Raw genomic sequence first — 1,153,433 nt, 5'->3', positions numbered from 1 at the left:
CTGTCACCTAGATGGTACAGATCTTTGGACCATTGGAGAGATTCTGGGGCTGCAAAACGTATGCAGGACTATGCCAGCTCACAGCACAGGTCTCCTCTTCAGGATCTGGTAGAGGAGATGGACAAGCATAGCCCTCCCAGGTGCAAATCTCTGGTGAGAACACCAACCAGATCTCCCAGAAGGCCCCGATCTCCCAGAAAAGAACCAGAGGATCGAGTCAGGTCTCGCTCTCCTAGATGGGAAGAGCGTTCGAAGAGATCAAAAGAGAGGAGGCACAGTGTTCACCGTAGACGTCGACGAACTCCGTCTACTTCATCTACCTCTTCTACCAAGTCCTCCAAGAGGGACTACTCCCCTACGTTGACGGACAGTCCTACGTCCAGATCCTCCCCAGTGGATGACATTGGCACGTATCTGGATGTCTTGCAAAGAGGAGCTCAGAAGCTGAACATTGAAATGTCTGTCCCTCAGGTTACAACAACAGTCATTTTTGAGACTTTACACAAAAAAGCGATCTCCCGTCCTCTACTGCCATTAGTCCCGGGGATTATGGATCCTGTCAAGGAGGTATTCCTAACTCCGGCGGCTATCAGAGCGGTGCCAGCCCGCATTCAGAAGAAATACAAACCGGCCTCTTCTGACCCGGTTTTTGTAAGATCTGACCCTCCAGCAGACTCTGTAATTGTGGCAGCAGCGAGGAAGACACACGCAGTTGCCGGTTCTTCTTCAGTCCCACCAGACAAGGACAGCAAGACTCAAGACTCCTGGGGTCGCAAAGTTTGCAACTCAGCTGCTTCGACCCTTAAGGTTTCTAGTGCGGATGCGCTTCTGGGTCGATACTACAGAGCCTTATGGGACTCTATGGAAAGGTTCAAAGCCAAGCTGCCAAAAGAAGACCAGCAGGATTTTGAAGAGACTGTGACTGAAGGATGTCTGGTGGCGAATCAGATGATCAGCACGGCTGCGGATGGTGCTGTCCTTGCGGCGCATTCCTATTCACATGGGGTTTGTGCCAGGAGGTTGGCATGGTTGCGCCTTACAGGCCTGAAGCCGGATGCTCAGCATCGCATCCTTAATCTCCCCTTTTCGGGTTCCGCTCTCTTCGGGGAGCATGCTGACGAGGAAATGACCCGAATGAAGACGGAGCTGGACACAGTGAAAGCGGTGGGCTTGGAGAAGAAGAAAGAATTCAAGCGCCGCTTCAAGACCAACAGGGGGAGAGGGGCTCAACAGAGGGTTCAAACCCCTCAGTGGTCCCAAAATAAGAACCAAGGGAAACCCCAGTTTCGAGGTAAACCTGGCAGAGGTAGAGGAGGTCATCAACAATCCTCTAACACCACAAGAGGAGGGAAAGCCTGAGCAGTGGCTTCCTCTGGCGCCGTTACCCACTCCAGTGGGAGGAAGTGCTTCACAACACCTGGCAGAGTGGGTCAGCATCACAAAGGATCAGTGGGTGCTGAATATACTGCGCAATGGATACAAACTAAGTTTCCGTGCGCCTCCAAAGAACATCCCTCCAAAGAGCGCTTACCCTCACCAACTAAGCTTGCTCCGAAGAGAGGTAAAAGTCTTACTACAAAAAAGAGCGATAGAGGAGGTTCCTCTCGCTCAAAGAGGAAAGGGAGTTTACTCCAGGTACTTTCTTGTCCCCAAAAAAGATCAGGAGGACAAGTTCAGACCAATACTCGATCTACGACTTCTAAACAAGGTCATCATCAGAGAAAAGTTCCGCATGTTGTCGCTTCACCAAATATGCCCACATCTTCAAGTCGGGGATTGGATGTGTTCGGTGGACCTGCAAGATGCGTACTTTCACATCCCTATTGCTCTACAACATCGCAAGTACTTGAGGTTTGTCGTAGGGAACAAACACTATCAGCACACAGTGCTACCCTTCGGTCTCAAGTCCGCACCACGAGTCTTCACCAAATGCATGGCAGTGGTGGCGGCTTTTCTTCACAAGAAGGGGCTCTTCATCTACCCATACCTGGACGACTGGCTCCTAAAAGGTCAATCTCCAGTGCAGGTAAAACACGATCTACAGCTGTGTCTACTCCAGTTGCACAGGCTCGGCCTCCATGTGAATCTGGAGAAATCAGTCCAGCGGCCTACACAGTCAATTCACTACCTAGGCTCCGTTCTGGACACAAAAGTGGGAAAAGCGTTTCCTTCGGAGGAGAGACTTTTTTCCATGGACCAGAAATGTGGAATCCTGCTAGAATCTCGGCTTCCAACAGCCCGACAAGTAGCATCCCTGCTGGGTTCCATGGCATCCTGCATCTTTCTCATCCCAAACGCCTGGCTGAGAATGCGTCCTCTACAGCAGGCTCTGGAGGATCAATGGGACCAGGCGACAGGTCTTTGGGAGGATCGCATCAAGCTCTCCCAAGCGACGAAAGATGCCATCAAATGGTGGACACGGAGAAAGCATTTGATGGTGGGGGTTCGGTTTCACCAGCCTCTTCCAACCCAGTCGATAGTGACGGATGCCTCTCTGCAAGGTTGGGGAGCGCACATGGGTCCGCTTCAAATTCAAGGCCAGTGGTCTGTGCAGGAGCAGACATACCACATCAATATGCTGGAACTCAGAGCGGTATTCCTGGCTCTCGAAGCTTTTTTCCCAGCGATGGAGTCCAACTCAGTCCTAGTTCAGACGGACAATACGACCATCATGTTCTATCTGAACAAACAAGGAGGCACAAGGTCTCGCCCTCTGTCTCGAGAGGCTCAGGCAATCTGGTTTTGGCTCCTCTCTCGAGGCCTTACGGTAGTGGCAGTACACCTTCCAGGCGAGTTGAACGTAAAAGCAGACACACTCAGCAGGCACTTCGAAGATCAGCCAGACTGGGTGCTAAACGACGAAGTAGTAGAAGAGCTTTTTCGTTGCTGGGGTCGTCCAACCATAGATTTGTTTGCAGACGACGAAAACTCCAAATGCCACGCCTTCGCGTCCAGGTTCCACCGGCCAGGGACTCAGGGGAATGCTCTACTGATGGATTGGTCAGGGACATTCGCTTACGCGTTTCCTCCCCTGGCTCTGATTCCGAGAGTAGTTTCCAAGCTCTGCAGGTCAAACATGGAAATGATCCTGATAGCTCCGGATTGGCTGCGGCAGTGGTGGTACCCGGATCTTCTACATCTGTCTGTGTGTCCACACAGACGACTCCCTTGCAGGCCGGACCTGTTGAGCAAGATGAACGGGAGGATAATGCACCCCAACCTCCCTTCACTGAACCTAACAGCATGGCTCCTGAGGTCCTGCAATACGGACATTTGAACTTGCCTCCTGAGTGCATGAACATTTTAAAAGAGGCTAAGAGACCTTCCACGAGAACGTCCTATGCGTTCAAGTGGAAGAGGTTTTTCTTATGGTGTAGGGATCATCACCTTGATCCGACTAAAGGACAGGAGGACGTCATCTTGCCATACCTCCTTTCCCTAGCGACTGCTGGTTTAAAATACGCTTCTATTAGGGTGCATTTGTCAGCCGTAGTAGCATACAGAAAATCACCTGATCAGGTTTCTTTCTTTCAGGTTCCAGTGGTTAAGGACTTCCTCCAGGGGTTGAAAAAAGTGTATCCCCCTGTGCGAAGTCCTTCTCCTCCATGGGAATTGAACCTGGTTCAATCCAGGTTAATGTCACCGCCTTTTGAGCCCATCCACAAGGCCTCTTTGCAACATCTCTCTTGGAAGGCGGCCTTTTTGGTGGCTATTACCTCTGCTCGCAGAGTCAGCGAGATTCAAGCTCTCTGTGCGAAAGAACCTTATACTTTCTTTCATCACAATAGGGTAGTCCTAAGGGCTCATCCAGCTTTCTTGCCTAAAGTCATTTCTGATTTTCATATAAATCAGTCCATTTCCCTCCCTTCGTTTTTTCCAAATCCTACGACCCCAGCCGAGCGGTCACTTCACTCCTTAGATCTTAAGAGAGTGCTCAAGTTCTATTTGGAAATGACCAAAGGGATTAGGAAAACGGATCAACTGTTTGTAAACTATGGTTCAATGCGAACAGGTTTTCTAGCGGCCAAGAGGTCCATCGCGAGATGGATTGTCTCTTGCATTAAATTGGCTTATCAGCTTGCAGGCAAGCCTTTGTTGCAGTCACCCAAAGCGCATTCCACTAGAGGGAAGGCCGCTACAGTAGCCTTCTTGCACGACATTCCAATGTCTGAGATTTGCCAGGCTGCGACTTGGAAATCAGTTCATACCTTTACGAGACATTACTGTCTCGAGTCTGATTCCAGGGCCGATACTCAAGTAGGACAAGCCTCTCTGAGGAATCTATTTGGGTAGCCTACGGCCTGTACAAGCTTAGTAGTTACTAGGCTTCATATGGTTATTACTGTATTGTTACTCCTTTGCCCGCAGGGAGATGAGGTGAGGCTCGCTATTCTATTCTAATGCTTATGACTATTGATGAGGATCCCCTGGAAGAGAAGGATTAGTTACTTACCTGTAATCCTAGTTCTCTTCCAGGGGTATCCTCATCAAAGTCATAAGCAACCCTCCCGCTTTCCCGGGCAAAGGACATTCTTTAATAAGGAGATATTGTTAACCTATTTGTTACTGGGTTTATTTTCAGTCTCCGAAAAGAACAACTGACCTAACTGTCACCCCTGAGGCATGATGGGATACTGGGGGTCATGGGTGCCTTAAAGGCACGGTGTCAGTTTATTGGTATGCAGCTACAGGTTAGCTTTTCAGTCTTTTTAGACTGTGTTTGCAATGCAGCCTGGGAGCTTTCTATGCTTCCAGTGAGTTATGAGAATTTCTACTGCAGTCTGAGCATTAAAACACTTTCTGAAACAAACCTTGTGTTGTTTTCTCATGTTTCTAATGCTTATTACTCATGTATGGTGGAAATTCTTTGCAGCATATTTCAGCTCTGTTCTTTATTTGGCTGCTATTGCATGTTTTTATATATATATATATATATATATATATATATATATATGTATGTATATATATATATTATATATGAGTGTGTATATATAAATATATATGTGGGGCACATATAATATAGTGTTTCCGGGGTCCCGCACATGGGCGGGAATATTCTAATGCTTATGGCTTTGATGAGGATACCCCTGGAAGAGAACTAGGATTACAGATAAGTAACTAATCCATAAAAGTAATTTCCTACGGAAAATAGAAGAGATCGAATGGAAATCAGACTTTCTTTTAGTGACATTGGATGTGAGTTCCTTGTATACCTGCATCAAGCATAGGGATGGCCTGCGAGCATGCGAATATTATCTAAGCAGATGACCTATGGAACTGACTCCCCACATGAAAATGCTTCTGGAAATGCTATCATTCTGTCTAGAGAACAATTATTTTATGTTTAATGGCCAATTTTTTCAACAGGTCCAGGGTGTAGCCATGGGGGCCAGTTTCTCCCCAAGTTATGCTTGCCTCTTTATGGGGTGGTGGGAGGAACTGGTCCTCAGGCGTAAATACATGCACTACTGTACATCCAACATAGTCTCTTGGCTTCGTTTTATTGATGACCTTTTTATAGTGTGGCATGGATCTGAAGACAGTGTTTATACAGGAAATCAATGTGAATGATCTTAACTTGAATTTTACTTCTAGTATTAGCAAGGAATCGGTGATATTCTTAGATGTGCAGGTGTTTTTTATCCAACAATGTTCTTAGTACTACCCTTTTTAGAAAACCGACGGCGGGAAACACTCTATTACATGCAACGAGTGCCCATCCACAACACTTGATCAAATCAATACCATGCGGTGAGATGTTCCGCATTCGCCGTATTTGTAGTAATGATGAGGATATGATCATGAAGCAACAAGAAAGTTTACTTAGATTTGTGGAAAGAGGTTATAGCACTAGAACAGTAGAAACCGCCATCAGAAAATCACGACAAAAAGCCAGAAGTGATCTCCTGAAATACAATCCGAAATATAGTCCAATTCAGAGTGTAGATACTAATGCAGTCCGGTTAGTACTAACATACTCCAAACAAGAAAAGGAGTTAAGGAGTATAGTCAGACGAAACTGGCATTTTATACAAGATGACCCCATTATTGGAGATTTGTTGCCCAATCCATCGATAACCTATCGTAAAGGTATGAGTCTGGGCACAATTCTAACAAAGAAAAGCCAGGAATGTCTTGGAAAAGAACCCTGGCGGCCTACCAGTAGGGGGTTCTATAAATGCTTTAGATGTAAAGCATGTCAACATGGTGTGAACACTAAAAAATACACCAGTCATCCCAAAGGCGACTAGGGAGATTGAGCAACATCTTACATGTAAAACGGAATATTGTGTATACATCCTGGAATGCGAGTTATCTGAAATATGTAGGCAGCACGAAGCTGCAGGTTCATAAAAGAATCCTGCAGCATTTGCGTGCTATAACCAATAAAGACCAAAGCTATCCGGTTGCGAGGCATTTTGAGGCATTTCACAACAGCAAACCTCAAGGCCTAAAATACTACGCAATCAAGTCCATCCCAGTAACAAAAAGAGGAGGGGATAGGGAGGCCTGCATGCGAAGAACTGAAACAAACTACATTCTGAAATTCGATTCCAAATGGCCCGGAGGTCTGAACACTACAGAAGACCTTCACACATATTTATAATTGAAAGAGCCAATAATCTTCCACATGTGAGGTCTCTAAAAGGAATATAGGATAGGAAAAGAAGGCATATATCGTCCAACATTGTAGCTAAGACAAACAGGAAAATTGGGATATCAAATTGCTAGATTTGCACCATTTTGTATTGAAACATATTTATTTCCTTTAAACTATTAGAGTTTTTAGATATATTACAGGTGCAAAATATTTATATTTGATGACCCATGATTGATTTCAGCCGTCTTCTAAATATTAGGGTAGATTTTATCCATATGTTTTTTAGATAGTTGGTTTTAATCATGTCACCGATTTCCGTTTTATAAATAGGTTTGTTTTTACAATGTGGTTTTAATTCATATATCTTTTACCTCACCATCAATTATGGTTTTGTGTAAATGAATTGAATTTGATATATGGTCAGTCACATTAAGTACTGTATGAATTTATTTGAAACTATCCCCCTAAAACTGCCATCATATGTATGAATTTCCCCCTCAATATATCCACTATAACATTGGACAATGAACTGAACCAGTATAACTATATTTTGACAACTGATATTTATTCGTGGATTTATTATCTTTTATAAGCATGATTCACTTTAATTACATTGCACTAGGCCACTTTAGTACTATCATTGAAGGGGATCCTTCCTTGAACGTTAAATAACATACAATTATTTGTTAGACATAATATGTACTTAGGTGTCTATTTAGAAATATTAATACTATTGGGTAAGATCGGTCTATAGTGTTAAGTGACTTATATTATGCTTATATATGCGTTTCTTGTGCAGTCTCATAACATATAAGAATTATTTGTAGAAACATTAGAAAAAATAATTTTAGTTTCTTTTTAAAAAGATTTATAGTTTATGCACGTTATGGTGAGCACGTGGTTAATTTTTAAATTTAATACACATGTCAAAATGGATATAGTTCATAAGGATTATGTTTTGGAATATGGAACAAGCATTTAAGCTGGCAGCAGAAGTGTGATTGAAACAAAATATTGCTGTTGACCAAAGCATAACAATTCACAATGGAAGTGATTTATCAACTGTCTTTTGTGCAATTAAGTTTTCGTATTCATACGTATAGAAATGAGACCGTGAACTTGATCTCTGTAACGGTATTTAAACAAAGTATTTTCTCTATGTCCATGTAGACATGTGATGCACTTGCACTTTAAAATGGGCTGAGCATATTGCATTGTCATGTGACCAAGGCCGCAGGGACGGTCGAAACGCGTCATGACTGTTTATTGGGTGAATAAACTGTATGCTGCAACAAGTTGGTCCATGCCTTGTATTTCACCTGAGTGGTGGAGCGCTGTGAGGTATTGCAGATATATATATGTGTTTGTATATATATATATGTGTGTGTGTGTGTATATATATATATATATATATATATATATGTGTGTGTGTGTGTATATATGTGTGTGTGTGTGTGTGTGTGTGTATATATGTGTGTGTGTGTGTGTGTGTATATATATATATATATATATATATATATATATATATATATTCACTGAAAAAAACATAGGTTTCAGGAGTTATATAGTTAGGAATTCGTTTTTAAAACACCTTTGAAATTCACTCAAAAAACTATAAGTTTTAGTGGTGTTATAGTTAGCTGGACATTTTACTCATACAAAACCAATGAAATTGCTCCTATATAGTTAGTTGTACTAACTATATTTCCCGCACCCGCAATCCACTGCTGATGATGTCACATATTAGATCATTCATGACATGGTCAGTGACATCACTGATGACATCTCAAATGACATCACTGATGACATCACTGATGACATCATCCAGTGAATGTGGTTTGCTTCGTTATTTAAATATGCATTATATATATATAGCAATTTACATTGAAGAATGAGTGGATATATATAAATAAATATTTGGATGGAGGATTTAGTAGCAGTGTAATTGACTGTTTACTTGACCAATTTATAATGTCTCACTAAATATAGTGGATAGTGACTAAACTGTGTGAATATCTGTATCACTTTGTCAGTTGTTGTGTAAACTGATTCTACAGTTGGTTACTAGCTATGTGAAAGTCTATATTAGTTATTGATTAGTTAACTGAGTATTTGTATGGGAGTGTGAAAGTGTGTGTGGTTCGGTGGGGGGGGTGTGACTGTTCAAAGATGTGTGAATAGTTGATTCAGTAGATATATGAAGTTAAAACTACATGTTCTAACAGTTTGGGGGAGGGAATCTCTTTATGGGTGTGGTGATGAGCAAATATATTTCTCAAAGGTACAGGTCCAACAAACTAGAAAAATAAAAGGCATTGTATGTGTAAGTTGTTGTATATAAATAAGTATACATAAGACACAATGATTGTGTGAGTGACTGTATGGATAACTGTATACTCGTAATAATGATTTTATAATTCACTAAGTATGACTTACTATCTAAATGAATAGAAGAAGTGGTGTTTGTATAAGTGTTTTGCTAAGTAAATATGTAAGTATGATCCATTGTTTGCATAAGTGAGTAGGATGACTTCATATGTGAATAGAATGCGTGCTGTTGTTTAATGTCGATATAGATGTATAAGTATTTCTGATAGTGTTCTATTGTTCATTGACAGCATGTATGAATGAATCCATAGGTAAGTGATTAGATGTGTGTATACATCTATGAATCAGTGAGTGGATTTTTAGGTACTTGTATTGCTGTGACAATGGATTTAAATATGATACTCTGTATTTTACAAACAGTGATGAAAAATTGTAATAGTGTATGAAAAGGTGTATGTGATTGTCACGTGGATGATGTCATCAGTGATGTCATTTGAGATGTTATCAGTGATGTCACTGACCATGTCATGAATGATCTAATGTGACATAATCAGCAGTGGATTGCGGGTGCGCGAAATATAGTTAGTACAACTAACTATATAGGAGCAGTTTCATTGATTTTGTATGAGTAAAATGTCCAGCTAACTATAACACCACTAAAACTTATAGTTTTTTGAGTGAATTTCAAAGGTTTTTTAAAAAATAATTCCTAACTATATAAGGCCTGAAACCTATGGTTTTTTTCAGTGAATTTCAAAGGTTTTTTAAATGCTGATTCCTGACTATATAAGGCCTGAAACCTATGGTTTTTTCAGTGAATTTCAAAGGTTTTTTAAATGCTAATTCCTAACTATATAAGGCCTGAAACCTATGATTTTTTCCTAACTATAGCTGGTGTGTAACCTATGGTTTTTTCAGTGAATATATATATATATATATATATATATATATATATATATATATATATATATATATATATATAACATTTCTATGTCAAAATGAAACCCCTCATTTTGTTCCTTTGCAAATTAAATGTTTTAAGTTTAACACTTTATTCCAATCAAGATGACTTCAGGTGTGCCATACTTTTGTCATAAGTAAGACTGTTAGCGCTCTAGTTGTTCTTTAGAACACTCTGGGACAATCTGTCATTGGGCTATAGTTGGGCTACATCTGGCTGATATTTGGGCTACATTTGTTTTTTTTTGTCTCTGGTGGCCATCTTTGGGCTACATTGGGCTACATGGGCTACATTGGGCTACATTTGGGCTCTAACATATATGTAGCCCAATGTAGCCCAATATATATTTTTTCAAAGTTAATTTTCGTAAAAACCACTGGAGCACATATCTTGAGACATAGCAAAGGCACATCGGGCTACCGGTCCCTACAATTTTGCCAAGTTTGGTGGAAAACCATTCAGCCGTTCGGTCTAAAAGTGAGTCCAACCGCCCTATGGAAATTAACATGGGGAAAACACGTTTTGGGACCCCCTTTTATCTCGGCCCCCGCTTGACGAACCCCCCCCAAACTTTCAGGGAAGGAGCGGAGCGCCGTGAGGCAAAGTTAAGGAAAAATTCAGGAAGATTCCTCAACCGGCGCCAAAGTTATTCTCAATAGAATGTTGCGATTTCCCTATGGAAAACAATCCTAACTATATATACCTACTGGCTATCGCCAGTAGGTAATATATGGGTGTGTGTGTGTGTGTGTGTGTGTGTGTGTGTGTGTGTGTGTGTGTGTATATATATATATATATATATATATATATATATATATATATATGGGTGTGTGTGTATATATATATATATGTGTGTGTGTGTATACATACATATATATATATATATATATATATATATATATACATATATATAAATCTGGTTTTTTTAGGTGCACCTCCTGTCGTGCCAGCACTTTTGCGGTCAATGGCACACACTATGTATCTGCTTTCAATGACAGGTCGATTCCAATAAGAGAACATCTAACATGTCGCAGTGATTTTGTAGTTTACCAGCTAACCTGCACATGTTCATTATCTTATATTGGAAGCACTAAATTACCAGCAAACCAGCGTATACTGCAGCACATCCGGGCCATAGTTAACTCCGACATGAACTACCCAGTGGCTCGCCACTTTAAAGCGGTACACGACAGGAAATTAAAGGATCTCACATATACCCTCTTATGTTCTGTAGCTAATCCGGGCAGAGGTGGTGATCGTGAAAAACTATTACGCCAAAGGGAAGCATATTTCATACTTTTGCTGGATACCCGATCCCCTAATGGATTAAATGCTTTTGATGAATTACATCATTTTTTGTAAATTGTGTGCATTTTTCCTTAACCTAACTGAACTGAGTTGTCTCTTGTTTTGATTTGTATTCCTTGGGAATTTCTGTTTCTGATTAATTCATTGAGATATGAGATATTCGACTGTTAAACTTTGCCTTTTTTGTTCTCATTTGCAGGTTTTCTAATTGAGTACTCTGTAGCCTAAACAATTTTTTCATCTGAATATGTAATTGTTTTTAAACACTTGCACTTGAGCACCTTACTTGACACTTGGACATATACTTTGTCAATGATAGGTTATGAAGATAACTTTTGTAGGGAGTATGGTTTGCTTGATCAATCGTATTTAAGATTGTTTTGATGCACTTGTATTGGATTTTTCGAGCTCACGTTATATTTTCATTACAATTTGTGAAAATTTATGAGGTATTAAACATCATGGTTCATCTATACTCTTCAATGTTTATTATGAACATGACAAAATCAATTTATTGTAGTTGATTTACTCCCTTACAATGTCTCTCAGATATATCATTTGATGTTATTCTTATATGTCATCTGAGCACTATGCTCTAATTGTGTCTTTATGTCCATTTATTAGTAATATAATTTATTTGCACTATTGCTTTAACTTTGGAAATGGTGGCCCATTTGCTTTGTTGCAACCCTTGCGGCCTGTTTCTTTAGGCGCTTGGGCTTTTAACTTCAATTTATTGCACTGCCTACTCCTGACGCGTCATGTGATCAAGCTCCGCTTGCGGAGCGAAACGCGTCAGGGAGGGCACTTGCTCTTGCACTTTGCTGTAAATAAATATGGATTGCTGACACTGGAACTAGTGATGTGGCTTCTTTGGTGTTTGTTAATCGACTAAACATCCAATATTGGAACCGCTACCTCTGGCGGTCAGGACTCTTCGTTCAATATATATATGTATATATATGTGTGTATATATGTGTATATATTTGTGTGTGTGTATGGTAATGTAAGTATATATTGCCGGGAATTGGTGTTCTTGCTTGTAAGGCTTTACCTTACCGTAGGAATGCCTCCCCGATTATGGAGCTGGGCACTGCAGAAGGCATTGGCCTAGTGGTGAGGTCAAGGGACTACAATGCTGATTGTCAGACTTATCCACAGCGGACAAAGGACTTGATGTTAAATAGTCACTGCCACCTGCATGTGCATACTTTAACCTGTGAGAGCAGAGTCTCATTTAGAATACGAAGGCTGGATGTCCCTCGATCAGAAATGCAGGTTTTACATTTTGGAAAGTGTATAGAGTGACTGTTAGAGCGTGTGGTTTTGTGTATTCAAAGACACTTGATTGCTTTCTTTGCAGCTGAAGACTTTTAATCACATTCCAGTCCAGTTGTTGACATGTACTTCCAGATGCATGATGGGACTTTGAAACACTGTGTATGGATTATTGTCACCACGTGTATTACTGCCATGAGGATTGATTGTGAATTCTATAGACCTATTTGTAAATATACTCACTTTGAGTATTAATTTTTTTTATACTGGGAGTCATAATGGTGTCTTAATGTTTTAAAGTGACATTGTCTCCTGTAGTGATCGAACATGCTTGATAATGTGCTGCTAGAATCAAGTACATTGTTTGTGTTTACTGATTATGATCTTTAAATTGAGCACCAATATGGAGCATTTCAGATTGAAAAAGGCAGAGTCTCTGACGAAACTTGTCTCTGGTGGTCCAGTGCCCGTTGTGGTATGACTGAATAAACCAGATGTAATCCCTTCACTTAGAGTGCTGGTTGCCTCTCTAATGAGTTTGGGGAGGTTTCTGGGTGATAAATATATGTATATATTATATACGTGTATATATATGTATGTGTATAAATGTATGTGTGTGTGTCTGTGTTTCCGTGTATACAGACCTCCTGCAGGTAGGCTTCCCATAGGATATGCTTATCTGCTCTTGTAGCTATGCTTTTCTTGCTGTTCTAGTTCAACCTTGGCTTGGTCATTGTGTCTACTTTTTTTCCTTGCTCCTCTAGGCTTCTTCGTTTCTTAGCCCCAGAGGGTTACCTTCTCGCTCGGAGGATTTCTGTCCAAGACTGTTCTTCCTTTCCTTGCTGTTGTGCTTCTCGCAATGTTTTGGGGGTAGAGTCGATTCGTTTTCGCTCCCTATTTTCCATCTTGATGTATTCTCAGATCCTTCCTCCCTCTTTTTCCTGCATTTCTCAGGGTGGGTTTAGTTCACATGTTTGTCTCTACGACAAGGTGCTCTGGCACAGTGGCATCTTTTGTTTTCCTTGTTCCTTCATCTTGTCCAGTTATGGTTTGGTTACTATTTGGAGAGGTACATAGTTGTTTTTGTGGAAGTGTTTTCTCCAGCACTTTCTTCTCTCCTCTTGATTTGTTTTCGCATACTACGACTGTCTTGCAGACTTATGCTCCCTACCGGCTTCCACCATCCTCCTAATGGAGCTGCTACTTTTCCTTTCCATATTCCCACAAGAGCCTGGTCGCTATTTGGGGATCTTTTGTGGATACTGTTTGCAGACCCTCCTCTGGGAGTGATATTGCTTGGGTATCTATTCTGCGTCTAGATGTCTATCAGATAAAGAAGTTACTTACGTTCGGTAATGCCTTATCTGGTAGAGACAGGATGTAGCAGTAGAATCCTTACTGACCCACCCATCCTCCCCGCTTTGTAAACTGCTGTTACTATTATCTACAAGATCTCATTCTTGGGATTCTGATGCCTTTCTTTAGGACTTTGTATTTGTTCGACACTAAGCTGTCTCTTTCTGGCAAACTGTTTCTATAGACTGTTTCTATGCGTGGCAAGTAGTCACAGAAGAAATTGACGTCAGTGTGTTAGAGTGGGGCTTATATGGACTGCGTCCACGTCACATCCTGTGGTCGATGTCGCTACAGAGTCACTCAATGCCCTCTAGCAATGTGCTGTGAAACATTTCTGGCACCTGGGCACAATTCTGAGGTAAGGAATTTGTTGCTAGGTACTGTCTGTATTAGATAAGGTGTTCCCAAAGGTAAGTACATTGTTCATTAGTGACCTGCAGGTGCTGTCAGTGCCTCCACTGCCCCCCCCCCCCCCCCCCATCTCCCTTTATCTAATGTCATCTTTCCTGACGAATTGGTGTTGAGGACTTGGGCCTTTCAGAAGAAAGTTGTTAAGCCCTTCCATATGGGTCAGGCCATCGCCCTCACTGCTTTTTTTCTATCTGCCACATCCCTATAAGGAGGAGGAAAGGCTTCTCCAGTTGGACCAGATGAGAGTTCTGCTTACAAAGTATTATTGTGTCAACAATGGGCTTTGTCAATGCTAAGACATGGAAGGCAATAATTGAAGTGAACTCTTTTCAGGTTGATCATCCTTTGTATAAACACATGATATGCCCTAACCAAGAAGGAGCACTCCCAGCACTTTTAGGCCCATTTCTTTCCTGGCCACAGCTGCTTTGACTGAGGTGGCACCTGGTGTTCCTGTTTTAAACATCTGTTGGGCTGCTAAAATGTCATTTGTGCATTTGTTCTCCAAGCAGTACTACCAGGACAGTCAAGTACGCAGAGAGGGTGATTCTGTCACCTCAATCCAGCAGGATTTCATGATGTGAATAAACTTTTGAGACCCTCCATTCTTTTGGAGGTACTGTGTTGGTATCTATTCAGGAGTGCAATCTATGGTTAAAAGGCACAAACATGGCTGTTTTGGTAAAGGGCAGATGAATTATAAAAGTAGCCATCTCACTTAAACTTGAAGTCAAGAAAAATATAGCATTTGACATTAATATAATTTCATTGGCCTCTGGGTGCAGGATTACATTATCTAAATTCTTCAGAAGTGGTTGGAAAATAAAAAGCAGCCAGAATCAATCTGGAAGCATTGGTAAATGGTGGTAAGTACTGCTATAGCAATGGTCACAATAAATTCACAAGCTCGCTGACCCTCTGAAAAATAAAGTAAAGCGATAACTGGTGAGCTGTAAATGCTACACAAATCAGAAAACAACTTGGTGAGGAGGGGTAGAATCGTGTATGAAACTTGTAAACAAAGGTTATGGACTGGAATCCCCCTCTTGATCTTAATGCAACAGCTTCAGTTTTCCTTCCACTGTTCCCAGTGGATAGTCTGGTTTGTTCAGTTGATTCTGGAGGCTTGGTGCTCCCCTCTCGGCCAGTTCAGGTTTTCTTCTTTGGGTGATGTTTCTGCAACTAGTGCCACCCTCTGCAGTGCCTTGAGCAAAAAGACACATTTATGCGAAATAAGGCAGACCTTGTAAAATCACTGCCTTGCCTAACCATGTTCCATTTTTTGCACAATTGTCCCTGTTTTTAGTGTTTTATGCCCTACTGTTGCTTTCACTTACCTGAACCTGTGTCTCCAGCTCCGATTCAGCAGGGTTGTTGTTTCACAAGGTTACATCCTGTTAATTTGTGTAATCGCAATGCAAAATGGCTATGTAACCAGGCTAGTAATAGTGATTACGAAAATAGTAGTTGTTGAACAGTAGTTATGTGAAGCTTTAGTATATGCAGCTCAAAGGTAGCCAATGGAGTCAATAGTGCATAAAAGAGAAAGTACCTATGGAAGATTTCTATGCATCCCTGTGTCTGAAACATTCTAAACCTGCCCTCCTGGGGACACCCAGACTCTCTCTACCTACCAGGTATATGGCTTGTCATCAAGAACCACATCTTGCATCTTCCTCTTCACAGTTTAAGGTGCATTAAAGCGATTGGATACATGAGAGGCCCCAACTTCCTGTGTGAGGCAGACACTGGCGTGTAGCCAGTTTTCAGTCATGGGCTGCTGTTGTGGCTCCAAAAGTCCTAAGGACTCAGCATATTTTGATGTATATAGACAGCTCGGTCACAGCAGTTTTTTACGCACAGACCAGAATTGCATTGTTGGCTTCTTCCGTGCACGCTGCTCCCATACAACCTGCCCTCTGGTTATTTATTTGACCATCGTTCCCTGTACAATTTACAGACTTGGCACCACATCAAAAAAAAATGTTTATCCAGAAGCAATGGAAGAGTTGTTCCTACCTATACTAAAATATCTGCCATCCATCAGCCTCAGAGCAATTAATGTGCATGTGCAGTCATGCCTAGCTCACAATATTGTCTAGAAATTATTACCTAGGTCATAGTCTTGCCCTTTCAAGAAGAAACCCGTTCCAAAAATAACTGAATTAATTATGGAAATGTGCACTGTAGGTATGGAGTTTTCAGATTATTTGGTGTCTAAATGAAGTCAATCTGCTTTCAATGCTTCCTTGAGAAGGTGCAGATTGTGTTCCAAATACTAGCTTGGTATTACTTAGTCATCCACTTCCTCATACACAATTAAAACATTTGCAAGACTGTCAAGGTGCAGCTCCATTTGATACCAGTAATCAAGGAGCAGTAGTCTGGCAACATTTCTCATTTGGCAAGGAATGGTCTCATCACCCCTGAGTTTTCAAATTAATTTTGTGTGTTCAGAACTTGAAACTTCTCCAGTATTGGGGTGTCTTTCATAGATTCACATGCTTGAATATTCCCGGTTCTCGAAGTGGGAGTCCCACGGTACATAACATAGCAATGTAGCTGTAACACAAGCAAATATACATAGAGAAAGCAAAATACCATAGAGTTTTCTTTCGATAGACAATATATCACTTCTATGATCTATCCTAGACATTATGATTTGGTCCAAATTCCGGCCAATCAGGAGTCCGCACCCTCTTAGAATGTTCTCCTCAGAGGCTCAGGCCCTCAGATTTTCTACCGCACGTCGTGTGAAGGGAGTCTCCCTGAGCTCTGCTGTTTCTTCCCATTTCTCTCAAGAATTTAGTTTTTGGGAATGTTTACCACCAAGAAGTCCCCTGTGGTTCCTGTGGAAAGCAGAGACTTCATTCTGAAGACCCTCATAAAAAATGTATGTATTGCCTGTATCCTGAACATCAAGTTAAGGATTGCAAAATGTGTAGAACCTTCTCTCAGAAGACCTTGAGAACCCTGTCTCTGATGTGGGGAGTGTGTCTTCCATCAAAACTTCATCTTTGAAGAGAACCAGTGAACACCAGAAGATATCTACTACACCTAAGGTAATGAAGAAACAGCACAAGGATCAACCTTTCACTTCAAAGGGGGTGAGTTCTCCCCGTCAGAGTCTGACTACACCTGTGCTACATGCAGAGGGCTAACGGTGGACTCCAGATGCCGCACTGACCTCTTACTGTTCCCCAAAAGCTGCTTTATATATCTGTAATTTAGTGGTGTGCACATACAACTCCTGTGCCCACCCTTGAGGGGTACAACCCGTGGCCGGGAAACGAAATTGTAAAGAAGATGGAGTGGTGCACTACCAACAATGTTCAAGGGTTAATAATGAAGCTTGATCGGTTGTATAGCCTTTTAGGACCCTAGTGTAATTTTCCCAATTCATGCCCTTATATAGGTTTAAAATAATGTATCCTTATTTAGGCATAGAAATCATAACCATTTTAAGACATAGCTCAAGTAGTCGTAATACGGCTTGGCTTCTTCCACTAGTTCCGAAAATCTACAACGATTTCTTGGAAAAACCCGCCTTCAGCAGTCAGGGACTTCCCCCTGCATGAATATTAAGTTATCCAAGAAATCATGGAGTTTTCAGAGAATTAAGTCTCTGATGACGTTATTATTAAACTCGGCACCTTCACGGTATAATTTGCCCACACTTGTCCAAACAAACACACGGTGGTTTGGAGCAGTTCGACTATCTACTTGCCAGACGCGCCCTGCCTCAGCAAGTGCCAAAGAAAGCCGACCCTCCAGCTGACGCACTGAGAGACGCTGTACTTTCTCCTGTCGAGAAATCCAGCTCCAGTGTTTCCAGGCTACCCTTGCGGGTTGCTGGGAAATCGAGTCCTGAGAGAGAGATACAAGACCACCTACATTCTAAAACCAAGGTATGGAGCCGATAAGACCCTAAGAGAATTCATGGAATAGATTCTTGGCAAATAATACTAAAACTAGGCTACACCCTACTTCTTCCCTTGTACTAGACCTAGGTTAGGTACACCGGGGTAGGCTTATTTTAGAAGCACCAGTTGAGTACTTTTAGTAATTATTTATCACTGTATGTATTTTATGCATTTTAGGTATTTTATGGCTTAGAAACCATATCATGCTGTTACAATATTATTTTATAATACTCTTCGTACTGTACGCTTTGTACTTTACCACCAGTATTACGATTGCAGCAGTTCATTTCTTATGCTTGAGAAAGAAGACTGTTCAATAAATACCCTTTTGTTGAAAACGCCCGTCTCTTTTTCTCTGCACCTCTGGTGAAACGAAGCATGCACGATTGACTGAGTGAAATAACTATCTATTGTTTCCGTGACTCTAGAGATATATTTCTTATTCTTGGGGAACAAAGTTGTCATGTTTTAAGTGGTTGTCAGAAACTAATCCCTTCTTGTTTATTCGAGAACGTTTCTAGTGACCTCTGAGCTAGCTGGCACACACACAATTAAGTTTAGTATATTTGGTAGAGACCTAGTTGACTTCAGTCCTACGTCTAAACTACAAGATACACTATTCCAATGCGCAGAACCTATTGGGAATATAGGAACTACACTACAGATCAGTTTCTTTGTAGAAAGAGTCTTTATTCATATAAGTCCAAATGCATGAACACTAAACAGCCAACGCGTTTCGTTCTTGAAAGAACTTCGTCAAGGCTGGAAAATTAAACATAAATAAATACATGAGAACCCAAACTGGTACATTCACAAAAACACCCCAGTCCAACAATCACAGTTGCGAAATTTTTTAGATATACAACAAAGGTTTGTGACATATGTGTATATACATACTCTACATGAAGGGAAGGGAAATATTCATAGCAAACAAAGAGACATATATATTAAAACACAATATAAACCAGAAACCCTAGGGGGAGTAACGACCCCGGGTGTCAGTGCTAATATACAGAAGATAAAAAACAATCGTGGCAGTTAGTGAGGAGTAAACTGATGTGTAGAGGCCTTAAGTATATGTGTAATGGGTGGGAAGCTATTATGATACTTGATTACATCAAGTTTTGATATTATAAAAAAATATAGTATAGTGTTGGTATAATAATATTAATGGGATTGTAAGTGCTACCTTCCATTTTTGCAAGTAAACTTGCTGCATAGTGAGGCATGAGTCTTTCATGGCACGGTATTATAAAAATAGTATATAATTAACCATCTTAATTTCCATAGCTGCTTTCAGTTAAAGGGAGTCCTCTTGTTTTTGGTAAAATGTTTTGGCCCCCGGCTCGAGATGGATGAGGGCCAACTTGGATGACGACGAAAGTCCCTTTTCCACTACTAGTAACATAAAGTACTTGGTGCAAGGAGAAAAAGGAAGAGAAGTAGAAAAGCAAGGAAAATGCCAACTGATGGGACTGCATCAATTTAAGTGTTAGAAATGAAATCTCTGTATTGTTGAGTATAGTCATACTAGTTGGTCCCTTCGAATCAATACGAAGTAGATCACAGCAATGTGTACATACCGTTTATATAGTTGTTCGAAAATCTCACTGGAAGATTAGTTCCAAGTGTTTGGGGTTGCGTCGCTTAGTAGCGTTACCGAGGTGAACAATGGGCCACCATGGTAAGGGCCAGAGTTGAAGCACTGCAAGATAGAAACATAGGATACTTAAGCACTAGACGAGAGAACTATGGGACTAAAAGTACTATCATAATCGGTAAAGCATTAGGTGGGACCCTAAGTGTCCTCAGTCTTAAACCTAAATCCCAAATAAATGAATGAAGGACAAGTTATGGTGCACAGGGGCCCATGACAAGTGCCGGAGGTTTGCGAAGCGTATCCTACCGCATGAAAAAAAAGGGAAAGAAGCCTAGTGTGCGCAAGGACAAGTATGGCAGGAAGCGTAGCCTACCACATGCAAAAATGGCAAAAACCTAGTGTGGGCAAGGACAAGAAGGGGAGGAATGTAGTGGTTAAATGAGTAAAAAATGGGACAGGCGCACCGGGTGATCGGTGGCTTTGTGATGAGGAAAGAAGTTGCGCTAGAAGAAAGGGAGCCGCATTCCAGATTGTGCGTCTTGGTAAAAGGGTCTGGCAGTTTCTTGAGGAATATAACTGGTGATAAAAAAGGATGAATCCCATACGTGGCAGGCGAGCCAAGAAGGGAAAACATAATAAGGCATTTACATGGTTGCTAAAAAAGCAGCAACGAAAAAATCAAGTCCTGGTGTAAGAAGGCAACATCAGACAAAGGTAGCACAGATGAGTGCATGTAGAGTTATATAAATGCCACAGAATGGTGTCACGGTGCATACGGAAAAGGACGAGCATTGTAACGGTGAGGCAGGGGAAAGGGAGGGACAATGCCGGGAATGATAGAGTAAGCTACTTCTGTTCAGCCTGGATACTGGCGGTCATAATAAACACGTGAAAAATGCTTCTTGAGCTTACCTGAATAGAAGTGATCGCGTAGCGGCAAAACGGAAAGTGGGACCGAAGGGTAGAGAAAGGTCCTATATATGTCAAAAAGAAGCGCGTGAAAGCGAAGAGGTAAGCTGCAATCGTAGAAAGACTCTATTGGTAGGAGGCCAAGAAAGATAGTAAAGTAACTGGAGAGCTCGGCTGTGCGTTCCATTGACGTCAGGCCCAGCTGTCCTCCCCGTCATGGTAGGACGAGCAGCGTTGCCTAGCAACCCGTTGTTTGACAGATAACAGCAAGTAAGAACAGACTGTAGGCCCCGTGCTGGTTGCAAGTTAACCCGTGCACTAAATTCTGAGCGCTCAGTATGATGTGGTCTCAATATGCGAACTCGCCAAAATGTGTAATGGAGTACCGGCTCGGTACCCCCGCTGTAAAATAAGAGTCTAAAACAATGAAAAGAAAACGAAAGAATTCAGTGATCCTACACGGAGCAGTAATCTCCGTTGGGCATGGTGTTGGAACCAATAACCGCTCCAATGGGCGGGTGCCGATCAATACTAACGTCACGTGAAAGATACATTTAAAAAGCAGGTATAAACCGGCTAGGTATAGAACTGATAATAACGAGCCAAGTATGCCTGGTTGGAGAGTGGATCTAAAGAGCAGGTATAACGGTGGCTCACTTGAGGGCTAATATCAATGAACTAACGGTGCTTAATAGGCATCCAAAGCTCGGAAAAGGTAAGGGCGTGACCAGCAGCCTGCAATGCTGTTCTGGTGGATAAGGCATATGATGTAGTAAGTGTATGGTGAATGATCACTCTTGATGTACCGCGGTGTCCGAATAAGGAAAAGAAAAAGATTAAGAAAAAAAACTAATATGGGGTGGTTGGATAAAGGTAAAGGGAGGTATTAACAAGAAAAGGGATCAGCGATTTGAAGCATATATCTTATTGTCCAGGTGGTTGTAGCCAAAGAGGACTTTAGGAAAAAACATGCAAAAGCACATAGGTTCTACGGTATCAATAAAAATACTTCATCAAAAGTGCGGAGTGGGATATATAAAGACAAGTCGGTTACTGACATGGTTATGGTATCAGTAATGAAAGAAAAAAGTAATAAAAAAGAAAACGTGAGAAACAAATGGAATAAAAGGAGGTCAAAACATGAGGCCCATTATGAAGGTGGCCGTACCGCAAATGTAATATAGAGATACATGGGCCTATAATGCATCGACAGTCCTGGTGGCCAGGATTAATCAGTGTATCCAATTCAATCAGGGCTCTGCCATATGTAGATCAGGGTCACCACTTTGTCTAAGTAGATAGGGTTTACAACAGCGAACCTGTCACTATAATTCGATCGGGCCAATTATTTCAAAAAGTAATGGAACTCATGGTCAATATTATGGCCCTTCGTGACAGTCTGGAGTCTACAAATCCATTTTGACTCCAGCTGGCGCAGTGTCAGTTCCCTATTCCCTCCCGTGTGTTAGATGGTACGTGGTTGATGCCACAAAACCTGAATGTGTTATCTCTGTGTGTACTCCTGTAGTGTTCTGTCATAGGGTATCTGGTATCGCCATTTAGGAGAGCTCTGCGGTGTACTTGTATCCTTTTCTTAAGATTACGTGCAGTGCTGCCCACATATATCAACCCGCATGGGCATTCTAATGTGTACACTACATACTGGGTGTTCCAGTTGATGAAGTGTTTGATCTTGTGTGTCCTGGTGGTATTGTGGCAAAATTCCTTACATTTAGTCTTGCCAAACATGCACATATTGCAGTTAGTACAGGTAAAGAACCCCTTAGGAGCATTGGGTAACCAGCTAGTCGGGGGCTTTGTTGTGATGTAACTTGGACATAGTGTTCTCCTTAGTGTTTGACCTCTTCTATAGACAAGAGATGGTTTCTTATCAATAAAGGGACGCAGTTTGGGGATATCCCAAAGCAGATGCCAATGGCTTCTGAAGGCCTGAAAATTGTTGTTGCTCTGTGTCGTAAAGTTGGTAAAGAATTAGACCTTGTCTCTGGTTCTCCCTATTTTGGTGGCACCCCTTCTGGTGTTGGCCGTAGAGACTTGGAGGGTATCAGATCTGGGCAGCTGAAGTATTCTCTGTTCTGCTTTATTCAGAGTGTGAAGGTCATAGTCCCTATGTGTGAAACGTTGTTTGATGTCTCTGATGTTATCTTTGAATTCTGTATCTCTGCTGCAGATTCTGCGGGTTCTAACCATCTCCCCATAGGGATATTAGCGATTACTGAGCTGGCATGTTCACTGTAGCATGTAATGTGCTGTTACATGAGGTACTTTTTCTAAAAACCGTGCTGTGTACCAGCCCCTCCTTAACAAAGAAGTGAATATTCAAGAAGTCAATGCATTCATTGTGATGTGACATGGATAGCTTAACATTGTAGGGGTTGTCATTCAGGTAGGTTAGATAAGTTTGCAGTTCAGTGACCGAACCTGTAAGATCAATTAATTCAGAGCCGCTCCGTTGGCGAGCCTATACCCGAAATAATGGGTATTCCCGGGGGAAATCTGCCTCCTTTGTGCACTTTTGGTAATATGTGGGGGGTTTTTTGTGTTTTTTTTTTTGGGATTTCAAAGACTTTTATTTTGCACACTAGTAATAACACAGCAATGAGCCTACAACCCTGGGGCCGGCTGCGTTGAACATCGAGTCAGCTTATCACTTCAGGAATAACACAGCTCTTCAGCCGACAACCCTGGGGTCCGGCGGCGTGGGGGCAACCCCAATGGGGGTGCCCGTAGGTCGGTCTGCACATCTATAGGATAATCAGTTATCATATTGTAGCAATTATGTGGTAAACCTACATACAATCCCCAATACCCTCCGTCTCGCCCTGGGGAGACAACATAACTGTAGGCTAGAGACTTCTAGGATTTTCGAAACCAGTTGATTTTATAAACAAGAACCCCCCCTCCCCGTTACTCACACATTTAATTCTCAAGTTTCACCAGTTTTTCATCTCCTGCACAGTATATCCAACAAGGTACAACCACACATTGCAATTGCTCTAGTCGTGAAAAAAAATTATCTCCACAATATTATCAAGAGTCAGTTGCATAACAGTCATGAGGATCATGAGGACCCCAACCACCCCTTGTATGGACACTGTGACGTTGCTTATCGCGTGTCGCAAAAACTTTCTTGAACGCAATTAAACTCCCATGACACCCCACCCTTCCCCCCTCTCCAATCCACAACTTTCCCGTTCCCTACCGACCCCCCCACCCCCCACCCCCTGCCGAGATTAGAACCCTTCCCAATGTGGTCTGTGTGCCTTACAATTTGATTCACCAGAAACAAGCAAAAACAGTTATATCTGGTCTGTGCAATCAGCTCCTCATATCGGGTCACCAGGTGTTGTGATTTCTGGAGGACTAATGCCTTCTTGTCCCGTTTCTACCAGTTCCGGGCTATTTTGCGTCAGAGGGGCATCCAATCCCACCAACTCTTGGACCATAACTCTCCAGGCCTGGAGAACCTCGTGCAACTTCCCATCCCTTCTAGTACGCCTTATATGGTCTTCTTCTGCCAGTGCCCGTTCTCTCAGGTCAGACTTCCATCTCTGCAGCGCAGGACCCTGTGGGGATAACCAGTGTATTGCAATGCGGCGTCGAGCCGTCACCAGGCCCAATACCAAAAACCGCCTGCTCACCTTTCGTTTGGGGTCTCGAGGGATCAGGCCCAAGAGGCATGGGCGGGGGTCCAAATCTACCACCCATCCCGACACCTTTTCCAAAACCTCCATGACTGACTCCCAGTATGTTTGGAGGACCGGACACACCCATACCATATGCACAAAGTCTGCCTTTGGGTTGCGGCATAGTGGGCAGTGCGCATCCCTAGTGTCATATGTACAATGTTGTACTGAATTAATTTGAATCTGTTGCTAACTGACACTTTCCTCACACTTTCATGAATTTTTTCCCAGTCACGGGAGGTGATCTCCTGCGGACACGCCCGCTGCCATCTGTTCTCAATCGTCAGGGGTCCCAACTTCTTGTCGTCCCTCTAGGCCCTATAAAGGTGAGTCACAAACTTCCGACCCCCAGCCATCGCCAACATTGTGACCAGTGTACGGGTGAGCCCTGGAGCCTCTGGGAATGTTGGCCACAACTGCCGCCCTGTTGCCGCTATTTTCGCTTATTGGAGGAATTGTCCCGGGCCAAGCTCAAAGGAGGCTACCGCCTCCTGATAAGTTACAAAGTGGTCATTCGGATACAAGTCCGCTACCATCAGGCACCCACCCTTCGTCCATTTATCTATAGCCATGACCCGTGCAATCCGGACAAATGGCGGTAAGAGCCACAGATCCAAGTCCGGGGCGAAGGGTTTGCTGTGGAGGAGGCATCGTGTCACCCGATCCCAGATCGACGCCATCAACCGTGCCGGTGGTAGGGTATGTTCCGGTTGACCCCCCCAACGCCAAAGCAATGCCCCCAGTTGCCTGTTTCCAAACGTCCTCTCCATTAAGGATCTTTCCCACGAGGGGTCCGTATCCAGCCATGCGACCGCGTGTTGTAGTTGTGAGGCAAAATAGTACATCTCCAGGTCGGGAACTTCTAAACCACCTGCGCCCCAACTGGGCTTTAAGACCTCCAAACTCACCCTGCATCGCTTCCCATTCCATAACAGGAGGATGAGGAGCGAGTCCAACTCTCGAAAAACCCGATGTGGTATCTCGTAAAAGGACCCCTGCACAGTGTATAAACAACGCGGGAGGATCACCATCTTAATTAAGGCTATATTTCCCATCAGGGAAAGCGGGAGGGTATTCCAAAAGGCGATGCTTCCCTTTAGACCTCGGATTATCCGTCCCATATTATGCTGGAAAAAGGTGTCGGAGTGCCGGCTTATCCACACCCCCAGGTAGCGCAGTGTGTCATCCACCCATGGGAGTCCCAACTCAGGGCGTGGAACCCCTTCCCACTCTTCCTGCGTCCCAATCGCATACAACTGGGATTTTGTTTTATTGACTGCCAGACCGGAAGCGGCTGTGAACTGCGTTAATGCGGCCATCAGGATCGGCAGGGAGTGCGTTGGCTGACGCAGGTAGATCAAGGCGTCGTCCGCATATAAGGACACCACGTGTTCCATCGCCCCTATTTGAATGCCCTGGTCTCTAAGCACCGAACGAAGATGACATGCCAACGGCTCCATGGCCAGGGCAAAAAGCAGGGGGGAGAGAGGGCACCCCTGGCGAGTACCCCTCAAAATAGGTATCTCCTCCGAGACGCACCTGCCCGTGCGAACTCTGGCTACCGGTCTGGTATAGAGCAGTCGAACCCATCGTACGAATCCCTCCCCCAGTCCTAGTCTTAAAAGTACCTTCCATAAATAGGGCCATCGGACCGAATCAAATGCTTGTTCTATGTCTAGGAAAACCAGCGTGTTCTGTCCAGCCCGACCCTCTATGGTCTGCATAACAGGCGGCGTATATTCCGCAAGGTGTTTCGGCCCGGGATAAATCCCGATTGGTCATCATGGACCAGGCGTCGGAGATATGGAAGGAGTCTGGAGGCGAGGACCTGACTGATTATTTTTAAATCCACATTTAACATGGATATGGGTCTATAGGATCCTGGGAGAAGAGGATCCTTCCCCGGTTTGGGGAGCATGACTACTGTCGCCGCTCGCATGGAGTCCGGGAGCAAGCCCCGATCATATGCCTCCGAAGCCACCTCCAGGAGTTTCGGGACCAAAACATCTTTGAAATCTTTGTAAAGTTCAGCTGCGAGGCCATCCAACCCCGGGGATTTAGCCGTCTGTAGATGGGCTATCGCCGCTCTTATTTCCTCCTCTCGGAGTGGCCCACCCAAGTCTTCCTGACTCTCAGCCTCGATACTTGGCAATTGTACCCCCTCCAGATATTGTTCCATGTCCTCCATGCCCGCTAGGGACTGTGAGTCCGAATATGTTTTAGACAGATGGGAGCGGAACACCTCAGTGATCGCCTGCTGGGTATATACTAACTGGCCCAAGTCATCCCTCGGTGCCGAAATCGGGTGAGGTCGAGTTTCGGCTCGAATCAGACGTGCCAGTAACCTCCCCGCCTTGTCACCCTCCGCGTACCACTTTTTCCTACTGGTCGTTCTGTTAAACTTGCCGAGGGAGGCCCAAGTGTCCCCCAGGTGTTGCCGCGTGGCCGTCCATTCCGGTTTTTGCTCCTTGTCAGTGGGGAAGTTCCTTTCTAGTTCTGCCAGCGTGTCCTCATGCTGTCTAAGCTCCTCTTCTAATACCCGCTTGACCCCTACTCCTGTGGAGAGGCAGACACCCACCATAACCACCTTCATGGCATCCCACTCAATTGCCCTGGTACTGGCCGACCCCCATTTCACATCCAAATACGCCTCGAGGCCTTGCGAGATAGTCTCCCTATATACGGGATCAGCCAACGCCTCAACATTAAGCCTCCAGAGCGGGACCCCGGGCAGGAGACCACCCACCAGGTACATAAGCAAGAGCGAAGAGTGGTCTGACAAGTAACGCGCCAAATAATGAATGTCCTCCTCCCGATCAGTGACCCCGCCCTGGAGGAAGAAGTAGTCCAACCTACTGTGGGTGTCGGCAGCAGGTGTATAGCACGAGTACACCCGCCTAACCGGGTGACGATGCCTACAAACATCTACCAGGTCATAACTACGAAGCATCTGAGTTAGTGCTTCCCTCATTTTAGGCTTCGCATCTAATTTGGGGGGGCACCTATCTAAATCGCCGTCCAATGCACAATTAAAATCTCCAGCCATTAGGAGCTCCATGTCAGGGTCAATATCCACCTGTCCCAACACTTGACCCAAAAACTCACCATCATCCACATTCGGGGCATACATCATGACCATCCAAAGTGCCCACCACTATAACAAATCTGCCCTCTGGGTCTATCTTGGAGTGCACAGCCTTAAAAGGAACCCCCGGAGCTACCCAAATAAGGGCCCCTCTGGCGAACCCTGAGTAGGAGGTGGCAAAGAACTGACCCCTCCATCTTCGCTGGACATGTTTAAGGCAGTCCCCCCCAGAGGTGTGTTTCCTGAAGGAAGGCAATTTTGACATTATAACGACGAAGATAGGTGGCCACCCTGATCCTCTTGATCGTATTACTAAGCCCTCTGACATTCCATGTGATGAGCTTATATTTACATGCGTCATCCGCCATGGTAGCTGAGTGTTTGACATGACGACACCCAGCAGGAGGTCCCCTGAGCCCTCACCATTACGTGACATGACCCCGCAGCATTCAGACCTTGTAAGCAATTCATTGCACTCGACCCTCTGTTAGGTGCACTTCCCCCACAATTTAAAGCAGGAGCAGAAACCATCCCGGCAGCATCCCACCCTAACCCGCAACATGGAACTCCAGCAACACCCACCCTCGGGCGGTAGCATCGCATCTCCCAATCTGGAACCGGTCAGGAGACCTCGAACCCCGCCCCAAAGAAATACCCCCCCTCAAATCCCCCCCTTCAACTTCATGAACAAAGTAGTTACTAAAATTGAGTATTTAGTAGTCCAGAGATGTCCCTTTCCCTTGAAGTTGAATCGTCGGCCGACTGCATGGTACCACGCAGCCCTGCCCAGCCGGGGCCTAGCAGGTCCTTGTGGCACACTACAACCGGCCTCAAGAGTGGAAGTTGGCACTTTAGTAAGATTCACTATGTCGGAACAGGTGCATCGCTCCCCGCCCCCCCATCTCTGCCCTCCTATTAGTACATAAAATATCCTCAGCCCTACTCCGTCCAACTGCAGCGCCCCCTTCAGAGCAAGATAGGAAAGTACTCACAGCGTCCAGGACCCCATGCCTTACATATGGACCACCTGATGCACCCGTCACTCATTCTGCGCTTGTTCATCTACTGGGCTCGTTCCTGCCCCTGCGTCCGACTGGGTTTCTTGAACCAGGCACAGTGGGGAAAATTGGTTCTGTGTTGGGATTCCGGAAGTTCCGTCTGCAAGGTACCATCCGGTCCCACTGTGATGCGTCCACTTTCCACGGGGGCTCGTTACCTCAGGGGTTGACTGTTCTCTCTGTGTCGCCGGCTCCGCCTGTGTGCACTTCAACGTCGCTGTTCCTGCCACCCCTGCGCGTGGTCGTGGCTCGCCAGTCCCAGTGCGTCCATCCACCCCTCCGCATCAGAAGGGAGGTCGAAGAAGTGTGTCCTATCGTTGTGTTGCACTCTGAGCCGGGCCGGGAAAAGCAGACGGTACTTAACATCGTGGGCCCGCAAACGCCGCTTGACCTGCAAGAAGTCATTTCTGAGGTCCTGTACCTTCCTAGTGTAGTCTGGGAAGATGTGTATGTCATGGTTTTCGAACCTGGGCGGGCCAGTCTTGCGGATATGTTGAAGAATCACGTCGCGGTCCCTGAAGTTAAAGAACCGGGCTATTATGGCCCTAGGTGGAGTGCCCGGTTTCGGGGGCGGTCCCAGGGTCCTGTGGGCTCTCTCGATGGCGAATATCTTAGAGAAGCGCAAGTTTGGGAAGACTTTGCCTATCCAGTCCTCACGGAACAGGTCCGTCGCCGGGTGCTCTACACGCTCCGGGAAGCCCAAGAAGCAGAGGTTGTTCCTCCGGGACCGCCCTTCTGCATCCTCTGCCCGTTCTTCCAACCGGGCCGCTTGGTCCTGGAGGGCCACAATCGAGTCTTTCATCTGTTGGACCTCTGATTGTAGTACCGATAAGCCTCCTTCCGTGGTGGTGACCCTGTCCGCCACCTTTCTGAGGTCCAAACGCAGGTGATTAATGTCCATAGCCATTCCATCCATCTTATTCTCTAGTGCTGCCCTGGAGTCACGGATCCCCGCCAGGATATCTGCTTTATCTTTCGCTGCCGCCTCCGTATGGGCCTCCATCCTCCGATCCCGTCCGGGGCGGTCCGCCGCTGTGGGCCCCGGGACCGTATACTGGTCAATCTTGTTGGCCTGCGCTCCCCTAGTCGTCGGTCGGTCCTTTCTCATACTACTGCGTTTTCCTATGGCAGTCAGTCAGGCTTCCCCCTGGGCGGCCCGGTTCTCTCCACCGCCGAGGCCTCAGCAGCGCTCTTGGGCCCCAAACAGGACCGGGGCGAGGGTGGGAAAGTCAGGGTGGCCCCTCGCTAGCCCGGTCACAGAGATCACCCCCTCCGCCGGCCCTCCACACAGCAGGTCCGGGCTACGGGGTGTCTCACCTTCGCGGCCACCTCTTCTTCGCTCCCGCGCCCGAGTAGTGTCTTCGCTCCACCCGGCGTCCTTTACGCTATTGTTCCAGCCGAGCCGGTGGGCCCCAATCAATAAGTGGGGGGTGACAACACCCCCAGACCCCCCAAGCGACACTCCGCTGGGCCCGTTGGGGAGCGCGGGGGTTGCCCGCCGCCACCGCCGCTCCTATGTTATAGGTCCCTCGCCGCCAGCCCTGCTTCGTCCCCCGGGATCCAGAGAATCGTGTCAGGCCCCTCCGTGCCCCCACGAGGCCTAGGGCCGGTGCACCCCTCTCGCTCTCACTGCCCGCCCGGCGGGGGGGTGAGGGGGACTCCCCCGAATGTCCTCCGATCTCCTCCTCGGCCCCCCCGATGCTGCCTGGGGGCCAAGGAACTTTTCACCAGTGGGGGATATGCTCCGCTAGGTCCGCGGCGCCTTTGCTCCACTCCGTAGCGCGGGCCGTCAGGAGTGCACTGGCTGCTGCGCTGTCCGCCTGGGCCGCGCGCCTCACCTCCGGCCCCAACGGGGGACGCTCGGCCGCACCGGCAGGTCCTCAGGATCCCCTTACACCAGGATGGGGCGGCCGGCCGGCAGATCCCCGCCTCACCAGCGAAGCAATCTGTTGTCGGCTGCGGCACCTCTGGCGTGCCGCGTCCCCTCCGGTAACTCCGCCGCTGTTCAGGCGACCCCACCGGTGACCCCACTGCTACGGTAGCCTCCGCGGGGAGTGCCCCGTCTCGCCTGCAGAACTCTCGCTCCGGTGGCCTCAGGGTGCGGCAGCCGCCATTTTCCGCCCGCTCCAGCCAGTCCGCGCCAGGTTGCTGGGGACGTCCTCTACCCCCGACAGAGCGCCGAGTCCCAATTTATGGCGTCTCAGGGCCAGGGTGGGGGGAGGGCTCCTCACCTCGGGAGCACCAAGTTTGTCGCTAAAAGTGCCAGGATTATGCAGGATTTATTTCAGTGGGACAGGAGCTGGGCTAAAAGATGTCTAGCCGGCCATTTTGGTTAAGCCACGCCCCTTGGTAACATGTATATGCACGGAAATCGGATCTGTTGGACATGGAGGTACCTATATTCATCATCTGTTAGTAGACATTCATCCCTCCACTTGGTAAGCCTTCCATTAATTGTTGTTTGTAATGTGGGCATGGAGTTGTGCCTGATCTCTGTATAGCAAATCCGGTCATCAAGCTGACGTTAGATTTCACCCATGTAATCATGGGTGTCCATGACCACAACGTTACCCCCCTTGTCCGCAATCGCAAGGCACAGATGCCTTTAACACTTATCTCTAATCTACAGTATATGCTGGAAGATTTTAATCGCCGTTTACCGCGGTGAGTTTAGACATCACCAGCACCTCATCCACCTAGTCAAGCCACTAAAGACCCTTTGGTGACACCTTCTAAATCGACGACTAGGACACAACAGCAACAGATCCCTAATGTTTTAGAGGAGGATAATGAGGATGACAATGATGATGGCGAGAGAGAAGAGGGTGAGTTGAATGATAGATCCATACTTTCAGACTGGGACATCTACCAGATTCAAACGCCATCTCCTACTCCAATTCCTCTGGACTCATCACCAGTAGACATTGGTAGTTTTCATGCGCTCATGGAAAGAGCTGCGAAAAGATTTCAACTTCCCATGACGATAACCGAAGAAGATTGCTTCTTATGATTTTAACCCCTTCTCTGCGGGGGCAATTCCCCCGCTGTGCTGAGGGCGCGCAAAGCGCCCCGGTGCTGATGACGAGCTGAGCTCGTCATCAGCCACAGTGCTCGTGTGCTGATGACGAGCTGAGCTCGTCACGGCCACGCTCGTTCCTTAGAATGCTCAGCACAGCAGGGGAATTATCCCCGCATGTGAGCGTTCTAACGGCCATGACGAGCTTAGCTCGTCATCAGTACACGAGCACCGTGGCTGATGACGAGCTGAGCTAGTCATCAGCATGGGAGGGGTTAAAGAGCAGCCTCAAAAACAAGTGCGCTCTATTCCCATCATTGATTTCATTTGGCAGGAAGGACTTAAAATCATGCAAAGTCCTAATTCTATTCCAGCCATTCTATTGAGGCTAGTTAAAAAGTACAAGGCACCCACGAATACACCTGCTTGTTTAATTTCTCAGACAAAACCTGATTCCATCATTACTCAGGCGGCACAGCCCCGATGAAGAAATCCTTCATCTCCAATTTCCTCACCACCTGACCATGAAGGTAGGTGCCTTGATGCTATAGGCAAGAAATTTTCAACAATGGCAGCAACAACAGTCCGGGCTGCCAATTCTGTGGCCATTCTTGTTAGGTACGGCAGGCAAATGTGGTTGGACATTTCCGCCCTTGTTCAATTAATACCAGAATCTTCAAAGGCTGAGGCGTTAAAAATTCTCCATGAGGGATAAAAGATTTCTTCAGAGATGATTGACTGTTGCATCGACGTCTCCTCCACTGGTTTCCACCTTCTGGCTGGGGCTGCGATTCTCAGGAGACAGTTCTGGCTTAAGGCCACTTCTTTTTGTCAGGAAGTACAAACTAAAATATTAGACATGCCTTATGATGGAGAATCTTTGTTTGGCCAACATATAGATGATGCCCTTCAGACAATAAAGAAAGACACCGTCACGGCTCGTGCTCTTGGAATTCTCATATTTAAAAGGCAACTTTTTCGAGGCGCAAGAGGTCGTGGATACTCCTCCTCCTTTCGAGGTACCTCCAGCCAATGTAAGCAACAACGATACTCCTCCCAGAGTCAACAATCGTACAGGCAACAACCCTCTTCGTCCTACAAACAGTACAGAGGTAAATCCTCTTACAGAGGAAAGGACTCTCCTAAAAACAATGACTTTCATCACTAACTATTTCTAACCCCACCCGATTGTTCTCGGGTTGGAGGGCGTATCTCACACTTTTACTCAAAATGGTCACTAATTACTACGGATCAATGGGTCCTGGATATTGTACGCACGGGACATGCATTAGAATTCCTCAAAATTCCTCCCAATTCTCCACCATTGGTCCACCTCCTGCCCATCTGAAGGGACTTTTAAAACCACTATCAATTCTAATAAGGAAAGGAGCGATTGAAGTGGTGCCAAAGCTCCAAAGGGGCAGAGGATTTTATTTGAGGTTCTTCCTCATACAGAAAAAGTCAGGAGAATGGCGTCCTATCCTGGATCTACGTGCCTTAAACAAATACATCAAAAACAAACTTTTGGCATGTTGTCCCTTCAGGAGGTACTTCCTTTACTTTCTCAAGGAGAATATATGACAACCTTGGATCTCCAGGATGCTTATTTTTATCTACCAATTCTGCGAAGGCACAGAAGATTCCTCAGATTCAGGGTAGCTGGAAAGGACTTCCAATTCAAAGTTCTTTCTTTCGGGCTTCGTTCTGCTCCCTGAGTGTTCACCAAAGTCCTCACACCGGTGGCAGCTCACCTTCGCCTGCAAGGAGTACAAATCTTTCCATACCTAGACGACTGCCTGCTAAAGGCACGGTCATTCGAGCAGGCTTCCAAACACACTCAAATCTGCAAGTCCCTCTTTCAGTCCCTGGGCCTCACATTCAACATGGAAAAGTCTCAATTTCTCCCTGCTCAAAACAGATTGTTCTTGGGAGCCATTGTAGACACCAAGCGAGCAAAAGCTTTTGTGTCGCACGAAAGACATCTGCGTCTTCACAACTTAGCAGCCTCCCTCCTATCAAAAGAGTCCGCTTCTGTCCGGCAGTTGAAATCTTTCCTAGGGATGTTGTCCTCTTGCATCCCACTTGTTCCTCACTGCCGACTAAAAATAAGACATATTCAGGAGGGGTTGGACAAACAATGGGCTCAAGTTTCAGAAACCTTCAACGATGTAGTCACAATCACATCTCGAATGAAAAAAGGTCTCATGTGATGGACTCTCGAAAAGAACGTCTCTTCAGGTCGTCCATTCCTGATTGACGCTCCAAGCTACACTCTCACAACCGATGCATCTCTAGAAGGCTGGGGTGCATATCTTCAGGGATTAACAGTAAAAGTAAAGTGGAACATTCAGCAAAAGACCTGGCACATCAATCTACTAGAGTTGTTGGCCATTTATCTAGCACTAAAAGCGTCCGTTCCATCATACAAGGAGCATCAGTGTTGGTTCGAATAGACAACACAACGTGCATGCACTACATAAACAAACAAGGAGGCACTAGATCCATCCTATTGTCCCATCAGGCTCAGCAAATTTGGGATTGGACGATTCAGAATCAGGTCGTCCTTTCAGCAGTGCATGTTCCGGGAGCGTCAAACAATCTTGCGGATTCTCTGAGCAGGTCTTCTACAATCAAACACGAGTGGGAGTTAAATGAACCCTCACTGGATCACATCTTTCGGGTATGGGCTCGCCCAAATCTGGATCTGTTCGCAACACATCTGAACCGCAAATGCCTGTGCTTTGCAAGTTGGCTTCCCCAACCAGAGTCATACGGAAATGCCTTTTTGATGAATTGGTCGCTAATATATGCCTATGCTTTTCCACCAATACCTCTAGTTCCCAGAGTTCTTCGAAAGATGAGGAAAGAACCCTGTCACATTATTCTAATAGCTCCCAGATGGCCAAGACAAGTGTGGTTCAGGGAACTCCTACTTCTGTCACAGTGTGACCTGATCATTCTTCGCCCTCTTCCGAATCTTCTAACCATGGATCAGGGCCAAGTTTGTTATCCCGACCCAGCATCTCTACGCATCTGAGCACTATGAGTTTCTGAATTTGGACATTCCTGCGGATTGTAGAGAGGTCCTGGCAAAGGCAAGAGCACCTTCAACTGTGAAGACATACAAACTCAAATGGAAAAGATTCTGTCAATGGTGTAATGGTGCCAGGTGCATCCTATCCATTCCACGCCGGAGCTACTCTTGCCTTTCTTTTTACACTTGGCAAAGTCGGGCCTCTCGTTTGCTACCTTAAAAGTTTTTCTAGCAGCAATCTCAAGATTCCGTCAAGATGGCTCTAACTCTCTTTACTCTTCCAGAGTCATTCAACAATTTCTTAAGTGTCTTTTTCGGATGTTCCCACCAATTCGTCGGCCACCTCCTCCTTGGCATTTAAACATTGTCTTGGCACAACTAATGAGACACACGTTTGAGCCAATCCATAGGGCTGATATTAAATACGTTACCTGGAAAACTTCTCTACTTCTGGCTCTCACTTTGTCACGTCGAGTCAGTGCCATTCAGGCGTTTACTACTGAACCGCCTTTTCTTCAGTTTACTAAGGACTCAGTCTTGCTCCGCACTAATCCAGCCTTTATTCCTAAGGTGCCGTCGGACTTCCACCTCAATGAACCAGTTGTATTGAAGAAATTTTTTCCCAATCCTCCGACACCAGCAGAGAGATCACTGCATTCTTTGGATATTAAGAGGTGTCTAAAATTCTACCTTCAAAAGACTGCTACTATACGTAAATCCAACCAGCTGTTTGTGGCCTATGGGCGGATGTGGAAAGGACATCCAGTCACCAAACTTACAATTGCGCGCTGGATATCTACTGCAATTACCTTTTGCCATCAGCAAGAGGGAAAACCACTTACTGCATCTGTTAGAGCGCATTCTACAAGAAAAGTTTCTTCGTCTACAGCGCTGTTTGCTGGTGTGCCTCTACATCACATATGCAGAGCTGCAACATGGTCCAGCAGGCACACCTTTACGAGGCATTACTGTCTAGATGCTGCGGGCAACACTGACTCAGCGGTGGGACAAGCAGTCCTTCGAAATCTCTTTAAATAAGGTGAGCCTCGGTTGCTTCCCTCCTCCTGTATACAAATTACTTTCTTTGTTTTCATATATACTTCAGTCTTTTCGTACTGTGTATTTTTATGGTTATTATTATCATTATATTGAATAATAAGTACCTTGTACTATTATGACTCTACTGCTCACTACTCTTATTCAAGCATGTGAATCTATGAAAGACACCTCAATACTGGAAAAGAGCAGAAGTTACTTACCTGTAAACTGTGGTTCTCCAGTATTGGTGTCTTTCATAGATTCATATGCAAGCCACCCTTCTCCCCTCAGAGGCTCTCTCTTTATCTCTTGGCTCTATATTACTCTGTGCTATGAAAATCTGAGGGTCTGAGCCTCTGAGGAGAACATTCTAAGAGGGTGCTGGACAGAATTTGGACTAAAACATAATGACTAGGATATATCATAGAAGTGATATATTGTCTATCTAGAGAAAACTATGGTTTTTGCTTTCTCTATGTATATATGCTTGTGTTATAGCGAAATTGCTATGTTATGTACCGTGGGACTCCCACTTCGACGACAGGGAATATTCAAGCATGTGAATTTATGAAAGACACCAATACTGGAGAACCACAGTTTACAGGTAAGTAATTAATGTTTTTATTTTTTATTTTTAAAGTTTTATATAGCGCTAGCTCAACCCGTAGGTATCAGAGCGATTTACATACACACAGAACAGCAGGAGTACATTACAATTGCATAGTAGGCTTACAGTAAGGAAGTAAACCATAGATCCAAAAACAACAAGGGGATGAATGAATATGCAGTACAGCGGTGGGAGGGGAGAGCAAAAAGAAAGGGTGAGAACGACATCGTCCGGTCACCCACTATCCATGAAAGTCCAGGGAGAGGGTAGACAACTTGGATAAGGAAGACTGGGTTAGTTGACGTTGGTCATGAAAGTATTTGTTTAGGAGATGGAGTTTCAGGTCCTTTTTTAAACAGGAGAAGGAGTGGTTGCATCTGAGGACTCCAGGGAGAGCGTTCCATATCCTGGGAGCGTTGCCAGAGAACCATCGTTATTGGGTACTTTTCTTTTTCACTTTTGGAGGAATAAGGAGGAGTGAGTCGGTGCTTCTTAGTGTTCTGGATTGACCTGCTCTACTCAGTTTGTTGTTTAAGTAGTTGGGGGTAGGAGAGTGAAGGGTTTTGTGTGTGATGAAGGCCAATTTGTAGATACATCTCCCTTCCGTGGGAAGCCAATTGAGACAGTTGAGAGCTGAAGTGATGTGTTCAAATCTTTTAACTCCAGATACTAGTCGAGCTGACCTGTTCAGCACTGCTTTTAGAGGGGCTAGGTGTGCTTTCGGAGTCCCTGTAAGGATGGCGTTTCTGTAGTCGATTTTGGAGAGAACTAGGGATTGGACCTCTGTCTTGAGGTCATCATGAGGTAGAAAAGGTTTTAGTTTCTTGAGGTGTTTTAGGGCGAAAAGAGCACTTTTTGCAGAGTTTTTTATGTGGGCCTCCATTGATAAGTTCTTGTCAAGGGTGATGACTAGAGACTTGTCTGAGTCGGATAGGGTAAGGGGGTAGTTTAGGGCAACTTCTGTTCTTCCTCCAGTTCCCCCACAATTTACTTCCTTCTTTACCTCCTACGTTTCCAAATCAGTCTCCATTGCTTCCAGAGATGCAGATGCTTTTACTGTGGAGATGTATGGAATTTGTTCCCGATCAAGGGAAGGGCCTGGTATTTTGCTAGAGTTACTTAATAGACCTGAACAACCTTGATCTCATGGTTTTCTTTGTGTGAACATTTTTCACATGGTCATGTTGCCACATGTTCTGTAGTGGTTGCCTTAATAAAAAGAAAATTACTCCAGTTTTAGAGCTTTCATAGATTCACATGCTTGACTCATAGACTAGAAAAGGCCTAGGCATCGCAGTTTATTAACCTATCATAGTCCTAGTTGAAAAAGAGACCTACGTTTTACCTTAGGCAATCTGCATCGACCACCCTCTAGAACACCCCTAAGAGAAGCTCAACCTCAGATTTTCTACCACACGTTGTGCTAGGGAGTCTCCTCTGAACTCTGCTCAGCTTTTCTCAGGAAGATTTTCTGGACTTCATTTTTCAGGGCAGTGTCTTTATTTGATATATTCTCTCATTCAGATATATATTCACTTGTTACATCTGTTGTTTGCCACAAATCTGACTGAGTTATGTCAGAAAAGGTAAAAAAAAAAAAAGGCTCTCTTTAGAGAGTGTGCCACTTGTCTGAAGAAGAGACTGTATGTAGACGACCCTCAGAAAGAGTGCATTTATTGTTTATATCCATCGCATAAGGCGTCTGACTGCAAGATATGTCGCAACTTCTCGAATAAGACTCTGAGATCATGAGGGAAGGCTTCTTACTTGGCTCCCAAAAATGAAGACCAGGCCGGATCCTTGTCAGACTCAGAGAGTGAGCAGTCTACCTCATCAAAGGTTTCCCTCAAAAGTTGGAGGGATTCATCGTACTCTGTCAAGGAACCCCATTCAAAATGTCCTAAAATGTCCTCTCAGGAAGTCTCCTCAGGGCACAACAGAGTGTCTCGCAAGAAAAGAACAGCCTTATAAGTCTGTATCTGAGCCTAAAACTCCACCTCTAGGTCTGAAAGTGACATTTAAAAAAACCTTCTTTAGAGCCATCTATAAGTTCTCTGGCACTCAAGAGGGATTTGCTATAGACATCAAAGGGATGCACTTCAGGAACGTGGACATCGTTCTCCACAGCCCTGTCGGCGTCTACGACATCTCGGTCATCTATTCGGGGTCCGATTTGGTCAACCATCCCTCTGGCTTTATCAACCAAGATTTCCTCACTGTCACTAAAAGTAAAGCTACCCACGGACACATTGCCATCAACAAAGATCATTGTTGTCCTCGTCGACAAAGACAGCACCGTCAACGCAGACACCGTTGTGGACGAAGACGCGGCGCCGTTGATGAAATCACCGTCGACAAAGAAGACGTCACCGGAGGAGGGCACACCGTGTCGAGCCTATCGCTGTCAGCAGCGACTCAGCTGTCGACTGAGACTATCTAGTCGACAAAGGCTCCTGGTTCGTCAAGATCAAGGCCAGGAGCTAAAGCACCATTGCCAAAGACTACTGTCTCACCGAGGGAGATAGATATTACCCCAGAACATAAGTCACCAAGTAAGATGATGCCTCATTTTTGGAAGAAGAGGATTCGGAAGACAAAGGACTTTTGGACATACAGTCCATCAGATTTACATGTCAAGTATCAGCCAGATGACAATGAGAAACAGGAACAAGACTGTTATAGTCAGATTTACTATACACAATCTGAGCTAGCCAGTCAGTACTATCAGCAGGCGACAGTGACAGTGCCTTCTGCCTTAATTTCAGATCTTCAGCGACCTCTGGCCCACCTTCAGGCAGGTCGCTCCCTCCGCCGCGCAGCTCCACCAGACTGCACCCGTGTCCTTGTGCTCCCCACTGCTGGGGTCGAGGCCCGCTTCCACCCGCAGGCTACCACCTGTGCCTCATCCCTGGTGGCCAGTGGGCCTAGGTTTGTTGTCGCCTGTGTTTTTTTTCTCTGTTTTTTTGTGCCCCCGGTTCCCCCTTTTCGTGACCACCTGTATCTGTGCCCATTGCTCTGTGACCGCCTGCTTTGTGATCATATTGCCTCCGCTTCTGCGGTTTTCTGCTGCCTTGACTTAGGCTTGTTTCCCTTCCCGCTCGTTCGCGCCGCAGCGTCCCAGCGGCCCCGCCCCTACTGTCGCCGCCACTTGTGTTGCCCAGTATCCTTCGTGACCACCTGTATTTGTGCCCCATTGTACTGTATCTACCTGTTTTGGTGATTGTATTGCCTCTGTTTTTCAGCTGTTTTCCGCTGCCTTGCCTTAGGCTTGTCTTCCTTTCCACCCGCTCCCGCCGCTGCGTCCCTGTGGCCCCCCCGCCCCCATTGGCTCACTCCCCCCAACCAGCTGCTCCTCCCTCCCACCGCCCCTTCTTATGGCAGCCGCTGCACGGCCCCGCAGCGTACACTCGCAGCTGGTGCGCCGCACCCAGCACCAAAACCCCTGGACCCCGAAGCCGCCACAACACCAGACTGCACTACAACTCCAGCACCCTCCACGCACTCAACCCCGGACGAGATCACTACTGCTACCACGCCACCCTGAAGCGCACCCAAGAACCCTTCCCCTGCCGGAACTGCAGTTAGCCCGCCAAACCACCATCAACCAGAGAACCCAACCACCTCCGATGCATCCTCCTCAACACCCGCTCCGCACGCAGGCACGCCGTCGAAGTCTGGGACCTCCTGGACTCAACCACACCCGACGTCGCCTTCCTGACGGAGACCTGGCTGGACACCACCTCAGCACCAGACATCGCCATTGCCATCCCAGAGGGCTACAAGATCTCCCGCAGAAACCGCATCAACGGAGTAGGAGGGGGTATAGCCATCATCCACAAGAACACCCTCAGAGTCTCGACCAACACCGACGACACCCTCACCACCGCCGAGCACACGCACTTCCAGATCCACACCGACCCCAACACCACCCTCAGAGGAAGACTCGTCTACAGACCACCCCGACCACAGTTCAGCGACACCATCGCCGACCTCATCAGCACCCACGCCATCGCCTCCACGGACTACATCCTCCTTGGGGACCTGAACTTCCACGTCGAGAACAACGATGACGCCAACTCCGCCGCCCTGATCTACAACCTCACCAACCTTGGACTCAAACAGCTCGTTACAACACCCACCCACGCTGCCGGACACACACTAGACCCCATCTTATCTGCAAGCCCCCATGTCTCCTTCAACCACACCACCGAAACCCACTAGACAGACCACAGATGCGTCCACTTCACATTCAGGAAACCCACCGCACCCAACAGATGCCACGCCGCCGCTGGGGCAAGGTCACCGATGACCAACTGACCACCACCTCTGCCCTGGGACCACCCGCCGACACCGCCATCAACCTCAAGCAGTGGATCAACGACTGCGCCGACGCCCTCGCCCCACTGAAGACCTCCACCACCAACCACACCAACAAGAAAGCCGCATGGTTCACCGAAGACCTCCGGACCTCCAAGCACATCTGCCGGAAGCTGGAGAAGAGCTGGCTCCGCGAACACCAGACAGCCACACAGCCCACCAGAACGCCACCCGCAGACAACACTAACTACTCGGGACCGCCTAGACAGCAACGCACACAACAGCAAAGAACTCTTCAACATCGTGAATGAACTCTCCAGCCCCAGCTCCAACACCAACGACATACCATCATATCACAAGACCTGTGCGATTCACTGGCCACCTTCTTTCACCGCCATCCTCGACAGCTTCAACACCGCCACCCCCGCATCCACCACCGAGACCACCACCGCTGCGACCACCAGCCGACTGGCCGCCTGGTCCAACGTCAGTGACGATGACACCATCAAAGCCATGAACTCCATCCACTCCGGATCCCCATCTGACCCATGCCCTCACCACGTCTTCAACAAAGCCTGCACAGCCATCGCACCCCACCTCCGGAAAACAATCAACATCTCCTTCGAGACAGCAACCTTCCCGGAAAGCTGGAAGCACGCCGAGATCAACGCGCTACTGAAGAAACCCAAGGCGGAGCCCAAGGACCTCAAGAAATTCCGGCCCATCTCCCTGCTCCCCTTCCCGGCCAAGGTTACTGAGAAGATCGTCAACAGACAGCTGACCCGCTACCTCGAAGACAGCGACATCCTGGACCCATCCCAGTCAGGCTTCCGCAGCAACCATAGCACCGAGACCGCCCTCATCGCTACCACCGACGACATCATGATCCTTATGGACAAAGGAGAAACAGCCGCCCTCATCCTCCTGGACCTATCAGCAGCCTTAGACACGGTCTGCCACCGCACCCTAACAGCACGCCTCCACGATGCCGGAGTCCAAAAGAAGGCCCTGGCCTGGACCACATCCTTCCTCTCCGGCTGAACTCAGAGCGTCCGCCTCCCACCCTTCCGCTCCAAGACCACAGAGATCATCTGCGGCGTTCAACAAGAATCATCCCTCAGCCCAACGCTGTTCAATATCTACATGGCACCACTCGCCCACGTCACACGACAACACAGCCTCAACATAATCTCCTACGCTGGCGACACCCAGCTGATCATATCCCTCACCGAAGACCACCAAAACCAACCTCCACAGAGGAATGAAGGCCGTGGCCGAATGGATGAAGCACAGCAGGCTGAAGCTGAATTCTGACAAGACAGAGGTCCTCATCCTTGGCCGCACCCCCTCAGCATGGGACGACTCCTGGTGGCCAATATCGCTGGGAACAGCCCCAGAACCCAGCGACCACGCACGTAACCTGGGAGTCATCCTCGACTCCGGCCTCTCCATGACCAAGCAGATCAACACCGTCTCCGCCTCCTGCTTCAACACCCTCTGAATGCTCCGCTGGATCTTCAAATGGATCCCTTCCAACACAAGAAAAACCGTCACCCAGGCCCTCGTCACCAGCAGACTAGACTACGGGAACACCCTCTATGCAGGAACAATAACCAAGCTCCTGAGACGGCTGCAACGCATCCAGAACGCCTCGGCACGACTGATCCTCGACGTCCCCCGACGCAGCCACATCACACCCCACCTGAGAGGCCTGCACTGGCTCCCCGTCAACAAGAGGATCACCTTCAAACTCCTCATCCATGCACACAAAGCCCTACACAGCACCAGACCAGCATACCTCAACGACCGTCTCAGCCTCTACACCCGCAGCCTACGCTCCGCCAACCTCGCCCTCGCCGCAGTTCCACGCATCCGGAAAACCATCGCCGGTGGCAGATCCTTCTACCTCGCCGCCAAGACCTGGAACACTCTCCCCACCGGCCTACGACAGACTCAGGACCTGCTGCCCTTCAGAAGACTCCTCAAGACCTGGCTCTAAGAGCAGTAGCAGCCCCCCTCCCCAGGCGCCTTGATACCCTCACGGGTGTGTAGCGCGCTTTACAAATGTTATGATTGATTGATTGATTTATGCTTGAGGACTACCGCCTCAGTTTCCTTCCTTCAGTACCGGTTGCTGTCTCTCTGTCTCCTATGGGGTCACCAGTGAAAAAATCCACTCCCGCCAGACTGTCACTCCCAAATACTCCGCAGTCTGTTCCTCTACAGGAGACAGTTTCTTCGGACGAAGAATGTGAGGAGGTAGAACTTTGCAATTATTCAATCTCTCTGCCTGCTTCCTAACATCTCCTCTATTAGACTCTCTACCAGAGGATATAGAAGATTTATTTTCATAAACTTCTAGAACGTGCAGCAAAAAGATTTGCTTTACCACTCCCTTCAAGCAATCCGACCGTTTCCTTTACGATTTTAAGGAACAGTACCGATAATTTTTGGGGCCAAACAGATTATTGTTTACATCTGGGAAGAAGGTATGCAGTTTATGAAGACCCCAGCTTCTATACCTGCGGTGATTCCATGCCTTGACAAGAAATACAAAGCTACACTGGGCATCCAAAGCTGGATCTAGTGATTATGCAGGCAGCTCAACATCACTCAAAACATCCGGCAGCACCCCTTTCGGCTCCTCCTGAGAAAGATGGCCTGTGTCTGGATTAAATTGGAAATTATTTTTCAGCAATGTCCGCATTGACAGAGCGGCAAATTCTCTGGTGATCTTAGGGCGTTATGATCACCAGATGTAATCCGACATTGCTTCCTTTATAACCCAACTCCCAGAGGACGCTAAAGAAGGAAAAAAATCTTACATGGGGGAGAAAGAACATCCAATAAAATAGATTCTGCCATGGATGGTGCCATCACAGGTTTCAGGCAGTTAGCAGGAGCAGCGGTTATCAGAAGATACGGTTGGTTCAAAGCCACCTCATTCCGCTCTGAGGTTCAAAATAAAATCTTGGACCGCCCATACGATGGAGAAGATGTCTTTGAGAGTCAAGTGAGAGAAGCCCTCAAAACGATCAAGGCGGAAAAGGAAACTGCCAAATCTTTGTGGACACTTCAATTTCTGAAACCTCCTTTTCGTGGTTCTCGAGGGAAAGGGTAACCATCCTATAGTGGACGTGAGCAGCAATACCGATATCCTTCATGCTCATCCAGTCATCTGCCTTATCGTCCCCACTTTCAACAATAACAACCTCCGCAGAGATCCTATGTTAGAGCAAATGGGAAAGTCAGCACGAGCAGGCAAGGATGTGGGCCGTGGACAACGATATCTTACAGGCTCCGGCTCCTTCACCTCACACTCTTCACTCTCCCATCAAAAACCTCCAACCTTGCAGGCACAATTTCCAACCACCTCTTCCAATGGCAAACCATTACCACAGACAAGTGGATTCTACGCCTGATTCAATTTGGTCACACACTGGAATTTATCCAAAAAACGCCTACAACCCCACCACAACCTTTTCACCAAAAACATCTCACAGCTCTTGAACAAGAGGTCAAAATAATGCTCGCCAAAGGGGCGATAGAGAAGATCCCAGTCTCCCAGAGGGGCAATGGTTTCTACTCCTGTTTCCTATTCAGAAAGAAGTTACGGCAGTGGTGACCAATTCTTGACCTCAGGAGCCTCAATATTTACCGAGAAAGCAATCCTTTCAGATGATTACTCTGCAGGAGGTTCTGAGACTTTTAAACAAATCCAATTACAAGACCTCATTAGACCTTCAAGACTCATATTTCCACATACCCATTCATCCAAAGCATAGGAAATTTCTTAGGTTTTTGGTTGCCGGACGGCATTTTGAGTTCAAAGTGCTCCCGTTTGGTTTCAAATCAGCACTCAGGATATTCACAAAGTGCCTTGAGCCAGTTGCAGCATTCCTCGGGCAAAACTAGCATCAGGTCTTCCCGTATTTGGACAACTGGCTGATAAAGGCACCTTCAGAGTCAGCAACACGAGCATCAACACAAGCCTGCACAGATCTTATCGGCTGATTGGGTCTCACTCTCAGTCTGGAAAAGTCCAAAGAGAACTCATCGCAAAAGATTGTCTTTCTAGGAGCCAAGCTAGACACAGTGTGCTTAAAGGCGTATCCTGCGGAAGAAAGGGAACGACCACTTTGCATGCGAGCTGCATCCATAGGAAGAAGAAAGTCTCTTTCAGTCAGATTATACAAGTCACTCTTGGGAATGATGTAGTCATGCATACCTCTAATCCCATTCTGTTGCCTCAAAATGTGACCTGTCCAAGAGGAACTACACAAGCTGTGGAAACAATCCAAAGGCTTGTTCAACGACATTGACAAGGTAGCCCCACGAATGCTAAAAGCTTTGCAGTGGTGGGTAGACAAGAACTGTCAGTAGGGATGTCTCTCAAGCACACGCTGTCACCGTTTGTAATCACCACGGATGTGTCCTTGGAGGGCTTGGGAGCTTACCTCCAATAGCTACAAGTAAGCAGCATTTGGCATCGGACTGAAAGTCAAATCCCACACAAATATGCTGGAATTAAAGCAGTCCATCTAGCACTACTAGCCTTAATTCCCAGAATACAAGGTTCGTTGGTGCTTGTCCGAACAGACAATACCACAACAATGCATTATATAAACAAGCAGGGTGGCACCCGATGTCGCCAGCTTTCCAGGATTGCACAGAGGTTATGGGAATGGGCTATAATTCACAAAATCTGCCTCTGAGCAGAACATGTTCCGGGAACACAAAACACGATTGCAGACACACTGAGCAGGCTCACAGCATTGTGCCTCAAGTAGGAACTACACCAACAGACCCTGCAGGACATCTTCCGCTGCTGGGGCACCCCAGAGTTAAATCTATTTGCAACTCCCCAGAACCGCAAATGCCGGTACTATGCAAGCTGGCATCCCCAACAGGGGTCATGGGGGAATGCCTTTTCAATTGCATGATCCGGCATCTTTGCCTGCGCTTTTCCTCGCAGTCCTCTTCTCCCAAGAGTCATCAGGAAGATGAAGAACACAACCCTGCAAGCTGATTCTCATTGCTCAAGCACAGCCACGTCAACACTGGTACACAGATACACAGAACTGCTTCTCTCTCAGGTTCCGCACTTCCGACTACCAGTATTCTCCAACCTCCTCACGATGAACCAGGGAGAGATCTTACATCCAGATCCCAGACACCTCCACTTATCTGCATGGCTCCTGAGTTCAATGAGTTCCAGCATTTAAAAATTTCCAATGACTGTAGAGCCATCTTATCCAGAGCGGGTAGTACCAGCAAAATGTATTGCTTCAAGTGGTGCGTTTCTGGATCAGGTGCTGCCAAGTAGAAATGCATCCGTTTTTCTCCTCTTCAGAATAACTCTTGCCATACTTCCTAGAACTGGTGCAATCAGGTTTGGCACATAGTTCCATAAAGGTCCTTCTAGCGGTCATTTCCCACTACAGAAGGACAGTTTCCTCTCCACCATTGTGGTGATCCAGGATAATCGAGAAATTCCTCAAAGGTTTCTTTTGTGCCTTTCCTCCACTAAGGCCTCCACCTCCTGCATGGCAGTTAAATACGGTTCTTTCTCCATTGATGAAGCCTCCCTTTGAGTCGATTCACAGGGCAGAGATCAAGTTCCTGTCGTTGAAGTTAGCTTTACTACTTATGTAAGCCCTGCTGGCGCCACGCTACGCTTAGCTTGTCTCACGCATTTTTTACTGATCATTCACTGTTATGTTTTAGAAAAACATTTTAATATTGCTGTGTCCAAATCGTTGCTGCTAATTTTTAAAAGACCTTATTCTTACTGTTTGTGCTGTATACCTGCTGCCTAGATCTTAGTCCTAGTGAGTGCTGCCTGACCCTGGGCAAATCACTACGCTACGCTCGTGTAGTTTGCGAAGTTTGCGCTACTTCGCACTACCCGAACTACACGTAGTGCAAAAAAGGGATGGTGCACCAAAGGTAAAGAGTCCAAGGCGGCGTGAAATAGTAGAAAATCAATCCTTTATTAATTCAAGCTTTAAAAGGCTTCCGCCAACGCGTTTCGTTCCCGTTGGAACTTCGTCAAGGCTGAAAACATATACAAATACATAGGAACAATACTAAGTACACATACATACATACATACATAAAACACAAATATATACAATGACTCCACTAAGAGCAATGACAAGGCTACATCATAGGGCAACATCTGCATTTGAAAGTTAAGTAAACAGGGCCCAGAAAGGCACGTAGCATAGTGCAAACACGCGTAGCGTAGTACAGCGGTGATTTTTTGCTTGCTCACGGTCCTTAACGTCAAGTTGGCGACCGCGAGCAAGCAAAATGACATCCCGGTGAGACTTTTTCCTCGTTCGCGATCAGCAAGATCAAGTTGCCAATCGCAGCGTGGAAAATAAACCTCCCGGTGAGATTCTCAACCCGGGGAGGTCAGGTTTCTCATTGCGAGTGGTTGTGTATGCTCGCCACCGCTCGCGATGAGAAACTACCAGTCCGCGTTGAGAAAGCTGCCGCTCGAGTAAAAATTTACTCGAGCGGCAGAAAACTACAGTTTGCACTGTGCAAGATGCCGTTTACAATGATTGCACAGTGCCGGATTCTTGTCCGCACTGTGCAATCATTGAAAACGGCATCTTGCACAGTGCGAACAGGGTGCTACGCAGTTTGCGTCGTGCTATGCGTAGCTCACGTAGTGCGAAATGCACTTTGCGTAGCTACACGTAGCGCTACTTCACGAACTATGCCCTGCCCTAGTGCTGACCCTGGTCCGTCACGACTGCTGTGCCGTTTGCACGGAGGGCCGACACATCACCACAAATATCTGCCTCACTTCCGCCCGCAATTGACATCCGGTTGGGACGCGGTCTAATCGTCCAACGGAATTGTTTAAATCGCCCGATGGTGCGGACGCGCAACAGACTTAAGACCTTATTCGTACTGTTTCTGCTGTATACCTGCTGCCTAGATCTTAGTCCTAGTAAGTGACGACCCCGGTCCGTCACGGCTGTTGTGCCGATTGCACAGAGGGCGGGCACATCACCATAAATCTCTGCCTCACTTCTGCCCGCAATTGACATCCGGTCGGGACACGGTCTAGTCGTCCCATGGAATTAAGTTCAATTCGCCCGAAGGTGCAGGCGCCCCTAAGGCAAACCTGTCTGCCCCCGAACGGGACCAGGGTCCAGCCACCGTGCCCGAATTCTCTTACTCCTCACAAGAATTAAAGCTTCTGCACTCCTGTAACTACTTTTTCAATCCTCTTACTAACACTAAACTAACTGAACAAGCAATCATGTAAGCAAGGGCCTCCTTCCCAGAAATTACCATTTCCACCCATGCCACAATCATCCCCCAAAGACAGACTAGAGACACTGAACTCAAACCAACCGTTTTTTACCTTAACACCCGCTCCTTGGTGAAACATCAGCTTGACATATTCAACCTCTTGGACTCAAGCCACCCTGACATCCTGTTACTAACAGAAACTTGGCTGTCACAGAACTCAGCCCCAGACATTCTAGCAGCCCTCCCTAATGACTACTATATCCTACAGGCAAATCAGATGTCAGGGAATGTAGGTGGGGGAGTAGCGACTATTGTTCGCCAAGATTTAAAAATTACAAACTTAACCCCACTTGATCTACCATCGGTAGACAATTTAGTCGTTAAGCTGGAGTCGGACTATCTTGATCCTAACCAAGCAGGGTTCCGCCAAGCCCATTCTATCGAGGCAGTAATACTCACTGTACAGGACACGCTTCGAAAGCCAATAGGAGCTCTCTCCAGGTCTTGGTGTTGCTGGATTTGTCAGCGGCATTTGACACAGTGGATCATGGTATCCTGATCAACCGTGTCAGGACGGCCGGTCTTAAGGGGATGGCGTCCAGCTGGGTTGAGTCATTTCTTGAGGAACGTACTCAGTGCGTCTCTCCCAGTTCTCTGCACTGAAAATGGAAATGACATGTGGAGTACCGTAGGGCTCCTCATTGTACCCTCACTTATTCAATCTTTACCTTCTTCAACCTCTGAAAAATAGGAAGGTATGCATGTATAACTATGCAGATGAACTGCAACTGGTGTTTTCAATCAATAATTCACCTGCCTCGATCTGCTTTCCAGGCGACGATGTTAAACATCCGTTACTGGATGAATAACAACCAGTTCAAATTAAACCCAGACAAAACAGAAGTGATTTTGATAGGTGGTCCCTTAAACCCCTAGAACGTACAGTTCTGGCCAAGTGATCTAGGATTCCCGCCTAACCCTTCTTCCTCAGCTAAAAGTCTGGGAGTGATCATCAATAGTAATCTTACTATGAAATTTCAGATAGGAGCAGTGACTTCTACCTGTTTCTTTCAGCTGAGCTCACTCAGGAAGCCCTAATCCAGGTGGTCCTAGCCATGGTGATATCACACCTGGATTATGCAAATTCCCTATACTTTGGCATTCCGCTCTACCTCATCAAAAGACTGCAGATGGTTCAGAACCAGGCGGCAAGGTTGATATCCCAACAACCTAGATGGGAACACATCTCTCCCACTATGAAAGAGCTACATTGGCTTCCCATCCCACAAAGGTGTGCGGTTAAAGTTGGTTGCCTTATTTTCAAAACCCTGAATTGTGACAGCCCAAAATTTATATGCAGACTTGTCCAGAAATATTCCCCTGCACGGAGCTTACGCTCTGTCCACAAGAACCTTCTAACCATTCCTTCCTACAAACGGAAACAAATAGTTGGCTGCGGGTTTGCAGAATTGGCCCCCAGCTTCTGGAACACTCTCCCATTAGATATAAGAAGCTGTACAGAATTAGTTAGATTTCGTAGTCTTCCTAAGACTTGGCTATTCACCCAAGCTTATAACCAGATTATGTTGACAACTAAATACGTGAGGTTCCAGCAAAACCTTAAGTTCAGCGCCAAGAAACCAATCGGTGTACGAGCGCTTAACAAGAATTTCTAACAACATAACTTGCCTTGACATCTTCCCGACGAGTCAGTGAAGTGCAGGCATTTGTTATAGAAGAACCATTTTTACAATTCAACTCAGACGGTCTCCTCCTCCACACAAATCCAAAATTGATACCAAAGGTTCCATCTGATTTACATTTGAATGAGCGGTGGTACTAAAGACTTTCTTCCCAAATCCAACAACTACTGCGGAGAGGGCCTTTCATTCGTTAGCCGTCAGGCGTCCATCTGCAAAAAACTAAACCTTTTCACAAGACTTCTCAACTATTTTTCACATACCGTGCTCCAAGGAAGGGTTTCCCCGCTCTCGAAGTAGAGTATTGCTAGATGGGTATCCAGTGCCATGCTTTTTTGCCATCGCGAAGCTGGCAGACCAATGTCCTCAAGAGTTCTAGCTCACTCAACGAGAGCTGTCTGTCTACAGCATTATTTACGGGGATGTCACTTCCTGAAATTTGCCATGCAGCAACGTGGAAGAATAGACACACATTTACAAGGCACTACTACTTGGATTCAACAGTCCTAAATGACACATCAGTGGGACAAGCAGTACTTCGCAATTTATTTTGCTAAGGTGAGCCATCCCTGTCTTCGCTCCTGCCTTTTATTGCTGTATTCTGTTTCTCTATCGTAGATTATTTGGATTGTTTAATGGTTAAAGCAGTTTATTTCTTAAAACTGTTATTCCTATAATTATGATTAACATGCTGTTAGGCGTATACTTAAAGGTCTGTTGTCGCATTGCCCTGTTCAGTTGTGCAAGGTCATTATAAATGTGCTACGAAACTGCTCGCTACTCTGATTCAAGCATGTGAATCTATGAAAACTCCAAAACTGTACTAAACATAAGTTAGTTACTTGTAATTGTAGTTCTCCAGTATTGGAAGTTTTCGTAGATTCACATGCAAACCGCCCTCCTCCCCTTGGGGAAAGCTCACCTCCCTCTATTTCTCTATGAACACTAGCATTAGTGCTCGAACATCTGAGTTTCTCAGCTTCTCTCAGGGGTGTTCTAGAGGGTGGTCGATGCTGATTGGCGAAGGCAAAATTTTGGTCTCTTTTTTAATAATGACTATGATGGGTTAATAAACTATGAGGCCCAGACCTTTTCTAGTCTATACCGATCAGTCTACTATTACTATTTGAAGTACCACGGACTCTCATCATGATGACGGGGAATGATTTTAGCATGTGAATCTATGAAAGCTTCCAATACCGTAGAACTACAGTTACAGGTAAGTAACGTATTTCTTCTCTAGTCTCCTCTAAAAAAGCTTCCAGAACATATTATCCAGCATCTCTAGACCATAGAGCACAATGAGACTCCTCTATGAAACAAAAGTACTGATTGCTATTATGACCCCAAAATATCAAAGACCAATCCTTGAAAAGTAGGGTGTAGTGCAAGATACCTAGTTTTATATTTCTAATAGATTTGGCATTCTCTTTCATTTGCCGTTAACTCCCACTCTTGACTCCCATTGGCTCAAACGTTCTCTTTGTAGTGTCTTTCCATTTAAGCTTGCAGAGTGCCTACCAGTTAACGTACCTTTACAAGATGGTATAGACAGTCAACCAGAGAAAACCACACACCTACAATTAGTATGGAACAACCTTCTCAACTTGGGGTTCTCTATATTGATAAATAAGTGTCAGTTAGTTCACCGCCAAAGACTTCAGTTGGTAGAAGCTGTACTGGAACGGTCTCTTCACCAGAGAGGATAGACACTAAGAGAGAAACAATTACCCACAGTGTATTGAGACCTCTTGGCTTGGCTGTGGGTTTTGAAAGCTTCTAGGCCTCGTGGCTGCCTTCATCTACAAGTTTACCCTGATACATCTGAATGAAGCCATTCAACACTATTTGGCTCTTCATTGAGACCCACTGGAGCTGGAGAGCTCACGTTATTTAATTGAACACCTACCAATTGGGTCAACCAAAATATTACTACAGGTGGATAATCTGAAATTAAAAGCCATGTTTCTTCTGCCTGAAGTAATTCTTTCCCCTTCAGTGAAAAATGGTAATCACACTTACACATAGTAGGGCTGATATGTTTTATTTGAAAAAGCACTGCTAGACATTGTATTATTTATGGTCAGTTTCCAATCTGGCTATAGACCTGAGAGGTTCACCACTTCTTTGTGTAGGCTGTTGACCTATATCGCAGAAGGAATAGCCAGGCAGGCATCTTGACAAGTGCTGTCATACTCCTTATGACTTAACTAATGAATTGATCAGAGGTGGAAGACTTGCTGTGTTTGAAGAGTACCTAGGGTATAGCTGGCTGAGTTAATCATTGAGTCTGCTTTCTGAACATGGAAATTCCCTCAGACTAGTTTGTGCTCATGGATAACCATCAATTAAATAATTTAGATTTTTGTTTAGTAGTATGTGAAGATTCCCTGAAAGTACGCTCTCATTTTGAAATTTAGCTATACTTATTTAAAAGAATACTGTGATTCACAGTTTCCTTGAAAGTCAAGATTTTCAGCAACCTGGAGGTGTTACCTTTTCTGGCAAAATAATTTGGTTTTTATACCCAATTCTTCTTCCTGACAGATTCTTTTTGGGGTTGGCGGATCACATTCCTAGCCAACATGCCTGAGAATCTAATGTATTGTCACATGCAGTTGTCAGAAACAAGCATTGTCGTCTGGCACCAGCAAGGACTCTATTAGGAGTCCATGCAAGTCACTTTTTTGCACCGAGTCTTGAAAGTCTTGCACACTATTGATGCATCTCTAAATCATGTTGCTCCCATTTGTCGCCACTCAGGCTAATCTTCTGTATATGTTCCTTCTGGTATCACTGACCGCATTCCTGGTTTAAAAAAAAGAGGCAGTTAGAAAGTACTTCTGTGTTTGAAATATTTATCCTCCTATTTTCATCCTCCTCCACAGGAAGGGTCTCAGTTTAGTCCTTAGCTCATAAATGCACCAAATGTTTGAAGAGTTGTCTCTTGTTACATTGATCTCCAGTTTGGTGGTCATCTTTGAGTCGATGTCACCTCGGCAAGGATTGGTGAACCTCAGGCCCCTCTCTTTGGTCTTTCAAACAAAACCCAGCATGAGGGAAGTACAAAGCCTGAATCTAACTCGCTTAAATGTTTTTTGCAAATAACTCTTTCAGGGGTCTGTCTCTCGTCTATGGTTAAGGCTGCTATTCTCAGGTGACTAGTTTTGCACTTCATATAGTGTGAACTCTGCCCAAGGGGATTAATATACCAGTTACATTCCACAAGGTCAGAGTCAATTTTTGAGATACTGGAAGATTTTGATTTTCCCAGAAACACAGGATGTTCAGTCTCCACTGAGACTATAACTTGGTTCACCAATTCCAAAGTCAGCAGCTCTGGCCTGAATGCCACATAATTCCTAATTTCTAACCACTTGAGTATGTCAGAGCCCAAACACTGAGTACCAGAACCTACAAGGAGGTAAGTTATCCTTTATTTGGGATTTATGTAGCAGATTTGCACTTGTGCCCTGTAGTCTCGGGTAAAAGAAAATATTAACAGTTTAATAGGTAGCTGCACTACAATATTTGTCATTGATGTTTTCATTGGTCACTTCTGTAAAAGTACTTAATTTATTAATGTTGTCAAATTGGTTCTGCTCAAAGGTACTCTTACTCTCGCGTATTAAGGAAGATTTAGTTTGTGTGCTAATGTTTTTCTTTTAGTTTTATAGATATTCTTGAGAAAGAATCTTTTTATTTCTAGCTAATTATTTTATGTTTTACATTTGATAATAAAAATATTTTTAAATAAAATTAATTTCTTACGTTTTATTTATAGGTGGTGGCCTGCAGAGATTTGTGATCCTAAAAATGTTCCACCAAATATTCAGAAAATGAAGCACGTGCCTGGAGAGTTTCCTGTATTTTTTTTTGGTTCCAAGGATTATTTTTGGACACACCAAGCTCGTGTATTTCCTTACATCGAAGGTGATAGAGGAACCAAATACCAAGGAGTTAAAATCCTCGGAAAGGTCTTCAAAAATGGTAGCTGCAATAAGACTTGCATTTTAATAACTTGTTCGCTGTGTAGCCCATATATTATTCTATAAAATTTATGAAATGAATATCAGTTTATAATCCCACAAATGACTTTCACGCCTGGTTCTTCCATATATTGCTAATTTACACTGTGAATACATAGTATACTTGTTTTTTTGGAGTATATTTGAAAAATCTTAACTTGACATACAACAGCAAAGCCAATATCCAGAGAAATGTTAACGATCCCGCAATCATATAGTGAGTAGTTATATATCGTATTCCTTTTTTTCATCATTTGAATTTATGATTCATGAAAATATGTATTCATGACTTATTGTAGTAATTGCTTCCTAAGATGGTTCGTTTTGAAACCAAGTGGGCTACGTTAATGCATTACTGCCGGGTAGATGATTTAGCAGATCTCTAAGATGACTTGGGTATGCTTTAAAACCTGGTAAAGATTTTTGAAAATGGGATTGATGTTATCCGTTTCGCCAATCCTTGGAGGGGTGCAGCTCTACGGAAGCAGCCGTAAGTGGAGTTGTGGATTCAAGTATGTACTTTTGCCACTTTTGAGGTGGTTGGAGCCCAAGACTAGCACGCTACTGCGGAAGTCTGATTATGGTATGTTTGTACCCTTTGTTGGAGTGCAATCTGTCACAGGTTTGTGTCTGGTTTTACATAAAAATGTGTTAGTTGAAGAGTTTACTGGGTTTTTTTTTTTGTTCGGGCTTTTATTTACTGCCATTTGTATATTTCTTTTCACATCTCAATTCTGAAACAATGCACTATATACATTACACTCTCTCTCTATCTCTCTCACTCTCTCCCTCTCAATTGCCCCCAAGTGTTGATGTAGTTCCATCTTCGAAAATGTGATGCATATGCAATAGTCCTCATTTCCTTTTGTTGATCATGTCTTGCTTCATTTAAGATAAAATATCCCCACACTCACCTCTCCATCTCCCTGTCCTTTTTTAACCCAGAGAGCTTTTTTGTTGTTCATGTTTTGTTAGTGAAGCTTACTGGTTGTTGGATGTGGTGCCTTTTGGATGTGACTTTTCTTCCCTTCCTAGTGATTTTACTATTGCGGACAGTCCTTTCCCGCTGCCCAGGAGGCATTGCGAGAATTGCTTATTCCTGTGAAACTGTTTCCCTTGGCTGGTAGCCTGTTTCCGTCCTCTGTTTGACATGCTTGTCTTCAGGTCTCCTGGGAGCGTTTCCTATCCATGCGTATGGCAAGTATATTTTGTGCTGAATCCTGCAATTAGTTTTTTTACCTTGCCCTCTTCTTTCCACCCTGCAGTATCCCGCTTTCTACTTCCACCCAATATGGCAACTTTGGCTTTCAAACCTCCAGCGTATGAGGCATCTCATTGTAATGGCCTTCTTGGCTAATAGCAGTGCAAGATCTGCAAACTCTGTGGTTACATTTTATTGCTTGGTTCTTAATTGTATTTGTAATAGGCTGCCGTCTGTTTCCAGTGTCCTTTTTACTCATTGTGCAGTCTGTGGTATCTAGTACTGTTTACCAGTAGGTTTATAACTCTGGGCAGCTCCATTACATATGTTAAAAATGTGCGGTGTCATTTCTGCACAGGGTCCAACTGAAGGGTGTCTCTGGATATATTTGACCAATCTTGTGTGGGTTGAAATGCATCCTGTGCAATATGTTAAACTGGATATACAAAAGCGCACACTGCAGGATACTTTCTGTGGGTACTGTGGCACCCTTTTCTGTTGCTTGTCGTTTAACATGCAGCATGCCTAGCTTTCCCATTTGTCCCTTAGTGTCTGTAGAGAGACACCCATATGCTCTAGCAAGGATTTGTAGAGCCAGGATATCCGTCCTCATCCCATTGCATATAGCTTCTGCACCATTGCATGCAATGGAGGTTTAACTGCTTCTTTGTTTTTCTACTGCCCGAGTGTACTATCCTATTATACAGGAGGAAATGAACTTGGTTTTTCGCACTTATCCACTAGCATCTTGTAGTCTGTGAGGGTGTGGAATTACATGGCTGATGGTGACAAGCCTTACCATGTTCCATTGGTGGAGGTCTTTGGTGGGTTAGATGCCCCATTGAGACTTGGAGAGTACTCCCTCGCATTTTTGTCTGCTTGGATATCCTGTTTTGCTTAGGTGAATTTCTATGAGCCATAGTGCTACCCACTGGAACTGGGCTTGCAAGTATTGTCCTCTCAAGTCTCGGTCACCCCACCAGGAGCACAAATTATATTTTGGCCAAATTACAGTAATTATGTTCTTGAAGGAGTGTGTCCAATGCTGGGGAGCATCAGTGATAATGTTAGTAAGATGCGTTAAGCATTGGAGTTATGCCATGTTGGAGATGTTTGCATGTGGTGTGTTTGCATGTGGTGCCTAGATTCAGATTGTGAACAACAAAAAAATCACCACAGCAGACCAAGCAATGAGCACCTCAAACTTCAGTAGTCCCACACAGTGTTAAAAGTTCTGTGCTGTACAACCTCCAAGACCTGCTGTGTTTCGGTCCCACTGGATTTCCAGATAACAACTTGAAGAAACGTGGAGGCAGCACCAGTTATAAAGTGATTTGAAGAGGCATATAGTTGTATCAAAATTTCTTTTATTGTTCAGAGTAAAAGTAAGAGTCTGGATTGAGTATTCCAGAGACTGCAGGGCAGTGTGACGTTGGGTTGAAATTCAGGTGTATCGAAATATCAGCAGAAGAATTCGATTTGTAGTCGATGGGATGTGTCCCCAGATATTGATTTATGCCGATATGAGGATCAAGGCACCAATCGAAGTGATATATATATGACGGCAAAAAATAGTCAATTTTCGTTTTGCCTATTTTTTGCCATCATATATATATCCCGTCATATATATATCACTTCGGTTGGTGCCTTGATCCTCATTATATCGGCATAAATCAATACCTGGGGACACATCCCATCGACTACAAATCGAATTCTTCTGCTGATATTTCGATACACCTGAATTTCAACCCAACGTCACACTGCCCTGCAGTCTCTGGAATACTCAATCCAGACTCTTACTTTTACTCTGAACAATAAAATAAATTTTGATACAACTATATGCCTCTTCAAATCACTTTATAACTGGTGCTGCCTCCCATTTCTTCTAGATTCAGATTGTGGACTCTTTTCACTATGTATTGTTACTATGCTATCTTCATGTGATGTGTTCAGTACTGTGGTATGTGGTAACCGTTTGACAGAAACGCTGACGTTCAGCAGTACATTTCACCATGACTCAGGCCCATCCAGGCGTTCTTTAAGATCTCAGTTCCAAAAATATATTCCTATCTTCATTTATAACGTTTTGGTTTAGTTCACAGTTAGACCAGTGATGTACTGCCTATAGTACTTTATAAATGGGAAACCTGCTGAAGTCCTCTATTTCATACAATGTCTCAACAGGTATTATTTTAGTTGACAATTATAAAGGATTATGCACATAAAATGTTACAGGGCAGGGAGAAACCAGGGGAGACAAGAAACCAGAAGGCAATGAATGGGAAAAAATCTTTTTCAGATATTTGATCCAAACATTAGTATTTTGTTACATTAAATATCATGTAACCTTTACAAAACTGTGCACTAGGGCTCGCGAAGCATATGAACGGCGACAGTGACAAGTGAAGGGATATATATAGAGTGGGAGACGGCGACAAATTGTGGCAGCAATCTCATTATATAAGAGCTCTGATATAGCCTCTCTGACTATGCCAGGGCTCATACCATAGTAGTGTTTGAATACTTGCAATCCCCTTATGTTTCCACTTTTCCGCAGGTCTACATACTGGGGCTGAAGGTAGTGGTAAGCAATAGTTCCAGTGTTAGAATTCCCTTTTGAGTCTGTGCAAACCTCCTAGCATGTCTTAAAGGTTTTTCAACAACTCTTCTCTAATCTTTTGCCATACTGGGAAATGTTGGCACTTCATTTTTGACAATGGCAGACGTAAACCTTCTTCCAGAGTTGGGAAAAAAGTGGTTGGAGGGAAAGTGAACTTGCTAACACTCAGATTTTTGCATGAGCAAATCTACACATGCATATTTGCTCATGCTAAAATGCAATTCAAACAAATATTTTCTAGGAATACTATTTCTTGTCCTTCTTCTGTAAATTCTTGGAAATTCATGAAAGCCAAACAGCTGCACTTAATGCAAGGACATATACCATGGGTGCACTTTTGAGACTTTCTTTAAGGGCCCCTAATTTGGTCTGGCGTTGACCATGACTTTTTGCGTTTATTAAGATTCTGTCACTTTCTGTATCCACTGGATCCGGTTCCGGGTGCCGCTGGTCGACCTTACGACCCCGCCGGCGGCAACCCCTGGTCCTCCCCTCAGTCCGGATCCGGCATCGGAACGGTGTCGCTCGACGCCGCATTCGGCGCCGGCCGAAGAACAATTCTTTGAGGATCTGGGTCCATCCTTTACCCCTGAATACCAGGAGATTGACGGCGAGGGAGACTGGGAGGGGTCTGAGGACTCTCTGGCACGTGAGTGCCAGTCATTTTAGGACTGGACACAGGAACTAGGGGAAGCCAGTGGCCTGGATACCTCCCCAGACACTGGTTTTGTCCCCCCTCCTACCGTGGCTACGGAGGAGGAGGCTACTTGTAGTGTGGTGCTGACGAGGGCAGCCTTGGCTCTTGAGCTCCCCGTCGCAGCGGTGAAGTCTAACATCCTCACAGAGGTTCTAAAACCGCAGGTAAGCTCCCCAGATCCTCTACTGCCGTTTAATGAGGCTCTCTCGGACGTCCTGTTGGCACTTGGTCCAGGCCAGCTACAGGTCCCCCTGTAGATAGGAACGTCGCTAGGCGCAACCGCCCTGCTCCGGGCGACCCTAGTTTCTTGTCCACCCACCCCACCCCCGAGAGCCTGGTTATCCAGGCCTCTACTTCCCAATACGCATTCCCGTCTGCACCTCCAGATCGGGAATCCAAGAGGTATGAGCAATTCGGCAAGAAGATGTTCTCCTCCCTTAGTTTGGGGTTGCGGCCCGGAGGGAGCCTGGGTGAAGCTCACTCAAGCCCTTGCGGAGGGACGAGACGCAGCGTGGTATTCCATACGATGTGGGCTGGATACCACGGACTTGATTGGGAGAGCGATTTCCATGTCTTTGACGGTTCGCCACCACGCCTGGCTGAAGTCCGCCAAACTTCTCGGCCGATGTCCAGAACACCCTTATGGACATGCCGTTCGATGGCAGCCACAGCTTCAGTGGCAAGGCAGATAGTGCGCTGGAACGCTTTGAGGACTCTAGGGCTACGGCCAAGTCCTTGGGCCTGTCAGCCCCGCGCCAGCAATCTTCTGCCCAGCGCTCCTTTCATGGCCTCGGAAGGGGCGCCCCCACACGTCCTGCCAGCCATGGGCCGCAGACTACCATTCAGCGCGGCGGCGGGGTGGTTACCGTCGTGGCGGTAACAGGGGACAACGGCGCGGCCAGTCCAGCATCCGCATCCGCCTCAAAGCCTTCCTAGTCCGAGCTTTCAGGCCCATTTGACGCCAGCGGGGGGCAGGGTTCGCCATCACCTCCTCCACTGGCACTGCATCACATCGGACAGTTGGGTGCTGCAAATCGTCCGAAGGGGCTACTCCCTCCCCTTCGAGACGACCCCTCCAGCCATGCCACCGCAGTACCACCGCGTGTCGGGGGATCACTTGCAACTTCTGCAAGAGGAAGTTACGGCTCTCTTAGCCAAGGGGGCCATCAAGCGCGTTCCTGGGCCAGAAGTAGGGTGTGGTCGTTACTCCCACTACTTTCTGTTTCCCAAGAAGGGCAAAGGGGGCCTGCGCCCTATCTTGGACCTGCGGAACGTCAACGGCTTCCTCCGGAAGGAGTAGTTCAAGATGCTGACTAGGCTCAGGTCTTAGCTGCCCTAGACCCGGAAGACTGGATGGTAGCGTTGGACTTGCAGGACGCCTATTTCCACATTCCCGTCCTGCCGGCCCACCGGTGCTACCTGCGGTTCACGGTAGGCCAGGAGCACTTTCAGTTTACCGTGGTCCCCTTCGGCCTTACCAGCGCCCCACGGGTGTTCATGAAATTGATGGCGGTGGTCGCAGCACATCTGCGCAGGTTAGGGGTTTCAGTCTTCCCCTACCTCGACGACTGGTTGTTGAAGGCGGGCTCGCCCTAGACAGTCGTCAGCCACCTCCAGACTACAGCTGACCTCCTGCACCTGCTGGGGTTCTCCATCAATGTGCCGAAGTCGCACCTGTGTCCCTCTCAGAAGCTCCTCTTCATTGGAGCGGTTCAAGGCTCTGCGCAGTTTCGGGTTTATCCTCCCGAACAGCGGGTTTGGGATATTCAGGCTCTGATTTAGATATTTCAGCCGTTATCCCGAATCTCGGTCAGGTTGATGCTGCGGCTTCTGGGGCTGATGGCCTCCTGCATCCTTCTGGTGCATCACGCCAGGTGGCGGACGCAGGCTCTGCAGTGGGACCTGAAGTTTCAGTGGGCCCAGCATCAGGGCAACTTGTCCAACCATGTCTTGATCTCGGAGGGCACTGCAAGACAGTGGCAGTGGTGGCTCACAGATCGTGATTGGGTCAGCGGCAGATCCCTCTCCCTACCCCAACCGGAGGACGTAGTTGTGACGGATGCGTCCCTCCGGGGCTGGGGGAGCCACATGGGAGAGGCGGAGATCAGAGGCCTCTGGTCTCCGTCGGAGACTCGACTCCACATCAACATGTTGGAGCTTCGGGCGATTCGTCTCGCACTGAAGGCATTCCTCCCCTCTGTCCGGGGGAGTGTAGTGCAGGTGTTCACGGACAACACCACCGCCATGTGGTCCTGCAACAAACAGGGCGGGGTGGGGTCGTGGACCCTTTGCCAGGAGGCTCTGCGCCTTTGGCAATGGCTGGAACATCAGGGCGTGACTCTGGTGGTTCAACACCTGGCAGGTTCTCTGAACGCCAGGGCGGACGAACTCAGCTGCCAGTGCATGATGGATCACGAATGGCGTCTGAACTCGGACGTGGTGCAAGGCCTCTTTCAGGGATGGGGAGAGCCTTGGTTAGATCTATTCGCCACCGAAGAGAACGCGCAATGTCATCAGTTCTGCGCGTTGGAATTTCCAAGGCGGCACTCGCTCGGAGACGCTTTTCGTCGCGAGTGGAGTTGCGGTCTGTTGTACGCCTTTCCGCCTATACCACTTCTGCCCAGAGTGCTGAAGAAGATCAGGCGCGACCGGGCCCAAGTCATCCTTGTGGCTCCGGACTGGGCTCGAAGGTACTGGTATCCCGAGCTACTCAGTATGTCAGTCGATCCCCCGGTTCGTCTGCCTCTTCAGGAGGACCTTCTGTCGCAGCAGCAGGGGACGGTCCTCCACCCGAACCTGTCCAGTCTCCACCTCCATGCTTGGAGATTGAGCGGCGACAGTGGAGGCCATTTGACTTGCCTCCTGAAGTCTGTAACGTCATTCTGGCAGCCAGGCGTCCCTCCACAAAGTCGGTATAAGCCTGCAGGTGGAACAGATTTGTGGCATGGTGCACAGCAAAGGCTGTGGATCCTCTTGCTGCCCCTCTTTCAGAGGTTCTTCTCTTCCTTCTTTCTCTTGCCCAGCAGGGCTCTGCTCTGGGCACTATCAAGGGCTACCTTTCTGCCCTTTCAGCCTTTCTCAGGCTACCTGATCAGCCTTCTTTGTTCAAGTCCCCTATTGTGAGCAGATTTCTTAAGGGCATCACTCACACTTTTCCTCCTGTTCCGTTTGTGATGCCTCAGTGGGACTTGAACCTGGTTCTGACTTTTCAGATGTGAGCTCCCTTTGAGCCACTTCACAATTGCCCTCTTCGCCTTCTGACTCTGAAGACTGCTTTCCTGGTTGCCATCACCTCTGCCAGGAGAGTGAGTGAGCTCCAGGCTCTTTCTTGTACTCCACCTTTCCTTTCTGTCCATCCGGACAAAGTGGTGCTTCGTACCAAACCATCTTTCCTGCCCAAGGTTGTCACGGCCTTCCACATTGGGCAGTCTATCACTTTGCCTACCTTCTTTCCGCCTCCGCATCCCTCTAAAGAGGAAGAGCGGCTCCATCGTCTGGACCCAAGACATGCGCTCTCGTTTTATCTGGATCGCACACGCCAGTTCCGGGTGGATGACCAACTCTTTGTTGGTTACGTGGGCGCTAAGAAGGGGAAAGCGGTGCACAAGAGGACCATCTCCCGGTGGATCATCTTGTGTATCCAGGCTTGCTACTCCTTGGCTAGGAAGGAGCCCCCTGCTGGATTGCAGGCTCATTCTACCTGAGCCACGGCGACTACCACTGCCCTGGGCAGGGGTGTGCCCTTACAAGACATCTGTCGGGCAGCTACGTGGGCATCGCTGCACACGTTTGCAAGACACTACTGCCTGGACAGCCAAGTCCGGAGGGATGGCTTCTTTGGCCGTTCCGTCCTCCAGGACTTTCTGGTGTGAGTATTGGTTCGCAGACCCACCACCGGGGTTGGTATTGCTGGGGTATCTATTCTAAGGTAAGGAATCTAATACTAACGTGTCTCTTTCAGATGCACAAGTTACTACTTGTGTAACGATATATCTGTAAGAGACATTAGTTAGTATTCGATTCCTTGCCGACCCACCCATCCTCCCCGTTCTGCGAACCAATATCTATGGTTAGGGTTGTCCCCTTCAGGGCCCTAGTTTCAATGGCACCAGTGTTGGTTTTTAACATGGCTCTGCGTTTCTGGCGCGGAAAAGCTGTGTCTAAGAACTGACGTCAGCACGCGGAGGCGGCGTCTAAGTACTCAGACGACATCATCACGGCGCCCAAGACGCCCACGACGGACGCGGAGCCGCAGACGCCGCCTACCGACGCGCAAGGGTACTGCTACGCAAAAGTTTCCGGATCCAGTCTGACGCCTGGGGATATTCTAAGGTAAGGAATCTAATACTAACTAATGTCTCTTACAGATATATCGTTACACAAGTAGTAACTTGTGCGATACACAATGATGAATAAGCCCAGGGGAAGCAAGGACCACCAAAGGTGAGTAGCTAGGGACCCCAAGGCGCCAGAGTGCAGAGTGGTTACAGTGGGTCAAACATCTATAGGATAACACAAAGTAAGTCACAGTTGGTGTTTTCTAGTATCAGGACCCTTCCCAAAGGACCCTGAAGACACCAATTGGATAAAGAGAGGTTAGAGAGCTACTCCACCCATGGATACCCTAGGAACCAGGATACCTACACCAGGAAGCCCGGGTGCATAGGTGTGAAGTGGTGTTGGAACCGCTCGTAGGAGCCAATGGAGGATTGTGGAAGTCCAGCGACTCGTAGACCTGGTCGGTGGATCCCAAATGTGGATTCTGGACTAGAGGTGCCTGAAAGCAGAGGGGACAGTCCAATACACCCGGAGGTGCCCAGGAGGAGCAGGAGCACAAAGCCAACCCTTGTTAGAGGTACAACCTGTAGTACAACAGTCTTGATGAAGCCACTGTGGAGTCCAGGTGACGATGCAGGAGCACAGCAGCCGTCCACAAGCTTTACCTTGACGGATCAAGAGTGCAGTAAGGTAAGTAGCGGGCAGGACCACCAACAAGCCTTGACAACCGCAACAGTCAGGGAAGAAGAAAAGATGCTTGGAAACAGACCAGCAAGGTCTGTGGGACTAACCCAGCAAGAGTAAGTAGGGCCAGCTCTCAGCACGGAGGAGAGCCAGCAGGAATCGTTTGAGCCCCCTCGAGGACCCTTAAGCAGAAGGCACAGGGAATCGCAGGGAAGCCTCAACAGCCCACAGAAGATGGCGGATCACGATGCAGAGGATGCAGACTGGGCGATGCTGGAGGCAGGGGCTACTTGGATCTTAAGATCTTTTGTGGGAGAGCCAACAAGCCTTGGAAACGGCAGACAGACAGATGAACAGGGAAGCAATTCAAATTGGCTGGAGAGAGGTTACAGGCGCCTAAGCTGCAGAGAAGACTGGTCAGGCCTCTGGAATCCAACAAACCAACACCTGTGTAGCAGAGCTAGTAGATGTCTGTGGGACAACAGGATTAGCAAACAGGACATTGAAGGGCCTGCTGATGCAGGAAAGTGACTCCTTCACTCCAAGGGAGATGCCTTCTTGCATGGATGCATGCAGCATCCTGACTCAGAGAATGCATGGTAACAGAGTTGCAAAAACTTGGAGAGCGTGGAAACAAAGTTGCAGCAGGAGTCTTCCTGCCAAGAGCAGTCTTGTCTTGTGTCCTGGCTCGAAGAAGCAGCAGAGTTCCAGTGTCCACCAGCAAGAGTGTTTAAACTATCTTAAGAAGACAAACAGACAGTCAGTTCTTGAAGATGTTGTCCAGACGAATCTAAGGGTCCACCGTCAGGAAAGCACTTAAGTAACCCTAAAAAGGGTAAGGACCTCTTCTGCGGTGACCCACCTATCAGGGTGGGGGGAGGGGGTCAGCAAGGACACCACTAGCCAGTCAGATGCTCCCAGCGGCAAAGATTCAACATGGCAGAATCAAGTGGCCACCTGGAGGAGCTCTGCGCACCTACTTAGAGAGGAGCTGGACTGGGGAGGGTGGAGGGGGGACGACACTCCCCTGTCTTTTGTGTACTTTTGCGTCAGCAGGAGCCGAGAGCTCCTGAACTGGGCCAAACTGGTTGATGAAAGAGGGGCACCAAATGTGCCCTCCAATGCAGTTCGGTGGTGCTCTGAAGCACCCCCACCCTACCTAATTTTAAACGAGAGGCGGTCACACCTCTCCTTCGCTGTAAATCCATTGTTCAGCTTCCCCTGCCTGAGTTAGGCTAATCAGCAGGGGGCGGCAGAACAGTGTCTGTGGCCGGCAGCAGCGGGGGCTGGCTGGCAGACCCTGTAAAGCTACATAGGTAGGTATAGGGAAAGGTCCTCTAAGGAGCCCCCTAAGTACATGGTAACATGCAGCTAACACTGGAATTGGTGTAGTTGCATGATTCCAACATGTTTGATACCAAGCATGACCAGGTTTGCGGCAGGCATTATGTAGTTGGACATCTTGAACTGCCGGTGTCCACTACATACCCTAAAATGGCTGTCCCACACGTACAAAGACCAGAGAATGGAGTCCGGGATTTGTAGGGATACCTCTGTTCGTGCAGGGGTACCCACACATTTGGAACCATTCAGCCCTTGGACTGAATGGCCTACCCATAGATTAAAAGTGTAGTCACCTGGATATAAGGAAAACCTTATATCTAAAGTGAAAGGTGCTTGCTCTGTTTCACGCAGATTGGGATAGCTCTGCAGACAGTTTGCATGAACTCCCATGGGTGGCACAATGCATACTGCAGCCCATGGGAGACCCCTGGTTTCCAAAGCCCTGGGTACCTCCGTACCATAGACTATGGACTTACAGTGGTACTCCAGTATGCCAATTGTGGCGTGTACAAAGTGCTTACCATCAAATTTAGAGGAGAGAGCACTGCCACTGGGGTCCTGTTGAAAACACACTGACACCAGGCAAAAAGTGGGGGTATCTGTGCCAGAAAGATCCTACTTTCCTAGTCAGACTGCTCATGGTAGATTTGAAACTCAGATGATTTTCAAGTAAACCTTTGAGAAAATTAATCATGGGCATCACTTTATCACCCTCAACTGTGGGGCTTCCTTATTTAAACTGCCAGTGACCGCTTGAACATTTTGTTGTTGTTATCTGACCTATGAGAAAGCACATGTGTGATGCATTGAGCGCTTGAGTACTGCTTCTTTATTAAACGTTGACATAATTTTCATGTTGAATTGCAAATTTAAATATTCACCAAAATTGCATGGAATTTTCAAATTAATAGATTGCACCAAGAGACCGGCAGCTCCATACAATAGTAACAGCTAGATTCATGAAAGGAATTCCGGCTCGCAAAGGGCCAGATTCTGAGAATCTGACCCTTTGCGAGCGCAATTTTTGCATTTGGGATTCATCATCCTAAATGCAAAAATCGCTAATTGCGAAGTCGCATATTTGCGAGGAATTGCAATTAAGGAATCTCTATTTGAGACTCCTTAAATGCAATTCATTAACCATTTTTCATTTGCGAAATCGCTATTTCTGGTCGCTATTTACCACAAAGTCTGACTTCCTGGTAAATAGCGAAAACTTAGAAAAATGCACTTTAGTGCATTTTTCTAAGTAGTATGTTACACACACACATGTGCTTTGGACACGTGTGTGCGCAACATCAGGCTACATGTACATTTCAGGGGTGCCTCAGGGTGTCCTTTGGACACCCCTGGCACCCTTGAAATCGCATCCTTATTTGCGATTAGCAAATTGCTAATCGCAAATAAGGAAGCTGTGGGATTCGCAAAATTAATTGCAATTTATACATGATTCCCGTTTTGCGAGTCTGTAATAGCGATTCCTTATAAATCGCTATTACAGACTCGCAAAACGGGACTTTGATGACTCTAGCTGTAAGTGTTTAGATCAGTCATAATTTTAGAAGACAAAAATGCAGGTGAGCCACTGTTATTCCCCCGACTGTTGTAGTATATTGGTTAGACTTTTTTGTGCACTTTCAACTTGCATGGTAGGAAAGCAATCTTAACTCTAGCTACTTATCTAACTTTGCCCATGACACTGGAATGAGAGCCCGAGGGGAAGACCACGAATTACAAAGATTTTCTACTTTGGTGCTAGCAGTTTGTGACTACTTCATCTGAAACTGAGGAGTTAAAAAGATCCAATTACCCAAGCTGGCAGCTGGATGATTTAGTCCTAAATGGATGCATTCCCTCATCATACTGAAGTTACTTTGATTTCAGAAGAGGAACTGAATGAGTAATGGGATCAGGCAGCATAATATTAGGGCTTAATACCATCTTAGATTGGGCCTATTGCCGTCCATCTCTGTGTTTGTGTGTTTGGTGTGCTCCGGTTTGGATACATACCAGTAACAGTATTTCTTTTGGTTTACATAGCTTTACAAGAAGCAGAATGTCGTTACCAAGAGCTCAAACGGCAGCGTGAAGCTAAACAAATACAGGAAAATGATCGGAGACCTCCACCATACAGACACATAAAGGTATTTCAGGAATTTAATTAAATGAAACTGATAATTCGTATTTCCAGTTTTAAAGCAAACCACAATGCGTCCTAGGTGACCAGTTTTGTATGTCTGTGGTATTTCTATAGCCTGAACCTAGCAAAAAAAGGCATCAAACACGGTCAAAGACCAGCATAAGTCAATGAGTAATATGAAAGTTAACTGGTTTGCGGACTGTTAATGCATTGTGATGTATCGTTCTTTACAGCAGTGAGTCTTCAGCTCTTTCTAATAATGGTGCAGAGTTGAAGCTGTCCTAATAGGTTGTTCCAGATACTTATTTTATAGATAGAGAAGCATTCGAGCGCTAAGGACAGCAGATCTACAGCCAGGTCAGATCTACAGCCAGGTCCTTCACTCAATCAGGATTAATAAAGCGTGGCTTATCACCCTGTATCCAGGCGCTTGAAGATCCCGGAGGCTTATTCGAGCAGCCAGGTCTTGATGGCCATTCGGTATTCTGGAAGTAAGGTGATGGTCCGAAGGTGCGTTGAGGGACTGTTTCAGGTCTTTGCTGCGATCTGGGAGGAGCGTCCTCCACTTCTGCTTTGGTAGTTGCAGGAAGTATGGGCAAGTGAAAGGGAGACTGATCGTAGTCTTCTCGACGGTTGATGGAACTTCAGGCAGTGGCTAATGTATGCGGGTCGTTGGTTGTGTAGAGCCTTGTGTGCATGTGTCAGCAGCTTGAATTGGCATCTCTTCTGTCCGGGGAGCCAGTGGAATTCACTGAGGGGGGTGTGATGTGGGTTCGTCGGGGAAAGCTGAGGATGAGTCAGGCTGCGGCGTTCTGTAAGGTCTGAAGGCTCTGTAGAAGGTGTGCAGTGATTTCTACATAGAGGGCGTTGCTGTAGTCCAGTGGCTAGTGATGAGGGCTTATATCTGAAAGAAACAGGTTAGTATTAGATTCCTTACCTTAGAATACCCCCAGGCGTCAGACTGGATACGGAAACTTTTGCATAGCAGTACCCCTGCGCGTCGGTAGGCGTCTGTGGCTCCGCGTCCGGCGTCGTTGGCGCCGGGATGACTTCGCCAAAGTACTTGGACGCCGCCCTCGCGCGCTGACGTCAGTTCTTATTTTTTCCGCGCCAGCAAGCGCCGATCCGGGAACAGTGGTACCCTTTAGTCATTTTTTGACTAAACTTTTTGATCTTCTTTTTTGAAGTCGAACGACTCCGACGGTGCCGGTAGGGATGCCCGGGTTTAAACCCTGCGTCGACAGCAAACGACTTATGTCGGTTACCGACCCCCATCGCGGGTGTCTTCATTGCCTGGGGCCCGACCACGATGACAAGTCGTGCCCCGACTGCCGGGCCTTGACGTCGAAGGCTAAGCGGGAGCGGTCCCACAAGCGCCTCGAGCTCCGGCAGCCGGCCCGCGCCGTTCGAAGTCCCGGTCCGAGGGACCGGTCGCGGGGCCAGAGTCATCATGGCTAGGAGGATCTACACAACTCCTCGAGCTCCAAGTCCTCAGGTAAGAGCCCCCCCCCCCCCTCCCCCCTTCCGACGCTCGCGCGACGCGGCCGGTGGTTCGGGTGACACCGCCCACGCAGCCACTGTCGGAGTCGCAGGCGTCGCGGCCTGCTACATACCCACCGGTCCCTGGGCAAAACGCGACGCCGGAGGAGATTGACGCCTTCCTCTCAACCATGAGGTCCCTCACTCCTCCGTCGGGTACCGTGGCGCCTTTGGGCCCCGCGGCCCCGACTGGGAGCCCAAGCGGGCCGAGTGCTTCGGCCCCGGCGCCGTCTGGTGCTTCGGCCCCGCCGCCGTTGGCGACTTTGGTCCCGACGCCGCAGGACTCCACCCGATCCGGGTCGTCGCCGGTCGACCTTTAGACCTCGCCGACACAGGCTGCTAGGGTGTCGCCCCCGGCAACGACCATCGTCTATGCAGTCCCTCTCTCAGTCCGGATCCGGCGCCGGAGCGGCGTCGACCGCCGCTTTCGACGCCAATGGGAGATTTTTACTTCTTTGATCCGGCCCCATCTTTTGACCCTGAATACCAGGAGATGGGTGGCGAGGCGGATTGGGAGGGGTCTGAGGCCCCTCTGGCACGTGAGTGTCAGTATTATCAGGACTGGACAGGCGAGCTAGGGGACGCCAGTGGTCTGGACACCTCGCCAGACACTGGTTTTGTCTCCCCTCCTACCGTGGCTACGGAGAAGGGGGCAGCCTATAGTGTGGTGTTGACGCGGGCGCCCAAGGCCTTGGCCCTTGAGCTCCCCGTCGCAACCGTGAGAACTAACCTCCTCACTGAGGTCCTTAAACCGCAGGCAAGCTTTTCAGAGCCTCTGTTGCCGTTTAATGAGGCCTTGTCTGACGTTCTTCTGGGCACCTGGTCCAGGCCCGCTACAGGTCCCCCTGTAGATAAAAACGTGGCCAGACGCCACCGCCCCGCTCCGGGCAACCCTTGCTTTCCTGTCCACCCACCCCACACCCGAGAGCCTGGTTATCCAGGCCTCTAACTCCCAGACCGCATACCCGACGGCTCCCCCGATCAGGAATTAAAGAGGTACGAGTAATACAGTAAAAAGATGTTCTCCTCCCTGAGTTTGGGATTGCGGTCAGTTAGCACCGCGTGCCTCTTGGGCCGTTATACCCACTCTCTGTGGGACACGTGCTGCCACAATGTCCGGAGGAGGCCTGGACTAAACTCGCCCAAGCCCCGGCGGAGGGTCGAGATGCGGCACGGTACTCTATCAGATGTGGACTGGATACCACGGACTCGCTAGGTAGAGCGATGGCAACAACGGTGGCGATTCGTCGCCACGCCTGGCTGAGGTCCGCCAACTTTTCGGCTGATGTCCAAAACACCATTATGGACATGCCGTTTGATGGCCGTCGCCTCTTTGGCGACAAGGCAGACAGTGCGCTTTAGCGCTTTAAGGACTCTTAGCTGCCCTGGACCCAGGGGACTAGATGGTAGCGTTGGACTTGCAGGACACTTATTTCCACGTCCTGCCGGCAACCGGCACTACCTGCGGTTCACGGTAAGCCACGAGCACTTTCAGTTTACCGTGTTCCCCTTTGGCCTTACCGGCGCCCCACGGATGTTCACGAAAGCGACGGCGGTGGTCGCAGCTCATCTGCGCAGGTTAGGGGTTTCAGTCTTCTCCTACCTCGACAGCTGGTTGTTGAAGGCGGGCTCGCCCCAGACAGCCATCAGCCACCTCCAGACTACGGCCGACCTCCTGCACCTGCTGGGGTTCTCCATCAATGTCTCGAAGTCACACCTGTGCCCCTCTCAGAAGCTCCTCTTCATCGGAGTGGTTCTAGACTCGGGCGCAGTTTTGGGTTTATCCTCCTGAACAGCGGGTTCGGGATATTCAGGCTCTGATTACGATCTTTCAGCCTTTATCCAGAGTCTTGGTCAAGTTGACGCTGCAGCTTCTGGGGCTGATGGCCTCCTGCATCCTTCTGGTGCATCACGCCAGGTGGCGGATGCAGGCTCTGCAGTGGGACCTGAAATTTCAGTGGGCCCAGAATCAGGGCAACTTGTCAGACCATGTCTTGATCTCGGAGGGCACTGCAAGACAGTTGCAGTGATGGCTCATGGACCGCTATTAGGTCAGCGGCAGATCCCTCTCCCTTCCCCAACCGGAGCACATAGTTGTGACGGACGCGTCCCTCCTGGGCTGGGGGGCCACATGGGAGAGGCGGAGATCAGAGGCCTCTGGTCTCTGGCAGAGTCCCGGCTCCACATCAACCTTCTGGAGCTGCGGGCGATCCGACTTGCACTGAAAGCATTCCTCCCCTCTTTCCGGGGGAGTGTAGTGCAGGTGTTCACGGACAACACCACCGCCATGTGGTACTGCAACAAACAAGGCGGGGTGGGGTCGTGGATCCTTTGTCAAGAGGCTCTTCGCCTTTGGCAATGGCTGGAACGCCAGGGCGTGACCCTGGTGGCTCAACACCTGGCAGGTTCTCTGAACGCCAGGGCGGACGAGCTCAGCCGTCGGTGCATGATGGATCACGAATGGCGTCTGAACTCGGACGTGGCGCAAGGCCTCTTTCAGTGATGGGGAGAGCCTTGGTTAGATCTATTCAACACCGAAGAGAACGCGCAATGTCATCAGTTCTGCGCGTTGGAATTTCCAAGGCGGCACTCGCTCGGAGACGCTTTTCGTCGCGAGTGGAGTTGCTGTCTGTTGTACGCCTTTCCGCCTATACCACTTCTGCCCAGAGTGCTGAAGAAGATCAGGCGCGACCGGGCCCAAGTCATCCTTGTGGCTCCGGACTGGGCTCGAAGGTACTGGTATCCAGAGCTACTCGGTCTGTCAGTCGATCCCCCGGTTCGTCTGCCTCTTCAGGAGGACCTTCTGTCGCAGCAGCAGGGGACGGTCCTCCACCCGAACCTGTCCAGTCTCCACCTCCATGCTTGGAGATTGAGCGGCGACAGTTGAGGCCATTTGACTTGCCTCCTGAAGTCTGTGACATCATTCTGGCAGCCAGGCGTCCCTCCACAAAGTCGGTATACGCCTGCAGGTGGAAGAGATTTGTGGCATGGTGCACAGCAAAGGCTGTGGATCCTCTTTCTGCCCCTCTTTCTGAGGTTCTTCTCTTCCTTCTTTCTCTTGCCCAGCAGGGCTCTGCTCTGGGCACTATCAAGGGCTACCTTTCTGCCCTTTCAGCCTTTCTCAGGCTACCTGATCAGCCTTCTTTGTTCAAGTCCCCTATTGTAAACAGATTTCTTAAGGGCATCACTCACACGTTTCCTCCTGTTCCTTTTGTGATGCCTCAGTGGGACTTGAACCTGGTTTTAACATTCCTGATGTGCGCTCCCTTTGAGCCACTTCACAACTGTCCTCTTCGCCTTCTGACTTTGAAGACTGTTTTCCTGGTTGCCATCACCTCTGCTTGGAGAGTGAGTGAGCTCCAGGCTCTTTCTTGTACTCCACCTTTCCTTTCTGTCCATCCGGACAAAGTGGTGCTTCGTACCAAACCTTCTTTCCTGCCCAAGGTTGTCACGGCCTTTCACATTGGGCAGTCCATCACCTTGCCAACCTTCTTCCTGCCACCGCATCCCTCTAAAGAGGAAGAGCGGCTCCACCATCTGGACCCAAAACGTGCGCTCTCATTCTACTTGGATCGCACACGCCAGTTCCGGGTGGATGACCAACTCTTTGTTGGTTACGTGGGTGCTAAGAAGGTGAAAGCGGTGCACAAGAGGACCATCTACCGGTGGATCATCCTGTGTATCCAGGCATGCTACTCCTTGGCTAGGAAGGAGCCCCCGGTTGGACTGCGGGCTCATTCTACCCGAGCGACGGCGACTACCACTGCCTGGGCAGGGGTGTGCCCTTACAAGACATCTGTCAGGCAGCTACGTGGGCATCGCTGCACACGTTTGCGAGACACTACTGCCTGGACAGCCAAGTCCGGAGGGATGGCTTCTTTGGCCGTTCCGTCCTCCAGGACTTTCTGGTGTGATTATTGGTTCGCAGACCCACCACCGGGGTTGGTATTGCTGGGGTATCTATTCTAAGGTAAGGAATCTAATACTAACGTGTCTCTTTCAGATGCACAAGTTACTACTTGTGTAACGATATATCTGTAAGAGACATTAGTTAGTATTAGATTCCTTACCGACTCACCCATCCTCCCCGTTCTGCGAACCAATATCTAGGGTTAGGGTTGTCCCCTTTCAGGGCCCTAGTTTCAATGGCACCAGTGTTGGTTTTTAACATGGCTCTGCGTTTCTGGCGCGGAAAAGCTGTGTCTAAGAACTGACGTCAGCACGCGGAGGCGGCGTCTAAGTACTCCGACGACGTCATCACGACGCCGACGACGGACGCGGAGCCGCAGACGACGCCTACCGACGCGCAAGGGTACTGCTACGCAAAAATTTCCGGATCCAGTCTGACGCCTGGGGATATTCTAAGGTAAGGAATCTAATACTAACTAATGTCTCTTACAGATATATCGTTACACAAGTAGTAACTTGTGCTTCTGGCGATTAAAAGCTGATGACGTCAGCGCGCGAGGGCGTCGTCTAAGTACTCCGGCGACGTCATCCCGGCGCCGACGACGGACACAGACGACGCCTACCGACGCGCAGGGATACCGCTACGCAAAAGTTTCCGGATCCAGACTGACGCCCGGGGATATTCTAAGGTAAGGAATCTAATACGAACTACTGTTTCTTACAGATATATCGTTACCGAAGGTAAGTAACTTGTGCTTTAGGCGTCTGAAATTGTGTTTTCTCTTATATAGGTGTTTGTATTTTTATGTTTATGGAATGATTAAATCTATGTTGAATTGATTTTATGGAGCATATGTAATGTAATGTGATTTTAATTAAACATTTTGTACTGCTTTAGTTGATGTGTTAGAGTTTTTTATTTGATTGAGTTGAGATAATTATTCTATGAATGTGATGTTTGCTTTGATTGCAGTTATAGTGTATGTCATTTAGGTCTATTCCAAAGGGGATTTGTTTGTAACTTATCAAATCTGTAGTCTACATCTGTTGCAGTGAGGGAGTTTGCCCATTGTATGCGTCTTGTGATAAAGCTTTAGGTTTCAGAACGCTTGCTTTGGTAACCGCCTCTAAGGTTGGTACCAGGGTCACAATAATAATGTGTTGTGCTTGAGCAAGGGCACGCACTCTCACTACGGTACTGCTGTTAGTATTTTTTCAGCGGGTGCATAACGCATTATCGCATTGGCATAGAGATGCGATTTATATGCAATCTGTACTGTCACATTCATTGAATGTGCGATAAGTGTACCCTGATGTATCCGTCATTACACGGATCACCAGGTTCGTAGTGTTTACATGTGTGCAAGTGTTTGGAAGCAAGATCATCTGCTTGAATGTAAAGTAACATTTCAATGTGTTCTTCCAATGTGTGCTTGAATAGTCTGAATGAATAGGTGCATAGAATTCTTTTACTCGTTCTGCGTAATCTGGAATGTATTATCTGACAAATTTTAATAATCCTAATATGGATTGTAAGAGTCATCGTTGGGTAGAGCAATGCACATTTATCAGGACACTGAAGTGGGCAATTTTAGATTTGTTGAAATTGAATCTATAGCCCATATGAGCAAGCCCCAATAATATGAGATTCTCTGTGGTCAAGTGTTTCCTGTCATCGTGCGTTAAGTATGGCATCGACATATTGTGAGAAGTTAGCCTGGCATATGATGTCCACTATTCTAGTGGGCACCTTGCACCAGTCTAAACCACCCTTATTGATGGTGGTTGTAAAGTCAACCTTAATGACAAGCTATCCTAGTGGTAGCATGGACCAGCGGTCATAGGCTAAGACTTCAGAGAGCATGTAAAGCAAGCTGTTTTACCAATTATAATCCCTTGAACACCAAATGAAAGGACACCACACAAGGTGTATATCAAATATATATGTATTTATTTCTAACACAACCCTTCTGATAGATACATCTGCCGTGTGGATTCCTCACCTTGTGAATATCCCCTTGCGTCAGCAACATTCGGAAATTCTTTTTGTAGCTTCGCGCCGACGTGGATCCGGACGTCACAGAGGCACGGCATCGCACGCGACCTCGCTGACGTCACCGGCGCCTATAACAGGCCCACGCCGGCGTGATGACATCAGTTCCCTTTTTTCCGCGTCGTCGACGCTAACGGTTTTCAGGGATCGTGTAGTAGCTTACAGTAACTTTGTTACTATTTCTTCGTAATTGTGTCTTTCTTACATTCTCTTCGAGATGTCGTCGAAGAAGACGGGATTTAAAGCCTGCGGTGAATGTGGCAAGACCATGTCAATCACCGACCCCCACGAATGCTGTGTATGGTGTTTGAGCTCGGACCACTATGTCGAGGACTGTTCCTGCTGTAAGAAGATGACTCCAAAAGCCTTAAGAGAGAGGGAGACAAAGCTCCTTATGGCGAAACTCAAGAGCAAAAAAGCTAAGAAGTCGTCAAAATCTCGATCTCGTCGGTCGAGGTCGAGGTCTCGTTCGAGGTCACACTCGGAGTCATCGTCAGCACACGCTTCGAAGTCATCGAAGAAGAAACACAGAAGGAAGTCCCATGAGTCACGTCATCACTCTGGGAAGGACTCTAGCTCGAAACCGAAGTCCCAGATCAAACTCGTGTGTAAAGAAGTGGAGGTTTCGGAGTCGGAACATGAAGAGGCTGTGCATCCAGTTTCACCCGAGCCTCAGGAACAGGTCCAATCTCCGATTCCATCAAATCCTTCTGGTCAGGAGGATGAAGGTGAGGAGCAGGGGGCTGGTGGAGCCGAAGTTCCGGCACCCGATGGTTCATCGACTCCGGCTCCGGCGCCCGAAGAAGAGGTCGACGTCGTATCGACTCCGCCTCCCCGGGAACATATGAGAGGTCCGTATCCTGAGTTTCCGACTCCAGGTCAGGATCCTTCCCAGTTCCTAAACGCCATGTATGGTGTATATTCAAGGGCAATGTTCCCGTCTGGTGCACCTGTTGGTCCCACGGGTCCTATGGCCTTTAACCTAGGGGTTCCGCAGGCTTATGCCCCTGCACCCTTCATGCCCTTTATGCCAGCTCTACCGCCGCATTGGCATTTTCCGACACCACCGGTGTCGTCGACGCCGAAGCGCACGACGCCGGCTCCATCGACGCCGATCCCATCGACGCCGATACCCGTGACTCCGAGGCAGGATTCTGTCCGACCTCGTGTCGAGAAGCCTCGTCCGACGTCGGGTTCGACGCCGGCAGCGACCCCGTCGGAGTCGATTCCGAATCCTTTAACTTCGATTGTGAAAGAAAGGTCTCGGAGAAAGGCCCAGAGACTTTTAGAAGAGGAAAAATATGGGTATTCTGACACTGAGGAAGGAGAATTACAGGATTCTGAGGATCCATTTGATGAGTTAGGTGAAGCCAGTGGTCTTGAACTGTCACCTGAATGGGAGTTGGCTTCTGTATCGAATGCTCCATCTAAGGATGTGGTGCCTTACCACACTGTGATTAAGAAGGCAGCGAGTTTACTAAATATAACTCTGCCTACAGCTGATTATAAACCCAATATTTTAACTGAGGTACTTCATTCACCCTCATCTGTGATCGAGCCTATGTTACCATTCAACGAGGCGTTGTCTGAACCTGTCTATGAGGTCTGGAAGAAACCCTTGTCTGCTCCAGCGGTTTCTAGAACGGTGGCGAGAAGATATAGAGCTGCACCGGATGACCCTGCATTTTTAACAACGCATCCTCTTCCTGAGAGTTTGGTAGTGCAGGCTGCCTGTTCTAAAAAATCTGCTGGGGCATTTCCACAGGTTCCTGGAGACAAGGAATCCAGGAAACAGGACCAAAATGCTAAAAAGGTTTTTTCATCAGCCAGCATGGCATTGAAATCAACCAATGCTACGTGTTTGATGGGGAGATATATCCATGCTTTGATGGACTCTGTCAAACAACTCATTCCAAAGGTTCCTGAGGATGACAGGAAGGATTTTCAAGAAGTAATCTCGGACACCCAAGCAGCTGCGAGACAGGTCATCCAGAGTGGTTTGGACACTGCAGACTCGGTGGCAAGAGTCATGGGTTCCTCTGTGGCTACTAGGAGAGCTGCTTGGCTCAAATCTTCAGAGTTTTCTGCTGATGTCCAGTCTGCTTTAATGGACTTACCCTTTGATGGTTCAGGTCTGTTTGGAAAGAAAGCTGATACTGCCTTGGAACGTTTTAAGGACAGTAGGGCCACTGCAAAATCTTTAGGCCTTCAATCCAGAGGTACTACCGGAAGACGCTTTAGAGGATTTGGCCGATCTTCCTTTCGATCTTACAGATCATTCCAGCAGCAGCAGCCTCAGCAGCAGCAGCAGAACACGCTGTACAAGTCGTACAGAGGCAGACAAAGACCCCGTCCTAGAGGTCGTCAAGCTTCCTCCTCCTCCTCTCCTTCCCAACCCCCGGCCAACGCAGCAAAGCAGCCCTAGATCCGCCATTCCGGATCATGTGGGCCCAGTAGGGGGTCGGCTTACTCATTTTCTACAAGATTGGGAATTGATAACATCGGATCTTTGGGTTCTCAATCTTGTAGAGAATGGGTATGCTCTTCCTTTCCAGGAATTCCCTCCCAATTACCCTCCTTGTCAGGGTTATTGTTCAGAAGACCACCTGCTTCTCTTGCAGGAAGAAGTCCTGGCATTATTTCGAAAGGGTGCAATAGAGGTGGTTCCAGAGCAGGAAAGGGGTCAGGGGTGCTATCCCGGTATTTCCTGATCCCCAAGAAAGATGGCAGACTTCGGCCAATCCTGGACCTCAGGATTTTGAACCTTTACCTGAAGCAGGAAAAGTTCAAAATGCTCACTCTTGCACAGGTTCTTCAGGCGCTGTTGGAAGAGGACTGGATGGTGTCGATCGACTTACAAGATGCGTATTTTCATATTCCCATCTTGAAGTCTCACAGAAAGTATCTCCGTTTCACGGTTGGGTCACAGCATTACCAGTTTGTGGTCCTTCCGTTTGGCCTTACTACTGCACCTCGAGTCTTCACCAGGGTGATGGCAGTGGTGGCAGCTCATCTCAGGAGAACGGGGATTCATGTATTTCCGTATCTAGACGACTGGCTGATCAAAGCGGAGTCGCCAGAGAAGGTGCTCCATCATCTGCAAGAGACAACTCAGTTGTTGCACAGGTTGGGTTTTTCGATAAATGTACCCAAGTCTCACCTGGTGCCCTCACAGCGCAACCTGTTCATAGGTGCGGTACTGGACACAACCGTATGTCGTGCATTCCCTCCCCCTCAAAGAATTCGCGACATACGGGAGATGATTCCTTTATTTTACAATGGAGCGGTCGTTCCAGTCCTGAAGGTCCTTCGCCTACTCGGTCTGATGGCTTCATGCATTCTGTTGGTCAACCATGCACGCTGGCACATGAGGGCACTCCAGTGGTGCCTCCGCAGGCAGTGGTATCAGCACAACGGAGATCTCGGGGAGTCAGTGAGGATCTCCAGGGAAGCTGCAGCGGATCTGTCTTGGTGGAGCGTGGAAGGCAATCTGTCACAAGGAAAGCCTTTTCAACTTCCTCCAGCGGTGGCCACAGTGATAACGGATGCATCCACTCTCGGGTGGGGTGCTCATCTGGGAGACCTGGAGGTCAAGGGTCTTTGGTCTCCAGAGGAAAGGTTGCTTCACATCAACCTTCTAGAATTGCGGGCGATACGTTTGGCGCTCAAGGCCTTCCTCCCTTCCCTTCGCGGTCAGTCAGTCCAGGTCCTGACGGACAACACGACCGCGATGTGGTACATCAACAAGCAGGGAGGAGTGGGGTCGCAGTGTCTCTGCAGAGAGGCTCTGCGTCTCTGGTCCTGGGTTCAGGACCATCAGATTTGTCTGATGGCAAATCATCTGGCCGGGGTTCTGAACGTTCGTGCAGACAGTCTCAGTCGGCAGTTCTCTGCCGATCACGAGTGGAGACTTCACCCGGAGGTGGTTCACGACATCTTTCAGATGTGGGGGACACCTCGGGTGGACCTGTTCGCCACTCACGAGAATGCTCACTGCCTGTCATTCTGCAGTCTCCAGTATCCGATGCAGGGGGCCTTGGGGGACGCGTTTCAGTTGAGTTGGGACTCACAGCTCCTTTACGCGTTTCCTCCCATACCCTTGATTCCTCGGGTTCTGAGGAAGATTCGCCAAGACCGGGCCCAAGTCATATTGATCGCCCCGGATTGGCCAAGAAGGGTGTGGTACTCAGACCTTCTCCACCTCTCCTCTCACCCGCCGCTCCGTCTCCCTTACAGGGCAGATCTCCTCTCTCAGATGGAGGGGCAGGTTCTACACCCCCACCTCCAGACCTTACACCTTCATGCCTGGAGATTGAGCGGGGCAACCTGATTTCTTTTTCTCTCCCTCACGATGTGGTGGATGTCATTTTGTCGGCCAGGCGTGACTCCACTAAGTCCATCTATTCTTATAGGTGGTCTAAATTTGTTGTTTGGTGCAGGGAGAAGTCTATAGACCCTTTGAGGTCCCATTTATCTGATGTGCTCCAGTTTGCCCTTTCCCTGGCCCAGCAGGGGCTTGCTGTTGCCACGGTGAAGGGATATCTGTCTGCGCTGTCGGCATTTATCTGTATGCCTGACCAGCCTTCTCTTTTTAAGTCTCCCATTGTTTTAAGGTTTCTGAAGGGCCTTACTAATAGGTTCCCTCCTACACCCTTTGTTGTGCCTCAGTGGGATTTGAACCTAGTTTTGACATTTTTGATGGGTGCTCCCTTTGAGCCTCTTCACAAGTGTCCCATGAGGCTTCTGACTTTGAAAACGGTTTTTCTCGTTGCAATAACCTCAGCAAGGAGGGTAAGTGAGCTTCAAGCTCTTAGTTCCAAGCCCCCATTCCTGACCATTCATGCTGAACGAATGGTTCTTAGGACCAGGGCTGCTTTTCTGCCTAAGGTGGTGACTCCTTTCCACCTTGGTCAATCCATTACCCTTCCTACCTTTTATCCTCCCCCTCACCCTTCCAAGGAGGAGGAGAGATTACACCGTCTTGACCCCAAGAGGGCGGTGTCTTTTTACTTGGACAGGACAAAAGACGAGTGGACGACCAGCTCTTCGTTGGCTTTGCTGGCTGCAAGAAAGGAAGAGCGGTCCATAAGAGGACTCTGTCGAGGTGGATCGTGCTCTGCATTAAGATCTGCTACTCTTTGGCTGGTAAGGACCCTCCAGAGGGTATTAGAGCACATTCGACTAGAGCAAAGTCTGCATCATCTGCTTTGTCTAGAGGTGTACCTGTTGAGGACATTTGCAGAGCCGCGACTTGGGCCTCCCTCCACACTTTCGCGAAGCACTACTGCTTGGATACCGAGGTGAGGAGGGACGGCCATTTCGCTCGCTCTGTCCTCCAAGATTTCCTGGTATAGCAGAGTGGACACCCTCCTCCGGGAGTGGGGACTGCTGTGGGACTCTATTCACAAGGTGAGGAATCCACACGGCAGATGTATCTATCAGAAGAACAAGTTACTTACCTTCGGTAACGCTTTTTCTGGTAGATACTATATCTGCCTGTGGATTCCTCACTGACCCACCCGCCTCCCCGTTGTCCACTCTTCTATGCCAGAGTTTCTATGATGTGTTATTTTATTGTCATGGAAATGTTTATTTCAAATGTTGTTATTGCATTTGCTTCACACTGTGTGTGTTACCTTGTTTCTATACTACGTATACTGTGTATATTTCTACTGTCATCGGTCCGTCCGTGTGCCTCGATGGCACGGAAAAAAGGGCGGAACTGATGTCATCACGCCGGCGTGGGCCTGTTATAGGCGCCGGTGACGTCAGCGAGGTCGCGTGCGATGCCGTGCCTCTGTGACGTCCGGATCCACGTCGGCGCGAAGCTACAAAAAGAATTTCCGAATGTTGCTGACGCAAGGGGATATTCACAAGGTGAGGAATCCACAGGCAGATATAGTATCTACCAGAAAAAGCGTTACCGAAGGTAAGTAACTTGTTCCTCTACACTCTGAGGTCAGAGATCGCAGTACATCACAAGTTACTCAATTAGCATACGATAAGTTGCACAAATACAGTTTTGCCCTAGGGGCCTCACAAACCATATACTAAGTAAGTGGTATAAGAACCACTTCAGAAATAGTGAATGGGCCTAGGGAATCGCTGGGGCTACACTAGACAACCAAAGGTTAGGAAGTAGGAGACCCACGGGAGATGCGTGCAGTGTCTAAACACAGTCGTGAGTTATCATTGACTTATAATGGAGAACGAAGAAGTTACAAAGTTACTGTTTTAGGGCACTTCCGGATGGACTATGACAAAACCCCTTTAAACTAGAACACTTGGATAGTCAATACCCACGGGAGCACAGGAGTACTCGAGTTACCTCACCCAGGGAAGCCGGGTGCATAGGTGTCTTTTCGTGTCGGGTTTTGTCGATGCTTTCAATGGAGATCTGCAAAAGAAGTGCCGTATGCGGCCAAAGGAAAAGTGTCCGGGTGAATCCAAGGGTGGATCGAAGAACTGAAGAACCTGAAAGCAGAGGTCACCGAGTCTGGGTCACTAGCCAGTGACCAGGAAGGAACCAGGCGATGTCGAGTTGATTTCAGGTGAAGAGGTGAAGCTTGTCTCTGCAGCCACGAGGACCAGGAGGTGTCGACGACGACCAGGAGCTGGATTTGAGCTGTCCCACGAAGGATCTAGTTGATTGCGTTGTCGGCATCCGGATTGGACCCAACAAGCCTTGGCAAACGCAATCCATGCAGGAAGTGACGATTGGCTTCAAGTCAGACCAGCAAGGTCTGGGGAGCTTCTCCTTTGTAGGGAAGCTGGAGCAACCAAGAAAGCAGTTTTGATACAAAGGTTCGTCTTCAGAGGGCTCACTAGCCAACGGGCTAGCAACCGGGAAGACGCGGTGAGCTGAAATGCAAAAGCGGGCGGCACTCGTGGAGGGCTGAGCTTGGGTGCAAATGGCGCTCGGGTCTGGGGCTTCTCGTACCCCAATGCACAACTGTGAGGGTGCCTCGTAGTTGCACAGTTAGCAAAATGCAGGATATCCAGGGTGTCCGGTCCCACGTCTCTCGTGTCCGCCACGTGTCTCAGCTTTGCTGTGGATGTGGGTCGAAGTCTGAGAGTCCAGTTCCTGAGTCGCTGAGTCTTCGGGAGCGTCGACAAAGCAGACCGGCAAGTTACAAGGGAGTTGTCTTCAGTCTTCTAATCGGAATCGAAGGTCCAAGATTTTCATTTCAGTTTCGTTCTAGGATAATCTAATGTCTCTAGACACAGCTCCTATCTTTATACTGATTTTAGGGGCTGGATTACCTGCTAGGTCCCTCCTATGGGTGGAACTGTGAAGGGGATGTTACACCCCTTTTCCTTTGTCCAGTTTCGCGCCAGAGCGGGGCTGGAGTGCCCCAGCAACCGGTTTGAACCGGCCTATGCATGGAGCACCTTGTTTGCCCCAGGCAGTATCTGGAAACGCATCTTTCCATTCAACCCACCCTGCCCCAATACACTACAGGCTGTCTGGGGAGGTGCTAGCACCTCCCTCGACAGGAAACCTAATGTCCAGGCCTCCCTTGCTGGAGTTTCCCCCAGCTGCAGGAGGTCAGACTCGTGTCTGTGGCAGCAGCATCCATTTTGTGATGTAGAGGCTCTGTTTAACTTTAACCGGGTAAAGCAGTAACATACATGTCTTTTCCCGCTAGAAGGGTGGAATGCTACCCCCGCCGCCAATTGGCGGGGGGCGGGCGGTAATATTCCAAAGTGTTTGACACCTTACACGACATGTTTTGATAAAGCCAATCCAAAGTTAGCACTAACTACGAGGATTATAATGCACTTTAGAGTATATGGTATGGCTAGATCATAGAGCAGCTATAAGGACATGGTTCCGAAAGCTGCAGAGGGGCCCAGCTCATACTAGGGCACCCTCTCACATAAAACCAAGCACTCTGCGTCCAGGATTGTTAAGGCCTGCCATAGAAGTGATTAATAGGTTACTATGTGTCTATATATAAGGTAGATATAGATATACTATATCTAAGTAAGGGGTGTTTACACTACCTTACCCAAGCGGAGTGATCAGACTGTGGTGTTAGTTTAGATTGCCAGCCAGGGGTGGCATAATACATGCTGCAGCCCATGGTAGGCCTTGGATGCACCTATGCCCTCAGTACCTATGGTACACTGTACAGGGGCTCACAGAGGTGACCCAATACCCAATCAGGTATGTACCTAAAGTACATGGTATCAATTTAGAGAGAGAACAGCTGGGCTGTGGGTCTGATTAGCTGGCCCACAGCCACACTAAAGTCGATAAACCAGAGAATCACAGCAAAAAGTGGGGGTGACCATAGGAAGCAGACCCTACTCTCCTACACATATGACAATCCCTGGTCATTAAAGTTTTCATGTAGTTCTGACACTCTGGCTGAAAACAGCCCGGGCCTATTCTTATACCCATGTAGTAAAAGGCAAAATTGTTTTTGAGAACCTAGCACTGTGAAGGCAAGCCATTATCTGCTTTCAGGTGCTATTTTTTGACAGAAAAATCAATTCAAGATGTCTAGTGTTTTGTAGTTTTTCAGCACAATGTTATTTATCAGTGCGACACTGTGTCCATTTTGTACTGCAAATGTGCGCGTAGCAGTGTGCAAATGACTTTAATCTAATTCTATGCGAGGATCCAATTTTATTCCTGGAAACAGAGGATTATTCATTAAAGATGTGCAACGTTCAGTCACACCTTGATATTCAAGTTGTTTTAGGATTTCCCTGGCTTGTTTTGCTTAATTTCCTATTGGATATTGTCTTTGAGGTTGTGGGGTTATCCTCAATGGTATATCATAAGGTGAACCATCATCCCACCCCACATAGTTGTGGTATAATGCAGAAGCTAACTCTAAAGCCCACTCCCTGGTGTAAGAGTTTAATTGATTCTGGAATGAGGTCGGAGAATGCTTAAGTGAGAAGGGTATGCCCAGGCATGGGTCCCGTGCACACTGTTCCACTAGATTCAAGCTAGCCTGGCTGATATGGGGTGATGCCCCAAAACCAGTCCCAGGATGCCTGTTTCTGGTCCAGGGAGGATCCGAGGTGGCAGGGTTGGAATGTTCCCATGAGGAATATGGTCAAGACTGATTTGCATGTGGCTGGGTCCAAACTGGGGTGGCGTGTTGAGCAAAAGAAAGATGGATTAAACCCAGATCTACGTGACTGGGGGTGAACTCCATCGCATATCGGAGGATCATTTGACCCTTCTCCCCCAGGAAGTTACGGCTCTCTTGGCCAAGGGAGCTATAGACCGCGTTCCTGTGCCAAGAGTAGGTCGTGGTTGCTACTCCCACTACTTCCTGGTGCCCAAGAAGGACAAAGGCCTGCGTCTTATCTTAGACCTCCGGGACGTCAACTGCTTCCTCTGGAAGTAGAAGTTCAAGATATTAACTTTGGCTCAGGTCTTGTCTGCCCTGGACCACGGAGACTGGATGGTAGAATTGGACTTGCAGGACGCTTACTTTCACATCGACGTCTTGCCTGCCAATCGGCGTTACCTACGGTTCACAGTAGGCCATGAACATTTTCAGTTCACAGTGCCACCTTTTGGCCTTACCAGTGCCTTTCGGGGTGTTCACGAAATTGATGGCGGTGGTCGCAGCTCATCTGCGCAGATCAGGTGTTCCAGTCTACCCCTATTTCGACGACTGGCCGTTGAAGGTCACCTCGCCCCAGGTTGTTGCTTCCCACCTCCAGACTACGCGGACCTCTTGCATTTGCTGGGGTTCACTATCAATGTGCCGAAGTCGCACCGGATTCCCTCTCAGAAGCTTCTTTTCATTGGAGCGGTTCTGGACACAGCACAGTTTAGGGTCTATCCTCCTGAGCAGCGAGTGTGGGATATTCTTGCTATGATACCGATGTTTCAGCCTTTTTCCTGGATTTCAGTGAGAATGACCCTGAGGCTGCTGGGCCTCAAGACCTCCAGCATCCAGCTGGTAGATCATGCCAGACTGCATATGCTGGCTCTGCAGTGGAACCTGAAGTTCCAGTGGGCGCAGCTATAGGGTATCATTCCTATGCAGTACAGATCTTGCAGGGGATAGCAAGTCAGCTGTAGTGGTGGCTCATGAACCAGGATTGGGTCAGCAACAGATCCCTCTCCCTTACCCAACCAGAGTTCACAGTAGTGACTGATGCGTCACTTCTAGGGTGGGGCGGCCACGTGGTGCTGCAACAAACAGGGCGGAGTAGTGGTACAACACCTGGCAGGTTCCCTGAACGCCAGGGCGGACAAACTCAGCCGCCGGTGCATGATGGATCACGAATGGCGTCTTCACTCTGAGGTGGTGCAAGGTCTCTTTCAGCAGTGGGGAGAGTCTTGATAAGATCTGTTCGCCACCGAAGAGAACATGCAATGTTAGCAGTTCTGTGCACTGGAGTTTCCAAGGCGACACTTGCTCGGCTACGCCTTCCGTCACGAGTGGCATTGCGGCCTCTTGTATGCCTTTCCGCCTGAACAACTTCTACCAAGAATGCTGAAGAAGATCAAGCGCGACCGGGCCCAAGTCCCTCTTGTGGCTCCGGACTGGGCACGAAGGGTTTGGCACCCCGAGCTCTTGAGCATGGCCATCGATCCTCCTATCAGACTGCCTCCTCTGGAGCATCTTCTGTCGCAGCAGGGGATGGTCCTCCACCAGAACCTGTCCAGCCTCCACCTCCTTGCGGCGACAGTTGACCGCTTTCGACCTTCCTCCCGAAGTCTGTAACGTCATTTTGGCAGCCAGGCGTCCCTCCACCAAAACAGTATACGCCTGTAAATTATACAAATTTGTGGCATGGAGCACAGCAAAGGCTGTGGATTCCCTCTCTGTCCCTCTTTTAGAGGTTCTCCTCTTCATTCTTTCCTTGACAAAGCAAGGCTCTGCTCTGGGCATTCTAAAGGGCTATAGTTCGACCTTTCTTCGCCTTCCTGATCAGCCTTCTCTTTTCAAGTCCCTGATTGTTAACAGATTCCTGAAGGGCATTACTCATCTCTTTCCTCCTCCTTTCGTAATGGCCCAGTGGGACTTGGGCCTTGTGCTCACTTATCTTGTGTGTGCTCCCTTTGAGCCTCTGCGTAATTGTCCTCTTCGTCTCCTCACTTTGAAGACTGCTTTCTTGCTTGCGATCACCTCTGCTCGCAGGGTGAGTGAGCTTCAAGCTTTATCTTCTAAACCTCCCTTTCTTGCTGTCCATCCGGACAAAGTAGTCCTCCGTACTAGGCCCTCTTTTCTGCCCAAAGTGGTCACTTCCTTCCAAATAGGTCAGACCATCACATTGCCCACCTTCTACCCACCTCCGCACCCTTCCAAAGAGAAGAGACTCCAGCTTCTGGACCCAAAGCACGCACTGTCTTTCTACCTTGACCGCACAAAAGACTTCTGGGTGGACAATCAACTCTTCGTGGGTTATATGGGCACTACGAAAGGTCGGGCAGTGCACAAACGTACCATCTTTCGATGGGTTGTCCTATGTATCAAGATCTGTTATTCTTTGGCTAAAAATTAACCTCCAGTTGGACTGCGCGCCCACTCTACCAGGGCGATGGCAGCCACTAATGCTTTGGGACGTGGAGTTCCCTTACTTGACATCTGTCAGGCAGCGACGTGGGCATTCTTGCACATTGCTGTCCAGGCACTAATGCTTGGTTAACAAGTCCGGATAGACCGCTTTTTCGGCCGTTCTGTTCTCCAGAATTTCCTGGTGTGAACTTAGTTTGCAGACCCTCCTCCGGGGTTGGCATTGCTGGTGTATCGATTCTAAGGTAAGGAATCTATAACTAAGGTCTCTTTCAGATGAACAAGTTACTTGCCTTTGGTAACGATGTATCTGTTAGAGACATTAGTAGTTATAGATTCCTTACCGCCCAATCCATCCTCCCCATTCTGCGGACTGACTTGTATGTATAGGGACTCCCTTACAGGGCCCTTATGTGCACTGGTGGTCAGTGTCTCGCACGGCTCTGCTCTTCTGGCGTGGAAAGGTGTGTCAGAACTGACGTCAGCACGCAGGTGCGGCGTCTAAGTAGACATCGCGATGTCATCCTGGCGACCACGATGCCAACGACGAATGCGGAGTCGACCGATGGCACCTAACGAAGTGCATGGGTACTGCCAAGAAAACATTTCTCCAGATCCAGTGATGCCTGGGGGTAATTCAAAGGTAAGGAATCTATAACTACTAATGTCTCTCATAGATAAATCGTTACCAAAGGTAAGTAACTTGTTAGTCTAGGTTGTACTTGTTCGTCTAGGTTTTAAATGTGTGGTCTGCCAATAAACCCTCTTCTGTATGATCTTACCCCTTTACCTGGTGGTTAAGAATGTAGGACCCTATCTTGGTCACAAACTGGACACCCCTCATGGAGATGTCAGTCAGCTGCTAGGCGAAAGCTTGAGCATGCAGGGACCCCTCGAAGTTAGCTGAAGCGTATCCTATGATTTTATTTGGAAACAAAAGGATATTTATAGAAAAGGGCATCCTTGCCTTGGTCCGTGATTGTGATCAGGCTGCCTATTGTTTGGATTCCACAGATAGCGGCGTCGCCATATGGACGTAATAAACACATTTGTATCATGCATGTGAAGGCTTTGCACATAATACGATGCAGTAGGAAGTTCATTTATTTATTGAAGTTTTGTATAGCGCTAGCTGGACCCGAGGGTATCAGAGCACTTCACAACAAGTACAAATAGGCATCAGAAAGACAGTGAGGACGGAAAACAGGGCAGGGAGCACTGGGGAGAAGTAAAAGTCTGTACAATAACAACATGGGCGCACAACAGGGCGGAGATCGATAGCGAGTCATCCGGCTCTGGGATCATAGAGATCATGGTCTTTCAAAGTGAAACGTGGAGTTCTTGTTACGATCCAGAACGCTCAAGGAAGAGGGCTTTGAGTAGCATCTTGAATTTCGGGAAGGAGGCGGTCATTCTGATATGGGGGGGATGGAGTTCCATATCTTGGGAGCATTACCCGCAAAGGATTTACTAGATGTTTTGTGTTTCTGTGATTTCAGAGGAATGAGTAGGAGCGTGTTGGAGCTTCTGAGGTTCCTAGACTGACCGGCCCTTTTGAACTTGTTGGCAAGATATTCTGGTTTGCCTGTATGCAGGGCTTTGTGTGTGAGGCACGCTGTACGGAAGCTGGCTCGTTGGTCAATAGGGAGCCACTTCAGATCCTTGAGAGCCGGGGAGATGTGCTCGTATTTCTTAGTTCCTGTGACCATTCTTGCTGCGGCGTTGAGGGTAGAGGTCAGAGGTCCCAGGTGCGATTTGGCTGTTCCAGTCAGAGTAGCAATGCCATAGTCAATTCTGGAGAGTAACAGAGCCTGAGTGGCCTGTTTCAGGTCTTTCATGGGGAGGAAGGGTTTCAGTTTGTAGAGAAGGTTCAGGGTGAGGAAAGCACCTTTGGCAGTTTTTGAGATGTGTTCTTTCATGTCCAGTTTGGGGTCAAGGGTGATCCCTAGGGATTTTACGGAGTTTGTAGGAACAAGAGGAACATTAAGGGAGTTTAAGGCTTTGAGCCATTCTAGTATTTGGGGGGTTTTCATCTTTATTCGAGATGAGGAGCACTTCTGTTTTTTCTTCATTGAGTTTGAGGTGGTTGGATGAGAGCTAATGTTGAACCTCAGTGAGTGTGCTCTTCAGTCTGTGGATGTCTGCGATCGAAGTGGTTTCCAGATAGAGTTGTGTGTCATCCGCGTGGAGGTGGAAGGGGATGTTGGACTTCCTTAGAATTGATGTGAGGGGCTCCATGTAGATGTTGAAAAGTTGTGGCGAGAGTACTGACCCCTGTGGGACTCCTCTACTAATGGTGAGGGGGTCCGATTCGAAGCTTTTAATTTTGATTCTTTGTGCGCGGTTGCTGAGAAAGGAGGAGAACCATTTTAGAACAGTCTTTTCCAGACCCACTCTCTCCTGGAGGACATTGAGTAGCAGGGTATGATCAACTGTGTTAAACGCAGCCGAGAGGTCTAAGAGGATGAGAAGGCTACATTGGTTGGAGTCGAGCGACATGTGTAGATAATCCAGGACATTTAGGATTGCGGTTTCTGTGCTGCAACCTTTTCTGAACCCTGATTGGTGTAGGTCGAGAAGATTCGTGTTCTCTAGGTGATGGGTTAGCTGAGACAGCACACATCTTTCCTGAATTTTCGATAAGAGCGGAAGGTTGGAAACTGGTCTGAAGTTATTCAGGCCGGGTTCTTTTAGGAGTGGCATGACTTGACCTAGTTTAAGGCAGTCGGGGATGGAGCCCTCACTCAAAGAGCTGTTGATGCTCTTGGCCCAAATTGGGGCTAGAGTGATCTTCAGGTCTTTGGTCAGTCTCGGGGGTAGCTGATCAAGGGAGTGTGACGAGGGTTTGGCGGTGGCTATGAGATTGCTTATCACTTCAACCTGGATAGGCCGGAAGGAAGGCCAGCGAATAGCTGCGGTTGCTGGCCTGATATGGGTAGTTGCAGTGGGATGGGACTCTGTGTGGGAGGAGGGCATAGCGTTGAATGATCGATACATTTTGGCAATTTTTTCGTTGAAAAAGCTGGCAAAGTCGTCACATTGGGATTTGGACGCCGCCATGCTGTCTACCACTGGAATGGAGGTCTGGTTCCTGATGATGTTGAAGAGTTCTTTGGTGCGGTTTTTAGCATTGTCTAGAGCAGAACAGAAGGATGACTTTTTGCTCTTGATATGATTATAGTAGGTTTTGAGAGCTGCCTTGAGTTGGTCCCGGTTGAGGGAGGTGGGGTTGTTCCTCCAGGTTCTTTCCATGGATCTTAGGTGTCTTCTTTCTTCGTTAATGTCAGTGTAGAACCAAGACCTGGAGGGGATGCTTCTGGGTTTTTTTTGTTTCCGAGGTGCCAGCTGATCTAGGACGAGCTCCAGGTTGGAATAGTAAAGCGAGGTGAGTTCCGTGGTTGAGAGGAGCTCCGTCGAGTTGGGGAGGAGTTAGCTAAGTCCATCTTCTAGCTTGTCAGGGGGGACTCTCGATATGTTTCTGACCCACTTGGGGGAGGTTTGAGTAGGTGGGAGGGATAGAACGGAATGATTGATATGAAAGAGAATGGCGTGATGGTCTGACAAGTCCACCAGGATGATGTGGTCAATCGAAATTGCTTTTTTATCCGCGATGATTGCATCAAGGATCGCTCCTCTATGGTGGGTTTCCTCTGAGCAGTGCTGGATCATATCGTAGTCTTGTAGAAGGGTGGTGAGAGATTGGATGAGCGGGTTTTTGGTTTCATTCCATCTTAGGTTGAGGTCACCCAGAATTATTCTGAAGTCGCTGTTGAGAGCGGCTTGAGTGATCAGATCCGTCAGCTGAGCGCCAAATTCGGTGGAGTTGCCCGGAGGATGGTAGAGGAGAAGGCATTGAAGTGGACAGTGGTGGGGCGAATTGAGGTTGACCGAAAGGCATTCAAAGGAGTTACACAGGACGGAGGATGATTCAGTGATGGAGAGGTCACTTTTGTGGATAATTGCTATTCCGCCACCTTTGTGTACGGGCCTGTCTTTGTGGATGATTGAGAAACCGTGCGGCACCAGCGTGTCCATGATGGGAAGGGATAGAGTGTTTAGCCATGTTTCCGTGATGAAGGCTACATCCAGGTCATGGGATAGAATGGTTTCGGCTATTTCCGTTGCATGTTTGACGGCGGATCGGCAATTGATGAGCATACAGTTAATGGGGGGGGGTCTACAATCGAGTTCGGGTTGTCAGAATTAGCTCTGGGTAAGGAGGAGAGATAGATTGGGGGTCTGGCGGCTTTTCGGAGGGGCGGGTCCCTCCCCACTCCAGTGATGACTTGAATCGAGGAGAAGGGTGAAGGGTATAGGGGTTGTGCTTGGGCTGGCTGATTAGGAGGGGATTAGCTCACTTCCTGGGGAGAAAGGGAGGAAAAGTTCTGTGTTTCTTAGAAACTAACCCAAGTGTCACAAATGTGTGAAAAAAATTTGATGTGACAAAGGGACAGTAACTTTAGGAAAGAACATGTAAATTGGCACGGTTTCCTACCAAGCCTAACTCAGGCACATGGCACTCTTGCGTCCTTCTAGTGCCACATGTTTGTTGGCATATGAGGGGTCTGCAGTGTTCCAGTCTCTCTGACACAGTTCTAATATTGGAGGGAACACCAAAAGATCTACAGTGCTGGCTGATAAACCGTAGTTGGGTCAGAGGCAGACCCCCTCTCGCTTCCCCAACCAGAGCTCACTGTATTGCCAGATGCATCGCTCATGGGCTGGAGCAGCCATCTGGGAGAGGTGGAGATCAGAGGAATCTGGACTCAGGCAGAGCCGGGGCTCCATATTAACCTGTTGGAGCTCTGGGCAATCCGCATGGCATTGACAGCCTTTCTTCCTTTGATCAAGCGTAGGCTGGTGCATGTGTTCACAGTCAACACCACCTCCATGTGGTACTACCTTTAGTGCAACTATCATGATCTGAAGTCCTGCTTTGATTGCTGCGACATAAATACGAAGGCTTTGAGGGAGCAATCCTGGTGGCTCAATGTGCGATGCCTCAATAATCTTAATTTTGGTCAAGAGGGAAGTCCCAGGAGAGGTTGTGTAGCCCAAAATCTTCCTTGCGCTGAGAAGAATAAGAAGTTCTTCGACTTCACCTCGTCCGTCAGCCAATTAGGGAGTTTCTTCATTCTAGGCTTCGCTCTCCAATTGAGCCGGGGCCTGGGTCGGCTCTACGCTTCCCCTACTTACCTGGAGCTGGTGTAGGAAGCAGGCTATTTATATGGTGTACCAAATGTAAGGGTACACCATGCAAATAAGGGCTTCCTTTAATAATCAAAGTGCTCTTCTAGTGGTAGTGTGGGTGAGCAGCTTCGGCTTATCAGAGGGGAGTATTGAACATTTGTTGTAGACAGTCAATAAATGAGACTCACACTCAAAAAGAAATCAGGGTTCAATTTAGAAAAATAAGTTTTATATGATTTATGCACCAAGATCATTGGGATCACGTAAGTTCTTTCGGAGATAGGAATTAAATATAAAATACAGTCAAATAACGGTTTTGAGGTATGAGCCTCGAACACTGTAATGTTATCCTATGGGAGAAACAATCACTGAAAAGAGATACTTGCAAAAGGTTTACAAGATTCTTTTTCTGAATGTTAGGGGCCAAGGTCTAAGAAACTACCATCAGTTCGGTTTTACCTGCCCTGGTGTGTCTGGATGCAGAGGTGGTCATCGCGTTAGTAGCCTCAAGCTTTACCCGGTAAAGCCAATGGAGAAGTAACTGCAAAAACAAAGGCTGCAAGTGGAGACTTTGAGACAAGTCCGGCAGAACCCAAAGAAGGGCTTTGCTCTTTTGAAATTCTGTGGAACACGAAAACAGTCTGTTTACATGTACCCGGGCTGTGGTGCTGAGTTTTGTCTGGTGGGTTGCTCAAATCAGTCTCCCTTCGTTTTGGTGACCTGAAGAGGGGGAGAAAACAAGACTGCAGGACCATTCTTTGATAACCATGGAGATCCTGACCTCCCTCGTTGGCAGGTCAGTGTAGTGTTGGTGGTGTCCGGACTGGACACACAACAAGCCTTGGTGCGTGCAAGGGCTCGGGTTCCCCTGGTATTGGTGCCGAGAGGCTCCGGAAAGACTCCGCATCTCAAGACTCTGTGAAGCAACGGGTCTAACCTCCTGGACTCTCTCTGACCTCCTCCTGGGGAGTTGCTCTAGCAGTTGACCATATGATCAGCAAAACAGTCAAATGGGCAGATGCGGTTGGTGCCTGCAGATGCAGGGAGATGGCTCCTCCATTTCAAGGGAGATGATGCTTGGTTGGCAAAGTACTGGGCAGTCCACTAAGGGTTTGGGGAGGCTGTTCAGTGGCAGGACGAGTCCTTTCTAGTAATTGTAAAGAGAGCAGTAGCCAGGCTGGGTTTTGCGCCAATTTCGGTGCCGGTCCACAGTTCTGGTTGGTTTCAGGGGGTACCTCTAAGGTGCCCTCTGGGTGTATGTCATAATATATCTAGTACTAGCATCAGTTCAGATTTATTAAGACAAGGTGTTTGATGTCAAACAACATTATTTTCAGTTAAGCCATTATGTAGCTGGGTACCTCGTAATGACAAGTGCCCAGTACATATTCCAAAGATGGCTTTCTGATCCCTTGCAATGACGTGGCAATGGAGCCAGACATCACGCACATATCTGCTCATGCAGATATGTCCAATGATATAATATGGTGCACCCTGCATTAGAGTTCTATGGCCAGCTGTAGGGGTGACTTACATATAGGGTATGCAGTGTACATGGCACACATGGAGTGTTCCATGCCGTGTTTTCAAAATTGGTTTGCACCATGGCAGGCTGTACGCAGTTTTTGTGTGGGTCCTTTTGTGTGGCACAATACATGCTGCAGCCCATAGGGACCCTCTTTAGTACACATGCCCTACATATACCATAGGTACTATTTACTAGGGACATACAGGGATTCTACCTTGCTAGTTGGGTTACAACTAGACATTTACTTTTTTAAGGGAACGAGCACTGGCACTTGGGGCCTGGTTAGCAGAGACCCAGTGCACTTTCAGTCAAAAAGCATCAGTACTAGGGCAAAAAGTGAGGGTGACCATGCCAAAAAGGGCAGTATAACCCCTACTCAACTACACGAGTTCATATTTGAATATCCGCTCTAGCCAACATGCATTCAGGCCCCATGGGGTTCAGGAGGGACCCCTACTTGATCCACACGGTCGTCCCTAGCGCCATTCGGGCCCCTTGGATCCACAGATGGAGCTGGACCAGTGCTGGTCATGTCACCTCAACTCCAATCCTGATGCCGATGCTCCCGGCACCGCTGTTCCCATTCGGGTCCCATACTCCGACCCAGAGCTGGATGGGCGTCACCTGACTCTGGCGCCGATTGGAGCCATGTATTCCAAGCTAGAGCATGAGACCTATTCTTAAGAATTAGGACTCAGGGAGGATTGGGAAGGGTCGCTGGACCCTGATGAATACCAGCCCATTGACCCTAATATAGAGTGGTGTGAGGATTTAGCGGAAGCCAGCAGACTGGACACAGATACTGGCATGCTTTCTTCCCCTACCGTAGCTACGGAGGAGGGAGCATCCTACACAATGGTGGTGAGGAAGGCGGCTGAGGTCCTGGACCTTAACCTGCCCTCTATGGCTAGAAGTCTAGACTAACGTCTAGCTTGATAGTGCGACACGCCTATGGACTATCTAAATTTACCACCAACTCTGGTGCCAAATGGACCCCAAGGCAGGGGGAGGCATTCTTCAGATCTGGTGGAAGCCGGGGTCGCATAACAAAGGTGGCAGAGGCTTTGAAGCCTCTGGCCTTGGTATGCTAATTCACTAGCCATCCTTCTGGAGGAGGTGTGATCACCTTGGTCTGGAGCAGGCATTGTTCCTGACCTCTGAGAGCGTTGGCTCTCCCAAGCAGGGGGGTCGAAAATGCATGTGTGGTTGCAGGCTGAAAGAGTTCAGCTGTCCAGCACACTCTAAGACTGGTAGGTTTCAGGGGGTACCTCTAAGGTGCCCTCTGGGTGTATGTCATAATATATCTAGTACTAGCATCAGTTCAGATGTATTAAGACAAGGTGTTTGATGTCAAACAACATTATTTTCAGTTAAGCCATTATGTAGCTGGGTACCTCGTAATGACAAGTGCCCAGTACATATCCCAAAGATGGCTTTCTGATCCCTTGCAATGACGTGGCAATGGAGCCAGACATCACGCACATATCTGCTCATGCAGATATGTCCAATGATATAATATGGTGCACCCTGCCTTAGAGTTCTATGGCCAGCTGTTGGGGTGACTTACATATAGTGTATGCAGTGTACATGGCATACATGGAGTGTTCCATGCCGTGTTTTCAAAATTGGTTTGCACCATGGCAGGCTGTACGCAGTTTTTGTGTAGGTCCTTTTGTGTGGCACAATACATGCTGCAGCCCATAGGGACCCTCTTTAGTACACATGCCCTACATATACCATAGGTATATGTAGGGCATTCTTCAGCCAGAATGCCCCCCTCAGAATCACTTCTCCCCTTTAATGAAGCCTTTAGAGGCGTCCTGCTTGGGACGTTGTACAAGCTCAGCACAGAAGCTCCTGTAAACAGAACTATTGCCCTACGCCCCACTCCAAGGAATCCCCAGTTTCTCACACAACACCCTACAACGGAGAGCTTGGTATTTCAAGCCTCCACCTCCCATGGCACTTTTGCTTCTGCTTCCCCGAATAGGGAACACAAGAGGCTAGACACCTTAGGGAAGATGATGTTTTCTTCCACCAGCCTGGCACTGCGGTCAGTGAACACTGAGTGCCTTTTGGGACACTATTCCCATGCTCTGGGGGACATGGTTAAGCATGTCCTGCCAACGGTCCCGAAGGAGGCCTGGGCAGTCCTCACAGGCTGTTGCTTACTGAAGAGATGCAGCCAAGTTCACCATCCGTTGTGGACTGGATAACACCAACTTACTGGGCAGAGCAGTTTCATTGACAGTGGCCTTACGGCGCCACGCAGGTCAGAGGACAACTGTCTTTTCTGGGAATGTCCAAGCATTGCTTAAGGATATGCCCTTTGTTGGCTCCTGTCTCTTCGGAGAGGAGGCAGTTTTTTAGGACAATAGGGCTAGGACCAGGTCCTTGGGCCTTTTCATGACCCCTTACCACCCCAAATCCGCTGTTCGTGTCCATGGAAGGGGTTTCCAGCTGCGTCTGTACACGTCCAGTCACTGCGGTGCGCAAGCATCCCAGCCTCTGCGTGGCCTAGGACGCTGTACCCACAGGCCTCTTGAGTCAGGCAGCCAGAGGTCGGGCCAGTCCACTACAACCCTAGCAGCTGCAGGCCTCCAAACACTTAAAGTCTGCCTTTACCATCATGGGCATCCAGTGGGTGGCAGTATCGGTCATCACCTGCCCCACTGGCGGTCCACAACATTGGACCAATGGGTTCTGCAGATTGTCCGGAGGGGCTACACCCTCCGCCTCAAGACTATTCTACCAATGGCACCTGCTTGCAACAGGCTGACTGAGGACCATCTTTCTTTGCTCCATCAGGAAGTGGCGACTCTCTTGGTCAAGGGAGCCATAGAGAGGGTGCTGATGCCAAAAGTAGGTTGTGATTGCTATTCCCCCAACTTTCTGGTGCCCATGAAGGGAAGAGACCTTTATCTTATCCTAGACCTGCGACCTCAGAATTTCTTCCTGAAGGAGAAGTTCAAAATGCTCAAGCTCGCTCAGGTCTTGTGTGCCCTCGACCCAAAAGAACGGATTGTAGTGTTGGACTTGCAGAACGCATACTTCTACATTCTTGTCCTGCATGCCCACAGACGTCACCTGTGGTTCTCAGTGGAACATGAGCACTTCCAGTTTGCTTTGCTCCCTTTTTGGCCTCATCAGTGCCGTTCAGTGTTCACCAGTGTGATGGCGGTGGTTGCATCTCATCAGCCGAGATCAGGGGGTGCCAGTTTTCTCCTATCTCGACGACTGTCTGCTGAAGGCAGGCTCTCCCACCTCCAGACTACAGCAGACCTCCTGCCTTAGCTGGGATTCACTATCAATGTACCGAAATCTCACCTGACTCCCTCGTAGATGCTCCCTTTCATCAGAGTTGTTCTGAACACAGTGAAATTTCACACCTATCATCCCAAACGACGAGTTTAGGAAATTCGGGCTATAACAATGTTTCAGCCTCTATCCTGGATTTTGGTGACTGCCTCGGAGGCTGCTGAGTCTCATGGCCTCCTGCAGCCTGCTGGTGACACATGCCTACTGGCATATGAGGATCTGCAGTGGGGCTTGGAAGTTCCAGTGAGTACCGTATCAGAGAAATCTCTCAGACATGGTTCGTATCTAAGCGGGAACTGTAAACGATCTGCAGTGGTGGTTAACACACTGCGATTGGGTCAGCGTCCGACCCCTCTCCCTTCCCCAACGAGATCTGACAGTGGTGACAGATGCGTCACTCCTGGGAAGGGACGGCCATCTGGGAGAGATGGAGATCAGAGGCCTCCCGGACTCCACATCAACGTGCCAGGCCTCCAGGCTGTCCAGCTGGCATTGAAAGCCGTTGTACCCTCCATTAAGGGAAGGCTAGTGCACCTGTTCACGGACAACACCACTGCCATGTGGTACTGCAAAAAATAGGGCAGGGTGGTCCTTAGTCTCTGGACATGGCTGGAACGTCGGGGCATTTCTCTGGTGGTTGAGCATCTGGCAGGCTCTCTGAACAAAAGGGCAGACAAACTCAGCCTGTGTTGACTAGCATATCACAAGAGGCATGTCCATCCGGAGGTGGTGCAAGGTCTTTCAGCAGTGAGGAGAGTCTTGGTTAGATCTGTTTGCCACCGCAGAGAAAGTGGTATGTCAGCAGGTCAGCGCAATGGAGTTTCCAAGGAGGTTCTCACCTGGAGATGCTGTTCGTCTCGAGTTGAGTTAAGCCTCCTGAACGCCTTCCTGTCCATACCCCTCCTGCCCAGAGTTCTCAAGAAGATCAGGAATGGCCAGGTCATCCTTGTGGCTCCGGGCTGCGTTTGGAGAGTTTGGTATATTCTGAGCTGTTGAGCTTGGCCGATCAAGTTGTCCCTTCAAGAGGATCTTTTCCCACAACAGCAGTTGAGCGTTCTCCACCCAAACCTGTCAACACTCTGTCTTCTTGCATAGAGATTGAGCGGTGACAGTTAATCGCCTTTGACCTTCTACCCGAAGTGAGCAATGTTATTCTGGCGGCCAGGTGTCCCTCCTCCAAAACAGTATACTCCTGCCGTTGGAGCAAGTTTGTGGCATGGTGTGCCTCCCTTGAGGTTGACTGCCTTACTTCTCCACTTTCTTAACTTCTTCTCTTTATCCTTTCCCTTTCCCAGCAGGGCTCTGCTCTGGGCACCTAAAAGGGTTATCTTTCTGCTATCTAAGCCTTTCCGCAGTTGCCTGATCAGCCATTCCTCTTCCAATCCCCTATTGTACATAGGTTCTTGAAAAGTTTGCAACACCTTTTCTCCTTTGCCCTTTATCATGCCTCTGTGGGACCTTAATCTTGTCCTGACATTCCTGATGTGTCTTCCTTTTGAACCTTTTGCACAACTGTTCTCTCAGTCTCCTTAACATCGAAATGGCCTTCATGGTGGCGAGAACATCTGCTCAGAGGGTCAGTGAGCTTCAGGCTTTTGTACCTAAACATCTACCCACGCAACTGGTTCTCCGAACTAGAGCTTATTTCTGCCAAAAGTTCTTGAACTTCCTTTCATGTAGACCAGTCCATCATGGTATCTACTTTTTACCCCCTGCCGCATCCCTCTAAGGAAGAGAAACAACTTCACTGACTGGACCCAAACAGGGGCGTTGTTTTTCTACCTGGACCCCAGGGAAGAGATCCTGGTGGGCAACTAACTCTTCGTGGGGAATGTTGGAGCGAAGAAGGGAAAGGCTGTGCAGAAACAGACCATCTCCTGGTGGATCGTGCTCTAAATTAAAATCTGCTACTAATTGGCCCAAAAGAAACTCCATGAGGGTTTCTGTGCCCGTTTCAAAAGAGCCAAGGCTGTATCCAGTGCGTTAGCATGCTGAGTCCCGGTTCTGGACATCTGCCAGGCTGCAATGTGGGCTTCCTTACACACTTTCATGAAACACTACTGCCTGCACATTCAATTCCATCGGAATGGGCACTTTGCCCGTTGTGTCCTGCAGGACTTTCTGGTATGAAATTGTTTCGCAAACCCACCTCCAGGGAGGTCTTGCTTAGGGACATATTCTAAGGTAAGGAATCTGCAGCTAGAAGTCTCCATCTGATGGGCAAGTTACTTACCTTTGGTAACACCTTATCTGGTAGAGACTATCTAGCCGCAGATTCCTTACCGATCCTCCCCGCTTTGCGAACTGATTTCTAGGGACAGAACTTGCCCCTTTCAGGGCCTTATTTTTCACATCTGTGGTAGTGTTCTTTGTGGTTCCGTGCTCCTGGCGTGAACATTTGTGAAAATTAACCGACGTCAGTGTGCTGGGTGGCACCTTTATAGACACTGCACACGTCACTTCTGGCGTGGACAACGCCACGCTGAGCTGATCAATGCCACCTACTGGCTTGTAGGCAGTGCTGCCCCTGAAAATTTTCCGGATCCAGTTTAACCTTTGGGGATCATTTTCAGGTAAGGTATCTGCAGCTAAATACAGTCTCTACCAAATAAAATGTTATGGGAGGTAAATAACGTGTCCTTTAAGCACCCATTGTGACACATTTTCTATGGGGCTTGCAACATTTCTTCCTTCCTACCCTTTTCATCATGCCCCTGATGGGACCTTAATTTGGTCCTGATGTTCCTCATGAGCACACCATTCGAGCCCCTTCATGCTTGTCCTTGCTCTGCCTCATCCCCTCGAAAGAGGAGAGACTCCATTGGCTGAACCCAAAAACTGCTTTCAGCTTTTACATCGATCGAAACCAAGGACTATTTAATGAACAATCAGCACCTTGTGTTGGGTCTCTGAGGCATTTCTTTGCAGAAAATAACTTTTTCATGGTGGATAGTCCTCAACAGTAAGGTCTGCTAGGCACTGGCCAAGACGCAGCCTCCAGAGATTTTGAGAGCCCATTCCCCTAGGTCCAAGGCTGCTGATACGAGGAGTGCCTGTCCTTAACATCTGTAATGCACCGACTTGTGCATCAGTGCACACGTTCACAGAAAACTACTGCATTGACGGCCTGGTCAGACAGGGAGGGCATTCTGCTTGTTCAGTCCTGCAGGACTTTTTAGTCTGATCCCTCCCACAAACCCACAACCTTAGAAGGTACTGCTTAGTATCTGTTCTATAGGTGAGGAATCTGCTGTTAGAAGTATCCACCAATTAACTTGCCTTCATTAACTCACTGGTAGATACTCTATCTAACCACAGATTCCTCATGAACCTTCCTCCACTTGCTCTGGAATGAAATTTCTACCAAAAAACGTCCCAAATTAGAGCTCCACACCTTGGTACTTCTGAACATTGTTGGACTTCGCGTGCATGTGCATGTACAGAGTAAAGAAAGAAACTGACTTTGACAAGCAGGGGGTGATGCTTATATGCAACTTTGTCACTTCTCGGAATGTAGAATCCAGTAGCATAGCGAGTTCTGGACCCACATCTGGGCCTATCCTTCCCACTTAGGGCAAAATGGACATGTTCTCCATCCCATTTTCTAAACGCTGCAGTTGCACTCTTGAAGGTTAAGCGATGCTTCCTAAATTCCTTTTGCTTACCATTTGAAGTTGCAAATATAGTTTTCGATTCCAGGAAACATTCAATAAAATCCTTTTATGCAGTCCCCTGTAACAGGTGGTTCAGTGGTACAAGTTGGAAGATCTGAAACCATGTCAGTCATGTCTTTCTGGTTCTGCTCTTTCTAGCAGGGGCTGGCGTAAAAGGTTGTGTGGCTACCCAATCCCTGTTTGTGTCTCCCAGGCCTGCCTTCTGTTTGTCATCACTAGTGGCACCTTTTCTAAAAGATGTACTTGTTTTCTCCTACTGTTTATTATTTGTCAGTGGGGTTTGCCTCTTGTGACTTTACTCATTGCTAACCCTGGGCGGAGTTCGCGGAGATGCACTACGCGGAGCTACGCAAAGTGCAAAAAAAAAAAAGTTGCACTACACAGAGATCCGCAAGTGGCGGAGTTCCATAGGAAAATGCTGTTCGCGGTGATTGCACAGTGTGGATGCTTGTTTGCACTGTGCAATCATTGCAAACGGCACCTTGCACAACGCAAGCTGTCCGTTCGTTCTCTTTTCTGCCGCTCAAGTAGATTTTTACTCGAGCAACAGCTTTCTAAACGCGAACAAGCAGTTCCTCATCGCGAGCGGTCGCAAGCATATGCAGCCACTCGCAATGGGAAACCTGACCACCCAGCGTTGAGAAATCTCACCGGGATGTTTATTTTCCACGCCCGCCAACTTGGCGTTGGTGAACACGAGCAAGAAAAAAAACACTGCTGCGCAAAGTGGAGTTTTTCATAACTCCGCGTAACGCAGAGTTCACCGCTCTGGCTTACTCCAAGCATCCTATGAGCGTAATGCACTGTTGCCCAGTTTGACTTTTCAATCTAAAGACTGCTTTCTTGTTGGCAATCACTTCAGCATTTATTGGTCGGAGAACTTCAAGCTATATTCTACCTACACTCTATGATTATTTTCCCCTTGCCTCTTTGTTCTACCAAAGTGGTAACTGTTTTTCACATGGACCTGTCCATTATGCGTCCCTCTAGGATAAGCAGCTGCACAGACTGGATCCCAGGCTTGCAGTATCTGTCTACATCCACCACACTTGACAGGTCTGAGAGTTATTTGTGGATTTAGCCTGTGATATGAAGGGCACAGCAGTGACCAAACGCAGTACTTTTTGTTGGTTCCACTCCTCCCCCTCCTTATCTATTTTACAGTAGTTGACATCTGTCCAGTGGCCAAGCGGGCATCCTTGCATTAATCTCTTGATTTCCTTGGTTACCCGGCACGAATCAGTCCCACCTCCATTGGAGGGTATTTCCTCCACCAGAAGAAAAAGTTACTTAACTTCAGTTAACAATATTTCTGGTGGATAATGCATCTTCCCGCAGATTCCTCAGTGTCTTTCCTCATCCCCTGTAAGTTAGTGGCATCAGTAAGATCCCACAATATGCAAGCATATATTGTATGCTGTGTTTGTCATTGTTGTAAATGCTCTTTCTCTCTGCGCCTCTCCTTAGAGGGCGGGGGGAGGGGTGCAGAAATTACCATGAAGTAACAGTTTGCCTATTTGCGGCCTACATAGGTCAAAGTCCGCATATCTGGGACAAGCACAGTTATAGCCGAGGCTGCGTTTCATAATTTGGCGATGCCGGAGAGTTTTCTGGATCCAGTCTGGTGAGTATTTCTAAGGTGAGTCTGTAAGAAGATTATATAAACTTCAGTGTTAACATTACCAAGAGTAAGTAACTTTTTTCTGTAGATGCTGCTGGCTTTTGCTTATCCACTGTTTCAGCAAGAAATGGGAAGTTACATAATCATTTAATTTTCACTTGATGATATTTTAGCTTGTAGGAGTGCCGGGAATGTTAAGCATTTTATACTGAAATGGGCCATCCTCCTTTTGCAGGATTATTACCTGATTTACACAATTTCCTTTTCTGTGAAATGCTTTAAATTGCCTTTATGGCACTTCAAAATATCTCTGTTGGTGGATCACAAGAAGTAAATCCCTTTAGTTTAGTTTTCACCTTGGTTAGATGTAAGGGGAGGATGATCCTAAATTAGTTTCAAGAGTTTTGTTCCTTGATATAAAACATACATAAAGTCAAATCCCTGTTCCATTTTACCTTAACCTTGTCTTAATCTGTTGTGTTTTCAAGTAACTATTGAAATTTTTTTTATCCGCAGGTCAATAAGCCTTACGGTAAAGTTCAGCTTCATACAGCAGATATTTCTGAGACTCCCAAGTGCACTTGCAAACCCACAGCGGAAAATCCTTGTGCTTTGGACTCTGAGTGCCTTAACCGTATGTTGATGTGTGAATGCCACCCACACGTTTGTCCAGCCGGTGAGAGGTGCCAGAACCAGGACTTTTCCAAACGTCAGTATCCTGAAACCAAGATTATCAAAACAGAGGGCAAAGGCTGGGGTTTGGTTTCCAAAAGAAATATAAAAAAGGTAAGAATTTTACATAAACACCACATAGTCTTTCGACTTTCCATTGAACTTCGAAATAGATCAAAAATACAGCAGCTGCCTCTAAACGCCATGCCTGTAATGAAGTATCAGATTTCAAGTGTGTGCTAGTCTAGATATGAGAGCGGCAGGTAGGGTTGACTAGGAATTGTATCTGAGTGAATGGAATTGTGGCATAGGTGGATTTTCATACATTAGTGTGTGATTTAACATAATGTCTAACCAGCATTACACACACTAGAGGTCTTGGGTAATATGTGGGTCCTTATGTGGCCGCCAGAAGCAAGGACCTCTCAACTCTGTATGACAGATAAACAAAATATTTATTTGCTGCTTTGCTAAGAAACACTTATCTATATTGCAGATAGATCTGGCTCTGGTTTAATCTGGAGTTTAGTGTATGTAGTATGAAACTTGCTTCTTGTTTATAGGGCCTGTGTAATAATAAACATAGGTATAGGGGCATAGTTTGGGCTATAGCTTCAGGGGTTATAAAATGTTGGGTGTATTCCAGAATACAAGTTCAGGCTGCTAACATACTGCTGGCAGCTAGACTAAAGAAGCTCACTCCTGGCAACATGAGTGTACAGAGTTCTTTGCTAATATTAATTGTATTAATGTCACTTTTCTGTTTGTTATTCAAACAGTTGTAGTTTCTGTACCTGTTATACAGAAGTCATAACACTTTCAGTCATCTGTGATCCATGACACTTTAAGATTCTGAAATAATATATGCTATTTTGCCTTGCAAACTATTTTTTAACTAAATCTAAAAGAGACACGTTAGTAATAGATTCCTTACGTTCGAATATTCCCTAGGCGTCAGACTGGATCCGGAAAGTTTTCTGCTTAGCAGTACCCCTGCGCGCCGATAGGTGGCGTTAATGCGGCTCCAGATTGAGCATGTACCTCAGTCATTTTTTTACCACTTTTTTGAGACTTTGTGTCTTTCTCTTGTCTCCTGGTGCATGTAGGGATGCCCAGCTTTAAGTCTTGTGGGTCGTGCCGCCGTAATATGTCGGTGGCGGATCCCCATGTCTGCCTCTGCTGCCTGGAGACCGACCATGACTCCCAGGATTGTCGGGACTGCAGTGCCATGGCCCCGAAGGCCTTGCTGGAGCAGCGCCAGAAGTTGCTGGAGGTCCGCCACTCCGGGTCTAGGGGCCATTCGCAGGTCCGGAGCCGTCGCTCCTCGGACTCTAAGTCTTCACCTTTAGATTCTGGTAAGCGACGCCATAAGAAGTCGAAGAAGCGTGTTCGCTCTCTGACGTCGCTCCCCGGAGGGAGACAGGGGCTCCTCGGAGCCTGGAAGTCCCGCGACCTACCTGCTACACCCGGGTCTGTCGGCGACTCCCGAACAGGTGCAAAACTTTCTTGCTGCTATGGACCGCCTGTTTAGGCCTCAGGCTCCCGACTGCGGGCCCCGCGGTCCCGTGTCCAGATCATGTTGGCCCGGCGGCGCCGGCCTTCGAGCCACTGGATCCAGTGCCCTCGGCTCCGGGCGCCACAAGGTGCAGCACGGCTGGCTCCGGCCCCAGCGCTGCCCTTGGCTCCGGCCCCAGCGCCACCCCTAGCTACTCCACAGACACCGCACTGGGTGCCGTTTATCCCGCCCCTTCCCCGGTTCCTGGACCATTTTGTTCCGACCTGGGATCCACATTGGGATGCGGCTCCGGTTTGGCCCAGACCGGCACCGCTCCCGGTATCACTGGCCCCCTCTCTGGCTCCGGCCCTGCTACTGCGGCCGGCTCCTTTTATCCCGGAGCCAGATGAGGACTGGGAAGGCTCCGCGGACCCCCTTGCGCGGCAGTGTGTCTCCGAGCAGGATCGGGTGGATGACCTTCAAGATGCGGGTGAACTTGATGTGTCTTCTGAACGGGGGTTTGCCTCACCTCCGCCTACTATGGAGGAGGGCGCTTCCTACACTATGGTGCTGCGTTGAGCTGCGGAGACTCTCATCTCGACCTCCCTACGGTGGCCCTTAAGAGCAACCTACTTACAGAGGTGCTCCAGATGGCGACTGCGTCGTCAGAACTGCTGCTCCCTTTCAATGAGGCCCTTACCGAAGTTCTCTTGGGCACTTGGTTGCGGCCTCCTCGGGAGCACCGGTGGATAAGAACATCGCTAGGCGTCATCGCCCTGCGCCTGGTGACCCTGCCTTCTGATCACTCATCCCACGCCTAAGAGCCTGGTCATTCAGGCCTCGACATCACAGAGTGCCTTTCCCACGGCTCCGCTGGATAAGGACTTTAAAAAGCTGGACCAATATGGCAAGAGGTTGTTCTCCTCTGCCAGCTTGGGGTTGCGGTCGGTTAATACCGCCTGCTTATTGGGCCGTTACTCCCAGGCAGTGTGGGATACGGTAGCAGAGGTCCTGCCTCAGTGTTCTGAAGAAGTCCAGGCCGTCCTTTCCCAAGCAATTGCGAGGGCAAGGATGCTGCGAAGTTTGCCCTCAGGTGTGGTCTGGACACGGCTGATTCCTTGGGCAGGGCGGTTTCCACGACTGTGGCGTTGTGGTGTCCTGCCTGGTTGTGGTCTACTGGTTTCAGGCTAGATGTCCAGAGCTCGCTCTGGCGGCAAGGCGGACTGTGCCCTGGAGCGCTTTAAAGACTCACAGGCCACGGCTAAGTCTTTCCACAAAGAGCCCTGCCACGCCTGGGTATCGTTCCTTTCGTGGCCTGGGTAGAGGCGCCCAGACGCACTCCCCCGCAAAGCCTGCGCAGAATCTACCTCACCGTGGCCGTGGACGCGGCTTCCGCAGGGGCGGGTCTGGTAACCAGCGGGTAGGTCAGTCCACCTCCACACCCGCTGCTTCCACCTCCGAGCCTTCTTAATCCGAGCTTCAGGGGGCACCCCACGCTGGTAGGAGGCAGGGTTCGTCATCACCTCAACCACTGACGCGAAATCACATCGGACAAGTGGGTGCTGCAGATAATCTGCCATGGTTACTCGCCCCTCTTTCTGTCCTCCTCTCCAGCCATGCCTCCTCGGTGCCACCGCATGTCGGGGGTTCATTTGGCTCTTCTCCGTCAGGAAGTCACGGCCCTCCTGGCCAATGGGGCCATCGAGTACGTTCCTGATCAGGAAGTAGGGAGTGGTTGTTATTCCCACTACTTTCTGGTCCCCAAGAAGGGCAAGGGGGGCCTGCGCTTCATCTTGGACCTCCGGGACGTCAATCGCTTCCTTCGGAAGGAGAAGTTCAAGTTGCTGACTCTGGCTCAGGTCCTGTCTGCCCTGGACCCTGGAGACTGGATGGTAGCATTGGACTTGCGGGACGCCTAATTTCACATCCCCGTCCTGCCGGCCCACAGGCGTTACCTGCAGTTCATTGTAGGCCAGGAGCATTTTCAGTTTGCTGTGCTCCCCTTCAGCCTTACCAGCGCCCCTCGGGTGTTCACGAAAGTGATGGCGGTGGTCGCAGCTCATCTGCGCAGGTCAGGGGTGTCCGTATTCCCCTACCTAGACGACTGGCTGTTGAAGGCGGGCTCACCCCAGGCAGTCTTCTCCCACCGCCAGACTACGGGCCACCTGCATTTGCTCTAGGGTTCTCCATCTGTGTGCCGAAGTCGCACCTGAGTCTCAGATGCTCCCTTTCATCGGAGCGGTCCTGAATTCGACACTGTTTCGGGTTTATCCTCCCGAGCAGCGAGTCCGGGATATTCAGGCTATGATTCCGCTTTTTCAGCCTGTATCCCGTGTTTCAGTCCGAATGACCCTCCGGCTTCTGGGCCTGATGGCCTCCTGCATCCGGCTTGTGACGCATGCCAGATGGCATATGCGGGGTCTGCAGTGGGACCTGAAGTTCCAGTGTGCACGGCATCAGGGCAACCTGTCCGAACTCCTCCAGATCTCGGCGGGCGCTGCACAATAATTGCAGTGGTGGCACACGAATCGTGATTGGGTCAATGGCAGATCCCTCTCCCTTCCCCAACCGGAGCACACAGTAGTGACGGATGCTTCCCTCCGGAGATGGGGTGCGGGGGCACATGGGAGAGACGGAGATCAGAGGCCTCTGGTCTCCGGCGGAGTCCCGGCTCCATATCGACCTTCTAGAGCTGTGGGCGATCCGGCTTGCACTGAATGCATTCCTTCCCTCAGTCCGGGGGAGTGTAGTGCAGGTGTTCACGGACAACACCATCGCCATGTGGTATTGCAACAAACAGGGCGGGGTGGGGTCGTGGACCATTTGTCAGGAGGCTCTGAGCCTCTGGACATGGCTGGAACATCAAGGCATTACCTTGGTGGTTCAACGCCTGGCATGTTCTCTGAATGCCAGGGCGGACAAACTCAGCCGCCGGTGCATGGCGGATCACGAGTGGAGTCTGAACTCTGACGTGGCGCGAGGTCTCTTTAAGCAGTGGGGAGAGCCTTGGTTATATCTATTCGCCACCGAAGAGAACGCGCAATGTCATCAGTTCAGCACGTTGGAATTTCCAAGGCGGTACTCGCTCAGCGACGCTTTTCATCGCGAGTGGAGCTGCGGTCTGTTATACGCCTTTCCGCCTATACCACTTCTGCCCAGAGTGCTGAAGAAGATCAGGCGCGACTGGGCCCAAGTCATCCTTGTGGTTCCAGACTGGGCACGAAGATACTGGTATCCCAAGCTACTCAGTATGTCAGTCGATCCCCCGATTCGTCTGCCTCTTCAAGAGGACCTTCTGTCGCAGCAACAGGGGACAGTCCTCCATTCAAACCTGTTCAGTCTCCACCTACATGCATGGAGATTGAGCGGTGAAAGTTGAGGCCATTTGACTTGCCTCCTGAATTCTGCGATGGGATTCTGGCAGCCAGACGTGCCTCCCAAAAAAACGGTATACGCCTGCAGGTGGAACAAATTTGTAGCATGGTGCACAGCAAAGGCTGTGGATCCACTCTCTGCCCCCCCTTTCAGAGGTTCTCGTCTTCCTTCTTTCTCTTGCCCAGCAGAGCTCTGCTCTGGGCACTATCAAAGGCTATCTCTCGGCCATTTCAGCCTTCTTAAGGCTTCCTGATCAGCCTTCTCTTTTCAAGTCCCCTGTTGTAAATAGATTCTTAAAGGGCATCACACACGTTCCCTTCGTGATGCCTCAGTGAGACTTGAACCTTGTACTGACTTATCTGATGAGCGCTCCCTTTGAGCCACTCCATAACTGTCCTCTTCTTCTTCTGACTCTTAAAACTGCATTCCTGGTTGCCATCACCTCTGCCAGGAGAGTGAGTGAGCTCCAGGCTCTGTCTTCTAAGCCTCCTTTCCTCTCTGTCCATCCCGACAAAGTTGTTCTGAGGACTCGTCCTTCTTTCCTGCCCAAGGTGGTTACAGCCTTTCATATCGGGCAGTCCATCACCTTGCCCACCTTCTTTCCGCCTCCTCATCCCTCGAAAGAGGAAGAGAGGCTCCACCGTCTGGACCCAAAACGTGCGCTCTCCTTTTATCTAGACCACATACGCCAGTTACCAGTGGACGACGAGCTCTTTGTTGGTTACGTGGGTGCTAAGAAGGGACGGGCGGTGCACAAGCGGACCATCTCTCTGTGGGTTTTGTGCATCAAGGTCTGTTATGCCTTGGCGCCCATTCCACTCGGGCCGCGACAGCTACTACTGCCCTGGGTCAGGGAGTCCCCTTACAGGACATCTGTCAGGCAGCTACGTGGGCCTTCCGGCACACGTTTGCTAAGCACTACTGCCTGGACAGCCAAGTCCGGAGAGATGGCTTTTTCGGCCGCTCCAGGACTTTGTGGTGTGATCTTGGTTCGCAGACCCACCACCAGGGTTAGTATTGCTGGGTATCTATTCTAAGGTAAGGAATCTAACACTAACCTGTTTCTTTTAGATGCACAAGTTACTTACCTTCGTTAAAGATATATCTGTAAGAAACAGTAGTTAGTGTTAGATTACTTAACGCCCCACCCATCCTCCCCGTTCTGCGAACCGATATCTAGGGTTAAGGACATCCCTTTCCGGGCCCTAGTTTGGTGGCACCAGTGTCGGTTTCTATCATGGCTCTGCGTTCCTGGCGCAGAAAGCTGTGTACAGAACTGACGTCATCGCGCGAGGGCGGCGTCTAAGTACTCTGACGTCATCCCGGAGATCACGACACACGACGATGGACGCGGAGCCGCAGACGACACCTACCGACACGCAAGGGTACTGCTGACGAAAACTTTCCGGATCCAGTCTGACGCCTGGGGATATTCTAAGGTAAGGAATCTAACACTAGCTACTGTTTCTTACAGATATATCGTTACCGAAGGTAAGTAACTTATGCATTAAGAGAGTCACATAAGGCTTGTAACGGAGTGGGCTTTGCAGTAACTCGATCGGGTTTAGCGAGTTAATCCACTATCGTGAAAATATCCTTGGCCTTATTAGTGGATTCCAGGATTTTAGAGGAAAAATATTCCGATTTACTACTAAGAATGGCGCTTTTGTAAGCTTTAAAAGCTGCCAAGAACAGTCTTTTTTATTAGGACAATAATCCGGTCTCCACTTCTCTTCTAAATGATGCAAGGTTAATGTCATTGCCATCAATTCATCAGTGAACCAACCCTGGGCGTCGTGGGGCCTCTTATTTTTAGTTGTCTTTAAAGGAGCAGACTGTCTCTGGCTGAACCCAACCAGGCATTGACGTTTTCGGCCTGGGTGTGAGGGGATACAAACAGACCAGAAGGTATAGATACGGCTAGTAGGGTGCTGAGTTCTTTAGTATCAACCCAACTCCAATTCCTGGCCATGGTAGTAGCTGAAGACAGAGCTTTGGGTATAGAACTACTCGGGATGGTGACGGTAATGAGATAATGGTCCGACCAAGAACATGGAGAAATTCGTAGGTCGGCTATCTCTAAATTGATGGACCAAACCTGGTCAAGGGTATGTCCCTTGAGGTGAGTGGCTACTTTAATATGCTGGATGTAGTTCATGCCTGTCAATAGGTCAGTAAATTCGGCCGAGTGAGGGCTTTTACGTGCGTTGTTAGGCCAATAGTTGAAATTACCAACAATCAAGACTTTGGCGTGATTTATGGCCAACTCAGCAATGGCCTCGCTCAGCAGCTGTGCAAAGGTAGACCTAGGGACAGGGGGCCTGTAAAAGACAGCACAGGCAAAGGAAAAGTGGTTGGATTCAAATTTAAGCAAAAGGTAGTCAACTAATGGGATAGGTATTGTAGTAAGAGAGGTAAATTTGTACTTTTGAGATAGAACCGCTGCCACCCCGTCCAACTCTGTTATCAGGCTCATTAGCTTGGAGGATATAATAATTATCGGGGATTGCTGCTAGGATGTCCGGGCTTGACTCATCCGTCAACCAAGTTTCGGACAAAAGAAGTATATCAGTTTTGCTGGTATCAAGGAGGTGGAAAATCTCAAGTTGGTGTTTCACCATAGATTTAGTATTTGAATAACAGATTGATAATGTCTCTTGTCCTAGACGGACAGGGCAGTCAGGAGACTTTAGGTGTTCACTATGCTTTCTCTGCGGCTCCTGAAAGAGGGTTTTAATGGAATATTGACAGTTAGCCCCCTGCAAGGTTAGGATCCCCAAGTTTTCCAACCTGTTCTGGGTGCAGGGGTCGAGGTCCCAGTCTCTCTGCAAGGAATATAGGTCGGCAGATGAATAGCAAAGAAATTGGGCATGATTCCGGGCCCCTGGCCCCGAACGGGCGCAGACGGGCTTGCCTTTAGCACGCTCGCATATCCCCGTGGCCCTTATCCCCTCCCCCCCACCCGGATGTGAGATAATTGCCTCGGCTGGACCGCCTACCACCACCAAGATTGTGGCCGTCCCTGCGACTGCCCCCAGCAGTCTAGAATCCTAAACACCCTCTCCGCACAAATGGAAAACCGTGGCGGACCGGAGGGTGCAACTAAACAGATAATAGAATTTTAGCTCATAAACATAGATTAAAAATTGTAAAGTGCTAGGCAAATTCACATAAGCAGGGCAAAGTGGCGATTGGCTTTAATCAGGCAGAGATTTAAAACATAAAATCTGTCAGCAGCGATCACCTGTACAAGCGTCCGCTGCGCGCTCGCATATCCCCGTGGCCTTTATGCTCCCCCACCCAGAAGTGAGATAATTGCCTCAGCTGGACCGCCTACCACCACCAAGATGGCGGCCGTCCCAGTGAGTGCCCTAAACACCCTCTCCGCACAAACTGAAAACCGTGGCGGACTGGAGGGTGCTGCTAAACAGAGAAAAGAATTTTAGCTCGTAAGCACAGATTAAAAATCGTAAAGTGCTAGGCAAATTCGCATAAGCAGGACAAAAGCGGCGATTGGCTTTGATCAGGCAGAGATTTAAAAACAAAATCCGTCAGCAGCGATCACCTGTACGAGCATCCTTTATGTCTTCTTACTCTGAAGACGGCTTTCCTTGTAGCTATCACCTCTGCCAGGAGAGTGAGTGAGCTCCAGGCTCTTTCTTCCAATCCTCCTTTTCTTTCTGTTCATCCGGACAAGGTGGTTTTAAGGACCCGTCCTTCTTTCTTGCCAAAGTTTGTCACGCCCTTCCACATTGGGCAGACCATCACTTTACACACCTTCTTTCCGCCTCAGCATCCTTCCAGGGAAGAGGAGAGGCTCCACCGTCTGCACCCGAAACGTGTGATCGCTTTCTATTTGCAGCGTACAACACATTTCCGGGTAGATGATCAACTCTTTGTTGGTTACGTGGGCGCCAAAAAAGGTTGGGCTGTGCACAAACAAACCATCTCCCGGTGGGTTGTTTTGTGCATCAAAGCATGTTACTCCTTGACCAAGAAGGAGCATCCTGTGGGACTGCGTGCCCATTTGACCAGGGCAACTGCAGCCACTACTGCTTTGGGACGCGGCGTTCCCTTGCAGGACATTTGTCAGGCAGCTACGTGGGCCTCGCTGCACACATTTACAAGCAATACTGCCTTGACAGTTAGGTCCTTATGCACCAATGGTCAGTTTCTTGCATGGCTCTGCGTTTCGGTGCAGAAAGTCGTGTACAGAACTGACATCAGTGCGCATGGGTGGCGCCTAAGTAGTCTCAGTGACATCATCCCGGCGCGTACGACGCCAGTGATGGACGCGGAGCCGCATGACGCCACCTACCGGCACACAGGGGTACTGCTAAGCAGAAAACTTTCCGGATCCAGTCTGATGCCTGGGGAATATTCTAAGGTAAGGAATCTCCTACAGATGTATCGTTACACACGTAGTAACTTGTGCTTCCGTGCTACAACGCTTGTATTTTGGTCTTTGTTTCTGTGCACTTGAAGAGCTGGGGAGTAATTGAAAAATATATTCCAAAACAAATATTCCAGGTTTGAAAAAGAAAATGCCCTCATGTCTTATTCATTCATCACCATGATTGTTGTTTTTACCACACTGTTTTGCTCTCTTCAAATGCAAAGATGATTGTCTTTCTACCCTTTTACTTGTGTATTTATACACACAAAATTATGTGTAATGTAAAGACACCTAAAAATGATGAATCCCTTGTATGGACATCAAGTAAGTACAGTAATGTCTCTGCATACAATCTGTGAACAGGAGATATTGTCTTGATGCATAAGGATTTATCTTTATAAGCGTACTCCATAATGTTTTTGCTAATGTTCAAATTCGTAGAACAAAGTTAAAACATAATCTTGAATTGCCATGCAATCAATACATCATAAACCTTCATATTAAATACTTTACAGTTTAATACAACCCTTTTGATACCAAAGTCACTGGTGGAGTACTGAAGTGTTATCGTGGACATAAAAAAAACATAATATAGTATCCCCTTTGCCATAACGTAATTCATTACATTGGGAGCTTTCAATTTACCAAATACAGTGGTATAAAAACCTATATTGCATAGGGCCAGGCATGTATAGAAATTGTTACCTGTAAAAGCATACACATGCTTCACTAGTGCTTCTGAAGTACAAATTTGAGCGTGTTAACTGCCTCAAACTACTCTATATAGCTTTACTGTTGTCAATTAGTTAATCAACATGCTGTTTATGAAAGGTAGTTTAGTGTATTTCCCAGGTTCTGAGGGACACTGGGTTACCCCATAATAGTTTAGTTTATGAAAGGTAAACAAAACATGAACATTCTAATTGGAATTGCTTGCTTTGCCTTGCAGAGCAATGTTTTGACCATCTCTCCCTTTTTTAGACTAATACATGACGTTTTTTTCTCGTCTTTTCTCCAGAGACAATCAAACCGTTTAGTCCCGTATTTAAATTTTTCTAATGGCTGCTACTGACTGCCGAATCTGTTAGAGGTACCCTGCGTGCCGGACGGTGGCATAGTTCAGCTCTGTGTGTCATAGTCTGAGCCGAAAATGAAGTGCACGGTGCTTCCCAGCGCACTGACGTCAGTTCTTTTCTTTCCGCGCCAGTCAGCGCAGATGCAGACAGAGCTACTCCGCGGCAATATTTGATTTTCTTTTACTTTTGTCAACTTGTGTTTTTTTTTAGAGCTCTTCTCCTGGTGAGACAGGGATATCAACTAGGAAGGCCAGCTTTAAGCCCTGCAGCACCTGTCATAGATAGATGTCCGTGACAGACCCACACCTGTTTGCCTCTGGTGCCTGGAGCAAGACATGCGCTGATTGCCGCGCCATGCTCCTTGCTGCTCGACGCCACGGCTGTCTTAATCCCAGTTGACTTCTTGTGTAAATTCTGGTGCATTCACTACGGCCTCACCGGTTAGGGAATCCAAACGCATGGACAACGTAAGCAAGAAAATGTTTTCTTTCACCAGCCTGGCACTTCGATCTGTTAACACTGCGGGCCTTTTGGGCAGGTACTTCCATGCACTATGAGATTCAGTTGCGCAGGTGCACAATCTGATGTGGATTGGATACCACCGACTGGCTAGGGAGAGCGGTTTCATGCCTGACTGAGAACTGGCTTTTGTAGATGTCCAAGCATCGCTTATGGACATGCCCTTTGATGGCTTCCATCTCTTTGGTGACAAGGTGAACTCAGCTCTGGGGCGCTTCGAGCACAGCAGAGCTGCGGCAAGGTCCTTGGGCCTTTCAATGGCCTCTCGCCAATGTGAGAAGTTGACCTGGTATATGATGTTCACTATTCTAGTGAGCACCTTGCACCAGTCCAAATAACGCTTATGGTGATGGTTGTAAGTCAACCTTATAGACCAGCTATCTTAGTGGTAGCATGGACAGAACAGTCTTAGGCTAAAAGACTCTTGAGGGCGTGTAAAGCCAGCTGTTTTACCATATTTAACCCCTTGAATATCAAATGAAAGAACATCACACAGGATATATATATAAAATATATATGTATTTATTCACTAACACACTCCTCTGAACTTTCTATGAGCTCAGAGGCAAAATCACATAACAAGTTACACTTTAAATAGCACAATTTACAGTTAGGCCCTAGGGGCGCGTAAAACCATATACTAAGTAAGTGGTATAAGAACCACGACTTGGGAAAGGCAAGGCCTAGGGCCTCGAGGATCGCTGGGGCTACACTATCTGACCCTTCGGTTAGGAGTAGGAGGCCCACAGGCGGCGCGTGCAGAGTCCGTACTCTCACGCGAGAGTCAATAGAAAGTCAATAGGACCGTAAAAAGGTAAGTAATGAAGTTTTAGGACACTTCCGGTCTAACTAGGATTACACAACTAGCAAAACTGGACACTAGGATAGTCAATCCCTGCAGGAGCACCGAAGTACTCGCATTACCTCACCCACGGGCTGCGGGTGCATAGGTGTCAAAGTGTGTCGGGTTTTCTCGTTGTTTCCTATGGAGCCTCAGAAGAAGATGCTGCAGGCGACCAGGAGGAAGATGTCCGGGTGGATCCAAGGGTGGATCTAGGATGAAGAGGACCTGAAAGCAGAGGGGACAGAGTCTAGGTCACTAGCCAGTGACCGGGTGGAACCAGGAAGGAACCAGATGTCGTCGAGGAGCAATCTGGTGCAGATGGGAAGCTCGTCGTTGCAGCCACGCGGACCAGGAGGCGTCTAGGACGTCCAGGTGCTGGAGAGGAGCTGTCCCACGAAGGTTCTCGCAGACGGAGGGGTCGACTTCAAGATTGGAGCCAACAAGCCTAAGCAAAGGCAACCCACGCAGGATACAGAAAAGGCTTCTGGTGCAGACCAGGAGGGTCTGAGGTACTTCACCTTTTCAGGGAAGCGAGGGCCAGTCTTGAGCAACCAGACCAGCGATGGATTTTCAAAGGAATCATGGTCAGAGGGCTACTAGCCAACGGGCCAGCAACCGTACAACGCATCGAGCAGAACACAAGCAGAAGGGCCCCACGCAGATCTCGTGGAGAGCTGGTCTTCGGTGCAGGTGGAGTTCGGGGTCGGGGTGTCTCAGTCCCCAGGGCACAGCTTCGAGGATGCCTCAGGAGCTGCGCTGTTAGCAAGTCGAAGACTTTCCAAGTTGCCTGCTTCCACGAATTCCGACGCCTTCCACGGAGCTCAGCTGTGATGGAGTCGTGCAGAGGAGTCGAGGTCTTGTCAGGCTCTGTGCTCGAGTTCCGGCGGGAACAAGGACAAAGCAAGCCGTTGAGTTGCTGGATGGTGCCTGGTTGCCCAGGGTGGTCACTCCTTGGCCACAAGGGAGATTCTTCAGTCTTCAGCTTCAGTTGAATGTCGAAGGGTCCAGAATTTCGTCTTCAGTTCGATTCCAGGATTAATCTAAAGTCTCCTGGGTCAGCTCCCTACCTTTATACAACTAAAGGGGGCTGGTTTACTCACTAGGTCCCTCCTATGGGTGGGACCAGGAAGGGGGGTGGTTACACCCCCTTTCCTTTGTCCAGTTTCGCGCCAGAGCTGGGGCTGGAGTGCCCCAGCACCGGTTTGAATAGACTATGCATGGAGCACCTAGTGTTCCCCAGGCTGTGTCTGTTTCTTTTCAGCCCTCCCTGTCCCAATACACAAAATCCTGTCTGGGGTGGTGCTCGCACCTCTCCAGGCAGGAAACCTATTGTCCAGGCCTCACTCGCTGGAATGCCTCCCAGCAGCAGGAGGTCAGACTTGTGTCTGTGGCAGCAGCATCCATTTTGTGATGCTGAGGCTCTGGTTAACTTTAACCGGGATAGTCAGAACTAACATGTCTTCTCCCTCTAGAAGGGTGGAATGCTACCCCCGTCGCCAGAATTGGCGAGGGGGTAGTATTCCAAAGCGTATGACACCTTACACGACATGTTTAGATAAAGCCAAACCAAAGTTAGCATTTAACCGCGAGGTTCATAATGGACAATATGGTATGGCAATATCATAGAACAGCTAGAAGGACATGGTTCCGAAAGCTGCAGACAGGCTCAGCTCATGCTAGAGCACCATCTCACACATAACCAAGCACTCTGCCTCCAGGATTGTTAAGGCCTGCCATAGGAGTGACTTATAGGTTACTGTTTGTCTATATATAATGGTAGATATAGGAATACTATACCTAAGCAAGGGGTGATTACACGACCTTGCCCCAGCTGAGTGATCAGCCAGTTGTGTCAGTTTGAGTGGCCAGCCAGGGGTGGCAAAATACATGCTGCAGCCCCTGGTAGGCCTTGGTTACACCTATGCCCTGAGTACCTAAGGTACACTTCTACATGGGCTGATAAGGTGGACCAATTCCCAATTGTGTATGTACCTAGAGTACATAGTTAGAATTTAGAGAGAGTGCATCTGGGCTGTGGGTCTGATTAGCAGCCCCACAGCCACATCTAAGTCGAAAACCAGTAAAGCAAAAGCAAAAAGTGGGGGTGACCATAGGAAGCGGACCCTACTCTCCTACACTTTCACTACTTTCGGGGCACTGGAAGGGGCTTCCAACCACATCTTTAGACACCCACCTACCAAGGTACGCAAGCTTCTCTGCCTTTGTGTGGCCGAGGACTCGGTACCCAGCAGACCTCGTGAGTCAGCCAGAGGTCGGGCCTGTCAACCACCCCTGTGGCAGCAGCCACACTCCTTTAGTTTACCCTCCTACTACCATGGGCATCTAGAGGAGTTAGGCTACGCCATCACCTGCCGCACTGGAGTTCTATACCAGACTGACCACCCCTCTACCCATGCCACCAGCTTTTGGCCAGCTGATGGAGGGCCACCTCTCCTTGCCACATCAGGAAGTGCGGGCTCTCTTGGCCAAGGGAGGCATCAAGAGGAGCGAAGAAAACCGAAATCCCGAGGAGAGGACAGGAGAGGGAAAATGACTACCTCACCGGCCGCAACAAAACCGAAATCGATCAAGTAATAGAAGGCGGCATCGGGGTGAGAGGCAAAGGGACCAACCCTGGCTCCTCTTAAAAGCAGGTACGGGTGACAGCAAACGGATTCCCTGGCAAGCGCAAAAAAAGATAGAGGGCATGTAGCGAGAGTGCACAATGGGAAGGAGATTAAGCACAGCAACAGAGACCTCGAAAAACGCTCGCTTAAATACCCGGAACTGCAGAGGTTCGAGCTAAGAACCGGAAGGTCAGTGGCGGGAACGGGCTCTCATGACCCCTCGGAGAGATATTGTGGCATTAAGGGGGCAAAGTTATTGAAGCTAACGTTATGTGAGCAAAACTGAAACCGAAACTGAGTCAGGCTCAGAAAACAACACATCAGCAATGGCGGCCGCCACGATAGCACTGCATCAAGACGGCGCTGCTCCACAAGAAGAGTAAGCAGGCTAAACAGGGGTTAAGCGGCAGCGAGACAAAAGATTTTAAGGGGCCAAGAACATCAGCACTGGTGAAAAAGCTTGCCGCTACAGCAGTAGGCTCAGAGACCTGTGCCTGCCAGTATGTTTGGTACGCCAGTGTAAGCCCACTAGCCCAGAGGTATCTGGGGAGCAACGAATTACCGCAAAACAAAGCAAGCTGAGAAGTAAACGGTATTAAGCACTGCAGACAATAAATCACTAAAAGCACAGAACACAGGAAAGGTCTACGTGGTCCATAACAAGCAGAGTGAAAACCGAAACAAATCTCATCCCAGCACACACACACCAAAGTGGCGACGCCCAGAAAAAAGGATTAATCAGGAGACAAAGGCACTGCGCAACCTAATACCGCTGGATCACGATCACGGGCGCTAGGAAGTGGGTACTAATCAATACAACACAGCATGACCTGGTAGAGTGGAGCGCATTGGACACCAAAGAGGAGGAGCCCAGGCCCACCCTGGTCCACCCAGCGGGGGTGATACTAAACACCCGATAGTAGCACCCTTGAAATGATTCTAAAAAAGCAAGCCGAGGTAGACGACTTGGCGAAAACGACAAAGCTCACAACGGACACAATCCAACTAGAGATTGCAGTAGTCAGAGCAGACCTGAACTCAGTGAACATCAGACTCACAGCAGCTGAACAAAGGATCAGCGATGTAGAGGACTCTTACCACAGCTCAAACAAGGAGGTAAAAATATAAAAAATGACTGCGTCACTCCAAAAATAGACAGCGGAGTTGGAAGACCGAAATCGCAGGGGGGACATCTGCATACTAGGGATCCCGGAAGGCTCAGAGGACGCAGCCGGGTCCTGCATTGCCTTCCTCGAAGTCCTGATCCCCAAACTCACCAAAATTCGATCGCCAATTTGAGCTGGATAAGGCCCACAGAATCCCCACCTACAAATCCTTGACGACACAAACAGAACCCCCTATCATCTGTAAACCTTTGAGATCTCCGCATTCGGAGGACAATTCTAACTATGCCTGGAAAAATCACCTATTCAGCTGGAAAGGTCACAAGATTATTCTAAACCCACTGTAGACACCAGGAAAGGTTTCCTTGCCCTATGGAGCAAAAAACATCCAATTCTCATTTGTGGCCCCTGCAAAGTTCAAGATAACAGACAAAGGCAAAAACCATTTCTTCACAGAGCCCAAAGACCTGGCGAACTTCTTGGACGGCCCAGCGGCTCAAGACATGGAAACGTCACAACCCGGCTCCGCCAAAAGAAGACCGGAGCCGAATACCGGGTGAACAACAGCTCCGAAAAAAAAAACAGCTTCAAGTAAGAAACTGAGACCATATCTACCTCAGAGCTATCAAGGGTTACCGACCGATAGCTACCTCAATATCGATGCAACATCTACCTCGTTCGGCCAGCAGCAATAGCCATCAACATACTAAGTTATAGCTTGCAACAACTGCGCAAAAAGGGAAGACCAGCCTTAATAACCCAACCTAAAGGAACCCAACCTAAAAGAGCCACTAGAAGCACAGTATCATATCCTTTTTGAACATTCAGAGTGCATAGGGCCCATGCCCACAACGCCTGCATTTACTTATCGTAGTTAACAAGACTTATTATATATTGATAATGCCTGTATGGGAGTAATGCTCACCAACTACCCGACAACAATTCTCCGTGAGGTGGAACGACGTTCCTGCCGTCGCACCTCTGACATACAAGTAATTCCGGGGAGGGGAGTAGAAAACCGCACTAGGATCTCTCAGTTTTCTGTCTTCTGTATTTTCCATTCTTATCTTTGTTTCACACCTTCATTTCCACTTCATATGGTATCTGACAAATCATGAAGACCTACACACGGGGGGGGGGGGCAACCCAGCCTAATACATCTGAGGAGGTTCACCTCTGGATAGAGAAGTATGAGTGGCAAGATGCACCCGAGTGTTGGGCATACAGAATCACCACACCACACTATAACTGATGACTCTTAACAACACACTCACCTTGACAACGGACCTCAACATATTATCCCTCAATGTCAAAGGTCTGAATTACCCTGTTAAACGCCGGAAGATAATAGACTACCTGGTGAAAACTAAAGGCGATATAGTACTCATACAGGAAACCAAACTTTCCATGGAGGATGCCAAACTAGTTTGAGGCAACAGGATTGCGCAGATGGCCTGCTCACCAGCCGACAAAAAGAAGCGGGGGGAGGTGTCACGCACACTAGATAGCTTACCCCAAAACAAACTCATGGTTGTTGCAGGGAATTTTAACATCCCACTAGATCACATAACGGACAGGCAATCCTCCTGTCAATACCACCCCACTAACGCGCACGCCACACTCCAAAACATCTGCTCCAAGTTCAATCTCAAGAACGCTTGGTGCTTACAACACCCCGATACTAGGGACTACACTTTCTATTCTAACCCACACAACTCCTACACCAGGATAGACTACATATTCATCTCGGGAACGCACACACACCTAATTAAACACTCCAAAATAGCGTCAAGATTAGTTTTGGACCACTCATGTATCAGTCTAAAACTGAGCGGGTGCCACAACGAAGCCGTCCCCCGGAGGTGGCGTTTTAACAGTGAAGTTTTATCAGAACCCGAGAACATAAAAAATATTGAGGAAGGCCATAAGTGACTACCTAAGGCATAATGATTCCCCGTAGAATAGCGTCAACACACTACGGGATGCCCTAAAAGGGACAGTCAGAGGCACAATAATTGGAATTAAGTAAAAAATAAACAAGAATACAAACCTGAGATTAAACCAACTCGAGCACGAGATCAAGCAGTTGGAATTAGACCATGTAAACGCCACACAGGACAATAAGCTCCTAGCAAGACTAACACAGAACAAATATGAATATAAACAAAATCCTGAGGGAGATAGAGGGGTTGTGGTTAAACAAGTGCAAAGCCCTTAGCCTATGCGAAGCCAACAGAGCTGGGAAGCTTCTTGCTTCCTACCTAAAACACAAACGCAACCTATTTGCGGTTTCATCTATCACAGGCTCAAGCAATAAAACCCACACAAGACACAAAGACATTCCAAGAGTCCTACTCGGAGCTCTACAGGAATTACACGACCCTCAACCAAGACAACTGTACAAAATACCTCAACAGAATCGGGCTGCTTAAGCTAAGCACTGAAGACACAATCGGGCTAGGTCAGGAAATTAACTGCTCTGAAATTGAAATGGCAGTCAAATCACAGAAAAACAAAGCCCCAGGGCCAGACGGGTACACAGCCGATTTCTATAGACCTTCGTAAACCAGCTTAAACCAACCATGAAAAAGGTATATAACCAGGCTGCAACTAAGGGGAAAGTGCCTCAATCCATGACAGAAGCTAATATAATAGTCATCCCAAAGGAGGGTAAAGACCACCTATTACCAAAAAAATTACAGACCCATATCCCTCACCTATGTGGACTGCAAAACCTACGCCAAAATCCTGGCTGTCAGACTAAATACGGTCCTCCCCAAATTAATAAGTAACTCCCAGGTCTGATTCCTGCACCGACGGTAGCTATGTTACGTTATGTTATGTTATGTTACATATTTATAGATAGCGCACAGCTGCCCCAGCTAAGGGGCGTCCCGGCACTTTAAAACTAAGAAACAGGGCTGCCTCTGGCACAGTGTGGTGGCTCTAACATAACAGAAAAGTCTAAAGGAAAAGATGGGTCTTAATGGCCTTTCTGAACATCAAAAGATCATTTAAGCTGCGTAACTGGAACGGTAAGGCGTTCCATAATTTCGCCGCCAGATAGCGGAAGGAGCGGCCGCCCATCCGCGAGCGCTTTATCCGAAGGACCACTACCAAGTGCTGGCCTTCCAATCGCAAAGTTCGCCGAGGGACATATGGGGTCAGGAGAGGACAGAGCATAGGTGGAGATGCGAATTTCAGGATTTTAAATGAAAGGCAGAGGGCCTTGAATTGAATCCTCTTGCTATAGCTATAGCATTAGATGTCTAAAAGGCCTTTGATAAAGTCTCCTGGGCCTTCCAAGAGCGGTGCATGCAAGCCTTCAACCTGGGTGAGGCATACATACGGATGGCCCTATATCGGGGCCCTTCAGCCCGTATTGCAATTAATGGCACAGTCTCCGACCCCTTTACACTGCAATAGGGAACCAGACAGGGTTGCCCACTATCGCCGGCGCTTTTCTTTCTGGCTCTGGAACCGCTCATCCAGGACATAAAGCTGAACACTAGCATAAAAGGGGTTGATATCAATGGAGTCTAAGTAAAACTAGCTGCCTACGCAGACGATATACTGATTGTAACGGAACAACGAAGCCCTCAATTGGGGCACTGATGACCACGATAGCAGAATACTCAAGACTCTCAGGGTACAAACTAAACAAAGACAAATCCGAATGTAAACCGCTAAACATTCACAGCACGAAAGACATTCTAGGGAATTCGGGACGGACCTGGCAGACGGGGCATATTAAATACCTAGGCATATATTTCGGTAGCGACCTAACGAAGACTCTACACTACAATGAGAAGACACTACTAGAAAAAATTAAGAAACTTTTGGACTCCTGGTCCCCAAAATTCATAACGCTATGGGGTAGAATCGAAACTATTACCACGATGATCACACCAATGATTAACTACCTGATAAGCATGCTCCCACTCCTACTCACAGACGATTTCCACCGGAAAATAGATATCATGCTCACTTAATTCCTATGGCGTGGAAACAAGGCAAGGATCAGCATTAGGAAGCTGAGATTGGAGACATCCCAAGGAGGGGTAAACCTAGCAGATTTTAGGTTGTTCCAACTAGCCTTTTTAGCAAAACAGGGATTATTCTGGGTTTCCCCGAAAACAGACTACATACCAGTGTGGCTTCAGGTAGAGAAGGCCATCCTGAACAATCTGAGTCCACTGGCCCTCCTAACAGCTAACACATATCCACATTCATCCAAACCTATCTTTAAAAACACAATAATCGCGCTTTTAAAAGTAGACAAGAAGATGGAGGTTACTATCAAAGGGTCTAAGATAGAATCACTTTGGGCTAATAGCAAGTTTAAATACAAAGGTAAAAGCCTTACCGTCGATACATGGATAGAGAAAGGCATTTACTACCCACACCAACTCAAATGGGGAATACCCCATTACCTTCTCAGACCTCCAAGCAAGACACCACCTTAAGACATCGAACTTTAAAAGTTCCTGAAAATAAGAGGTGCCATATCAAAGACCAAACTAAATACCCCCCAACCCTCAATCTTCTGATATGTCTCAAACATTAACAAACTTGGACACCAAGTCTCACAGCTATACAAACTCTTACGCCCCAAAACAAACAAACTTAATGGAAAAACAATCGCCTACTGGGATAAGCAATCTAGCACACCTCTCAACGAACAGGAATGGGCAACTCTGTGGTCCTCGACCTCGCGTAATAAGATTACCCCCGTACTGGCACAAACTACATTTTGGCTGCTTCACAGGGCATTCTGGACCCCAGCAAGATTACACTCATTAGGTCTCAGGGAGGACTCACTCTGCTGCAACTGTAACAAAGAAAAAGGGGACCTAGCACACCTTATCTTCCAATGCCCAACATTCAAGGCCTTCTGGGGGAAAATTATTGATTTAATTAAGGTTGTATTTGAGTGCAAACTAGCAATGGAATTCCCCACCCTCACTTTGGCGTTTATGCGCACAAGCTTGAGAAATGAACGAGATAAGGACCTAATGGACCTTCGACTGACAGCAGCTGTGAAAATGGTCCTAACCAACTGGAAAGACTCAAGCAAAACTAGCTACAAAGGATGGATCAACTGGGTCACGCTTCTCGGAGGAGCAGACAATATTGCGCTACAGTGCTTACCCTGGAAAGCGTCCTCGAAAGAGATGTGGGAAGCTCCGGACATTTACCTAGACTCGTATGAACCCCCATAAACAGTGGGTATGCTCAAACAACGTGTCGGCCCTCGTCCCAAAATGTGCTCCCTAATAGAGCATGGGTGGGCCTGCATGCGGGCTCAAGCATCCTGAAAGGGTGCCAAATGTAATGCGGTATGTATAGCTGATGCCGATGTTATGTACAGAGACTGTATCTCTCTCCTCGTCTGTCCTATTCCTCTTCTGTTTCACCACTAATTTTTCTGTCCTTTCCCCTTTTCGCTCTCAAAAAACAATAGGGGCTAACTATATACACCAATGTATAAGAGACTATTATCCATTCTTGGCTAACCCTGTAACAGTGGATGTGATTGTATTCTTTATAAAATAATTTTAAAAGAAGCTGATATTTGAGTGAAAAATCATGTGGCGTAGCGCAGACTTATTACTGATGTTACCTTGGTGCCAGGGGAATTGCAGCTATTGATGCTATGTAATACCTATGGTGAGGCATTCGAAATTGATAATCGCCTTTTTAGGTCTCGCCTGGGAAGCCCGCATGCTCTGCTCTAGGAGAGGGCCTTTAGGAATTGGTCTTCACTTTTCAAGCACTCTTGCTTGTGGCGGCATCCAGGCGATCTTCGCCTTTGATCGCCGGCCTTTCATTGGCCCCCAGGATCAACAGCCTTAAATCGGAGCTAGGCTGTTCTATACAGGGAAGAGTTCTAAAGAAATAAAAGGGAAATTATTTTAGCAAAGCTTTTTTTTTCTTTTTACCATAAAGCGGTCACCCCCACCCATCTCCCCCAAGTGAGGGGGTGCCAGCATCACTCAGACATGTTTTAGGACTTTAGATGGGTTTATGCTTTTTGTTGTTGTCAATTCAACCTCAACTCCTTGCTGAAATTGGGAAAACTTTTGGTAACTTTTGGGCTTTTGCAGACTTTACACTGATTTATTTTGCATTTTCTTGTTCTGACATCACTTGAGGGTGGAGGTGGAGGGGCAGGATGGGAGTGTGGATTAAACAATGGAGTACCACTGTGTGAACTTCTGTTTCACAATAAAGATAAGGGCCTGTCTAAGAGTAGGGTGGTTATAGAGAAAGCTTGCCCAGTTTACAGGTTATTTGGAGTTAATTCCGCCTGCGGATTCCACTGCATATTTACCACTTCCTCCACCTATTGTAATAATCTGGAGATTGTTCACTACCACCCTCCACATCCGCCCATGTCGTGTACCGTACCTACAGGTGTTCAAAGATCCAGACACTTCGGCCACTCTGGCGCTGACGATGTCAACTGGGTATGTTTTCTTGGATCAATTACCCCTGGATACAAAAACCTTGGGGTAATTAGCCCGATAAAATAAAAACCTTGAAAACAAATACAAAAGGAAGTTGAAAGGGGGCTAGGGATCAGAGTAAAACGTAAAGAAACAAGCATTGGCATAGCCATTAGGTCTTGCCTTTGGGACATTATGTTTAGCCATGCAACAGTTGATATTGCGCCAAAGATATTGTGCTGCATAATTAAATACTTATAAGGTCCCAAAGGCGAGACCTATTGGCTATGCCATTGCTTGTTTAACATTACTGCTGGAAATCCTGCCCGAGGGACTGAGGTGGTCACTGATAGTAATCTTAAAAAATGGTGACGACTAAAGCAATCTTGTCTGGAGTGGTCACTATTACAACAATAATATTATTAGCTCTCTTGTTCAGAAAATGTTGGAGCCCACTGTTACACTCCTTGCCCTAGGAGGGCTCTGTATCACAGGACTCGTTTAAGTTTTTTCCTGTGCTTTGTTTTTAGGGGATTTTAAACTTTTTGCTTCTTGCATTGACTTCGGGACAGGAAGAGCAGAAGAGGGAAAATCAAGAGGATTGTATGGAGAACAGAAATGAAACACTGGAAGGTGTCCACACCAAAAATATAGGAGCACCAAGAGAGTCCCTTGTTTGGAAATTCTTTACAATTCCACCTAGTGAGCAAAAAATATCCTTGAAATATGTGACGTGCACTTTTGCACAACAAGAAGCTGAGCAGAGGTATCTGAAGAAAGTACATCTTTGGGACCTCTATCCACAAGCAACTTAGTGCTTGGCATGAACAGAAGAAGCAACTAAATCTACTTCAACATTGCAACATGTGATCTTTCTTGTAGAGAAATTGTGCGAGAGCTCCTGCAGCAGGAACAAGACAAGACTGATCCTTTCTTTGCAAACTTTGGGTCATCTCTTTTGGAGAGCAAGGTGAGAGAATGCGCCACCAGAAAATGTGCAAGACGTTTTATTTCTCACGTTTCAGTTACATGTTTTATTTTTACCAAAAAGTAGAAAAATAAAGAAATTAAAGTTTTTTACAAACAGATTTAATTCAGACCCAATTTTAATGGTTGAATAAAATATTTTAAAAAATAGATTTCTTTTGCATAACCAGCTACAGACTGCCTACCTCATTGAAGGCATGGGAGTATTGTCCGTGCGTAGCTGAGATTGCCCTGAGGGTCCCAAACCACTGTGGGCATCCTAACACTATTGAAGTGGGGCTGCACGCAAAACCTGTCCTCTGGATTCCACTACTTGGCATTTGGCCTGCAAGTATTTTAAAATATTTAATTTGCTGTTTTTTATTGGGAACTGTGAATTCAGTTTACACCCAGTAACAGCAAACCCAGAGGAAGCCTCAATGACTCGTATTGCTGAAGCTTGCTTCAAGGCATGAATCTTCACCTGGACCCGCGGTACCATTGAAGGAAATGCAAGACCCCCAACGCTGCTTTTGTCAGCCATGACACAATAAACAGCAGACCCAGTTCTCCTTGACGAATCTTCAAAAAAGTACTGCAGCTCACAAAATTTCTTGCCATGTGAATAGGATATGTAAAGCACTGTGTTACCTAAAAGAATCCTGGTGCTGATTCAACATTGTTTTAACTATGGCTTTAAAGGGTGTCACTCGGCGTGCTCTTCCGTTTGTCTTGTGGTCTAAGTGTGCCAAACCTAACCTCTTATATGGCCATTTTTTTTTAGAAGAGAATACCTTGCCCCATGTCCACAAATGGCTGCTTCAAAAGATTGGGGGATCTGTAGATTCCAAAAGGCACTCAACTTTTTTTTAAATGAAATGAAAAAGAAATGTATGGAGCACGAAACATTCACCCGAAGGTGTCAAGGCGCTAGCTCATCAATTATGACTAACTGGACAGTAGTCCAGTTGATAGCTTATATCTAAAAAAAAAAACAACTGAATAGATTTTCACCAAGCCAACAAAAGCATGCTTTGAGCAAAGGTATACTTTCATGCCAATTGAGTTATAAATTCATTTAGCTGTTTGGGCTGTAGGCGAAAACAAAATTCCTATGGGTGCTAAAAATGGAAAAACAACCTTTTTTCACTCTCTTACAACTTTGTTCCCTAGGCACCGATCTGTGCAAAAATAGGCATGCAGGACCTTAAGCTGATTAACCCAACCGATTATTTCCAAATGTCATGCAGACCTGCCCTCGGAGTCTAAGGTTATAGGCAAACTTAAAATGTATTTTCAGTGGATAGTGCGATTGAACCAGGTACGAAGCTTGTATAGCGAAACGCGTCTGTCTGGGGTGAGGGGGGTTTGCAATAAAGATTCCACAAAATCGGATACCAGCGTGCTTGCCATACTTTCAACTGGAATTAGTTGATACGTGTTGTAATATATACACACACACACACACACACACACACACAGACAGACAGACAGACACACACACACATATAAATATTCACTGGAAAAAAAACAAAAGTTAAAGTAGCTTTATGATGAGGGCCATACGTCAGTGAAGGCATTAACGTTTTAAACTCCAACCATCACAGAAATTCACCAGTTATAGTTAGCAGACCTAATTATAACTTGCATCCCCGCCATTCACTGCTTTTGACCACACATATTACATCACTCATGACATCATGCTTCACCACGCCGCGCGTATCCGCAGTTTTGTCACCTGCAGGGCTATGGTAGGTGTTTCCAATACCACCAACAGATACAGACAGTCTGGCAAACTCCCTAGCATTTTCATGGCTGAGGCAGCGGCACTGAAACACCAAATGTACCCCAACGCAGCACAGTCCAACCCATTCCCCAGCTACCACAAAACCTGTGTCCTTACCAGCACACAGCCACTGTGTCAGAGGGAGGATCCAGCATTCTCTGCCAGGGCGGCAAACAGTCACTGCAGACAAGTGGGTCCTGTAAATTGGGCAGCAGCGGTATGCCTTATGTTTTATTGCCACCCAGCCACAACTTCTACCATCCTCAGAAAGACTCATTGAGGTCAGTCTGTCTCTCTTGCAGCATAAGTGCAGGCCATTCTAGCCAAAAACAACAGAGATTGTGTTGTCATCCGTAATAGGCTGTGGTTGCTTCTCCTGCTTCTTTCTGGTGTTGAAAAAGGATGGACGCCTTTGTCCTATATTAAACCTTCTCTGTCTGAATGCCTTCCTGCGTAGGACAAATTCAAGATGCTCACCTTGGCTGCCCTTGACAGGGTGGTAGCGTTGTACGTGCAGAGCCCTAATTTCCACATTCCAGTCCTGCAGACCCACAGATGTTACCTGCAGTTCACAGTGGGCGAGGAGCGTTTCCATTTTGCTGAGCTCCCCTTTGGTCTTACCAGTGACCTTGGGGTATTTTCAAAAGCAATGGCTATGGCTATGGTTGTAGTGCATCTTTAGAGATTAGAGGTCCCAGTCTTCCCCTACCTCGACTATAGGCTGCTGAAGGCAAGCTCGCCCCATGCATAGGTCACCCACTTCTAGACTACGATGAACCTCCTAACATCTTTTGGGTTTACTGTCAACATGCAGAAGTCACACCGGACTCCCCCTCTTCGGTGTCATTGGACACCATGCTGTTTTTCTTTCCCCCAAGAGAAGACTGTCTAGGGCAATCTAATAGAGACATCTATCCGCAGATTCCTTACCTTTGAAATTCCCATGTATCACACTGGGTCAGGAAGATTTTTCTTCAAGCAATACTCTTGCGCGCAAGTAGGTGGCATCAGTCGGCTCCACGTGACATCGGCGCCGTCTCTACCATTGTGAATTCTGCGTCACCTATAGAAGCGCCAACCCGGGCGTGCGGACGTCAGTTCTTTTCTTTCCACTGCAGTTAGAGGAAATCTGTGAAGGGAGCTACCTCGATGTTTTGTTGACTATTTTTTGGTGTGTATGATGTCCAAGAAGGCTTCTGTATTCAAGCCGTGTAGCGCTCGTCACTGTGCCATGTCGATAACGGATCCACACCTGGTACCCTTTGGTGCCTGGAGCGCAACCACGATACATAGTCGTACTCCGACATCTTATTTAGGCGACCTGACCCTCCTGGCGTGCCTTTGGGCCCAGAGACTCTGAGGAGGATCCATCGGATTCCACACCGGCTGCTCCAGCCCCGAAGACACTCCATGGATCTGGACCGACGCCTGTCGTGCCACTGTGACCTGCCCTGGTGCTGGGCCCCATGCCGAGACTCCCGATGGCACCAGCCCCATTCTCATTCCCGATGACCCATAGCCGCATCGGCGCCTACCATTTCCGGAGCCAACAGAACCCTTTGGTCCTAGGTTAGTTCTCCTGCCTTATTCTGAAGGGCTAGGAATGGAGGAAGATTGGGACGGGTTGCTGGACGATTTACAAGACCAGCCAGAGCACGAAATGCGGTAATGGGTGATGCCAGTGGTCTGGATACCTCTCCAGATTCTGATTTGCTTTCTCTCCCTAAAGTGGCAAAGGAGGTGGGAGCATCATAAGCTATGGTGGTGGGAAGGGCAGCTGAAACTTTGCATCTTCAGCTTCCTTCTGTGGCCGTCAAGTCAAACATCTTGATGGAGGTCCTGAGGCCTCTACCTCCCATGGCATGTTCCCTTCTGCACCTCCACACAGGGAATACAAGTGACTAGATAGTTGGGGTAAGAAAATGTTTTCTTACTCCTGCCTTGTACTGCCGTCAGTGAACGCTGCATGCTTATTGGGCCGTTACTCCCACTCCATGTGGGAAACTATTGCGCATGTGCTGCCACAGGTCCCTGAGGAGTCCTGGGCCATCTTCTCCCTAGCAGTATCAGATGGGAGAGATTCAGCAAAGTTTGCCATTTGTTGTGGGCTTGACATGACCGACTCACTGGGACGAGTGATGTCATGGGCGGGGGCTGTTCAATGCCGCGCCTGGCTGAGAACTTCTGGCTTTTCTGGGAATGTCCAGGATTCCCTCTTGGACATGCCCTTTGATGCCACCGGTCTCTTTGGAGACATAGTAGACATGGCCCCAGAGGTCTTTAACGACTCGAGGGCTGTGGCAAAATCCTTGGGCCTCTCATTGGCCATACGTTCCCTTTCTGCTGTTAGCCCCTTTTGTGGCTACGGAAGGGACTTTAATCTGTGACAGCTATACCTCAGCCACTATGAAGTTCAGCAACTTCTGCACTGCTGTGGACAAGGTTTGTTCCGACCCAGTGAGTTAGGCGGCCAGAGGTCGGGTCAGTACACCCCTTGCCCCCTCAGCCTCTAAACGCTTGTAGTCTGGCACTTCAAGATCTCCGCGGCCAGTTGGTGGCAGGATCAGCCGTTCCCTCCACCACTGGCAAAACATCACGTTGGACAGGTGGGTTCTTCAGATAGTCCGAAGGGTCTACTCCCTCCCCTTCGAGGCTACCCCTCCCTCCATGCCTCCAGCTCATGGCTGGCTGACGGAGGATCACCTGGCTTTGCTTCAGGAGGAAATCATGCCTCTTGGCCAAGGTAGCCATGGAGAGGGTCCGGCGCCAGAAGTAGGCTGTGGTTGCTGTTTTCTGGTCCAGAAGAAGGAAAAGAGCCCTGTGCCCTGTCATAGATCTGCGAGCCCTCAACTACTTCCTCAAAAAAGGAAAAGTTCCAGACACTCGCTCTGGTCTTCCCTGCCCTGGTACCAGGAGACTGGATGGTAGCGTTGGACTTGCAGGACATCTATTTTCACATTTCCGCCCTGCCTATCCATCGGCACTACCTGCGGTTTACGGTAGGCCACGAGCACTTTCAATTCACCTTACTCCTCTTTGGCCTTACCAGCACTCCCTGGGTGTTCACCAAGGGGATCGCAGCTCATCTGCACAGATCAGGGGTGTTAGTCTTCCCCTAACTCGACTGGCTATTGAAGGCGAGTTCGCCCCAGACTGTAGTCTCCCACCTTCAGACAACGGTGAAGCTTCGGCACTTGCAGGGGTTTTCTATCAATGTGCCGAAGTCACACCTGACTCCCTCTCAGGCGCTCCATTTCATCTGAGTTGTTATGGATATTGTGCAGTTTCGGGCCTATCCTCCCGAGCAGCGAGTCCAGGATTGTCAGGCTATGATACCGATGTTTCAGCCTCTATCCTGGATTTCATCGGCAATTACTCTGAGGCTGCTAGGTCTCCAGGCCTCCTACTTTGGGCTAATGACACATGCTAGAGGACATATGCAGGCTCTGCTGTTGGACTTGAAGTTCCAGTGGGCGCAGTTTCAGGGGTATCTCTCAGACTTGATCCAGATCTCTGAGAGAACTGCACAGGACCTGCAGTTGTACCTAATCGAATGCGATTGGGTCAGAGGCAGACCCCTCTCCCTTACCCAACCAGACCACACAGTAGTGACAGATGTGTGACTCCTGGGATGAGGCTGCTATCTGGGAGAGGTGGAGGACAGAGGACTTGTGTATTCTGGATTCTACCCAAGACCAATCAACTTGTGGAAGCTTTGAACAATTCACTTGGCATTGAAAGCCTTTCTTCCTGCAATCAAGGGACAGCTGGTTCAACTGTCCACGGAGAACACCACCACCATGTGGTACCTCACCAAACCGGGTGGGGTGGGGTCGTAGTCCCTTTGTCAAGAAGCCCTCTGTCTCTGGACATGGCTGGAATAGCAGGGCATTTCCCTGGTGCTTCAACACCTGCAGGTTCTATAGACTTAATGGCGGAATAACTCAGCTGTCGATGCCTAGCGGATCACGAATGGGGTCTCCACCTAGAGGTGGCGCAAGGTCTCTTTCAGCAGTGGGGAGAGCCTTGGTTAGATTTGTTTGCCTCTGCTGAGAGCGCGTAATGTCAGCAGTTTAGCGGACTGTGGTTTCCAAGGCAGCACTGACTTTTTGTTTCAGGTGGAGCTCAGGCCTCCTGTACGCCTTTCCGCCGATATCAAGAATATCAGGAGTGACCGGGCCCAAGTCATTTTTGTGGCTCCCGGAACATTCACAGAGAGTCTACAGATGAGCATCAATCCTCCAATCAGGCAGCCCCTTCGAGAGGATCTTTTGTCACAGCAGCAGGGGAGGGTCCTTCACCCAAACCTGTCAACTCTACGCCTTTTTGCGTGGAGATTGAGCTTCTGCAGTTGACAGAATTCAACCTTCTTCCCGAAGTCTATAATGTTTTTTTGGCAGCCAGGCGGCTCTCTACCAAGACCATGAATGTCTGCCGATGGCATGAATTTGGTAAAATATTTTACAGAAAGATCTATTGATCCTCTTTCTTCTTCCCTCTCTCAAATCTTTCTTTTAATTTTCATCCTTGCCCAGCAGGAGCTTTCTCTGGGCACTCTCACACGGTACCTTTTGGCCCGGTTTGCTTCTTTAAGGCTGCCAGACCAAACCTCTTCATTTAAATCTCCTATTGTAAATAGATTTCTTAAGGGGCTTGTAAAAATGTTTCCACCTGCCCCTTCATCATGCCTCAGTGGGACCTTAATTTGGTTCTCACTTTCCTAATGTGTGCTCTGTTGGAATCTCTGCACAACTGCCCCCTCCTGCTGCTTACCATCAAAACAGCCTTACCAGAGGCAATAACCTCTGCCAGGAGGATCAGCTAATTTCAGGCTGTATCATCCAAGCTTCCTTACCTGACCTTCCTTGATTAGTTGGTGCTTTGCACTAGGGCCTCTTTCTTACAGAAAGCGGTAACACCTTTCCACCTTGCCCACTTTCTATGCTCCTCCTAACCTCTCTAAAGAAGTGCAGAGACTCCATCTTCTAGACCTAAAAAGAACTTTGCGTTCTACCTCACTAAAGATTTCCAGGTGGAAGATCAACTCTTTGTGGGGTACATTGGATCAAAGAAAAGTTGTGTGGTGCAAAAGAGGACTATTTCACGATGGGCCGTCCTCTGCATCACAATTTGCTATTCTCTTGCCAAGAAGCAACCTCCTGAAGGTTCAAGGGCTCATTCCACCAAAGATCAGGCTGCTACTATGGCGTTGCAATGTGGTGATCCAGTCCTTGGCATTTGTCTGGCAGCAACATGGGTATCCCTGCACATGTTCACCAAACACTACTGCCTGGACAGTCAAGTCAGAAGGGGCAGGCTTTTTAACAGCTCTGTCCTGCAGGACTTCCTGGTCTTAACTTGTCCGCAGTCCCTCTTCCGTGGATGGTATTTCTTAGGTATCTATTCAAAGGTAAGCAATCTGTGGTTAGAAGTCTCTATCAGATAGATAAGTTACTTACCTTCAGTAACACCTTATCTGGTAGAGACATGATCTAGCCTCAGATTCCTCATCCATCCTCCCTGCGCTGCAGATAGGTTTTTAAAGTCAGAGATGTTCCCTATCTGAAAGAAACAGGTTAGTGTTAGATTCCTTACCTTAGAATATCCCCAGGCGTCAGACTGGAACTGGAAAGATCCGGGAAGAGCAGTACTCTGTCATTTTTTTACTAACTTTTTGATCTATTTTTGATCCTCGACTCGCGGTGCCAGTAGGGATGCCCGGGTTTAAACCTTGTGACGATTTCACCGCTTGATGTCGGTGACCGACCTCCACCGTCGGTGCCTCTACTGTCTCGGGGTCTACCACGATGACAAGTCGTGCCCCGACTTCCGGGCCTTGACCTCGAAAGCTAGGCGGGAGCGGTCCCGTAAGCGACTCGAGCTCCGGCAGTCGGCCACTCGAGGTCCAGGAGGAGGTCGAGGGACCGGTCGCAGGGCTTCAGTCTTCGCCGCTTGACGAGTCAACACCACTCGTCGGGCTCCAAGTCCTCAGGCAAGTCGAGGCACTCAAAAAAGAAGTCGAAGAAGCGTCATTGCTCTTCCGACTCCCCCTGACGCGAGACGCGGCTGGGGTCTCGGGCGACACTGCCCACGTGGCTCCGCTGGAGCCGCAATCGCTGCGACCAGCTCCATACCCGCCAGTCCCTGGGCTGCACGCGGTGCCGGAGGAGATTAGTGCTTTCCTCACGGCCATGAGGTTGTACTTCCCTCCTTCAGTACCCGCCGAGGCGCCTGCGGGGCCGAAGGCTCCAGCGCCGTCTGGTGCTCCGGCGCCGTCGACGACTCCGGTCACGCCGCTGCAGGGCTCCTCCGGATCTGGGCCTGGATCTGTGACATTGACCTTACGACCCCTCCGCTGGCGCCGTAACCAAGGGTGTCGCCCCCGACGCCGGTCCGGATCCGGTGTCGGACCGGCGCCACCTGGCACCTTCTTCGACGCCGATCGGTGAGCCCTTCACCGACAACCCGGTTCCATCATTTTTCCTTGACTATCAGGAGATGGATGACGAGGAGAACTGGGAGGGGTCTGAGGACCCTCTGGCACTGCAGTGCCAGTTTATCCAGGACTCGGCAGACGGGCTGGGGGAAGCCAGTGGTCTGGACACTTTGCCCGACACTGGATTTGTCTCCCCTCCTACCATGGCTACGGAGGAGGGGGCTGCTTACAGCGTGGTATTGACTAGGGCAGCCAAGGCCTTGGCTCTTGAGCTCCCTGTCGCGGCCATGAGGATTAACCTCCTCACTGAGGTGCTCAAACCGCAGGTAAACTCCTCTGAGCCTCTCCTGCCCTTTAATGAAGCCCTCACTGACGCTCTGGTGGGCACCTGGTCCAAGCCCTCTACGGGCCTTCCCGTAGATCGGTACGTGGCACGACACCACCGCCCGGCTCCAGGCGACCTCAGCTTCCTGTCCGTTCACCCCACCCCCTAAAGCCTGGTGATCCAGGCCTCTACATTCCAGACCGCATTCCCGACCACTCCTCCGGATCGGGAATCCAAAAGGTACGATCAGTTTGGGAAGAAACTGTTCTCCTCCCTGAGTTTGGGGTTGCGGTCTGTCAACACTGCCTGCCTTTTGGGCCGTTACACCCACTCTCTATGGGATACGGTTGCAGAAGTACTGCCGCAGTGCCCGGTGGCGGTCCAGGCAAAGCTTACCCAAGCCCTAGCGGAGAGACGGGATGCAGCATGCTGGGTAGGGCGATTGCAACAACAGTGGCGGTTGCCGCCACGCCTGGCTGAAGTCCGCCAACTTTTCGGGGGATGTCCAAGCCACCCTTATGGACATGCCCTTTGATGGCCGTCGCCTCTTTGGCGACAAGGGGGACAGTGCGCTGGAGCGTTTCAAGGACTCCAGGGCTACAGCCAAGTCCTTGGGCCTCGGCCAACGCCAGCAAACTTCCGCCTTTCGCCCTTTTGTGGCCAAGGAAGGGGCGCCCCCACACGTCCAGCTAGCCGCAGAACCAACCACAACGCGGATGTGGCATCGCCGTGGCGGTGCCGGGGGACAAGAGCAAGGTCATTCCACATCCACCCCTGCAGCATCTACCTCTAAATCCTTCTAGTCTGAGATTTCAGGCCCATTCGACGCCAGTGGGGGACAGGGTTCGCCATCACCTCCTCCTGTGGCGTACCATCACATCAGACAGGTGGGTGCTGCAAATCGTCCGAGGGACTACTCCCCTTCGAGGCGACCCCTCCAGCCATGCCACCGCAGTACCACTGCATGTCGGGGGATCACTTGCAACTTCTGCAGGAGGAAGTTACGGCCCTCTTGGCCAAGGGGGCCGTTGAGCGCATTCCTGGGCCAGAAGTAGGACGAGGTTGTTACTCCCACTACTTTCTGGTACCCAAGAAGGACAAAGGAGGCCTACGCCCTATCTTGGACTTCCGGAGAGTCACCGGCTTCCTCCGGAAGGAGAAGTTCAAGATGCTGACTTTAGCTCAGGTCCTAGCTGCCCTGGACCCAGACTGGATGGTAGCGTTTTACTTGCAGGACCTGTATTTCCAGATCCCCGTCCTGCCGGCCCACCGGCGTTACCTGCGGTTCACGGTAGGCCACGAGCACTTTCAGTTTACCATGCTCCCCTTCGGCCTTACCAGCGCCCCACGGGTGTTCACGAAAGTGATGGCGGTGGTCGCAGCTCATCTGCGCAGATCAGGATTCTCAGTCTTCCCCTATCTCGACGACTGGTTGTTGAAGGCGGGCTCGCCCCAGACAGTCATCAGCCACCTCCAGATTACGGCCGACCTCCTGCACCTGCTGGGGTTCTCCATCAATGTGCTGAAGTCACACCTGTGTCCCTCTCAGAAGCTCCTCTTCATCGGAGCGGTTCTGGACTCTGCGCAGTTTTGGGTTTATCCTCCCGAACAGCCGGTTTGGCATATTCAGGCTTTGATTCCGATCTTTCAGCCTTTATCCCGAGTCTGTCAGGTTGACGCTGCGGCTCCTGGGGCTGATGGCCTCCTGCATCCTTCTGGTGCATCACGCCAGGTGGCGGATGCGGGCTCTGCAGTGGGACCTGAAGTTTCAGTGGGCCCAGCATCAGGGCAACCTGTCTGACCACGTCTGGATCTCGGAGGGCACTGCGAGACAGTTGCAGTGGTGGCTCACGAACCGCGATTGGGTCAGCGGCACATCCCTCTCCCTTCCCCAACCGGGGCACGTAGTTGTGACGGATGCGTCCCTCCTGGGCTGTGGGGGGGCCACATGGGAGAGGCAGAGACGAAAAGCGTCTCCAAATGAGTCCCGAGCTACTCCACATGTCAGTCGATCCGCTGATTCGTGTGCCTCTATAGGAGGACCTTCTGTCGCAGCAGCAGGGGACGGTCCTCCACCCGAACCTGTTCAGTCTCCACCTCCATGCTTGGAGATTGAGTAGCGATAGTTGAGGCCGTTTGACTTGCCTCCTGAAGTCTGTGATGTAATTTTGGCAGCCAGGCGTCCCTCCACAAAACTGTTATACCCCTGCAGGTGGAACAAATTTGTGGCATGGTACACAGCAAAGGCTTTGGAGCCACTTTCTGCCCCCTTTAAAAGGTTCTCCTCTTTCTTCTTTCTCTTGCCCAGCAGGGCTCTGTTCTAGGCACTATCAAAGGCTACCTCTCTGCCATTTCAGCCCTCTCGAGGCTTCCTGATCAGCCTTCTCTTTTCAAGTTCCCTGTTGTAAATCGGTTATTGAAGGGCATCACACACATGTTTCCTCCTTTTCCTTTCGTGATGCATCAGTGGGACTTGAACCTTGTTCTAACCTATTTGATGTGCACTCCTTTCTGTGAGAAGTTGGCCTGGTATATGATGATCACTATTCTAGTGAACACCTTGCACCAGTCCAAACAACCCTTATGGTGATGGTTGTAAGTCAATCTTATAGACTAGCTATCCTAGTGGTAGCGTGTACAGAACAGTCTTAGGCTAAAAGACTCTTGAGGGAGTGTAAAGCCAGCTGTTATACCTTATGTAACCCCTTGAATATCAAATGAAAGGACACCGCACAGGATATATATAAAATATATATGTATTTATTTACTAACAGACTCCTCTGAACTCTTCATGAGATCAGAGGCCAAAGCACATAACAAGTTACTTAATCAGGATACGTTAAGTTGCACAATTTACAGTTAGGCCCTAGGGGCGAAGCAAACCATATATTAAGAAAGTGGTATAAGTGCCACGTCACGAGAAGAGGAAAGGCCTAGGGCATAGAGAATCGCTGGGGCTACACTATCAACCTTAGTTTAGAAGTAGGAGGCCCACAGGCGGCGCGTGCAGTGTCTTTACACACACACGTGAGTCAATGCAAAGTCAATGGGAACTTAAGAGTTAGATAAAGAAGGATGTAGGACACTTCCGGTCTAGCTAGGAGGAAACAACTAAAAACCTAGACACTTGAATAGTCAATACCCTTGGGAGCGCCGAAGTACTCGTGTTACCTCACCCACGGACGGCGGGTGCATAGGTGTGAATATGTGTTGGGTTTCGTCATTGAAGCCTATGGAGACCTGGAGAAAGATGCTGCAGGCGACCAGGAGGAAGATGTCCGGGTGGATCCAAGGGTGGATCGAGGATAAAGAAGACCTGAAAGCAGAGGGGACAGAGTCTGGGTCACTAGCCAGTGACCGGGTGGAACCAGGAAGGAACCAGACGACGTCAAGGAGCAATCAGGTGCTGTCGTGAAGCTTGTCTCTTCAGCCACGCGGACCAGGAGGCGTCGAGGACGACCAGGTGCTGGAGGCGAGCTGTCCCACGAAGGTTCTCGCAGACGGAGGGGTCGACTGCCGGATTGGAGTCAACAAGCCTTGGAAAAGGCAACCCACGCAGGATTTAAAGAAGGCTTCTGGTGCAGACCAGCAAGGTCTGAGGGGCCTCACCTTTGCAGGGAGGCTGGGGCCAGTCTGGAGCAACCAGACCAGCAAGGTGATTCAAAAGGATTGTCGTCACAGAGGCTACTAGCCAACGGGCCAGCAACCGGACAACGCGTCGAGCAGAACACAAGCAGAAGGGCCCCACACAGAACTCGTGGAGTGTGGAGGGCTGATCTTCGGTGCAGATGGATCTCGGATTCGGGGCTTCTCAATCCCCAGTGCACAGCTTCGAGGATGCCTCAGGAGTTGCACAGGTAGCAGGTTGCAGGCTTTCCAAGATGTCCGGTCCCATGTGTCTCGTCGCCTCCACGGATCTCAGCTATGCTGCAGTCGTCAAGAGAGGGTCAGAGAGGTCTGGAAGTCTGGGTCTTGTCAGGCTCTGTGCTCGTGTTCCGGCGGACACGAAGACAAAGCAAGCCGTTGATTTGCTGGATGGTGCCTGGTTGCCCAGGGTGGTCACTCCTTGGCCACAAGGGAGATTCTTCAGTCTTCAGCTTCAGCAGAACGTCAAAGGTCCAGAATTTCGTGTCAAGTTTCAATTCAGGATCTAATCTAAACTCTCAGGACTCAGCTCCTACCTTTATACAACTAAAAGGGGCTGGATTACTTTCTAGGTCCCTCCTATGGGTGGGACCAGGAAGGGGGGTGGTTACACCCCCTTTCCTTTGTCCAGTTTCGCGCCAGAGCTGGGGCCGGAGTGCCCCAGCAACCGGTTTGAACTGGGGTATGCATGGAGCACTATTGTGCCCCAGGCAGTGTCTCAATCTATTCAGCCCTCCCTGTCCCAATACACAAAGTCCTGTCTGGGGTGGTGCTCGCACCTCTCCAGGCAGGAAACCTATTGTCCAAACTTCCGTGACTGGAAGGACTCCCAGCAGCAGGATGTCAGACTTGTGTCGGTGGCAGCAGCGTCCATTTTGTGACGCTGGGGCTCTGGTTAACTTTAACCGGGATAGTCAGCAACAACATGTCTTCTCCCTCTAGAAGGGTGGAATGCTACCCCCCGTCGCCAGAATTGGCGAGGGGGTAGTATTCCAAAGTGTAGGACACCTTACATGACATGTTTGGATTAAGTCAAACAAAAGTTAGCATTTAACCGCGAGGTTCATAATGCACTTGAGTATGTGGTATGGCAATATCATAGAACAGATATAAGGACATGGTTCCGAAAGCTGCAGACAGGCTCAGCTTATGCTAGAGCACTATCTCACACATAACCAAGCACTCTGCCTCCAGGATTGTTAAGGCCTGTCATAGGAGTGACTTATAGGTTACTGTGTGTCTATATATAAGACTAGATATAGGAATACTATACCTAAGCAAGGGACGATTACACGACCTTGCCCCAGCTGAGTGATCAGCCAGTTGTGTCTATTTGAGTGGCCAGCCAGGGGTGGAATAATACATGCTGCAGCCCCTGGTAGGCCTTGGTTACACCTATGCCCTGGGTACCTAGGGTACACTTGTACAGGGGCTGATAAGGTGAACCAATTCCCAATTGTGGATGTACCTAGAGTACATGGTTTAAATTTTGAGAGAGTGCATCTGGGCTGTGGGTCTGATTAGCAGGCCCACCGCCACATCTAAGTCGAAAACCAGAGAAGCAAAAGCAAAAAGTGAGGGTGACCATAGGAAGCGGACCCTACTCTCCTACACTTTCGAGCCACTTCACAATTGCCCTCTTCATCTTCTGACTCTTAAGACTGCGTTCCTGGTTGCCATCACCTCTGCCAGGAGAGTGAGTGAGCTCCAGGCTCTATCTTCTTAACCTCCTTTCCTCTCTGTCCATCCAGACAAAGTTGTCTTGAGAACTCGTCCTTCTTTCCTGCCCATGGTGGTTACAGCCTTTCATATCGGGCAGTCCATCACCTTGCCCACCTTCTTTCCGCCTCCGCATCCCTCGAAAGAGGAAGAGAGGCTCCACCGTCTGGACCCAAAACTTGCGCGCTCCTTTTATCTAGACCGAAAACGCCAGTTCAAGGAGGACGACCAACTCTTTGTGGGTTACGTGGGCGCTAAGAACGGACGGGCGGTGCACAAGCGGACCATCTCTCGGTTGATCGTGTTGTGCGTCAAGGTCTGTTACCCCTTGGTGAAAAAGGAGCCTCCTGTTGAGCTGAGGGCCCATTCCTCTAGGGCCAAGGCGGCTACTACTGCCCTGGATTGGGGAGTCCCCTTGCAGGACATCTGTCAGGCAGCTACATTCTGCGAACCGATATCTAGGGTTAAGGAATCTCCCTTTGAGGGCCCTAGTTTTATGGCACCAGTGTCAGTCTCTGGCATGGCTCTGCGTTCCTGGCGCGGAAAGCTATGTACAAGAACTGACGTCAGCGTTCGAGGGCGGCGTCTAAGTACTCCGGCGTCATGCCGACGACAGACGCGGAGCTGCAGACGACGCCTACCGACGCTCATGGGTACTGCTGCGCAAAACTTTCCGGATCCAGTCTGATGCCTGGGGATATCCAAAGTAAGGAATCGAACACAAACTACTGTTTCTTACAGATATATTGTTACCAAAGGTAAGTAACTTTTGCTTCAGACCCAACGCCTGAAAAAACTTCAACGCCTGCAGAACGCAGCAGCCAGAATAATATTGGACATTCCCAAATATGAATCGGTTTCACAACAATTAGGAGCGCTGCACTGGCTGCCAGTGAGCAAGAGAATAGTCTTTAAGTCACTGTGTGTTGCGTTCAAGGCGCTCCAAGGCAGAGGCCCTTTGTTCCTGACATCACGTTTGAAATATTATGTGCCTTCCGGGAACTTGAGATCTCCTCACCTATAACTGCTGCAAATCCCCAGGTACAGACAGGCACGTTGGAGAGGTAGGAGTTTTTTGCTAGGAACTGCAAAAATATGGAACCGCCTGCCACTGACTATCAAAAACAGCATGACACTCAGACTTTTCTGGAAATCACTAAAAACATGGTTATTTCTAACCGATCTATAAGACATGCTTCAGCGCATTCCTCTTACATGTGTTCAGCCAAGTCCTTTAGCACCAAGACGCCCCCGGGCATTCATTGCGCTTTATAAATTTAAAAATCAAATTCTTATAAGTGAAATTATTCAAATTAATATATTAACTAGAAACATACTCTCAAAACACTGGATAAATGCATATGAAAATAAATGCAGCCGCTATTGCAATCAATCACGAAACCCAACAACCATTATAACGACCCACTACCATCGAAATGCCTGAAAGAAATCAGCCATACTATGATTCCAATATGGACAGATATCATAAACGCCTCACTCACACAGCGGTGCCTGCCAGAAAGCCTGAAGACTGGACAAGTAGTCCCGATCATCAAAAAACCCACAGTGGACCCATCAGATCCAAACAACTATTGCCCAGTGACCAACATCCCTTTTCTTGCCAAACTGATAGAGAAATGTGTACAGAATCAGTTGAGTAAACATATCGACAACTTCTCTTTGCTAGATGACTGCCAATCGGGATTCAGAGCAAATCATAGCACAGAAACAGCAATCCTACACATTGTCGATGATGCACTTCAAGCTCTAGATCGCAATCAATCTTGTCTACTCATCCTCCTAGACTTGTCAGCAGCATTTGACACAGTTAACCATGAAAAATTACTGAACAGACTTCATTTTTAAAGAACAGAACTCGGAGATTCCTAGTAAACCAAGCACTATTGCTATCATGCCCAAACACACTCGGAGTACCGCAAGGATCCACCTTATCTCCTTCCCTGTTAAACTTATACATCGAACCTCTTACAGAAATTCTGCGGAAATCAAAAATATCCTACCACATGTATGCAGACGACATGCAACTTTACATCAAGATTGCTAGCCTGGAAGACATAACCACAATGAATGATGCCCTCAAAATATTGCTAAAATGTTAACTAACAATCATCTCAAGCTTAACGCTAACAAAACAGAATTCCTACTCTTCACTCCACAAAAAAATCCATCCTTAGTGAAAGATAGGTCCAAAATGATCATAGCATTAAATTGCATCCCTACTCTAGTTGACTCAGCGAAATGGCTCGGAATCACACTGGATGAGAACCTTGATATGAAAACCCACATTAAATCTATAGCAAAAAATGCCCGTTTCCACTTGAACTATCTGAGAAAGATGAAATCTTTTTTAACGGAGACAGACTTGAAACTAGCTGTGCAATCACTGGTTGTCTCTAGGATCGAATATGGTTGTACCACACTTGCTGGTCTACCAAAAATTTCAATAGCACCCCTAAAAGCCTGCCTCATTGCAGCAGCACGGCTGATTTCAGAGTCAAGGAAATTTGACCATATCTCGCCTCACTTGAAGGCCTTAAACTGGTTACCGTACGAAGCCAGAGTACAGATGAAAATGGCTTGCATCACCCATAAAGCGATTCATCACAACACACCTAAATATCTCGCCCACAAAATAGAAATCTCAGGAAGAAACAGACTTGTCAGGAGTGCCAATTATCTGCTCCTGAAACCACCTATTTTTAAGAAGAAAAAAACATATGAGAGGACATTCTCAGGCGTAGCACCCAGGATTTGGAACTCCCTTCCTGCAAACATCAGAAAAATTACAAACCCTACAACATTCAAGAAAGAAATCAAGAACTTTCTTATGAGCAAGTTCCTCCCATAAACAAGATAAGCGCTACCGAAGACTTGTCATGGATTTTATGACCAGATACCCAATATGGGATTAGAATTGATTGATCCTTAAAGAAATACTACCTCAGAACATTGTTAACTCATGTCTTAATCAATACCGATCCGTTCATTGTTTTCCCCTATATTAGCCTTTTAGTTGCTAGGTCTAAAACGACATTATTTAAGTCTGTACGATCTTACTGCTCTATGTACATTGTGTTTGTAACCCATACCATATGATGAGCGTTTTGATACCCATGGGTCATGTCCGAGCTATAGAAAACTGTTAACAAATAAATAAATAAATAAAATCAATCATAGCATTTGTAAAGCGCTCTACTCACCCGTGAGGGTCTCAAGGCGCTGGGGGGGAGAGGGAGGTGCTGCTACTGCTCGAACAGCCGGGTCTTGAGGTATCTCCTGAAGTTGAGGTGGTCCTGGGTCAGTCGAAGTTGGACGGGGAGGGAGTTCCAGGACTTGGCGGCCAGGTAGGAGAAAGATCTTCCTCCTGTGCTGGTTCCGCGAATCCGTGGGGTGGTGGCGAGGGCGAGGCTGGTGGGACGGAGTGTAGAACGTGAGGCGTCTGTTGAGGTAGTCGGGGCCTATGTCGTGGAGAGCCTTGTGTGCATGGGTGAGGAGCCTGAACGTGATTCTCTTGCTGACTGGAAGCCAGTGCAGGTCTCTCAGGTGGGCAGATATGTGGCTGTGGCGAGGGATGTCGAGGATGAGGCGAGCGGAGGCGTTCTGTATGCGCTGGAGGCTTCTCAGTTTTGCTGTGGTTCCTGCGTAGAGGGCGTTCTCGTAGTCCAACCGGGGTGTTGAAGCATGAGGATGAGATGGCGTTGACTTGTTTGGACAGTGTGAGCGTGGAGTCCAAGATGAATCCCAGGTTGCGTGCATGGTCCGTGGGTGTCGGTGCGGTGCCCTGCGCGGTGGACCACCAGGAGTCGTTCCAGGCGGATGGGGATTGTCCCAGGATGAGGACTTCCGTCTTGTCCGAGTTCAGTTTCAGGCGGCTGAGCTTCATCCAGTTTCCGTCGTACCTCATTCCTTCCTGGAGGTTGGTCTTGGCGGTGGCTGGGTCTTTGGTGAGAGAGAGGATTAGCTGGGTGTTGTCGGCGTAGGAGATGATGTTGAGATTGTGTTTCGCGGACGATGGCAGCGAGGGGGCTCATGTAGACATTGAAGAGAGTCGGGCTGAGCGAGGAGCCTTGGGGTACGCCGCAGATTATCTTGGTGGACGCAGAGTGGAAGGGAGGGAGGTGGATTCTCTGGGTTCTGCCGGAGAGGAATGATGTAATCCATTCCAGGGCTCTTCCTTGGATCCCTGTTTTGTGGAGGCGAGATCTTAGGGTGCGGTGGCAGACGGTGTCGAAGGTGGCTGAGAGGTCAAGGAGGATGAGAGCGGCTGTTTCCCCGTTGTCGAGCAGGGTCCTGATGTCGTCTGTGGCTGTGATGAGGGCGGTCTCGGTGCTGTGGTTGGCGCGGAATCCGGACTGGGATGGGTCGAGGGAGCCATTTGCCTCGAGGAAAGCGGTCAGCTGTTTGTTGGCGGTCTTCTCAATGACTTTCGCCGTGAAGGGAAGGAGGGAGATGGGCCGGAAGTTCTTGAGGTCCTTAGGGTCTGCTGTGAGTTTCTTCAGTAGAGCGTTGATCTCTGCGTGTTTCCAGCTCTCTGGGAAGGTGACGGTCGAGAAGGAGTTGTTGTTGATGTTCCGGAGGTGGGGTGCGATGACGGCGTCTGTTTTGTTGAATGTGGTGGGGCATGGATCGGATGGTGAGCCGGAGTGGATGGTGTTCATGACGTGGGTGGTGTCTTCAATGCTGATGGGGTTCTAGGTGTTGAGGGTGGCGGTGGGGGGTGATGGTTCTGTGGCTGATGGCAGAGTCTGGGCGCCAAAGCTGTCGTGTATGTCAGCGATCTTGTGGTGAAAGAAGGTAGCGAGGGCGTCGCAGAGGTCTTGCGATGGTGGGATTTCATTGGAATTGGCGCTGGGGTTGGAGAGTTCTTTCACGATGCTGAAGAGCTCCTTGCTGTTGTGTACGTTGTTGTCTAGGCGCTCCTTGAAAGAAGTCCTCTTGTTGGTGCGGATCAGTTGGTGGTGTATGCGGGTGGCGTTGTTGAGAGCTGCATGGCTTTCAGCCGTCTGTTCGCGGCACCAGGACTTCTTGAGGGTTCGGCAGGATTTCTTAGTCCTTGAGTTCGTCGTGAACCAGGTGGCTATTCTGTTGCCAGGCTTGCCAGGAGGGTTCTTCAGTGGTGCGAGGGTGTTAGGGCAGTTGCTGATCCACTGTGCGAGGTTACGTGCGGCAGCGTTGGGGCTCAGTGGTGTCGGGTGGCGGGTTCTGGCTTAGTGACGTTGTGAGCTGGTCGGTGGTGATTTTTCTCCAGCTTCTGCGGGGGATCTGCTGCAGGTGGTGGTGGGATGTAGTCTTCTTGAAGGTTAAGTGGATGCAGCTGTGGTCGGTCCAGTGGAGGCAGGTGGTGTGGCTGTAGGTGACGTGGTTGCTGGCGGAGAAGATGGGGTCGAGCGGGTGTCCGGCGTAGTGGGTGGGGGTGGTAACCAGTTGTTTGAGTCCGAGGTTGGCTAGGTTGTCGAGCAGGGTGGTGGTGTGGTTATCGTTGAAGTTCTCCAGGTGGAAGTTCAGGTCCCATAGGAGGATGTAGTCTGCGGAGGCGAGGGCGTGCGGGCTGATGAAGTCGGCGATGGCTTCGCTGAATTGTGTGCGTGGGCCCTGGGGTCTGTAGATTTGCATTGCCTAAGCAAATGCACGGTATAATTGGATCCTTAAATGTCATGGAAGGCAAAATAACACTTAATTATGTTTCTTTGTGACTTCTCTGGTAGCCTATAAGGAAATGCCTCATTTTGTATGGTCACCCTCAAGTTTTTGGACTAATGCTGCTGGTTTTAGACTCCGAGTGTTTTGAGGCTTCTGTGCCTATGCCCTACTCTTAAACTGATATGTTGAATTGGATTTTTACCAATTGGCTGTCCTAACTTACCTGTAAGTACCTATTAAATGGTACCCAGGGCATGTAAGTCAGAGGATCCCCCTCCAAGGTGTTGCAACACTGGTTGTGCTACCCTGGGTGGGACATGACTAAAACAAGACTCAAAGCGCACCATTTGCAGTCTGGAAGAGCAGTTTTAACTGCTGGCCCAACTTTGCCATTAAAGCAATGGCAAAGCCAGACTTCCCCCTGGTATGTGTGTAAGTCACCCATATGAAAGGGCTTTCAAAATCCTAAGGCAGGGTGCAAAATATTCCACAGACAGAACATGTAGCTTTACATGTTCGGTTAGTAAAAACCCGAAACTATTTTGACTGTGGACAAGCTTGGTCACTCAATTGGCAAGTGCAGAGTTACAAGTTGCTGTGTGCAAGTTTAGCAAAGTTGCCACTTTGCCCATACTGTTAGCACATGGGATTCTGTCAGCGAGACAGCTTTCTGCCCTCCTGGAGAGACCTGCTAATGACAACTAGGCTAGCATACAATAGGGGCCTGCTCTAGAAGGAGGTGTCACCTCCCTCCTGCAGGAAGCCACACAGGTGTTGTTCCAAAAGGCGAGCTTCCATGGACAAGTCGCCTTTTAAGGGCAAATGGCTAACACTTGGTAGAGGGGCTGCTCCATTGTCAGACAGTCTCTTGCGTCTACTGGGCTCAGTAGTCTACTTCTCCATGAGCAGGGCACATCAGGCGCAGTGTGTAGGATCCTGGCCTTTTATATAACATACCAGTGTAGGGGTGTGCCATGCAAAAAGTCCAGATTACCCTTATTGGTTTACAGGGGCTTACTTTAAGAATCCCAAGTGCTCTATTAGTGGTAGTGTGTTCTAGTAGCTTAGGCTGATCGTAGTGGAGAGTTGAGCATTTGTTGCACACACACAGTCAATAAATGAGACGCACTCAAAAAGAAATCCAAGACCAATTTAGAAAAATAACATATATATTTACATACTTTAGAAGCCAAGATCTTCGGGATCATGCAAGTACTTTAGGTGTTACCATTTTTACAGAGAAATCAGTAAAAATAATAGAGCTGTCGGATTTGAGGCACGAGCCTCAGACACGGTAATGTTATCCTGTGGAAGAAAAAGTAATGTACTGCAAATAAATACTTGCAAGCGGTTGTAGAGGTCACCCTTTAGTACTTAAGGTGCTTGGGGCTCAAGGTCCAAAGTACCACCAGCAGTTATGGTTTACTTGCCGTGATGTGTCTGTGTGCAGATGTGCTGGTTGTTATTGGTGCCTCAAGCGTGGTGAAAAAGTTAAGGGACCTGTCAAAAACAACAGAGGCTGCAAAGGGGGGTTTGAGGGCAAGTTCGGCTGAACCCAAAGTCGAACCCAGTTCGTGAGAGTCTCTGGAGCAAGAAGATGCAGTTGGTTTCTGTTAGACCTGGCACCATTGGCGTGGGTCTCCCTTCCATTATTTTTGCTGGTGTTAGATGCTTTGGGCACTGTGCCACTGCTGTCCAGTGCCACAGTGCAAGTGCTCCCTATTGTAAATTGATGTTTTAATCAGTATTTCCATGTTTGGCTATTTGGTTTACTTGTCAGACCCTAGTACAGTGCACTGAGTGTGCCCATGGCGTGTAAATTCAAATGCTGCTGGTGGGCTTGCAGCCCTGGTTGTGCCACCCACAGAAGCAGCCTTGTAAAATGTGTCTAAGGTCTGCCATTACAGAGCCTGTGTGCAGTCTGGTACTGTCATGCTGACTGGGCAAGTGCACCCACTTGCCAATCCCTAAACCTTCCGTTTTCTTCATATCAGTCACCCCTATAGTAGGCCCAAGGGCAGGGTGCACTGTAACTATAAGGTAGGACATGCCCAGGTAGGACATGCCCTGGTGTGTGTGGCATGTCCTAATAGTGAATTACAGCCATTTTCGTTTTTCACTATTGCAAGGCTACCTGTTCTCCATAGCCCAGAATGGGCTGTTAGAATTATTACATTTTATAATCCTAACTGACTCAGAGAACATGGTAGAAATTTGAGTTTAGTATGCCTGGACTCAGAATGATAAAATGCATCTTTTAGTGAAGTTGGTTTTAACATTCTGTGTCTGAAAATACCACTTTTAGAAAGGTGTTTTCATGCCTAACCTTTCAAGCCTGCCTCTGCGAGGTTGTGTATTCCTTGTCTGGAATTTGTGAGTGACAGGGCTGGGGGATTCCAAGAGACAGGATGAGTCAGCCCAGTGGTGAATAGAGAGATCTGCATCTAGATGGGAGGGAGGAGTTGCACCTCAACCTTGAATAGGGCTGTGCCTGCCTTCCTCAATGCTGGCTCCACCTCCTGGGGTGTGGCTGATATGTCTGCCCTGCACACTGAAAGAAGAGAAGGAGTCCTGTCAACAAAGTGCTCCAGGGTGGTACTTGCCTTCCACAATACTGGCTCCACCTCCTGTGGGGCGTCTGATATTTCTGTCCTGCACTGTGAAAGGAAAGGAGAAGTCTGGTAAACAGAGTTCTTCAGAACTGGTTTGGACTGGGCAAAGGCCCCTCTTCCCTCCGAGAACAAACGATTTTTGGGTATAAATATTGGGAACCCGATCCCAAGAAATTAGATCACTTTGGACTACAAGAAGAAACCTTTACTGAGGAGAGGAACCTGAAGAAACTGAGGAGAGACTGTTCCCAAGCTGAAGTGCTGCTTGGGGGATTGGCCTGCAGTGGTTGCCTTACTACCAAAGTAAGGAGAAAAGGAACTTTGTGTACTTGGCTTTCAACTTGTGAAGGATCTCCAAGGGTTTGGAAAAGAGCTTGCCTCCTGTTGAAGTCTCAGGAACAACAGGCTTCAACCCCCAGCTCCCCAGAGTTCTTTTGGAAGTGCCTGCTGCTGTTTTGGGCCTTCTGAGGAACTGCATGTGGCAAGGAGCTGGAAGCGCGACGCAACGAGATCGAAGCGTGTCGCTGCTGCTGCCGTCGCACTTCTGAACAAGGGTGTCGCCGCTGGAGTTGTCTCACTGCACCACATCGAGAGAAGCGTGCCGCAACGAGGTAGAAGCGTGTCGCCGTCCCACTTCTGAACAAGGGTGTCGCCACTGGAACTGTAATCGCACCGCATCGAGGAAAGCGCCACGCATCCCCGAGAACCGCGCCGCCGTCTGAGCTGCTGCTGTCTCATTTCTGAACAAGGTCGCCGCTGTAGTTGTCGCATTGTGCGGAAGCTTCACGCATCGTGGGAGAAGAGTGTCGCAGTGGGAGCTGTTGCCGTCGCAATTCTGAACAAGGGTGTCGCCGCTGCAGTCAACACATTGAACCCTGAACTTCTCGCATCCCCCGAGAAGCGTGCCGCATCTGGAAGATCTTCACGTCTTTATTTCTTTGCACCTGAACTTTGCTGCATTTCCCTCGCTGCGACATTGCTTGTCGTGGAAGCGCAACGCATCGTAAGGTACATTGGCGCAAAGTGTCGCATCTTAAGAACTGAACTTAACTAAGCTAAAACTACCATCTACAAGTATTGTGTAATTTTCCGTTTATGGTCTTGTGGTAAACCTATATAAAGTATACTTATTTTTGATATAAAACATTGTGTGGTGTCCATCTGTAGTGTTGTCACTCGGTTACTGTATGTGGTCACAAATGCTTTACACACTGCCTCTGAGATAAGCCTGTCTGCTCGTGCCAAGCTACCAAGGGGGTGAGCAGGGGTTATTTTAGGAGTGCAACCCCCTTATCCTGACTAGAGGCAAGGGTCCCTATTTGTCACAAGTACCTACCTGTGTCAACTAGAGACCCCCCCAAAATTTATAATTTCCATGATCCTCGGCTGTGTGGCTCTGGTGCAGAGGTGTTAGGCCGACTAGCAACTTGTGTTGGAGGCTTCCACGGATTTTGGGTGGACCTGGAGTGGGGAAGAAAGCAAGACAGCAGGGCCATTCTGTGTAGGCCTAGTCAGTCCTTAAGTCCCTCAACAGCAGGTCCGCTTTGGTGCAGTGGTGGTGATGTCTGGGCTGGACACCCAACAAGCCTTGGTTGCTGCAAATACTCCTGTATCCAGGGTATTGGTGCAGGGAGGATCCTGGAGCGCCTAGCGTCTTGAAACTCGCTGGAGAGACTGGGCTGACCTCTTGGAACCACGGTGACCATTTCCTGGTGAGATTCTTCCTTGGTGGGCCCGATGACCAGCAAAACCAAGAACCAGGCAAGTGCAGTTGGTTCCTACAGATGCAGGGGGATGTCTCGTCCATCCCACGAAAGATACTCTGGGTTGAGAAAGTGCCCAACAGTCCTCCCAAAACTTAGGAGGATGCACAGCTTTTTGACGAGACGGGTCGTTGCACTAGCAAGGCAGGGTTTGGTGCCAAGATCAGGATAAGTTCTCAGTTCTCGCTCTTCTCTGTCCTTGTTCTGTTCCTAGGTAGACAAATTTGATTCCCTGGTGTCACGGCAACTCCCAAAAACTGAATTTGGGGGTGTTTGGGGAAGTGTAGGGTAGTAACCAATAGGCTACTTACCCTTGGGATGGCTACACCCCCTATATGACCACTTCTGGGGAGAGTGGGTATAATCCTGACCCAGAGGTTCTAGTTTCACCAAATCCAAAATGATGGAACCTTTACCTGGCTGTTCACTTCAGGTGGCTCACATTAGCCTGAAAGTGTTACACGCCTACTGAGTATCTATTTTCCTGCCTGCTCTGGTGCCAAATGGGCCCCAGGACGGGGGTGGCATTCCCCAGGTCAAGGGGGGAAGCTGTTGCCTCATATCAAAGGCGGTAGAGTCTTTTAAGCCTCTGGCCTTGATATGCTCAATCACTAGGCATCCTCCTGGAGGAGGTGTTACCAAATTCCTTTGGAGCAGGCATTGTTTCTGGGCCCAGAATGCAGGCTCTCACCTCCGGGGGGTCATAAACCGGTCTGTCTTCTAAAGTTGCACTTTGCCCACCAATGAGATCAAATTTGATGTGGCCATTAAATCGGGCTTAATGCACTGAATCTTTTGATATATTACTGTACCAACTTTAGTAGTCTCATTCAGAAGCTGGTGAACTATAGAAGCTAGCCTGTAACTTTACTTGCCAATGGAGCTATGAGCCTTTCCACAGTAAAAACAAAAATGTATGGTATACATATTCAGCCTTAATATACAGCACCCTGCCTTAAAGCACTACAGGCCTAAATTAGGGGTGATATTAAATATATAAAGAAGGGAGGACTGGGCATGGCCGTTACCTCAAGTGGCAAAGTCGAGTTATCAGTTAAAAACTATACTAGAAGTCTGCAGTGGTAGCCCGGAAAGCATGATTCACTCCTGGTACCGTATACTAGGGACTTACAAGTAAGCTGAACTATGCAAATTGTGAACAAGCCAATTAAACATACACCATTTTAGGACATTTCAAAAACTTTACACCTGGACCTAGTAGTCAAAAGGAGGGAAAAGTGGGGGTAAAATCTGCAATAAGTCTGTTTCCTCACACTTATTTAGAGACGTTCTTGGAAATATCGTTATGTATGGTTTTTTGTGGTGCATTTTTCTAATAAGTTGGTGAAGTCTCACTCGAATATTATATATTGCTGGGGAAGGTTTCACAAGAAGAGTATTCTGCAAAGAAAATAGCATCTATAAGACAAATGTTGCCGCCTTTAATGACATTTGTTCAGATGCATACTTGTTTCATTCTGCAGGTTCCTTGCTTAGCCGTGTCAGTTTTCGCAAATTGTTCGGTCTCTTTTTGTGCAGTGATGTCTTTAAAGAAGTAGGGAAATAGCTGTACCATAGGCACATATCTAATTTTATCTGTTATGCATCATTGGCACAGTGTTTTTCCATTCTTTCTGCTGCAAGTTTGTGTAAAGAATTTGATGTTCTAGCCGAACAAATATAACTCTTTCAAAGGATGAACAAAATGTGTAAAGTATCGATGAAAGTGGAAAGGGTTAAAAAAAAAAAATGAAAGTAGCATTACAAAAGGAAGTAGCTTTTTGCTGTCAAGTATTTTCTAGTTACAGATTGCTCTTATTGTGTGCTGCTTTTTCGTACAGGGAGAGTTTGTCAATGAATATGTTGGTGAACTAATAGATGAAGAGGAGTGCATGTCAAGAATTAAGCGTGCACAAGAGAATGACATTAGTCACTTCTACATGCTCACTGTTGATAAGGTATGTTTGTTGTTTTTCTGTTAATTTCTAGTAGTTTTAACTATCTCAAATATACTTCAGTTTTTTCATAAAAGATGTGCCATCATTTACAAACTGGAGGTAGCCAACAATTTATCTATGAACCCTTAACAATAAGTTAAAATGTCATTACTTTTCATGTGTTGTATATAATGTAATGGATTAAGTTCTTATAATGTGCATACATTACTTTTTCCCTTTTTAATATTACGTATTTTCTATACATATGCCACAAAATAGTTATTATAATTGCGAACTCTGGTATTTGTTTTTTACAGTAGATGAATGGTTTAGGTACATAGTGATGTCATTCCAAATATTTGGTTCACATTGTGAAAAAAGTTTACTGAAAGTGATAACAGCCTTGGCAGTTGTGTCCATTGGTTTTGCTTCATTTTTCTATTGCGTTCATGATAAAATTCACAACCCCTCCCGTAAAGCATATACATAATTTGGCTAATTGTATATTTTATGTTGTGGATCTACCTATTTTTTTTTTCAGGTACGCCATTAGGTAGAACATGATTACATCATTATCTCCTTCCACATCCTATTCTTTTCTCTGTGAGGTTCATCCTCCATTACCCCCAATGAGTTACTACCTCCCAAAGCTGTTTTCTATGTCTTTGACCATAGCAACCCTCTACTGTAGACTGTAACACTCTTAACCCCACCCCCTCCACCAATGGCATGAGCAGGTCGTTGAAATGTGACTGAAGTTCCCTTTAAATTTTGGATCTTCCCGTAAAATACCAGCAACGTTCTTGACTTGTAATCCCTGTGGAATTATACCTGCCTTAAGATACTCATCATACGAGCATGAAGCTCTGTTCTGACCATCCTTATTTTCCACACAACCATGCGCATCTGTGAGTCCAAAACAAACGGCTGTTGGAAAAATTAGAAAAGACAAAACATGTCAGAACAGAGCTTCATGCTCGAATGCTTGGATGGTGTTGGGTGTTGAAACTGCTGTAGAGCACGCTAAAGCTGAATTAAAGTAAATAGAAGAACTAGAAAAAGAACTTCTAGGAGGGGATGGAATAGCAGAAGCTAAGGCACTCCTAGACAAACTAAATAAAACAATTGAGTTTAACCCCTTGGCTGCTGCAGTCGGCCAACGGTCGTCACGTGCGAACGTCCGTTGGCTGACGGTGCCCCACCCGTTTTTCGAACGTTCAGCACTGGAGCTGAACGTTCGACGCAGGCAAGGTGTTAACATGTTTAAACTGAAGAAAAAGGCAGATAAGGTTACCAAGGATATAAAGAATTTCACCAAAGAAAAGGCCTACCCCTATCTCAGGGAAGCCTACTACAGCACAATAGGTACAGAAAACAGACAGAAAACGTGGAGTAGATTCCGGAGGAATCAACCCATCACCTTCTCAGAATCATCGGGAGGTTCTGAAGACTCGGATGTGCAACCCGGCCCGAGTCGCTCAGACAACCACCCAGGTCAGCCTTTTTTTTTTTAGAAAGGTGGCAAGGGCAAGACATGGTATCAGTACTCTGGGAAACGTCAGACACGGAGGAAACATTACCAATGGGGTCCACAACCATAGTAGATCAGACAATGGAGAGTAATGTTATACGCATCTGTAATCTTTCTAAACATGTAGAATCCTCGGCTGAGGTGTCCTTATTAAGTAAAGACCTGTCCTATGTAATCACTGAACGTGCCAACGTTTTAAATATGAAAACTGAGCGCTTCCAATTTGTTCGCAAAATACGATTACATATTTTCTTCAAAGACAGAGATTTCATACAGCAAGACTCAGTGACTGGTTTAAAACCTCCATCCACTTTTTACCCTTTCAACTCCATGATGCCACCGGAGCTATTAGTCTTTGGACAACTTGTGTTAGATGGTCTTGACAATCTAAAAACTACTAAATGTTTGATACCTTACAATATCACCTTACAAGAAAGACCAGCCTTACTGCCCAAAACAATTATACGGCAATAATACTCAAATCTGCGGACAAGGGAGGCGGCATTGTGATTCAGGACCGCAAAGATTATGACGTTGAAATTCATAAACAGAATAAAGAAGAAAAACATTATAAGAAACTAGGTTTGAACCCTTTGACAGACATTAGAAAATAAATCCTTACGGTCACCACAGAAGGGAAAGAACGACGGTACATCAGCAAGAACATGAAACCTTAAACTCCCAATATTATAGATTTATACGAGAAACAATTCAAATTGTTGTTTAAAATCTAGCATGATATGCATGAAATAAATCTTTACGATACACTGGCATCCACATCAAAATTGAATCGAGTACCTGGCAAAAAGTAGAGGTGGTCATGTCAGAAAGGAGCATTTTCCTACAAATATACACATCTGACAATAAAAACAAATGGTTAAGCATTTCCATACCACTTAGACCATCCACCTCATATGACACAAAATCTAACCAATCAGGTGTAGGGGCTCAGGGTTCCTACCCTCCTCATAGGCTTCAACTGCAAGATCTTTGTAGCTGGTGATTGTTGGAAAACGAGGCAGCATCTGTGAGGCCTGCACAAATAACATGACTACATTTATCCTTCACTGGGAATCAAACACCCAGTTGTAGCACCAGACTCTCAGAGGATAGCGTTGCAGAGCAGTCTGAGGCTTACTCAAGGCAGTTGGTGTGGGCTAGTAATCGCCATTTGAATGTGCGCAAAAATAACACTCAATAATTGATTGTCCAGTCTGTACTTTGCTTTATAAAAGTAAGAGTACATTTATTAAACACACGCACTACTCGATACTGTGCACCAATTTACAAATATACATAAGCTATTGGAATTGCTTTGTGACATTGCAGAACATCTCCACCCCTCCCGTGGGGGGTGGGGTCTAGTACCACCACTCCCATGTATGGACCTCATCTTGCCCCCAATGCAGTGAATTGGACTTAACCTGGAGCGAAGGCCCTGCGCACTGGCACCATCCCAGTGGCGACCCCCACCCATTACCTCAACGAGCATGACCCTGACTGAACATCTCCTTCTGACCATACAGTATGCACCCCTACATCTTAAGTGCTATCAGTCTGGGGTCTTCACCTAAGCACAGCAGAAAGAATACATGTTTACGCACACTTTAGAAGGACAAAAGGGGGTGGTGATGGACGGAGCATCTGAACCAATCAAACACTCACACCCAGTCAAAAGATCTGGGTTTGATCCATCACCGTTCTTTAGCCCACTCTGCCACCCCAGTTCAGACATGGCTATATGCAAATCAGTCTGACCCTGTGCCTCATGGGAACAGTAGGAGTGTTCTGATTAACTCAGATACTCTGTCCATCACCACCCCCTTTTTGTAATTATTTTGGCCACCATGAGTGTGGAAGGGTATGCTCAGACGTGAGTCCCTTGCTCATTGCACCATCAGGATTCAAGCAAGCCGGGCCGAAGACGGCTGTAATGCCAGAAACCGGTCCCCGGAAGCTTGTTTCCTTTCCAGTGAAGAATTGGCTTGGTAGTTTGGTCTGCCCTGTTCCCATGATGCACTGGGCCAGGGACAGACTATTTTGCATATAGCCAGGTTCTGAACTGGGATGGTGCAGTGAGCTAAAAAACGGTGATGGATCAAGCCCTGATCTGTTGACTGGGTAGGAGTGTTCTGATTAACTCAGATACTCTGTCCATCACCACCCCCTTTTTGTAATTATTTTGGCCACCATGAGTGTGGAAGGGTATGCTCAGACGTGAGTCCCTTGCTCATTGCACCATCAGGATTCAAGCAAGCGGGCCGAAGACGGCTGTAAAGCCAGAAACCGGTCCCCGGAAGCTTGTTTCCTTTCCAGTGAAGAATTGGCTTGGTAGTTTGGTCTGCCCTGTTCCCATGATGCACTGGGCCAGGGACAGACTATTTTGCATATAGCCAGGTTCTGAACTGGGATGGTGCAGTGAGCTAAAAAACGGTGATGGATCAAGCCCTGATCTGTTGACTGGGTAGGAGTGTTCTGATTAACTCAGATACTCTGTCCATCACCACCCCCTTTTTGTAATCACTTTAGAAGGACAGCACTCAGCACATTTGGATATCATGAGAATGTATTGCAATCACAGCCCCTAAAGGCATAACAGATTAAGTTGTAAATGCAGTCCGACACTCTAGCAGGAGTGTCTAGCCACTTAAATCCACTTTGCTTATGACATCACCTTACACCAGTACTTCACATTGAAGTCAGTCCCTCTAAAAGAAATAACTATTAATGAATGCATTTCAGTGCAATTACCCCTCTTCACCTCCAGGGGATACCTTCTTCCAGACATCCACCACCTCAGCCCTTCACTCCATGAAGCAGTTTTCAAATCACCCTCAGCTGAAGAACCAAAGTTCCGGCCCAGAAGGTTTAAAATGGTTGCTGAGCCCTTGAGGGGTTGATTCCTTTAAATCTCCAAGGCACTTAGGGTGAGACTTTCCTCTTTGAGCTGGGGGAGCCTGCGCTTCTCCAGCAGCTCCCCCAGCACCTTTGCACATGTAGGGTGGTGCCCCGTTCTCCTGGGGCCACCACAAGCCATGAAAATGAAGGCATTATGGGTGTTCTCTTCCAGGGGATACTCATCAATAGTCATAAGCAGTGAATTATCCCCGCCCATGTGCGGGACCCCGGAGCGCTTGTATATATATATATATATATATGTATGTGTATATATATGTATGCATGTATGTATATATATATATATATATATATATGTATATATATATATGTATATATATATATATATATATATATATATGTATATATATATATGTATATATATATATATATATATATATATATATATATATATATATATATATATATATATATATATATATATATATATATATATATATATATATATATATATATAACCTACTGGCGGTCGCCAGTAGGTAGTTATAGTTAGGACCTAGTTTCCATAGGAAATCCGCAACATTCTATTGGGAATAACTTTGGTGTTGATGGACGGAATTGGCTGGATTTCTACAAGAAAATGGCCAGCTCCGCTCCTTCCCTGAAAGTTTGGGGGGGATTCGTCAAGCGGGGGCTGAGATAAAAGGGGGGTCCAAAACGTGTTTTCCCCATGTTAATTTCCATAGGGCGGTTGGAATCACTTTTAGCCCAAATGGCTGAATGGATTTCCACCAAACTTGGCAAAATTGTAGGGACTGGTAGCCCGATGTGCCTTTGCTATGTCTCAAGATATGTGCTCCAGTGGATTTTGAGTAATTTATGTTCAAAAAAATATATATATCTATAAGCGCGCACCGGGGCGCGTACCAGCGCGCAACGCGAGTTCACGAGCGGAAAGCTGATTGGCTCTCGGGTGTCTGTCAACATTCCAAACAGTCCGGAGCTGCCGCCATCTTGTCTCGGTAGGATCGAGACACAAGAGGTGGCAAAAACATGGGGGAAATGACCAAAAGGGGGCAGGGTAGACCCCCCCTGAATCTCTAGGTTTGATGTGGGGGCCATAAAAGGGCCCCGCGGGGCAAAAAAAACCAACTATTTTCGCGGGGGAGCGCCCGGTACGCGCACCGGGGAGCGTACCGGTACGCGTACCCTGGAGAAAAAAGAATGACAGTTTTTAAAAAATGAAGCATTTTTTTTATAAATTGGAGGTAGTTATAGAAAGAACTGTTTTTTTTAATTCTTTTTGTTGTTTTATATTTTTTTAATTGTTTTTTGGAACATTTTTTACTTTTTTGGCTTTTATGAACAATTTTATATTTTTTTTGTATTTTTTATGGGGACAAACAAAAAACAGGGAATTGTAAACGGCTCAACTGGAGCAAAATAAATCAGGAAAAAATTAAGGTTTCTTTCTGCAGTTGTGGTTGTCTCCAGCACGGTTGATAAGTTAGATGCTCTGCTCCCCCCCATAAGAAATTGTAGTCCCGCAAAATATACAAATAATTTTGTAATCTCCAAACTGGCGTTGGATGTTTGGGACCATCTCCCTTGTCTCTGGACCCGATGGAGTGGGTTGTTTGGAGGTGCTCGGAGAAGATTGGGGAGGGTTTCTGGTCAGTTCTCTGACCTCTGCCGCAGCATAGTTGTTGGGGTGCCTGCGTTTCATGTGGCGAAGCATTGTATGGTTCCCAAATGAATATTTTTTGGCAGGGTTCCCCCTGGAAAGTACAGTATCACAGATGAGACATGTCACCTTTGGCGCATTGACTTTCTTTTGGTCCTTTGGGATTTTAAAAAACTCCCACACAAAGTGCTCCTTAGGTTAATAGGAGGTATTATCTTCAGGCAGGAACTGCCTCTCCTCCTCCTCCTCCTCCTCCTCCTCCTCCTCCTCCTCCTCCTCCTCCTCCTCCTCCTCCTCCTCCTCTTCTTCTTCACCACCAATGTGGTGTTGTGGTGGTCCTTGTGGTCGTGGTGCAGATGCTCCTGCTGCTACTGTAGCCATTTCTCAATGAATAGAAGCAGGTCTTCCTCACTCAAAGAACAAAGTGAGAATGAGGAAAAAAGGTGGGGGCTTTCATCATTTGGAAAACAAAACTGTTCTGAACCAATGAAAAGTGTTATTTTCAGGTCACATGACCCGACGCGCTTACCCTACATGCCCAGGGGCGCGCACCGGGGCGCGTAGCATAAGCGCGTCTGGGCGAGCCCGGGGGCGCTTACGCCATGCGTCATAAGACGCATCACACGGCTACGCGATACGTCACGATGTTGTTTTCGTTCGCGGAAATAGCGCTAACGGGACGCCCACCGGTACGCGCACCGGGGCGCGCCGCAAGACTGCGCTTACCGGTGCGTTAACCGGTACGCGCACCGGGAGCGCTCTAGGTCAAAAAATAAAAAATAAACATGAACAATATACATAAAAAAAATAGTATTACATAAATATACAATATAGGATTCATTATATTTCATAGCTTTAGAAATTAGCTATTAACCTATGAAATTCACTGAAAAAACCATAGGTTTCACACCAGTTATAGTTAGGAATTAGCATTTAAAAACCTATTAAATTCACTGAAAAAACCATAGGTTTGACACCAGTCATAGTTAGCTGGAAATTTTACTGACATAAAACCATTGAAATTCCCACGTTATAGTTAGTTGGACTCACTATAACTCGCGCGCCCGCAATGCACTGCTGATGTCACATATTACATCATTCATGGCACGGTTAGTGACATCACTGATGACATCTCAAATGACATCACTGATGACATCACTGATATCTCAAACTATAACTGGTGTCAAACCTATGGTTTTTTCAATGAATATATATATATATATATATATATATGTATTTTTTTTATTTATTTTTTTACCACCAAAGTAAACCCGTTACTGAGGGCACGCTTTTCACAGCTGGTGCGAGTGCCAGGGACGGGTATTCCCTGTCATTAATTATCCACCAAAAACAATTATACTCGCACTCCACCAGGATGTTCTTTAAAGCAGGTTTAATGTTAACCAACGCGTTTCAATCTTTCGATCTTGCTCACGTGAGCAATATATATATATATTTGTGACTGCTTTATACACTAGCATTAACCATACGGACGGTTTGAAAGCAGTTACACATTTCTTGATTAAGAGACCGGTATGCATGCTGGAACACAATGATATGATCAAAGAAATGATGGAAATTTGTCTGAATAATAACTATTTCCTATTTCAAAACCAAGTGTTCCAACAATTGAGAGGAGTTGCGATGGGGGCCTGCTTCTCCCCCAGCTACGCGTGCTTGCACATGGGGCTGTGGGAGGAGCAGGTCCTGGGAGTCGCGCATGCAGAGGTGATGACTAATAAGGTTGTGTCATGGTATAGATTCATTGATGACCTTTTTATAATCTGGAGGGGGTCAACTATAGAAGCTGAACAGTTTATCTCGGAGATTAATGTCAACGATTTGAATCTAAAATTTACCAGCATGATCAGTGATAATAAAGTCAATTTTCTAGATGTTGAAGTCTATGTTGAAGGAGGCAAGCTTCAAACCAAGTTGCACCGCAAGGAGACCGCGGGCAATACGGTCCTCCATGCGTCCAGCCAGCATCCAGGCCACCTGATCCGCAGTATCCCCTACGGGGAGATGCTGAGGATCAGAAGAATATGTAGCACAGATGAATCCGGCTTGGCAACACTATTAAGCAGCAAGGAAAGGTTCTTGGAAAGGGGCTATTCGGAGGTATTGGTTGCAAAAGCCATGACAAGAGCCAATAGAATGAATACTCTGCTCAACACTGAGGGGAAATCCAATGAAATATCAAAGGTGAAAGATAGCGCAGGCGGCCAACCGAGGCTAATTACAGCGTATAGCCGCCAACACAAGCAATTACAAAAAATCTTTCGTAAGAATTAGCCAATAGTCAGGGGCGATCCCGTGATTGGCAAAACACTGGCTGACTATCCAGCCATAACTTACAGCCGTGCCAGGTCAATGAGCGATATGCTTGTGAAAAGTAGCCCGGAGGTGGTAAGCAGAGACAATTGGGTCATGCAAAGTAAGGGCTTTATTAAGTGCGCTGTGTGCAAGGCATGTACCATAGGGAAAAACAAAACGACCTATATGTCCCCATTCTGTGAGGTTCCAAATCTGATTACTAAGAAAATGACATGCAAATCAGATTTCGTCACATATGTGCTGGAGTGTGCGTGTGGGCTACGGTACGTGGGTAGCACCAAGCTACAGGTCCACAAACGCATACTCCAGCACATGCGGGCGGTTAACAACAAGGATGAAGCATACCCTGTGGCGAGACATGTCAACTCTTGCCACAAGGGTGATCTGGGTTGCCTCAGTTATTATGCCATAGATATGGTACCGCCACTCCGCAGAGGAGGCAACTGGGAAGCACGCCTGAGATTACTTGAGACTAGATACATTCTTGAACTCAATACCAAGACACCGAATGGCCTCAATGCGACAGAGGACTTGTACACATGCTTGTAAACTGGAATATAAATGTGGAATATACATGCATGAGTACAAACAAAAGGAAGATTTTAGAGAAACTCTGTGGGATGTGCCATCTAAACTTAATGAAACTGCTTTTAAGACTTAATTTAATTTATCTATTCTTCACTAGGGACAATCGTATTACTCTCACTTATATTTGCATTGGGTAAATCATGACCATGTGGGCAGTGTAGAAGCAGTTATCCACAAACTAATATAGCCCATTTGGGCTGTCATTGTAAATCCTCCGCTTTCTTTCTAAACACAATAAAAAGAAAAAAACTGCATACTTTTGCACAGTTAAAGCAGATTTTGCACATATTTTTTATCAACTTGTATTAATGAATTCAATGAAATTGTTATTTGTTGTCGTTTTGGTAAATTTGCATATATAATGAAATATTAGCCATGATTTTACATTTCGATGTAGTATTAAAATGAAATGGGCTATATTTAATATTTATTATATTTATCTGTATTTATCTATTTATTGCGAAATTTGCACAACATTTAATCTGGGTTGTTAATGGGGAGAATCTCAAATGAAATTGATCCAATGTATATATTTTAGCAATATTGCTGAGTATATTCTTTGACGTTTTGAGCATCATCTTGTTATGGTTGAAATTTGTGGATTAGGCAGCAGTCTGTTGTTTATATCTATAGGCCCAGGGTCAGGTGACCCTTGTATGCACTTTAAAATCACGAGTTTTAAATGACCATGTCATGTGATCAAGGGCTTTAGGGCCCGAAACGCGTCATGGCGGAAGCAAAGTTGCACTAAATAAAAACCTGCAAATTCACCTGATTGGGTCCGGTTCGTTCTTTATATCCAGCAAAAATGGTATGCAGACGAAGTTCCTGGCATATATATATATATATATATATACACATGTGTACATATATATCAATCAATCAGGAGTTTGTTAAAGCGCGACTACTCACCCGTAAGGGTCTCAAGGCACTAGGGGTGGGGGGGGTGCAGGTTCCATTCCATCAAGGAGGGGGTCTGTCGAAGAGCCAGGTTTTGAGGTTTCTTGCGAAGATGGGGAGCGATGTTGTCTGTCTGAGGTGGAGCGGAAGGGCGTTATATATATCTCTCTCTATATATAGATATATATATCACAACAAAGTGATGCAGAGGCCAATTCACGGAACATTAGCAGCGTTTATTTAAATGCAAAATGAGGCTGCAGGTACAAAATCCTGACGCGTTTCGGCGGGATGCCTTAATCATAGGTGAAGAGGTAACCTGGCACAGTTGCTTTTATGTCCATGCCCCCACGTGACGTAGCTTAGTGCATGCAAGTCCCACAATGCATTTTTACTGCCTCGAGAAACTTGCTGTATTGTGACATCGATTCTAATGTTGCAAATAGCGTTTTTAGACCCACAAAGTCCTTCAATTTAGTTTGCTTCAAATGCAAAAATGAAATGTGTCATGCACTTTTAAATTCATTCTCGACAGTGTTTTCACCGACCTCTTTAACTGTCCGGCTGCCACATCAGAACTATTTCCATGCAAACGTGCAAAAGTCCGGAATTGCCAGGAAGAGGTGGAAAACCTCTCCCTTCTCCTTTTCTTGCCTCGAACTTTGCGTACTTCCAGGGCAATCCTCTGTGGACAAGTAGAAGCAAGCGGGTCATGCCCCCCCATAAAACATTTGCAAACAGTTTTCTGTCGACAGGGGCCCCCGACCCTGCAAGGCGGCCTCAGCGGACGGGGACAGAAAGAAATGCGTTACTTACCTGTAACTGCAGTTATCCAGTATTAGTGTCTTTCATAGATTCACATGCCTGAATCATTCCCCGTCGTCGAGACGGGAGCCTCCGGTATATATAAAAGCACTTCCAGCTGCACAGGTACCTACTCCTTTGTCTCGACACAAGCAACCTCCACTGGTGCTTACTAAAGACCAGGAGCCAACACTAGACGTTCACTCGTCTGACGACGAGGAGAGAGACCAGGAAGAAGGCGAGGTCCATGACGACGAGTCAGACCCAGATGCAGACCAGGACTATGTTACACATATGTATATGTGTGTATATATGTATATATATGTGTGTGTGTATATATGTATATATATGTGTGTGTGTGTATATGTATATTACCTACTGGCGGTCGCCAGTAGGTATATATAGTTAGGATTTTTTCTCTATGGGATTTTTGAAAATTCTATGTCTAATAACTTTGGCGTTTGTGGACGGAATTGGCAGAAATTTTCAGGAAAATGGAACATTTTGTTTCTGAGCAGCCCCTGGAAATTTGGGGGGGGTTCGTCAAGGGGGGGGCCGAGAAAAAAGGGGGGTCCCAAAACGCGTTTTTCCAATGTTAATTTCCATAGGGCGGTTGGCCTCACTTTTAGCCCGAACGGCTGAATGGATTTGCATGAAACTTGGCAAAATTGTAGGGACTGGTAGCCCGATGTGCCTTTGCTAGGTCTCAATATATGTGCTCCAGTGGATTTTGAGAAATTAACGTTCAAAAAAAGATATATATCTGTAAAAGCGGACCGGGCAGCGCTCCGGTTCGCGTACTTTTCGCGTTACGGAGCTTTGTGAAGCGAAGCTGATTGGTTCTCCGGCGTCTGTAAACATTCCAAACATTCCAAACAGTCCGTAGCGGCCGCCATCTTGTCTTTCGGTAGGATCGAGAGACAAGAGGAGGCCAAAGCGAAGGGGCAAATGACCATAAGGGGGCATAGTAGATCCTCCCTGACCCCCTAGGTTTGATGTGGAGGTTTTAAAAGGGCCCCGCGGGGCAAAAAAAAAATAATAATAATAATAATCGAACGGCTGAATGGATTTGCACGAAACTTGGCAAAATTGTAGGTACTGGTAGCCCGATGTGCCTTTGCTATGTCTCAATATATGTGCTCCAGTGGATTTTGAGAAATTAACGTTCAAAAAAAGATATATATCTGTGACAGCGGACCGGGCAGCGCTCCGCTTCGCGTACTTTTCGCGTTACGGAGCTTTGTGAAGCGAAGCTGATTGGTTCTCCGGCGTCTGTAAACATTCCAAACAGTCCGTAGCGGCCGCCATCTTGTCTCTCGGTAGGATCGAAGGGGCAAATGACCATAAGGGGGCATAGTAGATCCTCCCTGACCCCCTAGGTTTGATGTGGAGGTTTTAAAAGGGCCCCGCGGGCCTGGGGAGCGTACTACAAGGAAACAAGAATGATTGACTTTTAACTTATTGTATGTTTATAGACTTTTTTTTTTCTTTTTTTTCTGCTGAGTGACGTCTCGGCCTATCTCCACGGGATGCAGTCCCTACCATCTCGGCGTTTAAGCCCAGGGGGACCGGTAGTGTGGTAGAGATAACGTCTGTTAACGTTCGTTCGAAGGAAATCAGGAAGTGTTGATAAACATTGTCTGCGCCATCTTGCCTTTTTTCAAATGCCACACTTTTGTCGTGCACGGCAGCCATTTTAGATGCCTTGACCAGACCCACTCTCTGCACGCTGTCGATCCTTAGCATGGCTCCCCACCCTCGCAAGCATCTCCCCCAGGCACTGGTCACCCCCGCTCTCTGTCTTACGCATGGGCAATAAACCTCCCCCCATCTGCGCTGCTCTTCCCTGAGAATCACAATCTGTGCCTGTCCGACACCTCCCTTTCGCCCTATTCACTACCGCACCCTCTGACACTCCTCTTCCTCTGTGTCCGATGGTCCAGGCCGGTCCCAGGCTATCAGCTAGCCCTGCAGATGTAGTTTATGGCCCCAGCTGTAAAGAATCACCCCTCTTCAAAGGAGTTATAGTAGATCAAGGCCCACACCCGATGAGATCCGTCACACCACACGCGTTCCTACTATCTGAAAACCATTCTGTATTGTGATTGGGGAGGGGACCGAGCCTGAAGCGGAAGATTCCAGGGATGCCTCTTTGTACATCAAAGTTTTTACAATTATGTGTCACGTTAAAAATATATAGCACTCCAACAAAGTAGTAGGATTATAAAACTTTAATAACTTATAAATATATACAACAAAACAAAAACAGTAAAAACATTTAAACATTTTTAGGGAAAAAGAAGGAAGTAGCGGTCGGTTGTGCGAATAGTCCCAACGCAGCACAACGTCCAGATTTCTGGACGGCACCCAGGTGATGTTGCCTGGGTGCCGCACTGATTTCGGTATCCGGCGTGGGGCGTCGCGGGGGGTGGGTCATCAGTAGCGGTCTGTTGTGCGACTAGTTCCAAGGCAGCAGAACGATGGCACCAAGGTGATGTCCAGTAAGTTGCCGCCCTCCGAATAACGGCGTGGGGCGCCCCGGGGGGGGGGGGGGTGTGAGGCGGCGTGAACGGGCCTCCCCAGGTGGAGGCTCGTCTGCTGTAGTGGGGCGCCCCTTTACCGTTTCAGTTGCCATTCCGTCCGCTTTTGGTCCACTGTGTCAAAATCTGCCATTCAGCTGAGTTGCGCCCACTCTTGCGGTGCAGCGATAGGCTGGACTCTCAAAATGGCGGCCGGCTCTTCAGATTTGGGCGTGGTCCACTGAAATGGCCCTGGGACACCTTGGAAATCGGACGCTAGTCTGCTAGGTCTTGGACCCCATTCTCGAAAGCGTTCCCTCAGCCTTGAGGATTGTACAAAAGTCTTGGGGGCCCCCGGCTCCTGCAGGCTTCCGGTGGGGAGCGGCTGCCATGATTGCTCGCGGAATGACCACGACGGAGCCACGAGGTGGTGCTTTCATGCTGACGCCAGCTTCAGTCTGAAACATCCAGAAACAAGGTGGGGCTTTCATCGTTTGGGGAAAAAAAAAAGTTTTCATCCAATGAAAAGTGTTCTTTTTAGGTCATATGATCAAGCCTTCCATCATTAGGAAACCAAAAGTAAAATGAACCAATGAAAAGTTTTATAAACAAGTCACATGACCTGTTATGCGGCATAGGGTATAAAAAGCGTAGAAAATCCGTTGGCACGTGAGGCAGCGTCAGTAGCGGACCGATGTGCGAATAGGCCGAAGGCAGCACAACGCGCCAAGATCCGGATGGCACCGAGGTTGTGTTTAGCAAGTTGCCGCACTGGTGTGGCCATCGTACAATGCTGAAAGTGGGCGTGGGGCGCCCCGTTGGCCTGTGAGGTGGCGTCAGTAGCGGACCGATGTGCGAATGGGGCCAAAGGCAGCGCAACGCGCCAAGATCCGGATGGCACCGAGGTGGTGTCATAGTTGAGAGTTCTGAGCAGCGGTTGTAACACTGTCTGAAGCTTATTTGCAGCTGCTGCAGCTTCACTACGCGCCAAGATCCGGATGGCACCGAAGTTGTGTTTAGCAAGTTGCCGCACTGGTGTGGCCATCCTATAATGCTGAAAGTCGGCGTGGGGCGCCTCGTTGGCCTGTGAGTTCGTGTCAGTAGCGGACTGATGTGCGAATAGGCCGAAGGCAGCACAACGCGCCAAGATCCGGATGGCACCGAGGTGGTGTCTAGCAAGTTGCCGCACTGGTGTGGCCATCCTACAATGCTGAAAGTCGGCGTGGGGCGCCCCGTTGGCCTGTGAGGTGGCGTCAGTAGCGGACCGATGTGCGAATGGGGCCAAAGGCAGCGCAACGCGCCAAGATCCGGATGGCACCGAGGTGGTGTCTAGCAAGCTATGCAGCTGAGTTGCGTGCGCACTTGCGGCGAATAGGTCGAAGGCAGCACAACAATGTTTTCTGAATAGAAGATACCACAAGGCGCTGAGATTCGGTTGGCACCGAGGTGGTGTCTAGTAAGTTGCCGCATTGGTGTGGCCATCCTACAATCCTGCTCCGAATAACGGCGTGGGGTGTCCGAAGGGGGGGGGGGGGAGGCGGCGTGAACGGGCCTTGCCAGGTGGAGGCTCGTCTGCTGTAGTGGGGCGCCCCTTTACCGTTTCAGTTGCCATTCAGCTGAGTTTCGGCCGCTCTTGATGCTACAGCGACAGGCGGCTGCAACAGGACTCTCAAAATGGCGGCCTGTCCTTTGGATTTGGGCCTGGTCCACTAAAATGGCCCTGGGACACCTTAGAACTCGGACGCTCGAATTTTTTTTCCTTTCCTCTACATGCAAAAAAGGTAAATTCCCGGTACGTTACACGCTTCATCTGCCACGATGTACTCTCCAGAGGAACCGAAAAAAAATATAGTTATGGTAACTATACCATGCATCGTCATATGGAGAGGTGGCACCGATTAATTATAGTGCTGCATAAAAGAGAGATTTGGAGGAGAACCCCCGACCTGCCAGTACATTCATCAAAGAACTGGCACTGACAGCATCAGAGGCAAGGGAAACGGTCCCAAATATTTAGAAGAACTTTGGAAAGATTAAAATGACATGTTTAGATTGTGGCAAATTAATTTCATGTGGACAGATGAGTGTTACTCTAATAAATACAGCATATGAACATCATCATAGTCGATGGTTGGTAGAGACATTTTGACTATATCCTGGACCTGCCCGTCCTCGCCCAAAATGGCGCCGGAATAAATGGGACTCGTAACTCGTTGTTGTGTACTGGTTGCAGAACCTTGAAATCACGAGATACGTATGCAGTTTTGAAGCACATGGCGGGCGGGGACGAGAATTGATTGAATATTTTGACATCCCTATTGATATTAAGTTCTGATGTGTTATTGATTACTGTACTATTGAAAGTTCGAATTAACGTCACCCATGGTACTTGCCCGCAAATGTATATCTAGATAATTTTATTGTAACTGGCCCTGTCGTATTTTAATTATAAAATGTACGTCCACCGATTCCGCAACTGTTAGACACCTTAGTTCTTGCAACCTAATGGCCCGCCCGTTACGTTCCTCTACAGTGTAAATGTCTACTCATCATATACGATTACAGTTTGCTCCGTGGCCGGCCCACGTGGTTATAGGCCCGTATTTGTATACTGACATTTTCACAATAAAGGTTTTTAAAAGAAAACATGGTAGTAGTATTTACATTGGTAAAGTTTTTAATAATAGTCACTGTTTTAGAATCAGTAAAAGGCAAGTGAAATAAAGCATTCGAATTACATGAAGGGTAAAAGGTATAATACGCAGGAACGCAGTAAAGATAAATGGTCAAGGGTTGTTGTGTTTTCTACTCCTGCAACATAAAGTGATCGATAAGAATCTGATATTCTGGCGTATCGGCGACTAAGACAGCAGGCCGACCCTCTTTTGCTCAACGGCTCCGTCATGGGACGAAGAAACGCCCTTTTTCTCGAAAAAGGAATATATTTTACTTGCAGGACAGTTGTAAATTTTACGGGAAACTACATTAGCCTGGAACATTATAACATATGTTTAAGAAAAAATAATGTTCGAAAGTAATAAAAAGCGTAATTTTTAGGTCATATGACCAAGCCTTTCATCATTAGAATAAGAAAAGTAAAATGAACCAATGAAAAGTTTCATTAACAAGTTACATGATCTGTTATGCTTACGTTACGCGCTGCGCGCCGGATCACTTCCGGATGCGCTAACGCGGCGCGTCATATGACGCATTACGCGACAACGCAGGTCCAGAATATAGTCAAAATGTCTCCACCAACCAGCGGTCGGAACACAACCCCTTTCAGCAGGCTAAATAGTTCTGTTAAATGACAACAGAAGGGACAGGCAACAAGAACCATCAGTCAAAGAGCGGAGGGCAAGTTCTTCTCTACCGGGTCACGTTGGGGCGCTACCGGAACTGATCGAATTGGTAGTCTACAGAGTTTCTGGATGTTTCAGACTGAAGCTGGCGTTAGCATGAGAGCACCACCATTTCGTAGCTCCGTCGTGGCCATTCCACGAGCAATCATGCTAGCCGCTCCCCACCAGAATCCTGCGGGAGTCGGGGGGCCCCCAAGACTTTTGTAGAATCTTCAAGGCTGAGGGGACGCTTTCGAGAATGGAGCCCAAGCTCTAGCAGACAAGCGTCCGAGTTCCAAGGTGTCGCAGGGCCATTTTAGTGGACCACGCCCAAATCTGAAGAGCCGGCCGCCATTTTGAGAGTCCTGTGGCAGCCGCCTATCGCTGCACCGCAAGAGCGGGAGCAACTCAACTACATGGTGAGCGAGACGTTGTAGTCGAAAGAGCGGGCGGTAAACAGCTGAATAGCGGAAGAGGCACAGTGTAGCAAAAGCGGGCGGAATGGCAACTGAAATGGTAAAGGGGCGCCCCACTACAGCGTGTCTTTAGGTGAAACGGATTGTGGGACAAGGTCAAGAATGGAAGAGTTACCAAAAGGCAAAAAGTTCCGCTTGATCCCGGGAGCCGGCCACCTATGTCGGGGGCGATCTCAGGCCACACTAGGAGAACACGACTTGGGAGGGGGCCGGAGCCAGGCGCCCCCTCCGAGTCCGCGCCATCACACCGTCCCTCAGGGGCCTCCGTTAAGCGGTTCAGGGTGGCACCGCATCACATTGTTTACAAATGCAGTAACGTACTCAAACAGCCCCCACTTACTTTTAGAATAGTGAAGATGAAGCAAGTGCAAATAGGCTTCAGACAGTGTTACAAGCACTCTTCAAAACTTTGAATCATCAGAGTGCATGAGTTTCATGCTCGATCGATTGAGCTAGCCGGATCGGGCAACAAAAAGTTTAAAATAGTTATGTAAATAGTTGTTTAATAAAATGTTTTACCCTGTTACTTTGCTGGTGTGTTGTATATATTTGCATAGAGTTTATCGTTATTTTGGGCGGGGTGGGTGGCGGAGCCGAGCTGTCTTGCAGCCATCATGGTGTGGAGTTCAGTACATCTCACTAGTTTCGTATTTGTCATGAGGGGTTGTTCCTAATGTTTCTATTTTAGCGAGGTCAAAAAGAGATCCCATTAGTGGCCTACTGATTTTGCTCGATTCCTTTTGTTTTTTTACGCGATTTTTCGCTATCTGCAAAGACTAAACAGAGTATTGCGACTCTGTGCTTGTTTGTAAATAGAGAATGAACCAAAGAGAACCAATTCTAAAACAGTAAATGCTTGGATAACAATCAATCAAATGGAGAGAGAAGCAGGCACGACGGATTACAACGGGGGCAAAGGCCTGCGTTAACTACCCTTCACTATCTGCAAAGAGAGAGTACTCCTAATAGAAATGAGGGGGGGGCAGCATTCAAAGCAGATCAGTGTGCATAAACACGAAAATGTTTTTTCTTACCACGTACTTGACATTCGACAGCTTATGATATTTGCTATTAAAAAACCATTGAAATTCACTGAAAAAACCATAGGTTATAGACCATATATAGTTAGGAATTAGCATTTACAAAACCTTGAAAATTCACTGAAAAAAACCATAGGTTATAGACCATATATAGTTAGGAATTAGCATTTACAAAACCTTGAAAATTCACTGAAAAAACCATAGGTTATAGACCATATATAGTTAGGAATTAGCATTTAAAAAACCTTTTTTTACTCACACAAAACCATTGAAATTCCATATATAGTTAGTAGTACTAACTATATATCGCGCACCCGCAATCCACTGCTGATCATGTCACATATTACATCATTCATGACATGGTCAGTGACATCACTGATATCTCAAATGACATCACTGATGACATCTCAAATGACATCACTGATGACATCACTGATGACATCTCAAATGACATCACTGATGACATCTCATTTGACATTACTGATCACATCACTGATGACATCATTCATGTGATAATACGATGAACCTCTTCAGACTCTAATATAACCTTAGATACACTCAGTGTAAACAGACACTCACAGACTGTCACTGATCCATGGAGTTACTTACACACCTAGTCAGTCATGCAAAGAATCAATCACACTTCCATTTCCTCAACTATACAGTTATACACACCTTACTTATTCAAACATATACTAACACATATTTACTCTCTTTTACAATCCCTGATACAAGTTCACAATCATCCATACAGCCACTCACACATTCACTGGCTCTTATGCACAGTTATTTATATATGCCAACTCTCACATGTACTGTGTTTTACATATGTACTTACTTTGACATGTAGCACTGAGATATCCATTCACTCACCAATGCACAGAGTCATACACCTCCCAGCCACCCACACACACACTCAGTCTCCCATACAAATACTTGAGCAACCAATCAATAACCCATATACTTACTCATAATGCTACTGATGAACACATGGAGCAGTTTACAGAACAACAAACATAATGATGCACAAATTAACACAGTTCAGTCACTAACCCATGCACTCAGTGAGACACATTTAACCACTCACTCATACAGTCAGTCATGCACCTACTAAATCCTTCATCCAGACACTTCTACATCCACTCATTCTTCAATATGTAAGACATATTTTAACTTTACAGAAATACACCGTCACTGGATGTTGTCATCAGTGATGTCATCAGTGATGTCATTTGATGTCATCAGTGATGTCATTTTAGATGTCATCAGTGATGTCATTTGAGATGTCATCAGTGATGTCATCAGTGATGTCACTGACCATGTCATGAATGATGTAATATGTGACATGATCAGCAATGGATTGCGGGTGCGCGATATATAGTTAGTACTACTAACTATATATGGAATTTCAATGGTTTTGTGTGAGTAAAAAAAGGTTTTTTAAATGCTAATTCCTAACTATATATGGTCTATAACCTATGGTTTTTTCAGTGAATTTTCAAGGTTTTGTAAATGCTAATTCCTAACTATATATGGTCTATAACCTATGGTTTTTTCAGTGAATATATATATATATGTGTGTATGTATATATATATGTATCAAGGCTCCACGAGAGCCGAAACGCGTCGTGGCAAACTGGTGTTGGGCAAAATAAATCTCTGAGGAAACACCAACCATTGGGTCTCGTCTCGTCTTTTACAGATATTGGCTGTTGGCGCTACATACCGCATATATATATATATATGTATGTATATGTATATATATATGTATGTATATGTATATATATATGTATGTATATGTATATATATATGTATGTATATGTATATATATATGTATGTATATATATATATGTATGTATATATGTGTATATATATATATGTATATATATATGTATATATATAATAAACACACACATATACAGGTGTATGTCAAGACACTAAAGTTTATACATACACTCAAATATGTATGTAGACCAATGTAACTATGCAGCCCCATAAAATCCCAAGCTAAAAAAGGGACAAACAGCCAGAAAACAACTCCGCAATACTTGTTTAGTAATAAATTACTTAAGACAACTTGTAATAGAAGCTTGCCGACGTCGAAGAGACCTGAAGACTGGTCGAAATCGAGAGCAGATCACCATTCGGCGTCGAGATCACCGCGACGTCGAGGTTGTTCGAAGTCGTCATGACAGGTCGAGGTCCCCTTTGAAGACGTCGAAATCTGCACAGCCCTTGACTCCTACAGGGCATCACCAATGATTCGACGTCAAGGGAGAGGCATTTGTCAACGTCGAGGGACAAGGAACATTCTCGGGCCTCGGAGGAGGTTGCCGGTGCATCTTACTCCCCCTCAAGATCTTAGTCACCTGAACTTCATATTGTACAGGTTTCACCGGAAGAAAGCTAGGTCTATAAGCAGTCCTGGTGTGGACTACTCCCATACCTACTCTCCTTCCCGCCTGTCAAAATCTCCAATTCAAACACCTCTGAGATCTCCACGGAGATCAAGATCAAGGACACCCACTGTGGTATCTTCAAGAAGAAGAACTCCGACTAGATCACGCTAGAACTCCGCGATCCCGTCATAGTCATTCAAGGGATAGATCTAGATATTTTCATTCTTCACCAAGGAGGAGACCACGAAGACCTCGCATCTGGTCTTCCTCGTCTACTAAGACCTCTATGAGAGATTACTCTCCTACTTGTACCTCTACACCTCCATCACGAGTTTCACCTGTGGACGATCTCACTACCTTCAATGAGGTGTTATGTTGAGGAGCGAGCAAGTTAAATATAACGATGTCGGTTCCTACTGTGTCTACCTCAGTAATCTTTGAGACCCTGCATCACCGTTCCTCAGCCAGACCGTTGCTCCCACTTGTTCCTGGCATTATTGACCTTGCCACTCAGACTTTTCTAACTTCTGCAAAAGTGAGTTCTGTGCCTTCACGAATAGCTAAGAAATATAAGGCCCCTGATCTGGATCCCTTATTTCTTCGCTCTGATCCGCCTCCAGATTCTATCATTGTGGCAGTGGCTAGGAAGACTTAGTCATCTATGTCTTCCTCCTCAGCTCCTCCAGATAGAGACAGCAAAGTAATGGATTCCATGGGCAGGAAAATGTGCAATACATTGGCCTCTTTCATGAAGGTTTCCATTGCCTCTGCTCTATTGGGAAGTTACGACAGGTCCTTATGGGATTCCCTGGGTCGTTTTGTAGATAAGCTTCCTAAAGAAGATCAGCAAGATTTTCGAGAAATCTTACACGAAGGTCTTGTCGCTAACCAAGTTATTAGCGCCTCAGCGGGTGCGGCTGATTTAGCTGTTCAAGGCATTCTGCATGGCTGCGATTAACTGGCCTTAAACCTGAAGTGCAGCGAAAAATTACTAACTTACCGTTTAATGGATCTTCTCTCTTCGGTCCTCATGCAGACGAAGAGATGACAAAAATAAAAGCGGAACTGGTCACAGTTAAAGCGGTAGGTCTGGAGAAAAAGAAAGACTTTCGTAAGCGTTTTCGCTCCAATGAGAAACGCCAGTTCCAACAAAAAGGTCAATCGAACCAGTGGTCGTCGCAGGGTCAACAACAGCAAAGGTCTCATTTCCAACAAAGACGACCAGGGAGGGTAAGAGGCAACAATAAACAGGCCTCTACCTCAAAACAGCCAGCGAGACAATGAGGAGATACTTCCTCTAAACGTGTTGTCCACTCCGGTAGGAGGAAGTATCGCTGGTTTTCTGGAGGAGTGGCACAATACAACAAGCGTCAAATGGGTGTTCAATATTGTCGAAAATGGATATCTATTACGTTTCAAGACCCCACCTCCTTCAATTCCTCCGATGGAACTCAGTTTGTGTCATCCCATCCTACAAAAGGAGGGTAAACAGTCTTCTGTTAAAAGAAGCCATAGAACGTGTCCCAGTTCATCAGAGACGCCAGGGGATATACTCTCGCTATTTCCTGGTTGAAAAAAAGGTCCTTCTGTGAAGTACAGGCCTATTCTGGATCTTCGCATCTTAAACAGATACATACGAAAAGAAAAGTTCTGGATGCTGGTTCTGCGCCAGATCTTCCCCCATTTACATCAAGGAGACTGGATGTGCTCCATAGATTTGCAGGATGCTTATTTCCACATTCCAGTGTCCAGGAAGCGTCGAAAGTTTCTCCGTTTCCAAGTGGCTCGGCATCATTATCAGTTTTGAGTTCTGCCATTCGGACTCCAGTCAGTCCCAAGAACCTTTTCAAAGTGCATGGCAGTGGTGGTGGCTTTTCTGCGCAAACAAGGAATTTTCATTTACCCATACCTCGACGACTGGCTTCTGAAGAGTTCCACTCCATCTCTGCTTCAGTCGCATCTGTCTTATAGTCTCCACATTCTGAACAAACTGGGTCTATGAGTCAATTAAAAAAAATCTATTCTCAACCCCACTCACTACCTAGGATCGCCGCTGGACACCGTGGAAGGAAGCGTGTGTCCTTCGGAGGAGAGATTCGCATCTATCAGGAAAAAGTCTCGGGAGCTTCTACAGACTCTCCGCCCTTCGATCAGACAAGTGTCCTCTCTCCTGGGGTCCATGTCCCCGTGCATCTTCATTGTCCCCAATGCTCGATTGCACATGCGTCCTCTTTAGCAGGCTCTGGAAGACCAGTGGGCAAGGCTTCAGGGAAGTGGGAGGATCGGATTGCCCTTCCCCAGTTGGCCAAGGACTCCATCAGGTGGTGGGCAAAGAGATCGAATCTACTGCAGGGTGTTCCCTTTCACCAAGAGCCGCCAACGCAAACTATCCTGACAGACGCCTCCCTGCAGGGCTGGGTTGCCCATATGGATCACCTCCAGGTGCAAGTTTGGTGGTCGGACACAGAGAATGGTTACCATATCAACTTCCTGGAACTGAGGGCAGTCCAGCTAGATCTCAAATCCTTCTTCCCGTCTCTGAGATCCAACTCCCTATTAGTTCAGACAGACAACACTACAACAATGTTTTACCTGAACAAGCATAGAGGCACCAGGTCCAGAATTCTGTCTCGGGAGGCGCAAGCAATTTGGAAGTGGTTACTGGCAAGACGTCTATATGTCCAGGTGGACTTCCTTAGCAGAGTTTGTAGAGGCGCACAATTGGGTGCTCAACAACGACGTTGCTCAAGGCATTTTTTAACGCTGGGGCTTTCCAGACATAGACTTGTTAGCAGACGCAACAAATGCCCCGTCTACGCATCCAGGTTTCCCAACCAAGTTCAAGCGGGAATGCGCTGCTGATAAGCTGGTCCCAGAACTTGCTCTATGCCTTTCCCCCACTACCTCTCATTCCAGTGGTGATAACCAAATTTTACAAGACAAACTCCAGGATGATACTGATAGCTCCGGAGTGACCTTCTCCAACTCTCTGAAGTTCCACCCCAGAGGTTGCCTTGCCGTTCGGACCTGCTGTCCAAGAGCCAAGGGAGAGTATTCCATCCCAGCCTTCCTTCGATATGGCTGACAGCATGGCTCCTGAAGTCTTGCAGTATGGGCACTTAGACTTACCAGATGACTGTATGAGCATCCTCAAGGAAGCTAAAAGGCCTTCTACTAGAGCTTCCTATGTTTTCAAATGGAAGCGTTTCTACATCTGGTGTTTGAATAACAGACATGACCCAGTTACAGGACAGGAACAGGTCATTCTACCATATCTGTTATATCTGGCTAAGTCGAGGCTGCAATTTTCCTCCATTAAGGTACACTTAGCAGCCATCACAGGGTACAGAAAATCACCTACACAGGGTTCTTTCTTTAAGATGCCAGTGGTGAAGGATTTTTTAGAAGGATTAAAAAAGGTGTATCCACCAGTTCGAGCTCCTTCTCCTCCGTGGGAGCTCAATGTGGTCCTAACCAAGCTGATGGGAGCAGTTTTTTGAACCAATACACAAGTCTTCTTTGCAGCACTTATCTTGGAAAGTGACCTTCTTGGTCGCAATTACCTCTGCTCGTAAAGTAAGCGAAGCGCGACGGCGCTCCCCCTCCTCCGCCACCTCGGGGCCCGGAGATTGGATCCCGGGCCCCCTCCATGACTTCAGGGGATGGGGTCCCGGGCCCCTCGACCTCTTCGGGGGGGGGGGGGGTTGCGCCGGTGCTCCCCGCAACCCGAAGCGGCGGGTGGGCTCTTGGTGCACCTCTGGGGGCTATTTTCAAGGGGGCGGAGCATTGGCTCTCCCCCGCCCCCCTCCTTCTCATCACCAGGGGCCAGTGTGGGCTCCAGGCCCCCTTCAGGCATCTTCACGGGGGAGGGGGGGCGCGACGGCGCTCCTCGGCTTTGCTTCCTCCTGGGGAAGCCCCCGGGACCTGACTCACCCTGGGGGCTTCTCTGAGAACGGCAGCGGAGCCCCACGCGCTTCGTCGTCGGTCTTCTTAGGGGTCAACGGTTGCCTACCTTCCGGGGGCCATATCTCAGCCCCTGGGGGTCCGATCTGCCCCATCTTCGCGTCTTCGTGCTCCTGGTGGCGTTCCCAAGCCACTGGGAGCACTCTCCTTCGTCCTCCGGGTCTCCAAAAGGGTGCATTCTGCAGGGAGCGGTCTTCACTGGCTCCCTGCCCCTCTTCTCCCTGCGCAGAGGCCTCTCCTTCTGCGCACCGGTCCTGGGCTCTCTTTCTGGTGCTGTTAGGGGCCTGGGGGGCAGTCAGGGGTGTCCTCCTTCCAACTGCCCATTGCACCAGGCTCCAGCACCTTTCGCCTCAGCAGACCACACGCCAGAGAGAGCTTCTCTTCCTGTGCAAGTACTTTTTAAAAGTTGAGTAGGGGGCTGGCAGAAAGTCTCTGTGTGTCCTATCAAACAGCGACACATCACTTCCCTGCTCCCTCCTTGTCCAGCAAAAATGGAGTCAATGAATGGTTAAAACACTAAAGTAATTTGTGCAGCGATAGAAGCGCCCAGTTGCAATTACTCCGCCCCAGAGCGCCTCGTAGATGAACTTGGCGCCAGGTTCAGGACCCTGGCACTTGTTAACACCTGAATTCAGGGATTAGTCGGATGCGACAATCACCTGAACACAACGAGATTAAGGGCACGCTCCTCGGGCTATTTTCCGAGGCATCATTTCCTGGGCTCGACCATTTAAGGGCCAGGCACTGGTGAAAGGAATAGCCAGTGTGTGAAAGCAGCTACTGCCTCGGAGGCTCGGGGAGTGATTCGCAGTTTCGTGGAGTAGTTCAAAAGTGTAAGAATGCTGACAGCCTCGCCTCTGACCCGGAAGGGCCTGCTGTCTGTGGAGTGGATGGCACAGATCAGCCGCATTGCCCCACACAAGCCTGACCTGGGCCCCCTCCCCTGGGAGCGCGCCACGTCCAACGGTGCTGAGGGGGAGCGAGTCCCACAGGGAACCCCACGCTCCTGGGGCAGTGACAACAGAGGGCGTCTGGTCCATACAAGGCTGCTCTTGACTGGACATGGTGTAGCCGAGCAGAAACAAGACAACGGGTGAGTGACCAGGGCCGCTGCCCCATATGTATTTCACTGATACGGGTTTAATGCTTCTAGCACTGAAAGCGATAAGTACTTCTCAATAAGTCATTTATGGCCAAAAATATGTTGCCACATAAAAACAGATGTGCACAATGAAAGTTAATAATAACAAAAGTCTTAAAACCGCGCTTTTTCCAGTATAAAACAACACTTCACATTGTCTATATCGCGATATGAAAAATACTGAGATAACTGGAGAAGGAGAGATGTGATCCTAGAGTTTGTGAAATACCAAATTTGTTTTAGATTGTAGTGAAGTTCTATCTGTACAATAGGATTGCTTACAATGATATAGTCATGCAATAGGTCATTGCATACATATATTACTTGTTACTAAATGTGTTACATATATAAACAAGCGCGCACGCCGAGGATTGAAGGGAGTGCGGCCGACAGCAAACAAAGCGTTTCCCTTGCTGGAGCGAGCCAGGGACTCCGTGTGTTTGCAAGTTAATTACAAACATATGGTGTCAAAGCTCGCTCCCGCAAGGGAATCGCCAAACGGGCACGTGTTGCCATTGAAAGCAATGCAACGCGTGCACGTTTTCAGGGCAAAAAGCGAATCCAGTCCAAAAGGTATTTTTCCTATGCTGCGTAGGCGAGACCTAAAAAAGCATACAGTGGATGATATCAAATGGCAGGTCATTGACAAAGCAGTTATCCCTGAAAGAGGCGGTGATATGACTCAAATCTTACAAAGACTAGAGTGCCGCTGGATTGAGAGGCCTACCTCCATTGTGCAAGGTTTGATTTCAGCTGATGAGTGGCAAAGTTTTGTGGCTACATTACTGAATTGATAAGTCAACACACCAGTTTTGTTTGTTTTTTCAACTACTTGTGTGACTTTACTTCAAAATGACTCTTGTAATTTTTAACATTGTGTAAACCCCCTTAATGTGGTTTGTATAATCAACTGTAACTCCACATTACTCTTTTAAATATGGTAATTACCTTGTCACTCGTAATTATCTTCTCGTAATGATACGCCTGTAAAATATTAATTAATTGTGGTCACAACTAATCATTATTGACCTGACAGCACCACTGTACTCATAATTGGTTACTTGCCTCATTCCCCTGTTAGCCTTTTGCTTCAAATGACTTTTGTAATCTGTAATATTACCCCTTTAATGTGGTTTGCATATACATCTACAATTCCACATTACTACGCTAAATATAGTCATTATCTTGTCACTCGTAAGTATCTTGTCATTTGTAATGATACGCTTGTAATATATTATTTCGTTGTAGTTACAACTAATCCTTATTGTCCTGGAATTACCACTGTATTCATAAGTGGTTACTTGCCTCCTTCCTTTATTAGCTTTTTGCATATGCATATTCTAAGTGACGCTTCCTTTACATTTCCTTCTCTATCCTTAAACACATGCCATCCAAGAGTACATTCCTCTCTCTTCACATACACTTAGGATTTCCCTTTTTTTCTTTTAAAAGAACCGGCCTGGTATCTTCTGGCTGTGTTCTATTTCCATTCTGCAACATAACAATGGAAAACAGATAAATAAATCCAACTGTCAGGCAGCTATCCTAAGTGATGTCTGCAGTGACGTCCAGTTTTGGCAGGTAAACGCATCCTTTATATTGTCAACCAAGTTCCGGCTCCCTGTCACAGTACAAGTTAGACTGACATGTGCAGTTCTACCTCGACACGTAGCGGTTGCACGCGTGTTCCAAGTGCGCTGAAGGCAGCTTGTTTCCTCTTTACCGGTAAGAATCCTTCACCGCCTAGTTTTTATTAATACAACAAAGTATCCTTGCCGGTACTCTCCCCTCCTTAACAGAGGATCATTACACTGGATAATTCCCTCATTGGCATTCTCCGTTTATCTGTAGGTCTACACGGACTCTCGTGTACAGGCATCTATGAAAATAAACAAACAAGCACACCCGCTGGTCGGAGTGGCTTATATAAAGTGCACTAAGCATTAAATGCTTTTAATTGGGTAAGGAATCCTTCTACCTAATTCCCTTCCGTTTGCCACGCCTCCCTATCCCAATTGTCATTTTTCTTATGCAAGTTTCACTTATTTTCAGATTTCTTTATATACACACACACACACACACCGCTGTGATCTATCAGTAGTGTTTTTCGCCTCACTTTACCTGGAGGACCAATGCAACGGATCCCTCTCTGTCAGCTCCCCTCACTGGGGTAAGTTCCTTTTCTTCGCAAAAATCGTCTTTACAGTACAGTCCTCTAATTGACAGTTGTTACATTATCCCTTCTCTCACATATACAGTGCCCGGCTGGGTCCCATATGAGTAACCCCTCCTTTTAACCCCTTCCCTGTGGTGCATCCTTGTCACGCGACCATTTTATCTTTCAGGTACAGGCCTCCCTAAGTGTACTCCATACCTCCTACCAGTTGTTCTTGCGCTCATACTTATGCCATCCCTCTTTTCCTTTATTCATAGATGTCCCTACATCAATAGGTCCTGAAGAGACCCCGTATTGTTACAGGGGTTGAAACGCTGTCGACAATCTTTCAAAGCGAACCATCTAACAGCCTCTATGATTGCATAAGGAGGCTGCCTCTATCATTTATCGTTTCATGGTCGTCTTTACTTCATTTTGGAAACCCCTTCTGTTTATGTCACAATATGTCACTATTACTGTAGTTTCCATTTTTCACTTGGTACACTTCTCACTGTATATGAATTAGTATTTTTTTAATTGTTGTTATATACATAAATTCTGATTGTGAATACTACATTTTGAGTTGTGTATGGTTTCTTCTCCTTTGGATATCGATGTAACCCTTGTTTATTGCGATTGTGCATATAACTACCAATATTACTGCATTAGTTCACAGAACTTCTGTGTGAGGGCAGTCCAACATGCTCCCTACACACTTCTTTCTGACCCATCCCTCCAAGTTGAAGAGAACACTCCATTTGGGTCCATGCCGGGCCCTTAGCTTCTACATAGTGTACTAAAGAGTAACAAGTGGATGATCAGCTCTTCATTGGATTCGCCAGTGCAAAGAAAGGAAAGGTGGTTTAAAAAACAGATCTTATAGAGATGGATTGTTCTTTGCATCAAACGGCTATGCCTTTGTAAAAGAACCCTCTGTTGGCCTTGAAGGTCAGTCCACCAGGGCAAAGACTTTAACATCCCTGTTTCGAAGGGGTCACTGTTTTCTACACCAAGTGAGCATTAGTGCATTCTTTAACCAGGTACTACTGTATATATTCTTAGGCCTGCAAGGAGGATCATCTTGTCCTCTCAGTCCTTCAGGACATTGCGGTGTAAAGTCCCCGGGCCCGATTCACAGAACTAACTTAAGACAAAATACTAAATTTACTACCATTTTGGTATTCACAGAAGGCACTTTCTCATTTTGATAGTCACAGAAGTTAGGACTCCTAAATGCCTTCTGTGAATACTGAAAGTCTTAAAGTTAGGATTTTTCTCAATTTAGTAGTAGTAAAGTTGGGACTCCTAACTTTAGGACTCCTAAATGCCTTCTGTGAATATCGAAAGTCTTAAAATTAGGATTTTTCTCAACTTTACTACTCCTAAATTGAGAAAAATCCTAACTTTAGGACTTTTGGTATTCACAGAAGGCATTTTGGAGTCCTAAAGTTAGGACTCCTAACTTCTGTGAATACCGAAATGAGTAAGTGTCTTCTGTGAATACCAAAATGAGTAAGTGCCTTCAGTGAATACGAAAATGGTAGTAAGTTTAGGATTTTGTCTTTAAGTTAGTTCTGTGAATCAGGCCCCCCCTCTTAAGACCCACTTGCTTGGATGGAACATTGATACACTTTATTGTTCGATTAATTAAATCATTCGTTGATCGTTGATTGAAGCTTTTATTCGATATGCAAGATATCTTGAAAGCGTACACAAAATACAGCATTTACAAAACTAGAAAAAACATTTTTAAGAAGCAATATTGAATGTACATTTAAGAAAGATAAAAAGACATGTGATGCCAGAATAAGTTAGTTAAAAAAGAATTAAACGCTATTGACAATCTCTTGCAACGAATCAACCAGAAATGCTTTAAAAATTTGGCTATACCACAAACAATGGGAGAGGAAGTGTCCGTCATTAGGATGCGAAGGGCTACCAGATAACTACGCGTACCCATATTGCAACAAAGGGGTTTGAGCCAAAAACTCCTGGGTTTAGCATAGTCCGGACATTCAAACAGGATATGCGGTATAGACTCTGTCCTAGTGGTACAACGGGCACAAAAGGGGGACTTGTGGGCACCTGATTTCCACTTTGACACCAGGGCCCCTACTGGAAGGGAGCCCACTCTGAATTTGAAGTATAGTGCTCGATCAGCTGGAAGGGTAAATAGGTACAGGTAAGGTTCGTAAACTGCTACATCTTTTATTGTTAGAAAGGCAGCTGTAGATTTACAATGACTAGAATTTATAACTAACTGATCCGCAACCCAATTCCAGTATAATCTTTTCAGAACATCTTTTGGTGGAGCCGTTCTTGATGACCAACAGTCCCCCAGCCCAAGTTCCTCCAAAGGTTTTTTGGTGTCTCTCAGCCACTTAATCTTCGCCCAACCGCCCAGGCTCATTATCTCAGCCAACCCTTCAGCGTATGATTTTAGCTCTTCACCCCTCCAAATACGTGCCCATAGAAGGAGTGGACGAAGCCGGGCTTGGTCTTTGATATTCTTACAACCTGTGTCCAACAGCACAGGCACTGTTGGAGTGCTCGGAGGAAGGGCGATTAAAGATTTCAAAAGCTTGCTTTCTGCTGTCGCCAGGGAATCCAGGCAGCAATGCCCCCACAGCTCTGCCCCATACAAGGCTGATGTTACTCCCTTAGCCTTGTAAATGTCAATTGCTGGGGCAAGCGACCTCCTCGGTGATGCCCGGAATTCCCTCAGAAGGGCACCTCCTACTCTCTTGTGGTTCAAGACCATCTTGGCAATGTGAGGTGACCAGTTCATGCTATCCGTAATCCGTATTCCAAGATAATCAAATTCGGATACTTTCTCCAAGGGAACAGAGTTGAGAATAGGTGGGCGGCCCAGTTTCCTTGGAGGGTTTAGAATTAAAAACGTGGTTTTATCCACGTTGATTACCAAGCCCCTTGAAACGCAAAAGTTCTGGAAACGGGTTAGCAACTTCTGGAGGCCTTGCGGAGTCTTAGAAATCAAAAGCGTATCGTCCGCAAAAAGTAGGGTTGGAATCCGCACTCCCCCGAGACAAGGAGCGTCGGCTGGTTCTTGCTGGAGATATTCCACCACGTAATTTAACATATAGTGAAAAGAGGGTGGGCACTAGGACGCATCCCTGTCTCACACCCCTAGACACTGGGATTTTCTCAGTTAGCTCTCCATTTCTCCCCCAGCGAACCTGAGCAAAGGTATGGGCGTGAAGGCTAATAAGGAGGGACAAAATGTAGGGAGGCAATCCCAACCCATAAAGCACCCTCCATAACTCCTCCCGAGGAACTAGGTCAAAGGCAGTCCTCAGATCTATAAAGGCCAAGTATAGACTGCCCTTGCCTAGCTCCAGCACCTTCCAGCCAAGGAGTGCTAGCCTAAACACCTGCTCTATCGTCCCTGTTCCTACCCGGAACCCTGCCTGGAAGTCTGATAGTATTTTATTTTCCTCCACCCAATGAAGAATCCTACCAAGTATAGCTTTACCTGCTATCTTTTGGGTGGAGTCAATGAGGCTTATGGGCCGGTAGTTCCCCGGGATTTCTCTAGATCCTTTTTTGTAAATAGGGACCACCACCGCCCCTTTCCAGGAATCGGGCACTGGCCCCCCCCCTTCATAATATCATTGAGGAGTGCTGCAATAACCCTACCCCAGGCCACTGGATATGCCCGCATGAGATCCCCCAGTAAGCCATCTGGGCCTGCTGCCTTCCGGGGGGCTACCCACCCAATTACCTTTTCAATCTCTAGAGCTGAAAAGAGATTGTAGCCGTGAGGTTCATATACTCGTGGGGGGAGCACCCTGACATTTAGTGCCCCATCCGCCGGGAGGTATAAAGCCCCAAAATGTTTTACCCAGCTTTGTGGGGGGATATTACAGGGTCTCATAACTTCGTCGGGCCTGTTCCGGGAGCCTACAAGGTTCCAAAAACCCCTAGAGTCTTTACTTTTGCTGGCAACAAGTAGGTCCTCCCAAAATTTCTCTTCCCACTCCTTCTTAGCAGATTTAAGGGATCTATTATAAGCCTTCCTTGCTTCCAATATATCAGGGTGGGATTTGAGTTTCACTGCCTCTACAAGTCTTGATTTGTGTACCCTACATATTTGTGTGTACCAACCGTTACCTTGCTTTACACCTCCTTTCTTCCCTACCTTGCTCGAGGGGATGGTAAACACATTTGTCAGAGCCTCTGTTAGGGAGACAAAGACCCCGCAAGCCCTACCCACCCCTTCCGGGAGGGACCCCAGGTTTAACAGTGCGTGATCTAAAAGGGTTGATATTTCTCCAACCCTTTCCTCTGAGAGGACCAATTTAGCCCATTTTAGACGCCTTCCACAGAGTGAGACTACCGACTCATCAAGGGGAGCTAATGTTGGGTTAATGGGACCCTTCTTAGAAAAACACCACCACTGGACCATAGTCAAGGAAAGTGGATTGTGATCGCTTTCGACCCTCGGGACCACAACCATGTCCCTCACCTGGCTCCACAGACATATATCTAATAAGATATAGTCGATTCTAGAAGTGTGTCCTGGTCTATTATAGGTATGAGCCCCCCCCCCCCCTATCTGAGTTTGTCCTCCCATTCACTGCCCTTAGATTTAATTCGATACTCAGGGTGTATAACTGTAACGCCACCTCTGACCATCTCCTAATGGGTGGAATCTCCAGGGCTGGGATCCCTATCTTAGCGTCCTCCTCATCCTGGTCTAAGGCAACATCCGAGCCCAAAGGCTCGAACGTACAATTCATGTCTCCCGCGACCAGGGTACACAACTTATGTAAAGTTGTACTAAGAAGACTCTCCAGAAGAGATAATACAGTGGACTTCCTCCCGCCCTTAGTCCCTCTAGCGTACACGTTATAAATATTCAATATTGTACGACCCCTGGAATCTCTTAGAATAATATTTTGAATATCTGGACAGCCTGTCTGAGACTCCTCTACTCTGCAGTCCAGGGAAGCTGCCACCCATATGAGCAGGCCACCCAAAGGGCCTCCTCTCCCTGATTCCGAGATTAGTGCAGGCACAAAGTAGGAGGAGAATCCCACCCTATGTATCGGCTCCAAACTCCAGGTCTCCTGGAAGATGCATATGGCATGCTCATCAACCAAAGTATTCCAGTCTGGGAGGGCCAACTTTCTCGCGATCCCTGCGACATTCCAGCTGAAAACCTTGAAAACACGGTCCGTCACAGCTGATGTGTCGCTGACCTCTAGAACACTCCTGTCCACAGGCCTCACAGGGGGAACAGGCAAATTACAGTCCAAAGAAATGGGCAGAGGGTCTACCAACCCACTGTCGCCTGTACTTATAGGTAAAACTATTCGGGGTGGTGGTGCTGTCATTAAACCTGTTCTATTGCCAGTTACCATGTCAGAAACTACAATTTCCCTCGTATCACCCCCCTCCAGTCAACATCTCCCTGGCCCCCACAGGGGGTTCAACCCGTTGTACCCAAGACCCCCAACCCAACATGGGTCCCGGTTTTGGCCTAAGCCAGATGTGCTAGGGCCCGCCCAGGGCGACATAACTGGGCCTGGGGTAAAAAAAGGTTAGATCCACTAATTTAACCCCTACCACATCCATACTTTTTATAGGGCCACAGATGGAGCTCACCACTCTGGGATCTTGAAAGTTTATTATTACACAATCCCCCTCCTGTGTTTTTTTTCCTTGTCCTACCCACCCTACTCTGCGAACACTTAGAATTAGTCCATCCACACCACTCGGGATTGGCTTGTTTAACTTTAGCCAGTGGATACACTTATTCTTGAGAGCCTGGTGATTCTCCAACTGGTATTCCTTCAGTGGGGGAACGTTTACTAGTACAGCAACAAAAGGATGACAATCTGGTGGGAGATTTATCGGGGGGGTCCTCCGTGGGAATTTGCGGGGGGCCACTGTGGTAGCAACTGGGGCTGTAGGTTGAGGGGCATTTTTGGCGACCATCTCTGTCGCTGCTCTCTTGCCTTTGTCTTGTGTACCAGAGGCGTGGCTAACCTTTACCGTCCCTCTACTTGTCGGGGGCTGCAATTGGGGTGTTAGTTTTGGTGTACTTTTGGCAACCTCAGAAGATGTTTCCATTCCCTTGTGTTGGGGCCCTACTTTTGTTGGGGGAGGAATTACAGGTACTGGAACTTGCACTTTGCTAGTATCTACCTTATTTGCCCTAGTTGGAGGATTAGAATCCGCCTGTAGTGGCAAGGAAGCTACTGGGGGCACACTCCCCTTTAGTCCCATGGCCTGGTTCTCACTCACTCTTTTATGCTGTTTAATTGTAGATTTAAGTGAGAAAAAGCCGTCGAGGGTAGATTGCTCTAGTTTATCTATTCTAGCCCCCAAACCCTTAACCTGGGTCAACAGGGGCATCAAGAGACTGTTTACCCTCTCCATAATGCTGTCAATAATCTTGGGGTCAATAAATGTGGAGACATTAACAGCACTACTACTAGGGGACGAACAATTATTATTACCCGTGGGTGTGTCCACAGAGCCCCCCTCCACCACTGCCTTATCCTCTGGGACCGACCCCTTTACGTCCTTCCCGCCCTGCCCAAGAGGCTTCCTCGGTCGCTTGTAGAGCGCGGCCTGTCTCACCAGCCCACCCTTACTAGAGCTGGCTGCCCTTTTATTTTTGGCCCTTTTACTCTGCCCACTCGAGTCATACACAGATGGCACCCCAGCTAGGTTTACTTTTTTGGGAACAGGTGGAGTTGGCAATAATATTTGAGTTGTGCCTAAGTTTGGGGGTGCAGGTGAATGTGATATACTTGCGCCACCCTCTTCCACACGCCACTAGGTAGAAGCGCAACCAGATGTTCCAACCTTTCTATGTTTTTCCCTTTTACTACCATCTGGGGGGAATCTACAGAGCCATCCGGGACAACAGGGGGAACAGATTGGACCCGCTCACAGGCCGGTGACAAGGCCTGGGCTACAGCCCCCAGTGAGGAGCGTCTAGAAGGGAGATAGACCTCAGAGAGACGGCGTTCAGACATGGCGATCTCCTTATCAATGACCGCCGCCACTCTGGTTATAAAACGGTCCATGGTTCCAATCACTGGGCTCCCAACAGCGCCTCCCCTTTCGCCCTCACTCCTAAGTAATTTACCAGAACGGGTTGACATGGTAAGAGGTACGCCTTTAGGGAATGACACGCAACCCACCAGGGCCCAGGGCTGGATGAAAAAGACGTGGCCCAGCCTCTGTCAGCCCCTGACTGCCACAGACTGCCCGCCCTTTGCTCGGGCTTCGCTCGGCGTCCCGCTCGCGTCCCGCTTAGCGCCCTGCACGTTGGTAAAAAGGGGCGTTGCAGGCGGATGGGCGTGTCTGTCAGGGGGCGTGGCCGTGCACACCTGTGCAGAGCAGGGACTCCTGGTCTTACGAGTCCCTGCTGGCGCGCTCCCTCTGACTGCTCTCAGTGGATCTTCCTCCTCCGGGCGTCCGACTTGCAAACAGCTGAGACCTGCCCCTCACAGGAGCAGCAGCGCGGTGGATCCGGGACCGGGCAAGGGCAGCTCCTCCAGCAACCAGGTGAAGTTCGTGGCAGCGTGTGTGGACCGGCAGGCAGCACCTCCCTCAACAAGGTTTAGCGGCGGTTCAGGGTGTCAATCATTATAATCCACATAAGAGACAAGACTTAAAAAACATTATTCAAATAATTTTCACTGGGCTCCTTCCATTATTCTCAATAAAAATAAGACAGTAAAATTATTAATATAAAAGTTTTCTTCTAAGACAGGGTAACCTTCACTTAAATACAACAACTTGGCGGCATGGTATCAATAAATACAGTTAATAAAAATAGAGGTCACTTCTAAAAAACAACGATAAGCCACCAAACTGGAGAGCGTGAAACGCAGCGCAACAGGCAAGAAACATAATCAAGGGCCAATGAGGAGTCGGGGAGTGTTAAGAAGCTGGCGGTCTTAGAGATGTATGATCCAATAATTCAGTCATAACTTGCTGAATGTGTTCTCTAAGTAGAGTTTAACTTAATCCGTGTTATGGCCTCCCAAATTTAATGTAAGATTCAGAGTTACAACAATCAAGAGTCAGTAACAAATTGTTGATGCCCCGTCCCTTCCTCAGCCGCACAACTTAAAAATTCCATGGGCCCTTTAACAAGATTCTGCTGTTATCAGGGTGTCACGGCGTCTATAAAAGATGGATTCAGGTTCCTTGTTGTGAGGCTGGGTCAGGGTACACCGGTCTTACTGGAAAGCAGATGTACCATTGTTATGACCACCTGTGTTTGTTTCCTAGTTTTGACACAGGACCTGGGATTTCTGATTAAGCTTGCGATTTGCAAGAAGGATAAAGAGTTTGGTAAGTGAAAGTAATAGATAGCCTAGTGCATCTTGATCAGTCGGGCTTTATGCCATATCGCAACACTGCCTTGAACTTGCGTAGAATGCACGGGGTATTGAGAAGAGCAGCTACTATCCAACATCCTGCAATACTGGTCTCCCTGGACGCCACCATGGCGTTCGACATGGTAGAATGGCCATACCTCTTTGCAGTACTCGAAAACATGGGATTTGGGCCCAATTTTATAGGCCGGGTCCGACTTTTATATTCGAAACCAATGGCGCTGGTGAACAATAGGAAATCGGGTATTTCAACTGGGCCGTGGGACACGCCAGGGATGTCCCTTGTCCCTGCTCCTGTTTGCTCTGGCTCTCGAGCCCCTAGCTGCGTGGATCCGCAAGGACCTGGTCATTCGCGGTCTACGCTGGTCTCCTGACTGGGAGGATAGGATATCTCTTTATGCGAACGACATTCTGTTACATGTGGCGTCTCCGAAAACTTCCTTGGTGTGCACATTGGATATACTGGCAGTGTTTGGCAGGTATTCAGGATTTACAATAAACTGGACCAAATCCATTATTTATGTCCTTAAGGGAGAGCCGCCTGTCCCGCCGAGCAATTGCCCAATTCAAACAACATTTGAGGGCTTTAGATACCTCTGTATTTTCATCTCGCTGAATCCCACACTCCGTTATACCCGGAACCTCCTGCCACCAATACAAATATTGAAGTGCGACCTAGGGAGCTGGAAGTTTTTGCCACTCTCATTGCTGGCCAAAGCTGCTCTCTTTAAAATGATGGAGCTGTCCCGGTACTATACCCCTTCCAGAACTCATTAGATCCAGTCCCCAAATCATACTTTCTGGAAATCGAGAGCCTCCAGAGAGACCTATTGTGGGATGGAAAACCCATGATTGCTCTGACTAAACTCACCTTAATTGGTACGATGGAGGCATTAGCCTCCCGGGTATCAAAAAATACTATTGTGCGACAAAGCTAGCAGCCATAAACCGGGGGACCTATGGTCGTCTAGACAACCTGGGATACGCCGTGGATAGATGGCTTTTGCCGGGAGGGAACTACAGTAGAGCGCTCTACTCTAGACCTCGTAAATACCCCTTAACAGGACCAACCTACCACTCGGTCCAGATATGGCAGGTCTTAAACAAACATCTGGGCTGGGACCGCAGGCTCACTCTGGCAACCCCCTTATGGAATTTGGAAAAACTGGGGAACCTATAGAGAACCCAGGGATTTGATACGTGGGATCTTATCTGATCTCCCAGATCAAGGATCTCTGGGTCAAAGGTGAGATCATACAGTTTGCCTCCCTCCAACAACATTATAGTCTAGCAGACACTGAACGCTTAAGATATCTCTAAAGCGTCATCCCCTCCAGACCCATCTCACTAGGGGGTCTTCCCTCCCTGATGCCACTCCCTTAGCGGATAGAATATTGGACAGCCACCTGCCTGGAAAGACCATCTCCCTGATTTATAAAAAAACAAATTAATAATATAGAAGACCCACTCCATCCCTTAAAGAGAAATGGATAAGAAATGGACTAGAGCTTGCCGAGGAGGATTGGCAGGAGGCGGTTTCCTCCCTGAGGTCTGTGCAATTCAGGCAAGACTGCGCTTAGTACAGTTCAAAATTCTCTACAGAATCTATGTAACGGTACCATGTCTGGTCTGTATGGGTAGAGCAGAAAGTGGGGAGTGTAGACGTAAATGTGGGAAAGACGGCACCTTTATACATATCATATGGGAGTGTGACCAAATACAAACTTATTGGCGCACTACACACCGCATCCTTAGTGAGATGCTCATGAAATGTACTATGTCTCCTCAGCATGTTAAGTATGGTATGTTATGTCAATGATACTTTAATAAAAAAAATATTTTTTTAAAAAGGATGAAGAGTGTAAACCTAATGTTTAAAGCAATGTTCCCAGGGTTCAATGCCACAATGATAAGCTGCTTACAAGATCGGACTCCCAATTTGTTCCATTCAGGCCTCAGTTTTGATCTACACAACAACAACAATGCTGGGCAGAGACATACAACATGCTCCCCCTGCACAGAAGCTTTTCTGATGGGTGTCTCCAAAGGGGTAGATGTTTCAAAAAGTGCCCCTCCCACAGTCTGTGCCATGAACCTCTGTTTTAAATACAAGGGGTATTTACAAGCTAGGTATGATGGAAGAGAGGCCAACTGATAAGAGTTGATTACTGCCCATGCATGCTTGCGTTTGGCAAGGGGCACTTTGTCAGAAGAGTAGGAACACAATTGGGTGCACTTCTTGGTGCTTTTTTTAAAAGCTGTGTTACTTGTGTTGAGTTTCCAGAGGTCACTTGCTGATAATTGCTACACGCATTCGTGAAAGAATCGACTGTGTGACCCGCAAGGATTGCTGGAGCTGATATCTAACCGTAACAAAGACTCGAGGGAACCCGCTTTGGCCTGCCTTAACTTATGGCACATTTTTAAATAAGCTTCTGCGCTTAGCATTTCATAGTTTAGGGGGCCTAGCTGTAATCGAATCTGGGCTGCAGATAGTTTGACAGCTGAAGGATCCCTTATAGATCTTGGTCACATGTTGGTTTAGTGTAGTACTGAGCTTACCTATCAATTTCTAAGCTGTACGACAATGTGGGGCCTATTTTAGCTCTCATGACTTCCAACATTGGAGCTAGGCTCGGACATGTCTGCTTTTTAGAAAGTTTTGAAAGGTTAACTTTAAGAGCCATCCCTTTCACAGCGATGTCGCTGCTATACTTGACAAAAGTGCCCCTAGAGTCGATGTTAATCCCCAAGTATTTATGATTTTCCTACTGAGAGTACAGAGTTATGTGACCAGCCACCACCTCTGGTGCTTCCTGCCAAATATGACCTTTTGAGTTTTCTTTAAATTTACGTCCAAGTTGTTCATGGCTGTGACTGTATAATTTATTTAGCAGTCGTTGCAGCCCAACTCGCGTAAGGCTGAGGAGGACAAGGTCGTCTGCATACAAAAGATTGCTAAACTGAACACTACCAATCTTGGAGGGATGACTTTATGGCATTTAGCTCAGCTGAGAGGTCGGCTATAAACAGATTAATGGAGCATTGCTTTTGTATCTATTCATCTGCTTTTAAAACTATCCATCCGAAGAATGTTAGTTCTTTTGTAACTCTGTTTCCGATTAAAACTCTAAAAGCGGATTACTCACCTACTACCCAGTCCAGTGGACTTTTAGTTAATAAAGTTCCAGGTTACATTTTGCACACTCTAAATGATCTCGATATGTGAGTTACACTCTGCATCCGGTGACATAAAAAAATACCTGTGAATAAACTGACTGTGCAGGGTTGGTGCCTATATGTGGCTCCATGTCATGTCTGGAGGTGGGACAGTCGCAAAGACAGATTGATGCCACCTGCTGGCTCACAGGATCTATTGCATGAGTTTCTTGCTCCAGTCTGTCATCCGGAAATTCATACGTTGACCAAACTGCGTTAGATAGTATCCACCTGGAATTGTGTTACAAAAAGTAAATACATTTGGCTTTTGAAGGCAAACTGTTTTGTTGGTTATGGTCAGGGAACTGCTGTTCTGTTCCATCGTGTCTTGGAAAACACTGCAACACCTCCCTACAAAATACTAGAAAAGTGGGGAGGAGAGGTTCTAATTTTTGTTTTCAAAGCAGATTTTATTGTGTCAGGCGTCAAATACAGTGCAGGGCTCGGTAACCCAGAAGGCTTCTGCCTCAGTGAAAGATACAAAAGAATTGCATTGACATTTAGAATCGACATTTTCAAAAATAAACAATAAAACATGAGCTGTAGAACAACCCCTGTTGCACTATTGTAGCACCACAGTTGAAATACCACATTTAGTCCCACCTCCTCTCATATAAAGCAGCACTGAGTCATCGGTCTATCGCTCCACAATTCTGAATGATCATCACAGGATTAAGGCATCCCCGGAGGGAACTGTTCCGAGGTAGTGACCCCGATAGTCAGCCACTCGCCTCCAGATCTCGGGATGTTTTGGCGGACAGTCCCTAGCCTTAAATATTGGAATCTTCAATCCCATACAGACATCTAAACCATTTTTCCATGCTGATAAAGAGGGCAGGGCCTCCGCTTTCCATTTCTGTGCAATATCTCTTAGCCAATGTAAGCCCCAATAACAACAAATGCAGTTTATAAATATTTCTCCCGACACCCTCCATTATATGTAGCAGTTACCAATTTAGGTGAAGCGGGGAGTTCTCACCCCAGTCCCCCTGCAAGGCGGGCCAAGACCACTTGCCGAAATTTTGTAAGAGTTGTACAATGCCAAATCGTATGGATGAGCGTGCCCTCCTTCGGGCCACATCGTATCCATTTTGGGGATGACACCAGACCCGCCTTCCACAGCCTTGCCCTGGTATAGTATACCCGATGTAGGTATTTAAATTGAATTTGGGGAAGTCGCATCGCTGCCTCCCGCGGTGAGGCCAGTGCCTCTGTCCAATCATCCTCATCCAGTGGGCCGAGGTCCTCCTCCCATGCCACTCTAAGTTTGTCTAATGTGGTGGGACTATTCGTCACCAAGGACTGATACATTTTGGAGATTTTATGATCTTTTAAGTCTCCCATGAAAAATTTGGCTACAATGGGTCAAATTCGGGAAGGGCCTCCAGGCCCGCAATACTGGGGGATATGGCATGCCTAAATTGGAGGTACCTGTAGAATTGGGTCATCGGCATCTGATATTTTTGTTGGAGGTCCTGGAAAGACTTCAGAACTGTACCGCGCATCACATACACTAGGACGGAGCTCTCTATATTATCCCAGCCTCGAAATCCCTACAGGGCTGCTAATTGCGTCAGTTGCCCATCAAACCATAGTGTGGTTTCCCCCGTTAATCTGCCCCACCACCCCATCCCACGCAAGGCCTGTTTCTAAACCTGGAATACTACAATTGTGGCCGACAGTAAGGAGTTACGCAGGGGAGCAGAGTATAGGATAGTATGTAGGGTAGAGTCCCTGATGCATCGTCGTTCCACCGCATATGCGCCATCCGACCTGTCCCCGTACCACCATTCATTCAGTACTTACAGGTGTGAGGCTATATAGTATGATTGGACATCTGATGTGGCCATTCCCCCACAATATGTCGATTGAAAGCAGGTCTGCAATGCCACTGTGGATCAGCGACTTCCTCACGGCCATGAGGTCGCGCTTCACTCCGCCGGATCCCGCTGAGGCCCCTTTGGGCCCTGCGGATCCATTTAAGAGCGCAAGCGGGCCGGCGGTCCGGCCCCGTCGGGTGCATCTACTTCGACGCCGTAGACTACTCCTGTCCTGACGCGGCAGGGCCCCTCAGGATCCAGGCCTGGATCCGTGACGACGCCGGTCGACCTCACGACCCCTCCGCCGGCGCCGTCTCCGGACGACATCGACTCTGGTCCGGATCCGGCATTGGACCTGCGCCGGCTTCGAAGCCGATGAATGAGCAATTCATCTATGATCCGGCACCATCATTTTACGCTGACTATCAGGAGATGGATGTCGGGGAGGACTGGGAGGGATCTGAGGTCCCTCTGCCCAGTCGGATCAGGACTGGGCAGTTGAGCTAGGGGAAGACAGTGGACTGGACACTTCGCCCGACACTGGATTTGTCTCCCCACCTACCGTGGCTACGGAGGAGGGGGCTGCTTACAGCGTGGTGTTAACGAGGGCGGCCAAGGCCTTGGCTCTTGAGCTCCCCGCCGCGGCCGTGAGGACTAACCTCCTCAATTAGGTGCTCAAACTGCAGGCAAGCTCCTCGGAGCCTCTCCTGTTGTTTAATGAAGACCTCTCGGACGTTCTGCTGGGCACCTGGTCCAAGCCCGCTACAAGCCTTCCTGTAGATCGGAACGTGGCCTGGCGACGGCTCCGGGCGACCCTTGCTTTCTGTCCACCCACCCCACCCCTGAGAGTCTGGTTATCCAGGCCTCTAATTCCCAGGCCGCATTCCCGACCGCCCCGCCAGGTATAAGAAGCTGTTCTCCTCGCTCAGTTTGGGGCTGCGGTCTGTCAACACCGCTTGCCTTTTGGGCTGTTACACCCACTCTCTGTTGGATATGGTTGCGAACGTGCTGCCACAGTGCCCGTCGGAGGCCCGGGCAAAGCTCGCTCAATCCCTTGCGGAAGGGCGGGATGCAGCGCGTTACTCCATACAATGTGGATTGGATACCACAGACTCGCTAGGTAGAGCAATTTCCCTGACGGTGGCGGTTCGTCGCCACGCCTGACTCAGGTCCGCCAACATTTCGGGTGATGTCCAGGCCACGCTCATGGACATGCCGTTCGATGGCCGTCGCCTTTTTGGCGACAAGGCAGACAGTGCGCTGAGCGTTTCAAGGACTCCAGGGCTAAGGCCATGTCCTTGGGCTTGTCGGGCCAGCGCCATCAAACTTCTGCCTTTCGGGACCAAGGAAGGGGCGCTCCTTCACGTCCTGCCAGCCACAGGCCGCAAAACCAACCTCAGCGCAGCAGCGGACGTGGGAACCGCCGTGGCGGTGCCAGGGGACAACGGCAAGGCCAGTCCACATCCACCCCCGCAGCATCCGCCTCAAAGCCCTCCTAGTCCGAGCTTTCAAGCCCACTCGACGCCATTGGGGGGCAGGGTTCGCCATCACCTGCTCCACTGGCGCACCATCACTTCGGACAGATGGGAGCTGCAAATCGTCCGAAGGGGCTACTCCCTCCCCTTCGAGGCGACCCCTCCAGCCATGCCACCGCAGTACCACCGCATGTCGGGGGATCACTTGCAACTTCTACAGGAGGAAGTTACGGCCCTCTTGTCCAAGGGGGCCATCGAGCGCGTTCCTGGGCCAGAAGTAGAACGTGGTTGCTACTCCCACTACTTTCTGGTACCCAAGAAGGGCAAAGGAGGCCTACGCCCTATCTTGGACCTCCGGAGTGTCAACGACTTTCTCCGGAAGGAGAAGTTCAAGATGCTGACCTTAGCTCAGGTCCTAGACACTGGAGACTGGATGGTAGCGTTGGACTTGCAGGACGCATATTTCCATATACCCATCCTGCCGGCCCACCGGTGTTACCTGCAGTTCACGGTAGGTCACGAGCACTTTCAGTTTACCGTGCTCCACTTTGGCCTTACCAGCGCCCCTCGGGTGTTCACGAAAGTGATGGCGGTGGTCGCAGCTCATCTGCGCAGATCGGAGGTGTCAGTCTTCCCCTATGTCGATGACTGGCTGTTGAAGGCGGGCTCGCCCCAGACAGTCGTCAGCCACCTCCAGACTATGGCCGATCTCCTGCACCTGCTGGGGTCCTCCATCAATGTGCCGAAGTCACACCTGTGCCCCTCTCAGAAGCTCCTCTTCATCGGAGCGGTTCTGGACTCGGTGCAGTTTCGGGTTTATCCTCCGAACAGCGGGTTTGGGATATTCAGGCTCTGATTCCGATCTTTCAGCCTTTATCCCGTGTCTCGGTCAGGTTGACGCTGCGGCTTCTAGGGCTGATGGCTTCCTGCATCCTTCTGGTGCATCACGCCAGGTGGCGGATGCAGGCTCTGCAGTGGGACCTGAAGTTTCAGTGGGCCCAGCATCAGGGCAACTTGTCCAACCATGTCTTGATCTCGGAGGGCACTGCAAGACAGTTGCAATGGTGGCTCACGAACCGCGATTGGGTCAGCGGCAGATCCCTCTCCCTACCGGAGCACGTAGTTGTGACTGATGCATCCCTCCTGGGCTGGGGGGGGCCACATGGGAGAGGCGGAGATCAGAGGCCTCTGGTCTCCGGCGGAGTCCCGGTTCCATATCATTCTTCTGGAGCTGCGGGCGATCCAACTTGCACTGAAGGCATTCCTCCCCTCTGTCCGGGGGATTGTATTGCAGGTGTTCACGGACAACACCACCGCCATGTGATATTCCAACAAACAGGGCGGGGTGGTGTTGTGGACTCTGTCAGGAGGCTCTGCGTCTCTTGCAATGGCTGGAACGCCAGGGCGTCACCCTGGTGGTTCAACACCTGGCATGTTCTCTGAATGCCAGGGCGGACAAACTCAGCCGCCGGTGCATGATGGATCACAAATGGCGTCTGAACACGGACGTGGCGCAAGGTCTCTTTCAGCAGTGGGGAGAGCCTTGCTTAGATCTATTCGCCACAGAAGAGAACGCGCAATGTCATCAGTTGTGCGTGTTGGAATTTCCAAGGCGGCACTCGCTCTGAGACGCTTTTCGTCGCGAGTGGAGCTGCGGTCTGTTGTACGCCGTTCTGCCTATACCACTTCTGCCCAGAGAGCTGAAGAAGATCAGGCGTGACCGGGCCCAAGTCATCCTTGTGGTTCCGGACTGGGCACAAATGTACTGGTATCCCAAGCTACTCAGCATGTTAGTCGATCCCCCGATTCGTCTGCCTCTTTAAGAGGACCTTCTGTCGCAGCAGCAGGGGACGGTCCTCCACCCGAACCTGTCCAGCCTCCACCTCTGTGCGTGGAGTTTGAGCGACGGCAGTTGAGGCCATTTGACTTGCCTCCTGAAGTCTGTGATGTGATTCTGGCAGCCAGGCGTCCCTCCACAAAATCGGTATACGCCTGCAGGTGGATCAAATTAGTGGCATGGTGCATAGCAAAGGCTGTGGATCCTCTCTCTGCCCCCCTTTCAGAGGTTCTCCTCTTCCTTCTTTCTCTTGCCAAGCAGGGCTCTGCTCTGGGCACTCTTAAGGGCTACCTCTCTGCCATTTCTGCCTTCTTGATCAGCCTTCTCTTTTCAAGTCCCCTGTTGTAAATAGATTCTTGAAGGGCATCACGCACATGTTTCCTCCTGTTCCTTTCGTGATGCCTCAGTGGGACTTGAACCTTGTTCTAACCTATCTGATGTGCACTCCTTTCGAGCCACTTCACAATTGCCCTCTTCGTCTTCTAACTCTTAAGACTGCATTCCTGGTTGCCATCACCTCTGCCAGAAGGGTGAGTGAGCTCCAGGCTCTATCTTCTAAGCCTCCTTTCCTTTCTGTCCATCCGGACAAATTTGTTTGTCTTTCCTGCCCAAGGTGGTTACGGCCTTTCACATCGGGCAGTCCTTCACCTTGCCCACCTTCTTTCAGCCTCCCTCGAAAGAGGAAGAGAGGCTCCACCGTCTGGACCCAAAACGTGCGCTGTCCTTCTACCTTCATCGCACACGCCAGTTCCTGGGTGGACAACCAGCTCTTTGTTGGTTACGTGGGCGCGAAGAAGGGACCTGCGGTGCACAAACGGACCATCTCTAGGTGGGTCGTGTTGTGCATCAAGGTCTGTTACTCCTTGGCTAAAAAGGAGCCCCCTGTTGGGCTGAGGGCCCATTCCACCCGGGCCACGGCGGCTACTACTGCCCTGGGTCGGGGAGTCCCCTTGCAGGACATCTGTCAGGCAGCTACGTGGGCCTCGCTGCACATGTTTGCTAGACACTACTGCCTGGACAGCCAAGTCCGGAGAGATGGCTTTTTCGGCCGTTCCATTCTTCAGGACTTTCTGGTGCGATCTTGGATAGCAGACCCACCTCCGGGGTTGGTATTGCTGGGGTATCTGTTCTAAGGTAAGGAATCTAACACTAACCTGTTTCTTTCAGATGCACAAGTTACTTACCTTCGGTAACAATATATCTGTAAGAAACAGTAGTTGGTGTTAGATTCCTTACCACCCCACCCATCCTCCCAGTTCTGCGAATCGACATCTAGGGTTAAGGTATTCCCTTTGAGGGCCCTAGTTTTATAGCACCATGTCGGTCTCTGCCATGGCTCTGCGTTCCTGGCGCGGAAAGCTATGTACAAGAACTGACGTCAGCGTGCGAGGGCGGCGTCTAAGTATTCCGGCATCATCCCGACGACGGACGCGGAGCCGCAGATGCCGCCTACCGACGCACAGGGGTACTGCTACGCAAAACTTTCCGGATCCAGTCTGACGCCTGGGGAGATTCTAAGGTAAGGAATCGAACACCAACTACTGTTTCTTACAGATATATTGTTACTGAAGGTAAGTAACTTGTGCTTTAGCTTTTTTCGCCAGCCTCCTATAATAAAAATAAATCACAAATAAACAATACTTGCATATTAAAGCACTTTGGATCAGCCCTCATTATCCACTGGTCTAGTCAAGTGCGATCACATTTGCTTTTGCCCACCGCAGCATGAAGCAGTGGTTGTCTTGCACCGTAAGTGTTGTAATTTTGCTTTACCATATGTAAACATCCAATTGAAGAGTGTGTGTCAATGGAAGGACAATATTTTGCCAATGCCTTTTTCTTTCCATTGCTCATTTTCTCTTTTTTTTTTCTTTTTTTTAAAACTATTTTTAGCCATCCGTGAGTTTGGAGCTGTTTCCAGTTAAAGTAATTCCAAGCTAATAGTATCTTTTTTATGGGCCAAATAGAATCTTATTTTCCTGCATAAAACTACATTATTGCAATAGCGGTTATAAATACACTTTACTGCAATGTGGCGTCTATACTGTTGCATTAAAATCTTAAAGAATCATTCATTTGTTTTTAATTTCAATGTTATTGTATGCATATGACCGCTACCTTTTAGCGTCTCCATGCTTTTAAAAGTTTTATAGCATAATCTTGCAATAAAATTTTTAAAATATAAATAACCAAAGTATGTGCTGGACCTATCCCCTCTTGACTAATTCTTCCATCTGAGCTGGTGACATTGTACTGTCATAGTACATGGTTAGTTTCATTGCAGCTGGCTCTCAATTTCCAGTTCATCTGTCATGAGTGCCTTTACTTCACTGACTCAATGTTTGCTGTTTCAGGATCGTATAATTGATGCTGGTCCCAAAGGGAATTATTCTCGTTTCATGAATCACAGCTGCCAGCCTAACTGCGAAACCCAGAAATGGACAGTTAATGGAAACACTCGCGTGGGACTGTTCGCGCTGTGTGATATTCCAGCCGGTAAGGCAGGGTGCTGGACCTTGTATTTGTATGTGCAGACATTTCACTTAGTTATATCTCACTTTATTACTACAGCTGTTGTTTTTTCTGAGCTGAAATTAAAATAAACTGCTTTTTTTAAATTCACATGAAGAAACGTTTCTGATGTAATTAATATAAAAAAGTTTCATAATGTAGGTTGTGAATTATTTCAGCTGCTTTGGAATAGAGATGTCCTTGTGCACAGTTGCAATTCAAATGCCTTGCCCTTGCTGGATAACTTTGCCTGAATTTGATAGCTAAACTGCATGTTCATTATAAAATGCGACTTTGCATACGCCATATTACTCCAGTTCCTTACACCTAACATTTAGGCGATGTATTTTGTGTGAGCATGATTTACTTTTTACTATGTCTGGCTAAAGACACTTCCTCCACCTTTCGATGTTTAGTATGTCATTGTCTTAATCAACAGCCACTGCGTGAATGTCATTGTTATTCCTGACAGTTTGAGTTTAAGAATACTGCAAGAAAACCACGAGGCTTCTTGGCATGTCAAAATTGTTCGATTTACAAATTGGAACTAAAGAAAACCACATCATTGTTTATTTTGAATTTTGCAACCACCTACAAGTTACCTGAGTGCAATTCTTTTGCACAACCAGCGATGCATGACAGCAGACTGTAACCATTCCATACTATCATTTAACCAGGCATCAAGCCATTCTTGAGCAAATCCAGAAATTAGTACAATGGAAGGCAAACAGAGTGCCCAAAAAAGTATAGAACTGAGGGAGGAACAGCTAAGAAGCGCGCAGAGAGCCAGGAAGTGGAGGAGGGTGAGGTGCAGTATCAAAGAGAGAGAGACTGTCCAGGCATTGGGAGGGGGTACATCTATTCAAGATATAACATCAAGTACGTTTTCATTTGTACCTGAAACTACAATAATGATTCTGCAGCACTCCAGTTTACTGAAAATGAATTCCAGTGTGCTGCTGCTGCACCACTTGTTTGAGTTATATATTTGCGCTTTATCAAAGCTAGGATTTGCCCTTTTGTAAGATGTATTCTTCCCCGGATAGTTTGAGCGAGTTAAGAAGGTATCCAGGTCACTGCAGCTGTAGGTCTTCTGATATATCGCACAATACCTTCTGTCGATCCCAGCTTCAAGAAGTAGTCCATGCAGTTCTCTTGTTACAGGAATAATAGTCTTTTTTTTTTCGGAACAGAAATTCCCTTAGCAGTGGAGTAGAGCACAGTTTTGGTGGGGGTGAGGGAAGAAGCTGAACCAACCATAACAATGGCATTTCCCTAGTCAAGTAGCGAGAACCTGAGCAACAGGGAAGATGTAGCAGAAATCATTAGGAAGAAAAAAGGATTGAATTTCTTTGTTATTTGGATTTGTAGAGTGCAACTTATTACCCAAAGGGTATTCAGGTGCTGGAGCTAGTGTGTTGTCCACCTGCTGGGGCTTACTTTAAGAGCCTGGTCTTCAGCCTTCAGAGGAATTCAAGAAGCGAGGAGGTGGACCTGATGTGTGGCGGGAGGTCATCCCATGATGGCGGTGCGATGTAGGATAAGGCTAGGCTGCCTGGGTGGGGGAGTGCACCCTTGCGAGTGAGACTGAGTGTAGGAGTCTGGTGGGTTGGTGGAATTGAAGGGTCTAGTTGAGGTATACTGGTCTTATGCTGTGCAATGCACTCATTTGACTGCTACTTGTTCGATCTGTTTTGACATGAATAATTACAAATCTAACCGTAGGTTCAGATTTGAGGAAATTAATTCAGGCTTTCCCCTCAATTATGCTTTTGGAGCTTAGGCAACATTAAGTTCTGGTGCACTGATAAACACGTTTGCAGAGTAACCATGTCCTGAACATAACAAGCTCATCAGACATCTGTACATGCTATCAAGACTCTGAGCAGCTCCATATTAAGGTTGAACAATAAAGGAGTACGTATCAAGCCGTGGGGCACAACACATGTAATGGATAGTTGTCAAGGTGAAACTGGCCAACCATTCCAACAGTTTACAGTTGGGAAGAAAAGAGAAGAACTAGCCAGCATCCCACTGCTTATACTTGACTCCAGGACTTCAAGTAGCCTCCAATGTTCAACATATTGAAAGCCACACACTGATTTAGAAAAAAAGTAATAATTAATGTATATGGTCCTGAGAATGGCTGCTACAGTGTTACGGCCACTGTGAAACACTGATCTATGGGGTTAGCAGATTGTTTCGTTTAATAAGACCTGGAAATTGAATGGCTACAAACTTTTTAGGGCCTTGCCCAACCATAGGAAATGTGCTGGAGGAGACTAGTTGGCCATATAATTGAAGTCATCAAGGGGCATCTTCAGTAGAGCAGTATAGGAACGTGCCTCTTTTGACATGGTTACTCCCACTTTTTGACTGGTATCTGGTGCCACTTTGACTGAAAGTGTATTGGGTTCCTGCTAACTAGGTGTGCCATGCCTACCCAGCACTGCATGCGGTAGAAGTACAACAGGCCTAACAGCCATAAGGTAGGGTGCACTATACCCATGTGTGGGCATATCTGTATAAGTGGATGTGTCCCAGGGATATCTAAGTTCACCCTTGGATACCACCAGTGCACAGGGAAACCATAACAAGTACATGGGCTGGTTTCTCGTCATTACAGGTTTTCCAGCTACATGGTGGCTGCACTGTACGCCAATGTGTTTGGTACCAAACACCTCGTCATGATAAAACTGCCCTGATGCCAGTGCTGGATTTACTAATAAACGGACTGAGAGAGCACCTTAGAGGTGCCCCCTTACTGACTAGTAGTGTGTTGACTGACCAGTCACGACCAGCCAGCCACCATAGACCGGTTTCTGACCTCCTGAGGTGGGAGCCTGTAATCCCGGAGGCCCAGTACAAAGCATGCTCTGGGCGAAGGTGTTCACACCTCCTCACGCAGGATGTGCATTTCAGGGAGGGAAGCTTAAGAGGCCCTGCCACCCTTGTTATGCGACCCAGGCCTCTCCAGATAGTGGAGAGGCCCACCTCCTGTCCTGACCCAACTTTTTGGTGGCAAAACAGGCAGGAAAATTAGATTAGGTGTGCCCACATTCAGCCAGCACCACTCCAAGGCGGGCCAGCTTATGTGGACCCCACTTTTCAGATTCCTCCATCTTCTTTTGGACGGGGATTGGCATTCTAGGGTCAGGGTTATGCTCACCTCCTTCAGAAAGTGGTCACATAAAGGGTGAAGACACCCTAAAGGTATGTAAACTATTGGCTACTATCTGTCACTCCTCATAACGCCCGTAAATTCAGTGTTAAGGTGGCACACCTGAATCCAAGAACTCCGATTGGACAGATCAAGAGAAGAAGGAGGAAGAAGTCACATCCTTGCGAGAACTGCCGCAGGTCTGTGGACTTTGACATGATACCCTGCCTGTCCTCGGCTCCTCTCTTGACAATCGCAACAGAGTGGCTCGTCCTGCAAGCTGGAGAACAGCCAAAGCCTTGGGTAGCCTGTCCGCTGTTTGTGTATAATGTTTGGAAGACTATTCTCAAGAAATTTGGGTGACGCTGGACTAGCTATTTGCGTGTCCCAAGACTACTTGGGTTTTAAGCCTACATATTCTTCATAAAATGTATCTTGGTGGGAAAATGCCCACAAATTCATCACATTTGGGTTGCAATCGGTGAAGGAGAGCTTTGTAGAAACAGCATTATTAGAGTCATACCTGTTTGGAATGGCTTTTTGGCAGATGCAGTAGTTTGTTGAATTTGGAATAGTCTTCTTGTAGCTGATTAAAGATATATTGACTGTAGGAGAGTGGGGTCTGCAATCCTATGGTCACCCCAGATTTTTGCTTCATTGGTTTACAACATTCCCTGGCTGTGGGCCTGCTAATCAGACCCACAGCCTAGCTGTTCTCTCTCTAAATTGACATCCATGTACTTTAGGTGCATTTACCAATTGGTACTGGGCCACCTTATCAGTCCCTGTACAGTGTACCTTAGGTACCCAAGGCATAGGTGTACCCAGGGCCTACCAGGGGCTGAAGCATGTATTATGCCACCCCTGGCTGGCCATCTAAACAGACACAACTGGCTGGTAAGACAGCTGGGGCAAGGTGGTGTAATCACCCTTTGCTGTAGATATAGTATACCTATATCTAACCCCAAAATGGACACATATATTCCTAGCAGTCACTCCTATGGCAGGCCTTATCAATCCTGAAGCCAGAGTGCTTGGAATTATGTGAGATGGTGCTCTAGCATGAGCTGAGCCTGTCTGCAGCTTGCGGAACCAAGTCCTTATAGCTGTTCCATGATAACGCTATACCATATACTCTTAAGTGCATTATAATCCTCGCGGTTGAATGCTAACTCTGGTATAACATTATCAAAACATGTTGAGTAAGGTGTCATACGAATTGGAATACTACCCCCTCGCCAATTCTGGCGACGGGTGTAGCATTCCACCCTTCTAGAGGGACACGACATGTATGTAACTGTGAACCCCGGTTAAAGTTAACTCGAGCCTCAGCATCACAAAATGGATGCTGCCACCACAGACACAAGTCTGACCTCCTGCTGCTGGGAGTCCTTCCAGCGAGGGAGGCCTGGACAAAGGGTTTCCTGCCTTGGGAGGTGCTAGCACCACCCCAGACAGGAATTTGTGTATTGGGGTAGGGAGGCCTGAAAGGAATGAGACATGCCTGGGGCACACAAGGTGCCCTGTGCATACAACGGTTCAAACCAGTTGCTGAGGCACTCCAGCCCCAGTTCTGGCACAAAACCGGACACAGGATAGGGAGTGTAACCACCCCCCTTCCTGGTCCCACCCATGGGAGGGACCTAGTCACTAGTACAGCCCCCTATAGGAGAATAAAGGTAGGAGCTGGTCCCATTCCAAATTAGATTTATCCTGACAACTTTACAAGAAGAAACTCTGGACTTCGACGTTCTGCTCCACAGAAGACTGAAGAATCTCCCTTGTGGGCAAGGAGTGTCCACCCTGCAACTGCAGGCACCATCAAGCGTCCTAGCAGTCCACTTTGTCGTCCTTCCTGCCGGATCCAGACTTCAGACCACGACAAGACCCAGACTCCCAGACCTCTCCGACCTCTACCTACATCTGCAGCACAGATGAGACCCGTGGGTGCGACGAGACACGTGGGACCGGCCATCTTGAAGAGACTGCACTTCGCTTCCAGCACGACTTCTGAGGCATCCTCGAGTAAGTGCTTTGGGGATTGAGAAGACCCAGCCCCGAGCAGCTCCTGCACCAAAGACCAGCCCTCCAGCATCCACGAGATCTGCGTGGGGCCTTGCTTGATTGCTGCTAGACGCGTTGTCTGGTCACTTGCCGGCTGACTAGTGACCTCCTAGATGACGAACCTTGAAATCTACATGCTGGTCTGGTTGCTCCAGACTGGCCCTAGCTCCCTTCCAAAAGAGGAGCATCCTGGACTCTCCTGGTCCACTCAAGACGCCGTTTCCACTCACCGCGTGGGTTTCCTTTGCCAAGGCCTGTTGACTCCAAATCCGGATCCGACACCGCCGACAGCGAGAGCCTGCGTGGGACAGCTCATGCCTCCATCCTGGTCGTCGAAGACACCTCCTGGTCCACGTGGCTGCAGAGACACGCGTCCACTCTTCACCTGATCGCGACAACAGCATCTGGTTCCCTCCTGGTTCCACACCGGTCACTGGCTAGTGACTTTGAACACTGCCCCCTCTGCTTTCAGGTCCTCTTCTTCCTCGATCCACCCGTGGATCGCACCGGACATCTTCCTCCTGGTCGCCTGCAGCATCTTTCTTCAAGGCTCCATAGACTTCGACGCGGAAACCCAACACACTTTGACACCTATGCACCCGCAGCCTGTGGGTGAGGTAACAAGAGCATTTCGGTGCCCAAGGGTAGATTAACTCTCCTAGTGTCCAGATTTCCAGTCGTTTTAGTCCGAACTAGTCAGGATTGGCCGTACTCTCCTTTTTCGTAAACTGTACTGTCCATAGACGTTGTTCCGCATCTCGCGTGTGAGTTCACACTCTGCACACGCGTCCCGTGGGCCTCCTATTACTTACCTCAAGTTAGGATAGTGTAGTCCCAGCGAACCTACAGCCTCTGGACAGCTCCATTCCTTCTATCGATTTCCTTATACCATTTACTTAGTATATGGTTTGTCATGCCCCTAGGCCACCATTGTAATTTTGTGCAACTTATCGTATTTTTCCTAAGAGATTGTCATGTGCTTAGCCCTCAGATCTCATAAAGAGTTCAGAGGTGTTTGTTATTAATAAATATATCGTTTATTTTCATAACAACCTGTGTGGTGTCCTTTCATCTGGTATTCAAGGGGTTATATGTGGTAAAACAGCTGGCTTCACATGCCAAAAGAGTTTAGCCTAAGACTGCTTTGTCCATGCTACCATTAGGATAGCTGGTCTATAAGGTTGTCTTACAACCAATCACCATAAGGGTTGTGTGGACTGATACAAGGTGATCACTAGAACTAGTGAGCATCATATATCAGGCCAACTTCTCACATTGACTTCTTTGATTAAAGTATTTGATATGATGTTATTTAGTGCCAATGACTACTCAAATCACATGTTCCATATCTTAAATGTAATTACAGAAGGGAAGTGTACTCTGGATGGAGGTATATTAAGGTGCAGGAGTTGTGTAACTAATGATGATTGGGTCAACCCACTAAGTAAGACCTACACATTCTACTTTATGCAATTTGTAAATCAAGAGGTAAAGAATCTCCCCTTAGGAGAAAGTGGAGATTTTGAAGACTTGTGGAACTTTATAAAGAAAGAGGCTTGTAGGGCCCAAATATGTCTACCGGATGCTCCAATTAATGAAGTAATTGTCATTTTCGAGGCATGTGAGCTGTAGATCACATGCTTTGCATAGCCTGCCATCTAGTTTTGGGTTCGGATGTTTGCACTTTGTTTTCTTCAAAGAAGCACAAGCATGTGAATCTACAGCTCTACATGCCAAGAACAGATGCATATTGGGTAAGTAGCATTTTCCTTTTGCCTTCTAGTAATTTTCGTTCAGGACAAAGTTGGTAAAGTCTGAGACAAACCGAATTAGCCCTGTTTGTGTGTGTGTTTGTGTGTGTAATTGTATAGAGCAGCATATGCATGAATTGAGATTGTATTTGGATGGGAATGTCTAGAATGGATGTGAAAGAGAGCTTAAATGTTTCAATGTGGAAGAGAAAATCTAATCGTACCTCAAATTGTGTGTGCAATAAATGTGATTTCATTAGCATAGCAACTTTTGTGGGGAGTACTTGGACTGATAGGTTGATATCCTAAGTTCCTGTTCATTGGTCTGATGTTGGCTTGGATTGTGCTTTTGATATGATATTGTGTAATGGATCTGATTTTTAACTCTGCCTGTGAGAATCAGGGGGCTGAATGGCCACATCTTGGAAGAATGAGGCTCTCTTGAAAGACAGCGGAGCATTTGGTCAAAATTATGGGTAGATGGATGGGCCTTGAGAATTCTAGGAAGTGAATATAGTGGACGTCTCTCTTAAGTGATAGTCATGTTAAATGAAAGCTTTGTGCATTACTTTCTTAGAGTCATTAAGAGAGGTTTACTGAGCAGGTGTTATAAATTATTGGGTAATTGGTATTGCTGATGAGGGTTGCATAAGATAGTTTCAAAAGTGTGTGCTTAAGTAAGCACCTTCTTGGTATTATTATGGGTCTAGAAGAAGTTAAAATCTGTTAGGGAGGATCTTAAAAGTATCAGAGTTAAGCAATTAGCTGTGGAAACACTTGTTATACCTCCTTTTCTGCCACTTTTTGCTATCGGATGTCAGAGGTTCTGTCAAACAATTTAAGACGGAAGGCAAGAACATTATTGAAAATCTATCAAGCAAGCCAACAATCACCCAAAGGCTAACCTGACAGCTACAATAGGATGGGCCTGTAGGAAATTCTTCTTTTCTGCATGGTCATCCCAGATGTGTTCCCTTTTTGCTGGACTCTATATTTGAGCTGGCTTTTTGACTCTGTGCACTTTACCATGCTAACCAATGATAGTGTCTGTGCTCTCCCTTTAAACATGGTAGAATTGACAACTTCCCATTTGGTGTATTTAATTTGCCTATTGGTCTCTAGTATTCAGTACAATATCTACTCTTGACCAGGAGGTTAAATGTCACTAGTGGACTCCATCACCTAATGTGCCATCACCTACAGTCTTAGTGCAAACATGGCTTCAGGCCTATTTTGTGTCGCCGAACAGTAGTAGTGTAAAAACTGCAATTCGAACTGTCAAAAGAAACCCTTTTAAAAAGTCAAAACCACCATTTTTAATAACTCACCCCCATATAGGCCTGGTAGCCCACATGGCAAGGTGCATGGTATTTAAAAGCAAGATATGTAGAAATCTATTGATAATGTCCTTACAGCGACTAGCACCCAAAAGCTATTTTTTACTGTCGCTGCCCTATGTATAAACCAGAATAAAATCGCACCACTGTATCTCGCGTATGGGACTAACTAGAAAAATTAACAATTCTTTTTAATAGTTCAAAACAAAAAACAATTCTATGTTGAAGTTGGATTTTTAATAAATATTAAGGGAATGTAACTTTTTACCTTTCCTTGCCTGAAGTTCCTGAAGGCTAATTTGCATTTGCTCGCCAACTCCCAGACAGTGATTAGCATTTGAATAACTGTGGGAAAAGGTAGAAAATGTCTACCAAGAGCAAACAGGCTGACCTAAGTGGCCAGCGGTGACTCCTCTGACTCTAACTGAATATAGAGGTGGGGGCTGTGGGCATCTTTTTTGACTCTACGGTGTCAAATCCTGCTGAAGTTTTGAATCCTACTTGACAGGTTGTATGTAACAGATAGAGTGCACTTGAAAGGTAGAGCACAGGATGCAAAGACAGTTCTTGTGCACCTACTGTCTAGTTGCTGGAAAACCCTTATTTTGTCCTAACAGACTTCTGTCTCTGGATTTATTGGGAATACAATGGCTGCTTAAACTTGGATTTTAGTATTAGATGTAGGATTACTGTAGTACCCTCCACACTCAAACCGTCAGCCTTCATGGCCCAGGTTTAGTGTGGCCGAAGACTTTTGCACGCATTAAAATGGACAAAGTCGGTGGTGTTGAACATGGGAATTTTATAGCATTGGTTGGGGTGTGCCATGGGGTCATTCCCACCAGCTGGCTTATGTAGGCTTAAATGTGGCACCTCTAGGCTCTCTCTTCAGAACACTTTTTGGACCTGGGGAAAAACTAAAGGATTGGATCTTCTGTCATTGACCTGAGAGGAGCCCTGAAGGGACTGGACCTGCTCCCTCCAGGACAAAGAAGTAGAGTCTAAGGGGCATAAAAATGTTCTCCTGTTCAAGTAACAGGAATACTAGAAGCTACAAAAGGCCCTGGTAGTACTCCGCTGACAAGTGGCAACCAGGCTTGGACTAGACCCTTCCGTTGGCCTCAGCTTAACATCTTGGGAGCCTCTAAGTGCCTCACGGGAGGCCCTAGGTTGCTTCAGAAGTGTCAGTGTCCTCCTGTGGTGGATTGGGACTTAAAGGACTAATTCAGAAGGTAAAATCTTTGACCAGGACAAACCTGGTTGGAATATCAGACCAGTGCTCCATCATCGTTAGCGTCCAGTTGTGCCTGTATGCCTGGGCTACTGTGACCATTAACTGTCACAGTGCTTCTTGGCATTTTTCCTACTTAAAATTTTAAAAATTCATATCCCCCAGTTCCCCTCTTTTGATTTTTTGTTCTTTTGATGTCATTTTGTTTGTTAAATCTTACTCACTATTTCGTACTTAACTTGTGATTCATATTGTTTTTCAAGTGGACGTTATTCCCATTTTAGTAATGCAGAAATACTTTTATACATTGTCTTCAGTTAAGCCTGTCAGCCATGTGCCATGGCTATCAGGGGGATAGAGCTAATGTTGACTTAGTGACTTTGAGCATTCACCCTGACAGGATTGTGAATATTCCTTGAGGTGGGTAGTCACTCACCCCAAATAATCCTATTTCTTACCGGGACCATGACGGAAGACTATACCAGATGGAAAGTTATTGGATACTAAAACACAACACTGTGGCATGCACCCGAGATAAAGATGCAGTGATGTTCTACTGACTTCCATTAACCATCAATTTTAGACTTAATCTATGTCCGAGAAACAGATAATAAAAATTCTACAAATATCTTACATAGCTGAACATTAATTCCCAAAAAGTTCAAATACGCAGAAAAGACATTAATATTGTGTATTCACTAGTTTGCCAGTGTATCCCTTTTAGTGTTTACGTTCTTTAGTGCATTGACAAAATTCAATAAGGCTACATAAAAATTCAATTGGGACAATGGACATTAATTGCCATCGATATGCTGCATAGGCCTGGTGGAGTTCCTCTAGGCAGAAGTCTGCAGAGTGACAAAAAACTCTGCTGCGCTATGTGATGTTCCGCATGCGGCAGTGTGTGTTTGGTCATGCCATTCATTTTAATTTTCTGCACCGGGTGTTTGTCCCACGCTGTTAAATCAGTGCGAACAGTATCATTCGCAGTGCAAGAGGGTGCTGCTACTTTTATTGCTTCTCAGTTCGTTTTTCTACCGGAGAGGCAGCTTTCTCAACTGGAGCGGAAGGTATCTCAGCGCAAGCTATCGCAACCGTCCACGACTGCCCGCGTAGAGAAACCTGACCGCGTTGAGAAATCTCGCCGGAAAGTGGATTTTCCTAATTTGCCAATTTGTCATTAGCGAGTGAGGAAAAAACTCACTACACGGAGCAGAGTTTTTTTAACTCTGCTTACTCCGCGAAGTGCGTAAACCTCAGCAAACGGAGCGGAGTTCACCGCCCAGGCCTAATGCTGCAGTGAACAAGTTGGTGTCGAGAAATTCGCCCTCATTACATGTTTTCAAGCAAAACATTTTTGTATTGACATTAATCAAAAGCATTCTTTGGAATTCAGCATTTGAACTTTGACAGTACATAAGCTAGAATTGCCCAGTTCAACTGGGATCCCAGTGGCATGCCCCCTTCTGACTTTTAAAGACCAACTACTTAGACTGTATATTTGGGAATACAATACCCAACGTGGTGGTGAATTGGTACCTGCATCTAACCTGCCCAATCCCTGCACGTGCGTCTGTGGGCGAGTTTGCTCTTTAGACCACCAGTTACACCTAGATTGTATTCCCTCTTCCCCTAATCCAGGCAAAAATGTACTAGCAAACATTACATAACAGTAACACCCTTTAAGTAGATGAAAGGGAATTTGAAACTAATCCCACTTGAATTCTGGTGCACAATTCTGCCCTATTTAGAGGTATACAATTCTTCCACTATGGTAACTATTTCAGAGACCAAATTGCTCTTTCATCCAATTTCTGTGCCTAATCTGGCAGGACGTTGATACGACAAACTGATGCAAATAACCTGGCCACTTACATGGACATTCTGGGTGTGCACAGAGACCATAAGATGATTATTACACTGACCACAACAGAAAGACCTCTAATAGTTAGATCCATGGTAAATTACAATCAAAATGCAGATGTTACTTACCTCATTACAACCAAAACTTACTCACCTCATTACAACCAAAAAGCAGATGTTACTCTCCTCCCAACATCTGGTCCCCCATCCATCCTTGCCTTAACATTCATGATCAGTGTTTGTCTTCCATTGTTTTAACGGCCAATAGCTGACTTGGAACCTGGGAAGCTTCTACCTGTAGAGACCGGTCTCCTGTGAGATCGAAGAAGAAGAGACCAAGATCATCTTCCAGAAGCAAAATCCTGGTCTGTTCTTCATCAGCGTCGAAAATGCCTTCACCGGCGAAGAAGACGTCGACGACAATCCCATCGACAGTGGGCTCGACGTCGAGAGAATATCGGTCGTCGTCGCAGGCTTTCAAACACAGAGGTACATCATCAGCATCGAGTCCTCCATCAACCCGTTGATGGTCGGCTTTGAGGAGTTGCTCCCCGTTGGTGCGGGTTCGCCCAACGTTGAGACATAGCTCTCCGTGGGTACGGCGGTCAACGTCGAGGCCTAGGTCATCAACGATGTCAAAAAAGGGTTTGACATCGAAGCAGATTCCTCCGTTGCAGCCCTCAAGACTGCACTCAACGTCGAGGCCCAGATCTTCTGCGACGTCGAGAAGGGATTAGACTCTGAGGCAGACTCCTCCTTTGCAGCCCACAAGACGATCAACGTCAAGACCGAGATCGACTATGTCGAGAGGTTCGACGTAAAAAGGATTTCACCTTCTCCTCATTCCACATCGAGGCTTGATACTCCTCTTACGACCAAACACAAGTCATTGTCTTTGGGACATCGGTCAATGTCAAGGCAGAAGGAATCTACACAGCCGTGGCTGAGGTTTCCTTCAATGGACTCGCAGGTCCTAGTGGCGCATAGCTGCGCGACGTCGGGACACTCACAATTACCGAGGTCATCACATCATTCGACCTCAGGGAGACACCATTCCACGTCAAAAAATCTCCCCGAACCTTCACTGTCAACTGCAGGATCTCCACAAGTCATCTCGACGTCGAGAATCTAGCCTTCTCTGTCTCCAGAACGGCTGGTGCAGAAATCCACCCCGCAGATCACAGCTCTTCCTACGCAACAAGGAAAAGACCACAGATCTCCCTCTGTTCATCTCTTTCCCAGGTGGCTTCTCCCAGTCCATCACTGGCAGAAAGACTTCTGCACAGGTGCAGCAGCCTTTGCTTTGGACTATTCAAGTCCTCTGCATAGATCTCCTCTGGCTTGGCTGGTGAAGGCAGTTGACCGATCACCCACCACACCATCCAGAGGTTGCCACAGGGACAAGTCTCCATCACGTAAATCCGCTTCTCATGGCCGTCATAGGAGACTTAGATCACCTTCTTGGTCGTCGTCCTCGACACACCTCGATGAGGGATTATTCTCCCACTCTTATAGACCACTCTCCTATCGACGACATCAACACCTTCCATGATGCACTGTCAAGAGGAGCACAAAAGTTAAACATAGAGATGTCCGCACCGCAGACATCTACATCTGTTATATTTGAGACTCTGCATCAGAGGTCCGCGTTGAGGCCTTTTCTGCCATTGGTTCCTGGTCTTTTACAACCAGTCATGGACATTTTTCTTACCCCAGCAATGATAAAAACTGTCCTGGTAAGGATCTTAAAGAAATATAGACCAGCAGAACAAGATCCCCTGTTCCTCAGGTCAGATCCGCCACCAGATTTGGTGATTATTGTGACTACAAAGAAGACTAATTCAGGGGCTTCTTCTTCGACGGTTCCTTCGGACAAAGAGAGCAGAACCCAAGATTCTTGGGGGAGAAAAGCTTGTGGCTCTGCAGCTGCATCTTTGAAAGTTTTTAGTGCTTCAGCCCTGTTGGGCATTTATGATAGTGTTGTTGGACTTCCTAGAACATTTCAAAGAAAAACTACCCAAAGAGGACAGCCAAGATTTTGGGGAGATTCTCCTTGAGGGAGCTCTTGCTGCTAATCAAATCATCAGTGCTGCAGCTGATGGGCAGCTAGAGTGCTCACTCATACTTGCATGGCATATGTGCGTTCTTCCAGAGTCAGAGGGGCGCCACGACAGGGCTCGTCAACAGCGAAGAACACTGGCAAACAATGAAGATTCACTTCCTCTGATGCCGTTGCCCACTCCAGTGGGAGGATGTATCGCCGGACATGTAAAAGAGTGACGCAACATAACAAACGATCAGTGGGTGCTGATTATACTACAGAATGGATATGCACTACGTTTTTGTGCTCCTCCAAAGTGCGTTCCCCCAGTAAAGTCAAGAGTTCACCAACTGCCGTTGTTGCGTCAGGAGGTATCCACTCTCCTACAGAAATTGGCCATAGAAGAGGTTCCTCCATTACAACGAGGAAAAGGGGTTTACTCCAGATACTTCCTAGTTCAAAAGAATGATCAAAAAGAGAGTTTCAGGCCTTTTTTGGATCTTCGTTCCCTCAACAAAGTCCTCGAAAAAGAAAAGTTTTTTATGCTGGTGCTACAACAAATATTTCAGCATCTTCAGAAAGGGTACTGGATGTTCTCGATAGATCTCCAGGATGCTTACTTCCATGTTCCGATTGCACTACTGCACTGGAAGTTCCTGCGCTTCATGGTAGGCTCCAAGCATTATCAGTACAGACTCCTACAGTTCGGCCTGAAATCTGCACCTCGAGTATTCACAGAATGCATGGCAGTGGCAGCTTTACGTCGTAAAGGTCTGTCCGTCTATCCATATCTTGACGACTGGCTTCTATAGGGCTCATCTCCTCAAACGGTGAAAAACCACTATCGAATCTACCTAGGGGCTACTCTAAACTCCAGAGCAGGAAAAGTGTTTCCTTTGGAGGAGAGACTATTATCAATCAAGCTGAAGTGCAATCTCCTTCAAACTCACCAGTCCTCAGTACGGCCAGTTGCATCACTCCTGGGGTCGATGTCATCTTGCATTTTTTTGGTCCCCAACTCCAGACTGAGAATGAGCCCTCTGCTCTACTTGGAAGACAAATGGGATCAGATGTTGACATGACGAGAAGACCGGATTCATCCTTCCCCGTCTGCAAGAGCATCCATTCCCTGGTGGGCTCATCGAAAAAATCTCCTGGTGGTTGTCCTTTTCCACCAACCTCCTCCGACTTAATTCTTGATCACAGACCCCTCACTTCAGGGTTGGGGAGCACACATAGGTCTTCTGCAGACTCAGGGCAGGTGGTCGAGTAAAGTACAAACACATCATATAAACATGCTGGAACTACGGGCAGTACATCTAGCTCTCAAGGAATACAGTCGCTACAGTCCAAGTGAATATTAGTACAAACGGACAACACGACCACCATGTACTACCTAAAAAAGCAGGGGGGAACTCACTCTCGCCCACTGTCCCTGGAGGCTCAGGCGAACTGGCATTGGCTCCTGGCCAGGCAGCGGTCCATCTGCCAGGAGAACAGAATTCACAGGCTGGCTCTCTAAGTAGTCACTTCAAAGATCAACAAGACTGGGTATTAAACAACTAAGTGGTGGCAGACAAAACACGTCACGCCATTGCGTCAAGGTTTTGCTGACCAGGATCGATAGAGAATGCCCTTGTGATCAACTGGTCAGGAACCTTTGTTTACGCTTTTCCGCCTCTTCCTCTCATCCCGGAAGTAATAGCCAAACTCACACACTCCAGGATGAGAATGATTCTGATAGCAACAGACTGGCCACAGCAGTGGTGGTACCCGAACCTGCTACATCTCTCGGAGTATCCACACAAGAGGCTTCCATACAGACCGAACCTTCTATCCAAAATGAACAGGAGGATCCATCATCCCAACCTTTCCTCGCTGAATTTAGCAGCATGGCTCCTGAGGACCTCCTGTACGATCACTTAAATCTCCCTCAGGACTGTATGAACATTTTGACAGAGCCCAAAAGACCTTCCACAAGACATTCCTATTCTTTTAAATGGAAAAGGTTTTATTTATGGTGTATACATAATTGTTTCCAGCCTACCAGGGGGCAAGAGAAGGTAATTTTACCTTATCGCCTACATTTGGCCAAATCGGATCTAAAGTTTACTTCCATTAAGGGACATTTGGCTGACATTACGGCTTACAGAAAGTCTCCAATTAAATCTTCTTTCTTCCAACTCCAGGTGGTTAAGGATTTCCTTCATGGTTTAAAGAAAGTTTTCTCCCCTGTTCGGCCTTCTTCTCCTCTTTGGAAGTTAAACCTGGTTCTTTGCAAACTGATGGGTCACCCTTTTGAACCTATTCACAAAGCGACCCTTCAGCACCTTACATGGAAAGACGCTTTTTAGGTGGCGATTACTTAGTAGAGTAAGCAAGATTCAGGCGCTCTGTTCCAAAGAACTGTACACGTTTTTTTTTTTATCACAACAGTGTGTTTTTAAGGACCCACCACTCCTTCGTTCCAAAGGTGCTGTCAGATTTCCATGTCAACCAAACAATCTTCTTTTTTCCCCAACCCATCTACGCCAGCAGAAATGTCTCTCCATTCACTAGACCATAAGAGAGTTCTGAAATTCTACTTGGATAAGTCCAAGACCATTAGAAAATCTGATCAGTTATTTCTAAACTATGGTGCCGTGAGAAGTTTTCCCAGCTTCCAAGTGTTCCATTTCCAGATGGATAGTATCTTGCATCAAGCTGGCTTATCAATTGGCAAATAAACCCCTTCCAGCTTCTCCCAAAGAACATTCCACTAAGGGAAAAGCAGCTACAGTGGCTTTCCTATACAATGTACAGATGGCTGAGATCTGCAAGGCAGCCACTTTAAAATCTGTAAATACTTTCACGAGACACTATTTTCTCGATTCTGGTTCCAGAGCAGATACTCAAGTAGGCCAAGCCTCCTTGAGGAATTTATTCTAATGCTAAATTTTTTTATTGAATTGGATTCTTAGATGTTACTGTCTTTTATGGTACTCATTTGCCTGCAGGAAGAGGGGATGGGCTTGCTACTCTATACAAGTGCTTATGACTATTGATGAGGATCCCCTGAAAGAGAAGGGTAAGTTACTTACCTGTAATCCTAGTTCTCTTCCAGGGGTATCCTCATCAAAGTCATAAGCAACCCACCCACATCCCCGGGCAAATGATCCAAAATTGTCATATCTTGGTGCCCTGACCTCCGGGTCTCAGCAACGAACTGACCTAACTGTCACCCCTGAGGCATGATGGGAAGCTAGGGGTTATGGCTGTCTTAAAGGCACTGTGCCAGTTTTTTGACTCCCTACATTTGCTTTCAGTTTCTATGCGATTGAATTTACAAGGCAGCCTATAGGCTAACAATGCCTGCCTTTCTCTTTGCAGGACTACTTTGTTGCTGTTCATTAAAAGCAGTTCAAGTGTCTTTTGCTCTTCCTAGTTTGTTTATGTATAATCAAAGACCAGTATTGCTTAGCCTGCTGTGTCTAAAAGGCTGTATTGATGGCTTAAAAATATTTATTTATATATATATATAGATATATATATATATATAGATATATATATATCTATATATATATATATAGATAGATATATATATATATATATATATATATATATATATATATATATATATATATATATATATATATATATATATCCGTTCGGGAGGGAGCGGTTGAGGAAGAGGTCTTTTAGGTGTTTTTTTTATTTTGTGAAGAACAGGATAGTCCTGACATCTGCTGGGATGGAGTTCCAGATTTTGGGAGCGTTTCCGGCGAAGGACCGTGCGGCGTTTTTTTGTTTGCATGTTTTCATAGGGATGAGTAGTAGGGTATTGGCGCTCATGAGGTTCCTTGTCTGACCGGCCCTCTTGAGTTTGGCTGCCAGGTAGTCACGTTTTCCTGTGTGCAAGGCTTTGTGCGTGAGGCAGGCAGTTCTGAAGCTGCCACACAATTCGACTGGGAGCCATTTTAGATCTCTGAGTCCTAGGGAGATGTGATCCTATTTCCTAACTCCAGTGACTATTCTGTCTGCAGCGTTGAGAGTTGTTTTGAAGGGAGCTAGGTGAGATTTTGTTGTACCAGTGAGTGTTGCATTCCTATAGTCCAGTCTGGATAGCACCAGTGATTGGGTGGTTTGTTTGAGGTCTTTGGTTGGGATGAATGGTTTTATTTTGTTGAGTAGCTTCAGATTGAGGAAGGCACTCTTTGCGGGGTTCTCAATGTGTTTGGCCATGTCCAGTTTTGGGTCTAGGGTGATTCCTAATGAATTTACGGAGTTGGCCAGATTGAGATTGCCATTGAGAGCATCCACTGCTTTTAGCCATTCGGAGATTTGAGGGTTCTCTTCTTTGTTGGAGAGGAGGAGGATCTCTGTTTTGTCTTGGTTGAGTTTTAAGTGGTTTAGAGACAGCCAGTGTTGGATTTCTTTTAGTCTGTGAATGTCGTCTATGAAGGAGGTTTCTATATAGATCTGGGTGTCATCCGCATATAGGTGGAAAGGGATATTGTCATTTTTAAGAATGGTGGTAAGGGGTTCCATATATATGTTGAACATTTGAGTTGAGAGCACTGAACCTTGGGGGACGCCCCTGCTGTTGGGTGTAAGTCGGAAGTAAAGTTTTTGATTTTGTATCCTTTGTGAGCGGCTGTGTAAGGAGGAGGAGAACCAATGTAGGACCACCTCATCAGCACCTACCCTTTCTTGTAAAGCCTTAATGAGTAGTTGGTGATCAACCGTGTCAAAGGCTGCTGATAGGTCCAGGAGAATGAGGAGGTAACATTGGTCGGTATTGAGGGATTTGTGGATATAGTCTATGATGTTAAGGATCGCGGTCTCGGTGCTATAGCCTTTTCTGAAACCCGATTGGTGGGGGATCAAGAAGTTTGAGGCTGTCCATGTGCTGAGTCAGTTTTAGGAGGACTCATTTTGCGAGGAATTTGGATAGGATGGGGAGATTGGAGACGGGTCTAAAGTTATTCAGGTCCTTGGAGTCAAGGCAGGATTTTTTTAGTAGTGGCGTGACTTGGCCAACTTTGAGGCAGTCCGGAATGACGCTGGTTCTCAGGGAGCTGTTAATAATCTTGCACCTGAACGGGGTTATGGAGAGTTTGTTTTTTGGTCAATTGGGTGGTTATAGGGTCAAGGACTTGAGAAGCGGGTTTGGAGGTGGAAATCAGTTTGAGTATCTCGGCTTCCAGGATGGGGTTGAAGGACTTCCATGTTTTCGTGGAGTGCTTGCGACTATTGTTTTCTGTCACTGGGGGCAAGCTTATGCAAGCGGGGAAGACGTTGATATCCAGTGAGTACTCAATCTTGGTGATTTTTTCGTCAAAGAAGTTGAGGTTTTCGCACAGGTCCTTGGAAGCCTGCATTGAGGATTCAGGGGGCTTGGAGGTTTGTTTCCTGATGATTTTGAACAGTTCTTTGGGCCTGTTTTTTGCATTGTCTAGGGCGGTGCTGAAGGAAGTGGTTTTTTTCGTAGCTGATGTGTTTTTTGTATTTCCTTCGGGCTGCTTTGAGTTGTTGGAGTTGTCTTGTGGAGGGGTTGCTACTCCATAGTCGTTCTTAGTTGTCTCCTTTCGTTGTTAATGTCTGTGTTGAAGCAGGATCTGGATGGGATGTTCCTTTTTTTTTTTTTTAGCTTCAGGGGGCTGCTTGGTCTAGAATGGATGTCATGGTTGTGTTGTAGTGGGCTGTTGTGGATAGATCATCTGTGGAGGCAGTGAGGAGGGAGTTATCCCTTTCCTCCAGGTCAGGTTGATTGAGTAAGCGTTCTCGTCCATTTGGGGGAGTCTTGTTTGGGGGTTGGAGTGTGATCGTTTGAGTGAAGTAGAATAAGATGAAGTGGTGGTCGGGCCAATCCACGGGCAGGGAGTGGTCTATTGTGACTATGTTGCGTTGGGCGATAATGGCATCTAGGATTTCTCCTTTGTTCTGAGTTTCCTCTGGGCAGTGTTGGGTAAGGTTGTTGTTGTGTAGCAGCTCATTCAGGTTCTGGATTAGCGGGTTATCTTCTTCATTCCGGTGTAGGTTGAGGTCACCCAGAATTAGGTTGTTCGCATCTTGGAGAGAGCAGTGGGAAATCAGGTCGGACAGGTGCTCAGTGAATGTGGTGGTGTTGCCTGGGGGTGGTAAATAAGATGGGAGATTAGTGTTTTGTTATTGCTAGTGTTAATATTGGCGGCTAGGCATTCAAAGGGGTTGTAGTTGAAGGAGTTTATTTCCGTCAAATGTTGTTTTTGTAGATGATAGCTATGCATCCACTTCTTTGGTCTTTTCTATCTTTCTTTGTTCGTGATTTCAAAGCCTGGGGGGACAAGAGTATCCATGAGTGGTAAGGAAGAATAATTTAGCCATGTCTCGGTGATGAATGCTATGTCTGTCGTGGGTGAGGATGGATTCTGCTAGCTCTGTGGCATGGTTGGTGGCTGATCTGAATTCATGATCATGCAGTTGGTGAGGGTCGTCTCTGTTTGGGTTTCTTCGTTCGGGGGGCTGTGGGGATGATAGTGCGGGTAGCCGGGGGTCTAGGGGATTTTGGAAAGGCCCAGTCCGGTGATCACCTGAATTTTGGATTGGAGGGTGACAGTAATTGAAGTGTCGTACGAGGAAGCGAGATCTGCCGCTTCACTCGCAGACATAGCATTTCTAGTTCTTTTGGGTCTCTGTGTCTGATTAGAGAAAGGTGTTGAGATCCATCTCAGGTGGGGAGCTTCGGAAGGCTTTTGTTGTGTGGGGTTGAGGAAGGAGGGTATTCGGTTGGGCTTCGGGGTGGGGGCAAGGTTGGTTAGGATTCCGCTAAAGCCCTCGATTATGATTGATATCTGGCTTTCAAGCAGGGTGAGCCACTGCCCAGTCTGTCGGTGAGGAATTTCTGGGCGGGTATGTTAAACCTAGAGGGGGAGAGCCTGACGTTAAGTTGCCTTTTTGTGAGTGTGCTGTCCGTGTGGGTTCTGGGCAGGCCATGGGTGCAGGGTGGCTTGAGGCATGTTGAGGCGTCCGCGTTTGATTGCATGTGGGTCTGGGGAGGTGGTTGGGAGTCACAGATTGTGTGTTGAGGTTGTTCGATGTGGGTTGCGGGAGATGGAGGGCAAGGGATGGGTAGGGGTGATTGCCAGAGGGGGGTAGTGGGGCCTTGTTCTGTCTGGTAATGTTGGGGTTGGAGTCTCGCGGTGCGAGGCAGGTGTTGTTACTAGGGTGCACCGGAATGGTAGGTGAGTTTTGTTAGAAACAAAACTCACCGCCGGATTTGAATCTTACTGGGATACCATCACTAAACCGAGAGATAGGAAACTGTATTTCCAACTTAGGGCAGGTTCATTACCACTAAGATCTTTTACCTCCAGGTGGACCCCCATAAGTGATAACATCTGCCTGGCTGTGAGTCGCAACAAAACAGTTGCCCACATGCTCTTTGCCTGCCCTGCCTATGCCATCCCTAGGAGAGTTTGGCTGACCCCTATGTCCAAACTACTTGGCACAAATAGGAGTGCTGAAGCTGAAAGGCTTATGTGCACCAGTACTTTGCCATTTATTACAATAGCGGAAGCCAAATACCTAGGATGGGTTTGGGTAATAAGGCTGAACCTAATATCTGGGTAATTTTGCGTTGAGCAATACCTTTCACCTCCCCAGTTTGGTCATAGAATGTGATTGATTAAATATTAAATTGTTCTTATTTGCAGTCATAATGAACTTTTTTAATGTAGGGAAATCGTTGATATGAAATTTTTACATCTTCCATTTATTCAGATTTCAGTTTTTAAATGGTCTTTTAATCGTTTGGTCTATGTAATATCCAGCCAAGACATTTTTGAAGTGTGTATAATTAAATCTTGTTTGCTTTGTGCTTTTATGAGTATATCTCGAATAAAGCTACTTTGGACTGGTCGGTGAGTTTTGCTGGCGGGTCTTGCTCTTCTGGGAGAGGAGGAGGGGCGGGCAAGGGAGGAGTGCGTGACAGGGGACTGTCCGGCGAGATGGGAAAAGGGCATCAAATGACTCTAGATTGTCATTGTTGGCTTGTATCTGGACTGTGCCATTGAAGTAGATGGTCACGGAGGTGTTCCCATTTCGCCTAGTGCAGTTGGGGTCTGAGAAAGTCAGTTTGCAGCTATGAGAAGTGTTAGTCGTTTGGGAAATGTGGAGCTGCAAACTGAAGATGGAGTTCCATTTTTCGGGTCTTTCAGTGCGGGGAAATGAGGTCCATTTTAATCCGTCCTTTGGAGGAGCAGTGGTAGATGTCGTCGAATAGAGATTCAGGGTGTTTGATCGGTTGGTGTAGGCTGACGTGACGGATGGCATTGTGACTAGGTAGTATGGGGGGCAGCCTCACTTTGGGAAAGGTGGGATAGAGTTTCCAGAGCCGTCCTATGAGGGTGATGTGCGAGTAGTAGAGAGATTTGTGCTGTTTCTTATTGAGCAGGTCGGTGACTCGCTGGTGCATTTGGCTTGGAGTTACTCCTAGGAGGTCATTTTGCGGTCAGGTATCAAGGGTCAGGCACTGGGCCGATGCGAATTGGAATGGCAGTCCTGAAGGTGAGGGTCAAGATGACTTACTTTCTGGGCCCAGCGGGACAGGGCGAGTTGAAGCTGAGACCCTACCACAAGAGTGGAGTTGGTCAGTGATTCACCGGTGCAAATTACCTGTGCCCTAGAGAGTTGGACCTGGGTGGCCATCAAATGTTCATGCACATAGGGTGATGGACTCTAGTATTCCAGTCCATAAAGTGAAGAGGCAGGCTCTGCAGTGCCGGTGGGTCAGGGTAGGGTGATAGAGATTGGTGAGAACACCTCTTTGTGTATAGTTAGTCTCTCGCCTGTGTGGATAGTTTGATGGTGCTAGTTATGTGCCCCGGGTGGCCATCATAAGGTCAGGCACAGTAGAGTGGGGAGCTGACAGCCTCGAGGGTGCACATGTTTTCGTCGCAGTGATGTTGTGGCTGGAGGGTTGAGGCGAGGCAGATTCAGGAGGTGAGAACACTACTATTTTTTTTTAGTATAGAATTAGTGACTCACCGGAGTAGATTTGAGGAAGTTATGAGTCCCAGGAATAAAGTCAGGTCTTAAGGTCAGGCTTATCGAATGGAGTGCTGGCAGTCTCAAGGGTGTGCAGGCTCACTTCGCTTTAAATTTGAGCAGATTTTTGAGGCAAGGTTGAATCCAGAGTTGAGATCACTACTATTAGAAGAGTCAGTGACTCACCAGTGAGACTTTGGTTATCGGGGAGGTTTCGGTGCCCCGGTCGGCCATCTTGCTGTCAGGCATTGATGGTGTGCAGAACCTAATATCTGAAAGAGACACGTTAGTGATATTCCCAGGCGTCAGACTGGATCCGGAAAGTTTTTGCTTAACAGTACCCCTGCGCGTCAGTAAGTGGTGTCCTGTGGCTCCGCGTCCATCACTGGCGTCGTCAGCGCCGAGCTGACGGCCCGGAGAGTACTTAGGCCCCAACCATGCGCAGATCCGGATTGAGCACGTAGTTTAGTCACTTTTTGACTGCTATTTTCAGACTTTTGTCTCCCCACTTTTTCTCCTGGTGCACGTAGGGATGCCCACCTATAAGTCTTGTGGGGCCTGTCGCCACAATATGTCAGTGGCGGACCCCACGATTTTTGCCTCTACTGCTTGGAGACCGATCACGACTCCCGGGACTGCCGTGACTGTCGTGCCATGGCTCCCACGGCCATGCAGGAGCGGCGCCGGAAGTTGCTGGAGGCTCAGCATTCGTCACGTCGCCGCTCCGGGTCTAGGGGCCGTTCCTGGGACTGCTCGCGGGACCGGAGCTGTCGCTCCTCGGACTCCAAGTCTTCACCTTTGGACTACGGTAAGCGTTGCCAAAAAAAGAAGTCGAAGAAGCGTGTTCGCTCTCCGACGTCTCCCTGTCGCTCCTCGGAGGCGGACGAGGGGGACCGGGGCCTCGCCCCTGCGGCTCCTCTGGAGCCTGGGAGTCCCGCGGCCTACCCGCCATAGCCGGGTCTGTAGGCGACTCCAGAATAAATGCAAGAGTTCCTTGCTGCCTTGGACCACCTTTACAGGCCTCGGGCTCCCGCCGGCGCGCCTTCGGGTCCCGCAATCCCGTGTCCAGATCCTGTTGGCCCGGTGCCACAGGATCCTGCGCCGCTGGCTCCAGCGCTACGAGGTGGGGCGTTTCCGGCCCCAGCGCCACCCTTTGCTCCAGCCCTGGCGCCGGCGCTGCACTCGGTGCTGTTTATCCCACCTTTGCCCTGGTTCCCGGACCATTTTGTTCCAGCCTGGTATCCACGTTGGGAGCCGGACTGGCTCCGGCCGGCGCCGCTTCTGAATCCGTTTGTCCCCGCGACCGGCCTCCTCTACGCCAGAGGCGGACGAATTCTGGGAAGGGTCCGAGGACCCGCTTGCTCGGCAATGTTACTCTGATCAAGATTGGGTGGACGACTTGGAGGATGCCGGCGACCTCGATGTCTCCTCTGACCCGGGGTTTGCCTCTCCCCCGCCTACGATGAAGGACAGTGCCTCCTACATGATGGTGCTCCGTCAGGCTCCTGAGGGCCTCAACCTTGACCTTCCCACAGTGGCCCTCAAGACCAACCTCCTCACCGAGGTGCTCCAGCTGGCGTCTACTTCGTCGGAGCCGCTGCTTCCCTTTATTGACGCCCTTACAGAGGTCCTCTTGGGCACTTGGTCGAGACCGGCCACGGGGGCCCCGGTGACCCCGCTTTCTTGACCACTCACCCTACACCTGAGAGCCTGGTTGTTAGAACTGGAGTCACCAATTCCGACACGGTAGCTTGGTGCAAGGCAGGAAGACACCCAGAGGCAATGTGTAAAGCAGTGGTGCAGCACACACTTGCACTAAGACAGTAACTCGCACACAATAGAATGACACCACACCAGGTTGTTTTATAAACCAAGACTCTATCTAATTTTTAGTTCAGGGCGGTAGCACTTCTTGGATACTAGGCTAATGGAGTCAACATCCCTCGGACATCAATTCAATAAGAATAACACTTTTGTTGTGCAGGGACTTCATAGGCAACATCTCTTATGCAACACTAATACAGGTAACATCCCCACTGTACTTCCGCAATTGGGCAACACTTTGGGGGGATGAATACAGCATCAACATGTATACAGCATCAGTAACGTGAATGCAACCTCAGTAACATTAATACAGGTTCAGTTTAGTGTTTAATAAAGGCCCCGCCCCTAGCAGTTCCAGAAATGGGGTTAAATGGGGCCTTCGCGGCCCAGTTCCAGTCTCCTGGGGTGAAGGGCGGTCACGGGGATGCCACTCTGATCTGGTGAGGCTCCTCGGCAGCCCCGCTATTCCCACTGATAACTCTGCCCTCCCCCATGGGGATTACCTTTGGACTCTGGTCTCGGTGAGGCCCTCGCTGCTTCTGCGCTTCCACTCCAGGCCTCCACACACTCTGAACTGGGCCGTGAGAGGTTGGGGGGCTCTCGCTCTTTTCGAAGCCCCGCACTGAGGCCTGGACCGGCTTCGGGCCTCCACACGCCGTCCCCAGCCCGGGAACCAATCACGTTGTTGCCTTCCTCCACCAACAGCTGCGCGGCTCACCGGGGGTGCGGCCTATGACGCTGCCGGCGCCCCGCAACGCTCTTCGGCTGCTCCGAAAGCCTGGCGCAGCCTACCCAGCACCCACGGCGGCCGTCCCTTCGCTGCGGGGGCCGCAGCGGGCCAAGGACTGCTCTCTTCTCTGGTAGCGGCCTTGGCGGCGGTGGTGATTACAGCCACACTGCTTCCCTGATGCAAAGCGCTCGCATGTAGTTACCGGGCCAGCAGCGATGATTTTCAGCAATTAGCGCTTAGAGGGCCCAGCGCTTAAAAGGCACACAACGTTTCACTTATGCAGCGCTGGAAAGCTCTGACAGGTTGCGAGGCCGCACAGCGCTGGGGGACAGTTGCAGGAGCCTTGTAGCTTATCACTCAGCAGGCACAGCACTCATTACCTCGTGATCCCCATCAGCAGTGCTCACAGCAGCCAGTCAACTCCTTCAACATCTTTTTTTTTTTTTTTTTGGTCCTCATTTCCACCATGGTTTCAAGTGCTAGGCTAACAGAGAACGACATACTGTCACAGTAATGCACTGGTAGGGACCGCCTGATCTAGTTCAGCGTCAACCATCAGTAGTGTTGTTGACTCCGAAACCTTTAAAGTGAGAAGTTGCTGCCAGCATATCAGTCACTAGAATCGGACCGCAATACCTAGGTGCACCCGACAATGCAGAGGAATAAAAGCCACAGCAGCATAATCATTGAACCATTGGGGGAGGGGGTGGACCCACAGCCATATTCCTTATTGATCCCACTTCAGCAAGAACCAAAAGACTCTTTTCTCTCGGTTTCCAGGTCTGACTAAGTCCAGCTTTGACACCTGCAAAACAGAGGCTCGCCAGTCTAGAAGGGAAGGTGGTGTAGAGTCCTTCCATTTTTTACAAATTTCCCTCCTTGCCAGTAATATGGAATAAAAAAGATTTTTAGCTGGACTTTGGGCCCCATCCATAAGCCCAAAGATTACAAGAGGGAGGTTAATCACAACTTGGAAGCCCAAAGAAGCCGTAAGTGAGACACCTATAGAGTCTCAAAACGAAGACCGAGGCGGACACTCAAAAAGCATATGGACATCGGAGGCAGCTACCAAACCACATCTAGCACATGCCACCGGGGAGTCTTTGGAGAATTTTGACAGTCTCTGTGGAGAATAATAAGCTCTATGAAGAGTGAAAAGGTGGTTTCTCCGAAGCCAGACGGGCTTGACAATGTCCCACAACACTTTAAACGATATAAACCACAAATTTTCCACGTTTTGACCAAGTAGAGAGGGACCCCACAACTTCTCCGGCAGTTGGAATTCGCCGTCAACCTCTTCTAGAATTAAGTTGTACCATAGATAAACTTCCTTTTTTTTTTAAACAGATTTTATTGTGTGAACTCACATATTATGCACATCTGTCACCCAAAGACAAATGCCAGCATCACTGTATCAGCTATATCTGTAGTCACATTTATAACAATGAATATCCATTAATACCCCCCCCCCCTAAAGTATAACAATGAATATCCATTAATACCCCCCCCCCCTAAAGAGATAGTACCACAGGATGTAATTAAACATGCAACTCATCCACCCTTTCCCCCCTCCCGCACCCTCCCTGCGTGCCAACTCGCCCACCTGTCGCATAAAATAGGAAAACATTATCATGCCATGTATGATCCATATCAGCTGCCACTGTTCATAGTCCGTGTCCTCATGTCGTCAGGAGGGTGTCCTCCTCGGGAGGCAGGTCTAGGTCCAGACCCCGGTAGTCCGCCCACCGTTTCCAGATTTTGAAATGCTTCCGGGGACAGCCCCTAGCTAGGAATACTGGTTGTTCCATGCCCATGCAGTAATCCATCCCATTCTTCCAAGCTGTGAGTGACGGGGCCTGGGGGGCCTTCCACGCTCTCGCAATATCCCGTTTGGCCAATGTAAGTCCTAACAACATTAAGTGGCATTTATACCTGTTTCCCCCGACCCCAGCCATGACATGTAGCAGTGCAAGTTTGGGGTCCCTCTGTATCTTCCAGGCTAAGACCTCGTCTAGGCAACGATGGACCCCATCCGAGAACCTTCGCAACGATGTGCAGTCCCAAACCGTGTGTAGTAGTGTGCCAACTTCTAGCCCACAGCGAAGACAGTCGGGGGACGCTACCAGTCCGGCCTTCCACAGCCCCTGTCTGGTGTAATGTGTGGTGCAGGTATCTGAACTGGACTAGTCGCAGGCGCGTGGATATGGCCGCTCCTCTGGGGCTTTCGAGGGCCTCAACCCAATCTTCCTCGTCCAGGTCCCCGACGTCCCGCTCCCAGTGGGCCCTAAGACCACCCAAATCTGAGGAGCAGTGCCGCACCAAAGTCTGATAGATTTGCCAAAGTGTTTTGTCTGGCAGTTCGCCCATGAAGACTTTCGCTTCGATGGGACTGAATTCAGGGATCCGCTCCAGGCCAACCAGGGAGGGCGCCAGGGCATGGCGGAGTTGGAGATATCTATAGAACTGGGTGCGGGGCATCCTGAAATCCTCTTGTAGGTTCGCAAAGGATTTAAGAGTATCTCGGTTGCCATACCACCAGTCATTTAAAACCAGAAGATGCGCCGCCTGATAATACGAAAGCACGTCCGACGTGACCAGGCCACCGGTGTAGGTTGACAGAAAATACGTCCGTAGAGCCACCCGAGCCACGCCCCCTTCCCACAAAAATCTGCTCAGAGCTGAGTTAAGCTGCTGGAACCAGCGGGGGGGGAGCACATGGGGATGATTCTGTAGTTGGTACACCAGGCATGGCAGCGCCACCATTTTAAATATTGCAGACCGACCGAGAATAGATAACTACATCCGCGCCCAGACCTTAAGGTCCTCGCGTACCCGATCCCACACTGGAGTGATGTTGCGTTCCCGGGATATGGCCGCATGTTCGGATAAATAACTCCCAGGTACTTCGCCCCAACCGGAGGCCCGATGCCCAGTCCCCAACGCTCTGCCGGTCACCCAGCAGCTAAAGCGTGGATTTGCCCGGGTTCATGTACAGGCCGGAGGTTTCACCAAAGATCTGCAAAATGCGCAGCAGTCGCGGCCCGGAACGGTCCAGGGCAGTGAGAAAAAACAGGACATCATCAGCGTACAACGCTATTTTATTGGTAGGACCTGGCACCCATCGGAATCCTTTGATTTGAGCATCGATTTGCACCCATGCCGCGAGAGGTTCCATGGCGAGAGCAAACCGGTATGGGCAGAGGGGGCAGCCCTGTCGCGTCCCCCTCTGGACTGGGAACGAGCGAGATACCGCGCCTCCAACACGCACCGACGCCGTAAGACCAGTATACAGCAAGTGGACATACGCCAAGAAGCGTGGGCCGAGATTTAGGCGGCTCAGCAGGGCAAAGAGATATGTCCAGCTGAGGGAATCAAATGCCCTGTCCATATCTGCCAGGAACAGCGCGGCCGGCTCGCCCAATCCTCTCCAAGCTGACACCGCCACCTGAGCCCGTCTGATGTTGTGGCGAGTGGCCCGCTGCGGCATAAACCCATCCTGATCCGGATGTATCAAGTCTGTAATATGCGGCTTTAGCCTGGTGGCAAGGTCCTTCGCCAAGATTTTGTAAGACGTATGGCTCTCCGGGGGTCTCCCAGGCTTCAGAAACACCACCACCTCCGCATGGCGCCAATCCCGTGGGAGTGACCCCCTCTCGCGTGATTCTTCAACGACCGGCCGAAGAAGCTGGCCCAGATGAACCAGTGACCCCCTCTCGCGTGATTCTTCAACGACCGGCCGAAGAAGCTGGCCCAGATGAACTGAAAACCTCCGGAAGAATTCACTGGGGAATCCATTGGGACCCGGCGCCTTGCCCGGGTTTAGTTCGCCCAGAGCGGCACCCAACTCCTCGTCGGTCAGTGGCCGATCCAGCAGGTCCCTAACCTCATCCGAGACGGCTTTCGGCAAGAGATCATCGATAAAGCGCTGGCCGGATCCGCCTTCAAGCACTCACAGGGGTCATATAGAGACTCGTAATACCCGGCGAAACTCTCTGCAATCTCCACTGGATCTAACAAGGGCTCCCCCTCTGGGGTTACTATCCACGGTAACGGCTGGGCATGCATGATTCCCTGGCAAAGACGGTTCAGCATTTTGCAGGACTTGTCCGCCCCACTGGTAAACCCGACTGCGGGTCGCCAACTAAGCCTGCCTCGCCTCGTCCATCAAAACCGATGCGTGTTGTTGTTGCGCTAGCACCAGCTGTCGCCGTGCCGGCCCGCCATCCACCTCTCGGGCTCTGCGCTCCAGTGCCTCCAGCTCTGCCTCCCGTCTCACTAAGTCCCTCCGTCTCTCCCTTTGGGCCGCCGGGCACCAGGATATGTCCACCCCACGCAAAGTAGGCTTCAAGGCCTCCCAGAGAGTAGTCGGGGAGTCAACTTACCCACATTCGCAGATAAGTAGTGGTCAATTTCCACCACAAGGTGCGCTTTATAATCCTGGTTCAAGTGCCAGGCCGACATCCGCCACCGAAACGGCTGCTTAGCTGGGCCCACCCGAAGCGCCGCAAGCACCGGCGAGTGATCTGACAGGGCCCGCGGCAAGATTTCCACCGAGGCTATGCAGGAGGCACACCCCCTAGGGATAAGAATGTAGTCCAAGCTGGAGAATGAGTCTCGCGCCGCCGAAAAGTATGTATAATCCCGTCGTGCGCCATGTTTGTATCGCCAAGCATCTAGCCAGTCCAGTCTTGTGATTAACGCTGACAGTCTGGTGGTGGGTCCCTCACTACCCTGATCCTGACCCGCTGCCACCTTCCGCCACCTATCACAGCTTCTGTCTACAAAATCGTTCCAGTATACACCCCCCCCCCCCCCCCCCCCCCCCCCCCGAGAACAGACAGGGAGTCAGGCACCTCAACCCACAGGGATATGAACTTTTCAACCAGTGGCCACTGAAGTGGCAGAGGGGCATAGATGCTACCAAAAGTCACCCTGTCTCCGCCTGTACCACCACGTATCTACCTTGTGTGTCTGTCCAGGCGCGCTTATGACTGTATGGCACCCTGCGATGTATAAGGATCGCCACTCTCCTTGAGCCCCTCGTAAATCCGGAGTGAAACGTCTGTGTGTAACCTGAACGCTGCAGGCATAGTGCTTTGGTGCCTAGCAAATGGGTTTCCTGCAACAGAAGAACATCCACGCCCACCCTTTTGGCATACTGAAACACAGCACCCCGCTTAACTTGGTCTAGCATCCCTCTCACATTCCAACTCATGACTCGTAGCGATCCGGGGCCTATCCGCCCACCCTCCCTAACAGTGGACATTTGAGCAATACAACGAGTACAGTACTAGAAGTTCCAGCATCCAGCCAACATGGTACATGGCAAACAGCAGGCAACAGAGCGCACGCAAGCAAGGACCCCCCCCAACATCCCACGAACACCCCTCCCATCCTTCCCCCCCACCCCGCACCTCCCAAACATGGAAGCACCTATCGCGGACGGATGTCGGCCAAGCTCCCAACAGGGGAGCAAGCGCCTCATCCTCCAATGAATCCCCCAGTAACAACCCATAAGAACCAGGCTGTCACTCCCACCCTCCCATACTAAACAGGACGGGCTCCCAGCCTAAATCATCATTGCACCTGGGCTTCCATTAACATCACATAGATTAGTCAACGTTCACTTCTCTCTGTCATCAAGGCACTTCTCCCTGCTGATCCCGTGTCGGGTCGGCCTGACTTGTGGCCGAGCCTGAGCGCGAACCCCCGCCGGATCGCGATCCCCTGCCTCGCCGACGCTGACTCCGTAGACCCTCCCTGGCAAAGCCACTCGAGGAAGAGTCCGATTCTCCTTCCCTGGCGGTGTTAAGCCGAATTTTGACCGTCTCCTCAGTCCACTGACCCACTTCTTCTGGAGTGTCAAAGAATAGCGTGTGGGATTTGTAGACAACCCGCAGCCGCGCTGGGTAAAGTAGCGCATATTGGAGCTTTAGATCACGGAGACGGGCTTTGGCGGCGAGGAAGGATTGGCGCTGCTGCTGCACTAGCCTCGTGTAGTCCGGGAAGATCATAATGGTGGCGTTGTCGTGTGTGAGCGTACCTTTGATCCTCGCCTGCCGCAGAATAGCATCCCGATCTGCATAGTTCAGGAATTTGGCTGTGATCGGTCTCGGGCGCGCACCGACCGGGGGCTTCTGCACTAGTGCCCGATGGGCCCTCTCCACCACGAAGCATCAAGATAGGGCATCCGCCTGGATCCAGCTCGCCAGCCATTGCGCTATGAAGTCCTTCGCGCCGCCTCCCTCGCACCCTTCCGGAAAGCCAACAAAGCTCAGGTTGTTGCGTATGGCCCGTCCTTCCGCATCCTCCACCCTCCGGACCAGGCCCTTCTGCACTTTCTCCATGTCTGCAACCTTCCGTTTAAGGGTGGACACGTCGTCTTCTACTGCGGATATTCGAGTCTCCGCGCCTGTAATGCGCTCTACTGCATTCCTCAAGTCCTGCCGGAGAAGGGTAACATCAGCCCTGACCGCCCCTATCTTCGCGCCGAGCATATCCCTCGATTGCGTGATCGCGGCTAGAAACGTCGCATTGTCCGGAGTGGGCGCCGGGGGCCCGCCCGGTCCCACCGCCGCTGTGTATTTGTCAGTGGGCCCCTGTTTACCCTGTCCCCCTCCGGCTCCTCCTCGTGTCATGGCTCACTGACAGCGTACTCAATTGTCTCAGGGACCCTCGCCCAGGCGCCCCCTGCCCGGATTGACCCTCCGCAGCGTCCCCCTGGCCGTACACCGCCTCGGGCTCTCTCCCACCGGGGCCCGATCTGACCCCCGAGTTCCCAAATGGGGCGTGCGTCACTCACCACTGGTCTCCGCCGTCCAGCGTCTCCAGGCAGGGCTGCACCTAGCACCTTCCTCTCCACCGCCGCCGCGATGGGTGCGTGGTTCAAGATGGAGGCTCAAGTCGTCAGCCCCACCAGGGCTCAGCCTGCTCCACAATGAGGGTCTCTCCTGTCCTGCGCCGGCTGGAGCTGCCCGTTCTGGGCCTGTTATGGTGGGTCGGCAGCTCTCACCGCCGCAGCCGACTGTCCCCAGCCTTCCGCCTTGAGTCCCAGGCCATGCGCCACATCCGTCAGGGCATGGGGATATATGGTGGCGGCCCTCCGCCGACGCAGCTGTCCCTGGCGCGCCCTCGCTGATTGTCCAGTCGTGCGCCCCCGCAGCAGTCAGGGCAAGGGAGGCAATGAGGCGCAGGAGGGTCTCGGGCCACTCGGGCCCCCGGGAGAGAACGGGCGCCAGGTCTCTCCTACCTCGGAGTTAGTGAGCCCATCCAGGCCGGGCAGCGCCAAAATTGAGGTCCCGGCTGTGCAGGCCCCACCGAGCTCCTCCGTACCAGCTGCACCTCCCAGGGGGGTCGTCTGCGCAGGGGCCGCCACAGGAGCACCCTCGGCGGAGATCCGCGCCCAGCTCCAGGCACTGGCGCCGCACCCCTCTCCACTACAGCGGCAGCGGACACGCCCGGACCCAGCAGCCCCAAAATCGAGGCCCCGGCTGCCTGGGCCTCAACGGACCCTGCGGGATCTCGCCACGTCGCAGCTCCGTCTCCCGGGCAGCTGCAGGGCCGGAAGCGCCGCCGAGTGCTGCCCAATGCGTCCGCCACCGAATGCCAGGGCAGGAAACCCTCTGTGAAGGCCAGGGCCAGGATAAATTGTGAGTATTGTCAGGCTGGTCGGAGCTCAGGCTCTAGACGACCGCCATGTTCGCCGGCTTGGCCACGCCCCCGATAAACTTCCTTTTTAATTGGTGGTTTATCACGCAGGGACTCGAGATGACAGCCCCCTCCTAGAGGGAATCTACTCCTGTGTGAGGTATATGAGTGAGCCCAACGGACAATCTGGAGGTATTTGAATCTAGAGAGATTTAAACAAGATTTAGCTTGCAGAGATTCCCATGATAACAGACAACCTTCCACAAACAGGTCACCCCAAACCTCCAACCCTGCAGCTCTCAAAGGCACAGCTAGACTGTCTTGCAACCACCCAGGGCTCCCAGGAGAATCCCATAGTGGTGACCTACTAGAAAAATACCCCAACTTTTTGGAGCACCTGACTTTAGCCCAGGTTTTCGCCATCCCCTGCAGTATCTTCATTTTAATCTTCTTAAAAAATTTGGGATCTCCAAATTTAAACAGGAAACTGGTCTGAACTACTCCTTCCCCCCCTAAGCAAAGCTGCCAACATGCACCCGATACCAAAATCTGTGGGCATCTTTAGTAACATGCGAGCATGAGAAAGCTGGAATGCCCACGCATATATCTGGAGGTCTGAAGCTGCTAGACCACCTTTTTCCTTGCGGCGCCTGAGTATTTTTCCAGGCAATCCTTGGGATATGTTTATCCCAAATAAACAAACTAATTTCATTCTGTAGTTTTGAAAAAAATAAACGTTCAAAATAAAGAGGAATAGTATTGAACAAAAAAGAAACCTTTGGTAGAATAGTCATCTTTATCAGATTTACTCTTCCCAAGATAGACAATGGAAGTTGTGACGAAGATCGCATAAGTCTGCGACAGTCTTTAGCTACAACAGAAAAATTAATTGAGGCAATTTTATTTATATCTTTGATAATATTAAGACCAAGATAGAGCAAAGTTGGACTAGGCTGAACCCCAGTCCCGAGGTCAGTATCATTACAAACCATCATCTCTGTTTTTGAGGCATTGACCTCATATCCAGAGATTTCTCCGAAATCCAAAGCGATCTTAATAACAGAAGGAAGGGCTGTACGTATTTCTGAAGAAAAAATCAAAATGTCATCAGTGTACAGGGCCACCTTCTTCTCCCAACCCCAATACTTAAAGGACTTGATGTTGGTATTGTCTCTCAAGCGTTGTGCGAAAGGTTCGATATATAAATCAAATAGGAGAGGGGAAAGAGGGCAGCCCTGACGTGTTCCCCTTGTGATGGTAAACGGGTCTGGCAATTCTCCATTCACCAACAGACAAGCTGTGGGATTCTGATATAATCATCTGATTGCACGACGGAAACCGTCACCGATGTTAAACTTAGCCAAGACCCCCGACAGGTATGACAAATTCACCCTGTCGAAACCTTGGTTGCGTCGAGCGTCAGCCCGGCCAGCCAGAGGGAGGGAATCAGTTGTTGCCATGTCGATAGCCCCTATCAGATCATTTGTCAATTCATAGAGCTGACAGCCCTTGACAAATCCTCTCTGATCCTGATGTAAGATGTCGGCAGCCACTGCCCCTAATCTCTTCGCCAGGACAGTAGCAAAGATTTTGTAATCGACGTTTAAGATAGAAATTGGTCTATATGACCCACAACACGATGCTGGTTTCCCCAGCTTTAAAATCAAAGTTATAGATGCACTATCCCAAGAGACAGGGGGCGGCAGTCCTTCCTAAAGGATCTGATTGAATAGTATAGTAAGAAAGGGAACAATTGCCTGTTCCAATGCCCTGTAAATTTCGGCCGGAAGGCCATCAGGTCCTGCTGCCTTCCCCTTCTTACTACTTAAGATAGCTGCTCTGACCTCCTCCTCCGTGATGATGCTATCAAGAGAAGTGCGATGTTCTAAAGTCAATGAGGGGAGAGAAATCCCACTCAGCCAATCCTCGATATGATCTGATTCAATTTGCTTATTTTCATGATAGATGTTTTGAAACAATTGTCGGAAAATTCTTCTAATGTCATCATCCGAAGAGTGGAATGGAATCTATGTTATAACGGACCTGATCTGTTTTTGCCTTCCAGGCCAATAGTTTCCCCGCCCCTTCTCCATATTGGAAATGGGCTATTTTACTTGCTTCCCACTTTTCAAGAATACGTCCATTCAGGACTGAACCCAGCTGTCCCTTTAGGGTAAGTAACTTGCTGTTCAATAGCTGTAGGGATTGTCAGATGATGTAGCATTCAAATCGATTTCAGCCTGCGTCTTTACCATCTCAGCTTCAATAGATGCTACCTCTTCTCTATGGCGTTTCCTCCAATATGAAACCTTGTTAGTAATTAGGCCCCTTAAAAGGCCTTAAAAGAGTCCCATACTCTACTCCCTGATGGAGCGGAGCCAATATTGTTATTCATAAAGCACTGAGCTGCAACTATAAGAAAGGCAATATCTTCTGATGCGGAGTGTAATGAGCGGTCATATGACCAAATTCTAGGGGAAACTTTTGGGAAACCAACAAGTTCCATAAACACGGCTGAATGATCCGATAAATGGGAGGGAAGGTAGCAGATATTCTTAACCAAGTCAGCCAATTTCTGGCTAATTAAAATAAAATCGATTCTTGACTGATGATGATATTTGTTATTACGGAAAGAAATGCTCTGAAGTTGACCCGACCTACCTCTCCAAATGGCCATACTGCTTCACATTATTAAGCAAGAAGACCCTGGTTTTAGAAAGAGTTAAAGGCCGGCTATTAGGGGTTTTTTCGAGAAGGGGGTCCAAAACTGTTAAAATCCCCAGCCAAGATAAACATTCCGGGAAGGATAACCGGTGAGAAAAAATAGACTTCAGGACCGATGGATCGTCCTGATTGGGTCCATAGTAACCTACAATAGTGATTTGAGCCCCAGCAATGATTACCGTCGCAATGACCCATCTGTCACCTGGGTCTACTAGTTTGGAAACTAGTCATGCTTTTAACGGTTTCTTAAAGATAATCGTCACAACCCTGGTGTTCATAGATTGTGTTGTTGAAACACAAAAGTCAATCCACCTATTCTTTTCCGCCAAAGAGAGCATTTCGATCTCGATAAGATGCGTCTCCTGGAGAACAATGACCTGCGCATCAGAATCCCTCCGGTACTGCATAATCTTGTCCCCTCTAGGTCTGGTGCGAAGGCCATTGATATTCCAGGAGTGAATTCTCAAACTACTCATAAGATTCAGAACAATCCGCCTTCAACCCTCCCATTAACAAAAGAAAACCGGCAATAACCAACAAAAACGGTGACACTACTCCACCATGAAAAAACCTATCATCACTAAGAAAAATCAATACCAAGCAGAAAATGAGGATTTTTTTTTAACTTTCTCCCTTGCCAGACCCACCCCCTAACCCAGTGCCCTAAACACCCTTTGGAAACCCTTGCTCTATCTATCCGGAACAAGTCCAGAAAGATAGTGCCCCAACCCGAATGTCCCGCCAGGCATCTAATTATTACAGACTAGAGACAGCGGAATAAGTAATATACTAATAACTTAATATTTCCCCTGACCAAATAGTTCAATTTATAAGTGACAGTGTTTAAATGATTTACCTAGATAGTAATTCTCCCATCCCCACTTCCAATAGTGTTTATTTTTTTATTTTTTTTTCTTATTTTTACCCGGGACAGAAGGTTAGACAGATAAAGTAGGTTATTTATGTGCGCTCCGTTTATACTAAGCTATGATTATGGCTAACCAGAAGACCCTTTTTCATTCCCCAAAGTTATTAACAACTCATCTGCCGCCTGAATGGATCTAATATTATACATCTTATTATTATGCACAATCTTCAGCGCGGCAGGAAACATGAGTTGTGCAACAGCTCCTAACTTTCTAAATGCATCGAGCCGTCACCCAAACTCCCACTGCTTGTCCAAGGTAACCCTGGATAGATCTGACCTGATCTGGAAGTTGAACCCCTTCCCACTCAACGATTTCTGCCTCAAAGCTAAGTTGAAGATTACTTCCTTAAGAGTGTAAGTGTGAAAGTTGACCAGAATCTTTCTAGGTTCAGACGTCTGGGGGTTCTTTCTAAAGGGGTCCCTATGGATACGTTGGATATCCATGCCTAGCTCTTCAACTGATTGCTCAAGACTTAATGAGTCTTTTAGTAGTGAGATGATGTATTGTTTGATATCTGTACCCTCACTCCCCTAAGGCACATTAAGAATACGAATATTACTACGTCTGGCATTATCTTCCAACTACTCCATTCTTTCAGATAACATAAGGTCTTCTTTTTTGAGCTTAGCGATGTCATCTTTAGCCTGATCTAAATGCAGTGATAGGCCAACCACAGTTTCTTCAAGTACCGCAGTTCTAGAAGTAAGGCCATCGATCTTGTTCTCAAGAGATTCACAAAAATTCCTGATCGCCAACTGGTTTGCAGTTGACACATCAAAACCATTTTTAATTTCCATAGACAGGGAGGAGAACATATGTTGCAGAGACGCGGCCATTGAGCCACTACCATCGCCCTCAATGATATTATTAGAGAGCATGACCGTATCACCCTGTGGGATTGTTCCTTGTGCTACTGCCTCTGAAGCTGCCTCTGTAACTGCCTCACTTAATGCCTCTGTGTCCACCTCGTTTGGTGCATCTAACAGGGGTAACTGTGAGGGTGATTTTGAGGTTTACTGTGTAGGTACAGAGGCTAATAACACTGCACCCCCTTCGGTGTCCACGGTATCTGCGGTAGTTGCAGCTTGCCTCAAAGGATCTACTTTATTCATATCTACAACCACAGGTGTCTCAGATACTAGAGAAAGCTGCTCTAAATCCATAGGAGAACTGGAAGAGATTGAGCGTCCTGAATACCCTGAACCAGATGTAGTACGGTCCTCTAACAGATCTAATACTTGCGGGACTACCTTAAAATAAGACCGAAGAGAAGGTGTGATCTTGGAGCCGAGGTTTACCGAGGTCTTAAGACCCTGAACTGCCCTGCAGATTTTTGTGCGTTTACCTTTGCCTTTGACTTCCGCGCATAAAAACGTGGAGGTTTTCTTTTTTACCACAGTTAAGTCAGGGCTTAGTCTGGCTTAAACTCAAACTTGGTCTTGAGGCTACCCCTTTAATGTTCAACCCTAGAATGGCCACAGAATCAGTATTTTTATCCCCTCTAGCCTCCTTTCTTTTGGGCCCTCGCTTACCTCTTCTGATAGGTGCAGGCAAAAGTGGCGCTAAAGCATGAGAAACAATAGCCTCACCAGAATGTCCAGACTGTCCGACTTCTATATCTTCAGACACCTCTTCTGGGCACCGAAGAGGTGAATCCTTTGCCTCCTCCATTGTCTTCGGAACTCCTCCACTCCCCAGGGACCCTGCAGGAATACTGCGGGTGCCTAGGAGGAGACTGCGGAGCCTTCTTCCCCTCCTGAGCTCCAGGGCGGCCCGGGACCAAAGCCGCAGGCCTGACTGAGCCGATGGCAGGCTCGGTGGGCTCAGCAAACTCTGAGAACAAGGCTGCAGCCGCTCGAGTGAGGAAAGACACGCCTCCTCCAAACACATGGAGAGAGAAGAACCAACGCCGCCTCGCCCGGTCAAAAGAAGAAAGGTAGCAACCTGATGAAAACACAGTAAGTTTTTACTAAGTTCTCAAATTTCAAATCTCAGAAACATATCCATGTGTAGCTGGGGAAATAATCCTGCCGCTGAACCGCTTTATTTTCCCAAATTTAGCAAGAACCGCCCATGGCGGAGGCCCGAGCTCTGAGCACCGCGGCAGCTCAGCTCGCTGCCACCATGTTTCCCCACATCGCTTATCTTGGGGGAGATGGACGGCAGGTCTTAGTTGCAGGTTCTTGGGGGAAGAAAGGGGGTTGAGTTGGCAGGTATAGGAGGCAGGATGGTTCCCTGCAGCACCCTGGAGTTGGTCTCCTGGTTATACAGGCCTCAACGTAGTCTTTTCCCACGGCCGCCCTGGATAAGGACTCTAAAAGGCTGGACCTGTTTGGGAAGCGGTTGTTCTCTTCTGCCAGCCTCGGGCTGCGGTCAGTGAACACTGCCTGCTTGTTGGGCCACTACTCTCACGCAGTGTGGGGTGCCGTTGCTCAGGTGTTGCCTCAGTGTCCTGAGGAGGTGCAGGCTGCCCTTTCTCAGGAGATTGATGAGGGTAAGGATGCGGCTAAATTCGCCATTCGGTGTGGGTTGGACACCACCGACTCATTGGGAAGGGCGATTTCTATGACTATGGCGTTGCGGCGCCACACCTGGTTGCGTGCGACTGGGTTCTCGCCCAATGTCCAGAGCTCACTCATGGACATGCTTTTTGATGGCATCCGCTTGTTTGGCGACAAAGGCTTTCAGTCCTCCCCTCCAGCCATGCCACCTCGTGCCAACGCATCTCGGGAGATCATATGGTTCTTCTCCGACAGGAAGTCACGGCCCTCCTGGCCAAGAGGGCCATCGAGTACGTTCCTGGGCCAGAAGTAGGGAGTGGTTGTTATTCCCACTACTTTCTGGTCCCCAAGACGGAAAAAGGGGGTCTGCGCCCCATCTTGGACCTCCGGGACGTCAATCGCTTCCTCTGGAAGGAGAAGTTCAAGATGCTCTCCCTGGTTCCAGTCTCCTCGACCCTGGAGACTGGAAGGTAGGTTTGGACTTGCAGGACACATATCTGAAAGAAACACGTTAGTTAGATTCCTCACCTTAGAATAATCCCCAGGCGTCAGACTGGATTCTTAAAGTTTTCGTCAGCAGTACCCCTGCGTGTCGCACGGCGTCGTCTGCGGCTCCGCGTCAGTCGTCTGCATCGTGATCGCCGGGATGATGTCGTCGTAGTACTTAGACGCTGCCCTCGCACGCTGACGTCAGTTCTTTTTTCCGCGCCAGCAAGCACAGATCCGGGAAGAGCAGTACTCTTAGTCATTTTTTGACTAACTTTTTTGTTCTATTTTGGATCACATCTCGAGTCGACCTTTGACTCGCGGTGCCGGTAGGGATGCCTGGGTTTAAACCTTGCAAGGACTGTCACTGCTTGATGTCGGTGCCTTTACTGTCTCGGGCCGACCATGATGACTAGTCGTGCCCCGACTGCCGGGCCTTGTCCCTGAGGTGTTCAAACCACAGGCAAGCTCCTCGGAGCCTCTCCTACCGTTTAACGAAGCCCTCACCGGCGTTCTGTTGGGCACTTGGTCCAAGCCCTCTACAGGCCTCCCTGTAGATCGGAACGTGGCCCAACGCCGGCTCCGGGCGACCCCAGCTTCCTATCCGTTCACCCCACCCCGAGAGCCTGGGATCCAGGCCTCTACATCCCAGACTGCATTCCCGACCACTCCTCCGGATCGGGAATCCAAAAGGTTTGCGAAGAAACTGTTCCCCTCCCTGAGTTTGGGGCTGTGGTCGGTCAACACCGCCTGCCTTTTGGGCCGTAACACCCACTCTCTGTGGGATACGGTTGCGGAGGTGCTGCCACAGTGCCCGGTGGAGGCCCGGGCCAAGTCCCCGGGCCTCGGCCAACGCCAGCAAAGTTCCGCCTTTCGCGGCCAGGGAAGGGGCGCCTCCAGCCGCAGACCCAGGCCCAACGCGGTTGCGGACGTAGTAACCACCGTGGCGGTAGCGGGGGACGCCGGCAGGGACAGTCCACACCCGCCCTTGCAGCATCTGCCTCTAAGCCTTCCTAGTCTGGCATTTCAGGCCCATTAGTCGCCAGTGAGGAGCAGGGTCCGCCATCACCTCCCCCACTGGTGTACCATCACGTCATACAGGTGGGTGCTGCAAATCGTCTGAAGGGGCTACTCCCTCCCCTTTTGAGGTGACCATTCCAGCCATGCCACCGCAGTACCACCACATGTCGGGGATCACTTGCGACTTCTTCAGGAGGAAGTTATGGCCCTCTTGGCCAAGGGGGCCATCGAGCGCGTTCCTGGGCCAGAAGTAGGATGTGGTTGCTATTCCCACTACTTTCTGGTACCCAAGAAGGGCAGAGGAGGCCTACGCCCTATCTTGGACCTACGGAGCTTCAACGGCTTCCTCCGGAAGGAGAAGTACTGACTTTGGCTCAGGTCCTAGCTGCCCTAAACCCTGGAGACTGGATGGTAGCGTTGGACTTGCAAGACACATATTTCCACATCCCCGTCCTGCCGGCCCACCGACGTTACCTGCGGATCACGGTAGGCCACTAGTACTTTCAGTTTACCGTGCTCCCCTTTGTCAGGAAGCTCTGCGCCTCTGGACATGGCTGGAACACCTCTTCAGGAAGACCTTCAGTCGCAGCAGCAGGGGACGTCCTCCACTTGAACCTGTCCAGTCTCCACCTCCTTGCGTGGAGATTGAGCGGCGACAGTTGAGGCCATTTGACTTGCCTCCTGAAGTTGGGATGTGATTCTGGCAGCCAGGCGTCCCTCCACAAAAACGGTATACGCCTGCAGGTGGAACAAATTTGTGGCATGGTGCACAGCAAAGGCTGTGGATCCACTCTATGCCCCCTTTCAGAGGTTCTCCTTTTCCTTCTTTCTCTTGCCCAGCAGGTCTCTGCTCTGGGCACTATCAAGGGCTACCTCTCTGCCATTTCAGCCTTCTTAAGCCTTCCTGATCAGCCTTCTCTTTTCTAGTCCCTTGTTGTAATAGATTCTTGAAAGACATCACTCACATGTTCCCTCCTGTTCCCTTCGTGATGCCTCAGTGGGACTTGAATCTTCTTCTGACATATCTGATGTGCGCTCCCTTTGAGCCACTTCATAACTGTCCTCTTCGTCTTCTGACTCTTAAAACTGCATTCCTGGTTGCCATAACCTCTGCCAGGAGAGTGAGTGAGCTCCAGGCTCTTTCTTCTAAAGCTCCTTTCCTCTCTGTCCATCTGGACAGAGTTGTTCTGAGGACTCGTCCTTCTTTCCTGCCCAAGGTAGTCATGGCCTTTCACATCGGGCAGTCGATCACCTTGCCCACCTTTGTTCCGCATCCTTCGAAGGAGGAAGAGAGGCTCCACTGTCTGGACCCAAAACGTGCGCTCTCCTTCTATCTAGTTCGCACACGCCAGTTCCGGGTGGACGACCAGCTCTTTGTTGGTTACGTGGGCGCTAAGAAGGGACGGGTGGTGCAAAAGCGGACCATCTCTCGATGGGTCGTCTTGTGCATCAAGGTTTGCTACTCCTTGGCGAAAAAGGAGCCTCCTGTTGGGCTGCGCGCCCATTCCACTCGGGCCACGACGGCTACTACTGCCCTGGGTCGGGGAGTTCCTCTGCAGGACATTTGTCAAGCAGCTTCGTGTACCTCGCTGCACTAGTTTACTAGGCACTACTGCCTGGACAGCCAAGTCCGGAGAGATGGCTTTTTCGGCCGTTCTGTTCTCCAGGACATTCAGGTGTGATCTTGGTCCGCAGACCCACCACCGGGGTTGGTATTGCTGGAGTATCTATTCTAAGGTGAGGAATCTAACTACCTTGTTTCTTTCAGATGCATAAGTTACTTAACTTTGGTAACCATATATCTGTAAGAAACATTAGTTAGATTCCTCACAGCCCCACCTATCCTCCCCGTTCTGCGAACCGATATCTAGGGTTAAGGAAATCCCTTTCAGGGCCCTAGTTTCATGGCATCAGTGTCTGTTTCTATCATGGCTCTGCGATGCTGGCGCGGAAAGCTATGTACACAACTGACGTCAGCGCGCGAGGGCGGCGTCTAAGTACTCCGACGTCATCCCGGCGATCACGACGGACACGGAGCCGCAGAAGACGCCGAGCGACGCGCAGGGATACTGCTGACAAAAACTTTCTGGATCCAGTCTGACGCCTGGGGATTATTCTAAGATGAGGAATCTAACTAACTAATGTTTCTTACAGATATATCGTTACCGAAGGTAAGTAACTTAAACATTTTCACATCCCCGTCCTGCCGGCCCACCGGTGTTACCTGCGATTCATGGTGGGCCAGAAGCATTTTCAGTTTACCGTGCTCCCCTTCGGCCTTACCAGCGCCCTTCGGGTGTTCACAAAAGTGATCGCGGTGGTTGCAGCTCATCTGCGCAGGTCAGGGGTATCAGTCTTTCCCTACCTAGACGACTGGTTGTTGAAGGCGGGCTCGCCCCAGGCAGTCGTCACCCACCTTCAGACTACGGCCGACCTCCTGCACTTGCTGGGGTTATCCGTCAACGTGCCGAAGTCGCACCCGAGTCCCTCTCAGAAGCTCCCCTTCATCGGAGTGGTTCTGGATTAGACTCATTTTAGGGTCTATCCTCCCGAGCAGCGAGTCCAGGATATTCAGGCTATGATTCCGATCTTTTAGCCTCTATCCCGAGTTTCAGTCAGGATGACCCTTCAGCGCTTGGGCCTCATGCATCTTGTTAGTGAAACATGCCCTCTCGCTTCCCCAACCGGAGCACACAGTAGTGATGGATGCGTCCCTCCTGGGATGGGGAGGCTACTTGAGAGAGGCGGAGATCAGAGGCCTCAGGTCTCTGGCGGAGTCCCGGCTCCATATCAACCTTATGAAGCTACGGGCGATCCGACTTGCACTGAAGGCATCCTTCCCTCTGTCTGGGGGAGTGTAGTGCAGGTGTTCACGGACAACACCACCATCATGTGGTATTACAACAAACAGGGCGGGGTCCTGGAACCTATGTCAGGAGGCACTGAGCCTCTGGACATGGCTGGAACTTGGTGGTTCAACACCTGGCAGGTTCTCTGAATGCCACGGTGGACGAACTCAGCCGCCGGTGCTTGATGGATCACGAATGGCGTCTGAACTCGGATGTGGCGCAAGGTCTCTTTCAGCAGTGGGGAGAGACTTGGTTATATCTATTCGCCACCAAAGAGAACGCGCAATGTCATCAGTTCTGCACGTTGGAATTTCCAAGGCTTCACTCGCTCGGCGCCGCTTTTCGTCTCAAGTGGAGCTGCAGTCTGTTGTACGCCTTTCCGCCAATACCACTTCTGCCCGGAGTGCTGAAGAACAGGCGCGACCGGGCCCAAGTTATTCTTGTGGCTCCGGACTGGCCCGAAGAGTATGGTATCTCGAGCTACTCAGTATGAGCATCGATCCCCCGATCCGACTGCCTCTTTGGGAGGATCTTCTGTCGCAGCAGCAAGGGACGGTCCTTCACCCAAACTTGTTTAGCCTCCTCCTTCATGCGTGGAGATTGAGCGGCGACAGTTGACGGCTTTCGTCCTTCCTCCCAAAGTCTGTAATTTCATTCTGGCAGCCAGGCGTCCCTCCATTAAAACGGTATTCGCCTGCCGATTGAACAAATTTGTGACATGGTGCACAGCAAAAGCTGTGGATCCCCTTTCTCCCCCTCTTTCTGAGGTTCTTCTGTTTCTGCTGTCTTTGGCCCAGCAGGGCTCTGCTCTGAGCACTATCAAAGGTTATCTTTCTGCCATCTCCACCTTTCTGAGGCTTCCTGATCAGCCTTCTCTTTTTAAGTCCCCGGTTGTTAACCGTTTTCTCAAAGGCATTACACACTTTTCCTCCTGTGCCTTTCATAATGCCTCAGTGGGACTTAAATCTTGTCTTGACTTACCTGATGTGCGCTCCCTTTGAGCCCCTTCATAACTGTCCCTTAAATCTTCTCACCTTAAAGACGGCTTTCCTGGTAGCTATCACCTCTGCAAGAAGAGCAGAGTGAGCTCCAGGCTTTTTCTTCTAAACCTCCTTTCCTTTCTGTTCACCTGGACAAGGTGGTTTTAAGGACCCGTCCTTCTTTCTTGCCAAAGGTTGTCACGCCCTTCCCCATCAGGCAGACCATCACTTTGCCCACCTTCTTTCCGCCCCCGCATCCTTCCAGGTAAGAGGAGAGGCTCCACCGTCTGGCCCCAAAACGTGCTCTTGCTTTCTATCTGCAGCGTACACAACTGTTCCGGGTGGATGATCAACTCTTTGTTGGCTATGTGGGTACCAAAAAAGGTTGGGCTGTGCACAAACAGACTATTTCACGGTGGGTCGTTCTGTGCATTAAAGCATGCTACTCCTTGGGCCAAAAAGGAGCCTCCTGTGGGGTTGCGTGCATTTCGACCAGGGCAACTGCAGTCGCTACTGCCTTGGGACGCAGCGTTTCTTTGCAGGACATTTGTCAGGCAGCTACGTGGGCCTCGCTGCACACGTTTACAAAGCACTACTGCCTTGACAGTCAGGTCCGTTCTGTTCTCCGTGACTTCCTGGTGTCATTTCGTTTGCACACACCCCACAGGGGTTGGTATTGCTGGGGTATCTATTCATTTTTTTATATATGTATCTTTATTTTTCAGTTTTATACATACATGGAAGAAAATAATGATTACAGCGGTACATAGTTAAGGTGTTTTCTCACATAGTTATAACGTAGCAGATATTACATGTCAGATCCTATGGCAACAGTAAAACATGAGCGGGGCCATAAGCCGATCCAGATCATCCAATAGCATGCAAATAAATCACCCCCACTGTCAGTCAGTTTTCACATTGCAGGTGTTCCTTGTTGAGCTGGGGTATCTATTCTAAGGTAAGGAATCTATCACAAATGTGTCTCTTTCAGATGCACAAGTTACTACTTGTGTAATGATATATCTGTAAGAGACATTAGTTAGTAATAGATTCCTTACTGCCCCACCCATCCTCCCTGTTCTGTGAACTGATTACTAGGGTTAAGTTCATCCCCTTTTAAGGCCCTAGTTTTATACACCAATGGTCAGTATCTTGCATGGCTCTCTGTTCCTGGTGCGAAAATACGTGTACAGAACTGACGTCAGCGCGCATGGATGGCACCTAAGTACTCTCCGAGCCGCAGGACACCACCTACTGACGCGCAGGGGTCCGGCTAAGCAAAAACTTTCCAGATCCAGTCTGACGCCTGGGGATATTCTGAGGTAAGGAATCTATCACTAACTAATGTCTCTTACAGATAGATCGTTACACAAGTAGTAACTTGTGCGTCAGTCTTGATGGTGCAGGTGGTCTCGTTGCAGCAGGGTCAGATCGAGGATGGTTAAGGTGGTGAGAGAGCTTCATGGAGTGAGGTCAGGGGCTCACCGATCTAGGTCGAGTTTTTCAGTTTGTGATTCTGTGCCCCGGGCGACCATCTTGAGGTCAGGCACTGGAGAATGCGGATCGGCAATCATCGGTGTCTGTAGTTTGTTACAGTCCTGGGTCCTAAGATGTCAGGACTCTCGCCGATTCTCTTGTTTGACAGAAATGTCATTCAAGCAACAGCAAAGCAGGACAAGCACAGGAAAGCCAGTAGTTGTAGGGGGCTGATTTAAAGCTCAATCAATTTGTATTGTTTCTTTTTGTAATTGATGTATTGGAAATATTGATAATATTATATCTTCTAGACAGCTAAAACTACCTGTAACTCTTTACCTCTACATTGCATAGAATACAGTATGTTTTGTGAGTGGTGGGAACACCAGGGTCTTGCCAAAGTCTGTAGCCAATCCATAAAAAGACATTGAGCAATGTGATTAGTTTACTGTATTTTTGAATTGTATTTATTAATTACAGTGTAGTGGTTGTTAGTTAATACTGTAGATGGGAGAGAAAACAGTTCTGTGTACATGTGTTACTCCTAAAGCAAATTTAACTAATAGACCTGAATGTCTTTACCCCTGTTAGGAGTGGAACTTACGTTTAATTACAATTTGGACTGTCTGGGCAATGAAAAAACTGTCTGCAGGTGTGGTGCCCCAAACTGCAGTGGATTTCTTGGGGACCGACCAAAGGTATGTATATAAACATGTTTTGAAGATACTCTACATTTTGGACTGGATGTCTGTCTTCTGGAATATCAATACAAGTTTGGTTTAAGTTCCATGTTTGCTCTTTCACTTGGGAATTTGTGGGTCGAACATGGCTTTCCAATCATTATTACTTATTGTTTTATAGTACTGCATTTGTCCCTGTCACTGACCAGACAGAAAGAAAAGGTACAAAAAAGGATTTCAGTTTTCAGCAAAATAGTTTTAAAAGGTGCAGTGTCTTCTAGACTTTATTTATTTATTTATTTAATTTCTTATATCGTGCCAGAATCGACCCTGTCGGGATATCTCTGCGCTTTGCACGCCAGGTTGGTAAAGAATGTAGCTCTGTGGATGGGCTAGGGTCTCAAATAGATGAGCTAAGACCGTTATTCTTCCAGGAATAAGTTTGTTTTGAGCATCTTCCTGAAGGATAGGTGGTTAGTGTTCTGTCTGAGACCGAAGGGCAAATTATTCCACAAGGTCGGCCCCACAAGGGAGAGGGCGCACCACCTTGTCTGGTTTTCTTAATGAGTGGGGGTTTTAATAACAGTTGGTTACTTGATCGAAGAGAGCGATCTGGTTTATAGAGTTGGAATTTTTGGGCTAGGTATTTGGGTCCATCTCCAAAAAGGCATTTATGAATGGTGCAACAGATTTTGAACTTGATACGTTGCCGTATCGGTAGCCAGTGAAGTTCCCTCAATAGGGGCTTGGAGGGAGTTCTTGAAGGGGCGTCCAGTATCAGTCTTGCCGCCGTATTCTGGACCACCTGTAGCCGGTTTAAGGCATCCTCGTTAGCTAGTATCAGGAGCCCATTACAATAGTCTAACCGGCTTATCACCAGGGCCTGTACAAGAGTCTTTCTATACGTATCAGGCAGGAGAGGGAAAACTCGCCTTAACAGGCCAATGGTGCGGAAGCATGCTCCGGAGATTACATTCGCGTGCTCCTTTAAGGTTAAGTTTTGGTCTAACTTCACACCCAGGTTTTTAACGGTCAGCTTTGGGGAGGGCACTGGTCCCAGATCCATAGGCCACCAATCGGGGGACCAGAGTATAGTAGCTTTCCCAAAGAGCATTACCTCCGTCTTCCTGACATTACACTGGAGGCAGTTGGAAGCCATCCAATTTGATACTGCCCTCATACCCTCAGCAAAATTTTCCCTGACATTAGAGTTCAGAGAATGGAAAGGGTAGAGAAGTTGGGTGTCATCGGCGTAGGACACTGGAGTGAATCCATACTTCCTCACAATCTCAGCAAGGGGGGCCACATACACATTAAACAATGTGGGGCTTAGGCATGAGCCCTGTGGCACCCCCTTCGTGAGCACCCTTGAGGTGGAACGATAGGGGCCCAAGCTGACAGATTGTGAACGCCCGGAAAGGAAACTCTCCAACCAGGACAAGGCTTGTCCTCCAATGCCCACTCCCTGCAAACGGCCCATAAGTATTTGGTGAGACACAGTATCAAAAGCGGCCGACAGGTCTAACAGCACCAGAATCATTGAGCCTCCTCTATCCTGTGACATCTTGATGTTGTCGGTCACGGAGAGGAGTGCTGATTCGGTGCTGTAGTTGGGCCTGAACCCAGATTGTGAATGGTCCAGGCCCCCTGTCGCCTCTATAAAACTGGAAACATGGGTGTTGACATGTTTCTCAGCCAGTTTGCTCAGGAGGGGCAGAAGAGAGATGGGACGGAGGTTAGAGAGTTCCGTCCAAGGTGAAGCTGAGTTTTTCCGTATAGGATTCACTACTGCCTCTTTCCATTGCTGAGGGAGTTGCCCTTCTTTGAAGGAGAGGTTCAAGATTTTACAAATGATTGGGCATAATGTTCTGCTCAAAGTGGTCACCAGTCTAGCAGGGAGCAGATCAAGAGGGGAGCCTGTTTTCATTTTATTTAATAGTGCTATAATGTCGCTCTCAGTAGCTTCAGGAATGTCAAGAAAGGTGTCTCTTTGAGTCTCCATGCGAGGGGTACTAAGGACGTCGATGTCCATGGGGTATTTGGCCGAGGTGATTTTATTGTAAATAGTTTCAATTTTATCCTCAAAGAATTGAGAGATATTATTACACAACTCTTGGGAGAATGTGTCGGGGCTTTCGCATACCAAAGGATTAGTAAAGGTCTGCAGAATTTTGTATAATTCCCTGGTCGAATTGCCAGCTTCAGCTAGCTGTGATGTTAAGCAAGTTTTTCTAGCTTTTTAAATATTTTTATAATAGGTGGACATTGCCTGCAGGTAGTGTTCCTTACTAGCGATGGTGTGGGTTTTCCTCCAGAGTTTTTCCAACCTTCTGCATCCTTGTTTTTCTAATTTTAATGTTTCAGTATACCATATCTCTTTTTTGGCAGTGGAGGATTGTTTAATTAATTTTTGAGGGGCCAAAAAATTGATAGCATCCAGAAGTGCATTGTTAAGTTTGGATAGAGCCGACTCGATATTATCAGAGTCTGATATTATTGGCTCTCTCCAGACTTGCTCAAATGTGTCCGGGGTGACTTTATGCCAAGATCTCAGCTTAATACTCAGATTGGTAGGGGGGTCAGTAGATTTGGCTAACTGCAAGAAGGAGAATTCCAGCATACTATGATCTGACCAGTTTATGAATTTGGGGGGGTGGCAGTGTATGGAAGAGTGATTGGTAAAGATTAAATCCAGGGTGTGACCTCCCCTATGAGTGGGGCCACAGTTACGCAGATGAAGACCTAGAAGAGCGAGGTCAGCTAAGAGGGACTTTGTGTCAGAGTGTTGTGATACATCAGCGTGGAAATTAAAATCTCCAAGTAAAATAAAATTTTCTTTGGCCTTCATGTGTGGGGCTAATATTTCGGTTAGGGCTAACGTGAAGCCAGCATTGGGTCCAGGGGGCCGGTACACTAAAGCACCTTTCCAGTGGTCCCTGGGTCCTGTTTTTATTTTAAAAATCATTATTTCCATGGAAGGTTGTATAATTTGTTCTATCACTGTAATGTGAAGCCTTTCTTTATATATATAATGGCGATCCCGCCACCAATTTTCTCCGGACGGTCCTGTCGCAGGATTTTATATTCTAGGGGAATCCCCAAAGTGATAGTTGGGACGGTATGTGGTTTTAACCATGTTTCCGTAAGGAAGCATACTTCCGGTTTGAGACTCTGGATAGTGTCCCATATCTCGACATGGTGTCGCGGGAGTGATCGAACATTTAATAGGAAGCTTTTCCAGCCTTTCATTTCTGGAGTAAATACCTTAGGAGGTTGACTAACAACCGTTTTGGATGTGGCTTGAAACCGGCATAGCAGACAGGAAAAGGGACCTTCTGGACATGGCCAATTATCACGGGCGCACCTCTGCAGCCCCAGAGGTCGAAGAGCTATTAAGGATTGAGAAGTGTACCTGAGACGTGTGTCTTCTGACAGGGCCATGGTAATGAGTAGAAAAATGAGCAGAGTGAGTGGCCCCTGGTCCCGTCCTGTCGCGGACGGGCGCAGACGGGCTACTCTTTGGCTACTCTTCGGCTCCACTGCGCGCGATCGCTGCGCGCTCAACAGGGGGCGAGGGCTAAATAGCCCCGAGAGACCCAGGCGCTAGAGCGCTAACCGCCAAGCAGATCCTGGACAGGAAGTGGTGTCCTCCCCCTTGCTATTCAGAGGGAAACCGAATAAACAAACAGAAATGCGGCTACTGCCCACTAATAGGATGAGTGTGGCGATTTTCAGCTATGTGTGCAAGAAATGCGAAGTGCAATTTTAAAAATGTAAAATTTTCCGTTTTCAGTCACAGATAAAACAATTTAGCAAATCACAAAGCACATTAAGGCTGGAGCACAGGCTCAATGCAGTGGCCTCTGGCGAGCTAGCGGGTCAGGAGGAACTGCCACTACCCCTTACCGCAGCGCGCAGATGTCAGGCTCAGCCTAAATAGCCCCGAGAGACCCAGGCGCTAGAGCGCTAACCGCCAAGCAGATCCTGGACAGGAAGTGGTGTCCTCCCCCTTGCTATTCAGAGGGAAACCGAATAAACAAACAGAAATGAGGCTACTGCCCACTAATAGGATGAGTGTGGCGATTTTCAGCAATGTGTGCAAGAAATGCGAAGTGCAATTTTAAAAATGTAAAATTTTCCGTTTTCAGTCACAGATAAAACAATTTAGCAAATCACAAAGCACATTAAGGCTGGAGCACAGGCTCAATACAGTGGCCTCTGGCGAGCTAGCGGGTCAGGAGGAACTGCCACTACCCCTTACCTTTGATAACCAAGAAGAAGCCCATGATTGTGGGAGTCAAAGCTCACAAATCAAGAAATAGATCTGAGTCAGAATAATAATGCAAGCTTAAGCCAAAGGATGAAATGGAAATAGTTAACAAAATAGAGGATATATGGATTATTATGTCAAAAGTAACAATAATCAGGAAAGATGAAAATTGAAGAATGTTTGTCGAACATCAAGTACAGTGTTGGAGGTCATGCAATGAGGTCTCTGCATAATGGTCGGATGGAAGCCTTATTGAACTGAGGAAAGATGACAAATCAATAGGTTCATGCATCTTGGAGAGAAATGGGAACCAAGAAGTAGCCCTGAAATTCGAGAAATCTTTGTAACTAGACCGAGAATAACTGCGCATTTAAAGGAAGGACACTGAAAGAAGAAATGTCAAGTCTGAAAAGATGGGTCAAAAAAAGGGTAGACTGATGTTACTAGCCACGCAGTCATTTTTTTGATGTGGTTAGTGGGAATGTGCCTACCATCATTGTGAGCATTGAGCTTCTTATTAATATTGTACTTTTTACAAAATCTTTCATTTTTAAACATTATTAATCATATTCCATACTAATATTGTTCCAACCCAATCTTGGGTCAAAGTCCAACTTTATTTTATCACATGATCATTACACTAATAAGCATTCATTACATCTAATGGGAGTTCCACTGAAATCATTTGCTTTCAACAGGGCTCATGTCACCTGGGTTGTCTGATGTAGGCCCACTTAGCATTCTAGAAAGAGGGCATATATGTATTTTGCGATCTTCTCCAAGTTTAATTATTATTTTTGCTGTCTATAGAGCTCTCTACAGGTTAAGGGGTCTTGTATTCTTCCTAAAGTATTGGCAATCAACTCACCGTTTAAATTGAGATTGAGTCACTAGAGGAAGGGCGAGCACAGATGATGTCTGGTCAATTACAGGCAGACATAAATTGAGACCTACTTCTGACTAAATATGAATTGCACATTTAGTCTAAAAATTCTTGCTTGCTGGCAAAGTTATGATTCAGACGGTAAATGCCTACTTCGATTGCAAAGACAAGTAGAGAGAGTTGGTAGTAACCACACTGGAGACCATACACCGCGAACAGAAGCATACACTTATTGTACGTGGAAACACCATATTGCTCCACCAGCTGGAGGCAGATAGGACAGCACTGAAGCAGATGGCACGCAATGCATCAAAATTGATTTGTTTGAAGTTCTATCGTTGAGTTTACAAAACGGGCAACAAGGCTATTAATGTATCCTAGCTGTCCAATAGGTAGATGGCTTCTCTTCCAGGGGAATCCTCATCAAAGTCATAAGCACAGAATATTCCTACCCATGTGCGTGGATCCCGGAAATAACATAAAAATTATATATGGAAATCACATATATACAGCTCTACATATATGTATGTACATATATAATTTTTTCTCATACCAATGCAGCTCCCAATAGGAGGCTAAACCATGGAAATTACCCTTATAAAGATTATTTGCAAACATATAAAAACACCTGAGGGCAAGTAGAACTTGAACTCTGTTTTTTAATGAGCAGAAAAACACTTGTATATCATAAAAAGTGCAAATAAAGTAGACGTTAGCCTACAGGCTGCATTGTAAACCAAAACCATAGAAAATGAAAGCATTTTCAACAAACTGGCACCGTGCTTTTAAGGCAGCCATGACCCCCAGCTTCCCATCATGCCTCAGGGTTCAGTTAGGTCAGTTGTTCTTTCCAGCTCCTTCAGTCAGGACCCTGGATTTTCAACTCCTACCTTTTTTTACTTTTCTGTCAAAAATATCTTTTAAATCTTGAAGTTTTTCACTTTCACTCAACGTCTTTTGACCTCAGAGTGCTAGTGCTGCCTTTTTTGTGTTCAGAAAAGGTTTATTTTTAGTCAAAAATGCCTTCCCTTTTCGACCCATGCCCCTCCTATGGCAAGAAGGAGGCCAGGACTAACACACACCTGTGTGTATCCTCTGTCTCCCTGAGACACATTCTGCAGACAGCTGTCATCACTGCAAGAGCTTGTCAAGGAGAACTCTTAAAGACAGATAGAGCATTTGTATCTATGGCCTCTCTGATAGAGGTAGGTCTCCTAAAAGGCAGCAGAAGAGGAGAACCCGGTCGACGTCGAGAGAAGTCCCGACCTGTTCTCCATCGGGATCGGCGTCGAAGCTGCCTACGGGGACAAAAACAACATCGAAGACTTTGATGACATCGAAACATCACTTGACGGCGAAGACTTCGTCGTCGAAGGTACCGGTTCCTCCATTGACGTCAAACAGGCGGCGTTCATCATCGAGAAGCAGGTCTCCGTCGTCGCCAGCAGGGCATACGACGTCGAGACAGATCACTCAGTCGTCGCCACGGTGATCGACGTCGAGGCACAGCGCTCCGTCGTCGCACCGGTGATCGGCGTCGAAGCACAGCGCTCTGTAGTCGCAGCGGCGTTCGACTTTGAGGCACAGAGCTCCGCCAAGGGCAGTTCACCGGTCTTCAGTATCGAGACACCAGACACCCCCTTCAGCGTCAAGACAGAAGACGCCTATGACAGCGACGTCGAGATTGACAACTCCATCTCCGGACGACGTCGAGACAGAAGTCTGATGAAACGACGTCAAGAAAGGAGGCGACATCGCCGTCAGATAGGCATTCTAAGTCTAGGGGACGTTCTACCACTCGTTCAAGCCCCCCTTCTAAGAAGAGGAGGTCTTCCTCAAGACATATGTCTCCGACCAGGTCTCAGGCAGCACATAGACACTCCAGATCTCAGTCTAAGTGCCCTTCAGGAGAGGCCTCTCCTCCAGTGAGCCTATCGTCATCACCTTCAGGCTCTCAGGGTTTACACCGAGGGTCAACATCCAGGTCCCCGGAAGTTGTGATCTTGGCTTCGGACAGCACAGTGTCCAGGCATTCACCAGCAAGGCCGTTGCTTGAAGAGGTGAACCCATCTCCTCCAGCACGTTCTCCCGAGAGGAGAGAAGGTCAGAAGTCGCATTCCATCAGGTTGTCTCCTAGATGGTACAGACCTTTACATCACTGGGCTCCTGATAAGGACACGGCGCTGGAGTACTCGTTTGTTCCAGCAAGTGGATCGGGATCGAGGCCCAGTGAGCGGACACGCACCCTGTGAGTTCAAGCAGACGGAGGTCCAGATCAAGGAGCAGGACCAGGGAGCGCAGATCTCCTACTCTTTCCTCTCCTTATTCTCATAGGGACTATTCTCCTACACTGACTGACAGTCCACCGTCGAATTTCTCCAGTGGATGACATCTACACATTCCAGGACATCCTAGGCAGAGGGGCACTTAAGCTGGGTATCCCCATGCCAGATCGCCAAAACAAGTCTACCGTGATCTTTGAAACCCTGCATCACAAGACAGCGGCTAAACCTCTGCTTCCCTTGGTTCCAGGCATCATATAACCAGTCATGGAAGTCTTCCTCACACCAGCGACGATTATATCCGCTCCAGCGAGGATTCTGAAAAAATATCGTTCACCAGAGGATGATCCACACTTCCTCAGAGCCAACCCTCCCCCGGATTCTATAATAATCGCGGCAGCGAGAAAGAACCATGCCGTTGCATCTTCCTCCACTGTACCACCGAACAAAGAGAGCAAGACGCAAGATTCCTGGGGATGGAGGGTGTGTGGCACTTCGGCTTCCTTGCTGAAAGTATCCTGGGACGCTACGATAGATCCCTGTGGGATTCTCTGCAACGTTTCTCTGAGAAGCTTCCTCAAGAGGATCGCAGGGATTTTGAAGAAATCCTTAAGGAGGACAGCCAGGTTTCCAATCAGAGCAGCTGATGGAGCTACCCTATCGGCGCATGGATATGCTCATGGGGTATGTGCAAGGAGATCATCTTGGTTGCGCCTCACCGCACTAAAACCAGAAGCGCAAATCATGTATCCTCAACCTGCCTTTCTCTGGGTCATCCTTGTTTGGTTCACACACTGACGAGGAAATGCAGCGTATGAAAACGGATCTGGACACACTTAAGGCCGTTGGTCTAGAAAAGAAGAAAGAGTTGCATAAAAGATCCCGCCCCTACAACCTGCGATTTTCTCAGCAGAGGGTTCAAACCCCTCAGTGGCAGAAGACTCAAGATCAACAGGGGCATCAAAAGTCTCAATACAGAGGCAGGCGTTCCTCAAGAGGTTGAGGAAATCAGCGTCAGGGAAACAACTCCAACAAGACGCAATCCAAATGAATACTCTCTTCCCCCAGCGCTGTCTACCACTCCAGTGGGGGGAAGCATCACACAGCATATCGTAGAGTGGGGAGCTATCACAAGAGATCAGTGGGTGTTAGCTAAGCTTCAGAATGGATACTCTCTTCGTTTTCAACATCGTCCTCCTTCAATCCCTCCAATGCCAACATCAAGTCACCAGTTGAAACTCCTGCAAAAAGAGGTGGCCACCCTTCTCAAAAAATCAGCCATCGAGAGGGTACCAATATCTCAGAGAGGGAAGGGAGTTTACTGTAGATACTTTCTGGTCAAGAAAAAGGGCCAAAAAGCAGAGTACAGACACATTTTGGACTTGCGGACACTCAACCTACACATAAGGAAGGAAAAGTTTCGCATGTTGGCGCTTCATCAAATATATCTCAGGCAGGGGGATTGGATGTGTTCGTTGGATCTGCAAGATGCATGCTTCCACGTTCCGATTGCTCAGTCACAGGCAATTCCTGCGTTTCCGTGTAGGATCCGCTTATCAGTTCAAAGTCCTACCATTTGGGTTGAAGTCCGCCCCCAGAGTGTTCACAAAGTGCATAGCGGTGGTGGCAGCCGCTCTGCTCCGCAGGAGTATCTTTGTGTACCCGTAGTTGGACGACTGGCTGTTAAAGGGTCCTTCTCCGGACAGCATAAGAACCCATTTCCTGAGCTGCATCGAACTATGTCGCCGTCTAGGTCTACAAGTGAACTTCAGCAAATCAGTCCCACAACCGACACGGAAAATACATTTCTTAGGAGCTCTGTTAGACTCCGGGCTAGGACAAGTGTTTCCTTCGGAGGAGAGACAGTGTTCCATCATTCAGAAATGCCAACTGGTTCTGCACAGCAAGAAGTTGCCGGTGCGTCCAATTGCCTCCCTGTTAGGGTCGATGGCATCCAGCATCTTTCTGGTCCCAAATGCCAGACTACGAATGCATCCTCTGCAGCAGGATCTGGAGGACAAGTGGCTTGCTGGGACGACAAAATAACTGTCAAGCGCGGCTCGAAAGTCCATACCGTGGTGGATGAAGAGTCCAAATCTACAAGTCGGAATTCCGTTCCATCAGCCTCCTCCTGTCCAGACACTGGGTTGGGGGGCCCACATGGAACATCTTCAGACTCAAGGTCAGTGGTCTGTCAAAGAGCGCTCCTACCACATCAACATTTTGGAGTTGAGGGCAGTCATCTAGCCCTCAAAGCTTTCCTACCCTCGATTCAGGCAACATCAGTGTTAGTACAAACGGACAATACCACCACAATGTACTACTTGAACAAGCAGGGGGGAACACGCTCACGTACCCTTTCCCTGGAGGCTCAGAATCTATGGCATTGGCTCCTGGCTCGGAAACTGTTGGTCACAGCAGTCCACCTGCCAGGAGAGCAGAACGTGAGAGCAGACGCTCTCAGCCGTCATTTCGAAGACAAAGAGGACTGGGTTCTCAACGACGAGGTCGTAGAAGACATTTTCCAGTCATGGGGTCGTCCCACCATAGACCTCTTGCAGAAGACTAAAACACCAAATGCTAAGACTTCACCTTGCGGTTGTACTATCTAGGATCCAAAGGGAATGCCCTTTTGATAGACTGGTCAGGGGCATTTGTGTACACCTTTCCAGCCCTTCCAATGATCCCGAAGGTGGTGAACAACCTAGCTCATTCGTACACGAGGATGATTCTCATTGCCCCGTGGTGGTACCCGGGCCTTCTACATCTGTCGGAGTGTCCTCACAGGAAGCTGCCGTGCAGGCCGGACCTGCTATCCAAGATGAATGGGAGGATTCATCATCCCAACCTTCCTTCACTGAACTTGGCAGCATGGCTCCTGAGGTCATACAATACGGCCACCTAGGACTGCCGCAGGACTGCATGTCCATTTTGTAAGAAGCACGACGTCCTTCCACGAGGCATTGCTATGCACGCAAGTGGAAGCGTTTTGACATGTGGTGTATGCAGAACAATTGTCATCCTATCAAGGGTCAGGAAGAGGTCATTCTCCCTTACCTACTATATCTGGCGAAAGCAGGGTTGAAATTTACTTCCATTAAGGTGCATTTAGCAGCTATAACGGCCTATAGGCGCTCACCTTCTCACCCTTCTTTCTTCCAATTACAAGCTGTTACAGATTTTCTGCAGGGCTTGAAGGTCTACCCTCCGGTACGACCTCCGTCATCTCCCTGGGAGCTAAACCTGGTGCTATCGAAATTGATGGGTCCGCCTTTCGAACCCATTCACAAAGCAACCTTGCATCATATTTCTTGGAAGGCTGCTTCTTGGTAGCGATCATGTCAGCTCGCAGAGTGAGCGAAATTCAAGCACTCTGTTCTAAAGAGCCCTAAACAGTTTTCCATCTAAATAGGGTGGTGTTGGGGACACATCCCTCTTTTCTTCCTAAGGTGATGTCAGATTTCCATGTGAACCAGACCATCTCTCTACCCACCTTTTTTCCCCAATCCCTTCACTCCAGCTGAGAGGGCCTTGCATTCTCTGGACCTGAAAAGGGTTTTAAAATTCTATCTAGATCGGTCCAAATCTATAAGAAAATGTGATCAACTGTTTTGTCAACTATGGGTCGATCAGATCTGGTTATGCAGCTTCGAAACGTTCCATTTCCAGATGAATAGTTTCATGTATCAAACTTGCTTACCAATTGGCGCAGAAGACCCTGGGGTAAAGCGGCTACTACAGCTTTTCTTCATAATGTGCCAATGTCTGAGATTTGTAGGGCGGCGACCTGGAGGTCCATCCATACGTTTACCAGACACTACTGTCTAGAATCAGACACCCAAGTAGGCCAGGCCTCCTTGCAGAATATGTTCAACAGCTGATTTCGGCTGTTGCAGTTTGGTTGGGTCATGTTTTTTCTTATTTACCTGCAGGTGGTTGATGGGCTTGCTATTCTATTCAGTGCGTATGACTATTGATGAGGATCCCCTGGAAGAGAAGGATAAATTACTTACCTGTAATCCTAGTTCTCTTCCAGGGGTATCCTCATCAAAGTCATAAGCAACCCACCCGCCTCCCCAGGTAAATGAGACACGATCAGAGTGTTAATGGATATTGTTGAGCCCTGACTTTCAGGTTTATGCAAAGAACAACTGACCTAACTGTCACCCCTGAGGCATGATGGGAAGCTGGGGGTCATGGCTGCCTTAAAGGCACATTGCCAGTTTGTTGAAAATGCTTTCATTTTCTATGGTTTTGGTTTACAATGCAGCCTTAAGGCTAACAATGTCTACTTTATTTTCCCCTTTTTATAATATATTAGTGTTTTTCTGCTCATTAAAAAACAGAGTTCAAGTTCTACTTGCCCTCAGGTGTTTTATATGTTTGCAAATAATCTTTATATGGGTAATTTCCATTGTTTAGCCTCCTATTGGGAGCTGCATTGGTATGAGAAAAAATGATATATGTACATACGTATATGTAGAGCTGTATATATGTGATTTCCATATATAATTCTTATATTCTTTTCGGGGTTCCCGCCATGGGCGGGAATATTCAGTGCTTATGACTTTGATGAGGATACCCCTGGAAGAGAACTAGGATTACAGGTAAGTAACTTATCCTTCTAGGGTAATGCTGGGAATTTGGACTTTCCCTGACTGCTTAGTGTTGGAAGCTTCAAGTGTCTTTACTGCAAGACCGTAGGAGCCAGAAAGTCAAGTTCATGAATATAAAATTTTGCCCAATTTCCTGGAAATCTTCTAGGAAAATGGGTACGACCTGACCAGCTGCCGTTTCACTGCCTTTGGGAGACGGTTGTGCAAGTGCTGCCACAAGTCCCAGAGGCGGCTCAGGCTGTGTTGTCTCAGGTGGTTAAGAACAGGAGAGATGCATCAAAATTCACCATAATGTATGGCCTTGCCACGATTGATTCACTGTGCAGATCGATTTATTCGACAGTGGCCTTGAGGCTCCATGCCTGGCTTAGGACATCTGACTTCTCGGGCGAAGTGCTGGCAAATTTGATGGACATGCCCTTTGATGGATCTCGTCTTTTTTGGGGACAAGGCAGACTCGGCCCTAGTGAGGTTCAGGGACTCTCGAGCTACGGTCAGATCCTTGGGCCTCTCTACTACACCTTGTGGCCAGTCTAGCTTTCGCCCCTTTAGAGGCAACGGAATGGGTTTCCAGCCACCGTCCTGCACATACTTCCCAGGTTGTGTGTGGACGTGGATGCATTTCATTCCAACCAAGGCATCCAAACCAGAAGTCGTCGGCCACCCTGCCCTTGGTAGCATCAGCCTCCAAGCACTCCTAGTCTGACTCTGCAAGACCACACCACTCCAGTTGGTTGGAGAATCCATCATCATCTCCCCGATGGAGGTCCATAACATCGGACAAGTAGGTCTTACACATCGTTCAGGAGGGCTATTCTCTGGCTTTCCTTTCTTTACCACCTCCCATTCTGCCAGATCTAGACCGGCTGGCAGAGGATCATTTAAAGTTGCTCCCAGAGGAAGTTGCAGCTCTCTTGGCCAAGGGAGCTACGGAAAGGGTTCAGAAGAAGGCATTGGCTGTTATTCCAGCTAATTTCTGATTCCGAAGAACAAAGGGTTGCGTTCCATTTCATACCTTCGGACCGTCAATCTCTGACTCAAGAAAGGGAAATTCAAGATGCTCACTCTAGCTCAGGTCTTGTCTCCCTAGACCAAGAAGACTGGATGGTGGCGTTGGACCTGCAGATGCGTACTTTCACATCCCCATCCTGCCGGGCCAGAGGTATTCCCTGTGGTTCAAGGTAGGCTAGGAGCACTTTGTTACCGTGCTCCCCTTCGACCTTCCCAGTGCCCCTCGGGTGTTCACCAAGGTGATGGTGGTGGTCTCAGCTCATCTGCACAGGTTAGCGGTTTCAGTCTTCCCCCTACCTCAATGATTGGCTGTTGAAGGTGTCCTCGCCCCAGGCTGTTGTCTCCCACCTTCAGACTACGGCGGACCTCCTGCATTTGCTGGGGGTCCTCTATAAAAGTCCAGAATTCACACCTGACTTTTCAGATGCTCCCTTTCATCTGAGCTGTTTTGGACACTGCAGTTTCTGGCCTTTCCTCCCAAGCAGCGATTCCAGGATATTCAGGTTATGATTGCGATGTTTCAGCCTCTATCCTGGATTTCGGTGAGACTTTTGGGCCTCATTGTCTCCTGCATCCTGTTGGTAAAGCATGAAAAGTGGCGTATGTGGGCTCTGCAGTGGGACCTGAAGTTCCAATGGGCACACCATCAGGGAAATCTCACCGACTTGGTCCAGATCTCAGAAGGAACTGTGAGAGATCTACAGTGGTGGTTGACTCAGGGGCTGACCCCTCTGACTTCCCCAACCGGATCTCACAGTTGTGTCAGATGTGTCTCTTCTGGAATGGGGCGGCCATCTGAGAAAGGTGGGGAACAGGGGACACTGGTCTCTGGCTTAGTTGGGGCTCCATATAGCTTCGGGCGATTCGATTGGCATTAAAGGCATTTCTTCCTTCTGTCAAGGGGAAGTTAGTACAAGTGTTCACATACAACACCACTACCATATAGTACCTCAACAATCAGGGCGGAGTGGGATCTTGGACCCCTTGTCGTGAGGTCCTGCGTCTCTGGGCAGCGCTGAAACAGCAGGGTATAACCATGGTTGTTCAACACCTGGCAGGTTCTCTGAACGCCAGGCCAACAAACTCTGGCGTCAACGCATAGCAGATCACGAATGGCCACAAGGTCTCTTTCAGTAGTAGGGAGAGCCTTGGTTAGATCTGTTCGCCTCCGAAGAGAACGCGCAGTGGCAGCATTAATGTGTGCTGGAGTTTCCAAAACTGTTATCGCTGGGCAATGCCTTTCAATGCAAGTGGAGCACAGGCCTGCTGGATGCCTTTCCGCCCATTTCACTTCTGCCCAGGGTTCTGAAGAAGATCAGGAGCAACCGGGCCCAAGTCATTCTTGTGGATCCGGACTGGGCGAGGAGAGTCTGGTATCCAGAGCTTTTGAAAGTGAGCATTGATCTTCCAATCAGGCTGCCCCTTTGCAAGGATCTTCTGTTGCAGCAGGAGAGGGTCCTCCACCCAAAGCGGTCAACTCTGCGCCTCTATGCATCGAAATTGAGCGGCGGCAGTTGATGGCTTTTGACCTTCTCTTGAGGTATGCAACGTTATTTTGCGGCCAGGCGGCCCTCCACTAAGATTATATACGCCTGCCATTGGAAGTTTGTACAGAAATGTCTATTGACCCTCTTTCTGCTTCTCTTTCCACTGTTCTCCTGTTCTTTCTAACCCTTGTCCAACAGGCTTCTGCTTTGGGAACTCTTAAGGGTTATCTTTCTGCTTTTTTGCGGCTGTCTGACCAACCCTCTCTTCAGGTCTCCAATTGTAAATCTGTTTTTGAAGGGGTGGCTCACTTGTTTCCGCCCATGCCCTTAGTTATGCCACAGTGGGACCTTAATTTGGTCCTCACTTATCTAATGTGTGCTCCTCTCAAGCCTTAACACATGTCCTCTCCGGCTGCTTACCATCAAAATAGCATTTCTAGTGGCGATAACATCTGCCTATGAGTGAGTTGCAGGAGCTATCTTGCATGCCTTCCTACATGATCTTCTTTCCAGCTAAAGTGGTGCTTCATTCTAGCCAAAGGTAGTGACCCCATTTCATCTGGGTCAGTCTATCACGCTGCCCACCTTCTTTGCTCTACCACATCCCTCTAAGGAAGAGGAGCGTCTCCGCCGTCTGACCGCAAAAAGAGCGTTGTTGTTCTACCTTGACTGCACAAGGGAGTTCCAGGTGAGCTAGCAACTCTTTGTGGGGTATGTGGAAATTACGAGGAGGCACTGCAGGAAAGGACCATCTCTCACTGGGTCGTTCTCTGCATTAAGATCTTCTAAGAAGCACCCCCTGAGTTTTAAGGGCCCATTCTTTTGTACGGTGTTGGTCTGCAACCCACCGCAAGGATAGTAATGCTTGAGTATAGCTAATTCAAAGGTAAAGAATCTACAGCTAGAAGTCTCTATCAGAAGAACAAGTTGCTTACCTTCGGTAACGCATTATCTGGTATAGACTATCTAGCTGCAGATTCCTTACAGGCCCACCCATGCCTCCACGTTTTGCGGACTGGTTTTGTTAGGACTAGGGTTACATCCTTTTTTCAGAGCCCTAGTTTTGCACACGTTCTCATCAGTTACTTCTTGGCTCTACCCTTCAGGCGTGAAAAAAATGAAAAATACTGACGTCAATGCGCCTGTGTGGTGCCTATATAGGTGACCACCACGTCACACTGGGCCAAATGGAGACACCGCGCCCAAGGGGTATTGCTCAACGCACAAGATGATGGACGGGATGTTGCACATTGGCAAACAATTCACCCCCCGTCACAGATCTGGGCTTAATCCACCGTTATTTTGCTCACCACGCCACCCCAGTTCAGACATGGCCATATGCAAATCAGCCTTGACCCTGTGCCTCATGGGAACAGTCCAGCCCGAACTGCCAAGCCATGTTTTCCCTGGACCGGAATCAAGCATCCTAGGACCGGTTTCTAGCTATCAGCCGTCTTCAGCCAGGATAGCTTGACTCCAGTGGTGTGGAGAGCATGGGACTCACGTCTGAGCATACCCATCCCACTCAGGGTGACAAATGCAAATCAACAGTTGATGGACAGAATGCAGAACAATGTCATACATTCACCCCAGTACAGAGATCTGGGCCTAAATCCATCGTTTTTTTTGCACTCCACACCACCCCAGTTCAGACGTGGCCATATGCAAATCAGCCTTGACCCTGTGCCTCATGGGAACAGTCCAGCCCGAACTGCCAAGCCATGTCTTTCCTGGACCGGAATCAAGCATCCTAGGACCGGTTTCTGGCTATCAGCCGTCTTCAGCCAGGATAGCTTGATTCCAGTGGTGTGGAGAGCATGGGACTCACGTCTGAGCATACCCATCCCACTCGGGGTGACAAATGCAAATCAACAGTTGATGGACAGAATGCAGAACAATGTCATACATTCACCCCAGTACAGAGATCTGGGCCTAAATCCATCGTTTTTTTTGCACTCCACACCACCCCAGTTCAGACATGGCCATATGCAAATCAGCCTTGACCCTGTGCCTCATGGGAACAGTGCAGCCCGAACTGCCAAGCCATGTCTTTCCTGGACCGGAATCAAGCATACTAGAAGCGGTTTCTGGCTATCACCCGTCTTCAGCCAGGATAGCTTGACTCCAGTGGTGTGGAGAGCATGGGACTCACATCTGAGCATACCCATCCCACTCGGGGTGACAAATGCAAATCAACGGTTGATTGAAAGAATGCAGAAAAATGTCATACATTCACCCCAGTACAGAGATCTGGGCCTAAATCCATCGGTTTTTTTGCACTCCACACCACCCCAGTTCAGACATGGCCATATGCAAATCAGCTTTGACCCTGTGCCTCATGGGAACAGTCCAGCCCGAACTGCCAAGCCATGTCTTTCCTGGACCGGAATCGAGCATCCTAGGACCGGTTTCTGGCTATCAGCCGTCTTCAGCCAGGATAGCTTGATTCCAGTGGTGTGGAGAGCATGGGACTCACGTCTGAGCATACCCATCCCACTCGGGGTGACAAATGCAAATCAACAGTTGATGGACAGAATGCAGAACAATGTCATACATTCACCCCAGTACAGAGATCTGGGCCTAAATCCATCGGTTTTTTTGCACTCCACACCACCCCAGTTCAGACATGGCCATATGCAAATCAGCTTTGACCCTGTGCCTCATGGGAACAGTCCAGCCCGAACTGCCAAGCCATGTCTTTCCTGGACCGGAATCAAGCATACTAGAACCGGTTTCTGGCTATCACCCGTCTTCAGCCAGGATAGCTTGACTCCAGTGGTGTGGAGAGCATGGGACTCACATCTGAGCATACCCATCCCACTCGGGGTGACAAATGCAAATCAACGGTTGATTGAAAGAATGCAGAACAATGTCATACATTCACCCCAGTACAGAGATCTGGGCCTACATCCATCGTTTTTTTGCACTCCACACCACCCCAGTTCAGACATGGCCATATGCAAATCAGCCTTGACCGCGTGCCTCATGGGAAAAGTCCAGCCTGAACTGCCAAGCCATGTTTTCCCTGGACCGGAATCAAGCATCCTTGGACCGGTTTCTAGCTATCAGCCGTCATCAGCCAGGATAGCTTGACTCCAGTGACGTAGTGAGCACGGGACCCACGTCTGGGCATACCCTTCACACATAGGGCGAACAGCAAAACACACAAGATGATGGACGGAATGTTGCACATTGGCAAAACATTCTCCCACAGTTCCCATGAGGCACAGGGTCAGACTGATTTGCGTATGTCCATGTCTGAACTGGGGTGGTGGACTGAGCTAAAGAATGGTGATGGATTAAACCCAGATCAGTTGACTAGGGGTGAGTGTTTGATTTGCTGAAACGCTCCGTCCATCATCCCCTTTGGTATCGCTTTGCTAGCCCTAATTTGCAGGGTATACCCAGACGTGGGTCGCTTGCTCACTTTGCCACTGGATTCAAGATAGCCTGGCTGATGAGGGTTGTGAACCCGAAAGCGGTCCCAGGATGCTTGTTTCCGGTCCAGGGAAGACATGGCTTTGCAGTTTGAGCTGGACTGTTCCCATGAGGCACATGGTCAGACTCTTTTGCATATGGCCATGTCTGAACTGGGGTGTTAGAGTGAGCTAAAGAATGGTGATGGATTAAACCCAGATCAGTTGACTGGGGGTGAGTTTTAATTTGCTCAAACGCTCCGTCCATCATCCCCTTTGGTATCGCAAGGGGTATTGCTCAGCAAAGGTTTCCTAATGCAGCCTGGAAAATTCAAAGGTAAGGAATCTGCAGTTAGATAGACTCTTCCAGATAATGTGTTACCAAAGGTAAATACCTTGTTTGTTACTTCCTGTAAGTAACGTTTTCTTCTGCACAAGCCCAGCAATAAAAAACATCTTCCAGCACTTCATTTAAAGTCTATTCATGTTGTTTTAACGGACGACTGCTCAGCCATTTACCTTTGTGTTTTGCAGTCTTGGAAGGTAAATCGCAGTAAGCTGAATGCCTCTCAACAGCATCCAGTGCCAAATTACTAAAGATTTTAGGAAAAGTACTGTTAACCTCCTTTAAGGTAGTTCATGGTGGACATGTCTATCTGTATGAGAAAAGTACAGACCATGATCCCTGGCTGAAAACATTTTATTAATAAATCCATATTTGTAAAGCGCAAACTACTCACCCTGACGGGTCTCAAGGCGCTGGGGGCCGTCGTGGAAATTAAGTGAGCTATTGCCCACAGTCACATGGTGCTAGGCCGAGCTGCCGACAGAGCCGGGGATCGAACCGTGAACCCTGTGCTCCGAAGTCAGCGGCCCAGGCTGCTGCACCACACCTCCATGTTGGAGCCTGGCGGATCACTAACAGTTCTACCGTACGTAGAAAACTAGGATCTTTCTTATATGGATATCCCCCACGTTTTCCCTCATGTCAGCAGGTTTTGACTGTCGTTTGCTGGGATCCTTCCTAACGAGGACCCCAGCATCTGTGCTCTCTCTCCCAAAGTGTCTTTGGTACTTCACAACTGGCTACTAGTGTACCCTTATAAGTACCTAGCATATTGTACTGAGGTACCAAGGGCATAGATACACTAGGGTTCTCCGATGGGCTGTAGCATGGATTGTGCCACCCATGGAAGTCCACATAAATTCTGACTACAGGTCTGCCATTGCAGCCTGTGTGAGATGGTGCTTGCACCTCTCGCGACAGATATACATTTTCTGATATCACTGCACCTAAAACCTATGTCACTCATATGGTAGGCTCTTTAGTCCTGAGGGCAGAGTGCTTAGTTATACATGTGAGGGTGCCCCTGCATGAGCAGGACGCCCCTAGAAACCCCGGATTCGATTCTCCAGGCTTTGTAAGTGCAATCAGCCATTTTAAGACCTATAGTGGAAATTCGTCATTACGAGATGTCTAACTATATAAAGGCTGCTCATGTTTGGTATCAAACATGTTGGAATCATACCCCAACACCGATACCGGTGTTGGAGGTATGATCCACATATGGTACAGGGGGCCCTTTAACCCTGTGCTCCTGGTTACAACCTTTCAGGTTCTGAAAGCTAGCTAGTGCAAACTAGAGACTGTTCTGCCCTCTGCTAATGAGCCCTCCTGCTGCTGAGCTGAGCTCAAGCAGGGAAAGGTATTACAGTAGGTTTCCTGTTGCAGGGATGTGTGACCACCTCCCAGACAAGACTTAGTGCATTGGGATGGTGCTTTCCAGTGCCCCAAGACTGCAGTGAAGGGCGCAATTGGTACCTTCCTTGCATTCACCAGTTAGAGCCAGTTCAGGAACCTGGGTTTCTGCTCTGGCGCAAAACTAGACAAAGGACAGGGGAGTATCCTCCCCTCTGTCTAGCCCCTCCTCTGGGAGTGATCCCCAAGTTGTTCTGATCTTTCCTTGGGTATTTAAGGGCTCCCCTGTGGGTGGGTCCACAGATTTGTTGTGGAACAAGACTCACCTCTGAAACCAAGATACTCTTCGACTGCTTGGACACTTAGACTTTACTGGCCTTCGCTTGGAAACGAGACTCAATGTAAGAACCTGTCTCTATCGGAGACTACAATCCTTGTGTTGTGAGATCATTCATATGAGTCCACCAGAGAGGAGTTTGTCAGTATTGTTTGAATAGGAGCTAGAGGTTGAACCAAAGCTTCTGTCATAAGATTTATTTGTCTGTACTGCCAGCACCAACACTGAAGTAGGCGTGAAGTCGACTGAATTTAATCATCCCAGTCTACAATTGATTTGCTAAATATTCCTTAAGAAGCCTAATATGCTGTCTTTTCTGACTGGTATTTTAATGTCCTGGCTGGTACAAAAAAGTAGGAAAATAACCTAAAGCAGTATTTCTACCTCAAACACATTCCCCCCCCCCAACCCTTTAGAAAGCCCTTTAAAATGTGTTCTACATCTGTATTGATGACCTCTGAATGAGAAAGTAAACAAAGACAGGCTATGTTAAAATGAATACAGACAATTTCAGTTAAAGGTTAACTTAGAAATTATGTCTGGTACTTTGCAGAATGTTAAAACATGAAGACATGGCAGATATTTTTCTGTGGGAAAGGTGACAATCCTACTTAAATCCCAGACTAATTAAACACACAAGGCATTTGATCAAGAGTACGCTCCACTTGTGAGCGTAAAAAGACTATTTCATCTGTAGTCTAATGCATTTCTGGCAGATAGATAGAAATCTCTGCTGAGAAAGATACTTGTCCACACCCAAGTGTTGAATGCCTGCTTTGGAGCTAGGGCCTTTAAAAAAATTATTATTTATAGATGCAGGTCCAATTTCAAGAACAAATCTATTCTTATCTTGACATCTTGTAGTATTCTTTGAAGAGCACAAGCTTTCATTAGTCAGTTGTCTAAATATGGGTAGATGAACACCCACGTCTCGTGAAAAAGCTTTTGGAGCAAACTTCAAGCAGAAATGGTAGAACTTTGTTGTGGTAATTTTGTTTCACGATCTTGAAGATGAGAAAAAATATGCCTGTCAAAAATGGGTAAACGAAAAAGGACACCTTGAAGATCTAGTGCTCACATCCATTTGTCTTTCTGCAGGTAAGTAAAGATTTGATGGCGAGCTAACCATAAACATTTCTCTCTTATGACCCATCTTGAGGTCAAAATTAGGATGGACTTCTAGCTTGTGACCCTTCTTCTTGTTTAGGAATTAGCAAGAATAAAATCCATGGCATTCTTCTCCAGCAGTGAATGAGTTTGCTGAGCCAGCCCACCCAGAAAGGCAAGATTTATCCCCTGCAGTGAAATGTGTGGGAGTGAACTAGTAGACCTCATTTGGGGCACATTGTGCGTAATATCTAGCACCCACTGGCCTTTGTAATTGCATGCCACACATGAAGCTTGTTTGAAATACTCCCACTGCGGTACTAAACGGCAGGGGCAGGAGATGCCATTGCTTTGCCAATGTCTTTTCTGCTGCTGTAAGAAGGCTGATGGACAGATCTTCCACAATTGGATCATTCTCACTGAAAGGACAGTTTTTTGTTCTTGAAGCTTTCGCTGCCTGAAAGTAACATGATTTTGTTGTTTACAGTTGGAATAGCCTTTAAGGACTTGAGGGAATTAATTTCTCCTTTGCAGGCCTTCAGACTTGAAGGTCTGAATTTCTGTGTTAATTTTCCAGATCTCCTCATCTTCATGTGAACAAAACAAACAGGATCCTTGTGAGAAGTTGGCCTGATATGCAGTGCTCACTATTCTAGTGATCACTATGTATCAGTCCAAACAACCCTTATTGATGATTGGTTGTAAGTCAACCTTATAGACCAGCTATCCTAGTAGCATGGATACGAGCAGGCTAAGACTCTAGAGGGCGTGTTAAGCCAGCTGTTTTACCATCACATTACCCCTTGAACACCAAGTGACACCACACAAGTTGTTATGAAAATAAACGTATATTTATTTATAACAAGTCTACCCTGAACTCTTTATGAGTCAGGGAGCTAAGCACACAACAAAACTCTTACGGAAAATACTTTAAGTCGCACAATTTACACAAATGCCCTAGGGGCACGAAAAACCATATACACAGTAAGTGGAATGCGAACTTGCTAGCAGGTAAGTAATACTTTTCTAGACTCAGGAATCGCTAGGCCTACAATTCTAAACACTGGGATTAGATGCAGGAGGCCTGTGGACGTCGTGTGCAGAGTGGGAACTCTCACGCGTAAGGCGGGAAAAAGTCTATGGAGGCTAGCAGTTGCAAAGTTACTGTTCTCGGGCGAACCCGACTAGTTGGGACGAAAACGGGAGTGGATCCGAACACTTGGAGTGTTGGACTATGCTGGGGCACCGGAGTGCTGGATTTACCTAGCCCAGGGGCTGCGGCTGCATAGGGTTCAAGTTGCGTCGGAAACCCACGTTGACGGACCAGGAGCCTGAAGAAGAAGTTGCTGGCAGGCGGCCAGTGAAGAAAAGTTTGAAGAGATCCAAGCCTGGATCAGGGAAGAAGAAAACCTGAAAGCAGAGGGGACCAAGTTCTGAATCACTAGCCAGTGATTAAGTGGGCACCAGGATGGCACCGGGCGAAGTCACCGCAGTCTCTCGGACCAGGAGGCGTTGTCGGCGACCAGGATGGAGGTGCGAGCTGTCCCGCGAAGGTTCTTGCTGTCGACGTCGCTGGACCCAGGATTGGGCAACAAGTCTTGGCAAATGCAAGGCCCACGCGGTGGACCTAAAATGGCGTCTTGAGTGGACCAGGAGGGTCCAGGGTGCTCCTCTGATGGAGGGAAGCAAGGGCCAGTCTGGAGCAACCAGACCAGCAGTGTTTGTCGTCGGGGAGCGTCGTGAAGGGGCCACTAGCCAACGGGCAAGCGACCTGGACAACGCGGTGAGCAGCAAAGAGCAGAAGGGCCCCACGCAGATCTCGTGGATGCAGGGGGGCTGAACTTCGGTGCTGGAGCTGCTCAGGGTCGGGGCTTCTCTTACCCCAAGGCACTCAGTCGAGGGTCACTCAGGCGTCGTGCTGGACAAGCGTCGTGCAGTTCTGAAGATGGCCGGTCCCTCGAGGTCTCGTCACACCCACGGATCACAGCTGGGCTGATGATGTAGGTTGAGGTCAGAGGTGCCAGGGAAGCCGGTTCTCGTCGTGCTGGAGCAGTCTTGATCCGAAGGAGAGACTGGCAAAAAAAACGCGATGCTTGGTTGGTGCCTGCTGCTGCAGGGTGACTACTCCTTAGTCACAAGGGAGAAATCTTGAGAAGAGTCTTGAGTTCCTTCTTGTAGAAAGTTGGTTCAGGATTCAAAGATGATCTGATTTGGAAGGGGGCCAGTTCCTACCTTTATCCTGCAAAAAGGGGCTGGCACGCGACTAAGTCCTGCCCTATGGGTGGGACTAGGAGGGGGTGGTTACACCCCTCTCCTTTGGCGGGCTTTCCCCAGGCCAGGGGCTGGAGTGCCCCTGGAACTGGTTTCAGCCGGCCTATGCACAGTGAGCACCGGGGTGCCACTTGCAGTCACCTTCCTCTGAAGCCCTGCCTACCTAGGATACACAAAATCCTGTCTGGGACGGTGCTGGCACCGCCCCTGGCAGGAAACCCTTTGTCCTTGCCTCCTGCTCTGGGAGGACTCCCAGCAGCAGGAGGGCAGACTTGTGTCTCGGTGGCAGCATCCATTTTGTGGAGCTAAGGCTCTGTTTGACTTTAACCGGGGTTACAGGTTACATACATGTCGTGTCCCTCTAGAAGGGTGGAATGCTAACCCCGTCGCCAGAATTGGCGAGGGGTTAGTATTCCAATTCGTATGACACCTTACTCGACATGTTTTGATAAAGCGATACCGGAGTTGGCATATAACCGCGAGGATTATAATGCACTTAAGAGTATATGGTATGCGATATCATGGAGACGGCTAAGGGATGGATCCCGAAAGCCGTAGACAGGCTCAGCTCATGCCAGAGCACCATCTCACACGATTCCAAGCACTCTGCCTTCAGGATTGTTAAGGCCTGCCATAGGAGTGACTGATAGGATATCTGTGTGTCCATTTAGGTTTAGATATAGGAATACTATATCTACAGCAGAGGGTGAGTACACCACTCTGCCCCAGCTGTCAAGCAGCCAGTTGTGTCTGATTTAGTTAGTCAGCCCAGGGGTGGCATAATACATGCTGCAGCCCCTGGGAGACTCCTGGGTGCACCTCAGCCCTGGTTACAGGGACTTGAGAGGGCCCAGTGCCAATTCAGTACCTGGGTACAATTTGGATTAGAGAGAACAGCTAGGCTGTGGGTCTGATTAGCAGGCCCACAGCCAGGGAAAGTCGTAAACCAGTGAAGCAAAAAGCAAAAATCTGGGTGATCATAGGATTGCAGACCCTACTCTCCTACAATCCCTTAAATGAATTCTTCTTGTGGAGATTAAGGTATTCGTCCAAGCCAACATGAACTCAGTAGGCAGATCAGTTGTTTGGAGAATCGCCCCAGATAAGGATATCTGAGATGACATTCCTTTCTTGCCAGTTTTTAGCGCATCTTTCTTGCCTCTGTGGTTAAACTCCAGAATCTGAATCATGGAATCCCTGAGGGATCTATATTACAGGCTTGACAGAACAGATGCACTTGCAGCTCTGATAGTGCCAGACAAAGTCTGACAAACTTTCTTGCCCATCTACTTTTTAAATGCTGCTTTCCTTCTCCACTACATTTAAAGAAGTGCAGCCAAAGGCATGGCAACACAGACATGAAGTAGGTCGCTGGGTGCCCCTACTCCCCTGACCCAGCGCACTCTGTGATAATTAGCTCTCAACTTCGCCACATCAGACTGCTTGGTAACATCTCCCTGATAATGCAAAGTGCTGTAGCGGCAAGCAATGGAGATCGGAGGAACTGGACTCCTGGCAATATTTGAATTCGACTCAGTGTGTCTGTTGTGCGTTCTCAGATTATGGTAGATATCTTTGAATCAGGTGGCTTCAGAAAATGGGCACAGGACCCATGTGAAAGTTGATCCAGGCAGCCCCACAAGCACTGCACATAAGGTTGCACTCGGTGAAACCCTACTTACTACAACCTGGGGGAGAGCCTCCTGTGAGTCGCAGTGGTGAGGCACAAGTCAGTAGACTTCTCAGCATATTAAAAGCCAATTTATACCCTCCCCCCAAATGAGTCAGATTAAAGATTGGGCCACAAGAGAAGTGATCATAAGTTGCAATAAGAAGTAATACTTATAGGGAGGGACACAACTAATTTGCTGCCTCGTAAACTAGGGGGCTACAGAGAATCTGACGAGAACACTATCCAACTGGGCCATGAGTAAATTAAAGGTAAACGTCTGTTTTGGGCTAAAAGGGATATCACTGCCCAGCACTGGGCTGCAAACCCCATTTACCTCCTCGCTACAGGAAAGTCACTAGGAAACACCCTACAGCCAAAGATACTGAACCGGTTCAGGAGTGTAGGGCGCTAATGGATTCAGCATGCCTTGTTCACACCCTTATTTAAAGACTGCAAACAAACTAAGTTGTGATTGCCAGTGGTGTGGTAATTCAGAGTATCCCCTCCAAAACCTGGAAGGGGCCACACATCACTTACAGAACCAAGATAATTGTCTTAGGGTGTCAAGGAACTGTAAGGCAACATCAGACAGCCCATAGTTGACCAGAAAGCTGCAATGTGGGGTTCTCCTTTTGAGGGATCCATTTTAATTGGCACTGAGATTGCTTAGTGTCCTGAAGCTGATGCTCATCACAGGATAGTCTGTGCACGTTCCCAGAAAAATAAAATTCTGTGGTGTGACATATGGTCAAAAGAATATAATCTAGTGTAAGCCATTCCGCTACTAGATGCACTCCAAATTTATCTCCATTAAGACCGACCTCAAAGCATTCATCCAAGATTTGGGTGGGGAAAGCTCAAATCTAGAAGTCAGAATAGACAACCTGGCAGATGAATTGACTGAAAATCAAAAACATTTCTGGGACAGAGTTCTAGTGCTGGAAGAACAAAGTGTTGATTTACAAATAAAGCAAGAGTACAATGAATATTGAAGTTCCTGCAGCAGCTCACAAATAGGGGATGTCCCAAAGGTAATGGAGGACGGCAATATTGATTGGGTCGTCTGCAGCCTTCTAAAGAACATCAGAGACAAACTGGAAGTGTCCCCTATTAGACTGAATTGCATGCACTGCCTGTTCTACATTGGATCAAAAGAAGGGTTCGGCAGACCTACCTAGAGTACACGTTTTAAACGAGAAGGCAGACCTTATGGAAAAAGCAAGAGAGAACGGGGCCATCACCTTCGGGAAGTGAAAAATCCACATCCAGGCATATATATTGACCCTAAAAAATTGCAACAATTTCCACCCTAAAATAGATGTCCGCAGGGAACACACAATCCCAATCAGTGGGGCCTCTTACCCCTATTGTCATTGGACCGGTAAATATCGTACTGCAGTCTCCTCTCAGAGGCTTAAACACTCCTGGGCGTAAATTCCAACGCTGCAGGCTTGGCTTTCAGTTCCGGACTCTGCGAAGAGAGGTGGGGTTGGGGATTTCAATAGTTTCTTCATAATTGTGATGCAGAATGACTAATCGTGGTACAGCAGGCCTCTCCCCACCCTGTCACTATATGTCCTTATATACATTAGAAACCTTGTTTTCTCAAGCTCTAGGGTTTCTGTGATCTGTTTCTCACCTTAGAGTATCCTCAGATGCAAGACTAGATCCAGAAAACATTCTCCATAGTAGTGTTTTGGCATGCCTCTAGGTGGCTCTGTGTTGACAACACACTGGCCCTGATGTGATGGAGCAATGCACCGTCCCTGCTCGCTGATGTCAGTTTCGTTCTTTCCATGCCCTCTGCCATGGATCTTGAGCTCTGCTCCCAACTATTTCACGAGTATGCAATGGAACACTGTTCCCACCCAAAACAGGTTTCAAACCATGCCAGTACTTGCAGAAAGGAGATGTCTGTCACGGACCCGCAAAAGGTGAGTGTGGGCTCAGGCCCATGACTCTTAAGTCGTTTAATAACTATGACCTCATGCACCTTGAAGGTTATCTGAGACCGGGAAGCAAAGTTATATGTCTCTGAGCACAAAAGTTTTATCCTTCGCGTAAGTCCTGCTCCCACCTGAGGTCTTCTGGTAAGTAGAAGCCCATGCTCAAATATAAGACAGCGAAGTGAGACTTGACCCCACCCACCCAGCCTGTCTGACTGCAAAGAGAAGAGCAAGGGAGTCACAATGCCAGTGACACCCCTTCAGGTCTCTGGTCGCTCAACAGATTTCTCAGCTGTTCATAAAGCGCTTTGAATTTCCCAGGCCATTGTCAACACCACAGCAGATCAAGGCCTTCAAAGGTAGTACTTTAAATGTTCAGTGCGCATCCTGCTCCTTCTGGCCCCATGGACCAGCAGGAGCCTCCAGTCGGGTTACTGCAGATGGGTCCATCCGCAGCACTGTGAACTTGCGACCTATTGCCAGGCTCATACAAACTCCTGTACAGATTTCCACAACGGCCCAGACATCATTGCCAGTCCTTGCTACATCAACTCCGGTATCAAAGCTACTGGCGCTGGAAAAGCAGCTGTCAGGCCCCAGACTTACCTAGTCTGGTGCCCAATATGTTGCACTATGAAATCACAAACGCGTAACCTGTAGTCCTGCAACCTTAATCTAACCCAGTGCCTTTGCCATTTTGCACTTACAAGCAGAGGCTCCGTAATCTTTTTGATTCTGACTGATCCTATTCCAGAGCAGGGGAAGGTTTGCTCCTCCTCACAGTAGTGAGAATTCCTTCTACATGGATTTACCAAATGCCAGTAGACTTCACACCTTGCCTGAGACGGAGCTTGACTCCCCTCTTGAGCCACCAACGAAAGAGTGCCTCCTTTGCGGTGGTAATTTGGAGGGCAGCTGATGCACTGAAATGTATACCTGCCAGACTTTAAAGCCAAAACAAATGTTCTGCCAGAGATTTTACATCCTGGGCTAGTTAACCCTTAGCCCTTGCTTCACTTTAACAATGCTCCCATTAATACTTTGATGGCTTCTTGGTGGAAGCCTTGTTCTTGTCTGCCTGTCGATAGGTAGGTGGGCAGACGTAGACCCACACATTATGACCCGGATTTTCGTACCAAGCACTCCACCCCAAAGAGACTGTGCTGGCCTTGACCAATAAGATGAGTCCAAATTAATTTCCAACCACTCTGCCAAACAGACAATCCAAGATGATTGAGGCTTTGACAAGCTTGTGTTTTCTTCCACCAGTTTGGCATTTCAGTCCGTAAATGCTCTTTGCTGGCTCACTACATATATATCCTGTGAGGCAGGGGCAGCGAGTTCTTGCTGGCAGTATCAAATCACCTTAGAGCCTCTTTGGTCCAATCCATTGATGGCAAACAGGGCGCGGCCAAATAGTTTACCCATGCAGGTTTGGATACTACAGATTGCGTGGAAAGCACAGTCGGGGCTGGTATTGTACTTCATCAATATGTGGATGAGTTGCACAGATTTCTCCAACCAGCAGGTACATAGGTTTTCCAATTCCTTTCCCCTTGCTACAGCAGCCACCAAACCACACTTTGTTCTTAGTGCTGCATGCCCAGGTGGGGGTGGAGATGATGCTGACCCAAATCCAACTGCTTGCTACCTGGGTAACTAGATGGTGACCTTGCATGTTCTGTTCAGTGTGAGTGAGGAGCAATGTGTGCTCTCTTTGTGCCTTAGCAGGGCCCCTCAGGTTTTTTTCCTTCTTCGGACTACACAGTTATACAATCCAGATCTGTATATCTGTGTTTAGGTGTAGTAAACTGACGCCCACCATGTTAGACATACCTAAAAAAAAAAAAGGGGGGGGTGCCTCTTCAGACCCTGTGGCACCTGCAAGAAGAAGGGATTGCACATGGACGACCCTCACAAAGACTGTCTTTATCCGGACTGCACACCGAAGCATTGTAAGTTATCCAGTATTAGGGGTGTCTTTCATAGATTCACATGCCTGAATCATTCCCCGTCGTCGGAGTGGGAGTCCCACGGTACATAAAAAAGCAATAAAATGCCATAATAACATAGGAAAAAAACAGTAATTCCCAACCAGGAAGTAAAGTTGCCAAAGCTACAGGAGAAAAAACTTCCACACTCATGACTATCCTAGTCATTTTGTATAGTCCAAACTACAGCCAATCAGGCGACAGCACCCACCAGAAGGTTCTCCCCAGAGGCTCAGGATCTCAGATTTTCTACTGCACGTCGTGTGAAGGGAGTCTCCCTGAGCTCTGCTCAATTTCTTCTCTTATTCCAGTTGGATTCTACTTTTCAAGAATGTCTTCTAAGAAATCTTTACTTAGAGCATGTGACTCATGTGGTAAGCTCCGGCTTTTTAAAGAGGATCCCCACAAAAAGTGCATATATTGCCTTTATCCTGATCACCAGGTCAAGGACTGTAAAATTTGTAGAACCTTCCCTCAAAAGACCCTCAGGGACAGAGAAGGTCGCCTGCTTTTGTGGCTACAAAAGCTCAAGGATTCTGATAATCCTGTGTCTGAGGTAGGCAGTATTGCCTCTGGTTCTACTTCAACCTCTAAGAAGAGGCCTGCGACTGAGGTGTTAACATCTCCTGAGGCTAAGGTGGCTAGGAAACGTCTGCCATCTAAGGGGTCTGACAAGCCTTCTACTCTCAAGGCTACTCCCCCAGTCAAGGAGAAGGAGGGACCATCTACACCCCCTAAAAAATCTTCCAATTAATTGCCTCTGACTTCTGAGAAGAATTTGCCTCGGATTCCACCACTGTCGTCGACGGCGCCATCTTCAACTTCTTCGTCGACGAGGATCTCCATCGAAGCTACATCTACGTCGACTGTAACATTTTTATCTCCTAACCCTCATATGATCATGTTGACGACGGCTTCTTCGCCTACTATGGTCTATGTTTCTGTCAGACCTCTCTCGTCGACGGCGCAGCTTTCATCTGCCGTCGTTGGCGCATCGTCGTTGACTCCTCTGAAGAAAATCCCGTCGACGAGAGTGTCGACGACATCTTCGTCGACGCCTTCTCTTCCGTCGACGAAAAAGCTACCGTCAGCGTGCTCGTCGACGAGTTCCACTCCATCGTTGACGATTCCATCGTCGACGAAAATAATTCCGTCGACGAAGTCCGTCCCGTCGGCGAAGTCCGTCCCGTCGACGAAGACCGTCCCGGCGGCAAAGCCTGGCCCGTCGACGAAGTCTATATCGCCGATGACACCAACACCGTCGACGGACCCTTCATTGTCCACGTCGACGACGACCTAGTCTAAAGCTAAATCCACTGCAATGAATCCTTCAGTGGAACCAACGTCGACGCCGCAACTATCCTCTCGTACCGCTTTACAGGTCTGGTCACCTTCTACGGTTTTCCTGACGCCCAAACAATCTTTGCTTCAGAGACGTGGGTCGACCGTGGAGCTCTCACCCCTGCATATTTCTCCACAAAGGATACTCCTGCAGGTGCCTGATAAATTTCTGGATTTTGAACACAGTGAAGAAGACTCAGACATTGGGGAAACCTTTGGCACAGCTACTAGTCCGTCCGAGTTAAATATCAAGTATCAAGAGGACGAACAGGATGATCAGCAGTCACCTGAACATATGCTGTCCCCTGTAACAGATGTCCCGGCCACGCAGGTGCCGATCGCATTGCTCACCAACCTTCAATACATGTTGGATGACTACTACAAAAGGTTCCCACCATCAGAATCTACACGTTCGGTGCCTCCTACACCTGCTACGGAGGCACCTATACCAGACTTTCAACCACTAAAGTCTCCTTCACCTCGGCCGTCCACTCAGCCTGAGGATCAACAGCTTTCAGATGAAGAAGACCAAAGAGAGGAAGGTGAAGTGGATGATATGTCGGAGTGGGATGAATATCCGGTGCAAACTCCCTCTCCATCACCTCAGGCTACCTCGGATTCACCACCAGTAGATGTGGGTGGTTTCCACCTCTTGATGGAACGGGCTACTAAGCGTTTCCATATTGATATGGAGCAAACGGAGCAAGAATGTTTTCTTTACGACTTTAAAGACCAGCCTAGAAAACAAGTCAAATCCATACCGATCATTGACTTTATCTGGAAGGAGGGTATAAAAGTAATGTCTACTCCAGCATCCATTCCTCCGGTCTTGCCACGCATTGAGAAGAAGTACAAGGCACCTGGAAAGTCGCCTGCGTGCCTTATAGGACAGCCGAAACTAGACTCTGTTATCATCCAGGCGGCACAAAAGAGAGCTAGAAACCCTTCATCTTCAGTTGCAGCCCCACCGGACAGAGATGGCAGGCGCCTGGATGCCATTGGAAAACGCCTTTCAACGATGGCAGCTACCACAGTCCGGGCTGCTAATTCTTTGGCCATCCTGGGCAGGTATGACCGGCAGATGTGGTCGGACATAGCTCCGTACATAGACCTCCTTCCTGAGTCATCTAAATCTGAAGCGATGAAGATCTTGCAGGAAAGACAAAGAATCTCAGAGGAGATTATTGATTCGGCGGTTGACGTCGCCTCAACTGGTTTCCGGCAGCTAGCTGGTGCTGCTGTCTTGCGTAGCGTAGGCAGGGGTGGCTACGATCTACTTCTTTCCGTCAGGAGGTACAATCTAAGGTATTAGATATGCCTTATGATGGTGAATTTCTGTTTGGCCCGCAAGTTGAAGAAGCTCTACAAACAAAGAAAGATACAGAAACCGCGAAATCCTTGGGTACACTTCAATTTCACAAGCCGCCCTTTCAAGGAGCGAGAGGACGTGGATCGTTCTCAAACAGAGGTGGATACACACAACAATCTTCCTACAGACAAGGGAATCAGCGCTACCAGACCCAGCGCTATCAAACCTACGGCCAGAGGAGAACTAATTATTCCCAGAACAGGGGAAAAACTACCTACTGCGGAAAGGATAAGCGCCAATGAGACCCGTCACCTGCCACCACTACTACCCCAAAACAGCTAGAACTACAGAGGGGGCCACTACTCACCCACAGTGGAGTTTACTGAGGAGGAGGTCCACAAAGCAATAATGGAGTCTTCTAAAAACAAGGCGCCTGGCCCCGACGGTGTGCCGGCGGACTTTTTCAAATACACCCCGACACTTTGGTCTAAAGTATTAATTAGAGTCTTTAGGGCAATAAATGAAGGAATCTTCCCTGATACATGGGCAACATCTATCATAGTACCCATTTTTAAAAAGGGAAATCGGGAGGACCCAGGGTGTTATCGCCCTATTTCCCTCATCGATTCTGCCTTTAAGATCTTGGGCAGAGTCTTATTGGCCAAATTGAGGGAAAACTTAGAGCAGTGTGGGGGTCTCTGGAATATCCAATATGGGTTTCGAGAAAAGCGGGGCACTCTGGAACAATGTTCCAATCTGCATCTTTTGGTCTCTAAATATACAGTGGCCGGGGAGGGGTCAGTATATTTGGCCTTTATGGACATCTCTTCGGCCTTCGACCTGGTGAATAGGGCTAAGCTATGGTCTCTTCTACTTGAGATCGGGATAGAGGCACAATTAGTAGCCCTCATTGCTAGTTTGCATCAGGACCTTTCAGCTAAAATAAGGGTCTCCAGAAATGGCAGGTGCACGGACAGTTTTAGGTCTGAGAAAGGGGTGCGCCAGGGCTGTATCCTGGCCCCCCTTCTCTTTACCATCTATATAGATGGGCTGGGGAAATACCTGGAAGCAGGAATGGCTGACGTGCCGCGTATAGGACGAGAGCAGGTCCCGGCACTCCTATACGCGGACGATGCTGTGTTAATTGCCCGTACTGGCATTGGCCTACAGGCCCTTTTGGACCGATTTGGCTCCTTCATGAAGAATCTTGACTTAAAAATTATTGTAATGAAGTCACACACTATGATTATAGGCAGTAAAGGAAATAAGTTGCATGCAAAATCTTTTACTTGTAAGGGTGAGGTTCTTTCCAGGGTCCCTGTTTTTCCGTATCTGGGGGTTCTTTTTGATCAAAGAGGCTCCTGGGTCCCCCAGATTAAGGCAAAGAGCATAAGTTTAGCCCGATCAACATCAGCCTTGTTGGCTTTTACAAAAAGACTAGGGGCCAAACCAATGGAGGCAGTGATAAAGGTATACAATAGTAAGTGCATCCCAATTGCCATGTATGGGTCCGCCTTGTGGGGATATGTAAATCTGGATAAAATCCAGAGGGTGGAAAATGGGCTCATTAGACAATTTTTATCTGTCCCCAATTCCACTCCTACCTTCAAGATTCATGAGGAAATGGGTTTGACCTATATTACTGATAAACTGCAATTAGCCCCACTTCTGTTTTGGGCTAAAACATGGCTGAACCCCGAGTTAACACTTAATCACGCTATTCTTAAAGATGTAACCTCAAGGGATCAGGCCATGAGAATACCCTGGTTGAAATACATTAGATTTGCATTTGCTACGCTTGGGAGACCGGAGCTTTTTACCGTACCAACTAACATTAGGAGGGAAGACATCGGGTGGATTAAGCAAGAATTTCTGGAGAGGGTTTTCCTGGAGAGAGAGGAGTTGGAATTGAGGAAACCCTCTGTAAGAGCTTATATGGTTTTAACCACTACCCCCTCTCTGGAACCATATTTGAAAATCATTACCAACCCACTCCACAGATTCTTGTTAACAAAATTTAGGATGAACTTGATTCACTATTCACTTGGTAGTTTCCCCGTGTGGACAAAACCAGAAGACGGTCCACCCTGTAATTACAAAAAAGTTGTCGGCTACATAACATTTCATAGTACAATTTCATCAATGAATGCTTAAAGTGGTACACAAAACTGAGGAAATTTATAAGACTGAATTTAATTCAGCTGTATTCAATGATATCAATTACATTCACATATGTTATATTTCTCATTTCATTAAATACATAGTAATTTTCAACATAGTTCATATCATGATCACTTAATACAGTGCTCCGTAGGTGTCAAAGAGAGTGGTTTGAATAAGTAGGGTAGGGTGTGGTTGGAATAGGTAAGGGGACAAAGAAAAGGAATTGTGTCCTGTGAACAATTCTACATCAATCTAAGAACATTTCCAGTCTTAAATAGATCACAAGGTTCCCTAAATAAACATTACACGGGAGCCATGTATGGCTGATTGTGTTTTGGCGTGTATGTTGAAGAAGATACTGTCGACGTTTCGACCCCTATGGTAAGGGCAAGTTGTTCCTCAGTCTAGGGTCTTCATCAGGACTAAAGGGGTTAAGAGCACCTAAGGAAATAAATACGGATATCACTCAGTTGTATTGATAAAAAGGGGCATTCATAAATGGCCCGCACACAAGTGTACCTACATACATTATGGCGTTTAGGGTGTCCCACTTCGGTTGGAGACTCGCGCCGCTATGTGGATTCTGTAGGAAAACAATTTATCCATTCGGAAAGATGTAGGAGGGCAACCAAAGATGGATGAAAGTTTAAAGGGACCAACAACACTTACTTATGTTCTTCTGTAAAAGAGAACTGTAGGTGTGTGTGGAGGCCCAGACGCGTTGAAAACTAACGACGTTGTGGTGATTCTGTGGGTAAAAATACACCACGTCGTTCTGTTGATTCTGTGGGTGAAAATACCCCATTAGGAAGGATAATAACGATGTAAAAGACTCTGTGGGACTGAGAGTCTAATGTGGCAAATGGCACTTACTTGGTGTTATCCTCCGAAGGGTAATTGCTGCTCGTGTCTCGTAACGATGTAGATTAATGGAGGAAGAAGGGTGTAGATCAGTCACACCATCTGGAAAATCAATTAAAAGAAATGGTCGGGACCTTGCTAGTGTAAACCATGTACGCTACCCTAGTACCGAGTAGTTCTAATGGTCCACGGAGATTAATTAGGTTAACTGGAGCTCTGGGTCCACCCCATTTGTTGAAAAAATATTTTTAATGGTAGGGGCCGTGTCGTGTTACTGATACACGAAGAATACTTGGGCTCTGTGTGCCCGTCCATTAGTTGAAAAAAGGGGGGAACCTAATGCTTTCTCGAATGGTATATGTTTAAAGGGGAACGTAATGATCAAGGCGCGTAAAGGCTGTAAGGCACTGTAAGAGACCCCTTTGCAGCTCGCCTGATCCCATGTATGACCCCATGTTAACTAATCCCAAGTATGTAGACAACGGTCCACCCTGTGCCTGTGATCAGTTTTCCAACCAGGATACCCTCCATTTTCCATTCTTTTGTGGTCTGTATACCACAGAGAGGGCAAAATATCTATTACCTGTCCTGAAGGCTGCGGGCTTTAGTCAAGTAAGGCCAGCGTTAATTTTCCTCCAATCACTAGCGGATACTCATACCATTTTTAGTCTTGCATGCTTCCTAACAGCTGCCTTCAGATTAAGGAACAAAAGAATCCCCCGGAACGTTGTATTTTAGTTTTATTTTAAATGTGGTTTTATCTGAAACTAATCTTAATCATTTGTAAATAATATGAAATAATGAGATTAATAACTTATTGTCATAACTGGTAATCAAATTCACTGATATTTTAAATTTGTTCTGTATTGTATCTTGCCTTTTATGATTTTAACAATAATCGAATAAAGTGTATTTTGACTGACTACTACCCCATTCTCGAGAAAAAGTTGGAGGACAGATATCAAAGTTTTACTAAAATTGGCTATCGATAACATCAGACAGGTGGGTCCTGGATATTGTAGCCAAGGGCCATGCCTTAGAATTCGACCATGTTCCTCCGAATGTCCCCCCAAAAGGCCCACCTCCAGCTCACCTGGAGGAGCTATTTGCCCAGATCAATTTGATGCTAAACAAAGGAGCAATCGAGAGAGTAGCTCAAAATATGAGGGGAATGGGATTTTATTCCAGATTTTTCCTAATAAAGAAGAAGTCCGGAGAATGGCGTCCGATTCTGGATCTCCGTGCCCTAAACAAATATTTGAAAAAGTTAACATTCAGGATGTTGTCACTTCAGGAAATACTGCATCTTCTAGCATCGGGAGACTACATGACCACCTTGGATCTCCAAGATGCATATTTCCATATCCCTATCTTACCTCGCCACAGAAAATTCCTGCGATTAAGAGTGGCTGGCAGGGATTACCAGTTCAAAGTACTTCCCTTCGGTCTACGCTCGGCGCCAAGGGTGTTTACAAAGGTCTTAGCCCCAGTGGCTGCTCACCTCCGGCTGGAGGGGATTCAAATATTTCCATATTTGGACGACTGCCTTATCAAGGCCAGTTCTTACGAGGAAGCAGACAATCCTCTACAACGGTGTCTGAACCTTTTTCAGTCCCTGGGTCTCCATCAATTTCAGCAAATCCCAGTTGATACCATCACAAAGACGGGCTTTCCTGGGAGCGACCTTGGACACCCAGTTTCTCCAAGCCTTCGTCTCGGACGAGAGACAAATCAAGATACGAAATATGGCTGAAAGTCTACTTTAAAAAAAGTCAGTTTCAGTTGGACAGTACGAGTCCTTTCTGGGGATGGTATCGTCTTGCATTATTCCATTGATACTAAATTTCCGACTCAGGATGAGGCCTCTGCAGGAAGAACTGAGCTTACAATGGCTACAGGTCTCCGGCTCTTTCGAGGATCTCATCCGGATCACACCTCGCATGCGGAGTTCCCTCCTCTGGTGGACGCAAAGAAAACATCTGCGGCAAGGTTGCGCTTTCCTCCAGGATGCGCCAAGCTTTACGAACACCACGGATGCATCCCTCGAGGGCTGGGGAGCTCATCTTCAGGGCCTAACTATCAACGGCAAGTGGAACCCTCAATAAAGATGTTGGCACATCAACCGGCTAGAACTGAGAGCCATTTTCCTTGCACTCAAAGCATTTTGTGCAATCATCCAGAATGCCAATGTGTTGGTACGCACAGACAACACAACGAGCATGCATTACGTAAACAAGCAGGGAGGAACAAGATCACTTCTCCTTTCTCAGGAAGCCCAAAGGCTATGGACATGGTCAATACAACAAAACATCAATCTTCAAGTAGTGCATGTTCCTGGAACGGAGAACGTCTTGGCAGACGCACTTAGCAGGAAAACCGTGTCCACTCACGAGTGGGAACTACATCAGCAGACCGTGGATCGGATTTCAGCAGACCGTGGATCGGATTTTTCATCTATGGGGTCATCCAGACCTAGACCTCTTTGCAACCAAGACCAACAGCAAATGCCGATTCTTCGCAAGCTGGCATCCCCATAAGGATTCTCAGGGGAATGCGTTTTCGATCGACTGGTCTCTGACATATGCGTACGCTTTTCCACCAATTCCGCTAATTCGCAGAGTCCTGCGGAAGATGAAGAAGGAGCCATGTCGGCTGATTCTAATTGCTCCCGGATGGCCTCGCCAGTACTGGTTCACAGAGCTCCTTCTCCTATCGGAGTGCAAACCGATTCAGTTGAGTCCAATTCCGGATTTACTCTCCATTCAGAACGGCCAGATTTACCATCCGGATCCAACATCGCTGAAATTAGCGGCCTGGCGCCTGAATACCGTGAGTTTGCCCATCTAAACATCCCTGCGGATTGCAAGGAAGTTCTGGCCAAGGCAAGGGCACCTGCTACCAGAAAGACGTTCAGTCTTAAATGGCAAAATTTTTGTGTCTGGTGACGATCAGCTGGAATTCACCCCTTTTCAGCTAAACCAGAGGAGATCCTGCCTTTTTTCCTTTATCTGGCTTGTTCAGGATTATCTCATGCTACCCTAAAAGTTTTCCTGGCAGCGATTTCACGGTATCGACAAGATGGGACTAATTCTCTTTACCCTGCGAGAATTATACAGCAATTCTTTAAAGGCCTTTTTAGAATGTTCCCTCCGGTACGTCGTCCACCTCCATCGTGGCATCTCAATGTAGTGTTGGGCACAACTCATGCGACACCCATTCGAACCTATCCACAGAGCAGATCTGAAATTTCTTACGTGGAAGGTGTCACTTCTACTGGCCCTAACCTCCTCTAGGAGAGTCAGCGATATCCAGGCTTTTACTGTTCTTCGTCCTTTATTACAGTTCACAAATGACTGTGGTGCTCTGCACCAATCCGAAATTCATTCCAAAAGTACCTTCGGATTTCCATCTGAATGAACCGGTGGTTTTAAAGACATTTTTTCCTAACCCTCAGACACCTGCGGAAAAGGCATTGCATACTCTGTACATTAAAAGATGTCTAAAATTTTATTTGCAAAGAACATCTACATTGCGCAGGTCTGATCAACTATTTGTCACTTATGGGTCAATTCGTAAGGGACAGGCAGTTTCTAAACAAACTATTGCAAGATGGACATCTGCAGCTATTGCATTTTGTCATGCTCAAGCAGGAAGACCTCTGCAAGCAGCTCCTAGAGCGCATTCTACAAGAGCAGTGTCTTCCTCTACGGCATTATTTGCTAGAGTTCCTCTTCAGCACATCTGCAGAGCGGCAACCTGAGCCAGTCGCCATACTTTCACCAAACACTATTGTTTGGATGCAGCCAGCGAGACTGATGCTTCAGTGGGTCGAGCAGTTCTACGAAATCTTTTCATCTAAGGTGAGCCTCTGTATCCCACCTCCGATTCCTGCTGTCAGACGCTTGTTATGTTTCTGGAATGCACATGATCAAGTGATTGCGTTCTACTATGCTTTTACTGATGTTCTTTTACATATTGCATTGGGTCAATTCGTAAGGGACAGGCAGTTTCTAAACAAACTATTGCAAGATGGACATCTGCAGCTATTGCATTTTGTCATGCTCAAGCAGGAAGACCTCTGCAAGCAGCTCCTAGAGCGCATTCTACAAGAGCAGTGTCTTCCTCTACGGCATTATTTGCTAGAGTTCCTCTTCAGCACATCTGCAGAGCGGCAACCTGAGCCAGTCGCCATACTTTCACCAAACACTATTGTTTGGATGCAGCCAGCGAGACTGATGCTTCAGTGGGTCGAGCAGTTCTACGAAATCTTTTCATCTAAGGTGAGCCTCTGTATCCCACCTCCGATTCCTGCTGTCAGACGCTTGTTATGTTTCTGGAATGCACATGATCAAGTGATTGCGTTCTACTATGCTTTTACTGATGTTCTTTTACATATTGCATTGTTATGTGCCTCTAATATTGACAAGCTTATGCTACCATTAGCATCTGCTAAGCACGGATATGTACTGCTTTCTACTCTGATTCAGGCATGTGAATCTATGAAAGATACCCCTAATACTGGAGAAGAACAAGTTACTTACCTGTAATCTGTGGCTCTCCAGTCTTTCATAGATTCACATGCAACCCGCTCTCCTCCCCTCAGAGGCTCTTGGGCTACATTGGTTTACCATCACTCCTTGCGAGAAAATCTGAGAGCCTGAGCCTCTGGGGAGAACCTTCTGGTGGGTGCTGTCGCCTGATTGGCTGTAGTTTTGACTATACAAAATGACTAGGATAGTCATGAGTGTGGAAGTTTTTTCTCCTATCGCTTTGGCTACTTTACTTCCTGGTTGGGAATTGCTGTTTTTTTCCTATGTTATTATGGCATTTTATTGCTTTTTTATGTACCGTGGGACTCCCACTCCGACGACGGGGAATGATTCAGGCATGTGAATCTATGAAAGACACCCCTAATACTGGAGAACCACAGATTACAGGTAAGTAACTATTGTTCGTATGCCACATGTTTTCAACTAAAACTTTGAAAGATCGTGAAGGGGGGCTTCTCTTGAGACTGCAGAGGCTTAAAAACAGAGATACTCTTGTCTCTTATGGGGAGAGTGATACCTCTTCAGGATCCTCCCCTACAACGCCTCAAAAAAAGACCTTTGGATGACCCTGCAGGTCTGTCTTCTCAGCAACCCCCAAAAAAGGCATCTAAAAAATCGTCGGAGAGCTCCCACACACCAGGTGCTTCTTCTAAGCTGCCTTCCCAACTGCAGCAGGACAAAAAGCCAGTATCTGCCAAAAAATTCCTTCAAACACTAGCTTCAGAACCTCCTACTCCTCCTAAGCTTAAACACTCATTGAAGAAGCCTACCTCAGCTCCACCGACAGAGTGCTCATTGACAGCATCCCTGATGACGCGGAGATCCTCTTCAGGTACTGCTTCAGTGGCGTCAAAGGCGTTCACAGTCACCACCGTCACTCGGCAGCAATCTCCTCATCGACAACATCATTTTTGACAGGTCAGACTCCATTATCGCCAACAGTGCAGATTATTCGGTCTTTTTAAGTAGTCTTCGTCGAAAAACCATCTCTCGATGATGAACCTCTCATTGACTGCAATCCTCTCGATGACGACCTAGTCTACCACCTCATCAACGCAAAATCAAAGGGGATGATGTACGGAGTGTTGAACATTGCAAGCACGCACCCCCAGTCAACTGAACTGGGTTTAATCCATCATCATTCTTTAGCTCACTCGGCCACCCTAGTTCAGACATTGCCATATGCAAGTCAGTCTGACTCTGTGCCTCATAGGAACACTCCAGCCCGAACGGCCAAGCCATGTCTTCCCTGGACCAGAAACAAGCATCCTGGGACCGGTTTCTGGCTTATCAGCCGTTATCAACCAGGCTAACTTAAATACAGTGTCAAAGTGAGCAAGGGACCCACGTCTGGGCATACTGCCAACTTAAGGCGAACAAAGCAAAACCAAAGGGGATGATTGTGAGAAGTTGGCCTGATATATGATGCTCACTGGTTCAAGTGATCACCTTGTATCAGTCCAAACAACCCTTATGGTGATTGGTTGTAAGTCAACCTTATAGACCAGCTATCCTAATGGTAGCATGGACAAAGCAGTCTTAGGCTAAACTCTTTTGGCATGTGAAGCCAGCTGTTTTACCACAATATAACCCCTTGAATACCAGATGAAATGACACCACAGAGGTTGTTATGAAAATAAACAGTATATTTATTAATAACAACACCTCTGAACTCTTTATGAGGTCAGAGGGCTAAGCACATGACAATCTCTTACGAAAAATACGACAAGTTACACAAAATTATAATGGTGCCCTAGGGGCACGACAAACCATATTCTAAGTAAGTGGAATGTGAAAGTCGATAAAAGGAATGGAGCTGTCCAGAGGTTGTAGGATCGATGGGACCACGCTACACTAACTTCAGGTAAGTAATAGGAGGCCCACGGAACGCGTGTGCAGAGTGTGAACTCACACGCGAGATGCGTAACAACGTCTATGGACAGTACAGTTCCAGTTAAAGGTGAGTACGGACAATCCTGACTAGGTAGGACAACAACGACTGTGGAATTGGACACTAGGACAGTTAGACTACCCTTGAGCACCGAAATGCTCTCGTTACCTCACCCACGGGCTGCGGGTGCATAGGTGCCAAAGTGTGTCGGGTTCTCGCGTTGAAGTCAATGGAGCCTGAAAGAAAAGATGCTGCAGGCGACCAGGAGGAAGATGTCCGGTGCGATCCAAGGGTGGATCGGTGAAGAAGAGGACCTAAAAGCAGAGGGGACAGTGTTCAAAGTCACTAGCCAGTGACCGGTGTGGAACCAGGAAGGAACCAGGTGCTGTCGTCGCGATCAGGTGAAGAGTGGACGCCTGACGCTGCAGCCATGTGGACCAGGAGGTGTCTGCGACTACCAGGATGGAGGCACGGGCTGTCCCACGCAGGCTCTCGCTGTCGGCGGTGTCGGATCCGGGTTTGGAGTCAACAGGCCTTGGCAAAGGCAACCCACGCGGTGAGTGGAAAAGACGTCTGGTGAGGACTAGGAGAGTCCGGGGTGCCCCTCTTTTGGAAGGGAGCAAGGGCCAGTCTGGAGCAACCAGTCCAGCAGCAAAGATGCAAAGGTTCGTCGTCTAGGAGGTCACTAGCCAGCCGGCAAGTGACCAAACAACGCGTCGAGCAGCAAACAAGCAGAAGGGCCCCACGCAGATCTCGTGGATGCTGGAGGGCTGATCTTCGGTGCAGGGGCTGCTCGTGGCTGGGGCTTCTCAGTCCCCAAAGCACTTGGTCGAGTTTACCTCGGGAGTCGTGCTGGAAGCGAAGTGCAGGTTCGTTCAAGATGGCCGGTCCCACGTGTCTCGTCGCACCCACGGGTCTCAGCTTTGCTGTAGATGTGAGTTGAGGTCGGAGAGGTCTGGGAATCTGGGTCTTGTCGGGCTCTGAAGTCTGGATCCTCGAGGGAAGACGTCAAAGTGAAGCCGCTGGATGCTTGATGGTGCCTGCAGTTGCAGGGTGGACACTCCTTGCCCACAAGGGAGATTTCTTCAGTCTTCTGTGGAGCAGAACGTCGAAGTCCAGAGTTTCTTCTTGTAGAGTAGTTCAGGATTAATCTAATTTGGAATGGGACCAGCTCCTACCTTTATCCTGCTAAAGGGGGCTGCACTACTTACTGACTAGGTCCCTCCCCTGGGTAGGACCAGGAAGGGGGGTGGTTACACCCCCTATCCTTTGTCCGGTTTCCCGCTGGGGCTGGAGTGTCCCAGCAACTGGTTTGAACCGGTGTATGCACAGGGCACCTTGTGTGCCCCAGGCATGTCTCATTCCTTTCAGGCCTATCCTCCCCAATACACAAAATCCTGCCTGGGGTGGTGCTAGCACCTCCCAAGGCAGGAAACCCTTTGTCCATGCTGCCCTCGCTGGAAGGACTCCCAGCAGCAGGAGGTCAGACTTGTCTGTGGTGGCAGCATCCATTTTGTGATGCCATGGCTCGAGTTAACTTTAACCGGGGTTCACAGTTACATACATGTTGTGTCCCTCTAGAAGGGTGGAATGCTACCCCCGTCGCCAGAATTGGCGAGGGGGTAGTATTCCAAATCGTATGACACCTTACTCGACATGTTTTGATAACGTTATACCAGAGTTGGCATTTAACCGCGAGGTTGATAATGCACTTAAGAGTATATGGTATAGCGTTATCATGGAACAGCTATTAGGACTTGGTTCCGCAAGCTGCAAACGGGCTCAGCTCATGCCAGAGCATCATCTCACATAATTCCAAGCACTCTGCCTTCAGGATTGATAAGGCCTTCCATAGGAGTGACTGATAGGAATATATGTGTCCATTTTAGGGTTAGATATAGGTATACTATATCTACAGCAAAGGGTGATTACACCACCTTGCCCCAGCTGTCATGCAGCCAGTTGTGTCCGTTTTAGATGGCCAGCCAGGGGTGGCATAATACATGCTTCAGCCCCTGGTAGGCCCTGGGTACACCTATGCCCTGGGGACAGGGACTGATAAGGTGGCCCAGTACCAATTGGTAAATGCACCTAAAGTACATGGTATCCATTTTAACAGAGAGCGCAGGAAGCCTGGGGTCCTGAATAGCAGGATCCCAGGCCAACTAAGTCGAAAACCAGCAAAACACTAGGCAAAAAGTTGGGGGGCAACCATAGTCAGATATCCACCTTCCTACAATGATGGACAGTGTTGAACATTGCAAGCACTCACTCCCAGTCAAATGATCTGGGTTTAATCCATCATCATTCTTTAGCTCACTCCGCGCCCCCCCCAGTTCAGACATGGCCATATGCAAATCAGCCTGACCCTGTGCTTCATGGGAACCACCTCATCAACGGCACAGTGTCCACAACTTTATCATCAACAGCAGCCGCCTTGTCGTCGTCAAAGCTCCTCTTCACTGATGGCTCATTGTCGACAAAGGCTATCCCGTCGATGGAACATGCAGATCTGATAATAAAGAAGCCCTCTACACCTACAGCAAAGAGAGAAAATCATTTTCCACCAAAAGATATAGCATAAGACCTTAACTTAAGCTTTAACTTCACCCAGTCGAGTACAATCACTATCTGAAAGAGACACGTTAGTGATAGATTCCTTACTTTAGAGTATTCCCAGGCGTCAGACTGGATCCGGATAGTTTTTGCTTAGCAGTACCCCTGCGTGTCAGTAGGTGGCGTCCTGTGGCTCCGTGTCCATCATTGGCGTCGTCAGCTCCGAGATGACATCACGGAGAGTACTTAGGCGCATCCCATGCACGCTGTCAGTTCTTTCTCTTTTTTTCGCTCCAGTAAGCGCAAATCAGGATTGAGCACGTACCTTGGTCACTTTTTGACTGCTATTTTGAAACTTTTGTCTCCCCACTTTCTTCTCCTGGTGCACGTAGGGATGCCCAGCTTTAAGTCTTGTGGGGCCTGTTGCCGAAATATGTCGGTGGCGGACCGTCAGGTTCTATGAACCCCAGGGCGGACAAACTCAGCCCGCCGGTGCTTGATGGATCACGAATGGCGTCTGAACTCGGATGTGGCGCAAGGTCTCTTTCAGCAGTGGGGAGAGCCTTGGTTAGATCTGTTCGCCACCGAAGAGAACGCGCAATGTCATCAGTACTGCGCGCTGGAATTTCCAAGGTGGCACTCGCTCGGAGTTGCAGTCTGTTGTACGCCTTTCTGCCTATACCACATCTGCCCACAGTGCTGAAGATCAGGTGCGACTGGGCCCAAGTTATTCTTGTGGCTCCGGACTGGGCTCGAAGAGTATGGTATCCCGAGCTACTCAGTATGAGCATCGACCCCCCAATCTGACTGCCTCTTCGGGAGGATCTTCAGTCGCAGCAGCAGGGGGGCGGTCCTTCACCCGAACCAGTCCAGCCTCCACCTCGATGCATGGAGATTGAGCGGCGACAGTTGACAGCTTTCGACCTTCCTCCCGAAGTCTGTAATGTCATTCTGGCAGCCAAGCGTCCCTCCACTAAAACGGTGTACGCCTGCCGATGGAACAAATTTGTGGCATGGTGCACAGCAAAAGCTGTGGATCTCCTTTCTGCCCCTCATTCTGAGGTTCTTCTGTTTCTGCTGTCTTTGGCCCAGCAGGGCTCTGGGCACTATCATAGGTTATCTTTCTGCCATCTCCGCCTTTCTGAGGCTTCCTGATCAGCCTTCTCTTTTTAAGTCCCCGGTTGTTAAACTTTTTCTCAAATGCATTACACACACGTTTCCCTCCCGTTCCTTTCATAATGCCTCGGTGGGACTTAAATCTTGTCTTGACTTACCTGATGTGTGCTCCCTTTCAGCCCCTTCATAACTGTCCCTTACGTCTTCTCACCTTAAAGGCAGCTTTCCTGGTAGCTATCACTTCCGCCAGAAGAGCGAGTGAGCTCCAGGCTCTTTCTTCTAAACCTCCTTTCCTTTCTGTTCATCCGGACAGGGTGGTTTTAAGGACCCGTCCTTGTGTCTTGCCAAAGGTTGTTACGCCCTTCCACATCAGGCAGACCATCACTTTGCCCACCTTCTTTCCGCCTCCGCATCCTTCAAGGGAGGAGGAAAGGCTCCACCGCCTGCACCCAAAACGTGCCCTTGCTTTCTATCTGCAGCGTACACAACAGTTCGGGTGGATGATCAACTCTTTTTTGGCTACGTGGGCGCCAAAAAAGGTCGGGCTGTGCTCAAACGGACCATTTCACGGAGGGTCGTTCTGTGCATTAAAGCATGCTACTCCTTGGCCAAAAAGGAGCCTCCTGTGGGGCTGCGTGCCCATTCGACCAGGGCAACTGCAGCCTCTACTGCCTTGGTACGTGGCGTTCCCTTGCAGGACATTTGTCAGGCAGCTACGTGGGCCTCACTGCACACGTTTATAATGCACTACTGCCTTGACAGTTTAGTCAGGATAGACTGCTTCTTTGGCCGTTCTGTTCTCCGTGACTTCCTGGTGTAATTTTGTTCGCAGACCCACCACCGGGGTTGGTATTGCTGGGGTATCTATTCTAAGGTTGGGAATCTATCACTAACGTGTCTCTTTCAGATGCACAAGTTACTACTTGTGTAACGATATATCTGTAAGAGACATTAGTTTGTGATAGATTCCTTACCGCCCCACCCATCCTCCCTGTTCTGCGAACTGATTACTAGGGTTAAGGTCATCTCCTTTTAGGGCCCTAGTTTTATGCACCAATGGTTAGTATCTTGCATGGCTCTGCGTTCCTGGCGCGGAAAGTCGTATACAGAACTGACGTCCGCCCGCATGGGTGGCGCCTAAGTACTCTCCGTGACGTAATCTCGGCGATGACTACGCCAGTGACTGACGCGGAGCCGCAGGACGCCACCTACTGACGCGCAGGGGTACTGGTAAGCAAAAACATTCCTGATCCAGTCTGACGGCTGGGGATATTCTTGGGTAAGGAATCTATCACTAACTAATGTCTCTTACAGATATATCGTTACACAAGTAGTAACTTGTGTGTTACCTTCATACCTTTTGGATGATGATGGCGATGACTCTGAGGATGATGACCTCTTTGGGGCAGCTCAAAGCCCATCAGAGCTTAACGTTAAATATCATGAGGACTCAAATGATTAAGACTATTATGACCAACAATATTATTATTCCCACAGCTCCACCAGCAACAGTATCAGAAGGATATGGTGTGTCTTCCTACTACTCTCGTAACGGACCTGCAGTCTATGCTAGCGGATTACAAAAAGAGGTTTCCGCCAGCATCGCCTTCTCTTCAACAAGCACCTTCAACCCTCCCTGCGACTAACTTTCCTAGCTGCCATACTGGATACCACTCTAAGCAATGTGTACCCCACGCTAGAAAGACAATTAGTAACCTTGGCAAAACACCTACAGAAAAGGTGGTTTCTTTCCATACGCCTTTACGAATCTCTCCTGAGTATAATATCCTCCAGTATCCACCTTACCCCTCACTGTCGCCTACACATGCGTCCTCTCCAGGAAGCTTTAGACATGCAATGGGTGCAGGTCGAGGGTGCATTCGACAACATAATTCAGGTCACTCCACCCATGATTGCATCACTAACCTGGTGGACTCAACCTCATCAGATGTCGCAAGGCTTACCGTCCCGGTCCCAAGCCGCTCCTCTGGTTATAACAACGGATGCCTCTTGGACGACTGGGGAGCTTTCCTGCAAGAGCTCCAGGTCAGCGGAAAATTGCCATCATCTCATTGAGATCTTCACATCAATCTCTTTGAGCTAAGAGCAGTACTCCTGGCACTACAAGCTTTCTTGCCCAAAATACGAAATGCTTCTGTGCGTGACCGAACAGACAATACTACGACAATGCACTATCTAACAAAAAGCAATGGAGAACACGATCTCTCCTTCTATCTTAGGAAGCTCAACTTATCTGACTCTGGAGGATTCAGCACAAGGTGTCACTAACAGCTAAGTATGTACCAGGAAGACAGAACATCATAGCAGACATGTAAAGCAGACTTAAAATAACCTGCCACGAGTGGGAGTTAAATCAGCACACTCTCAGTAATATCTTTTCCCAGTGGGACAAACCAAGCATAGACTTCTTTGCAACACCGACAACGCCAAATGCCGGTACTTCGCAAGTTAGCATTCCCATCAGGGATCATGGGGAATGCCTTTTCAGTGGATGGTCCACATATTTGCTTACGCCTTTCCTTCCATTCCTCTCCTACCAAGGATACTAAAGAAGATAAAGGCAGAGCCCTGCAAGATTATACTAATAGCTCCAGCGTGGCCTCTCAAATTGAAATACATAACCTCTCCTCCTCTCAGTGCAACTTCCGATACACCTCAAGCCGATTAAATCTCGGTTGACAATGAGCCTGGGGCAAGTACATCTTCCATATCCCAGTTCTCTGAGATTAGCAGCCTGGCTCCTGAGTCCCAAGAGTTTCAACACTTGAAGTTTCCACAGGAATCCAGAAAGGTGCTTCCTAGGGCACAAGCAGATTATACCAACAAGACGTTCTCTTTAAAGTGGAAAAGGTTCTTCATTTGGTGCAAATTGACTAATGTACACCCCCTCCATTCATCTCCAGGAAAAATGTTGCCTTCTCTCCTGCATTTGGCGCATTCCAGCTTTACTTGCGCTTTAAAAAAGGTTCACTTAGGAATTTCCTGCTACTGGAGATCATGCAGTGTTCCATCTTTATGGTCCAGTAGACTGGTAAGTTTTAGAAAATTGAGCACAAGGCACCGGGTTTCGTGCATGGATATATAAAACAATGCATACGTTGAACACTTAAAGGTACTCAATAGGTAGAGCTAAGTTGTAGAAAAATATTCTTTATTTAATATATTCTCTTTTTTATATATATAAATATGACTTTTTTATCCTTTCTTATATCAAATATATATTTCTAGTGCATCTCTTGGTACATATAAATCATATCTGACACTCTCTAAGATTTGATAACCAATTTCATTATATCTAATACATGCTCTTTTTCAATTTATATTGTAATCCCTTAATTCTGCAACGGACAATGGGTCACAATTACATATGTATTGATTTATCACGCAGATTGATGACAATATTTCATTAGGATGGTTACAATCTAGTTGATCCCTGGTAATATACAGAACCAATCATCAACGCGTTTTGGCCAATGCTTTCCTCAGGAATTCTGTATTACCAGAAAGAGCTTTATACATTAGTCTTGGTTGATCAAGGACTGAACTGTCATGGAGTCTAGAGATTTGCTGATGGTGAAACCTCACTTGTATGGTGAAGGTTCTTATTTTAGGCGTCCAGATATGAATGAAACATTCTCTCTCTGATCTAGGGCACAAGTGGTATGGAGGTGTCCTGCAATACTGGGCTAACATACTTTATTTAATGCATTAGCATATCGCTCCTCATAGTGTGGTACGTGCTGAGCCCAGTCCCACTTCTCGGGGTTAGGTAGTTTGGGGCGCGTAAATTGGCGTCTAGTTTATTCTGAATTGATTACACGTTCGAATTTCATATGGTGACTGAAGATTGATGGCTCATATTCACTGGTGTTGCGTTCCTTATAGCGATCGATTTTGACTTTGATCTCCGGTTAGGTTGTGTGTGCCCCGCTGTGTCCTCACTCATCAGGAGAGAGGTAAAACAGTTCCTCAAAGGATTATTCAGAATTTTCCTGCCAGTGCGAGCTCCTCTTACAATGGCAGCTCAACTAAGCGCTTTCACAATTAATGAAGCATCCATTCGAACCTATCCATAGAGCAGATACAAAGTTCCTATCCTGGAAGTTTGCTCTCCTACTAGCTCTCACTTCAGCAAGGAGAGTTCGTGAACTCCAGGATTTTACTACCTAGGAGTCATTCCTAGAATTTTATCACATTAGTTATTCTACACACAAAATCTAGGTTTATCCCTAAGGTTCCTTCAGACTGTCACCTAAACAAATCGATTGTTCTAAAAGCATTTTTCCCAAATCCTTAAAAATCCGCTGAATGTGCTTTGCACTCCTTGGATGTCAAACGGTGCCTAAAATTCTATTTGTACAGAATCAAATCCTTTCGTAAATCTAACCTCCTGTTTGTAGCCCACAGTGCACCTAGAAAGGGTTTCCCTCTCACAAAGCAAAGCATCTAAAGGTGGATATCAAGTGCAATTATTTCTGTCATCAACAAGCAGGCCAACCTTTGGCATCGTAAGTCCATGCTCACTCCACCTGAGCCATGTCCAGGTCTATGGCGCTGTTTGCAGGTGTTTCCTACCAGATATTCTCAGAGCAGCAACCTAGAAAACGCCTCACACATTCACTAAGCTCTACTGCCTGGACTCGGAGGTGTCATGCAAGATGCGGCAGTAGGACAAGCAGTTCTCAGAAGTCTTTTTCAATAAAGTGAGCCATTTCTTTCTTCCCAGCATCCATTTTACTGCGCACATTTACTATGATAATTCTTTATGGATTTTGTGTGTGTATGTATGTATGTGTGTGTATATATATATATATATATATATATATATATATATATTTTTTTTTTTTCATGTATATTTTTATATATGTATTTACATATATATTTTGCTATTTTATATGTATTCAAGCATGTGAATCTATGAAAGATTCCAATACTGGAGAATTACAGTTACAGGTAAGTAACTTATGTTCTTGTCTGACACCTTAATTTTATCTGTTCTTTGCCCAGCACAGCCTTGCTGTGGCAACACTTAAGGATTATCTTGCAACCGTTTTGTGTTTTGCCAAATCAGTCATCACTTTTCAAATCACCTGTTGTGCTGCGTTTCTTGAAAAAGCTTATCCACATGTTCCTACTAACACATTTTTTTATGCTGCAATTGGGACCTTAATTTAGTTCTCACCTCATGTGAACTCCCTTCAAATCAATGCACAGCTGTCCTCTACACCTGTTGACCATTAACACTGTATCTGTATCTCCGGCTGCGCCGACAATCTCGCTCCACTCCAACAAACAATGCCCTCTGAAGCCTGCCTGGTTTACCATACAACTACAGAAGCCAGACGCACCTGCAGATGCTTAGAGAAAACCTGGCGAAACCAGAAAACCATGGAAGCACAGAAAAACCACAGGAGTGCCCTGAAGGAATACCACCAGCGCATTAGAGACACCAAACAAACCTTCATAAGAGACAAAGTCCAGACCAACGTATAGGAACTTTTCAACGTCATACACCAGTTTGCAAAGCCCGCTAGCGAAGCCACGGACATCGCACCTTCCCAGGAACTCTGCTCCAAACTCGACTCCTACTACCATTTGAAGATCAAGGCCCATCTGAAAGAGACACGTTAGTGATAGATTCCTTACCTTAGAATATCCCCAGGCGTCACACTGGATCCGGAAATTTTTGCGTAGCAGTACCCTTGCGCGTCGGTAGACGTCGTCTGCGGCTCCGCGTCCGTCGTGGGCGCCGTGATGACGTCGTCGGAGTACTTAGACGCCGCCTCCACGTGCTGACGTCAGTTCTTCTTTTTTCTGCGCCAGCAGCGCAGATCCGGAAAAAGTGGTACCTTAGTCTTTTTTGACTAAACTTTTTGATCTCTTTTGATCATTCTTTTTCGAGTCTTCAACTCCGAACGGTGCCGGTAGGGATGCCAGGTTTTAAGCCCTGTGAGGATTGCGACCGACCCTCACTGTCGGTGTCTCCACTGTCTCGGCGTCGACCACGACGACAAGACCTGTTCCGACTGCCGGGCCCTGACTTCGAAAGCTAGGCGGGAGCAGTCCCACAAGCGACTCGAACTCCGGCAGTTGGCCCCGCGCCGAGAGAGGTCCCGGTCCGGACGGAGGTCAAGGGACAGGTCGCGGGAGCGGAGCCATCATAGCTCCGGGAGTCGACATCCCTCCTCTGGGTCGAAGTCGTCAGGTAAACACAAGAAGTCGAAGAGACGTCTTCGCTCTTCCGACTCCCCCCGACGCTCGCACGACGCGGCCGGGGGTTCAGGTGACACCGCCCACGCGGCTCCGTCGGGGTCGCAGGCGTTGCGTCCGGCCCCATATCCTTCGGTCCCTGGGCCGCGTGTGACGCCGGAGGAGATCGAGCGGTTCTTCATGGCCATGAGGTCTCTCTCTTCTCCGACGGGCTCCCCGGCGCCTTCGGGCCCTGCGGACCCGTCTGGGGACCCTAGCGGGTCGGGGGCTCCGGCCTCGACGCCGTCGAGTGCTTCGGCCTCGGCGAGGGCCCCACTGGATCTGGGTCGTCGCCGGTGGACCTAACGACCTCCCCGGCGCCGGTCCCTCAGGTGTCACCCCCGGCGCCGTTTTCGGGCGGCGCAGTCCCCTAGGCCTCCCTCGATCCAGCTTCAGACGCCGTTCGGAGAGTTCACCTTTCATGAGCCGGCCCCATCATTTGACACCCCTGGGTACCAGGAGATGGGTGATGAGGAGGATTGGGAGGGGTCTGAGGACCCTCTGACACGGGAGTGTCAGTCCCAGGAGGACTGGACAGGTGGACTTGGGGATGCCATTGGTCTGGACACATCACCAGACACTGGCTTTGTCTCCCCTCCTACCGTGGCTACGGAGGAGGGGGCTACCTATAGTGTGGTGCTGACGCGGGCGGCCAAGGCCTTGGGCCTTGAACTCCCCGTTGCGGCCGTGAGGACTAACCTCCTCACTGAGGTCCTTAAACCGCAGTCAAGCTCGGCTGAGCCTCTGCTGCCGTTTAATGAGGCCTTGACCGACTTTCTTTTGGGCACTTGGTCCAGGCCTTCTACAGGTTCGCCTGTAGATAGGAACGTGGCCAGACCCCACCGCCCGGCCCTGGGCGACCCTTGTTTCCTCTCCACCCACCCCACCCCTGAGAGCCTGGTGATCCAGGCCTCCAATTCCCAGACCGCATTCCCGTCTGCTCCGCCTGACAGGGAATCCAAGAGGTATGAGCAATGCGGCAAGAAGGTATTCTCCTCCCTAAGTTTGGGACTGCGGTCTACCAACACCGCATGCCTCTTGGGCCGCTACACCCACTCCCTGTGGGATACGGTCGCGGACGTGCTGCCAGAATGCTTGTTGGAGGTACGGGCTAAACTCGGCCAAGCCCTTGTGGAAGGCAGAGTGCGGCACGTTATTCTATTCGGTGTGGTCTGGATACCACCGACTCACTGGGCAGAGCGATGGCAACGACGGTGGCGATTCGTCGCCACGCCTGGTTGAGATCCGCCAACTTCTTGGCTGATGTCCAGAATACACTCATGGACATGCCGTTTGATGGCCGTCGGCTTTTTGGCGACAAGGCAGACAATGCGCTTGAGCGCTTTAAGGACTCCAGGGCTACGGCCAAGTCCTTGGGCCTCTCAGCCCCGTGCCAGCAATCGGCTGCCTTTCACTCCTTTCATGGCCACGGAAAGGGTGTACCTTCACGTGCTGCCAGCCACGCACCGCAGGGTAATACCCAACGCAGTGGCAGCCGTGGAACCCGCCGTGTCGGCGGTCGGGGACAACGGCGAGGTCAGTCCACACCTTCCCCCACGGCATCCACCTCAAAGCCCTCCTAGTCCGTGCTTTCAGGCCCATGTGTCGCCAGTAGAGGGCAGGGTTCGCCAACACCTCCTCCACTGGCACACTGTCACTTCGGACAGGTGGGTGCTGCAAATCGTCCGAAGGGGCTACTCCCTCCCCTTCGAGACGACCCCTCCAGCCATGCCACCGCAATACCTGCGGCTTCTGCAGGAGGAAGTTACGGCCTCTTGGCCAAGGGGGCCATCAAGCACGTTCCTGGGCCAGAAGTAGGGTGTGGTTGTTACTCCCACTACTTTCTGGTACCCAAGAAGGGGGGAAAGGGGGCCTCCGCCCTATCTTGGACCTACGGAACGTCAATGGCTTCCTCCGGAAGGAGAAGTTCAAAATGCTGACACTGGCTCAGGTCCTAGCTGCCCTGGACCCAGAAGACTGGATGGTAGCGTTGGACTTGAAGGACGCTTATTTCCACATCCCCGTCCTGCCGGCCCACCGGCGCTACCTGCGGTACACGGTTGACCACGAGCACTTTCAGTTTACCGTGCTCCCCTTCGGCCTTCTCAGCGCCCCACGGGTGTTCACAAAGGTGATGGCGGTGGTCGCTGCTCATCTGCGCAGGTTAGGGGTTTCAGTCTTCCCCTACCTCGACGACTGGTTGTTGAAGGCGGGCTCGCCCCAGACAGTCGTCCGCCACCTCCAGACGACGGCAGACCTCCTGCACCAGCTGGGTTCTCCATCAATGTGCCGAAGTCACACCTTTGCCCCTCTCAGAAGCTCCTCTTCATCGGAGCGGTTCTCGACTCGGCGCAGTTTCGGGTTTATCCTCCCGAGCAGCGGGTTCGGGATATTCAGGCTCTGATTCCACTCTTTCAGCCTTTAACCCGGGTCTCGGTCAGGTTGACGCTGCGTCTTCTGGGGTTGATGGCCTCCTGCATCCTTCTGGTGCATCACGCCCGGTGGCTGGAGCGGGCTCTGCAGTGGGACCTGAAGTTTCAGTGGGCCCAGCATCAAGGCAACCTTTCCGACCATTTTTTTTTTTTTTTTTTTTTTTTTAACAACAAGAGGAACTGAGATCGGACGATATTTAATGGGGTCCAGTGTACATGTCCAAGACTAGAGCACACAGAAGGATACAACCATGTCCTGATCTCGGAGGGCACTGCGAGACAGCTGCAGTGGTGGCTCACGGACCACGATTGGGTCAGCGGCAGATCCCTCTCCCTTCCCCAACCGGAGCACGTAGTTGTGACGCACGCGTCCCTCCAGGACTGGGGAGGCCACATGGGAGAGGTGGAGATCAGAGGCCTCTGGTCTCCGGAGGAGTCCCCGGCTCCATATCAACCTTTTGGAGCTGCGGGCGATTCGTCTAGCACTGAAGGCATTCCTCCCCTCTGTCCGGAGGAGTGTAGCGCAGGTGTTCACGGAAAACACCACCGCCATGTGGTACTGCAACAAACAGGGCGGGGTGGGGTCGTGGACCCTTTGCCAGGAGGCTCTGCGCCTCTGGCAGTGGCTGGAACATCAGGGCGTGACCCTGGTGGTTCAACACCTGGCAGGTTCTCTGAACGCCAGGGCGGACGAACTCAGCCGTCGGTGCATGAGGGATCACGAATGGCGTCTGAACTCGGACGTGGCGCAAGGCCTCTTTCAGCAGTGGGGAGAGCCTTGGTTAGATCTATTCCCCACCGAAGAGAACGCGCAATGTCACCAGTTCTGCGCGTTGGAATTTCCAAGGCGGCACTCGCTCGGCGACGCTTTTCGTCACGAGTGGAGTTGCGGTCTGTTGTACGCCTTTCCGCCTATACCACTTCTGCCCAGAGTGCTGAAGAAGATCAAGCGCGACCAGGCCCAAGTCATCCTTGTGGCTCCGGAATAGGAACGAAGGTACTGGTATCCCGAGCTACTCAGTATGTCAGCCGATCCCCCGGTTCGTCTGCCTCTTCAGGAGGACCTTCTGTCGCAGCAGCAGGGGGCGGTTCTCCACCCGAACCTGTCCAGTCTCCACCTCCATGCTTGGGAGATTGAGCGGCGACAGTTGAGGCCATTTGACTTGCCTCCTGAAGTCTGTAATGTCAATCTGGCAGACAGGCGTCCCTCCACAAAATCGGTATACGCCTGCAGGTGGAATAAGTTTGTGGCATGGTGCACATCAAAGCCTGTGGATCCACTTTCTGCCCCTCTTTCTGAGGTTCTTCTCTTCCTTCTTTCTCTTGCCCAGCGGGGCTCTGCTCTGGGCACTATCAAGGGCTACCTTTCTGCCCTTTCAGCCTTTCTGAGGCTGCCTGATCAACCTTCTTTGTTCAAGTCCCCAATTGTGAATAGGTTTTTAAAGGGCATCACACACACGTTCCCTCCTGTTCCGTTTGTGATGCCTCAGTGGGACTTGAACCTTGTTCTTACATTTCTGATGTGCGCTCCCTTTGAGCCACTTCACAACTGTCCTCTCCGCGTGCTTACTCTGAAGACTGCTTTCCTGGTTGCCATCACCTCTGCCAGGAGAGTGAGTGAGCTCCAGGCTCTTTCATCTAAACCCCCTTTCCTTTCTGTCCATCCAGACAAGGTTGTGTTGCGGACTAGGCCATCTTTCCTGACCAAGGTTGTCACGGCCTTCCACATTGGGCAGTCTATCACCTTGCCTACCTTCTTTCCGCCACCGCACCCCTCTAAAGAGGAAGAGCGGCTCCACCGTCTGGACCCAAAATGTGCGCTCTCTTTCTATCTGGATCGCACACGCCAGTTCCAGGTGGATGACCAACTCTTTGTTGGTTACGTGGGCGCTAAGAAGGGGAAAGCGGTGCACAAGCGGACCATCTCTCGGTGGATCATCTTGTGTATCCAGGCATGTTACTCCTTGGCCAAAAAGGAGCCCCCTGTTGGATTACGTGCTCATTCCACTCGGGCCACGGCGACTACAACTGCCCTGGGCCTGGGAGTTCCCTTGCAGGACATTTGCCAGGCAGCTACGTGGGCCTCTCTGCACACGTTTGCAAGACGCTATTGCCTGGACAGCCAAGTCCGGAGGGATGGCTTCTTTGGCGGTTCTGTCCTCCAGGACTTTCTGGTGTGATTATTGGTTTGCAGACCTACCTCCGGGGTTGGTATTGTTGGGGTATCTATTCTAAGGTAAGGAATCTATCACTAACGTGTCTCTTTCAGATGCACAAGTTACTACTTGTGTAACAATATATCTGTAAGAGACATTAGTTTGTGATAGATTCCTTACCGACCCACCCATCCTCCCCGTTCTGCGAACCGATATCTATGGTTATGGTCATCCCCTTTCAGGGCCCTAGTTTCAATGGCACCAGTGTTAGTTTTTAACCTGGCTCAGCGCTTCTGGGGCGGAACAGCTGTGTCTAAGAACTGACGTCAGCACGCGGAGGCGGCGTCTAAATACTCCGACGTCATCACGGCGCCGACGACGGACGCGGAGCCTCAGACGATGCCTACCGGCGCGCAAGGGTACTGCTACGCAAACATTTCCGGATCCAGTCTGATGCCTGGGGATATTCTAAGGTAAGGAATCTATCACTAACTAATGTCTCTTACAGATATATCGTTACACAAGTAGTAACTTGTGCTTCTGATAGATACATCTGCCATGTGGATTCCTCACCTTTTGAATATCCCCTTGGGTCAGCAACATTCGGAAATTTTTTTCATAGCCTCGCGCCGACGTGGATTCGGACGTCATAGAGACACGACATCGCTCGCGACTCTGCTGACGTCACCGACGCCTATAATAGGCCCACGCCGGCGTGATGACATCAGTTCCCTTTTTTCCGCGTCGTCGACGCTAACGGTTATCGGGAATCTCAGTAGCCAACTGATACTTTGTTGCCTTTTTGTTTCTATTTTCTGCTGCTTTGTATCCTGTCTCTTCGACGATGTCAACGAAGAAGACCGGCTTCAAGCCCTGCAGAGAATGCGGGAAAATGATGTCTATTACCGACCCGCACGATGACTGCATCTGGTGCTTAAGCTCTGACCACGACGTCGATAGTTGTTCCTCTTGTCGAAAGATGAACCCGAAAGCCCTGAGGGAAAGAGAGGCCAAACTCCTGGTGGCAAAATTGAAAGCTGGTAAAGGAAAATCGAGGTCTCGTTCTCGAAAGGCAAGATCGAAGTCGAGGTCTAGATCTCGAGAGGAGTCATCTTCGAGGTCCGCTTCAGATCATACTTCGAAGTCGAAGAAGAAACATAAGAAGAGGAGACATGAATCCCGACGTCGTTCCGGTAAGGAGTCGGACTCGAGGTCACCTAAGAAGGTACGTTCTAAGGTGGTTACTCTGGATGTCTCTGAACCGAAAGGTGAAGCCTCACCTTCGGAGTCACGTGTTCAGTCACCGACGCCGGTTTCGAATCCGTCTCCGGCACCGTCCTCGGCCCGAGATGAGGAAGAGGTTCAAGTGGATGTGGATTCCCCGCCTGCCGAAGAGCCGAATCCGATTCCTCCACAAGACCAGCCTGAAAGTTTCCAACCACCATTTCCAACCCCAGGCCAAGATCCATCAGCGTTTCTTAATGCTATGTATGGTGTCTTTTCAAGGGCATGGTACCCCTCTGGCACACCTTCGGGTCCCATGTGTCCACTGGCTTTCAATCTAGGAGTCCCTCACTCCTATCCTCCTGCTCCATTTATGCCTTATATTCCAGCCCCGACGCCGCCTTGGCAATTTCCGGCTCCACCGAGGACGCCGGTTCCGGCGTCACCCACTCCAGAGCGACCTTCGGATTTGATACCGATGTCGATCCCGACTCCATCGGAGCCGTTGGTGGATCTGGCTGCGAGGCGTGTGAAGGAGAGGTCCAGAAGGGAGGCCCAACGCCTTTTGGAAGAAAGAAGGTATATAGAATCTCATCCTGATATGGAAGAAGGTGAATTGGATGAAGATAGTTTTGATGAACTGGCTGATGCTAGTAGCCTGGATTTCTCCCCGGAATGGGAATTACCTTCAAGCTCTGATACACCTTCTAAAGATGTCCAACCTTACCATATGGTTATGAGGAAGGTGGCAGATCTTCTTCAGTTAACTTTACCTACAGTGGAATTTAAATCCAATCTTCTGACTGAGGTTTTACAGTCTCCTAGTTCTGTAGTAGAACCATTGCTTCCATTTAATGACTCCTTGACAGAACCCATTTTGGAAGTGTGGAAGAAACCACTGTCAGCTCCTGCAGTTTCCAAGAGTGTGGCAAGAAGGTACAGGGTTGCACCTGAAGACCCTGCATTTTTGACTTCTCATCCTTCACCAGAGAGTCTAGTCATTCAAGCAGCTTGCTCTAAGAAGAATGTAAGTGCCTTTCCCCAGGTTCCTTGTGAAAAGAAAGCAAAGAAACAAGATCAGGTTGCTAAAAAGACCTTCTCCTCTGCAAGCATGGCATTGAAGTCGACTAATGCCACTTGTCTGATGGGGAGATATGTGCATGCCCTTATGGATTCTTTGCGTGTTCTAACTCCTAAGGTTCCTGATGCCAACAGGAAGGATTTTGACGAGGTGATCTCAGATGCACAGGCAGCGGCTCGCCAAGTTATACAAAGTGGTCTGGACACTGCAGACTCTGTGGCGCGTTTCATGGGCACTGCTGTTTCCACTAGAAAATCAGCTTGGCTGAAATCCTCAGACTTTTCAGCGGATGTCCAGGCGGTTTTATTGGCTCTTCCTTTTGATGGGTCTGGCCTCTTTGGGAAGAAGGCTGATGCAGCCCTTGAGAGATTTAAAGACAGTAGAGCAACTGCTAAATCTTTAGGTCTTCAAATAAGGAGCTCTTGGACCAACAAGAGATTCAGGGGTTTTGGTCGCTCTTCCTTTCGGAATTACCGACAAGGTCAGCAGCAGCAGCAACAGCAGCAGCAGCAGCAACAAAATTCCATGTACAGGTCATACAGGGGAAAGCAAAGAGCACGTCCTCGTGGACGTCAGGCCTCTTCCTCCTCCACTTCCTCCAACCCCCCTGCCTCAGAAAAACAGTCCTAGATCCGCCATTCAGGATCATGTGGGTCCGGTGGGGGTCGGCTTACCCATTTTCTACAAGATTGGGAATCTGTTACATCAGATCTTTGGGTTCTCAATCTTGTAGAGAATGGGTATGCCCTTCCCTTTCAGGAATTCCCTCCCAATTACCCGCCTTGCCAAGGTTTTTGCACCGAGGAACATCTGTTACTTCTGCAGGAGGAAGTGCAGACTCTTTTAAGAAAGGGTGCGATAGAGGTGGTTCCAGAGCAGGAAAGGGGTCAGGGATGCTACTCCCGGTATTTCCTGATACCCAAGAAGGATGGCAGACTTCGTCCAATCCTGGATCTCAGGATCTTGAATCTCTATCTGAAACAGGAGAAATTCAAGATGCTCACCCTTGCTCAGGTTCTTCAAGCGCTGCTAGAAGACTGGATGGTGTCACACGACTTGCAGGATGCGTACTTTCACATCCCAATCCTGAAGTCGCACAGGAAGTATCTCCGTTTTACGGTGGGGTCGCAGCACTATCAGTTTGCGGTCCTTCCGTTTGGGCTTACTACTGCGCCTCGAGTCTTCACCAAGGTGATGGCAGTGGTGGCGGCGCATCTCAGAAGGTTAGGGATTCCAGTATTCCCTTATTTGGACGACTGGCTGATCAAAGCAGAGTCGTCAGAGAGAGTGCTCCATCATCTGCGAGAGACAACCCAGTTGTTGTACAGGTTGGGTTTTTCGATAAATGTACCCAAGTCTCACCTGGTGCCCTCCCAGCGAACCTGTTCATAGGTGCTGTACTGGACACAACTGTGTGTCGCGCATTCCCTCCTCCTCAAAGGATTCGCGACATACAGGAAATGATTCGTTTATTTTACAATGGAGCGGTCGTTCCAGTCCTGAAGGTCCTTCGCCTGCTCGGTCTGATGGCTTCATGCATTCTGTTGGTCAACCATGCACGCTGGCACATGAGGGCGCTCCAGTGGTGCCTCCGCAGGCAGTGGTATCAACACAACGGAGATCTTAGGGAGTCAGTGAGGATCTCCAGAGAAGCTGCGACGGATCTGTCTTGGTGGGGCGTGGAAGGCAACCTGTCTCAGGGGAAGTGTAGGAGAGTAGGGTCTGCAATCCTATGATCACCCAGATTTTTGCTTTTTGCTGCACTGGTTTACGACTTTCCCTGGCTGTGGGCCTGCTAATCAGACCCACAGCCTAGCTGTTCTCTCTATCCAAATTGTACTCAGGTACTGAATTGGCACTGGGCCCTCTCCAAGTCCCTGTACCCAGGGCTGAGGTGTACCCAGAAGTCTCCCAGGGGCTGAAGCATGTATTATGCCACCCCTGGGCTGACTAACTAAACTGACACAACTGGCTGCACGACAGCTGGGGCAAGGTGGTGTACTCACCCTTTGCTTTAGATATAGTATACCTATATCTAACCCTAAAATGGACACACAGATCTCCTATCAGTCACTCCTATGGCAGGCCTTAACAATCCTGAAGGCAGAGTGCTTGGAATCGTGTGAGATGGTGCTCTGGCATGAGCTGAGCCTGTCTGCGGCTTTCGGGATCCATCCCTTAGCCGTTTCCATGATATCGCATACCATATACTCTTAAGTGCATTATAATCCTCGCGGTTATATGCCAACTCTGGTATCGCTTTATCAAAACATGTCGAGTAAGGTGTCATACAAATTGGAATACTAACCCCTCGCCAATTCTGCCGATGGGGTTAGCATTCCACCCTTCTAGAGGGACACGACATGTATGTAACCCCTAACCCCGGTTAAAGTCAAACAGAGCCTCAGCTCCACAAAATGGATGCTGCCACCGAGACACAAGTCTGCCCTCCTGCTGCTGGGAGTCCTCCCAGAGCAGGAGATAAGGACAAAGGGTTTCCTGCCAGGGGCGGTGCCAGCACCGTCCCAGACAGTGTTTTGTGTATTGTAGGTAGGCAGGGCTTTAGAGGAAGGTGACTGCACGTGGCACCCCGGTGCTCACTGTGCATAGGCTGGCTGGAACCAGTTCCAGGGTCACTCCAGACCCTGTGCTGGGGAAAAGCCCGCCAAGGAAGTGGGTGTAACCACCCCCCTCCTAGTCCCACCCCTAGGGCAGGACTTAGTCGCGTGCCAGCCCCTTTTTACAGGATAAAGGTAGGAACTGGCCCCCTTCCAAATCAGATCATCTTTGAATCCTGAAACTACTTTCCACGAAAGGAACTCAAGACTTCTTCCTAAGATTTCTCCCTTGTGACTAAGGAGTAGTCACCCTGCATCCGCAGGCACCATCTTAAGAACACTGCGGTCTGCTGCACGTCTCTCCTCCGGATCAAGACTGCCCAGCTCGACGAGAACCGGCTTCCCTGGCACCTCTGACCTCTACCTACATCATCAGTCACGCTGAGATTCGTGGGTGTGACGAGACCTCGAGGGACCGGCCATCTTCAAGACTGCACGACTTCTGCACAGCAAGCCCGCCGAGTAATTTCCTGGTGAGTGCTTTGGGGTCCGAGAAGCCCCGACCCTGAGCAGCTCCAGCACCGAAGTGCAGCCTCCCAGCATCTCCACGATCTGCGTGGGGCCCTTCTGCTTTTTGCTGCTCACCGCGTTGTTTGGCTACTAGCCCGCTGGCTTGTGGCCTTCTGAACGACGCCCGACGACATCACTGCTGCTGGTCTGGTTGCTCCAGACTGGCCCTTGCTCCCTTCCAGAAGAGGAGCACTCTGGACCCTCCTGGTCCACTCAAGACGCCATTTTGAGTCCACCGCGTGGGCTTGAATTAGCCAAGGCTTGTTGCCCGATCCTGGGTAACTTCGACGCCGACAGCTTCATCCATCGTGGGACAGCTCGCCTCTCCATCCTGGTCGCCGACAACGCCTCCTGGTCCGTGAGATCTGCAGAGCCAGCGTCGCCCACTCACCTAGTCGAGGTGACTTCGCCCGGTGCCATCCTGGTGCCCACTTAATCACTGGCTAGTGATTCAAGAACTTGGTCCCCTCTGCTTTCAGGTTTTCTTCTTCCTTGATCCAGGCTTGGATCCATCGAACTTTCCTTCACTGGTCGCCTGCCAGCAACTTCCTTCTTCCAGGCTCCTGGTCCGGCAACGAGATTCCCGACGTCTTTTCAGACCTATGCAGCTGCAGCCCCTGGGCTAGGTAACTTCGGCACTTCGGTGTCCCAGCATAGCCTCACTATCCTAGGGTCAGGATCCACGGTCGTTTTCTCCCTACCAGGTCGGGTTCGCCCGTGAACACTAACTTTGCCTTTACTAGCTCCCATAGACTTTGTCCCGCATCCCGCGTGAGAGTGCACACTCTGCACCCGAGTCCCCTAGGTCTCCTAGAAGTAATCTAACGATTCTATAGTCAAGTCCTAGCGATTCCAAAGCCTATTAGTACTGTACTTACCTGCTAGTAATTTCGCATTCCACTTTTAAAGTATATGGTTTTTCGTGCCCCTCGGGCATTTGTGTATAACGTGCTAACTTAAGTATTTTCATAAGAGTTTTGTTGTGTGCTTAGCACCCTGTCCTCATAAAGAGTACAGGGTTGTTGTGATTCTAATAAATACATTGGTTATTTTCATAACACTTGTGTGGTGTCCTTTCACTGGGTGTTCAAGGGGTAATGTGATGGTAAAACAGCTGGCTTAACACGCCCTCTAGAGTCTTAGCCTTAGACTGCTCGTATCCATGCTACTAGGATAGCTGGTCTATAAGGTTGACTTACAACCAATCATCAATAAGGGTTGTTTGGACTGATATATAGTGATCACTAGAATAGTGAGCACTGCACATCAGGCCAACTTCTCACATTGGTGAGCAGCGGTTGGGATTTGAGCTTGCTGTTGTTTTACCACACATGCCCTAAGAATATCTTTTGAAAGATCACATAAGTACTAAAGGTACATATAACTTAGCTTAGAATACTCTGAGTTCTACTGAACCAGCTGTTGTAGCTCCTAGGGCCTAGCACACCCTAAACTACAACTCTAGCAAGGGATCAGTAGGCAAACATATAGTGTAGGTAAGTGCACCACTTACACCTCACTAGAAAAGCATGTCTACCCAGGGAGATTCTACTGAGACTCCCCTGGTCAGTGTTGACCCTCCACAGGTCACTTCAAGATATGCAGCTCTCAGTTTCCAGGAGATGAGACAGATCTGTGTCTCCAGAAAACTGAAGCAGGGGTCTAACCCCACCATTCCCTTTCTGATAGGTCTCTTAGAGACATATGATGCCAGAAAGCTTTCTCAGTTACATGAGAACATGCCAGCCTTAGAGGGAACCTCTGGGGATCCAGATCTCCCCAACATTGCTACGGCAGTTGAGGAGGAGGAGGATCAGGAGGAACTCTCTGGGGATGAGGTAGACAAAGGTCTTGAGGTAGTCAGAAGGCTAACCAGGGCCAACTTAGACTTACCTGGGCTAGGATCTGGGGGACCCCCAGTACTAACCCGGAGTGGGCCTAACCTTGGAGTTAGGAGAGATAGATCTCTTTCTAGGGACTCCAATAGATCTCTGCACTCTAATGCCTCTTCTCAGGGGAGAAGGAATCCTCCACAGAGGAGATTTACTTCCCCTCAGAGAAAGGAGCATGAAGCTAGGATGAGACAAGCTGAACTGAGGATTGAAAGGGAAGAAATTGCCCTGGCCAAAGAGAAGCTTGCCCTGGCAAGAGAGCAGCAGATGAGTGGGTTAGCTCCCACTGGTGGCAGCAATCTCCCAAGAGATAGAGAGAAGGGTTTAGATACTAAACACCTGACTAAAATAGTGCCCCCCTTTAAGCAAGGGGATGATATCCAGAAATGGATGGCTGCTCTGGAGAGGGCCTGCACCGTGCAGTGCATTCCCCAGAGTCAGTGGGCAGCTATACTGTGGCTCTCCTTTGATGGTAAAGGTAGAGATAAGCTCCTCACTACCAGAGTAGAGGATGCTAACAATTACCAGGTCCTGAAGAATACACTGGTTGATGGGTTTGGTTTAACCACTGAGCAGTACAGGTTGCTGTTCAGAGACACCCAGAAAACTCAGTCTCAGGACTGGTCTGACTTTGTGGATTGTGCCACTAAGGCTTTGGAGGGCTGGTTGCTGGGTAGCAAGGTTACAGATTACACAGGATTGTATAATCTAATGATGAGAGAACAAATTTTAAACAATTGTCAGAACCAGTTGTTGCACCAGCACCTTGTTGATTCAGATCTGACCTCTCCCCAAGAATTGGGAAAGAAGGCAGACAAATGGGTCAGGACAAGGATCAAGCAGAACCAGAACCAGGGTGGTCAGAAGAAAGCAGACCAGAAGGGTAATGCAAAGAGTAAACAAAATGACCAGAAGTCTTCACCAGGTCCCCAACAAACCAAAGAGGGTGGGGGTCAGGCTTCCCAGAAGAAGAAGACTCAAGAAGGCCAGTCAAAAAGGTGGTGCCAGTACTGCAAAAGTAAATCTCACTGGTTTAGTGAGTGCACCAAAAGAGGAGGACAAACTCCTGCCACTACAGCCCCTAAGGCAACTGCACCCCCTAGTACAGTCAGTAGTGGTAGTGTACCTCCCAAGGCATTAGTTGGGTTAACCTTGGGAACTGAGGGGTCTGACAACTTAGTTGGCACACTCACTCAGGCTGTCCTTGTCTGTACAGGGGATATGGATATAACCCCTGAGATAAGTCCCAATACTTTGGGCAAATACAGGCAGACGCCTTTGATTAATGGCAAAATGGCTCAGGCCTATAGGGACACTTGTGCCAGTGTCACCATGGTGACACCTAACTTTGTGGACCCTGGACAGATCATGCCAGGTACTGATTTCCTGGTGACCAATACCAGCAATGTCACTACTAGTCATAGTGTGGCAATTGTGGCTTTCTCCTGGGGTGGAGTGAAGGGACAAAAGAAAGTTGTAGTCAGTTCAGACCTCCCAGTTGATTGTTTGTTGGGCAATGATTTGGAGTCATCACAATGGTCAGAAGTGGAGCAGAGGACTCACATGGAAATGTTAGGCTTGCCAGCACATGTGCTTGCTGTGACTAGGTCACAGGCCAGAAGATGCCCCACTGAACAGGTGCTGGATCCTGAAATTATGGACCAGACACCTTCCAAGAAGAAGAGCAGTAAGGGTAAGGCTTTGCCTTCCCCCTTGCCCCAGGTTGAGGATCAAGTCTCTGAGGAGGCTGATCTGGAAGAGCTGAGGGAAACTGAGCCTAAAGAGCTTGAACTTGATCAAGTTGAGTTTCTGGGCTCAGGGGGACCCTCCAGAGCAGACCTGGGGAAGGAACAGTTGAGCTGCCCTTCCCTTGAACCCCTCAGACAGCAGGCTGCTGCTGAGGCTGCAGGGAATGCCACAGGTGCCCACAGGGTATACTGGGAAGATGGACTCCTGTACTCTGAGTCAAGAGACCCCAAGCCTGGTGCAACCAGGAGGCTGGTCATCCCCTTGTCTCTGAGAGGTTTCCTTCTCACCTTGGCCCATGAGATTCCCCTTGCAGGTCACTTAGGTCAGACAAAGACTTGGGACAGGCTTGTCTCACACTTTCACTGGCCCCATATGAATGAGAATACCAAGGAGTTTTGTCGCTCCTGTGTCACTTGCCAAGCCAGTGGTAAGTCAGGTGGCACAACAAAGGCCCCCCTCATACCACTACCTGTGGTGGGGGTTCCCTTTGAAAGAGTGGGGATTGACATTGTTGGTCCAATGGAACCCCAGACAGCATCAGGGCACAAGTTTATACTGGTGGTAGTGGATCATGCGACCAGGTATCCTGAAGCTATTCCCCTTAGGACCACTACAGCACCTGTAGTGGCAAGAGCCCTAGTTGGAGTGTTCTCCAGAGTGGGTTTCCCTAAGTAGGTCGTTTCTGACAGAGGTACCAACTTCATGTCAGGATATCTGACTGCAATGTGGAAGGAGTGTGGTGTGAACTACAAGTTCACCACACCCTACCACCCACAATGCAATGGGCTTGTTGAGAGATTCAACAGGACCCTCAAAGGGATGATTCATGGGCTACCTGAAACTCTTAGGAGAAGATGGGATGTCCTGATCCCCTGCCTCTTGTTTGCTTACAGAGAGGTCCCACAGAAGGGGGTTGGCTACAGCCCTTTTGAGCTTCTGTATGGGCATCCTGTAAGAGGACCCCTGTGTTTGGTGAAGGAAGGATGGGAGAGACCTCTCAAAAAGCCTGCAACCAACATAGTGGACTATGTACTTGGTCTCCGCTCCAGGATGGCTGAGTATATGGAAAAGGCATCTAAAAACCTTGAGGCCAGCCAAGAACTTCAAAAAGCTTGGCATGACCAAAAGGCTGTTCTGACTGTGTACCAGACAGGACAGAAGGTGTGGGTGCTGGAGCCAGTGGCCCCAGCAGCTCTGAAAGACAAATGGTCTGGGCCCCACACCATCATTGAGCAAAAGGGAGAGGTTACCTACTTGGTGGACCTTGGAACTCCCAGGAGCCCTCTCAGAGTGCTCCATGTTAACAGGCTCAAGGCATATGTTGACAGGAAGGACATGAGCTTGCTCATGGCCACAGATGAGGGACAGGAGGAAGAGAGTGACCCTCTCCCAGACCTGCTCACTCAGAATCCTGATGATGGATCAGTTGATGGTGTTGTCTTTTGTGGCAGCCTCACTGAACATCAGCAACAGGATTGCAGGCAAGTTCTTCAATCCTTCAGACATATGTTCTCTCTGACACCCAGCCAAACTGATTGGTGTACCCATGATGTTGACACTGGGGACAGTCTGCCTGTCAAGAGTAAAATCTACAGGCAGCCTGATCATGTTAGAGACTGCATCAAAACTGAAGTGCAGAAAATGTTGGAGCTGGGAGTCATTGAGCCCTCAGATAGCCCTTGGGCTTGCCCAGTAGTTCTAGTGCCAAAGCCTCACACCCAGGGTGGTAAGAAAGAGATGAGGTTTTGCGTAGACTACAGAGGCCTCAATGCAGTCACTAAGACTGATGCCCACCCAATACCAAGAGCAGATGAACTTATAGATAAATTGGCTTCTGCCAACTTCTTAAGTACATTTGATTTGACAGCTGGGTATTGGCAAATCAGGTTAGCTGAGGAGGCCAAACCCAAGACAGCATTTTCTACCCCTGGAGGGCATTATCAATTTGTGGTAATGCCCTTTGGACTGAAAAATGCACCTGCCACCTTCCAAAGGTTGGTGAATCAAGTCCTCACTGGGCTGGATGACTTCTGTGCAGCATATCTAGACGATATTGCTGTCTTTAGCTCCACCTGGGAGGATCACCTGGTCCACCTGAGGAAAGTGTTAGAGGCCCTGCAAAAGGCAGGCCTCACTATCAAGGCCACAAAGTGCCAGATAGGGCAGACACAGGTTGTGTACCTGGGCCACCTTGTGGGTGGAGGCCAGGTTCAGCCACTGGAGAGTAAGATACAGGCCATCAAGGACTGGACTCCTCCAATCACCCAGACTCAGGTTCGAGCTTTGTTGGGCCTGACTGGGTACTATAGGAAGTTTGTCAGAAATTATGGGTCCATAGTGACCCCTCTTAATGACCTGACAAGCAAAAAGATGCCAAAGAAAGTTCAGTGGACAGCAAGCTGTCAGAAAGCATTCAATGACCTAAAGCAGGCCATGTGCACAGCACCGATCCTAAAGAGTCCAGATTACTCCAAGCCATTCATTGTCCAAACAGATGCTTCTGAGTTGGGTGTGGGGGCTGTTCTGTCTCAACTGAATTTTGATGGTAATGATCAGCCTATTGCTTTCATTAGTAGAAGGTTGACACCCAGAGAGAAAAATTGGTCAGCTATTGAGAGGGAGGCCTTTGCTGTGGTCTGGGCCCTGAAGAAGCTGAGGGCCTACTTGTTTGGCACTCACTTCACCATTCAGACAGACCATAAGCCCCTCTTGTGGCTAAATCAGATGAAGGGTGAAAACCCCAAACTGCTTAGGTGGTCCATTTCCCTACAGGGGATGGATTTTACAGTGGAGCATAGACCTGGTACTGATCACAGCAATGCTGATGGGCTCTCCAGGTATTTCCACTTAGAGCAAGAAGACTCACCTGGTCAAGGTTAGTTTATTGTCCCAAAGTTTGGGGGGGGGTCATGTAGGAGAGTAGGGTCTGCAATCCTATGATCACCCAGATTTTTGCTTTTTGCTGCACTGGTTTACAACTTTCCCTGGCTGTGGGCCTGCTAATCAGACCCACAGCCTAGCTGTTCTCTCTATCCAAATTGTACTCAGGTACTGAATTGGCACTGGGCCCTCTCCAAGTCCCTGTACCCAGGGCTGAGGTGTACCCAGAAGTCTCCCAGGGGCTGAAGCATGTATTATGCCACCCCTGGGCTGACTAACTAAACTGACACAACTGGCTGCACGACAGCTGGGGCAAGGTGGTGTACTCACCCTTTGCTTTAGATATAGTATACCTATATCTAACCCTAAAATGGACACACAGATCTCCTATCAGTCACTCCTATGGCAGGCCTTAACAATCCTGAAGGCAGAGTGCTTGGAATCGTGTGAGATGGTGCTCTGGCATGAGCTGAGCCTGTCTGCGGCTTTCGGGATCCATCCCTTAGCCGTTTCCATGATATCGCATACCATATACTCTTAAGTGCATTATAATCCTCGCGGTTATATGCCAACTCTGGTATCGCTTTATCAAAACATGTCGAGTAAGGTGTCATACAAATTGGAATACTAACCCCTCGCCAATTCTGGCGACGGGGTTAGCATTCCACCCTTCTAGAGGGACACGACATGTATGTAACCCCTAACCCCGGTTAAAGTCAAACAGAGCCTCAGCTCCACAAAATGGATGCTGCCACCGAGACACAAGTCTGCCCTCCTGCTGCTGGGAGTCCTCCCAGAGCAAGAGATAAGGACAAAGGGTTTCCTGCCAGGGGCGGTGCCAGCACCGTCCCAGACAGGGTTTTGTGTATTGTAGGTAGGCAGGGCTTTAGAGGAAGGTGACTGCACGTGGCACCCCGGTGCTCACTGTGCATAGGCTGGCTGAAACCAGTTCCAGGGTCACTCCAGACCCTGTGCTGGGGAAAAGCCCGCCAAGGAAGTGGGTGTAACCACCCCCCTCCTAGTCCCACCCCTAGGGCAGGACTTAGTCGCGTGCCAGCCCCTTTTTACAGGATAAAGGTAGGAACTGGCCCCCTTCCAAATCAGATCATCTTTGAATCCTGAAACTACTTTCCACGAAAGGAACTCAAGACTTCTTCCTAAGATTTCTCCCTTGTGACTAAGGAGTAGTCACCCTGCATCCGCAGGCACCATCTTAAGAACACTGCGGTCTGCTGCACGTCTCTCCTCCGGATCAAGACTGCCCAGCTCGACGAGAACCGGCTTCCCTGGCACCTCTGACCTCTACCTACATCATCAGTCACGCTGAGATTCGTGGGTGTGACGAGACCTCGAGGGACCGGCCATCTTCAAGACTGCACGACTTCTGCACAGCAAGCCCGCCGAGTAATTTCCTGGTGAGTGCTTTGGGGTCCGAGAAGCCCCGACCCTGAGCAGCTCCAGCACCGAAGTGCAGCCTCCCAGCATCTCCACGATCTGCGTGGGGCCCTTCTGCTTTTTGCTGCTCACCGCGTTGTTTGGCTACTAGCCCGCTGGCTTGTGGCCTTCTGAACGACGCCCGACGACATCACTGCTGCTGGTCTGGTTGCTCCAGACTGGCCCTTGCTCCCTTCCAGAAGAGGAGCACTCTGGACCCTCCTGGTCCACTCAAGACGCCATTTTGAGTCCACCGCGTGGGCTTGAATTAGCCAAGGCTTGTTGCCTGATCCTGGGTAACTTCGACGCCGACAGCTTCATCCATCGTGGGACAGCTCGCCTCTCCATCCTGGTCGCCGACAACGCCTCCTGGTCCGTGAGATCTGCAGAGCCAGCGTCGCCCACTCACCTAGTCGAGGTGACTTCGCCCGGTGCCATCCTGGTGCCCACTTAATCACTGGCTAGTGATTCAAGAACTTGGTCCCCTCTGCTTTCAGGTTTTCTTCTTCCTTGATCCAGGCTTGGATCCATCGAACTTTCCTTCACTGGTCGCCTGCCAGCAACTTCCTTCTTCCAGGCTCCTGGTCCGGCAACGAGATTCCCGACGTCTTTTCAGACCTATGCAGCTGCAGCCCCTGGGCTAGGTAACTTCGGCACTTCGGTGTCCCAGCATAGCCTCACTATCCTAGGGTCAGGATCCACGGTCGTTTTCTCCCTACCAGGTCGGGTTCGCCCGTGAACACTAACTTTGCCTTTACTAGCTCCCATAGACTTTGTCCCGCATCCCGCGTGAGAGTGCACACTCTGCACCCGAGTCCCCTAGGTCTCCTAGAAGTAATCTAACGATTCTATAGTCAAGTCCTAGCGATTCCAAAGCCTATTAGTACTGTACTTACCTGCTAGTAATTTCGCATTCCACTTTTAAAGTATATGGTTTTTCGTGCCCCTCGGGCATTTGTGTATAACGTGCTAACTTAAGTATTTTCATAAGAGTTTTGTTGTGTGCTTAGCACCCTGTCCTCATAAAGAGTACAGGGTTGTTGTGATTCTAATAAATACATTGGTTATTTTCATAACACTTGTGTGGTGTCCTTTCACTGGGTGTTCAAGGGGTAATGTGATGGTAAAACAGCTGGCTTAACACGCCCTCTAGAGTCTTAGCCTTAGACTGCTCGTATCCATGCTACTAGGATAGCTGGTCTATAAGGTTGACTTACAACCAATCATCAATAAGGGTTGTTTGGACTGATATATAGTGATCACTAGAATAGTGAGCACTGCACATCAGGCCAACTTCTCACAGGAAGCCTTTTCAGTTGCCTCTTCCGGTGGCCACAGTATTAACGGATGCATCCACTCTAGGGTGGGGTGCTCATCTGGGGGATCTGGAGGTCAAGGGTCTTTGGTCTCCAGAGGAAAGGTTGCTTCACATCAACCTTCTAGAATTGCGGGCGATACGTTTGGCGCTCAAGGCCTTCCTCCCTTCCTTTTGCGGTCTTTCGGTCCAGGTCCTGACGGACAACACGACTGCGATGTGGTACATCAACAAACAGGGAGGCGTGGGGTCGCAGTGTCTCTGCAGAGAGGCTCTGCGTCTCTGGTCCTGGGTTCAGGACCATCAGATTTGTCTGATGGCAAATCATCTGGCCGGAGTTCTGAACGTGCGTGCAGACAATCTCAGTCGGCAGTTTTCGGCCGACCACGAGTGGAGGCTTCACCCGGAGGTGGTTCGCACGTCTTTTTCGAACGTGGGGGACTCCTCGGGTGGACCTGTTCGCCACTCGCGAGAATGCTCACTGCCTGTCATTCTGCAGTCTCCAGTATCCGATGCAAGGAGCCTTGGGGGACGCATTTCAGTTGAGTTGGGGAAATCAACTCCTTTACGCGTTTCCTCCCATACCTGTGATTCCTCGGGTTCTGAGGAAGATTCGTCACGACCGGGCCCAAGTCATATTGGTCGCCCCGGACTGGCCAAGAAGGGTGTGGTATACAGATCTTCTCCACCTCTCCTCTCACCCGCCGCTCCGTCTCCCTCTCAGGGCAGATCTCCTCTCTCAGATGGAGGGGCAAGTTCTACACCCCCACCCCCAGTCATTACACCTTCATGCCTGGAGATTGAACGGGGCAACCTGAATTCCTTTTCTCTCCCGCCTGACGTGGTGGATGTCATCTTGTCAGCCAGGCGTGACTCCACTAAGTCCATCTATTCTTATAGATGGTCGAAATTTGTCGCTTCGTGTGGAGAAAAGTCTATTGACCCTTTGAGAGCCCATTTGTCTGATGATCTCCAGTTTGCCCTTTCTCTGGCGCAGCAAGGGCTTACTGTTGCCACAGTTAAGGGCTATCTCTCTGCGCTGTCGGATTTTCTCTGTTTGCCTGATCAGCGATCTCTTTTCAAATCTCCTGTAGTTTTAAGGTTTTTAAAGGGTCTCACGAATAAGTTCCTTTTATTGTGCCTCAGTGGGACTTAAATCTTGTTTTGACCTTTTTGATGGGTGCTCCTTTTGAGCCTCTTCATAAATGTCCTTTGAGGCTTTTGACTCTTAAGACAGTCTTCCTCGTTGCAATAACCTCTGCAAGTGAGCTTCAAGCTCTTAGTTCCAAGCCCCCATTCTTGACCATTCATGCTGATCGAATGGTTCTTAGGACCAGGGCTGCTTTTCTTCCAAAGGTGGTTACTCCTTTCCACCTTGGTCAATCCATTATCCTCCCCCACACCCTTCCAAGGAGGAGGAGAGTTTACACCGTCTGGACCCCAAGAGGGCGGTGTCTTTTTACTTGGACAGAATTAAAGACTGTCGTGTGGATGACCAGCTCTTCATTGGGTTTGCTGGCTGCAAAAGAGGAAGAGCGGTCCATAAAAGAACTTTATCAAGATGGATCGTTCTCTGTATAAAGATCTGATACTCTTTAGCCGGTAAGGAACCTTCAGAGGGTATAAGGGCTCATTCTACAAGGGCTAAGTCTTCAACCTCAGCTTTGGCTAGAGGTGTTCCAGTAGAGGACATTTGTAGGGCGGCAACTTGGTCTTCCCTCCACACTTTCGCGAAGCATTACTGCTTGGATTCCGAGGTGAGCAAGGACGGCCACTTTGCGCACTCTGTCCTCCAGGATTTCCTGGTTTAGGGGAGTGGGGACTGCTGTGGGACTCTATTCACAAGGTGAGGAATCCACACGGCAGATGTATCTATCAGAAGAACAAGTTACTTACCTTCGGTAACGCTTTTTCTGGTAGATACAATATCTGCCTGTGGATTCCTCACTGACCCACCCGCCTCCCCGTTGTCCACTCTTCTATACCAGAGTTTCTGTAATGTATTTATTTTATTGTCAAGGAGTTGTTTATTTCAAATGTGTTATTGCATTTGCATCACACTGTGTGTGTTACCTTAATATTGTACTGCGTATACTGTGTATATGTCTACTGTCATTGGTCCGTCCGTGTGCCTCGAAGGCACGGAAAAAAGGGCGGAACTGATGTCATCACGCCGGTGTGGGCCTATTATAGGCGTCGGTGACGTCAGTGGAGTCGCGAGCGATGTCGTGTCTCTATGACGTCCGAATCCACGTCAGCGCGAGGCTGCGAAAAGAATTTACGAATGTTGCTGACGCAAGGGGATATTCACAAAGTGAGGAATCCACAGGCAGATATTGTATCTACCAGAAAAAGCGTTACCGAAGGTAAGTAACTTGTTCTTTACCACAACTTCAGCGAACCAGAGCCGGACACCACCACCCCCAATCAACGCTGCCGATAAACCTACCATCATGACCTGGGACCCCGCCACTGTCTAACACACCACCGTCCCAACGGACCCCTGCCCACAGCACATATTCCACAGAGCCTATTCCACCGCACATATTCCACTAAGCCTCCGCCGTCATCGCACCCGAACTAGGACGGACCATCAACGCCTCCTTCAGATCCAGAATCTGCCCTGACAACTGGAAGCAGGCAGAGGTAAAACCCCTACTCAAGAAACCGACAGCTGACCCTACAGACCTGAAGAACTACCGGCCCATCCCCCTTCTCCCCTTTGCCATGAAAGTTACAGCCTTCATCGAAGAGAACTCCATCCTAGACGCTTCCCAGTCTGGATTCCGCAGTAACCACAGCACCTAGACCACCCTCCTCGCCGCCACTGACAACATCCGCCTTCTACTCGACCAGGGACACACCGTGGCCCTCATCCTTCTAGACCTCTCCACAGCCTTCGACACCGTCTCACATCGCACTCTCGCAGCCAGACTTCGCAACGCAGGGATTCAAGGGACCGCCCTTGACTAAATCCAATCCTTCCTCACCGGGGGAACCCAGCGCATCACACTCCCTCCCTTCTTCTCCAAACCCACCAAGATCAACTGCAGAGTAACCCAGAGATTCTCACTCAGCCCACTCTCCAACATCTACATGGCCCCCCTCGCCGCCATTGTCAGAAAGCACGGGCTCAGCATTGTATCCTATGTCGACGACAACCAGCTCATCCTCTCACTCACGAAAAACCCAGAAGACACTAGACTCTGGTTCCAGGAATGAATGAAGAACGTGGCGCATGGATGAAAGACAACTGCTTGAAGCTCAACTCAGAGAAGACTGAGGTCCTCATCCTCGGATCCTGCACCTCCGCCTGGGACAACACCTGGGAACCCACCCACCCCAACGGACCACGCACAAAACCTCTGCATCATCCTCGACTCCTCCCTCTCCATGAAACCGACAGATCAACGCCATGGCCTCCACCAGCTTCAACTGCCTGCGCATCCTCCACAAGACCTTCAACTGGATTCCCCTTCAACTTGGATTGTGGTGAGTGCACAGCAGCCTGACTGTCATAAGGGGGGTTCTCCCCCCAAGAAAATGTTGAAAAAATATCGGGCAAATTGTGCATTTTCAAGCATATTTGAGAAATCAAGTAAGTTAATAAAGCAATAATTAAAGTGTGTTATGACATCGATAAAGAGATGTTATACATAGGTAGCTGCCTATTCAATATAACCACAGAACTTCATATCAAACCTTGAGATAACAATGCTGGGTACCTCAGGTTTCTTTATTGATATAAAATGAAGGCTACAGAGGAAATGCAAGTTATTGTGATTTGCCAGACAAGACACAAAGTTCATCCCCTGACAAATTCCATAAATGTTTTGTGTGCATTTGGGAGGAGCTAAAAAGGGTGCTTCCCCCCAAGCCAACAGACACGTGTCAGGCCATAAACACTGGGCTCAGGGCATTGTTAACATATCGTGATATATGACAGTGAAAAATGCAACTAGAGAGTGAGAGTCAAATGCATTGTTCTGTTCAACCCCCAACGCACATAACTGAAGTGAGGCAGCAGAAACTCAGTTAGTGACATGCCAGCTCATGGTATATATTAGGTTGGCTTAACCTCGAGTGTATCAGGTGCAGTAGACTGGTTTCTAGACATTCTTTCAGTTTCTTTTCTAGCCATGGGTGGTATTGTGTTTGTTAGACCTGGCACCATTGGCGTGGGTCTCCCTTCGATTTTTGCTGTTGCCTCATGTGTTTTTGCTGGTGTTAGATGCTTTGGGCACTGTGCCACTGCTGTCCAGTGCCACAGTCAAGTGCTTCCTATTGTAAATAAATATCCCCTTCGCTGCCCCCGTGATTGTGCCTTTTTTCCTCTTCTGTCCCCTTCTCTGCCCCTGTGACACTGTGCCTTTTTCTCCTTCTGTCCCCTTCGCTTCCCCGTGATTCTGTGCCTGTTTTTCTCCTTCTGTCCCCTTCGCTGCCCCCATGACTCTGTGCCTTTTTCTCTTTGCTGTTGCCTCATGTGTTTTTGCTGGTGTTAGATGCTTTGGGCACTGTGCCACTGCTCCAGTGCCACAGTCAAGTGCTCCCTATTGTAAATAAATATCCCCTTCGCTGCCCCCGTGATTGTGCCTTTTTTCCTCTTCTGTCCCCTTCTCTGCCCCTGTGACACTGTGCCTTTTTCTCCTTCTGTCCCCTTCGCTGCCTCCGTGATTCTCTGCCTTTTTTCTCCTTCTGTCCCCTTCGCTGCCCCCATGACTCTGTGACTTTTTCTCCTTCTGTCCCCACCGTTGCCCCCGGGATTCTGAGCCCTTGCTTCTGTCCCGCCGCTGCTTCCCCCTGACTGCCCATTCGCTTCCCCTGCCTCCCAGCTCCTCCTCCCTCCCACCTACCCATATATGGCGGCTGCTGCACGTCTGAGCCGCTGGCACCCGAAGGCGTGCCTAAGGCAAGCCCATCCGCGCCTGAACCGCGTCCAGCGCCGGGGTTCCGCGCCCTCCGCGACGACCGCTGCCGCTACTATGCCAGCACACTGCACGCGCTCAAACCACGCCTGCATCAATGCTACACCGAAACGCACACATTTTCCCTTCACCTGCCGGAACTGCAGCTACACAAGCCTCAGAGCCGCCGAACCACCCGCCCAAAAAAACCTCAACCACTTCCGATGCATCCTACTGAACACCCGCTCCGCACGCAAGCACGCCGTTGAGCTCTGGGATCTGCTCGATACATCATCCCCATACATCGCCTTCCTGACAGAGACCTGGATGAACGACTCCTCCGCACCAGACATCGCCATAGCCATCCCAGATGGCTACAAGATCACCTGCAGAGACCGCACCAATGGAGTCTGAGTCGGAGTCGCCATCGTTCACAAGAACAGCGTCAGGGTCTCGACCAACACCGACGCTCTGAGCACCGCCGAACACATGCACTTCCAGAAACACACAGACCCCAACACCACCCTCAGAGGTACGCTCATCTTCAGACCCCCAGGACCCCGACCCCAATTCAGCGACTCCATCGCCGACTTCATCAGCATGCACGCCCTGACCTCCACCGACTACATCCTCCTCGAAGACCTGAATCACCTTGAGAACAACAACGACAGCAACTCCACCACCCAGAGCGACAACCTCGGACTGAGGCAGCTTGTCACGCCTACCCATTCTGCCGACCACACTCTCGACCCCGTCTTCTCCTCATGCTCCCAAGTCTCCTTCAGCCACACCACCGAACACCGCTGCATCCACTTCACCTTCCAGTAACCCACCACACACCACCGCACCCAACAGATCCCCCGCCGCTGCTGGAGCAGAATCACGGAAGACCAACTATACGCAAACCTCGCTCTCAGCCCACCCACCGACATCTCCAACATCGACGCCTGCAACCTCAGACGCTGGATTAACAACTGTGCCAACCGCCTCGCCCCGCTGAAGAAACCCACCCACAGAGACACCAGCAAGAGAGCTAGCTGGTTCACCCCAGAACTCCTAGCCTCCAAGCGAACCTGCCGGAAACTAGAGAAGAAACGGCACAATGAAAAAACACCGCCTCGCAGCCCACAACGACGCCATCCGCAAACACCATCATCTCATCTGTTCTGCCAAGAGGACCTCCTTCAAAGACCGCCTCGACAACAACGCACACAACAGCAAGGAGCTCTTCAACATCATAAAGGAACTCTCCAACCCCAGCTCCAACACCAACGACATCCCGCCGTCGCAAGCCCTGTGAGACTCCCTCGCCACCTTCCTCCACCACAAGATGGCTGACATCCACGACCGCTTCAACGCCCAGACACCCCCAACAGACATAGATACTCCAGACACCCTGCATACCATCGACCACAACCCCCTGTCAACCTGGGCCAACGTGAACAAAGATGACACCATCAAGACCATGAGCACAATCCACTCCGGCTCCCCATCAGACCCACTCCCGCACCACATCTTCAACAAAGCCAGCAGCTCCATCGCACCCCACCTGCGCAACGTCATCAATCTCTCCTTCAAGACCGCGACCTTCCCAGAGAACTGGAAATACGCAGAGATCAACGCCTTACTCAAAAAACCCAAGGCGGACCCGAGAGACCTCAAGAACTTCCGGACCATCTCCTTGCTTCCGTTCCCAGCCAAGGTCATCGAGAAGATTGTCAACAGCTAACCCGATACCTCGAAGAAAACCGCATCCTGGACCCATCCCAGTCAGGGTTCCACGGCAACAACAGCACCGAGACCGCCCTCATTGCCGCCACCGACGACATTAGGACCCTGCCGGAAAACAGTGAGACCGCGGCCCTCATCCTCCTGGACGTCTCAGCCACCTTCAACACCGTCTGCCACTGCACACTACGCACACACCTCCACGACGCAGGTATCCGAGACAAGGCCCTGGAATGGACCACCTCCTTCCTATCCGGCAGAACCCAGAGCGTCCGCTTCCCCATTCCGATCTGAAGCCTCCAAGATCATCTGCGGCGTACCCTGGGTTCATGCAGCAGGGCCGTTCAGCAGGAACACTGCCGTCCAGCTGTTCCTACACGCCTCGCTGGTCCTTTCACCCAGACTGACTCTGCAATCAGTGCAATGCTGTGGCAGTGGCAATTGGCCTAATGCGCTGGTAGAGTCCTTCGACAGACAAGCAAACCAAGAACAGAAGTAAACTAACCACATCCTTTTTTATGATGCGCAGACTCAATCCAAAGTAACGACACACACTTTACAAGAGCCCCAGCTGCGTTTCATTACAAACACATTAATTTCAAATCACTTCAATCTCTCAGTACTGATTTGCCCAGAATCACAGGTTGTTATTGAGCCTCTCGCGAGACTCGAACCCTGGTTCCCCATTCGTCGGGGTCGATTGTTCTTGCCCTCAAGCCACATCCTCTCCGCATGACTGCATCCTGAACAGTTCCAGCTCGCAATACGCGCGGGGGTGGGGGCCCGGGGAGATTAAAATTAAAAAATAAATAAAACTTATCTAACCGGGTCCACGCCACCTCTGTTGCTCCTGTGCCGGGTGTAGAAAGGTGGAATCCGACTGCATGGTTACCCCCACTTTTTTCCTGGTGTTTTGATGGTTTTTGACTGCTATCCAGGGTCCCAGCCTATCTGTTTGCCTCTAAACTAATTGCATGTGCACTCCAAATTGGTTACTGGGTTACCCTTGTGAGTCCCTAGTATATGGTAACTTAGGTACCAAGGGCATAGGTACCCCAGAGGCCTACCAGGGGCTGAAGCATGTATTATGCCACCCCTTCCGAAATGACACCACAGGTCTGCTACTGCAGCCTGGGTAAGCTGGTGCTTGCACCTTTTACTTAGATATAGTATACCTATATCTACCTTTTAAAGCAGACACATATAAACCTATAAGTCACTCCTATGGCAGGCCTTGACAATCCTGGAGGCAGAGTGCTTGGTTTTGTGTGAGAGGGTGCCCCTAGCATGAGCTGAGCCCCTCTGCAGCTTTCGGAATCCCTTCCTTTGGAATACTCCTCCCCCCCCCCCCCCCCCCCCCCCACCCCCTACCGCCAGCTCTGGCGGCGGGGTAGCATTCCACCCTTCTAGAGAGAGAAGACATGTACACACTGGTCTCTGGTCTGCCCGGTAAAAGTTAAACAGAGCCCCAGCATCACAAAATGGATGCTGCTGCCACAAACACGAGTCTGACAACCTTCTGCTGGACGAAACTGCAGCAGGGGAGGCCTGGACAATAGGTTTCCTGTCACAGGGAGGTGTAACCACCTCGCCAGACAGGCTTCAGTGTATTGGGGCAGGGTGGGTGCATTCAGTGAATGCTTTTCAGACAGTGCCTGGGGCACACAAGGTGTCCCCGTGCATTTCCCAGTTAAAACCGTTTGCTGGGGGCACTCAGCCCCAGCTCTGGCACGAAACTGGACAAAGGGGAAAACCACCCCCTCCCCAGGTCCTCCCATAGGTGGGACCTTGAAGTTAGTCCATCCCCTGAACTTTGTATAAGTATAGGAACCCAGTCCCTAGGACATTAGATTATCCTGGACGAAACTCTGATACAGAAATCTTGGACCTTCGACATTCCATTTCGACTGGAAGACGGAAGAAATCTCCCTTGGGGTCAAGGAGTGACTCCCCTGTTCAAACAGGCACCAAAGAAGCATCTTGCCGGTCTGCATTTTCGAGGCTCCCACCGGATCCTGAAGAATCTGCGACACAGGACACAGACTTCCAGACATCTCTGAGGCCAACACGAGATCCCAGCAAAGCTGAGACCTGTAGCCGATACGAGAGACGTGGGACCGGAACTCCTGGACATCCAGCATATTTACTAGTGCATCGACTTCCCGAGCTTTCCCGAAGTTGTGCATTGGGCTACTTGTAGTCCAAGCCCTGAGCACCTTTTGCACCGAAACTTGCCGGCCTACACTCCTCGAGTGTTCCGTGGGCCCGCTTCCAGCTTTTCTGCTCGAGGCCACTTCGTGATCCCTGGTCCGTCGACTAGTGGGTCCCCACGAAGGAATCCCTTTTTGTTTGTTGGGCTTTCCTGGTTGCTCCAGACGTGCCCTGACTCCCCTCCAAAGGGTGAGACCCTCAGACCTTGCTGGTCTGCACCAAAGTCAATCTTTGCATTCTGCGTGGGTTGCTGTTGCCAAGGCTTGTTGGGTCCAATCTTGATACCGACGCATCACTCGACATCCAATGTGGGACAGCTCGAATCCAGCTCCTGGTTGTCGTCGATGCCTCCTGGTCCTCTTGGCTGAAGTCAAGCCTCACCTGCATCACCTGAAAACACCCAACATCGGCTGGCATCTTCTTGTTTCCTCCCTGGTCACTGGCTAGTGACCCAGATTCTGTCCCCTCTGCTTTCTGGTTCTTCAGATCTCCGATCCACCCTTGGATCCATCCGGACACTCTTCATCTGGTCACCTGCAGCACTCCTTTGCATCTCTACATAGGAAATTACGACGAAACCCTACACGAAAAGACACCTATGCACCCGGCTTCCCTGGGTGAGGTAACAAGAGTACTTCGATGCTCCCGTGGGTCTTGACTCTCGAAGTGTCCAGTACTGAAGGGGTTTGTTCCTAGTCCACTCCTAAGTGTCCCTAATCTTTAAAAATCTAGTTGCGACTATCTACATAGAAGTCTATGGTGATTTGCGGCTGTGTTTCGACCCTGCACGCGTCCCCCGTGGGTCACCTGCGTCCCTACCTTGGATGGTTCCTGGTTGCCCCAGCGGTTCTACAGGCCCTAGGCCTGGCTTCTATCCCTCTTGTGGTTCTTATACCACTTTCTTAGTATATGGTTTGTGAGGCCCTTAGGGCAAAACGTATATTGTGCTAATTTACTGTGTGCTGTTTAAGTAATTGTATTGTTCTTTTGCCTCTAGCCTCATAAAGAGGGTTGTGTTTAGAATAAACACATATATTTTATATATATCCCTGGTGTGGTTCTCCTTTCATTTGATCACTCACGAGATTATAGACTGGTAAAACAAGCTGCTTTACATTCCTTCAAGACTTAGCCTGATGTCTGCTGGCTGTCCACAGCTACCACTAGGATAGCTTTCTACAAGGTTGTCTTTAACCTACCATCAATAAGGGGTCGTTTGGACTGGTGCAAGGTGCCCACTAGAATAGTGGACAGCATATGCCAGGCCAACTTCTCACACCTGGGTCCCGCGTTGGCGCCTTTAACGTTCTCTTCTACAGGAACTGCTGCGTCACTGGAGCTCCAGCAACGCCAGGATTGGCCTAGCAGGGATACTCGCCTGCCCATTAGGAGGCCGAGGGTTGCGGCGTTGATCAACCCTCGCTCTCCTGATGTGCAGCCGCCAGCCAAAATCAACACTAGTGCGCATGACTGAGCTGGTCGGAAAAATTCTCCAACCTAAACCCAGCATGCGCACTTGTGCTGCTGCCTGCTGTGTGCTCCGTACCACCTCCTGGCCTGACAATGCATATCAGTCAGGTGAGTCAGCATGACGCCAGACCACCCACCCCCTTCAGAGTTCAGACTCTGAAGGGGGTGGGCGGTCCGGTGTCATGCTGGCTGACATGCATTGCCAGTTTACTTTAGTCAGAGCCGCCGAGGGAGCTGCGGGCTGCTTGTGGGTCAACGCCCCAGCACCCTAATGGACGCACCGCCACTGCCAACACCTTCGAAACCTCCACTGGCTCCCCGTCGAGAAGAGGGTCACTTTCAAGCTCCTCACCCACGCCTACAAATCACTCTACAACAGTGGACCCAAATACCTCACAAGAGGGTATCTTTCCACATACCCATGAGGAACCTCCACTCCGCTGACCTCGCCCTGGCGGAGGTCCCCCGCATCTGCAGAAGCCGAATGGGCAGGAGAGCCTTCTCCTATATCGCAGCCAAGACCTGGAACGAGCTCCCTGTGATCATCAGACGCTCCCCACCCTTCACGCATTACGAAAGGACCTCTAGAACTGCCTTTTCGATCGAAAAAAGTGTTATTGTTTTTAGGACAGCCTGGTAGCCTTTATTTGCTGCTATATTACTCTATTTTGATAATGTGCTTTTGCGAATGTTAAATTCTTATATAAACAAATATATATATTTTTTTTTTTTCTGACTTGCTGCTCAAATCGTGTCCATGAACATAGAATAGTAAATAAAAGAAACAAAAATGCGGTCCACAGCAATTAATTTCTGATAGATACATCTGCCAGTGGATTCCTCACCTTGTGAATATCCCCCTTGTGTCAGCAACATTCGAAAATTCTTTTCGTACCTTCGCGCCGACGTGGACTTGGACGTCATAGAGGCACGGCATCGCTCGCGAATCCGCTGACGTCACCGACGCCCATAATAGGCCCACGCCGGCGTGATGACATCACTTTCCTTTTTTCCGCGTCGTTGACACTAACGGTTTCGGGAATCTCACTAGCTATACTGGTGACTTTGTTTTGTTTTTCTGTGTTTCCTGCTTCTTTGTTTCGGGACGATGTCGAAGAAGACCGGTTTCAAGCCCTGCAGGGACTGCGGGAAAATGATGTCCATCACGGATCCGCACGAGGACTGTATTTGGTGCGCAAGCTCCGATGACGACGTGGATGGATGTACATTTTGTTGTAAGATGAATCCGAAGGCCCTGCGGGAGAGGGAAACCAAACTGCTTGTGGCAAGGCTTAAGGCCGACAAGGGTAAGAAGACTTCAAGATCCCGCTCTAGGAGGACGAAGTCGAAATCGAGGTCGAAGTCAAGGTCCTGATCTCGAGAGGGTTTGGCCTCGAAGTCCTCTTCGGACCATGCTTCAAGATCGAGGAAGAATCCCAGGAAGAGGAGGCATGAGTCTCGACGTCACTCGGGTGAGAAGTCGAGGTCGCCCAGGAGGGTTCGTTCGAAGGTGGTCCCGCCGCAGGAGACTCCGGATCAGGAAGGTGAGGCTTCGCCTTCGAGGTTGCAGGTACCCTCTCCGGCTCCGGAGACCAATCCATCTCCGGCGCCGTCTCCGGCTCGAGAGGAGGAAGTAGTAGTCCCTGTGGAAGATGATGAATCTGCGCATATGGTTGAGCCGGATTCGATCCCACCTCGAGGTCAGCCTGAGGGTGTTTAACCACCTTTTCCAGCGCCGGGCCAAGACCCTTCAGCGTTCTTGAACGCTATGCATGGCGTGTTTTCAAGGGCGTGGTACCACTCGGGTGCACCTTCGGGTCCCATGGGTCCTCTGGCATTCAATTTGGGTGTTCCACATTCTTATGCCCCGGCTCCGTTCATGCCGTTTATGCCAGCCCCAACGACGCCGTGGCAGTTCCCGGCTCCGCCGAGGTCGTCACCAGCTCGTCCGAAGTCGACGACTCCGATGCCGGCGTCGCCCGCTCCAAGTAGACATCAGGAGCATACAACTGGGCCATCGAAGTCGGTACCGACGTCGGTTCCGGCTCAGTCGGAGTCGTTTGTGGATCCGGTGCCTGAGGCGTGTAAAGGAGAGGTCCAGGAGAGAAGCACAACACCTCTTGGAGGAACAAAGTTATGCCAACTCTCGCCCTGACTTAGAGGAAGGTGAGCTGGGTGAAGATTGTTTTGAAGAGCTGGCTGATGCCAGTGGCCTGGATTTTTCCCCGGAGTGGGAATTGCCCTCAGGGCATGATGCGCCTTCGAAGGAAGTCCAGCCATATCATGTGGTGATGAGAAAGGCTGCGGGACTTTTAAATTTAACATTACCAACGGTTGAATTTAAGTCAAACCTTCTAACAGAAGTACTTCACTCACCGAGTTCGGCTGTGGTGCCTTTACTTCCATTAAATGAGGCATTAACTGAGCCCATTATGGAGGTGTGGAAAAAGCCACTTTCTGCTCCTGCTGTATCCAAGAGTGTGGCTAGAAGGTATAGAGTAGCTCCAGAAGACCCTGCATTCTTGACATCTCACCCTTCTCCAGAGAGCCTGGTGATTCAGGCTGCGTGCTCTAAGAAGTCAAAAAGTGCATTTCCCCAAGTTCCTGGGGACAAGGAGGCCAAAAAGCAAGATCAGGTGGCCAAGAAAACTTTCTCATCTGCAAGTATGGCTTTGAAGTCTACAAATGCCACTTGTCTCATGGGGAGGTATGTACACGCACTTATGGACTCAATGCGTGCTTTGGCTCCTAAGATCCCTGAGGAAAACAGGAATGATTTAGAGGAGGTGTTGTCTGACACCCAAGCAGCGGCACGCCAAGTAATTCAGAGCGGTCTTGACACGGCTGATTCTGTGGCTCGGATTATGGGTACTGCAGTTGCTACGCGAAGATCGGCTTGGCTAAAGTCCTCGGACTTTTCTACTGATGTTTGTAGGAGAGTGGGGTCTGCAATCCTATGGTCACCCCAGATTTTTGCTTTTTGCTTCACTGGTTTAAGACTTTCACTGGCTGTGGGCCTGCTAATCAGACCCACAGCCTAGCTGTTCTCTCTCTAAATTGACAACATTGTACTTTAGGTGCATTTACCAATTGGTACTGGGCCACCTTATCAGTCCCTGTACAGTGTACCTTAGGTACCCAGGGCATAGGTGTACCCAGGGCCTACCAGGGGCTGAAGCATGTATTATGCCACCCCTGGCTGGCCATCTAAACAGACACAACTGGCTGCACGACAGCTGGGGCAAGGTGGTGTAATCACCCTTTGCTGTAGATATAGTTACCTATATCTAACCCCAAAATGGACACATGTATTCCTATCAGTCACTCATATGGCAGGCCTTATCAATCCTGAAGGCAGAGTGCTTGGAATTATGTGAGATGGTGCTCTGGCATGAGCTGATCCCTAATAGCTGTTCCATGATAACGCTATACCATATACTCTTAAGTGCATTATAATCCTCGCGGTTGAATGCTAACTCTGGTATAACATTATCAAAACATGTCGAGTAAGGTGTCATACGAATTGGAATACTACCCCCTCGCCAATTCTGGCGACGGGGGTAGCATTCCACCCTTCTAGAGGGACACGACATGTATGTAACTGTGAACCCCGATTAAAGATAACTCGAGCCTTGGGATCACAAAATGGATGCTGCCACCACAGACACAAGTCTGACCTCCTGCTGCTGGGAGTCCTTCCAGCGAGGGAGGCTTGGACAAAGGGTTTCCTGCCTTGGGAGGTGCTAGCACCACCCCAGGCAGGATTTTGTGTATTGGGTAGGATAGGCTTGAAAGGAATGAGACATGCCTGGGGCACACAAGGTGTCCTGTGCATACACCGGTTCAAACCAGTTGCTGGGGCATCCCTGCCCCAGCTCTGGCGCGAAACCGGACAAAGGATAGGGGGTGTAACCACCCCCCCTTCCTGGTCCCACCCAGGGGAGGGACCTAGTCACCAGTACAGCCCCCTTTACCAGGATAAAGGTAGGAGCTGGTCCCATTCCAAATTAGATTAATCCTGAACTACTCTACAAGAAGAAACTCTGGACTTTCGACGTTCTGCTCCACAGAAGACTGAAGAAATCTCCCTTGTGGGCAAGGAGTGGCCACCCTGCAACTGCAGGCACCATCAAGCGTCCAGCGGCTTCACTTTGTCGTCTTCCCTCGAGGATCCAGACTTCAGAGCCCGACAAGACCCGGATTCCCAGACCTCTCCGACCTCAACTCACATCTGCAGCACAGCTGAGACCCGTGGGTGCGACGAGACACGTGGGACCGGCCATCTTGAAAGAAACTGCACTTCGCTTCCAGCACGACTCACGAGGTAAACTCGACCAAGTGCTTTGGGGACTGAGAAGCCCCAGCCCCGTGCAGCTCCTGCACCGAAGATCAGCCCTCCAGCCTCTACGAGATCTGCGTGGGGCCCTTCTGCTTGTTTGCTGCTCGACGCGTTGTCTGGTCAATTGCCGGCTGGCTAGTGACCTCCTAGGCGACGAACCTTGAAATCTTCACTGCTGGTCTGGTTGCTCCAGACTGGCCCTTGCTCCCTTCCAAAAGAGGAGCACCCCGGACTCTCCTAGTCCGCACCAGACGCCTTTTCCACTCACCGCATGGGTTGCCTTTGCCAAGGCCTGTTGACGCCGAATCCGGAGCCAACACCGCCGACAGCGAGAGCCTGCGTGGGATAGCTCGTGCCTCCATCCTGGTCGTCCAAGACACCTCCTGGTCCACGTGGCTGCAGAGTCAAGCGTCCACTCTTCACCTGATCGCGACGACGACATCTGGTTCATTCCTGGTTCCACTCCAGTCACTGGCTAGTGACTTTGAACATTGTCCCCTCTGCTTTCAGGTCTTCAGCATCTCTGATCCACCCTTGGATCACACCGGACATCTTCCTCCTGGTCGCCTGCAGCATCTTTTCTTCCAGGCTCCATAGACTTCAACGCAGAAACCCGACACGACTTCGCACCTATGCACCCGCAGCCCGTGGGTGAGGTAATGAGAGCATTTCGGTGCTCAAGGGTAGATTGACTCTTCTAGTGTCCAGATTCACAGTCGTTTTAGTCCTTACTAGTCGGGATTGTCCGTACTCCCCTTTTTCTTGAACTGTACTGTCCATAGACGTTGTTACGCATCTCGCGTATGAGTTCACACTCTGCACACGCGTCCCGTGGGCCTCCTATTACTTACCTAAAGTTAGGATAGCGTAGTCCCAGCGATTCTACAGCCTCTGGACAGCTCCATTCCTTCTATCGACTTCCTTATACCATTTACTTAGTATATGGTTTGCCGTGCCCCTAGGGCACCATTGTAATTTTGTGCAACTTATCGTATTTTTCCTAAGGGATTGTCATGTGCTTAGCCCTCTGACCTCATAAAGAGTTCAGAGGTGTTTGTTATTAATAAATATAGTGTTTATTTTCATAACAACCTGTGTGGTGTCCTTTCATCTGGTATTCAAGGGGTTAGTTATATTGTGGTAAAAAAGCTGGCTTCACATGCCAAAAGAGTTTAGCCTAAGACTGCTTTGTCCATGCTACCATTAGGATAGCTGGTCTATAAGGTTGACTTACAACAAATCACCATAAGGGTTGTTTGGACTGATACAAGGTGATCACTAGAACTAGTGAGCATCATATATCAGGCCAACTTCTCACATTGGTGTGCAGCGGTTGGGATTTGAGCTAGCGGTTGTTTTTACCAAATATAATCTTGAAATATCATTTGAAAGATCACATAAGGTACCATAGGTACATATAACAAGCTTAGAAATACTCTGAGTTCTACTGAACCAGCTGTTGTAGTAGAAAGGGCCTAGCACACCCTGACTACAACTCTTAGCAAGGGATCAGTAGGAAAACCCATAGTGTAGGTAGGTGCATCACTTACACCTCACTAGAAAGCATGTCTACCCATGGAGAGTCTTCAGAGACTCCCCTAGTGCTTAGTGACCCTCCCCAGGTCCTTTCCAGATATGCAGCTCTCAGTTTCCAGGAGATGAGACAATTGTGTACCTCCAGGAAATTGAAACCGGGTTCTAACCCTACCACTCCTGAGACATATGATGCTAGAAGGGCTTGTAACACAGGGCCCTCTAATCCTGATGGGAGCATGCCCCCCTTAGAAGGTACACCTGGTGATCCAGACTCTAACCTCCCTGAGACAGAGAATGTAGCTGAGGAGGAAGAGGAAGAGTCCTCTGGGGATGAGGCAGACAAAGGTCCAGTAGTAGTCAGCAGACTCACAAGGGCCAACTTAAGCCTACATGAAGGTGGTACTGGGGGAGCCACAAGACCATCCTCAAGCAGGCCTAACCTTGGGAATAGACTAGTTAGATCTCACTCCAGAGGATCTAACAGATCTATTCACACCCATGTCTCTCAGGCACCTTCTCAGAGAGGGATGACATCCACTCAAAGAAGAGAGCATGAAGCAAAGATGAGGGAAGTGAATCTGAGGATTGAAAGGGAAGAACTTGCCATTGCCAAAGAGAACCTTGCCTTTGCCAGAGAGCAACAGTTGAGTGGGGTAGTTCCCACTGGTGGCAGCAATAGCCCTAGGGATAAAGAAAGGGGTTTTGATACTAGAAACCTGAGTAAAATAGTGCCCTCCTATAAGACAGGAGATGATATCCACAAGTGGATAACTGCTCTGGAGAGGGCCTACAAAGTACAGCAGGTACCCCAGAGTGAGTGGGCAGCTATATTGTGGCTCTCCTTTGAAGGTAAAGGTAGAGATAAGCTCCTCACTGTTAGAGATGAGGATGCTAATGATTACCAAGTCTTGAAAACTGCACTGATTGATGGGTTTGGCTTAACAACTGAACAGTACAGGTTAATGTTCAGACACCCAGAAAACTCAGGCTCAAGATTGGACTGACTTTGTTGATTGTGCCACTAAGGCTTTGGAAGGCTGGTTACTGGGAAGTAAAGTTACTGATTACACAGGATTGTATAATCTAATTATGAGAGAGCAAATCTTAAATAATTGTCAGAACCAGTTGTTGCATCAGCACTTGATTGACTCAGATCTGACCTCTCCCCAAGAATTGGGAAAGAAGGCAGACAAATGGGTCAGGACAAGGGTCAAGCAGCAGAACCAGGGTGGTGGCCAGAAGAAAGCAGACCAAAAGGGTAATAATGCGAATAAGCAAAATGACCAGAAGTCTTAAACAGAGCCCCAGCAATCTAAGGAGGGTGGGTCCCAGAATTCCCAAAAGAAGAAGAATGATGGTCCTAAGAAACCATGGTGCCAATACTGTAAAAGTAAAACTCACTGGTTTAGTGAGTGCACCAAGAAAGGCCAAACTCCTACCACTACTGTCCCTAAGACACCTGCACCCCCTAGTACAGTTAGTAGTGGTAGTGTACCTCCCAAGGCTATAGTTGGGTTAACCCTGGGAACTGAGGTTGGTTCTGACTTAGTCAGAATACCTACTCAGGCAGTTCTTGTTTGTACTGGGGACATGGATATGACCCCTACTGTAAGTCCTAGTACTCTGGGCAAATACAGACAAACGCCTTTAATCAATGGAAAAATGGCTCAGGCCTACAGGGACACATGTGCCAGTGTCACTATGGTGACACCAACATTTGTGGACCCTGACCAGATCATGCTAGGTTCAGATTACCTAGTGACCAATGCTAGCAATGTCACTACCAATCACAGTATGGCAGTTGTTAATTTTTCCTGGGGAGGGGTAACTGGCCTCAAAAGGTTTGTGGTTAGTTCAGACCTCCCAGTAGATTGTCTTGTGAGCAATGATTTAGAATCCTCACTGTGGTCAGATGTGGAGTACAGGGCTCATGTAGAAATGCTAGGTCTCTCCTCACATGTCCTTCCTGTGACCAGGTCACAGGCCAAGAAATGCCCAGCTGAACAAGTGCTGGATCCTGGAAGAATGGACCAGACACTACCCAAGAGGAAGAGCAGTAGGGGTAACGCTGAGCCTTCCCCTCTGCCTCAGGTTGAGGATCAGCCCTCACAGGAGGCTGACCCAAGGACCCCAGAAGGAAATGTCCTAGAGGAGCTTGAACCTGAACAGGTTGAGTTTCTTGGGACAGGGGGACCTTCCAGGGCAGACTTGAGACAGGCACAGTTAGACTGTTCCTCCCTTGAACCCCCTCAGACAGCAGGCTGCTGCTGAGGCTGCAGGGAATGCTACAGGTGCCCATAAGGTATATTGGGACGATGGACTCCTATACTCTGAGGCAAGAGACCCCAAGCCTGGTGCTACCAGGAGGCTGGTCATCCCCTTGTCTCTTAGAGGTTTCCTTCTCACCTTAGCCCATGAGATTCCCCTTGCAGGTCACTTAGGCCAGAACAAGACTTGGGACAGGCTTGCCCCACACTTTCACTGGCCTTATATGTCTGAAGACGCCAAAGAGTTTTGTCGCTCATGTGTCACCTGTCAAGCCAGTGGCAAATCAGGTGGCACAACAAAGGCCCCCCCCCTTATACCACTACCTGTGGTGGGGGTGCCCTTTGAGAGAGTGGGGATAGACATTGTTGGACCAATGGACCCCCCAACAGCATCTGGGCACAGATTTATACTGGTGGTAGTGGATCATGCCACCAGGTATCCAGAAGCTATTCCCCTTAGGACCACTACAGCTCCTGTTGTGACCAGGGCCCTACTTGGAGTTTTCTCCAGAGTGGGGTTTCCTAAGGAGGTTGTCTCTGACAGAGGTGCAAACTTCATGTCAGGATACTTGACTGCAATGTGGAAGGAGTGTGGTGTAAATTATAAATTTACCACACCCTATCACCCACAGTGCAATGGGCTTGTTGAAAGATTCAACAAGACCCTCAAAGGGATGATAAAAGGGTTACCTGAAAAGCTTAGGCGGAGATGGGACATCCTTTTTCCCTGCCTCCTGTTTGCTTACAGAGAGGTCCCACAGAAGGGGGTTGGCTACAGCCCTTTTGAGCTTCTGTTTGGGCATCCTGTAAGAGGACCCCTATGTCCTTGAGGCCAGCCAAGAACTTCAAAAAGCTTGGCATGACCAAAAGGCTGTCCTAACTGTTTATCATGCAGGACAGAAGGTGTCGGTGTTGGAGCCAGTGGCCCAAGTAGCTCTCCAAGACTAATGGTCTGGACCAGATACCATCACTGAGCAAAAGGGAGAAGAGAGGTCACCTACCTGGTGGTCCTTGGAACTCCCAGGATCCCCCACAGGGTGCTTCATGTGAACAGGCTCAAGGCATTTGTCAACAGGGAGGACATGGGCTTGCTCTTGGCCACAAATGAGGGGCAGGAGGAAGAGAGTGACCCTCTCCCAGACCTGCTTACTCAGAACCCTGATGATGGGTCAGTAGATGGTGTAGTCTTTTCTGACAGCCTCTCTGAACATCAACAAGAGGATTGCAAACAAGTTCTTCAATCCTTTAGACAAATGTTCTCACTGTCACCCAGTCAGAAAAACTGGTGGACACTGGTGACAGTCTTCCTGTCAAGAGTAAAATCTACAGGCAACCTGACCACGTCAGGGACTGCATAAAGATAGAAGTCCAAAAGATGTTGGAATTGGGAGTCATTGAATCCTCAGAGAGCCCTTGGGCTAGTCCTGTAGTTCTAGTGCCAAAACCTCACACCCAGGATGGTAAGAGAGAAATGAGGTTTTGTGTAGACTACAGGGGTCTAAATGCTGTCACTAAGACAGATGCCCATCCAATACCTAGGGCAGATGAACTTATAGACAAGTTGGCTTCTGCAACTTTCTTGAGTACATTTGACCTAACAGCTGGTTATTGGCAGATCAGGTTAGCTGAGGATGCCAAGGCCAAAACAGCATTTTCTACCCCAGGAGGTCATTACCAATTTGTGGTGATGCCCTTTGGTTTGAAAAATGCACCTGCCACTTTTTAAAGGTTGGTGAACCAAGTCCTCACTGGGTTGGATGACTTTTGTGCAGCACATCTAGATGATATTGCGGTCTTCAGCTCCACCTGGGAGGATCACCTGATCCACCTGAGGAAAGTTTTGGAGGCCCTGCAAAAGGCAGGCCTCACTATCAAGGCCACCAAGTGCCAGGTAGGGCAGAGTCAGGTTGTGTACCTGGGCCACCTTGTGGGTGGAGGCCAGGTTCAACCCTTGGAGAGCAAGATACAGGCCATAAAGGACTGTGCTCGTCCAACCGCCCAGACGCAGGTCAGAGCTTTCTTGGGCCTGTCTGGTTACTATAGGAAGTTTCTCAAAAATTATGGGTCCATTGTGACACCACTTAATGACTTGACAAGCAAGAAAATGCCAAAGAAAGTTCAGTGGACAGTTAGCTGTCAGAAGGCATTCGATGACCTGAAGCAGGCCATGTGTACTGCACCTATTCCCAAGAGTCCTGACTACTCCAAAACCTTCATTGTCCAAACAGATGCATCTGAGTTGGGTGTTCTATCTCAACTGAATATTGATGGTCATGACCAGCCCATTGCTTTTATAAGTAGAAGGCTGACCCCTAGAGAGAAACGTTGGTCAGCTATTGAGAGGGAGGCCTTTGCTGTGGTTTGGGCCCTGAAGAAGTTGAGGCCATACTTGTTTGGAACTCACTTCAAGATTCAGACCGACCATAAGCTCCTCTTATGGCTAAATCAGATGAAGGGTGAAAACCCCAAACTTCTTAGGTGGTCCATTTCCCTACAAGGGATGGACTTTACAGTGGAGCACAGACCAGGGACTGACCATGGTGGCAATGCAGATGGTCTCTCCAGGTATTTCCACTTAGAACAGGAAGACTCACCTGGTCACGGTTAGTTTAATGTCCCTAAGTTTGGGGGGGGGGGCATGTAGGAGAGTGGGGTCTGCAATTCTATGGTCACCCCAAATTTTTGCTTCACTGGTTTACGACTTTCCCTGGCTGTGGGCCTGCTAATCAGACCCACAGCCTAGCTGTACTCTCTCTAAATTGACATCCATGTACTTTAGGTGCATTTACCAATTGGTACTGGGACACCTTATCAGTCCCTGTACAGTGTACCTTAGGTGCCCAGGACATAGGTGTACCCAGGGCCTACCAGGGGCTGAAGCATGTATTATGCCACCCCTGGCTGGCCATCTAAACAGACACAACTGGCTGGTAAGACAGCTGGGGCAAATTGGTGTAATCGCTCTTTGCTGTAGATATAGTTACCTATATCTAACCCCAAAATGGACACATATATTCCTATCAGTCACTCCTATGGCAGGCCTTATCAATCCTGAAGGCAGAGTGCTTGGAATTATGTGAGATGGTGCTCTGGCATGAGCTGAGCCTGTCTGCAGCTTGCGGAACCAAGTCCTTATAGCTGTTCCATGATAACGCTATACCATATACTCTTAAGTGCATTATAATCCTCGCGGTTAAATGCTAACTTTGGTATAGCATTATCAAAACATGTCGAGTAAGGTGTCATACGAATTGGAATACTACCCCCTCGCCAATTCTGGCGACGGGGGTAGCATTCCACCCTTCTAGAGGGACACGACATGTATGTAACAGTAAACCCCGGTTAAAGCTAATTCGAGCCTTGGCATCACAAAATGGATGCTGCCACCACAGACACAAGTCTGACCTCCTGCTGCTGGGAGTCCTTCCAGCGAGGGAGGCTTGGACAAAGGGTTTCCTGTCTTGGGAGGTGCTAGCACCACCCCAGACAGGATTTTGTGTATTGGGTAGGATAGGCCTGAAAGGAATGAGACATGGCGGGGGCACACAAGGTGTCCTGTGCATACACCGGTTCAAACCAGTTGCTGGGGCATCCCTGCCCCAGCTCTGGCGCGAAACCGGACAAAGTATAGGGGGTGTAACCCCCCCCCCCCCCTTCCTGGTCCCACCCAGGGGAAGGACCTAGTCACCAGTACAGCCCCCTTTAGCAGGATAAAGGTAGGAGCTAGTCCCATTCCAAATTAGATTAATCCTGAACTACTCTACAAGAAGAAACTCTGGACTTCGACGTTCTGCTCCACAGAAGATTGAAGAAATCTCCCTTGTGGGCAAGTAGTGTCCACCCTGCAACTGCAGGCACCATCAAGCGTCCAGCGGCTTCCCTTTGTCGTCTTCCCTTGAGGATCCAGACTTCAGAGCCCGACAAGACCCGGATCCCCAGACCTCTCCGACCTCAACTCACATCTACAGCAAAGCTGAGACCCATGGGTGCAACGAGACACGTGGGATCGGCCATCTTGAAAGAAACTGCACTTCGCTTCCAGCACGACTCCCGAGGTAAACTCGACCAAGTGCTTTGGGGATTGAGAAGCCCCAGCCCCGAGCAGCTCCTGCACCGAAGATCAGCCCTCCAGCTTCCACGAGATCTGCGTGGGACCCTTCTGCTTCTTTGCTGCTCGATGCGTTGTCTGGTCACTTGCCGGCTGGCTAGTGCCCTCCTAGAAGACGATACTTGAAACCTTCACTGCTGGTCTGGTTGCTCCAGACTGGCCCTTGCTCCCTTCCAAAAGAGGAGCACCCCGGACTCTCCTGGTCCACTCCAGACGCCGTTTCCACTCACCGCGTGGGTTGCCTTTGCCAAGGCCTGTTGACTCCAAATCCGGATCCGACACCGCCGACAGCGAGAGCCTGCGTGGGACAGCTTGTGCCTCCATCCTGGTCCACGTGGCTGCAGAGACAAGCGTCCACTGTTCACCTGATCGCGACAACAGCATCTGGTTCCCTCCTGGTTCCACACCGGTCACTGGCTAGTGACTTTGAGCACTGTCCCCTCTGCTTTCAGGTCCTCTTCTTCCTCGATCCACCCGTGGATCGCACCGGACATCTTCCTCCTGGTTGCCTGCAGCATCTTTTCTTCCAGGCTCCATAGACTTCAACGCAGAAACCCGACACGACTTCGCACCTATGCACTCGCAGCCCGTGGGTGAGGTAACAAGAGCATTTCGGTGCTCAAGGGTAGCTTGACTCTCCTAGTGTCCAGATTCACAGTTGTTTTAGTCCTAACTAGTCAGGATTGTCTGTACTCACCTTTTTCTTGAACTGTACTGTCCATAGACGTTGTTACGCATCTCGCGTGTGAGTTCACACTCTGCACACGCGTCCCGTGGGCCTCCTATTACTTACCTAAAGTTAGGATAGTGTAGTCCCAGCGATCCTACAGCCTCTGGACAGCTCCATTCCTTCTATCGATTTCCTTATACCATTTACTTAGTATATGGTTTGCCGTGCCCCTAGGGCACCATCGTAATTTTGTGCAACTTATCGTATTTTTCCTAAGGGATTGTCATGTGCTTAGCCCTCTGACCTCATAAAGAGTTCAGAGGTGTTTGTTATTAATAAATATAGTGTTTATTTTCATAACAACCTGTGTGGTGTCCTTTCATCTGGTATTCAAGGGGTTAGTTATATTGTGGTAAAAAAGCTGGCTTCACATGCCAAAAGAGTTTAGCCTAAGACTGCTTTGTCCATGCTACCATTAGGATAGCTGGTCTATAAGGTTGACTTACAACCAATCACCATAAGGGTTGTTTGGACTGATACAAGGTGATCACTAGAACTAGTGAGCATCATATATCAAGCCAACTTTTCACAATGTTTAAGCAGTTCTTTTGGATCTGCCTTTTGATGGAGAAGGACTCTTTGGCAAGAAGGCAGATACAGCCCTCAAGAGGTTTAAAGACAGCAGAGCTACTGCCAGGTCTTTGGGTCTCCAAATTAGAGGTGCATCGGCCAGAAAGTTCAGAGGATTTGGGCGCTCTTCCTTTCGGAACTTTAGACAAGGTCAGCAGCAGCAATAACAGCAGCAGCAGAACACCTTGTACAGGTCATACAGGGGGAAGCAAAGGGGTCGTCTTCGAGGGCGTCAAACCTCTTCCTCCTCCACCTCCTCCAACCCCCCAGTCTCAGAAAAGCAGCCCTAGATCCGCCATTCAGGATCATGTGGGTCCGGTGGGGGGGTCGGCTTACCTACTTTCTACGGGATTGGGAATCGGTTACATCAGATCTTTGGGTTCTCAATCTCGTAGAAAATGGGTATGCCCTTCACTTTCGGGAATTTCCTCCCAATTACCCTCCTTGCCAAGGTTATTGCACGGAGGAACATCTGTTGCTTCTACAGGAGGAAGTACAGACTTTATTAAGAAAGGGTGCGATAGAGGTGGTCCCAGAGCAGGAAAGGGGTCAGGGATGCTACTCCCGGTATTTCCTGATCCCCAAGAAGGATGGCGGACTTCGTTCAATCCTGGATCTCAGGATCTTGAATCTCTATCTGAAACAAGAGAAATTCAAGATGCTCACCCTTGCACAGGTTCTTCAAGCGCTGCTGGAAGAAGACTGGATGGTGTCGCTCGACTTGCAGGATGCATATTTTCACATCCCAATCCTGAAGTCTCACAGGAAGTATCTCCGTTTTACGGTGGGATCGCAGCACTATCAGTTTGCGGTCCTTCCTTTTGGAATTACTACTGCGCCTCGTGTCTTCACCAAGGTGATGGCGGTGGTGGCGGCACATCTCAGAAAGTCGGGGATTCCGGTATTCCCCTATTTGGACGACTGGCTAATCAAAGCAGAGTCGTCAGAGAAGGTGCTCCAGCATCTGCAAGAGACAACTCAGTTGTTGTACCGTTTAGGTTTTTCAATAAATGTACCCAAGTCTCACCTGGTGCCCTCCCAGCGCATCCTGTTCATAGGTGCCGTGCTGGACACGATTGTATGTCGGGCATTCCCCCCTCCTCAAAGGATTCGCGACATACAGGAAATGGTTCATTTGTTTCACAGTGGAGCGGTTGTTCCAGTCCTGAAGGTCCTTCGTCTTCTCGGTCTGATGGCTTCATGCCTTCTGTTGGTCAACCATGCACGCTGGCATATGAGGGAGCTCCAGTGGTGTCAACGCTGGCAGTGGTTTCAACACCTAGGGGATCTCAGGGAGTCAGTGAGGATCTCCAGAGAGGCTGCAGCGGATGTATCTTGGTGGGGCGTGGAAGGCAATCTGTCACAAGGGAAGCCTTTCCATCTGTCTCCATCGGTGGCCACGGTGAATACGGATGCATCCACTCTAGGGTGGGGTGCTCATCTGGGGGATCTGGAGGTCAAGGGTTTTTGGTCTCCAGAGGAAAGGTGGTTTCACATCAACCTTCTAGAATTGCGGGCGATACGTTTGGCGCTCAAGGCCTTCCTCCCTTCCCTTCGCGGTCGGTCAGTGCAAGTCCTGACGGACAACACGACCGCGATGTGGTACATCAACAAGCAGGGAGGAGTAGGGTCGCAGTGTCTCTGCAGAGAGGCTCTGCGACTCTGGTCTTGGGTTCAGGACCATCAGATTTGTCTGATGGCAAATCATCTGGCCGGGGTTCTGAACGTGCGAGCAGATAGTCTGAGTCGTCAGTTCTCGGCCGACCACGAGTGGAGGCTCCATCCAGAGGTTGTTCTCGACATCTTTCGGATGTGGGGAACTCCTCGGGTGGACCTGTTTGCCACTCGCGAGAATGCTCACTGCCCCTCGTTCTGCAGTCTCCAGTATCCGATGCAAGGAGCCTTGGGGGATGCGTTTCAGTTGAGTTGGGGAAATCAACTCCTTTACGCGTTTCCTCCCATACCCTTGATGACTCGGGTTCCGAGGAAGATTCGCCAAGACCGGGCCCAAGTCATATTGGTCGCCCCGGGTTGGCCAAGAAGGGTGTGGTACACAGATCTTCTCCACCTCTCCTCTCACCCGCCGCTCCGTCTCCCTCGCATGGCAGACCTCCTCTCTCAGATGGAGGGGCAGGTTCTACACCCCCACCTCCAGATATTACACCTTCATGCCTGGAGATTGAACGGGGCAACCTGAATACCTTTTCTCTCCCGCCTGACATGGTGGATGTCATCTTGTCACCCAGGCGTGACTCCACTAAGTCCATCTATTCATATAGATGGTCAAAATTTGTCACTTGGTGTGGGGAGAAATCTATTGACCCTTTGAGAGCCCATTTGTCTGATGTTCTCCAGTTTGCCCTCTCTCTGGCGCAGCAAGGGTTTGCTGTTGCCACAGATAAGGGCTATCTTTCAGCGCTGTTGGCATTTCTCTGCTTGCCTGACCAGCCGTCTCTTTTTAAATCTCCTGTAGTTTTAAGGTATTTGAATGACCTCACAAATAAGTTCCCTCCTACTCCTTTTATTGTGCCTCAGTGGGACTTAAATCTTGTCTTGACCTTTTTAATGGGTGCTCCCTTTGAGCCTCTTCACAAATGTCCTATGAGGCTTTTGACTCTTAAGACAGTCTTCCTCGTTGCAATAACCTCAGCAATGAGGGTAAGTGAGCTTCAAGCTCTTAGTTCCAAGCCCCCTTTCTTGACCATTCATTCTGATCGAATGGTTCTTAGGACCAGGGCTGCTTTTCTCCCAAAGGTGGTGACTCCTTTCCACCTTGGTCAATCCATTACCCTCCCTACTTTTTATCCTCCCCCACACCCTTCCAAGGAGGAGGAGGAGAGATTACACCGTCTGGAACCCAAAAGGGTGGTGTCCTTTTACCTGGACAGATCTAAAGACTGTCGATTGGATGACCAGCTCTTCATTGGGTTTGCTGGCTGCAAAAGAGGAAGAGTGGTCCATAAAAGAACTTTGTCAAGATGCATCGTCCTCTGTATAAAGATCTGCTACTCTTTGGCCGGTAAGGAACCACCAGAGGGCATAAGGGCTCATTCTACAAGAGCTAAATCTTCAACCTCAGCATTGGCTAGAGGTATTCCAGTAGAGGACATTTGTAGGGCGGCAACTTGGTCTTTCCTCCACAATTTCGCGAAGCATTACTGCTTGGATTCCGAAGTGAGGAGGGACGGCCACTTTGCGCGCTCTGTCCTCCAGGATTTCCTGGTTTAGAAGAGTGGACACCCTCCTCCGGGAGTGGGGACTGCTGTGGGACTCTATTCACAAGGTGAGGAATCCACTGGCAGATGTATCTATCAGAAGAACAAGTTACTTACCTTCGGTAACGCTTTTTCTGATAGATACAGTATCTGCCTGTGGATTCCTCACTGACCCACCCGCCTCCCCGTTGTCCGCTCTTCTATACCAGAGAATCTGTGTTGTAAATATTTTATGGTCAAGGATATGTTATTTCAAATGTTTTCTTATATTTACTTTACACTGTGTGTTTTACCTTGACTATTGTGTACTGTGTATACTATGTATATATCTACTGTCATTGGTCCGTCCGTGTGCCTCGAAGGCACGGAAAAAAGGGCGGAACTGATGTCATCACGCCGGCGTGGGCCTATTATGGGCGTCGGTGACGTCAGCGGAGTCGTGAGCGATGCCGTGCCTCTATGACGTCTAAGTCCACGTCGGTGCGAAGCTACGAAAAGAATTTCCGAATGTTGCTGACGCAAGGGGGATATTCACAAGGTGAGGAATCCACAGGCAGATACTGTATCTACCAGAAAAAGCGTTACCGAAGGTAAGTAACTTGTTCATTTACACGCAAGTGTGGTGCTGCATGAACACACAGGCGTTGAGATGCTAAGCTGCTTTTGTGTCACAACTCATGTGTGCATACACGTCATGAAGCTTTTTTTTTTGCCCACAGCCTTAGCTTTTGGACCTATTGACACTCCTAAGATCTGTTGCATTTGTATATGCTTTTTTGATTTCAGAATATGGTCTCCTTTTCATAAAGCCTGTCTTCAATATTGCTTACACCTGTTAATTTAGCCATCTTCCCTTAGCTACATAGTTAACAGATTCGGTAGTTCTAATTTTTTCTTTCATGTTAGATGCGCTATTCGGAGTACAACCAAATGAGGATGTGAGTAAATAACCTTCATTTAATCAGAAAGTCCATACTGCTTTAAAACAATTACATCTATCTCATTGTACGCATTTTTATGCAGAATTATTTATTCACAATCTATAAACAAATTGTGATGTTTAAAATGATTTGATCGCCCTTTACCTACATCATTACATATTGCCTAAATTCTGCGACATTATACCTGTTATAACTTTTTTTAAACTAATTCTAGAACTCATCAACTAATGCATCAGATGAAAAAGTAAAAAAGGCCAAGAAGAAAACTAAAAAACGCAAAACAAAGAGTGAGGTGAAGAAAAAATCTGAAGATTATTGTTTCCGTTGCAATGATGGAGGTCAGCTTGTGATTTGCGACAGGAAACTTTGCACTAAAGCTTACCACGTCTCTTGTTTGGATCTAGTGAAACGACCATTTGGTAAGAGAATATACAGACGTCATTGTTGAGTTTGGTTTTGACCTGTTTTTTCCCTGAGAGTTTGAATTTCATTTGTACAGATTTTGTATTCATGTTTTAGAGATATCAATGGATATGAACAGTTAAGAACAAGGTAATTCACAGACTATCCTCATGCGATAATTATAGTTGGGCAAATAGCATTTTTAAATATCCACTATATAAATGCATTTACATACAATGTCTCGTAGGGGCTCTTTGCTTAGTTATTCGTTTTTACTGACAACCTCACTTGGAATAGCCCTCGTGTTATATGATTTACAGCAACTATCCATTGTTGCAATCTTTGTGTATGTATGTGTGCATATATTTTACTCGGAAGGTGGTTGTCTCAAACTAGTCCTGGTTCAGCCACACTTTTATATGAAATGGAATTTTTTTGATTTGCCTTTAACTTTTGGCCCGGTTGACAGACTTGGGAATTGCTTTACATAGTCAGCTGAGGTCTGGCATTGCAGTTATTGTGCATATCCGTACAGGGGGATGATATTGGGGTGGTGAAAAAGATGTTTATCTATTTTATTGCCCATAGGAAATTTTCCTTGCTCTTACAACTGAAACTACTGAACTAATTTGCACCAAACTTAGCATAAAAGTAGAACTTTACTCAGAAAGTGTGCTTTTTTTGTGGGGGCTTGGTGTAAATCCGTTCACTAGTTTTTGAATCTGAAAGAAACCGGTTAGTATTAGATTCCTTACCTTAGAATATCCTCAGGCGTCAGACTGGATCCAGAAAGTTTTGCGTAGCAGTACCCCTGCGCGTCGGTAGGCGCCGTCTGCGGCTCCGCGTCCGTCGTTGGCGCCGGGATGACGTTGTCGTAGTACTTAGACGCCGCCCTCGTGCGCTGATGTCAGTTATTCTTTTTTCCGCGCCAGCAAGCGCAGATCCGGGAAGAGCAGTACTCCTTAGTCACTTTTTGCCTAACTTTTTTCGATCTATTTTGGATCTTATTGAGTCGTTTATCTACTCCGGTGCCGTTAGGGATGCCCGGGTTCAAGCCCTGTGACGACTGTAGCCGACTGATGTCGGTTACCGACCCCCACCGTCGGTGCCTTTATTGCCTCGGGGCCGACCATGATGATAAGTCGTGCCCCGACTCCAAGGCCTTGGCGTCAAAAACTAGGCGGGAGTGGTCCCATAAGTGACTCGAGATCCGGCAGTCGGCCCCGCGCCGCTCGAGGTCCAGGAGGAGGTCGAGGGACGGGTCGCAGAGCCGCAGTCATCGCAGCTCGACGAGTCGACACCACTCGTCTGGTTCAAAGTCCTCAGGTACGTCGAGGCACAAGAAGTCGAAGAAGCGACATCGCTCTTCTGACCCCGACGCTCACGCGACGCGGCCGGGGGTTCTTGCGACACCGCCCACGCGGCTCCACCGGAGCTGCAAGCGCTGCGTCCAGCTCCATACCCGCCAGTCCCTGGGCTGCACGCGACACCGGAGGAGATCAGTGCCTTTCTCAGGGCCATGAGGTCGCGCTTCCCTCCGCCGGATCCCGCTCAGGCACCTTAGGGCACCGCGGATCCGTCTGGGAGCCCAAGCGTGCCGGCAGCTCCGGCCCGACGCAGTCGGGTGCTTCTGCCCCAACGCCGTCGGCGACTCCGGTCCCGACGACGCAGGGCACCTCAGGATCCAGGCCTGGATCCGTGACGACGCCGGTCGACCTCCCGACCCCTCCGCCGGCGCCCGTCACCAAGGGTGTCGCCCCCGACGCCGTCGTCCACGGTCCGGATCTGGCGCCGGTTTCTACGCCAAGGGATGAGCAATTCATCTACTATGCGGCTCCATCATTTTACCCTGACTATCAGGAGATAGATGTCGGGGAGGACTGGGAGGGGTCTGAAGACCCTCTGGCACAGGAGTGCCAGTCGGATCAGGACTGGGCAGTTGAGCTAGGGGAGGCCAATGGACTGGACACTTCGCCCGACACTTGATTTGTAAATGTAGTGTACTTGTATAGCTCACAAATCGACCCCAGCTGGGGTATCTCGGCGCTTGTACGAATACCGCTGTGGAACCCTTCCTGGCTTATCCCTGTGAAGTGCCCACTCCTGGGCACCCCCAAGGTGAAGCCAGGCATCCTAGAGTTGTGGGGGCCGTTGTGGAGATTAAGCAAGCTATTGCCCAGAGTTGTAGAGTGGGACCCATGATTAGAATAGGCACCGAGGCGAGAATTATCAGGTCCGAGGAAATTGATCCCAAGGCCCGCCGAGTCGGGAATTGAACCCTGGTCTCGGGCTAGACCTCTGCATCAGGGTCTGCCGCTCTAACCATTGAGCCTCACTTCTCCACTCATTTGTCTCCCCTCCTACCGTGGCTACAAAGGAGTGGGCTGCTTACAGCGTGGTGTTGACGAGGGCGGCCAAGGCCTTAGCTCTTGAGCTCCCCGTCGCGGCCGTGAGGACTAACCTCCTCACTGAGGTGCTCAAACCGCAGGCAAGCTCCTCGGAGCCTCTCCTGCCGTTTAATGAAGCCCTCTCGGCGTTCTGCTGGGCACCTGGTCCAAGCCCGCTACAGGCCTTCCTGTAGATCGGAACGTGGCCCGGCGACGGGCGACACTTGCTTTCTGTCCACCCACCCCACCCCTGAGAGTCTGGTTATCCAGGCCTCTAATTCCCAGACCGCATTCCCGACTGCCCCGCCAGATCGGGAATCCAAAAGGTATGACCAGTTTGGTAAGAAGCTGTTCTCACTCAGTTTGGGGCTGCGGTCTGTCAACACCGCTTGCTTTTTGGGCTGTTACACCCACTCTCTGTGTGATACGGTTGCGGACGTGCTGCCTCAGTGCCCGGCTGAGGCCCGGGCAAAGCTCTCTCAAGCCCTTGCGGAATGGTGGGATGCAGCGCGTTACTCCATACGATGTGGATTGGATAGCATGGACTCGCTAGGTAGAGCGATTTCCACGACTGTGGCAGTTCGTCGCCACACCTGGCTCAGGTCCACCAACTTTTCAGCTGATGTCCAGGTCACGCTCATGGACATGCCGTTCGATGGCCGTCGCCTTTTTGGCGACAAGGCAGACAGTGCGCTTGAGCGTTTCAAGGACTCCAGGGCTACGGCCAAGTCCTTGGGCTTGTCGGGCCAGCGCCAGCAAACTTCTGCCTTTTGCCCCTTTCGTGACCAAGGAAGAGGCGCTCCTTCGCGTCCTGCCAGCCACAGGCCGCAAAACCAACCTCAGCGCGACGGCGGACGTGGGAACGGCCGTGGCGGTGCCAGGGGACAACGGCAAGGCCAGTTCACATCCACCCCCGCAGCATCCGCCTCAAAGCCCTCCTAGTCTGTGCTTTCAGGCCCACTCGATGCCAGTTGGGGGCAGGGTTCGCCATCACCTGCTCCACTGGCGCACCATCACATCGGACAGGTGGGTGCTGCAAATGTCCGAAGGTACTACTCCCTCCTTCGAGGCGACCCCTCCAGCCATGCCACCGCATGTCGGGGGATCACTTGCAACTTCTGCATGAGGAAGTTGCGGCCCTCTTGGCAAAGGGGGCCATCGAGCGCGTTCCTGAGCCAGAAGTAGGACGTGGTTGCTACTCCCACTACTTTCTGGTACCCAAGAAGGGCAAAGGAGGCCTACGCCCTATCTTGGACCTTCGGAGCGTCAACGACTTCCTCCAGAAGGAGAAGTTCACGATGCTGACCTTAGCTCAGGTCCTAGCTGCCCGAGACTGGATGGTAGCGTTGGACTTGCAGGACGCATATTTCCATATCCCCATCCTGCCATCCCACCGGCGTTACCTGTGGTTCACGGTAGGCCACGAGCTCAGTTTACCGTGCTCCCCTTTGGCCTTACCAGCGCCCCTCAGGTGTTCACGAAAGTGATGGCGGTGCTCGCAGCTCACCTGCGCAGATCGGGGGTATCTGAAAGAAACAGGTTAGTATTAGATTCCTTACCTTAGAATATCCCCAGGCGTCAGTCTGGATCCGGAAACTTTTGCGTAGCAGTACCCCTGCGCGTCGTAGGCGTCGTCTGCAGGCGTCCCCTGCGGCTCCGCGTCGTCGGCGTCGTGCGCCGTGATGACGTCGCTGGAGTATATAGACGCCGCCTCCGCGCGCTGACGTCAGTTATTCTTTTTTCCGCGCCAGTTAGCGCAGATCCGAAGAGCAGTACTCCGGTCTTTTGACCAAGTGTTTGTAAAAAATTTGATCTTTCTACGGTGCCGGTAGGATGCCTGGGTTTAAGAGCTGCGACGAGTGCGACCGCATGATGTCGGTCACCGACCACCATCGACTCTGCCTCCGGTGTCTGGGCGCGGACCACGACGTGGAGTCCTGCGTCGACTGTCGGGCCTTGACTGGGAAAGCTAGGCGGGAGCGGTCCCGCAAGCTTCTCGAGCTCCGGGTGTCGGCCCCGCGTCGAGAGCGGTCCCGGTCCGGTCGGAGGTCGAGGGAGCGGTCGAGGGAACGATCGCGGAGCCGCCATGGGCGCTCCGGGAGTCGCCACCATTCCTCCGGCTCGTCAGGTAAGCACAAGAAGTCGGGGCGTCGCCATCGCACCCCCGACTCCCCCCGACGCCCGCGTAATGCGGCCGGGGGCTCGGGTGACCCCACCCCCGCGGCCCCGCGTGGGTCGCCGACGCCGTCTACCCCATACCCGTCGGTCCCTGGGGAAGGCGCGTCGCGTGAGGAGATCGAGGCCTTCCTCATTGCTATGAGGGCGAGGCCTTCTCCGGCGGGGCCTTCGGCGCCTGCGGGCCCGTCGGTCCCGTCTGGGGGCCCAAGCGGTTCGGGTGCTCCTGCCCCGGCGCCGCCGGCGGCTCCGGCCCCGGCGCCGCTGGTTCCCTCTGGTTCGTCGCCGGCTGGTCTCCCGGCCTCTCCGGCGTCGGTTCCTGTGGGCCAACCCGTGGTACCGCCCCCGCGTGGTGCAGCGACTCCGCCGTCGGCTCCGGCCGGCGTCGGGTCCCCGGCACCGACGCCGCGCGGCGCCACCCCCCTTTCCTCCCCGACTCCGGACGCGGAGTCGGACCGGCGTCGGCCGACGCCGGATCCGACGCCGATGGGGCCCGTTGACCCCGACGTCTATATCGTCGACCCAGAATATGGGTATGATGACGATGAGTATGGAGAGGGTTGGGAGGGGTCTGAGGACCCTCTATCCCGTGCCTGCCAGTATGATGTGGACTGGGTAGGTGATCTGGGTGATGCCAGTGGCCTGGACGAGTCGCCCAACCCTGGGTTTGTCTCTCCGTCCCCTGTGGCGTCTGAGGCAGGTGCTGCCTATTCGGTGGTCCTGATGCGGGCTGCCAAGGCCTTGCACCTTGAGCTCCCCGTCGCGAAGGTCAAGCCGAACATTCTGACCGAAGTGTTTAAACCGCAGTCATGCCCCCAGGAGCCTCTGCTGCCGTTTAATGAGGCCCTGTCGGATGTCCTTTTGGGCACCTGGTCCAGGCCCGCTTCTGGTGCGCCGGTTGACCGGAATGTCGCGAGGCGTCACCGTCCATGCTCGGACGACCCTGCCTTTTTATCCACCCATCCCTCCCCGGAGAGTCTGGTGATCCAGGCCTCCACTTCGCAGTCCGCATTTCCGTCGGCTCCGCCCGATAGGGAATCAAAGCGGTATGACCAATTTGGTAAAAAGGTCTTTTCCTCTTTGAGCGCTGGACTGCGGTCTTGTAATACCGCGTGCCTCTTGGGCCGCTACACCCACTCCCTGTGGGATACGGTCGAGGAGTGTCTGCCGCAATGTCCCCAGGAGGTGCGGGACAAGCTCACACGGGCCTTAGTTGAAGGCCGGGATGCGGCGCGGTACTCGATCCGTTGTGGTCTCGACACGACCGACTCGTTGGGACGGGCGATGTCCACAACGGTGGCGATTCGTCGCCATGCTTGGCTGAGATCTGCCAACTTCTCGCCAGACATCCAAAATTCACTCATGGACATGCCATTTGATGGCAGTCGCCTGTTTGGTGACAAAGCGGACCACGCGCTGGAGCGCTTCAAGGACTCCAGGGTCACGGCCAAGTCCTTGGGTCTTTCGACCCAGCGCCAGCAGACGGGTTCGTTTCGGCCCTTTCGTGGCCAAGGGAGGGGAGGTCCCACACGTGCTGCCAGCCACGCGACGCAGAACGCTCCCCAGCGCGGTGGCGGCCGTGGTTTCCGCCGTGGTGGCGGTAGAGGCCAGCGGCGTGGTCAGTCCACGCCTCCCTCCGCTGCTGCATCCAAGCCTTCCTAGTCCGAGCTTTCGGGCTCACGTGACGCCAGTGGGTGGCAGGGTTCGCCATCACCACTCCCGCTGGCGCGCGATAACATCGGACAGGTGGGTGCTGCAGCTTGTCCGAAGGGGCTATGCCCTCCCCTTCGAGTCCACTCCTCCAGCCATGCCACCGCAGAACCACCGTGTGTCGGGGGACCACTTGACACTTCTGCAGGAGGAAGTTACGGCCCTCTTGGCCAAGGGGGCCATCGAGCGCGTTCCTGGGCCAGAAGTAGGGTGTGGTTGCTACTCCCACTACTTTCTGGTACCCAAGAAGGACAAGGGAGGCCTGCGTCCTATCTTGGATCTACGGAACGTCAACGGCTTCCTCCGGAAGGAGAAGTTCAAGATGTTGACTTTGGCTCAGGTCTTGGCTGCTCTAGACCCACAAGACTGGATGGTAGCGTTGGACTTGCAGGATGCGTATTTTCACATCCCCGTCCTGCCGGCCCACCGGCGTTACCTGCGGTTCACGGTAGGCCACGAGCACTTTCAGTTTATCGTGCTCCCATTCGGCCTTACCAGCGCCCCACGGGTGTTCACGAAAGTGATGGCGGTGGTCGCAGCTCATCTGCGCCGGTTAGGGGTTTCAGTCTTCCCCTACCTCGACGACTGGCTGTTGAAGGCGGGCTCGCCCCAGACAGTCGTCCACCACCTTCAGATGACGGCAGACCTCCTGCACGAGCTGGGGTTTACCATCAATGTGCCGAAATCACACCTGTGTCCCTCTCAAAAGCTCCTTTTCATCGGAGCGGTTCTCGACTCGGCGCAGTTTCGGGTTTATCCTCCGGAACGGCGAGTCCGGGATATTCAGGCTCTGATTCCCATCTTTCAGCCGTTATCCCGGGTTTCGGTCAGGTTGACGCTGCGGCTTCTGGGGCTGATGGCCTCCTGCATCCTTCTGGTGCATCACGCCAGGTGGCGGATGCGGGCTCTGCAGTGGGACCTGAAGTTTCAGTGGGCCCAGCATCAGGGCAACCTATCCGACCATGTCCTGATCTCGGAGGGCACTGCGAGACAGTTGCAGTGGTGGCTTACGGACCGCGATTGGGTCAGGGGCAGATCCCTCTCCCTTCCCCAACCGGAGCACGTGGTTGTGACGGACGCGTCCCTCCAAGGCTGGGGTGGCCACTTGGGAGAGGCGGAGATCAGAGGCCTCTGGTCTCCGGCGGAATCCCGGCTCCATATCAACATGTTGGAGCTGCGGGCGATTCGCCTAGCACTGAAGGCATTCCTCCCCTTTGTCAACGGGAGTGTGGTGCAGGTGTTCACGGACAACACCACCGCCATGTGGTACTGCAACAAACAGGGCGGTGTGGGGTCGTGGACCCTTTGCCAGGAGGCTCTGCGCCTCTGGCAATGGCTGGAACGTCAGGGCGTGACTCTGACGGTTCAACACCTGGCAGGTTCTCTGAACGCCAGGGCGGACGAACTCAGCCGTCGGTGCTCGGTGGATCACGAATGGCGTCTGAACTCGGATGTGGCGAGAGGCCTCTTTCAGCAATGGGGAGAGCCTTGGTTAGATCTATTCGCCACAGAAGAGAACGCGCAATGTCATCAGTTCTGCGCGTTGGAGTTTCCAAGACGGCACTCGCTCGGCGACGCCTTTCGGCGCGAGTGGAGTTGCGGTCTGTTGTACGCCTTTCCGCCTATACCACTTCTGCCCAGAGTGCTGAAGAAGATCAGGCGCGACCGGGCCCAAGTTATCCTTGTGGCTCCGGACTGGGCTCGAAGGTACTGGTATCCCGAGCTACTCAGCATGACAGTCGGTCCCTCGATCCGCCTGCCCCTTCAGGAGGACCTTCTGTCGCAGCAGCAGGGGACGGTCCTCCACCCGAACCTGTCCAGTCTCCACCTCCATGCGTGGAGATTGAGCGGCGACAGTTGAGGCCATTTGACTTGCCTCCTGAAGTCTGTGATGTCATTCTGGCAGCCAGGCGTCCCTCCACAAAGTCGGTATACGCCTGCCGGTGGAACAGATTTGTGGCATGGTGCACAGCAAAGGCTGTGGATCCCCTTTCTGCCCCTCTGTCTGAGGTTCTCCTCTTCCTCCTTTCCCTTGCCCAGCAGGGCTCTGCTCTGGGCACTATCAAGGGCTATCTTTCTGCCCTTTCCGCCTTCTTGAGGCTACCTGATCAGCCATCTTTGTTCAAGTCCCCTATTGTGTTAAGATTCTTGAAGGGCACCACGCACATGTATCCTCCAACTCCGTTCGTGATGCCTCAGTGGGACTTGAACTTGGTTTTGACTTTCCTGATGTGCGCTCCCTTTGAGCCCCTTCATTCCTGTCCTCTCCGTCTTCTCACCTTAAAGACGGCCTTCCTGGTAGCCATCACCTCTGCCAGGAGAGTGAGTGAGCTCCAGGCTCTTTCTATTCAACCTCCTTTCTTGTCTGTTCATCCTGATAAGGTGGTTCTTCGGACTAGACCTTCTTTCCTGCCCAAGGTAGTCTCTGCTTTTCACATTGGGCAGTCCATCACCTTGCCCTCCTTCTTCCCGCCTCCGCATCCTTCAAAGGATGAAGAGCGGCTCCATCGTCTGGACCCAAAACGTGCGCTTTCATTCTATATGGATCGCACACGCCAGTTCCGGGTGGATGACCAACTGTTTGTTGGCTACGTGGGTGAGAAGAAGGGAAGGGCGGTACAGAAACGGACCATCTCTCGGTGGGTCGTCCTGTGCATCAAAGCATGCTACTCTTTGGCTCGGAAGGAGCCTCCTGTTGGGCTGAGGGCCCATTCCACTCGGGCCACGGCGGCTACTACTGCCCTGGGCCGGGGAGTCCCTTTGCAGGACATTTGCCAGGCGGCCACGTGGGCCTCGCTGCACACCTTTGCGAGGCACTACTGCCTGGACAGTCAAGTCCGGAGGGATGGCTTCTTTGGCCGTTCGGTCCTCCAGGACTTTCTGGTGTAGGTTGTATTGGTTCGCAGACCCACCACCGGGGTTGGTATTGCTGGGGTATCTATTCTAAGGTAAGGAATCTAATACTAACCTGTTTCTTTCAGATGAACAAGTTACTTACCTTCGGTAACGATATATCTGTAAGAAACAGTAGTTAGTATTAGATTCCTTACCGCCCCTCCCATCCTCCCCGTTCTGCGAACTGATACCTAGGGTTAAGGACATCCCTTTCAGGGCCCTAGTTTTCATTGGCACCAGTGTTGGTTCTCACATGGCTCTGCGTGTTCTGGCGCGGAAAAGCTGTGTGCAAAGAACTGACGTCAGCGCGCGGAGGCGGCGTCTATATACTCCAGCGACGTCATCACGGCGCACGACGCCGACGACGCGGAGCCGCAGGGGACGCCTGCAGACGACGCCTACCGACGCGCAGGGGTACTGCTACGCAAAAGTTTCCGGATCCAGACTGACGCCTGGGGATATTCTAAGGTAAGGAATCTAATACTAACTACTGTTTCTTACAGATATATCGTTACCGAAGGTAAGTAACTTGTTCGTCAGTCTTCCCCTATTTCGACGACTGGCTGTTGAAGACGGGCTTGCCCCAGACAGTCGACATCCACCTCCAGACTACGTCTGACCTCCTGTACCTGCTGGGGTTCTCCATTAATGTTCCGAAGTCACACCTGTGCCCCTCTCAGAAGCTCCTCTTCATCGGAACGGTTCTGAACTCGGCGCAGTTTCGGGTTTATCCCCCTGAACAGTGGGTTTGGGATATTCAGGCTCTGATTCCGATCTTTCAGCCTTTATCCCGTATCTCGGTCAGGTTGACGCTGCGGCTTCTGGGGCTGATGGCCTTCTGCATCCTTCTGGTGCATCACGCCAGGTGCCTATACCACTTCTGCCCAGAGTTCTGAACAAAATCAGGCGCGACCGGGCCCCAGTCATCCTTGTGGCTCCGGACTGGGCGCGAAGGTACTGGTATCCCGAGCTACTAGTCAGTCGATCCCCCGATGCGTCTGCCTCTTCAGGAGGACCCTCTGTCGCAACAGCAGGGGACGGTCCTCCACCCGAAGCTGTCCAGTCTCCACCTCCATGCGTGGAGATTGAGTGGCGGCAGTTGAGGCCATTTGACTTGCCTCCTGAAGTCTGTGATGTGATTCTGGCAGTCAGGCGTCCCTCCACAAAATCGGTATACGCCTGCAGGTGGAATACATTTGTGGCATGGGGCACAGCAAACGCTGTGGATCCTCTCTCTGCCCCCCTTTCAGAGGTTCTCCTCTTCCTTCTTTCTCTTGCCTAGTAGGGTTCTGCTCTGGGCACTCTTAAGGGCTACCTTTCTGCCATTTCTGCCTTCTTGAGACTTCCTGATCAGCCTTCTCTTTTCAAGTCCCCTGCTGTAAATAGATTCTTGAAGGGCATCACGCACGTTTCCTCCTGTTCCTTTCGTGATGCCTCAGTGAGACTTGAACCTTGTTCTCACCTATCTGATGTGCGCTCCTTTCTAGCCACTTCACAATTGCCCTCTTCGTCTTCTAACTCTTAAGACTGCATTCCTGGTTGCCATCACCTCTGCCAGGAGGGTGAGTGAGCTCCAGGCTCTATCTTCTAAGCCTCCTTTCCTTTCTGTCCATCCGGACAAAGTTGTTTTAAGAACGCGTCCTTCTTTCCTGCCCAAGGTGGTTACAGCCTTTCACATCGGGCAGTCCATCACCTTGCCCACCTTCTTTCTGCCTCCGCATCCCTCGAAAGAGGACGAGAGGCTCCACCGTCTGGACCCAAAACGTGCGCTCTCTTTCTACCTTGATCGCACACACCAGTTCCGGGTGGACGACCAGCTTTTTGATGGTTACGTGGGCGCGAAGAAGGGACGGGCGGTGCACAAACGAACCATCTCTCGGTGGGTCGTGTTGTGCATCAAGGTCTGTTACTCCTTGGCTAAAAAGGAGCCCCATGTTGGGCTGAGTGCCCATTCCACTTGGGCCACAGCGGCTACTACTGCCCTGGGTCAGGGAGTCCCCTTGCAGGACATCTGTCAGGCAGCTACGTGGGCCTTGCTGCACACGTTTGCTAGTGCACACGTTTGCTAGACACTACTGCCTGGACAGCCAAGTCCGGAGGGATGGCTTCTTCGGCCGTTCTGTTCTCCAGGACTTTTGGGTGTGGTCTTGGATCGCAGACCCACCACCGGGGTTGGTATGGCTGGGGTATCTATTCTAAGGTAAGGAATCTAACACTAACCTGTTTCTTTCAGATGCACAAGTTACTTACCTTCGTTAACGATATATCTGTAAGAAACAGTAGTTAGTGTTAGATTCCTTACTGCCCCACCCATCCTCCCCGTTCTGCGAACCGACATCTAGGGTTAAGGTATTCCCTTTGAGGGCCCTAGTTTTATGGCACCAGTGTCGGTCTCTGGCATGACTCTGCGTTCCTGGCGCGGAAAGCTATGTACAAGAACTGATGTCAGCCCGCGAGGGCGGCATCTAAGTACTCAAACGACATCATCTGGACGCCGACGACTGACGCGGAGCCACAGACAACACCTACCGACGCGAGGGGTACTGCTACGCAAAACTTTCCAGATCCAGTCTGACGCCTAGGGATATTCTAAGGTAAGGAATCCAACACTAACTACTGTTTCTTACAAATATATCGTTACCGAAAGTAAGTAACTTGTGCGTTAAGCTTATTTAAATATACTTATTCTTTTATAGCTACATGTGTGGTGTTTTCACTGTGTTATTGTGTATGGTCATAAATGCTTCACACACTGCCTCTGAGATGGGCCTGTCTGCTTGTGCTACGTTACCACAGGGTTGAGCAGAGGCAACCAAAGGGTGTAGCCCCCTTACTCTGACTTAGGAAGAAGGATCCCTATTTGGACCTCGGTGCCAGCCGCGGCCAACTAGAGATTTCCATTTCTAACCACAACTAACCCTAGATAACTTCATAACATTTATGCTAATGATTTATAGGATCTAAAAAGCCAAAACTCTGGTCTCTTTTGATGTTTCTTTCTTTTGATTACCTCGGTTTACTTGGATGACTGGTCAGGTGTATGGACAATGGGGGAACTATATCAATGTATACAACATAACAAGACTATTCATAATACAATCGTTGCATGTTGGTTTTTCTCTTATGAGCAACTTGCAAATAAAAACTGCCTTTGATATCTTGAATCTGGTTTTTATTTGTCATTTCAATGCTTGATACACATTTGAATTACTGGGTGCATTACATGTTTTTTCTTATAACTAATCTATTTTGATTTACAGGTAAATGGGAATGTCCTTGGCATCACTGTGATGTTTGTGGCAAGCCTTCAGTTATGTTCTGCCAACTGTGCCCAAATTCATTATGTAAAGAACACCAAGACGAAACCAAGTTCATTTCAACGGAAGATGGACATATATGTTGCTGTGAACATGATTCAGACTCTGTGGAATATCAGGCAGCTCTTAAACCTCCAGAAGAAAGCATAAAGGTGACACCCAAAAAAAACCGAAAACGAAAATGGACGCAAACGGGACCACCAGAATAACTTGACTGCATTCTCTTCCACCAACACTATCTTGTAGATACATATTGACTTGTGAATAGGTCAGATTAAAAAAATACAAGTTTACATTATATTCTGTACAGGTTATATTTTCAGGAAAAAAAATATTTTTACCTGTTGAGCCATCTGCAGCACCTGCTGCATCTGCACTGATGAAGAATGCACACAATTATTCAGGACATCATTTCTCAACTTTGCAGTTAACTGAACATTTTTTAATGTAAAGATTCACTTATTTTTCCAGATTGGAGAGATTTACATTTTTGACGCAGAAATGTGGTTTTATATACTGTACAATGTAATTAAAATATCAGAAGGAAGACACTATTAGCTCTCAAGTTGTTCTAATCAATATTTTATATGACTAGTTTTCTATTAATAGAGCAAATATCTTGTGTAGTCCTTTTTTATGAAGGTTTTTTTTTTTAAACAAATGTTGGATCCCATGAATATAGTAGTTTATGGGGACCAAATGTTTTTAAACATTTTTAATAAGCCTAAAATGTAAAAATATTTTTCTCTGTTTCAGTTTTTCCAGTTTTCATCTGAATGAATGCTTTGGATTGTGGGCAATACAGTATAAAATGCCATGTTCTTGTTTCTACTCCTTGCAGTTTTAAAAGTAGCACATGTATATTTGCAGGGCTCCATTCCTACCTCATGTAGCTAAATTGAGGCAGAAAATATAGTCGCCTAAAGTGATTGTTTTAAATTCTGCAAGCAAAGTTTCATATTTATCTCTGAAAGGCATACTTATCCTTTGTATTAGAACAAATCAAAAAGTTGTGCACCACAAAACAAAGGGGGAAATTAATTTGGGTACTTGTGAAATGAAATGAAAATAGGATTTCTAAAGTGCACTAATACTCGCGGGTGTCTAGGCGCATCTTGTGAAGTATTAGCGAATCAGCAAGAAGTATTCTTGAAGCCAAATTTGGATGTAACATTGGGGTGGACAGACAAGAGTCTAATGTAAGCATCTACCAGCTTTTAATACAATCCTACATTATGTCTAAAAATTACTTGTGTTTTTTTATTTTTTTAAATCTTCCTGGTAGCAGTGACTCATTCGCAATCTACGAAGAAAATATAATTTTGCTCTACGTTTTTTATATTAGAAGTATATTGTACCTTTCACAGACCCTCTGTTTTAAACATTTTCCTTGGGATAAACTGCAAAGTGAATGTGAAGCAAATTGCAAGAAATCAGCTCAGATTCTTATATTTAGTGTTACCCGTGTCTAAAATAGTTAAAACTGTATCAGACTGCTAGAAGTAGTATTAGCTGTAAAACAAGTTCATGTTTTTTGTCAAGCAAATAACCTGTTAGCAAGATCGTTCAGTGCTCTAGTTTGTTTTAGAAATGAATATCTAACAGTTCTTGTATGTTCATATTTCCCTTCTTGCTGGCAATACATTTAATGCTAGTTTTAAACCTTTCCGTTATATTTATTTGCACCTGGTCTGTTTAAAATATCATTTGGATACAGTCCCAAGAACACTGATGCATTTCTGATAAAACATGTTTATATTCAGTGTTTTTAAAATACTACACAAAATAGCTGTTCGTTAGGGCTAGCTGTCAACTACTAAACAAAATGTTTTGCAAATGTATATTTGAAAAGCCTGTATAGACTAATTCATTGGTTCATTTCATTGTTTAGTTTGCGTGAAAACCTCTTGCGCTTTCTCTCTATGTATACATATATGTGTGTGTATGTGTATATATATCTATATGTATATATATATATATATATATATACATATATGGATATGTTTGTGTGTATATATGTATATATCTATATATACACACACACGCCTAGATCACTAGTTGAGTTGCACTTAGTGGATGACTCTTTTAAACATTTGTTCCGATATATAGCAAATCCAGGAAATTGTCAACCCTACAAAGAAAAGCACCATTTGTTGTGCGTGTGTGTAATCTTTGTAGTTCAATTAAGAGGCACATCTTGAAAGGTATTTTCTATTTTAATCAGTTTATATGGGTGGTTAGTTGCAAACAAATCAACATAGTGCTGCTTTTTTGATGTTGCACAGCTAACATTACTATGTCTATGGAATGTTTTATTTATTGAGAAGACAATAACTTACTACAAACATGACGTTAACTTTGAAAGGTGCCACAGTTTAAGTGACTCACAAATAAATATTAGAAACTGATATGGAAGTCTAGAATAATTTGGTCAAGACTATTATTTGTAAAACTAAATGTTAACTGTCATTCTAGGAAGTACTTGTATACCTCTTTATTGATCTAGGATACTTCCTCACTCATGGTAATTACTTGATTTGAATGGGCACATTTGCAGCCTTACTCTTGTTAATTTTTTCACTCATTATTGAAATTGATGTGAGGCTTGTAATTGTTAAAATGCTGAAAGTGTATTTCATGTTAAACTGTTTAAAGTTTACAAGTAGGCACTGCCTTGATTGAGAGAGTGGATTGTGCCGAAGCTAAAGACAAGAGATTCATGTACGAAGGCTAGATGCAGAGTATGCAGGAGTGCCTGGACTGCACCCTGAAGTTGTTGATGTACTTCTGTCTTCAACATTATCTTCTATGGTAATATTAGAAACGGATTTTGAAAGGGGAGTTTGATGAACAGTCTGCTTAATACGTAGTTTCTAAATCACCTAGCAAAGATGATGGAGTACTTGCCTGCCAAAAAGGATGCACATTACCAGCTGGCCAAGAAGGAGGCATTAACAGTGGGGGAAAAAAGACTAATATTTAACGGAACATCGTTTGTGTGCGACTGCAGCCAGCATGAAAGGTACTTTAGCCAAATGGAGAAGTGCTCATTATTCTCCTGTGCCTTCAAGTATGTTTTGCAAATAATTCACCCAGCGAACATATGAGTATTTCGAGCCATGTATCCACAAGAGCTACTCCTCCCAAAAGAACAGTGGATGTTAAGTTGTGACCATGCTAGTTATATCGGCTCTTCCCCCAGCCTCCTCCACCCCTGTATACCACGATCGCTTGTATCTGAAGCTTACTCTATTTTTTTTCCTCACCTTAAAATGTGTGCCTTTTTCCCTAATGGCCCCCTAAATGTTTCACGTTCAGTACTTGCCCTGAATGAAGGGAGAAGATATCTACACAGAGGGAGGATAACTTATTATTGACCCTTCATAGCAGGGGAAAGGATCAAATTTGGTCTTATTTGCTCCTGGGCAGTTTTCCCCTAGAGGAAACTTGTTGTATCATTCAAAGAAGACAAAATCAGCATAAGAAATGGCGCACGGTTCAAAATTGCCACCCAGCAGGCATGTATATTGGTGTAGCCAGCAACTGCAACTTCGCATTGTTTGTTTTTTATTTAAATTATGGATTAGCTGATTCTGGTTGATACTTCTAACCCCAGGTGAGGACCTTGTGAATATTCGTCAGACGGGATCCGAAAGTTATAAAAGGAGTTCTCAAGTTCCTTCAGGTGGCGTTGTGTAGCTCCTCACCGACAGTGTTCCGTTCTTGAAGTGATGAGCAGAGCCCCACGTAAGTGCCACCCATGCGCGCTGTCAGTGCCTTTCTGCGCTTTCAGGCATGGCTCCAGGGCTTCTCACCGGTCTTTTAACTGTTTCTTCTTAAAATTATGCTAGGGTGCATGAGAATGTCAAACATCCCCTCCCCATAGACGACAGGATTAAATGTGCAAGGACTGTTATAAACCTGTTTGTGATGAACCCTTACGAAGTCGGTCTATGGTGCCTTGGGTCAAAGCATGACTGCGTGCGAAGACAGAGCTCAGATAACCATGAAGGCCATATGGGGCTCTGAGGTTAAACTTTAGGTTACCAAACACAATAAGACTATATGCCGTGATTGGTTGAAATTGAAAGGACGGTGCCACTCCTACTCCCGATGTCATTCCAACTGCAAATCATTATCGCAGGGAAAGTGTTCGAGTAAGTCTAAGAAAAAGCATAAGAAGTCAAAGCAGACATCTGCCCCTTACAGGGCTCGAAAAATCATAAAAACTTTACTAGACCTGCAGGTCTAGTAACTTTATTAATCTACTTGACCTAACTGTAATGTACTTGCCCCATGAACTGGTGTCAAATTGTGTGATCCTAGGCAAATATTTTGTCTTATGGAGCCGCCTTTTCCTTTATTATCTCATGAGAGCACCTTCAAATATGCAAGTTTCCTAATTCTGCTGTACCAAAAACTTTTTATTTACTAGACTAAATGTTTGCTCCATGAATAACAAGAATCGAGCTCATATATAGGGTACACATGATTCCTGGCTTGCCTTTTAGTTCACTACAGCAGGAGCAGTAATAATTCCCAGTTCATGTGTAAAAACTCATGTTTCATAAATATATTACCAAAGCATGACGTGGTAGTGCATTGTCATTTACAGGTAGCATATTTTTCATTGAAATGACCACAAAACGTTCCCAATAACGTAGTTTTAATGATAATATTGCATAAACAATTTTTGGAAATTGGGTTTCAGCAATAATATTAAAAATTTGCTCATCACCAAGTAAAGTGTTCTAATTTGTTTTGATCCTACATAAATATTGTTTGAGTCATGAGTGCTGTAGATGCACATGCTTTACATGCTCCTGCCATCTAGTGTTAGGTCCAGATGTTTGCACGTTGTTATTGTCTTTGAAGAAGTCTTTCCTGTCACGCGGTACTGTGACTCCTCCTTTCGGTGATAGTGCACATGGTCATCAACTCCATTGTTAGATTGTGTTTTTGCCACCATCGGGTTCGCACTTGTATTGCTGGGCTCCTGTTCAGAATCGCTGCTCAGGTTCCCCTCGGTGCACAAACTCCTCTACCCTCGATGGGATTTTTTCGAACGCACTTCGCGTTTCAATTCGGTCAACAAAATCTCCATTTCCGAAAGGAAACTTTGAGGGCGGCCTTTGGGCCTAACTGTGTCAGTCGGGCTCTTTGTCGATTTAAATTCTGCCCTTGGTGCCACGCTAAGTACCCGCATACCGACTTGCACCAAGTGTGTTATTTGTGCTTGTCTCCAGAGCACAAAGAAGATTGCGACGCATGCAATTCTTTTCGATCCAAGAAAACTCTCCGAGATAGTCAGGCTCGATGTCAGGAGATGCAGCACCAGCATATCAACAACACGTCTGATATCTTCGGTGAAGACTCCGAGCAAGATTACCCCGAGCCCACAGCGGCCGAGGAAGAACAGGCATTCAGAGTTGGAGATAGACGTCGACGATGTGCTGCAGGGACAGAGGACCTCTTACCCCATCTACCCATCCCTCACAAATCTAAGGCTTTGGCACCACCTCTGCCTTCTGTCCAAGGTCGGCACCGAGATGATGTTTCTGACGCTCCGCCTCACGGCTCTACACCAAAACATACTGTTCAGCCTTCCGGCTCGGGACAGTCGGCCCAAAGCCGAAACCTTCCGGTTCAAAGCACACAGTTGTTTCAGAGTCGAAACCTTCGACATCGAAAAGCAGTAAACAACCTTCGGAGCCTAAATTGTCCGCGCCGAAAGGTCACTCCATCTCAGCTCCAAAACCCTTGGTACCGAAAACCACTGAAACACCTTTCGGCACCTTCGGATTAAAAAATAGACATTGTACAATCCAAACAGGATCCCAAGCAAACAAAACTCTATATTAAATCCTGACACAGGACATATTCATGCCAAGACACCATCCAAGCACAAGCTTGCCCCAGTATTGGAACTTTCATAGATTCCCATGCTTTGTATCATTCCCCGTCGTCGGAATGGGAGCCTCGGTAGTATAAAAAACCATAGAAACAAAAGAGAAACTTAGGCCTAGGCCTCATCTCCTTTTGTATCCTATCACCCTCTTTTTGTAAACAGAGACCAAACTTTTGCCAGGACCAATCAGAGCAGCCTCACCCTCTGGAACCTTCCTGAGAGAGCTCAGAGCCTCAGATTTTTCTACCGCACGTTGTGCTAGGGAGTCTCCACTGAGCTCTGCTCAGCTTTTCATTCTACTTCTGGATTTCTTCAAGTTTCTACTGGATCAACATGTCTGACAAGGAGAAGGCGGCCTTGTTCAGGGCCTGTGCCTCTTGTGGGAAAAAACGTCTTTTTGTGGAGGATAAGCATGACAATTGTATTTACTGCTTATATCCTGACCACAAGGCCACAGAGTGCAAGATCTGCAGAACCTTCTCCAACAAGACTCTTCGGGACAGGGAAGGTCGTCTGTTAACCTGGCTTCAAAAAATGAAGACTCGCAAGGAGGTGCTCTCTTCGGAGGAGGAAGATTCCACGTCTTGTGCTTCCTCTCCCAGATCGAAAAAGAGGGGTAGGTCTCCTCCAGGATCTTCTACATCTCAGCCCTCCCTTCAGGCCCCTCACAAGATCTCTGATAGGTCTGAGAGGGCTGGTCCCCTTCAATCTCCTCACGGAAGTGTAAAGGAGAGGCAGGGACAGGCTGCTGGAGTGAGTGCAGCTTTAAAGGACATGAAGGAGGTTCCTCTGTCTCCGCCTCCGTCCAAAAAGGCCAAATCTAGTGACAAACACTCTTCAGTCACTTCAGGACCTGGGCCGGAAAAGAAACAGCGCCCGTCGACGACGAAAACACCAGGTACGTCGTCGACCGTTTCTTCAGTTAAAATTCCCGCCGTTTCTGTGGCTCCGTCGACGGGCTCGTCGACGGTAGCGCCCTCCACGATGACTTCGTCGTCATTCAAGGTCCCCAGTTCGTCGGCGCTAACATCTTCCACGTCGACGACGGCAAGCAAGGTACTGTCGACGGCAGCGGTGACGGCGAGAACTACGTCGACGACGACGACCACCTCGACGTCGACGACGATGTTGATGACGACGAGTTCGTCTACGAAGCCGTCGACGGTGGTTCCGTCGACGACGAGACCGGCGTCGACGAAAGCGATGGTACCGTCGAGCATTTCGTTGACATCTTCGTCGACGACTGCTACACCGTCGACGACGGCATCGTCGACGGGACCGTCAACGGGGCAAAAGATGCCTTTTTCGACGCAGAAGATGAAGATTACACCGGAGATGACTTCTCCGCGACGGGTCTCTTCACATCCACCTACTATGCTTCTAGACGATGAATCTGAGGAGGATGAAGTTGAAGTTGAGGACGATGATTATGGTCCTGCCTATAGTCCCTCTGACTTGAACGTCAAGATGCAGGAGACAGACACGGAGGAGTGTTACGAACATGCGGGTGGCCAGCAGTCGTATCCATATGTTCGGGAAGAGAGACATGCTCCGAGTTTGGGCCAGGGCATGGTAGCCATGCCCTCTTCGCTCATATCTGACCTGCAGATGATGCTGCAGGATTATCGGAAAAGGTTTCCGTCGGAACCTTCTGGACAGTCTGCAGTTCCTACACAGTCACAAGTGCAGCAGGCTATTAGTCTTCCAGTGGCACACCCCTCGCCACTACCGGTTGCACCTGCGGTCCGAGTCCCCACTCCGGATCCCGCACCCTTTCATGATGTCCAACAGGATACCTCTTCGGATGAGGAGGTGCTACAGGTGGATCCCTTGGTTGATCCGTTGCAAGACCCAGATTTGGATCAAGGAGACAGTGGGCCACAAGATCTGAACGCTGCTGGTCGTGACACGTCCATCTCCCCTCCTGTGGATATAGGGGGATTTCATCACCTGATGGAAAGGGCAGCTAAAAGATTTGGATTGCCGATTTCGAGAGAAGAATCGGAATGTTTCCTTTATGACTTTAAGGAACAAAACCGGAGATCGGTCAAGTCTATTCCAATCATTGAACATGTATGGGAGGAAGGGATGAAAATTATGCAAAATCCGGCCACGCTGATTCCAGTCCTCCCGCGGCGGGAAAAGAAGTATAAGGCTCCGGACGGCAGTCCTGCTTGCCTTCTTGGTCAGCCGAAGCCTGATTCAGTCATCTCTCAGGCGGCTCAAAGCAAGTCCAAGAACCCGTCCACACCTTTGACCACACCACCGGATAAGGACGGTCGACGCCTAGATAACGTGGGGAAGCGGTTTTCCTCAATGGCCAGCTTGCTTGTTAGAGCGTCAAATGCTCTTGCCATCCTCGGCCGATACGACCGACAGATGTAGTGCGACATGGAACCCTTCGTGGAGCAGTTACCAGAACCCACAAAGGAGGAAGCCAAGAAGGTGCTTATAGAGGGGGAAAAGTCTTCTGCTGAGGTTATAGACTGTGCAATGGACATTGCTTCCACGGCATTTCGAGCCTTAGCTGGCTCGGCAGTACTACGACGCCAGGGCTGGTTGAGAGCCACCTGGTTTCGCCAGGAGGTCCAGAATAGGATTCTGGATCTACCATTCGATGGGTAGATGCTGTTTGGCAAGCACGTGGACGATGCTCTGCAGAATATCAAAAAGGACACGGACACTGCAAAGGCCTTAGGGTCCCTCACCTACCGGAAAGTCCCCTTTAGGGGCGCACGAGGCAGAGGATTTACATCATACAGAGGGAACCAACAGAGATATTCCTCTCAGCTTTCTCAGTCCTATAAGCCCCAGTACTCCAATCAGCGCCAGGGACAATCGGCGTCTTTCTCTCGCCATCAGCCGCGGGGCCGTCAGACCCGGCAGGGACGTGACAACACCAAGCGTCAATAGCGGCTTTCCGGCTCTACCTACTGTTCCTTCCCTCCCAGTCACATCAGTGGGGGGCAGGATTTCTCTGTGTCTGGAGAACTGGAGGTCAATAACATCGGACCAATGGGTCCTCAAAATTGTAGAGAGTGGCCACGTGTTGGAGTTTCAAGACCTTCCTCCGACAAGAGCTCCGGGCACCATCCGCACGGGACATTTGGGACAACTCCACCTCGAAGCCCATCAACTGTTCCTCAAGGGAGCGATAGAACCGGTACCTCTGTCCCAGAGGGGCCGGGGTTTCTATTCAAGGTTCTTCCTCGTGCGGAAGACGATAGACACTTGGCGCCCCATCCTAGACCTGCGGGAGCTCAACACCTATCTCGTCAAGCTCTCCTTCAGGATGGTCACTCTCCAGGAAATTCTTCCTCACTTGAATCCAGGCGACTACTTGGCGTCGCTGGATTTAGAAGACGCGTATTTCCATATTCCGATACATCCAGCTCACAGACAATACCTACGCTTCACAGTGGGAAAGAGCCATTTTCAATTCAAGGTGCTTCCGTTCGGCCTTCGGTCGGCACCAAGAGTGTTCACCAAAGTGTTGGCGCCGGTTGCAGCCTTTCTTCGGAAACAATCTTTAGAAATTTTTCCTTACTTAGACGACTGGCTCGTCAAGGCACCATCTTTCGAGGAAACTTCTCATGCAGTGGCAACTTGCATCCATTTGTTCCGTTGCCTGGGCCTTCAGCTGAACGAACGCAAGTCAGTCCTGCTGCCCTCCAGAACGGCCAGATTCCTGGGATCCATGTTGGACACCACGCAATGTACAGCTCGTCTCTCGGAGGAACGACAACAAAAGTTGATGATTTCGGCTCGACTACTCTGCCGCAAACAATTCCTGTCTGTCCGCCAATACAAATCCCTTCTCGGGTCGATGTCATCCTGCATACCATTGGTACCACATTGCAGGCTGCGAATGCGTCCTCTGCAGGAGGAGCTAGACAAGCAATGGCGCCAGGCAGAGGGGTCATTCAACGACAAGGTGGTGGTGACAGCAGCGATGAGACAGGCGAGCAAATGGTGGCTTCTAAAAAGCAATATCGCCCAGGGTCTAACATTCAGGAGTTCACCTTCACCCATGGTACTGACCACAGACGCTTCACTGGAGGGCTGGGGTGCAGTTCTCCGAGAGCTTCAAGTCAGTGGCCACTGGAGTCCAGGACAGCGCCAGTGCCATATCAATTTCCTGGAACTGACGGCCATTCGGTTGGCCTTGCAAGCTTTTCTGCCCAGAGTTCGCAACCATTCAGTGCTGGTCCGGACGGACAATACGACGGCCATGCACTACGTCAACAAACAAGGAGGCACCAAATCGCTGACTCTGTCCGCAGAAGCTCAGCGGATTTGGGATTTTGCGATTCTGAACAACATCACTCTGAAAGCTGAACACCTGGCGGGAACTCTCAATGTCAAGGCGTATGCCTTGAGTCGACAGACGGAGGTAACTCACGAGTGGGAGTTGAATCAAACCATTCTGGACAGGGTGTTCTCAGTCTGGGGGACACCAACCATCGACCTCTTTGCTTCACCGGAGAACGCCAAATGCCGGTTCTACGCAAGCAAAGTTCACCATCAGGGGTCCCTGGGGAAAGCTCTTTCGATGGCTTGGTACAGCGCATTCTTTTACGCTTTTCCTCCAATTCCCCTCATTCCTCGAGTCCTCAGGAAATTGAAGGCGGAGCCCTGCAAGCCCCCCAGGCGTCAGACTGGATCCAGAGAATTTTTTCATCAGCAGTACCCCCGTGCTTCGACGGGTGGTGTTGGCGTTCGTCGTTGGCATCGTGGTCGCTGGAAAGACGTTGCAGTATCTACTTAGATGCCGCCCTCGCGCGCTGCCGTCAGTTCTTTCTATTTCCACACAAGCCAGCGCAGATCCAGACAGAGCGGTACCTCAAGTCACTTTTTGCGACTTTTGTCAAACGTCTTTTTGAGTCCTTCGACTCCTGGTGCAGGCTGGATGTCCCGTCCTCGAACTGGCTTCAAGACTTGTGACTCCTGTCACAGAGTGATGTCCGGTACGAGCCCACACCTTGTGTGCCTTTGGTGCTTGGACCACGACCCAAAGTCATGCTCCGACTGCCGGGCCATGAACCCGAAGTCTTGGCGGGAGGGGTCCTGAAAGCTTCTCAAGGCCCAGAAGTCAGTTCCGCGCTGTTCGAGGTCCCGGTCGAGAGGGAGGTCGCGGAGTCGTCACCACCATTCTTCATCCAAGTCTGTCTCTTCGGGTAAGTTGAAGCACAAAAAGAAGGCAAAGAAGCAGTGTCGCTCTTCGCGTTCTCCCCATCCATAGGCCAATGCGGGAAGCGGAAGGTGGTCTTCCGGCTCCACCCACAGAGCCTGTTGGGTCGACTCCGGCCTTGCCCCCATTTCCGGGAGCCAGAGTAACCGCTGCCCAGCTTCGCAACTTTTACGAAGCCTTGCATTCCATCTTCGAGCAGCCCGACTCTGCTGGCGTGCCTTCGATGCCTTCAGCTCCGGTGCCACAGAGCCCCCAAGGATCCAGGCCTGGATCCGGATAGTTGCCGGTTGACCACGTGACCCCTCCTCTGGCGCCGAATCCAGTGACGACACCTCCACCACCTCCGGTTGTGTCCCCAGCCGACGTCTACCCTGGCCTCCTCGATGTAGACGGGGAGCCGTACCATACGTCTACCGATATATGAAAGAAACAGGTTAGTGTTGGATTCCTTTCCTTAGAATATCCCCAGGCGTCAGACTGGATCCAGAAAGTTTTGCGTAGCAGTACCCCAGCGCGTCGGTAGGCGGCATCTGCTTCTCCGCGTCAGTCGTCCGCGTCCGGATGACGTCGTTGGAGTAATGACGTCAGTTCTTTTTTCCGCACCAGCAAGCGCAGATCCGGGAAGAGCAGTACTCCTAGTCATTTTTTGACTAAGTTTTTGTTCTGTTTTGGATCACTTCTCGAGTCGACCTTCGACTCACTGTACCGATAGAGATGCCTGGCTTTAAGCCCTGTGACGACTGTCACCGCTTGATGTCGGTGACCGACCCCCACCATCGGTGCCTATACTGTCTCAGGGCCGACCATGATGACCAGTCGTGCCCAGACTGCCGGGCCTTGACCTCGAAGGCTAGGCGGGAGCGGTCCCGTAAGCGGCTCGAGCTCCGGCAGTCGGCCCCGCGTCGCTCGAGGTCCCAGTCTAGGAGGCGGTCGAGGGAACAGTCGCGGGGCCTCAGTCATTGCCATTCGACAAGTCACCACCACTCGTCGGGCTCGAGGTCCTCAGGTAAGTCAAGGCATTCAAAAAAGAAGTCGAAGAGACGTCATCGCTCTTCCGACTCCTCCCGACTCTTGCTCAATGCGGACAGGGGTTCGGGCGACACCGCCCACGCTTCCGGAGCCGTAAGCGCCGCGTCCAGCTCCACACCCGCCGATCCCTGGGCTGCACACTACGCCGGAGGAGATCAGCGCGTTCCGTCTAGGAGCCCTAGCGAGCCCGCGGCTCCGGCCCCGGCGCCGTCGACAACTCCAATCCCAACGCCGCAGGGCTCCGCAGGATCCAGGCCTGGATCTGTGGCGTCGCCAGTCGACCTTACGACCCTCTGCTGGCGCCGTCACCAAGGACGTCGCCCCCGGTCCCAGTCCGGGTCTGGCGCCGTCTTCGACGCCGATGGGTGAGCCATTCACCGACGACCCGGCCCCATCATTTTACCCTGGCTATCAGGAGATGGAGGACAAGGAGGACTGGGAGGGATCTGAGGACTCTCTGGCACTGCAGTGCCAGTTGAGCCAGGACTGGGCAGACGAGCTGGGGGAGGCCAGTGGTCTGGACATTTCGCCAGACACTGGATTTGTCTCCCCTCCTACCGTGGCTACGGAGGAGGGGGCTGCTTACAGCGTGGTGTTGACTAGGGCAGCCAAGGCCTTGGCTCTTTAGCTCCCTGTCGCGGGCATGAGGGCGAACCTCCTCACTGAGGTGCTCAAACCGCAGGCATGCCCCTCGGACCCTCTCCTGCCGTTTAACAAAGCCCTCACCAACGTTCTGCTGGACACCTGGTCCAAGCCCTTTACAGGCCTCCCTGTAGATCGGAACCTGGCCCGGTGCCACCGCCCGGCTGTGGGCGACCCCAGCTTCCTGACCGTTCACCCCACCCCCGAGAGCCTGGTGATTCAGGCCTCTACCTCCCAGACCGCATTCCCGACCGCTCCCTCGGATCGGGAATCCAAAAGGTACGATCAGTTTGGCAAGAAACTGTTCTCCTCTCTAAGTTTGGGGCTGCGGTCTGTCAACACCGCCTGCCTTTTGGGACGATACACCCACTCTCTGTGTCAGGACTCCACAGGTGCAGGTGGTGGCGACTGGGCAAGGAGGACCAAGCCATGGCCAGAGATGCAGCATTAAATTGAATTGGTCCGATCTGACTCGAAGATGGCGCTTGAACAGGCTGCCAGAGTCAGATCGAGGTTAGCATTCTAGTCCAATTGCCGCTTGCTGTACTCTAGGTGAGGCGCGCGCAGCTGTCAAGCCGCGCACTTCACCAAGATTCCAACCGAGACAGCAGCGCTCACCGCGTTCCAGAGTTTCAGTCAGGGACTACAGCTCATGTAATTATAGTTTAGGGAAAAGAAACAAGTAAGGAGATTAGCGTGTTAGATATCAGGCGCAACCCCCGTAAGAGTGAAAACGAAGCGGGATTCCAGAGCAGTTTGAAGCGTGAGGGAAGACAAGTCGGCTGACGGTCTTCTGAGGAGGAGTTTAAGCGGAACGACAAGCTAAGTGACAAACACAGAAAAAACTGAAGTCAATGAAAAGTTCAATGCATGATTGAAGAGTCGTTATACATGGTATCTGAAAAAACGGAAAGTAATGATTTCTTAATCCAAGTCAGTCAGAAATAAAACTCAGCGTCTGAGGAGATAATAGAGTAACAGGCTTTCCAGAACGTGAATTAAAGGTTGTAATTATTTCCAGTTAGAGTTAGCACATGAAAAGCACTACAACGTCTAAGAAAAGATAACGTTTGCTAGAACTACCTAGTAAGGGCAAGTTTCAGTTTTAGCATAAAGACAATGAGCAAGGAAACATAACTTACCGTGTTGAGGGTTTTCTTCAGCTAGACACCCTAAGCAAATCCTCTAGTCAACCTACAGGAAAAAAGATAAATATATATATATTAAAAACAGAACACGAGGAAGGAAACAAAAGGCATCAAGCATCCAAACAAAGACACAGCAATAAACAGGGAATACCAATTAAAGAAATGTTCGCAAGAACATGAGAACGTAAGTGAAACAAATAGGAGGGGTTTCAGGGGGAGAACCAAATAAATAGTCTGTGTAACTAAACAATATTTTAATCTTACAGACCGACATCTCGATCTAGAACCCATACCATATCAGATGTCACAAAAGAAAAATCGTTAAGAAAAAGAATAGAAGAGAGGCAGAGTTCTGAAGGCTTAGGGTAAGCAAAGGTACAGATAAACTCTAGAAATAGGTAGTGTAGTGTAGTGAGGAACTCATGATTTTCTAACTCATTTCCCCACAGGTTATCTCGAGTAAATAGAAGTCTGCTGGACGGACTGACGAGGAACCCATCAGGACGGCCTCTTCTCTCTTTTTCTCTTTATTGTTTTATCCAATATCCCCCTTCCCTTAGAATAGCCTCACTAGAGACTTGTGACCTCAAGCTCTAGGTTGCTGTTTTGAGTGGAGTTGGGAATTAGCATCTCTGTTCCTGTGTAACCAAAAGATACAGGATCTGACAGAGTGAAGTGCCCAAGTTGCAATTTACACCCGAACAGAGATGGCAGGAGAAATAGATTTGCAGGGATTAGGAACAATCCTGGATACTATACAAAAGGAGTTGAGCGCAGTTAGAGAGGAGAATCAGAATCTTAGGCTAGAAATAGTGAATTCAAGGAAAGAAACCGCGGAATTGGCACAAAGGGTTAGACAACCTTTTGGGTCAAGTCCAGGTGCTCAAAACCCAATGGTAGAAGGGACAAGTAGAACAACAACTCAAGTGATCCACTCATTATCACCCGTCATTCCTTTAGCAGCTCCCGAACGCTTTAGTGGGGATCCACAAAAGGCCCAGATATTCATCACACAATGCTCATTACATTTTTTGTGTCGTCCATCTATTTTCCCTGACGCGCAGTCACGAGTAGCCTTTGTTTTGTCGTATTTGAGTGGAGATGCAGCTTCTTGGTCTTTGCCTTTGATAACAAAGAACGATCCAATACTGAGAGATTATGAGAACTTCAAGGAAGAGTTCCTTCGTATATTTGACAGACGGCGAATATCTCAAGCAGTCGACAACGAACTATTAGATTTGCGACAAGGGAATCGTGATGTGGTTTCCTATCTAGCCCAATTCAACAAGCTTGTGGTGGAGACAAACTGGCCAGAGAGCAAGAGAGCAGCGGTCTTTTATCGTGGTTTGAAGGACGAACTAAAGGACGTTCTGGCAGGAATACCAAACCGACCCACAGAGATCTCTGCGCTAGTAGACTTAGTTCTAGAAATCGACTTCCGTCAAGGGGAAAGAAAAGGAGAGAGGAAGAAAGACTACCGAGTAGTGGCGCCAAGGTTTGATCGAGTAAGATCGGAAGGAGGTCGGAGTTATGACGCACCACAGGGTGTTGAACCAATGCAGATTGGAACGATCCGTGGTCCTCTCACCAAAGAGGAAAAAGAAAAACGAAGAACCGGCAATCTTTGTATGTATTGCGGATCCGGAGGCCATTTTGTACGAAACTGTCCGAAGAAACCCAAGGTTAACTTCAAGCCGAAGGAAAACTAGCAGCACCATCTGTTGGAGGAGTTGGACAGGTGGATGCGGTTTTAGATCAAACTCCAGGAGAACACCGAGTGGCAAATACTCTACAATCAGCGGCTCCCCATTTAATTCTATCCATGGAAATCAGGTTCCGACAAGTAACATTGATGGAGGTCTCAGTAATGATTGACTCAGGAGCCACCGGAAACTTTTGCGATTTGAAATTTGCGAGCAGAGTGGGAATCAAGGCCATCCAGAAATCGAGAAGTGAACCGGTCAGAGCAGTAGACGGCACCAATTTATCTTCAGGCCCGATAGTCAGTCACACAGAGTTAATACAGCTGATCTCGAATGAAGGGCATAAGGAAAGAATTCAGTTTAATTTAATTGATGCCCCTCAATTTCAATTAATTTTAGGACTCCCATGGCTCACCGAACATAACCCGAGCATTAACTGGAGTACAAGAACAGTGGAGATGGAGTCGAGTTATTGCTTAGAGAATTGTTTTGGAAAATCCAGGACAGAACCAGAGGAAAATCCTGCACATTTATTATGTCAAATCGAAAGATCAATCTGTGCTATCCAAACACAAGAAATACCAGAAGAATACCAAGAGTTTGAAGATGTTTTCAATGAAGTAGAAGCGGAACAGCTACCACCGCACCGCCCTTATGATTGTAAGATCGAGCTGGAACCAGGTTCAAATCTGCCCTGTAGTCGTGTGTATGCGCTTACAGAGAAGGAACATCGCCATCTCAGAGAGTACTTGGATAAGTATTTAGCGAATGGTTTCATCCGTCCTTCGCAGTCCCCCGTCTCCTCCCCTCTGTTTTTCGTGCCTAAGAAGGAGGGAGACCTGAGGACTTGCATTGACTACAGAGCGATTAATAAGATCACGAAGAAAAACCGCTATCCTCTACCGTTGATATCGGTGCTGCTCGATCAAGTAAAGGGAGCAAAAATCTACACGAAATTGGATTTGAGAGGGGCCTATCATCTGGTGAGAATGAAAGAAGGAGACGAATGGAAAACGGCCTTTCGGACAAGGTTCGGCCTGTTTGAATATCAGGTTATGCCCTATGGCTTATGCAACGCTCCAGCTGCCTTTCAGCACTTCATAAACGATGTGCTGAAGGAGTTCATCGATCAGTGTGCCATTGTGTACATCGACGATATCCTTATTTACTCCGGGGACGAAGGAAGTCATCAGGATCAGGTCAGAGGGGTCTTGCAAAAACTACGAGAAAACAGACTGTTTGTCAAGCTAGAAAAATGTGCGTTCAGTGTATCCCAAGTCGAATTCCTAGGTTTCGTAATTTCTCCTACAGGGATACTCATGGACCAGAAGAAGATCGAAGCAGTAATCAACTGGAAATCCCCAGAGAGCGTGAAAGAGGTGCAAAGTTTTATAGGATTTGCAAACTTCTATCGGAGATTTATTAGTGAGTTCTCACATAAGATCTTGCCACTCACTAAGCTGTTAAAGAAAGGCATCAAATTTGAATGGACCACAGTGGCAGAAGAGGCCTTTCAATCCTTAAAGGAGAGTTTCACGTCTGCTCCAATCCTACAACATGCAGACCCAGCTGAGCCTTTTTACGTGGAGACAGATGCATCCGACCAAGCTGTTGGAGGGGTCCTATCACAGAGAAGCAAAATCACAGGGCAATTACATCCAGTGGCTTATAGGTCCAGAAAATTGAACTCGGCCGAAGTCAACTATACAATCACAGAAAAAGAGTTGTTGGCGATAAAAGACGCTTTTAAGGATTGGAGACATCACCTGATGGGGGCACAACACCAAGTCACAGTGTATACAGATCATAGAAATTTGAAATTCCTGAAGACAGCTAGAACCCTAACCCCGAGACAACTACGATGGTCACTGTATTTTGCTGAATACGACTTCATCATCACCTATCGACCAGGAGCCCAGAATGGAAAAGCTGATGCACTCTCCAGAATTGACACAGAAAATCATAAAACCCCAATAAGAGACCAGTCAATAATTCCAAAAGAAAGAATCATCGGAGCTACTACTTCAATAAATTTGGAGAGCGGTATTTCGAAGGCAATGGATGACAGGGCCATGAAGGATTGGGCGAACAAGGAAGGAGGAGAAATTCATCATCGATTGCCGTATTACCAAGGGGCTCTGTATATTCCAACCAAAGAACTACAAGAACAGATAATGAAGGAATGTCATGATGCAAAATTGGCGGGACATAAAGGCGAGGCAAAGACCAAGGACTTGATCCAGCGTCATTATTGGTGGCCAGAAATGTCAAAAGACATAGAACAATACGTCAAAACTTGTGAGATATGCGCTCAGGGAAAATCAGAAAGACAGGCTCCAAAAGGGCTACTTATGCCTTTGCCAACACCACCATATCCCTGGCACACAGTTACCCTAGATCTCATCACAGATTTACCTCTTAGTCAGGGTTTTAACACTATACTAGTAGTGGTGGATTCCTTTTCAAAGATGGTTCATTTTACCGCCCTGAAGGGAGTGCCGACAGCGAAGCAGTTGGCGGCTCATTTCAGCGCCCAGATTGTTAAGATCCATGGAATTCCAAAGGTGGTAATAACTGACAGGGGCCCACAGTTCATTTCCCACTTTTGGAAGTCATTCATGGAAGGGTTGGGCACAGAAGTCCGTTTTTCCACCAGTTATCACCCAGAGACGGATGGTCAGACAGAGAGGGTGAACCAAGAACTAGAACAGTATTTGAGATTGTTTCTTTTAAAACAAGAAGGAAATTGGTCAGATTATTTGTGGGCAGCAGAGTTTGCTCACAATAATGCAAAAAATGTATCAACTGGGTTTTCCCCGTTTTTTATGAATTACGGAAGACATCCAAATTCAACTCTAGGCCAAGTTGATATCTCAGTCCCAGCAGTTGAGGAGATAGTTACACAACTAGAACAGGTGCATCAGAGTGCAACAGAAAATCTCCAAAAGGCCAAAGAAAAATATAAGGTCTATGCAGACAGAAAGAGACGCGTTGGGCCTCAGTTAGAAAAAGGGGACAAGGTGTGGTTAAGTACTAAGAATTTAAGGCTCAAAGGCAATCGGAAATTTCAACCAAGGTTTATAGGGCCATACAGAATAGAAGGAAGAGTGAACCCAGTGACTTATCGACTCCAGCTGCCATCAAGGCTGAAAATCCATCCAGTTTTTCACATATCCCTACTAAAGAAGGCCCCAGAGGGTTTGCGAAAAGAGTTGCCACCTAAGCCTTTGCAATTCGAGACAGGTGCTGAGTTCGAAGTAAAGGGAATCCTCGATTCAAAAAGACTAAAAGGGAAACTATATTATCTTGTGGACTGGAAGGGTTATGGACCAGAGGAGAGGTCTTGGGAACGAGAAGAAGATGTGCATGCACCAAGACTAACCAAAATATTCCATCAACAATACCCGACGAAACCTCGGAAGGGAGAGTCTACCTTGTTGGAGGGTACTGTCAGGACTCCACAGGTGCAGGTGGTGGCGACTGGGCAAGGAGGACCAAGCCATGGCCAGAGATGCAGCATTAAATTGAATTGGTCCGATCTGACTCGAAGATGGCGCTTGAACAGGCTGCCAGAGTCAGATCGAGGTTAGCATTCTAGTCCAATTGCCGCTTGCTGTACTCTAGGTGAGGCGCGCGCAGCTGTCAAGCCGCGCACTTCACCAAGACCCCAGCTTCCTGACCGTTCACCCCACCCCCGAGAGCCTGGTGATTCAGGCCTCTACCTCCCAGACCGCATTCCCGACCGCTCCCTCGGATCGGGAATCCAAAAGGTACGATCAGTTTGGCAAGAAACTGTTCTCCTCTCTAAGTTTGGGGCTGCGGTCTGTCAACACCGCCTGCCTTTTGGGACGATACACCCACTCTCTGGGATACGGTTGCGGAAGTGCTGCCGCAGTGCCCGGAGGAGGCCCGGGCTAAGCTTGCCCTAGCAGAAGGGTGGAACGCAGCACGCTACTTCATATGGTGTGGACTCGATACCACAGACTTGATGGGTAGGACGATTGCAACGACGATGGCGGTTTGCCGCCACACCTGGCTGAGGTCCGCCAACTTTTCAGGGGATGTCCAGGCGACACACATGAACATGCCCTTTGATGGCCGTCGCCTCTTTGGCGTCAAGGCGGACAGTGCGCTGGGAGCGTTTCAAGGACTCCAGGGCTACGGCCAAGTCCTTGGGCCTAGGCCAACGCCAGCAGACTTCCGCCTCTCGCTCCTTTTATGGCCTAGGAAGGGGTGCCCCCACACGTCTAGCCAGGCCGCAGACTCAGGCTCAACGCTGTCGCGGACGTGGATACCGCCGTGGCGGTACAGGGGGACACCGGCAGGGTCAGTCCACACCCGCCCCTGCAGCATCTGCCTCTAAGCCTTCCTAGTCGGGCATTTCAGTCCCATTCCTTGCCAGTGGGAGGCAGAGTCCACCATCACCTCCCACACTGGCGTACCATCACGTCGGACAGGTGGGTGCTGCAAATCGTCCGAAGGGGCTACTCCCTCCCCTTCAAGGCGACTCCTCCAGCCATGCCACTGCAGTACCACCGCATGTCGGGGGATCATTTGCAACTTCTGCAGGAGGAAGTTACGGCACTCTTGGCCAAGGGGGCCGTCAAGCGCGTTCCTGGGCCAGAAGTAGGACGTGGTTGCCTACGCCCTATCTTGGACCTTTGGAGCGTCAACGGCTTCCTCCGGAAGGAGAAGTTCAAGATGCTGAATTTGGCTCAGGTCCTAGCTGCCTTGGACCCAGAAGCCTGGATGGTAGTGTTGGACTTGCAGGACGCACATTTTCACATCCCCGCCCTGTCGGCCCACCAGCGTTACCTGCGATTCACTGTATGCCACGAGCACTTTAAGTTTACCGTGCTCCCCTTCAGCCTTACCAGCGCCCCACGGATGTTCACGAAAGTGATGGCGGTGGTTGCAGCTCATCTGCGCAGATAAGGGGTTTCAGTCTTCCCCTATCTCGACAATAGGTTGTTGAAGGCGAGCTCGCCCCAAACAGTCCTCTCCCACCTCCAGACTACAGCCAACCTCCTGCACCAGCTGGGGATCTCCATCAACGTGCCGAAGTCGCACCTGTGCCCCTCTCAGAAGCTCCTCTTCACCGGAGCGGTTCTGGACTCGGCGCAGTTTCGGGTTTATCCTCCCGAGCAGCGGGTTTGGGATATTCAGGCTCTGATCCCGATCTTTCAGCCTCTATCCCGGGTCTCGGTCATGTTGACGCTGCAGCTCCTGGGGCTGATGGCCTCCTGCATCCTACTGGTGCATCACTCCAGGTGGCGAATGCGGGCTCTACAGTGGGACCTGAAGTTTCAGTGGGCCCAGCATCAGGGCAACCTGCCCGACCACGTTCTGATCTCGGAGGGCACTGCGAGACAGTTGCAGTGGTGGCTCACGAACCGCGATTGGGTTGACAGCAGGTCTCTCTCCCTTCCCCAACCGGAGCACGTAGTGGTGACAGATGCGTCCCTCCTGGGATGGGGGGGGCCACATGGGAGAGAGGGAGATCAGAGGCCTCTAGTCTCCAGCGGAGACCCGGCTCCATATCAACCTTCTGGAGCTGCATGCAATCCGTCTTGCACTGAAGGCATTCCTTCCCTCTGTCCGGGGAAGTGTAGTGCAGGTGTTCACGGATAACACTGCCGCCATGTGGTACTGCAACAAACAGGGCGGGGTGGGGTTGTGGACCCTATGCCAGGAGGCTCTGCGCCTCTGGCAGTGGCTGGAACAGCAGGGCGTGACCCTGGTGGTTCAACACCTGGCAAGTTCTCTGAATGCCAGGGCGGACGAACTCAGCCGTCGGTGCATGATGGATCACGAATGGCGTCTGAACTCGGACGTGGCGCAAGGTCTCTTTCAGCAGTGGGGAGAGCCTTGGTTAGATCTATTCGCCACAGAAGAGAACGCGCAATGTCATCAGTTCTGCGCGTTGGAATTTCGAAGGCGGCACTCGCTCGGAGCCGCTTTTCGTCGCGAGTGGAGTTGCGGTCTATTGTACGCCTTTCCGCCTATACCACTTCTGCCCAGAGTGCTGAAGATCAGGCGCGACCGGGCCCAGGTTTTCTTGTGGCTCCGGACTGGGCACGAAGATACTGGTATCCCGAGCTACTCAGCATGTCAGTCGATCCCCGAATTCGTCTGCCTCTTCGGGAGGTCCTTCTGTCGCAACAGCAGGGGGACGGTCCTCCACCCGAACCTGTCCAGTCTCCACCTTCAAGCTTGGAGATTGAGCGGCGGCAGTTGAGGCCATTTGACTTGCCTCCTGAAGTCTGTAATGTCATTCTGGCAGCCAGGCGTCCCTCCACAAAGTCGGTATACGCCTGCAGGTGGAACAGATTTGTGGCATGGTGCACAGCAAAGGCTGTGGATCCACTCTCTGCACCCCTTTCTGAGGTTCTCCTCTTCCTTCTTTCTCTTGCCCAGCAGGGCTCTGCTCTGGGCACTATCAAGGGGTACCTTTCTGCCCTTTCCGCCTTCTTAAGGCTACCTGATCAGCCTTCCTTGTTCAAGTCCCCAATTGTAAATAGGTTTTTGAAGGGCATCACACACATGTTCCCTCCTGTTCCTTTCTTGATTCCCCAGTGGGACTTGAACCTTGTACTTACTTACCTAATGTGTGCTCCCTTTGAGCCGCTCCATAACTGTCCTCTCCGTCTTCTTACTCTGAAGACTGCTTTCCTGGTTGCCATCACCTCTGCCAGGAGAGTGAGTGAGCTCCTTGCTCTTTCTTCCACACCTCCCTTCCTCTCTGTCAATCCGGACAAGGTTGTGTAGCGGACAAGACCCTCTTTCCTGCCCAAGGTTGTCACTGCCTTCCACATCGGGCAGTCCATTACCTTGCCCACCTTCTTTCCGCCTCCGCATCCCTCGAAAAAGGAAGAGAGGCTCCACCGTCTGGACCCAAAACGTGCGCTCTTACTATCTGGATCGCACACGCCAGTTCCGGGTGGATGGCCAGCTCTTTGTTGGTTACGTGGGCGCTAAGAAGGGAAAGGCGGTGCACAAGCGGACCATCTCTCGGTGGATCATCTTGTGTATCCAGGCGTGTTACTCCTTGGCTAAGAAGGAGCCCCCTGTTGGATTGATGGCTCATTCCACTCGGGCCACGGCGACTACCACTGCCCTGGGGAGTGCCCTTGCAGGACATTTGCCAGGCAGCTACGTGGGCCTCGCTGCACACGTTTGCACGACACTACTGCCTGGACAGCCAAGTCCGGAGGGATGGCTTCTTTGGCCGTTCCGTCCTCCAGGACTTTCTGGTGTGATTATTGGTTCGCAGACCCACCACCGGGGGTTCTAAGGTAAGGAATCTATCACTAACGTGTCTCTTTCAGATGCACAAGTTACTACTTGTGTAACGATATATCTGTAAGAGACATTAGTTAGTGATAGATTCTTTACCGATCCACACATCCTCCCCGTTCTGCGAACCGATATCTAGGGTTAAGGTCATCCCCTTTTAGAGCCCTAGTTTCATGGCACCAGTGTTGGTTCTATCATGGCTCTGCGTATCTGGCGCGGAAAAGCTGTGTATCAGAACTGACGTCCGCGCGCATGGGCGGCGTCTAAGTACTCCGACGTCATTCCGGCGCTAACGACGACGGCCGCGGACGACGCCTGCCGGCGCGCTGGGGTATTGCTACGGAAAATTTTCCGGATCCAGTCTGACGCCTGGGGATATTCTAAGGTAAGGAATCTATCACTAACTAATGTCTCTTACAGATATATCGTAATACAAGTAGTAACTTGTGCGTTAGTGATAGATTCCTTACCTTAGAATATCCCCAGGCGCCAGACTGGATCCGGAAAGTTTTGCTTAGCAGTACCCCTGCGCGTCGGTAGGTGGTGTTGTGCGGCTCTGCGTCCGTCGCTGGCGTCTTAAGCGCCGAGATGACGTCACAGAGACTACTTAGGCACCACCCATACGCGCTGATGTCAGTTATTTCTTTTTTTGTGCCGAAAGCGCATATCCGGATTGAGCACATACCTCAGTCATTTCTTGACTACTTTTTTGAGGATTTTGTCTCCTTTTCTTGTCTCCTGGTGCACGTAGGGATGCCTGGATTTATGTCTTGTGGATCGTGCCGCCGTAACATGTCAGTGGCGGACCCCTACGACGAGTGCCTCTACTGCCTGGAGACCGATCTTGACTCGCGAGACTGTCGAGCCATGACCCGAAGGCCTTGTAGGAGCGACGCCGGAAGTTGCTGGAGGTTCGGCATTCCTCTCACTGCCGCTCCGGGTCTCAGGCCCGCTCACAGGAACGCTCGCGGGCCCGGATCCGTTGCTCCTCGGGCTCTAAGTCTTCACCTTTAGATTCTGGTAAGGGAAGCCATAAAAAGAAGTCGAAGAAGCATGTTCGCTCTTCGACGTCCCCGCGTCACTCCCCGGAGGCGGAAGAGGGGGACAGGGGCTCTGCCCCTACGGTTCCTGCTGAGCTGGGGAGTCCTGCAGCCTACCCGCTCTACCCGGGTCCGTCGGCGACTCCCAAACCGATGCAAGAGTTTCTTGCTGCCATGGACCGCCTTTTCATGCCCGGGCTCCCGCTGGCGGTCCCGTGTCCAGATCCTGGAGGCCCCGGCGACTGCGCGCCAGCTCCAGCCTGGCACCACGAGGTGCAGCGACGCTGGCCCAGGCGCCGCCCTTGGCTCCGCTACAGGAGCCGCACTGGGTGCAGTTTCTCCCACCCCTGCCCCGGTTCCCGGACCATTTGGTTCCAGCCTGGGATCCGAATTGGGATACGGCTCCGGCTCAGCCCCGGCGGGTGCCATTTTCGGCGCCGCTTGTCCCTTATCCTGCTCCGGCCCGGCCACCGCAACCGGCTCCATCTACGCTGAACGAGGACTGGGACGGCTCCAAGGACTCCCTAGCCCGGAAGTGTGACTCCAAGCAGGATTGGGTGGACGACCTTGACGATGCGGGCGTACATGATGTGTCTTCTGACTCGGGGTTTGCCTCTCCTCCACCTACTATGGAGGAGGGCACTTCCTACACCGTGGGGCTGTGGAGGCTCTCAATCTCGACCTCCCTACAGTAGCCCTCAAAACCAATCTCCTTACAGAGGTGCTCCAGACGGCATCTACAGCATTGGAGCCACTGCTTCCTTTCAATGAGGCCCTTACCGAAGTCCTCTTGGGCACTGGGTTGATGCCGGCCACTGGGGCACCGGTGGATAAAAACATTGCCAGGTGTCACTGCCTGGCGCCCGGTTATCCCGCCTTCCTGACTACTCACCCTACACCTGAGAGCCTGATCATTCAGGCCTTGACGTCGCAGAGTGCCTTTCCCACGGCTCTGCCGGACAATGACTCTAAAAGGCTTGAACAATTTGGCAAGAGTTTGTTCTCGGCCAGCTTAGGGCTGCGGTCGTTTAACACCGCCTGCTTTTTGGGCTGTTACTCCCACGCAGTGTGGGATTCCGTGGCTCAGGTCTTGCCTCGGTGTTCTGAGGAGGTCCAGGCTGTCCTTTCCCAAGTGGTCGCTGAAGGTAAGGATGTGGCTAAGTTTGCTATCAGATGTGGTTTGGACACCGCTGATTCCTTGGGACGGGCAATTTCCACGACACTGGCGTTGCGGCGCTACGCATGGTTGCGTTCGACTGGTTTCTCGCCCGATGTCCAGGGCTCGCTCATGGACATGCCAATTGATGGCTCCCGCCTCTTTGGCGATGAGGCAGACCGTGCTCTGGAGCGCTTTAAGGACTCGCGGGCCATGGGCAAGTCCTTGGGCCTTTCCACGAAGAACCCTGCCACTCCTGGGTTTCGTTCCTTTCGTGGCCAGGGCAGAGGCACACAGGCACTCTCCTCTGTCTTCCTAATCCGAGCTTCAGGGAGCACCTCACGCCCGTTGGTGGCAGGGTCCACCTCCACCACTGACGCAAAATTACATTGGACTAGTGGGTGCTGCAGATAATCTGCCAAGGCTACTCGCTTCCCTTTCAGTCCCCCCCCCCCTTTCCAGCCATGCCACCTCGGTACCACCGCATGTTGGGGGATCATTTGGCTCTTCTCCACCATGAAGTCTTGGGCCCATAGAGTGCGTTCCGGTTCAGGAAGTAGGGAGTGGTTGTTATTCCCACTACTTTCTGGTCCCCAATGGGGGGGCCTGCGCCCCATCTTGGACCTCCGGGATGTCAATCTCTTCCTCCGGAAGGAGAAGTTTAAGATGCTGACTCTGGCTGCCCTGGAGACTGGATGGTAGCGTTGGACTTGCAGGACGCTTATTGTCATATTCCTGTCCTTCTGGCGCAACCTGCGGTTCACGGTAGGCCAGGAGCATTTTCAGTTTGCCGTGCTCCCCTTCGGGCTTACCAGCGCCCCACGGGTGTTCACGAAAGTGATGGCGGTGGTCCCAGCTCATCTGCGCAGGTCATGGGTGTCAGTCTTCCCCTACCTCGACAACTGGTTCTTGAAGGTGGGCTCGCCTCAAACAATCATCACCCACCTTCAGACTTCGGCCGACCTCCTGCATTTGCTGGGGTTTTGCATCAACGTACCAAAGTCGCACCTGAGTCCATCTCAGAGGCTCCCCTTCATCGGAGCGGTTCTGGATTCAACGCTGTTTCGGGTTTATTCTCCCGAGCAGCGAGTCCGGTATATTCAGGCTATGATTCCGATCTTTCAGCCTCAATCCTGGATTTCAGTCAGGATGACCCTCTGGCTCCTGGGCCTGATGCCTCCTGCATCCTGTTGGTGCAACATGCCAGATGGCATATGCGGGCTCTGCAGAGGGACCTGATATTCCAGTGGGCGCAGCATCAGGGCGACCTGTCCGATTATGTCCAGATCTGGAAGGGCTTTGCACGGCACATGCAGTGGTGGATCACGAATCGCGATTGGGTCAATGGCAGATCCCTCTCTCTTCCCCAACTGGAGCACACAACGTCCCTCCTGGGATGGGGAGGCCACTTGGGAGAGGCGGAGATCAGAGGCCTCTAGTCTCCGTCGGAGTCCCGGCTCCATATCATCCTTCTGGAGCTGCGGGCGATCCGACTTGCACTGAAGGCATTCCCTCCCTCTGTCCGGGAAAGTATAGTGCAGGTGTTTACGGACACCACCACCGCCATGTGGTATTGCAACAAACTGGGCGGGGTAGGGTCGTGGACCCTATGTCAGGAGGCTCTGCGCCTTTGGACATGGCTGGAACAGAAAGGCATTACCTTGGTGGGTTCCACACCTGCCAGGCTCTCAGGGCGCCTGGGGATATTCCAAGGTAAGGAATCTATCACTAACTAATGTCTCTTACAGATATATCGTTACACAAGTAGTAACTTGTGCTTTAGGCCCATCCATCGCCAGTGGGAGGCAGGATTCGCCATCACCTCTCCCACTGGCTCAACATCATGTCGGACAGGTGGGTTTTGCATACTCTAACCCCTTCGAGACTACCCCTCCATCCATACCACCTCAATTCCATTGCATGTCGGAGGATCACCTGGCCCTTCTACAACAGGAAATTACGGCTCTTAGCCAAGGGAGCCTTCAAACGCGTTCCCGCCCCAGAAGTAGGTTGTGGTTGTTGTTCCCACTACTTTCTGGTTCCCAAAAAAGACAAGGTCCTGCGTCCTGTCTTGGATCTCCGGAATGTCAACCGCTTCCTCCGTAAGAAGAAGTTCAAGATGTTGACACTGGCTCAGGTCCTGTCTGCTCTCGACCCTGGAGACTGGATGATAGCTTTGGACTTGCAGGATGCTTATTTTCACATCCCCGTCTGCCGACCCACTGGTGTTACCTGCGGTTCACGGTAGGCCGCGAGCACTTTCAGTTTACCATGCTCCCCTTTGGCCTTACCAGTGCCCCTCTGGTGTTCATGAAAGTAATGGCGTGATCGCAGCTAATCTGCGCAGATCAGGGGGGTTCCAGTCTTTCCCTATCTCGACTACTGGCTGGTGAAGGCAGGTTCTCCCCAGGCTGTCGTCTCTCACCACCAGACTACGGCTGACCACCTGCATTCGCTGGGGTTCACCATCAATGTGCCGAAATCACACCCGATTCCCTCTCAGAAGCTCCTCTTCATCGGAGCAGCTCTGGACGTAGCCCAGTTTCGGGCTTATCCCCCAAGCAGGATATTCGGGCTATGATTCTGATCTTTCAGCCTCTATCCTGGGTTTTCGTCGGAATGACCCTAAGGATACTGGCCCTCATGGCCTTCTGCATCCTGCTGGTGGACTATGCCAGGTGGCAAGTGCGGGCTCTGCAGTGGGTCCTGAAGTTCCAGTGGGCACAGCATATGGGGAATCTTTCCGATTGCGTCCAGATCTCGGAGGGCACTGCGTGGTGACAGGTGCATCACTGCTGGGGTGGGGCAGCCACATGCGAGAGGCGGAGATCAGAGGCCTCTGGTTGCCGGCGGAGTCCAGACTCCACAGCAAACTTCTGGAGCTCCGGGCAATTCGTATTGCACAAAAGGAATTCCTTCCCTCTGTCTAGGGAAGAGTAGTACAGGTGTTTACTGACAACACCACCGCCATATGGTACTGCAACAAACAGGGCGGGGTGGGGTCATGGGTCCTATATCAAGAGGCTCCTCGTCTTTGGACATTGCTGGAACATCAGGGCATATCCCTGGTGGTTCAACACCTGGCACGTTCACTGAACGCCAGGGCGGATGAAATCAGGTGCATGATCGATCACGAATGGCATCTTCACTCTGAGGTGGTGAAGGTCTTTCAGCAGTGGGGAGAGCCTTGGTTAGATCTATTTGCCACCAAAGAGATCGTGCAATGTCAGCATTTCTGCATGTTGGAATTTCCAATGCAGCACTTGCTAGGCAACCCTTTTCGTCGCAAGTGGAGGAGCGGTCTTCTATACGCCTTTCCACCTATACCACTTCTGCCAGGAGTGCTGAAGAAGAACTAGCACGACCAGGCCCAAGTCATTCTTGTGGCTCCGGATTGGGCACGAAGAGTCTGGTATCCTGAGCTATTACACTTGGCCATCTATCCTCCGATCAAACTGCCTCTTCGGGAGGTTATTCTGTCGCAGCTGCAGCGGAGGGTCCTCCACCGGAACCTGTCCAGCCTCCACCTCCTTGCGCAGAGTTTGAGTGGCGACAGTTGACAGCTTTTGACCTTGGCAGCCAGGAGTCCCTCCACAAAAACAGTATACGCCTGTAGATGGAACAAATTTGTGGCATGGTGCCCAGCCAAGGCTGTGGATCCCCTATTTGCACCTTTCAGCGGTTTGCCTCTTCATTTTTTCTTTGGCCTAGCAGGACTTTGCTCTGGGCACTCTAAAAGGCTATCTCTCTGCCATTTCGGCCTTCATAGCTTTCTCTTTTCAAGCTTCTTTAAGGGCACCACTCACTTGTTTCCTCCAACTCCTTTTGTGATGCCCCAGTGGGACTTGAACCTGGTTCTTACCTATTTTATGTACACTCCCTTTGACCTGTTACATAACTGTCCTCTCAGGCTTCTGAATCTTAAGACTGCCTTTCTGGTTGCCTCTGCTCGCAGGGCGAGTGAGCTATAAGCCCTTTCTTCTAAGCCTCCTTTACTGGCTGTTCATCCAGACAAAGTTGTCCTTCGCACTAGGCCTTCTTTCCTTCCCAAAGTGGTTACCTCTTTCCACTTAGGACAGACCATCCTTTTGCCCACCTTTTTCCCGCCACGCATCCTTCTAAAGAGGAGGAGAGGCTCCACCGTCTGGATCTAAAACGTTGCATAACTGTCCTCTCAGGCTTCTGAATCATAAGACTGCCTTTCTGGTTGCCATCACCTCTTCTCGCAGGGTGAGTGAGCTTCAAGCCCTTTCTTCTAAGCCTCCTTTCCTGGCTGTTCATCCAGACAAAGCTGTCCTTCGCTCTAGGCCTTCTTTCCTTCCCAAAGTGGTTACCTCTTTCCAAATAGGATAGACCACTTTACCCACCTTTTTCCCGCCCGCATCCTTTTAAAGAGAGATGCTCCACCGTCTGAATCTAAAACGTGCGCTTTCATTCTATCTGGATCACACAGAATGATTCCGGGTGGATGATCAGCTCTATGTTGGCTGTGTGGGTGCCAAGAAAGGTCAGGCCATGCAAAAACAGACCAGCTCCCGATGGGTGGTTGTTTGTGTCGGAGAGTGGGGTCTGCAATCCTATGGTCACCCCAGATTTTTGCTTTTTGCTTCACTGGTTTACGACTTTCCCTGGCTGTGGGCCTGCTAATCAGACCCACAGCCTAGCTGTTCTCTCTCTAAATTGACACCCATGTACTTTAGGTGCATTTACCAATTGGTACTGGGCCACCTGATCAGTCCCTGTACAGTGTACCCTAGGTACCCAGGGCATAGGTGTACCCAGGGCCTACCAGGGGCTGAAGCATGTATTATGCCACCCCTGGCTGGCCATCTAAACAGACACAACTGGCTGGTAAGACAGTTGGGGCAAGGTGGTGTAATCGCCCTTTGCTGTAGATATAGTTACCTATATCTAACCCCAAAATGGACACATATATTCCTATCAGTCACTCCTATGGCAGGCCTTATCAATCCTGAAGGCAGAGTGCTTGGAATTATGTGAGATGGTGCTCTGGCATGAGCTGAGCCTGTCTGCAGCTTGAGGAACCAAGTACTTATAGCTGTTCCATGATAACGCTATACCATATTCTCTTAAGTGCATTATAATCCTCGCGGTTAAATGCTAACTTTGGTATAGCATTATCAAAACATGTCGAGTAAGGTGTCAAACGAATTGGAATACTACCCCCTCGCCAATTCTGGCGACGGGGGTAGCATTCCACCCTTCTAGAGGGACACGACATGTATGTAACTGTGAACCCCGGTTAAAGTTAACTCGAGCCTTGGCATCACAAAATGGATGCTGCCACCACAGACACAAGTCTGACCTCCTGCTGCTGGGAGTCCTTCGAGCGAGGGAGGCTTGGACAAAGGGTTTCCTGCCTTGGGAGGTGCTAGCACCACCCCAGACAGGATTTTGTGTATTGGGTAGGATAGGCCTGAAAGGAATGAGACGTGCCTGGGGCACACAAGGTGTCCTGTGCATACACCGGTTCAAACCAGTTGCTGGGGCATCCCTGCCCCAGCTCTGGCGCGAAACCGGACAAAGGATAGGGGGTGTAACCACCCCCCCTTCCTGGTCCCACCCAGGGGAGGGACCTAGTCACCAGTACAGCCCCCTTTAGCAGGATAAAGGTAGGAACTGGTCCCATTCCAAATTAGATTAATCCTGAACTACTCTACAAGAAGAAACTCTGGGCTTCGACAGTCTGCTCCACAGAAGACTGAAGAAATCTCCCTTGTGGGCAAGGAGTGTCCACCCTGCAACTGCAGGCACCATCAAGCGTCCAGCGGCTTCCCTTTGTCGTCTTCCCTTGAGGATCCAGACTTCAGAGACCCGGATTCCCAGACCTCTCCGACCTCAACTCACATCTGCAGCAAAGCTGAGACCCGTGGGTGCGACGAGACACGTGGGACCGGCCATCTTGAAAGAAACTGCACTTGCTTCCAGCACGACTCCAGAGGTAAACTCGACCAAGTGCTTTGGGGATTGAGAAGCCCCAGCCCCGAGCAGCTCCTGCACCGAAGATCAGCCCTCCAGCTTCCACGAGATCTGTTTGGGGCCCTTCTGCTTGTTTGCTGCTCGACGCGTTGTCTGGTCACTTGCCGGCAGGCTAGTGCCCTCCTAGACGACGAACCTTGAAACCTTCACTGCTGGTCTGGTTGCTCCAGACTGGCCCTTGCTCCCTTCCAAAAGAGGAGCACCCCGGACTCTCCTGGTCCACTCCAGACGCCGTTTCCACTCACCGCGTGGGTTGCCTTTGCCAAGACCTGTTGACTCCAAATCCGGATCCGACACCGCCGACAGCGAGAGCCTGCGTGGGACAGCTCGTGCCTCCATCCTGGTCGTCGAAGACACCACCTGGTCCACGTGGCTGCAGAGACAAGCGTCCACTCTTGACCTGATCGCGACGACCGCATCTGGTTCCACACCGGTCACTGGCTAGTGACTTTGAACACTGTCCCCTCTGCTTTCAGGTCCTCTTCTTCCTCGATCCACCTGTGGATCGCACCGGACATCTTCCTCCTGGTCGCCTGCAGCATCTTTTCTTCCAGGCTCCATAGACTTCAACGCAGAAACCCGACACGACTTCGCACCTATGATCCCGCAGCCCGTGGGTGAGGTAACAAGAGCATTTCGGTGCTCAAGGGTAGCTTGACTCTCCTAGTGTCCAGAGTCGTTTTAGTCCTAACTAGTCCGGATTGTCCGTACTCACCTTTTTCTTGAACTATACTGTCCATAGACGTTGTTACGCATCTCGCGTGTGAGTTCACACTCTGCACACGCATTCCGTGGGCCTCCTATTACTTACCTAAAGTTAGGATAGTGTAGTCTCAGCGATCCTACAGCCTCTGGACAGCTCCATTCCTTCTATCGATTTCCTTATAACATTTACTTAGTATATGGTTTGCCGTGCCCCTAGGGCACCATTGTAATTTTGTGCAACTTATCGTATTTTTCCTAAGAGATTGTCATGTGCTTAGCCCTCTGACCTCATACAGAGTTCAGAAGTGTTTGTTATTAATAAATATATTGTTTATTTTCATAACAACCTGTGTGGTGTCCTTTCATCTGGTATTCAAGGGGTTATATTGTGGTAAAACAGCTGGCTTTACATGCCAAAAGAGTTTAGCCTAAGGCTGCTTTGTCCATGCTACCATTAGGATAGCTGGTCTATAAGGTTGACTTACAACCAATCACCATAAGGGTTGTTTGAACTGATACAAGGTGATCACTAGAACTAGTGAGCATCATATATCAGGCCAACTTCCCACATTGGTGTGCATCGGTTGGGATTTGAGCTTGCTGTTGTTTTTACCAAGTATAATCTTGAAATATCATTTGAAAGATCACATAAGGTACCATAGGTACATATAACAAGCTTAGAAATACTCTGAGTTCTACTGAACCAGCTGTTGTAGTGGGAAGGGCCTAGCACACCCTGACTACAACTCTTAGCAAGGGATCAGTAGGAAAACCCATTGTGTAGGTAGGTGCATCACTTACACCTCACTAGAAAGCATGTCTACCCATGGAGAGACTTCAGAGACTCCCCTAGTGGTTAGTGACCCTCCACAGGTCCTTTCCAGATATGCAGTTCTCAGTTTCCAGGAGATGAGACAATTGTGTACCTCCAGGAAATTGAAACAGAGTTCTAACCCTACCACTCCTTTTCTGTTAGGTCTCTTAGAGACATATGATGCTAGAAGGGCTTCTAACACAGGCCCCTCTAATCCAGATGGGAGCATGCCCCCCTTAGAAGGTACACCTGGTGATCCAGACTCTAACCTCCCTGAAAGAGAGAATGTAGCTGAAGAGGAAGAGTCCTCTGGGGATGAGGCAGACAAAGGTCCAGTAGTAGTCAGCAGACTCACCAGGGCCAACTTAAGCCTACATGAAGGTGGTACTGGGGGAGCCCCAAAACCATCCTCAAGCAGGCTTCACCTTGGGAATAGACGAGTTAGATCTCACTCCAGAGGATCTAACAGATCTATTCACACCCATGTCTCTCAGGCATCTTCTCAGAGAGGGATGACATCCCCTCAAAGAAGAGACTATGAAGCAAAGATGAGGGAAGTGAACCTTAGGATTGAAAGGGAAGAACTTGCCCTTGCCAAAGAGAAACTTGCCTTTGCCAGAGAGCAACAGTTGAGTGGGGTAGTCCCCACTGGTGGCAGCAATATCCCTAGGGATAAAGAAAGGGGTTTTGATCATAGAAACCTGTGCAAGATAGTGTCCTCCGATAAGACAGGAGATGATATCCACAAGTGGATAACTGCTCTGGAGAGGGCCTGCAAAGTACAGCAGGTACCCCAGAGTCAGTGGGCAGCTATATTGTGGCTCTCCTTTGAAGGCAAAGGTAGAGATAAGCTCCTCACTGTTAGAGATGAGGATGCTAATGATTACCAAGTCCTGAAAACTGCACTGATTGATGGGTTTGGCTTAACAACTGAACAGTACAGGTTAATGTTCAGAGACACCCAGAAAACTCAGGCTCAGGATTGAACTGACTTTGTTGATTGTGCCACTAAGGCTTTGGAAGGCTGGTTACTGGGAAGTAAAGTTACTGATTACACAGGATTGTATAATCTAATTATGAGAGAGCAAATCTTAAATAATTGTCAGAACCAGTTGTTGCATCAGCACCTGATTGACTCAGATCTGACCTCTCCCCAAGAATTGAGAAAGAAGGCAGACAGATGGGTCAGAACAAGGGTCAAGCAGCAGAACCAGGGTGGTGGCCAGAAGAAAGCAGACCAGAAGGGTAATAATGAGAATAAGCAAAATGACCAGAAGTCTTCAACAGGGCCCCAACAATCTAAAGAGGGTGGGTCCCAGAATTCCCAAAAGAAGAAGAATGATGGTCCTATAAAACCATGGTGCCAATACTGTAAAAGTAAAGCTCACTGGTTTAGTGAGTGCACCAAGAAAGGCCAAACTCCTACCACTACTGTCCCTAAGACACCTGCACCCCCAGTACAGTTAGTAGTGGTAGTGTACCTCCCAAGGCTATAATTGGGTTAACCCTGGGAACTGAGGTGGGTTCTGACTTAGTCAGAACACCTACTCAGGCAGTTCTTGTTTGTACTGGGGACATGGATATGGCCCCTACTGTAAGTACTAGTACTCTGGGCAAATACAGGTAAACACCTTTAATTAATGGAAAAATGGCTCAGGCCTACAGGGACACATGTGCCAGTGTCACTATGGTGACACCAACATTTGTGGACCCTGACCAGATCATGCTAGGTTCAGACTACCTAGTGACTAATGCTAGCAATGTCACTACCAATCACAGTATGGCAGTTGTTAATTTCTCCTGGGGAGGGGTAACTGGCCTCAAAAGGGTTGTAGTTAGTTTAGACCTCCCAGTAGATTGTCTCTTGGGCAATGATTTGGAATCCTCACTGTGGTCAGATGTGGAGTACAGGACTCATGTAGAAATGCTAGGTCTCTCCTCACATGTCCTTGCTGTGACCAGGTCACAGGCCAAGAAATGCCCAGCTGAACAAGTGCTGGATCCTGGAAGAATGGACCAGATACTACCCAAGAGGAAGAACAGTAGGGGTAAGGCTGAGCCTTCCCCCCTGCCTCAGGTTGAGGATCAGCCCTCTCAGGAGGCTGACCCAAATACCCCAGAAGGAACTGTCCTAGAAGAGCTTGAACCTGAACAGGTTGAGTTTCTTGGGACAGGGGGACCTTCCAGGGCAGACCTGAGACAGGCACAGTTAGACTATTCCTCCCTTGAACCCCTCAGACAGCAGGCTGCTGCTGAGGCTGCAGGGAATGCTACAGGTGCCCATAAGGTATACTGGGATGAAGGACTCCTATACTCTGAGGCAAGAGACCCCAAGCCTGGTGCTACCAGGAGGCTGGTCATCCCCTTGTCTCTTAAAAGTTTCCTTCTCACCTTAGCCCATGAGATTCCCCTTGCAGGTCACTTAGGCCAGAACAAGACTTGGGACAGGCTTGCCCCACACTTTCACTGGCCTCATATGTCTGAAGACACCAAAGAGTGTTGTCGCTAATGTGTCACCTGTCAAGCCAGTGGCAAATCAGGTGGCACAACAAAGGCCCCCCTTATACCACTACCTGTGGTGGGGGTGCCCTTTGAGAGAGTGGGGATAGACATTGTTGGACCAATGGACCCCCCAACAGCATCTGGGCACAGATTTATACTGGTGGTAGTGGATCATGCCACCAGGTATCCAAAAGCTATTCCCCTTAGGACCACTACAGCTCCTGTTGTGGCCAGGGCCCTGCTTGCAGTTTTCTCCAGGGTGGGGTTTCCTAAGGAGGTTGTCTCTGACAGAGGTGCAAACTTCATTTCAGGATACTTGACTGCAATATGGAAGGAGTGTGGTGTAAATTACAAATTTACCACACCCTATCACCCACAGTGCAATGGGCTTGTTGAAAGATTCAACAAGACCCTAAAAGGGATGATAAAAGGGTTACCTGAAAAGCTTAGGCGAAGATGGGACATCCTTTTACCCTGCCTCCAGTTTGCTTACAGAGAGGTCCCACAGAAGGGGGTTGGCTACAGTCCTTTTGAGCTTCTGTTTGGGCATCCTGTAAGAGGACCCCTATGTCTTGTAAAGGAAGGATGGGAGTTACCTCTCAAAAAGCCTAAACTTGACATAGTGGACTATGTACTTGGTCTCCGCTCCAGGATGGCAGAGTATTGTATTGTATTGTTTTGTTAAAGCGCAAACAGCTGCCCCAGCGAAGAGGCGTCCCGGGAGAAGGCATCCAAAAACCTTGAGGCCAGGCAAGAACTTCAAAAAGCTTGGCATGACCAAAAGGCTGTCCTAACTGTTTATCATGCAGGACAGAAGGTGTGGGTGTTGGAGCCAGTGGCCCCAGCAGCTCTCCAAGACAGATGGTTTGGACCCCATACCATTATTGAGCAAAAGGGAGAGGTCACCTACCTGGTGGACTTTGGAACTCCCAGGAGCCCCCACAGGGTGCCTTATGTAAACAGGCTCAAGGCATTTGTCGACAGGGAGAACATGGGCTTGCTCATGGCAAAAGGTGAGGGACAGGAGGAAGAGAGTGACCCTCTCCCAGACCTGCTCACTCAGAACCCTGATGATGGGTCAGTTGATGGTGTGGTCTTTTCTGACAGCCTCTCTGAACATCAACAAGAGGATTGCAAACAGGTTCTTCAATCCTTTAGACAAATGTTCTCACTGACACCCAGTCAGACAAACTGGTGCACCGATGAGGTGGACACTGGTGACAGTCTGCCTGTCAAGAGTAAAATCTACAGGAAACCTGACCACGTCAGGGACTGCATAAAGAAAAAAGTCCAAAAGATGTTGGAATGGGGAGTCATTGAACCCTCAGAGAGCCCTTGGGCTAGTCCTGTAGTTCTAGTGCCAAAACCTTACACCCAGGATGGTAAGAGAGAGATGAGGTTTTGTGTAGACTACAGGGGTCTCAATGCTGTCACTAAGACAGATGCCCATCCAATACCTAGGGCAGATGAACTTATAGACAAGTTGGCTTCTGCAACTTTCTTGAGTACATTTGACCTAACAGCTGGTTATTGGCAGATCAGGTTAGCTGAGGATGCCAAGCCAAAACAGCATTTTCTACCCCAGGAGGTCATTACCAATTTGTGGTGATGCCCTTTGGTTTGAAAAATGCACCTGCCACTTTTCAAAGGTTGGTGAACCAAGTCCTCACTGGGTTGCTTGACTCTTGTGCAGCATATCTAGATGATATTGCTGTCTTCAGCTCCACCTGGGAGGATCACCTGATCCACCTGAGGAAAGTTTTGGAGGCCCTGCAAAAAGCAGGCCTCACTATCAAGGCCACCAAGTGCCAGATAGGGAAGAGTCCGGTTGTGTACCTGGGCCACCTTGTGGGTGGAGGCCAGGTTCAACCCTTGGAGAGCAAGATACAGGCCATAAAGGACTGTGCTCCTCCAACCACCCAGACACAGGTCAGAGCTTTCTTGGGCCTGTCTGGTTACTATAGGAAGTTTGTCAAAATTTATGGGTCCATTGTGACACCACTTAATGACTTGATAAGCAAGAAAATGCCAAAGAAAGTTCAGTGGACAGTTAGCTGTCAGAAGGCATTCGATGACCTGAAGCAGGCCATGTGTACTGCACCTATTCTCAAGAGTCCTGACTACTCCAAAACCTTCATTGTCCAAACAGATGCATCTGAGTTGGGTGTTCTATCTCAACTGAATATTGATGGTCATGACCAGCCCATTGCTTTTATAAGTAGAAGGCTGACCCCTAGAGAGAAACGTTGGTCAGCTATTGAGAGGGAGGCCTTTGCTGTGGTTTGGGCCCTGAAGAAGTTGAGGCCATACTTGTTTGGAAATCACTTCAAGATTCAGACCGACCATAAGCTCCTCTTATGGCTAAATCAGATGAAGGGTGAAAACCCCAAACTTCTTAGGTGGTCCATTTCCCTACAGGGGATGGACTTTACAGTGGAGCACAGACCAGGGAACTGACCATGGCAATGCAGATGGTCTCTCCAGGTATTTCCACTTAGAACAGGAAGACTCACCTGGTCACGGTTAGTTTAATGTCCCTAAGTTTGGGGGGGGGGGTATGTAGGAGAGTGGGGTCTGCAATTCTATGGTCACCCCAAATTTTTGCTTCACTGGTTTACGACTTTCCCTGGCTGTGGGCCTGCTAATCAGACCCACAGCCTAGCTGTACTCTCTCTAAATTGACATCCATGTACTTTAGGTGCATTTACCAATTGGTACTGGGACACCTTATCAGTCCCTGTACAGTGTACCTTAGGTGCCCAGGACATAGGTGTACCCAGGGCCTACCAGGGGCTGAAGCATGTATTATGCCACCCCTGGCTGGCCATCTAAACAGACACAACTGGCTGGTAAGACAGCTGGGGCAAATTGGTGTAATCGCTCTTTGCTGTAGATATAGTTACCTATATCTAACCCCAAAATGGACACATATATTCCTATCAGTCACTCCTATGGCAGGCCTTATCAATCCTGAAGGCAGAGTGCTTGGAATTATGTGAGATGGTGCTCTGGCATGAGCTGAGCCTGTCTGCAGCTTGCGGAACCAAGTCCTTATAGCTGTTCCATGATAACGCTATACCATATACTCTTAAGTGCATTATAATCCTCGCGGTTAAATGCTAACTTTGGTATAGCATTATCAAAACATGTCGAGTAAGGTATCATACGAATTGGAATACTACCCCCTCGCCAATTCTGGCGACGGGGGTAGCATTCCACCCTTCTACAGGGACACGACATGTATGTAACAGTAAACCCCGGTTAAAGTTAATTCGTGCCTTGGCATCACAAAATGGATGCTGCCACCACAGACACAAGTCTGACCTCCTGCTGCTGGGAGTGCGTCCAGCGAGGGAGGCTTGGACAAAGGGTTTCCTGTCTTGGGAGGTGCTAGCACCACCCCAGACAGGATTTTGTGTATTGGGTAAGATAGGCCTGAAAGGAATGAGAAATGCCTGGGGCACACAAGGTGTCCTGTGCATACACCGGTTCAAACCAGTTGCTGGGGCATCCCTGCCCCTGCCCCAGCGCGAAACCGGACAAAGGATAGGGGGTGTAACCACCCCCCCTTCCTGGTCCCACCCAGGGGAGGGACCTAGTCACCAGTACAGCCCCCTTTAGCAGGATAAAGGTAGGAGCTGGTCCCATTCCAAATTAGATTAATCCTGAACTACTCTACAAGAAGAAACTCTGGACTTCAACGTTCTGCTCCACAGAAGACTGAAGAAATTTCCCTTGTGGGCAAGTAGTGTCCACCCTGCAACTGCAGGCACCATCAAGCGTCCAGCGTCTTCCCTTTGTCGTCTTCCCTTGAGGATCCAGACTTCAGAGCCCGACGAGACCCGGATTCCCAGACCTCTCCGACCTCAACTCACATCTGCAGCAAAGCTGAGACCCGTGGGTGCAACGAGACACGTGGGACCGGCCATCTTGAAAGAAACTGCACTTCGCTTCCAGCACGACTCCCGAGGTAAACTCGACCAAGTGCTTTGGGGATTGAGAAGCCCCAGCCCCGAGCAGCTCCTGCACCGAAGATCAGCCCTCCAGCTTCCACGAGATCTGTGTGGGACCCTTCTGCTTGTTTGCTGCTCGATGCGTTGTCTGGTCACTTGCCGGCTGGCTAGTGCCCTCCTAGACGACGAACCTTGAAACCTTCACTGCTGGTCTGGTTGCTCCAGACTGGCCCTTGCTCCCTTCCAAAAGAGGAGCACCCCGGACTCTCCTGGTCCACTCCAGACGCCGTTTCCACTCACCGCGTGGGTTGCCTTTGCCAAGGCCTGTTGACTCCGGATCCGACACCGCCGACAGCGAGAGCCTGCGTGGGACAGCTCGTGCCTCCATCCTGGTCCACGTGGCTGCAGAGACAAGCATCCACTCTTCACCTGATCGCGACAACAGCATCTGGTTCCCTCCTGGTTCCACACCGGTCACTGGCTAGTGACTTTGAGCACTGTCCCCTCTGCTTTCAGGTCCTCTTCTTCCTCGATCCACCCGTGGATCGCACCGGACATCTTCCTCCTGGTTGCCTGCAGCATCTTTTCTTCCAGGCTCCATAGACTTCAACGCAGAAACCCGACACGACTTCGCACCTATGCACCCGCAGCCCGTGGGTGAGGTAACAAGAGCATTTCGGTGCTCAAGGGTAGCTTGACTCTCCTAGTGTCCAGATTCACACTCGTTTTAGTCCTAACTAGCCAGGATTGTCCGTACTCACCTTTTTCTTGAACTGTACTGTCCATAGACGTTGTTACGCAGCTCGCGTGTGAGTTCACACTCAGCACACGCGTTCCGTGGGCCTCCTATTACTTACCTAAAGTTAGGATAGTGTAGTCCCAGCGATCCTACAACCTCTGGACAGCTCCATTCCTTCTATCGATTTCCTTATACCATTTACTTAGTATATGGTTTGCCGTGCCCCTAGGGCACCATTGTAATTTTGTGCAACTTATCGTATTTTTCCTAAGAGATTGTCATGTGCTTAGCCCTCTGACCTCATAAAGAGTTCAGAGGTGTTTGTTATTAATAAATATACTGTTTATTTTCATAACAACCTGTGTGGTGTCCTTTCATCTGGTATTCAAGGGGTTATATTGTGGTAAAACAGCTGGCTTCACATGCCAAAAGAGTTTAGCCTAAGACTGCTTTGTCCATGCTACCATTAGGATAGCTGGTCTATAAGGTTGACTTACAACCAATCACCATAAGGGTTGTTTGGACTGATACAAGGTGATCACTAGAACTAGTGAGCATCATATATCAGGCCAACTTCCCACAGTTTGCATCAAAATCCGCTACTCCTTAGCGAAAAAGGAACCTCTAGTGGGACTGCGTGCCCATTCCACCAGGACGAGTCACTACTGCTTTGGTACGTGAAGTCCCCCTTCATGAAATGTGCCAGGCAGCTACATGGGCTTCACTGCACACGTTTACCAAACACTACTGTCCAGAGATACAGCTTATTTGGTCGTACTGTTCTCCAAGACTTTCTGGTGTGAACTTAGTTCGCAGACCTACCTCCGGGGTTGGTATTGCTGGGGCATCTATTCTAAGGTGAGGGATCCATAACTAATTGTCTCTTTCAGATGAACAAGTTACTTACCTGAGGTAACAATATGTCTGTAAGATTAGTTATGGATTCCTCAACGCTCCTCCCAGCCTTCCTGTTCTGCGAACTGACTTCTAGGGTTAAGGATTCCCTTTCAGGACTCTAGTTTTGTTCACCAGTGGTCAGTCTTGCATGGCTCTATGCTTCTGACGTGGAAGGTTGTGTAAAGAACTGACGTCAGCGCGCTGGGCGGTGTGTAAGTAGATACCACAACGTCATCCCGGCGACCACGATGTCAACGATGAACGCGGAGTCGACCAGCGCCACCTATCGACGCGCAGGAGTACTGCTGGCGAAAAAGTTCTTTGGATCCAGTCTGACGCCTGGGGGTAATTCTAAGGTGAGGAATCCATAACTAATCTATGTCTCTTACAGATATATCGATGCCGAAGGTAAATAACTTGTTCATTTAGTCCAGGAAAGAAAATGAATTTCCAACTCTTCCATTAGGTGTGCTCTAGCTGCTGCTGACCCCGCAGCTAGGGAGGTAAATACTAGTGTTTTACTCAGGAGGCATGCTTGGTTACAGATATCTGGGTTTAAACCTGAAGTCCAACAATTCATTCTAAATTCAACTTTTGATAAACAACATCTTTTTGGCCCTGAAGTTGATCAAGCGTCAGACAAAATGAAAAAGGACACTGAGGTTGCCTAGTCTATGGGAGCACTTCAGTCTTCTTCAAACAGAGGTTCCTTTTACCGAGGAGGGTCCAAGTCAGCATCCTCAGATCAAAACACTTCCTCCTAGGGTAACAACCAATCCTCTTCTCTAAGAGGATTTTTCAGGGGAGAGAGATTATAGGGGAAACAGTTCCAAAGGTAGGGGTAAAAACACCACACCCCATAACTCCCCTTCCCCTAAAAAGCAGTGACTTCCTTCTGATTATTCCACACCTGTCGGAGGAAGACTTCAACGCTTTCTCCCAATTTAGGAAGCTATAACCGACAAATGGGTGCTTGGAATTATCCAACATGGTTATTGCCTAGTGCTTACCACCAGTCCTCCAAATATTCCACCTCGTTTTCACAAATTGTCATGAAGACCATCTGCTATTACTCGAAGAAGAGGTGCAATCTCTCTTACTGAAAGGAGCTATAGAACCAGTTCCACTTCAGTGCCAAGGGTCAGGAGTCTATTCTTTCTGATCCCCAAAAGGACTGCTCACTAAGACCTATTTTAGATCTGAGAGAGTTGAACCAATACATATTATCAGAGCACTTTCACATGGTGCTTTAACAGTTACTTCCTCTACTACAGCAAGGCAATGTTATGTCTACTCTAGACTTTAAACGCACATTTTTTCACATTCCAATTCATCCAGCTCATCGTAAATAGCTCTGATTTCTGATAGCAAGCAGGCAGTACCAGATCAAAGTAATTCCATTTGGAGTCAACACTGCTCCCAGAGTATTCACCAAATGTATAGCAGTAGTAGCCGCTCATCTCAGAAGAGAATGTATCCAATTCTTCCCCTATCTAGACGACTAGCTCATCAAAGCCAGCACTTACCAAACCTGTCTGCAACACACTCCGACAACAATACACTTACTTTATCAATAGGGCTTCAGCATCAATGCACAAAAGTCTTACCTGTGTCCCGTACAGATGCAGTCTTATCCAGGAGCTGCTATCAACACTCTAAAAGCTCTAGCCTCTCCCAATGGAGCCAGAATTCACAAGGTTCAGTCTTTGGCACTACAGTTTCAGCCCAATCAAAACATTACCAGCCAGAGTTTTCATGCTACTGCTGGGAATGATGGCATCTTGCATCGCAATCGTGCCTCATGCAAGGCTTCACATGCGCCCTCTTAAAGAATGTCTAGTAAGTCAGTGGAATAAATCACTGTCAATTAACCGAACTAGTGTTGGTAAACAGTCACACCCATTGCTCTCTGCAGTGGTGGAACCCACAAAACTTATCAAAAGGGCGGCCCTTCATAGATCCTATTCCACAGACTGTGCTAACAACAGATGCACCGCTCACCGGTTGGGGTGCCCATCTCCAATGTTACACAATCCATAGTCTATGGAGCAACAATCACAAAAGTCTACACATCAACTACCTAGAACTTCTGGCAGTGTTCCTAGTGCTCCATGCTTTTCAGACTCACCTTCAAGGCAAAACTTTCTTAGTACGCATAGACAACATGACAGCAATGTACTATGTACATAAACAAGGAGGGGCACTCTGTCACGCCTCTCACAGAACATTTGGAACTGGGCAATTCATCACAACATCTATCTCCTAGCAGAACGCCTTGCAGGAGTAAACAATCAGATTGCCGACCTCCTCAGCAGACACAGCCTGCAAGTTCACGAGTGGGAACTTCATCCCTAAGTTCTTCTTCCTTCCAACACTGGGGATTTCCACAAATAGATCTGTTTCCCACAGTAGACAACACAAAATGCCCAAACTTTGCATACAGGTTCCCACACTCTCTATCCAAGCGCAATGCCCTATGGATGAATTGGTCAGGGATATTTGCCTACGCTTTTCCGCCTCTCCCACTATTTCCATTGCTAGTTCGGAAGCTCAGACAAGCATCCCTTACACTGATCCTAGTAGCTCACACTTGGGCTCGTCAACCTTGGTACACCACCCTGTTAGAATTGTCAGTGGTTCCACATCAAAAACTACATGTCACGTCCAGTCTCCTCACTTGGAGCTGTGGAGAAATCAGACATCCAAATCCCATGGAGTGCAACCTATCGATTTGGCTCCTGAAGTCTTACAGTTTGGCTATTTAAATGTACCTCCATGATGTATGACTTTTAAAAGAAGCAAGAAATCATACTACCAGAGCTTGCTATGCGGCATAATGGAAAAGATTTCTTATCTATTGTAATAACAAAATCAATTCTCTAGACGCTTCTATGCAAAATATTATGTTACCTGTTACATTTACAGTAAACCGAGTTAGCTTACACATCTATCTGTTTACACATTGCAGCAGTGGCTGCCTATTTGCAAAACAGACATTTATCTCTTTTCAGAATGCCAGTAATCAAAGCTTTCATGGAAGGTTTGAAAAGAGTAATACCACGAAGAGTTCCACCTGCACCAATGCGGAATCCTAATATTGTCCTTTCAAGACTTTGAACCCTTACATAAATGTCCTCTGCAGTTCCTCTCATGGAAAGTTGCTTTCCTCATTGCTGTCACTCCATCGAGAAGAGTTGGTGAGCTCCAGTCTTTAATTCTGGAATAACCTTTCTTTCAACTCCATATAGATAGAATTGTTATTGGCACCAATACAAAATTCCTTCCCAAAGTAGTTTCTGCTTTTCATATTAACCTATCAGTTGTTACCTGTGTTTTTTCCTCAACTTGGTTCAGTGGCAAAAAGAGCTCTCCACACTCGTTAGAAGGGCTTTACTATATTACATGGAAAGGACCAAAGACTTTTGCAAAACCAAACAACTATTTGTTGCATTTGCGCCCCCTCACAAAGGCAACCCATCTCTAAATCAGGCAATTCAAGATGGATTTTTAGATGCATTCAAATATGCAATGCTAAAGCCAAAAGATCTTCATCCATACCCCCTAGAGCGCACTCTACACACAAGATAGGGGCTACTATGGCCTTTTTAGGCAACATTCCTCTAGCTGACCTATGTAAAGCAGCTACACTGTCTACACCACACACATTTCCTAAAGACTACTGTGTAGATGCTTTAGCGAGGCAACAAGCTAATGTAGGCCAGGCAGTGCTTAAGATACTATTTCTAACAACTGCAACACCTAGAGATTTGCCACACCTTGGAGCGCACACTGCTTTACAGTCTATGCAAAGCATGTGTATCCACAGCACACATGCCTCGAACGGATAATGTTACTTAGCCAGTAAGCATATATCTGATAGAGACTACTAGCCGCAGATTCCTTAAAGTAGAATTTTCCCCAGGCGTGAAACTAGATCCGGAAAACTTTTTGCCACAGCATCCCCGCACGCCCTAGGGGGGGTACGGCATCACGCGACTGCCCAAGCGTCGTCCGCGTATGTGACGTCAGCGAGGTCACATAAGTCCCACCCCAGCGCGCCTACGTCAGTTTTTTTCCTTTTCCGCATGCAACGCGGATCCGGTCTCTGTTTGGGCCCCTTTTTGTAATGTAATGTAAAAATTACTTATAAAGCGCAGCTAACACCTAACGGTTTCTTGGCGCTTGAGCAGCGGAGGAAAGACAGTTCACAACATATAGGCATTAGCAAAAAGCATTACGGAACAGGTGAGTTTTGAATTCCAAAAAGAAGGGGCAAGGAATGAGAATCTTGAACCTCCATGTTTCTTGCGCTTAAAGATAGGGACCTTGAGTAACGCGTGGTTGGAAGAGCGGAGGTCACGAACAGGAACATAAGGGTGCAGTAGCGAGGAAATAAAAAAGGGACTCAGACCTGCAAGGGATCTAAAAATAATACAGCCTAACTTGAATTTGCACCGCTCAGACACAGGGAGCCAATGGAGGGACTTTAACAAAGGGCTGACGTGGAAATACCTGGGTTGATGGTGGATGAGGCGTGCAGCCTGGTTCTGGATAAGCTGCAGCCTCTTCAGCAGATAGTGAGTGAGTGAGTAAAACTTATATTGCGCAGACAATACCCCAAGGTATCAAGGCGCCTAACAACTAATATCATAAGCAGGAGCTTATCACCATTACATATAGGCCTGCACAAAAAGGTGGGTCTTCAAGGCTCTTCTGAAAGCCTGGAGAGTGGGAAGGGATCTTAGTTCCAAAGGGAGGGAGTTCCACCATTTGCGCGCCAAGGTGGAAAAAGCCCTACCCCCCTATTTAGTTCTCCTAAAACGGGGGGCTGACAGAAGAAGTCTACTCGAAGAGCGTAGATTCCTAACCGGAATTTAACGAAACAAAATGGATCCTAAACCCGTAAGACTGTTTTTAGCTAGTGCCCTACAGGTCATGCAAAGGGTCTTAAAGCGGATACGATCCTCCACAGGAAGCCAATGTAATAGCTTTCTAGCCGCTGTGGCTGAAGCCCGTTTGGGAAGGTCCAGGACAAACCTGGCAGCAGCATTCTGGACTACCTGCAAGCGCTGCAGTAGACTTTTGTTCAGTCCCACATACAGCGCATTGCAGTAGTCCAGCCTGGAGCCAATCAAAGCAACTGTAAGCTGTTTCCTTGCCTGCAATGATAGGTAATATCTAATCCTTCTGAGGATGTAGATGATGCCCAAACAGGTAGAGATGGTTCTGTTAACCTGTTTGTCCAGGTTGAGGGCGGGGTCGATCATGACCCCTAGATTTTTAGCAGAGGAGGTAGGGGTGGGGCAGGCTCCTAATGAGTCTGGCCACCAACTAGATGACCAAACATCCTCTTTCCCTCCAAACACCATCACCTCCGTCTTCTCTCCATTCAGTTTTAATGAATTGTAAATCATCCATTTCCCGACTGCCTCCATACAAGATCTAAAATTGGAGGCAGTCGGGACAGCTGACTGGGAGAGAGAGACGAGGATCTGGGTGTCATCCGCATAGGATACTATCTCCATCCCATAAGATCTAATAAGCCTGGCAAGTGGGGTCACATAGATGTTGAATAGGGTCGGACTCAAAACCGATCCCTGAGGGACCCCACATTGCACAGGCAGGGATGGAGATAGGAACTCCCCCAACTTCACTCTTTGCACTCGATGGTTGAGGAAAGAGGTAAGTAGATCCAGGGCTGCCCCCTGAACCCCAACCTCCCTCAGCCTAGATGTTAATACTGAGGGAGAAAGGGTGTCGAAGGCCGCCGTCAGATCTAAAAGGATCAGGAGGGTGGTCTGGCCTCCATCAACACGCGTGCGGATATTATCCAGCACGATGGTGAGGGCAGACTCCGTGCTATGTTCCCTCCTGAATCCATGTTGGGAGGAGTCAAGACAACCCGAGTTCTCTATATATGCAGCAAGATGCTTGTTAAGATGTGCTTCAAGCATTTTTGCAGGGGCCGGGAGGAGAGAAATGGGCCGAAAATTTTTCAGGACCGCCGGGTCCAAAGAGGCTTTTTTTAGTAGGGGTTTTACCACCGCATTTTTCCATTGGGTGGGAAAAAGTCCATCTCTCATTGCTTTATTCATAATATCAGCCAGTGGGGGCAGAAAGATATCTCTGCACTGTTTAAGAATCCTAAGGGGACATACATCCAAGGGGGAACCGGATTTGGTTTTATTGAGGAGGTTGTCCAGATCCTCTAAAGAAAGAGGAGGAAAAGAGTCTAGGGTTCCAACAGGAGATGTTTCTGCAGGGGCTAGGTCCAAAGCTCCCAGGGCCGGGGGCTCAGTAATAAGGGATCTCTGCAGCTCCAATGCCGAGTAAATATCTAAAATTTTTGCCTGGAAAAAAGAGGCAATATTGTTGCAGAGCTCTTGGGATGCCACTACTGGATCTGGGGTTTGGAGAGTTATGAGGGAGTCCACTACCCTGAAGAGCTCTCTAGGAGAGGACATTGAGGTTGTCAGGGCCATAAAATGATCTTGTTTGGCCTTTATGATTTCTCTTTTATAGTTCCTCAGCAAAATCTTATGGGCTTCACTATCCTTTAAGTCCCAACCGGAATGCCACAGTCGCTCCTGCCTCCTTACTTCTTGTCTAAGAAGTCTGAGATGTTCGGAGAACAAAGGGGCTGAAGGCCTTTTCCTGGCTCGATGGCGTAGTTGGATAGGGGCAAGTTCGTCCAGTGCCTCCGTCACAGTCCTTTCAAACTGTGTAACTGCCATAGAGACACTTTCCCCTTGGGATATGGACAAGTTGGATACCCATGGGGTGAGAGAGCTACTAGTAATATAAGATAAGATAAGATGGAATACCTACGTAGAGTGAATTGGCATAGTCAATTCTCGAAATGACTAGAGCCAGCAGGACTAAGGTGAGGGCTTCAGTGGTCAAGAAGCGGGCTATCTTCCGGATTTTCCGGAGCTGAAAGAAACAAGCGGAGACTACAGCATTAACCTGGGGCTTCATCGTGAGGTCAGCGCTGATGATGACTCCCAGGCTTTTTGCTGAGTCGACAGGACAGGGGGGAGAGCCCAGGCTCGCCGGCCAGAAGGTGGATTTCCATGGGTTGGTGGCACCCTCGACAAGGACCAGTTCGGTCTTGTCGGGGTTGAGCTTCAGATGGTTAAACCCCATCCAGTCGCTAATGTGACAAAGGGTAGACTGAAAAGTGAGGATAGACTCCGCCGAGCCGTCGATATTAAAAATCAATTGAATGTCATCCGCGTAATTAAACGTGGTGACATGATTGCCACGTAGAGACCGGATAAGAGGGGTCATGTATAAATTAAAAAGGAGTGGGGATAAGGAGGAGCCCTGCGGGACGCCACAGGTTAGGCCTACTCTATCAGCAGTGAACTGGGAGAGCCGGACCGCCTGATGGTGGTTGGACAAAAAGGAGCAGACCCAGTCCAGAGCGGTGCCCCGGATGCCAGCCTCCCTGACACGGCCGATCAAAATATTATGGTCGACCGTGTCAAAGGCGGCCGACAAATCCAGGAGCACTAGAACTTGGCTGATGTTAGAGTCCGCTCCTCTCCGCAGTTCCTCCATAACTGAAAGAATAACTGATTCAGTGGAGTGGGCGGGTCTAAAACCAGCCTGTTGGGGGTCAAGGTATTGAGAGTGCTCAATGAAGGAGCTCAATATGTTGGTGGCATGAGACTCGAGCACTTTACTGAGGTAGGGCAGAAGGGATATGGGGCGAAAATTGCTCATGATCGTCGGGTCTGCCGTGGGTTTCTTCAGGATGGGCACTACCTCGGCCATCTTGAAGGAGCTAGGCACCAGACCGGAGGACAGGGACGAATTCAAGAGTCTCAGAGGGGGAAGCGGGCAGGCGGTAAATGCCTCGCGGAGAATCAAGGGGGGGCAGCAGTCAGTCGGAGACCCTGAAGAAACCTTCCTCAAAAAGGTTAGGAAGTCCTCCTCCGAAAGGAGGGGGATCTGAGTAAGTTGGTGCAAGTTCGGAGAGGGCAAAGGGAAAGCGGGACCAGAAAGGGAAGGGGGGCCGGCAAGAGAAATGCTCTTTTTAATGTTGACAATCTTGTCCACAAAAAACTGGTTGAGGGAATCGCAAAGCGCTTGGGAAGGGAGGGGTTTGATGGTGACCCTGTCAGGGAGTGATAACTCCTCCACTATGGAGAAGATCTCTTTCGTTTTGGTGGCTGAATTGACAATTTTTTGTGGCTAAGATCGCTATTTTGTACTCTTTATGTAGAGACCTATACCGCAACTTTGTGTCCGCGGCATAGCCTCGCCGCCTTTGACGCTCAGCCTGCCTGAGCTCGAACTTTAAGGTTTTAAGGTCTTCGGTAAACCACTTTTGTGCGTCATGTGGGTGCCTAAGCCTGATTCGTTTGAGCGGGGCCACATCGTCGCTAGCTGTTACAAGCCAATTCGTGAGAGCTGAGGCTTGGATGTCTATAGAGTCAGTAAGATTGGCTGCGGGGGGAGGGGAAGTTTTAAGTAAATCGGCGAATTTGCCAAGGTCAGCCCTCTTCCAATTCCGGGCTTGGAAATTACTCTGTAGGATTCTGCTAGGACAGGAGGTGACTGTGAGGGAAAAAGAAATTATAAAGTGATCTGACCATAGACAAGGGGAAATGCGGGGAGCCGAAATCTTCACATTGGACGTCCAAACCTGGTCCAGTACATGACCTTTAATGTGGGTAGGGACATTTAAATGCTGGCAGCAGTTCATGCCGGATAAGAGATCAGAGAACATGTTGGAGCAAGCACTCTCCTTTTTGTCAAAAGGCCAGTAATTAAAATCCCCTAAAATTAGGATATTAGAGTTATTGATGATTAGTTCAGAAAGCATATCGCCAAACAGCGTCGGAAAATTGGGCATGGGTTGAGGGGGGCGGTACGCTAGCACACAGATTAGAGGTGTGACTGAGGATTCCAGTCTTAGCACCAGATGATCAACCGAAAGAATACAAACTGTGGTTAGGGAAGAAAATCTGATAGAGGTTGTAATAATTGCTGCTACTCCTCCACCTGGCCTGTCAGAAGCTCGGTCTGCTTGCAAAATATAATAATTTCAAAAAGGGGGTGGTGATGGACAGAGTATCTGAGTTAATCAGAACACTCCTACCCAGTCAACAGATCAGGGCTTGATCCATCACCGTTTTTTAGCTCACTGCACCATCCCAGTTCAGAACATGGCTATATGCAAATTAGTCTGTCCCTGGCCCAGTGCATCATGGGAACAGGGCAGACCAAACTACCAAGCCAATTCTTCACTGGAAAGGAAACAAGCTTCCGGGGACCGGTTTCTGGCATTACAGTCGTCTTCGGCCCGGCTTGCTCGAATCCTAATGGTGCAATGAGCAACGGACTCATGTCTGAGCATACCCTTCCACACTTATGGTGGCCAAAATAATTGCAAAATATAATAGCCAGGGGGGATAGCGGCAAGAATGTCTGGGGTAGAATCAGCGTTGAGCCAGGTCTCAGTCAGCAGCAGTAGAGCAGGTTTCACAGAGTCTAGGTAATTACATTTTTCTTTCCTCATTGTGATATATTTTAATGGAATAGTGTGCGAATGCCTTCGGGCTTCAAGGCTTGCACGTCATGTGGGCGTCTTATGTCGGCGACGGACCCTCACCTCATTTGAATGTGGTGTTTAGGGGAAGATCACGGCACCTCGGATTGTGAGGCATGCCAACAGCTGAAGCCGTAGTCGCGGTGGGAGCGCCGGATGAAACTGCTCTCTGCCCGACTTTCAAAGTCGGCTTTATCCCCTCGATCAGCCTCGGCAGACGGTTTCAGAAGCGGCCGGCATCCTCATCCCTCTCCGATGTCGCAAGAGCGTCGTTCCCGGTGGGTAAGTGTCACAGCTTGTCCCGGCAGCTGGTGTTTGGGCTGCCAGGGGCTCTGCGGGTGATGCAGCCCCACGTGTCGTCGTCCTATCCACCGTTTCCCAGTGAAAGGGCGTAGAGTCCAGATGGATACATGCAGTGGCTTTGCAGGCCTCGCAGGCGTCTCCTCCTCCTCCTTCCCCTCTGTGGGCGCACCAGATCCCTTGCATTGCGCGGAGCTCTCCGTGGCGCCGCCAGCGGCTCCGGCCCTGGCACCAGGCTTGGAGGATATGGAGCTGGTGGGGTGCGGCCCTTCGGGGGTCCCTCCTTCGGACCACGGCACCTCTGCCTTGCCGAAACTCCCGCGGGAGTCCCTGTGGTGTCGCGTGAGGTCGCCGGGGCTCTGGTCGCATCCCCGAGCCCCCCTCGGCCCTCTGGACAGGCGGCGGCCTTGTCCACGGCTGAGCCGATGGTGCCAGCACCTGCTGGACCGGGCTGCACCACAGGGGCGGGGGACCCTCATCATCCTGCTCTGGGTCAAGGCTGGGCGGGGACCCCTCGTCCTCCTCTGGACCCCTCTCGTCCCTCCACACAGAAGGCTGCCGTGTTGGAGGGCGAGTCACAGGTTGAATTGGCCCTAGCTGCGCCGCATGGGTCGGCAGGCCACCTCTGTCGCATTCTGGGCCGAGGCTAGCGGAGGGCTTCGTCACTCCCCTGGTCCCTCTCATTCCTTCACACAGGCGGCTGCCTCGTCGGAGGTCGAGTCCGCATTGTTCTGGCGCCACCACTTCGACTCCAGCTCCGGTCCCCGGTGCGGTGTGACTTGGAGGAACCCTATCTGGCGTCTCCTTCGGCGCCGGATGGTGATGACGTCCTGCCTCGGGCGGCGGACTCCACAGCACCAGACAGGCGCCGAGTCGCGGATTCGTCTTCGGACGCTCCCTCTACTCCAGAGGTTGGGTGCCTACTGGTGTCATCCTCCCCGGAGACAGGCCGCCACGTGGTGGCTTTTTCACCGGCATCATCGAAGGGCGGCTCCACGCCATTCCCGAGGCCAAGGTGTTCGCCGGAGGAGCAACATGTCCCCCACTCTTCGGTTCCTTCTAACTCTCAAGTCCTTAGGCAGATTCTTTCCCTTGCTCCCCCAGCCGGCCAAGGAGATGGTCGCTCGGGCTCTCATCCTATCCTGCCTTGACTATGCCAATGCGCTCTTTCTTGGCATCCCGGCATACCTGGTTAATAAGCTTCAACTTATCCAGAATGCTGCGGCCAGACTCCTTCTTGGCATTTCTAAGAGAACCAGTATAAGATCACAGATGTGCACTCTCCACTGGCTGCCGGTGACCCAGAGGGTACCGTTTAAGGCTCTTGTCCTAGCACATAAAGCCTTACACGACTCTGGCCCCTCCTATATTAGTAAAAGAGTGGCCTTCTACATTCCTCCACGATCCCTAAGGTCGGCCGCCCATCGACTGATTGTAACCCCTCATTTCCGTCGAGCCAGGATGGGCAGCCAGTCCCTTTCGGTTAAAGTAGCCATTGTGAGAAGTTGGCCTGATATATGATGCTCACTAGTTCTAGTGATCACCTTGTATCAGTCCAAACAACCCTTATGGTGATTGGTTGTAAGTCAACCTTATAGACCAGCTATCCTAATGGTAGCATGGACAGAGCAGTCTTAGGCTAAACTCTTTTGGCATGTGAAGCCAGCTGTTTTACCACATATAACCCCTTGAATACCAGATGGAAGGACACCACACAGGTTGTTATGAAAATAAACAATATATTTATTACTAACAAACACCTCTGAACTCTTTATGAGATCAGAGGGCTAAGCACATAACAATACTCTTCAAAAAAATACAATAGGTCGCACAAATTACAATGGTGCCCTAGGAGCACGACAAACCATATACTAAGTAAAGGGGTTAAGTAGAACGATAGGAGAAATGAGGATGCCCAGAGGCTGTAGAATCGCTGGGGCTACACTACCCTAACCTTAGGTAAGGAGCAGGAGGCCCACGGGACACGTGTGCAGTGTTAGAACACACACGCGGGTTTCAATGCAAAGTCAATGGGCATGAACAAATTACGAAATAGGTAAGTAAGGACAGTTCCGACTGGTTGAGACCGAAACTACAGGATACCTGAACACTAGGAGAGTAAATCTACCTATGATCACCGAAATGCTCTTGTTACCTCACCCACGGGCTGCGGGTGCATAGGTGTGAAAGTGCGTCGGGTATCTGAAAGAAACAGGTTAGTATTAGATTCCTTACCTTAGAATATCCCCAGGCGTCAGTCTGGATCCGGAAACTTTTGCGTAGCAGTACCCCTGCGCGTCGGTAGGCGTCGTCTGCAGGCGTCCCTGCGGCTCCGCGTCGTCGGCGTCGTGCGCCGTGATGACGTCGCTGAGTATATAGACGCCCGCCTCCGCGCGCTGACGTCAGTTCTTCTTTTTTCCGCGCCAGTTAGCGCAGATCCGAAGAGCAGTACTCCGGTCTTTTGACCTAGTTTTGTTAACTTTAACTCTTCTTCAAGGTGCCGGTAGGATGCCGGGTTTAAGAGTTGCGACGGGTGCGACTGAATGATGTCGGTCACCGACCACCATCGACTCTGCCTCCGGTGTCTGGGCGCGGACCACGACGTCGAGTCTTGCGTCGACTGCCGGGCCTTGACAGGTAAAGCTAGACGGGAGCGGTCCCGCAAGCTGCTCGAACTCCGAGTGTCGGCCCCGCGTCGAGAGCGGTCCCGGTCCGGTCGGAGGTCGAGGGAGCGGTCGAGGGAGCGATCGCGGAGCCGCCATGAGCGCTCCGGGAGTCGCCACCATTCCTCCGGTTCATCAGGTAAGCATCACAAGAGGTCGGGGCGTCATCATCGTACCCCTGACTCCCCCCGACGCCCGCGTGATGCGGCCGGGCGTTCGGGTGGCCCCACCCCTGCGGCCCCGCGTGGGTCGCCGACGCCGTCTGCCCCATACCCGTCGGTCCCTGGGGAAGGCGCGTCGCGCGAGGAGATTGAGGCGTTCCCTCATGGCTATGAGGGCGATGTCTCCTCCGGCGGGGCCTACGGCGCCTGCGGGCCCGTCGGTCCCGTCTGGGAGCCCGAGCGGTTCGGGTGCACCTGCCCCGACGCCGCCGAGTGCTCCGGCCCCGGCGCCGCCGGCGGCTCCGGCCCCGGCGCCGCTGGGCCCTTCAGGGTCGTCGCCGGCTGGTCCTCCGGCCTCCCCGGCGCCGATTCCATTGGGGCAACCCGTGGTGCCGCCTCCGCGCGGCGCCGTGACTCCGCCGTCGGTTCCGGCCGGCGTCGGGTCCCCGGCGCCGCGCGGCGCCACCCCGATCCCTCACTGACTCCTGACGCGGAGTCGGACCGGCGTCGTCCGACGCCGAGTCCGGCGCCGTTGGGGCCCATTGGCTCCGAGGAGCCGGTTTACATCGTCGACTCGTCCTATGGCGATGAGGACGAATATGGAGAGGGTTGGGAGGGGTCTGAGGACCCTTTGTCACGAGCCTGCCAGTATGACGTGGACTGGGTAGGTGACTTAGGTGAGGCCAGTGGTCTGGACGAGTCGTCCAACCCTGGGTTTGTCTCGCCTTCCCCTGTGGCGTCGGAGGCGGGGGCTGCCTATTCGGTGGTCCTGATGAGGGCTGCCAAGGCTTTGCGCCTTGAGCTCCCCGTCGCTAAGGTGAAACCTAACATCCTCACCGAAGTATTTAAACCGCAGTCGTGCCCACAGGAGCCTCTGCTGCCATTTAATGAGGCCCTGACGGATGTCCTTTTGGGCACCTGGTCCAGGCCCGCTTCCGGTGCACCGGTTGACCGGAACGTTGCCAGGCGTCACCGTCCGTGTTCGGACGACCCTGCCTTCCTTTCCACCCATCCCTCCCCGGAGAGTCTGGTGATCCAGGCCTCTACTTCCCAGTCCGCATTCCCGTCGGCTCCGCCCGATCGGGAATCGAAGCGATATGACCAATTTGGCAAGAAGGTCTTTTCGTCTTTGAGTGCTGGACTGCGGTCTTGTAATACCGCATGCCTCTTGGGCCGCTACACCCACTCTCTGTGGGACACGGTCGCGGAGTGTCTGCCGCAGTGCCCGCAGGAGGTGCGGGACAAGCTCAACCAGGCCTTGGTTGAAGGCCGGGACGCGGCGAGGTATTCGATTAGGTGTGGTCTTGACACGACCGACTCGCTGGGACGGGCTATGTCCACGACGGTGGCGATTCGTCGCCATGCTTGGCTGAGATCCGCCAACTTCTCGCCGGATGTCCAGACTGCCCTCATGGACATGCCTTTCGATGGCAGTCGCCTGTTCGGTGACAAGGCGGACAACGCGCTTGAGCGCTTCAAGGACTCCAGGGTCACGGCCAAGTCCTTGGGTCTTTCGACCCAGCGCCAGCAGCAGGGTTCGTTTCGCCCCTTTCGTGGCCAAGGAAGGGGCGGTCCCACGCGTGCTGCCAGCCACGCGCCGCAGAACGCTCCCCAGCGCGGTGGCGGCCGTGGTTTCCGCCGTGGTGGGGGTAGAGGGCAGCGGCGAGGTCAGTCCACACCCCCCCCGCTGCAGCCTCCAATTCTTCCTAGTGCGAGCTTTCGGGCCCATGTGACGCCAGTGAGTGGCAGGGTTCGTCATCACCACTCCCACTGGCGCACAATTACATCGGACAGGTGGGTGCTGCAGCTCGTCCGAAGGGGCTACTCCCTCCCCTTCGAGTCCACTCCTCCAGCCATGCCACCGCAGACCCACCGTGTGTCGGGGGACCACTTGACACTTCTACAGGAGGAAGTTAAGGCCCTCTTGGCCAAGGGGGCCATCGAGCGCGTTCCTGGGCCAGAAGTAGGGTGTGGTTGCTACTCCCACTACTTTCTGGTGCCCAAGAAGGACAAAGGGGGCCTTCGTCCTATCTTGGACCTACGGGACGTCAACGGCTTCCTCCGGAAGGAGAAGTTCAAGATGTTGACTTTGGCTCAGGTCTTGGCTGCTCTAGACCCACAAGACTGGATGGTAGCGTTGGACTTGCAGGATGCGTATTTTCACATCCCCGTCCTGCCGGCCCACCGGCGTTACGTGCGGTTCACGGTAGGCCACGAGCACTTTCAGTTTATCGTGCTCCCATTCGGCCTTACAAGCGCCCCACGGGTGTTCACGAAAGTGATGGCGGTGGTCGCAGCTCATCTGCGCCGGTTAGGGGTTTCAGTCTTCCCCTACCTCTACGACTGGTTGTTGAAGGCGGGCTCGCCCCAAACAGTCGTCCACCACCTTCAGATGACGGCAGACCTCCTGCACGAGCTGGGGTTTTCCATCAATGTGCCGAAATCACACCTGTGTCCCTCTCAAAAGCTCCTTTTCATCGGAGCGGTTCTCGACTCGGCGCAGTTTCGGGTTTATCCTCCGGAACGGCGGGTCCGGGATATTCAGGCTCTGATTCCCATCTCTCAGCCGTTGTCCCGGATTTCGGTCAGGTTGACGCTGCGGCTTCTGGGGCTGATGGCCTCCTGCATCCTTCTGGTGCATCACGCCAGGTGGCGGATGCGGGCTCTGCAGTGGGACCTGAAGTTTCAGTGGGCCCAGCATCAGGGCAACCTGTCCGACCATGTCCTGATCTCGGAGGGCACTGCGAGACAGTTGCAGTGGTGGCTTACGGACCGCGATTGGGTCAGAGGCAGATCCCTCTCCCTTCCCCAACCGGAGCACGTGGTTGTGACGGACGCGTCCCTCCAGGGCTGGGGTGGCCACTTGGGAGAGGCGGAGATCAGAGGCATCTGGTCTCCGGCGGAGTCCCGGCTCCATATCAACATGTTGGAGCTGCGGGCGATTCGCCTAGCACTGAAGGCATTCCTCCCCTTTGTCAACGGGAGTGTAGTGCAGGTGTTCACGGACAACACCACCGCCATGTGGTACTGCAACAAACAGGGCGGTGTGGGGTCGTGGACTCTTTGCCAGGAGGCTCTGCGCCTCTGGCAATGGCTGGAACGTCAGGGCGTGACTCTGACGGTTCAACACCTGGCAGGTTCTCTGAACGCCAGGGCGGACGAACTCAGCCGTCGGTGCTCGGTGGATCACGAATGGCGTCTGAACTCGGACGTGGCAAACGGCCTCTTTCAGCAATGGGGAGAGCCTTGGTTAGATCTATTCGCCACAGAAGAGAACGCGCAATGTCATCAGTTCTGCGCGTTGGAGTTTCCAAGACGGCACTCGCTCGGCGACGCCTTTCGGCGCGAGTGGAGCTGCGGTCTGTTGTACGCCTTTCCGCCTATACCACTTCTGCCCAGAGTGCTGAAGAAGATCAGGCGCGACCGGGCCCAAGTTATCCTTGTGGCTCCGGACTGGGCTCGAAGATACTGGTATCCCGAGCTACTCAGCATGTCAGTCGGTCCCTCGATCCGCCTGCCCCTTCAGGAGGACCTTCTGTCGCAGCAGCAGGGGACGGTCCTCCACCCGAACCTGTCCAGCCTCCACCTCCATGCGTGGAGATTGAGCGGCGACAGTTGAGGCCATTCGACTTGCCTCCTGAAGTCTGTGATGTGATTCTGGCAGCCAGGCGTCCCTCCACAAAGTCGGTATACGCCTGCCGGTGGAAAAGATTTGTGGCATGGTGCACAGCTAAGGCTGTGGATCCCCTTTCTGCCCCTCTTTCCGAGGTTCTCCTCTTTCTTCTTTCTCTTGCCCAGCAGGGCTCTGCTCTGGGCACTATCAAGGGCTACCTTTCTGCCCTTTCCGCCTTCTTAAGGCTACCTGATCAGCCATCCTTATTCAAGTCCCCTATTGTACTGAGATTCTTGAAAGGCATCACGCACATGTATCCTCCTGTTCCGTTCGTGATGCCTCAGTGGGACTTGAACCTCGTTCTGACATTCTTGATGTGCGCTCCCTTTGAGCCGCTTCATTCCTGTCCTCTCCGTCTTCTCACTTTAAAGACGGCCTTCCTGGTTGCCATCACCTCTGCCAGGAGAGTGAGTGAGCTCCAGGCTCTTTCTGTTAAACCTCCTTTCTTGTCCGTCCATCCTGACAAGGTGGTTCTTAGGACTAGGCCTTCTTTCCTGCCCAAAGTAGTTTCTGCTTTTCACATCGGGCAGTCCATCACCTTACCCTCCTTCTTCCCGCCTCCGCATCCTTCAAAGGATGAAGAGCGGCTCCATCGTCTGGACCCAAAACGTGCGCTTTCATTTTACATGGATCGCACACGCCAGTTCCGGGTGGATGACCAACTGTTTGTTGGCTACGTGGGTGAGAAGAAGGGAAGGGCGGTACAGAAACGAACCATCTCTCGGTGGGTCGTCCTGTGCATCAAAGCATGCTACTCTTTGGCTCGGAAGGAGCCTCCTGTTGGGCTGAGGGCCCATTCCACTCGGGCCACGGCGGCTACTACTGCCCTGGGCCGGGGAGTCCCTTTGCAGGACATTTGCCAGGCGGCTACGTGGGCCTCGCTGCACACCTTTGCGAGGCACTACTGCCTGGACAGTCAAGTCCGGAGGGATGGCTTCTTTGGCCGTTCGGTCCTCCAGGACTTTCTGGTGTAGGTTTGTATTGGTTCGCAGACCCACCACCGGGGTTGGTATTGCTGGGGTATCTATTCTAAGGTAAGGAATCTAATACTAACCTGTTTCTTTCAGATGAACAAGTTACTTACCTTCGGTAACGATATATCTGTAAGAAACAGTAGTTAGTATTAGATTCCTTACCGCCCCACCCGTCCTCCCCGTTCTGCGAACTGATACCTAGGGTTAAGGTCATCCCTTTCAGGGCCCTAGTTTCAAATGGCACCAGTGTTAGTTCTCACATGGCTCTGCGTGTTCTGGCGCGGAAAAGCTGTGTGCAAAGAACTGACGTCAGCGCGCGGAGGCGGCGTCTATATACTCCAGCGACGTCATCACGGCGCACGACGCCGACGACGCGGAGCCGCAGGGGACGCCTGCAGACGACGCCTACCGACGCGCAGGGGTACTGCTACGCAAAAGTTTCCGGATCCAGACTGACGCCTGGGGATATTCTAAGGTAAGGAATCTAATACTAACTACTGTTTCTTACAGATATATCGTTACCGAAGGTAAGTAACTTGTTCTTCTGCGTTGAAGTCAATGGAGCCTGGAAGAAAAGATGCTGCAGGCGACCAGGAGGGAGATGTCCGGAGGGATCCAAGGGTGGATCGATGGAGATGGAGACCTGAAAGCAGAGGGGACAGTGTTCAAAGTCACTAGCCAGTGACCGGTGTGGAACCAGGAAGGAACCAGATGCTGTCGTCGCGATCAGGGGAAGAGGTGACGCTTGTCTCGGCAGCCACGCGGACCAGGAGGTGTCTTCGACGACCAGGATGGAGGCACGAGCTGTCCCACGCAGGCTCTCGCTGTCGGCGGTGTCTGTTCCGGGATTGGAGTCAACAGGCCTTGGCAAAGGCAACCCACGCGGTGAGTGAAGATGGCGTCTGGTGCGGACCAGGAGGGTCCGGGGTTCTTCTCTTTTGGAAGGAAGCAAGGGCCAGTCTGGAGCAACCAGAACAGCAGTGTAGATTTCAAGGTTTGTTGTCTAGGAGGCCACAAGCCAGCCGGCAAGTGACCAGACAATGCGTCGAGCAGCAACCAGGCAGAAGAGCCCCATGCAGATCTCGTGGAGGCTGGAGGGCTGGTCTTCAGTGCAGGAGCTGCTCCGGGATGGGGCTTCTCAATCCCCAAAGCACTCACTCGAGGGTACCTCAGAGGTCGTGCTGGAAGCGAAGTGCAGTTCTTCAAAGATGGACGGTCCCCGTGTCTCGTCGCACCCACGGGTCTCAGCTGTGCTGCAGATGTGGGTAGAGGTCGGGAGGTCTGGGAGTCCGAGTCTCGTCGAGCTCTGAGGTCTGGTTCCGGCAGGAAGGACGACAAAGTGAACCGTTAGGACGCTTGATGGTGCCTGCAGTTGCAGGGTAGTCACTCCTTGGCCACAAGGGAGATTTCTTCAGTCTTCTGTGGAGCAGAACGTCGAAGTCCAGAGTTTCTTCTTGTAAAGTTGTTCAGGACAATCTAATTTGGAATGGGACCAGCTCCTACCTTTATTCTGCTAAAGGGGGCTGTACTAGTGACTAGGTCCCTCCCATGGGTGGGACCAGGAAGGGGGTGGTTACACCCCCTATCCTTTGTCCGGTTTCGCGCCAGAGCTGGGGCTGGAGTGCGCCAGAGCTGGGGCTGGAGTGCCCCAGCAACTGGTTTGAACCGGGGTATGCACAGGGACACTTTGTGTGCCCCAGGCATGTCTCATTCCTTTCAGCCCTGCCTATCTGGATACACAAAGTCCTGTCTGGGGTGGTGCTAGCACCTCCCCAGGCAGGAAACTGTTTGTCCAGGCCTCCGTTGCTGGAAGGACTCCCAGCAGCAGGAGGTCAGACTTGTGTCTGTGGTGGCAGCATCCATTTTGTGATGCTAAGGCTCGGGTTAACTTTAACCGGGGTTCTAGTTACATACATGTCTTATCCCTCTAGAAGGGTGGAATGCTACCCCTGTCACCAGAACTGGCGAGGGGGTAGTATTCCAAAGCGTATGACACCTTACACGACATGTTTCGATAATGCTATGCCAAAGTTAGCAATAACCGCGAGGATTATAATGCACTTAAGAGTATATGGTATAGCGTTATCATGGAACAGATATAAGGACTTGGTTCCGAAAGCCGCAGACAGGCTCAGCTCATGCTAGAGCACCATCTCACATAATTCCAAGCACTCTGCCTTCAGGATTGATAAGGCCTGCCATAGGAGGGACTTATAGGAGTATATGTGTCCATTTTGGGGTTAGATATAGGTATACTATATCTACAGCAAAGGGTGATTACACCACCTTGCCCCAGCTGTGTTACCAGCCAGTTGTGTCAGTTTGGATGGCCAGCCAGGGGTGGCATAATACATGCTGCAGCCCCTGGTAGGCCCTGGGTACACCTGTGCCCTGGGTACCTAAGGTACACTGTACAGGTGCTGATAAGATGACCCAGTATCCAATTAGGTATGTACCTATGGTACATGGAGTCCATTTTACAGAGAGCAATTAGTCTGGGGTCCTGAATAGCAGGGCCCCAGGCCAACTAGGTCGAAAACCAGCTAAACACTAGGCAAAAAGTTGGGGGCAACCATAGTCAGATATCCACCTTCCTACAGCCATCCTCTGGAATGCCCTCCCTATTGCGCTGCGCCACATTCAGGACTTAAGATGCTTTAAGAAGCTCCTCAAAACTCACCTTTTTAAGCAGGCCTACTAATTCATTTTTCTTGCCATCTGTTTGATTCCGCATCGCGCCAGCATACTCAAGAGTAGTCGTGCGCGTTATAAATTCCCATATAACATAACTTCCAGGTCTGGCATTTGCCCGCCCCACTCGGCTTCGGGGACAGCCGCCTTAGTTTACAGCAGTAGCACACGGAGGAGCAGCTTTCCCCACCGCGGGGCCCTACGGAGGCGGGTGCGGCCTTCGCTCACGCAGTGTCTACCACTGTGGGTATTCTGCGCATGGGTGACTGGGTTGCTAATTTCCCGGCGGACCATCTTGTGGAGAAGTGTGGCTCAGTGGTTAGAGGCGGCAGACCCGGAAGCTGAGATCAGCCGTGGACCAGGGTTCGATTCCCCGCCTCGGCGGGTCTCGGGCTCAAAAATTCCACGGACTCGACAATTCTCGCTCCGGTGCCTACTCGACTTACGGGGTCACACTCTGCGACTCTGGGCAATAGCTTGCTTAATCTCCACTATGGCCCTTCGCGGCGGGATGCCTGGCTTTCACCTTGTGAATACCCTGCCGGGGTATCTCTCACAGGGGAATACCAGGACGGGTTCCCTAAGCAAGCGCCTTGAGACCCCTGGGTGAAACGTGCGCTATATAAATCGAAATACATATACATACACATATACATCTTTTGGAGTTTCTCATCCAGGGCGCTGGTGGGAGGGAGCTATTGCTTCCCTTTGAGCATTTGCTCCTTTCTTCCCTGATGGAGGCCCCCCGCCTCAGGGGATCCGGTGCCTCAACACCTTCTGCACCTGCACCTTCCTGCGCTGCGTGACCTGGCGTGTCTTTCTCTCCACCCCTCTGCCTCCAGTCCACTTTTGCTGACTGCTTTTCCCTCCCTGCCGTCACGGTTGTCTCCACCGTCCTGGGAGGCCCGCTGGCTGGACTCTTGGGGGCGCTGTAGGAGAGTGGGGTCTGCAATCCTATGGTCACCCCAGATTTTTGCTTTTTGCTTCACTGGTTTACAACTTTCACTGGCTGTGGGCCTGCTAATCAGACCCACAGCCTAGCTGTTCTCTTTCTAAATTGACATCCATATACTTTAGGTGCATTTACCAATTGGTACTGGGCCACCTTATCAGTCCCTGTACAGTGTACCTTAGGTACCCAGGGCATAGGTGTACCCAGGGCCTACCAGGGGCTGAAGCATGTATTATGCCACCCCTGGCTGGCCATCTAAACAGACACAACTGGCTGGTAAGACACCTGGGGCAAGGTGGTGTAATCACCCTTTGCTGTAGATATAGTTACCTATATCTAACCCCAAAATGGACACATATATTCCTATCAGTCACTCCTATGGCAGGCCTTATCAATCCTGAAGGCAGAGTGCTTGGAATTATGTGAGATGGTGCTCTGGCATGAGCTGAGCCTGTCTGCAGCTTGCGAAACCAAGTCCTTATAGCTGTTCCATGATAACGCTATACCATATACTCTTAAGTGCATTATAATCTGGGAGGATCACCTGATCCACCTGAGGAAAGTTTTGGAGGCCCTGCAAAAGGCAGGCCTCACTATCAAGGCCACCAAGTGCCAGGTAGGGCAGAGTCAGGTTGTGTACCTGGGCCACCTTGTGGGTGGAGGCCAGATTCAACCCTTGGAGAGCAAGATACAGGCCATAAAGGACTGTGCTCCTCCAACCGCCCAGACACAGGTCAGAGCTTTCTTGGGCCTGTCTGGTTACTATAGGAAGTTTGTCAAAAATTATGGGTCCATTGTGACACCACTTAATGACTTGACAAGCAAGAAAATGCCAAAGAAAGTTCAGTGGACAGTTAGCTGTCAGAAGGCATTCGATGACCTGAAGCAGGCCATGTGTACTGCACCTATTCTCAAGAGTCCTGACTACTCCAAAACCTTCATTGTCCAAACAGATGCATCTGAGTTGGGTGTTCTATCTCAACTGAATATTGATGGTCATGACCAGCCCATTGCTTTTATAAGTAGAAGGCTGACCCCTAGAGAGAAACGTTGGTCAGCTATTGAGAGGGAGGCCTTTGCTGTGGTTTGGGCCCTGAAGAAGTTGAGGCCATACTTGTTTGGAACTCACTTCAAGATTCAGACCGACCATAAGCTCCTCTTATGGCTAAATCAGATGAAGGGTGAAAACCCCAAACTTCTTAGGTGGTCCATTTCCCTACAAGGGATGGACTTTACAGTGGAGCACAGACCAGGGACTGACCATGGTGGCAATGCAGATGGTCTCTCCAGGTATTTCCACTTAGAACAGGAAGACTCACCTGGTCACGGTTAGTTTAATGTCCCTAAGTTTGGGGGGGGGGGCATGTAGGAGAGTGGGGTCTGCAATTCTATGGTCACCCCAAATTTTTGCTTCACTGGTTTACGACTTTCCCTGGCTGTGGGCCTGCTAATCAGACCCACAGCCTAGCTGTTCTCTCTCTAAATTGACATCCATGTACTTTAGGTGCATTTACCAATTGGTACTGGGCCACCTTATCAGTCCCTGTACAGTGTACCTTAGGTGCCCAGGACATAGGTGTACCCTGGGCCTACCAGGGGCTGAAGCATGTATTATGCCACCCCTGGCTGGCCATCTAAACAGACACAACTGGCTGGTAAGACAGCTGGGGCAAGGTGGTGTAATCGCTCTTTGCTGTAGATAGAGTTACCTATATCTAACCCCAAAATGGACACATATATTCCTATCAGTCACTCCTATGGCAGGCCTTATCAATCCTGAAGGCAGAGTGCTTGGAATTATGTGAGATGGTGCTCTGGCATGAGCTGAGCCTGTCTGCAGCTTGCGGAACCAAGTCCTTATAGGTGTTCCATGATAACGCTATACCATATACTCTTAAGTGCATTATAACCCTCGCGGTTAAATGCTAACTTTGGTATAGCATTATCAAAACATGTCGAGTAAGGTGTCATACGAATTGGAATACTACCCCCTCGCCAATTCTGGCGACGGGGGTAGCATTCCACCCTTCTAGAGGGACACGACATGTATGTAACTGTGAACCCCGGTTAAAGTTAACTCGAGCCTTGGCATCACAAAATGGATGCTGCCACCACAGACACAAGTCTGACCTCCTGCTGCTGGGAGTCCTTCCAGCGAGGGAGGCTTGGACAAATGGTTTCCTGCCTTGGGAGGTGCTAGCACCACCCCAGACAGGATTTTGTGTATTGGGTAGGATAGGCCTGAAAGGAATGAGACATGCCTGGGGCACACAAGGTGTCCTCTGCATAGACCGGTTCAAACCAGTTGCTGGGGCATCCCTGCCCCAGCTCTGGTGCGAAACCGGACAAAGGATAGGGGGTGTAACCACCCCCCTTCCTGGTCCCACCCAGGGGAGGGACCTAGTCACCAGTACAGCCCCCTTTAGCAGGATAAAGGTAGGAGCTGGTCCCATTCCAAATTAGATTAATCCTGAACTACTCTACAAGAAGAAACTCTGGACTTCGACATTCTGCTCCACAGAAGACTGAAGAAATCTCCCTTGTGGGCAAGGAGTGTCCACCCTGCAACTGCAGGCACCATCAAGCGTCCAGCGGCTTCCCTTTGTCGTCTTCCCTTGAGGATCCAGACTTCAGAGCCCGACGAGACCCGGATTCCCAGACCTCTCCGACCATAACTCACATCTGCAGCAAAGCTGAGACCCGTGGGTGCAACGAGACACGTGGGACCGGCCATCTTGAAAGAAACTGCACTTCGCTTCCAGCACGACTCCCGAGGTAAACTCGACCAAGTGCTTTGGGGATTGAGAAGCCCCAGCCCCGAGCAGCTCCTGCACCGAAGATCAGCCCTCCAGCTTCCACGAGATCTGCGTGGGGCCCTTCTGACTATTTGCTGCTCGACGCGTTGTCTGGTCACTTGCCCGCTGGCTAGTGCCCTCCTAGACGACGAACCTTGAAATCTTCACTGCTGGTCTGGTTGCTCCAGACTGGCCCTTGCTCCCTTCCAAAAGAAGAGCGCCCCGGACCCTCCTGGCCCACTCCAGACACCGTTTCCACTCACCACGTGGGTTGCCTTTGCCAAGGCCTGTTGACTCTAAATCCGGATCTGACACCGCGGACAGCGAGAGCCTGCGTGGGACAGCTCGTGCCTCCATCCTGGTCGTCGAAGACACCACCTGGTCCACGTGGCTGCAGAGACAAGCGTCCACTCTTCACCTGATCGCGACGACAGCATATGGTTCCCTTCTTGTTCCACACCGGTCACTGGCTAGTGACTTTGAACACTGTCCCCTCTGCTTTCAGGTCCTCTTCTTCCTCGATCCACCCGTGGATCGCACCGGACATCTTCCTCCTGGTCGCCTGCAGCATCTTTTCTTCCAGGCTCCATAGACTTCAACGCAGAAACCCGACTTCGCACCTATGCACCCGCAGCCCGTGGGTGAGGTAACAAGAGCATTTTGGTGCTCAAGGGTAGCTTGACTCTCTTAGTGTCCAGATTCACAGTCGTTTTAGTCCTAACTAGTCAGGATTTTCCGTACTCACCTTTTTCTTGAACTGTACTGTCCATAGACGTTGTTACGCATCTCGCGTGTGAGTTCACACTCTGCACACGCGTCCCGTGGGCCTCCTATTACTTACCTAAAGTTAGGACAGTGTAGTACCAGCGATCCTACAGCCTCTGGACAGCTCATTCCTTCTATCGATTTCCTTATACCACTTACTTAGTATATGGTTTGCCGTGCCCCTAGGGCACCATTGTAATTTTGTGCAACTTGTCGTATTTTTCCTAAGAGATTGTCATGTGCTTAGCCCTCTGACCTCATAAAGAGTTCAGAGGTGTTTGTTATTAATAAATATACTGTTTATTTTCATAACAACCTGTGTGGTGTCCTTTAATCTGGTATTCAAGGGGTTATATTGTGGTAAAACAGCTGGCTTCACATGCTAAAAGAGTTTAGCCTAAGACTGCTTTGTCCATGCTACCATTAGGATAGCTGGTCTATAAGGTTGACTTGCAACCAATCACCATAAGGGTTGTTTGGACTGATACAAGGTGATCACTAGAACTAGTGAGCATCATATATCAGGCCAACTTCTCACAGGCGCAACATGTTTGCCTCGACCAGCTCCCCTTAACACCTTATATGTGTTGGCTAGGGCCACCTCTTGTTTGTAGGACGCGGCTGAGTCCTTGGGATCCGCCGATTCACAAGAGACTGTTCAGGTGGACTTACGGCATCATGCGCTGGATAGCCAGGAGCTAGCGGCGTTTATTCTCTGCTCTGCTCAGGACATCTCGGAGGTGCTGGGCCGGGCCATGGCTTCCTCAGTCGCCCTCCGCCGCCATGCTTGGCTTCGGGACGGTGTGTTCCCGAAAATGTTCGGGAGCGGCTGATTGATCTTCCATTCGATGGCACCCTGTTATTCCATGCCCCGGCAAACTCTGCCATCCAGAGGATCTTGTAAATAGAAATATTTGCCTATGCCTCCAAACTAATTAAGGTACACACTGATTCAAGTGAGGGTAAACCACAATTTATTAGCTTACCCAGACAATGATTTTTGTCTTTCAATTGTTACTCAGTTCACAAACAGATTTACATTTTGAAAAAACAGACCGTGCCGGGTTGCAGCGAGGACGATAAGCGGAGTTTCACAGATAATCACGGTAAGACAGGGACCCGCTTACACTGTGATCTGTTATTGCGCACTAAACAAAGCATAGGAGCAGCGTATCAGCGCATTAATACTTCATCCCATCCTTGCCCCTGCAGACTTGTAAAGCAAAACACTTAGGAGACACGCCGAAAGAGTTAGAGAATTTCTGCCGCCATCGCGGAGCTTTTCACAAGTAAGTTTTCCCTCAATGGCCCTGACCATTGGCGCGCCACCGAGCGAGCGGTGCATTAAAACACGCTTCTTTTATCTTCTTTTCTTTAGAGATGCAAATGAGCATACAACTTAAATAGTTGCAAGACACCGGTACAACTGTCAAGGGGTCACGAATATTGCAGGTACAAAAAAATCTTTTTCTGACTATTCGTGTCTCACATCGATTCCCACCCCCACTAGACTTGATCCATTCCTTACTCTGTTGCAGCCCAAACCCGGCGGCACAGACGGCATTTTCATTGTAACAGGAGCTACTTTGGGCAGGATTAACACAAGGTATGCTTCAATCCTTACACATATAGAGTTGTAGGAACATTGGCTAGAGGACCCCTTTTTGGTAAACAAATCGCTTTTTTCATTTCTTTAAACAGTTCCCATGGATTAGAATCATACCGCCCTGACGAGAATCCTGCAAGTCATTAAACAGGATTCGAAACGCGTCGGCACCCCCCCCCGTTTTTCTCTGACCGGTTGGTCAATGATACTGATGCAAAAATGGGCAATTTTCCTGAATTAAACTGATTACATCGGGTTCAGGTCTTGGGAGTTGATCTTGTTTAAAAATATTTTTTCCTCTTTTTTTCTCCCTTTGTTTGTGATCGTTTTATTGTAAAAAGTCACATATCACTCACAAATGTGTATGGTCAATTTGTCCATGTCATGAAGATGTACTCATGGTAAAATGCACTTATGGTAAAAAGTCATTTTTGTAAAAACGTTAGTTATTTGTTCCTTTTCACTGTATATATTGCACAAATTGTTTTTCAAAATTGTATATGGCTAGACATGGGGTCGACAGTGGTCTTAGGTGTGTTTTTTCAAAATGTAAATCTGTTTGTGAACTGAGTAACAATTGAAAGACAAAAATCATTGTCTGGGTAAGCTAATAAATTGTGGTTTACCCTCACTTGAATCAGTGTGTACCTTAATTAGTTTGGAGGCATAGGCAAATATTTCTATTTACAATTTTGTGGTCCTGCCTACCCTCCGTCCCATTGGGCCCAGCCACCCTTGTTTTTTCTGATTGTTTGAGCGGGCAATTGCCCGAGTGGCTTGGGAGTGACACAAAAAAAGTGTCCTTTGATTCTTCTTGTGAGCATCAATTCTCTTGCAAGAGTGTTCACTCTTGCTTAGCATGGCAGATAAGGACACGCTGTCCTTCACGGAAAGCCATATCCAGAATCTCATTGCGTCCTCGCCATTTTCTTCTATTACTCTGAGTGCCTCAGCCAAGCAGCAAAATGAGGCAGACAAATTAACTAGGCTTCAAAAGAAGCACATTAGAACGGAACTTCACGGCCACTTCTTACTTAGACATTTAAAAGCAGGTACCATTCCCTGGGGCCTCCAGGTTAAGAACATTCCGGTCATCTTTATAGAAGATACCGAGTACAAGAAAGGGTTCAGTCAAATCAATACTAAATGCAGCAGAGATTTAATGGTGCACACCATTGAAACAGCCCAACTCATTTGTAGCCAGGAAGAGAAGGAGATAGAAGATTTGATCAAAACCATCAATGATAATCAGACTACTACTGAAGCAAAGGCACTTCTAGACAGAATTGAAAAGGAAATTGTTACAGTTAAAGATTATACTTTAAATACCAAATCAGCACAATTTGATAAAGACTCCAAATCATTCCAACTAGATCGGGTATATCCTTTTCTTAAGGAGGATTTTTACACTTCCGGTGAGTCACGAGGGGCCCTAAATACATTCCAGGGCAGATCTAAAAACAGGTTCCTAACATTTTCTGACACCACTTCATCTGACTCTTCCACTGATTCTAGGCAGTCTAATTCGAATAAACGAGGCGCAACTGGAGGGTCGGCTCCTTTTTTGTCCAGGGGCGGCCAAACACGACCTCGTTTCAAACAACCATGGCAAATGCGAACCCGCAACAAAAATTACAACAATTAAATATGTCCACCATAGTGAACCTTTCCAATAAAGAATTATCAAGAGATGAAGAAATGCTTCTTAATCTGGGCCTCAAATTTGTCCCTACCAAAAGAACCGATTTCACAAAATTGAAATTGGAAGCACTGGACTTCTGCCGTAAGGTCAGGTTGAAAACTTACTTCGCAGGAGCCGAAATGACGTCAACACAGGAAACCACTGGACTCAGAGTGAAATCAAGGTTCACTCCAACATTAAACATCCCAAAACAGATCATTGCTTTTGAGCAAGCTGTACTGTCTTCCCTCACGAAACTTGAGAAGAAAAGTAGCTTTGTTAAAAACAACATCAGTAAAGGAATACAAAAAGCTATTGGTGATCTTAAATCTGACACATCAATAGTCATAAAACAGGCCGATAAAGGTGGGGCAGTGGTTCTATGGCCACGCCCGATGTATCTTGCTGAAGGCCAAGTACACGTGAACAATAGGGAGTGGTACAGACCATCAAAAGAAGACCCTGTCCATGCTATTCAGGACAAAATATCCAAAATCACAAAGGAAGGTCTGGACGAAGGTTTTCTAGGGTCCAAAGAGCACGAATTTTTGAACAAAAAATTGCCAAGAACACCTATCCTCTATTTCTTACCAAAGATTCATAAAAATGAAAAGGCGCCACCCGGGAGACCCATAGTCTCTGGATGCGATTCGGTGCTTGAACCAGTATCGAAATATATTGATTTCTTTTTAAAACCGTGTATAGCACAAGTGCGATCGCATCTCAGTGACACAACAGACTTCATTAAACAGATTGAGGGGCACACATTCAATGAACAGACTGAGTTGATGGTGACATTGGATGTTGCCTCGCTCTACACCCAAATACCGCAGGATGAAGCTCTTGAGGTCATTGAACTCTATTTAGAACAAAGGGCGAGACCCCATCGGGTGCCTACCAGTTTCATTGTATCATTGGCTGAAATTACTCTTCGGAGCAATTATTTTAAGTTTGAGAACAATTTTTTTATCCAAATCAAAGGGACAGCCATGGGTTGTCCTTATGCGCCGGAGCTGGCAGTGCTGTATATGGCACAATACGAGGAGAGATTTGTTCTGAATGGCAACCCTTTCTCAGGCCATATTGTTCAATGGCTGAGATATATCGATGACGTCTGGCTCCTGTGGCAGGGGAGCCAGACGGAACTCGATCAGTTCCATGTTTGGCTAAACTCAAGGCACCCTGACATCAAATTCACGCTGAACTATAGTCCGAAAGAAATGACTTTCCTTGACGTCACTGTAGGCACCAGCGAATCCAAGTTGACAACTTCCTTACACAAGAAGGAAACTGACAGGAATACAATCCTGCATTACACCAGCTCGCATCCTCAATCACTAAAGGACAACTTACCTTACGGTCAACTTTTGAGGATCAGACGTAATTGTACAAGTTTATGTGACTTTGACTGTCATGCAACACGATTCTGCAGTGAGATGGCAGAAAGAGGGTACCCTAAAAAACTGTTGAAACACTCGAAAAACAGGGCCAAATTCACTCCACGAGAAACATTACTAAAGAAGAAAGAAAAGAGAGATTTGGACCAATTGGTGTGTGTAACAACATTTGGTCAACACACAAACCAATTTAAGAATATAATCCGAAAGAATTGGCACCTATTGGAAACACTAGAGTACCCCCTTTCTAAGCCCATTTTCGCCATGCGCAAGAACAGAAGCATTGGGCAACAATTGATCAAAGCAGACAGTCATATTCCATTACCTAAAAGTGACCTTGTCGCTCAGTGGAAGTTGAAACCTATATGCGGGCACCACAAATGTGGCAATTGTGTGTCATGTTCCACAACGCTAGAAGGTGACACTTTCACAAATAATGGCATTAGGTGGAAACATGAATGTTTCACAAATTGTAAGACTCGAAATGTCGTCTACGCGGTGGTTTGTCCGTGCAACAGAGTCTATATAGGCAAAACAAATCAGCCCATCAATGCTTGGATCACTCAACATCGATCCCGTTTAAAGAAAAAGGTTTTGACCGCTCCCATGGTGGAACATTTTGCCAATAATAATCATTCTGAGAATGACTTCAAATGGACCACACTGGCATGGATTGACCCCAAACGCTTTCCAGATGTTGATACAATGCTGTTGCGCAAGGAGGCTTATTTAATCCTCAAGTTTGATAGTGTAAATAAGGGTTTGAATAGTCTCAGTGAAATCAATAGGGCATGAAACCCTTCCTTTTGCATATAAACTATAGTTCCCAGAGTGCACCACAATCCATCTGAAACTCGGATTGGCCGGGGACTAATCACATGTTATGTGAATGTCTGAACCGGCAGCGCCACAGACACCTACAAACCTCAGTGTGCCGGGTTGCAGCGAGGACGATAAGCGGAGTTTCACAGATAATCACGGTAAGACAGGGACCCGCTTACACTGTGATCTGTTATTGCGCACTAAACAAAGCATAGGAGCAGCGTATCAGCGCATTAATACTTCATCCCATCCTTGCCCCTGCAGACTTGTAAAGCAAAACACTTAGGAGACACGCCGAAAGAGTTAGAGAATTTCTGCCGCCATCGCGGAGCTTTTCACAAGTAAGTTTTCCCTCAATGGCCCTGACCATTGGCGCGCCACCGAGCGAGCGGTGCATTAAAACACGCTTCTTTTATCTTCTTTTCTTTAGAGATGCAAATGAGCATACAACTTAAATAGTTGCAAGACACCGGTACAACTGTCAAGGGGTCACGAATATTGCAGGTACAAAAAAATCTTTTTCTGACTATTCGTGTCTCACATCGATTCCCACCCCCACTAGACTTGATCCATTCCTTACTCTGTTGCAGCCCAAACCCGGCGGCACAGACGGCATTTTCATTGTAACAGGAGCTACTTTGGGCAGGATTAACACAAGGTATGCTTCAATCCTTACACATATAGAGTTGTAGGAACATTGGCTAGAGGACCCCTTTTTGGTAAACAAATCGTTTTTTTCATTTCTTTAAACAGTTCCCATGGATTAGAATCATACCGCCCTGACGAGAATCCTGCAAGTCATTAAACAGGATTCGAAACGCGTCGGCACCCCCCCCCGTTTTTCTCTGACCGGTTGGTCAATGATACTGATGCAAAAATGGGCAATTTTCCTGAATTAAACTGATTACATCGGGTTCAGGTCTTGGGAGTTGATCTTGTTTAAAAATATTTTTTCCTCTTTTTTTCTCCCTTTGTTTGTGATCGTTTTATTGTAAAAAGTCACATATCACTCACAAATGTGTATGGTCAATTTGTCCATGTCATGAAGATGTACTCATGGTAAAATGCACTTATGGTAAAAAGTCATTTTTGTAAAAACGTTAGTTATTTGTTCCTTTTCACTGTATATATTGCACAAATTGTTTTTCAAAATTGTATATGGCTAGACATGAGGTCGACAGTGGTCTTAGGTCTGTTTTTTCAAAATGTAAATCTGTTTGTGAACTGAGTAACAATTGAAAGACAAAAATCATTGTCTGGGTAAGCTAATAAATTGTGGTTTACCCTCACTTGAATCAGTGTGTACCTTAATTAGTTTGGAGGCATAGGCAAATATTTCTATTTACAATTTTGTGGTCCTGCCTACCCTCCGTCCCATTGGGCCCAGCCACCCTTGTTTTTTCTGATCCAGAGGATCTTGGCAGGGCTCCGTCCTCCTCATCCTCCCCCTCCTCCTTCCCCCTCCTCAGTAACTGCTGAGTTGATCTGGTGCTGGACCTTCTTCTAGGCCGATTGCCCTTGCTGTGGGGTGTGTTTTATGACCACTTGAGTCCTCCTTGCTTGGACTGTGGCATTGTTGGCTGCTGGACCGCCCTTTGTTGACTGTGTGTTTTTGCTTGAGTTGTCTGCACAGACTTGACCCTGAAATTAGGCCTTCTGTTTTTCTCTTCGGCTGAATGATAAGCCTTCCGGGGGTTGGAGGTTCCCCGTGGTTCTTTCGTTTTTTCCTCTGCTACGGATGTTTCTTCTAAAGAGGGTTCCCATGTCTTGGGACTTAACTTACCCTATGTGGGGTAGTGGTAGCTGTTATATAGCTTGCGCTCTGCTAGGGAGTTCTGGTCACCTTCGGGCCCCTGCTCTCCACGGTGTTTATGTATGTTGCTGATGCTTCTTTAGGTCTTGTGCGCGGACACCTTGTAGTAGTCTGTCCGGGCACTTCCTCGCCTTCCTGCTCCTGTCCTGGAGGCTTGGATGATTCTGTGTATCTCCCTTTGTCATGCGTCGCCTGTCCGGTCTTCCTGGGCTCCGGGCTGTTCTTCCTGCTTCTGGCGGTTTATTACTGCCGGCGCCGCTCTGTCTGGTCTGTTGCTTTCCGTCTATGGTGGGCTAGCCTTCTTTTTCCTTGGACCCTCTAGGCTTTTCTTCTTCCTCTTCCTTGTCCTGGCATTGGATGGAAGCTCTGTTGCCTTGTACGGGTGTGGGGTGTTTCGGCCTCCCTGCCCTTGCTTCCTCTGTTGTGAGTGAACGGGTTTTTTCAAATCCTTTCTTCTTCCCACATCCCTCTCGGGGTCGGTGGTGTTCTGCTTGTGGGGTTTCCCCCCTTGCCTGGGAGGACGGGGCTCTTCACCCTGTCCATTGGCTTAGTCCCCTGTGGGCCTCTGTTATGTCCAGGCTGGTGGGGTCCTTCTGCAGGCCCTTAGGGTATCTATTCTACATTAAGGAATCTGCGACTAGTAGTCTCTATCAGATGTACGAGTTACTTTCCGTCTGTAACAATGTATCTGATTTTTTCGATGCCTGCTAACTTTACACAGTTCGGTCAGCTCTGAATCTGACAGAAACTGTTCCACAATATGAGGAGGAAAACTGCAATTAATTAATTCAAGATGGTAGTGGGCTAGATGCGTCCCCAGTTACTGGAATTGTGTCCCGTTCCCACACCCAAACAACCCCCCCACAGCCCTGCTACAGAGAAAGTCATTTTTTGTCGTTATGAAAGCAGAAGATTTCGATTTACAGATCCCCAACATGGAAGTGAGACTAATGTATTTACTGAACTACTTGAACCTGGACAGGATCCCACAGAACCCCTGTTAACATTTAATGAGGCCCATACGGATACTGTCTAGAGCACTTGTTCAGAACTATGTTCTGGTCTGCTTGGGCAGACAGGTTGCTCGTCACCATCATCCCACTGCAGGCCTTTCTTACTCAGCACTGGACACCAGAGATTCTGGTGGTACCAAAAGCAAAGTCAATCCCACCTGATTGTGAATTAAAAAAAAATGAAAGACATTTGGGAAAGGGTTTTTCCTTTACTGCAAGCTTGGCTAGATCTTTGTGAATGCCAGCTGCCTTCTAGGCTGCTCCTTTCAAGCTCCTTGGGATATGTGGCACAAGTTTTCGTGGCTGTTAAATATTACCTTCCGGTGTCCCTTACCTTAACTATTCAAGATGGTCATGATACAGCAAAATTGTTTGAGCAGAGGGGATTATTGTGGCCCATTTACGCCATGCCTAGATGAGGTCTATGGTTTTCTCCAATGATTTGTTTTAAAAGCTAGGTCCTGCATACAGACTCCTAAGTGATGCATGTAAGAAAAGGGGTATGCAGTTCTTTGAAGTGAGGGAGAATTCAGGTCTTTCTAAAAAGTGCCCTCACACACCCCGAAGGATGTCATGCTTCATCATTGGGCCTGCTCCTCGTCAGGCTGGCGCTCCAATGCCTGATGGGCACCTGCAAAGGGGCTCTTTAGTGTAGATCTTTTGTTGATGAAGCCGTATGGTGTGTGCGGGCTAGGTAGTGCGATGAGTGAGCAAATTAAAATAGGTCTAGGGCCACCACGTGGGTGTCGGAGCGTCGCCCCACTGCGAGAAAGCAGAAGGGTATACCTAGTTAGGGGCGGCTCAGGGAGGAGTGGCTAGCCCAGTCATAGCACTCTCCGTTTTCTTTATGTAGGGTGCTGCGCAGGGGGAGGGAGAGTGAGGCTGCCTGTTTCTGCTTCCTGTTTGCAGCAAAGCAGGAGGCGCGACTCGGGAGTCCGGCAAGGGAGGCGAAGGTAAGTTTTTCTTATTTTAAGTAAATAACCACTCCCCCCACTCTCCCCCCCCTCCCCCTAACAGATGGGTATTTAAACTAGTAACACACTCCGGCTTTACCTCTGGATCAAGGGGAGTGGGTATTCTCCTCCGGAAATAATTTCCCTTATAGTAGAACAGACCTGGACAGAGGAACAGGATAGGTTGACTGAAATAGCTGGATATTGGGAGGGGAAGCCTTTCAACATTGTCTCATTCTATATGCCACTAGCATTACATAGCACTAGCCATGCCTGACCTGAGTAAAGTGCTAGAGGGTGAACTCCTAAAAGGAAGGAATTTCAACATGACACTGCGATCTTTTAGATCACACCCCGGCGAAAGTCACTGCGAAGTCACTTGCAACTGGCGGATTTTCTTAGGGCCATCGAGCTGGTAAATGTCTGGCACACTCAAAATACACTGATACAACACTACACATTCCAACAGTCTCTCCCGCATTGACTTCATTTTTACTCTAGCGGAAAAGGTTTCCTGGTTCACAGATGTGCGTCAACTGGCACGGGGAATCTCTGGCCACTCCACTATGTGGGTCTCCTACAAGGCTGAGATGCAAAGTGCATGTCAGACCATATCTCTTCACCCGTGGTGCCTGAAGGTCCCCCAAATACAGATGGGATTACTGCAGACCACGGAATCCTATTTTAATGAAAACTCAGTAATGTCGGCTTTGTGGAAGGCCTTTAAAGCAGTAATAAGGGGTCATGGACTATCTCGTGGTCGGCTAGAAAAAGACAAAAGGAAGCTGATAGAGACGCTTGAGAAAGATATATTAGACCTGGAAGCTAAACTATTAAGCAATCCATCTGATGCAACTAAACACTAGACATAAAAAAAACAAGACTATAGAGATCAGGCGTGGGAGTCAGCTAGGGCTCAGCAGTCCGTTACAGGGCATAGAATATATTAAATAGGAGACAAAGCAGGGAAATTACTAGCCTGGCTAGACAGGTGAGAGTGAGCCAATAGATGGGTTCGCGTACACCCCTTAGAGAAGGGAGAGATCCTTAGCGATCCGCAAGTCGCAGAAGCATTCACGAACCATTACACCCTCATATTTCCTGCAAGCATGGCCAAAGCAAGGGGCTCAGAAGAAATTTTAAAAGATATCTGTCTACCTGCACCCTCCCCCAAGGAACGGGCAGTCGTGGACCGCGACTCCATTCTCGAGGAAATAGTTTTGGCTATCCACAGTATCTTGCCTAGAAAGGCAATAGGGCCAAATGGCCTCCCAATAGAACTTTATAAACTCACAGCCACTCTAGTCGCACTGCATCCACTTAAGATGTACCTGGAGAGTAGAAGGGTGTGGGAGCTCAGCAAACCTGTGGAAAACTGCACCTCGTACCATCTTATTTCCCTACATAATGCAGAGACCAAAATACTAGCCGAGCTATTGGCTGCCAGGTTGCTTAACCATGTCGCCAAATTAGTGCACCCTGACCAATCTGGCTTCATGCCAGGGAGGAGCATAGCCTACAATCTCCGTCGGCTCTATGAGATGATAGGAAAGATACCATACAGGAAGCTGCAGTGGTGCTTTCCTTAGATGCCCGTATGACCTTCAACACAATTGAATGGCCATACTTATTTGTAGTCCTGGAACGCATGAGGTTCGGCCCCAACTTCCAAATCGGGGTTCGACTCCTATACATGAGACCCATGGGGCAGGTCGTGGTGAATTGGTTGCGCTTGTGTGCCTTTTCCCTTGGGTGTGGAAGGAAGCAGGATTGTCCCCTTGTCACCACAGCTCTTTACCCTGGTTCTCAAATCGCTGGCGGCCAGGATCAGAGGGGACCCGCTGATACAAGGCCTCCGTTGGACAAAGGGATGGGAAGACCGAATATCATTATCTGCGGATTATATTTTATCATAAGTTGCAACCCCACATTGAGCCATTGCCAGGAAAACTAACATCAGCACAAACTTTGTGAAATGCTCCGGCTATTGAATAAATTGGTCCAAATCCATGATCTATGTCTTACACGTCACTCCCCTGGTTGTGCCAGCGGAGTGTGAAGCAGAGGTGGTAGAGGAGGGCATAACCAGACTGATTCTATGACTGTAATCGCCAGGCTCCTCTGATGCGTCAATGCAGCAGTGTCCATCATTGGCAGTCCCTTCCATTTTACCTACTAGGGCATGCAGCACTTTTTAAAATGATGGCGCTTACTCTATGCCCTAAGGAACACTCCATACACAATTCGACAATCCTACTGCCAGCTACTGACTCCGAGGTGCGAACTGTGCTCTGTGATGGGAAACCGCAACACATAGTAATGCAGAAATTGGTGAGGGGATGGTACGACGGGAGTATTGCATTGCCATACATACAGGCATATTATTTGGCTGCTCTGCTAGCATTTGTCAATCAATGGGTACACCAGGCACGAAATGAGCCAGCCTATCGAGTGAACGGCCCCTCATGGGAACGGGGGGTGGGAACACTACCTATGGGCACTATACGTGACACCCTGAGGCTATACACTCACAGGAACCATAGCGCAAACGGTTAAACTCTGGAACCTAGTTAATAAAAGGCTGGAATAGCATAATAAAATAACACCAGCCATGCTCCTTTGGGGAACTGAGAGACTGAGCCGCTTGGCTAAATACCCTGGATTCAACAAGTGGCATCTCCAAGGTGGGCGACCTGTGGACTACGGAAGAGGTAGTATTCGTAGATCTACAACAGGATTACAATCTTGCCATGACATCAACTTTTAGATATTTTCAAGTCAGACATGCCCTGATGGTGGTTATACAGCCAGGGAGTTTCCTCCTTGAGGCTTCCCCACTGGAAGACATACTACTCACGGACTATATGGCTCGCCGGTCAATCATCAAGACGACTCCAAAGCAATGCTGAAAAAAGCGAAATGTATTGATACTTGATTCGTGGATTTGTACAGCTGCTATACTATTATGATTGCAACTGACTGGTTTGTCTATTTGTTACAATAAAAAGATTTATAAAAATAAAATGCTAGGATCCAGTGCACATAATATTAGTAACATCAATGAAGATAAGAAAAAGCATCTAAGATTTTCAAAAACAGCGAAAACAGAGAAATAATTGTAACATTACAATTTATAGCGCCTACAGTTCTAGCAGATGAATAAATAAGTCTGAGTTTTGGAGGTAGTACGCATGCCTGGACAGGAGGGTTTGTTGTCTTTTTGGAATAGCTTGTAAGCTATTTCGAGCACAAGGTCAAGAGCTAGGAGATTGTGTCTACGACAGAAAACAATCCTGGCACTAGTTCGTGAACACAGAATGGAATACTTCACAGAGCCTCAGGGAGTCTTGCACGAGTCTAGATGGAAAACGGTGTCGTACTCATCTGCTATCTGGGTGAAGTTTCTCTACTACGTGGTAGTCTTTATATATTGTATCTTAACTAAGATGGAATTTGCAATGTCACCTTAGTAAATCCAGTGAAGTATATGATTATGTCAAAACATTCCTAAGGTAAAAATACATCAATATAGACTACATTTTTCGGGTTATGGTTGTTATATGACCTTGAAAAAAGGTACCTGTCGGATTAGGGTGCGTGGTCAACAAGGTGGCGGTCTAGATGCATCGGTGCAGAGCTCCGGTCAGGCCCTGGGTTATCCTGTAGTAATCCTGTACCCCTGAACGTGTCCGACCCACGCAAATGCTGTCAATATACTATGGTGGATTCGCTGGGCAGGTGCGCTGCTTGCCGGATCGCGGCAGTGGGACACTCCAGTCTACGGAGGGCTGAGGCCCACTAATGAAATGTTGGCAGAGAACCGCTGCTGCTGTGCATCACTTCTCTGGACAGCTGGGACCCAGGGAGAGAGGGAGCGGCCCTAACATGGCCCTGCACCGCCCGATGACGGAAGTGATCCCTCTCAGTCCCTCCTCCGGAGAAGATGTTCTGTGCGACGACGTGGGACCGGAAAGGGGGGATAGACAGCAGCTGGAGCACCTGGACATGGGAAGCTGCTGGGACGGGACCATTGCCCGCAGGCTCCGCTGAGGCCAGACATTGGAGGAGCCATGGAGGTGGGCGTCCCGGCTTGGCCACCGGTAGTGCTGTGCGTCTGATCCTGGACAGCATGTAGAAAGGCCTGGCATCCAGCAAAGCAGACACCTGTGCTGCAGGACGAAGGTAAGGAGGTTCATATGTGGGAGGGGGGGTGTGCTTCCCAGGATAAACTGCCTGCAGAGGCCCCTCTCCCCTTCCTCCCGCATTGTTTAACAGAGACACTTTTTGGACCTGCTGAGGACTGACCAGGGCCTGGACTAGTCTGGCTGCCCCCGCACTAATGGGCCTGGAGGACCTGCAAGGTGAGCCCACGCATGGGGAGGAGGGGAGTTGTATGCAGCTTTCATGGACAGATACTGAGAACAGTGGCTGGATGCAAGGCCTGTGAACCCTGGTACATGGTGTGAGAAGTTGGCCTGGTATATGGTACTCACTAGTTCTAGTGAGTACCTTGCACCAGTCCAAACAACCCTTATGGTGATGGTTGTAAGTCAACCTTATAGACCAGCTATCCTAGTGGTAGCGTGGACAGAACAGTCTTAGGCTAAATGACTCTTGAGGGCGTGTAAATCCAGCTGTTTTACCATATGTAACCCCTTGAATATCAAATGAAAGGACACCACACAGGATATATATAAAATATATATGTATTTATTCACTACCACACTCCTCTGAACTCTTTATGAGGTCAGAGGCAAAAGCACATAACAAGTTACACTTAGAAATACTTTAAATAGCACAATTTATAGTTAGGCCCTAGGGGCGCGTAAAACCATATACTAAGTAAGTGGTATAAGAACCACGACTTGGGAAAGGAGAAGGCCTAGGGAATCGCTGGGGCTACACTATCTGACCCTTAGGTTAGTAGTGGGAGGCCCACAGGCGGCGCGTGCAGTGTCAGTACACTCACGCGAGAGTCAATAGAAAGTCAATGGGAACTTTAAAGGTAAGTAATCGAAGATTTAGGACACTTCCAGTCTAACTAGGAATGTACAACTAACAAAACTAGACACTAGGATAGTCAATCCCTACAGGAGCACCGAAGTACTCACGTTACCTCACCCACGGGCTGCGGGTGCATAGGTGTCAAAGTGTGTCGGGTTTTCTCGTTGATTCCTATGGAGCCTTCGAAGAAGATGCTGCAGGCGACCAGGAGGAAGATGTCCGGGTGGATCCAAGGGTGGATCTAGGATGAAGAGGACCTGAAAGCAGAGGGGACAGAGTCTAGGTCACTAGCCAGTGACTGGGTGGGACCAGGGAGGAACCAGACGTCGTCTAGGAGCAATCAGGTGCAGATGTGAAGCTTGTCGTTGCAGCCAGGCGGACCAGGAGGCGTCGAGGACGACCAGGTGCTGGAGAGGAGCTGTCCCACGAAGGTTCTCGCAGATGGAGGGGTCGACGTCAAGATTGGAGCCAACAAGCCTAAGCAAAGGCAACCCACACAGGATACACAAGGAGCTTCTGGTGCAGACCAGGAGGGTCTGAGGTACTTCACCTTTTCAGGGAAGCAAGTGCCAGTCTGGAGCAACCAGACCAGTGATGGATTTTCAAAGGAATCGTCGTCACAGGGCTACTAGCCAACTGTTATTCAAACAGAAAAGGAGGAACCCTACTATTTTACAATAGGGACAGGGTGAGTAAGTACTAAAAGTAAGTAAACGTCCCTCAAGATTAATTCTTAGAATTGTATCTCTACAGGGGCATATGACTGTTAGATCATATATTGGTATTATAGTTATTCAGACATTTTGTGTACAAACAGATGAAATCAATCAGGCGTCACAACAACAAATAATTGTAAAATGAAAGCAAGAGTTACTCTAAGAGTAAAAACATGAACACATTTTATTATATTATTTCATACATTCGGTTCATCGTATTTTGTTAAAAGTTACACATATAAAAACATATTAAAAACCTCAACAATCATGTGATCAGTACAGTTCTCAATGTTTACATTCCAGATTGAAAAACATGAATAAAAAACATGAAAAAAGAAAACATTCGTCGACGCAGCGTTTCGGTGTCTTTTCTACTATATACACCTTCTTCAGGACTGTTTTCTACAAGAAATGATATTTACAATTAATGTAACAACTATTGTTGGTGACCACATGTTTATTGACATCTGCAAGTATGACATAATTATTTTATCTGAAAAACTAAATGCCATTGGAATTGGCAATTTAAGATAACTTGTTATATCCTGTGTATCAGACAGAAGATATCATGTCCATTCTTAATGAGATGTGTACATTATACACCATCCGTATAGAATTAGTCTATTTGGTTATACACAACATAAGCCCTACATAGGAAGTTAATTATGATCACCTTCACAATTAGACTTCTATACAGCGATATCTTTTCTCAACATACCTCTATAAGCTTAAAAAGTCGAATGTGGATAACAACTTCTCTATATAAGATTTAGAATGGCAAATCTTTTATCATTGAATTGTTTGTTTTTCATCCAAAGATTGATGACCTATAGGTAGGAGAAATAGTACATACATTTATCAATCTTTCATGTTTCTCCAGGGTTTTCCTGAATATGGATGTACATATCCTAGAACCTACCCTATGATGAGGGAATATTCAAATCGGACGTCCGTCTATGGGTGCCACCGAAATGTTCGGAAGTGTATATATGCCACTAGAGGTAAATGAAATGCATTGTGAAATCACTTCAACAACATAATTGAGGTCAAATGATAAGAATAGCGCTCCATATCGACTTGCCTTAAGATTAAAACTGAAACAGACCAAAATAATTTTGGGATCTGCCAGCACTTCGCTGGAAATGGCGACTGGCCTCGTTTTCTTCCATTCACTTTTTCATTTCAATTCTGAAAGAGATTCGAATGTAGACATTTCTATCAGTTGTACAATGGCCTATGTATTCGCCATATTAACAAAAATGTTTCTTGTAGTCATATTGACACCCGTTATATTTGATTCTCGACTTAATTTATTTAAAACGGAAAAACCGAATTTTTCAAGTAACGATCCAGGTTGTGGTCAGAACCGTTAAGCCTGGGATTTAGAATGTGGATGTGCATTACCAAAGAATTTTTCGTCAAAAAAACTCTTAATCAAACAAACTAACCCTCTGGGATTATCGCTATAGGCTTTATATTTCAATGTGAAGGGGCCAAATAGTAACAGAAATAGCGCCATGCACAAAATGTGCTGTGTGCTCGGTACCGAGGGTTGCAAAGCATTTCCTACACCATCAAGGATTTAACTTCTTGCTAAATTAGAGACAGCCCGTTATTTCTTTAGCGCTTACCTTCAACATTTAGGACGGCCTCCCTGCACCCACGCGGCTCTCGGTATTCTCAGGAAATAAATCCTCCTTGGGGGCAGATTTATGTTAACTGGCGCATCCCCAGGGATGCGCCAGTTAATGTGCGCCACAGGGCGCCACAGCTCCGCCACCCATGGTGCGCCGCATTTACAATGCGGCGCACCATGGGGCAAAAACGGCACAGATGCGTGACGCATCTGTGCCGTAAAGGCGGCGCATTGCTGGAGTTGCGTCGCAAGCGCGACGCAGCTCCAGCAAGGCTCGGGCGTGCCCTATCTGACCAATGCTGCATCAAGACCTACACCTGCTTCAAGCAGGCGCAGGCTTTTGACGCAGCATTGGCCTGAAAGTGACTGAGTGAAATCTTATAGATTTCACTCAGCCACTTTTGCGAGGCGCACCTGCCCCGGAACGCCCACCCTGCGCCGGAACGCCCACAAGCGGCGCAGGGCTTTACAACGTGACGCATCTGCCTAGATGCGTCACGTTGTAAATTGTTCGTAGGGATGCACCACGTTTACGCCGCCTTGCGTGACGCAACAGCGGCGTAAACGTGGCGCAAGGGCCTCATAAATCTGCCCCTAGGTGTTTAAGGCATTTATACCGTATTGAGTCGGGTTAAAGGTCCCTGAGAATCACGTGACTTGCCCTTTAGGTTGTTACTACTTATAACCAAACCAAGTGAATTAAACGTTCATCTACACACGAAAGTGCAAAACCTGATTGTCTCTAATGGTCTTCTAATTCAGTTTGTAGTACTATCTTATAACTTAGCGTCTAGTAATTCGCGGCCATTTTAGGTCGGGGTAATATTTGATTTGTGAGAATGACCGGGACAATATTTGCCCGCCATCTTGGAACGGGACTAACCAACGTATAGTTTCCCAAATATACGTTTTTCTCTTATTTAAGTTTATTTCTTACACTGATTTGCAGATTAATGTTCTCGATATTATTGATCTTTATTCGTTCGTAGTCGGATGTATTATATCTTTTTGACCGATCTATCTGATGTTATAGAATCAGTTATGACTAACATCAACATAATATAAATACTTTTTAAGGAATTACTAGGGTCCAACAATTTTTGTTATTATCTCCAGATCCCGTTCTCTATCAGGGTTACGAGTTATTAGAAGCCGGATAGTCGGATATTTTATTACTATTTGACTGGTCTGTCTGATGTTATGGAATCATTATGCCTGACATCTAAATAAATATCAATAATCTTTAAACAATTACTGGGGTCTCACACATTTTATTATTATGTCCAGATTCCATTCTCTATCAGGGTTCCAAGTTGTTAATTGTCAGGTTAGGTCCATGTCATAAAGGCTTATACGCAATTCAGTGCCAAAAATAATTGTTCAGTGCTGAAGACGATAGGGTCCAACACCGGTGGTCTAAATTTCAGATTACTAGTGGAATTGACTTTGTTAAGTTTGTTTCAGGAGTTTTCTATAAGAGTTTTTCCCAGTCTTCACGGCTATTAAGCCCGCTTTTTACAGTGTCGAACAGACTCATATAGAATTGTTCACGTTTTTTTATCTTTGTTTGTTGGTCACCTCCACGGAAGCTTGTAGTTATAATCTCAATGCCGCACCATTTGAGGTCATCTAGAGTATGTTTCTCTTTCGACCAATGTTCCACTAAAGGTGCGTTTTTCCTATTAGTTCTGATGGAGGATTTGTGCTCAAGGATCCTGGTCTTAATTTCCCTTGAGGTCTCTCCTATATATGCAAAATCACAAGGGCATTTGATTAAGTATATTAGGTTACTTGAATGACAATTCATAAATTTACATATCTTGTGATTATTGCCATTAATCATGATATTTGGGCCTTTCATTATGTGTGGGCAAATGCTGCATCCTTGACAAGGAAAAGTTCCAGTAGGTAAACTGGCATTTGGCAAGACCGCTTGTGAATTGCTGTTTTTGTCTCTATAGATGTGGACCAAACAATTCCTAATGGTCTTATTTCTTCTAAAAGAGAACATTGGTCTCGGAAGCATTTCTTTGTTTTTGTTTGTAATAAGATGCCAGTTTCTGTTTATAATATTTTTAACTTGATTACTAACATTTGAGAAGTTAGTGACAAAAATAAGGGGTCTTTTTTCTTCTCCTGTAATCTTCTTTTTGTCTTCAAAAAATGTATCCCTATTAAAATATTTGGCCCTTTTAAAAGCATGTCTAATTAACTTTTTAGGGTAGCTTCTGTCTATAAATTTACGGGTGAGGACTGCAGCATGTTTTTCAAAGTCTTTATTGCTGGTACAGTTGCGTTTAAGCCGTAAAAATTGGCCAAACGGGATATTATGTCTTTGACTGGCCGGGTGGTTGCTCTTGTAATGGAGCATAGTATTCCTATCTGTACTCTTTGTATATAGTACAACATTTAAAATACCGTTAACATTTTTTATTTGAATATCTAAAAATTCACATTTATTTTTACTGATATTGGAGGTAAACTTCAGATTATCGTCACCTAGGTTTAACCATTCTATAAAATCTTTTAAAAGGTCATCAGTGCCTGTCCAAATAAAAAACACATCATCGATATAACGTGACCAAACAGAAATATTTTCAAAAAAAGGTGCCATCTCATTGTAAATGTGTTTATATTCAAAATGTGCCACATATAGGCAAGCCAAGCTGGGCGCACAGGTGGCCCCCATGCTGGTCCCCTTGACCTGCCTATAAAATTCTTTTTCATAAAGAAAAATATTATTTTTCAAGATGATACTGACACATTCAACTATAAAATTTGCATGTGCCGTAAGGTCTTCTTCTCCTGAGATCAACAAGTTTCATTGTGTCGAGTATCAACTCCCTAACAGAGCCACTAAGCCAATATGTAGATGTTTTCCTGCAACCATATGTCACGCAACAACAGGCATATATTAAAGATACGACAGTAATGATTAAAAAGATCGAGAATGCCAGGTTTGACCCCGATGTCCAGAGTCTTGTGACTCTGGATATCGAGGCCTTATATACAAACATCCCCCAAGAAAACATAATCAGCATGATAAAAAACTTGTTGATCTCAGGAGAAGAAGACCTCACGGTACATGCAATTTTTTTAGTTGAATGTGTCAGTATCATCTTGAAAAATAATATTTTTCTTTTTGAAAAAGAATTTTATAGGCAGGTCAAGGGGACCAGCATGGGGGGCCACCTGTGCGCCCAGCTTGGCTTGCCTATATGTGGCAAATTTTGAAGATAAACACATTTACAATGAGATGGCACCTTTTTTTGAAAATATTTCTGTTTGGTCACGTTATATCGATGATGTGTTTTTTATTTGGACAGGCACTGATGACCTTTTAAAAGATTTTATAGAATGGTTAAACCTAGGTGACAATAATCTGAAGTTTACCTCCAATATCAGTAAAAATAAATGTGAATTTTTAGATATTCAAATAAAAAATGGTAACGGTATTTTAAATGTTGAACTATATACAAAGAGTACAGATAGGAATACTATGCTCCATTACAAGAGCAACCACCCGGCCAGTCAAAGAGATAATATCCCGTTTGGCCAATTTTTACGGCTTAAACGCAACTGTACCAGCAATAAAGACTTTGAAAAACATGCTGCAGTCCTCACCCGTAAATTTATAGACAGAGGCTACCCTAAAAAGTTAATTAGACATGCTTTTAAAAGGGCCAAATATTTTAATAGGGATACATTTTTTGAAGACAAAAAGAAGATTACAGGAGAAGAAAAAAGACCCCTTATTTTTGTCACTAACTTCTCAAATGTTAGTAATCAAGTTAAAAATATTATAAACAGAAACTGGCATCTTATTACAAACAAAAACAAAGAAATGCTTCCGAGACCAATGTTCTCTTTTAGAAGAAATAAGACCATTAGGAATTGTTTGGTCCACACCTATAGAGACAAAAACAGCAATTCACAAGCGGTCTTGCCAAATGCCAGTTTACCCACTGGAACTTTTCCTTGTCAAGGATGCAGCATTTGCCCACACATAATGAAAGGCCCAAATATCATGATTAATGGCAATAATCACAAGATATGTAAATGTATGAATTGTCATTCAAGTAACCTAATATACTTAATCAAATGCCCTTGTGATTTTGCATATATAGGAGAGACCTCAAGGGAAATTAAGACCAGGATCCTTGAGCACAAATCCTCCATCAGAACTAATAGGAAAAACGCACCTTTAGTGGAACATTGGTCGAAAGAGAAACATACTCTAGATGACCTCAAATGGTGCGGCATTGAGATTATAACTACAAGCTTCTTTGGAGGTGACCAACAAACAAAGATAAAAAAAACGTGAACAATTCTATATGAGTCTGTTCGACACTGTAAAAAGCGGGCTTAATAGCCGTGAAGACTGGGAAAAACTCTTATAGAAAACTCCTGAAACAAACTTAACAAAGTCAATTCCACTAGTAAACTGAAATTTAGACCACCGGTGTTGGACCCTATCGTCTTCAGCACTGAACAATTATTTTTGGCACTGAATTGCGTATAAGCCTTTATGACATGGACCTAACCTGACAATTAACAACTTGGAACCCTGATAGAGAATGGAATCTGGACATAATAATAAAATGTGTGAGACCCCAGTAATTGTTTAAAGATTATTGATATTTATTTAGATGTCAGGCATAATGATTCCATAACATCAGACAGACCAGTCAAATAGTAATAAAATATCCGACTATCCGGCTTCTAATAACTCGTAACCCTGATAGAGAACGGGATCTGGAGATAATAACAAAAATTGTTAGACCCTAGTAATTCCTTAAAAATTATTTATATTATGTTGATGTTAGTCATAACTGATTCTATAACATCAGATAGATCGGTCAAAAAGATATAATACATCCGACTACGAACGAATAAAGATCAATAATATCGAGCACATTAATCTGCAAATCAGTGTAAGAAATATACTTAAATAAGAGAAAAACGTATATTTGGGAAACTATACGTTGGTTAGTCCCGTTCCAAGATGGCGGGCAAATATTGTCCCGGTCATTCTCACGAATCAAATATTACCCCGACCTAAAATGGCCGCGAATTACTAGACGCTAAGTTATAAGATAGTACTACAAACTGAATTAGAAGACCATTAGAGACAATCAGGTTTCGCACTTTCGTGTGTAGATGAACGTTTAATTCACTTGGTTGGTTATAAGTAATAACAACCTAAAGGGCAAGTCACGTGATTCTCAGGGACCTTTAACCCGACTCAATACGGTATAAATGCCTTAAACACCAAGGAGGATTTATTTTCTGAGAATACCGAGAGCCGCGTGGGTGCAGGGAAGCCGTCCTAAATGTTGAAGGTAAGCGCTAAAGAAATAACGGGCTGTCTCTAATTTAGCAACAAGTTAAATCCTTGATGGTGTAGGAAATGCTTTGCAACCCTCGGTACCGAGCGCACAGCACATTTTGTGCATGGCGCTATTTCTGTTACTATTTGGCCCCTTCACATTGAAATATAAACCCTATAGCGATAATCCCAGAGGGTTAGTTTGTTTGACTAAGAGTTTGTTTGACTAAAAATTCTTTGGTAATGCACATCCACATTCTAAATCCCAGGCTTAATGGTTATGACCACAACCTGGATCGTTACTTGAAAATTTTGGTTTTTCCGTTTTAAATTAATTAAGTCGAGAATCAAATATAACGGGTGTCAATATGACTACAAGAAACATTTTTGTTAATATGGCGAATACATAGGCCATTGTACAACTGATAGAAATGTCTAAATTCAAATCTCTTTCAGAATTGAAATGAAAAAGTGAATGGAAGAGAACGAGGCCAGTCGCCATTTCCAGCGGAGTGCCGGCAGATCCAAAAATTATTTTGGTCTGTTTCAGTTTTAATCTTAAGGCAAGTCGATATGGAGCGCTGTTCTTATCATTTGACCTCAATTATGTTGTTGAAGTGATTTCACAATGCATTTCATTTACCTCTAGTGGCATATATACACTTCCAAACATTTCGGTGGCACCCATAGACGGACGTCCGATTTGAATATTCCCTCATCATAGGGTAGGTTCTAAGATATGTACATCCATATTCAGGAAAACCCTGGAGAAACATGAAAGATTGATAAATGTATGTACTATTTCTCCTACCTATAGGTCATCAATCTTTGGATGAAAAACAAACAATTCAATGATAAAAGATTTGCCATTCTAAATCTTATATAGAGAAGTTGTTATCCACATTCGACTTTTTAAGCTTATAGAGGTATGTTGAGAAAAGATATCGCTGTATAGAAGTCTAATTGTAAAGGTGATCATAATTCACTTCCTATGTAGGGATTATGTTGTGTATAACCAAATAGACTAATTCTATACGGATGGTGTATAATGTACACATCTCATTAAGAATGGACATGATATCTTCTGTCTGATACACAGGATATAACAAGTTATCTTAAATTGCCAATTCCAATGGCATTTAGTTTTTCAGATAAAATAATTATGTCATACTTGCAGATGTCAATAAACATGTGGTCACCAACAATAGTTGTTAACATTAATTGTAAATATCATTTCTTGTAGAAAACAGTCCTGAAGAAGGTGTATATAGTAGAAAAGACACCGAAACACTGCGTAGACAAATGTTTTCTTTTTTCATGTTTTTTATTCATGTTTTTCAATCTGGAATGTAAACATTGAGAACTGTACTGATCACATGATTGTTGAGGTTTTTAATATGTTTTTATATGTGTAACTATTAACAAAATACGATGAACCGAATGTATGAAATAATATAATAAAATTTGCTCATGTTTTTACTCTTAGAGTAACTCTTGCTTTCATTTTACGATTATTTGTTGTTGTGACCCCTGATTGATTTCATCTGTTTGTGCACAAAATGTCTGAATAACTATAATACCAATATATGATCTAACAGTCATATGCCCCTGTAGAGATACAATTCTAAGAATTAATCTTGAGGGACGTTTACCTACTTTTAGTACCTACTAGCCAACTGGCCAGCAACCAGGACAACGCGTCGAGCAGAACACAAGCAGAAGGGCCCCACACAGATCTCGTGGAGTGTGGAGGGCTGGTCTTCGGTGCAGGTTGAGCTCGGTGTCGGGGTGTCTCAGTCCCCAATGCACAGCTTCGAGGATGCCTCAGGAGCTGCGCTGTTAGCAAGTTGAAGACTTTGCAAGTTGCCTGGTTCCACGGATTCCGACGCCTTCCACGGAGCTCAGCTGTGCTGGAGGCGTGCAGTGGGGTCAGAGGAGTCCTGGAGTTGAGGTCTTGTCAAGCTCTGCACTCGAGTTCCGGCGGGAACGGGGACAAAGCAAGCCGTCGAGTTGCTGGATTGTGCCTGGTTTCCCAGGGTGGTCACTCCGTGACCACAAGGGAGATTCTTCAGTCTTCAAGTCGGTTGAATGTCGAAGGGTCCAGAGTTTCGTTTCAAGTTTCAGTTCAGGATCAAATCTAAAGTCTCCTGGGTCAGCTCCTATCTTTATACTACTAAAGGGGGTTGATTTACTCACTAGGTCCCTCCTATGGGTGGGACCAGGAAGGGGGGTGGTTACACCCCCTTTCCTTTGTGCAGTTTCGCGCCAGAGCTGGGGCTGGAGTGCCACAGCAACCGGTTTGAACTGGGGTATGCATGAGCACCTAGTGTGCCCCAGGCATGTCTCATTCTATTCAGCCCTCCCTGTCCCAATACACAAAATCCTGTCTGGGGTGGTGCTCGCACCTCTCCAAGCAGGAAACCTATTGTCCAGGCCTCCCTCGCTGGAAGGACTCCCAGCAGCAGGAGGTCAGACTTGTGTCTGTGGCAGCAGCATCCATTTTGTGATGCTGGGGCTCTGGTAACTTTAACCGGGATAGTCAGCAACAACATGTCTTCTCCCTCTAGAAGGGTGGAATGCTACCCCTGTCGCCAGAATTGGCGAGGGGGTAGTATTCCGAAGCGTATGACACCTTACACGACATGTTTAGATAAAGCCAAACCAAAGTTAGCATTTAACCGCGAGGTTCATAATGCATTTAAGAGTATATGGTATGGCAATATCATAGAACAGCTAGAAGGACATGGTTCCGAAAGCTGCAGACAGGCTCAGCTCATGCTAGAACACCATCTCACACATAACCAAGCACTCTGCCTCCAGGATTGTTAAGGCCTGCCATAGGAGTGACTTATAGGTTATTATGTGTCTATATATAAGGTAGGTATAGGGATACTATACCTAAGCAAGGGGTGATTACACGACCTTGCCCCAGCTGAGTGATCAGCCAGTTGTGTCAATTTAGGTGGCCAGCTAGGGGTGGCATATTATATGCTGCAGCCCCTGGTAGGCCTTGGATGCACCTATGCCCTGGGTACCTATAGTACACTATACAGGGGCTCATAAGGTACCCACTATCCAATTGGAGATGTACCTAGAGTACATGGAGTCCATTTTACAGTGAGAGCAGATAGCCTGTGGCTCTGAATAGCAGGATCCCAGGCCGACTAAGTCGAAAACCAGCTAAACACAAGGCAAAAAATCTGGGGTAACCATAGTCAGGTATCCACCTTCCTACACATGGTAATCTGGATACGGGGGATCTGCTGAAGTAGGATCCCGCCAGGGCCTCTGTGGACTGTATGAGAAAAATCAGATCAGCCTGGTTAGATAGCGGGGGCAGAGAAGAGTTAGAGGTGAGCCGGGATAATTCCTGAGGCTGTTGGATCCACAGAAACACAGGTGCAATAGGCACAGGATCACCCATGGGCACTGGTGGCTGGTGTTAGGTCGGTGCGGCTTGCCTTGGCATTGGGGGCCCGATCGGATTGCTGTGGCCCCTGCTGGCCAGAAATTGCTGGACTGGGCCTCCCCTCTCGCCTATGGCCCCCGGGATCCTGGTTAGTGGAGTTGTGTGTCCCCCCGGGTCCTGGAGTGGGGTGACACCAGACTGGAACTGTGCCTGACCATACTACCACAGGGAGCATCTGGCCTGCCCGGCAGCTGGGAACGAGGTGGAACGCACACCCACCTGCTACGAGTTGGTGACCTTGGTCCGACAGCCTATCTGATAGAGACTACTAGCCGCAGATTCCTTATTGTGGAATTATCCCCAGGCGTGAGCCTGGATCTGGAAAACTTTTCTGCCACAGCATCCCTGCCCCCCGGGGGGACAGCACCACTTGACTCCGCCCTGATGTCCGCGTCCATGACATCAGCGAGGATACATAAGTCCCACCCCAGCGGGCCTACGTCAGTTTTTCTCTTTTCCGCGTGCAACGCGGATCCGGTTTGTGTCCTGGCCTGTTTTCAGGCCTTCTCTCCTTTTTCACGCTTTAGCGGAACATTGTGCAAATGCCTTTGGGCTTCAAGACGTGTACCTCCTGTGCATGTCCCATGTCGGCGACGGACCCTCATCCGATTTGCATGTGGTGCCTAGGTGAGCACCACGACTCGGAGGAGTGCGACGCCTGCCAGCACCTTAAGCCTAATTCATGGCAGGAGCGCCGGATGAAGATGAAGTTACTATAGGCGCGCTTGTCCAGGTCGGTGTCATCCAGATCGGTGACATCCTACGTTAAGGAATCTGCGGCTAGTAGTCTCTATCAGATGTACGAGTTACTTACCTTCGGTAACGATGTATCTGGTAGAGACGATTCTAGCTGCAGATTCCTTCACGACCCGCCCTTCCTCCCCGTTTCTGCGAGGACCCTTCTTGGTCTTCTGCACTTGCCTGCCTCAGGGCAGCTGTTCTCTGCGAGTGCCCTTTTCTTCTTTCCTTTCTAGGGGGATGCTTGCCTTGTTGCTGCTCCATTCCTTCCTTTCTGGTGATTAGATGCTGAATTTCTGGATACTTCTGCGCCCCTGCACCTTGGTCCCCAATGTGAGGTTCACTCGTGCTCTGCTTACTTGTGTGGCTTGCCCTTCTGACTCTCGCAGTCCTTGGGGTTGAGGTCCCTTGGCTGGGTCTCGACCCTCAGTTCTTTTTAGGAGATCATTCCGGCTGGTGTTGTCTAGGGGTGAATTTTCGTTCCTCTTCCGTTCTGGCCCTGGAACCCTTCTTTGTTCTGGGCGGTGATTGCTGACTTCTTCGTCTGCTGCACATCCTTTCATATGCTTCCTGCCCTTGGGGAGGCTGTTGTATTTGTTTGCAGGCTTTTAGTAGCTGCGCTCTGTTCTTTCATTCTGTGACTTGGTAGGGAAGAGGTGTGGCGCCACGGCCAGGGCGACTGACGCTGGACGCTGGGGATCACGGTTCGATCCCTGGCTCTGGCGGAAGGGGTCTGCCCAGCACCATGCGACTCTGGGCAATGGCTTGCTTAATCTTCACGCCGAGATACCCCTCCGGGGTTGATTGTGCGCTATACAAGTACTGGATTATTATTATTTTTTTTTACCCTAGTACTTGGCACTATTCTGGATGGTGCTTGCGTTTCTTTCCCTTCTGTTTAGCTCGGTTTTCGCACACTGTTCCAGTATTTTCACAGTTTTGTTTGTGATGGCTCCGGGTTGTGGCGTAGAAAAGTTCTCCAAAGAAAACTGAGGTAGGCATGCCGGGATGGGACTTATGTATCCTCGCTGACGTCACGGACGCGGACCACGTAAGGGCGGAGTCACATGGTGCCGGCGCGCAGGAATGCTGTGGCAGAAAAGTTTTCCGGATCCAGTCTCACGCCTGGGGTTAATTCCACGTTACGTAATCTGCGTCTAGAATCGTGTCTACCAGATACATTGTTACTGAAGGTAAGTAACTCGTACACTAACACTAACTAAAGAGATGGCTATGGTGAGATCAAGGCGCTACTTGAGGAATATCAGGAAACGGCTGATCGTGCAGGAAAGCATCGGGGCAAGTACGCCTCGGCACGCTCCAATGGAGAGGGCGAGAGGCCGGGATCTGTTTTGGCTCGATTGATGAAGGCCAGACGGGGTAGGACTCAGATTTCGGAGATCAAGTCGGAATGTGGTGAACTTCTAACGGATGAGGCAGATGTGGCTGAACGTTTCAGGCAGTATTATGCTGAATTATACAGATCTAGATCCGAGGGGTCGGAAGACCATATTTGGGAATATCTGGAGTTTATACAACTACCCTTCCTCCCGGATGTCCACAGGGAACTCCTGCGTCATCCGATAGAAAAAGACGAAATTGTTGAGGCCCTGAGCGGCTTGAAAGCTAGTAGCGCGCCTGGGATGGATGGTTTAACGGTTGCCTTCTATAAGGCATTTTCGGAGCAGTTACTCCCGCACCTCGCTGCTCTGTTTGAAGATATGTATGAGTCGGGAATGATGCCCCCTACAATGAGAGAGGCCATGCTGGTCACCATTCCCAAGCCGGGTAAAGCTCTAGATGAGTGCATCTCGTTTTGCTCATTATCGCTTCTCAATGTCGATACAAAATTGGTTGCTAAAATGTTGGCTACCAGATTAGCACTGATGTCGCACATCCTGGTGGCTCCAGAGCAGGCGGGATTCATCCCATCCAGAAATGTAACTTATAATATCCGGACTGTGTTCGGTGCGATGCAGCATGTTCGCCAGGAAAATAAAGCAGTGGCTGTATTTTTAGATATGGAAAAAGCATTCGACTCGGTTGAATGGCTGTTTTTAAGACAGGTGCTGACAAGAATGGGGCTTGAAGGGACCTTTTTACAATTACTCAGCACTTTGTTTCATAGGCCTACGGCCCGAGTACGAATTGGAGATCTGATCACCGCCCCCCTTTGTATAACTAGAGGCACCAGGCAGGGCTGCCCTCTATCCCCGCTCCTGTATGCCTTGGTGGCGGAACCCTTGGCCTGCGCCCTGAGGGAGTATCATGGGAATGAGGGTATTGGGTTTCCAACATATAGAATAATAGTGTCAACTTATGCGGATGACACGTTCCTTTATGTCCGTAGGCCTGAGGAAAACCTATCGGCAGTCATTAGGGAGGTGGTGAGATTTGGGGCACTGTCAGGCCTTAAGGTCAATTGGGAGAAATCTCTAGTATTCCCGCTCATGCCTGCTACCACCGAATTTGATATGGAATACCCTTTGCTGTGGACTGAGGTTTCAGTACGTTCTTTGGGCATACGACTGCATACGGATGCGGATATTGTGTTTTGAGAAAATTATGGCACGGCTATCTCGAAGCTAGAGGATGATGTTGAGTTATGGAGCCGCCTTCCCCTGTCTCTGAGGGGCGTATTTCGATTATGGAAATGGTTGTCCTGCCTAGACTTCTTGTTCTTTTCACGAATATCCCCCTAGTCCTACCGCGAGCTTTCTTCCATAGACTAAGGCAACTTATGTTAAAATTGGCTTGGGCGTGTAAGCAAGCTAGGGTGCAGTGGGGGGTGCTCACGTTCCCTTGCCATTTGGGTGGGTTTGGCGCACCCGATTTTGAGTTGTACTATAGGGTAGCACAGGCAGCACACCTTCATTCCTGGATCCATGGTGAAGCGGATGTCCCATACCTACGGATGGAGCGACTAGTCGCAGATCCGATACCTCTGCCGGCTGTCGTTATGGAACAACCTGATCGTAGGACTGGCATTATAGACTCCTTAAATACTACTAGACATGCTTGGCACTGGTTGTTACTGCAACAGGCGGGTGCGATACTATATTCACCGGCTATGCCCATAGAATGGTTGAGATGGCTGGGTCCGTGCACTGAGAGGGGCGGGACTAGGGCTCTGCGCGCTCTGAACATTGAAGTAGCGGGGATCTCTTTTGTGAAGGTACGGTTAGCACCACAGAACACCTTGTGGGGTTGTCAGAGAGTTCCACACCTTTAAATAAATTCCAATTTCACAGAGTGAGAGGGGCATTGCGAGCACTGTTGGGTGACGATATGGTGGAACCTCCTGAGGTATGTGAGCTGACGTATGTTATTAAGGCTACTTCCCCTCGCAAGATGACTGCAGCTCTCTATAGGATAGCAATGTCACACCGGGCGCATAAATACACAGCGGCCAGACTAGCATGGCAGCGAGACTTGAGCGTCCAGTTGGATGATGCTCAATGATCCTATTGCTGCATGAATACCAGAAAGATATCTTTACATGGCAGGCACAGGTTGGTCCAATTTAAGTACCGTAAGGGTGGGTCAGAGTCAGTGGCAGTATCCAGAAAGGCCGTGAGGGCAACGGCCACGACACTAGCATCCTCCGCCGTGAGGGCAACGGCAGCACCACCAGCATCTCCCAGACGCGCCAGCAGTGGGAACTACATCTCCCAGCTGCCCCGGGGACCGGCGCACCTGTGACGCTCCCGCCGTGCCTGGAGGCGTTTCAAGGACGCGGAGCACCTCCCGCCCGCGGGACGCGCGCGGGCTGGCGCTGGGCAAAGGGCGGGCCTTATGTGGCCATCAGGGGCCAGAAGAGGCCGGGCTGGGCCCCAGCTCTAAGAACTGTCCCCTGAACATTATTGACTGGATTTATATTGTGAGTAGTTTTCTCCTTGGAGTGTATTATTTAAAAAAGTTGTAACTGCAACTGTCCCATGATGTCAAAACACAAACTAAGTAATGATACATCTAGTCAGAAGACAGCAGGGCAGCAATCACTCCTAACATACCTCACCGGTGCTATGGGGGCCATAGAAGAACAAATACACAGGGTAGAGGAAACACTAACTCAAGGGGGAGCAGAAGGAGAGAAGGGAGGAAAAGGGGAAAACGCTGGTCATATTGCAAAACATAAGGATGGTAAACCCAAAATCTTTGAGAACGGATGCATACAGGTTGGGGATGATGAAATAATCCTAAGTGAGCAAAGTGATACGGGAGAGGACTCACACCCACCCCCCAAATGTGGTAGCCGTACGGAGGGAGGAGCCCAAGGTAAATGAAGCACCTAATTTAATACTGCTAAATGGCCAAAAAGATAAAGCTGGGAAAAAGATAAAAACAACGAAAAAACAAGCCACACGGAAATTACACTTGAACATAAACCCAAATAATTCGGGCAAATGTCCTATCTCTGATATATTGGATGGTCAAAACAGGATAAAAGATATTCTTCATTATATCATGGAGTCTTTAAAATCAGAGGTACTACGGGCTTTGAGGTAATTATCAGATAGGGTGACTGACATTGAAACTACTTTACGCGGTACTGCATGTAATTGCATTGAGCGAATCCATAGGAACACCGGGGGTGCCCTTGATCATAAATCAAATACTTCTACTGAGAGAACAAACACCACAATGGTGGTTAGGGATTGTAAAGACACAACTCCAGTGCAATCACTGTGCAGTGTGGATGAACAAGGGAAATACGCTAGGCATCAAATAAAGCAGATTCACCCTAACACAGACCCTGATGTGTCTTCACATCGAGGAGTTCCGAGCCACAATCAAGTAAAGAAAGGACAAACTTCATTGGATTTACCTCCAGCAGCTACCCCTTATGTGGCCATCTTAGCAAATGTCCCAGAAATAGCACCACCCGCTCAGGAATCTTCGAGTGAGATGTGTAACAAATCACTACACTGGTTAGGAAAGCGAACTGGCCTAGGTGACCTTTTATTCAAATATTTTAAAATGGCCAGACGAGTAGCATGGGTAGGGAAAGGGCGAAAAGAGTTTAAAGGTGATTGTATTGTCCTGACCTTCAGTGACCCCAGATTAATTAGGGACATTTTAAATAGGGCAGGGAGTAACCATCATGACCATCTTGGTATTAATGTATTGCCTTTGGGGTTTTTCTATCCACCAACCCAGATAAACCAAAATGTTGATCTGTTCTATCATGTAACTGTACCCCTTAGGGCAGGCTTGGTGAGGGAATCCCAACACACACAATCGACAGGGATAAACTGGATACATCCAACCCATTTTGATCTCTTGTCACGGCTGGATGACCAGGATTGACAGCCTGAAACCCCCGTGAGAGAGGGAACCCAGGGGAACTTGATGATGCTCCCAGCGGTGAATAAGAACATAGGAAATCACAAGAGGAATAGTTGTGATATCCTTTGTGCCCACGATAATAATCCATCAGGGGTGGTAATTAATCATCAGTCTGCGGCTGCTCCCATAGATCAATGCCGAAGTGACGGGGAAAGGATGGATGTTAGCAGACAAATAAGCACTACACAGGGAGTGCCTGATAGAACTAGAAAGGGGGAGGGTGTTTATAAACTCTTGAGCTGAAACATCGCAGGCCTCACTGCGAAAGTACATGACCCTGAATGGATACTATTCATAGAAGAGTATGACATTCTATGTTGCCAAGAAACATGGTCAGAAGAAGCAACCCATATTCAGGGATTCATGACATTTCATATCCCCGCAACCATCACCAATCATGGCCGTAATAAGGGGGGCCTGTCTACCTACATCTCCGTAGAGGCCGGGATACTAAATGTTAAGATTAATTCTTAGTCTGAGTTTTATCAAATTCTGATCATGAAATTAAGAGGGAATAAGGAGGTGGTTAATAGTTAATTTCTATAATAACTTACCGTTAAATCAAAAAGAGACAGTTATGAGGGAACTGGTCAGCGAACTAAAAATGGTAGAGGAGCATAGGGCAGAAGACATGCCTCTAATGGGTAGGAGATTTTAACTGCTCTCTCTGCGCCTGTAGTGAACATGGAATTTGTGGCCTAGATGATGATCGCAAGGGAATATCCTCTCATTTTAGTCATAATAAAAATGGAGACTTGTTTAACGACATACTCCATCAATTCGATCTGGGCGTTGCAAACGAGCTGGGTAAAAATCGTACACTTTTCAAACCAACCTTTAACAGGAGAGGTTGTAACACCATCATTGATTTTATTATATTATCCAAGAGATATGCTTCTAGTGTCCTGGAGTGCAACACAGAAGCAAATTCAATGAGTGACCACCACCCACTTAGCCTACAGCTCATGGTCACGAAAATTATAAAAACAAGAATAGACCTACTCCCTATGAATTCGAGGTCCAACTTGCTGCAACAAATGGATATTCCCTAAAATGGGATAGAGTTGATCCTGCAGTCTTTCTGCAAAATTTAATTGGCAAAACCCAGACAGAAATAGATATATGCCTCAGTCAGGGGAGTGCAACTGAGGATATCTATAATGCCTTCCTTAAGATATCGGAGGAGGCTTATAGACTTCTAAGGAGGAAAAAATAGCAGGGGAAGATCAAATCAGAATGGATGGTTTGACAGAGAGTGTTCCAGAGCCCATACGCATCTTAAAAAAATCCTTCATATTACACCGAAATGCAAGGAAGACATTAGACAGGCAAGGATAGCGTATCGACTCGCCTTAAAAAAGTGGAAAAAAGAGCTAAAGCAGGAATCCTGGGAAACCTTGCATCAAGCTTGCATTATGAAGGACAATAGAGGCTTTTGGAAAGCTGTAAATGCCCCCTTTTATCAAGACAAACAGGTAGACATCATAGATGTGGCCATTTCGGGAGAAAAGTGGGTAGAATACTTTGGGGACTTATACAAAGCTAAGAGAGTAGTGACTGATATGACCGATGTACAACTAGAAAGTGAACAGGGAATCTTCCCCCTTGATCTGAACATTACCTTAGAGGAGGTGACACGGGCCATTAGAGAGAGCACGGCAGGCAAAGCACCAGGCCCAGACTGGATCCCAGTGGATGTATATAGATCGAATATAGACCTGTGGGCCCCATTGCTAACAACGGTTTTAAATAGCACCTGCAATTTTAAACTTATTCCCTCTTGGTCAGATGCGATAGTCATACCTATCTTCAAGAAGGGAAACAGGAACGACCCCAGCTGCTACCGGCCTATTTCCCTGCTTGATGCCCTTATGAAAATTGTGGGGAGAATTATTTTAAATAGAATTCAAACCTGGGCATATGAGGAGGGTTTTTTAACAAAACTACAATTTGGATTTCGGTCAGGTATGGGAACCGTAGAGCAGGGATTGAACCTGGCTCTAATTTTAGACAAATATACAAGGGCCAAAAGGGGGAAACTCTTTTTGACCTTTGTAGACTTGAGCTCAGCGTTCGACTGCGTTGACCACAGAATACTATGGGCTACATTAGAAGATCTTAAGGTGGACATAGTTCTATTATTGTTCATGAAGGAAATGTACAGAAATGCGGGAGCAAGGGTGCGCTTTGGAAAGAGAGGGGAGTGCTCGGCTAAATTTTCTATTGAAAAGGGTGTCAGACAAGGGTGCATACTGGCCCCTTTTTTCTTTTTACACTTTATATAAATAGCCTCGGCCAGTACCTAAGTAGAGAACAAAATGATTACCCGACCATAGGGGCGCCCCCGTTATATGCCGACGACGCGTGATCATCGCCACCTATATGCAAGAGAGGGGGTTAAGAGTGAATATATCCAAGACTTTCACTATGTGTTGTGGCAATAAGAAAAGCACATCATGTAACATCTTCATTGAAAACAGAAAAATAGAAAACACTGACATCTTTTGCTATCTAGGCATCACCTTTGATAAAAGAGGCACCTAGAAATCAGCGATTAAGGCTAGGAAGCTGATATTCACCAGAGCCGTGGGTGCAGTCTTAAACTTTGCAAAAAAGATAGGCGAAAGACCTGTGAAAGAACTGATGGAACTCTACAAAACAAAATGTGTATCCACTGGGACATATGGGGCAGGGCTATGGGGCGTTGAAGGGCCAGATGTAATACAATCTTGTGAAAATGGTTTTATACGCTTTCTTCTGGGCGTTCCAGCCTCCTCCGCTACCTATATCTGCCATTGGGAATTAGACATCCCTTACATATCAGCTACCAACAAGGTAGCTCCGATGCTATTATGGCACAAGATATGGGTAACGGACGAAACGGGTTTTAACAGGGAGGTAATACGGGCTTGCCTTAAATTAGATGGGGTCAGAGAAATGGTGTGGCTCAATTACATAAAAGGGCTTACGAATGCCATTGGGTATCCCGAATACTTTACTGATCCCAGGAGACTTGAAGATGTTTCTAGGAAAGAACTGAAGGCTCGTTGCTTGAAATACCTGGACGAGCAAAGATGGGTTAAAGAGAGGGAAAAACAAACGGTAATGGCACACCAATTGATTTTGAGTGGTGAGGGCACTCAGCAATATCTTCTGATGGTGCCGAGCAGCTTTAGCCGCATGATATTGGCCCGTTTTCGTTTTGGTTCTTTCTTTAGTCTTTGGTTCTATTTCCCGTGATAAACGTCTGGTCTCCTGACAAAGTTGCATGCCCCTGTGATGGTGTATCCGCACAATCCACCTTGCACTGCACTTTATTTTGCAAATTTTTTACGGTACCCAGGCAAAAATATCTTAAACCGATACTCAGATGCTGGAACATTAGATATTGTAGGGCAGCATTGCTTAGACTACAGATGTTAGAATCAACAGTGATTATCCTGGCTGTAACATCATACCTTAAAGCGATAATTAGGTCACGGTCAACAATGAAATAGCGAGTTTTTGTGAATATTGTTTGTCAAGTCTTTTATCTTCTTACTAGACACATTTTATAAACTTTTAGCTAAATGTTTCTTTTTAATCAAAAATCGGTTCCATTGCAAATGAATTATGCGCCATGTGATTTAATACTTATTTTAAATTGTTGACATATATCTATGTACTTATCGTTTTTTTTTATTACTTCTTGTGCTTTTATGGTTTCTCAGGTAATGAAATCGAATAAAGCTTTATACTACTGGAAAAAAAGTACCGTAATAGGGTATATTATACCCCAGAGAGACTGTATAGATATGGTCTGCGAGAGGATGCTGAATGTGAGAGATGTCACGTAGAGGTGGCGGACTTTATGCACCTGGAATGGCAGTGCCCGGGAGTATACTCCTTTTGGAGGTCAGTGTTTGAAGAGCTTAGTAGGGTTGTCGAGACTGAGCTAGCAGTGGACCCGCTGGTCTCTCTCCTAGGTTACACTAAATTGCTACCAAAAGCAATCCGCAGACTGGTGGATATGGGATTGCTTATGGCCAAGAGAAGAGTAGCAATGTGTTGGCTGAGGGGTCCCGTCCCTACTATGCAGCAGTGGTCCCGGGACATGCTCTACTGCTCCACGCAATCGGAGCTATATAGCGAGCTACTTCCGCCCAAAAGCAGACCAAAAAATTTTTGAAGCCTGTATACTGCTTATGTGAAAGGCGGGAGGAGTGAATGTGTGGACGATGCAGCGAATGGGGATGTACTGGATGCTTCAAGTGTTAATGATTCAGAAAAGGGGGTGGTGATGAACAGAGTGTCTGAATTAAGCAGACCACTCTTACCCAGTCCAAAGATCAGGGCTTGATCCATCACCGTTATTTATCTCACTGCCCCATCCCAGCTCAGAACCTGGCTATATGCAAATTAGTCTGTCCCTGGCCCAGTGCATCATGGGAACAGGGCAGACCAAACTACCAAGCCAATTCTTCACCAGAAAGGAGACAAGCTACCGGGGACCGGTTTCTGGCATTTCAGCCTCTTCGGCCCGGCGTGCTTGAATCCTGATGGAGCAGTGAGAAAGGGACTCATGTCTGAGTATACCCTGCCACACCTATAGTGGCCAAAAACGATTCAGAAAAGGGGGTGGTGATGAACAGAGTGTCTGAATTAAGCAGACCACTCTTACCCAGTCCAAAGATCAGGGCTTGATCCATCACCGTTATTTATCTCACTGCCCCATCCCAGCTCAGAACCTAGCTATATGCAAATTAGTCTGTCCCTGGCCCAGTGCATCATGGGAACAGGGCAGACCAAACTACCAAGGCAATTCTTCACCAGAAAGGAGACAAGCTACCGGGGACCGGTTTCTGGCATTTCAGCCTCTTCGGCCCGGCTTGCTTGAATCCTGATGGAGCAGTGAGAAAGGGACTCATGTCTGAGTATACCCTGCCACACCTATAGTGGCCAAAAACGATTCAGAAAAGGGGGTGGTGATGAACAGAGTGTCTGAATTAAGCAGACCACTCTTACCCAGTCCAAAGACCAGGGCTTGATCCATCACCGTTATTTATCTCACTGCCCCATCCCAGCTCAGAACCTGGCTATATGCAAATTAGTCTGTCCCTGGCCCAGTGCATCATGGGAACAGGGCAGACCAAACTACCAAGCCAATTCTTCACCAGAAAGGAGACAAGCTACCGGGGACCGGTTTCTGGCATTTCAGCCTCTTCGGCCCGGCTTGCTTGAATCCTGATGGAGCAGTGAGAAAGGGACTCATGTCTGAGTATACCCTGCCACACCTATAGTGGCCAAAAACGATTCAGAAAAGGGGGTGGTGATGAACAGAGTGTCTGAATTAAGCAGACCATTCTTACCCAGTCCAAAGATCAGGGCTTGATCCATCACCGTTATTTATCTCACTGCCCCATCCCAGCTCAGAACCTGGCTATATGCAAATTAGTCTGTCCCTGGCCCAGTGCATCATGGGAACAGGGCAGACCAAACTACCAAGCCAATTCTTCACCAGAAAGGAGACAAGCTACCGGGGACCGGTTTCTGGCATTTCAGCCTCTTCGGCCCGGCTTGCTTGAATCCTGATGGAGCAGTGAGAAAGGGACTCATGTCTGAGTATACCCTGCCACACCTATAGTGGCCAAAAACGATTCAGAAAAGGGGGTGGTGATGAACAGAGTGTCTGAATTAAGCAGACCACTCTTACCCAGTCCAAAGATCAGGGCTTGATCCATCACCGTTATTTATCTCACTGCCCCATCCCAGCTCAGAACCTGGCTATATGCAAATTAGTCTGTCCCTGGCCCAGTGCATCATGGGAACAGGGCAGACCAAACTACCAAGCCAATTCTTCACCAGAAAGGAGACAAGCTACCGGGGACTGGTTTCTGGCATTTCAGCCTCTTCGGCCCGGCTTGCTTGAATCCTGATGGAGCAGTGAGAAAGGGACTCATGTCTGAGTATACCCTGCCACACCTATAGTGGCCAAAAACGATTCAGAAAAGGGGGTGGTGATGAACAGAGTGTCTGAATTAAGAAGACCACTCTTACCCAGTCCAAAGATCAGGGCTTGATCCATCACCGTTATTTATCTCACTGCCCCATCCCAGCTCAGAACCTGGCTATATGCAAATTAGTCTGTCCCTGGCCCAGTGCATCATGGGAACAGGGCAGACCAAACTACCACCACCCCTTGTTGTAATTAATTTTGTCCACCCTAAGCGTGGAAGGGTATACTCAGATGTGAGTTCCTTGCTCATTGCACCATCAGGATTCAAGCAAGCCGGGCCGAAGACGGCTGTAATGCCAGAAACCGGTCCCCGGAAGCTTGTTTCCTTCCCAGTGTAAGAATTGGCTTTTGTAGTCTGGTCTGCCCTGTTCCCATGATGCACTGGGCCAGGGACAGACTAATTTGCATACAGCCAGGTTCTGAAACTGGGATGGTGCAATGAGCTAAAAAACGGTGTTGGATCTAGCCCTGATCTCTTGACTGGGTGAGAGTACTCTGCTTAATTCAGAGACTCTGTCCACCACCACCCCTTGTTGTAATTAATTTTGTCCACCCTAAGCGTGGAAGGGTATACTCAGATGTGAGTCCCTTGCTCATTGCACCATCAGGATTCAAGCAAGCCGGGCCGAAGACGGCTGTAATGCCAGAAACCGGTCCCCGGAAGCTTGTTTCCTTCCCAGTGTAAGAATTGGCTTTTGTAGTCTGGTCTGCCCTGTTCCCATGATGCACTGGGCCAGGAACAGACTAATTTGCATACAGCCAGGTTCTGAAACTGGGATGGTGCAATGAGCTAAAAAAACGGTGTTGGATCTAGCCCTGATCTCTTGACTGGGTGAGAGTACTCTGCTTAATTCAGAGACTCTGTCCATCACCACCCCTTGTTGTAATTAATCAAGTGTTAATGAGCCGGCTGGAATTGGTTGAAGCAATTGCTAGGACTGACATGAATGGCTGGATGACTGGTGACAAGTACTGAAGGTGATATTGTACAGGGCTACTGTAACGGTGGGTGTTTTCCTCTGCTGTTGTATTTCAATTTAATAAAAATAAAAAACTAAAGAGATGGCTAAGGATAAAGACCTCAAGCCCCCAAAACAGGGCGACTGTACCATTTTGCAAGAGTGGTGGATGCCACACCACTGGGGCCTGAGGTGCAGCTTATGCCCAATAACACAGCCCTCCATCTGGCAATACAGTCCTCCCGGACAGCCCTGGAGGAGAGAGTCAGTGAAGTGCAGTTGGAGCTCACGCTACTACGTCAGGACCTCCGCAATGTGGCGGAGCGAGTCACGAATATCAGAACTCTAAGATACTGTCGCAGCCCTGCTAAGAGAACTCCTGAAACCCCAGTCCACCATGAAGGACATAGTATGCGGCTGAAAGATGCAGAAAACCAGGCCCGTCAGAACAACCTTGTCTTTAAAGGATTCCCCAAGGGAGCTGAAGGCTCGGATGCAGTTAAATTCCTTGATGACTAGCTTCTCTCTCTCTCATCTCGCACGACAAGTTCTTCTCCTGCTATGTTATAGAAAGGGCTCACCGGACCCCGGGTAGTACCCCGCGCCCTGTTGCCTCGTCCAGAACGATCATTGCCCGATTTCTGAATTATCGGGCTAGAGACATAATTCTAGCTGAAGGTTGCATAACTGGCTGATATGAGGTACGAGAGCTCTAAAATACTCATATTCCCAGACTATAGTAAAGAGGTACAAAAACAGAGGTTGTACTTTCATGAAGAAAAGGCAAGATTGCGAGGACTGCAGCTAAGACACATGCTCATGTTCCCAGCCAAATTCAAAATCCTCTTCTAGGGGTAATCCCACTTCTTCCTCACACCTGAAGAGGCCTGGCACTGGATTGAGGAACGTCCCACCCTAAGGCGCAGCCAGGAGCTCCTGTTCTTATGTGACAGAAGGGGCAAGGCCTAAGACCAGACATCGAATCATGAGTGGGAGATTGCGGTAGGGCCAATCAAAGCGGCGATAATGTATCGCCCTTTCTTTTTTTTTTTTTTTTTTTTTTGAAAACCTTTATTGTGCATCAATAGCATACATATATGGGCCTACAACCACCTGGCCGGCCTCGAAAGCAATTATGAGCACATTCGTTAACAATAAAACAACTCAGCAGTCTCCCCAGTATGAGATAAGACAGTAGTCCCAAAACAATACCGTAGTTGAACGTGACCAGTGAGCTACAGGATTCAATATGGTTAATTTTATGAATTAAAAATAAAAGGATCAGGTGCAGTACAGTCAACCGAGGACAGGGAGTGAGCAACGCCCACGACAGAATAGCAACAGACCCAGTAATCGTAATTGAGGTATCGGTGCCGAAATACACTTATCAGGATGAAAAACATATAATCACATTTCGCACTAGTCATCGCCCACCCCATGAACGCATAGTTACCGTAATAACAAATACAAAAAGTCATAGAAGGCAAAAATGGCAAAAACTGGGCGCAATATCTAACCGACACACTGACCCAAAAAGAAAGGGAAGATAAAGAAAACAAAGAAAAGGAAAAGAGAAGAGACAAAAAAGGCCCATAGAAACAGAAAAAGGACAAAACGAAAGAGCCCCCCCTCCCCACCCCCCAACCTGCACCCCTGCAGAGGCTACGGCCTACCCCCCCCTAGCAGCGTGCCTATCGCCCATGAAGAATACCCGAAATTCAGTCAAAGAAAGAGAAGGAAAAGACATTTTAGAAAACTGGAGGAGGGCCATCTGTACGGGCTCCCGGCCATCCCTCCCACAAAAACACTCCTCCCCAAGACCTGTAGTACACAACAGCAAGCAATCAAGTCAGTAAGTAATGGGGAGAATTATCAAAATATTGTACAAAGAAGCGTATCAAAAATAACGTTCGTCCCCCATCCCTGCCAGCCACCTAGATGTCGACGTTGAAGAGATACATCTCACCCCTGGCCAGTCCTTGCAAGTCCCATAAGGCACATCTGCCGATCGAGTACCATATCAGTCAATAGAAGGAAACAAAAGAACCAAGCAAGGCCGAAAAGCAACCTGAACACACAAAATGGACGTCGCGGGCCACCAACAAAGTCATCAGAACATACGGCCATCTTCCCTGACACAGACCCAGTACACGTAGTCCACATCGGGAACGCGAGGACAAGGACGGAAGAAACAGGCACAGGAGACAGCCGTCGTTGTGACCAAGCATGGGGCGTCGGTAGCGGTACAAAGTCCGAAGCCGCCATCATCTGCTGTGAAGGGAGATCATCAGGATAGTCCAAACCAACGGATAGCTGTCCATTATTCACCGCACAGTCAAATCTCACACGTACCTCTCCGGATAGAGGGGCGGCCACGGACCCCCCTTCAAAAATAGTCTGGGGCAGATCTTCATGTATCAGGGGGCCGTCCAACCGTGAGTGTTCCAGCAGGAGCGTAACACCATCCAGCTTCCTCCCCAGCTCACTGAAGCTATGTTCCCAGGCAGATCGAAAGTCACCAAGAGCAGCGAGGATATCGCCACAGGACAGCGTGGTCTTTTTCTCCCACATCGCAGCGTCACTTGACTGTGTATACTCCCCCCCTTGTTGTACCCCAGTAGCTAGGATGGCGGTCTCCATCCCACCCAGGCGACACTTCGGCGGGTCTATCACAAACGGGGATAGGTAGTTGGTCAGAGGCGGATCAGCACGATGTGGCTGCTATGCAATTCGTGAAAGCAATGAAGGCAGATTCCCAAAGAGAGATCTCTCGCAGCTATCGTCCTCGCCCCGATCAGCGCCAGCCGAAAATTCGGGAGTGGCCCGCGAAAACCGGGCCAAATCTGAAACAGCGTCGAAGCAGCTACAATACGTGCTCCATAGGCATAGAATGTGCCCACCAGGCCAGCACTTCGGGGGGTGCTACAGCACCACGTTGCTTGTCAATGAAGGCGTCCGCGGCAACAATCTGACCGATGGCCGCTGCGCACCAGTAGACTGACTCCGCCCCAGGACAGATGGCCGCTGTTGTTGCCTCGTCACCCGGCCATGTTCTGCAGCTTACGTCCCGGCTCAAGAGACTTTAGGGCCGCTGACTGCCATCACGGATTTCTCAGATTCTGGGGCCGGCAGGGATCTGGGGAACGCGCCATCAGTTTCAGCGCTCCTTCCCCCACACAGAACGTAGCGCGATGCCAGGAAGATGTACAGGATAGTCGTGCGGGGCTCGGAGGGTCACGGAGCCGGGAGCCTACGCGTCCGTCCCGATCGCCATCTTGGCTCCTCCCCCCGTATCGCCCTTTCTTGATAATATTGTCCCTCGTTTTTTATTTTCACAATGGCCCGACATGGTGTTACCGGGGCTACCCGGGCCGATTATCTGATTCAGAAGGAAGTTGGACGTGTGAGAAAGGACAGACTAGTGCATCATAGATGGATGCCGCACTTTCTACCGGTCACAAACTGGAGTCTGAGACCTCACACCCCCCGACAGCAGCCATTGCGGGACTTGAGGGAGAACAAGATGGAAACTCCCAGGCGATACCAATCCCTGATCCACCAGTGAAGTCCTATGGGCCCTTGATAACTTATCTGGGGCCTTGAGCCAATGAGCCGGTGTAGGAAGGTGGATATCTGGCTATGGTTACCCCCAAATTTTTGCCTAGCGTTTAGCTGGTTCTCGACCTAGTTGGCCTGGGGCCCTGCTATTCAGGACCCCAGACTAATTGCTCTCTCTGTAAAACGGACTCCATGTACCTTAGGTACATACCTAATTGGATGCTGGGTCACCTTATCAGCCCCTGTACAATGTACCTTAGGTACCCAGGGCATAGGTGTACCCAGGGCCTACCAAGGGCTGAAGCATGTATTATGCCACCCCTGGCTGGCCATCTAAACAGACACAACTGGCTGGTAAGACAGCTGGGGCAAGGTGGTGTAATCACCCTTTGCTGTAGATATAGTATACCTATATCTAACCCCAAAATGGACACATATATTCCTATCAGCCACTCCTATGGCAGGCCTTATCAATCCTGAAGGCAGAGTGCTTGGAATTATGTGAGATGGTGCTCTAGCATGAGCTGAGTCTGTCTGCAGCTTGCGGAACCAAGTCCTTATAGCTGTTCCATGATAACGCTATACCATATACTCTTAAGTGCATTATAATCCTAGCGGTTGTTGCTAACTTTGGTATAGCATTATCAAAACATGTCGAGTAAGGTGTCATACGAATTGGAATACTACCCTCTCGCCAGTTCTGGCGACGGGGGTAGCATTCCACCCTTTTAGAGGGACACGACATGTATGTAACTGTGAACCCCGGTTAAAGTTAACTTGAGCCTCAGCATCACAAAATGGATGCTGCCACCACAGACACAAGTCTGACCTCCTGCTGCTGGGAGTCTTCCAGCGAGGGAGGCCTGGACAAAGGGTTTCCTGCCTTGGGAGGTGCTAGCACCACCCCAGACAGGATTTTGTGTATTAGGTAGGACAGGCCTGAAAGGAATGAGACATGCCTGGGGCACACAAGGTGTCCCTGTGCATACACCGGTTCAAACCAGTTGCTGGGGCACTCCAGCCCCAGCTCTGGCGCGAAACCGGACAAAGGATAGGGGGTGTAACCACCCCCCTTCCTGGCCCCACCCATAGGAGGGACCTAGTCATAGTACAGCTCCCTTTAGCAGGATAAAGGTAGGAGCTGGTCCCATTCCAAATTAGATTATCCTGAATTGAAACTTTACAAGAAGAAACTCTGGACTTCGACGTTCTGCTCCACAGAAGACTGAAGAATCTCCCTTGTGGGCAAGGAGTGTCCACCCTGCATCTGCAGGCACCATCAAGCGTCCTAGCGGTCCACTTTGTCGTCCTTTCTGCCAGATCCAGACTTCAGAGCCCGACGAGACCCGGACTCCCAGACCTCTCCGACCTCTACCCACATCTGCAGCACAGCTGAGACCCGTGGGTGCGACGAGACACGTGGGACCGGCCATCTTGAAGAGACTGCACTTCGCTTCCAGCACGACTTCTGAGGCATCCTCGAGTAAGTACTTTGGGGATTGAGAAGCCCCAGCCCCGAGCAGCTCCTGCACCAAAGACCAGCCCTCCAGCATCCACGAGATCTGCGTGGGGCCCTTTTGCTTGATTGCTGCTCGACGCGTTGTCTGGTCACTTGCCGGCTGGCTAGTGACCTCCTAGACGACGATCCACGAAATCTACACTGCTGTTCTGGTTGCTTCAGACTGGCCCTTGCTCCCTTCCAAAAGAGGGGCATCCCGGACCCTCCTGGTCCACTCCAGACGCCGTTTCCACTCACGGCGTGGGTTGCCTTTGCCAAGGCCTGTTGACTCCAAATCCGGATCCGACACTGCCGAAAGCGAGAGCCTGCGTGGGACAGCTCGTGTCTCCATCGGACAGCTCGTGCCTCCATCCTGGTCATCGAAGACACCTCCTGGTCCACGTGGCTGCAGAGACAAGCGTCCACTCTTCACCTGAACGCGACAACAGCATCTGGTACCCTCCTGGTTCCACACCAGTCACTGGCTAGTGACTTTGAACACTGTCCCCTCTGCTTTCAGGTCCTCTTCTTCCTCAATCCACCCTTGGATCGCACCGGACATCTTCCTCCTGGTCGCCTGCAGCATCTTTTCTTCAAGGCTCCATTGACTTCAACGCAGAAACCCAACACACTTTCACACCTATGCACCCGCAGCCCATGGGTGAGGTAACGAGAGCATTTCGGTGCTCATAGGTAGATTGACTCTCCTAGTGTCCAGGTATCCAGTCGTTTTAGTCGTAACTAGTAGGAACTGTCTTTTACTTACCTTTTCGTAATTTGTTCTGCCCACTGACTTTGTTCCGCATCACGCGTGTGAGTTCACACTCTGCACACGCGTCCCGTGGGCCTCCTGCTACTTACCTAAGGTTAGGGTAGTGTAGTCCCAGTGATCCTACAGCCTCTGGGCATCTTCATTTCCTCTATCGATTTCCTTCTACCATTTACTTAGTATATGGTTTGTCGTGCCCCTAGGGCACCATTGTAATTTGTGCGACTTATTGTGTTTTACTTAAAGAGATTGTTATATGCTTAGCCATCTGATCTCATAAAGAGTTCAGAGGTGTTTGTTATTAATAAATAGACTGTTTATTTTCGTAACAACCTGTGTGGTGTCCTTTCATCTGGTATTCAAGGGGTTATATGTGGTGAAACAGCTGGCTTCACATGCCAAAAGAGTTTAGCCTAAGACTGCTTTGTCCATGCTACCATTAGGATAGCTGGTCTATAAGGTTGACTTACAACCAATCACCATAAGGGTTTCTTGGATTGATACACGGTGATCACTAGAACTAGTGAGCATCATATATCAGGCCAACTTCTCACAGCCGGCACTACCTGGAGGGATTGCCCCCCCACTCCCTGGATGACCGCTCTAAGAGCAACAAGATGCATTTTCTGCCATTGCTCACAACTACTACTGCTCTTAGAAACACTTAATGATTTTTGGTTTTGGGGTTTAAAAGACTGAGTTGATGAGTGGGGGGTGGGGCTACAGACCTCTCCGGAACCCCCTGGCGAGTAGTTTACTGGTTCGATATTGCATATTTTCACTTGCGGGGCTCTTTGTGGGATGAGGTGGGGGAGCAGGAAGGGATGGACGGGGGAATGGTTGGCTCCACTTGGTTGAGGCCTTAGGGCCATATAATCAAGAAAGGGCAATACATTATCACCGCTTTTATCGGCCGGAAACCGCTACTAAAGCGGAGATAATGGGCTTGATAATATGCCCTTGTGAATTCCCATAGAAGCCCAGGTTAACACCAGAACCTGGGCTCCTATGGCAATTTACAAGGGCATATTATCAAGTCCATTATCGCCGCTTTAGCTGCAGTTTCCTGCCGATAAAAGCGGCGATAATGTTTCGCCCTTTCTTGATAGTATGGCCCCTAGTTTTTTATTTTCACCAATGGCTACTCTCTCCAGGGTTATCCTCAACTATTATCAAGATGATACACAAGTGGGAAACTGCCTCACATTGGGGTTCAACGCGAACAATCGCAAGACGCTCACAATTCAAGTCACTGATGATACGGTCTCAGAGCCCATGTAGTCCCTCCTCACTACATTAAGAGAGGCATGCATGATACAATATTAAAGGAGAGCCATATGGAATGTAAACGGTTTGGGGGACAAGATTGAGAGAGGGCTAGTCATACAATATATAAAGAGGCTCCAACCCTCTGTAGTATTTCTACAAGAAACACACCTCAAAGGGACACGCTGCAAGTTTCTAAACAGGTGGGCATTCCATATGGTGGACATGCAGGCAATGTAGGAGATTAGGGTCTGCTTCCTATGGTCACCCCCACTTTTTGCTGTGATTTTCTGGTTTTTCGACTTTAGTGTGGCTGTGGGCCTGCTAATCAGACGCACAGCCCAGCTGTTCTCTCTCTAAATTGATACCATGTACTTTAGGTACATACCTGATTGGGTATTGGGTCACCTCTGTGAGCCCCTGTATAGTGTACCGGAGGTACCCAGGGCATAGGTGTATCCAAGGCCTACCAGGGGCTGCAGCATGTATTATACCACCCCTGGCTGGCCATCTAAACTGACACCACAGGCTGATCACTCAGCTTTGGTAAGGTGGTGTAATCACCCCTTACTTAGATATAGCATATCTATATCTACCTTATATATAGACACAACATAACTTATAAGTCACTCCTATGGCAGGCCTTAACAATCCTGGAGGCATTGGTTTTATGTGAGAGGGTGTCCTAGCATGAGCTGAGCCCCTCTGCAGCTTTCGGAACCATGTCCTTATAGCTGTTCTATGGTATAGCCATACCATATACTCTTAAGTGCATTATAATCCTCGCGGTTAATGCTAACTTTGGTTTGGCTTTATCAAAACATGTTGTGTAAGGTGTCAAACACTTTGGAATTATACCCCCCCCCCCCCGGCCATTCCGGCGGCGGGGGTAGCATTCCACCCTTCTAGAGGGAAAAGACATGTATGTTACTGCTTTACCCGTTTAAAGTTAAACAGAGCCTCAGCATCACAAAATGGATGCTGCTGCCACAGACCGGGAGGCCTGGACAATAGGTTTCCTGTCGAGGGAGGTGCTAGCACCTCTCCAGACAGCCTGTAGTGTATTGGGGCAGGGTGGGTTGAATGGACAGATGCTTTTCCAGACACTGTCTGGGGCACACAAGGTGCTTCATTCATAGCCCGGTTCAAACCAGTTGCTGGGGCACTCCAGCCCCACTCTGTCGCAAAACTGGACAAAGGGAAAGGGGTGTAACCGCCCCCTTCTCAGGTCCACCCATAGGAGGGACTTAGCAGGTAATCCAGACCATTTTCTTAGTATAAGGATAGGTGCTGTGTCCCCAGGACTTTAGATTATCCTGGAACTAAACTCCGAAATGAAACTCTTGGACCTTCGACAGTCTATACCGACTAGAAGACTGAAGACATCTCCCTTGTGGTCAAGGAGTGACCACCCTGTGCAAACAGGCACCACCAGTAACTTGCCAGTCTGCTTTGTCGACGCTCCCGACGGATCCCGAAGACTCAGCGACTCAGGAACTGGACTCTCAGACTTCTCTGACTCCGACCCACATCCACAGCAAAGCTGAGACCCGTGGCAGACACGAGAGACGTGGGACTGGACACCCTGGACATCCTGTATTTTGCTACCTGTGCAACTACCGAGGTACCCTTGCAGTTGTACATTGGAGTACGAGAAGCCCCAGACCCGAGCGCCATTTGCACCGAAGCTCAGCCCTCCACACTCCACGAGTGCCGCGTGCGGCCCGCTCTTGCATTTCAGCTCACCGCGTCTTCCCGGTGGCCTGCCTGTTGGCTAGTGAGCCCTCCGAAGACGAACCTTTAAAACTAAACTGCTTTCCTGGTTGCTCCAGGCTTGCTCCAGCTTCCCTACAAAGGAGAAGCTCCCCAGACCTTGCTGGTCTGACTTGCAGCCAATCTTCACTTCCTGTGTGGATTGCTTTTGCCAAGGCTTGTTGGGTCCAATCCAGCTACCGACACCGCAGTCAACTAGATCCTTCGTGGGACAGCTTGAATCCAGCTCCTGGTCGTCGTCGACACCGCCTGGTCCTCGTGGCTGCAGAGACAAGCTTCACCTCTTCACCTGAAATCAACTCGACATCGTCTGGTTCCTTCCTGGTCACTGTCTAGTGACCCAGACTCTGTCACCTCTGCTTTCAGGTTCTTCAGTTCTTCGATCCACCCTTGGATCCACCCGGACACTCTTCTTGTGGCCGCCTGCAGCACTTCTTTTGCAGATCTCCATTGAAAGCATCGACAAAACCCGACACGAAAAGACACCTATGCACCGGCTTCCCTGGGTGCGGTAACTCAGTATTACGGTGCTCCCATGGGTATTGACTCTCCAAGTGTCCTAGTTTAAAGGGGTTTTGTCGTAGTCCATCCGGAAGCGCCCTAAAACAATAACTTTGTAACTTCTTCGTTCTCCATTATAAGTCAATGGTAACTCGCGACTGTGTTCAGACACTGCACGCGTCTCCCGTGGGTCTCCTACTTCCTAACCTTTGGTTGTCTAGTGTAGCCCCAGCGATTCCCTAGGCCTATTCACTATTTCTGAAGTGGTTCTTATACCACTTACTTAGTATATGGTTTGTGAGGCCCCTAGGGCAAAACTGTATTTGTGCAACGTATCGTATGCTAATTGAGTAACTTGTGATGTACTTCGATCTCTGACCTCATAAAGAGTGCAGAGGGGTTGTGTTAGAAATAAATACATATATATTTGATATATACCTTGTGTGGTGTCCTTTCATTTGGTATTCAAGGGATTATAATTGGTAAAACAGCTTGCTTTACATGCTCTCTGAAGTTTTAGCCTAAGACTGCTGGTCCATGCTACCACTAGGATAGCTTGTCTATAAGGTTGACTTTACAACCACCATCAATAAGGGTCATTTAGACTGGTGCAAGGTGCCACTAGAATAGTGGACATCATATGCCAGGCTAACTTCTCTCACAGGCTACACATCTAGATTAATGGATTGACCCACTTGGCAGGTACGTCAGAGTGAGGGGTTTATGTGGAGCACCGAGATGTAACACTGATTAGCATATATGTGCCCCCCAGACTCCAGGCCCTCACGTTAGAAGAATTATACCATATCCTCCTGGAGGCAGGCTCCTCCCTTCACCTAATTGGGGGGACTTCAATGACGTCTTGGTCCCTACACAGGATAGATCGGTGCTCACCCAGTCGGGTACCCGTTCAACCCCGCTGGCCATGGTCTGACGTACCTGGCGGTGGGCCCACCCAAATGACAGGGGTAATTCTTATTTCTCTGAAGCCCACTGTGTTTTCTCCCACCTAGAATATATCCTAGCACCTGCGGGGGAGGTGCGGGAGGCATATTATTTGGGCTGGGGTCTATCGGGTCATTTCCCCCCTGTTGGTGCCAGTGGCGTATGAAGGTAGTTGCGGTGGGTGCGGGCCGCCCCAGATGTCATTGAGGGGGTTGAAAAATTGGCAAAAATATGTTTTAAACACATATTTTTGCCAGTTTGTCAAGCCGGGGTTGACTAGTGTCATCACTGAGGGGGTAACAAATTGGCATAAATATGTGTTTTAAACACATATTTTTGCCATTTCTTCAAGCCCGGGGTGACAAGAAATGTTCCGCACCGGGTACCACCTGTCCTTGCTAAGCCACTGGTTGGTGCGCATGGGGGGGGGCAGGGCACCTCCTGGAAATTGAATGCATGGGACCTGAAGGACAGGGAGGTGGCGACTGACCTCAGAGTGGCCACTGAGCTGTACTTCACAGAGAATGAATGCACAGTGTCCTCAAAAATCCCTTATGGGATGCATACAAGACGGTCTTCCGGGATAGGGCACAGAACTGAGTGGCACAGAAACGGCGCCGGGAATATGGTGCCCTGTAATCTCTGGAGTCCCAGATACAAGAGCTTGAGGGTGGACTAAGACCCGGATCCTTCTGCACTACAGCAATTATCACTCCTTAGGGAAGAATACTGGAGTCTGGTACACAGTGATGCCAAAGCACTGATCCATGCAACATTACATAAACTATACGACGCCAGGGAGACGGCCGGTAGACAGTTAGCCTGGTTGGCAAAGAAGGAGGTCGAGTCCCGATGGGTGCATCAGGTGATTTGACTGAGTGGGGAAGTGGTAGAATCAGACCGGGAAATTGCTGAAACATTCACACACTATTATAGGAACCTCTACAAGGCCAGACAAAACGCTCCCAGATAACTGTTTATCTAAATTCTATTGCCACGCCACAGCTAGAAAATAATGTGAGAAAAGCAAGGACCCCCTGGGTAGTTACTAAGCAGATTCCTAGGGCAGGGTAGACACAGTGTGTTAGAGAAAATCCTAGGCAGTCTTATCGATAAGCAAACAAGTGACCTGACCAAAATTGCAAAAGGAACAATCAACCAAAAAAAAATTATCTGTATAAAACATACATATTTTTAATAATAAACATAGTAAAAATCATATAGATAACTGAAAGTAATCAGACTATATGACAAATCAATCTAAAATTACATACAATCAATGCATATATTAACAAAACATATTGAATAAAAGAAGACACCAAAGTTACAAGAAGGTGTCCACAGTAAGGTGACGGTTAAATACTCGATGCGCGTTTCGGCGAAAACGCCTTCTTCAGGAGCCACCTGAAATTACATATAAACATATATAAGGTACAGTTCGTAAATATTCTAAAATTACAGGTCAAACAACAGTACATACTTTGATTCCTTAACCATAGGTTCAAAACACATTATTGAGTATATTGCCTAGTGCTGTTAAGGTCAAAACTGTCACTTTGTTTCTTACATGTCATCTAATAGACATATACCATGAACAATGATTGTGTAGTACTCAAAAACATAGTCAAAATCAAATACAAAATTTAATCCTAACACCTATTGGTGACAATGCTACATTTCTTTTTAAATCCTCTGTAGATATAATGATGACCACTTACAAAAGGAAGATGGAATAAGGACACAGTTGTTGTCTTTGTGTGAGGAACAGGCAGTTGATGTGAGTCAGAGTCAGAGTCAAATACACTTTATTCGATTATTTTAAAATCATAAAAGTATGCTATACATCCACTTTCGATCATACAAACACAGGTAGTTAAAAAGCAATTTTAAAAGTTATGATTAAAAACAAGAATTCAATGTAAACACATCTTCAGTAGTGATCAAGGTTAGCTATACAACCAAATTTTTTAGGACCATAACAAAATGTGCAAATCTTACAAAATTTATAAATTAAAAAGTTACTACAGTTCTATTTACAAAGTATTAGCTGTCAGGGAGAAATGTGCAAACCTTGCATAGTTCATGGATTAATATTTACTAGAGGTCAAATGTTGCAGAATTATTAGCCTAAAAATTATTCGATGAATCATAATTTCCCATAATTTAGGGTCAAAGTTGTCCGAAGTCTATTTTGCCTGGATCGAATGGACATTGTCAGGAAATTAGCTACCCCATACATTACTAGTGGGGATTCCATAAGCTGCAGGAACAATAAAGCTGGTTTAACCTGCATAAACTCTTGATCTTTCAGTATTGGCTTGATGAACTTTTCCCTCCCACTCTTAAAAAAGTGGCAAAAAAACACAAAATGCAATAAGTCCTGGTCAGAAAAGTCATCACATTTGCAGGGAGCATTCTCGTGAGGCTTACACCACTTATCATATTCTCCTAGCAGAAAGTGAGCTTGGTTAAAGCGAAATTTTGTAAGGAGCCACAGATGAAATGGTTTATTAACTATCGTCAAGTATGGTTGTATGGATAACGATGTAATCATCATGTAGTGAGACCTTACAGTTGGCTTCAAAATTTCACTAGCCTCTCTTTCTGCTTCCTTTTTCTTTACGAAGTGGTTCTTAACCCAATTAATGTCCTCTCTCATCAAGCTCTCGGGATTTGTATATAGATCAGGACGGCCCAGGTATACTGCTGTTGTTTTAATATGTGTTAGCCACCCGATCTCAGCCACATTGTCCCGCCCCATACAATCCCTAACGATCTTATGATTTAAAGTTAAAGCTGGGTTAAGCCATGTCCTAATCCATGACAATAGCGGGGCCAAGGACAATGAGTCTTCAATATACCCCATCCCCAATTCCATATGGACTGCAAAAGCTGGGGTAGATTGGGGAAGGCCCATAAGGGATCGCAAGAATATGTTCTCCTCTCTTTGTATATGAGCCAGATTTTTATAGCCCCAAATCAAGGCCCCATACCTGGCAATAGCCAGGGTTTTGGCTCTATAGATGGACAGTATAGCCTCGGCTGGTTTGCCACCCAATCTTTTTGCGAAACCCAGGATAGCGGCAGCCGATCTCTTTACTGCCGCTGCTTTACTTGAAATTTGTGGTGCCCACGTCCCAACACATCAAACACCACTCCTAGGTAGGTAAAAACTTTGACTTTGGAAAGCACTGAGCCTTTACAGGAGAGGGTTTTAATACTATTCTTACGTTTGCCTACTGCCATTACATGGGATTTCTCTATGTTTACTAATAAATCCAGATCTTGCATGAAAGCCCCAAAGGAATTTAATAGATGTTGTAAGCCATTTGGGGTTCTCGACAACAATACCGTGTCTTCGGCATATAATAGAACCGGCAACAGGGAGCCGCCCATGCGCGGTACATCAATAGAGGCCGCTTCCAGGGACTTTCCTAATGAATTAATATAAAGGGAAAAAAGCATAGGGGCCAGAATGCACCCTTGGCGCACCCCCCTTCCAGATTTAAAAAAAGCAGTACAGTTTCCCTCTTGAGACATGCGAATGGTCGCCCTCAGGTCACTATGGAGTTGCGCCAAAAAGTTCACAAGTTCTCGATCCAGGCCGATTTCCAGGAGTATTGCCCACAGCTTTGACCTATTAACTAGGTCAAAAGCTGTGGACAAGTCCATAAGTGCCAAGTACATCCCCTTTGATGCTACTGTGTATTTGCTCAGTGTAAGATGTAAATTTAGGCATTGATCCTCTGTACCTCTCCCAGATCGAAAGCCATACTGAGCCTCACACAGAATATCTTTATTTGTCGCCCAAGCTGAGATTCTTTCTAGGATGACCTTACCTAGGATTTTAAAAGAAGAATCTAGCAAAGATATGGGCCTATAGCATCTTGGGTCCCCCCTTTGGCCCTTCTTAAATATGGGGATTATAGTGGACTGTGACCAAGATGTTGGGGCTCTTATCTTATCCAAACTAATCACATTAAAGACATTGGTGAGGACCACTGCCCACACGCCCGGGTTTGCTTTAAACATGTCGGCCGGTACGCCATCTGGGCCAGGGGCCTTCTTGCCCGCTGTGTCCTCAATTGCCTTCTGTACCTCCTTAATAGTGAAACTGGGTAAGATCTCCTGCGTTTCAATCAAAATTTGATCTAGGGGGCCTGGGTCGAGATTACTGCCATAGATTTTTTGAAAATGATCCAGCCAGTCCTGTTCGGGGATATTTACTTCTAGTGGCGCATTTTCTTTCCCATTGAATAAGGGGGTGTTAACAATTTTCCAGAATTTAGCGCTATCCCTCAGAGTAGCCTTCTCATGTAGGTCATCCCATGCCTGTCTTTTTATTTCGTTTTTTCGTCTTAGGATATTTAGGTTATGCTTTTTCCTAAGCCTGGCCACCTCCTGTTTATCTCGGGGTGTCTTTTTTAGTGCTTTATATAGTTCTCTATGGGATTTGGAGCATTCATTATCAAACCACCCCTTTACCTTTTTCTCCTTGTTTTTCAATTTGCATTTTAAATCATCCGCTACTTGATGGCAAATTGTTTCGAATGACAGAATTATATTCCCCTCAAACTTAAGTGGGTCCCTACAGATGTTAATTTCTTTACCCACCTTTAGGTTTAGGGAATAAAAAAAGTCCTCTGGGATGATTTTGCTCCATTTAACCCATCTCCCCTGGTCCTTGACAATTAAGTCTGTAAATGTTTCTGCATTTGTTCCTTTGTTAAATAAAAACAAGTTGTTATTATCTACTTCTAACACTACAGGGTTATGATCACTAAATGTAGTGTGTACAGCATTATAAAAAATTACATTTTGTAGCATGCCCGGCGAGATAATTATATAATCAATAATAGTATTGCTGTCCCTTGCACTGTAAGTTGGCACCCTCTCATTAATGTCGAAGAACTCTGGTTCATATAAATCGTTCTCTAGGAGAAGTTCTTCTGGGCAGACCCCTTTACAGAGTGTTCAAAGTGTGAAAATGGCAGCATATCAATGTTTATAGTATCTCTAAACTGGCAATTCTGCTGACATAAATGTATATTAAAATCCCCCATCAGGATAAAATATACAAAAGTGGTTTGACCCTCCTTATATTTACATAAAAACTCAGTCAAGGAGTTAATGTTGTCATTTAGTGTTGTGCTTTGTATGGCATTATAAAAGTTAATGTAGACACATTTATAATTATTAGGCATAGTGACCTCCAAAGCTAAATAGTTTTTGGATGATGTGTTTAATACCTTTACAGTGCCCCTCACATTAACAGATATTAAGAACAACAAACCCCCTTTATTTCGACCTGAGCTCGATATCTGAGCAGCTAAAGAATAAGAAGTATATCCATCTAACCAAAAATCACAATCCCTATCCCACGTCTCCTGTAGGGCCACCACATCACATTCTTTTAACAGATCCAGCCATCTTATGTCACCGCTTTTTGAGCGTAAACCTGCGATGTTCCAGCTCATCATTTTCACTATATTACCCTTTTCAATTACGGTAGACAGAGTGGGTTGTGACGGGTTAAGGGTACTACCAGAGGAGGTCATCATTTTCACTGTATTACCCTTTTCAACTATGGTAGACAGAGTGGGTTGTGACGGGTTAAGGGTACTACCAGGGGAAGTCAGTCAATCATTTTCCTATAAATTTGAAAAAGCAGAAAACCTGTTTGTTAACACCAGACCAGTCCTTACTTCGCTTCCACGATTATCACAGGTTTTTGGTAACATGCCTGTAATTTGCTTGGCCCATGAGCTAGGGCAAGGTGTATGACTAAGGGGGACATTGTGAGTAGCCCTATCCGGTTGCAACTTGTGTGTAACGGGTCATGGGTAGAAGAAACCTAAAGGTACCGCTCTGATCCTGTCTTCTTTTACCTCAGTGGCGTCCCAGAATAACCGTAAGGCCTCATGGGGTCTGTTAAAATTAACAATCATGCAATCACCCGCAAATTTCTTGTCTGTAAACCCCACCCAGTCAACCCGTCTGCCCGTCTGAATACACTCTGATATATTATTTGGGCCTGTACAATTTGCATCACACCAAGTCTTAATGTTGTCTAACTGCGCACCATTTGACTCAAATTCACCCGGTTTCAATACAGGTACATTCACCAGAACGGCAACAAAAGGTGTAGCTTCCGGGGGAAGGTGAACTGGTGGTCTGGGGCGCTGTCTCCTAGGCCCTGATGAGTTAGGCTCATCTAATATTGGTGCCATAGGCTTAGCCTGGGGAGGACAGGTTTTACTTGTCAACTGCACCCTAGGTGTTATGCTATTGTCTTTTTGCATATTTACACAACCCTCAGAGTCTTGTAACGGTGCAGTTGATATTGAGGGACCTTGTTGTACATCATTTCCCAATTCCATAAGAGATTGGGATTGCTTGTTTTGATTAGAAGGAAGCCGTGGTACAATGTTTGTTGCAAATACACGGGGTTCATTGTGATTTGATGTTAAAAAAGCATTAATCCTTTCACATTTCCCCAGTATTTCAGCTACACATTCCTTTAGTGTGTCTATTATATCAGTAGAGATCTGTACAAGTATCACTTCAAGCTTATCCACAAGCACTTTCTCCACCATATCCTTAATTGAGGATTCAAAGTCACTTAATGGATTACGAGGTTTTTTAAGTGAGTGTGATCCTTGAGCTTTCGGTCTTTGAATAAGCCGTTTGATGCGCTTAGTAGCGTGGGGTGCAGGCTCCTGAGTACAGTTAAGTATGGGTTGTTGGATGTCTCGTTTACTGTTCTCTTGACCCTCTTGTCCCATAATATTTTCTATCTCTTGTGGCCCAATATCAATCAGATTATCAATAAGTATTGTTGGCTCCAAAGGGATAGGTAGTCTATTTACAGTGGGGGATAGTTGACTATCCAGAATTATCGGATCCAAGCCCAGTTCACGTTCTTTATCTGCAATTTCTTGATTCAATTTACCCACAGCAGTAGTAAGGTATGTCATAATACTGGCTGATGCTGTAGCTTTACGTGCAACTTTAGCTTTAACTGATCCCCCAGTGGTAGATGTTTGTAGTTTGCGCTTACCCATTTTGTAGAGCAGATCGAAGGGGGGGGCCCGTCCCGTCCCTCGTCGTCCCCGGACGGCCACAGACGGCCCGCCCTCTACCAGGGCTCAGCCCGGCGGCGCCCGCACGCGTCCCACGACGCGGGAGGAGCGCCGCCTCTAAATGCGCCTCCGTGCGCGTGAAACTGGTGCAGCTGTGAGCGTCCCGTCCTCCAGCAAGGGACGCTGGGATGTGTAGTCCCTTACTCGCTCTCCCCTCTCGGCGGCCGCGGTAGAAGCTGCGGCGGCGGAGGAGAGCGGTAGGGTACTGGCGCGGTGGTCGCGGTTTTGCAGGGCTACCAGGTAGAATGTAGTTCAGCCTCTGTGTAAGTCCCCCACTCCTCTGCAGCAGCGCCGCCTCTAAATGCGCCTCCGTGCGCGGGAAAGTGGTGCAGCTGTGAGCGTCCTGTCCTCCAGCAAGGGACGCTGGGATGTGTAGTCCCTTACTCGCTCCCCCCTCTCGGCGGCCGCGGTAGAAGCTGCGGCGGCGGGGGAGAGCGGTAGGGTACTGGCGCGGTGGTCGCGGTTTTGCAGGGCTACCAGGTAGAATGTAGTTCAGCCTCAGTGTAAGTCCCCCGCTCCTCTGCAGCAGCGCCGCCTCTAAATGCGCCTCCGTGCGCGGGAAAGTGGTGCAGCTGTGAGCGTCCCGTCCTCCAGCAAGGGACGCTGGGATGTGTAGTCCCTTACTCGCTCCCCCCTCTCGGCGGCCGCGGTAGAAGCTGCGGCGGCGGGGGAGAGCGGTAGGGTACTGGCGCGGTGGTCACGGTATTGCAGGGCTACCAGGTAGAATGTAGTTCAGCCTCTGTGTAAGTCCCCCGCTCCTCTGCAGCAGCGCCGCCTCTAAATGCGCCTTTGTGCGCGGGAAAGTGGTGCAGCTGTGAGCGTCCCGTCCTCCAGCAAGGGACGCTGGGATGTGTAGTCCCTTACTCGCTCCCCCCTCTCGGCGGCCGCGGTAGAAGCTGCGGCGGCGGGGGAGAGCGGTAGGGTACTGGCGCGGTGGTCGCGGTTTTGCAGGGCTACCAGGTAGAATGTAGTTCAGCCTCAGTGTAAGTCCCCCGCTCCTCTGCAGCAGCGCCGCCTCTAAATGCGCCTCCGTGCGCGGGAAAGTGGTGCAGCTGTGAGCGTCCCGTCCTCCAGCAAGGGACGCTGGGATGTGTAGTCCCTTACTCGCTCCCCCCTCTCGGCGGCCGCGGTAGAAGCTGCGGCGGCGGGGGAGAGCGGTAGGGTACTGGCGCGGTGGTCGCGGTTTTGCAGGGCTACCAGGTAGAATGTAGTTCAGCCTCTGTGTAAGTCCTGATGTACCTGGACAAATAAGACGATCATGTCATAATTATAGAATGATGTTATTATATTAGGTGTATAGACATGTCAAATGAACACAAAATGCCATAAAAATGCAGAGGGCATGTGGAAAAAATACATGATATTGGGTTGGGTTTACATGGGATTTAGACTTGAATAATCCGGCTTAGATAAATAGGATAATTTACTAAGCCTATATGGCTTTATAGAAAGGCGTTTTAACTATAAGGGATACCTGTCAGATGGTAATTACGCGCTTTCAAGAGGTATCAGTAATTATCAGGTGCACTAGATGGACTGGTAATTGGAGAAATACACAGCGAATCTGTAAAGATAGATAGAGAAAGCATAGTAACATTATAACTGCTCCTTTTCGAAACAGCGGAAACATGTGGGACACGTGGCCTACTAAAAATTAGTAATGAGCCTACCTCAACATAAAGTTGTTCCACACAGTGAATGGTACGTTCTTATGAAGCCACACGAAAAGCGATAAGCGATAAGTCATACGTATGGTTCCTGACTGACACACTTATCTAGAGAGATAAGAGCAAACATATTTATAAAGGACATCTTTTTCCAATGTGGTCAGGTCACTTGTTTACTTATCGATAAGACTGCCTAGGATTTTCTCTCACACACCACGCCACAGCTAGACACAGAGGCCTGCAATGTATTAGAGACAGAGATAATCCTGACAGAAGCTCAAAATGAGATACCCCACCTTGATACTAATAAAACCCGGGTGCCCATTGGGATACCGATTGAGTTCCTCAAGAGATATGTGGGTCTTCTGGGACTCCAGACTCCTTGATATGTTTCTAGAGGCAGAACGGGAGAGAGCTCTCCCCCCACCTGACCATCAAAAAGCAACCATAGGGGTATTTCCCAAAACTGGCTAACGTAGAAATTAATCTGGCTTCTACCGCCCGATCTCGCTTTTAAAAACTGAAATCAAAATACTTGGGACGATCCTAACCACCTGAATAATGAACGGTATAGCACCACTTATCCATACGGATCAATCAGGCTTTATGCCCGGCAGGTCGATTCAACACAATTTTAGATGTGCCCACAATTGGATTTATGAGGCGAGCGAGCGTTCAGAACCACATGTCATTCTAGCACAATGGTGTAGGAAGCTAGTTTTCTGTTGCAGTAACCCCCCACTCCACTATTTGCCAGATTTCTGTTGCACTTTGACTTGATGTGCCCTGGGTCCCTGCCAATCAGGTTCCCAGGCCTGTGTTCTTTCTCAGAATTGTACCATTGTACCCCCAATTGGCACCTCTCTGGCCACATGTAAGTCTCTGGGCACTATGACCAGGGAAGGCCTCTAAGGGCTGCAGGACATATTATGTGACCGTTAGAGGTCATGCACCTTAACACACACACACTGTCATTTCAGGCTGCGCGGTTTGGTGCAGAGAAAAGTGAAGAGTCGACATGGCACACATTCCTGTGTGCTATGCCTGCAACCCACTGCCTATGGCATAGTTAAGACACCCCTCTAGCTGGGTGCACTATACCACTGGTGAGGGTACAGTTGCATGAGCACTGTACCTATACAGCATCTACGTCCATTCTTAGACATTGTACGTGCAGTAAAGCCATAAAGAGTATATGGTCTGGGAGTTTGTCATTATGATTTTCACAGCACCATAATGGCTTCACTGAATTCTGGGAACTTTGGTAGCGAAGCTTTCAGCATAATACACCCACACTGATGCCAGTGTGGGATTTATTATACAATGTACTCAGATGGTATCTTAGAGATGCCTCCTGAAAAACGGCCAGCCTCTGGTGGGTTCCCTGACTAGTAAACACCAGCCTGCAACCACAAGACAGGTTTCTGGACCCCTATGGTGGGAGCCATTGCTCCCTGAGCCCAGAAACAATGCCTTTCCTGGGCAGAGGTGGTCACACCTCCCCCAAGTCAGGAAGAGCCATCTGTGGGAGGAGGGCTTCAAAGCCTTGCCGTCTTTGTAACGCGACACCCAGCCTCTCCTGCTATCAGGAGCAGGCCCCCTCCCTGTCTTCCCTCCTTTTTGGCGGGGAAAATTAGAACATCCCGGAAAGTGTGCCCACATCTACCACTCCCACCCCTTGGGTGGGGGAGACGAGGTGAAGCCCACTCTTCAGTGCCCGCCATCTTGCCAATGGCAGGCACTCTCCAAACAATATTAGGGATTGTGCCCACTCCCCCCGTGGAGTGAGCACAACAAGGGTGTAGTCACCCTAAGGTCAGTATCCCATTGGCTACTGACCTCGAGACCCCTAAAACCCCCTTTAATACAGTATTTGGGGGGCAGCCCTGAACCAAGAAGACAGATTCCCGCAACCTACAAAGAAGAAGAACGAGAGAAGATACCCAGCAGAGAAGACTTCAGAGAAGAACTGACTTGGCCCCAGCCCTACCGGCCCGGCTGCAGTTTCCAGAGATCCTGCGCCAAAAATCTCATTGTCCTGCAACCAGTGACCTCCAGAACCCTTGCGAGGACTGACAGCTTTCAACAAAGACCGGATCTCATGTGAACAGCAGCTCTGTTCAAAAGTATCACCAACGAAAGACTCTGGGCCTGCTGAGGACAAAGAAATCCGATGCCTGGATTTACCACTGCACCCCACACCTAGGGCCCGAGTCTAAGTGGCCCACCAGTCCCAGCGAGATCCCCCAGCGCTCCAGAGTCCGAGTTCACCGTGGGTTGACCCCTCCAAGACTCCCAGACTATGCACAGAGATACCCAACCGCAAGTGGCCCGGTAAGGTGAAATCCGACCTCAAACTACACCCTTGCATCCAGCCGCCCTGCGCACTGGAGAAGAGGACCTGCAGTGCACCTAAATCCCCGAGCCCTCCAACTTACCTGCCCAGCTGTTGGTTCCTCCTGGACCGAGCCTTCAGGAAAAATCCAATACTGGCAACTCCCATTGCAAACAACAGGGCACCCAACGCCAAAACAGCACCCTGCACCTGGCCACCCCTGTGCCATTGTGGGTGCGCTAACTCAGATCCCCCCTTTGCCCTGAGCTTAATTCTATTAGCTTTGCTCCCAAAAACCTGTGGTCTGCTCGTGAGCAGCCACCAACCGGAGGCCCCTTATCACTCATTGGTTACATTGAGCCTCAGCACTCTGCACCCGCTCTAGTGCCGTTGAGGGTGCTTTTGGAGTGCATCCTTGACCCTGGGGGAACCCTTGTTCTAACCCCAGAAACTCACCTCTCAAGACTGTTTACTTACCTGAAAAACGATAACCCAATTTTCCTCCATAGGTTTGCATTGAACGTTTTCCTCTGAAAAACTTTTTAAATATGATGGGTGTTTTACATGGGAAACTAAGAAACTGTCTTGCGAAAACTGTTTTACTTCTCTTTTATCTAGGAAATGTCCCAGTGAGATATCTAGGCATATCATACTGAGTAGGAAAAGCAATCTGAAAAGTTATCCAAAAAGTTATCATACAGTGTCTGCAAAGTAACTGAAAAGTAATCACAACTGTTTCTAAATAACTCACTTACCTGGATACAAAACAAGTACATACAACTGCATTCAACTGTATTGTTTTGCAAAGTATTATTTCACTTACGTTCACCAGGCCTGCTTGGTGTGAAATAAAATACACAAAATAATATTTTTATACAAACAAATTGGTCTGAGTTCAGTCTTTGAGTGTGTGTCATCATTTCTTCCCTGAGTGTATACAATAAATGCTTAACACTACCCTCTGATAGAGCCTTTCTGCTCGCCCACACTACCACAAATAGAGAGAAAGATATTTTCTACTTTAGCCTCTGCCTACCTTTGGGGATCAACTGGACTCTGTGCACACTTTACCTTACTTTGGTATAGTATATACAGAGCCAGCTTCCTACATTGGTGGATCAGCGGTGGGATATACAACTTTTCATTTGTTGGACTGACATGGACAACACTTGATCACACTACAGAACTCCTAAATTGTCTTTAGAATTCAGATCTTTTAATTGTTTTTTGTTCCTCCAAATTACTAAACGTCTTGTTAGGGCCTTGGTTAAGTCCCTTTAGAATTTTAGAAAAATAAAAACTCACCATAGTTAGGGATAAGAGGGTTTAGATTTTTTTCAGAATCTCTCTTAACAAGAACCCAACTGTTAGTGAAAACATACATACCAAATAGCATAGAGAACATGGTTGAGGATCTCGACCTCACCCCTTACTTCCATCTAGAATTTTGGGAGTTAAGGTCTCTATGCAAACTTTAAAACATTGTCATGGGGTCCATCCCTCCAAACAAAAGCTCCAGGAGCTGTTGGCAGGGTATGCTATGAACCACCCCACTGAGCAAAGTGAGGATCTCTCAGATGGGGAAGAAGGAGGAGGGAGATGAGGATAACTTCACTCCTCCCTCACTTTCTAGGGAGGACAGGGCCCCTGTGCTCCTGACTCCAAGAATATTACTCACAGCACCTAGATTCCACACATTTGGGTCAGGTGCTTCTGAGACCATTGAGGACAACCTCAATTAAGACACCAACCTTTTAGTAAGGTTGGCTAAAAGATTAGACCTAGAGACAAGACTCCTGGCTCTAGAAAAAGAAAGTGCAGAGATGGGCCTAGCTCCCATTAATTGTGCCAGCAACTTAATAATTCGGGTCAGATAGCAATCTTATGATCCCAAAATCCCCAAAGGGATTGTCCCTAAATTTGAGGATGGTAATGATATCGCCAAGTGGTTCACAGTCTTTGAGAGGAATTGTGAAGCCAGAAAAGTGAAGAAACCTCACGGGGAGCACTCCTTTGGGAACTGTTCTCTGGTAAGTGCAGAGACAGACTTCTGACCCTTAGTGGAGCAGAAGCAGAGTCCTATGAACTCATGAAGGGCACCCTGATTGAGGGATTTGGCTCCGCTAATGAGGAGTATCGAATTAGATTCAGGGGGACTCAGAAAACCCAGAGTCAGCCCTGGGTGGAATTTGTAGACAACTCAATGACAACACTAGGTGGCTGGTTGACTGGAAGTAACGTGCAAGATTATGATGGTCTTTATAATTTGTGTATGAAAGAACACATATTAAGTAATTGCATTGCTGAAAAGTTGCATCAGTATCTGGTAGACTTAGGTCCAATTTCTCCCCAAGAATTGAGAAAGAAGGCGGGCCATTGGTCAAGACAAGGGCAACCAGGACATCCACTGGGGGTGATCAAAGTAAAGGGGTTACAAAACCTCCCCAGAGGAACGACAGTGAGCATCTTAAAGATAAAAGTGAGGAGTCCCATGTTGCCCCCTAAAAACCTGTCCAGGAGGGTGGGCCCAAAGACACCTCACAAACTAAAACTGGGTACCAAGGTATAAGTTGGAATCTAAACAAGGTATCATGTCACAACTGTGGTAAGACAGGACACCACACCAATGACCCTAGCTGTCCTAAACACAGAGCCCCTAGTGTAGCTCCAGGGGTTGCCAGTGTAGATTTGGAGGGCGGATCCTCAGATGAGGCGGTCCTCCTAGACTTCAACTGGAAAATGGGCCCAAAAGGTGAGTTGTAGATTCCTGAGGAGATTAGACACTTCCACCACATACCGGTGAATGGAATCCCAGCCAGTGTCCTGAGAGATACATGTGCCAGTCACACTGTGGTGCATGACAGATTGGTACTCTCAAACCAATATGTCCCAGGGGAAACAAAAAGAGTAAAGGCTCTCCTGTTGGAGGTCACTGTTAGGCCTGTGGCTGTAGAAATAGCTGGGACCCTTAGTTGGATAAAGGTGGTAGTCAATAAAGACCTCCCCTTGATTGTCTCCATGGGAATGACCACCCAGAGGTTGGTCTTAGCCAACGTGAGGCACTGGTCTAGTGCCAGACCTCATCCAAGGAACCTAGGGGGGCTGAACCTGCAGTTAGTGCAGATAAGCACCAAAAGAAGAGAAAGTGTAGGGAAGGTGGACAACTATTAGCCACAGTTCCATTGGGCCAGGGAGATTCTATCCCAGTAAGGGAGAACTCCAAAATTGGCACTGGTGAAGTTCTCCGTAGCCCACAAAAAGACCTAACTAGTCAGGCAACTGTCCAGCCTGAGTTGGTGGCTCCTCAGCTGGTTGAACAGATGGTGAAAAAAGAGGGTTCACTACAAGGTGTAGTGGCCCTCAACCATAAAACAGCAGACAGGATACCAGAACACACAGAAGCCTGTATGTTAGCCCCTGCACCTACCAGTGCACTTTGATTTGATGTGCCATGGGTCCCTGCCATTCAGGTTCCCATGGCCTGTGTTCTTTCCCAAACCTGTACCTTGTACCTCCAATTGGCACCTCTCTGGCCACATGTAAGTCCATAGTAAAAGGTACCATGGGTACCAAGGGCACTGTGACCAGGGAAGGCCTCTAAGGGCTGCAGCACATATTGTGCCACCCTTAGAGGTCCTGTACCTTAACACACTGTCATTGAAGGCTGCGTGTTTTGGTGCAGAGAAAATTGAAGAGTTAACATGGCACACATTCCTGTGTACCATGCCTGCAACCCACTGCCTATGGTATAGGTAAGACACCTCTCTAGCTGGGTGTACTATACCAATGGTGAAGGTACAGTTGCATGGGCACTGTGCCCCTACAGTGTCTTAGTCCATTCTTAGACATTGTAAGTGCAGTGAAGCCATGAAGAGACTATGGTCTGGGAGTTTGTCATTACAAACTCCACAGCACGATCATGGCCTTACTGAATTCTGGGAAGTTTGGTACAAACTTCTCAGCATAGTAATCCCACACTGATGCCAGTGTGGGATTTATTATACAATGCACTCAAAGGGCATCTTAGACATGCCCCCTGAAAAAATGACCAGCCTCTTGTGGGTTCCCTGACTGGTAAGCACCAGCCTGCCACCACAAGACACGTTTCTGGACCCCTGGGATGGGAGCCATTGCTCCCTGAGCCCAGAAACAAAGCCTTTCCTGGGCGGAGGTGGTCATACCTCCTCCAGGTCAGGAAGAGCCATCTGTGGCAGGTGAGCTTCAAAAGCCTTGCCGCCTTTCTAAAGCGACCCACAGCCTCTCCTGCTAGCAGGAGCATTCCCCCTTCCTGTCTCCCCTCCTTTTCGGCAGGAAAACAGGCAAGAAAATGTAGACAGCCCAGAAGGTGTGCTCAACTCTGCCAACCCCACCCCTCATCAGGAGGAGAGGCGAGCTGAAGCCCGCTCTTCAGTGCCCAGGCACTCTCCAATCAGTATTAGGAATTGTGTCCACTCCCCCATGTGGGGTGAGCACAGAAGGGTGTAGTCACCCAAAGGTCAGTAGCCCATTGGCTACTGACCTCGGGACCCCTAAATTGCCCCCTAAATACAGTATTTAGGAGGCAGCCTGAACCAAGAGGACAGATTCCCACAACCTAGGAAGAAGGACGAAAGAAGACGCCCAGCAGAAGACACTGCAGAGAAGAACTGACTTGGCCCCATCCCTACAGGCCCATCTGTAGTTTCCAGAGATCCTGCACCAAAAATTGCCTTGCCCTGTAGCCAGCGCCCTCCAGAACTCCTGGGAGGGCTAACTGCCTTCAACTAAGACCGGATCTTCTGTGAACAGCAGCTCTGTTCAAAAGAATCACCAAAGAAAGACTTTGAGCTTGCTGAGGACAACGAGACCCGATGCCTGGATCCACCACTGCACCCAACACCTATGACCCGAGTCCAAGTGGCTCACCAGTCCGAGCGAGGTTCCCCAGCACTCCAGAGTCCGAGTTCACCATTGGGTTAACCCCTCCAGGACTCCCTGACATCACCTGCAACCTCTGCATGGAAACCCCCCCTAACCACGAGTGGCCCGGTAAGGTGAAATCCAACCTCAAAAGACACCCCTGGATCCAGCCACCCTGCGCCCTGGTGAAAAGGACCTGAGGTGCACCTACGTCCCCAAACTCCAACTTACCTGCCCATTTGATAGTTCCTGCCGGAAGACTTCCTGGACCGAGCATGCAGCCAAAATCCAATACCAGCAGCTCTCATTGTAAACAACAGGGTACCCAGCGCCAAAACAACATCCAGCACCCGGCCGCCCCTGTGCTGGTCTGGGTGCACTTTTTTTGTCCTAACTCAGGTACCTCTGTGCCCTGAGCTTAATTGTAGGAGCTTTGCTGCCAAAACCTTGTGGCCTGCTAGTGAGCACCCACCAACCTGAGGCCTCCTATCCCCCACTGGATAACATTGGGCCTCAGCACTCTGCACCTGCCTGCCCTAGTGCCGCTGAGGGTGCTTTTGGAGTGCATCCTTAACCCTGTGGGAACCCTTGTTCTAACCCCAGAAACTCACCCCTCAAGACCATTTACTTACCTGCAAAACGATAACCCATTTTTCGTACATAAGATTGCATTAACTGTTTTCCTCTGAAAAACATTCTAAGTGAGGAGGGTGTTTTGCATGGGAACCTAAGAAACTGTGTCTTGAGAAAAACTGTTATACTTACCCTTTATTCAACACATAGAATAGCTGGTGGTGTAATAGAAGATAAAACACTACAGAGGCTAGAAGAAAAAAGTCAAATCAAATCACTCGTCACACCTAAGGACCATAATCGCTACAAGTGCTGACACATATGTGACTCTATGACAGAAGAAAACCCTGAGGAGGGGAGAAAACAATAAGGATTTCCATCAACTGCCCTTCGTGGCCAGTGTCATCATTTGGAACTCCCGAAGTGCCCCATGTCACCTCAGTTCCTGGTTAGGTCTCTAAACATTCCCTTTGACCCTTGCTCCCCTTTGGGGTTGTTTTGTTGTGTTACTTACCCTTTAGCCAGGAAATGTCCCAGTGTGATATCTAGGCATATCGCACTGAGTAAGAAAAGTAATCCAAAAAGTAATCATACCGTATCTGCAAAATAACTGAAAAGTAATCACAACTGTTTCTAAATAGCTGACCTATTTGTACACAAAATAATGGACAAACAACTGCATTCAACTGTATTGTTTTTGAAAAGTATTATTTCGCTTACCTGCACCAGGCCTGGCTTGGTTCTAGAAATAAAATACAACTAAAGAATATTTTTATACAAACAAATTGGTCTGAGTTTAGTCTTTGAGTGTGTGACCTCATTTGTTGCGTGTGTGTGTACAATAAATGCTTAACACTTACCTCTGATAAAGCCTTACTGCTCGCCCATACTACCACAAATACAGAGTAAGGTATTATCTATTTTAGCCTCTGCCTATCTTTGGGAATCTACTGTACTCTGTGCACTTTATACCTTACTTTGGTATAGTATATACAGAGCCAGCCTTCCTACAACTGGCCCTTCTTGGAAGTCACTAACAAAATTTGGTTTTGGCCCCAAGTTTCGGAAATGGGTCAAGCTAATATACCAGGGGGCAGATTTATGATGGGAATGCGCCACGTTTGCGTCACGCAACTGCAGCGTAAACGTGGTGCATCCCTACGACCCATTTACAACGTGACGCATCTAGGCAGATGCGTCACGTTGTAAAGCCCTGCGCCACTTGTGGGCGTTCTGGCGCAGGGTGGGTGTTCCGGGGCAGGTGCGCCTCGCAAAAGTGGCTGAGTGAAATCTATAAGATTTCACTCAGTCACTTTCAGGCCAATGCTGCGTCAAAACCCTGCGCCTGCTTGAAGCAGGCGTAGGTCTTGACGCAGCATTGTAAAGATGGGGCAGCCCCGAGCCTTGCTGGAGCTGCGTCGTGCTTGCAACGCAACTCCAGCAATGCGCCACCTTTACGGCACAGATGCGTCACGCATCTGTGCCGTTTTTGCCCCATGGTGCGCCGCAATGTAAATGCGGCGCGCCATGGGTGGCGGAGCAGCGGCGCAAAATAAGTGGCGCATCCCTGGGGATGCGCCAGTTATCATAAATCTGCCCCTAGGAACCTAGGGCATCTGTGAGAGTCAACGGGGTGATATCTATGGAGTTTGCAATAGGCCGAGGGACGAGGCAGGGATGCCCCCTCTTTCCCTTACTCTTTGCCCTAGTAATAGAAACCCTGGAATGTAGAATCCGTGATCATCCTGGGATTCAGGGGTTTCGCATATCGGATAGAGAGGCTCAGACTGGTGGGTGGGGGTTGGGAGGGGGGAATTTCCCTGTATGCTGACTATGTCCTCCTCTATGTCACTCGGCCGAGCTAGTCTCTCCCTCTACTGTTCGAAACCTTAGATGAATATGGGCGGAACGCGGGATACCGAGTGAACTGGAGCAATTATCTCCTGTACTTCCATCAGTGTGATGATTTAATCCTTCCTCTCCTCTATCGGTTGAATAGTACCACTTTGGGATTCAACTAACTGGGACATTTCCTGACTCTTCACGAGAAGACTTGCCATAAACGCAACATGGGTAGGGTCATCCGCAAATGTAGGGAGGACATGAATAGGTGGAGGGGACTGCCCTGTACATTACTGTGGAGAGCCGCAATGATCAAATTGGTAGGGCTACCCAAGCTGGTATATGCCCTCCAACACTCATACTACCCGATCCCCCCTGCAGGCTTTGTAGCAATAGATGGAGGCCTCTGTACCTTCTTATGGGATGGTAAACACACTAGGATCGCTCTAACTACACTTCAGCACAATTCCTACAAAGGTGGCATCGCTCTACCCGATATCCGAGGCCACTATTGGGCCTCTCATCTAATCATCATTAATGACTGGATACATGCCCCTCCCCAGACCACTCCACCTTTAGCTTTGAACCCTCCCAATGGACCTTCCAACCCTATCTTCATTACCTATATGGGGGTGAGGAACCTCAAACCTACTTCCCGCCACTAGAGTAGCAGTCGAAAGCTGGTCGAGAGCCACAAGAGCCAAGGGATGGTATGGGAAGCCCAGAAGGGAAACTATGGGAGGGGACATTGCATGTCAAGATTGGTAAACTAAAGGGCTTAAGGCCATGGGAACTGATTTGGATTACCAAGATTGGAGACCTCCTAGAAGGGGGCGACTTTATGACATTTGAATCTGAAGTTTGGTATTGAAAGGCTTCATACTGCCCATTAAAAGGAGGCTCTCAGAGGTTCTCATGGACCACACCCTTGCCATGTACTACTTCAACAAGCTGAGTGAAGTTTTACACATGGAGTCTCTGCACCTTTGGATCTAGTTGAAATGTCAGGACTTCTCCCTGATTGAAACACATCTGGTGGGATCATTGGAATGGGAAGATCTCATTCTGCAGTAAGTTGAATATCACAAACGGCTGTTATACCCCAAGTTGGTAGAGAATGTTTAGCAACAATGGAGAGAATTCTGACTAGATCTTCCAGCCACCAGAGAGAAAGTGCAGTGTTCAATCGTTTGCACTTTGGTGTTCCAGTGAGGGTCCTCCTTCGATTCCATTCAACTGGGGTGAGATTCAATTCTCCTTTATGTCTTCCCATCTCTGCTTCTCCCTCCCAGAGTTCTGAAGTAGACAGTGCCCAAGTCATCCTAGTGGCCCCAGTTTTGAGTTTGCCTTTTTATCAGACTACCACCTTGGGAAGATCTTTGGTCACAGCAGTAGGAGAGTGTTCTCCAAGGAACCTGCACAACCTACACCTCCATGCATAGAGTTTGAGTGGAGCCAATTTACAGCATTTGACTTTCCAACTAAAGTTGTGGATGTAATCCTGGTTGCCAGGTGCCCTTCCACAAAGTCTATTTACAATGGGCTTTAAGACGATTTGTTGCCTGGTGTGGTGTCCGCGAAACAGATCACCTGTAAGCCAAGCTGTTGGATATTTTGTTTTTCCTTTGGTCTAGCAAGGCCTTGCGGTGGGCACCGTTGAATTATTTATTGGCCCTTTTTGACTCTTCTGTGTTTCCCAGACCAGCCGCACTAGTTCCAATCACCTCTTGTGATGTGGTTTACTAAAGGTTTAACACACATATTCTTGACCAAATCAATTGTGATGCCACAGTAAGACCGTAATTTGGTTCTGACATTTGTTATATGTACTCCCTTCAAACTGATGCACAGCTGCTCATTCTGTCTTTTAGCAAGACTGTCTTCCTTGTCACGATCACTTAAGCTTGCCTCATGAGTAAACTCCAGGCTCTCTCGTGGCAACTGCCCTACACCACCTTTTTTTCCAGACAAACTGATGCCAATGACCAGGACATTCATCCCCCATTCATGGGGGTAGAACTGGGAGTAGTAGAGGGGTGATTTTGTGAGATATTAGTGACCTCTTGAAGTGGAAAGGAACTGTGAATTGTGTTTATTTTGTCCTCAAAATATTCAGAGAGAAAGTTCACCCAGTTCTGTGAGATGGAAACCAGTGACTGGACTGGGGGCGACGTGAACTCCTTTAAGATGTTTTAAAGCTCTTTATTAAAATTTGCTGCTTTTTCTATTTGGTTTAGGAGGAATCATTTTTTCACTTGTCTAATACTTTCCAAGTAGATACGATGGATACTTCTATATTTGTTCCGATCTTGCTGATTCTTACTTTTCCTCACTTTTCGTTCCACGGTCCTGCAAGAGAGTTTCAATTTCTTCAGTTGTTCCGTGAACCAGGGTGAGATTCTAGGGGGCTCATTAGGATGACGGGCAGACTTTGCCCACCCGCCACGGGACTGCCCGCCATAAGGGCGGGGGTCCCGTGGGGGGTATTAGGATGTGCCCGCCACAGTAGCGGGCACATCCTGCATTTTTAGCATTGTGGCGGGCGGTGCTCTCAGCACCGCCCGCCACAATGCTAAAAATGCATTAATGCATTCGCATAGACAAAGCGGCAGGCACCGCGTGGTGCTTGCCGCTTTGTCTATGCAAATGCAGGGGGGTACCACAGGTACCCCCCGTGTGCACCCCCCACCTCTCCTTCACTCTGGGGGCCCACAGGGGGCCCCCAGAGTGAAGACCGCATGCCTTTCCGTGGCGGCATCGCCGCCGCGGAAAGGCATCCAAAGCAGCCCATCATAATATGGCTGGCAGTGTCTATTAGATACCGCCACCCTATTAAACCTTTTCCGCCCCGGTCGCAAGGCGACCGGGGCGGAAAAGCGGCGGACGGTCTTTCCGTCCACTGCGGTCCCCCCCGCCATCCTAATATGGCGGGGGGAATATAGGTGCGGATGGCGGGCAGATTGCCCCCGCCAGGCTGGCGGTGGCTACCGCCAGCCTGGGGGGGGCAATCCGCCCGCCATCCTAATGGGCCCCTAGGTTTGAAATTGACTTTAGTAAAAGGAGCAATTTTATTTAAAGCAGATGTTATGGCTCCCTCAAGAGAGGTTTCAGCCAGATCGGTGTTGTCTTTTTGACATATGAATGGAGGGTTAAATTGAGTAGAAAAGGAGGTAGAAGTGACTTTCCGCCATGACCTTCTCCATTTTGATTCGGTTTTTAGCTCATTTTTAATTTTCTGACCAGGGATGGTAAATTTCAGTAATTCATGGTCTGACCATAATAGTGGGGACAGGGGCTCCACATAGTACATGACGAGTTTGTAAATATTAGATCATGTGTGTGCCCAGCGGAGTGGGTGGGGCTGTCCACCTGTTGTACAAGTCCAAGAGATCTCATGTTGGTAATAAGCTGATTGGTATCGGGATCGGATAAAATCTCTGCATGGTAATTAAAATCTCCTATTAGGAGGAAAAAAATCTGAGGCTAACACATGTGGGGCAATGTTCTCTAGTAACTTATATGTAAAGTCGTTTTTCGGGCAAGGAGGTCTGTATACTAAGGCTCCTCTCCAGGTGACCTGGAATAAACCGTCAATCCTTAAAATACATATTTCTGATTGTTCTGTGATGGCGGAGTCTCAGGTTGTGATGGTCATACTAGGAGTTGTGGCGATTAACAGACCTCCTCTGCTTTTTCCCCTTCTATCTACTCTAGTGATTTTATATTGGGGAGGTAAGGCGGCTACCACATCTGAGGAGGAGTATTCATGCAGCCAGGATTCTGTTATAAAACAGATATCTGATGACTCCATGTTCATTAGACTTCATATTTCCCTGGTATGTTTTGGGATGGAGTGTGCATTAAAATAGATTTCTTTTATAAGTTTTGGTTGCTTAGGGGTTTTGAGATAGGTCGGATCACAGGGAACTTGAGGTGAGTTAATGAATAAAAAGCTGTTTTGATATACAATTTCTTTCATGCTGCTGATGGCTACATTGCGCTGAAGGACTATTTCTTCGGGCAGTTTGCTAAGATGTTTGAGTTCTTGGCTAGAATAATATAGCCTTGCCATTTCAGGACCGTTCACCAATATGTGATAAAGGATACTGGGAGAAGGGTTCCTGGCAGCGGTCTGGCGGCGGTCTGGTGCGGACGGGCGCAGACAGGCTTCCCTTTGGCACGCCGCTGGTGTGCCGCTGCGCACGTCCACTGCGCGTCTTCGCCCTCCACCACCTTAAATAGATCAGGAGTGAGTGGTGTGGAGGCTAGAGCGCTGGCTGCTTTTCCGGGCAAACCGCCGGAAGTGAGGTAGAAACCTTTTCTGTCCCTCCGCTCAATCAGCACAGGCCGTGGTGGACCGGGGACAAAGGCTGGTTGCTAAGAGACAGGTAAGTGTAACAGAGGATCAATACGGACGACGCATTTAAAATAAGCAATTATTTAAAAAGAACACAATTCAGTCATAAAGATTACGAAAAGTAAAGGTGATTAGCATAGGAACTAGACTGACCCTGTGGCCAATACTTCACGAGCTTTCCGCCAGGTGTTGGTTGGTATGCAGAGTTTGTATGATATTCAGGTCAGACGGGACCGTCAAGTTTTACAATTTGACCCATAAGAAGTGCCTTGGTACTCAATCAAAATTATTAGTTGCAGCTATAAAAATAGTATATCCTGCTGAATGTTATATATGTATCTAATAACTGTTATAGAACAATGACCTGGTGATGAATATAAACATTTTCCTAAATCCTGCCTGGACCTTTGGTACAGTATTGCATAAGTAAGGCCATTCTTTTAGGCCTCACAAAATTAATGGTGGGAGCGCCTTTTGCAATGAAATCTAAAAGTCAAATAATTCTAATTGACAGGTGTGACAAAGTAGCTTTTTGTATGCATTGGAGTAACAGAGTTTCCAGCAAACGTGGCCCTGAATCACACAAATGTGAAAATACTTACGAAAGAAGGCAGCCCACCAGTCCAGTTCCAATTTTAATATATTGCTAGAAATCTGGGCTAGGGGTATTCAGCTCTTTTAATCCCATCAAATAAATGTTAATGTCTTTGATTGAAATTGATCTTCTAATCAACCAGGCACTAATGTATCAGGATTTAATGTGGGTTGTGAATACATTTTTAGTATATGCCAACCAGGGCTTTTCATAAATAGTTGGAAAAGCTCCTTTACCAACTGAAGGTCTCCTCACCTTTAGATACCAAATTCCAAAACACTTTTGAATCAGCAGCTTCAATTAATCTGATTGTATTAGACCTAAAATTTTCTCAGGGTCTCAAAATCTCCTGGCTAAATCACAATTCATGAATGGGGGCATATGGACTTTTTGGGGTTTTTTGCATTTGAGAATTGGTCAAGTCACCCTTTCTCTATCTGAAGTATTTTTGGATGTGTCTCAAACTCTTAGTTGGAATGTGCTGAATCTTCTTAATAACCAAGAGATAACTAGTATTTAACCTTCAGGTGTACTAATAGTTTCTAAAAAAACATTTGAAGAGACTGAGCTAAATAAATCAGTCAGAACAACTCTTCCTCTCCAGACCATGCCATTCTAAAGGAAGGAGATGAGGTTGTCACTGTTAAAGGGGTGGGGCAGTAAGTGCAGGCCAATATAATTTTTTGTGGGCAATGGTTACTTTCATCTGTAGAGATATCAGAACTTAAAATTATACTCCATAGGGGTAAATTAACTAAAGAAATGTCAGTTACTAAGGACCTCCTTGAAGAATAAAAGGTATTAGTAGGAGGAAATTCTGCAGACAGGAAACGATTTAACATGATAAATTATTTTAGCAAGTTCCCTGACCTTGATACCATCTATAGAAGATCTCGAAAATGAGAAGGTTTACGTTGGAGTCCCCACTAAATTATAAAATGCATAGATATCATAATTCCAGCAGGGGAACAACCCTTACAACGCAACTTTTACAACGCACTACCATTACAATGAAACTTTTACAACGCAACATCCATTACAACGCATGCATTTACAACGCAACCATTACAACGCATGACACTACAACGCACACCACTACAACACATGTCATTACAACTCAGTCATTACAACGCATACCATTACAATGAATAACATTACCATCCAACACTTACCCTACTGTTGCACCCCCTGGAGTTAGAATAGTAATTTTTACCCCTACACTATCCAACACTTACCCTACTGTTGCAACCCCTGGAGTTAGAATAGTAATTGTTACCCCTACACTATCCAACACTTACCCGACTGTTGCACCCCCTGGAGTTAGAATAGTAAAGTTTACCCCTACACTATCCAATACGTACCAAACATGCAATGTAATGTAATGCGTTGTAATGGTAAGCGTTGTAAAGATAGTATGCGTTGTAATGGAATGCGTTGTAAATGTAGTTTTTAAAATTTCGTTGTAATGGCATGCGTTGTAATGGAATGCGTTGTAATGGATGTTGCGTTGTAAAAAATGCGTTGTAAAAGTATGCGTTGTAACGTCATACATCCATTCCAGCATACTCCTCAACTAAATCTATGGTGATCAGAATTAATGCTGCCTCAGACCTTTAGAACGAGCATGCAAGATACATTTTTCATCCAGTATCAAAAGGGGGAAAGCAGGTGGAGAATAGACTTCACTCATTGAGACGTTCCTTAACGTCTGCAATGCAAAGCTACTGTAAGGGCTGTTCCCTCCTGAGGCGGAAGCCGGGAGGTAGACTTCTGTAATTTTATTAACTCTGTGTACTGTGCTGACTACTAGCGCGATTTGCACTTTGTAAGCGGCGAATTTTAAAACGTGTATTGTGCTGACTACTAGCGCGATTGCACTTTGTAAAGCGGCGAATTTAAAAAAAATTAATTTCACTGCTCCCTTACTCACTCCTATTTCTCTGCCGATCTCTTGGCTGTTTCGTTCCTCTTTTCCCCGCACCCTGGACGGTTCCAGACGATTTTGGGGCTGATCACCGAGACCCGGGCGGAGAGCTCCCACAGTGGACATCTTGGGTGGGAGGTGCCAGCACCTTTAGCGCTCTAGTCCTCCTTACTTAATGAGTTCACCAGAGGCAGACGCGAGATTTCTGCTGCAAAGCTAGTGTAAGGGCTGTTCCCTCCTGAGGCGGAAGCCGGGAGGTAGACTTCTGTGATTTTATTAACTCTGTGTACTGTGCTGACTACTAGCGCGATTTGCACTTTGTAAGCGGCAAATTTTAAAACGTGTATTGTGCTAACTACTAGCGCGATTGCACTTTGTAAAGCGGCGAATTTAAATTTTTTTAATTTCACTCCTTCCTTACTCACTCTTATTTCTCTGCCGATCTCTCGGCTGTTTCGTTCCCCTTTTCCCCGCACCCTAGACGGTTCCAGACGATTTTGGGGCTGATCACCGAGACCCGGGCGGAGAGCTCCCACAGAGGACATCTTGGGTGGGAGGCGCCAGCACCTTTAGCGCTCTAGTCCTCCTTACTTAAGGAGACGGGCATGTCTCCGCGCAGCGGACACGATCAGCAGACGCGCCGCATCAGCGCCGGAGTCACGCTAGAGTCCAGCCCGTCTGCGCCCGTCAGCGCCAAGGAGGCGCCAGGGGCTAGGGAGGATAATGACAAAAACCTTCCTGTTTCAGTTAGTCCTCTTTACTCCCATGACACTCTCCTAGCTTTAAGACCTTCCTGGAAGCCCTGCCATCACAGGTCCACCCCCCAGAGACTGCGAAAAGCTCTTAACTGCTGTAGCACCGAGGGGTCTAGCAAACACATCTCGCAAGCACCTCCTGCTAATAATGGCAAAAGAACCTCTCCCTCCCTTCAAAAGGAATCTGGCTTCTTAATCAACGCCCGATCCCTAGTTAAAAACAACATCACTTTCAGTGACTTCATTTTGGAAAGGATGCCCTCGTGGGCCTTCATCACTGAAACCTGGGCCACTGACTCCTCCGGGCCCGAACTAGCTAATGCCATTCCCGAGGGCTATGCCCTCGTGAGACTGGATAGAGAAAGACGTAAAGGGGGGGAATTGGCATTTTACACAAATGTTCTATAAACTGCCGTATTGAGCACCTTCCCTCCCCGCAGGACTCTTTTCAAGCCCTGCATTTTATGCTAAACTTCACCCCCACGGCCTCCTTTGCTGTCATCCTCATATACAGGCCACCTGATCCTAGGGCCGCTTTTACTTCTGACCTCTTGGAAATAATAGAGCCCTTCATTGATAAACCTAACCTTACCATTCTAGGTGATTTTAATTTTCATCTAGAAAACTCCAGTTTGGCTGATACTACTTTTCTGCTAGACTCTTTAGCATCCTATGGCTTCTTGCAATACCCACTCTGCAGGACATACTCTGGAGGGAGTTTTTTCTAATGACTCCAGGTTATGCACAGGCTCTCCCCTTCCCTTATCCTGGACGGACCATATGGCAGTCCCTCTTGAGCTCTCCTTCTACCCTTCGGCCTTTCCCTCTAAAAACATAAATCACCAGGCCTTTAAAAGGAACTATAGGGGCGTTAACAACGAGTCCCTAGGTCACTTCTTCGCAAAACTGAATTCTTCCTCCATGTCGGACATAGATTCGGCTACCCTTGAGCTCTCTAACTCTATTTCGAATGCCATTAATATTTTGGCCCCGGCTAAGCATTGTTACTCTGCCAGGAAACGCCCCTCGGCCCCCTGGTTCTCAGACTCCCTCCGGCGGCTCAGACAGGACTGTAGGAAGCAAGAAAGACTCTGGAGGTCTCATCTTGACCCCATCGAAAGATCCAAACACAAGGATATGCTTAAAAGATACAAAGCTGTAGTTCTAGCTGAAAAAATGTCATACTTTACCAACCTTACGGCCTCCCTCAGCTCACCTAGAGAGCTATTTAAAATTGTTGATGCCCTATCCCTTGCTCATCTCCCTGACCCCATAGTGGCAACCCAAGAGCTGTGTAATCAGATCTCCACTTTTTTCCACACCAAAATCATGGATATATATACAGCTCTAGAAGATTGCAACCTTAATCCTGAGGCCACCCTCCTTTCAGGACCCTACGACTCTGACCCTGCCCCGCGGCAGCATGAAAAATTTTCCTCCACTTACCCTGGAACTCCTCTATCAACTTCTTGACAAACTCAAATCTGGATCCCCTTTGGACCCCTGTCCTTTAAAAACTTTGAAAAAGTGTAGAGAGGTTCTGTTGCCCCCGAATTTGGAGATTATAAATCAAGCAATTTCCAAGGGTGTCTTTCCAGCATCTTGGAAAATGGCCACTGTCAAGCCACTCCTGAAGAAAGCCTCCCTAGATCCCACCATCTTATAAAATCTCCGACCGATATCCATGCTCCCTGCTCCCGCCAGGATGCTCGAGGCCCACCTTAACTCCCATCGTAGCGCCTTCCTGGACAATTTCTGCCTGCTAGATCCTTCTCAGCATGGCTTCCGGAAGTCGCACAGTACGGAGTCAGCGCTCACATTGGTGGTAAATAACATCCGCGCTAAGGTCGACAGTGGTCAGACTACTCTTCTGATCCTGCTCGACCTTACAGCCGCATTTGACACCCTGTCCCCCTCTATCCTGGTCTCTCGTCTTAGTGAGATGGGTGTGGATTGGCCTGCCCTGAGCCTCTTGACCTCGTTCCTCAACCAGCGTACGCAGATGGTCAAACTGGGTGACTTCCTCTCCCCCGCTAAGCCTGTGCAGTGTGGGGTCCCTCAGGGCTCATCTTTGAGCCCTACCCTTTTCAACATATATGTGGCCCCACTTGCCAGGCTAGTTAGATCGTTTGGACTGGAAGTATTATCGTATGCCGACGACACCCAGATCATGGTCTCCCTCACTCAACCTGTGGAGACCGAGGCATCTAACTTTAGGAACTGCATGGAATCTGTAGCAGGTTGGATGACCAAAAATTTCCTCAAATTAAATGGGGAAAAGACAAAGGTTCTTGTTTTCGGAGGCAAACATTAGATCTGGTCGGCTGACTGGTGGCCATCTGCCCTCGGAACCTGCCCCACATCCAATCCTGCAGCTCGTAACCTAAGAGTAATACTTGACACTACACTTTCCCTTGACAAGCAAGTAAATAGAACCGTCTCCACCTGCTGCGGGGTCCTAAGGACCCTACGTAAACTCTCTAACTATCTTTCCTTGGAGTCTAGAAAACAACTTGCGGTGGCCCTTATTTCTTCACGCCTAGATTACTGTAATGCGCTTTATCTAGGCATACATAAGAGGCTGGTTCAACGTCTGCAAGTGGTGCAGAATGCTGCAGCCAGGTTCGTTGTCAACGTCCCTAGACGATCCTCAGGCTCCGCTATAAGAAAACATCTTCACTGGCTCCCGATGCAGTCCAGGATAGACTTTAAGGTTCTCTGTCTCACCTTCTGTGCCCTTCATGGATTCGGTGCAGAAGACATTAGGTCTCTTGTATCTTTCTATACCCCTGGCAGGGCCTTGCGCTCTGCCAACAAGAACCTTCTGTCAGTTCCGCGGACAATGAAGGCCAGATGGAGAGGGAAGGCCTTCTTTCCCCTTGCCCCGAAGCTCTGGAACCTACTTCCCAACAAGCTCAAGGGTCTTGCGTCTCTTTCTCATTTCCGCAAAGCCTTAAAGACCTGGCTCTACACAGAAGCCTACCTATAGACTTCTCCCCTGGTTTATGTATTGCTTTCAGCCATTCCATCTCATGCGCCTTGATGCCTTTGGGCAAAGTCTGTGCAATATAAATCTAAGTTCATTCAATAAAGAAATACAGATCCTAGATTCCTAGGATAAGATGGCACTATCGTATCTGTTAACACTAATTATGGCCTGAAAGCCATCATTTGCTATGGCTTTGTCCTCTCTAGCTGGAAGATGTGAATCTTCATCTATCTTTTACCGAAGAGGCCTTTTTCATAGAATCCTGGGTTACAAGCTGATCCTGCAATTGATAGTTCAACAGTGATTAGCAATAACTTACTCTCTGATTTATTTCATATTGCTTAGAAGACTTACTAAACTTCATCAAACAAGACTTTGTACAATTGCCTGTATTGCATAGATAGTAATAGATATCCACTAATCTGAGTGGGTAGCATCCAGATTCACCAGCATTAAACCTGGTGACAGCAATATTTGAATTCCACGCTGGTGCAAGTAACATCCCCCATGAGTCCCAGCAGGCAGCAATGTAACTCGCTAGATATCAGCACATTGACTGCTAGCCAGCTTTGTTAGGCTGTGAGACCAAGTTAATAGGATCCAAGGATAGGATCATAGGATCCAAGGCTTGGAATCAACTCCCCCCCCCACCCTCTTCATCAAACCACTTCCGAATCAGTCTTTAGAAAATTACTAAAGACTTGGGGGCATATAATCAAGGGATTTATCTCCACTTTTTTGGCTTGAAAAGCCAAGAAAGCAGAGATAAAATTATCTCCCTATCAGCAATGGGGTGCTAACATGCAAATTCGCATGTTAGCACCCTTTTTTCTCTACACTTCCCCTTGCATCTCTAATGAGATGCAAAGGGGGCGTTCCAGAGAAAAATAATAGGAGAAATGTTGTTAAGCCACATTTCTCCTATTATCAAGGATTTCGCTAACCCTGTTAGTGATTAAAAAAAAAAAGCAGCTCTGACCGCGGTTAGCACTGCTTTTTTTACACCTGGTATTTTCCTGACTTAGCCATGATATCCTATGGAAGGTTGATATCATGGCTAAGTTTGTGAGCCCCTATCATCAAGCTAACGCCAAACTTCGAGAGATCATCGTTGGTTTTCCAGCGATAATCTCTCATTTGGCAGTTAGCGCGAGGATTTTTATCACTTCTGAGATAAACCTTGCTAATAGCAAGTTATCCCTGCGATAATTTCCGGCGATGCTTGGCATTAAAAAATTAGTTGCTAAGCATCGTTAGCGATAAATATCGCTCATCGTTGGTAATATGCCCCTTGGATCTATAGCCTTCCTGACATACGGTGTAAAGCCCTAATTTGAATGCCTGGCCCCACCAACATGAGCAGTTGACCAGCTTTTCCATCACTCTGGTATTTTCTCAGCGCCAAGATGCTCCTTGGAGGGGGAACATCCTTTTCGACGCGGATGTTACACTGCAGTACTTTTAGAACGCGTCCATTACAACGCAAGTTGTAACCACGACTTGCGCTGTAGGGCGCTAGAGGATAAAGAATAGTAAATTTACTATTCCAACACCTTCCCTAGTATCCACGGGGACTGGTGTTAGAATAGTAAATTATACTATTTACTATCCGCGCCCCCAACGCAAGTCGTGGTTACGACTTGCGTTGTAAAAGACGCGTTGTAAAAGCACGCGTTGTGACGGTACGCATCGTACCGTCATACATCCTCCTTGGAGTGATAGATACGCTATATAAAACACCCTTACATTACATTACATACAAAACATCTCACCCATTAGGAGCCACCAGATTTAGCTCTTCAGAGCTGTCTTGAATGTGAGTGAAAATTCGTATAACATGTATTTTCTGCTAAATGAGCTCTCTATGTTCTTTGTTTCCTCCTCGCCTTGTGGAATCAGAACTCGAACCAGGACAAGGCGTTGCAGTCTTTCAAAGTCCATTTATGCCAATTTCATTTACTGTAAAGTTTGCAGCGAAGATACAGTTTGTGAGGCTTCTTTCCACCACTTTGTACAATGATCGGTGTAGACTCCCATTCCCTTTGCTTTGTCTTTAATCGAAATAGGTGGGATAAGCAGTCTGCCAGTACCTTTTAATATACATTTCATAGATGATTTCCTTTTCCCAATCCCTTTTCTCTTCAAATTCCTTGGGAGATGCGTATTGTTTTAATTAACAACTTCTGTGTTGCTGGCAAATCTAAGTAAACGCCAGTTTCTTGGAGGTCATAAAGTTCGGGGCCAAATGCACTTCTGAGACGGCCAGAAAAGACCCCCTTTTGACTTTAATCTCACTGGTAATATTCAGGAATTTGCAAACTAATGAGAGAAACATAGCAGAAATACCTTAAATGAAACACAAAGTATACATTGCACGATCTTTACAAAAACAAATATCGGTTTCCCATTTGAGGCACATTTCAGAAAAATCAATACTTCTATGATACAAATATTTAAACATTTTAAGCATAGCCGAGCTCAGGGCCATCAATGAAGTCGCCCCATATTTTTTCAACTTTCATTCGTGAACGAGTTCCTCTCAAATTAGCTAACCCAAATTCCATGGAGCGAATTTCGTTAACTAATGACCACCATTCCCAGATATTGGGGGGTTTGGGGCAAATCCAGGCTCTAGCCAGTGTGAGTTTGGCGCAAGACATAAGGATTGTTGTCAGAACAGGTTGTGATATACCAGTAGGATATAAATCGAGTAATATAATCGATGGAGTAAGCGTGGGAAGAAATATTTTTTTAATTTTTAAAATTTTAGTTAGTTCCCCCCAGAAGTCTTTTAACATTGGACAAGAAAACAGCATATGTTCTAGATCTGCTGCATAAGCAAGGCATTTAGGACATTTAGTGCGATCTCCTTGAGTATCATTAAGGGACCACTTTGAGATCTTTTCCGGTGTGTAGTATAACATACAGACTGTGCGAAACTGTTGTAGTCTCAAACTAGATGAGCGTACAGCGTTGTTTATATTAGCTAAAGAGCATTTGATTTGTTGAGACGTTATATTTAAACCAGTTTTGCTGCTCCATTTTTGAGCTAATTGTAAACAGTCATCGGTTTTAGCAGCACAGAAATGTTTATATGCCTCGCTTATCACAGATTTACTTTTATTAGAGTATAAGCTGTTCCAGATGTCAGAGTCTAAGATATTAAGTAGCTTTTTCTTTCTTATTAGAAAATCATGTACTTGTATATACTTAAACCTCATATTTTCCGTCAAGTTATACAGAATTTGTAAAGTATGAAACTGTAAAAATCCTTGTGCCCCATATAAATCCCCAAGAGTGTTAATGCCAAGTGTTGACCATCTTTGAGTCGTTCCATCGTTAAATATTCCCGGGAGACCCGGATTGTCCCAGAGTGGTAATTTCGGGTGGTAAAAAGACGTTTTACAGTAAGTCAGAATGTTATTCCATATCCTGATAATGTCTTTAGCAGTCTTGAATTTCACCCGTTTAAAGTAATTAGGGTCGTTAACTCGCAGTAAAAACATGTTGGCTTCTGCTTTTAGCATAAATGCATGAAAAAAAAATGTATTTTCTTTATGTAATAAAGATCGAAGGCGCCTAATATACGACGACCAGAAATATAATTTCAGGTCTGGAAAATTTAAACCACCTTTGTCTGTATTATTTTTAAGAAGCTTCAGCGATTTTCTAGCTTTTTTATATCCCCATATAAAACTACTAAAAATCCCATCGAGCTGTTTGAAAAAAGAGTTATTTAAAGCAAATGGAATGGAGCGGAATAAATATAAAAATTTAGGAAGTATCTTCATTTTGATAAGATTTATTCTACCAATTAAATTCAAAGGCAGCCTATGCCATTTTTTTAATATACCAATAGTAGATTTAATTAAATCGTTGTAATTAAGATTGTTTATTTCTCGTATTTTCGATGTGATTTTAACGCCTAAATAGATTGCGGTTTTACAAATCTCAGGGACTTCTGTTGTTGGTAAATAGTTGGCTATGATTTGTGTTTTATTTATATTTAATTTATACCCAGATACTTTGCCAAATTTAAGGGCCTCTATATTTATGCCTTCTAAAGTCTGGGGAATGTCCGAAGAGTATACAGCAATATCATCAGCGTATGCGGTTATTTTTAGCACCTGTTCCTTAGATTTAAACGGTATAATTTTGGGTTGTGTTTGAAGAGAGTGTAAAAATGGTTCGAGTGACAGGGCAAATAATAATGGTGATAGCGGACAGCCTTGACGAGTGCCTCGCAATATCGGAAAATCTACAGAGGTCAGACCCCCATAGCTAATGCATGCAGTGGGATTGTCATATAATGCTTTTATCCCCTTTAGAAAGTATCCGTTAAACCCCATTTTATTCATAACATGCCATAGATAGTTCCACCCCACCCGGTCAAAAGCCTTCTCGGCATCCAATAATATCATACCGAGTGGGGTCGACTCAATCTCAGCCACATCAAATGCTGTGATGGCCATGTTGACGTGTATGGTAGTATCCCGTCCGGTAACAAACCCGTGTTGTTGGGGATTAACCATTTTAGGCATAAGAGGTGCTAGTCTGGAAGCTAAAATTTTTGCATAGATTTTTGCGTCCGTGTTGTTCAAAGAAATGGGCCTATATGACCCTCTTTCCTGTTTCGGTTGACTTTTTTTAAGAAAAAATATTATTTTAGCTCTGTTCAATGATTTGGGTGCCTTATTGGTTTCCCCGATCGATTGCATTACCTGTAATAGTAACGGTTGAAGTTCTGCTAAGCAAATCTTATAGATCTCTAGCGGTATTGTATCTTCGCCTGAAGCCTTTCCAGAGGGTAAAGAAGTAATAGCTTGGCGTAGTTCTTGTCCGGTGATGTTTTCAGACATAGAGTCTGATTCTGATTTGCTAAGTGGAACTATCGGAAGGTCATCTAGGTATTTCTGTATTGTTATTTCGTTTGGGGTGGATTCTGGAGTATATAAAGTCCTGTAAAATTCGGCAAACTGGTCTAGTATATCATGAGGCTGGTCGTGTAGTAGATTATCAGAGCCCCGAATACTAGCAATTATAGTATTAGCTCTGTCTTCTGCTACTTTGTAGGCCAAGATTTTCCCTATTTTATCCCCCCCCTCGTATTGTTCTATCTTATATTTGTGTAATTTGATACTGTTTTTTTTAATAAATTTTGCTTTTATTTCTAACTTCATCTGATTTAATTTGAGACCTATTTCTACAGCCGTTGGCAGTTTAAGGCGTAGTGCAGTTGACAACAGCGATTCTTGAGCCGAAATGCTTGAAATCAAAGATTGATTGGCTTTTTTACGTTCGTAATTTAGTCTAATCACATATCCTTGCGTAAACCCCCTGATACTTGCCTTACAGGCATCCCAAACTATGTTACAGGTAGCAGAATCTTGGTTGATTTCTATAAATTCTGTAATATGAGCTTTCAGCTGTAAAATATAAACAGAGTCTGTAATCAAATGTCTAGGAAAAGAAATAATCTAGGGCTAATGTTTCTATGTGAAATATCGAATGTTAGCAGTACAGGATTATGGTCAGAAGAAATTCGGGGACAGACCTCCATTAAGCAGGTATTTAAAAAGTTTATGTTGGCAAAGGCCATATCCAGCCGCGAACAAAGGTTGTGGGGTGCAGAGTAATAGGTGTATCCAGGAGATGTTGAGTGTAGGTATCGCCATGCATCTTTAATATTATGAGTGCGACATAGGTCTAGGATTGACGCTCTAGTTTTACGCATCCGCTGAAAGCTTCCTGGCCTAGTAGTATCTATTTGATAATCCATAATACAGTTGAAATCCCCCATTATAATGAGCTCCCCATCCCACCCCAACAAATTTATATTCAGATCATCAAAAAACTTAGGTTCATCTAAGTTTGGAGCGTAGATCGCGCATATAACGTATTTATGATTTTCAATATCCATTTGAGCTATTACCCATCTGCCGTCCTTATCGTAAGCAGTTTGTAGAGTTTCAGCTTTGAATCGTTTGTCTTTGAGAATCGCAACCCCTCTTATTGAAGCCCCAAATGCAGTACAACAAATAATATCATAGCCTAGTTGACGTAATATTTTTTTGTCTTTACCAGCCAAATGTGTTTCAGAAAGTAATAAAAAATGGGGGCTATAAATCCTTATTTCTTCAGACACCAGACGTCGCTTATTTTTACTGTTTAACCCCGCCACGTTCCAGGCCAAGCATTTTATTCTATGCATTGAAGATATAAACAACCGCCATAATAGTAAACCAGTACTTCCTGAGTTCAAAGTCGTGCATAAGTGAATATTTATTTATATTTTTATCGTTTTTTACCAGTCTCCCTCCTAGTTTGCAAATATATTTTTTCACAGTTTTTTTCCCCCCCACCCTGCGGAGAATCGATAGACCCCCCCCACCACCCCCCTGTCACCCACCCACAACGGGAAGGGACCACCCTTCAGGTTCTGCTGCCGATGAAAAGGCAGCTTCTGCAGCAGTCCACCTGAGCAATCCTGCCATCACCCCCACTAAATACCTTTGCGTCTCGAGAAGTTCGTTAGTTTCTTTTGTTTATACTATCTAGCTCGGCGCAGAAAAAAGAGAAGAGAAAAGGAAAAAAAAGCATGATAATCTTAGCTATATAACAAGATCTCTATAGTCTTACTTTTTACTTTAGATTTATCTTTTGCTTAGCCCAGAAAGATAGTGTCCAGCTTCTTTAGGATCATTAAAAAAGTGGGTGCGTCCGTCTTTCAAAACTTTCAGCCGTGCCGGTTCTTGAAGATAAGCTTGGCCCCCGCTGATTTTATTGGATCTATCAATTTACGTAATTCCCAGCGTCTATCCATTGTGGCTTTACTGAGATCAGACCTTACAAATAAAGACAAATTTCCTATTACTATAGGGGTATTAGGGCGCGCTTTCTGCCAAATGGCCTGTCTCAGTATAAAGTTGCCCAAAAAAATAATAAAGGGACGGGGAAATTTGCTTTCTTTGTTCTTTTGTATTAGAGGTAAACAATGTGCTCTTTGGATTTGAGAGTCCCAATCCCAATCAGCTAAGTCCGGGAAAGCCTTTTGCAGTAGTCCCACCAGATAGGCTCTAGGGTCCGATCCCTCGGATCCTTCCGGCACCCCAAAAAGTCTAAGATTTGATCTCCTCTGTCTGTTTTCTAAATCTTCTACTTTAAGTTGGAGTGTCGTTATCTGAGTATCATGTTGGTCTACTGTTGATTGCGTACGGGTAGTAGTTTCCTCTATACCTACTACTCTATGCTGTAGCTCTTCAACATCTTGTGAAACCCCGCAGAGTTTGGAGGTTAAGTCAGATAAGACAGATTGAAGTTTATCATTATCTTCGCGTGCTTGCGAGTAGTGCTCTTGCGCTTCAGTGCGCTGATTTATTAGTATCTGAAGTATAGTATCAAACTGAGTAGATTTGGGTTCTTGCTTGCTCTCCCCGGTTGAATACTGCGTTATTTGGGTTCTTGCTTGCTCTCCCCGGTTGAATACTGCGTTAGAGTGCTAGTACTGTTGCTGGCCTTCGGGGAAGAAGAAGGGGAGATATGCGCATTTGGCACAGATGAAGCAATAGATAGAGCGGGAGCATTATCGTCGCCGGTTAGATCTGTAGTATTATTATCTTTCTCCCCCACATTGGTATCTGCCGGTTTTAGATTAGTGGAGTCACCAATTATATTTACTGATGTATGTTGTGGCATAGGTATAGTCGTGTTTTGCTCTAGTGCGGCCTTAGCAGCTAAATCGCCTGACAAACTAGAATTTGGGTCAAGGTCCGTGGGGCTTGTACCAGATAACCTTAATGTCATATTTTTGACCAGCCCTTTAGCCTCAATCCATTTTCTGAGAGGGCTCTTGTCAGCCAAAGTTTTCCTAGCTGACGCTATATTATTTATGACAGTTCGGTTTAGATACAGTTTGTGAGGCTTCTTTCCACCACTTTGTACAATGATCGGTGTAGACTCCCATTCCCTTTGCTTTGTCTTTAATCGAAATAGGTGGGATAAGCAGTCTGCCAGTACCTTTTAATATACATTTCATAGATGATTTCCTTTTCCCAATCCCTTTTCTCTTCAAATTCCTTGGGAGATGCGTATTGTTTTAATTAACAACTTCTGTGTTGCTGGCAAATCTAAGTAAACGCCAGTTTCTTGGAGGTCATAAAGTTCGGGGCCAAATGCACTTCTGAGACGGCCAGAAAAGACCCCCTTTTGACTTTAATCTCACTGGTAATATTCAGGAATTCCTTATTACCAACACAGCTGTTCTCAAAGTGTAAGGGTTGTTAAAGGTTATAATTTGTACAATTGGAAAGTTGATATATATTGTGTGTTCAACCGCTGCAGCAGCAATCTCAGCCAATAAGGAATGTAGGGCACCATCTTGGAGAGGCAGTGATTAAGCAGACAGATCCCAGGTAGCAAATTCAGTTAAATGCTTTTAGGAGAGAAAAAGATAAAAGAGTGGATAGAAGATTATTTATCATGAGTTTTAACACATTTTGAAGAGGTCCTTGCATCTTGCATGAACATGCCCATGTACCCTTTTATCAACTGCCAATCTTTGAGATAGACATTTCTCGGAGACACATTCCCAAAAAACATATCATTAATAAGCTCCAAACAAACAGGAAGAATTAACAATTGCTATATACAACTTTGTTTCTACTTGTTTTTAATTATTCTGCCTATTTACTTCAAGGTCCCTTAATCTGCGAAACACGAGTGAGCACATCCCCAGTTCCTAAAATTGTTTGTGTGCTCTTTTCTGTTAGCAGGAGAGCTTTACATGAGAGCTCTTCAATTTCTGATATGTTGAGGTGAAGGCAAACGTTGAAAGAAATCCACAAGCCGCTTTCTAGCCATTGCCAGATGGCAATCTGAGAATTTTCCTGTCAGATAATGAGTGTGAATGACCTATTGAGTATAACATAGAGGTGGGCATTCAAGCATAGCGAGTTTACATCATCATAACAGTCGGGGGGCTTTTGTAATGATACTCACAGTTTTATATGTAGTTTCAGCTTTATTGTAAGAATATAATCCAATACAGGTGAGCGCCATGGAGCAGCCACTATCCAGCCCCACTCCTCTGCAACTGTCCCTCAATTCTAAAGATGCAACACAAGCATTCTACATAGCATCATAACATTCTACCACGAGACACAAGTCTTAAAGGTAAAGACAAAATAAGGCAACATAACACATCCCCCTCTCTTCAAACAAAAGAAAGAAAGAAACCACAAAATAATAAACAAAAAAATAAATAAATAAATAAAATGACAAACCGAATGGCAATAATTAAAAGATAAGTAATTATATATATATATGCATAATCAATTCATAACATAGTCCTTGAGCCAAGAGGGTAATGTACTAGTTCTTTTACCAATACCTCTCTCAACTAAATTGGATTCACCAGATTTCTCAACTAAATTGGATTCACCAGATTCACCATTGGCATTGTTGGAATCACCATTGATAAACTCTGTTACAATGACCAGCAACTCTTCCCCCCTCTTCATAAAAAGGTTGACCCTCAGTAAGCGAGTCACTCACAACTCCATTCGGGTTACCCTCTGTACCAGCAAATTGTGCTTGTAAACAACTGTTCTCAAAATGGTCTTCCATCCAATCATACATGTTTTGATTATCTGTAATTTTTCCCTCCACCTCATCTGATTTATTGCGACTAATAGCAATACTCTTCATATTTCTTACTTTTCCATCACTTAATCTAACACATTTCTCAAAACTTCAATTACTTGTTTCTGTGGTTCAAAACTACTTTCACCTTTTGGTACTTTATAAGGTTTCTTCACCCGTACCCATTCACCTACTTTAATATCTACACTTTTCGTACCATAGTGTTTATCATAAAACTCTTTACTTTTAGAATGGAGTAACTCCAAGTCATTCTTCACTTCAGTTGGAGACCACTGTGTAATTTTACCTTCCATTAACCAACCAGGATTGATTTTGCTCCTTGGTAACCTCCCCCTCATCATAACAAAAGGAGATAACCCTGTGCCCGTTTGTGATGTAATCCTGTAAGACCAAACTGCCTTTTGTACTTGAACTTTCCAATCCAATTTTTTATTAACCGCTGCCTGAATAACCCCCTTGATCACCCTATTGAATCTCTCAACAGTGCCGTTCCCACTAGGATTGTATAACGAGGTTGTCCTATGTTTAACACCACACTTCTGAAAATAATTACCAGCCATGTGCGACAATAACTGTACTCCATTGTCCGTAAGGACACAAACAGGTAAACCCTCCATAATAAAAATCTTGTCCAAAAATGTTAACACGCTACATGTGTCTGCCTTGTTCACAAATCTTACAATAGGCCATTTTGTAAATAAATCAATAGCCACCAACCCAAATTCTTTCATTTCACCAATAGGCCCAATGATATCCACTGCAATAGTTTCCCACGGAAGCTCCGGAATTAATCCATCACTCATGCAAGGTTTCAAGGTCTTAAGAGTTTTATCCGCAGAACTACAAATTTCACAGTTCCTAACAAATAATTCCGTGTCCTTATCCACACCTGGCCACCAGAACATACTTTTCACCACAATTTTGCTCCTCCCAATTCCAAAATGTCCCTCATGACACAGTTCTAAAACCTTCGTCCTTAAAGAAATCGGAGGAACAACTCTGTCGCCTCTGAAAAGTATATCTTTTTCTAACGACAAATCCATCCTAACTTCCCAATATGCTCTAAAATTTCCCTCCATGAAACATTGTCTTGGCCAACCTTTACAAATATACTCCTTAACTTTTTTGAGTTCAAAATCTTTGTCCTGTTCTTCCAACCACTCTTTAATACTGATAGCAGGGGCTCCTGAATCATGAATTAAAGCAATACTTACATTACCCCACAGGTCATCTACACATTCCTCTAGTGGGGAAGGCAATCTAGATAGGCAATCAGCGATTACATTGTCTCCTCCTGGTAAATAAACCATTTCATAAATAAATTCTCTCATGCGCATAGACAACCTTGCCATTCTAGCCAAAGCTCCAGAAATGCCATCTGATGACAAATTTTTTACTAATGGACGATGATCTGTCCTAATAGTTACCTGTTTGCCCCACACAAAGGCTCTAAAATGTTCCAGTGCCCACGCGCATGCCAACGCCTCCCTTTCAATAATGGGGTACCTGACTTCAGCCGGGGAAAGTGCTCTAGATGTAAAAAGAATAATTACCTCTTTCCCCTTAGTATCTTTCTGGGATAACACCGCCCCTATACCTTTATCGCTCGCATCCGTTGTTAATAAACATTCAACATTAGGATCAAAACTTGCTAAAGCACGAACACCCTGTAAATCCACTTTAATCTTATCAAATTCATCCTGGCACTCTTTTGTCCAAACAAACTTCGTATTCTTCTTAAGCAAACTCCGAATATTAAACACCTTTGACGCAAAAATTTTCACAAATTTTGCGCAATATTCTGCCATACTTAGAAATGCACTTACCTCCTCCTTACTACTCGGTGCCCCTGAATTCACAATATTTTCAATCAACGCCGGTTTAGGTTTCACTCCTTCTTCACTAATGATGTGCCCTAAATAAGATACACTTCTTTTGCAGAACTTACACTTTGATAACTCCACTGTAAGTCTTGCCTTTTCTAAAACACTCAAAACTTGTCTTAACTTAGAGTCATGTTCCACTTTGTCCTTAGCTGCCACCAAAATGTCGTCTTGAAAGAATGCAATCATATCCATTTTCCCCAATAACCTATACATCAATCTCTGAAATACCGCCGCAGCCGACGCTAACCCAAATGGCATTCGTCTAAATTGATAACACCCGAAGGGTGTGATAAAAGCCGTTAAATATCGAGACTCGCTTTCTAATTCTACTTGATGGTAAGCAGCAGATAAGTCTACGGTTGAGAACCATGTTGCGCCTTTAAATGAGGACACCATCTTGTTGATTTTAGGTAAAGGAAATTTTTCTATAACAATGTTGTTATTAAGATGGCGTAAGTCTATGCATAAACGGATCTTGCCGTTCGATTTCCATGCAACGACAATAGGACTGATCCACTCCGAGGCTTCCACTTCCTCAATGATCCCTTTAGCTAATAGTCCTTGTAACTCTCCTTTCACCTCATCTCTAATTAACATTGGGATGGGTCTAACTTTGTGTACCATTGGTTGTGCATTGGCTTTAAGTCATATTTTGTGTTCAAAGCCCCTTAACTTTCCCAACACAGTACCAAACACTCCTGGAAATTGTTTGTTCAAAACATCACTCAATTTGCTCTCTTCGTCCATAACCAACACTTTTTCTTCACTATTGGGATCCAAAATAATACTTACATTTTTCTGATCCCACCACCCCAAAACTGATGGTCCCACCTTAAACACGTATAACTTCCCCCTCGTACTCCTTCTTTTAAATAAAAATGTGAGCCACCTGTAACTCAGCATCTCAATTCTCTTCCCTGTATACCCAACTGGACAAATATCTGATGTTCTTAATTGATCCCCAATTTTTCCCACAAAATATTTCTTCCAAACTTCCTCATTTACAATAGTGTAAGGAGATCCCGAATCTGCATACACTTCCACCACCACACCACCAAAAGATACCTTACATAAAGGTTTCCCTTCTAAAGCCTCATCTGATATGTTGATGACATAATTACCTCTCACATTCTTTACCCATTCCAAAATTCCATCATCCTCCTCAATAACTACTTCTTCTTCATCCCAAACATATTTAACATTGCTACGCTTGCGGCACATTTTTGAAAAATGCCCAATCATCCCACAAATACCACATTTCTTATTAATAGCAGGGCAGGTCCTACTAAAGGCTAAGTGTTCTTTGCTATCACAACGATAACATCTTCTTTCTTCTCCTCTAGTATCTTTCTTCTGAAATCTCGCTGGTTGATTATTCCATCTTCCTTGTGAACTCTGTTGATACATTGTCTGAGTCCTGTTTTGTGGTATAATTTTGTAAATTGTGTCCGAGGTTTTATCATGTTCAGTTTCTTTTACCACAGTAGAACATCTACCCGACATTTCTGCCTTCCTCATAATAGCTAACACATCCTCTAATGGCGCATCGCCATTTACCCATAGTCTATCCTGTAACGTTGTATTATTATTATGCATAACTAGTTGGTCCCGTATCAATTCATCATTAAGAGTTCCAAATTCACAATCAATCGCTAATTTCTTCAAGTCATCAATCCACTCATCAACCGTCTCTGTTTTGCTCTGTTTCCTCTGAAAGAATTTGTGCCTAGTCACTCCCATGCACACCTTAGGTGCGAAATATTTATCCATGTTACTTATGCAGTTTTCAAAAACATTCAAATTCACATCTTCCACTTTACTCATGCGAGAATGAGTTTTTAGACCAATTGCTCCTAAAGAATGCAATAAAATTATTTTCTTTTGCTCCGGTTTCATTTTCTTTACCTCATCAATTGCCTCTATGTAATTTATAAAATATTCTTTCCACTCGATCCATTTTATTTCTGGTTGAGTACCAGTAGCCCAAAATGGTTGGGGAGCACTTATAGTAAAATTCTGCTGTGCCATTCTCCCCTCTGTATTCTCTCTATAGTTGTCTGTAACAATATTCTCACTTGAGTCTCCTCTCTCCATAAACCTCTCCTCTTTTTTTTTTTTAAACAGCCTCCTCTTCTGTATAAAATTAACTACTCCCCAACGACCTCACCTGTATTTCTTCTTTTCCTTTTCGTTTTAATAACCATGAAACATATTCCTTCACAGCGTGTACACCCTCGCGTCTCTGCCGTGTACACACTCGCGTCTCTGCTTCAATTTACCGGTTCCGCTTTACTAAAATGGCCGCCGCACAAGGTTACGTGCGTGACCTTGCGCTACAGCGTCATTTCCTCCACGATCCAGAAGAGTTCCAAGCAGTCAGTTTGCTGCCTCGCGCACTTCCCGTAAAGAATCCCACCAGCTGTTCATAAGATGCAGCAACCAGAGATTCAACAGGCACCGTGCGTAATCAATTAAAACTCTCTTAACAAGAGGTATGTCGCTCTAAATACTTCCGCTTACCGCCAATTCACCGTTGTAAACAGGTTCTGTAATCCCACTGTAATTACTGTAACGACGATCCTCCACAACAGTAATTCTTCTGTAGACTTCCTCAAATAATCATTTTAAAGATTTTTGGTTCCTTCTCCATGTTCCATCGTCGCCAAGTGTAATGATACTCACAGTCTTATATGTAGTTCCAGCTTTATTGCAAGAATATAATCCAATACAGGTGAGCGACAGGGAGCAGCCACTATCCAGCCCCTCTCCTCTGCAACTGTCCCTCAATTCTAAAGATGCAACACAAGCATTCTACATAGCATCATAACATTCTACCACGAGACACAAGTCTTAAAGGTAAAGACAAAATAAGGCAACATAACAGCTTTGTCACTGGAGATAGTAGCAGTAATGCAAAACGACTAATTCAGTGGTCCTAATGAGGTGTACATACATCATGACTCATTGGTGAAGTCGCAAGTCGCTGAGTGCACTTTGAAATGCAACAATCGCTTTGTATCAATCAATCAATAGTCCTTTATTCGGTATTTAAAAAACACCATCAAAGTTCATATATATACACAGTTAAAAAGACACCATAACAAATACAATTCATAATCATCACATGCCCACTGCAGAATAAAGTACAAAAACACGAGATTAAGTCAGCACAGCCCTCTTGTGTTCCTCAGCCTTAAAGCAACCTTGATAAAATTCATAACAAAGGTCAGCAAAAGGGGATCATTAACCCTTTGCAGGAATAGTAGGGCAACCTTGGCTTGTCGAAACTTGGCCTCTTTTAAAATACCTAGGGGCATATTATCAAGGGGGTTTATCTCCGCTTTTTTGGCTTTAAAAGCCAAGAAAGCGGAGATAAAATTATCTCCCTATTACCTAGCTGTCGCTAACACCAATTAGTGACAGCTAGTAGGAGATAGCGACCATCTTGGGCCCCGCTTTGCATGTCAGTGAAATTTATCACTAATGATACTAATGACATGCAAAGTGGGCGTGCCAAGATGTTAGCGACTGGAAACAGTCGCTAACATCGCTATCTCCGATTACCAACTTTTGGAGATATTCGCACTAAGCGCGATTATCTCCAAAACCGAACACCTGCCCCTGAGCAGTTCTTAGCCATGTTATCCAATGGTAGGTGGATAACATGGCTAAGAGCATTAGCTCGGTAATGCATGAATATCGCTGACTTTTCAGCGATATTCATGCATTTCGGCCGATTTTTATCGCTTAGGAGATAAACCTTGATAATAGCAAGGTTCCTAAGCAGCTTGGCGATAAAAATATTGCTGCTAAACCAACATAGCCATAATTATCGCTAGTTGTTGGTAATATGCCCCCTAGGGCCTTATTTATGAAGACCTTGTGCGGCCAGTGCGTCACTTTTAACATGGGAAAAAGTGACGCACCGGTGGCACAAGGCTTTCATAAATGAAGCCCCTACTTTGTATCTGGATAGCTGTAATATTTGCTAGCTAGAAAAGATGGACAGCAGAGGTACGTGAAAGAGAGGACAGAAATAAACAAGGGAGGTAGAGTAAATGATCAGGATCGGTCAGGTGCTAAAATGTCATCTTAATCCGGTAATGTCCCCATGTTAAGTAATGAGAACCTTACGGTGTGTATGAGTAAAAACCCAGGTAGGCGCTCAGAGTGCATCAATTTTGGTGGTTTGTATTTCTGAAGATAGATGCCAATAGACTTCCACAGTTTCCTAAATGGAAAACGAAAATGTTATTTTGGTAGGATGTGTCCTCTGCAATTCTAAAGAAACCGAGCTATGCCCACCAGGTATGAAAATATAGATTGAAAGAGCTTTTTCTCTTCTCATAGAATCAGCTGGGTCCCATGGCCACCAGCATGAGATCTGATAGGATGTTTGTTGGTTCGAGGGGCGGGATGTTTGTGGCTGCGAAGATACGTCCTGAGACCGTTGTGACATCAGTAGTAAAGTTAATGTCAAGTACATTTTGTATGAAGGTTTGAATTTGACGCCACATGTAGAATATACATTTGCAGCTGAAGTGCATGTTTGCATACGTTGTAAATTACGTTTTCCATGTTAGAATTTCAGCAAAATTGTGAATCTATATTACCTCATTTGTGAAGTTTTTCGGGTGATCCTGAAAGCGCTATGCAATGTCCAAAATGTTGTCTGTGAAAGAGCTGGTGTTATAATTTACTCTTTAAACGGGGAACTCCATAGTTTTTGCCAAAAGGTTGGGAAAATGTTGTCACCTTAATGCTTGATGTGGTAGTTATTCCATTTGGAAGAAAATTTGTACATAAAATAAGGTCTGGGCCCCCGGGACCCTCAGGATTCAAGGGGACCTAACCACCAACTTAAAACGTGCCACGGGGCATGTTTGCACAGTGGTGAAGGGAGGGGGCGGGGCCTGAGGTGACGTGTGCAAACACGCCCTGTGGCACATTTTAATTTGGGGAATTAATTCCACTTCAATCCTGAGGGTCCCTCTGGGCCAACTAGCCCACCAAGTACCTCCAGTAAGTGCCACAAGCCTGCGTTGCAGAGAGGTGTCCAGGCCATGCCTCTTTTTACACCTCTCTGCTATGCAGCTCTGTGGTGCTTACTGGAGGTACCTGGTGGGCTAGTTGGACCCCAGGGACCCTGAGGACTCAAGGGGACTCTGGCCCCCAACTTACAATGCACCAGGGGGCGTGTTTGCAAAGTGATGGAGAGAGGGAGCATGACCTTTGTCTACCTCTCACCAATCCTACTGCGGGGCTTACTGGAGGTAAAAGGTAGGCTAGTTGGCCCCTAAAGGACCCCAAGCAGTGAAGGGGACTTCAATCCCCATCCAAGAGCGTGCCAGGGCCCGCGTTTGTAGAGTGGTGGGCAAAGTGGGCGTGGCCTGGTACGAGTACTTACCAATGCTGCTGTGTGGGACTGACTGGAGATAATAGTTTGGAAAGTTGGCCCCCCCCCAAGGATTTCCTTGGGGGCCAACTACCCTTCTTGTTACCTCCAGTAAGTCCCACACAATGATATTGCGAAGACGTCTTCGAAGATCATGGCCCGTTTTCTCTACCCCCTCTGCAAACGTGCCTCATGGCAGACTACGGGATGGGATGAAGTCCAATTTAGTCCTGAGGGAGTTTGGGGGCCAAGAATCCCTCCTGGTACCTCCTGTAAGTCTTACGGAGCGGAATTCCTGAGCGTTGGTTGGACACCCAGCACCCTTTCTCCACCGCTCTGCAAACGTGACTACTTTAAAGTAGCATATTTCTGCACCTCTGACTTGGAGGAAGTTTTAATCCCCCTGCCCTATTATGTACTAGGGCCTTACAGAGGAGGTCAAGCTAATCACAGGGGTACCCCAATGCATAGTGTTCCCTAGTGAATGTACTTGTTTTCACAGTATTCTTAGTGTCTTTTAGCATAGCACTGGCTCTAGGCCTGGTTAGTCAGAGCCAGTTACCACCAGTACCGTATGAAAAAGTTGTGGGCACAGGATGATCTTGCAACAAGGCCTCTTTCTGCTCCTCTGTTGGTTCTTTCTGCACGTCTTGCTTCTTCCTGCACTTTTCTTCATCTTTGTGGACTTCTGTTGCTTCTTTCTGCATTTCTTTTGCTTCTTTCTGTGCATTTTTTCTTCTTTCTTCACATGTCCTACCTTTGAAACTAGCATTTAAAAAACCTTAGAAATTCACTTAAAAAACCATAGGTTTCAGGCACATTATAGTTAGAAATTAGAATTCAAAAAAACTTTGCAATTCACTGAAAAAAACATAGGTTTCAGGCATGTTATAGTTAGAAATTAGCATTTAAAAACCTTTGAAATTCTCTAAAAAAAAACCATACGTTTCAGGAACATTATAGTTAGAAATTAGCATTTTAAAAAAACTTAGAAATTCACTTAACAAACCATAGGTTTCAGGGGCGTTATAGTTAGTTGGACATTTCACTCGTACAAAACCAGTGAAATTCCCCCGTTATAGTTAGTTCAGCTAACTATAACTCGCGCCCCCGCAATGCACTGCTGATGAGATCACATAATACATCACTGATGACATCTCAAATGACATCACTGATGACATCATCCATGTGATAATTTCATGCATCATCTCACACCCTAATATAACTTTTGATACACCCACTCTAAATTACAAACTGCCATTCTCAAAACCATAGACACTCCAACACCAATAACTACATACCCACTCACTGATTCTTAGGTCTACATACACATCCACTCACTCCCCCGTACAGTCACTCATACTTACAGTCACTCAGTACAGTACTATCATATGCACTCCTACACCTATATAAACACACACACTGACACTGAGCCAATGCGGTAATCAGACACACAATAAGTCATGCAAATAATTAATCACACTCCCATTTACTCACCTATACAGTTATACACACACCAGCTCACTTACTCATACAAATATTATCACATTCTTACTCTCTTATACAATCACTGATACAAGCACACACTCATCCATACAGCCACTCTCACAATCACACACTCTCACTTATAGCCATTATATACTCTAACACACATATATACTGGCTTTCACATATGTAGTTACTCACACATGTACCACTGAGATATACATTCACTCACTAACACACCCATACACACACAATGGCACTCACTCACTCATACAGTCCATCACAGATGCACTCTTGAAACCATGCACCCAGTGAATCACCCACTCACACATCTATGCACAGCCACACACACCCCACCCACACAAACACTCAGGCACCCATACAGATACTCAGACAACCAATCAATAGTAGCTATTCACAAACCTATGCAGCTGCTTACACACCAACAGACAGACGGATACAGACATTCACAAAGTTTAGTCACTAACCCATGCATTCAGTAAGATACGTTTATTCATTCACTTATAGAATCACTTATAGAATCAGTCACGCACCTACTAAATCATTCATTCAGACACGTATACACCCACTCATTCTTCAATATGTCTTTCCCTATTTATATTAAACATATTTAAACTTTATAGAAACACAGATTCACTGGATGATGTCATCAGTGATGTCACTGACCATGTCATGAGTGATGTAATATGTGACGTCATCAGCAGTGCATTGCGGGGGCGCAAGTTATAGTTAGCTGAACTAACTAGAACGGGGGAATTTCACTGGTTTTGTACGAGTGAAATGTCCAACTAACTAAAACGCCCCTGAAACCTATGTTTTTTTCAGTGAATTTCTAAGGTTTTTTAAATGCTAATATCTAACTATAACATGCCTGAAACCTATGTTTTTTTCAGTGAATATGTGTGTATATATATATATCTCTTTACCCAATTTGGATCCTGATATGCAGCGCGCTCAGCAATGGGTGCAGGCACGATGGGCTGAATCCAAGCCCTGGATTAGATTTCAATACAAAGATGCGGTGCACTCTAAGAACTTCGGTTATTCAATATTTATTACCATATTGATACCACCAACGCGTTTCAGCCCTCCTAGGCCCTAATCACGGCAGGTGAGTCTTTCTTTTAGCACACTTTATATCATTCACGTTAACCTGTAATGCAGCATTGTGGAATGTAGTGCCCTTTATATATTTCCTATATTACACTATTTACATGTGGCTTTAGATTGTTTTTGTGGTACATTTTGCTATAGAATTATAGACAACATTTGCCAATATTATATTAAAAGTGAAACAGTTAATTACTCATTATTACTCAGTTACTATATGTATCAGTCTTTCTTTTATGCCCATTAGTATGTTTTTACTGTTCGTATTGGCCGCTGCCTTGATGTTATTTCGTAATAACCTCTTAACTCCATGTGTATGGCTTTTAATTATTGGAATTAGTGCCCAAAAATATTTTTTGAACTCTGACAGGTAATTCTCTTGTTCTTTTCATTTTTTATATAAATCCTATTATTTACAGCATTTTTATTTACCTTATCGATGTTACTCCTTAATCTAAATGTACATACAGTTGTTCATCGATGCTGATCCCCAACTGGGTCTTTGTTCTTAGTCTGATTATACATCTTGATTCCATCTGACAAAGTTTATGAATTCTGTCACCACCTCGCTCGTTGTTCAATATTGTGTGGATACCGAAAAAAAACTCATTGATTTCCAATCTCCCATTTGGCACGTTATCAGTGGTGTGAATTTGGTGGTGCAAGTGTTTTTTTTATTAATCTCTATTGGTTTTCCTACAAAATCTTGTAAATTTTTCCTATCTTCTCCAATTTTACAAGCTTTACAGACTTTACATTTTACAAAGCCACATTGTTGTTCTTGGAGCCAGTTTGTTAATCTCCATTTAGAACGCACACGGCTACTCGGAAGTGTCCCGGCGCGGAAGCCAAGTGGTGGAGAAGGAAGAGGGCTGTCCCGGCTATGAGATATTTTAAATAGCCGGGTTTTTAACTGTTTCTTGAACAACCTGAGGTCCTCAATATTTCGTATTTCAAAGGGCAGGAAATTCCAGGCCATGGCCGCTCTAACAGAAAGGGAACTGCCGCCCAATCTGGTCAGGTGATACCTAAGAACAACAGCAAGGCATTGGCCTGTAGAACGTAGATGTCAGGTGGCACATAGAACGGAAAGCTTCTCCTAAGATAATGAGGCCCGCCTTATAGTGGGCACCGTGAGCCAATGTAAGAGCCTTGAAAAGTATCCGCTGCTCAACCGGGAGCCAATGCAGATCCCGAAGGGTCTTACTAGCGCTAGATCTGCCTGAGGTACCTAATAAAGCTCTGGCCCTCGCGTTCTGGACATTCTGCAGCTTTTTTAGCTGATATGCTGGGAGACCAATGTACAGGGCGGTGGCATAGTCCAGCCTTGACAGGATGAGCACACAGGGCACCATTTTCTTAGCCACTTTGGGCAGGAGGGGCAGGAACTTCTTTACACGTTTCAGTGTGCCAAAGCACACACCCGCCAGCTTACTGACATGGGGCAGAAATTTCAAGTCCTCACCACACCAAACCAAACCCCCAGATTTTTCGCCGGACGCCCCAAAGAGTTGGGCATGGGGTAGCCCACTGCCCAAATGTCCTCTCTTAAATACGGGGGGAAGGAACCATAGAGGAGCACCTCTGACTTCTCCTCATTGCATTTCAGTTGGGCTTTTGCTAACCATTTAAAGACCTCAGCGAGACAGTTTTTAGCAATGATAGGAGAGGAGTCAGTCTTATTCCACGTGAGAGCTGGGTATCATCCGCATAAGCTATGATCTTAGCACCAAGCTCATCTCCCAAGTAAATAAGGGGTATCATATAGACATTAAACAGTAGAGGGCTCAATGTAGAGCCCTGAGGGACTCCCGTGGTCAAACTTCTTGAAGTAGAGGAGAAAGGGGGCAGCCATACTAGCTGTGATCTAAGTATTGTCAGGGTATCAGACAGCGGGATGGAAGAGAATGTAGCCAAAGAGGGGCGCACTCGAACAGAGACTACGACTTTGTGATAGGAATGAATCTCCTCAGGCTGATTGACTGTCCCAAAGCTATCCTGTATGGCTTTAATTTTGTCAATAAAAAACCCCAAAAGCTGCTCACACCAAGCATTAGAGACGGGAGAAGTCATCTGTTCAGCACAAGGATTCAGGAAGCTTTGAACGATTGAAAATATTTCTTTAAAACTGTTTTCGATTGGACAATGCGCTCTGCGAAAAAGTGACCTTTGGCCACCTTCACCATAGAATAATAGTTATTCTGAGCCTTCCTGAGAGCTATTTTGGCTAGAGGACAGTATTACTGTCTCCATTAGCGCTCTAGCTTTTTATATGATGTTTTTTGCTCCTTTGAAACCCAGTGTTGGGACAGGATTTTCTCTTTCTTTTATGACCTAGTGTTGTATAACATTTTAGGACCCTATTGTAATTTTCCCGATTCATGCCCTTATATAGGTATAAATCACCATATCCTTATATAGGCAGAAGAATCATAACCATATTTAGAGATAGCTCATGCAGTCCAAATACGGCAGGGCTACTTCCACTAGTTCCTAAAATCTATAATGGCGTCTTGGAAAACTCTGCTTCAGCAGCTAGGGACTTCCCCTTGCTCGAAAACGGACTTTTCCAAGAGCTCATGGAGTTTTCAAAGAACTGAAACTCTTTGGTGACTTTATTATGTCCACCTTTACGTCAAACTCGTTACCTTCAAGGTATAAATATGTCCACACTTGCCATCGCAAACACACAGTGGTTTGGAGCAGTTCGACATATCTACTTGCCCAACGCGCCCTGCTACTACAAATGCCGAAGGAAGCCGACCCTCCAGCAGATGTACTGAGAGAGACGCTGTCTTTTCTCCTGCCGAGAAATCCAGCTCAAGTGTTTCCAAGCTACCCTTGCGGGTTGTTGGGAAATCGAGTTCTGAGCCTGACCTTCTTCATTCCAAATCAATGTACGGAGCTGATTAGACCCTAAAAGAAATCTTGGACAGATTCTTGGCAAAAGACTACTACATTTATGCTACACCTCACTTACTTCTTCCCTCGTACTAAAATTAGGTTAGGTACATCGGGGTAGGTGTATTTTAGAAGCATCATTTGAGAACTTTTAGCCTCTGTTATTTATGTATGTATTTATCTATGGTTTAGGAACCATACAATGCTGTTACAGTATTATTTTATTCTACTCTTTTTACTGTATGCATTATATTTTGCAAACAGTCTTACGACTGTAGCAGTTCATTTCTAATGCTTGAGAAAGAAGACTGTTCAATAAATCCTTTTATTGAAAACGCCCGTCTATCTATTTCTCTGCACCTCTGGTGAAACGAAGCATGCACGATTGACTGAGTGAAATATCTATCTATTGCTTCCACAACTCTGAAGATCAGTTTATTCGTGGGGAAACAAAGTGGTCATGTTTATGCGGTTGTCAAAAGCAAATCCCTTCTTGTTCATTCGAGAAAGTTTCTAGTGACCTCTGAGCTAGCTGGCACTCACAATTAAGTTTAATATATTCGATAGAGACCTAGTCGACATAAGTCCTACGTCACATCTATAGGATATATTATTCCAATGTGCAGAGCCTATTGGGAATATAGGAACTAGACTACATGGCGCCCAACATTTGGTAAGGCACTAATTTAGCGCTAGATATTAGAGTAACTCATCGTGCTTTTCACAGAGACCCCTTTAAAAACTCCACAGACGTCTGGAGTGGGTTAAAGGATAAAATATCTGCCATAACTAAGAAGGACGAAAACATCCTATGTATTAGTTTTTGGTTTTTTTCAACGTTGAAGGATACAGTGTTCCAAAATATTGTGCACTTAATCTTTATTTCCTTGAAACCTGTTCTGCAAGACTTTCAACAAAATGTCGAATAGCCACTCCGAGAACGGTAGAGCTGCAGGAACTGCAGCCCAACCAGGTTTTGACACCACAGCGTTTAATGAAGACGACGTGGATGCCATAATCATCCCGGAAAATGTAAGGAAAGCCATAGCTATAAAGCTTATAGAAAATGGCCTATCAGCAAGAGGTGGTAGAGTCATATTTGTCATAGAGGCACATGAATATCGGCAGACAGAGGTATTCTATTCATGGATTATCTTTCCACAAGCATATCCAACAACACATGTGTTCCACTTTTACAAGATGATGGAACCTCGAGCGGAATACGCTCCTTTCGAGGACATTGAGATTCCACTAACTTACCAAGAGCATCAGCTCTGGTTTAAAGGCACCCTACAACATCAAAATCACATTACTAGGCTTGGTCCACTAGGTAGACCAGGAGCAACATGGCCGGTACTAGCTAGCTATACACCACATCCTGCCATAGAACAAATGACAGATCCAGAACTGTTAGCTCAACTAATAAAATTAATCAAAATACATAGACAATTGGTACAATATGTCATGCAGACTAACAGTCCAACCTGCTATAAGAATTCCACAGCACACCCCTCATCAGGGGAACACAAACACAATTACACCACAGACTATACAATCAGTCATTGGTAAATTGCCCACAAAAAGGGAACAAATTCCATTCTGGTTAGCTCAAATAATTACTCAGATAGAGGCAGTATTTCCAGATAGTACACCTCATGAGAAACACAGGATTCTAACAATCTGTTTACCAATGGGGATAGCACCACACGTGGAGGACTGTGACACTTGGGGTACAGTCTTTGCTTCAATCTACACAAAAACACATGGTGTTCCGTCTATGGCGGTAATACCGGACGTCCTGAAACAGATTCAAAATGAATACGGACCAGAACCTGCCTTGAATCTTGGTATGAAATTACTGAAAGATTTCAAGCAGGTCTCAGCTATATTATTAGCTAACATTAAAGGTGAAGCAGCATCGGTGGCAATCCGCCAAAAACTAAAAGAACTTGATGTAACTGAGCAACCGTATGAACTTGCCAGGATAATAGAAAAATCCTATGAAGAACTAGGTAGAGACAGTTTGGGAGAGAAACCAGTAAAGCCCGAACTAACAGAAAATCCTGAAAAAGTTTTTATAAAAAACAATCTCACTACAACTAAAAAGAAATGGGTAAATAGTAGACAGTCACTTCCTAAAGAGAAGTGTTCTCAATCCAGAGGTAGATCTCCTCAAAAGGAGCACTCTGAAAAGAGGTATATCCTTAGGAATAGGGATAATTTAAGAAAACCTGATAGCTATCAAGATACTGATACACGCTCCTCTTGTACCTTTCAGACTTCCTCGCAGAAACCCGAAAGAAGAGGACGATCAGAACACAAAGAAGAACGCGTGAAGTCCAAAGACAATCAACACGTTCCAAAAAATAAGACAACTCAATTCACCAAAAAGAAGGTAGCAAGTATCAAAATCAGACATGCCGAGGATCTTGAGGACACAACTCAAGAACGGGGAGTGGGCCCAGACAATGCTGGACGGTGCAGCAGAGGTCATCATAGCTCACAGGATCCTGAAGGATCATCTGGAGACAGTAGATCTGAATGAATGCATTCAAGTTGAAACTGCAGATACCAGGGTTAGTGTACCCCATAAGCTATATGAAGTCACACTCCGAATAGAGGAGGACATAACTAGGAAAATAAAAGCACTCTTTTGGGAAAAACTATCAAAGGGTTATGACATTCTTCTGGCTGAAAAAGACTGGCCACCTGAATTTGTCAGGGAGTGCCCACATGGTGAAGAGATCATTATGCTAGCCTTCTCAAATCATATTGCTATTCATAAAAAATACACGTATGCCAGAAAATGGGCTGTGGCTCAGGCGCCAGCATTATATAAAAATCATGTGGGATGGGATGAGTACTCTCCTCACCATAATATCCAGTTAAAAAAAAAATCAATCGACTGCTCAGAGGCAGTATCCAGTTAAGCAGGAAGCTAAAAAACAGGTCAGGGAGATCTTAGATCAACTTGAATACCAAGGGGTGATTGAAACATGCACCTCGTCCATGAACAATCCTTTGTTTCCTGTCTCCAAACCAGACAATACATATCGTCTAGTCTTGGATTACAGACATTTAAGCCTTTGTAGTACAAACTGCACACAGTGCAACACTGATGAAGGACATCGTGCACAAAAAATATAAAACAACATTAGATATTTCAATTGGTTTCTTCTGTCAAAACATTGCACCTGAAAGCAGGTACTTGACCGCTTTCTCAATAATGGAAATACAACAACACTTTTGTCATCTCCCCCAGGGATTCAAGAACAGTGCAGGATTATTTTCAGCCAGAGTAACAGAGTTACTACAAACGTATGATGATGACGCATTATCTTATGTCGATGACATCTATCTTACAGATGATGATTTGGACAGGCACTTGACCAGGGTGAACACCATAATACTTGGATTTGCCTCTGAAGGGTATGAATTCAACTTTAATGAAGGTGAAAAGGTTACCAATAGCTTACAAATCACACTTGTACACACAAGCTGAAATGAAATTCACTTCAACAGAAAAAATTCTGACAGCGCTTCAGACTGCGGTAGCAAAAGAGAGAGCCATCGCGCAGGTTAAACGCATAAAAGTGGTTACTCCTGTACCTGCCTTAGAGGCAGTGACAAAGGCAAGCATTCCGAATGCAAAAGCGTTACATCCAAGATGGATACAATGGGTTAATCCTCTTGCTGCGACAGATGTTGAGTACGTTTTTGACCCTTACTTGAAGACACAAGAATTTTTCCAATACGAACAATAATGTCCTCTGCCCACTGAAATTCTGCCTCTAGAACATTACGGCTGTATAATATATACAGACGGATCAGCACAACCCGCAACTGGGGGTAAACAAGCTTATAGTGCTGCGTGTGCGATTGTTAAAGGTCGATGGCGCAATGGTAAATTCAGACCCATGGTCACAAAAACTCAATCACTAGGAGACTGTACAGCTCAGCGAGCTGAACTACAGGCTTTCAAGATGGCGCTGGAAAATACTGATCGCGAATTACCCACACTCATAGTGTGCGATTCGTATTACTGCGTCCGGTCTTACAATGAAAATCTGCAGAACTGGGTTCAAAATGGTTTTAAAGACGCAAAAGGTGGCACAATCAAGCATAAAATGCTTTGGGAACAAGTAGTTCTTTTACAGAAAGAACTACAAAAGACTCAGGTGATCCATACAGAGTCATCAGCGTGATGGCGTTCACGTTGAAGGGAATTCATTGGCTGATGAAGTTGCAAAGGCAACTGTGCAAACGGCTTCCGTGGCTGCAATCACTCGTTCTAAAACAAAAATAGACAGCAAAATATTGCAAGCTGACACTGCTTCAATAAAGGACAGTGGTACAACATTACCAAAAGGCTTTCCACTCAAGTACTTGTATATAACTGATGCGAATAATGTTCCGTTTGCTCGAATCCCTTGAGTGGGGGATAGAGTAATCCCAAACATGGAACATAGATTAAGACTAATCTTAGCAGCACATGAAGGGCTTGCCTCTGCACACGCAGGTGTTTCTGCCAGTTTCATTATTAAAACAGCGATACTGGTGGCCGCGCATGAGGAAACTATGTTTTGTAATGTGAAATCTGCCAAAAAATGAAAGTTTCAACAGTGAAACACCCAGCGCAGATGTCCCTTCTAATTTCAGATAAACCATTAGCATGTGTTTACCTGGACCACTGCGGTCCCCTTCAGAGGGACGGTAACTATAAATACATCATGGTTGCAGTGGATTCTTGCACGAGATTCATTTGGATGTGGCCTCAGCGCTCGGCTGACGCCCGACCTGTTATAAAAGATTTGCGAGTCTTTATCGGCACATACGCAATCGGCACGCTACATTCTGACCAGGGTCCTGCGTTTAGCTCTAGGGCTTACAAGGAGGCCTTGGCCAGCTTGGGCGTTGCATTGCGGTTTTCGAGTCCATTCCATCCTGAGTAAAATTCGGTTGTGGAGAGAAAACAAGTGACATAAAGCAATCTATAACAGCTAGGGTATTAGGTTCAGGTGACGGGTGGGTAAAACATCTAATAAGTGTCCAACGTAGTCTTAATAACCTGCCAAGAAATTCTCTGGGTGGAATCACTCCATATGAAATCCTTTTTGTTACTAGAATGTTGGTTGAAGACCTCGATTGTCATACTTCAGTGGTGGAACAAAAACCCTTTGATATCAAAGATCGTTTGGCTGTTTTACAGGACTTAAATGAAACAAGAAGAAATCTAAGCAACACCAGCGAAAAGCCAACGACCACTGAAGAAAAACCACCTGTCCCAGCAAGACCTGTCTGGATTCCAAAGATTGGGGATCTGGTCAGAGAAAAAATAGCGGACAAGAAGGAATTTGGGTCTTCTTACAAAAAACCAGTACCTGTACTAGCAGTCCACGGATCAAGAACAGTGTTACTGCCGCCCCTTGCTGGAAGAAAGGAGAACCGGTCTGTATCAATTGACCTGGTAAAACCACACCATGTGGCCGATAATAAGTAGTAGGCCCAGTGGACTCCCAAGATGTAGCAGACGACCAAATCTTGCTACTATCCAAGAGGTTCAAACTGAAAGACTTGTCACCTTTGAAGATTTTGCAGTAAGACAAGAAGGACTATGCAATAAAGCCATGGAACTTCTGCCTCTTGAAACCCAAACAACAGTTCGTCAAGAAACTCCGATCTGCAATGATGTAGCATCTGACTATACTAACATGTCAAGGGAACAAGCAGCTCCAGCGATTTCAAATAATCCGGATGCAATACCAACTATAGACAGACCGGCCTCTGGCTATTTCATCAACTTCGATACCTTTTCTGAGGATCCCAGTGAACCTGAAACAGCACAGACCAACAAAACTTTCAAGGAACAATTAACGGAACCTGGTCAAGAGCTTGCAAATACATATCTGGTTTCACCATGGGTTGAATTTTGGATTGGATTAGGTGTATTTTATCTCCTACTATGGCTCATTCTTGTTTTAAGTTTGGGAAGGCTGATAGATGGAAAACACATTAAAATGGACACAGCAAGTAAGAACATAAACTTGCTCCTGAAACCACACAAATCATCTCATCGTGAACAAGAAGACCTGTCATCAGTAAACATCACAGCGGTTCCTCTACCTGGTGGAATAGCATGGGATAGAACTGATTATGACAATTATGGCCCTGTCGAGCTGCTGAAAATTCCACACCAATTTAAGGTTTCCTTGAGTGATTTTGTTTCACCTAGTACATTTTCTGATGATTGGGACTTTGAAACTGTTAAACATGATGGCAGATTTAGAAATGTCAGCGAAATTTGCAAAACATGAATACTTAGGTGGTTTATCAAATTATGAAGAAATGTATTGTTTTAATCATTTTGGTCATCATTATTTGCAAACTCTAGAAATGTTTTAACTTCTAATCAATGGGAACATTGTCGGACACCTCCAAAAGTTAGCTCTAAAACATTCTATAGAAAATGTGCATATTTTACAGGTTTTAATGTCACAAACCCAGGAAGTTTTTACTTAAAAAATGTTAATAAGACAGGCATGAAAACTATGTTGACAAATACTAAACAGATTTATTCTGCGGCCTTTTATGGTCAATTATCCACATTGGGCTTTAACTTTTGGAAAGAAAACATTGAGACAAAAACTGTTGGGGGCACAAAAGACTGGCAGGTACAAGGTTTAGAAGCATTATTCAGAGCCTGCATCATCCCAGAGCAAATAATGTTCTTAAATGAAACTGTTCAACAGACATCTTGTATTGGCCAGGCTAAGATAAAAGATTTAAACAAACCGTCCATACCTAAGCCCACACCTGACAGTAATTTAACTTCAGATGAGGAGGTAGACGTAAATTATATTCCTCTACAAAACAGAACTAATCCTGAAAGGAAAAAATGGTTAATCTGGCCCACAGACACGAATAACTGTCAAGATAGATTCCTGAACAAGACACAAGGGTTTACAGTAACTCTGCCAGATCCAAGATATACGATTTTTAAACAAAGGAAGGAGAGAGAGAGTACGGATTCGTTCTCCCTAAGTAACGTTTATAAAACAAGAAGAATCCATAAAGTTATGGGTTGACGATGTCCCTACTGTGGTTGGGAGCACGTCTGATGTTTTTAGGTACCCCTCACACACCAACAGGCCCCTTGGTGTCATGCTTCATCATCGGGGTCATCGTATCCCTCTACGGGATACGGCGTGCTGCGACCTGCGAATGCGCGGGAGCACTCTTCTGGCTATGTGTGGTGTATAGTGAGGGTAGTTTTTATCATATAGTGAGTGAGTGTAGTGGTGGGGTTGGGATAGTGAGTGGAAATTAAAAAGGACCTGACTCGTGGGTAGACTCAAAAACTTTAATGGTTCCCCGAGTTGGTACTATTAAAAAGATATAAGAGGAAATGGCGTAGTATTATGTGCGCCGCCTCTTTGTGTGTGTCAACATGTTTCGATGTAAGAACATCTTCTTCAGGACAGGGTTACACAAAATCCCCACCTTACTCACGTTTTTCTAATCTGTGTATATACAAAAAAGTGATATTTACAAGTGAAGGTCTATCATTGTACCTAAACTTTTAGCCGCTATTTTGCAGACCTGTAGAGAGAAAGGATAAAAAAAAAATTCAGGTGGTCCTTGCTTTCAAAAAGACCATGGGTTAAAACATCCGTGGTATTGGTCATGCAGAAAAAGTGCGGTTTTTCAAAATGTTGAAAAATAAATAATCATGGCACGAAAGTGTTACTCTACACAGAATTTACGTGCCTATTGTGAAAAATACTACTTCAGAAGAATTCGAAAAATATTCGAAAAAAGAGGACACATACAAGACAAACACACATACAACATAAAGCACACACTCTAAATTCGGGCCATGTTCGGTGCCACGTGAATTTTCCAATGGTGGTGAGGTCACTGTGAAGTAAACAGTAAAACGGCAGAAACATACTGTAAAAATAGGAGTTCATTGCTCCATGAGACCGTGTCTAACGTAGGGGTTACCCGGGCTTCCTTACTGCCTGTGAAAAGGAAAGGTGGACAAGATATATACATCCTGCTGTTTCCATTTCTTGGTACTTACATTATGGTCTGGAAATGTCTGTTTCATTTAGTTACTCACGGGTCTATGAGGAGAATCCCTCTTCGCTGCCCCTTACGCCGGCTCTGCTGTGTCTAAGAGTGTGTCTTTGACGAGCCCTTATATGCGCTGGGTGCCCGCCCAGGTTTTTGTTAATTAGCCGCCGGTGGGCACATATTTTGTCAATTAGCCGCCGGGGAGCCCATATTTGGTCTGTCGGTGATTACCTGTTAATTGGTGAGAGGCCGCGCAGGCGTCTTGAGCGCATGCGCGTGGGAGTAGCCTTCCCAGTGTGTACTGAAAGAGTGCGTCTCCATTTAGCGCATGCGCACCGCATCAAAACGGGATGGAATGCTTGATGTTCCTGTTGCTCGGTGCATGTTAGTCATGATGCGCTCACATTCATTCGTTTCTCTCATTTCACTATATATTGATGGGGCACAGCCCCTCAGGAGGTATGAGAGCGGACAGGGGGGTCTGGTAACTTATTACATCACGGCCCCATGTTGTTCTTATTGCTCTGCGCATGCTCGTCACAGCGAGCTCATATTCTTTCGTTTCTCTCATTTCCCTATGTATTGATGGGGCACAGTCCCTCAGGGGGTACGAGAGCGAGCAGGAGGGTCGGTAACCTATTACAGCACGGTCCCATGGTGGATATTACGCTGGATGTGTATATCCTAAATGTCAATGTCCTGGTAGAGGTATCCCAATGTAATATCAGATTCACCCCCTTAATTGCCCCCATGGAATGTCATCATTTAGGCCTGAAATATGGGTCCCCAAACGGAACACCCAACGTTGTTCCTTCTCGAAGAGGCCATGTTCGGAGGGCAACTGTTCAATTATGGTCCAGTGGATGTCATTGACACAGTGTCCCATTTCAAGGAAGTGATTGGCCATTTTGGTGGTGCTTTTCTTGCACCGTATATTGCTCTTATGTTCGTTGAGTCTTGTTTTGATCGCTCTCGTTGTCATGCCAATGTATTCCAGACGGCAGGGGCACGTAATCATGTAGACAACGTTTTTGCTGTTGCAATTTGTCATCCTTCTCTGGTCCCATTTTGTACCATTGGTGAAGGTTAGTTGTTTACTCCTTTTTGTTAGGTGACAGCTGGCACAATTGCCACATGGGAAATGACCCTGTGTCCCATGTATAGAAGGCTGTTGTTGTGGAGAATTTCTGGGGCGTGTATGTACAAGGATGTCCTTGAGGTTCCTCCCGCGTCTGTGGGAGAACATTGGTTTTTCTATCTCCAACTCCCCACAATTCAGGATGCGCCAATGCTTGTTCACTATTTTTGACACCTCGTTTGACTGGGTGTTATATGTAGTGATACATATTGGCCTGGTTTGTTTCTCAACGGTTACCACCTTATTTTCAAGGAGAGCCTCTCTGTTGTTGTTCTTCGCTCTCTTCATTGCTGTGTTGATTACTCTGTCCGGGTACTTCCTGGCTTGCAATTTCCCTTTTAGGTCCTGGGCTTGGGATTTGTAGCTGTCCATTTGTGTGCAGTTCCTCCTCAGCCTCAGGAACTGGCCATAGGGGAGGTTCATCCTGAGGTGTCGCGGATGAAAGCTGTCATACCGAAGTAGACAATTCCTGGCCGTGGGTTTAAAATGTGTTGTAGTTTCCAAACCTCCATTCCTATGGTAGATATTGAGGTCAAGAAAAACCAGTTCTTCATTAGAAACTGAATGAGTGAATTTCAGGAAGCGGTCTTGGGTGTTTAGCCATTCCATGAAACTGGTCACTGTCTCTATGTCCCCCTCCCAGATAACGAAAATGTCATCGATGTATCGCTTCCAGGTGAGTATATTGCCTCTGTAGGGGTTTCGTGGAGTCAGGATTTTATTCGTTTCCATATGATGTACATACAGCCCCGCCAGACTCGGCGCAAATGTGCCTCCCATGCTCGTGCCATGGCTTTGGAGATAGATAGTGCCATTGAATTCGAAAAAGTTTTTAGTCAGAGCTAGTGCAATGCACTCCATTACCACTCCTCTTGGAGTGTGGTACCGCCAGGTTGCACTGTACAGAACTTCCTCAATTATGGCCAGGGTTTCAGCATGGGGGAGGCTAGTGTACAAGCTTTCCACATCCAGGCTGAGTAGTAGTTGGTGATTCGGGTCAAATGGTAGGTCTTGGAGTAGTTGTAAGACAGCTTTCGTATCTTTCAGATAGGTGTCTGTGGCCTGAATTAGAGGTCGTAAGAATGCGTCTGAGAATTTCGAGAGTGGTTCGAGAATCGAACCGATACCCGAGACAATGGGTCTCCCGGGTGGGTCTTCTATGTTTTTGTGAATTTTGGGTATACAGTAAAACTGGAGTATCCGCGGATGGCTCTGTATTAGGAATTCAGACTCCTTTTTGGACAACCAGTCATGTGTCACAGCCTGGAAACGAATAAAATCCTGACTCCACGAAACCCCTACAGAGGCAATATACTCACCTGGAAGCGATGCATCGATGACATTTTCGTTATCTGGGAGGGGGACATAGAGACAGTGACCAGTTTCATGGAATGGCTAAACACCCAAGACCGCTTCCTGAAATTCACTCATTCAGTTTCTAATGAAGAACTGGTTTTTCTTGACCTCAATATCTACCATAGGAATGGAGGTTTGGAAACTACAACACATTTTAAACCCACGGCCAGGAATTGTCTACTTCGGTATGACAGCTTTCATCCACGACACCTCAGGATGAACCTCCCCTATGGCCAGTTCCTGAGGCTGAGGAGGAACTGCACACAAATGGACAACTACAAATCCCAAGCCCAGGACCTAAAAGGGAAATTGCAAGCCAGGAAGTACCCGGACAGAGTAATCAACACAGCAATGAAGAGAGCGAAGAACAACAACAGAGAGGCTCTCCTTGAAAATAAGGTGGTAACCGTTGAGAAACAAACCAGGCCAATATGTATCACTACATATAACACCCAGTCAAACGAGGTGTCAAAAATAGTGAACAAGCATTGGCGCATCCTGAATTGTGGGGAGTTGGAGATAGAAAAACCAATGTTCTCCCACAGACGCGGGAGGAACCTCAAGGACATCCTTGTACATACACGCCCCAGAAATTCTCCACAACAACAGCCTTCTATACATGGGACACAGGGTCATTTCCCATGTGGCAATTGTGCCAGCTGTCACCTAACAAAAAGGAGTAAACAACTAACCTTCACCAATGGTACAAAATGGGACCAGAGAAGGATGACAAATTGCAACAGCAAAAACGTTGTCTACATGATTACGTGCCCCTGCCGTCTGGAATACAATGGCATGACAACGAGAGCGATCAAAACAAGACTCAACGAACATAAGAGCAATATACGGTGCAAGAAAAGCACCACCAAAATGGCCAATCACTTCCTTGAAATGGGACACTGTGTCAATGACATCCACTGGACCATAATTGAACAGTTGCCCTCCGAACATGGCCTCTTCGAGAAGGAACACCGTTGGGTGTTCCGTTTGGGGACCCATATTTCAGGCCTTAATGATGACATTCCATGGGGGCAATTAAGGGGGTGAATCTGATATTACATTGGGATACCTCTACCAGGACATTGACATTTAGGATATACACATCCAGCGTAATATCCACCATGGGACCGTGCTGTAATAGGTTACCGACCCTCCTGCTCGCTCTCGTACCCCCTGAGGGACTGTGTCCCATCAATACATAGGGAAATGAGAGAAACGAAAGAATATGAGCTCGCTGTGACGAGCATGCGCAGAGCAATAAGAACAACATGGGGCCGTGATGTAATAAGTTACCAGACCCCCCTGTCCGCTCTCATACCTCCTGAGGGGCTGTGCCCCATCAATATATAGTGAAATGAGAGAAACGAATGAATGTGAGCGCATCATGACTAACATGCACCGAGCAACAGGAACATCAAGCATTCCATCCCGTTTTGATGCGGTGCGCATGCGCTAAATGGAGACGCACTCTTTCAGTACACACTGGGAAGGCTACTCCCACGCGCATGCGCTCAAGACGCCTGCGCGGCCTTTCACCAATTAACAGGTAATCACCGACAGACCAAATATGGGCTCCCCGGCGGCTAATTGACAAAATATGTGCCCACCGGCGGCTAATTAACAAAAACCTGGGCGGGCACCCAGCGCATATAAGGGCTCGTCAAAGACACACTCTTAGACACAGCAGAGCCGGCGTAAGGGGCAGCGAAGAGGGACTCTCCTCATAGACCCGTGAGTAACTAAATGAAACGGACATTTCCAGACCATAATGTAAGTACCAAGAAATGGAAACAGCAGGATGTATATATCTTGTCCACCTTTCCTTTTCACAGGCAGTAAGGAAGCCCGGGTAACCCCTACGTTAGACACGGTCTCATGGAGCAATGAACTCCTATTTTTACAGTATGTTTCTGCCGTTTTACTGTTTACTTCACAGTGACCTCACCACCATTGGAAAATTCACGTGGCACCGAACATGGCCCGAATTTAGAGTGTGTGCTTTATGTTGTATGTGTGTTTGTCTTGTATGTGTCCTCTTTTTTCGAATATTTTTCGAATTCTTCTGAAGTAGTATTTTTCACAATAGGCACGTAAATTCTGTGTAGAGTAACACTTTCGTGCCATGATTATTTATTTTTCAACATTTTGAAAAACCGCACTTTTTCTGCATGACCAATACCACGGATGTTTTAACCCATGGTCTTTTTGAAAGCAAGGACCACCTGAATTTTTTTTTTATCCTTTCTCTCTACAGGTCTGCAAAATAGCGGCTAAAAGTTTAGGTACAATGATAGACCTTCACTTGTAAATATCACTTTTTTGTATATACACAGATTAGAAAAACGTGAGTAAGGTGGGGATTTTGTGTAACCCTGTCCTGAAGAAGATGTTCTTACATCGAAACATGTTGACACACACAAAGAGGCGGCGCACATAATACTACGCCATTTCCTCTTATATCTTTTTAATAGTACCAACTCGGGGAACCATTAAAGTTTTTGAGTCTACCCACGAGTCAGGTCCTTTTTAATTTCCACTCACTATCCCAACCCCACCACTACACTCACTCACTATATGATAAAAACTACCCTCACTATACACCACACATAGCCAGAAGAGTGCTCCCGCGCATTCGCAGGTCGCCGTATCCCGTAGAGGGATACGATGACCCCGATGATTAAGCATGACACCAAGGGGCCTGTTGGTGTGTGAGGGGTACCTAAAAACATCAGACGTGCTCCCAACCACAGTAGGGACATCGTCAACCCATAACTTTATGGATTCTTCTTGTTTTATAAACGTTACTTAGGGAGAACGAATCCATACTCTCTCTCTCCTTCCTTTGTTTAAAAATCGTATTATAGGCAGCGCACAGCTGCGGGAGTTCCCCGACCCCCAAGAGGCACATACAAACATCACATCGTACACACTTAGCACACTCTTGATTAGACAACCATGGATTCAAAACACGGTCTCACATTTGGCGAGGAGGATGTGGACGCAATTCTGGCGGCCCTCAACCCTTTTGAAGGATTAAGCAACACAGACCCTGGGCCCAGCACTGTTGACTGGGATGAACTGGTCAACTTAAGGAAATCACAGATCAGGGCAGCATTACATGGCCTACTGATGACTCAGTATCTGAGAAACAAGATAGCACCACAAGGTCTACTGGTCAAAAATGAACCATTCATTTTTCAAAATGATAAAGTTTTCAAAAAGGAGTGGTCATTGATCTCGTGGCATTGCACACGGGACTGGCTGGTCCTCATAGTGAAAACTTGCACTAGAATAACACAAGAGCTAAAAGTGGACATACAAAAAATTGAGGTTCAGCTGAAGGCATACATAAAACCAGCAGAACTCAAAAAAAGGCTGGAAGAACTGAACCAGCAAATGGCCGATTTCGAGGCCACACTTAAACAAAGCAAATTCAAGAAACTGGGTAAAGACAAAGATCGCTTCACTCCAGAGACAGCCTACCCGTACACGAGAGACGACTATAATAAAAGCAACGCCAACAGTGACAATGAGAGCGATGGCTCAGATAGCAGTTCTTCCAGCTCAAGCACCCGCAACAACCAGCGGCAAAGAGGTTACCAAAGACGTCAAGGCCAAACTTATCCGAGACAGAGAGGTTGGCGGGGTTATCAAGCACAACCGTTCCAGCCTCCGTTCACAGCACCAACACCTTTCCCGCCATTCAACTATGGACAAGGCCCTTTCGGTCCGATGTACCAACCATGGATGCCTGAATTTGACCCAAATCTTTACAGTAATCAGCCTTTTTTAGGCACCCGCCGAGGAACCAACAGAGGGCGAAACAGAAAAGGCAACACAGTAATGTGGCAAGACCCCAACCAAGAGGACCCGAGGGTGAACACGAGGAGCATGACAGGGGCACTATCGAACCCCTCAACCAGTTCCAGAGGGACCTAGTGGCAAATATCACACCATTGGAACTCACAACAACACAAAGGGCTGTACTCAACAAAGGACTGAGTTTCGACCCCCTACTAATAAATTGGATTCTTTTAAACTGCACGCAGAATTGCAAGAATTTCTACGAAAAATTAAATTACAGGTTTTCTTTAAGGACAAAGAGAGTATCCCAGAGACAGACACTGGTCTGAGACCCTTATCATCTTTCACACCACCTGATGCCCTACTACCCATCGAAGTATTAACCTTCGAAAAGGCGATAATGAACGACCTGAAGAGTTTGAATTCCACGGTACGACCAGTTTTCCATAATACCAGCAAGGAGGAACAATTGGCGATACGAGAATTGACCGCAAACCAGGCCATAACCATAAAACCCGCCGACAAGGGCGGTACGATTGTCATACAAACAACAGAGGCATACAACAAGGAATGCCTGAGACTTCTATCAGACTGACGCAATTACACTGTACTTGCGCATGACCCAACCGAATCCCTAAGGAGAACCATTGGCGGAATGATTGAGGAGGCTGTGACACATGACTGGTTGTCCAAAAAGGAGTCTGAATTCCTAATACAGCCATCCGCGGATACCCCAGTTTTACTGTATACCCAAAATTCACAAAAACATAGAAGACCCACCCGGGAGACCCATTGTCTCGGGTATCGGTTCTATTCTCGAACCACTCTCGAAATTCTCAGACGCATTCTTACGACCTCTAATTCAGGCCACAGACACCTATCTGAAAGATACGAAAGCTGTCTTACAACTACTCCAAGACCTACCATTTGACCCGAATCACCAACTACTACTCAGCCTGGATGTGGAAAGCTTGTACACTAGCCTCCCCCATGACGAAACCCTGGCCATAATTGAGGAAGTTCTGTACAGTGCAACCTAGCGGTACCACACTCCAAGAGGAGTGGTAATGGAGTGCATTGCACTAGCTCTGACTAAAAACTTTTTCGAATTCAATGGCACTATCTATCTCCAAAGCCATGGCACGAGCATGGGAAGCACATTTGCGCCGAGTCTGGCGGGGCTGTATGTACATCATATGGAAACGAATAAAATCCTGACTCCACGAAACCCCTACAGAGGCAATATACTCACCTGGAAGCGATACATCGATGACATTTTTGTTATCTGGGAGGGGGACATAGAGACAGTGACCAGTTTCATGGAATGGCTAAACACCCAAGACCGCTTCCTGAAATTCACTCATTCAGTTTCTAATGAAGAACTGGTTTTTCTTGACCTCAATATCTACCATAGGAATGGAGGTTTGGAAACTACAACACATTTTAAACCCACGGCCAGGAATTGTCTACTTCGGTATGACAGCTTTCATCCGCGACACCTCAGGATGAACCTCCCCTATGGCCAGTTCCTGAGGCTGAGGAGGAACTGCACACAAATGGACAACTACAAATCCCAAGCCCAGGACCTAAAAGGGAAATTGCAAGCCAGGAAGTACCCGGACAGAGTAATCAACACAGCAATGAAGAGAGCGAAGAACAACAACAGAGAGGCTCTCCTTGAAAATAAGGTGGTAACCGTTGAGAAACAAACCAGGCCAATATGTATCACTACATATAACACCCAGTCAAACGAGGTGTCAAAAATAGTGAACAAGCATTGGCGCATCCTGAATTGTGGGGAGTTGGAGATAGAAAAACCAATGTTCTCCCACAGACGCGGGAGGAACCTCAAGGACATCCTTGTACATACACGCCCCAGAAATTCTCCACAAAAACAGCCTTCTATACATGGGACACAGGGTCATTTCCCATGTGGCAATTGTGCCAGCTGTCACCTAACAAAAAGGAGTAAACAACTAACCTTCACCAATGGTACAAAATGGGACCAGAGAAGGATGACAAATTGCAACAGCAAAAACGTTGTCTACATGATTACGTGCCCCTGCCGTCTGGAATACATTGGCATGACAACGAGAGCGATCAAAACAAGACTCAACGAACATAAGAGCAATATACGGTGCAAGAAAAGCACCACCAAAATGGCCAATCACTTCCTTGAAATGGGACACTGTGTCAATGACATCCACTGGACCATAATTGAACAGTTGCCCTCCGAACATGGCCTCTTCGAGAAGGAACAACGTTGGGTGTTCCGTTTGGGGACCCATATTTCAGGCCTTAATGATGACATTCCATGGGGGCAATTAAGGGGGTGAATCTGATATTACATTGGGATACCTCTACCAGGACATTGACATTTAGGATATACACATCCAGCGTAATATCCACCATGGGACCGTGCTGTAATAGGTTACCGACCCTCCTGCTCGCTCTCGTACCCCCTGAGGGACTGTGTCCCATCAATACATAGGGAAATGAGAGAAACGAAAGAATATGAGCTCGCTGTGACGAGCATGCGCAGAGCAATAAGAACAACATGGGGCCGTGATGTAATAAGTTACCAGACCCCCCTGTCCGCTCTCATACCTCCTGAGGGGCTGTGCCCCATCAATATATAGTGAAATGAGAGAAACGAATGAATGTGAGCGCATCATGACTAACATGCACCGAGCAACAGGAACATCAAGCATTCCATCCCGTTTTGATGCGGTGCGCATGCGCTAAATGGAGACGCACTCTTTCAGTACACACTGGGAAGGCTACTCCCACGCGCATGCGCTCAAGACGCCTGCGCGGCCTCTCACCAATTAACAGGTAATCACCGACAGACCAAATATGGGCTCCCCGGCGGCTAATTGACAAAATATGTGCCCACCGGCGGCTAATTAACAAAAACCTGGGCGGGCACCCAGCGCATATAAGGGCTCGTCAAAGACACACTCTTAGACACAGCAGAGCCGGCGTAAGGGGCAGCGAAGAGGGATTCTCCTCATAGACCCGTGAGTAACTAAATGAAACGGACATTTCCAGACCATAATGTAAGTACCAAGAAATGGAAACAGCAGGATGTATATATCTTGTCCACCTTTCCTTTTCACAGGCAGTAAGGAAGCCCGGGTAACCCCTACGTTAGACACGGTCTCATGGAGCAATGAACTCCTATTTTTACAGTATGTTTCTGCCGTTTTACTGTTTACTTCACAGTGACCTCACCACCATTGGAAAATTCACGTGGCACCGAACATGGCCCGAATTTAGAGTGTGTGCTTTATGTTGTATGTGTGTTTGTCTTGTATGTGTCCTCTTTTTTCGAATATTTTTCGAATTCTTCTGAAGTAGTATTTTTCACAATAGGCACGTAAATTCTGTGTAGAGTAACACTTTCGTGCCATGATTTTTTATTTTTCAACATTTTGAAAAACCGCACTTTTTCTGCATGACCAATACCACGGATGTTTTAACCCATGGTCTTTTTGAAAGCAAGGACCACCTGAATTTTTTTTTTATCCTTTCTCTCTACAGGTCTGCAAAATAGCGGCTAAAAGTTTAGGTACAGTGATAGACCTTCACTTGTAAATATCACTTTTTTGTATATACACAGATTAGAAAAACGTGAGTAAGGTGGGGATTTTGTGTAACCATGTCCTGAAGAAGATGTTCTTACATCGAAACATGTTGACACACACAAAGAGGCGGCGCACATAATACTACGCCATTTCCTCTTATATCTTTTTAATAGTACCAACTCGGGGAACCATTAAAGTTTGAGTCTACCCACGAGCCAGGTCCTTTTTAATTTCCACTCACTATCCCAACCCCACCACTACACTCACTCACTATATGATAAAAACTACCCTCACTATACACCACACATAGCCAGAAGAGTGCTCCCGCGCATTCGCAGGTCGCAGCACGCCGTATCCCGTAGAGGGATACGATGACCCCGATGATGAAGCATGACACCAAGGGGCCTGTTGGTGTGTGAGGGGTACCTAAAAACATCAGACGAGATCCAAGATATATCCAGAGACAACATCCAGGGATAATAACAACTTGCAGTGTAGGAAAACTGTGCCTTGAATGGTTACAAAAATCGACACTTCCGGAGATAAAACAACACTTAACTTTACTTAAAGATGGCGTTGATTTGCGAGAATTCTTACTTGGTCCTCACAAACCACGTCATACGCGTTTCATATACGCTGCTTACAATGAAGCACGGAAAGTCACGCAAATGGAAACAGCTGAAAGAATACAAGAAATTGATCGTATTAATTTAGAGAAAGCACTCTCTGTAGTTAAAAATGGGTTAACAACTCTGTCGTCCAGAATTTATTCTTTGGACAGCATTGTATCCTCTGCCATAGACATAATGGAACAGGACTTGCTAATGTTACACCATGGCCAGTCTCAATTACGTTCTATAATGCTGTTAGGCTGGACGTTACAAAACCTTCATTCTGGCTATGTGCCTTGGCGTCTAATCAACACTACGTCATTGTTTAATGTATTTAACCTTACAGATAAACAAATCTCTTTGGCACAGAGGGGAGCAGACTATACGGTGCTGAGCACAGAAAAACTGGAGAGATTACCATTGACCGTTTCTGAGAAACCATCAGTTGAATGGATAATACATGGCACCATCACGATACCAGTGACGATTTTCCAGTTCCAATTTTGCTTAAAACATATACCAGCAGGCCTGTATGAAAGGTCGGGTAAAGAATACATAAAGTCGACCTGGGATTTACCATACACTCACAAGTGTTGGAGTGGGGAGAAGGAGGTATTTCTTAGTGGAAAAAACTGTACAACCACATTAAGCGGTACACTTCTGTGTGAAGGCATTAATTTACATGGAGCCTTTGAGGGGTCTTCAAACAACTTGTCATGCCACCTGCAGGGTTCCCCGACAGCGGTGATAGATCCAATTTTTAGGCAGCCTTCCAATGGAAGCTACATAATGCTCAATGGTCACAGCTGTTGTGGAATGATGCCAGGGACAGCCTATCTGGTTAGTGTGTCAGCCAGGGTCACTTGTTGTATGCAAGTAGTGTTTCCGAAAACTAAGACAGACGGGTAGTCGCCACTATGGCCTTCACTGAACATCTCTTCTATACGAATTGATACTTTAAGCAGAGTGAAAGCCATTCTTTTACAGAAAACTGTGCCACTGACCTCGTCCAGAGAGACGTATGATCTGCAAGTTGTCAGGTCCTCTGCAGAGATACATGCATTATCAACAAAACCCCGCTGTTTTGCCGCCTTATTTTCCTGCTGCTGTCCGGGCGACCCAGCCGTCGCTGAGCCACCCGCCCGCACCAGACTTTCCCGCCGCTGCCTCCCTGCGGCCCCGCCCCACGCCAGCCCATTCGCCGCCCCGCCGCTGACCCCCCTCCCGGCTGCCTACTTATGACGACCCCACGCACGCGCAGCGGGCGCGCCGATTGTGCGCCAAAGGCAAGCCCGTCTGCGCCCATCCGCGCCGGGACCGCGCCCAGTGCCAGGACCCCAGGCCCCCGACGATGCCAGCCCACACGACGGACCTACGACGCCGGCACCCTCATCGCACTCACACCCGACCGAACAAGAGCCTGCCACCGAGCCACCCCGAGACGCACCCACGGACCCTTCACCTGTCAAGCCTGCAAGTTCACCTGCCTCCGGACCTGCACCACAACTACCAAGCCGAGCACCCACAACAGCCACCTCAAGTGCATCCTGCTCAACACCCGCTCCATCCACAGACACGCCGTCGAACTTTGGAACCTGCTCGACACAACCTCACCAGATGTCGCCTTCCTCACAGAAACCTGGATGAACGCCTCCTCAGCACCCGACATCGCCATCACCATCCCAGACAGATACAAGATCATCCGGAGAGACCGCGTCATTCAGACTGGAGGAGGCATCGCCATCGTACACAAGAACACCATCCGCATCACGACCGACTCCAACGACACCTTCGCCGCCGCCGAGTATCTCCACTTCCAGATACACACCGACCCAAAGACGACCCTCAGAGGCACCCTCGTCTACAGACCCCCGGGACCACGCACACAATTCAGCGAAGACATCACGGACTTCGTCAGCCCGCACGCCCTTCGATCCGCTGACTACATCCTCCTAGGGGACCTCAACTTCCACCTGGTGAACAACAAGGACCGCAACACCGCCGCCCTGCTGGACAACCTCGCCAACCTCGGACTCAAGCAACTGGTCAACACCCCCACCCACTACACCGGCCACACGCTTGATCCAGTCTTCTCATCCAGCAAGCACATCACCTTCAGCCACTCCACCGCACTTCACTGGACCGACCACAGCTGCGTCCACTTCAGCTTCATAAGAACCTCGCAGGAGCTGGAGCAAGATCACCGCCGAGCAGCTCACCGCCTCCCTCAGCCAGAACCCGCCCGCCAGCACAACAAACCCCAACGAAGCAGCACGCAACCTCACGCAGTGGCTGACCGCCTGCGCCGACGACCTCGCGCCACTAAAGAACCCGCCCAGCAGACCCAGAAGCAAGAAAGCCTCCTGGTTCACCGACGAACTCAAAGACTCCAAGAAGAATTGCTGCACCCTTGAGAAAGCCTGGCTCCTCGACCAGACCACAGACAACATGACCGCCCTCAAAGACGCCACCCGCAAGCACCACTAGCTCATCCGCACCACCAAGAAGAAATCACTGAAGGAACGACTGGACAACAACGCCCACGACAGCAAGGAACTCTTCAGCATCGTCAAGGAGTTCTCCAATCCCAGCACCGGCAACAACGACATCACTCCTTCACAAGATCATTGCGACTCTCTCGCCTCGTACTTCCACCGCAAGATCGCCGACATCCACAACAGCTTTGGCGCACCTTCCACGCACTCGACCGTCGAACCAACGCCCCCCACCGCCACCCTCCGCACCTGGACCACGGTGACCACCGAAGACACAGCCCGCACGATGAACACCATCCACTCCGGATCTCCGACCGACCCCTGCCCCCACCACGTCTTCAACAAGGCCGACTCCATCATCGCACCCCAACTCCGGGACGTCATCAACTCCTCCTTCAACACCGCCACCTTCCCGGAGAGCTGGAAGCATGCCGAGCTCAACGCCCTACTGAAGAAACCAACAGCGGACCCCACCGACCTCAAGAACTTCCGCCCCATCTCGCTCCTCCCTTTTCCTGCCAAAGTCATCGAGAAGACCGTCAACAGACAGCTTGCAGCCTTCCTTGAGACGAACGGATCCCTCGACCCCTCGCAGTCCGGTTTCCGAGCCAACCACAGCACCGAGACCGCCCTCATCGCAGCCACCGACGACATCCGAGCCCTGCTCGACAACGGGGAAACAGCGGCCCTCATCCTCCTGGACCTCTCTGCAGCGTTCGACACCGTCTGCCACCGCACCCTAGTTCAACGCCTCAGCAACATCGGTATCCAAGAAAAGGCACTGGAGTGGATCATCTCGTTCCTCGCCGGAAGAACACAAAGAGTCCGCCTCCCCCCGTTCCGATCCGAGGCCACCGAAGTCATTTGCGGCGTACCGCAAGGATCATCGCTCAGCCCAACCCTCTTCAACGTCTACATGAGCCCTCTCGCAGCCATCGCACGCCAACACAACCTCAACATCATCTCCTACGCCGACGACAGCCAGCTGATCCTCTCCCTCACCAACGACCCCGCCACCGCCAGAACGAGCCTACACGAAGGGATGAAAGACGTCGCCGAATGGATGAAGAACAGCCGCCTGAAACTGAACTCAGACAAGACGGAAGTCCTCATCCTGGGGCCATCGCCCTCCGCCTGGGACAACTCCTGGGGGCCTCCCACCATGGGCACCGCTCCCAAGCCAACAGACCACGCAGGCAACCTGGGCTTCATCCTGGACTCTTCCCTCTCGATGACCAGACAAGTCAACGCTGTCTCCTCATCGTGCTTTAACACCCTGCGTATGCTCCGAAAGATCTTCCGCTGGATCCCGACTGAAACCAGGAAGACAGTCACCCAGGCACTCGTCACCAGCCGACTGGACTACGGGAACACCCTCTACGCGGGAACCACAGCCAAACTACAGAAAAGACTCCAGCGCATACAGAACGCCTCCGCCCGACTCATCTTGGACATCCCCCGACGCAACCACATCTCCGGCCACCTGAGGGACCTGCACTGGCTCCCAGTCAGCAAAAGGATCACGTTCAGGCTCCTTACCCACGCACACAAGTCTCTCCACGACCTGGGCCCCAAGTACCTCAACGACCACCTGACCTTCTACACGCCCACCCGCCAGCTACGTTCTACAAGCCTCGCCCTCGCCCTCGCCGCCGTACCACGCATCCGAAGAGCCACCGCCGGAGGAAGATCCTTCTCCTACCTGGCAGCCAAGACATGGAACTCCCTCCCCATCCACCTCCGGCTGACACAGGACCATCTCGCCTTCAGGAAACAACTCAAGACCTGGCTGTTCGAGCAGTAGCGGACCCCTCCCCCAAGCACCTTGAGACCCTTCCAGGTGAGTAGCGCGCTATACAAATGCTATGATTGATTGACTGCCCAATACATTTCGCAGAAATGTTAGGTCGTATCTTAAACATGTCTGATACCAGCGGTATTGTACAATTTTTTCGGGACTGTTAGCACTCTTTGAAGCAGTCCTGGGCATTTTTCCTAACTTCGTGCACTCTGTGTTCGGCGGCCTGCCTCTCATCTTGGGACTCGTAGCAGGGATCCTATTTTTATTCCTCATACTCAGTTATGGCAAATCCAGCCACCAGCGATACCCAAATTACCATGGAGAATGCTCTCCTAGCCATGCAGTATCGTGACAGAATAACACAGATTCTTGGCTTGGCTCATTTGAGAGATCTGAATACCACATGGTTCCTGTCATTTAGACCAATCTGGCAAGATTGCATCTTACCTGTTCTACGATGCCTGCTTTGTGGAGAGGAATGCGTGTTAGATGTCTATCTAACACTTCAATCAGCAATGCCAACGGAAGTTGACGCTTTACTGGGTCCGGTGACGGCTCATGTATTGTGTTGTCCCCAACGGCTACCAATCCTGATGACGGCATTCATTGAGGTCTCACCAGCAATTGCAGATGATGGTGAGATACGTGGACCAACAGGCACACAGGTACCATCTACTGCGAACATTGCTAATGCGACGGACGGCGATGTTTCACATCTGTGTACAATTGACCTTCTTAATGAAGTGGTTCAACTTTCATCTACTGTGGTAGACGATTACTTTGCCAGCCTAGATGACTTAATGTATTCTCCTGACACCGAGAATAACTTTTGAAGTTCGCACACAGCGTTCCTTGAAATCTAAAATTCGACTTTCACTTTTTTAAAAGCAAAAAACTTCTAACTTTGGAACTCTATTTTTCTACGATTTGATTTTTTTCCAAAACACAATGAACCTTGCCACAAAAGCAATCTGCTTAAAGTAGAACTATTCTTAGAGAACAAGAATTCTTTGAATACTTCCTAGGAACAATATTGACTTAATACGCATACCAAAACTGAAACAGTTTGTATATTCTGCTATGGGATGGTCTCAAATTTTTCTTCTGTAACTAACAGCCATTTCATAAATGTAATTTTCGTGATTCATTCGGTTAGCATTGCTAATATCATATCATTTGCTTACAACAAAATCATTTCTTTTAAAATGCGTACTGTACAAATGCTCATTTTATGTGTACAACCATTTTCAAATGCATTTTATATATTTTTGGGTGGGATTGTGAACACATGCTCTAGATTATATGTTTTAGTACTTGAACTTAGATGAACATGATAACGTGGAGTGGGTGTTGTATAACATTTTAGGACCCTATTGTAATTTTCCCGATTCATGCCCTGATATAGGTATAAATCACAATATCCTTATATAGGCATAAGAATCATAACCATATTTAGACATAGCTCATGCAGTCGGAATACGGCAGGGCTACTTCCACTAGTTCTGAAAATCTACAAAGATTTCTTGGAAAACTCGGCTTCAGCAGCTAGGGACTTCCCCTTGCTCGAAAACTAACTTGTCCAAGAACTCATGGAGTTTTCAAAGAACTGAGAATCTTTGATGACGTTATTATGTCCACCTGTACGTCAAACTCGGTACCTTCAAGGTATAAATATGCCCACACTTGCCATAGCAAACACACAGTGGTTTGGAGCAGTTCGACTATGACTATATACTTGCCCGACGCGCCCTGCTACTGCAAGTGCCGAAAGAAGCCGACCCTCCAGCAGACGCACTAAGAGAGATGCTGTCTTTTCTCCTGCCGAGAAATCCAGCTCCAGGTCCTGCATACCGTTTCGGTGGTGGGCGGACTTTGTCTGCCGGCCATCGTAATAAGTCTTTTATTGATTTTGTTCTTCTATATGTTAGAGGTGGTCTCAAGTCTAACAGGGGACCAATGTCTGGGTCATTTGCAATTAAATGTCAATATTTCTGAATCTTTTTAATGATGATCCCACTCTCTTTGCTGTAAGTAATAATGCATCTAGGTGCTTCTTGTTCTTTAACCATGCCAACTGATTTTTCTTTTTTTTGTGATCAAAGTTTCAATTCGTGATTTTTTTGTCTTCCCCTTCGCAGTCTTGTTTCCTTGTAGCCCCTATTTCTTAATCTTGAGGTTGTTTTCATAATTCTCTCTTCCACGTCATCTTCCTTGGAGCAGTTCCTTGTCATCCTCACAAATTCCCCATATGGAATACTTTTCAAAAGTGATCTTGGATGGAAGCTTATCCCATGCAGAATGCTACTCGTTGAGGTCTCTTTCCAGAATAATGTATAGTGAATCTGATCCCTTTTGATGTAGATCCAGGTATCTAAAAATGCAATGCCTTTTTCACTTATCGTGCTAGTAAATGATAAACCCACATCTTTCTCGTTCAGTTTCTGAAAATATTCAGTAAATTCACCCTCAGTTCCGTTCCAAATTATAAATAGGTTTTCAATATATCTGACCCATAAAATTATCTTCTCAATCTCTGCATGGTTTTGCAGATCCCAGGCTGTTTCTTCCTCCCAACCCCCATTTTGATAATGGCGTAGTTGGGCGAAAAAGAAATGCCCATGGCAGTCCCACAGTCTTGTTTTTATAGTTCATGATTGAAAAGGATGATGTTATTAGTCAAGCATATTTCTATAATAGATAGTACATTCTAGTGTGTTCCATTTGAGTTATGCTCCTTTGCTGTAGAAAATATTTACAGGCTCTTAAACCCACTCCATGTGAAATGAAATGAAAACGGGATTTATACAGCACGATTGCTGCCCTGGGGCGTCCAAGCGCTAAAAAAAAAAAAAAGAATGGCGCTGTTCGATTGACATATATAAGGAGACCATGTCTATGGTTGCTAGTATATAGTTTTTATTCCAACTGATTCGGGTCAATATCCTTAGGAAATCTACTGTATCTCGGATATACGAACTCAAGCTCTGTGCAATGGGAGCTAAAAAGTGGTCTACATATTTTGACAGGTTTTCATAAAGTGAGTCACAGGAGGAAACAATCGGTCGACCCCCTGGATTTATGAGTGACTTGTACATTTTTGGCAGGAAATAGATTGTCGGGATAGTTGGTAGATCCTTTGTTAAGAATTGTAATTCATTGTCATTAATTACATTTCTATAATGCCAATTTTTTTATTTCAAATTCAAATCTTCTGTCATCTGATTGATCGGATTTTTTTGAAGCTTGGTGTACTTAGTGACATCATTTAATTGTCTATATGCTTCTTTTTTATAGTCATTTTTGTCCATGAGGACAATGTTTCCACCCTTATCCGCGGGTTTAATTACTATGGCTTTATTTTCCATCAACGATTTCAAGGCTCTTCTTTCTTTGCATGTCAGATTTTCCTTTTTGATTTGATGTTTAATTTTTGACATTTTGTCCAAATCTCCTATTATTGCTTCTGCAAAGAAATCAAATGTATTTCCTGGTGACAGTGCCGGACATTATTTGACTTTTTCTTTAGGCCACTTGAGGGATGTGTGTCAGTTTCAATTGATAACCCTTGTAGAATGGGTTCCTCTGATATCTCTTCATCCCCCAAGTTAAACATCAGATCAAACATACGATGGTTAATTTGATGTTCTCATGTTCAGTCATTTCTATCATTTGATTAGTCTCCTTTTAGATTTTTTATCGCATTTGTTTTTGATAATTTAAATTTTCTTATGTATTTATACAAATCAATTCTTGTTTGGGTATAATCATAATGGATTTCAAGGCAGAAAGAGAGTCCTTTATTCAATAGTGTGGTTTCTCCATCCGTTAGTTTGTGTTGCGATATATTTACAATCAAATTTGAATTAATTTCTTCAAGCTGCCGAGTGGATATTTCCTTCTTCCGTCTTGATCTTCTTGAATTTTTGAGGCCTCCAAATTTCCTCTGCCTTTGCCTCGCCCTTGGTTTACTCCTGTCCCCATGTCATTGTTTGATCGATGAGCATTAGACATATTCCCTCTAAGAAAGTTGTTTTAATAGCTGGATTCTGTCCGCTTGTTCCCTCCCCTTCGCTGTTATCAGATTCACTTGTAATATCTCCAGGTGTGTTATATTTATTAGCTGGATAATTCCTTTTTAACCCCTTCACTGCGGCGGCTATTCCGCCGCAGTGCTAAGGGGGTGGGGCGGGCGCATGCTGGTGACTGAACCGCTCCTTCACCAGCCGCGCTTGCGCTGTGCTCATGACTGAGCAGTTCCGTCACGGCCCCGCCCGCTCAATGGAACGCTCAGCGCAGGCGCGGAATCCGCGCCGCGCAGGCGCTCCGAGCGGGCCGTGACGGAACCGCTCCGTCATCAGCACAGCGCGACCGCAGCTGATGACGAGGTGGTTCCGTCACCAGCAGGGGAGGGGTTAATGCATCAAATCTTTTTGCAAATGTCAATATTCTTCCTTGCATGTAGTCCACTTCATCCCTTTAAAATTTTCTTTGTTTACGTTCTTGGATTTCGGTTTCATATTTTTCCAGACGTATTTCCATCTCCTTTCGTAATTTATTTGCTTCTTCGTTAGAGTGAGCTTTAATTTGTTTTTCCACATCCTCAATGTATTTTTGTTATCTCATCCAGGTCTATTCAGTCAAGTTTTATGAGTATTTTCATCATATTGGTTGAACATTGCATATTATTTTGACCCCATTCTTCTAGGCAGGCCGTTTTGGTGTCTGGATGTGTTGGCATTGTGAAAATCCATAGTCCTCTAGGGACCCGGGTTACCTCTATATACTTCTCCAGAGCTATGGCCTCCCAGCTTTTATTGATCTCTTTCCTATACAGGCGTTCTACTTAATTGCTTTGGTGAGTTCCCCCGACTCTCTTGTACGTTGCTCTCTCCCGTCTAGTTCAACGTGAGCTGCATGCCTGGTTAAAACATTGTTGCTGCTTTCATTGCATGTTTTGCCTTCGGCTCTTCCATTACTGCTTTATTTGTAAACACTTCCAACAACAGTCTATTTCTTGCTCACTGCATCGATATGGTATGGGAACCACTTTCCCCGTACTATTGCAACTGACTCTTAACCACACTGCTTGCGTGTTATCGGTATTGTATGTCAATTTGACTCAAATTATCAAAGAGCGTTCGTGGCTATTTCGTGAATAACATTAACTTTTTTATGTCATTACACTCACCTCCAGGGAGACTCCCATACGATCAGTGCCCTCCGACCCCGACGTTTGGCGCTTTACCATAGGGGTGATTTCCTTCTTTCTTCCGTGATTCTTGTGAGTTCACGGGCACCGCTGCTGCTTCTTAATCTGTGCCCAATTTGGATCTTGATCTGCAGCACGCTCAGCAACAGGCGCAGACACGATGGTCTGAATCCAAGTCCTGGATTTGATTTCAATACAAAGATGCGCTGTGAGTGCAGCACATCTGTGTTAGTCCGATGCTTAAAGACTTTGCTGTAGAAATGGCAAAAGACTTTGTCCTTTTATATCTCGGCGTGGATGGCACTGTGCTAATCTTATGCTTAAAGACTTTGATAGAAAAACAGACATTTGAGGTGAGCAGATCTAGTGTCGCTGGTGTTGAGAGTGCTCTAACAGGAGCTGCTTTCCACCTAAACTGAGAACTACCCAGAGTTCTCCTTCTTCTTTTTTGCATATATATATATATATATATATATATACACACATATTTAAATACAACAAGCCCCCAGGTAAGATTTGCGTGCTCCGAGCCAGACTGAGCATTTTAAACCCATTGAAGGGTCATTTGCAAAAAGTGGATACTCTTTGTTAACAGTCGAGTTTTATGACTGAAGACTGCCTAGCTAAGGGACAAGCTGCAGCCGAACTCTTCACAGAGTGGTGACAGTAAGGTTCCTTCAAGGGGAGGTACAGTTAATCTCACAAGACCGGGAGAGAGTCTGTGGAAAAATAAGCAACTACTGGAGAAACTGAAAAAGCAAGAGTTCTCTAGATGGTGAGAGTGTGCCTCACTAAAATAGTATGTGGGGAGAGTACCAAGGGGGCTACGAATTATGATTACACCAACACATGAGAACCCCCACCCCAACTTGCTAAAGGAATAGGCAAAGCATAACGCTACCAGTTCACTTGGAATGTTAAAAATACTCATGAAACATGCTGATGTTGAAAAAGCGATTCTGCTGAACAAGATTAAGGAATTAAATGAAATAATCGATAAAGAGAAAGTTTCAAAATTTAGGAATGAACTTGGAGAGACTCACTCAATATGAGGAGAGCATAAAAATTAAGCAACCAAATTTCAATGAGGCCCCCTTTATTACAAAAGGCGGCAGCTATATACATTTGCGAGAAGAATTGTTTCTATTAGAAAACAAAGTATTACAATAAAACACAGCAAGATCTCTCATTAATTGATTTAAGTTTGGATACCGTTTCGGAAGTGGAACAAGGTGAATCAGTAAGGAAAGAAATTGCAACAAATCACACGTCAGCTGTAGATTAATTTTGTTTTTTGAGGCTGGACCAAAGGAAACAACACCTGCCTAAACGAGGACAAACAAAACTAAAAGGAGGACAAAGCAGAGGATTGAGGCCAAGGGAAAAGAAGATCGAGGCGAATTACCTGGGAGATCAACTAGGAACAATAGGAAGTGATCCCAAATATTCAAGCAGTATAACATCTCACTGAAGAGACTCTTACAGCTGCAGAAACACAGATTTTAGCGTTAGGTCTATCTTACTGTATAGTGCCCAATTGAAGCTATGCACAAAGAGTAGATCTGTATAAATTCATAGGAAAATTGAAACTGTCTAAAATACATAAAGTAAAGATGTGAAAGCTGAAATGGGACTCAAAAGTACAGACGGAACTATGAACTTGCTAATTTCTGATATAGACCTCTTGAGAGCTCTCAATGAATTAGGAGAACAAATTGGGACACCATCTGAAACTGAGGCCGTGTTACACAAAGAATTATCCGCCTTGGATATAAACTCGGTGCGGGTGATACATTTCAGACCAAACTCGAGATATATTCTACAGATGCCATATAATAACATTGATATTTTCTCGGAGACGATGATCAATGAGTTCAGAAGTATACAGCACTGCTTCTCTAGAAAATGGCGGTTTAAGCACCAAAGGGGTATAACATACAAAAGAACCATAGAGAGGCTGCAGAACCTAGACAATGTGGTGGTTGGGACTTCAGATAAAGGTGGTTCTATGGCATAACAATATGTACATGCAAGAAGCATACAAGAACCTTGATGATGAGGAATGTTACAGTAGGATTACTATGGCTGATTATTTGAAAGTGACAATTGGAGGGAGCAAGGTTTGTTGAGCTGGGATGAGTATGGGTTTCTAAAGCAGCATCACCCTAAAATGGCCATTTTTTATTTGATCCTCGAAGTACATAAAAACAAACACGTCCCACCTGGGTACCCTATTATAATGGTGCAGGGTAGCATGTTTGAAAGTGTTTCCTAGTATATTGATGTTTTTTTCGGAGCAGTGGTAGCTACACTACCATCCTATCTCAAGGACACTGCAAATTTTTGAAATTAGGTGGGAAGAGGACATAAAGCTCATGACTATGGAAGTGACATCACTGTATACCAGCATAAGACATTCAGAAGGGCTTGCTGCGGTGAAACACTTTTTGAGAATAAGATGCTTAACATGGTGGAATGGTGCTTTTGAAAAATATCTTTGTTTAATGGAGAAATTTTCCAACAGCTTAGGGCAACAGTAATGGGCACCTGCTTTGCCCCCAGCTATGCGAATTTGCATGTGAGCAGGTGGTCAGAGTCAGTACTAAGGAAAAATGGGCAGAACGCACCGTTTTATGGGTGCGGTTCACAGATAACTTATTTATATTGTTGAAAGGATCTACTACTAAAGCCATACAATTTTTAGAAGAATTAAATAAGAATACTTTGAAACTCATTTATAAGCAAAAAAGCGATAGAATTCCTGGATGTGTTTATACAAGAAGCAAGCTAGTAACTACATTATATAGAAATCCTACAGCAGGAAATAGTATCCTGCATGCTCAAAGTTTCCATCCTACCCTGCTTATCAAGAGTATTATTTTTTTATCGTTTTTAGAGCCAGAAGAATGTGCAGTACTGAAGAGGAATATCTTGAGGTTGAAAGACCGATGAAAAGGTTCAAAGCTAGAGGTTATCCAGATAACATTCTAGATGTGTTATCTAAGAGAACGAAGCAATACAAAAGGGAGAAGGTTTTATTTGCAATCAACAAGAATATAGAGAACAATAGTGAACATAGATTCATCACCGCATACAATAAAGCATGCATGAGAGTGAGGTCTGCTTTAAACAAACATTGGCACATTGTAAGGGATGATCCAGTCATTGGGCAGGTAATTACGGACGCCTGAGAATATGTTTTAGATGAGCCAAGTTAATGAGGGACGATTTAGAAAGAAGTGGTATTCGGTCAAATGGAAACAAGACAACATAGCTTACACCCACTTATAGATTCGTAAAATGCAATAAATGTGAGGCATGCCAGCATGGGGTCAATATTACCAATATTAGGACCCACTTCAATAATAATACCATCTCAAAGTCACAATTCTTAGAGCTGGTCCTTTTGAGTCTCAAAAGTTCTCCATATGGTATACTCTGTACTAGCTTTGGTGGATGGCTACTAGATGCATGGAGCGTTGAATTCCCTGCCGTAGCTTTCTGTATAAAGCTGTATTTATTTTGCCATCTGCTATAAACACCCTGAGGTCAAGGTAGTTCACTGCCACTAAACTAACCTCTCCCGAGGAATGTAAATTCAGAGTATTGTCATTGAGACTGTCTATGTAATCGTGAGCAGATTTGATTGTCCCCTTCCAGATTAAAAACAAGGTAAATGTAAATGTCATGGTATTTATAGAGCGCACTGTCACCAGACGGTCACCTTGCGGTGTCCCCTATTCGGCTTCCTGGCGCTGATACTCATACCGCTGTGGAACCCCTCCTGGCTTTCCCTGTGAAGTGTCCACTCCTGGGCGAAGCCAGGCATCCTTAGCGCTGTTGGGGCCGGTGTGGAGCCTAAGCAAGCTATTGCCCAGAGTTGCAGCGTGGGGCCAGTGATTAGAATAGGCACCGAGGCGAGAATTAACAGGTCTGAGGAAATTGAGCCAGAGACCCCGCCGAGGCGGGAATCGAACCCTGGTCCCCTGGCCAGAACTCTGCATCAGGGTCTGCCGCTCTAACCATTGAGCCACACTCCTTACCTGTACCAGGATATCACCTCTCCTGATCCATTTACTCCATGACGCGATCTGGTCACCGGCTCCTCCCAACAGCCTACGAATAAACGTGCATATCTGGGGGCAAACCATGTGCCCATCACGGTCCCAGAGATCTGCTTGTAATAGTTCTCTTGAAAGAAAAATGTTGTTTGTTAAGCAGAACTCTGTGAATTCCAGTAACATCACATTGTGCTCTGCAAATTTCAACGGACGTTTTTTCAAATAAAACTGGATTGCTTTTAACACACAGGAGTGCTCCATACAGGTAATCTCTCGTCTCTCAAATTTTTCTTGTTTCCTTTGTTTGATTTTTGCCTCGTACTTAATCAAACGCTTTTTCATCTGTTCCCTTAGTTCTTCTAATTTGTTCTAATCTTCTTCTTCTTTAGATAATTCTTCCTCCATTTCCTGAATTTCTTTGAGGGCCTTGATTATCGCCCCACGCAAACTTTACTAAGATATTTAACATCCCCTTGCTGGACAGTGCAGTGCATGTGGCCCATTCTCCCAACAGTATAGATGCGCAGCCCACGTGGTACTCGGTCGACATCGCTATAACTCAGAAGAGAGGTTTCCTCCCACCACTTGCGCATCTCTCTTTCTTAAACTCTTTCAAGTTTACTACATTTTGTATTCAGGCTGTTGACCGATCTTGATATGTTGGTCACGCTAGATTGACCTTCACCCGTTTGTTTTTTAAACATGTCCTTTGCCGCCTTCCGAAGTGCAGACTCACTGAACATGCTCGCCGTTTTATTTTGCTGCAATACTTGGATTTATATGTCAACTGTACAAGCACAAAAAAGGGAATATGGAACATTCTACATTATGATTTGGACTCTTTCACTTTATTATTTACTGTTGGTGCATCACAATATGTATATTTCTATAAAGCTGAGAGCTGACCAGATGAATCTAGACTATTAAAGCAGCAATGGATAAAGTGATGTCTCAATGAAGGAACAATTTATACATTTGGGCCAACGTAACATGGTTTCAAAACTAATATGAAATGAATTGTGTCTGATAAGATAGTTTAGCCTCCATCCTCAGATTGTTTTTGTGCTTTCCATAGCTGTAGTGGGGTTTCTTTGATCTTGTGTGAGATTTACAATTAAGAATTATTTGGAAGAGGAATGAGGATTCAATATGTAGGGTATCTGGGGGGAAGGGAAAAGGAAATCAGTAAGGATGTTGATGGAAAAATGGAAATTGACTTCTTTACTTATGTGACCCTTAAATGTCATTAAACATACAAAAGTATTCATGTAATCAAAGATTTTGGGCCCACAGTAACCTGAGTATTTCCATTTGATTCCTTAGTACAGAAGAAATGGCTAATACATTTTTAATTATACTGCATTTTTTTTTAAATCTTACCACATGGACTTCAGCAGGCTATTTACAAAAGCAAGAGCAACAGAACATCAAGAAAAGGAGAAATATGTACTATTTACATTTCATGTGAAAGAAAGCAACAGAACACAAATATTTTTTCAAGTCTGGTAAGACCTGTTGTTTAGAACTGTGTTTTAATGTACATTTGTTGCAAGGCCTGGACTGAGGATTATGTATTTTACAAATCATCTGATATTCTTGGCGGATAAAAGAAATCTGTTACTATCCATGCTTAAATAAACTGACAGGCATTTACTTAGATTTGCGAGTAAAATTTGTTACATTTACTTCTTGGTAGCCTGGAATTGTGTCAATTTGGGTAGGCAGTAAAAGATCCAGATAAAATGGCATGTGAGAGAATAGCTTCCGCAGCAAATATCTGAAAACAGAAATGCCCCCTCCCCAAAAAAAGACAGGTTAAGGTTACTGCAATACCATAATCCTCCATCACACCTTGTGGTTCAGCAGAAAATGTTTTCTTAAAAGGACTTCATTAAGCAAGAATGATGCACAGGCAAACAATATACATTAAAGAATTGATGTTTGTCCATTTTATGGAGAGCTATGGATCACAAAGTATTAACAGGCAGTCAAAGAACAGCATTTGGATTAATGGTGTTACAATTTGACTTCTGACTGCACTCTAGAGATTATCCTTGTGTAGGCTACTTGAATGAAGCTAAAAAGAAAATGGTAAAGAAGGTGCAAGAATTAAAACTCTTAATGAAATATTGCTATGGGCATAATGTTTTGTGGACATGGAAGACCATAAACCTGTGGATCCACAAAAGGCTTTGTTGGAGGTTACACTTGCTAGTCATTCTCCTAAGCTCCAGTGGTATGGCATTGGTTCCCCAAGAACAACTACCAGCAGAGGGAAAGGAGGAGGGACAAGAGTTTGCTGGAAAGGAGTTTTTGATTTTCTGAAAACACCCAGGTGTGTAACCAGAGGGGTACCATACAACTCCAAGTACATGGTATTTACTTAAAAAAATCAAAGTTATCAGATGTTAGGCCATTTGATTTGACTGAAATGCATAAAGGCAGCAGCTGACCAGAATCAAAGACCTGCTAAATGAAAGGATGGGACTAGGAAAGTGTGGGCCTTGATACATAGTCACATGGTTACCATGCTAGGATTACTGCCTTGCTTAAAAAATATAACAGAAAAGGGTGGCAGGAAAATTGCACAAAAACAAGGAAGAATAAAAAAGGGCAGGATTAATGTAGGGGAGAGTAGAAGGGATACTATGGAATAGGTAGGAGGTCGAGGTGCTATGATATAGAGCTTTAAAGCTACAGGAAAGGAAAGTCGTACAAGGATATTGATGGGCAGTTGTGTAGATACTAGGGCACAGATAAGATGTACAATGGTAAAGTTAGCGATAGAAGTGCTAAGATACACATATGGTTAGTGGTACTATGGTATAAGTAGCACAGCTAAGAAAAAGTTAAGGGTGGAGATAGTAGGCAATAGTCAGGGGCAAGTGGTGCCAGGGTGTACATGTGCTAGGGTACAGTCATGAGTAGAGGTAAAAGCTGCGGTTAAGGACAAGGGTAAACCAAAAACAACTGTCAAGGAAGTTGGGACGGCACTGAGTTGGAAACAGTTAGGGGGACGAAGTGAGGAGAAAGGCATTCACAAGGACGGGCATGTCATCTTTGGAATGGCATTCATTTGAAAGACTTCAATTCGTGAAGAAATATTTATTTCTTAGAATGGGATTTCGTCGAGGTTTTTTCTCCGTAAGGTGATACTGAAGTTCCATAGTACAGAGGGATAAGCAGCTAGAAATTAGAATGGGGTATGATGATCTTCCCAACTAAGGGGCCTATTACGATGTCGACACCGTCTCGGAAACAGGACCACCCGACCGCCTCATCATGATGCGACCGAACACTGTTTTGTGACATACCCCCATTCCTCTATGGGAGCTTGTGTTACAGCCGTAAACCGGCCGTAACACAAGCTCCCATAGAGTAATGGGAGTCGGTGGTCATCCCTGCATCGTGTGGCAGGCACCTCAGGGTTGAATAGGGGGTCACCATAGGGGCCCCCTTGGCCCCCAACTGGAGGCTGCAGAGGGCCCTGCTAGGGGCCCCAATAATTGCTTTCCAACATGCCTTCGATGTCGGAAAGCCCAACATGGAAAGCCTGCTGGAGACAGAGTATTATAATCACAAGGGCGGAAGGGCCGCCCTTTGAGATTACAGGCCAGCCTCCGACTGGCCGACAGGCTCCTTGAGCCCATCAGAAGCCAGCTGGAATGACCGGCCGGTTTGATTTCTGGCCTCCAGCATTGCAATGCGTCGGTGGGAAGTTAAACCAAGAAGGGGCCCGGAAAGCTGATCGACTGTCGGAGCCTTTCCCGGCTGCATCATAATCGGCCCCTATGTGGCCATGACGCCATGAAAACCACCTCAACTCCCACAAACATTCCCAAGTAATGTAGAAACTGGCCTTGCTTTTTGAGTGGACAGACCTGAGCATATAAACAGACCCAAATACAGGGTGTGCAAACCGATTGAAAAACAGGGGAAGCACTGTTCTGTACCATACATTATCTTTAAAGCACTTTAAGAACACATAGCCTGGCATCATACATCCACTGAAACAGCAAACTCTTGAGTGGATCTTCATGGTGAAAAAAATCATCTAGCAGTCCTTTAGCAGCACCTTTCGGCTGCCTGTCTCCCTCCCTGGGCCACACATTCACTAATCGCTTGACCAACAGGAAAGGTAAACAGAGGGACAGAATATACATTGTGAACGCCTAACAGCCATAAACATGTAGGAAGCTGAATGCATGTTGCTGACAAAATGTGAGTGCCAAATGGGTGGTTTACATGCAAGCTGTGCTCAGAAGGGTTTCTTATATGTATGCTTCTTGGAAAGGTCAATTTGTGAAGATGGTGGCTACCTGGATGCCTCCCTCACATCCCCACCTTCCCTCCCTGTGCCATGCATTCACCGACAGCAGGGAGCGACAGAACCAAACATGATTGACATCCGATATGCAATGCTTTTAGGGGCTGACAGTGGAGCAAAACAGTGCATGAAGTAGCGTGCTGACAGTTGCAACGGAGCAGCCACCTGCCTGGCTGATGCTAGTTACTAGGACCATTGATGCAAGGACTGTATAGAGCCTCCCGACAATCGTTACTAGGGTCATTCATACATGCATTGTGTGGGGCCTTCATGTTCATGAATGTATGTTACGCCATGCTCTAAGCAACCTGCGCTGTTTAGTGTTTGCACTGACCTACAACTCTTTTTTTAGGCTGGGCTTCATTCAGCTTCCCTTCCCCAATCCCCTAAGCCATCTGTTTGAGTGAACCCACATTACAACCATTGTTTAGTGTAAATGAGATTTATACTATATGGTGTATTTCATCTTCGCTGTCACAAGCATTAAGTGTAGGGGTCTGCCTAGGAAGTCATTATTGTGTAATGCATGGCTAATGAAGCTTCCAGACACAAACAGAGGAAATGGGAGTACCTAACATTCATATCAATGGTACACCTTGAGATCTCTGCACTTATCTGGGTAATTGCAGCTTCTATCAGTGCAGCCCTTACAACAAACACACACACCTAAAATAACACTTATTTCCTTTGCAAAGCTGATTTCCATGTGCTATGCGGTTTGGCTAGTCACAGCTGCTTGCATCACTGGGTTGAACTTGACGGCAAAAAGATGAGAAAGAATATGAGCACTAACCTCTAAACTGACCCCCATTAAGAAAATAATTTTCGGAGGATAGGGATAGTTGCCTAAACTCCTGGAAATTGAATTTAGAAGTAGATTGAACCAAGTGACAAGCCCTCTCTTGGCAAGTTGGGTCAAAGTATGTAGCTAGGGGCATGCTAAATACTATATTACAATTTAAAAGAACATTTGTTTGAATAAGTATATTAGGAATTTTATTTATACATGTATGCATAGTTCCTATATGTTACATATAATATACTGTACACTAATTTCCAGTGGGTTACTGTTGATGTTCAATATCTGGTTTTGATTAAACAAATGATACTTTTGCACATTACACTTTTTTCAGTACCCATATAAAAAAATAAACACTTCCAGATTAGCCTGGTTTCAAAGATTAAGTTTTTACACCCACACAAAGTTACAAACACAATTATATTTTACAATGGAGAAGCAGCAGTAGAAAGTGTCGGTTGAGACTTCATTTGAAGGTATTCTGGAAAACTACCAGCCGGCGTAAACGGTCTCTGCGTGGCAGATGACGCCGTACACCCTAGTGCGTTTTCTTGATTTCCGCAGCAACGGAGACAGTGACGAATTAGCGCTGCTACCCCTCTGTTGCTTCCATTTTGCAATGACTATTGCTATCGTCAGTACTACAACTGCAGATGGAAAAACAGTAGCAATTAATGGAAGCCAAAACATTTCTATATTCTTCGAATTCATGACACTGTAATGACTGTTAAAATACAAATAAAGGTAACGAACTACCAATTAGCAATGCATATTTTTTAAAATTGTTGAGCTCAAGCAATACACATAGGTAAATAACCTATATAGTAACCCCCAGTGTGTTTTTTATGATTTAAACTCTAGATCACTTAGTTCTATTGATTTGTATTGTAGCATTTGTATAGTGCTTACCGCTTAATAACCTTTGGGGCGTGGTAGTGCTTACCCACATGGACAGTAAGCTATACAAGTCATTATTGTAGTAGGAATTCTAGGAGCTGCATTTTCTTCAAAGTTAGTAAAGTAATTTTAAGTTCCATATCACATTCAAAAAGCCACACTTACATCCATTTCATGGAGACTTCCTTTATTTTTAGGTCGAGCCTAGACAGCACTTGGATGTCTGGAAGATCTGTTGTATGTACTTTGAGGGCCCTTTAGCATTGACCAGGACTTGTCACTACAGGACTTGTCTGCTTCCACTTTTTACATTCTGCTTAGGGACTTTTTTTTATTCTTAACAGCTCTTCAACATACCATTGAGTTTTGAGTGGCTATGTGCGTACCCTAATTTTGCAGACTCAGCTGTTATATCTGAAGATAGTTCTTCGCATGCGGTGCTTACTGTGCACATGTGAAAGTGAGAGCACTCGTGTTTTTTTTTATTTGTGAAAGTGAGATCACCCGTTTATTTTCTTTGAATTTGCGCCATTTGTTCACCGACGTTCATGAAGGGAGTTGAACCACTGCCGTAGTATGGATCGGCATTTGTAATGTACATGTTCTCAAAGGAAGTTAAACCAACAATTGCCGTCGTACAGGAACATTTGTAATTTTGTTTCCATACCAACTATTTAATTCTATTTGTTACGATCAGTATGTTTTTAGGTCGAGCCTGGTAAGTGCATGCGCTGCTCTGCGAGGCATGTTGTATTTAGGTATGGACTTGAAGCTCTGCCTACTCTCCACTCATATTTTTCATTGACTTATGTCATTGTCCTTTGTAAACTGTGGCTTTTCATTGGTCAATAGGCTTAGTAGTTTCTCCTTAGTCCCGCCTTGTCTCATTTTGTAACCTCACACAAGGACACCCCGTTACATGTGTTGTTACTCAGTAGGCTTTAGTTACAGCCTCCGAGCGCTATTTTGTTAAATATTTTTCACCAGGCAGGACACGCTTTTCCGCAATGCTTGTATTTTTCCATAGAACGCCATGCCACGCTGATATAGTGGTGGCCGCAGCTTTCGTTTATTTGGAATACTGGAATGCAGCTGCATGTTTTTATTTCCTATTTCTTCACTCTTTTTGTTTCCAAGTGCCATATGCTGTGCTTTTACATTAATGGCGGCCACGCCCCTTTCTTTAGACAAGCCGAGTCTAAAGAAAGATGTGTGGCCGCTGTTTCAGTGAAACCGCGGCATGGGACGCTTTTACAAAAAAAAGGATTTGTTTGCCAATTTGACAAACGGATGCTTTGTTTTTTTATAAAAGCACCCCATACCATGCTTTCACTTTAATGGCGGCCGTGCCCCTTTATTTAGACGAGCGGCGTCTAAACAAAAGTTTGCAGCCACCATTGAAGTGAAAGTGCGGCATGGGGCGCTTTACAAAAAAAATCATTTGCAATGCAATAGTTCTCCCATTTGCGAGAGTTTAATCTATTGGCATTGTAAATGACAATGCCTTTTATTTATGGTTTAAAAACAACACATAAATAAAAGGCATAGTCATTTACAATGCTATTAGCTCAAACTCTCATAAATGGGAGACCTACTGCATTGCAATTTGTTATTTAATGCATGGGTGAGCCGAGACTTGAACCCGGTTCCCCAGTTTGAAACCCACAGCCGCCAAGAGCAACGTTCACCACAGGATGAAAGTAGTCGCCACCTGGATGAAGGACAGATGCCTCAAGCTTAACTCAGACAAGTCCGAAGTTCTCATCCAGGGCTCCTCCACCTCGGTCGACTCTTGGTGGCATGCAGAGTTCGGAATCCCCCACTCCCATGGACCACACAAGAAACCTCGGCATCGTCCTGAACTTCTCGCTCTCAATAAACTGCCAAATCAACACCATCTTGTCCTCCTGCTTCCACATGCTCCACCTCCTTTGAAGGATCTTCAAGTGGATCCCCACTGAGTCCAGGAAAAAAGTCACCGATGCACTCAGCAGTAGACTCGACTACGGCAACGTACTCTACACTGGCACCACCCAGAAACTTTTTTTAAAACTGCAGACTGTCCAGAACGCCTCCGCCAGACTAATCCTGAACATTCCACACCACAACCACATCACCGGCCACCTGAGAGACCTTCATTGGCTACCTGTCAACAAGAGAATCCCCTTCAAGCTCCTATTGCTCGCCTACAAAGCCCTCCACAAAGCCGGATCTGCATACCCTTAACCACCTCCTCTCCTTCTACACTCCCATCGGACATCTCTGCCCCGCCCAACTGGCTCTGGTCAGCGTCCCAAGGATCCACAAGACCACAGCTAGAGGAAGATCCTTCTCCTACCTCTCTGTAAAGACCTGGAACTCTGCCTCTGCACCTCAGGCAATCACCATTGCTGCTGCAATTCAGGAAGGACCACAAAATGTGCCTCTTCCACTGAACCACAGACCCGCCAACCCAACGCCTTGAGACCCTCCTGGGTGAGTAGTAGTAGTAGCCCTTCATAAGATTCTGATTAATTTAAATAATCAACACACTATTAAACCACCCTTTATTTGAGCCTGTAACGTGTAGAGGTGACAAAAAGACCACAAAGATGTATTTAAAGTCTGTGTTTTTTTTTAATGATATATTTTGTTAGACAGGCAGTGATAAGCGTGTGAGTGATAATGTGCTTTTTCTGACAAGACCACACTAGTTACTAAAAATGCCTCAGTATAATTTCTAAACTGATGTTACAGCCTCATGTCTTTTATACATGTGCTTTTGAAGTGGTACTTGGGTCGGTGGGGTCCTTTGGTTAGAACCCAGGTTCCACAACTGCTGGTCTGCAGGTTTTTGTTTTACTGGTGTGTGGTTCCTGTCTGTGTTTATTACTATGCATCGGTCAAGAGAGGACAAAACAACAGACGGGAGGAAATAAAAGGATTAGGAAAGACTGTGTATTTTCACTGCTCCCTGCAGCACAGAGTCTTCTGCTTGCATTTCCGTCTTGACACAGATTATAGGTGTACATCTGACAGGCATATAGATGGCAATACCACTGTGCACCCAAAATAGGTCCCACGGTGTGTGTCCCTCTGATAGTCTCACCCACTGAAATATGTCATAGAAACAACAGCAGGAGTCGTTACATTAACCCAGACAGACAGGAATACAGTATGCCTTTTGTGAACCATTATCCAAACATTTTGATGGGTTTATTTCAAATTTTTATGTTTAATGTTTTAAATTTGTAAAATGATCCCCTGACCCTTCATCGAGTTTATTTCAAATATTTTGTGCGTATCATTGTTACTGAATTTCAAAACAAAGTTCTGAATGTAAACATAATTTATTAACAGCAGGCAAAGAAAGACAGGGCAAATGTATACCAACATTTGGATGTCAAATACTTTTTTCTATAACATTGTTATTAATTTCTAGGAAGACCAAGACAGGAAGCAAAATAATTCTACTGTGTAGTATAGAAGGGAAGGAACCACAGAATAGCAGTAGGAATTCTACTAAACTAGATTTTGTTCCCCATTTGCTTTTATATGGCGAGGTTAACTACGCTCTCAAGATGGCTACCATGATGACCTGGGTGGAAGGGGACTGTTGGGGTGGTGGAGGGACGTTGAGCTAGAGAGTTGTGAACAGCAAGGAAAGAGGGCTACAGGTCAGACGCCAGTGTGGAAGGACAGTAGTGACTGGGCTTTTGATAACACTCACAGTAGTTCTTTTAACAGTTTGAAGATTCTTTCTGAATTTAGGAAGCTATTAAGGATTTAAAGATCTCACACCCAATGCTGCTCTCCAATCAAGCTCTTTCAAGATTTCCTTCTTACCCTTCCTTTTTATCTTAGGGCCCTCTCCTGTCATCCAGTCTTCACCCAGTCTAATTCCCCAGAAGGTGAATAGCCAATAGACAGGTCTCTAGAACTATGTGATTTTGCAACTGCTGCATTTTCCGGCTAATTATGGCTTTGCCACACCAACCATCATCTGCTGCATAATTTGGAGATTTAAAAAAATCTGTCTAGCTCAAACGGATCAACAGTTACTGCTACAGAAGAAGGTAAGCACTACAGTACCCCATATATGATTTATAAATGCTGCAATACAGTAAAATACCAAGGCCGTCTAGTCCTGTTTCCATCTAATGCCTTTCTTCCAAACCACATTCATCTTGCCGCTCTTCATTGCTCTCTTGCAGGCTCTTTTTCCCCCCCGGTTTCTTGCTTTGTTAACGATTGCCAATTTTCCACCCTCCTGGTTTCTCCCTTCTCTTGCTTTCTCTCTCATGCTCTGGGCCCAGATCAGATGAGAAGTCCCAGTTCCCCAAAATGAGCACACTGCCCATCACCTGCAAACACCACCACGTGAGACCCTGGTATAGGACTTGAGGGCCGGCCAGTCAGACTTCAGTAATCCTGGCTGGCTTATTAGAAAACCTGGGGATTACGTAATTGCCCGGTGTCCTTGAAAGCTGACTCAGTCATTTACATCAGACCGGTCTTTAAGTAAATGTGGAGAATTGCAGGATGCCAAAGCTTCTGAGAAACGCAAAGAGCGGTGACCGAGTCGGACACACAACTATACCTGGGCTGGGGTGTAGGACCAATTCATGGCCACACGTTCAGACTGAGCACTTCCCCTTTAGCGCAGCACCCAATTCATAGCCGCCGCGCTATAATGTAACCTCAACTCTCTCTCTACCACTATCTAGTGTTACCATTACATCTTTTTTTTTGATGATCAATTTGATTGATTTTCAATGAATACATATTCATCAATGAAAACATAACCAGCTTTTCACACAATTAGCAGTATACAATAGCAACAAATAACACAGGGGGGAAGAAGCCCCCCCACATAGAGGAGTCCGACGAGGAACACCAGGCGACAATGTCGATAACCATGTCCACAGTAAAAATTCAAGTAAGTCAGTCTTCTACCACCCCAACCCATTTACCCCACACTCTTCGGAACTTTTTAGGACAACCGCAGGCAGCATACATGGGACGTTCCTGCGCTGCGCACCAATCTACCCCCTGCTCCACCACGTCATGGAAGGGGCCCCCGGGTCCAACCAAAGAGCTGCAATATCGCGTTTAGCCACCATCAGAGCCGTGGTGAGACAAAGCTTCTCAGCCCTGTTCCCATCCAGACCATCAGTCACCCCCAAGAGTATGTTCATCGGGACCTCCCAGCCGAGGACCTCCGTAAGATCAGTGGTCACTAACTCCCAGTAATATAATAATATCTGGACAGAGCCATACCATGTGATAAAAAATCTGCTTGAGGGCACCGACAGCGGGGGCAGGAAGCATCAGACCGGAGCCCAGAGCGATCAGGGCGCAATGGCGCGAGATAGGCTGCGTGCAAATAGTATATTTGAACCAACCGGAGCCGCGCAGAAGCTGTAACTATTTTAGGGGCCAGCAGCGCATCCCTCCAATCAGCATCATCTAATGGACCAATCCAACCCTCCCATTTATGCCGGAGAGAGGAAAGGGAATTGGGGGTGTTATTTATCCCCCCTTACCCAAATTACTAGTCATAACCTGCGCTTCAGGCGGGCTATATTCAGGCAATGAGGTCCCCTCTGAAATGTGCATGTGGAGTGCATGGCGCAACTGAAGATAGCGGTAAAACTGAGAGGTGTGGAGGGAGAACCGGGTCTGTACATCTGAGAATTCACGAATGTGGCTCCCGCTCCAAACATCCCCCAGCTGAGAAATCCCAATGAGGTCCCAGGTTCTAAACCCGGAGAGGGTGGCAACCTCCCTGAGCTGTGGACACCCCAGAGGGGTGTATTGGGTTAACCTACCCGACCAGCGGGTGTGGCGCAGGGCAGCTCGCCAGGCCAGAAACACCCCACGAGTAACTTCCGGCAAAGTGTGGGGGATAGCAGTTCCATAGAGCATCCCCGGAATTCCTGAGAAACCCATGCAGTTCCAGGCGATAGGCCGGATCCGCCCAACCTCCGTTGAACCAGTCATGGACAGTAAGAAACCTGGTCACCAGATAATAGAGATGAAGGTTCGTCATTCCTAACCACCCATCAAAGGGCGGAATCCTGCAGGTGTTTAGGGCCAGTCTCGGCCTACAACCCCCCCCCCCCCCAACAAGAATTTAATGGCCAGGCCATCCATTGTACGAAACCAAGACCGTGAGAAGGCGAGGGGCAGGTTTTGGAGTATATAAAGGAAACCGGGCAGGACCATCATCTTGAAGAGAGCGATCCTGCCCATAAGGTTCAATGGCAATATCTGCCATCGAAGATCAGCGCCGACCCGCTTCACCAGAGGGCTGACATTGAGGGACCAGGAAGGAGCATCACCCAGACCCCCAAGTACTTGAACGACTGCCCCCGGAGAGGGATCGAAGACTGCCAATCGATACACTCTCTTGACAGATGAAGAGGGACCAGGACCGACGTGGCCGCAATCAATCTGAGACCAGAGACACACTCAAAGAGGTGTAGGGCTTGGAGACACCGAGGCCCTGAGCGGGCTGGATCTGACAAAAAGATCAGGACGTCATCGGCGTAGAGGGCAATCTTGTCCTCTGCCAGACCAAACCAGTGCCACCCAGTGAGGAGTGGGTCTGCGCGGACGAGAGAAGCAAAGGGCTCTATCGCTTGCGCGAAGAGGAGAGGAGAGAGGGGGCAACTTTGCCTTGTGCCCCTCCCAATGGGGAAGGGACGCAAGAGGGCTCCGTTAACCATCACCTGGGCCTGGGGCTTGCAATATAGGGTCTTGACCAAGTTGCGTAAGGAGGGCCCAAAGCCCATCTCCAACAGCACCTCCTCTAGATACCACCAATCCACGGAATCAAATGCTTTCTCGAAATCCACGAGGAGCAACGTGAGATAGGGAGTTAGTTGGTGTCGATGCGCCAGAGCAAGGTAGAGTCGTCTGAGGCAGTGCCTGGTACCCCGGTCGGGCATAAAGCCGCATTGGTCCATGTGGACCAATGTGCTCAGGTAAGGGCGTATGTGCTGCGCCAATACTGAGGCAAATATTTTGAGCTCCAAGTTGATAAGGGAAATAGGGCGATAATGAGAGCAACGGGCAGAGGGGGGCTGAGACTTAGGAATCACCACAATGGTGGCCAGATCCGTTTCAGGATGAAAGAAGCCGCGATCTGCCGCCTCTCGGTACAGTGCCAAGAGATGGGGAATCAGCATATTTCGGTATGATGCATAGAACTCCTGCGGGAGGCCATCCGGCCCCGGCATATTACCCCCGCCATGCGGGAGATGGCGTCACTGATTTCTTTGGGAGTAATTGGGAGATCAAGACCCTCTGCCTCAGCGAGCCGCGAGAGGGGGGACCTCTCACTCTGGAGGAGCTCCGAGAGAGCGAGGTCAGGGGGTTGGTCAGAATACAAGGAAGCATAGTATGAAGCAAAACATTGGGCCACCGCCATGGGGGCCTGATGTGTCACCCCCTGAGAATCCATCACCTCGGGAATAATGCGGTTATCCATAGGATAAGTGGCTAAGCGGTGGAGGAGCTTCCCATTTTATCTCCCCACCCATACACCCGCGCCACAGAGGACCTCCACAACAGTTTGGCGGACTCCATGGAGGCTTGTCTGAGCTCATCCCTAAGGAATGTGAGCTTCAGATCCAGAGCCTCCGTTCGGTCTTCAGGCGGATTGGCCTCCAGCCGGGTAGCTTGGACCTCCAGAAGCGTAAGCCAGGCCTCCTGTTTCGCGCGTTGGAGCTTGAGTTGGCCCTTGGCAAACCCGCAAATTGCTGCCTTAGCGGCCTCCCACAAGGTACCAGGGGACGAAACAGAGTCTTGATTAACGGCAAAGTAGTGACGCAGTTTGAGCCCTACATGCTTCCGGAAATCCTTGTCCTGGAGAAACCAGGCATTAAGCTGCCAGACCGGGCGTGAAGAGGCCAGGAGACTACCTACGATACTAACAAAGTGGTCCCAAATGAACAATCAATAATTGCAAGATTAAAGGCTCATACAAGAAATATTTATAACAGCATTGTTTATAATCACAATGTGTAGTATACAAAATCTGCTTTAAAAAAATCCATGCACAGTCAAACGCATATAATGCCCCATGCATGCATTATATGCGTTTGACTGTGCATGGATTTTTTTAAAGAAGATTTTGTATACTACACATTGTGATTATAAACAATGCTGTTATAAATATTTCTTGTATGAGCCTTTAATCTTGCAATTATTGATTGTTCATTTGGGACCACTTTGTTAGTATCGTATATCCGCCCAGGTCCCAGTGACTTTTTTGGGTTAACCCGTGTTTCTACAGCAGGAGACTACCTAGGCGCATAGAAAACTGGGGAGTGATCCGATATGCCACTGGGAAGGATAGCGATGTCCTATATCAATCGACAATCCGGGGCCATAAGAAACAGATAATGTAACCGGGCCTGTGTATGATGAGCAGTCGATGTGTGAGTGAACATCTGAGTAGCCGGGTGCCAGAGTCACCAGGCGTCTCCCAATCCCAAGGTCACGGCCCAGTTCGAGAGGAGTGTGGAGTGGGAAACCCGAGAGTCAGAAGGGGCTGTAGCAGAGTCAAGGTTCGGGTCCATAACCGCATTGAAGTCCCCCCCCCCACTACCGTGGTCCCCGGGGGTAGGGCAGCTACCAGTGGAGCAAGGCGTCGGAGCGTGGAGGCCAGCAGAGAAGTGGGAGAGTAGACAGCTATCAGATCCAAGGGTTGGGTCCCAATACTCCCCTCCACAATAACAAAGCAACCCCATTGGTTCGTGGATGACTGTACGTTCCACAAAAGGTAGAGCGCAGCGCAGCAGGACCCCCACCCCGAGAGACCCCCGGGTGAACCCAGAGTGCCAAATCCCACCATAGCGCGTCAGAAAGGGGCAGCGGTTGCCTACCAGGTGGGTCTCCTGAAGCAGCAATATGTCTATATTGTGTCGCTGGGCATAGTGCAGGACGGCAGTCTGCTTATCCAGGAGGCCATTAACGTTCCATGACACAATATGAAGGGAGGTGAGACTAGTTTGGTCGTCGGACATGTAGAGGCTGAGGTAATGATCAAGCGCCCAGCATGCGCAGAGAGCGTAGAGGAGCCAGCGCGATGGGTATGAAACATAGAAGGACAATGTCAATCACGGTGTGAATGTCGCAAGATGAGGCAATATTGCTGGCATAAGAACACCAAAAAACAAACAATAAAACCAAGGAGAACGGTCCCCCCACCCAAACCCAAGCCCCACCCCCACCCTATACTTCAGGAACAAAAGCATCTGTCGCCCTAACAGTGGAAACTAGCAAAAAAACAAACAAACGCTTGGGACTGGGAAACGTGGAGGACCCCTCCTCATTGCATGATTTGTGTATTTGAGCCCGTCTAAAGTTAGAGCAGTGATGAGATGAGCCGCCGTCTCCGGCTGCGGAGCCAAGCCCGGCAGGCAGAGACAGGCTCAAGCGGGATCCCTGATGAGCATCAGGCTGCGCGACAGGTCAGTGTCGGGGAGGTCCAGCAGTGAAGGCCGGGGCGAGGTGCTCTCGGGATCCAGGTGACTCGAGGAGCCAGACCGCTGAACATTGGAGGCTCACCAGGAGGCAGGGCCGGCTGCTGAGAGGAACCCAGCAGAGAATCCGAGCAGGCCGCCCCTGCCACGGCATCGTCCGGAGCGGTTGCGCTGGGGCCGGGGGCCAGGAACCCCCTGGATTCCTGACTCACCAGGCACTCCTCCAGCTGATGGAGACCGGTCCCCGGCCCGCAGGGGATGCTCCTCCATGGCCCAAGCCCAAGCCTCCTCAGGGGTATCAAAGAATAGGGTCTTGTTGGAGAACACCACTCGCAGGCGTGCCGGAAAAAGGAGCCTGTACTGTAGGTTAAGGGCACGCAGCTTTTGCTTAACTTCCCCAGACGGCGCTGACCCTGGACCTCCCGAGTATAGTCAGGGAAAACCATGATGGTGTGATTTTCATAGCGAAGACTCTGCTGTTTGCAGGCTTCAGCTAGGATGGAATCGCGATCGATCCTTGAAATTGTGAATTCGCATAATGATGGGCCTGGGGGTCGCTCCCGGAGGCGGTCTAGGAGCTAGGGAGCGGTGTGCTCGCTCAATCGAGAGCAACGGGGAGAGGGAGTCCTCAGTGATCCATGAGCGAAGCCACTTGACCACGAAGTCTGCGGGGCGGCCCTATACCACTCCCTCCGGAAACCCCACCAGGTGGAGGTTATTGCGGCGGGACCTATTTTCTGCGTCTTCCGCCCTCCGATGAAGCTCCCGAGTGTGAGACTGAAGCCGGGCGACCTGCTCCTTGAGCTGCTGGACATCATCCTCCACCGTGGCCACTGCATTCCTCAGGTCCTGCCGGATGAGGGTGATGTCCACCCTTTGCATTCTTTACACCCCTCTAGACACTCCCTAATCCTGGACTCTCTGTGTCACTTTCCAGTCTTACCTTTACATCTTTTATACCCCTCTAGGCTCCCATAAACCTTGACCACTCTCTAGTCTTACCTTTCTATCGTGTTTATCTCTCTAGACACTTTCTAAACCTCGACTCTTTCTTCACCACTCTCTAGTCTTAACTTTACACTTTTTATACCTCTCTGCATGGCTAATACCTCTCTAAACTTCAACTCTCTCTCCACCACTCTCTAGTCTTACCTTTACATCTTTTATACCCCTCTAGATGCTCTCTAAACCTCATCCCGCTCTCCACCACTCTCTAGTCTTACCTTTTCATCTTTTATACCTCTTTAGACACTCTCCAAACCTCAAATCTCTCCACCACTCTCTACTCTTACATTTACATCCGTTATACAGCTCTAGACGCTCTCTAAACCTCAAATCTCTCCACCACTCTCGTCTTATCTTTACATCTTTTATAACCCTCTAACCACACTCTAAACCTCGACTTTCTCACCACCACTCTCTAGTCTTACCTTTACATCTTTTATACCCTTCTAGACGCTGTCCAAACCTCAACTCTTTCTACCTTACCCTCTCTTTGCTCTCTCTCCCTCTACCTTACCTTCAACTGTTTGCATCTCAGCTCCCTGGATCTTTCCTCTGCATGTTTCACTTCACCTTTGACCTCTCTGTAATTCACCTCCGTCGTTCTATACCACAGAGGTCTGTATCTTTCAGCACTATATCTTCCCCACCTCTATCTCATATCTATCTCATATGTGTCTCCCTCCTCATCTCTCCCTATCCCTCCTTTGTCTCTCCCACTGCCAAATTTCTCATTACCCTCAACATGCATTCACCACCACCCACCATCTTATCTCTCTGCTCCCTCCCTACCTCAGTTACCTGTACCTCACCTCTCTCCCTATCTTAACTTCCTTCTCGCTCCCTCTTCTTTCTCTACCTCTTTAGGTCTGGGTAACAGTGCAGCTGTAGAAAGACCTTACGAGATGAGCAGGAAAAGGGGTTTATACAGCACTATCGAGCAACAAGAGAGGGGCTTAGGGTCTGCCCAAGTTAAATTTCTCTATCAGTGTTTATTGGGTTGAAAAGTGAAGAGTCAACATGGCACACATTCCTGTGTGCTATGCCTGCAATCCACTGCCTGAGGCCTAGATAAGACACCCATCGAGCAGGATGCACTAGCCCTAAGGTGAGGGTAAAGAGGCAAAAGTCCATTCTTAGCAATTGTAAGTGTAGTAAAGCCATAAAGAGTATATGGCTTGGGAGTTGGTCATTACGAACTCCACAGCTTCATAATGGCTTTACTAAAAACTAGGACATTTGGTAGCAAACCTCTCAGCACATTAAACCCACAATGATGCCAGTGTGGGATTGAATATAAAATGCACTCTGTGGGCATCTTAACGATACCCCCTGAAAAATTGACCAGCCCTGGTGTGGTTCCTGAATGGCTGTCTGTCATTTGCCACCACCAGTCAGGATTCTGGCCCCCTAGGTAGAGAACCTCCACTCTCTAGGTCCTGAAACAAAGCCCAACCTGGGCAGAGGTGTCATGCCTCCTCTGCCAGGATGGGCTGGGTCCACGAAAAGGGAAGCTTAAAAGGCCTGCTGCCTTTGGACGCTGTTCCTGCCTTTTGCTGCCCCTGGCAACTAGCTCGCACTGGTTCTGACCCCCACTTTCGGCTGGAAATCCAAGCTAAGAAGAGCGGTGTGCCCACCTTTGCCATCCCCACCCCTCAGGTTGGGTAGGCGAGGTACAGCACACATCAGTCACCTCCACCTTGAAGCCAAACAGGCAGAGGCTCATGCCCCCTCCCCCAGATGGTGGCATAATAGGTGGTGTACCCACCCCAAGGAAGGGACCAATAGGTCCTGACCTGCACACCCCTTTAACGCCCCTAAATTTAGTATTTAGGGGCGACCCTGAACCTTGCCGCCTCAGATTTGAGGAAGAAAGAAGAAGGACCGAAGAGCTGTGCTGGTCCAAGACGAAGAAGAGGACACCAACTGCCTTGGCCCAGCCCTACCGGCCTGTCCAGTCTATGACCTGCCTATAGCACAGCAGCCAGCAACACTCAGAGCCCGGAGGACCTTCTCTACAACCGTCCCACAGACTAGGTCTCCTGTGAGCACCGGATTTTCTCAACCCAAGATTCACCTCCAGAATCCGGATACAGGTGTCTCCATAATTCTGCACCACTCTGCACCCGACGCCTATTTCGATTTCGAGTGGCCCAACCCTCTGAGGTCTCCCCAGCAATTCTCACCTGGGATCTGGTGATCCCTGACCTGCCTCATGATGACTACTGCATCCTCAACCTGAAGGGCCCCCCGACCGTGACTGGTAAGAAAATCCGATGCCAGAAGACACCCCTACATCCGACGCCCACGGCCTTGGTGGTCCAACTGACGTTGTCCAGGCATCCCCCAAGATCCCATCTTACCTCTCCAGCGGTGGTCACCTTCTGGAAGCCTCCCTGCCCGAGCCTGCTGCATTTTCTCAAAAACAAAGGTCTCCATTGGAAAGCACAGGGTCCCCGATGTCAACTTGCACCCTGTACCCGGCCGCCCCAGTGTCCCTGGTGGTGCAGCTCCTGTGCTGGTCGTTGGCCCCTGCAGTGCAGACCTTAATCCCAGGAGCTTTGCTCCCACACCCAAAAGGCCTGCTCGTCAGCAGTGACTAATCGAAGGTCGTCTTGGCCCCACTGGCTAACAGTGGAACCCTTCACTCTACCCCTGGCTGCCCCAGTACTGCTGGTGGTGAAACTTGAGTGCCCTTCTAGACCTTGGGGTACCTTGGTCCTAACAGCCAAAACTCACCCTTGTGAGTCGAGTACTTACCTTCAAAACCAAAAACGATTTTTCTCCAATAGGAGCCCATGTTATAAGATTTTGCGTCTAAAAATGTTTATTGTGGATCTGTTAATGTATGAAGAAAAGTTAACTCAATTGAAAAGTATAAAAATTGGTACTTACTGTATATTGCACATACTTATGGTGTGGTATCTAGGCATTCCACCCCAGTACCCAAAGTAATCAAAAAGTAATCTAAAAGTAATCTGAAAGTAATTACTGTGTAATTTAAACAGCATTTCGAAGTAATACACACCTGTAACAACTGCAAATTCAACCGCAACTTCATTTCTTTGAACAGTCTTGTATTTGAAAGTGTATCTTAATTGCCTGTGCCAAGTCCTGCATGGTTCTAAAATAAAACCTAAGTATTTATTTTTTATATTTGCCTAATTGGTCTGGACTCGGTCTCTGAGTGTGTGTATCAGTCCTTGATTGAGTGACTACAATAAATGCTTAACATGCCCTCTGGATAAGACTAACAGCTCGCCAACACAACCACAACGAGAACTGTTGGTAGTTACCTTATTTAGCCTCTGCTATATTGCTGGACTCTGTGCACACTATACCTTACTTTGGTATAGTATGTTATGGTATTTAAACGTATATAGCGCACAGTTACCCTAGGGTGTCCTGGCACATACAGAGCCAGCTTTCTACATTGGTGTATCAGCAGTGGGATGTAAAGCCTTGCATTTATTGGACTAACTTAGTCAACCTCTGATCACATGACAAGAATCCAAAAAATTTCTTTAGTACAAATCATTTAATGAATTGACTATTTTTCCAAAACTCTAAATGTCTTATTAGGGCCTTGTGTTAAGTCCCTGTAGCAATTTTTAAAAGTCACTGAAGTTAAGGGGGGGAAGAATCTAGAACTGTTAATGTAGGTCTTCCAAAAAGAACCCCTATTCAGAAAAATAATGAGCAATCCAGGGAATATGGCTGAGAAACTCAACCACACTCCTTACTCCAAACTAGAAGTTAGGGAGTTAAGGCTTCTCTGCAAAGCTAAGCAAATAAGAACTGGGCCCTACCCTACCAGGTGACAACTCCAGGAGTTCATGGGAGGGCAGGTAAGGGATCACAGCACAGAAGAAGCAGGTGAAGACCTTCAAGAACATGGGGAAAGTAGTGAGGAGGATGAAGTCTTAGACCAACACCCTCCAATACTTAGGGAGGAAGGGAACTTTGTCTCCTACCCTCCACACCCAAGAGGTACAGGGGCAGGCTCCTACAGAGGAAGGGCCAACACCATACCAGACAGTGAGGACAACCTCACTGAGGAGGCTTTCCATTTAGTAAGGATGACCAAAAGACTAGACCTAGAGACTGGGCTCCTAGCTTCAGAAAACGAGGTAGCAGAGATGGGCCTAGAACCCATCAATGGTGGCAGCAATTAAAAAGTTTTAGAGAAAGAAGGATCCTATGTTCTTAAAATCCCCAAAGGGATTGTCCCTAAATTTGAGGATGGTGATGATATCACCAAGTGGTTCACAGCCTTTGAGAGGGCTTATGAAGCCGGAAAAGTGAGAAATTCTCACTGGGGGGCACTCCTGTGGGATATGTTCTCTGGAAAGGGCAGAGACAGGACTTCTGGCCCTTAGTGGGGCAGAAGCAGAGTCCTATAAACTCATGACATGAAGGGCACCCTGATTAAGGGATTTGGACTCACTACTGATGAGTACAGAATTAAATTGGGAGGGGGGGGGGGAGGGTCACAACCCCAGAGTTAGTCCTGGGTAGAATTTGTAGACTACTCAGTAAAGGCACTATGTGGCTGGTTGGCTGAAAGTAAAGTGCAAAATTATGACGGACTTTATAATTTGTTTATGAAAGAACACATTTTAAGTAACTGCATCAACAAAGGTTGCATCAGCATCTGAAAGACCTAGATCCAATTTCTGCCTAAGAATTGGGAAAGGCAGAGGACCACTGGGTCAGAACAAGAGTGACCAAGACAACCACTGAGGGTGACCAAAAGAAAGGGGTCACAAAGCCTCCCCAGGGGAAAGAATGTGAGAAACCCAAAGATAAAACACAAGAGTCATCTAAAGGCCCCAGAATCGTGGTCATGGGGTGGGCCAAGAACTCCTCCCAGCCCACTAGTGGGTACAAGGGGAAACATTTTGATCCTGCAAAGGCCTAGTGTGTCCACTGTGACAAGAAGGGACACCAAACTGGAGATGCTGCCTGTCCTAACAAACCAGCCCCTAGACCCCCACAAGTACCTACTGGTATGGCAAATCTCCAGATGGGATCAATAGTGTGCCCAGAGCAAATCAGGGTTCACGCTGAGACTGTTTTAGTCTCTGAAGGGTAGGGAGGGTTAGCCACTTTGGTTGTCTGGCCCCCTAAAGTAAAGCAATACCTGCAATACCCCTTAGCGAATGGGACTAAGATAGAAGCCCTGAGGGATACAGGTGCCAGTGTCACTGTGGTGAGAGGTACACTGGTTTCCTCATAACAATATCCAACTGGAAAAACCTATCCAGTTAATTTTTTTTTTTTTTTTTTTTTTTAAAACCTTTATTGAAACACAAAAGCGTACATACAGAGGCCTACAACCGACCCGGCCGGCCTCAAAATCAATGCGCAGCACAAAATTACAATAGAATGGCTCAGCAGTCACTAGAGAAAAACCCGCCAGTGGTCAAAATGACACATATAAAAAGGTGACCGTCGAGCACAGGAGAAATCAGGTTAATTTTAAAGGTTATAAATGAAGAGGAGCAGTTACCATGTGAACCATAATATACGAAGAGGGGGCAAGGAACCCAACAGATGTACAAACCATATCAAAAGTCGCAATCGGAGGATTAGCTAAAAATACGCTAACATGATAAAATCATATGCAAAGCGAATAAAGGTCAGAAGGCAATGAAATAACATTCAGGGGCCAAATCATCGTGCAACACAGGACAGGGATGTCATAGACTCCAGCAACGAGGCAACAAAAAGCAGGTGCAAAATCAGAATCGTCAGCAGTGTTACAGGATATGAAGGAGTCTAGTTCAAAAATTGGAGAGTCCGAATAAATGCAACGTTACGAAATCATGCACTATGCAATACACATGTAGAAACGACAGCCTTCAATGCAGCGCAGCAATGCAAACATGACAAAAGGATATAAGTCCGAGAGCAGTACATCAAGGCACAGTAACCCGCCCACTAAGCGAGTAATATGAACAGGATCACATAACAAAAAAAAAGGGGACACAGATAATCATCCATTCGAGGAATCGAAACCCCCGACTACAATCATAAGATCATAAAGAAAGAGTTATTAAAAGAGGAAAGAAAGAAAAGGGAAGAAAAGTGGGCCATAGAGACAAAGAGAAACATGAAACACACCCCACCCCTACCCCCCACCCAGCATGCAGCGGAAGGCCACGCCCCCCCCCCCCATAGGCACGCCTGTCGCCCCAGAAAACCCGAAAAAGGGAAAATAGGAGGAGGGCCCCCGCTCCGGCCCCAAGTACGCCCCCACCCACCCATCCTGACGAACAAGCAGCCCACCATAATGGAGGGCAAACAACATAGAGCCATCCCGGTCACTCAAAGTCACACCCACAAACTATGTATCAATCCGGCATCAGAGAATCCAATGAAGACGTAAAAAAGTACAAGTTCAGCCCTGTCCAGTCCGGGTCAAGGTAGTAAGGCGCCGCACGATGTAAGGAAGCAGGTTCGATGAGTCCACAGACACGTTCGGAGTCAAAGCAGCAGCAAAGAGACGAAATGAAGGGAAAGAGATCGTGCAACTCCGTAACACACTGGCCGTCGCAAAAACAAAGTAGGGGCGGTCAGGAGATATAAACGCCGAGTGGCAGGTGATAACATCCACAAACATAGAGGCTCGGCTGCAGGTCCCACCAATTCCACAATCAGACTGATCCACGTTCAGGGGTCCCTCAGTGTCAGCACACCAGGGAATTTCGGGCTCCGGATCAGCAAGATGGCCGTCCGCCATTGAACACAGCGCCATTCTCCGCAAATCATCGCCGGGCTGCAAACGACTCCGCAATTCGGAATGCAGCTCTGCGAGGGCCCGCAGGATATCTCGTGTTGTAAGTGCCATCACCCCAGTACCGGTCAGTGCGGCGAGCCGCTCCAGCGAGGAACCCCAGACCCGGGGACAAAGCAAGCCTCACCAACCGCCAGGAAGGCAAGCGCCGTCCACCACGCAGTTCTCACCAGGCACATACGGGAACAGAAAACACCCACCGCATTGTAAAGCACTCGCCGGGCATAGTCGATTGCTCACTCAGAGCCACACTATGAGTACAGCCATCGGTCGCCGGCAGTGCGTGGAGTGGGGTAGAGTCGTTCCGTGCGGTGGCAAGTGCAGCCGAGTGTGCAAGCAGTGGCATGCGAAGGCGCAAGTCGTTGGCAGGCTATTCTGGGGCGTTGATGCAATCCCAAAGCCGTCACTTCAGGCCGCTACAATCGAAAATCCCGGGCCGGCTCACCGGGCAAAGATGGCCTCTCGGGGCCGCTGTTCAGCCGCGCATCGGCCGCCACGTCACGCAAGGTCCCGGCCAAATCAGTACCAGGGCCGGAGAGGATGGGGCGATGGATCTCAGCCGTCAGGAGCAGATTCCGAGCCGGAATAACAGCGCCGCACTCCAGAGGTGTTCAGCCGGAGTGAGCCGCGACCGGGATGCAGGATCAGTGCCAGGATGGGGCGAAAGGCGAGGGCGAGTTGCGGAGCCGGGCAGCTATGCGGCCATTTTGGCCGCCGTCTTGGCTCCTCCTCCTATCCAGTTAATGTTGAGTGTCACCACTAACCACGCCTTGGCTATGGTGATATTAGACTGGGTGGGGGGGGTGGGGGAGGTAGGGGTGGTTATTGGCCTGAAACAGGTAGTGGTCTCTCCAAAGCTCACAGCTCGGGAATGATCTGGAGACCTCAGCATGGGCTGAGGTAGAAAGAAAGACACATGCAGCCATGCTGCAAATCCCTGAGATAGTGTGTGTAAAAACAAGAGCACAGTGCCTAGCACAGGATGAAAAAGGAGGACTGGGGCCTGAAATAATGGCCCAACCCCCCAAGAGAAAAGGTAGGAAAACTGATGAAACAGCTTCCATACAGTAAAAAGATCAGGGCCCCTCTCCTCAGTAAGAGGACTTGTCCGCCCCTGAGCCCATGGAGCTTGAACCTGACAAGGTAGAACTCTTGGGACCAAGGGGACCCTCTAGGGAATAGCTGTGCCTTGGACAGCAGGTCTGCCCCACTCTTTTTTTGTCAAATCTGTTCATTAGCATTTTATAGGTTTCAAGATGCAATACAGAAAACGATCAGGTTATCATGACATTCCGGCCGTGCCGGTTCAGTTTTCAAATATCACAATTCAATACAAAGTGAAATTAGCGCCGGGAAACCTACGGGTAGCTGAGCGCTCTATAAAATCAGATATAATAATAATAATGTAGCCGCACTGGCAGTGTCTCATAAACGGAGTATATGTGCCCAGGGCTGACTATTACAGGTATGGCCCGATTTGGCGCCCTAGGTTTTATTCATGACTATCTGCTGGTTCAGCCGTGCACATTAGCAGGACTATGAGGTGGATCCTTTAACTGTGGACTTGTGCCCAGAAATGACATTAATCCAACATTTATACAAAGAGAAAACTTAAACAATAACAGCAAAACACATACATCCAAGCGAACTGATCCTCCTCCCCCTTCCCGAACTCCCTCCCGGGCACCCATCCCCGTGCGCAACTACATCTGTGGGCAAGTATGTGTCGCAGGCCACAGGTCTGCCCCGCTCTTGGAGGCCTGAGGCAGCAAGCTGCTGCACAGGAGCAGGGAGATGTCTATGGCCCCACAAAGTCTATTGGGAGGAGGGACTCCGGTACACAGAGGCCAGAGACCACAAACCTGGAGCCACTAGGAGAGTGGTAGTGCCTCAGCAGTATAGGGAGTTTCTACTCACATTAGCACATGACATCCCCCTAGCTGGGCATCTGGGCCAGACCAAAACATGGTAAAGATTGGTCACCCACTTTTATTGGCCCCAGATGTCCCAAAAAGTGACGGAGTTTGTAAGCTCCTGTGTCACCTGCCAAGCCAGTGGCAAGACTGGAGGACACTCAAAGGCCCCCTTGATTCCACTACCAGTGGTTGGTGGTTCCCTTTGAGAGGGTAGGAGTGGATATAGAGGGTCCACTTGAACCCCCCACAGCCTCAGGAAACACATTTATACTAGTGTAGTGGATCATGCTACCAGGTATCCTGAAGCCATTCCCCTTAGGACTACTACACCCCCTGTGGTAGCCAAGGCCCTCATTGGTGTCTTCACCAGAGTAGGGTTTCCTAAGGAGGTAGTATCAGACCGAGGTACCAACTTCATGTCTGCATACTTGAAACATATATGGGATGAGTGTGGAGTGAGCTACAAGTTCACAACATGTATCACCCACAAACCAATGACCTTGTTGAAAGGTTTAACAACACATTGAAAGGCATGATAATGAGACTCCCTAAAAAACTCAAAAGGAGATGGGATGTTCTGTTACCCTGACTGCTTTTTGCCTACAGAGAGGTGCCTCAGAAGGGAGTAGGATTTTCAACCATTGAATTTCTGTTTGGCTAGCCCGTAAGGGGACCACTCTCACTTGTGAGGGAAAGATGGGAGAGACCCATCATGTACCAAAACAAGATGCGGTGGACTATGTACTAGGCCTTCATTTCAGGATGGTAGAGTACATGCAGAAAGAATCCAAACACCTTGAGGCAGCTAGGAGTTCCAGAAACTCTGGTATGACCAAAAGGCTGCACTGCTAAAATTCCAACCAGGGTAACAGGTATGGGTTTTGGAGCCAATGGCACGAAGGGCCCTCCAGTACAGATGGATTGGCCCTTACCCTACCCTGGAGAAAAAGAGTGAGGTCACCTGCTTGTTAGAACTGTGCACTAGCAGGAGCCCCAAAAGGGTGATACATGTGAACTGCCCCAGACTCTATTGTTCTGATCTAACCATGCTCATGGCTACTGATAAGGATCAGAACACAGAGAGGAAACCTCTCCCTGACCACCTCTCTTACCACCCCCAAGATAGGTAAGTGGATGGAGTGGTCTACTCAGACACAATCTCTACCCAGCAGCAAGCTGATTGCAGACAGGTTCTGCAACAGTATGCCCAGCTCTTTTCCTTGACCACTGGTCAGACACCCTGGTGTACCCATGAAGTGACCCTGGAGACAGCTTTCCTGTCAAAACTAAAATCTATCGCCAGTCTGACCAAGTCAAGGAAAGCATCAAAGCTGACGTCAGCATGATGCTGGAGTTGGGCGGGGGGTTGTTTGTCAATGAGCCTTATGAGAGTCCTTAGGCCAGCTCAGTGGTCCTTGTCGCCAAGCCTCATCCACAAGGTGGAAAGAGACAAATTATGTTGTGTATTGACTACAGAGGCCTCAATTCTGTCGCCAAGACAGATGCACGCCCCATCCCCAGGGCTGATGACTTGATAGATAAGTTGGGGGCTGCCAAATACTTAAGTACCTTTGACTTAACTGCAGGGTACTGGCAGATTGGCATGGCCAATCTGCCAGAAAATACAGCATTCTCTACACCTTTCAGTTTACTGTGATACCCTTTGGTTTGAAGAATGCCCCTGCCACCTTCCAGAGGTTGGCGAATCAAGTCATTGCTGGGTTGGAAGGCTTTTGTGCAGCTTATAATGATGATATTGCTGTGTTTAGCTCTTCCTGGCAGGATCACCTGCCTCACCTGGGTAAGGTTAAACGGGCTCTGCTAGATGTAGGCCTAACTATCAAGGCATCCACATGCCAGACAGGGCAGGGAAGTGTTGTGTACTTGGGCCACCTTGTAGGAGGAGGCCACGTCCAACCCCTTCAACCCCAAATCCAGACCATTTTGGGTTAGGAAACTCTAACAATCCAGACGCAAGGCAGGGTATTCCTTGGGTTGACAGTGTTCTATAGGAGGTTTGTGAAGAGATACGTGTTCATTGTGGCTCCCCTCAATGAACACACCTCCAACAAAATGCCCAAGAAAGTGAACTAGACAGTTGGCTGCCAAAAGGCTTTTGACACCCTAACTGCGGCACTGTGCTCAGCACCTATTCTGAAGGCTCCAGATTACTCCAAGCAGTTCATAGTGCAGACTGATGCATCTGAGCTGGGGATAGGAGCGGTCCTATCCCAGACAAATAATGATGGACATAACCAACCTGTTGCTTTCATAAGCAGAAGGCTATTCCCCAGAGAGCAGCACGTGAGTGTCATCGAGAGGGAGGCCTTTGCTGTGGTTTGGTCCCTGAAAACACTGAGACCATACCTGTTTGGTACTAACTTCCTAGTTCTAACTGACCACAGACCTCTCAGATGGCTAATGCAGATGAAAGGAGAAAACCAAAAACTTTTGAGGTGGTCCATATCCCTACAGGGAATGGGCTTTATAGTGGAACATAGAGCTGGGACTGCCCATGTCAATGCAAATGGCCTTTCCAAGACAATGAAGACTCTCTAGGGAAAGGATAGTCTCATTCTCCTTTGGTGGGGGCTGAGGGGGGGTTCTGTAGGAAAGTGCCCCTTTTTGCACAGGTATCCCCCACTTTTCGCCTGACATCTGATGCAACCTGATTTGATGTGCCCTGGGTCCCTGCCAATCAGGGTCCCAAGGCCTGTGTTCTTCCTCAAGACTGTACCTTTGTATCCACAATTAATCCATCCTTGGCCACAGGTAAGCCCCTTCTAAAAGATACCCTGGGTACCAAGGAAACTGTGACGACAAGGGAAGGCCTATAAGGGCTGCAGCACCTATTGTACCACCCTTAGAGTCCCTGCACTTTAACACATACTGCCACTGCAAGCTGCACAATTTGGTGCAGAGAAAAGTAAAGAGTCGACATGGCACACATTCCTGTGTGCCATGCCTGTAATCCACTGCCTGAAGCCTAGGTAAGTTGTCCCTCTAGCAGGGTGCACTAGCCCTAAGGTGAGGGTACAGAGGCATGAGCACTGTACCCCTACAGTATCTTAGTCCATTCCTGGATGTTGTAAGTGTAGTAATGCCATAATGAGTATATAGTCTTGAAGTTGGTTATTACGAACTCCACAGCTCCATAATGGCTCTATTAAAAACTGAGAAGTTTGGTAGCAAATCTCTCAGCACATTAAACCCACACTGATGACAGTGTGGGATTTAATGTAAAATGCACTCAGAGGGCATCTTAGAGATGCTCCCTGAAAATTCGACCAGCCCTGGTGTGGTTCCTGAATGGCTCCTGTCATTTGCCACCGCCAGACAGGCTTCTGGACCCCTGGGTGGAGAGCCTCCGCTTTCTGGGTCAAGACAAAGCCCATCCTGGGCAGAGGTGTCATGCCTCCTACCCCAGGAAGGGGCAGCTCCACGAAAAGGTAAGCTTTAAAAGCCTGCCATCTCTGGACGCTGTCCCTGCCTTTTGCTGCCCCCTGCAACTGGCTCCTACAAGTTCTGACCACCACTTTTGGCAGGAGAATTGTGATAAATCCAAGATAGGGAGCAAAGTGTGCTTACCTTTGGCAACCCCACCTCTCAGGTGGGGGAGGCGAGGTGAAGCATGCATCTCAGTTCCCTTCGCCTTGAAGATGAGGAGACTCAGTCAACCAGGAAGAGGCTCATGCCCCCTACCCCTGGAGGGTGGCATAAAAGGGTTATACCCACCCTAAGGAAAATAAAAATTACTCCCAACCTGCACACCCATTTAACGCCCCAACATTTAATATAAATGGTGACCCGAACCTTGCCTCCTCAGATTCTAGGAAGAAAGAAGGACCCAAGAGCCATGCTGACCTAGGAACAAGAAGAGAACTGCCTTGGCCCCAGCCCTACCGGTCTGTCCCGTCTTTGACAAACCGACAGCAAGAACCCCGGCGAGTCCAGCAGCCAGCAATCCCCAGAGCACAGAGAACCTGCCCTGCAACCTTCCCACAGAGTGTTTGCCATGAGGACCGGATTTGCTCAACCCCAGATTCACCTCCAGAATCCGGATACAGGAGTCTCTGCAATTCTGCATCACTCTGCACCCGACACCCAAGGCCTTAGTTCGAGTGACCCAGCACCCCAAGGCGGCCTCCCCAGCGATCTGGACCTGGGATCTGGTGATCCCCAACGTGCCTCAAGATGACGCCTGCAGCTTGAACCTGAAAGGTCCCCCCACCGTGACCGGAGCTGGTAAAAAAACCCGACACCAGAAGACACCCCTGCACCTGACGCCCCACGGCCTTGGGCATCCCAACCGACGATGCCCAGCCATCCCCCAAGATCCCAACTTATCTCTCTAGCTGGTGGTTGCCTTCAGGAAGCCTTCATGCTCGAGCCTGCCACATCTTTTTGAAACCAAAGATCTCCATTGGAGCGAACAGGGTCCCCAACGTCCGACTTGCAACCTGCACCCGGCCGCCCCAGTGCCGCTGGTGGTGCAGCTTGAGTGCTCTTCTACACCTTGAGGAACCTTGGTCCTAACACCCAAAATTCACCCATGTGAGTCAAGTACTTCCCTTCAAAACTGATTACCATTTTTCTCCCATAGGAACCAATGTTATAAGATTTTGGGCCTAAAAATGGTCGAAATGTGGAACTTAATGTATGGAGAAAAGATAACTCAATTGCAAAGTATAAAAATGTGTACTTTGTATTCCACAAACGTATGGTGTGGTATCTAGGCATACCACCCCAGCACTCAAAGTAATCAAAAAGTAATCGGAAAGTAATTAATGTGTAATTGCACATTAAAGTAATACAAACATGTAACAACTGCATATTCAACCACAACCGCATTTCCTTGAACAGTTTTGTATTTGAAAGTGTATCTTACTTACCTGTGTCAGGTCCTGCTTGGTTCTAAAATAAAACCTAAGTATATATTTTTTATACTTACCTAATTGGTCTGGATTCTGTCTCCGAGTGTGTGTATTGAGTGAATACAATAAATGCTTAACTCACCCTTTGGGTAACCCTAACTTCTTGCCCACACTTTCACAAAGAGAGCAGCTAGTACTTAGCTAATTTAGCCTCTGCTATAACTCTGGGGACTACCTGGACTCTGTGCAAACTATACCTTACTTTGGTATAGTATATACAAAGCCAGAGTCCTACACTGGGTGTGAGTCAGAGTCTGGCCCCTATCCCATTCAGCCGTATTCTGAAGTCTAGGATGAAACCCAAGTGTTTGGCGCTGCCCAAACAAACAAAATGGACAAGCATGCGTTGCTGAGGGTGGGATCGGGGGCTTCTGGACAGCAGATAGATCAGGTGGAAGCAACATACCCGACTAAGTGCCATCAGCAGCACGCACACATGGATATCTCCTATGAGAACGCAGCGATACGTTTCTTTTCAGATTTTACATTCCGGGAGCTAGGAAGCAGTGAAGCAGGAGCTTTGGAGTTAAGTCAAATATATGATGCTATACCCAGTGAAGCTTTGTATAGTGTAAGCGGGGTAATAGTGGATCTTTAATATGCTGGAGATGGCATGGGAGTGGCTTCGAGGGTTGGAGCGCGGTGGGCCGGTCATCCCCGCGAGACAGGCGACAAGGACATCGGAGAGGTCGGCAAGGAGAGATCATGAAAGGAACAGCTGCTTCACAGGACAAAAGTGGCTACCGGGGGAAACTAAGTGCTGCTACAATATACTCATCCTACAGCGTACTATCATACAGTCCACAGAGTCTTCCCAGTTGTACTTGGAGTGTCGGGAGCTTGACTGTATCCTTTAAGACCTGGCCTCCATGCAGTGTGGGGGGCTCGGGGATGGGACTGGACATACCGTAACACTGGCAGTTTCAGAAGATCAGCCGGTGTGAAGGGGTGAGAAGGGGCAAGTACTAATGGCTTGACATTCTCGATGGCACTGGCTACGCTACTAATGTTATTGTTTCAGAAGTGACAGGCGCTCTGCAGGTTGGGTGGTGGGTAGTTTAAATCCTACTGAGCAGGGTAGCAGGGTGGGGAGGGTATATCGTAGGGAATCGATGTGATAGGGTCTGACACTGTTGGGTGGCTGTTTGTTGTGGTTTGCTTACCTCAGTTGCAGTAAACGATGACAAACCAAATCTTGATGCATGGGGGGGAAGGGAGAGGGAGGTGGTCACCCCTACGACAATTGCACAGGACTGCTCCACTCTGGGCTTGATGTAACTTGAATGACAAGGCCGGGCCACTTGACATGGGGGACAGGAACGGACCAAACCCCATAGAGCCCAAGAAGGGCACTCAACTTGGAGTACTATCCTGGCATATAAACAGTTTGGACAACCGGACAAAACGAACAGTAGCATTACAGTACCTTCGAAGGCACGTACTCCTGCTATAAACACACCTGAGAGGCAATAGGTATAATGCCCTAAATCGATATGGATACAAACTCCTTGCACACATGCAGGATTCACCGCGAGCTCAAGAGGGGTGGAGATATTGATTAAAACCTCCTTCCCCTTAGTAGTAGGTAGGGTCTGGCATGATCCCTTGGGTCGATTTATTGCCCTGTCTGGCATATGGGAAGGTCAGGTCCTCAATATGTGTTCGGTTTACATTCCGCCAAAACTTCACGAAGAGACTTTGCCAACACCGAGTACCCTATTACTGGAACTGCCCTCGGGCATTCTGCTGATGGGTGGGTATATGAACGCAGTCATGGACCCGGAGAGGGACAGGGTAACAAAGTCAGATCGGGGAATGGGGCCGAAGCTACCTCAGGCATATGTGGATGCCATAGGACTGATAGATATTTGGCGGGAACACATTCTTAAGGTGCGGCAGATTACATATTACTCAGCGGTACATGACAGCTACTCCTGGATAGACCATATTCCGACACATATTACGAGCACGAAATTGTTTTGTAACTTGCCGCACAAGGCAAGGGGCATTTCTAAAAACTCCCCAACAGAGGAATGGCTACAGGTTCCGGTAAGGGACAACACTCTGCCACCTAGGATATATCTTTGGGTTTTTAGGGACAAGCAATTCACAAACCAGATTAAAGAAAGGATGGACCAATACTTTCAAGATATTGTAGGGATGGTGGAGTCGGCCTCTGACCTCTGGAAAGCATACAAATAATGTCATTATTGGACATGTTCAGGCCCTGGTTGGGGGGAGGAGGAGGGAACAATTATTGAAATGCGAGGCCCTTGAAGAGGAGGTTTACCGACTGGAGGCAGAGGCAATAGATGGTGAGGCACCAGGTCTGACTCCAGCAACAGGAGATGAGGGACCTGGTGGACAACGCTGCCAGGGCGTCGCTGAGGCGACTATATGATGTAGGTGATAAGGCCAACAAGATTATAGCCTGGCTGGAGAAGAGGCATAGGGAACGGAACATGGTGTAGGAAATTCATGATTCGGAGGGGTGCATACATAATATTGGATATGGAATTGCGGCTGCGTTTGCCGACTATTACGAAACATTCTATACATCTAACTTCACTAGGACAAGGGAGGACTGTGATGACCTCCTCAAGGATATCCAGCTTCCCACCTTATTGGATGTTGATAAATGAGTTAGACAAAGACTTAACACTTGAGGAAATAGAAGGGGCTATCCGAAAATTACACACCAACAAGGCTGCGGGCACTAACTGAATCCCAGCCAACCTATATAAGGTCATGGCGTCACTGTTTCAGGAGGCCAGGGCAGTGGGTTGCCTTCCTGGTCGTCCCTAAAACAGGTAAAACACCGGAAGAATGTTGCTCATATCATCCAATTTCCCTGTTAAATATAGAGGCCACGGTACTAGCAAAGGGCCTTGGAAACAGACTCTGTGGGGTTATTCCAACAATAAAACAACCTAACCAGTCAGGGTTTATGCCACATGGGGTAGTAGACTGAACTTGCGACACCTTTATGGCCAGGACGGAGGAGGAAGCGGTGTTGCTATCGCTGGATGCCCGAATGGCATTCAATAACATTAAATGGCATTACCTATTCGCTGTGCTGGAGAGGTTTGGTTTTGACCCGCGGTTCTGTGCTTGGGTAAAGCTCCTACACACAAAGCCCCAGGCAAAGGTACGAGTGAATGATGCAATCTCTCGCCCATTTGCCCTTCATAAGGGTATGAGACAGGGGTGCCCACTATCCCCTATGCTTTTTGCATGTGCTCTTGAACCCTTAGCTGTATGGGTTAGGCGAGACCCGTTAGTGTCAGGTATTGAGGGGGCCGGTAGTAGGGAGGAACACGTATCTCTTATATGCCGATGACGTTCTGCTCAACGTCACACGTCCGCGCTTTACCATCAACAAGCTGCTCAACATTTTCCAGCTCTTTGGCAGTTATTCTGGCTACCAGATTAATTGGGATAGGCCCATCATGTTTAATCATACAGATTGGGTTCAGTCACTGTCAGTCAGCAGGGTACCGCTACAAACGAAAGACAAGTTATAATACCTGGGTATATATATCTCAAGGTATGAGAGACTTCCTGAATGATAATTTATTACCATAGCTAGAGAGGCTGAGATTAGAAATGGCGCATTGGAGGTGACTGCCGATTTCCTTGATGGGGAGAGCTGTTCTCTTCAAAGTGGTGACACTGTTGCACGTTTTATGTCCTGCAGAACGCCCCCTATAGGATACCAATTAACTTTTTCCACAAAGTAGATAGCGAACTGTGAAAACTCAGGTGGGACAGAAATGTCTTCAGGACAACATTATGCAAACTCCACCTGAGTGTCTCTGAGGGGGGCCTGGCGATCCCGGATATCTGGAAGTACTTCTGGGCCACTCAGATGGTTGCGATCAATGACTGTATGTATACGGACAGGGGAGGCCCAGCCTACAGAGTAGATCATGCCGCGATGGGATGGCGCAGATATCCTGTGGCCCTATACTGAAAGAGTGTGGAGCCGCGATTACCCTCACATACACAAACAGTGATCCGCACGTGGGAGGAGGCCACTAAATTCCTTGGATGGGCAGATAAGCTGATGGAGAGGACACCACTGTGGAATAGTGATCTACTACAAGAAGTGGGTAACCTGTGAGAATTTAATAAATGGGGGCTTTTAAGGCATAGACCATCTCGGGGATGTTTGGAGGGGACAGGCTATAATCTCTTTCCGTGACCTACAGATTGAATTCCAGATGCCTGTCCCAGAAACTTTCCGATATTTGCAGCTGTCGCATGCGCTACGCACCCATATCCTGGAAGGGGAACAGCTACCAGAATACGCTCCCCTCGAGGACAGGCTCTTGCTGAAACCAATGGTACACAAGGCCACATCCCTAATGTACAGAAAAATTATGAATAACTTACCAGACCCACTCACGGCCCTGCGTCAGGCATGGGAAGCCGACATAGGGATGTTAGAGGACGATGATTGGGAGGAAGTGATGCAAAGCCCTAGGGACGTAGCAATCCGGGCTCACTTTCGCTTGATATAGCTCTATATCCTCCACAGATCCTATTCCTCCAGAGCCCTCATGCAAAGGTTAAGACGTTGCACCACAGATCATTGTGCCAGAGCTTTTGAGAAACTGGCTCCTTCTTGCACATCTTATGGGCCTGTCCAGAAATCCAACAGTACTGTGGGGGAGGAGGGGTTGAGTGGGGGGCGATAATGTCAGAGGTTATGGGCCAAACTATACCAATGGAGGACAGATGGCATCTATTGTGTGTGACGGGGGGGAGGAGTGCTGCCTGAAGTACCAGAGAACATGGCTAATGGTTGCGACAATGGTGGCAAAATGGAATATTGCCAGCGAATGGGGAGTGGTCTCTCTCCGAGGGTGGTGGACTGAGAATTCGATCTTGATTATGCTGTGCAGCTGAAAAAGTAGTTTATGAGATTCGGGGTTGCCCACGTAAGTGGGAAAAGGTCTGGGGATGATGGGTGGCATACAGGGTTTTTTTTAGTGGAAGGGCGGGTGGTGGGACTTCCCTAGAGTTCTCTTTTTTCTGTAGGGAGATTCAAACCTGCACGTGGAGCATAACTTGTTTCCAGTACAAGGTGTAACAGATGCACATTTGAGGAAAAGAATTTTAGAAAAATATATAATTTCCTTTAGCAAACAGTGTCACTTTAACTAGAGCTCATGTTTCCAATCTCATAATCTCAATGACGCAGCTCATAAAACACAAACGGCAATGTTTAACAACCAAGTTTGGAAATTACAAGTCCTTGATTTACTGTAGCCATCAATTGTCCCTATAACAGCTGCCAGAGAGAACTAGTGAGTTTGTCAATGTTTAGTTAGCCATGCTACACAGCAGCATGAGCTGCTGTACAACATGACTAAGGTTTTTAAAAAAAGCACTATGACGCGTCCAGCTTTGACCGCATCAAAGGGCTTACTACTTAACTTTAAGCCACAGCAGCTTGCGCTGCTCACTAACATGTTTTTAACTGGTTTCACCTCTGCCCTATGGTATCATAATATATTATGTGCAATAAATAGCATCTAATACTTGTAATCAGGTCCATAATGATGATATTTCCATTTATTTCTATGAGATCCAAAATCGTTCTCCTTGAACGTATGAGACTATATCGAGTCAAGGCCGCTACTGCCCATACTGTAAACCTCGAATCTCAGTCTGCAATAGTGCCAGTCACCCAGCAGAGGGCGCAAGGTCACAAGCATGCCTCGCATCACCAGGCTGTAGTAGTTCAATCTCCCTGGCAGGCGCGCCCCTTGCCAGGCCATGCAACCCCGGACATGACCGCAAGGTGGCGGCACTGCCACATGAGGATTCTTTGGACAGCGACCCACAGCCCTCAGAAACTTATCCGCAAGGTGCCCACCTCTGGAAAGATCTGGCCGAAGGTAATCAGAGCTTCGGGATGGGGGTGCAACTAGTACTAGGAGGCAGGCGGGTGAGGGGAGCATATAATTTAGAAGAAGGGGAGCATATAATTAAGAAGAGGGCAAGTTCCGTGAGACAGGATACAACATGCTTGTTACGGACGCAAAGGTAAGTCAGAATAACTGAGGGAGAGCTGGCAAGCTGAAGTGATAATATACATTGCTAAAGAGGCAGTGGAAAGGGCAAGTTGAATAGAGGCAGGCTGAGACGATCGGGACATGCTGAACAGAAGAAAGGGAGGTCTAGCTGGCAAGAAATGAAGTTGGGCTTGCTGGAGACTAGATGTCAGGAAGGAGGACAAGCTTCAGAATAATTGCCGTGGGAATGAAAATAAAGCAGCCGACAAGCACACTTGAAATGCGTGCAGCCCGGGGAGATTAGATAAAGGTAAATGCTGTGCGGGAGAAACCTAATACAAGAAGTACCACCAAAGAGGATGAAGCCAGTACTTGGGCCATGGGACTCTGGTAAGAGACACAGGAGGAACAGCAGGAAATAGTATGCTACAACCAATAGAAACCGAGGAAAAGTAATTGGCATGCACAGGAACAAATAAAAAGTAAGGGCGGGATGTAAGCTCCTTTTAATGTATTAAATACAATAGATTGTTCAAGCGCTGTGCAGGCGAAACCTAAAAATGTAGATTTTGCCTGATCCTGTCAGCTTGGACATTGTGAGTTTCTACACAGTTAACCATACATGAAACCTGCCAACTTCCAACTCTGCAAGTCATTCATTACCAGTGGTTAATACTACCCATTACTTACACACAGCAAAAATCGTCAATAGTGCTATGGTTAGAGGTGCCACTACACAGATGTCTCCCGCTTTACGAAAAAAGGTTTCCATACAATACTGTGGCTCTGTGCTACCAGCTGGGCAGAATGCATCCGATGGACACTGTATTGGGTTTATATCTGGGCTCTGAATAGAAGAAAACACAAGACATATTGTGACATACTCTCAAAAACATTATTAAATGAAAAAAGCACAACATTTGAAAGTAGCTAAGAGACATTATGTTACAAGAAATATGAAGGATCAAACTCTTTGGTCTTCATCTATATGCAGAAATCAGAAACAGCTGGTTCATGCCACTGTCTCCCTTAGGACATTTTGAAGTATTTTATGGCACCCAACAATGAGGTTACAAAATAGGAGAATATCCAATAAGGTGTCAAATTACTAACTGATATCCTCCTATCTATGTAGAGCATGACTATCCCCTGCCACAGCAGGTGTTGCCTTGCTAAGAAATGGATAAATACTGTTGGAGAAGCTACAAGTACAAGAAAACTGGTGAGGGAATTAATGAATATGGATTTAATTTCTGATCCTTGTCTTTATGAAGTATTCATCTTAGAAAGTACCCTATTTCAGTCTTTCCAGAATGGTTTATGTAAAGAAACCCCCTGGAATATTTAGGTTAATATTGATAGGAAGTCACCCTGTTGGTAACAGGGTAGCTTAGCTATGCCTGTGCTTTATATTCCAAATGGCACACATATATATTGCATCTATCTCCATGATCCACAGCTTTTGCTACTTCTAACTATCTGTTTTCTTGAAATTGTACAGCTAGACCAGAGATTGGATCCCAGACTTCTGTGTTATATAATATGTAGATTTATAGATGGGGAGCTGTCAATAATGAGGTTGATTTTGACCTTGGCATTCCAAGTGACATCAAAAAGACAAATGTGAGCAAAGCTTGAATGATCAATAATGCCATAGGAACCGTCTCCGTGGAGAAGCCACCCCCTAATTATGGACAACTACTCATCTACAATTTTAAGTTGTGCAAGACCCACCCCCAAATCACCGTTCTTTTCCTCAGCTCGTAAGCGCATGCCTAGTGACATCATGGGGCAGCCAAGCACAGCATGACCTCACCTTCAGCAGCATCCCTTTTATGCCGTCCTACCTACCTCCCCTGCCATTGCTAAGAGCATGCTTCAAATGTACAATCCAAAAGAAAAATATCTGGTATCCCATCGCATTCTCTCTCCCTCTTTCCGTAGGGGATCTCTCCCATCTCCTACTCATTCTATAAAGAAATACTTTTGTATTCTGCCACCGACTCACCCCCATTAGGAGAACTATCCTCTCCCCTTCCAATCAAAAAACACATAATACCTAGTGTTCCGATGCTCTCCTTGTCCACCCTTAAGAGTACTCTCTCCTCCCTCTTCACCAACACGTGAACATGTGGCCTCCTGCCTCCCTTTTCCATCACCATCTGCACCTTTCCACCTTAACTATAGGCACGCGCTCAACTCTCTAGGTGAGCGGGAGAGCTGGTGCCATGTTGACAGCAGCTTTGAGGGCTCCTTGTAGTGCAGCTTGATGTTTCCTGTCAGCGCATGTCTGAGCAGACCTGCAGCAGAGAGGGGTTGCACATGACAGGACTGAGGCATAATTGCTCCACCAGCTACCCTCTCTTATGTCTACAGAGTCCCAGCAGGTGGTGTATTGGCACTCACCAAAGCACAGCTGTGGAGTCCATGGTTTCTGGGACGTCAGACCACTGACAAAATGAAACTCATCGTTTCACTCTCTGAAGTTAAAATGTTATACTTTGGATCAGAACTCCAGTCTCCTGGCTACACTAGTGAACATTTTAAAGATACCTTTTTGCATATGCGGAAGAGACAGAAAGAGTAGGATCTTTAGAAACAGTTTTAACCTTTTCCGTGCTGATGACGGAACCGCTCCGTCATCAGCCGCGGTGGCGCTGTGCTGATGACGGAGCGGTTCCGTCACGGCCCGCTCGACGCGCCTGCGCGGCGCCTTCAATTAAGCGGGTGGGGCCATGACGGAACCGCTCCGTCATGAGCACAGCTCAACCGCGGCTGGTGACGGAGCGGTTCCGTCACCAGCATGGGCGCGCCGCGCGGCCCCCCACCCCCTTAGCGCTGCAGCGGAATAGCCGCAGCAGCGAAGGTATTAATAGTCAATAGTAGTCAAGACTTTATTATTGAATACACATTTTTTCAGTAGTTGCAATCAAAAATTACTCCCTCTCCAGTGACTACAATAGAATAATTTTTATAGTCCTACAAACATAAGTTTGAATAACTTAAATGTTTTAAACTGTATTTTGGTCATTTTAAAGTATTGTCATGGATGTAATATGTATCTTTTATGACTCACTTGGTGATTTCGAATAAAGCTTACTTTGATTGATTTATTAACTTAAATAATTACTGAAATACCCGATCAAGAACAAATATTTATTCAAATAAATTTAACATCAATTCCCCAAGCTATAAAGTTCCATGTGAACTATGAATTACAACTATGAACCATGGGGAAAAGCTGTTAAAGGATGTAAATTAGAATCCACATTTGAGGATTAACGGGACTTTGACCCAGTTTTGCATGGAGAGAAAATAACTATGGACAGCATCAGAAAGACTCATGGTCATATATTTCCTTTGAATATTCCAGTTTCAGAAAACTACCAAAAACGATTTCACATAGTGAGCAGGGAATGCCATGTAAAGTAATAAACATGTAGATGTAGAACAAACTGCAGCCGGTACATCTAGTCTGAGTCCAGTAGCAAGTACCCTGGACAGCCCTGGTTCATCCACAAAGGTATTTTGGAATAGGTATAGTAGAACTCCTGTGGTACTCTTCCATGTACTCTTACCTGCCCTTGTGAGTTGGTACCAAAACTTCTAAATGGCACTATGCAGAGAATATTCATATGCAATTAGTACAGATAGAAAGGACTGTGCACTTTTACATATATGGAGTCGGATATTTCAGGGCCAATCCACAGAGGCATGCGAGTGCGTAAAAGAGTACTCCTGCAGTACTACTTACCATGCTCCGAGATGTATTATGAATCCATCCCCAACTCCCCACAAACATTTACTGCACTATCCCCCATAGCAGTGCTTAATTTGAGCCGTTGGTTGCCATTGGGGGCCACGGCGCGTATGTATCCGCAACAGATATTTATCGAGCGCGAGATAGCAACAAAACACAAACGGTTAAGACTGAGCAAGAGAACAACTTAAAAACCGTCACAAAGGGAGAGAGCAGAGACCAGGAAGAGTTAGATAAAGGCTGGGAGCGCCTGGTAGTGGAGCTAAGAGCCATGATGTGTTTATAAGTACAGTCACCATCTTTGGTATTCGGCACGCCGACATTTAATAGCGCCTGCCTCGGCTTCTGAGCAGTGCTTCGGGCAACGGCATCCTTTCTTTTACAAATGAAGCCCTGCCCCATACCAAGTTATTTCCTGTAGTCTACAGAGTACTATAGCCTTCACTGCGTTTCCTATGATGTCCAGTGACCCGTAAAATTCCCACATTTACAACTTTGTGACATTCAGTTTCAGACAAGAACTTACTGGACAATAGTGGTTCTCCGGACACTGATTACAGCTTGCTTTCCCAGTCTCAGTTTGAAACTCGCCAGCTTCACAGATACGGCACATGTCGTCTTCGGAACCTTTAGACATTCCTAAACAGAAAAAACAGCTCACGTTACACACATTAATATGTAAAAACCAGTGCTTCAAATGTGCCGGTACTGTCCGGTACAGAGTACCGGCACTTTTTTATGAAAACAATGAGATCAACATTTTTATGTTACACTGCACCATAAAGATCTTTCCCAGCTTTTCCTTCAAATTCACGGAGTGTGTTTAAAACCTTCTCTAAGTCACACAGTGCTCTGGATAATCAACCGACCTGCCTTGGAACCTCCAGTGTGTGATATCAGATTCTCATCCCAGGCTCTTCCGGTGATTCCTAAAGTCGAACACTTTAATTCTTAGAACCCACGTTATGGGTAGCTTGAAAGCTTATTCCCTAAACCCAAGCCAGATTTATTTTATTTATTATAGCACAACGAATAAACCGTAACCTGAATACACCATTACCCTAATTACAACAGAGAGAGAGAGACAGTGAGTATGTGTGTCGCTCGGCAGGGGAGTAGCTAAACATAGTAGAGCAGGTGCAGTGACAACGGGGCCAGAGGGGCCCATTGAACCCTAATGATAGATGTATTTTACTGACTTATTTGGGGATGCGGCTCCTGATCCAGCGCCTCTATAGAAAAACTGTCTCCAACACCATGATACCCATCATTAATCGCAAATCACTCACAAGGCCCACAAGGCCCATAAACTAACGAGACAATTTTTGGGCAACTGAATCATGTGACCTAATTAATCAGAACTTATTCTTAAACTATTTGCACATTTATATACATCTGCAGTTTATCATCTCTTACCATGGTTTTTATGCAATTATCATTTTAATTAAGTCACTTAGGTAAATGGATCAGCTAATGGTAACTAGACCATGAATAAACAAGACCAGCTTGTCGAATCAAAATCTAATTTATTAATTTTATTCTTCAAAGAAAAAGCATTTTATTCAATAAATCATTATTTTATTAGCAAAAAGCAGCATTTAATGAGGAATGATGAATTAGACTGACATTTAAAAGCAAATCATTTAGCATGTTTAAGGCAAAATAACAGTTTCCAATCTCTCAAGCTATTTCCCTAACTATAATTAGCTTCACCTGAAAGGGAAAAATCATTTAGGCCTATTATCCTTACGTGCGCCTAGAAAGTTCAACGGCACATCACGCCCTTCTGGAATTGGAAAGCAAGCAGCCCCTCCTGTCAAAGGGGCCAAATTTTATACCTTTTCTGTCTAACTAATCTCACTAAAATGTATTCTTTCTTTTGCCATCCAGGGTTCTTATTGGCTAACAGATGTCAGTCAATATTAGCTCATCACATTTTCAACCCAAGACCGAGCCTTTTCTTTAACTCCATTGTTCGACAAAATACATGTCATTCGACTTCCTCGGAAATGCAACATTTTTCAAGATGCAGTCCGTTACTTCCTTAACTTGGCAGATTTGCCGCATCCTGTCCTTGATTTTGTCACATTCAGAGCACGTCTTGCACAGAAAACTATTCCTTATATTTCTTTGACAACTGTTGATGTGGTAACATTTCCACTTCTGAATACGTGCAGGACTGCACTCTGGACAGGATTTTAAACACCATCTTTAAAACGCTAGGCCTTAGGCCTCTCTCGTGGTAACTAGTATTCAAAGAAACACAAGACATTAATTAATTACAGAATTGAGACCCATTCTGTTACCCACCCCCTATGCTAATTATTAACCCATTAATTTATGTTACCTAGCTTAAGCACAAGCCACAGAATTCTCCACAAACTGATGCCACATAAAGACGAAAAGACATAACATGGGCACACAAATAAGCACATGCCATTAGTTAAACAGCCGCACTTATTACTGACAAAGACAATAGACACGGTTAGTTCATTATTTTCAACATATTTGCAAGTGCAACAAAAGAGCACATGTATTAGTCCCACGTGTCATGTAATGCATTTTAATCTAAGTTGGTTAATAATTCACCACAAATCAATTAATACGGTTATTATTATGGAAGTTTAACCTTGCGAGTCAAAACCAAATATTATTCTGAAACTCGCTCCATCACTCCTATTTTGCTTTGCTTCATCAGGGCCCATGACACCCCTACTACGCCACTTGCCCCACCGGACCACACTCCTTGTTCCAATATGCTACAGAAAACGTATATTCTTTCATTTAATCTTAACATTAAACTGAATGGACGTTTAGGCAAAAGGAACACATATGAAGACAAAACACTGAAAGAAAGCCAGCTGAATGTGGGCACTCTGGTATCCTTTCAAATGCTTACTCATGTTATCTCTGTCTCGACATCCCTCGTGATTGCACCAAATCCCGCACAACTTTGGGACACTTTTCCCGCGTTTTTGCAGTTTTAAGGAACAAGAATGCCTGAAAGAAGCAGGGACTCCTATTTGGAAAGATCCGCATATTAAGCGGCACCTTTAGAAGCTGGGATGTACTCGACTTGAGTCCGTACTCTAAGGACCACCAACTCCGGAGTCCATCCGTTTTCTCGACCATAAAACGCCCCCTAAGGGTAGCTCTGGCTATATTGCATCTCTGTTCTTTTATGGCGTCAGACCCTTAAGTGTAGGCCGCCAGAGTGAATGTCAACTTAATAGGCTGGATGCGAGGCCGAGATTCCATGTACAGTTACAAAATAAATATTTGAATAAAAGGTACAGTTTTTCCAAAGTGTACAGGAAAACACCGTAGATGTTTTCGCACACCCGCTTTTTAGGTTTCGCCTGGCGTCCACTGCGCAGCAGTGTTTGCGCAGGTGAAATCTTTTGAGACTCAGTATGGGGCTTTAACCCGCCTCTCTGTTCCATTGGCTAGCTCCATAAATGGAGGCTAGCCATTGGAACAGAGATGCGTCAGTCATTGTCCGAGCAGATTCGTGGGCGTTCTGGCGATTTTTTCGCTCTCCGCCCCTTTAACAACGTCATTGCGGCGGTGGGCGGTTGTTTTTTTTTCTCCAAGGTTTTTTTTTTTCATTCCTCCGAAGATGGCGGCCGGCAGTATATTACTTGGGAAGCTCCGCAGCTCGGACCCTTTTCTCTGTACTAAATATAACCGCTCGAGTGTGACGAAGATGATTCTTCAAAAGGGTAAGGCCATTTCTTAAAGCGAGCACTAATAGCCATTTCAGGCCGACCGCCGCCGGAAGAAGTCCAGGTGAGTGCTTGTTTTTTTTTTCTTGTTTTCTGCCTTTTGATTGTGCCCGTTCCCGCCTCCCCTCCCGCTGTCCGTGTGCCCGTTCACGCCCCCCTCCCGCTGTCCGTGTGCCTGTTCCCGCCCCCCCTCCCGCTGTCCGTGTGCCCGTTCGACTCCGTGGCATGTTTACCTGCCGATCCTTGCTTATTATACCGTTGGAGGAGCGAGAGGAGAGTTGTGGCGGCAATGTGTAAATGCAAGGTTGCAGCTAGGTTTAAAATTGAGGGTGTTTCCGTCCTTCAGGGGAGGACTGGGCTGCTGGGTGCGCAGTTTCTTCCGTTTTATTCTGGTGCCGCCTTCTTCCCTGGAATCCCCTGCTACGCCAGGGGGGCCTGGACGCCTCAATGATGTGACTCACTCCGGTAGGCATGAGCACACTAGTTACTCCCCCCCTCCACCTGCCCCACTGCCCAGCATCCTCCACTGCCTCAATCAATCTTCCACTCGCAGTAAATTGGCAGTCTGTTGAGTATACCTGGGGCTTAAAAGTGCATGTCTTTTTGCGACTTTTTCGCTTTTTTATTGGACCGTGAATGAATTTGCAAACCACTTACTGAATACCAACATTTCTCTACGTCACGACCACCAGCTGTTAATTTGAATGGTGAAGCTAACTGTCGTTTGCCTCAGGCCCAGTGTCTAAGGCCAGGATCCAAAGTGGGGGACAGTGAAAATGGGTGCCTCCACGGATGCGGGTATAACAACGCTTGGGTGCAACGACTTGACGTATTGCAGCAGCCACGTCACGTTGCACCGCCCTCTGCCCGTCTCCTGCTGCCTCCTGTCTTCAGGTTAATAATGGGTGATAGGATAGCTGGGCAGTGGGGCAACCCCGGAGAGAACGACGGCAGCGGAGTGCGTCTTTCTCCTAGTTCTCAGACTTTGCAATGCGGTAATGCCACCTGGCCGCTCTCCTCATCTGATCCGCTCACTGCTCCTTTCACTGTTGCTTGTTAAAGCTTTTCGTGCTTGTTTTTACATCGGTCAGGCAGCCCTGAGGAGGAGTAGAGAGCAGACACTGGATGTTAGAGTGTCTATGCAGAAGCATGCGCAGTCAGACGTCGGCGCACAGGTTGAGACTGGCATCGCCTTAATCAGCGGCAGAGCCCGCAGCGCCCCCTAGGTTTAGACCCGCCAACCCTAGAGCTCTGCGGCCGGGGTATTCGCTGGCTAAGAAGAGATACCCTCAACACTGGGGAATACGAGCAGGACGTCGCCTGGCCAGGAGAGCTGCATCGCATTGAAGTGTCCGGGCTTCAGGTGAGTAGCGGACGGGGCCCAGTCGTCGCTCCAGGCGATGGGGGTATCGGTGAGGAGGGGTCCGGGGCTGTCACTATGAGAGGTTGAGTAAGCATAGGCGGTAGTTCTCAAAGGCAGGCTGCTCTTTATTTACATTGTCTGCAACAGCTCCTCTCAGCAGTTGTAGTACCGGGTCATTTGCAAAGAATAACTGAATACAGCGGTTTTTGCATTCGCTTTTTATATGTTGGAGGGCCAGGTCTCTCGCTTACTTCACAATATCCTATTGTCCCCAGAATATGGCAAAGGACCGTATCACTACCCTCTTCCGCTCCACGACCCATAGAGTTTCCCAAAGACCCACTTTTAGTGGGCATGAGTCCCATGGCGTCCTGTACCCTAATTCACTACACACCAGGATTCAGGATCAGAGCATCTGGAAGTTCGCAGTCACCCGGTGGGGGGCGCGATGCCTCACACCTTCTCAATGGAGCCTTTCATGTTCGCTGTTCTGATTACTTAATACCCACTCGCTTTCAGTGAGCCCCTGTCCCACACACAGCAGAGCGGGTAGAACCACATAATATGAGAGTTCTCCGATTGCTGCCAGTACCATTAGTGCAGCCTTTTGCCCTTCATAATCCTATTGCACGTTGTTTTTTCTACTTTGGGACCCATGTTCTCACCAAAGCATGACCCATGTTCCCACCGGAGCAATCACGATCTCTTCTAATTTCCACTCCCTTCAGAGTCCAATACAATCTGACCCTATAGTATCAACTGGACACCAAACAACCCCGTCAAATCGTCCGTGCCCCTGTAATCAACAGTAGAATTCACTCTCACACTGACCACTTTGCTGGCTCTGTTCAATCTTGTCAAGCCCTTTCTCTTGCACCTATCTTGCACCTAATAGTGTACCCTGAAACGGTGTCACCATCAACTAATGTTCCCTCTTTTAAGCAACTAATCCCTCCTGCACCACGCTCTCGCTTAGTATGACCCCTGCCACTGTTGGCCACAATAAAAGAACATATGCGACCACAGTATGCACCTACATACCGAATTGAAATGCAAAGTACATGTGCGAAGATTTTGTGGTTTTTCAGAGGCACGCCTCTGGTGATCATTTAGTATCAAAAGGGCAATAAAATGGTTAAATGGCATGCTGTTGTCAGTACCCGTATAATCACAATTATTCATGTGGATGAATAAATAACCTAAACATTAATTATCAAGAATCTCTAGGAGCGGTGTTAAATTATTCGTAGGCAGTGCAGCAGTACAGCTTACATAAATATAAAAAATACTTTCACAGATACTTAACGTTGTTTTATATCTGTACATTGGGTGTTGTGGTCTCAGTTTCCTGCTTGTGCTTTTATGTTACACAGCTTCTCCTTATTTCATGTATATGTATGCAATATCTGAGCCAAAAAGTATGTGAAACAAAAGTATTCATGAGTACTGAACCAAGGTCTCAATCAATGTTCTGCTATTAATAACACCACTCTAACGTAATCGGCTCTTGCACGAGAACACAAGTCATCAAGAAGCATTCAGGCCCTCATCAGGTATTTACAAGAACATGCAGAGTTTGGGTCAGTAAGAACCTAAATCTAAAAGTTATTTTCCAAAAATTCGTAATTGGTGTGATATTTATTGTGCTTTATAAGATCCGACTCCATTGAGCAACAGATATAACCCAATTACGAGTTTTTGGAGAATCACTTTCAGATTTAGTTTCTTACTGCACCAAACTCTGCATGTTCTTGTAAATACTGGGTTTTTGATGTCTCCCTTCCACCGTCTTGAACCAGCGGCCGTGGCCGCTCCGGGATGCCAGTTTGAAACTTTCGAGTTCGTATATTCCTCCTGTAATGTACCTTTTGCTACCTCGTGTATTTTGTTTGCTCACAATTGTCACTTTTGCCTCATGTAACTTAACGTCTGCTTTTGTAATTTGTTCACTCGTAATCTTCTCATGTATCATTTCTGTTTCTATTGTGAAGCGCTGGATTTAGCAGTGTCACTGTTGTGTTATAGAACTTGTCTGCAAGTAATTGTTGTCTGCTGAGCTCGTCCAGTAGGGTACAATAGGTCTCACATTTGCGAGAGATTAAGCTATTGGCAATGTAAATGACAATGCCATTTATTTATCTGTTTTCAAAACCAACACATAAATAAAAAATTTGTCATTTACAATGCCAATAGCTCTAACTTTTGCAAAGGCGAAACCGTTGCATTGTAAATGCTTGTTAAGGAGGTAGTGAAGGATCTATATATAAAATGTGTTGTGAAAGATCGATAAATAAAGTGTGTATCGAAGGAAAGTAAACTCAATAACTAATGGCAGATGTACAAAGAAAGGTCACAAAATACTGACTGCAAATCGACTCCAGTAAAGAATTTTACGAAGTGACCTATGGAATAGGTTGGTACGAAAAATTCAGAACTGGAGAGGGTCCTATTCCGACCCACCTCATGAATATTAATGAGGTAGGACGCAAATTGCAGTGGACTGCAATAAAATGAAAGGAAAAGCCCTTATCCTGGACAGGAATCCGCAAGAACGACAATAGGTTGGTTTGAAAAAATTGTCCAAGTCCTGCACTTTAGTATTGTTGAAAATGCCATACTACCACAGCCCAGTTACTGTGTTGAATGTACTACATTACATGTGTCAGGTTTTTATCTCTGCACCTACATGTTTTTGTGAAGGTTTGGGATTTGTTACCAACAAAACATGATGGAGTAAGATATTCAAGTCTGATAATGGATGGTATTCGTTTAGCACGCGCAGACCTCCGACAGGTTTCTTCATAATCTGGGACTAGGCTTTGATGGGCATTTACAAGGTCTATGGTGTGGGATATGGGAATTAGGAAGACTTAATTTTTCACACAATACATGTCCAGGATTATTTCTGGTGTGTTAGCCTTGTCACCTCATATGTCCATGGATCTGAAAGTAGGAAAAGACGAAAGGAAATAGGCATTCATATGAATACCAATGTAAACTGTTCAGGGTTGTTCAGTGAGGTCTGGTGAATGTGGTGAAGATTACAGAAGGTCCTCTCCCAGTTGTTGTGCAGCAAGAGGGGTAATTATACCAAAGTCTTAAAAGTAGAGGTCTATTTTTTTTCTTTTTAGGAGTTCTTTTCTGATAGAAGATAATATGTTTAACAACCACAATAGGATCCATGTACTAGATATGTATCTTAATGAATTCTTAGTTCTAGTCCTACACTTTTTCCTCTAAATGGCACCGACATGTCCAAACACTGGCTCCAAGGCTCACTGTACCAGTGTCTCAAACGGTGTCTGACGTGTGGCCAAACTATGGCAAAATACATGTGAGGCAGCTTGTCGTTCCATTCAATAGAGACATAGCCAATCAGTCGGTGTATAGCAAGACAAGTAAAACCCCTCATCTAGCTTTTGGTAGTAATGGACAGCCACAGAAGGCATGCATGCATTAACCCCCTAGTAGCTTGGGACCCCAGTGCCACTGCAGATTTGAATGCTCCATCGGTGCTAGCAGTTCAGGCTGAAGTCCTCCTTTTTGGGTGAAGTATCCACTGAATATTCTAATGGCTGATCCAGGTCTGTGATCAAAAGGCAGACTGGACGTTGGGGTGCTACCAAGGGAAATGCCTAGCTAAGTGGGTGACCTAATGTCTGTGCACAGTTATTGCAAGCCACTGTCATTCTCCTGTTCTTAATCAAGGGAGCGACCCTTGACCCTGCTTGCAGGCCAGGTTTCTCCCACGCCACACAGCACCACCAGTGTGTCTGTGCCCTCCCCCTTGCCGCCGATTCTGCCGCGAGTTCTCAGCTGCTGTCCCCTGTGCCCCTGCCACCTGGTTTGTGCTGTAACTGTATTTCGTTGCCATAACTGTACTTCACTGCTGTAACTGCATTGTGCTTCTGTACCGCTTTACCCCTTTGTGTTTTGTATAATTGTCGTGCCCTCTTCGCCTTTCTGCTATCTCCCCCCCTTCCCTCTTATTCTCTTCTGTATCCTAGCCGTCCCATTCCCGCTGCTGCTCCCATGCGGCCCCGCCCCCTCGCTCTCCCATTCACCGCCCCTCTCCCGCCTCCCAGCTGCTACTACCTCCCGTCTCCCAGCTGCTCCTCCCTCCCTCCGCGCCCTAAATGGCGGCCGCTGCGCAGCAGAGACAGCAACCCTTGACCCTGCTTGCAGGCCAGGTCGCTCCCACGCCACACAGCACCACCAGTGTGTCTGTACCCACCCCCTTCTGACGATTCTGCCACAAGTTCGCAGCTGCTGTCCCCTGTGCCCCTGTCGCCTGGTTTGTACTGTAACTGTATTTTGTTGCCAGAACTGTACTTCACTGCTGTAACTGTATTGTGCTTCTGTACCGCTTTACCCCTTCGTGTTTTGTTTAATTGTCGTGTCCTCATAGTTGTTCTGCTATCTCCCCTCCCTCCCCCCTTTACTCTTCTGGCACCCCAACTACGGAAGGTCATCAACATCTTCTTCGAGACAGCTACATTCCCGGAAAGCTGGAAGCACGCCGAGATCAACGCCCTCCTCAAGAAGTTCAAGGCGGACCCCAAGGACCTCAAGAATTTCCAGCCCTGCTCCCGTTCCCGGCAAAGGTCATCGAGAAAATCGTCAACGCGCAGCTGTCCCGCCACCTCGAAGATGACAACATCCTAGACCAGTCCCAGTCAGGTTTCAGATGAAACCACAGCACCGAGACAGCCCTCATCGCCGCCACAGACGACATCAGGTGCCAACTAGACAACGGCGAAACATCAGCACTCATCCTCTTGGACCTGTCAACAGCCTTCGACACGGTCTGCGACCGTACCCTAAAAACACGCCTCAAAGAAGCTGGATTACAAGAGAAGGCCCTCGCCTGGACCACGTCCTTCCTCTCCGACAGAACCCAGAGCGTCCGCCTCCTGCCCTTCCGCTCCGAAGCCACCGACATTATCTGCGGCGTCCCCAGGGCTCATCCCTCAGCCCAACCCTGTTCAACGTCTACATGGCCCCCCTCGCACAAGTGGCCCACCGACACAACATCAGCATCATCTCCTACACCGACAACACCCAGCTCATCCTCTCCCTCACCAAGGACCCGCACACCGCCAAAACCAACCTCCACGAGGGAATGAAGGCCTTCGCCGACTGGATGAAGAGCAGCCGCATGAAGCTGAACTCGGAAAAGACGGAGGTCCTCATCCTCGGACCCACCCCCTCAGCCTGGGATGACTCCTGGTGGCCGACCACGCTGGGAGAAGCACCGACACCCACCGACCACGCACGCAACCTCAGATTCGTCCTTGACTCCTCCTTCTCCATGTCAATGCAGGTCAGTGCCGTCTCCTCCTCGTGCTACAACACCCTCGGCATGCTCCGCAGGATCTACAAGTGGATCCCGACCGAAACAAGAAAAACTGTGACACAGGCCCTCGTCACCAGCAGACTGGACTATGGCAACGCACTCTACGTAAGTATCCCAGCCAAGCACCTGCGTTGACTACAACGCATCCAAAACGCCTCCGCCCGACTGATTCTGAACATCCCCCGCCGCAGCCACATCTCCCCCCACCTGAGAGACCTACACTGGCTCCTGGTAGACAAGAGGATCACCTTCAAGCTCCTCACCCACGCACACAAAGCACTCAACGCCGGACCAGCCTACCTGAACAGCAGACTCAGCTTCTACACCCCCACCCGCCAGCTCCGCACTGCCATCCTCGCCCTCGCCGCTGTCCCCCGCATCCAACGAACGACCTCCGGCAGCAGATCCTTCTCCTACCTCGCCGCCAAAACCTGGAACACCCTCCTCACCCACCTACGGCAGACCCAAGACCTACTCGCCTTCAGAAGACTCCTCAAGACCTGGCTCTTCGAGCAGTAGCAGCACCCCCTCCCCCCAGCGCCTTGGGACCCTCACAGGTAAGTAGCACGCTTTACAAATAACTGATTGATTCATGAGATACCAAGAAATAACTTGGCTAATAGCTTTATTTATATTGTCTTATCTGGGCCTGTCCTGGTCTAACTGGTCATGGGGAGAAGCGTGCTAAAAATTAATATGCATGCTGTTAGTGACTAAGACTTTGGTGAGAGCAAACTGTGCTGCTGTATGAAGAAGCAGCGAAGGAGCATAGAAGCTTTGCTTGCAGGGTGCCTTTGGTCATTTTCACGTCTAGTTCACAATACGAATTCAGTTTATTTGACATAGTTGGGCCTGGTCTCTTGAAGTTTGTATTTATTTGCAAGCCAACAAAGATCTCCAAGGCACAAGGCCCTTTAGCTTTGTAGTCTGTGCAGTAACCACTGCTATAATGCATATTCCATCTTAGGAGAAGAGCGTAGCTCGGAGTATGAACAGTGAAGTGTTTTCAACAGGTGATGATGCCAGGCATCAAGCCTGGTTTTATCACAATTAGTTCCATGCTTCTTTGGCCAAGGATGCAGTCAGAATGCATGTTGACCTTAGTGACCTTGGGCTTTATGCAGGCTCACAACGGGTCTATGCACCTACATTTGCTGAAACTGCACCATCTGCTGCACGCTCTCTGAATCACGGAGCAGTGGGTGCCTTTTCATGTTTTTGAGCCGTACTGCCTACAGCTGATATACTATCCCATATTTTTTGAGTGACATACGCACTAAAGGCAGCGTAGCTTCACCAAAACCAGCTCATGGGCACCGAAAATGTTCAGAACGTGCCCCCTGATCCTTCTCTGTGAAGGGATTCAGCTCTTATAAGCATATTCTTTTACAGGAGGGCATTGATTCCATCCGCAAGCACAACAATTTTTGCTGCCACAATCCGGGTACCTGAGCTTCCAGAAAGCAAAGCTCTACCCCTCTATTTGTGAAGGAGAATAGAGTCAAGAGGTGCTCCTTGGTCTGGAATGAGACACTGCTCATTGTTCAGCTGTGAACCTGCTGGCCACTGTGCAGCAACATACAGTGAGCTTAACGTCAGAAGATGTAAGCCATGCTCCCAACAGAGGGAGTGAAAGTGGGTCCTGGAGGTCCAGGGAGATTGCTAATGTCCACTAGGGCATATTAAGTGTCTTAAACTGGCCTCTCACAGAAATGGACTCGGAGGCGGGGGTACATTTACTGTTTAACACTAGATAGTGCCAAATCAGTACAAGTGCTCCTACAAACCCACAGACGCCAACCCAAACACTGCCACCACAACTTTGGGCTCTTTCACCTGTTACAGGCAAATATCCCTGTGGTAGGTGTAGTGCTTACCCCTACATGGCGGACACAAAAACAATTGATCTAGGCACTAATGAACTATGGGAAAATCCGAAAACATACCAATTGTAACATGGAGAACATGATTTATTTGGTCACTTGCCCTTGCATCCTCCAATATATAGGCATTACATCAAGTAAGATTCGTATTGGCGAACACCAAAGTAACATTAGGTATCACTGCAACACCCCCCCCCATTCAAGGTCCATTACTTCAAAACTAAGAGTAGTGAAAACAACATACTATGGGTCATTTTGGAAAACACCGAGAACTCTGCTGAACGAACGTCTGATCAACAGAAGCTTTTGACTAAAGAAAAGAGATGGGTATACTGTATGAAAACCCATCAGAAAAGACTGAATGTTGAAATCTCCTGATTGATGGTGGGCACCAAAGGACATTCACTGTCAGTAGACTTGTCCGATTTGGGGCATGACCTAGACTGGTGTGTACATGGCTTACCTTGCCTGTCATGGCACAGAACAACTGAAAAATGAATGTCATATCAAATATTTACAAAGGAATAAGACTCGTTCAAGCATTTTGATCCACCATGGTTTTCCTACAAACTTTATTGAGCATCATAAAGTGAAAGCAGATTGTCATAGCAAGCACAATATGGCATTTTCTTCCTTTTATTTCTAATCGTAACATAGATTATCTTCGTGGAGGGTAGAGATCGGAGTACATAAGCAGGATTAAATAGGACATTCTTGCGATTATAAAAGGAAAGAATGAGCGCATACATATGATATAAATCCATGCGATACAGTATGCAATGTACAACTAAACAGCCCCGTTAACAAACCCCTGTCCCGCCCCTCCACCCTCCCTCCCTCCTGGCCTGTCGGTTCTTTCGTGACATTTAACCTTATGTGTGCATGTATATAGTACTTGCTGAGAGTCGTTCCTGGTGAGCATCTCGATCAGGAGTGGGACCCTTATCTGCCCCTTAAAAAGATGAGGGCCACTTCCAACTGGGTACATTATGAGGTTGGAGTAAGACACGGAGGATGAAGATCTAATGCCTTAAAACTTTCCAGCACGAGATCCCAATCCATAGAAATGGAGTGTTTTCTTAGTCCTCGAGCCTCTTCGCATCTAATGGCCGCGCTTTTGGCACCGCACCAACGCACCACCTCCTCCTGCCATGCTGATAGAGTAGGGCATCTAGGGGATTTCCATCTCATGGTGATTGCACGTATGGCCAATATGAGGGCAAGGTAAAGGAAACACATTTGGGCTTTCAGAGTTTTTGTGCACTTGCAGAGGCCCAGTAAGCATTCCAGTATATTGTCTGTGAGTGGTAGGTGTGTGATCTCCCTGAGTGCAGTTCGCCCCCTCCCCCCCCCAGTTATCACGCAGGTATGAGCATGCCCATAGCATGTGGGTAAAGTCCGCCTCCTCGGACTTGCAACCTGGGCAGTAGTGTTGGGCTTCGGGGAACATGTGATGGATTCTCTTTGGGGTCAGGTAGGATCTATGTAGTACCAAGTATTGTCTGAATTTAAATTTGGCAGTGCGGGATACACCCTTGGGGTGTTCTAGAATGCTCGCCCATGCCTGATCAGTCAGTGCGTCGTCAGTTGTCTCGAACCATATTGTTCTGAGGGCGGTGAGAGGAATGGAGGTATGTGATCGAATACTAACGTACAGCCATTTAATAAGATGACTGCCCTCACCCATGTAATATAGAGATTGTACCAATTCGTGTTGCGGAGGTTCAATATGTTGTGGTGCCCATGTCGTCCTAACATAGTGAGACACTGGCGCGTGAGTTAAATAGAGACGATCCGGCACGCCAGTGATCTTTACAAAGGCGTTGTGGTCGAGGAGGGTTCCATAGCCGAACAGTGACCCCACCTCTTCTACACCAGCGTCCGCCGAGACACGTAGCAGAGCCTTCGTGAGCCTGCCACCAGTGGTTGATATTCCCAACAGTGGAATATTACCGGCATACGGTGTCGCACTTGAGGGGTAAAGCCGAGCGTTCTTCCAGCAGTTGAGTGCCGTCTTAAGTACTGGGGTCCACAACCATGGGCATTTTTACTTTCGGCAATAACAAAGTATGCAGGGCACCTCGCTCTAGATCTCGGGTCTCATATCCTATTTCCTGCAAGTTCCTGCCTGCTGTCCAATATGCCATTGAAGCAGATCGGCATAGAAATAAGCCCTAAAGTCAGGTACCCCCAGTCCGCCCTTGTGAGGCTCCAACTGCAATTTTCGAAGGCTTACTCTGCGTCGAACTGTTCCCCAAATAAGCTCCAGTAGGATTGTGTCAAGTGTGCGAAAGGTGGACTGGGGAACCACTCGAGGCAAATTCACGAAAAAGTATAGCAGTCGGGGGAGCATTACCATCTTAGAAATGGCAACACGCCCCATCGCCGACAGTGGCAGGGATGTCCAAAAGGATACACTGGAGAGTATTGCAGCAATAGCCTTTGTCAGGTTACCATCAAATTGATCCACCTGTGATCTGTATATCTGAATTCCTAGGTATTTAAACGTGTAGTGCGCTACTGGCAAGGTATAATCACCAAAATGGAGCAAGTTTGGGTGAGGTCCGTCACGAAGATAGAATGCGTTTGATTTCCCTTCGTTAATAGCAATCCCAGAGATACGTTCAAAGGTGGAAGAAATTGTCGGGAGGGGTTCCGCCCGGGCAGAAAGGTCATGTAAATATATAATGAGATCGTCAGCATAAATCGAGATTAAGTGTGTGTTGCCATATATCTGTATCCCCAGGTGTTCGGCAGTGTGCCACAATGCTATCGCTAATGGCTCTAAGGCAAGGACAAATAGCAGAGGGGAAAGGGGGCACCCCTGTCGCGTGCCTCTGTAATTATTGTATTCTCGTGAAATATGACTGCCGGTGCGAGCTCTGGCAGTAGGGCCAGTATACAGCAGACGCATCCAGTTAAGATATTCTGGGGGAAGACCAAAGCATTGTAGTTCCGCGAACATGTACCCCATGTGATAGAGTCAAAAGCTTGGCGTAGGTCTATCGCTATACATCCAGCGTTGTCATACTCTGCTGGGGTAGCGCGCATTATATGATTTAGGCATGTAAGATTTAGGGAAGTGCTGCATGCGGGTAGAAATCCGCATTGGTCTCTATGGATTAGGGTATTTAGGTAGAGCAGGAGTCAGTTAGCTAAAACTTTACTGAGGATCTTATATTCGGTCGCTAATAGGGACAATGGTCGATAACTAGATAGGTCAGTGCCGTCACGCCCTAGTTTAAGGAGCGAGATAACTAAGGCTTGCATGGCGGAATGGGGTAAGTGACCGGAATTCAGGCCTGTCTTGTATAGCTCCTCTAACTTAGGAACAAGAGAGTCTGAGTAAGTTTCAAAGAATTCTATGGACAGGCCGTCGAGTCCCGGGGCCTTGTTGCGCTTCAAACCTTTGATAGCAGCCCGAATTTCGTGTTTAGTACTGGGGCCTGAGAGTGCCTTTTGTGTGTCTGCTGTAAGACATGGATATGTGTAGCCGTTTAAAAAGTCTTCCACTAAGGCATCATCAATGTGCGCAGGTTCTTTATAAATATTGCAAAAATAATTACAAAAGACATCTTTTATCTCTAGTTGTGTGTGGAACATGCTCTTGTTAGGTACATTAATCCGAGGGATGATTGCCCCGCAATATCTGGGCCAGCAGCGACCCGGACTCGTCAGCCTCAGTGTGTTTTGTGTAAATGCCCTGTAGTAAATAACCTGGAGCGTTTCAAGGATCTCCGCATTTAGAATGCGTGCGGCCTGTAAAGGGTATCAGTTTGCCTTGATCGCTCGCTGCAGGGCTTTCCAGCTTGGTCATGAGGTTTTCTATATGTGTAAGGTTTCTATGTACCTCCTGACGAGCCCCCACTGTCGACCCAATTGCAGCGCCCCTCACAACCACCTTGAGTGCGTCCCATTCGATTACGTTGGAGGAAGCTGTGTACCAGTTCTCAGAAAAATAGTTTGTGATGGTTTCAGATAGCGCGGTACGAAAGGGGGCATCCTCCAGTAGTTGGGGACATAACATCCAAGTGGGGAGCGGGGTGGGCAACCTACCCCATGTAAGGGTGATCTCTAAAGGGCAGTGGTCACAGAAGGTCTTGGCCAGGTATGCTGAGTGATGTATGCGGGTGGCAATGTTGATGGAGCACAGAAACATATCTATCCTAGTATGAAGTTGGTGGACTGGAGAATAAAAGTAGTATTCCCTATGTGTAGGGTGTAACATACGCCAAACTTCGCCCAGTCCTCATCCATTCGTCCATGTTTTCAGGGCATCAGCTTGTTTGTGGGCGCCAGGGCCATGTAGTGAGGGATGAGACCTATCTAAGTCCACTTCTAGGACGGTGTTACAGTCCCCTCCCAATATCCATGGTAATGTGTCCCATCCTGTTAGGGCTATGCCTAGCTGATTAAAAAACTTGTCCTGGTCAACGTTCAGGGCATAAATGCTACCTACAACCACAGGTAGGCCGTCAAGGGTTCCCCTCAATAATACATATCTTCCCTGTTCGTCCGAATGTCGGTCCAATTTTGTAAAGGGGACACCGTAATGAATCCATATGGCCGCCCCTCTAGCAAAAACTGAGAAGTTAGTAGTGAACATTTGGCCCCTACATTTCTTTAGAAACTTCAAGGCCTCTGAGTCAGTAAGGTGCGACTCCTGAAGAAAACTATTTGCCCTTTACGCCTAAGGAGGTGGGCATGGACTTGTATTTTATGCACAGCGCCAAGACCCCGCACGTTCCAGGTCAGCAGGTTATATGAACCTAACGTGATAAAGTGGTTAGGCATGAATCAACGATGTTTGCGGTGCTCCACCGAACTCAGAGCCCATTAACTATCACAGGCCAGGACTTCCCCTTCCCTTCAAACTAAGAATACTCTGCTCAGCTATTGAACAGTGCTGGGCCAACCCAAAAAAACCAACATACAAGCAGCATAGAACAGTTTGTTCGCTTCATGAGGGGTCGCCGCCACCGCTCAATGCTGTTTGTGTAGGTGTAGAGGTTCTGGTAGCTCAACGGGACCCGGGAGGTACATATAAGCATTTCCGTCCAATATAACTAGTCGCCATAGGCAAACAGATGGTACAATACAGGATAATGACAAGTCCAACAATCCTGAACAAGGAGACAACATCAGGTAGTTTGGGTCCTAGGTGTTATTATTGTATCTAAGGATGCACCTAATGTGCCAGGACAGGTTCTAATTGACGTGGTTAAGGTAGGGGATATGAAAGGATACAAGCAGTCTCTTTAGGTCTTCCAGAAGCTTGTGTGTCCGTGTTGCATCAATGGGCATAGTGAGCAGGCACTCCTTGTTATGCATCAGCCAGGTCATCGACAGTCTGAGGCGTCACTGATGGGAACAAGTTGGTGCTATGTTTGGAGTCCGAATGAATGGTGCTGTCCTCTGAGGAGTCGGAAGCAATCTTAAGGTTGTCCTCACAAAAGGAGTTAGCCACAGCCAGCGCCTCGTTCCTGCTGCTCATCATCTGTTTATGTGTAGGACCAGTGGCGGCGGAGCTGTGCAGGTCCTTGGCGGCTCGATTAGAAGTTCATCACTTCCAGCCATTACTCTGCATTAGTCGGACTGTCAAAAAAGTAGGTTTTCAGTCGTGTATAATTTTCAACCGAGCCGCGAACAGTAACGCATATTTGAGCTGAGCTGCCCGGAGCTGCTTCTTCACTGCCTGAAAGTTTGAGCATTGATGCTGCACCATTACTGTATAGTCAGGGTAAAGCGAGATATGCGGATTCTCGAATTGGATCTGCATACGTTCCCTGGCTCTCCGCAGTAGGACATCTTGATCTCTGTAGTTCAGTATTTTAACGATCAAGGTGCGCAGAGGTGCTCCAGTAGGAATCCGGTGGGCCCTCTCCACGCAGAAGAATGGCGACAAGCCCTCCTGGGCTACTTGGTCCCGGAACCAGGTTTCCATGAAGTTAGCCGCTTTGGGGCTTCACTGCGCTCTGGAAGTCCTAGGACTCTTATATTATTCCGGTGGTTCCTGCCCTCTGCATCTTCGACCCTATCCTGTAGACCGTGCACTTACTCTTGAAAGTCTTTTATCTGTTTAGTGTGTTCCGTAATTCAAGGTTCCATGCTGGTCAGGGCTTTCTCATGGCGTTGACCATGTCGGCGAGTTTCACATGGTCCGCCCGGAGGAGTGTAAATCTGGTGGTAAGGGTTCCAATCTGTTGTTCTATTGCTGTATGGGAGTCTCTTTAGGATCAGGTCCAGTTTATCGGGAAGACCTCAATGGCCCGTGAGGAGGAGGAGCCTGGGGATGGGGGCCTAGTGGTAGTTTCTGGTGCATCTGTCGGGCCACCTGTAACAGGCGGATTGTCCAGCGTTTTCCCCTTAAGTCTCGGCAGGACATCCACAAGTTCTCTCCGGACATGTACTGTATGAGCAATGTGGCGGGCAGAGGGAGCACCCCGCAGCGTGCCACAAGTCTGATATCCGCGACCCACCAAGTGACACCATCAGTGGATATGCGGCCGATCCTCAGGGGGAACAAGTGAACAGGCAATAAGATTGATGCGGTCCAGAGTCAAGCGTGGGCGCCCTGGTTTTCCTACAAAAAGGAATTAGAACATCATAGCCTGGTATTGTATGTGAAGATCAAACCCAGTGCTATTCCTGGGTGCGTGGCATTATGTTGCATTTAATGTTGGATATTTAAACCAGTTCTCTATTTGCTAAGATGCTCATCTGTTCTATGTTTTCAGTTCATAAACTGTAGCGTCCTACCTCAACGTTTGAACATTCAGAGAGTTTTTGGGCAACAGTTTGTAGGGTTGTAGAATATCATAGAAGAGGTAAATGGCTGCTAAAATACAAGATGGGCTATTGATTAAATACTAGGTGGCCACATATTCGAATGAGGTTTTAGTCACATGAATCTCAGAACAGGTGGTTGCCGAAGGTGAAGACTGCGACTTCTTCTGGCTTCTGTGATTGCATGAGCAGCAAAGTAACCAAACTCTTAAAGTTATATATATTTTTTAGCTACATCTTCTACTCACCTCTCCCTCAATCTGCTCAGAAGTCACTTTTATGATTCCCAAAAACCTGAGAAGAGGCTTGAGGGCAGAACTCAGGTCTTTGAGGGCATACAATACACCATGATGTGATGTACATTGTGCAAGAGGGAAGAAGAGAAACAGAGAGGAGCTGCTCTATCTCCCACATGTGCTACTCATCTACACAGTTACAAAAAAGGGTAAACCCAAGCAAGCCACTGGGACCTGGGTAAAGGACAGTACAGAGTAAGGTGGGTCCCAGTAGTACAATGTATTTATTTATTATTTATTTATTTTTCCTATTTATTTATTACATTTATAAGGCGCAACAGCTACCCAAGAAGGGTTTCCCGGCGCCATGGCAGATCAGAGACTGCGTAAAAACAGCTTACGGGTTAAAGAGCCAAGTCTTCAATGATTTGCGAAATTGTACGTCTAATTAAAAAAAAACACAGGTATTAAAGTGCTAGTGGGCATTGATACACTTGTACACCCAACTGTTTTGTCCAATATTATTTAATCATATTGAACACCCAGAAGATGTTCACAAACTAGCATCAAATCTGGAACAGCGTATCAAAACAAGTGCCCCATCTGGTGGGGAAGAAGAAGGAAAACGTGGTTATTGCGCATCAAGTGAAGATTGGGATGGTGAGAAAGAAAAGGTAGTGACAATCAATACATCACACCATTATTTACAATTAGAGCCGGCTTGGCTCAGCCTAATAATTGAATACAAACATACTAATAGCCATTGTTTGACATATATTGTCACAGTGAAAAAGCACTGTTGACCAAACTGTACTCTAATTGTAAATAATGGTGTGATGTATTAATTGTCACTACCTTTTCTTTCTCACCATCCCAATCCTCACTTGGGTTGAATTATTTTTCGTATAACATCCTGAAATATTTCTGCAGCTGAATACGTTCCAAAGCTCAACCTTTTGTATCTGAACAAACCAACATGAGTCGTAAAAGTAGTGATATACCGTCAGTTTTCTTTCATTTCAAGTTGATGGTATCCCTTGTTTAGGTCAAGATGAGAGAAGACTTTGCAACCATTCAGTTGCATGATCATGTCCGCTATGTGTGGACCAGGATGCCTTTCTCTTTTGATTGTTTTACTGGCCTGGAGCATATCAACACAAATGTGCACTGCACCACCAATGTCCTTTTTTAGCACCACTACTATAGGCGAGACTCATGGTGTAGAACGGGTGGACCTCTTTAGGAAAAGGGGTTATTCATAGGGGTAAGTATGTACCTACCACTAGCAATAAGCCCACTAACGCAGTGTAAGGCTCAATAAATGAGTGCCTTGGTCAACCCTTGGTAGCTGGCAGCGAGCAGTCAGGCCTAATTTAGGAGATAGGAGTGTTAAGCATTTAAAAACACAAATAAACCAAATAAGAGACATCAAAAACAAAACAAAATCTCACACCAATGTATACAAATAATTTATATTTTTACGAACAAATAGACACCAAAACGGAGATATGAATTTAAAAGACATGAACACTTTCCAGTGCTTAAAAGCCTAATCGAGCTACTTTGGGACATCTGGTCGCACTTGACCGGGAAAAGTCAAACTTTGAGGCCGATCGCTTTAGAGCCCTGGTCGGATACACAAAGTGGGAGGCCTCAGTCAAAGTTTTACCATCACACTTCGACACTTTTCTGGAGCTTTTTCTTCCAACGTCGATCGACCCACCACAGCAAGCCGGATTTGTTGAGGATTCACAGGCTTGATTTTCCGCACGGCCCCAGTGAAATCCTAGAAGTCCAGAGCTTTCAACGGGATGAACGTGAAATCCTGGATGGGTCGCGGTTGAAGGTAGTCAGGCTTGACTGCCGACGTCAGGTCGGACACCTCCTGGAGCTTTTTCACAAAATTTCTCCTAACTTCAGGAGGTGCTACCTGAAGGTATCTCTGTAGGTTCCAAGCGTCCACAACACCAATCCAAAGGTCTGGAATCTCCTAGATGGTCTCTGGGATGTCTGGACTACAATTGCCTCAATGCACCTGGCCAAATCCTTAAGTCCACTGGACGCACTGGGGACTCTTGGTGGAGATGATACAGGTGGGTTCTGTCAACCGGTAACTTGCAGGGAGCCCACTCTTTAAACCTTCTTGAAGCAAGATCAGGCCCCAGGGTGGCAGTGCTAGATTGCGCAGCAGGTGCAGTCTGAGTGCACTCCTATGGGTGCAAATCCAGATTCCAGCAGGGCAGTTCTTCTCCGTGTAGTTTCTGGCAGCATATCTGAGAGACCATGCAGCACTCACATATTTATTTAGTGTTTGGGGTGACAAGCAGGGGGGCACCTCTGTCCAATGTGATGCTTGGTGGCACCCAAAAACATGACCACTTCCTCCAAAGTGTGCCATCTTCTTGACCCACATAGCACTGCACTTCAAAAATCAAACATGGATGATTTCGCTACAGAGGAGCAAGAGCTAGCTAAACCAAACCACAGTGTGGCTCATTTCCATAAGCCCTACTCCTCCTGACCTCTGCAATTCCTGTCTTAGGCCTGCCATCTGTCTGTGGGTACAGGATGTGGAGGTAGGTAGGCCAGGTATTCCTTACTGGTCTGCTCTCTCTTTGAGCTCAGTTTGATTTACTCATCCCTCTCTCTGACCTGTTCCTCGCAGCTGCAGAGCTCACCCCATCAGATAAGCTCAGCTCTTTCTAACAAGTGCTCTATGATGTTATGCTTCAACATCGTTTCTAGCTCTTTCTCAACCGCTTTTCGCAAGTGCAAAGTGACTCTAGTCGACATCTCGGCGTGGCAACTACACTCGGGCTCTTAGGGATATTTTGGTGGCTACATTGCCACAATGACCTTCATGACCTACTTCAATGGATTGCCGTCTTAGGCTCTCCGGTATGATGATTCCTGAGTCTCTCAATACAATAGCTTCATTGGCAATGTGACAGATCGTACTGTACATTTTTTTAATTTTTAAAATTCAACATTGTCAGCAAAGGGTAGCATGCTTCTTTCACGATTCAGTTGAAATTATGTCTTTGAGGAGAAGCATGTTATCAGCAGAAGTACCAGCAATGATTTGTTCAATGGATAGGGCTGCTGGCGTAATAGACATCAAAATGAAGTTAATGTATCCTCTGCCGTGTCGAACTGTGCCACTGTGAAGCTACTCGTGAAACGTAATCAATCAACAGGGTTCTGAGCTTTACCTGGCTTGTTTACAATTGCATAGTCATATTCTTGCAGTCGCAATCCCCAGCTCTTGATGCAAGGGGGCATCTTGGCTTTAGGGCTTCCAAAAATAGAGAGAAGCGCTTGGTGGTCTGTAATGATAGTAAAACGTTTTCCACATAGAAACACATGAAAATGTTCGCAGACGGACTCTTCTTCTCCAGTTGAGAATAGGCACGTTCTGTGTCAGACATGCTTAGACTGGGATAGGCCACAATGTGTCTCAGAGCATTCGAATGACCATTATGTTAAGCAAGGATTGCCCCCAACCCCACCGGGCTCGCATTGACTGTGATATCAATCTCCATATGCAACTTAGGGTCAAAATAAGCCATTTCAGTAGCATTTTCAATAGCATGTTTTATTCTTTTGAAGCTTTGATCACATTCAGCAGACCACTGGAAAGGGGCATCTCATTTTGTCAAGTCTCTCAATGGGGAACTCACAGTGGCAAAGTCACAAATGTACCTTGAGCAATAACTGTCCATGCCCAAGAGAGATTGCAGCATAGTGACATTTTGTGGGCCACATGTAGCTGATAGTGCTTGCACTTAATATGGGTCAGGAGTCACTCCCTCTTCAGAGAATATGTGCCCAAAGAACTTGAGTTTGGTCGTGTGAAACTTACACTTTGCATTCAGAGTGAGACCTGCATCAACAAGTAAATGGCACACTTGCGTAAGAGCCTTGTCATGCACATTTCGCAATGCCCCAAATTCTAGTAACTCATCACTGTAATTAAAAGCATATGTGACAGGTTGAAATATTTAACAAACAACATCCTGAACTATTTCTATGGCTGACAAAATTCCAAAACCCAACCTTTTGTGTCTGAACAAACCAACAGGAGTTGAAAAAGTAGTGATGTACCTGCAGTTTTCTTCCAGCTTGAGTTGGTGGAATCCCTTGTTTCAGGTCAAGACGAGAGAAAACTTTGGCACCGTTCAGTTGCATTATCATTTACCAGGATTCCTTTCTCTTTCGATTGTTTTGTTGGCCTGGCGCATATCAACACAATTGCACACTGCACCTCCACTGTGCCTTTTTAGCATCACTACTATGGGCGAGACCCATGGTGTTGTAGTGTAGTTCCTATTATCCCAATAGGCTCTGCGCATTGGAATAATATCTTCAATAGTATAGACCTAGGGCAGAGGTTAACTAGGTCTTCTACCGACGATATTAGACTTAAAGTTTTGTGTTTGCCAGCTAGCTCAGAGTTCACTAGAAACTTTCTCGAATAGACAAGGAGGATTTTAACCTCCCTGGGTAGACAAGAAGGGATTTAGTTTCTGACAACCATAGAACATGACAACTTTGCTCTCCCCTAATCAAGAGTGTATCTCTAGAGTCGTGTGAAAACAATAGACAACTTATTTTACTCAGTCAGTACGTGCATTCTTAGTTTCACCAGTTTGTAGAGAAATAAGAGATGGGCGTGGTTCAATAAAAGATGTTATTTATTGATCAGTCTATTTTCTCATACAAGAGAAATGAATCGCTATTATTGCAATACTTATAGTTAAGTAAAGTGCATACAGTAGAGACAGAATTATAAAATAATACTGCAAAAGCATTGATATGGTTTCTGAGCCATATGATACTTTAAAATGGATAATATAGATATATACATATATACATTTGACTAATCGTACTCAACTGGTGCTTCTAACCACGCCTACCCCAATGTACCTGACCTAAGCCTAATACGTGGGCGGGAGTAGATAAGTAGCAGTTTAAGTTAAGTTTGTTTTGCCAAGGGACTGACTCGAGAATTCTCTGCAAGGGGTTATTCAGTTCTGTACCTGAGATCTAGAATGATGGAGGGTTGGTATCTCTTATCCCAGGTCTTGATATTCCAGCTGCCTGCGAGGGCTGCTTGGAAGCGCCGGAGCTGGATTTCTCGGCAGGAGAAAGGCAGCGTCTCGTTCTCAGCGCGTCAGGAAGGCGGGGCAGCGTCTGTGGGCTTCGCTCTCTGCTGGGCTCCTCAGCACGTCTCGCTGCTCCGATCTCGTCACCACCGCATGTGTTTGCTTAAGGCAATGTCGGTAATATTTATACCTGAAAGGTGCCGAGATTGACGTAAGGATGGACATATATACGTCAATAAGGATGTCATAGGAACGGGCTCGTTCGCACATTCTTTTGCTGAAGTTCTCGGTGAAATCAAAACAATGGCTATGGGAATTTCCCAGGTCGCTGTAGGTTTGATTTGTTTTGAGAACTCCGTATGCCTTATCAGGGGCTGGAGGAATATCGCTTGTCTAATTAGATGGCATGCGTTATGACCTAATCAGATAACGTGCTTCTGTGCCGTGGTGTGGCTTAATCAGATAACGGTTTTTGCACCGTTGGATGGCTGCTAGTTAGTTATTAACCAAACCAGGGTCAGGAATAGGGGAATCGATACAGTACCTATAGGAATACATCACACCCACTCCACGTAGACTATGTCCATATTTACAAATCTAGGCATAGTAAATATCAGTAGCGTTTGTGTATACCGTACCACCCCAAAAATACATTTATATGCATTCCGGAAATTGGATTTTTCTTAGAATATATGAAACACAACCACATATACTGTCACGTATACTATATGCACAAGCTGTCTAATAATGCTAAACATATAATGCATGAATGAATGCGAAAACTACACATGAAAAAGCTCTTAATACAGAAAAAAAAATGCGAGACCATTTCATCACAATCATAAAGTTATGTATAATAGTACTAGAGGATAGCGAATGTCTCGTGATTACCTAAAATAGAAATTTAGTTCTCTAAGAATAATGTCTACTTTAAGCAGAAGATAAGTGTCCCAAAAATCGTAAATATTTTGGAATTGGGGAAAAGTTCTTGCAGTCTGAAAAAATGAATAGAAAAATTTTTCATATCGCTTTTCTTTAAAAAGTGGAAGGCCAAATCAGGATGTGGGGAACTCCAAGTGCTAGTTTGCTCAAAGTTATTCCTGCTGCTCTGGAGGAAAACATCATATCATTTAGACTGTTGAAAAAACTGTCAACAGCTTCTTGCTTAAGTTCCACTAATTCGGAAAAAGATGTTACCATGCATTCATGAGCTTGAGCATGATTGCCTCCATTGATGTTTTGATCAGCATAGCTGACTGAAGGTCGTACCTGATCGATGCTGCTTTCATCTTGTACTTCACTACCCTTCAATCGTAGTGGTGAAGACTCCACGAATGCCGTCATCAGGATTGGTAGCCGCTGGGGACAGCACAATGCATGAGCCGTTACCGGACCCAACAAGGTATCTGCGTCCATTGGCACATCCGATTGTAGTGCCAGACAGGTGTCCAACACGCATTCTTCGCCGCATAGCAAGCATCTTAATACAGGCATAACACAATTTTGCCACATTGGTCTAAATGAAAGAAACCAAGTCGTGTTCAGGTCTCTAAGCCGGGATAGTCCAAGGATTTTAGTCACCCGGTCCCGGTAGCCAATGGCTAGGATCATTTCTTCCCTTGTCGCAGGTGTTTTGTCTGTGACACGGTTTGCCATAGCGAAATAACAGGATCAAAAATAGAATACCCGCTACTAGTCCTAAAAGGAGAGGGAGTCCGCCAAAAATGGAATGGACAAAGTCTGGAAAAATACCCAGGATGGCTTTGAATGGAGTTAAAGCACCCGAAAACACTGCTTTAAATACACTGGAGATCCCAGTGGTATCAGAAATATTTAAGATTTCGTTCAGTATTTCTGCGAAATGTATGGGGGAATTAGTTGATAACAATGAATGAATCTCTTCTGTTGTCCTTGCAACTTGGAGATCATACGTTTCTTTTGATGACGTGAGCCTCGTCGGCGTCTGTAGGAGCACAGTCTTCATTCTGCTTAGAGTATCTATTCGAATAGAAGCAATTTTCAAATCGGGCCATAACCTTGCCTCCCTGTCTACAGACTCGCTGGGGAACAATACATGTTCACAGCACATGACCTTCCTAGTCACATTTATGAGATAAGGTTTTCCGGGCAGCAAACTACAACATCTGCGATCTACAATTAGAATGTAACTCCCGTTCGAGAGTCTCCTAAAGAATGGTTCTATTCGTGTTGCAGGTGTGCCTAGCTGGTAACATGAAAGGTTATTTGAAGTCCCTTCACAGGCTCCGTGCAAACTAATACCCTGACACAGAAGTGTACCGCTCAGTGATCTTGCACAATTATCGCCACTGAGAAACACTTTCTGGCCTTTATTGCTGACACATTCGTGTGTATAGGGCAAGTTCCATATTGACTTAATGTATCCTTTACCCAACCTTTCATACTGGCCTGCCGGTATATATTTTTGGCAGAATTGAAACTGGAAAGTAGTTATCGGAATATTTATTATTCCATGTATTATCCATTCAATGACAGGTCGTTCTGACGTTGTCAATGGTAATCTCTCAAGTTTTTCAATGCTCAGAATTGTATAGTCAGCACCCTTCTGTGCCAAACTGATTTGTTTATCAGTGAGATTAAAGATATTAAATAATGACGTTGTGTTGATTAAACGCCAAGGCACATAGCCAGAACGCAAATTTTGTAACGTCCAGCCTAGCTGTACAATAGAACGCAATTGGGACTGACCGTGTTGTAACATCAGTAAGTCTTGCGATATTATATCGATTGCTGAAGACACAATGCTGTCCAGAGAATATATTCTGGAGGACAGAGTCATTAACCCATTGTCCACCACAGAAAGTGATTTTTCCAAATGAATACGGTCAATTTCCCGTATTTTTTCTGCTGTCTCAATTTGAGTTACTTTCCAGACTTCGTTATAAGCTGCATATATAGAGGCCGCTATGAAACGTTTTTGACGCTGTTTGCGTGGTCCCAATATGAAATCACGCAAGTCAGCACCTTCTGTAAGTAAAGTTAGGTGTTGCTGAATTTCAGCCAGTGTGGACGTTTGTAGCCATTGAAGGCAGAGCTTGCCCACGCTGTAGGTTGTTACTATCCCTGGATGTTGTCTTTGGGAATTTCTAGGGTCTGGCCTAGTCAATGTGAACCCCTGTTCTTTGTTCAGGAATCTGTCTTGACAGTTGTTTGTATCTGTGGGCCAGATCAACCATTTTTTCCATTCAGGATGTGTTCTGTTTTGGTTTAATATATGGTTTACGTCTATCTCAACATCTATAGAGCTATTACTGTTCACTGTTGGCTTTGGAATAGACGGTTTGTTCAAATCTTTGATTTTGGCTAAGCCAAGACAGGTAGTTTGTTGAATGGTGTCATTCAAAAATATAATTTGTTCTGGGATCATGCAGGCTCTAAACAATGATTCTATACCCTGTACTTGCCAATCTCTTGTACCCCAAACAGTTTTTGCTTCAATATTATTGTTCCAGAAATCAAACCCACATGTATTCATTTGTTCAAAGAATGAATCGGAATATATCAATTTTGTGTTTGTAAGCATGGTCTTCATACCTGTCTTATTTGCCAATTTGAAATAAAATGTTTCTGCATTACTTGTGTTAAACCCTGAAAAGTATGAATATTTATCATAAAATGTTTTTGAGCTATCTTTTGGAGGAGTAGCACAATGCTCCCATTGGTTATAATTTAAAACATTTCTAGGTTGAGCAGATTTATGTAGATAATGGTTACCATAATGGTTGTAGCAGAACATCTGATCATAATTAGACGAACCCTGCAAATAATCATGTTCTGTGAATTTAGCAGACATAACAAGATCAGACATCATATCATTGATACTTTCAAAGTCCCAATCATCTGCAAATGAGCTTGGTTTTACAAAGTCACTCAATGAGATCTTGAATTGGTGAGGATACTTCAGGATTTCAACCGGACCATAGATTGCATAATCAGTTTTGTCCCATGCTACACCGCCTGGTATGGGATTGGCTGTGAAGTTTACTGAAGAAAGTTCTCTTTTCTCGATGTGTGAAGATGTGTGTGGTTTAAGGACCAAGTTGATTTTCTGGCTTGCTGTGTCCATTTTAGCATGTTTCCCCTCAATGAAATGTCCCAAACATAGTACTAGTATGAGCCAAAGAATGAGGATAAATGCACCGAATGCCACCCAAAATTCAATCCATGGAGAGATCAGATAGGTTTCTTTCAGCTGTTGAAAAAGTTCCTTCGCTTTGTCTTTAAAAGTTTTTGTTGATGGCTGTTTTTTGCTTCACTCAGGTCTTCAGATGAATCATCGAAGTTGATGAAGTAGCCGGATGCTGTTCTGTCAATTGTTCCAATTGTTTTTGGATTTTGCTTTCTTTCATTAGCAAAGTCTGCAGTTACATCATCATAGGTTGTTGTTTCTTGATGAAAAGTTTTAATTTGGGTTTTAAGAGGTTCAAGTTCCATTGCTTTGTTGCATAGTCCTTGCTGATTCACTGTAGATTTCCCAAATGTGATCAGTCTTCCATTTTGAGCCTCTGTATTCGTAGAAAACATTGGTGTCCTGCTACTTCTTGGGAGTCCACTTGGCCTACTGTTTGTTATCGGCCACATGATTGTAGTTTAACCAGGTCGATGGATACAACTCGGTTCTCCTTTTTACCAGCAAGGGGCGGTAGTACTACTGATCTTGTCCCGTTGACAGACAAGACAGGAAATGCTTTTCTGTAAGAAGGCCCAAATTCCTTCTTTACCGCAATCTTTTCTCTGACTAGATCCCCGACTTTTGGAATCCAGACAGGCCTTGCTGGGACAGGTGGTTTCTCTTCAGTGGTTGTTGGCTGTTTCAGTTTTTTGTTGCTCAGGTCTTTTCTTGTTTCATTTAAGTCCTGCAAAATAGCCAAACGATCTTTGATATCAAAGCTTTTGTCTTTAACCACTGAAGTCTGACTATCAAGATCTTTGATTATCATTCTAGTCCCGAACAATAGTTCGTACGGACTGAACCCTTTCAGAGAATTCCTTGGCAGGTTATTTAGACTACGTTGGACACTTATTAGATGTTTGACCCACCCAGCACCCGAACCTAATACCTTTGCTGTTATAGATTGCTTTATGTCACGTTTTTTTCTTTCTACGATTCCGTTTCCCTCAGGATGAAATGGACAAGAATACCGCAATGCAATGCCCATGCTGGTCATGGCTTCCTTATAAGCTCGAGAGCTAAAAGCAGGACCCTGATCAGAATGTAGCATGCCAATTGCGTATGTGCCGATAAAGACTCGCAAATCTTTTATAACAGTTCTGGCGTCAGCCGATCGCTGGGGCCACATCCATATGAATCTCGTGCATGAATCCACTGCGACCAAGATATATTTATAGCTACCATCCCTTTGTAAGGGACCACAGTGGTCCAGGTAAACACAGGCTAATGGTTTATCTGAGATTAGAAGGGGCGTCTGTGCTGGTCGTTTCACTGTTGATACTTTCATTCTTTGACATATTTCACATTCTAGAACATAGTTCCTTGTTTGTCTTCTCATTTGTGGCCACCAGTATCTCTGTTTTAATAATGATACTGTGGCTGAAACGCCAGCATGTACAGAAGCAAGCCCTTCGTGTGCCGCTATAATGAGCCCTAACCTATGTTCCATGTTTGGAATTGCCCTATCCCCCACTCCAGGGATTCGAGCAAACGGAACATTATTTGCATCAGTTATGTATGAGTACTTTACTGGAAAGCCTTTCGGGAGTGTTTCTATCGCATCTTTTTCTGTAGCGCTGACAGCCTGTAATATTTCACTGTCTATTTTTGTTTTTGACCGAGTGATAGCAGCTACGGAAGCCGTTTGCACTGCTGCCTTCGCTGCTTCATCAGCCAATGAATTCCCTGCAACGTGAACGCCATCACGTTGATGACTCAGTGTATGTATCACGTGAGTCTTTTGTAGTTCTTTTTGAAAAAGAACTATTTGTTCCCAAAGCATTTTATGTTTGATTGTGCCCCCTTTTGCATCTTTAAACCCATTCTGAACCCAGATCTGCAAATATTCATTGTAAGATTGGACGCAGTAGTACGAATCGCACACAATAAGTGTGGGGAATTCTCGATCGGTATTTTCAAGCGCCATCTTGAATGCCAGTAGTTCTGCTCTTTGAGCTGTACAGTCTCCTAGAGATTGCGTTTTAGTGACCGCTGGTTTAAATTTTCCTTCGTGCCAGCGACCTTTAACAATCGCACACGCAGCACTGTAAGCTTGCTTACCCCCCACTGCGGGTTGTGCTGATCCGTCTGTATATATTATACAACCGTAGTCTTCTAGAGGCAGAATTTCGGTCGGCGGAGGACATTCGAATTCATATTGGAGAAATTCTTGTGTTTTTAAATTGGGATCAAATTCGTATACCACGTCTGTTGCAGCAAGAGAGTTAGCCCACTGTATCCATCTTGGATGGAGTGCTTTAGCATTCGGAATGCTTGCCTTTGTTACCGCCTCTAGGGCTGGTATCGGTGTCACGATGATTATTCGTTTACCCTGTGCTAGGGCCCGCTCCTTTGCTACAGCAGTCTGTACCGCGGTCAGAATTTTTTCCGTTGGGCTAAATTTCATTTCAGCTTTTGTGTACAAATGTGATTTGTATGCTATTGGTACCTTTTCTCCCTCATTAGAGGTCAGGTATGTGAATCCGCATCTTCCTGGGATGACTCGAATCACAAGGTTGCGTGTGTTGTCACGTGTTTGTAATTTTGTTTTAACTAACATATCTGTTTGTAAAGATCTCAAAATTTCTGTGTGTTTTTGAGTCCAATTGATTCTTTTAAAATCTGGTTTTATTAGATCATAGAGAGGTTTAATTCTCTCTGCATAATTTATAATGTAAGTTCTACCGAAATTCAGGAAGCCTAGAATTGATTGTAGGTTTTTTAGTGTTCTGGGTGCTTGGATTACGGCAAATTTCTCTAGGAAATTGTCAGCCAGGCTTTTGCCTTCACTTGATAGTTCATATCCTAAAAATAGGACTGTTAGATGGGCAATTCTTGACTTCTTAAAGTTGAATTTGTAACCCTCTGCTGCGAACCCAAGTATTATGGTGTTCACTCTCTTCAAGTGAGTATCCAAGTCATCGTCTGTTAGATAGATGTCGTCGACATAAGATAATGCCTCGTCATCATAGGTTTGTAGTAACTCTGTTACCCTCGCTGAGAATAATCCTGGGCTGTTCTTGAACCCCTGGGGCAAACAACAGAAATTATTTTGCGTGCCATTTATTGAGAACGCCGTCAAATATCTGCTCTCTGGTGCTATATTTTGACAAAAGAAACCATTAGAAATGTCTAAGGTTGTTTTGTATTTTTTGCGCACTATGTTATTCATTAGTGCAGCACTGTGCGAGTTTTGTACTGCAAATGTTTTGCAACATGAGTTAAGGTGTCTGTAGTCCAAGACAAGACGATATGAATTGTCTGGCTTGGAGACAGGAAACAAAGGGTTGTTCATTTGTGAGGTGCAAGTTTCAATCACCCCCTGGTATTCAAGTTGATCTAGGATCTCTTTTACCTGTTTTTTAGCTTCTTGCTTAATCGGGTACTGCCTCTGGGCAGTAGGTTGTGATTTTAACTGGATTTTGTGAGGAGGAGAGTCCTCATCCCATCCCACATGATTTTTATATAAGGCAGGGGCTTGAGCTACTGCCCACTTTCTTGCAAGTGTATATTTTTTATGAATTGGAATATGGTTTGAGAAGGCAGGCATAATTATTTCTTCGCCATGTGGGCACTCCCTGACAAACTCTGGAGGCCAGTCTTGTTCAGCTAGAAGGATGTCATAGCCCTTGGACAAATTATCCCAAAATAGTCCCCTTATTTTTCTAGTCTTATCCCCCTCTATACGCAATGTTATTTCATATATTTTATGAGGTTTGCTAACTCTGGTATCTGCAGTTTCCACCTGAATGTATTCATTCATGTCCACTGTCTCCAGATGATTCATAAGGACTTTGCGAGCTATGCTGACTTCTGCTGCGCTGTCTAGCATTGTCTGAGCCCATACTCCGTTTTTCAGCTGTGTCCTCAGTATTCTCGGCATTATTGATTACTTTAATACTGGCTACCTTCTTTTTTGGAAATTGTAATTTTTTATTCAGATGAGCAGGTTCTTTGTCTTTGGACTTGACGTGCTCTTTCCTTTGTTCTGATCGTCCTCTTCTTTCCGATTTCTGCGAGGAAGTCTGAAAAGATTGAGAGGGACGTGTATCAATATCTTGATATCTATCAGGTTTCTTTATATTATCCCTATTTCTAAGGTTGTATTTTTTCACAGAGGGCTCCCGTTGGGGAGATTTGCGTCCTTGGTCGGGAGATCTTTCTCTCTGCCAAGGAGACCTTCCTCTGGACTGGAATCTTTTTTCTTTAGGATTGGATTGTTTATTTCCATCCCAGCTCTTTTTTTGAGTGTTTAAATTATTTTTTATAAATACCTTTTCAGGACTTTCAACTAGTTGGGGTTTCACTGGTATTCCACCCAAACTATCTCTTCCTAGTTCTTCATAGGATTTTTCTATGATTCTGGCAATTTCAAATGGTTGGTCTGCTATATCTGTCTCTTTTAACCTCTGGCGAATCGCCACATTTGCTGCTTCTCCCTTTATGTTGGCTAATAATATTGCAGAGACCTGCTTGAAATCTTTCAGTAATTTCATACCGAGAGTTAAGGCGGGCTCTGGACCGTATTCATCTTGAATCTGTTTTAGCACATCTGGTATTACTGACATGGATGGTACACCATGTGTTTTTGTGTAAATGGAAGCAAAGACTGTTCCCCAAGTGTCACAGTCCTCCACATGTGGTGCGATTCCCATTGGAAGACAGATAGTCAGAATCCTATGTTTCTCAACAGGGGTGGTATCTGGAAACACCGCCTCTATTTGAGTGATTTTTTGTGCTAGCCAGAAAGGAATTTGTTCCCGTTTTTCGGGTACCTTACCTAGACAGGACTGTATGTTCTGTGGTGTAATTTTATTTGTGTTCCCCTGATGACTCGTCAGCTGTGGAATTTTAATTGCTGGTTGGATTGTTGAAGTCCGCATTACATATTGAACTAATTGTCTATGTATTTTTATTAATTGTTTTAGCTGTGTTAAAAGCTCTGGTGCAGGCATTTCTTCAATGTCTGGATGTGGTGTATATCCGGCTAGGACCGGCCACGTTGCTCCTGGTCTACCTAGTGGACCGAGCCTGGTGATGTGATTATGTTTTAGGGCGCCATTAAACAAGAGCAGGTGCTCTTGGAATTTGAGTGGTATTTCCACTTCCTCGAAAGGAGTGTACTCACTAGGAGGTTCCTCTATTTTGTAATGGTGGAAGTCCTTTGTTACAGCGTTTGCTGCTGGAAAGTTTATCCATGAATAGAATACCTCTGTCTGCCGATATTCGTGTGCCTCAATTACGAATATGACTGTACCACCTCTTGGTGTCAGTCCATTTTCTATAAGTTTTAGGGTTATAGATTTCCTTATGTTGACCGGGATGAGTATTGCATCTGGGTCATTTTCCAGCAGAGTATTGTCTGCTACTAGGAGTTCAGCTGCTATTCTAGCTGTCTCCCTTTCTTCTTCAGTTTCTGACATACTATTGTCAAGAAGATTATTTTATTTATTTGCAGATCAGGTTTCTATGGAAACAAAGATTAGATGCACAATATTTTGGAACAGTGTATCCTTCAACGTTGAATAAACCAAGAACCATACATAGGAGTCTCCTCCTGCGAGGTTTGGCGGATATGACCTTTCACCCACTCCAGACGTCTTTGGAGTATTATGGGGAAAAAGGGGTTCTGTGTGAAAAAGCACGACTGAGTTACTCTAATGTCTTGCGTTAGTTTTATCGCCTATCCAAACGTTGGGCGCCATGTAGTGTAGTTCCTATTATCCCAATAGGCTCTGCGCATTGGAATAATATCTTCAATAGTATAGACCTAGGGCAGAGGTTAACTAGGTCTTCTACCGACGATATTAGACTTAAAGTTTTGTGTTTGCCAGCTAGCTCAGAGTTCACTAGAAACTTTCTCGAATAGACAAGGAGGATTTTAACCTCCCTGGGTAGACAAGAAGGGATTTAGTTTCTGACAACCATAGAACATGAAAACTTTGCTCTCCCCTAATCAAGAGTGTATCTCTAGAGTCGTGTGAAAACAATAGACAACTTATTTTACTCAGTCAGTACGTGCATTCTTAGTTTCACCAGTTTGTAGAGAAATAAGCGATGGGCGTGGTTCAATAAAAGATGTTATTTATTGATCAGTCTATTTTCTCATACAAGAGAAATGAATCGCTATTATTGCAATACTTATAGTTAAGTAAAGTGCATACAGTAGAGACAGAATTATAAAATAATACTGCAAAAGCATTGATATGGTTTCTGAGCCATATGATACTTTAAAATGGATAAAATAGATATATACATATATACATTTGACTAATCGTACTCAACTGGTGCTTCTAACCACGCCTACCCCAATGTACCTGACCTAAGCCTAATACGTGGGCGGGAGTAGATAAGTAGCAGTTTAAGTTAAGTTTGTTTTGCCAAGGGACTGACTCGAGAATTCTCTGCAAGGGGTTATTCAGTTCTGTACCTGAGATCTAGAATGATGGAGGGTTGGTATCTCTTATCCCAGGTCTTGATATTCCAGCTGCCTGCGAGGGCTGCTTGGAAGCGCCGGAGCTGGATTTCTCGGCAGGAGAAAGGCAGCGTCTCGTTCTCAGCGCGTCAGGAAGGCGGGGCAGCGTCTGTGGGCTTCGCTCTCTGCTGGGCTCCTCAGCACGTCTCGCTGCTCCGATCTCGTCACCACCGCATGTGTTTGCTTAAGGCAATGTCGGTAATATTTATACCTGAAAGGTGCCGAGATTGACGTAAGGATGGACATATATACGTCAATAAGGATGTCATAGGAACGGGCTCGTTCGCACATTCTTTTGCTGAAGTTCTCGGTGAAATCAAAACAATGGCTATGGGAATTTCCCAGGTCGCTGTAGGTTTTATTTGTTTTGAGAACTCCGTATGCCTTATCAGGGGCTGGAGGAATATCGCTTGTCTAATTAGATGGCATGCGTTATGACCTAATCAGATAACGCGCTTCTGTGCCGTGGTGTGGCTTAATCAGATAACGGTTTTTGCACCGTTGGATGGCTGCTAGTTAGTTATTAACCAAACCAGGGTCAGGAATAGGGGAATCGATACAGTACCTATAGGAATACATCACAGTGTAGGACCGGTGGGGCGCTCAATGATTTCCTGCTTCAACAGTGTTTCTAGTTCTTACTCAACAGCTTCCTGCAAGCGGAAAGCGACTCTGTAGTGCTGCTGGGCAAAAAAGTGTATGTCCTTATTGATGTGAAGTTGCGCTTTCATTGTTTTGAGCCTGCCTAGTCCATTAGATAATAACGGTATTTGACCCCCAACTTCAGATTGACAGAAGATTGTAATTGAGAGATATCAGTTCCATGTCGGCGGCCAAACAGAGTAGGCATGCACTGGACGAAGTTTCTGGAAGAACATGAATTGATGCTTGCACTGATACTCTTTAAAGTCCCATTGTCACTATGAATGACCCTTGACTCTGCAATGGTTTAGAAGTAGCCCAAGTGTATACTTTTGGATTTGACGGGTTGAGGGGTGGCACAGGAGATAGGCTGTTGAACATTTCTACCAGCATGATGTTAATGGACGCACCACTGTTTATGATAAAGGTTATGAAGCAACCTTTGGCCTTGATTGCAAACATGGGGCAATGTCTAAATGAATTCTGTTGTGTCGTGAGGTGATTTGCCTTTGTCTTTTGTTAGTCTTTGCACGCAGGCAAACCTACATGGGCCTGTTCCTTGGTCGAGGCCATCATCGCACATCCATTTTCTTCACTGGCGATCGATAATGATGTTGACGAGCCTCTGCAGGATGACCAGGACGACGATCAACATTGTTTGGTTTCTACTTGTCGTAACTGATGTCGCTTTTTGGGTTTGTGGACGTTGCGAGAATGGTTTTGGAACCTGGTGTCCATTTTCTCTCCTCGCTGTGAAGTAGTTAGTTTCACTTTCACTTCACAAAACATTATGAAGTGATTTTCTTTACCGCAACCTTTGCCCTATTGTCCTATGGCTGGCTGGACATTTGCCTTCATGGGGAAATGAAAACCCACATTGGAAGCACAGCTTTTTCTCCTTTGGAGGTGTAAACTTGTGTGCAACTACCTTGTGTTTGTGCTCCCTTTTCATGACCCATGTAGATTCAACTTCCACTGGTCCAGCTTCAACATCAGTCAATCTGCTTCTTCCTCTGCCTTTGCAGCCGTTAGTACTTTCTCTAAACTGAGCGTCTCTCAACATGTATCTTCTAAATGCATCTGAAAGACAACTGTAGGAGAGTAGGGTCTGCTATCCTATGGTCACCCCATTTTTTGCTTTTTGCTTCACTGGTTTTCGACTTAATGTGGCTGTGGGCCTGCTAATCAGACCCACAGCCCTGCTGTTCTCTCTCTAAATTTCACACCATGTACTTTAGGTACATCACCAATTGGGATTGGTTCACCTTATGAGCCACTGTACAGTGTACTATAGGTACCCAGGGCATAGGTGCATCCAAGGCCTACCAGTGGCTGCAGCATATCTTTTGCCACCCCTGGCTGGCCATCCAAACTGACACAACTGGCTGATCACTCAGCTGGGGCAAGGTCGTGTAATCACCCCTTGCTTAGATATAGTATTCCTATGTCTAACCTTATATCTAGACACATATACAACTATAAGTCACTCCTATGGCAGGCCTTAATAAACCTGGAGGCCGTGTGCTTGGTTTTATGTGAGATGGTGCTCTAGCATGAGCTGAGCCTGTCTACAACTTTCGGAACCATGTCCTTATAGCTGTTCTAGGATAATGCCATACCATATACTCTTAAGTGCATTATGAACCTAGCGGTTAAATGCTATCTTTGGTTGGCTTTATCAAAACATGTTGTGTAGGGTGTCATACGCTTTGGAATACTACCCCCTCGTCAATTCTGGCGACGGGGGTAGTATTCCACCCTTCTAGAGGGAGAAGACATGTTACTTCCATTAATCCCGGTTAAAGTTAACCAGAGCCTCAGCATCACAAAAGGGATGCTGCTGCCACAGACACAAGTCTGACCTCCTGCTGCTGGGAGCCTTTCCAGCGAGGGAGGCTTGGACAATAGGGTTCCTGTCACAGGGAGGTGCTAGCACCACCCCAGACAGGAGATAGTGGATTGGGGCAGGGAGGGCTGAATGAAATGAGACACTGCCTGGGGCACACAAGGTGTCCCATGCATAGGCCAGTTCAAACCGGTGCTGGGATACTCCAGCCCCAGCTCTGGCGCGAAACTGGACAAAGGGAAAGGGGTGTAACCACCCCCTTCCTGGGTCCCACCCATAGGAGGGACCTAGCAGGTAATCCAGCCGCTTGATTTGGAATAAAGGTAGGAGCTGTGTCCCAAGACTTTAGATAATCCTGACTGAAACTCTGATACGAAACTTTGGACCCTTCGACATCCTACTCGACGTAGACAGTGCCTAATTTGTGCCGGTGCTTTCCGGTGCTTAGCACCGGCACTTAATTATCAGGGCCGGGGCTACAGTCATTGCTGCACGTCATTGACGTTGATAATAATTTACCTCCCTACTGGACTTAGCAGTGTCACTGTTGTGCTATGGAACTCGTCTCGGGTAACTGCTGTCTGCTGAGCTCTTCCTTCTGTCTCCCGAGTCCTGAGAGTTGAGTTTCCCGAGTGAAGGAGTGTGAGTCAGTCCCCACTGTCCCACACAGTCAGTACACCAGGCGAAGTGTGTTGCGGGCGCGCTGGTGCGGCTGTACAGTGAGCCTCAGCCTGCCTGGCCTGCTGTCCTGACTGAGCCTGAGCCAAGAGGAGAATGGAGATTTATGAATGAATCTCCATCTTCTCATCTCATCAATCAGTACTGCATCAATCTCTGGTGATATGTTCCGCGCGGTCCCATAGTTCAGTGTTGCCGCCCGGTGGGAGGGCCGGGACACTGATTTGGGCTGGAATATGCTTCTGCCAGGGTTGGGGCTGTGCGATAGCAGGCAGCATGCGCAGTTTAATTTTTTCAGAGTGCCCATTGCTACCAGTGCCCCAGCATACCCGCACCCCACCACTCAGTCTGAGTGCCACTGCCAGCCATTCAGACACTACCAGGGTCCAGGACACACCAGGCAGGATCATATCTCCATTCCCGTGAGGCCCCCACTCTGGTTTTTATTTGGGCCTTCACTCCATGTCAAAAGTCATGTCCCCAAAGAGGCATGAACTTCATTGACAACCAATGTATTTTATTTTATCCTTAACGCAAACACGTTTGTACAGCTTTTAAGTAATCCAAGCCTAACCTCTAAGTTGAAGTAGCAGTAGAAGTTAGTTAAGGAACTTAACTAGTAGCGACGCCGCCCATGCCTTGATTATTAAGCCAGGAGAAGTTTAACCCCTCGCCGCCTGAGCCTAGACAAATGTGGTTTTGGTTTTGACTTAGGATTTGTTTCAAAACCTCCCGAGGCAGGGGAGTGAAAAAAAGGTATCCATCGTGTGTTTTTACATTACTTTAAATAATTTGAACAACCTGACCCCTGTAGTAGTGTGGTAGGGTGGTAGGTGCTCCAAAGTCCTCTGCCCACTCGTAAGGTTTGTTGATGCTGTGTTAGGCAGCGCTATCAGGAGAAATGGGTTGGTCGACGCTGTCGCCTGACGAGAGCCCCGGCACTTCTTTTTTTACAAATTAAGCACGGACGTAGAAGACTGAAGAATCTCCCTTGTGGTTAAGGAGTGACCACCCTGTGCAAGCAGGCACCATCAAGCTCTCAACGGTTTGCTTTGTTGTTGCTCCGGCCGGAGCTCGAACGACAAAGACCGACAAGAACCGGACTTCCAGACATCCAACAGCCCGATCCACAGCCACAGCAAAGCTGAGACCCGTGGAGGCGATGTGAGACGTGGGACCAGCCATCTTGGAAAGCCAACGAAGTGCTTTCTGTGCAGCTCCTGAGGCACCCTCGAAGCTCTGCATTGGGGATTGAGAAACCCCAGCCCCGAGCATCCTTTGCACCGAAGATCACCTCTCCACACTCACGGAGTGCTGCGTGGGGCCCTTTTGCATTTTCCTGCTCGACGCGTCTGTCCGGTCACTTGCTAGTGGCCTCTGTGACAACGAACCTTCGAATTTTCAACGCTGGTCTGGTTGCTCCAGACTCGCCCTTGCTCCCCTGAAAAGGAGCAGCCCATCAGACCTTGCTGGTCTGATCCAGAAGCCATCTTCGAGTCCTGCGTGGGTTGCATTTGGCAAGGCCTGTTGACTCCAAATCGAGATCCGACACCGCCGACAGCAAGAACCTTCGTGGGACCGTTCGTGTCCAGCACCTGGTCATCGTCGACACCTCCTGGTCCACGTGGCAGGGGAGACAAGCTTCACGACATCACCTGATCGCAACCCGACATCACCTGGTTCCTTCCTGGTCACTGGCTAGTGACCCAGACTCTGTCCCCTCTGCTTTCAGGTACTCTACATCTTCGATCCACCCTTGGATCCAACCGGACTCTTCTCTCCTGGTCGCCTGCAGCATCTTTTCTCCAAGGCTCCATAGAACTCCACGACGAAACCCGACACACTTTGACACCTATGCACCCACTTCCTGTGGGTGAGGTAACGCGAGTACTGCGGTGCTCCTGCAGAGATTTACATCCCTAGTGTCCTAGTTTTAAGTGGTTAAGTTCTAGTCCAGTCGGAAGAATTCCAAATCTGCAACTTTCTAACTTTACGCACCCATTGACTTCTATTGGTGCACGCATGTGCATTTACACACTGCACCCGCATCGTGTGGGCCTCCCACGTCCTAACTGTTGTTAGTCCAGTGTAGCCCCAGCCATTCCCAAGGCCCTAGGCCTTACCATTGTTCGTGACGTGGTTCTTATACTACTATTTTAGTATATGGTTTTACGGGCCACCAGGGCCTATCCATATTTGTGCAACTTTTGTATGTTATATTAAGTTCTTTGTTATACGCTTGTGCTCCTGTGCTCATAAAGAGTTAAGGGGATTTATTTAGAAATCAATACATATATATTTTGAATATAACCTGTGTGGTGTCCTTTCATTTGGTATTAAAAGGTTGCATATGGTAAAACAGCTGGCTTCACATGCCCTCTTGAGTTTAGCCTAAGACTGATTTTGTCCATGCTACCACTAGAATAGCTGGTCTATAAGGTTGACTGGACACCAGTCCAACCAGGGTTGTTTGGACTGGTGCAAGGTGCTCACTAGAATAGTGAACATCATATACCAGGCCAACTTCTCACAACAACCATCAATAACTGAGGCGTATGGCTTAGTCCTCAATAAATTAACTAAACTTGCAGTGTTTAATAAGCACATCAAGTTTTTCAACAAGCTCATCCCTCGTTTCACCAGCTGGCTGTTGTGCTTCATTGAACATGTACCCTTCATAATCCACATTCAGCTTCAGATTGAACTTGGCTTCTAAGGCTTCCTTGATTTGACAGTATGATACTGCATCAGCTTGTAATATTTTCTTTATCACGTCTTTCCCTCCATCACCAGCAATGTTCTTTAAGTATTGAATTTATGTCCCATCATCTGCTTCCTCCAGTACATCTATGAAAGCATAGAACATCTCGATCCATGCAGTCCACCTGGTGCCAATATTCTGCTTCTTTACTGTGTCAAATGACGGTGGTGGTTTCAGGAATGTGGCAGCACTGTACTTCACACTCCCTTCTGCAGCCATTGAAAAATTTCACTATTCTGAAGGCCTTTCAGTGCACTGGATGCCGCTTGTCGCTGTGCATGCATTGGTAGCTCAACGGGGCCTAGTCGTTACACCCAATTCGAGGTTGTGTGGCACTTCTGTCGCGGGTAAGTACTCTTGCACTTTTGTACCTGGTTATGACTTTGTTTAGCATTTGCTTTGCATGGATATGGGCTTTGTATTATAGCGCAACACAGTGTTTCTTCTTTCAGACCTAACAACAGATTCTGTTGGGCTTTTTGAATGGGCTCTTCGCAGGGTCTTCAACTTCTTTGAGGGCTGTATATAGCCTGCAGCAGGGCTTGGATTCCACACACACCAACTTTGAACTACTTATCTATTTGGGCACACGTGACATGCACGAGCAGTTTGCTGTAGAGTTGCAACTCTCTGGGAGAGCAGTCTCATTTCTTAGGGGCACAGATCCCATCCGCGTCAGCAGTTGTAGCATCCTTCTTAGCCAGGTAGCATGAACAATGAATACGCAACACATTGAATACTGGATTGTACATCTTTATTTCTCAGCATACAATCACACACTGCACGCTCATTTTAGTCATAACTGTTAATAATCACACCTTAACACCTCCCAGCAATTTACGAAATTCCTTGCTGAGTGCACCCAGAACTACAAAGGTCCTAGTGCACAGTCTCACAACACTACATCTCCTACCTCTTCTTACTTCTTGTTGGTAGTCAAAATGCTCAAATCACCACCTGGTTTAGGACATAGTTGGAATAACTGTATCCACTATGAATTTCTGTATCATAGTAGTTAAAGAAACATCCTGTGGCTAATGAGGTATTCCCAGCTGTTGGAAGTTTGCTGCTCACACTGCACTCCTAAAACATTCAACAAGGGACTCTAAACGAATCCCAGATATTTTTAGGCAATACTGAATGTATTTGGTGCCTTGCATTCAACATTAAAATCTGCCACAGAGGATGCCTGTGACAACACCTTAGCAGACACCTCTTGTATTGATGATTATGCGGTCAATAGTTGCCTCTCCATGGTAACCAGGGCCCTATCATGTAGTAACATTTGCTCTATACTGAAGTGCCTCGCTGTAAATCATGTGGGCTACCAATATTAAAGAGTCACTTGTGTACTCATTCCCTTGTTCTTCTTGGGTGTGACCCTGTCCATTTTCTTTCTATTGTCCATAGTGAGAAAATGTCCCACCACCCACATCTGATTTTTCCCTTATCCTCATTGGAAAAATCACAGCTCCCAGGGTATGGACCCACCAAAAATGAATGACAGTGCGCCCAAGCACTCATTCTCTCAAAGGCGTTCATTCCACGCACCAGCTGCGACATATCACACTACTATGTGCAAATGTGTGGGCTTATCTTGACATGTCCTCCCTATTACTTCTGTGCCTCAGACTCTCAGAAGGAGGTAGGGGGCATAATGAAACCAGACCCGGTACTCTTGCTGTCACTCAATGTGTGTTCGCACCACCCATTTACTCATCAGCTCTGTATGAATAGACCACAGTAAGAATTCTCAGAAATTCATTTGCCATGTAGTCTCTCAAACAACAAAACCCATGGATCGGCAATCACACGGACACCTCTATATCCAGGACGAAAAGCTCCTTTAAGGTCTCTTTAGTTGCTTCCAGTGCATCAATGTGACATGGCATTAGTCATGAAATATGTGGATCCTGAAATTCTTCACAAATACATTTCCCTTTCTTTCCCAAAGTATTTGTCACTGCTTCTTGCTGTACCACAGTCAGCCAGCTCCACCAACACTGTGACCATGCCTTAACCAGTGTCTGAGGCGCCTTAGAGAGATACTGTCACGAACGACATTGAGAACTGTTTCTTCTTCTAGTACTGTTTTTCTGAGGGTTGTTTGTACCTCACTGCCTTGCCCTCATTTTTTAAAAGCTACACAGTCAATGGAACTGTATAATCCTCACCCTTTTGAGTTCAACCAACTCGGTCCCATGGATCTGTGCAGCTATTTCCTTACTTATCAGGAGTTAAACCAGTCTCTACACATCTTGAATGGTCTCAGCTGTACATCCTTTTAACTCCTCAAATGTTTCTCTAACTGCAGACATTCTCCCTCCTTTACACTTCATAGAGCTTGGCATCTCCTTCAGGATCAACATGTTTATTCATTCACCCTGTATGAGAGTGCCCCATTGTTCTCTGATGACCCATTGTTACCGCCTCTGACTTGTCTGGTTGTTGGGCGCTTCATGGCAAAGAAGTGGTTCCTCCATTTGGTCGGCTTCTACTTATTTTCTCCAGGGGGCATCATTATAAAAAGGTGTAAGCCATCACCGGAGCGAAAGCAGATCAGCATCACACAGCTGAAGGACAACAGTGACCCTATACTTACGGCATGGTTCCGCCTCCCTATCACTAACTCTGCTTCTAGGCACCACTTCTGTCTCAGCCCAATGGAAACTCTTCCACTCTAGAATCTTGTTCTATAAGGGGAAGTACTCTATCATCTAAATTGAGGCAGCCTGTCAAGTAACAGCTTGGGAAAATGAGACACTGTTGATGGAAGGTGCTGTTCTGGAAGGCAAGCAGCCTCAACACTTGCAGTCAATGCAGGACTGCTGCTGTGGTATGGGTCTGCCGGCCACCTGAGTAGAGGCACCGCCTTTCCAAAGTCTGTCTCAACCACCTCATGCTCTGGATACTAGTGTATGTAACTGCGCTGGAGCTGCACAACAGGATCCATCTTGGATCTGAGGCAATTTCTGAAAGCACACCTAGATCATTGCCTAACTATTTAGAATCCCCCTCACCCCCAAATCCTAAGCAGTGCTTTTTCCACCACACACCAGGGCTTTGGTCTCCAACATCTTGAGGCTTAGTTGGTAGCAGGGAGGAAAACATCCAAGCAAATGTTTACCACAGTGAAGGCTTGTTTTGTTTGTTTTAAAAGCCGCTGAAGTATACTGATGGTTTCCGGGTATATCCACACATAAATGGCTTGTGTCAAATCCTAGAAGCTTGAGTGGTGTAGATTTACCCTAATCCACTAATACAATATAATTTATGTAAATGTCATCATGCTTAAAGACATGTGATGTAATTTCCACTGATGCCAAATGAGTATTCAGCAAGCCTGTGGTGCCACTTCAAATATCCCTAGGATTTTGGTGAACTGACAAAATTCTTCTGTGACCACCATCACATACACCTCTGTTATGATTCTCAAATGCATTTACCTGGTGGGCAAGATGTACAATTAACAGTTCCTGCAGTCAAGGCTTCCTCACCAGGTGGACACGATGTGCATGTACTACAGCCGTCTGTACTGCAAGAAGGAAACAAAATCCCCAGGTAAGTATGTATTTTAAATGCCACAATGCCTACTTTAGATATTCAGCAAAAAAACATTTCAATATTAATCTCAGTGCAAACACAACATCTCACTGACATACTCATACACATTTGCAGTACACCGAACAAGACTTTTTGTTATATTTTGGCATGTTAGTTCAAGACCATATTATTTCAAGCTGTGAAAAAGGCTGTCATGGTTTTAATCTTCCGAAACAGAAACATAATCTGGCAACGATTTAATCAAATAAGAATATAAAAGTGCCTCGAAGTAGTTAATGCCTACATGACCATGAAGTCTTTCCATTTTCTGCCCGGTGATAACATGAAGCGCCTAAACCTTTTGTTTCAATTTTACCATTGCTTGCCTGATAAGATCGGCCATCGAGTCCTTTGTAGATATATTTTCTGTAGGCTTATTTTTTGTATTGATGACACGTGTTATTTGACAAGCAGGTATTTACTGGTACCAGGGCTGGCTTTAGAGCTGGTGACGCCTGGTGCGACTGCATTTGTTGGCGTCCATGACCTTCTTCTCTACAAATTCCTTCACTACCACCCTCCAACAGTGCCCCTATTCTCTCCATAGCCCTTCTCTGACATGTATTTAATTTTTTTTATGCGGCTACTCGTAGTTCATGCACATTCAGTTCTGTGATCTGCATGGTACACGTTCTTTGCAGCAGGCACATTAACCCTCTAGGGTACTTTATTATGCGTCTAAACTGCCAATAGACAAAACTTTGATCTCTCTCCAGCAGGAAAATTAATCACCAGAGTTATCTTGACATTTTTATTGTTGCCTGAAAACTGCTAAACATTCAAGGAACTCTGCAGCAAGGGCTTGTCCACATTTTTTTTTTTTTTTAAATACAGTGCCCCCTGCCAGAGGTCAGCGCAAGGTGCGGCTGCTCCGTCGGCACTGCCCTAACTGCCATGACCGATACCAATCCTGTGCTACAGGAGTACTACTCAATATACCCATAAAAGCCATTTGCCCTTAAATGTCCAACTATCGATTAGTAAAAGCTCTAATAGAGCACATTCCTTGTGCTAACTATATATGAATATTCCCTGAATAATGCAGATGTTTTAGGGCCAATTCATAAAGTGTATGAAGTAGCATGATGGGAGTATTACTAAACATGCTAAAACATGTATTTGTGATTTGCCCCCAAAATGGTTTGTATTTAACTTAAATGATCATGTACGTAAAACACTTTTTGGAAGAACCTACTGCAAAGTTCAGGAGGTTTACGGCTTAGGCTAGAAAGCATTGTGGAACGTCACCAATTCATTCGCCCCAAATGCTTCCAAAGTCAGTGGTATCTAGCACAACCTGGGCAAATCTCTAGAATGATCCTGGAGTGGGGCGAGTGAATGCGCTCACTTTGTCCTCTGCAATACAGAAATCGTACTAATCAATGGACCTCTGAAATACTTTGGGTCAACGATATAGGGACCATATGGGGAATGACGTTGCTATAGGTCTCAAAACCCAAGCAGATATCTAACAAAGCAAACACTCAGTAATGCCTCTTGTTAGCGATTCTTACAGATGTAGTACTGATTTTTCTGTAAACTAGATGCTCCCTTTAATTCACTCAAACAATAATAGACATGGTTAAATTGCACACCCTTTATTTAAATGTACAGATTGTTCTAAAAACCAAACAACAAACCAGGAACTCCTATAGAAAAAAATCCAATGCTCCCGGGCCTTCCTTTGATGCCCAAAATTTTCAGCAAAAGCATATCATCATCTTGCAGCCATAACTAAAGATTCGAAAGGGAAAAAAACTTTCCTAGGCAGCAAATACCATAGGCATTACATTGATTTATTCAACATGATGTGGGGGATAACCCAAGCTCAGTGCAATTAGTCAACAACTGATTAAAACATATTAATTCGTCTTTTATTAGGGTTTATCTAAAAGATCAAACATGAAAAGGCAAGGTTCAAAAACATTTACATATAGGTGCCTATATATCAATTGTATTGTATTTACCATGGGTTACGAGCAGTAAGCACTTTATCCAAATCAATACAATATATACATACACAATACATAAACAACAATTATACATGAACGACAATTCTGAGAGGAATTGGTAAAAAAATTGTTAAAACTGGGCAGTTGATATATTGTGGCAGGTGGTAACAGATGTGAAATTCTCTACGCGCGTTTCGGCACAGGGCGTGCCTTTGTCAGGAGAGCCACGAAGGTATATCAAACTAGAACAAGCATTTGCAATGCAATAGGTCTCGCGTTTACGCACGTTTGAGCTATTGGCATTGGAAATGACAAGGCCTTTTTTTATGATTTGGATTTTAAAACATAAAATAAAGGCATTGACATTTACAATGCCAATAGCTTAAACTCGCCTAAATGCGAGACCTATTGCATTGCAAATGCTTGTTTTTGTTGGCTTTCTAAAAAGTGCTTTGTGTATTACTGTACGGGGCCCTATGGGGTGGGAGGGGGGGAAGAGAGCGAGTATAGGGGATACAGCTGTTGTGTGAGTAATACAAAGGGTTCTGAGAAGAGATATGAAGAGACAATGAGTGAGTAAAAGAACCAGAGAGAAATGCAGCGAGAGAGAAATGCAGCGAGAAAGAGAAATGCAGCAAGAGAGGGAGAGAGATACAGTGAAAGAAGAGACTGAAACAGAACACACTGTTGGGTAAGTAAGGGGCAGGCTGCTGGAGAGAGAAAATCAGGGGCAGAAAAGAGAAGGTTTATGTGAGATAGAGAGAGAGAATGAGGGGCAGAAATAGATGTCAACGTAGAGACAGGTAAAGAGATAGAAAACGGAAAAAGAGAGAGAAAGATAGATTGACAGAGAACGAGAGCAAGATTTACAAATAGTAAAAGAGTGGGAGAGTATATTTGAGCCGCTATATTAAGTTAGTTGGGAAGGAGGATTAATTGTGGACAAGAGCCAAGGTAAATATATCTGGCATGAAGTCCTTTTCCCACATATATTTTAAATATGTGTGGCGAAAACCAGGAGAGGCATATTCAACCAATTATGAAAGGGAGCGTATCAACAAATTAAAATCAGTCTGAACCGGCCAATGAGACTGCAGTTTACAGGCAGACCCCTCCTACTGGGAAAGGACTCTTGACAGATTGCAAGTCCAGTGCCTAGCCTGTGGTGCTGTGTGCGCTGAGCTCCAGTTTAAGTTTGTTTTTTTCATTCTCAGATAACTGAAGCGTTAGAGATGAGCAGCATGAAGGCGGGAAGCATCGTTATTATCGGCAGGCAATTTTATTGTGTGCATTGTACAAAATGAACACTGGTATATTTAAGTAGAAAAGTACAGAACACCTCTAAACCTCTCAATAGTTTGATTGCCGAAAATAGCGTATTTGCAACTTAAAAGGTAGATACGGAGGATCAGCATTTACTGAAGGGCCGCTTTTAAACTCCGCAATAATCTGAAGCAATTAAGCTGTTGTTTTCTGGCTCTCAATTTACCGGACGTTGAGTTTTTATCAGTGCTGCTACTTAAAAAGCACATGATGTTCCGTCACCCGCCTCAAAACAAGCATTGCCGGCGCGGCCGCTAAAGTGGCGATAACGAGACACGCTCTGTGGTGGTGTGGCGGGAGGAGCGTTGAAGCGCCGCGAACGGTGCGCAGGGAATGGCATCAGGACAGGTCACACAGCCTCACCGGAAGTCAGGCAAGGTCGCCTGTGACGGGGGCTGGGCCACGTCCGGACCGGAAGAGGAGGCAGGCGGAGTAAAAGCGTCTCGCGGCCCGGGGCTCCTGTGAGCTGTGAAGAGCCCCGGGGCCGCCAGCAGGAGGTTGCGCAAAGGGTTGCGGGGCTCCCTTGACCAAGAGGGAGCCCCGGGAAAGGAGCTGGCAAGAGCCGCAGCGTGAACTTTACGGAGGGGGCACGAGGCACATGCCCGGTGCCTGCCCCTGCCGCGTGCTGAGAGCGGAGTCCCCCGAGATTGGCCCGATAAGTTGAAAAGGTCTGGGGGGGTCTCGGTGCACTAGTGTGTGTGTGTGTGTGTGCTCGTGTGTGTATGTATGTGTGCGACGGCAGGGGGGGGGCTCGGTGCACTCGTGTGTGTGTGCGCGCGCGTGTGTATGCGTGGGGGGGTTGTGTGTCTCTGTATGTGCGTGCGTGCGTGCATGGGCGCTCGTGTGTGTGTCTCTGTGTATGCGCATGCGTGTGTCGTGTTGGAGCTTCCCAGGAGACAGCAGCTGGCCACAGCGAGCGCGTTCGCGTGGCCCGCTCAAATCGCCTCCTTGGAGAGGAAATGCGCACGGCCAGGTGCTGTCTCCTGGGAAGCAGAGTCAGTAACAATAGATCTCTGGCGAGACAGCGCTTCGCGCTGTTCAACGCCACGAGACCTAAAAAGGGTAGGCTGGCCAAAAAGTTCTCAGTGGACCGAGCGGAGAGGTAAGTACGTCTTCTACTGGGGGTAACTTTTAATATCAGGACGTAAGCTCACAGCAGTGAGTTACGACTTTAGGCAACACGTTAGGGTGTAGATGGGGATGCTGATCTTAATTCAGCAATTCTTACGAAACGCCGGAAATCACAAGGATGCAGAGGGAAAAATTGTTCTCACGTTGATAACTGAAGCAGTTTGAAGGCTTGCTTAAAAGTAGTGGTAAACTACCAAAGTCAAGAGATATGTAATTTCCAGTTAGGTGTTATAACAGCAAAATGAAACTTGCACTTCCATAAATAGTGCAAGTGGCGACTAGGGCCAGCCGTGCAGGTAGATAGCAGTAGCAGTGAGGTTGAAAGCGGGGCGGCGGGGACCCTGGAAATGTAAGCTCAGTGTGGATCGAGTCGATAGAGGCTATTGCAGGGTCGTGTGGGGCCAGCCATACAGCTAGATAGCACTAACAGCGAGGTCGAAGGTAGGGCAGCAAGGACCCTGGAGTAGTGGGATCGGTGATGACCGAGTCGGTATACGCTATTGCAGGGTCGTGCGTGCATAGACGCTCGTTCCAGCGCGGGTGGTTGCCATGACGGAAACCCGTCATAGCAACCTCCTGCGCTGGAACGAGCATCACCGATCCCACTACTCCAGGGTCCCCGCCGCCCTACCTTCGACCTCGCTGTTAGTTCTATCTAGCTGTATGGCTGGCCCCACACAACCCTGCAATAGCCTCTATCGACAGTCAACTAATGAGGAGGTAGCAGCAGCAATCAGTGCTCTCAAGCCGGGTAAGGCTACGCCCTAACGGGTTACCGATCATATTGTACAAGCTTAAGCCTGACAGGTTGGCCTGTATCTCAGAACCATGTACGAGGACTCAAGTCAGCTGGGCTACCTCCCTTTAGACCAGCGTACTGCCACCATAGTCACCATCCACAAGGAGGGTAAGCCCAAGACTGAATGTGGCTCTTATAGGCCCATATATCTGCTAAATGCTGAGCCTAAAATCCTGGCTAAGCTTTTCGCCATCCGTCTCCTGCCAGTGATCGGGACCTTGGTTCACCCGGACCAGTCAGGCTTCATACCACACCGCAATACGGCGCTGAACTTGCGAAGAGTCCACAGGGTGTTAAGTAGGGCCTCAACGATACTGGAACCGGCAGTCATCATCTCCCTAAATGCCACTATGGTCTTCGATACCATTGAGTGGCCATACTTATGGGCGGTGTTGGAGAAATTGGGCTTTGGTCCAAAGTACATTCTGTGGGTGCAATTACTGTACTCCCTGCCTATGACCCAGGTAGTAGTTAACAACAAGAAGTCAGCTGCCTTTCTGTTGGGCAGAGGGACCCGGCAGGGCTGCTCCCTGTCCCTTCTGTTGTTTGCATTGGCCCTGGAGCCACTGGCGGCTTGAATCCGTCAAGACCTGATGGTGCAGGGCATACGCTGGTCCTTGGAATGGGAAGATCGGATTGCCCTGGCCAAATTATCACTGAACTGGTATGACGGGGCATAAGCCTCCTGGACATGCAATTGTACTACTGGGCATCACATCTGTCCATCATCAATCACTGCACCTATGCGCAGCCAGGCAACCCGGGATACAATATGGATAGGTGGCTCCCTTCCGGGGGGGACCTTCAGCAGAGCTCTCTACTCTAGACCCAGACGCTATCCCCTAACGGGTTTCACTAAACATGCGGTACACGTTTGGCACACGCTACCTCCCGTCTGGGTTGGCGACGGAAGCTAACGCTTGCAACACCACTATGGGATTGCGAGCAGCTGTGGAAAACTAAGGGGTTCGACAGATGGGATCTTATAGGTCTCTCTCGCGTAGGAGACCTGTGGGACAACACGGGCATTAAGCCCTTCGCAGCGCTGCAGCACCAGTATCACATGGCTGACTCGGAACACTTCCGCTACATACAGGTCCGTCATGCACTTCTTACACATCTTAAACCTGGGACCGTTCTGCCGGAGTCATCCCCCTTGGAGGATAGGGTACTAGATGGTCATCTCCCTTACAGCACCATCTCACTGATATACAAAAAGCTGGTCAATAATCGCTCTGACTCTCACAAGTCACCCAGAGAGAAATGGCTTGGGGATGGCATAGAAATGGACGAAGAGGAGTGGCAGGAGGCAGTCTCCGCTCCCAGACTCATGGCTATTCCGGCCCGCCTCCGCCCAGTCCAGAGCAAACTTCTTCACCATGTCTATGTCTCGGGGCCTCGGCTGGTACGAATGGGTAGGGCAGATGAAGGATATTCCAGGAGGGGTTGTGGCCAGCTGGGCACCTTTTTCCACATAGTCTGGGTGTGTACATGTATCCAATCCTTTTGGCGTGAGGTCCACGATATTATCAATACTGTCCTGTCAGTGCACCTACGAGTGGAAGCCCACAGGTGTCTCCTGAACATTTGGGAGCCGACTGATTTGAATGTTTGTCATACACAGTGGGTAACGTTGGGGTTAATGCTGGCCAAGAGGAATATAGTCCAGCGGTGGGGCGCGTTGGACCCGCCCACGGTTCAGGATTGGGAGAGGAACTTGGGTTGGGCTATGTTCCGAGAAAAGACTGTGTTGTAGCATGAGGGTGCCCTAAGAAATGGTCTCGGGTGTGGGGCCCCTGGAACTCCCACCGGGGTGAAATATGTCAGCCTCCCCTTGCCCCTGTGCTGGACGACCCCCCCCCCCCGACTCGTTCCACTGATGTGTTTTAAACATTTTTGTGAATTCTCTCGCTGTACCGATGATGCAGCCTGTGATACCCCCCTTTGATTTGTGATGCTTTGCTGATGTTTGTTTGTTATTTTTCAATAAAAAATGTTTCAAAAAAATAAAATAATGTGAGAAAAAGGGGAGAAAATCGCACAATTCAAAGAAAAAACTTGGTTTGAGTGATCATGCATGGACCCGGGGTAGTCTAGACTTCTGTGAATGAGCATCTACAAAGTACCAAAATGTGCAAAAGAGCTTGTTTTCTTACTTGCAAAATGATCCTTCTTGGCAGGGTAGGCAGGTCGTAGACTTTTGCTCAGAGGCATAATACCCTGTAAAAAAACAAAGACCAGCCTAATCAGTTAAACGCACACAGGGTTTGAAAAATCAAGAATACTCATTTTAACCGATTACTTTAAAAAAAATGTAAACAAACGTATTCTTCGATTTTCAGTCAACCTAGTTTAACTTATAACATAAATATCCAATTAAGAGTTTTTTCCTTCCAAAATGCTGTTAGTGGCAAGATGTGTACACTGATCTGAAAACTAAAAGTTGCACCCCCAAAGGGCCACTCTCTGTTTTAAGAATTAGACACTAAAACAGTGTTACCTCCAACTTTAAATGGCAACTGCTAAGAAGTTTACACACATAAAAATATGCCTGTGCTTCTCAACAAAGAAAAATTGTGCGCACCAACGCAATGCAGCACAAAAATTAGCAGTTCTTCTATGACAGGGGGGACACCAGTAACTTTTGCCATACTTACCGGGACGCAATCGGGCGATGCCGTGAGGGGAACGGCGGTTGCAGTCAGGACACCCGGACCACACTTCCCAGCAGCCCGTGGGGTAGCGCGCCCGTGACGCGCCAGGAGCGCCCGGAGGCGCTACAAAAACGCTGACCCCCACGAGGCCAGGGGGGACACCAGTAACTTTTGCCATACTTACCGGGACGCCATCGGGCGGTGCCGTGAGGGGAACGGCGGTTGCAGTCAGGACACCCGGACCACACTTCCCAGCAGCCTGTGGGGTAGCGCGCCCGTGACGCGCCAGGAGCGCCCGGAGGCGCTACAAAAACGCTGACCCCCACGAGGCCAGGGGGGACACCAGTAACTTTTGCCATACTTACCGGGACGCCATCGGGCGGTGCCGTGAGGGGAACGGCGGTTGCAGTCAGGACACCCGGACCACACTTCCCAGCAGCCTGTGGGGTAGCGCGCCCGTGACGCGCCAGGAGCGCCCGGAGGCGCTACAAAAACGCTGACCCCCACGAGGCCAGGGGGGACACCAGTAACTTTTGCCATACTTACCGGGACGCCATCGGGCGGTGCCGTGAGGGGAACGGCGGTTGCAGTCAGGACACCCGGACCACACTTCCCAGCAGCCTGTGGGGTAGCGCGCCCGTGACGCGCCAGGAGCGCCCGGAGGCGCTACAAAAACGCTGACCCCCACGAGGCCAGGGGGGACACCAGTAACTTTTGCCATACTCACCGGGACGCCATCGGGCGGTGCCGTGAGGGGAACGGCGGTTGCAGTCAGGACACCCGGACCACACTTCCCAGCAGCCTGTGGGGTAGCGCGCCCGTGACGCGCCAGGAGCGCCGGGAGGCGCTACAAAAACACTGACCCCCACGAGGCCAGGGGGGACACCAGTAACTTTTGCCATACTTACCGGGACGCCATCGGGCGGTGCCGTGAGGGGAACGGCGGTTGCAGTCAGGACACCCGGACCACACTTCCCAGCAGCCTGTGGGGTAGCGCGCCCGTGACGCGCCAGGAGCGCCCAGAGGCGCTACAAAAACGCTGACCCCCACGAGGCCAGGGGGGACACCAGTAACTTTTGCCATACTTACCGGGACGCCATCGGGCGGTGCCGTGAGGGGAACGGCGGTTGCAGTCAGGACACCCGGACCACACTTCCCAGCAGCCTGTGGGGTAGCACGCCCGTGACACGCCAGGAGCGCCCGGAGGCGCTACAAAAACGCTGACACCCCTCTCGCCACGCGAGTCGCGCGCGGGAGAAGCCCGGGACAAGGGCGGGCCCTCTGTGGCCCTCAGAGGCCGGAGGAGGACGGGACGGGTGTAGCCCTCGAACATCTCTACCTCAAGGTATTTGATATTCGATAACTCTGACTATAAGTCCGGATATTTTCACAGAGGACTAAGGATCATGGTCCAATTTGCATAAACTTTTTGGACTGGGAGTATCAACATATTGATTGATTACTAGTCATCTGTTGTGATTTGATTTAGAGATTGTGTGGCCATTTATTACTTGCCCCAGGCATTCGGGTATTCGTATAAACATATATTGAAGTGCCTAACAAGTCTCTAAGCGTGATAGGCTATCACCCACTGTTACAATGTCTCCTAGGGGGAGCCGCAGTAGAACAGCAGCTGCTGCGGGTAGCTCTAAAACCGGCCCTATTGATAACTTCATTACCAGGGCCAATGATGCTATAAACCAGGGTATATCTCTTCTTGAACGTAGGGTTTCACAAGATCTCGCCCATGCCAAACGTTCGTCCCTGGGACTTATCGCCTCTGCTACTACACCCGCCCAGGTCTTGCCTGCCAACATTAGACCCTTATTGCACACGAGTGCTGATATTCACACCATCCCTAATGAAGTAAATCTATCCGCCTCTATCCCCCTGATAGAGTCTGACACCGACACAGATATTAGTATGGATTTAGAGAAGACTCCGGATTTACATATGACCCCCACCCCCGAAATTATATCTGTAGAAAATATGAGGGAATCTAGGGGCAGACGTGAGGGCGCCATTCGAAAAATACAAAAACATTACACACTTAAGCCCCAACCCTCAAAGGTCAGTAAACAAATTCAAATTGGGAGCGATGTCAATTCTAAATCCAACACAAGTAGGGTTAAGGAGAATACTAAGGGTGTCGACGATGAAGAAAGAGAGGAGCAGGGTGGGTTAGAAGTAAGGGATGGTGAAATAATTGACAACACTGTTGCAGTAACCGACTTTATGTTGGCAAAATTGGGTGAACTTCTCAGCATCTATCTATCCCCTATTGAAAGTAGACTTACTAGGATAGAAAAGCAAATAGCTGAACTAATTATTCCTATCAAGAGCCTATCCACAACAAATACTGTGAATGACACAACGAAATCTACTTCCACTAAAATAGTGGGTCCCGCACTTAACACCCCTCAAGCACCAACAACAAATATAGTTATTACACCCAAACCCCCCCCAGTTCCCCCGAAGGGGATAAGTGTTAGTCAACCAACGGCTAATGGTATTAATGCAGCCCCAGCCACAAGGAAGGATCAGAATACCAAACATACTAGTGTGCCTATGGTGGGCCACCCCTCAAATCCCGTAAATGCTTCCATCTTGGTCCAACTAGCACGAAAAACAACTAGACAGGCTCCCTCCCGCATCAATCTTCCACCAGAATGCGGGGCCTATGTCTTTGTCCTAGTTAATGTCTCCAAACTAAGGAAGGACCAAGAGGAAACTCCTATATCCCTTAAAAACAAGACCTTACATTGGTTAATTGCAAATTGCAATTTTCCTATAGAAGGCGCAAGGGAGATTATAAATACCCAGAGAGTGGGTTGGATAGGCCCACTTAGAAAAAAGTTTGAGGGTGACTGTGTTACAATTAATTTTAGGAACCCACAATGGCCAGAGAAAACCTTAGCAAATGCCCCATTACCCTCAACACATGAATTTAACACCACACTCCTTCCACTTGGTTATTTTTACAGACACCTAATACCCCCAAAACAAGTTACGATGAACCACCCCATCACCACTCATCAAGATTTAAATTTTGGTGCGAGGATCAAATCTCCGCTCTTTTTACAAAATCAGGATCCTGGCCATATTAATGGCCATAATTAGCGGAACCAGATCCCAATGTCAGTACCCTTTTCCCATCCCCCGCATCATTTTCAACTCTCAAACATGAACCAATATAATTATAGAGATATGTCTTATCCTGCTCCTGACCTCCAACAGTTTCAGCCATTAACTGAAGTAAGGTCAATATTCAACATTCCCACACATAATCGATTTGAATATTTCTCCAACTTAGACTAACAGGATTGACTGACTATAATGCCTAACATGGATGTACCTAGCCAAGCCATAGTCAGTATACAAGAGGGACACCCAGCAACAGTTACGGACCATCAGGTTCTTAATGGCACACATGAAGTTATGGAATCGGTGCCCGCTAATTGTAATTTCCCTGTTGCCGCTAATACGACTCTTGAGGAAGCAGGGAGTGCTGGGGTAAGGCCAGGCAAATGTTGTAACATCCATGGATTATCAATTATAAGTTGGAATGTCGCAGGATTAGAATCTAAGCTACTGGATCCTGCATGGACTGAGATAATTAATGATGCGGATATTCTTATGTTTCAAGAAACATGGGCTGTTGGAAACTTGTATATTGAGGGCTATCATTGTTTCAGCCTAACCTCACCTAAACCGAGTTTTGGCCGAGCAATGGGTGGCCTATTCATTGGGATTAAGATTCTCGCAGGCGGTACAATCAGAAACCTGCAGAACGATGGTCCTGTTAATCCCAATATCCAGCTTCTTGAATATAAGCTGGAGTCAAAGACCACAATTTATTTAATCAATTTTTACAATAATGATTTTTATAATGTACCGAATAAGAACTTTATGGCATTATCCAAGGTTTTAAGTACATTGGAATGCTCTCTTTCAGTAGATAACAAATCAGGTATTTTATTAGGAGGCGATTTCAATGCAAAATTAGCAGTGAGTGCTGGATCTGAAAATCAGATCTTTTCTGACCCAGCGGAGCGTAGGGGCTCAGAACTGTCCAAATTACTCATTGAATTTGACCTAGCCGATGCCTTGAGAATAGGACATAACTCTGATTCCCTTTATGTTCCAACGTACATTGGAAGGGACAGCAGTTCCACTATTGATTTTGTATTTGCGTCACCATTGTTGACAGATTGTATAGTTAAAACCTCTGTGGTACAAACATCCTTCAGCGACCACAATCCATTGGTTGTAATTTTGGATCTTGCCCCAAGTCCGATTTTTGCGAATCTAAATGGTGCAAGGGACATTACCCCATCAATTGATGGCCTTCGTTTAAAATGGAGGGGAGTGGATTGTGGGGCTATTCCAGATAGCATACAAACACTACATCCACATCTGATTGATTCTTGTTTGTTCCCAAGCGATAATTACGACCAACTAATTGCTGATTTTGAAGCTTTGTGCTCAACCATTAAAACCCTTTTGTCAGTCCCATTACCTAAGGAAGGTAAAGAGCCAAGGTGGTTTGATTCATCTTGCTCTGTGGCTAATAGAGAATTAAGAAAGGCTCTCTCTACAAAACCTAGGTGCAAAGTTACCGTTCAATTAGCTAGGAAAAATTATAAAGCTAAAATACTTGAACGGAAATCTAATTTGCTTACTGAACAATGGGACTCTTTGGTAATTAGCGCAAACTTGGGTGGCAGCGGCCCGTTTTGGTCAGCTGTCAGAAAAACGAGGGAAATGGGAAAGAAGCTCACCCAAATCAGTTGTAATATAACAAGCTCAGCTTGGGAGACTCATTTTTCCAGAATTTATGCTGCCCCCCTAGAGGAGCATTCTCCTCTTATTTTTGGTCAATCAAATGGTTTACAAATTTTGGAACATGAAGTCAGATTAGCTATAAAAGAAAGCCTGGGTAATAAGGCGCCCGGACCTGATGGCCTGCCCATTGATATTATTAAATATGATGTTGACTTATGGACACCCATATTTCTTAATATCTTTAATAGTCTTCCAAAAACAGGCATGCCGACCACATGGGCAACCAGCATTATTGTTCCAATCTATAAAAAGGGAGACAGGTCTGACCCTGCAAATTATCGCCCTATCTCCCTTTTGGACAACACGTTAAAAGTGTTGGGTCGCATAATATACCACAGAGTACTTGAATGGGCAACTGATACTGACTTTTTAGACCCTTGTCAGATGGGGTTCCGCAGTGGGGTAGGCACAGTGGAGCAATGCCTAAATTTAAAACTGATAATTGACAAATATAGTGTTGCCCGCTCCTGCCCCACCTATCTCGCGTTCATGGATCTCTCATCTGCTTTCGATCTTGTGAATAGATCGAAGCTTTGGTCTATCCTTTCAATCAATGGTCTTGATATCACCCTTGTAAGTTTTCTAGCCTATCTCCATACCGACCTGAAAGCACGGGTACGTATCGGGATGGGTGGAGAGGTATCGGGAGCCATTGATATAGGTAGGGGGGTGAGACAGGGGTGCGTTCTAGCACCCCTGTTGTTCATTATTTATATTAATGGCTTATCCACCTGCCTGAAAAAAGTCACTACAGATGTTCCAATGATTCTAGGGAAACCACTTCCAGTGCTTCTATACGCAGATGATGCGGTGCTTATGGCCCGCACTCCTAATGCCCTTCGTCTGCTTGTAAATAGTTTTGTAAATTTTATGAGGGATTTGGACCTGAGTGTAAATTTAAAAAAATCCTTTATTATGTCCTGTGGCCCAGGCAAAAGGAAACAATACCATTCAGTTGGGTACAGACAAATTGGAATCTGTCCCCAAATTTCCTTATTTAGGGTTGGTTTTCGCTGCGAACGGCTCGTGGAGTGGGCATTTGGCCCACGCCACAAGCAAGTTCTCGAAAGCCAACAACTCTGTTTTGAGTCTCCCCGCCCAAAGAGAATAGGTGCCACTAGGGCTATTTTAAAGATTTTTAAATTACAGTGCTCACCTGTTGCCACGTATGGAGCAGAGGTGTGGGGATCAGGAAATAGCTTCTGCATTCAAAGGGAGGATAATCGCTTCTGCAGAAAAGTGTTGGGCGTACCAATCTCCTCACCCAATTTTATTTGTCACAATGAATTAAACCTTCCACACATAAGTGACTTCATTAGAGCAAGACCAGCACTGTTCTGGATCAGAATCTGGAGGAATGATGCTGCTGCTCTTACACAAGATATTATAAAAGACTGCTTAAGTTGTGTACACGGAATGAAGATTCCATGGATTCTGGAAGTTTCTAAATCACTTAATGAAGTCGACAGAGGCACTTTGTTCACTGATCCTATGACAATAGAATCAAAGGACAAAGGTGAGGTTAAACATGCACTATATGCACTTTATAATAGCGAAAGGCTACGAAGCGAATCACAAAAATCAAGTGTTCGAAAATATTTAGGAAACGGACTGTGTAGCCAAACACTGCCGCCCTACCTCTCCCTGCCTATGACTGGCTGGGAGCGATCACTACTGTTTCGTCTAAGGGCAGGCACTGTAAAATGTATGCTGTCTTTTCCATTGGGATATCGCCACAGTGCTGACTCTATTTTATGTCCATGTGATGGTGTGAGCTTACAGGATGATTTGCACTTTTTATTTTTCTGTAAATTTTATCTTAAATTCATCAAATGGTTTTTAACTCCGTATTTTAAGAAATTCAGACCACTGTCACTCAAAGATTCATATAGTATGTTAATTGCTCTGGACAGTGACAAATTAACTTTTCGTACCAGTTCTTTTTTAAGACTGGCTATACAAGCACGTAAATCGATGGAAAATCCCTGAACACAGTAATTAATTTTTGTCACAATGGAAACTTAGTATGATGATCTGATGTATATTGTATTGTCACTGTATGGAATTTAATGTCATATGTTATTTTATCATTTGTATGTATATATATTATTATTATTCTGTGTTGTTATTGTGATCAGTACTTTTATGAATTTTAAGAAATTCGAATAAAGGTCTTTTGAACTTGAACTATGACAGTATTAGACCCGTCTGAGGACAGTGATTTTGTGTGGGCTAGCAGGTGGAACTTGTGTTCTTTAATAACATTGTTCCCTCCTATAAATGCTTTTGATGCTAAGAGGGTATCAATTAAACGGACTTGAGGGTCAATGTGGGACATATTATTTCAAGATTCCAATGCTGGTTGGTTTGGCTCCATCTTTCGCTAGATGGCGAAGGGAATAGAGTAACCAATAAGATGTTTTATTCTTGGGTTGCCAAACGGGGGTACTAGTAAAAAACCAAAATAAAAAAAATACTATATGTTAGACTTGGCCATTTTGGCAGGTTCACCCCGAAACTTTTTGCATTTTCCTAGCCTGTTTCTGTAACCTGGTGTTGGTGATTTTAGGCCTCTGCGCACTTTTTACTGTGGTCCAGTGTAAAGTGCGTGCGCTCTCTCTGTATGTGTGGTGAGAGTGGCTTGCCCTCCCATAGGAATGCATGGGGATATGTGTGTCCATGGTAGTTCCTGATGTGTGGGGAGTGCAGGGGCGAGTCTGGTATGTGGGAACTCGACGGTGTGCACAGATTTAATGTGTCTAGTGTAGAAGTGCCACTTTTAGAAGTGGGCATTTCTGTGTGCAGTGTGATGTGAATTGACTATCAAGATGGGAAGGTTTTTGATCAGTTAGAACCGAGTGCACAGCCCGTATGAACGCACATTAGAGTAAAAAAATCTGAGTTATTTAGGTGCAAGACGGCGAGTGGAAAAACCTTGAACCACTCAGTTGAGTAGAAAACAAGGAGAACTACCCATGTATGAACAAAATAGGTTGCCTTTGCACTCGAGACAGTGTATATGGTGTTGAGTAACACAATAAAACAAGCATATATCAAAATGACAGAGTATCAGAACAAAAGAACTCTCAATGAGTATATCTTGGAGTCTTTAATGTGATGAACAGCCAGCCGACACGTGTTTCATCGCACTCGCGATTCCTCAGGGCTGAAATGAACAAAGGTATACAATGGAGCATGTTTTACACAAAGATGCTTACTACAAAAAGACCTGAATACATGGTCTTGCATGCACAGTCATTGCTGCTACCAGTGTACAGTAATGTATCTGTTATTTTTGAGTGCCACCCCAACACATCCGTGTCGTAAGTGTAAGATTATCACTATTATCCTTTACCTGTGCAGTTAAATAGTGATAGTGAAAACACACGTGGGTATCACAAAAATCTCTTTGCTCGGAGCCAGAGTTTAAGAAGTAGACGTGAACTATTAGTGAGCGATACAGTCATACTGCATGCTGTAGTGCATATGTGAATAGTCTCAAACTCTGAACCTCAGAATGTATTTGTCACATACCTAAATGGCTGTAATCCAGTCAGAAGGTCTATATATCAGTGTCAAAGAAAACATGATAACAGGAAAAACCTAATCACTATTGGTCAAAACATTCATAGTACAGGCAAGAAGAATACAGTAATGAGAAAGTAAGATAAATAGGTATGTAGACGCTCACCGCTCAGCTGGTGATACTTCCAACCCAGCTGGGCCCGTGACCCTCGATACTCCGGTCGAGTATCCAATATGAGAATAATTCTGCAATCAGAAGTAGTCTGAATTACTATACTAGCGTCTGCATATCATTATTTTCAGAATGCAGTCTAAATACACAATGAGTAGTACGGATAGTCTGTGACTGTGAGTACCCACTCACCGACTAGAAATCAAACAGAGAGACAGCGCAATCTGGTCTGCCACATAAATCGTGTAGATAAATATATTCAGCTTCAGGCACAAATATAAACTCCCCTTGCTCATAGAAATATCAAAAACTTTCGTTGGACACACGTACCAATTTAAAGTAACTCCTGGTACACTTACATTATTCAAGGTGTATCTTAGGGAATCCCCTTGTCGATGTCCGAATTCAATGGTATTCTAATTGTTTTGCCCACGGCGAGTAGTATAATACTCTAAAAAATATATTATGGGCAAAATCAATGTTGGTTCCGTTACAAACCTCATACTAGGAAAGTGCAAAAAATAAAATATAGTCTTACCCAATAGTCTGTGATAGGTTCAAATGCCGTGGTCTATGTCGAAATATTCAGCGTTCCCAGCTATAACGACATCAAAAAACGGAGGGAGTTAAGCCCCTGAAATAGTACTTTGTTTTTGTACAAATTGGGCTCGCGATTGAGGCCTCTGCCAACTAGTCACCGGGAGCTTACCTCTATCAAGCGGAGAAGCGGCACGGAGAACGTCCTGATCCGACGGTCGTGTTCCTGTTTGGACACGTGACCGCCGTTCTTACGTGCTTAAGTAACGTATCCGCCAAGCGTATCTACAGACTAGAGCGTCTACCGCGTCTACCAGGTCTCCATGTTGGGTTTGTCATGGAGAACCATGTGACGCTAGCCTGAAGGCAGCATTAAAACGCGGGGGAGTATAGTTTATTTATAATAATAAATGCGGTCGGCCCAGAGCGAAGTCCGGAATCAAGTTAATAACGGATTCCAGCAAGTAGTCATTACGCGTTTTTTCAGAAAATCTAAATAAGATTTTTGAACAAATAATATATTTCTGGTGAACTAGGGTAGTGACCCCCGTGCTGGAAAATCTATGGACTGACAGTGCCCATTGCATTCATACGTGGGTTTGTTCAATATACATATCATACTCGGTATCACAATATACAAATCATGTACAATGTATACAAACTATGGTATTAATATAGATAAGTCGGATCATGTACAATTTCATTTGTGAAACGAATTTCATGACCACAGGAGGTACAGGGGAGTCATTGTGACATAAAGGAAATGTACAAACATAATGTCAACATATGTCGCAACAATAGTCGCTATGTAAATACATGCATAGCAATCTCATAATTCTCTCCCACATATCAGTTACCTAGGAAATATTGCATTTCATGGTCATAATTGAGTCCCTGTTCCACCGATCTCAGACGCATAATCCAGATAGCCTCTGTGCGTCTCAATCGTAATTCCCGATTGCCTCCCCTGACATCAAGGGGGACTGTATCTATGCCAAAAAATTTGACTGTTTTATTGGTCCTGTCACTTTGGCAGGAGGCCACATGAAGAGCCACCGGATATTTGGGATCACCCGTTACTATTGCCCTTATATGTTCCATTATTCTTTCTTTTAATTGTCTAATAGTACTCCCTACGTACAGCTTTCCACACACACATTCTATCACATAAATCACAAATTTAGTGGTACAGTTGATGTTATATTTGACCGTGTAGACAAAGCCATCCGGACTCATAAATTCAGTAGTGCCATGTTTAGCCCATTTACAAATACTGCAAAAACCACATTTATAAAAACCCAGACTGTGTTGTGTCATCCAAGTTGTCGCAGTAGTGTCTCTAGGTACAGTGGGACTCAATTTATTCCTAAGAGTATTACCTCTCCTGAACGTAATTTGTGGTCTATCTGAAATACAGTTGTTAAGAGCTTTTTCTGACTTTAATAAACTCCAATGTTTGGTAAGACTCTTGCGTAAGGTATTGTGAAATGAATTAAAGTCAGTTACCATTCTAATCTGTTCCCCTCCAGTAACGGGGGACTTCTTGGACAATGTAAGGGTGTGCGTTCTCTTAACTTTCTTCACCCTTTTCTCTGCTCTTTCAATGGTCTGGTTCGAGTAACCTCTGTTGTGAAATCTATCCTTCATGCCAGTCAAACACCTCCTGAACTCTCCATCCTCACTACAGTTCCTTTTTGCCCTTAAGAACTCGCCATAAGGTATGGCGTTAATTTGGTGAGGCGGATGGGAGCTTGAGGCATGCAAGATTGCATTGCATGCGGTGGATTTCCTGAACAGTCTACTGTGAAGACAGTTAGATGCAACATAAAATTCAATATCCAAAAATTCGATATTCGTTTTACTCCAGTTCATTGTAAATTGGATTTCCCAGGAGTTTCTGTTGAGATATCCAAAGAAATCCTGTAAGAGCTCTTGTGTGCCTGACCAGATAAGGATACAGTCGTCAATATACCGACCCCAGAATACAATGGAGTCGATATATTGTGCACCCTTATCGCTCCAAATGAGATCAGATTCTAATGCACCCATGAACAAGTTGGCAAACGAGGGTGATATTTTAGAACCCATGGCTACTCCCTTCTTTTGACAGTACCAATTTTTGTCAAACATAAACACATTATTTTTCAGTATGAGTTCAATCATAGTTGATAGCATGACAGTGTGTTGCCAGAGCGTTGCAGGTCTATTGTGAAGAAATTTGTTCACTGTCTGTATGCCTAGATCTAGATTGATACTGGTATACAGTGAGACAACATCCAACGTGACAAGTAGAGATCCCTCTTGCCATTGGATGTCAGCTAAAGTACTTAGAATATGTTTGCTGTCCTGTATGTAAGAGGGTAGGTTTCTGACCAGGGGACCCAAGAAAAGGTCCACGTACTCCGCTAATCTTTCAGTGGGGCCCCCAATGCCAGAAACTATTGGTCTCCCGGGTGGAAATGGGAGTTGTTTGTGGACTTTAGGAAGTGTATATAGCCACGGGTAAGTTGGTCTAAACACCTTAAGGTAAAGAAATTCTTCCTCGTTCAGTAGCCCAGATTGTTTCCATTTAAGCAATAGTGAATTGATTTTCAGAGTTAAAGGACCTATGGGGTTATGTGTAAGATGTTCGTAGCAAGACTCATCCTGTAATTGTTGGGAGATTTCATAGTGATAGTCAACACGATCCATAATTACTACGTTGCCCCCTTTGTCTGCTTCCCTAATAGTTATGGTATTGTCCTTCATCAGTGTAGTCAGTTAGTGTTGTCACTAACTGATATGGAGGATTCTCCTCTTGACATGGACCAACTGTTGGAGGAATTAGACATAGAATCTGACTTTAGCATTGTCAGTGGCTTAAAGTCCAAATCCAAATGGATTCCCACACTACCGGGGGGCAATGCAATAGACATGTTCCACAAACGGGTAATAGAGGACTTGGATAAACTGAACAGTCATCGAAAGGACAGGATGTTCAAATACAAGGACAATCTAACCCATGGGGAAAGACATGCACTGACTACACTGATGAAGGACAATACCATAACTATTAGGGAAGCAGACAAAGGGGGCAACGTAGTAATTATGGATCGTGTTGACTATCACTATGAAATCTCCCAACAATTACAGGATGAGTCTTGCTACGAACATCTTACACATAACCCCATAGGTCCTTTAACTCTGAAAATCAATTCACTATTGCTTAAATGGAAACAATCTGGGCTACTGAACGAGGAAGAATTTCTTTACCTTAAGGTGTTTAGACCAACTTACCCGTGGCTATATACACTTCCTAAAGTCCACAAACAACTCCCATTTCCACCCGGGAGACCAATAGTTTCTGGCATTGGGGGCCCCACTGAAAGATTAGCGGAGTACGTGGACCTTTTCTTGGGTCCCCTGGTCAGAAACCTACCCTCTTACATACAGGACAGCAAACATATTCTAAGTACTTTAGCTGACATCCAATGGCAAGAGGGATCTCTACTTGTCACGTTGGATGTTGTCTCACTGTATACCAGTATCAATCTAGATCTAGGCATACAGACAGTGAACAAATTTCTTCACAATAGACCTGCAACGCTCTGGCAACACACTGTCATGCTATCAACTATGATTGAACTCATACTGAAAAATAATGTGTTTATGTTTGACAAAAATTGGTACTGTCAAAAGAAGGGAGTAGCCATGGGTTCTAAAATATCACCCTCGTTTGCCAACTTGTTCATGGGTGCATTAGAATCTGATCTCATTTGGAGCGATAAGGGTGCACAATATATCGACTCCATTGTATTCTGGGGTCGGTATATTGACGACTGTATCCTTATCTGGTCAGGCACACAAGAGCTCTTACAGGATTTCTTTGGATATCTCAACAGAAACTCCTGGGAAATCCAATTTACAATGAACTGGAGTAAAACGAATATCGAATTTTTGGATATTGAATTTTATGTTGCATCTAACTGTCTTCACAGTAGACTGTTCAGGAAATCCACCGCATGCAATGCAATCTTGCATGCCTCAAGCTCCGATCCGCCTCACCAAATTAACGCCATACCTTATGGCGAGTTCTTAAGGGCAAAAAGGAACTGTAGTGAGGATGGAGAGTTCAGGAGGTGTTTGACTGGCATGAAGGATAGATTTCACAACAGAGGTTACTCGAACCAGACCATTGAAAGAGCAGAGAAAAGGGTGAAGAAAGTTAAGAGAACGCACACCCTTACATTGTCCAAGAAGTCCCCCGTTACTGGAGGGGAACAGATTAGAATGGTAACTGACTTTAATTCATTTCACAATACCTTACGCAAGAGTCTTACCAAACATTGGAGTTTATTAAAGTCAGAAAAAGCTCTTAACAACTGTATTTCAGATAGACCACAAATTACGTTCAGGAGAGGTAATACTCTTAGGAATAAATTGAGTCCCACTGTACCTAGAGACACTACTGCGACAACTTGGATGACACAACACAGTCTGGGTTTTTATAAATGTGGTTTTTGCAGTATTTGTAAATGGGCTAAACATGGCACTACTGAATTTATGAGTCCGGATGGCTTTGTCTACACGGTCAAATATAACATCAACTGTACCACTAAATTTGTGATTTATGTGATAGAATGTGTGTGTGGAAAGCTGTACGTAGGGAGTACTATTAGACAATTAAAAGAAAGAATAATGGAACATATAAGGGCAATAGTAACGGGTGATCCCAAATATCCGGTGGCTCTTCATGTGGCCTCCTGCCAAAGTGACAGGACCAATAAAACAGTCAAATTTTTTGGCATAGATACAGTCCCCCTTGATGTCAGGGGAGGCAATCGGGAATTACGATTGAGACGCACAGAGGCTATCTGGATTATGCGTCTGAGATCGGTGGAACAGGGACTCAATTATGACCATGAAATGCAATATTTCCTAGGTAACTGATATGTGGGAGAGAATTATGAGATTGCTATGCATGTATTTACATAGCGACTATTGTTGCGACATATGTTGACATTATGTTTGTACATTTCCTTTATGTCACAATGACTCCCCTGTACCTCCTGTGGTCATGAAATTCGTTTCACAAATGAAATTGTACATGATCCGACTTATCTATATTAATACCATAGTTTGTATACATTGTACATGATTTGTATATTGTGATACCGAGTATGATATGTATATTGAACAAACCCACGTATGAATGCAATGGGCACTGTCAGTCCATAGATTTTCCAGCACGGGGGTCACTACCCTAGTTCACCAGAAATATATTATTTGTTCAAAAATCTTATTTAGATTTTCTGAAAAAACGCGTAATGACTACTTGCTGGAATCCGTTATTAACTTGATTCCGGACTTCGCTCTGGGCCGACCGCATTTATTATTATAAATAAACTATACTCCCCCGCGTTTTAATGCTGCCTTCAGGCTAGCGTCACATGGTTCTCCATGACAAACCCAACATGGAGACCTGGTAGACGCGGTAGACGCTCTAGTCTGTAGATACGCTTGGCGGATACGTTACTTAAGCACGTAAGAACGGCGGTCACGTGTCCAAACAGGAACACGACCGTCGGATCAGGACGTTCTCCGTGCCGCTTCTCCGCTTGATAGAGGTAAGCTCCCGGTGACTAGTTGGCAGAGGCCTCAATCGCGAGCCCAATTTGTACAAAAACAAAGTACTATTTCAGGGGCTTAACTCCCTCCGTTTTTTGATGTCGTTATAGCTGGGAACGCTGAATATTTCGACATAGACCACGGCATTTGAACCTATCACAGACTATTGGGTAAGACTATATTTTATTTTTTGCACTTTCCTAGTATGAGGTTTGTAACGGAACCAACATTGATTTTGCCCATAATATATTTTTTAGAGTATTATACTACTCGCCGTGGGCAAAACAATTAGAATACCATTGAATTCGGACATCGACAAGGGGATTCCCTAAGATACACCTTGAATAATGTAAGTGTACCAGGAGTTACTTTAAATTGGTACGTGTGTCCAACGAAAGTTTTTGATATTTCTATGAGCAAGGGGAGTTTATATTTGTGCCTGAAGCTGAATATATTTATCTACACGATTTATGTGGCAGACCAGATTGCGCTGTCTCTCTGTTTGATTTCTAGTCGGTGAGTGGGTACTCACAGTCACAGACTATCCGTACTACTCATTGTGTATTTAGACTGCATTCTGAAAATAATGATATGCAGACGCTAGTATAGTAATTCAGACTACTTCTGATTGCAGAATTATTCTCATATTGGATACTCGACCGGAGTATCGAGGGTCACGGGCCCAGCTGGGTTGGAAGTATCACCAGCTGAGCGGTGAGCGTCTACATACCTATTTATCTTACTTTCTCATTACTGTATTCTTCTTGCCTGTACTATGAATGTTTTGACCAATAGTGATTAGGTTTTTCCTGTTATCATGTTTTCTTTGACACTGATATATAGACCTTCTGACTGGATTACAGCCATTTAGGTATGTGACAAATACATTCTGAGGTTCAGAGTTTGAGACTATTCACATATGCACTACAGCATGCAGTATGACTGTATCGCTCACTAATAGTTCACGTCTACTTCTTAAACTCTGGCTCCGAGCAAAGAGATTTTTGTGATACCCACGTGTGTTTTCACTATCACTATTTAACTGCACAGGTAAAGGATAATAGTGATAATCTTACACTTACGACACGGATGTGTTGGGGTGGCACTCAAAAATAACAGATACATTACTGTACACTGGTAGCAGCAATGACTGTGCATGCAAGACCATGTATTCAGGTCTTTTTGTAGTAAGCATCTTTGTGTAAAACATGCTCCATTGTATACCTTTGTTCATTTCAGCCCTGAGGAATCGCGAGTGCGATGAAACACGTGTCGGCTGGCTGTTCATCACATTAAAGACTCCAAGATATACTCATTGAGAGTTCTTTTGTTCTGATACTCTGTCATTTTGATATATGCTTGTTTTATTGTGTTACTCAACACCATATACACTGTCTCGAGTGCAAAGGCAACCTATTTTGATGTGAATTGACTGTCTGGCTTGTGAGTGACAGGGGCTAGCTGGTGTGCTTGGCTCCAAGAGCCAGGATGGGTCTGCCCGGTGGTGAATGGAGAGATCTGCAGGTTGATGGAAGGGAGGTGTTGCACCTGGGACCTGAATAGGGCTGTGCCTTCCCTCCACAATGCTGGCTCCACCCCCTCTGGTGCGTCTGATGTCCCTAGCCTGGCCAGCGAAAGGGAGAGTGGGGCTGAGCATAAAGTGCTTAGGAGTTCCCCTGAACCAGTTGTAGCTGGTTCTCCCATTGCCTGCACCCTGTTAAACAAAGGGATTAGGTGTATAAAAGAGGGGCTGTGACCCCATGATTTTGTTCTTGTGTTCAACTTAAATCTACCACGGGCGTGCTGCTGCTGGGGTCCAGGGGAAGGCTTCCCTCCCTGGGCCCTGCCCAGCCCCAGGACTCCTGGAGGACCTTTCTTTGCTGGGAGCTGTCTTGCTCCATCCTCAATGCTCCAGGACCGTCTTGGACCCTTTTGCTTTCCTGGATGCCTGATGGACTTCTGGGACCTTTTTGTTTTTACCAAGGCTTGTTCTAGCCTAAACACCTGGGAGCGCTGTATTTTAAAGGCCTCAGGGAAGGAGGAATGCGTGGGCTTGGCAGCGTGGGTCTGCCTGATGAAGAAAGGGAATCCCCGGCGAGGGATTCCCCTGTAATGCTGCTGAGAGCGGGTGCCCACCCCGCATTGTGGTGCCTCAGCTGGCAGGAGCCTTGCCTGCTTTAGTCTTCTTCCTGTGCGGCCTAGCGGGAGCCTACCCCGCTTATTGCGATATTTGAAATACGGGTGCCACCCCGTTTATGCCGCTGTAGTCACCGCCGTGGCCCGTACTGGACCGGGCAGAGACTGGTGAGCCCCAATGGAGTCAAGAGGGTTCTCCCAGGCCCGCCGTCTGCAGCATTGCCGAAGGGAGAAGACCGGCGAGAGAGGAGCAGCACCGTGACCCACGAGAGAGCCGGTAAGTTTAGACGGCTGTAGGGGGAGATGAAGTCAGAGCGGCCCGTGTGCTCATTGGGCCGCTCCAACGTGGCGAGAATTGTTTCCGGGGGCTCCAGCGCATAGGGGCATACCTATTTCCAGAGCCCCCGGAGGCTCCAGTGTGGGGCATGTTTTCTTTGAGCCTGCGGGCTCCAACGTCGGGCCATACCGGTTTACCTCTGCCCAGAGGGGCCCACGCTCATTACTTGAGGAGCCAGGGTGCTCCATGGGACCTGTTCATTTTCAGAGCTCCGTGGCTCCATCGACGCACCAGTTGTTTGCAGAGCCATATGGCCTTCAGGGGTACACCAGTAGTTACTGAGCCCCGTGTGGCTCCACCGTTTTGCCGGTGATGTGAGAGCCCCAGACGTGGCACAGAGGTGCCAGGCCTTCCCCAGCTGCGCAGCACTTAGTGCCAGCTGCAGCGTTTAGGCCCATGTTGTGGTTCTCAGCTGCCAAGCAAGTAGTGGGCAGCTGCAACGTTTAGGTTTTGCGCAGATGGCGTACCCCTGACTAGTGCTGCCTAGGCAGCGCGCCCTGACACTCTGGACACAGGGCAGTCCCCTTCTTGGATGGCCAGTTGGCCAGGGGGGCTGGTAGAGGTATAGGGCGCAAGGCCCTAATGTGATTGATATGCTCATGCAATGTGGTGCTAGGAAATGTAATGCATTTACTATGTTCTACGCACCCTGTTTGATACCTCTAAACTGTGGTTTATGATTATGAGGTTATTTTGCATTCCAAGTTGTTATGCTAGTGAGGTTATGTTTCAATGTGTGAGTTACGACCCTAATGTGAGTTATACTTAGGAGGTACGGTCTAATGTGTTTAGACTAGTGAGAGATTGCATCATGTGTTTATGCTGGTGAGGTTGGCGCAGTATGTAATTTGCGCCTGATGTGACTGTGCATAATGTAGGCTATGTTACAGGTTGAGGTGGAGTACAGTGATTACCAGTGGTTACTGGTTGTATGTTGATTATCTATTTCACTTGTACCTATTTCTGCTAAGTTCTGATCCTGACAGTGGCCCATGTGGCCCTGTCATGTGTAAATAATCCCTTGTGAATATTGCCCGTGCCAGTTGGCACAGTGTATGTTATGTGTTTACTATTCTAATGTGTTATGAGAATACAAAGGCTATTTTTATATAACCTTGTGTGGAGTTTCTTTTGTAGTGTGCCTGGGATGTTGTTGCTGTGTGCATGCGCAAATGCTTTACACATTGCCTCCGGTATAAGCCTGACTGCTCGTGCCAAGCTACCAAGGGGGTGAGCAGGGGTTATCTTTGGCGTGAAACTCCCTTGCCCTGACTACAATGGTGGTTTCTGCCTGGCTTTGGCGCAAGCCTTAGCCAACCAGAAATCCCATTTCTAACATTGGTGATCAGCAGTTAGGATGTTTGCGCAGTACCACAGCGACAACTGGCTACATTACCAAACTCAGCATTTTAGATGGTCACATGTTGGGGATTATTGTTTATGATAATGTTTTCTTCTCAAAAGTGTTATTTTTAAATGGTGTTCCTGCGTTTTTGTGTTTAGTGGCAGAAGAGAGAAAATGACAGGGCAGGACGCCAGTAGGTCGGTAGGTTCCCATAGATAGGGAGTCCCTTGCTGGGTCCAGTGCCCAATCCCTGTTCTTGTCCCCAGAGGTGTGGGTAGATAGGGGAGAGGGTGTGTGGAGGAGAAATGGCTAGCTCGGAAGGGTGGTTATCCCCTGAGTGTAGTGTGTGTGTGTCTGGATTCCCCAGTATGGTGGGAGCCAGTGGTGGTAGCAAAAATGTGTCCAGTGTGTGAAGTCCCATTCACAGTTCCCAGGTGCCTGGTGCTCAGTAAGAGGAGTACAGGTTGAGAGTCAGGGGCAGTGAGGAACTGTCTCACCAGTCTGGAGGGGGAGTGTGTGGATGAGTGGTGTGTTGCACTGGAGGAGTTGGTGTGAGTTATTTTGGTAATAAAAGGGGCTTGCCCGGGAGGTGTACCTCTGGTGTGCTGGAGGTCCTGCAAAGGCACTGGACGAGCGAATTAGAGTTCTTTGTCTGATAAGAAGCTTGCACAGAAGGTGGACCTCTGGCGGTGTGTGCTGGTGGTCTTGCAGAGGCATTGGGGAGTGATTCCAACAGGAGTGACTTGTGTATCTTCTGGTCCTGTGTGGGGGAAGAGGTTCATGTGTAGCCCAGCTAGGTCCCAGTAGAATGGGAAGGGTTGTAGGGGCCCACGTCCTGTCTCTGAGGAAAAGGAGTGGGAGGGACTGCGTGTCTCCATGTGCCCGAAACCCTGTCTCAGGAGTGTTCCCTAAGGGAGCACCAGGTCGGGGGCCTATGCTGTACTGGCAGGTCATTTGAGGAGGATCTTCCTGTGTCTAGAGGACGGGGAGTGTCTGTAACCAGAACTCCAGCGTTCCTGATGTTGGGTAGTACCGCTCCTAAGTGGAGGGCGCAGAAGTCCTGGTTGAGGGGTGAGAGGGGGATAACCAACCCCAGTGGAAAAGCCAGTGGGTCAGGGGCCAGCCAGAAGAGCTGAGCCACCCGTGAGTAACCATGGTGACACCACTTCTGTTCTGAGACAGGCAGACTGTCGCACGACACATTAGCGATGGGTCACCCTCAAGGGGGGGCATGCGTGCTCCCCGTGAAGTCCTGGTTCGCTGGGCATTTGACCGCTCAGAGTGCGGGACCAATTGTGGGGCCTCTAGAGGTCGTTTCCTGAGGAGGGGAAAGCCAGGTTTGCGTTGTAGCCTGACCTGGAAGGCAGGACATCTGTAATCAGTGTCCTAGCTGGTTTGCCTTCTAGGGGTGCCCCTGTGAACACAGGAAGGCCCATCTGAAAGGAGAGGGAACCTGTGTTTCCCAGAAGGGGTGGTGCAGGCCTCGCCGGGATCTTTAGGGTCCCTGGCTGACTATGGTAGTACTACCCTGAGAGCAGGTGTGGCCCATCTTAAAGGAGAGGGACCCTGCTCTACTGTGGGAGGGTGCAGAACTCTGGAAGGGGGTGCAGAGGGAGGGAGTCCTCGCCTCTGACCCCGGTGCATCCGATGATTGTAGATCCCAGGTGGTAGACCAATGATAGAGAGGTCCTGAACTGGTGGGAGAGTTGTGTTCTGGAGGGTGCTTCCCTGGGAGGGTGCGTTACCCCAGAAGCAGAGGTAGGGTGGGGCATTCTTGCCCGTGACCTCTGGTCAGCCTGATGGTGCGGACCCTAGGTTGAAGGATCAGTGGTAGGTGTAGCTACACAGAGAGAGAGTGGAGAATGGCTATTGTGTGCCAGGGGTTACTGCCCCCCACTCTGTGGATTGGGCAGGACCTGTGACATCTGGATGGCCTAGGGCCTGGTCCTGGCCTTGGACAACTAGAGAGTACCAGTGGGGTATCCTAGTTGGGCTGGAAAGTTCTTGTTTAGAGGAAACCATGTGGGTTCAGAGTGGCGTAGAACCGGAGGGTGTCCCTGCCATGCGGGCCCGCGTCTGTGTTCTATCGCCCAAAGCAGGGAAGCCCATCAAGGGAGTGATTGGTCTGCCCTGCGTTTTGGCTGGAACGGGTTTGTGTTGGACTTGGCCCTTTTGGCAGGTTCACCCGGAAACTTTTTGCATTTTCCTAGCCTGTTTCTGTAACCTAGTGTTGGTGATTTTAGGCCTCTGCGCACTTTTTCACTATGGTCCAGTGTAAAATGCGTGCGCTCTCTGTGTATGTGTGGTGAGAGTGGCCTGCCCTCCCATAGGAATGCTTGGGGATATATGTGTCCATGGTAGTTCCTGATGTGTGGGGAGTGCAGGGGCGAGTTTGGTATGTGCAAACTCATGAGATTAAATGCTGCGCGACGGTGTGCACAGATTTAATGTGTCTAGTGTAGAAGTGCCACTTTTAGAAGTGGGCATTTCTGTGTGCAGTGTGATGTGAATTGACTGTCTGGCTTGTGAGTGACAGGGGCTGGCTGGTGTGCTTGGCTCCAGGAGCCAGGATGGGTCTGCCCGGTGGTGAATGGAGAGATCTGCAGGTTGATGGAAGGGAGGTGCTGCACCTGGGACCTGAATAGGGCTGTGCCTTCCCTCCACAATGCTGGCTCCACCCCCTGTGGTGCATCTGATGTCCCTAGCCTGGCCAGTGAAAGGGAGAGAGGGGCTGAGCATAACAAAGTGCTCAGGAGTTCCCCTGAACCAGTTGTAGCTGGTTCTCCCATTGCCTGCACCCTGCTAAACAAAGGGATTAGGTCTATAAAAGAGGGGCTGTGACCCCATGATTTTGTTCTTGTGTTCAACTCGAATCTACCAGGGGCGTGCTGCAGCTGGGGCCCAGGGGAAGGCTTCCCTTCCTAGGCCCTGCCCAGCCCCTGGACTCCTGGAGGACCTTTCTTTGCTGGGAGCGGTCTTGCTCCATCCTCGATGCTCAAGGACCGTCTTGGACCCTTTTGCTTTCCTGGATGCCTGATGGACTTCTGGGACCTTTTTATTTTTACCAAGGCTTGTTCTAGCCTAAGCGCCTGGGAGCGCTGTATTTTAAAGGCCTCAGGGAAGGAGGAATGCGTGGGCTTGGCAGCGTGGGTCTGCCTGACGAAGAAAAAGAATCCCCGGCGAGGGATTCCCTTGTAATGCTGCTGAGAGCGGGTGCCCACCCCGCATTGTGGTGCCTCAGCTGGCAGGAGCGTACCCCGCTTCAGTCTTCTTGTGCGGCCTAGCGGGAGCCTACCCCGCTTATTGTGATATTTGAAATACGGGTGCCACCCCGTTTATGCCGCGGTAGTTACCGCTGCGGCACGTCCCCTAAACAGGAAGTCATGCAACATGGCGCCTGACGCTGAGCGGGACTTCCGGCTTGGCGAGGAAGCCCAGCCCGGCGTCCACGGAAGCTGGAAGGAGAGACCGGCAGGGCTCCCATGCTTGAGGGAGAGCCCAGCGTGTCCAAGTGCCAATCCCAGGAGCCAGGGGAGACGTCTGGAGCCTCGAAAGGCTCCCCGCTGAAGTCCTGGACCAGGCAGAGATTGGTGAGCCCCAATGGAGTCAAGAGGGTTCTCCCAGGCTCGCCGTCTGCAGCATTGCCGAAGGGAGAAGACCGGCGACAGAGGAGCAGCACCGTGACCCACGAGAGAGCAGGTAAGTTTAGATGGCTGTGGGGGGAGATGAAGTCAGAGCGGCCCGTGTGCTCAGTGGGTCGCTCCAACGTGGCGAGAATTGTTTCCGGGGCCAGAGGGGCCCGTTGTTGCCCCCGTTGTGAGCATATTCATTTTAAGAGCCAGAGGGCTCCAGCGCATGGGGGCATACCTATTTCCAGAGCCCCCAGAGGCTCCAGTGTGGGGCATGTTTTGTTTGAGCCTGCGGGCTCCAACGTCGGGCCATACCTGTTTACCTGTGCCCAGAGGCGCCCACGCTCATTATTTGAGGAGCCAGGGTGCTCCATGGGACCTGTTCATTTTCAGAGCTCCGTGGCTCCATCAACGCACCAGTTGTTTGCAGAGCCAGGTGGCCTTCAGGGGTACACCAGTAGTTACAGAGCCCCGCGTGGCTCCACCGTTTTGCCGGTGATGTGAGAGCTCCAGAAGTGGCACAGAGGTGCCAGGCCTTCCCCAGCTGCGCAGCACTTAGTGCCAGCTGCAGCGTTTAGGCCCATGTTGTGGTTCTCAGCTGCCAAGCAAGTAGTGGGCAGCTGCAACGTTTAGGTTTTGCGCAGATGGCGTACCCCTGACTAGTGCTGCCTAGGCAGCGCGCCCTGACATTCTGGACACAGGGCATTTGAGCCCCTTCTTGGATGGCCAGTTGGCCAGGGGGGCTGGTAGAGGTATAGGGCGCAAGGCCCTAATGTGATTGATGTGCTCATGCAATGTGGTGCTAGGAAATGTAATGCATTTACTACGCACCCTGTTTGATACCTCTAAACTGTGTTTATGATTATGAGGTTATTTTGCATTCCATGTGGTTATGCTAGTGAGGTTATGTTAGTGAGGTTATGTTTCACTGTGTGAGTTACGCCCCTAATGTGAGTTATACTTAGGCGGTAGGGTCTCCTACTAGTGAGTGATTGCATAATGTGTTTATGCTGGTGAGGTTGGCGCAGAATGTAATTTGCGCCTGATGTGACTGTGCATAATGTAGGTTATGTTACAGGTTGAGGTGGAGTACAGTGATTACCAGTGGTTACTGGTTGTATGTTTTTTATCTATTTCACTTGTACCAATTTCTGCTAAGTTCTGATCCTGACAGTGGCCCACGTTGCCCTGTCATGTGTAAATAATCCCTTGTGAATATTGCCCGTGCCAGTTGGCACAGTGTATGTTATGTGTTTACTATTCTAATGTGTTATGAGAATACAAAGCCTATTTTTATATAACCTTGTGTGGAGTTTCTTTTGTAGTGTGCCTGGGATGTTGTTGCTGTGTGCATGCGCAAATGCCTCCGGGATAAGCCTGACTGCTCGTGCCAAGCTACCAAGGGGGTGAGCAGGGGTTATCTTTGGCGTGTAACTCCCTAGCCCTGACTAGAGTGGTGGTTTCTGCCTGGCTTTGGCGCAAGCCTTAGCCAACCAGAAATCCCATTTGTAACATTATAGTACAAAAAAAATACAAAAACACAGGGTGCTTCTGTTCGCCCCAGACTGCAATCATCAGGAGTTTAGAAACATAGGGGCTGATTACGATGTTTGGTGGAGTTGCCTCCGCCCGACATCGTCTCGGTCATGGGACCGAACAACACCCGGTAGGCGGTCCCGATCAGCCTGTTAGGATGTGACTGAAAACTGTATTCCAACCGTAAACCAGCAGGAATGCATGCTCCCATTGTAAAATGGGAGGTGCAGTTCATCTCTGTACCTCCTGGCAAGCATCCCTTGAGGTGCCTGCCAAGGGGGTGCAGGGATCAACTCGGTTCCGACAGCCTTTCTGTGTCGGAAAGGCCAGCATGGAAAGGCTGCCCAAACCAGACATTGTAATCCAAAGGGTGGAAAGAGCCACCCTTGGGATAACTGGCTTGATTCAAAATGTTGGACGGGCTCTCCGAGCACGGTAAAAGGCAGCCGGAATGACCGTTCGGATTCCTTTCCAACCGCTTCCAATGTAATAAGGCGGTCGGAAAGGAATCCGACCGGCATTTTCCGACCGCATCGAAATCGGCCCCCAAGTAGGATGCAAAAATGCTTAAGGCGCCTAGTAAAATGGCCAGGGGAGTAATTTAAAATGACAGGGCCCTTCTTCACATGCTTTGGGGGGGGAGGGGAGAGTGTCAGAGTATCCCATGTCTAAGTTACACTCCTGGCTCAAACAAACGAGCTACACAGTCTATAAATATTTTCCTTTACTTTATCCAGACAGAGTCTCTTCATTAATGCCCTTCTTTTATTATTCCACCCTCATCTACCTTTATCAATTCCCTTTTATGCTCCTTATTACTACTCTTCTTTTATAATTCTTTCTACTCTAATCCAGATGCAGGTCTCTCTTAATTCCCATCTTTGATGCTTCCCTCTACCCTCATCCAGATACTGATCTCTTTATTGATTCCCTTCTTTTACACTGTCCTTTATCCTCATCCAGATGTTGTGTCTCTTTTAATATCCTTGTATGCTTTCCTTTAAAACCATCAAGAAAAAATCATCCATATTTACTAACTGGCTGTATTCAGGATCCATGTCGTTCTAGTTATTGTCACATTACATCGTGGCACAACCTGATGGAGAACAGCTTGATGTTGGGGGCGGGAGTCTCTGGGTAGGGCAGGAAGGAGAAGGCAGCATTGATATAATGCATCAATTCATTTGCCTAAAACAGCCAACGTAGAGACCCTAAACGATTAGAATTGTTGCTGGGCCACGGACTAACTCATCCACTAAGCAAAAACAAGAGAAGCAATCAGACTTCTGCCCAGTCTTCCTCTCTCCCTTCTCAAAAGGCCTACTGATTGGCCAACAACACCATTTTCCAATACCATTGTTGGAGGTGTGTGATCAGGCTTGGCACACGCTATACACATGTGAATTTGATGAAAAGTATTTTAGCCAAGAACAAATCTAAAGTTATTTTAGGTTCTAATCAGAAAATTCTTACTGTTCTGTACTCGGTTCCACAAATGCCAAATAGACGCAATCAAAATCCGATGACCAGTTTCCAGCAGTCATTTGGATCTGGTCACTGGCACAGCTGGCGTCATATTCTTGTATGTGATTACGTTACAACTTATGAGTGAATCACACCTATTCCTGGTGATCGCCACAGGCACCCTCGCCCCACCAGAATCAAACTCAAGTGCTCCTGCCTCATTTAGAAGGGGTTGTGTGTACAAAAATACTGACTTGCAACAATATATTCTCAATAATATCTTGAAGGCAAGCGAACAAAGGGAAGTGAAGATTTACTATTCGAACTCCAGATCTACTAACATTGACACTATTCTCCCATTCGATATTTTGCAGTCACTATTACTGCAGGTGGCTATTTAAAGTCGATATTGTGATACCATACCTTAGAACCGACTCAATTTGCAGCATATGTAGTGCCAAGCCGGAGACTAGAAAGAGGAAGGAGAATAAGAGATGCAGTGCCTGACAGGAAAACAAAATCAGCCCTTGTAAAACTGCTGAAACCAGCCCCACATTGCAGGAGGCTGTAACTATAATAGAACATGGGGATCATGGAAATCATGGTTGGGTCATGGCAACCCATCCTTGTCTGCAAGCAGCCCAAAAGCCTAAAAGCGACCTGTGAAATGACAAAATGGCATCATTGCCAGTCTGGCCCCGACAAGACGTCTGGCCTTTGTTAGTATGCCCCATGGGTCTAGAACGCTATCCTGGTCCAGAAATGGCAAGGTCCATCTCTTTTCTGATTCCAACAGATGCCGACAAGTCAACCCATCTTTTCAATCAATACCCCATTGCATTGTGCCTGGTTACTGAACTCTCCCAATAGGGAACTGTTGCCCCCCCCTCCCCCTCCCCATTTGCTTGTTTGTCAGACAGTGGGGCATATCACTTTCCCTAATTTCCTATGTTGACAAAATCATCTCTAGTAACCTCACTGCTCCATCTTGCATCTGCCATCTTACTCGGTCATTTGTAACCCTTCTCTTTCTGCAAATGCTTGCTTCTGTACAATGCTCTGTTACTTTCTAGCTAGAGAAGTTACATACATTCATAGATAAGGTTTTCACCATACAAGTTCAATACATTCTAATATAATAACATTATCTAAAGAAAGTCTTCTAATACTTATGGGTTCGACTAGTTTGTATGCTTTCGTTCACAAGAGTTGTGTAAAATGTGCAATCTTTTTGCGTAAATGATAGGGCCTGATTCATAACAGCAAGATCTGCTGATATTTATTACCAAGGAGGGCATCTACAACCTTAAAGACGACTAATATGGCAGCTATTCTGTAGCTTTAGAGTTACAGTTGGCTGCTGGAAAACAAGTGTTACCAGGAGACGGATAAAGGAAAAAGTACTAAGGGGGAAACATCGTGGAAACCCACAAATCCATACTTTGATAGTATTGTTCAATGTTCTAAATGATTTTCACAGCCAAGGTGCGCACTTAATTTTAGTGGCATGGGTGACTAGGCACCAGTCCCACTATTTTATGGCAGTGAAGGTGGAGGAATTTCCTCATCTGGAAAAAGATTACACTAGTCAAGAAAAAAACAAATGCTTCATGTAAACATGAACGGGTCCACAATACTTACCATTTTACACCATGCGAAAAGTCTGCAGAGGATGGTATAGCAGAGTATGCACAAACATTTCTGGTTGCTGTGGGATTACAAGCATGCACCTTAGAATTCCTGTGAATCTACTTAAATGTGGAAATAAGCAAACTAGAGGAGGAAACCTGATTCTTTATTAAACATGAGTATGCACGGAAAGCATTTTCAATTGTACCACCACCCACTTCATCCAAAGCGCCCCAACTACAGTTTATGGAATGGTGTATCATCTCCACCAGCAGCTGCTGAGAAACTTTTTTGGAGATGGAAAGTTAGATCATTTATAAAAGTCACAGTTTCAGAGCAACAACTCGTGCATCAATCTCAGATTACTTTTTTATAACATTTTCTCAATGCCGTTGTAATTTACAACACATTCATAGTAAGGGATTTTTCAGAGCCCTAATGGGCATCTTGGTGCAAGAACTTAACAGCTCACAAACATTTAAGAGTGGTTGGAGTGCTCATAAAATTCCCAGATGTCCAGAGAGAGGGACTGCAGCTACGCTGAGCGGGGCTTCAGATGCTAGAAGTGCCAGATATGGGTTTCAGAATAGCAGGGTTTAGTCAGTAGCCAGTATTGCTAGGTTGGTGAAGAGGCTAGTCCTGTTTTCATTAGTCCAGGTATCTTCCATCGTTATCATATCCTCTGGGTACTGGTAACTGAGAGAAGCGGACAGAGTTATCAATTGAGTAGTAACTGAACTTCCCACTGATAGTAGGTATGCGCAACCGAAATTCTGTAATATGTGCTTATGAATGCTCTCAGCCACCGCAACCAACACACAACTGGCAATCTTTTCCTCAGCCAGTTTCAAGCCATGGTATATAGTCTCTGGGACTCAACAACCAAAGAACAATGAAAATTCTCCCAGATAATTCTGTGAGGACTACAGTTTCCCAAACCAACCCAAGGACGCAATGCTTTGTTTCCCATACTTGAATTTGTTTGCTTGGTTGTGAGAGTCTGAGTTCTGCTCACCACAGTGACTGGACAGAAGTCAAACATTAATGGAGTAACAAGGTACAATGGATTTTCAGTATCGAATAATAGACTATGCATGGAAATCATAGCAGGTGGCCACCTCAACAGCACAGCAAAAAAAAAAATGTCGGTTTTCAAGTGGCATCATTCACCTACTGTACCAATTGAATCAGTAGTGCAAAGAAACTCCATGCATTATGACTGACAGTGGCACTCAAAAAAGTCCTAATCATTACAGGAACAACACAACTGATGTCTGGCCTTCGCTCTGTATATGGATGGTATCCAGAGATCCTAATGCACCATTAAACCCTAGTTTGACAAGTCATGTCAGTGTTTGGAGAGCATGAACATATGGATATCTATGAAGCTTCCTGAGGTGTTCATCAACAGTTTGGGTCTTTTGAAGGATTTTGAGCATAATATTACTTGAAAGAACAATGTCATTCCATGTGTTCACAAGGTTACTAATCTCATGTTAGAACCTCTCAAGAAAGAAATTCACAGACTGTCAGAGGAGGTGGTCATTGAAGAGACGGAGTCTTCAGAATGGCTTGTTCCTGTCATATTGGCACCTAGTGACAAGGGCAAGCATTTAGTAATTTGAGTTAATCTCGCGGACATAAACACATTTGGGTAGATAGTTAGTCATTACCCAACATTTCAGAGACACTGTCTGTTCTAGGTGATGCAAAGGTGTCCTAGATCACCGATTCTTAACCTGTGGTCCACGCCTCACTGCGGGTCCACAATACCTACTCAGTGGGTCAGTGGCTGTGTACAAAAATAAATATTAGTAGATTAATAAAGAATACACACATATCAAAACAGAATGTAACATTTATATTTGTAAAACACTGTTTAGAAGCGAAGGGATTTGAAACTGGGAGACCAAAAATGAACTTGCAGAAGCTCAAGTACAGGAAACAGTGGTGTAAGACCATTGGTGGGCTCCTTGAAGCATAAGTAAGCCCTAAAAAAGTGATGCTGAATATTGAGCAGAAAAGAAAGTGATATGCTCGAGTCCTATTATATCACTTCGTCTTTTAAGAATAAAAGTACACTTTAAAAAGGTCCAACATTCCCACTGAAATTGAAATTTCCATTTTTGTTTGTGGGTTAACAAAAATAGTACATCATTTGTGTATTTCTTTGATGTAAACTTGCTCCTGTAGTTAATGTATTTTTTTTAGTTTCATGTCTTACAAATTGTTTAGGTAGGATCCGCGGCTTCTTACGTTTTTTTGTTACGTTGCTGTGTGTCTACCATTTTAGGAGAGTGCCCTATAGGTTGGCATTGGCCTGCTTCTAAAGGATAATGAAGAACGTGTTAGATAAAATTCCTCATATCCATTTATTCGAGACCTTTTGGTAAGGACATGATAGAGCATGACAGTACTATCAGTTCTGATTAGATTGGCTAAGGCTGGTCTTACACTCATGAAGGAAAAGTGCAATTCCATGCTACTGCAGTCTCATACCTAGGTCACACTACACCTGGAGAAAGTATTAAACCTAAGCTGGAACTAGTTAAATATATTGTGAAAGCACCACCATTTCAGGATAAAGACCAAGTACGATCTATCCTAGGGTTAGCAGAATTCTATTCCCCAGATTTATTGCTAACTTGGCAAGTGTGGCCCAACCTATGAAAGCAATTCTTAGGCCATTTTGATGTGTGAAGAAAAACAGTGTTAACTAGGGATGCAAGTCTTAGTGGACTTGGAGTTGTTTTCTCACAGGTAGTGGATGCTGAGATAAGGGTTGTGGCCTTTGTAATAAGTCCTCTCAAAGGGCCCATGGAAAGTTATTTGGTCATTGAGAGAGATGCGGTGGCTTGTGCATGGCCATTTAAGCATTGCAAATTTTACTGTGGGGGTTGCCTTTCGTGGTTAGAACTGACTAAAGACTTTTAATCCAGATAGTTTCCACCAGGAAGAATGATGTTACTCCTAGGATTAGAAGATGGATGGAGGGACTGAGCGAATTTGACCTCCTAAAGGAGTCTCTTCCGGATGTAAGAAACTAGGTAGAGGTACATAATCTGTGTCCAGTCAGTTGGGTACGTGAGAATGCCATTGGTGAGGATCAATCAATCAATCAATCATATCTTTTGTAAAGCGCACTACTCACCCATGAGGGTCTCAAGGCGCTGGGGTGGGGAATGCTGCTACTGCTCGAAAAGCCAGGTCTTGAGGAGTTTTCTGAAGGTCAGCAGGTCTTGGGTCTGCCATAGGTGGATGGGGAGGGTGTTCCAGGTCTTGGCGGCGAGGTGGGAGAACGATCTGCCGCCGGAGGTCACTCTTCTGAAGCGGGGGACTGTGACGAGGTCGGTGGAGCAGAGCTGGTAGGTGGGGGCGTAGAAGCTGAGTCGTCTGTTGACGCACCCCTTGTGTGCGTGGGTGAGGAGCTTGAAGGTTATCCTCTTGTTGACCGGGAGCCAGTGCAGGTCTCTCAGGTGGGGTGGGATGTGGCTGCGGCAAGGGATGTCGAAGATCAGGCGTGCAGAGGCGTTCAGGATGCGTTGGAGCCGTCTCGGGAGTTTGGCTGAGGCTCCTGCGTAGAGGGCGTTGCCGTAGTCCAACCTGCTGCTGACGAGGGCCTGGGTGACCGTTCTTCTCGTTTCAGTGGGGATCCACTTGTAGATCCACTTGTAGATCCTGCGGAGCATGCGGAGGATGTTGAAGTAGGAGGAGGAGATGGCGTTGACCTGTTTAGTCATACCAAAGTGGGTGGGTTCACTAGAGCAGAGAGTTGGCTATTTTCTCAAGGAGGAATTTTCCCAGGAAGGTGCTCATAATTACTTGTCACTGACGATGGGGTTACATTTATTTCCTAAGAGATGCAGGAGTCTCTGAAGAGTCTCTATTGTGCATCATAGAACGGCTTAGTGCTTGCCACAAGTGAATGATCTTGCTGAAGCATGAATAGAATAGTTAAGTTGGGTGATCATGGAGTGTTTGCTGTCAGAATACTCATCTGAAGTGCTTTGAGAGTTGTGGGGGGCGCACTGCAATACACCAAACGGTATAACTTCCAAATATTTGTTTTTAGTATGAGAGGTAGAATTGGGATCATAAAATTGAACCTTGCTTGGATGAGTGTAAGCGTATCGTGGAGGAAGGTGAAGGTAGATAAAGGGGTTTTGCTGGAACTGTAGAGAGACTATCAATCTAGATACAAACATGATTAGAAGAACGGTCTAAGCAGTTGCAATGGATGTGGGTGATGAAGTGCTCATTAAGGGACTTAGGGGCCGATTATGATGGCGGAGAAATGTTTCCCCCCACCAGATTAAAATGGCTGGTGAGGTGAGGGCAGTCAGAAAGTCCGATCACCACTCATCCGATCGGCTCCTTGAGCCCGGCGGTGCGGTGGAGGGCTTGTAGTCCCTACCATGTTGGCAGTGCCTGTCAGACACCGCCGTAGGGATTACTATGTCCCTTTCCACCGACCTTTTCATGGCGGTTGACCCGCAATGAAAAGGCTGACGAAAAGAGACATTGGGGGCCCGTAGTGAGCTCCTTGGACCTGGGGGGCACCTAGGGAGCCCCCCTACAGATCCCCGCACCACGTGTCATGCACCGCATAGTGCCTGCCACGTAGTGCAGGGATATGTAAATTGTCCCTTTTTGCAATGTGGCAGGTGTCGCAGCCAGCAGCACCCACCACTATGCAAAAGATACCACCATGGAATCAAAATACCTAAGTCGGAAACGCAGACAGTCTGTCAGGTGGTCCCAATCCCCAACAGGGTTATGTCTGCCCGCCATCGTAATCGGGCCCATAGTTTTGCGATTATGGCAAATCTGTATTTATGGAACTTGATGTAATCAAGGCAGTGACAAACAATGTTATCAGATTGGATAATAGGGATGTATGGAGCATGTCAAGACTTGTGAGGTGGAATGAAGATGGTATCCCTGAGGCTTCTGGTCCAACCCCTGCAGGGGAGATGTAATGTCAGACAGAGACAATGCAATAGTACTGTGTGGTGGAAACATTAAGTAATCTCTTGATGGAAAGATTACACAATATCTAATGTTGTTTTAGCATATTTATTAAAACTGAAGTTTCCATTTCATTTATCACATTACTTCAATTTCTTTTCTCCTGTTATTTGAATCTCCAATGTTTAGTTCCTGTTTTTTTATGTTTCTGTTTGTTTTGGAGGATATTCTATGATTCATGCCAATGGAAGGTTATAATGATTTACCACCTTCCAGAAGTGTGAATATGATTCAATCATATAGGGCTTATGAGAGTTCTAATCAGAGCAGCTGCAGTTTGAAGTTGCACAGGGACAGTTAGTGATCTTAGAAGCTGGAAATAAATATTTCTTACAATTACCTAGAAGAGCATCTTCTTCACAATGGAACATAACAGTCTGGCCTTCGACTGTACATGGATGGTATCCAGTAAAAGATCTCTCCAGTTAGCCTTACATAGGCAATTGATGGCATATTGCTCAGTGAATTATACAGACTAAGGGGATCTTTAAAGCCACAGGGAGCCAGTAGGGTGCATGTGAGGCAAGCAGGTGCATTTTGGATGGTAGCAATATCAAATCTACCCTTCTAGTGAAAATGTACCTCTGGCTGAGTTCTGGACAATTGTTTTGCAGCCAAAGTGCATCAAAAGGAGACAGGATTTCAGTTGCGTGCTGAGATAAGGGGGGTTAGCCGACTGTCTACCTTGAGAAGAGTCAAAATATCATTCTCATAGAGCGAAAAATGAAACCCAGTAAAACATATCAGTGATGCAAATGTACACAGTTAAAAGGAAAGTGGGAAAGGGAAGAGCACTAGTGCACAATACTAGTGTACATCACAAAGAAAAAGATACAATCATGAAGGGAAAAAAGTAAGATTATATTAGCTCAAGTTCCACAGTTCACCTTACTTTTACAAATAAGATGCTTTAGTGTCAGCACAGAGAAGTCCAACTTTCCAAGAGACGTATAGTAAGTTTGATTTGGAGGTAGCTAGTATTTAAAGTGTGCTGCTGAGATGCAGCAGACATCCATCACAAGGGTGCAAAACCAGCCACTCATAGGTTTATCGTTCTGCTTTATACGCACCAATGGCACAAGCCCTGTAAGCTTTTCTGAGGGTCATGATCGCCAGCCCAAATAAGGCTCAGTTCATTTTCAAAACATGAGTCCACAACATAGGGTCCTTTCTGACAACGAAGGCTACTACTGTAACTAACACACACACACACACACAAGAAACTGTGTTCAGAGAACTTGCCAAATGTGGCCACCTTATGTTGTGAAGATATGGGATTTACATTCTTCTTGCCCTATGTGGAGGCATTCATCTTACTGTTCTTCACATATAGTACTTGATATGATGATATAGCATAATGCGAATCAAGTCTAGTAAGATCCAAAACCCAATTCTTCAATAAAATCATTCTCTATTGGATCCATCACAATCAGCCTAGACAGCCAATATGTGTTTCGAGGTGCGGACCTCTTTTTCAGGGCTGAAAAGTTGTAATATTCTTACATTTTGAAATGCTGAAACAGAACACAATAAACTCAAAATTATGATATCAGAAGAACATATAATATATATTCTGAATTACTTCAATCCTTTCTTCCATTGTTTAACTACAGCAATCCTTCATATCTTTAGTGACAGTAAAAATTAAACATTTATTTTTAAACAACTTGAGTACCCTCAATATTTGAATGAGAGTACGTTTAATGTGACTCTGAGCTTAAATATCATAGAGAGCAGATCGTATTTTTGGATGTAGAATTATATGTTAAGAAAAACACGTTGCTCTCGGGTATATTTTGGAAACCCCCCAGTGTTAACACGTAGTTGCATGCCACCCACGGAAGCCGAAGTAGAGTATACCTTATGGGGAGTTCCTTGGGGCGCGTAGAAACTGTAGCTCTGAGGCCGAATAGAATAAGAAAGAACAGATCATCATGGATTTCTAGAACATGGGGTACCCAATATGTAACCTAGAGAAAGCACGAAGGAGAGCTAAGGTTGTATCTTGACTGAGTTTGCTGAAATCATATAAACCTATAGGTGTCCAAAAAGAAGAAGAAGAAAAAGTGAGATTGATCACTATGTTCAGTATGGACAGTAACTTTCTTATGACACCCTAGTTAAACATTGGGATGTCCTACTTATGGTTGATGAAGTCAGGAAATAGATTTCTGATAAATTTCCTGTCCCTAATAAAAAGGCTCCTTCTCTGAAGGATTTATAAGTCCTGGTGATATTATTAGAGATAAACTGAAGATCGTAAACAGTGACAATAGATGGTTTCCAGCCTATCCTACAGGATGTTACAAATGTGGATCATGTAATTGCTGCTAATTTGTGGCAGATGGAACTAAATAGCTTGATAATCATGATGGGAATGGGACATTTACAATAAGACCTTTCATCAACTGTAACCCCGAATTTTGCATTTATTTTAATGTATGCATTTGTGATTTGTTGGGTCTACTAAAAGGAAGCGAATTGTGCTATTGTGAAAGCTGCTACTAGATAGCCACTGGTCACCCACTTGATTCAAAAACATGATCTTTCAGTGAAAGATGGATTAAAATTTACAGGCACAGAAAGCATTAAAATGAAACCGCTGAAGAGAGGACTTGGAACATGTCCTGAGACTGAAAGAAACATTCTGGATTGCTAAACTAAAAACGGTCTCGAGGCCTAATTGTAAATGTAAATGTAAATGTATTGCGATTTATATAGCGCACGTATCACCCGAAGGCATCAAGGCGCTTGCCTTGGGAACCCGTCCTGGTATTCCCCTGTGAGATAACCCCAGCAGGGTATCCACAAGGTGAAAGCCAGGCATCCCGCCGCGAGGGGCCGTAGTGGAGATTAAGCAAGCTATTGCCCAGAGTCGCAGAGTGTGAACCCGTGAGTCGAGTAGGCACCGGAACGAGAATTATCGAGTCCATGGAATTTTTGAGCCCAAGACCCGCCGAGGCGGGGAATTGAACCCTGGTCCAGGACCGATCTCAGCTTCCGGGTCTGCCGCCTCTAACCCCTGAGCCACACTTCTCCAATTACAGATATAGAACTCTTCACTCTTCTTTGACAATAAAATCCACCAAAGAACTGTAATACCTTGATGTGCATGATATGTTATTATAACTAAATAGTAATCGTGCTGGCCTACTTAGATTAGGTTTAATACAGATGTAGAATTCGCTGCTAATGGATTGAGATTCAGAAATGTGGTCAGTAGAAGTACTCTTTCAATTTACATATTTTTTGTTGTTGTGCTTTTTCGTCCACTTTACAATCCTTATTATTATTCAAATCAGAATTCTAGTGGTTAAGTTGTTTTTATGAAGAGTTTGCATTACATGTTTTGGCACACAGAGCGGGATTGGAGAAATGTTTTTTTCAATTTCGTCAGTTCTGGTATGCGTGAATAGGTTTTTTATGCAAGGCCATGCGTAAACAGATTTGTTGCAAGAAAATGGTTTGGGTTTAAAATACGTGTTTTGTTTTATTGTTTGAATGGTGTCTGGTAAATTTTACTTTGGGTTATGTGAGAGATAAGGAGCAGGATTTCTTCTGTTTATCAGACTGTGTATTAATATTTCGCAGAAAGTACCATTAGGGTATAAATAGAGCAAACAAAATGGTGATTGCATTGGTTTGAGAGAAGGCCGGATATGCGCTTTCTAGGCCGAATTACTGGTAAGAAGCCCACATTTCTTGTAGATCAGGTTAGGGTGAAGAGTGAAACACTTTTAGATGTGATATTTGTTTTACCTAAGTTCAGAGAGTGTGGAAGGACGTATGCAATTATCTTATGAAGAGCTTTTCATAATTTGGCTTGACATTCTTTAATTTTAGCTCTAGCACACATGAATTGGTTTCTACTCTTTTGACGAGAAACCGCTAGCTGGTATAATTGATTGAAAATGGTTTTGGATTTAAGTTCAGGGAGTGCTGAAGAATATATTAGGTTTAGAGTTCTCTCTTTGCCCTTACTTTTGAAAATGGAACTTTAAAGTGGTAATATAGCTGATTTATTACAACTACGTCTAGTGGGAGGGATGCAATTATAGCAATATTTTATTGATAGTTTCAAACAGATGTTGATATGGGGGAGAGCAACATGAGCTTTAGAACAGAATTGCACTAATGTTTGATCTTATCATTTGAGAAGGTAGGCCTTATTGGTCAGTGTTTGTAATATACGTTATATATATTATGTAGATGGATGACTCATGACCCATTCTGACCTCTAATTCTTGATTTATTCACTAAACTGAATTATACTCTGCTATCTTATTATTGGCATTTTATTCTGAGCTTCAGGCTATTTTATGACAAATCACTAACTGACTGATTCCTTGCAATTTAATTTGCTTACTGTAATACCTTGAATTTTTCAATAAATCTTCATGGTTTTCCCTGTATTATGTATCCGTCTTTATTGTGAAGCTTAATGTGCTTTACATTTAATTCTGGATTGTTATTTGATACTGAATTTCAAAACCAGTTGAGGAGCAACAAAATCCTCAGGGGATTATCACTGCTCCTGGTCCATCAGAAGCGCTTTAATGTGTTTTAGGGTAAAAGCACTACATCAAGATGAGCCAGCGTGGTACTGAAAAATAGCCTGGAACTCTAAGTCCTAACCTCTCCCTACTCCTCATACAAAATTTGTGTCCTTATTCAGAGTGTGAGCGACACAAAGTGTGTTGCAGGCATGCAGATCAGCAGTCCGAAGAGAGGAGGGCTGTTTAGGGTGTATTCATTTCATTTTTATGGTTAACAACTCCCTCTCACACTGAAAACCTTATGCTCTGATAAAAGAGCTTCTATGACAACATCGGTTACTGCAAGTCAATCCTGCTCCAGGTGGCAAACAATATTCGACTCCGTTTCAAAGTATTCAGCAATAGGTCATCAGTGACTATGCATATTGTTATTTCCCAAAATTATACTCCGAAATAGATTACAGAATCCCTTGGCTTAAATCAGCCCATATAAGTATTTGTTACAGAGGAAGAGTGTCTCTAAAAAGACTACAATATAAGCAAGCTGAACTAGAACCAGATGTGTAACTAACCAAAGGGTACCCATACAGACTATATCTCTAGACGTAGAGGAATTAAGCTGATAAAAATAGCCGGGGCATAAAAAAAAAGCTCTAAAACGAAGGTGATTCTAAAAAAGAATTTAATGCATAAAAGGCGACACATGCAAATAAAAGATAATACTGTCATGGCAACACTGACTGTTGCTGCTTCGAAAGCGTCGCAAGTAGCGGTTGTTTGGGGTCTGCACATGAGGGTGTTGTGAGCAGCCCTCCCCTCTATGACAGTTCAAAACCTTCAGGCAGCTCCTCCAAAGCTAAATGCCCACCAATGTCGAAAATATAGGCATCAGCACTTACGCCAACTAAAAGATGTGTGCACTCGCATCATAGAACAGAATGAAGGAGATGATTCTGACCTCAACATACCCAGACCATCCAAAGAAAATAATGAACCTTGTAAAGTCAAGTTTAAATTATTGAGGGGTACTGTGAGGAATATGTGGCTGCTGTATGGTAATGGGACAAATATGCAACAAGGTAAAATATAAAACCTCAATGCGGGTGCTCCGTTACACCAAACTGCAAATGATTGAAACTAGATGCCAGAAGTAATGTATTTATTTATTTTTATATATATAGTTTTATATAGCGTTAACATGATCCCGAAGGATATCAGGCTCAGAGCGCTTTACAGTTTGAGGGAAAGGAAAGTAACAGTTGCAGTACAGGCATCAAAAGGAATACCAACCCAAAAAATCAAATAGGCATACCAAACAAAAAGGTTAAAAGCAAAAGGGAACAACAAAGAGAAGGGTAATAACTGGTACACAGCGCACTGGGAGGGGAGCCAATGATTATTAAAGAAGAGGAACACCCAGCACGGGCTTAGGGTGTAGGTCCAAAGCATTAGAGCAGACGATCCGAAAACCTTTTAAGGTAAGAGCTTGTTCATGAGGAATCTTTTTTTTTTTTAAACATATTTTATTGGCTTTTACATGTTACACACAACACTTGGCATTTCGGTTTAAATATAGGATACATTCATATATTCTTTGCAATGTACATTTCTGTGTCATACATCAGGCAGACTTCAGTTGTCCTCTGATCACAGCTAGAAATACATCAACACCGCGGGCCATGGGTGTTCCCGAAATTCAAACCTCAAAGGAGAGGGATACCTTTATGTCATTTACATTTGTTCTTTCCCCATCGTACCAGTTAATAGCTATATAGGGTCCACAGCTCTCCCTTCGGCAAAAATCGCCCTGGGTCGAGGTGTCATTAGCACTTCAGGGAATCCCCCTCATGGGCTACTTTCAAGATCAGACACTTCTTGTGGTGGGTCGCACAGCTGGTCCCTGTATTCGTTCCATTTCCCCCATATCCTAGTCCATTTTTTGGGGCATCCTCGGTGAACATATACCGCCTTTTCTGCCAACATAGCTATGTCCATATCTTTCCCCCACTGTGTGCATGTGGGTGCCACACCCGAGCCCCAGTTCCTGGCAATGTTCCGTTTAGCAAGGGCTAGACCCAAAGTTGCCCATGTCTGCATTCCTCGATTCATGTCAGTGGGTGACCAAATATTCAATAAACAACATCTAGGTTCTCTTAGTAGTTCAACACCACTCGCTTCCGATATTTCGGAGAGTATACGGCCCCAGTATGATTGGATCCTGGGACAGTCCCATATAATGTGAAAGAATGTGCCCGGGAGACCGCATCCGCGCAGGCAGATAGATTCCGGGATGCGGCCCAGCCGGTGTAGGAGTGTGCGGGAGTAGTATATTCTGTGTAATATTTTCAATTGCACTAACTTGAGTCGTGATGGGATGGAGGCCTCCCTGGCATATGCCAGAGCGTACAGCCAATCCTCATCCTTTATGTTCCCTAGTTCTATTTCCCATTTGCTCCGAAGGACAGCCGTGGGGTCGGGCATGTTATTGATAAGTTTGCGATATGTGAGGGAGATCGCTTTTTTGTTTAGGCATTCAGCAAGGAGTCTGTCCTCCAGGGGGGAGGATTCAGCCAGTTGTGTGAATGTCGGAATTGCCCCTTGTAGTGCATGCTTGATTTGTGCATAGCGATAGTGTTCGGTGTCTGCCATCCCGTATTTTTCTTTAAGGGCTGGGAAAGTGATTACTTCACCTCTTTTCCATAAGTCCCCGATTTTGGATATACCAATTAAGTCCCGCGGCCGGAAGCCCTTTGTGTTTGCCAGGGTACCCAGATGCCGCGTGTCCCAAAGTGGCGTGGCGAGCGAGAGCACTCCCTCCCATCCCAGGGCTCTCTCTGCTACGTGCAAGATCTTGATCGTGTGGGCTGTTGGGCCTGTAAAGGTGTGGCGTTGTTTGTTCGTGTATAGTGCCCGCATGAGTTGGTCAGGCGGCAGCACAGTTCGGTCAAGGCGGAAGGCTGGGTCCAGTTGTGGGGCGTGTAACCATTGATTAACCACTATTAATTGTGCTGCCCAGTAATACAATTTAACACTAGGTAGGGCAATCCCGCCGTCATACCAGGACCGGACTAATTTGGAGTGCGCTATACGGGCCGGCTTCCCATCCCACAGGAGTGCCGAGATTTCTGTGTCTATGGACTTAAAATAGGTGAGAGGGACCGGAAAGGGTGTGTTTTGCAATGCATAAAGAAATCTAGGGAGTGATAGCATCTTAAATAATGCGGCCCTCCCCAGCAATGTAAGCGGTAAAGAGCGCCAGTGTGTGACGTCGGATTTTAGCCTCAGTAGGGGTTTCATCAAGTTTTCTTCCATGAATAAGGATTCCTGTGGCGTGACATAGATTCCCAGGTATTTGAATCCCCTGGTGACCGTCTGTAGGGTGCAGTCAGGGGGCAGCGTCGGTGTGTGGCCTCTTAAGACATAAAGAAGTGATTTGGTCCAATTAATGGTGTAACCGGACACCTCGCTGTAGGCCCTGAGTAGGTCCATCAAAGCCGCCAGGGACTGGGTGGGGGACATCAAATAAATCAATACATCGTCCGCATAGAGGGAGATGCGATCTTCCCATCCAGTCCCCCATGTGATTCCTCTAATTACGGGGTCTACTCGCACCTGCACCGCCAGGGGTTCTAGAATAAGACCAAAGAGAAGCGGGGATAGAGGGCATCCCTGCCTCGTTCCTCGTCCCAGTGTGAATGTGCGGGAAGTGTGGCCATTGGCTACCACCTGCGCCGTCGGCTCGGTGTAGAGAAGTTTGACCCAACTGCAAAATTTAGGGCCGAAGCCCATTTTTCTGAGGACCGCGAATAGGAATGGCCATTCAACCAGGTCGAAGGCCATTGTGGCGTCAAGAGAGAGGATGGCCGCGTCTTCCCGTAGCATGGGAACACGATGTAGGACTCCATTAATGCGCCGCAGATTAAGTGAGGTATTCCTACCAGGCATAAAGCCCGATTGGTCCGGGTGTATGAGGTCTGTAAGGTGGGGCTGTAGTCTTAGCGCCAGAATTTTTGCCAGAACTTTAGCATCCACATTCATTAGGGAGATCGGCCTATAGGAAGATGTCTGGTCAGGTGGTTTACCGGGTTTGTGTACTACGACTACTAGATCTTTTTGAGACTCTTGTTAGACAAGATCTCTTAAAAATCAACTGCCAGAAAAAAAAATGACATAACAATATGACCAACAAAGATATGGGGATCTTAAAAAGACTTTCAACCAACAAAGACATCATATGTTCTAAAGCTGACAAGGGCGGCGGATTAGTCATCATGAACGCCGCCATGTACAAACGGAAAACGCAAGAACACATTAGTGATAAGGACACGTATGCACCTCTACAGTACAATCCGACAAATGAATATCAGATGAAACTCACTAATCTTATCAACAAAGCTCAAAACGAGGGTACTATCACTGAAAGAACAAGCACATTTTTTAAAACACCATACCCGAAGAGCCCGTCGTTTTACATGATGCCCAAAGTCCATAAGAACTTATTTGATCCTCCATTACGTCCAATTGTGTCAACAAGAAACAGTTTACACGAACCAATTGGTCAGTTTATTGATAGATTGATGCAACCTACGGTACAGAACATGGTCACATACATCCTTGACGCCACGGATTTTCTAACTAAATTGAATGCTCTAGATCTAAACAAGCAAGAACAACTGATACTCTGCACAGCGGATGTTAAATCTTTGTATACATCGATCCCGCATGGTCCGGGTATAGAAGCCATGGAAGAAGCCATACTATCTACAGACTACGACTCTAAACTACAGACCTTTCTCATGGAACTCACAATCTTCACCTTATACCATAGTTATTTTAAGTATGACAACACCTGGTACCAGCAACTCATTGGCACAAGCATGGGCAACAGCGCAGCACCGGTATATGCGAACCTGTTCATGAAATCATATGAAAATCAACACATCTTAAGCAACCCACGCTGGACGAACAACCTGAAGATGTTTGTGCGGTATATTGACGACATTTTTATTTTATGGAAGGACTCGTCTGAATCATTAGAACAGGAACTAATTGAACTTAACAGACAAGAAGAATGGATTCAGTTTACGTGGGAAATCTCCACAGAGTCCCTTACTTTCCTGGATGTACGAGTGATTCTTAATGGAGGAAAAATCGAAACGGAAATGTTTCGAAAAAAGACTGATAGAAACAACACCCTCCATTATGGTAGTTTCCACCAAGAGTCCTTGAAACGACATCTACCACTATCACAAATGATGCGAGCGAAACGCATCACATCAAACCCGGAAAAAGCGAAAAACACCATCAAAGAAATGGGAGAGAGATTCCGCACAAGAGGTTACCCAGAACCTTTAATCAAAGAAGCTGAACAAAAAGTTGCAAACCTGCAGAGGAGAGATCTGTTAACCATCAAACACAAACCTCAACAAGAAAGAATGACAGTGGTGTCCAAATACTCCACCGTGAGTCACAATTTCAAGAGAACCATCAGGAGCCATTGGAATATCCTCAAGGCAGAACCAGATTTCAAACAAACTTTTGAAAACCCTCCTATTTTTGCTTTTACCAGAAATAAAAACTTCGGAGAAATGTTAAAAAGCACTTCAATTGATTCCAAACAATATCGTGGAACACGTCCTTGTTTACAATGTGGTAACTGCAACAACATCCTAAGAGGGAATCAAATAGTTCATCCAATGAAAGGTCACACAATCAGACTGAAAGTAAATGCAACCTGTGAGAGTTCAAACTTGATATACATGCTAAAGTGCCCATGTGGCAAAGTATATGTCGGCAAGACAGAACGTAAAAAAAAAATTAGACTGAACATAAGTCAAATATACGTACAAAAAACGTAAGATCTACAATAGCAACTAATTTCATGGAAGCAAACCACAACATCTCCCAACTCCAGTATGTGGTACTGGAGACTGTTGAAAGAACCGAAGGCAGAGACAATAATCGGTTTCTCCTACAAAGAGAGAACCATTGGATCTATCTATTAAATTCCAGCAAATCTAATGGTCTTAATGACCGAATCAAATTTTTATGTTATGTATAATCACATGTTTCCGAATTAATTGCCATGAGATTGCCTCTTATTGGAATGTAACTTTGGTCGATCTGTACCCATTATCATTTTGTTTGTGTGATAGAACATACACGTTTTTACTATTTTCCTTGTGCAATAGATCATACACATTTACGTTAACGTTTTAGTGAGTCCCACTCCAGCATTTATATCAAGTAACTTGTAAACACACTCCATTGCCACGGTACCACTATACTTATCACTGATTGGTCGATAGAAGAGCACGTGATCGCAAGTTCACCCTATTAGGTTGCGCTTTACATGAAACCCAACATTCACGTCTTTTTAACGGACGACGCGAATGGCTGTACTTTCTAGATTGCAATACGCGTCACACGCGAGCAAGAACTCTGTTCTGAAATACAGAAAGACACGCTCACGCGTAGATTAAGTAAGTACAATATCCCCGGCAAACCTACTTACCCTAGTTGCAAACTTCTGGCAAGAATGCAACAATTCATCTGTACGTTTATTTTTCTAGTTTCGAGTTTAAACCAATGACAGAAGTACAACACGTGAGAGAATTTCAGTTACTTTTTCGCTTGAGTTTTGCATGCACTCACACTATGGCAAATCACAGAATTCTTGTGGGACAGTCACATATATATATGCTTTGCCATGTATTTTTGTGTACAGATATACAATATACAATGTACAATTGTTTGAATGAATTTTTTTCGTCTTGCTTCTAGCTATTGTCCCGGATGAAGGGCAAACTGCCCGAAATGCATTGGACATAAAATGTGTTATTTCTACTTTTTACATCGTTCAATGAACTTTACAATTGAATAAGAGATGTTTTGAAACTTGAACTTACAATTATACAACAAGGCTTTATCCGAACAAAACGTATGAATTTTTCTTGAAATACTGTCCAAAGTGACTTCAGAGTGGAGCGCCAGGGGATGCTTTCAATTATCATTGTAGGCACTTTCTTGTACTACGACTACTGTGGCCAGCCGTTCGTCAGCCGTGAGCTCACCTCTCGACAGGCAGTCATTATACATCGGGAGCATGTAGGGGATCAACTGTCGTGATAGTGTTTTGTAGCGTTCAACTGGTAGGCCGTTAGGCCCCACCGCTTTCCCAGTGTGTAGTGCTGCTATTGCCTTCCCCAATTCTTCCCCTGTAAAGTCTCCCTCAAGTGTCTGTGCATCCTCTTGCTGTAGTGTGGGCAGTGGTATGTCCTGCAGGTACCGCGAGCAGTCTTTCTCCGTCTTCCCACCCCGTGCAGTGTATACGGTCTCATAATATGTGGCCAGTTCTTCTACAATTTCCGGGGGAGCGGTCGTGTGTGTGCCATCTGAGCGTTCTAATGTGGCAATCCTCCTACTGTCCCTTTCCTTAGGTTCAATCCATGCGAGCATCTTCCCAGTCTTGTCGCCTGACTCATAGACCCTATGCAGTGTGTCAGTCAGTTTTCTCTTGGTTATGTCCTCCACGTATGCCTTGTATTCCTGTGACGCCAATGTTAATGTGTGTGCTGTGTCTTCCGTGTTAACTGAGGCATGGGCCAATTCTGCTGTTTGGACTGCTGTTTCTAGTGCGTCCACCGCCGCCCGCTGTTCTTTTTTGTGCCGGGTAATGGTGGAGATAGCCTGTCCTCTGAGTACTACCTTGAATGCCTCCCATAGAACTGAGGGCGAATCTACTGAGTCTGGGTTTTCCTCAAAGTAATGCGTGGTGGAGGTTTTTAGTGCTTTCAAAATAGCTCTGTATTTAAGATAACCGGGGTAAATCTGGAATATTCTTTGTCGTCTGGTGGGTTGTGTCGTTTAGGTGAGGAGCATTGGGGAGTGGTCTGATATCCCTCTGGGGAGGATCTCTAGGGCCGTGATCTTTTCTGGAGGGATCGCCAGGGTTAGCATGTAGTCTATTCTAGAGAGACTGTTGTGGGCCCCTGAGTGAAATGTGTAGTGTCGATCATGGGGATGTTTAAGTCTCCACATATCCACCAATCCCATTGCTTCTAGGAAGTCGTTAAACAGTTGGTTAGATCTAGTGGATCCACAAGGAGGTTGCCGATCAATTGCTGCATTTGATACTGCATTGAAGTCTCCTCCAATGATCAGTTCGCCTTCTGGGAGTTCAAGCAGGAATTTACCCAGGTCCTGGAATGCCCCTTGGTGTAGCGTGGGGGGGGGGGGCTGTATATTGAGAGTATATTATATGGTCTTCCCTCCCATTGACAATGTATCGCCGCAAATCGCCCTTGGTCATCCGCCCATGTGCGTTGAATGAGGAGTGGGGCGTTTTTTTGGGCCAGAATTCCAACCCCACGGGAACCCGCCGAGAATTCTGCGTGGGCGACCATCTTGAAGCCCTAGCGATTAAGGGCTTTGGAGGTAGTCCCTACCAAATGTGTCTCCTGTATCAGAGCTAATGTGGGTGCCTTTCTCTTGATATATTGGAGGACCAGGCCTCTTAATTTTATGGCCTAGGCCATTGACATTCCACGATAGTACTGTGAGCGTGGGGGCAACTAGTGGTTGTGATTGGGGGCTCGGTGTGGAGACCTCATGATCAGCCATGATCATCGGTAAGCAAGTGCATCAGTGTCATCGGATACAGGATGCGGATCGAGGTCCGAGGTGTGCGGGAGTGCAGAACGTACTCCCGTGTGTCTAGCAGTGTGCCTGTGAGGTGGGTGTCATGTTGAAGGGATCGTGACCGGAAGCTCCCGGATGGTCGCTCCGGCCAGGCCATCGAGCCTAAGTGCGTGAAGAAGAAACGGTGTCTGTGTTGCGTGTGTCTGCAAGTAGCCAACCATTTTGGAAAGAAACTATTGGAACAAAAACTAAACAAGGTTAAAACGTAAAGAACCCCTACCCCCCCTCCCTGCCTCCCTGCCCGGCGGACAATGAATCTTCCACCTCCCCAACTGAGCAGAGTGCTTACAGTCCCAACACATGAAATTTGTTCGTGGGGGGTGAGACTTCTGTGTCCGTTGCCGTTCCCCCCTCTCTGTAGATACTCGTGCAGTGCTAGTCTTAACCGTTTAGTCCTACCTGCATGGGTCTTGCCCTGTAGAATCATAGTCTCACCATAATTGGCCCTCCGTAAGTGGCCCACAGTCTCACCCTCTCTCTGCATGTACAGCAACCTCTAACATGTTGATGAGGGGATTGACGTCTGGTTTGGAAATCAAAGGTCGAAAGATTGTGGTGACCATGACGGAGATTGTAATGCGACGATCCCTGTTCACTCTGCTTTGTTGTTAGGTTGGGGTCTCCTTTCTCCGGGATTGCGTTGCGGATTCCGGTTCTTCGGATTTCTCGCCGGTCTCCATCCCTCCAACCACTCCTGAGTCGCTTGTGGCGTGTCGAAGAACCACGATTTGCTTCGGATTCCACACGCAGCTTCGCTGGGAAAATCATCCAGTATTTTAGCTCTCGAGCACGCAGTTCTTTCTTTACCTCCGTGAAACTCTGGCTTTGTTGAGCCACTGCCGCTGTGTAGTCCGGGTAGAAGTGGATCTCTGAGTTGTCAATTTGGATAGGAGGTCGGGTGCGCTCTGCCTGTAAAATGGCGTCTCGGTTCCTGAAGTAAAAAATTCGTGCCAGGATAGGTCGAGGGGGAGCCCCGGGCTTTGGCTGACCTCCAGGGACTCGATGGGCACGTTCCACCGAGAAATACTTCGAGAGTCCTTTGGGTTGGAGCTGCTTAGTTACAAGGTCCTCAATGTAGAGGTCCAGGGCCGGGCCGTGTTCTGATTCTGGAACGCCAATCAGGCGTACATTATTTCGCCTCGAGCGGCCTTCCTGGTCATCCAGTTTTGCTTTTAGCAAGAGATTGTAGTCTTCCAACCGTTGGACTTTGCGATTTAAAGCCGACGTGTCTCCCACAAGGTCTGTAGTTGTCTTCTCGACCGTCACCAGGTGATCAGACATTTTTGCGAAGTCAGCGCGAATCAGGGAGATGTCCGTGGAGATGGTGCCCATTGAGGATTGCATTGTCTTTAGGGTCGCCATGATGTCGTGGAGAGTGATCTTTTCTGTGTTGTTCACCTCCACCCCGGAGTGGGGTGACGTCCGAGCGGAGTCCCCCCTCGCAGCGTCCGGCGGGTCCCTATTATAGGCGTACTTTTCCAGTTTCGAGGTCTGCTGACCCCTCGTTCCCCTGCCACTCATTGCCGCCGTCGTTTGTGGTGCGCAAGAAGTTGCTTGGGATGTACAGCGGAGTGCGCCCTTAAGTGGTTCTGGCAGGCTGTTGTGCTTTCTGCCTTGTTGCGTGGTCTCCTCGCAGCCCCTGCCTGCTTGTAGCTTCAGTCCCCCAACTAGGCCGGTGCGGCGGTGACCGTGAATACCCGGGGTGAGCGAGGGCCGATCTGGACGCCCCGAAATCAGACCCCCGCCTCGCCACGGCCAGTGGGGACCCAGGGATCGATCTGCTGTCGTGGGCTAGCTGAGTTGTATTAGGGCCTTCTCCCACCCTTGCCCTCGTCGTTCTGTCCACCCCCAGGGTGTCTTGGCAAGCGGCCCACGATATGCGTGAGCAATGGCAGGCTGTTAAATCACCAGAGCGGGAGCGAGCCGCTTTACCCCCAGCGAGCCGCCGGAGCAGGAGCCTACCTCGGCAAGGCAGTGGGGCCCTCGCACTGCGTAGCGTTGTGGCGGCGGGGCTCGATGAGGCTCCTCCACTCCCCAGTCCTTCCTGCCCCCGGCCCTGCCGGCAACGGCCACCGCCCACAGCTCAATCGAGTCCCTGAGCCGGCGTGGGGGACAGGTGTCACTCGGGACGTTGACAGGTTTCGTAGGCGGGGCGGGAGCGCGTCTGGTCTTCTGATTCCGGTTTGGAGTGCACGCAGGGAGCGTCTGGCGTCTCCGTGTGCGGGGCACCTCGGGTCTGGTCTCCACGCAAGACCCCGGCTCTTGGCACCAGAACAGGCCGCAGTCTTCAACACGACGCAGCGGCTCCGGGGAACCTCAGATTTTGACGCAGGTTGAAGCCGCCTGCACCGGAGGACAAGGAGCTCACAATCCTGCCGTGCAGCAGCTGCTAAAGGTACGGATGATTGAGCGGATTTCAAGAGGAGGGCTCGTCAGTCACAGAGCTCTCTCAGAGTGCGGCCATCTTGGCTGGTGGTTAGCCACGCCCCCATGAGGAATCTTTTTACTTCCAATTTGAAGGCAACCTTGGAGGAGATTCTGCGTATTTCCAGTGGGAGAGAGTTCCAGATCTCCGGGCAGAGCCGGAGAAAGCTTGGTGAAATGTTCTCTTTTTGCGAAAGATCTGTGGTTTCAGGAAGAGAGAGTTAGCACTCCAAGAAGGTCTACCCCCTCACGATAATTCTAGCTTTTACGCTAAATAACTGGGGTTTTTGAAATGGAGGGCTTTGTGAGATAGACAGGCAATGTTTAGCTGAATTCTTCCTTCATAAGGCAACCAATTTAGGAATTTTAAGACTGGGGAGATGTGCTAATTTCTTTTGGTACCCGTAACCAACCTGGCCACCGCATTCAGTGAAGCCCTTAGTGGGGCCAAGGTATAGTTGGGGAGGCCACATAGGGTAGCACTGCCATAGTCTAGCCTCGGCAAAACAAGCGCTTGGACCACATGCTTGAAGTCAGCTTGTGGGAGGAACAGTTTGAGATTTCGGAGTATCCTCATCAGGTGTTTAGCTCCCTTGCACACATTGCTGATATGATTCAGCATGTTCAGGTGTTTGTCCAGGGTGATTTCAAGCGATTTGGCGGAGTCAATAATGAGGGGGGGGGCGGTTGAAGGCAGTGAGGTGGTTCACCCAAAGGTCTAACTTGGGGATGTGATTTGGGGGGGTGAGGGGGGAATGAGAAGGAATTCTGTTTTGGAGGTGTTGAGTAAGAGGTGGTTCTCAGTTAACCATTTTTGAGAATTTATTAGGGTAGTGTTGAGTGATATGAGGTTACCTGGGGAGGTGATTGTCAGATAGAGTTGTGTATCATCCGCATACATATGGAAGTGAATGTTTGCGGAATTTAGTGCATTAGCTAACGGTTCCAAGAACAAGTTGAAGAGTATGGGAGATAAGGCGGACCCTTGGGGGACCCCCATGGATACTGGTGATGGCTGGGAGAGAGAGAGTGGTTCACCTTAACTCTTTGGGTTCTGTGGGGGAGGAAGGACGAGAACCACTGCTGCACCGAACCAGACAGGCCCATCCTGTGCCCCAAAATGGATAGGAAGTTGTCGTGATTAACAGTGTCAAACGCAGAGGAAAGGTCAAGAAGCATAAGGAGGCAGGATTAATTTTGGTCAAGCATTTTTAAAATGTCATCCATGACGTGAGTGAGCACTGATTTGGTGCTATGCCCACTCCAAAAGCCAGTAATGTATAATAAGATGATTGATGCTGCAACCAAATTTAGATAAATACAATCAAGATGAGCTGAATACTTTATACCTATGGCTAACTTCATGTAAAGGCAGCACTGCAGAAAAGCAGCCCATTAATTGCAGTAACAAACTCATTTTTCAGGTCGAGCCTAGCAGCAGTGCACATGCACTGCTCACTCTGCGAGACCTCTGTAGTAGAGTATGGGAGAGAATCCGCAACACTCTCCTCCCATATTTTACATTGGCTTGTGTCATTGTCTTTCGTAAAAGCTGCCTTTGCATTCGTTCATAGGCTTGTTAGTCCCTCCTTAGGACGGCCTTTTCTTCATTTGTACCCTCACAAGGTGACTGCCCCCTTTACTTCTGTAGTTTCACGGGACCTGTTATTTAGTCTGTAAGCCCTATTTAATTTATTGAGTTTCTCTTACTGCAGACAGGACATGGGCTGCTTCAGCTGAAACCGCTTGTGTTGTTTTAAGCAGCACAGCCGTCCCCGTAACACGAGCGCCTATCTTTCAATCACTTTCACCCGGCATTATCTTGTATCTGTTTCAACCCCCCCCCCCCCCGATCCCCAAGTAAAATGGATTTAGAAATGATTAGCGAAGTCATGTGAATTCCTGGTAGCACATATTTCTGTGCTAATGGGCTGAAGCTGACAACAGCACATCTGTGTTACATGTCAACTATACTAAAGCCACCTGACGGGTTGTTTTCAAAAGCCTGTTTTATTAACAACAACAACACCACTACCAATACCACCATCGCCACCTATATCACCACCACCTCAGCGCCTTTCGCTCACTAGTAATAGCAGGGGCACTGTACGAGGCCGGAGCTGCAGCCAATACCATTCCTCCATGCCTGCCATAAAGCACAGCCCATCCTGCACCAGAAGGTGAAGTCAGGGCCATACTACAGCTGGAATGTTTTTTATTAGGCCAAAGATAGCAATGACATTATGCAATGCCACACTGCTCACTCAAATCACGGCGAGGGCAGTAAATAACCCCACTCCCGCTCTTCCTCCATAGCCGTGACCGTGTAATCACAGAGCGAAAGGTGTTGGAGCGCTTTGTTAGTGTTTGTAGCTCGGATCATATGCAACTCTCACTTCACACTTTTTGTCTGTGTAATTTACAACACTAACACATTTTCTTCACTGCACTATTTATCACTACCTTGAAGACATTGCAGGCTGATCTCTTCCTTTGATATTTACAATCTCACAAGCGGTCGCGAATGCCCTTTATTGCAATGCAATAGGTCTCGCATTTACGAGAGTTTAAGCTATTAGTATTGTAAATGACAATGCCTTTTATTTATGTTTTAAAACCCAAAACATAAATAAAAGGCATTGTCATTTACAATGCCAATGGTTCAAACTCGCGTGAATGCGAGACTTATTGCATTGCAAATGCTTGTTTTTTTTTTTAGCTTAAATTCATTTGTTAGCAGAGATGTCAAGTCAGCACGGTTGCCTACAGTCACTAATGATAGGGAATATAAAGAGTAAAAACAGCTCTCAGTTTAAAGCCGATATAACCCTAATAGCTGAACTTGAGCTTAAAGTGGTTGGTATTTAGGGGTTTACGTATACATCCTGTGGTGCTACAACAAACATTGTTATTTGGAAAATGTTGAACAAACCTCCCTTGCAACCTAAACACACATCAAATTTGTTAGTAGATCAAATGTGGATTTGGTGAGAGAAGAGCTTGTACATTATACACCCTGTGAGTCCCATCTACAATGACCAATATGCACTGCTGCCCTGCAAAATCTGGTACCCCAAATTATAAACTGGAAGATGTCATTAAATAAGCGATCTACAAACAAGGAGCTAAATCTACCAAAACTCTATAAATTCATGCATAATCCTGTTGGAATCTCGGGCACAAACTGAACTTGAAATTGTTACTTTGAATATATTTGACTTAAGTGTTTTGATGATTTTGTTTTATCTCTGAATTTATCTGTCATTCCGTTCCAGGACATTCCAGGGTTTACAGCTTTATCAGATCCACCCAAGTGTATCAGAAGAGGACAAGCAGTGGATGGATTTGTCATCCTGATAAATGATAAACTGGAATGTCAAAGCAAGCCCATTAAGTTACCATCAGAAAATGCAACTGCTTAAAATTGATCTATTAGATTGATATAGCAAACTGGGTCTGCTTGAATTACATCTACGTTTGTCTCAATGTTGAAATTGATTATGAATTGCGCGGTGATTCATCCATGGACTTATTAGCCTATTTCCCCCTGCTGCTAGCCCTCCTAATCTATTTGCACCTTGCATTTTACCAGAATATGCTTTTGTGGTTCTTGACCAATGCCTAAGTTGTGCAGAGTTTTATCCATGGACCCAATAGCCAATCTCCCCCTGCTGCTAGCCCCCAAATTTATTTGCACTTTACACTTTGCACTCTACCAGACAATGCTGCTATATAACCGGATATATTTTTGGTCCCTGTGATAATTTTATGGTGATTCATTGAATATTTTGTACATAGCTAAAGCTCTGTTGTATGTTTTAAACTCAGATGATGCTTTTATCTAATGTTTTAAATGATTTACTTTGTGAGACATTGACTGTGCTTTTATGGACACTTCATATCCGAATAAAGATTATTGATTGATTGTTTGTGAATTGCATTTTCTAGAACAAGCCGTAAAAAAAGTTAAGAAAAGCTGTAACAACACTATCATTATACTTGGGGGGTGATTTTATTGCTAAGATGTATGTTGATCTAAAGGATCTGAATGATCATACAATAACAATTGCGCAATCCTACTTATTACAGTAATAAGAGTAATAAGAGAGCTGACATAAAAAAGGTAAACCAATAGTGAAATGGTTTGGTGATGTAGGCTTGATTACAGTTAAGTGTACTGATCTGTTAATTCATTTCCCTCAAATTGTAAAGCGCTCGGATATCCTTTGGGATTAAGTTTGCGCTACATAAAACTTTATATATAAAATAAAATAAATAAATAAGTGGCTATTTGATATCCAACCAGCCACCAAGGCACACTTGTGTAAGGTGATCAACACCATCACACTACTAAATATTTATTGCTTGACTGTGTATATGCATCAATTGGTTATTAATTTTTCTGTCTGTAGCTGGATGGGTAGTAACCATCTGCCCATAAAACCCCACCATTTTATTGAAGACTAGCCCTAATACGGGGTACTCAAACCTCTCTGTGTCATTAGATGCTTCCCATATAAGCTGTAAAAGGTCAATGTAGCTCTAAGGGAAGGAATTCCAAACTGAGCCATGGGGAAAAGAACTATTGAGAGTACCAAGAGGAAAAGTAGATGAATTTCATAATATCAATCCATAAAAGCATAAGGCCTTCATTAAAAAACATATTTCTGTTGAGGTTAAAAGCCAGAAGGTGGCCAGAGTCGAGATATGGTTTGGCAGTGAATGTTATAGCACCAGAAACAGATCAAAGTAACTGTTAAGAAGAAATATTAAAACATTTAAGCCATCATTGTTAGTAAAATGCAAAATAGTAATTAAAAGAATATAAAATGCTCATGAGAGTAAAAAAGCAGGAGATACTAAAAGCTTTGAAAGGGATTCATTTTGTAACAAAAGATGAAAATACTGTGAAGTTTTCAGAACAGGTAGACATGGGACCTTCTGAAGAAGACTGTTACCTCCTCCACTATAACAGGCAGACAATGGAAGAACTGGATTTCCAACCTGGAGGACAGGTTTAGAGAGTGCAATGAAGCTTCCTTTAAAATTACTCTGAGTCCAAGATGGCGGAACAGTTGGAAGTCTTATTCTCTCCCTCTGGCTCCGCCGCTTATCAGCATTGTTTTGCCCCATCCCCTGATCTCCTTCTGGCAGGCATGAGCAGTGGGTACCTTGTGCAACCCCCGCAGACACCGAGGAGCGAATTTTGGACGTGCAGATAATCCGGACGAAGTGTTTCCCAGAGGCGGGCCATAGGCTGATGGGAGAGACGAGGCGGCCGCAGCTGCTGACTTCTGGAAGGGGCGACGCAGGTACTGTGGCGGTACTGCACCTTCCCACCGTGGAACCGCTTCCGACTTGACAGCCAGCCCCCAGAACAGCCTGTGAAGTGCCGAGAGCCTGGCAGAGAGTGGGCCGTGGGAACGCGGTAGCGGGCTGCAGCGAGGTATGTGATGCGCCCACCATCTTGGGTGACAGCCTGCCCGTCCGGCTACCCCTCTTTGCCAGCCCTGAGCTTTGGAACACATGAGATTGACCCTCCCGATTGGAGCGGGCGGAAATGTTACCCATGCCCAAGAACGGAGGTAGGTGAGCGCCCGACATTTCACTCACCGATCTACTGAGGCAGCTCCTCCTTGCCAACGGCGCGCGTTAGTGCTTTGGGGCCCCGCACATACGTACTTTACAGAGCACGAGCCTGTTCCTCTTGTCTCTCTCCTCCTTGTCCTGTGAGCGCCCCTCGGGGACAAGCCTGCTATGCGTCAGACATTTTAGGAGCAAGCCTTACCCCCGGCCGCCATTACCTCAGCAAGGGGACCGGGCCTGCTGGAGCCACGATCTGCATCCTACTGCCCTTTCCAGCGCATCCCATGATGGACGCTGCCGCCGAAGGCCTTGTGTGCTTCTACTGGGCGCCTGACAATCCTTTGGGGGAAGACTCCAGAGGCCTAGTAGTTTGCCACTTTCTTTCAGGCTCCTGCCACCACCTTGTGCCTCCATCAATAGCGCGGAAATCTTGGCCCACGGCGGGGGTGCACCTCGCATTGTCTTCAGTGGTCTCGGTCAGCTGCTTGTGCCCTGACTGGACTGCGGCCTAGATTGATGGCATTCACTGGGGACTAGGTCGACCACTACTATAGTGTTGTGGAGTCACTATCCTTCGCACTGCACCCCTGTGTCTTTTAGCTTCATTGAGAGTAACTATCAGGCTCTGGGCCTGGGTGAGAGGGCTGTCACTTCAGTGCGATTCAGGCCATTTGGTGCCTACGGAGTTTGCGACCCCTGGCCCTCTATTCTGGGTTCTACATTAACCACACTGACAGAACATGGGAGGGGCCCGAGCAAGACGAGAAAAGACTTTCAAGGACCTCCTGCTGAAACAAACAGGCAACTCTGATGCAGCCCAGTCCGGCTCCCAAGCCCAGAGCCACCCCGACCCATTGGAAGGCGCGAATGAACCGGCCACAAAAGCATTTATGATGGAGCTGTTTGCTGCCATAAAGGAGGATATCCTCGACCTTAAAGGTCAGCTCACAGCAGATCACAAGGAAGTCCAGCGAGACGTTGATGAAATAGGTGGAAGGGTGGCGGTTCTCAAAGAACACGAACTGACGCGGGAGGACGATCTTCATCAACTGCAGCAGGAGGTATTAAGGTTGCAAGATCAAAACTTAGACCTGCAGGCGCATGCAGAAGATCTTGAGAACCTCTCAAGGAGGAACAATATCCGCATTGGTGCGGTGTCCTGGAAAGTGGAAGGTGACAATAAGAGATCAAACATCTTGGCCCTCTTCAGACACGTGCTAGGTGAAGAAAACCAGCAAGAAATCCAGTTGGACCGTGTTCATCGTGTGGGCCTCCCTAGGGGAGAGAAAGCACCCCCACTGTACATCCTCGTCTGTGTGCATGATTTCCAGCTCAAAGATCAGATTCTTCGTAAAGCCCGCTCAATGCAGCGAATACAGTTCCAAGGGCACTCTCCAGCCTTCTTCCAGGACCTTGCAGCCTCTACTTTGGCCAATCATCGGGAGTTCCGCGTAGTCACCTCCTACCTTCGCGATAAAGGATTCCATTTTTTTGGGGCCACCCCTTCCGCCTAGTCTTTAAATACCAGGGGAAGATACGACAAACACACAACACAAACACACTCGCTGCGGAAGGCTCTGGCCTTTCTGGGTTTAGATGACGCTGAAAATTCAACAAAGGAAGACGACTCCAAGGCTCGGTCCCCACGGCGACCGCCACGCTGGCAGACTGTGGGGAAGGCCTCGGCCCATTTTAAGCCAGATCCGGATGAGGTAGCGAGGGAATGGGAGGCAGTGCTCTATACTCTCTCCCAGTCCCAGGACCGTTCGGTACAGCTTGGACCAGGGGGATGGGAACTTAGAGCTCAGCTGGAGAGGGATATGGAGCTAACACCTCTCCTGTTCAGTGGGTTGCCTCTCCTTGGCTCTTGATTCTCCAGATATCATACACTGTGTTCTACTCCTCAGGACCATGTTCTCCTTAGGCTATGCCTTAGGGATGAACTTTTGTCTACTGTTTGTGGCTTTGTCCTGGCTATGTTCTTCCTGTTACATGCTCTGTCATGTTCTGTGTCTATTATCTTTCGTTCTTGTTAGGTATGGGTGGGTTTTCTCCTTGGTGAGCTCTTCCACTGCTGCTGCATCCGCTGCCTGCGCGCTTGGGCCCCCATGTCCCTTCCTCTAGTTGCAACCAGCACTTGCCCTTGCTTTGCCTCCCGATGTTCCACCTCTCCCTCTGGATCTTAAAATTGTCAGTCTTAATGCCCGGGGCCTAAATAACCCAGTCAAGTGGAGGGCAGTTATGTCCTTATTGGAGCACTAGGGGGCGAGGTATGCCTTATCCAGGAGACTCACCTCTTGCAAACAGATACACACCGTATGCGGCACAGGCACTTCCTGTACCAATTTTGGTCCTCTCCCTTTAGTAAGAAGGGAGGAGTAGCCATCCTTGTGGCCAAACACTTTAGGGGTACTGTGGTGGGGACGGTTTCTGAAATCTAGGGGCGACTTCATGCACTGCAACTGCGGGTGGGGTCCGTATCTTATACTGTGGCTTCCATCTACTCCCCTAATAACCGTCCTGAGAAGTTTTTGTTAGAAGCTTGCGCTGCAGTTCTGCACTCCCCGGATCCTGCAGTTGTCATTGGGGGTGACCTAAACCTTGTGATGAATGGGGACCTTGACCGATCTGGCTCGTGCTTAAGTAATGATGGTACCCGAACTGCAGCAGGCGGGGAATGGCTCCAGGAGGTTGGGATGAAGGATGCCTGGCGCTGCTTGCACCCTAATGAGACTGACTACTCCTACTTCTCAGCCGCCCACAAGACATATGCTTGCCTTGACCACTTCCTTGTCCCCAGCTGCATGGGCCATGGTCACAAACTCCACGATTGAAGCTAGGTCCCTCTCTGATCACGTGCACATTACCTTAACAATATGCTTCCCCCTCTGCAGCATCCTCCCCTGCCCCGTGCTGGCTCGATTCCCTGCTCCTCGAGTGTGGTTGCGGATATTAAGTGGTGTATCACAATCTACATAGCGACTAATGAGGGTGTTGATGCCCCACTTTCCTCAGTATGGAAAGCATTGAAATTGGTAGTGCGCGGCGCTTTCATCGCTAAGCCTGCTTTTGAAAGCAAAACTCGACGAACAAAGCATGCGAACTCGAGGCAGCCGTCCAGGAACTGGAGGTCATACATAAGCGGACTGGTGCGCATCGCGTCTGGCGGCAGTTGGAGAAAGCGCGCCTTCAGCTGCGTCAGGTGGACCTTGACCGAGCTGAGCACGCTGTGATTTGCCTCAAACACAAATATGTTGTTGGTTCCAACAAAGGGGGCCGCATGTTGGCACACTGTCTGCGGAGCCAGCAGGAAGCGGGATGAGGCTGGATGTCTAGCTGTGGACGACGCCCGGATGATGTCGTCCTTCCGTTCTTTTTATCGAACACTGTATGCGGCAGATTGCTCCCTGAGCCCTGATCCTTCTGAGTATTTGGGTGATGCAGCAGTGACGCCCTGCCCGGGGCTGAAGCCTGAGCTCTAGATGCGCCTGTACGCGTCGAGGAAGTAATCTCTGCGATTTCTAGATTGAAGTTGCAAAAGGCCCCGGGGCCAGATGGCTTTGGCGCCCTTTTTTACAAAAAACTTTTTGTGCCGAACTCGCCCCCCTGCTCACTAGACTTTTTAATTCTTTTTCGGACATGGGATCCCTCGCCCCCTCCATGCTACAAGCAACTATTACCATCATTCACAAGTCGGGCAAAGACCCGGAATCATGTAGCTCTTATCGGCCGATTTCGTTGTTGAATGTCGATGCCAAGCTGTTTTCTAGTTTCTTAGCACACTGACTAAACACCCAAATGCCTGGCTTGGTCGATCCGGACCAGTCCAGCTTTATTCCGGGGCGGCAATGCGGAGACAATACTAAGCGCCTTTGTCACCTGATCGATAAGGTCCAACGTTCTAAAGAGGAGGCCCTTTTGCTGGCGATCGACGCGGAAAAGGCCTTCGATCGCGTGCATTGGCCATATCTCTTTGCCGCTCCGGAACGTTTCTGACTGGGGCCTAGATTTCGAAGTTGGATAATGAGTATATACAATGGCCTGTAAGCCGCGGTGCGAGTCAATGGTACGCTCTCAGAGTACTTTGACGTGGTGCCGGGGACGAGGCAGTGGCGCCCCCTCTCTCCCCTGCTCTTTGCGTTATACATGGAGCCTCTGGCCCAGCGCCTCCTAGACAACCCTCTTGCGCAGGGTATTCCTTTCGGTTGGTATCACCATCTCATTAGCCTGTACGCAAATGACATTCATTTTTTGATTGCTCATCCCCTAACCACCCTGCCGGCAATCATGCAGGATCTGCAGACGTTCAGTCGTTTCTCAGGCTTTAAAATTAACACGCAATAGTCCCAGGTCCTAAACGTCACTGCCAGCCATCACACCGCGGCGGTCCTCCGGGCTAGTTTTCCTTTTGAGTGGGTGGCTGAAGGGCTTCCCTACCTAGGACTGACTCTCCACAAGAGTCTCTTCAAAACGGCAGAAGTGAATTACTCTAACCTGCTCTCCCACATCCGCGCGAACCTTCAACGGTGGCATCGCTTGCCCCTGACGTGGTTCGGCATGTTAGCCGCGATCAAAATTAATGTTCTACCGCGCGCGCTCTTCCTGTTCCAGACTCTGCCGTTGGTACTCCCGCTGACTGTCCTTGGCCAAATACAGAAGGCGATTGAGAGCTTTGTATGGGGCCCGATTTCTCAGCGTCTGCCACTCTCTCAACTTTACAGGGCAAAGAAACATGGAGGCTTAGCTCTCCCTAATATTACCCGATACAACCTTGCATCCCTCATCTGCTATATCGTTGAATGGAACCGTCCCTTGACGGAGAAATACTGGGTATTTATGGACCACACCGTGGCTGATCACCATATCTGGCATGATGCCTGGCTGCCGAGGTCAGTTCGCGCCTGGGGGCTTTACTCCTCTCCGGTCACAAGATCCAAGATGCTAGCATGGGGCAGGGTCACAGTCACAAGGGGAACAGACTTGACCACTTTCCCCTCTCCCCTAACTCCACTATTTTCAAACCCTGCTTTTCCACCAGGGATGAGCAGTAAAGCGGCGACACATTGGGTGGCGCAAGGTTGTAAGCGCATAGGCCACTTATACGAGATTAAGGGCTTCATTCCCTTCAAGGAACTGCAGAAGGATTACAGTTTACCTGCCTCGGACATTTACTTACACTCCCAGATGATTCATTGGGTCACGGCCTCCGAGACGCGCCCCCTAGCTCATCGGCCCATGAAACCATTTGAGCAGTGGTTACTAACTAAGAAAGACGATAAGAGTCTTATCTCTACTTCCTTAACTCCGCAACCCCGAGGGCGCGCACGGCTAGCCAGAAGCGTTGGAAGGTGGAGCTGGGGCGCACATTGTCGGACAAGGAATGGGAGGACGTTTTCTACCGTGCGCACCACACAACATACTCCCCTAGTCACACCGAGACAGCTTGTAAGATTGCTACTTACTGGTACTATACCCCTGAACGGCTTGCTAGGTGGCAGTCTCAATGCATGGGTCTCTGCTGGCGTGGGTGTGGGAGTCCCGGGTCACTGGTGCACCTACTTTGGCATGGCCCCAAGCTCACCCGATACTGGGAACGCATCTTGGATGACATTGACTCAGCTTTCAATACTTCCATCACCCGCCTTCCTGCGTATACGCTCCTAGCCCTTCTCAATGCGCTTACTTTCCCCTTGCGCTCGCTTAGGAGACGACAGATGGCACTAGCTTTGAATGCTGCGTACAGAGTGCTCTTAGCACGGTGGAAAACCGATAAAGTCCCTGACGACACACATTGGCTCCATCAACTGTGGAATTTGTTAGCGATGGAAAGGCTCTCCATGGTAGCAGTGGGGAAGGACAAGGACTATCCTAAACTTTGGGCACCTCTCTATCTATCCTCTCTGCGGAATTTCGTGAGTTGACATGCCCACAATATCTCCGCCTTTTGAGGTTTGTGCCTGACACTGCTGCCCTCACCACATATCACATGGTCCTGCCGTGGCTGTCCCTTCTAGCTCAGCGGGGGCCCTCCTTCTTCAGCACTATAACTCAGGGGCTGTCGCGCGTGCATCTCCTTATATCAATTCTCACCGAGGGGAAGGGGTGGAGGGGTGTTGGTTTTTTTTTGTGGGGTTTCCTTGGGTTTTGTCATTCTTCTTTTTACTGTTTCAATATGGAGCATATCTTAGAGCCTACGGACCACAGTGGGCCTCTCCCCCAGGGACTAGACTCTCTCTATCCAGCTTGTGCGCATACTTACCTTTGACTCGAATCATAGTTCCCATCCCTGCCTTCTGCCTTCTCCCTTTCAGACGCGGCCGGCCCGACTGGATTGGAGGCGGCATGCTGTGTTAAATATGCTATACGTGCATAGATGTTGGCCTAGTGGCACGATTCTGTTATATCTATCCTGTTATATATATTGTGTATCACGCCGGCCCACAGGCTTGTAAGCACTTAGCGGTTGTATCACTGCTGTTGTTCCTCAATAAAAACAGATTTAATACTAAAATTACTCTGAATAGAAGAGCCGGGGACTCAAGGAAGCACCCAAGGTAAGTAACCAGGAACCCCACAGAGGCCGTGTGCAGAGTGGAAACATGACTGTGCTCAATACAAGTCAATGGGGAAGTCACGGTTGCAGTTTTCAAGAAGAAGGACCCTTCCCAGAGGACCCTGAAGAAACCACGTGGAAGATGGAAGGTTGGAGAGTCACCTTACCCGTGGATACACCAGGAAGTAGGATACCTACACCAGGAAAACCGGGCGCATAGGGTCGGAAACCGCCATAGACCACAATGGAGAACTTCAGTGAAGATGCCGCTGGCGAAGTTGAAAGGGTCTGTTGGGATCCAAGGGTGGATCTTGAAGAGGAGTACCTGCAAGCAGAGGGGACAGAGTCTATGCCACTCGGAAGTGACCAGGAGGCACAGAAGACCAATGACCACCGATGACTGAAGATGCAGGAGAGTTGACGGTGCCTCTGTCGCTGCAGCTGTGAGAACCAGGCGAAGCTGTGGAAGACCAGGATCCGTTCATGAGCTGTTCCCATAGGAAGTCAAGAGCCAGGGGGCCGGTGTCTAGGGGAACACCTACAAGCCTTGGCAGCAGCAACAGATGAGGAAAGCGAAGAAGGTTCAGTGTCAGGACCGGCAAGGTCCAAGGGACTCACCAAGTACAGGAGAGTCAGAGCAGGCCCCAAGCAAGCAGGGGAGCCCACTGGAGCCAAAGAAGACCCTCAAGAGGACCCATAGGCCAATGGACCAGGAGTTGCAAGAGGAGCTTGAGCAGCTCACCAAGAATGCAAGCCCATGGTGCAGAGGATGATGGGAGGACGAAGATCGTGGTAGCAGGAGATTCTGAAGATTGGAGCTTCTTGGAGCCTGAAGATCTCTGGAGAAGGGAGTCAACAGGCCTTGGCAACAGCAAGTCACCGCAGTGCACAGGGGTACTGCTCCAGTGGTTCCGAAGAGGAATACTGACTTGCTGAGAAGACAGTGCAGGCCTCGAGGGAGTAGCAAAACCACCACATGTGTTGCTGAGCATTTCGGAGTCTGTAGGATGTCAGGAGCAGCAGACCGGCCAGCTTGATTGAGGTGCCTGCAGATACAGGAAAGTGACTCCTTCACTCCAAGGGAGATTCCTTGGAGTGTTGTGGATGTCCACAGGCCTGGAGAGGAACCTGTATGGAGCAAAGGCACAGACGACGCAAAAGGCTGGCAGGATGACAAGGCCAGGAGCAGCAGGAGTCTTCCCCGATGCAGTCTCGATTCCCAAAGAAAAGTCCAACAAAGTCCAAAGTGCCCAGACGGTTGAAGATGAAGTGGTTTCAGGTCTGAATCTTGTCCCACGACGCATCTGAAGAGCCACCCACTGGTAAGCCCTTAAGTACTCTAGAGAAAGGGTTGGGAAGATTCAGGGATCCCTCCCAAAGCAGGAGCTGGGCAGGGGGAGTATACTAACATACATTAACCACCACCTGAACTTTCACCAACCATTGAGAAGACTACGCTCTACCTCCCTTTCATTTACTTATTACCCCGCATTTTCTGAAGCAGAAGTGGAGTATGCTCCTTCTCCCACATCGAAGCAAAGATCTGGAATAACCTCCCCACACAACTCCGGACCATCACCTAACTTCCAGATTTCCGAATGGCCCTCAAGATTGGCTGTTTAAATAAGCCTGTATCAACAAGACTGGGACAAACTCACTGAACAAAAGAAAAATAGAATTAGATCAATCTTTTTTTTTTATAAACAAATTTCATTCAGTTTACAGAAGGAAAGCACCAGCCAATCAGCACTGTATTCCAGTAGTCGAGGATTACATTCACAAGTTCTCGTTACCCAATGTACAGACATTAATAAAACAAAAATGAGAAGTGAACAGTCAGATCCTTTATGATTAGACCTCCCCCCAATCACTTCCCCCAAATTCTGTGGTATTTCTTAGGGCAACCACGTGCCTCATACATAACTTTCTCTTGTGTGGCACACCAATCCACTCCAGTCCGCCAACGCTCCACACTCGGGGGGTCAGGGCATTTCCAGGAGGCCGCAATGTCCCTTTTGGCTACCACCATAGCTGTAATGAAGAACAGTTTGTCATTGCGTGACCCGTCCAGCCCATCAGTGATACCCAGGATTGTGTGCTTGGGGTCATGTGGAACCCCCCACCCTAGAACCTCAGAAAGTTCTTCTTCGATGCCCTTCCAAAATCCCGTCAGGAGGGAGCAGGCCTAGACCATGTGAAGGAAGTCAGAGGGGTCATTGCCACACCTGATACAGGCTGTGGACGGACTAAGCCCCGCGTGATGAAGGCGTACAGGGATGCAGGTAATAGAGCTGCACCAAGCGCAGCCTAGCGGAGGCAGTGACCGTTCTGGGGGCCATAAGGGCTTCATGCCAGTCTTCTTCTTCCAAAGGGCCCACCCAGTCCTCCCACTGTGCCCGCAGTCGGTCCAAGTAAGTCGGGGTGTTATTAATCAATGCACGGTAAATGCGGGAAATGTCACCCTTCCCCAGGTCCCTAAACATGATCTGGGCCTCAGGCGGGCTATGATCTGGCAAACGCGTATCTGTTGTGAGGTGTGAGCGTAGAGCATGCCTTAGCTGGAGGTAGCGAAAGAATAGCGAGTGGTGCAGCGAGTACCTGGTCTGGAGATCTTCGATAGAGCGCAAATGATCCCCCACCCAAACATCTCCCAGCTGCCTGATACCTATGAGGTCCCAAGCTTCAAAGCCCCGAAGCCCGGTCACTTCTTTGAGCCAGGTCCCGTGCCACAGGGTATGCAGTGGGTCAGTGTGTGTGTGTCCAGTTGGTATTCTGCAGTGCTGCCCGCCAGGCCAATAACAAAGAGCGCGTCACCTCCGGAAGACGGGAAGGAATCGGGATCCCATATCGAAAGGATTGAATTCTGGCGAGGCCCAGCTCCCCCAGCCAAGCCTATATGCCGGGTCGAACCACCCCCCCATTGAACCAGTCATGTATGAAGAGAAGTTGCGTGGCTACATAATATAGATAAAGAGGAGTCATCCCCAAACCCCCGTCGAATGAGGGGATCCTACAAGTACTGAGTGCCAGCCTGGACCTACCCCTCCCCCACAAGAACCTGCCGGCCAAGCCGTCGAGCTCACGGAACCAGGCCCGGGGAAAGCACATAGGAGTGTTCTGAAGCATGTAAAGGAAGCGGCGAAGCACCATCATCTTAAAAAGGACCGACCTCCCCATGGGGTTGAGGGGCAACGACTGCCACTGCTGAAGGTCCGCCTTGGCCCGCTTCACCAGTGGAGTGAGGGCCCTGCTGAGCTTGGGCAGCAAGGTCACCCAGATCCCCAGGTACTAGAATGATTGACGACGCAGAGGTATTTCGGATTGCCAGTCGAAGCATTCCTGGGAGAGGTGAAGGGGAACCAGGAATGATTTGTTGGGATTCAAACGGAGGCCCGAGGCCTGTACGAAGGACTGCAAGATACGGAGACAATGGGGGCCCGACCGGGAGGGGTCTGCCAAGTAGATAAGGACATCGTCTGCGTAGAGGGCGATTGTATCCGGTTCGACGCTGGACCACTCCCATCCCCGCATCCGATCGCAAGACCGGATCAAGGGTGCCAAGGGCTCCATCACTAAGGCAAAAAGCAGGGGGGAGAGGGGGCAACCTTGCCTCGTCCCCCTGCAGACCGAGAAGGTCTTCAACAGGACCTTGACCATGGCCTGAAAGCGGGGACCAAGTCCCATTATGTCAAGGACATCGTGAAGGAAGCCCCAGTCCACCGAGTCGAAGGCCTTTTCAAAGTCTACCAGGTATGGGTTGAGGAGATGTCGATGGGCCAAGGGGGAGTGCAGTCTGCGTAGACAGTGTCAGGTGAGAACAATCTTACATGGCGCAATTCTAACTGAATACTTAAGAAACAACAGCACCCAGAGGATTGATAATGACCAATGCACGACAGATCTTCTTAGAAGATGCTTCCTTGGGGGGCGTGGCCAAGATGGCGGCGGAAAAGGACGTGCTGCCTTGTCCCTCTGACGCCACCTGACATTTAGCTTTGTGTATCGCCCTACCTGGTGCCCATCCACGCTGCAGGCGGTGTGCTCCTGTGCCCTCACGTCGTACTGAATCCAATGGTGCGCCTATTTTTGAGATTCGTGGGGGAGCCTCGTTGCTTTGAGCAGTGCAGCCTGGCGAGCCTCGTGGCGGGGAAAGCGGAGGCCTGTGCACTGCGGAGCGGCGCCTCGGCCGCTGTGAGAAGCCGCCCCCATGGAGCTGGTGCGGAGTGTGGCGCTGTGTTTGGGGCGGCGGAAGAGATGGGCAGCCGCTGTTGAGCCCGGAGCTGCTCCGGTTATTGTGCGGTGCAGAGACCGATCGAGGAGAAGCTGGTGTGCCCGGAGGCCGCTCGGACATCCGCTGAGGTGGCGGCAGTCGCGACCCCCACTGGGCGGGCATGTGCTCCCGCGTCGTGGCGACCCGGGTGGAGGTTGCCTGCTCCTGAGGGCCCGCATCGGCGAGAGGTGAGGAGTGGAGGGGCGGCTGCCTAGGGGTCCGAAACTCAGTCCGCGGGCCGGCGGACGGTGCGGGGCCCACGCGAGTGGTGCTAGCGTTAGGGCCCGACTCTGGTGACGTGTGCGACCTCCTCCCCCCGATCCCGGCTGCTCTCTGGGCTGGGTTGCTGTGGACTTTGCTGGCTGGCCGGGGCCCGATGACCTGGAAGTCGCGCGGCGCCTAGCATCGGCCTGTGCATCGGCGGGCGGCACAGCGGGGGGGGCCCTCTCTCCCTCTGGCTGGAGTGCTCCCTGGGGCCTGGGATTAAACTCGTGATATCTGTTCTGGGTACGGTGCTCGCGGGGCTTGTGCGGGACCTCATATCGGCCCGTATATCAGCGGGCGCTGCTTTTCTGCCTTCGCCCTCTCCCGCCTCCCGTCTAGCCCACGGAGCTCGGGGCTTTGGACACGGCGGAGGGGGGACATTGAAAGGAAATCTCCGGAGGTACCCGTAAGGAGGTCCGCGGGCAGTGAGGAGGAGTGGTCGGGAGCCTGGGGGGCACCTAGCTGGGTTGCGGCTGCTGTGGGGCATGTGGGGCCTAGGATAGGCCTGAGACCTGGTGTGGGGAGCCTCGCCGCCCTGCTTGCCTGTCTACTGTGGGGTGCTGCCAGTGGGTTCCCTGGGTTGGGGGATGACGTTGCCTCCTGGGCAGAAGAGACATGCACAGACGGCGGTCTGCGCTGGGCCCTGCACCGGGGCGACCTGGTGTGATTAGTGGTGCTGGGAGTCCCGGGGCTGTTAGACGGAGGAGGGTGTGCCTTCGGCCTGTGTGTTGGCAGGTGTCGTCTTACAGCTGTGGCCCGGGCCTGGACCGTCCGGCAGGGAGTGGGAGCTGCTGGACCCTGTCTGCACCCTGCTGGGCCCTCTGCGGCGCCAAGATGTCGGCTACCAGGGTTAAGAAGGATAAGCCCCTGAAAGACACGCTACAGAAAGCGGTGGGTCGGATTGCCTCTCAGTCAGATGGCCAATCCTCGCAGCCTGAGGATGCGGATGCGCCTGCGACTAAGGCCTTTATGCTGGAGCTCTTTGCTGCCATTAAGGAGGACATCTTAGAACTCTGTTACCTCTCCTCTGACGTGCGGGAGATGTGGCGAGATGTAGACGCTATTGGGGAGTGGGTGGAAACCCTGGAGGAACATGATCTGGGCACTGCCGATGAGGTTCATCAGCTTCAGCAGGACATTCTCCGCCTCACGGAACAAAACCTAGACCTGCAGGCACATGCCGAGGACTTGGAAAACCGTTCCCGGAGAAACAATATTAGAATTCGTGCGGTCCCGTGGAAAGGGGAAGGGGACAGTGTGTGGGAGTATGTGGAGGCGTTGTTCCGACAAATCCTTGATGAGGGGGATGAGCTGGACATTCAACTAGATCGTGTACATTGTGTTGGCCTGCCGAGAGGTGCCAAAGCTCCCCCATGGTCATCTTGGTATGTGTGCATGATTTTCAGATCAAGGAACGGATTCTCCGTAGAGCATGAGACCTCAATCCGGTGCAGTTTCGTGGGCATCAACCTGCTCTATTTCAAGACCTGGCGGCCTCCACTCTTGTCAAACGCCGGAGCTTCCGCCCTATTACGGCCCATTTGCGGGAACAGGGCATCCCCTACTCGTGGGGGCACCTGTTTCACATCATCTTTAAGTTCAAGGGCAAGCTTCTACAGATCCGCTAGGTGGAGGCAGCTTACAAGGCGCTAGGATTGGAGAGGTCTGCTGCTCAGGCCGAATCAACCGGGTCACCCTCTCGGTGGCGTAGACGCTCCACTGAGTGGCAGAGAGTTGGAAGATCACCTCCACCGATGAAGTTTGACCTATCTGCGAGCCTTTTAGAGAGGGAGGCGGCTGTCTCCTCTGTGGCGCTGGTGACCGACAATGAGAGTGTCCCTTGAGGATTGCTTGCCTGGCACAGGTTGGGTCAATCTGCGGCGCCGGAGGTGGGACATGGGGGGGTGAGACTGGGTCTTCCGCTCTTCCTTTTGTCCTTGTGGAGAGGAGGTGCCCTGTATCAGGGCTGGGTGAGGTTCTGGGATGGCGCCACGTTTTCCCTACAGATGGATTTGGTCAGCTTGAAGGACTTTTGACATTTTTCTTTGTTTCTGTGGTTCAGTATTTTTGTGGGGGTTGGGTTTGGGACTGGGGTTGTTTTTGGGGCTCCGCATCAGTTCTCAGGGTAGTTAGCTGTAGGCCGGGCCTGCTGCTCGTTTCCTGCGCTTCCTTCAGTGCTCCTGTCATAGGATGTTGTACTGGCACTTCCCTCCCTTTTAGGGGCTATGGGTAGAGATCTGAAAATTGTAAGCCTGAATGTTAAAGGCCTAAATAACCCTGTCAAGCGAGCGGCCATCCTTTCCTTGTTGGAGAATGCCGATGCGAATGTGTGCCTGTTGCAGGAGACTCATCTCCTCTCTAGGGATACTAGGAGGATGAAGGATAAGCGGTTCCCTGTGCAAATTTGGTCTGCGGGTCCAGCGAAGAAACATGGGGTAGCTATTCTCTTTAATGCGCGGGTGCATTGCAAGATCCTATCCCAAGTGATTGACATCAGAGGGCGATTTGTGGCTGTCCGGGTGCAATGGGGGAACACGACCTTGACAGTGGGGTCAATGTATCCGCCAAACGAACGCCAAGAGCCCTTCCTGAAGGCAGCTCTCTCAGAGGTGTTAGCTTCTCCAGACGCATTTGTGCTGGTGGGGGGGATCTGAATATAGTAATGGACGTGGGGCTGGATATGAGTTGAGGTCACATCAGGTGGGGCCCTGTCGCAGGGGGGGGGGGAGGCAATGGTTGCAGGAAGGTGGGCTACATGATGTGTGGCGGGTCCAACATCCCCTTGATCGGGATTACACTTATTACTCCTCTGCCCATAAAACGTATGCTCGTGTAGACCATTTCTTGGCTACGTCCTCTCTTTTGTCCCATCTGTCAGCAGCAACTATCACCCCGCACTTCCTGTCGGACCATGCGCTTAATTCAGTCATGCTTACCTGTCGTGGTCAGCACTCGCCGCCGTCTGGCTGGCATCTCCGAGATTCTCTCCTTCATTCGGAGTCTGCAGTCACTCGAATCAGAGCTGCTTTCACCCAGTATTTCGCTAACAATGATCAGGATGGCGTGTCCTTAGCGTCGGTGTGGGAAGCCCTCAAGCTGGTAGTCCGGGGGGAGTTTATTGCGCTGTCTGCGACATATGCACGGGTGTGTAGGAAGAAGCGCGCAGAGTTAGAGAAGGAGGTGGGTGACCTGGAAGCGATACATAAGAGGACAGGGGCCCCGCGCGTATGGAGGGAATTGGAGACAAAGAGACGTATGCTGAAGCACCTTGATCTAGATAGAGCGGAGCACGCCCTTCTGCGCTTGCGGCACAAATTCTACCTTAGCGGGTATAAGGGGGGCCGGATGTTGGCGCACAAGTTAAGAGCGCGATTCAATCCATTAGGGACTCTCACACAGTGGAGCATACCACTGACTCCCTCATCGTAGAATCCTTCAGGCAGTTCTATCAGACCTTATACGAGGGGGAGGCATCGGACTCTGAGTGGGTGGCAGCTTATCTGGCATCCTGCAGAGTTACACCTCTTATTAGGGCCTAGGCGGATGCTCTGGATGCTGCGATACGTATTGAGGAAGTCATATCCGCGATTGCGCGCTTTAAACTGGCCAAATCCCTGGGGCCGGTTGGCTTCGCGGCCATTTTTTATAAAACCTATTGTGTGGAGCTGGCTCCCTTTTTAACGCGCCTTTTCAACTCCTTTTTAGAGATGGGGAGGTGACCCCTTCCATGTTGGAGGCGGCCATCACGGTCATCCCCAAGCCCGGGAAGGATCCTAAGGAATGTGGATCGTATCGCCCGATCTCGCTCCTTAATATTGATGCTCAGCTCTTTGCCAGTATCCTGGTGGCGTGACTTAACCCATTGATGGATGGCGTAATAGATCCTGACCAGGCGGGCTTTATTCCAACGCGGCAAGGGGGAGATAACACTAAAAGGCTTCTGCACCTCACAGATCTGGTCCACCGTTCCATTGCACAGGCCATCCTCTTATTTGTAGACGCGGAGAAGGCCTTTGACCGCGTAGACTGGAAGTATCGGTTTGCGGTATTGAAGGCCTTCGGTATGGGGGAATGGGGGATAACTTTGTGGGGTGGGTCAGCTGCCTGTATGCGGCTCCGAAGGCGGCGATGCGGGTGAATGGGTGACGATCTGCCCTCTTCCCTATTACCAGAGGGACGCGGCAGGGGTGCCCCTTGTCCCAGTTGCTTTTTGCGCTCTATATGGAGCCTTTTGCTCAGCGAGTAAGATCTAACGGGGATATTGCGGGGATCCGGTTCGGAGCGGACACACACAAAATTAGCTTGTATGCTGATGATGTGATCCTCTCGCTCACACAGCCCCACTCCTCATTGCGGCACCTGTCGGTAGAGCTTCTCGAATTTGGCAAGGTAGCGGGGTTCAAAGTTAACTTCTCCAAATCGCAGATACTTAATATATCCATCCCTGCCGCTGAAGTGCAGGATCTGCAACAGGACTTTGCGTATCAGTGGATACATTCTGATATTACGTACTTGGGCATACGTCTGACCTCATCTATAGCAAAAACAGCTTCTCTTAATTAAAAGTTGCTGGTGGACCAGGCTGCAAAATCACTGTCAGATTGGTCCCGTCTTAATTTGTCCTGGTAAGGTAGGCTGGCAGCAATCAAAATGACAGTGCTCCCCCGTATCCTGCATCTTTTTCAGATGCCCCCATTGACCCCTCCACCGGGTGCCCTCCGGAAGCTACAGGGGCTCATTAATAAGTTTCTATGGAGCAATAAGAGGCCACAGCTTGCATTATCACTCATCACGGCTCCTATGTCCAGTGGTGGGATAGGTTTCCCCTTGCTGAAAGCATATTTTCAGGCGGCATGCCTGCGGTTTGTCCTTGAGTGGAATAGGCCTTGGTCCAGTAAACATTGGAATTTCATGGATCAAACGGTGGCAGGGTGCAATATTTGGCATGAGCTGTGGCTTCCCCGTAAGCACAGGGCTTGGGGTCTTTACTCCTCCCCGGTGACGTCCCCAACACTGAAGGCCTGGGATCAATTGGCATGGCGCAAGGGTTGGACTACTTTCCCGTCCCCTATGACGCCTATTGTGGATAATCCGGATTTCCCCCGGGATGTGCGTCCCCGATCTTCCAGTGCTGGAGGGAAGAGGGTTGTAAGAGAGTGGGATCCCTCTTTGACCTTGATGGCCTAATCCCGTTTCCCCGGCTTTGTAGGGACTACTTCTCCCTCTCGGAGTCCGATGCTTTTCCTTACTCGCAAGTGGCACATTGGGTTACTCAGCCTTCTAACATTGCGTCTATATCCCGTCCTATGACGGCTTTTGAAAAATGGATAGTCTGCAAGAAGGATGATCGCAAGCTTATATCTGAAATGTATGCAATGATTATGACGCGTCCCAAAGCTCCACGTATGAAAGTGCAGGTTCGCTGGGAGACGGAGCTGGGGCGCCCGCTCTCGCGTAAGGAATGGGAGCAGGTTTTCTATTGTGCACACCACACCACTGCCAACGTAGCAGGCACTGAGTCCGCCTACAAGGGGGTTGCTTATTGGTATTATACCCCAGCTGGTATTAAAGCTTGGGATGGGATGAACTCGGGCCTCTGTTGGAGACGGTGTGGCGTCCCTGGCACCTTGACTCATCTTCTGTGGCACTGTCCGAAACTAGAGCGATATTGGAAGGTGATCCTTGATGACTTGGACGACGCTTTTCAGATCACATTCCCTCGAGCACCTGAGCATGCGCTATTAGGGCTTCCACATGTCAAATCGCTTCCTTTGCGCTCGCTGAGGGGTTGACAAATTGCCCTAGCCTTGCTTGCAGCGCGCCTAGTCATACTTGCGCGATGAGGTTCCCCAGACTCACCTGACCTAAGGGACTGGATTCGAAGACTGTGGCATCTTTTAGCTATGGAACGGCTATCACGGAGTATGGATGGAAAGGGAGTGGAATACGCGGAACTGTGGGGCCCACTCCTGCATCTTCTATCTAGGGACTTGAGGGAGGTTACCTGCCTGAAGTACTTACAAATTCTTCAACTTATTCCTCTAGAGTCCTGGGGACCTGCTAAGATGGGTTGAGCAGCGCTGAGGAGGGGCCAAAGGGTGGTAGAGAGTATGAGGAGGAAGGAGAGACTGATGTGGAGGGGGGAGGTGGGTGGTGGGGGGGTGGTTTAGGGGGTGGGGGGGAAGGGGGGTTTCTTTTGTCTTTGTTTGTTCTTTTTCTTGTACTCAAAAGCGGTAGCTTTGTACTTGCATTGGCTGCTCATTACGGCATAACATTTTCCCTCGCGGGGTAGCCCTCCGGGGTGTGGGCCCGAACGCTGTGTCTATTGCTTCTGGACTTCGCTCTGCCGGCCAGCGGATGTAGGCAGCTGAGCTGTGTTCTGAATTGTTGTGCTGCACAATAAAATGATTGATGCTAGAAGATGCTTCCTTTAGGAAAGATTGGGCCCAAATCGAGTGGCACTGTACACGCGATTGGAAACAGCGGTCAGACTTTCTGAAGCCCTGCTTGTAGAAATTCAACTACCTGAAAACCATTTCAAGACCATAATCACGGCTTTTAATAAAAGGATTGTTGAATTGAACAAAGATATGAATGACTATAAAGAAAATTTAACTCAGTCAAAAATACAAATGTTCCAAAAAGATCTGAAACTGTTTTGTTATACAAAGTCAGACCCACATGCTGACCCAGATTTCACACCACCTACTAAAACATATAAGAATTCAGACATCTCAGACGATGACTCCTCCACTAACAATGGCTCTAGTGGTGGTAGGTACAGATCTAAACATAGAGGAAAGAGCCGGTACCAGCAATGGCAACCATCATGGCAGCATTACCCGGCCCAAGGATTAGTGGGTTTCCCAAGTCAATTTAATTCCCCACAGCAACATCCAGTGTTTGGATGGAACCCGGCCTTTCCACCGACACCCTTTCCTTTAAACACCTATAGACCCCATTTATTTAGGGACGGGCAGGAGAGGAAGAGGCAGGAGAAAGGGCACAACCCAAGAATCCAAGTACGCTAGTACATTGGGAGGAGGACAGTCCAATAGGGTCCCACACCAGGAACAAAATAAGGGAGCCTCAGGCAGGGACAAGCACCAACAGAGTCTAGTGACAAACCTATCATCCCTTACACTGACAACGACAGAAGAGAAAGAACTGAATAAGGGCCTAGGTTTTGTCCCAACCGCTCGCTTGGATAAGTTTAAGTTACATTGTGAACTTTCTGAATTCTTCAGAAAACTTAAACTGAAATCATTCTTTGAGAAACAGAGCCCCAGTGAAGACACAGGCAATTCTGGTGACATTGGCTTAAAGCTGAAATTGACCTTTTACCCATTACAATACGACTGAAGAAATCCTTGCTTTTGAACAAGCAGTTTTTAATGACCACGAAAACATGGGAGACAAAGGATGTTTCCATAATATGAGTAAAGAAGAATCAACGGCTTTGAAACAACTCCAAAGCTACAAAACAATCTTAATCAAACAGGCAGACAAAGGGGGCGGGGTGGTCTTACAAGACAAACAAGACTACTGCACCGAACTGAGACGCCTGCTAGAATATGAAAAACTACGAACCATTGAAAACAGACCCTACTGAGGCACTACGGAATAAGATAAACCACTGGTTGATTTTGAAATGGCCACATTTCCAAGCAGGAGGCAGATTTCCTAGTGAGTGGAGAAGAAAAAATCTGTTATTTATATACGTTACACAAGATACACAAAAATCAGACCACACCACCTGGCCGTCCGATTGTATCAGGTATTGGCTCCCAACTGGAACCCTTATCACTTTCTGTGATTTTTCCTCAGACCATTTGTGCAGAGCACCACTACGTACTTAAAAGACACTAAAATTCTATTAAATCTGCTGAATGAAACAGATGTCGATAATGATACAACCCTCCTAGTAACTCTAGACATTGAGAGCTTGTACACAAGCCTCCCACAGGATGACACGATTGAAGTCATTAGCAAAGCCCCAGCAGAAACCACATGGTCCACATGGACACCAAGAGCCTTTATGAATGTGCCAAACTAGCCCTTCAAGATGAAGAAGACCTGTTTTTAAAAATAAACAGGACTTCTATGGGCAGCACTTTTGCCCCTAGCGTGGCAGGCCTTTATGTGTACGATTTTGAAAAACCCTTTATCCTTCACGCAAACAACCCGTTTGGAAAGCATATAATTTTTGGGAAAAGATATATAGATGACGTCATGATGATCTGGCAAGGACCAAATGACACACTTCATGCTTTTCTCGAATGGATCAACAAATGTGACAGAAATCTCAGTTTCACTCACTGTATTGACAAAAAGGAGATTTCATTCCTAAATATCACCATTACTAAGGAACATTGGAGACTAAAACCTACCAGAAACCAACTGCTAGAAATACCCTGTAAAAAGTTTACAGTTTTCACCCCAGGGCCTTAAGAGAAAATCTACCCTATGGGTAATTTCTCTGCCTCAGGAGGAACTGCAGCAAACTGGGGGTCTATCAAGCCCAAGCTATGGGCCTCTCTAACAAACGAAAGCCCAATAAACACTGGAAAATCTTACAGACAGGGAACATGAAGTGGGAAAAAACACTTTTCTCCTTCAAAAAAGCGAGAAGCCTAAAAGATTTCCTAGTGTCTACCTGTCCAAAAAAAGAAAGGAGTCCACCAACTATGACAGTCTTGAATGCTTGGGGGCTACCAAATGTGACAGGACACTACCTCTGTGACAAATGTAGTGTGTGCCACCTTACGGTCCCCCAAAAAGCCTAGACCTGGAACCAAACAAAACCTGGTGTCTACGATCACACACAAATTGTAATTCTGCCAACGTTGTGTATATGATAACATGCCCATGTGAACTCCGGTACATAGGGATGACAAGCAGAAAAGTTAAACTGTGAATATGCGTACAACACAGTAACATAAGGTGTAAACGCAAGACAACAAAAATTATATAATTTTTCACAAAAGGGACACACAACAAATGACCTTAAATGGGTATTCATAGAACAAGTGGAAACAACAGGAAACACAAAAACTCCTGTCTGACAAAGAACAGAGATGAATATCAACTCATAAACACGGGCTCAACGACAATATCTCCTGGAATACACTCAACTAGAAATGAGATGCAAGTAACAGAATGGTATTCAACATCTAGATTGGTCACCTAAGTAGGAACAGTGACCCCCCCCTCTTTAATACGGGGTGTTGGATTTTGTTTCAGATAGGAACTAAGGCAAAATGTGGGTGTCACAACGACTTTATCAGCTATGACAATATGAATACCTGTAACCACTGGTCAGGTAATCAACTATCCAACCCTTTAACAAACGGGATTCAGGATTTATATGTCTCCGGATTACTTGATAATCCAATGCCAATTTGAATAGTTGACCATTCATTCCCTATAGATGATTGTCGTCTGATAAACACAACATTCAGTGAGGTTTTCCAACTCGCCCACAGGGCTAACATTACATCTACATCCAGAGTCCCTTCAAGGGCATTCAGGATGTTCGGTATTCTCTTGCTGAATATGCTGGATAGACTGGGGAGAGACTTAAGGGCTTAAATACAAGGAAACAATTAACACAACATTTAGTGATGTTTTTCCACTCGCCGACAGGGCTATCATTACATCTATAACCATAGTTCCTTTATGGGAGTTCTTTATTCGCTTACTGAATTTGCAGAGCATACTGGCGAGAGACTTAAGGTTTAAAATACAACAAAACGACGAGGGCACCATAACGCGGTCACGCCCCCACATGGTGACGCTTGCGGAAGCAGTGGCACCAGCATTAATCCATTGAACGCAGCCCAAAGAGAGACAGAGCATCTCCGGGATTCCACGCTGGGAGTAACATAGGTGATGGATGCGGAAGGTCTCCTCGGTGAATAAGTAGGGCACCTGCCCCCATATCGCCACACCTCCAGCGCACATCCATTTCGGTAACAATTGTATATTACCACCTTCCCATGGTTTGACTATAGGTAACGCCCCTGCCGGGGTCCATGCGGTGTCGCAAAATCGCGACTGGAGTAAGAAAAGATAACTTTATTCACACCTTGATTGTCTCGCCATTCCAAACCAGAAATTGAGTTTTAAATGTTTTTATAAACCGCACAATCACACTGTCTCTTAAAAACTTATAGAGTAGGGGGAGCCCGCCCTTCATCGGTGCCTCTCCCTCACAATGGTTAGTGGGGATATAATCGACAAGAGGTACGAGATTTCTCCACTAATACACATCACTGACATGATATATGACGAATTTAGTTCGTCAGACATGCACAATAAGTGTCCATTATTTGCATCACTGCCACGGGTGTAATAAAAGCTAAAAATGATCCAGGCAGGAGGATCATGAGGATTTACACTTGATGGACGTAATGGGCACATGATTGCTCTTGGTCAAAGTGATTCATTGTTTGTATCTTGAATACATTTATGCAATTTATCTTTTAGAAAATGTCGCTTACAGCTGAACTGTAAGTTTTCAGTTCATATTTCACTGAATAAGTGCACCTTAGCAAGTGCATTTGTTTTTCACCGGTCCTGAAGAAAGCCTAGCTATTAAGCAATATAGGCTGAAACATGTACACCAACCACGACCAATTCATGGATGTTTGTGATCAATTGAATCACACATAACATCCCCTGTTTCCGTGCTTTTTAACCTTGCCCTACAACCCCACCAATAAATGTTCTAGGTGTCCTAGAGGCAATTTTAAGTTTAATTACACTTTCACTGTCCTGCACTGTCCTCACAAACAAACCTGCTCCGCTGTAACCCAGGGGTTGAAGCGCACCTGGGAAGCATTCTGCCTCTCAGGTGGGAACCCACTGATGAAGCATGCCACCAACAAGGTTGGTGGGTGAGGGTTCTTTTTAAAAAAGGACATTTTTCCTTTTAACCCCTTGCATGCGCGCTTCGGCCAACGGCTGTCGCGAGCACTACCTCTGTAGTGCTGCGCCTGTCCGTTGACTGACGGGGGGAACTCCTGCATCGCAGCGGAATTTACGCCACGGTAAAGGAGTTAAAGCATTCTTTAAAATTCATAATTGTTCCTATCTTGTTGTTATTGTTATTCCTGAAGGGGAGTAGGTTCAGGAACAAGTTTAGACATTTGTCCTTAAAACATTGTAAAAAACACACTTAACAATTCAAACCTTTAAAAAGAGCCCCCCCCCTCCTAGCCTAGGATCAGTTCCGCTATACCCTTTCTCTCCTGGTGGTATTTTGTGTTCAAAGAAGCCTCTAGGACCTGCACGCACCTTAATAACCGATCAGGTAATTAACCACGCTTTATAAATCCTAGATTGATTGATCATAGATGTTTCAGTGCAATATTATATTGTTCCTGGGCCTTCTGGGGCCTATGGAAAGCAGCCTCTCCAGTGCCCAGGTCTCTAATTAACCTGTGTAACGTGTTATCAAGGGACCTTAATTCCTTGTCAAACTCCCTCCGGACTCCAACAGAGTCACTCAAAAAAGGACCACAAACCACCACTTTAAATGCTTCCCATCCGACCAGGCCAGAGGACGCTGAACACTGGTTAAGCTCCAAGTACCCTGTGACAACTTTCCCCAGGGAGCCTCTAAAGAAGGGATCTCGAAGGGAGACTGGGTTGAGCTGCCAAATAGGGATCTCCGAACACTCCTCCACAGGTCGAAATTGCAGCAAGAGTGGGCTCTTGTTTGAGAGGCTACGGTCTAAATACTCATTCAGTGTGTGTCACATACTGTCTGAGCCTGTTTGAGCAAACGGATGTGTCCAATCTAGCATGTAATCCCACATCACCCCATGGTTGGTTTTTCCAGGTATCTGACAGCTCCCAATGTTCCAGGCACTCCCTGAGGCCCTCTACCATCCTGTGTGTGGTGCTCCAGGTAAAGGGGAGGAGGGGGTGTAGTAGTCCAATGTGATATCGGCCACACAATTAAAGTCCCCACCCAATAGTAGATCATCCGTCATTAAAGGGACTGAAAGAACACCACTTGGTCCTGGATATCTCTGCCCATCAATTTGTCCTTAACCAGGTGTCTAAAGAGGAGTGCACATCATTCAAAGGCATTCCTACCTTGATCCATATTAGTCCCCCTCAAGCGTAGGCGGAGTAGGAGGTAGCATATAACTTGCCTTGCCACTGAAGATGTAAGCGTTCAATCTCCACCCCCGTAAGATGGGTCTCTTGGAGCATAGCTATGTGTATACCCCATCATCCCAAGTACCTGTGTTTATTATGATGTTTAGTTTCTGAACTTATCCCCAAGATATTTCACAACAAAAAGGTTAGTATGTGTCTTTGGTCATGCATCTGATCTATCAGTGTTCGTGTCCCCTGTATGCAACCCAGCCCCCCCCCCTTCTGTCCAAATTTCCCATAGCAACATGTATCATGACCCCCGAGACAAACCTCAATAACCCCAACCATGAACTCCCTCTCCCAAGAGCAGTTCAGTAACGACTGGCCACCCAAACTCAAAGTGTAGAAACATTGTCCTTAGAATGTCCTCTGCCAGGAGACAGGAGGAGGCAATCAGCGAGGGGCAGGCTAAAATGTGCAGATGCATCCAGTTCCACACTTAATGTCCAGGAACAAGCCACAGTACACACCTGGTCTCATGAGTACAACCTTTTAAGGTTCCATGCCATACAGCGAATGTCCATGTGAGCAGTTTCCCCCAGCTACGATCTTCCATAAATCCCCAGCCATCAGGACAGGGGCTCCATCATCCAAACATAATCACCAATGGGTCAAAGTTCCAATACAGCACTTCAGATCAGTTCATCTACAGAGTGTGGGGTAACTGCAGGTGGGCAGCTCCATCCACCAGTGAAGTTTCCCATTCCAAGACTACTGACCGGAGGTCAGAAGGGGTATCTGTCTCAGAGTCCGACACCTGCGGCACTGCCATCTCGGCCACGGCCTTGAGTGCAGCCGTCCTCTCCTGCTGAGTCTGTAATGGAGACAGTTTCTTCAGGGACCCAACACCTGGAGCCCCCTGAGTACTTCCTGGACCTGCGTCTGGGCATAGCCACTTTTGAACGGGTCAACTGAGCTCTATAGACTTCCATCCAGTTCCAAGCCACACCCCGATCCTCATAGAAGTACGTGGTGCCAGCCAGTATTACTCTTAATTTGGCTGGGAACATCAAAGAATACTGTAAACCTTTGTCACGGAGGGCCTTCTTCACCTCCAAGAAAAAAGCACGTTTGGCCTGTACTACAGCAGTGAAGTCAGAACACTGACATTTTACTATTGTCCACCCTAAAAGGATCATCCACCCACGCCTATAGAGGAGTAGTCAAGCCACCACAGATCGGGGCGATCGCCCCTGACCTAATGGCCTAGCCAGCACCATGTGGGCTCGCTCCAGAGCAAAGAAGGGATTTAGATGATTTGGGACGACCTCCGTCAGATATCAATGTTCAAGGTAAGTCATCACGTCTTCCTCTCATTGCCTTTGGGGAATCACACTACAAGGATGTGGTTTCGACGTTTACAGCTTTCTGCCTGATTTTGCTCAATGCTACAGAATGCGCACCCTATTGGACAGGTCTGCAACCTGGCTGTTCAGCGACTGGTGTTCTGGCTGTAGCTCACTCACTGAGGTCTCCACATCTTTCACCCAGTCTGCAAGTTTGCGGTGCTCAGCCTGTAAGAGGCCCAGACTCACCTATATAGTGCTAATGTCCTTTTGGAGGGTGCTCTTTGTGTCTGGTATGACAGCAAGCATTTTGCTGAGTTGGAGTTGTATAGGGTTCACTGCAAACTCAGTCTCCACGATTAGGGGTTGAGAACGCTCCCCCATTCCAGTTTGTGGGCCCGTCAGTCTGGTTCCCAGCTTCCCTATATGGACGATGAGTCCGAACCTCAACCAGGACACGGGTAAACCAGCGCCAGTTACGTCTAGTTCGAGTTCGGCAGGCTGGCAAAGGTCACCAGGGACCAGGTGATAGAAACAATTATGTTGCCCCGGCGCCCACCAGCGGACACCGCACTAGTCGAGTCACAGCCACTCAGTAAGTCCTGGGTGGGGCCCAGACCACAACCACCAGGCCATCAGCCAGGTTCCTTTTCGTATATGCTGGTCTTTTGTTGCCCCACAAATGTGCGCAAAGCGGTGATGTGCGCCACAAACTATTTCACCCAGGTCAGAATTCCTCCATGTGGGTCAGCTCCCAGCCACACACCACTATACTGTTCAAAGGAGTTTGTTGCAGGCTTGGGCGATATCGGGTGAGCCCAGTAAGTGAGGCTAGCAACCCAGCAGGCAGGGCCGGACTGGCTGTAGCCAGCAGGCACAAGACTCCTAACGCGATCTCTATGCTGGGCCCCAAACAACTGCTCCTTGCCTCAGGTCACAGTTCATGGGGGAGGCAGGGAAAAACGACACTTCTCAGGCTCCAGTGTTGCAGCAGGGCAGGTGTGAGTCCCCGCGGACCCCCAATCTTCTCTTAGGGTCTACCCCATCCTGACCAACTGGGAGGGTCCCCAGGCCCATAGTCAGCGGCGCACCACCGCTGGGGCAGCAAGGGTCTTCTGCACTCTCCTGAAGGGACAATCCAGTCTTCAGTCTCTGCCGGCCCCACTCAGGCAGCTCCTTGTCCAGCCACCAATCAAGGGAGAGTATTCGATCGGCCTCAGGACGCTTCCCAGCCATAACCTACAGCATCCGGTCACGGACCCGGGATTACACTGCACCACTCCAGGCAGGAGCCCTGCAGTGGCCAGTGCTCACATCTGCTCACCCACTCACCACAGGCTAATAAAGTCGCAAGGATGCCCCAGTTGCCATCTTGGGGGACGAGACTGCTAGTGTTTCGCAGCTTGGGTGACCTTTCATCATTTCCAAATTGGCTCCTTCCGCCTTGGTATACAGCTCCAGGGGACACTGCTACTAGTAGCTGTTGGTATGGCCAGAAGCATCCCCAGACAGCGGATGGCAGGATATTATGTGGGCCAGCACGGAGCGACGAGTTCATGCGTCCGTCATCTTCGCCTTGCAAGCCAGACCCTCCCGATCAATTAATCTGGCTGGTTAATATTGGGGTCACTTGATTGCTCAACTATGTTGGAACAATTTGCTTCAATCTGGAAAAGAGATGCGCAAGGAATTAAGGTCACAGCTAACAGCTATTTTCCAAATATGAACTACCTTATTTAATTCAAGGGAATTCTTGCAAGTATTTTCATGTTTTTACACAGAGACAGCAAATTTGTTACTAGTTTGTCCTGTAAAGTATAGGTTTCAACAAAAAATCTCTAATGAATTTGCTTGATTTTTCAAACTGATCCAAGCATATCAGGTTACTTTTTACATGTTATTTATATTACTGCATGCCGAAGAATCATGGAATATGTTTGGGACAAATAGTTCATCAATTAACACGCTAAACAAAATGGCCATGTTGGGATGGGTGAATACGATGTCAATGAATGTCATGATATGTGCCGGCTTGACAACAGCACTATCCGTAAATGCAATGTGAACATATGTCAAAGCCTGTATCCACATGACCTCGACAATGCCAGTCAATGCAATGTCAGTGTATACCGTGACTTGTGCTTGCACAGCAGCATCGACATCAGCAATAATGATACCAAAGCATGTCATAAGCCATGCTTTTACGATATTATTGTTGCCAATAAGACCAATGTCAATGTACATTCAGACCAAAGCAAACATACCTTTGATAACACTAGTAAGAACAATGTTAATGTGTGAGATGACAACTGAATGCACCATGTTAGTAATGTCGATTGGATTCACCCTTGATGACCTCCCCATCAACCCGGAGTTAGAGGTAAGTGGTCAAGCAGGTCCTGCAACCCATGCTCATGCTGATGCTTATCGAGTAACAAGTCACAAGTGGGGTCCCCCATAAATTACAGGAAAACATACACACAGGGAAAACCCTGATCAATTCCACAGATAGACAGTTGCACCACAAACAAGTCTATGGTAATTGGACCCCATAACCCATTTGGCCAAAGGCTTGCATTCCCCAGAAATACCACAATATAGATAGGTTCACTCAACCATTCAGGACACGACATGCACACCACACATACTGATCACGCGCTCATCACACAGGACATCTGGACACACACACTGGTCCACATTTAGCTTTCCCTGAAGTACCGAACCATCTGTGTCCTTATCAGATACGCACATGTGATTGATTTATGACTAAGATGTTCTTTTGGAACGTAGAGAACATTTTATTGTACCTCATGAGCTGTATAAATTGACAGCCCAAACTTTGTACATCGGGAGGTTTGAGCCAAATCTTAAGGGACAATATAATATGAAGTGAGCAAAGCAGACTTACTGGAAAAGCTGTGACCAAGCCAGAAAATTGTTGGAATGTAAACTTAAGGTAAGGTGCTTCAAGAAAATAAGGTTATACATCTGGTATTTGCAAAAGTATGAAAAATCAGCTGTAATTATATGAGCCAATTTCTTTATCATAAAATATCTTAGGCAATCAGAGGTCTGATTTTAGGGAAAACCAGAAAAGATGGGTTTCCCTTTTGGATTATATCTTCAATTTTGTTTATTCATCTGCCGGTTTTCCAAAAGGTTAACACAAAATGTTAAATACTATCATCAATTCGTATTCTATGGATAAATCATAAATCTTGGTTCTATAGATACATCACTTATTTTGGTAAACCTCAATGCCACAAATGAAAGAAATAACTGTAGAGCTCAGATCTATTATTCTGCTCAGTGTTGACCTTATTATTCTTATGTTTATTGTTTATCTGTGATTAGAGAGTACTGTACTGAAGATTTAAAAATATTGGCCAACTAGATATTCTTACTTTACTAGATCTCACATATGCACATATGTACGCATTGGTATTTACATTGCAACAACACAGCTGGGGGGCAAAGAAACCTTGTACATTAAATGGGGCACAGGAGCTGCGTAAAATATGTGATTGTGTACCACATGCGTGGTTATATATTTTTATAGCGCATAACTCACTCAGGAGAGTATCCTGGTGCTGAAGTAGGAGCTGTATGGGCCAAACCCATGGTCGGGGCTAGGTGAAGAGTCAGCTCTTCATTTGTTAGCGAAATTGGAGAATTGAGGAGGAAGATCTGATGTGCAGGAGCAGGTAGTTCCAGGCTTTGGGAACGAGGCAGGACAAAATACAACCACTGTGTCTGATTTTGGGTGTGCAGGGAGTGTGTGCCAGTAGGAGGCCAACTGAGTGGAGGTGTCTGGTAGGTTTGTGGAAGTTTATGCAGTGGCTGAGCTACGCGAGACCAATGTTGTGTAAAGCTTTGCATGTGTGAGTGAGGAGTTTGAATAGTGCTAGTTTGTGGATGTGGTGCTCTTTAAATTTCGGGTGATTCCTTTGTAGAGTGAGAGGTCGAGGGTGAACCTGGCTGCTGAGTTTAATATGGTCTGGAGTCTTCTAGTCAGTTCAGTGTTGATTTCAGCATAGAGTGGTTTTGCCACAGTGCAACTTACTGGTGCTGAGGAGGGTGACTGTTCTGCGATGGTTGGTGGGGAGCCATTTAAAGATCTTCTTGAGCATCTTGCAATTGTGAAAGTAGGAGTCTAGGCTGCGTTCACTTGGCCGGTCATGGTTAGTTGGTTGTTGATTACTATTCAGAGGTTCTTTGTGTGGGTTGCAAGAAGGGATGTGGGTCCAAGTTCAGCAAGCTACCAGGTTGATTCCCACAGCAGGTGTCTTTACCAAAAAGGACTATTTCCATCTTGTCTGTGTTGACATTGAAAAAGTTGGTTTTCATCTATATAGAGACTTTGGTCATAAAGGCAATGGAATTGATCTGGGTGTTTGGTGTCTTGTCGGAGAGGAAAAGTATGAGCTGGATGTCATCAGCATAGGATAAGATGTTGATTCTGTGGGCGTGGATGATGCTGGCAAGTGGAGTCATGTAGCAGTGGAACAGAGTGGAATTCCGCACATGAGGTTGACAGCATGCAATGGGAAGGGGCCAGGCTGACTGACGGATGCCTCCTGTCAGGAAAGAGCAAATCCAGCGAAGTGCAGGAGCCTGGATGTCAACTTCCTACAGTCGTTTGCTATGGATGGGGTGGGAGTCTGTATCGAAGGCTGCAGAAAAATCCAGTAGTATGAGGGCCATCTATCATCTCTGTTCATGATCATCCGGATGTCACCCTTGGCAGCAACGAGGGCAGCCTCTTCACAGGGGTTGTGCTTGAATCTAGACTGAGTGGTGTTGTTGAAGTGATGGGCAGTGAGGTTGGTGGCTAGGAGTTTATCTTCGGGTCTGCTGAGGATTTCCTGAGGTGGGGGCGAGTACTATGGTGTGTTTCCAGGTATCCGGGTAGGTGGCTGTGATGCCTGAGCCACTTAGGATCAGGGTGAAGGCTACGTTGATGGGGGTCCAGTCCTTTATTGAAGATGTGGTGAGGGCAAGGGTCCGAGGGTGCTCCAGAGTGTGTGGACTGCATGGTTGTTGCAGTTCCTTGAGGGACGATGGTGGGCCAGATCAGGCTGGTCTACTGGGTGTTGGAAGGGGAGAGGGGGCATGAGGGTTACAAGAGTGAAAATGTCTGGTTGGGGCTCACAGTTGCAGATGCACACTTTTTAAAAATATAAAATGTCATTAGGTTTCACATATTTAAAACTGCTTTAATTTGACTGATTTCCAATATAAAATAAAGGGGGCCTATTATCCCCAAAAGACTGATTTCCAATCAAGAGCTGAAACCAGGATTAGAACCCAGACCCTTGGGCTCAAAAGTTCGTAGCTTACCCACACTAGTCAACATCCCCTTTCAGAAATAAAGTTGGTAATTCTGATATATCAATGGCTAAATGGCAACAACAACAAAAATCATAGATGGGGATGATACATTTCATATACAATTCTTATTTTTCTGCATCATGGATATAGTTTTGTTAAACTAATCCAGCAGTGGTGACATGCATGACTTAAATGTACTGAATATGGCCCTTTATGTCACCATTCCTTGGTAACCGAGAATCTATGGGCATTTAAACCCCTAAACTGAGGCATCTACCAGTTTTTTTACTTTTTGAAATTTTTATTATAAAGGAAACACCAAATGTATCCTTAACTCCCATTAAACACCCATTTGAAACACCTCTTTTTTCACATACAGCCAGACCAACAGACAGACGGATATAGGGTTATAAAGACTTAGGTTTTTACTGGGGCTAATATAACTTCACATGTGTTTAATGCTAGAAGATAATGCAAATATAAAATAAACATTTTGTTCTTCTGCATGAATGTAAGTTTAATGCTCTGGAACCAGTGATACCAAGTTAATGTTGGTCACGCTTTGCAAAGATTCTATAACTAAGTATCTTTAAGAACTGAAATGGAATGTTGCAAGAAATAATACACACCTTACTGCAAGGTACAGTATGTGGCCTATTGGCTGGTTGATTGTTCTGCACAGTGGAATCATGCAGCAGTCTAATGGATACACCTTGACTTTCAACGCCTGTCAAAACCTCTACTACTGACAATAATATGTAAATGGTCTAATCATAAAGTTAGAAAGACCAAATGTTCAAAATATGTAGCTTGTAAAAATATTGCTTTGAAAACAAAAAGTTTGTCAAAAAACGTAATTGAAAATGTTAAAATATTTATAGTATTTTAATTGTGGTCAGGGAGATGGCCACGGTTAGGGTGCAATCTATGTTTTACAATGAGTGAATGTTAGGGTAAGGATTAGCTTTATGGTGAGTGTTGGAATAAAGGGAGGGGTAGGTTTAGTTTGTGGATTATGGGGGTGTATTCACGGTTGGTTCTTGTCAACTCTGAGTCTGGTACCAGACGCAGCAGGCGTACCGGTTGACAATAAGCAACTGTGAATACACGTCAGGGTGATGTGATACATGTGTTGCAGAAATCACACACATCCCCACGAGGTGGGTTGCCGGTAGGAGCATTGAGGGCAACCACCTACTAGCTCATGAAGGAATACTAGTGTGGTGAAGACTGACCCCGAGCCCTGACGAAATTGCCGAACGTTTCTTTGGCAATGAAACATGTTGGCCTTCCCTAAACTAGAGTGGTTTGCAACATTGTGTGTTTTTTAATTGAAGTAGGTCCACGGCATCGATTAAAGTTGGCAGTATCGCCAGTGGGTCCTATCTCATTTTTAGCTTGGAGAAGCAAAATAAAAAACATTTTTTTCCTTTGCACTATGGGGTCATAGTAGGATAGCACATGATTAACGTGTGCGGTCCATTTTGTTCACACACAATTAGAGTAGCCTTGCTTTACACTGTTTTTACACATTTCATTTTGGTCTTGAAAGAAACCGATGATGAAGATGGGAGTATACTTGTGAGTACCTACCAGCAGCTCCTTTGGTGGTACTTACGTGAGGCACTTTCAGACCTTGACACACTTTTTTCATGGGGCACTTTTAGAAGGGGATCCAAGTAGGGGCAGAAGACACACTTTGTTTTAAAATCTGACAGCAAAACCCTATTTTGAATAGCATTTCAGAAGCAATTCCATCAGTATAGTAGCCAAGTCTGGTGTTTGTGTTTTTTTAAAATAACAGTCCAGTACCAGAGCAGTTGTTTGTTGATATATTTTGTTTTGAGTGGAGGGCGACCTGCTCTGTTAATCCCTCTATTGCTCCTTATTGTACATGCCATTAAATCACGAACCTGTTTTGGCTAAATCTAGGTGCCTATCTAAAAAATGGAACAGATTACTAGTAGGTCTGTAGGGATTTTTTGACCTGATCAAAATGGTGATACTCCCCAAATTCATATATCTATTTAGAGCCATTCTTTTATATTTAAAAGTTCCTTTCTTCTCTTGGGACGAAAGGTCTTGTACCCAGCTCATTGGGGAATAGAAGTGCTCTTGCTGCATAATACGGATCTTCCAACTACCGAACGATAAAGGTGGGTGGTTGCTTCCAAGTTTAAATCATAATTTTTGGTCAGCTATCTCGGAGCGTATGTCTAGTAGAGATTTGAAATAAGTCCTAGCACTTGCAGTCTCTGTATTTCGATGTTGGCCAAAAGGTATGGTTTTACGATCCTTCTTATTTCAAGCGTACTCTGTTTTAGACTCTCCTGGTGTTTTACCAGATGTGGCAAAGTTTAATGGCTAAACATTCCATTGCCCCCTACCTCGTTATATGCCTTTATTGTTTAACCCAGAGTTTATCTCTTTTCTAATGATTTGCACATGGTAGACTGGTCTAGGTCGCTCCTGCAATCGGTAGGTCAGCTGTTCATTGGACATCAGGTCTTATCCTTTTCGGATTTAGTTACATGATTTGAGGTTCAGAGCACATGTTTTTTTTAAGTATATACAAATTTCAAAGTTCTTTAACAAGCAAGTTAAAGACTCAGGGCTGCTGAATTTTTGCACAGAACCCATGGAAGAGAGACGATTAGTCAATTTTATAAATTACTACATTTGGTCCAATACGATAATATATTCATCTAAGCCTCCAGATGGACTTGTAAACTATCACTACAAATGGCTGCTGATGTTATTAGGGAGTCAATCCAGTTGAGTAATATATTTGTGAAAGGCTCCAGGCCGAAAATACATTGTTTTAAGATTGTTAAAGATACATATTACACTCTGATCCGATTATTCAACTGGGAATGTCAGACTAGTTTGGAACGCTTGAGGTGGGGTAAGGTGAGAGCTGACAGTGTGCATATTTTCTACTCGTGTGGCACATCGCATAAATATTAGCAGAGGTTCTGTGAGGAGATTTCTAGGGTTACTCTAAGGCATACTTATCTGTTCGCTCAGCTGATAATTTTTGGTACATCGCATGAAGTCCCCTTGCATTTGAAAGGTATTGTTTTTTTATTATTCTAATGGCTAGGATACTGCTCGCACGTTTTTGGCTTGATCCAACCCCTCCAATTGCTATTACCTGGTTTAAACAGTTCTTGTATATTTATGGGCTAGAGCGGTCCTCTGTCAAGGAGGATCCTGTAAAGACGGCAGAAGGGTGACACGCTTGGAACTAACGTGCACAAAAATCGGACTATCGGCAAGTACTGAAAACGGGACTAAGGAACTTCTCTATATAAACATTAGAAGTATATCCCAGTGATATCACCATATAGTGATTGATACATCTAAGAATATATAAATCGTCCTTAGAGAAGCGCATGGAGCTCTGTTAGTTCCGCTTGTTCCACAGTACCCGATCACAACGAAAATAGTTATTTGAATAATCGGAACTCTACCATAGGAAAAGAGGACCCCAAGGTTTATCTGAAGTACATGGTCTGGTATTGTTTGGTGACAAACCAGAAGATACCTTGTAATGTTATTTAGAACTTAAAAGGATATATATGCTGCTATGAGAAGAGAGCTATTTTATACATACATTGTCCTGAAGGTGGTGGCATAGAGAAACATATGAGCTACCGAAACGCGTAGACGCATCATTGAATGTTACATCCCAGGAACCACACGTGTGTTTATGTTGATGAAATGATTAATGGACACCTGGTTAAAAATATACAATGAGTTCAATGTGGAGTAACGGAATTTGAGATGCTTTTTATTTTTTGCACTTCACTTGGTTGTCAGCTCTCCAAAATTTAGTCTTACATATGGTTTTCACATACAACTTGTAATTTTAACTCCACGTATAGCCAAAACTGTTGGTCAATAGGACTTTTTATCTGTCATTTATATTTATTGATTGTTTGTTGTATTATATGTCATTATTAATTTTATTAAAGATAAACTGTGTTTTTCTTAATTAGTTCTGTTTAATTGATGTCACCAAATTACCTTTGAGGAACTGAATGTATGAGGAATGGAAGAATGACATAAAAAAGTGAGCTTTTTGACAGAAATATTACCCATGACTAATACGGATTAGAGGGTAACAAAATAGTCCCAGGAGAAATCCTCTCTTTTTACTTACCAAGGAAATATTTAAGCCAAGTGTTGGCCAGGGTGGATTTAGATGCTGTGGTCGGAAGAGTATCAATATGTATGTACTCCCTTGATCTTCGCTCCATCATTGAGGCTGCTTGCCTGTCTTCTGTTATACTGACATTTTGACATTGTTTTTATTTTCCTATTTATTTGATATGGTGTCACCATTCTGTTTCATCAATGCTGTAAAAGAGCCAAGATAATTCAATAAAATCCTTTAAAAAAAAGTGTGAGTGGGCCAAAACTAAATTTGTGAATAAGGCACGTGGACTCCTACCCACACTGAGCTAAGTAGTAAGTCGAGAAGCGGTCCCCTATTCACTGATAACCTTATCGGTTCATTCTTCATAGCTTCATAAATAAAATGTGAACAATATTTCCAATTCAAAATACACAATTGCAGATTTGCAGTTCTCCAGCTCAGTTAAAATAGGCCGGAATTTACAATTACCTTTAGCACACGGTTTGCACAGCGACGCCCCGGTTTCGTTAGAAAAAGAGCCCGGCTGACAAGAGAGGCAGGCTGAGCTGCTGGTGGAGCTGTGAAAAAAACAAACACCAGCCTGTTAGTCACTGCAAACGCCGAAGAGTCGTACTGTTCCCTTGGCAATATCTACTGTACATGTGCCGTAAAAAGGCCAGTTCATGAAGGGCGCTTTGTGTGCCGCTCTCCTCCAAACCCACATTTTGAAAACAAGTATATAGCTGTTTTACTACAGGTTTTTTCAAAGTGTAAACACCGCCCTTCGGCGACAGGAGTCTATCCATTCTCTCAGAAGTGCAATCAAATATAGCACATTCCCCCAAGCAATAAGCTGATAGTAAGTCGCATGAAGTCTTACATAGTAATTTTAACATTTAAGGGAGTGAGAGAGGTTATTATTTACCTCTTGTTGGAAGTAGTTTGCATACAGGTATGTGAATGTCTATTCACACAAATACATAGTGTTGGTAGAAAGGACTCTGAGGAGTTGACGTTGTGCTCCTTTATTCGATCAAATAGAAGTCATTCACAAAGTTTATAGACAACAGGCTTACTGATACAATATGTTAGACAATAATACATAGCATAAAAAGTCATAAATAAAATGACAAAAAAAGATTCAAAACATGTGATGTTTAACATTAAAACAAATATTAATCAAAAGAGTCAATTTTGTTTACATATTATGCTTTAGCATGTGTTGTCCTATGCTTTACCCTACGGTTAGCAACTTAGACCTAATGCTCCAGACCGAACCTAATGGTTAATACTAACCATTTTGTGAAATCTGATAGTACTCGCAAAGCATCTCCTGGATACCTAGATGATAAAAGCCGACATGGAGGTATATGATTCAGGACTAAGGGAACATGCAGGGCACATAGGGGTTACAGTAGCCTGAGTCCATCTACTTCTAATATAATTCAGCAGTAGAGGTCAATGCCTGAATTGTCTGTAAAGTGCACGTGCATGTGGAGGTTCAATTACATCCATGGTAGCCTCAAATAAAAATGTTAATTTGAATTCCAAGTATCTTCCTGTTAGTGTGCCCTGTGCTGCAACGTCATAGCAGGAGTCCTGAAGAAAAGCCCAGAACTTTGCTTTGAAAAGAGGTACTGCATCTTTCATCAGGGATTTAGGGTCTTCCCAAATAGCCTTCAGCCCCAGTCTCATTAACCAATACCTCACCTCTCTAAACCACTTCACCCGTTCTACTCCTCTATCGAGGATCTGCACTTCCTCTACAGCTTCTTTTACTGGGATTTGAGTTTTATCAGTTCATATTCTGACCCAAAACAATAGGGATTTCAATTCTGCTATGTGTTTAACACTTCTCAGGCCATGATCTAGCCGAACCGGTAGAAGTGGAGTACTATGTGGCAGTTTTAGTAATGACCTTATACATTTATTTTCTGCCAGCTCTAGGCTCTTTATCTGGTCCAAGTCCCACAGTTCTGCACCATAAAGTGCGACCCCCAGACCTCTGGCTCGATGAATTTCTAGAGCTGGAGTGCGATGAGGAGTTGGTTCAAAATAGTTGCTGTAGTAGTTTTTTATTTTATTTATTGAGTTTTCTTAACATACAAAACAGGAATACAGCATGCATTTCAACCGGTGCATTAAGTAATCTTCCTATTAGCACTGTTACACAGATAATGCACTATGAGACGGGGAGGAAAGAAGTGGCGGGGGTGTTAGAAGGGAGGGAGCAAGAGGGGAAGGAAATAAGGACGGAGGGGGAAGCCAGTCAAAAGAGTAACCACTCAGTAAATCCAGCTCATGCTAGATGATTAAATCTAGATTGAGCACATCTATTCAGGACAGTTTATTTAGTAAGGACCCCCAGAGATAATTTTAACTTGCACCACTTCCTTCACAAACACACCAAACCAGCTCTGCTGTAATCAGGCGTTGTAGCACAACTCAGTGGCATCCGGCTAACCCATTGGGACCCCAATGATGAAGCATGCCACCAACTAGGTTGGTGGGTGAGGGGTCTTTACATAAACCTAATGGTGTTCTGGCACTCATCCAAATCAGAATACGAGTGAGTCGCTTTTGCGAGTGGGTTAGTCCACTTTGTTTGTACTTTACCTTTGGGGATAGGGACGTACCCAGACATAATCCTTGCTCTCCTCATTTGTTTACCCTTCTAATAAGTCCACCACGCAGTCACTCGCCCAGGGCTTACGAAGCATACCAGTCATGTTCTTGCCTGTCCTCTCCCCCTCACTGTAACGTCCAACTTGAACCTCTCTTCCCAGTTAATGGGTCTTTCGAAGTGCCTCCTCCTTATACTTCGCAAGTTTACTGTGAATGGACGCAAGAAGGTCCATCCCGCCAGTGTTAAAATATTGGAGTTCTAAGGCCCGAATATCCCCGTCGAGGTGGGACAGACACCCGGATCATCTTTAACAACCTGTTTAGCAATGCAAAACCCGCGACTGTTGCCAGAGTATTTAAAAACATCTGTGGGAAACATCAGTCCCAAAGGTGACTGGCATGTTCTCTGCAGGTATGGCTCTCAAAGGGCCCTCTAATCTGCAACAGGTCCAGTGGAATTCATTCTTGGATGAAGATTGCTGCAGCCATACCGGAATGATAACTGACAGAAGGTCTCTAGGCAAGTTTATCAGCCGAGATGGGGTGCTGGAGCACTGCTGGCATGGCCTTGAAAGAATGAGTGATCCTCAGAGCACTACTACTAGGCATACGCCTAAAGGTACACTACATGCACCTGCACTATAAATGCAACTGCATATATACTATTACATACAATATCTTTCACAATCATAATCTGTTCAGAGATGGTGGGATGGCTGTAGGGATATTTATATATGGCAATATCCATTCAAGTTTGTCTTTTCCCAGGTGTGAAATCTTTCCCAAAGTTTGAACACTTTGATTTCAAAGAAGTAAGAAGATAAATACTGTGAAATGATTTATTGAGTTTTTTTGTTAGAAGGGCAGGTTGAGCTGTGTTTTATGCAGTTTCGGTCTCCTTTTCAGTTCAATATATACATTTGCAATAGGCAGCAAGGAAGTGAAGAAATATTAAATTAACAAAAACTCTCCTGCCAAAAGGCTAATACTTATTGTAAATCAGAGACCTCTGCAATACCAAATAGTGCAACTTGATTGGCTCCTTTCAGGTCAATATCAACCTATGACAAGTCATAGCCAAGAATAAGGCAAGCCTCTTCACTTTCAAAAGTTACATATCACTGCGTCTTGTCTTTATAACACACGTCTTTGAAAAGCACAGAACTCTATAGTTAACTTTTTATTATGTGAAATCTACTGGTAAATCTATATTCCAGTCAACATGGCAATCCGTTTTCTGAGATGCCAGCACTGTAAATTTACGAAAAACAAGCCCCTATTTCAGCATTGTCACCCAGTAGCCATAATAAAACTAGACGCCCTCTCTCGCCATCTCACAAAAATAAATAATATTGCAAGGTGAGGTCACTCCCAGGTAGTAACTAACTGGGGGTGACCTAGTGCCCCTGATATTCCCTTCTGACCTCTCACTAGGGCAATAACCTGTGAGTGTCCCTCCCCTTCTGATAATACTGCTCAGTTATTGGTTGTTGAGGTGCATAGTATACTGCCATTAAATACTGGTACTGCTATCCACACTAGCACTACGGCTAGCCTATATTCCTTGTTGTCAGTTGCAAGACTGTCTTTGGCAGTAACTAACTCGTGTTGTGCCTAAGGATCACATAAGCTCTTTTTAGTGTGACCTGGAGACAGTTCTAGCTTTCGACTAACCTCATGTAATAAAAATAAAACCTACAAAAATACATAGACATATAAACATAGATGGGCTTTGAAACGGACCACTTCATCTATTGGTCTTTTCATTAGTCATTCCATTATGCTTCCCGCCAACACAGCGTACAGTATGGGGCAGTAAGTGGGTCATCCATCGGCTCTCTCGCACGGACAGCACTTTTCCTGACGGCACAAGTAACTCTGCCTAAAAGGAGTGGCAGGCCTGCTGTGTCGAAACTAAAAGGAGATTAGAGGGACGTAAAGGAATCAGGCTTTGGCACAATCAATAGGTCTCGCCTATGCAAGAGCAATTGGCTTTGCCAATATGTTTTAGCCATGTTGTACACCAGCGTGGCTGCTGTTCAGCATGGCTAAACATTAGTGGGGTCAACAAGAGTGGCGTGTCAGAGTGGAGTGTTATGGAGTGGTGTGGAGTAGAGTTGAGTGGCGTGAAGTGGCATGAAGTGTCATGAAGTGGTGTGTTGTAGAGTGTCGTAGACTGGAATTGTTGTGGAAGGGCATAGAGTGTTGAAGTGTAAGACTGTGGAATGACAGAGTGGAGCATAGTGCGGTTGAGTCTAGTGGCAACAAGTAGAGTGGAGTGTCAGAGAGGAGTAGTGGAGTTGAGTACAGTGGAGTAGGGTGTTGCAGAACAGACTGGAGTAAAAAGGAATAGAGTGGCATACAGGGAGTTGCATAGAGAGTTGTAGAGTGGAATAGAGTTGTAGAGTGGAGGGGAGTGTCAGAGTGTAGTAGAGTTTAATGGAGTAGAGAGTCAGAGTGCAATATCATAGAGTGGAGTGTTGTAGAGTGGCCTAGAGTGAAGTGACAAAAATTACAGTGGTGCAGACAGGGCCGGACTGGGAACCAAAACCGGCCCTGGCAAAGTGCTCGGCTGGTCCCTCCCTCCCCTCCCCCCAGGGGGAGGGGGGGCCGGCCGCACTCTATGCCAGGGCCGGTTTTCGGCCGATTTTGTTACAGGGCCGTTTTTGCAGCCCCAAACCGGCCCCCACCCGTGCGGCCCACCGGGGGATTGCCCGGTGCCTGCAACGGCCAGTCCGGGCCTGGGTGCAGAGTAGATTGGTGTAGAGTACACTGGCTTTGAGTAATGTAGAGTGCATTGGCATACAGTAAAGGGATGTAGAGTGTTGTGGCGTTTAGTAGAGTGGTGCAGAATCATTGCAGTGGTGCAGAATCATTGCAGTGATGCGGAGTGTTGTGGCATACAGTAGATTGTTTCAGAGTAGAGAAAAGTTGCATAAAACAGAGTGATGTGGAGTGGTACAAGGTGTAGTGGTGTAGAGTGGAGTGGCGCAGAGCAGAGTGGTGCATAGTAGAGTGTGGTAGAGTGCACTGGCATTGAGTAGAGTGGTGCAGAGTAGAGTGTTGAAGAGTGCAGTGGTGTAGAGTAATGTGCTGTACAGTGCATTGGTGTAGACAGCAGTAGTATAGAGTGGTACAGAGTAAATTGAGAGTGAACTGGTGTAGAGTAGAGTGGCATACATTATTGTAGAGTAGAGTGGCGTACATTATTGCAGAGTATACTGGTGTACAGTGCAGAGGTCCAGAGTAGATTGGTGTACAGTGTATTGGTTTTGGGTAAAGTGGTGTAGACTGCAGTGGCATAGAATGCAGAATTATAAAGGGCAGCAGTGTAGAATAGAGTGGCAAGGAGCGGCAGAGGGTAGACTGAGGTGGTGCATAGTAGATTACAGTGGATTCATGTAGAGTGGATTGGTTAGGAGTGGATTAGTGTAGAGTGGATTAGTGAAGAGTGGATTAGTGTATAGTGGCTGTGAAGAGAAGAGTGGTGTAGGGTTCAGTGGAGAGAGTGCAGAGTAGAGGGGCATAGAGTGGAGTAGTGCAGAGTAGAGCAGCATAGAGTGGAGTGATGTAGAGTGGAGTGGCGTGGAGTGGCAGGAACAAGGGTGTAGTGGAGTGGTGCAGGGTACAGTGGAGTGGCAGAGAGTAGAGTGGTCTAGAGAGCAAAGGCATAGAGTACAGTGGTGTACAGTAGCGTAGAGAGCAGAGACGGAGTGCAGCGGTGTAAGGTGTTGTAGAGTATAGTGGCATTGAGGGCAGAGTAGACTGGCATAGAGTGCAGTGTGTAGGGTGCATTGGATCTGAGTAAAGTGGTGTAGAGTGGAGTGCGCAGAATAGAGTGGAGCAGAGTGCAGAGGCATAGGCAGATTGTTTCAGAGTAGAGTGGCGCACAATAGAGTACAGGGGATAGAGTGGTGCAGAGTGCAGAGTAGATTAGAGTGGCCTAGAGTGCAGTGGAGCATAGTAGTGTGGGGTACAGTGGTATAGAGAGGCGTAGAGTGAAGTGGTGTAAAGTTGAGTGGTGTAGGGTAGAGTGCAGTGACGCTGTGTGGAGTGGTGTGTGGTGGTGTGGAGTGGTGCAGAGTGGGGTGGGGTAAAGTAGAGTATGCAAGGTGTGGTAACGCACTGCCATTATAGAAAACACATCTCAATTTGAAATGGCCATTACAATTGTACTGATAAAAATATACAGAACACAAACGATGTGTGGAAATGCCATCACTTAGTGTATTAATTTGTTTTGAACTTATTAAAATATTTGTTTCCACTACATTTCAGAATTATCAAAAGAATTGTTTTATTTTGGCTTTCCTAATTCACATGTATTCTGAAACATCTGCAAAGCTAATTTACAGACATTTACATTTTGTTAGGTGCTAGAATAAAAAATAACATTGTACAGCCTTCCTCAAGCACACGCCCAATAACCAGCATAATTGTTACATAACTCCTCTCACTTTGAAGTCAGAGAAAGAAAAGTAAACACCAAGCTCACTGGAAGACAGAGCCTAACATTTGACCTCTGTCTTTGAATGTATAGCAAATATTACAAGCTAAGAACAAGATTTAAAGGCCTGTTTACAGAAATCCAGAATGGGTGGAAGAATACAGTAAGCTGCCTGGTTGGCTTCGACCTAAAAAGGGGAACCCTTCAATCATATATGGGAATCAACAACAAATCCCTATTTCCTGCACCCCAGGAAAAATTCTATAGTATTAAATCCCCTTGAAGAGCACTCTAGGCAAGGGACTTGACCAGCTGAATAATCGTTTTCAAAAAGAGGGGGTGTACATATATATTCAAAAGACATACTTTATACTAGGTGCTTAATCATTATGGCATCAAATTTGGAGACGTCTCAAGTAAGCTACCACCATGAACCCATTGAGTGCCAATCCCAACTGGATACTGCTTCTCAACATTGGCAGAGCTTCTTAATGCAGGGGAAACAACCAGGAGTAGAACTGAGGGAAAACACATTCCCCAGACAACACTTTGTCACACTCATGGAAGGGGGACAATATGTATACAAAACCCTCGTGTGTCACCCTACAATCAATTATGCCAGGCCCTCAAACAAAAGAGTGTTGAGATACACTCAGATAATCAAACTAAAAATGTGTACAAGGAATTGTTCAGAATAAATTAATAATCCAGACCATGGCGCATGGCTAAAAACAAAATCACATGTTCTGACCAATAATCATGGGAGGCTTACATGTTTAATGGCCAATAAGAATTGAGGCAATTTCATCAGGGCTAAAAGGCCATTTGATCACCCATTTTATGCACAGCACCTAGGAGAGAGACGGTTAAAAAAACAATAGTGGTCCAAATTAAAAGCTCTTAACTGACAAACATCTTATTTGTTCACCCAAAAAAAGAGAATTATTAATAATTACCAAGCATCTGCCAGGTGAGTACATATTCATGGGCACTGGTTTCAAAAGTCAGGTGAATTCACACTAATTTTTCCACCCAAGACAAATCAAGAAATTGTGTACTCAATACAGCATGGAATAGACTGCTTGTGATTAGTCAGCTATAAATCAATAATCAGCTGCAGATTGTTACAGGTAAAAAGACATACGACAATTCTCTGTACAGGGTCCTATAACATTTTACGCCAGGGTGAACCCGTTACCAGTTTCCAACCCTGGCGACTAGTTTGGTCCAGACAAAGCCTACATAGCCAGTTGCTTGATCTCTACCCCACTGTAAACCTCCAAAATTAGCAAGGAAGCTTGATACCCAAGGCTGATGACCAGCAAACAACGCAGTACGTAGACACAACATGCAGACGGATCACAAGTATGGCCCTTACTCCTTACAACGTCAGGGAGTCCACCTGAGCCATGCTCGCTCACTGTAAATATATCTGGTGACTTCCTGAAACGCAATCCCATCCCAGTCAACTAGAATGGTGCCGGCGATAGCGCCATATTGGAGGTAATCCCCGATCACCTCAGTAGAAACGGGCGGCATTTCAGAAAAGTCAACACTGCTATCTGGCAGAATGGAAGAGTCGTAATCTGGGACACCCTATATTAGTGTTCCCTGGCACTAAACATTAGTCAAAACACAAATAATGACACAATAAAAACAAAGAAAGTGCATTAAAGGAACTGTTTAATCTTGTGTGTGGCAACGTTGTTACAGTGTAAAAAATAGGAGGGAAGCTGGGATTGGAAAACTAGACCGGGACAGGCAAAGACTTTTGAAAGTAATATGCCGGACTGGCTATAGAGTCAACCAATCGATTGCTATTTTGTGAATGTCAACATAGCCACAGAGCTAAATTATTATTTACAGATATCTTGGGCAAACAAGACAAAATAATATGCTACAGGTCGCCAAACACTAGTTATAAAACAAAGTGATATCCTAGGTATACAATGTTCTGAAGAAAACTGTGCCATCATTTATATGTGGGGCAAGGATAGTCAATATTATGAGAAATTAACAAGTCAGTAAATGAGAAAATTGGGTACATATCCCTTCTGTGGAAATATTCGAGAACTTAAGGTCTAATGTAATGGCATGCAATTAAATTGTTAAGAGCATACATCCGTCTACTAAGACAAAAAACAGCGAGCTTCCTTTGATAGTTTTAACTCTGCTCTATTTAGCCTCTGGTCCAGCTTCCCCAGTACCTCCATTTAAAATCCTTTGGTCCATGCCTCATGCCTTTAAGGTGTTGGACCAACTTAATGGTAAGCTTCCCAGCTTTTAAAGTACTGATGTGCTCTTGCATACATCTCTTGACCTTTCTGGTGATCAGACCAATATTGGTGAGGTCACATGTGCACTTCAGTCTGTAGATGACGAAACAAGAGTTAATGTGTTTTGACGTGTCAACGCCCATGATGGCCGCACAACACTGAAGCTCCAGCTGGGTCTGCCCTGAATCGTATAAGAGTGAGCCCAAATTGCCATCCGCTTTCATCTGGGCATGATTCTGGATTCTAGCTGAACTCTATGTCCACTTTTTCTGCAACTATGCCAGGGCCCACAGGTATGGAGAGGATGAACGTCCAGGACAAACGATGGCCAACCTCTTGCAACCCCCGAGGGGCTCCTCATACATTACCTAACTATACTCGGATGACAACTTCAAAGCGAATTCTAATAAGGCAGTCCTGTTGACTTTGCTTCAGTATCACACATGCCTCTATGCTACTCGACTCACCTGGGAAATGTCGGCCTAGACGGAATACCTGGAGAAGTAGCCATGGTGTGGCTATCTACTGTCCAGTGCCAATTTCTCTGTGAGCCTATCTCCTGTGAGGAAATCATACAAGCCACAGACTCCCTAGATGGCTCCAAGGCCCCGGCCTGGATGCATTCACCAGGGAATTTTACAAACAATTCAAACACATCTTAGTTCCCCGATTACTGGCTGTATATGCTGAGTCCCTGGAGTTCAGGGTCCTCCCTCCATCCATGCGGGAAGCGTTGATAACACTGCTCATCAAACCTGGTAAAGATTTGCAAAATTGTGGATCGTATAGTCCCTTGTCACTCCTAAATTTCAACAAGATCCTGGCCAAGGTGCTCTCCAGTCACTGTACAATCTGGTTTCGTTCCCCAGCGATCTACCTCTTTAAATTTGTGCACCGCCTTCTCTGTGCTTAATAGGATTTCCCCTGATATACCGGCTGCGTTGGCCTTACTGGATGCAGAGAAGGCATTCAATTCTCTAGAATGGCCATTTCTTCACACCACCCTTCACATATTGAGTATTCCAAGCGGGTTCTTCTCATTGATGAATTTTGAACTATAGCCCTACAGTATGCATCAGAGCCAATGGCCCAGAGATCCCTTTCCTCCCCCTTTACATGTGGAATGAGGCAGGGTGCCCCCTGTCTCCCTTGCTTTCTATAATAGCGATGGACCCTCTGGTCTGATACCTCCAAAATGATAATATTCACAGTGACCTGCATTTTACACTGGGCCCACTCCTTGAATTGCTCTGCTTCGACGATGTGCTGCTATTTTTACGGCATCCAGACGACAACTTAGCCCAGATTCTTTGAGAGGTTGTGCGCTTTGGAGGCACTCTGGCCTCCAGATCAACTGGTCTAAATCTGAAATATTTCCCCTCACTGCAATTACCAAGCCTCCCCGCTGTGACTTCTCATTGCACTAGTGCGATGGCATGGTCAAATACCTAGGCATTTTTCTGCATCGCGATAGGGAACAGGTGGTGCGCCTCAACTACGGTCCAGCAATTGACACACCAACTACGCAGGTAGAGCGGTGGATTTACTCACAACTATCCAAAGATGGAGGAATCGCAATTGTAAAAAATTGTAGTTCCCCCCCCACAAATTTCTCTATCATTATGTCCCCATCCCACTCACCAAATCATTTTTTACCTCCACTTCGTGGCTTACTTCTTAGACTCATTCGGGCCAGCCAGTGTCCATGAGTCAGATAGGATATATTGGTCCTACCGTTTGGGAGGAGTGGGTTTAGGTTGTCACACACCTATACTATCTGGTGGCGCAATGCCAGTATGCACACCACTGGTACCATGCAGATGCCAGATTCCCTTACACCAAGCCCAAAATAAAGTAGGCTGCCTAACACCTCTGGCCTCAATCCTTCCGGACGGGATTCCTCTTGGTCCCAATGACATCGAAAGACCTTCCCACCATGTGTTGGGCGTGGCACAAATTCAAACGAATATTGGAGGCCCCATGCTTTACTCACCTTCACTAGCATTGTCTGTCAACCCCAGGCTCCCTGTCAACTGTGAAATCCTGGTTAACATCACCATCACAAGCTATGACCTTCACAAGTCTGAAGATATCTTCTCGGATGGCTAAGCCCTTATGCATGCTACAGACGCCTACTTCACCACAGCCACCACTATGGATCGTTTTATAATATACCGCTTGCACAGTGCGTTGCAGGTGAGTGTCCCAACTTACCCCCTGGCACCAGAGGAATTCACCTCCTTTGCTTTAGTGATAGGCAACAGTGACAGGAGGTAACTGATGTTGAAACTTTATCATGCAAGTGTGGCCTTGCTCCCTACTCAGGATGTTTGTGTCAGGCGCTATAGGGAGGGAGACACGGGTCACCCACTGATGGACAGGGTATGGGTTGCCGCTGTGCACAAACTTGACTAGTGTCACCCAACCACTGTCATAAACTGATTCATTTAAAATTTCTCTAGAGTGCTTATGTCAACCCCAATGATCAACATAGCTTTGACCCCACAAAATCCTCCGACTGCCCCAAATGCCATACTGCAGGGGCGGACCTTAGGCATACACTCCCTCAGATTTACAACCACCAACTCAGAGGACGCCTCACCCCGCATGGCACACATCCATTTCTGCGGAACACTTGCCTATAGACCGCCTGGATTCCGCACCCCCTTCACCAACGCAATCACCGACCACATTGCACCCCACGCCCTTGCCTCTACGGACTACATACTACTCTGAGACCTGAACGTCCACCTGAACAACCACTGTGAACTCAACACCACCACCGTCCTGGAGAACCTCACCAACATAGGACTGAAGTAACTTGTCTCCACCCTTACTCACAGCAGGACACACACTTGACCCCATCAATGCCGGAGGAAACATCTGCTTCAGCCACACCACAGAACTACTCTGGACCAACCACAACTGCATCCACTTCTCCTTTACGAAACACCCCGCACACAAGCACCTGCGCCGCCCCCCACGCAGAAGCTGGAACAAAGTCTCCGAAAATCACCTCACCTCCGCCCTCACCTGCACTCCACTCCACTCCCTACTATGTGGCAGGCATCCTCCACCAATGGATCACCATCTGCGGCAACACTCTCACCCCCCTTCCAGAACACCACGAGACGACACAACAAGAAAGGCAACTGGTTCAACACGGATCTCCGAGATTCCAAGTGCTCCTGCCAACAACTGGAGAAGACGTGGAGAAACAGCAAAACCCCGGAAGCGCACTCCACCTATAAAACAGCTATCACAGCACACCACCAGTTCATCAAATCAACAAAGAAAAACTTCTTCCAAGACAGAATCCTCGCCAACACCCACAACACTAATAAACTCTTCGCATCATACAGGAATTCGCCAAACCAAACAGCTAAACAACCGACGTCCCTCTCCTCCCAAGACCTCTGCAACAAACTCATCACCTTCTTTCACCTCAAGATCAAGACACTCTATGACAACTTTGACGATCAAGACCAAAGCACCGTCTCAACTCCCACCCCAACGACGCCACCTAAAAGACCCTCCACACCTGGACCCCTCTCACCACAGAAAACACCTTAAAAACAATGAAGAGCATCCACTCCGCAGCACCTTCTGACCCCTGCCTGCCGCACATCTTCCACAGGGCCGCCATCGCATCCAAGCTATGCCGAAGTTTCAACTGCTCCCTCGACACTGCCACATTCCCCGACAACTGGAAGCACGCTGAAGTCCACCCTCTCCTAAAGAAGCCCTCCACAGACCCGACTGACCTCAAGAACTTCAGGCCCATCTCACTGCTTCCTTTTTCTGCCAAAGTCATTGAAAGGGCCATCAACACACAACTAGCACACTTTATAGAAACCAACAGCATCCTAGACACCTCTCAATCGGATTCTGCAGCAACCACAGCACTGAGACCGCCCTCCTCGCCGACACCGACAACATCCGTGCCCTCCTCAACCAATGCCACACGGCGGCCCTCATCCTCCTGGACCTATCAGCAGCATTCAACACCGTCTCCCACAGCACACTAGCCACCAGACTGCATGACACCGGCATCCAAGGAACGGCCCTAGATTGAATATGCTCATTCATCACAAGCAGAACACTGTGAATAAGACTCCCACCCTTCCTCTCAGAAACGACAGAGATCAGATGCGGAGTAGCCAGGGATCCTCCCTCAGCCCCACACTCTTCAACGTCTACATGCCCGCCCCCCCCCTCGCAACCACGGGCTCAAAATCTCCCACGCCAATTACACCCAGCTCATCCTCTCCCTCACCAAGGAACCGGATATCACCAGGCACAAATTCCAAGAAGGGATGAAAGCCGTTGTGACCTGCATGAGCAACAGCTGCCTGAAGCTCAACTCGAAGAAGACAGAAGTCCTCATCCTGGTTCCACCTCCTCCGCATGGGATGACACCTGGTGGCCCCTGCCCTCGGAAATCCACCCACCCCAACTGACCATGCACACAACCTCATCATCATACTCGACTCTTTACTCACCATGAACCACCAGATCAAGGCCGTATCCTCCGCATGCTTCAACATCCTCCACATACTTCGCAAGAAGTACACGTGGATTCCCCCTGACTCCAGGAAAACCATCACCCACACACTCATCACCAGTAGACTGGACTATGGCAACGCCCTCTATGCCGGAATCAACAAAAAACTCCTCTGCAAACTGCAGACCGTCCAGAACGCCACAGCCAGACTTATTCTCGATATGCCACGACACAACCACATCACCCAACACCTCTGCGACCTCCACAGGCTACCCGTCAAAAGAAGAATAACCTTCAAGCTGATCACACATGCCTACAAAGCCCTCCACAACACCGGACCCCAATACCTCAAAGAATGAATCTCCTTCCAAGCCCCCAAGAGAAACCTCAGTTCAGCCGACCCCACCCTAGACACCGTCCCTCGTTTCTACAGGACCAGAGCTGGTGGAAGATCCTTCTCCTACCTCACAGTCAAGGCCTGGAACGAATTCCCCCTTCACCTCCGACGGAGTCCGACACTGCACCAATTCAGAAAGGACCTCAAGACCTTGTCTCTTTGAATGACCCCATCGGAGCTGCTCACACCCCACCAGTGCCTTGAGACCCTCACGGGTGAGTAGTGCGCTCTACAAACCCTGATTGATTGATTGATACAACATGGACATGCAAGTACATTGCATTCTATTGGAGCAAGGCCCTTTCCCATCTCTCCAAGATGATTGATATGGACTCCCAGCCGGCCCTGCTCTTGGCTCTACTGGGCGACTTACAAGATATCCTGGAAAGCATTAGGCACTTGAGCAATACGGCCCTACACTTGCATTACAGGTAGAGGTTGCCCACCCACAACCAAGGACTGACGAGCTCAGCTCGTCATGAGCCATGGTGGCGCTGTGCGCGGTGCTCACAAGCAGGGCTAATTCCCCCGCTGTGCTGAACGTTCTGAGAAACGGGCGTGGTCATGACGAGCTCAGCTCGTCATGAGCAGAGCGCCACGGTGCAGCGTGACTAGCCGTGCTCGTCACAAGCACCGTAGTGCTGCGCGCTTCCCCTCCCCCCAGCGCCGTGGGGGAATTAGCCCCGCAGCGAAGGGGTTAACATACTATGATGTCTCCAGTGAGCATTATGCCTCCCTTCAGCCCTCAACATCCAGACCATAGGACATTTGGCAGCCTCTGCATGATATTGCTGTCGATGACTGGGGCGATCCAGGGCTCCCGCATCACACCACGCTCTTGCGACCGCCCCATGAGTCCTGATTGATGACCCTTATATGATGCGTACACTATTCGCAATGAAAGTAAGCGTCCTCCCACACAAATCCAGTTGACTCTTCTATACTCTTCAGCTCACCGCATGGTTACCGCTAATAGCTAACACATCCAACTCAAATGGAGACACACTTCTGAATTTGTTCTTTTCCTTTTGTGGTTTGATTTCATTATTATATATTGGATCTGCTCACAATGAATGCTTCAGCACTCCAGTGCTCTACAGGTGCCTACATTGTTTCCATGAATATTGCTATGTCTTCTATGGCACGTGAACCAGCCATGTCAATAGCTGAACCCCCATTCGTGGTTCACACTCCACATAAATAACAGCATAGACACACACACAGTTATTTGCTTCATGTGTCCCTTATATATTGTGATGACAGTGTGATTTACTATGAGCCTGTATCTTTGAAAAGATATATATTTTTTAAAACACACAAAAAACAAGTTACTGTTAGTTAGTTTATTCTGGAACCATGCCCTTCCTCCATGCAAAGTCCTGTCCTTTGTGTGTCTAGTCAATTTACAAACACTACATCCCCCACTACAAGGAATATCCTTTTACTGAAGGTAGACTGATTTCCAACTTCTTTGTTACTGGCTAGCAACCAGTATGTACTAGTATGTCCTTTAAATTCACTGATTGCCAAAAGGCAAAATGTGGTTAGGGAAGAGAGCTGGAACCCACATTCAAAATGTGGCAGGTTTTACTGATAATTCTCCGCACTTGGGTGGTCAGAGGGTTATAGGTCATTACTACTGTTAAACAATCGGACCTGGGTTTAGGGAGTTTCTCCTTAAGTGCAGCTTTAGGGGTATTAAGAGCTCTTTTACCTGCTTCACAACTTGCTTTGGATAGGCCTGTTAGATGAGACTGTCCTGTAGACCCTCAGATTGTTCTAAAAATGTGATCCTCACTGTGCAGATATTTTGATATTAGAAAAACAGACTAACCAGGAGGTTATCCCTCAGTGCTCTTGGATGGAAAGAAGTATAGTGCATTAAGGTGTGTCTATCCTTTGGTTTATGTTAAACTAAAGTTACTAAATGAGGATCACAAGCCTCAATCTTCAGGTCTATATACGGAATTAGAATAATGGCTGGTAGTACACGTGAAGTGTAAAGGTGCATCTAAGCCATTCAACCAACTCAAAAAAGCATTTAGTTCAATATCTGTACCAGTCAAAATATACAGCACATCGTCAATGTAGCGTCTCCATAAAGTTACCTGTGATCCATATGGGTTAGAGTCACTGAATATATTATGAGATTCCCAGGTAGATACAGGCTCAGCTGGGCGCAAAGGTTGCCCCCATCGAGATCCTGATAGTTGTAAGATAAAACTGATCCTTGTATTTAAAGTAACTCCTTATATAATCTAACTCACAACAGTGCAAAACAAAAGCCTGGGTTGTGGTTTAAAACCATTCTTGTGCCGCTAAGGCTCTGGCAACCACCCCAACGTGGAATCTAGAAGAAATTGTGTATCCATTAGATATGCCACCATGAATTGTTTAGTGGGGTTACATTCCATATCGTGCAACAACTGAAGGACATCCAGTATCCTTCAAATAGGCTCGTTAGAAGAGAACCCATTCTCATAGGAAAGGAAAAATCTGAAAACTGGAACTTTGGTTTCAAAGGTAAATTGTTTCCAGAGACCATTGGCCTCCCTGGTGGTGGATGTTGAGGCTTAAATATTTTTGGAAGAATGTACAATGCTGGGATGTATGGGTCTGTGTTAATCAAAAAAGTCAGCCTCATTTTTTGTAATGCATTGTTTTTCATGGCACCTTCCACCATTTGTCTGATCATGTCCTTCAATTCCGGGGTAGGCTCCTTCATCAATGGGCATAGTTGTTCCTCATTCCCAATAAGCGGTTTACTTCAGCATCATAACAGGTGGTATTTAAAAAAATAATAATAATTTAACAGAGTTTTATATAGCGCAAACTTGACCCGGTATCGGGTTATCAGAGCGCTTTACATAGCACCAGTTGCGTTACATGAGGACACACATTCATTTTTGTTAGGCACGGGGAGATTAAGTGATTTGAGCAAAATCACAGGATGTTCAGCGTCATTGCCAAGACTCGAACCCAGTTTCCCAGATCCGAGGTCGACCGCCCTAGCCGTTAAGCTCCATTACAATTGCACCACCCTTATCCGCCGGTTTAATAATAATCTGATCATTTCACTGTAAACTTGTGATCGCTTCTTTTTCTTTCCCTGGTGGTGTTATAAGTACACCTTGTATTTGAGTGTTCCAATGCAGCCACTTTTTTCAAGTACGGATGCACTAACACCGCTACCTCAGAAGATGTTGGAGTTACAAAAGTCGAAGGTCTTCGGCAAACTGAAGAGAAAACTGAAGGCGGGTCTCTTGGTTTCTCATTAAAAATTTCTGCAACTTGATTTTTCTTATGGTCTACTGAAATTCTAAACGGAACTCTAATGGGTCATGTGTTGAAAAGTTCCCTGACGGCTTCTTCCCGAGTTATGTTTGCTTGCCATCTCTTCTGTTGCGCCTCTGTTCCTGGTCTAAAAAACTCAACAGAGTGCCCAGATCCTCTGTCTGTTCAGTGTCGTGAACTGAGCCTGTTGCCCACTCGAGGATAATGGTTGGTCACCTACAGTGTCTTCTTCACTGTTAATGTTGTATGTCCAGTTCTGTGGGGTCCGATGTTTCCTAGTTCGAAATTACAGATTTTATTTACTGGCCCACTTGATCCCTCAGTTTGGTAATATGTTTCTTCCACATAAGGGGATGCCGATTTATGAGTAAAACGGCACAAGTTCCTTTTCGGACCCTTGATTTTTTGATTGACAATAAAAGTGTTGTATTAAGATATATTGGATTGAATCTATGCTAGTTGTTCCTTCGCATTCGAGGTAGTGTTGTCATTCTTGATCTTATCTTCTAGTTCCAGAATTTCCTACAGTAGTTAATTCCTCAAACTCTTGGCAGTATTTATGATTAGTATTAGCTGATCCAGAGCATATTGATTAGCTAAATAACTTCAGTCCAGACAAAATTGCTTATCTTCTAGGAATATCTTCGGGTCTATGCGAACCAGGAAGCTGTGATGAATGGCATTGCCTTACCCATTGAGGGCTCTACTCTTTGAAAGTTTCTCCCACTCTTCTATGACCAGTGTCTGTCAAATGTAGAGCATCAGGTAACACAGTTGATGCTGCCAAAATCTGAACATGCTAAGCCATTTTTCTCCATGTATTTAGACTACAACCAACACTCTATAATCCAAGGCCACTACTGGCAAAAAAAAAAACAGTTTGTCCAGCAAGAATTGAGCAAAAAATTCCCTTTTCTCATATACAAAAAGAAACCCTATTAAATAAAAAATAAAAGGCTGTCACTGTTGATCCGCCATACATCTCTCACTACTAAAAGCAGCTTAAAGGGACATAAGGACAAAAAGGCAAACCCGCCACTGAAAAAAAAAAAAAAAACCCTATTTTCATCACCCCTTGAAAAATCCAAATATATTAAATCCCCTTCCAGAGCACTCTACGTAAGGGTACTGACCAGCTGAATACTCTGGTTCACAAAGAGGGGGGGGGGGCATAAATATTCAGAAGAGAAACTTTACGCTAAGTTCTCAACCATTACTGCTTAATACTTGGAGGCCAGGGGTGTAACACAGGCACCCGCGGTGTGGGGGGGGGGGGGCCGCCCCAGGGGCCCCTCCGGGCCAGCAGCCCACCTGGGCCTCTGAAAGTGTACCACAACTGAAGAGAAGAGGCACACGAAGCAAGGGTAGGATAAACGGTGAAGGAGTGGAGACAGATGCCATGAGGGGGGGGCAGGGGGGGGAGGCAAGAAGAGCAAGAGAAGAGGAGGTGAAACCAATGAGGAAAGGAGCTTGAGGAGAAGACAGGCCTGTGATGGAAGACAGAGACACATGATAGAAGCAGGGCGTAACAAACACCCCCGAAGCCCCTGCGGTTCGGGAGGGGGGGCAGTCTTCAGTAAGTGAAGGGGGCCCCCTCAGCTCTTCCTAGAGAGTTGTGACTCTGTCTCCCTAAAGCAGCCTGCATGCACTGTGGACTGAAGAGAAACAAAGTATCAACATTGTTTCTCTACAGTCAGAGCCAGGAGCCAGGCCCGGGAAAGGATGTGGGTGGGGGGCCCAGAGAGGGCACTGCTCCTATGAGGCAGCACAGAGCTGACTTGACCTGGAGAAAGTTTTCAGCTCCAGGCTTCCCTACACTTGAAGGGGCCCCCTCCCCCCACGGTGAAGAGAGTGCTGAAGCACATGCCTTAGCACCGCACACAGTTCTAACCAGCTTCAGCCTTTCTTTGGGCAGGAAGCAGTTTTCGGAAGATCTTGCACACAAAAAAGAAACAGTTACAATTTATAGCTTTTGTTTTTTGCTTGTGTACAGAGGCCGGGAAGGGAAGGAAAGCCACCACAGGATTTATCTGTGAATCAGAGTGCTGGAATGCAGAAAGAAAGAGAAGGTCAAAAGGAAGTTCAAAGGAAGAAGCAATGCTGAGAGGGTGAGACAGGTGATAGAACTCTGTGTGCGCACACAAAGGGGCTTACCCCCCCCCCCCCACCCCCACCTCAGGTGCAGGAGGCCCCGGGACCCCTCAGCCATGCACCTTGCTTGTCCTGATATTCAGCAGGCACCAGCATGCTCTGTTCTTTGTGCAGAGACAGTGCGATAAGGTGACAGTGCTCTGAAGAAATGTAAGTAACCCTTTATTGTTACATTTTAGGAAGCCACTGATTCTACAGGACGCCAGGCCAGGGTTTTTTAATTGCAGGAGTGGGTGAGGGACTCTTGCAGAAGGCCTGGAAGGATGACTACAGTAACATTCAGTGTTTGACCGTGGACCAGGGGCGTAACACAGGCCCCCGCAACCCCCGCATTACAGGGGGGGTGGCCCGTGGTCCAGGGGCCCCCTCACCCAGCAAGAGCAAGCACTGTTCAGCAGAGCTGCTCTGCCAGTGGCTCGCAGTGTGCTCTTCATGGCAGAGTGTTGCCTGTGTGGGTGAGGGGTGGCCGCCGATGGCAATTCACTTGAGGGAGGTAGGCAGAACCAGCTCACGGTTTTGGGGTGATGGTTCTGCCAAGGGCACTGTGGGGTGTTCACGGACCTTGGGGCTGGGGGTGAGGGCATACAAGAGCGGGTGGTTACGGGCAAGCGACGTGGCTTGTAGTGGGCACGTGGGGGGCTGCTGACTCCAGGCACTAGGAGTTGCCCTCGAGGGGTATATTCAGGCCCGGCTCTAGGATTCAGGATCTGGGAGGGCCAAGAGAAAGCATGGGTGGGCCGTGAAGATGAATGGAGTTGCATAGCATTTCCCAGGTATCAGTGAATTGGGTTCAGGCATGCTGGAGGGGCTTTGAAGGGGGGCTGAGCTGCATACTGTACCTACTGCTGAGAGCATGTACACTAGTTTTAGATCTGCCTTTCTTGGGGTTTCACCTACCTGCTTAATCTCTTCTGTTCTCTCTACATCAGGCTTCTTTCTCTCTACCACATGATCCTTTCTCCCCACATCACCCATCTCTCTTTCCACCTCAACCTCCTGCCTTTCCACTTCACCCTGCTCACCTACCCACCTCCCCCTCTTTTCTTTTCGTTTTTCCCCTTACTTTTCCTTTCATCTCACCTTCCACTTCCTCTGCCTCACCCTCCTATTTCTCCACCTCTCCCTTCCCTCTCCCTGCCTCGGCTTCCTCTCGGTTTGACCCACCCCCATCTTTCTCTCATCTCACTCGCCGCTCTTTCTGCTTCACTCTCTCCTCTCTCTCCACCTCTCCGTGGTCTGACTGCGCCTCCACCTCCACTCCATTCTTCTCTCTATCTCACCCAACTCTCTCTTCTTCACCCTCCTCTGTCCCTGCCTCACCAGTCACCCTCCCTCTCTCTTTCTCACTATCCTCCCTCTGGCACACCCTCCTCCCTCTCATCATCACTCTCCTACCTATAACCCTCCCTTCTTTCTGCTTCACCTATTCCTCTTTCTATCTAGCTCAACCTCGACTTGCTCCACCTCACCCTCTTTTGTCAATCTTGTCTTTCCTACTGCTGCATGAGGGATAGTGGCTGTACTTAAGTGGGTGCATGGATGTGTGCAATCCTGCTGCCCTGCACCTGTTCCTGTTCTTCACTGGTGGCCTTTACCATTTGGAATGACAGCAGTAACAAGGCCTGAATTATTTACATACTGTGCTCCTGAGCATGCAGAACATCTACAAACACTTGAAAGCCATACATGTTTGAAAGAAGAAGTAATAGCATATGCAACTTTTTTTTAAAGGTTTGGATAGTGCCTACTGCGGTACATGTACTCCAAATAAGAGAAGTAACAACTGGATGATCAATCAAAGTTGCCAACCTAAGTTGAACCAACCAAACTTCAAATAGAGGTCTGTTTCAACCCCTAGCTTCCCACTGTGCAAAGATTACAACTTCTGAGAATGACAAGTGGTCCTTCAATTTGGTGGCTAGTTTCTCAAACAATATTCGACTGTCAGCTCTTTGAGCAGAATGCATTCTTGGTGAAACCCAAGAAAACATACATCTTATGTGAATGCTTCAAAACTGAACTGTCTTCTAAATTGTGATTAGCGTGTCCCCTCCTCTTTCCTGTTTTCCTACTTTCTCCTACTAGTATATCCTATTTCCATCACCGTCCTCTTCCTTGTGTTCTACCAGTCTCCTCTTAACACTCCATTTCCTCCAACTTATCATTTTCTCACCACCCTTTTCTCTGATCACCTTCCTTGCTCATCATTTTTATCTTTCACCAGACCCATCTTCCACCTTCACCATTTCATACTGCTCTCCTACTACTCCCATCTTATCACCTTCTCCCAGTACATGCCTACCAATCATCAGTTTACTTGCATCACCCAATTTGCTCACTAATCTCCTGCTCCTATATTCTGCTTTCCCAGAGTCCTCTTTCATCTTCCTTCATCCAACTCAAACACCATCTTCATCACCTTCTCTATTTTAACACTCATCACCCTCATACTCTTCTCTAATCAACATCTGTTAAATGTGTTCTCTTGCCTTCTACTCACTCGGTTACACTTATTTCACCTACCTCTTTCTTTACCATTCTTTTGTTTTATCCTTTTTTCTTACCTTCATCTTTCTAATCCTCACATTATCCTCTAATCACCCACCTCCATTTCTCATCCCTGCACCTCATCCCCATTTCCTCCTCAAAATTCTATAATTGTTGATAATCTTCCATGCCCTAGAGAGCCACAGGTATGAAAACTGTTGACCTGGGTTTTTCAGGACTTCTGTTGAAAAGACACCATCCCAGCTGCTAGATAATCGACAACATTAGTGCGTTATGTGTTCTAGCTTTTGATGTGCCCCAAAAGACCAGATTTATTTGAAGCTTAAATATCTGTGTTTACCCAGAGCAGAGACACTGAAAAGCTCAGAATATGTATACTGATGTAAGGACATACAAGTTGTCCCACTCTTGTGTAAGTAATGAAAGGCTGACAAGATTTTAACTTACTAAGTCAGATTATAGAAACCTCTTTGAAGCAAGTGCATAAGCCCACAGGAGTATCTTATCTCTTTATGATCGTTGGCCTAAACCAGCTAGTCACTACAGCCACGCACAAAGCAGGTCATGTTCTCGATGGCCTATTTACAAATAACCAGGCCATTACTTCCCCCACTGTTATCCCTATTGTATGGTCAGACCATGCAGTAGTGGTCTTTCACGTCCTAGTTAAAAATCATAAAAATCAACATTCGGCCAAAAAACAACCTAGAACGTGCAGGGACTGGAAAAATATAGATATAAAGACACTATCTGAGAAATTGGAAAATAACAAGCCATCTAGAACGCCAGACCCTCAACTGGCAGCAAATAATTATAACCAATGGCTTACAGATACTTTTAATCAAGTAGCGCCTATTAAGAAATTGCGCCCCAATCGCGTAACACCATCAGCCCCTTGGTTCTCCGAAACTCTAAGACTAGAAAGACAGAAATGCCGCAATCTAGAAAGGTGCTGGCGAATCAACTACGACAACAACGATAAAGAGAAATACAAACAAGCATTATCAATATACAGGAAGCTGTTAAGACTGGAAAAAAGTAAATATTTTTCCGAACAGATAGAAAAAGCCCAGAATTCCAGTAAACAATTATATCAGGTAGTGGCAACACTAACAAATACTCCAACAGCAAATACTACAGATGTTACTCAAGAGTTCTGTGATCAGATGGCTGATTTTTTCAGGACCAAGGTCACAGAAATCTATAATAAATTCAACAATAATATAACAGGGGAATCATCAGAGAGCCACAAGAACGCACAGCTCATATCCTCTTCTCTGAATGAATTTATCCCCCCATCACTTTCAGAAATAAAAGACCTTATTAAAACAACTATGTCAGGTTCTCCTTTGGATCCCTGCCCACCGGTCATCATTAAATCAACAACCGAGGTAGTAGCCCCAATTTTGGAGAATATCTGCAGTACCATCTGCGAATCAGGTATTTATCCTCAAAAATGGAAAACTGCTATAATAAAGCCACTGCTAAAGAAACCCACTCTTAACACCTTGGAATTAAAAAGTTATCGCCCTATAGCAGCCCTCCCTTTTCCATCCAAAATATTTGAAAAAGTTATAAATAAACAGCTGGCCAGTTACATTGATCACAACAATCTGCTGGATAACTCCCAGTTCGGGTTTAGGAGAGGCCATGGAACGGAGACGGCGCTTATAAAGGCTTCCGAAGAGATCAGACAGATCATGGACCAGGGTGGCACGGCAATCCTGATCTTGCTCGATCTCTCGGCGGCTTTTGACACGGTCGATCACAACATCTTGATCGACCGTGTCACAGCTATGGGCATACAGGGCAAGGCTGTGGAGCTCCTGGTCTCTTTTCTATCCAACAGAGAACAATCAGTAAAGATGGGGAATTTTTATTCACCCACATTTGCGCTGCCTTGTGGAGTCCCCCAGGGATCCTCGCTAAGTCCGACACTTTTTAACATCTATGTGTCGGACTTGGCGAGGGTCATTAAAATCCATGGAATGGGAGTGACTTCATACGCCGACGATACTCAGTTGGTGCTAGCAGTGCATAAAAATGGGAGTGAGGTTGCGGCCAACTTTCAGATAGGCATGAGAGCTATTAGCCACTGGATGGACAATAACTGTCTGAAATTGAACACCGATAAAACTGAGGTAATGGTGTTTGGGGACCTAAAACCAGCTTGGTCCCCGGTCTGGTGGCCTCCAGAAATGGGTAATCCACCCACTCCAGTTTCGAAGGTGAGAAACTTAGGAGTGCTGTTTGACAGCAAACTGAGTTTCACCAATCATGCCAATGCAGTGGTCTCCTCCTCCTTTTACACGCTACGAAAAGTGAAAAAGTTATTACCTTTTCTTCCCCTGTCTGCCGGGAAAACACTAATGTTCTCCTTGGTGTTATCCAAGGTGGACTACTGCAATGGGCTTCTGTTGAATGCCCAGGAGCAGGTCTTTAAGAAATTGCAGATGGTGCAGAATGCTGCTGCACGAATCCTGACCAAAACTCCTAAGTTTGCGCCCATTTCCCACATTGTCTATCAACTTCATTGGCTCCCGGTGAGAAAAAGAACTAAGTTTAAGGCATTGTGTATTATCTACAAGGCGCTGAATAGCCAAGGACCTGACTTCTTTAGGGAATCACTGTTGGTTTATGTCCCTAAGAGAGCTTTAAGATCTGCCTCATCTGCTTCCCTTTGTATTCAACGAGTTAGAACAGTTACATGGGGAGACAGACGCTTCTTGGTAGCTGCCTCGAGGCTATGGAACACCTTGCCCCATCAAATAAAATGCTGCCCGTCACTGATGACCTTTAGAAAACAAGTAAAGACCTGGCTATTCGGTCAATAAATGCAAAGAAGTTTTCTCTTTATCTGCCTCTCTATCAGCCTAGCGCCGAGACACCATTAGTGGTATTTGTTTGCGCTCTATAAGTTTAATAAATAAATAAATAAATAAATAAATCTGAGGGGCTACAACAGTGCTATATTCCATTTGTATCTATTCATATGACAAAAAAAAGAGAATAAAACGAATACTCAGTCACTGTTGCTCGCCGCAATGTGTGATGTTTGTGCCATAATTGAGGTGTAATTATATTAGACTCCGCTATCAGCGAGTACCTCTGGAATTTAAAAGTAGGCAGTGCTGCCACAGGACAGCCGCCAGTGTTTTTTTCCGTTTAATAAGAACTTGCACTGCCCCAGTCAATGCTGTATCTGTGTTGTAAGAGTGAAACTTGTCAAAAGTCTTCACTTCAGAAAAGTCAAAGGATGTGGTATTTGCAGTATATAGTGCTGCACTCTAAGAATAGCACAAAAGCACACTAAGATATAAATACTAATTCCACATTTTCATCTACTTACCATGAGATGGCAAAACACTATCAGATTATTGTGGCCATGTAGTATCTCTTAAATACTGTGTGATAAGAGCTTTTGTGTCTCTTTTGATCTGGTAGGAGTGTCACAGGCTTTCCTCCTTTTCACATGTGCTCATTGATAACAGCAATCCTCACTGACTTCACGCCTGTCTCCAGGCACTTCAAGCAGCCCATGGCATTGGTGCATATCATGTTTATTAAACAATTAGGATGAGAAAGCGAGGCCGCTGGCCCAAAGAAATCATAAAGCAAAAGAACAAACAATGTTTTTCTGCTTGCAAATCGGCTTTGGGAGGGCAATGGGGCTACCTTGGGTGGGCCTGGCCCACCTGGCCCTCCCGCTAGAACCGGGCCTGGGTACATTCGAGGTCAGGGACGTGTTTGGCGAATAACAGGCGGTTTGAGGGTTCCTAAAGGGCTCTCTGGGAGGGCTAACAAGGAGCACTAGAGTGCTGGCACGGCAAGCAAGTGTGTTTAGGAGGTAGGGCCAGGTGCCCGGGGACTGGGCGAGGCTGATTGTAAACACTGGGGCATTGACTGCGGGCACTGGGGGCTGTTCACTTGGACAATGGTGGCTCACAGGAGCCCTGGAGAGAGGCTGTGGAGAGGCCTTTAGGGGCAGAGAATCACAGGCCGAGTCTGGGTGGCATGGGGCCCCCACTCACTGATGAGTCAGGGACAGTCTGGCAAAGGCCTGTGGTCCCTTTAGGGTGTCGAGACTCTAGCGAGAAGCTTAAGGAAGGGTCTGCTTACTGTGGCACCCCTTACAGGCCTGGGGAGAGGAGGGTCTGTGCCTGGAGCCTCTTTGCCTCCCAGCCACCAGTGCTGCATGCCTACTTCTGAAATAAGACCCCCAGCTGGCCCTAATGTCCCGTCACCTCCCACTGCCTACTACGTCATTTGCATTCTAACCTTCAAATCCAGTCCACCCATTCCACTCACCCAAATATCCATCCATCCAACCAACCATCCACCCAACCAATCATCCACCATCCTCAGCCACACACCCATCATTCCATCCACCAGTCCATCCATCCATCCATCCATCCATCCATCCATCCATCCATCCATCCATCCATTCATCCATCCATCCATCCATTCAGCAGCGGCCGGTGCAGTTAAGCACCAAAGGGGGATCTATAGACAATAGAATAGAGTAAATTAAATAAATCCTATTCCAGCGTCAGTCAACATCACCCGCCCGCCGAACTTACCTGCATCACCCGCTGCTGCATCCATCCACCTACCCGTCCATCCATCCATCCATTCAGCCATCCAATTCCAGCCATACACCCATCCTTTCATCCATCCAGCCGTACCTCTGTCCGTCCATCCATCCATCCGTCCCCAGCCACATATCCATTCGTCCATCCCTAGCCACACACACATCCGTTCATCCATCCATCCATCCATCTGTCTGTCCACCCATCCCCCCAGCCACACACCCACCCTTCCATCCATCCATCCACCCACTCATTTGATATTTGATATTTATTGATTTGTATAGCGCTGAATCACCCATGAGGGTATCTCGGCGCTGGGGACGGAGGAACATCAGAACAGGAGGGAAGAAATTTAGAAGAGGTGGGTTTTTAACATCTTTCTAAATTGAATCAGATTGTGTCCTGAGCGTAACTGAGGAGGCAGGCTATTCCAGAACCGGGGGGGCAAGATAAGAAAATGCCTTGCCACCACTGCGAGCAAATGTTCGGTGCTAGACCTGAGAGTTCGTGATGGGATATAGGAGGAGAGCTTGTTGGTGAGATACATGGGGCCCTTGCCATTACGGGCTTTGTGAATAATACAGCCTATTTTGAACTTTATCCTTTTCTTTATGGAGAGCCAGTGAAGTTGATTGAGTAGGGGTCCAGAGGGTGTTCTAGATGGGGCATTGTTGGTGAGTCGGGCAGCAGTATTCTGCACTACCTGGAGTTTATTAATGGCACTTTCTGTCAGGATCTGAAGCGGTATCGCGCCTGCCTAGTTCGTCTAAGACTACCAGTCCCAGAATTCCCTGTTTCTAGTAGGCGGGACCTATATAGTCATCTCCAACCAGGAAGTCGGGTTGTATTGGATTTTGCCATTGGTACCTAGCGGAGCGGCTGTCCGCTATCTCTCTGGTGTTCTGTGGTGCTTCGCAGACGTCTCTGCTGAAGACACGGACTCCAGTATTCAGACACCCGGAGCGCAGCGGTTGTGCGGTCTCGTCCGTACAGCTTCGCTGGAGGGGTGAGCCCTTTGTGGTTCTCGGCGGCAAACCAGGAGTCTAAAACACCGTGGAGGAATAGTTTCCTCGCTTGCTATTAGTGATCTGAGATTCAGCGGCCGCTGGATCTCAATTCGGGACAGGGCGTTTGTACCTTGAGAACCGCCATATCTACTGGTTTGAGCACCGTGGCCCCGGGCAGATTTTCCATGTCTGCGGAACAGTGGGGGGAGCGGTCATAAAGCACTACCCGGATCAAAGCACAGCATTGGAGCCCAGAAGTACTGTAGACTCCGTTTATGTTCTGTGCGGTAATTGGGATTACCTCATCCTGTGAACTATTTGTTTTGGAGTTTTGACCCCTTATCGTTTTTTGTTCCGGTGCAAAACTGCTGTGGATCCCGATCCCTATTCTGTGGAGTAACAGAAGGGGGTTGTCTTGGATAACTTTTACCTTGTGCAGTGTGTACTGGCTCCTGTGGGGGTTTTGTCCATTCCTTTACGGCTGATTGGTGCATCACCCGGGGTATGTATGAGGAAGGGGAGTCTAGGTGTCTGGTGGAGGAACTGAATTGTGGAATGGGCGTATAATCTGTGCTTGTGTTTTGTAGGCAATACGCCAGGTTGTTCCACGTTAGGAGAGGCCGTTTCGGAGACAGCTTCCTTAGTCCCCCACAGTGTGGAAGAACACCGTGAGACTATGGAGTGTAGTGAGAATGTGTAGACCTTTAGTAATGGGTTGTCCTTTGTCTTTCAGGTTTCCTAATCCCACGCAGCACCTTCCCTACCCCTTTTTTCCCTCACCTGATCACCTCTAAGCTCTGGGTATTTAGAAGCAGAGCTTGGGGGAGATCTGGAGGTCGACCCATAGAGCATCATCCGGATCCCGAAGAGCACGGAGAGTCCTGACACTTTCGTGGGCCGAAAATAGGAGGGCATTACAATAGTAAAGCCTACTCAATATTAGGGCCTACATGAGTGTTTTTTTTGTAGAGGAGGGTAAGAGTGGAAAAATCCTACGCAGGAGGCCAAGAACATAGTAGCAGGAACCTGCGGTGGTGTTGGCATGTGTGTTATGTGCGAGTTTGTGATCAATTCTGACACCTAGGTTCTTAACCACTTTTGGGAGTGGGGGCGGTTCCCAGCTCTTCTGGCCACCAAGTAGGTGACAAGAGAGTGGTAGCTCCTCCAAACAACATGATCTCTGATTTGCCCCCGTTGAGTTGCAAAAAGTTGTTACGCATCCAGGCAGCGATAGATTTCATGCCTTCGGAAAACAACAGATCAATGTTGGGTGTATTTTTATCAAATGTTAGAAGGAGCTGGGTGTCATCTGCGTATGAGATTGGAATAAACCCCAAGGATCTCATGAGTCTGGCCAGGGGGGTGACATATATATTGAAAAGGGTAGGGCTTAGGCAGGATCCCTGTGAGACCCCCTTGCTCACTTTGGTAGTGGCAGATGTAAAAGTTCCCATAGTAACTGTTTGAGTTCTGTCTGTGAGAAAGTTGGTGATCCACCTCAGGGCTGGCCCCTGAATGCCTATGTCTTGGAGCCTTTCCAGAAGGATGTGATGTGAAATGGTGTCAAATGCTGCTGACAGGTGAAGCAGCACCAAAAGCGCTGCTTGACCGTAGTCAGCAGCCATGCGATTATTGTCAGTAACCTCAATAAGGGCGGACTCGAAACTATGTTTAGCCCGAAACCCAGATTGAGAAATATCCAGTAGTTGGTGAGTTTCCAAATAATTAGGCAAGTGTCTATCAATGTGTTTTTCAATGAGTTTAGACTGTAAGGGTAGAAGAGATATGGGTCGATAATTAGTGATTTCGGCGGTTGGGACCTTGGGGTCTTTACGTATGGGTTTGATTTGCGCATCTTTCCAAGCCGATGGAAGGCGGCCCTCCCTAAGGGAGCAGTTCAGAATAGAGCAGATCGGGCGAGCTAGTTGTTCCGCAAATTTAGCAGAAATCCTGGCCGGGATGGTGTCCAAGGGTGAGCCAGATTTCATTGCTTCTATAAGGGATATAACTTCCTTCATATGAAGCTGGGGAAAGGTGTGGAGTTGGGCAGATGTGGTATAAGTGTCAGGAGGGCAGACCGTGGGGGGAAGGGAAGAAGTGTTAGCAGCAATGATTTTCTGGTAGATGGTATCAATTTTGAGGATAAGATGCTCCGTGACATCACTGCATATGGACTGTGAGGGGGATTCCACAGTGTCACATGCTGATGGGCTAGAGTAGGCGCTTACTATTTTAAACAGCTCCCTGGAATTGGATCCAGCCTTCTCCAATTGATTAGTAATGTGCATTTTGCGCGCTGTTTTAATGTTAATGTGGTAAGCTGCTAAGGCGCATTTGTATTTAGTTCTGTCTTGTTCTAAGTGTGTGAGTCGCCAGGTGCGCTCCAGTTTTTTACATTCACTCTTTTCAATACGTAGGGCCGGGGAGTACCATTCTGTAGTAGCAGAAGAGCTTTTTGGGGGGGGAGGTGAGTGGCCGGTTATAAAGGTGCTGCTTCATCCAGTACACTGGAGATAGTGTTGTTAAAATGGCTTAGTTGTTGTTCGACATTGAAATTGCGGGTGTCAATGTCCCATGTCGAAAAAGAAGAGGCAAGGTGATGAGCTTTGATTTTATGCCAGGGTCTGTACCACCTATCTGTGAGGGGTATGGGAGAAGGTGAGATGGGGGGGCTTGTCAGATGGAAATTAACTACAGAGTGATCCAACCAAGTGAGCGGTAAAGTATCTCTATATTCAATTAATTGAGAGTTGGAAAGAATTAAATAAAGGGTGTGTCCTGTTATATGAGTGGGATCGCTGTTGAGCTTGAGAAGCCCCTGGGAAGCCCAGTCCTCTAGACAAGTTTTGGTGTCCAAGTTGTTGAAGTCCTCACTATGAATATTAAAATCTCCTAGAAGTAGGAAATTTCGGGTAGCAGCAATATGGGGGGCGATAAATTCTAAAAGACGACCATTAAAGTTGTTTATTGGTCCAGGGGGCCTATAAACCAGTGCTCCTTTCCAACTCTGTTGGGGGTGTAGTTCAATTTTAAAAATAAGACATTTGAATAATTTCGAACAGAACTGGTCAAGTATGGTAACTGGTATATGTTCTTTATGAATTATGGCTATACCTCCGCCCACTCGTTCTAGCCTATCAAGTCTTTGAATGCGAAAGCTGGGTGGGAGAGCTAGAGCTATCGCAGGAACCGCAGAGGGTTTAATCCAGGTTTCCGTGAGAAATCCCAGATCTGGGTTAGTATCCTCTAAGAGATCCCATATGGCGGTGGTATGTCGGGGGAGAGATCTAACGTTTGCTAAGAGGCCTATCCATGTAGTATGGTGAGGTGGCTCGGCAGGGGGGTTCGTGTAGGGCCGTGTCTCAGCGGTAGAAGGTGATCTGGTAGTAATAGAATTAGCTGTAGTTTTATGTTCTGCAGGGGGCTGGGCTGGTACTTACACTTATAGCAAGAAAAAGGTCCTTCGGGCCATCCTCCGAAGGGACATGATTGGGGGGCCGGTCTAAGCTTCAACAGGAATTCTCTAGTATAGGTGAGCATAGGTAAGGCTCGAGAGGAGCTATCAGGATTATCAGGTTTAAAATGACCAGGGGTCCTAGCTCCTGGCGACGGACAGGCGCGGACGGGCGCAGACGGGCTTGCCTTAGGCACGCCTTCGGCGCGCCCGCTGCGCGTCTGGGAATGCATGGGATGATATAGTGGGTGGGCTAACAGCCCATCAATCCGTCCTCCCATGCAACCATCCCGTCACACACATATCCTTTCATCCATACATCCTTCCGTCCATCCATCCATCCATCCATCCATCCCCAGCCACACACCCATCCTTTCATCCATCCGTACCTCAGTTCACCCGTCCATCCATCCCCAGCCACATATCCATCCGTCCATCCCTAGCCACACACACATTCGTTCATTACTCCATCTATCCGTCCGCCCAGCCACCACACACCCATCTGTCATCCACCTATCCATCCATCCCTCCACCTATCCATCTACATACATCCATCAATCCGTACCTCCGTCTGCTCATCCATCCATCTGTCTATCCCCAGTCACACATCCATCCATCCACCCACATCCATCCAGTCATCCATACCACCGTCCATCCATCCATCTGTCAATCCATCCAAAGTGGGGCAAAGTGATAGGTGGTGGGCCGGGCCACGGGGGGCCCCCTCCATGTATTTTGCAGGGGGGGCCCCTCAAGTTGCATTACGCCACTGTTGGAGGCGCCTCATCTAAACTACTGCCGTGAGCCCGTTGGGTGTCAATCCCAACTGGACACTGCTTCTCAGCAATGTTTGAGCTCCTTATTGCACAGGAAACAACCGGTAGTAGACCCTGGGAAAGCACATCCCCGGGGCAACACTATCAAACACAGGGAAGGGGCGACACATCATATACACAACCTTTTCGTGTCACCATACAGTCAAGTGTGTTAGCTCCTTAAAACAACCTAGTTTTGAGATACACTCAGATGCTCAAACTAAAAATGTGTACAGGAAACTGTTCCAAAAAATGGAACAATCAAGACCCTGGCGAATTCTTTATCCTTTAAGTCATCCTTGTATATTTACACTAAGCCTTCACCTACACCAGTAAGAATCAGATTTTCTTGTGAAGTTCATTAAAACTAAAAAGAGATTTGAAAGCTGTTCTAAGGAACCCTGCCTGCCAGGAAGCACCCATACTATGTTATTAACAATACATGCAGTAGTTAATTAATCTAATTAATTCTTAATTAAATATAATTATTTGCATGCTTCTGGCTGCCACATTTTGGCGACAGCTAATCCCATTTTTGTGGTAGATGCTTCATGCAAAAAGATACTAAAAAATAAAAGAAAGCAGAATAATACCATAATTTGACTTGGCCAAAGCATGCTACTTACTCGGTGTAAAACCCCAGTGGACATGGCAGACAGGACTGCTGACCAACCTGCGGCTGGTAGTGCCCCTCTTGGCAGGATGTACAATCTGAAGAATTTGCACATGAGCCACTCGAACAGCAGAAACAGCTCTCTGTATCTAAATCAAAGAAGTGAAACAGAGGAACATGATGAAAACGAAAAGATCATAGAGCGGAACAACATGGCCAAAGAAAAGCTGCAATTTAAAAAGCAAAACATGTAGGCACGTATTTTACAGGGTAGTAGTTTAGACCGTGCGATTCAGGGTTGGGGGCGGGGTGGGGAGAAGGTGGTGAGTCTTAAAGTCTGAAGGTGGCGAGTCACAGCTAAAAAAGCAGTGGGCTGCTGGGTGAATGTGTGAGATGATCAAGGTTCCAGATGACCTGCTAAAGGCTAAATTAGGCCCGGAGTCTTGAGTGGCACAGCGGGCGAAAACCAATATTTTGCAACGCTTCCCGAGTGATTTTCATTGACAGAGGGTTACTATTTGCATGCATTTGTTCCATCGCCTGGTTGTATGCCAGTTGTAGGACTGGAAACACGAGCCTGGTGTTTTCCAAGCCTATGTAGTAAACTTGCATCCATTCAGGGAATACTTTTATGGATGCAGATTTGCTTTTTTTGATAAACCAGTCTTAAATACATTTAAGTTCCTTATCCTATAAATGAACAAGGCAAACTCTTTTAGTGAAATCTGGGTGGCAAGAAAAACCAACACAAACAACTCAGGGCCCCTGGTTTTCTAAGTAACTGGATAGTTTTTGTAGATTTGTGGCCTTTTCTTCTGAAGAACGTCAATCTATGTTGAAGAGAACTTTAAAAGGGAGCACGGGCGCAAATGGGGTGATGCTGGACTTGTAAGTAGTTAAAGAAACATCTGGACGCATTCGGTGAAAAGAACATTGAAATGTGGGACCCCCAGATGATACAGAGAAGAGAATAGTTGTTCACCTCCATTAATTAATTTTATTAAATAACTTTATTAGCATTTAGAAACACAGATACACCACATAAAAGAACATGCCACATTGACAGGAACCTTCCTTACTTTCAAACCAATATGCAACCCATGCATAAACATAGCCATAGTGAATGCCAGCAATTAAGAACTACCATACCATATGGCCAATCACATTGCTCCATATGGAAGCAAAAATCCTAGCAATCCACCTAAAACTATGATTCAGAGATCAAAGAGGCTTCAGGCCCCATGGAGCAACAAGAGACAATATATGGAAATTGACTAATGCTCCTGGCATTGGTTATCACTTCATGCTTTGAAAAAGCTTTCGACATGCTGAATTGGGATCATGTGTTTGCCATTCTAGAGAAAACTGCAGCGTACACTAAACTATTGTACACCTGCCCTATGGCAAGGGTGCAAGTGAGCAGTTTCCTATAAGATTCTTTTTTATTTCCCGGGAGTACCAGGCAAGGCTGCCCCATCCCACTAATGCTGTAGTGTAGCTCCTATTTTCCCAATAGGCTCTGCGCATTGGAATAGTACCTACAGCAGTAAAGGCCTAGGCCAGACGTTAACTAGGTCTACTACTGTCGATACTAGACTTAATTTTTGGGTTTGCCAGCTAAGCTCAGAGTTCGCTAGAAACTTTCTCGAATGTTCAAGGAAGGATTAACTCCCCTGATTAGACAAGAAGGGATTTAGTTTCTGACAACCATAGAACATGACAACTTTGCTCTCCCCTAATCAAGAGTCAATCTCGAGAGTCGTGTGAGCACAAGGCAATTATTTTACTCAGTCAGTACGTGCATTCTTAGTCTCATCAGAATGTAGAGAAAAGGAAGAGACGGGCGTGTTCAATAAAAGATGTTATTTATTGATCAGTCTCTTTTCTCGTACAAGAGAAATGGATCGATATTATTGCAATACTTATAGTTAAGTAAAGTGCATACATTAGAAGCAATAGTATAAAATAATACTGTAAAAACATTGATATGGTTTCTGAGCCATATGATGTTTAAAATGATTAAAATATATTTACATACACATATACATTTTGACTAAACGTACTCAACTGGTGTTTCTAAATACGCCTACCCCGTGTACCTGACCTAAGTCTAATGCGTGGGCGGGAATAGAAAGTTACAGTTTAAGTTAAGTTTGTTTTTGCCAAGTGAATAACTAAAGAATTCTCTAGGAGGGGTTATTCAGTTCTGTACCTGGAATTTAGGATGAATGAGGAATGGTATCTCTTTCTCTGCTCTCGATATTCCAGGCTGCCTGCGAGGGCTGCCCAGAAGCGCCGGTGCTGGGTCTCTCGGCTTGAGATAGCAGCGCGTCTCTCAGCGCGTCAGGAAGGCGGGGCTGCTGCCTGCGGGGTCTGCTTCTGCTCTCGGCTTCGGCAAGTATGGCTGCTCCGTCTTGTCACCACGCGTGTGTTTGCATAGGGCAAGGTCGGCAATATTTATACCTTAAAGGTGCCGGGATTGACGTAAGGATGGACATAGGTACGTCAATAAAGATGTCATACGACTTGCTCGTTAGCACATTCTTTACTAAAGTTCTCTGTGAAATCAAAACAATGGCCGCACGGATTATCCAGGTTGTCATAGGTTTGATTTGTTATGAGAACGTCGTATGCCTTATCAGGGGCTGGAGGAATGTCGCTTGTCTAATTAGATCTCAAGCGTTATGACCTAATCAGATAACACGTTCCTGTGCCGTAGTGTGACTGCGTCAGATAACGGTATCTGCATCATGGGGGATTTCTTGCCTCATGGGCTGACTGTTAGTTAACTAGCTAGTAAGTTTAACCAGAATAGGGTCAGGAATAGGGGGATCGAATCAGAACCTATAGAAATACACGACACCCACTCCACGCTAACTATGGTCATATCTACTAATCTATGCATAGTATAACATAGTACAACATACTATAGAGTATAGTGTATACCTTACCACCCCAAAATACATAAATGCATTTCGAAATTTTCAAATATACTGAAAAATTGCAGTCATATATATTGTATGCACTTAAGCTATGAATTAAATGCAAAAGTAAACACGCATTGTTATGTATTATTGCTTGTTGGTATATGAGAAATACACATGAAATGGCTCTTAATATGGCTATACAGAAAAAAAGTCGAAACCATTTCATCACATAAAATCTATTGCGAACATACCAGCGGGCAGCTAAAGTCTATAAAGTCTATAAAGTATCTAAAATAGAAATCTTAGTTCTCTAGGAATAGTCTCTTACTTTAAGCAGAAAATCAGTGTCCCGGGTAAAAATATATAGAAAAATATTTTAGGGGCTTGCTGAAAAAAGTTGCTGTCCGTGAACTGGATTGTAATTGTTCATGTGACTTTATTTTTAAAGTTGAAGGCCGAATTCAGGGAACGCCGTGTGCGAGTTTACTCAAAAGTCTCTATTTCTGTTCCGGAGAGAACATCATATCATTCAGGCTTTCGAAAAAACTGTCAACAGCTTCATGGGAAAGTTCCTCTAAGTCGGAAATAGGGGTAACCATGCATTCATGCGCATGATTGTCTCCATTGACATTCTGATTTGCATTGCTGACAGAAGGTCGTACCTGTTCGATGCTGCTTTCATCTTGAACTTCACTACTCTTCAATCGCAGTGGTGAAGATTCCAGGAATGCCGTCATCAGAATTGGCAGCCTTTGAGGGCAGCACAGTGCGTGAACCTTGGTAGGAACCAACAGTGTATCTGCATCCACCGGCGCATCCGATTGTAGCGTCAGACAGGTGTCTAACACGCATTCTTCTCCGCATAGCAGACACCTTAGTACAGGTAAAACACACCTTTGCCACATTGGTCGAAATGATAGAAACCAAGTCATGTTTAGGTCTCTAAGCCGGGAGAGTCCCAGGATTTTTGATATCCGGTCCCGGTATCCAATGGCTAGGATCGTATCTTCCATTGTCGCGAGAGTTTGATCTGTGACATGGGTTGCCATAACGAAAAATAAGGACTAGGAATAGGATTCCTGCAATTAGTCCCAGGATCAAGGGAAGTCCGCCAAAAATCGAATGGACGAAGTCTGGAAAAATACCCAGTATGGCTTTGAATGGTGTTAATGCCATCGAAAATACTGTCTTAAATACCTTTGAGACCCCAGTGGTATCAGAAATATTTAAGATTTCGCTCAGAATTTCCGCGAAATGTACGGGGGAATTAGTTGATAATAATGTATGTATCTCTGCAGTCGTCCTTGCGACTTGTAGATCATACGTTTCTTTAGATGACGTGAGCCTTGTAGGCGTCTGAAGAAGCACTGTTTTCATTCTGCTTAAAGTGTCTATTCGAATAGAAGTAATTTTCAGACCGGGCCATGCCCTTGCCTCCCTGTCTGGAAAGGAGCTGGGAAAAAAAGAACGTCCACAGCACTTGACCTTCGCCGTCGTAGTGACGAGATAAGGAGTACTGGGCATAAGACTACAGCATCTGCGGTCTACAATAAGAATGTAACTCCCATTATAGAGTCTTTGAAAGAATGGTTCTATTTCAGTTGCAGGTGCGCCTTGCTGGTGACATGAAAGGTTGTATGAATTCCCTTCACAGGCTCCGTGCAAACTAATACCGTTACACAGAAGCGTGCCGCTTAGTGACATAGCACAATTGTTGCCACTAAGAAACACTTTCTGTCCTTTGTTACTGACACATGCATGTGAATAGGGCAGGTTCCATGTTGTTTTAAGGTACCCCTTTCCCAATTTCTCGTACATGCCAGCCTGTATATATTTTTGGCAGTATTGAAACCTGAAGGTTGAGATTGGAATATTTATGATTCCGTGGATTATCCATTCACTGACAGGTCGTTCTGACATTGTCAACGGTAATCTTTCTAGTTTTTCAATGCTCAAGATTGTATAATCAGCACCCTTCTGCGCCATACCGATCTGTCTATCAGTAAGGTTAAAGATTTGAAATAGTGACGTTGTGTTGATTAAACGCCAAGGCACATAGCCTGAACGCAGATTTTGTAACGTCCAGCCAAGCTGTACAATAGAACGCAATTGTGACTGACCATGTTGAAATAACAGTAAGTCTTGCGATAATATATCGATTGCTGAAGACACAATGCTGTCCAATGAAAAAATTCTGGAGGACAGAGTCATTAACCCATTGTCCACTACAGAAAGTGATTTTTCCAAATTAATACGGTCAATTTCCCGTATTCTCTCTGCTGTCTCAATTTGAGTAACCTTCCAGGCCTCATTGTATGCTGCATATACAGAGGCTGCTATGAAACGCTTTTGACGCTGTTTGCGTGGTCCCATTATGAAATCACGCAAGTCAGCACCATCAGTAAGTAAAGTTAGGTGTTGCTTAATTTCAGGCAGTGTGGAAGTTTGTAGCCATTGAAGGCATAATTTGCCCACACTGTAGGTTGTTATTATCCCTGGGTGATGTCTTTGAGGATATCTAGGGTCTGGCCTGGTCATTTTGAAACCCTGTGTTTTATTCAGGAATCTATCTTGACAGTTATTTGTATCTGTGGGCCAGATCAACCATTGTTTCCAATCAGGATGTGTTCTGTTTTGGTTAAGTATATGGTTTATGTCTATTTCTTCATCTGTTTCAGAGTTATTGCTAAACATTATTGGCTTTGGAATAGACAGGTTATTTAAATCTTTGATTTTGGCTAAGCCAAGACAGGTGGTTTGTTGAACGGTGTCATTTAAAAATATCATTTGTTCTGGGATCATGCAGGCTCTAAACAAAGCTTCTATACCCTGTACTTGCCATTCTTTTGTACCCCAAACACTTTTCAAATCAACATTTTTGTCCCAATAATCAAATTCAAAAGTATTCATTTTTTCAAAGAAAGAATCTGAATATATCAATTTTGTGTTGGTTATCATGGTTTTCATCCCTGTCTTGTTTGACAATTTGTAATAAAATGTTTCAGCATTAGTTATGTTAAAACCTGAAAAATATGAATATTTGCCATACACGGTTCTAGAGCTCCCTTTTGGAGGTGTAGCACAATGTTCCCATTGATTAAAATTTAAAACATTTCTAGGTTGTGCAGATTTATGCAAGAAATGGTTACCATAATGGTTATAGCAGTACATGCTGTCATAATTTGTAGAACCCTGCAAATAATCATGTTTTGTAAATTTAGCAGACATTACTAAGTCAGACATCATATTGTTTATACTTTCAAAGTCCCAATCATCAGCAAATGAGTTTGGTTTTGCAAAGTCACTCAAGGAGATCTTGATTTGGTGTGGATATTTCAGGATCTCGACCGGACCATAAATTTCATAGTCAGTGTTGTCCCAGGCTACCCCACCAGATATTGGAATTGCTGTGAAGTTGGCTGAAGAAAGTTCTGAAGAAAGTTCTCTTTTCTCGACGTGTGAAGATGTGTGTGGTTTGAGGACCAAGTTGATGTTCTGACTTGCTGTGTCCATTTTAGCATATTTTCCCTCAATGAAGCGTCCCAAGGTAAATACCATGATGAGCCAAAGTATGAGGATAAATGCACCAAAACCCACCCAAAATTCAATCCATGGAGAAACTAGATATGTTTCTTTCAGTTGTTTCAAAAGTTCCTTAGCTTTGTCTTTAAAGGATTTTGATGATGGCTGTGTCTTTTGTTCGCTGAAGCCTTCAGAGGAATCATCGAAGTTGATGAAGTAACCGGATGCAGTTCTGTCAATTGTTCCAATTGGTTCAGGATTTTTGTTTCTCGCATTTTCACTTGGTACTTCTGTATAGATTGGTGTGTCTCTGCTAAATGTCTTTATTTGGGTTTTCAGAGGTCTAAGTTCTATTGCATTGTTGCATAGTCCTTGTTGTTCTTCTGTAGGCGTTTCGAATGTGATGAGCCTCTTTGATAGGACCTCTGTACTGGTAGCAAACCTTGGTGTTCTGCTACTTATTGGGAGTCCACTTGGCCTACTGTTGGTTATCGGCCACATGTTGTGGTTTTACCAGGTCGATGGATACAACTCGGTTCTCCTTTTTTCCAGCAAGTGGCGGTAGTACAACTGATCTTGTCCCGTTGACAGACAATACAGGAACTGCTTTTCTGTAAGAAGGCCCAAATTCCTTCTTTACCGCGATCTTCTCCCTGACTAGATCCCCGACTTTTGGAATCCAGACAGGTCTTGCTGGGACAGGTGGTGATTCTTCAGTGGTCGTTGGCTGTTCTTTCAACTGTATGTTGCTCAGGTCTTTTCTTGTTTTGTTTAAGTCCTGCAAAATAGCCAAACGGTCTTTGACATCAAAGCTTTTTTTCTGTTACCACTGAAGTCTGACTATCAAGGTCAGAGATCAACATCCTAGTTCCGAATAATAATTCGTACGGACTGAATCCCTTCAGAGAATTTCTTGGCAAGTTATTTAGACTACGTTGGACACTTATTAGATGTTTGACCCAGCCAGCTCCCGAACCTAATATCCTTTCTATTATAGATTGCTTTCTGTCTTGGTTTTTTCTTTACACCATCCCATACCCTCAGGAAGGAAGTGAGAAGATTCCCGCTGGGCTGTGCTCATTTGGCCATTCTTTCCCCCCCCAGGCTGGATTGCCTGAGAAAAGGAAAAAAAAATGGTCGAACGTAGCATGCTCTTAGCGTATATGCCAATTAGACTCGCAAATCTTGTATAACAGTCCGGACGTCAGCCGAGTGCTGTGGATCTACATTATAAGTGGGAACTAGCCTGTATATGTTAATCGCAAGCCATTCTTTTTAGTGGTGATGTTATCTGCCTTGATACGACGAGGTATTAAACTGCTTCTCTCCCCACTGCGATCTCTGTTGCAGTTTGGGCAGTTTTTTACAAACATGGTGTAGTGCAGGCTCATGCCTGGCCACCAGTACCGTGATTGTAATTCTTCCAGAGAATCTTTTAATTTAAGGTGTCTGAGACCCTCGCCCATGTGTGCGTCTGCGATTAACAAGTTTCTCCTGTCCATGTTTGGAATCACTCTATCCCCCACTCCAGGGATTCGAGCAAAAGGAATGGAGTTTGCATCTATGATGTATGTGTAATTGAGTGGATAGTTGATCGGTAACGCCGAGCAGTCGCCTTTTGATGACGTTTTTACTGCCAGCAATGTTTCGCCGTCAATGTATTTTAATGTACGCTTTTTTCGATCTACGGGAGCCGGTTTACTGGCTGCCGCTGCGGCTGTTTCAGCCAATGAATTCCCTACAACGTGAACGCCATCACGCTGATGACTCAGTGAGTGTGTCACGTGAGTCTTTGGTAGTTCTTTTTTCAAAAGAGCTACCTGTTCCCAGAGCAATCTCTGCTTTATTGGTGCATCTGTGTCATCTTTGTAACCGTTCTGAATCCATGTCTGCAAATCCTTGTTATATGCTTTGACGCAGAAATATGAATCTGACACTATAAGTGTCGGGAATTCGCGATCCGCATTATCTAGCGCCATTTTCAAAGCTATTATTTCAGTTTGTAGTTCTGAATTAGTTTCTACTGAGTGTGATTTTGTTAATAGAGGTCTTAGTTTACCTCCGTGCCACACTTCTTTTGTAATCTCACATGTGGGATTGTATGCATGTTCTCCCCAAACGGAGGGTTGAGCATGTCCGTCTGTATAGATTACACAGGCGTAATGTCGTAGAGGCAGAATGTCGATTGGCAGAGGATACGTTTTTTCATATTTTAGATTTTTTAATTCTTCTAGTTCTGGATCAAAGAAGTAATATACTTTGTCCGTTGTGATTGAATTTACCCATTGTAACCATTCTGGATCCAATGTTGTTGTTGGTAAATTACACGGTGTTGTTAATGCCTCAAAGGCTGATTCTGCTGTTCTGACTGTGATATGTCTACCGTCAGCTATGTCTTTTTCTCTAGCTATTGCGGTTTGAACTGCTTGAACAATTTTTCCTTTGTTGTTGAATCTCTGTTCAGCTTTTGTGTACAAATGTGATTTGAATGCAATTGGTACCTTATCTCCCTCATTAGAGGTTAGGTATGTGAATCCGTATCTCCCTGGGATGACTCGGATCACAAGGTTGCGTGTATTATCACGGGTTTCTAATTTTGTTTTAATTAGCATGTCTGTTTGTAAGGATCTCAAAATTTCTGTGTGTGCTTGAGTCCAACTGGATCTTTTAAAGTCTGGTTTAATTAGATCGTAAAGGGGTTTGACCCTTTCTGCGTAATTTGCAATATATGTTCTTCCGAAATTTAGGAAGCCTAGAATTGACTGTAGGTTTTTTAGTGTTTTAGGAGCTTGGATTACGGCACATTTCTCTAGGAAATTGTCTGCCAGGCTTTTGCCTTCACTTGATAACTCATATCCTAAGAATAGGACCGTCAGATGGGCAATTCTGGACTTTTTGAAGTTGAATTTGTAACCCTCTGCAGCGAAACCAAGTATTATGGTGTTCACTCTTTTCAAGTGAGTCTCCAAGTCATCATCTGTTAAGTAAATGTCATCGACATAAGATAATGCTTCATCATCATATAGTTGTAGTAATTCTGTTACTCTCGCTGAGAATACCCCCGGGCTATTCTTGTACCCCTGGGCTAACCGACAGAATTGTTTTTGAGTGCCATTTACTGAAAATGCAGTTAAATATCTGCTCTCTGGTGCTATGTTTTGACAAAAGAATCCGTTGGAGATGTCCAAGGTAGTTTTGTATTTTTTGCGCACTATGTTATTCATTAGTGCAGCACTGTGTGAGTTTTGCACTGCAAAAGTTTTGCAACATGTGTTAAGGTGTCGGTAATCCAAAACTAGACGATATGAATTGTCTGGTTTGGAGACCGGAAACAAAGGATTGTTCATTTGTGAGGTGCAAGTTTCAATCACCCCTTGGTATTCTAGCTGATCTAGTATTTCATTTACTTGTTTTTTAGCTTCTTGCTTAATTGGGTACTGCCTTTGTGCAGTAGGTTGTGATTTTAACTGGACTTTGTGAGGAGGAGAATCCTCATCCCATCCTACATGATTTTTATATAAAGCAGGTGCTAAGGCCACTGCCCACTTTCTAGCAAGTGTATATTTTTTATGAATCGGTATTTGATTCGAGAAGGCAGGCATAATTACTTCTTCGCCATGAGGGCACTCCCTGACAAACTCCGGTGGCCAGTCTTTTTCAGCTAGAAGGATGTCATAGCCCTTGGATAGGTTATCCCAAAATAGTCCCCTTATTTTCCTAGTCTTATCTCCCTCTATACGTAATGTTATCTCGTATATTTTGTGGGGCTTGCTAACTCTGGTATCTGCAGTTTCCACTTGAAGGTATTCATTCGTGTCCACTGTCTCCAGATGATTCATAAGGACTTTGCGAGCTATGCTCACCTCTGCTGCGCTGTCTAGCATTGTCTGAGCCCATTCTCCGTTTTTCAGTTGTGTCCTCAGTATTCTCGGCATTGTTAACTACCTTGATACTGGCTACCTTCTTTTTTGGAAATTGTGATTTCTTTTTCAGTTGAGCAGGTTCCTTGTCTTTGGACTTGGCGTGCTCTTCTGATTGTCCTCTTCTTTCCGATTTCTGCGAGGAATTCTGAAAAGATTGAGAGGGACGTGTATCAATGTCTTGATATCTATCAGGTTTTTTAATATTATCCCTATTTCTAAGGTTATATCTATTCCCAGAGGGTTCACTCTGAGGTGACCTTTGTCTCGGGTTTGGAGATTTCTCTCTTCGCCTAGGAGACCTTCCTCTGGACTGGAATTTCTTTTCTTTAGGATTGGATTGTTTATTTCCATCCCAGTTCTTTTTTGGTGAATTACTATTAAAAAATATTTTTTCTGGACTTGTAGTCAGTTGCGGTTTTACTGGTATTCCACCTAGACTATCTCTGCCTAGTTCTTCATAGGATTTTTCTATGATTCTGGCAATTTCAGCTGGTTGGTCTGCTATATCTGTCTCTTTTAACCTCTGGCTGATCGCCACGTTTGCTGCTTCACCTTTTATGTTGGCTAGTAATATAGCCGAGACTTGCTTGAAGTCTTTCAGTAATTTCATACCAAGAGTTAAAGCAGGTTCTGGACCGTATTCATCTTGAATTTGTTTTAGCACATCTGGTATTACCGAAATGGATGGAACACCGTGCGTTTTTGTATAGATGGAAGCAAAGACTGTACCCCAAGTGTCACAGTCCTCAATGTGTGGTGCGATTCCCATTGGGAGACATAGTCAGAATCCTGTGTTTTTCCAGCGGGGTGGTGTCAGGAAACACCGCCTCTATTTGGGTAATTTTCTGTGCCAACCAGAATGGTATTTGTTCCCGTTTAGCTGGAACTTTACCTAGGCAGGATTGGATGTTCTGTGGTGTAATTTTATTTGTGTTCCCCTGGTGAGGGGTCAGCTGTGGAAGTTTAATCGCTGGCTGAATTGTTGAAGTCCGCATTACATACTGAACTAATTGTCTGTGAATTTTTAGTAGTTGTTTTAGCTGTATTGACAGCTCTGCTGCAGGCATTCTTTCGATGTCTGGATGTGGTGTGTATCCGGCTAGGACCGGCCACGTTGCTCCTGGTCTTCCTAAAGGACCGAGCCTTGTAATGTGATTGTTATGTATTAGGGCGCCATCAAATAAGAGCAAATGCTCTTGGAATTTGAGTGGTACTTCCACCTCCTCAAAAGGAGTGTACTCATTAGGAGGTTCCTCTACTTTGTAATAGTGGAAGTACTTTGTTACAGCATTTGCTGCTGGAAAATGTATCCATGTATAGTATACCTCTGTCTGCCGATATTCGTGTGCCTCGATTACGAATATGACTGTACCACCTCTAGGTGTCAGTCCATTTTCTATAAGTTTTAGAGTTATAGCTCTCCTTTTGGCGACCTGGATGAGTATTATATCCGGGTCTGCATCGAGTGCTGTAGTATCAGCTGCTGCTATTTCAGTAGCTAATCTAATTGCCTCTCTTTCTCCATCACTGTCTCCCATTTTATTGACAGGATGGTATTATTTTTATTTGCAGATCAGGTTTCTTTATGGAAACAGAGATTAGGTGCACAATATTCTGGAACTGTTTTATCCTTCAACGTTGACTAGACCAAGAACCATACATAGGAGTTCCCTCCTGCGAGGTTTTGGAGGATATAATAACCTTTCACCCACTCCAGACGTCTTTGGAGTATTTGGGAAAAGGGGTCTGAGTGAGAAAGCACGACTGAGTTACTCTAAATGTCTTACGTTAGTTTTATCGCCCTTTCCAAACGCGTTGGGCGCCATGTAGTGTAGCTCCTATTTTCCCAATAGGCTCTGCGCATTGGAATAGTACCTACAGCAGTAAAGGCCTAGGCCAGACGTTAACTAGGTCTACTACTGTCGATACTAGACTTAATTTTTGGGTTTGCCAGCTAAGCTCAGAGTTCGCTAGAAACTTTCTCGAATGTTCAAGGAAGGATTAACTCCCCTGATTAGACAAGAAGGGATTTAGTTTCTGACAACCATAGAACATGACAACTTTGCTCTCCCCTAATCAAGAGTCAATCTCGAGAGTCGTGTGAGCACAAGGCAATTATTTTACTCAGTCAGTACGTGCATTCTTAGTCTCATCAGAATGTAGAGAAAAGGAAGAGACGGGCGTGTTCAATAAAAGATGTTATTTATTGATCAGTCTCTTTTCTCGTACAAGAGAAATGGATCGATATTATTGCAATACTTATAGTTAAGTAAAGTGCATACATTAGAAGCAATAGTATAAAATAATACTGTAAAAACATTGATATGGTTTCTGAGCCATATGATGTTTAAAATGATTAAAATATATTTACATACACATATACATTTTGACTAAACGTACTCAACTGGTGTTTCTAAATACGCCTACCCCGTGTACCTGACCTAAGTCTAATGCGTGGGCGGGAATAGAAAGTTACAGTTTAAGTTAAGTTTGTTTTTGCCAAGTGAATAACTAAAGAATTCTCTAGGAGGGGTTATTCAGTTCTGTACCTGGAATTTAGGATGAATGAGGAATGGTATCTCTTTCTCTGCTCTCGATATTCCAGGCTGCCTGCGAGGGCTGCCCAGAAGCGCCGGTGCTGGGTCTCTCGGCTTGAGATAGCAGCGCGTCTCTCAGCGCGTCAGGAAGGCGGGGCTGCTGCCTGCGGGGTCTGCTTCTGCTCTCGGCTTCGGCAAGTATGGCTGCTCCGTCTTGTCACCACGCGTGTGTTTGCATAGGGCAAGGTCGGCAATATTTATACCTTAAAGGTGCCGGGATTGACGTAAGGATGGACATAGGTACGCCAATAAAGATGTCATACGACTTGCTCGTTAGCACATTCTTTACTAAAGTTCTCTGTGAAATCAAAACAATGGCCGCACGGATTATCCAGGTTGTCATAGGTTTGATTTGTTATGAGAACGTCGTATGCCTTATCAGGGGCTGGAGGAATGTCGCTTGTCTAATTAGATCTCAAGCGTTATGACCTAATCAGATAACACGTTCCTGTGCCGTAGTGTGACTGCGTCAGATAACGGTATCTGCATCATGGGGGATTTCTTGCCTCATGGGCTGACTGTTAGTTAACTAGCTAGTAAGTTTAACCAGAATAGGGTCAGGAATAGGGGGATCGAATCAGAACCTATAGAAATACACGACAATGCTTTTTGCTGTTGCTAGAGAGGGGTGAACTTCACTACTAAGAATAGACCTGGAGGTGACTGGGTTTCAAATGGGCAATAGAAATTGAAATTAATTATCTTCTTATTTATCTAGGCCTGCCAGAGGTGTCTGACTCAAGGGTCTTGCAGATCTTGAACTGATTTGAGGTTTAGAGTCGGATGGGATAAATCAGGCCTATTTACAACTGCAGGAACCCAAGACCCAGGGGAATAGACTGATACTGCTTCAATACCAGTCACACTGTGGCATCAAGTGCCACAGGGGGCCTATTTATTTATGAGAATCAATGTGGACATGGGAGGGAAATATGGATTTGTGGATGGAAAAACTTAAAGACATTTTAACATTGGTTGACTCTGCTGATATCACTTATATTGTTGGTTAACCTGGGACCCTAACCCAGATCTACAAGTTTTGGCTTCCCAACCCTCAGGTGCAGGGATTGAGTTCAGTGAATCATTGCTTCAGTAGGGGAGACAAGGTTATTGTAGCCCTGCACAATCCACTGAGCATACCTGCTGGTGTGGTGTGTGTGCTTTCTGGGTTACGAACAGTCCCATAAAGGGTTCAGGGATAGAGTGGTAATCTAAATACTCTTATTAATGAGTTACGCACTCAACGATAAAGGAATCAGGATATGAATTTTGACATTTATTTTAAAATAGTTATTTCAAAACATCTTTTTCTAGTGCTCAATATTGTTTGGTAACATCACAGAAGATATAAATTAGAAGCACCTAAGTGTTTTATGAATAGTGAAAATATGCGTACAAATTGCAACATTATCACAATTTGTAAGCCTTAACACTCTCACTATGCTATCTCTAGGCGCTATGCAATTTCTAGCAGATGAATAAATACAGTCTATTCCTCATGTTTCAGAGGTGGTGAGCATACCTGGGACAACAAGGTTTGTGGTCTGCTTGGAATAGCTTGCCACCTATTTGGAGCACAACAGCAAGGAAATGATGTCTGCGCGATCCTGGCACAAGTCAGTAACGGCAAAATGCTTTGCATAGCCTCAGAGTCTTTCAGGAATCTTCTTTTGTTAAGGTGCTATACCCATCTGGGGCTGCGCCCTGGGTGAAGGTTTTCTGTCCTCAGTGGTCAGTTCTGGGGGCTCATTTAGGACTGGCCACTGACAACCTGCATTGCAGAAGCAAATGGGACATTTTAAGACACTAAATCTAACTGGACTAGACCAGTGGGATGCAAAATATTTCACCTATGTAAAAATCCCACTAAGCATTTGCTGTAATCTTTAGCTCATGTTTATTTTAAGTGTCTGCTGCTAAAACCTTGAGACATAGATACAGATTGGACCTACTAGACTTATTGAGAAAGAGTCTAACAGTTCAGATTAATGGAAATGTATACATAAATACCACTTTCGCAAGTTTTGCTTAAGATGGTAAAAATACTGACTCTGAACTAAAATGCAAGTAGGCCAACTAAAATGCACATTGGAGCTAAAATGGAGCCTGGCCTGCATTTGTTCAACAAACTCAAACTTTCTATTAAAAACAAAGAAGCACAAAAGCAAATGATTAAAATAAATAAAATAATAGAATTATGAAGTGGAGCTAACATAGTGTTTATGACATCCCTGGAATAACTTCTAAACTAAACAATCACTGAATGTGTTTTTGCATGAGCTTGGTTATCATTACTTTATACCACATTACAGAACAGAAGAATATGCAACAAACCTAAATTTGATGGAATCACATTTCAGTTGAAAGGGGTCTCTGCTTTAGAAAACAAGAGTTTTACGACAATAGGCAGGGTCGCATTGTTTAAGATAGTCACTTATCCAAAGATGCTATATATTCTTTAAAACACCAGACAAGGTGCCAGTCACATTTTCAAGTTACTAACTTTGTAGATAAGATCCTTTTTATGGTGTAACAAAACCCCAAGAGTCAGTATGGCTAAATGATGGAAATCACCATGCGATGGTAGATGCGAATGGCTGACCTGGTTGCGTACTACAAAGCAAGGCATTTGCGGGAGTTTAAGCTATTGGCATTGTAAATGACAATGCCTTTCATTTATGTTTTAAAAACCAACACGTAATAAAAGGCATTGCCATTTACAATGCCAATAGCTCAAACTCTCACAACTGCGAGACCTATTGCATTGCAAATGCTTGTTCTTCCCAGCATCTCCTGGGCTGTGAAGCGCAAGCCCTGGCAGGGGGAGGCAGAGCCTGTCCGGCAGCTCCTCCTCTGACGCCTGGAGATGCGGAGCGCGTGCACTGCAGGGACTGGCACGGGCTGCAGTGTGCATCTGGGCGGCCGGCTCTCTCAGTGCCTTACCTGTAACGTGCCGAAGACAGCTGGGCTGCAGGGTGACAGGCAGGGGGGGGGGCAAGAGAGGCAGAGAGACGGCGCCTCGTCGAGAGACTGAGGAGAGGGGGGCGGTCAGCAGCGAGAGAGAAGGGAGAGGAAAAGCAAGGGGAGACAGGGGAGAGGAAGAGAGAAGGTACAGAGAGATAGAGAGAGGATGGAGACAGAGCGCTGACGAGAAGGAGAGAGAGAAAGTGAGAGAGGAGGAGGGACAGAAGGGAGAGGTGGGGAGAGAGGTGGCTTAGCAGCGAGCACCAGACCGGAATGAGGGGTTGGGGGAAGGGAGATGGCCCGTGGACTTTATTTCCCTTTTAAAACTTTAGACAGACTCGCCCTGCGAACTGCTCGGACTCCGGCCTTTACCTACCGTTGCACTATTTTTTATCCTTCGCCTTTGACCGTCTCCTGCATTCTGACTCGGCGTTCAGGCTCTTGTCTCACCTCTTCTGGGTGCTGGACTGCATGAAGATGGTGTCACCTCAGGGGGCAGCACCTCGGACCCGGGACCTGCCTGCAGGGGGTCCCTACTGCTGCGGCTAGGTGAGCGACCCCACACCTCGCGTTTGCATGTGTGCTGGGGACGAGGCAGGCTGTCAGTCACGGGGCAGGCAACCCGTGCAAAGTCACTGACTCCGTCTCTGAGAGACGCCGCCAGAATGTGCCTGACTACCTCGGCTGTTTAGAAACACTGGGCTGCCTGGACTGTCTCTTCCTAAGTCCCAGTATCCTTGAAAGGAACATGCTATTGACTGTTTCATCCCTACCGGCTGCGCTTCTCAGGCAGACCCTCAGACACATGACTGACTTTCCCTGCACTAACGGCTGCTCTGGCACCTCTGACGCGAGACTGACCCTGTGCCTGCCCTACTGCGCAAACGGAGGCAGTCTGACTATATTCGCCGCGCTTTTACAACACTGTCTTGATGTGTGTGGACTGTTGCAGGGTGGGATTCGAACCTGCGGGCTGCTGGCGATCTTTGTGCAGGCGCAGATACCCGCGGAGCTGTGGTACTTCATGGAAGATTTCTTTTAAGCTGGCAGTTCGAGAAGTTTGGTGTTTTTCCTTGGGGGATGAGTGGGCTGCACCCCCCCTCCCCTCCCCCGCTCATGTTTATCGAATACATCTTCGTCAATAAAATGATAATGTAGAAACAACGTTCAGCATTAAGCTATGGATATAGTCCTGTAGATGTACCAAAAATATGAACGAAAAGAAGAACAAGCATTACCCCTTTCTCCAGCGCTTCCGCCTCTTTCTCAATAACCAGCGCTGAGGGGCGCTCAGCCAATGGCGCGCTAGCAGGGCGGAGTCCCGGAGGCGGCCGAAGGGCAGGGGCTACGAATCCTTTTTTTCCTTATTTTATTTTTCAGAACCAGATAAAACAGGTACAAAACAAAAAAAAAAAAAAAAAGTCGTCGAAATACAATAATATTGTACAATAAACAATTACTTCCATGTTTGATTTGTTTTCATTCTCATATTGAGAGGAAGAGTAAAATAAAAGTGAAGAAAACGATAAAAAAAGAAGAAAAAAAAAAGAAAAGAAATGAAAAGAAAAAGGGCAATGAATAGACATATAAAACGACATATTAGAGTAAGTCATTATCATACTATCACACTGTGCTAAGCCTCTTCCTCCAATTAGTGATGGGTTGCCAGATCGCCATACCACGCATAGCAGATCTTAGCCCTCTGGTGGCATAGATGGCACTTTCCTGATTGAAGACCCCGAGAAGACGTGCTAACCACATTTGAAAACTCGGTGGATCTGAGTCTTTCCACCGTGCTGCTAGTATTACCCTGAGGACTGCCGGGCTTATAAACAGCATGTCCTCTTCTTCCCTGCTCAGGTTTAGTGTATTATCAGTGCCTAGCAGATACAGAGTAGGGGAGTTGGGTATTTTATGGCCAAACACTTCTTCCCAGAATTCACAGATCATTTTTTTAATAAGTGTTAATTGGTCGCATTCACAGAACATGTGAATAAGCGTTGCAGGGCCTTTAAGACATCTGGGGCAGTGATCGTTCTCTCTTTTGCCCCAGGCATATAATTTGGCCGGAGTATAGTATAGATTATAGATAGTTTTATAGGTCTGGGCTTTTAAACTAGCTGACATAAGTAATCGTGATGATAGGCAGAGACTCATGTCAATATCTACATTCGGATTGTCAAGTCTGTCTGCCCACGCAATTTCTGTATGTTCTAGATCATCTTGTACCTTATCCAGTAGTTGACCATAGATTGTACCTATTCTTGCTGTTCTTTTAGCGATGGTATCGATAATTTCAATTTTCTCCGAGTTGATATTAGGGTTCTTATGTTTGAGCATAGTATGAATCTGCAAATATTTAAAGTAGTGCCCATTTGGAAGATGACATTTTCGTTGTAGATCTGTAAAGGTATAAGCCTCATTCGCACCCAGAAGGTCGCCAACTGAGGTAATTCCTACAGAATGCCATTTCTTTGCGATAACATCGCTCCCTAGTTCGGGAAGAAGGTTAGAATGCCATAGGGGAGAATACCTATTAAGCTTTTGGATGTGCATATACTTCGTAATCCTTAACCAGATTGTCCAGGCACTCGTGATAACTTTGAATTTATTTTTCTTGTAATAGCTTCTCTCTACTTGTCTTGGGCAGGGGCTATGAATCCTGCGCAGCCGCCGCCTTGACCAGCTCGTGCACCGCAGGTGCCGCCGGAGCAGCAGAAAGTTAGCAGGCTGGAAGTTGTCAGCCTGTCCCTGCTCTGGAGCTCCTAGCCGAGTCGCACCCGCCGGCCCATCCATCGGGAGCCGAGCAGAAAGAGCCCACAAGAAAACAGGGATTCCAGCAAGAAAAGAGCCCGGTGAGGTAAGGGGGGAGGGGTGTGTGCCTGCCGTGTGTGTGCCTGCCGTGTGTGTGCCTGCGTGTGTGTGTGCCTGCTGCGTGTGTGTGTGCCTGCTGCGTGTGTGTGTGCCTGCTGCGTGTGTGTGTGCCTGCTGCGTGTGTGTGTGCCTGCTGCGTGTGTGTGTGCCTGCTGCGTGTGTGTGTGCCTGCTGCGTGTGTGTGCCTGCTGCGTGTGTGTGCATGCGCGTGTCTGTGTGTGTGTATGTACGTGTATGTGAGCGCGTTAACCGAAAGCGAAAGCGCGCCCACACAGCAAGCAGCCAGCAGCAAAAGCACGCTCACAAAGACAAATCTGAGACAGAAAAAGCGCGCGGACGACTCGTGTCTCACATTCCCATAAGTCAGCAACTTTAGTTGTTGAGCTAGGCAATGCTTCGCATTGCTTTCCAGCTCGACCTAAAAAAATGGGCAATGGAAGCAGGATTTTTTTTATACGGAGGTCACCTTGTCCCCGGCTTGTGCTGCTATCATAACAGTGACCACTGACTGGAGGAAATCCACAAAATAATTGGCGGGTATGAAAAGTTGACTCAGCAGAACCCACTATGGGCTCGTACTCTCTTTTGCCACTGGTGGCAGCCCTTGAGGTATACATTATAAGCAGCTATTGAGCGATGCTACTATTAATAAGGAAATTACCATTATTAATGTGGACGTGAAGCCATTAGGCGCTGTTTTCCCTTTGATTGGTACTCTGGGACATATTTCTGCTTCCTGAGCCCAAAATCGAGGATGGGAAAGAGAGCCCTGGAAAGAAGACAATGTCCCTTTTCCACAGCCACCCTTCCCTAGTGGAACCCTGCATAGGGATCACCAAGGGACCACACAGGGATCCATCTACTAAACACTGAGCAAAAGTTTTTTTGGAGGGTAGTGGCCGCCCTTGGCATGGGAAAGTGCTCCTCTCGGCACAACAGTCTTTCTGACCCCCAGGGGGCAGATTGGGTTGGTCTACCCCCAATATTCGAGGACCACAGTGAGTTTGTATGGTAGCAGTTTGCATTCATTCTTGTCTTGGGCGATAAGCTGACCCACACAAGAGGGGTACCGTTTTATTGGGAGAATTGTCGCATGCAGGGTGGTAGATGTTTTATCAATCCCTGCATATTCCGGATTTTTACCTCATATATATGGGAGGGAAATCAGTGATTGTAGCCAAAGTTTGAGATTTGCGAACATTCTGGTTAGAAAAGATAGTGGGATCCATGCACGTCATACCACACTGAACTCTCCATGGGTGTCAGGTTTTCAGAAACGTCTAAGTTTGGTAGGTTTTCCTGGGTGGTGGCTGAGCCTAGGGCCCAAATTCCTCCGCTACCTACATCGCCAAAATGGGTTATTTTCATGTGGAAAATTTGATGTCTCTTTGTTGCATTTTTGGTGCAATTGCTGTCAATTAGGGTGTTTATTGGGGGAAAGTGTGGGAGAAAAATAGAACATTTGCTGTTAACTGAATTTCGATTTCACTCCATTTGTGGTTTTCAAATTTTAAGCCAGTGTGCAAAAGAGAACACGTTTCCAAATGCCCTCCAAGTCACATGACTACACGAGTAACCCCCAAATTCAAAGTTGTACAAATACCCCCTATTCTTAACCTCCGTACATAGGGTGTGGCTAAAAAAATCATAGGTTTTCTTCATACTCATTTTCATTGATACAATTTTACCATTTGAATTAGTGCATGGTCAGTATACAATGAAATATCAGTTTTAAGCTACAGCAGAGATGTTGGCTCTCGGTAGTGTGGGTTTTCGACAAACAAGAAACAATAATATGTCCTGTGACTAGAATAGTCTGAAGAATGTAATGGTATAATACTTTTGTAATCAGCTATCAGGGCAGAAAATTACAGATGATCACGTTGCATGCTATTTCTATTTTTTCACATTATTTTTTATTTCAATAAACAGTTTCTTTGGGAAAACCATGGTGATCAACAACAATTATGATTTGCTGAATACAGAATGTTGTCTTCTTTACAGAAATATGTAGCTTTCCGAATTCATCCAAGAGTTTCACACATGTTTTCACAACAAGCTGCAAACAGGTTGAAACCACAAAAAAAGTAACAATGAATTACCCTTTATTAAAATGCCAAACCTGTGTCAACATTTTTTCTTTTTCTGAGAATTCGGAAGATGGCGATCTTAGCACAGCACATTTTTTGTTGATGCCATTTTGAGTAAATACATCACATTTTATATCCCATAGGTAAAACAAATGGACATAAATGCTATATTTTTGGAATTTTCATGGTTCGCTCCAGGAGAATCATCAAACCCAGGGTCCTTTTAGAATATCCAACATGCGTAAAAAAAAAGGGCGCAAATGGAAAACATGTGGAAAAAAGTTGTGAAGTCTTAAGTTTATTGTGCCACAAATATCATAAAAAGGGTTCAGAATATAGAGGGTGGGAGGGGTTAGGTAGAGACTTCAGCAGCTAAGGAGTTAAAGCAATCCTAGACTTACAGATTTCACCCTTTTGAAGAAAATGCTTTAGATATTTGTAAATTAGACATGCCTTGTCATCATACTTAGCAAACACAAGGAGATGATGGCCGGAGCGCTGGTTGAATCCATCATCGTTCTTTAGCTCAATTCGCCACCTCAGTTCAGACCCAACTATATGCAAATCTGTCTTGACCCTATACCTCATGGGAACAGTCCAGCCCAAACTGCCAAGCCAGGTCTTCCCTGAACTGGAAACAAGAATCCTGGGACAGATTTCGGGGTAACACCCCTCAGCCAGGGGGGCGTGGCTAAGCACGCAATGGCGGCAGACGTGCCTGGGTAGAGCTCCGTGAGAGACTCCCCTGCCACAGGCCATTTCTCCGTCATTTACTGTATGCAGCACCCTGAAACTGCCGTCGGGTGACCACTGTTTGCAATACTGCTGTTTGCCGAAGTTTGAGAGGGCTGACTCGCTCCAGGCCGCTCCGGGGACAGCGGGCGTTCCCTGCCCGGTGGGAGCCCTCTGCGGACCGGCGTGTGAAATCAGGCGAGGCCGGGGATCCAACAGGCCTTCTGGGCCCATCGGAACAGACAACTGCCAGCACCCCCTGCCGACCTCCGGGCGCTGTCGGATCCACCCGCCACCTTCCCTGGAGGGACTGACCCAGCGGCTGGGGGAACGGAGCGCGGCCGGCCCCTGCTGCGCTGCGAGGCGGCGGACTCAGAGTGCCTGGATCGGAGAGGAGGGGCCCCCACCGCCGCAGCAACCGAGCGGTACGTACAGCGGCCCACCTGGGAATACCTGGAGCACCTTCCCCGCCACCCGGGAACAGGCCGTCCTGGAGACACAACTGCGGACTCTTTGACCGGGACTACCAGTGCCAGCCACTTGAACCCGGTGATGAGGCCTACTGTACAGGCCCGGTGCTGAGGGCCGTGGTCGCTTGCTTTGGGAGGGGTGGGAAAGTGAGGCGGGACATGCCTGCGTGCCCCCCCCCCCACGAACTTGCCAGCACTGAGGCAGTGATCCAAGTCCCTGGGGCCACCACCACTGCGAGGGGAGACTGCCTGAGGCGGTGAGCGCGGCCTGCACGTTAGGCCCTGTGGCAGTGTGTGACGCTGGAGGCAGCCGAGACCGGTGCAGCATTGGCCGGTGGTCCCGAGTGATAACGAGAGTGGAGGTGGTGGGCCGCGGATATCGGCGACACAGAGCCCCAGAACCACGTGCAGCAGACAGGAGCGTGGTGGGAAGACCAGTACATTGCGACATCAAGGTGCTCCCCCCCCATTGACGCTCAGCCGGGGTGCTGGTGAGACCTTCATTGTGGAGGAGGTCGAGACTTTGCGCTGACCTGACGACGCCGGAGGCTTGGCCTGCTGTGGGGGTACCCCTGAATGTGCCGCTAACCCTGGGCTGACAAAGCATTTGAACCCGACAACGCGCGCAGCGCTTCTCCCCCAATGTTGCATTGGCGTTCGGGAATATCAGGGGAACCTGGCCACAACTAGTCCTGGAGACGGCGCTTGCTCATGCGCGAAGCCTCCACCTTTAGCATCGCACCGCTTGAGACAGGCAGCGGTATCCATGAGACACGTGAGGGAGCTGTAACGGACTGGGCGTGTACCTGTTTGGCCTGCTTGGACCTGCACTGACCTTCCCCCTTCCTACGGACTTAGACTTGTTTGAGCCACGCCGGGACGCTTCGCGCTGCTCCTCGGGCCGGCCGTGCTGCGACTGCTCATGTCGGGGGGACCTAAGACGAGAGCTGTAACGGGCAACGCGCAGGTGAAGGGTAAAATGGCGAAACAGGCGGAGATGGATCACACTGCCTCCAAGCTGGATATGATGCTAGCGGCCATGGAGAGACTCGAGGAATCAATGCAGCTGACCCGCGCCTCTTTAGAGTCTAAAATTGATAGCGTGGCTATAGACATGACGCATCTTTGTGCGGAACACAAAAAACTGGCTGACAGGACGACGACACTGGAGACCACAGCGACGGACCTGGCCCCCAAAATAACCCAGATGGATAAACATGTGCAGAGTCTTCTCAACAGGGTGGAATTTCTGGAGGATTGTGCGGAGGATGCGGAAGGACGGGCGAGGCGGAACAACATCCGTATTGTGGGTCTGCCGGCACGATGGGAGCCTCGGGAGGCGCCAGAACACGTGGAGAGGTGGCTACGGGACATTCTTCCGGAAGGTACCCTCTCGCAGCACTTTGTGGTGGAGCGGGCTCATCGCGTGCCGTCTAAACCCCCCCCTGAGGGCTCCAATCCTCGGCCCATGCTCATTCGAGTGCTGACCTATCGAGACCGGGACACTGTTCTGCGGGAAGTCAGGAAGTTGGAGGAAGTCAGAGTGGACAACGCCACAATAATGTTCTTCCCGGACTATACAATTCAGGTGCAGCGGCAGCGGCATTCTTTCCTAGGCGTCAAGCAGCGACTCCGCCGCATGGCACTTAAATACTCACTACTATTCCCTGCCCGCCTACGGGTTGTAGCGCAAGACAGAACATACTTCTACAACACCCCGGAGGCTGCCGAGACCTGGCTTGACTCGGGAACCGTCCCTGACCCGGGCGGCCCGCCCTTGAGATCCCGTCGTGGAGGAGGTGCTCGACGGCGCCGACGCAGAAGACATTCAACGATGAGCTCGATCCACCCGGAGGTGAACATTGGCCCTACCCCTGAACACCGCATTGAGGAGCAGCAGGAGGCTATCCGCAGAGTGGCAGAAATCAGCGGAACGCAACCGGGCGCCCCGGCCGCGGGTGCCAGTCCTGGTACAGTGGGGAGTGATGATGAATATATATATGGCCTACCGGACTCACAGGTATCGGTGGAACTCCCAGATGTCACACCACAGACAGCTGATTTACTTCATTAGTACTGTAGCGGGCTCCCTGGCTGTTGCAGAGAAGACTGCGACACCTCTCTGAGACTCACGTGCCCCTACATTTTTGTTGTTCGGGGGGACGACTGCGTAGGCCCGGCGGGCACTGGAGTGAAGCCCGATCTCGGCCACGCAGGCCCTGCATGCTGACCAGGCTGTTGGCCCACTACTACAAGAGGTCCTGACTTTGGTGGGTCACAGAGGGGGATAAAGGTGTGCTGCCCCTCACTGGTAAGTCCTTGCATGTGAACTGACTGAAGTGGCTGCGGGGCTACTGCCGCTTTGATAGCCCCTGGAACAGTGCGACATTGCTGTTGTTGGGCTGTGCGACTTTGGACGCCTGTGGCATGGGAGGAATGCCCATGTCATTACTGCATGTATTACAAGTACATTTAACATACCAGCTTAGTGACCCCCCTTCTGTTAATTGAACTTACGAACAGTTAGTGCTCATTAGAGTGTTTGGACGACTGCATGGTTTGCAGCCGACCTTTTGGCATTGTTGTTATGTGTTTTATGGTTACAGGTCTGGTGCAAATTACTCTTCCCCCTAATGTGTGTGGGAGTGTTGATGGGAATCAAGGGATGGTGTGCGAGACATATTGTGCCGTTCTGAACTGGTGGGATGAGGAGCGTGGTGCAGTAGATGGGTGGGGGTACTGGGTGGTTGAGACGGACTGTTACAATGGCAGTGGTTAAGTTTTGCACTTGGAATGTCCGCGGTATGCATACCCCCTCACGTCGCTATCAGGTGTACTCGTATCTCAAGCGACATCAGGTGCAGATAGCGCTATTGCAGGAGACGCACCTGACGGAACCGGAGACACACACACTGCGCCGCCGCTGGAGGGGGCAGCTATATGCTACAGGCTATTCGGCTTTTGCGCGTGGGGCTCTTGTTTGGATTCGCCCGGGGGTCCCTTTTGCCATGACACATAGCATCATAGACACGGAAGGCAGATATGTGTTACTTCAGGGCAATCTAGACGGCCAACACATAGCACTAGCATCTATTTACGCTCCCAATGTCGACCATGGACGATTCCTTACACACCTATCGACGACACTTGCAGCATGGCCAGGGACACCGCTTCTGCTGGGTGGCGACTATAATTGTGTCCTTGATGATGTGCTGGATAGATCCACCCCTCCTGTGGCGAATGCGACGATGCACGGTACGTCGCGCGCATTTGCTGACTGGGCAACAATGGGATCTCACTGACGCTTGGCGCAGCGGCAACCCAACCACACGGACTTACTCGTACTATTCGGGCGCTCACGCACTGCATGTCAGGCTCGATAGGTTTATGCTAACCAGCGATCTCCTGCCCTTAGTCACTGACTCCCAGTATCTGGGCCGCACACATTCGGACCACAACCCGCACACGCTTGACTTTGCCTGGGTGCGCCCGCACCCGCCGGTACCCACGTGGCGCCTTCAGCCCGATGTCTTGCTGGACCCCCCCTTTCGGGAACTACTCTCGAACCGTGTCCTGCAGTACTTTGAAGACAACAATGATACTGCTTCTACCCCGCAGGTTGAATGGGATGCATTCAAAGTGGTCGTAAGAGGGAATTGCTTGGGAGCACAGGCGGGATTAAGACGCCAGGTGGACAGGGAACTGACACAGTTGGAGACGACACTACTATCGGGCGAACGGGAGGCAATAGAGGGGGACGACTCGACCTTACTAGACAATCGAGGAAAGCACGCGCGGCTCCTTGATCGGCTGAAGAACTTGAATTATGCAGCACACTCCGCGCGCATGCATCGTGCTGGAGATAAGGCAGGCAAGCTTTTAACTTGGTTGATCCGGAGGGATACCCAAACAATGCCAGTGATGTCGATCCGCGATGCGCAGGGTGCAGTGGTTCACACCCAGAGGGCCATCCATGAGGCATTTGCGAGCCACTACAGGTCCTTGTACTGCACTCGCCTACGGGCTACTGCAGTGGAGATCACTGCGTACTTATCAGACCTCCCATTGCCGACGATCACTAATGCGCAGTGCGAGGAACTGAGTGGGCCGTTCACTGCGGAGGAACTCCGGGCTGTGATATACTCACACTCGAACGGCAAGTCCCCCGGACCCGATGGTCTGCCGGCAGAGTTCTATAAGGCGTATTCCACTATTCTCATTCCCGAATTGCTGCGAGTCTATGCGGCGGCGGTACGGGATGCAGTGCTTCCTTTGTCCTTAAACGAGGCCAATGTGATCTCACTCTTGAAACCTGGTAAAGATGCACTGAATATGGGGTCCTACAGACCGCTTGCTCTCCTTAACACGGACTACAAGATCCTGGCATCCGCATTGGCCCAGAGATTGGCGCCTCTGGTCCCAGCATTAGTGCACACAGACCAAAACGGATTTGTCCCTACCCGCAACACGTCTTACAACATTAGACGGTTGTTCCGAGTGCAGAGCCTGGCAGTGACGCGGTGGCCCCACTCGGGCTGCGTGGTTCTCGACCTTGAAAAGGCGTTCGACTCAGTGGAGTGGCCCTACCTAGCGCAGGTGCTGGAGAAATTTGGGTTGGGTGAAACCTACCTCCGCATGGTGGAACTCCTCTACTCGGAGCCCGTGGTGCGGGTTCGAACAAACAAGCTTTTCTCGGATCCGATTCGTGTCCGAAGGGGCACGAGACAGGGATGTCCCCTCTCCCCCCTGATTTTCGCGCTCATGATGGAGCCATTGGCGGCACGACTGCATGCCTCTGGCGAGAATTGGGGGATCCCGTTGATGGATGGGATGCACTCGGTGTCGCTCTATGCCGATGATTTATTGCTCTATGTTAGGGATCTGACCTGCTTCCCCCGCGCACTCACGGACATTTTCAGTAGCTTTGGCGAAATGTCTGGGTTGCGTGTCAATTGGGCCAAGTCAGGGGTGTACTCCTTTGCAGCAGACACCACTGAGTGTGATGTCACGGTAAGGGGTGAGCGGCTCCTCTGGTATCCCACAGTATTCCGTTACCTGGGAGTCCATGTATACCGCGACCCCGCAGACCTGCTGGACGGCAACCTGACAAGGGCGATTTCTTCGCTTACGGCGCAAGTGTCCTTCTGGAACACTCTCCCGCTGAATGTGCCCAGCCGCATAGCTTTGGCGAAAGCAATTGTTTTGCCTAGGCTCCTTTATTTTTATGCAAACCTGCCGGTGTATGTTTCGGTTCGCACCTTTCGCGAACTCGACACTATCCATCAGCGACTGATTTGGAACAAAGGCCGTCCCAGAGTGGCCCTGAAAACCCTCCATGCTGCAACTGACAGTGGTGGGCTGTCGGTCCCTAACCACGAGCTGTATTACCTAGCTTCACAACTGCAATGGGTGGCTTACTGGCTAAGCGGGCACAATTTGAGCGACACGGCCACGGCGGAGGTGGTCCTGTCAGTCCCTCAAGTACATGCGTTGTTTCATCCTTTAGCTAAGTCCCATGTGCAGGACCAGCTCCTCCTGGAGGTGGCGAGGAAGTGCTTCTTGAGGAGCCTGAGACTCACGGCAGCGGTGATTCCGTACGCGCCTAACCTACCACTACTGGGCACGCCCTGGGGAACCGGGATGCTCACGGCGCCGCTAATGGAAAGTTGGGGAGCGGCGGACTTGGAAAGCTTGGGTGACCTGTATGAGGAGGGCGCACTACTTCCTTTCGGGACACTTGCAGATAACACGGGGTTGCCGGCAGGACAATTCCTGACACATGCGAAACTGATGCACACACTGACGAGAGCCTGGGGACCATTAGCGGAGGAACCCCCGACGCACCTACTTATTCAATACTTACACGTGATGGGACATGGCTCTCATCTCATACATTGGATTGCCCAAGCGCTGCACACACACACACAATTCTCCCCTCAGCGTTTGCGTGACAAATGGACGGCTGATAGAGGACGGGATTGGTCTGACAAGGAGTGGGCGAGGGTGTTAGCTGGGGCCCTACATGTACCACGCAATGCGCGTTTTACGATCATACAATACTACGTGATTCACCGAGCGTATCTGTCCCCGGACAAAATTAATCATTACTTTGGACTCACCACGTCGAAGTGCCCTAAATGTGGACTTGTGGATGCACAGTTTCTACACGTCCTTTGGTCCTGCACGATGCTGCAGCCTTATTGGACTGCGGTGTCGTCTGCCCTGGCGACAGCGACAGGGGGCACCTTACCACATACGTGGGAAGCTTGTTTGTTGGGGTTATTTGGAAGGACGAAGCAGACGAGAGTCCAGGCACGATTCTGGGACCTAGGGCTGATTACGGCGAAACGTCTCATTACCAAGCGTTGGAAGCATAGTCTCCCCCCCCCCAAACGGTGCAGTGGCGACGCTCACTGGATAACTGGGCGAGGGCTGAGAGTGTAGCTCTGCACCGGGAGGAAACGGCGGGACTCCGGATGTACCCTATTGCGCTGGAGTGGGATGGTGTCCTGGCGGCCTACCACCAGGTGTGTCTGCAGAATAGTATTACGTGAGCGTTTCCTCGGCACACTCTAACGACGCCCCCTAGAACTCTTTTCGCTCCCAACCTCACCCACCCTTCCCCCCCTACCCTTGCCCCCCCCTTTCCTTCTCTCCTCCTTCCGTTGCACCCTACTGCACCCGTGACGGCTCCTACGATTACTGCATTACTGACGACATGTCACATTCGGCTCATGCTCCCCACCGCACCACCGGCTCCACACACACACACGTGCACACGGTTAGACACCACCTGGTTTACGGTTTTCCATATTTCTGGAATTGTTCTTTATAGTTAGTAGTAGTAGGATTTTCTTTTTCAAATAAAGCAAATTGAATGTGTACTATATTGCCCATGTGAACAACTGATCTGTTTTTCCGGTCATAATATACTTTGAACGCTATGGGGAATGATTCTAGGATATGCAGTTGCACTATAGAAGTTATTTGCACCAACATTGGGCACGGCCACTACTGACCAAGAATGTATCACATAGCAGCTGGTGCTATACGACTTTGTAATGCTGTTTACCTGTGCACTTGTTTAGTTTGCTTTCTCCTGCCATGCCTCCATGAGGGTGGGATGGTCCACGAAACTTAGGACTCCATACCTCAAGTAACAGTGCCTTTTATTTTACTATCACTGCATATGTGTACTGTTGTATAATGACAAAATGCAATAAACATAAAAAAAAAAAAAAAACACCCCTCAGCCAGGCTAGCTTGAATCCAGTGGCAAAGTGAGCTAGGGACCCACGTCTGGGCATACCCTGCCAACTTAGGGCGAACAAAGCCAACACAAGGAGATGATGAACGGAGCTGAAACTTTTCAGACACTCACCCCCAGTCACAGACCTTTTTTTTTTTAATCTTAATTTTTAAAATTTTTCCTTTGCAACAAAATACAAGTACATTACCCATCTTGGAAGACATTCTAGAATAAATGGTGATGTGCAATTATTCAAACCACTAAAAACATCCTTTTGTAGTCATCTGGTAAGAACACAAAAACATTCTTGTTATATCTATATACTAAGCTAGCATGTAACAGCAAGACAATTTAGTTCTTGGAATGAGAGTGATGTCGCTTACAAATACATCGTAAATAATACAATTAACTTATATAACAGTGTATTATAAACCAACATTCTCAAATACTTTATCGCACACGAGTGTGCGGCATTTCAGTGTCCTCCCCTCCCCAGTTACAGATCTGGGTTGAATCCATCATTGTTCTTTAGCTTACTTCGCCACCTCAGTTCAGACCCAGCTATATGCAAATCAGTCTTTACCCTATGCCTCATGAGAACAGCCCAGCCTGAACTGCCACGCCAGGTCTTCCCTGAACCTCAAACAAGCATCCTGGGACTGGTTTTGGGGTAACACCCCTCATCAGCCAGGCTAGCTTAAATCCAATGGCAAAGTGAGTAAGGGACCAACGTCTGGGCATACCCTGCCAACTTAGGGCGAACAAAGCAAACACAAGGAGATGATGGACGGAGCGCTGAACCTTTTCAGACACTCACCCCTAGTCACAGATCTGGGTTGAATCCATCATCGTTCTTTAGCTCATTTCGTCACCTCAGTTCAGGCCCAGCTATATGCAAATCAGTCTTGACCATGTGCCTCATGGTAACAGTCGCGCCCGTACTGCCAAGCCAGATCTTCCCTGAACCGGAAACAAGAATCCTGGGACCAGTTTCAGGGTAACACCCCTCATCATACTTGGCCAACTTAGAAGACCTACCACACTTCAACCCACTTGAGGCAACATTACAATGTGTTCACTCTGTGATAAAAAGATATCAGGCATCCATAAAACCCTAGCCAATCCAGATACATTCCAAATTCGCAAGAAAGACGTATACTTGGAGGTTACTAGAATATACTTGCATACAGTGTTGATGGTTCCTAGAGCAATAGCACTCTCAGCACTTAGCAGGTTAATACAATTTAAATATTTATAGTGAATCCATTGCACCACATATGGCGCCTAGGGAGAGAAAGGACCCCTATTTGACTATGGTTCCAGGGAGGAATGGAGATTTTTTACATTCTGTATGGGGCTGCCACACACTACAGAAATTTTGGAAGGAGACAGATAAATTCTGTTTGCGATAACACAGGGTACTGTTATCCTTAATTCACGTATTGTATAGTTAAACATTCTGGATGAGGTTGACCATAAGAGATACGAAGGCTTTTTGGAAGTCTGGCTGGTAATTGCTAATGGAGATACAGCACAACCCTTGGGAGAATTATGCAACATTTTTCAAAAGCTGGTTTAGGAAGTACAAGGCTGCACCAAAAAATACAAGTCTATCTAGGGAGTTGGAATGGAAAAAACAAGAACTCCCTAACCTAACTGTGGATATGCAAGGCTGTATGTCATGTAAAAATACTTGTGTCCATGATGTATATGTTAATTTCAAAAAGGGGGTGGTGATGGACAGAGCATCCGAGTTAATCAGAACACTCCTACCCAGTCAACAGATCAGGGCTTGATCCATCACCATTTTTTTAGCTCACTGCACCATCCCAGTTCAGAACCTGGCTATATGCAAATTAGTCTGTCCCTGGCCCAGTGCATCATGGGAACAGGGCAGACCAAACTACCAAGCCAATTCTTCACTGGAAAGGAAACAAGCTTCCGGGGACCGGTTTCTGGCATTACAGCCGTCTTCGGCCCGGCTTTCTTGAATCCTGATGGTGCAATGAGCAAGGGACTCATGTCTGAGCATACCCTTCCACACTCATGGTGGCCAAAATAATTTCAAAAAGGGGGTGGTGATGGATAGAGCATCCGAGTTAATCAGAACACTCCTACCAAGTCAACAGATCAGGGCTTGATCCATCACCGTTTTTTAGCTCACTGCACCATTCCAGTTCAGAACCTGGCTATATGCAAATTAGTCTGTCCCTGGCCCAGTGCATCATGGGAACAGGGCAGACCAAACTACCAAGCCAATTCTTCACTGGAAAGGAAACAAGCTTCCGGGGACCGGTTTCTGGCATTACAGCCGTCTTCGGCCCGGCTTGCTTGAATCCTGATGGTGCAATGAGCAAGGGACTCATGTCTGAGCATACCCTTCCACACTCATGGTGGCCAAAATAATTTCAAAAAGGGGGTGGTGATGGACAGAGCATCCGAGTTAATCAGAACACTCCTACCCAGTCAACAGATCAGGGCTTGATCCATCACCGTTTTTTAGCTCACTGCACCATCCCAGCTCAGAACCTGGCTATATGCAAATTAGTCTGTCCCTGGCCCAGTGCATCATGGGAACAGGGCAGACCAAACTACCAAGCCAATTCTTCACTGGAAAGGAAACAAACTTCCGGGGACCGGTTTCTGGCATTACAGTCGTCTTCGGCCCGGCTTGCTTGAATCCTGATGGTGCAATGAGCAAGGGACTCATGTCTGAGCATACCCTTCCACACTCATGGTGGCCAAAATAGGAGTGTTCTGCTCAATTCAGATACTCTGTCCATCACCACCCCCTTTTGAATCGTTTTGGCCACCACAAGTGTGGAAGGGTATGCTCAGATGTGAGTCCCTTGCTCACTGCACCATCAGGATTCAAGCAAGCCGGGCCGAAGACGGCTGTAATGCCAGAAACCGGTCCCCGGAAGCTTGTTTCCTTTCCAGTAAAGAATTGGCTTGGTAGTTTGGTCTGCCCTGTTTCCATGATGCACTGGGCCAGGGTCAGACTAATTTGCATGTAGCCAGGTTCTGAGCTGGGATGGTGCAGTGAGCTAAAAAACGGTGATGGATCAAGCCCTGATCTTTTGACTGGGTAGGAGTGTTCTGCTTAATTCAGATACTCTGTCCATCACCACCCCCTTTTGAATCGTTTTGGCCACCACAAGTGTGGAAGGGTATGCTCAGATGTGAGTCCCTTGCTCACTGCACCATCAGGATTCAAGCAAGCCGGGCCGAAGATGGCTGTAATGCCAGAAACCGGTCCCCGGAAGCTTGTTTCCTTTCCAGTAAAGAATTGGCTTGGTAGTTTGGTCTGCCCTGTTCCCATGATGCACTGGGCCAGGGTCAGACTAATTTGCATGTAGCCAGGTTCTGAGCTGGGATGGTGCAGTGAGCTAAAAAACGGTGATGGATCAAGCCCTGATCTTTTGACTGGGTAGGAGTGTTCTGCTTAATTCAGATACTCTGTCCATCACCACCCCCTTTTGAATCATGATGTATATGTGTCATCACTGTCATTGTGGGATATGGTAAACTTGTGCTTATTTAATGATGATGTCTTATGGAAAGACCAATTAAAAGTTTATTGGAAAAACACTACCATGTCAATCTAATCTACTAATTTCCCAGACAGATGTGCCATAATTAGCCTAAATTATTCCACGCCCTGCTTTGCTCTTGACATCACATCACATCACATCACATCACATCAACATTGCCTACCAATATCGGTCTCTGGTCTTTATACATCGTAGTATACGCCCCCACTTCACCTACTGATGGATGGCAGTTCAATGAGTAATGAGCTTGCCTCTCTTCCTTGGAGGACACTTGCACCCCTCCCCCCTCAAACAAGTCTGAATCAATGTATTCTAGAGGTATGCTTCTACTAGATCTCCCCAAAGAAGTCTAACCCTGGCGGTTCTACTTTGCAAGTATGAATCTAATGTTCTAGAACCTCACCATTGCTAGTTGTATATTCTTTATTACTTTCTGTATTCTTTGTCCTCTATGATTTTAGTTCTCTATGCTCTTGTGTGTGATTCTAGAATTGTTATGATGACACTGGGGCTTGATGTTCTGCTGGTGGCAGTTTGCAGACTGGTCATCAGGCGTTGGGTCCTGTCTTGCTGTGCTCCTGAATAAACCATCTCTTTAAGACTACAAAGAGTGTAGCCTATTTACTAAACTAGTCCTACCTCAGCAAGGTTAGACCAGTTTTCTAGGACTGAACCCCTAATGGACAACCCTCAAAGTCTGAGCCTAGTGCTCATAAACACACTTGTACTGGACCTTCCCCAAAAGGTCCCATTAACTACAACCAAAATCCTAATCAATCTCCTGACAAAACTTCAGAAATTGTATTCTGTAAGCAAACCTTTAATGGGTTACCCTCGCTCATGTTTCAGCTTGCTATTTAAACAGTGTTTATACCTTATCTCAATAGCCAGCTTCTGTGCTGGCTACGACTCAATCATTGTCCATTTGGTGGAGATGTAGCTTATAGTGCTGGGAAAAAAAATTGTAGGGGTGAACTTTATAGGATTTTTTTAATGCTCTTCCCTACATTAGCTCTTGGTTGGCATCTAGTATCCTGTCCCTCGCACTACTCAACAGGGTCTCGCTAACCCCCAAGCGTACCTCTAAAGTTGCTGTTTTAATAACTTGATATGTTAGATAAACTCAAAACACAGCAGTATCCTAAAAGTAAATGGCCACTAATGATTTTCATGCGATAGAGATTCAACTTCTAGTTTCTAGTATATCATTCTCAGAATTATGTGCAGTTAGGGACACAAGTCATTTAGAAAAATATAACTAAAACTGGCATTAGCATGCACCCACATGTCCAGTAATGCTGGCAATATATTTCTATTAAATGCAACCCAATGCAAGATTCCTACTGCTGTGCATGTATGATTTGTGCATCATGACCTATGGAAGCCATTTCTAATTTTTCCTTATAACATGCGGACAGCCATGGCAGAACAGTAAATTACAACATATGAAAAGTGGAAAAATTGTTGCATACAAAGCATTGAAAAGGAAGCAATTGGACCTGCAGCACATTCCTCTTGGCAGGCTACTCATAAAAAGAATGCAGAACATGCCTAACAGGAAGGTGAGATAGCAGGGGAGTGAAAACTGCACTGGAGTTGTGGGTCGGTGGGATAAAGGGGGTAGAAAGCAAATAAACAAAGGGTCTACCAAGAAGTTTTCAACTACAAATGAAAAAAATAGTCCCTCAAGTACATGACGGAAGGATAATATAACTCAACCAATCCACGAACTGAGACTGAAATGCTCCTGGGCAGGACAAACACAAGAACAAGAAAAGACACCTGACATAACAAAGAAGTCCAAACAAACTCTTAGGTATGTGTTATGTATTGGAACAATACATTTGCCAATGAACAACTAAAGCTGTCGGTAGTAGAGACCTAAATACATATTTAAATGCCCATCCTTTTCCGGTTTCAAACACACAGAACACAATCACATTCATGAACAAAAACCTTTTACACCATCTAACCTCAAACTCAGTCCTTATTCATTATGGACCAGATGTACAGCAGATTTTTGTGGTCGCAAAGGGGATTTCAGCCCCTTTGCGACCGCGAAATAGGTCAGGCCAATGTACTAACCTTAATTTGCGAGTCGCAAAATAGGGTTATCGGCTCGCTATTAAGTAAGGGGCGTGCCAAGGGCGTCCCTTCCTAATAGCGACTAAAAAATGTATGTATGTTTTGCTATCGCAATTGCGGTCGCAAAACACTCGCAGTTTACCACCCTTCTCAGAAGGGTGGTATACCACTCGCAAACAGGAAAGGGTCCCTAGGGGTCCACTGCCTGTCTTAAAAAGATTTAACTGAAGAGTTTCATTTTTATTTTTTAAATACATCCCATTTTCCTTGAAGGAAAACAGGCTGCATTTTTAAAAGAAACTGCTTTATTTAAAAGCAGTCCCAGACATGGTGGTCTGCTGACCCCAGCAGGCCACCATCCCTGGGAGTGGGGTCACAAATTGAGACAGCCTCATGAATATTCATTAGGAATGCAATTTGCGACCCCATTGGGAATCTAAAACAGTGCCTCAGACACTGTTGTACATTGGATTTTGCGACTCGCAAATTGTTGCAATTTGCAAGTTGCCAATTCCAATAGTCGTACATCTGGGCCTTTATTCCTCAGCGGTGCAGAACTAAGCTGCGTTGTTGAAGAAGCTTACAGTAAATGTCCTCTTATTATTGCCCCTGGAAATCTTTTACATGACTAGAATATTCACTCCTTCTTTCTTTGATTGATATCACTGCTACCCAAGTTTGCAGGTGACTCCCTATTAGTACAAAAACAGAACTCAAATGCAAGGTGACCACGGTTCCCGTCTTGCATGACAGAATTTGAACTAAAGTCCGTTTGCTGCATACATGCTTCCAAAATCCCAGGGGACATTGGTCACCTGAAGTCGCCAATAACAATGGCCAGGACAACCCACATAATTCAGACACTATTTCATCATTAATGGAACACTATAAATGGCCATTCCAAGTCCAGTCAGTCTAGGGCAGGTAAATGCTACAACAAAAGAACGTTCTCTAATTTCACAAGCACAAAGTGAGTTATACTAACTAAAGCATATTTAAAAAACATAATTCTTTATATCTTCCCATTAAATATGAACCCTACGAGATGCCACTTCAGTGTGAGAGTTTTATCCCCTCAGTCTTGTGTCGTCCATTCGGTCACCCCCTAAGTGGCGAACCCCCAACAAATCCAAGAAGAAGACCAAAGACAAAAAGCCTGGTACTTAACTTGGGCAAGGGTATTGCCACCTCTGAAACCCGAATTCAACTTAACCCATTTATGAAAGCAGGGTTAGATAAACACTCACTTGGCTCTGAAATGTGCAGCATCTGAAAACGTATTACTAAAAATGCATCCCACTTCCCCTGCATCAGAGTAGAAAGAAAATCAGCTACTAATCTTGAGAATAAGTACCAGTCTTTGCTACAAAATCATCATTGAGAACCAACTAACAGCCAGTAGGAATTAATGATTCGTATAGTAATAAAATATTAATTCACGTTAAAAAAAATGTAGAAACTCACAGAAAAAAAACAAAGGTTAAAGTAAAGTTATATTGAGGTGTGATAAAATATCTATGTTTTGATTTTTTTTTACCTTAGAAATTCACTGGAATAAAACACAAAGGTTAAAGTGATGGTCTACTAAGGTGAATGTCAGTCATAATATTAACATTTTGAACTGGAAAAAAAACCAAATAAATTCACCAGTTCTATTTAGTAGAGCCAACGATAACTTGTGCCCCCGCCATGCACTGCTTATGACCTCACATATTACATCAATCTTAACATTCTATGACATCATTTATGACATCACTGAAGACATATCAAATGAAATAACTGATTTTTTAAATTCAAGACGTTAATGTTGTGACTGACATTCACCCAACTGTAACGTAACGTTAACCTTTGTTTTTTTCAGTGAAAAAATAAATAAATAAAAATATATATATATATATAGTTAACAAGGCTACAGTGACGTAGCCGAAACGCGTCATGCTGGAGGCGATTAAATAATTAAACCACCTTGAGAACTTTCAACGCGCATTCTGTGTGGTCTGTACCTGTTCGTCAATACTCGTGGGCGAGTTACAGGATTCAAAAGTGATATATATATATATATATGAAGAACCAAGTCCTTTGGAAACACAAGTAAGGCAATATCCGCCTAGCGTTTCACCAGCAGGAACGGACCACACCACGGAAAATTAGAAATTTAAAGTGCAATTTTATTATTCATCTCCTCCAACATGATGCGTTTCGACCAGGTTACCCCGGCCTTGATCACATAACCATATATATATATATATATATATATATATTCATATATATATATATATTCATATATATTCATATATATATATATATATATATATATATATATATATATATATATTCATATATATATATATTCATATATAACACGAAAAAGCGGCGTGCTTCTGCCGCTTGCACGGCGGGCGCTTGACAGGATCGCCGATCCTTTAAATAAGTCAAAAACTGGTAATATCCTTTTTGAAGAAACCAGAGTCGAGGCCCAAATATATTCTCAGTGCTCAAGGTTTATTTGGCAGAAAGATTCAACAGCCCCAACGCGTTTCGAGGTACGCCTACCTCTTGGTCACGGGTGGAGTAACATCACTTCGCCATTCTTTTAAAGTAAACAACGAGATGCATTCCGTCATGCATCACGTGCACATAGACAATGAAGAGATACTACGATTAGGCTACAAAGTATCAGTGAATTCGCCTTCACTATAGTTTCTGTTGATTGCATCTTTCTCAACAAAATAAAATAAAATAAACAGTATGCATCTTGGCTTTTCAGCTCCAAATACAGGCAACTATTTACATCGTGTATCACATTTATCAACATTAACAAATATATGCATTACATTGTCCATGTGACAAATTTTACATTGGGTGCACCACAAAACAGGCTAAACTCAGAGTATTAGAACATTTAAGAGCCATAAAAAACTTGAACCACCAATACCCTGTAGCAAGGCACTTTGCAGCAGTACACAATGTGTACACGTGTTGTGTTTGAAATTTAAATGCTTCTGCCCGCCTGAAACTATTTTGCCGGAATACTGGAATTGTATGAAATCATGCGGTAAGATTGTTGCATTACCGCAGTTTGTGGACACTGGTTAAGGGAGCTGGAAGAAAAGAGTGACATTTTTTTCAAAACTCCACGAGTCCACCTGAAAGTTATATTCAGTATAGGCAAACGCAGCAGCCGGAAGAACACGCAGGGGCTCTGCATCAGGCAAGACGGATAGTTTTTCAGTGCTCACAGCGGCACGCCGGGGGGCACGCTGTATAGGTGAGAATGGCGGAGCTGAGAAACAGCAGGAGGAGAGACGCGGCAGAGAAATTGTTTTCCCATGCTGGGACCAGCAAGGGAGATACTGCGAAGGAAAGTGCACCATCTGTTAAAATAGTGGACGAAAGTAAAAAACTCTGGGATGCGCAGGGGAAAGCATTAAAACGTGAACTTTCGAAGTGGTGGGATGCGGCAGTGTGGAAACTAACTGGGGGGCACTACCAACCAGAATATAAGATCCTTAATTATTGCCCGGCGGTGTCGCCTCTTGAACCCACAAAGAAGTTAAACTATTGAAGAGGCAGGCGCTGGAGACTGGAAGGCAGGAAACAAGGTTTTTATTCGCTCCGGAGGAGAACACAACGAAAACGGACAGAAGGTATCGTTCTGAGGTGCTCTAACTGCATCCCTGAGGCCTGGCCTCTTATACACACGCTTATCTGTTTATTGCATGTAACACATTCTCGTTGATACTTTGAAGTACGGAAAGATATCCTCAGAATCCCCCCTTTCCCAGCCCGTTCCCACGCAAGGTTACAGTGGAAGTCCCCGCCCCGTTCACAACAGGTGATGATCATCGCGCAGCTGGATATTCCGTCGATTCACGGAGTGTGTGGGTTTCGATCGGATCTCGTGGGATGGGGGCTTTGATCATCTCGGGGGTCCTTTTGAGGAGGGAGGCTTTCTATTGCATGGGGAGGGGCAAGGGATTGGTATCGGCAGAGCTAGGTGTCGGCCTGGGAACGGGGAAGGCAAACGGGCACACGGGGAAATGGGGTTTGCATCAAAGGGCCGGGGATCATAAATGGGAAGAAGGGAGGTGTCGCGCTGGGAACAGGACGAGGGTCTGGGGCAGAGCAGCGCTGAAGAGGGGTTTTATGATTCGCGGCAGGTGCAGGCAGGGGGGTTGTCAGTATGCGGGGGATGCCGGCGAAGTTAGGAATGGGAGAGAGGCGCGCTGGCTCTCGGCGGGAGCAGGGAAGCCATGGTGTTCGAAAAATGGCGGCTGTTTTACGCGCACAAAAAGGTTAAGGAGAGCAAGAGGGCGCCGATAATGTTGACGGTTTCAGCCTAACTTTCAACAGTCCTCCCTTTTCAACATATCTAGCCAACTTGCTTACTCAATGTCAATTTTCATCAAATTCCTAACTTCGGTATCATACAATGCTCTCATATGTTCGCTTCCAATGTCCACAGTTTTGGGAAAAATGCAACTCGCACATAAAGAACACATAGGTGGCAAACATTGAATTCCTAAGCATAGGCCACATATTACAACTACGGGAATCAGGATAATGGTGAGCAGTCTCCAGCCCCAGCTTTTGACGGTGTCCCAGAACCAACCACCAAGCGACCATTCTTCTTGCTCTTGGTGAACTTCCGATGAGAGTCTGTGAAGATGTTCGATGGCTTTGTACACTGAGGGTGAGTTGTCCGGTATGTATGTACAACAGCTGGCCCCAATAATGCGGCATGCTCCTCCACGGTCCGCCAGAACCACATCTAGAACGAGGCGGTTCTGCAGAGCCACCAAACGGACCGCTTGGAGCTCGGCAGTGTTGTTGGCAAAGATGCCCGCTGTGATGTTCATGGTTGTCTCGACTGCCTGAGTCAAATGTCGGATGGCACGGCTGTTTGCCATCGGGCCCCAGAGGGGGACGAGTCCTTTCATAGCATCGAGGAACTGTGCCCCTGTTGAGTCGGCTTGCTCAACGTCTTTGGCTCGTTTTTGCCTGTGGTGATTCGCTGGAGCCACATAAGTTGGAGGAAGGACGAAGGAGATGTAGCAAGTGCCCCCCCAGCCTTTGGGGAGCCAGGTGTAGGCCTTCGTGCCGCAGATGAAATACATGTTTGGCGATGACACAAAGGAAGGCGGATCCGTGGAATCCAGAGTGCTGGTAAAGCGGCAAGCGCTGCGACCCACCAGCTGTGTCCCAAGTCCTTCTACACACATGTGGCCTGTGACGTTGATGACCGTCAGGGCCACAGTCAGAGTGGCAGCCGTTCGTTTCCGCAGATAGGAGAAGGTGGGTCTGGTCGGATTGTTGAACACCTGCATTTCGATTCGTTCTTTGGCCGGGATGTCCATTTGGATCGAGTCGCTGGGGGTCAGCGGGCAGAAGTGTGTCTTTGTTTTGTTTCGCCCGGTCCCATGAGAAGAATGTGCTGCAGTTCTGCTGGAGGTGGCATTTCCCGTATAGCCCTCTTGCAGGAGGATCAGCCAGGCAAGGCAGGAGCCGTGGACGGAGAAGGGTGAAGGGATGAATGGTATTGAATGTCCAGTGGCATGGGGTAGCAACCCACAGATCCAGCAGTTGGTGGCGTTGGTGGCAAGATTGTGCTGGTGAAGTAGCTGCACGAAGGAGTTGTTCCAAAACTCCTTTCGCCTCTCTCTTAGTTGGGGAGAGAGCGAAATTAGATAATGTTCCTTCATGGTGGTAGGCTGAGCAGTGGTTAGGAATGTTTCGTGAGCAGGTGCGTGTTCTTCCATAATCCAGAGCGTAGTCATGAGGAGAAAACAGAGGAGGATTACGATGAAGAGTGCAATTGTCTTTGAGCTATGAAGTCTGTCTGTTCTCGGATTTCTGTAGTGGGTATTTCCTGCTGTCCCAGTCGGCTTCTTGTTTGGCGCTTCCATCATCTTCTTATCTGGCGCTTCCATCATCTTCGTCTTCAAGGTGCTCGGTAGTGGGCAGGACCACAGACTTAGTTTTAGCTTCTCTCCAGGTAACCCTTGGTAGTTTGGGTCACCGTTCTGAGATTCTTTAACCTAGTCCGTGGCCTACTTAGCCGAAGCTCCCTCCTTTCGCCGCAGGAAATACCCTTCTCGAGATGGCACAGTGGGGTCAGGATGTTTTGAAAGTTCAAGTGTCTCTATGTCAGGATAGCAGTTCAACGATGGTCGGTCCTGGTTCAGGAGCTCTTCTTGGGTGTTGACGGTGTCTGTCGTGGCCAGGGTTGGAGAGACCTTTTTGCAGTGATGGGCGTGCAGCCAATGTTTCTTCCCCTCCACTCGAAGTGCGGTCCGAGTGGTGATCAGCACTTGCCAGGGGCCCGTCCACCGGGGTTCCAAACTCTTTGATCGCTGAAAATTTCGGATCAGCACGAAGTCCCCCGGCTGGATGGCGTGACCCGGACCCCTGGAAGCATCGGGGATGGCCTGCTGCACCTGCTGATGAAGGACAGACAAAGTTTCAGTCAATTTGTACAGATAATCGGACATTAGGACATCCGGAACGTCATGAATGGAAGTTGGTTTCGGGGCAGACCAGACGCTCATGGGTCGACCGAAGACAACTTCATAAGGGGTTAAGTGATGTCGGGTGGGGGTGGAGCGCATCGATAGCAATGCCAGTGGGAGGGCGTCTGGCCATTTCAGGCCAGTCGTAGCCACTATTTTGGCCCGTTTAAGCTTGAGTGTGGCATTGTGTCGTTCGACAAGCCCAGCAGATTGAGGGTGGAAGACTGCGTGGAATTTCTGTTTAATACCCAGCCCATTTAGGATGAGCTGGATAACGTTGGCTACGAAGTGGGGGCCATTATCACTCCACAAAACACGACAGAGGCCATAACGGGGGAAAAACTCCTTTAACAGGACCTTTGCAGTGGCCATGGCGGTGTTGTCACGGGTTGGATATGCTTCCACCCATTTGCTAAATGCGCACACCACGACAAGTACATATTTCAGGCCTTGGCATCTGTCTAGCTGGATGTAGTCCATCTGCAGGACTTCAAATGGGTGGTTTGGGACCCCAAATCCCCCCCGGGGTACTACAGTTCCTTTCCCGGGGTTGTGTTGCAGGCATATTAAACATTGTTGAACCAGGCGTTTGGCGGAATCTGGGATCTTGTCATTGTGCCAAACCCTGGAGACAAGTTCGATCATGGGGGCTGATCCTATGTGGGCAGGGGAGTGTGCCATGGTTAATATGGGAATCAAGTACGAATCAGGTAGTAGCCATTTGTTCGTGTCTTTTGTCCGCCAGCAGCCTTCATCGTCTTTCAATCCCACCCGTGTCCATTCAGTCAATTCGTGTTGTGTGCTAGTCGTTTGTATGTCTCTAATTGTGTCCTTGGCGTCAGTCCAGTTTTCTGCTTGTGACCTGGTCACGTACATATGTGTTGTCGTTCTATTTTCAGCTGTCGTTCGGGCGGTAATGTCGGCTAGTGCATTTCCCTGTCCAATAATGTCCGTCACCTTCTTGTGTGCCTGGCATTTGATAACGGCAAGTCTGTTGGGGAGGAGGACAGCTTCGATTAAGGCGGAGACTAAATCCCCGTGCAAAATGGGTGTGCCGTGTGAAGTCAAGTATCCTCTCTCCCTCCAGAGGAGCCCAAAATGGTGAACCACCCCGAAGGCATACTGGCTGTCAGTGTAAATGTTCGCTGTGGTTCCTGTTGCCAAGATGCAGGCTCGTGTCAAAGCAATCAGTTCCGCTGCCTGGGCAGATCGCTGGGTGATGCGGGCTGTTTCTACTACAGTTCGAGCCGTGGTGACTGCATAGGCAGCGGAAGTGGTACCATCGGAGAGTTTGATGCAAGAACCGTCCACCCACAACTCCCCGTCGGGGTCAGGGAAAGCTGTGTCTCTGAGATCGACCCTACTCCTGGTCTGTTCGTCCGTAAGAGTCACGCAGTCATGTACGGGGCGCACATTGGGATCGTTCTCTGGCAAGGGTAACAGAGTTGCTGGGTTCAGTGTGGTGCATCTTTTCAGGGTGATATGGGGGGCAAGCAAGGTTAGTTCGTATCCAGTCAGTCGTGCACTCGTCAGATGTTGCGTCTTGGTTTGGTTCAGGAGGGTGTCGACTGCATGGGGTACCAGTACCGTGAGGGAATTCGAGAGTACAATCCCCTCACTCTGTCGGATAGAGACTGCAGCAGCAGCTACAGCTCGAAGGCAGGCAGGCAAGGCTCTGGCGACAGGGTCAAGAGTGGCAGAGAAGTAAGCGCACGGTCGTTGCTTAGGGCCGATGGCCTGGGTCAGGACAGATAAAGCGCACCCCTCCCTTTCGTGAGTGTAAAGGGAGAAGGGCTTTCTGTAATCAGGGGTACCCAGGACAGGGGCTGAGCAAAGGGCATCTCGTAGTTCCGTGAAGGAAGTTTGACACTCAGGAGTCCAAGGGAGTGGGAAAGGGACGTCTTTGTTTAGCAGAGAAAGCAGTGGTTTTACAACGAGGCTGAAGTTTGGCAACCATTGTCGGCAGAAGGAGGTGAGGCCTAATAGGGAGCGAACCTGCTTCTGGGTTTTAGGGACAGGGCTATCTAGAATGGTTTGGATTCGATCAGGGGTGAGTTTCCTACCATCTTTGGACAGAAGGTGGCCCAGGTAAGTGACCTGGGGTAGGCAGAATTGCAACTTCTTCTTGGAGACCTTGTGGCCATTTTCCGCCAGGAAGTGCAAGAGTTGAATGGTGGCGGTAACCGCTAGAGGGGTGGTGTCGGCTGCCAAAAGGATGTCATCAACATATTGTACTAACACCACCCCGTCGGGTAACCGGACTTGGTCTAGTTGTCTTTTGAGGGCCTGGCTGTAGATGCTAGGGCTCTCCGTGTAGCCTTGAGGAGCTCGGCAAAACCTATATGAGCGGGATTTTAGGGTAAAGCCGAAGAGATATCGGCTGTCTGGGTGGATGGGGATGGAGAAGAATGCGTTCTTGAGGTCGATGACGGAAAAGGTGGTGGCAGTGGGTGGAATCAAGGTCAGGATGGTGGTGATGTCTGAGACCACAGGGTACTGGGGTACCACCACTTTGTTGATCTCTCGGAGGTCGATGATGAAACGGTATGCTTTCCCATCTCCCTCTCCCTGCTTCTTGATAATGGGCAAGATAGGGCTGTTGCAAACGTTGCTAACCACTTCCTCTACCACTCCTGCGTCTATCAGTGACTGGATAATCATTACCAATGCCTTCTCGCCCTCTGGCGATATCCGATATTGTGGGAGTTTTGGGAGTGTTGCGTCTGGTCGGACAGTAATGTGCACTGGGTCAATTAACATACGCCCTACGTCCGAATCCGCTTTGGCCCACAGATACGGAGGTAGGGTGTCAAGCAGGGACGCGTCAACGTCGGTGATGGAAAACATGTGCCGGGGGGAACAATGTCTAAGCAGAACGGGGTTGTCGTAAAGAAACACTCGAACTCCATCTTGAGAACACCTAATCGTCGCTCGGAAGTGTTTCAGTAAGTCAAGTCCCATAATGGCGTCAGGGCTATTGGAGGAAAGCAAGAACGTGGTGTCGGTGGTGTTGTTTTCTACGTCAAAGAGAATCGGGGCAGACAAAGGGTTGGTGGAGGGCGTTCCATCGAAACCTGTCGATGTTATGAGTGAGCCAGACAAGGGTGCCCTTGGAATCAGTCGTTTAGATAACGCACTACGTGTTGCGCCAGTGTCTACCAGAAATGGAGACTTGGTACCCAGGACCTTAGCAGTGACATAAGGGCCCTGCTGGTCAACATAGAGCTCGACTGGATCCCTCCCTCGCCCTTGGCTGTCCTATGCAAAGGTGTGAGTGTCGTCATAGTCAGATTGTTGATATTGGTTCTGTCTGGGTCGATCGAACGTATTTGGTCTGCTTGATCTGTCGTTCGTTGCGTCATTTGGGGGCCCTCGTGGTGGTCCCTTAGGTCTCGGTCCGTTTGCTACATCCCTGGGGTCTCTGTTTCTGATCATTTCCAGAAGAACTGGGCACTGGGATTTCCAATGGCCAGTCCCTTTGCAGAAAGCGCACTGGTCTTCTCTAAGGTCTGTGCGTCCACTGTAGGGAATCAGAGTGCGGTCCTGGGGAAATGTAGTCTTAGGGGCGTTCGTCTGGTAGTTTCCTCGGTATGGGTCTCGTCCTATAGTCACCCCTTGCAGTTTGGCAATCATCACCCTCTCTTTTAAGTCTTTCTTCTTTCTCTCTGTCGCCCTATCGTTTTCATTTTTCTGATGCTCATAATATTGGGCCATTTGGAGAATCGCTGCAGGTTTGGAGGCTGCCCAACTACTCTCGCTGGCCTGTAGTTTCTGGGAGATTTCCAAAGATAGGCCCTTAACATAATTCTGGACAAACAGATGGTGTCCGGTTGCAGTGGTCATGTCCTGGCCGCTGTAATCGGAGAACACCGTTTCAAACCGGGAGAAGTACTCCGATACGTCCTCCTGGGGTTTTTGGCGACAGGCCGTTACTATCGACCAGTCCACTTTCTTTTCTGGGATTTGGGTTTTTAATTTCTCTACGATTTTATCTGGGAGGTCTAGGATGGATTTCAACGGCTTTTGTCCGGGTCCCCGTTGTTTGTCCAGTTCGTCGAGTTGTGACCAGGTATGTCCGAACAGCTCAAGGTGGTCGACTTTCCGGATTTGCTTCCACACATCAGCTGGTAGACATAACCCGAAGAACAAGTCGATGTCAGCCAGGGTCATGATCGTTGAACCCAGGGCTGTACCCAGCTCAGTATAGAAGGCAGTGGGGTTTTTACGTAGATCGGGTAGAGATTTCCGGAATGTCAGTATCTCTTGCCGGTCCCATGGCTGGTAGACCCAGTTGTACACTACCCTTCCCTTCGCATCTTGGTTGTTTGCATCATCGTGAGTCCCTGTACCTCGAGGAGGAACCCAGTAAGGGGCAGCCTCACGTATCGGCATCATGGTGTTAGATTGCTCGGTTGGTGGTTCGGTCACTACGGGGGCTGCGGATTTAGCTCCCGGCTTTCGTTCAGTGAGGTGGCGGAAAACCTCAAGCGTACGCGTAAGGAGGTCCGACACATCACACTCGCCCTCATCCCCGATATCGACCTTCCGGTACAGAGTCCTTAGGCTCTCGGGACCTTTTTCTCGATATCGGTCCTCGTATGCATTCAAGACATGATAACACAGTCGTACGGTAAAATGTCGTCTGTGACTCCCTGTATACGAGCTGAACATATCTGTTATGTACTCTTCATCATCCTTCCTTTCTACCAGTGTCCTTGCTATTTTGTCGATCCCTGCTCGCTCATCTTTGTCTAGCCTGTTTGTTCTTGCAGGGCCAGCCCCTCGAGTCTCATGGTCGTCTAACGTCGTTGTTGATGCGGGTTTTAATACAAGGGGTTCGGCCGGCACAGAGGCCATTGGGGCCGACGCTGTGGCGGTATCTTTGTTTGTACCTGGGGGTGGCGCGTGCTGCGCCAAGGGTTGAGAAGGGGCATATGGAGGGGGCATGTAGATGATAGGAGGACCTAACAGCAGGTCCTCATTGGCTTGTCGTTTCGAGGGTAAATCAGGGTAGAGCATGGAGGGGGTTCTAACCGGACACTGGCTTGGCGTTTCCCTTTCTAGTTTCTGTTTAGCTTTCTCTCTTTCCTCTATCTCCTTTTTTAGTTTCTGAGCAGCTAGGTGGGCTGCTTTTTGCAGCTCTTTTTCCAACCTACTCTCAGTTTTCTTTTTACGCTGTTCAGTTTCTTTTCGCCACATGCCGAAGCTATCAAGCATAGTAGGTGTTGTCTTGTTTTTACCCAGGGCAGTTTCTAGCGTTTTTATTTTATCATCATCGAAGGATCCTATCAGGGGCCATTGACTTTCTTGACCCTGTTTTGTATATTTATGCCATAGTTTACTATAGGCAATAGCGGTCAATCCATGCTTCATGAACATGTCCTTATTAGGGGTGCCTTCCAGTGGGGCTGGATGGTCCATCTCTAATAAGCGGTCCGGGCTAAACAGGCTACTAATCAGTGGGGAGAAGACAGACATGACGGCTCGTAACGAGGGACTAAAAAGTCAGCACTGCCTATCTTATCACTAGGTGCAAAGACTGGACAGAATATTTCTATTCTACGTTGTTTGCAGGCAGTGAATACCTCATGGATCAAAAAACCAAAGACCAATAAATAACAATGGGGAGAATGAGCAGGTCCGCAAAGATTTGCGTTACCTACCCTTTTCACTATCTGCAAAAAGGGTGGTCTCTTCCCTGTTTGCAGACAGGGAATCTCCAGGAAACAATAGTTTGCGAACAACAGTTCAATTTCAAGAGATTATTGAGTGGGAGGGAAAAAATAAGCACGGCTGCTGCCCTACCTATCCTCCACTGTTTGCAAAGAGAGAGCCCGTTGTTTCTCCGTTTGCAGACAGTGAATCCCTCATAGATCAAGATAACAAAAGACCGATAAATAACAATGGGGAGAATGAGTAGGTCCGCAAAGATTTGCGTTACCTACCTTTTTCACTATCTGCAAAAAGGGTGGTCTCTTCCCTGTTTGCAGACAGGGAATCTCCAGGAAACAATAGTTTGTGAACAACAGTTCAGTTTCAGGTGATTATTGAGTGGGGGAGAAAAATAAGCACGGCTGCTGGCCTACCTATCCTCCACTGCTTGCAAAGAGAGAGACCGTTGCTTCTCCGTTTGCAGACAGTGAATCTCCAAATAAACGAAAAGAGCAATACTAGTATTTTTTAACAAACAGGCAATCAAACAAATTTCGCGACTTGTCGTGGTTACACGACCTTTCCCGGACCGCATGGACAGTTTCCTGTCTTCCGAATCCAGCGCCCGATCGTCCTCTCTTCTCCGTTATCCTCGCGGCACTCCTGATGGTTCCCAGTCAGGACCGTAGATCACTCGAGAGAGGTCTGTTCGGACCCAGTGAAGTTCGGATGATCGGATGTCAGACGAGGGTCTATCGGACAGACGCGTTCCCGATCGTTGCAGTCGTTCACTTTGTCGTCAGGACCTCTCCCACTGGATCCATGGGTCGCTGATGGGCCCCACGTTGGGCGCCAATTGTGGAAACTAACTGGGGGGCACTACCAACCAGAATATAAGATCCTTAATTATTGCCCGGCGGTGTCGCCTCTTGAACCCACAAAGAAGTTAAACTATTGAAGAGGCAGGCGCTGGAGACTGGAAGGCAGGAAACAAGGTTTTTATTCGCTCCGGAGGAGAACACAACGAAAACGGACAGAAGGTATCGTTCTGAGGTGCTCTAACTGCATCCCTGAGGCCTGGCCTCTTATACACACGCTTATCTGTTTATTGCATGTAACACATTCTCGTTGATACTTTGAAGTACGGAAAGATATCCTCAGAATCCCCCCTTTCCCAGCCCGTTCCCACGCAAGGTTACAGTGGAAGTCCCCGCCCCGTTCACAACAGGTGATGATCATCGCGCAGCTGGATATTCCGTCGATTCACGGAGTGTGTGGGTTTCGATCGGATCTCGTGGGATGGGGGCTTTGATCATCTCGGGGGTCCTTTTGAGGAGGGAGGCTTTCTATTGCATGGGGAGGGGCAAGGGATTGGTATCGGCAGAGCTAGGTGTCGGCCTGGGAACGGGGAAGGCAAACGGGCACACGGGGAAATGGGGTTTGCATCAAAGGGCCGGGGATCATAAATGGGAAGAAGGGAGGTGTCGCGCTGGGAACAGGACGAGGGTCTGGGGCAGAGCAGCGCTGAAGAGGGGTTTTATGATTCGCGGCAGGTGCAGGCAGGGGGGTTGTCAGTATGCGGGGGATGCCGGCGAAGTTAGGAATGGGAGAGAGGCGCGCTGGCTCTCGGCGGGAGCAGGGAAGCCATGGTGTTCGAAAAATGGCGGCTGTTTTACGCGCACAAAAAGGTTAAGGAGAGCAAGAGGGCGCCGATAATGTTGACGGTTTCAGCCTAACTTTCAACAGTAGCTCTCACAAAGTACATAGAATGTAACCGCATTCCCTGTGGACTACGTATTTTTATTGTACCCACTTTTCAGAAACCGGACCCTGCTCTAATTAATGATTGGATGGAAAACAATCATAACTGCTCCATTAATATGCTGAAAATGCTGATAACAGACGCAGAAAGGGAATGTGGTAAATTGAACGAAGAGATTGAGAGTATAACTTGCAAGTTAAAAGAAATATGTACAGAAACTGACTTTGCAACTGAGATGGCCAAAATCAATAAGCGCTTGGAAAAAACCGAACAGGAAATCAAAGAAAAAAAGCAAAGGAAATTCATTCGTGATGAGGTTGATTACAAGAAAGGTCAGATTTTGACCTTTGCCAAGAAGTTTGATGCCTTAAGAGACTCTGCCAACACGAAAGGGAAATCGAAGCGAGCCACCAAAAGCCCAGGTGGGGCTGATCAAACTGGGGGAGTACAAGTTGAAAGAACCCTGGTGATACGTGAAAGTGAATCTGAAGAAAGCGACACCTCGGAGCAGCTAGAGTCGGTCCAACCAAAAGACCGAATTTTAAAGGAATTTGCTCTAATGGTACAAGGTCGCCAGATGGGCACGCCCCCAAGGAATCGTGGAAGAGGCGGCAGAGGAGGAAGCTCACACGAGGTGGCCAGCCCAGTGGGAACGCGCACCAGAGGAAAGATTGCGAAGAAATGATGAAGAAAACAGTGGTAAATCTTTCTAAACGTACATTAACGGCTGCTCAGATGCAAGTACTATCACGTGGTCTGTCATTTTGTCCCACCTCAAGATTTAATTTTACTAACTCACGTATTGACTTGTTCAAGTTCACTCGCAAGCTTAAATTAAAAAAGTGGTTTGCGAGTAAAATTAGACTGAAAAAGGACAATACTGTTGAGAAACCTAGTTTGTTAACCCCGAATGATGCAGAAACACTACAGGCCTTTCAAGAACTAGCAGGTTGTGAAAATGTGAATATAGATCCTCTGCTTAATCTGATGGAATCAGAAAGGGTTGATATGTGTAGTGCTAGCGGGTTTAGACCTAAGTCGATATTTGTACCTAACATTGCCAATATCTACATTGATAGTTTTGAACAAGGGGTGTTAGATGAAATGCGCAAAATTGAAAAAAGAAGACCTAAACTTAAACTCAATCTTACTAATAACCAATTCTTAGCACTGAAAGAGATGGAGAGCTGGACCGATGTAATTATCAGGAACAGCGACAAAGGTGGTAACGTTGTACTGTGGCCTGTTGAGATGTATTTGGAAGAAGGGTACAGGCAACTTAATGATCAGGAGAACTATGTTTTGACCACGAGACAAGAATACAACAATATGAAGCAAATGTTTTTTGATAAACTGGTTGAATGGAAAGTTAGTGGTATCATTGAAGATGAGGAGTATAAATACCTGTTGTGTAAATACCCCATGGTGCCAGCACTGTACCTACTGCCCAAGTTACATAAGGATTTTGGGAAACCACCTGGGAGACCGATTGTCTCCTCAGTGGGTAGTTTATTAGAAAAAACTTCTAGGTACATCGATCACTTTTTACAACCGCTAGTCCAGTCCCTACCATCTTATATCAAGGATACATCTGACTTCCTCAGAAAAATTAACAACTTTACATGGAATTCTGATTATTGGATGATCAGTTTTGATGTTGTCAGTTTGTATACAAGCATTCCCCAAAATTTGGGGTTAGAGGCATGCAGACACTTTCTTAAGGAACGGTCTATTTCCCACTGGAGCCACACTAACATGATATTGCATATGATGCAGATATGTCTTGAAAATAATTTTTTCATATTTGATAAAAAAATGTACAGACAGATACGGGGGACGGCGATGGGTACTTGCTTTGCCCCCAGCTTTGCTGGTCTTTTCATGGGCTGGTGGGAGGAGCAAGTGGTGAGTAACATCTCCCACTTCAGTACCCACGCCGTCCTCTGGCTGCGTTATATAGATGACATCTTCTGTGTCTGGAAGGGCACCCGTGAACAAGCTCATGAATTTGAAATGATCATCAATAATAATGGTCTTAATCTTAAATTCACGAGCCACATGAGTAAGACACAGTTGGAATTTTTGGATGTCAATCTTGTGGTAAGGGATGGAGTTCTAACAAGCTCCTTATTCCGCAAAAAAACAGCTGGGAATAGTCTCCTACACGCTGAAAGTTGTCACCCTGTTACACTTATAAGAAGCATACCTCTGGGAGAGTTGACCAGGGCCAGACGAAATTGCAGCACAGAGCTGCACTATGAAAAGGAAAAAGAACTCATGATAGCAAGATTTCGTGAAAGGGGATATTCCAATGTAATCATTAAACAGGCAGAAAGAAAGGTAGATCAAAAAGAGAGAAAAGAACTTCTGATCCCTAAAGAACGTCCTATGGATGATAAAATCCGATTCATAACCCGGTATGACAGTCAGTCCTGGGAAGTGAGACGGAGTTTACGGAAGTTTTGGGATATCCTCAAATTGGATAAAGATCTATGTGAGGCCATACATGAGACACCATCATTGACTTACATGAAGGCAAAATCACTTAAGGACACCCTGAGCACTACATTAATCAGAGAACGTCCCAAAGCAGATGCTATACAAGGATTTTTTCCTTGTAAACGGTGCAAAGCATGCAAGACCAGCAGAAATTGTAAGTCAATAAAGATTTCTAAAGATCAAGAGGCACACAAGATCACCAAACACCTTAGTTGCACGACTGACCATGCTATATATGCATTACATTGTCCATGTGACAAATTTTACATTGGGTGCACCACAAAACAGGCTAAACTCAGAGTATTAGAACATTTAAGAGCCATAAAAAACTTGAACCACCAATACCCTGTAGCAAGGCACTTTGCGGCAGTACACAATCAGAACCCCAATCTGCTGACATTTACGGTGCTAGACTGCGTTGAAAATAAAGAGAGAGGTGGGAACAGATGGCTGGAATTACGAAAACTAGAGTCCAAGTATATAATTAAATATAATACCATCCAACCGATCGGGCACAACCTTGGAGAAGAACTAGCAGTACACCTGTATGAGTAACTGGTGCAATTTGAAAGAATTAATTAATTGTTGTCGCGTCTCTGTAGTAATGTGTAAACTTTTAAAGAAATGTAATTTTTTAATAGCACTTGTGGATTTATTTGCACAGTGATTGATGGGAGTACACAGGCTAAAATAGGATTGTTTCGTCTTTTGTTTCAGGGGAAGGACTTCACGCCCACTGGGGCAGGACTTGAATTAAAACTCGACATTTTGAACAGTACTTGGAAGGTCAAAAGCCCACTTGGGCAGTGATTTTCGAGACAGCTTATACATAACAGGCATTTATGTATTTTCTGACATTTATTTGTTAATGTTGATAAATGTGATACACGATGTAAATAGTTGCCTGTATTTGGAGCTGAAAAGCCAAGATGCATACTGTTTATTTTATTTTATTTTGTTGAGAAAGATGCAATCAACAGAAACTATAGTGAAGGCGAATTCACTGATACTTTGTAGCCTAATCGTAGTATCTCTTCATTGTCTATGTGCACGTGATGCATGACGGAATGCATCTCGTTGTTTACTTTAAAAGAATGGCGAAGTGATGTTACTCCACCCGTGACCAAGAGGTAGGCGTACCTCGAAACGCGTTGGGGCTGTTGAATCTTTCTGCCAAATAAACCTTGAGCACTGAGAATATATTTGGGCCTCGACTCTGGTTTCTTCAAAAAGGATATTACCAGTTTTTGACTTATATATTCATATATATATATATATATATATATATATATATATATATATATATATATATATATATATTCATATATATATATATTCATATATATATATATTCATATATATATATATATTCATATATAGATATATATATAGATATCTATCTATATATATATATATATATATATATATATATATATATATATATATATACAAAGGATGCCCTGCATATGGAGACGCACTCCTCCAGCCGGTGATTTAACAAAATCATTTATTTCAAAGGAACAGACATTTTCAGCTCTAAATCATTCTGTCCTTTCGCCGGACGCGTTTCAGAGCATTCATGCTCTTTCTTCAGAGGCAGTTCAAGATCACAGATTGTTAGGCTTCCCATAGTTCCCTGCATGCTTCAACAATTAAATGGCCTCCGGTGTGCCACTTCTTAATGAATTCTTTTACACTGCATGCCGGAACTTGTGTTTTTTTAATCCTGCATAGTTTTACCTCCAGTGGTGTGTGTGTGTACTTTGAACACATTTCCAGGACCGATAAAAGCCCTCCAGTGGAAAAATGTGAGAACGCAGGGAACTGTGGGAGCCCATAACATTGTGTGCAGTGAATTTGCCTCAGGCAGAGGGATGTAAAGAATGCGGAATGAAAATGCCTGTTCTTGAATTAAATGAATTGTGAAAATCCGCTGGCTGGAGGAGTGCGTCTCTGTTGCAGGGTGGAGATAGATAGATATAAATATATATATATATATATATATATATATATATATACACATATATATATATATATATACACATACATATATACACACACATATATATATATATATATATATATATATATATATATATATCTCCAAAGATGCCCCTGCATTACAGACGCACTCCTCCAGCCGGTGAGTTTCAAACTTTTTATTGCTAAAGAAACAGGATTCCAGCTCTGCTTTTATATTCATTTACCCAACGCGTTTCAGAGCATTCATGCTCTTTCATCAGAGGCAGGTTGAAAAAGGCACATCTCTTTTTGCACGTACCCACAGATCCCAGCTGCTCAATTTAATTTGTTTGGCCTCTGGTGTGCCATTCTTAATTTAATCAGTTCAAAAATGTATGCCGGAACTTGTAGTTTTCATTTAATGCACAATGTAACCTCCAGTGGTTGTGTGCCTTTTTTAACATTTTCTGGACTAATAACAGCCCTCCAGTGGGCCCCTGAGCCGAAAGCTTGCTTCAACCTTCTAGGACCAGCTTCTCCATCCATGTCCTGACTCGTTCAGGTTTGACGATCCCATTGCACTCTTCAAAGGTGGTGCGAACTTCTACGGCTGGACCTGCCGCATTTAAATATTCACCCAAAGATGTGTATGTGTATGTATATATATATATGCCAACCAATTCCCGCCACTTCCGACCACACTTGTGCTTCGGCAAAGAAGGAACTCGGACCACCACAGCAATTTCAGGCAAGATGTAAGTTTATTCGCGTTCCTCACACAGCCTACAACAAATATATATATATATATATTCACTGAAAAAACCATAGGTTTCACACCAGTTATAGTTAGGTGGAAATTTTACTCGCATAAAACCATTGAAATTCCCACGTTATAGTTAGTTGGACTCACTATAACTTGCGCGTGCATTGCACTGCTGATGACGTCACATATTACATCACTCATGACATGGTCAGTGACATCACTAATGACATCACTGATGACATCTCAAATGACATCACTGATGACAACATCCTTGTGACAAAGTGGCAGACCTCCTATCAGCATAAAATAACCTTTGACACACATTCAAAAATAGAAACTAACATTTTCTTAAAAAAGGAGAAACCAATACCAATTACAACAACTTATTAGGTAATTCCAACATCTACATACACATCCACTCATTCACCAACAGTTCTATATAGTCACTCATGCATGTACTTACTCATCATATGTACTCATACACCTATACATCCTGTTACACACTAATACTCATCCATATAGTTACTCACACACAAATTCACACATGCAAATAAACTATCAAAAAAACATTTACTTGATTATACTGCTATATACACACCACTACACATACTTCTACAGAAACGGAAACATATTTACTCTCTTAAACAATCAGTTATAAAAACACATACTCACTAACCCACCCATACACACAATCATCCACCCATACAGTCTTGCATACATGCTGTCTTCAAAATACATACAAATAGTGAGTCACTCATTCATGCATCTGTGCTCTAAGTAATATCCCCCACCGAACCTTACAGACACTGATACTGATACTCAAAAAAACCAAACTAATAACCCATATACACACTCATGTAGCTACTCACCAACCCATGCAGCCACTTATACACAAAGTGAGACACAGATACAGATATTTAAATATTTAAACATTACTCGCTAATATATGTATTCACTAAGATACATTTAATAAGTCAGTTAACCAATCAATTTTACACAAAAAAACATCCATTTAGACATTTATTTACCCATTTATTCTTCCATCAACCTTTAGATATACATATATAAAAAATATTTATTTTTCAGAAAGATACACATTCACTGGATGATGTCATCAGTGATGTCATTTGAGATGTCATCAGTGATGTCATGAGTGATGTCACTGACCATGTCATGAGTGATGTAACATGTGACGTCATCAGCAGTGCATTGCACGCGCAAGTTATAGTGAGTCCAACTAACTATAACGTGGGAATTTCAATGGTTTTATGAGAGTAAAATTTCCACCTAACTATAACTGGTGTGAAACTTATGTTTTTTTCAGTGAATTTAATAGGTTTTTTAAATGCTAATTCCTAACTATAACTGGTGTGAAACCTATGGTTTTTTCAGTGAATATATATATGTTATGTTATGTTACTAAGTTTTATTGAGCGCGAACAGCTGCCCCAGCAACGAGGCGTCCCGGCGCTGACCCATAACAGTAACCAGAGGGAGGGAGGGAGAGAGAGGACAGAAAGGGATTAGGATGGGGAGAATAGAATGGTTTTAATCGCCTTGCGGAAGGCCAATAAATTGGTCATGGGGTGGCAGGGAGTTCCAGAGCCTTGCCCCCAAGACTCTGAAAGAGCGGCCGCCTATTCTGCTTAGCCTTATACGTGGGGTAACAACCAAATTTTGCCCAGAGGAGCGTAGGGCACGCTGAGGGGTGTAAGGCTCTAGGAGAGGGGGCAAGAGACCAGGGCAGTCAGTCTTGAGAATTTTAAAGACAGTAGTGAGAGCTTTGAACTGAACTCAGGCTTCCATACGCAGCCAGTGTAGTCTCTGGATGGTATTTCTAGCAGAGCACCTGCGAGAGAGGCCTACAACTGCCCTGGCAGCAGAGTATTGTATGCGTTGTAGCCGCGCCATCTCAGCTTTGTTAAGGCCAAGGAAAAGGACATTGGCGTAGTCCAGTCGAGACAGAATGGTAGACTGGACAATCAGCTGGCGCGTATGATGGTCAAAAAAGCCAAGAATTGGATGAAGGCTCCTCAACAGGCCCACACAGGTGGCAGCAAGTTTCTTAGTGTGGGTCTGGAAGTTAAGAGCTGCGTCCACCCAGACGCCAAGGTTTTTTACCACGGTTTTGGGGGGAGGGATGGGGCCCAGTGCAGATGGCCACCAGTGATCAGTCCAGTAGTCGGGATTTTTACCTAGGAGCAGCACCTCCGTTTTGCCAGCATTCAACTGGTGGCAGTTGTGTGACATCCAGCGTGCGACTTCCTGTAATCAGTTCTTGAATCTTGCTGCTGAGATCGAGGGGCCTTCGGACAGGGAGATGACCAGCTGGGTGTCGTCGGCGTACGACACCAGCGTCCGGTCCCATTCTTTTGCTATTTCGGCGAGAGGCTGGACATAAACATTGAATAGGGACGGGCTGAGCGCCGATCCCTGGGGGACGCCTTGCTCTATGGGGTGAGGCTGGGAGGTGAATGGAGGGGCCGAGACCCGAAAAGATCTGTCCGTCAGGAACGATCGGAACCACTCTAAGGCAAGGTCTTTAATTCCTATGTCCTCAAGGCGTTTAAGTAGGATAGAGTGGGAGACCGTATCAAAGGCTGCGCTGAGGTCGAGTAAAATCAGCGCAGCACTTTGGCCGGCATCCAGGATATCCCGAAGATGTTCAACGGTGGTCAGCAGGGCGGATTCGGTGCTGAATCCTGGCCTGAAGCCATTCTGTGATGGATCTAAGATTCGATGTTGCGTCATATAGTTGGCAAGAACCTTGTTCACATGGGCTTCTGCCAATTTTGAGGCCCATGGAAGCAGTGAAATTGGTCTAAAATTTTCTGGTTTGGATGGGTCTAGGGTAGGTTTTTTTAAGATTGGAGAGACCCATGCCTGCTTCCAGCAAGTGGGAACCACCGCTGAGGTGAATGAAAAGTTAAGTAGGGTATTCAGAGGAGGGAGGAAAAAATCCAGAGATTCTAGGAATTTGTCGGGTCTCATGGCGTCTGTGGGAGAGCCAGATTTAACTTTGGAGCACAGTTTAGCAAGTTCGTCATGTGTTACGCTGGGGATGAGGGACAGACTGGGACTGTCAGGCAAAGGCTCACAAGGTTTGGAGGTGTCCGGAGGGTTCTGAGGAAAGGTGGTATAGATTTTCTTTACCTTTTCCGTAAAGAAGGTGGCAAGTTCATCGCATTGTTGTGCGGAGGTAGTACATGGGGCTGGGATGGAAATATCTCTAAGTTCTTGAACAATTTTAAAGATAGTCTTTGAGGGATTTGAACTGGAGCTGATTGCTACCGCATAAAAGGAAGCACGGGTGGTGCGAACCGCCTTGTGATACAACCTAAGTTTTAGTAGGTAGGCGGCTTTTTCCGTCTCCTTATATTCTTTCCTCCACTGGCGTTCGGCTCTTTTGCAGTCTTTACGCATGGTTAAAAGATTCTCGTTGTACCAAGGGTTAGAAGGAGTGTTATGAGTCTTGGTCCACTTTGCAGGGATTAAGGAATCAAGTCCTGAGTTTATCCATTTTTGAAAGGCCGTATAGGCTGAATTAATGTCTCCGTCAGAGGGGTTGAGGCGGAAATTGCCTAGTTTATTGGTAAGATCGCTAGGTTTCAGTTTATGCCAGGGTCTCTTGTATCGGGAGCTAGTTGGGTTTTTCATAGTCGAGTCTCTGATCTTGAAGAAGAATTTGATAAGAGAGTGGTCAGTCCACCCCATGGGTTTAGGGGGGTCAGCCAAGGCGTCTGAAAAGTTGGAAAAAACAGGGTCCAGTAGGTGTCCGGCGGAGTGAGTGGAGGTTAGGATGAGTGGGCTTAACTGAAGGGCGGTGAGATCAGCATGGAGGTTCTTAATAGTAGAATCGGTCAGGGAGTCGAAGTGTAGATTGAGGTCTCCCAGGATGGTAAAATTGGGGGAGGATATCACCAGAGTGTGCGCCACATCTAGGAGTTCCTCAATGAACCTGGCAGTAGGGCCGGGGGGTCGGTAAATATAGAGTCCGGATAGAGTGAAATGGGGACTAGTAGAGATTTTGAATCGTGCGCTTTCACAGCCCCAGATAGATTCCTTTTCAAAGGTACAGTTGTATGCCGATCTGAATATCACAGCTATCCCCCCACCCCTGGAGTCTCTATTGATGGTTTTTATAGAGAAGCCCTCGGGCAGCGAGAGATTTAGGATGCTGTTTTGGTCGTCGTGGAGCCAGGTTTCACATATAAACATGATGTCTGGACGTTCCTCTGTAATGAGGGTGAACACTTCGGCATGGTGTTTCACCAGAGATCTGACATTCAGTTGGAGGATGGTAAGGGTGTATTGCTTATGGGCAGTAGTATTGTAGCTGGCTAGTCCAGGTGAAGGAGTCCTAAAGCTGCAGGGCTTGCAATACAGACTTGTTTGTCCAAGGCAGCCTTCAAGGTCATCGCATCTTGAGTATGGTTTGAGTGCAAGGAGGGTCTTTCTATCGTACTGCAGTTTGTATGGAGCGAGTTGAGCAGGGGGACTGGCGAGAGGCGATGTTCTGGCGATGACGGGCGCAGACGGGCTTGCCTTAGGCGCTCCCGCTGCGCTCGTCCGCTGCGCTTCCTCCAGATGCACATATTTTATAGAGGGCAGGGGCGGTAGGGGGCGTGGCCTCGAGGGGGCGTGGCCTCCGCAGCAGTAACTGATCAACAGTCTCGTGTCTGCGCTAAGCTCCGCAGCGCACGAGTTTTCAAGTTAAAAAGCACAGATTAACGTGACACACAAGTGAGGTATTTTAAAAAGCACAGATACAATTTTATGCTCAGAGAAGTTGTCAGCGCTCCCGGCTTCCGCCTTCCGCCTCAGGAGTTACGGTGTGGGAAGGACGCTAGAATTCAGCGCCTTTAAGTAGCGAGGGCGGGGGGGGCGTGGCCTCGAGGGGGCGTGGCCTCCGCAGCAGTAACTGATCAACAGTCTCGTGTCTGCGCTAAGCTCCGCAGCGCACGAGTTTTTAAGTTAAAAAGCACAGATTAACGTGACACACAAGTGAGGTATTTTAAAAAGCACAGATACAATTTTATGCTCAGAGAAGTTGTCAGCGCTCCCGGCTTCCGCCTCAGGAGTTACGGTGTGGGAAGGACGCTAGAATTCAGCGCCTTTAAGTAGCGAGGGCGGGGGGGCGTGGCCTCGAGGGGGCGTGGCCTCCGCAGCAGTAACTGATCAACAGTCTCGTGTCTGTGCTAAGCTCCGCAGCGCACGAGTTTTCAAGTTAAAAAGCACAGATTAACGTGACACACAAGTGAGGTATTTGAAAAAGCACAGATACAATTTTATGCTCAGAGAAGTTGTCAGCGCTCCCGGCTTCCGCCTCAGGAGTTACGGTGTATATATATATAACTATAACTTCTATGGCAAAATGAAACCCCTCATTTTGTTCCTTTTCAAATTAAATGTATTAAGTGTTACCACTTTATTCCAATCAAGATGACTTCAGGTGTGCCATACGTTTGTCATAAGTAAGACTGTTAGCGTTCTAGTTGTTCTTTAGAACACTCTGGGACATTCTGTCATTGGGCTATAGTTGGGCTACATCTGGCTGATATTTGGGCTACATTTGGGCTCTTTTGTCTCTGGTGGCCATCTTGGGAGACTGCATATCAGAAATTTTTTTAATGAAATAAGAGGATTTGAGAAGTCACTCAAAATGTGCCCTAATTTTTCTTTCTTCAGCACTAATCATAATTTCTATGGCAAAATGAACCCCCTCATTTTGTTCCTTTGCAAATTAAATGTTTTAAGTGTTAACACTTTATTCCATTCAAGATGACTTCAGGTGTGCCATACTTTTGTCATAAGTAAGACTGTTAGCGCTCTAGTTGTTCTTTAGAACACTCTGGGACATTCTGTCATTGGGCTATAGTTGGGCTACATCTGGCTGATATTTGGGCTACATTTGGTTTTTTTTGTCTATGGTGGCCATCTTTGGGCTACATTGGGCTACATTGGGCTACATTTGGGCTCTAACATATATATAGCCCAATGTAGCCCAATATATATTTTTTCAAAGTTAATTTTCGTAAAAACCACTGGAGCATATATCTTGAGACATAGCAAAGGCACATCGGGGTACCAGTCCCTACAATTTTGCCAAGTTTGGTGGAAATCCATTCAGCTGTTCGGGCTAAAAGTGAGTCCAACCGCCCTATGGAAATTAACATGGGGAAAACACGTTTTGGGACCCCCCTTTTATCTCGGCCCCCGCTTGACGGATCCCCTCGAAACTTTCAGGGAAGGAGCGGAGCGCAGCGAGGCAAAGTTAAGGAAAATTACAGGCAGATCCCTCATTCGGCGCCAAAGTTATTCCCAATAGAATGTTGTGGATTTCCTATGGAAAACGATCCTAACTATAACTACCTACTGGCGACCGCCAGTAGGTAATATATATATATATAGCAAAGTGACACCGTGGCAGAGCTGTAGGTATAGGCTGAGTGGTGCCGGGGACGTTACGCCCATTGAAAAATAAATGAGAATTGGCAAAGCCGATATGTCTCAACTTTGACTATTGGCTTTTACCCTAATTTTTTACAATGTGCAGCACTGAATAAAAAATGCTTTTTTCCAATATTGTCCGCCATAAGCATATTTATATGAAGGCGTGCATGCTTGAGTCCATGTCATATGTATGTGGGTGCATACACGCACATGCATCACCACACGTGTACATATGAAAGAATGCAGACACCATTTTAGTTTGTTTGCCATTTCAAAATGGCAGTAAAGATTTTTTTTTGATTTGTATGAAAGTGCTTTTTGAAATTACTTTCACCCCAGCAGCAAATGGAATCCTTCTGAACGTGAAAAAAACTGAAAAGAAATTGCTTTGGGAGCAGTGGGTGGGGAAGACGTCAATGAGGGTTGGGAGAAATTAGAAGTGGGAGCGGGAAAGGAAATACTAATTATCAAAAAACATAAAAACCCAAGGTGGATAACAAAAATGGATCAGCTGCAGTAAACGGGCAGAGGGTGAAACACAGATTGCTCAACCAAAAGTTGAATGCGGTCTGAAAAAGAGACGTAACAAGATGACCTTATTGAAGGCAAGATGAATTCAGTAGAGCCCACCAAAATACCCAATAGCAGCAGCAGTATTTTTAAGAAGCCACTAGGAAAGAAGGGCAGACAAGAGAAACAAGGAACACACAGGAGGATAGGAGGGTGGTGGGCATGCATGCACCTGTCATCACGCATTAATATTGATGTGTAACTATGTACCATGACAAGTAAAACTCCCAATAAAGAAATAAAAAAATAAAAAAAGAGGGTGGTGGGCAGAGGAATGTGGAGAGCAGGAGAGGAGAGATGGGCAGAAGAGGAATACTGGAGGGTGGATTTGAGGTGAAACAGGAATACAGAGGGGGAGGAGGGACTGGAAAAGGGGAGATACGAGAGTGGTGGGGGAGGAACAAAGTGTGGAGTGATCGGAGGGAGAGGCAGGAGGGAACAAAGCAAATCAATCAAGAGAAAGCCATCAGCAGCAGACCAAGAGGGCAACAGTTGTAAGGTAGTTTAACACAAGCACTTGAAAGGAAGCAGCATGCTCCACCATAATAGTCACTGAAAGTAGGTGGCAGATCAATACTCAAATGGGCTGCCCCAAGACATTATTGCAAAAGGTCACAAGCTAATAGCTGAAAGAGGTTGGTCGAAGAAACCAAAAAGTTAAAAAAGGTCAGACTATCTATTGTAAGCAACAGGTTTGTTAAACAGCTGGACTGTCAAAACCCAAACATTAAATGGGCTCAAAAATACACTTATGCCTATTCTTGCATTTGATCTTGGATCTAAATGACACCTTCAGCAAATGCCAGAACAGCTTGAACAATAGCCGACGAAATATGGGTTCTCCACTTTGAAGGGATGTAAAGTGATGATGATGTTGGGGGTGTGACTCACAGTGGGACATTGGCATTGATATTGTCCCATCGCATTTTAATATCGAAGAGGTACATAAAGATACCCTGGCTACAGCTGGGGGGAAGCGCCGGGCCGGGATGTGGTCCTGGCGGATTTGTATAGAGCAGACCCTCTGACTTTGGGCCAGGATACTGACACAAGCATTTAATGCGGCCTGTTCTTGTGATTTCCCCTCTTCCTGGTCAATGGTCATTATAATAACTATTTTTAGAAAAGGGCTTGAGGGACGATCCAGCGTGTTACCAACCAATTCCCTTCTTAGACTCGGCTGTAAAAATCATGGGGAAAGTGGTCCTGGCCCGGCTAACCTCCTCGTTAGATAAGTATAAGATTATCTCAGACCTTCAATACAGCTTTAGACAGGGCAAAGGAATGCTAGATCAATGCATTACCCTACATCTGTCGGTGGGAAAATATACAATATATAAGAAGGGATCCCTGCATGGGCAGTTATGGATCTAACATCGGCATTTAACCATGTCAATAGATCCAAGCTATGGTCGATTTTCCTGGAGCTGGTTTTGGAGTTAGACCTAGTGGATTTTTTACATTTTACCCATAACAATACCAAGGCTGCGGTGAGATATAACGAGGACGGTTGTGTGTCAGCATCTGGGATGTCGCGAGAGGCGTCCGGCAGGGGTGTATTCTGGCTCCTCTTTTTTTCACACTGCATATTTACAAGCTGGGGGATATTACCTCGACAACTAGTACAGACATCCCGAGAGCTGGCTCTAAACGTATAACCTCACTTCTGTATCCAGCTGACGAGGTGTTGTTTGCCAGGACGGGTGTAGGTCTCCAAAAACATCAACACTTTTTTTAATTTTATGGACTCGTTAGACCTTGCAACCAATTTTTCTAAATCACATACCATGACAATTGGCCCTAAGAAGGCTGTTAGGCGTACTTTTTCTGCAAGGGGGTAGAATTAACTAAAGTTACAACCTTTCCTTATCTAGGTGTGTTGTTTGATGAGAATGGGTCAAGGGTTGCACAAAGAGCACACAAAAAGAACGTCCTGGCAAGGACATTGGGGGCTCTTAGCACTTTGCAAAAAGACTGTGGACAAAACCCGTACCTACACTGTTAAAGGTGTACAGAGAAAAATGTATTCCTATGGCCACCTATGGTTGAAATGTGTGGGGGTATAAGGATATGAAAGACTTGCAAGTGGTGGAAAATACATTTTTTCATAGGGTCCTCGCTGTCCCCTGTTGCACTTTCGCTTTTACGTTGAATGAGGAGCTTGGCATGCAAGGCCCAAAAAATCCATTTGCCCGCTCGCATTTGCGAGTCAGATTCAATAAGGGTGAGCTGTTTGTAGGTCCTACTTACCCTTTCTGGCGAGTAGGAAGACAAACTGACACTTGACGTCTGCCTCTGAAAGCAGAGCAAATGTGACAAGATAGCAAGATTTAAAGGCATCTTTATTGCTCACAAAGTGAATGAGTAATACAAATGCTTTTAATGGTTAGTAGCTTTTTCAAAAGGCTTTGCCAAGCCAGGGGACATAAAGCCATGTCCATGTGACAACTTTTCTGATCAGGACAGTTTGCACTTTTTTTGTGAACTTTATGTCACTCTGCGGAAATAATACGTTCTTCAGCTTTTAAGCTCATGTCATTTTATTCAAGCAAGGTCAGCATTATTATATCTACAGATTCTTTCCTCACCCTTTATCTGCTTTGGGGTTGCTAGTTTCTTTTCAGGTGCCACGAAAACCAGGAGAAAAATGTTTTTTGTCTAGCTGTTTTTGCACTTTATCTGATGAACTCTACAAGTACTTTATCTGATGAGATTTACAAGCTGAACGGTCGTATGTATCTCTAATATAATTTTTACTCCTTTTGTAAATATGGTTTTAGGAAAACGTATACGGGCAAATTGTATTAGTTATGTATTTTATGGCCCTTGTTTAAATAACTGTTGTTGGTACATATATTTTACTTTATCTTTGTGCTTTTACAGCTTGACTGACTGACACCTTCAGTCATCTAACTGAGGAAAGCTTATATTGTGCTACAAGCATTAAAATCTCAGAGTGACAAGAAGGCTCTATGTGCACAGGCTTCAACCTTCCCTTTAGGTACCTGGGACTAAGGCACCATGTGGGTCTTATTTTGAGTTAGTTGTTCAATTTCCTCCACTTAGCCATTTCAAGGTCCCAGAATTATTGATAGCTTTCAGTCATTCTGGCAGGAGCTGCTAATAGAGCAGCATGTGCAGTGGCTCTGGAGCTCAGAGGTGAAACAGACCAACAACAGCCAGCGTATGGCTCTGTAGTACCATCTTACTGGACTAAAAGTGAAGCAATGTTCCATGCTTGCATGGCCCATGGCACCCTGGCTGCCACACTAGGTTTTGGAGTGGATAAGGATGTTTGTAGATTCAGGATTGGCCAGGAGATATTCTAATTTTGATATATTTTGGATATTCTGTCCACGATGGAGAGAAGATGATGTTGCTTTGGCAAAGCAAAATAAATCTTTGCTTTACTTCAATGCCACTCTCCTGCTTTCTACTTCAGATAGTTACCACATCTAGCTTAGTGATATGCTTGATCCCAGAGTAGAATATTTTGCGTTTTATCACCTAAGTATTTGGTCTTGGTGTGTTGTATGCATCACCCTATACAAATAAAATAATGGTGGCATTCTTCATAGTGTATTCAGAATAGATATGTTCTGGTTATAATGTCAACAGTGTGGAGTTAGACATGGTAACATAGTATGATGGGAGAACACAGATACTAGGTTGAAAAATATGTATGGCCTGTAAGACTGGTTGATGTTCCCAAAATTTCTGCTAAACTTAACCTTTCACTTTCTAGAAATATGACAAATGCAAAAAACAGCAATGGAACATCATTACAATTAACTACCCACCTATGGTCAATTATGTAGCATGAAGCAAAACCAGATTTAAACACGGATTGCCATTTCATCTTCAATCCAAATATATGTTCTCCCTGTGCAAGGGGCAGAAAGGGGATATAATTCCTGATAAAGTAGTCCAGATATTACTATTGTAATTATAAACTAGCTCCAAAAGAGACAGAAAGTAGTAGCCAAGCAATAAAAAGTCGACAGCAAACACACAGAAAATAAATTACATCAATTTCAAATCTGAGATAAGCATCTTTGTGTGCTTGAACGTCATGCCATACACTTACATTACAGTTCAGGGAGGTACAAAATACATTTAGTATAGATACTAAAAAATATAAGCAGCTTTACTCCCAAAATAATCAAGACTGAGACATTGTCTAACTCAGCTTCAGTACTGTGCTGGTTGATGTGCCAAATGCTTCAGCATGATCTCTGCTGAGATGATCTGAAACGTCCCATGAAAGAAGAGCAAATGGTATACCCCTGGCTGTCTCTTTGAACAGTAAGAGGGATATGGAGCGGACATATTAAGTAGCAGAGCCACGTTTCCAGGTCTGGGCAATGCTCCCTAGCAATATAAGTGTTTTGCATTGTTGAATAATGTAGGTGTTCTGGAACCTAATTCTCTGCTTGTAGGATAATCTATTGCACACATACAGCATGATACAAAAAAATCAACAAATAAATACTGGGGACAAAAATATCAATTTCAGATGCTTTAAGGACAAATTATTGTCACAAAAAAGGTGTGTTAAATATTAGGCAGTATAATAACTTAAAAAAAGATATTAACTTATAATATTGCACTTATATTTAAATATAACTATAAAGCAACAGTTTATAACTTACAAACAAAAAATATATATACTTAAGAAAAGATGCTAAAAATCAACAATGTTTAAATACAATTATGAAATAAACTAATAATAAAAAACACTATATTAAATAGTAGCCCATACATATACATTATAATAAAAAATAACTGACTATGTTAGGTTATTGTAATTTAGAACGCACCTGAATCACCCGGGGGAGGGTCATCTCAGTGCAATATGTTACTTAAAAAATACACAATTAAAAATATTTAGAATAACTTCAAATTAAACCACAAAAATAGGTCTTGAGACATTAAAAAATAGGTATTAAAACTTTAAAAACAAACACTCAACATTAAACAAACTTATAGTATCAAGTTCACTATTGCAACCCCATAGTAAGCAACAATAGGGAAGGTGTTGGACTTTGTAGAGTTTGGATTTATTATTCCCACTTCAACCAGAGCACCATTAAGGAACATGCTGGATTTTGGAAGGGCCACGTTTAATATTCAGACTCTAATGCAAGCAACAGTGGGGAACGTATTGAACTATGGAGAGGTCAGATGACTATTCTCACACACCATGAGCAACCTTAGGGAATGTGGTGAAATTTAGAGTTGCCAGATTTACTATTCTCACGCCTAAATATTACAAAAGTAATGTATAGATTAAAAAAAGTACATAAACGTATTTTAAATATATAACAAATACATTATTTTACAATATAAATTTATCAAAACATTTACATAATAAACAGGATACATTAGCATATTAATTTAAATATTTATAATATAAATCATTAAATATGTGTATAAACACATTGATTAAAAAAATATTAATAGGAAACTAATATATAAAATGACTATACAGATTACTAAACTCAAATAATTTACAATATTAACACACTAATTAACCAAATCCAACAATTACCATTTTATTTAAAATTATCCATCAAATTTACAATTTAAATAATTTACAAAGTAATAAAATATATGCATTTATAAACCTAAAGAAAATATCAAAAACCTTCCTCCCCTGTTCCCATACAAATCTAATAACCTGATAATCAATGCAACCAAATATAATAAAACCAAATACAATATCCTCATTAAACAAGAGCATATAAAACAACCCAATTTAAAAAAAACGATATTACTTAAACCAGATTCAAAAAAACTATACAAAATTTCTCAAAAAATCATATTTGTACCTTGATATTCTGTCCTATGATATTTTCGACACAATATTTGTGGCCCACAATATTTCTGAAACAATATTATTGTGGAACGCCAAATCTGATGTGATTTGCCAATATAAATGAGATCAGGGAAACAAGAAGGAGAGTGCAGGGATACAAGTAGTGAAAAAGCGCATGGAAGAGAGAGAATGAAAAACAGATGCACTACAACATAGTACTGGAACAAAAAAGGAAAAATTGTAGTTCCCAGAGAGTAAGCAGTGGAGAGATACAAGTCATTAATCAAATGGATAGTAAAGAGGCTATGCTCAAGGACAGTGGTTCTGAACCTGTGGTTTGCACACCCCTGGAGGCCCGCAACCGTTTGTGAAAATAAACAACATTGGCAAATATTAAAAACTATATAAATACAGAAAAAAACATGAAAAATGTAGAACGTGTTATAAAAGTGAAGACATTTGAGACTGGAAGCTAACAATTCAATTGGTATCATTAGATCGATTCATGGGAGCAGTACGGTAAACATTGTTAACAACTAAGTCGATAGAACGCATTCCATTACAATGCGGTCATTACAACGACCCCGTTGTTACATCGCATACCATTACAACCTAAGTCATTACAACGACTTGCTATAGGTCACACAAGGTGTTGGATTTAAAATCCAACACCTTCTGCCCCCTACAGCAAGTGTTGCACATACTGGAGTTGGAATAGTAAATTATACTATTCCAAACTCCATCGTGCCCCCTACAACAAGTCGTTGTAATGGCATGCGTCGTAACAACGCGGTCGTTGTAATGGCATGCGTTGTAAAAGCGTGAGTTGTAACGTGTCCTATTCGAGCAGCACACATACAGAAAACAGAAAAAAGTATGAACAATGGGAGATCTCAATTAAAGCCACAAAAAAGCATGCATTAGAAGCAAAAAAAAAGTCAGTGTATAGCCTGTTGCTTTTTCTTTTAGAACTAAATAGCTAATCTTCCCATTAAAATTTTGAGTGTTCTATATTTATAAATAAATGAAATATTGAATTTTTATTTTTTTTCTGTATACTTGTTTCTGTATTTTGGTGTACTGTTTTGATTTCCCCATCGTAGAAATGGGCTGGGGTCCCTGGTTTCCAGTAATAAGTTCATGCAGGGTCTGGTCAGCTGGTGAGGTGTACGCTTTGTCTGTGTTTTGAGAATAAATCCTTTACTTACCTTTAAGAGGTTCCGCCGTTGTGCTTACTCTTTTCTACATCAGTGACCCGTACGGGATGAATGTGAGCCACTTCAGCCGGTGCTCAGCACCCCGGTGAAGGATCTGCCATGGACCCTTGCACATTCCGAAGTGCTCACCTCGATAATGGGACTGGTTTTCTGAGTCAGCATCTGTTGGGGCCCTGCCGAGACTTACGCATGGTGAGTGACTCATGCTTCATCCTAAAGAACCATTGAGAAGTCAGTCAATAGGTAATGGTGGCAGTAAGGATCAGGTAGAGCAATAGGCACTGCTAGAAGGGGATTTGACTCCCTGGGAAAGCTTGTTTTTTCCCAAAGCCGTTAGTAAAGGGAACAAAGAGGATTGGATTCATCAGGGAAGTTGGTTCTTCTCCAGTATCAGAGGCGGGCTCTCCTATGGTACAGGAGGTTGGCTCCTCCACAGTCATTTGTGTGAAGTTCCAAGGGTTTATCAGAGTTTTTAGAGTGCCTAAAATGTAATTTTAAATAATGGGTCAAGCATTTACCAAGTGCAACGGGTTAAATTTGAGTCCGCTTTTGTCACGTAAAGGGTCTCTAACTCATGAAATGATGACTAAGGTTTCTATGTCTACATGACTTGTTATACGTTCACGTGTTGTTGCGAAAGTAAGACTTAATGAGACTACTATCACCAGAGCCTCATACGTTAACATGGAATATGGTCAGAAAGATGGGTTAACATGTGACTATTTTACTTTACAATTGGGTTTATATTATACACAAGGTCCCCCCAAAGATAATGGGCAAATTAGGGGTCATTGGAGGAAAGTAGAATAGGTTATTTAGAAGAGTGTTCGAGAGAATGTGACAAAAGGGAAACAGTTATTACAGTGGAAGGGATTCTTTGCATGGAAAAACTGTGCAAAGGGAGACAGTGGATTGTGTCAGGAGATACGTTTGTGAAAATAATGAAGAGTGAAAGGGAACGGATGGGAAGAGTGTGTGATGCAGCCTGTTGAGGGCAGGACTTGTCAGTAAAGGAATATTTTGTACTAAAGCAGTAAGATACAGTCAGCTACGGGTGAAATTATGAAACCAGTTTTATTACACAGTCCAGTTACACTACCTCATTCAGAGTTCAAAGTAAAACATTTGCCACATCAACAAGAACAATTAGAGGAAGGAAGGGGTGAACAAAATACTGAAGCATGCAGATGGTGCAGATAGACATGCACATCTGTCCAAGGCACTAGAAGAAGAGTCCGAATTAGGATCAATGTGGAGATGAGCCACATATGTATTACTGTTCCTTGCAGGCTCCTCAAGAGTACATTGACTGTTTTTGTATGGAAGAATACATGTGGTACTTTTACATGTTGATAGGGTACGATATTGATGCAGAAACACATTTTGTTTGGGGAGAGCACTATGTCACAGATAAGTGTAAAAGACGGAGTTTTAAGTTGCCTAAGACACATGGCATTAAGGCATTTCCTAATAATATACAAATCTGTTCAAAAAGTGGGTTTCTGTTTGGGACACCTTTTTATTGAAAAGAGCAGCGATAAATGGATACAAAGCACAGAAAAAAAGTACATTTTGACTCCGCCACTTCTAAAACAGACTAAAGTAGGCGAGCCCTGGATTTTATATTTATATTACTGGCAAAGCGAATCTTGGCTTTTACCGACAAGGGCACACTCGAGTCTAGATTTTGGGCAAGCCTACCATGAATGTAGCTTCCTTGACATTTGACAAGCTCTTTGCGAAAATCTTGCCATGAGGTTCATTCTGCATGACTATTCTAAAGACTTTCATTCTTCTGTCCATGGTTTCCATGGATGCACTCTTGTGGTCACGCTTGCAAAGACATTATGGGCGTGTTTCTCTGCTATACTTGATGTAAATTCAATATTTTGAAATACTGCCAGACTACAATCTCATATTGCAAGTGCACAGTGATACTGTGATAAATGGATTTACAGAACAGAGGAACAGATAAAGGACAGGATAGATAGAAAAAATACACTATTTGATGATGCTGGAAAGGAGTCACGTTATGGATGAATGAATTCATGCTTGTACATATGAAACATTGGAATGGTTTAAGTGGCATGCACCAAGTTAAATGTTTCTTAGTTTAACTTCAGGGACTGGAACACAATGTGCAGGTCCAAAAAGTTACTACACTTCATGCTGTTTTTCCCCTTAGAATGCATTATGCCAGATCCGGTGGCTTAGTGATCTAATGCGTCCACTGTAGGTGCCTGTGTTTGACCTTATGGTCACAGGTTAAATTTCCGGGAAGTCTACTCAGCCTTTCATCCTTCTGAGATCGATAAAATGAATGCCATTCATTTGAGTAAAAATTAATATCGGTTATTCAGGGCCAAGATGTTCATGGGTGAACGTGAGCTTTACAAATATATGTTACGTTATAGTTTGGTTTCTAAAGAGAACACAATTGACTGGTCTGTTTCACAGAGCTAATGTAATTGAGTCGTGTTAGAGAAAAAGTTGTGTTACCTGACAAATTACATAATGCATGACTTTTATAGTTTTTACTTCACTCAGGATACGAAATCGTAGGCCATGCAGATTTGTTGCCTATGATATTTTCTACTAGAGTACAACTGAGTGTTTATGAGATAGAAGTGCATGACAGCCAGTTTGGTAAGGTGTTATTTTGGCAGGTTACAATTCCCTGAAGAGACCAAGGGTATGCTTTTCTAATTCTGATCACATTAAAAAAATAAAAAATCTTTAAAACAATGAAATTAAACGTTTCCATCATTTTCTATGCTTGTTTTCAATTAAATTTACATTTGTTTGGTTTAAAGAAGAAATAAATATGTGAATTAAATAATAATGGGACCTAAATTTGCATTCAGGTGGTGGAGTAAACAGATGCATTCACTTAAGCGCTATTTTCTGAATTTTGTGTATGACTTAAGGTGAAATTAGCTTTGTACTGAATTTAAGCAGTAACATAAATGAACCAGGTGGAAAATATGACAGGTTGTGCGTGGATATGGAGCAGGCTTCTCCAACCAGTAGCTCTCGAGCTCTGGCAAGCAGCTCTCCTATGTGCACCTCAGCCTATGAAAACAAAACCTCTTTACTGTTTGAATTGATATATGCATGTAAAAACTGTGTATTCAAGGAAAAACAAAGTGTGTGTACTTGCCTGATGTTTTAATAAAGATGGTTAAATTCCAAAAATATACTCAAAACTGATTTTTGAGTGCTGAATATTGTGGGGAGACTTACTACTAACATTATTACCTTCATACTAGGGGCATTGAAGCTGTGGCTAGCACAGGGTGACCACTAATGTAATCTTGTTCATTGTGATCACCTTCATAGCGCTACTAATAACGCTAACTTGTAATGAATTTCTTTGAACGTCAGTAGCGCTGATTATACAAAAGGTTGGATACCCCTTATCCGGAGGGACAAACATGCTAGCGTATTAAGCGTTTGTTATTTTATGGATTTAGCTGGCTTACCAAGCAGGATAGAAAAAACAACCATCTCCAAAGGGAGGAAGGCAGGAAATGTAATGCCTCAGTCACAAATCAACAGGGATTATTATAAGAATAGAAAACATCTTTCCATGGTCCAAAGTCTATGCTATGTATTGTTTTGCTTGCACTACCTTTGATAATGAGAATTTTCTTTGGCAGTGACTGCCATGATATGATTGGTGTAAAAAATTTGTTAAGGCGGGATTTCTGATCTATTTCTATAGGTCTAGATCCCAACTCAGGTCGACTGAACCGTTGATACCTGTCATAGAGTAAAAGGCAATCCACTACTAAGTCAATCAGTTAAGGACTTACACCACTCTAAAGAACCACTTACTACGAATAAGTTTCAAAAGTTTATTATAAAGCCAAAGTTAACTGGAGATACAAACTCAAAATAAGGTTCAAAAGATATACTGGTATCAATACAAACATACATTTTCTAAATGCTCTTAGTCGGCAGAAGAATATCACCAAAACCAATTCAAAAATCATCAGTGTTGCAAGAATAGACACAAGCTGTAACTTGTGAGTCATTTACAGAAAGGAAGAAAATCCAGATTAGACTGTCCCTACACTAGACTAAGTGACATCCCTACTTAGTAAAATCTTAACCTAAAAAGGTGCCAGACGTGGTGACTTCCAAAGAAGATCACTCACTTCCCTTAGTCTTCGTTGTAAATCGGTGTCTCGCAGTTATCCTATCTGCCTACCCATCCGCTCTCTTAGGCTCCTCAGACCATCTGCCCTAACTCCACCCAGGGGTGCTGTCCCTATTACAAAAATCACATTTACAATAGAAACGCCCTTTAGAGACGCCCCTCACGTGGTGTCAGTTCTGGCATTTTCCATGCTGATACCCCTCTGGGCCCATCGTTAGCGTTGACCTTGCTTCTCAGGCTCTTCTCCGGCAGGACGGTACCCCCCAGGAAATTCCTGAAGCCTCCTCCAGCCTGTGCCTGGCTCTCTGAACAAAACCCTATTCATCACTCTCTTGATTGGAACCTCCTCGCACCTGCAAACAGACACTTGTACAGTGGGCCCTAAATTCCGGCCTCCACCATATCTTCTAAGTCGTAAACCATCGAGCAGGCTCCGCAATTTATGCTTAACATGACATTTCTCTAACTAACACATACATATCAAAAGAAATGAACTTCTCTATTCAGGCCTATTAGAATTACATGAAACGGGCCTGTGCACTCTGTAAACCTTTAATTTCTTAGTCTAAACAGTACTCCAACTCATTACACACAATGGTTATATGAAACACTTCTATAAAACATATATTTCAGTTCTATGATCAATAATACTTTGAATTAAAACAACATTAAAATCCATATCATGTGAGAGTGTAACAACCCCTTCATTCTCTGTGAACTGCCATGTGGCCTACACATTTCTACGTTTATCAGTATTACATTCTCCTCTACAACAGCCACATAACATGGGATTTCAACATCATTCTAACATCTCTACACACTTCTATATTAGCTTTTCACACTGATATATGCATTCTATTTTAATTAAACACTCTTATGTATTTTCACTACTAAACTAATGCAACGTGCTTGTAAATATGGTGCACTTCTAATTTTTTTTCTCGATTTGCGCTCTCTCAGTTCCCCCCTTTGATGACTTTTAGTAGTCATCACCATCACAACACCATCCCTGAGGTATGAACTAAATCAAACTGCACTCGTTGCAGTACTCCCTCGTTTCATCATCTCTAGAGCCCTCAGACTCCTGTACTGATTATCCTGCATCGCAGCTAATCTCCTCTCCTGCTCTCTCATGGATCTCTGCAACCTATTTGATCTATACCATTGGTACAGCCGCACCAATCCCCACAAAGTGATTATACAAATCACTATTATGATGATAGGTTTCAGTATGTACCAAAGGAAACCCTTTCCTAGGTTGGCAAACCAACCTCCAACCTTACCCATTCCATGACCTACCTTTTCCCACACATTTACCTGTGTCAAATCCTCAATCTCATGATGAATTTCAGCGATGTTCCGTACATACTTTTCTAGAGGTTTTGAATTGTCTGGAATGTAAGTACAACATTCCTGAACCTTCAAAGCCTTACAGACTCCTCCCTCTTTGGCTAACAGAACGTCTAGAGCAAGTCGGTTCTGAAGAACCATTGCTCTTATCGACTGCATTAATGATCTAGCAGTACTGGCGGATAACCTATCCACAACTGTTGCCAATCTTCTGATCTTGACATCATTCAGTACTATCCCTAAAAGAGGAAACATAGCACCAAATACGTCTCCAACTACCTCCTCATCGCTTACATCCCTTCTTCCTCTAGTTTGAGTTCTTCCCTCTATAATTTCTAAATCCTTAGCATGGTATATTTTGGCGAAGACAATTGCTAAATAACATGATCCATACCAATTATCCGGTAGTTTCACATATGCATTTCTTCCACAAACAAAATATACATTCGGGATCACCTGCATTCCCTTCAAGAAATCCTTGGTATAATATTCTAATTGGAAAGCATGTTCACAATTTACTTCTCCCACAAACACATTCTCATCATAGGTTTTACCCCTATATATATATATATACACACAGTTTCCCTTTTTTCTCTCGATCTAAAGCTATTGGACCATTACTACCCTTTCTTTGGTGTGACTTTCTTCCTCTGTCCAATCTGTTTTCCATTGGCCTGAAGCTTTTAAGATCTTCTGTCTCCTGTACCGATCATCCACCTGCCCTATAAACCTTTTCTCAATTTCTGACACTTTACAAGTCAAATTATTTCTTCGGGCATGTGAAGTATCTAACCTTCTCCAAGGAATGAAACATTTCTTTAGTCTATCTTCACTCTTATAATAATCCCACTTGTTCATGTGCTTGTAATTTGGAACTTCTGGTAAGACAGCATCAAAATTTGAAAAATAATATTCAAAACCATCACGTTCATAAAATATACTGAGCAACAAACTACATGTGATTCCATAAGTCAATGGAAGATGATGATATCTAATACCTTCGTCTACAGAGGCTGGCAATTGCATGCACACATAATCTTTCGCCTCCATAGCATCAATATATTCATAAAGCAACTTAGCATATGCATTTGATTTGAAATTTCCCTGTGATTCATCCATATGCAACCTACGAGTCTCTGCTGCTAGTAAAGCTTTATCTTTCTCTGTATTGTCCCCCCTTTGACCAGCAGTAGTAGGTTTCTGTATCGATACAATTTTTGCTTCCCTTGTTGCCTTCTCTTCATTTCATGTCCCACTACATATGATATAGTAACTACTAAAACTATAAGAAAAATTACTCCCACTAAAAGTGTGCCTACTATGCATTTTGTCCTGCGGTTTGGGTTGCCGGCCTCCATGATCTCAAGACAGTGTAGTTCTGATTTTCTTTCACAACACAAAGTCTCTTTTCTTTGCTTATTCAGCCTTTCCGAACCACACCTGGAAGCTGATAATCCCTTCCGCAAGATCAGTCTTTGAGTTCTATAGCAACAGACAACCCTAGCCCTTCTCCGTCCACTAAATGGGAAGTCACTAAATTTCTTCTTCTTCCACTTGGCGCTAGGTTATCTTTCAATTTACTTATTTACAAAGTCTTTAACAATCTGGAATGATACGTGTTTCAGTGGCTCTAATCACGTATTCTAATATTTCCAAACGAAGAATGATCTCCTCGGGTGTTGGCCTCATTGAACAAAAAGTCGGAAATTCTATTCTGTTTAAAACCAGTTCTCTTATCCTGCTCAGATAAGGAGGATTAGGAATAGTGAGTGTCAGCAACCCTTCGACCTCCACTCCGGGTATCAACAACACTACTTCCAATGTTATGATTGGGTCAGTACTGGTCAATGTCACTTCCCTCACCCTCCCGGATCTCCGTGCACTGGACATCTGCAGCTCGGTAGGTCCACTCAGGAGTAGCGGTTCTTCTGCAGGGCACTCGCACCCTCCTCGATCTTCTCGGACCTTCCTGTTCCTGTCTTTGTGCACCTTCATCCAGATCCGAGTCTTCAGATATAGGAGCAAGAGTTCTCTCTGGAGTTGGCTTCAAGCTCGGCCTCGCCTTTCTTTCAGGCCAACTGGCTTCTCCACGCCTTGTTCTCCTATTTCTTGTCCTCCCACTCGGTTCTTGATCACTCTTGTCTTGATCTGTGTCTGAGCCGTATTCACAGCAACTTTCTCCTTCGGTGGCAACTTCAGTTTCACTGTCGTCCTGTCTTTCTTCTTCTGGATCTGTAGCACTCCCAACTTCTTCTGACACCCCCACAGCTTGACTGATCCCCTCTAGTGGTTCACCGTCCACAGCTGGATTTTCATCTGTGAGAGGAGCTGTTTCTTCTAAGGGTGCTGGAACTCTTCGAGTATGGGAAGCATGAATCCAGTTTGGCAGCCCTCCACACTTTACAGCAGTATTCGTTATCAGGATTATTTGGTAGGGCCTCTTCCAACGCACGTCTAGGCAGTTCTTCCGGACGTGTTTCTTCACAAGGACCCAGTCACCAGGGCACAAGTCGTGACATAGGTCTCTTGAAGATGGAACTTCAGCAGCCTGCACCTGAAGAGACACAGAATGAATGACATCAGAAAGTCCCTTGCAATAATCCAAGATCAGGCCATCTGTAATATTCAACAAAGCTGTAGTTGGAACAGACGGAAGTCTCATTGCCCTCCCCATTAAAACCTCATGTGGAGAGAGACCTGTCCTTTTGTCTGGTGTGCTACGCATACTCATGAGTACCAAGGGCAGAGCATCAGGCCAGCTTAAGGACGTCGATGAACATACTTTGGCTATTCGGGACTTTAGAGTTCCGTTTATCTGCTCCACGATACCTGAAGCCTCTGGTCGATAGCTACAGTGCAACTTCTGATCAATGTTTAATGCAGAGCAAAGCATCTTCACAACTTCGCTGTTGAAATGAGTTCCTCTGTCTGATTCCAAAGAGGTCGGCACCCCAAAGCGCGGGATCAACTCTCTAAGCAACAACTTTGCTACTGTGAGTGTGTCGCACCTGCGTGTAGGGTATGCTTCAACCCATCTGGAAAATATGCATACAACCACCAGAACATACCTGAGGCGGTTGCTTTTTGGCATCTCAATAAAATCTAATTGCATTCTGTTGAAAGGCCCCCCAGACCTCCCAATGTGACTCATTGTAACTGGTGTTCTCTTTCCTACGTTCAATTGCTGGCAGGTGACACATCTCCGACACACTGCTTCTGCTGCAATCCTAAACCTAGGATTATACCAAGTCTGCCTAAATAACCTCAGCATGGCATCTCTTCCTAAGTGTACTGGACCATGTATCTGTCGTGCCATTGGACTCACTAGTTCATCAGGTAATACTGCCCTTCCATCTGCTGAAACCCACAAATCCATTTCACCTTTCACACAACCTGCTGTTTCCCATGCCTTTTTCTCAGAATCAGGTGCTTTCTCTTGCATGTCTTTTAAATCATCCCAAGTATCAACTGTCTCTAGCATCATGTTTAACTCTGTCTTTTCCTGAGTCCCTCCTACTTCCACTTCCGTGAAAGAATATCCTTGCTCCGCGCAGTAGCGGGCAACTTCGTCTGCATATCGATTACCTTGCGACACAAAATCTGTATTTTTGGTGTAGGCTACACATTTAACGACCGCAATTGCTGCTGGACCTTGTAATTCTTCCAACAACAGTCGCACAAATTCCCCATTTCGAATAGGCGAACCAGAGGAGGTCATGTAACCTCTCTGAGACCACAATTGCCCGTAATCATGAACCACACCGAAACCATATTGACTATCGGTATAAATGGTGACTAATTTTGCTACCTGCTAAACAGGCACGTGTCAATGCAATGATTTCGGCTACCTGAGCGGAGTGTACTCCTTCCAGGCAAGCGGCTTCCACAACTCCAGTAATGGTGCAAACAGCATAGGCTGCTCTCAACCGACCAGTATCGTCTCTTAAACATGAGCCATCAACAAAGAAAATTTCATCAGGGTCAGTCAACGGCTCATCCACAATATCTGGTCTTGGCTTGGTGCATAGTTCAGTCACATCAAGGCAATCGTGATCTTCACATTCTTCGCCTTCTATATCATTAGGAAGTGGCATCAATGTAGCAGGATTCAAAACAGAGCACCTCTTAATGGTCACATTCTTGCTCGTAGCGCGTGAGCCTATTATTGGTTAAGTGCTGTGTCTTGGTCCTGGTCATTAACAGTTCTACAGAATGAGGTACATACACCACTAATTGGTGTCCCATAACGATATTTTCACACCGTTCAATGCTGACACCTGTTGCAGCAACGGATTTGAGACATCCGGGCAACGCTGCGGCTACCGGATCTAAAGTAGCCGAAAAGTATGCAACTGGTCTACGGGCATTTCCATGAGTTTGTACTAAGACTGACAAAGCACAACCCTCTCTTTCGCAGCAGTAAAGTGAAAATGTTTTTTCGTAATCAGGCATCCCCAAAGCTGGAGCACGGCACAAGTCCTCTCTCAGCTGTAGGAACGACATCAAACAATCCTTGTCCCATGGTACCGGATCACTCACCTCCTTGTGCGTCAGTTTTTGTAAGGGTTTTGCTTTCAGGGAAAAGTTAGCTATCCACTGTCGGCAATAACCAACCATTCCTAGGAACATCCTGACTTCTCTCTGTGTCGTAGGCGCGTTCATCTTCATTATCGCCTCTATCCTATCTGGTGACACCTTGCGCTTTCCTTTTTCTATCCGGTGACCCAAGTACTGTACTTCTGTCAGACAGTACTGCAATTTGCTCGGAGATACTTTATGCCCATTTTCACCTAAGTGGTTCAGCAAGGCGATGGTATCAATCTTACAAGCTTCTTCCGTTCCCGACGCAAACAAGTAGGTCGTCTATGTACTGGACCAGAACCGAGTTCTGTGGCAGTACTAGACTTTCAAGATTTTTCTTCAATAGCTGGTTGAAAATTGATGGGCTTTCTGTATACCCTTGTGGGATACGACACCATGTTAGGACACGATTTTCCAGCTTAAAAGCGAAAAGATACTGGCTTTCCTCATCTAATGGAATTGAAAAGAAAGCCTGACAAAGATCTATCACGGTGAACCACTCAGCTTGGAATGGTATCTGAAACAATATCACTGATGGATTCGGTACCACTGGACAACATGAAACAACTATGTTATTAATCTTTCGAAGATCCTGCACTATTCTAAATTTCCCACTAGGTTTCTGCAAACCCGTAATCGGGGAGTTGCATGGACTACCCACGATTTCCTTCAGTATTCCCTGTTGAATCATAGAGTCGATTACGGGTTTTATTCCTGCAATCGTCTCCGGGGTCAATTTGTATTGAGGCGTTCTTGGATATTCAACATTTGGTTTTACCATGATCTTCACTGGTTCTACTCCTTTGATCAAACCTATCTCTTCTCCAGTAAAATCCCATACCTCTGATGACACTGTATCTCGCAGGTCCAGAGGAAGGTCCCCCACAGTCAGGGTAGGATACAGTTCTACGCATTTAAAGGTAGCATCCTCGTCTGTAGTCTGTACCTCTACTCCCTGAGGTGTGCAGTATATTGTGCAGTTCAGTTTGCACAATAAATCTCTTCCTAACAGACACACAGGACTAGAATCACATACTACAAACTGATGTTCATAGTTGTGGTTTCCTATTCTCATTAGCACTGGTTCCGTCAAAGGGTTAGTCATTCTCCTATTTGCAACTCCTACCACTTGAATTGTTTCCCCCGACATTGGTAGATCTGGAACCACTGCCGATCTCAAAGTTGATCGAGTAGCTCCGGTATCTACTAAGAATGTTGTAGGACACCCTGCCACTTCAGCCTCAACAAACGGTCCTCTTTGATCCACCTCTAGAACTGCCCCGAGGGTACAGTCCTCCTCTCTGCTTACACGTCGTCCCGTCAATGGATCAACGTAGTAACACTCTTCTTCGTCTATAAAAAGAGGCATTTGTCTATAGATCTTTCCCCCTGTCGTAATCTTTGGTGGCTGCGGGAACTGAGCTCGTGGAGCCGAAGTCCCCCCTTTGGCCACCATACTCTTTGGCACTGTCACCCTTTGAACTGGAACTTCTCGAACTTCCTCCTCCTCTACTTCTAGTTCTCCGTTCTCAGGGTTATAGGGACACTCGCGTTTCCAATGTCCCACCTGGTGACACTGGTGACACTTTGTCGTTTTTTTCAATGTAGCAATGTCTATTCTAGGTCTTGAGTTTTCCTCGCTGTCCTTATTCTGACTATTTGGTTTCCGTCCCATTGTCCCTATTCCCTGTTGCTGCTGTCCACCCTTTCCAGCCGACTGCATCTGCACCATCATCAGTTTCTCTTTTAATTTCTTTGCTTTGGAATCTATTTCATCACTGCAATACCTTGCGTATCTCAAAATTTCATCCAATGGTTTGTTTTGCCAACAAATTAAATGTTGCTGAATCATCAAACAAATATCAGGTCTCAACCCCAAAACGAACTTCGATACAAGCTGTCCTATATCTTTGGGATCCATTACATCTAATCCACTGTATTGTTTGACCGTTTTCAGCAATTGCTCATAAAACTCATGAACTGTCTCCTTAGGTTCCTGTCTTGTTCGGTCTATTTTTACCCAATCTATATCTTTTGGTGGCACCTTCTCCTTCAGCCATGTCTTCACCCTATCATATTTTAACATTACGGTTTCTGACGGTCCATTAGTACGAGCATCCCTTTCTGGTTCTGCAGTTGGCCATTCGACACTAACTTTGCATGCTATCCACAAGTCTCCTGGGACCACAATGTCAAATAAGGTGTTCAAATCAATCCACAATACTTTTGAAATCTTGACAAACCTCTCTACCTGCTTGTACCACTCTACAGGATTTTCCCTTAACTTCGGAAATGAGTTGGTGAATGCAGCCAAATCTTCCCTACTCCAGGGCACATGTACATAACTCCCATTCGCTATTTCTCGCAAAGGGAATGCCTCCATCTGCAGTAGCCTTCCCTCCGGAGACATCACATTCGCGCTCCGCCTAACAGTTCCCTTTTTGGACCACCTCTCTTCCCATTTGTCCAGATCTCTCCATGCTCTTATTCCTGTGATCAGTTCCCTTATGTGTGTTTTTAATCCAGTTGTCCTCCTCTCATCTAAGTCCTGATCTGAATAATGCAACCTATGGTTACCCTGCAATGCCTTTGTTCTGGACAAATCTACCATATACTTGTCTGCCAGTTCAGACAGTTTCTCATGAGTTGCTCTTGCCTTCCGAGTAACATCCTTTGCTATAAACAGCAGCTCATCTTGTTCGTACATGTCAATCCTTTCTAAAGGCAACACACCATCAATTATCTCGTCAAGGTCAGATTTTAAGCTGGTCACATCAAGACTTTTGGCTTTTATCACAGCTTTCAGTATGCTTTCTCTAGAGAGTCCATTTACATCTCTCCCATCACAGCTCTGAGTCCTACGTCTGGGCTCAGGCGTGTTATGGGGAGTCCTCCCATGCTCCCATCGCTCCAGGTCCCATGCAGTTCCATCCTCTCTGGGTGTATAGTGAAACACTTCTCTATTTCCCATAGTCTCACATTTCCCGTTCTGCCTGGTTTCTCTAGGTGCATGGTAAGACATTCCATTATTCCCCATGCTTTCACAATTTGTCTGTGATCTCTGATCACTCGACGCATGGCAAGATCCTTCGCGGTTCCCCATGTTCCCACAATTCCAGTACTGTACGTTATCATCAGGTGCGTGGAGAGTGCACTTAAACCTATCCCTGTACTCTTGTGTCCTTTGGTCGCCCTCACTTTGAATGAGACGAGACGTCTCTCCACACTCCGCACTTCAACCTTTTTGCTCCTGCCCATTTCCACCGTCAATATGACGTATAACTCCTCTACTCTCCTGACTTTTACCGTCCCACTCCTGACTGCTTTCGCTAGCCCCATAGTGAGATAATGTCCCGTTGCCTCCACTTCCCCATCCAGCTTCTGTTCTTGACCTGTTGCTCTGTGCTTCTGTGGACCTATCCCATTCCTTCAAGTCAGCCCTCAACTCTTTATAGGATTTCGGCCGTGGTCCCCTCAGGTCCATCGGTCCTCTCTGACCCCCCTGCTCTGCTACGGGATCCACTGCTGAATCCAATGGGGTGCTCCACGTGATCGGTCCTGGCAATTTCCTCCAGGCATTTGTCGTGTTATTCCTCCTTTCCATCTCAACTCTTTCTCTGTCTAGCCGTACCTGTTCTTCCTCTCTCCCTTTCTCTGGGTGATAAACCGACACTATAGGACCTATGGTAACGGGTACTTGAAGAGCATCTGGCAATCCATAAGACTCAACCCTCTCTGTTGCTGGCATCTTCTGCACCACAACCCTTCCGACTACCCCCTTACAGGACTATGTTGAGGTGACTCCTCACCTTTGGTAGGTACCCAATTCGTTATAGGGAGTGGCCTGTTCTCTTCGATGTCAACCCTATCTTCCCTTGGGAGCTCAGTACCTTCTATCTCCCTATTGTCCGGAGGCGGTCTATCTATCAACAACCTATTTATTAGGCCATCCTCCGACTCTCTCTCGTCATCCTCTTCTATGGGTCTCTTTTCTCCTGTAACCTCTCTCACTGGGTACAACTTATCCACTTCAATCGTCTGTACCCTCCATTTCTTGGCTTCCGCATCCCATTTGGCATCTTGCACTGCCCTTACTGATCGCCTTACCCTTTCTTGGCGCCTGTTCTGATTCCTGTCGTGCGCCGCCCTAATCCACGCATTAAGCGCCTCAAACTGTGTTGGTCTAGGCAAAGGTCTTAATGAGGACATTACTGCTTTCAGCTGATGCAACACTTCTAGTCTAAACGTTCCGTATTTCGGAAAAGTCAGTTCCTCATTCCCTTCTGTAATCTTACTCCAAGTACTAAGCCACAGTATAGTATGCAACCCAACATACGTTGCCATATAGTGAGCTGGTGTACCCTCTGGTGGTGCCTCTTCCCCGTAATAAGATTCTCTTCTTTTCCTCTTAAAGATCGCTCTCAAACATTTAAAACACTTCATGTTCAAAATCTACAAAATTTCTATTTTCTCCGCGTTCGTTTACTTCCTGATGACAATCCACCAATCCCAGCGCGGTTCTCGCTAACTGGCCTATCACAGCGCGGCTTTTCGCTGACGTCACACCAACCGGCCTATCACAGCGCGGCTTCACACCAACCGGCCTATCTCAGCGCGGCTCTCGCTGACGTCACTCGTCCCCCTTCGCAGCAGTTCCCCTCCTTTGTCTGCTCGTCTCCCGGTCATGCATGCGTCCCATTCATGCTCTGAAAAATGATTACTTCCGACCAAGCGATCACTTTCCTTGACTGTACGCCCACAGTCTAACTGTAATTGTCACCTTAACTGACGAAATGTCTTTCCGTGTACGTCCAGACAATCGCCTTAACTGATAGGTTACTTACACACGGTAACTTTCGACCTGCGTCCGTTACCCACACACTCACTCTTGCGTTCCCCCTATCTCGGTCCTGCGGGCGATCAATGGTACCTCATGACCCCCTTTACTCTGGTCGACAACTACTCTGGATGTTCGATACACCCGAACCACTTAAGCTCTTCCCCGAACTTAAGATTTTCCCCCAGCCAGGTTGTGCGCGCTCACAACCCTCTCTCACTCACACTACAGGCATTCAACTCCGCATGACATTACAATACAAATACAACACAAAACACCACAATCTGTCAACGCATGACCCTTGTTATACTCACTCTCGTCCGACCCTGCTGCTTTTCTCTCGCACCGTCAGCAAATTCTTCGGCAGGCGATTTTTCTGCTGCTCATCTCTCGATCTCTAGGGACCTTGGGGTAATCTTAACCTAGTCTAGATCACCTTCCTCTAGAAGGTAACCATCCATGTCTGCTACCAACTGTTAAGGCGGGATTTCTGATCTATTTCTATAGGTCTAGATCCCAACTCAGGTCGACTGAACCGTTGATACCTGTCATAGAGTAAAAGGCAATCCACTACTAGGTCAATCAGTTAAGGACTTACACCACTCTAAAGAACCACTTACTACGAATAAGTTTCAAAAGTTTATTATAAAGCCAAAGTTAACTGGAGATACAAACATCTCAAAATAAGGTTCAAAAGATATACTGGTATCAATACAAACATAAATTTTCTAAATGCTCTTAGTCGGCAGAAGAATATCACCAAAACCAATTCAAAAATCATCAGTGTTGCAAGAATAGACACAAGCTGTAACTTGTGAGTCATTTACAGAAAGGAAGAAAATCCAGATTAGACTGTCCCTACACTAGACTAAGTGACATCCCTACTTAGTAAAATCTTAACCTAAAAAGGTGTCAGCCGTGGTGACTTCCAAAGAAGATCACTCACTTCCCTTAGTCTTCGTTGTAAATCGGTGTCTCGCAGTTATCCTATCTGCCTACCCATCCGCTCTCTTAGGCTCCTCAGACCATCTGCCCTAACTCCACCCAGGGGTGCTGTCCCTAATACAAAAATCACATTTACAATAGAAATGCCCTTTAGAGACGCCCCTCACGTGGTGTGAGTTCTGGCATTTTCCATGCTGATACTCCTCTGGGCCCTTCGTTAGCGTTGACCTTGCTTCTCAGGCTCTTCTCCGGCAGGACGGTACCCCCCAGGAAATTCCTGAAGCCTCCTCCAAGCCTGTGCCTGGCTCTCTGAACAAAACCCTATTCATCACTCTCTTGATTGGAACCTCCTCGCACCTGCAAACAGACACTTGTACAGTGGGCCCCAAATTCGGGCCTCCACCATATCTTCTAAGTCGTAAACCATCGAGCAGGCTCCGCAATTTATGCTTAACATGACATTTCTCTAACTAACACATACAGATCAAAAGAAATGAACTTCTCTATTCAGGCCTATTAGAATTACATGAAACGGGCCTGTGCACTCTGTAAACCTTTAATTTCTTAGTCTAAACAGTATTCTAACTCATTACACACAATGGTTAAATGAAACACTTCTATAAAATATATATTTCAGTTCTATGATCAATAATACTTTGAATTAAAACAATATTAAAATCCATATCATGTGAGAGTGTAACAACCCCTTCATTCTCTGTGAACTGCCATGTGGCCTACACATTTCTACGTTTATCAGTATTACATTCTCCTCTACAACAGCCACATAACATGGGATTTCAACATCATTCTAACATCTCTACATACTTCTATATTAGCTTTTCACACTAATATATGCATTTTATTTTAATTAAACACTCTTATGTATTTTCACTACTAAACTAATGCAACGTGCTTGTAAATATGGTGCACTTCTAATTTTTTTTCTCGATTTGCGCTCTCTCAAATTCAAGAAGCTCTAAAAGCCACAATGGTTCCACAGGGATGAGTCAATCATAGGCAAAATGACTATTACCCTGTGCACAATGTTAACTTTTAAAGTGAATGTTATTTTTGTTATGGCACTTAAATGATTCTTTGGGAGGAGAATGCCGTAGTATCCCATTTATTCTCATCTTCATGGTCAGAAACACCTTTGAGAGACTACTTCCTTTCAAAGAAATACATGACCAGTGTGGATCTGTTTACCCAGGACGCTATGTGTATAAAGGTATCCGGGGTAGAAGTTACCCTGGGTGGAATAACACATACTGAAATTCTCTGCATGTGATGAGGAGAAAGTGACCTTTACAGGATTTTCCCAGGAGCAATTAATAGTGACCAAGGTACTGCTATCAGGTTGCTATGAATAAAACAGATTAAGGTTAAATGAAGCTCTTCTCGGATTTATTTTCCTTTGCAATGTCGCATTCTGACATTTATAATGATTCTGAAGATGTGATATTAGGAATGATTTCACCTCTTGAAATACCCTGTGCTGATTTAAGATGGTGTAAGAGGACACTTACTGTGGAGCTTTGTGAGGAGATAATGGACTTGGTAGAAAGTAAGTAAAAGTAAGTCCATTATCTCCTCACAAAGCTCCACAGTAAGTGTCCTCTTACACCATCTGAAAGGAAGAGAAAGAATTAGGCTACATCTTCACATCTATGTTGAGAAAACAAAGAGGCATCTTTAAAAAATGAGGTTACGGAACTGGGGTGTGTGAAGCTTCAAAGCGCAATGGTCTGTGACTGGCACATAATGTGAACAAGAGAAAACAAGGAGGAGAATAAATGTTTGGGGTGAGTTGAAGTTCCACTGTGCCCGTCACTCAGAAGCAAGTGTGGTGGAAAGATAGAATGATGTAACTTCTATTTAAAATACACAAAACAGTTTTTGATGCCATTTTTTAAGACTATTCCCTCGATTGATTACAAGGCAGCCTATAGGTATATTGTTACTTTGGAAGATGAGGAGCTAACCTTCCGAATAGGTTCTTCCTTGAAAGTGGCAGCACATACTCGTAATTCAATGTGTACCCTCTGAAGCCTGTCTTTGCTAAATTTATATTTTATACTGTAGATACATCTTGTCGAGTTCTTTATGTACTGTATTTTTTAACTGTAACGAAAGGTATGATGTATTTGTTTGATGCTCAATTAGAAATCAATTTTGTTATGATTTGTTCTATTTTTAATTGTCTCCCCTTTTATTGGACCTATGTATTATTATTATAGGCTGTGATTTTTGGATTTGTGCTTTTATGGATATTCATTGTATCCGAATAAAGAATTTGAAATGAAATGATAGAATGAATTCTATAAGGTGTAGAGAAATGATTTACAGGGTAGTCGCTTTCAGGCCAAGAGGTTTTGAAGAATGTCAAAACAAAAAAAGAAAAAGGGAAATGACAACTGCCATTTCAATTTAATTGATGAGAGACTATTGTTGTGCTTGGCCAAATGTTGTGCTTTTTATTGACTAGCAGGAGAAGGTGACCGTGCAAAACATTCTCGCAAGGGGGTGGGCATTGGGTCCAGACATCTGATTGTCTCCTGCCCCGGTGAAAGAAAGAACTGTAAGTCCTGCTGGGCTCAGAGACTGCTGCTGCCAAATGATGCACCAACGACAAGAAGCGGATTCCTTTGCGTCATCTGAGGAGGGTGCCCTTGCAAGCAGCACTGCCACATTCTGGCCCGACCACAATGGGAGGATTCTGTCAACACTGGCAACTACTGAGCGACAACACAGCCCGTACAACTAGATACGACAAAAAGCTTTGAGAAACACCTAAAGGATTTGGGTCTGATTTTCGGGCAAACACCGGAAGCACAAGCAGCCAGTGGAAGGGCAGCCCTAACTGACCCAATGTCAGATTATCCTATATTTTTCCTTAGAACCTTTGCATACATGGATTACACTTCCTGCTAATGGAATAAAAATAGCAGAAATTCAGGAACACGATGAAGAATAGACTATAGTGACGAACTTCAGAACTGATTAAATAAGTGACACAGAAGGAAAACTGCTAATAAATGAAAAGTTCATCTTGGTGGCCCAACCAACGCTGCGATTCAAGAAATTACCCCTCGGAATCACTAACTGATCAGTTCTGGAGCCCTTGTCAGCCCCTGTGATGGTGAAGGAAATTCCCTCGTAATGGGTAAAGCTTTTCCTTTTTCCTTGTTTTGTGTTGGACTTTGGTTGAGCCACTTTTTGAGGGTTATAGTAGAGAATTGATTTGGTTTTAAGTAGATCTCTTCTCCAAATGTTTCTTTTTCCGTTTTTAGTTTTAGAATAGCTTGTGTAAATGCACCTGGGAATGTTTGAATGAGTGGGCTGAGAGCGTACTTGGATGGCGGCCATGTTAGTTGAGGCCGATTTATTGGGTAGAAGTCTGTTTTCTATGTTTACCGTCACGGCATCCGGGAAGGCGGGTTCACTGCCTCTAATGGTCCTAGTCCGGCGCCTATTCTCAGAAAGCGGGTTTGAACGCCGAGTAGTAGTAGACTCGGGCGTTGGTTTGAATACTTGTGTTCGTCGTAATCTTCCGGCGGACACAGTGAGACTTTGAAGAATTATGCAAGTGTTGAGCTAGGTAAAGTAAGAACGTCTTTATCCCTTTGCCTGTACTCGATTAGTGTGTAAGGTTTACAACGGAGGCACACGAGAGCCTCGGGGATATGCAAGTTAGACTTCATTCCCCCTGTGATTATGGTATTCATTTATTTCAGCATTCAGGACAATTGACAATGCCACTATTTGTTATTTGATCATTTAGGCGTTAGGATTACCAGTTTGGTGAGACATATGAGATTTGGATAAGCACAGGCTGTGCCCAGCAAAGGAATTTCATCCTCGTTTACCTGGAGCGATTTATTTCCGGTATTAAGAATATAGCCCTTGGTCACCCTAGCTGAAAGTGGCTTGGAAGATTTGTGAAATTATGCTGTGGTATGTAAAGGCTTCATGGCCCGTTTAAATTGGGTATGCTTAGCATGACACTTGTGGTGTATGCACGGGGATGAAGGAACTGTGTTATTGAATGTGTATATAAATGAGTAGAACCACATGGTGATGGTATGACTAAGAACACGTTCTCCTTTCAGTGTGTAAATATTATATGATACCAGAACCTTGAGGAACCTTCTCTTCTTATAGTGGTAGTGGCACCCTAGGGCGCCTGTGTCCGTGAAGTCTACAATCGTGTTTTTTACATTAAACTTTAGAAGGATGTATTTATTGATAATGTTATTCCATTTTTGTTTTAGGTTTACTATTATGATTTGTTGTTGCCCATTGTCCTGATGAGGCCTGAAACTGCTTGACAGGCCGAAACGCGTCGACAGTTATCACCAATTTGGACACCTCTTTGAATTTGAAATTTCTTGGATATAATCCCTAGGAGTATTATTTGGATTAGAAGCCATAAAGACACTGATTATTGCTTCTTATGCTCCTTGTTACTTTGGTGTTCGAAAAGGAAATAAGGCCAAGAAAAGACATTGCCAGTATTTTCCTTGTATATAAATTATTGGGCTTCATACATAACCCATGGATTAAGGGTTAACAAGAAGAAATTGTGTTTCTTGGATCTTGAAGAGTGCTTTTACACAAGATTAAATATTGTGTTAGGAGTTGATTTGTACATATGATGAAAAAATGTACAACATAAACACCGTATTTGAATTAGAAGTGCGATAACACCTCAGGTCATTAATGTGGCCTAGAGCAAAGTTTGCCAAGGCATAAAAAGGAGGTGTGAGCAGAAGCCAGAGATAAATATTGTACTGGCTGCACAGACAGAATTAACTAGCAGAGTTGCAAAAGAAAAATGTGTTCAGAAGCCTACCCATGTTTGCTTTGACAACAGTACTATCCATGATTGCCATTTAACATGTTTTAAGAGCATCATTCTCCTGTGCAAAGTCCCAACAATAGTAAAAGGGAATGAGAAGTGCATGCCCCACAAGGTTAAATCTGGTGGGCACTGTGGCTTTCATTCTGGCTCCTAAGTCAATCAGCCGCTGCTGTACTGTACAATTTGTAACACATTGTGAAATATTACTAATGCAGGTAATAATGGATTGTGCAATAAATATGGCATGAGAATTGTTTTCTTAAATGCAAAAGTAAACCAGAATAAATAAATAATTAAATAACATTTTCTCATAAGAAAATGTATGTTTTCAAATTGTTTGAGTTTTAAAAAAATGTGATTATTGGTTGAAACCAGGGTTAAAAAAACAGACTGTTCGAAGAGAAAAATGCGAACCCTTATTTCACCCATTTTGGAATCATCCTTTATGTTTTGTCCTTTGAAGAATGTTATTTTGTGACATGCTTGTTCAAAGAGAAGCCTGTTAGCAGATATGTGCACGTTTCTCTGGACCTTTGTAACAAGAGGCAAGCTAAAAGTAGAAGGTGGGATTGTGCTCACTCGAGGGATAATATTCCAGTTTCTGACTTAGGATGTAAGGAGGTGGGCACTAGGAAGACTGTCCTATCCACAGAATGGGGGCAACCCAGTATCCTCGTTCACATTGAACTTTCCAATTCAAATTGCTTGTATCTGTAATCACTCTTTTGCTTTCAGTTAATTTCCAGATCACATTTTTCAATTGATTCCCAGACGTTGTTGTCTTTCTCATAAAATTATTTTTATTAAGTATCCAATTCTCATAAACACCTTATACAGACCCAGCCAACGCGTTTCATCCCTTATAAGGACTCCATAAGGGCAATTGTATCTATCCTCCGTCAACTCATCCTTTCCATTAATTCTCCCAATAAAATGTCTAGTCTTCGTTTGAACAACCTTTCAGCGTGTGTATCTTAGTCCCATCCGATCGATCAGATGGTACTAAGATGCACACGCCAAAATACTTAATAAAAAGAACTTTATATGAAAAAGTGACCCACGCCTGGGAATCAATTGAAAAAAACGTGACATGGAAATTAATTGTGTGTGCATGTGAGTGGTACAGTACATGAGGGATACAGTGCTGTGCAGTGTGTGTAGGCTGCATACATGCACTAGGTATTGACGTGTGGCTCATACTTTAGCAGTAAAACTGTGCGTTTGACAACACAAACATCAAAACTACGCGAGACTGAGTTCAAGCACACCATCAGGATATGTTGCCCTTAGTCCGGGCTAGCTCACAGTGTACCATCTGTACGCCTAACCTAGCATGGTAATAGCTGGTATGTGCAACCTCAGAACATGACAACCCTGACCTCCTAAGGAAAGTGTGGAAACAGATTTAGAACCCCTTTGTTTGGTTACTCATGCATACCCAAAGAGAGACACAAGAAATACTCAAAATGGCATTTCAATTATTTGTTGAAGCAATAAGATTCTTGTGCAAAATAAGGGCACTGCAGTTATTAATAGATCGAAACAGAAAAGAGTAATCAGCATCACAGGAATTGTGCTTTTTCATAAAATATACGCTTGCATAAAACTACAATTATATGTATGCTCCTACCTAGCACTCCCTTATCCTATTGTGTCTAGGGTGGGTGAATCTGCCAGAATCCCTGTAGGGTGATCTAACTCCCCAGTTATCTGTGGGAATGTTTAATCTTGGAGCCTTTCAGGGTGTTGAGCTGGGAACCCTCCTTCTCAGGACATAAACAACATTCAGCCAGGCTGGAAATTCGGCATGGGGCAACCCCGCCAGTGTCAGCGAAATGCTTTTCTAACTCAGAGGAGTGATGCCCTTTATATAATAAATTTCACCCGTGATGCCATGCTGAAGTCCCAGTCAGGCCGTCATTCTTGATTCTATCCTGACAAAGCGGTCGCTGAGAGAACAATAACAAACAACAACATTTTGCACAGTGAACTTTAGCTTTCGTACAGAATGTGCAAGGTTCTGATTATATGCCTCCTATAAAATGCATAAATGTAAGCAAAAGTAATTTCAGAGAATATTATCCAAACAGGCATGCAACCAAATTGTGTCAAATGTTAATGTTCAAAAGAATATCAACTTTAATTGTGAGCATGTAAAACAGTAGTGTACTGGACATAACTGTATACGTGCGCCTGTGGATGATACAATACATAGAGGGCCCTGAGTTCCAGTTCGGGAGAGCAAGGCCTGCATGGTGAAACAGAAGAGGTAGACGAATCCCCCTGCCCCTCCCAGGAAAAAACTGGTTTATTTCTGCATTCCTGTAAGTTGGGTGAGACACACTGGAGAGAGGAGAGCCAAGCTTCCCATGTACACAAAAGGTGGTCGTTGATTCAGTGAGAGGTCTCAAGGAAGGGGGCCTCTGCACATCTCAGGAAGGATATGGGGCTGAAAAGACAATCAAAGAATAGGGCTAAGGCCCTGGGCTAACCATTAGATACGCATCACTGTGGCTGGCATCCAAGTATGATCTCAAGTCACTCCCATGGACTGTGTTGTGGGACTATCAGCTTTGGAGTCACTCCTGCTGTGACAGACCGCTTTGAAGAGGAAGAAGAGAGCAGAGGAGTGGGCACTTCAAAAGAAGCAGACCCTTAACATAAACTTCAAAAACGTAGACTCTAAATCACATTTGATGTCTGGAAATGGACTATAATAAGAGGTGCTTGAGACCCGACCAATGTCATCTGTCAAGCAGCCTGATGGGATGTGTGAGGAAGGGAAGCTCTGTAAGACTTCTGCCTGTGATCAGGATTGGGGGCCAAGGCCTGCTAGTCTTCCTACTGGGTGAGGGGACATCACCCAGTGAACCAAGACCACCTGTCCTGGAAGTTGGAACACACGCCTGCTTGCAAAGACCAGTGTGCCATGTGAGAAGGAGGAGAGTATTGTGGGGAAAAGAGGTTCATTGAGGAGCGCTGTTGAATGGATTCCCATTGTGAGATGTTAGGAAACAGCTGCTACACTGATAGGGTTGTTGCCTGAGTGCAGGATGAAGTCGACAATCCTCGTATGCCAACAGAGGGCTGCCGTGAGGTTAGCCGTGTGCATCAAGGCACCTAACAGCTTGGAGCCTGTGCATAGTGAGTAGCCGTGACCCTGTATCCAAGAAGGGGCCATGGTATAAATATTGCTAAGCTGTGAAGGCCGTAGCCCTTGAGTCGTGGTGAGCCTTGACCCTGTATGCAAGGAAGGGCTGTTGCGTGAAGATTGCTGTGCAGTGACGACCATAGACCTTGAGCTGGGGTGGGCTATGTCTCCTGTATGCCAGGAGCCACCTCAGAGGACTTCACTGAGTCGAGTGTAGTGGGACCCTATACAGGAAAGATATGGTGACTCCGTATGCCAGAGGGGGTCACCGGGAGCACGTCGATGTGCGACTTGATCTACCATTCCTACCAGAGAAGTGAGGCCACAGGAGGAGCACTGGCATTGTCACCAAAGTGAGGGACCTGCTTCAGGGTCACTGCATCACGCAACAGGACAGATAGAACACTTACCTGAAAGTAGCTGCAAAAAACCTATGTTTGCTTCGGTGGCGCTACCGCATGTGATGAACTCGGTCTGCTGACTGCAGCCTGCCTGGGCCGCTTGCAGCGAACTCACTTGAATCAGCTGCTCAGGGACTCTTGATGCTCCAAGCCTGGAGGTGTGGGTAAGACTGGTTTTGGGTCAGTCGGCCCTGGGGGAACTTGCTTGCTAGTTAGCGCTGCGGAGCAGGAACACTGGTGGATTTACAATAGAATCAGTGTGGACTCTTGAGACTCACATTACTAGAGGGACTTGCCATGGATGTTTCCTATAGTGAATAGGAAATAACCACTATCGCTAGGAGGGAGTTAGACATGGGGGACCGCCTAAAGAAACACTAGAGCCCGCACTTCGGGGGAGCTGTGTGTTATTTTTCCTTTGTGTGGGTAGCGGTAGAAAGGAAGTACTTCTCTTTTTTCATAAAAGTGGGTATTTGGCTGGACAATTATTTATTGCTGCCGCCGAGCCTATTAGCCCATTTTAGGTTATGAGCCTGTGGTCACTCCCCTGTATCCAAACTCCCTCCCCCCAGAAGGGAGCCTTGGACTGCTCAAGCCATGCGAACCCCGTGTCAAGTACTGGACGGGTACTTGGCCCATTTGGTCAGGATCCATAGTAGATTGAACCTGGCACTTCATAAGTAGAAGGGTTCAACCCCCATGGTGAGGCCCTGTAACCCCCCGCTTGCCCATGGCCCTCAGAAAACGGGTCTGACACCCTCTATTATTGAAAAGGAGGGATTCTGTAATTTGGCAACAAACAGCTTCTATGACTACCGGCTCCCGTACTTGATACTTGTTGAACTGCTATCAGGGACCCCTTGGGGTTGCTATTATTCCTTATTTTAGGGAGCATTTCAGAGGGAATGACCCACCTGTGTCAGTACCCATGTATTACTTCTCCCAGATAATTGCCCAGTTTTTTATCAATATGAATCATGTCTTTCATGGCATATGACTAATGAGCAGCTGAGTAGTGTATACATTCCATATGTTTTGGGTGTTTTATCCTTCAAGTATCAACTAGGCCCAAGTATGCGAGTCATCTGACAAACAGTCCTACATGGAGCAAACTTCCAATCACCCCCAACCAGTAGGGGGCCATATTGCTTCACCGTTTTGGAGCACGTGCTGTATGAAACCTCCTCTCTCTCTCTCTCCAAGTGCATAGACCCTGCCAGGGAGATCATACTCCCTACAAGCAGCTTACTAGAGAGGCGATAGTGACTCTTTATCAGATATAGATTCCTGCAGGTTAAAATCTATGTTGGGTCGTTAGTATGTCATCCCCTCTGGCTTTGTTTTTTTCTGAGGGCGCGTATTGTGTGAGAAAAATTGTGATTGAATCCTCAACAGGTCTACAGAAAGCAGAAGTCTATGGGATGAAATTGCTGTCCCTTTAATGGCCCTCAGGACCTTCATTCATTAGCTATGGTTGATTAGCTCCCTTTTATTAAACAAAATGCCCTCTAATATTGTTAACCATTTGAAAGCTCTTTAAGATAGGGTTCCTCTAACTTACCATTATAATAATAATAATAAATACTTTATTCGGTTTTCGTCATTGCAAAACCATAAAAGCCACAGTATAAAATTTACAACATAGCATTTTGAGAAAAAAACAGATATCTGGGAGAAAAATACATTCACTCAGTTTTTAAAGGTTCTTCCGATGCCTAATAATACATTTTAAAAAGTTCAATATATGATAAAAGGTGCGCTCGGAGTCTAACATCTACAAAGTAATCATGGCCGGACGACATTGTCTGAAACCCCAGAGTTTTAGTAATGGGAATAACCAAATCTTTCTATGAGGATGGAAGTATTTACAAAACACTATCGTGTGCATGCAGGTTTGTGGAGACGTCTCATCACATGGGCATAATGTCAATTTTGGTTCCCAAGTGTTCGTTTGTGGGAAAGCCACTAATCTGTGAAAGAGATTAAGTCTGAATCTGGTCAGAAGCATTTTATCATATGTACTGATTTCTAAAACAAGATAAGGCTGGATTTGTGGCGTTAACTGTACCATATTTGCGTGTTGAACAGATTGTTTGTTTGAGAGCAAGGTGATTCTAAGGGTCTCAAGATGACTCATTGCTTTCTGTTTCAGCTCTTTCTTGCTTATCTCAATCAAAGTTGCTGGAGTGAGGTAGTGTCTTTCCAGACCCAGGTCTGCAAAAAATCGTTAAACGTAAGTAAGCCAGGCTATTCTGTGCGCGTGGTCTAGTGCCATTGAGTCCTCTAGAATGGCCTTGGTTAGCATGTTCTTATCAGATAACCATGTGCGCCTCCAGAGTAACAGTGGCTGAATTTTTATTAGGTCCTCTATATAGGGAATTCCCAGTTCCAAATGACACGCATATGTGGATGAGCACTTGGGGGTAGATAGAAGGAATCTCAAGAACGAGTTCTCGGCTGTCTGGAGAGATCTAACATCCGCGTGTCCCCAGACGCCGGCCCCATATAGAGCGATGGATTGACATTTAGCAGAATAAATTTTTAACATCTCTACTGGAGGTCTCCTTCCAAGTCTTTGTGAAAAGTTCGTCAGAGCAATAATGGCTCTCTTAAAAAGATGTCTCCTGGACTCGATAGCTGCTTTCCAGTTTAACCTATCATCAATCGTTATGCCCAGGTAGGGGTACTGTGGAGTCCTCTCAAGTTTTTGATTATTTAGGATGATGTTCTTTGTTCGTTTTCTCCCTCCACCTGCCACCATTACAAAAGTTTTCTTAACGTTTATGTGCAGATCTAGTGCGCCCATGAATTCGGCGTATTTATTCAGGGATTTCTGGAGTTCTATTGGTGTATGCGCCAGAATGACTGCGTCATCCGCGTAGAGCAGTGCAGGAATCAGGCGTTGTTTTAGTCTGGGCAGGTCCTGCCCCCCCCTCAACATCTTCTCTTCCAATCCGTTTGTATACAGGGAGAAGAGGAAGGGGGCTAGGACGCAGCCCTGCCTGACTCCTCGCTCTACTTTGAATGACGCGGTAAGCTCTCCTTTAGTCCCAAAGCGCACACTCGCAGAAGCGTCCGTGTATAATTCCCTTAGGAAATCCAGGAGTGGAAGGTCTACCCCCATATTTCGCAAGAGGGTCCATAGCTTCGCGTGGGAGACACAATCGAAAGCAGAGCACAAGTCTACGTATACCATATACATTGTCCCCTGCTTCGCATGGATGTACTTTGACGTGATCAGAGTTAGATTGAGGGCCTGTTCAACGGTTCCGAACCCTTCTCTGAACCCGAACTGCAGGTCCGATAAGATCTTTCTCTCGTCTGCCCATTGTTGGAGTTGTTCCAGAATTACTCGGCCAACTACTTTTCCCACGGAATCTAGCAGGGAAATCGGACGATAACATTTAACATCTTGGCGATCCCCTTTTTTAAAATTAGGTACCATGATAACTTACCATCATGTGGGTCCTTACTTATGATTGATACTGGGTTTCACTTCCAAGTCTCTTCCATACTGCTGCCCCTTTTCCTTTGCCCTCTTAAAGTCCATCCTCCAAACACTCCTCAGCAGTAAATAAATTCAGTGAATCCTGAGATTAAACATCCTTCTGGAAGAAACTGACATTTCTCCACCTGCCTTCTTTTCGTACATTATATTGCTCCACCAGGTAGTAGTTTAATTTGAGATCCTCCTCTAAAAATTCAGGGGTCCTGGTGCCTCTGCTTCCTTGTCTGAGGGTTGAGTTTTTGAGTAGGTCTAGTACTGCATTTTATTCTTTGTTGATGACCGCTATGTCAATGCCAGCGTTTTCATGCCTTGAATGCTCTTTTCCATATAGCTCAGTTGTTCTGGCTGTTGATGTGTCAAAGTAAGTCCCATGATTGTCTGTGTCGTGCGTCATCATGAGTATCTTCAAAGCCTCAGTCAGTAATCTTGTCTGACAGTAATGGCCCTGCCACTTGAAAATCAAGTATTGGGGCATCCCCATCTGTATTCTTTGCTGTGGCACTGGCTGCATTCGATTACTGGCCACAATTACTTTTTTGTAAGATGACTGCAGATAAGTCCTGAATTTTAATTAATGGATGTCTTTAGAAGACAGAGTCACCTCTTTTTCGTCACTTCCATTATTTTTTCTTTTTCATGAAAAATATACGCTTGCCAGTAAGTCTCATGGTTTTGGGAAACTACTAGTGTGTGGTGTGCTTATCTAGTTGAATATCTTTTAATTCAGTTGATTAGAGCAATACTTTTAATATTTGTTGGAAGTAGCTCTTGATGTCATCTCCATCTGCTCACCGTGGCACTCCCTAAATGCGCCTGTTATATCACCTGCAGTGGTTTCCAAGGTGTTTCACATGGTTTTGCAAGATAATATTTTGTACTTACACGTTAGTAATTTCCTGCTTTAGAATCTCTTGTGTCTCCTCCTTTCAAGGAGGACACTTTCACCCAGGTCCTGCTTCAATTCTATTGTAGTGATGAAAAATATTCTCTTCTATGCTTTATTGCTGCTTGTACCAATATTTTATGTTTGACTGTTATGTACATTTCAAAAATAATAAACAATTGTATCAAAGAAAAGTCATCTCTTAGACTTTAGAAGAGATCTGCCATTACCTCTTTAGCCGCAGATGCTTCATCATCTGGTGTGTCTCTTGCAGTGGGTTCTTTTCGAGGGGAGTCACTTTGCTCATTACCTTTTAAGATGCAGGCTTCTGGAAGAGGTCCTTTACCATCTGGTTTTTCTTTCCTCTAGCTGATGCCATTGCTGGAGTCTGGCACTGGGTCTCCTTGACTAGCGTCTACTCCGGCCCAGTGGTACTGTGCTTTAGCCCCAGACTATGGGAGGTGGAAAGCGCTTATTCCTGCCAAGGTCATCAGCTGGACGGTTTTTTCTTACTTTATTTCTGTCAGGTTTATCTCCAGTTCAAAGGTTTTCTCCTTGCCTTGGATGTCTTTTTCCATCTGTCTCTGCAGTTTCTGTCGTTCATGTGTCAAGGTTTTCAAGGGACATTGTTGTCTTTGCTCGGACTTGCAATTTGTTACTATTGGTCTGCACTAAACATGACTATCTTTTAGGAGTTCCTGTTGATTATTAGTCAAGTGAGCAGGATCATCAAATTTGCCACATTGACACTTTAGAATCTATCATGTTTTATTGCATGGTAGAAAATCATTATACACAGCTTAGCTGCCTACATCAAGGTGCCGGCAGAGCGTAATCTTATGATCAATACACATCGTTTAGGTCTACATCCCAGAGGGCGACCCTGCGATAAAATTCAGACAACCACGCAAATATAAGGCACCTGGCTAAGATACCACTTTTATAGAACAAAAGAGACAAAGAAATAGACAAACAACTAAACCCTCTTCCTCTCTAGCCCCCACACCATCACCCTTCTCTGCATCAGTTCTTAACCACCATTTCTACCTCTCCCTAACAGCTGGTCCCAGGCAAGTGTCTTTCAGATTAAGTTTTGGTGGTCCCTGGTGGTTCCAGGGGAATAAGTTGTAGGATTTGCAGGTATTTCGGGCACATAACTTCCCTCATGTCTTTGGTAAGGAGTTGCAAGAATGGGGCCCATAGTTTTGCATACTCTGAGCCCTTCCCATCAATGCTGAGTGAGAGGCGCTCCATTGCCAAGAGGTGCCAGAGCCTCTGAATCCAATCTCGAGGGTCTGGGGTTGTGGAGGATCCTCAGTGTGCCAGTAGAACCTGCCTCGCAGCAAGCAATGCTAGGGTTATCTGCTTACCCCTCAGCGACCGTAAAGAGAAGGATTTAGAATGGGGGAGTCCCAATAACGTGTGTTCAGGTGCTCATGGGAATGTAATCTGAGATGCAATATCAAGGTCATCGAGAACCGTTGTCCAAAACCGCACTAGTTTCGGGCAGTGCCACAGTAAATGTACCAAGGTGCCAGTAAGACCACACCCCCGCCAGCAGAGGTCTGACTTAGTTCCATCCCATGCTTTGATGCGTGCTGGGGTATAGTACCAATAAGTGACTACTTTATAGGCAGATTCCGCGCCCGCAGAGTTTGAAGCAGTGTGGTGTGCCCGGTAAAAGATGTGTTCCCATTCTTTTTGTGTTAAAGGCAGCCCTAATTCAGTCTCCCAACGGACCTGCGCCTTTGTGCTTTGCTTCTTGGGACGTGCAATGATCATCGCTTAAAGCTCAGATATGAGTTTACGGTCATCCTGTTTACAGACCAGCCACTTATCAAAGGTTGTCAAGGGGCAGGACATAAGAGCGAAATTGGAGGGTTGGGGCACCCAGTGTGCAAGCTGTGAGTAATGGAATGCGTCCAAATCTGGCAGATCATAATAATCCTTACGCAGTCGAGGGAAGGGGACCAAGCCATCTAAATCAAAAAGAGAGCCCAACCTTTAACAACACTCCTCTCTCCAACGGTGGAAGACTGGGGACGCACAACCAGGCGAGAAATCGGGGTTGTCCACGATAGGGGTCATAGGGGAGGGAAACATAGTCCAGCCCCTCTGCCGTGCTAGCTGATCCCAAATTTAAGAATTGGCGATGTAACCAGAGAGGAGTATAGGCCCCACGCTCTGTTTTTGCGCGGAAGCCAGAGTTCGCGCCAAATATTACAGCCAGCCACTGTTTGGTCCATAAAGTTCCAGTGTTCCATTCCGTAATGTAGCGGAGACAAAATGCTTGGTAATAGGCTTCCACTAGCGGGACGCCCATCCCGCCACTAGCTTTCGGGGCGGTGACTAGTGATAATGCAAGCTGCGTTTTTTTATTATCCCATAAAAATGTGTTAAGGAGCCCCTGTAATTTCCGAAGGTTTCCTGATGGTGGACTCACATGGAGCATTTGAAACATGTAAAGGATACGCGGCAGCACAGTCATTTTCACTGCTCCTAACCTTCCGTACCATGCTAGGTTGAGGTGGGACCAATCAGACAATGCCTTGGTCAATTGATACTCCAGTAATTTGTAATTGAGGACAGTTGTTTTAGCGATAGACTAGGTCAGCCGAACGCCCAAATACGTAATGTCGGTGTGCACCCATTGGAAGGCAAAATCCTGTTGCAGGTCCTGAACCTCAACTTCAGGAATAGAGATGTTAAGAATGTGCGATTTCGAAAAGTTAATTTTGAACCCTGCGACACTTCCAAAAGCAAGAAGCTCTCTCGACTGGTTCCGCAATGTGGAATGGGGTTGTGTGAGCGACAGATGACATTGTCCGCATACATACTAATTTTGTATGTGTCGGCGCCGAATTTGATACCTACAATGTCAGGTTTTGATCGAATGTGTTGGGCAAAAGGTTCCATATAGAGCGCGAAGAGCAGCGGGGACAAGGGACACCCCTGAAGCGTACCTCTGGAAATGGGGAAGAGGGCAGATTTACACCTGTTCACTCGCACCGCCGCCTTAGGGGCTGCAGAGAGACACTGGACCCATCAGACAGAGTTATCACCGAATCCAGAGGCACGTAAGACTGCAATTATATATTCCCAGTCAACGCAGTCAAAGGTCTTCTCCGCGTCGATTGAAAGCAAAAAGTCCAGAGTGCGAGACCGGTGTATTAAATCTATACGGTGGAGGAGCCGCTTGGTATTGTCCCCTCCTTGCCGCGTCGGAATAAAGGCGGACTGCTCCGGGTCAATAAGGCCATCCATCAAGGAGCTAAGTCGCCCTGTCAATATACTCGTGAAAAGCTTTTCATCGATGTTAAGGAGTGTAATTGGTCGGCACGACCCGCATTCCTTAGGATCCTTTCCAGGTTTAAGAATAACAGCAATTGCTGCCTCCGACATTGAGAGAGTCACCTCCCCAGTATCGAGGAAGGAGTTAAATAGTCTTGTTAAAAGGGGAGCCAGCTCCACGCAAAAGGTTTTATAAAACAGTGCTGAGAAGCCGTCCGGACCCGGGGATTTGGCCACTTTCAATCGTGCTATCGCTGAGATGACCTTCTCTATTCAAATGGCGGCATCTAAAGTGTCAGCCGATGATTTAAACAGAGGAGTAATATCGCAAGAATTTAAATATTCCTCCGTGCCCTGCAGGTGAGTATCCCCCCCCTGTGTAAAGGCATTGATAGAACTGGCAAAAGGTGTCAACAATAAGGGTGTCGGTGTTATGCTCTACCGCTTTTAGATCCCGGATGGATTGGATAGCTGACATCTGTGTTTGCGCCATAGCCTATGTGCCAACATCTTCCCTCCCTTGTCCCCGCTGAGATAAAACTTGTGGCGTAGACGCAGGAGGGCATGCTCTGCCCTGTCCAAGTCTAAATGTTGCAGCATGAGCTGCCTTGTTTCCAATTCCCTCCAAACTCTCGGGGCTCCGGTCCGCTTGTGCACTCCTACCTCCCTCTCCAATTCAGCACGCTTTTTTTTGCATTACCGCGCAAAGGATGCTGCGATTGCGATGAATTCACCCTGCACTACTAATTTCAGAACTTTCCATACCACCGCAAGAGGAGTGCACTCTTGGTCGTTGTCTGCGAGGTAGTGTACTGTAGTATTCCGAATTCGAGTAGTGACCTAATCCGAGTGCAGAAGGGAATCACGGAGGCGCCAGCCCTGCGGTGGGGAACGCCTGCCATGAGATGTGAGCAGCACTGAGATGAGGGCATGGTCCGACAGGGAACAGGGAGTGATAACTGCTGCGTGTAAGTGTGAGAGGAAAGAGGGGGTGGCCAAAAAGTGATCTAAGCGTGCATAGGTTTTGTGCGCTTCGGAGTAGTAAGTGTAGTCACGCACATTATGGTGCTGGGTGCGCCACACATCGCTCAATCCAGAATCGATCAACCATTGCTTCCCTCCCTGCGACAGTGCTCCTGTCTGATGTGATCACTGCTTTGATCTATCCATCCCTGGGTCCATCACCACATTCAGGTCTCCTCCCACTAATAGAGCCGCATCTGGAGAGGCAAGAACTTCAGAGAGGGCTAGGCGCAGGAAGCGCTCTTGTTGTTCGTTCGGGCATATAAAGACCCTATCGTCATTTGTGTGTCTCCCTCATTGTATGCGGACAGCCAGAAACCTGCCTTTGATATTTACCACAGTAGAAAGTACCTTGCAATGTGAGTGCGTGCTAAAAAGGATTGTAACCCCATTTTTCTTAGCCGAACCTGAGGACCACAGCTGCAGCGGGAAGCGTTTATCCTTCATCTGCTTAGTATCTTTGGATAACGGGTGGGTTTCCTGAAGCAGACATACATCACGCTCAGCGTTTTCTAAGACAGAAAGTTTTACAGAGAGTTTAACTGGGTTGTTTAAACCTCTGACATTCAAGCTTACAATTTTCAAATCCCTACCCATAGTATCTAAGGGAGGAGCAAAAAGACATGAAGCTGCCCAAATCCAACAGTACTAGGACCAGTGTGAGTCAATTTCCTTGGACCAGGTACCTGCCATGCCTGCCTGAGAACTGGTGCGGACCCCCAAAAACAACCCCAAAAACACAGCAGAACCCACTTCCGGAACAAATAATTCAACAAACCAAAAGAAAGAAGGAAACCTGAGAGTCTAAGGTAGTGACAACAGTCTGTCAAACGTTTAGGGGGACATGGCGCCATCCTAAATCGAGTCATGTACTGGGGACAGAGCAAGCCCACTATATAAAGGGGAATGAGAACACTGCTCCTCACCAGACTGCATCCCCCCTCTGGCGCCAATAGATAAGCCTAACTAGATGCCAAACTTTTGAAGATTAAGGGACAACTGCATTATCCGTCACCTGTGCTACTGATGTAAGGGCCGCCTCTCTCTCTCCAGCATTCTAGTGGACGTGTCCAGCTTTGAGGCGGGGGCCGATCTCTCAACACGCTGCCACACGGAAGAGCGCCTTCGCAGCCGCAAAGGAGACCCGTTGTTCTCAGGTAAGGGTTGGGTTGGGGGGCTGCTCCAACCCCAATACATCATAAGCGGTGTCCAAAGAGTGAATCTGTATGAGTTTGCCATGGTGCTTGAAGATGAGGCGAAGCGGGTGGCCCCAAGAGTAGGGGATACCTTGTTCATGGAGATGATTAGTAATGGGTCTAAAGTCCCTACGCTTGACCAGCGTGGAGGCCGCCAGGTCTTGGTAAAGTGTGGGCTGATGACCCCGTAACTGCACTGGGTTGAGATCCCGGGCTTTACGAAGGATTCGCTCCTTAAGTTGGAAATCGTGGACACAGACAAGTATGTCCGGTGGGGGAGCTTTAGCACCACGTGATGGACCTACATGATGAACCCGATCCATCTGTATTTCCTAATCCCCGTCCTCACCCAAGACCTGATGAAAGAGGTCGCAGACGTAAGCACGGAGGTTATCACCTTCTCCTTTGCAAGGAACCGCCCGGATTCTGATATTATTACTCCTGGAGCGGTTTTTCAAGTCCTCAGCTTGAGCATCAAGATTCTGTTCCTTAAGGCAAATCACATCCTGCTGGAGCTGGTGGAGATCGTCTTCTCTTCCTAAGTCGTGTTCTTCCAAGGTCGCCGCCCACTCTCCTATGGCGTCCACATCACGCCGAACTTCTCTTAGGTTTGAAGAAAGCTGGGAGCGGAGCTCCAAAATGTCCTCCTTTATGGCCGTGAACAGTTCGACCATAAAAGCTATCGTTGCCGGCGCGTCGTCGAGTTGCAGCAATTTGGATTCTAACTGAGAAGCAGAGTGGCTTGACTATTTTTGCAGGAGATCTTTCAAGGGTTTGTCCTTTCTATCCGTGGAGGAAGACATGGCGCCACAGGCAGGTGTCTATGCGTGGCCGAGCGCGACCAGGGCAGGGCAGCAGTAAGAGATGTCAGAGATGGTTAGGAGACCGACCCCCACAGGGCAAGCTGGGCTGGAGCATAAAAAAGAGGGCGGGCAGTGTCGAACTCCGTAAGGCAGTACAGTTTAAGCCGAAATGTGGTGGGCCCAGGTCGTGGAACCCAGGCAGCGAACCGCAAGCTTGCAGCCCCTCGTGAGTAATCTGTCTAGCAAGGGAAGACCGGTGCCTAGGGCTCAATGAGGGGCACACAAAAAGAGGGGGGATCCCCACACTCGTCCCCGCTCCCCCGCACCTCACCACCAGAATAACACCTTGCGTGCTGGCTACAACTGGGTCAGGCCTCTACTAGCCAGCCTAGGTCGTCCGCTGCTCTGCCGTTCCCAGGTCTCCCTTCAGTCACCACACGAAGCAGCCCACGCCTCAGCCAAAGTCCATCACAAGGAATACAACCCCCAGACTGCAGGAGGAGGGGGGGCTCTTAGAGTCGGGGATCGCCCTTCAGATGAATGAAGCAGAACACCCCAACCACCGCTACACTGCCGCCGACATGCAGACCGAGCGACACAACTTGAAGCCCGGCGACGGCCCTCTGCCTCCGGTCTCCTCCCAGCATAGCTCACAGTGAAGCCCCTAGCGGGGCGGCCAGGCCTCTCTTGGACAATTGCGCAGGATTAGTGGCCACGCCGGGTCGCGCAGTCGATGTCGAGGGCAGGGGCAGAGAGCCGCCAACCCGTGGGCAGAGGGCAGGTTTACCGCTCCCAACAACGCAGTCCACAAGACCCTCAGCTCCACAATAAGGCCCTAAAGTGGTCGCATGGGGGGGCACCCATGCCCGCTACCACCTCCCAGGGAGGTCACCACAGGGAGATCACGCAGCGCGCTCTCTACAGCTGGGCCCAGCACCTATCAAGCAGTTCAAGGGCCCAAGCTACTCCTCCACCTCCAGGCCCCACCGCCAGGCACTACAAGTCCGGCGTCGGTCGAGAGCCTTCCACCGCACCAGACCCCGCAGTCAGCAAGGGGGGTCGGGGGGTCTGCTTACCTCAAAATTGCCTACCATTCACAGCCAGCAGGGCCTACTAGTCACCGCTATCGATGCCACACCGTCCGCTGACACACAGACCGATCGACGCAGCTAGAGGCCGGGCGCCAGTCCGCCACCACTCCGCTCCTCACCACAGCACTCCTGGGCCCCAGACACCTCGTCTCGATCAGTGACGGAGCGGGTGTATTCAGGAGCTCACTGGGGATCGGCTCACAGCCATGCTCGCGCAGAAGGCTGCTTGGGTTATTCACCGCAGGGCTCCTCAGTTTTCAGGGATTCAGCGCGCCGCAGACAGGCCGCCTCCTCCAGCTCAGCAAAATGGCGGCCGCTACGCTGACCCCACTCCGATCACTTGCCTGCAATCACTGCATTTCGTGCCTCCACTCATCTGGCCATATCGCTGCCCTAGGAATGCTTCAGGCCACCTCTCCATGCAGCCGGGGTCACTGTGGCGTGAAGGTCTACGGCAGCAGCGCTCCGCTAGGCACGCCGGGCTGCAGCAGGGCCGGACAGCCCAGGCAGACTCCAAAAGCCGTCGCAGATCTCACAGATAAGCCCAGTGCTAGGATAGCAGCAGGCACCTCCACGCTCGATGTCCAGCGCGGATAGGCATCAGTAGGGGAGATATAATAAGGCTTATGGCAGGCGGCGCCAGGGGGATAGGGAAGCACGTCCTATCTCGCCGCCATCTTGGCCACGCCCACATTGACACTTTAAAGAAGGGTCCCGCTTAGTTTATGCTGCCTAAGTTCGCCCTGCTGGTGTTTGCTTTCTAGCTAGGCAATTATGTTTTTTTCTCCCGTTCCATGTTTACCCCCAGACTTTTACGCTCTCTACGCTTGGCCTCCCCACCGGGTTGATTGGTTTGTTACCCTCTGCTACCTTTTACCTTGTTACGCTAAACCATGGTTGTGGAGGTGTGGGGTGTTTGTGTTTCTGCATTCTTCCACATTTTCTGTCCCGGTTACTTTCTTTAACATCACTGTGGTCATCTCACTCTTAACGGCTGAGTGCACCCACTGGGATTCAAACTTGTGAACGTCAAACATAGATCTGCGGAGTAGGTGCATGAGAGCCTACTACACCACAACCTGCATATATTGTGATATATATATATATATATATATATATATATTTTATTTTATTTTTTTCACTTTGCCAAAGGCATTTCTCGCGCACTTCCGGCTCCTTAATAAACGACAACCAACAGTTCCATGCTATGCAGGTTATTTTAATTTCATAGCAGCTCAGCCAGCAACACCACTCGACACGTTTCGGTCTCGCAGAGATCTTGTTCACGAGACTACTATCAACTGCATTTTTGCCTTTGTGATTTAAATAAAGTGTACATAAAAAGTAAAAGTGACATTTCCTTACTGTTGGCAGCTAGAAATTGTGGGACATGTAGTGCACATTTCATTTCATGTAAACACCATATCATTTCTTCAAATCAATTCCTAATACATGTCTACATTATAATTTTCACCTTTTTCACTTCACATGCAATACACATGAATATGGATATGGTAGCTATTACAATTTTGGGAACAAAAGAGACATACATGTTGAGTACATTGTGTTGGAGATTGGGGAAGTACATTGTGTGTAGCAATGAACACAACATGCAATATGAACTAACAGTGACTTATCTGAAGTGTAAATACAATCTACGACAACCCACTGGAGGGAAGAATGACTTTAAAGATAATTCATTGGAAGAAAGAATGATCGGAAGGATCAACATCACCCACTAGAGTGTGAAAGTACGATTAAAAATAGGGTGTAAAATAATCACTGCACAGTTAGCAATATGGGAGAAGCCTAGGGCTCAAATAGTATTCATTAAGAGTTCTTAAGATACTTGAACACACATGTATTAGGAATTGATTTGAAGAAATTATATGGTGTTTACATGAAATGAAATGTGCACTACATGTCCCACAATTCCTAGCTGCCATCAGTGAGGAAATGATGTTACTTTTACTTTTTTTGTACACTTTATTTAAATGTCAAAGGCAAAAAATACAGTTGATAGTAGTCTCGTGAACAAGGTCACTGCGAGACCGAAACGCGTCGAGTGGTGTTGCTGGCTGAGTTGCTATGAAATTAAAATAACCTGCAAAGCATGGAGCCGATGGTTGTCGTTTATTAAGGAGCCGGGATTGTGCGAGAAATGCCTTTGGCAAAGTGAAACTATTGAATTACGGCAAGGCTCTGCCGCACTCTGAACGCACCGCCTGAGAGCGCCCGGGAGCCGCATATTATATATATATTACCTACTGGCGGTCGCCAGTAGGTATATATAGTTAGGATTTTTTCTCTATGGGTTTTTTGAAAATTCTATGTCTAATAACTTTGGCGTTTGTGGACGGAATTGGCTGAAATTTTCTGGAAAATGGCACATTTTGTTTCTGAGCAGCCCCTGAATATTGGGGGGGGGGGTTCGTCCAGGGGGGGTCGAGAAAAAAGGGGGGTCCCAAAACGTGTTTTTAACATTGAGTTTTCCATAGGGCGGTTGGCCTCACTTTTAGCCCGAGCGGCTGAATGGATTTGCACGAAACTTGGCAAAATTGTAGGGACTGGTAGCCCGATGTGCCTTTTGTAGGTCTCAATATATGTGCTACAGTGGATTTTGAGAAATTAACGTTTAAAAAAAGATATAGATCTGTAACAGCGGACTGGGCAGCGCTCCAGGACGCGTACTTTTCGCGCAACGGAGCTTTGTGAAGCGAAGCTGATTGGTTCTCCGGCGTCTGTCAACATTCCAAACAGTCCGTAGCGGCCGCCATCTTGTCTCTCGGTAGGATCGAGAGACAAGAGGAGGCCAAAGCGAAGGGGCAAATGACCATAAGGGGGAATAGTAGATCCTCGCTGACCCCCTAGGTTTGATGTGGAGGTTTTAAAAGGGCCCCGCGGGGCAAAGAAAAAAATAAATAATAATAATCGAACGGCTGAATGGATTTGCACGAAACTTGGCAAAATTGTAGGGACTGGTAGCCCGATGTGCCTTTGCTAGGTCTCAATATATGTGCTTCAGTGGATTTTGAGAAATTAACGTTCAAAAAAAGATATATATCTGTAACAGCGCACCGCTTCGCGTACTTTTCGCGTTACGGAGCTTTGCGAAGCGAAGCTGATTGGCTCTCCGGTGTCTGTAAACATTCCAAACAGTACGTAGCGGCCGCCATCTTGTCTCTCGGTAGGATCGAGAGACAAGAGGAGGCCAAAGCGAAGGGGCAAATGACCATAAGGGGGCATAGTAGATCCTCGCTGACCCCCTAGGTTTGATGTGGAGGTTTTAAAAGGGCCCCGCGGGGCAAAAAATAAAAATAATAATAATAATCGAACGGCTGAATGGATTTGCATGAAACTTGGTAAAATTGTAGGGACTGGTAGCCCGATGTGCCTTTGCTAGGTCTCAATATATGTGCTTCAGTGGATTTTGAGAAATTCACGTTCAAAAACAAGATATATATCTGTAACAGCGCTCCGCTTCGCGGAGATAAAATTATATCTGTATTACCTAGCTGTTGCTAACACCAGTTAGCGACGGCTAGTAGGAGATAGCGACCATCTTGGGCCCCACTTTGCATGTGAGTGATATTTATCACTAATGACATGCAAAGTGGGCATGGCAAGATGTTAGCGACTGGAAACAGTCGCTAACATCGCTATCTCCTATTATCAACTTTTGGAAATATTCGAGATAAGCGCGAATATCTCCAAAAAGTAACAGCTGCCCTGAGCAGTTCTTAGCCATGTTATCCAATGGGAGGTGGATAACATGGCTAAGAGCATTAGCTCGGTAATGCATGAATATCGCTGAGTTTTCAGCGATATTAATGCATTGCGGTCGTTTTTTATCGTATTTGCGATAAACCTTGATAATAGCAAGGTTTATCTGCGATAATTTCTGACGGTAAAAAAATCTTTGCAATGCATCGTTAGGGATAAATATCGCTTAACTTTGGTAATATGCCCCAACGTCTGTTAACGTTCGATTCGAAGGAAATCAGGAAGTGTTGAAAAACATTGTCTGCGCCATCTTGTCTTTTTTCAAATGCCACACTTTTGTCGTGCACGGCAGCCATTTTAGATGCCTTGACCAGACCCACTCTGTGCACGCTGTCGATCCTTAGCATGGCTCCCCACTCTCGCAAGCATCTCACCCAGGCAGTGGTCACCCCCGCTCTCTGTCTTATGCATGGGTAATAAACCTCCCCCCATCTGCGCTGCTCTTCCCTGAGAATCACACCCTGTGCCCGCCCGACACCTCCCTTTCGCCCTATTCACTACCGCACCCTCTGACACTTCTTTTCCTCTGTGTCCGATTGTCCAGGCCGGTCCTAGGCTATCAGCTAGCCCTGCAGATGTAGTTTATGGCCACAGCTGTAAAGAATCACCCCTCTTCAAAGGAGTTATAGTAGATCAAGGCCCACACTCGATGAGATCCGTCACAGCAGAAGCGTTGCTATTATCTGAAAACCATCCTGTATTGTGATTGGGGAGGGGACCGAGCGTGAAGCGGAAGATTCCAGGGATGACTCTTTGTACATCAAAGTTTTTACAATTATGTGTCACATTAAAAATATATAGCACTCCGACAAAGTAGTAAGATTATAAAACTTTAATAATTTATAAATATATACAAGAAAACAAAAATAGTAATAACATATAAACATTTTTAGGGAAAAACAACGAAGTAGCGGTCGGCTGTGCGAATAGTCCCAACGCAGCACAACGTCCAGATTTCCGGCGTGGGGCGTCGCGGGGGGTGGGTCATCAGTAGCAAACTGTTGTGCGAATAGTTCCAAGGCAGCAGAACGCGCCGAAATCTAGATGACACGAAAGTGATGTCTAGTAAGTTGCCACCCAGCAAATAACGGCGTGGGGCGTCGCGGGGGGTGAGTCATCAGTAGCAAACTGTTGTGCGAATAGTTCCAAGGCAGCAGAACGATGGCACCAAGGTGATGTCCAGTAAGTTGCCGCACTGGTTTTGGTATCCTACAATGCTGCTCCGAATAACGGCGTGGGGCGCCCCGGGGGAGGCGGCGTGAACGGGCCTCTCCAGGTGGAGTGTCATCTGTTGTAGTGGGGCGCCCCTTTACCGTTTCAGTTGCCATTCCGTCCGTTTTTGGTCCACTGTGTCAAAAGCCGCAATTCAGCTGAGTTGCGCCCACTCTTGCGGTGCAGCGATAGGCGGCTGTCACAGGACTCTCAAAATGGCGGCAGGCTCTTTCCTTTTTGGGCCTGGTCCACTGAAATGGCCCTGGGACACCTTGGAAATCGGACGCTTGTCTGCTAGGTCTTGGACCCCATTCTCGAAAGCGTCCCCTCCGCCTTGAGAATTCATCAAAAGTTTTGGGGGCCCCGACTCCTGCAGGCTTCTGGTGGGGAGTGGCTGCCATGATTGCTCGCGGAATGACCACGACGGAGCTATGAGATGGTGGTGCTCTCATGCTGACGCCAGTTTAGTCTGAAACATCCAGAAACAAGGTGGGGCTTTCATCGTTTGGGAAAAAAAAAAAAGTTTTCATCCAATGAAAAGTGTTGTTTTTAGGTCATATGATCAAGCCTTCCATCATTAGGAAACCAAAAGTAAAATGAACCAATGAAAAGTTTTATAAACAAGTCACATGACCTGTTATGCGGCATAGGGTATAAAATGCGTAGAAAATACGTTGGCACGTGAGGCGGCGTCAGTAGCGGACCGATGTGCGAATAGGCCGAAGGCAATACAACGCGCCAAGATCCGGATGGCACCGAGGTGGTGTCCAGCAAGTTGCAGCACTGGTGTGGCCATCCTACAATGCTGAAAGTCGGCGTGGGGCGCCCCGTTGGCTTGTGAGTTTGCGTCAGTAGCGGACCGATGTGCGAATAGGCCGAAGGCAGCACAACGCGCCAAGATCCGGATGGCACCGAGGTGGTGTCTAGTAAGTTGCCGCACTGGTGTGGCCATCCAACAATGCTGAAAGTCGGCGTGGGGCGCCCCGTTGGCCTGTGAGATGGCGTCAGCAGCGGACCGATGTGCGAATAGGCCGAAGGCAGCACAACGCGCCAAGATCCGGATGGCACCGAGGTGGTGTCTAGTAAGTTGTCGCACTTCTGTGGCCATCCTACAATGTTGAAAGTCGGCGTGGGGCGCCCCGTTGGCCTGTGAGATGGCGTTAGTAGCGGACCGATGTGCGAATGGGGCCAAAGGCAGCGCAACAATATTTTCTGACTGACACCACAAGGCGCTGAGATGCCAAGATCCGGATGGCACCGAGGTGATGTCTAAGTTGCGGACTGATGTGCGAATGGGGCCAAAGGCAGCGTAACAATATTTTTTGTATGGAAGATACCACTAGGCGTTGAGATGCCAAGATTCGGATGGCACCGAGGTGATGTCTAGCAAGTTGCTGTACTGGTGTGGTCATCCTACAATGCTGAAACTCGGCGTGGGTCGCCCCATTAGCCTGTGAGATGGCGTCAGTAGCGGACCGATGTGCGAATAGGCCGAAGGCAGCACAACGCGCCAAGATCCGGATGTCACCGTGGTGGTTTCATAGTTGAGAGGCACTTCATCTGCAGTGGGGCGCCGAGATCCGGATGGCACCGAGGTGATGTCTAGCAAGTTGCTGTACTGGTGTGGTCATTCTACAATGCTGAAAGTCGGCGTGGGGCGCCCCATTAGCCTGTGAGATGGCGTCAATAGCGGACTGATGTGCGAATGGGGCCAAAGGCAGCGCAACAATATTTTCTGAAGAGAAGACACCAAAAGGTGCTGACATTCCAAGATCCGGATGGCACCGAGGTGGTGTCTAGCAAGCTATGCAGTTGAGTTGTGTGCGCACTTGCGGCGAATAGGTCGAAGGCAGCATAACAATGTTTTTTGAATAGAAGACACCACAAGGCGTTGAGATTCGGTTACCACCGAGGTGATGTCTAGCAAGTTGCCGCACTGGTGTGGCCATCCTACAATACTGCTCCGAATAACGGCGTGGGGTGCCCGAAGGGGGGGGGAGCCGGCGTGAATGGGCCTTCCTAGGTGGAGGCTCGTCTGCTGTAGTGGGGCGCCCCTTTACCGTTTCAGTTGCCATTCAGCTGAGTTTCGGCTGCTCTTGATGCTACAGCGACAGGCGGCTGCAAGAGGACTCTCAAAATGGCGGCCTGTTCTTTGGATTTGGGCCTGGTCCACTAAAATGACCCTGGGACACCTTAGAACTCGGACGCTCGATTTTTTTTTCCTTTCCTGTACATGCAAAAAAAGGTAAATGCCCGGTACGTTACACGCTTCATCTGCCACGATGAACTCTCCAGAGGAACCGAAAAAAAATATAGTTGTGGTAACTATACCATGCATCGTCATATGGAGAGGTGGCACCAATTAATTATAGTGCTGCATAAAAGAGAGATTTGGAGGAGAACCCCTGACCTGCTAGTACATTCATCAAAGAAGTGGCACAGAGCTTCAGAGGCAAGGGAAACGGTCCCAAATATTTAGAAGATCTTTGGAAAGATTAAAATGACATGTTTAGATTGTGGCAAATTAATTTCATGTGGACAGATGAGTGTTACTCTAATAAATACAGCATATGAACATCATCATAGTCGATGGTTGGTAGAGACATTTTGACTATATCCTGGACCTGCCCGTCCTCGCCCAAAATGGCGCCGGAATAAATGGGACTCTTAACTCCTTGTTGTGTACTGGTTGCAGAACCTTGAAATCACGAGATACGTATGCAGTTTTGAAGTACATGGCGGGCGGGGACGAGAATTGATTGACTATTTCGACATCCCTATTGATATTAAGTTCTGATGTGTTATTGATTACTGTACTGTTGAAAGTTTGAATTAACGTCACCCATGGTACTTGCCCGCAAATGTATATCTAGATAATTTTATTGTAACTGGCCCTGTCGTATTTTAATTATAAAATGTACGTCCACCGATTCCGTAACTGTTAGACACCTTAGTTCTTGCAACCTAATGGCCCGCCCGTTACGTTCCTCTACAGTGTAAATGTCTATTCATCATATACGATTACAGTTTGCTCTGTGGCAGGCCCACGTGGTTATAGGCTCGTATTTGTATAATGACATTTTCACAATAAAGGTTTTTAAAAGAAAACATGGTAGTAGTATATACATTGGTAAAGTTTTTAATAATAGTGACTGTTTTAGAATCATTAAAAGGCAAGTGAAATAAAGCAGACCAATTACATGAAGGGTAAAAGGTATAATACGAAGGAACGCAGTAAAGATAAATGGTCAAGGGCTGTTGTGTTTTCTATTCCTGCAACATAAAGTGATCGATAAGAATCTCATATTCAGGCGTATCGGCGACTAAGACAGCAGGTCGACCCTCTTTTGCTCAACGGCTCCGTCATGGGACGAAGAAACGCTCTTTTTCTCGAAAAAAGAATATATTTTACTTGCAGGACAGTTGTAAAATTTCCGGGAAAGTACATTAGCCTGGAACATTATAACATATATTTAAGAAAAAATAATGTTCGGAAGTAATGAAAAGCGTAATTTTTAGGTCATATGACCAAGCCTTTCATCATTACAATAAGAAAAGTAAAATGAACCAATGAAAAGTTTTATTAACAAGTCACATGACTTGTTATGCTTACGTTACGCGCTGCGCGCCCCGGATGACTTCCGGATGCGCTAACGCGGCGCGTCATATGACGCATTACGCGACAACGCAGGTACAGAATATAGTCAAAATGTCTCCACCAACCAGCGGTCGGAACACAACCCCTTTCAGCAGGCTAAATAGTTCTGTTAAATGGCAACAGAAGGGACAGGCAACAAGAACCATCAGTCAAAGAGGGGAGGGCTAGTTCTTCTCTACCGGGTTACATTGGGGCGCTACCGGAACTGATCGAATTGGTAGTCTACAGTGTTTCTGGATGTTTCAGACTGAAGCTGGGGTTAGCATGAGAGCAGCACCATTTCGTAGCTCCGTCGTGGTCATTCCGCAACCAATCATGGCAGCCGTTCTTTATCGTTATTTTGGGCGGGGTGGGTGGCGGAGCCGAGCTGTTTTGCAGCCATCATTGTGTGGAGTTCAGTTCATCTCACTAGTTTTGTATTTGTCATGAGGGGTTGTTCCTAATGTTTCTATTTTAGCGAGGTCAAAAAGAGATCCCATTAGTGGCCTACTGATTTTGCTCGATTCCTTTTCTTTTTTTTTTACACGATTTTTCGTTATCTGCAAAGACTAAACAGAGTATTGCGACTCTGTGTTTGTTTGTAAATAGAGAATGAACCAAAGAGAACTAATTCTAAAACAGTAAATACTTGGATAACAATCAATCAAATGGAGAGAGAAGCAGGCACGACGGATTACAACGGGGGCAAACGCCTGCGTTAACTACCTTTCACTATCTGCAAAGAGAGAGTACTCCTAATAGAAATGAGGGGGGGGGGGGGGCACCATTCAAAGCAGATCAGTGTGCATAAACACGAAAAAGTTTTCACTTACCACGTACTTGACATTCGACAGCTTATGATATTTGCTATTAAAAAACCATTGAAATTCACTGAAAAAACCATAGGTTATAGACCATATATAGTTAGGAATTAGCATTTACAAAACCTTGAAAATTCACTGAAAAAACCATAGGTTATAGACCATATATAGTTAGGAATTAGCATTTAAAAAACCTTATTTTACTCACACAAAACCATTGAAATTCCATATATAGTTAGTTGCACTAACTATATATCGCGCACCCGCAATCCACTGCTGATCATGTCACATATTACATCATTCATGACATGGTCAGTGACATCACTGATGACATCACTGATGACATCTCAAATGACATCACTGATGACATCACTGAAAACAACATCCAGTAATTTTATGTTTCTGTAAAGTTTAAATATGTCTTACATATTGAAGAATGAGTGGATGTATAAGTGTCTGGATGAAGGATTTAGTAGGTGCATGACTGACTGTATGAGTGAGTGATTAAATATGTCTCACTGAGTGCATGGGTTAGTGACTAAACTGTCTTAATTTGTGCATCATTATGTCTGTTGTTCTGTAAACTGCTGCATGTGTTGATCAGTAGCTATATGAGTAACTATATGGGTTATTGATTGATTGCCCAAGTATTTGTATGGGAGACTGAGTGTGTGTGTGGCTGGCTGGGAGGTGTGTGACTCTGTGCAGATCAATGTGTACTTGTATCAGTGATTGTATAAGAGAGTAAGTATGTGTGTAGTATATGTTTGAAAATGTAAGGTGTTCTATGTTTAACTGTATAGATGAGAAAATGGAAGTGTGATTGATTCTTTACAGGACTGACTAGGTGTGTGAGTAACTCCATGGATGAGTGGCAGAGTGTGAGTGTCTGTATAGGTGTATGAGTGCATATGATAGTGTTGTAAAGATGAGTGATTGTATGTATGAATGATTGTATGGGTGAATGAGTGAATGTGTGTGTAGACGTAGGAATCAGTGAGTACGTATGTAGTAACTAGTATTGGTGTGTCAAAGGTTTCAAAAATTATACTCTGTATTTAACACTGGGTGTAACAGAGGTTATATTAAAGTGTGAGGAGATGCATTGTATTGTCACATGAATGATATCATCAGTGATGTGACCATTGATGTCAAATGAGATGTCATCAGTGATGTCATTTGAGATGTCATCAGTGATGTCATCAGTGATGTCATCAGTGATGTCACTGACCATGTCATGAATGGTGTAATATGTGACATGATCAGCAGTGGATTGCGGGTGCGCGATATATAGTTAGTGCAACTAACTATATATGGAATTTCAATGGTTTTGTGTGAGTAAAATAAGGTTTTTTAAATGCTAATTCCTAACTATATATGGTCTATAACCTATGGTTTTTTCAGTGAATATATATATATATATATATATATATGTATGTACGCTAATTCTAAGCTTACAGACTTTGATAGAAAAGCAGACATTTGAGGTGAGCAAATTTAGAGTGTCGATGGTGTTGAGAGTGCTCTATATACTGGAGCTGCTTTCCACCTAAACCTGAGAACTACCCAGAGTTTTCTGCTTTCTTTTTTGCATAATTTATGTGTCACTCTATGCCTGAAAGGGTATTCTTTTGAGATATATATATATATATATATATATATATATCTCAAACGAAACGCCTGAGGTCTGTGGACCCCAACAGATTGACGCACCCACACCATAATATCCCTAAGTAAAATCACTTGGATAAGTATGTCCCTAACCATGTGCACTATATATGCACACTCTGCCAAAAAGATGCTGCCCTCACATAGGGAAATCTTTATCAATATTGTAGCAAGAGGTGCGGCACATGCAAATATTCGGTTGATCACAACATTTACAAAAGATGGGGACATTGAATTTCTCAAATTGAATGATCTTCTTTTATATATGTATATACACAAACAGTTTGCCTGCAATGAGTGAGCCCGCACAGGTAGGAACAAATCAGCCAACATCTTTAATGAGGGAATACACTGAACGCCAGCAGAGTGCATTTGCTGTTGATTAAAGTCCAGCCCGACGTGTTTCGTGCTGTGAAGCACTTCTTCATGGGCTTTAGGCTGTCTATTCGATGAAGGCTACGGCTGTTTTCAGGACACCTTGAAAGATAAATGTTATCCCGCCCATGTGGGCGTGGCCACCCTTGTGGCCTGATGGTCTATGTAGTGCCTAAATTATTCCTCAGGTGAGTCGCCGTGTGTCCATACTTATACATACACAATTAATCCCAAGTGGGTTGCGAGGAAACACTCATGCTGGTATTCGAGCTGCTTTCATTCCCCATCGGCATACCTGTTCTTAACACTGTTACGTCGTTTGGCGTCTCAGCAGAACTGCACAGCGAGCAGTGGGGCATCACTCACGGCTCAGGCGGTGCCGCTCAGTATCCTCAAACAGTTTACCTGCAATGAGTGAGCCTGCACAGGTAGGAACAAATCAGCCAACATCTTTCATGAGGGAATGCAAGCAGAGTGTTGATCAAAGTCCAGCCCGACGCGTTTCGTGCTGTGGCGCACTTCTTCATGGGCTATCGGCTGTCTATTCGATCAGGGGCGGCTCTAGGCTCATGGCGGCCCTGGGCAGGAAGTGTAGGTAGGGGGCCCTGGAAGAGGGGGGCGGAGCACCCCGGAGCTCAGGAAGGGGGTCATGGTGTTTGGAAGTGGAACAGAGCCGGAGGCGCCAAATCCCTGCCACTGGGGCCGCCACACAAATATGTATCCATCCTCAGAATATTAATATATTAAGGATATATATTGGCTTGTGGCGGCCCCTGGGGTTTGGTGGCCCTGTGCAGGTGCACAGCTTGCACATGCCTAAGGCCGGCCCTGATTCGATGAACTCTACATGGGCGGGTAACATTTATCTTTACAGGTGTCCTGAAAACAGCCATCCGTAGCATTCATCGAATAGACAGCAGTTCAGTGTATCCCCTCCTACAAGTGAAGCAAGGCCAGAGGCAGCAATATCGGAGGAGCCCACAGCCCCACCGAGTGGGAGTAGCCACCAATACAAACTGAGGCCCAACCCGCCGCCTAGCCAGAGGCTCAATGACCTAGTATGTGCCCAGGTGGGGATGGTCCCTGCCATTTAATGTTGGATGGGATGTACTGAGCCACTCTGGCTTTTCAGTGAGCCCTGACGTCCGCACGCCACCCTGGGCTGTGCGCGACTGAGGTAATAAATAAATGGGAATGAACCGCTCGTTGTTTAGTCCCGACCAGTTGGGGGGGGGGGGGGAAGAGTGTGTGTTATGCTTACCTGTGTGTGTGTGTGTGTTATGTGTGTGTGAGTGTGTTATGCATGTGTGTGTTTGTATGTATGTTTGTATGTATGTATGTGTATGTGTGTGGTCTTTTCACCCTCGACCCTGAGCCCCAGCATCCCTTCCCCTAGTACAAATACCTCATTTGCCATAGAAAAGAGAGAACTATTCTCATAAAGACACACAGAAGTTAGGCCAACTAAACTTACCATTACTGTAGAATGTCCCTGTTGAACACGGTGTGCACAGAGAGATGTTCACCGCACTGCAGTTGTCTTCTACGGTTGGAACTGGGGATGTGGCGTTGATGGTGGATGTGGCGTTGATGGTGGATGACGGCTCAGTAGTGGTCAGCTGGCAAACAACCAGACCTGAAAGGAAACCTGTACGTTAGTTCTGAAATATAGAGCCATAACCCTCCTCCTCTCCTCCCCACATTTATGCATGCAGCAATCCACACACATCTGAATGTGTAGTGTCTATGCAGATGCACAGAGGATAGTATGTCATTTAACACCAATGATGAGTCTGGGGAAAGGTCTTCGCTCAAAGGCGAAGGCTCGAGTGGGTCCTAATGCAGCTCCCTAAAACGGTAACAAGAGGCATATTGCTCTCTGTGGATTTGTTTATATGGTTTATGACAGGCCCGTTAGTGCCTTAACAAAAAAAAACAAGCATTTAACTGGAATCTTTGCACAATGTGTTAAACATGTGTAGTCCAATAAAAATCACACTCAGCAGGTCTAAGGGGTCTTAAGAGAGGTTTCTTCTGTAAAGTAGATGTAACGTTCAATCAGTGCGTCATTCACACATTATAGGTCGGCTGGTCAATGGCAAGATTGTTGCTTCGCGTTAAGTCACTCGCAGTGTTCAGCTAACAACGGGTCACAATACCTGAATATCTATTAGCTTATTTGTGGGTGTCTGTATCGGTTAACCTGTGTGCCTTTCTGCTGTGCATTCTCCAGGGTGGTGTGTCTATCGGACTCTTAGTCTTTTTGAATGACTGTGTGTGGGTAATGTTGGTTTGTGTGAACACATGCGTGTAGGTGGCTTATACAGCCGCGTGTCTGAGCATCTATCAGCCCATCTTGGGGGGTCTACAACACCACAATTTTCAGGACTCTTTTCAATTTACTCATTTAAATTATTATATAGGGATGAAAGTCATCACCACCTGGATGAAGAAGAGCTGCCTGAAACTCTGAGCAAACAGAAGTCCTTATCCTTGGCTCCACCCTCTCCACATGGGATGACACCTGGTGGCTCCCTGCCCTTGGAAACCCACCCCACCCCAACTGAACACGCACGAAACCTCGCCATCATCCTTGACTCATCGCTCACGATGAACCACCAGATCAATGCCGTATCCTCTGCCTATTTCAACACCCTCCGCGTACTAAGAATAACACTCAGATGGATCCCATCTGGACACAGAAAAATGGTTATGCACACCCTCATCAGTAGCAGACTGGACTACGCCAATGCCAGAATCAACAAGAAACTACTCTGCAAACTCCAGAACGCCGCAGCCAGACTGATCCTAGACATCCCCAGTCACAACCACATCACCCAACACCTCCGCGATCTCCCCAGGCTCCCCATCAAAAGAAGAATAACCTTCAAGCTCCTCACTCACACATACAAGGCCCTCCACAACATCGTACAAACATACCTAAACAACCGCTTCTCCTACCACGCACCCAAGAGACACCTCCGATCAGCCGACCTCTCTCTGGCCATCCCACACATCTACAAGACCAGAACAGGAGTAAAGTCCTTCTCCTACCTCACAGCCAAGGCCTGGAACGATCACCCCCTCCACCTCCGGTAAGTCCCTACATTGCTCCTGTTAAGGAAGGACTTCAAGACCTGGCTCTTTGGATGACCCCAGCACTCAACCCGCCCCCCACTACCAATAGTGCATTCAGCGTCTTGCAGGTTAGTAGCTATGCTCTACAAACCTGATTGATTGATTATTACTAATATGTGCAGGCTTTCTTTTGTAAACTATTTTATTAGTGTTTTTCTTTTACATACAAGTCAACATTTAGCAGTACCATCAACAGCAGAACTTTCCACAGGCTTTTTATGTTACAAAAATTCATTACTATACTGCTAGGGGATTCTATACAGATAGGATAACCAAGGATGCTTCCATATTAGGCCTAGACCCTCTCCTCTCGGAGGTCCACTATTCTGCAGCGATTGCCCCCCTATCTCCCAATGCTTTGGGGGCACCCTAGAACAGCATACAGCAGCAACTCAGTCTACAAGCATTCATTCCAGCAGCCCAATTGGTGATGCTCCGGGCACTGTTTCCATTGTTGAGAGATGTTTCTCGCCACAATTTAAGGAATGCTTTCTCAGGCCTGATGGCCCACATTAGTCTAAGATGTTCAGTAAGCCTCAGTGGGGAAAAGATTGATAGGGTGATTGGGGACTTCCTTGAACATTCTTCCTGCTGACCACTACAGCCCCAAGACAATACTGCAATTCCACACCATATTGAGAAGGTCTCCCTCTTCTGTGTGGCATCTGATGCATAGTGGGGAGCGATTTATGTCTATCTAAAATTGCAGCTGTCTAGTGTAGATAGTTTGGTGCAGATCTTTAAACTGGAATAACCATCATCTTTAGTATATTGCAATCTGTTTCCAAGCTAGACCCGGGAATGTCATATGTCATCCTGTATACCTCTGAGACTATTCCACAGGATCGCATCGATTTAGCAAGTTTCACTTCTAAAGGAGTTTGTTCAGGTAGACTTCCTATATTGGAAAGGTATTGGGTGAGGGAATGTCAGTCATAGGTATTGGAAGAACTGGGTTCAGATGAGCACAAATTCCTCTTTTAAAAGGGGCCACAGAACAGGCAGGCTTGACTGGGCCCAAAGGTGGTGGTTAAGGCTTTTTAACCCTGATGTCCCAGGACACAACCTACTATGGATCCTGCTCAACTGGGCCAAGTACCCCATATACACTCGCTAGCTGTGGTCGAGATAGCAAGGCTCTCTAGGCAGGGAGTAGAGGTGTAGATAAAGGTCGGTGAATACAACTTATATCTCAAAGTGCGAACAGTACCAACAATAAATCAATGTCCAGACAAATACTTGCCTTTCTGAGAAAAAGCAGCATTTTATTTCAAACCCTACACATGCAAAGGAATACTATATTCAAGTGCAACAACAAAAAAACCTTTAAGTCGGGGCTCTAGTTGTTGTCTGGTAAATCCCTGTCCCACCATCCTTAATGTGGGGTTATTTCCCATTCATTGGTGGCCGCATCCAGGGAATGCTCACTATTACGCTGTTCTCAAGAGTTCTCCTCGGACTTCAGGATTTAGTCAAAAACGAGTCCCTTGGATACCACAGGCCCAGTTGCGGTTTTACCAGCTCTGGTGGTATGAAAGTGTGCGAGTGCCCTCTCCGTGGGTGCTACTGAGTTTAAAATCCTGTTCGGTGAAGACAGGTCGAGCGGCAGGCTCCCTCCTCTGAGCAGCCTTGCTGGCTCGTCCAGCGATTGGAACTGCTCCCTCCCAGGCTACTCGCGGTAAGGCAACTCTTCTCCTAACAAAATATCTCTCCTCTCATCATGGGTGGCAATACCCCAATCTTAAGCTCCTCCTGGAGCGTTTCCACTAGTTTGTCGGTTACCTGATTGGGAAAGGTCTGGTACAGTTCAGTCAGGAAGCTGTACCGCCTTGGCGTCCTGTTTCTTAGGGCTTCACGTAGCTCTTCTATAAAGAGCTCAAACAAACATGAATTGCCTAAAGTAAAAACAGTTCAAGCCTGAATTAGATAACTAACGCTAAGCAGAGCAATCTCAAATGTAGCCATAAAAACCAAAACCAATGAATAATGTGAAACACGGCAGTGTAACATGCAACTATAGAAAACTCATGTCTAGGAATTTTTGGTACAATTTATGATGTGGCAATGTAACATGGGTAACCTCGCCCAAAAAAACAAATATTGGGTGGTTAAAAAGGGTTTTGTATAAAGACATTAAATTGAAATAATATGTTTTCACACTGTATAATTCCTTATTGAAATAAACTCTTTCTTGTGATAACATCTTAAATATATGTTTATTGATATCTTCCACGTATCAAATTCAGAGGATCTATTGCAATTGGGAAGCATCAATCTATTATGAACTGTCTGGATGTATTTGATCTGCAACCTTAAATCACGTGCAAATGTGGGCCTGTATGATTTTTTTGGGTAATATTCTCTTACTTAATTTCAATATAAGAAGACAAGAACAGCATGAATATAAATCAATTAGAACAAAACAACTCAGTTGGTACCCTTTGTCCAATTCTTAAATAACAAAACGGGTACCATCAACTGTAATGGTTTGATTACTTCAAATAGATAACAAACAACTCTAGGGTGAATGATCAACATAAAAGTACAAAACAATAAATACGACATATCTTTCTCATATCTATAGAGCAATGACTTTAGCACCAAGACATTAAAAAAGGGAACTATAACTATTGTACTTGAAGCAAATCATTTGTTTTAGCCGCAATGAAGGGCTCATAAGTCCACAATTTCTAGGCTTAAAAAATGGAATACAATACAGAAAGAACAAGGAAATCAGAAAAAAGGCTGTGCTAAAACTGAATTGTACCAGCAATCTTGCCTTATCAACCTAGCTTCTCGTACTTCATGTCAGTGGTGCTTCCTCATATAAATAAACAGCTTCATTCATGTCATTCAGAGGTTTGGATTCTGAACCTCATTTTCAAAATCTTAAAAATATTCTAGGTCCTTTCTGTGATAACATCAGTTCCACAATCTCACACCATTCAGGGGTGTGTTCAAAATTTTCCGGAATCTTGAAAAGTGAGCTGTGCAATACGAAAGCACTAGAATAACAATCACTGAGGAGGCAGTGAACAATATCATGGGAGACTGAGGGAAATGCAAAACTAAGTAATTAAACAGCAGAACATTACACGAACCCTGGTACCCAAGAGGGAAGATGCAAATGCGAGGTCAAGATGCAATAACTTGTGACTTGTGGGGTTGCCTGAGGAAGGAGAAAATGGAGTGCCTGTCTGCTGAAGTGTTTCTGGAGGAGTGGATTATGGGCACCTTAAACCGAAGGACCTCAAAGTTATTCTGGATTAAAATGACACCAAAGTCTCTGGCCCTTAGGCTGAAATCTAGAGAATATCCCTGTGCCTTTGTTGCCCGCTTCTTGAACTTCCAACATCAAGATGCAATACTTCAAATTATGCATAAAGGGAGAAAGGTGCAACATGAAGGCCTGGGCATCAGAATATTCCTGGACTCTTGCCAAATTCTGTCAGCTAAAGTCCTTTGAGCCGCTGAAGTGAAAACTTTGCAAGCATAGTGTTGAGTACATTCTTATGGATCTAGCTGAACACAGTCATCTGGAACAGTTAATCACGTTTTACCTCACTAGAAGCTGTGTGGGAGGAATCACACAAGACACCAAGGGCTAACCTACTGAGTAGCACTGAGTATTTTGGATGAAAAAGCAACCTGAAGAAGTGGTTTTAATGAATGATTGTAAAACATTTTTTAACAAATAATTTCCTAGAATTAATTTAAACCGGTTGGCTAAACCAACCTGGTGAATGCCCTTCTTGGTGAAAAACTATTGGTTATGTTTATTTTTCTCTTAAATTTGTTCCCAAGTAACCCATAATGTTTCCCGGCTGCATTCTCCTCTCTTTAAAATCCTCTGCTTACATTTGTCATCTACTTTTAAGAGAGCCTCCACTTAACCTCACCGACCGGACCCATATCCTTGCCCACCCCATATCATCTATTCGCATGCCTCAGTCACCTACTCCCTTTCCCCATCTAGCTACCCCACACTCCCTTCTTTTCACCTACTTACCCTTGTTCCCGGTGGTGTGTGTCTCTAATTTTTCACCACTGCGTTGATAGACAAAAAAAGAAAAAATAAACTACCACAACAATTTTGTACCACAACTTTTTTTTAAAACATTATTCTTACAATTCCTAACATCCTAGGAACTGTATGTTTTTTTTCCCTGGACCTAGATTTCTGACCCAGGCCCAGTATATCTTTACAAAACAATCACGTTATTTTCATCATGAGAACCTTTTCCTCGAAAAGAAAATTTAATTAGTATGATTTGGTCACATTTTATATTATTCATTAATCAAACGGCCACGGTTTCAGACACTTGCCAAGACATCTTGAGGGATACAATGGAACTGTGGCCATAGATACTGCAACAATTTAAAATATTTCAGAGAATGTCCCTAGGAGATACTCCTGGAATACCCTAGACAACTGATGGTGTACCATGAGTGGACAGACGGCATCGGTGTACACTAAGCTGAGGTGGGAGATGTTCCTTTCTCCCCCTCACACTGCTTGGAAGGCATGATGTTCCCTATATTGGACAATATAGGGCTCTACTAGGTGTGGTGCCGATGTTTGGAGTAGTCGTTAGTGTGCAAGAGTGGTCTAGGTGTTCTAGTAACTGTATCCTTTCTTGCATTAGGTTTCCTATAGTATTTAAAAAAAGTTTTATTTCACTTCAAAAAAAGGAATTTCATATATCAGACATTTGTGGTCTAATATTTCTTCAGGTGAAACATTGTTTAATTTTTATACTACTAGTTATTGACTTAAATAGGCACACAGATATTGACTGTCACTATATTGTTTCATAATATAACAGAGCTGTATACCTCATAACTTTATCTGGACTCCTTCACATATCGCATCATATATCCCCAGTAACTCACATATATTAATAATTCAACTGACATCACAGCAAATCAATGGTACGTTATGCAGGGACCAGGTTGGGGTTTGATGCTCTTATGTCCTATGGCTATAGTGTGGTCAGTTACTGTTATGGTTCAATTCTTTGAGTGTGGAGTGAAATTTTGTGGCTCCATGGGGCCATGTCAAACTTCTAAGGAGAGGAAGAGGCAAGCATACCGGATAAAGGCAGTGGCTCAAGGCTGGCCCTTCTACTACATATGGCTTGGACAGAATCACACGTCATGTAAAGACAAGTTAGAGTACCAACATGGGATATACACAGCCTTAATAACTATACCAAACATCAGAGAGCATTAATTTCTGATGTGACAAAAAACATGGCACCTTAGTACTGGTTCAAAAACCTAGTAAACACACTGAGGACCTATGTCCAGGATAAAACTCAAGGCATGAAAATTATCAGCAAGGCAGTTTGAGAGGCTTGCGTAGGCTATGACCTCCATGGGCTACCCTTATGAGTTGGGATTCATTCCCAACAGAAACATGATAAGCAACCTGCAGAGGATAGCACATGTGAGGCATTTTCTCAAAATGGGTGAGCCGGAGGGCTCAGTGGCATCCTTTGATACAGAAAAGGTTTTTGGCTTGGTATACTGGCCTTTCCTATTCATAGTGATGGACCCAAAAAACGTTGTCTCAGATTCATGAGGTGGGCTAAATTACTTTTCTCAAAAGTCACTGCACGGCTGAAGAGTGGGTAATATTTAAATGTAGGATTTATATTCTAAGAGACCACCAATGTTCCCACCTCTATGATTTTAGATACCACAAGTCACTGTTGTGAAAGAATATCCATGTTGGAGAAAAGAAAGATGGTGGATATAACTTCATGTAAGAGCCACTGATGGGGAATTAAGGAATATGGGGAAAACAACATATGTCTAGCATGTATGCCAATAACTACACTGAGTAAAAGTAAAAGTCGGCACAAGGAAGATACAGGAAATCAAGGACTGAAGAGGTACCTTGAAATCTTCAAGTCCTTGTGGTATGTCCCGAGGAGGTCTGGCTTAATTGGGCCAAAACACGTTGACTAGTATATTACAAGGATTTCCTAAATCCTTTTATACTATGGAACACTTGAATTGATTCTAATTAATTTTTGGATCGGAAATCAACAGAACAGTCCCTGATTTTTGCCAACTCTAGGAATAATGGAACTACCGCGGAGTGGAATTTGGACACTGAAATTAGGCTGAGACGTTATTGCTAGAAAAAAGATAATCAACAAGGACTGCAGACGAATTGTAAACCGTAAATTTGAGAAATAAATGTCATAATTTTTCTGACTTTATCCTCATTCGAATTGTTTGTGTGTTATGTTGTGATACTTGTAGGTTAATCACAAAAATTGAGTTTATATTTAAATGTATACATTCCACCAAAGTGTGCCACACCACTATTGTTGTGCTTAGAAATGGATTTTTAAGTAACCCCTATAGGGAACCGTTCATATTGTGATGGTAAAGAGAACATTACTAACTCAGACTTGGAGACTTGCTCTCAGGACAAAGCTAGACTGCCCCCGGTCACTGCTTCTCTTTGCTCTGGACACAGACCCACCATCCAGAACCCAGAGAAAGGAAATGGCCAAGGAAATTCATACTGGAGATATGACATGTGGCATCTGGTTGACATAGTGAATATGACAGACCAAGAGGAATTTACTCCGGGATTGCTTGAATTATTAGGAGAATTTGGACACCTTTCTGGCTTTAAGATCAACTAGTCCATGTACCACTTATTCCCATTCAGAGCCCTGGTATGTGTTGGTAAGGCAGCGATTGCTCTGTTAGCTATGCTGTGTCAGATCAGAGCCCTGAGGTACCCGAGGATAAACAATGCACAAGGTCAATATAAAACTGAAAATAGGCAGAGTGGTGAATGTAGTGTGGAGGTCTGTGTGCTGTCACTGTTGTTGATAGGACAGGTAGCACTGGTCAAGACGGTGATAATGCCCAGCTGCCTCTATGTTCTACAGACCACAAAATGCCTCATCTCAAGCAGCCAATTTGTTGACTTGGACAAAATGATTACTTATACTGTGCACGAAAAATCAACATGGGTGTTTATCCAATTATTTCACCTGGTAAACCACAAGGAGGTAATCGCAACGGCAAGGAGTCAAACAAAGAGTCATCTGAAAAGTGTGTACTTGTGTAATAATTGAATTAGTCCAAAGATCAAAAAGTGATATCAAGACTCATCCTTCTGCAATGGTCAACATCTTTCACAAAGAGAATAAGAAAGACAAGGAGATATTACCGCGGTACCAGCTGACAGGCGAGGAGGGGAATGTGTCAAAGCGTTCAGGCGACTTGAGACTTAGACTGCAAGATACCTAATGGGCTAAAAGCAGACAAAGAGTTACATGCTGGTCTTTGAGGCTACTCTTGGAGAGGCTCCATGTGTAAATATGTGATTTTGAGGAATCATTGAATTAAGCAGGCGTTCTCTCTATGTGTTTGCTTTAATTTCTGAAGCATATAAAAAATCCTTTTGTTTGGAACACTATGTCCAGACTCAATGACATTTCTAAATATGAAATGAGTAATGGCAATATATTTACAATGGTGTCAGCCCACTGGAGCTTCACTGGTTGTAAATTATGCACAACATTATAGCACTTTGTGTTCAGGGGCATGGAAAGTAGCCCGCTTGGGCTTGATTGGGTATATAAAATGCACAAGATTAAGGCACTTTAGTTTATTTATGCGTTAATACAGTGCTATAAGATTAAATTGTCAAATAGTCCACTTGGGCTTGATTGACAATATACACAACATCAAGGCGCTTATCTATGCGTTAAGCCAAAAAATGAATTTAGCAAACAGCCCAGTTGTGCTTGATATGGTGCATAATATGCAAAAGATTTAGGCACTTTTAATCATGTGTGCATACAGTGTTATTAAATCACCACAATCGTGTGGGAGTGTATACCATGTACAGGGATTTGTGAATAGAAGTTGTGCCAAATGTGAAATGCAATCATACAGAAAATTAAGCGGACACACTGATCATAATTTAATTATAGGCATTTTTGTTCCAGTCAACAAAAAAATTAATTGGAGTCAAAAGACTTTTTTCCATAGCCATGATGAAATAGTATAAAAGCAAATCAAAAAAGCGCACTAAAGCACACTTGCTGGGAGTGCTGGCTCTTTCTTCATGAAGAGGAAATCGTAGTTTTTTGTTAAAAAGAGCGCGCTTGCTGAGCACAATAGGTGCTGAGATGCACACCGTCACCTTACAAAGAACTTTAGTGGATTGCTTAGAATGTCAACAAGCCCCCCGCCTTACCTAAGAGGAGACAGAGTGTGGATGCGACAACATTGGCGGTAATGAGGCAGTCGAAGGACGCTGTAGGTACACGCAAGCTGCGTGGAGCAAGGAAGAGGCAAGCGGGAACCGCAGCAGTGAGTGGATTGGTACTGATGCGTTTGGTAGTGCGTTGTTCACCTTGAAGCAAGCACTTTGGCAATATCAGAACCAGTGTATAAGATGTAATGGCTGAGGATGAACTTAATGTGAGGGAGAGAGCAGAAGAGGAGTTGTTTAATAAAGGGCACAAGCGGAGGAGAAGGGAAAGCAATCAGTACTAACACAGGGAACACTCTTCAACAGCTGTTCTCTTCAATTATCGAGACAGGAAGTATCCAAATGGTGGGAGTCGAAATCTCTGCAGAAATATGTGGAGGTTGGGAGGCTCCCAAGAGGCCTGAGAATAATAACTACCCCAAGCTACGAGCGCCCATCCCATCACCAATTAAGGAATGGGCACAACACAATAATGAAAGCTCTCAAGGAATGTTGAAAAACCTTATGAAGTATGCAGAGATTGACAGAATGATCCTACAGAAAGAGATGGAAACCGTAAAGGAAAATTTAGAAAGAAAACCAATAATGATACAATTTATAAACTCAGAAAATAAATGCAAGAAAAGCTGAAGAAACATGAAGAGGAGATCAAATTGAAAAAAGCAGGGAAGCTTGAACGTGCACGCCTAGACTACGAAAGGGGTCAAATATCTACTTTTGCAATACGCCTTGAAAATCTAAGGAAGCAACGACTTAATGAGCACAATTGGACAGGACAAGAAGCCTCCTTAAGTGACATCAGTTCAGATGTAAGTTCGGATCCGGAGCAAGTAAATACAAGCAGAGGCAATGAACATCCACTCCCAACCTTCAATCTCAGACGAGTTCAGGTTTTTAACGTGACCAACCATCGACCAGGGAGCGGGAAAGGAAGAGGTAGGGAAAGCGCAAAATGCGGCACAGAAGAGGGGGTGAAGGAAAGCACAAATGTAGGCTGCTCCAACACAAGACAGCAGCTAGGAGCAGCAAGAAATTAACAATGAACTACATACAGCAATACATTTAACAGAGACTACTTTGTCATTAGCAGAGACACAACTATTGACTCCTAGACTGTCCTTTTGTCAGGAATCAAATTTTTATTATGTACAGTCAAGGGTAGATGTATATTAGTTTCATGAGCCTAAGTGTCCTAATGAACAGTTTGAAGAACGTAAAAGGAAAGGTCTCAACCCTGGATCCAAGCCACCCAGAACCCTGAGGAAAGGAGTAATTTACTGGCCCACGAAGACCCCGACCGACCCGCCTGACGTACTCCGCCGCCACCCTCATCGCACTCAACACCGGCCGACTCCCAGATTGCCACCAAGCCACACCACGACGCACCCACGGACCTTTCTGTTGCCACGCCTGCAAATTCACCTGCATCCGGACCTGCCTCGCACCAGCACCCGCCAAGTCGTACACCAGCAGCACCCACCTCAAGTGCATCCTGCTCAACACCCGCTCCGTCCACAGACACGCCATCGAACTCTGGAACCTCCTAGACACCATAGCCCCTGACGTTGCCTTCCTCACGGAGACCTGGATGAACGCCTCTTCAGCTCCCGACATCGCCATCGCCATCCCAGAGGGCTACAAGATCGTCCGGAGGGACCGCAACGCTAACCAGATGGGAGGAGGCATCGCCATCATCCACAGGAACACCATCCGTCTCACGACCAGCACCGACAACACCCTGACCACCGCCGAACACCTGCATTTCCAGATCCACACCGACCCGAACACCACCCTCAGAGGCACCCTGATCTACCGACCCCCGGGACCACGCATACAATTCAGCGAGGACATCGCCGACTTCGTTAGCCCGCATGCCCTCCCCTCCGCCGACTACATCCTCCTGGGGGACCTCAACTTCCATCTGGAGAACAACAACGACCGCAACACCAGCACCCTGCTCGACAACCTCGCCAATCTTGGACTCAAGCAGCTGGTGTCCACCCCCACCCACCTCGCCGGACACACACTCGACGCAGTCTCCTCGAGCACAGACATCGACTTCAGCCACGCCACAGAGCTGCAATGGACGGACCACAGCTGCGTCCACTTCACCTTCAAGAGAACGACGACCCACCACCACCAGCAACAGGCCGCCCGCAGAAGCTGGAACAAGATCACAGCAGACCAGCTCGCCACCTCCCTGAGCCAGCACCCTCCTGCCAGCTCAGCAAACCCCAGCCAGGCCGCCGACAACCTCACGAAGTGGATCAGCATCTGCGCGGACGAGCTCGCCCCGATGAGGACCCCGCCCAGCAGACCCGGCAGCAAGAAAGCCCCGTGGTTCACCGACGAACTCAAGAGCTCCAAGAAGAACTGCCGAGCCCTCGAGAAAGTCTGGAGAAGGGATCCTACACCGGACAACAGGACCACCTTCAAGCTGGCCACCCGGAAGCACCACCAGCTGATCCGCGCCGCCAAGAAAACTGCATTCAAGGACCGGCTGGACAACAACGCACACAACTGCAAGGAACTCTTCAACATCGTGAAAGAGCTATCCAACCCCAGCGCAGGAAACAACGACATCACCCCATCGCAAGACCTCTGCAACTCCCTCGCTTCATACTTCCACAACAAGATCACGGACATACACAACAGCTTCAACAACCAACCAACGCACACCAAGACCGAACAACCACCCCCCACCACCACCCTCCACGCCTGGACCCCGATCAGCACCGAAGACACCATCCACACGATCAACTCCATCCACTCCGGATCACCGACCGACCCCTGCCCTCACCACGTCTTCAACAAGGCCGACGCCGTCATCGCACCCCACCTGCGAGACATCATCAACACATCCTTCGACACCGCCACCTTCCCTGAGAGCTGGAAGCACGCCGAACTCAGCGCTCTACTCAAGAAACCCACAGCGGACCCCACCGAACTCAAGAATTACCGCCCCATCTCGCTCCTCCCGTTTCCAGCCAAAGTCATCGAGAAGACCGTCAACAAGCAGATGGCCGCCTTCCTCGAGACGAATGGATCCCTCGACCCCTCACAGTCCGGCTTCCGAGCCAATCACAGCACCGAGACCGCCCTCCTCGCCGCCACCGATGACATCCGAGCCCTGATGGACAACGGAGAAACAGCGGCCCTCATCCTCCTAGACCTCTCCGCGGCATTCGACACTGTCTGCCACCGCACCCTAGTACAGCGCCTCAGCAACGTCGGAATCCAGGACAAGGCGCTGGAATGGATCATCTCCTTCCTCGACGGTAGAACACAGAGAGTCCGATTACCACCGTACAAGTCAGAGGCCTCCAAAGTCATCTGCGGCGTCCCTCAAGGATCCTCGCTGAGCCCCACCCTCTTCAACGTCTACATGAGCCCCCTCGCGGCCATCGCACGCCAACACAACCTCAACATAATCTCCTACGCCGACGACACCCAGCTGATCCTCTCCCTGACCAACGACCCCGCCGCCGCCAGAGCCAACCTGCACGAAGGGATGAAAGAGGTAGCCGAGTGGATGACGACCAGCCGCCTGAAACTGAACTCTGACAAGACGGAGGTCCTCATCCTGGGCTCTTCACCCTCCGCCTGGGACGACTCCTGGTGGCCTCCCGCCCTGGGCACCGCACCCAAACCGACAGACCATGCACGCAACCTGGGCTTCATCCTGGACTCCTCCCTCTCCATGACCAGGCAAGTCAACAACGTCTCCTCGGCTTGCTTCAACATCCTACGCATGCTACGGAAGATCTTCTGGTGGATCCCCACCGAGACCAGGAAGACCGTCACCCAGGCCCTCGTCACCAGCCGACTGGACTACGGCAACGCCCTCTACGCCGGTACCACCGCCAAGCTCCAGAAGAGACTCCAGCGGATCCAGAACGCCTCAGCCAGACTCATCCTCGACATCCCACGAACCAGCCACATCTCCGGACATCTGAGAGACCTTCACTGGCTCCCCGTCAACAAAAGAATCACCTTCCGCCTCCTCACCCACGCACACAAAGCCCTACACGACCAAGGCCCGAGCTACCTCAACAGCCGGATCAACTTCTACGCTCCCAAACGCCACCTCCGATCAGCCAACCACGCCCTCGCCGCCGTCCCCCGCATCCGAAGAGCGACTACAGGAGGAAGGTCCTTCTCCTACCTGGCCGCCAAGACCTGGAACTCCCTCCCGACCGACCTGCGCCTGACCCGAGACCACCTCTCCTTCAGGAAGAAGCTGAAGACCTGGCTGTTCGAGCAGTAGCGGCACCCCCCCTCCCCCAGCGCCTTGAGACCCTACGGGTATGTAGCGCGCTCTATAAATGTCATTGATTGATTGATTGATTACTGGCAGACAATGTAGATCTCTAGCAACAGCTGTTAGATTTGTCAAATGTGAGTAGTGGAGGAGGGGTGGAGTCCTCAGAATCTCTGGAATGCATGATGGGTTTACATTTGTCAGCAGGGGGCGATTCCCATTTTAGAGCAAAATCCTCTTTTGTCCATACTATGATACAATATAACATAAGACTTTTTTCAGAGGCTCTGGTTAAAGATTTGAAAGCACTGCATGGGCGAAAGAAAAAATCACCTAAGTACAATACCCAGAAGCGCAGCAATACATTAGTAACGAAATTATCGAATGACACTGACTGTGTAATAAGAAAGGCAGATAAGAGTGGCAATGTTGTCCTATGGCCAAGGGAATCGTATCTTGAGGAGGCATGGCAGCACCATTATGACAGGGCAGGTTATGAAAAGATCACAATGACAAAACACGGATACCATAGAACTCGGGGGTGGCATGCAAGAGAGCTGTCGAATGATGATGAACTGAACTTCTTCAAGAACACCTCACCAAAGCTCCCTATTTTTTATTTATTACCCAAGATTCACAAAAATGCTACTAAACCTCCTGGGAGACCCATCATCCCTGCACAAGGTAGTTTATTAGACATCACCTCTAAATTTGTAGATTATACCTGAAATATTTTGTCTCGAGATTTCCCTCATTCCTAAAGGACCCAACTGAATTTTTTAAAAGAATTTTTGATGTTGAGTGGGAGGAGGACATGTTAATGATGACACCTGCCTTCACACAAGTATAGTCCACAAGGATGGACTTAGGACTGCAAGGGATTTGTTTAACCCGTTGTATGCGTTGGACAGCTGGGAGCCGTACGACACCACAGGTGGCATATACGTTGGACGGCTCCCGGCCATCCAAGCACTCATTCACAGGGAAGAGCTGGCTCTCCCCCGAAGCCCTTGTGGATGCTCCCACCAGGGATGGCAGCGGAAGTGACCCCTTCCACATCATCTAATGACGTCAGCGCGCACCATGCGCTGAGGTTTTTAGAGGTTGCCCGACACGCCGGAAGCCATTTGTTTCCAGCTTGCCAAGGGAGAAAGCTAAGTTTCCCCTCGTGGAGGGCGAGGGGTTTGTAACAGAGGCATCGTGGGAATGGAAAGGGTTTTCCTTTCCTCTGATGTCTCTTTGGAGCATTCCTGCTGCACGATCGCGCATGGGGCCGCGATCGTGCAGCAGGAATGCCCACAAGATACGAGGGATTTCTTTTCATCAATTTCGCCAATGTTGGGGAGCAGACCCTTGGGGGAATGGTCGCTCCCCTTTAGGGAACAATTATGTTGCCCATTTCTGCCTCCCTTGGGGGCAGATCGGTTTAGATTTATTATTTGGTATCCCACTAGGCCACTAGAGATTTTTCAATTGTTTTATGTTGGGGAGCAACCCCTTGGGCAATGGTCCCTCCCCTTTAAGGAGTGAATATTTTGGCCATTTCTGCCCCTCTTGTTGCCAGATCAGCTTCATGTGTTTAGGCCAATCTGCACCCAAAGGGGGCAGAAGCCACTTAACACCAGGGATGTCTCAATGTTGTCGGGGAGCGGATTCTTGGGCAATGGTCACTCCCCTTTATGGGGTGAATATTATGGCTGTTTCTGCCTCCCTTGGGGGCAGATCAGCCAGATGTTTTTAGACCCATCAGCCCCCAAGGGGGGCAGAAGTCACTAGCCACCAGGGATGGCTGAAAGTTGTTGTTAGAGAGCGGCCCCTTGGGCAAGGGTCGCTCCCCTTCTTGTGGTGAATAGTTTGGCCGTTTCTGCCCCCCTTGGGGGCAGATCGGCCTCATGTTTTTAGCCCTTCTGCCCCCAAGGGGGCAGAAGCAACTGGATGCCAGGGATGTTAGCTTGCACATGTTGTTATGGATTGGCCCCTTGGGCAAGGGTCGCTCTCCTTTCAGGGGGTGGTTATTTTGGCAGTTTCTGCCCCGGGGCAGATCAGCCTTATGCTTTTAGACCCAGCTGCTCCCTAAGGGGGCAGAAGGCACTGGACGCCAGGTAATTTTTTTGTTGGGCGATATTTTTGTTGTAGGGAATGGCCCCTTAGGAAAGGGTCAAACCCCTTAAGGGGGTAATTTTGGCTGTTTCTGCCCCCCCCCCCGGGGGCAGATCAGCCTTATGCATTTAGGCACACCTGCCCCCCAGGGGGACAGAAGCCACTAGATACAAGGGATGTTGGTTCCACTAAGTTGTTGTTTTTGCGGGAGGCCCCTTGGGAAAGGGTCGCTCCCCTTTTGAGATTGACTGTTTTGGGCATATTTTTAGGCTCATCTGCCCCCCCGAGCTTAGCTGATAGTTTGTGTGTGGACTGGTACATTATTTGCATATGCCAGACTTAGGCCCCGCTCTAGAGCTACCCTGTGGACCCCACAAATCCAGATGAGATAAAGATGTTTATGGGTTTAACTTTTTGGATGGGCTTGATAAGGAAGCTGTCCTAGGCTTCATATTGGTCTACCAGTCCCTTGATGGCAATGGCCATATTTCCCGTACATTATTTGTTATGATTGATTTTTACTTTTGCCTCGGATGCTGCATTTTGTCGATTATGCTTCAGCGTTGCCACAAGATCACCCTGATTGTGAGCATCTTTTTAAGATTATGCCTGTCCTTGATCACTTTGTAGATCGATTGTCAGAGATCTATGATCAAGGGAAAGAAATAGCTATTGAGGAGTCTTTGGTCCTGATCATTGGCAATTTGGTTTTTAGGCAGTACATTCCTAGCAAGAGGGCATGTTATTGATATACATGTATATGTTGTCTGAGAGTAGGACAGAATAGGTCTAGAATTTCCAGGTGAACACTGATAGGGATTCCACTATTTACCCCCCTGGTTGTCCGTTCACTTTTGGAGTTGGTGAGAAAATTGTGTGGGGACTTTGTAGAGGACTTTTTAACAAAGAACACCATTTGTTCTTAGATAACATCTACACTGATGTGTAATTGTATAGGGATTTGTTCAAAGTAGACACTGTTGCTTGTGGTACAATCTGCTCTATAACCATAAAGGTCACCCAAAAGAGCTTGTTTGTAAAAATGCTTGATAGGGGACAGTGTAGTGCCTTGTGAAGTGATGAAGTGCCAGCTGTGAAATTTGTGGACAGGAGGGATGTCTACATGCTGACTACTATCAATGATGAAAGTACTTCACCTGTGACTGTTTGGGGTCAGGTTGTTGAAGTGCGCAAACCTATGTGCATTGTAGACTACAATAGGTACATGGAGTACATCAGAGGTTGGAACCTTCCACTGATGTTCAAAAGGCTTACATTTGGTATAAGAATGTTTCCCCCCATCTCTTCAACTTAGCAACTTTTAATGTTTTTGTTGTGTTCGAGGATTGTTCTCCAGAGTCAGGGATGACTTTTGTTCAGTTTCAGGAGTCTGTGATAGGCAGCCTTGTTGTAGTGGAACAGGCAAGTGTTCCTAGAGCTGGAGTGGTGGAGGATGTGGCTAGATTATAAAATGCAACTTTCCAGATTTAATTCCTCCCACGCCCCAAAAAACAATCCCTTTAACAGATGTAGAGTCTGTTTATGAAGAGGTATGCAGAAGGAGAGTGGTATGCACTGCACTAATTGTCCTTGTAACCCTGGGCGTTGTGCCCACATGTTTCAGATTGTATCACATGCAAAAGAGTTTTTGGGAGCAACCGTGAGTGTAAAAGTCAACTGCCTGGTCTGTATTGTTTTATATTTTTTGTTCAGTTTCACGGTTGGCATTAGTGGGATGTATTGAGCTACAGCTGTTGTGTTTGTAGTTATAGTTTTTATTCTACTTTCAATTGGTTTGTGTTTTCTTTTTTGTTAAAAAAACAATGGGTTGGCAGTGTGAATGTACTGGCGTTTGGTTGACTGTGTGCATGGACTAGCACTTGGCTGGTGGTGTGCGTGAACTGGCATTTGGCTGGCAGTGTGTGAGTAGTGACTTGCTGCTGGTCATTTCACACACTGCTAGCCAAATGCCACTGCACACACTATATCAACTGCCAGCCAGTCTGATTGCTATGTAAGTCATGGGGGTGTATGAAGGTGATGGACCCTTGAATGGTGCAGTCTGTTGATGTGAAAGTTGTAATGTGCTGGACCCACGGATAGCGGTGTGAATGGTCTTGTGTGTGTCACGTAAGAAAGGTGTGTGAATGGCCTGTAAAGAGGTTGGTGCCTTGACGTGGCTTTACAGCTCACAACCTGCGAGTCAATGGTTCAGGTTTTTAACCTTATAATTATTAACAGTGCATTTCTGTTTTGTGAAATCTCTTATTAATAAAATGTTATGCTCTGAACCTTCATTCACCCTCGTGCCAAATTCAACCAGTATGTGTGTGTACTTAAGGAATAGTTAGTTGCGGAGTAATATTTGTCTTTTCTGTCTTTCTCTGCCAGGGTGTACATTGTTTCTCCATTGTCTGTTTATGTGAGTGCTGTAATGCGATGGGCCCACGACTGGCTGTTTGAATGTGTATGTCAAGTATGACAGTTGTGTGAATGGCCTGTAAAGAGGTCTGTGCCTTGACGTGGCAGTACTTTCCCCCCATTTTTCAAAGAACAAAACAAAATGTTGCTGTATTTTGGCTAATTTCTCGGTACCCTCCATAGAAACCCACAAATCCTGGGTGCCTTTAGAATTTTCAGGATGTTGGAAGAAGAGGACCCAAATTTGACGTGGATACCTTATGTGGACCAAACGTTACATGGGCCCGAGCAGAAACTACTCTAATTAGCCAAAAAGGCTTAGCACAAGGGGGGGCAGAGGGCCTAGCAGCAAAGGAGTTAAAGGCAAGACCAATAAAGTTCTATGAACATAATGTGATGTTGATTGAAATGATTGACTTTTGTTGAAAGGGAAACATTTTTCTTTGATGGGCACATCTTTGAACAGCAGCAGGGAACGGTGATAGGCACCTGCTTGACGCCAAGCTATGCTAATTTGCATATGGTATGGTGAGAGTAGCAGGTGGTCTTTGAGCAGCGGAAGAATTGGACAAAGCATATTACGTTATGGCTACGTTTTACTGATGATCTATTTATAACATGAGTTTGTGACAGTCATCATTAATAATAATAATCTGAATTTGGAATTCTCCAATAAGATCAGTGACACTAAGTGTGAATTCCTTGATACAACACTGTCAGGGATGGTAAAATTAAAAAAAAACATTTATAGGAAGCCTACCTCGGGTAACATTATTTTACATGCCTCAGGGTGCCACCCTGCCATTTTGATAAAGAGTATACAGCACAGACAATACTTGAGAGCATGTAGAATTTGTAATTCTGACAAGAATTTCAGAAACACTGGTGCGGAAATGACTGAAATGTTTAGAGACAAAAAGGGTACAGCAAGAAAATACTTGATACAGCACTCTCATGGGCATCAATACGCAAACATGAAGAGGTGCTTTTTAAAAAAAATACCCTACTAAAAAGCAGCCTGAAAGCAGACAAGATGTAAATAAATAAATAACAACCTACAACATAGATCACTTCTCTGTTAGGAAAATATTGCAGAAACACTGGTATCTGTTATGGGGTGATAGAACAATTGGTGATGTAATTCCCACTAAAAAATTAGTTAATTATAGGAGACCAAAATACTATGGGGACAAACTACTGGTGTATGACATCAGAAGCACCAATACTGGGTGACTGAAACCGAGGGCAAGATTTTTAGATGTGATAAGTGCAAAGCCTGCAGGAATGGCAAAAATGTTACATCCGTACTGAACCTATTTGGACAGGACATCAAAATCGGTAGGCATTTAACATGCAAAACTGAGTTTGTGAAACACATGCTGAAGTGTAGCTGTAATAAGATCTATATAGGTAGCACCGTCTTATAAGCCCATAAAAGAGTCCTACAGCACCCGAGGGCCATAAAAACAAGGATGATATGTACCCTGTTGCAAGACATTTTTAGTTGCCACATCAGGGTTTGCTGCCTAGTTGCAGTAATGTGTAATTGATCATGCTCCAAAAAAAAAAAGAAGAGGCAGGAATAGGGAAAAATGACTACACAGATTAGAAGCCAAGTACATTTTAAGATTTGATTTGCTGGAACCAAGAGGACTGACTGTGGACAATTAATTATATGTGCTCATCTGAAATGCTTTCTCTCTTGAAGAATTCAGGGCTTTTTTTTTTTTTTAACATGTATTATCTTTTATTTTGTTTTCAGGACCATTGAGGAGATTCTACATATATAGGACAAGCCTGGTGTGAAGAGTATAGGGCAGAAAGGATTATATTATGGATTTTTTCTCGTTTATTCGGACTATGGTTTTATGTCTGCATTTACCATTTGCCCACTGGGGCTTGACTATATTAGAATGTAGAGTGGAGATGGTGTACACCGAATTACTGACCATGCCGATTTTTCTGCTGCATTATTGTGTATTATTTTGGTAACAACCTTGTAGCTGATTTTGGCACTATGGACAATGTGTGTCTGTAACCCTGTTTATTGTAGTGCCATTATCCTGTATTGTATGGTTTACAATGTGCTTATCGTAAACTGATAGAACATAATCAGTAATATGCCTGTTAAGATGGTTGCGGTGATAATCCACCTAGAGTGAAGTCGCCATGGTCCTTTGTTTATGTTTAGTATGTAAAAAACACTGATTGAAGTGAGCTTATATACTGTAACCAAGGTTCTGCCTGGACCAAACCGCTTTGGAGCTCAGCTAATTAAACTTTGACTAAAGTACACTTGGTGGGAGTGCTAAGTCTTTCTTCACGAAGAGGAAATAGTAATTTGTATTAAGGTTGAGAAGATCGTGCGGTGGTTAGGTGCACACTGTCACCTTCAAAATAACTCTTGTGAGGTTATATATATATATATATATATATATATATATATATATATATATATAAATAATTGTTGCTAGGTAGTTACTGTTAGGATCGTGTTTCCATAGGAAATGCCTTGCGTTGCTAATAATTTTGGCTCTGTTTGATGAATCTCCAAGAAACTTTCTAGAAAAGTGCTACTCTTTGACTAGTTTACACATGGAAAGTTTCGAGGTCATTAGGCCAGGATAGGTGGCAGAGCATTCTCGGTGAGAGCTTGTGAAACTCTGGAATGTTATGCGCCTACACCTTCGCATGACGGAGCCAAAGCTGGCCTTCAGGAGAGCACTGAAAACCTGGCGTTTGGACCTTCCATTGTTTCCTTTCTATTATTGTTTCTGTTGTATCCTGGCAACATGCATGCTCATGTAACCAAGCTTGGTCAGAGCTGGAACAGTTGCTGGCAGAAGAGGTGTCTTCTGGGGTTTTTCCTACCTACTCAATAAACCCTCTTACAACCTACAAGTGTGTGTCATCCTTCTTAAAATTGGCGACGAGGATGGGATGTTGGTAATCATGAAGAAGCTGTGGAACATTAACCCCGGACTGAGCCAGATTATTTACCTACGTTAAACTGGAGTGGAATTATGAGTGCTGTGTTCCGGCAACTCTCTTTTTGTTTACTTGGTTTATGGAGCGTGTGCCATATGCCAGTTGAGCTGTAGCCCTCATATAATTTATTGATCTATTGCAGAGGAACCGGAGAGTCAACTACAATCAACTCTACTCCTCGAGTGTTACAGCTAGTGTGCTGAACTAAGGACCCCTGCGTGCAGCTGCGCTACTATTCTGTTGTGGGGTGCGGTAAGCTGTATTATGTTGTTGGCTTTCAAGTGTTTGCGGCAGCTGTGATTCCCAGTGCTGTATCTACCGGTGGCGGCAATAATGGTGAGTCTGATCATTTGCCAACTGACCAAGCTTCCAGAACAATGAAGCTTGGTCAGAGCTGGGACAGTTGCTGCCAGGAGAGGTGTCTTCAGGAGTTGTTCCTATCTACTCAATAAACCCTCTTACAACCTACAAGTGTGTGTCATGCTTCTTGAAAGTTATCTCACTGTGAATCCGCAACCCAGCGCCGGGACACCTATATTGTAGGCAGCTGTGCGCGTTATAAACCTAATTTATTATTATTATTATTAGGCAAGTGGTAACCAGAGAAAAATGGAGAGGAGGGGGGCGGGACTCAAAACTTATTTTCTTCGTTAATTTTTCCATTGGAACTTAAGACAATGCTACAGCCCAAACAGATTTACCATAAGTTTCCTGGGTCACTGAAACCATGACCCCAGAAACCTTTCCATATTTTTTGTAAAACACCTCCCAGGCTGGATCGCTTGCTCTATTGCTAGGATTGCAGTGCCACTTAGGGACCAGTTGAGTTTTGATTGTTAAAGATATATCACATAACATACAAGTCCTTTATGTGTTTATTTTAACCACTGCATTTTTTTGGAGTGACAAGTGTGAAAAGGTAGAACAGATCTGTTTGCTTCATTTTTGTTTCCTAAAAAATAATAAAATATTTCAATTTATTTTCACATTTTTGACCCCCAAAGTGTGATAATAATAGTTATGTAAAAAGAGTAACAGACATGTAGTTCTTTAACTTTATTAAATATATAAGTCCTTATTTAAACATACATTTGATTAAATTTATTGGTAATTTCTGTAGAAAAAATATAGATCTGCTTTATATACAGGGTGGGTGTGGAGCGGGGTGTGACTGCGTGCAGCAGTTGGCCACACACCTATTTACATTTCTTTGAGGGTGATCATGTATCTAAATGTCTTTCTGCACCTTAATGCTCTTCCAACTCCTGTCAATGTTGCTCCAAGGGTAATTTAGCATTGACAGTGATTTTACACCCAATTATGATTTTACAAATAAAAATGATTGGTGCACTTACAAGCTTTCCACTCTCCTTCTGATGCTGCTCCAAGGGTGATTTACTTTTTAACGTGCTGTAAACTAACTGATGTCTAAACAATACTCACCTTTTACACTAAACTTAACATCTCATTCCCACATTTCACATATGTACTGCATGTTGCAGTTGTCCAACACTGAAACTGTTTCTTATCAATAGAATGAATCAATAGTTTTTTGTGGGATCATATTATGACCAAAACCCCTAAAACAAAGAGCTTCATTGCAAATCTGGATGCACGTCACATCTCACAGACCCTATTCCCCCATGGTATACCTAAACCTGGTCTCAAACACCACAAACATCATAATGCCAGAATAAATAAAGGTAGTTGGGGTCATAACTTTGAACAAAGCGACTCCTAAACAAAACAGACTGAAATACTGTCAAAGATGAAATCCAGAGGCCTCCTCGTAGTCATCACTGCCCTTCAAAACAGTGTCCCTCTGTCAACCACCATCCCCACCAAAATAGCACAGCACCGTCTCTATCGTAGGAACTGACCATCCATGGCACAAATAAAGAGTGGTACCATAACTCACCTAATGCTCACTCCATAATATTACAATCACTTCTTACAGACACAGGTATAAACCACTTATCAATTCCCAAAATGAATTGCTTATCATCTAAATGATGATGATTCCCTCTATGAAATAATACAAAGGCTACAAACAACACTCAACAGCTCTCTCTCTAACAAATATTTTCTTCCTGGGGGCTGTTCTCCTGATCTCCTCCCCCTTACACTTCAAAAGATATGCCTACATCTTAACAGTCCAACATGCACACCAACCCCAAAAACCGACAGCATGCCTCCATACACATTACCTTCAACACACACACCTACACATCGAATACTCCATGATCTGAGATCACACAGTACGTCCTATTCCCACAATCTCTAGAGTGAAATATTTAAAATACAGTCAAAAATCAATCTTCCCAGGTAACCTCCAAATCTCCCCTCAACCCAGTGACCCGTATAAAAGACAAAGTCAAAGCTACCACTCCAATTTGTTGTCAGAGGCTCTAATCTAACTTCCATAGCTACCCTCATCCAAAACGGTGACCTTGATGCTACTGCACTCACAGAGACCGGTGCTGCTCATCCTTCTTATCAGCATTTGATGTAATGCGATCACTATGCTACAATACTCTCCACAACAGAAAAAAGAAATGGATTGCCCTTATCCACAACGAGCTCCACAAAACAAATTGATTAAATTAACTCCTCCTTGTTCTAATCCATCACCAGGCGATTATAAACATAATGCCTCTGTCACAGATATTGAAAATCTTGTACTTGCTACCTTCCTATCTGGTGCAAAGAGATTTATTGATGGTTTCCTTGATTATACTCTATTTAGCTCATCTCTTATAGTCTAATTTTCCTGGGAGAATTCAACCTCTACTGGGAAAAGAACAAACATCGTTCATCCCTTCTCATATCCTTCCTGTTGGGCAGCAACCTCCTAGAACATTGCACCTTCGCTCCTAACATTAAGGGAGCTACACTGAACCAGATTTTCAAAATGTATACAAATCTTCAATCCTTAAACTGGATTCATGAGCCCACCTCATTCCTTTCAAATCCTAATCTTTTTTTAAATTGATCTTCATTAAGTTTCAATTTTGGCACATATATAAAGGATTTCTTTTTTGTAGGTCATATTACTGTTCCAGAAATGCAGATCTAAAGAGTTCTGCAACTCTCAATCTAACTGACCCAATGAGCTTTCAATTCGTAGCTTCAATCCATCCTTCCATGCTAAATCATGGAACTCAAATACATTAACACACCCTAAACTCCTTGATCCAGCCTGACATCTACAGAGACAAATGGTGACCACTCCAACATAGTAGAGTTATAACGAGGAGATCTACATTATAATGGACAAATTAGCCCCCACCATCTGCTAACTGAAAACATTCAAGATCATCTCAAACTGGTACAATGGTGACATGCATACGATACAAACAAATCCATTAAACATCTGAATGGCTCTGGAAAAAATCCATCTCTCCACTTCCTTAACTCCTTCGGTGCTCAGGACGAGCCCCGCTCGTCATGAGTCACAGTGGAGCTGTGCTCATGACGAACTGGGCTCGTAATAACGGCTCTGTGCCGCCCGCGCGTTAAGGATTCCCCGCCTGTGCGGGTAAATTAATCAGTGGGCAGGGTTGTGACGAGCCCAGCTCGTCATGAGCACAGCTCCACTGTGACTCATGACGAGCTGGGCTGGTCATGAGCAAAGCGGCGCTGCGGACCTCACCCCACACCCCCCGCACCATTGGGGAATTACCCCCGCAGCAAAGGCGTTAAACTCTTGAAGAAATTATACAAGAAAACTATTCCTAAATATAAAATTCTTATACCAAATTGATCAAGAAAACATGTTCAGATTGTACAAAAAGAAGTCACTAAGCCCTTTTAGCTCCCCTAAATGTATACAAATATTGTGGCTTACCATCCACTGTGCCAAAAAAGCCAAAGCAATCAAGGATGACACAGCCCAACTCGCGACAGAAAGTTGCATTTTTAATAAGAAAAATCACCCAGAAACCATATTACCTTTAATTTTTGTTATCTTTTTTATGTTTGCCTTGTGTTTGAGATATGAGGCCAACGTTTTGCCAGCTTTGTTGGCTTGGCAAAGTTCCACTTAAAATCTTGTTGAATTCATATTTTTGTAATGCGAGTAGGGAGTGTTTTTTCTATTTAATGTGTGCTAATTCAGGTTATCTAATTTCTTCTTCAAGTTTCAGTAGTAAGGCATTATTTGTTTTGTTGAATCTTGCTTTCATGTCAGTAAGGGCTGCATGGTTGTGCCCGGTGAAATATTGGCAAGTATGTAATTTGATATAATTTCTTCAATTTTCTTTACATTTTCCGGATTCGTTAAAACATCATTATTGAAGTGCCGAATCTTAGAGCATGTCAATACAGGAGTGGTCAGACAACAATCTCGGTGATATATTTGTTTTATCTATTAAATGTGCATTAGATCCAGAAATGAGAATGTAATTGATTCTTGTGTAGGAGTTATATGGTGCAGAGTAGAAAGTATAATCCCTGGAGTCAGGATGAGGTTTAGATGCATGACACCTACAGGTGGATTGGGGATCGTGTTGAGTGGCAAGTTGAAATCACCACCTAAAATTATAAGTTCATTAGAGGGTAAACGCCCGATCTGGTCTGATATTTTACTCCAGAAGGAGGTGTCATTATTAGGGCCACATATATTGACTATAGGAAATAGTGATTCCCCTCTGCGTAGGGTAGTAGTGATCCATTTACCTACTTCATCTATAGAAATTGTTTAGAGTGTAACACTAGAGCGTTTAGAGATCGGGGTAATAAGCTCTTTTTGTTGTGTGTTGCAGCGGAGCAGTAAACTTCAGAGACCAATAATTTTTAAGGGTAGCTGCTTCCTTGTCAGTGATTCTAGTCTCTTGAAGTAGAATGAGGTCTCCTTTAGATTTATAGAGGTAGGCCATTATTTTTGCATCTTCTTTACTGATTGTTTAATCCCTTGACATTCAGGGAGACAGTTAAGATTGTTTGCCATTGCCAAGTCAGTCATGTCTCTGAGGTAAGTCCACCTTCATGTTCCACGTTCACAGATGAAACTTTCCACTCTAGCTTCTCTCTGGCACAACTAACATCACAGACGAAGGCTGGACCCTCTGTTGGTACTCATGGCTCACCAAAGGTATATTTTTCCCCTCAACAGCTAGGCTCCAGAACCTCTCCGCTAACCTTCTCTAACTTACAAACAGAATACCAATTAGGGAATCAGGAATTCTACAACTTCATCAAACTTAAGTTGGCCATTACCAAATCTAAACACCATTACAGAGATCCGTTCCTTCCATCACTCATTTATGAAGTTAAAGGCTAGGTTACCATGATTCCAAATTCTATCACTTATTACAACGTAAATCATCGAGGACAAACAAAAAAAATAACGGAATATTGGGATACACACTCTTCTAATCTCACATCTGCAGCCGACTGGAATGCCAAATGGAAATCAGTCACGTCACATAAAATTTCACCAGCACTCCCCCAAACCAAATTTTGGATAATACACAAAGCCTCTACTGGACACTTTCCCGCCTACACAACCTGCAAATTTTGGGAAGCCCCATTTGCTGGAACTGTAATAAGGAAACTGGAGACCTCTCACATCTAATTTTCCACTGCAAATCAGTAGGCCACTTCTGGGTCAAAGTCTTCTTTAGCTGAAAAGGTATAAATATATGCCCCAAGAAGGAATTTTCATTTCTTATCAAAGGCTTCCTTGACCCTTCCTCAGGTGCCTCGCTGATAGTCTTTTACCCAATCTTCTGTTGTCATCTTTAGTTATAACGATCATTTCCAACTGGAAGACCACACACAAAGCTTCATTTCAAGCCTGTTAAACTGGGTATCACACATCAGCGGTGCTGATAACGTTGCTCTACAACACTAACTATATGGAAATCCTTAGAAAACCATTGCCCTACCACCAAACCTTCATAGGTTGATGGTCCGTAGTCTATACCTTACCATTTGGTGTGGCTTATTCTTATTCATATTTTTATGAGTGATACAGATGGTCTGAGCTACATAATTGACCTTTACATTTTCTTTGTGCCTACCCTTTGTGCAGATTCCCTTTTATGTATTAATTTTCACAACTCATTTATTCCAAGGTTATGTATGGATTGACGTTAACATTGTTTATATTAGGGCATCTTTTCTTCCTAAGAGACATAGTGACCCACAAATGATCTTTATACCTCATTTTTTTTATTTTATTTATTCATTACGGTCTTATTTTGTCCTTTTTGTGCATTCAGAATTTATAAAGATTATTTTGAAATAAAGAGAAAAAAGAAACCATATTATCTGGCAGATGTTAAAAAAGAGAAATTCATCGCTAACATTCAAATTTCAAATTTCTCATCATACCTCCTTACCACCCACTCTAGTCAAGGAACCCTCCAATGTCCTCTCCCTGCTATTGTTACAAATCAAAGTGCTCCTGTGCCCGGACGGTGTCATAGAGTGCCTTTAGATGGGACATGTTTGTACTCTTCTCGAGAAGCGTAATTGTAATCTGCTGGATAACTAGAAAGTGACACCACAGGCCTCCCTCCCTTTTAAAAGATTGTGGAACAGTTGTGTTGTCATGCAACTAGCAGGGAACACTAGGAATTATCTGGGTTCTAGGTAGAGCACCAAAACCTCAAACCTTAGATCTGTAGATGAAGCCCTTTGTCGTTTTGATTTAAGAATTTACTGCTTCTCAAGATTTCAACAGCCCTTAACACAATGACCATGACATTCTCCTAAGACTCAATAGGTATTGAAAATGCAGTGCTCAGTTTGTTTAGGCCCTTGTAAAATAGGTAGAAGTAAGTTTGGATCCCAACGCAACCAGGCAGTTTTTCTTTCTCTTCACACTTTGTCCACCAGCAACCTTCTACATAACTGCAACACTAATTAACTTTGCTCAAGTGCTTCCTTTTAACAGTTGTAGAGCGGGTCGCCTGACTGATCACAGGGAGGCTTGGCAATGCTAAACTCTACAGCCCTAACGACAAATGACAAGGTATCAATATTAGTATTTCTTTCTTTGGGAACTCTTTCAGAATACCTCACAGCTTAATTTTCAGTTTTCATCAGAGTTTATGTAGAACCACTTTGTGAGATGTTAAAGCGTGAAGCCTCTTTCTACAACATGCTAATGACACCCAGCAACATACCAGAATCAAATGTCCAAACAGCATCAAGTCCTTACACAAAGCAATGAAACAGCTAGCCTATATAGCATTCGCACCTCCTTCCCAATTTCCCGAATCAGTCCAAAACACGAAATTAGAGAGCAACGTCATGTGCACATCCACTGCTCCTACTGTTTCCAAAGAGCGGTCAAAAGATCAGAACAATTCAATACATAAATATGAAGTACACAGCAAGAAACAGTTTCCATAGGAAATTAGTCCATTTCATCCATATTGCATCCAAGGTAATCGTTATTTCTCGCAAGAATGACATAAAACAGCTAACGCGTTTCGTCCACCACCTGTGGACTTCATTAGGGAGTGTTTTTTTATCTTTAATCTTATTGATCCCTCAAGTATATAGAGAGTCATCCTCTCTGACCGTGAAGTATTCCGGTTGATGGTAGGTCCCCCTCCCTCAGTGTGCGCCCATGTGTCCAGGGCAGGATTAAATTCCTCACAAATTCTAAGTCAATAGCAGGATGGTATCTTGATAAGCACCGTTTACTGCTTCACAAGTCGGCGTCTCTCCGTGACTGGTAGTGGTGGTGGACGAAACGCATTGGCTGTTTTAGGTCATTCCTGTAAGAAATAAAAATTACCTTGGATGCAATATGGATAAAATTGACTAATTTACTCTGGAAACTGTTTCTTGCGGTGCACTTCACATTTATGTGTTGAAGCATCAAGTCCTTGATTTCCTCCCTTGTGACAAATATGAAACTTATGTAGAATTCAAAGAAGACAGCCTTCTCCTACTCTGTCTTAACAAATGCCACCCCAAGCCATTACCCACAGACAAACAACCATTTGCAATGCAACATGTCTCGCATCAGTTAGAGTTAGAGTTATTGGCATTGTAATTACAATGTTACTTAAGGTTTTTGTTTGGAGCGTAATGCATGTATTTCACAGATAAGGAGTGGTATGTATGTGTATAGTAAGTATGTGGATGTATAACATGTTCCAGCTAGTGATGGTGGCAAGAGGAGTAGGTAGGAGTAGTGTGCAGTGTTTGAGTACTGTAATGAATAGTTATTGGGTATAAAGCATTTGTAGCATTAGCAAGGGTAGCAATAATGTGAATGTCAGTTGTGGTAGAGTATCACTTCTATTACTGTGTAGGTGTAACAAGCAGTAATGTGTTTGTGTATAGCAGTATGAAGTGTAGTATATGTGTTTGTGTGTTGTAGGCATGAAGTGTGTGTAAATTAACAGATGCAGTACAATTGTTGGTGTATTAATATTGTTTTATTAGACAATATTTGTATGTGGCGCACAAACAATTTCCAGTAAATAGTTAATGAATTATGTCTAGATCCAGTTTTTATTGCATTTGCAATGCAACAGGTCTCGCAATGTCGAGATTTCGAGCCATTGGCATTGTAAATGATAATCAAAGCACAAACGAAGTGAAGGGAGGGTCCTAGGGAAAAGTTGAAAGACCTGCACAGAAGTGATTCCCCATATACATTAATCAAATCACAGTACTTCTCGGGTCTAAAAAGGAGTGAAGAAGAAAAGTGTCTTTCAATAAAGACCCTCTGGGGAGCAGTCCCTTTCAGGCCGAATGCCCTCACCCACCATAAGTGGCATGCATCATCATATGGGCTTCTCCTCCCAGTGGGAAAGCCTAGTCCACTGAGGGCTACAACTCCCTCACTGTGAGGTAGGAGCTCTGGGGTGTTTTTTTGTGTATCCTGAGAAGGTAAGGATGCTAAAATCCCATATGTGAGTATTAGATGTGGTGAGGGTGCAGCGCTGGATGTAATTGAAAAGATAAATGTGATTCTAAAATTACCTAGTGAGGAAAAAAAAGTATTTATTGGCTTGTCCAAACTGTCAGGGTTAAAAAACCGTGCAAAGCAGTGTGAATTATACTGCTAAGATGATAAGGTCAGTTGGCATGTTTAAGCCTATCTGGTCTTTACAAGTGTCCAGGCTTTCATCAGGACCATAGAAAATAAACAATGCTGCTGCATATGTGAAAAAAGTTTAGAAAATTATGAAGAAGTATAAAAGAAACCAAACCAGTAATCCAATGTTAAATTCTGTATTTCTGGAACTTATCTGTATGATGTGAGACACAAAAAAACAAAATGCAACAAGCCAATCAACATTGCAATACGGTTCTCTTATTGTCAACGTTTAGTACATGGAAAAAACATGTCTATTGAGTACGATTGTGGTACCCGCTACAACTCTACTTACCCAATTTGGTGGATAAGTAGACCCACCTCTACCTGGCAACAACTCAGGGTAGGGGGCCACGCTCTACAAAAAAACAACGACATGTGTCACTCATTCCTCTTGTGTGGTGTGAACACATGGCTGTAAAAGAGAACTAAGTGTCGGTGTGAAACCTCTAGAAAAAACAACAATGTAATAGGATGGCTCTGCTGTCTAACTCATAGATTGCGAAATATGTTAATATAATGCTATAAGGTATGCCTTGTAATGTTTGATAGTGCTTATCTTTGATAATGTTAGCACTCCGAAGCTGTTGCTTTTTCTCTAATTGTCAAGTCAAACTCAGCATAGTATCATAAACAGCACAGAAAAGGGCATTGATCGTGCCACTTCTAAATACAGGCATGGGACACACTGTGAATCCACATAAAAGTGCCCTGTTGTTCTTTACCGCCTGCATCCAGTATGCATATTATGTATGCTCGTACAAACTGATCACATGTAAGAGTAAGCCCCAGTCTGATGTAAAATCACCCTTAGCAACACTCATAATGGCCGAGTGAAGGATAATGTGGGAAACTCCGCATAGAGATATTGGTTCATGGTGCCCAAAGTAACCCCTGAAAATGCTTGGCCGTGTGTATATTATTATACGGTATTCAACAATATTCTATCAATTCAGTTGACATCGGTCATAATCATTTATTATTAGAAGCATCTTGCAGTGGTGTAAAGTGCCCTGAAAATGTGACACTAATATCTATGGTACAGTAAAGCGCTGTGCTTTCAAAAGAAGACTCGTAGCGCCCAGCATGCTGAAATGTCTAAGCTATTCACTGTTAATTTATACGGTCACACCTCGTAGATGAAGCATTATAGAATACAATGCACGTCTACCGTGAGCGACATCTGTTGCAAGAACGACTCTAACAGATTGGTTAAACTTTCATATACTTCATGGCCCCCCATCCAAAGTGAGTATAGGGTGCCAAGCGTCATGGTTAAAACCTTATATCATGTACCACAACGGGGTACCGATGGAGCGGTAAGTGAGGCTTCAGGTCATTATGTTTAGACTCATTGAGGGACGACACTTTCACTGTATGCATAAACGCGTATGTATATAAATATATAACATTTTAACCATGAGACGCTTGGCACCTTATACTCACTTTGGATGGGGGGCCATGAAGTGTATGAAAGTCTAACCAATCTGTTAGAGTCGTTCTTGCAACAGATGTCGCTCACGGTAGACGTGCATTGTATTCTATAATGCTTCATCTACGAGGTGTGACTGTATAAATTAACAGTGAATAGCTTAGACATTTCAGCATGCTGGGCGCTACGAGTCTTCTTTTGAAAGCACAGCGCTTTACTGTACCATAGATATTAGTGTCACATTTTCAGGTCACTTTACTCCGGACAGCAGTTACACTGCAAGATGCTTCTAATGATAACCGTTTGTGACCGATGTCAACTGAACTGATAGAATATTGTTGAATACCGTGTAATCATATACACACGGCCAAGCATTTTCAGCGATTACTTTGGGCACCATGAACCAATATCTCTACGCAGAGTTTCCAACGTTATCCCTCACTCGGCTATTAGGAGAGTTGCTTGGGGCGATTTTACATCAGACTGGGGCTTATTCTTACATGTGATCAGTTTGTGAGAGCATATATAATATGCATACTGGATGCAGGCGGTAAACAACAACAGGGCACTTTTATGTGGATTCACAGTGTGTCCCATGCCTGGATTTAGAAGTGGCCCGATCCATGCTTATTTCCCAGCTGTTTATGATACTATGCTGAGTTTGACTTGACAATTAGAGAAAATGCAATAATTTCAGAGTGCTAACATTATCAAATATAAGCACTATCAAATATCAAACATTACAAGGCATACCTTATAGCGTTATATTAACACATTGCGTAATCTATGAGTTAGACAGCAGAACCATCCTGTAACGTTCTTGTTTTTTCTAGAGGTTCCACACCGACACTTACAGTTCTCTTTTACAGCCATGTGTTCACACCACACAAGAGGAATGAGTGACACATGTCGTTGTTTTTTTGCAGAGTGGGGCCCCCTACCCTGAGTTGTTGCCAGGTAGAGGTGGGTCTACTCATCCACCAAATTGGTTACATAGACTTGTAGCGGGTACCACAATAGTATTTAATGGACAAGTTTTTTCCATGTCTACTAAACGTTGACAATAAGAGTACTGTATTGCACTGTTAATTGGCTTGTTGCATTTTGTTTTTTTGTGTCTCACATCATACAGATAAGTTCCAGTAGTACCGAATTTAACATTGGATTACTGGTTATGTTTCTTTTATACTTCTTCATAATTTTCTAAACTATTTTCACATATGCAGCAGCATTGTTTATTTTCTATGGTCCTGATGAAAGCCTGGACCCTTGTAAAGACCAGATAGGCTGAAACATGTCAACCAACCTTGTCATCTTAGCAGTATAATTCACACTGCTTTGCACTGCTTTTTAACTCTGCCAGTTTGGACAAGCCAATAAATATGTTTTTGTCCTCACTAGTTAGTTTTAGAATCACATTTATCTTTTCAATTACATCCAGCGCTGCACCCTCACCACATCTAATACTCACATATGGTATTTTAGCATCCTTACCTTCTCAGGATACACAATAAAAACATCCCAGAGCTCCTACCTCACAGTGAGGGAGTTGTAGCCCTCAGTGGGACTAGGTTTTCCCACTGGGATGAGAAGCCCATATGATGAAGCATGCCACCTATGGTGGGTGAGGGCACTCGTCCTGAAAGGGACTGCTCCCCAGAGGGGCGTTATTGACAGACACATTTCTTCTTACTCCTTTTTAGACCCAAGATGTACTGTGATTTGGTTATTGTAAATGATAATGCCTGTTAGTTATGTGTTTAAAAAAGAACAAATTAAAGACATTGTCATTTACATTACCAATAGGTCAAAGTTAAAAAAATTCAAGAGCTATTGAATTGCAAACGCTTGTTGTTTACAAGCGCCCCATGCTGCACTTTCACTACAGACGACAATACTAAATACGAGACATATACGCAAATGTGACTTACATTTAGTTGGGTTCTCTGGGTCGAGAGTGTAGAGCACCATTTTTAGAGATTAACAAAAATTTTTTTTTTAATGCGAAGCAGGCAGGTTGCCATACTTTTCGGTAGGCTTAAAATTCAGTGCTTTTCACTGCTCCAAATTCAAATAAAGTTCATATTGAATTCAAAGGTATCCTCAAATCATCATTATCGTAGCAACATGCTAGCCCGTTTTCGCATTATTGTAAAGTGCTCTGTTTTTTTTTTTAAAACAGGTGTACAAAAAGCGATTCAGAGAATAAACAACCAAACCAATCAGAGCAATGGCGATAACAAATAAACAAATAGACACGGGCACCGAAGCCACCTTAATACGGACAGCCATAGCCCTGTTACACTACAAACTCCCACAGAACCAAAACCCAAACGAATTAGTCAACATGGAAGGTCCTGGCTGGGAGAATGATCTTGTTCTCATGGAAAATCGCAAACAGAGGCTTTCTAGACAGAATGGCGAAGATTCCCCACGAATTGCATTTATACTCCTTCTCACAGCTCTAGGGGCCATGTCTCACTCACTCTGGGATCAGCATGAGGACTTTAAAATATTGCAAGGTCTTTTTGATCAAGCAATCCATTTTAATTTACATTGCAAATTAAAATAAGCAGCTGAATTAATTAAGAACGTATGCTGATTTCTAAAGCATTCTTAAAAAACAAAAACAAAAAAAAAAACATTGCTGCTGGATCATCATTACGACATGATGCACCCACTGCCATCTTGGAACAGGTTTCCACAAACAAAAAATAACTCCATGATGGCAACCAATGTGTGAAAAGGTGCTGTGATATAAAAATGTATGTGCACACGTCCTGGTGCCCCAACAGCCCTGTTGGCTTCTTATTTTTAAGTTTAAGTTACAGTTCAAACATGGTCGACAGCAGTACTTTTAAACAACAAAAATAACTCTGCTGAAGCACAAAAAGAAAAGGCTCGAGTTGCTCGGTAGCATTAAGCAGCTACTGGGCACTCATCTTTTTTTTTTTTTTTTTTAAAAGGAAAAGTTGAAAGATACAATTGGAACCAGGGAAGGGTGCGGCAGCAATGGATGATGTGAGTGAAAGGGAGGAGCGTTAGTTATAGTAGTGCGCGAAAAGTGGGCACAAGAGACAATGAAACCCGCACTTCAAAGAACTGGTAAAAATTAAATAAAACCGGGAGTGGTGGAGTGGGAGGTGCAATGAACGAGCGGCAGAGGGAAGGGAGGCAGGATGTGGGGAGGAATGAGCAGGAAATTCAAAAAATACATTTGGAACCAGGGAGTGGTGCGGCAGCAACAGATTACGCGAGTGAAAGGGAGGAGCGTGTAGTAATAGAGTGCGCGAAAAGTGGGCACGAGAGACAATGAAACCCGCACTTCCATGAACTGGTAAAAATTAAATTGAATAAAACCGGGAGGGGTGGAGCGGGTGGTGCAATGAACGAGCGGAAGAGGGAAGGGGGGCAGGATGGCCGCTGGCGAGATGCAGCAAATATACGAAAGTGAAACCAATACATATAACACGTAATTAACAAAGCCCTGGCGAGTCTGCCGTGAGCATTAGAGACACCGTGCGCGTTCACAAACTCCTGTCTGGGCAGGCACGGCAAACAGGAGACAGAGAGGGACCAAAACATGCCTCCATTACAATAAAAAGCAAGCATTTTTGATGCGCACCAATGGAAAGCGATTTGGAGCTTCCACCCTGCTTCTGAAGCAAAACCGACGACAATTGATCTCGCAAGCGAAAAACGCATTTGCTGCGTCGCGAGGCGAGACCTAAAACAGTTTAAAGTCACATGCTTTTCATTTGAAAATATTTAATTAAAGAAACATCTCAGCAATATCTCTTAGCATCAAACAAACTACTCCACGTTCCTCTACTTGCAAAAGGCTAGCATCTCGGACACTTATGGAGTTGACTTAACATCTCAGAAGCTTGGGACTGCTCAGGATGAGACTTGAGTGGCGGCCTGGATATCACTGTTAATTAAAGATACTAAATGTATGACGGCATTACCAAGACAGCGATAAGTATACAGTTCTTGCCTTCCTCTGGGGTGAAAAAAATTAATTTGATGCTTTTTTTGAGATGTAGTTCAGGATCTGGAAAGACTTCACTGACATTTTAGGCTGTTAATTGAAGTAAAATATTTAGTATACTTTCTCCACTGTCGTCTTTGGCAGACCACACATATTGTACTGCTCTCTCAAGTGGACAACAAAAGCAAGCAGTATAAGTTCAAGTTCAAGAATTTATATAGCGCACTACTCACCCAGAGGGTCTCAAGGCGCTTGGGGAGGGGGTTCATTATTTATCGAATAGCCAGGTTTTAAGTTCTTTTCTGAAGGAGATGTGGTTCTGTGTAAGGCGGAGGTGAGTGGGGAGTGAGTTCCAGGTCTTGGCTGCCAGGTAGGAGAAGGATCTACCTCCCATGGTGGATCTTTGGATACGCGAAACTGCGGCGAGGCCTTGATTGGAGGATCTTAGTTGGCGGGGGGTGTGTAGAAGGATAGTCGAGTGTTGAGGCATTCGGGCCCCAGTTTGTAGAGGGCCTTGTGTGCGTGGGTGAGGAGACGGAATGTTATTCTCTTGTTGACGGGAAGCCAGTGGAGGTCTTTCAGGTGGCCGGTAATGTGATCTTGGCGAGGGATGTCCAGAATGAGCCTCGCTGATGCGTTGGAGTTTATTCTGTAATTTGGCTGTAATTCCGGCGTAGAGGGTGTTTCCGTAGTCTAGTCGACTCGTAACCAGCGCGTGGGTGACAGTCTTTCTTGTCTCGGTGGGGATCCAATGGAAGATTGTTTTGAGTATACGAAGTACGTTGAAGCAGGAGGATGAGACGGCGTTGACTTGTCTGGTCATCGAGAGGGAGGAGTCTAGGATGAAACCTAGGTTGCGTGCGTGGTCTGTGGGTATGGGTGCTGGGCCCAGATCCGAAGGCCACCATGAGTCGTCCCAGGCAGAGGGGGATGATCCTAGGATGAGCACTTCCGTTTTGTCTGAGTTAAGTTTAAGGCGGCTGTTTTTCATCCATTCGGCTACTTCTTTCATGCCTTCGTGAAGATTGGTTTTGGCGGTGTTGGGGTCTTTGGTGAGGGAAAGGATCAGCTGGGTGTCGTCAGCGTAGGAGATGATGTTAAGGTTGTGTTGGCGCGCGATGGAAGCGAGTGGACTCATGTAAACATTGAAGAGGGTGGGACTGAGTGATGATCCTTGTGGTACACCGCAGATGACTTCAGTGGCCTCTGATTTGAATGGGGGAAGTTGGACTCTCTGAGTTCTCCCAGCTAAGAACGAGATGATCCAGTCCAGGGCTTTTCCTTTTATGCCGATGTTGCTGAGGCGTTGTATGAGGGTGCTGTGACAGACAGTGTCGAAGGCGGCGGAGAGGTCGAGTAGAATGAGGGCCACTGTTTCTCCGTTGTCCAGTAGTGTTCGGATGTCGTCTGTTGCTGCGATGAGGGCGGTTTCGGTGCTGTGTTTGGCTCGAAAGCCGGACTGTGAGGGATCGAGGGAGTTGTTGGATTCGAGGAAGGCGGCGAGTTGGCTATTGACGGCTTTCTCAATGACTTTGGCCGGGAATGGGAGGAGGGATATGGGGCGGTAGTTTTTAAGTTCAGAGGGGTCTGCTGTGGGTTTCTTCAGGAGGGCACTGACTTCGGCATGTTTCCAGCTTTCTGGGAAGGTAGCAGAGTTGAAGGAGCAGTTGATGACATCACGAAGATGGGGTGCGATGATGGAGTCTGCTTTGTTGAAGATGTGGTGGGGACATGGGTCAGTTGGCGAGCCAGAGTGGATGGAATTCATTAGGCGGATGGTGTCTTCAGTGGTGATTGGGTTCCAGGTGCTGAGGTTGTTAGAGGGCGTTTTACGTTCTGAGGGGGGTGGAGAGGAATGTTCATTGGAACTGTTTTTGAAGCTGTTATGTATGTCGGCAATTTTGTTGTAGAAGGAGGATAGCGAATCGCAGAGGTCTTGGGAGGGAGTGATGTCGTTTGAGACTGTTTAAAATATATAAAGAAATATTGTTGGTCTCTAGCTCCAATACCCCCATAAAATCTTCCAAGGAGGGATGCAATAAAGTCGCTGACTTTTTCTCCAGTAAAGTTAAGAAGATTTATGCCTCATTTTCTCAGATACCAGAGAAGGGCACTGATTTCAGAGCAGACAGCTCATTGGCAGCCCCGGATTCTTCACTCCTAACCTTTGGGGTTCCGGCAGCTGACAAGCTAATCAACATCTGTCGGAGCGTGAAGTCCGGCTCCCCTAACGATCCGGCCCCTGCCTGGGTCATATCAGAAGGCCTGACAGCCTTGGAACCTCATATCAGACACGTCCTACAAACCTCCTTTTCCACTCAGCAAGTCCCTAGGGAGTGGAAGAAGGCTATAGTACTGCCAATAAGGAAAAAACCCAATGTCAGCTGGGAGGTACTAGAAAACCTTAGACCTATTTCCTTATTGCCGTACGTGGCAAAGGTAGCCGAGAAGGTGGTTAATGCTCAGCTCACGGAGCACCTGGAAAAATATAACTTACTACATCCCTCGCAATCAGGATTTAGGGCGGGCTACTCTACGGAGACGGCCCTCCTAAGAGCCACTGAGACTCTAAGAGCAGGGGCAGATGCTGGTCACACAATGGCCCTGATCATGCTTGACCTAAGCGCGGCTTTTGACACCGTGGCGCACTCCATCTTGCTACGGTGTCTGAACGAAGCTGGGGTCGTTGGTCCTGCGCTGGGCTGGCTGCAATCTTTCCTTACTGAGAGATGTTTCCAGGTTCAGCAGGGGACCTGCCGCTCAGGGGAGTTGTCATTAGACCAGGGAGTGCCTCAGGGCTCTGCTTTGAGCCCCACTCTTTTTAACTTATACATGGCCTCTCTGGCGAAAGTTGTACACTCGTTTGGGGTGGAATTAGTGTCGTACGCTGACGACACTCAGCTGCTGATCTCCCTATCACAGAGTACCTCCAACACCCCTAAAAATTTTAAATCCTGTATGCAGGCATTAGCAGAGTGGATGGATGCCCATTGTCTAAAACTCAATGGCTCGAAAACAGAGGTGATGGTGGTAGGGGGTAAAAGCGAAAAATGGTCGGATGAGTGGTGGCCTTCATGTCTGGGCCCTACCCCCATACCATGTCAGGAGGCCAAGAATCTGGGAATTTGGATGAACCCCTCGCTCTCATATGAAGGCCACATAAGGCGCCTTGTGGGCAAATGTTTCGGAGTCCTAAAGACCCTAAACAAAACCTTAGACCTCCTCCCTTTATCGGCCAGAAGAACACTAACGCAGGCACTAGTGACCTCTCGGTTAGATTATGGCAACATTCTGTTCCTTGGGGCAACCGAGGGCAGCATAGGTCGCCTACAAGTCATCCAGAACTCCGCCGCCAGACTGGTGTTAAGAAGACCCAGGAGAGCTAGCTCGAAACTGGCGCTGGATGCGCTTCATTGGCTGCCGGTGAAGAAGCGTGTGCTATTTAAGTGCCTCCTTTTTTGCCATCGGATTGTCTGGGACAAGTCACCGACATATCTGAAGGAGCTAGTCAGCCGCTATGAACCTACCAGGACCCTCCGCTCAGAGGGTACCGGTTTGCTGACAGTCCCCAGGATCAGGAAGGCGAGAATAGGTGGACGTTCCTTCGCGCTACTAGCAGCTCAAAATTGGAACAAACTACCTCCTGTGTTGCGACTGGAGGGTAATGAACTGCGGTTCAGGGCTCTGCTCAAAACACACCTATATACGGCATAGAGTCTGGGTTTTCTATGCTGGTGTCACTGGTAGCTTAGCGCGGGGACACGCCGTGATGGCGTTACTGAGCGCTCTATAAGCTCTTTATTATTATTATTATTATTGGTGGGGTTGGTGAATTCTTTGACGATGTTGAATAGTTCCTTGCTGTTATGGGCGTTGTTGTCGAGTCGATTCTTGAATGCTGATTTCTTGGTGGATCGAATCAGCTGATGGTGTTTGTGGGTGGCTGCCTTGAGGGTGGTCATGTTGTCGGTGGTTGGGTTTTTTCTCCATGTTTTCTCGAGAGTACGGCATAGCTTCTTGGATTTCTTAAGGTCATTGTTGAACCAGGGGGCCTTTTTGCTGTCTTGTTTGGTGTGATGGTTTGTCAAGAGTGCTAAATCGTCAGCGCTGTGAGTGATCCATTGTTTGAATTTGATGGCAGCTTGGTTTGGGTCCGATGAGAGGGCGGGTGGGTTTTGGTTGAGCGATGTGAGGAGTTGGTCGGTGGTGATTTTGTTCCATTTTCTTCGGGGAATAGATTGTGGGGGGTTGTGGGTCGAGTTGGTTTTGTAGCTGAAGTGAACACAACAGTGGTCCGTCCAATGGAGAGCTGTGGTGCGATCGAAGGAGATGTGTTTGCTGGAGGTGAAGATTGGGTCGAGCGTATGTCCGGCTACATGGGTGGGGGTGTCAACAAGTTGTTTGAGGCCGAGATTGGCCAGGTTGTCAAGAAGGGTGGTGGTGTTGCTGTCGTTTTTCTTTTCCAGGTGGAAGTTGAGGTCTCCTAGTAGAATGTAGTTCTCGGAGGCGAGGGCATGTGGACTGATTAAGTCAGTGATGTCTTCGCTGAATTGTTTACGGGTTCCTGGAGGTCTGTAGATGAGGGTGTCTCTGAGAGTGGTCCTAGGGTCGGTGTGGATCTGGAAGTGGAGGTGTTCGGCGGTTGTAAGGTTATCGTCGGAGCTGGTCGTGATTTTGATGGTGTTCTTATGGACGATGGCGATGCCTCCTCCTGTTTGTACGGTGCAGTCTTTTCGGATGATCTTGTAATTGTCCGGGATGGCAATGGCGATGTCGGGTGTTGATGATGCGTTCATCCATGTTTCGGTAAGGAAGGCGACGTCCGGTGATGTAGTGTCGAGTAGATCCCAGAGTTCAGTGGCGTGTCTGTGGACCGAGCGGGTGTTCAGCAGGATGCACTTCAGGTGGTTAGAGTCGGAGCTGTGTTGGGTGTTAGTGGATGTGGTATGGGTCTTGATGCTGGTAAATTTGCAGGAGTGGCAGGCGAAGGGACCGTGGGTACGTCCCGGGGCAGCTTCGTAGCATTGTGGTGTGTGTCCGGGGTTAAGGGCGAGGAGAGGGGCGGCGTCATACGTTATGCGGTTGGGGTGGGTCTTGCGAGGACCAGGGGGTCTGGCGCTGGGCGCGGTCCAGGCGCGGACGGGCGTAGACGGGCTTACCTTTGGCGCGCATGGGGCGTGCATGGGGCGCGATCGCTGCGCGTGAACGCTGCACGCGAATACATCTGTCATATGTGGATAGTGGAAGAGGAGGGGCGAGGGAGGGTCAGCTGGGAAGGCGGGAGCGGGGTGGAGACCTGGGCAGGGCGACACAACAACAACAACAACAAAATGGCCGGCAGCGTAAAACGGAACAAGCAGCCAATATAATGCAAAAAGGCAGTGGCCCCGGTCTAGTCAGTCACGCCTCGAACAGCGCAGCACCAAAGATAAGGAAAACAGTACTTGTAGCTCGCCCCGGTTACGCAGCGCTACGATGTCACAAACACATAAATGAAATGGCAGTCAAGGCAGCACAGCGACGACACAATGATTCATGCAGTCAGTTAGCAGGCGAGGTGGTTCAGCGCTATTTAGCAAAGTAATGCAAGCAATGCAGCACAAAATGATTTAGCAGTCAGGGTAGTCTAGCGATGACAATGAAATACAAGGTGAATTTGCAGCAGTTTAAATCGGCAATTTAGTCCCAATTAAGTGAACAGTGAATCAGGTTGTGGGGGTGTCTTGTCTCCTTATTTAGGAAGAACGAAGACTCTATTCACCCTTCTCTTGAAGATTAGCATCACTGGTGGACTCACACCATGGTACATGTAGTAGTCTCTTATTGAGCTTTTATCTCAACAGGAGGTCTCTTGTCGAATGCTCCTTTCATGATTGACAGGCCATCTGCCATCAGCTCATACCTCTGTGATATCACTTCATAGAGGTATGCAGGAAAGCAAATGCACCAGTGTGTCGAGCCTCAACTCTCACTTTTTGATCTTCACTGTGCTACAGAATGTCTGCATCTTCATAATCGATATCTGCAGCTCAGCAGTAACTTGAATGATAGCTGGGGGGTGGAGGTGAGGTATGGCGACAACACGCACAGTGCCTAAATCTTTCTCTCACCCTCAGCTGCAGGTCCTGCTCTTTTCCAATCTCCAAATAAAAGAGTCTCTGATTAGCAGGGTGGGTTCAAACCCCAGCGGGTCCACTCAGCCTTTCATCCATCTGAGGTCGATAAAATGAGTACCATTGAGTTGGCTAACAATAAACATTTGTTATTCAGCGCCAGGACACCTACGGGAAATCGTGCGCTTTACAAATACACCCGTTATGTTATGTGACCCACCTATGCCCCAATGCTAGTCACGCCCTCCTGCAGCATGGGGCGGGTTTGAACATTTTTGCCATGGCTAATTTTGGTTTCCATTCAGGCAATAGCGGAGTTCTATCTCTCAGCAGCCATTCTCGAGCCTGAAGCCATGGTATCTCCTCATCACAGTCCTCTCCTTAGTTTCCTCTTTCCAAGTATGGACACCTGAGAAGGGGAAACATCCTTTACAACGCAACTTTTACCACGCAGTGCCTTTACGACGCAACTTTTACAACGCAAACCATTACAACGCATTGCGCTGGGGGGCGCTCTAGGATAGGGAATAGATTTAATTTTCTATCCAACACCTTCCCTACTCTCCACGGGGACTGGAGTTGGGATAGTAAATTAAACTATTCACTATCCAGCACCCCAAAGCGCTATACGTTGTAAAGGCATGCGTTGTAAATACCGCGTTGTAAAGGCATGCGTGGTAAAAGCATGTGTTGTAATGTCATACATCCCCTGAGAAGGTCACTGTGCATGCTTCATTCACAGGAGTCAGTGGGGGGACTTAAGGATTGGACTGGGCAGCGTCCTAGCAAACACTTACTATGCAGGTGCCTACTACTCTGCACAGCTGGCAACCAGGGCTTTAAGTGGGCCGGGACTTGCCGGTGCTCAGCACTGTCAGTTCTAACAACCAGGTGCTGAGATGGATCTCTATCAGGTTCTCCATTTTTGCCCTCACCCTTTGGGTGAAATAATCTTAACTCTGCAGCAGCACCACTGCTCAAAGCATTTTCAATATGCTGTACAACGAGGCCACAGTTGTTACTTATTTATCTTATGCAACTATCAACCATTGAAAAAGCAGCAAAATACCAGTAGGGCAGCACATTCTGCAAAGCACAGATTTGTAGCTAATTTTTTTTTAAGCCACACCCTTAATTATATCGGCCAAGCCCCTTTGAGAGACCCCCCTGCCGAAGTTTTTTCATCCCATTTAAAGCCCTGCTAGCAACTCTGCTGTACTGCACATTGGGAGAACCTCGTTCAATGCTTGCAGGTTGCTACCCCCACGTCAATACCTTCACATAATCACAAAATGGGGCCCATTTATCTGTCTCTAGCCACACGATTATTGCCAGGGATTTCCTATACAAAAACTGTTGCTTTATTTTGCCTTCTGGATGGTCTATACATTGTGTATGAAACATGCATACACACTGTATATGGGTCACCCACAAAATAAACGGGGAAAAAGCAACCCAGAAAACTGTAAATCCGTACACTGCCAACTGCTTTGAGACTCTGTGAGCAAAACATGCAACCTCAAGCACAGGCTGACCGCAAGGCGACGTCCTTCCTGTAACACAGGCCTCAGGCTGTGTCCTCCCTTTAACAGTCCTGCTTTTCACAGCACAAACAGAAGTCAGATGACAACAACAAGACCCACTGACGCTCGACACATGACTCCAGTCAGGGCATTCACCAGGTTCTTCCTCTGGGTCATGAAGGATATTCAATTACAGTGATGTTTGCCTGGCCTGTTAATTAAGGTGATGTACTACATTTCTGTATGTTCCATCACTATAACTCATTCTTTGAATTCTCAATTTAGCCTTTCTGCTACACGAGTGATGAAATGCATGCATGCCTATATATTTATTTTGGAGTTTTGTTAAGGGAGCCAAGGAATCCATTAAGGTGCAGAACAAGGAGGTAGAGTTCCACCCCTTTTCGAAAGCTCTCAGTTGCTGCACGTGCCGGATCTCAGAGGAAACCTTTCTCTGAAGATCAGTCTTTATGTGTTTTCTGGATACAGGGGGTTTAGGGTCTTCTTTCAGGCTAAGGTTCAAGACATTTGAGGGTTTAAAGTCCTGCCTTTCATGTTTTTGACATTTGAAGGGCCACTGCTGGATAAGATTCTGATTTTTTGATTGCAAGTTGCAGGCTGGAATGTAATGCGTCAAAGGTAGCTGTTCTTTTTGTTCTAGTAGGTTTGGTGCTCGGTGCAAATGGTTTTGTACTTAATTCTGGATTCCATTTGGAGCCAATGAAGTGATTCCTTGATCAGATGTTTCGCATGATCACATTTCGGAGGTTGAGCGAGAGTTTGGCTGGCTGATTATGCAGTCTTTCCTAACTGTCAAACTTCTTGGATGTTTAGACCACCTTATAGTAAATAACTCTTATTATAATGCAGCTTGTCTCTTTAGCTCAATGATTGGCTGAGCATTAGAGGCAGAATTTTCCAGAGCAAGGACAACTGCAAGTTAGTGCCACTAAATGCAGTGTTAAAATGTGGATCAAATTACAGATCATTGTTAAGGATTATCCCTTGATTCTTTGCTTCTAAGCCGTGAGGATGGGGTACAAATATTATTGGGCAATTCAAATGGAACCTTGTCAAGGTCCTGCCCATATGAAGATTCTTGTTATAAATACAATGAGACAGGGAAATGTCTCTTCATCTGGTGGAAAGTGAAATTTATGCACTCTGCATTTGGCCTATGCTCTGGCATATGTGCTGGTGGGGGCATGTAAATGTTAAACACATGATTCGTGTGCCCCATATAACAATTTGTACAGTGGAGGAATAAACCCACTGTAAATCTGTACCAGGTACTCGACCAGTCACAGATGCTCTTCAAAAGGATCCCGTTGTCTAAAATAGTATAAGCTGCAGAAAAATAACAAGCACTGGCCAAGCCAATCAGTCTGGCCTTTTAAATAGCTACAGTACCTCAAGTAATGAATAGATGTCCTTCGAGTCAAAAGAAACAGCGTACAAGTCATTAACAATACTGCAGCCCTTCAAAACTTTACTGGATGTCCCTCTCAAGTCATAAGAAAATGCTTAACAAGTCTGTCATAAAGCCGCAATAATTAAGGTTGCTACTAAATGTCCCTCTTGGGTAAGACATAACTGCTTCAAAAGTCCTTCACAAAGTTGAGTGGTTGTGGCTTCAACATAAAAAGGTACATTTCCACTTTTGCTACACTAATAAAGTGTGCTTAATTTGAATAGGTTAAGTAAATATGCCAGTGATGATGTATGTTGATAAATCAATATTGCAACTTTTAATAAATGTCTTGATTACAATGGAAGGTGAAGACAATCTAGTGAAGACAACCTAGTCCCAGTAAAATGCTACAAATCTGCAATTCCTCAAATAGTTACTCGAGGTCCCACTCCAGTGAAATGCAAAATCTTCCAAATTCTTTCAAAGAACTGCAATTTCTCAAGGCGTTGCATGAGGTCATCCTTTAGTCATATGCAAAAGCTATGATATTCTTTTATAAACCTGCAGTTCCACTAGTCAGTACTAGGTGCCTCCCACAAGTCAAATGCAAACACACTGATACTCGTTTATGAAGGTGCGGATCCACAAGTCATTCCTAAGTGTCCCTCTCGAGTCAAGGGCATAAGCCTTGAAATTCTTACATGAAGCTGTAGTTCTACTAGTCAAAACTAGTGGTCCCTCAAAAGCAGAATGCAAAGCATTGACATTCTTCAGTGAAGCTAGAGTTTTACTAACCGTTACTAGGAGTCCCTCATAAGTCAAGTGCAAAAGAATTGAAATTCTTTCATGAAGTTGTTACTAGGTGTCTCACAAATCAAATGCACAGACATTGGAATTCTTTCATAAAGCTGCAGTTCCACTAGTCGTTACCAGGTGCGCCTCACAAGTCAAATGCAAAAACAATGGAATTCATATATGAAGCCGCAGGTCCACTAGTCGTTACCAGGTGCGCCTCACAAGTCAATGCAAAACCATTGAAATATGTGCATGAAGCGGCTGTTCCACTTGTTAACAGAGGTCCTATTCAAGTCCAATGCAACTGCTTAAAGTGACCCATACCAAGCCAAGGGGAGTGGCGTTAATATTTCAATTTGCATGCACACTTCTGCTATTTTAATACTTTTCTTTGTTTTCAAATGGATTTACCAAAGATGGTTCATAATCATTAGTCAAAATTACAGATTTCAATATATTCATTGACTTTTATTAAAGTTTGTGATTACACCCTGCTATATATACGAACTTGTATTCACTGATATGTACCAGTGTGTTTAGATACATTATTTTGGCTATTTATATTCAGGGAGTTGAACGCCAATATATAAACTACTGTGTCTTCGGACATGCTGGCTGCAGTTCCACAAGTAGTTACTAGAGGTCCTTTAGATACAAGTGAAGTGGTTGAAATATCAATCATCAACCGGAGGTGGTGTGGCTTCAACCTAGAAATCTGCATACACATTCTACCTACTCTGACTTGTGCTTATTTTCTGTATGATAATTAAAAATACCAAAGCTGGGTTATAGTGAAGGAAGAACATTACAATTTACAATAAATGTCTTGAGAGTAATTAAAATAGTTGACAAAATTCTACTATATATAGGGACTAAGTCATTGGGAAGTACAAGTGTCATATATAATCAAGGGAGAGACGAAGAAGCTGAGATCCATTTGGCTTCCTGTCAAAGGTAGATAATCAAAGGGAGAATGGATCACTTGTGCCAGTAATACCAGGGTCAGTGTGGTAACAAACTTAAAAAACCCTCATTCACATACAGGAGTGGTAGAGCAGTATATCTTGGTTCTCCGCTTCTCTTGTGACATGAAAGCATCATCATTGGGTCTTTTTGACAATATGCTTTCCTCCACCTGGAGGTAGACCAACTGGTAGTATCAGTAGTGATCAGTGATAGTGTGAACTGGAGTGGAGTGAGTTAAAATTACTACCCGCTCCCCAACAAACTTTATTCGGTAGGAGAGGCAGCAAGGTTTAAAACGATACAGCGGTGCACTTGTAGAAATGTTACTGTTCCACAGCACCTTGTTGTCCATGTGAAAGGTTGACATGTTTCAGCCCTTTCTATTGCCCAGAGAGGACGGTGAGCTTTCCTTTCTTCAGGACCTATAGAGAGTGCCAAGATGATATTTGTAAGCACCCTGATAGGGTAGGTAATTAACTCAGGCTTCTTCTAAGTGACAGGTCAATTGTACCTGTTATTTCCCGATGTGGGCTTCCTCTGAGGGACCGACGGTCTCAATAACCTGAAGCTGCAGGTTATTGTTGTGTGCTCGCTCAAATTACAGTGCCCGTGCGACCTGGCACTTAGAAGGGTGAGTTAATTACCTACCTATGCATCGCCCAAACGGAGCATAAGGCAGGTAGCAGCCGGGTGGGCACTATCCTATCCCCATACGTCCTCAGCTATATACTCTTGACTCACAAAGAACAAACGCAACATAAGAAACAAAAAAGCAAGGAATTAATTAAAGGTCCAGGATGAACCACTGGGCACCATGCTGCAATAAAAAACAAAATACACATTCTACCACCTGTATGTATCAATATGGCAAACAAACCACCCCATGTGAAGGATGACATCGCACCCAAATCCACAAAAAGACCATGAAAAGACATGCTGCCACCCACATTTGGAAGAATAACCACAATTTAATATCAGTAACACCCTTAATTCTAGCAATGAAAAAGGAAATAGAACATGAAACTGACCATACCAGCAAGGAAAAGCACACACACTATATGCACACATCCACCACACTAAACATCGCCTTACACTGAGCCTTTCAGTAGAAAAGTCATATTCAATGTGCACACAAAGTAAAACTACTCACCCAACCATAAAACAGTGTCTGTACAACACAGATACCCACCCACATGCGTCAAGATTTCAAACCACTGTTTTGATGGATACAATTTTGTAGTAATGAAGGACCACGCAGGTAGGATGTAGTTTATGAAGTGTTATTGAAGTAAGTTACATGTAGATATGTTCCTGTGAAGCAGGTAGTTGAGTTCTACAGAGCAGCCTCACCAGGAGCAGCCTGCCTGCTGCTCAGCCCTTTCTCAACTGTCACACTCCACCTCTCAGGCACTCAACATTCCAATACGCATCATCGCTCCAACATTCCATGCAACACACAGCACGTTCACACTGGTTGAGAAGGTGGTGAAAATGGCAGAACAATAACATGAGCAGGATACTACCCATCCCCCTTTCTGATACAACAGAAGCATAGGTGAAAATGGCAGAACAATAAAATGTGCAGGATACTTCATATCCCCCTTTCTTATACAACAGAAGCATAGGTGAAAATGGCAGAACAATAAAATGTGTAGGATACTACAAAGTTAGACATGTATAATAAACGACAAGTCTAAGATCTTCACCAACGCTTTACTAGAGAACGATGCTTTCAACAAAGCGTGCACTAGAAAGAGGAGTTGTGGTGTTTGGGGTTTCATGTCTTCAGTCATCTTTTGCTTGTGCCCCTGCTTTACATGTTATTTTCTGAATCTTCAGTTCTACAAAATAATAAGAAAACCGCTAGTGGACGGCTTTATCTACATGTTGCTCCGATCTGAAGGAAACAACCCACATCAGGAGTTCTAGTTAAAAGGTCACTTACTAGGGTAAGGAACCACTAAGACATGCTGTGAAATGCGATGCTCATTGGCCCAGTGTAAAATTGTTCTTAAGTGCACATATAATGAAAAGAGCAAATCACAGTGCAAAATAAAGCAAACATTGCCAAAGCCAATAGGTCTCCGTTGGCCGCCAGCCTTCTGCCTTTGTCATGGCTTGCTTTATTATGGTTTTTGTAACCCTTTATGGTTATCAATATTTAAAAAAAACATTGGCTGCAGACTAAAACATTTTGGTCACAAAGAGCATACATTTCCATAGTACTCGTTTGTCACTTTGAGGGAACCTCTTTGTGAGTGGATGTGCTCCTTGCGAAAGGGCAGAATGTAGTCACTCTCAGTCAAGTTAACTATGGGCTGGCTGACCCTCTACTCCAAGCTGTGTGCTCTAAGAGTAGGCTTCAGTGGGAGGGAGAAAAATGTGAATGACAGAATAAAAATCAATGGAAGGCGAGGACAGGTCAAAGTCCTTATATGTAATTGTATTAAACAAATAATATTTGGAAAATTAAAAGGTTTTGGCTATTCGCCCTAAAAATAAGAAAACAAAAATCACAAATGAATACTATTAGAAACCATCAGGCTGACTTCAAATGCCAGGGTAATTCCTTTATGAACGGGTGCTCCTCAAACGTACCATTGTGTTGCATAGTAAATAAGGAGGCTTAGAAGCCCCCTTAGGGATCCCTGGAATAAAGTATTCCAGGGATCCTGCAGGAAAATGCAACTCAATGTAGAAAGTCTGCTGTGAGTGCTGAGGGAATAAGGCAAAGTGTTGTTCAATGTGAAAGCTTGTTAAGAGTGAATATAAAATATGTTAGGTCTGCTTCAGTAAACATGCCAATTGTGCCAGTGGTGGTACTTGCATATGCCAGCGATGCTAAATATATCAGTAGAAAAAAAACAACAACAAAAAAACAATGTTTGCTTTTACAAATAAATATGGTCCCTAGTTCTAGTGAGGAGTAGCCAATAAAAACAATCTATTTTCCAATGTAAGTTTAGTCAACATATGGCAAACGGGGTGTTGTATATAGACAAATACAGATTTGATGGCAAACAAGACTTGATGGCAAACAAAAACAGTGCAATAGCACTGTTGGAAATGGCCATTTTTGCTGGGTTATCCCTAAACTTTTTCCTCCTATTTTTACCTGACCTGTGTGTGTTGGTTTTAGGACTCTGGGCACTTAACCACTGCTAATCAGTGCCAAAGTGCATATGTTCTCTGTGTAAATTGTGTTATGGATTGGGGTTTCCATGATTGGATATTAGATTTACCTGTTAGCTGCTACTAAAGTGCACTGCATGTGCCAGGGCCGGTGAATCAAATGCTACCCGTGGGCCTGCAGCACTGGTTGTGCCACCCCAGTGAGTAGCCCTGAAAACGGTAACTCAGACCTGCCAGTGTAGAGTCTGCACGTAGTTTTTAACTGCCATGTCGACTAGGCCAGTGCACACACTGGCTGGTCCCTAAACTTCCCTTTTATTACACGTCAGACATCCCTCAGGTAGGCCCAAGGTACCCCTGTGGGCAGAAGGAAATGTATGTGAATGGTAGGACATGCCCTGGTGTATGTGGCTTGTCCCGATAGTGAATTACAGCCAATTTAGTTTTTTGTATGACAGAAGGCTGGGGGGCCAGAGGGTCTCCAGATGGACTAGGTATATCAGGAAAGGGCTGAATAGAACTGGGCTATGATGGGGGAAGGGGGAGGAGATTTCCTTGCACCTCAAAGGGCTTGGTCTGCCTCTGACAAATGCTGTCTCCACCTCCTGCCAGGAATTCACACCAGAGAAGGCCCAACTGGTTCTGGCCGGGCACAAACACCCTCCGCCTGAAAGATCAAAGGATTTCTGGACATAAATACTGGGTCCCAGACCCCTGAACTTCAGAATTCATCTTGAACAAGAAAACTGCCAAGAGGGAGAAGCTGCGAAACGGAACGACTGCTTTGCTGGGTGCTCTGCTGGGCTGACCTGCAGTGGTTGCTTCTGTCTTGGGCAGAGAAAGGCCTGGACTGGACTGCCTGCAATCCAATGTGTGAGTCTCTCCAAGGGCTTGAGGTAGAGCTTGCCCCTGTTCACGAAGTCTCAGGAACAACAAAGACTTCGAGCTCTTCTGCCCGGAGCACTGGGGACTGTGTGTTTTGTGCTGCAAACAGAGGAAATGATTCAGAAAAGGGGGTGGTGATGAACAGAGTGCCTGAATTAAGCAGACCACTCTTACCCAGTCCAAAGATCAGGGCTTGATCCATCACCGTTTTTTAGCTCACTGCACCATCCCAGCTCAGAACTTGGCTATATGCAAATTAGTCTGTTCCTGTCCCAGTGCATGATGGGAACAGGGCAAACCAAACTACCAAGCCAATTCTTATACTGGGAAGGAAACAAGCTTCCGGGGACCGGTTTCTGCCATTTCAGGCGTCGTCGGCCCGGCTTGCTTGAATCCTGATGGTGCAATGAGCAAGGGACTCACATCTGAGTTTACCCTTCCACGCTTATGGTGGACAAAATGATTCAGAAGCCAGGTTCTGAACTGGGATGGTGCAGTGAGCTAAAAAACGGTGATGGATCAAGCCCTGATCTGTTGACTGGGTAGGAGTGTTCTGATTAACTCAGATACTCTGTCCATCACCACCCCCTTTTTGAAATAGCAAACAGAGGAAAAGCAACTCGACGACGCTGCCAACTGCATGTCCTGAAGGCACAGCAGAGGGCACCCCCTTTTTGTAATTATTTTGGCCACCATGAGTGTGGGAGGGTATGCTCAGACATGAGTCCCTTGCCCATTGCACCATCAGGATTCAAGCAAGCCGGGCCGAAGACGGCTGTAATGCCAGAAACCGGTCCCCGGAAGCTTGTTTCCTTTCCAGTGAAGAATTGGCTTGGTAGTTTGGTCTGCCCTGTTCCCATGATGCACTGGGCCAGGGACAGACTAATTTGCATATAGCCATGTTCTGAACTGGGATGGTGCAGTGAGCTAAAAAACGGTGATGGATCAAGCCCTGATCTGTTGACTGGGTAGGAGTGTTCTGATTAACTCAGATACTCTGTCCATCACCACCCCCCTTTTTGAAATAGCAAACAGAGGAAAAGCAACTCGACGACGCTGCCAACTGCATGTCCTGAAGGCACAGCAGAGGGCATCCCTGCACCGCAACCTTGGTCTCAACGACAACACCGGTTGATGCCGCCACCGAGCCGCTGCTTGCACTGTGACCTGTGGGCACTGCACTCCGCACCGCCTCGCTTTACGCCGAAGCTTTGGCACCGCAGAGAGCACTGCCGGACTGCTACCTTGGTCTCACTGACAACGCCTGTTGACGCAGCCACTGAGCCTCTGCTCACACCGCGACCTGTGGGCACAGCACTCCGCACCGCCTTGCTTCACAAGGACGCCTTGACCTGCCTGATGCCGCCACTTCCCGACGAAATGGACGCTGCTGCTTGCACGTGGTCCGAGGGCACAGCTCGTAAGTCACATGACGCTCTGCCCTCAACCCGCACCACAGCCTTGGCCTGCCGACGCCATCGACTCCAGTTAGTCAGCCCATAACAGCGCTTCAGCAATGACGATACCACTGCTTGCACCGTGGCCTGCTAGTACTGTGGCGAGCACCGCCTTCATCTCGCAAAGCGACCGTGGTGTCTCACCGCCACCGACATCCGCCACCGCCACCAAGCTGCTGCTCGTACCGCGACCTGGGGGCACCGCATGCCGCACCGCTGCACTTCACACCGCAGCACCTAACGTCTGTCGGCGCCTGCGATCCTGATTCCACCAGAGAGGAGCTCGACCTGCAACACGAGTGACTTCCAGGGTCTCAGCACCCTGCATTTCTCACAGGTACTGTTTGTGGGTCTTCCTGACACCGTAGCTGGCCCGCGACTCCACGACCAGCCAGAACTGTTGTATTTGTTGTTCAAGACGCCATGGTAGCCCGGACGGAGCTACCCACACAAGGAATTCTTTGTAATCAGCGTATTTTTGGAACTGTGAACTTTTAAGTATAGTATTGTGGATTTTTATAGTATTTGGCCTTGTCTTAAGTATATAAAAATTGGATATTTTTCTAAACTGGTATGGTATCCTTTTGTAGTGCGTACTCTGTTCTACTGTTGGTTATGTGCAAATGCTTTACACACTGCCTCTAAGATAAGCCAGGCTGCTGGTGCCAAGCAACCAAGGGGGTGAGCAGGGGTTATTTTAGAAGTCTAATTTCGTTATCCTGACTAGAGTGGTGGTTTCTGCCTCGCTTTGGCGCAAGTCTCAGCTAGCCAGAAATCCCCTTTCCAACAAGCACAGTAACGAAATGCAGAAGCGGAAAAGAGTGCAACAAAAATTTGAAAGAAATTGTAGGAAAGTAGGATCTGCTTTCATGGTTACCCCCACTTTTTGCCTGGTGTTATGCTGTTTCTGACTAGTCTGACTGGGCTCCTGCTAATCAGGATCCCAATCTCAGTGCTTTCACCCCTAAATTGGTTATGGTGAGTACTTGGGTACATCCCCGATTGGCTACTGGGGTACCCTTACAAGTACATTGTACTGAGGTGCCCAGGGCATAGGTACACCATGGGTCCCCCATGGGCTCAAGCATGTATTATGCCACCCATGAGAGACCACGCAACCTGTGATGACAGGCCTGCCATTGCAGCCTGTGTAAGCTGGTGCTAGCGCCACTTAGGCCATGTAGACATTTTTCACACAATGACAAATTTTGACAGCGATATTGCAAATATAAAAAGCATAAACTAACATACCAGTCGCCACATTGATCCCACTATTCAAAAACACACTGCAGTTTACAGATGCATCAGTACATGAAGCTCGGGGAGAGGGGTTGGCCTAACGGCTAAGGCGCTCGACCTCGGACCTGGGGATCTGGGTTCGAGTCTCGGTAACGACGCCAATAACCCCCTGTGATTCTGGGCAAATCACTTAATCTCCCCGTGCCTAAAAAAATGAAAGTGTCCTCATGTAACGTAACTGGTGCTATGTAAAGCGCTCTGATAACTGATTCGGTTCGGTTCTAGTTCGCGCTATATAAAACTCTAAAAAAAAAAAAGCTTGCACTGCCATACCAGTGTTGCAGCCTACAGTATGTAAAGCTTACATTGCCATGATTGTGAGACCTTCAGAATCGCATGACAGTCTCCAAACAAATATGCCGGTTACTATACTACCTCAGTGTACATACATACTCTGCCATGCTAACTTTAAGGGCAGAGTGAAATGGGAGGGGCAGAGATAAAGTGGAAGGGTAGAGTGCAAGGCAGCCTCAGGGAAGTGAGGGGACCAAAGGAAAGATAGTAGGAGAAGAGGAAGCAAAATATGGGGTAAGCAAGTGCTAAGTGACTGGGTGGTCAGAGTGAAAGCGGCATTAAGGATTAGGACAGACTGAAGGATAGGGGTACACTTAAGCAAAGTATTCAAGGTTGGAGAAATTAAGAGTACAGTCAGGAAGCAAAAAAGAAATAAAAGATAGAAAAAGATAATAGAAGCAACGCAGGCTTATCAACAGAGTGAAAGGCAATTCCTTTGTTGAGTTCTCCGGCTACAAAACCAATTGAGACAAGAATGAAATCATTTCCCAGTCCAAGGGCACCGCTATAGCTGGCAAGTTGGTGTACTTGGCTTTAAATGTGTTCCCTGCAATATGAAATACTGAAGTGTGCTCCTTAATAGAGACCATAACCAAATGGTATTGAACAATCTCCATGCTCTCATGGGCAAAACTGATAAGGACTTTCTACACTGGACTACTCTACAACCATTATTGTGGGGCCAAGTACAGATTTTTTTATCTGGGTGCCATCACCATTTTGTCAATCTATTGGAAATGCACCCCCTCTTCTCATTCCCCATAGCTTCATCAGACTATGGACAAAGCCATCAGAACCTTTGTTTGGGCAGGCAAGAGACCTTGTCTCAAAACATCTAAATCATATACAGACACAATAGAAGGGGGCCTCAGACTAACAGATATTTCTCGGTATCCCTTAGCTCATCAACGTTCTCTGCTTGTCTGTTTGTATCAGCTACCCATCCCCAAAATTGGGTAACTATTGGAAGAACTTGCCTAGGTAATGCACCTGGACTTACTGGCATGTGCGGTTCAGAACACCATTGTGTCCCTGCTCCACCGAGAATCACAGCCTCATTAAGGGCCTGGTTTAAGTCCCATAAATATCTGAGCATATAAACTTTCATACATGACCCAGCATCACCCTGACACAATGCACGATTGTTAATGGATAACCATACTTTCAAGTGACAAACTTGGAAATCATAAGTATGCAGGGGTGTGTTATTTCTGAAGACTTTGCAGGTGAAGTAACTGGCCCTGAAGAGGATACAGTCAAGGAGAGGGAGCTAACGTAGTTCCTACAAGCAATAGCGTCTGGCAGTGAATGAAGGTTGAGGGAAGGTGGGAAAGGCAGGTGGGGACATGTTTAAAAAAAAAAAAAAAACACCTCTTCTTCCGGCCGTCTCTCCTCGCTTCTCTGGCGAATCCAGGAAGCACCCAGGCTCCCCATAGCAAATCACAACGCTGCAATACAGTGCTGTGATTGGTCAGAACGAAGTGAATCGGCACTCAGATGGGGACTGGGGGCCTGGCATATTCCCCACCAGGCTGTGTAATGCAGCATGGTAGGGAATATGCTAAGTGCGCATGACTGTTTGGCCGGTCCCAGACAGCCGGCCAAGTAGTCATGTGCACTTCGTGTGCACAAACCCCTCCTCCCCCTGTGCTTCCAGCACTGCCCCCCCAAACCAGCCCCAAAACTTTGAAAATAAAATGATAATTACCTAGTTATCATCATTAAAGTTTTCCTGCTCAAAGAGCAGTGGGGCAAAGCTCCTCTGCCTTAGCGGAGGACCCGCCCCTGCTTACAAGCATACAGTGATGTAGCCCCTACATGTGGCGATTCAGCAACAGACATGAGGCACCATTGGAGCACTGCTTCCTGTCACGGTGTGGGCCTATATATGGCAGACTGCCATCCGCATTGACAGTGGGGATTATTTAGCAATGATCTTTTTGCAGTGACTGTTCTCAAGCTTTTTGACACTCATGAATAAGGTCTTCTAATGTCCAAATCTGGGAATACCGACAGCTTATCCACTCGCTGCCTTAGACAAGTACTCAGATCAGCTCCTTCATCCTTTCCCGTTTCTTCTCTACTAATTTACCCACTCACATTATTAGCATGAATGCAAGGGTTTGATTGCATGACTATCCTCCGTCCTGTTGACTTGTGCATTCCAAGGACGTTATGAGACATGCGCTTAGATTGGTCTCAAGTTCCAGGTGAAGATTCCACAGAAGAGAATTGCAAATCCCTACTTTTCATACCTCACAAAGATCAAACAGAAGCCTGACTGAAATATCAATGTTTAAAAAAAATCTTACACAAAAGGTATTGATTGGTCTCCAGCAAAATGACATGCTGCAAAGATAGTAGTAGTGGATACATGTTGCAGCTGCCGCCAAATAGACAAGACAAGAGCTAATTCTAGGCTCCGTTAAAGAGGCTAGCCATGAGTCACTACATTCGGCCTGTGTGACTGGTTATGCACATACCCGGGGGGGGGGGGGGGTAGCAGGGCTCAGCCTCCATAGCCACATGTAATTTGTCAGCTCAGGTTTACAAATTGTTTATGTCCAAGCATTAAAGTACAGCTGCGCGATCCACCTCTGCTGGCTCAAAGGCGATGCAAGGCTACATAAATATACAGTGCAGAGAGTCGCAACAAACTTTAACACACGGTTTGCACTACACCCCCTGAGAGGAGGTAAACATATTTAAATCCTACAGATCAAACATGCTAGGCTACAAATGAAAACTGTCCCAACCCACAATGACGCTGACCCTCACCTGAGAGAGCTTTGCCCAATAGTAGTAGCGCACCCAAGTAGCTCTTCTGCCACATAGATGTAGCTATCCTGTGTGCAGCTAAATTGAAAGATTCTGCTTTTATAAATGTATATACGTATTCCAAAATTAAAAGCCTGTATTTGAGACGTAAATGTGTGTATTTTCATTACTCTTAAGATGTTGTTTGGACAAAAATGGTTAAATTTCCAAAATACGTTTGAACAACAATGCTTGAGTGATGAATCATGCAGCGTTGGAGCAACTTATTACTAATGTTACCATGGTACCAGGGGCATTATAGCTATGGCTGGCATATATTAGCCATGTTAGAGGCATTCCAAATTGCTTAAGCCTTTTTAGGTCGAGCCTAGCGCAACGTGCATGCGCTGCTGTAGGAGAGGGCCTCTTGTAATCACTCCAGACTTTCTGCTAGCTTGTGCGTGTTGTTGTCACATTCTATTGGCCTTTGAGTGTGGAATAAAAAAATGAAAGCACGCAATTGACCAAAGGTGGATGCATGTCCCACCTTTTCTGAAAATGTTTACTCCCACGGCATCCATCTTGCGGGAGCGAGCAGCGGTGCGCAATGTGCCATCTGTGGTGGATCATGTTTCTAATTAGCGCAGTCGCTTTCACTTTTGCGGACACGTTTGCTGGATTTGTCACCCGCTACTTATCTCGGCTTTGCGCTGTTCAGTTCTGAGACCTGCCCTCTAACGGGCAATCCTTGCCAGTCAAGTTGTGTGGCGCCTGTGAACTTCTGTGGCGAAAGAGCAGGCTCGAAGGCTTCTTTCACTGTCTCCGAATACTCGTGGGCTCTTTACTGCCTTTAAATGCTCCAGAGTCCATAACCTGATACCTGGCCATGCTTGGGTCATGCCTCTAGCACGTTGCCCATAATTGATGACGGGGAGGCCGGAGGGGTACATGAGAAGCTCGTACCACAATCCGCCCTTCACTATCTGCTTTCATCCAGTGGATAAACAACCACGGTCTCCTTCCTCGTCCGTGCTCACATTTAACCAACTTCTCCTAAGTGCTGAGTCATAGGAGACACATTTCCACTGGAGTTATGAGGGAACGAGGGTCTTAGGAATGCGTGGGCTTTGGTGCTCACTTGTATGCCTTAAATTCCAGCTTGTTTTTTTTTATCCAAGCTCTTCTAGATCGCTCAAGCGGGCCGTGGAAGTAGCACCCACCTCTCCGCATGCAAAAACGGCTGCCTACCATGCTGCCCGCAACTCTGTCTTGCTGCCATTGCCTGCATCTATGGTGCAAGATGGAAGGGAGGTAGGCGTTGTTGCTCCTTTGTTCCGAAGAAGTTCGATCCTGCCCTGCCGTAGACCCCGCACAACAATTTCAAGCACGTCTCAGCTCCGTTTTAAAGACGAACTTACTGTCGCGCCCCCACTCTGATTTAAGACTGAATTTAACACGCTCGTTCCCACAAGCAAATCGGCATCTTCCATCAGTTCCTAATTTTGCACCACCGGTGTCCTACCAAGGGTGGCTGTTAACCAATTGTCAGTGTGTTTATCAGCAGGAGGCAAAACACAAGTTGATAGTCCTTAAGGAAATTACTCTCTGCCTTCCCCATCTTTAAAAATAGTTTTAAAGCAGTCTTCGTGCACTCCAAACGCAGTTGTCAGCAACCATGTAGGCTGTGTTGTCTGTTGTGTAGGGGTTGGGTAGTTGAATCATTGGGCCTCGTTCCTTTTTTTTCTTTTTAGGTCAAGCCAGTTACATTTGTGGTGCATGTTAGTTACTGGAAGATGAAAGACACAGATGGGAGGAGGTGAGTTAGGCTGTATGTATTGCTGAATTATAGTCTAAATGCGTATAAGGTCCCAAAGGCAAGACCTATTGGCTATGCCAATGCTTGTTTACATTACTTCTGGCAACCCTGCTTGATACACCAAGGTGATCACTGCTGTTACTCTTACATGGGGTGGCCACTAATGTAATATTTCCCAGGGTGGTCACCATTACAATGCTAATATTAGTAGCTCAGGATGATTTTCATTGAACATAAGTAGCTCTTATTACAGAAAAGGTTGTAGACCCCCGATTTAAGTATTGGGTGAAAATCCTTTATGTTCCTTCTATATTTCACTATTTAATGATAGTGCTTTTAAGGTTGCAATACAAGGATGGGGAATGGAACTATACTCCCCCTTTTCTCAATCCTACATATCCGTTAATACTCAACTGGGTGTTTATGTAGAGTGTACATTAGTAACACTAGAGGGCCCATTAACTTGACAGTATCGGGTGGTGTCACATATGTATGTACAAAGGCTTTTACTGTATTATAGGAATTTTAAGAAATGTTCATCTCATGAATACAAGTGAAGATTTGTTGTGAACAAGTCATGAACCATGTTAAACCTTAAGTGAACTTTGGGAATATATTTGCAGTGGTATTAGTTAGAATATGGAACATCAATGTTTAAACATTCTTTGTATATCATTGGACTCTGCGTATTTAGATCTGACCATGTCTCCTTGCAATAATCTAATTAGTGGTGTGGAGTATGGGCATTTAGCATGCATTTACTTTTGAAAGTTGGTCCTGTTGCTGTTCTCTCTTGTTTGCATACAAGTATATTAAAGGAATATATATTTTACATACATATATTTTACATACATATACATATATATGCCCAGAGACTCAGTGGATATCTTCCAGGATGTGGTGGTTGAGGACCTTAAACAACTACACCACAAGATAAAACACAAAAAAAGATTTAAGAGTACGAAAGAATTGGAATATTTATCATTGACCAAAAAATTAAGTAAAGACTATAAAATTGTTGTTACTACTGCGGACAAGGGGGGCAATGTAGTAATTTGGCCACAGGACGCCTACATTGAGGAGGCCAACAAACAACTCAGTGACTCTGCATGCTATTATCGCACTAACATAAAACAATACAATGATGCGAGAGGTGCTAAAAAAATTGTTATACATATGGAAAAGAGAGGGCATGATCTCTAAACAAGAGTTTGAGTTTTTACATGTAGAGTGTCCAGTTTTGCCCAAGTTATACCTTTTACCAAAGGTTCATAAACAGGTTGTCCCAGTCCCCGGTCGACCTATAATTTCGGCAATTGCAGGGGTAGCGGAACATATTACAGAATATATAGACTTCTTCCTGCAGGATGTGGTCAAGGATTTGCCCACATATATCAGAGACAGTGGAGATTTTATTAGGAAAATTCAGGGCATTCAATGGAGTGACGATATGCTTTAATAACCTTAGATATCGAATCGCTCTATACGAGCATTTTACATACTGCTGGTTTAAATGCTTTAGAATATTTCCTGGGTAAAAGACCCATCAACTGTTATAATCATAACAAGATGTTAATTGAACTTACCTCTTGGTGCCTGCATAACAATTTCTTTTTATTTGGCAATGATGTTTTTGTTCAGAAACGTGGCGTTGCGATAGGGGCCTGCTTCTCCCCCAGTTTTGCGTGTTTACATGTAGGCTGGTGGGAGGAGTGGGTCCTCAGAGGAACGCTTGGTACTCTTTTTAACAAACATGTTGCACTATGGGTGCGATATATAGATGATGTTTTTATTCTGTGGAGAGGTGACTCTGATAGTGCCAATAACGTCATTAGGTCCATAAATGAGATTGAGATCAACCTTAAATTCACCTCAAATATTAACAGATATGAGGTCGAATTTTTGGATGTCAAAGTATTTGTACATGAAGGTTATCTGGCAACCAAACTACACAGGAAGGACACTGCTGGCAATAACATCTTACATGCCAGCAGTGCCCATCCAAAACATGTGATTGATAACATTCCGTTTGGTGAGTTACTAAGACTCAAGAGAATATGTAGTACCAATACGGACCTCGCCATTTGCACAAATGAAGCCCTGGAAAGATTCAGACGTAGAGGTTACAGAGAGTCTGTTTTAAAGTTGGCTGCACAGAAAGTGAAGATTAGGAGTCGAGAGTCACTACTGGCACCTATTGCCATCTCTCCCCCTAATACTATTCCTTCAGACATCGAACAGGCCCCTAGGATGATAACTACTTACAGTAAACAGGCCAGACAAATCAGGTCCATTATTAAACAACGGTGGCCGATCCTGAAAACAGATTTGGTTTTAGCACCTAGGCTGCCTGATGGTCCCACCATAACATATCGTAGGGGCCCCTCACTCAGGAACCAGATCTGCCATGACTTCCCCGAACTGGGCAAGAAGGAAGAATGGTTGAAATCCCGGCCGGGATTCAAACGTTGCTCTACCTGTAGAGCCTGTAAATTTGGAATAAATACTACTAAATATTCCACACCGTTTAGTCCTACCATGACCAACATAGTGGGATCTTTCAATTGTAAGACGGAATTTGCAGTCTACGTCCTGACATGCACCTGTGGTTTGAGATACGTTGGCAGTACTCGACTGCAGGTGCATGTCAGGATTCTCCAGCATTTACGTGCCATCGTCAACAAGGATGGCACGTATCCAGTGGCTAGGCATTTTAAAGCTATGCATAACAACAACTTGCAATGCCTGACTTATTATGTCATTGCCTCAGTCCCCAAGCCACGAAGAGGAGGGGACAGGGATAAAATCTTGAGGAGGCTGGAGTCATATTTTATCTTAGAATTGGACAGTAAATTCCCTAATGGACTTAATGCCACTGATGATCTTCATGTGTTTCTTTAAATTCATAATATTCGCTTTCTAGTTGGGTAGATTGAATGAAATTATTTTTTCCTGAATCTCTACAAACAAATCTATTGTTATTTTCAATTTTGTTTCATGGTGATTGGATTTTTTTCTCTCTTTACAAATCTTATTTTCAATTTTTGGGAATTCCCTTTTTTTCATATATTGTTTTATGAGGACATAGACACAAACAGTATGTACATTTGGTCTTCTTTCGTTAATTCTCTTGCTGTATATTATGCTAACATACGTGTTTGCGAGCAATTAGTATTACAGTTGACCATTATTGCATTTATGCAGATATTTAAAACCAAACTGCTGTTTTAACTTTTTTTATTAACTGGAATATAGGTATTTATATATTTATTCCTTGGTCCATATACCTTGCTTATTTTGCACAATTAGGTCTATGTAAACACAAATATAGACCTTCATATCATTCAATTGTTTACATATTGCGATGTTTGCACTTATCTGATAAGCTTTTTTTGCACAAAATTGTCTTTCAATAGCACTTTTTGAGCGATATTTTGCACACTATAATACGGTGCGTGATTTGCACATCTGATTAATTATTTTGCACAGGTAACAACTAATATGGACTATAACTAATATTCTAAATACAAGTTTGTTTGGTCAAATGCATTTATGCTGTCATACGAAAACGGTCTCCTTTTTATATACATTGTTTTCACATTTTCAATGTATATCTATTTGCTTTATTTTATGCATATCAGAATTTAAATAATGTTGATTTTTATTCTGTGTTTGCACCATGCACTTTGAAATGTTTGGAAGAGGTACTCAACATGTTTTTTTCTGAGTAGTGTGTCCTCACTTTCCATTCACACGTGGTGGAAATGAAAGAAAAAAATGCCCCTGTGGGGGGAAAAAAACTGTGGAACAAGCACTATTTAAGTGATAGATATTTCATTTACTGACTGTCTGTGAGCAAGGGCGGATGCCGAAACGCGTCAGATTTTGGAAACTCTTACCTAAATAAACTTCGAGCCAAAAGGAATGTCGGACTTGTGTGGTTTTCTCTGTCGTGGCAATCGGCGTGTTGAGAGACTGCAGTTGTTGGATATATATATATATATATATATTACCTACTGGCGATAGCCAGAAGGTATATATAGTTAGGATTGTTTTCCATAGGGAAATCGCAACATTCTACTGGGAATAACTTCGGTTGAGGAATCTTCCTGAAATTTTCCTTAACTTTGCCTCGCGGCGCTCCGGTCCTTCCCTGAAAGTTTGGGGGGGATTCGTCAAGCGGGGGCCAAGATAAAAGGGGGGTCCCAAAGCGTGTTTTCCCCATGTTAATTTCCATAGGGCGGTTGGACTCACTTTTAGCCCGAACGGCTGAATAGTTTTCCACCAAACTTGGCAAAATTGTAGGGACTGGTAGCCCGATGTGCCTTTGCTATGTCTCAAGATATGTGCTCCAGTGGTTTTTACGAAAATTAACTTTGAAAAAATATATATTGGGCTACATTGGGCTATATATATATATGTTAGAGCCCAAATGTAGCCCAATGTAGCCCAAAGATGGCCACCAGAGACAAAAAAAACAAATGTAGCCCAAATATCAGCCAGATGTAGCCCAACTATAGCCCAATGACAGAATGGCCCAGAGTGTTCTAAAGAACAACTAGAGCGCTAACAGTCTTACTTATGACAAAAGTATGGCACACCAGGAGTCATCTTGATTGGAATAAAGTGTTAACACTTAAAACATTTAATTTGCAAAGGAACAAAATGAGGGGGTTCATTTTGCCATAGAAATTATGATTAGTGCTGAAGAAAGAAAAATTAGGGCACATTTTGAGTGACTTCTCAAATCCTCTTATATTTCATAAAAAAAATTCTGATATGCAGTCTCCCAAGATGGCCACCAGAGACAAAAGAGCCTGTGCTTAAAATTTCTGTTAGCAAAGCAGGCATTTGAGATTTAAAAAATGTTTTAATATATAAAAACGTTATCCGCTAATGGGAGCCAAGTCGGCATCGAAGATGGCCGCTCAGTCCCCCGGCTCCGTGTGTCATCTCCTCCTCCGGACGCCTTCCGCCTGCTGTCCTGAATGACAATGGACGCGAGCGGGCGCAGGAGCAGCTCCGGATCTTGATGGCGCGTCCCCGAGGTCTGTACTACCTCCACAAGGGGAGAAACGGAAGGTGGCGTTTGCGGCCTGTGGCAGCGTGAAGACCGGGGACTCGCCTGAAGGCTGATCCGGCCGCCAGTCGAACAACAACGGCCACCGGTTGCAGTGGGGGCCGGTCGGCGCTGGATTGAATCGGGTCGGCCGATTTTCGGGTCGCTCGCCCACCTGATGGGGGACATGCCTACGAGACCGACTATTCTTGGTTTCCCTGGGTCGTTTGTCCCCCCCCTTCTTGTTTTTGGAACTTTACTCGGCTGCCGCCGGGGACCGTGGCTGGTCCTGTCCCGCTCATTGCGGGAGAATCCTGAACTTGAGCTCAGTTGCATTTTGTAGCGCGGCTTCCCCCGGCAGCGGTGTGTTTTTGGTCGAGTCTCCGCTGTTTCAGTGCCCTGATCGTTATCCCAGGACGCCTGATGCCCGGCTGCGCATACCTTGGACCTGATTTCGGATGGTACTTCCTCGGAACGTAATGGAGGGGGCAGAGTGCCACACCCGCGATACTACTCCCTGGCCTGATTCCTGTCCTATGGAGGAAGGGCGCTTGACGACATGGGGGACATGGAGCAGACCTACATCTTGGCGATTTCCCTGTTGCCTAAGCTAATCTCCGTTTTATTTGCTCGCAGGATGCCCGTTCACTGTGTGGTATGCTGGAGGGTGTTGTCTTTGTTACGGACCTACTGAGCCCGACTGGTGCGTTGCTTACCCAGGCGCGATAAGATGGCGCCGGTACTGATATCCTGTAACTTGTAACGTGGGCTCTCGAGCTATCTCCAGTGGGTGACGTTTGTGATCTGTGACTATCCGTGGGCCCCTGCCTGGAACCGAATTAGGGACTTTGTTTTCACGCCATGCTGTTGATATATTTGGTTCTGCTCCGCCCTCTCTTTACACTGTGACGCTCTTTTCCCTGATCTGACTTTTTGATTGCGACGTGGCAATCATGTTGCTGTTTCAGGTTTGATCCACCACGCTGGCGGGGAGCGGGCGCGGATGTGGTCTGCTCGCAGTGTGACACTACAGACTTGATGTTGTTTCGATTTCCTCCGCTATCTTTAATCCTTATGATTGCTGACTTGGGGTGTGACGATTTGTTGGGCCATTGTGATGTGCGCAGGACGGGTCAAAGACAAATGCTGTTTCTTCCGTTTCGATATTTCCTGCCTGCGGGGTTCAAGGGGGATGTGTGACGTATTGCTTTATTTCTGTTGTCATGCTGGGCTGCTCCTGTGCCTCGTGCATTGTTCTATTCTGTTGCGTTCATGCGGGGGTATATTATGTCCTGTCTACATTCGTTCCTTGCTGAGGGAGGGCCGGGGGACTGTTAGAGGGCTCCCCTCCATTTTCCATTTCCTTCTTTTCTTCCCTCGCTTGGGTTCCTTCTTTAGACTAGGTGGGTGGTAGTTTCTTTTCTCTATCTTCTACATTTCGGGTTCATGACAGGGGCGACAGGCACTCTGCTGAGGGGGAGGCCGTAGCTGGAGGCAGGGGTGCAGGGTGGGGGGTATTCTTCGTTTTTCTTTCTCTTTTTCAGTTTCTAGGGCCTCTATTTCTTCTTGTTCTGCTTGCCTTTTTCACTTCTTTCTTTCCCCCTTTCTCTATGGGATTCCGAATGATGGGTGGTTTACCGTATGCTTTTGTGTCTTCAACCAGTATGGGGGATGTTCTAATGACTTCTTATTAGATCCAGTGGGCGGGTGCTGCGCGGGGGGGCGTGCTGTAATGTTTGTTGTTTATCCTGTTTTAATGCGTGTTCTTGCATACGCCCCGCTTGCAGTGGTCCCGGCTGTGCATATCCTGCTTTTTGACGTCCCCTACGCCTGGCGTTACTACATTGTATGTCATCGGATCCTGTTCTTTTTTTTGATTCTTCTCATAGAAAAATGAAACCTCTCTTATCCTAGCGCCGTTATGGTGCGATAGTGTCCTGGTTGTTACTCTGGACTTTTCGAGGCGGGTTGTATGTGGTTTGCATTATTGATTTGCTCTGCCCGTCTTTGTGATGATAGCCGGCTATGTTTCTGCTGGCTGGTGATTGTATCTGCCTTATGTTACAATAAAGGTTTTCAAAAAAAAAAAAAAGAAAAAGAAAAAAAAAAAAAAACGTTATCCGCTAATAGAATTAGCATTTAAAAAACCTTGCGAATTCACTGAAAAAACCATAGGTTTCAGGCCTTATATAGTTAGGAATTAGCATTTAAAAATCCTTGCGAATTCACTGAAAAAACCATAGGTTTCAGGCCTTATATAGTTAGGAATTAGCATTTAAAAAACCTTTGAAATTCACTGAAAAAACCATAGGTTTCAGGCCTTATATAGTTAGGAATTAGCATTTAAAAAAACCTTGCAAATTCACTGAAAAAACCATAGGGTTCAGGCCTTATATAGTTAGGAATTAGCATTTAAAAAACCTTTGAAATTCACTGAAAAAACCATAGGTTTCAGGAGTTATATAGTTAGGAATTAGCTTTTAAAAAACCTTTGAAATTCACTCAAAAAACTATAAGTTTTAGTGGCGTTATAGTTAGCTGGACATTTTACTTATACAAAACCATTGAAATTGCTCCTATATAGTTAGTTGTACTAACTATATTTCGCGCACCCGCAATCCACTGCTGATGATGTCACATATTAGATCATTCATGACATGGTCAGTGACATCACTGATGACATCTCAAATGACATCACTGATGACATCATCCACGTGACAATCACATACACCTTTTCATACACTATTACAATTTTTCATCACTCTTTGTAAAATACAGAGTATCATATTTAAATCCATTGTCACAGCAATACAAGTATCTAAAAATCCACTCAGTGATTCATAGATGTATACACACATCTAATCACTTACCTATGGATTCACTCATACATGCTGTCAATGAACAATAGAACACTATCAAAAATACTTATACATCTATATCGACATTAAACAACAGCACGCATCCTATTCACATATGATGTCATCCTACTCACTTATGCAAACAATGGATCATACTTACATATTTACTTAGCAAAACACTTATACAAACACCACTTCTTCTATTCATTTAGATAGTAAGTCATACTTATTGAATTATAAAATCATTATTACAAGTATACAGTTATCCATAGTCACTCACACAATCATTGTGTCTTATGTATACTTATTTATATACAACAACTGACACATACACTGCCTTTTATTTTTCTAGTTTGTTGGACCTGTACCATTGAGAAATATATTTGCTCATCACCACACCCATAAAGATATTCACTCACCCAAACAACTGTTAGAACATGTAGTTTTAACTTCATATATCTACTGAATCAACTATTCACACATCTTTGGACAGTCACATACCCCCCACCGAACCACACACACTTTCACACTCCCATACAAATACTCAGTTAACTAATCAATAACTAATATAGACTTTCACATAGCTAGTAACCAACTGTAGAATCAGTTTACACAACAACTGACAAAGTGATACAGATATTCACACAGTTTAGTCACTATCCACTATATTTAGTGAGACATTATAAATTGGTCAAGTAAACAGTCAATTACACTGCTACTAAATCCTCCATCCAAATATTTATTTATATATATCCACTAATTCTTCAATGCAAATTGCTATATATATATATATATATAATGCATATTTAAATAACGAAGCAAACCACATTCACTGGATGATGTCATCAGTGATGTCATCAGTGATGTCATTTGAGATGTCATCAGTGATGTCACTGACCATGTCATGAATGATCTAATATGTGACATCATCAGCAGTGGATTGCGGGTGCGCGAAATATAGTTAGTACAACTAACTATATAGGAGCAATTTCAATGGTTTTGTATGAGTAAAATGTCCAGCTAACTATAACACCACTAAAACTTATAGTTTTTTGAGTGAATATATATATATATATATATATATATATATATATATATATATATATTATTGACCTATTGGTAGTGTGACAAATAGTGTTTTGTTTTAGAATGTTTAGTTATATTTTTCTTGTGCATTAATGTTATCTATTTCATAGTGATGTTCTAATGTAAGTGTTCTGTAGTGTGATATGTTTTATTTGTGTAATATTTTGTTAATATTAATGTATTTGCATGCAACAATTACATCCCTGAGGAAGTTCAATAGAACGAAATGTGTTAGCTGTATTTATTTGTATGGAAAGAAGAAAAGGGAGAACCTAATGAAGAAAATATTATAGGTTTTGGCCTTCTGTTTGAAAACCTACTGTAATCTATTGGGTGTGCCCTCATGCTCCTGAGCATATCCAATTCTCACATTGCAGGAGAAGGATCACGGGTCACTAATATGTCCAGGAAATCCTTCATTAGAACTTACAGTTAGGCCTCACAGTGCCAATGAGTCGAGTTGCCATCTCTCTTTTGCATTATGGTACATGCAGTGCTGCATCCATAACAGGAAACGCACAGCTACAAATACCAGAATACAAATAACACAAAAAGCATGACTGCTGCCATGAGGCACTCTGGCAATATTTAAGTTACTAAATAAAAACTGGAGATGGCTGCTTTATAATGCAAACATAATGTTAAATTCTTCCTGATAAGTGAAGTTGCTCACATGGGAAGAGCAACTGCAATTCTATAAATCTGTGTGTCCTGACAGCTGGCAAATATTATAGTATGGAAGTGTTTGCATAGTGTATTTACTTTCTTGTGGACAAATATTAATTTGTCCATAGGATGTCAGTAGGAAATAAAAGCATCCCCAGAAGGTTGTGGTTTTTGAATAGTCCCAGGAACTATAAATGCATAACACTCAGTGGCCAATGAATCTGCACTGGCTCTATTTTATTGTCCATAGTTCATTCACATACTGAATCTTTTATGATGGCTTCAATTATGATGGCAGGTCCTTTTGCCAGCTCTCCCGGCCACAGTTTTTCTTTGCAGCTTGCCCACATCCTCCTTTGCTCGTTTCTTGCGCTATTTGCCTTTCCTGCTCATTTCTCTGCCACCGGTTTTGCCTTCTGCTTGTTTCTTCCCTCTTCACACTGTTTTCCTTCTCCTGCCATGTGACTACTCCAGCCACCCAACGACGCGCCCTCCTCTCACACCCTACTTAATGGAGGCCGCAGCGTGACCTCATTGAGCAGGTTCTCCTGTCAGCTCCCCTTACGAATGTTCTTCTGTCCAGCTTGACCGCAGTCCGCTTCCCTCAGTTACCGGTATACCTGCTGCCCTATGTGTATGCCTACTCTGCTCGTTTCTGGCTTTGTTTTGCATTTTCTGCTCGCTTTCTGCCCTTTGTTTTGTCTTTTCTGCTCGCTTTCTGCCCTTTGTTTTGCCTTTTCTGCTTGTTTTTCTGGCTTCTGTTTTGCCTTTTTCTGCTTTCTTCTCCCCTCATTAGGCCTTTTCTGCCCTCTATTTTGCCCTCTTCTGCTCTGTTTTCTATTTCTGCTTGTTTTTCTGTACCCTGTTTTGCCTTTTCTGCTCCTTTCGTCCCTCTTCCCACCGTTTCCTCAAGACCTGGCTTTTCGGCAAACACCTTGCTAGTGCAACCCGGCACCTTGATACCCAGAGGGAGGACAGTGCCGCACTCTACAAATGCTAATTGATTGATTGAACGAATGTTTAGTAGCCAAGTGCCCTTTTTTTAATGTGAAACACACTGCCTGTTCTGGGGGTTTAAACAAACTCATTCCAAAAGTGAAACTACAAGTCCAGGAATGCAGTGTGATTTTAAGGCCCCAACATGGAAAGAGACACTGATTGAAAAGGTGTGCCCAGGAATGAATGGCTCATGGTGTCAAACATGAGGCATCCTTGTGAAAACCTCAACTCTTAAGTCTCACTACATTTTTAGATGTCAGTCATCTGTACTGAAGACGCTTATTGTCTCGAATGCTGGAGCTGCTCTGATTTGATGGGCTGCCCATTTATGTATGTTGATGACTGTCAGCTGTCTGGGCTAATAATATTCATGGATTGCATGTAACATTCCTAGGCAATAAAGAAACAACTTAAAAACATATAATTAATTTTTCAAAAAGTGGCAGTTTTTGAAAAATTAATTATATGTTTTTAAGTTGTTTCTTTGTTTAATTATTGTTTTATACTATAATGTTTTTTACCTCTATTAATAATAATAATAATAATACTGGATTTTATACAGCGCGAACAGCTACCTCACAAGGAGGTGTCCCGGCGCTAGTAGTTCACCGATAACCTGGGCCAAAGAGGGGAAGCTAGCGTGGCTGGGTGAAAAGCCAGGTCTTTAGCAATTTCTTAAAGCAGGGTTCGGTTGGAGCCTGTTGAATTGCTTGTGGTAGGGAGTTCCACAAAGCGGAGACATTCGCTGAGAAGGTCCGACCGCCTAGTCGGGCCTTCTTAGCACGTGGGACAGCCAGTAGAACACGGTCATTGGACCGTAGTGCGCGGCTTTGGGAGTATCTTGGGAGACGGTTTTTCAGGTATTGTGGGCAGGAACCATGCAAAGATCTGAATGCAAGCGTCAGCGCTTTGAATTTTGTTCTGTTGGCAACTGGTAGCCAATGCAGGGTACGAAGATGCGGAGAGACTGACTGCTTGAACGGGATTCGCAGTAACAGTCTCGCAGCCGCATTCTGAACTACCTGAAGCTTGTGAGTCAGGTATTTAGGGAGGCCAAGATACAAGCCATTGGCATAATCCAGTCGTGAGGTAACAGTTGCGTGGACAACTGTTTTTCTGCAGCCCACCGGTAGAAGTTTTAAAATTTTACGAAGGTTTCTTAGCTTGCTCAGGCAGCATCCGGCCACTTGTTGGATATGGGATGTAAAGGACATATTATCGTCCCATCTCACTCCAAGATTTTTTGCCGAGTGACTGGGTGACGGGGGTGGGCCCATCTCCGTAGGCCACCAGAGTTCTGGGGCGGGGGTGGGGCCCTTCCCGAAGAAGATGACTTCGGTTTTATTGGCATTTAATTTTAGTTTATTAGTGTTCATCCAGTGTGCTATGTCCTGGAGACAGCCTTTGAAATTTGCGAAGGAGTCTTGCGTCATCTCTGACTACGGAAATACCAACTGGGTGTCGTCAGCATACGAGATTGCCTTGACACCCCAGTTGGCAATTAACGCAAAGAGAGGTGCCAGATAGATGTTAAACAAAAGGGGGCTGAGGGCCGAACCCTGCGGGACTCCACAGCTGAGGGGTTTGGGTGAGGAGGAGATTGTCCCGAGTGCCACCTTCTGCGTTCTCAGAGATAGATAGGAGCTTATCCATCCCAGTGCACTATCCTGAATACCTATCGCTGCCAGCCGGCTGAATAGTCTGGCATGGTCCACCGTATCGAAGGCGGCCGACAGATCCAGGAGTACCAGCATTGCTGAGTTTCCTGCATCCATCGACCACCTCACTGACTCGGCTACCTCTATGAGTGCTGTTTCGGTACTAAAGCCGGGACGGAAACCCGATTGAGTTTCATGTAGAGTATTGTTGGATTCCACGAATTTGCTCAGTTGGCGCTGTATAACTTTTTCTAGCATTTTTCCCGGGGCAGCCAACAGGGATATTGGTCGAAGATTCGTGAGGTCATCTGGGTCTCCATTGGGTTTTTTCTTTAGGGGTAGGAGAGTAGCGTGCTTCCACACATCCGGGAAAATGCCCGATGTGATGGAAGAATTCCAGATATCTTGAAGCGTGGGGGCTACCGAGTCCGCTATGGCATTCCATAGTTTAGCTGGACAGGGATCATCAGGGGAGCCGGATTTGCAGCGGCTAAGTTCTTGCCTTACCTCGTTCAGGGGGATATACGTGAACTGGGTGAGGGTCTCTCCTAGCTCGCCATTATTCGCTAGGTCCTGCTTCACTGTTTTTACTACTGGACCAAAAGAGTCGTACACTTATTTAATTTTATGATCAAAGAACTCTGAGATTTGCTCACATAGCGTAGCTGTGGGTACCACCTCTCTTTCAATGCACTTTGGTTTGAAGAATGACTGTACCACTTTGAAAACTTGTTTGCTAGACTGTTCTGCCTGAAGAATCGAGTCCGCATAGAAGCGCTTTTTACTTTTCCTGATGGCTTTCCGAAGTTTTTTGGAGGCTTCCTTATACCTAACTTTTTCTTCCAGACCGTAGTTTGCTCTCCAGCGTCTCTCCAATTTTTTACAATTATTGTGTAATTATTAGTATGTATTCTGTTTTTATGAATTATGATTGTAACTTAAATGTACATTAAAATCAAAAAAATTGTTATAGTGTGTAATTGTATGTCCACCTTCATTGCAACCCTTTTCCTATTTTATTGTTATTATTGCCTAGGAATGTTACATGCAATCTGTTTTTCCCTGTCCTAGGAATTAGATCATTTCTGAATCAGGGGGCCCTTGTTTTTCTCGCACTAATAATATTCATGTGCACATGCTCATGTGCAGTAGGTGAGCAGCCCTTCCCATCTTCCACCATCCACTAAGAGGATGGAGATTGAGGAGCATCAGAGCACCCAAGTGACTGGGGAGTCAATAAAGCACTGATAACTTCTGTTTGTATTCATTTAAAGTACCTATTATGAGCCTGTTCCACCTGCAAGTATTTTACTCGCTGGGCTGAAACGGCAGCAGTGAGCTGCCGGGCTCAGGCTTAAAGCAGCTTGGACACAACGTCTTCCATTACCATGACACCCACCACTTCTCGCGCCGGAAACACCTGCTAAATGCTTGCACAAGCAGAACAGGAAGGGTAACATGTGAATGCACTTGCTTCGACTTTACTCACTCCAGTGACCATTCTGAAATTTTAGAGCGCAAACCAATTTGAGTGACAATTTATTTAAATTTGGTGATGCGTCCAAACTTGTTCAGTTCGCATTACTCTGACCTCCCCAGTGCAAGTGAATGTCTCCATTGAATGTGAAAAGGAAATATCTTCCGTTCATGATCGTCCAAACTTCAGAAGTTAGGTTGAGTCTTCTGACTTGGTTGATGCGATTTCCCCTGGGTTCACTATTGATGGAGCAGATTTCATCTGCAGTCATGCATTGTTTTATTTTTTGTGCTTCAGACAGGCTGCATTTAAATTGCCACGCACATTTTGGTGCAGGTTAAAAACATGGCACATGAAAAACACGAAAGTGAGGTCTATTCACTTCAGTCTGAAAATGCTTTTGCTGAATTAACATGTGTTTTTTTGCAATGTAGAGAAAAAGTGGCCTTTTTACCTTTGAAGATAAATAGAATGTGTTTTTCTCTTCCCAGCTCATCCCATGCAATCTAAAATCAATTATTCCTGTCTTAATAGACTTTGACTTGTTGCATATTTTGATAAACATTTTCAGTTAATAACACCTCTTTTTATAAGGTGTGTGAATTAATAATGCACTTGGGAAACATAATGGACTGATTTACATGAAATTAATATTATCTTTGTGTTTGTTTTATTTTTGGGGCCTACACAAAACATGGCTGCCTGTGAATCCATCAAGGCTATGACTTGCAATTTAATGAGAAGGGAGCATGCGCAGACTGTGGCAGCTTTCCTCATGACAAAAAGTCAAGGACAACCTGAACTGTAAATTTTTGTAACTGTGCCAATGTACCAGTTAGTTAAAAGTATCCGTTCTGACTACGCTGTGGAAGGAAGGATGAATTAGAATGAAACATTTTTCCTAGTAAATGTTGCAAATGTTTATAAATGTAGTTATGCATGTATGCTTCTTTTGTTAAAAACTGATGAAGTCAGGATTTTAGAATGAGTCAGGGTAGTGTGACCTCATGCCTTTATGACTGACCAATCACGCAAGGTTCTCCTGAAAAATGCTACATCTTTGTGTACTCTGCCAATAATTAGGGTATAAATACTGTCCTCTCTGGATGGGGGCTGCCTACTTTTTTCTCAGCTCAGCTGGCTTCTATGGGTTAGGTACGAGAAACATCTCGGGAGATTGCTGAAGGGGCAGAGGTGCGTCCGAGGAGATTCAGGGGGAGGTTTCTTGCTTTCACGTCATATCTTGGCACATCAGGTCACATTCCTTTGAGGTCTTGTGAAGGGCGGGCTGTCTCCCTCCTTTTTGCTCTTTAGACACAGAGATGCACATGAGCAGCAAAAGATAGAAAGGCTCTATAGAATTAGATGCTAAACTTTAAGTTTATGCTTTGACTAATTAGGTCTAAAAAGATTTATTTGATTTATGCATTTATTTCTCTTTATGGGAGATTTTTGCCAACTATTTAATTATTGATTAGCTTTGCAAGACTATTTTTCTTAGAAACTCTTTAAGAATTGTGACTGAAATTTTGCGCCACATTTCATAACCACATGTAATGCTTATATGCAGACTGTAATGTGTTCTGTATTATTGATATTTTTCCTGTTTTCCAAATTCTGTAACCTGATTGATATTTTACTAATGAATAAAGGGTCAGAGAAAAAACTTAACTTTTGACTAGAAAATAAAACCCTTTAAAATACTCAACAACTCTCTTTATTGGCTTACAATAATAATTGTATTTTGACTGTTCATGTTTATTTAAAGTCTCCTGAAGGTAATACATGGTGTGAAGGGCCCAACACCTTTTGAGCGGTAAATTAGAGGTAGCATGAGGGTTTTGCATTGAGAAACTACCAGAAGAAATTACCGCTCTCCATCAGTTTTTGGTAAGCAGAGGATGGTCATTATTGATTAGTTTGGTGATTAGTAATTATTGATTTCACCATCAACTATTCAACTAATGGATCATTGACCTTAAGAAGGAAAATAAAATAATTGTCCAAGTTAGATAAATGTCCAAGTCCTGATTCCTGACTCCAATGCTCAGAACCTGAAGACTGGCAAAGCAGTACTGGCAGGTGATGCAAGAAGTGGTGTGAGTATCAATAGGGTTGTGAAGTGTTGTTAATATGCTAGCATGTATTTTTGAAGTGTTGAAAATAGTAAGGATTTTTACTGTTGGTGACATTTTGCCCATTTTGAATTGATGGTGTTATTGATTATATTGGTAATTTCATAGGACATAATTTTTGGTTATTGATTACATGTTTTAACTCTTCATGTTAGGTTAGTGTCTTGTTCTATGTTGTCTGGAACACGCAGGTATGCACACCTGTGGAATCCCGGGAAGGAATAGCGGGTGGTAAATGGAAGCCACACTGCACTGAGGTTACTCGTCCGTTGGAATAACACTGAGAAGCTAGGTAGGGCTGGCAATGTTAAATTAGGGACTATTTTCTGTGTGAGTGATTGATAGCAAAGAGTTCGCTGGTGAAACTTTGGTCTGATATCCCCTAGAAAGGGTCACACTAAAGGAGTAGCAGGTTCTTCTGAGCTTGATTGACAGCAAAAGGGTTCGCTGGTGAAACTTTGGACTAAGATATATCCTGAAGGATAAGTCCAAAGGAGTAGCAGGTTCTTCTGAGCTTGAGTGAAAGGTAAGCGGAAGGGATTTACCTGTAGTGTTTGAAGAGTAAACGGAAGGTCTTACTTTGTGAAGGGTAAGCGGAATGTGTTACTCGCAGTGAATATAAATCTATCCTTTATTTAGCACAACAGACAGAGTAGCGAATGTATGTATGTTGTTACTAATAGAGTTATTGATTAAGAAAATATTGCAGTAAGAATTTGTGGAGGGTCAGTGGTAGGAGTAAAACTGACTGAAATTGAGACTGACAGCTTTGGAGAAAAGAAATTGCATTGAACTATTGCAAAAATGAAACTGTTTGAAGGTTTAAAGAAGCTGTTAGGAGGTAAAGTGAAAAATTTGTTTTTTATTGGTGATGCTCCTGAAGGAACACCTGTGCATTTTATGTCTACCAATTTGGGACAAAACACATGTATGTGGGTTCACCAATGGTGCAAGATTACTGAAAAAGAGGGTGCTTTGAGGTTTCCAAAAGATGGTACTTTTGAATTGCAAATTATTGACAAATTAAGGGAAGTGTTATGTGAAATAAAGACACCATCTAAAGCTGCACAATTTGAGGCCTTAAGCCTCTGGGAAAAGACAGCAAGAGAGAAAGCAAGTGAGGATAAAAAGTTAAAGCACCAGATACAGGAGAAGGGAATTAATGCTGACAAAGAGCTTCAAATAAATAATCATTCAAGGAATGAAATAATAGATGAATTGTTAACTGAGTGTCCACCACTTTATGTGGGTCCCATGAAAAAGACTGAAAATAATGAACCAGTAAATACTACAGGGGCTACTGCTTCTGTTGAACAGAGAGAAATACAGACAGAGAACTGTGCAGACATTTTATAATGACCCACTACCTGTTGATTCAGTACTGTCAGTGATACCTCCAGGTGTTACTGCTTCAAATATGACTGATTCAGTTCAAGAATTGCAAACTGCAGATGCACAGATAATGCCTAGAAAAATTATGACTGTCCCAATTAATATGGTCCCTACTGAAAAGGTTGAAAGAGCTGCAGAAAAAGTGATTATGGCAGGGTTTATTTCAGAAACTCAGAATACAGAGATTATTGAACAGAAATTACCCCAAGCACTGAAAGGTGAGAGAAAAATGGTATTTACAACATCTGCAGCCCAGGATAAAATGAATGTAATTGAAAATGGGATTTTTCAAACCTGCTTTGAGGAAGCAGCAGTGATTAAAAACAGAGAACATGGGAGAACATATTAACACAGGCCCTGAAAAAGAGAGACAGCTTAATGTTTTAAATTCAACATGTGAACATGAAGAAATTAACTGTCCCTGCTGTTTAAATTATGAAAATGTGAACCAGTGTCAGGAAAAAGAATTAATTTCCCTGAGTAAGGAAACAGCTACATGTTCATTAATTACACATAATGGACTGACAGATTTGGCTCAAAAATATAAAACTGATGTTTCAGGAAGTTTTCCATTTCAGAAAAGTTTCAGGGTACACATGGATGATGAAGCAAATGAGAAAATGTATTCTTCAGAAATGCATTTGCACATTGCAGAAATAAAATGTATGTTTAAATGCAATGGGTTTGAGAAATTAGGAGACAAGTGGGCAAGAAAACATGAGAAGAAAAAGAAACCACCAGACCTAGCAAGGACAATTGATAAGGAAAAGAAGCCACCAGATATAATTGAGAAAAATAATAAGCAGAATGAGGGAGAAGCTTTTGCTTACTCATTGAGAGAAAAGGTGGGAGAAGTGCATGTTCATATGCCACAGAATAAAAGTGAACTTGCAGCATTTCTGAACACATTCCCACAATTGAGAGACAGAATTGTGCTGTGGTACCCACAAGTTGATGGATTTGATGACTTTTTAAAAGAGTTGTGCATTAATTTGGAAATGTTCTTTTACATTGCCATGCAGACTAAATTGTGGTTTGAATCTAAAGTTGTGGAAAGGCCAAGTGAAATGAAAAGGGTTAGCATGAATGCACCATCATTTTCTGTTGTTATGGAGGAAAATATAGCAGTGATTATTTTCCTGAAGGGCAGAGTGCCAGCAAAGGATGTTGATTGGGTACAGATTAAAAGAGCACAGGATGGAAGTAAAGGTATTTTGGTTAGTGCAAATTCAGGTATGGATGTTGTACTGCTGGAAAATGTGTCCTTTTGCCATCTTTATAACAGATTTGAGCATTGGAAGAGGAAATATAAATTTAAACATGATGCACAAAAACATGGAGAAATGCAGGTGCAAAATATGCCAGTTAAGCAAATGCAAATGTCAGTTCAGAAACAGGTACCTATGGCAGGAATTTTCCAAGCACAAATGGTCCCACAAAATATGGAAAATACTCAAATTAATTTAAATAAGGTGTCCAGAGCAAATGTGAATTATTTCCAGAGACAAAATAAGAACCCAGTCCAACAGGTTGCTCTGTTTGCAAATGAGAGTTTTAACACTCACAATTCAGAATTTACCAAGTCCATTGTGAAGGCAGTGGAAAGTCCAGATTTAGTTGCAGGAGTTTTAAAGAAAGAAATTACAAACCCAGTTTTAGAAAAATGTGCACCAAAAATAGGCCCATTTGAGGAAAACTGCAAAACTGTTGTCTGTGACTCAGGCCTAGCAGAAAACCAATTATTTTGCAAAGTAAGCAGCTCAGATTACTGTACACCAAATAATGCTATTTTTCAGATTCCTGATGAGGATGTACATTTTAAAATGGCCCAACAAGAGACAGCTGTAGCATTATTTTCAGAAAAGACAGTTGAAAAATTACCTTCTGCTTTGGAAAAAATAATAAACACAGAAATAAGAGAGTTCACAGAGAAGGATGCCAGGTTAATAAAATGTGCTGAACATGTCTTATTAAAATTTGAACCAGATGACATGTATTCAGGAACACAATCAGTTGCAGGAATTTTACCAATACAAGGATTTTTTATGGAATTGATTGGAAGTTTATGTAACTTTCTGATCACAGGTTCACAGAAACCAAATAAAAAGAACAGAATAGTGCAGGAGATTAAAAGCATATTTTTTCCATGTTGTCCTGTGGTACCGAATCCAGCCAATATATTGTTTCACATTCCATGTGGTGAAGAATGGCTTATTTTTATTGATTTTTGCCAAGTTCATGTCACAGTGCCATTGGATGAGAATAGTCAGGAGTACTATCAAAAAGAAGATGAATATCTGGGACACAAAATTGGAAAGGAAGGTAGAAAGGTGTCACCAGAGAAGGTGGAAATAATTTCCAAGAGGAATCCACCTCAAATTCAGAAAGAAGTCAGGACATTTTTGGGAATGGTTAGCTGCTGTAGAGAGTGGTTACTAAACCTTTCCCTAGTGGCTAAGCCTTTACTGAGGCTGACACACTCTGGTGTGTCTGATCCGCTTCCATTGGACAACATCTGCACAAAAACATTCCTAGAGTTGAAAGAGAAAAAATGTCGCGCCCCAGCACTAGGAATGAAAGTTTATTTGAAAGAAAATACACTAATTTGCAGTGAGAGGGAGGGCTGCGCTCTCTCATTGCCAATTGAAAAAGATGAATGTTTTCAAAGGTCTGTGATGTATTGCCCAATGACCCTTGACCCTAACTTCACAGAAATGTCAGCAAATGGATTGGATTGTGATGAAACTGAATATGAGTGTCTAAATATCATGAAAATATGCATAAAGCCAAATTCAGACTTTAAAGATGAATGTCTGAGTCAGCCCAACAATGTCCATTTTGTAGATGGCCCAAGTTTGAAAGGTGACACATTAAAAGCAGCACATGCTGTGCTCCTTATACATGATGTTGTCAAAGCTTCGTGGCTTTTAGTAATTACCCCAGCCCAAAATTCGAAATTGATTGCCCTTATCATAACATGCAGTATATCTGCTCAATTGGGAGTCACTGTAGTCATGGGAGAGAGAAATGCTAATTCAGTTGCACAAATTTGTGTTCTGTTAGCATGTACATTCTATGGAATCTTCACAGTTAAATTTAAAGAGGCTCAAGAAAATGTTTTTGAAGCAGCACAACAGGGTTGTATCAGAACTGTTTTTGAGAAAAATGACAACTGCAAAGTGGCAAATGTGTTATTGCAAAGACTGATGCCCAGGTATAGATTGCCAGTTTCTCTGAAATCAGATCATAATGTGGTCTCAAAGATAATGAGTGCAGAACAACAGATTGGACAAGGAATGGATTGTAGCTATCTGCCTGAAGTGTCAAGCATAATAAAGCAACACAATGGCAGCACTGAGTTACCTTTTGCAAAAGACTGTGTTTCAGCATCACCAAAGTGGCTTGAAAATGCATATGCAAATGCACTTGTGGAAAACACTGAGGAGAACACTAGCCATTGCTGTGTAGGTCTGGTTGATGTACAGTGTGCAGTTTCTCACCAGATTGCAGCTGCTACACAAGATCTGCATAATGGATGGTGCAACGGTTTTGATCTGAGAGATGCTGTGGTGAAACATCTGAATCTGATCAAAGTGAAAATAAGAGTGAACGGCCTTGGTTGAAAAAGTGCAAAGGATTGATGGTGCTCTGTCAGAGTTTCTCAGCACCTAAGTAGTCCAATTTGCATGGAAAGTATGAGCCATTCTGATGGCAAGCTGATGACACAGAGCAAAGAAATGCTGAAACTGTCATGTTGAATTCCTTTTTTATTATTTTAGTTATTTATTTTAAAGAAGACTAACTGTTCCAAGAAGCTACTTACAGAACTCTGCACTAAAACAATTGAGCTTGGCTATATATGATCTGATTACAGACCAAACTTGTGTTTGTCTTAGAAATAGAAGTAACATTCTTATATGCTCAGCTTTTGCAATTTAAAAAAAAAATAAAAATAAAAAATAAATAAATTGTCACTAGTGAAATGAAATATGTGTGATGAATTATAAATCATTTTATTATGATTTGAATCATCAGAAGGGTAGATTCGATGGAGCAGATTTCATCTGCAGTCATGCATTGTTTTATTTTTGTGCTTCAGACAGGCTGCATTTAAATTGCCACGCACATTTTGGTGCAGGTTAAAAACATGGCACATGAAAAACACGAAAGTGAGGTCTATTCACTTCAGTCTGAAAATGCTTTTGCTGAATTAACATGTGTTTTTTTGCAATGTAGAGAAAAAGTGGCCTTTTTACCTTTGAAGATAAATAGAATGTGTTTCTCTCTTCCCAGCTCATCCCATGCAATCTAAAATCAATTATTCCTGTCTTGAAAGACTTTGACTTGTTGCATATTTTGATAAACATTTTCAGTTAATAACACCTCTTTTTATAATGTGTGTGAATTAATAATGCACTTGGGAAACATAATGGACTGATTTACATGAAATTAATATTATCTTTGTGTTTGTTTTATTTTTGGGGCCTACACAAAACATGGCTGCCTGTGAATCCATCAAGGCTATGACTTGCAATTTAATGAGAAGGGAGCATGCGCAGACTGTGGCAGCTTTCCTCATGACAAAAAGTCAAGGACAACCTGAACTGTAAATTTTTGTAACTGTGCCAATGTACCAGTTAGTTAAAAGTATCCGTTCTGACTACGCTGTGGAAGGAAGGATGAATTAGAATGAAACATTTTTCCTAGTAAATGTTGCAAATGTTTATAAATGTAGTTATGCATGTATGCTTCTTTTGTTAAAAACTGATGAAGTCAGGATTTTATAATGAGTCAGGGTAGTGTGACCTCATGCCTTTATGACTGACCAATCACGCAAGGTTCTCCTGAAAAATGCTACATCTTTGTGTACTCTGCCAATAATTAGGGTATAAATACTGTCCTCTCTGGATGGGGGCTGCCTACTTTTTTCTCAGCTCAGCTGGCTTCTATGGGTTAGGTACAAGAAACGTCTCGGGAGATTGCTGAAGGGGCAGAGGTGCATCCGAGGAGATTCAGGGGGAGGTTTCTTGCTTTCACGTCATATCTTGGCACATCAGGTCACATTCCTTTGAGGTCTTGTGAAGGGCGGGCTGTCTCCCTCCTTTTTGCTCTTTAGACACAGAGATGCACATGAGCAGCAAAAGATAGAAAGGCTCTATAGAATTAGATGCTAAACTTTAAGTTTATGCTTTGACTAATTAATTAGGTCTAAAAAGATTTATTTGATTTATGCATTTATTTCTCTTTATGGGAGATTTTTGCCAACTATTTAATTATTGATTAGCTTTGCAAGACTATTTTTCTTAGAAACTCTTTAAGAATTGTGACTGAAATTTTGCGCCACATTTCATAACCACATGTAATGCTTATATGCAGACTGTAATGTGTTCTGTATTATTGATATTTTTCCTGTTTTCCAAATTCTGTAACCTGATTGATATTTTACTAATAAATAAAGGGTCAGAGAAAAAACTTAACTTTTGACTAGAAAATAAAACCCTTTAAAATACTCAACAACTCTCTTTATTGGCTTACAATAATAATTGTATTTTGACTGTTCATGTTTATTTAAAGTCTCCTGAAGGTAATACATGGTGTGAAGGGCCCAACACCTTTTGAGCGTTAAATTAGAGGTAGCATGAGGGTTTTGCATTGAGAAACTACCAGAAGAAATTACCGCTCTCCATCACTATCATTAGACACGATAGAGAAAACAGAAGAGGAGGCGGTCTATAAAGACTAGTTCCATTTCTCCACTTAAGCTATAACGTGCGCTTTTCCCTGCGAGGCTTTAAAGTTTAGTCTAAAAATTCATTACACAAGATCCTTTTCGGGCATTCTGGTTTATAGACCACCAGGCCCTAGGTCCATCTTTACTCTTGAAACCGGTCAATTGGTTGAACCTTTTCTTGAGAAAACAATCTTTACCATATTGATGGACTTTGTAGTTCATTTAGAGGACCTCATGTGCAAAGAGTTGGTTTCTCCTATGGACACACTGGTGTTCTGGCCTCTCCACACTGGTCGCTACTCCGACGCACTGTTAGGGGGGAGGAGGGGCACACATTGGATTAAATCTTCTCTAATGATCTACTGGTGTGGTTCACCAAGGTGCTTACCCTTAGCTGGTCGGGTCATCATACATTCGGCTTTGTGCGTTCCTGGAAGTCTCCTTAAGGCGACTGTCGAAAGGCTATTAAGAAATTGGTTAAGCGAGACTGGAAGGGTCTGTCTGAGGCATCTTTTTCCACCGCCCTTAAAAATAGTAAAATAACTGACTGATGATGTCAATTTGGCTGCACAAGACTTTACAGTCTGTGGTTTTAAGACAACTCAGAGCCACAGTGAGCTGCCATGGTTCTCTGATCATATTAGAACTTCAAGACAAGCATATCGGCGTCAAGAACAGGTCTTGGGGAAAAATATGAGAGCCTTGATCAGGGATTATAAATGAGAAATTATAGAGGCAAAATCTAGCTTTTAATACTAGTACAATGAATGCCTCAAACAGATGTAGGACATTACTAGGCTGCCAAATACCATGCATGCCTCTACCATGCATTGTTTTTTTACAACGCATGCCTTTACCACCCAGTTAATTATTATTAAGGTATGTATTCTATTTTGGAGGAGAGGCCCCCCCAAACCACCCCTTTTTAATTACCCATACCACCCAATATCTCTACCCACCCCTATACCCTAAAAATGCCCTTACCATCCAGTACCCCTACCGACCACTAAACCCTAAAAACACCCTTACAACCCAAAACCTTTACCCATCTCTAAACTCTAACAATACTCTTACCACCCAATATCTTTACTGTGCACATAACCCTAAAAATACCTTTACCACCGTATACACCTGCCCATCCCCTGTCACATGACCCATGGGGACATTGTTGTCTTCTCTGGGTTGGCATGATCACGCTGCAGCTTGCCCGTTGTTTTGCGCTCGTTACTACACAACTTTATTTTTTGCAATAATTTCTATGACTGTTTTCACATGAGAACTCATCACGGTGTTCACTGTCTGCAGGTTCCTGGGATTTTTACTAAACATTGAGAGCAAGGGCGAACAACAGTGCCCCTTGTTATTTTGTTCTGGCCACGCCTTAGCCCTTAGACAAAACAGAGATGCAGCTGTTGTTTGGGACAACATACTTTGGTTTTATTGGAATACACATATAGGAAGGCCACACTTGGAGAGGGACCTTTCCAGGGAGCACAGCAAGACAGCACCTATGATGTAGATTTACACGCTATAGGCTAAGGTGTGGGGTCTGCTGACAAAGCCCAGAGATCTTCCAATATATAATAATACTGCTTCTTAGCAAGGGTAGGGAGGTCAGACTCTATTCTCTTTTCATGATGATCTGCCTTCATGAATTATGGACTAGCTGCTATGCTGACTGTATTTGAACTATGCATTTTCCTGCTTGTTGTGGCACGTATATTGCATGCTAGGTCACTTTTGTTAAAATAAATATTTTAAACTGTTTTGTGTCTGTCAGATATTATTGTGGCCAAGTACAAGAGTACCAGCGAAAGGGTGTGTCTTGTTACCGTGATTCCTGAGAGATTTAGGAGTGTTGTGTTCAGGGGTGTCTAATTATCTGTTTCTCTGCGAGTGAGTAGGAGAGCAAATGAGACACTATTGTTAGTCAGTCCTGTGCTCATGGGTACTAAGGTGGTAGGATGACTCAGTCCCTATACACCAAGGTCCTGTAATCCTGCACATAGTTCTGGTTTTGGACAGAATCCCTGCAACACCCCAAACCTAAACCGTTAAATGTATGTATATGTTATGGAGTGGCGGTTGATTGAAGGTAGTTCTATTTAGGACCTAGTGTCCATAGGAAAAGCATTTTTTGCTTGGCTGATAACGAGCGTAGTTTGACCACATTTCACAAAATGTTCAAAACTAGTTTGCCACTCACTGCAGCTGCTGTTTGGAAAGCTTTGGGGTGATTGGTCAAGCGTGAGGGGTCCTAAAATGCGCTTTGCATATGCAATTTCCCATAGGGATTTTGAACACAACTACAGCCCGAACCTTTGAACGGAAAAACACAAAATTTAGCAGAAGGCCAGATCTTAGTCCAGAAAGAGTGCTTTTTGTAATTTGGTGTAAATCTGTTCAATGCTTTTGGGAGTGATTAAATTAAACAAAAATGTATATCTAGGGAAGCAGAGCTTCAGCGGATCAGACAGGTCTCACAATGAAATCAGATTAGCTGCCACCACTATAACCAGGGAGAGGTGGCAGCCATCTTGGGACTTGAGACTCCGTCCAAGTCTAAAAAAAAAACATAAGAGGGCAGGGTAGGAATACCTTCTTGACTGCCCTATGCCTGATGATGGTGTCTCACAGGGACACCGCCCTGAGACAAAAATGCTTTTGTTTTAAATTTGCCCCAAATTTGGGGAGGATCTGCAAATCCGCCGCAAAATCCAATCCCCCCCCCCCAAAAAAAACTAACAAACACGGTCTCCCATACTTGTTTTTTGTAATGTGCCCCAAGGGGACGGGGGCAGGTCTTGAGGGGATTATAATCAATATAAATGGGGGAGGGGCAAATGCTGACCACCCCCCTCCCCAGGCCTATTGCGGCCCCAGATACTCCTCCCCTCGGGTCCGGCTTTTAAAGTAAATAGGGAAGGGGGCACCCAGCCTCCCTCCTGGGCTTAATTCCACCCCAGGAACCCCATCCCCCTGGGCCCGGCCATAATACTAAGGAGAATGGGGGGCACACAGTTCCCCTCCCTGGGATGATTTTAGCCTTAGGGGACTCATCCCCAGCCGCAAATTCAAAAGGGAGGGAGGCTGTGCGCCCCCTATTAATGGCCCTAGGGACCCCATCTCCCATATACACACAGACACACATGTCCTTTCCTAAAAGCCCACATAATTTGGATGAGATTTTTGTGATAATCTAGCACTTTCAGTCCAAAATCCTAACCAACTATTCAGAAATCAATACAACCAATAAAGAAATTCAGAACTTCCAAGGATCTGACCGGCAGGGCAAAACCGACTCCAGGGCAAACCAGATTCCAGGGTAAGCAGAGAGGAGAAGTTAGGGAATTAATCTATATTAAATTCCTTTTTGCAAATTTTAGAGGAACAGACTGAGAATTATATTCTCAGCATTAAGTCAGGCTCCCCTTTTGAACCCTCTTTGACAAAAACCAACCACTGAGTGGCTAGCACGATCGCTGCGCCCCTGGCCTTGATCGTGAATAGAGCTATTGCTATGGGATGTTTTCCACAGTCTTGGAAAGCAGCCGCAGTCAGACCGCTCTTAAAAAAGCCAAACTTTGACCCCAAGAACCTAAAGAAATATATATTTTTTTTTGTGTCCTCATTTTGCCCTTGGTATATCGCATAGAAGCACTAGGAGAGAGGAATACACTGTCACAGATAAACTGGTAGTGCCGGCAACCAACAAAGTCGGTGTGGACACACAGTATATTCAGACCCCACCAAGAAGCGCCACAATTTGATGACCATAGAAGGGAGCTGTTGCTGCAGTTCAATACCCTTTACAAGTGGGGGAACCATGGTGTTGGGTATATTGAGGAAAGGAACAGACCAAGCAGCTTAATCATAGGACAGTGGGGGGGGGGGGGGGAGAAACAAAACACCATCGGGTGCCAACTAACCCCAATTCAAAAGGGACCAAAAATTACGTTTATCAGGGTTGCCAGATCTTGCTAGGTCAACTTTGGAAGTTTGCAGGACTGAGATGCGCCAGTCTAACAATGTAGGAGTTACTGGGACCTTCCATTTCCTACAAATTTCTCTTCTGGCCAACAATATACAATAAAAAAGAAGATTTTTAGCGGGGCCTCGAACCTCTGCGGATGTTCCAAAAATTGCAAGCATTGCATTGATCGAGATCTGATAGCCCAGGGATATAGTCAACTGTGCCCTAATCGAATTCCAATAGGAAAGCAGCAATGGACATTCGAAGAACATATGTATGTCGGAGGCTGGCAACAACCCGCACTTAGGACACGCCACATGAGAATCTGTTGAAAATTTCGATAACCCCTGTGGTGAATAATATGCCCTATGTAGGGTAAAAAGATGGATCCTGCGGAGCCAAGCCGGTTTCACAATGTCCCACATGATCTTAAAGGAGGAATACCACAAATTCTCAAGGTCCTGACCAATAAAAGAGGAGCTCCACAGCGTCGCTGGTAATATAAATTCGCCGTCTACCTCATCTAATAATAAATTATACCAGACTGAGATCTCCTTACTTGCAGGTGGTTTGTCCAGCATCAAGGCCACTAAACTACTATCTCCTCCCAGTTGGTATCTACCCCTGACAGAACTCTGCGAGTGGGCCCAGCTCGCAATCTGTAGATATTTAAATCTAGAAAGACCCGGCCCTATTCTAGCTAATAAAGAGTCCCAAGGGAGCAAGGAGCCTTCTATAAAAAGGTCCCCCCAGACCTCCAGACCAGCCTCTCTCAACGGTGTCGCGAGGCTATCCAGAAGCCATGCCGGACATCCCGGGGAGTCCCACATAGGTGACATGCCTGCAAAATAACCCACTTTTATGGCACCTCTTAGTTTAACCCACGTTTTTATCATTCCCAGCAAGATCTTCAGCTTCACCTTTTTAAAAAATTTAGGGTCCCCAAATTTAAACAAAAAACCCTGCTGGCCTACCCCCTCTCCTCTAAGTAATGCAGCAAACATGCTACCAATTCCCAAGTTCGTAGGCATTTTAAGCAGCATCATAGCGTGGGAGAATTGAAAAGCCCACGCATATAGTTGCAAGTCAGGAGCTGCAAGACCTCCCTTTTCCCTCCGGCGCCTGATTTTCTTCCATGCTATCCGGGGTATGCGATCATTCCAAATAAAAGAACTAATGTCTCCTTGAAGTTTGGCTATAGTGGAGGACTCAAAGTACAACGGAACAGTATTAAACAAAAAGGAGATTTTGGGTAAAATAGACATTTTAACAAGATTAACTCTACCCAGAATGGTAAAGGGGAGTGAAGACCAAGATCTCATAAGTCTTCTGCAATCTCTCGCTACTGTAGTAAAATTCAACATTGTGATTTTATCTATATCTTGGACAATGGTGAGACCGAGATATCGCATAGAGCGGCTCAACTGGGCCCCTGCCACTGGCTCAGGATCATTCCACAGCATCATCTCCGTCTTAGACGGATGGATTTGATAACCAGATATCTCACCATAATCATGAGCCAAAGTGATCACAGAAGGGAGGGCAGTGCGCAGATCTGAAGAGAAAATGAGAATATCATCTGCGTACAGGGCTACTTTCCTCTCCCATCCCCTATAGGTAAAAGACTTGATGTTACAATCATCCCTCAGCCGTTGGGCAAAGGGTTCTATATATAAATCAAATAGGAGAGGAGAGAGGGGGCAGCCCTGCCGGGTACCCCGAGTGATGTTAAATGGGTCTGATAATTCTCCATTGACCAGTAAAGAGGCTGTGGGATTCTGATAGAGCAGACTCACTGCTCTACAAAAACCCTCCCCGATGTTGAATTTGCCCAAGACCCCCCGACAGGAATGTCCAATTCACCCTGTCGAAGGCCTTGGTAGCATCCAACGTGATAATAGCAAGGGGAAGGGAGTCCTTAGTCGCCATATCAATAGCTCCCACAAGATCGTAGGTGAGTTCAAAGAGCTGGCGACCCCTCACAAAACCCCGCTGGTCATGATGCAGAATAGACGGTGCCACCACCCCCAATCTACTGGCTAGAACAGATGTAAAAAGCTTGTAATCCGCATTTAAGATGGAAATCGGTCTGTATGAACCACAACTAGCTGGTGATTTACCTGGCTTCAGAATCAAAGTAATAGAAGCATCATTCCAAGAATTAGGGGGAGACAGCCCTACCTGGAAAATCTGGTTAAACAACAGGGTTAAAAAGGGAACTATTGTTGGCAGCAGGGCCAAATAGACCTCAGAGGGGAGGCCATCAGGTCCCGATGCCTTGCCCTTCTTACTGTTGGAGATGGCATGACTAACCTCTTCCTGTGAAATAGATCTATCTAAGGTGGCCCTCTGTTCAGACGAAAGGGAGGGGAGGGACACTCTCCTCAACCAGTCATCAACTTGCCTCGCCTCAATATGCTTATCCTCATGATCGATGTTCTTAAAAAAAAATCACGGAAGGCTCTAATATCGTCATCAGCCGAATATGTCACACCATCTACCTTTATTTGATCTATGTTGTTTCTGACGATCAGTTTTAACCTTCCAGGCTAAGAGCTTCCCCGCCCCTTCTCCATATTGAAAATGGGCCAGCTTACTAGCCTCCCATCTCTGGAGAACCCTGGCATTCAAGATTGAGCCCAGTTCCCCATTTAAAGTGAGTAGCTTATTTTGCCATTCTTTCAAGATTTCTGGGGAAGCAACAGGATGTAGCAAGATATTCTCTTGCACCTTAGCCATGTCGGATTCCAGAGAGGAGACCGCTTCTCTATAAATCTTCTTTTTATATGAGGCCTTGTTGGTTATTAGGCCTCGCAAAAAGGCTTTAAATTCGTCCCAGACGCAACTTGGGGAGGCGGACCCAATGTTGTTATCAAAAAAACATTGTGCTTCAGTTTTTAAAAAGGTAATATCGTCAGGAGCCACGAGTAATGAACGGTCAAACGACCAAGTTCTCGGTGGTTTTTTTAACAGCCCACCCAGTTCCAAACAAATGGCCGCATGATCTGATAGATGGAAAGGAAGATGAAAGATATTTTGCACTGAGTTAACTAACTGCTGGCTGATCAGGATGTAATCGATTCGTGACTGATGGTGATATTTATAGTTGCGAAATGAAATGCCTTGCTGGAGCCCAGATCTTAATCACCATATATCAACATAGCCAAACTCCTTCATTTTGTCAAGTAAGAAGGCCCTAGTTTTAGAGGGTTTTATCGGTCCATTAGTTGAGTCTAGTTTGGGGTCTAAGACTATATTGAAGTCTCCTGCCAGGACAGTCGGCTCTGGGAAGGAGAGTAGTTGGGAAAACACCGAACCCAAAACTGAAGGATCGTCTTGATTGGGCCCATAGTAACCCACTATAGTAACAGGAGCCCCCACAACAGCTACCGAGACTATAACCCACCTACCCCCCGGATCCACCAATTTGTCAATTAACCTTGCTTTTAGAGATTTTTTAAAAATAATCGCAATACCTCTAGTATTTGAAGATTGTGTGGTAGACACACAAAAGTCGACCCACCTATTTTTTTTAACAACAGACAGGATCTCAGTATCCGTGAGATGGGTCTCTTGTAATACAAGAACCTGAGCGTCTGAGTCTCGAAGATATTGCATTATCTTCCACTTTCTTGGGCTGGTACGCAAGCCGTTAGTATTCCAAGAAAGAATTTTTAACTTATCCATAAGAACAACTTCTCCCAGCCCAATGACTAATGACTAAGGCTAAAGAAAAAAAACTACAGTGCCTACTGATGTTTACCATGGGACTTATAACTCTCCAAAGACAAATAATTAGGACAGAGCAAAAAATGAGGACTTTTTAAATTTTTTTCCCTTGCCACCACCCCCCGTGACCTCCTGAACACCCCCTCCCCCCATGGGAAACCCTTGCTCTATCTATCTGGATAGTCCAGAAGATAGCGCCCCTACTGAGTTCCCGTCCTATCTAAACTTGCACTTATCTGTGCAAAAGAAAAAGGGAAAACAAAGACCACATAAGGAAGAAAATCAAAGATATAAGTTTAAGATGTACAATGTTCATATTTCACTATGTGTCAGTATTCCACTGTTATTTCTTTATTGCGTTATTATTTTCAAGTGACTTATAACCTCCAGTAGCCTTTTTTTTGTTCGTGTATATTCATTTTTATATAGATTTTTTTTTTTATTATTATTTATTTAATTATAGATTTTTTTTTTTCTCTACCTCTTTTTTCCCCTTCTTCACTCTCTTTTTTCAACTCCTAACTTTAACTAGGCATGTTCCCAGGCATCATGCTCTCCTTAAATTTTTTCCATTTTAAATAGAGGCCCCCTTACTCTTATCTTTATCTTTCCCTCTCCCCAAGGACATCAGCAGTTCGTCGGCTGCTTGTACTGATCTGATATTATGCATTGTGTTGTTGTGCATAACCTTCAGGGCTGCCGGGAAGACTAGTTGGGCTACGGCCCCCAGGCTCCTAAAGGCTTCGAGCCTCCTCCCAAATTCCCACTGTTTGTCAAGCGTGGCCCTCGAGAGGTCGGACCTAATCTGAAAGTTAAAGCCCTTCCCACAACCTAAAGAAGTATTGTCCAATATCCCTTCTTCTGAGCCCTGTGAAAATTGCAGAGATTCATCTGAATGGTCTGCTCATGACATTCATTGAGGAACATGAGCTACTGGATGCCTCTTATTTTGGTTTCTGTAACTGCCATAGAGCTGAAACCGATTGATATGTAACAATCTAGGCAACCATGAAGAAGCAAATCAATATATGGATAAATAATTGGAAGGGAACTAAGCTACAACATTACTTTTTTTGAAAATTCAGCAGTTTATTAATAATAAAAAGTATCAAAATACAATATCACATTTCAGAGTTAAAACGCATATTAAAAAGTATAATTTGCACAAAAAAGAAATAAACACGATACATAAATCACATTACATATGAAAATACATATAAAATTAAGGAAAGGGTGGGGAAAAGTGGCGAGTTAGTACTCTACGCGCGTTTCGGCGACCAGCGCCTTCTTCTGGAGCAGCCACAGTAGTTTCTAGAAAATAATACATTTACATAAAGAAAAAATTACACAGTAAATTTAATATTATACAAAGATAAAAAATGCAATTTACTAGTTTATCGGTAGCTTATAGTTAAACCTTCCTATTTACAATAGTTACAGTGTAGTGACACATCAACATTAATAATTTCATTTCCTCACAGTGCTTGCTTTCAGATAGTATATGGCAAAGTAATAAATTATATATACAGAGCCATCTTAGTTAGCAGGAACAGCGAATAACCTCACGAGCCCATGTAGGTCCCAAAGGACTCTTATTGAATTTATGAATAGTGTACTTTAGCTTTTTATAGTGGTTATAACTGAGGTCTATTCTTACAAGAGATATTTGTTTATTTCGGTGTTTTGAAAATACATTTGCTTTTTTAGTCTCTGTGGTAAGCGGTTCCAACATTGTAGAAAAAAGGAATGTTTTATAGGAATTTACTAAATACACTTAGAAGATTTCCTAAGCCAGAAGTAAGCATTTTAGTAATTTTGAAGGCACTTACATGGTACAGCTCAATGGCACGGATTAGTATAGGTCAAACGCTAGTATATTATTTCCAAGAGGTAACGCTGAAAATGATAGAAGATAAACACAATATTATATGGGTCAAGACTTAGTATCTCATTTTTGAGGCATCTATATTTATGATTAGTACCTAAGATGTTCAGGATAGACTCTTAAATTGGGTCTCCGCTGCTTAATGCTGTTAAGTTACAGGTCTTGGGTTTTCTATTTCCTAAAGGTAGAAATATCGATTTAAATTTTACAATATTTAGGACTCCCTTGTAATGGTACAGTAATCCAGTGATTGACAAGTGCTACTTCGATAGATTTTTCTAACTCTGATTGATGCAGAGATAGGTTTTTTTATTAGTCACACCAAAATCATGAATGCCTATCTTTATAGCTAATTATATATGGGATGCGTGTTATTCTTGTGTTTTATTCACAAGGAATGATCAGTCAATTACCTGATTAATAAAAGGAATATAGATTAATCCCGCCGTCCGGAACCTTTAGATTACTTAAGCCATGGATGGGCTAGGTAGCTCGGTACTGAAAATGCGCAATCCTCCTGATATGGGGATCTTATTGGGGGTAACCTCCTATGTATAAAAAAGAATGTTTTTAACTTTTATTAGTAAGGAGAAAATCTGTTTCTTAACATTTTTATATACTTATTAGAGAGGTAAATGTAACTATACATAAGTGTACATGTATGCAGTCAGAATTTTAGATTACCTTGTTGGTTTACCTCCAAATAGGATTGATGAAGCAAGGTTTAAAATAACTCCCTGTCTACAAGATAGAAAAAGAAAAAGTAGAGTGGTATTCGTACGAGGATTGCCAGGGGTGGAATTATCACGCTGAGTAGTGAGGTAATCTTACCCAATATGAATCAACAGGGCTCTCGACATCCGGCGGCGGGACACGGGGTTTCTGCAATCTTATGAAGATGGATAATGCATGAGCACGCCGAGACTCGCGTTTTTATAACGCGATTGATGAGGGAATGAGAATCAGGTGTGCCCATTGCAGAGAGAGAGAAGGGACTCTCACACAGTGAGATAGAAAGAGGACTGTATCCTATGAGTGCGCCGGGAAAAGATACTTCCTACACGTTCAAAGCGGGTTTTGCTAGGAGGCAGGCATTGCCCTAGATTGACAGCGCAACTAAGAACTAACATTGAAAAAAGACCCGCTATCGATAAAATTTAAAAAGGGGGCGAAATTAATCCCTCTGCCAGTATGACACTTAAATATATTATTTAGCCTGAATTCACGTTTTTATAACGCGATTGATGAGGGAATGAGAATCAAGTGTGCCCATTGCAGAGAGAGGAGGGACTCTCTCACACAGTGAGGACTGTATCTTATGAGTGCGCCGGGAAAAGATACTTCCTATACGTTCAAGGCGGGTATTGCTAGGAGGCAGGCATTGCCCTAGATTGACAGCGCAACTAAGAACTGACATTGAAAAAAGAGACCTGCTATAGATAAATGTATATTCATTTTTATATAGATTTTTTTTTTATTATTTATTTATTTATATATAGATTTTTTTCTCTACCTCTTTTTTCCCCTTCTTCCCTCTCTTTTTTCAACTCCTAACTTTAACTAGGCATGTTCCCAGGCATCATGCTCTGCTTAAATTTTTTCCATTTTAAATAGAGGCCCCCTTACTCTTATCTTTATCTTTCCCTCTCCCCAAGGACATCAGCAGTTCGTCGGCTGCTTGTACTGATCTGATATTATGCATTGTGTTGTTGTGCATAACCTTCAGGGCTGCCGGGAAGACTAGTTGGGCTACGGCCCCCAGGCTCCTAAAGGCTTCGAGCCTCCTCCCAAACTCCCACTGTTTGTCAAGCGTGGCCCTCGAGAGGTCGGACCTAATCTGAAAGTTAAAGCCCTTCCCACAACCTAAAGAAGTATTGTCCAATATCCCTTCTTCTGAGCCCTGTGAAAATTGCAGAGATTCATCTGAATGGTCTGCTCATGACATTCATTGAGGAACATGAGCTACTGGATGCCTCTTATTTTGGTTTCTGTAACTGCCATAGAGCTGAAACCGTTCTGGTCTTGGCAGTTGATAGTATTCGAGTGCTGGTCGATTAAGGTCAGGCTGCAGCACTGATCGTGCTGGATTTGTCTGCAGCATTCAACACGACCTAGCCTTACCCACCTCTCGCCTAGCTCAGCAAGGTATCAAAGATACGGCACTGAATCTTTTGAAGTCATTCTTAACTGACACAAATAGGAAACAACAGTCAGTTTATATCAAGTACCTTTGTCCTTCCATGTGGGGTGCCTGAGGGATCGTCCCCAAGTCCTGCACTGTTATCTCCTTTAGCTAAACTGATCCGGCCCTTTAGCTTACAGGCCCTCTCCTATGCTGATGACACGCAGATAATTGCGTCTATCACGGATGACGGACAGTCTATAGCCATCAACTTTAGTAACTGCCCGAAGACAATTTTCATCTGGATGAGGGAGAATTGTCTGAAATTAAATGCAGACAAAACAGAGGTCATTATTTTTGGAGGTTTCCTCAACACATACATTTACAACTCTTCAATTAGTATTTTTGGCGCTTTAATCATACAACTTGATCAAGTTACTGAAAGTGGGAGCTGTTGTCTTAAGTGTCAAATCTTCAACAACGGTGAAGAAACAACAGACAGGGGTTTTTCAGACTCGGTCTTTCATTCACCTCAATGCTCAGGAGACCAATGAGTTAGATGCCTATAGTGAAGAGCCTTCTTCGGCACTGCGCAAAAAGATCTGGAACTCTCTCCCACCGGAAATACGCAGAATCTCCTCCAAGGTTACCTTCAAATTGGAAGTAAAAAGATTCCTCATGAACAAATTCCTATCTTAAAAGGGTATCGGATCCTCTGCTCTAATGCTTTGACATACACACTAAATACTGCGTTTGGTGTTATTCTGCTTTACTGTTCACTTGCTCCCCTCTCCCTGGTCACTATGTTCCAGTTTTTTTGTTTTCTTACCCTTACTGTCCCTTTTGATTGTAACCTCTTGTTTGTTATGCATATGTGATTTGTCCCGGTTGGTATCTCCCCTTACGATTGTACTGCTACTATTACCATCCTCTCCCCCAAAGTGTAAAGCACTCTGATATCCTTCGGGATCATGTAAATAAATAAATGAAATAAGTCTCTGGGTACAGATTTTCCAGGATGCTGGGCAGTCACCATATGTCCCACACGGAAGAGTTCAACATCAGACGGAGCATCAGACTTCCTTTGTCACATCTGTAAATGTAGTTGAGCTTATATAGCGCACAGCTACCACAGACGGCATCCCGGCGCTTGCTTAGGGAACCCGTCCTGGTATTCCCCTGTGAGATATCAGGGTATCCACAAGGTGAAAGTCAGGCATCCCGCTGCGAGGGGCCGTTGTGGAGATTAAGCAAGCTATTGCCCAGAGTCGCAGAGTGTGAACCCGAGAGTCGAGGAGGCACCGGGGCGAGAATTATCAAGTCCGTGGAATTTTTAGCCCAAGACCCGCCGAGGCGGGGAATTGAACCCTGGTCCAGGACCGATCTCAGCTTCCGGGTCTGCTGCCTCTAACCCCTGAGCCACACTTCTCTACATCTGCCGGGTGAACAGGAGATCTTCTTGGCACAGGAGGCTCTTTGCGTGTTGCCTCGTCTGCATAGGTAATTTATTTTCTACTTGTTAACCAAGTCCGTTATGCGAGTGGTACTTTCACTGTTTTCTCATTAATTGGCTCATTGAGGTAACTTGTCATCAAGTTGCAGGACTTTCATTGGTGGTCAAATGTGGAGTTGAACAATAAGCTTGTTGGGTAGAATTCAGACCAGTTTTCAACTTGAGCCCTTCTAGAGTTGCAAGCTGTACCACTTTCTCTAGCGTAGTCGTAAAACGTTCAGCGAGCCCATTGGCCTGTGGCCACAGAGGTTTACTTTTTTGATGCTTTATGTTCGGAAGCTGTATGAAATCCTTAAACTCCAGATTATTAAAGGGTAGGCCATTATCAGACCTCACAACAGCTGAAATGCCCCATATCACAAAGATGTTATCCAGTTTCTCAAGAACTCGTTCATGAGTATTGAATGAAAGATCTTCTGTGAGTGGGAAGCAAAAATAGTAATCCGCAATTACTAGAAAATGATGTTAATTATCAAGTGGACCAAAGAAATGTTGCTATTCTCTCCTAAGCATGTTTAGGGAGTTCAGACATTCAAAGTGTGTTGAGTCATATTTGTAGAAAGGCAGTTGCATAGATAAGCTTGGAGTTCCTTTTCGACTCGCTCATCTAGGTATTGGAACCAAATTATCTCGAAGAGCTCTCTTTGTGGCAACTATACCATGATGTCCTTCGAGAGCCACTTCGATTATTCTCTGTTGCAGACTCTCAGGAATTAGGATTCTCGACTCTCGATTCCTCCCGGAGTTATGGATTGTTCATCTTTACCGATCTTGTATTTTTTTATATTCACCATCATTGGTGAGGCGTGTTCCATGACTGATGTGTAATTATCTCTTTCAATTTCAGCATGTCACTATCATGACTTGTGGCAGTGATAATCTGGGCTAATGATATGGCAGCTGGTGTATTTGTTTTGACAATGAAACTGATATAAGCCCCAGTCATCTTGGATGGAGTACCTCAACTTTTACAGGCACTCTGGGAAAGTAGTCGGCCGGATTCTTATCTTTTCCTGGTCGATTCACAATGATATAATTCTACTCTTGCAATCGTAATCCTCATCTTTCAATGAGAGGAGGCTTCTTGGATTTTGGATTTCCAAATATAGTCAGTAAAGATTGCTGATCAGTTACTAATGTAAAAGGTTTTCCAAAAAGTAACACATGGACAGTATTCACAAGCCCATACCACAGCCAAACTCATTCTCTGCTTGTGAGGAAGCATGTTCTGTCTAGGACAAATTTCAACTGGCATATGCCAAATTAGGACTTTATTCCCTTGTATGTCCACTTTGCTGTGGAAGAATTGCGCAAAACCAGACAGGGCTAGCATCAACAGCAACAATCTCTGTATGAAGCTTTGGATTGAAGATGGGCATTACAGTAGCCCTTTCAATTGCTTGTTTAATCTTCTTAAACTTTTTCACTCAGTCTTGTATACACTCAAATTATACATTTTTCTTTGTCAACTCTCTTAATGGAGCACTTATAGTAGCAAAGTCTCATATGTATCGCGAACAGTACTCTGGCCATGCCAAGAAACAAACGTAGGATAGAAACATCTTGTGGGGGGTCAGCATTTGAGAACACATGTACTTTTGCAGGATTAGGTGTCATGGCCCCATCTGAAAAGATATGGCCAAAGAATTTCAACTTCACCTAGTGGAACTCACATTTGTCTGCATTTTTAGTATTACATAGGTTTATTGAATTCTCTGCATTTTTAATGTCAAACCTGCATCTGTAATTAAACAACATACTTGTGTGAGAACTTTATCATGCTCCTTCTGTATAGCTCCAAAAACCAATTTGGAATCGCTATAATTGAATGCATTCACAACAGGTTGTATAATAAGTCAAATAACGTCTTGGAAAATGTCTGCAGCCAATGACGCATCAAAACTGAGCCTCTTGTAACAAAACAGACCAACCTGTGGTGAAAATTTCAATGTACCTGCAATCTTTTTCGAGTTCGAACTGATAACTTTTGTTTAAATCAAGACGAGAAAATACTTTTGCACCATTAAGCCAAGTTATGTCAGCAATGTGTGGAACTAGATGTCGCTCTCTTACAATTACCATGTTTGCCTGATGCATTTCAACGCATATGTGTACAGTTCCTTCACTGCCCTTTTTGGGCTTTCCACTATGGGAGAAAGCCAAGGCATTGGATCAGTAGAATGCTCGATAATTTCATGCTTTGATAATGATTCACATTCCTTTTCTGCAGCTTCTTGCAAGTTGAAAGCTATTAGTCTATGTCTCTGAGCAACAGGACGGACATCTTCATTAATATGCAATTTCACTTTCTTAGTCTTAAGCTTTCCTAACCCATGAAACAATGAAGGGAATTGACCTACTATTTCGTGATTAGCATGCATATTGTAATACACATCGACAAGGAACAACCATCTTCTTCACTTTCACTCAATATCGAAGCAGATGAACAGCTTGACGATGATTTAGATGACGATCAACTTAGTTCATTTTTAAGTTGCCAGTAGTGACTGGTGACTTTTAAAAGTGGTGTGGGCTTAAAAGTTGTTTGCGACTGTGACAGGAGTGCGTCCAAGTGGCCCATAGAGGATTCGTGGAGGGAGAGTTCCTTTTGTCCTCTATGAACATTTTAAGATATAGAGTGCAAGATGATGCATTTTAAAGCATTTTGGAGATGAATTTGAATAAAAGGTATAGGTTTAAATATAGAATTTTACACACAATTTTAATATCCAGCTTTGGGTCCTCAAGAATCTGATGACACAACTATCTTAAATGATTTTCCATGGGGCAACATTGGAGCATGTATATTTTGCACTATTTTGGCTGCTAATGTAGTATAAAAAAGTATTAGTGATCTGACTTGTTCTCAAACATATCCCCCTTTAATTAAGTGAAGCAAACTGTATCTGTTGTGTTTCCTATTAGGAAAGTAAATCAGAGGGTTTTTTTTTGCAGTAGCACAAAAGTTAATATAATATGGCTGATGCTAAAATTGATGCCACATCTGTTTGTGTCATACCTTTCACACAGGAAGAAAAAAATATGTAAAATATCTTTGTCTCAGTTTTTGCACAAACGCTAAACTAAAAAAAAGAATTCACCGTAATTTGTTACGAATCTACAAATCAAACGTAGGAAACCTTCATATAACTCTACTCTGATAAGTGTTACGCGGTAATACTTAGTGTGATTATAAATACATCCTTATGGAAAATGGAGTGCACACCATTCATCTCAGCTGTAACTAAACTAGGCTATTGAGATAAATCACAAGGCAATTCTACTCATTTACCAGATGGGGAATATCAGATTGCACCCTGAAGCATAACATATGACCCAGTTTTAGGCAAGGGGGGGGGGCAGGGGCACACATTGGGCCACAAATACAAGTGGTAGGACCACTTACGAAGGTATATGTATACATTTGCATTTGTATGCGTCCACATACATACATACAATGGAGTATGTACACTACAGGTTTTCATGCAGGTGTTAGACCAGTCAGTACCTGCCGCCACATATATGGGGTAAAAACTGCATGCACCTTTAATATCTACATACATGATACCGTCGGGGTGCCTGCAGATAATAAAAGTAATCACTTCTTAATAGACGCCACCACCTGAATTTGCTTTAGGAGCTTAAATAATAGTTCTTATTATCCGACTCCATGGTGTTGATTGTATCATCCTCAGGAGGATGAAACGCTGAACAAGCAGCTTAAGTAATCAAACCTATTGCATGCATTTAATCTTTTACTGCAGCAGGAGTTCACACTATTTTTTTTTAACTAGGCTAGCCTACGTGCATACATAATCTACACCAAATATCTATTTTGGCTGAGTTTTAGAAACAAAACAAGGCCCTTCTCGCCCCTCTCCATTTCCGTTCTACATAAAGGGAAGTTAGGATCTTTATGACGGACTAGTAGGTCCTAAATCAATGAGCCCATAAAGTTAGACGTCACTGACCTATAGGGAAGTCAGGAGTTTGAATCCAAGGTGGTGCCTCTGAATGGCCTGTAGTATTGTAGTGTGCGACTAACGACCTCCTCATTGTGTTTGGGGGACATTTACTCAGCTACCATCGACTCAAGACACGCATTTTTTAGGTCTTGCTAGAGTCAGCACGCATGCGCTGCTCTTGCGAGAAATTTAGTAGCTGCTTTGAAAAGTGCTACCCAGGCCAGCCACCAGCTTGCTAGTATGCACACAGGCGCGCGACATGCACAGCACTTTTTCACGTCACGCGCGCACCACTCGCGGCTTTAAAAAAAAATGCGCATGTTCCCGGCCGGGTCATGCGGCCAATGCTTGTTAGGTAGGTGAGCCGCCACTCTCTGTGGTGCCCACTGCTGGTCGCTGAATATTACTTTCCCGCTTGCGTTTTTTTTCGCGCACTCCCGGCCTTGTCACGCGGCGAATGCTTGTTAGGTAGGTGAGCCGTCACTCTCTGTGGTGCCCACTGCTGGTCGCTGAATGTTACTTTCTTGCTTGCAGCGTCAGCCCGGGCATCGGACGTCACTTCAGCACAGCCAGTGACCGATGGCTGTACTAGCTCTATGACAGACTGGCTTCCTGTGCCATGCGGCTGGTGTGATGATGGAACCAATGACACTGGTGCCATTGCGGCACGGGTTGGGCCGGTAGCTGCCATTGTCTCTCAGTCCCACTTCTACAACACCTGTGGCTCATTCACACCTTTAAATGTTCCCTCACTGCTTTGCTTTCTCTGTTGTACCTTGATGCACCAGATCAGTTCAGTTTTTTTGGCTCGACCAAGACTCCCAGGCAGAAAGGGAATGTCGTCAGATCAGCACTTCACCAGGCCTGGTCACTGCGCGGCTGGGCAGGTAGAGGTGCGCGAATCTGTGCTGCAGACCGCTCCGGAGTAATTTTTTTACTGTGACCACTTGTTTTGAAAAAATAGATTACAGCACCCAGGCTGCCGGCTGTGACCTATGTCACTGAGTACCTCAGCCAGCCTGAGGCTTGCCCAATGCCTAGCCTGTCTGCGGGGCTGTAGTTGGCAAGTCGCTGACTGTGTTGACTCTTAATTCTTTTAATTAGGCAGCTGCTGAGACAAGATCTGTGCTGTTGGGGCCAGGAGGCCACACGGATTCTCTGCATCTAATTGATTAATTACCGCCAGCAGGGAGGATCCAGGGGTCAAAGGCTGGGCTAAAGCAATCCGTGTTTGTTTTTCTGCTGGTGTGCCCGGCAACACTAGGCAGGTGAGAATAGAAGATCCGTGTTGTTGGGGCCAGCATGGCGAGAGATGTGCACACTTTGCTAGGTCTCTGCATGTGAGTTAATGTATTAATTTGAAACTAATATTAAAGAGCCTACATGCAGCTGTTGTCACCATCACGTACCGTGGACTGGACAAAGCTGACTGTATTAATAATATGAGACCATGCAACCACAGAGGCTGCCACAGAGGACGTACCTACTACCACAAAGGTTGTTTTAAATTGAGCAGTCTGTCCTTAGTTTCAGTAATGCTCCAAGCTTTTCATCTCAACATGGTACCCGCATGCCTTTTTAACTCAAACAAACACATTGCAGCATGTGCAAGTGTTACAGGGACTTAAGCAGATACTGTGGTATTCAAACTGTTAAGGGATGACTGGTAAGTGGAACTGATTATAAGAAATGTTTTGTTTGCTGTAGATGGCCTAAAGTGCCATGTTTGCCCTTAACACCCGCAAGGCCTCCCTCAGATCTCTTGGCAGAGTAGTGCTGAAGCCACCAGTACATTTGTAGTGTCATCGCATTTCACTTATTGTTAACTTTGACACACATTAAACAAGCATTGGCATAGCCAATAGTTCTCGCCTATGGGACCTTATAAGTGTTTAGTTATCCAGCACAATATCCTTGGTGCAACAACATCAACTGTTGCATAGCGGAACACTTATAAGGTCCCAAAGGCGAGACTAAGTGGCAATGCCAATGCTTGTTACTTATGTGTAAGCTACAATCAGCACTATCTGTTTGATTTTAGCTGTATTCATTGCAGACTTACATTCCCATATACGTATATAATCAATACGCATGTGCACAGCCCTTGGGAGAGTCGATTATATTACATGCCAACATTTAAGAAGAGGAAGAGACGCTGCCGAACCCACAATCGCCCCTCTACTAGAAGGAAAATGGCCGCCATTGGCTCAGTGAGCTCTGCTTGAGTCTGTCTCTTAAATCTATTAAGCGCATAATTTGGGCCTCGCAGCGATATTGATAGCGCTATGGAAATACAACTGCAATATAATAATACAGTTGGCACGTCGAAATGGCTCTGCAATGTGGTCCGTTTATAGACTACCGTGCTATCCTGCTCTCCACTGTGCTGATTGAATTAATTAATGGATGATTGTAGTTACACAGTGTACTGCCAGTTCTGGGCTTCTTGGTGGTAAAAAAAGCAAATGTAGGTATTAATGCAGTAGTACATATGAAGATCATTTATTAACATTTCGATTCCTAGATAAAAATGTGCTCCTGTGTAATATTATTAGCGCTCATGTGAAAGTACTTTGATCATCAGGTCCCTTTTTGAGTCTTGGATAAGCGGTGACTCTACAGGACTGCCCTGTAACGTGCTTCATTTATTTATTCTTGCCAAACAAGAGCAGTCTTATCCTGGTGTTAGTGATTCCTGGCACAGCTTTTGATGGCTATCGAGGAGTGGGTGTAGTCATATAAACACTGGTTGATGTGACCCTTCCCCCTTTTCAGGACGTTATCGAGGGCCTTTTGAAAATACTAAAATTATGTATACTTGTAAGGTCTTTCAAGCGGCCCTTTTCATTCACTGATCTATTGTTTTTGACATTTTTCTTTTGCCCACTACAGTAAGTGCTATATACATTTTTTTAAAGAGTTACAGTTCACAACCTGGAGCAGTGGCTTATCCCACTTCAGCCATAAGCTAATTCAACTGTAAGTGACAGCATTCTACTCTTTTGCAAGGACCACACGGACCAACCCATCTGTCTTTTCAGTGCCAAGGACAAGTTGTTGATAATGTGTGCTTTTTGAGACCAAGAAAATATTTTTTAGCCAGTGTTATTTTTTTTTTTTATTGATCAAACAGCTCTCCAACAATAATGTTTTACAAAAAATACCTCAACACAAGCACTCACAAAGCCGAAAGGATGGAAGCTAATACCAGATCTATTGGATTTACAGTGCTTATGGGATATTGTTAAGTAGCTTGCTTTAGTAGATGTATCTGTGATTAGGTGATGTTCACTCTGGGTGATGGTAACTTCACTGGCAAACAGCATTGTCTGTATTAGGGGTAAGGGCGTGAGGCAGAGCATAAAATATTTTACTTACTCACAAGACCCTTGTTCTTGGTGAAACGTATGAGTAAGATATTGAGAATCTATTTAATTTACTGGTTCTTCTCATTTAAGAGTCGGGATCTGGTTCACATAACGTTTTCAGAGATCCCCTCAGATGATAGGATATCTTCCTTCCTAGTTAACTGTGATAGGCACTTTGGACAACAAGAACCTCCTTGGCATGGTGCTGAAATGTTTTTAGTGCTGTTGACTTGCATCAAAACACCTGTCTTTGTCTGTACGTTAAGAAGCCATGGAATGTGTCCATAAATATTTCCTGAGGCAAGCATGTATTCCGCAATCAGACTGCATAGCCCAGTCTGTAGTAATTGTATAGAACTTCAATTCCCGGCGGCACAGCACTTAGCATAATGTGCTGCATGGCTAAACATTTATAATGTCCCAAATGTAGACCTATTGGCTATGCCAATGCTTCTTGGATGTAGGAATAGAGAGGCGGGAGACTAGCCATGAATTTGCTAGTCTCCCGTCTCAATCGATCGGACTGGCATTTATGGAATATTTATATACGACAAATTAGCTGGTTTGATTGGCACATTTTATTTGCTCATAATGAACATATCAGCTCAGTTTAAGAGATGCATACGCTGATGAAATGTAAGAGAAAAAATACAGGTAACTAATTAGATGTGTACAATGTTTGACACAACCTGATTTTGCATATCTTTAAGCACTACTGTGAATATTTGCTCCTACAACATGTTGGGAAACATGTTGGCATATTATAAAGAGAACAGAATCAAACATTTTACTAGCTCCATTAAAAATTACGATAGAACTATAATTTACAGTTTTTGCTTATAGCCTCCCGTTGCTACAAGGACAGTGTTTACAGACAAATAAATAAATAGAGAACTGGTCTACTATTCTACGTACTAAAACTCAGTTTTTTGCAAAACTACAGGCACCGCTGGGCAAAGGGCAATTCAGTGGGCTTCGATGTCCAGGCGAGTACTTAAAGGAGCAGAGACAGCCACATTGAGGTATGCACAAGTGCTTAATTTCTTTGGTGCATTAGTTTGTATTTCTTCCACCTGGTTGAACCTGCCTTTAGCGATGAACTCCATATAATGCACAATTCTATCTTGACTGGCAGTGCGGTACCTTTATGTAAGGCCTGACCAACAGACTCTCCGCCAACGACATGTAGATGCTTTGCACCGCTTTCGTAATCTTCAACTGTTTCATAGAGGCTGGAGCTGCATTTTGACTCCACATACATGAAGCGTTGATTCCATTCTTTGACGCCGGCACACGTGGCATGCAGGAGCAGTCTGCCTGGACCACGGCAAACTCCTTGGCAGAGCATGGTCATTCTTCGGGTTTCTTATCCCCTAGCTCATCGCCAGTTGTAGCGACTACCCCAGCCTGGGTACCTGCCAATGACTACATCATACACCGAGCTTAATATTGCACGTCTTTATTCTTCTGCGTGCAACTGCAAACTCAACATTCTATACCAAGCTTTTATTGTATTCATCTCTAACACTTATGCCACAGCTCTACAGAAACCGGTAGAAATCAAAAGGGTTCTGTCATAAAAGCTCATGAGACACTAGAATGGGAACTCTGCTTTCGCCTACCAAATCGGCACAAACATTGGTGTTATTGTGGACCAACATCTCTCCTTTGATATGCAGGTAAACTGAATGGTATCAACATGCTTCAATACTGCCCGGATACTTCGGAAAGTTTTCCCTCATATCCCTGTGGCAGCACGAAAGTCAGTTCTGGCATTGATTTAATCAAGGATTTATAACTGTAATACTCCTTATTTAAACATCAAAAAATCTTCTCTTAAAAAGCTTTAAACTGTCCAGAATGCAGCAGTCAGAGTGATATTAGAACTGCCTACAAATCACTCAATCTCAGCTGAGCTAGTTAAGCTCCAAACGCTTCCAATTAGAAAGCAAATCATGTTTAAAGCTCTGTGCATTGCACATAATGCCTTACACATGTTTTGGCTCGAGGCCATAGAGCAATGTTTCACTGGTATCGGACAACTAAATCTCTTCGCTCAACGAAACATAAGTTGGTGGTGATCCCAAAATTTTGAAAAGCAAGATGGGGAAGTAGATCTTTCTCAGTGGTCAGAGCCAAGGTATGGAACACTCTTACCCGATATCTTACAAGCCCGAAAAACCACTTGACCTTTAGAAAGGCTCTTAAAACCTGGCTTGTTACCTAATACTGTTCCAGATTTGGTTAAGACCTCCAAGGCATAGATGTGATCTCAAGCTTAGGTGGTTTAAGGGCTTTAGCGCTTGATGCCTTTGGGTAAAGGCCCACTTTATAAATTAGTTTTCATTTCATACAGACATGTTATGGAATAAACAGGAGAAAATGTATGCTAAGCAACGCAAACATGGTTAGAAAAGGACATTTTTGTTGTGTGACCTTTACTGTAGTCTTAGCTTTTTGCTACTTTTTTGACTTGCGAGACAACCCTCATGGGCCCAGTAACTGAGACTATTTTGCAAGAGTATTTTGGGGGTCACAACCCTAATGCTCTAACTGGATTCCATGAAAGTGACTGCACATGGATATGGAAAACCAGCCTTCCTTGCGTGTATGTGTCTACTTGATAGACAAAAGGCTTCATTACTCATACATCTATTATTGCTTCTCCTTTCCATCCTGGGCAAATGAACATGGTTGCAATCCTTACTCCATTGAGATACATTTACACCAAGGGCATCCAATGTTGGCCCAAAACATACTAGATTTTTAGGACAAACACAAGCTATGTAAATAGCACAAATTTGCACCAACTGCATGAAAATATATCCAACATGGATAACCTAAAAATCAGATACAGATCCGGTCCAGTTAGACCTTTGTTGTACAATCCAGCCTCCCCCTACAAAAAATTACTGTCATGGACATTAGACAACTAAGGAATGTTTATAAAGAATGCAAGAAATAAGACTGAAGCACATACAGATATTTGGTTGAACTCGCGGTTCCACGTTCATGGTGATGAAATGAAATGAAATAAGGTATTTATATTGGGCGCACAGCTACTCATGCTAGAGTGTCCTGGCGCCGTAATCAGGAGGATGAAGTGAAAAAAAACCCAGCCTATAGATTAAACAACCAGGTTTTCAGCTTTTTTCTGAAGGGAAGTAGATCGGGGTTAAGACTCAATGGCGACGGAAGGCTGTTCCACAGTTTTGTACCTAGGAAGCCGAAGGATCTTCCCATTGTGCGGGTCAGATGTATCCTGGGCACGCTGGCCAGTTTGGTCTTGGATGAACGAAGCGGCCTCAGAGTTGTGTATTTATTGACCCGCATCTTTAAATAGCCAGCTCCAATATTGTGGAACACTTTAAAAAAGATGGTCAGGACATTGAATTCTATCCGGTCCTGGATGCGGAGCAAGTGTAACGATTTCAGAATCTAAGTTTTGGTTTGCAAATGGCTCTGGCTGCTGCGTTTTGAACCGCCTGTAGGCGCTGTATCAAGGATTTAGGAAGACCTAGGTACAGGCTATTGACGTAGTCCAGTTACCATAATCTGCACTACGATCTACTTTCAAGCGGTAGCAATGGCAGGAATTTTTTTAGCATCCGTAGGGTGCCAAAACATATGCCTGTGAGGTTTTTAATCTGGGGACACACAGAAAGAGTTTTATCTATTATAATTCCTACATATTTGGCCTTTTCCTTTCTGCGGGTGGCGGTGGCAGGTCCGCAGGCCGCCAGGAGCGCCAGTCAGCTGTTACCGAGTTTCTGAAGAAAATCACTTCAGTTTTATCCAGGTTGCATTTTAACTGGTTGATCTTGAACCAGTTAAACACCTTTGTGAGACAAGCCCCGATTTTGACCCCGTCAAGGTCGGAGGCCTTATCACGGGAAAAGATCAGCTGGGTGTCCTCAGCGTAAGAGATCATTTTGCGCCTTCAGCCTCTACCATAAATGCAAGAGGGGATAAATAAATAAATATTAAAGAGGGTAGGGCTGAGAGCAGAACCCTGTGGGACACCCACAGCAGAGGTAGGAATCGGTGATGAAAACTGGGGGAGCCAAATCTCCTGAGATCGGTCTGCCAAAAAAGAGGACATCCATGACAGGGCGGTCCCATCAAGGCTGATGTTTTGAGCCTAGTAAAGAGCCTCTCATGTGGGACCATGTCAAAGGCCGCTGACAGATCGCGCAATATCAGCACGGCCTTTCCTCCCTGGTCAAGTGGGTCTCTGATGAAATCTGTCACCTGCAACAGGGCAGATTCCGTGCTGATGTTAGCCCTGAATCCAGATAGGGATTCATGGAGAAGCCCGCCTTCTTCAATATGGCTTTGCAAGGCTTGGTTTACATGCCTTTCCAATGCCTTTGAGAGAGCAGGAAGCCGAAAGATTGGCCTATAATTCGCTGGAGCTGTTACTTTGGCGTTGGCCCTTTTTAACAAAGGGAGTATCTTTGTATGCTTCCATAATTTAGGCATGATGCCAGTGGGGCGGGCGGTATTGAAGTGCTGCTGAACTGGAGAGTGAATGATGGGAGCCAGTGACGTCTGGATGTTGGCTGGGCAAGGGTCAGACGGAGAGCCTGACTTAATGCTAAGAAGCAAGGAATCCTATATGGAATAAACTGAAAAAAGGGTTACTAGTTTGTGAGGAAGCATGATTGCCCAGCGGCAAACACCTCTTCCACAAGGTCTTGCAGGTCAGAAGCAATAAAAGCAACCAGCAAGGAATCGCTCCCCATTTTACTCTTATAGCATGAGTGCTTGTGTGAGGGAAGCTAATGCAAAGGGAAAGATTGTTAAAGGATTGGTGAGGTAAAACCTCACTGGAAGAAGCACCATTCGAAACGCATATTTGCACATGAGATTTTACCACCCCCAAACACCACTGTCCTACGAATGACCTTGAAAAGCAATGCTCAAACGAGCTACTGTTCAAACTCTTCGGACCTTACTACAACTTTGTAAGGATTTATTGTATAGCTATTTTGCCATAGTTAAATGTGATACCACACCTTGAATCTTGTGGTTTCAACGTGGGACAAAATTACCACCCGTCCAATGGTTTCTAGGTTACTAAAGACAGATAAGCCACAGGATCTGAATGAACATAGATATTTTTTGAAGATTTTCCATCTTTACAACCCCTTTTTCCTGCATATATTCACGCAATAGTGGCTGCTATCGGACGGGAGTGGTGGGGCTGGGGGGCAGGGAGCACCCGGCACCTAGCCAATCACACGCTGCAATGTAGCGTTGTAATTGGTCTGAGCACCGTAGATCGGCGCTCAGACAGGGAATGGGAGGGTTTGTATGTTCCTCACCAGGCTGTGTAATGCAGCCTGGTGAGGAAGATGAGAAGTGCGCATGTGTGCTTTGCCATCCTGATAGGGCCGGTCAAGCAGTCATGCCCATTTAAGGAGTGAAAACTACTCCTTCCCTGCACTGCCCAGCCCCGTCCCGCCCCTAGAGCCACTGAATTCAATAGGAAAAATACAATGATAATAATGGTATGTTATTATCATTGTATTCTCCTTTTAAGCAGCGGGGCAACGCGCCTCCTTCATAGCGGAGGAGCCGTCACTATTTTCATGTAGCTAATAACTGGAGGCATCAGTGTGGAGAAAATCACACACCTCAGAACACTGGTTGTTTGTGCTCAATACTGGAATTTCCAAATTGTAATGAGGATCCAAAACAGCGTCTCTTTCAAAAACTTCTCCCCTTTTTGTCCAGATACCAAGCTTGGGTGCACTTATTTTAAAGACAAAAGTTAGGCAGGCGTCTCTCTAAGTGTCTCAAAGAAAATGAATCATTATAGGGATACAGTTGCCAAAAATGTGTATTACTTCCCTGCATCCAGTGGCGGCTGGTGACATTTGAAGTAGTGAGGCATGAATGTTAGGTAATCTTATATAACAAGCGAAGTGAGCAGGCTTGATGGACAAATGTGGGACTGGGGGGGGCCTTCCTCCATAAACAATGTGGAAAAAAAAGATTGGCAAATAGTGCATTTTAAAGCAATTATTAATAAAGAATTTAGAAAACAAGAACGTTTATAAAGCAATTGTTAACAATGTAGTCTTGAAATATTTAAACATATTACAAACTGCCCCATATCGTAATGCATTAATATGTTCAATAGTTATTGTAGTGTGCAAATTGTACAGTGGGACACCTTCAGGCTCTTTAAAGTCTGTGTTTGCAAAGTGTTTTAAATTGCGTTGGGCATATAGTTTGGAAAACAATGCTCCAGCCAGGCTTGGGGGAAGCACCCACAGCTGGAGGCTGCAATAAGTCATATATAAACATGTGTCGACAGGGCTTTGAGAGGGGTGAAAAAAGTGATGGTCTCTAAAAGAGCTGTGTCTTAAACATGTAAACTAAATGTCTGCGACTCCCATGGAGTGCCACCCTATTGGTATTTCGGTTTTTCCCTGAGCTTTCTGTTATTGCATCCTGATATATAACATAACTGAAATACACCTAAAACCTGCCAGTGATATTGGCTTTGTCCATGGTTGTTAGCTGTTTAAGTGAGGAACAATGATTTTGTTATAATAAATATTAAAAAGGTTTCAAATTCTGAAATTGTGAGACTGTACTTTAAATATTATTGAGGCCTGTCCAAGTAGTATTGGCCTTCAGCTATGCGCACTATGTTAGACATGTACGCCATTTTTCTCTCCACATCTTGTCCATCTCCATATCTTAAACCTCATCTCTTTCCTCTTCAGCACCATCTTTACTCTCTCCTGAATTGTCTTTATCGCATATTCTTAACTTCACTGCCCTCAAACATACATTGCACTCACATGTAAGCACTTTATTTTCTTATACTTTCGCATGTTAATATTTTGACACCTGTGTACACCCTTAGACACATTTACAACGAATTTGTATTGCAACTGTAATACTTGACCACTGCTCTGTGTGCTCTGCAGAAAGGCCAACCCACTGACAGGTACTGTGAGAGACTCACTGCCTTCAGCATCAACCTGTGAGCTCTCAATCAAACACTTGACACGAACCAGTTCAAAGCATGCAGTATTAAGATGCACCAAAAAAAACAAAGAAACAACATACGGGAAATAGCTAGCACTTTGAGGGAATGCAAGCTTAAGTAAAACATGTGACACAGAAACAGGAACTTAGATTGCTAACATGCATTAGCTTAACGTTTTAACAATCATTGATCAGAAATCAATCCGTGTTTTTGACATTATTGTTAAGGACATGAATACGGGGCCCGACAGGTACCTGTTCCAATGTCTGTTTTAATGTCATATAAAAGAGCCAGCGCCCAGAATTACACAAGAACAAACGTTTTAAAGACAAAACATGTTGTCTTTAAAATCTAAATGTTCTAGAACCACTGCACTAGTCAATCTAGATAAACCACAACCTTAATAATAACGAAATACGTGCAAAATATTCTAGGCATACATACTCATAACATTTAATGGTTTTGACATTTTTCTGGTATTCTACAACTCAGCAATCAGTATGCACATATTTCTCCCTTTATGCTTGACTCCACCAAAAGTTGAGGATATTTGGATCAGCTTTGCCGGGGAGCAAAAGCCCTGCACAACTTTTGGATAGACTTCCCTGGGATACAAATACAGCAGCTCCACTTCTAAAGGGGCCAGCGAACTACAGCCATGGGCTGGGGTGTCATACTGGGGGAAGGGAGAGTGACCAGGTGTCTCAGCACAATACACCTAATACAATTTTAGAATGAGCAAATACCATTACAGAGGACAAAGTATTAGCATGAGCAAATACCACTACAAAGGACAAAGTAGTATTAGCATGAGCAAATACCACTACAAAGGACAAAGTATTAGCATGAGCAAATACCACTACAAAGGACAAAGTATTAGCATGAGCAAATACCACTACAAAGGACAAAGTATTAGCATGAACAAATACCATTACAAAGGACAAAGTATAAGTATTAGCATGAGCAAATACCACTACAAAGGAAAAAGTATTAGCATGAGCAAATACCATTACAAAGGACAAAGTATTAGCAAGAGCAAATACCACTACAAAGGACAAAGTATTAGCATGTGTAAATGTAAATGTAGGTGTACTTATATAGCGCAGACCTGTCACCCAAAGGGCATCCTGGCGCTTGCTTAGGGAACCCGTCCTGGTATTCCCCCGTGAGAAACCCGGGCAGGGTGTCCACAGGGTGAAAGCCAGGCATCCCGCCGCGAGGGGCCGTAGTGGAGATTAAGCAAGCTATTGGCCAGAGTCGCAGAGTGTGACCCCGTGAGTCGAGTAGGCACCAGAGCGAGAATTGTCGAGACCGTGGAATTTATGAGCCCGAGACCCGCTGAGGCGGGGAATCGAACCCTGGTCCACGGTCGATCTCAGCTTCCGGGTCTGCCGCCTCTAACCACTGAGCCACGCTTCTCCATGGTATGAACAAATACCATTACAAAGGACAAAGTATTAGCATGAGCAAATACCACTACAAAGGACAAAGTATTAGCATGAGCAAATATCATTACAGAGGACAAAGTATTAGCATGAGCAAATACCATTACAGAGGACAAAGTACCAAATCTTACTTCCCGCACTCACATCCAATCCTACCCTGTGACGAATGGGCAAAGGTGGGATCTATGCCTGTGAATGACACCTGGCCTCATGCACAGAAGCAGGCTGCAAAGCCCAACACCATGATGTTAGCAGTCGCACTGGCCTACAAAGGACATCACAAAGTCTTCCATGGCACGGAAGAGCTTTAGAAAGGTAAAACCTGCATCGTGTGTCACATTGCAGAAAGCTGATTTACTGCCTCCCGCTCCATGTCCAGAGCAAAGCAGGGCAGGCAGCCTGGACAGGGAGCCCAAACCAATATAAAATTGATGCATTTAATATTTTATGCAGAAAAGATGTGGAAATTTCAAATAGGAATCGTCCTAGCACCCTAAAGCAGGAACCGTCACTGCCTGTGTCTACCTTAAACCTGCCTCTCTCTTCCTACTATAAATTTAGACCTCAGTCCCAGTGACGTAACCTAAATGACGGCGTCCGCCTGCAGAACGTGGCGAAGGTCCCCTGAACCGCGAAATATAAATATGCATTATGTTGAATCTGCAGCCTCCTGATGTGTGAGGGAAGGGTTGTTGGAGCCTACACTACTGGTCTCCTCGTTCCTTCACCCTTACTATTCACTGAAGACCCTGGGGAAATGTTTCCAGTCAAGGCTGCTCCACTTTATCTAGTTCAGAGCAAGGATAAATGCCATCACAGTCAACAAATGGGCAGAACGAATTCGTTTTTTTCCACATCATGGTCTGTCTAGCCTATGGGTCCTTAAGGTCTGTACATACGTGTTTGTGCCAACATGGGATGCTAAGATTCTCACTGCCCTAGCACTGTATGTCTACAGTGCCAAATCACACTAAATCGAGTCATAACAAATTATCATCCCATGGTATGAATCTAAGGAGCGGGAAGTGCAACTTGGGTTAACCACAATGATCTGATAGACTCATGATTAGGACAGAGAAAAACAGTCAAATGAGACACTTTGGTGAGACACCAATAGTAGGCAGCACTCTGTGTGCGTACTTTGCGTAGGGTACCAGATGAGTCCATGTCAAAAAAGATGCAGAGCCCTGCTCTGGGATGACTACCGACCTAATGCATTATAGGAGTTGCAGTACTGCTTCACTTCAGGTGATCTAGGTGAACTAACAGTTCTTATAAAAAGTAATTGATAAAAGAAAGGCCCAGGCATGGAACGCCGATTCCAGGGCTACTGTATTTTCTGCATAATGAGGATTGATGCACATGTATGTTGCACCATCAGTTGCATAATTTGCAAATTTCAATCAAAAAAGTTCCAGCCCAAACAGATAGAAAGGTATGAACATGTTGTGCAACGAGTGGCCAAGATTTCACTACGGTTAAATGGACACCATTCAGCTGTTGATGACCGGGTGCCCCTGCAAATAGCGGAGGGGTACCATAAGTCGCTCCATAGGCAGGAGCCAAGGTGGGAAGTCCGTTATCCATTTCTCCACGAAGGAAGGTTGGGACGTCATCAGGAGGCACCCGGGACAGGACCATTTAAGGAGTCGACAGACGAGGGAAAGAAATTGATCATAACAGAAATCTCACGTGAGCCTACTCTTGGGTAGGATGCCCTGTTCCCGAATAGTCCTTTATTCAAACAGCGATTTCCCGTCTCAGCATTCCCTAGTATTAAAGTACAGTACTATTGTGTTCTATGAAGTAAAACAAGGAAAGGGTTCAAACTCTACCGTCGCAATGACGTGGTGCCCGGTTGCAGGTGCCCTGAACCTCGAAGCCGGTCAATGAGGTTACATATATTTGTCATGTCTGTATTTTTCCTGTGAGGTTCCTCCTGCCACTTAAATGTTTAGTGGAAAGGTCTGTGTGCAGCCACGTTACTATTACCCGGGTGCCAGTGTTACAAGGACCTGCCATCATTGACCTGGTACATGAAAAGCGGCCAAGAAGCATGAACAGTGGAAGGCCACGAGAAAAGGAGGTATTAGGTAATTATATGTTGTTTCCTTAGGACAACCCTGCAAATACCCGCCTCAGATGTAGGGGTGCCTCTAGGCGCTCTCAGCAACCAGAGGTTGCCTGTGCCTCAATCTCTAGGAAATCATTAAGGGATTGTTATGGGGAGTTTAAACTAACCCAACTCCAAAGCGACCCCTCAACAGGTAAGCTGACTGCAGCCTTTTTAGAAACCAAGGATAGGTACAGCCTTGAGCCGGCACTAGACGACATCAAGCCAGCAACTGCAAGAAAGCTTGATTTGCAATTTAAACTCGGGGTCTGGCCACTTTGTTCATTTACACACATGTGGGGGGGGGGCTCGCAAATTTTAAGGTGCCCGGCATATGATTGCCTGACAGAATCAGTCCTCCATGTGTTTTTTAGTTGCCCCGGTTATCATAAAGCTAGAAAACTATGGTTGGCACAGATCTGTAGGAACCTAGGCACCAGTCACTGCTGCGAGGCTTTTAGGATACTCAAACATGATACTAGTATCCTGATAGAAAATAAAAAGCCTAATATTGAGTATACTATGTGGTGTACCCGCAGAGCACTTCTAAAATTACTTTAATAAGTAGGGCCCATAGTTCTGCACAAATGAAATGGGGTACTTTCAAGGGTCCCTTATTATTACTGTTTAACTGAGAATATCTGCATTGACGCACCTTACCTATACTTTGGATCCACTGTATATAGGCTAGTTGCACCCAACATCTGTTTTTAGCAACTATGTCTACGTTTTGAAAAATGGACCTATTACTTTTTCATTTAACTTGCATAATGCACTTTTAATCGTTTTATCGTATGTACCCAATCTTGCTCTTAGTTTTAAATATATCTTTTTAAAGCAAATTAATTATATCCAATTTTAAATGTACTTTTAAGGTCAAACTGACCGAAATAAAGTTGAACTGAACTGAACTGATTATTTAAGAGTAGCTTACGTCTCGCATCACATTTCAGATGAAAGAGAATTGACAACTTTATCCTTATGTGCCCTCGTGGCTGGGATATTCCACTCTCGAGCACAGAGGGGTACTATTTATTTTATACTCCTTATGAACAAACAATGGATGCCATCTCAGAGAGAAAGAAAAGGGGGGGTGGAGGGTTAACAAGTCATACAGTTGATACTGAACTCCCAAAAGTGGCTGGTCACCAGCTCTTACCAGCCAAATTAATGCAGTGTGCAAATAATCAGTAATAGATCCAAAAAGGCACCATTAGCAAGTTACAGTTGTATATCAAAACATCCTATACATATACAGGAATGGCACCTGCCATTCAGGGTGTTCCGAGTACTGTTTACGAAGGTATCATCCCTTAGGGTTTATTTTATCTCATATTAAATCCTATTGGCGATATATTTTGTAGATCATATTTAGAACGTGGTATATGGCAGATGATTTTGTAGGTCATATGTAGAGCGTTGTATATGTCCGATGACATTTACGTAGCAACTAGTTGGGGGAGGGGTCAAGACCACTGGGGCTTCAAGGCATTACACAAAATTCAGGCAGTGAAGCATTTCCTGGATTCAGCCAATTCACGCCCTGGCCTACCCTGGACACCATCACTGGTGTACTTCAAGGACCAATTGAGTGCGCCCTGTTACAGAAGATCATACAAGACGTCAGCGTTTCCCAGATTGCACTGGTTCTGGGGTGTGCCATGCTGCACTCTTTCCAGCTGTTGGTCGCTTTTATTTAGAGTAAGTTCTGTGCAAATCCTTCCGCCAGGGGCAAGAGCAGCATTCAAGTTATTGTTGGCGGACTGGGGAATTCTTTAAAGCTGGTTAAGAAGTCTGGCTAGTCACCAGGGACCGTTTAAACAATTCTACAGCTCCTGCCCCTGATAAGGCCAACGCAGCCTTTGCATGCTGTAAAGGTGTGGGCATTTAGGTTTGGCAGGAAACAACATGCTTAGGAGACGGAATGAGAGTCTGCAGACCAACACAAAATACAACATCACATAGAGGACAAAAAGTGAATACTTTAGCAAAGCCTTAGCTAAACCACCTTGTCTTGAACATAAGATGTGTCGTGGTATGATTTAGGTTAGACAAGTGGCCCAGCCTCTTAAGAGTGGTCCGTGGTGTAGGCGTTAGTGAGGTACCATTTACAGGCTCCACCACAGGTGCTGGATATTTATGCAACATGCATTGCATTATCATAGTAGGGTCAGCAATTTTATAGTCCTGAGGGAACTCGAACCAAGAGTCTTAACTGTGAAAGGCAAAGCACCCTCCACCATAGAAAGAGTAGCCTCTGTCAAGTTCATGTCAATTTGTAAGGCTTTCTAATTGTTGGTAAACACGGCGAGCATGGAATGCTTCATTGCCAGAGCATGTGTTTCATCTGCTCCAGGTGCAACTAATATTTCTGTTCAGCCACTTTACAAGGGGAAGCCTCTAACACTGGGCTGCTCACTCACACAATAAGGGGAAGGGTTTTGGTCACTTTATTGCAGTCTCTCCCCAGATAAGGTTGGTGCTTGCTGAACAGAAAGGTTGGAGCATTGGCTGCCAACCGATACCAGGGGGCAGCTTTGGGTATCCGGGCTCTGGATTATTCATCTTGTACAGGAGTTCACTTATTCTTATTGGATGCTTTAACAACCTCTGTTAGAAATGGGATTTCTGGTTGGCTGAGGCTTGCGCCAAAGCCAGGCAGAAACCACCACTCTAGTTAGGGCAAGGAAGTTACACTCCAAAGATAACCCATGCTCACCCCCTTAGCAACGTGACACGAGCAGTAAGGCTGATCCCGGAGGCAATGTAAATTAAGTATGTGCGCACATACCCACCAACAACATTCCAGGCCCCCCACAAAAGGAACTACATGCAAGGTTATATATAAAAATAGCCTTTGTATTGCCATAAACACATTAGATAATAATCACACAGGTACACTGTGCCAACTGGCACTGGGCAGTATTTACAGGGGATTATATACATGGGACAGGGCCACATGGACCACTGTCAGGAATAGCACTTGGTAGAAATTAGCACTTAGAACATAGGATAATTGTAGCACTTGTAGAACACAACCAGTAACCACTGGTAAAAGGTAAGTACACACTACGCAATCCTAACCACCTTCGGCATATATCACGCAGGGACACAACTTCACTAGTATAACTATACTAGGTAAAACAACCTCCTAGGCATGAAAATACATTTAGAGGTATAGGCAAAAAGGGAATGCATATTATGCATAAAATCACATAGGGCAAGTAATCACATTTGTGCAAAAATCACATAACTGACCCCAGGCCAACTTGGCATCTCAGGGGCTCACAGGCCTAATGTCCAGAATGTCTGGGCTGGCTGCGCAGGCAGCCAAAGAAGAATGGCCAACAGTTCTTAGGGCCTAAACGTAGCAGCTGCCCACTAAGTGCTGGGCAGCTGGGGAACAGAGCCTGGCACCAGCGTGCCTCCTGGCTCTCCTGTGGGGCTCTGAACAAAAAAATGCGTCTAAACACGACGTGGGTGCCACGCAGGCTCTAGACCATCAGGAAATGCGCCACTCTTGGGAGCCTCATGGGCTCTGAAACAACAATGGGGCCGGGAGCCTAGTGGGCTCTGAAACAACAATGGGCCCGGGAGCCTCGTGGGCTCTGGATCGCCAAAAATGCTGCCACTAATGGGGGAGCGGACCGCTGCCAGCTGGGGCCGCTCTACCACCAGAAATGCCCACGGAATCGTTGGAGCCTCGTGGGCTCGGACTACAAAATGTCCCCGTGTGCATTGGAGTCCTGCTCCAGGGACTCGTAAGGAGATAATGGCCCCTTTGTAAATCTGCCCGACACACAGGGGGCTGGGGAGCCTCTTCTTCCCGGGGCTCCCCTTTTTGGAATAATGCCCCAATAACGCAAAAACGGAGCCCCACTCACCGGGACTCCTGGGCGGCGTCTCGCCCGGTCTGGTTCCTGTAGCTGCCCGGGAGCGCAGCTGCTCAGGGGCGCTTGGGCCAATCCCAGCGCGGCCCTCGGGACAAGCTTCCGGGCCGATGGCGGTGAGTTTCTCTGGCGAAATACGGGGTAGGCACCCGTAAAATAAATAATAAAATGGGGTGGGCTCCCACGAATGTAAAATAACACCAATGCAGGGTGGGCACCTGCACTTCTAGATATAAAAATAGCGGCAATTCTGCAGGGTGGGCACCTGCTCTGAAATAAAGCAAAAGGGGGGATACCCACGCGGGGAATCCCTCGAGATAGGGATCGCCGCACCAACGCGAGACGAGCTATTTTGGAGGGGGGAGGCCAGCACTCCCCAGGCGCTGGCAGACCACAGAAGTCCCAAAAGTCCAGGGACAAAGTCTAAAAAGGAAAAGGCGGGGGCATAGGCTGGGCCCAGGGGCCAGTTCATAGGGCCCTCCAGGCAGGGAGGCAGTCCCCAGTGGTGTTCCTCCTGGCGCCCAGCAGCAGCAGGCCCCCTCCAAGTTAGGGTGAGGAAGAGAACATTTTCATGGGGTCACAACCCCTCTTGTATATACATATTCCCTTTGTCTCAGGCTTCAGGGCAGGGGGAGAACCAGTCGCAGCTGGTTCTGGAGCACTTTGTTGTGCTCAGCCCCTCTGCCTATTCACAGGACAGGTCAGGGTCATCAGTCGCACCACAGGGGGCGGAGCCAGCATTGTGTAGGGATGGCCCAGCCCTATTCAGGTCCCAGGTGCACTCCTCCCACCCATCTGGCTGTCAATCTCTCTATTCACCACCGGGGCAGACCCATACTGACTCCTGGAGCCAGGCACACCAGCCAGCTCCAGCCAATAACAAGCCAGACAGTCAATTCACATTTATGGCACAGACATGCCAACTTCTAGAAGTGGCACCTCCACACTAGACACAGTAAATCCGCACACATCATCGAACAGCATTTACTCTCACGAGTTCGCACATGCCAAACTCGACCCTGCACTCCCCACGCATCAGGAACTACCATGGACACACACATTCCCCATCCATTCCTATTACAATATGCACTCAGAGTGCGCACGCACTGTACACTGGGACACAGTGTTAAACTGCGCGCAAAAGCCAAAAACAACCAACACCAAGTCACATATCAAAGCAAAAAGTTTAGGGGTGAACCTGCTAGAAGGGCCATGTCCAACAACCTCTGTTGTAGGAAGGTATTTTTGTGGAACTCTTCAGGAGGTCACCATCCTCTTGTGCATTAACTCCATGTAATGACGTTAAGGTAATATTAAGCCAGAGCCGAGTTGGACTAGAAACAAGGATGCAGAGGTTTCATCATTCATTAAGCATAGCAACCTATTTATGTCCGCTAGAAGGAAGTGGCCCTAGCTAAGGAGAAGTGAACGAGTATGCAACAGCAACTTGAAAGTAGGCTATGCCCAAGAGAGTGTCTCTGGGATAATGGGGAGAGCAAAGTTCCCCTTGTAGGATAACTTGCTTTCCTTTGGGGTCCAAAGGTCTATTGGATAACCTTATGAGGAATCAGTAGGGATCCTCGCATATGGAGGGCTAGGGATGTACAGCAGCACACCTTCAGTCTGTTATCTAGTAATTGGAGAGCCAAGTGTAGTACTGGAAGCCCTTATCAGACGAGGTGCAAATTTTATGGCCGTCTGCTTATAGATTGGGGTGGGTGTAGGGATTTACTGAGGCACTACAGAAAAGTGGAGAGCCAATCCTTGGAATGTAAACTCAGATCGGTAGGAGATCATACCTGGGTCTGTATGGCCAAGTAGTTCATGCCACAAGATGTGGTATCACTCAGTAAAAAGGTGAATTATGCGATACAGAGACTATTTTTCAAACTATTTGTCTCTTTGTGGGCTCAGCTATTGGTACCATCGGGCAAACAATTGATTCCGGGTTTAGTAAGGCAGAGCAATCTGGCAGTGGCGGGCTCCATATATGGGGTATGGATTCCTGGATGGGCCAAGAAGATGTCAAAGGGTCACAGAAGGGACCATCCATCCATGGACGAAGGTGGTCGAGCAAGGGTAGGCCAGCCTTCTAGTTGGGAGGAAATAGATTTGGTGGAATATTTAACATTGCCAGATCGAATCCACACATGTATCTAGAGTGGTCCGATAGTACACATTAAGGTTGTGGTATGGCCTACAGCTTAAGGTACTGATGTAGTCAGCGAGTGAACATCAACCCAGTGGCAAATGCTGATGCAGAGGTATAACTTGAAGCACCCATAGAGCCACAAGCTCTTCATTCGGCATTCAAACAATCTCACAATCTTAGGGGTGATTACTGAAGCCCTCCAACAGTGGTGGGAGGGGGGGGCGAGATCGCCAGTGACCTCTTTGCCCTGTGGCAGAATTTCTAGCAGCAGAAGGAGGGTTGGGGGCTACCCAAAAATTTGGACTGATTTACTGAACTGACCTCTTGGATGGGGGTGGATTTGTGTGGGTACTAGGCTGGCAGGAGGGGGGGGGGCTGGCCTGCTGGTGGTCTTGGCCCTTTCTGTCCTACCCTAGGATGCCTGGAATTGAACATTTGGGGGGGATTTGCCTGAAGACAGGTATCGCGGAAGTGACGGAGCGCTATGCAGTGCCTTAGTGTATGTGTTGGTATGGAGCTGCGGGTATTGCCGATCTCCCTGTGAGATGGAGGGGAAGTTGCTACTAAGGTGTGCTTGCCAATAACCTCCTGGATGCCCTTGGTTGAAGGCATAGGCAATGGATAAGGAAAAAGGGCCTTCTGGCACTATGCATTTAGGAGTATTAAACTGTAATGGAATGTTGACATTCAATTTTTGTATTGCCTGTACAATCTTTAATCTGTTTTGCTGATCTTACGTCCTGTATTCTCATAACATCTGTTTAACTATGGTTCTCATTTCTCACTGATACTGTGTAAATAAAAGGCTACGCCTTGGTTGAACCACCATAATCGAGGTTGTATCTCTCTTCTTGGGAGTCGTTTCAGTGGGTGCAGTGACTTGCGCTTTGTGGGCGCACTATTGCTTTTTTGCGGTATTAAGCATAAATTAATGGTGTGAAATGTTTGCCCAGGTCACAGGTCATAGGTCATGTGCTGCGGAAGGGCTTTTTGGTGGAATTGAAGATTCCTTCCTTATTATGAAAACGTTTAGTTTCATATTCGTGCAAATTTATGTTGCACCAAAGACACTTTTCCCAAAGAATCAGTTATTTGTGGATTTTGGAATACCGCAATTACAAGAACATTAACATGCGCAACACAACAGATTACGCCCCATCCCAGGTTTTTCTAGCCGTTACCTTCATTTTTTGCCACTGCAGTTTGGATCTTTGATGCCCTCTGGACAACAAATACCAACACAAAGCCAAATTGGTTCCTACTATAGCGGTAATTCTCCATCATATTAAGACATTTAATGGCAATACAGTGATTCAAACAAATACGTTTTAAAGCCACTTGCATGTGTGTTACCACATATGGGGCCAAAGTCTGGGGTTACTAAAATTGTCCATTACTAGCCCTTATTTATTAAGGTCTTAGTGAAACACTGTTGGCTCTGCCTCTTAGTGCCTCGGTAATAAATGTATGTTCGAATTATGTATAGGAAGCCCGTATACTTCGTTGAGTGACATCTATATGTGTAGTTTTGTTTGTGAGCAAAGTCTTAGAAGAACTGATACAGAATGACAATTAAGGAAATATAGAATTTGTAGGTCGCTCCGGGAATCTCGTGTCTCAAACTTGTCCATTCTGTTCATAACTCATTAATTAGCCCAGTAATTTAAGTATTAGGAGACTTCACAAAACTTAAAACTAGCTACAGCCCCTACAATTAAGTAGGCTCACTGGTCTTGAACGGAAAATTGTATTATGGAAGAAGCTTATAACTTTTATACAGTGTATGCACAGACAATTGCGCACCGCATACGAACACACACATACAGGAACACATCCGCACAGACCAAGATGGATTCACACATACAAACACCATGCACCTGGACAGGACACATAAGTATCCTGTTACACAAACACAGACACACCCCAACAACGCACAGAGACTCCTATACGGCCACGGACAAAACACATACAGATGATACGATTGATACATAGGCATGTAGGTGGATTCAGTTTCCAGTTTCAGTTTCATACGACTTTATTTCGATTTTTAGACCATAAAAGACAACATATAAAATACATACATATTTCATAAAAATTCAATACATAATCAGTTTAACAATTTATTTTAAAAAATCACATTATTCACTAAAACATCATTAATCCATTAAAACTTGATTAAATAGACTCTAAAGACGTACAGAAGTTCATTCATAATAAAAATAATAATCTTCACCTAATCATATGACAGATGGATGCCTAGCTCGGATGATCCATGCCCACCCTAAGAATTTTGCCACACCTATAGTCACGCACTCAGAGGTATTAGATATTAAAACCCAAAGGGCTTCCGTGCACACCCGTGACTTTATCCTCCTGCAAATGGGTTTTAGCCATTTGCGCCGGGGGGCAGAATATGCTGGGCAGGCGAAAAAGATGTGACCAATGGATTCCCTTTGGCCACTACACCAAGGGCAGGACTCTATTTGCTGACCACGTCATTTGTATGTAAACGACCTTACAGGTAGCGAACCAACTCTAAACTGATGGTAGAGTTTTCTATCCAAACTTCTGGTGATGCTATCCCAATAATGCTCTAAGCCGGTGTCTACCTTGTGACTCAAAAACAAACCTGTCAAGTTTGCAGACTGTGATAACGTGACATATTGTTCTTTTACAGTCGCCCAATATAATAGTTTAAATTCGTTTTTAGACGGAAAAGCATCGTTTCCCGTGTCTGACCACTGTAAACTTAAACCCATGTTTTGCAATATGGACTTCACATCTCGGAACCACGGAAGGTTACCTGACCCTATAATTGATCTTAGGTCTAAGATTTCCTTAGCAAATAAGACCAGTTCTGGTGTGGACCATATGCGTCTCCACAGAGCTACCATCCTATATCGTGCTAGATCTTTAATAGAATGACAGCCCATATCTAATAGAAGGGGTTTGATCGGGGTAGATTGTGGGAGATTAGCCAAGCTGCGTAGAAACTTATTTTGGATTTTCACCAAAGGAGCAAGATCCACAAAACCCCAGAAATCCGCACCGTAAAGGATTGCAGAACTTATTTTTGCATTATAAATTTTTAATGCTGGCGCGTCAGTAGGGGTGTCTGCTAGAAACTGCACTACTTGATTAATGAATAGTAAAAACAGGGTTGGTGCAAGGACACAGCCCTGCCTTACACCACGAGTCACTGGGAATGGCTCTGTCACCTGTCTCTGCCTGCCCCATCTAACTCTAGCAAAGTTATTCTCATGCAATCTTGCAGTTAGCTCCAAAAGTTCTGGTGGCATTCCCATTTTTCCCAGAGCAACCCACAACTTCTCTCTCGGGACAAAGTCAAATGCGGATTTAAGATCCACAAATGCTGCATAGATGGTGCCCCCACCTAAGAACACAACTTTCCAATATATCAGAATAAATCTTAACACTTGGTCGATTGTGCTAGTGCATGACCTGAAGCCTGCTTGCATCGGGGATAATATATTTTCCTTACACATCCGTACCTGAATTTTAGCCAAAACCATTCTTGCTATGACTTTCTGCAGGGCGTCTATAAGACTTATTGGGCGGTAGTTCCCTGGTGACGATCGATCTCCTTTTTTGAAAATAGGTAGAAATTCCGCCCCTCTCCATGAATCTGGAATCCTAGCCCCATTTGCAATGGCATTAGCTAAAATCGTGATAAATGACACCCAGTCATACTTAAAAAGATCAGCCGGAATGCAGTCCATGCCGGGAGCTTTGCCCGCTTGGACCAGACTTAGCGCCTTCTCAGCCTCATTATTTTCAAACACTAGTGGCATACTTGGAGTTGTAGGCAAGGTCAACAATTCTTTCTCTGCTTCCATAGGTGCCACCACCAGACCACAAAACTGGGTTGAATAGTGCACCACCCAATCCTCAGCAGGAACATAATTAACTGGTGTTTGCGAGTCCTAGGGCCCTCCCCATTTCACAACCTGCCAGAATTTAATCTGGTTAGAAGACAAACAGGCTTCGTACAGGTCCAGCCAGCGACGATCGTCCCATGCTTGCTTCGCTTCCCTTTGGACCTTCTTATAATTTAGCCTTTCCGCTTTAATATCTGATGTCACTCTGGATTTGATGGCCTTAATCAGGGAGCTATGGGCCTGACGACAACTTTGATCGTACCATTTGGTACCGGAAGAACCTCCCCCAACTTTCCCAGATGTCCCTGGCTTCGTAAAAAGGGTTTTCAGTTTGTCAAACAGATGCTCGTGTAAAGTACAAATCTGCTCAAGTGGGCCTGAATTTGCAATCACTGACTTGGCCATGTTTACCGAAGATGAAACTTCGTGGGATATTTTGTTCAGGGTGATTGGGTTGTCCAGGACCCTACACCAACGAACCCTATGACAATCGTTTGTTAAGATGGCCTCGGCTGTGATACAATTGGTAGCATTAATTTTACCAAGCCCCCCATCAATTTTCAGACTTAGTATCAGGGGATTATGGTCACTCTCTGACCGCGCAGAGATTACCATATCATCTAAAAGTGACCAGAACTCTAATTTGATTAAAAAATAATCAATTCTACTTGTACTGGTTCCATTATCGAATGTTACCTGCCCTATTTTATCAGAGTTTGCTCGTCCGTTGGCTGCTCTTAGGCCCCACTCCAGGCACAAGCCCAGCCAATGCAGAGCTGCCTCAGTGACCTTTTTAATAGGATTTAGGGCAGGGTATGGGACGTTCCATAATTGGTCAACCTCTCCATAGCCATCTTCTCCCTCACTAGGCAGGGGTTCAAAGGTACAGTTTAAGTCCCCTGCCACTACTATGAACTTATCCCTCCCAATTGAGTCCAACAAAAGATCAAGGTCATCAATGATTGCTGGGGTCCGCCCTCCTGGTAAGCCCCTTGCATAGATATTAATTATGAACATATCCTGTTGATTTTCCCTACTAAGTTTTAGTCCCAGGATATCCTTGTTTTGGACTATCAAGTCCAGTGGCCTGTAGCCAAGGGATTGTCTAATCCAAATTATCAGGCCACCAGATGGTCTACCCTTTTTCCCCCTGATAGCTGGTTTATAAAAGTTAATATAGCCTGTACGAAAGATTGGATCAAGTGCCCAGCTCTCTTGAAAAATTAAAATATCGTGCTGGTCTATGAATTCTCACCTTCAGCTCCATCTAGTTTCCCCTTCAACCCTGCGATATTCCATGAAGCTATTTTAATCGTTGGTTCCTGATTTATTAAATGGCTTGGGTCCCTGGCCCCCGTTGGAGTTCCTCTTGATCTCCCCCCACCCATCAGCAATCTACATGCGGAACCATCTGCCACAATGCAACCTTTGGGGTCGTCCCCTCTATGTCCCCCCCCCCCCCCCCCCCCAAGGACTTTACTGCCACCTCAGCTTTACTACACAGTCTTTGGGCACTACTTTCCTCCACCGTAGCTTGAGATGGATTAGGATCCTCTGGACAGCTAGCTGCGTTAGCCACGCTGTTGTTATCAGCTGACTTGCACAAAAGTCAATCGACCCCCTCCAGACCACAGAGCGGTTCGTACCGATTCGAGAGTTGGGGAAAGAACGGGGAATGTGTTACCAAATCAAAGGGATGACTTCCTCTAGGTCTGCTGTTTTGATGTGATGATATTTGGTAGGATAGGCCACTAAATCTGCCTCTTTGGGGATAAAAATAGTGCAGGGATAGCGATTGGACTTCACCCACTTTACCAAATCTTGGTTTTCTACGAATGAAATCCACCACCCAAGGCTCCCTGAAACTAACTATAATGCCCCCTCTAGTTCTTTTTGGCAATGTCCCACCCAATTTACTCTTCTGACATTAAGGATCTCTGTTGTAGACATGGGTGGAAGAGTTATGTTCTTATTGAGCCAGAAGTTAACTTCATTGTGAAGTTCCCTATATGATTCCACTTTCCCCTCCTCCAAAGGAACCACTCCCGGTAAAATAATAGTATAAGGTCCTGATTCAGGTGGCAAGTTGACACATGGCGGCTTGGAATGAACATGTTTTCTATCCAAGTTACCTTGTCCCAATGGCCGGGTTGCATTGACTAGCCTACTAGGGGCAGGCTGAGATTTAGATGCTGCACCTTCTTTTGGAGGTTTATCCCTATTGAGTTTATTATCGTCCCTGCTTTTCCCCTGCCTTTGCTGTTCTTGTTAGGGCAGCAAGGGTGCTGGTTTGGCAGTTGGCCATAGCCCTAGAATGCCATTTTTAGGCTGTTTCTGACTTCCAGATTGGACATCTCCTATATTTACAGGAGATTTTGCTAGCTTTTTCCAATGTAACCATATTTTCTCTAACTAACACCTCCATCTGGGCCATTTTATCATTTAGCAACCTCGTTTGTTCTAATAACGGCAACATTAGAGATTTAACCAAAAATTCTATCTTGCCCAGGAGGACGTCGTCAGTATTATTGGTTGGGGGATATTCAATGGTATTTATAGGGGCAGGGGTGTTGGTGGGGGGTAAAATTGGATCTTGTGTAGATTGTGTAGTACACTTGTTTTTAAATAACTTTGCGATTCCCCCCTTCTGAATTTTCTCTACCAGTTTCCTCTTGCTAGTTTTAATTCTATGCGGTTCTTCCGTAGTTGGGCTTTTATGCTCAAAACTAGATACTGAACTGGATATTACAGAGCGATCAGCATCAATATTCAGTAAGTTGTTAATAAGGGAGCTATTCGTTGATGTATCCAGAGCATGAATGGCTACATCGGACTCCGGATCCACTGACACCAATTCAGGGCTTACACATGTGTTGACACTAGGATCAAGTTGACATAGTGGAACTGGAGGAACTACCTGCCCTATTTTCCCCAGCGAAGACCGCTTCCCGGTTACAAGGTCGATAGATAGACGTTTTTCGGCAAGAGCAATTTCCTTTTCCAGGATACAAGTTGTCCGTTTAAAAAAGTGATCAATGGTGCCGGTAAACACCCCATTCGATGTAGTAACTTGTACCAGTCCTTTCTTTTCCAGATCGCAAAGGCATTATTACAAGACTACTCAACCAAAGAGCCAACCACAGAAATGCCACCAATATGGTAAGCGATTACACCAAAACCCAAATGTGATAATTATAAAAAGGAAACTCAACAATCCCCAATGTGACCTATATCAGTACAATAGAATCCACGACTAACCGGAAAGAGGGGGGACCCAACCCGACCTCTATCGTCCTCGGACGGCCTCAGATGGCCCGCCCTTTGTCCGGGTCTCGTCCCGCTGCGCGTGAAGACCACCCACACAATAAGTATAGATGAAGGAGGGGGCGGGAAGAGGACCAGCTGCAGCCGATTAGCGCCGCACAGCACGCTGGTCCTCGCAGTCCCGCTTCAGTCTGTGGGTGGGATAGCAGGTAATCAGCTCCTCAGGTCTCCCCGTAGCAATGTCCACACTCCCTTGAAACTCAGGGCGCGAGCGGCTCCCGCGGAGCGGGGGCCGCGAGATGTGGCGTAGTAGCCCAGAGGAGGATAGGCACCGCCTAGAAAGCAGCAGAACGGGACGGCGAGGTCAACAGCAGCAGTCCCTCCGAATGTCCGCCAGAAGAAACGCAACCCAACAGGCACAGCTCCGCAAGATCTTAAGTGCAAGGAGGGGCGGGAAGAGGACCAGCTGCGGACGATTAGCGCCGCACAGCACGCTGGTCCTCGCAGTCCCGCTTCAGTCTGTGGGTGGGATAGCAGGTAATCAGCTCCTCAGGTCTCCCCGTAGCAATGTTCACACTCCCTTGAAACTCAGGGCGCGAGCGGCCCCCGCAGAGCGGGGGCCGCGAGATGTGGCGTAGTGGCGCAGAGGAGGATAGGCACCGCCTAGAAAGCAGCAGAACGGGACGGCGAGGTCAACAGCAGCAGTCCCTCCGAATGTCCGCCAGAAGAAACGCAACCCCATGTAGGTGGATTCATCAACTGATGTGAAAATGGACAAATGGATGGATGAATGGGTCTGCTTACTTTTCAAGACATCAGGGTAAGGATGCCTGGAAGAAGGGAGGATTAATTGGTGTGGGTAGAAAGACGAATCTATGGGTATGGATGGATGGATGGATGGATTTACAGATAAATGCATGGGTACGCGTATGCATGATTGAGTAGTTAGACATACAAAACAGTATGTTTGGATAGATGTATGTATGAGTGTCTGTTGATGTGTGGACTGATGATGCGATAAGTGTGGCTGAGTGGGTGAATGAATGGTTGAGTAACACATGTATCCCGTCATGTCTCGCTGCATCTTTATTTTTTGTTGTCTTTCCGCTCACTCTCACAGAAAACCCTCAACTAGACTATCCATACTTCCCCAGTCCTGCTAAAGTGTTCTTTGTGCGAGTTCTCGACACCTAGCTGCTACTTACTTCGGGGAAGGTCAATGTAAATTTTAGGATTTATTAGCTTCCATCCGCTCAATACGTGGCCTCTCTCTGCAAGAGGACCTAGTAACTTGTAATTGATGCTAGATTTTCGCCCACATTGACCTTTAGCTTATCTACATGGGAAATTACATTTAATGCCAAACGTGTAGTGAACTGTGAATTCTCATCAATTCTAGCCCTTTCCCTGGAGAAATTATTTGTAGCGGGAGAAGAAACGATCCATTCTCCTCGTCCAAACAATTCTATGGTTTCTGGAGTGATCGCCTGCAGGCCAACTGAACTCCTAGTTCGAGTAAACCTGTAGTTCCAAGAAGACAGTTTCCCAAGCCATCTCCTTGAAACACACTAATGACAAATATGAATTTAGGGAAACCCCAAAAAGCGGGGGGCTGTTTTGCAGACCAAACCACCTCGAAGCTACAAAAGCGAAACGAGGCAACGGGTTACTGAACAGTAAAGAAAGCAGGGCAATGAAACCGAGGAATGAGGAACAGGCTCTTGTTATGGATGGCGGGAGGCATTTGACCAAGGTAGACCGCTGGATGGTGAGCGACAGGGAATTTGCAGTTATGATAAGACAAGTTCCAATTGATCAACTAAGGAAATGTCAGTGATGAGTCTAGGAGAGGCAAGTCCACGAACACACTAAGCCAGAGAGAAAAAAAAACAGCTAAGGCAAAACAGAAGCTTTTGGTCTATGCAGGGCATGGTGGGAGATCCAACCTCTCAGCCGCTGGGGAATATGAAACAGGTTCAGCACCAGCAGGTGAAACTGAGCAGACAGGAAGTGGGGTGAAAGTCAACTCAGTAGCTGAATAGTTGTGGATCAACGTCATGAGGCATGTATCCCTTCTATGAGCCATGAAGCGCATATTATGTCCTTCCTCCTAGGAGATGTGAAACATATATCCTGTTCTTCCTGCTGTAAGCCAGGAGGCATATATCCAGTTCTTCCTGCGATGAGCTGTGAGGCATATATCCTATCCTTCCTGCTATGAGCCATATAGCCTGCTCTTCCTGTCATGAGGCATATATCCTGTGCTCCCTGCTGCGAGCATCAGCACCTAAGGAATAATAGCAGTTTGGTCAAAACGCCTCGTGTGAAAACACACATAACCAGGCTTTAATGCTGGCATGCAATACGTACATGCCCTTTCCTGAGAAGGGCATTCGCAGCTGCACTGCGGGCAAGCAATCCCACAAGGAGACATGCAGTCACAGAAGTTAAGAGCTGCACCTCCACAGGCTTGTGTACTACTGTGCTCACTAGGTTACTCTCACAAAAGAGTAGATTAAGGAATTTTAAAATATCCAAGAAGTTAGTTGGGCTTACAGAACAAGCCTGATGTTTATCTGGTAAAAATCATCTAGTGAAGAGAAAATCAACTTTTTCTAACACTATACACATAAAAACTGATGCACATCAAATAAGCTATATTTGTCAAAATGTTGCCACCTTGGTTTATACTAATATTCCTTATTTTACTGTTTTTGCAAGAAACATGCAGGTATAAATAGAAATGACATAAAAGTGCATGTTGTACTTGCTGATGTAATAGACAACCAAATCCAAAACAAACCAATTAATTAGGACAATTAGTACCCACTTTAATGCAAAGTTGATCTGTGGTGCTCTAACTTTTGTAAATGCACTAGCAACTCAAATGCACGCACATATTCATTATTTAAAAGTTATGCACGGCTATTCCAGCAGTAACTCATTGCACATAATATGTCACTTGTGGTCAGTCTTGTATGAGTGGGAGGCTCATTCTCTCCACCCCCTACAGGTCAGTGAAGCATTAAGAAAGTTCTCCTGCTTTTTCATAACATGAGAAGCACAGACCATCCCAAAAGAACCTGATTCATGTATTTAAAGTTGAAAGACGACACACAGTCCATTATTTTACTTTAACACAACTGCTACTTTCTTGCCAGATAATTGCAACCATTGACCACTTTGTTACAACAAAGAAAGCCTTTAGAATAAAAGGTGATCAGATTACATTCAGGCATTGCCTGAAGGTCCACTTCTTTCTCAGCATGCAATTAGAAATCTTCTTTGCCTAGCTGCTCCTCCTTCTTCCATGGCAGATGCTACCAACAAGGCAAGGCAGTAGCTCTACAGCGCCACCCAATGGTTTGTCGATTTACTGCAAATAAGCAAAACAAAGGCTTTTTTTAGGTCAAGACTAGGCAGCGCATGAGCGGTCTCTTCGAGACATGCTGTATTCACTTTGTGGGCTTAAAGCCCACTCATTGCCTTTTTATTCGTACCGTTAATGGTCATTCAAAAATGCTTGCTTGCTAGTGGTTCCTTCCTCGTTGTCCCTCTTTTTTGTGTTTGGTTTCCTCCCACAGAGCACAAGCTCAATTGCTGTTAATATTACACTTCTGTGTTTATGTGTTCATTTGCAGGACTAATTTTTTTGGGATTCCTGCTCATGTCACTGTTTTCCACTCTTTGGTGGTTCAGTTTGTAGCACAAATACCATGAAAGTCCGGTTCTTGCTGTAACAGCTCCCATCTTTTGCAAATGATGTTACGGGTTTTCTGTGAATTAGTTGAAAATTTGGAAACAAAAACAGATCGTTGCGTTTCAATTTTTTGTTTTTTCTTGAATAGCTCTCTTCTGTTTTGCGCTAATGCTTTTGTTGCTGATCCATCCAACAGTTCAGCTGGATAACCGCGTTTTACATATTTTTTCTTGAAATCCAATATGCTCTCCAGGCATTGCGAATCTTCTGAGACCAGACGCTTGATTCTCAACAACTGTGAATATGGCACGTTTTTTTTAACAGCGTAGATGGATGGAAGCTCTGAAAATGTAACAAACTATTTCTGTCAGTGGGTTTTTGATACAGATTGGCGTAAATTCCTTGTTCACTCATACCAACCCAGACGTCCAAAAATGAAATCTTAGTTCTATTCATCTTGTAGGTGAAGTGAATCCTGGGGTTCTTTCTATCTAATTGGTTGATGTTCTCTATCAGTTTACTTTCTGTACCAGACCAGATTAAGAATATATCATCTATATACGTACAAAAAATTAGCAAATGTTCCGTCCAATCCAATTGTTGAAATATATGTTCATCCTCCAATTTGGTCATAAACGTATTTGCATGCGATGGCGCACCTGCAAACCAAATTGAAGTTCCATTCAATTGTACGTAGAATTTGTTTGCCCGTTCAAAATAACTATAATGTAGGCAAAAATGTGTTAATTCCAGTAAAAATATTTGGTTGGTTCCAATTTCAGGTTGACGAAGTAATAACCATTCTAAGGCCTCCAAACCTTCTGAATGAGCTATAGATGTATAAAGGGCCACTACATCGATCGCACATAGTATGTATTCATTATTAGGTGTCAAAACCAATTTCTCAACTTTTAAGATGAAATCTGAAGTATCCTGTATATAAGTGTGCCAAGATTGAACTAGAGGTTGAAGAAAGAAATCAATGAATTTTCCTGCTGGCTCAAAAAGAGATCCACACCCAAACACAATGGGATGGAATGGTGGATCTGACACGTTTTTGTATACTTTTCGCAGCATATAAAGCTTAGGTATGCGTGGAAATTTTGAGAACAGATATTTTGCAGTGTTTTCATTAATCCACTCCATAACCAGTGCTTTATCAATGATTTGTTTGAGAAGCTTTAGTAACTCAAGTGTCAGTTCTTGGTCCAGGAGCATATACGTATCTGTGTTATAAACATGCAAGTTGACTTTCATTTCATAGAAGTTGGTATCCATTAAAACAAGTGCTCCTCCTTTGTCTGCTTTTTGAAAAGTTATTTCGTCTCTCTTCGCCAATTGGGCTAGGATGCTCTTTTCTGCTCTGCTAAAGTTACAAGACTTATTTTTCTTTCTTTTGTAATTCAATTGTTTTAAATCTTTGTGTACCAGTGACTCAAATAAATCCAAAGTCTTGTGTAATACTGGGGCCTCAAACGTACCTTTGGGTTTAAACTCCTTCTTATATTCTTCAAGTTGATCATGTGGAGGGATAACATTGACAAAGAAGTTCCTGAGTCTGAGAATTCTCAAACTTTTAGAGAGCAATTTAATTTTCGAATAGAGATCCTGAATAAGTTGGAACAAACTAGATCCCTTTATTTAGAATGGTAGTTTCTTTTTTCGACAGTGTGTGGGATGAAATGTTGATTTTAGGATATACCAGTTTACACCCAATCAATATGTGGCCTTTCTCTACAACAGAACATATTTCTCTTCAATCGATGCTAGGTTTTATATTCACACCAATTTTTAGCTCCTCTACTGGGGAAATCACATTCAATGTGAAGCATACAGTGAATTATCAATACACATTTTTTCGTTGGCCTATCCCTGGAGAAATTACCTGTAGCAGAAGATGAAAGGATGCAAAATCCATGTCCATAACATTCTACGCCTTTCAGGAGTGATCACCTATAGGCCACACGATCCTGTTGTCTGCATTCCAACCAAACTTAGTGTGAGCAAGCCTCTAGTTCAGAAGTGACCGCCCCCGACCACCTTCTCAACACACTAACCATGTGTACGAATTTAAAGAAACCCCAAAGGGTGGGGGGGTTTTGCAGACCAAATCACCCAGAGGCTGCAAAAGTGAAATGAGACGGCGGGTTACTGAACAGTAAAGAGAGCAGGGGAATGAAACTCAAAAAGTAAAGGTAGATATCAGTTAGCATGCAAAAAGGCAGTGGATCAAGGAAGAATGCTTGATGGTCTGCAACAGGGACTTTTCAGTCATGGTGAGACAGGGTCTAGTAGATGAACCAAGCAAAACTCACACATAAGTTTTGGAGAACCAAGCCCATGAACACACACAGCCATAGAAGGAATAAAAAACAAAGGTCAAAGAAGTTTTTGCTCGATGCAGGACAAAATGGAAGACCCAACATTGCAATAGCTGGGGTATCCAAAACAGGTTCTTGGCCAGCAGGTCACAATTGGCAGGCAGGAAGAGGAATACCAGAGGAAACCGAGTCAGCTCAGTAGCTAAACAGTTGTGGATCAACGTATGAGTGGTATAGAGACCTCATGAGGCATAGATGTCCTTCCTGCTATGAGCCTCAGCAACTAAGGAATACTAGCAGTTTGGTTGCTATGCCTCTCTTGAAAACACACAACCAGGTTTTGACGAGTGCATGCAACACACACATGCCCTTTTCTGAGAAGTGCATACCCAGCTGCACTACTGGCAAGCGACCCCACAAGGAGTTATGCAGTCATTGAAGTTAAGAGCTGCACCGCCACAGGCTTGTGTACTACTGTGCTCCTTAGGTTACTATCACAAGAGAGTGGATTAAGGAATGTTAAAATATCCAAGGAGTTAGCTGGCCTTACAGAACAAGCCTGATCCTGAAGTTCATCTGGTACAATCCTTTAGTGCAAGAGAAAATCATCTTTTGTTAATATATGCATACGAACTGATGCAAATGAAAAAGGCTCGACTGGTCAAAATATTGCCACTGTGCTTTATTCTTCTATACTTTTACCTTTTTTGATGCGCTTTTAAGACACATACAAGTATTAACAGAAATGATATCAACGTGTGTATTTTATACTTGATAATTATATGGGTAATAAAATCTAAACTTGACCAATTCATTATAATGACGTAGTATCCACCTTAATGGAAAGTTGATCAGTGGCGCTCTAAGTTTTCTTAGACCCAGTAGCAACTCATTTACACACGCACACATTTATCAATGAAAGTTATGCCCAATTTATCCCAGCAGTACCTCATTACACATAGCAATGCCACTTGTGGTCAGCCCTGCATGGATCAAGCTTTTGCTCTCGACTCCTTACAGATTAGTAGAGCATAAAGGGCTCATCTTTTTCATATACATGAGAAGCACAGACCATACCTAAAGAACCCGATTCATATAATTAAAATGGCAAAACAGCACAGAGTGCATTAGTCTATTCTACCACATCCACGGTTATCCTGCTAGATAATTGCAACCATTGCCTACTTTATTACAACAAATGAAGACTTTGGAATAAAAGTTGAACTCATGACGTTCAGACATGGACAGAGGGATCACTTCTTTCTCAGCATCCAATCAGGAAATGCCTTTGCCTAACTACTCCTCCCCCTTCAATGGCTGATGCTATCACAAGGAAAGGCAGTAGCACTAAGGAGCCCTCTAGTGGTTGTATTCAATTACTGCAAATAGCCACATAAAATGCTTTTTATTCTTCTGGCACATGGGAGGGGATCAAAACCGGCCTTTCCCTCATCTATCCAGCACTCATTCTAAATGCCAAAGACAAGCATCGCCACTGGTTACCCTGTAGCAACTCTAGTGCATGCTCAATTGCGCAACTTTTCAATCTTACCACCCTTTTCTGTGGCATAGTATAGTGTTTGTACTCGTATGAAACTACCTTTACTTCTACCTCTCACTGATGCAAGGCTTTACTTTCATTTAACATCAAGAGCTCCCCTACCCCACCTGAATCTGGTTCACTGTAGAAAACTCCTGAAATACAATATAAATATGTAAATCATGCTAACTCACCTACAGGGAGGATACACATTCAGCACTTCCAAGCAACCTAAAATAAATTCACTTTCCCTCGAAACAGTATTATGAGAATATCCCAATATCAATCGAATACCTGTAACAAAAAAGTTGCAACCGCCTAGGCTTACAAAGTCAGATGGAGGGGAGATGCACTGGCCTCAAGAAATTTGAGGGTGGCCCCCGTACAAAGTGCATGGAGGGGGCCCCTCATGCTCCGGATCCAGTCAGGAGCTAGCAGGCCAGGGGCCCGCCACCCGTGCAGAGTGCCAAAGGTGGGACCATGGAGCTCTGGACCCCCTGCACCTTGAGGGGTGTGGAGGCTATCATTACGCCACTTGGGGATGGAAGGAAGGGTACAAGAGAAGATGGACAACGTCAAGAGTGTCCTATTTGGAAACAACATTGCACACACTTTGATCTAAGACAGCTCACTATCACACTGTGTTTGATCCCATTATGTCATGGACCGCTGCTATGTGAAAGACAGAATCTTGCGCGGACATCCCTGGTGCATGTGGAGTGCATCAGTGGGCCTAGTGAGCATGTGACGCATGTACAACAGTAGGACTCTGTGTGTAGGAGTGAGTACTGAACCTAATGGGATCTATTTTGAATGCCCTCTGAATATCTCATGGTACAAGATGGACAGTGAATATAGCTTCCCGCGTTCCTATGGCAGGAGAGTGGAAACCCAGACACTGAAGTGAGGAGAAAAGAGACAAAACTACCATCAGACATTCTGCAAAGGCTTGCTAGCTCTTCCTGAGCACTGACATTTGTTAGTAGGGGAAAAGGGTGGTATTGCAGTTTCTGTTGCTCAAGGTAAGGAAACTTCTAAGGAAGGTCAGCCCTTTTGTTTATCTCCGATTACTGCTTCAGGAAGGGTGATGACAGCCATATGCATAAAACATTGTATCCATGTTCTGCGTTCAGCCACTTAGAGCTAGCCCCAGCACTACATGCTGTGAGAAGCTGTCACTTTATGCAAAGGCTCTGTCTGGAGAGCAGCAAGATTTGGTCACTTGAGGGAGAATCAACCCAAACTGGTTTTGAGGTTTGAGACATTAGATCCATATCTGACAGTATGGAAAATGTGTATTAAAGTGGGATCCAAACCACCTCAACTTGTTCCAGTCCAAAGTCCTTATTGACTAAGGAAGGGAATGTTAAAAGTACTCAAACTATTGTGTCCCAACAGCGAGTGCCTGTCTGATAGCCAGTTCCCCAGAGGTGAAGGACATCTGAAGGCATCACTTTCTGCTGGAGACGCTGAGGGCTTGCCTAAAGGGCCTAGAAGCCTGGCTGCCTGGGAGAGAGTGGGAAGGAGTGTGCCTGGCCACGCAAGAGGAGAGACTGCGGGAGGAGAGGCCCATGCATCACAGTGACTGGAACCGCAGAAAAAGCAGATGACCCAAGAGAGTGTGGTGGAGACCCATTCTGTAAGAAGGTCACCTCTGCCTCTGCACAGGTCATGAAGTGAGCTGTACTATGTTTGTACCGGAAAGTGTAACCAGGTGGCCAGCTGAAGGTTTGAACACCTGGTTCTGCCAAACAATGATGAGCAAAGGATTCCTCATCGTCATTTGGAGAGCCTAATTTGCAGAGGGGCTGCCACTGCCCATATAGATCATTGAAAAAGGTTTTGGCCTGGACATGGCCTTACCGTTGCTGAGCAGCTGCTGCACCCAACTATGAAGGGTGCCACTGCAGAGCTGGGTACTGCCGCAAAGACCCATGTCTTTGTTGTCAAAAGTCAGCCAAAAAAGCCTCTGCTACCGAGCCGCGTCAAAGAGTCTGCACTGTGAAGGTAGAAGGATGCAGCTACATATGCAGGATGCCAGAGATTGTTGAGATTTTATCAAGTATTAGAGGTCCTTGATTAAGCAAGATATACACAGGCAAATGATAAATTATAGACAAGAATCTGTTCTATAATAAGAGAGGTGTCCAGCTGGACACAGATTTAATTGATTGAAATAAATGACAAACAATATAAAAGACAAACAATTATACAGTGGGATACAATCCTGTATCCAGTACATATGACATAAGGGAAAAGGACAAAACAGTAAAAGAAGGAATAAACAGGCAATTATGTATAGAGCCACTTGTGAGAAGATTACAGATTAGCCTAGCTAAGCTCATGTAGATAACACAGTTTTGTAACACATTGGAAAGCTAGTGTGTCACTACACAAACAGTGGACGGCGTTTCGATCCTATAACCATTAAAGGATCATCATCAGGACTACAAATAACATTGCCTTAATTGCAAGCCTGCAAGGAAGGTGGAAAAAAGGGGGAGGAAAACATGAGGTCAATAACATAAATTAAATTCTTGTGTCCACTGTATTTGTGCATAATATAGCGGATTTTCATACCATGCTTAAAGTGAGGACCTTTCAACCGTGCGTGGAGATGTGAGAGTGACAGTAATTTCCAGCATTTTAAGCCTTTTAGTGACATAGGAGGTGCATTGTAGTGTATGATGAATCTGAAGGGCTGTCTGGGCATAGGCGCGCTTGTTGGGTTGGCCAAGGAGATGCATATTAACATACCTAATTAGGTACAATTGGTGGGACGCACACGGCTGCACCGTGTTACTATTCAGCGTGTCCAGGGGCAAGAAGGTACAATTGCACCGTGCTTTTGTAAGAGAAGCCAAGAGGTTATCAGTATTTAGGTCAGTTGAAATTAAATTGTCAACCGTATATTTATGCGACCAATTCGATTACCTATTTGCGAGAGGGACAAGGTCCACAGTCTGGGCGGGCCGTTCGTGGCGTCTTGAAGGATTCTAGGAGGGGAGAAGGGGAGAGGTACGTTTAGTACCTGTGCGGTACTTAACCGTGCGCGTGGGGTGAGTGAGGGTTGAGGCTTACCGTGTAATTGGATTTATGAATCACAAGCAAGATGGTCCTCAATCGGTGGCGGATAACCGCAGCAGTGGTTTCTGTAATTAAGGGAGCGGTGATGAAACACAGTTAAGCAGAGATCCGAGGCAGTCGGGGTATTGAGGCGGGGTGGGGAAGGAATGAAGAGGGGCTTACCGTGTCAGCGGTTACGGAGGGCCACAATGCGAATTACTCTGGCTAGAGAAGGAACCGTCAATGGAGTTCACGGTATTTTTTAAAGAGTGATGTTCCTGAAAAATTAGGGAACGGTCGTTAGGGCAAAATAGCCTGAAATAAACAGACTAAGTCAGGATTCTAATCCATAGCTTACCCATGTTGTTCGGGATCTAACATCTTCGGGCACTGCTGGGCACAATCGCTCCTGTCAGTGATTGTTCCGTAAGTAAGCCGGAACTAAATACAGCGGCCCGGGCGCCATCTGTATTGGGGCAGGCAGAGGTCAATGTGCATACGCGGCACGGCCGGTGGCCATGTTGGGTGTGGCTAAGTGACCGTCCGCAGTCGGAGTATTGGAGTAGGTCAGGGTAATTAACCGAGGTGATTGTAGTGATATTCCGAGGTGGTTGTGGATTGTGCTAGAAGGAGACTGATAATTCAGCCGTGCTAGTGATCGGTAGGCGCGAGAGCTCGGAAATGGCGGCCATCTTTGCTTGGGATAATTAATTAAGTTGGAAGGAAGGTGCCATTGAGGTGCAGAACCAAGTAGAGAGGCCCAATTTAGTTTTCTCATAAGGGGTAGTCAAAGGTTAAAAACACTTAGCATAAGTTAACAGTTAGTTACAAATGCAAAACGTGAACAGAAAAAAACATTCTAGGATTTCATAATAGTGAAGTCCAATCCTCGTTCTGGTTGAGGCCATTTCTGATGCTATCCATTGAGATGATCATTTTCAGTTCTTCCTTATTGAGCAGGAGGGCCATGTCGCCGCCTCGTGGTGGTAATTTGAGAGCTTTAAGCACAGTCCATTTCATGTCATTTTCTGTGTGGCCTTCCTGCAGAAAGTGCTCCACCAATGGGGCGTTCGGGGTTTTACATTGCACCCTGCTGCAGTGTTGTCCGATTATGGTTTTGATCCTTTGTTTGGTCTGGCCAATGTATACTTTGGTACAAAAGGGGGGTACAAAACGGGGGGGTACAAAAGGGGGTGGTGATGGACGGAGCATCTGAACCAATCAAACACTCACACCCAGTCAAAAGATCTGGGTTTAATCCATCACCGTATACTTTGGAGCACGGGCATTGAATGAGGTAAATAACATCACTTGTGTTACACTTAGTGAATGAATTCCTTCAGGAAACAACTCAAGACCTGGCTATTCGAACAGTAGCGGATCCCTCCCCCCCCAGCGCCTTGAGACCCTAGCGGGCGAGTAGCGCGCTATACAAATTTACTTGATTGATTGATTGACATTTTATCTGTACATTGTTGAACGTGAAGGATTTGCCTTCCATTGTAAAGTCACACACATTGCATGAGCCACATTTAGCATGCCCTATCAGAGGTGTTTGGTTCCAGTGTGAATCTATTGTTTGACGCTGTGGTAGACTAGGCAGCGCAGTCCTGACCAAATGATCTTTTAGGTTGGAACTTTTTCGAAAAGCGAAAACAGGGCGTTCAATATGTAGGGAGCCAGCATTAAGTAGGGGCCAATGCCCGAGTATAGACTTTCTCACGGCATTAGAAGCCGGCGAGAAAGTAGTAACACAAGCAATCTTGTTGGAAGGATCTTTCTGTTTGGGGCAGAGAAGGGCCTCTCTTGGACAGTACTAGGCTCTCTTGAGAGCCCTGCGCACTAATCTTTTAGGGTAGCCCCTGTCTCTGAGTTTATAGGTCAGTACAGTGGCTTCCCTAAAGTAGTCCTCTTTAGCAAACAATTCCTCCTTATCCTCAAAAATTGGGAGTAGGGCAATGAATCCCTCAGTGCTCTGGGATGGTTACTTGCGTAGTTCAGCAAAGTATTCCGTTCGGTAGGTTTGCGGTATAGTCTGGTGTGGAGATGGCCTTCTGAGTGGTAGATAGTCAGGTCTAGAAAGGAAATAGAGGATTTGTCAACAGTGCTGGTAACGGATAATCCTGAGCAGTTGTTGAGCCAAAGGATAAATTGTTGGAGACTGTCTTGGTCACTGAGCCAGATCAAAAAAATATCGTCTATGTATCGTCTCCATACGTAGATGGCGGAGGCGAAAGGATTAGCTGGGTCAAGGATAGTGTGTGTCTCAATGTAGTCCATGAATAGTATAGCTAAATTGGGGGCAAAAATTTCCCCCATGGACGTACCCTTAACCTGTTGGTAATACTGTTGGTCAAAGGTAAAGAAATTACGTGTGAGACATAACTCCAATAGTTGGAGAATAAAGATTGTCGGCACTCTGTGTGGTCTAGGTCTAGAGTCAAGGATATTCTGTATAATAAATATTGCCTCAACCTGGGGTATATTCGTGTACAATGACTCTACGTCAAGTGTACACAGTAGTTGATTGCCTTCTGAAAAAGGAAGGTCCTCAATAAGATTCACTATCTCCATACTATCTCTCACATAGCATTGGGTTAGGGGCACATAATCTTTGATGAAAACATTGACAAAGTGATCAAGAGACTCAAGAATGGAGCCACAACCCGAGACTATTGGTCGACCGGGCGGGCTGGTGACATTTTTGTGTACCTTGGGGAGGGTATAGATAACAGGAGTCCTAGGGGATTTCACATTCAAAAACAAAAATTCCTTTTGGCTAATGAAGCCGGATTCTAATGCTTCAGTGGTTACTTTAGTAATGAGACCTTGTAATTCCTTTGTGGGATTGGTTGGGAGTCTCATGTAGTGATCCGAGTTGGCGAAGTATTTCAGTGGTGTAATTACCTCTATCCTGCAGGACAATGCCCCCACCCTTGTCTGCACTTTTGATTACAAGTGTTTCGACAGACTTCAAGGTTTTTATTGCTTTCTTTTCCTCCAATGGGAGGTTATAAGGGACATATTTCTTGGTCTCCTTAAGTGATGTTAAATCTTTAGTAATCATTTTCTCGAAAGTAATCACCTCAGGTGGTATCATACCTGCTGTGGGTGAGAATGTCGATGGTGGCCTAAATGGGGTATTGGAAATTTTCATAGGTGAAGGATTGATCTGAAAAAAGGCCTCTAGTCTGACTCTTCAAAAGACCCTTAATAGTTTGGTGTGTAAATCGAGGAAATTTGTAGGTATAGTGGGAACAAATGATAGCCCTTTACTAAGAAGAGCTGTTTCGGCAGTAGACAGATTATGCGTTGATAAATTGAATATCGGGATAATCTGTGAATTGGGTGGAAGTCCAGAAGCAGTGCTTACCATTGATAACATTTCTGACGGGTCTGTCTCTCGCCTGGTGGATTGTACCAGCGCGGTACCCGCTTCACTCTGCCACATGTTGGTGTTTCTGATTAGCCTCGCACTAACAGATTACTCTTATTAGCAGCCTGATTCCTACCTGAGGTGCCAGGATTCTCAGTGGAGTCAGATTGGTCTGATGAGTCACAAGAAGAGTCAGAAAACCCTCCTAGAGTTTGGCGTTGAGAAGCAACTTGCAGGTAAACATCGGGCTTAACCTACACCAGAAGCTGAGAAACACAGAAGGTACTCGGGCAGATCTGCCTCAGAAGGTGGAAATGGTAATAGGTTTCTTGGCCCCAAGGTGAAGGAGGACAATTACCAGGAAGGGAAAGGGTTGTAGCATCTCATTGACAGAAAGTAACATTCTGCATCTTACCAACTGAATTGTACAGAAATTTCGCCGCAAGATAATGAGTACTTTCTCTCTGATAAAGCTAAGTTCTGGACTGGATAGCTCCTTATTGTGTTGGTACTTTCCTGAGAGCTTGCGACTGCTCGTCCTCGGTATCCTCAGAGTCCAGTGCAGAAAGGGTTGTACCGAGTTTTCAGAGCCATAGGGGGCTGGACCACAGGACACCAGTGGCAAACAAGCTCAACCACCACAGTTAGGGTCTAGTTGAACAGTGCCTGACAGTCATCACACAGTCAAGTTATCCCTCTGAACTTACTATCAGGCCGCCACTATCAGCATCACCCCATTGCCATGTCCAGTGCAATAGCATGTGAAAACCCATAAGATACCAGTTTTTGTAATCCTCAAGTATGTAAAGGACAATAACATCCTGAGATCCGTACTGCCCCAGTATTTTAAGCACCAGCATGATTGGGCGAATTTCCATAGTGCCCCAGATTCTACACCACCACATCCAATCCACTAGGGCCCCAAAATAGAACAGCACAACCAGGTCAGTATTTGTCCACCAAAGCAAGACCAATCTCTACAAAATACTACCAGGTCAAGAGTCATAGTAAACCTACTACATACCCAATTTGTAAAGCACCATCACAAAACTATTGGGCCAGTATGTAAAGCACCTTAATAGAGCAATATTTGCCTGGTTAGGAAAGCACTATAACCAGGGCAATACTGACACCGTAGGAGAAGCACCACAAACAGGGCAATACTGGCCCATTGTGTAAAGCACCAAAACAAGAGCAATACTGGCACAGTGTGTAAAGCACCAAAACTGGAGCAATACTAGCCGATTGTGTAAGTCACCACAACCAGGGCTCTACTGGCCCAGTATGTAAAGAACCAACACTAAGGTAATACTGGCTCAGTGGGTAAAGCAACAAAACCAGGGCTATAATGGACCAGTGCGTAAAGCACCAAAACTAGGGCAATACTGTCCCAGTGTGTAAAGCACCACAGCCAGGGCAATACTGGCCCAGTATGTAAAGCACCAACACTAGGGCAATACTGGCCAAGTGTGTAAAGCACCACAACCAGGGCAATACTGTCCCAGTGTGTAAAGCACCAACACTAGGGCAATACTGGCCCAGAGTGTAAAGCACCACAACCAGGGCAATACTAGCCCAGTGAGTAAAGCACCAACACTAGGGCAATACTGGCCCTGAGTGTAAAGCACCACAACCAGGGCAATACTAGCCCTGTGAGTAAAGCACCAACACTAGGGCAATACTGGCCCAGTGTGTAAAGCACCACAACCAGGGCAATACTGGCCCAGAGTGTAAAGCACCACAACCAGGGCAATACTGGCCCAGAGTGTAAAGCACCACAACCAGGGCAATACTGACCCAGTGTGTAAAGCACCACAACCAGGGCAATACTAGCCCAGTGAGTAAAGCACCAACACTAGGGCAATACTGGCCCAGTGTGTAAAGCACCACCACCAGGGCAATACTGGCCCAGTGTGTAAAGCACCACAACCAGGGCAATACTGGCCCAGTGTGTAAAGCACCACAACCAGGGCAATACTGGCCCAGTGTGTAAAGCACCACAACCAGGGCAATACTGCCCCTGAGTGTAAAGCACCACAACCAGGGCAATACTGGCCCAGTGTGTAAAGCACCACAACCAGGGCAATACTAGCCCAGTGAGTAAAGCGCCAACACTAGGGCAATACTGGCCCAGTGTGTAAAGCACCACAACCAGGGCAATACTGGCCCAGTGTGTAAAGCACCACAACCAGGGCAATACTAGCCCAGTGAGTAAAGCCCCAACACTAGGGCAATACTGGCCCAGTGTGTAAAGCACCACAACCAGGGCAATACTGGCCCAGTGTGTAAAGCACCACAACCAGGGCAATACTGGCCTAGAGTGTAAAGCACCACAACCAGGGTAATACTGGCCCAGTGTGTAACGCACCACAACCAGGGCAATACTGGCCCAGTGTGTAAAGCACCACAACCAGGGCAATACTGGCCCAGTGTGTAAAGCACCACAACCAGGGCAATACTGGCCCAGAGTGTAAAGCACCACAACCAGGGCAATACTGGCCCAGTGTGTAACGCACCACAACAAGGGCAATACTAGCCCAGTGAGTAAAGCACCAACACTAGGGCAATACAGGCCCAGTGTGTAAAGTACCAACACTAGGGCAATACTGGCCCAGTGTGTAAAGCACCACAACCAGGGCAATACTGGCCCAGTGTGAAAAGCACCACAACCAGGGCAATACTGGCCCAGAGTGTAAAGCACCACAACCAGGGCAATACTGGCCCAGTGTGTAAAGCAACACAACCAGGGCAATACTGGTCCAGTATGTAAAGCACCAACACTAGGGCAATACTGGCCAAGTGTGTAAAGCACCACAACCAGGGCAATACTGTCCCAGTGTGTAAAGCACCAACACTAGGGCAATACTGGCCCAGAGTGTAAAGCACCAACACTAGGGCAATACTGGCCCTGAGTGTAAAGCACCACAACCAGGGCAATACTAGCCCAGTGAGTAAAGCACCAACACTAGGGCAATACTGGCCCTGAGTGTAAAGCACCACAACCAGGGCAATACTAGCCCTGTGAGTAAAGCACCAACACTAGGGCAATACTGGCCCAGTGTGTAAAGCACCAACACTAGGGCAATACTGGCCCAGAGTGTAAAGCACCACAACCAGGGCAATACTGGCCCAGTGTGTAAAGCACCACAACCAGGGCAATACTGGCCCAGTGTGTAAAGCACCACAACCAGGGCAATACTGGCCCAGTGTGTAAAGCACCACAACCAGGGCAATACTAGCCCAGTGAGTAAAGCACCAACACTAGGGCAATACTGGCCCAGTGTGTAAAGCACCACAACCAGGGCAATACTGGCCCAGTGTGTAAAGCACCACAACCAGGGCAATACTGGCCCAGAGTGTAAAGCACCACAACCAGGGCAATACTGGCCCAGTGTGTAAAGCACCACAACCAGGGCAATACTAGCCCAGTGAGTAAAGCACCAACACTAGGGCAATACTGGCCCAGTGTGTAAAGCACCACAACCAGGGCAATACTGGCCCAGTGTGTAAAGCACCACAACCAGGGCAATACTGGCCCAGAGTGTAAAGCACCACAACCAGGGCAATACTGGCCCAGTGTGTAACGCACCACAACCAGGGCAATACTGGCCCAGTGTGTAAAGCACCACAACCAGGGCAATACTGGCCCAGTGTGTAAAGCACCAACACTAGGGCAATACTGGCCCAGTGTGTAACGCACCACAACAAGGGCAATACTAGCCCAGTGAGTAAAGCACCAACACTAGGGCAATACTGGCCCAGTGTGTAACGCACCACAACCAGGGCAATACTGGCCCAGTGTGTAAAGCACCAACACTAGGGCAATACTGGCCCAGTGTGTAAAGCACCACAACCAGGGCAATACTGGCCCAGTGTGTAAAGCACCACAACCATGGCAATACTGGCCCAGTGTGTAAAGCACCACAACCAGGGCAATACTGGCCCAGAGTGTAAAGCACCACAACCAGGGCAATACTGGCCCAGTGTGTAAAGCAACACAACCAGGGCAATACTGGCCCAGTGTGTAAAGCACCACAACCAGGGCAATACTGGCCCAGTGTGTAAAGCAACACAACCAGGGCAATACTGGCCCAGTGTGTAAAGCAACACAACCAGGGCAATACTGGCCCCGAGTGTAACGCACCACAACCGGGGCAATACTGGCCCAGTGTGTAACGCACCACAACCAGGGCAATACTGGCCCAGTGTGTAAAGCAACACAACCAGGGCAATACTGGCCCAGAGTGTAAAGCACCACAACCAGGGCAATACTGGCCCTGAGTGTAACGCACCACAACCGGGGCAATACTGGCCCAGTGTGTAACGCACCACAACCAGGGCAATACTGGCCCAGTGTGTAACGCACCACAACCAGGGCAATACTGGCCCAGTGTGTAACGCACCACAACCAGGGCAATACTGGCCCAGTGTGTAAAGCACCACAACCAGGGCAATACTGGCCCAGTGTGTAAAGCACCACAACAAGGGCAATACTAGCCCAGTGTGTAACGCACCACAACAAGGGCAATACTGGCCCAGTGTGTAAAGCACCACAACCAGGGTAATACTGGCCCAGTGTGTAACGCACCACAACCAGGGTAATACTGGCCCAGTGTGTAACGCACCACAACCAGGGCAATACTGGCCCAGTGTGTAAAGCACCACAACCAGGGCAATACTGGCCCAGTGTGTAAAGCACCACAACCAGGGCAATACTGGCCCAGTGTGTAAAGCACCACAACCAGGGCAATACTGGCCCAGTGTGTAAAGCACCACAACCAGGGCAATACTGGCCCAGTGTGTAAAGCACCACAACCAGGGCAATACTGGCCCAGTGTGTAAAGCACCACAACCAGGGCAATACTGGCCCAGTGTGTAAAGCACCACAACCAGGGCAATACTGGCCCAGTGTGTAACGCACCACAACCAGGGCAATACTGGCCCTGAGTGTAAAGCACCACAACCAGGGCAATACTGGCGCAGTGCGTAAGGGTAAACACTTCATGCAGGGTAATAGTGCAAGTGCAACATAAAACGCTTGTGTTTATAGTGAAGATAATTAACTTTGGGAACGGTTCAATGTTTTGTTTCCAATAGAAAAATACACATATACATTGGGCGTGGCCTACCATCCAGAGAATGAGCACTAATTTTGCATTAAATTAGAACAAAGCTCGTGTTTTTAAGCACCATGTGGCTTACGGAGAGTCACGCCTGGCTGCCCTCCTACGCGCAGTAGGAGGGCAGCCAGGCGTGACTTTCAACTCATGCACCCAAATAGCAAATCTGCGCGCTCCGCGGACCGACAAGGCCTCGGTTTTATAAATTGTGGCGGAGGTTGGTGGAGAAGCCAAGGCCTCAGAGACCCTAATGCAAGTACGAAAAATAGACCCCAAACCTCCGTTTGGAATGAAGGCTCAGATGGAGTAGGGAGGCTGCGGGTACCTTACACTGCACCTACTGCAGTGCACTATGCAGCCCGTCTTCTCCTGGAGGGCGGGCCATGGACTTGTTTACTCCTGGTAAATAATTTCAAGTATTACATAATTGCCATAAGAGCGGGTCTCGGAGCCCTTCAAACAGATTCTGTGCACAGTGTGCTTTTGTCCTGCTGATGTCGTGCGTTGAAAGCGCATTCCTAAAATAAATATGAAAAGAACTTCAATGGAAGTGTATCACATGCCTGGTGCCCACTCGGCTCTCACGCCGTAAAGTGGGAGTACATAGGTCAGGGTAAAACGGAGCGCTGCGACCTACTCCTGGCAACACGGATTAGCACAACCCAGACGTGAGGACAACCGCACGAGCACCTGCATGGTGTTGAGGGAAGGTGTGGCTGTTAATCCCATCCTAGCTCGAGGCACTCATTAGATAGAGATCGAGTTGCTAAATTTGACACAACATGGCGCCCATTCACCGCCTACATAAAAAGACAACAAAGAACTGGAGGACTGCATTTAACAAAGACACCGGGGCTTCGGAGCGGTGGGTGACGTCCTCTTCGGGTGGGGAGGGTGACCCGAACTCTGGCGCAGGCTCTGTTTTTGTTCTTTTTTCGAGAGATGGATAGCCAGCCCTACCACACTGTTCTCTAACGTGGTTATTATGTATGACGACTCTGAAAAGTGGGTCACGTTTTCGTTTACAAATTGCTAAATGAAATTAAAACGAAAAAAGAGGCAGCGCTGCTTTTAGGGCTGGGGTGGGAGGTACTGTCCTTGCACCCCTGAAACTGCCTTTCTTTGTGGCCCAGTTCATCTGCAGAAACTAACATTCTGTCGCCGATAGTAACCCTGGCCTGGGCCCCTTCAAGCAAGTGGCAACACGAGGCATTTATTTCCTTTTAAAATGAAACATTTACTAATGAAACAATTCATTAGTAAAATTAGCAAGGGTTACTGCTCAAGTACAGAAAATGTCAACATGATTTCAATTTTAAAATGTAAGAACGTATGTCCTGATTTTATCGTCAGCAGGCAAGGGGCGCCTCGGGAGGGACAGAGCAAGCCAAGGAGGTCGTGCCCCCATCCTCGCACCCTTATTAGCTCTGCCATTGGTAATGATAGAAAGCACGCCAGGAGTTACCTCTACTTACTGCTGGGAGGCAGGGTTATATTTTACTAACCAAAAGCAGTAATACTCCTGGAAGGGTTAATGTGCTTGTGTTTATGGTACTTTAAGAACCATACCATAATGTAGGCTGCTGAGCAGGCAAGATAAGGTGTCACTGAGAATTGCTGCAATTCACTGAGAATTATTGCAGAGTTATGGAGACTCTTGATAACTTCACATAAATATTTTGAAGGCCAGCAAAGGCCTGATTCCAGTCGCGGCCAGCATTAATTGCAGGCGGAGTCACGTGGGGAGAGAGGTTTAATACATTAAAAAAACATACCTTTCTGCCGGCCTACCGGGTCCCGCATTTTTATGCTCTCATACCTCCAGCAGGAACAGGAAGCAGGCAGCCTCCCTCCTCCTAAGCCAATGGCAGCGTTGTGATTGGTCGGGCACCGACCAGCCTGGCGCTTATGGGGAGGCCATTTTCTCAATTTAGGCTGCGAAAAGGCAGAGTGCACATGACTGGTTTGGTCGGCCACACAGTGTCCTCAGCACTGGGCAAGCCACTCCTCCCCTGCCCTGGAGCAGGCCCGCCCACCCCTAACCGCACCCTTCTGCCTTCTCATAGTGCGAGAAACAGAAACATAAAATGGCCCCACTGCTTTCTCGCTCCTTTGCCCTAATGGAGGAGCCGCGCCTGCCTGATTCACAAACCAGTTAAAGAAACGAACCAAAATCAAAGCCAAAATAGTATTTAAAAAAATGAGCCAAGCAAGAGGACTTAATTTTCCATCATCCTTTGTCATACGAAGTGACAATATTGCTTTCCCGCCTACAGTACCCTGCGGTCTTCCCTCCTCTTAGGACCTATTTAATGATGGTTTGTAGGAAGCAGGCTCTGTATATACTATACCAAATTAAGGTATAGTGTGCACATAGTCCAGTGAGTTCCCAGATTTGTAGCAGAGGCTAAATTAGGTAAGTACTAACTGCTCTCATTGTGGTAGTGTGGTTGAGCAGTTAGACTAATCCAGAGGGTGTGTTAAGCATGTATTGTATGCACTCAATCAAGACTGATGGCACACACTCAGAAACATATTCCAGACCAATTAGGTAAGTATAAACAAGCATTTGCAGTGCAATAGGTCTCGCATTTGCAAGAGTTTAAGCTATTGGCATTGTGAATGAGAATGCCTTTTATTTATCGTTTTTGATAATTAACACATAAATAAAAAGGCATTGTCATTTACAATGCCAATAGCTCAAACTCTTGTAAATGCGAGACCTATTTCATTTCAAATAAGCAGCCATCATTGTCCTGAGCTGCTTGGAAAGTGAAAGCGCACATGGCTCGCTGAATATTGCAGGAAAGCATGTTGTGCCTGCGGTAGGAGAAACTCATTAAAGAATAGTGCTTTCAGACCATATAAGACATAGCATGTAACAGAAGTAAAAGGGCCAGTCCTCATAGGAGGTTACAAATGAAGACAATGCGGTACTAAGAGGGGGTAACAAGCCTATTAACAAAGCAGAAGCCAGCTTTTACGAAGGACATTGACACAAGCAAATGACAAATATGGGTGGAGAGTGGGCGAGGCTTCAAGTCTATACTCAAACACCCCTGCACTGGAACCCCTGGCGCACTGGGTTAGGAGAGATCCTATAATCTGGGGAATACAGGCGCTTGGTGGATGGGAGGAGCGTATCTCCTTATATGCTGATGATATTGCTCTATACCTGGTGCGCCTCTATTACTCAATTGACCGAGTGCTACATACCTTTGAGCTCTTTGACCAAGTTATTTTATAGCCAGAGTAGCTTCCAAAGTCAGTGATCTTCCCACTGCGCAGCTCCTGTGGTACTAGAGGGCTCCGGTGGTACTAGAGGGCTTCAAGTATTTGGGGATACATGTCACAAGGGATCAGAAGGACTTCCTGGTTAGGAATTTGGGACCCCAGATGAATCGCCTGGCGGCAGACGTAAGTCGTTGACACCACTTCCGCTCTCTCTCATGGGAAGGGCGGCCCGCTTTAAAATTATGACACTACCATGGCTCCTATACATCATGCAGAACATCCCCTTTCCGGTCCCCCCAACTATATTCAAGCGGGTTACACAGGAAGTTCGGACGTTGCTGTGGGAGGGAGGGGAGCCGAGAATCGCACTGCATAAGTTGCAGAGGGGAGTCTATGATGGTGGTATAGTAGTCCCAGACATCAGGTTGTATTACTGGGCCTCCCAGTTGCAGGTTATTAATGATTGGGTCTATGTAGGGAGGGAGTAGTCGGCTTATAGAGTGGATAAAGCAGTCATGAGTGGAGGGAATTGTGAACCTCTCCTGTACTCTCGACGATCATGCCCGGAATGGCCTGATCACACCAAAGTGGTCATTCAGTGTTGAAGGTAAGCCAATAAATTCCTGGGATGGGCGGATAAATGGACAGGTAAAACCCTGCTCTGGGTGGGCAACTCTTTAAGCGAGGTTGCGGAGCTGACTGGCTTTAAAGAGTGGAAATTGATCGGTATAGAATACTTGGGGGATGTATGGAAAAGGGACTCGCCCCTTGCATTTGAGGAACTCCAAAAAGAGTATAATTTACAACAATCACAGAGGCACTTGCACCGGAGACTGATGCATGCTCTCCGCACACACATACACAGTGGGGATTCAATTCCAGACTACTCCCCGCTAGACGATAGGTTACTATTGGATCCCATTGCAGAGAAACCAACTTCCACGATATATCGTAAACTGATAAACAATATGCTGGACCCGCTAATTACTCTTAGAGCAGCCTGGGTTAAGGATCCGGGGACCATAGACGATGAGGAGTGGCAAGAGGTGATCCAGAGTCCTAGAGAAATTGCAATGCGCTCTAGATCCCGCCTAGTGCAGTTCAAGATCCTTCACCACACCTACTATCCTCACACTCACCTATACTCCTGCGGTAGGGCACTGTCAGCCCGGTGTGCAAGGGGCTGCGGGGAGGAAGGAACCTTCATGCACATTCTGTGGGGTTGCCCCGACATAGCCAGATTCTGGCAGGGAGTCACGGACACTATGACTGAAGTGGTGGGAGAAAGGGTCCCATTGGAACCGAAATGGCTTCTATTAATGATAAGGGGCGATGCGGATTGACCCAGATATGTGGAAACATGGCTGGCTCTATCGGCGGGGGTGGCAAAACTTAACATTGCCAGGAGCTGGGGGGCACCAAACACCCCCGCAGGTAGAGGATTGGAAGCGAGATCTTGACTGGAGTCAGAGAGCTGAAGAGATGGTGTTTAAAACAGGGGATGTGCCAAAAACTGAGAAAAGGTGTGGACACTGTGGCGAAACTACAGGGAGCTGGGGAAAGGGGATTAATGGGGCGTCAGAAGGAGCCAGTGCCGTTCTTTCACCTATAGCTGTACGGTCATCAATTCTCTGTGTCTGATACCTGAAGTACTAATGTTAATGCTTGAGCATGATATGGTCTTTTGAGCTTTAATAAGAAAAAAAGTCTATACTCAAACACAGCATGCCTGGCAGAGCAGCGCATGCACTGCCTAGGCTCAACCTAAAAAGGTATACTTATGGATTATTTTTAGAACCAAGCAGGACTTGGCACAGGTAAGTAAAATATACTCTCAAATGCAAGACTTCACAGGGAAATGCAGTTGTAGATGAATTTGCAATAGTTACAGGTAGGTATTGGTTCAAAAAGCAGATTACATTTCACACAAATTACTTTTAGAATACTTTTAGATTACTTTCAATCAATCAATCAAGGGTTGGTATAGTGCAACTACTCACCCGCGAGGGTCTCAAGGCACTGGGAGTAGGTGGGGAGCAGATCCGTCTAAGTGTCAGGTCTTGAGGTCCTTCCCGAACTGGGGTAGCGTGGGAGATAGTTTGAGTTGGAGGGATAGGGTGTTCCAAGTTTTTGCAGCGAGGAAGGAGAAGGACTCCGGTTCTGGGCTTGGGATGGTGGCCAGAGTGAGATGGGCGGAGCAGAGGTGTCTTTTGGGTGTGTGGAAGGAGAGGAGGTGGTTCAGGCATGCTGGTCCGGCTTTGTGGAGGGCCTTGTAAGCGTGGGTGAAGAGTTTGAAGGCTATTCTTCTGTCTGCCGTGAGCCAGTGGAGTTTGCGGAGGTGTTGAGTGATATGGCTGTGCCAGGGGAGGTCGAGGACCAGTCTGGCTGCGGCGTTCTGGAGCTTGCAGAGGTTTTTCTGGGTAACGCCAGCGTAGAGTGTGTTGTCTTAGTCAAGTCTGCTGCTGATGAGCGTGTGAGTGATGGTCTTTCTGGATTCAGTGGGGATCCATTTGAGGGTTTTTCACAGCAGGGGGAGGGTATTGAAAAAGGCCAAGGATACTGAGTTGATCTGGCGGTCCATAGCGAGTGATTTACTTTTATTTAATTTTTGTGTTTTATAGAGTGCAAACTTGACCTGTTAGGGTATCAGAGCGCTTTACAGGAATCAAAGTTGTACAACGGTTACGAGTTACAGAGTATATAACGAATGGGAGGGGGCGTGCTGCTGGATACATAAGGAGTACGGACACATAGGTACAGTTTACATTTACAATTTCTCAAGAACAATGTCCCAGGTTTCTTGGTGGGTCCACTAGGTGATTCAGTAGTTGGTAGGTAATCAGGGGTTCTGTGGTGGATAGAGGTAGAGTTTCAACGAGAAATTTACCCATAAGGAAGGTTTTGGCATCATTTTTGAAGCGTGCCAGAGAAGGAATCCTCCTAATGGCGGGTGGGAGGGAGTTCCATATTCTTGGTGCGACCCGGGAGAAAGCCTGATTGTAGTTTTTTTTTTTTTCGGAAACATGCAGGGGGAGCAAGAGGTCTCCGGCGGACCGGGTGTTTCTGATTCCTCCGGATATCACAAGTTTCTGTGCAAGATATGCAGGGGAATTTGCGTATAGAGCCTTGTGTGTGATGCATGCCAGTTTAAGCTGTATTCTGGCCTCAAGAGGTTGCCAGTTCAGGGCTTTCAGGTGTGGAGAAGAAATGTGGTCAAATTTCACTGTGCCGGTAAGTTGTCTGGCGGCCGCATTGAGGCAGGCTTTTAAAGGAGCCAGGGAGATCTTGGTTAAACCCGAGAGGGTGGATCAGCCATATTCCAGTCCAGAGATGACAAGTGCTTGGTCAGCCATTTTTAGGTCGGGAGGCTTGAGGAAGGGTTTCGATTTCCTTAGGTAGTTCAAGTGGAACCTGGCTGATTTAGCCATGAAATTGATGTGGTCCTGCATGTTCAGGTTGCAGTACAGGGTGATTCCCAGGGATTTGGCCGAGTCCACGATGGTCGGTGGGAGGTTTAAGGCCGTGATAGCCTTAATACATATCTGAATCTCAGGGTTGGTTTTTGTAGGGGAGATTAGGAGAAATTCTGTTTTCTTTGCATTAAGTTTGAGTTGATAGGAGGCGAGCCAATGGACAGTCGATTTCAAGGCCTCATTCAGGGAGAGAATCTACTCGAGAGATCAGGTTTTGATGTAGATCTGCGTGTCGTCAGCATACATATGGTAGGAGATATTCGCTGTGAGTAGAACATCGGCAAGCGGTTCCAGGTAAAGGTTAAAGAGGGTGGGGGACAGGGTTGAGGGACTCCAATCATGACCAGAGAGGGAGCAGACAGGTTGGTGTTAATTAGGAATGTCTGTGATCCGTTTTGGAGGAAGGACCTAAACCAGTCTATAACAGAGTTGTCCGTTCCCATCCTAAGTTTGAGTCGTTCAAGTAGTTTTTCATGATTGACCGTGTCGAAGGCCGAGGATAGATCTAAGAGGATAAGTAAACAGGTTTTGCCTTGGTCAAGGGCTCGGAGGGCATCATCAACAATGTGGAGCATGGTGGTTTCAGTGCTATGTCCAGGTCTGAATCCGGATTGGAAGTCGTCGAGTAGGTGGAAGTTGTTGATGTGTTGACTTAGCTGCTGTTGCACACACTTCTCCAACACTTTGGCTAAAAGGGGAATGTTGGAGAAAGGTCTGAAGTTGTCAGGGGAGGCTGGATCCAGCGACTGCTTTTTCAAAATGGGGAGGACTTGGCCAGCTTTCAGAGAGTCGGGAATCAAGCTCTGCCGGAGCAAGACGTTGATTATTGCAGTCCAGCTAGGAACAATGGATTGGGTAGCGGCAGCTAGGTAGTTGGAGGGCAGCGGGTAATTGAAATGGTTGCTAGGGATTTAAGGTAGATAGGGTTTTAGAGACGGAGTCTTCGTCATAGAGATTAAAATCGGTCCAGTGTGCTTGATTTTTAGGTGAAACCAGGGAGGGCAGCGCAGAAGGAGGAGGCTAGTCAGGGAGGGGTTGAGAGAATGTGGCAGAACCAAGTTCATTCCCTAAGGCTGTGATTTTGTCAGCGAAAAAAGTAGAGAAATCCTCAGATGATATTAGAGACATGGGTACATCTAGTATGGGGCTGGGGAGTTCTTAGTGCAGAGGGCCACCAGATATTGTTCCATGCATAGGGGATGAATCCCAGGATGAGGACTTCTGTCTTATCTGAGTTGAGCTTAAGGCAGCTGTTCTTCATACAGTTGGTGACAGCTTTCATCCCCACTTCGAAGTTGTGCCTGGTGACATTGGGTTTGTTGGTGAGGGAGAGGATCAGATGTGGGTCATCGGAGCAGGAGACAATGTTGAGTCTGTGGTTTCGGACGATGGTTGCAAGGTATGCCATGTAGACGTTAAAGAGGGTGGGGCTGAGAGAGGAGTCCTGGTGCACATTGCAGTTGGTGTTTGTCTTTTCCGAGAGGTATGGCGGAAGTCTGACCTGTTGCATTCTGCCTGAGAACAAGGTTCGGATTTAGTCGAAGGCCTTGTCGCGGTTGCTGGCGTCGAGGAGCCCAGTGCCTAGGGTCTGGTGGGAGACTGTGTCAAATGTTGCAGAGAAGTCCAGGAGGACGAGGGATGCAGCTTCGCCCTGATTGAGAGGGCCGCACATGTCGGTGGCAGCGAGGAGGTGATCTCAGTGCTGTGATTGCTTTGGAAACTGCATTTGGAGATGTCCAGGATGTCATTTGTTTCAATTAAGTCAGCTAGTTGGTTGTTGATGGCTTTTTCGAGGACTTTGCGTGAGAAGAGGAGCAGGGAGGTGGGCCTGAAGTTCTTAAGGTCTGTCGGGTCCACGGTGGGTTTCTTCAGGAGTGGGTTGATTTCAGCGTGTTTCCAGTCATCGGGGAAGGAGGCGTCTCGAGTGAGTAGTTGATGGTTCCGCGTACTTGGACTACTGGGGGTGCTATGCCTAGATACCACACTGAGGGATCTCACAATACAAGGTAAGACTTTTCTTGGTTTAAGTTAGAATGACTTTTTCCTCCATACAAAACAACAGTTCAACACTTAGAACATTTTAGGCCCAAGACTCATATTATGGGTTCCTATAGGAGAAAAATTCTTATCGGTTTCACAGGTAAGTAAACGTCTAACAAGTGGAAGTTTTGGGGTTTAGGACCAAGGTTCCCCGAAGGTCTAGATAGGCACTCAAGATGCATCACCAGCGGCACTGAGGTGGCCGGTTTCAGAGTGCTCCGTTCGGCAATGGGGCTAAAGGGGCCTTCCGTTAGGGACTGCTTATGAGCAGGTCACTCAGGTGTGGGAGCAGAGCTCCTGGGTTTAAGGTCAGCACTGCAGGGGCCAACAATCAGCACAGGAGCTGAACCACCAGCAGAAGGGGGCCGGGTGCAGGGTGCCAATAGACGTCGGATACCCTATGATTCTCAATGGAGACCTTTGGGTCAGCAAAGTTGCTGCAGGCTCGGGCAGGGAGGCTTCCTGAAGGCAACCAACTGCTGAAGAGGTAAGTTGGGTTCTTGGGGGATGCCTGAACACCGTTGGTTGGGCCACCCAAGACTGTGGGGTGTAGGGTGCAGGGGTGTCTTTGGCTGACAGGTTTCTTTACCACCTACGGTCACTGGAAACCTTCAGGTTGAGCCTGCAGGCGTCGTCTTTAAGCTTGAGGGAGGGCAGGCATCGCCAGATCTCAGGTCAGGATCACTGGGGAGAATTCCTTGTGGTGTTGGGCCACCCAGGCCGTGGGCGTTGGGTGCAGAATCGCAGTCTTGTCGTAATCCGGATTCTGGTCTTAAGAGTCTTTGTTGAGCAAATCCGGTACTCACAGGAGACAGAGTTTGTAAGGGCAGGGCAGGTCCTCCGGGCACTGGAGGGCTGCTGGCCACGGTGGTTTCTTTGCTGTAAGCAGGTCTGAGTCGGGACAGGCCAGTAGGGCTGGGGCCAAAGTAGTTGGTGTCCTCTTCTTCCTGGGAAAGCACAGCTCTTCGATCCTTCTTTCTTCCTCTAATCTGAGGAGGCAAGGTTCAGGGTTGCACATAAAAACTAGACTTGGGGTAATTTAAAAGGATGTCCAATGGGTCCCTTCCTTGGGGTTGGTACATCCCCTATTATGCCACCCTCCAGTAGGAGGGGGCATGAGCCTCTCCCTAATTGGCGGAGTCCTCGCATCTCCAAGATGGAGGGGACTGAGAAGTGTGCTTCACCTCGCATCCCCCACCTGAGAGGTGGGGTTAGCAAAGGTGGGCACACCTCTTCCTAGCTTGGTTTTCCTGCCAATTCTCCCGCCCAAAGCGGGGGGCAGAACTGGTGGGAGCTAGTTGCTGGAGGCAGCAAGTGACAGGGACCGCTCCCAAAGGTAGCAGGCTTTTGAAGCTTCACATATTCGAGGACCCAGCAAATCCTTGGGAGGAGGGTGTGGGGGATGCTTTATTTCTGGACCCAGAGAGCGAAGGTTCTCTACCCAGGGTTCCAGAAACGTGTCTGGTGGTGGCATATGGCAGGCAGCCATTCAGGAACCACAGTAGGGCTGGTCATTTTCAGGGGGCATTTCTAACATGCCCTCCGAGTGCATTTCACATTAAATCCATGTCTTCCCTGGAGCGTGATGGGGGTTGTTAGCCCGAAACTGGTCCCAGGATGCTTGTTTCCAGTCCAGGGAAGACATGACTCAGCAGTTTGGGCTGGACTGTTCCCATGAGGCACAGGTTCGAGACTGATTTGCATATAGCTGTGTCTGAACTGGGGTTGCGAAGTGAGCTTAAGAATGATGATGGCTTCAAGCCAGATCTGTGACGGGGGGGGGGGGGGGGAGTGTCTGAAATGTTTCAGCGCTCCGTCCATCATCTCCCTGTGTTTAGTTTGTTCACCCTAAGTTGGCAGGGTATGCCCAGATGTGGGTCCCTTGCTAACTTTGCCACTGGTTTCAAGCTTGCCTGGCTGATGAGGGTTATTCACCTGAAACCGGTCCCAGGATGCTTGTCTCCGGTCCAGAGAAGACATGGCTTGGCAGTTCGGGCTGGACTGTTCCCATGAGACACAGGGTCAAGACTGATTTGCATATAGCTGTGTCTGAACGGAGTAGTGAAGTAAGCTAAAGAACGAAGATTTATTCAACCCAGATTTGTGACGGGGGTGAGTGTCTGAAAAGCTTCAGTGCTCCACCGGTCTTCTCCTTGAGTTTGCTAATAATGGACTTAGACATTGTAGGGGTACATGGCTCATGCCACTGTACCCTCACCTGAGGGCTAGGGCGCCATGCCAGAGGAGTGACTTGCATTGGCCCCAGAAAGTGTGTTGCAGGCATGACAAACAAGGATGTTTGCCATGTCAACTCTTCACTTTTCTCTGCACCAAAACATGCAGCCTGCAATGTCAGTTTGTGGGTGTTAAGGGAAAAGGGCCTCTAAGGGTGGCACAATAGGTGCTGCAGCATTTGGAGACCTTCCCTGGTCCCAGTGTCCTTGGTACCCATGGTCCTTTTTTACAAGGGGCTTACCTGTGGCCAGAGATGTGCCAATTGTGGGTACAAAGGTACAGTCTTTGGAAAGAACACACCGTGGGAACCCGATTGACAGGGACCCACAGCACATCAAGTCAGGTTGCATCAGATGACAGGCAAACAGTGGGAGTCTCCTATTCTCTTCAACCTTTTCTTAGAACCTCTTGCAAACTCACTAACCTCCATGAACATTCTTTTTCACATGTAAATGTAAATGTAAATGTAGTATACTTGTAAAGCGCACAGCTGCCCCAGCAACGGGGCGTCCCGGCGCTGTATAACTCTGGGGAACCCGTCCTGGCTTTCCCTGTGGGATGGTCCCTTGCTGGGAATCCCCAAGGTGGAGCCAGGCATCCCCGGAATTGGTGGGGCCGTTGTGGAGATTAGGCAAGCTAATGCCCAGAGTTGCCGAGTGGAACCCCTGATTAGAGTAAGCACCGAAGCGAGAATTATCAAGTCCGCTGACCAAGGTCCACGACCCTGCCGCGTCGAGAATTGAACCCTGGTCCCGGGCTGACTTCTGCTCTCAGGCCTGCTGCCTCTAACCAGTGAGCCACACTACTCCACATGTATGCGGATGACACGTAACTATCTGAAAATGTCATCCCCGGAAAACATCATCTCACTCAATACTACCTTAACATCTACTCAAAACTGGTTAACCGAGAACCACCTCCTACTCAATACTTCCAAAACTGAAATCCTGCTCATCTCCCCTCCGAACCACATCCCCAAACTAGACCAATGGCTGACTCACCTCACTGCTTTCAACTGCACTCCTCTTATCATAGTCTCAGCTAAGTCACTTGGAATCACCTTGGACAAGCACATGAATATGAAAAATCATATCAGCAATGTATGTAAGGGATCAAATCACTTGTTGAGATCACTCAGAAAAATCAAACCTTTCCTTCCACTAAATGATTTCAAGCAGGTGGTCTAAGCGCTCGTCCTTCCGAGGCTAGACTACGGCAGTGCTACCCTCTGTGGCCTTACCTGGCTCCACTAAGGGCTTCCCTAAATGCTGCAACGAGACTGGTTACAGATACCAAACGAAACAAGCATATATCCCCTGTACTTAAATCTCTCAAATGGCTGCCCTATGAAGCACGAATCCAGTTCAAGATTGCTGTTCTGACGCACAAAGCTCTTCACATCAATACCCCCTTGTACCTGGCTCAAAAACTTGAACTATCCTGCGGGAAAAGAGCCTCAAGAAGCGCCTCTACCTTCCTCCTGAAACCACTCATTCTTAACAAAAAGAGAACTTGTCACAGAGCTTTCTCAGGCTCCCTTCCACCGGAAATACGCAGAATCTCTTCAGTGACAATGCTCAAATTGGAAGCCAAAAGATTCCTAATTAACAAATTCTTACCCTAAGAGGGATAGGCCTCACTTGCCTGTTTTCATTGTTCCTACCACTATTATACCACCTTTTGTTACAGCTCTTCTTTACTGCATACGCATGACCCTTACTGGTCGTCCGACTTGCTGATTGAGCTACCCTCCGGGGTACATTTGTCCTGTAATCTGCAAATACTTTCCTTACTTGTTGTGGATATTGGATTTATGTACTTCCTTCTATTCATATTGTAAAGCGCTCTGATATCCTTCGGGATCTTGTTGGCGCTATATAAAAAACTTTATGAATAAAATAAATAAATAAAATAAAAATGCAAAAAAGGGCGACGTTCCTACACAGCTGCAGTGTTGATGCACCAAAGGCAAGTCGATCTGTGCCTAGACTATGCCCAGCACCAGGATCCTTGGTTCTCTCCCTAACCACTGCCAACATGCTGTGCTCCTCTATACCCTCAGCCCCAGCCTCCGCGCTACAGCCTCACAGTACAGAAGGAATGTTCACATGCACCTCTTCCAAGTTCTCATACCCTCTTCAACACTCTACATCCAGCACCAACAGCACCCAGTACCCCACTCGCTCACTCACATAAACCAGCTCATGCAGGCCAAATACCATCCCAACAACATGTCACACTTGAATACCTGCCAATTTGAAGAACAATCTCACCGTGTGAGGAGGGGGCGGGCTTTGAAGGGGGAGACAGGGCCCGGTGCCAAGAAGTACCTATGAGGCACTTTGAACATTCCCCACCCCAAAGACTCTTCAAAAATAAATAAAAAAGCTTGCGGAGGCTGGTGCCGATGTCCTAGGGTGTTTTCACACCCCTTAATGGACGTAGGCAGTTCAAAGCCTCGAAAAAGGAGCTACAAAACCACTATTTATAGTGGTTTTCAGCTAGTTTTCCCTGCCACCGTCTGATATCGGCTCCATACTGGAAGACCGTGTGATGGGAGCAGATATTGTGTGTCATACGGTGGCAGCATGTGAGTTGGCAGGTATGCACTTGCATACATGCTCCTCACCACCCACCAAACATGCAACAGGAATAGATATGGAACCTAATGCACAACCATGCTTCAAAACCTTCTCTTCTTCATGTAAATATGGCTACACTCAACCTCGGCACCGGACATCAATACAGCCAATCTCTGCCGTCTGTACAATATCAAATGCGAAGCCTTGTCAGTACAAGGTGGATAACCTGAGCACTCCTGTGTGCTAATTAAAGCAAACAATATCCAATGTAGTATAATAGTTCAAAGTTTTAATCACTTTGTGTCATTCATATGAACAAATTTGCTAGATGCATTTAAAAGGTAATTTCCACACAGTTACTTCCGCATCTTCCCGATGGCGTTTTCCACCGGCGATCATTTCGGTTAATCTGGACACACTCGTACACTTGCAACCCCCTGACGAAGAGCACTCTGCTCGAAATGCATTGGGGATTTGGATTACGTACATGATGTCATGAACCTATTCTTTGGAACTTTGGAATAGCATTGTGTGGAAATTACCTTTTCGTTTCTTGTACATGGAGAACATTTGAACTATATAAATGCATCTAGCAAATTTGTTCATATGAATGACACAAAGTGATTCAAACTTTGACTGATCTACCACCATTAAAACTACCCTCCGCAGCTGCAAAAGCATCACAAAAGAGAAGTGGGCTTCCACCTTCTCCAAACACCAGCCCGAGCACACCAACAACTTGCTGAATGTCACCAAAAACATCAACAGCTCGATCTCCACATAAACTGGCCCCCCTCAAGCTCAACCCAACCTTCACAACTCAACTTCCTATCAATACCAATGAACAAACCCTGACCTCATGGCCTTCCGTCACCCCCGTAGACATCACTGCCACGAGGAAGATCATCCACTTGGGGGGCTCCAATTGACCCTTGTCCCCACAACTCCTTCACTAATGGACTCCTACCTATCAGTGAGCCACTAACACCCACCGCCAATGCCTCAAACGACGCAGCCACATTATCGGAGTCCTGGAAACATGCCATTGTCATGCTGCTGCTCGAGAAACCATCCACTGACCCAGCCGCTTTTTCCAACTACAGACTCATCTCCCTCCTACTATACTCAGCAAAGGGGCTGGAGAAACAAATCAACCCACGCTTGACCTTAGCAACTACCAACTGCCTGATGCCATGTATTCCTAATTCAGGCTCAACCACAGTACAGAAACAACACTCATCGCTGCCGCAGATGACATCCACATGATCCTTGACAGAGGAAATACAGCAGCCCTCATTCTCCTGGACCACTGTGTAGCATTTGACAGTCTCACACACCATTCTCTTCAAGCACCTGCACAGGATTGGCATCCAAGGACCAGATCTCTACTAATCTGCTCTTTCTTAATGAATAGAACACAAGCTATTGACCTGGCACATTACTCTTCGGAAGCCTGCAAACATGTGCGGATTGCCTCAAGGCTCCTGATTTAACACATACGTGATCCCTCTGGCCAGTGTCGTCCGTGCACACAACATCAACATACTCTCTTACGCAGACAACATGCAACTCATACTCTACCTCTCAGATAAGACCCAATACAAGAAACACGTTCACCGCCTGCTAACTGAACGAAAGCCAAGTGTCTCAAGCTCAAGACCGACAAAGAAAAAGTAGCTATCTACGTCAAGAACCTCACCACGGGACTCGAACTAGTGGCCCACTGAACTCTGACCCACACCCAGAACCCAAGCCAATAACCTCAGAAAATGAATCTACAGCAAACTAGGCATGACCTCACAAGTCAACGCTATCACTGTATCCTACTTCCACATCCTCAAAGGGCTGGAAAAGACATACTAGAAAAACGTCACCCTGTAATGCTGTAAGCAGTTATACATTGTGAGATTGTGCAAAAGAGATTAGCTAGAACAGACGCACCCACGCCCTAGTTACCAGAAATTTGGACTATGGGAACACACTCCATGCCAAGATCACCAAGCAACTCACTAGAAGACTAAAAACCATCTAGAACTGGGCAGCCAGACTCATCCTCAACCAACCACACAGAAGTCACGCCACACCAGAACTCACAAAGCTCCACTAGCTCCAAATACACAAACACGCTTTATTCAAATTCCTCACACAAATCCAAGGAATAACACAGCTTCACCCCCACCTTCCTAAACAGTCGCATCTCTTTCCGCCAACCACAAAGACACTTCCGCTCCCCAGGACTCCTACTTGGAAACATCCCACGCATACACAGAACCAGATCAGAAGGATGGGTGTTTTCTTACATCACTCCTAAAGCGTGAACAAACTCCCACTTCACATCAGAGCTACCTCCTCCTCTCTTTTTGCGCCCCGCAAGAAGCTGAAGACCCAGTGTATCAAATAAACAACTTTACCATAGGCAGGACTAGATACATATACCTGCTTGCGGTCACGATTTCAATGCAGGTGATAGTGCGCTTTACAAATACATATAGCGGAACGCCCAAACAGCTTAATTTAAAAATGCCAGTTCATGTTCTAGACTCATAAAACCAGAATTTATCATCAAAATCCGCATACATTTTCTACTTAAATGTAATCATACATTCCTGTGTTGTCATATATTATATGGAAATAAATATGTTCTGCTCAGCGTGAGTGTGCCTTTTGCTAATAATGCTTTGGGAAATTTGTGCACAAACAATTTCGTGCCCTATTAGGACCTCAAATGATGTCAGAGATTTACCACCTTCAAGATCAGGAGTAAATTAGTTACCAAGGTGGGAATGGGCAGGGAACACCAACAAATTAACAGAAGTGCAGTAAAAGAGATTTTCCATTAGCAAAAATATGTTCAAAGTGAAGAACGAAATATTAACATTTAGTAAGCGCATTTGCGTGGACAATATACAAGTGGTTATTTGCTTATCTGAAAATGAAATTTACACAATAATTCTGGAAAACTGAATTCCTATCTTCCCATGACAACTCTTGGAAAGTTGTGTCAATTCCAAAAACAGTTGTGTATTTACTCTAAACTTAGGTGGAAACATACAGGGAAAAATCAGGTCCCAGGTATTTGTCAAAATAATAGTTTTGCCTGTTGGGAAGCAGGTGAGCCAAAGAATAAGCAGCGACCCTCACCGCCCACCATTACCAAACCCCTTTCTACAGTCAATCACACGTCACATGAAACTCTTCATCAACAGTTTTCTAGGGAAAAAATCTGGATTTTTTCAGTTTGAACTGGATCAAGTCTCAAACGTTGCTCCATACATGATTAAATTAAAGTGTATAATGAGCCTCACATGAGTGAATTCTGGAGAAATCCTTTGGTCATGACCATTTAAAAAAAATATTTTATTAATACTTGCAAACTCTTCTGCAGAGCCCCTTGGATGCCAACTTGTAGCACTGCAAGACCAGGATGGTAGTTTTACCTAAAAAGTAAAAGTGATACTAGGAAAGAATAAGTAGGCAAATAGTCGCATGCAGCAGGGTTAAAATAAATATAAAGAGGACCCCGAGGCAGACTGAGAGGAGGGCACGACCCCTACCACCACATCCCTCGCCCTGCCTTTCTCACTCATCCCGAGCACGCCAGGTGTAGGAAGGCTCAAGCTACAGACTATCCCCTCCTCCTGCCCTCGTGACCCGCAGCACAACAGGAAGCAAAACAAAGAGTCAGAAAAGTCCACCGAAAAAGGAGGGAGAGTAGAACACCTGCCAGAAGCAGGTTTGCCACCAGCGCCAGTCAAACGGAGGAACCACCGAACAGTACCATCTTCAGCAAGGACAGAGTATCCATATATCTAGTGCATCCAGCAAGCCCCAGCGCCATCAAGACCCTTCAACCATCCAGGGCCACCCAGGACTCTAGAACTCAGGACCAGATTGCTGCAGCACCTCGACCCTCCTCCTATGCAGCGCACATACCATTCCTCTGCCACATCAGTAATTATGGAAATTGATTGGGGACGCGCTCAACTGGACTCAATTGTACAGAACTCTCACCTGCCAGGAGGCGGGGGACATTAGCAGCGAGTGCATATGAGCAGCTGCAGCCCGCAGAGTGGGACATGCTCAACTGGAATCCATTGCCCAGAATCCTCATCTGCCTAGAGGCAGGGGACATCAGGAGCGGTTGCATCAGAGGAGCACTCGCGAGTCTGCAGCACAGATGCGCTCAACTGGACTCCGTTGCCCAAAATCTTCATCTGGCAGGAGGCAGAGGACATCAGAGTGCATAGGAGCAGCACTTGCTGCCAACAGTGCAGGACGCGCCCGGATGAAGACTAGGCCAAGAGATGGTCTGTCTGCCCCAGTCTGTGGCTGGGCGAGGCCCCGTCTCTTGTTTCAGCAACAAACCTCCACCTGCTCAGTCACCATTGGAGTATGGGTAAATAGAATTTAAGTGCCCACCAATAATAATAATAATTATAATAATAATAAGACACTTCTAGAGCGCGACAGCTACCTCAAACAGAGGTGTCCCAGCACTAATGCGATCAGTAGTGCATGGATGGCAACCCGGATGGCAAAACCCCCAGCCCAAATATTCTGCCATAAAGAGCCAGGTCTTAACCCGTTTCCTAAAAAGATGTTCTGTATCAATGTTGCAGAGATCACTTGGCAGGGAGTTCCAAAGTTTTGTCGCCCGACCGAGAAGGATCTCCCCCCCCCCCAAGCGAGCATTCTTAAAGCGAGGTGTACAGGGAAGCTTTTGCGAATTATATCTTAAGGATCTGGACTGCTTGTAACTGCGTAGTCTTTGTTTTAGGTAGCTGGGGCATTTACCATGTGTCGCTCGGAAGGCAAGTGTCAAGGCCTTGAACTTGATTCTCTTGGCCACTGGTAACCAGTGGAGCTCCTTTAAATGCGGAAAGACATGTTTGCGGAAAGGAACACGCCTAATCAGTCTCGCAGATGCATTTTGTACCATCTGAAGACGCTGAATTAGGTACTTTGGTAGGCCAAGATACAGGCAATTCGCATAGTCCAAGAAAGTGGTCCTAGTGAAATGCCTAGGTCAACAGCAACTTTTCAAACAAATGCTATGGGTGTCATTAAAAAAGAGATATCGAAAGCTCAGGTTCGACTAGAATCTGTCCAATGTGCAGTGGCGCAGACATGGGGAAATTTGTATTGTTAAGGCTGATTTTTCGGATGATTGGGAGGATGAATAATGAGATAAAATTACACAGAATACAATCCAGTCACTCTAAATTCCTGTGAATCCAATGAGCCGTTAATTACGGAAATCCTTTCACAATCCAATGCAGTCACAAAAGAGACTACTCCTCCAACCAAAGCAAATAAAGAGGAGCTTAACGGATAAACCTTTAGATAAAGGATTAAGAGAGGAAACTATAATAAGGGTGTAAAGCGGCGGCACAACCGGTTAAAGAAAATTTAATTAAATTACAGTTCACCCCCGAATCTATTGAAGGCGAATTGGTGGTGGCCTTAAGGGGGATTAAGTAATTGGTTCAAACTACAATGGATTTAGTTATGTCTAGACTCTAGACACTTGTGAGGTGTAGCCCGGGTAGTTGGACCCCAGTTTGACATTTCCTTTGCCTTCACTGTTGTCTAGCACTGGCACCCTGTGGCCACCCCCCTCTCACGTCCCCAACTCACCCTCGGATGCCAGGCTACAAAGCCGTCCCACAAGTATGTCCACGCAGCCTCCTAAGACAGCGTGGACACCACCGATCAGGGTATCTTTCATTTTCTTCTAGGCACTAGAGTGCCTGTGGAGTTGCCAGCCTCCCGACGACAACCTCCATCTTGAAAGGGCGGATTTTGCTTGCTTTATGATTTTAACTTTCTCGTGGTTATTTTAACTTGTTTTTTCTTTCACAGTACCTACGGCCTGCAAGGGAGCATGTGATGCATAGCTGGGGTAGATGGAACCCAGTGTGATATTTCCTTTAACCTCACTGTTGTCTAGCACTCTCGCTTAGTAGCGCCTGTGGCCACACCCCCCTCACACCCCCTAGCTCACCCGCCAATGCCAGGCTACAAAGGCAACCCCATCTGCGCCTGTCCACGCTCGGACCGTGCTCAGTGCCAGCCACCCTGCCAGTTTGGATTGAGATCTACCAAAACCGTTGACCAATATTAAGTATTCGAGGAACCGTCTTATGAGGCTTAAACCATGAGGTAAGAGCTGCGTAGGTCCATGCTTTGATCCACATGCTGCTGACAGTCAATTTCGCTGCTTCTAGTGTGAATTCACTTTTCTAAAACTCCAAGCTAATACCTTCAAGACCATTAACCTGACACCCCCACCCCAAGCGCACGGCACACCAAGCTTTAGAGCCTCAGGTGAGCTCATCAATGCAAGATCTTTGATAAAATATACAGTAGCGTTTTGCGAATTTCTAGAGACTCACAAACTTGACTTGGCCCTCATCACTGAAATGTGGTCCAACACCTCATCAGACCTAGATCTACTCCTGGCCCTACAAACAGGAGGTGGTTTTGTAAAGAAGCCAAAAGCATGGCAGAAAAGCATTAAAATTGATAACCAACAAGAATCCCACAGTAGCTTTTGGAAACAAGAAGATAAAGACTGAACTCCATATACGGGTGCTATGCTACTAGTATAAAGTAAACAGCATACAAGCAATAAAGAAATGAAATGCAGGCGACAGCCCGGGCACGAATCAATCATTTACAACTAGGCAAGTGCATGAAGACATTGAGCCAGTTTGTCAGTTTCATCAGTTTCAAAATGGAGAGGCAGTATCATATCATTAACATTGTGTCTCTTGGGTAGCTCTTCAATAAAGCCTATAACTAAACAAACTCCTGTCGCAGAAGACACCTGTCTGTGCCCTGCTCTTTGAAGAAATTGTTGAACGGTGTAAGGCAGTATATAATAACTAAATAGCAGACTTCTTAAAGCAATTCAACCCAAATTAGTGGTTCTGGATCTAGGACCACATGTCAGACCTAATGCAGTGACATCTATTAATGAACTGGAGAAGATACTTCTACGAAAGTTCTTACCCCCATCACAAGCCTCGAAAGAGGAATATTCATGGAATTTACATAGGGTATTTGCTTATTGTATAGAGTGATCCTGCTCCCCCGGAATGTCTGATATCCGCAGATGCAGAACAGTATAAATATAAGTTTCAAATTTTCAACTACAGCCTTAAAACAATCTGCACTTCCTAAGCAGATGGTCCCCTAAATTGGAGTAGAAATTTGTGTTTAACTATATCCTCGAATTAATGAAGGCAAATAAATCCGCTAATGCTAGGGCCCAAGGCAGTTCATTTGATACCCTGATCAAGAAAAATGTGCAGTAATGGCTTAAATTTTAACTCCCCTCTTTCAAAAAATTGTTAGCAATTACACTATTCCTAAAGAGTGGAAAGGTGTGATACTAGTCGCTATATACAAGAAGGGAAACCGGACCAATCTGGAAAGTCGTTGAATTGTGTCAATGTAATGTCCCCTTAATTATTTTCTTTCCAGTCAGAAAGAAAAGTTTAGCATATGCAATCCAACAGAAAATGGAATTAGTTGAGGAATAACCATAAATTCAGCAACTAAGTTCTTGGAAAGGAATTCTGTGGCTTTGCATTCTGTATTCATGGATTTCTCCAAAGCTTTTGATAGGGTCACATGAGCTGCATTATGGAGGAAGTCATCGGCACTGCGTTCAGGCATGGGCAGGAGTGTAGCTGTGTACTCTAACAATGGACCTGGTGGCAGAATGAGGGCACTACTTGTTGCACACAAACTACTCATTGTACACTGTTGTACGGAGTGTGATGTGCTTATAACTTGAACATGGCACCAATACTCTCTGCCATGAGCGTGATGTGCTTAAAGCAACACATATGGTGTTGAAGATCCTCTGTAGAAGCGCGTTGTTCTTATAGCCTTGATATCGTACACAAGACTCATGTTTTCCTCATTATATGCCTGCAGGCTTGGCACTGTACGATTGTTGTTAGTGGCTACTTATGCTGATATTTCTTCTGTTTTAGATGCAGCCAAAATGCATGATTCAAAGGTGCGAGATCCCGGCAGAACAGCAGATTTTGGCTGCCATGTTGGGTGAGGCCACCTAATAATGTCGGCCCCCGGGGCAAGTAGGGTCGCAGAAAACCCTTCCGCTGGGGTTCTTCGCCCAATAGGCAGAAGGACAAGCTGGGGAAGGCTCAAGGGGGTGGGCAAGGGGAGGGATTGGGGTTGGGTATAAAAGTGCAGGAGGGAAGATCTTCGCCTCTTCCTGCACCTTGGTATCACCGGGGAGGGATATAGAAAGTTAGTCCACCCAGTTTTAGGTCAGGGGATATGGGAGAGTGAGCGTGCCAGTTTAGGACAGGTTGTGGGCTTTTGTTGGGTTGGCAGTACTTTAGAGGGGTGGTGAGTCACATACGAGCGCATCCACCCCTCGCAGGGGGAAACAGGTGACTGTTGGGGGGGTGGGATGCAAGAGAGCGACAGCACGTAATCCAAGAGAGAATGTTAGAAGAAAGGTGAAGACGAGAATGAAGAGATGGAGGAGGTCACATATTGAAACAGGATGAGTGCAACAGGTGATGGTTTGAGAATGAAGAGAGTGAATGAAGGAGATGAAGGGGAAATGTTATAGTCAATATGTTTTGGTTAATGTTAAGTTTTACAACCTTTTCATAATAAAATTATATTTTGTGCTTTAAGTAACAGCATGGAGTGTAATTATTGTGCGAGAGTCACACCCTTCAACGGGCGCTCTGTTTAGCGCCATTGCAGGCAGCAGCATTGAACTACCAGAATCAGGGTAAGGCAAATGCGCCTTTCAGCACTTCGTGCGAAGGCACAGTTCCTGTGCAGACAAAGGATTGAGCATTCAGCGCGCCTTAACTGATTATACTAGGACATTTGTGTGGTGCGCTAGAACCTTGTTCAAGTGCACGTGAGGAGCGCACAAAATCCTGATGATATACGCGTCTCACGCAGGCTTGTGCATTTGACCTTTGAGTAGCTCTCATAATTGCCATAGAAAAAAGCATATATAGATGTGAGACGGCGCCGCGGGCCCCCCTACCTGGACGCAGCCCTCCCACACACGTACCTCCTTCCTTTCCGCCGGGACTGCAACCCCGCAAACACTTCCCCGTGTCAGAAACGGGGCTCGGAGCAGCAACCATAACAACCAGACCCCCGCCCTTCTCTCTCTTACAGGAACCAACCAGAGAACAGCGTCCAGAGGAAGTACATCCCTCTGACCCCGGAAGTCCCGCCCCCGTGGCAGCGCCAGAACAGGGAAAAGCCGAGACCAGGGACCAGAACGCCGTCGGAGCATCGTGGCAGGAGACTCGGACTGGAGCGGAAGAAGGAGAGCAGGCGTACGACGAAGACATGTGGACCGAAGAGTAGTGGAGTCCTCAGGAGGTGGGTAAAGAGCGGCCGCGACTCACTGGAGAGTTGCGGCGGACCGTGTGAGTACCTTACAACTTTCTTTTCGGTGCTCACTAGGAGCTCGCTGTACAGTCCCTGTAAATTGCCCCCATCTCCGTAGACCCACGTTCCTTGCACTGTATCATATCTGTATAGCACCCTCACAGCGTAAGAAGCCCTCCCCCACACGACCCGATTCGACACCCTTGCTGTCTGCCACCCTGTTTTTCCTCCGCCCCGATACCTCCCTTCCCTCACTGTCTCTCCCCCCCCCTCACTGCCCGGGTGACGGTGACAGTTACATTTGTGCCTTGCGGCCCAAGATAGGACTAACGGTCCCTTGTTTTTCTTCTCTTGCTGCCCTCCGTGGATCCTCCCCAATACCGGAGCCATCATCGGACGTCCTGAAGACTGGGACCTGACCCCAAGACCCGGAGCGGACACCGGCATCATCCCCAGGAACTTATTATCGCTGCTGTGACTATATCTTCTGCCGTCTGAGCAATAAAACTTACAGCATAGCCCACTATATTCGGCCTCCTTGCCTGCTTTTCCGGCCTGCAACACACCCACCATCACAATAACCTTACACGAACCCGGGAACTAATTAGTGGCACTGCAGTACAAGAACTGTGCTTGAAGTCACAAACTGTGTTGGGAGTAATAAAAGGTTATACAGTATCAAATTAATCTGAACTTTGTGGTTAACTGTTAAACACTGATTTTAGCACTGAACTGTTAGCCCTGAATCCTTATGTTGGAGGAAGCATTCTAGTGATATGGTCAGTTTAGGAATGCTCAATATAATATTGTGAGACCGAGTGTTGAACTACCAAATGATAGTACACTGCATCTTTAAATCCAGCACAGGTAAGGTTGGTCAGTATAAAATTACATCGTGACTTGATTTTATGTCGAGTGAACTGTGATATAACCTGCGTCTATTTATTGTAAATGTTGTAAAAAGTCTAATCGGATGAAACACAATTTAAGACATATTTGATGTCTTTACATGCAGTATTTCTCCTATGTTAGTACAACTTGTATGCTATACCATGTGGCTTGCCAAACGTCAGTAACTTGCAGTATATTTAAACCAATGCAAAAACATTTCCCTGTGTCATGTGATCAAGAGCTCCTTGTAGTGAAACGCGTCATGGCGACTTATTGCACCAAATAAATTTACCTGCACCGATTCTGTGGTCCGTATACGCTCCTTTGCCTGGGAGAAACATGTTTGGGGAGGGTACTGTGGGGAAGGAGACCTGGAACAGCAAGGCACGGTGATTAAATCTGGGTTCTGTTCTTAAGTGCTGTACAGCACTTAAGAACAGAACCCAGATTTAATCACCGTGCCTTGCTGTTCCAGGTCTCCTTCCCCACAGTACCCTCCCCAAACATGTTTCCCTCATCTGGCCACTCTAATCCTCTGGTGTAATATAATCACGGAGTCAGTGCTGCCAGAAAGTGGGCATTAGAGGGTACTGCTCCTGAGGAACTTGGCTCTGACACCTCTTGGGCTGTGTTTTAGGGTGAACATGTGTCAGGCAGCAACTAGGGCATGCGCTGAAGACTTTGTTCGTCTCTGCCAACTGCAGATGTAGGGCAACGGTCATAGTCTTAAGGGATTAGTATTTTGATGTCTGTGTACAAGTTGAATACACCATACATTTCATGAAACACATGGTTAATGGGTGCTGGAGTAAAAAGGCACACTAGGCTGGCACAGGGTTATGCTTGCTTTAGTATACGTCTTTATTAGTTCATCCACCTCAGCTCTTTCCTGGAAAGTTTTGAGGTGATTCATCAAGCGAGGGACGAAAAAAAAGGGGGGTCCCAAAATGCTCCATTTCAGTTCATTTTCCATATACTTCTTTAGACAGGGCTACAGCAAAAGCTGATCGATAGAATTAGACCCAATTCGACAGGAAGCTATATCTTGATCTGCAAAATGTGCTTTTTGTGATTTGGTGCAAATCCGTTCAGTAGTTTTTGCGAAATTTAAATTAGAAAATAATTGCATATCTGGACAGTTAGTACCCAGATATGCTCAGAGTGGCCAATTAAAAGGAGACTAGGCAATCCTGATTGGTTGGTTCCAATATGAACAGTATGTCTTGGCAGCCATTACAAGACTCAAGGATTTTGTCTCTTTGTCCTGTAAATGCATAAAGAAAATATACAAGGGGGCAGAGTGAGCACACCAAGACCCCAAAGGGCATTTGAAGGCGGGCTCAATTAGCCCACTGCCTTTATTGGCTAATTACAACATGGACAACATGCTGTGGCAGCCGTTACAGTACTCTGGGACATGGCGCACTGAAAAGCATTGTAGTGAATGGCAGGTTTTGAGGGTAACAAAAAGGGTGATAACAGATTTTTTTTTTTCAGAACAAATTTTATTAGGTTTTAGCAGTTGACAGAATAGAAAGGAAACACTGCTTCCATGGAAGCAGGAAGACAGTGAGCTTATAAGTGCAATTATAATCAAAGTATTCAATCAACGTTCCCCTGAACCCCCCTCCCCGTAAACCAGCCCAGCACCCACCCCCCACCCCGCACGGTGTTTACATTGTCCAGAACAGGAGCGTAGGCATCTCAATAATAGCATGTGGTTCAGTTCATTCGGGGGCAGTGTGAATAAGGTCAATATCAGAGGCCCGAGTTGCCGGGGGATCAAGTAGCAGGCCCCTATAGTCCGCCCATTTCTTCCAGATCCGATAGTGCTTCTTGGGGCAGCCCCTGGCCTCAAAGATTGGGCGTTCCAGACCCATGTTGAAGTCCATGCCTCGCTTCCACACCCCTACCAGCGGAGCCCTGGGGGCTTTCCAAGCTTGGGCTATGTCCCTCTTGGCCACCGTGAGACCCAAAAGAAGCAGGTGTCGTTTGTATCTATTACCCCCAACTTGTTCCATAACATGAAGGAGACCCAGTTTCGGTGTGCGGGGGAGTTCCCATGCTAGAACTTCCTCAAGGCAGTCCCACACGCCAGTCCAAAAACTTTGCAGCCGTACACATTCCCATACCGTATGTAAGAAGGAGCCTATCGCACTGCCACACCTCAGACACTCCGGGGAGGCTATCAGCCCCGCCTTCCACAGGCGCTCCCTCGTATAGTACGCCCTATGTAGGTACTTAAACTGGATAAAGCGCAGGCGCACCGCTATCGCTGCTCCCCTAGGGGCCTCCAGGGCTTCCCTCCAGTCTTCCTCCTCTAGCTCCCCCAGCTCATCCTCCCAGACCGCCCGCAGTTTAGCAAGTGAGGGGGAACAATGGGTCACCAACGTTTGGTATATAGTCGAAATTTTCTTTGTTTCCAATTCCCCCATAAATTTCTTAGCTTTTAAAGGTCTAAATTCTGGTAGGGACGTTATGTCTGCAATTGCGGGGGCCAGAGCGTGTCGGAGCTGCAGATATCTAAAGAATTGGGACTGGGGCATGTCATATTCCTCCTGCAGTGCTTGGAATGATTTGAGGGTCGTGCCCTTCATAACATGGCCCAGCGCCGAGATGCCAATGGCATCCCAGCCTTCGAAGCCCCGCAGTGAGGCCAAGCCTGGCAACCTCCCGTTGTGCCACAGGGGAGTCTCGCTCGTTAATCTATTCCACCACCCCATACGGCGGAGAGCGTCGCGCCACACTCTGAAAACTACCTGGGTGACCATAGGGAGCCTCTTCCGGATAGCCGCCGAGTATAGGATAGTATGGAGCGTGTCCGGGTCCATCATATATCTCTCCAGGGCATAGGTCGGGTCACCTCGATCTCCATACCACCATTCATTAAGGACAAGCAGGTGCGACGCCTGGTAGTAGGACTGGACGTCCGACGTGGCCAGCCCCCCACAGTAGGTCGACAGGAAGCAGGTGCGGAGCGCCACTCTCACCGCTCCCCCAGTCCATAGGAACCGACCCAGGGCGGAATTCACCTGCCGAAACCACTGCGGCTGAACCGGGTATGGGTGATTTTGCAGTTGGTAGAGGATACGGGGCAGGGCCACCATCTTGAAAATGGCCGAACGGCCATAGACATTCAGGGGCATCCTGGACCACGTCTGCATATCCGAGCAAATTCTGTCCCACACCGGCACTATGTTGCGGGACCACGACACTCCCGGTATATCGGTCAGGAAGACGCCCAAGTATTTAAGGCCTCCGGTTGCTTCCTGCAGAGCCGAGGCCCAGGGACCCAAGGGCCCTCCGTCACCCAGGACCCATAGTTTCGACTTCTGTACGTTAAGTCCAAGACCGGACACCTCACCAAAAATACGCATTATGTCCAGGACCCTCGGCCCTGATTTATTAAGGTCTGTGAGGAAGAAAAGCACGTCGTCAGCATAAAGGGCAATCCTGTCAGACGGGCCTCCCACCCATTCCACTCCACGCAATTGGGCATCTATCCTCACCCAAGCCGCGAGCGGTTCCATAGCCAAAGCGAACAGGTACGGTGAGAGGGGGCATCCCTGCCGGGTGCCTCGACCAATGGGGAACGAGCCGGAGACCGCCCCCGCAATCCTGACCGCTGCCGTCAGGTCCGTGTACAGCAAGTGAATGTAAGATAGAAAACGGGGGCCTAGGTTGAGTCGGAGGAGAAGTGCTCGAAGATAAGGCCAGCTAAGGGAGTCAAAGGCACGGTCTATATCCGCCAGCAGAAGGGCCGCGGGGATGCCCGCCGCCCGCACCGCCTCCACCACCACGTGCGCGCGCCGTATGTTATGTCTCGTCGCTCTATGGGGCATGAAACCTGCCTGGTCTGCATGGATCAGATCCGTGATATACGGGAGGAGGCGGTTCACCAAGGCCTTTGCCAGTATCTTCGCCTCAACGTTCAATAACGAAATCGGGCGATAGGATTCCGGCCTATCATGGGACCTCCCTGGTTTGCAAAATACCACAATTTCGGCATGTCGCCAGTCTGCTGGCAGTCTTCCGCGGTCCCTGGCTACCTCCAAGGCCTTCTTATAGCGCATCCCTAATTGGAGATGAAACATCTTCATATATTCGCACGGGAATCCATTGGGCCCAGGGGCCTTGCCCGCGTTCAGCCCGCCCAGGGCTTCTCCCAGTTCCTCCGCTGACAACGGTAGGTCCAATCGATCCCGGGCCTCATCCGAGAGTGCCCTGGGCGGAAGGTCCGCGAGAAATTTGTCGATCTCCTCCGCTGGGAGGGATTCCCGAGGGGCATACTGTGTCTCGTAGAATCTGGCAAACGTCTGGGCCAGAATCCCGGGGTCCAAGATAGGGTCTCCCACAGCGTCTCGGAGGCCCGGCAAGGGTTGGGCTTGGTAAGCATCCTGACACAGCCTATATAGCATTGTGCTAGATTTGTCCCCCCATTGATAGATTCTGCTCTGTGTAGCGAGCCAAGACTGTCGGGCCTCATCCAGCAAGAGGGAGGTGTAGGACCGCTGGAGGTGCAGGAGCTTGGTCACCTCGTCTCCATGCTCTCCCGTCAGGCAGTTCGCCTCTTGACTTCGCACCTGTGCAGCTGCATCCGCCAAAGCCAGCGTGCGGGTCCTACGGTGCGCGGCGCACCACGCGATGTCTACGCCCCGAAGCACCGGTTTCAGGGCCTCCCACAAAGTCATGGCATCTATACTCGGGTCCTCGTTCTCCGCCCAGTAGTGTGCGATTGCCTCCCTCATGTGTGATTGGTAATCATCGCGCTGCAAGTGCCACGTGGAGAGGCGCCAGCGGAAAGGCTGTCGTCGCGCACCAAGGCTCAATGTCAGCGCGGTCGGGGAGTGGTCAGACAGGCCCCTAGGAAGTATGGAAGTAGAGTCGACCCTCCCTATCCAGGGCTGTGGGACAAACAGGTAGTCAAGGCGAGAGAAGGATTTGTGGACCGCAGAGACAAACGTATATTCGCGATTGCATGCATGTTGATATCGCCAGGTGTCCACCCAGCCCATCCCCCACGCCATTCTGCTCAGCCGTGTAGTAGTATCAGAGAGCTGACCTCCCCCGGGCCTACAGCGATCCAGTCTCCCATCCATCACGTTGTTCCAATCGCCACCCACAACCGTCAATACAAGTGGGACCTCAGTCCACACATTGAACAGTCGTTCAATCAGAGCCTCCTGGAGGGGGGGTGGAGCATACACACTGCCAAAGACCACTGGCTCACTCCCCAGCTTCCCTTTAACAAATGCGTATCGGCCATGCATATCCAGCCACTGCGTGTCATGTGTGTAAGGGACCCTGCGGTGTATCAGGATAGCGACACCCCTGGACCCCCTCGTGAACCCAGCATGGAACACTTGTTCATATCCATACCTCCGTAAATTAAGGACTTTGGTGCCCATAAGGTGTGTCTCTTGAAGTAGCAAAACATCCGCTTTTTCAGTCTTCCCCAATCGTAAAACCGCACTCCGCTTAATTTATCTAGCATCCCTCTCACATTCCAACTCAATATACGCAGCGAGGCTCGCGAAAGATTCGCCCCCTGTCCTTCAACCGCCATCTATCGTCCAAAATCTGAGATTTTCGGGCCACCAAGACCACGCACGTACAGATCCCTGCCTCCAAGTTCCCGTAAACACCATGCTAGAACTAGACCCAACTTCCCCCCCCACCACCCCCGGGACCCCAAAACCCCTGATCCCCCCCTTACCCTCCCTCCCGTACCCCAAACTGTACCAACAACCCCCCCTCCAACCCCCCACCCCATACCTTAGCAACATTGAAGTACCTGTCGCGGTGCAGGCAATCTCAACCCTCCAACGGGAGGTCCAAGACCCACTACACCAATGGATCCCACCCAACTACCCACCACGTACACAACAACCCCCCACCCAGCACGTGGGAACGAACTCCGGGAGTAGGCCCGCTCTCGTGCGAGCGCCTCCCGACTCACCGCCACCCATGGGTAAGGAATTACGTAGTTCATCTGAAAGTGGCATGTCCATGATCAGTACCATGCCTGCTCCAACCGTCAAGGCACTTCATCAGCCTTAGAGGCCCAAGTCTAGAATCAGTGTTAGTATGAGGATCTCAGGATTTAGAGGGGGAAGAATCCGTCTCCTCCGGCGCCTCGGCTGTCTCGTCTCGGGGAGGCGGGCGCTTCTGGGAGCGCGACCTCCAGTTGCTCTTGCTGCGTGATCTCCTAGGTGTCCTCGGGGGTCTCTCGGCGGTCGACGAATCAGAGTTCCTCCTAGGGGGAGTGTTCACCTTGACCCGCACCGTTTCGTCTGTCCACTCAAACACTTCCTCCGGGGAATTGAAGAACTGGGTGCGGGATTGAAAGACCACCCGCAGGCGTGCCGGGAAGAGTAGAGCATATGGAATCTTGAGCTCTCGCAGACGTGCTTTCGCCGCGGTAAACGACTGTCTCTGCTGTTGGACCAGTTTCGTATAGTCCGGGAACACAAGGATTTTGTGGTTCTCAAACATTAGGGGGTCTTGGGCGCGGGCTTGACGTAGGATGACGTCCCTGTCGTGGTAATTTAGTAGTTTAGCAATCACCGAGCGGGGGCGAGCTCCAGTGGGCGGTTTGGGAAGAAGTGCCCGATGTGCCCGCTCCACCACAAAGCAGCGTGACAGGGAGTCCGTGGGGAGCCATCCCTCCAGCCATTGAGTCAGGAAGGCCTCCATGTTCCCTTTTTCGCAGTTCTCCGGGAAGCCCACGAAGCGCAGGTTGTTTCTTCTGGCTCTTCCTTCCGCATCCTCCACCCGCAGCGCAAGACCCTTCTGGATCCCCTCCATGGCGGCAACTTTCTTCTTGAGAACCACCACGTCGTCCTCAACCTCCGTGATCCTGGATTCTGTTTCGGTGATGCGTGCGACCGCATTGCGGAGGTACTGTCGGAGCAGGGTCACGTCGGCTCCAACCGCGCCGATTTTCGCGTCCAGCATGTCCCTCGACTGCGTGATCGCCGCCATTAACGCTGCGTTGTCCGGTCCAGTGCTCTGGGGACCGCCAGAGGCCCCCGCACCCCCACTGGGCCCCGCGAACTTGTCCATCGGGCCCTGTTTGGGAGCGTTGCCACCGCCACCCCCTCTCGTCATGGCGCGGGCAGAGTAGGATTCTCAGGTCCGGGGAACCAGCAGCCAAGGGCACCACCCACTGGATGTGCGTTCACCGGTGACGAGCACCTTCAAGGTCACCGGGGTAGGTCTCGGCCCGGGAAGTCTCGGAATGCGGAGCACTCCACCTGCGGATCACTTGGAAGTCACTAAGTGCCCAGTGGCCTGAGACAATGCTGGGTCCACATGGCCGAGGCACTCGGCAACAGGGACCACTCACTATGCCCACGTGTCTCGGGGCCACCGGTCGGCCAGCATCTGCGCGAGGGTTGCGGGGGCCTGTCAAGTTCGCTTCCCACACCGCGGCCCGACTCGGCCGCCGAGCTGGGGCGCACCGGCCGTCCAGTACCTGCAGGATCACAGTACCAATGAGGAGGGGAGGGGGAGGGGGGGGGGGGAGACCGTCAGGGGAGTCGGTATGGCAGCCGCCTCCCTAATGCTTCGGTATGCCTCGGCCCCCGCGGCTCGAGCCCGCCGCCGAGTGGGGTCTGACACGGTCTCAGGGTGCCCCCTCCCCCACTGGGTCGCACGCCCCACCACCACTCCTCACCCCTCAGTAGTTGGTGCCAGGGCGTCTTCGTCGTCCTCCTCCGTTGGCACTATCGCGCTGGCCGTCCAGGCGCGGGCGGGGTCAGCCCATCCCCCACTGCCGCTCCGCAGTCTCTTATCGCCGGAGCGGCACCTTCCGCCGGCGCACCCCGGCTTCCTTGCACTTCCGGTCGGGTGAGCCGGTAATCGAGGTCCCGGCCGCGGCCAGGAAGGAAGGCCTCGTCTCCGCCGTGCCCCCGGCGGCCGTATCTCACTGGCCCCGGACCGCCGACGCTCCTAAATCGCCGTCGGGGGGTCGCCACCAGGGCCGCTCATCGCCACTCGGTTTTGGGGGCTGTGTGGTCGGGGCGACGCAGGATATATGGAGAATCGAGATTCGGCGGGACGGAGCTCGTCTAGGCTGCGTCCGCCATGGTTGCCGTCTTGGCCACGCCCCCCTGATAACAGATTTTAGTTGCAATATAAATCATTAGTTGGTTGTACCATAGTAAGTTTAGGAATTGTGCAGTGTTTTAATGTAATTTTACCCTGTGGAAAATGCTGACCTTCTACTGGGATTTCATGACTCATGTTGGAGAGAAAACGGTTTTCTCATGATTTTCTCATAGAGTTTATGGAAAGTGCTGTAGAAGCTAAAATGAGAGCATATTTTCTGTAAATTCACGCTATCCTTTTCAGCCATTTGAGAGAAAGTTCTGGCATTCTCAGTAAAACATGTACCTCCATCAGGAGCAGCCCATCAGTTGATCCTCCTATGTTATACTGCAGCCTCCCAGAGTGTTCTAAATAGAGGAGGGCGTGACTGACTTGCGGTGTTTTACTCCATGGAATTACACTGAGTTACAATAAAACTCTGCAAGATTCTGCTTAGTTCTGCCCGTCCCCAATTACAATACGATAGTCTCCAAATGCAAGTGCTAACAGACTATGATGATATCTGGGAAGGTACGGTGATTGTGAAGAGAAAAGAACCCACAAGCACGGTCGAATTTACTGCAGTATGGTGCCTGTACCCAAGACCCTGTTAGCTGATAACTGCTCTAGGTTCCATCGTATAGATTTTAATTGTTTGTCGCTAAAATAGGATTCACTAGTGTGGCTGGATAATCACCCGTGTTCTGCCTCCTCTTCTCCATAAAAAGGAAGTAGAAATTCTGCACTACTTGTGAGCGTCAGTACCCAGAAGCCCTGCTGAAGTACACCCTTCTCCAATGTCCATACATATCACAAATGAGAAATAATGCCATCTTCTGGGAGTTTATCCGACATTCCTGGCTTGAAACTGGTTAGGTTATAAAAAAAAAAGCAAACCTTTAAAATTGTACCAATGCTCCTGGCGTATATGTACTTGGAGGAGAATTGGACTACTGCCTCACATGTACAGCTGTGGGACCAAATGATACCCAGCTAAAATGGCCATCATAAATATTCGGCTGCTACAATTACCCTTAAATCTAAGAATGTCCACGCACTGCCGAGCCAACCCAGAGCTTCTTTCCCACAAAATGTGCACCAGGCCCCTAGCTTCTCGGCAAGGCAAGAGTAAAGCTAAAAAAATGTACGCGGACATGACGCCTACAGCCCGTTTTAAATCGATATAGAAAAGCAAAATACATCAGTGAATAAATGTGCAATACCTGATTTCACACGAAGCGCATGCAGGTGGCTCAAGACAAGCACAGCAGGTGAACAAGGCCCGAACCAATTCTATTCAGCAGTCAAGAAGCAGGAGGTATGGCTTGTTTGCAAAAAGCGAGAAAAAAATGAAAAACCAAAATTTCCAGGTGGGATTTTGATGGCCAGTGGCAGCAGAGACTGCTGTTTCAAGCGTATTCTGCTCACACAGCCCACTAGCCTGTAGCCTACAGCTCTCAACCACACTTGCATACTTCTCTTTTACGAATTGGTCTAACCATGGCCATCCGTTAGGGAGATATTTATGAGAGATTGCATAGAGAGGGACAGATTTGTAGCTAAAGATGGAATGACTTTAACAGGAATGTGATCAGCAGGGGAACCAGACTTTATCTTATTAATCAGTAATTCAACCTCCACTAATGTAATTGCGGGGGAAGTTCTCTAACAAATGAAGATCTGTAGGATTTAATTGATCCGAGGACATAGGTGTCTGCTGCAGGCATTCTGCTTTGATAATGTTTTCATAGATAAGCTATCTTTTATGCAAAGTAAAGAGCAATATCATTGCATAGTATTTGAGAGGGGGCCTCTGGGCATTCACAAGCCTTGGGGTTAATGAAGGACAGGAACATTTGGTACAGTTTTAAAGGAATGACCAGCCTGGGTTAACTGAGATGTTATGTAGGTTTTCTGTGCTATTTTTATATTTTTATGATAGCTGGACAGTGCGGAATGAAACTGATCTCTGTCCATCTCATTATGAGAAGCACGCCAGATTCTCTCTAACTTCCTGCAGAGTTGTTTTTGAACTCGCGATTGAGTTGAGAACCAAACTGCCTGTGGTCGGTTAGGGTGACTCGGGAAAGATTTCAGAGGCGCAATATGATCAATGGTAATTGAAACCGCCGAGTTATATTTAGACAGTGCTTCCTCAATATTGTCTGATACAAACATTTTAGGCTTATTTCAAGCTGCCGGATCATTGGTATGGGAGTTGCTATTTCGGAATAGTATTCCCAAAGGTATACCATGTAAAAAGAATCACTGGAAACAATGAAAACAATGAACTAACACAATACAAAAGAGCTAGTTTTTCAGAAATTATAGCGGATATATTTAGTGCATTGATACCTTCAGTGGGAGTAATTCTGAATTAGTCAGGAGCCCTGTCTTTGCCCCTGCCCGTGGCTAGGATTGGTCCTTGCACCATGCTAGGTAAATATATTCCATGTGGCATGTCCTTGTGCTATTTCCCTTTCTCACCCTTCCCAGGTACCAATGTCTAAAGGTGTTGCTGTAGTTTCTTGCAAACTTTATGTCCTATTGATTATATTCTTGCTTGTAAAATTAATGGCCACCGTATTCTGGCATTGACTAAGAAAACCTTGCATAGATAAAGTGTTTAAAACTTCTCCCGAGTCTGTGGTTATTTTCAAGAAAGGTAAAATTGTTAAAATAACTACCCGTTATTCTAATTCCCTTTTTGATCCCTAGGACTTACAATATAGGTGACATGGATTGGTAAGTCATGGTGTATAGGTAAAAGGCCTGAAACATAAATCCTGATGGTTATGAAATAGAAGCAGGATTACTGGTTCAAAGATGTGAAGGTTTATGGGCCCAGGAGAGCATTAATTATTGAGCTGGTCATCCCGCGCACCATCAGCAGCATTTGAAAGTAACTATACATGGTATCTATGCATTTTTCATGTTGTATGATTAAAATGAGAATGTCAATAAAAGAGATTTAAACAAAAAAAGTTATTAAATTCAGGACCTTTTATTGTAAATCCATTGTTTGTTAATCAGATTCTGTGATTTCCATGCTTTAAACAAGAATAATATGTGCCTCTGGTCTTGTAATAAAATTGAGATTTCCCTAGCCTTGGTGTCAGAAAGTATAGATTTTATTAAAGACACCAAGGAGAGTATTATCCCACCACTGTTTATTACTTGTGAAGGATTTTTTGGCTATCTTGATTCTATCTGGTTTTACTTTTTCATTCAATACTTTATCTTAACTGAGAGTGACAAGCCCTCTTTTCTTGCAAATGAGTCAGTCCCGGTAATTATCTGTGCATAGCTGACAAGTTTACGGATTGCCTATGTGTGATATTTCCAAGATTTCACAGTACTTATGAGTCACATTCTACTCCCAAATGTTTGACACTTAGAGTGACACTTTCTCATGTGTAAAACCAAGCAATGGAGTCTTAAAATTTTCAAAGATATTACTAAAGAATAGTGTGGTAGCGCACTAACAGTTACAAGCATTATATTTTCCATTGTAATGGCCCCTACATTTGCAAAAACAGCCTTAACGATAAAACTATGTGGCGTGTAAGTGATGAGTAGAAAACTGGTTTCACTGAATGTTTTGATCCTTCAAAAATGTGCGTTTCCATTACACTTTAGAATTATAAAAAAAATGGGCTTTACTTGGGCTTTTCTAATTGCTGGTATATTTTGACAATTGTAGAGAACATGTATTTCTATTTTGTTGTGTTAGGGAAAGGAAATGGCTTTTTACAGCCTTTACTTTCCCACTCATTGTACCAATCAATATTATTGCATAGTTCACGTGAGAAAATCCTCTAACTTTTCAGTTTGAGGAAGGAAAATAAACACCAAACTGTTTTGTAAGAGAGTAGGCAGCAGTTTGTCATGAGACATAACCGGACACGTGACCTGGGTCTTTGAACGTGCAGCAAATGTGACTAGATACAAACAAAATGTAAAGGCCTCTTTATTCTTATGCACCTTTTGAACTCCAGCATGCTTGTTTCGGAGATGCTGCAGCATTACCCTAATTCCTACTCCCACCGCCTATGCTGTAATTAAAAACTCAGGCATACACATAGATGTACGTGCAACCAATCTCCTAGGAAGAAACATTACCAAAGTGGGGGAAATGCTGCAGCTGCCACAGCAATATTAATATACAACAGCTGTGCTAAATCATTATATTTGTCATGCTGCTGTTGGGGTCCTCTGGAAGGCAGTCTCCCTCACCTCAAGTGGGGACTTCTGTTCTTTACGATAAGTCCAGTGCTTAATTTCTAAAATACGTAGTGCTGGGGCCCTCGACAGGAGGCCACTAGAGCTTGCACCATCCGTTACCCCTGGAAGCACTGCCTGAATGACAGCACCAACACACTACTTATCATCACACTCTTAAAAGTGTGACAATTCATACTATTACAGGCCCCCAAAGTTATAAGAATAGCTTTAGATGTAAATGCTAATAATTGGGAACGTAAATTGAAATAATAAACAGAAGTTGATGTGCTCGTACCTAAATTGGAAGGCACCACTACCTTGTGGCAGACAGTCATAAGCCCTGGTGTTGGCAATTAAGTGCCGTGCTGAGCACCCGAAAGCACTGGCACAAATTAAGCACTGCCATCCACCGTGATGTAGGCATCATCTGACAGAGCTGAATCACAGGTAGAAAACAGCAAAAAGGAATCTATTTCATGTTGGGGCTACAAATATGCCTCACTAGTTCCTCTGCTTGCAGCAGAGAGCCATCTCTTGTTGGTTTAGTGAACCGCACAGCTTTATTTCACCACCGACTCTTTATTGACAGTTAAATTTTTTTTGCCCATAAATAAAATGCAACAGCGTTACTACACCTGATCCATGTGAGAGAAGAGACTGCGCTGTCCAGTTTTTTTTTGATGATGCTCAGGGATTGGACCTCTTGCTGAGACCAACCAGTGGTCCGTTCAGATACTCAGAAGCTGGACGGTCTTGACTGAAGAGCGGGCTTGTGCCTACTTCTCAGTCTCCGTTTTAACAACACAGATGCCATATGCCGCACCTAACAAGTGCATTTTTTCAGCCTACTGGCTGCTTAAATACAGCTTTGTTGAAAGCGCCTTGTGGGGTGGGCACAGGAGCACTCTCATGCGTGGCTAATGTATTTTAGTGCGTGAGGTGGACACCCGCACGAAAATGCGTTAGTCTAACCCCTGATGTGTGGTACTTGGCAGGACTGTCTCTGTTCACAACGTCCTATTGGATCTCCCTTTGTGATGTCATAGTGGTAATTATTGTTTCCACTTTTCTGGAAGTGTACTTTTCTTCTTAGCTGCTAGTTCAATAAATGAAAGAAAAGAAAGCATAGTACGCGACTCAGTGTATTTAATAAATCAAGCCTTTCTGATACCAAGGCTAGGAAAATCTCAATTAGGGAGCTTAATAACAAAAAAGTCTTCCAAGATAGCTGCCAGAGAAAGAAGAGCCCAAACGTAGCACAAATAGCACCTAAAATGTAGCCCAAGTGTAGCCCAATGACAGAATTGTGTAAAATGCCTAATTTCTTTGAATTCTTTTTTTTATGCAGTTTTATCTAGCGCAGACTTGACCCGAAGGTATTGAAGTGCTGTACATGAACATTGGTTACATTACACAAACATAAGAACTCCAATGCTTATGTTTGCAGAAGATATATTGCTCGTCTCAAAAACTCCTAAGGGGCTTCAATCTCTTTTATATCATTTCACCTCCTTCTGTAAGATACAGAGGTTAGAGATACATTCTTCTAAATCAACATTTATGGTATTAAATCCTCACCAATCTTTTAGAAGCAAGATGGTGGTGGAGGGGCTGTCACTGGAGCAAGTGAGCTGTTTTGACTATTTGGGTGTCAGGCTGGCAGAAAACTTATCCTGGCACCTCCAATATCAAAAGGCAGAGCTGTACTGCACCAAAGGGGATCTGCAGTGGCATGGAAGTTTAGGGCCACCAACAGCAGAGCAGTTACCCCAGCCCTTGAAACTTATAGGGCCGCTGCCGTGGCCACATATAGGGCAGAGATCTGGGGTTGTGCAGAACTTTGCTCCTTAGTTTAAACCAAAAACAAGTTAATTTGATCATAGCTTTGCCTGCCAACCAAGATGGATTTGTCCGCCCTCCTGAAACCCCTTCTATATTGGAGCACGTCTCCGGACACAATTGGAGCTGGCATCCTACAGGGATGCCCTATCCAAATTAATTACCCTTGCTAAAAACCTACTCACCCCATGGCTTAAAATGATTAAACAGTTATGCTTGGCATTTCCCAACTGAAATGACCAAACCTACATCCATTAAGGTAAAGGAACTTTTACGGGAAACTCTATTGGTTAGCTCCTGTAACGATGTAAAGAAAAGGGAGAGGGGTGAATATTTCGTAAAAATTCCTTCAAATCAAATGTATACTCCCGTTTTAGACTCGCCTTGATAGGATCAAACCCTGGCAGGCGAAGAGTTTATATATTAAATTCAGCCTGCCATGAAGATCATTAATCGGACTCAAGCAACTGGTCAACACCCCCACCCACTACGCCGGCCACACGCTTGATCCAGTCTTCTCTTCCAGCAAGTACATCACCTTGAGCCACGCCACCGGACTCCACTGGACCGACCACAGCTGCGTCCACTTCAGCTTCAGAAGAACCACGACCAACCACCACCCGCAACAGGTACCTCACAGGAATTGGAGCAAGATCACCGCAGACCAGCTCACCACCTCCCTCAGCCAGAGCCCACCCGCCAACACAACGGACCCCAACGAAGCAGCCCGCAACTTCACACAGTGGCTGACCGCCTGCGCCGACGACCTCGCTCCACTAAAGAACCCTCCCAGCAGACCCAGAAGCAAGAAGGCATCCTGGTTCACCGACGACTCCAAGAAGACCTGCCGCACCCTCGAGAAAGCCTGGCTCCTCGACCGGACCACCGACAACATGACCGCCCTCAAACACGCTACCCGCAAGCACCACCAGCTCATCCGCACCACCAAGAAGAAATCCCTGAAGGAACGACTGAACAACAACGCCCACGACAGCAAAGAGCTCTTCACTATCGTCAAGGAGTTCTCCAACCCCAGCACCGGCACCAACGACATCACTCCGTCACAAGACCTCTGCGACTTCCTCGCCTCGTTCTTCCACCGCAAGACCACCGACATCCACAACAGCTTCGGCGCCCCACCCACGCAGCCAACCGTCGAACCAATGCCCCCCACCGCCACCCTTCGCACCTGGACCACGGTGACCACCGAAGACACAGCCCGCACGATGAACACCATCCACTCTGGATCACCGACCGACCCCTGCCCACACCACGTCTTCAACAAGGCCGACTCCACCATCGCACCCCAACTCCGGAACATCATCAACGCCTCCTTCAACACCGCCACCTTCCCGGAGAGCTGGAAGCACGCCGAGATCAGCGCCCTCCTGAAGAAACCTACAGCGGACCCCACCGATCTCAAAAACTTCCGCCCCATCTCGCTCCTACCTTTTCCTGCTAAAGTCATCGAGAAGATCGTCAACAGACAGCTGACCGCCTTCCTCGAGACGAACGGATCCCTCGACCCCAAGCAGTCCGGCTTCAGAGCCAACCACAGCACCGAGACCGCCCTCATCGCAGCCACCGACGACATCCGGACCCTGCTCGACAAGGGGGAAACAGTGGCCCTCATCCTCCTGGACCTCTCCGCTGCGTTCGACACGGTCTGCCACCGCACCCTAGTCCAGCGCCTCAGCAACATCGGTATCCAAGAGAAGGCACTGGAGTGGATCATCTCGTTCCTCGCCGGAAGAACACAAAGAGTCCGCCTCCCCCCGTTTCGCTCCGAGGCCACCGAAGTCATCTGCGGCGTCACGCAAGGATCTTCACTCAGCCCCACCCTCTTCAACATCTACATGAAACCTCTCGCAGCCATCGCACGCCAGCACAACCTCAACATCATCTCTTACGCCGACGACAACCAGCTGATCCTCTCCCTCACCAGAGACCCCGACACCGCCAGAACCTGCCTACACGAAGGGATGAAAGACGTCGCCGAGTGGATGAAGGACAGCCGCCTGAAACTGAACTCGGACAAGACGGAAGTCCTCATCCTGGGATCTTCGCCCTCCGCCTGGGACGACTCCTGGTGGCCCCCAGCCCTGGGCACCACACCCAAGCCAACCGACCACGCACGCAACCTGGGCTTCATCCTGGACCCCTCCCTCTCGATGACCAGACAAGTCAACGCCGTCTCCTCATCGTGCTTCAACACCTTGCGTATGCTTCGCAAGATCTTCCGCTGGATCCCCACCGAGACCAGGAAGACTGTCACCCAGGCACTAGTCACCAGCCGACTGGACTACGGAAACGCCCTCTACGCCGGAACCACAGCCAAGCTACAGAAAAGACTCCAGCGCATCCAGAACGCCTCCGCCCGACTCATCCTGGATGTCCCCCGACGCAGCCACATCTCCAGCCACCTGAGGAACCTGCACTGGCTCCCCGTCGACAAGAGGATCACGTTCCGGCTCCTCACCCACGCACACAAGTCTCTCCACGACCTGGGCCCCAAGTACCTCAACGACCCCCTGACCTTCTACACGCCCACCCGCCAGCTACGGTCCACCAGCCTCGCCCTCGCAGCCGTACCACGCATCCGAAGAGCCACCGCCGGAGGAAGATCCTTCTCTTACCTGGCTGCCAAGACTTGGAACTCCCTCCCCATCCACCTTCGGCTGACCCAGGACCATCTCGCCTTCAGGAAACAACTCAAGACCTGGCTGTTCGAGCAGTAGCATACCCCTCCCCCCCCAAGCGCCTTGAGACCCTCCCGGGTGAGTAGTGCGCTATACAAATGGCATGATTGGTTGATTGATTAATGGGTAGATGGGACACGAACACACCGCAAATCTTTAACTGCCTTTTTTGTTCCTTGACTCCAGAATCGGTAGAGCATTTTTGCCCAGGCTATGCTCATCTATGAAGAAGGTGGATTCAACCGGTGTGCAAAAATATGGGTATTGTACATTATTCGGGGGCCCATCGGATCCTAAAATAGGACATGGACAAATAAATTGTATTTGCCCCTTCCAGGTTCCTGCCTGGAGACTTAGAGCCAATAGGATTGCCATAGACAGTTGAATTCCCAGTGGGGACTGATTGCGCCTTCTCAACCAAACTACTGCTGCTGCTTTGCCAACTAATGCACTTTAGAAGTCTTGCTGCTATTATTATTGTCACTACAAAGAGGAACGGTATTAAATGTAAATGCTTTCGGACTCATAGTTTTTTTTTTTTTTAAACCAGAGTTTTATATAGCGCAATTTGACCCGAAGGTATCTGAGCGCATTACATGAGCACTAGTTGCGTTACACAAGAACACATACATTTTTGTTAGGCACGGGGGAGATTAAGTGGTTTGCCCAGAATCACAGGATGTTGAGTGTCATGGCCGAGACGTGAACCCGGTTCCCCAGATTGGAGGTCGACCGCTTTAACTGTTAGACCACATCCTCTCCCAATGTTGTGCCTATAATCGTATGATGCTAACAAATTAGTGTTTATTGGGAAAAATAGTAGTGGCGTTGATGAATCAACTGAGCTAAAGATCAAAGAGCGATAGATAAAGTTACTTGAGGCTCTCTCTTTTGCACTTCTGTGATAACATTGCTTGCTAACCAACTTATATACCAATCAGGCTTGTATTTCACCTGATTGCATTTTAGAATCAATAATTTTTATTGTGTGGTAGTAAGGGCACAAATACACAGCTTAGCTGCCTACATCAGGGTGCCAGCGGAACGGGAACTGAAGAGTGTTTTTATTGATAAACTGTGCGATTACTTAATATCATTACAGTGTATAAAAATGCAGTTTGGTTCAAATAAAATACAATAAAATACAGTAAAATACGCCCCCCCCCTGCTCGACCTACACCGGTCAGGGACCATTGGTGCAGCTATGTGGTCTCGATACTGACTGTGTTCACTGGTACTATACATTATTAATATTAAAAAGAATTAAGGTTTTTAGAGTCATCATGAAACCTCGCTTACTAGAGTCTGGAAGGCGTGAAAAAGTTAGACATCCTCAGTTGCACCATGGGCTTTATCGGCCCCTGAGTCGGCCCCAGCTTTTCGGCGACTCCCTGTGTTATCTGTGAATTACCAACTTTAGGGCGGCGGGTCACAGGGCTCTTCGGGATGGTGTCCTTTAGTTGGTTTTCGAGTGCCATTTTAACTTGATGGATGAACTTGCCTATCCTGGCTAATAAACAGGTTGTGGTTTCAGAGAAACACCAATCCGAGGCCTCTCTGCAAGTTCTGAGGGAACTGAAGAGAATTACACAGCGTTCAGGTCTAAATCCCGGTGGACGACCTCACGATGAGTGCAACCCTTGGTAAAATCGTAAGGCACCTAGCAAAGATACCACTTTTATACAAAATATGAAACAAAGAAAGAAAGAAACAAGGGCCTTCCCAGCTCAGTCTCCCATCTGATTTGCGCTTTTGTGCGGTGTCTCTTAGGGTGTGTAGTGATCATGGAGTAGAGTTCAGATATGAGTTTACGATCATCCCTCTTACACACCAGCCACTTTTCAAAGGTTAGCAGGGGGCGAGACATGAGAGCGAAGTTCTCATACCGTGTGACCCAATGTGCGACCTGTGAGTAGTGGAAGGCATCTGACGCTGGTAGATCATAATCCTTACGTAACTGAGGAAAGGGGATCAAGCATTCAAGATCAAAAAGGGAACCTACCCTTTTGCAACCCTCCTCCCTCCAGCGATAAAAGATCGGGGACGCACAACCTGGTTGAAAGTCGGGATTGTCCACAATGGGGGACATAGGAGAAGGAAAGGTGGTCCACCATTTCTGGCGTGCTAGCCGGTCCCACACTTTGAGGGTCGGGGAGGTGACTGGAGAGGAGTATAGCCCCCATGCTCTACGCCTGCGTGGAAGCCAGAGTTTGCGCCATATGTTTCGTAGGGCCACTGTTTGGTCCATAAAGTTTCAGTGTTTACTGGACTCGATTGCATTTTAGCCTTAGTTAGAAGCAATTGTTTGTCCTTGAAATGAGAATGGCAACACTAAATTCTCAACTAGCTGTGACAAAATGTGAATCTTCAGAATCTGAATTACTTAACTCTCCCATTTCACCATGGGTAACTTCGGACAGGGAAATATGTATAGACTTGACCATAGGACAGAGCTGACCGTGATAGGTTTTTGACTACAGTTCTCCATGCCTATTGGCTCAGCCCTATATGATGACAGCAAATCTTTGTGGATAGTATTCCCATTAAAATGGTTCACTAAACTTAAAGTGTTGTATACTCACAATAATAATGAAATGTGTTTTGTGATGGTTTCTACTTGTAACTTTTATGACCAAAAAATTACTTTTCTAATTCTCTCTCTCTCTCGTTTTAGGCATGGGGAGATTTAATGATTTGCCCAAATCAAAGGAAGTGAAGCTAACACCGAAACTAGAACCTGGTTCCCCAATTCCACTATCCATATTTTCCATGGGGAAAAAGATCCTTCATGGTTATAATTTCTAAATGAAATGCTGTAGGTATCACAGTTTTGATTACATCAAGATGACTTCAGGTGTGCCACACTTTTGTAATAAATATACGTTAGCAATCTAGTTCTTCAATAAAATACTGTGGGAAGGAAAGGGTCAGAGGCATGGACTTGGATGAATGAAGCAGGGACGAGGGGGCAGAGGCAGCAATTTGACTATGCTGGGCAGGCAGGAGGGGCAGTGGCAGCAAAACGGACCATGGAGGGTAGGGGCAACAAACCAACATTGCAGGACAGGCAGTAGAGGTGGTGGCAATACAATAAACCATTGAGGGCAGAAAGAAGAGGCAGTGGCAGTACAATCATACATGCAAACAAGCCGAGTTCAGGAAGGAGACTCCCAATATTTTTAAGACCAAAAGGGCTTTGTTTTAGCCGTCTCCTCCCTAAAATATCTTCTTCTTCAATGTAAGTCAATGGGAAAAATCAATTTCCCCAGATTTCTTTTCCCCAAAATCTCCCTCTTACCAAGTTCACAATGTTGGCATGTATGGTGTATTGGATCACAGGGCATAAGAACTAGGTAGGGACATGGATTCAGAAAATAGAGGGCACAGGGAGGTGGTCAGGGACACCAAACTGACCTTACAGGGCAGGTGACAAGGGTTGCAGTAGCACAATATGCCACAGGGCAAGCAGGAGGGTAGTTAAGCGCAACATACCATGGAAAGCAATACGGAGGGGGACAGTGCCATGAACATGGAAAACTGAGAGCAGAGGGAAAAGAGACAAGGGGACCAAGCTGACCATACTGGACAGGCAGTTGGGGCACAACAGACCATTACGGGCAGGCCAATGGACCATGGAAGGCAGGAGGTAGAGGATTGTGGCCCACACATGGAAAACGGAGGGCAGGGGAAAGAGTGCAGGAGCAGCAAGCTGACCATGCAGGGCAGGGGTCCCGTGCACACTATCAATAGAACCAAGCTGTACCCAACTGATGACCCTATAACTAGGGGAAAATCGGTCCTAGGTTACTTGTGTTCTGGTTCAGGGAGGCCTTGGCGTGTCAGTTCCGGCTGGACTGTTCCTATTGGTGCAGGGTCAAGACTGATTTGCATATGGATTGGTCCAAACTGAGGTGGCATGGTATGCAAAATAATAATGGATTGAGATGTAGCCCAAGTGATTATCAGTGGCAGGGATTAATTCAAGCATTCCAACCATCACTGTTTTGTACACATATTTGGCAGGCAGGATGGCCACTGGAAACACAGCACACCATGGAGGGCAACAGGATAACTATAATGACATACATACAGGCAACCGAGGGAAGGTGAGAGTGGGACGGGGCAGCAAGCTGACCACACTGGGTAGGTGGGAGGGGCAGCGGCAGAACTGAAGACCATGCATGGCAAGCAGGAGGGTTAATGGCAGCACAACGGTCATGGTGGGGAAAACGGAGGGGGTAGGGGCATGCACAAAGGACCATGGAGAACAGAAGGACGGGGTAGCAGCTGGATACAGATGAGGGCAGGGGAAGAGGGTAGGGGCTTCACAACAGTCCACACAGGGCAGGCAAAAGGAGCAGTTGCAGCACAACAGAGCATGGAGGGGAGAAGGGAGCGACAGCAAACTAGACCATGAAGGACAGGAGGGAGGCGATAGGGGCATGGAACTCGGACAATAGAAGGCAAGGTGGAAGGGGAACGGATAGGCAGCTCAACAGAAAAGACAGAGGAGACAGGAAGGGTGGGTCCATGTAACAAGGTGGGCAAAAGGAAAGGACCAGGGGCATGCACATAGACATCGGATGGCACAGGGAAGGAGGGTAGGGGGAGCAAGTTGAGCACAGAGGCTAAGCAAGAGGGCAATGATAGGGGCATAGACCCAGGCAACAGATGGTGGGAGGAGTGGGCAGGGACATCAAGCTAACTGGAGGGCAGTGGCAGCACATCGGACCATGCAGGGCAGAGGGGAGGGGGGCAGGTACATGGACTCGAACAAGAGAGGGCAGATAGGAGGTGGGCATAGGCAGCAAGCTAACTGTTCAGGGCAGGAGGGAAGGGCTGAGCAAGAACAACGGCCACACAGGACTGGACAAGGAGGCAGGGCCAGGGACTTGGACAATGGAGTGCAAGGAGGAGGGGAGGCAGGAGCAGTAAGCCTGGATGGGGACAGCACAATGCCAGACGAGGCACTGCATTTAAACCCCCCCCCCCCCCCAGCCTCATCGTGCACTCCGTTGGTCATCTTACTTAATGATAAAACAAACAAAGGTTAAGGGATGTTATATTTAGGCTCAGATTTCACTTGTACAAAACCAGTGAAATTCAGCAGTTATAGTTACCAGAGCTAAAACTATAAAACTTGCACCCTGCAATGCACTGCTTATGACCTCACATATTACATAACTCATGACATCATCCAGTGACTGCGAATGTTTTCACAAGGTCTGAGTGTTAAACATATAAACTTAGTACTTAGTACATCAATGAAGGTGCTTTAGTAGTACCTACTGAATGGTACAATTTTTAACATGCATTATGTGAGTGGTTGTATGACTGTGTGTATCCACGTGTGTGTGAGTGTATGTATAAATGGCTGTACAGCTGTGTGAGTGGCTGTAAGGTTGAATACGTGGGTGTGCGAGTACCTGTATGGGTGAATAAGAAGGTGCAAGAGTATTGGTGGGGGAGTGGCTGTGTGACTGGCTGTATTGGTGAGAGATTGGCTCTATGGATGAGTGGGTGGATGGGTGTGTGAGTATCTGTATTGGTGAGTGGGTGTATGAAAGGCTATAGGGGTCTGTGAGTGGATATGTGAGTGGCTGTATCAGTGACTAAGTGGCTGTGTGAGTGGGTGAGTGACTAAGTGGCTGTATCAGTGACTAAGTGAGTGACTGTGTGTAAGTGCCTGTATGAGTGACTGAATGGCTGTTTGAGTTGGTGTTTGGTTAACTGGCTGTGTGAGTGGCTGTATTGGAGAGTGGGTACACATGTGAGAACTTGTATGGGTGTGTGAGTGGGTGTTTGAGTGGTTGTATGAGTGAGTGGCTCTGTTGAAAGGCTGTATGGGTGAGTGACTGGGTGTGTGAGTGGCTGTATGGATGAAATAGTGAGTGAGTGGGTGGGTCTATGGATCAGTGAGTAGATGTTTTGAGTGGTTCTGTGGATGTCATCAGTGATATCATTTGAGTTGTCATGAGTGATGTTACTGACGGGGGGCGTGGCTTGGAGCCGCGGATGGAAGCCGCCTAATTTGCGAGCTCCGCATCTGAGCCCGCAATTATCCTGTAATAACGTCGCTCCGGGCCCCCTAACCCACTGAGGTGGTGGACAAAGGGATCGAGCCTATTCGACACCGGACTGGGACTTATACCTGGCTGATGTCCCAAGTTCGGACGACTGGGAGCTCGGCCGGTGGGGACGACGACGACGAGCAGCCCAAAATGGCGGCAAGACGGAGGGAACAAAACCTAGGATCAACCGGAGCGATCTGACTGACGCCCTGCTGGAGCAACTAGTGAGTGGCGGACTGAGAGGCAGTGAGAGCCGCGGCACAGGCGTGGTGTTACTAGGAAGGGGGGGTGGGGGGGGGGGGGGGGGGGGAGTGCGGAGCGGACCCCCATCCCCCGGACGGCGGAGGCCTCGAGGCAGCCCTGAGAAAACGGCGGTGGAGCTGCGGGCAACAGGGGAGTGCTAAGGCGGAGCCCCTGCGGAACCCCTGCTGCGGTGACTGCTGGCGGTGCTCCTAGGTCCTGCACAGGAGCGGACCGTGAAGAAGGGCCGGAGCGGAAAGCAGAGGGCCAGATTGGGGGCCGGGAAGCATTGCCACTTGCGAGGTGAAGAAAGGTGGCTCGCAGTGCCGGGCGGTTGAACCCTGGGAAGCCCAGACGCACCGGAGGGGCGACGGCCGCTGCCTGGAGACCGTGGCCCAGGACATAAGGGCAGGATGATGGCGATGGTGATGAGCCCCGACCCCCCTGAATAGAGCTACATAGCTAAGGGCTGGCTGCTGGACATTGCTCTTTGCCCTGCTGGAGTGGCCCCCTTGGGTGCTTGACTGCTGGACTTTGTAGCGCCCCACACATCTCGGCCCAAAGGTTTGCTGCCCAGGCGATTGGAGCGGTGGAGGCACCACCAGTGAGCCCGTCTGGCAGTCCACGAAGGCCTAAACATAGGAGGCATCGGGAGAAGGCTGAGGGAACCTGCCAGCACTGGCACGAAGGCGGAGGAGACGACTGGAGGGTCCGGACCGACTGAGCGGAGTCCACATAGCTGCCACACTTGATCTGCACTTGATTATGGTCTGCTAGGGGGTGAGCTGAACACCGACCTGGAACTTGCAAGGAGATTGGGCACGCCCCTAAAGATGTGAAACCCTAGAAGACCTTTGTGTTGGACGCACGGGGGGTTCATGCCCTTGTGACACCCCACCATGGGAAAACCTAAAGGTAAGAAAGATGGGGCGCAACAGCAGTCGGACACTGAACTACCGGGACGCGGCGAGCAGGAAGAGCAGGATCAACCAGACGACCCGCATATACAACTGCAACTGGACAAAATCTTGGCGGCGATAGCGGACTCCAAGGCGGCACTACAGCAAGATATAGCGCAGGTAGCCACGGGCCTGGGTCTCTTACGAGCGGACCATGGAAAGCTTGTGGACAGAATTATAGCGGTGGAGGGCACGCTACAAGCCATTGAACCGATGCAAAAGCCCTCAGGGCCACTATGTCCGATGTGCTGGATCGAGTGGGAGCGCTGGAGAAAAGGGCGGAAGAGGCGGAAGGGCGCAATCGCCGGAACAATGTCCGCATAGTGGGACTACCAGAAAAAACGGAAGGACGATGATATGGTGAAATACCTGGAGGCCTGGCTCAAGACGGTGGTAGCTCCCGAGGGCCTATCGACCTTCTACACGCTGGAGAGGGCTCACAGGGTGCCTGCCAGGCCGCCTCAACAAGGGCGACCCTCACGACTGGTGGTGGCGAGGCTGTTACACTATCGCGACAGAGACCTCCTGCTCCAAAGAGCGCGAGTGGATGGCCCCTATCAAGTCGGGAACAGCAAGGTAAACCTATTCCCAGATTACACCTACGAAACACAGCGGCGCCAGACCTCCTTTTTGGCTGTCAAGAGGGAACTGAGGGAGGAAGGTCTCCAGTACTCACTGTTTTTTCCGGCCAGGCTGCGAATCATAGTAGATGGCTCATCACACTTCTTTGACACCCCGGAGGACGCCTGCGCATGGTTGGAACTATACAGAGATGGGAAGGATGGCGAGGGGCATAAAGAACGAGTTCCCTCAGATCTTTTCCAACAGAGGAAGTCAAGGAGGCTCCGACGCCGGCAGAGGAGAATACAGAGACCACTGCTGCAGGAAGCAGAGGCAGAGCGGCGAGAAGCACTTGATGCGGTGAAGGCGCTGTCGAGTTCGCATGGACGACAGTCTCCAGAACTAACAGACTCTGACAAAGACATAGATGGATCGGATGCCGACCACTGCGAAGCGGACAGTGCGCACCTACCAGAAGTCATGCCGGCAACGGCAGACGGGATATTGGACGAAGGCTGAGGCAGTTGTGGGGTTGATCTTGGCGAGCCGTAATGGACTTGCCGGACGCATTGCCGCAGGTTTGAAATGGGAATAAGGGCAGGGAGGGGACGGGAGGCAGCTGAGAGAATGCTGGACAAGGGGTACACAATCCTGGAGAGCTGACCGGACTACAGACTAGGAACTAAAATAGACTTTCAGGCGGAACTTCTTAGGAGGGTCTGGCTCTGAGCTGTTGAGGGGGGGCGTCCGAGGGGCCCATTTGTAGCGGGCTCAGATGGACAGTGCGATCTAGGGGAGTGGTGGCGGCTGCCCGCTGGTATTCAGTCCCCCCTCATTGCCCTTAAGGCATGCCCGCAGGGTCTGCTGTTGGGCCTAGAAGTTGTTTGGTAGATGTCATGGTTTGGATGGGAGTTACTAGGTCCTGTTCTTGTGGGGCGGGAGGGTTGGTTTCGTTTGGGGGGGAGTTGGGGAGGGTTAATCACCGATGCAGAAACAGGAGTACGATCTCGATTGTGCAGGAAACTATGGGAGAATGGCTGATTCAGCTAATTTGCGATGTATAACCTGGAATGTGAGGGAACTTCACACTATGACAAGACGACATAAGATTCACACCTATCTAGTCCGCAGGGGAGTACATATTGCACTACTCCAGGAAACACACTTAACGGAGGCTGAAGGGATAGCACTGCAGCGTAGATGACCGGGCCAAGTGTACAACACCACATACTCTGTGTTTGCTAGAGGTGCACTGATTTGGATTAGAACGGGGGGTCCCTTTTCAGACGACTAGGCAGACGATAGACCCAGAGGGCAGGTTTGTGGCCATTGAAGGGAAACTAAGAGGTAGGGACTTTGCCTTCTGTAGTATATATGCACCTAAAGTTAATCAGTTGAGTTTTCTGGCGAGGGTGTCTGGGTCTCTGGCGCATTATCTCGCAAGTCCTCTGGTGATGGGAGGTGACTTCAATTCCATAACGGACATCTCCCTAGATAGGTCACATCCCCCCCTGACCGATTCCCTGATACAGCGCTTGACCAAGGGTAGGCTAGAGTGGCAGTCCCGATGGGGGCTAGTGGACGCTTGGCGTGCGCAGCACCCAAGGGACCGAGACTACTCCTATTTTTCTGGCATGCATGAGCTGCACGTGAGACTGGACGCGGTGTTGTGCTCCCCAGCAGTAATGCTAGCTATTGCGTAGACTGAATATCTAACCAGAACGATATCTGTTCATAACCCTTTGCTGGTCACCATGCAATGGATGCCTGGATTCTCATGCGTCCCTACCTGGAAATTGCGCCCCGAAACGTTGGATGACCCACTTTTCCATGCCGCGCTAGAGGAGGGGATTACTCAGTATTTTTGGGAAAATGCTGGTACGGCCGCGACGAGGGCGACAGAATGGGACGCCTTCAAGGTGGTTATCAGGTGGCTCTGCATAGGGAAACATGCGGGAGTATGAAAAGTGCTTTTACGCGATCTGGACAAAGCTGAAAACGTACTACGCGAGGTAGAACTATTAAGGCCTGGCCACCCTGAACTACAGGAAGAGGTTAGTGCGGCGAAGGAAGCAGTGGCAGCGGAAGTGGAACGTTTACGTAGTTTTGACCATAAGGCTAATACGATGAGGGCCCATGCAGAGGGAGATAAGGGGGGGGGACTCTGCTGGCCTGGTTGGCCAACCCCACAAAAAGAAGTCCCCCCATTTTAGCCTTAGAAACAGTGGACGAAAAGGTGGTTCATACCCAAAACGAGATTCTGCAGTGCTTCACGCGCTGCTATGAGGCACTTTATAAAAGCAGGCTAATAGCCGGGGACCCGGCCATCGATATCTCCCTAGAAGAACTACACTTACCAGAGTTAGACAAGGAGCAGGCGAAAGATTTGGGTAAAGACAGAGCTAGGAGAGATTCGAGGTGCCATTAAACGAATGGCCCGCAACAAAACCCCGAGACTAGATGGGCTGCCCATAGAATTCTATGGGGAATATGTTGACCTATTGGAACCGAGACGCCAGGAAGTTTACAAGGAGGCGAGAGAATTAGGGCAGTTGCCCCAATCCATGCGGGAAGCGCTAATGATCCCACTGTTGAAACCAGGGAGGGAGAGTAAAGACACGGCCTCTTATAGACCATTGTCGATGTTGACCACCGACTATAAAATATTGAGTAGTATCCTGGCGACCCGATTGTTGCAATACAGGACCACGCTAGTCCACGAAGATCAGGCTGGTTTCATACCAACGCAGAACACGACCGCGAACATCAGGCGATTGGTGCGCCTGCTGGTGGAAGACTACTCGGAGGTGCAACAACCAATGATACTATCAGTGGATATCGAGAAAGCTTTTGATAGTTTAGAATGGGAGTATCTATACACAGTACTGAGACGTTTTGGCTTAGGAGAGGATTATCTGCAACGGACGAAGGTATTGTACACGTCGGCGGTGGCCAGAGTGAGAGTAGGCACGCTGATATCCTCGCAATACCCGATAGAACGAGGGACGAGACAAGGGTGCTTGCTGTCCCCGTTACTGTTCGCCTTGGCAGTGGAACCCCTCGCGGTCACGGCCGGGACGGAAAACCACTATGGGGGGCTAGGGAGTAAGGAAGGTCAACAGTACATATCGCTACACGCGGACGACCTGCTGCTCTTGCTTGAAGATGCTGACAGTGCAATGGCAGGAGCTGACAGCTTGCTCTCGGAATTTGGGGAAGTCTCGGGCCTGAGAGTAAACTGGTCCAAGACATGTCTGTTCCCGGCAAGGCAGGGGGAGACCCGACCCAGCATGAGTCAAGCAGTGAGGTGGGAACCCACATGTTTGAAGTACCTAGGAGTGCACATTTATCACACGGCGGCGGACATGCTGGAGGGGAATGTAGGTCGCGGTGTGAGGGCATTGAAAAGCAGCATGGCCTTTTGGGCCACCCTCCCGCTGTCAGTGACGGGCCGCATAGCCCTCTTAAAAATGATAGCGCTCCCTCGATTCTTATATTATTTTAGAACGCTGCCACTGTGGATACCTAGCTCTACGTTTAAATTACTGAAATCGCTAATAGTGTCTTTCCTCTCGGGAATGGGCAGGCGTAGAGTCGCACAGGCGACGCTCATGCGGCCTAAAGCTGAGGGAGGGCTGGCGGTTCCAGACTTTAAATTGTATTACTTAGCAGCCCAACTGCAGATCTAAACGCAAGAAATAGCACGGGAATTTAGAGGTCCGGAACATAAGAGGGGTAGAGGAATACCGCGCCACGTCCTCTCGTTTATAGCGTTACAGCAGAAGTTAGACCTCAAAGATCTCACAACGGAAGAGAAAACGCTCAGACTTTGCTGGAACCGCTCCCAACGCAAGGCGGGGGTATTGCACCCGTATTAACCCGAAATACCACTTGGGATGGTGACAGCGCTAGCGCACGGTGGCGACTGGTCACAATTGCAGGTTTGGGAGGAGGCGGGACTCAAAATGTTGGGGGACCTGTATGAGGATGGGGCTATGCTACCCTACCAGACACTCCAAGAAAGGTTTGATCTACCGAGAGGAGGTTTCTTGGTACACTCAGCGTTAACAAGAGAGATACAAGCGCACAGGCGGGAAGGGCTGATGGAACCTTTGACATCGATGGCCTGCCAGTATGCCATGATGGCAGCAGGGACCTTCAAGGCGGCCACGTGTCTGTACTCCAGAATGCTCAATGAAGGGTTAGCGCCCCTAGACACATTGAAAGGAAAGGGTGAGATAGATTTAGGAAAAGATATCCCTGAGGCAGCTTGGGCGCAGATAGTGCAAAGAGCCTGGAAAAGCACGAGGAACGCGAGATTCCAGCTAGTACACTTCTATATACTTCTCAGAGCGTATTTGACGCCAGGGAAAATCAGGAAATATTTTAAGGTAGAAGAAGCAGCGTGCCGCAGATGCACGAGAGCTGGGGTGGAATTAGAACACATGTGGTCCTGCCCAGCGATGGGACTCTATTGGAAGGAGGTGGGAGATACCCTAAATGTGATAACAGAGCGGTGATTGGAGTTTGATATGGCCATTAGCATTCTACACTGGTTCCCTCACACATCCAAGAATAAGATCACAAGTAAATTTGTGGACATGGGGCTTACACTGGCAAAACGTGAAATCACCAAGCACTGGAAGGCAACAGTGGGGCCCAGCAGCACAAGATGGAGGGGCGAGTTCCTAAAGTGGGCCAGCAGCGAAAGCACGTTAAGGTATCAGCTGGCGCGTAGACGACAATGATAAAGAGTTAGAAACAGCGACGGCATGGGAGACCTTAGTACAAGCATTGCGAGAGTATGAACCAAAAGACGATAGAGCGGAGTAGATCACTGATTGGAAGACAGCCCCGAGACATGACAGGTGCATCACGTAGATCAATACATGGTCACTCCTGTGCACATATGATAAAGAGGTCGGACACGATAGTGCGCGTCGGTGATGGGGAGTTGGGGAGAAGGGAGGGAGAGTACGGTTTTTGTTAGAAGTAAGTAGAGGGGCTAAAGTTCATAGGGCTTTCTTTAACTTGGTACACAGATTGCAAGAGCTGATATGTCACCATAACATGTATTGCATAACGGATAGGGGGTTTTGGATCGTCTCTATGAGGGTGAGACAGCAATTGTTATGTGACGGTTTATGTATGTTTGTGCAGAAAACCAATAAACTACGTCTTTAAAAAAAAAAATGAGTGATGTTACTGACCAGGTCATGAGTGATGCAATATATGAGAGCATAAGCAGTGCTTTGCAGGCGCCCATGTAACTATAATTGCTGAATTTCACTGGTTTTGCACAAGTGAAATCTGAGCCTACAATGTCCCTATAACCTGTTTTTTCCAGGGAATATATAAAGTAAATATCATGGTGTCCTGTGCACAATCAGAAAGAGGCCATCAAGTACAGCAACACTTCCCAATATTCTCTGAATTATTAGACATCTCAGACGGTCTTGTCAGATGATAATAGTTTATATAAACATAATTTTTTCTTTACATCACCTGAAGTTATACAGTACTCAGACAGCCAATGGGACATTGTCCTTGCTTTAGAAAGCTGTTGAATAAATTGTGGTGCATGCAAGTCTATTCCCTTCCTGCTCCCAACTATAAAACTAAGAGCATTAGTACCAGTATGTATAAAAGGGTGAAGTACTCGAACCTGATATGGGTGAATTTGAGAGCTCATCATCATTTGTTCAAGACATTTTTCAGAGAATCAGAGAAAGGTGGGAAGCAAGCAACCTAGCCACACGGTTCTTCACTAAATGTTGATGCAGGTATCATACAATTAATGTCCTCTTTTCACAGCAGACCATGGATGCCTAGTAAGTCGTGCAACACCCTCTGCCGTTTGTGGCAGCTTTTCAGCTGTACTTTGCATACTAGAATTTCTAAAAACTCATCTGCAATATTTAATAAAAAATAAACCTGCAAGTTCCAGAATGCAAAGTGCGGTTAGGGGGCGTGGCCAAGATGGCAGAGCAGTAGGACGCGAGATTCTGCTCCTCCGGCCTGTCAAATCATTAGCTTTGTATTTTCCTGATTCCCCGACATAGAACTCTCGGGAAATCAGAGGGCACCGACTTCTGCTCATCCTGGTGCCTCGGCGAGGCAGAATCGGAGCACGCCTACCTGATACATCTTCAGAGCGCGCCAGGGCTCCTACAGCCGAGAGGGAGGCCACAGGATCGGCGCTGGCGAGATCCCCGGTCAGGCAGCGCGGCTCCTGAGGCCACCGGAGCGCCCGTTGTGCTTTGACTGCTGCCCATATCAGTATCTGGAGGTCCTGTGAGCCGGGAGCCTCCCGTCGCCTGAGGTGTCGAACCGGGCCCAAGACATGGCCTGTCGGGCAGCCGCCATCTTGCCGCCGTCTACGCTCGGGCCTGCGTAAGCTGGGCCCACCTACTCTGCGGCAGCTGCTGCCCGGCTGGCGAGGCATATAGCGGGCTGCCGTGCCTTGCGGAGGGTCCCCACAACTGCTCTCTGCCTCACACGCATAACAGTTTATGGGCACCTTCCTCTCTTCGGACCCCGCTCCCATCACTGAATAAGAGTCCTGGAGCTCGTGGGACTCCCGCGTCTGGACACGGCTTGGCGGTCACTTACCATCTACTCGTCCTCCATACCGGCACCAACCGCCTGAGGGGCTAAACATCTAGCAGACCACCACGACTGCCCAAAAAGACCTACAGGTGCATACATCCCCCCGCGCACCGTGGTATCGGGGGCGCGGTCGGGGGAGGCCCGCGGGCCGCCATTTTGCTTTTCGCAATGGGGTCTCCTCAGCTCCTTTTCACATTGCACGGGACAAAGGTGTCCCCTATCACCCGTTTTATTTGCCCTTACATGAAACACCTCGCACAGAAAATCCAGGACCACCCTGACATTCAGGGATCAAATTCGGGGGTGACTATCAAAAGGTCAGCCTGTATGCCGATGATATTATCCTCGCGCAGCCACTTACTTTCCTTCCTGCACCGGTAGACGAACTTGAAGCCTTTGGCCGGATATCGGGTTTTAAGGTAAACCTCAACAAGTCTCAGGTCCTCAACCTGTCCCTGCCACAAAACCAGGCTGAAGCTCAACGGTCTCTCCCCTTGCAATGGTCACATGACCCAGTCCCCTACTTGGGCATCTCTGACTCCTTCAATCAGACACACGCTGGAAGTTAACTACAAGGCTCTAGTGTCACAGACACGACGTGCCCTAGACAGATGGGCTAAACATATGCTATCATGTTTCGGGTGCATTGTTGCGGTAAAAATGATGCTATTGCCTCGCATCTTATATATATTGCAAACCCTTCCATTGACTCCACCAACTGGCACTGTGCTTTCACTGCAGCCGGCTTTAAACAATTTTGCCTGGGGTAACAAGAAAGCGCGCCTCTCGGTGGCACAACTTTCATGCTCCAGAGACGACGGTGGGGTGAGGCTACCACTCATCCATAGATACTTACAGGTGGCACATTTGCGTTATGTACTGGAATGGAATCGCCCGGGGTCAGAGAAGCTCTGGACCTTCATGGACCAGGCAGTGGCAGGTGCGAATGTCTGGAAAGAAATTTTGCTTCCCCCCACCTTCGCTCCTGGGACCTTTATTCATCCCCAGTTACAGCAGCCACCATGAAAGTGTGGGATAAGGTAGCACTCGCAAAAGGCCTCACCACATTTCCCTCTCCGATAACGCCCTGGTGGACAATCCGGACTTTCCCCCAGGTGTGAAGTCCACTGTCTCCCAGAGATGGAGAGAGGCGGGCTGCAAGCGACTGGGACACCTGTTCGATCTCAAGGGCATCATTCCATTTAGCCGAATACGCCACGATCTTGACCTCCCCCGCTCAAATGAATATTACTATGTGCAATTGCGGCATTGGGCCACCTCTCGGGCCTACCTTCCACAAGCCTTTCGTAAACTTACCTCGTTTGAACAATGGGTGGTAAAGAAAGAGGACGTCAAACATCTCATATCAGAAGTATATATACTCCTTACTCCAAATTCGAAAGGAACTCGCACTCATGGACAACTCATGTGAGAGGCAGAACTCGGTAGGGCTCTCACAGACGAAGAATGGGATAACATCCATTATAGGGTGCATCACACTGCATATCATACAGCTGGGAACGAATCCACGTTTAAAGTTGCAACATATTGGTATCTCACCCCTGCTAGGATTCACCAATGGAACAAAAACCACACTGAGGAATGCTGGCGTGGATGTGGGCTGTCAGGCTCCCTGGCGCACCTACTATGGCATTGCTTGAGGCTAGAGAGATTCTGGGAATTGGTTCTCAATGATACTGGTGCATCCTTTGACACGGAGATATCCCGCTTCCCTGCCTGCACACTTTTAGGGCTGTCCAACCCCCTTACCTTCCCTCTGAGGTCGCTACGTAGCAGGCAAATAGCATTGGCTCTCCTTGCAGCACGTCAGGCGATCTTACTACACTGGGGCACTACAACAGTACCTGATCATTTGGCCTGGATCCATAGGCTCTGGATGACCTTAGCAATGGAATGGCTCTCGCTAATCCAGGCTCAGAAAGGTGAGAAATATGCTGAACTTTGGGCTCCATTTATGACATTGCTTTCGTATGTTAATCTTGGCAATATGTATGATTTTGATAATGGAATGTTTTCACTTTAAGATTTGGATTTCCACTATTAGAGAATAGCTAGACATATCACAAAACGGGCCGTTTTTCCCAAACCAGCCACAAGACACTGACCCCAACGGCCTTTGACATGTTAGCTCTGTTAAATAAGTGGTGATCTTCTTTGCATTGACCTCATTTTCATTTCCATGCATCTTTCGATTCACTAAAAGAGATAAATAAAATATTTTACCAGGTCATATCTCAGACCATGCCCCGGTAAGCGTAACATTAGTTGGGGTGAGAATAGGCTATAATATGAGATGGACCTTAAAAAGATCTATCCTACTAAGGGCGGAGGTGTTCACCATTGTGAGGGAAAGGACAAAGGAGTTATTTTTTGATAACGCCCATTCCTCCCCCTTGAATATAATATGGGATGCTTTTGAGGCATATATACGAGGGTTACTACAAAGTCAAGCATCATATTTAAATAAGCTTGATAAAGCAGAATTAAAATGTTTGGAGGGGAAAGTTGGGACGTTGGAACTAAAGGTGCTGTCTTCAGATCCCTCCCAAAATGCTGAGTCTTTAATGAACCAATTGAAAGAGGAAAGGTTAAACTATAGGATGAACCTAGAGGCCAAGTGCCGTGAGAAGTGGGTGACTGGTAACATGGACCTATTTGAGTATGGCGAGAAGGCCGGCGCATTGTTGGCCTGGAAGACAAGAGCTAACAGGTCCCAAAATCATATTCGAGAATTAATAATTAATGCTGCGGGAGACACTTCAAATAAGGAAGACGAGATAAAGGCTCGCCTGGTCTCACTTTTTTTGGAATTATACGCTAAGGAAATCAGGAAAGAGGAGGGGATATTAAAGTATTGGCTCAATAGGTTGGACCTCCATTGTCCATACTGCTCCTCCAGCGCTCAGTGGAGGGCTTTTTCATGGTAAATTCCGAGGCTAAGGCCCAGTAATTGGTTCATGATCTTGAATGACAAGTCCAGTTCTAAGGTATTTTTTATGCTCTATCCCTAGGAATCGGCCCCTTCCCCTCCACCCTTGTCCTGATGAAGACCCCAGCGTAAGGGATATAATAACCCACTTGTTTTGGGGTAGAAACGTCGACATCTGTTTTACTAGCCAGCTTGACCAACAGCGATTCATCACTGATATTGTTACAAATCATGGCTATTTACTGTTTTGTTACATTGCAAATCTTTTGGTTTAAGATATGAGCCGTTGTGTTTTCTAAACAACGTATTTTGTGAGTTGCACTTCCTACTCACTTCCTTATCCTCATCTATATTTCTAACACTTCACTTCCCCCATCTCCCTTCTCTGTTCTAGGGGCACTCTGTATAGATTTAATAATACTATAAACCAATGTGTCCTCAGTGTGATTAAATAACACTGTGTGCTAATTACAATATGTGTCTTTTGAATAATTATCTTTGACTGATCTACTTTGTGTGTTCACCCATTGTCTACTGGGACCACTGTTCCAATGTACTCTTTTACAACCTGACACGTACACATACGCACCAAAGAGACAAATGCAAACAAAGGGACAGAGGAAGACACAGATATAAGCACACACACAGATGTGTAAAAAAAGCACACACAGATGTGTAAAAAAAGAAAAAAGTACACAAACTAACTCAGACACAGGCAAAGTGATACAACACCTGCACACTAGTGACAAAGCCACTGGACACTCACACACGCACAACTTCAGACACTCATTAACAGCAAGGCCTACAGACATTATTATAGACACATACACAGAATCTGCATGTGGGGCACAGCTAAGAACCTGCATCCAGGCACACAGATTTAAAACCACCTAGAGACACACGCAGACAAAAACATAGGTTTAGACCCACTGTGACAGAGGTACCAAAGAGACATGCATGTTTTTAAGACAGAGAGTGACAGGCACAGCAGATTTAGAGATATATTGAGAGGCACACCGATGCATATTTTGCTATACAGTGGCAGGAATATGCGCGCACAAACAGGGTGACGCACCGAGTGAAGAACAGGAAGGTGTATGTGGCGGGAAGGACTCTAATTCAGACACTACTTTCTTCCTTCCGAATGAGGTTCTGAAAAAACTGAGCAGCTGGGCTTGCTCCACACATCATAGCATTTACACTGACACAAAGTCAGGCAGAGGAGAGAGATAAAGACAGAAGCAAGTGAGAGGCAAAAAGACTGCGAAGAATAAGGAAACAGAAAGAGAGCAGGAAAGAGAGTAGCGAGGCATCAAAGATTGTGGACAAACAGCGAGGCAGGGAGACAGAAGAAAATATGGGAAAGAAAGACAGCAGCAAGGTGGACTGAAGAGAATGGAGAGATGGTTTGAGGGTGCAAGAGAAAAAGGAAGACGGGCAGCGAAACAGCAAAGAATAAAGAAAGAGGGAGAGAAAAAGAAAGAGCAATAGAGACAAAGGAGGCCAGAGGAGCAACAGAGATCGAGAGACACAATGAGACAAATAAGATAAAGGTGGAAGGAGAAAGTGCAAAAAACTTTTTTAAGGTACCAATAGTCTGCCAAAGAAACAGCTCCATATGAAGTCTGCTTACCAGCTATCTCGTTGCTAGTGGGGCGGTTCTCAAGGGTGGACGCTGGAATACAACCCACAGCGGGACACGAGCCAGAACGAACAAATGGACAACTAGAAGGAACCCTGAGGCTGGGATGCACAGAAGGGAGGAGGATGCTTCGCCTGCTGTGCCAGGTGGAAGCGTGAATGCGTTGCAATGGCCAACAAAAAAGATCTCTTAGTGAAACCACCTGGGAGGGATCCAAGCACCCAAAGGCGGGACAATTTCAACCAATGCACCAATAAAAAGGCAGCATTTCTGAATGGCACAACAAAGAATGAATGGCAATCGATGGGTGTGGTTTAATCCCATAGTTTAGATAGAGCAGGTCTGTCTTGTAGATAGAGCATGCATGCTGACTAGGCTAGAGCTAAAAAGGACCCACCTGTTTGCAACATGCTTTTACTTTAACATGTGTACGTCCGTCGACTTAGAGGAGAAAGGCTGTTTGCACAGTGAAGATGTTAAAGGTTCAAATTCCCCACTACATTCCTTTTAGGCGACACACAAACTTTTTGTGCCTTTTCATTCTTACCAGCAAGATGTTCAGTGACATGTTCCATGCCCCATGCCGTCAGCATGTCCTGACTTATTACCTAACCGCACTTTGTGGAACAAATCTATTTTATTAGACATTTGAAAGGTGACTTATTAGTTGCAAACAGCCTTCAGCCTACAACCACAGGGGCCGGCGGCTACAAACAGCACTTGCCAAGGTGTACAGAAGGCATTGTAGTAGGGCCTACATCCCGGAGGCAGGCATCAAATAGAAGCAAGGCTATTATGTCCAGACGGCCTGTATCTTCAGAAAGTCAATGTGGCCCAAAGCAAGAGTCAACCCAGAGATGAAACAACAATGAGAAAAGAATATAAAGGGAACCCACCACCCCTCAAACCCGATAAACAAAAGAAGAAGGGGGGGGGACTCCGTATCTGATTGTCTAGAGTTATAAAGGAGCCGTATTTCACCAGCCCACCCGCTCTCGTTCCTTTTCCTTAGGGGTCTGCGCTGCTCACTGGGGGAGGTATCAAATGCAAAACTTGCAGGAGTTTTTTTTTTTAATGCATCTTTCGATTCATTAACAGATTTGCCAACTACAAAACGGCCAGCTACAAGATATGAACCCATCTAAAGATATCCCAAAGTATTAGGCAAGAAAGGAAGAGAAAATTAGATTACAAACTGATCTCACTCAGACAACCCAAGAACACTATAGGGTTAGATCAACACACTCTAGGCAAAAACTGTCCGAGGCTAAGGGTAGGATGAGGGATTTTTATTACACCCTGGGCGAAACTAATAGCAACTTGTACACTCCGAGAATATACGAGGAGAGCGAGTACACAGGGAAGCTCTTGGCCTGGCAAGCCAAAGAAAAACAGGCTTGCAACAGAATAGATCAGTTAACTGACCCGATCACTAAAATACATGCTAAGACCAGAGCCTCAATTGGTGAGTGGTTTTTAAAACATTACGAGGGGGTCTATCAAATAACAGAAGAGGCGGCACCGGATTCAATAGGGGAATTTTTAGCCCAACTTACAATTCCTAAACTAGACGAAGAGGACAAGAAATCCCTCACTGAGACATTCTTAGAGTCTGAATTAAATGAGGTGATTGATTCCCTCCCTAATGGTAAGGCCAACGGAGACGATGGCCTTCCGATTGAATTCTTTAAAAAATTTGGAGGAACTCTGCGTAAAGAACTTTTAATCTTAGTAAATGATTTACTCCAAGGAGGATCCCCTCCGAATTCTTTCCGCTCAGCTGTAGTGGTTAGTATCCTAAAAAAAGGAAGACAGGGAGAATATAAATTCATACCGATCCATAAGTCTACTACACACGGACTATAACATTTTTACAAAGCTTTTAGCAAACCGACTGAATAAAATAGTGGGAGGTCTGGTAGTTAATGATCAGTGCGGTTTTATTGCAGGCAGGCATCTTCATACAAATACAAAGTTCGTATTGGAGGCACTAGATTTTTTTTTAAACTAATAAAGTGAAGGCCCAAATCTAGTTTCTAGATGCGGAGAAAGACTTTGATCTAGTGTCCTGGGACTGCCTGTTAGCTATTTTACACAGTTTTAGTTTTCCGAATATTTTTATCTCTCTTTTAAAACAACTATATATGAACTCTAGGGCACAGATTATCATCAACAATTCTAATGTTGGGACATGCCAGGTTACTAGAGGTACCCGACAAGGCTGCCCCCTGTCGCCAATATTATTTGCATTGTTTATCGAACCTTTGGCGATTGAGATTAGGAATATACGAACCAATACAGCCCCGGTAGCTGGCATGCCTAACATAAAATTGTACGCTGATGATATCGCCCTTTTTCTAGATTCTAACCCCTTAAGTCAAGCGAAAATTTCAAAAATATTCTCTGATTTTCAAAAATTGTGGGGTTATAAAATTAATGTCAACAAGACGGAAATCATTCTAATAAACTGCACTGTAGATACTTTAATACCAGAATTTAGGCAAACTTACAACCCAATGCCAAAGGGTTTATGGGAATATTTTTATCGGACAATTTAGACAGTCTGTTTTCACTTAATTATTCACCGCTGCTAAAAAAGGTTGAATCCCTTTTAGAACGATGGAAGTTATTACCCCTGTCTTTAATAGGTCGAGCAGCACTGATACGAATGTCGATTTTACCTCTTTTTAATTTTTTATTTAATGCAGCACCCTGTGTTATCCAGGTCTCCTTCTTTAAAAAAGTTGACACCCTGATTTCCTCATTTCTCTGGGCCAGAAAGACTCCTAGGCTCGCACTCAGCACTTTATATCTTTCATCAACACAAGGAGGGTTGTCCCTCCCAAATATTAGAGAATACTATTTTGGGTCATTTGCTCACCACAGTTTTAGTTTGTTTTTTTCTAGACACTAATGAGACAGACAATTTTTTTATGAAGATGATGCTGTCTGAGATTAAAATAACTGATCCGATTAGAGTCACTAAAGATCCAAAGAAAATTCGTTATAAGTCTCTTCAGTGGATTTTCAGAAGAAAATCCAGTTTTTGAAATTCCACTCTATTCCTAGAATATCTAATACAACGGACTTGAACAATTTTAATATAGGGCAAGAGGGATGTATGGACAGTAAATGATAAATCTCTGGCAAGACAACGGCTTTGAGAAAATTGAAGAGTTCCTGGTTGGCAACAGATGGAAGTCATGGGACCAAATAGCCAGACAGGTGCACCATTCTCATTCCATCCTGAATTGGTCTTTTCTCATGTTTAATCCAATACTCAGGGAGCTAGATATAGGAAATCTTTATTTTAATGAAATTATCTCTACAGCGTTGAATAATAAAACTCAAAAAAAGATGAGTATTTGGATTAAAATACTAAGGGAGAACAAGGAGCAGGAATATCCTAGTAAGATTATTGAGAGGTGGAAAAAGAGGGAGGATATTGAAATCAATCAACAAGTATGGAATAAAATAAATAAATTCAACAAAACAATCTTCCGCGGTGCGAACTTTAAACGCATGCAATTTTATAATAAATGGCTGATTTACAGAACTGGCTCCTATCTCCATAATATCTTCCCCCTCGTTCCTGACAAATGTTTTCGGTGTGAGGAAAAAGGGAATTGGAAGCACATTGTCTGGGAATGTCCCAAAATTCAGCCACTCTGAAAGGAAATCGAAAAATACTTCTCCCTTAAGCTTAAAGCTTCTATAATATTTGATGATTTAGTCCCTGTTCTAGGCTGCTCAGCGACCAACACCCAATATGATGAATTTCTGTTTATAGCCTCTCTAATAGCTAAATCGCTTGTCCTGCAGTCCTGGAAAACCAACCAAGTACCGACCTTCCAGGCTTGGAAGGCTAAACTATTACGAATCCAGGGCAGGGAAAGAAAATACGCGCTTAGATCAGGGGCGCTAAAGAAATATGAAAGGTTTTGGAGTGTGCTTGATCCATAAAGTATCCATAATCACCAGTCTACTTATATGCACTTTGTAAGCACTTTTGCACTTTATAATTCTATGTTGCACTTTATAACTATGTAGTGGATACTTGAATGTCGATTACTTATTTAAATTCATATGCCAAGTTCTTTACTAAATCTTTAAAAAATGTATTCTGCAATGTTGATCTTGTTTGTTGCTGAACAAACTTGTTTGCTTGTTTGTTTATGAACTCTCAATAAAAAAAAAAAAATTAAAAAGATATGAACCCACACGGCCGTACGCAATAGAATGGTATTCCCCCAGAGATAAATTTCTTTCATCTCTGCAATTTAGTAGTGCAGCATCCCTGTCATTTAATTTAGTAGCATAACGGTTTTACCCAGCATACCAGACTGGCCATGTATTTTAATATTTCCCTCATTGAGATAACAGGTGATGCAGCAGCCTTTTACAGTCTGTTTTCCCTTACAATATCATCTGTCATGGTTAACAGGCATTAAGCGTCTGCGATTTTTATTCTTTATAGATTGTGATTATATAGTAGACCCTTGTACTCACTACCATTCCTATGTGATTCTTAAAGTTTATCCATTTGTATCTCTTGCTTGAGTGACTTTACAACTTGTACATTTGCAATTTTTCTGTTTGTATCTCTTCCTTGTGTGACTTTACAACTTGTACATTTGCAATGTTTTCTGTTTGTATCTTTTATGTAACTCATGTAATCCTAAGTCCTTATGTATCCCAACTGGTTCTTATGTAAAGCGCTCTGACACCTTCGGGTAATGTTCGCGCTATATAAAATCGCATTAAATAAATAAATAAATAAAAAATTTACACGGAGCATTTCTACCCGGCTTCCCAAAACTTCCAGGTAATTCACTTCTTCCAGAGCAGGTGTTACATTCTAACCCTGTTTTTCAGCTACAGTAGGGGTGTTACCTTTAGGTCCTACATAGCGCTTTTTCCAATTCTTCCCTTTTAGAACCGGACATTATACAAGGCCCAGCTGGTTCTTCTGGCTTGTCTTTCTATGGATTTATCTTCATGTAAGTCAGTGATTTTATCCGGTCCACCCATTCCCTATTCAACCGCATTTCCAGGAAGGTCTTTCTGAATCTGCACCTTATTCTTGCAGGTGCTTTCGGTCTCGCCAATTTGGAGCCCACGCGCCCACACTCCTCCTCCTGCGCTCAGTGGAGGGCTTTTTCATGGTGAATTCAGAGGCTAAGGCCAAGTAATTGGTTCATGATCTTGAATGACTATTCCAGTTCTAAGGTATTTTTTATGCTCTGTCCCTAGGAATACGCCCCTTACCCTCTCCCCAGTCCTGATGAAGACCCCGGCATAAGGGATACAATAACCTACTTGTTTAGTGGTCGAAACATCGACATCTGTTTTACTAGCCAGCTTGACCAACAGCGATTCATCACTGTGATATTGTAACAAATCATGGCTATTGTTTTGTTACATTGCGAATCTTTTGGCTTAAGATATGAGCCTTTGAGTTTTCTAAACAACGGGTTTTGTGATTTGCTACTCACTTCCTTATCCTCACCTAAATTTCCAACACTTCACTTTTCTCATCTCCCTTCTCTGTTCGAGGGGCACTCTGTATAGATTTAATAATACTATAAACCAATGTGTGCTCTGTATGATTAAATAACACTCTGTGCTAATTACAATATGTGTCTTTTGAATAATTGTCTTTGACTGATATACTTTGTGTGTTCACTTATTGTCTACTGGGACCACTGTCCCAATGTACCATCCTACACCCAGGTCTCAGTGACGTATTTTGGGTTTACCCTTCTAGGTAACTGGGCTGTAAGAGAGGCCTGTGCTGGTAAGAAGAAATTGAAGCTGTAAGTAGCACATGCTTCTATTGTGAAAATGTTTACTCTAGAGGATGCTGCTGTAGTTTAACTCTTGCTCACCACTAGCTCGGAGGAACAAACATGAGACTCGAACCCCAGCCATTCATCCTTTCTCTGCCGCCATCACCCCCCTGGCTGGCCATCTGCTCCTCGCAAAATTGTGTTTTTTCCACTTCTACGCACATACACACACACACACACTCATTCTGTATCAGTTTACTGTGGTATTTGCAGGTAAGAGTGAAGAGCCCGGGTTGGGGGAAGGGATTCGACAGGCGACCAAGGGGGAAACTTGAATACATAATTAATTTTCCTCGTCTGTTGAAACCCCCCAACCAGCCCCACTGCTCTTACCTGCACAGGCAGCTATTGGGTATTTGTAATTTTTACTTAATTTAGGTGTTGCACGATAAATTACCCAAAGGCAGGAAGGCTTTAGAAACTGACAGTGGGCTGTTAACTTTATTCATCTGAGTACTTTATAACATAGTTTCACAATCCCTTACTGATACCAATGTTTAAAAAATCTGAGTCAACCTGCAAAGTTTTGTTGGAACGTTAGCATACGCCATGTGGAGCGCTAATGTTGGCCACTTTTACACACATGCGAGTAAATGCTTCAGCACCCCACACAGGAGTAGTACGCGCTATACAAATGTTTTTCAATTTAGTCCAGGGGTTGTCTGTCTGTAACAGCATGAGATCTTACGTGCCAGCAACGGCTGTCCACCAGGGCACAACTCGTAAAAAAAAGAAGTGGGGGGACGCTGTTACCGGAAGTGACGTCACAACAGGAAGTCACGTCACGAAAGGTGCCGAGCTCCTTGTCCCTGAGAGGCCAAAGAGTGAAGTCCAGCTGTTTGGCAGGGGGGACGGTGTCTCCCCGGTAAAAGAAATGGGGGGACGCCGTCCACCCGCGTGGTAGCCCGACTCGAGCCTTGCTGTACACCATCCAACAACTTATGTTTATCTAATGATCAGAACCAGCCACTATTACGCGGTGGCCAGGGCCGCTGACTTCAGAGCGTGGGCTAATGGTTTGATTGCCGGTAGCAGCTCAGCCCAGCACAGTGTGACTCTGGGCAATAGCTCACTTAATCTCCCAAGCGCCTTGAGACCCTTAGGGGTGGTTAGTATGCGCTTTACAAATACCTGGTCCACCACAAAAACAATTAAACTACTGCATGGAATGGTCTGCTTTGAGCGTACAAGACTAATCCCAATAACTAACAGTAACCAATAACACTAGACTTACCATTAACTTTGGGTTCTTAAGTAGTGTGCCTCTCGGCGTAAAGCGCTTCAACGCCTTATCCGGGGTAATAAGCGCTATCTAAATGCAATGACAATATACATGGCACACACATTATTTTTTACGTTTGGGGCGCATTAATTAGTTAGTCTGATAATATGCTGAAAGGGTAATCACTTATAATGCTAGTTTAATTTATGGCACGTTAAAAAAGATAAAACACTCAAAGGTGAGGCAACGCCGGGGGGGGGGGGTAAGTCCATATATTCGGGGGGAAAATAAACAACCAAAAAACAGCGAGATGGGTAAAAAAAAGTGGCAGCACCGATTACATGGTTCGTTCCTCAAAGACGCCCGTTCCTGGCAGCTAGTCTGTGAGACAAACTCATCAGACGCTGTCAGGCACGCAAAATTATGGAAAGTACAAGTATTTAAATAAAGTCGGTATTAACTTGTAGCGACACACTCCTAGAGAAAATAATGTTCCATTGGGTTTTCGTAATGCCGCAGGTATCCTGAGCAAACCTATCCTCACAAAACCAAACCCCAGAAAAACTCACGAAATGCACTGAAAAGCACAACTCACCCATGCAGCTCGCCAAGCCCACTGCCCACAGGACCCGCGCCGGGCTCATGGTGGTGTAGTGCGGGGAAGTCGCAGTCCGAGGCACCCCAAACACCAGCCTCGCTCAAATGCTTCCCGTTCTCGGAGTTGCCGGGTCTTGTGGAATCACCTGACCGGCCGAGATCATGTGCTGCTTGATTCAGAGCAGCCAATATCCGAGAACAGAACGTGTTGCTAGAGTTAAAACACTTCTGCTTTGCTGCCGTCGGCGCTCAGCATTGACAACAAATGAAGAACGCGCCCTGAGTCAGAGTGACACCACAACAAAGCCCGCACGGACAGAGGAGTTGAGGGAGGAGGCCATGGCTGTTCAGAAGTGACTTAAAGCGAGTTCCGAGAGCTTTACTTTCAGCACGAGGAAGTGAAGCGCCACCGACCGCAGGCTGCAAACTGCAGGATGGAACGAAAAACTATCCACGGCTGACGAGTTCCGCATCCTGAAGACAAAGTAGTGCCTGCCCCGAGGCCTCGGGCTGTCAGGTGCGCGTTGCTCATCTAGTTCATGTGTTTGGTACGACGTAAATAAGCAGTACTACCCCCTCCAAGTCTTTCTCTCCGCCCAGTGCTTTAAATGGGAAATTAGAAGTGCCGGTGTTCTGAGAAGCATTGTACCCCCATGTGGCTATGTCCCCCCTACGTCACGGGGTGCAGAAAATCTCAGCACCGAGCTATTCGCCGTCGCTCCCCCATGGCGCTTTGTACCCCCTACGTCATGGGGGAGGAGCGGTTCGCGTGCTTCAGTGTAGCAAATCTCAACACCGAGGTATTCGCCGTCGCTCCTCCATGGCGCTTTGTACCCTCTACGCCATGGGGGAGGAGCGGTTCTCGCGCTTCAGTGTACTAGAAGAATTTGCGAAATTTTTTGCGTACGCCATTTGCTTTTTTTGGTTATTTAGGGCGGGCGGCCCCCGCGCGGTGTACTCCGCAGAGTTTTGCCTACATTGACAGAGCGGCCCCTTTGACTAGGTTTTACTCCCCCGATGGCATGGTACTTTTTCCCGGTTATTTGAAGCTTCGAGTTTTATAACAGTGCGGTCCCTCCGGCCATGTTTGCCTTCCCTCGATGGCCACGGTGGAGTTAAAATACAATAATAAGAAGCGGCGTACTGGTGGTGTTGCGCCTTTTTCAGCTGCAGTCTGTGGCTGGCTCGGTGCACGAGGCTTCATGGCGCAGTGAGACAAAAAGGCAGGCGCGCATCTCTTTGATTCAAGCAAGCTTTAATAGCTTAGTTGGTAGAGCGTTCGACTGCAGAGCTAGAGGACCCTGGTTCAATCCCGGGTGTCGGCATAGTTGCAACTTGTACTTTTTAAAAAATTTTATTTATGTATTTAGTTATTTATGAGTTTTTATATAGCGCGGACTTTACCCGAAGGTGTCAGAGTGCTTCACAAGAGGACCGTCAATGATACAAGAGGAAACAATTGGAAATGAGCAAATAAAAATAAAAAACCTTAAATTACATGATCAAAACTGACAATAGTGAGCAACGAAAAGACTTGAGGTACCAATCGTTACATTTCATGAGAATAAAGTGATATGTGTGCAGGTTACAAAAGCATACAATGTACAAGTAGAGGTATAATTCTGCAATAAATCGCAGACACTCCAGCACAACAACAAACTTTACGTAGGCAATGGTGGCAATGGTGGCACTGGTGCAAGTATCTAAAGCAAACAAAATGTGAGAGGTAGCAAACTGTGTGTTACAAGAGAAAAATGACATGTGCAAGTTACAAAAGGCTACCGTCACAGGTACAAGGATAATACAGGAAAAATGGTAAACATTCAAACTACCAGAACAGGTAGGATTTCTGCTCCCCGTGGTGCTTTATGTACCCCCTAACTCCAAAGAGAGCTTATACAGGCCTGTTCAAGTTGTTTGTTGTGCCTTGGCTAGGGCTCGGCTGGGGTTGTTGGGGAGCAGGTAGGATTTCTGCTCCCCGTGGTGCTTTATGTACCCCCTAACTCCAAAGGGAGCTTATACAGGCCTGTTCAAGTTGTTTGTTGTCCCTTGGCTAGGGCTCGGCTGGGGTTGTTTGGGAGCAGGTAGGATTTCTGCTCCCCGTGGTGCTTTATGTACCCCCTAACTCCAAAGGGAGCTTATACAGGCCTGTTCAAGTTGTTTGTTGTGCCTTGGCTAGGGCTCGGCTGGGGTTGTTGGGGAGCAGGTAGGATTTCTGCTCCCCGTGGTGCTTTATGTACCCCCTAACTCCAAAAGGGAGCTTATACAGGCCTGTTCAAGTTGTTTGTTGTGCCTTGGCTAGGGCTCGGCTGGGGTTGTTGGGGAGCAGGTAGGATTTCTGCTCCCTGTGGTGCTTTATGTACCCCCTAACTCCAAAAGGGAGTTTATACAGTCCTGTTCAAGTTGTTTGTTGTGCCTTGGCTAGGGCTCGGCTGGGGTTGTTGGGGAGCAGGTAGGATTTCTGCTCCCCGTGGTGCTTTATGTACCCCCTAACTCCAAAAGGGAGCTTATACAGGCCTGTTCAAGTTGTTTGTTGTGCCTTGGCTAGGGCTCGGCTGGGGTTGTTGGGGAGCAGGTAGGATTTCTGCTCCCCGTGGTGCTTTATGTACCCCCTAACTCCAAAAGGGAGCTTATACAGGCCTGTTCAAGTTGTTTGTTGTGCCTTGGCTAGGGCTCGGCTGGGGTTGTTGGGGAGCAGGTAGGATTTCTGCTCCCCGTGGTGCTTTATGTACCCCCTAACTCCAAAAGGGAGCTTATACAGGCCTGTTCAAGTTGTTTGTTGTGCCTTGGCTAGGGCTCGGCTGGGGTTGTTGGGGAGCATGTAGGATTTCTGCTCCCCGTGGTGCTTTATGTACCCCCTAACTCCAAAAGGGAGCTTATACAGGCCTGTTCAAGTTGTTTGTTGTGCCTTGGCTAGGGCTCGGCTGGGGTTGTTGGGGAGCAGGTAGGATTTCTGCTCCCCGTGGTGCTTTATGTACCCCCTAACTCCAAAAGGGAGCTTATACAGGCCTGTTCAAGTTGTTTGTTGTGCCTTGGCTAGGGCTCGGCTGGGGTTGTTGGGGAGCAGGTAGGATTTCTGCTCCCCGTGGTGCTTTATGTACCCCCTAACTCCAAAAGGGAGCTTATACAGGCCTGTTCAAGTTGTTTGTTGTGCCTTGGCTAGGGCTCGGCTGGGGTTGTTGGGGAGCAGGTAGGATTTCTGCTCCCCGTGGTGCTTTATGTACCCCCTAACTCCAAAAGGGAGCTTATACAGGCCTGTTCAAGTTGTTTGTTGTGCCTTGGCTAGGGCTCGGCTGGGGTTGTTGGGGAGCAGGTAGGATTTCTGCTCCCCGTGGTGCTTTATGTACCCCCTAACTCCAAAAGGGAGCTTATACAGGCCTGTTCAAGTTGTTTGTTGTGCCTTGGCTAGGGCTCGGCTGGGGTTGTTGGGGAGCAGGTAGGATTTCTGCTCCCCGTGGTGCTTTATGTACCTCCTAACTCCAAAGGGAGCTTATACAGGCCTGTTCAAGTTGTTTGTTGTGCCTTGTCTAGGGCTCGGCTGGGGTTGTTGGGGAGCAGGTAGGATTTCTGCTCCCCGTGGTGCTTTATGTACCTCCTAACTCCAAAGGGAGCTTATACAGGCCTGTTCAAGTTGTTTGTTGTGCCTTGGCTAGGGCTCGGCTGGGGTTGTTGGGGAGCAGGTAGGATTTCTGCTCCCCGTGGTGCTTTATGTACCCCCTAACTCCAAAAGGGAGCTTATACAGGCCTGTTCAAGTTGTTTGTTGTCCCTTGGCTAGGGCTCGGCTGGGGTTGTTGGGGAGCAGGTAGGATTTCTGCTCCCCGTGGTGCTTTATGTACCCCCTAACTCCAAAAGGGAGCTTATACAGGCCTGTTCAAGTTGTTTGTTGTGCCTTGTCTAGGGCTCGGCTGGGGTTGTTGGGGAGCAGGTAGGATTTCTGCTCCCCGTGGTGCTTAATGTACCCCCTAACTCCAAAAGGGAGCTTATACAGGCCTGTTCAAGTTGTTTGTTGTGCCTTGGCTAGGGCTCGGCTGGGGTTGTTGGGGAGCAGGTAGGATTTCTGCTCCCCGTGGTGCTTTATGTACCCCCTAACTCCAAAAGGGAGCTTATACAGGCCTGTTCAAGTTGTTTGTTGTGCCTTGGCTAGGGCTCGGCTGGGGTTGTTGGGGAGCAGGTAGGATTTCTGCTCCCCGTGGTGCTTTATGTACCCCCTAACTCCAAAAGGGAGCTTATACAGGCCTGTTCAAGTTGTTTGTTGTGCCTTGGCTAGGGCTCGGCTGGGGTTGTTGGGGAGCAGGTAGGATTTCTGCTCCCCGTGGTGCTTTATGTACCCCCTAACTCCAAAAGGGAGCTTATACAGGCCTGTTCAAGTTGTTTGTTGTGCCTTGGCTAGGGCCCGGCTGGGGTTGTTGGGGAGCAGGTAGGATTTCTGCTCCCCGTGGTGCTTTATGTACCCCCTAACTCCAAAAGGGAGCTTATACAGGCCTGTTCAAGTTGTTTGTTGTGCCTTGTCTAGGGCTCGGCTGGGGTTGTTGGGGAGCAGGTAGGATTTCTGCTCCCCGTGGTGCTTTATGTACCCCCTAACTCCAAAAGGGAGCTTATACAGGCCTGTTCAAGTTGTTTGTTGTGCCTTGGCTAGGGCTCGGCTGGGGTTGTTGGGGAGCAGGTAGGATTTCTGCTCCCCGTGGTGCTTGTGGTTTATGTTGAGTTGATTGTTTTTTTGTTCTCTGCAGTTCTCTGTACTTTCAAACTTAAATTGGAGCTCATACAGGCTGTTTATATTTTGGCATTGTCCGTTGATAGTGTTGCTGCCCAACCTCTGCTGCTCCTCAAACATTGCGACTTATAGTTTGTGCACTTACATTTACTTGTAGTACTACATTGTTATCCCCCAGTGTGCTTGGCTTTTATGACATTCTACCGTTGTTTATTTGGGAACACCGCATTGTCATAGATCTTTCGCACGTGCCATTGCAATTTGTTTATTTTGTGGCAGTTGTACTTTAGTATACCTCTTCATCCGATTAATCACATTCTGTAGAAGATCGTCTTACCTATTTAAGCACTTTGGCTCTTTATTGTGTTTCATGTAGGACATAGGCTCTTCCATGCTTTACTCATAGTTCCGAACACACCCGGATATATGGGTTAATATGCTTTACCCATTTACATCCATTTTTCAACAACCTACAAAATGTTTGTGTAACATACAGTGACAGTGTCTGGTTGCTTTTGTGTGACATATTCCACATTAGTAGGTAGGATACAGATTAAGTGACTGACTCTTCACCACCCAAAAATCTTACATGTTGTTCTTGCCACCTCTTTTTAAAAAATGTATGCATTTATGTGTTATTTGTAATGACAGGTTTGTAGTAGGCTTATGTCTGTTATACTTGTAATCTAATGAATATTCTTGCCTATTTGTATGGAGCCCTTGTGTAATCTAAATTACTCTGGCTAGTGTTTTAATTGCAGTTATTGTTCATGCTGTGACTATAACAGAGATACCCTTAGTACAGAATGTTAATGACTACTAAGAAAGTACTCCATTGAATTTCTAGACTTAACGTCTTACTTGTCCAGTGTTTTCTCCTCACAGTCCAAATTAGTTTAATTCTATTGTCGTTGCCCTCTCAGTGTATGTTGCATCCACCACTTCATAATCATTAGTAGACAACAACTTGTGCGTACCCATTATTATAATCCCTCAAATGGCCATTCTTCTTGTTTTTCTTTCGGTTATCGTGCAAATTGTACTTTCTACACCTCAATCACCATTATTGATAAAAAACAAGAAGGATGTGATGATGCTTCATTTGCTATCTCTGCATGCCATATTAATCACAAAATTATTAAAGTAGTTTCTTTTCACCTTTCTGCAATGTTCTTTATTTGCAATCTGCTTGTACGTTTCACAACAATTGAATGCACCATCTCCATGCATATTGCGTACCAAAAAGATCATAAAGTCAAAATATTTATTTTTAATTATTCTTTATTTCATTTCTTTTAATAATTTCCACATGTACCAATTACATTCATTTAATAATAGCATAATAAATAATCATTTTACATCATACATCACAAACACAAACATTACAGTAAAGAATTGTTTAGAATGTATCAAGTCACAATCCATTCCAAATTAGCAATTCCAACGGTAAAATTAAAAATTCCAATTCTGTACTTCACAACAAAATTTGTGGGCCCACAAATAAGTAATACTATTTTTAACAATTCGGAAAACATCTGTTTACTTTTAATTTGAGAATATGATGTCTCCAAACACTGAAAAAACAGAGCAGGTAAAAATACTTTCAATGTTTAACATTGGTTAATTACTGTCATCTTTTCTTAGTACTGCTATATGTTACATATGTTACATATGTTAAACAGTCACTTACACAGTAAGTATCTCTTTTGCATGTTCGGCTGTACATTACCATGGTCACTGTGTCAAGATATTTTTTCAAGGGTATATTTTCTTTTCTTTGCATCAATTTAGAGATGGTTGTAATTGAATTATGAACACTTTAATATTCTTCGATGTATATGTTAGTGAATGAAACTTGGACACTTTGTAAGTGTAACAATAAAAAAAATTCTCATTTGCTAAGGCCTAAATCACACGTAAGGGCCGCTGGGGGCATTCTGTAAAAAAAAAGCATGGGTTCATCCAAAAATAAAAAGCACTTTCACTTCCAAATTGCATTCGAGGTACTGGAGTCTACAGCGGTAGCCATGGCCGTTGCAAATGTGTTATGCAGTTTCTTACTGTTAGCTACCTCTCTCAATTTGATAGTTCAATACGTTTAGTCCTTATGACTCAAGCATTAAAGGTAATCTAGTCAAGTGTACCTATTAATTTAAATCAAAAGTAAATAATGTTTTTAAGACCCACCTTCCTATAATATACATGCACCTTACTTGAAATTTGAAACTATTCTTTCTCTAAAGAATACTCGCGTTCATTGAAATAAAGTACCCAATTATAAAATTTGTCGCTTACCATAAATCCTTTTTATGGTTAAAGGCACACATCAGTAGCATTACATTCGTATTAGTGGAGATCTGTGTATTTATATTCTAATTACCACGGAGCAATTAAAAATAATGACATTGTCTGTCTTCTCTGCCATACTACATTGTCACTTTAAATGACATTAAAGACCTACATTGCCGTCTATAACAATTTGAATACAACCATAATGACTGAATGTGCAAGTAAAATATATTTTTTAAAATGCATGTCATAAATATAGTGTAGTGTTGCATATTGGATACTTCAAGCAGAAGGTGAATATCTGACAGGTCGACTGACAAGGATCACCAACCCATCCGCCTAGATTTCTTAATGAACCTCAATTGAAAGAACATTATTATGTAATGTTATGGACAGGTCAGTACTTGTGAGGTGTGCATAAAGTGTGTAATGATTATAATTACTGATAGTGTAAAGATAGTTCCAACTAACCATACATTCAGAGCATGTTCATATGAACACTCGGCAATAAGTACTCACATTTTGCAAATCATATAAATCTTTTTCATTAAAAACTGGATGTACATGCTGGATACTATCAGTTTAAAGTCAATCCATCTGTGCTTCAAAACTACATCACGAGTGTTTACAAACTCAACACCATTAATAACAGCACATCTTGGGAGAAAACATATGAGACATTAGACAACACTACAAGAAACTCGGAGCAAAACGGGAGTAAGCAGGTCTCTACATTTTTCAAGGTGAACAAAAAGAAGCATAGTTTTAAGAAGACAATAAGATAATCGCCAAGGTCAAGCATCTAGTGGCCTAAAAGGCCCACCCCTCACTCCAAAAAGCCCTTATCATCTAACCACGGTTGATGTTAGAGAAGAATTGAAAAGATTGATGTTTAGTTTTTTAAATTGGAAGAGATCGACGCAAATTAAAAAGTATTATACATCAAGGAGACAGTACATGTTGAAAGTTGACCATCATCATGTTCTCACACACCAATATTTAAATGTCTTGTGACCGTACAAGCCATAAAAGAACAGTGACTCGTTGCGGCATATCTTGAATTCAGACAACACAAGTACAGGCCCAGGAGGGGCCCGTACTTAGGAAATCAGACAAGTACAGGCCCAGGATGGGGCCCGTACTTAGGAAATCAGACAAGTACAGGCCCAGGAGGGGCCCGTACTTAGGAAATCAGACAAGTACAGGCCCAGGAGGGGCCCGTACTTAGGAAATCAGACAAGTACAGGCCCAGGAGGGGCCCGTACTTAAGAAATCAGACAAGTACAGGCCCAGGAGGGGCCCGTACTCTTGAATTCAGACAACACAAGTACAGGCCCAGGAGGGGCCCGTACTTAGGAAATCAGACAAGTACAAGCCCAGGAGGGGCCCGTACTCTTGAATTCAGACACCACAAGTACAGGCCCAGGAGGGGCCCGTACTTAGGAAATCAGACAAGTACAGGCCCAGGAGGGGCCCGTACTTTGGAAGATAGCATGTATCGATTTATGGGAATCATATTACTAATTGCCCAATTTAAACACGATGGAACTGCAGAAGAACATCAATATAGAGCATGTACTTTTGAAATCAGACAAGACAAGTACAGGCCCAGGAGGGGCCCGTACTTAGGAAATCAGACCAGAAAAGTACAGGCCCAGGAGGGGCCCGTACTTAGGAAATCAGACAAGTAGGGGCCCGTACTTTGGAAATAATACAAGAAAAGTACAGGCCCAGAAGGGGCCCGTACTTAGGAAAACAGACCTGAAAAGTACAGGCCCAGAAGGGACCCGTACTTAGGAAAGCAGACCAGAAAAGTACAGGCCCAGAAGGAACCCGTACTTAGGAAATCAGACAAGAACCCATACTATTCAAATGCTGGCCTCAAGTTGTCCAAAATGATCATGATTTCTGTGACTGCCTTAGCTGTGCTTGGTAATGGAAAACAAGCCGGTGAACAATTGGTTATCAGCACAACGAGTACTGACACCAGTTAAAAAAAATGAAGACATAATGTGTCCTGTTTGGTTTGTAACCTCACTACACAGATATGTTGCTTTTGAGCAAGCAAAATCCAAGTAAGACTAAATACTTCCATTAAACAGATAGTAGTGTTGAGTATCGACAGGAAAAACACTTTTCACAAAAGGATCTTGAGTTTGAATTGAAAGAATAGAATGAATAGACAAACACATCTCTGACTGAGTTGGAAAAGTAAAAATCTTTCCTTCTATCCTGTTTTCCAAAAATTGATAAAACGCTAGTCTCAAGTTGTCCGAAATGATCATGAAGTTTGTGACAGCCTCAGCTGTGCTTGGCAATGTAGTTGCAAAGCTGTGCTGTGTCAGACAAGAAAAGTACAGGCCCAGGAGGGGCCCGTACTTAGGAAATCAGACAAGTACAGGCCCAGGAGGGGCCCGTACTTAGGAAATCAGACAAGTACAGGCCCAGGAGGGGCCCGTACTTAGGAAATCAGACAAGTACAGGCCCAGGAGGGGCCCGTACTTAGGAAATCAGACAAGTACAGGCCAAGGAGGGGCCCGTACTTAGGAAATCAGCACAAAGAGTACTGACACCAGTAAAAAAGAATGAAGATATAATGTGTTCTGTTTGGTTTGTAACCTCACTACACAGATATGTTGCTTTTGAGCAAGCAAAATCCAAGCAAGACTAAATACTTCCATTAAACAGATAGTAGTGTTGAGTATCCACAGGAAAAACACTTTTCACAAAAGGATCTTGAGTTTGAATTGAAAGAATAGAATGAATAGACAAACACATCTCTGACTGAGTTGGAAAAGTAAAAATCTTTCTTTCTATCCTGTTTTCCAAAAATTGATAAAACGCTAGTCTCAAGTTGTCCGAAATGATCATGAAGTTTGTGATAGCCTCAGCTGTGCTTGGCAATGGAGTTGCAAAGCTGTGCTGTGTCAGACAAGAAAAGTACAGGCCCAGGAGGGGCCCGTACTTAGGAAATCAGACAAGTACAGGCCCAGGAGGGGCCCGTACTTAGGAAATCAGACAAGTACAGGCCCAGGAGGGCCCGTACTTAGGAAATCAGACAAGTACAGGCCCAGGAGGGGCCCGTACTTAGGAAATCAGACAAGTACAGGCCCAGGAGGGGCCCGTACTTAGGAAATCAGACAAGTACAGGCCCAGGAGGGGCCCGTACTTAAGAAATCAGACAAGTACAGGCCCAGGAGGGGCCCGTACTTAAGAAATCAGACAAGTACAGGCCCAGGAGGGGCCCGTACTTAGGAAATCAGACAAGTACAGGCCCAGGAGGGCCCGTACTTAGGAAATCAGACAAGTACAGGCCCAGGAGGGGCCCGTACTTAGGAAATCAGACAAGTACAGGCCCAGGAGGGCCCGTACTTAGGAAATCAGACAAGTACAGGCCCAGGAGGGGCCCGTACTTAGGAAATCAGACAAGTACAGGCCCAGGAGGGGCCCGTACTTAAGAAATCAGACAAGTACAGGCCCACGAGGGGCCCGTACTTAAGAAATCAGACAAGTACAGGCCCAGGAGGGGCCCATACTCTTGAATAAGAAAAAAAAAAAAAAACATTTTCAAGTCAAGAAGCAATGGAGCAGAACGATGGTGAGTCTGCAGATATGAAGGAGTATGGACAGGTCAGTACTTGTGAGGAGCTTTGGGAATTGAATCCAGACAACGCAAGTACAGGCCCAGGAGGGGCCCGTACTTAGGAAATCAGACAAGTGCAGGCCCAGGAGGGGCCCGTACTTAGGAAATCAGACAAGTACAGGCCCAGGAGGGCCCGTACTTAGGAAATCAGACAAGTACAGGCCCAGGAGGGGCCCGTACTTAGGAAATCAGACAAGTACAGGCCCAGGAGGGCCCGTACTTAGGAAATCAGACAAGTACAGGCCCAGGAGGGGCCCGTACTTAGGAAATCAGACAAGTACAGGCCCAGGAGGGGCCCGTACTTAAGAAATCAGACAAGTACAGGCCCACGAGGGGCCCGTACTTAAGAAATCAGACAAGTACAGGCCCAGGAGGGGCCCATACTCTTGAATAAGAAAAAAAAAAAAAAACATTTTCAAGTCAAGAAGCAATGGAGCAGAACGATGGTGAGTCTGCAGATATGAAGGAGTATGGACAGGTCAGTACTTGTGAGGAGCTTTGGGAATTGAATCCAGACAACGCAAGTACAGGCCCAGGAGGGGCCCGTACTTAGGAAATCAGACAAGTACAGGCCCAGGAGGGGCCCGTACTTAGGAAATCAGACAAGTACAGGCCCAGGAGGGGCCCATACTCTTGAATAAGAAAAAAAAAAAAAACATTTTCAAGTCAAGAAGCAATGGAGCAGAACGATGGTGAGTCTGCAGATATGAAGGAGTATGGACAGGTCAGTACTTGTGAGGAGCTTTGGGAATTGAATCCAGACAACGCAAGTACAGGCCCAGGAGGGGCCCGTACTTAGGAAATCAGACAAGTACAGGCCCAGGAGGGGCCCGTACTTAGGAAATCAGACAAGTACAGGCCCAGGAGGGGCCCGTACTTAGGAAATCAGACAAGTACAGGCCCAGGAGGGCCCGTACTTAGGAAATCAGACAAGTACAGGCCCAGGAGGGGCCCGTACTTAAGAAATCAGACAAGTACAGGCCCAGGAGGGGCCCGTACTTAAGAAATCAGACAAGTACAGGCCCAGGAGGGGCCCATACTCTTGAATAAGAAAAAAAAAAAAAACATTTTCAAGTCAAGAAGCAATGGAGCAGAACGATGGTGAGTCTGCAGATATGAAGGAGTATGGACAGGTCAGTACTTGTGAGGAGCTTTGGGAATTGAATCCAGACAACGCAAGTACAGGCCCAGGAGGGGCCCGTACTTAGGAAATCAGACAAGTGCAGGCCCAGGAGGGGTCCGTACTTAGGAAATCAGACAAGTACAGGCCCAGGAGGGGCCCGTACTTAGGAAATCAGACAAGTACAGGCCCAGGAGGGGCCCGTACTTAAGAAATCAGACAAGTACAGGCCCACGAGGGGCCCGTACGTAAGAAATCAGACAAGTACAGGCCCAGGAGGGGCCCATACTCTTGAATAAGAAAAAAAAAAAAAAACATTTTCAAGTCAAGAAGCAATGGAGCAGAACGATGGTGAGTCTGCAGATATGAAGGAGTATGGACAGGTCAGTACTTGTGAGGAGCTTTGGGAATTGAATCCAGACAACGCAAGTACAGGCCCAGGAGGGGCCCGTACTTAGGAAATCAGACAAGTACAGGCCCAGGAGGGCCCGTACTTAGGAAATCAGACAAGTACAGGCCCAGGAGGGGCCCGTACTTAAGAAATCAGACAAGTACAGGCCCAGGAGGGGCCCGTACTTAAGAAATCAGACAAGTACAGGCCCAGGAGGGGCCCATACTCTTGAATAAGAAAAAAAAAAACATTTTCAAGTCAAGAAGCAATGGAGCAGAACGATGGTGAGTCTGCAGATATCAAGGAGTATGGACAGGTCAGTACTTGTGAGGAGCTTTGAGAATTGAATTCAGACAATTTTAAGAAAGAGCTTGAAGGCAAAAAGGCGGCCAAGACTCCAGGCAACCAATTGGCTTCAGTTGATTTAATAGAGTTTAAACAATAAATGCAAAAGAGTAACATCCAACGGAACCAGATAGCCAGATGCGGGTGCCTGGAGTGCAAGCGCACAGCATTTGACAATGGCCATTTAAAAGGACCGGAAACAGCTCAGAAAGGGGCTGTATTTTGAATTGAAGTCGACAGGAACAACACTTATCAGAAAAGGGTCTTGAGTTCGAACTGAATGAATTGAATGAATAGACAAACACATCTCTGACTGAGTTGGAAGACTAATAATCTTTTCTTCTATCCTGTTTTCCAGCAAAGAATAAAAAGCTAGCCTCAAGTTGTCCGAAATGATCATGAATTTTGTGACAGCCTCAGCTGTGCTTGGCAATGGAGTTGCAAAGCTGTGCTCTGTCAGACAAGAAAAGTACAGGCCCAGGAGGGGCCCGTACTTAGGAAATCAGACAAGTACAGGCCCAGGAGGGGCCCGTACTTAGGAAATCAGACAAGTACAGGCCCAGGAGGGGCCCGTACTTAGGAAATCAGACAAGTACAGGCCCAGGAGGGGCCCGTACTTAGGAAATCAGACAAGTATGGAACTGCAGAAGAACATCAATGTAGAGCTTGTGCTTTTGAATTCAGACAAGACAAGTACAGGCCCAGGAGGGGTCCGTACTTTGGAAGATAGCATGTATCGATTTATGGGAATTAGATTACTAATTGCCCATTTTAAATTCTATGGAACTGCAGAAGAACAATAATGTATAGCATTGACTTTTGAATTCAGACTACACAAGTACAGGCCCAGAAGGGGCCCGTACTTAGGTAATCAGACTCTACAAGTACTTGTACAGAAGGGGCGAGACGTGCTACAGACGGGGCTAGCGGTGCTGGAGAAGGGGCGAGCCGCACTGGAGACGATGAAATGTGAATTGGAGTACAAACATTTAGCGCTTCTGGGAAAGGTGATGGTGACAGTCGGAGAGCTGCAGGACCTGATTGAAGCACAGAAGACCAACTATTAATATTCATTATAGCAAATAAAAACATAACATTTGCTCTGAATAGTCAATTAGTATGGTTTAAGGAGCATGAGGAGCGTGTTCAGAACAAGTCTGTTCATGTCAATTCAAAAGTGAAATTAGCAAAGCTGCGGATAAAAACACCATGAATATTAGGTAAGGAATGTACTAGAACCAAAAACTACCTGGTTTGTTTACATTGTAAGGCCTTAACAGGTCTAAATTAAAAGTTCTACTTAATACTTTTTTTCAGCATTCATTATATATACACGCCTCCCTTGTATTTATGAAACAGGGTAGGGTCCTGAAAATCTGTGCTCCAAAACGCAACCTTTTCTGGGGGAACGCCTAGTATTTTGCAATACCACTAATTCTCTTTCTTGGAAGATGTATGGCTGATATTTCTAGCAAAATTGATTTTACATTTTGTAAATTAATGAAGTCTTTCACAACCTCAGTTGGACTTGGCAATGAACAAAAATACTAATACGGGCAAAATTCAGGAACCTTACTTGTGAAATCAAACCAAGAAAGTGCAGGGCCAAAAGGTGCCCGTCCTTAGGAAATCACACTATACAAGTACAGGCCCAGAGGGGGCCCGTACTTAGGAAATTGGACAATACAAGTACAGGCCCTGGAGCGGGCCGTATTTTGGAAATCAGATTTATCCAGTATAGCCCCAGAAGGGGCCCGTACTTAGGAACATGGCATGTATCGATTTATGGGAATCATGTGACAGTTTGCCCAATTAAAACACAATGGAACTTCCGAATAAAATCAATAAGGTGCATGTACTTTTGAAATCAGACAATAAAAATACAGGCCCAGGAGGGGCCCGTACTTTGGAAGATAGCATGGATCGATCTACGGCCCATCACCAAGATCACCAAAGTGGTACAAAAATGTGTCCAACTACAAGTAACTAAACACATTGACCAAATTGACCTCCTCAACCCTCATCAATCATGCTTCCGAAAGGAACATATGACGGAAACAGCTATGACACACATAATTGATGACGCCCTCAAAATCCTTGATCGCAATGAGTACTGCCTCCTCATCCTTCTTGACCTCTCGTCAGCATTTGACACGGTCAAACATGAGAACTTGCTGGAGCTGCTAAGCACTAGAATGGGTCTATCGGGCACTGTTTTCAAATGGTTTTCGTCCTTCCTTCACAATCGGTCACAAAAGTTCAAGATTGACATTGTGCTATCCACACCTGTGCCTGCAGATCGAGGCGTCCCACAAGGATCCTCCCTCTCCCCCACACTGTTCAACCTCGCCATGGAACCGCTCGCCACCTTGCTCCAAGGTTCCAATGTCCAATTCAATATGTACGCCGACAAAACACAACTCTACCTAAAGCTACAATCTCTGGTAGATATCAAACATCTGAACTCCATGCGTATTAACACTCAATCTTGGCTGGCAGATAATAACCTCAAAGTAAATGCTCTGAAAACCGAGTTCCTACTCATCTCACCCCCAAAGAAAACTTCCACAACCCAAACATGGCTCGATAATCTAACAGCACTCAATGTCCAACCTACCATCGTGGACTCGGTTAATTCCAAACTGCTGTACAAGCTTGAAGTCATCCCTGTAGTGGGATCAATGACTTATACCATCTTATATTACTTGTTTACCAGATTGAATTGTGATATGTTTCATGTATGTTACCTTTTCCCCACCATGTAAGTGACTACTACATTGCTCACATTGTCTCTGTTCACTCCTACTGCCCCTACCCTGTCTTTGTGAAGCGCTCTGATATTTGGAAGGATCTTGTTCGCGCTGTGTAACAATCTGAACAACTAAATAAATGGGAATCATGTGACCACATCAAAATATGCAACATCACAACACACGGCAAAGGCTCCATACTTGTTGACATCATCACAAAGACCTAACCCAAATAGGGGAAATCAAACCCTGTGATTGGTCAGACCGCCACATTATCACCTTCTACATATTTGAAAAAGGTTAAAACAATCGCGGCACAACCCACACAAGTTAACATCACATAAAAAAAAGACACCAATCGCATCCTTCCCAATCTTGTGACCTCAGATGTTTAATCACTGACTGATCACTACACAGAGTCTATTAAGTTAATACTCACTGAAGCCGCCCCACTGATGCTCCGCTGTGTCTTATTAATAACAGAATGACCACCAAATGTCGAAGAATGAAATTCATGACATATTTGTGGCAGCTTCACCACCAACAACAACTTTTCTCTTCACATCGTTAAATGTATGGAGCAAATGTCCATCTATCAACGATAACAAATAAGAAACAAAGATTTACAAGGTTTTTTTTTTGGCCCGATATGTCAACTCATATCAAAGAATGGGTGAGTGTTATTGTATCCTGTTATTTCAATTTCTTATGTTGAATGTAAATCTTCTTTACTTTTTCCTTTTTTTTGTACTATGATCTGCTCTAATGTGAGCGTTTCTTTATAATCAGACATGTTTAACTGAGCATCGCAATTATGTATTTGCAGATTAAAGTTTGTGATGCATGTCAAAAGGAACAACCATCTGTCATGAAGTGCCCCGAGTTAGAACCCATGGTAGAATGGCAGCCTCAATGAAGACAAGCATGCTATGCAAATAACATAAGGCAGATGGACATCAGACCCCTCATCACAGCATCCCAAGATACTGAAGACCAAACGAAATGCATACTTTAAGAACATAAAAGGTGCGATATGTGAGTTCAGCCTAGAGCGGGTCCAAGGAAAAAAAAAAGTTCAAAGTAGTCGACAGTCAAACAAAGAAGCAACTCTTACTATCCAAAGACAGAAGAAACGACATACCACACTGTGAACACTTTTCTGTTTCAATCTTAATGAAAGTACCTATAGATTGAACATAATTGACCTGAGGAAACACACCTCGATTTCAGAAACTCCAAAAAAAGCCTATGGATTGCACACATGAGTTAAAAACAGAATGACACAATTCATTCTAAATTGTTACTTGCTTTATGTAGGGGAAGTTGAAGTAGTCCTCGTTCATGACCAGAACATGAGACTGAAGCGAAAGAGTGACGCCAGGAAAGTTGTGATGCAAGAAGATGTTCCCGCGTCTGAATTGGCTGGGCTGGTTTGTGATACAGCAGACAGGGTTTCTGCAAACACTGGCTCTGAAGACTGTAGTGTGCGCTCTAGTCTATGAGCGTGTATGCGATGACGCGTCACGCTATAGACTGGAGCGTGGGGCGCGCGCATGAGCAAGACGACATTGCAGGGAGACGCGGAGTGTGAGGTAAGTGTTCGTTTGTTGTGACCTACCGGAGTGTGACAAGAAATAAAGCCCCCCTCAAGTGTCTGCAAGAGCAGGGAGACGCGGAGTGTGATGTAAGTGTTCGTTTGTTGTGACCTACCGGAGTGTGACAAGAAATAAAGCCCCCCTCAAGTGTCTGCAAGAGCAGGGAGACGCGGAGTGTGATGTAAGTGTTCGTTTGTTGTGACCTACTGGAGTGTGACAAGAAATACAGCCCCCCTCAAGTGTCTGCAAGAGCAGGGAGACGCGGAGTGTGAGGTAAGTGTTCGTTTGTTGTGACCTACTGGAGTGTGACAAGAAATAAAGCCCCCCTCAAGTGTCTGCAAGAGCAGGGAGACGCGGAGTGTGAGGTAAGTGTTCGTTTGTTGTGACCTACTGGAGTGTGACAAGAAATAAAGCCCCCCTCAAGTGTCTGCAAGAGCAGGGAGACGCGGAGTGTGAGGTAAGTGTTCGTTTGTTGTGACCTACCGGAGTGTGACAAGAAATACAGCCCCCCTCAAGTGTCTGCAAGAGCAGGGAGACGCGGAGTGTGATGTAAGTGTTCGTTTGTTGTGACCTACTGGAGTGTGACAAGAAATACAGCCCCCCTTAAGTGTCTGCAAGAGCAGGGAGACGCGGAGTGTGATGTAAGTGTTCGTTTGTTGTGACCTACCTTAGTGTGACAAGAAATACAGCCCCCCTCAAGTGTCTGCAAGAGCAGGGAGACGCGGAGTGTGATGTAAGTGTTCGTTTGTTGTGACCTACTGGAGTGTAACAAGAAATACAGCCCCCCTCAAGTGTCTGCAAGAGCAGGGAGACGCGGAGTGTGAGGTAAGTGTTCGTTTGTTGTGACCTACCGGAGTGTGACAAGAAATACAGCCCCCCTCAAGTGTCTGCAAGAGCAGGGAGACGCGGAGTGTGAGGTAAGTGTTCGTTTGTTGTGACCTACCGGAGTGTGACAAGAAATACAGCCCCCCTCAAGTGTCTGCAAGAGCAGGGAGACGCGGAGTGTGAGGTAAGTGTTCGTTTGTTGTGACCTACCGGAGTGTGACAAGAAATAAAGCCCCCCTCAAGTGTCTGCAAGAGCAGGGAGACGCGGAGTGTGATGTAAGTGTTCGTTTGTTGTGACCTACCGGAGTGTGACAAGAAATAAAGCCCCCCTCAAGTGTCTGCAAGAGCAGGGAGACGCGGAGTGTGATGTAAGTGTTCGTTTGTTGTGACCTACTGGAGTGTGACAAGAAATACAGCCCCCCTCAAGTGTCTGCAAGAGCAGGGAGACGCGGAGTGTGATGTAAGTGTTCGTTTGTTGTGACCTACTGGAGTGTAACAAGAAATAAAGCCCCCCTCAAGTGTCTGCAAGAGCAGGGAGACGCGGAGTGTGAGGTAAGTGTTCGTTTGTTGTGACCTACCGGAGTGTGACAAGAAATACAGCCCCCCTCAAGTGTCTGCAAGAGCAGGGAGACGCGGAGTGTGAGGTAAGTGTTCGTTTGTTGTGACCTACCGGAGTGTGACAAGAAATACAGCCCCCCTCAAGTGTCTGCAAGAGCAGGGAGACGCGGAGTGTGAGGTAAGTGTTCGTTTGTTGTGACCTACTGGAGTGTGACAAGAAATAAAGCCCCCCTCAAGTGTCTGCAAGAGCAGGGAGACGCGGAGTGTGAGGTAAGTGTTCGTTTGTTGTGACCTACTGGAGTGTGACAAGAAATAAAGCCCCCCTCAAGTGTCTGCAAGAGCAGGGAGACGCGGAGTGTGATGTAAGTGTTCGTTTGTTGTGACCTACCTTAGTGTGACAAGAAATACAGCCCCCCTCAAGTGTCTGCAAGAGCAGGGAGACGCGGAGTGTGAGGTAAGTGTTCGTTTGTTGTGACCTACTGGAGTGTGACAAGAAATAAAGCCCCCCTCAAGTGTCTGCAAGAGCAGGGAGACGCGGAGTGTGAGGTAAGTGTTCGTTTGTTGTGACCTACTGGAGTGTGACAAGAAATACAGCCCCCCTCAAGTGTCTGCAAGAGCAGGGAGACGCGGAGTGTGATGTAAGTGTTCGTTTGTTGTGACCTACTGGAGTGTAACAAGAAATACAGCCCCCCTCAAGTGTCTGCAAGAGCAGGGAGACACGGAGTGTGATGTAAGTGTTCGTTTGTTGTGACCTACTGGAGTGTAACAAGAAATAAAGCCCCCCTCAAGTGTCTGCAAGAGCAGGGAGACGCGGAGTGTGAGGTAAGTGTTCGTTTGTTGTGACCTACCGGAGTGTGACAAGAAATACAGCCCCCCTCAAGTGTCTGCAAGAGCAGGGAGACGCGGAGTGTGATGTAAGTGCTCGTTTGTTGTGACCTACCTTAGTGTGACAAGAAATACAGCCCCCCTCAAGTGTCTGCAAGAGCAGGGAGACGCGGAGTGTGATGTAAGTGTTCGTTTGTTGTGACCTACTGGAGTGTGACAAGAAATAAAGCCCCCCTCAAGTGTCTGCAAGAGCAGGGAGACGCGGAGTGTGAGGTAAGTGTTCGTTTGTTGTGACCTACTGGAGTGTGTCAAGAAATAAAGCCCCCCTCAAGTGTCTGCAAGAGCAGGGAGACGCGGAGTGTGATGTAAGTGTTCGTTTGTTGTGACCTACCTTAGTGTGACAAGAAATACAGCCCCCCTCAAGTGTCTGCAAGAGCAGGGAGACGCGGAGTGTGATGTAAGTGTTCGTTTGTTGTGACCTACCTTAGTGTGACAAGAAATACAGCCCCCCTCAAGTGTCTGCAAGAGCAGGGAGACGCGGAGTGTGAGGTAAGTGTTCGTTTGTTGTGACCTACTGGAGTGTGACAAGAAATACAGCCCCCCTCAAGTGTCTGCAAGAGCAGGGAGACGCGGAGTGTGATGTAAGTGTTCGTTTGTTGTGACCTACCGGAGTGTGACAAGAAATACAGCCCCCCTCAAGTGTCTGCAAGAGCAGGGAGACGCGGAGTGTGATGTAAGTGTTCGTTTGTTGTGACCTACCGGAGTGTGACAAGAAATAAAGCCCCCCTCAAGTGTCTGCAAGAGCAGGGAGACGCGGAGTGTGAGGTAAGTGTTCGTTTGTTGTGACCTACTGGAGTGTGACAAGAAATAAAGCCCCCCTCAAGTGTCTGCAAGAGCAGGGAGACGCGGAGTGTGAGGTAAGTGTTCGTTTGTTGTGACCTACTGGAGTGTGACAAGAAATAAAGCCCCCCTCAAGTGTCTGCAAGAGCAGGGAGACGCGGAGTGTGAGGTAAGTGTTCGTTTGTTGTGACCTACCGGAGTGTGACAAGAAATAAAGCCCCCCTCAAGTGTCTGCAAGAGCAGGGAGACGCGGAGTGTGATGTAAGTGTTCGTTTGTTGTGACCTACTGGAGTGTAACAAGAAATAAAGCCCCCCTCAAGTGTCTGCAAGAGCAGGGAGACGCGGAGTGTGAGGTAAGTGTTCGTTTGTTGTGACCTACCGGAGTGTGACAAGAAATACAGCCCCCCTCAAGTGTCTGCAAGAGCAGGGAGACGCGGAGTGTGAGGTAAGTGTTCGTTTGTTGTGACCTACCGGAGTGTGACAAGAAATACAGCCCCCCTCAAGTGTCTGCAAGAGCAGGGAGACGCGGAGTGTGAGGTAAGTGTTCGTTTGTTGTGACCTACTGGAGTGTGACAAGAAATAAAGCCCCCCTCAAGTGTCTGCAAGAGCAGGGAGACGCGGAGTGTGAGGTAAGTGTTCGTTTGTTGTGACCTACTGGAGTGTGACAAGAAATAAAGCCCCCCTCAAGTGTCTGCAAGAGCAGGGAGACGCGGAGTGTGATGTAAGTGTTCGTTTGTTGTGACCTACCTTAGTGTGACAAGAAATACAGCCCCCCTCAAGTGTCTGCAAGAGCAGGGAGACGCGGAGTGTGAGGTAAGTGTTCGTTTGTTGTGACCTACTGGAGTGTGACAAGAAATAAAGCCCCCCTCAAGTGTCTGCAAGAGCAGGGAGACGCGGAGTGTGAGGTAAGTGTTCGTTTGTTGTGACCTACTGGAGTGTGACAAGAAATACAGCCCCCCTCAAGTGTCTGCAAGAGCAGGGAGACGCGGAGTGTGATGTAAGTGTTCGTTTGTTGTGACCTACTGGAGTGTAACAAGAAATACAGCCCCCCTCAAGTGTCTGCAAGAGCAGGGAGACACGGAGTGTGATGTAAGTGTTCGTTTGTTGTGACCTACTGGAGTGTAACAAGAAATAAAGCCCCCCTCAAGTGTCTGCAAGAGCAGGGAGACGCGGAGTGTGAGGTAAGTGTTCGTTTGTTGTGACCTACCGGAGTGTGACAAGAAATACAGCCCCCCTCAAGTGTCTGCAAGAGCAGGGAGACGCGGAGTGTGATGTAAGTGCTCGTTTGTTGTGACCTACCTTAGTGTGACAAGAAATACAGCCCCCCTCAAGTGTCTGCAAGAGCAGGGAGACGCGGAGTGTGATGTAAGTGTTCGTTTGTTGTGACCTACTGGAGTGTGACAAGAAATAAAGCCCCCCTCAAGTGTCTGCAAGAGCAGGGAGACGCGGAGTGTGAGGTAAGTGTTCGTTTGTTGTGACCTACTGGAGTGTGTCAAGAAATAAAGCCCCCCTCAAGTGTCTGCAAGAGCAGGGAGACGCGGAGTGTGATGTAAGTGTTCGTTTGTTGTGACCTACCTTAGTGTGACAAGAAATACAGCCCCCCTCAAGTGTCTGCAAGAGCAGGGAGACGCGGAGTGTGATGTAAGTGTTCGTTTGTTGTGACCTACCTTAGTGTGACAAGAAATACAGCCCCCCTCAAGTGTCTGCAAGAGCAGGGAGACGCGGAGTGTGAGGTAAGTGTTCGTTTGTTGTGACCTACTGGAGTGTGACAAGAAATACAGCCCCCCTCAAGTGTCTGCAAGAGCAGGGAGACGCGGAGTGTGATGTAAGTGTTCGTTTGTTGTGACCTACCGGAGTGTGACAAGAAATACAGCCCCCCTCAAGTGTCTGCAAGAGCAGGGAGACGCGGAGTGTGATGTAAGTGTTCGTTTGTTGTGACCTACCGGAGTGTGACAAGAAATAAAGCCCCCCTCAAGTGTCTGCAAGAGCAGGGAGACGCGGAGTGTGAGGTAAGTGTTCGTTTGTTGTGACCTACCGGAGTGTGACAAGAAATAAAGCCCCCCTCAAGTGTCTGCAAGAGCAGGGAGACGCGGAGTGTGAGGTAAGTGTTCGTTTGTTGTGACCTACTGGAGTGTGACAAGAAATAAAGCCCCCCTCAAGTGTCTGCAAGAGCAGGGAGACGCGGAGTGTGAGGTAAGTGTTCGTTTGTTGTGACCTACTGGAGTGTGACAAGAAATAAAGCCCCCCTCAAGTGTCTGCAAGAGCAGGGAGACGCGGAGTGTGAGGTAAGTGTTCGTTTGTTGTGACCTACTGGAGTGTGACAAGAAATAAAGCCCCCCTCAAGTGTCTGCAAGAGCAGGGAGACGCGGAGTGTGATGTAAGTGTTCGTTTGTTGTGACCTACCTTAGTGTGACAAGAAATACAGCCCCCCTCAAGTGTCTGCAAGAGCAGGGAGACGCGGAGTGTGATGTAAGTGTTCGTTTGTTGTGACCTACTGGAGTGTGACAAGAAATACAGCCCCCCTCAAGTGTCTGCAAGAGCAGGGAGACGCGGAGTGTGATGTAAGTGTTCGTTTGTTGTGACCTACTGGAGTGTAACAAGAAATACAGCCCCCCTCAAGTGTCTGCAAGAGCAGGGAGACGCGGAGTGTGAGGTAAGTGTTCGTTTGTTGTGACCTACTGGAGTGTGACAAGAAATAAAGCCCCCCTCAAGTGTCTGCAAGAGCAGGGAGACGCGGAGTGTGAGGTAAGTGTTCGTTTGTTGTGACCTACTGGAGTGTGACAAGAAATAAAGCCCCCCTCAAGTGTCTGCAAGAGCAGGGAGACGCGGAGTGTGAGGTAAGTGTTCGTTTGTTGTGACCTACCGGAGTGTGACAAGAAATACAGCCCCCCTCAAGTGTCTGCAAGAGCAGGGAGACGCGGAGTGTGATGTAAGTGTTCGTTTGTTGTGACCTACTGGAGTGTGACAAGAAATACAGCCCCCCTCAAGTGTCTGCAAGAGCAGGGAGACGCGGAGTGTGATGTAAGTGTTCGTTTGTTGTGACCTACTGGAGTGTGACAAGAAATAAAGCCCCCCTCAAGTGTCTGCAAGAGCAGGGAGACGCGGTGACGCTGCGGGGCAGCCCGTCTTTTGTGATAGGTATCAGGTAGAGCAGAGAACAGGAACCCCAGTGGAAATGAAAAAGGAAAAGTCCATTCACAGTGGCTCACAGAGTTTCAAAAAAGCGCTGCTGGATGGTTCCTCATCTTCTGCACACATAGGTGTCAAAGACAGCTAATGTGCTACAGGCAACAAAACCAGTGTGGTACAGAATTTTGAGCTGAACAGCAAAGGTTCTATAAAAACAGAGATTGACACTCTTTCTCAAGGGGCCAGTAAAACACTGGATAGCATCAAGACCAGCGTAGGATTTTGGAACGCAGGTGAGGAAGTCCTTCAGCAGGGGCAGAAATGTTCACCTATTGCAGACAACGACCCATGGCATCAGCCTCCAAGGCTTACAGGCTATTTATCAGATTCTCTTGCAGATATGCTGGAGTAAGGCATTTCCAGCTAATCACAGCGCGGCCCAGGAAAGACGTCACAGGGGTGTCCCGGGCCGGCAGCCAATCGCAGCGCAGCTTAGGAAAAAGGGGCGGGGCTTAAAATAAAAATGAGAATGTTTGCGAGTAAAGTTGGCAACGCTGCAAAAGAAAGGAGACAGAAAGTATAGCAAGCCTATGCAGGTCAAGGAAGTGATGGGCAGAGCAGCTCTGCTAAGTGACGGAAACGTGTGATAACTGGACCGCATGGCAAGATACAACAAAGTACTACGTTGGGACCATGTTGGAGCAGACCTGGAAGACAAGGAGGAAGGAGCTGCAGAGCAAGAACATTCTGAGATGCATCCGGATGAGAAGAGCCAAGAGCAGCAGGAAGAGAGACCCGGTGATGGCAACCAAGCGTTGGCGAGTGAAGGTAACGGTAATAGAAGAGAAAATAGTGAGGCTGCATTTGGAAGTGGAAGGAGCGATGAAAGGACTCATGAAGGAGATACCCCATCCAGCCCGGTGAGACTGAGCCGGAGGGGAGTGTGGTGGTCAAAACAGCCTGGTTTCAGAGACTTTGACATGAACGGTGGACTGCGAGTTAACAATTTATATATTGGGAAAAAGGGCCAGATATGTGGTGGCGAAGTCTAGTGTATGCACGTCACGTACCGACGTGACATGCAGGCGGTCATGTTCTGGCTGCGCGCACAGAGGCGCCAGGATTAGCGCGAAAGCCGAGAGCGGTGCACCACCGGCTCGGCGCTCTTTAGAGGTTATAAATTAAATAAACCTGACGCAAACCCTCTACACTTGCAGTGTCTTCATTTATAGAACGAGTTGAATGGAACATGAGGAATTGGAATAAGCACATTACATGGAGACTCTCGCCGGGGTCAAGAAGAGCCATCCGGCTTTGGGAATAGATTATTCCAGAGGTAGAAGCCCTCGTTAATATAGTGGGAGATCCCACTTACAATTATTTGGATTGTTGAATGGAACAAGTTTAGTCTTCGTGGAACGAGTTGAATGGAACATGAGGAATTGGAATAAGCACATTACATGGAGACTCTCGCCGGGGTCAAGAAGAGCCATCCGGCTTTGGGAATAGATTATTCCAGAGGTAGAAGCCCTCGTTAATATAGTGGGAGATCCCACTTACAATTATTTGGATTGTTGAATGGAACAAGTTTAGTCTTCATAGAACGAGTTGAATGGAACATGAGGAATTGGAATAAGCACATTACATGGAGACTCTCGCCGGGGTCAAGAAGAGCCATCCGGCTTTGGGAATAGATTATTCCAGAGGTAGAAGCCCTCGTTAATATAGTGGGAGATCCCACTTACAATTATTTGGATTGTTGAATGGAACAATTTTAGTCTTCGTGGAACGAGTTGAATGGAACATGAGGAATTGGAATAAGCACATTACATGGAGACTCTCGCCGGGGTCAAGAAGAGCCATCCGGCTTTGGGAATAGATTATTCCAGAGGTAGAAGCCCTCGTTAATATAGTGGGAGATCCCACTTACAATTATTTGGATTGTTGAATGGAACAATTTTAGTCTTCGTGGAACGAGTTGAATGGAACATGAGGAATTGGAATAAGCACATTACATGGAGACTCTCGCCGGGGTCAAGAAGAGCCATCCGGCTTTGGGAATAGATTATTCCAGAGGTAGAAGCCCTCGTTAATATAGTGGGAGATCCCACTTACAATTATTTGGATTGTTGAATGGAACAATTTTAGTCTTCGTGGAACGAGTTGAATGGAACATGAGGAATTGGAATAAGCACATTACATGGAGACTCTCGCCGGGGTCAAGAAGAGCCATCCGGCTTTGGGAATAGATTATTCCAGAGGTAGAAGCCCTCGTTAATATAGTGGGAGATCCCACTTACAATTATTTGGATTGTTGAATGGAACAAGTTTAGTCTTCGTAGAACGAGTTGAATGGAACATGAGGAATTGGAATAAGCACATTACATGGAGACTCTCGCCGGGGTCAAGAAGAGACCCTAGTATCATTAGTACATCAGGGTAGAGAAGTATACTCACTATACTTCCTAATCCACAAAAATGAAGTCAATAACAACACTATAAGACCTCATAACCCTAAAAAGGTCACTGAAAAACGCATAGTGCCCCTGCTGTGACAAGGATCTCAGACACTTACTTACACACTCACTGCACACAGGCAATATCTCAGATTTACCATACAAGGACAACACGATCATTACATAATGCATCCATTGGTTGCCAAACAGTGTCTACCCTTATTTATAGAGTTCCCCATGTTTACGGGTATGATGGGTGCATTATAACATTCATCAATAGTATATTAAAATTGCCCTAAAATCAATGTAAGATATAAGAAGTATCTACACAAATGTACTGTTTGATTGGAAACCATAACTTGAAAGGTTTTAAAAAACCAATGTATGTGTAATATCTGTGCTGTTACACACATTATTTTGAGCATCAAACTGTTTCATTATCCCTATATTTTTTAAATTATAGCATTGCATATCAACTACAATTCATAACAAGATTAACATTAAATGTGGCATTTCTCTATCAAGTCGACATTGCCTGACATTAAATATATCTAAATTTAGAAAAGAGGTCATATTTGTGGTTTTAATATGGTATACGTAGCATTTACAAACGATACACATTTTTAAATGTAACCGAACTATAACTTCACGTTTGTTTAGTTTTTGTCCCAGACTTTGAGTAAAAAAATTTTAATTAAACAATATATGATCTTTTGTCATATTTATGTTGTGAATTAACAACAGAAAATATAAGCTGGGAAAAAATGACCAATTTCAACGTCAACATTTTCAACCAGGATGCCTATTCAAGAATCTTATTGCTTAAGAGTTTTAAATAAATTTTTGAGATATTTGCTTGGCGTGCTGTCATTGACATAAAAAGATGTCTACTGTTGACAAGAACTCTTTGCACACAGCTTTACATGACTGGTTTGTGAACTGTAAATAGAGCGACTGATCACAATGAAAGTGATGCGGTATATTTGAATTAGTAGCAGAATATGTATTACAATTTATGGTTAAAAAAAATCTTAGTATTTCAGTGGAATACAAAGATTGTATTCCTTGAGAGGTGATTCGTAGTATAAATTTTGCAGTACCAACATGATAATTAGAAACTAAAATTGCAAAGCATAGACATTGTATGGAAGGAGCACAGGCATAGATCTTTCGGTATCACCAAAATAGTTGTAGAAAATTTTGGGCGACAACCAAATAGAGTGACTTCTCAGGGTAGATTTTCAGGGTTAGATAAGTTGAAAATCAGTAAACAGTAAGGAACTGCATAACACATGAAAAACACACGACTATCAGATTTGTTCCAGTGTTGCAACCACACAGACAACTAAACATTTAAATCATTATTATTTTAGTGTAACATGCTGCTAATAAGTCGTGGTGATTTTTGGAAAATCAGATAGCCACAGTGCTATTAAGAGATAGGATCGAACATAAGGCAAGCACCGTATGAGTGATGGAAATAGGTTGCTTTAAATAGCTAAAAGCGCATAGTAACAAGTGTGGATAATGGCGGTTGGTTTCAAGTTAGGAAATGTGCATTTCAATGTACTTAAAGGGTGAGGTACAACCAATTTTATATTTCAACATTCACTCACCATTTTTCACTCATGGATATAGAAGCAAAATATCGCTGATGCCAAACAGTAAAGAAGTTAACTTCCTTCATACCAAGAAGAGCACATGACGACACTTCAGACCATGGTGATATACAGCCAATTTGCAAAAACAAGATAAGTAACATAGTTACCATGCTTTTTCAAACACATTTGATACAAACAAAACCTCGATCAAAAGACATCGAAGACATGTCAACTTGGATGCATTTCAAATGAATCCATCGGCGGCACTCAATGCATAGGACGGTGTCAAAACCAGACGAGGTAAAATTACATGCACCACAGAGATCTAAGACAGAATCTAAAATTAAATAAAGAGAAAAAATGCATCATGAAACGGGGGTACTGTTAAATGAACATATTGAAAGAAGTGATAAACAATCTACAGTTGGGAGACATTTAAAACAATAATAAGTCTTGGATTCATTGCAAACAGACAAAAACATATAATACATAAAAAATGTACAGTTCATAATCCAAAAAAACAGCGGTTTTATTTCAAAATAGAATAGTCTTGAATAATTCCCTCTAACCTGAGAACTCCATGAGTTTCATTGCAATAAAGAGTCTGTAATCCTCCAGAAAAGCAGCATTTATTATCTCTTGATGCGGAACAGGATAACCACTTAGGTACGATTCTGCAAACTAAACAAACATCACCGGAAATGAAATTTGAAAAAGTAAGGGAATGTAACCTAGTAAATCTGTCAAAACAATTTACTGTTTTACATTGGGGAAAAATCCATCAAAGCTCACAAAATAGCGACATTCATATCGTGAAAATAATCTTAAAAAACTTAGTCAAAAAGAGACCAACATACACTTGCATTATCACCATAGTTGATAAAAAACTTAATAAGCATAGCTTAACATAAAACCACAGAAGGTAACATAAATAGATGATTACAGTATAGCAAAATTACCAGCATGCAAAAAACACCACAATTGTAGCTGTCCTGTTGCTTGACGTTACTTTCTACCAGTAACTCCCATTGGTCATGATCTTTACAACCGATTGCCTGTAGGAAAGCACTTTACAAACATATCAAAGTGTTATTTTTCATATTTATTCTATCAACAAAAAAATACAAGATGTAACTACAATAAACAATTACTATCTTAAAAACATAACTCCTTGATGTAACAAGACTTCAAGATTTACACAGATTTCAAAAACAAGTTAAGTATACTCTTACCTCCAATTTAATAAATGATGATGGTAGCTTGCAACATCAGCAACGATGGAGTCGTACAGAAATAAAAATTTGGACAAAGGTTTCACTATCTGGAAAGAAAAATAGAATGGAAAACAAGTATTGAAAATCAAGTTTTTTTACATCCATTTCAGATTTCAAAAATTGTGAAAGGAAAATGCTAGCAGAGGGATTAATGAATTAACTAACATCAGACATAACATCTATAACATGGAGAACACCTGTAGATCAAATCATAACATTTCCCACTCACAATTAGTATCCAATGCATTCCCGTATTGGTGGGACACAGGACAGTCTCATTTTCAAAAATAGGAAGCTATGAAATAAAGAACAAAATAAATATATTCAATATTCACACACAATTGAATAACACAATTATCAGATAAAACAAATCAGATGCAAGAAAGACATAACAGGATTTACCCGGCAAGAAGATGATGGATAATTGCCACTGAATACAGAGGAAGCCACTGTGCAAGACATCAATAAGCACTAAATATTAAAGAAATATAATGACGTGAGAATACTGTCTGAAAATGTACTTTAAAAATGAGTAAAAATAATAAGTTATCTGATGACTTTTTGTTTCAAAGAAAAGTACCTTTTCTCTTCGCATACATAGTCTTGAAAGATAAGCATCTATCACCTTCAAAAGTATAAGAAGAAAAACTGTCCATTAAGACTTGCACTAAAATCACAAGCATACAAAGGTACAGTACGTACACTAAAAGTTTTTACAAAGTAAACATACCTCGTCACATATCCATTCATTAGGTTGCAAAGTAGCAAACTATGTATCATATAGTTTATAACTTGAAACTATTGCTTCCAACCTTCCAGTGATAGGTTTAATCCACACATCGAGAACTTGCTTCTTCAAAACACACTCAAATGATAGAGGAGATGGAGGCCATGATGGAGAGATTGTAAGCTGTGCTGTAGACGCAGAAGTGTGAGGTGGAGTTGCTGAGAAAATTGATGGAGATGGTGCAAGCACTACTGAAGACATTGCGAACCGTGCTGGAGACGGGGCAAGCCGTGATGGAGACGGGGCGAGCCGTGATGGAGACGGGGCGAGCCGTGATGGAGACGGGGCGAGCCCTGCAGGCGATGTTGAAAGGTTGCTTGGAGGAGAGACATTTTGCAATTCTTGGGAACTTGATGGTGACAGTCGGAGAGGTGCAGAACATGATGGAAGCTGAGAAGACCAACTATCACTGTTCATTGTGCCTGCAGAATTTTTTTTTATAATACATTACTAACAAGTTCATTCAATAAACACAGTACTATCTCGTGTACTTATAACAAATAAAAACATAAAAATTGTTCAGGATACTTAATTCGTCTGTTCTTTACAGTATCGTGTCAAAAACAAATCTGTCCATATCACTTTAAGACGAACATAAAAAAACTGCACCATGATTAGTATGTGAAGAATGAAAGAAGTGTACTACAGCAAGAAATTACCTGGATTGCTTACATTGTAAGGCCTCAACATGTCCAAATTAAAAGTTCTACTTAATACTGTGTTTTTAGCATTCATTAGCTTTACACGCTTTCCTTTTACTTCAGAAACAGTGTAGGGTCCTGAAAATCTCTGCTCCAAAACGCCGCCTTTTCTGGTGGAACGCCTAGTATTTTGCAATAACACTAACTGTCCTTTTTGAAAGATGTATGGCTGATATTTCTTGCAAAGTCTATTTTTAAATTTGACTTTCTGCCTTTCCTGGCCAACCTCTATATTCTGTTTTGCCTGTTCATGCAAGTCTGCTGTTCTAATTTTCATTTCTGCAACAATGGAGGAATATTCGCTTTCTGATGGTAGTACATACTCTTGCTAATAAAGGAAACATAAAAAATAATAAATGATATTTAATTGGATAGAACTAAAAATTGACTTCATAAACACAATCTATTAACAAATAAGTAATACTTAGTGTGGAAAGAAAACTAACAAACTACATAGCAAGTTTTGCACACATACCAATTAACAAGTACCAATATTATATCTACTCTTGGAAATCTCATACCTGCTCATCATCAAGCTCACAAGGGAATTTTGGTTCACGACCCAAGTACAGTAGAAAGGGGGAAAATTTCGTGGTGGAATGCGGCTTCGATCGTAATGAAAACAAAACATGGTCCAAATAACGATCCCAATCAGTCTGGTGCTCATTCACGTACTTGGTCAATGTGCTGTACAAAGAAACACGATGTTGCTTATGTGTTATTTTAAAAATAAAAATTCATTATTGGACATTCTTTACAACAAACATGTGATTATTACAGACTTAACATAAAAAAAAACGTTAATGACGTTTAAAAGAGACACAATATCGAAACAATACAGCAAAGTATGCACAAGTGACAAAAATAAACACCTTGTTTGTGTGATTTTGAGCACATGTCAAATCATCCGTAGAGCCAGAGTACACATAAAATCGATTGCAACTCCATATGAATTTTCGAAATCTCATTTTACGGCTTACCTGATTGAGGTATTTTTGGGATACACCACTGCTAACCTATTAAGCCTCTCATTACCACACCCTATCCATTATGAAGTGTAGTAACCTCCCTGTTGCCCCTATCCCTCTCTCTGTAAAGCGATCAGATAACTATAAGATCTTTTGCTCGCTATATAACAATTTAAATAAATGAAGCTACAATTACCTTTTTATGTTGGCATTTGTACGCTCATCTAAACCATTTGTCTGGGGATGATAGGATGCACTTACAGACCGTTTGATGTTCAACAGCTTACACATGTTAGCATTAACCTGAAAATAAAAGTTCAGAACTTTCTAAAACAATTGTGCAATACAAGTTACCAATCACAAGGATTACAAAACGACAAACTAGATAAATCACAAATCAGATAAACTATGAGAATACATGAAAACAGGACAACAATGTCAGAAAAAGATACTTTGGTTACCTCGTTGACAAACTCCCGGCCTTGATCTGAGAGGATCCTTTCAGGACTACCATGGCGCAGAAAGATTTCCATGAGTTTCAAAGCAACTTCAGATGCAGTCTTTGTTTTTAAAGGGAATGCCTCAACCCATTTCGATAAATAATCGGTAGCAGTTAAAATATATCTGTATCCTGCAGGAGTTGTTGGTAAGGGGCCCATCAAATCCACTCCTAGAAGCTCCCATACACGAGTCACCTACAAATAAAACAATTGCAAATGTATGGAATAAGAAATAGCAAAACATGATTCTGCGGATAGACCTTCAAATATAAAGTATGACTTTTGTTAACATACTTTTATCGGTTTTAACTCGGGACACTTCATGAGAGATGGCTGTTCCTTTTGACATGCATCACAAAGTTTAATCTGCAAATACATAATTGCGATGCCCAGTTAAACATGATGTCTGATTATAAAAAAACGCTCACATTACAGCAGATCATAGTACCAAAAAAAAGGAAAAAATAAAGAAGATTTGCATTCAACATTAGAAATTGAAATTACAGGATACAATAACACTCACCCATTCTTTGATATGAGTTGACATATCTGGCCAATAAAAACGGGCACTGATGCTTCGCTGTGTCTTATTAATACCGGAATGACCACCAAATGTCGAAGAATGAAATTCATGAAATATATTTCGAGCAGCTTCAGCACCAACAACAACTTTTCTCTTCACATCCTTCAATTTATGGAACAAATGTCCATCTAACGACAAGGAATAAGAAACAAAAACCAAGATTGACCAAACAAACACTATAGAAATGCAAAGTCAACAAGCAATACAGCACATATTATACACACTTTCGAGCATTGAGAATTAACATTACAAAATAAGATACCTTCACATACGAAGTTTTTGGACATTCGACGCAATGCATGCTTATCAACCTTGGTGAAATCAACTGGATACACATTACGGCTCAAATATGCCAAAACCTGATTGAACTTTAATGGATCCATTTCAATTACCACTAAAAAGACAAAAAAAATTATTTCCATTATGCATAAACAGCATGGGGACGACATTAAAATAAAATGAAACCATCAAAACATCGAGCATGTACAAATGATAACATCAATAGATGCCATACACTGTGAACTTTAAAAAAAAAAAAACCATTAAGGAGATGATAAAGGGAAAATGGCATCATAAAAGATGTCTGACTTTACAGTACAAGAAAAGGTGATCAACAGAAAGAGATATCTTCGAACTTTTAAAAAGGAATATGAATGTCAAACACTTTCTACAACATTAAACGGCTAATAACACATCATTTTATCTCAAAACAAAAAAATAGAGGCAAATTAGAAGGAATGCTACAAAAAGAAGGTTTGAGTATCATTACAGTGTGCTAAGGAAACGTTACTTTCACTATGGCTATGGAAATGACTTCTAATCATAACACAGCATACTGCTTCAATACGGAGTACATTTATAAGGATGATGATAGCAATAATGACATTCAGAGAGAATCAAATCAGAGCTCACGAAATGAGGTTTCAATAGATTTGTTCTAAAACAAATTCATTTTCGAACATTATGCTGACACCAGGACATAATTTACATTGAGAGCTCATTGAACCACTTAAGTCAATCGAGGAAACTTCGAAGAATACTCAGAAAAACAAATTAATGGGCTTAAATATCAGGGTGAGATTACAATGTAAAATGCACTCACCAACTACAAGGTACACAAGAGCCGTTTGCCGTGCTCAGAGAAAGCTTATTGAAAACAATGAAGAGATAGAATACACACTGAAGTGGAACAGACGCCAAACAAGGTTTGGACAGCAGACTGTAAGCAGGGCGGTGACTGTTATACTGTCAGCAGGGCTGCGAGTGTGACCTAGGCAACAGAAAAAAAATCACAATTATTAATGTTGTCTAACATATTACAAACGTTGCACAATGAAGGTGTGATCAACAAATAATACTTGATAAAACACTTCCAGAGACATCATTAATCACAGACCAGACACATGAGGTGGTTAACAGAAAAAGTCGTTTGAGAAGGAATGGTCAGACGCCATTTTCAAAAATACATAAATGCGTGAGGAATATAACTTAAACACAGTAACTAAAAACCATGATGGGGCCACATAAACGATAGAGCACGCACACGCCCACCACAATTAGGCCTAGAGCACGCCTTGGAAGAGACTCTGGAGGACACCAGCGTTTACAGTCAAGGCGCCATTCCGAAGAGTAACTCGATGCGTCACATTTAAAAAAAATTTTTTGGGGGTGGGGTCCATAGAATTCTGTAAGCAGATAGGAAATGCAAGCACATGCACGACATTTATTTCCAAATTGTGACGAATATAACTTAGACACAGTAAAGTTTGGAGTTTTACAGCAAAAACTATTACAAGTAACAAAGGGGAACATGGCGGCCCTACATGCAGAAATCTACTATTATGCTGGCTGCCATCGAAAAACGTCGAAAAATAAACGATAGAGCACGGGGACGTTGGAACATGGAACACCGGCCTAAGTCGCTCCCCTTTCAGCGGTAGCCCTCCCCTCCCCTCCAGCCCAGAGATCCCGGGGACTGCCTTCCCCTAGGCTTGGGGTCGCGGGGATTGAGCCCCCAACGCACTGATCCCGGGGGGCTGCCTGACGCCCCCAACCCAAGTATTACGGAAACTGAACCCCCCAACCCAAACAACCGGGAGACTGAGCCTCCTACCGCCCAGAGACCCCGATGAGAATCCTCGCCGCTCAGATCCAGGAGACTGACCCCCCCCCCCCCCCGATCACAGATCCCAGGGACCGACCCCCACTCTCCCTTCCGAGGTCCCAGGGACCGACCCCCCCTCCCTTCCGAGGTCCCGGGGACCGACCCCCCCCTCTCCCTTCAGAGATCCAAGGGACCGACCCCCCCCTCTCCCTTCAGAGATCCAAGGGACCGACCCCCCCCTCTCCCTTCAGAGAATCAAGGGACCGACCCCCCACTCTCCCTTCAGAGGTCCCAGGGACCGACCCCCCCTCTCCCTTCAGAGATCACAGGGACCGACCCTCCCTCTCCCTTCAGAGATCCCGAGCACTGACCCCCCCTCTCCCTTCAGAGATCCCGAGCACTGACCCCCCTCTCCCTTCAGAGATCCCGAGCACTGACCCCCCCTCTCCCTTTACAGATCGAGGCACCACTCTCCCTTTCAAAGATCCCGGGGACAGAGGGCTCCAACGTTCCCTCGAGAGATCCCGAGGGCCCAACTTCAGAGGTCCCGGGAACACCTCCCCAGATGCCGGGGATGAGGCCCCCCTCCGCCGCTCTGAGACCCCCGGGGACTGAGCCCCCCCAGGGGTCGCCCCCTCACGGTCCTCCCACTCCGGCTTCTCAACCGACCTCAATGTTTCTCTGCCCCCTCCCGCCCCTCGGGCTCCGCGCCCCCGGGGCTGCTCACCCTCTTCCCCAGCCTCTGCCCCCCGGTGTCAGTTGAGCCCCCTCAAACTCCTCTCTCCGTGGGCCATCACTCACCACCGACCCCCCGCGGCAGGGTCGCCCCCTCGGGGCTCTTACCCGCCAACGCCTCATCGGGCTCCTCCATGCTCCGCTCCCCCGACTCTCTTCTCCTCCTCACTCCCTCCGCCTGGCTCGCGGTCCCCCTCCCGCCGCACGGTCCCCTCTGCTCCGCCCCGGTTCGTCCCACCGGAAGGGCCCGCCCCACATAGAACTAGAAGCGCAGGCGCGATGCCAAACCGTCGCCAGCCAGGAAATGACGTTCACGCATTTCGCACAGCCAGTCGGGGGATGTAGTGCTATCTCTGCTTTAATGCAAAAAACAGGACTGCGTGGTACTTCTTTGTCAGGCGACATCTGTGACAATGAAGCCACCGCACAGCCGATGTGCGCTTCTGTTCCTGCGCAGATGATTATGGGAGTTGCAGTTTTTGAAACCCCGTCGGTTCTTTCCGTTTTTTTCGTGCAGAGTAACTCTATGCGTCACATTCAAAAAAAAAAATTTGGGGTGGGGTCCATAGAATTCCGTAAGCAGATAGGAAATGCAAGCACATGCACGACATTTATTTCCAAATTGTGAGGAATATAACTTAAACACAGTAACTAAAAACCGTGATGGGGCCACATAAACGATAGAGCACGCACACGCCCACCACAATTAGGCCTAGAGCACGCCTTGGAAGAGACTCTTGAGGACACCAGCGTTTACAGTCAAGGAGCCATTCTGAAGAGTAACTCGATGCGTCACATTTAAAAAAAAAATTTGGGGTGGGGTCCATAGAATTCCGTAAGCAGATAGGAAATGCAAGCACATGCACGACATTTATTTCCAATTTGGGACGAATATAACTTAAACACAGTAACTAAAAACCGTGATGGGGCCACATAAACGATAGAGCACGCACACGCCCACCACAATTAGGCCTAGAGCACGCCTTGGTAGAGACTCTGGAGGACACCAGCGTTTACAGTTAAGGCGCCATTCTGAAGAGTAACTCGATGCGTCACATTTAAAAAAATAAAATTTGGGGTGGGGTCCATAGAATTCCGTAAGCAGATAGGAAATGCAAGCACATGCACGACATTTATTTCCAAATTGTGACGAATATAACTTAAACACAGTAACTAAAAACCGTGATGGGGCCACATAAACGATAGAGCACGCACACGCCCACCACAATTAGGCCTAGAGCACGCCTTGGTAGAGACTCTGGAGGACACCAGCGTTTACAGTCAAGGCGCCATTCCGAAGAGTAACTCGATGCGTCACATTTAAAAAAAAATTTGGGGTTAAAATTTAGGGTGGGGTCCATAGAATTCCGTAAGCAGATAGGAAATGCAAGCACATGCACGACATTTATTTCCAATTTGTGAGGAATATAACTTAAACACAGTAAAGTTTGGAGTTTTACAGCAAAAACTATTACAAGTAACAAAGGGGAACATGGCGGACCTACATGCAGAAATGTACTATTATGATGGCTACCATGGAAAAACGTCGAGAAATAATTCTACATTTCGGTATGTGGCGCATTAGTAAAAGGCGGACCTACATGCAGAAATCTACTATTATGCTGGCTGCCATGGAAAAACGTCGAGAAATAATTCTACATTTCGGTATGTGGCGCATTAGTAAAAGTGAAATGGGTTTTAGGCGCCGACAAGAAAACACGGACGTGTGGCGCATTAGTAAAAGGAACATTATAATCACTAGAGCAATGACAACATTTTAAAAAAAGAAGGAGCAATTAACAATGACAACATTTTAAAAAAAGAAGGAGCAATTACTAAAAGGAACATTTAATACAGAACAACCACAATACCAATAACAAATATAAGGCAGCAAAACACAAGAGCAGAGGAAAGACTCACCGATGAACAGCTTAAAAAGAATTTCACGAACAACGTCGTGGGATTATATACACAACAGAATTAGATGATTGGTTACATACAAGTAAAAGTAAACGTAAGCCTGCGATATGATTGGATGGACCGTGATTCTGAAATGTGATTGGCCTGCGACGAATGTGCGCAGATAAGGGGGTACAATGAATTATAACATACGTAGTGAAACGTCATGGAAACGTCACTGCAAATGCGCAATGTCTGTACGCATGCGCACAAACAGGGGGGGGGCGCTCAGCCACGGGGGACGTTGGAACATGGAACACCGGTACTCACTAATTAGACTGGGTAGGTATTTAGGGGCGTGTCTGGGGGCGTGTCTTGAGCCAGGAATTTAATAATAGCCACATAAGTAAGCTTTAATGCAAATGCTCTGATTGTCATGTAAAGCACTTAAATGCCCATGGACCAAATTCGCGCAAAATCAAGCTGCCTCCTTACATAAGAGACATCAGCTTCTATGCCATACATGCAGAGCCTAATTTCTGGCAGTTTGATATTGCGCGAATTTGGGCCATGGGCAGTTAAGCGATTTACATACAATCAGAACATCTGCATTAAAGCTTACTTTTTTAAGACCCTGGTTAAGGGAGTTGTCCAGAACCACATGATGATGAACGGACATCAGGATTCGACCCTGGTTCCTCAGTTCCACTCTCGGCCCCTCTGACCATATCCTCATTCTTGTTGCGATGCCAATGAGAACCAGAGCCGCAACTAGAGTCAAATTTCAAAGGAGATGGGGATGGGGGAGCTAATTCTTTCAGCAATAGGCAGCAATGATGCAGGGGCTCTAAGAAGGGGTGAGAAACAACAAAGCCTCATTAAAAAGCAATTGGTCTTTTAAAGATCTGTGAAGTACTCGGGTGCGGCTGTGTGCGCGCCCCGTAATCTGTCTCATCCCGGGCTGACACACGACTGGGGAGAATGGTGGGTGTCTGAAGCCCAATGAGCTTGCTCGCCTAATGAGAACCTAACACTGCAGGAGCACCCCAGCGCAGAAATACACAGCCTGCCTGTTGCCAGCCAGAGCAGCACCTCAACACGCACCATGTGTTGCACGTATCCGTACTTCTTCATAAAGTACCGGTACTCTTCTTGAGCGAAAATAAGTTCCAGTACTCAGGGGGAAAAAACAGAGAATTACCGGTGATAGAGCAAGATTTCGCATCGCGACTTGCTCGAGTCAAGAACCTCGAAAAATCTATTATAATCTCGTAAACTTAAATCGTTCGTTTTACTAATTTTATGTATTTTGAATGTGCGTGGGTATCATAGAGATGCTTGCCTATGTGTTTTTACTAATACGATTAATCCTTGTTCCTAAAATGGCCGCTGTTTGACTTTCCTCTTCTGCGCATGCGTCAGTCACACTCACGTGACTTCACGTAGAGATAGTTTTGGAGGGAAAGGGTGCGCATGCGTAATCGCCATAAAATGGCAGCTTAATGTGATAATGAAGTGAAGCTCGTGCTATTGCTTAATCGTGTCGTTATGTGTAGCACTTACCAGTAATTGCATAGTATATTTTTTTTATGATAAACCTGAAGTGTGAAAACATGACATGTAATACATTCCTTTATTTCTATGTGCTAATTTGTTTTCGCTTACTTTTCATGTATCCTCGGCACGGAGGGGTGATGGGGGCTTGGGAGTCCATCTTGGAGGGCAGTACTGCGCAGAAGCAGCCGAGGCGAGGTGGCATTGAAACCGAGCCAACAGAAGGTTGCTGCCAAAGTCATGCATGGGAAGATGCACCTTCACCCAGCCAGAGGAATACAAATGCTACATTTATTACATTGTATTCTTCTCCATTGTATTCTGTGTGACTTCTCGTGAGAACCCCAATCTTGTTAGGCGGTGCCCAAGCATGTAAATAGGGGCTTAGAAAAGTCTGTTCTGATTGGTGTGTTAACCAAATCCTACCTTAGGACCAATCGAAATTGGGGATTCTGACACTTTGCAACATTTGGGGGGTGGTACACTGTCCCAAAACAGTATATCTAGCCTAGGTTAACCTAGGGAATTTGTCCGACTTGTCCGAATAGCTGACCTGTCACTGACCCAACGCACTCAATAGGTGACTGAATTTACAGAGAGCTGCGGAGCACTCTGTCCGAATTTGACCATAGACTAAGGTTTTACTAAACCTTAAAGTGCTGGCGGAGCACTTTGCTGGGGAGTTCGCTAACCCAATCGGGGTTCTGACTGATAGCTGCAGAGAGGGTGGAGCGCTGGCGTTGCTTCCGAACTGTGGGTGCTGGTCGTATCCTGGTGGTCCTGTCCTGATCCTAATCTGGGTTTCCTGTCCTGTCCTGGGGTGTCCATTCTGCACCTGCTGTCCCATTGATGACTGCTATTCCTTGGGGTATTTCCTGTCCTTAACTGACCCGTGGCCAGGGTTGGTTTTCACACCAGTCTAGGTAAATATCTTGCCGAAAACTCTAAACTGCACCTTTCTATTTTCTGTCTTTGCTTCAATAAAGACATACCTTTGCATATGATAATTTTCCATGCTTTTTCTCACGCAACCATTGCATCTCATTAAAGTCATTTGCCTTTAATTTCATAGCATGTTCCTATGTTCCCCTGCCTTTTTTCAGTATAAATCTCTCCATATTGTTTATGAATTAAATATGTTTTACAATGTTCTCTTAAATACTGAATTGAAGTAATAACGTTAGAATTATAGCGTGTTGCATTTTTCTACCCTTCCATAGATGTATAGGTTTCCCTGGTGTCTTTTTCTCTCGAAATATGACCCATTGATAAAATTCCTAATACGTGCATAAAAATCCTAGCATTAAGTACAACCCCTTGAATTCCATTTCCGTTATTTCTGAATTCCCTCATTATAGGGTTAGATGGTTGCCTGTATACTCTTTCTATATGGTTATGTGCTCTTCGTTATTCTGATTATAGATTGCCTCATTACTATAAACTGTATGATTGCAGAATCTGAAATCTAAGATAAACTTTTAAAACTTCTCAGTTGTCCGTGGTCATTTTATGAAAAAGGTAAAGGTTTTAATGTTGGGTTTTGTATTTTGCTGCCTTTCCTTTTACAGCTAGCTCCCTGACCCATCGTGGTCATAGGTACCCATAACGGTGGATGGTAAGTTGGGTACACTGGAAGTCATCGAAAGGGACCCACAATTATTGGTAGTAGATTGCGTGGTCATCTGATCAATGTATATGATAAAGTAAAGTATATGGGCCCGAAGCCAGAAGTGGCGAAATTGTTGGTCGGGTGACCCGCGATCTCTATCAGTAATTTTCTGGTAGCATCGAGGATGGTTAGGGAATAGTTAAAGGATAGGTAGGACTAGTTAGTCTAGCTAAGTCGGATGCTGCTATAAGAGTAGGCGCTTCAAGGGAATTGATCACTCACTTGAAAATTGTTTACTTTGAAAAATTATGAAATGTTTTAAAATTGTTATTCTTGTTATTATACTGTTATATGTATTAATCCATTCGTACGTAAAACAGCTTTTATGTTGTTAGGAATCCCCGGGGAATTGAATAGCGAGTGGTGAATAGAATCCACTTGCTTTGAGGTCACTGGCTTTCAAGGAAAGTTGGTGCAGGTTAGGCAGAACTGGAAGCACTAACTAGGGTTTTTTCTGAATGTGTGATTGAATAAATGTTAGTAACGAGGTTCATTGGCAAAATTCCTACTGTGGCATAACCTAATGAGGGTCACACCGGAAGAGTAGCAGGATCATCGGAGCTTGAGTGAAAGCAAAAGGGCTCGCTGGTGAAACTTTAGACTTAAATATATCCCGGTAAGGTGGATGAGTCTAGGGAAGTAGCAGGTGCCCCAATGCTAGTGTGAAGGGTAGGCAGAAGAGATCTACTCGTAGAGTGTGAAAAGTAAATGGAAGTAGTTTACTTGCAGTGAAACCAAAACTCTTTTCTGTCTAGACACTTGAGCACAGTGGCGAATGTGTATTCGTTGTTAAATAACAAAGCACTAAGCACTTTAGAAAGAAAGAAAGTTTCTGTTACCTTGTGAAGGAGGGAGTCAGTCGCGAAGCTGCTCTGACGTCACTCCGTGCCGCGCTGGGATTGGTAGGCGTAGCGAGCTGGTAGCAGAGCTGAAAATTGTAACGGAGGGGTGAGCGCCGGAGCGTGGGAACTGTCTCGCGAAAGGGCCGCGCACCCATTGGTCGAGATTATTTGAACTCGTGCATTTCATTGGTCGCACGAAAATAATAGACGCACTCGGATTGGAAGTGATTTTGTAAACAAAGTCACTCGTAAAAATTGTATGTGGCATTCGTATAGACCGCATACCAGACCTGATCCACGGCATATGGGATTTGAGGACGATCAGTGGAAAGGCGTTAAAAACGACATTATGTACGGAACTAAGAGAAAAGTATCTCTTGTAAACAAAGTGAAGAATTATTTCAAAAAGGACAAGCCGATTAAAACTAGAGAAGGTGTTGTCATACCGCAACCCAACACTCCCGCATCTTTCATGATGTTCGATAAAGGGTACAACACGTGTATGGTTGGAGAATTGGGTGGAATACACGAAAGATGACGAAGTATTGGCTTTTCCGTTAGAGGGTACCTTTAACAGTAGGATTCTATTCAATCTTAGAACCCGAATGAATGACTTACATCCCAGACCTAGGTTAACGCAGTATGAAGCACTAGAGGAATGGGAAATCGAGGCTTTTGAAAGGGATAAGCCCCGAATGGATAAAGGGTTAACTAAATTTTACCCAAAGTTGAAACAGGAAGCCCGAGCCAAAAAGATGAAACAGTGGAGACAGAATATGATTGTAGAAGGACTGTTTCCCATGCTGCCAGCATGTGGTCCTCCTGGGGGGGGAGAAGAAAACAGAAAAGTGCAAACATTGGGTACCTATTGGAGAGTCGGATGATGAATTATTAGATGACCTGTGTATGAGAAGTCCGCCTCCTTATAATGAAAGAAATAGACCTTCCAGTGAGGGGGATAATTCCCGAAGACTTCATCTTCAGGATGAGGCCCGATCAGCCAGTGCAGGAGGGGGTTGGCCCATACCTCCTTATACCGAGAGCTTAGGTCCTGTAGATACAAGAGATATCTATCCAAGAATATCAGCTGGTGGGGATGCCAGACACTCCCGTGAAAGCAATTTTTCCCCGAGACCTCCCTATGAGGGTGAGCCAAGACCCTCAGGTTCAGGAATGCCATTTTTACAGCCTCTATATGAAAGAGAACCAAGGTCCCTAGGTACAGGAAGTTTGTTCCCAAGACCAAATTATGGTGAAGGACCTAGTGAGACTCATACCACTGCCCCGAGTTATGCTCCCACTCTGACCCCACAAGTGTTACATGACAAATCCGTAGAAAGATTATTGGAAGAAAAGGAGCGAGAAATTCTAGCAAGGCAGAGAGCTGAGATAATTCAGAAAATGTCCCAGTTAAATACCAGTCCTGAGGCATTGACAATCCCAGTAACAATTGGACCCGTGGTTCCATTGTACGGGGATCGGCATGAAAGTCCAAACCCTCCAGTCATTTCCCCAGTCATAACCCAGCCAAGACCAGAACCCTTAATTGTAGATGAACAGACAAGCGAGGGCGAGTCTGAAGTCTCATTAATGGATCTGCCCAAAAGAAATACAGGGAAGAGAATGCAGAAAAGGCATAATCCTTTTAATGCGAGGGAGATTCGAATGGAATCGACTTCGGGTACTAGAAGTGTCACTTTGGTCACACCTGAGGAAATCGAAAGATGGAGCCAAGAATTAGAAAAACAAACTCCGCAGACGAAACCATTAGATCTCTACAAATTGAGAGTAGAAATAGAAGAACTAATGGCAGGAAATGTGGGATTAGACAGATTAAATACCTACTCTGAAGAAGAGCTGTTGTTTATTTGCAAGAGTCTTACCCGCAATGCCCGAGTACTTCATGAAAAATTGACAGATACTGCCGCTAGCATGGGAATAGATATTTCAAAATCGAAACCCTTGCAGAAACCATACCGAGCAGAATTTTCAGACAAAGATTTGGAAAACCTGAATATATCAGGGAAAAAGGCACAGGTCAAAGAACTATTGACAGTGTTACAGAAATGGGGAGACGTAGAAAGATGGAAAGCCAGATGGGCTAGGAAAAAAGATGAGGCCAGATCTAAGCAGGTAACTCCCGAATTCGTTCTAAAGGAAGTTGACAAACCAGAACAGTTATGCCCTATGCGCGAAGTGCCAGGAGGAAAATATGTACATGTTCCATGGTCCAGACAGGATATTGTGTCCTTTACCAATGACTTCCCGAAATTACGAGAAAAGCCCGTCGATTGGTACCGGCAAGTAGAAAGATTTGTAAAAGTGCAAAAATGCTTGTGGAAGGACCTGGACGGGTTCTTCGACATAGTGGTCCCTGTAGGTCTGTGGACTGAGTGTAAAATCGCCATAGGTTGGCCTAGTGAGGAATACCCGAGGGACTCAGCAACAGGAGAACCATCTAAGGAAGTGATGAAAAAATATGATCAGGTAATTCAGCATCTGAAGCTAAAAGTGCCCGCAAAGGAAACTGATTGGACCAAGATAGAAAGAACCACGCAGGAAAGGGACGAGACTGTGCACTCTTTTTATGAAAGGTTGTTGCAGGTGTTCAAAACATACAGTGGTATAGACAACATCGAGATGAAGGACATGACCCACTTCATTTACAGGTTTGTAAACAGTTTAAGACCCGAAATTTGTCAGTGGATAAAGATAATAAAATCTGTTGGCATACTAAAAAGATGGATGAGGTCCTGCGATACGCAAAGTATTGCGAGGACGAGATGGCAGAGAAGAAAAAGGCCCTGAAGGAAAAGGTAATGTGGGCACAGGTAAAGCTCGCAGAACAGCAAGAAAAGCAACTGAGTAAATTAAATAAAAATACTCAGAACCAAGGTCCTGGGGGTGGGAATGGAGGAAAGCCCCGACCTAAAATGAACAGAGAGGAAGCCAAAAAGAAATTTCCCTGCCACCAGTGCGGAGAAAGTGGACATTGGCGAGACGAGTGTCCGTATTTACAAGCCGATAATGCCAAAACACCTGATTTAATTCCACAGACGCAGAATGAAAAGCCAAGAAAGACCCAGCAGCAGGTAAAAACGATTCAAATACCCCGAGCGCCAAAGCCAACTTTTAAGGGAAAATCACCGCAGGGAGATGATATAGATATTTGGGGGGGCAATGAGAACAGAAATGCAGCAACTTCCCAATATTTGTTAAATGACACTTTTTTCTGTGACGACGAGTACTGACGGGGCCTGAGAGGGGAGGACAAGGAGTGCGTACTTGGCGCCTCTTTGCCGGTAGACCAGTCAGGGCCATACATTGAAGGAAAGGTTGATGGAAATGATGTCACCTTTCTATTGGACACTGGTGCTACCCGTTCTACTGTAAGAACAGCAGACGTTCCAAACCTACCCCTCTCGGGAGAAGCAATCCAAGTAGTGGGAGTATCTAATCAATTGATTAGTACCCCCGTTACCGAGCCCATGGAGATCTTAATAGGGAACTTCAAAGAAATGCACAGATTTGTCGTCTGTGATACCAGTCCAGTGAACTTACTGGGACGTGATTTGCTGTGCAAAATGAACTGCACTATCTTTTGCACACCAAAGGGCGTTGAGATTCAAACTCCAGACGAAGATGGTATTTACAAGCTAATGTTAGTCAGACCTGACTCAGAAATTAAGCGAATGACTATACAAGACTTACCTGAAGAACTCCAACAGACAGTAAAGCCAGAAGTATGGGACTTTACCGGAAAGGATGTAGGATTAATGGCCAATGTAGATCCAATACAAATAGCCATAAAGGAAAATGCAGCCTACCCCAATACTAAGCCTTACAGAATGAGTGCCGAAGTGAGAGCAGGAGTTGCCATTGAAATACAGAAATTGCTAGAAGCAAACATCATACAAGAAGTTATGAGTAGCCCGTGTAATTCCCCAATAATTGGAATCAAGAAACCTAGTGGCAAGTACAGAGTAGTGCAGGACCTGAGAAAGGTAAACAAAATTGTGGTTCCTTGCTGTCCTATTGTCCCAAACCCAGCTGTGATTCTGTATCAGATTCCCTGGGATGCTGAATGGTTTACTGTGATAGACCTATGTCATGCATTCTTTTCAATCCCATTGCATCCAGATAGCAAATTTCTTTTCTCATTTGCTTTCAACAGTCACGTGTACGTTTGGAACAGGGTCGCCCAGGGGTACACAGAGAGCCCCTCTATCTTTAATCAGATCTTGAAAAAATGCCTGGAAACTTTAGTCTTACCTAGAAAGTCTGTTTTGGTGCAATACATTGACGACCTCTTGGTGGCGTCCAAAAGTCATAGGGATTGCGTGATTGACACCATTGCCCTACTAAATCACCTAAGTGAAAAGGGACATAAAGTGGCCCCTGAAAAATTACAGTTCTGTTCAAAATCAGTGAAATATCTGGGGCACCAGATAGAAAAGGGAATCAGAAAAGTCACCTCAGAGAGAGTCAGAATAATTCAAAAGATGCAGTTACCCCGTACTCAGAAAGAAATCAGAATGTTCCTTGGAGTTGTAGGTTACTGCAGGCAATGGATTGTGGGATTCGCAGTCCATGCAAAGCCTTTAATAAAAATGACAAGGAAAGGAGCACCGGACCCTGTGGAATGGGATGATGAAAGCTTAACGGCATTTACAAAATTACGAGATTGTCTGTGTACTGCTCCTGCTTTGGGAATGCCAGATTATTCCAAGGAGTTTGCTTTATTCTGTGACACACGAGACAATTGTGCATTGTCGGTCCTAACACAGGAACATGGCTTAACTAGACGGCCCGTGGCATATTTTTCTGCCACTTTAGATCCAGTGGCTGCTGGATTACCTGGATGTTTGAAAGCAGTGGCTGCAACATGCACAAGTTTAGAACAGAGTGAATCTATTGTCATGGGACATCCTGTAACTGTGTATGTTCCACACGCAGTTGTGATTTTACTAACAAGAACAAAGACTCAGTATCTCAGTAAATACGAGAGGATTCTCATGGGTGCTGCAAATGTGGCCATCACTCGGTGTAATATACTGAACCCAGCCACTCTACTCCCTGACTCAATGGTTTTAGAAGACCAGGGGGAGAATGAGCATGACTGCATTGACCTGACAGAATTCAGTACTAAACCCCGCCCAGACATTAAAGAAACACCCTTGCCTGTACATGATGAAGAATGGTTTGTGGATGGTTCATGCATGAGACACGAACTTGTAGGCCTAAGTGCTGCCTATGCTGTGGTTGCGTTAGACAAAGTTAAAGAAGCATCCTGTTTATTTGGACTAAAGTCTGCACAAGTAGCCGAACTAATTGCCTTGATAAGAGCTTGCAAATTGGGAAAAGACCAAAGAATAACAGTGTATACTGACAGCCAGTACTGTTATGGGGTTGTGCATGACTTTGGCCAATTATGGCTACAAAGAGAATTCCTGACTTCATCAGGTACCCCCATTCGAAATGGAAAAGTTATCCAAGACCTTCTAGAGGCAATCCAATTACCAAAGGAATTGGCAGTGGTCAAATGTGTTGCTCATAAAAAGGGCCTTGACCCTGTGTCATTGGGAAATGATTTTGCTGATCGGGTAGCAAAACAATGTGCTATGGATCGCATGTCAATGAACATCAGACGGGGTGGGACTGGAAACAGCTGCCAACTTATGGTGTTTGAAGAAGTGCCTACCTGGGATGAAGTGAGAGAATGGCAGCATGCTGTGCCTTGGGAAGAGAAAGAGAAGTGGAAGGGACTTGGTTGTCGACCAAGACGTGAGGATGGTGTCATGGTGGGCCCAGATGGTATGCCTGTGTTACCTAGGAACCTGCTCGCCCCTATGGCCAGACTGATACATGAAGGATCACACATTGGTAGGGATGCCATGGTTCTGGTATTTCAACAAACATGGTATAACCCGAAGTTCAGGAAAGTAGCAGAATCCCTTTGCCAGAGGTGCATGACGTGTCAACAGTTCAACGCTGGCAAAAGAACAGTAGTTGAACTGGGGAAAATTGGGAAATCAGGGGGTCCCTTTGTAAGAATACAAATTGACTTCATCACCATGCCACGCTGCGAGGGAAAAAGATATGTCCTTGTAGTGGTCTGCCTATTTTCAAAATGGGTGGAAGCTTACCCTGTCCCACAGAGTGATGCCTTAACAGTAGCCAAATTGTTACTACGAGAATTGATACCTAGGTTCGGGGTGCCAGTCACTATTGAATCAGATAGAGGCGGACATTTTCAGAATGAGGTGTTGGACCAACTCTGTAAAGCATTTGGAATCACACAAAAGTTGCACTGTGCACATCGTCCAGAGGCTTCTGGAGTGGTAGAGCAGATAAATGGCACTATTAAATCAAGGTTGGCCAAAATGTGTGACTCAACTGGAATGAATTGGATTACTGCTTTGCCTCTTGTTCTGATGGGACTCCGAAGTATTCCTGATCGGAGAACAGGCCTGAGCCCCCATGAAATATTGATGGGAAGAGTGATGAGACAAGCATGGGTACCAGGAAACAAACTGTTAAGCATTTCTGATGATTTGGTACTTGAGTATTGCAGGAAACTGGGTGACCAAGTGCGTTCTATCTCTCGCCAGATTGGGGAAGACGACGTCGCCAACCCGACAACTCCAGTTCACAAATTAGTTCCAGGCGACTGGGTTAGAATAAAGAAGCATACTCGTTCGAGTTGGCTTGCACCGAGGTGGGGAGAAAAACGCCAAGTAATACTGGTGACCACGACAGCAGTGAAGTGTGCAGGCGTTCCCAGGTGGATCCATGCCAGCCATACTCAAAAGGTAATTCCAGACAAGGAGCCTGGAGCTGAAGGTTGTCCAGCTGAGGGATCTGCGGATGTCGGTCCTGAAGTAGCTGAAGACGAACAACCAAGCACCAGTCCAGCTGAGGGTCCTGTAAACGTTGGTCCGGAAGTAGCTGATGACGAGCAACCGAGCACTAGCCAAGATGATTGGATACCTATAATCGATTTTATTGAAGACCCAATCAGAACAAGAGAGCAAATCTACGAAGATAGAGAGTGGATTAGAGAGGTCGAGACAGGCACAGGCGAAGACCCTCAGATCATTGAGATTCACATCAAATCTGAGGACGAAGAGGGAGGTCAGACAGGGACAGAACAAGTGATCGATACTCCTCCACTGACTCCTGATATTGAAAAGGGACAGACTAGAACTAGTGCAAAGGTTCGAGCAGAAGAAAATCAAGAGATCAAAGTGCTTGAACAGGATCAGACAGAACTAGAAGAACGTGTTCAGGACATAGAAACAGAGACATTTAAAAGCCAGAACCCAATTTCACCTGAACGAGGCCAGTTTAGTAACCAGGCAGAAGAATTAGATACAAGACCTGGGACTAGTAAGACAGGAAGGGAAGAGACAGAGGAAGTGCCACAAACGAATGAAAACAAAAGAGCATTAGAAGAAAGTAAAATAACAGTGCCAACAAAAAGACTCAAGAAAAAGAAAAATATCGAACCAAGATACATTAAGAGACTAAGACTGAGAATAAAAACAGTAGAAGAAAAACTTGCTGACAGAAGAAAAAGCATACGAATAGCAGAGCAAGCTGGAGAAAGCTCCAACAGAAGGAGTGGTCGAATAAAAAGACTAAATGAGAAATACCAGGATCCTGAGTGGACATATCTGATTCTGGAAAATTTAGAGGATCTTGAAATTACTGACGAAAGCGACAGGGAACAGATTACTGATTACTCTGCAGAGGAAGAGGACGAACCGCCGTGAAATTGCTCAGCATAAAGGTACCGGTGCAAGTCTACAAAGAGGGGTTGAAAACTTCTTCTGAGCCAAAATGTCTGATTCAAGCGTGAGTGGTAGACCTAGCCGCAGTTGTTGCAAAACATGCTGCAAGGTATGTATATGTAGTATAGTTATAGTAATATTAGTTTGGATAGGACTAACAGTTTTCATTCCCTTTATGGTAAGCAAAAATACTAATATTGACCCTACTCAGATTACCGACACTGAAGAACTGACAACACGAAGTGTAGAAAGACGTGAAAAAGCACTCAGACAGACAAAACGAGACTTAGAAGCATCAGATGAGGAAGGACTACATTACCACGGAGTTAGAAACCAGACACGCTTAAATGTTTTCGCAAATCTGTTAGTGCATTATGTAGAAACTATGGAAATAGAGGATTGCTATGTCTGCATGAAGCTACCTACTTCTGTGGCTGAAGGCGTGACATATCATCACCTACCTCTGACCTATGGAATCTCCTGTAGTATTTTAGCAAGACAGAAAACACCAAAGTGGTCTGAGGACATGGAAAGCACCTCAAATGGCGGGGCAGGGCCTGCTTTGTTGCTGGATTTCGAAAAGAAAGGGAAACTCTGTCTTCATCGCGAGAAGACTAGTTATTATAATAATATTTTCATTGGTTCCAGTCAATGTGAACACAATTACAAGGTAATTGGAGGTTGGGGTTTCAAAAATGGGTCAGAACCTGTGTTTCCCGGAATTTATTATGTATGTGGAAACAAGGCTTATTTCAAATTGGCGGATCACTGGTATGGAAGCTGCTATTTTGGCATTGTTTTCCCGAAAATATACCACGTGAATGAAATTGCTGGAAGCAACGAAAACACTAATGGCTTAGTGCGTAATAAAAGAGAAAGCGTAGGTGAAATAATGGGTAGTATATTTAGTGCACTGATACCTGGAGTGGGAGTGGTTCTGAACACTCACAGAATTTGCAAATTATCCACAATAGTGGATGTGTTGTCTACGGACACGGCTCATAGATTTCTGCTGGTCAATACTGAAATGGTTGCGATCAGATCAATGGTTTTGCAGAACAGACTTGCTCTTGACACCTTATTAGCAAAAGAGGGCGGAGTCGGCCGGATGTTGAAGGCGCAACATTGTTGCACTTACATTCCGGACAAAAGCGTACAGCTAAAAAGATATGTGAAAAACATTACTAATTTGGAAAAGGAACTCAAACCACTCGAGGTTGACAGTGCCTGGAAGAGACTGGTTGATGGTCTCTCCAATGTAGGTCATTGGTTTGCTAGTTTAGGTAAAAGCTTATTGTTAAAGGTACTGATGCCAATTGGAGTGATAGGTCTTATCTTATTTCTCATATTCGTCTGTTGCAAATGTCGCAAACACACAAAGAAATACCAAGTGAATGCGAGAGGAGTGAAACGGAGTGCGGATGAGCTTGAATTGGAAGAAATGAATAATCAGATTTATAAAAAGGTGAAAAATTCTCACCCTACCAAAAATGAGAAAGAGAAACTGAATCGCCTGTTAGAAGAGATAGAAATGTACAAAGTGTGAAAGAAAGTTGGCATCTGGTTCCATTAGTTTGTGATGATAGTAAATATCATCAAAGAGGGGATTGATAGAGCAAGATTTCGCATCGCGACTTGCTCGAGTCAAGAACCTCGAAAAATCTATTATAATCTTGTAAACTTAAATTGTTCGTTTTACTAATTTTATGTATTTTGAATGTGCGTGGGTATCATAGAGATGCTTGCCTATGTGTTTTTACTAATACGATTAATCCTTGTTCCTAAAATGGCCGCTGTTTGACTTTCCTCTTCTGCGCATGCGTCAGTCACACTCACGTGACTTCACGTAGAGATAGTTTTGGAGGGAAAGGGTGCGCATGCGTAATCGCCATAAAATGGCAGCTTAATGTGATAATGAAGTGAAGCTCGTGCTATTGCTTAATCGTGTCGTTATGTGTAGCACTTACCCGTAATTGCATAGTATATTTTTTTTATGATAAACCTGAAGTGTGAAAACATGACATGTAATACATTCCTTTATTTCTATGTGCTAATTTGTTTTCGCTTACTTTTCATGTATCCTCGGCACGGAGGGGTGATGGGGGCTTGGGAGTCCATCTTGGAGGGCAGTACTGCGCAGAAGCAGCCGAGGCGAGGTGGCATTGAAACCGAGCCAACAGAAGGTTGCTGCCAAAGTCATGCATGGGAAGATGCACCTTCACCCAGCCAGAGGAATAAAAATGCTACATTTATTACATTGTATTCTTCTCCATTGTATTCTGTGTGACTTCTCGTGAGAACCCCAATCTTGTTAGGCGGTGCCCAAGCATGTAAATAGGGGCTTAGAAAAGTCTGTTCTGATTGGTGTGTTAACCAAATCCTACCTTAGGACCAATCGAAATTGGGGATTCTGACACTTTGCAACATTTGGGGGGTGGTACACTGTCCCAAAACAGTATATCTAGCCTAGGTTAACCTAGGGAATTTGTCCGACTTGTCCGAATAGCTGACCTGTCACTGACCCAACGCACTCAATAGGTGACTGAATTTACAGAGAGCTGCGGAGCACTCTGTCCGAATTTGACCATAGACTAAGGTTTTACTAAACCTTAAAGTGCTGGCGGAGCACTTTGCTGGGGAGTTCGCTAACCCAATCGGGGTTCTGACTGATAGCTGCAGAGAGGGTGGAGCGCTGGCGTTGCTTCCGAACTGTGGGTGCTGGTCGTATCCTGGTGGTCCTGTCCTGATCCTAATCTGGGTTTCCTGTCCTGTCCTGGGGTGTCCATTCTGCACCTGCTGTCCCATTGATGACTGCTATTCCTTGGGGTATTTCCTGTCCTTAACTGACCTGTGGCCAGGGTTGGTTTTCACACCAGTCTAGGTAAATATCTTGCCGAAAACTCTAAACTGCACCTTTCTATTTTCTGTCTTTGCTTCAATAAAGACATACCTTTGCATATGATAATTTTCCATGCTTTTTCTCACGCAACCATTGCATCTCATTAAAGTCATTTGCCTTTAATTTCATAGCATGTTCCTATGTTCCCCTGCCTTTTTTCAGTATAAATCTCTCCATATTGTTTATGAATTAAATATGTTTTACAATGTTCTCTTAAATACTGAATTGAAGTAATAACGTTAGAATTATAGCGTGTTGCATTTTTCTACCCTTCCATAGATGTATAGGTTTCCCTGGTGTCCTTTTCTCTCGAAATATGACCCATTGATAAAATTCCTAATACGTGCATAAAAATCCTAGCATTAAGTACAACCCCTTGAATTCCATTTCCGTTATTTCTGAATTCCCTCATTATAGGGTTAGATGGTTGCCTGTATACTCTTCCTATATGGTTATGTGCTCTTCGTTATTCTGATTATAGATTGCCTCATTACTATAAACTGTATGATTGCAGAATCTGAAATCTAAGATAAACTTTTAAAACTTCTCAGTTGTCCGTGGTCATTTTATGAAAAAGGTAAAGGTTTTAATGTTGGGTTTTGTATTTTGCTGCCTTTCCTTTTACAGCTAGCTCCCTGACCCATCGTGGTCATAGGTACCCATAACGGTGGATGGTAAGTTGGGTACACTGGAAGTCATCGAAAGGGACCCACAATTATTGGTAGTAGATTGCGTGGTCATCTGATCAATGTATATGATAAAGTAAAGTATATGGGCCCGAAGCCAGAAGTGGCGAAATTGTTGGTCGGGTGACCCGCGATCTCTATCACCGGTACTCAGTGCCGGTGAGTACCAGCCCATTTAAAGCACTGCTTCCGGCCCATACCACCATACTAACAACAAGCATTGGCAAAGCCAATTGGTCTCACCTATGCACAGTGCTTACTTTGTAAAATATTAAGTGCCAGGGGTCTGACCAGGAGGCCACTGCAGCTTGCACCACCCACCGCCCATGTCATCCCTGCCAAAACAACTGTTAACCATCTATCTTGCATGTAAATGCAACAGTTCAGATTATTCCAAGTCCCCAAGGCTAAAGGAATGGCTGGGGAGGCAGGTATTAGCAATTTTAATGTATATTGTAGTCCTAAACTACCATTGTTCTGCTCATCTCTAAATTAGATGAGCAGCGCCACCATGTGGTGGACTGTTCTAAGTACGGTGTTGACAATTAGGTGCGAGTGCCCAGCACCGGAAACCAATTAACCCCTTCGCCGCTGGGCTAATTCCCCCGCGGCGTGGCGTGGGGAAGAGGGAGGCCCGCGCGGCGCCGCGGTACTCATGACGAGCTCAGCTCGTCATGAGGCACAGTGGAGCGGTGCTCATGACGAGCTGCGCATGTCATGACTCCGCCCACTCAATGGAACACCCCGCACAGGAGGGGAATTATCCCCGCGTGGGCTTTCCACAGCAGTTATGATGAGCTCAGCTCGTCATGAGCACAGCTCCACTGTGCCATAAGCGCCGAAGGAGTTAAGTACTGGTGCTGAGCAACGGCTCAAATTAAGCACTGCCTATGCAAGAGCTATTGGCTTTGGCCACGTTTTAGCTAAGTTGTTCTCCAGTGTGGATGCACTTCAGCATGTCTAAAAGTTAGTAGCACCGAGTGTTCTAGAGTGGAGTAGGGGGAGTAGAGAGTAGTAGCACAGGATTTGTTGTAAATGAGTGTTGTGGATTAGGGGGAGTAGAGTATTGTAGAGTTGAGGGGAGTAGAGTTCATGGTAGAGAGTGCAGTTTGTAGGATCGTGTGGAATAGGGTGGAGCAGGTTGGAGAGGATTAAGGTAGTTGGGTGGATTGGGTTAAATTGAGTGGGGTGGATTGCAGTAGGGTGTATTGAAATTGGGTGAGGTGGATTGATTGAGGTGGATTGGGGTGGGGTGGATTGGATTGGGCAGGTGGAATGGATTAGAGTAGGGTGGATTAGAGTAGGGTCGTTTGGAGTATGGTTAATTAGTTAGGCGGGGTGGCTTCGATTGGAAGGGGTGGAGTGAGGTGAATTTGACTGGGGTGGATTGGAGTGTGGTGGGCTGGATGGATTGGATTGAGTGGGGTGGATTGAACAGGGGTGAATTGGGGTATAGTGGGGTGGGTTGGAATACAGTGGATTGAGGTGGGTTGGATGGAGTGGATTGGATTGAATTGGGTTGGGGTGGAATGGAGTGGGGTGAATTGAGGTACGTGAATTGGAGTGGGATGGATTGGTTTGTAATTGGGTGGGGTGGAGTGGAGTAGATTGGATTGGATTGAATTGGGGTAGACTTGGTTGGGGTGTATTGGATAGGGGTGGGATGGATTGGAATTGGGTAGATTGGGATTGGCTGAATTGGATGGGTTTAATGTGGGGTGGATTGGATGGAGTGAGGTGGATTGGGTGGGGTGGGGTGGGGTGAGGTGAGGTGACTGTGGCAGATTGGAGTGTGGTGGATTGCTTTTGATTGGAGGGGGGCAGATTATTTTCCATTGGAGTGGAGCAGATTGTTTTGGATGGCAGTGGGGCAAATTGTTTTGCATTGGAATGAGGCAGATTGTTTTGGATTGAAGTGGGGCACAATGTTTTGGGAGTGGGCAGAGTTTTTTTTGAGTGGGGCAGATTAGAGTGGGGAGTGTTGGAGTGGTTTGAAGTGAGTGGGGCCGATTGGTGTGGGACGAGGTGCGGTGCATTGGCATGGATTGAGTGGGGTGAATTGGGGTGAACTGGATTGTGGTGGGGTGGATTGGATTGGGGTGGGGTGGATTGGAGTTGGGTAGATAGGGTTTGGTTGATTGAATGGGATTGGTGTGGTTTGGATGGGATTGAGGTGGATTGGATTGGATTGGGTTGAGATGGATTGGGTTGGATTGGAGAGGGGTGGATTGGAGTAGGGCGGACTGGAGTGTGGTGGATTGTTTTGGATTGGAGTGGGGCATTTTGTTTTGGATTAGAGTGGGGCAATGTGGAGTGGGACAGATTGTTTTGGAGTGGGGCAGATTGGAGTTTGGCAGATTGTCTTGGATTGGAGTGGGCAGATTGTTTTGGACTCCAGTGAGGCAGATTGGAGTGGGCAGCTTAGAGTGGGGTGGGTTAAGAAGATTGGATTGGTCTGGGGTGGATTGGATTGAGTGAAGCGGATTGGTGTGGGGCGAGGTGGGGCGGATTGGCGTGGATTAGAGTGGGACGGACTGGAGTTGGGTCAGTTGAGGTGTAATGCAGGATTATGTGTTAAAACATAATTTTTAGAATTTACACACAAGAAAGAAATAATGTCGCTTTGCAGTAAGATAATACCATCCTTTTTGAACAGCAGCCACAAGCAAAAACAAAAGAAAACATATGCAAAGTGAGAAAAGAAGACTTAGCAAAATAAAAGAAAGGTAGCTATACAAAATAAAACTTTGACATTTTGTTTGTCCTGCTGGGCATGTTTTTGCCAGTCACACGCCTTCTGTTTGTAGGGCACTGGAAGATTAAATTAACAAAATAATACCTCAGTCATGTCAGGAGCAGCGGACGGCCACTGATTAAGTTGAATCAATCTGTGCTTGGTCCCTGCCCCATAAAAAGAAACTAAAATTATGTTAGGTCTGCAGTGATGAATTATGAGGCTGTAAAGAAGAGTGCCACGCATGCCAAAATGAGTGAGCAACAGGCGGGCTTCAAGCCCTTTTTGGATACAGGAGTGTCTCGAAAGTGAGACACATGCGTTAGGGCCTTCTCGCGCAGGATCAACCCTGAAAAAGGCACTTTTTTGATGTGTGCAAATTATTCCAGCTCGATTCCCTATACAAGGTTTGACTATGAAGCCCCCTGCAATATCATATAATTAATAGCAGCTTCAGTGACATGTGGGGGGTGGGGGAAGTGACTCCGTCCAGCTGAGTTGCAGTGTTCAGTTACTTGTCAAGGATTAATCCCTCAGGAATATTCCCTTTTATCACCCTCTACAAACCTGTGTTAAAGCACCCACTACTGATTTTTTTTACTTTTCCTCTGCACTTGCCTATTCTGTTACATCCCTATACTAAAAGATCTTGAGGGAGGCATTTCTTACCTTGCTTTTCCCGGCACCTGCGACGCCGTGAGGGAAACGGCTCTGTACATTGCCTGCCACGCCATTACCGCCATGCCGTGAGGGGAACGGCTTTAGCGAACTTCATTTCCCAGCTGCCCTGGGGGTGGCGCTAAGCACCCACGCCACCAACGCGCCCGGAGGCGCTTAAAGAAGGCGGAGCGCTCTGAGCTCCTGGGGTACAGCGTTTGTGCAGGACGCGAGCCGTGAGGGGAAAGGCTTTAGCGAACTTCATTTCCCAGCTGCCCTGGGGGTGGCGCTAAGCACCCACGCCACCAACGCGCCCGGAGGTGCTTAAAGAAGGCGGAGCGCTCTGAGCTCCTGGGGGACAGCGTTTGTGCAGGACGCGAGCCGTGAGGGGAACGGCTTTAGCAAACTTCATTTCCCAGCTGCCCTGGGGGTGGCGCTAAGCACCCACACCACCAACGCGCCCGAAGGCGCTTAAAGAAGGCGGAACGCCCCTCGCACAGCGAGTCGCGCGCGGGAGCATCGCTGGAGAAGCCCGGGACAAGGGCGGGACAGTCTGTGGCAGTCCAGGGCAGGCCGAGACTGGGCTGGGCCACGGATTTTGGTCCTGCAGCTGAGGTTACCAATACCCCCAAGTGAGACTATTATTTTCATTGACTATGGGCAGCGATTTGTTCTAGCTATTAAATATATACTTTAGACTCTATGTTTGTGAGCCGATACTGGCCTCAGTGTAATCCGCAATTCATGATAGTCTTTGTTCTTTTAAATTATAACTGAGCATTTAAGGAATTGTTGCTAGTTCTGACTATGTCTAAACAAAAACCCGACAAAACCGCACCAGTGTTAGCTACTCTAGATAATTACCTAGTGAAAGTGGTCAACAAAATTAATAATGACCAGAGAGCTTCGCTAGGACGGGGAGCCCTCCTGCTATACCCCTAGTTACCCATTCCCCGATGGCCGCATTCACAATAGATAACAGCTTTGAACAAGGCAATCGGGTAGCTGTAACGACTGTAGCACAGGTTCACTCTGAGCTTGACCAGGACACCCTGGATATATCTAATGAGGCAACGGAGCACTGCCCGCCGGTCCCTAGAGCGGTGAGGGCATGTAGGAAACTACAAATCAAACGTGGGGGAAATCGTAGCAAGAAAAGAGTAGAAACACCCCAAAAAGCTCCGTGGGTGAATCCGAGCAATTGCAAAGTAAAGGTGCAGTTAATTTAAATACTGAGCAACTTAATCTCCTAGTCAGCGTCATCGAAGCCAAGATAGAAGCTAAGTTGGAAGAGATCATTAAACCCCTAGTGCTGAAACTGAATACTATTTCCTCTGAACTTAAAAGACTAGGAAGCCTATGGATATACATTTGGCATTGGCTGAAAGATCTAAGGTTGCTGCCAAGGGCCCCGATAAAGACGGTCGTGGAACCAGTAAAAGCTTATCAAATACACCTAGTGAGAGAATTAGTGTAATTGAACCTGCTATGCCCGATCCAATACCAATTACATGCCAGAATAAGCAGGTTACAGCGCCACCAGAGAGCACACTGGGATTTAGAGAAATAAAGAAAATGCGCTTTATTAATCTCCTCCCTGATTGTGCACCCTATGTGGTTGTCTTAACCAATGTTCCATCTATCGATCATCATCCCCTTCAGTCCCACCAGGAATCCCATGAATCACTTAAAAACAAAACAGTTTCATGGCTGAATAAGCAATGTGGTTTTCCAATCACCTACTCTGATCAAATATTATCTACCAGAAGGGTTAATTGGATTGGACCTTCTAGAAAGACCTGTAGGGGTGATTGTGTTATCGTTAACTTTAAACATCCTCAACACGTTGCAACAGCCTTGTTAAGAGCAGCCTCCCTAGTATATGACGTGAATAGTGTATGTGTGCGCCCACTTGGCTACTTCTACTCTCATCTTATTAAAGCGCCCCACGACATCAGTAGAAGTAGACCTCTTACACCTATCCATCGCCCTGTTCCTGAAGTAACTTTGTCAAACAGGTACCAAGCTTTAAGCTCCCTGGATTCTAACGATTGACGTAACCAGGATAGTGGGTTACCTGTAAGGGCGATTACAAATAGTTGGGCAATCGAACCATATGTTCTGCATACAGTCACAGATCAACTTTTGACAGGTGATCCAATAGTATTCAATGACTGTGGGGACAAACCAATTGGTAATTTGAGGACGGAGGATGGGACATATGCCGCCGCTTCATCGGCTGCTTTAAATACTATGCATCCGAATGGTATTACTATTGTAAGCTGGAATATTGCAGGACTAAAGTCCAAGGGGAATGTTTTGGGCTTGAAAAGCTTTATTAATAGTCATGATATTCTTTGCTTCCAGGAAACGTGGTGTAGGGAAGAAGTAAATTATGAGGGGTTTGTTTCTTATAGCTTGGTGGCACAAGAGTCAACTTCAGGGAGAGCAAAAGGTGGCTTTTTGATTTTGGTCTCTATTCAGCGAAAAATTGTAGTAAAAAGGTATCTGAGTGTGGGAGCCCATGTACAGATTCTTTGGCTCACTGCGGACAAAGGGCGTAATATATTACTGGTTAATTACTACAATAATGTGTTTGATAATTCCAGGACGACAGTAGTCAACAATCTGGCTAGTGTAATTGATAATCTTTGCGCAGGATTAAATGCTTCATTTGATTTTATTTGGGTGGGTGATTTGATCTTACCGCTGTGTGAACTGTCAACCCAAAAGGTCTGTGGGGTTATTAATAACGCCGGTTTGGACGATTTGCATTTCAGACACAATAGTTATGGCGAATTATTACATAAGCTTATGGGCTGCTATGACCTGGAAATCCTATATTTTGTTAAAGATGATCTGGGTCAGACTATCCCTACTTTTAAGAACAAGCAGAGCAGTTCAGTTATCGATCATGTAATTATCTCAACTAATATTTCCCCATATTGTGCCCCCCCCCCAGGATAGAGGTCACTTCTTTAAGTGACCATAATCGTATAATATTGGAATGTACCCTGTGGGGGAGTAGCACTGTCGAGGCGGGTACCACTATTGCTAATGTGGAGCCACACCGGCCTAATGGAGTTAGAATAAGATGGGTAAGGGAGAAGTCTAAAGAACAGTTAGGTTCTATCGTCAAAGAAAGTTTGATGGCTATTACTCTTATTCTTGATAATGACACAGATAACGAACGGGTTTTAATTGCTTTTGATGGTATCAATAAATCCATCGATGCCAGATTCACTAGACCTAAAAACGCCCAATGTAGAAAAGGGCCGGGATGGTTTGACCATACATGTACCAGTTTATTAATTATGTTAAAACATGCTCTTACAATAAAGCCAAGGGACCCTGGCCCAATTGTTAAATTAAGACTAGAGTACAAGCAAGCACTGAAGAGGAGGAAGGGTGAACTGCAGCAGCAGGCTTGGGACTCACTTAATGAAGCGGCAGAGCTATCTAATAGCACACTGTTTTGGGCAACAGGCAACTCTGCATTTCTTAAGGAGGACAACAT

The 1,153,433-nt window shown here is 46.6% G+C and overlaps 2 protein-coding genes across 2 annotated transcripts in view; one reads left to right on the top strand and one right to left on the bottom strand.

Annotated features, from left to right (window-relative positions):
• The window catches only part of NSD2 (nuclear receptor binding SET domain protein 2), a 1,080,265-nt gene extending 723,076 nt beyond the window's left edge, over positions 1-357,189 (top strand). Inside the window, exons 16-23 of the mRNA XM_078678610.1 lie at positions 53,297-53,502; positions 66,405-66,508; positions 101,351-101,620; positions 150,166-150,282; positions 197,085-197,226; positions 243,452-243,558; positions 342,110-342,314; positions 354,725-357,189. Coding sequence (XP_078534736.1) covers positions 53,297-53,502; positions 66,405-66,508; positions 101,351-101,620; positions 150,166-150,282; positions 197,085-197,226; positions 243,452-243,558; positions 342,110-342,314; positions 354,725-354,990 — 1,417 coding nt within the window. The 3' untranslated portion in view covers positions 354,991-357,189. The remainder of the gene's footprint in view (positions 1-53,296; positions 53,503-66,404; positions 66,509-101,350; positions 101,621-150,165; positions 150,283-197,084; positions 197,227-243,451; positions 243,559-342,109; positions 342,315-354,724) is intronic.
• A 200,618-nt stretch (positions 357,190-557,807) lies between these two features.
• Positions 557,808-1,095,055, bottom strand: LOC144821490 (uncharacterized). The gene is made up of 9 exons (XM_078678609.1): positions 1,094,448-1,095,055; positions 881,897-882,058; positions 764,665-764,800; positions 732,461-732,549; positions 644,462-644,525; positions 636,944-637,032; positions 592,958-593,070; positions 589,362-589,518; positions 557,808-558,274 (listed from the first exon to the last, which is right to left on the bottom strand). The coding sequence occupies exons 1-9, from the start codon at positions 1,094,494-1,094,496 to the stop codon at positions 558,117-558,119; spliced, it is 1,017 nt and encodes a 338-aa protein (XP_078534735.1). The 5' UTR covers positions 1,094,497-1,095,055; the 3' UTR covers positions 557,808-558,116.
• Between the last annotated feature and the right edge of the window lie 58,378 nt (positions 1,095,056-1,153,433).

This window comes from Lissotriton helveticus, chromosome 2_2 (assembly GCF_964261635.1).
Source record: "Lissotriton helveticus chromosome 2_2, aLisHel1.1, whole genome shotgun sequence".
In the NCBI taxonomy this organism is placed as follows: domain Eukaryota; kingdom Metazoa; phylum Chordata; class Amphibia; order Caudata; family Salamandridae; genus Lissotriton; species Lissotriton helveticus.
Note: the sequence above shows the minus strand (reverse complement) of the source record. Positions and strands in the feature narration are given on the sequence as shown.

Bases quoted from the DNA above. Each gene is read 5' to 3' on its own strand.
- LOC144821490 (XM_078678609.1), bottom strand. From the start codon at position 1,094,496: ATGAGCCCGGCGCGGGTCCTGTGGGCAGTGGGCTTGGCGAGCTGCATG. The intron at 644,526-732,460 runs GTAATTGTAAAT...GTTTTTTTACAG, and splicing joins GTGCAAACCGTGTGCTAAAG to GGTATTATGCCTCTGAGCAA. The intron at 593,071-636,943 runs GTAAATGCATTT...TTTTCTGTTTAG, and splicing joins TTGTACATCTTGCCCACCAG to GAATGTCTAAAGGTTCCGAA.